At 33.5% G+C, this 969,040-nt stretch overlaps 11 protein-coding genes across 20 annotated transcripts; 6 read left to right on the top strand and 5 right to left on the bottom strand.

Moving 5' to 3' along the window:
- Positions 1-28,150: 28,150 nt before the first annotated feature.
- On the bottom strand, positions 28,151-66,454 carry LOC140441516 (uncharacterized). 3 transcript variants are annotated; one of them, XM_072532286.1, is made up of 9 exons: positions 65,734-66,451; positions 52,631-52,900; positions 50,348-50,597; positions 45,504-45,638; positions 39,267-39,594; positions 37,125-37,555; positions 34,774-35,198; positions 34,264-34,293; positions 28,151-30,038 (listed from the first exon to the last, which is right to left on the bottom strand). In XM_072532286.1, the coding sequence occupies exons 1-9, from the start codon at positions 65,875-65,877 to the stop codon at positions 28,305-28,307; spliced, it is 3,747 nt and encodes a 1,248-aa protein (XP_072388387.1). In that variant the 5' UTR covers positions 65,878-66,451; the 3' UTR covers positions 28,151-28,304. The 3 variants fall into 3 exon arrangements, with proteins under 3 accessions (XP_072388387.1, XP_072388389.1, XP_072388388.1); XM_072532288.1 differs by lacking the exon at positions 45,504-45,638 and having other exon boundaries at positions 65,734-66,454; XM_072532287.1 differs by lacking the exon at positions 34,264-34,293 and having other exon boundaries at positions 65,734-66,448.
- A 45,071-nt stretch (positions 66,455-111,525) lies between these two features.
- Positions 111,526-141,550, top strand: Bre1 (E3 ubiquitin-protein ligase Bre1). Of its 2 annotated transcripts, none has more exons than XM_072532285.1 (13): positions 111,526-111,988; positions 115,210-115,396; positions 115,456-115,644; positions 117,533-117,789; positions 118,446-118,676; positions 118,731-118,904; positions 122,707-122,921; positions 127,096-127,318; positions 129,757-129,968; positions 131,251-131,404; positions 132,145-132,366; positions 136,907-137,231; positions 140,634-141,550. In XM_072532285.1, the coding sequence occupies exons 1-13, from the start codon at positions 111,839-111,841 to the stop codon at positions 141,011-141,013; spliced, it is 2,919 nt and encodes a 972-aa protein (XP_072388386.1). In that variant the 5' UTR covers positions 111,526-111,838; the 3' UTR covers positions 141,014-141,550. The 2 variants fall into 2 exon arrangements, with proteins under 2 accessions (XP_072388386.1, XP_072388385.1); XM_072532284.1 differs by having other exon boundaries at positions 132,136-132,366.
- Positions 141,551-143,017: 1,467 nt separating this feature from the next.
- On the bottom strand, positions 143,018-310,848 carry corn (microtubule-binding protein cornetto). Of its 3 annotated transcripts, none has more exons than XM_072532280.1 (10): positions 310,590-310,848; positions 212,389-213,850; positions 204,913-205,256; positions 202,382-202,588; positions 162,251-162,465; positions 159,764-160,087; positions 157,889-158,150; positions 157,626-157,790; positions 153,424-153,579; positions 143,018-151,072 (listed from the first exon to the last, which is right to left on the bottom strand). In XM_072532280.1, the coding sequence occupies exons 2-10, from the start codon at positions 213,824-213,826 to the stop codon at positions 150,878-150,880; spliced, it is 3,306 nt and encodes a 1,101-aa protein (XP_072388381.1). In that variant the 5' UTR covers positions 213,827-213,850; positions 310,590-310,848; the 3' UTR covers positions 143,018-150,877. The 3 variants fall into 3 exon arrangements, with proteins under 3 accessions (XP_072388381.1, XP_072388383.1, XP_072388382.1); XM_072532282.1 differs by lacking the exon at positions 310,590-310,848 and adding an exon at positions 261,453-261,602; XM_072532281.1 differs by lacking the exon at positions 310,590-310,848 and adding an exon at positions 220,407-220,558.
- Positions 164,400-194,183, top strand: LOC140441514 (coiled-coil domain-containing protein 40-like). The gene is made up of 9 exons (XM_072532283.1): positions 164,400-164,697; positions 167,458-167,920; positions 171,899-172,261; positions 182,534-182,715; positions 183,005-183,201; positions 183,591-184,002; positions 185,828-186,017; positions 188,240-188,412; positions 193,612-194,183. Exons 1-9 carry the CDS (start codon positions 164,515-164,517, stop codon positions 194,101-194,103), a joined length of 2,655 nt encoding a protein of 884 aa, XP_072388384.1. The 5' UTR covers positions 164,400-164,514; the 3' UTR covers positions 194,104-194,183.
- A 10,427-nt stretch (positions 310,849-321,275) lies between the features above and the next one.
- Tpst (tyrosylprotein sulfotransferase) lies at positions 321,276-854,735 on the bottom strand. Of its 4 annotated transcripts, XM_072532279.1 has the most exons (9): positions 854,512-854,735; positions 760,293-760,322; positions 623,964-624,025; positions 595,623-595,768; positions 494,877-495,204; positions 434,843-435,050; positions 388,346-388,548; positions 384,120-384,260; positions 321,276-332,957 (listed from the first exon to the last, which is right to left on the bottom strand). In XM_072532279.1, the coding sequence occupies exons 5-9, from the start codon at positions 495,146-495,148 to the stop codon at positions 332,639-332,641; spliced, it is 1,143 nt and encodes a 380-aa protein (XP_072388380.1). In that variant the 5' UTR covers positions 495,149-495,204; positions 595,623-595,768; positions 623,964-624,025; positions 760,293-760,322; positions 854,512-854,735; the 3' UTR covers positions 321,276-332,638. The 4 variants fall into 4 exon arrangements, with proteins under 4 accessions (XP_072388380.1, XP_072388379.1, XP_072388378.1 ...); XM_072532278.1 differs by lacking the exon at positions 760,293-760,322; XM_072532277.1 differs by lacking the exons at positions 623,964-624,025; positions 760,293-760,322 and adding an exon at positions 525,180-525,239.
- LOC140440701 (uncharacterized) lies at positions 344,973-346,126 on the bottom strand. Its single transcript, XM_072531064.1, has 3 exons — positions 345,775-346,126; positions 345,096-345,568; positions 344,973-345,037 (listed from the first exon to the last, which is right to left on the bottom strand). Exons 1-2 carry the CDS (start codon positions 345,867-345,869, stop codon positions 345,100-345,102), a joined length of 564 nt encoding a protein of 187 aa, XP_072387165.1. The 5' UTR covers positions 345,870-346,126; the 3' UTR covers positions 344,973-345,037; positions 345,096-345,099.
- Positions 471,423-476,231, top strand: LOC140440700 (uncharacterized). The gene is made up of 2 exons (XM_072531063.1): positions 471,423-476,066; positions 476,120-476,231. Exon 1 carries the CDS (start codon positions 471,868-471,870, stop codon positions 475,594-475,596), a length of 3,729 nt encoding a protein of 1,242 aa, XP_072387164.1. The 5' UTR covers positions 471,423-471,867; the 3' UTR covers positions 475,597-476,066; positions 476,120-476,231.
- Positions 849,004-849,771, top strand: LOC140442377 (protein FAM200A-like). The gene has a single exon (XM_072533450.1). It carries the CDS (start codon positions 849,004-849,006, stop codon positions 849,769-849,771), a length of 768 nt encoding a protein of 255 aa, XP_072389551.1.
- Positions 854,736-855,178: 443 nt separating the features above from the next.
- On the top strand, positions 855,179-861,544 carry LOC140441510 (uncharacterized). The gene is made up of 3 exons (XM_072532275.1): positions 855,179-855,359; positions 855,831-856,131; positions 861,193-861,544. The coding sequence occupies exons 1-3, from the start codon at positions 855,277-855,279 to the stop codon at positions 861,400-861,402; spliced, it is 594 nt and encodes a 197-aa protein (XP_072388376.1). The 5' UTR covers positions 855,179-855,276; the 3' UTR covers positions 861,403-861,544.
- Positions 861,545-878,834: 17,290 nt separating this feature from the next.
- Positions 878,835-882,339, bottom strand: LOC140440699 (DNA repair protein RAD51 homolog 4-like). Its single transcript, XM_072531062.1, has 4 exons — positions 882,107-882,339; positions 881,928-882,043; positions 880,883-881,084; positions 878,835-879,327 (listed from the first exon to the last, which is right to left on the bottom strand). The coding sequence occupies exons 1-4, from the start codon at positions 882,248-882,250 to the stop codon at positions 878,860-878,862; spliced, it is 930 nt and encodes a 309-aa protein (XP_072387163.1). The 5' UTR covers positions 882,251-882,339; the 3' UTR covers positions 878,835-878,859.
- Positions 882,340-882,821: 482 nt separating this feature from the next.
- dom (domino helicase) lies at positions 882,822-955,518 on the top strand. 2 transcript variants are annotated; one of them, XM_072532274.1, is made up of 23 exons: positions 882,822-882,966; positions 883,768-883,952; positions 889,960-891,672; positions 901,490-901,980; positions 905,143-905,329; positions 907,763-907,899; positions 907,967-908,153; positions 911,127-911,454; positions 912,158-912,352; positions 912,750-912,889; positions 914,128-914,274; positions 914,331-914,717; positions 917,775-918,038; positions 919,088-919,399; positions 923,202-923,528; positions 927,641-927,862; positions 938,094-938,129; positions 942,303-942,747; positions 943,686-944,118; positions 944,536-944,783; positions 945,068-945,646; positions 945,726-946,087; positions 948,858-955,518. In XM_072532274.1, the coding sequence occupies exons 2-23, from the start codon at positions 883,779-883,781 to the stop codon at positions 949,185-949,187; spliced, it is 7,644 nt and encodes a 2,547-aa protein (XP_072388375.1). In that variant the 5' UTR covers positions 882,822-882,966; positions 883,768-883,778; the 3' UTR covers positions 949,188-955,518. The 2 variants fall into 2 exon arrangements, with proteins under 2 accessions (XP_072388375.1, XP_072388374.1); XM_072532273.1 differs by having other exon boundaries at positions 882,866-883,092.
- Positions 955,519-969,040: the final 13,522 nt, after the last annotated feature.

Raw genomic sequence — 969,040 nt, 5'->3', positions numbered from 1 at the left:
ATAATGTTGGTATAAAAACAAATCAAGAATTAGTTTAAAAACTGCTCTCTGCACTGCATGAGTTTGCATGTTATTTGCAAAAAATTGTGTTGATGTGAATTGTTCACGGCAGTTTAAGAATTTTTGACCGTTTAACCAAGTAATTTACAATCATTATGGATCGATGATAGTTGAATCAAATTATTTTTATAAATAAAACATTAAAAACTATTAAGGTTCTGAAACTATTTTCTTGTGGCATGTCTCAGTTAAATATTATGTTTATACGGTTTTAAGCCACAATTGATTGTAATGATAATTACATATTAGCTAAAAATTTGACGTTTCGATTTCTATTCCGGAAATCGTTTTTCTTTAACGATTTCTTGAGATTTATTATATTTTTTCAAAAATTAGGTACCATTATTAATTACCATAATTAATTTGCGGTCACTTTTTGACTTGCAACCTGCTATAAATGTATTTTCCTATTCTATAAGAGAATACCATGGAGGAATATTGTGCAATTTGCACTACATTATGAACGTAGTGATCTTACAGTGTGATCTCATACTATGAGGGCTGGTATATCAAGAGTTTTAACATTCACAAAGAAAAGTTAAAAATTGCTAAAAATAGAAGAACAGTATCCCAGAAACACAGTTTTATCATTTACGGCATCTCTATATAATTTAATTCATGCCAATGTGTAGGATGATTTACTGCTTAAGGTTTTATATATTCCTGATTTTTAAGCGTCACCAGCTTATTTCTCTAGGGATCAATACATTACACCGAACCGTTAGTTTCTATCTCCTTTCGTACTGCCCATCCATTGGCCGACCCAATCCATGCATTTTGAATTTTATGTTACTACATTAAACTTTTTGTTTTGCTGATTCTCACCAATTAAGTCATATAAATAAGAAGTTTTCGTTTCGGTTTGGACATCTTTGAGCGAGATTTATTATTGCTTTAATCGTTAGGTTAGGTTAGGCTTTTTGGCTTGTTTGTTACGTATTACTTTCTGGTTTATGCGGATGGGAAGGAAGCTAAGACGGAAGAAAAAGCTAGTGGGTAAGATAGGTGGTGTAGATTGTTACCAAAAAGTTCGTCAGTACATAATACATTTTGTAAAAATGTACAAAACTAATAGTTTTTAGTGTTTTATTTATATTTTATAATTATAAAAATGCCATGCCTTAGATACTCATTTAAATGACGTAGGTAAATATAGTAGATAATTATAAATATGTATAGAAAAATTATATTATTTCTGATAAATGGAACTAATGAACGAGAAAATGGCTAATTCTGCTTCTTTAACTAGAGAAATTTCTAGTTTTTGTAAGGAAGAATATAAGGTTAGTGTTTAGACAATCTGTAATAAAGACTAAGATGGGAGTGATATTAAAATTTTTAATAGTTAATGTGGTATTAGTTTTCTATAGAATCATGTGGCTAATAATCAATAGGAGGTAAGTGAAATCAGTATGTAAAGTTTGTCATTACCCCATGGTCGCATATGGTCACTATTTAACAGAAGTAGCAATCCAAGTAAAGCCATTTTATATATACATGTAACTATATTTAGAGTAGCTTTTAAAGTACTTCAGAAACCGTTACATTTAGCAAAAAATTTATAGATGATTGCAAGACTTGTAGTTTGTCATGCATTCCAAGAGAACTAATCTTATTCCAAGCATTTAAACTGTGGACCTAAATAACGGTTCAAAAGGGAAAGGAAAGAATTGCGAACTCATAAAGGAATATACAGAATCGATTAGTGAAAAGAAATAGAGGAAAAGCAAAATTAGGATTTATTGACCCCTTAATCCCCAAGAACTACAAAAAATAATAATCAGATTGATAGAAATGATACACTTGTAGTCTGGTCTGGATAAAGTAACAAATATATATATATATATATATATATATATATATATATATATATATATATATATATATATATATATATATATATATATTGGTATAGAGGTAAGGACTGCTTAACCTCACCTAACTTCTAAGTAAAAGTTGTAATAATTTAAAAATGCTTGTAATAAGCAGAGCGATCAGAGAGTTGACAGATCAATGCGTCTTGAATCTACAAAGAAGAAAACAACTAAGAAATAACTGATAGACTAAAAAAACTGCGTGGAGAAATGTGAAATGAAATGTTATGTTTTATTTAATACTATACAAATGAATAATAGTAAAAGAAAATAAATGTCTGGAGAAAATGTGTAGACACAATATGTACTAAGTAAAGAAAAGAAACTTAAAAAACTTATAATCATGGTATAAACCATGGCAAAATACTCAATAATCTCTTTCAACAAAAATATGGTGTGGAAGTCAGGTTTAATAATGATTTATGTAGGGTCAGAGACAAAAATGAAGGCTACAGAAAGAATGGATGAAGTGGAAGCTTACGTGTAAAATATGATTCAGTGCTTTAAGAAAATAAGATATCTTCTTTGCTGAATATTACAAAAACAATGGAAAACTTCTATCAAAACAACAAGATACAGTCAGAATAGATGGACAACTTAAGGAACCTATAGATACAGGCCAAGGAATAACAGGGGGATTCACCAAGCTCTATGCTATTCAATCTAATTATGGAGGAAGTCATAAAAAGCGTCAACAAAGGAAGAGGATACAAAATTGAGAACAATGAAATTACAATTGTGTTACGCAGACGATGAAAATATAAGATCTAAGAAAAAACATTAGGAATCTTCGTATAGGAACCATTGCTGAAACATAACACACAAACATCTTCACAAAATGAAGAGTTACTTAATGACAAAATATAAATGCGTAGACTTGAAGATCAATTCAGAAAAAGATACAATTTACGGGAAGTCAATTTCAAGATTTAGAAACAATTGTAAAATATAGTAAAAATCACATACTTGTAGGTATGTCAACAGTTCGACAAAAACATATGAGAGAGACCGCCGAAGACATGAGAGCTGAACAATATTTTCGTTAGAGCAGGGGTTCAGTCACCTTTATCTACAGGATAACTGTTGCTCTTTTACATTCACATATTCAATTTTGGTCAAGTGACCTAATGTTTCATATTCATTTTTCTTGTATCGGTAGGAAATAATCATCAGTATATATTACGTTTATTATGAACTGATCAGCAGATATTAAGTTTTGTGGACAATGATCAGATTACATTTCAGTTAATTTTAATAGATTTGGGACGTGATGTCAAAAATTGTATTTCTGATCCAATTCGAGAGTTTTCATAACTAACTTAAATAAAACTGGAATGTGCACATCGAACACATAAAAAATCTGCTTTTAATAAAAAACTTGTTATTATACGAACAAGTTCTAATTGAACTATGTGCCAAATACAAACATAGAATAAATTGAATTCAGAGAAATAGGAAAACGTAGCAACGATATTCTGAATTTTCAGCTTTGTATCTACAAGAATTTGGAGAATTAAAGAGATAAACTCCTTCACATCCGAAAAATGGCACCTACGAATCTATAAAAACGTGCAATGTTAAAAAAACATTGCTTTAATGCAATGGTTTCATTATCTTCAAACATTCTTATGCAAATTGGTAACAAATTTGCTAAATCTATATCCGCAATTTTTACAACTCTGCTAAGTACCTGTTTTACTGACTCCATAAAAATCAATAGTAGTTCCTAAACCTTTCGAAAGAAAATTTAAAAGTAACTGCTAGATGGGTGTAAAGGCGTCATTCCTAAAATCACAATTTTGGTAATTGAAAGAATATCTGAATCCATGTTTTTTCATCCATCCACCTTCCTGTCTGTATGGTAAGAAACTGTTTGTCAATCTTCCCCAAAATGTTTCTAACGGTAGTCTTTGATTTAAATATTATTTTATATGGGATTAAACCATAATTCATTGTAATAAGAATTACATTTTATGTTTGGTTTGATGTTTCGAGTTTCAAGTTTTCAAAAAAAAATTAAAATAGTTATTGATTAACCTCTAAAAGTTCATAATTGGCGATGGATGGAAATCGTGGAAATGCCAATTTAACAGTTGATTTACTTGGCCTCGATCTCGTAGGCATTAGCCATGTTTTGAGTGAAATTTCAAGAGATGTATCCTCGGATTGATATCAACTTCTGATCTTTCTGTGCTTATGTAGTTAATTGTATCATTTTTGTTGTCCGTTAATTTCATGGCTATTGATGTATCTTTCCACTATACTCTGCGCTAGTTATCCCAGGCATGTTTGAATATATGAGATCTGCCAAAGTCTCTGTGTTGAATGTATGATTATTGCTCATTTATCCTAAATCTAGATCTCCTAAAGTTACTTAGGATTCTAAATCGATAGAAAAAATCTTTATTATCTAGGTATTTAGTCAAAATGGTTTGTGTTGTGACTAATTATTTAATAATTTATGTGCGTATAATCTGCCACCAAAACGAAATTTGAAATTAGGTTAAAATATACCGGTCAAGCTCTAAATCAATATCTTAACTTCGAGTAAAAATGTTTATAGGGTAAAAAGGTTAACCACCAAATTGTTTGTCGCTCTGATATTGTGAAACGTGTGGGTATTTAAGAATAACTGCTGGTTTTCTCCTAACTACAAGGTAACCTTACATTGTGAGATCTGCTGCTAACGTGATTGAATAGAACCTTTTAAGGTACAAAATACAAAAAAATACTGATTTACGTAATATTTAAAATAAATGAACAATATAATTAACTTAAAAAGAGTTAGTTATTTTTTAAAATATATATTATTTGCTAAATTAGATAGTTAGTCCATAGTTGACATAAAATAATAGGGCATAGTGAATATGAATGTGATCTGTAGTGTAATTGGTTAAATGGTCAAACGCATGTCACCCATCTTGCTCGAAGTACACCCATGACCTTCATGTACGTAGGAAATACAGACGGCGATATCGACTGTAGTGTGTAGTTGTATACTTCCTAAATACTTCAAGATATTTAGCACAATTTGGTATAGTAGTGAATTTTTGAAATAAATTACACTTATGAAAGTTACTAGATAGATATCTCCCTCCAAGTGATAAAAAGTATTTTTTTAAGCTTCAAAATGGCGTCAGCCGCGCGAAGAGGGTTTTGATATACGGATATAAATGTCTACCAGCATTGTAACTTGTGGTAAGATATTCGCCAATGGTGTAGGCGTTACCTGTGAAAGACGGTGATCAAGTTGAAACGTTTACTGGTTTTTAAAAACAAGCTTTAATCTAGGAAATGTCATGCGAACGATAAAAAGTACAGTATTTAGAAATAACTGAATGGTCTAAATAAGTTAGATATTTAGGTCCAAATATCGTTTCACGTGTCTGGTAAAACATTACAAATGTTGCTGTTTGAAGGTATTTATAATAAATTTTAAAATTCATAGTTCTTAAAAGGCCCTAAAGATGGCATAAGAAATATATGCCGAGTCATTGTTCGCCTGTTTCGTTGTCAACTATTTTTGATCAAACAGTGGTTTAAAAGTGTCAAATTTCTAACAGAAGAATAGACTCCCAAAAATTGCCCCAGAAAACAACCCGCCCGGTTCAAGACCTCCCGGAAGACCACCTAAAAGATGAAGGGATAGTTGGCAATCTACCTCCCAGGAAATTAACCAGAGGCAGCTTCAGAATTAAACAGATCGAAAGATCCCCAAGAAGTAGAAGAAGAAGAAGAGAAATTTCTAACAAACTGGTTGAATTTATTGAATTCATCGCTTAAAGTTACTCCAAATCATATTGTACTTAAGGCAAACTACAGGACAAAAGATCAGTATTAAGACGGCAGAACTCATGGCTGAAAGACCTGATGAGATGATTTGTCTACTTATCCCCAGAAATATTTTGTGCAGCAGTTACCAAAGCTAGAATTACCATTTGGATCTGTCCGACGTTGGAAAGGAGACGGAGCAATAAGAAATTTGAAATTAATTTTTTGATTTATATTTCATGATATTTTAAATAACTGTTGGTTCTTCTATGTTCTTTTTAATCTCGAGGTTCTAGTAAAAAGCTAGGTCAGTACATTTAGGCTAGCACATTAAAATTATTTATATATGAGCTGATGAGACCCTGACTTGAGTTTATTCCCTTTAGGTACTACATGCCTAAAAATCCATATTAATTGTTGAAATTAAACAATGCCACAAAATAAAATTTCTGATTACCGTCTAAAGTTAATTAATTAAAACTTTCATTAGAAATCAACTGATTCGCGCCAACTATTCTAAATTTCTATTAAGTCTGCTAAAAATGTCAAAAACTAGGAATGTACATAGGAAAACGGTAAGTGTATAGGAGACGCTTGCTTCCAAGTAGAAGATTCAACTGTTCTGATCAACGGAAAGCTTGAGGGATACTGTACCGGAATATTAATGGAGATATATATTTATGAGCAGGAAAAAAGTTATTAGTTATGTTGTCCCTCTATATCTTTGCACAAATATCGTAAATCAAAAATATGAACAAAATTACAAAAGGCAAAGAGCAAAGGAATAAAAATATATATATATATATATATATATATATATATATATATATATATATATATATATTACAGATAAGTTTGGGTTACAGATAAAGTATTCAATAGTTAATAAAGTTTCAATTGGAAAAAAAGAGTACCCAAATGCAAGAAGTTCCCATGACTGATAATGAGACAAAAAATGATAGATACAAAAGACAAAGGAAGTATTTGAAGCCAAAGTAATTCAAATATTGAATATGGACATCAAATGAATGGACTTATCAAGATAAAGAAAAAATATAACGAAGTTTGTACAACAAAAAGTTTATATGACAGGAAATGAGACAAAGGACGATGGTCAGACTCTTAGACCTCCTAAGGCGGGTCCATTGTATCACCCCTAACATACTAGGCCCATAAGGACCTGATCTTAGGCGTTTATGTCTCCCATATATGTTAGAATTAACAGAAACTCTCAATCTGAGCTTTTCCTGACGTTCCGAACAGAAATACCTCCAGCACTAGCCCAGAGTTCCTCGAATCTCCACAAAAGAAGCTCTTTGAGACTACTTTGACCAGTACTGAAGGGCATTTTACAGATTCGGGTCACATAGTCAGAGAGGATGACTCCCGTCTTACCAAGATCCCAAAGATCTCGGCCTGAAAGACTAATGTATGGGAGCCGAGAGCCTGGCTAGATTCAAATCCGATCCCACTATCATATATTCCAGCGCCTGTCCGCTTGTCCATTCTGGACTCGTATGTGAACCAGGTGAGACCGCTTTTACAAAGGACGATAGTTATTTTATTATTTACAATGAAAGTTTACAATCTTCTCCACACTGATATTTGAGTAATAACTAAGTGGTATTGTAGTAGGATTTTGCCGGGTGCCATCAAGGATTCTCCGTGCAACCACTCATTATAGAGAAGTTATTTTGGCCAGATTCGTTCCAATCTCCTTGTGAATAAAGTTTAATGGCTGAGATTCTGTCTTTATGTTTATGAGGCCTAGGAGTTATCAACTCTTTTAATAATGGGATGTTCAGATCCTCATGTAAGGTTTGATTTATTTTATATCAAGATACTCCGGATATCATTAAAAGTGTCTTGGATTGAACAATATTCAAGAAATATTTTGGACTTCTTTTAAAATAGATCGTACAGTCAGTTTGCCAGCCAAGTGGGGCCGAAGATACTAGACCTTAAAATATAAGGGTATAGGATTGATGTTTATGGTATCCTGAGTAGATTTTCTTCTTTTTGTGGTAGATATTATTTGGACTGATTTGATAGTATTAACATCTTTCATTTCTGTAGCCGTCCAAAAAGGGTATCCAGATGGTACTGAAGCTTTTCAGATGCTTTTGATTGATTTGAGTGAATAAGCAATTATTTCTACGGTCCTCATTATCCAGAAAATACGGCAACTCTGTGCGAAAATGTCAATAACCTTAAAAAATGTAATGAAAAAGACAGTAATTATCTAAATATTGTAATTTTTTAACACCGCGACATATTATACTAAACAGGAATTCCCGTCATATGAAAGCCACTTGAACGTTTTAAATTGCTCCACCAGTCGCAAAGCTACACAATGTACATGATTCATATTATAGATTATTAATTTATTATATTTTGTATACTTGCTTGTAATACTTGCATTTTATCAAAGATTTGTATATAGCTCTAGTTATCAAAAAATATTTATTGTTTACAATTCGTGTAATCTTGTAATCGAACATATTATACGGTGTAGAACATTTTTATATAGAATAATTTAATAAATAGGATTTGTTGTGTACAAATCAAGGATTACAGAGACGGAATAAGCGCTTGTTAAAAGTAACAGGTTTTTTCTAAGACCGTTTTATTCAATCCAAATAAACTTACGATACAAGAACTATTTTTCGTTTAAGAACTGTAGTTTTTTTTTTTATTGTAAATATTCATTTTCGCTACTATTGCATCTCTCGTTTGATCTCAAATAATTTTTAATCACAAATTTCTTTAGATGGAAGAAAGAGGGAATTAAACCTGCCGAATGGGGAGAATTATCTTACAATATTACCTTCAACTTTATTAAAATTGCTTAAAAAGTTGATTTCTCAATTATTTGTGATCTGTATTTATTAAACCTCACACTTAATTTGCCCAAAGTTCTCTTAAAGTAAGTTATTTGATGTAAATATGCGATAATAGTGTATTTTTCCTATACTCTCTTCCATTGTTGCTATTGTTGACAGTTCATCCAGAGGTTATTTTCTTTGTAATTACTGTATTCATTATACCGCATTTTAGGTGTTAAAACATTTACTTTTGCAACACTATGTCAACATGAACCACGAAATCAAATACGGCAAACTGGAATACAGAAACCGTAGGAAATGAAGAAACAATAGATCAAAAGTCTGTGCACAATAGATGCTGGGAGATTACGAAAATAAATTCAGAACAGGAATACACTTACTTAATAAAAATCTGGAAATTGATTTTAAAAGTGCTTTAAATTCTGTTAATAGATGAAAAAGATAGGAAAACTGCAAAGCGTATGAGTTCCACCAATAAAAAACTGATAGATAAATTAGATTTGATATTAAAGGTTATTTACTATGTTTAATAGCAATTAACTACAACTTTAATTGAAAATACGTTTATTTTATAAGGTACTATTCCTAGACAGTTAGTTGCATGTCCAGAACACAGTTTTCACTGTCGCTCTGGGGAACGGGCCTGTTTTGCAACAGTCAGTCCATGGAACCATGGAACCTAATCTATTATAACTTCTCAATTAAAACAAACTGTCCTAACCCATTAAAAACGAAATAAAATACACAATATTTCTTTATAACCAGAAAATAAAGAAAAAATCCTTTATACAACAAATAATAATTGTCCATGGTCCTAACAAAAGTTTTCTCTATAGTCAAACTCATGCAGTTTCTTTATAAAATACACCGATAAGCGAAACTATATATCGAAAATAAAATATGTCCATCATAAAATATCATAAATATGACTCCATTGATTGATCCCATAAAATCATAAGCGACCGAGCAAATATAAATTTTCTTTTGTTTTTCTAAATTTTTCAAACATTTAACACATAATTACCCCCACTACTATTACGTAATTATAAATATAGATGTGTGGAATCCATCTAGGGCCTTGCCTTTAATTTGGATCAGCACATTTGGTTAAAATACAGATATCAATCATCTATTATAAAGACAATCTTAGAAAAAAACCTTACTTTTACGAAGCGCATTTGGAGAGGTTGAATACAAGCATGAAATAATAAAAATGTATGTAATCCTCAAAACAACTATTGCAGGGACTGATGCCCCAAGGAATGTGATGGCTCTTTTTTACTATCTAGTAGATTAGAACGTGCAAAAGGAAATTGTTTAGGTTCTTGAAATTTTAATGCTAATTCTATGTGAAGTATGAGAACAATGACACCTAGTATATGTATTTTTTTTAGCTTAAAATCAACTTTGACTGATTTTTTGTATTAGAAAAATGTTTTTTATTTATTTTATCTGTTATTTTTGGTATAGTTCTTAAAGCGTGAAAGAATTATACAGAAATAGATTAAATCAAAAGTTGAAAAATAAACAATTTAATAATAATGAAGAACATTACACTCACATAAAAAGGTGTCTCCAGGAGGCAACAACAGAAGCCATTGGATACCAAATCCAGAATCAAAGAAAACTTCCTTATTGGTTTGAGATAGAAATAGAACAAGAAATAAAGAAGAAAAGAGACCAATATTAAAAATTCTTAAATACAAAGAATATAACGGATAAAATAATCTACAAGAAGTCTCAAGCTAAAGTATGAAAAATGATATGTCAGAAGAAAAATGAAGCATGGCAACAAAAGTGTAACATAATAAATTCACATCTAGGAGGACGAAGAAGCACAGAAAGTTGGAGAGTCTTAAAATCTTTACGACAAGATAAGAAGAGAGACATAGTGTCAACAATAACAATGGATGACTGGGACCAATATTTTGAGAAACTTCTAAGGGAAGATAGACCACAACTTAAAGATAGCAACGAAACACAAAATATAAATACTTTAACTTCGCCCATACGAATAACAACGAAAGAAGTGGAAGATGTATGTAGATCTCTAAAAAAGGAAAATAATAAAGCACCGGGTCCAGGTAACATCCCTGCAGAGTTAATTAAACACGGTACAACCAAACTATATACAAGTTTAGCCAAATTGTTCCAAAAATGCATTAATGGAATGGCAACCCCAGAGGAGTGGAAGACATCATTAATATCCACTATACACAAAAAAGGCAGAACTGGTGAATGTGACAATTACAGAGGCATTGCCGTGACAAACTCGATCAGTAGAATATACGGAAAAGTAATTAAAAACAGAATAGAAAGCGAATATAAAGACTTAGGCTGAGGAACAGGCAGGATTTAGGGCAGGTAGATCTACTGTTGAAAAATTGAGAGAACAAACATAAGCATGAATTTAATAAATGCGACGAAGGAACTGTACGCTAATGCTAACTCAAACGTAAAGGTTGGAAATAATCTGTCAAGTGGATTCCAAATGAATAAAGGCCTTAAGCAGGGATGCTGTCTCTCCCCGACATTATTTAAAATCTATCTAGAACAAGCTTTAAAACTGTGGGAGCGCAAATGTAGAAATATGGGAATGCCGATTAACAATTATAGCATATACACTTTGTCATTTGCAGATGATCAACTAGTGATAGCACAAGATTATGAAGATATTGAGTATATGACTCGAAAATTAATCGATGAGTATAAAAAATGGGGACTTGAAATCAATATCCAAAAAACCGAGTATATGTGTATCGGCGGAAAACAACTGGTCCTCATATTGGAAGATGGAGAAGTTATCAAACATTGCAACACATATAAATATTTAGGTATGATCATCACAAAAGAAGGCAACGTAGACGACACAAATGAGGAGAAAAACAACCAAGCAAGTAAAGCAATTTTCCTACTCAATAGTATCCTGTGGGATCAATCAATCTCTAATAATAACAAGCACAAGATATATAACACAATCATTAAAAGTATAATTACCTACAGTAGTGAAGTATAGCAAATAAAGGAAAGATACAAGAGAAAACTTGAGGCAACGGAAATGGATTTCTGGAGACGTTCAGCTGGAAAATCTAGACTAGAAAGAGTAACGACAACAGAATAATAGAAATTATGAAAGTAAAACATACAATAGTAGACGATATTGGTACCCAACAACTCAGAAGGTACGGTCATGTATACAGAGAATGTCTGAAGAACGTCTCCCAAAACAAGTCTTAATGTGGTACCCCTCATGGTAGAAAAGAAAGAGTAAGACCCCGCCTTAGTTGGAGAAAAGGCATCAATAGGGAAATGAAAGACACAGAAGAAGACTTTTGGATGAATCGAGAGGAGTGGCAACTGGGTATCGGAAGACGTAGGCGAACGTTTTAAACCGATCTGTGTATATATATATATATATATATATATATATATATATATATTTGGTGATGTTAATCTAATGATCCTCTATTCACAGGAACGTATTTTTCAGTATATACTCTAAAGAAGCTTGAATTCTTGACCTATGCATTTCAAAAGGTAGTATCCATCAGAAATAGTAATAGCTAATTCATCCAGTCTATGAGATCTATGTAATCTTCTGCATCGAAATTTATTTGAGGTATTTTGAAAATACGATTTTTTATGCCAGCTTTCGTACATTTTGTTGCTGTCAGAATAATTTTAAAATGTACGAAAGCTGGCATAAAAAATCGTATTTTCAAACTACTTCAAATAGTAATAGCTATTTTAACATATTTGGCATTTTTTAAAATTAAATTTGAGTCCAAGCTTGCAACAATTGCAATCAGCATAATATTTGCAATTGTTATGTCATCAATCTTACTTTTTCTGAAACTTTTCTTAGGAACTGTTAGTGTTTATAGCAGTTTTACTTCTATTCTTTCAAGAAGCTTAGGATATGTCGTAAGGTTAGCATCATCATTGGCATGTAATCTGTGCTTCTGTTATTCGTTACCAAAGATCACTGCACGTATTTCCCAGTTTAATTCTCTACAGCGTTTTTTATTATCGGTTTGTTCCTTAGAGAAATTATGCATAATTTTCCCACTTGAGTACACATGATTGGAAAGCTTAACCAATATTTTAATGTTTTCTTCGTTAATTAGTTTAACACATCTGCCGGGATGTTATCAGGCCAGCAGCTTTCCTGTTCTTTGCCCACTTTATTGCACCTATTGAACCTTTAGTATTTCAGGTCCTTTTTCTTCACCTAATGTCTGCTGTTCTTTTGGTCTGACGTCATTAAATAGTTCATGTATGTAGATATACCAAGTTGTGCGAATGTCTTCTTCATTTATCACCATTTTCTCTGTCGAGTGTACAACTATATGATGAGTTTTCTTATGACAGAGGTCAGCTAATTTTCTGTTTTTTGAACATATTGAATGTGTCTTGTTTATATTTTAACTCTTCCATTTCAATGCATTTATCCGTATAGACATTTACAAAATATATACTGTAAAATGAGTCTTGTAAAAGATTTTCCAAGACTTTTTAAAAACTTTTTTACTACTTACTATGGGTATGTCTAACAACAAGGAATAATGAACTTAAAGAACAAATTGGTTTTTTACGGTTGTTTCTATTGTCAAAAATGTTTGTACCCATTTTTTATGGATATTGAGAAAACTGATTTTTTTAAAACAGTTTTTACAGTTTGATGCTGAACTTGATATAAAAAATAGTATTCAGAAAGAATCCTGCATACCTCTACGGTGGTTTGAAATCATTTGATTAAAGATCTTAAGTGAAATCATTTTATAGAGTGATTTTTTTTATATTATGGTTTATTTCTACTAGAATTCCTATTTTAAAATTATTTTCACAACAATATGCTCAATATAAGACCAAAAACCTTCCAAAATTGGGAAACTGATAAATAATGCACTTTCTTAATTTTGAAAGTTTTTATAATTCCATTTTTCTAGTTCGTTTGATAATCATCCTCAATGAATTATTACATAGAGCGATCAAAAAAATTAGGTATAATTGTTTTAGCTATTGTCACAGAATGAATTTCAAGAAGAGAAAATAGCGGTGGACTACTACATCTTCAGTCTTCAGTTTTAAGAATAAACAAAAGATCTTGATCTTGATCTTGGTTGAAATCTAGGAAATAGAGTGGATGTTCCCAAACTTCATAATGTACATTCCTTAATTATCTCAATTGCCAACTCACCAATTTTGGACTAAGAGATTTTTCTAATAAAAAGGGTTTTTTTCTGTAGGTCGGCTCAATTCAACGAATGGTTGCGTTTAGCTTCACTACAAGTTAAGACTAATATTCTCCAGGTAGGGTTTTACCTTTTTCAAAATAGTCAATTAGGAAAATTCTTTTCGCATCTTAAAACTCCGACAGCAGGACATTTCCCTAAGTTTTCACCGTCCTTGTCGTGTTTGAGGCCGCAGAATTGGGTACTATCCGCTCATTAAACTACTGTTTGAATTCGGGTGTGTAGTGTAAGTCCCAAATTCGGTGGTGGTCCACAGTGAGCACACGTGCCGGCGATCTTGCGCACATATTTTTCATGTTGAATTTATGGTGAATATATGACGAACATAATCCTTTGGTATCTTTCGAGATTTAAATATTGCACATTTCTTTATTCGTCGCACTTTCCAAGCTATATCGTCGATAACGTTTGGTGTGATTGCAGATTTTGTTCGCCCTTGGCGTGGAGCATCTTGGACATTTTCACAGACACATTTAAATGCAGTTGTCTTTTTTCACGGAGAAAATTGAAGGTGAATTATCGTCATATATATTTGTACGCCACTTCAAACCACTGCCTATAGTTCACTGCTGCTTGGAATAACTTGGGCGAGTAGCGGCATTTAATTCTATAATGCGTGACAGCTGATTTGAACACTATCAATATTTTACTATAATAAATTTTACAAGGTTTTGGCAAATTCTGTCTCTTTTACCGGCAACCTAGAAATAACCAGCATTTTCAGCATCATATTTTGTAAAAATTAGAATGTAAAAGCAATATAATCCAAAGACTAGTCAGGGCTTAAACAACAAAAATCCTTTGCACGTTATTTATAATATAAATGTGAATGTCACTATCTGTGTTAGTTTGTTACATTTCTAATTCATAAAAAATATTATGTGGACAGTAGCAAATTTCATCATAACTACAGTGACGTACCAGGTGAAAAGAATGTTTTACTTTTAAAATTGGTAAATAGGGTACATACTCGTATACATTTTTTGAGGACTTAAGTAACTATAAGTAATTTTTGCTTCAGCCAAATCGGTTAAGGTATCAAGTATTTATTATTAAAAGTTTTTAATCCCAACAAAAACAGAAAATCGTATTATTTAACAAAAAGAACATAACTACAACTAGTATAACAAACAGAAAAAGGATATTCATCATTTAGAGGTAGAACAACAAAGTTTACGTAGGTGTACAACCATACAACTTTTATTATCTTATAGGATCTAGTTTAGATAAAACACTCACTTATTAACAAATCACTTAGGTAAATGCGTATTTATGTTCTTGAACGGTATCTTAATTTAACCTGGTTTTGGACTACCTCGAAAACAGTTGCAATTCTGTTATTGAAACCTGGTTACGTCACTGATCTATACCTATATTATTAATTAAGTATAGTGAGAGCGGATTTTTCCATCCCGTTATTAAAGTAAGTAATATGTGTATAATAGTCTATAATTTTTCATATTGTTGTACGATTTTTAAGTTTATATTAAAATGTTTGTGCATTCAGAAATTCTTGAGTTTTATTTCATCTCTTCTTTTAGACATGATAATAACATAATTGAGGGGTATAGAAGCAAAATCCGCCAAGTCACATCTATCAAAATTTTCAGGAAACGTGAAAAAACTATTACAGTCGACTCCTGTGATATTTTTAGTTTTCTCTTTGATTTACATGTATTCTAGTATAATGTTTAATTAGAAAAATACAAAATAAAAAATATTTGAGCTGCAGTTTCGGTATAAAATTGGTTTTATTTATGGACATGGCAGGACTTGCAACAAAATTTAGCAAGTTTGGATTGGAAATTTCAGAAAACTTCGGAAAAAAGTATTTTTTTAAACTTCACTTAATAAATTATTATAAACATTAGATTCTTATTACTTAAAACATGTTTATTTGTTTATATTTATATAATTATTGTTATAAATTGAAAATAACGTAAACTCATAAAAATGAACTTTTTTTAACACAACAAATTTTACATCCCATTTGTTTCTTTTGAAGAAAATTCTTCACATAACTCATTTGACAATAGTTGTGAATCACTCTCCTCATTACTTAGAGCAAAATGTATGGCATCTTTATAAAACTTCAAATCGGAATTTTCTTGCCAATCAGTTCCATTATGCGTTTCTAATAGTTTGGCAACACTCTGGGCCTTCTTTTTGTCACTTACTCTGCCCGCTTCAAATGAGTCAGGATTAATCGAACGAATATGTTCTCCTTTCTTACAAATGCCCTTTGGAACACCGATGGAAGTATTATAGTTGACTTCGCCCTGATCTTCAATTGTATTATCATTTTGCTTCAAAATCCTAAAGCGTTTGCACTGTTGAAATTGAAAGTGCCAAGCTCCTGGTGGTTTAATAACTTCTGATACTGAGGTTTTCCAATCAAACGCGTCCCAGTCTTCAACCAATTTATAGATTATGGCGTTTTGCTCTACTAGGGCTATGTAGTTCTCTGGATTCGTTAGTATTTATGTTTATTTAATTTTGCTTTAATTTTGCTATCTAAGAAGAGATATAATTTCAGAAGAGCTAAGTTTTTTTGACAGTTCATTGAAAAACTTCTCTCTCGCTGCTGTTAGTTTTAAGAATTTTGTAAAATGCTTTTGCTTTAAGTTTATGTAATTCCTGTAAAACATGTTCTTTTTTTTTGCTCCTCATCTTTTTCTTTCCTTATCTCTTCCTTATATTTGAAGCAAAGACAGCATGCGTCTGTAATAGGTGTTCCAAAACCTATATTATAGTACGTTGCAAAATATAAACGAAAATTATGTTCCTTAACCATAAGAGAGCTATCCACTGATGTGACGTAAAGTTTAAAGTGCTTTCTTATATTAAGATCACATGGTAGATAAGTTCTTTTCTTGATTTCACTCCTGCAGTAATAAGATTCCAGGCATTTAAAACTCTCAATAAAATTACTCATAGCTGACTTTTTTTGATCATTTTAATGCCTTAAAAAAACTCCTTACCACACCCTGAATTCTATCTTTTTTCACGCCCAAAATTTGCATAAAGGCTCTTCTGCATACACTAATCCATTCGCCACCTTTCTGCTTTGGTAATCTATAATTTATTGATACCCGTTTTTGAGAAATTGTGCTACCCACTTCTCTCTCTGCTCGTCTTCTTCTTCTCTGCGGTGTCTTAGCCTCACAACATTTTAATATGAAAGCATCTTGTTTACGTTTTGATGAAATTTCATAAAATCTTTCATGAACAAATTGCAGATCCCTCATAGTTAATAAATTGCACTTCAAGAACTTATTTTTATGAACACATCTTGGTTTTTCAGGCAAACCTTTAGCCAAATATGTAAAAACATAAAAATTGATTAGTTCGATGCACTGAAATATTCTCTAGCTCTCTATGCTTAGCTATTTTCATAGCGACTACCCTTTTGTGTTTATCACGCTGTACGATTCTTTTCCGGCTACATTCTGAAGTCATTTTTTCTATAGAGATACCAATATTATCGTTATACATTACAACAAAACAAAAGGAAATTTACGTAAACCTACTTTGAATAATATCCAAACAACACTAAAAACATTACACGGTTAGAAGCTGTCACATGCCATTTCGCGGGAACGGCTAAGTCACGGGTCAGTTGAAACGTTTCGCCATTGGTTAGGCTGGACTTGGCGGTCTTTGCAACTAAATTTTTTTGTACAAAGCTAGTTTTGCAGCTTAAGCGTATTTTCTCGTTTAAATTACTCCGGTTTAAGGTGGAATTTGCACCTAAATTATGTTTGAACTTATGTATATACACATAAAGAACAAATTCCCGTATCAAACGCAGATTTCACAAAAATGTGACTTGGCGGGTTTTGGTTCTATACCGCTCAATTGATACTGTCACACCGCCCGAGTGTGACACAATCTAATGTTGATATTACTTTGTGCTCTCCTGATTTAGCACAAGAAATTACTTGGGACGTCTTAGGTAATACATTGCGATGGAATCACTTTGTAGTTCAAATGAATCTTCCTTTTGGTAATTTCCGCAATGAATACATTCTTCCAAAATCCAAATGGGATGTTAATAAAGCTAATTGGACCTCTGATCTGATTGAATAAAATCTTTTTAACTATTCAAGCAGTTTGTCTACCACAGCGAAATATCACTTTCTAATGGAAAGTTATTAATAATGCATCTTCCCAATCCATTCCGACACATAAACCCCCTTAAAATTATTTAAACGACCACTTTCTCCTTGGTGGGATTTCGAATGTAAACAAGTTGTTTCTGACCGGAAAGATACTTTAAAAACACATAAAAGTAATTCTAGTTTCTCTAATTATGTAAGACGTCTAACAAAAAAAATCTAAAACTAAAAGCTAAAGAAAGAAGGAAATGCTAGTGTTCACCCTTAAATGAACCGATTAACTGCCGGGATACGCAGTCCCTCTCTTGTTAGTCAACAGCTTCGGGTGGACGAACTAAGAAGGGAATAAGGGCACTCCCTTGTCCCTGAAACAAGAGATTCTCCCAAAAGGCGAATGAGCCGATAAACGGCCAACGGCATGGAGATATAGGAGACAACCATGGAAAACCACTATATTAAAGATCCCTAAGGATATTTCACGAACAGTCGTCATGCCAATCAATAGCGACGAAATAGCAATTACTGATCATGGATTCGGATCCCAAGATCATAGGGATTCAGCAGACTCGTTGTCTCTGTATTAGGATTCTGCGAAACAAGGTGGCCAAACAACGGACCGTACAGTTCTCAAGACTATCAGACATATTACTCTAGGTCAAACGAGGAGTCACATCAAAACGGCGTAGCGGTCATACTAAAGAAATCGCTTGCAAAGTCTGTAAGAAAATTTGTCCCATTATCAGACCGAGTAATGCTAATTAAATTAGCTGCATTCCTAGTGGATATAAATATAATACAAGTTGATTGATTGATTGAAACATTTTACCAACTTATATCACAAGCCTTAGCTGTGACAAAAAAAATGCGAACTTACTCTTATCATGGGGGACTTCAATGCAAATGTGGGATCAGAAAGTACTCTCAGTATTGCTGGAAAGTTCGGTCTAGGACAACGAAATGAAAGGGGAGAACGGTTGTTGCAGTTCTGTCAAGAGGAAAAATTTGTAATTATAAGTACATGGTTTGGTCTACCAAAATGTAGACTATATACTTGGAAGTCTCCAAGTGATCGAGGAGACAATATTGTAAGAAATCAAATTGATTATAGTTTATAACAGTCAACGAACGATTTAAAAACTGCATAAAATCGGTCAAGACTTACACAGGCGCCAATATTCGATCAGACCATATTCTACTGACAAACATCATCAGACCTTCCGTTAGTGGTGATTCACCCTGTATACAAGGAAAAATTTTTATCAATGTAATTGTTGTTATTACTTACATGAAAATAAAATTAAGCTGCACTTGTATGTTGTTATAATCCAGCGTTTTTAAGCATATTTTAAATGCCTCACATTTGTTGCCAAAACTCAAAACTAAAATTTCATGCTATGTTTTGAAGGTCAGGCTCTTGTAATCGAAACTTTATAGTGGTTAGTCAATGAATATATGGATAGCTTGTATTGATCTCATGAGAATCATAAAAAATGGCAAAAATCGCGCCACGTAGATTTATTAACCACCTTTATAAAATAAGTTTATTTGCGGCAAAATACAAAAATTGCATACGAAAGCACTCTTTACCATTAAAACGCATCTTGATTTTTGTCGATAGGATAATTGAATCAAAAGAGATCGAATTTTTACCGGCGAGCAGATACAAATTTGATTGAACATTGATTTCGCGCGCCTAACTGACGCTCAAAATTGACGGTCGCTTCAAGCCTCGTTTGTGAGGTTTATTTTACAAAAACGGTAGGGGCGTTTTTATTCCCTTACGACGGTAAATGTCGTAAACTTTTCTGCATCTTTTTTAGGGTACCAAAATATTGTTAGTTAGATACCTGTATCAGAGTATCTTGAGAAAATCGTTACTTCCTTCATCATCATCAATCAGCCAATCGCATCCACTGCTGGACATAGGCCTCCCTCAGTTCTTTCCAGTGTTCTCTACACTGGGCCGCTTGTAGCCAGTTTCCCGCTATACGTTTTATATCATTGGTCCATCTAGTCGGTGGTCGTCCTCGGCTTCTTTTATAGTTTCTGGGGCTCCATTCCATAATATTCTTGTCCACCGTCCATCTTGTGTTCTGGCTAAGTCTCGTTGTTAAGATTTTCATAAAGAGTTTGAACATATGTGTCAAGAGGCTGATGGGTCTATAATTTTCTAATTTAGTAATATCGTCTTTTTTGTGTAACAAGACTATCACTGCATTGTTCCAATCTTTTGGGAGTCGTACCCGCATGTAAGCATTTATTAAACAGTTCGCTTACTGATTTTAATAGAATTTCTCCTCCTGCTCTTATTGCCTCAATAACGAGTCCATTATCACCAGGCGATCGATGGTTCTTCATTTCCTTTAAAGCTGCTCTTACTTCTGACACAGTAATGGGTAAAAGTATTTACGATCCCTGATTTATGAGAGTCTTTGCTCGTGTCGGGAAATTGTCTTGTAGTCTTTGGCTGGTATAGAGGTCTTTATAAAACTCTCTGGTTATTTTCAGAATGTTTTGTTTATCTGTTGTTGCCTTTCTGCCTTATCTCTCAGCTTGTATATTTTTTTTTACTTTGTGTGAGTTTTCTTTTCATTATCTATAAACCTTTGTTCTCTTCTACTGTTTGAGTAATTACATTAGTTATAAATCTTCTTACATCTTTTCTAATCTCCGCTGAAATTCTTTTATTTAGTTTTCTATATTCTTCTTTGTTTCCCTTTTCGTTCCCGCTTAGGTTTCGTCGTATTTCCATGAGAGCTTTTGTATCTTTGCTAATCTTTTCACTTTTGGTGTCATTTTTCTTGCAAAATTTGAGTTGTGCGTTTCTAACCGAGTCTGTTATTAATTTATTGTGATCGTCGATACTTAGAGGTTTGGGATTAATACTCTGTAAAGTTTCGGCTATATTTTTTTTACTTAGGAAGGTTACTTTCTTGGTCTAATAGTTTAGTTAATAATTAAAAAATTTGTTCATTATTGTAAAATTTTCTCGATAAATCTGCATTAAAACGATACTCCATAATCAAGGATTGTATGGTTTCATGTCCGGTATTTTTTAAATGAATTGTGTACCGAGCTTATAAGTCGTGAACATGAATTATTTTTCCTGGCATTTCACCTATAACTGCGAAAATATTATCAAAGTAAAACCGCAAGTGACCCTAGACAGCTACGATCGTTGCCGTATCGCCTTTAGTGACGTCTAATTTAATGAAAAAAGTATTCCAGGTCTTCTTCTTGCAAATTATCATGGCTATGCGGATTTTGTTGATCACTGCCCCGCCCTACAAATATGAAAACCAGTGTATCATTCCAGAAAGTGATTACCAATAAGATTCTTCTTCTAGTGCCGTCTCTACTAATGAAGGTTGGCTATAACCATTGCAAATTCGTCTCTATCTTCTGCTTTTCTTAAGAGTGTCTGTGTGATTAACCCGGTCCAGTCGCGAATGACAATTCGTACTTATCATTTCTAAGTATGTACCCCAAAAAAGTTCTCTGTCTCTTTCCATTCTGTGCAAGACCATTTCGTTCGTAATATGATCGGTCCATGGTATCTTCAAAATTCTCCTAAAAAGCTTCCAGTTTTCTCATTAAATCAACATTAACAGTGCAGGCTTCGACACCATAAAGAAGAATAGAGTGAATATAACATTTTACCATCCGATATCGGATTTGCAGATTGACTCTTTGTTTACTCAGAAATTTCCTCATCTTTAAAAAGGCTGCTCTTGATTGCTCTATTCTTGAGCGAATTTCTGATTTCAGATTCAGATCTTCCGATATTTCATCTTCGTTTTTTATCTGGATCCTTGTAATGACTTTGCCCCTATTACTGATAACCATGGTTTTTGTTTTCTTTGTTTTTATATATTTTCCTAAATACCTCTTCGGAATATATATTAAATAGTAATGGTGAAAGTACACGGCTCTGTCTCACTCCTCTAATTATCTGATGCGCATCAGTGCTAATTCCATCTAATGTTACCACAGCCTGTTGGTTCCAATAGAGATTTCTCACTATGTTAATGTCATTTTTGTCGAGTCCTTTTCTGTTTAGACATTCCATGAGAATGTTATGTTTAACTTTGTCAAAAGCTTTCTCGTAGTCTATAAATGCAACGAAAAGATCTTTTTGTTGGTCTCGACATTTTTGGGCAAGAGTTGTGTAACTATACAGAGCTTCCACTGTTCCGAAGCCGTTACGAAAGTCAAACTGTCTATTACTGATATCCGCTTCGCACTTTCTGACTATTCTTGTATGTATAATCTTAAAAATGTTTTTAATAAGTGTGACAATAAGCTGATTAATCTATAGCATTGATTATAAACCACACACTAGATAGCTCACCTCGTGATAACCGAAAGACGTATTAACACCTAGATGGCGTTACTCGAAAAACGTATTGAGATTTCTCATTCTCTCTCTGACTTGCGAGGAGGTAGGAGTAATGTCAGGGCCGAACTTGCCCTATAGGTGTATTATCTGTGACAAGTGTTATGACAAGTTATAGCGGAATTTTATAAAAAAAAAGGACATTTTAGATAAAATGACCTCTGTAACTCATAAGTGTGTTTACGCGGGATGTTTTGAAAGAATCGATGGAACAAATAGTAATATATCTTTCTTTAAATTTCCCCTGAAAGACGTAGAGCGCACAAAAATTTGGCAAAAAAACTGCGGGAATATTGATATTATATTGATAGATATCAGTGACCTGAAACAGAGGGTAATTTGCCAGCATTATTTTGCAGTGGAACATATTTACCAAAGTGGCCAAAGAAAGTTATTAAGGAAAAATGCTGTTCCTCCAAAATTTACACAGTTAGCAACTTATTTAGGTGAGTATTCAACTTTAGAAATATTTTTATGTTTGCCTAATGCGCTTTGTCAATGAGAATAATACTATTAAAATATATTTTGTATAAAATCAGTTGATATTGAGTGATTTATATATTTTTTATACAATTAAATCAAGAGACTTTTTTAAATATGAATGCGTTGTTAGTATCATTCCAGAAATAATGGAGATGCTTGTTTTGCTTTAATTAAAATTACACATACATTTCAATGATTACTTATTTTAGGTGATACATCACCAGTATACGTTTATTGCGGAACGAAACGTAAAAGATCTACAAGTGGCGATTGTATGGTTAGGTCACCTCCATCGCCTAAGTGATCAAGTTGTAGTCTCAGTGATATTTCCAGTTTTGAAACTAATTTGCCCACAAAACTTGAAACTGAATTGACGGAGAAGGTAAAAAATTGGAGTATCAAGTAAATGCTTTAAAGAAGAAGTGCCGTCAGAAGAACAGTCAGCTTTGTAGAAGAACAACAAAAAACAGAAAATCTCAAACCAAATTCATTTTACAGATACTGTTAGAAAATAAAAGCAAATACCTGCACACTTTGTTAATATGCAGTTTTCACACAAAACTCGTTCAAAATGGAGTCACAATGAAAAAGATTGAAATGGCCAGAATAATATAATGAAAAATTATAATAAATATAGACTTATAATAAATGGCCAGAACTCTGGCCATTTATTATAAGTCTCCTAGTTGTTACAAATTTTTAATTAGATCTCTTAACTTTATATTACCTTCAGTAAAAACAATTCAAACTTGGTTGCGTGTTATAAAATTAAGAACTGGTTTAAATACTTCCTTAATTGACAAGTTGAAGAAAGAAGCAGAGACAATGGATGAGTGGGAAAAAATTTGTGTGTTGTTTGATGAAATTTCTTTGAAAAAACAATTGGAGTACAATAAACTAGATGATATTATAGAAGGGTTTTAAGATTAAGGTGCTTTAGGAAGCACAAACAAACTTGCCGACACAGGTTTGGTTTTCATGATGCGCGGCTTGCTACATAACTGGAAGATTCCGATTTGTTATTTTGTTATAGTTGGTCCAATACATAGCGACAACTTAAAAAACATTGTAGTTGAAGTTGTTTCAAAATTACAAAATATTGGGTATATACCAAAAGTGTTAGTGTGTGATCAAGCATCTAATAATATAGCTTTATTTAAGCTGTTAGGCGCATGTAAGGATCAGCCTGTCATAGAAATATCACTGTGTTTGATACACCCCACTTATTAAAGAGTTTAAGAAATAATTTTCTTAACAAAAAGTTGACGTTTTTTGCCGATTCTAAACAAATATCGTGACAAGATATTGAATACACATACAACATCGATAGAACCAATATGAGAGCACAATGTCTGTTGAAAATAACAGACGTTCATATAAACCCTAATAATTTTTAAAAAATGCGTGTAAAGTTAGCAGTAAAAATTTTTTCCAACTCAGTTGCCTCAGCAATATCAACAGCAATAGCTGTAGGACAGTTACACACCAAAACGGTTCCTCATACTGCCATATTTTTGAAACTTATAAATAATATTTTTGATGGTCTTAACAACAAATATTGTAGTGATAGTAATCCAAACAGAAAGCCAATGTCAACTTTAAGCAAGTCAACTGAAAACTTAAAAGCAGGTTTAGAATATTTTAAAAAAATATTAAAGTTTTTGAAAATCAGAAAGAGAGAAATAATATTCACTGTCTACACGGCTTTCAGTGGACAAGTCGTATACCAAGTTTGCTAAAAAAGAGTAATATACCTTCATTTTTATAGCACTTTCATATAAATATGAACGTGGTTTTTAATTGTTCTCGACTTTTAATAATAAAATGTTTCGATATTGTCAATAATGAAAGTACTTCTTGAGAAAAAGAAATAATAAATATTTTTTTTCCTAAAATTTTAATTTTACAATCTTAGTTTGAAAAGAAGTAACATTCAAATATACTTATTTACTTTGTTTTGAAATATGATCTAATTAGTGATGTTTTAAACTTTCTAATCCTGTCCGTTTATCAGCTTTTACCTATTGTTCCTCCCTCAACTATTTATATGTTGGAAATTCTTATTTTATCAAGATATGTACTTACATGATTCATTTTTAACGTTGGTAATTTGTGGTATTTTGTCAAAATTAAAATCGATTGCATTTGGTACTCGCCACTACTTGCTTTTAAAACCTCGATGACGTAATTCCAGAAAGTCCTCAGAAAATTTTTAAATATAAAAAGTATGCGATCGAACAGTAGATCATATTGATTTTAGTTCATCTCTATACAATTTCTTATTTTGCACAGAATAGAATTGACTTCTATATTGCCATTTATAGATAAATTGTCAATTTTTTGTAGTACAATGTTACTATCAGAACAAAATTTATATCCTCTTCTTCTTGTCGAAGTTCCTTCTCCTATCGAAGGCATACATATAGAAAACATACGAAAGAAGAAAAGGAATTCTAAGCAACTTTTGTCATATAGAAGTTAATACTTTTCGAGTTATTTGCGAGTAAATATGTTCATTTTTTAACAAAAAAAAAACAAATTTTTAAATGGTTCTGTGAAAATAATTCAAAAAGTAAGTATGTATTTAATCGAAAAAAAAAGCGTTTTCAGCAAAAATATAGCTTCTAAAAAAGAGAAAAAAATGGTATATGTATGAACTCTCTAGACCCAGTAGAAACAGAGTTGTAACCAACGAAAAATAGGTTCATATCTGTGAAATTTCAAAGTGAATATTTCAACGTGAAATAACCAAAAAATGGTACACTTTTTGGGGAAACCTCAGTACAACTTTTTTAAAGTTTTCAAAAAAATATTCATTTTTGTTTTTTAATAAGTTTCTAGCATCAAAAGTAAGCGTTACGCTCAAAATAAAGTTGGTCCCTGTTTTTGGTCAAAAAACTCGGGAAAATCAGCCCCCGATTAGCATTTAAATCAAATTAATCGTTACCGCTTCACAAATTACTTTACTAATGTATTATTTATAATGATCTGTAAGTTTTATTTGTTCAAGGGGCATATTTTTTTAACAATTTTTTTTAATTATGAAAAAAATGCTTATTTTCAAAATAACTTAATTTGTTAGTGACACCAAAAATCACAAAGAGTAAAAAAATGTAGGTTTTGCTTTTCTGAAACTTGCTTACTTTTGATGCTAGAAACTTAACAAAAATAAACCTTTATTAAACAGTTTAAAAAAAGTTATAATGAGTTTTCGTCGAAAAGTGCTTCATTTTTTTATTATTTCACGTTGAAATATTCAACATGGAATTTGACGAATCAGAACCTATTTTCAATAACCCGAAAAGTATTGACTTGTGAAAAAACTCTACAGAACAAAAGTTGCTTAGAATTACTGATTTTAGGCACTTCCGAACTTATCTTGAACATATATTTTTTCACTCCTGAGAAGGTGTGATACTGAACCATAGTGCAAAAGCATCATCTTTTTTTCTTTGACATCTTGCCTAGGCGTAAGCCAAATTTCATGTAAGTAAATCCAAGCGATTCTTTAAAATTAGGAGGTTTTGCAATATTTTACCGTGAGTGAATAAACTAAATCTTCAAATAAATTCTGTATATTAGCTTGAAATATTTTAGTTTGCATCAATTCTGGAAATTAATTTGTTTGAAAAGTTACAAAAAAGTAATTTAAATGAGATGTAATTTATCGCTGCTAATTTTATTATGTATTTTATATTTTGCTATTTTTTGTATTGTATTGATAAATAAATAATTTTTATAAAACCTCTACTGTTTTCATTAATCAATTTTTAGCGTTTTTTCTGAAGTAAAATCGAAATTCAATAATATAAATTACAAGCACGTTAAAATTATTTGTGAAAATGCTGAATACCATCCTTATGTTGTCGTCTATTGCACTAGACAATGGCCGGAACAGGCAACTCAAATTTATTTTTCAATCTTGGCAAATATTTCAATAATGTCGCCACCATACAGTCAGGTAGTACTTAGGCGTGAGGGGCCAAGATGTGTAAGTGGGCGGAGTTTAACACCGAATTCGTTTTTACCTAAGAGTGAGGTATCTATGGGTGGTTTATAATCAATGTCTATAGTCATTACAGTGTTTGGGGTTCTTGGTTTTTGGTAGCGGAACAAAAGCGGATTTGTATGTTGTTAAAGAGTATAGTTATTGCACTTAAATTGTCTTCGTCTATAAGTTTTATCAGCTCGATATGAACTTCATCTGGCCCAGGGGCTCTGCCAGATTTTGGGTTGTTTATAGCATGTTGGACTTCAGATTTTAATATTATTGGAGCTTCCTCGTTATCAATTTGTGTTGGTTCCGTTCTTGAAAAGATCTTTAATATATTTAGTCCATACTTGTTTTATTTCAATTGGGTTATTAATAATAGGTTTATTGTTTTTTTCAATTAATCGGTTAGGTGTATTTGTTCGTGATTTTCCAGATAATTCTTTCACTTTTTTATGTAAATTATAATGATCATGCTGTTTCTGCAATTCTTAAACTTCGATGCATGTTTCCATCATCCACTTTTCCTTAGCCTCTTTTGTTTTGTTCCTCATTAATTTATGTTTTTCTCTGTACTTACTTGGGTTTCTGTTTCTATAGTTTCTTCTTTGTGGAATGATTTCCAGTATTTCTTGAGTCATCCAAGGTTTTCGGCTTTCTCTTTTCTTTTGTAGAGTTTCTTTCTGTGTTTTTATAACAGAATTTTTGATTTTGCTCTACATAATGTTTACATTGTCAGTGTTTTTCATTTCTGATGTTAATTTCTTCATTTCTTAATTGATACAAGTTGAAGCCTCAGCACGGATTTCATTTATCTTGAGTAACTGAGTATTCACCTTAGAACTTTTGGATTTTATTATCTTTTTTACCCTCAGTTTCATTTTTGAGACAAGGAGGTTATGGTCTGAGGGGACATCTGCTCCAGGAAAAGTCTTAACGCTTACAATGGAATTTCTAAATCTTAGATTGGTTAGAATAAAATCGATCTGATTTCTAATGCAATTTTGTTCATTATCCTGTGGTGACCTCCAGGTATACAGTCTACGGGGTGGTAGTCGAAACCATGTGTTCATAATCGCCAGGTTTTCTTCTTGACAAAATTGAGCCAATCTGTCGCCTCTAGCATTCCTTATTTCTAAACCATAATCACCTATTATATTGTCGACTCGGCCTTTTTCTATCTTTGCATTTAAATAACCCATTATTATAGTAATTTCTTCCTTTCTTGTGTATTGTACAAGTTGTTTGAGTTGTTCATAAAAATGTTCTATTTCAGTTACTGATTTATCTGCAGTTGTAGCATACACTTGTACTACATTAATAAGATTGCTTCTTTGAAATAAAAAAACTACAAGATATAATTAGGTGTAGGTTTTAATAAAGACAACCTATTATAAAAAAATACTTATCTAATAAAACTTACACTCGAAATCAAGAACAAACTAAACATTCATGAAAAACCTAAAATTATTATAGAAAAGTGGCGTCTAACTTACTGAAAGGACCCTCGTCAAAATGGATGGGCAGTGATAGTATGAGTTCTCAGATCCTTCGGTAGATCAAAGCCCATGTTACAAATAGAACAAGAAAACATTGGTTTGCTGGCAGAAGCTTGATTAACGCTTCTTTGCTTGTCGTGAGTTTTTAAATGGATGGTCAAGGAATTCTGCTTCTCGAACACTCTGTCGCACTGGTTACATCTAAATTCAGTCTGAACGTGCTCTTTATGGTACTGTCTAATGTGGCCACCGAGTGTGTCAGACCTGCTGAAAGCGGCGTTACAGTATTTACAGGGGAACTTTGGTTTATTCGGTGCCATCTTCTGCTGAGGGCTGTCCTGCTGTTGTATTAGCATTTTCTGCTCGTGCTGTTTCTGACGTTCCAAGAAATCATGAAGTCTTTTATGGGTTTCGTATTCGTCTTGTGTTGTAAAGTCTTTGTTGCATGTGTTACAACGGGGGATTAGCATAATGGCACTGACGCTTCTATGCTTCTCCAAAATGTGAACTTGTAGAGCAGTATCGTTGGGTAATTCTGCCAAGCATGTACTACACTGGTATCTTGGCTCATCAGAAGGTTCTTCTTTGATAGTGACGGGTTGCACTTTAAGTAATTTAGGTTTAGCTGGTGGAGCATGCTTCAGTAACTTTCCAGTTCCGTCGTTTAGGGCACGTTTGTGCCAGCCGATATGGGTTGTAAGAGCTCCAGCAGATTGGAATGACTTATTGCAAATACTGCAAGTGTACTCGTCAGGTTTTTCAACTTCTTTTATTTGCTTCTTACCTCTTTCATCGTGTTCTCTTTGCATGTGCATGGAGAGAGCTTGGTAGGAATCAAATGAAATTTTGCAGTACTTGCAGTATACTCCTCTGGTGTGTGGTTTTGACTCGGAAATATGCTTGTCTTTGTGTTTCTTTAGAGCGATTTTGCTTCCAAAGGTCATAACGCAAATATCGCAGGGGAAGACCAAACTGGATCTGTCCCCATTATCATATGGAGTTTCGACCGAGTTATGATACTCTTGTTTGTGTCTAATCAACTCTTCATTGGTTTCAAACACTTGTTGGCACACTCTGCAGACTGCCTTCCTCACCATCTTCTTCGCAACAGGATTAATATTAATTCCATGGCATTTTAAATGGTTCTTTAAGTTATATTTGGTGGAAAATACTTTAAAGCATTTCTTACATGTATGATAAGATTCTTCGTCAATTTCTTTCTTTGGTTTCAATAAAGTCATTCTATTGGCACTAGCGTCTGTTGGTACTTTAGAATGGATTTGAATGTGTCTATAGTAAGCAGCTCCGGTAGTACACACCTTGTCGCAGTCCTTGCATTTTTTAGGATATGTATCCACGTGCGGTGTTTTTCTTTCTGGATGTTTGCTCCTGTTGTGTTCCCACAGGCCGTTGTAATTATTGAATTCCTGATTGCAAACATCACACTTAGATTTCTTTGCAGTAGTCTCGATCTGCGGTTCTAAAATTTCCATAGTTTGCAACGGTTCCATTACGTCTATGTCCATATTTTCGTCCATGTTATCCATGCCGTCCATATTATCCAGAGGTTCGAGTTCGCCGTGGTCTTGTTCAAGCTTATGGTTCATTAATTCGTCTTGTGTACTGAACACGAACTCACACACTTCACAAGCGAACACTCGATCACTTGGGTCCTCCAAGTCGTCTTCTCCTCCAGGACTTATCATAGTGCTAGTGTATGATTGTGTTTTCGAGTCCCTGGATATCTGAAACAAAGTAAATATAATTGTAAATGTGGAAGCATTTATTACATGTGGAAGCATATTTATAAATGTGGAAGCACAAATTAGAAATAGCATAAATAGGTAAAAAAAATATGAAACTATTTTTTCTCTCTCGTCACTAAGTTCTTGGGAAAATAAAAAGTGGTTTTTCAGATAAAGTTCTTTCAAATCAGTCTTTACATGACTAGTATAATTGTTGTGACCGAAGTGACCGTTTGTTAAGCCAGAGTAGTGTATTAATTTTTACAAACAATTACACTATAAATAAAAAATCTAAATAACACTGACTGGTTTAGGAAAAAAGTGTTGTTCATTTTGCAAAAAATAAATTTTATTTATTTATTAACCGATTTTATTCAGCATATCGTCGTGGTACATGCAACATGTTGAATGTCAATTAGGTGCAATTTTACAGGAAGGACTAAAAAGTTATTTTTTTCGTTTTTTAGTTAGTTAAATATGTTTTATAACAATGAATTTTGTTTTGAAATTGAGTATGAATTTACAATAGATTATAACAGTGGTTGTTGACTTTACAGTTTTTGAGGAGTGTTGATATATGATATATTGCGACTTAAAATCAAACCATTTTGATGACACAGGTGAAATTAATTTCAGAATAGAAGTACAGAAATAAAACCGTGTAGTCATTAAAGTTTTTATTTATTATATAAGAGCGAAGAACAAATTTATTTGTGAGGTAATGTCTCGTAGAATTGACGATAATGTTGTATAATTAATTGTTTTAGTTCTTGTAAGTGTGCATATTTCGACGCTTCGATTGGAATTGACCCTGTGTACAGTTTCAGATGGTTTGGTAGTGACTCTAGGCGCTTTGATCTTACAGGTAAATCAGCCCATTCATCTTGGAAGCACAGTTTGTAACGAATAATGCCATTAGGAATATACTGAAAACCAACCACATCGTTAACACAGGGATTGCCGGCTTTGTTGCCAGGACGAATAGTTTTTTAGTATACTGGTTCAAATGCATAAAAATCATCATTACTACAATAAATTGTTTCATAGCGATTCGGTCGTTGCCTGGCAGATTGATTTATTGAAATGTAGTCTGCTGGTGTATAGACCTCTCTACGATTGCGCAATTTTTTTTTCAATACTAGAATGAATAGAGTCTACTTCCAAGAAGGTGTATCAAACTTCCAAGTATTTTTGTTCAATAATTACTTTTGTTTTAATGCTTAATTCAAGAAGTGCGTTAGAAAGCTTGGTATTTCGGTTCTGGTAACCACATCCATCACTCCATATTGTAATGTTTTCCGGGTGTCGTTTTTCTATCACTTTTGTTAAAAACGTAGCAGATCTTTAGTACTTAAGTTAAGGAAAGTCTCATTGTGGATTTTTAACTTAGTCTTGTAGTAATTTGCACTTGCATTAAGTCTTGGAGCTAAAAGAACAGCCTGTAAATCTACAGTATAGGTTTCAGTGTTAGCATTATTGTTGGATTGTTCTTTGTCTCTTTTTTTCTCTTCTCTTGCTAATAGCTTCTTTTGCTGATGTTTCTGGAATGTTTCTTCATCGCACCTTCCTTTCGTATACTGTGTGCATGTATTACATTGATCCTTTTTAAAGTAATATAAAGGGTTTTCCAGGACGATGCAGTTTTGTTTTGTGTTTGACACTCCTCTTTATAAATGCGGTACATCTTTCGCAGACTAGACCACAAGGGCTGAACGTAAAGTTTAGTGGAAGACACTCGACAATAATGGCTTTCTACTTTAGGCAGTAAATTCAGAAATTTCTCTACATTATTGTTAACTCTAGTTGGTCTTTGTCGTGGTGCCTAATTTTCTTGTTCTTCTTCTTCCTGTTCTCCGTTTTCCTGGCTTGTACTGGGTTGATCTGATAAAATCCAAGAGCACACAGTCTTTTTACCAACGCTTAATGTGTTGACAAACATATTTACAGTCAAGTAAAAAGAAAATCTGGTTTTTTTTTAAGTAGTAGTAGGTTTTCTTTTGTATTTTGGACGTGCCTGCAATACAGACCCAGTGACGTAAACTTTTTTAGCCTCCCAAGATGACAGATTCCAAAACTACGAATATATTGACTTTCGATCATCCTCACTAATCGTATTAAATTTGAAATCTTGTCTTAGACCTCCTTTACCTTTTTTCGGCTGAGGATGTCCATTACATCTTGACCCTAGGCATCTAGATTCCTTAATTTTAGTTTGCTTATATTTTCCATTTTCTTGTTTTTCAAATCCAACATAAGACTTCCCCTCTAATCTTAACTTGGCATTTTTTAATCTCTTCCACTCATTTCGGTTAACTTGATCTTTACACGCTTTCTTGGTTTTTGTTGTTCTTGATCTGTATCCGACATTGATTGCGACTGTTGTGTTGGTATATTAGCGGCCGACTGTATATTAGTGACATCATCTGCTGTTACATTCTGTGTCAGTTTCACTTTCGGATGGAGCATAAAATTCATCTGATCCTAAACTAAAATCTGTATCTGATTGTTCCTACATGACTTCATCGAGCTTTTCTACAGGATGGATCTGTATTGTGTACTCCTTTACATCATGACACTCAATGGAGGGTGTAATCGCCCCAATCAAAGCGGTTGGTTCGGATGAATGTGCAAGCAGTTCTTGATCTCTAATATCATGCTGTTCTACGACGGGTTTTGATGTCGTTGATAGTACCTGAGCTGCCACTTCAACGACTAATTTCGAAGAGTCCCCTTGACTTAAGCTGGGCTGACTAACAGAGCTGGCTTGATATTCGCTGAATTCAGCAATACTAGAACTAAGAGCCAGCTTCACCAAGATGCGGCTTCTAGCTCCAGCCATATTAGAAAAGGTATTTTTCTGTTATTCCTGCAACAAATAATGAGTTAATAATTTGTCAAATGCAATAGCTCCTATGTCAATATTATATTATAGAACTATGATTCTTGCAAAATCTATTTTGTCAACAAAAATATTCAAAAATTTCAATTATTTTATACAGAAAAAGTTCATTAATTATTATTATAAGTGATTTAAACTTTTATCTTATTGTAAAACATTATAAAACTATGATCATTAAAGTTTGAACTTGAAAAACATAGAAAAAGTGAGGTTAGTATTTTGTTTGAAATAAAACAGTTATCATTACAAATACAAAGTATTATTATTATTTGTGAGGTAAATTATATTAAAAAAAAAGAGTTAAATACTTACACAACTAGGTACGCGACACAATAATGATGCTTGAATAAAAACAATACAAAATACGTCTCACGCTACGGGAATACAATGACATACGACAATTTGCATTAATCAAAACAGAGACTTCTGACATTGGTCATATTGCAACTAATTAAAACGCTTGCTTCTGATTGGTCGATAGACATATGAGTTTTTGCAAACGTTGGAGAAGCGTGTTTTGGATACTTACATGTCAAAAAAGAAAAAATATATTTTATTGACATTCGACCTTTTGCATGTACGACGACGATATACGAGGTTTGTGTATCTGTTTTTTCCAAAAAAGTTGTCTTTTGACGGTCAAATCTCCCAATAGACAAGTTGAGAGCAAAATAATGAGTTTAACGTTTTGCTTTTTGTAATATCTCAAACTACACATTTCAACTTTCATTCTTGCCTATACAGTTGTGTCGAGTAAAAATCTAACCTAATTGGTCTATAAACTGGTTATTGGTTTCAAGCTTGTGAAAAGGAAAAAATCTCCTTTGTGTGCCTTGTTGCAAACTCAACCGCTGAATGTTACTAACTTCCATCCCATGAAAATGTTGTCGTAAACTTCATTGAAAAGAATATTAAAAGAAGAAATTCTGTAGAACCAAAAGAAAAATTAATGTTGCCCCAGGAAACAGCATTAGTTCTGAGGATCTGCATATTCACAAAGCCAAAGCTGCTTCTAAAGTCAATAAAAAGTGTAATAACGTCAGAAAAAAATCGGTCGATAACTACTTAAAAATGGGGAAATCTAAAATGGAAGGTAAAAAATATACTACATTAAAAGGAAACGCATTTGTTGACACATATAAAAACTTAAAATGAAGTTTCAAAGGAGGTAACTTTGAAATCGTAAATGGTAACCTCCATATTTAAACGGTTGAATATCGATATTTCTCAAAAATCTATCGAATGGAAAAACGGAAATAGAGAACGGAAAATCATAATTTTTTATTGCATATTAGGATTCTATGTAAAAAAGTAAACAAGTTTTACCTGTATTTTTTCTATTGGCGATAGATGACACTGTAATCAAAGAAAAAGAAATACACATTAGTCTGCAATTTAATTTTATTTATGCTACTAAATACAGTTTTTTACGAATTTTTTGCAGAATCCGAATCTGCCATAAAAAATGACCTCAGGGGGTCGTATTTGGTGTCAGTCGATTGTTTTTTGAAAAACATTGAACACGTGTTTTTCAGTTTTTCATTTGAAAGTGTATTTCTCGATATATGAGACCGGTTCCTTAATTTTACTAAGGTATCTATTAGGATAAATCGTTTTTTTTTTCGATTATAGCGCCATCTATCACCAATTCGAAAAAATGTTCCCAATAAAAGTTACTTATTTTTGCATACGGAATCCAAATCTGTCCTCAAAGTTGCCCCCCACCCCGCCTCCTGGGGACTTTTAAAACTTTAAACTAGATTTCTTTATTTGCTCAAAACGATCAGAAATAGATATCACCTCATGACTTCTATTATAATATATAGATAAACATACCTTCAAGTTCAAATGCGTGGTTCGATGTTGATCAAGCTCCGTCTGGAATTGGAAAAACTTCCCGCATTCCCCACAAGGTTTCTGCTGATGCTGCTCCGTCAAATGAATCTTCCATTCCAAAGATTTGAACATTCCTCCGCAGTCGGGACACGAATACATCGATTCTTCATCTTCCAAATCCATGTCTTGCATATCTTGTGAATCATAGTCGAACTGTTGTTGCTGTCTGTGCTCCTGGATTTCTTCAGGTCTGTGAGTTTTGTAGTGCCGCATCATGTTCTTGTACGAAGAATATTCTTTGGTACAAATCGGACAGCTTCTGTTATTGGTTCTTGGAGTGTACAAATTCGTATTTACGTCAAGTGGAATGACTTCGTCTAAGTCATCATCTACGAAGCGGTAGGATGACTTGCGTTCTCTTTTTCCTGTAATAAAAAAATCCTCATCAAATATCAAGATTAATAAATTAAAAACCACCGAAAAATAATGTAATAAGAGCAGAAAATAAGCCTTCTTGTTGGACATATCCTAACTTGTGTATAAAATTGTCTAATTCCTTTAAAAAGCAATTTTAAAGATAGTTTAAAACAAGTTTAAGTTTTTTATTACGTTTGTAACATACAGTGAGGACGTAAAGGTTTGCATAAATTCAATTTTTTAACTAAAAATATTTTGACGAAATCCTCGGACAGGTCGATGTATATTTTGGATTCATAGTTACATACATTATTCTTTTTGCGGATGATAAGTTCTACACAGTTATCAATAATACAGAAGATTGTGTTAATCTTCAACATGATCTCGATCGGTTGAGTGAGTGGTGTGTGTTGAATGCCATGGCCGAACGCATCCAAGTGTCATGCTATTTCTTTTGATCGATTTACACAGCAAACAGACGATGAATAAACCGACATGTGGAATCTAAAATGCATTCTAAAATGCATCTAAAATGCATTCCACATCATATCGATTCATCTAAGTAAGAACCTTTCATGAACTGGCTTCTAATACTCAAAATATGAGTAAATAAAAATATAGAAAAGACTTGCTAAGATTTTATTTCACGTTTGCTGCATCTACAATTTGCTTATGCGTATTTCATCCTTTCGCAGGACTCAGCGTCTCAGTAGGAAGCCCTAAACGTGAAATCAAATATTTTTCGTCAAAGTTAATAATGAAATAACTTCCTAAAGACGCTTACAGCGACATCTAAGAATAAGGCAGAAAGTAAAAATCCGATTTCTACTTTTTGGTTCGAAACCAAAGTGAGGAGCTCTGATGAATCCTGAAAGGATGAAATACGTATAAGTGAATTGTAGAGGTACTATATGTGAAATCAAATTTAAAATTTTTTTCCCTATATCTTTATTTACTCGTATTTTGAGTATTAGAAGTCAGTTCATAGAAGATTCTTTCTTAGATGAATCGATATGATGTGAAATGTAATTTTACATTCCCCATGTCGGTTTTGCCATCGTCTGTTTGCTTTGTAAATCGTACAAGGCACAAATTTAGGTGAGAATCTTGACTTTGATTTTGAACAAGTAGAAATCTTCGGACTTTACTTTGTGTTGTATGCTTAGATTTGATTTCACGTTTAGGGCTTCCTACTGAGGCGCTCTCGGAGTCCTGAAAGGATGAAACAGGTATAAGCGAATTGCAAGGGCACTATAAGTGAAATCAAATCTTAACTGCCTTTTCTATATATAGGAGAGTTATTTGTCAGTAGTGTAGTAAAAGTCATAAACAATGTCATTCAAAGTCAAACCTCATTTGATTGCATTTTTACTAAAGTAAATGAGTAGAGTATTTACTAAAAGAAACTATCCAAATTACAGGACATTTTTGCTACAGAAGGCAAATTTTGACAGAAACATGTCAGAAAATTACTAATTTTCTTTTTTACCAACTCTTCTATTAGTATCTGCTTTCACTTCTTGAAATTTAGCAACCAAAATATTCGCAGCTTGTTTTATAGCGATCTTATCATATGATGTCGATTTTATTTTCCAAAGACGCTCTTGTTCTTTATAAATGTCAAGGAAATCTCTTAAAAACTTCCAACCAACTCTGTCGTACTGAGTAATTTGGTCGAATGGTGCAAATACACGATCAAATTACGTTCAATTTTGTAGCATTCAACAAAATCGTATTGCGGTGTTGGAACGTAAGTTGCAGCTTTACTATCCATAAAAAATTTCCAAAACAGTATTCATAATAAATCCCTTTGGTAAGCTATTGCATTTCTCTCAGAAATTATATGTTCAAGTTGTGAATATATGAAAGTATTGCTGCCGTTCGTGTAATTGTACTGTATATCTACCTGGAAACAACTCTAAAAAAAAACTTACCTGTTAGAATAACTCCCTCGTCTATAACACTGGGACTGACGTGCATAGAAGGCTTTCGAACTTTATAGTTGTCGTCCTGCAGCAATATAAATCCTTCAGAATCGTCGTGCACTTCCTTCGCGTGCTTCTGAAAATCATCTAGCGTCTTAGTAGTAACAAAGCAAATGTCACAGTAAAACTCTACAAGACAACTGACGTAAACGTGGTCCTTGTAGTCTTCCATGTTCTCGAAAATTCTTCCACATGGGCAGTGTACAGGAAACTGTAACATGGAATGGTCCAGGTCAACGTGAGTGCAAAAATCTTCGTGAAAACTGAACATGAACTTGCAGATGGTACACTTGAAATTTTGGTACAGCCTGGTCTTTACTTCGCTACGCTTTTTGAGGTTGCTAAGCTTCGTGATGGAATCCAGTGGGGAGCTTTGACATCTAAAAATAAGCAAAATGTGTAAGGTTGGTAAGGTAACAATTTCTAAAATACTATTACCAAAAAGAAAATAATAAATTACAGAAATGACAGGATTAAGAACCATAAGAGGAATGTCTCTCATTGATACAATAAGGGATAAAGATATTAAGAGAAATTGGAATCCAGGATGTGATGAAATGGAAATGAAAAGAAATCATGTCGACAGTGGACCCTGAAAGAATTTCGAAATGTGCAAAAACCCATAAACCAATCCAAAAAAACCACCAAGAAGATTCCCGAACAGTTAGAATGAGAACTGGACATCAACATCAGAACAGCTGGGATGATACAATAAACAGTACCGTGTAGTACAAGAAGAATATACAACATTCACAAAAAATTAGAAAAAAAAAGGATTCTGATTATTATACTATGACTAAATTGTTTTGACTTGCACATGATCTATCACATTTTAAAGTGATTTGTAACGTTTTGGCTGAGATGTAATATCTTCACTTGACGGAGGACAATTTACGTGACGTTTGACAATTTAACGTGACGTATGACAATTTAACGTGACGCATGGCAATTTAACGTGACGTACATTTTCAAATAACATTGTTCTGAAGGTATTTTCTTCTTAATTCAACTTTTTATTTGTGTTGGGAATAAGCCCCAAATTTATTTTAAGGTATTATTCTCGTCTAGAATGCTAAAAAATGACACAATTTCAATATTTTTTTTGTATCTTATCTATTATATATTACAATCAAAGTTTTTTTTATTTTACAACTTTTGAAGATTACAAAAAAGATGTTTGTCTTTTTTTCCGTTATTACTGTATTTTAAAGATGGCGTCAAAAATTTTTCTTTTAAAAAATTATTGCTCTATGGCAGACAATTAATCTCTGGAACGGCAAATCTGAAACATGATACTACCTTGACATAGTAAGTATTTGGTCTTACAATTATTTTACTCTCAAAAACACCAAACTCTGATTTTATTTTATTTTAAAACATAAATTCTGTATCCTCGATACGTTATTGACTTATAGTGGTATTTTTTCTATTGATTTTCTCTTTTAATATTGGTAAGCAGATGCTACTACATTCTGCTGAAGAATTTACGACGCAAGTGGATTCATTTAATCTAATTAGAGCCGCTTCTTAAGAGAAGTTTAGGGTTGGCGCTTCAGATATTGTGTAAATAATATATACGAAAGGATCTGATTTGTAAGGTAATAATAATTTACATTTAAGATTTAAAATTAATTTTTTTGTCGATAAAGTAAACATTGCAAAATAAATATAGTACAGAGGTGTTACAGGGCTGTAACTAAGTCATTGGGTAAAAAGTATGATCAGTCAGTGGTCAACCCTTAGGTTATCGAGAGTTGTTTATACAAGTATATATACTTGCTACTCAGTGCTGTGTCATTATGTCTATATTATCTCTAATAGACTGTGGTCACATTATTGTCAGTTCGTTTTCCATTATTTAACTTAGCTGTGTTGTTACTCAAACAAGATCACCTCTTAGGCCAAGGCCGTGCATTATTAAGCGGCTGCCGGACCTAGGACGCTCTAAGAGACGCTGTTAAAACCTTGCCCGCTGTTGCCCTGCTAAAGCAGGAGAATCACGCGGACCAAAGGAAAGTGACCATGATTATTACCACCATGCATAAAGGAGAATCGAAACAAGCGATCTATTTTAAAAATGCTCTCACTCACCTTGAAATATGTCTTGTAAATGTAGATCTATCAGTAAACGTAATCATACAGTTGTAACAAGTGAAAACTGGAAACCATATTCTTAAAGCCCTCAAGTGGGACAACAGCCCCTTAAGATTCTGATGTGGCACGTTATGACAGGCGCACGTTAATGACTTGTGCATGTTAACCATAGCCTTGCATTTTTCGATGTAGCTTATCTCAATTTTGGATAGCTCTTCTGACGAAATGGGAGTCGCGCTGGTTTGTAACAGTTTTAATCCCATGGCAAACAGAATCTTTTGTTGATCTGAATTGGGTTCGTGCTGTAGTTCGCCGTTCGTCAAAGCTGGAAAATAAATTGTTTCGTTAATTAATAATGTACGACTTGGAACAATAGAGCACACAAATTAGAGGTAATTAGTATATATGTTGTAAAAAAGTAAAATGTTATTCTTCATTTGTTTTAGGTTCAACTAAATTTACACATAGCAATTTTGGGCTGTACAAAGTTAAGCAGTGCGAAAGAGTGATGCATTCGTGAAAAATCAAAACGTAACGATCTTGAAGAAGCAATTATTCCAAATAAAATTACAAAATAACTAGATTTCAAAGTATAGCAACGATTATTTTCATGTGTTTCTTATTTGGGAACTCAAAGTATTCTGGACATATTATGACATAATGAGAAGACACTTAAGCTAGATTTAGTTTGACGGACTGTAAACGTAGACGCACTGGAAAAAGATCAACATAGAATTTTGTGTACTCTTATTTATAAATAAACGTAAACGCATGACGGAACGTAAGCGAAACGCATTGGAAAAGAAGAGTTGGCCAACTTTTAACTTTTACAGTGCGTTACTGGAGTCTGACCAATCAAAAGGAAGAATTTTGTGCTGTTAACCAAAGTGAACTATCCGGCCCGGCCCGCCCTCCATTTTGTAAAGTTGTTTATAAACATATTCGAATTTTGTTGATTATTTGTTAGAATGGACGATAAGTTATTAATTTATAAAATAATAAATAATAAAAGGATATCATAGTATAATTTCAATATTTCAGATAAATATGAGTGGTTAATTAGCCTAATTCGGGTTATCTGCACATATACGATAAATCCAGTAAACATTTTAAAGAGAAGGCACCAAGGAGCATATCTTCGTGTATTTCATAATCCATTGTGACAAAACGTATAAATATTACAATAAAAAATAGTATAAATAATTTTTGTTTATGATTCGTATAATTTGTAGCGTTTTAAATTTTTTTTTAACTACGAAATATTTATATGTTAAAAATTTCTAAAGACGCCCATGTTTGTCTGTTTGCAACGTTTAAAATAATCAATAAAAGGCGTGTTGTTTATCTAGTAGTAAAGACGTATTAGCACTGGGAGTGTTTTTTTATTTACATTCAAAATTCCCCATTTCGTACATCTTATTTCTAACTATAATATTTCAAGATATTTTTGTCGCTGAACAACGATTTGTTTACATTCAAGCCCCCAAATATTCCGGTTGAAAAGAGATTCTTAGAAAAATATTGCAAGTCAAGTACTCAATTTTTCTAAAACGTAATAAAGCTGGGAATATTTCAATGTTTTTTTTTTGTCGGTTCGTTGCTAATAATGAGGTCACGAAGGGTAGATTGTTTGTTTAGTTTCATAGACCACAAAAACTAACTGTGAGACGCGAGGGGAATTTATTTTGGTTGAATTTGTAAAATCTAACGCAGGAGGAGTCAAGCAAGAGATTTGAGACTAGATAGATGTTTGGGCGATTTTGAATCGCGAGTCGATTCAATTTTTTTGTGTTATGTCTTAAGACCGGTTAAGGTGATAATACTCTTTGCATAATGGCAGTTTAGAACAGAGTAATCATCATAAGATTTGTGCAATACACCGGAACTGAAGATATTTTGAAAATTATTATATAGGATAGAAATGGTTACCTTGTCCCTGTTAGAGAATATGTCCAGATAGATGTCCCACAGATGTTTAACAAGTTTTTTCAAAGTTAAGTGGCAAAATTTGTGAATCAAGATAGCAATTAACATTTTAATTTTTTCCAAATTAGACAGACATTTTTTTGCTAAAAGTAATAATTGCTTTCATTAAAATTTAAAAAGATTTGTAATAATTAATAAATTGTAAATTTTATGGTTTAACGATGTCATTTTAATTGTTTTTTTTTTATTATTTAATGTTAACATATGACAGCTAGCTTTATTTTTTCGATATTTATTTGTTTTGTTTGGTTAAAAAAAAAGGTTAATTTCTGTGCGGTAACATTTGTAAGTTTTTGTAGTATCTCCAACCCCTGGAGTTTGTAAACAGGCAACACATGTAAGTTTTTTTTGTAATTTTGTATTTTGCAACTTTTAATAATTTTTGTGCAATCTGTATTTTTGATAACTGTTTGTAAGAGACAAAAATAAACGTTTGACTTGTTTCTCTGATCCATTTGTTTGTATTTATTTTAGAAAATCTCCTAACACTTTATGTATTTTTTATTTTAGGGATATTTTTCCTAAATCCAGCAAGTTTAGGATTCTTCGAAGCGGTGTCCTTTCCTTTAAAATAGCTAGAAGCCCTTTCTTGTTGTCTTAATTGTCCAGTTGTCCAGGAGATTTATGTAAGTAACCCCTTTGTTTCATTTTTTTGTAGCTGCCCAAATCCGAACCCTTGTCGTTCACTTATCCACGACCCCAGCTCTCCAACAACCCCCTGAGTGCCGTTCGCATACGTATCGATTTGTTTGGCTTGCCCTTTCTCAACCCCTTTAGTTTCTGCCCCCAATTTTTCTACCCCCATGATCTTACCCTGAGGTAGGTAATATAAATCGTTACAAATTTATAGGTTATGTTGAATGTCGGTTAATGTCACTCATTCATGGTCACCAACTCTAGCCACTGTTTCTACTCATGCGCAAGAATTCCACTCCGTCGATTTATAAATTGACATAATATTTACAGTCCGTTTGTTACGTCTCCAGTGCATCTACGTCTACAGTCCGTCAAACCATAAATCCAGCTTTAGGCGTACGAAAGGCGATAGTATTTTGATGTACCACATTTAACTTTAAAAACGCAAATCACGTGTCAAGTTATGACGTCATGCGTCGTATGTCAAGAGTAATGACATCAAACCATACGTCAAAGCGTCATATGCTAAGTCAATATGTCAAAACATCAGACATTACGCCAAAATGTGATAAATAACGTCAACATTTTCACAAATGTCTAATTTTAGTCACACAATTTGATCACAAGAGGATCAAATATTAAAAAATATGCAATAAAAACATTGTTTGCAATGTTGTACCTTTCTATTGCAAAAAATAACAACTATTCAACAAGGGTTAGGAAGAATTATACATAAATTGAATTAAAAAGTCGTGGAGTATTTTGGAGAGTTGATAATAAAAAAATTAATTTGACTTCCAAAATTTGATCTAAGGATCAGAATGCCTGCAAAGATAAGAAACGTTCAAAAATATTTAAAAAGGGAACAAAGACAACTTAAAATGTCAAATATGCATAATCTTAGTACAAAAAATTAACGATAACGAATAGTTTGATATTTCAACTTAAGGAAGGTTCATTATACGGAAGAAGGAATATTTTAAAAATTCACACCAAGCTAGCGAAGGGAAAAAATTACATATAAAAATGGAAGCTTATTATTAACTTAGAATGGAAGCTTATTAGAAACATATTAATACGAACAGAAGCTAAAAATATCAATTAGTATTAAGTCATACATTTCAGCGGCTATATTTCTATTCGATGAAAAAGACTGACATATGTTTTTCGGTGACTTGAATCTATTGTTTGTTTTGAACATATAACAATTGAACAATGCATCTTCCAATATTAGAATTTTTAATCCGTCTTGTTCAATCTTTTGTTTTAAAAGCATCTGTCAGTCTTGATGGCGATTTTCCTCTTATTTATTGTTTGTATGAACATTTTATAAACAACAAGAGAAATCATACGATTTCCTACCTGGCGAAACTGAATTCAAATTTTTACCACAAATTTTAAATCAGAGCAGTGGCATATACCGCTCTGATGAGACCTAAAGAGGTCGAAATACGTATAAGCGGCTTGCCGTTGCTGTATCGAAACAAAACTCTAATACCGTCATTATATTTTATAAACAATTCATATATCAATTTCAGCAATGTCACTTCATCTTGTTTAATCTGCTGGTTGAAAGCATCTGGAGTCCAATTAAATACAGTAGTTAATGAAGAGAAACTACTGAAAAGTGATAAGAAAAACCGCTCTGCAAGGAAAGGAACGAAAAAATCGCAGCGCGAAACGAAAAAATCTCCAAACAGTTAAAAAAAATCTCTGCAAGCCAAATAGAAGATATTGCAAGCATTTTTCTCCAATATCATATCTCCAGCACTATCTTGTGCCTTTTCTAATCTAAATTTTAAACCTAATTTCCTAGTGTTGCACTGCGAGGGATATACGTCTTATACACATGTCTGGTTGATTAGGAGAAAGCGTTTAGTCATGTACGGCACACCAAGATGATGCAAATACTAAAAGAAACAGGATTTAACAAACAAGAACTGAAAATAACTAGAAATCTTTAATGGAATCAGACCGCAAATCTTAGAATTGAAGGTTAACACAATGGATGCGTGAAAGTCATTTATGGAGTGAAGCAAGGTTGTATTTTGTCTCCTCTAATCTTTAATCTCTACTCTGAAAGAATATTAATGAGGCTTTGTATGAAACTGAAAAAGACATTCTACTAAACGGATACCAGCTAAACAACAGATATGCAGATGACACCATAGTATTACCGGACAATCTAGAAAACCTACAAGTCCTTATGAACAAAATCACATATTAGTGTCATCAATATAGACTCAATATAAACGGGAAGAAGACAAAGCTGATGATACTAATTAGCAAGAAGATAACAGAAGGTCAACTCTACGTAAACTAAACCCCATTAGAAAGAGTGACGCGCTACGACTGCCTAGGTACCATAATAAATCAGGAATAGACCAACAACCAAGGGATAAGAGTGTGCATCGGAAAAGCTAGATCCACCTTCAACCGGATAGGGGCTTTCTTCAAGAACCACAACCCCTCTTTTGGTATAAAACTAAAAATGCTGCGATGCACCATCAAATCTCGAAAACTAGAGTACTTCTGACACATTATGCGAAATGAATCCAGATATGCCTTTCTATAAACCCAAAAAATGATTTTATCACTTTTTATGATTATTAAAAAAAAAACAAAGCAAAATCACTTCACGTGGGTCTTCAAGTAGATGTCTTCACTTATCCCTCATATGCGTTTTAGAACCTTCGAAAACAGATTGACTGGGGTATCGAATGCCGTATGATTTATAGTGTACCGTGGCATCGATATCTCTGGTGGTTCCGAGAGTCGAAAGATTCAAAACCATGTGACTTTACTAGGATCTTAATTTGCTACGATTGTCGCACGAGCTTATTTCCTTTGAGATTATCGGTTTATGATGGGATTTATCCTTGCTAGTAGACCAGAACTATAAACGAACAAACAGGTAATATAATCTTTTTGGTGTTGGAGTTGGGAGCTCTATGTAGACGACTTACGTACCTGGCCGGATGTTGTACCTGGTAGAGCAGATCTATTGAGACTCAACCCATATCTTGGGGATTCGTCTTGTAGATCACAACTAAATTTTGGGGTAAACATCATCATCATCATTGGCTCCACAACCCATGGTGGGTCTTGGCCTGCTCAAGGATAAGTCTCCATTCTCTCCTATTCTTCGCCTTGGCTTTCCAGTTCCGTACTCTTAACATTCTCAAGTCTTCCTCCACCTGATCCTTAAATCGTGCTCTGGGTCTACCTCTCCTTCTCACTACATCTATTCTTTGATTATAAATATGTTTTAGCGGCTCCGTCTCATTCATTCTCTTTGGGATAAACATTCTTCAGTAAATGAAGATGACGATCAAGTTAGTGTCCTATTTATTTCTTCAAAGTGATTTTCTTAAGGAAGATTATTAGATTTTATGTAAAAGATATATATTTTATAGTTGTTTGAGTTATTATAAATATTATATATGCCGCTTGATTTACAATGATTGGTTTTATTGCATATTTAATGGGAAAAAATTTAAATGTTCATTGTTTCTTTCGTATAGATATTAATTTAAAATACTTACAAAAAAACACATGATGAATATAATATAAATATGAAATAAAACAAAATCGGTAAAAAAAGTAACCTACCGTCACTTCTAATAGGCGTAACAACAGAAATGCTATTATGAAGACCATGCTGCATCTTTTCATGCTTTCTCTTATTTCCTGCGCTACTAAACAGTTTGCCACACACGCCACACGTTCTATTATTAACAGGAACACCTACATAAATACACAAAAGAAAATAAAAAACGTGCAAATAAAAGCAAAACATTAGTATAAGAAAACAAAAAGATTAGAATATAAAGCACACTAAAAATTAGGTAAAGCATAAAGTGGTTGGTTATTTTTACATTTGTATTCAATGATCAAGTTCGTAGATTATGAACTAGAATATACCCAAAAATCGGGAAATAACTGGTCAGTTTCTGCCACCTCTTTTGTGTTACAAATCAAACTAAGCACACTGAGTACAAAAGGATCATTTAACGTTAATCTAGTCTTGTATAGTTGGTGCCTTTTTGCATCTGTCATACACATTAGTACAGCGCGAACTCGATGCTGCTTATAGCAAGTCTACACCATCATTAGCAACAATGAAATTTTAGGAAGCTGAAGTTTTTCGTTGTCGTAACAAACACTTATTCTGAGATGAGGTGGATTATTCCCCTTCATCATTTATAACTTACTATGTGTTTTTGCTGTTGTGACTCTCTTAAATTTCTTCCTGTCTTTGTATTATATTTATTGCTCTTAATATCTTTTTCTACGTCGTCCAACCATATTCCAAGCTTTGCTCGGCACCGGCCATAGTAATGTCGAGTTAGTTATACTTCTCAACATATATGTGTGTGATCGTCTCAGTATGTGTCCAATCAATTGTAAACGAAGAGACCTTAAGTGCCTGACTACGTTTCCCTTTAATTCTTCACTCTATTGAGTACAAAATAAGTATAAAAGTAAATCTAAAAAATAACAAAATTCGTGCGTTTTCTTGTTTAGACTAGATTAATGTTTCACTTTCCTTGTATCCCTACCAGAACCGACCTCCAAAGACAAGTTTTGTGTAATGTTCGTCATATGTTTAAAAGGCAGGCTTCAGCGACAACAGTTTCTTTGAGCATTTACCATTTACCCTTTTTAACACTTTTTCGAAGATCGTTAATATTTTCTTCGAAAATTTTCGAATCTAAGCATAACACACAGTAATAAACAATTTATTACAATATTTTTTTTGTATTTCTACTCTTATGATTAAGTAAGTAATTGATCAAAATTTCAGAAAAATCCAACCGTTGGAAAAAATGTAAAAAATTAATGTGTTGAACCTCCACGATGTCTTCTGCATTCAGAAATACGCGTGGGCATACTCCTAATAAGATGAGCGATTCTCTATTGAGGTATCTTATCCCAGGCTACTTGCATCTCTTGCTGAAGTGCCTATAGAGACCGTGGAGGATGATGGTAAACGGAGTATTCTTCATCCATAATGTCCCAAACGTGTTCAATGGCTGAAACATCGGGAGATCTAGGGGACCAAGAGAGAAAATCGACTTGATTATCTTTAAAATCACCCGACGTATTTCTTATTGTATATAGTCGAACATATTTTGTTGGAAAAGTGAATTGGTGACTTCCATAAACAACAGCTACCCATACCATAATTCCAACAATGTGGTGCACATGTCTTTCCATAGAAAATGGATGATCTCGTCTTTCAACACGTCACCTTGTCACCCTTGCATGGCCGTACATGCCCGAACAGAATCTGGATTAATTACTTAAGATAGCAGTATTTTATTGGAAGTCGTAGTTCAGCCGTTCTCTGCACCAAGCCGATCACTTCAGTGCCTTGGAGTGAGAAGTAGAACAAACTGAGGGCGGTATGGTTCGCTTTGTAATAGACCTACTATACACCCCAAGCCATAGATCTGCAATTGGCCTTGTGGACGTGAAGCGGTCCAGTAGAGACAAAAGCCTAAGGCGGCGATCTTGGTGTGGGGCCGTTCTTCTGACACGCCCTGTATTCCTAGTTTTTTGTGTACGGCCTTTCTGATTTCATGCCCGACAACAAACCACCACAGCATTGATACTTCTGTGTAGCTTCGTGGCTATTTTTCTAAAGAACCAATTGGCTTCACAGAAGCCCAGTATTCGCCCCCTATCTAACTCGACTAAACTGATGAAAGTTTCTTTGTCTTCTCATTATGTGTACAATGAATAGATTAAAGCAGCGCTTCACAACATATTGCACGATTATCACATACCAATTGTAGCTACAAAACACAACTACCGCTTCGTTATTTTTGTGTAACAACATACGATATCACAAAAACCACTTTATCGATATGGTTGAAAAACTGAGAATCTGAAGAAAGATAGAAGCCACAGAAATGGATATAATAAGGCCAACACTAATGTTTTCGAGAAAGGAGAGGATAAGAAATGAAGAAATCAGGGAACTCAAGGGAATAGAAGGTACAGTAATGGATGACGTAACAAAGCAGCTTATATGGTAAGGGCATGTATAAGGAGTGGAAAACAGTAGACTCTCAAAAAAAGTACTTGCATGGACATGAACTGAATGAGTAAGAAAATCAATGAGCTCCGAAGATCTTAGAGAAGGACAATGGAACAACCGACCTGAATGTAAATTGTGCATTGAACAATTGTCGAAAGACGTTTTAAACCGATTCTTGAATCGGAATGAAAAACTTTTTTTGTCCTAACTTCGACAGTTAGGACAAAAAAGTGAAAAATATTTGGCAAACATGGGGCGCGAAAGAACTACTACGTTTCACATAGAGATGCAGGCTTCAATAGAGAAGTTGGTCAATTCTGGTAGCAGCTAGGATTGTAAGCTTGGTACATTCCTTTAATAATCAGTTGTGAACACTACGTGGGTAGTCTCACTAAAAGGAGGACAAGATAAACCCAATATAAAAGAAAAACTGAAGAAAAGAGATTGAGAAATAAAATGGGTTTAAGAACTAAAATTTTTGTTTAAATACAAAAGACATATGCCCTACTTCTATTAGTTTAAAATGAAAACTTAGAATCGGAATTTGGAATTACGAACACACAAATAATAATTTTATAACTATAGTCCAGCAAATAAAAAATGAATGTTAGTAGCGGAGAAAGGTTGCGTATGTGGTCAGTATATATGTTTAGTTTTCTCAGAGTTACTGTTATTGAAAGTACATTGTGTGTTGAGAAGTAAACAGGTGCCAAATAGTATAAAATTTAAAAGTTCTCGTAAGCAGTTGGACTTGGAGCTAAAAAATAGTGTCTAATCTGTATGAGTATTTAAGATAAACATTGTCTCAGGCGGAGGCAACTCGTTGTGAAAATATGACAGGAGTAATGTCATCATGTAACTGTTTAAGGATTGTCCGTCAAAAACAACGCCCGTGTGGGGTTCAGGTCCCACAGACACATCTATGAGGACGAAAACCAAGGAAATTCCTACTCTAGACAAAATCTTTTTTGCATTAAAAACTAATGAATTAATTCCACAAATGAGTCGTGAAACTTAGCGTAAGCAGTTACACAAATTGGAATTCACTTATGATTAATACAACAGGAATTTAGCGTTGTTAGAGAAACCTGAAATCATTACATGGCGTCACAACTATCTGCGTAAAACGTCAGAGTTCCATGAACAAAATAGAAAAATCTAAAACTAATAGAAAAAACTTAAACGGAACTTAACGGTTGTAAAATGAAAGTGTTTGCTACGTTGCAACAATCGTTGATTTAGCTGCTGATTCAGCTGTTGAGTCATCTATTGACTATTTTGCTGTGTAAACACATTTCGACTATAATGTCAGAACATTGATTAATTCCACTATTAAATAGACTAGCTCGGCTATTTTAACACTCAAGAGAATTTTTTTCAGAAATAAACTTCGCATCTTGATAATTGACTTTGGTTTTGTTTACTGCTGAATATGTAGGATCAATTGCGGGGAGGATTGTATTTTTACCATGTAATGCATGACTCGATGTATAATTTCTTCCAAACAAACACATTTTGGCATGTTTTTAGAAGTCATTATGTACATACAGACCAAACAGGCATCTTCGATTGCTAGTACTCTTTCCATTGATAGACTAAATAATTGAATATACTACTGAAATAAAAAGAATATACCAATTTGAGTATTTTACATCTTAAGCTACAGGAGCAAATGAGAATTGAACTAAAATAAAGAAAATTTAAATTGAAGTTTAATGACTAAACAAAATATTTAGTTGATAGAAAAGTTGGGTGCCAACTATTTTTAGAAGACAATAGTAAAACAAAGCAGAAACTTAAACAATGAATAAAATCAAGATAAATTAGAATAAAATAATTATTTAATGAAAAATAACAAACATTATGACATACATGACGTTACAGTAATCCTAGAAATTAGTTGTAATAAATTTAGTATTACTGGGTGTTCTTTTTTCTGTGTCCCTATGTGTATAAGTCAAATAAAAATTAAGCAGTTTAATAATCCTGGCAGATTTTCTAAAACTAAAACTAAAACTAAAAACTGGAGGAATGTTTAGTGTTATCAGTAGTATAATAAATCCTGTAAGTGATTGTTGATTTTAGCAAAGGGGTAATATTGAAGAAATAAGAAGAAACATATTTGTTGGTAAAGTTTTTTTTTTTTGGTAATAATCGATGCATAATGGGAGAATAATTATCATCCCAACGGATTTTATTGAAATGAGTGAGTGGTGAAGATACAGATTTTTTCGATAAAATCATAAATTGTGTTTTTATTGTCCTTCTTTATCTTTTATGTGGTACTCATTAATGTGCTCGCTTTATTAATTTACTTTCTTTCAACTGAGAAAAATTACAACATAATATAATCTGGCGGATCAAAAGTTCAACCATTACTTAAAAATATATATACAGAAAAGATACTCACTAACAACTAAGGGTTCACTCAAATCATCAGCCTCCGCCTGTTGAGGAGATAATTGTGGCGGGAATTCGCTATACACTTCGTCCAACCCGTCCATATCAATGGGTTCAGATTTAACCACCACATGACCGGGAATTAATATGTCATTTGGTTGATCAAGATGGTGGTTCATTTGACCTACATCTAACATATCTGGGTTATCGTGTTCATTCTGTTCAGTGTGGTCTGCTGGTTCTTCTTTAATTTGTAAGCTCTAGAAAAGAGTAGTCAAAAAAAAAACATATTTAGACCATGCCTTAGAATAAGCCTTCTTTTGTATACATAAATGTAAATAAATTTTACACACAATTTTAGAGAAAATAAATTAATCTATAACACACGTTTAGGTCCTTTTGGTTAATTTTGTAACATATATAGGAAAGGTATTTGTCAAAAAATGTAATAAAATTCATAAACAAGGTCGTTCAAAGCCAAATATCATTCGACTCTGTACGTGGTCTATTTTAAGTATCCTCAAAAGTTCTGAAGCATATGGAAACCATGTAAAATAACCTAAAAGAAAAAACTAACTACTCTAGAATCCAGAAGTTGTGTGCGAAAGCACTACCTTGAAGAACGAAATTACTTAAATAACTTATAATAAACAAAACTGTGAAATGAATGTATAGAAGCATATCTATCTATACAGTCCTTGCTGTCCAATTTTGGACATAGACCTCCTCTTCATTCTTCCACGTCTCTCTATTGTATCCACTTCGGGCCTGCGTGTTTCTTCAAGTCATCTGACCATCTCATTTGTGGCCTTCCTCTTTTTCGTTTGTAACTATATGGTCTCCAGTGTATAATTATCTTATTCCATCTGTCGTCTTTCTGTCTTATGGTATGTCCAGCGAACTTCCACTTAAGTTTTGCTATCTGCGTTAATACATCGGTCACTTTTGTTTTGTTGCGGATCCAAGTATTTCTTTTCTTGTCTTATAGCCTGATGTTCAGCATTTGTCTTTCCATGGCTCTTTGGGTCTTTGCTTTTTTTTCCAGTGGGTAGAGGTACTAACTCGGAATCCCACACCGGGAAACCGGTCCGCCTCAAGGATATAAGCATATACAAGATCAAATCCAAAAATAATTGCAAATAAAAAGGGGCACAAATGTTATGTTTATTTAAACAAAAATTTGAGTGACTTTAAGCCTTAAAGGTAACCAAGGACAACGAAATTACCATCGTATTATGAGATTTTAAAGCGAAAGTTCTATGAGCCGAAGATCACCTAGTTAGAAAATATGATCTTAGTGAGAGAAATGACAGAGGGGATAGATTGATACAGTACTGCCAAGACAAACATCTAGTCATAACTAATATTTGGTGTATAAGTTACCGCCCAGGAGGCTTTACACATGGAAGCCGTCTTTAGGCACTCCTCAAGGCATTTAAGGAATATCAAATAGATTATGTGACAATTAATAAAATTACAGAAATGCTATTACATAGGATCCGATCACAATCCATTAGTAGCCAATATTAAACTGAGGCTCGCTAGAACAAAAGAAGAAAAAGAATAAACGTTAGAAAGCTCCAAAACAGCGATAAAAGAGAAGCATTTACAGAATAAATAAAAAATAGGGCAGTTGCGGATAATGTTGAAAAGTCATGGACCACAATAAAAGAATCATTTGATGATATGAACAACACTTTTCTCCAAAATAAAACAACTATCAAGAAAGAGTGGATGACAGAAGAACTATTAGGGACAATGGAACGAGGCAGGGAGTGAAAGATCAGGCAGGACCAAGTAGGGTACTTATAATAAATATACACAGCCAAAATAACCACCAATTTGTAAATTTTACAGTGAATATACAAAATTTACAGAAAGCTTAGTATTGGTTCAGTATCTTAATGGTTTTTGGTTAGATTTAAGCAGCTCAAGCATTAAATAAAAAATTGTGTTGATTTTATCAAATATTTGCCACCAATAGGTCAAGTCATTCAAATCTAAAGCAAGTTACTTGAATAAATCATAATTTGTACCTATATAAATTGGTAATTTTAAAATTTAGAATTTGAAAAATGCAAAAATGAGAAAGTTTTGTGTAGTAAAATATTTTTTCAATAACAATTTTAAAATATTTGTTTATATTGTAACAACCGAACCGTAGAAATAAGTGATTCCATGGCTTTCTTAAATTAGGGTTTTTTTCAATATCGCGATATATTTAAAAGTAATTATTTTTAATAACTTCGATAGTTACACTGTATTTTGGTAAGGAAGTACTAGGTTGACTTACAAGGTCCAACAGAGAGGCAGGATCCACTTGGTTTTCATTAAGGTCGTCGTCAGAGGGGGTCTCAGATTCAATTCCATTTATAGGAAGTGGTTCTTCGGGTATAACAAAATTTTCAGGTACAGCCAAAACTTCTGGACCTTCTTTCGCAACCAACAACTCAGACAACTTCTTTTGGTTTTGAAGACATTGCTCCTTGTACGAAATCCAGTCAGTTACTTTTGCTGCGCACTCTTCACAGATCTTGGTGGACAATTTGTCTGACGAATTGACCTGGAAATAAAAAAGGTTTTTATGTTAAAAGTTTTTTTTAATTTTAAAATTTGGGCAGCATAATTATTGACTAAAAATATCATGCATTTGGATGACGAAAGATTTTATTTTCCCTATTGACGACCAGGTCGTGATAACACGATAAAGAAGATCTCGAATTTATGATGGTCAAAGGAATACGAAAAATGGGGAACTAATATGAAATAAAACTAAGATCAAGATATCTGCATATTGGACAAGAATCAGAACGTTTGCAATTAGATCTATTTGTTTTATACAAATAATTTAAACGTTCACGAATGAAGAAGCAAATGGCCTGTTTATTATAAAACATATAGGGGAAGGAGGGGTAATATCGCGCAGGCCACAAATATGTACAATGGATCGCACAATAAGGAATTTAATCAAGTGTACGGTAATAGGGAAAGCTGGCAACTATATAGAAACGAACGGCTATCCATTCAATAGATTTAGTTGCACGTGGTAGATGAAAGCTTGAAGTAGGTAGGTTTTGATATAATTTTGTGCTCTTCTATAATCAAAATCCACAATTGTAGGCATTCAATTCTTAGAAGTAATAGTGACGTTTCAGCGCTATTGAAGGTCTTCAAATAACGGTACAATAAAGTCGGCAACTCAGGGATTCAGTTGTTTTTGCTATCGAAATAAACAGATGAACTACATAAACACATTGTAAATATTTTACATTTTTTACACAGCGAAGACAGGAAGTCGTAAAACTTTATTACATCTTTCGATGTGAGATAAAATTCTGAAATCAGTCTAATTATTTCATTAGATTATCGAAGCAGTGAATACGTATTTTAGTGTTGTGAGCAATATGGAAGGCGAGAGCAGTCCATGTAAAAGATGCCCACATTTTTCGATGGGAGAAAAAGCTATTATATACGTGTATTGTGGACCCCGTCAAGGGAATAAAAGTATATTGGTCAACGATATAGTTACTCGGTGTAGTGATTGGACTAAAGAGTCGACGAGAACTGTATACTGAATTCTAAAAAACTTTAAACAAAGTGAAGGCAAATCAGATAATGTATATCTTGAAAACATTGAAACCAGGGGTAGAAAACGCATCGAGCTTGAAGATGACACCAAATATGCTATTCGGAGGAAATTCCTCTTTCTTTTTTCGGAACGAAATCCCAACCTTAAAGAAAGTTGAAATTAACTAAGTTTTAAAAATTAAATAAATTTCATATCACATATAATATATTAAGATTGATTTTTAAAATTTACTGCAACAGTTTGAACGATACGCTACTGAATGCTAAACTACGAAATCAATGAGCAATTTATCTCTCTCTATTTTACGACAACATTTATCTACTATTCCTTTCTACTGGTCCTAAGAACACGACGTTGTCATGTATGACTTTTACACAAAATATTATCGTACTTTTAAATGTTTTTAAATATTGTATATAAATTTATAATAAAACAAAACGATCATTAATCTATGATAATTTCTCTGGATATGAATGATTAAAATATAAATTGCTAGAATATATATCATCATAAAATGGTAACATTTCTGAGAACGTACTGCCTACAAATTTGATTCTCAATTATAGAATAAGAAAGGTAAGTGGTAATTTTAAAGTAAGATTCGTAAGTATAGATAATTTCGTCATTTTTGTCTGATATGTGTGCATATTTGGTTTTTAATTTGATTTTTAATTATTGAAGCGCGGGTTAGTTAGAAAACGAAATCACGGTTGGTAGAGGGCAAGATGCGCGATATTGCCCCTCACTTGTTGTAATGACAACTTTTTTGTAATCTTTTCCTGGGTTTTGGTAAAGAAAATAAATAGTGTATGGTATTGATGATTAAAAATGATCCTCGTTTAACTGTTTTGTTTTATTTTTACCAAATCCAAGGAAAAGTCATTTTAAAAAAGAATAGAAAATATATTCACATTTAGTGATAACGTTTCCTTTTATTTCAGATGGTAAAAACTACAAACGAAAGACCCAACGACAATTCTGGTCAATTGAGCAGCTTAATAGAGCTATAGCTGCAATTAATCATCATCATCACGTAGCGCTACAACCCTGGGTGGGTCTTGGCTGACTGTACAACTGTTTTCCAATTTGTTCGGTCTTCCATCACCCTAGGGTCAAATGGAATGTTCATTTTCCGGAGATCTGCTTGGATGTTATCTCTCCATCGCATTCTGGGACGTCCGAGTGGTCTTTTGCCTGTGGGAATCTCTTCCCATACCAGTTTTACAAGTCTATCGTTATGCAGTCTGTGCACGTGGCCTGCCCATCTTAGTCGCTGTGATTTAATTTCTTGGACAATATCGGCGTCATTGTAGAGTGCTTTTAATTCGATATTGGTTCTGATCTTATACTGGTTTGTGGTGATGTCATGGTGAGGTCTAATTAATACGAGCTGCAATTAATACAGATGCCAAAATACGTGCAGCCGCTAGAAATTTTAATATTCCGAAATCAACAATACGTGATAATTTAAAAGTAAGAGGTTTTGAAAATGGAGCTCCGGCTATATCTGACTTAATGGGAAGGAAACCCGTCTTTACTAAAGAACAAGAAGCATAGTTAGCAGATCACATAATAATATTGGGAAATTTGTTTTATGGAGTAATGCTTTGGGAGTTAAGATGAAAATCTTTCGATTTCGCAGAAACTAATAATTTGAAATACGGATTCAATAGAAACAAGAAACGAACAGAACTGGTAAAGAATGGCTAAGAGGATTTTTAAAACGGAATCTAAATAAACCGCATATCCTCCTATCAATGTTGAAGCTGTTAGAATTTTTATTAAAACTTGAAGACATTTTGAACAACTTTAAATTTAGGGGCGACAGCGAAAAGCACGTGTTGCGTATTAGTACAATATTATTTTATTTTTTTTTTAATTGATTTCTTAAACCCAAGATCTTTGCACAAGGTTTATCAATGTGTCAACTGTTTATTATATAAAATGTAAATTTCTAAAAAATTGTTTAACAATTGCTGTAAAAATTTGTTTACAATTGCCATTTGGATCGCCAAACTTCGGAAGGAGATGGCGTAATAGGAAGATATCAATGATCTATCAATTTGTGTCGCCATCTTTCGAAGGTTGACGATCATCTTGATTACTTGAACTCTGTTGCCCTAAAAAGCTGAATAGACGAGCAATTAAACCACCTCTGAGATTGCCAGTCATGACATTCGTCGCCTCCAAGCTACGCTTTCCTAAAACCTCTACCTGTATGATATTCTGCATAAACTGATATTTTGTTCCTCTCGTCACGAGACCAAGTATTGCAGTTTTCGTTGTAATATAAGTAACAGGGAAAGATTTGGTCTATTACTAAATACAAAGAATACCAAATTAATAATTACCAAAAAACAAATCAACAATGTCAATTTTTATGCAAACAATGAATAAAACCAGAACAAAACTGCAACTAACTAAGAACAAATATTAACGAGTTAAAGAAATGCACATGAGGAATCAGAAAAGGATATGGAAGCTCGAAGGGAGTACAATAACAAGGAACAAACACAAGGGTTAAAACTGAAATTACGGATGCTTAAATGTTATGTTTAGGCATTTGAGATGTGGGCGTATCGAAGGATCTTTAAAATGTTCTGGAAGGATAGAATAACTAACGAGAAAGAGGTGAACAAACAAAAAAAAATAAAATTGAAAAATACGTCATTGCACGTAGAAATAAATAAAAAATGCTATAATTGAATCGGTTATTTCTAAAAGGCCACATCTCCATTAATTTCACAAAATGAGTTAACTGTACCATTTTGTTCATAATATCCTTTAAGCATTATTACACGTGAAAACCCCACATCTCCGCTGTTCGTTACTATTAATCTTGACAGGCGTATTTCTCTGTTTATTTCGAAAAGGCCATTTCTCCGGAGATGTGGCGTTTTCGAAACAAACTGCGCGCGCCGGACATGTGATTTATCTTTAGTACGATTAGGTTCCATTGTGTATTGTTTATACAAAAATAAGTAGTTCTGATAGTGAAACCAGTGTCACTATTGAAAATAAACAAAGGAAAAGAAAGGTATTATTAATCGGGCCCTGTATAAAAGTAAAGTTATTAAGAAGGCTAAAGTTAAGGGCCAAGCACATATTAATCACGTGGGAAAACAAGTTATGGCGCGAAAAACTGTAATCGACTGTACTTGTCGCAAGAAGTGTTGTGAACATTTTTCGGAAATGGACATGAATGCGTTGTTTACGTCGTTACATGACTTTGATGACAAAAACTCACAAGACTCATACTTACAAAATATGATCGAAGTAACTCCCATTAAGAGAATGAGAAAAATCTCAGAATGCCATTAAACGTATTGAGAGACCCAATAATTTTTTGTTTCATTTTTGTTTAAAAGGAGTACGTAAGCAAGTATGTAAGAAAGCTTTCTTAAGGTTATATGGTGTTGACGAAAAGCATGTCAGAAGATTATGCCACGTGAGCACATACAATCGTTTGATGTAAAGGAAGTCCATTATGCTAATATATTAAAAAAGTATTTATCTGCTACTTTGGATGTCAAACAAATGCATAAAATGTTTATCGAAAAATTTCCGGAATCTAAAATGAAACACAGTTTTTATTGAAGTATTTTCATGAAAATTTTACATACCCTTTTGGTCGTCGTCAAGTTGATGTATGTTCTGCTTGTGAAGAACTTGGCCAGAAAGTTAAAAGTACCACTCTCAACGACATTGCAAAACGAGTTGCTGTTGCAGAACTATTAGTTTACAAAAATAGGGGTAAGAAATTTTATAAAAAACTAGAGCAGATTAAAAAACTTTCTTCAGAGACGGACGAGACACTAGGAATCTCCATGGATTATATGCAAAATTTGCCGATACCTGACATATCTGTACAGGACATTTTTTATTATCGGCAGTTATGGGTTTTTGAATTCAGTATACACAACTTAAAAACAGGAGAAGCTAAATTTTTTTCCTATCACGAGGGCGAGGCCCACAAAGGACCCAATGAAGTGTGCACCTTCTTTAAAAATTATTTTAAAAATGAAGTTTCTGAAAATTTAAAAGAGGTCCATATATTTTCAGATGGTTGTGCAGGCCAAAATAAAAACCACACGGTAATAAGATTCCTTCTAGCTCTTGCTTCGTCAGGAAAATTCAATCACATTTTTCATTATTTTCCAATCAGAGGCCACTCATTCCTCCCGTGCGATAGAGACTTCGGGGTAGCAAAAAGACTCATTCACAAGCAGGACCGAATTTTTCTTCCTGAAGAATATTACGAATTGATAAATCGTCAAGAAAATCTCTTTTTTCTATAGAACTGGTAAAAAATGAACCAATTTTGGAATTCAAAAAATGGTGGCCCATGCATTATAAGAAAACCGTACTCTCCATTGACTCCTATGTCTCCTTGACGAGAATTGTTAAAATACGTCCATTTATCAATAAGCTTATGTTTCATGAATTTTCCTTGGGAAAACCAGCTGGAGTTTGTCCTAGTTTGCCAACAGAGTCTGCTTACACAGAAAAAATCCCTATTAATTCGAAAAAAATGGACATCAAGAAACTTGTACAATATGTGTCAGAAGACAAAATTTTTTTTATGAGCTGATTTTATGGCCTACCAGTAATAGTGATGAACCACCAGAGGAAGATTACTAAAAGACTATTTCTTAACCTTCAACATGTTTTTGTGCCACCTAATAAATTTTTTCCTTAATAATATTGGAGTTTTCTATTATTAATCATAAAATCATCAGTGTTTGTTTGGAAAAGACCACAACTCCAAAAACTAAATTATTTTTTACAGTCTACCTATGTATTTTTTTATGTTGGATTTGTTAATGAAACTTCGTCATGCATCACATTTTGAGACTTTACTCCGAAAAGAGAACGATATCTTCATTAATACCAAAATGAAACGTTTTTTCGTTTCCTGTAAATTTAACATTTCTGGAGTTGTGGCCTTTCCGAAATAACCAATTCAATTGACAATGAGGGGAAAGATTAGGGAAAATCGCAAGATTAGAGTAAGAACGATGAATGGTTTTCTATCAGTTCAGTACAGTATCAACGATTTCGAGCAGCCATACCTAGACTTAAAATTGACATGATGATAGCTACCCTTCATAGCGGAGGTCACAGATGGAAAGACATTTTTACGTAAGGAATAGCTGAATATGATGTCTTATCTTTCCTTTCTACTTCATACTAGCTTTTTTCTCGTCGATTATAGTAGTTCTTTTTATACATAGAGTATCAAAGTCATTAAAAATCTTTATAAGCTAAAACGTCGGCCCTTTTTCGAACGGTTGTTTTAATAAGAATTTTGTTGAAATCGTTTAAAATTGAAGCCAAAAGAATCAATTTCGATCTGTTAAATACCTTTAGAGTCACTGTTTGAGCAAGTACAATTGTTCAAATAATCGCTTTCCAGAATAAAGAAATTGAATAACTTACAAACTATTTCGTCGATCTAGTTGAGATTTACCACACAACTCATTATCTGCCATAATTTTAAGTAGGTATATTTAGTGTTTATGTTTATTTCAGACTCTATTCTACCTCTTATGTTACAGTACTTAATCAAAATAAATTAGAAAAATATACAGAATCAAATCCAAATGTAATAAAGCTGATAGATTGGCATCTCTATTGATTTATGACTAGCAATAACAAGCCCATAAAATTTTAGGAGCAATAGGTACTTATGTAGATTGTAACCACTTTAGTCAAGGGCCTTAATAATATTGAACCTGAAAAGCAGGTAGAACAACAATAGGATCCTAAAATTTGAGGGTCTATTAAATTTTAATACATAATATGTGAAAGAAGGAGTCTATAAGCTTGTAGACATTGGATCAACAAGTAATTATATCTTTTTACAAAAAAATCTACACTACAGATATATCCGAGGGACATTCGGAAAATACAAATGAAATGTGTAGTTTCAGATATTATAAAATTCAGTAGAACGAGATCACACTGCAAGATCATTACGTTCAAAACGTAGTTAATCAACTCACATTTTTACATATATTTAAGAATAGGAGAATAGTTGCCAGTCAAAAAGTGGCCAGCAAATAGTTTTAATTCAATCAATAATAATTAATTTTTGAACAGAAATTTCGTTCATTTATTTAAAAAAAAAAGGCTCAGGCTACTGATCTTAAAACTAGTTTATTTCCATTTTTTGTAAATTTAAGGCAGTGATATCGGTAGCACACTGTGTGAGGGGTACTTTAAATTAGCAAAAATTTAGCAATAAAATATGGATCATATCTCCTAGCTGCCATATTAAGTATATGGATATTGTAGCTTAAGAGAAATATTATCTGAGCTATGCAAATATAGCAAAAAGCTTTCCAAATAAAGACGAGGGTCAAATGATTTTAAAAACTGTATCAGTACTATATCACCAGAGGTAAGATTTACATTGAAGGATGATGGGAACAATTTAGCAAGTTGGACATTATTCAAGAAAATTTAATTAGCAATACAATATGACGCTAAGATAGGTTCAGTCATCATTAATTCATAGCGGTTCACTTTTCTGGTTTCAACGTTTTTGGACGATATTTCAATTTTTCCAGGGATGAGTTTTGCGCTAGTGGGATGATGGAGTAGTTTTTGGGGATTGGTCAATGTACCAATCAACAGCAATTAATTAGCAATAAAATATGAAGACAAGATGGGCCCTGTAACCCTTTTCATTGCCGAAATATAGCTAAGGCTACGTTAGCTTTACCCTAAAGTTAGTGTAGTCATTGTTTCTCGGAAAAGATTGTAGCAATATATTGTTTTTTAGCGTAAAACTTCGGCAATAAATTAGCGATAAATTCTTTGCGGTTCGCTTTGTGGCCAATATCTCGGTTTTTCCGGGAATGTGTTTTGAGCTAGGGGATGATGGGGTAGTTTTTGGGATCGGTTAATATACAACAGCAATTAATTAGCAATAAAATATGCCGCCAAGATGGGCCCTGTACCCCTTTTCCTTGCCGAGATATAGCTATGGCTATGCTAGCTTTACTGTAAAGTTATCATGCCCAATGTTTCTCGGAAACGACTACAGCAATAAATTTTTTCTTTCAGTAAAAATTAGCAATAAATTATAGTGTTCGGTCTGAATTCGGCCTTGGATATGAATAAAATGAATATGCTAACTTTACAGACAAATGATCGCAAGTTACGGTTGCCGGCTATAAAAAACGCAACGCCTTTTTGACATGACTAGTGTCAGTTGTGAGTTTTCTAAATATTGGCGATCATTCTGGCTATGATGACTTTGTTGGTTGCTATACGAAATAGCCGTGTTGAGGTCTTTCTATACCATGCTCTCAGGTTAGCAAGCCAGGATATTCCTCTTCGTCCTGGGGCCCTTGTTCCTTCAATTTTATCTTGCAAAATGCATTGAAGTAGCTCGTATCTTCCTTGATTTCTCATTATATGTCCCAAGTACTTCAGCTTACGGCTCTTCACGATGTTGACCAAATCCACAGTTGTGTTCATCCTCCGGAGTACTTCTTCATTGGTGACTTTGTCTGTCCATGGTATCTTCACGATCCTTCTGTATCATAGCTCAAAAGCCTGAAGTTTTGATAGAGTGTCCGCCGTCAATGTCCACGTTTCTACTCCGTACAGAAGCACTGAGTAAACATAACATTTAACGAGCCTTATTTTTGTTTCTAGGGTGAGGCGCTTGAACACAGAACTTATAGTCAAGAATGCACTTTTTGCCTTTCCGATGCGACATTTAATCTCTTGGGTATTGTTTCACGACTCATTAATTATAGTTCCCAAGTAGTTATACATATTATCACTGGTCAAACCAGTGTCGTTGCACGCTAACTCTATTTTAGTTTATCTTTGATAACTCCCGATTTTAACAGCTGGAAATCCTAATTTGCGACCATTTTTTCTCAGGCCACCTTATATCATCATAATAAAAAAGATAGCTTTAATTTGATAAAAAAAAACATATTTTATTTAAATAATAAAGGAATGAAATAAAATTTTTGTTCAAAAATAATTATGTATCATTGAATTAAATATATTTGTGGCCAGTTTTTGACTGGCAACCTGTTATCATCTATTCTTAAATGTATGTAAAAATGTGAGTTTGATTAATTATGTTATGAATCTAATGTTCTTGAGGTGGACTCTTAGGCTACAGAAATTCATCAATTATTTTGCTCATAACTTAAAAACTTGTCTATTTAGAGATTTGATGTTGACAGACAACAAAAAAGTTATTGCAAAGTGAACAACAAAATCGCTGTTTTTAAATATTGGTAATAGCGTTTTTTATTGTTTATTAAAATTTGTTTAAATTAAACTGAACTTGAGGATCTTATGGTGTTTAATTTAATTTTTCATAAGATTTTTTGAAAGATAAGCTAATTTCTAAAACTGGCCCTCAATAATCCAGTGTCTTTTCCTCTTTCACATGTATTCTAATGACCTATGAAATATAAGTTTAAAACAATTACATGTATGTACACAAAATGATTTAATAATAAATAGCAATTTTTAAGCTCATAAACATTTACAATACCTCTGTAGAATTTAGTTCAAATTAAATGACTAAAAAATATTTGGAAAGCTGGTTAAAAAGACAACTTAAAAAGTCCTTACAGCCCTTATGAGCCAGGTAGCCTCTTTTTAAATCACTGTTACATTAATTAACAACATTAAGACATGAAATTAACCAATTGTTTATGAGAAAAGTGAAAGTTTTTAACAAAACTCTTAGCGAATGAAATTATTGAAAATTGTTTAAACAGGTGTGTTGTAAACAAAGAGTAATTTGCGTTCTGACTAGAGCAAAAGGAGTGTGGGTAGCCGACTGAAGGGCCAACCACGGTCTCCAAAAATTCCCACACAGTTTCAAAATAGAGTGCTCAGAAAAAATTACATATCTCGGGTTATATAAGACCAAATTTTCTATTTGGGGTACAATGGTATATGTAACTGTAAATGTTAATAGTAACATTTATTGTATTTTCATTGCAAAATTATCCAAGACAAAGTTGTTAATGACTATGAGATGTACAAATCTTTTCTTAAGTCACTTTTTTATTGTTTTTTTTTTATTTATTTAAAATATAATTATATTACATAAATGTTATTTATAAACTTTATTAAATTGTTATTTATTTACAAGTTTTTCATATACTCTTATTATATTTGAACAAATCAACTCCTTGGACTATGTCCATTTTTTTAAACGGGAATTTGTATGCTCCATTTCCATGTGGGCCATAATAATTATAAGATTTATTACTGTAATTATGTAATTTGAGGGTCATCTGAAGTCGTTATGTAACTAGTTTCAAATACTATATATAGAAGTTTTTCACTGAAGTTGGTCCAATAGGACTGAAACGTTCTGAACATTTAGAAATCCATTTTGGATATTTTTAAAATTTTTAATGAATTTTATACCATTTTATTCAACAAGTTTTTACTTCATACTAAGTTTTTTAAAACTATGATATACAGCCAACCACTGAAATGTTCCCTTTCAAATTTTAACTGTCAATACAGGATCAGTGATCTTTGTTAGCTAACAGCTAAACAAAGCAAGGGTTAAGTAATACAAAACTATAAAAAGTATCAAACTCAAATATAAGAAATATAACCAAGCTGAAATTATATTTTTATTTATTAAAATAAAATTTTTGGACTATCATAAATTGGAATCTTTCATTTATTAACAGTTTATTTGTAAACATAAAGAAGAAATGGTAGTAAACAAGCAATAAATAATCAGTCACCAATGATCCAAATGAAAATGACCCAAAAATTCTACCAGCATATTACAATATCTTCATGTTAAAAAAAGTCATGAGAAAAAAGGACTATGTAGAATATAATTGTTCTTAATACTAAGTATAAAAAATATTAATACAATCAGCGCAGATCTAAGCAGGAGGAAGAAAGTAGGAAATGAAAAAGTAAGAAAAGGCAGAGGGAAGTAAATCAGAAAAAAAAAGAAGAGGTCATACTTGGAAGAGACAAAATATTGTTGATAGATTGTTTATATATTTTAGATGGTTCTTTTTAATAGAATTCAAAAGTTGTATTTGGAATTGTCTAATTTTTCACTCTTAATCATGAAACAGGTTAATTATGGTAAAGAAACAATAAAGAACTGCAGGCAATGTGAATATGATAAAAACGAACAGTTGCTACTATTGGAATCAAAGGGAAAAATAGTGAAAAAGGACTCATATAATCATTAAAATAAAATATCACAAAAGTAGAGAAGATAAAATAGAAAACACTAAGAGTCATACTGTTAAGAGGCCAAAAAAATTACTTAGTCAGATAGGCTATGTAATGTGAAGAATTCAAGAAAAAAACAAAAAGAATAATAGAGGGTGGAAAAATGTTAAGATTGACTGATGGTATAAGGAAAATAGCAAGAAAAAAAGGAAATGAAGCAGTGGTGATCTAGACATTTGCCCTGGTGGGAGAACTTCCAATGAAACAGCAACCAAAAGACATAAAAAAGATAAAACCCTAACTACATAAAAGACATAAATAATAATAGGTTTTTGATAATTTTGGACTTTCTTGTGGGGGAAATTCCCCCCTGTGTATCTGCCACTGAAATGAAGTGATAAACACAGACCTGAGGGAACAAAGTACAAGCAGCTAAGTGGGGGAGAGAGAGAGAGAGAAGAAACAAAATTAATACAAAAAGGAATGAAAATATACTATCACATAATATAATAAAGGAAAGAAAGCCAGCACAGCATAGTCCTGTCATAACAAATGATTCTAAAAGTCTCTTCTAAATAAATAAACATATACTAGATAAACAATTTGACTGTAATGTTTTATATAAATTCAACAACTAGAATTGGATATAAATGATTCCACAACACATGATGAACAACCACAAAAAATTTAATAATGGAAAGTTCTCAAATCTTGTTTACCTACAAAACAAAGTGCCCCCTTATTTTATTCAATATCTCTGGGTCTGGATAGACAATTTGATAAACATTAGACATTAAACCACAATAACACTAAAATACATTTTTTCTTGTATGTAATTTATGATGAAGCCATTTCTGGTCCTTGAGTTATAATAATATTAAAGAATAAAAATAGAGAAAGGCAGTATTGTTGGAAGCATTTTTCTCACCTTAAGTAAATTGCAATTTATATGCTTTAGAGTTATATGTATATATTTCATAATATCCACTAAAACTACACCATGGAAACCAAAATAAAGGAAACATACACAAATTTACACCCTTGATTTAGGCAATAAACTAATAAATATGCAAGACCCAAATTTCCATGAAGATTTTATTGAACATTCCTGCAATAAGCAGATTCCTGGATAGTATAGTCTACATAGATAATCCCATATAAAACAAAAACAAAATTAAAAAGAAGTCATATCTCATTATAAAACAATGACTCTCCATGACTAAACAAGCTCAAGGTTAGATCACTAAATCCTAAATATGCAGATGCTGTTCTGTACAAACAAAATGAAAATTAAAGATGGTTCATATAAATGGTTCAATGATTATTAAAGAATGTTATCGACATAATAGATATATAAAGATGTATTATGTGTTGACCGGCCCCGTATCATACAATAGAAGCAGCCATTTTGAACGTTTGCTGGCAAGCATCGGACCTGGCCAGTTGTGTAAAATGTCAATAAGGTTGAAAATCCACGTATTCCTTACGCAAGCGTTGCCTTAATGCTTTCAACAACTGGAATGGAAGTTGGGTGGATCATCTTTAAATTATAGCATTTAAATTGATAACGAAAACGTTAATAAAACTGTCAATTTACTTACCTCAATAGCCACTGATTGTAAAATCTTCTGGGAGAGACTTTCATCTTCAACAGTTTCGTCGAAAATGGACTTTAAAGAATCCACCATTTCGCTGAGACACAGTCTACAACATGCTTGGAAATCGACGATTTCTACTTCAGCCATTCTACAATTATTAAATTTTTATCACTAATTCACACCAGTTTCACTATCCACGCGAATTCACTATATTTTCTGAATTTTTAAAGGGAACTAGGCCATGATTTCAGTTCTGATAGTCTGTACAAACGCCATAGCCATTACACAGATCGTTGTCTGCCCGTATTTCTCCCCACTCGATGAGGCAGAGGCAGGATATCGTCGGTTTCAAACCGTTGAGTTAGCGACAGAAAAGGTGGGAAGAACTACAACGACTGTAAACCAGCAACGATGCACAGCGTCGCATAGATGAAGGGATACTGAACTGGCGAAGGAGTGAAGGCGAAGGTTCTTTCGTCTTGGGCTGTGTATGTATAGCTTGCTCGCTGGCTGATAGCAAGCAGATGGATTATTTAGAGAGGTCAATCTCTTGTCTTTCCGTTTGATTCGACGCCGTTATTCCGTTCACTGAACGGATCAAAACTGGGTGCTGTCTACATTGGGTTGGATTTCGTTTCATTTGGTAGGTATATTTTCTTGGTTGGCATATGGTCGTCTTGCGTCTTTGTACTCTGCGTTGTTCCATTTCTAAAAAAAGATTGTTGGCATATTTGGAAGACAGATCATCAACTCTGAAAAATGAAGAGGTCAGAGTCGAATTAAAACATTATGAAGATTATGTATTGGGATAAATATTAATAATTATTAAGAAAAATATAGATAAAGAATATTTTGTTTGCTAATCAGGAAAATATTTACTTTTTATATAGTGTAGTCTATTGTTTAAATATAACTCAAATTAAGCAATTATAATATCACTTTAAAAAATCCATGAATAATATTACTGATATGAAATATAATTACTTCAAATAAATCAGGTCCGGACCTCATAAATTTGCACCAAACCTATAGTTTAAATTTTTTGTTTTTTCATATTGGGGTTTGAAAAAATAATGTAAATAAACATTTCTAGGCTTCTAAACGTTAACTGAATAAATAATAAACTAGAATTTCTTTAAATAAAAATGTATTTATATTGTTCTGAAGCTATTTTCTTGTGGCATCTTAAAGTAGGTAATTACTATTTTTACTTAAATGTTTGTATTTTGAGAACTATTTCCGAAGTGTAAATTGAAACGCCAATAAACTTACAACTTACTTTAACCTTTAATTGTGGCTTATTCCCATTTAAATAGTAAAAATTTGTTTGTTGAAAACGACTTCGTTATTTCGAAATTTGTGGTTATTAGTTAAGGCAATTTTTGGTTTAAATATATGCCTCAAAAAATGCCACGGCCAACGTGAAGATATTTACGTGGTTGTATTGATTACGAAAAGGCTTTCGATATGGTACAGCATGGAACGCTTTTAAATATATTAAGAAACAAAGGCAATGATGGTAGAGACCTATGTATCAAAGAAAACTTGTATTGGAAGGAGAAAGCAGTAATAAAACTGTTTTTTTATGAGTGTATGGGAGATTAACCGGTGAATATTACATTCAAAGAAGAGTCAGGCTGGGATGCATTTTATCCCCGCTGTTATCTACTCGGCTTTGCAACTTTGCAAGATAAATACTTTGGAGTGAAAATCAGTGGTGAACTGATTAATAATTTTAGATACGCTGACGACACTGTTAGCCTTTAAGAGTTATTGGATTGCGTAAACACGACAGGAAGAGACATGACTCTAAAAATAAATGCTTCTAAGAAAAAATTCATGATACTTATTGGTCAATTTTATGAAAATCCCTATAGATAGATCAACAAAAAATTGAGACAGTTACTCACTTTAATATCTCGGATGCTATATTACAGATCAACTAGATCCAAGTAAAGAGATCAAATGCAGAATTGAAACAGCTCACACAACGTTTCTAAAATGAAAACATTCTTCTGCAACTACATCTTAAACCTAAAATTATCTGGACTTTTAAGGCTGATGCGATCAATCCCCTAAAGACGTTTGAGATGTGGTTACATAGAAGAATACCCTGGACAGCGATGTAGACCAACGAAGCTAATACCATTCGTGAATTACTGAAAACTGAACAGAATACGTGTTCGTAGAGGAGACCGGCACATCAACAGATGTAACAAACTGTACTTTGCCAGCAGTTTCTTTACATGTGCAAAATATACTCATGTCGTCAGAGACGAAAATGCCAGTGAACCTCTAAAAACCATACGAACAACCTGAATTTTGCTGAGAATGTCAATTTTCTGATCACAAACCATATGCAAAAAAGTTTACCACTTCTACCCTCGGGCTTCCCCTTAAAATCCTCCTCGTAGAGAGGGGGGAAATAAATTTACCAAAAATCTGTTTGCCGTAGAAAAAAATGTTTCAAATAAAAAAAGGAACTGAGACCATTCTGAACAAAAATGTTTATTAACACATTTTATGTATAATGAACCGTTCTCTTAGAAACAACGCTTGAAGCGACCGGCAATTTTGAATATCAGTTACGCGCACGAAATAAATTTATCAACTCGACGGTAAAAATTCTATATATTTTGATCAGAGAGTCGTATCGACAATAATCAAAATGTGTTTTAAAGGTAAACAAATTATTGTAGGTTGTCGCAAATAATACAATTTGTCATTTTTTATGATTCTCATGAGATCAATATCATTTATCATCTTTATTGATCGGTCGCAACTGAATGTTCATTTTTGGAGCCTAATCTTCAAAACCTATAGCATGAAATTTGGGTTTTGAGTTTTGGCAACAAATGTGAGGCATTTAAAATATGCCTAAATTTAAATTTAAAAAACGCTTAATTTAAACTTTTACATTACGTTTTTCGAAACCACATAAGTTCAGCTACATATTCCACCCAATACTGTCTTTGTAGAGGCATTTCCGTGATCTGCAATCGTTTGTAATATAAAAGTTTAAATTCTGCGTTTTTTAGGCTTATTTCAAATGCCTCAGAATTGTTGCCAAAACTAAAATCCAAATTTTCATGTCATAAGTTTTGAAGATTAGTCTCTAACAATCGAAATTCCACTACGACCGATCAATGAAAATGATACATTTTATCGATCTCATGAGAATCGTAAACATGGAAAATATCGCGCAACGTTTACTTATTTAACACCTTTATAAAAACTGACTTCATTTGCAGCAAAATACAAAAATTGCATACGAAAGCTGCTCTCTTCACATTTAAAACGCATTTGATTTTTGTCGATAGGACTCTCTGATCAAAAGATATCAAATTTTTACCGTTGAGTTGATACAATTTTAAAAATTGATTTCGCGTTCGTTACTGTAATTCAAAATTGCCGGTTGCCTTAAGCTTTGGTTCTGAAGGAATGGTTCTTTCTAAATAAAAAGTGCTAATTAACATTTTTGTTTAAAATTACCTATCTTAGCTGCATTTTTTCTACGGCGTATAGATTTTTTGTAAATTTATTTCCCCTCTCCCACGCCCTACGGGGGTACGAATGGTAAGCTTTTTTGCATATTGTTTGGGGTCTCAAACTTGACATTCTAAATAAAATTCAGCTTGTTCGTATGATTTTTAGAGGTCAAATCACTGACGCCTGGACTAATGCTTTACTTTCTAAAAGTGTTAATAGTTTTTACGATTTCTTTATCTTTCTTCATTATTTATTCGTTATTCTTAGTTCAGGAAAATAGTCAACTACTTCAAAGAATTGTTAATAGAACTTACCTAGGCTAAAAATAAATAGCGATGGAATCCATCTGTCTTTAAATAGAACTTTTTTTGTGGACACGATATAAATTTGAATCTGAAGATCAGAATACTGGAGCGTTATGTATTTTTCGTGTTACTCGTAGTAGCATGGACCACAACAGATGGTATACTTACTTTAAAAAACTATTTCGAAAGCTTCCGTAATATGGTATTGAGCAGAATATTGTTTATTTAGTGGTTGGGCGGAGTACGTAATAAACCCGTGTTACTTATAAGCAAACAAAAATAAAGAAATAGTCTTGTTCTTCCAATATATACATCATATCAGATGTGTAGCGATTATGAATGTACAGTTGAGTCCATGATTCTTTACCCGTGCGCCATTAATACCTGGCGAGATAAAACACATACTTTTTATCTAGTACCATTGTCTTCCACGCATGAAACTAAATACAAACCAGCTAACGCCTGTTATTAAGTAAAGACATGTTATTTTTATGAACGTTCTAGACTCAGTACATCGAAAAGGGATAGGTACAAAAAAGACTGTTTTCAGATTTAAGTACAATTTGTGACGTTTCTGTTTTGTTTACTTGTGGCTGTCAGTTTGTTGGAATTTTTGCTGTTTTTTTGTCATGTTTTTGCATTTAGAAGTTATTTATATTACACAAACAGTTGTTTTCACAACTAATTTTATATTGGAGCTTGAAAATTTACTGTTAGCTTGCAGTCCCCCACTTGTCCTTAGTGGGGTAAATTGTTAAAATGAATGAGAGCTAATACTTACCAGATCAAGAGAGAATCGATATTCTAGATACCAATTGTTTTCCATATAATCGACACATTCTAAATTTTTATAAATAAAAAAATGTCAACATCATATTACGAAAAATCGATTTTTGTATAATGCTTAAGATATTGATAAAATCTGGATATTCCAATTGCTAAAAAACTTTCTGTAGGCTACCTTTCTAAGAGGGGAATAAGTGATGCTAAAAAACAGCATATTTTACAGAAATAAATGGACAAACAGTACTTTTATAATTTAATAGGTAGCCTTGTTCTACAACTATAGGATTTTAAAATTTTCGCCAGTTACCTTGTCATTTTTAAATTCTGCTTTCAATAAACTCTAACGTCTAAGTGCATACAAGTTATCGCCACTGTCTAAGGGACAGAACTCCTTGGTGAATACCAAAGTAGTTTTCGATTGATAGAGTTAACCACAGTGTATAATATATTATTTAACACCTTATGCAGTCGTCTAAAAGCTTACGTAGAAGAACTCCTTTGATGAATATTCCTATAACCCTAGGGTTATACATTCCGAAACAAAGGAATAACGCTGGTCACTTAGGGAAAGGGAACTGATAACTTCACAACGGAAGAAATAAAAAGAACAATACTACTAGCCAATAGGTACCTATTGGTTTTTATTAACTAAAGATCTAAAAAACAAAAACTTATTCTTAAACAAACCAAATCAACAAGATGTAAGACGCTCATTGTATCGCAGTTGACATATGGAAGGGAAATATGATGCAAACATCTATTCTTCTTCGAACGACTGATTTTAAAAAAATTACTTGATGTAATATTAAAAAAGTCATCTATCTGGAGAATTCTATATAATTTTGAGATCTATAATATATACAGGGTGTTTGTAAATAAGTGCGACAAACTTTAGGGAGTAATTATGCATGAAAAATAATGACAGTTTGGTACATAAAAGAAGTGGAATAAACTAAGGACTTAAGAAAACCCCAATGCAAAAATGAAGAGGATTTAAATCCGGCGGTCGAGAAGGCTAATGTTTTGTACCTTCTTTACCTATCCATCTATTTGGATATATTGTATCTAAGTGATTACATACATTAATGCTAAAATGGGCTGGTGCACCATTATGCACCATTACGTGAACCGTTATGTGAATCCATTGGCAAAAAAGTAGGAGCGGAAAATTTTTTCTAGGCAGTCGAGCTTGCATACAATAGATAGATGGATACAATTGATGTTGTTTAGGAATTTTTAAATACAGTGAAGTTGCTTGCATTCAATATGTTGGCAATGTTTTTAGTTGTTTCAGGTGACTCCGCAATTTACAAGAGAACTGCTTCTTCTAGTTGCCCAGTTCGTACTTATCGAGTTCGCCCGCAGTCAGTCGTTGGTTTCTTAAATGTACCATTTTAGCCCAAACGTTGGTGAAGACCAGCTAATATTTGGTGAAGGGGTACTCTACGTCCTGGATAAAACTTAGCACACGAGTTTGCCGAAAATTTCCATTACTTCGGCCATAGAAAAAATTGCATATCTGACAATTCCTCATTTATAATTTTTTTTATCCTTTTCAATAAAAGAAAAAATAATTGCTACAATTAATGTTATAGCAAACTAAATAAATATTAACAGTAGCTAAATAAAATAACTGATAATTGTTGATTGTAGTCTACTATATAAACAATGTATTGATGAAATGAAAAAATGCGTAGATTTTTTTTTTCACAAAAACGGCATCTTTTATGAAAAATAGGCTGGAGCAATTTTTTATCAAAAAGTAAACGGGGAATTTAAAAATGATTTTTAATTTGAAATATCTTTGAAAGAATTCAAACTAAAAGAACTATTACCTGTATGCGCACCAATGGTGAATATAAAATTCTTAATAGTATGTCAAAAAATGCGCCATAACTACCTCTTAAAACCTACCAAATAAAAATCTACGTACGCTGTTCAACACAACAAATCTTTTCAGATAGGAAATAGAAAAAAGATATTAAAGCAACAAATTTAATACGACCATGTTAAAAATCTTATCGACGGCGGAGGAGCCGGATTCGATCCCGGCACACACACCAGAAATTTCTTAATTCCTACTTTAACTGAGTCGTGACCGTGTTTCGGAGTATACGTAAAGCCGTCCCTCCCGGCTACATAAATAGTCGTTAACACTAAAACCTGAACCAGGAGGTGACACGAATGGAAGACGTACAATAAACCAATTAGCTGCAGTAGGACCGATTGTAACAAAGGCCTCCGAAAAAAAAACAAAGACAAGAACCATAACACTAACGAGTATTTAGTGTTAATAATAATCCACGTAAAACTGGGGACGAAAGTAGCGGTCAAATTGTTAGTTTTATACCGATAGCAACAAAAATCATCTTTTTAATCTCATGTATTTGCAAATCTAGTTATAGGAAAGAGAATCAATAATCAAACCTTTCAAAATGAAGCAACTGGGACGGTACCAATATATTTGTATGGCAAAAATAACATTCTGATAAAATGATTCAATAACAGAAGAAGAGAACGATACATGACAACCCGTAAGAGAAATAGGTAATGTTAGAAATGTAAAAAAGATTGTGAGTGAAATGAACTAATTAACAATAATTAATGGCCAGCAATATAATTGGCAATAATATAGAGTGGAATAAATAATAAAAATGGAGATAATTTCATTGAGACTCAGAGTTAATCTATTATAAACCTGTTTAATAATATGATGATTTGAACATCTATGTGGATCTTTCATTTACGCTCCCACTACGTGACATTTTTTATAGCTCCAACATAATTTTAACGCGTAATATTCATATTGCCGCTGCATCAATAATAATTGGCTGTCGTTACTCGGTAACGTACATCATTCCTGGCTCTACAAAGGTTATTTACTATGTGACAGAGGTCTTCGAAACCTTATCTTTGAGTTTTACCTGTTTCCGTATCGCACAATAGCAATGTAGAGATAATACCATTGCTCGAATGGCGTGGCCTTGTAGCCAACGCCCTACCTACCACGCTGGCAGCTGAACGATGCACGATGGTATTGATCCCCAGCACCGATTATAAAGCAGTCCCTATGAGTAAAATAAAACTTTGAAGTGGATGCTTCGATTGTACCCTTTTGCTTTACTTTTCGTATCGTTTTTAGAGTTAACTTTTACACGTTGGACTTCAAATCCACTTACGATTATTGTTTTTCTTGAATCTTTTAATTTTAAAAATAATTTTAGTAGTATCAATTCTACCAAAAAAAGGTAATTCACTTTAAAAGTTAACAATAGGTGACTTCAAAGAAAGAATCTGATTATTTTGTATCTACCTGGTAGTGAATTTGGGGAAAGTTGTCAAGGATTATGCTTGAAAGAATCGACAATTACATTGAAATAGATGTCTAGATTGTAGATATTTACCATGTGGATTTCAAGGGAATTGATCCATTATTCGATTAAGTATTCTAAGTATGTACACGTCTTAATTCTTTCAATGTCGTTTTTTCACGAAGAGGTTATTCTACGGCGGTCGTGTTTTATATGCATCGACATGGCAATATAATTTTAGATACAAAAAACTACGTATATTGATAGACACAAATTTTCAAACCAAAACTAAAAGAAACAAAAAATGAATAGGGAATTATAATGTTGATATATTTAGAAATTAAATGAAAGTAAATATGGAAGTAATAATAACTAATTTTAGGGGGAGTAGAAAGTAAATCGGTAGAAGTATGAGTTGGAAGAGATACCTAGTCAGGGTATCGTTCTGCAAAAACACGACATGTTTTAGATTCGTCACTGGTATTCTCCATGAATTAGTAATAGATTAATAAAGTCTTTGTTGGTGTATCCTGATATTTATATCCCATTACACTTAACTGGTAAAATTTCCAAATCACTGTATCCAATAATTAAAATCATAGACATTTAATCTATATATTAAAAGCTAAATATCTCAATATGTGTTAGATTTAGGTATAGGAGTTAGATAAGAGGTCTATTGTGGCTCATCCCTGGGTTAAAGTTGGGCATAGCTAAATTCCAATGTAAAAGTTTATATCAAATAACGCAAAAACTATGGCAGATATTGAGATGATTCTTTTTTTATATGAAAGGTCTTAAAAAGTTCTAGTGCACTATTTGTTGTTGTAAATTAATAAATTGTTTAAATACTATTTTTTTTCAAATATTTTTGGTTAAAATAAACTTAAAATTTTCGACACTTCTACGAAGCCATAGCTATAGAAGTGGGCGATCCACTTGAATCACCTTGTATTATAGATACTGTTTTATCCACAAAATGTTGAAGTTTTACCAAAATAGACAATCCTAAAAATAATTTGTAGCAAACAAAATGTTTTTAATTTTTATTATAAAGATACATGGTGTCAAATCGGACACTGTTTCATAATAAATATAACTTCCGGTATAATAGGCTTTCTACGGCTGTCGCTGCCTTCTTTTTTTCAGCAGTCTCCAGTCCTTTCTATCCTGCTATTCTCCATCTCTAAAGTCTCGTCTTATCATGGCCTTGTCCACTTCATCCCTCCATGATCTTTGCGATCTGCCCCTTTTCTTCTTTCCTATTGGGATATTCTTGAATATCAATCTTGTAAGATCTTCTCTTCTCACGTATCCATACCAAATTAAACGTTTTTCTTTAATGTATCTGAGTATGTCTTGTTCTAGTTTCATTCTTCTTTTTATCTCTTTATTTCTAATACGATCTTTTTACTTTACAGCTTCTTATAAAATCCATTCTGGTTGCTGTAATTTTGGACCTGTTTCAATTCTCTCCTCTGTAAGTCATTACAATACGTGCCAAGGTGTTATATATATTTTGTAATTCTGCTAATCTGTCTATTCCATAGTACCCCGTTCATGTGTTCGATACAAGTTCTTGTCTGTGCTAATCTGTTGATTTCTGTGAATCTGTTATTTTCCCTATTTTCGTTCATTTCCAATGGATCTTATTCTGTTGTCTTTTCTAGGTTTATTTCCAATCAATTTTTTGTATATTCCTCTTGTAGTTTTCAGAGCATATATACGATAAATCTTCTTCCTCTTAAGCTGTACCACTTAATCATCGGTATTCCCATACCTTCACATTTCTTTTTCTATGGCTTTAATATTTGTTTTATAAATATCTTAAACAGCGTCAGATATTTAAAGCATCCCTGCAGTAAGTCTTTTATGGTCTTAAATTTGTTCGAGTATTTATTGCGGTTTTAACTCTTACTCTGTTGTTGTTGTATAGGTTTTCTACGGCTTTTATTATCCTCTGTCCCTTCTATCTTTTTTACATCCATCATTTTCTCTTTTGCTATTCTTTTCTCAATTAATTGTTGGGGTGTATATGTGCGCTATGTATCTGTGCAGGACCTTCCCACAGTAAATCCTGCCTGATCATCTCCGATTTTATTTAAGATAGATTTTTACAGTTTTTCTTTCACTATTTCCCCATATAACTTACATACATGCCATACATATAGCCCATACATGCTATCACACTAATCCCCCTGTGGTTTTCGCGTTTCTTCCTATTTTTTTTATCGAGGTAATATGTGCTATGGACCATTTATCTGGTATTTCGTTCAGGTTTATACATAGCGTTACTGAGCATTTCGTGCTAGATTCTGTATAGTTTCCCTGTTCAATTGAACTTAATTAGTTAACTAACGATTCCTCCTGGTTTCCCCGATTTTTTGTTCTTTAGAGTTCTTACAGCATTCTTTACCCCGCTTAACGTTGCTCAATCCATTCTTCTTTTGATTTCATTGTTCATGTTTTGTGTCTGTCTCTATGAAATCTTGGCGGTTTTCTGTGAGTAGTTCTTTATAGTATTCTTCCCACTCTTCTTCTGATCCGTATTGCATTTGGACTGTGGACGTTGGTATTTTTCCTTAAAGATTTCAGTATTTTCCAGGATTCAGATTTTCTTGGCCCTCTTATGTATGTTTAATTTGTGTACATGTTCCTTACCTTTCTTTATTATTTTCTTTTACCCTTCTTAATTTTAGTTCTCTGTTTTTCTCTTTATAATTCTGTATGTCTTCTGGGGATTGGGTGTTCATACTTTCCATATATAGAATTTTCTTTTCTTCAATACATTATTTTTTGGTTTCTTCGTTTATTTTTACTTTGTGATATGTATTTCTTTTATCGAGTTTTCCCAAAACTTCTGATGCTGCCTCTTTTATACTGTGTTTTGCGTGCTCGTACGTTTCTTTAACGTTTCTACAACCGAATTCCCGTAATTTCTGGTCAAGTCTCCTCTTGTCTTGTGATTCGTCTTGCAGTAAATGTATGTTGATCTTCATTTCTTGTTTCTTTTCTGTATTTTCTACTTGTCTATACTCCTTTTTTCTAACTTTTATGTTGAACGTGTAAGGAAATCACATTTTTGAAATTATTAATCGGTGATCACTGTCACATTCGGCTCCTCTTTTTTACTCGTGTATCTTTAATTTTCATAGTAAAACTTTTGTTGACAATGATGTAATAGATAGTGGATCTGATGTTTTTTGTTGTTTGTATATATACGTACATTTATGTGTGTAATGTCTGAAGAAGCCGTTTCTAATTTTCTGGACGTTCAGTTCACACAGCTCAATTAGTCTTTCTCTTTCAATTTATTGCACTATTATTTTGCCATTTCCCTATTCTTCCATTAAGGTACCCCGCTATTATTACTTCTTATGTTGGTCTCACTTTTTCCATCTCTTCTAACAATAAATTTTATTATGTGCAAAAATGATGTTTGAAAAAATTTATATAAGGTAGGTACATTTCAGCGTTGATTATTATTTTTCTTTGGATTGTTCCTTATTAATTTATAAAAAAAAGCTAAAACTATTAAACCATTATTTGCAGCGACAATTATTATAAAACAATATAAAGAACCAAAATATCTCTTACAAGAATTGATGAATATTAAAATCATCATCAGAATATTCATTTTTTTAACTAGGGTAGTTCGAAAATAATAAGAACTGGTCTACTTTCACCTACAAGTAATACCAAATGTGTTTATTTAAATTAAAATATGAAACGACTTATTTTTTAACAATTTTGTACATTCTCTGGATAAATGGTTTTAAAACAAATTTTTTGTACTTAGCAAGGGGAATTAATAATTATTTTTATATATTTAATACATAATATACATTAATCAATAAAATTTAAATATTTCTTACCAAATAATAGTAAAATTCTACTTTTTTATGGGAAAATTTAACTAATTGATTTTTCCGGGATTTTCCGATTTGTTCCAGGATGTAAAAAAAGCACAGTTCGTATTATTTTATCGAGCTACGGCAATCAATAAATCAAGCCACGTGCCATAGAAACCAAAACATTGCAATTTTTTAGCGCGCTCCAATTTGAAGTTTCATTCTAACCAGGAAAAGGGAGTCCAGACAGACGGTATTTTACGAGTACCACCAGTTTAACGAGTTATACCTTTTTACTCCTTCTCGGTGTATCTCATCTATAAAATGGATCGTAAAATTTAGATCTTCGTTTATAACCTGTTCAATTGTCATTAAGAAAAAAAAATCCATCTTGGTCCCTATTGGCCATAGAAAGTTCTTTTTTTTTTTAAAATTGATTTAAAGATTTTTCGCCATCTTTTCAGTAAGCCTACTTACACAAGAGCGTGACGTAAAAAATATCAAAGCTATTACAAATGTTTATAAGCTAAAAAGTCAGCCCTTTAATCAAACGGTGTTTTAAATAACAATTTTTGATAAAATATTGAAATTTTTTTAATGTATCTTAAAATTGAAACCACAAAAAATGGATAAGTACAGTTATTTAAATAAACAAATTGAATAACTTACAAACTATTTAGTTGATATCAGTGGCGCACTCAGGGGGGTTGGGAATTGGAATTAACCCCCCCCCCCCACAGGAAAATTCTTGGTGCGCTACTGGTTGATATAGCACAGATTTAGCACTCTTTAATGACTCATTAATTCACATAATTTCAAGTAGGTTTATTACATGTCATTATAAAAAAAAACAAAGTTACTAACATGTATAAATTACTGCAAAATAAAGGTTTTTTGCAATTATCTAGGTAAATTATTCATGTATTTTAATTTAGGAACTCTAAAATTAAAGAACTTTTTAAGATCTACAACTTTTATTTGAACCGTTTTTCTCTAAAAATGTATAACAAACCATTTATAGGCACAAAATAATTTTTTTTCACTTTTTATGATTTTTTAAAATACACAAAGCAAAATTAGCTGTACGTCTTGAAGAATTTGTTATCAGCTATCCCTCATATACTTTTTAGAACCTTCAAAATTTTATATAAGATTTTTACAGTTTTTTTCCTTTACTTGCATATTAGGGCAATAGTGGGCCGTTCAAAGAATTTCATTGTCATTTAATTTTGATAGAAAAAATATAGGTTTTTACATCACAGTTGCTGGTTCTGAATTTCTGAAACTGTTAATGTTGTTCTTGTGGCATATGTAAGTTAAATATGATGTTTATATGGGATAGGGCCACAATTTATTGAAATAAAAGTTACATTATTAACTGCTGTTTGACGTTTCGATTCCCCCTCTGGAAGTCGTTTACATGAAACCAGCGTACACCAACAGATATTTAAATTACCACTCAAACTACAAAACATCAAAAAGGGATTATCACAGCATCACCTGCTCTAATGAAAATTCATTTCAGGAAGAAAAAAACCTGCTAACAAAAATTTATTACCCATTGTCATTTATGATAAGATCTAGAAGATTTATGGAGATCAAGAAGATAGAAAATAATGCAGAAGGCAAACTTATGTACTTGCGAAACAAAAAAAAAAAGAAATTAAGAGCAAAAAAAAACAATTTTATCAAAGAAAAAATGTAAATAATAGTAGCGGAAATTACATAGTAGGTAAATGGTCAATCGGCATCTTATGTAAAATGTTATTTAAAGGTAAACATCACCTGAAAAATTAATAAATAAAACTGATTAAATTATGTTTATTAAGTAGTTAATTTTTATTGTCTTTAGTAAACTTAATTACCGAGGGCCGAAAGTCCCTTAGAATAAACAAAAAGTTTCTTTTGAATGAGATATTTGAAATTAAAAATCACACTAAATTTTCTCTTCTTTTTCACCCCTGTAACTTATTAAAATAAACATTATAGAAGTTTTCAGGGACTTTCGGCCCTCAGTAATAATGTATTCTTTCATTCTGCATTTACTTTTTTCAAAAATACTTATTAGTTTTCTCAGGATTCGAAAAAAATGAACGCATTTAGAAAGCATTGACCCGAAATTTTGCGCCTTCTCTCTTAAAAGGAAGGCATGGGAAACGTCGAGGAACTTCAGACAGGTTACCCATGAAAGAGTAAAGATAGAACCAATACAATTTGATGAATGGGTAAAATATTACCCAGAGTTTTTGCAAGAAAAAATATACCTGTATACTATATACTCCTCAAACTTACGAAATAAGGGACAAACACAAGTTGCAGATTTTTCTGAAAACGAAATAAGAAATGAGCTAAGAAGGATGAAAAATAGCAGAGCAACTGGCCATGTAGACAGTCCCGTAGAACTGCTAAAACACACCCCTTCGGCCTTAATACTAGAATTATAACAAATATTTAACAAATTAATGCTAATGTGATGGAAAAATGCCGAAGAAATGGACAATGGGATACTTAAACTACATACAAAAAGCAAAAAAGACACCAATAATTATAGTGAAATATGCGTCACACCTTCTGTGGGTAGGTACTATAGAAAAATCATTAAAGAAAGGATCGAGGGACAGCTGCGAACTTAGCTATAAAACAGCTCATAGAAAAAACAATAACATTCAACGTTGAATAGTACATTGTATTCGTGGATCTCCGAAAGACCTATGATAGTGTCCCAGTCAACAACCTGTGGAAAGCAATGAAAAATCACGAAGTAGATAACACCTACATAAATGCCGTAAAATCACTTTACGAAGACAATGAATGTAGAATAAAAGTGGAACATAAATTTTGTATAGATGAAACATAAAAAAAATGGGAACAAGAAATGTGGTCAGATGCGATTAAACATTGACGATAACTATATCCACAGCCTTCTCTTTGCCGATGTTCAAATAATTTTAGCGAAAGACAAAGATTACATTGTCGTCTAAATGATAAAAGAGCTGAAAGAATTTGCAAGCTGGGGTTTGAAAATTAATTACGATAAAACGCAATACATGGGCATTGGAAACGCCCCAAAAGACCTTTTGACAAATAATAGCTCAATAAAACAAATAAATGAATATAAATACTATAGCAACTACAGACAAGGGCGGATACAAGGGTCCATGGGGGCCATGGCCCCTCCCGAGAATTTAAAAAAATATAAATTTGAATATTTCAACTTTAAATGTTCATAGTTTTCTCTAAATTTGAGATACATACACAATAACAGCATTCATGAAGACTTTGTCAAGTTCATTGACGCTTATGAGAACAAAAATAATTAGTGAAAATCAAGAAAGAGGAGGAGAACAACGCCTGACAGAAGAAGCCTTGGGAAAAATAGTATTGAACTTATTGAATGAACTGCACTTAAATCCGAAGAAATGTGTAGGAATAGGTACTGACAGTGGAAACATAATGAACTTCAGTCATTAATAGTAGTCGGTGGAGTAACAGAAATAAAAAAGGTCGAAATAAATGCAGTTAGATCTTTAGTTAGGATTTTTTAACATGTCACAGCAGTTAAGATTTTTTAATTTGTCAGCCAAGAGAAATGAAGTTTTAAAACTGAAAATCGGACAAAATTTAGCAAGTTTATGCGAAACAAGATGGGTTGAACACCATGAAAGCGTAATTTGGTTCAGATCTGACGTTTTACATATAATTGAAGCACTAACATCTATCTCAACATGGAAGGATCCTAAGACTGCTACACTTGCATCAACTTTGCTTAATTCTTTATGCACATCTGAGTTTCTAGGGTCAATAATGTCACGGAATTACATACTAAAATTAACATTGTCACTAAGCCGGCTTCTACAAACAAAATGCTCTCTTGTTGCTAACCTGGCGATTAAGGATTTTTTCAATGCCATCACTTTGAAAGAGAGAAGATCTAACTGCAAAGAAAGTTTTAATAAGATTGCATTCTTTGACCTTGTTTTGGTCAGTATTTATTTTTAATATTTTTTTGTCGAGGTAGTTGAATAATAAATTTATTTACAAGCAGAAAAATCGCTTTCCCGTCCTGCAGCAAAAATCGCTATCCCGTTCCGCGTCCCGTCCCTTCCCTCGGGACAAAATGCTGGACAAAGGACGGGGCGGGACGTCCCGCGTGCTGGCGTGCATCACTAAACGACCAATATTATTCGCCTTTTTTAAGCTATTTTAATTTCATAAACTAAACTACATTTCTTTTTTTGTACTTGTTGGACTTTATTGGGTTTTAGGTTAAAATTTGCTGATTTTTCAGTGCTAGACAAATAAAAATACTCGTTACTCGATATAAAAACGATAGGTTTTGAATGTCTTTATGGCACTCAAAATTGTGTCAAAATTGTCTTAAAACTCACCATTTTAACCCTAATTTTTAAAAAAATTCCCCCAGACCCACAAAAAAAGTTCATGTCACCCCCTGGCCCTCCCAGAAGATCGGTCCTGGATCCGCTCTTGACTACAGGATCAGATGAAATGCATATAATAAATAAAATAAAGAAACGAAAGACAATAACACGACAATTACACTAAATTTTATGGAGCGACGATATTACAAACAAAACTTAAGATCAAATCTTTAAGACAATCTGCTCATCGTAGGGCTCAAAGACACTCCACAAATCGCTATCTCGGTAATCGGATTAGTGTAGACTGAAATCTTCTGAGAATTTGGCAGGTTACCAGTCGAAATTAAAAATATTGGCGGTTAAAATTCGTGGAGCATCGGTCGAAATTTAAAACATTGTTGTGAAGATTTGCAGAGCACCAAATTAGGACCCGTAAAGAAATGAAAAATTAATATTAAACTTTGTGATCTGGGCTCATAAGCTCTGGGCTAGGATTTGGGGGGTACACGTAAACTCATCACCAATTACCATAAATACCCTCGTACATAGTACAAACTCATCACCGCCATAAAAGTAGGGTTTTCAAAATAGACCCTAAGAGATTGGTAAACTGATCACTGGCCTACCTGCAGCCTGGATCAGGTATAGACCATAAAATCCCAGCAAACGGCTAGTTTTTGGTAATTTCACAGAATAATCCAAATCCAGATGTCTTAAATGCAACTGCAATTTATTGGTTTTTATTTGGGAATTCCACAAAATTCTATTGATAGCTACCTAAAATCATGCGAAAAGAAAAATTTCTCTTCATTTGCCCTTGTTTCTTCAACATGTATAGTGAACTGCTAATTTATTACGTCCTGAGCAAACGCGGACAAAAAATGATGGTTATCAATAATTTCAAATTTCAATTGATTGCGAAAGACTCTAAAAAAATCGAATTACCTTTTGTGGACTTGTGCGACGAAAGGGTGTAAGGCTAAATGTCATACAACTGGTTAGTAGAAATGTTATACCGCTTTTGTTTAGTTGTTTCGCACTGGTTTTCGCGAATAATTCTGATCAAACAGAAAAACATCAGTGTAATTAATCTCTTTAAGTTAACTGTATAAGATGTTTCTTGTAGGCAAGGCATAATATTACTTTGTTGCTGTAGATTTCCTTTTCTGATATTATATATTATATATATAAAGTCGGCACCATATGTGAAACCTTTTTATTTTTAGTTCTATGAATTTTGTTATATAAAATAAATATGTTACATAAAAAGTTTTGAATGATCTAAAACCTAGAATACAATGATCAGATATAAAATTTTTTTTAGTTGTATACGCGGTTTGTCAAAAAAAAAAATGAATTGTGGATATTCTCAAGTCTTAATAAAATTCATGTTGTTTAACGAACCGCGTAAATGACTGAAGAATACTAATATCTGATTCTGATGACTGAAATTCTAGATCATTCAGAACTAGAGAACAAATTTTTTTTCATAAAACTAAAAATAAAAAATTTTTCCATATGGTACCAACTTAATTGGACTCCTTATATACATATACTGAAAAAGCGATAAACGCTTGTAGTCAACGCTGATCAGTTAGACTACAAACACAACTATATATTTGGGGTGCAGCCGAAGATAAGACAAAGAAGTACTTTTTTTAAACTACCAAGCTTTCGCAAATCTCTATTTGCATCATCAGGGTGCTACAATAAACAAAATTAGTACAAATTACAGAATAAAAATTATTTTGTATCTTACACTAATTGAGGTTAGTTGTCATGATGTTTATAAAATGAAATGAACAACTCATCTGACTCCTACAAATGATGGCGAAAATTAACCAAAAAATGTAAAAATATTGCTTTTAAAAGCACTCTAATTGTGGGATCTTTGTACAAGTCATTGAAAGATAAAGTACAGGAAGCTGTACTTAAGCATTTTGATACATTCTGTCATAATAAATGCATTGCTGATTACTTCAAATTTAAAAATTTCCGCCAGTGATGCCATAAAATGTAAAGCTTTTGCACGTGTAAAAAATTAGGTTTCCTTCGACTTCAATGTACTAATAGCACACTCAAGTGTATTATTTTCAAAATAGTCAAATAACGCCAAAACGGTAAGACTTAGACCGAATGTATGCTTAACAAATTATCTCGAGAATTCAATGAGAAATATAAAAATGCAATGAAAATCAAATAACGAAGTTGGGACTACTTCCGATATAAACAAAAATAGCACATATTGACAAATATTTTCATTTTAAAGTTCACTATCGAAATTCTATGCAACTAAATTTTTAGATCTCAAAACCATTTAGATTGGCAGATACGTCTAATAGGCCACACCGTGAGACATATTAATATCTCAGTTAAATTTTAAAGCAACTTACTTAAAATAATTTCTGAATTTATTAAATTATCACATAAACGAGAAGTATAACAGGTAAGAGGCAATCTTTCGCATTAGAAACCAGGCAAAAATCCCGGTGATGAGTTTACCTATCTGCGGTGATGAGTTTACCAATCTCCAAAGGATGCCGGTGATCAGTTTACTATATCTCCGAGGGTCTAATAATTTTATGAGGGGCTATATAGTGATGAGTTCGTACACGTCCGATTTGGGTTATGGACCATGAAATAATAACACAGACATCATATTATCGATTTATTCAATCCTTGGAAGGACTGCGAAGGCTCAGTTGCCTAACTATTACTTAGAAACTGAATTAATATTTCTTGATCTCAATAAGTATTGTTTATTAAAATGAGCCAACTGATAAACAAAGCTGATTTTTGCGTGTTTGTATAACAAATTTGAACACAACCAAGTTTGAGCAGCAAAACAGTAAGACTATTTGTGGAATTCCATCGAAACGATTTACAAAGCAACTCTTAATATATGCAAATTATTTACTATCGCAACCTTATAATTAGATTACTTTTTGAATATTTTTTTAACTGTGGAAGATTTTTACTTTGTATTTCAGCTAAAAGCACTTCCAAACAAAAAACATTGTTTATATAACAACTTTACAACCATTCATCTCAATGCAAATACGTTCTAATTATTCCTGTAGCTTCCGAACACTATTTCTTTCAACTTATGAGCAAAAAATATTAAATCGAGAAAAATTAAACACAGAGACATGGTTATTAATGACTAATCTTTTCACTAACAATCCATAGAAGGTGATTTGTCAGTTCTATACATTTTGGAATCGTTCACTTTAGAACGATGCATTTCCATCTCCATCATCCAACAGACCACTTTCGTAACGTAATATAGTTAGTTTTAAACTTAATACACTTTTACAATTTAAAAGAAACTGTTGTTCAGTACTTTACTTACAATATTAAGTTTTACGAGTATTAAATATTGATCAACTACATCACCTAACAACCAATATAACTGCTTTTTAAATCTTTGAGACAAACAAATTGGATAAACCTCGTCAATTTGTCTCAAAATCTAATTGGTAGCAGACATAAGCGAAAATATATACGTAAATAATAAAATTGTTCAGTTTCTTGTTTTATTGAATATATTATTAATAGTAATAAAATGTCACCAAAAGCATTCTTACAATAATACTGGGTTATTGTGTAATATAGACAAGAACTTCTATAATAGATGATGATGCTCTTTTCAATAATTGATAAAACACTAGTGGTAAAGAAAGCATATAAATGCAGTGTTGTGAAATGAATGGTCGAAGAACGCATTCGGTTTCCTACTATAATCCGTGCTTCGGTTTTATTTTTACTCGTAGGGATCAATATAGCGAGCATCGTTCAGCTGCCAGCCAGCGTACGTGGTCTGGGCGTTGCCAACGCTGCTCTAGAAATATAGGGTATTTTTAATCAATGATAGTTTGACTGCTGGCGTCCCTTTCAAACGATTGTTTTTTTCTTGATGCTGTCGAGGGTCTTTCGTTTTCTGCGAAACTGATTTGTCTTCTTAAAATCCGTTGACCAAACCATGTTAGAATGAACAAAAATTGTAAATATTTATTATTAAAATGGTTTTTTACAGCATCGAAGGCTGTATAATATCATCCTGTCTTCTATGCCTCCCAATAGGTACTAATATTTTTTTTTAATCTAAAATCCTTTTCTCCATGATTTTTTTAATGTTGGACAGTATCTTCATTTCTTCTTTTTTTCTTTGAATTTTGTGTTTTTTTCATTGTCCTCTCAGTAATTGTTTGTTTTTTCAATGTTTTCGTGTAGTTTTATCTTGGTTATCATATCCCTTAAATTTTCATTTTCTTTTGGTCTATTCATTTCTTTGTATTTACAACAACTTCTATGGAATTTTTTTTGAATATTCGTTGCCTCTTTTTATCTTTTTCTATACCTATATTTTAATCATATTCTACTTGCAAACGTCGAACCTAACTATTTTTATTCCTTCGTCGTTATTCAAATTAACTATATCGTGGAATTACTGTCTCTATAAAGAAAAGCAGTTGTTCATATGCTTCGACCTTGGGTTATATCAAAATTAATTTCCTTTACAATTGGTAATTTGTATTTGTATGCTTTTGTTTGCCACAATTATGTAGATAGTTAAGCAACTATGGGGCTCCCAGGAGCCCTAAGGTAGAGTCTACGCTAATGTATAATGCCGATATAATATGGCGGAGTATAATAATCACGCTATTATTCGCCATATTGTATTGCATTTTGTAAATAACTACAGCTGTAGACTGTAGGGTAGATACTTTTTCGGTACAGGTTCGGCTTAAGAAGTGCCAAATCAAGCACATGACAAAAAGTAAAATGGACGTGGATATGCTAATAGTGCTAAAAGAAGTGCGAAAAAAGCAGAAATCTACTCAGAATCATAATAGACTTCCATACCATAACTTATAGTTATATATATATATATATATATATATATATATATATATATATATATATATATATATATATATATATATATATATATAGTTATGCATCAATCAAGGTATATCTGCACACAAAGAATCTCGAAAACATGTTCTTGTTGTTCCTATTTAAGGAAGAGAACAAAAAGATCATGTGACAGACTGTTATTATTGTCTAATAGAGCTAAGAGGGAATTCTTTCAAATCTAAACGCCGGAATAAATATTCACAAGTCTCATAAGTTACAAGGCCTGTTCCCGGAGTCCATGTACACATATTAACTTCTAGGCTGTGCAGAAGACAATAAGAGTCTACTAAGAGTCTTGTTCGGATGAGTCGTCATATTCTGATTTTAAATCTAAATCACAAGCAATCGTTTTAATGAAAAGAGCTAAACGATCTTGTACACGGTTGAATCTTTCTAAAACTAAAGTAGAAATATTATCTTCTCGATTAAAAGAAAAGAATCCACTAAATTAAAAAGTTAAAATTAGTTTTCGATCCCGAGAAAAAAATTTTTTGAGTACCTATATTTGTCTGAAGAATAACAAGATTAAAGAATGTGCTTCTACATTATACATAACGACAATACCATATATTTAAATTTCAATGTAAAATTACGTCATCACATCGTTTGTAATTATAAGTAGCAACCGATTTTCACTTCATATAGTGTTTATATATAATAGTATGTTCTGAAAATCTTATCCATCAGAGTTGTAAAGTAAATGTTTGACAATCAGTCTCGTTTTTCATTTTAAGAGGGTCTGTCTGAATATGTCAGGTAGACTAGTAGAATAACTTTTCGACTGAATCAAAGTCTCATTATTCATTATACACTTCAAAAATTTTTAACCGGCATAATACAGAATCCATTCCGCTCGAAGTAGTTTCCTACAAGTATTCTGATCCTTCGAGCCGGATGTATAGCAAGTTTTTTATGGTCCTTCGTCCAGACGTACTGCAAGTTTTCAGGTTCTTTATCCGAAAGGAGGAGGGTCTTACACGGTGTTGTACAGTCGATCGTATTCTATGTGTCTGGAGCGAGGTGGTAGAGATAACGGCCTATAGGGAGCTCATGACACAAGTAGACAGAACAAGTCTGTTCTGACACATGGGTGTCTGACATATCGAACTCAGTATTCGGGCACCCGGTAGCAATATTTGATTTGTTTCAGGACAAAATTATCCTGGTTTGACCCTTTTGTAGTGACATTTCTATTTAATGTTTATGTTTGTAAGACATTTAGTTATGTTTTCGCCTCCTCTCGAGGAACTCTGTTGATTGAATAGTATACTGCATATATTTGATTAATTAACACTTCTCTTTCATTGCCGTTTTAAAATATTAAAATCTTTGCTTTAAACTGGTCAAAATATCAGGTGTGCCACCATAATAGGTCAATAAGCGATTTTCCAAATATTTTAGTCTGGATTGGGCAAATATTGTTGCTTCATTTGGTCGTAACAATATTTACGGATCACTATCTCCATGTCAGAGGCTCCAGGTGTAGCTAAAACAAAGAAAATAGTAACTTATTATAATTAAAAGAATTAAATACTTTTCTTTTTGTGACGTCATCCAATATAGCAAAATTAACAGACACCGTATATTTCGGGCATCCGCAGTTAAAATCTACGTCGTTAATTAATCAAATATATGCAGTATACTATTCAATCAACAGAGTTCCTCGAGAGGAGGCGAAAATATAACTAAATGTCTTACAAACATAAAAATTAAATAGAAATGTCACTACATAACGGCTTGCTTTTAACTTTCTAAAAATAATATAAAATAACAGTAAACATTATTTAAATATTTATTTAAAAAATCCTTAATGAAAGGTGTATATAATCTAAAAATGCCCTTTCGGGTTACATCACAGAACGTTTTCGGACTAATAAGTCCATCATCAGTGCAGCTACCAGGTATGCTTTAAAAAATGGGGTAAATATCACAAAATAACACAATTTTTAAAAAGTTGACTACTAAGCTTAGGGTACAAACCGCCACGAACAGCTATATGCGAGCGCATTCGCACGTACACACCTGCTCGGTGAATAGTAATGGAGTGGGAATAATAAAATTTTGTTAAGACAAACAAACATTTGTCTCTAGGATGTTTTTTGAATTTTTAACGTCACTTTTAAAATTTGATTTTTAGCCGGCTAATTATTTAAAATCAACGTATGTGCGGTACAGTAATTAAGCCAAAGTTAACAAATGCTTTTTAAATAAAAATAACGAGACAGAAGATTCACCAGTTCCACTGGCAGAGCTAGAGATACGCCTAATTAAAATCGAGTTATTAATAAATGAATTTGAATCTGCCCAAGATGAAATTGAATGTCAAAATGATTCGATTTCGGAGGACAATTCTACAGAGAGACAAGATTTTGAAAATGCATTTTACAGTGCAATAGCTCTAGCCATGTCCATCTTAAAAAAGTTTGATTTAGATAAACAATCTGAAAATTCTGTTCAATTAGGCAATCATGTGAATTCAAATACAAATAATGGTAGTGTGAAATTGACGATAATAGAACTACCCAAATTTAGTGGTGATTTTAAAGACTGGATGGATTTCCATGATTTATTTGCAAATTGCATTGCAATATATTGCAAAATTTCATTATCTTTCCAATTTTAAGCAAAGCAGCTACAGTGATCAGTTCGCTGCCATTTTCATCTTCAAATTTTCAATTAGGATGGCAACTAACTTGTGAAAGGTATGCAAATAAAGGTCTTTTCATATTTAGTCATACAAAGGCAATTTTTAATTTAGTAAAGGTAAATAAAGAAAATCCTCATTAACTTCATAATTAATAGATACTATTTCAAGTATTTGCGATCATGCGCTCTCTCGGTGAGCCTACATATTAATGGAGTACACTTCTTTCATGTAATTTGTTAAAAATTATAGCTTTTATACGCTGATGATATTGTGCTGCTGGCAAACTCCAAAAAGTAAATGCAGGGAAACTATCTTAACGAACAAAATATCCTCATACTAATATAACAGATCATGCCAAATTAGCCGCAAATACTCGTATATATCTAACAGAGGGAATTTATTTCTAATTATCTATTTGTTGAGTTTTATACATTTTATCCACAATCTTATCAAAACCACAAAGTTTACATTCAACGTTTTTATCTTTAAGTTTTATCAGTTCAGATAAATATAGGAAATATACTGTTTTTACTACTACACAAAAACACAAATGATATTCCTGGACAATTTATTTTCTTTATCAATGATATCAATAATTTTTTAAAAACTTTTATCAACGGAATTAGGGCTATGTCAAAGAGAACAAATAATAGGCTAATATAAGGGGTAAAAAATTAATTAATTATGTAGACTAGACATCGTAAAATATGTATTAGAATAAGTAATAATAGAGGAAGAAGAAGAAAACCTGGAAGACGAAAGAGGTGAGGTAAGGGGAATGGATGAGAAAGAAGAGCAACCACCAACGATTCTTGAAGTTAAATATGCAGTTAAAAAGCTAGCCAGAAACAAATCACTCGGGGTAGATAATCTCCCAGCTGAACTAGGTACCTTTTTATTTACGGTACCTCTATTTTACGGTATATAAAGAAGGTGGCCATGATATCATAATGGCATTACAGCAGCTTATTAAAGAAATATGGACACAGAATTCCCTCCCCAATGATTGGAATATTGGAATACTTTGCACCGTACACAAAAAAGGAGATATCTTTGAATGCTCTAACTACAGAGGAATTACTTTTCTAAATGCAGCGTATAAAATATTTTCCACAGTACTATGTCACCGTATGGCACCATATGCAAAACGGATAGTAGGAAAATGCCAAGCTGGTTTCAGAGGTGGTATACCTCAAGAAATCATCATTTTTTGTGACTTCATTTTGAGATGAAAGAAATATGTAATTATGCTAGCGATCTAAGAACTAAGTTTTTTCTTTTTTTCTTTAACATCTTGCATTGCAGGATATCTTTCATTGGTGTCGAAGTCAGGATAATAGAATGTTGCTTTCTATCCTGACCTTTCTGTTTAGGATCGGTCCTGTTAGTTGGCATTGGTGAAATGTCGAGAATGTTTTTTTAAGAATCTACTTTTCCTGGCGATGTCGCCGGTAGACTACGATTAATAATCTCGTTAGCAGTAGCAGGACTTTCAGGAGGATATTCATTAATAGGTGCCTCAGTAGTAGAGGTATCATTGAGTTTTTCAGAATTTTTGTTTTCATAAAATTATCACACTCCTTATTGAATGCATTCTTAAGAGGCCCGTAGAAAGATACATTTAAGGGCTGAAGTCTGTGCGAGGAATGGGGTGGAAGCGACATAACGTGAATGTGGTTTGAATGGCAAAAGTCATAACATGGCAAAGAAATATGGGTTCCATGATTATCCATTAACAAAAGGATAGAGTCTTCTTCACTTAACTTAGTGGTTCCCTGAAAATGTTTCAGCCAATCTAAAAATAAATCTTCGTTAGACCACCCATTGTGTGAACATCTATAAATGGTTCCAGGAGGTCCTCCTCCCTGCAACAAAGGATGACATCCGTTTCCTTGGATAAATAAACATTGGGGGCGTATATATTCTTGAAGCGCTCATGACACACACTACAGTGATATTCTTGCTACGCTCCCAACTCGTAACTCCTCCCACTTGCTTCTGTCCTCTTGGGGCAAGAATTTTTCCCGGTTTTTGTACTGTGGAAATTCCAGTTTCATCCATATTATGGATACGGTTCGGTGGAAAGTAATACTTAGTCATTACAGTGTCTAAATTTTTGTAAAACAAATCAACTTCGTCTTTATTAAATGCTTTAACCCTATTCAATCTAGTGGCTTCCGGTTTTATTAAACTAATTTTATGCCTGCTGATAAATCCATTTAACCAGTCTATCCCGGCCAATTTGGTCTCTTTGCTAAAATTGTGTTTGATTTGATGTTTTTCAGCCAATTCGAAAGCCAGTCGCCTTAGTTCATTTGTAGTGATGCCACAACATAGTTTTGATAGGCTAACCACATGCTCTGCTAAGTTTTGTTCTTGCTCTACAGACAAAACGCATTTCCGACCCAATCTCGGCTTACTACCATCGTTTGCCTTTAGCCTATCCTTTAATGTTGTTCGGGGTATGCCATGGTTACTTATGACTTTTTTTGAAATAGGTTTAAAAGTATTCGAAAAATCGATGATCATATCCCGGGTAATGTCTATTACAAGAAACTGTTTTGATGTTTTCTTGACTAATTTTCTCCATTCAGGAGGTAAGTATACTATTTCCTTTTTTTTTTCGTTTTTCTTTTTCAATCAGATCAAAGCAACGATCGCACGGTAGAAAGCTGTGACCGGGTTCTGGAAACTGATGTAGGCCATATAACTGCCTTTTGTAGAACACGATTTCTGACGGAATATGCGACAATGGCAGGTTTTGTTGGTAATCAAAGCATAAGACATCAACTGATTCGTCTTCACGAGCAAGATTTGTATATTTCCGTAATTTGGTATCAAATATTTCGACCTTCTGTAAGTGTAGATGCTTTTCAGTTTCCAAGCGGGTTTTAGTTTCTACATTGACTTCTAAGGCAATTGTGTTGTTCAGGCGGTCACATTTCTGGCAAGTATGTAACCTCGAATATCCAAAACTAAGATTATGATTGAGATTAAATTGCCGGTGATTAAAATCATATATTACTAGTTGGTTAATATCGTTTAAATCTTTTCCGTCGTCTAGGAGAACATACTTTTCTGGCACATATTTTTCAAAGTACAATTTTTACAATATTCAACTCAGGAGATAAAAAATACCCTTTCTGATTATTTTCCCATTATCTTCCCTACTATAATTAGATTTTCTTCTGGGAAAATTCCGAATATATTCCTCTATTTGCGCTATTATTGCTTCACTGATTTTGTTCGGTCTATTTGAATGCTTCCCGCGCTTATCGGAAGGTGACCATAACATATTTTTCTACAATGACAATTTGGTCCAGTAGTTTTCTTTTAAATTAGTTTATTTGCCGAATTTATATATTTTTCCTTTCTAGCCTGTTAAGTTTTCATAACGTTTCGTTTCCATTTGCTTTCAATTTCTATCCGTTTTTTGCCTTTTTTCTTAACGGTTTGAATGTTTAAAGTTTCTGTATTATTAAGCACAGACGTTTTTTGCTCTTCATTACTTTCATGGGTACCTTTTTTAGCAATATCAAAACACTGATCGCCGTCGACTAGGACTCGGAACATCAGAATCGGAGGAATACGATAACAAGTAGTCAGTCCTAGAATCTGCATATGGGTCTTCCTCACTAAACTGACTACTTGGACTAATACTCATAATGCAACAATATTTTCTACACTTTATTCGTATCTACGATACACTACTGCCATGTTCGAAACAAATAATTAAAATGCTATGCTATTCCGTTTGCATCGCACCGCCCGTGGCCTGATTTTCTGATGTTGCCAATGGTGGCAAGAAACCATTGATGGCAAGAAACAATCATTTCCTGAAGTTGACCGCTTCTTGCACCTAAGTACTCGTATTGAGTGATACATTAAACTCTATAGCCTATATATTTACCTTAATATTTATTGAAAATTGCCGATTCTTGCACCAAAAGATGTGCAAACATTGTTTCTATACAATGCATATAAAAACTGAATATGGGTAAAAAAATGGAGTTGACTGGTTTTTGCAACGAACCCTTCAATTGGTGCCGAAATTGGACAATCTTCTTAATAAACTCAATGCAGATGACATTTGAATTAAGTGCGGTACAACAAGTTTGTGGAAGCTGGAAAATATAATTGCACATTTAAAAAAAGTTGAAAATTTGAATCTTCATATAAATAATTTTCAAAGTATTGTAATTAATTTAGCAGATGATAGTGATAATGACACTGACCAATATTTTTGTATAGCTGTATTATAATTTTGTAAATAAATATTTAATATGCTTTTATTAATGGCCTAACTTTTTTATAGAAGTTGGTAATGATGTTATAACTAAGTTTCTTTTTAATTCGAGATATCTCATATAAAATTCATACGGTCCTTGGGCTTAGCACGGAACTTTTAAAAGTTCAAGGCTAGAGCCTTTCTTTCTTAAACCCCCACGGTGTTAATTGCTTGGTTTACCGCTTACCACAATTATATGTATAAGTCAAGGCACTGTATTTGTGAATGTACCTTACCTTATATTGGCTTATTAAAATATCTAATGGAATATGTAAGACAAGAAAATTTAAAATATTTTTCCAAATTCTTCGTCACTGGTTTGTGACAATGCTTTGGAGATTATCAGCTGTGCAGCTGAATATTAAATTCTTCTAAAACAAACCAAAACTTCTGCTGAAGAAAATCATACAGCTTCTTTAGTTTTATAGGCCACTGTATACCGACTACTAATATATCGTATAAATTGTCATTAAAAATATTTAATTCGGTTTTAATTTTAACCTTAAAATTGCGGAACGTTTTGGACATATTTTCAACTTTATAAATCTTTATAATTAACATTTTTACGACTATCAGAAAAATGACCTCCAATATAGACAGAATGCATAGTAAAACCATACGATTATCTGATATCGAATAAGAAAGATCTACAACAATATTTTTGCAATAACACTTTTTTTAAATTATGCGACGTTTGCTTTGGATGGTTCACTGCCAACTGATGATGCATTCGGTCATTGGCCTTTCATTTGCGTCCTACATTCGATAGTTAGCTGCTACTGCTTGTGAAATGACAAATATTTAACATGGATGTAATAAAGTCCCAGTTTATAATCAAAGACTTAATGTATTTCCATAACTTAATCCAATGACACAATTTGATTCTTATATAATTGTTTGTCGATAGGTCTGCATCGAACTGTAGGTACTTTTGATCTCTTTTCAGTAGGAACTTCATTTCTAACATTAGTTGTTATTGCATCATACAGATCTTTCACAATTTTCATGTACTCACCAGGAACTACTAATTCAATATTCATGCAATGTCCACCGCAAAAGCTCTCGTAATATTACTAAAGTAACTTATGCTTTTTTGAGTTAATAATTTCTATATGCAAATTATTTTCTTGTTCCCACTATTTTTATGGCTTTCTACCTGTTTGATACACATAAGCCTTTTTAAATATAATTCAAGCTTTTGGTATTTGTCATCCATATTTGCTCTTTAAACATAAGGTCTATTCGGTATTGGTGAATCCTGTGTACGTGAATTACTGGTGAATACGATATTTTACTCTACGATCAGCCAATATGATGCGGCATAATTTTTAATGCCCGAGAATAACAGTTTTTAGATGCCCACTACAAATTTCTTCATTTAGGTTATTCTTACGAATTGTCTTTCCTAAATGAGTCTGGTTTTGTTATAAAGTAATAACTATTGGATATTCTCCATATCCGTTCTAATAGATAATAAAAGTATCTATATTTATCCTTTCCCCAGGTAGCTGTAGCTTCCTCCGTGGTTATTGTTAGTTGTTGCCCTGGAAACCATCAGGGTCTTCTAACTTTAATGCCAAAAATTGGTTGCATTGCTCCTGTAGTGATCCTTTCCCAAGTTAACATGCTCCTTTTCTAACTTGGCTGCACCGTAATGAAGACGACCAATAGTCAGAAATACGTATATACGGTTCCCTTCCATCAATATACCTTTTTTTGGTTTTCTGTTTTGCGAGACATGCCAATACATTTTACTTTTATTATTCACTCGCATTATCCTTTATATATATATATATATATATATATATATATATATATATATATATATATATATATATATATATATATATATATATATATATTCTCCAAAACTGAAGGGTTTTATTGTCTATTTTTCAGAAACATACTAATTAATAGATTTGTCTGTACTTTCGTATTTTTAACCAATTATTTATTGCTTCAGAATTAATGTAAGTTCTGTTATGTATGAACCAATCCTTGTATAATGTATTATTTATTCGTTCTTTTTACCTTTTTATAGCTCTTAATACTGTCGTCAACTTCAACTATTAAGTAAAAAATCAATCTTCGCATATTGACTCGAATCTTGTAAGTCTTCTCCACAGGGTTATCAAATTTCTCAGCTCCAGCGTGGAGATTTAATAAGGCCGGTAGTTACTGCATCAAACTAACTAAAACTTCTTGGTTACTTGTGGAGAAGGTATTTATTAAGCTGGAGCTGGGATTATTTAGGATATTTTTAAAAATATTTTATTGTGTTTATCTGTAATTTACAATTTACTACTTACACACTATTGTCATAATAATCTTTTTCAAGGTATGTTTGAGGTAACCGGTTACATTTAAAATTAAATTCATTAAGTTATAGTGAAGTTTTCTGGAACTGTCTTCGGTTCTTAGAACTGAAAGTAGGATTAACATGATGTATCGCTAGTATGGCTGTGGTATGGCGATATCATCAGCAAAACTTCCATGGCTGTTGGAAGATCTGTATAAAACACAAATAAGTGGCCAATAAACCCTTATTTATTGTACATTCACCAACGTTTATAGACATAGGCGTGGCCAAAGCGGATGTCGCGGGTGCCGTGGAATCCACACTAACTTTCGAGGGGCGCGAGAATTTGGATCGTTCACTTCCAGAAACAATTAATCTGTAAACATTTTGAGTAATATTATATATAGATAAGAAAATCTTTAAGATATAAAAAACACTATACATAAATTCAGCACAATCGATTAAGTGGTCTTTGCAAAATAATTTTACAATCTATATTTTTTTAAAAAAGTTATTAATTGTCAAACTTATGCAGAGCCAATACAAAAAGTTTTAAATACTTGAGTTTTTTTGCATATGAAGAAACATTCAAACTTTCAAATAAAAGTCCAACCATTGAAATCAATTAAATAGGAGAACTTAGGAAGTTTTTTAATCAAGTGTACAATTTTTGTGCTAAAAAACAAATACAATAACTTTTTCAATTTTCAATTAACATTTCTTTTCTAAACTTTTATTATCTTTTATAACTTATTTTAAGAGAAAAAACATTAAGATTGGTCATTAAGTAAGCGATGCGGGATTTATTAAATTAATTTTTTAGTGTTTTAGTGTATTAAAGAATTTTTCACCAACATTTGTAACAAAAAAACAAAATTTGTTTAATTTAGGTATTAATGTTTATATTTTGAGAACGATTTCCGAAGTGGAAATTGAAACGTCAATAAATTTACTTTAACCTTTAATTGTGGCTTATTCCCATTTAAATAGTATTTATTTCATATTGTAACCTTAACGAACGAAAAAAGGAAACATGACGTAATTTTGCAATTGTGTATTCATTTATGCATAAAAATATGAACAATAAATAATTATAATCTATTAAACATATAATATTTGAATGATTTTACTTACAGGACCCCAGTTTAAAAAAATAATCAGAATTGGTCCACTAAAAGCTAAAGATAATTGAAATTTTGTCGCTAATTTGAACTCGTGATTTCATTTTTAAGACGGCTGAAATTGCTGTTCCCACCACTGCCACTCGTAAATTATTCTGTAGTTTTAAATCAACATTTTAACCAAGTTGCACAAAAGAAAAAAGGTGGAAATTCATATCTACTGGGTACTTGGCACAACAAAAGTTATTTGTTTAAAAAACAGATCTCAAACCTTCGTACTATTGTTGTAAATGCCGCAAAACTGTTCGATTGTGCTGAAATTTTGTGTAGTATTTTTTTATATTGTAAGAATGTTCTGGGTAAATTTTGAAAGTTCTATGAGGCTCTCTGAAAAAAAATTATTGAAAAAACAATTATTTTTGACCCTTTTTAAATTGTTTTTGCCCATTTTGTAATAATTATTATTATTTTGTTAATTTGCAATTAATTTTGTCTCATAGGAAATTTAACTGTAAAACTTTTTTGTTGTTACAATTTTTTTTAATGTATAGCTGCCAAGATATAGCAACGAAAAGAAGAAAAAACATTGACCTTTTCTCATTTTTTTCACAAGTTGTTAATAGAAAATTTAACCCACCTTTTAAAGTTTAAGCATAGTTAAATTATGATTTCTAATAATATTTCAAAGCGATTAAAGCAAAAAACTAGGCTTATATACGATTCACCCAACTGAGAGTGTTTTAGAACAGATACCGCTTGAACTAATAATAAAAATACATATATATATATATATATATATATATATATATATATATATATATATATATATATATATATATATATATATATATAATTGTCTCACAATTGCTTTGTACTACGTTTCCTTCGAATTGTCTCATATATTTTTCTAACTCCTACCTACCGTACTGGAGTAGTTCGGAGCCGACGTTGATCAATGTTCTTTGGAACAGACCCTATGTCGCTATGTCCCTACTTACATCTCTTTTATAGTATTGATCGGGCGATGATGATTGTTTACTGTCGATTACAATCTTTATGACTCCCCTCAGGCAGGGTCTATATTTGATGCGACCTAACGCATCTATAATTTTGGTAGTTGTTTTACATACCTGATTTTTTCCACAATAAACACATGTATATGCTCTTGATATGTTAGCTCTTTTATTTAAACTAAGGCGTATAAGTATACTCATCTTTCTTTTATATGAATCATATTTTTTGATTATAAATTCAATACTTTCTTTTTAAGAGGTGATGCTCATGCTCACCCTAGCGCCTGTACTTTCGCTCAAGGGTAGCGTGGGACTTCAGGTCCCATCTCTATCTCCTACGGCATACTCGAGACTACTATTAGTCAGTGTAAATTCAACTATGGTCGAAATGGATTCAGACCGAATAGAGCCACTACAGATAACATATTCATACTAAGAACGATACAAGAAAAAGCTTATGAATACGACATAGACCTATATAATATATATATATATATATATATAGACTTTAAACAAGCTTTTGATAGTGTGAAAAGAGACAGAATGCTGGAAGACCTTTGCAATCTAGATATACCTAAGAAATGCATCAGCCTCATAAAAATGACGTTGCAGGGTTCAAAAGCCGCAGTCAGAGTAGATGGAGAACTTTCTCCCCTGTTTAACATCAACATGGGAGTAAGACAGGGAGATGCTCCATCAACCATGCTATTCAACCTAGTTCTTGAGGCAGTCATCGGAAAAACCAATATAACCGGCCATATAAACACCAAATCAGTACAAATTACTGCATATGCAGACGATGTAGCCATCATTAGTAGGAATAAGACACGACTAATGGAAGTGTTCAAACAAATTGATTCTGAAGCAAGAAAAAGAGGTCTCAAAATAAACGAAGCAAAAACGAAGTATATGACAGTCAAAAGAATAACTGACAATGAAAATAATATCACAATAGACAACTATAATATCGAACGAGTGGATGCCTTTACATATCTCGGCACAGAAATCAATCAGAAGAACTCCGTAAGTAGCGAAATTAATGCACGTATTTCCAGCGGGAATCGTACATACTATGCTAATAAAAGATTGATGACATCGAAATTATTAGACAAAAGAACCAAAATGACTATCTACAGAACACTGATTAGACCCGTAGTAACCTATGGATGTGAAACTTGGGTAATGACGAAAAAAGATGAAGCCCAACTCAGGACATTCGAGAGAAAAATACTGAGGAAAGTATATGGCCCGGTACAAGAGGAAGATGGCACATGGAGAATCAGGAGAAACGACGAGGTTAATGAGTTAAATGAAGGTTATGATATTGTAAGATTTGTGAAAAGTCAAAGACTGTCATGGCTGGGACATGTGCAGAGACAAAACGATGCAAAAACAACAAAGAAAATGTTACAATGGAAGCCCATAGGAAGGCGAAAAAAAGGAAGGCCCAGAACGAGATGGTTGGATGACGTGGAAGACGACCTGAAAACAATGAACATAAGACAATGAAGAAGAAGGGCACAAGAGAGATCTGAATGGAAGGGCATAGCCAGACAGGTAAAGGCCCATCCAGGGTTATGATGCCAAAAGAAGAAGAAGAAGAAATTCGACTATGTCGCTTTTTTTTATGTTTATATTTCTTCAGTTCCTTTTGTTCTTTTAGTTTTGCCTATTTGTGGCATCCTCTCATATTCTACATTCTTTTTTATCATTTCTGTGATAGTCCTTACAGTCATATTAAAGTAATATTTTCTAGCTATGGCTTTCGTTATTATGTTTTATGGTATGATCCTTCCTTTTTTTTTCAGCTCTTCACTTTCCCGAATTGACTTCACGAAAACGCAATGTTCCGCATCATCCTCCACCGCACACATTAGGCATCGACCGTAATTTGTCTTTTTAATTTTATAAACGACCCATGGTCCGTCAAAAATTATGTGAAATAAAAGTTGATATTGTTACGTAAAAATATGAGTCATATTAAAAACCTGTAAACATGTTTTTATTCACATGTTTATGTTTTATATATGTTTTGATATATAATAACGGAGCTTTCATGGAAGGGCCAGTTAATATTTGAAGACCCGCGCCCGCGATTTTAATTGTAGCGTTCGTATAAAATAAATTATGTATTATTAAGTGGTTAAATAAATTAATATAAGTTACCGCTTTTTAATAAATTAAAATAAGAACCTTTTAATAAAGACATTATAAATTGAATAAAGACAGCAGTTAAATAAATTCTCATTTCATTGGTGTCAAAAGTGGATATAAAATAAATTGTGAAAATGACGACGATTTATGAGCTCACAGTGACGAATTTAAGAAGACATCTCGAAGACAGAGAATTAGCTTCTACCGGAAAAAAGGCTGAGTTAGTCCAACGACTAAAGAACGCTTTTCTAGAAGAAGGTCTAGATCCAGAGACTTATATTTGAAGATGCTGTCTTCTCGTCGATTTCGAAAGTTTCTGGTGATGTAGCCAAAGTTTCTGGTGACATCGCATCATTAGAGAACAAAGTTTCTGACGATATTTCGAAAGTTTCTTCTGATGTAGCCAAAGTTTCTGGTTTCTGAGATGTCTGCCCTCGACGATAGAATATCTTCGTTAAAAAACCAAGCTGCTGCCGATATGTCGGCCTTCGAAGAACATTTGAAGAATTTAGAAAACGTTTTTAATCGACTTAAAGCTGCCCAATTGATGCTAAACCCCAAGAAGTGCCAGCTATTTCAGGGTAAAGTCAATTATCTGGGTCATATAGTCAGTAAAGAAGGAGTGGCCGTGGATAAGGGAAAAATCGATTCCAAGGAATGGCCAAAACCAACTGACAAACATCAAGTGAGAAGTTTTCTTGGACTATGTACTTACTACCGGAGGTTTATTAAGAAGTTTGCAGATATCGCTAAGCCATTAACGCGACTTACAGAGGAAGCAAGAGAATACCGCTGGGATACAGACTGCCAAAATGCCTTTGAGACCTTAAAAAAGCATCTAATAACAGCACCAATTTTAGGGTATCCACTGCCAGAAGGAGAGTTCATCTTAGATACGGATGCAAGTAATATGGGAATTGGAGGAGTGCTGTCTCAGATTCAAGGAGGACAGGAACGAGTCCTCGGATATTTTAGTAAAGTTCTTTCAAAACCTGAGCGGAATTATTGCGTCACGAGAAGAGAACTTCTAGCAGTAGTTAAATCAGTAGAGCACTTCTATCCATACATCTATGGCAGAAAGTTTCTAATCCGAACCGACCATGCCGCCCTTAAGTGGTTGATGCAGTTTAAGAATTCAGAGGGTCAGATAGCCAGGTGGATCGAACGACTCCAAGAATACGATTTTAAGATTGAGCACCGGGCCGGAATTAGCCACAGAAACGCTGATTCTCTTTCCAGAAGGCCATGCCCAGCAGAGTGTTCCCACTGCAACAAAACGGAATCCAAGGAAGCAGCAGTGCTAAGAACGACGATTGTCAACGACGACTGGACGCCTACTAAGATAAGGGAAGAACAAGAGAGAGATCCAGTTATACAGAAAATCCGAAAATGGAAAGAGGAAAACCGTCGACCACCTTGGCAGGAAATATCAAACCTATGCTCAGTAGTTAAGACGTATTGGGCCCAGTGGGACTCATTTATCATCGAAGATGGCTTGCTCAAACGAGTCCTGGAAAATGATGACGGTTCAGAGAAGAGAAGACAGTTGGTGATCCCAAAGAGCAGAATAGCCGAAGTACTTCGTCAGTTACACGACAGTCCATCGGGAGGGCATTTTGGTGTAAGGAAAACCCTTCAGCGAATTCGGGAACGGTTTTATTGGATGAACAGTTCCGACGATGTAAAAGACTGGTGTAAGAAATGTACTATTTGTGCCACGAGTAACGGGCCTTACCGAAAAAGGAGAGCTCCTATGAGACAATATAAGGTTGGAAGCCCGTTTGAAAGAATAGCTTTGGACATCGCTGGGCCATTTCCAGAAAGTAAAAATGGAGGCAAGTACATGCTGGTAGTAATGGATTACTTCACTAAGTGGGTCGAGATTTACACACTTCCAGACCAGAAGGCCGCCACCGTTGCAGATAAGTTGATCCAAGAATATATCAGCCGATTTGGAGTGCCTTTGGAGATCCATAGTGACCAAGGCAGGAACTTCGAAAGCGATCTATTCCAAGGAATATGTGATAGACTAGGCATGAAGCAAACAAGAACTACAGCATATCGTCAGCAAACTGATGGTATGGTAGAACGGATGAATAGGACAGTCGGCAAGTATTTGACAAAGATTGTGTCCAATCATCAGCGAGACTGGGACCGATACCTTCCGTTCTTCACAATGGCCTACAGATCTGCTGTTAACGAATCAACAGGCCAGACATCAGCCAGAGTCCTATTCGGACGCGAAATGCGACTACCTTGTGATCTAGAATTTGGGTGTCGACCTGGAGAAGATGTAGCAGGTTAAGATTATGTGATCGAATTACGAAGAAGAATGGACGATGTACATGAGTTGGTCCGTTCCCACCTTCAGATCGCTAGCGACCGAATGAAGAAACGGTACGATACACAAGCGGAAAAGGGTTGCTTTAAGAAGAACGACAAGGTCTGGCTCTATAATCCCAAGAAGCGAAAAGGTTGTTCTCCCAAATTGCAGCAGTTTTGGGAAGGCCCATACCTAATTATGGAGAAGATCAACGATGTCATCTACCGAATAAGCAAGATTCCGAGGGGAAAGCCGATGATAGTACACCATAACCGGCTGGCGTCTTTCGAAGGTGACCACGACGTAGATGAAGAAGTGGAAGTAAACCAAGTCCAAAACGTGTCTGACCTCACGTTTGACGAATTCATGGGTGCCTATGGAGGTACCGGTAAAGCAAGACATGCTGTTACCACTGAAGAAAAGCAAGATCTACTCGCGCTCCCCGGTGACTACTCGCTGGCCCTTACCATCCCGGCCAGTATCAAAGACGCACCAGGGTTGGCATCCGTCTTTCGAAGGAAGTTTGGTCGAGTTGCAGAACTTCAATGCCAGGTGCGAGCTCCCGGTAAAACCTTGAAACTCCAAGATGCATCACGTTACCTTTTCTATCTGGTAACAAAAGACACTGCCCGTGACCAACCTACCTACCGAGATGTATGGGAAGCCTTACTTCAATTGAGAGGGCACGTACTAGAGTCCGACGTGCAAAAGTTAGCCATGCCAAAGTTGGAGTGCCACCAATTAGATTGGAGGGTTATCCGAAATATGGTGGAGGAGATCTTTAAAGACACCGACGTCCAGGTGTTAGTCTGTTGCAATCCGCATAGTTACTGGTGCGGAGAGAAAACCGTCCCTTGTCATTTTTATACAACTGGAAGTTGTAAAAGAGGGTCCAGTTGCCGATACCAGCATACCGTTCCAGTTCTAGTCCCGACAAGGTTCCAGGAGGAACCATCTTTTGAGAGGGGGGCAATGTTACGTAAAAATATGAGTCATATTAAAAACCTGTAAACATGTTTTTATTCACATGTTTATGTTTTAGATTGTACGAGAGGCTTCTATTTACCTGAACGGACCTTCCAGAAAACGGTCGAAACGATGACCCGGATTGACCTTCTAGTATAATCAGGCTGAATTCTCGACCGGCTGTGTTTTGATATATAATAACGGAGCTTTCATGGAAGGGACAGTTAATATTTGAAGACCCGCGCCCGCGATTTTAATTGTAGCGTTCGTATAAAATAAATTATGTATTATTATTAAGTGGTTAAATAAATTAATATAAGTTATCGTGCTTTTTAATAAATTAAAATAAGAACCTTTTAATAAAGACATTATAAATTGAATAAAGACAGCAGTTAAATAAATTCTCATTTCAATATGCTTAAATTTGCAGCTTATCCAGGGCTCTATGTTAGAGATGAGCGTTCTCTTCCAATTTGCTTTAGTTCTTTGTTAGGACCACTCTTTCCGCACTGTCCCACACTATTTTTCTGCTTTCGTCTCTGATCTTCTTTATATTCCATTATCTTATTTTACATAGTCACCCTCTCCTTTACCAATAACTGGATTGGTACAAATAACAAATCACTTATATCCTGCTATAACTTGTACATCAATTATTGAGATTGTCCTGTAAGCGCTTACTACCCTTTAGTAGTGGTTTTCTTTGTGCCCTTGCCATCATTTTCATGTACTTTTTTTGTTTAGTAGTTCCTCAGTTCCTAGAATAAATTCAATACTAGATCATATCAATAAACACGATAACGAAGTGTATCTATTATACTTTATTTGTTTGCAACTGATAGTTCATTACAAATGCAAACAACAGGTAAAAACTGAAATTACTCAAAATAATATCCTCTCCTGTTGAAATGTAGTTTTAGATCTTATTTTTCATAGAGTCCATCCTGTTCACATAAAAATAACAATACTGTTGTGAATTTATTAATTGTTATGTCTTTAATTTATAATGTCTTTACTAATTTATTATATTGTTCCTACTTTAATTTATTAAAAGGCACGATAATTTATATAAGTTTATTTCTCACTAAATAATACACATAATTTATTTAGGCGAGCGTAACATAAATATCGCGAGCGCGAATCTTCTTTATTAACTGTCCCTTCCAAATAAAATGTCCTTTATATATGCCATTGCCTTTACGCTAGAATCATCGAACAGCCTTCTCGATTAGCCGGCGAAATTATAACGGTAAGGCAAACGGGTATTTTTACATCGGCTCGACCGTTTCTGGAAGGTCCTTTCAGGTAAATTTCTGCCGGCTAATAGAATACTCTCGTAAAATCTAAAAACAGAACAGCATTAGTCATAATATGTACGGTTATTTTAGGCCAGGATAATTATCGTAACATTGCCCCCCTCTTAAAAGATGGTTCCTCCTGGAACCTTGTCGGGACTGGAACCGGAACTGTATGCTGGTATCGGCAACTGGACCCTCTTTTACAACTTCCAGTTGTATAAAAATGACAAGGGACGGTTTTCTCCCCGCACCAGTAACTATGCGGATTGCAACAGACTAACACCTGGACTTCGGTGTCTTTAAAGATCTCCTCCACCATATTTCGGATAACCCTCCAATCTAATTGGCGGCACTCCAACTTTGGCATGGCTAACTTTTGCACGTCGGACTCTAGTACGTGCTCTCTCAATTGAAGTAAGGCTTCCCACACATCTCGGTAGGTAGGTTGGTCACTTGCAGTGTCTTTTGTTACCAGGTAGAAAAGGTAACGTGACGCATCTTGGAGTTTCAAGGTTTTACCGGGAGCTGGCACCTGGCATTGAAGTTCTGCAACTCGACCAAACTTCCTTCGAAAGACGGATGCCAACCCTGGTGCGTCTTTGATACTGGCCGGGATGGTAAGGGCCAGCGAGTAGTCATCGGGGAGCGCGAGTAGATCTTGCTTTTCTTCAGTGGTAACACCATGTCTTGCTTTACCGGTACCTCCATAGGCACCCATGAATTCCTCAAACGTGAGGTCAGACACGTCTTGGACTTGGTTTACTTCCACTTCTTCATCTACGTCGTGGTCACCTTCGAAAGACGCCAGCCGGTTATGGTGTACTATCATCGGCTTTCCCCTCGGAATCTTGCTTATTCGGTAGATGACATCGTTGATCTTCTCCATGATGAGGTATGGACCTTCCCAAAGCTGCTGCAATTTGGGAGAACAACCTTTTCGCTTCTTGGGATTATACAGCCATACTTTGTCGTTCTTCTTAAAGCAACCCTTTTCGGCTTGTGTATCGTACCGTTTCTTCATTCGGTCGCTAGCGATCTGAAGGTGGGAACGGACCAACTCATGTACATCGTCCATTCTTCTTCGTAATTCGATCACATAATCTTCACCTGCTACATCTTCTCCAGGTCGACACCCAAATTCTAGATCACAAGGTAGTCGCATTTCGCGTCCGAATAGGACTCTGGCTGGTGTCTGGCCCGTTGATTCGTTAACAGCAGATCTGTAGGCCATTGTGAAGAACGGAAGGTATTGGTCCCAGTCTCGCTGATGATCGGACACCATCTTTGTCAAATACTTGCCAACTGTCCTATTCATTCGTTCTACCATACCATCCGATTGCGGATGATACGCGGTAGTTCTTGTTTTCTTCATGCCTAGTCTATCACATATTCCTTGGAATAGATCACTTTCAAAGTTCCTGCCTTGGTCACTATGGATCTCCAAAGGCACTCCAAATCGGCTGATATATTCTTGGATCAACTTATCTGCAACGGTGGCGGCCTTCTGGTCTGGAAGTGCGTAAATCTCGACCCACTTAGTGAAGTAATCCATTACTACCAACATGTACTTGCCCCCATTTTCAGTTTCTGGAAGTGGCCCTGCAATGTCCAAAGCTATTCTTTCAAACGGGCTTCCAACATTATATTGTCTCATAGGAGCTCTCCTTTTCCGGTGAGGCCCGTTACTCGTAGCACAAATAGTACATTTCTTACACCAGTCTTTTACGTCGTCGGAACTGTTCATCCAATAAAACCGTTCTCGAATTCGCTGAAGGGTTTTCCTTACACCAAAATGCCCTCCCGATGGACTGTCGTGTAACTGACGAAGTACTTCGGCTATTCTGCTCTTTGGGATCACCAACTGTCTTCTTTTCTCTGAACCGTCATCATTTTCCAGGACTCGTTTGAGCAAGCCATCTTCGATGATAAATGAGTCCCACTGGGCCCAATACGTCTTAACTACTGAGCATAGGTTTGATATTTCCTGCCAAAGTGGTCGACGGTTTTCCTCTTTCCATTTTCGGATTTTCTGTATAACTGGATCTCTCTCTTGTTCTGCCCTTATCTTAGTAGGCGTCCAGTCGTCGTTGACAATCGTCGTTCTTAGCACTGCTGCTTCCTTGGATTCCGTTTTGTTGCAGTGGGAACACTCTGCTGGGCATGGCCTTCTGGAAAGAGAATCAGCGTTTCTGTGGCTAACTCCGGCCCGGTGCTCAATCTTAAAATCGTATTCTTGGAGTCGTTCGATCCACCTGGCTATCTGACCCTCTGGATTCTTAAACTGCATCAACCACTTAAGGGCGGCATGGTCGGTTCGGATTAGAAACTTTCTGCCATAGAGGTATTGATAGAAGTGCTCTACTGATTTAACTACTGCTAGAAGTTCTCTTCTCGTGACGCATTAATTCCGCTCAGGTTTTGAAAGAACTTTACTAAAATATCCGAGGACTCGTTCCTGTCCTCCTTGAATCTGAGACAGCACTCCTCCAATTCCCACATTACTTGCATCCGTATCTAAGATGAACTCTCCTTCTGGCAGTGGATACCCTAAAATTGGTGCTGTTATTAGATGTTTTTTTAAGGTCTCAAAGGCATTTTGGCAGTCTGTATCCCAGCGGTATTCTCTTGCTTCCTCTGTAAGTCGCGTTAATGGCTTAGCGATATCTGCAAACTTCTTAATAAACCTCCGGTAGTAAGTACATAGTCCAAGAAAACTTCTCACTTGATGTTTGTCAGTTGGTTTTGGCCATTCCTTAATGGAATCGATTTTTCCCTTATCCACGGCCACTCCTTCTTTACTGACTATATGACCCAGATAATTGACTTTACCTTGAAATAGCTGGCACTTCTTGGGGTTTAGCATCAATTGGGCAGCTTTAAGTCGATTAAAAACGTTTTCTAAATTCCTCAAATGATCTTCGAATGTCTCCCCCAAGACGATTATGTCATCTAAATAAACCAGGCATGTTTTCCAAGATAACCCTCTCAACACATTTTCCATAAGCCTCTCAAATGTCGCAGGAGCATTACAAAGTCCAAATGGCATAACGTTGAATTGCCACAATCCAGATCCTGTGGTGAAGGCTGTCTTTTCTTTATCGACTGGGTCCATTTCTACCTGCCAGTATCCAGACTTCAAATCTAAAGTAGAAAACAATTTACTTCCAGCCAATGTGTCCAATGTGTCATCGATCCGAGGCAGAGGATAACTATCTTTCTTGGTAACGTTGTTCAGCAAACGGTAATCCACACAGAACCTCGTCGTTCCGTCTTTCTTCTTAACCAGGACCACCGGAGAGACCCATGGGCTCGTAGAAGGTTCTATCACCCCGTCTTTCTTCATTTCCTGAACAATCGTTTCAGCTTCCTCTCTCTTCGCCTGTGGTAATCGTCGAGCTGTTTGACGAATTGGCTTAGCATTACCAGTATCAATTTTATGCTTAACAACGGTAGTTCTTCCCGTCTTTCCTCCTTTCGGTACGAAAATATCACGATACTGCCGCAGAAATTCCCTTAATTTCCTTTTCTCCATCTGATTTAGAGACTGTCCTGCAACTGCAACCATTTGGTCGAATTTGTCGTTGGAATTATCAGATGTTGTCGCCTGACGGATTATGGATGTCACAGGTACACAAGTTCCTACTTTTGTCTCTTTCTTTATGGTCACTGGGTAGTCGTTGACATTGATAAGTCTCACAGGAATTTCTTTAGCCGAAGTCACCAATTCCTTTCCAATTATGATTCCACGGCCAACCTCATCGTCGTGGTTCCAAGGCTCCATCATAACAGGTCTCCCTTCGTCCACAATTCCCTGTAGCCGCGCTACTATGATCGTTTCGCTTCTCGCAGGCACGACTGTATCTTCTGTAATGGCTGCTTGCACAGTGTTGTCATTATGTGGATGGAGAAATACCTCCTCGTTGCCAACTTTGATTACCTTATTCTTAAAATCCAATTGGAATCCATGCATATTCATTACGTCCATTCCTAATATAACATCCTCTTCGATGTCAGCAACTATAACAGTATGGACGAACTTTTCTGCTCCAATTCCCAATTGTACCTGGATTTCTCCATGAATGTTGGCATTTTCACCTGTAGCGGTCCGAAGTCGCAACCTCGTTGGTAACAGTTTCTTACGGCTGTTTATAACTGTTGGACGTATAATGGTTCTGGTCGCTCCGGTATCCACCAACAACGTATGTCTTTTACCATTTATTTCTCCATCTACATATACACTATCTTCACGACATTTCAAAGAAGCTATTAGTATGAGAGGGTCTTTGGAAGAGTTCCGGGTCGAAGCTGCCTCCCTAAGGTTGACTCGTTCTGGTTTTCCTGATGGTGAGTTTCTTGATTTTATGGTCTTCTTTTTCTTGCATGTCATGCTTTTCATCAAATTAAAGAGCTGGTCAAGTTTATCTTCGTCTCCTTCCTCTTTTACAGTCCTAACTTTACTGTACCCGCCAGAGGCCTGCGTAGCTGACTCGTATTCGAGGGCGGCGGATAAGACATCAACCAGCGTTTTGTGACGAGCTAATCGTAGTGTTCTCTGCATTTCATGATCACGAAGACCATCAATAAACGTTTGAACGGCCAATTTTTCCATCATGTCTTCGGGAGCTGTTGGATAAGCATATCGTACTAATCTGGCAATATCTACCTCATATTCTTGAAGAGCCTCATCTTTCTTCTGTCTACGATTTTTAAGCTGTGACTGATATACATGCTCCAAATGTTCGTGGCCATATCGCATATTTAACCTCTTCTTCAGTTGTTCGAAATCATCGGTCTCCTCTACTGCTATGGTCTGAAGCACATCTAAGGCATCTCCTCGAAGAGCGATAGTCAGGTTTATAGCCTTTTCTTTTTCAGACCATCCATTCGCTCTTGCAGCTGATTCGAACTGTTTCATGTAGTTGTTCCATGACGATTTTCCGTCGAAAGTTGGGACTTTGACATGCACAGAACTTCCACTTCCTTCAAATTTCGGCCGTGTTTCCAACTTACATTTCGTCTCGTCTTCTTTTATCTCTACTCTAATTGGATTGTTTCCTCTCTCTGCTGTCCCTGTTTCCTCCATCTTCCTTTCCATCTCTTTCCATATCTTTTCTTCGAAGGCCAACATATCGGCAGCAACTTGGTTTTTTAACGAAGACACTCTATCGTCAAGAGCAGACATCTCAGAAGTGACTTTAGAGATGTTAGCAGAAACTTTGCTTTCCAGAGAAGAAATCTCGTTAGAAACTTTGCTTTCTAAAGAAGCGATGTCGCCGGAAACTTTCGAAATATCGCCAGAAACTTTGTTCTCTAATGATGCGATATCACCGGAAACTTTGTTCTCTAATGATGCGATGTCACCGGAAACTTTGGAAATCGACGAGAGGACAGCATCTTCAAATATATAAGTCTCTGGATCTAGTCCTTCTTCTAGCAAAGCGTTCTTTAGTCGTTGGACTAACTCAGCCTTTTTTCCGGTAGAAGCTAATTCTCTGTCTTCAAGATGTCTTCTTAAATTAGTCACTGTCAGCTCATAAATCGTAGCCATTTTCACAATTTATTTTATATCACACTTGTATTATTATTATAAGTCTAATTTATGTTCGATCTCACTCTGACACCATTTGTTGTGAATTTATTAATTGTTATGTCTTTAATTTATAATGTCTTTACTAATTTATTATATTGTTCCTACTTTAATTTATTAAAAGGCACGATAATTTATATAAGTTTATTTCTCACTAAATAATACACATAATTTATTTAGGCGAGCGTAACATAAATATCGCGAGCGCGAATCTTCTTTATTAACTGTCCCTTCCAAATAAAATGTCCTTTATATATGCCATTGCCTTTACGCTAGAATCATCGAACAGCCTTCTCGATTAGCCGGCGAAATTATAACGGTAAGGCAAACGGGTATTTTTACATCGGCTCGACCGTTTCTGGAAGGTCCTTTCAGGTAAATTTCTGCCGGCTAATAGAATACTCTCGTAAAATCTAAAAACAGAACAGCATTAGTCATAATATGTACGGTTATTTTAGGCCAGGATAATTATCGTAACAATACAATACAAACCCATGGATTATATACCTAAAAGGTATGAAAATTATGGGTCAGCGTGGGAGAATAAAAAAGGGGCAGATTTATATGTTAAATAAAATTAATACAGCGGATACAAGTAGTGCTTCAAAGACCACACAACAAAAATATTGTAATTAATTTGTGAAGAAAACAGCACATGCATAGAATAATAAAACAATTGTTAATTATTCTGTGGCACATGTGTGTGCTGTGATTAACAAAACAAACAATTATTTATTCTAAATTCTAAATTATTCACCATAGAATTAGCCATGTTGTATAGTATATATTGCAATATATAGGATTATTAGGTATATCTAAGGTATAATTTATTATGTTATTAGTAATAAAAGCTCTTTTTAATTTTAAAATAATACAGAAACATTGAAAAATTATACAATTTTGCAGCAAAAATTTTATTGGACAGTCAAATATTTTACATTATTATTACTTTACTTTTTATAAATATTTAAATTTCAGGCACATTTTATTCAGCATTTAGATTTACCTTTAATAGACACTGATGACATGTGGTAATCTGTTGTCACTTGTCTAACTTTTTTGTATTCGTGACGTTGACGTCTCTCAGCATCTTGTCAAAAGTTGTGGAGCGTTTTTCGGTTTTTTAATTTTTTTTAAAGTATCCAATTAAAAGACTTTTCTCCCGAATCCAAACCGTTTTAACCACTTACACTATTGTTCCTCCATTCATACGTACTATTTACTTTTACCACACTATTAAATCTACTAACCATAATTCGTTTTTTGTTTGCAAACATAACTCCTAGTTCCTTGCAAGTTTCTTCAAATAAATTACAAATGAAATTAATTTAAATATATTTTAATCGCTTTTATTTTAAAATCTGCCTAATAATGTCAAAGAGACATGCTGAAGAGGCGGCTAGCGGGAGCCAGCCACCTATTAAAAAAATTCACTTTGAGCCTCATTTGATTGGACCGGTTTCGACACTGGAAGAAATGGATATCAAAGTTCTTCAATTCCAGAATAAGAAGCTAGCGCAGGTAATATAACATTTGGTATAATTATTTCTCTATTCCAACATTAATTCAAAAGGTATTCCCAGATTACTAATTGTATGTCATGTTGGTGTACTAGATTTAATTTACTTTTTATAGTCTTCTCTTTCATGTTTTGTAATAAATATGTTCTATAAATCCATCTAGAAATACTTATATTTACATTTTGTCTGTCCATTTTTTTGTTTTACTGCTTTCATCTGGTGATTAATCTTGTTATTATTAGGACTCTGACTTCTGTCTCTGTGTTGATCCTATAGATTTTTCCGCTTATGCTTTTAGATTAACCTCTTATTTCACATTCTCTTATATCAAGAACTGAAAGTTACCTGCTTTCGATATGTTGGTATCCCCAATTTATTTGTGCTCTCTTAGTTTCTTGTTTCATATTTGTATATTGTGTATATCATAGTGGATGTTGTGTCTAGATTATTATAAATATATAATTGAGTGATTGTTGCACCCCATTGATTCTCGTTGATGATTATTCCAAATTTTTTACAGTTGTTATATTTTTCTGGTTCTTGTTTCATATATGGGAATCGTCATATTATATTATATATTTTTTAATGAGTTTATTGATTTATGTAATATTTTTACTGTGGGAGAAAACTCCCATATCTTCTACTTTGGTAGAAAAAAATTCAAAGTTCAAAGTTTTTTACGTGCCAGTACCTCCAAAAGTCTAATATTAGCTAATTTTAATACACTTTTTTATAATTTCGAATTTTGAGATATGGTAAACCTCCCCCCAAGCTATCAATACTATTTTTCATTTTGTATCATCCATTTCCAATTTTGTATTATCTTCTTAAATTAAAATATATGTTTTATATTTATCTGAAACATTATTATGTTAATTATAAGAAGGTACAATGAATCTCTTTCTGTAATTCAACTTTCATATACAAATAGTTTGATCAGTTAGCTAATCATATTCACAATTAGCTTGTTCTTCTTGTATATGTTTTTGAATCTTTCTATATCGTTTAGTATACATTCTTCTGCAGTAACAAATATTATTCAGATAGCATTCTTGGCATTATGTCTGTGACACACGGCCATGATTGGCACAGATAAGGCACATATTTTCATCTTCTTTCGAGAGTCAGGTGTTTTAAAAGTATCATATCTGTGATTGTGTTGAAGAGTGATTTCCTGTTGGTTAAATATGAGAATGGCAATCAGTAATTAAGTAATAAAAACTAAAACTGTTTAAATATTATTTGCTAAAAATGAATGTTACGTCACAAATAAAAGATTCATACAACAAAGAGTAAAACATTACTAGAAGGTACTCTTATTGTTTCAAACAACTGCTACAAAGCTTTTCCTTGCTGCTGCCAATAAAGTAATGATTGTTATGATGGTTACTATACTCAGTAATTAATCGGAACTCACAAAAATAGAACTCTTGTTTGTTGCATCAAATTGAGGATACATATATATTTTTCTGGATGTTCTGAATGTGAATAGGCACTCATCAAAGAGGAAGTCTTATTGTCATATTAAGCTGAGGACACATGTTGCATATTTTTCTGAAATTTTTCGCTTAAATTGCCTTATGACAAATGGCATCTCTTACATGTCTTTCAGTTTAAAATGGTTGTTGCTTGTCTTCTAATGCTGTTGATTCTTTATTTTTGGTATTAGAACCACAGCTGATACTTTTAGCATATATGTATATATACATAGACTAAACAGTCTGTAGAGCTAAGTGACAACACCATCTTTTTTTTTTTTCGTTGTTTGATCCGTCTCACTCTTACAAATATTAAAGCTGCAACAGCATCTTTTAAGTGGGGAGAAGTAGACATATGAAGTTAGGTGCTGGTTTACAGTTACAGGTTGCATTGCAGTGTGTATTATTCTGCTTACATATAGCATACAGAATAGGAAGCTTAATGAATGAATGAATATGCACATTCTTAAGAACAATTTCTGGATTGTAAATTGAAACATCAAAAATAAAATATGTCATTGTAATTATGATTGTTGTGGTATATTACCTTTTTTGGTGGTTTTAAATGCTAAAAAAAAATTAATTCCCATTGATTACTCGAAAATAACCACAACAATAACTGGCTTATACTATCAGTTCTATCTGATCTTTTTGCCACCTATTTGAGGAAAAAATGCTCAGTTGTCTCGTAAAAATCCTTTCAATAAGTGCCTGCTCATAGATCGGCTGTTGCGTAAGCTCAACTTCACCAATAGAGAAACAATTAGATCTAACTCCCCGCATTCGCCCGTTTTTAACCCCTTGTGACTTTTTTACACAGATAAATGAAAATAACAAGAAAAACGACACAGATGACCAAATAAAAGTGGTCCACAAAAAATAAAGCAAACAGACATATACAAATACCTGGGAACAATAATAAATACCAGAGGAAGCATCAAGGATGATCTCAACAATAGTCTCGAGAGTACAGGAAAACTATTCCAAGCTCTAAATAGAGGATTTCTCAACAACACAGAAATATCAAGGAAAACGAAGATGATAATCTATAAAACAATATATAGGCCCACGCTGACATAAGAAGTAGAGAATTGGATCTTAAACGGAAGACACCAGAGTATGATACAAGCAGCAGAGATGAAATACCTCAGAAGAACAATATGGACAAGAAGAACAGACAGACTCAAAAATGAATAAATAGGAAGCAGACTTAAAATTAAACCATTATTTGACAAAATAAAGGAGAAAAAATTAACAAAGTTCAGTTATATAACACAAATGGACAATAGCAGACAAGTGAAAAGAGTGTGACAAGCTAAACCAATAGAGAAAAACAGAAGAAGCAGACCAATAACAGAGTGGAACAGCGACAGAACAGAGATATTACAAAATAAGGGCAATACTTGGCAAAAAGCAACACAATTGGCGAAAAACAGAAAAGCTTGTAAAAAATTCATCAAAAGCTAGAATCACCCCTTCGACACCTAACGGTAGAAGAAGAATGATGTATATGACTGTTTTGTTTTGCAATAAATAATGATATAGAATTCACATTATTTTTAAGAATAATTTCTTTTCGTAAGAGAACAAATGTTGGGGAAGCATCTTATCAAGTATATTAATGAAAAAGGAGACTGGGTTTAAAAATAAATAAGAAAAATATCATGCACATTTTTACTTTAATGCCAGATTAATGTCAAACTATAGTCGTGTATAAACTGATGAATAACTTTTTTTATTACAGAGAATTGAGCAAAGATGTAGAACGGAACAAGAGCTGAGACAAAGAATTGAACAACTTGAAAAAAGACAAACCCAAGATGATGCTATGCTCAATGTCGTCAACAGATATTGGAACCAACTTAATGAAGACATTAGAATTTTACTACAAAGATTCGATGCCGAAACGGCAGACGAATCTGAAACTAAAAGTACCATTTAAATATTTTAATTATATCTACTTAAAATACTTATACCATATTATTTTCAGATGAAAACGAAGCCACAACTTCCTTCTTGATGCAACTATCTACTTGGGATAAGGATGAATTAAATGACAAACTCGCCAATAGGGTGCAGGTTTCAAGAAGGGCAGTGGCAAAAGTCATTCAAGCCTTTGATAGATTAATGCAAAGAAATGAAAAAATAACTTTAGCCCTCAAAGGAGAGTTAGAAGGCCGTAAGTTTATAAAAATTTATTTATTTTTGTTAGTTTATTCTGTCATTTACCAATCCATGTATCTAATGGTATATCTGGAATGTACCATCAGATACATTCTATTGAATTGTATACCAGTGTAACTTTCTGTCTGTTGTGTCACGTTTTTTTTCATCAATGTATCTTATATGATAATAAAACACTGAAATCTTTGTTTACAAAACTTCCACAAAATTTATTGTAATATTTTATCACTTCAGCTGTTTCGGCAGAGGGCCTTTCTCAAGTGATCTATTTTTGGTATGTGTTCTGTTTGTGTGACTAAACACAATTCATCATCCTCTCCTACACAACATAAATTGGAAGCCTACCATAGCATGTTACATAGATTAATAGAAATTCCGATGTCAAAATACAACTTTGAGGTAGAATTAAATATCATTAAGGAAATAGCAGTAAACAATGGATGCAACGAACAAACATTTAATAAAATTTTATATCAAAAACTACACAAGAAAGCCCTGAAATTATTATTTCCACCACCAGAGAAAAAACCCAGTACCTTCTGCTCGATTACATATACAGGCAAAATATCAACAAAAATAGCCAAACACATAAAAAAGAAAGGAATAACACCAGAACAAACAACAATTTAGGCAGATATATTAAAAACAACAAGAGCCAAAATAAAAAGCACTTAGACAGTGCTGTATACAAACTTAAATGTGGCGACTGCCCAAAAACTTACATTGGTCAAACTGGTAAAACTTTTAACAAATGTATAGCAGAACACAAAAGGGCTTTCCATAATAGAAAAACAGATTCTACATACGCACTTCACCTTCTAGATCATAATCATTCTTTTAATGACTAATTTCAAATTCTTCACATCCAAAATAAAGGCCTTAAGATATTTTTATTAGAATCTATGTAAATTAACAAATTAAAAAAACACAGACATAATTCTAAATGACCAACTTGAGACAAACAGTTCTTCCCTCCTCAACCTATTCAGTTGAAGACTATAATGTGTAAACACATACCAAAAATAGATCACTTGAGAAAGGCACTCTACCGAAACAGCTGTAGTGATAAGATATTATAATAAATTTTGTGGAAGTTTTAAAAACAAAGTTTTCAGTGTTTTATTGTTATATAAAATGAATTTTCATCAAGTAATAGCCGAATCCATCACTCATCTTATATGCCTTCATTTCCTAAATCTTCTGTGTCTCCATATTCCACCTGGTTTCTATTCGCCATTTGTTTGGAAAGTTCTGTATTAGGCATTCTTTGTAATTGCTGAACCATATTAATTGTTTTGTTTTGTCTTTTATTTCATATGTTATTGTGTATCTTACTTTCACGATCTCTCTGATTCTTTAATTATCTCTGTACTTTACTAGCCTGCTGCTCTTCTGCAAAAGTCCATTTTTCTTTGCTTATCTGTTAATTCCATTCCCTCAATTCAATAGTGCTATTGGTCTTCCTCCTTGAACATTTCTTCTCTATCTAATAGCTTCATCTAGTGTTCCATTACATGTAAGTTTAATTCCCACATATTTATATTGTCTATTGTTTTGTATTTCTATTCCATTAATTGGAATGTTTCTTCATTGTCCTCCTATCCACAAATACTTTTTTTTTATTTACTTCTAATCCCCATTTCCCCTTGCTTTTCCCTTACATTGTTCATCTTCGGTTTTCAGTTCTGAAGCGAGGCTGTATATTGGTTGTTTTGACAATGGTTATTTTTATGAGCACAGGTTTTCAGCCTGTGGCTCACTTCAATTATATTGAGCAAAAGAATTAGTACTTTTGCACTGGTTTTAGCAATATTGTCATCAAATTTAATCTCATTTAAAAACATTTTGTTTAATTTGCTTCACTCTAATTACTTTCTTTTTAGAGGAGATACCAAATCTAGACGAAGCCATTCGTCAGACTAACATACAGCTCCAAGCCGAAAATAGAAATCTTCAAGCACTACACACCACCCTACACGAAAAATACCACAGTCTAAGCCTAAAAGTAAGTGAACTGCAGGATACCGTGACAGCAAAAGAAACCGAGAATGCAGAATTTAAAAATCAAATTGATGATTTGCAATACGAACTAGAGAAAGTGAGGAATAGGAATGATAAATTGGAAACTCATCTTGCTGAGGTAAGGCATAGATTTTTTCAACTATTAGTATCATGAGTAGTTTTTAATATCTATATATTAGGCTAGTTTGTAATTGTAATGTGGTTAATATGATTGTATAAAGTGTATATTTAAAAATTGTAATTAACTGTATGGTCTCATGCTCCTATCATCTGCATTGTCTCTCAAATCACGTCAAAAAGTACTTAGCAAATGCAATAAAATAGACCAAGTGATTGTAGAAGGTAACAGAAATGCTACAATCAGGAACATGCCAATATCCAAAATATGAACAAGCTGAGAACATCACTTAAATGAAAACGGAAATGACACTTTGATAACGATATTAAATTGAAAATCACGAACACATTTTTAAGATATAAAAATATTCTAAAATACACATAGAGCGCTCGAGTATAGAGATCTATAATAAATTACATAATAGTAAACGAAAAATTACAAAACCAGATGAAGATGCTCGATTATACCGAGATGCAAAACTAAATGGAAACGACTTAAACAGAATGGATGAAAATGGAATGAAGAAGAAAAATTTATGCTTCAATAATTTGTGAATAAAAATGTATCATGTTAACCTAAAACCATTGATTCAAATTTTTTGTAGTTCCTTTTATTTTATTTTACAAAAAGAAACATCCGTCTTACTTCGTTTTCAGGCCGTGGAAAAGCTTAAAGCCTACCATCAGCTGCACGGAGATCCAGCCGACAAGTCCGGAAAGGAACAAAAACCCGCTCCGCAAACTAGCGTATCACAAGCTAAATTGGAAGATTTAATCAAAGAAGTCGAAGAATGGAAGGAGCTGGCCAATAACAGACTGCAAGAATTAGACAAACTACACCAGACTCACAGAGAAACTCTGAAAGAAGTAGAGAAATTGAAGATGGACGTAAGTTGTAAACATCTATAACTTTTTATGTTGGTAACATTTATAAATTTTTAGATTCGACAACTTCCTGAAAGTGTTATTGTTGAGACTACAGAATACAAATGTCTGCAGTCTCAGTTTTCTGTTTTATATAACGAATCTATGCAATTGAAAACTCAGTTAGATGAAGCTCGACAACAGCTGCAGACTAGTAAGAATGCGCATTTAAGAAATATAGAAATGATGGAGGTAAGTCTAATACTGATGAAGGTAAATCGTTTAAGATTTTCTATTAATGTTATTTTTGATTATATATATATATATATATATATATATATATATATATATATATATATATATATATATATATATGTTACGAGCAAAGCCCGAAATTGGACAATCCTAACATTGTACACAAATTATTGTCCACTTCTAGCATTGTACTCCCAAACTGTACAATGTCCGAAATAATCAAAATAGTTGTCGACACGCTCATCGGTTCGAATCGATTATTATTGACAAGCGACATACCAAATCAAAAATTATTGAAAAATCGAATCGAAGAAGAAATTGTTCTACAATAGAGATATTGTTAGTGAAACATTTCAAAGCTTCAAGAGATAGATACATCACTATAATATAGGGAAGATGTTTGTAAAACATCTTAGATTTTCAAGAGATATGTATGATAATTTAAAATAATTTAATTCTACGAATCCAAAAGTCAAAAATGCTGGTTAATTATGGATTTATAACCTCAATTGATATTTGTTTGTCGTTAATAACATGGGGAATAATCGTAAAAATCGATATGAATCGATATCTGATATATTATCTCAAACAAAAAGTCCGACGATTATATATATTTCGGAGATTGTACAGTAAAGGGGTACAATGCTAGAAGTGGACAAGATTTTCTGTACAATGCTAGGATTGTCCAATTTCGGACATTGCTCGTAACATATATATATATATATATATATATATATATCTTATAATTTAAAAGTATAAACTATACTAGAAGCCGACAATCTCTTAAATTTTCAGCTTTGTGTGTTATTTGATTTACTGGGCCAGTATTTTTGTCGAATTTTTGTTATGAGTCATTGAAGCTAGATCAAATGGATAAGCAGAAAAAAAAGACCCTAAGCTAAAGGTATCACCGTCTTCTCTGGAATAGTAGGTGAAGAAATACTGAATTGATCGGTATATCGATGGTGATGAATGAGTGGAAAGCTCAGATATTCAAAAGACTCTAATTTCTAAGTACCGTAGATTTGTGATATATGAAACTAATTTGTTGGGTATTCGGAGCAGTGTGAGGATAGAAATACCTTTTTACCGTTTTCTCTGAAGACAAACATAACACATTTTTAAAGAATACTTTTTTTCCTTTCACCTACACTCTAATATATACCAACGTATTTATAATATAATATAATATATATATAACTATTTCTGGGTCAGGGTCTTGAATGTATTGTTTTGCTGAGGTTTGATTATGTAAGGTGTGTGTTTTTGTAGTAAGTGGTTTAACAAATAATTGTTTCTAAAAAGAGAATTATTTAAGATATAAAGATATAAGATTCCCGATTTGTTCCCGATAAAGGGCAGAATCGTTCATACTTCACAGATTAAGTTGCTTTTTGTACTGTAAAGAAATAGCGTACCTTCTCAGGATGACTCCAGAATATACGATTGCCGGCGTTAAACCGTATTCACTTTACAAATTCCCAATCGTCAATAGAATTACGTGTAAGCCAAACAGGGTCGTACTAATGTACGACCTATGTATCATATGATTTTTAAAAATATTTACTTTTGAAACTGTTAGTGTAAGAATTTCTTGAAATTTAATCATTATATCACAATTAAACTAAACTCTAAAAAATAACACGACCAGTAAATAACTTAACAATAACTATAACATAAAAAATATAACACCATATATTAACTTAAAAATCAACACGATACAATTTGAATTTAAACATGCTGGCAAGTTTGGATATGTAACATGAGAATCTGTCTGGCTTAAGGTAATAAATTATATTAATAGCCTCTGGACGAATGAGACGGCGAATATCAACACGTGCTCATGTTTACTGATGGGAATTTGGTAAACGAATGAACAATACCGATATTAGCTTTGCATTAAAGAACATAGAATCCAGATGGGCTAATCGAGAAGATTCTCGATGTAAATACTTTCGGTATATAAACGAAGCGTTCTTATGAGTGAGTTAGTTGATAAGATAATATCGTGTTGTAAACTTTTAAATAAAATAGAACTGCTCGTTTTATTTTAAACACGCTACAGTCGTATCACGTGTGTGGGGTAATTTATTAATTTAAAAATAAATTAAACAGTGACTTCTAAAAAGACATTTAAACTGAAAAGTATTTTTCGCCGGGAACATCTGCGTAGTTTGGGAGTGAATTTTGCAATAGAGAACATTTGTAACATGTGTTCCTGTCCAAAGATTCTGCTGGTAGAACTTTCAGTAAAGCAGTTACTTGAACAACTAGAAGAACGGGATGAAGACTGCAGCGAGTCTAAGAAGTTCCTTCAAGAACGTCTTGGAATGTTCTCAACAAGAATGGAGATGACTCAGAGACATTGCAGTTTTAGTCAGTAGAAGCACTTTTAACGAAAATAATTGATGGAAAATGATTGAAAAAACTTCGAGAAAGAATGATGATTCGAAATGATTGAAAAGAATCCTGAAAAAATGTTTGAAAAAGATTCGATGAAACATCTCAAATTATTAAAGAAACAGCTAGACAAATCGACGAGAAATTCGAAATTGTTTCTAGAAGAATCGATGAGACTTCTGAAATAATTAAGAAATATGTAGACAGAACAATGAGAAATGTGAAGAAGTTTCTAAAACATTCGATAAGATACAGAAAAATGTAGACGACATAAAACGTTTCGTAAGATCAAACGTAGGAAAACCGAAAAACAGGTTAAAAACGAAAAGGAAAATCAAACCCTAGAAATTAAAAGGACACAATTGTCATGGGCTGCTTTTGGTAAGTTGAGCTTCATTTTAAAAGACAGAAAAATCCCAATACACTTAAAACGAAAAACCTATGACACTTATATACTACCAGTTGCAACTTATGGATTGGAAACTATGGCAATAACAAGAAAAATGGCAGAACGATTAAGAGTAGCTCAACGGGCCATGTTAAATATAAGCCTCAGGGACAAAATTCTTAACACCGAAATACGTCGAAGATCTAAAGTAACCGACATCATGGAAAAAATAGCGACATTGAGATGGCAATGGGTAGCACATGTAGCAAGACAAGACACCAACAGATGGTCTCATAAAGTGACATTCTGGAGACCTCGAGAAACAAAAAGAAGCGTGGGAAGACTCAAAAAGAGATGGATAGACGATATAACAGCTGTAGCAGGAAAGCAGTGGATGAGAATTGCAAAAGATAGAAAAACGTGGAAGCAATTGGAGGAGGCCTATGTCCAACAATGGATAAATGAAGGCTGAAGAAGAAGAAGATCATTCTTTTGACCATTCTCTTATCTGTTTATCTATGCCTGACCTATTTAGAGCGTTGTAAATTTCCTTTATTTTTATTATAGAGTTTTCCAATATTTTTTATGCTACAGCTGATAAATTGATTGTCATTTATTCAGTTTGTTTTCTCCGTGAGAATGTGCAGCAGAATCCGAGGCAGTCGATTTCACTGCGCTCACAAGAACTCAGCCTTTCACAGACCACAACTTTACGAATTTTGCTTCGTGACATACCCGCACAAAATTCAATTGACCCAGGAGCTGAAGGTAAACGACTATAGACAACGACGTGTGTTTGCTGAAATGACCTTATTTTTCATGTAGAAATCTTTCAAAAGAATCAAAAATTTCGATATCTCACACACAATTTGTTTTACTTAAATTACCACAAAACGAACCGCCGTATCGTTTTCATATTGATATATTTTGTGTTGACAAAAATTTACAAAAAAATTAGTTTTCTTTCCTTTAATTGTTACATATTTCCCGTAACTTTACTTTCCTTCGTAGGGAGAAGAACTGATTGCTCAAAAGAAGTTGCGACAAGAAGTGATGCAACTTGAAGACTTCCTGGCACAACTTAGAAAGGAATACGAAATGTTGAGGATAGAATTCGAACAGAACTTAGCGGCCAACGAACAGACCGGTCCTATAAATCGAGAAATGAGGCATTTGATAACCTCGCTGCAGAATAACACACAACAGTTGAAGGGAGAAGTACACAGGTTTGTTTATTTTTTTTATATTTTACATTTGTACTGTTAAATTATATCAATTATATATTTCTTATTTAGACATAGACAATGTTCTCTCTAGACTTAAACTTCCAGAATCCTAAGTATAAATTTAGTGAAACATTGAGCAATAACCTTCAATTAATCACTGAAAAGTTATAGCAATAGAAGGCTGGGCTGTCTTGATTTCGACTAGCTCTCTCAGATGTACGTTCTTTGTCTTAATATTAAATTCACAATGAGATCAGGTCTGATTATTTCAAAGACTGTCTCTTCATAATGTTGTGGTTGTAGTTGATATTGTGAACAACACCATCAATGGAAAAGGATTTAGGACAAACTCCGGAGCTCTGACCATATTCTTTAGAGAATTCAGATATTCCTTTATACATTCATAACCCATAGAAGCAGCAGTGTGAATGTGATAGAGAACGGTACTTCCTGCTTCAGTGGCATCTTTATTGTCGGAAGATTCTGCAACAAAAATAATGATAAAGTATCTTTTGAACACACATAATCGGCATTTATGGATGTCAAACAACCAATGAAAAATCAAAGTATACCTCAGCTTTTGTGAGTTATATATGGCAAGATGTGCATGAATATATCTTGTTTTGCAAACCAATTAATCTTGTGATGTAGAGGAAATTTTGAAGGCAATTTCTTCTTCTTCTTCTTCCTACTTTATAAATAGGCAAAATGCCTGTTTTACTTCGGTTTTTAGCCTCAATTGACGTTGTCTGACCATCTTTTCCTCGGTCGTCCCAATGACCTTCTTCCATTTGGCGATTTATCTCTTGCTATTCGTACTATTCTATTTTCTGTCATTCTTTCGATGTGTTGATTCCATTCCGCTTTTCTTTTGGTCCACGCGTTTATTTCCTCTATACCACATCTCGCTCGTATTTCCTCACTTCTTACTCTGTCTCTTAGAGTTTGGTTTGTTATTTTTCGTAAGACTTTCATTTCTGTTGTTTCCAGTAGTCTTTGTGTTTTCGCCGTATCTGCTCTTGTTTCCGCTGTGTACGTCATTATCGGTCTTATTGTTGATTTATATATCCTGGTTTTCGTTTCCGTTGTGAGGTATATGTTTCTCCAGATTGTGTTGTTGAGACATCCTGCTGCTCTGTTTGCCATGTTCACTTGTTTTTGTACTTCTTCTTCCACTTTTCCGTAGCTTGACAGTTTTATTCCCAAGTATTTAGTTTCCATCACTTGTTCTATTATTTTGTTATTTACGACTAGTTTACATCTCGGTTCCGCTGATATTACTATCGCTTTAGTTTTCTCTGTTGAGATCTCCATGTTGTATATGAGCGCCGTATCTTCGAATTCTTTAATTAATCTTTGTAGGTCATCTTCATTTTCGGCTGTTATTATGGCGTCTTCGGCGTAGCATATTATCCTTTTCTCCCATTTTATATCCTCTTCTTTTTTTAACTTTCTGTATGATTTCATCCATTATCAGATTAAATATTAATGGGCTCAGCAAATCTCCTTGTCTAATGCCAGTTTCATATTTGATAGGTTGTGATAGTTTTCCTTTACATCTTACCATAGCTATGTTATCTTTATATATATTCTCAATGGTTTTTACTAAATCCAGTGATATTCCCTTTTCATACAATAAATGTATCGCGTCCCGAATTCTCACTCTATCAAACGCTTTCTTCAAATCTATCAGACACATATATGCTGGTTTGTTGTATTTCAGCGACTTTTCTTTTATTTGTCTTATTACAAAAACTGCATCCGTGCATGATCGTCCTGTCCGAAATCCTTGCTGTTCCTCTTGCAGAGATATTCGTTCGTTTATTTTTGTCGCTATTATTCTTGTTGTCAATTTGAGTGTTGTATTTAATAGATGTATTGCTCGATAATTATTGGGGTCTTTCGTATCTCATATTTTAAGAGTTCATTTGGTATTTGATCTTCTCCTGGTGACTTTCTCCTGGTTAATGCAATTTATTTATCTATTTATCAACGGGCAATTGCCCAATTAAAATATAATGTAAACATTATTGATAAATTACAGAAGATTCTTAACGTAACCTACATAAATTAAATTTAAAAATTTTAATCATACAAAAAATAAAAGTAGGAACACTAAATAACAAATTTCCAGAAATTTTTAACATTATCTTTCAGAGAGTTAGAGCAACATAATCAATTTAGCATTGTTCTTTCAGTTGTTTACAGCTAGCTCGTAATAAAGAAAATTCATTACAGTCAGCAAGTAATTGAGATTTTAGATATCTTTTTATACATTTTCTTTTTTTTTTATTATTGTTTTTTTAAGCTCTGGAGAAAACCAGACAGGAAACTTTTTTGCTGAATACTTTTTCAGGGGAACTGAAAATATTTCTATTCAAACAATTAAATTAAATAATAGGTACTTACCACTGGTTTATTTCGCCAATTGTCGACTTTTTCGTGGGGCACATAAACGTCCTCGTGAACTTCCTATTGTAAAAACTATGAACAGTCTGGTTTGTCAATAGTCTGAATCTGAATAAACTTTGTCCATTTAATAAGCACTAATTCCGTTTTAATAATATTTATGACCCTACCGAGAGAGTGTAGGATATATACCTGGTAGCTAGATATCGACAACAAAGACAGCCTGTGTGGACCGAGAGAGATAACTATTAGTAGAGTTTCGAGCTTTTTAAAAAAGTTTAAACAAAATAGCTGCTTTGTGTCACACTTTATGTTGAAAGTAAAAACAGATTCGGAAAGTGAGAAAAAATCTACAGTTATTTTATTTATCATATGGCAATTACAACACATTTAGAACAAAATTCTATAGTAACGTAACTTTTTAAATTTTTTTTAAATGAATTTTAAACTAAAAAAATTGTTTAAACAATCTGTTAATTTAACAGATTACTTTATTATTTCTTCTATATGTTTAATCTCACCTTTTATTAAAATGTCTAACAAAGCTATATTTTGATACAGACAAAAATCATTACCAGATTTCCTCAAAAATTATTTTCCTTCGTAAAGTTGTCAAATTTTTCATTCCAACATCGAAGAGACTCATTCAGCCCATATGATGCTTTTATCGTTTTATATGATTTTGCTCGTGTTTCCAAACTATCTGGTACATCCGACTTCATAACATAATTTAAAATGCAATTGGTATGTCTGATTGTACAACCTTTCTGTATTCTTTAAATATTCTTCTTTGAATCCTCTTCTTAGACCATTTTCTTTTGTTTTGAAAACCCACTTTGTGTCTCTTGTCTTTTTGTGATTTGGTAACTCTGCAGTCACCCATGTTCCAAAATTCTTACCTGTTTTGAGCTCAGTTTCTATAGATTTGTGCTATTCTATGCTTTCTTTACTTACTTCTTAACACCTAGTCCGATCTAGCAAACAGTACGCCAATGTATAGATCATATTTCTCGAATTTTCTTGGGTGCGTTACTTGTCTCATTGGTCTTCTATGTTCACTCATTCTATTTTCTTATATTTCATCATATTGTTATATTGTTTTCTTCTTTGTTCTTTTTTGATTGTCATTTCTTTCTTATTCCATATCCATATGTTCCAGTTCTTCGCATATTAATTTTTGCTTCGTTTTTCGTTTTGTGTTTTTTCTTTCCCTATTGAGCTAAGTTCCTAAGAGGTAAAAGAACTTACCCAAATGAATAGCATATATTGCTTCTAGCCTTTAATGAATTATTTCGAAAGCAAATGATGAATCCGTTACACATTTGATTCCATTTCAACATGGTTAAAGAAATAAATATTAGACTTACTCACAATGAGTTTATTGTACCTTGGACAACTGGTTTCGAACCGGTTACTTAAATGCTAGAATTACAAATTTTCTATTAGGTGTACTTATAAATTATGCCAATATACATAGTTTTAAAGAATATATAAGTTGTACTTAGACACCGATGGAATGATTGTAGTAACACAGAAACATACTTAACATTTAACTAGAGAAACTACTTGGAGGAATATAAAATATTTATTTCTTTAACATTATTTCGGAAACGTTTGCAATATTTTATAATCTCACATTTTACAAAACGCTAAACCGAGCATACAGGGAGTCTCGAATATATATTGACTTTTCGCAATATTTTCACAACAGCAAAACTGTTACTAGTTTTGTAGTTATAGATTGAATAAAATCTTTTACATATAGATATAAGAGGAAATACAAGGAAGCTAATGCTGAACTACCCAAATTACGGAAAGAAGTCGACGATCTTCAGCAAAAACTAAGCCAAGTTCAGGGCGCGAATCAGGATAGTAAAGATGGAATTAAAAAAGAGGAGATTAAAGAAGAAGATATGTCAAGCAGTGAATGCTCTCAAATCAAAGAGGAGCCTAATCTTACTGTCAAAAAAGAAGAAGAAGATACAGAGGTAAGTTTGATTATTATTTATTGAATGGGCCTGTGATTTAGATTATCATAATGCCTCATAGTATAGAATTACTATGTTATATGTGGTATTTTTTCTTATCAAAGAACCGTTCTCTTGAGCATACGTCCAATAAGGGTGATAATTGCGATGGTAATTCCAATCTGACGCGTCCACGACGAGGGGGTGTGTATCTATCAGTTTATCAGGCCGGGGAATAGATTGTTCATTGTAAGTTCAGATTGAGACTAATATAACACGGACTCCTGCCCAGTGATACGGGTCAATACTGCAACGACGGCGACAGAGTAGAAAAAGATCTTCGGTCATGAAAGCAAGAGGAGACTACTCAGACATTTACTGCCTGATAAGTATTCTTTGCAAACCCTTCGAACTCTCTACAATTACAACTGTGTCATCGGCATATCTTAAATTATTTATCAATATTCCTGTGCTTTCGAGTGCGTTATGAAATAATACAAAGCATGGTGCTCAGTATACAATCTTGTCTGACTCCACGTTTAATTGGTATAGCTTTTTTTTGGTTATTTTCGAGCTTTTCTTTCCATAATGTTGAATATGATACTATGTTTGAAAGTGAAATGCTTTAACATAATCTATAAAGCATAGATAAACTTCTTTTTGTTGATCTCTACACTTCTGCAATAAAACTAATAGGGCAAACAAAGCTTGTCTATTTCTCAATCCTTCTCGATAACCCATCTCTAGTTCAGTCAGATCTTGCCCGCATTCTTTATGAATTCGATTATGTAGAATCTTTAGAAATACTTTTATTACTTGACTCATCAAATTGATCAATCGAAACTCATCACATCTTTTTGCTTTTGGTTTCTCAGGAATAGGGATAAATGTAGATTTTAGCCAATTTTGAGGAATATTTTCACTATTATAGATGGTTTTAAACAGGTTGACTAGCAATTTTTGTTTTTCGTTCATAAATTTAAGGAAATCTGGACAAATGTTGTCTGGTCCAGCTGCTTCTCCAAGAATTTTTCTCCAGTCGTCCCTATCCATCGCCTTCCTTCGCCAAGCACGTATTCCCATATTTCTCATGTCTTCATCGATGTTATCAAGGAACCTTGTTCTCTGTCTTCCTCTTCTTCTCTGACCAATGCGTCTATCAAGGAGCGTTTTTCTAGCTGGGTGATTTTGTTCCATCCGCACTACATTCCCTATCCACCTCAGACGTCCTATCTTAATATGTTTTACGATATCAGGTTCCTGGTATATTCTAGTTGTATCGTCTTCTCTACATTCCATTGTCATTCACTGCTCCATATATTCGCCTTAGTACTTTTCTTTCGAAACATCCTAACATGTTTTCATTATTTTTTGTTAGAGTCCAGGTCTCTGAACCATATGTTACGACTGGGCGTATTATCGTTTTGTAGAGTTTTATTTTTGTATTTATCGATGTAATTGTGGATTTAAGGAGGAGCTTGAGCTCAAAATAGCATCTGTTGGCCGTGCAAATTCTGCGGTTTATCTCTGCGGTAGTATTATTTTCAATGTTAAGGAGCGCTCCCAGGTATACAAATTCGTTCACTGCTTCGATGACGTCGTTTTCTATAACAAGTGATCGTAGGATTTGTGGTTGCGTGCTTATTTTCATATACTTCGTTTTGTTGGTGTTTATTATTAAACCGATTTTTGTAGCTAATTCTTTTAATGCTACTACTTATTTAATACTTATTTATTATATATTGAACCAGTGGCTGTGATTTGTGATATACGCATGACTTTTTCCAGAGCCAGATTGGACAAGATACAGGAGAGAGGATCTCCCTGGCGCAGCCAGTTATTTGTTTTAAAAGGTTCAGACAGTTCCCCCTGAATTCGTACTCTACATTCAACTTTTTCAAGAGTTAGTTTTGTTAAATTTACCAACTGATTTGGTATTTCTAGCTCTTTCATTGCTTTGAACATTTCTCTTCTATTCACAGATTCGTAGGCTGCTTTGTAGTCTATAAATATGTGATGAGTATCAATGCTATATTCCAGTGTTTTTTCTAAAATTTGTTTTAGGATTGCAATGTGATGATATATCGATATACCACCTCTGAAACCAGCCTGGTATTTTATATAGTTCATATTTCATATTTCTCTATATAGTTCAGCTGAGAGATTATCTATTCCGGGTGATTTGTTTCTGGCTAGTTTTCTAACTGCAAGGCGGTATCATTGTCGTAAAAGATATGTGAAATATAGGTTGTCCAAATTTCTTGTATCTCTTGTGTATCAAGGAGTATCGTATTGTCTTTATCTACTATTTTTGAATATATTGGGGATTTACGATTTCTTGTTATTTTTTTTAACTTTCTTGTTTGGATTTCATGAGTACAATTGTTCAAAAGAAAATTTATCGCATGCTTTACAAAAATACTGCCGATAATACATCATTTTTTTGTCATTTTCTGTAGCAAGTTGAAGATGCGGAAGGAAACAAAGACCAAAATCCCGGCGCTAGCGATTCCCCTGGTGTTAAAAAAGAGGGTGCTCCTAAACAAGACAAAAATACAGTGAAAAAAGAAGTAGTTCCTAAAGCTGAGAAAGATCACAGAGAAGCCATGAAGGCGAAAGAAGCGAAAATAGCCGAGAATGAATTGGTCAGAGATTTAAAGAATCAACTTAAGTAAGTACTTCTAAGTAAGTATATTTTTAGGCGAGGCAATGAAGCAATAATCCTACTAAATTTAATTTTTGCAGTAGAATGGATCTGAATGAAACTTTTTGTATTCGATTATGTGTGTCAGGAAATTTTGTAAACAAAAATGATGACGTAGAAATGAAAATTGGATTATTGAACAAGAAAAATGCGTTTTTCAAAGTGCGTTTCGAAGTGATGAAATATGGTAAATTTGTAAAGAAAGAATTGACGGAAATGAGTTAAATATTACTACTCGGGGTTTTTTGGAGTCACTGAACATCAATATCATGATGGCTATGTTCACCGAGAAACCTGGTGCACTTGGTCCTCGTCTTTTGGAATTTTTTGGAAACTCGTTGCTTGATGGCTTTTGTGGTCGCTGGACACTAATATCACGTCGGCGATAGTGTGTCAGGCACCTTGTGGTCAGGAGAGGGCTGGTATCCTGGAGTTTGTGCATCGGAGACCATCACTGTTATGATATTCTTGATCAGCGACTCTAAACTCCTCCGAGTAAAGAGTTTGAACTGATTTTGTATTGAATTTTCACAAAACTCTTGGAGACAAGGCATGTCCTGACACCAGGTGCTTCGCACATCATCGCCGACATGGATTAGTGTTCCGCGACTAAACTAAAAAACCCCGAGTAACGAGTTTGCACTGATTTTGTATCGAATTTTCGCAAACATCCAGGAGACAAGGCCCGCTCTGGTCAGCAGGGGTATCGGAGACCATCACCGTCATGATATTCGTGATTAGCAATCCCAAAACTCTCGAATAACAGGAGACGTGGACCAGGTGCACTGGGTACCCCTGAGACCATCGCCGTAATCATTCGTGTTCAGTGACCCCAAAAATCCCCGAGTAATAATATTGCAATTATTTCCGAATTACAAATTTACCATTTTTCATTTTCACATGATCATTTTTTATTCACAGAATTTTCTGACACTCATATGAATCGAATGCAAAAAGTTTCATTGAGATTCGCCCCACTGCAAAAATTTGGTAGGTTTTGGGCTTTGTACTGCTTCATTGCCTCGCCTATTTAGTGTGTTATGTTAAAATTGTAGAATTCTAAATAATCTTTAGTAATTTCTAGCTCTAGTATCTTAGCCCTTTAGTAATTTATGATTTAGTTTAATACTATAGCATATATTATTCTTTTTCTACATTCGTTTAGTAAAAAAGAATCTGTGTGTGACAGAATACATAGGAAAAAATTTTTTGCATTGATATACATAACAATTGTTTTGGAAAATTTTAGGAAAGCGTTGAACGAACAAAAGGAGATGAAGCTGCTTTTGGACATGTACAAAGGTGTCAGCAAAGAGCAGAGGGACAAGGTGCAATTGATGGCAGCTGAGAAGAAATTGAGAACCGATTTGGATGAGCTCCGGCAGACGATGAAAAAGTTGCAGGTGGTTAAAATTAATTATATTTCTATGATTTATAGGTATTATTTACATATTTTCAAAAAATTGATTTAATTTCATTTAAGTTATATTTAACAAAGTTTCCTATTAATGTTGCAAATTTCGTTTTAATGCAGTTTTTAACGTTACGGGAAAAATTTGAAATTGACACTAGCAAAAGATAGGTGTTATATTTAGTTTTTAAGAGGTGTAACACTTTCAATAAACTTTTCACAAGAATAGAGTTAATATGAAAAAAAAAATCATGGATGTCTGATTTCTTCAGCGAAATACCTCCCTAAGAATGTGCCATACGTGGTATATTCCGCATTTAAACTTAAAAGTATGTGGTACTAGAAGGGAGGAGATTGACAAATGACAGATGTCTAATGTTAAAAGATGTCCCATTTGGAATAAAAATTAACCTGTTTATTAATACGCGACTTTCCTTCAGAAAGTCGCGTATTATTGTGTACTCGATATGAAAAAAGAAGAATAGCTGACAAGCCACCATTTTTTTAATAAATAATATAATAATATTTCACTTAACACAACGAATGCAGCGATGGAAATTGAGCATACGGTTCTACATTTTTTTTATTGTAGTGTCTCTTATTCGTTCTTTCTAATGCTTTATAATTAAATAAAATATAGGTATATATTATGAAAAACTGAGTAAAATATTTATAATATAAACCCTGTTTAAATAAGTTGAACAAATTGTATACAATGTGCAGGATATCAAGAGAGACGATAAGAGAAAACTGGCCGAAGACGAAGCTCTAAAGAAGATCAAGCAATTGGAAGAACAGAAATACGAACTTCAGAAACAAGTTGCAAACCAAAAACCGAGCGATGGTAACTGGGGCGGTCACAATGTTCATCAAAGACCTTTCGTCGGATCGTTGGAGGAAGAAGCTCTTTTGAACGAGATGGAAGTCACTGGACAAGCTTTCGAGGATATGCAGGTAAATGAATATTATGCTTTCTTGATATTTATATTTAGTATAACTCTTAAGGCCATGATCGACAGGCGAGTAAAACTGGGTTTTGTGGCTCGTCGGTAAAGCTCGTCAGTGTATCATTGCAATACCGCGGTTTTATATACCTACGAGCCTGGCTCGCGGTTCGTCAGTTTTTTTTATTTTTTACTTGGCTTGTCTGAACACAATATGTTAGCTGTGGACGGTTGACAATGACCGTTTTGCTCGCTAGTCGATCAGCACCAACGAGCCGCGAGTAAAACCGTCGTTCTTAAAACTGCGGTATTATGGCTCGCACGTCGATCACCCACTTTAGATTTATCGAAGAAATATCAGTAACTATTTAAATACACCTTAACCTAACCCTTTAACGGGCAAAATATTGTGTTTTTGTAATACCTGTGTTTTGGGAGATATAATTTAAAAAAATTGGTATTCACATCATTTTGGTCGTAGTTTTTGAGTTTTGTGGAGGTACATATACAGGGTGATTGATATATATATATATATACCCGGTATTTAGGCGGCACACGCCCTTCCGGTAGGGATCTATGGAGGAGTATCACCGAGCCGCAAGCCCTTATCTATTGCCGTACTGCTCCACCATAGGCCGATCAGATACCAGCATATTCTAGACTAAGCCGCAGATCCATTTTAGAATTTTAAACTGCTGCGTTAGCCTTTTTGTTTTCTGTCACCGAGCTGGGGATCGAACTGACATCTCTCGCAGTGAAGCGAAGGAGAAGCCAGCCGCCCAGCCCGCTTGGCTATCCGATCGACTGATGAGGGTGATTGATTAGTGTGATAAAGTGATAGCAATAAAAGTTGATAACAAAAATTGTGGGCAACTTTGAGGAACACATTACAAGATTAGTTAGAATATTACAGGATGTTCTAAACTTTTTTTTAATGGAATACCCTGTATTTTATGTTGTATTCGAAATCTTCTTTACTTTCCCATCACAACAATATAAAGTTTTGTTATATTATATAGGGTACCTACAAAGTTATATTCAATTTTAAGAGCGTAGGCGCAAAATTTCGGGCCAATGCTTTTTAAATGCATTCTTTTTTTTTAGAATCCTGAGAAAACTAATAAATATTTTTGAAAAATTTAAACGCAGAATGAAAGATTATATTACTACCAAGGGCCGAAAGTCCCTTAGAATAAACAAAAAGTTTTTTTGAATGAGATATTTGAAATTAAAAATCACACTAAATTTTCTCTTCTTTTTCACCCCTGTAACTTATTAAAATAAACATTATAGAAGTTTTCAGGGACTTTCGGCCCTCAGTAATAATGTATTCTTTCAATCTGCGTTTAAATTTTTCATAAATAGTTATTAGTTTTCTCAGAAATAGAAATAGAACACCCTGTATTTTATGTCACTATCGACAAGTACCATTATCATACTTCAATTTTTATTTAATATTCCCTATGTCTAAATTTATTGGTTTTTCAGATATTTTCATTTTTCAAAGCAAATTAATAATTAGGTGTCTAAATTTTTACAAATTGTGAGTAAGCCATGGCTGAATTGTCTAAAACTGACAGTTCACTGTAATTGTTAGTGTATAAACGTACTACATAATTAGGTAAGATATATTTTACTGTTGATGAAATGATAGATATGATCTGGATATTAAGGGCATGCAATAAAAAGAATTTATCATGAATGGTTTCCTCAGAGCAACCTAGAACAGCAAGCTTTGACAGAATTATGTATGAAAAAAAAACGAACAGTTCAGTTATGTATGAAAAATACGAACGAACAAAAAGTACTGTGACAGAGGAAAACGATATAAATGTTTTTCTAGCAGTTACTGAAAATGCACATACAGTGGAACCTCGATTATCCGTCAGGGCACCGGACCGAGGGTATGACGGATAATCGAAAAGACGGTTAACAGAACATTAAAAAAAATCATAGTATAACTCTCAAATTTTATTTGTATGTTTTATTTGACATTATAAGTGGGATTTATGTTAGTACAGTGGACTCAATTTGATTTAAAATATTCCGAAATCTTTGTTTTATTGTTACTTCACATTTTGCAATGAATGGATTTCTTAATCGACGTAAAATCAACAAATCTACCTTATATGCTTCTTCTTGCCGAGAATACCACTCGATGAATTCTTGTATGTGCGATACAGCTTTTCTAGCTTCTTTACGCAAATCTTTGTGAGTTGCAATAGCATCATCAACATCGCCACCGTCAAAGTCTGTGTCAGATTCTATGTTTCGTCCGCCTCTATTGCCATTTCAACGATTTCATCCTCTGTCAGCAATCGATAGCCGTTTGCGTCCTCATCACAAATTAACCATTCGTTTATGTCATCTTTAAGCAACGAAAACAAAACAGTTGATCCAACCATAACTTCATTTGTTACCGCATCACGCTCGGCTGTCACGGGAGCATTTTCATCTTGAGTTGATTCAGGCTATAATTTATTCCACGCTCTTTTCAGCGTTACTCTCGAAACATCAGCCCAAGCATCCACAGCATTGTCGACTGCATGTTTTAAATTGTATGCTTTCCAGTATTCTGACAAAGAATATTCCTCTTTCATAACTAGGTATTGAATAAATTTTTTTCTGTATCTTTTTTTGAATGTTTTAATGACCAATTGATCCATTGGCTGTATCAATGATGTTGTATTCGCAGGAACAAAAGAGCACGTGATATTTCCATCGCCACTTCGCAGCATACCGGCTTCAGACGGTATATAGACTGCTGGTTATATAGACAATATAATTTATGTATGAACGCTGACGGTTAACAGAGCTGACGGTTAATAGAGAGACGGATAATCGAGGTTCCACTGTACAATTTTATGGAGTATTTCCAAAGAAAAAGAACTCACTTGTTACTCTTTGCAAAGAATTATTACAAAAACAGAATCCACCCTTACCGTATTCAATTGCACCCAGAATTAATTCAAGAAAATTTTTAAGAGAGAATCGTATTTTGTGAATGAGGATTAGATAAAATTGGTCAACAGAAATTTATTTGATAATGTACTATTTCTAGGGTATGTAGTGAAGCTGTTTATAATAGTAATCTGTAATTTCAAACATTATGATTGAAAAGTCTGAGTAATATCAACGTAACATTTACACGTTTGGCGAACTCATAGACAAAAGTTAACCATATTGACAGGTGATTACTTATTGACCTATTTTAATTAAATAAATACTTACCAAACCAAAAATACAATATAGTATCAAAATGGTTCTTAAAAGAACTGAGTTTATTCAAGTAAATCATCATCATCATCTTGGTGCTACAGCCCTTAGAGGGCCTCGACCTTCTCAAGCTTTCTACGCCATTCTATTCTGTCCCTCGCTTTCATTTTCGAGTTGCCGACTCCGATCTTCTCGGCATCTTGTGTTACCCCGTCCATCCACCTCAGCTTTGGTCTACCCCGTCTTCTCATTCCCACGGGTTGCGCTGTTAGAATCTTTTTTATCATGTTTGACTTAGGGGCCCGGGCTCAGGGGCTCTATTCAAGTAAATAGGACCGATTATTAAAATTTATAAACTCAAGCGAACCTAACCTAACACAAACGGTACATAAAACAATTTACTTTGGACAGTGAAACCAGTTTTCAGGGAAATCGAATCCGTCAGATTATAGTTGGCCAGTACGATTACTCTAATAGTAGTTTATACAATCAATATCTCTACTCATGTTGAATGTTTTTCTAAGAATTACGTTAGAAGAACAGAAATAGTCAAGTGAGAGTTTAAATGTTCTACTAAATTAATCTAACTAGGTTTAACAATTGTATCGCCGTCTCACTCTGTCAATTAGAAATATGTCAACTGCGTATGTCGTGGATAACGTTTTTGCTTAGTAGACAGCACTTAATAATCTATCTCTCTCGTTTGTTATTTATAGAAAAAGACAGCAAATACAAAGTATGTGCTTGATATGATCGTTCATGGGTAATCTTTCATTTTTCCCACTGTATACAGTGGGAAAAGTGAAAGTCATTGTAGATGACTTTCTATTAATGCATTAATGTTTGTTACACATTTTTCTTCATTAAGTAAGATAATAGCTGCTTCTTTGATTTTCCTCTTTTTCATGTTGGTTTCTTTTATGACTTTTGATGCTTTCCATTGTACTCATTGTCCCAGGATTTATTCTTTAGCTAAGCGGAGGGCAGAAATTTTGTTTTCAGACATGGCAGCTGTTACTACTCCATTGAAACTTTTGGAGCCATCAATTAAAATAAATTTGTGATGAGGATATTTAGATATTTTCTCTGACTTTATTTTCTTATCTACATTTATAATTTATTATCGATGATATTTCTTAGTAACTATATATATTTTCAATAGATTCCCTTATTTCAGACTGTTATTTAGCTTTAATACTTTTTAATATGTAGCTGTTCAGCTGTTCTTTGTGAAATTTTTATTGTTTAATATTTTTCTAAAACCATCTTGTCGTATTTTCACACTAAGTCGTTCTAATCATATCATCTATAACGATACATTTATATACTTCTAGGAACAAAACTCTAGACTGATCCAACAACTTCGAGAAAAAGACGACGCAAATTTCAAACTAATGTCGGAACGAATCAAGTCTAACCAACTTCACAAACTGGCCAGGGAAGAGAAGGATGTTTTGAAAGAGCAAGTGGGTACCTTAACGACACAGGTAGATGCCGCTAATATAGTTGTCAGAAAGCTGGAAGAAAAAGAGCGGATACTACAAAATACGTTGGCAACGGTGGAGAAAGAGCTGTCGCTTAGACAACAAGCTATGGAGATGCACAAGAGGAAGGCTATAGAGTCTGCGCAGTCCGCTGCTGATTTGAAACTTCATTTAGGTAAGTGTATTGTTATTTATAATTTTCTCTATTTGTTAATTTCTTTTATACAGATACCCTACAATATTTTTACCGAATGTATGGCAATAAGGGGACTTTTACTAAATTAAAAAAAATTTCGTAAAAACAAAAAAAAATTCTTTAGTATCATATAAATACTGTCCTAAAATTGTATTAATTCGAAATAGAACGGAATAACGGTACGCATCTTAAGGGGGTAGGGTTTATTTTAAATATTTTAAACATATATTTTCAAGTTTTTTTTTAATTGTTTAAGATATGTATTTATAACATTAGTACATTACAGTACAATATTTCAAGAGTATTATCAGAAATTTTGGTACAAAAATATTAAAAATTGAGTAAATGGCAGCTATTTTTCCAAGATGAAAAAATAGTTACTTTGCGGTGTTCATCGCAACTAACTGGATTATCTGTTGACAAAGAACTAAAACGATATGAGTTTCCCTAGCCGCAACGTTAAGATATTGTTCATTTTATTGTTTTTTCAAATTTCAGAAGTAAAAAATTCTAATTCTTTTAATTTTCCAAAAAAATTTGACTAACTTAATGCTGTAAAATTAATTATAACAAAATGAACAATATCTCGACGTTGCGACCTAGTAATTTATCTATAAAAGAATTGTGCAAAATTTGAGAAGGATCGATTAAGTAGTTTTTCAGATACAGTGAACGCCGACTTGAAATAAAATTATTCCTAGAAAAACGCGTTAAAAAAAAGCTTTTTATACTCGCACAGTATCGTCTATTCCTGGCCCATAATACAGCGGCGGGCTTCCTGCTAAAATATCTAGAGCATCCTAAAAAACACAAAAGAGAAGTTAGTAGACTTTTCTAAAATAAATAAGCAAAATGGTTTAGAGAAATAAATTAAACATTTATTGTTATCTCACCCACAAACAGTTACAAATATAAATGGCACAAAAATACTATATTAATAGTTACAAAGATTTATACCAAAATAACAAAGAAGAAAAACTTACTAAGTATGTCTTATCCGTTTACAACACCCGTTTACATACACCCGATACTACAATACTTACAGTAAATTGTTACTGTGCTATAATCTGTGGCAGAAATAAATTATTACAAATAAAGAAATAAGCTTTTAAATGATGAAAGCAATTATTAATAAAAATGTTTATTTTTCCTTTAAAATTTAAACACAAAAGTTACCTTGATTTCACTAAATTACTTTTGGGGGTGAAAACTAGACTTCACTGAAATTTCTGGGGGTAGAACTGGGCTTACACTTTCTGCCACACGAAGAAATTCGTCTACATACTATGAAAAGTTATTCTGAAACGGCTTCTCAGGGACATACAAATTTCAGGTTGAAATTGGGCCACAAACTTTAAACTGGGCTTCTTAAAAAACAGGAAAATGGAACATGTGGAAATGGAAACTGAACCATTAACTGCCACAATACACTACCTATTTTCCATGAAAAGGGACGAAAAACAAGAAACATTACAAATTTGACGTAAAATTTGGACTAACGCTGAAGTCAATCGCTCTTGACAACGCCTCAGCGGGAGTGTCGTAATTATCTTTCTGGCAAAACTTTCTCAGCGATCTAAATGGATGTTTGTTTGAAACGCAGTATCGAGCGGCTTAAATCAAAGAAAAATATCAAAGAATATGCGTCCGTGATATAAACAAACATACCATCAAACATTTTCAAACTTCGGGATGTGTAAACTGTTGTAAAAAGTGTTATGAAGGTAATGAACCACGTATTAGACCTGTCGATGAGGAGCGTCAAAACAGGGATATTGATATTTGTGCTTTTGTGGAAGCTAGTGAATCCTGCAATAGTGTACAAATTGCTTATGATCGAACTGTCCAAAAGGAATGAGTATCACTGTTTTAAGATATAACCAACACAAGAACTGTTTCCTGAAGATAACTTTAGGCGGATGTGGAGTTTTGTGAAATTATGTTAGATAAACAGAATGAAAATGTACACTTTTTAAAAAGTATTTTATTTTCTGACGAATCTTAATTTTCATTACATTAAAAACACAATACATCCGTTGCAAGGTATTATTCTCGGAAAAATAAGCACCTCAGTGTTGCAGTGCGAACGCAGCATCCGCAAAAGTTAAATATTTGGACTGGGATGTTAGGCTACCATATTGTCGGTCCATTTTTTATCGATGGAAACCTAAACAGGCCCAAATATTTACAACTTTTACAGAATGAGATCATTCCGGCAGTACGACGCCTTCCCGTTAATTTTCAGGAGGTTTATTTCGAACAGGATTAGTATTCCACTCACAACTCTAGGGCAACTATTGACTTCCTCAATCAAACGTTTCCTGATCGACTGATAAGTACACGCGGTATAATTAAATGGCCCTCTAGATCCCGTGACTTAGCGCCTAACTATTTCTTTTTTTGGAGTTTTCTCAAAGAAAACATTTATAGGCATCAGTTTGAAAGGGCCACAAAGCCAATCGAATTAAGGGGAAAAAATACTTCACTTCTCTGCAAGCATTACACCAGCCCTACTCCAAAATATGAGGAGAAATCTGTATGACAGATTTGGTTACTGTTTATCACAAGGAGATGGAATATTTGAGCCCTTAATTCATTAATACGCTTTCCCAATTTTTATTTTTTGTTAGGTACATTTTACGAAGTTTGTAGGTTCTTAATTAGATAGTAATTTTTATGTTTAAGTTTGGAAGAATTTTATTGTTTTTATTTTTAATTAAAAGTGCAAACGATTCCTATTCTGATTTTTTTCTTCTTTCTTGTCTTATTGTTCTAAGCTTTTTCCATAAAATTTGTACAATTTTCAGTAGCAATAAAGCGTATTACTTATTTACTTACTTATTTATTTGTATTGCTATTAAGGCTAAAAAATAACCAGAAAATTAGTTTTAGAGCATTATAATAAATATACTCTAGAGATGGGATTGCAATAAATCTTAATTCCTATGGTCAACAAAACAATGTCGTTATCTGTATATTATTTATAAGTAAAAAATGGCGTTTAATCGCTTGCATATAGTTTATTAGATTTTATTATCACCAAATTGATCAAAATCAGTCGTTAGACACCTGTATCAAAGAGTGTCTTGGGAAAATCGTTACATCTCTGGTCTAACTCGGTAGCGTTTTTATAATTTATTTAATTAATCGATTAGGTTATGAAAAAAATATATATGATCGTAATTTTCCTGTGTTTAGTGATTTAATATATTATTGTTTTTAATTTAAAACAATGTTCAAAATATTGTAAACATAGGAATGACCTTGTGTAACTCTTTTTATCCTTGTAACCTTTTCACAATTTTCACATTTTATCTGATGTTCTAGGATTAATAATATTTAGACAAATTGTTTTTCTAATTTCTCTAATTTTTCTTTCAGAAAAATATCATTCCCAAATGAAAGAAGCCCAACAAGTAGTAGCCGAAAAAACAAGTTCGCTAGAAGCTGAAGCTTACAAAACCAAACGCCTTCAAGAAGAAATAGCCCAATTAAAACGAAAGGCAGAAAGAATGAAGAAGATGGAATTGGCCGGCACCACGTTGGACGAGGTCATGATGGAAGAAATCCGCGAATACAAAGAAACCCTCACGTGTCCCTCCTGCAAGGTCAAGAGGAAAGACGCCGTACTATCTAAATGTTTCCATGTATTCTGCTATGATTGTCTTAAAACTAGATATGAAACAAGGCAGAGGAAATGTCCTAAATGTAATTGTGCTTTTGGGGCTAACGACTACCATCGTCTGTATTTATCTAACTAGTGGATTACCAGTACTATTATTTGTAATTTATTGATTTTTAAGCTAATATGTAGATATTCCTTTAGTTTTCGTGCTTGGTTTTAGTTCTAAATGAATTTAAATGGAGTATGTGATAATTTTGTGCATCTTTAGAATTGCATTTATTTTATTATAATAATAGTTTTGCAAAAAAGCTGCATCAAGAAGAAAGTAAAGAAGTAAACTGTATATACTAATTACATGGATAGAATCGGTATATTTAGCCGTGTATCTGCTTTATTCTTCTATATAACGACGCCTTTTTGGTATAACTTTTGTTTGTGATTCTAGTCGTCACTTTCTATCTGCTGTCTCTTTTAACTTCTAAATACTAACAGCTCGTGTAAAAATCGATGGAACGAATATAACAATAGTTTTTTCGAGTATTTTTTTTTAATCGAGAAAGAAATTAAAGGAATAACTACGTATTGTCTGCGAATTAGATATAAGAATAAGTTATTGGTTCCATTTTTTCTATGTAATTATGTGATTCATGTAAAGATTCGTTTCATAAGAAAAGTTGTTTCATTTCATGGAGTGTACCAAGTTATCTATAATATAAAAATGAATCGCAAAATGGGTTGGTAAGCGCATAACTCAACATCGCATGGACCAATCTTAACAATTCTTTTTTTTTAATGTTCCTTGAAGTCAAAGCATGGTTTTTACGGCGAGAAAAATTAGAATAATTTCCGGGAAAATCCTAAAACAGCTCTTTTCTTTTTCCCATACAAATATTTTCTAACTAAATTCCTATTTAACTATTCATGAGAGACACCCTACTGTTGTTTATTTAGCTGTGCATTTAGAAAATGGACAAAGAGTATATTCTACAGCACAGAACGCAGTACAAAGAGCTGCCCAGCCACCATCTACTACATTAACCAGTTTTTTGAGATATGCCAAAACGATGCTTTTGCTCAAACATTGTTATATTCTGAAATACCAAAATATTATACTTGGAATCAATCCTCAAGGAGATTTATACGACGGAAACAGGGAAAACCAGTTTCAGGATACCCAGATGTATATTCTGCCGATGCGATTGGTCGAATTTATTCAGTACATCCAAGCAATGATGAATGTGTTTATTTACGACTGCTATTAGTCAATGTACGTGGCCTAACATCATTCCACCATTTACGAACTGTTGATGGTGATTTGTGTGGATCATACAGAGAAACCTGCCAACGTTTGCAACTGCTAAAAAATGACGCTCATTGGGATCAAACTCTCAATGATGCTGTAGTATCATCACAAGCTCATCAAATACGAACATTGTTTTCTACAATCATATCTACATGCTTCCCTTCAAACCCAAATAATTTGTGGATCAAGTACAAAAATAATGTGTATCAAATACGGATTAGAAAGGGAAATCTAAATATACAAATAAGCGAAGAAATTTACAATGAAGCATTGATTTCAATTGAGGACATGTGCTTGATGATGTCAAACAAACTATTATTTTAACTAGGCCTGGCTGCGCCCAATCGTCCAATGCATAATGCTTTTAACCAAGAGTTTCACCGAGAAAAACATGTATCATCTCAACACTTTGAACGTGAATCAAGGACGGTGGCAGTGTGCCGTTATTCCAATGTTGCCAACATTGAATAAAACATTGCGCGCTTGTGGTTACAAACTCACAGCGCTGCCATGCACAACGTAAAAAATAACATTTGTTGGCAAATTTTATTTAAATTCTGTGTTTCTTCTAGTTTATAGAGTAGCACCTTTAACTGCTTTACGTACCACAGTTTGAGTACGGCTGCTCTAGTAGATAATACGGGAAAGTTATCAGTGATGAACGAGAAATACTTGACGGTGACATGACGGCTCAATATTAGAAATTGAAAATTTTCTGATGTGCCGGGATCGAACCCGGCTGGGTAAGCCACTGAGTTATGGCCGCCACTAATTAGAGTAATACTGACACGTATGTTATTGCGACGTATAAGGATAGTTTAAAATAAAACAATATATTTAATAATAAATAAATGTATTTACAATTGTAATGGCATATAATACATTCTAAAAATATGAATTTTGTTAGAAATACCAAAATAAATTAAAATTAACACAATTGAGTATTGCGCCATTGTCCTATTTCCTTTATTTACATGTCTTTAATTAAAGCAAAAACCAGTGCATCTGCGACGCTTACGTAAATAAAGAGAATAAGATAATGACATCTAATTTCGTAATAATCAATCTCAAAAAACAAAATTTTAAAATAAATAAAATTTTTTAAATTCGTTATTGTGTCGTGTTCAGCCATATTTGAACGTAAGATATTTGAAAAAATCTATATTACTAATAAGTTTTAAAACATTCACACTAGGTTTTATACAGGGGTATGAATTTGTTTGGACGTTTTTAAAGATGATACAATTTATGGTTTTGGTTTGTGGTGTTCATTTTTGGTTGATAACATACTAACGATCCAGGTTTCTTTCTATTTACAGTTAAAACTTCGGTTCCAAGGGGCAGGATACTAGAGAATAATGTTTATTACATGAACTATGGATATAGAGAATTGAGGTACAAAAACGAGACCTAGAAACTGGAATAACGATGCATAAAAGCTGTAGTTAACGAATATTTATTTATGTTTTCGTTTGCAAAAATGACAATGGTTTCTGCCATAAGAGTTTAATAATGATTTTTTTAATAATAATAATAATTATTTTAACTGCTTAAGTACCAGATAACAATCTGGTACTTAAGCAGAGTCCAAACAGTAATTGTTGTAATGTGAACTGACGTAGAAAACTGACCAAAACTTGGAAATTAGCATGGTACCTAATATCTGAATTTATTGAGTGATCACTCAAATATCTTACATTCAAATTTTAGAAGATACAGTTGAAAAACGAGAATATCAAACTGAAGAAGAATATAAACATGAGAGAATATATAAAAAACATGAGAAACATACTTTGCATCCCAAAATTGGCCATACCAATAAGACTGAAAACACTAAAAGTCCTTGCCATATATACGGTCAAGGGGAATACGAACATCTACAACTAATCATTATTTAAGGAAAACATGGTATAGAAAGAAAGAAGAAATCGTTGCTCAGGAATATCAAAGCCTAGACTAGAACTGAAGGAAAATCTCTCATACACCAAGCCCACAATAGATAAGACTTTGCCATACTGGTCACCAATCTCAATAAATATGGTATATATGAGGACGAAGGTCACAAAGAGGAAGACTCTTCTTCGTCACAAAGAGGAAGTAGCTACTGCATTTAATATGTATTTTCCTTTCTATTAACATTCCCACTTGTGTTATATCGCGCGAAAGTCCATTACAATTGAGATTTAAGATTCTATTGTTAGGTTAGGTTTGGTTATGTTTAACACTGAATACACGAATTATTAAGAAGTATACAGGAAGTTGAAATATACGTAATTAAAAGATATCTAATAATAAAAAAAAACTAGTTAAATATGGAAATGACAGACAAAATACGAATTGACACCGTGGTATCAAGAAAAAGCTTCGGTAAATTACAATGAAAATGAATTCTTGTTGCTTTAGTTTTAACTTTTAATAAATACTTAACAAGATGTAAAGTAAGAAAAAGAGAAATTTTTATATATTGGTACTTTTCAATAAACAATGTTTTTGTATCTTAAAGCTTCGTATAAGATCCAAAACATTTATTTTGCATTAAAAATGTATAAAATTATTCTATATTTTGTAGAACACGATAGAGCCAGCGACGCCAAAAGAGATCGTGTAGAACAACTCAAAGTTATGCTCAACGGAAATTGTCCTATTTGTTTTAAAGTTGCAAGAGGAAAATAACAAATTTTCACTGGACTTAAATACTCTAGAGGATAGATTAACAAATAAACATAAACAAGAAAAACCAAAAGATAACGATAACAATTTAAATCAATTACATTCAGGTAGATTTATGAAAAACGATGCTTGGGGCGTACCTTCATTGAAAAATATTTAGGAACGTAATTTTAAGAGCGAAGCCTTAACGACAACGGCGATAAACAAATAAATATTTTAAAGAGGGAAAAATCAAGGCGATACTATGAAACAGACTTTATGTAATATGTATACTGCTATTGTTAGGCAACTCACATTACGCTGTGTTGTAACCTTACAACCTTTTTGCTTAATAAAAAGCACTCAAAAATAAAATCAACCAGATGGACAGAATACCAAGCATAATTGAAAATTAGTGGAAACACAGATATAAAGCGTATATCAAAGTATATTGTCTTGGTATCACCAATGTCAGATAAATATGAGTTAAAATTCTACCAAACTTCCATAAAACACTAAAATTTCTGTTCAGATAGTTAGATACCATAGATACCTTTTTACACGAGACTGTACATAATCCTAGTGTAGATGATGGCTTATTTAGTTCTTCTAGATCTGATCTTAATTGATTTCGTAATATGATTTTAATAATTTCTTGGACTGTTGTTAATAAAAAACAAAATTATTGAAACGAATTTTCTTCAAGGATTTGGAATGTAAACCTGTAAGGGATAGGTGTGCAGTCAGCCAATGTGTTACGCCATAGAGGTCTGTGAAGTGTAATTAACGATGCAATAGAACTTATCATCAAAAAGTAGTGTCCGCCATTTTTTTCGAACAGACATTTTGTAAATAAACTAGTTAGGTTAGTAATATAGATAATTAATATAAAAAATACCAACGAAAGTCTAGTTATTGAAACAAATAAAGTGCCACAATTATTAGCAAATCAATTTTTTTAATCAATTATTATTGTGATACCTGTACGAACAGGAACAACGAAGAGGTGTTGTTAGGGAATATGTTATTCTTTATTAAATAAAAGATATTTGATAAAATGCGTTAGGCTTTCACGGCCATCCTCTATACCTTCTATACCAGAAGAGAAATACATAAAGCGATTAACAACGTTTCTAGAAGAAGAAGAAGAAAGGACGAAGAAACAGCATGTATAGGCAAAGCGTTCTTGCCCTATATATCGGGGGTAACAGAGAATTGAGCGAATACTTAAAAAAGCCAATGTAAAGACCATTTTCAAGCCAATAAAGAAAATCAAGGACTGTTTAAGATCGGCGAAGGACAAACGCGACCCGTTAGCAACGGCCGTAGTATACCGAATACCATGCAAATGTGGAATTGTATATGTCGGAACCACGAAAAGACACACAAACGGAAGGATAAACGAACATAAAAGCCATTGTCGTTTAGGACATATCGACAAATCTGCCGTTGCCGAACACGCTTTGGGAAGCGGAGAACATCGGATAATGTTTAAAGAAACGTAGATGCTGGATAAAACATCACAGTACTACCCACGGTTATTTCGGGAAACGGAGCAAATATATAAGCATCCAAATAATTTTAATCGGATAGAAGAAGGACTAAGAATTATCAAAACATGGATACCGATATTAAAATCCACAAACACCCTTCCCGCAAATCACGAAAGAAGAAAAGCTACAAACGACGACACGCCCCTTTACGCCGAAACCAGTAAAGGAGGGGAGGCGACTTGAAAATATAAATATGACCACCGTAGTACAACGCGGCGTCAGTTTCAGCTTACAAGCGAAGCAGTAACATCTCCGGAAGATGCCAACCCCTAGTGTTGGCGAAACGTCGAGAACCTCAGAAGACAAAAGCCCCGAACAAACAGTTTCGGGTTTGTACTAACCCCGAAGTTAATAAATATTTGTTTATAAATTTATAAACCAGCACGTATTACCTATAATATATATTGTACGTCATTGTCTAATCTGTCTGTACCAAAACATGGCGGCTGATGAAAAGTCCTATATACTAAGTGTAATACTTCCCTTAATCCTTTTTATGCTGTTCTGTGACCGTAAAGTGAAGAAGAATGACATGGCATACATATTTTGTACTATCGATATAATATACTATTATATTATCGATACTATATATCAACCATCGATATAATACTGGCCCATTCAAGTTTTTAATTCAGAAAACTACAAATTCTTCGATATTAATTATTAAGTAAGTGCGTATGACGCATATAACAAAAGAATAGAGGCCGGAGAATATAGCGATGTAGAAAACATAATGAAGACGTGTAATTCCAAAAAGGCGTTAGAGCAATTATCAAATAAATAGGGAGAGCACGAGGACCTGTAACGCCAATGGTAGGATTGTAATAGTTCGGGCTTCGTTAAGAAGACGGAACATCTAAGCAAAGAATAACGTCATGCCAAAAAGGCGTTAGACTAGTCCTTTTTCCCCTAATGAAAAGAAAATAAAAGGTAATAATGAGATTTTATATACAAAACGTAAAGAGCTTCGTTTCTGTCGAGTATTTTACAATGCTTAAAGGTTTTTAATACCATTTCCCATAAATTAGGCTTTGCAGATCTTAAGTTTTTTTCTATCTAGCTCTTTAAATATTTATTCTAGTACTTTGTTGGTTATCTTTGATTGTATGGTAGTTACCCCAGTGTCGAGTTACTCCGCGAGCTACTTTGTTTTTAAAAGTAACAGCTATTATGATATACTTACAAACTAGAACCATAAAATGCATCATCAAATGGCAGCTTTCAGCCTTTTTATTGAATTGCTCACTCAAGGAAGTCCAAATGAGGGATTCACTAAATATTTTGAACAACACATCAGCCTTATATCTACATCTATTCATCTTACTTCTGAAAACTTATTAAAGAAAAATCTCTAGAAAACGTTTAACATAATATATAAAACTATTTTTAATTAATAAAGTTTTTGATTTATGCCAAACATATTAGAACAGTCTTAATAAAATTATTAATAAGAAGCTCGTACTGTTAAGAATTATATAATTTCACAAACCTTGGGAGGATGACATCACAAAATTTTTAAAAATAGTTAAGCTGAGAGAATTGGCCTTTTTATTCTTATAGATAAGGGCCCTAAATTACCTTTTTTCACTATTTGTCAGGTATACCTTTAAAAAAGTGAATATATAAGGGCAATGTGAGAAGTTCTCGACTTAGTCTATAGATGGCACTAACAAATAAAATTACTGTGGTGCTATATTGGTATATTTACTGTAAAGCTAAAAAGCAAATGAGGCTCTTTATGTGCATGCTCAAGTGTTTATTTCTAAATTGCCGGTTGTGGCAAAAACTATACCATATTAGTGATAACATCATGCTGTGATTTTTTTGAGGTTAGGTTTAACTTTCAAACAAGTATTTTTTGTGATCTTATTAAGATTTGTTGTAATACTTGTTCTGAATTTGTTCTGAAAATAACTCTACAATTTACCAGTCCAGGACTAGGTCCCCAGATATACAGTTGTGTTGTCAGCTGTCAGCAGGTAATCCAAATGCATACAAACAAAGTGATTTGAAGTTCGAATTGTTAGAAAATCCTTCTAACTAAAAAAAATTGTATTTGGATATAATTTTGGATCAAGCAAACAGGTGATAACGGTATTAAAGGAAATATTTTAAAAACTCTCCAGAACCGCACTTCGAAGAAGAAATTTGGTTGTTAGGGAAATATTGAACAAAATGACACTACCAAGAAATGAGTAATTTTTTAAGCAATAAACTAATTTTTTCGCTAGTAGTGCAAAGTAGAAAACTTCTCGCTTTACCCTCGTATTTTTTTTTTCAATGGATAGTAAATCCGCAGAATAAGATTTTCAAAAACCGAATACATAGTATTGGGATCGTAAAATGAAAGCCAGTTAAATATTCTGAAGTTGTTTTTTTTAAGATATCACTTCTTTATTTGAGCGACGACAAGAAAAACGTGGATTACGCAGAAAAAGCATCAAATTTTGATGTCAGCTAATTTTGTCTAAGAATCACTATTTCTACTAACAATTCGAATAATCTATAATCAGATCTCCACATGTACAAATTATATACAGGGTGTTCCAAGTATTTTTATTGAGTATTACAGAGTTTTTTCCATAAAATTATAAAATAAAAACAGTTAATAGGACCTTTAAGCTTATCTTTTCAGTTTGTCTAATGGATTAAGTCCACAGTCGAAAAAAAAAACCGCACACACAAGCTAAATTGCGAATATATTCTCTCTTTTCTATGAATTTTATTACTAGATTATGAATCCGTTATCACAATTCCTGTAACTATTATAGTTTACTTATTATAGAAACTATAGTGGAAAATTTCACTATAGTTTTCTTATATTTTCCTCTCATTTTCCTCATATAAAAAAGATTACCAATCCGATAAGATTTGAAACTGTGAAGGCAGAGAACAATAGATTCCAAGTCCTTTTCTCTTGGGTCATGCGGCTTGACGTCAGATGGCTTATAATGCACCATATCTAGCTATGTCAGTTGACCAGTAAATGTGGTTTTTTAGTTTTTTCGAAATCGAAAGTAACAACTTAATAAAAGTAATAACCCACACTTTTCACATTAGACAAAATTCTGAAATAGCATATTAAGAATTCGAATGATTCCCCTAGTTACTAAGAGAATTTAGCAATTTAAAGCAGTATCTGGCTAGAAATTACATATTTTCTATCTATACAGTGTTTCACCTAGCTTATTTCGATCCATAAACTTTGTTAATACTGTCTCTCCTTTTTATCTAGAATCTAATATGCCAGAACCGAGATAAAAAATAAAAAAATGGTTGTACCAATAAAAAAAGAAACAAAAACGTTACATCAAAGATATAGTATAATGTTGACAAACAAGGCAAGCAAAAGTATTGAGATACAGTCAAGGATATGGGACCCATTAGCTTGCATAATCTCAAGCATTTATTATTTTGATAAGGCAACAAGATGGAACCTTCAGATATCTTGAAAGACTTTGTTTCCTACTGAGTAAGTTACCAAAGTAGACAATTAGGAAAATACAATTTTAAAAGGTTATAATAAAGGCCTTACATGGATCAAAAGACCATATTATGGTTATACGGTTTGATGCTTGCGTTGAATGAGTCGGAAGTTACTGTTATCTGCTTTCAAAACACATTACTTTAAAAAATACTAGTAAGTAAGTAAGAGTAATTTCCGATTAAAATTCTTTGGAACACTGATTAGGTACAATTTTTATAACACAAGGATAGATAAGTATCCCATAAACTCTTTCTACAAAACATTTTCTATTTTAGCTCCCTTTTTATACATTACATGTTCAAAGAAGTCTCTATTTTTAAAGACAACCAAAATTATGCTTTTTCCGCGAAACGCCATATTTTCGTCACAGATACGCCACATTATTGATGACGTCACGCTGTCATTTTTGACAGCTCCTTAGTGTTGAATTATTGCTTTGCCTTGTTTCACTACTTTTATTTTGCATTCCCTCAACGCTTTAGTTATACTCGTTAACAAAGCGGTGAGGTGAAAGTAAGAATGGAACAAGCGTGCCAAACAAAATTCAGTATCATTCATTCAGCAAATGTCAAAATCCATCTGACATTAGATTGCCGTTATTATCTTTTTTTTTTTTGTACAAACGAGATTGTTAGTCGAATGGAAAACAAGGCTTCCTTGGGGTTCTTGGTTTGATCTTTAAAAAGAGAAGGTCAGTTAAAGGCCGGCAACAGAAATTTTCCAAACTGAGGTCACTCGTACAGTCGTAGTCAATTACTATTAGACATTTTGTCAATTTTTTTTACTTTTTCTGTATTTTCGTCCTTTATTTGGGATATTTCTTTTCAATTAATTAATAATAAAATTAAAATATCATACGAAGTTCAATACATAATTTAGATGTTTGGAACTATGCAAGATATATTAATTAAAATTACTTAAGATAAACCTAACCTTAAAATCGACAACGTGACGTTACTAATGTGGCGTATTCGTTCTTGGAGGGAGGGAGGAGGACAGATAATCGTTTTAGGCAGTTGTGTTAATAGTGGGAGCTATTTCCATATTGGCCACCGCTTTTAAACGGGCAGCGTTGGCATTGCAATCTGCTGGTGTAACTAATGGCATTGCAGATGCACTTTGAAAATTTATTTCTTCTAAATCTCGTTGCAGTTTGGATAGGGGTGCACACTGTTGAACTACGGTTTGAATACTGTGTAAGACCTACAACAAAACAAACTATCAGAAATCAATAACCACATAACGGTAACTTTAGTTTTATTGTCAAGGGAATTAATTTATTTATAACACTTATAACCTAATTAGAGTCATCTGTGTACTAAAAATGGTGTGATTTCAGATTTTAGCCACTTGCATCGACTGAAATGTATATAACCTAATTTACTGTTAACACGTCTCTTATTAAAGTTTGTATATAGTTCTTATCACAGCCTTAATTCAGTCCCATTTTTTTCTCTAATACATTTACTACACTATCCGGTTTTGGGTATAAAAGCTTTTTATCATATCCGTATCATACAAAATTTTTCTTAAAATGTACTCTTGACTCGATATGTTGCTTGTCATTTGTTACATTTGACAAACCATTTATACTATTAGCAAAGAAATCAAATTTATATAAGTCGTACTTGTCAAATTTTTTAAAGCCTTTGCCGCCATTTGCATTGAGAAGAGAAGGTTTATTTGTTTATGTATTAATTTGTTTGTTTATTTGTCTTCATTTGTTTCTTTTACAAAAATAAAATATAATTTTTTTTCTAGTTTGTTAATTTCTTGTTTAAACATAAAAATAATTTGTTTTAGTGACGAAAGTACTTTTTCTCTCAATGGAAATGTTAGCACACACAATGTGATGTATTGGAGTGACACAAATCCTCGCGTCTTTCGTGAAACACATACTCAATTTCCAAAAAAAAAAAAAAAAATGTTTGGACAGGTATTTTGAGAAATTACATAGTTGGGCTTGTTTTTCTCAATACTAAATTAATCGGTGAAGTGTATCTGGAGATATTACAAAATGCAATTGAACCGTTAATACTTGAAATTCTGGAGGATAATCCAAATGAATTCGACAACTTGGAAATAACATTTCAACAAGATGGTGCTCCTGCATACCATTATGGTGCGGAAAGATGTTACATAGATGAAGAATATCGTGGATGGATTGGACGACGAGGTACGATAGAATGGCCAGCTAGATCATCGGAACTCACACTATTAGATTTTTTTCTGTGGGGACACTCGAAATCTAAAGTTTACGCTACAGCGCCCGACAATATCGACATTTTGAAAAAACGAATGATTGAAGAATGTAGGGCAATTTCCCCCGACACATTTGAACGAGTACGGCAAGAGTTTAGAGGATGCATTACTGTCAGGAAGTATATGGAGCACATTTTAAACACTTACTATATAAGACCTGGTTGTTAAATATTTATTAATTAAATGAGAAGCTACAATTTTAGTATTTATTTAATGTATTCATCAAAATGAGCTTAAACTCAAACAAAATTATTATCACGGAATAGGTATTTTCAATACGTTTCAATCGATGTATCACTCGCCATAAAGGTCGCATTTAAAATTATCTGTCACAGTGGCGCTGCAACGTCATCTGTCACTATTACGTCACCTGTTATGACTAGTTGAGAAGAATACGTCTGTTTATTACCTCCCTCCAAATTTCACTATTATAACAATAGCCGTTCAAAAAATACGAGGGGGGGGAACTTGAGGATGACACAGATTGTACAAGAACTAATGACAAGAATTATTCCACAAGGTTCGAGATTATCTGGCATTATGGCAAAATGTGTTATTCGATCGAAATGATTCTCTTACTGTGTAAATGACCTTGGCAGTTGTGGCTACTTGTGTTTATATCATCGAGTTAGAATCTATGGAGAGGGCATCACGTGACTAAAAACGACCTCACTTCGGCCATATCGTTAAGATTGTTTTGGCACTTTTGACAGATCGTATATGTTTGTTTACGTTTGTTGTCTTTCGAATATTTTTAGTTTTATAATACTTTTATAGAAACTGTAATAATATATTGTGATCGTGCATAATAATGGTTTCTTGTTCTCAACGTAGTTGCAGTAGCAGAAGCAATGTTAATAAAAAATCTTCAGGAGTAACGTTCTACAGGTTAGTATACAAATATGTAAACAAAGTAATGGCTCGTACTTCAGAGAATAAATTAATAGTATTTCACTGTATTAATTTATCTTTATGTATAATATATCGTGTTTTTAGTGTTTACCGCGGGATAAATAAATCATAGTTTATTAAAAATGTAATGCACTTTTTTAGATTATGATTAAATCTTCTGAATAACTAGTCATATTTTTATATTAGTTTTAATATTATGAGTCCGGCCATAATCCCACCGCCATATTGGTATCATCGTTAGCCACGCCTACCTACGCCGTTTTTAATACACACGTTAATATGCGCATACTAAATAAAGTAAACTAATCTTTACCTTCTTACCATACAATAATATTGACACAAATCAATGATTAATTAAGTATACTAAACTAATAATTTACCTCTAAGGCGTGATCGATTGCATCGTATTGTTTCTTAGATTCGTTTACAGCTTCTTTTAAACTTTCCGTCAGAACTTGCCTGCTGGCCAAAAATTCCTGCGTCAATTCGTTCAGATGTTTCTCTTTCTCGCTTAACTGTTCCTTAAGTATTGGTATCTAAAATGGACAAATGTGAATATTAGAAAGTTGGAAGAAAATTATTTGTACGTAGAACTTAAGCCTGAATGTGGTTATCCTAGACTCTATCAGTTTAAAGAGGTTCTGAAACTGTCTTTCTGTGGCATTTTTAAGTTAAAAATTGTATTGACATGGGACAAACCACTATTGATTTTAATAAAATTTCACTTTACACCCGTTTTTGACGTCAATGATGAAACCATGTCAACTAGTAGATATTTATCATGGTACAATGAATACACAAGGTATGATACATAATGTTCCAAAATCAGTTCGCTTTCGCGCATGACGTAGTCAAGATCGCTTATTCCCGCAACATTTGAATGTCGTTGTATAGGAAAGACTTTTAATTTTAAGTTTTTTTTATATAATTTGGCTAATTTAATTATAGTAATTATAAAGAGATGATAAAATTATGTTATTATAATATTTATCCTTTATAAAACATATATATCCTTTATAAGACAAGTTTTAATTATCTTTTATTACACGTAGGTACAGGTTAATTAACTTATACTCCAGAGTTCGATATTTCAGATGTTTAAAAAGATACAGAAAAGTGGTAATGGAGGTACACAAAATTTGTACGTATATATACCTACTGAACTAAACACAAAATCAAAATAAATAATGACAAAGTCAACTTTATTTATATCGAATGAGCTAGCTGGCCATCGAATATGAGTGAAGTGAGGGCACACAATATTGCACAACATTTAAAATGACATTTTTGTAATATTCACACATAAAATTATCTTGGTATTGTTTATAATAATGATAACATTGTATATTCTAATAATGATAACATGATTTAACAAAGAAAAATATGTTATTTTGGAAGATGCTAAATTGATTTCCTCCGAAACAGTTCTTATTGCAAATTGCATAGCAGGCTGAGGCTAGTTTCTTACTTAACAAATCGATACGAAAAAACCATTTAAGGTTTCATGACTAATAATTAATAAAAATAAAGATTTAGACTTACGACGTTGACCTAGAAGTAGTAAGAAGCTGCTCAACATACTTTTTGGACTCTTTGTGTTGCCTCCTTGTACGCGTTTCTTTTGGTTGGTTAAAAGGGTAGCCGATGTTGATTTAGGCAAATAAAGGCTAGGTACTGCCTCAGGTTTGAGTTTTAGACCCTTTTTAGAAACGTAATTTAAAAGTTCCTGTTGTAGATTTCTTTGGTAATCTTCAGTTTTAAAATGTGTATAACAAATTCTTGCAGTATTACAATTAAAATTATCCTATCTACAACAAGATATAATCCACAGTTTTCTGGTCACGCTATCTTTAGGAAATGTATGAAACCTAAAGATTTTATCTTCATTGTCACTATTGCAACAAGCAATTGCACAGCGTACTTTGAAAAAGGTACAAAACCAGATATACAATGGCAAATAAAAACTTTCAGTTTTACAAAAAAATACTATACAGTATAAATAAATAGTAACTAAACACCATTTGTATAAAGACACATATATAAGCATATATCTAAATTATTTTTCTATTATAAAATAGATGACTCAGTCAGTATTGAGATACTTTAAAATATATTTATTATCTCATAACTTGCAATTTGCAATAGTCATCATTGATAACCGATATTATTGTTGAACTTTTGTTTTTATACAAGCTTTCTGTCTTGCCGGTGTAAAGTCGTCTGCAGTCGATATTTATTGTGTTTTGCGTTTGAACTAATTTGTGTCTTATTTTCATATTATTATATTGTTTGATAAGTAAATTTTGCATATAATAATCGGTAGGTTATAGTAATGTGTATATTTTTTATTTTACTAAATTTCATTATAACTCATCTAAAATACCATATTGAATTCTAAAACAGATTTTTCTCTATTGTACTCTATTTTGTTTTTATTTTAGTAAAACTGCTTGGAAGTGAGTGACAGTGAATCAGAATAAGAAAATCTACTACTATTTACCTACTCACAGTATTTCCTCTGCAGAAAATTTTTAAATTTCAAGGGATTTGCATACAAAAAGAGTACTTATATTATTAGTATATGTATGAAAACAAAAATAAATATTTCGCCTGAATCTCTAGGAGAAGTAAAGGTTTTACGCTACTGAAAATATATTTTTTATTCAATTATAACCAAAACAAAACATTAAAAAAAAATAGATCACTTTTTAACCATAATTTCAAAATTAATGTGTACGTTAAGCTGTAATAATGGGTTCGAGGTGGTTCAGGCGATCTTAACTACGTCACACTCCTGGGCCAGCTGTCAAATGTCATGCGCAATATCATACCTTGTGTATTCATTGTACCATGGATATTTATCAATTGATGCTTTGTGTCAGCAAATTTGACAATTGACTTCTGTTTAAGTCAAGTCAACTGTCAAATTGGCTGACATATTGCGCTAATTGATAAACATCTACAGGTTAACGTTGTTTACTGATTTATAGTATTTTTTAAGAACGATTTCTATAAGTTTGTTGTCATTACAGCTACGGCTTGTAAATAAAAACAATATTGCAAGAGAATTTTCTCCATATTGTCAACTGTACAGCTAAATTAAGGTAGAAAATGGGAAGAATCTTAACTTTATCCCAATTTACTATACCTTCAGTAAACGGTCCCAAAACTTGTCTGATTGGTTCAAAACTCAAACCAATCAAACAAAACGCCATCTCTGATTGATTTAAACTCGAACCACTGGCTTTTCGAGTTATAGAGTTGACTATATAGGTGACGCATCCAACAATATCGACGGTTCGGTTTCTACCGTCAAGATTCTGGCTTTATTGTAAAGGTGTTAGGTGTTTTGTTCTTTAATTCTCCCGACATATACCCGATCCGATCCAGAACATAGATGCCTTGTAATATGACCAGAATGATTATAGAAATCAATCGAAAATGGAAAGATTAATCAAAATTGTGTGATTTCAGGAACACAGGTTTACATTCAGTTCTAAAATCAGAATAAACGTAGATTTCGTCAAATAAAGATGTGCCTTTAATCTCCCTTTCTTAACATCGAAAAGGACCAACATTTGCTCCCAAATAATACATTTCCCTGCAGCATTATTAGAGCTTCGGTGAACATTTTGTCAATTAACGTAACAAAATGCCTTTTGATAATCCCCGAAACATATTATTATTGATAACTGGAATTAGAAAAGAGAAAATTGCAATTTGGAATGTAAAAAGATTTTTGTGAATAAACAAATTAGCAATAGAATTAGCAGACTCTTATCAATAAAATAAGTACATTATATGTTGATACATTTTTTTATAGTGGAAATTTTATCGGAAAATATCCCTGATAGTGCTATTATGCTCAGGAGCGCCACCAGGTACCTAGTTACGATCTAAAACTACCAATTTTTGGGAAGGTATATCCGGAACAAGCTTTTTGCGAATGAAACTTCGGGTAATTGACCATGTACAACAAACGCGACGAGTCATCGGGCTTCTCCGACCAGAGAAACAGTTTTAGTATTTTTTCAATGGTGTTTTGTGAAGCATTAGTTAGTGTTATTTGCTATTTAGACAAATTTACAAACGCCACTGTTTCATTAGCAACATTTACTTGCTATGCCAACTATGACACTAAAATGAGTTCTTGTAAAACCTGCGCGCTGAAACCTCATCATATTTAGTGTTAGCAAAATAAATAATCGAATAGCGTAATGACTGCGGTCAATGTGTTGTTTATTACAACAGAACTGCATGTTGGTCTCTTCATTGAGTATGAACAATGTTTCATACTCAATGAAGAGACCAACAGTGTTACAAAAAAAATTGGTGCACAATATCAGTCCCTATTCTTAAGATTCAATCAACGGAATGACTGTTCCCCTTCACTTCTTCAGGTTACATTCCCATTTGTAATGTTTCAGATACTTTTTTCAAACATTTTCATGACCGAAGCCTTAGAAACCGGTTTAGATTTATTCCTTTCTATCCCGTTTCGATTACGATGAAACTTGATGAAAATTATAATTTAGAAGTATCTACTCGTATAAATAATTTCATAAAATATTCTTTTGAGTACCTCATTTTGTGTAGAAATAAGTCTTCCTAAAATATCAGCAGCCGGAACCTCTCCAGTCTTTTCCCATTTCTTAATTTCTTGACTGACTTCATCTTCCTTTATTTTGTTTTTCATTTCGGCTTTGGAAAGAGCTGTTGATAACTCACAAACATCTTGGTTTAATTTCTAAAAGAAGGAAACATTAAAAAGTTTAGATGTTTCTTCTTCATTTACTTAAAATAACAGTCTGCAAAACATAGATTTAATAATATTTTACTTCTTACCTCGACCTCTTCCCTTTGTTTGTTCAGCTCTCCTTTCAAGTTATCCATCTCGGTATTCTTCTTCGCCATTTGAGCCATCAGTTCCTTTACTTCACTCTTCAGTCTGGCTCCAAGAACTTCCCAATCTTTCAGTTGCTTCACAACCACTTTGTTCGTTTCTTTTTGTTTATCAACTTGCTCCAACAGATTATCCCTCTGTTCTTGCAGTTCATTCATGCAGTCTTCGTTCTCCATTTGTATTATTCTAATCACTTTCAACAATCTGAAAATAGACATTTTAGTAAATACAGTAGTTCTTGTTAGGTTTTCAACCCCAATCCCAAAAGCCAATAAGGTACAATCTATATATATATATATATATATATATATATATATATATATATATATATATATATATATATATATATATATATATATATATATATATTTAGGATCTAAAATATATTTTACATGTAGTGACTTAGTGAGTATGTCCTATGTTTTTAATATTATTTTAATTGTGACGTCTACTTTTTAGTAACAAATTTTTACATGCTTGGTAAGTCAAAAGTTTAACTTTTAAATCGTATTATGTCTGTCATAAAATGTTTTTTTAGTCAATATTACTTCTTGAAAAAGGCATGTATTTCCTGCCGAAACGTCGAATAAATATATGAAAATGCCTTAGTACCAAATCAAATTTTTTTATGAACCTAAGCCCAAGAAAATCCACTAAAAAAATATATATTAAGGTTCAAGAACTAAACTCAAACTATATATATATATATATATATATATATATATATATATATATATATATAGCTTTGAGGTTTATTGGGATTTGCAGCGGTGAAATAAGTGTACTCTTTTAACTAAGTTTCAAGCTTTCGAAAATGTTTATTTTCATCATCAAGAAAAACTGAAATAAAGTGCTAATGTTAGTAAAGCATCCTCGAAACCTATTAAGAGTGTATATTTCGAGGATGCTTTACTAACATTAGCACTTTATTTCAGTTTTTCTTGATGATGAAAATAAACATTTTCGAAAGCTTGAAACTTAGTTAAAAGAGTACACTTATTTCACCGCTGCAAATCCCAATAAACCTCAAAGCTCCGTTTTCTAACGTTGTCAGCAAGACTTCTTGTTGCTTATAACTTCGTTTTTTAATGAGACACCCTGTATATTTTTCAATTTTAGAAATATTCACGTTATTCTGAACTTTTTTTGTTAATACTTTTTCTTTTTGAGTTATAATGGTTTTTATATGAAAATTACACTTTTGTACCATGTATATAAAGTTCAACATCCTCTAATGTAATTTTAATAAAAGTTTAAATTCCTTATGAACTTTTTATCCAGATACAGTATTATTGTTTACAGTGTAAAGTTGCCTTTTTATTATACAGGGTGCTGTCAAAATTGGCATAAAACCGGCATCTTAAATTTTCGCCTAATTCTTTTTTTTTTCAAATGAGACACCCTGTATGTAATTTGTTATCGTCGTATAGGCGATCGTCACAAAATAAGCGACACGAATAGTTGGACGAGTCCATTTATTCGACGAGGAGAATCCGTTATACAACATGTCGTAAACTTTTTCAATAATTTTATTAAAATCTATAACAATAATATTAACTAACAGCGGTTTTATGTACTTTCGAATTTAAAAAAAATTATTAAATTAAATAAAAAAACTTTGTGATGATTGTAAAAAAATCATAAAATAAAAAAAAAAATAAATAAATAATAAAATTACTTTAATCAATTTTAAAAATAATATTTAAAATTTTAAAATACAGAAGCTTCGCAATAGTCTGCAGTTCCGCCTACTGTACCACGTTGTTTTTAATATTCGTTAAGCAAATGACAATTTAATAAATAAAAATCTACTTTACCTCGTAATAAGATTATCAACGTCAATAACTTGATCCACAAGCGATATGGAAGGAAAAAATTCGTTCAACGAAACCAAATCGCTAGTGTAAGAAGTGTTGAGACTTCCATAGAAACTCATACTTGTCGGTTCAGACATTTGTCGACTCAGAATGGTCTGAGACACATCTTTCAAGCTTTCGCTGTGCGTCAGTCGGGAACTCATCATGCTACCGTGACCGGAAGAGATCAGATTCTGAGAATGGCCGTCAGGAATAATTACGTCTTCGAGGACGTGCTCCATCATTAGACAGGGCTCGGTTTCTGAGTCCAACATTTCGTTTGAACTGAAATGGAAAAAAAAAATAATTTTGTTAATTATTGTTAACTGTACAAGGGCAAAGTTTTCACTTTAGTAAAAAATTCTATTCTGTTGTGATGAAGATGGTGAAGGTGTATAAGAGATCTGCATTTTTAATATGAGCAGTAAAAGACGATTGGCTGTAAAAAGAGCTGGTCAGAATGAAAGTGGCTTAAGTCCAGATTTGTTGTGTTTTGTATATAGAGGGGTTTATAAATACAGTTTTGAAACAAAAGTTTTGTTGATATATAAACTAAGTTTGAAAAAGTATTTAAAATGTTGGTCAAGTAGTAAAATCATCAAATTAATTTGTTTATTTCGACAATATTTTGTCGATTTTCTGTGTTGTATATAAATTAATCAAACATCATCTTGAATATTGCAATGTCTACATCATCAGCTATATCTGTTGTTTTTAACTTGTTGAAAAATTTATGATGTACAGGTGGTATAAAACACAAGGGATCCAACATGTATTGCTTTCACAAAATACTCACTAGTCTCTTGCCTGTAGCTTTTCAGTATGTATATTATTCAATGTTAGGACAGGCCTACGTTTCTATTTGCTCGGAGCTATGTCCAAGATTTCAAATCTAACAAAATCTTGTAAAGCTTCTTTGTATTTTATTTCAAAAGAACAAACTGTCTCTACTCTGATCCACTGCATTTTCAATAATCAAAATGCTAGTTTCATTGTTTTGAACAAATCTCAATAACGCCAGTATCATTGCGTTGATATTCCGGTTTTGTCCGATATGTATCACTGTAAATAATTAAAGTGTTATTGATGCTAGCGTATAATTTTAAATGTTTTATGATACAGAATGATATTTCTTAGGCACCTTTCCCAGCTAGTATTTTGTCCCTTAGATAGAAGCCCATATTGTAACAAAGACTTTTTACACCAAATTTATAACAGTGTAAATTTCTTTTATAAGATATATGTGATACGGTCAAAACAAAAAGGAAAAAGCCTTTTGTAAATTGTGACGGAGTATTGATCTAGCAAGAACTTATACCCCGGTACCTGAGTAGTGATTAGAGCCCACTGTCCTTCCCGTGTCGAGTCGTTGATCAATGGCTTCCGTCATCCTTCCGTGCCGCACCTCACCTTGGCCGAGTATTGATTGGATCTCCACGATCTTTGGGTATTGACTAAAGACCTCTTCATCCTACCCAACCGAACACCGCTAACATTTATTTCTGTTCACAGGCAACAGCGTCGAGGACCAAAGTCCATTTGATTTAATCAAAATAATTCGTCTTTTTATTTTACATATAGTATAGTTTGTAGTAAGTCGATTTTGCTTGTATTTTATTTGAAGAAGACCTCATCTTAGGTGGAGAGATAATATAGCATGAGACCTTAAAGCTATGGGCGTGGAGAATTGGATGAAAATTGCTCAGGACAGCAACGAATGGAGACATGTTGTCAAGTCGGCTAAAACCCACGAAGGGTTGTAACGCCACGGAGTAAGTATTTCATTGCGATTTGCTCAGTTTTGGTGTCTAATAAAGCTACACGTCACAAATTGACAAAGGAATAGACACCGAGGTGGAAGTTCTTGTCAGATCATTACTCCGGATCGAACTTAGTTCTCGTCGCTCTGCACGGCATTTAATACTCTCGGACGATGCTCCATTTACAGCGCGCATCCATGGTAATAGTCAGTTGTTGGTGGGAGTGCGGGTACACAGAGAGAAGCGACGACGGCATTCGGCGACGTTATCGTTACAAAATCAACAATCTCCGTCTTTTTCAAATGAAATTCATGAGTTTGTAAATTAGACTTATGAAATAGGTACTGCAATAATGGTCTTTCACTAGCGATTAACAACCACTTTTCTTTGTAAATCAGGTACATATTTCATATACTGAGTGACTCATAAAAGCACTTTTCCGATGGAAATTTTCGGGAAGTAATTCCCGAGTCATGATTCACGTAAAAGGGAAAAAATGAAGATGTTCTTAAACGTATTTTGCAGCTTGTCACAATATTTTTATAGACAGTCTTTAACTTTACGAAGATCTTCACTGAGCGATCTACCACTTTCAACTTTAGCTAGAGCTCAAACTCTACCTTAACCACGTCAAGAAACAATGAGATATCAAGTAGTAAATAATACTGATACAGTGTATAACACTTACCTGGAATGATCCGTAGATAAAGTATCCTTACTCACATCTCGTAGTGCAAACGGTGACTGAGCAGCACTTTTAATGGCATTAATGACAGCTGATACGAAAGAAGAACCCTTTGATGGAGAAGGAGTTTTGTCGATGAAAATCTTCCTTGCTTTTTCTGGTGTGGATTCAGGACTGCTGCTGCTGTTCTTGTAAGCCTCATTATGAAAGATAACATCCTGGAACAAATATTTGCTCTTAATATTTATAAAAAATAATAAACAAATAACAATATGGTAGTGTCCGATAGTTAACACAGGGATAAACCAGCATTTCTGTGTCTGATTTACTTAAAGATAGCATTTGACAGAGTAAGACTCAAAGGTGTAATCCATCTTTTGTATAATAGGGAAGTTCCCCTAAATATCAACACAGCCACAACACAAAGACTACTAGAAACGACAGAGTACTGAGAGGAATTACAGAAAATACGTTGAGAGATCGAAAGAGAAGTGAAGACATTAGAAGAAAATGTAATGTACAGTGTATAATAGAATCGACACTAAATAGAAAACAAGAATGGAATAACCACATAAGCAGAATGGGGGAGACCCGTGCGGTCAAAATAGCAAGAGATATATCACCAATCGTCGCAAAAGATGGAGTGACAAACTTTTATAGAGGTATTAATTCGTCAATAAACAAGCAGAATTGCTTATAAAGAGGAAGAAGAGAAAAAAGAAGTTGGGAAGATGAGGGCATACAAAAAGACGAAATTGTTTACTTTTTTGATTAGTTTTTCGAAGGCTGAGTCGATGGAAGACAAATTATTTAATATAACGCAGATTAAAGAAGTGCTTGGTGGGTATTTACCACAAAAAGAAAGTGTATGAGATCTTTACTAACGACACTAAATCAAAATCTAGAACAAAAAAGGTAGGAGGTGAGGCCAACAACCTGCCCCGGTAAAAAAGAAACACGCTCATAGGACTGATCACAAAGCCTCGGAAACAAGACAAAAACATTTGAAGATGACCTTAACACGAAAAAGTACTAAGAGAACAAAAAGAGATCAAGAGATACCGATAGAAATGACCACTCACAAATTCGATATATGGAAGCACTCGGAAACTAGAACAAGGAGATACTTAAACTCAGAAGTGTGACTTTTACTGTATGAGAAATTTGTAAACGACATAGAACATATCGGATATATCAGCCACAGAATCCCGAAGACGACCTTGACTATGGAAAATAGTAACTCTCCATATTATACCAGATGAAACGGAAGATTTTGAAGAAAATGGTAGTTCTTGGAGGTCTTAACGCAAGAGTAAAAAAACAGTATAAAGGAGCGATTTAACAAAGACACAAAAGATCGTAACGGAGATCAATTCATTTAATTTTGTGCTTATAATATACGTTTACGAGAAAAAACAATACGTTTTTCCCCAGAAACCCCAACACAAATATACTTGGTAGAATACACAAGGTCAAACAGTCAACGATAGACTACATAATAACCAAAAACCGGATTATTTGCTCGATAGAAAGGTCAAAACTTATATAAGCACAAAATTTTCCAAAAATAATAAAAAGATTTCTGAAATAATTTAGGTTTAAAAAACCTATAGCCCATAAGTCAACATCGATATAAATCTGAATCAAACACATTAACATATTTTTTTATTTGATAAACCTTTTTTATTATTGCAGGATATCAGCATAAACACAATTTGCAATTATTTAAATATGTTCATATGGAATTAAGCCACAATTATTGGTTGTAGTAAAAATGATACAAAGAACCTTTAAAAGATGGCGAAATAGCTGACAGTTAACGTCAAAAATACGACTACAGCCTTAAGATCCAAGAAGAACAGGCCTAAGACCTAATATAATAAACAGAAGAAGACATTAATAATACTTGTTTAAATTTGTAAATTTTCAACTGTGTATTATTCACAAAATTGCGTTTACTGTTCGGCTATTAAAAAATAGAATATTGAAAAATTTGTTATCTTGTCTATTAAAAAAATCTTTTTGGTTAATTATTGCTGAATTATTGTTAATTAACGCTGAAATATTTTATATCAACGCATCGACAAAAATTCATTGACCCAACTATACATCACATATTATACTCTTTATGTTTTCGTTACCATAGCAATGTCAAACGTTTATCGACCAAATTTGACTTTCAAATTAACATTTTATATGTACAATCAATGTTGTAGACCTATTCTTTTCTAATTTTTATAAAACATATATAAACTTATTGTGTAAAAATGGGGGAAGAATCGAGAGGAGAAATGAACATGTCACTAAACGTCTTGGATCCTGACCACCATCTTCTTGAAAAGTTCCAACAGGCGCTCAAGCAGCATTTGCTTACACAAATAAACCGATTAAAGGAGGAGGTGTTCGAAATCGAGACGGAGAGTCAGAAGAAAAAGGCAGAAATTGAAGAGGTATATTTTTAGATCATTTATTTAGATTCCGGTGTAAACTATATAATTATTAATAGTCTGCATGTAGTTTGCCGCTCTTACTTAGAGCTCTCTGATTCGCTTATTGCGGTGAATCACTCCGCGTTCCACTTGTATGTTGTCAAAGTTTGTTGTATGCGACTTTTAGAATCGATGTTGCTTAATGCTTACAACCAATGGTGAGTTCTTCTAATTTGATTCGTACTATATTGCCAATTAGACGGGTATGACTGGTGCAACTATTTCGTTTGAATGTTTCGTTCTTATTCACAATGTTTTCCTTAGTAGATTCATCTTCTTCACCTGTCCTGATCAAGTGGTCGTACTTCTAGGAGACAGGATTTGCACCGCAGTTTTGATTTCTTTTCGTTTTCATGCTTTTAAGACATTTTCATGTTCCTGTCGACTGTGTGCCTCCTATCATACTATTTATTTCCTGATATTTGCATTAGTATGACTCATTTTTTTTCCATTTTAGTCTTCCAACAGGTGGCACCAGCGACAATACCGCATTTTTAACAAATTTATTTCACTTAAAAGTTTATATATCATCATCAATATGTTATTTATAGGCCTTGTAAACTCTTAGCTAAATATCATCTCCGTCCATTCTCTTCTATCCATAACCTTTTTCTTCCAATTTTAGTTTTTTTTTCTTTTAAATCTTTCGTACAATCTCTGACCATCTTTGTCTGTGTCTGCTCCTTTTCCTTTTTAGATCAGTTTTTCTCCATTTTCCATTCTACGCAAATGTCCTTACCATTGTAGCCTTCGTGTCCTTACAATTTTACTTATTGCAGATTCTTTGAAAATTCCGTACAGTTCATTCTAGTCCTTTGCTATCCTTTCTCTGTCGTCCACCACATGTTCTGCGTAATAATTTCTTACAGCAAATGACCAGACGTTATGGAAGGCGACTAAAAAGCTTAAGAAACCATACACAACTATTCCTCCCATCCGTAAACCAAATGGGCCTGTTCCAACAAATAAAAAGCGGACGTCTTTGCTGAACATCTTACAAACGTATTTCAAACAGAGCCAGCAGACCCTGATGAAGAAGTGGACAAACTAATTAGCGCAGCATGTCAAATGTCCCTCCCAATTAAAAGTTTTACTCCTATAGAAGTCAGAAAAGAAATAAACAAACTTAACTCACGAAAGGTCCCCGATTATGATTTAATCTCGGCACAAGTACTAAAATAACTTCCTCTCAAGACCATTACTTTGCTAACAGTTACATTTAACCGCATGCTAAGCTTATCATACTTTCCAAAAATATGGAAATTTGCTGAAGTCATTATGATCCTCAAGCCAGGAAAAGAGCCCAATGAAGTAACATCTTGTCGACCCATCAGCCTACTCCCAACCGTAAGCAAAGTTTTTGAAAGATTGCTGCTACAAAGGATATACATCAGTTTGGTTTTTCGGGAAAATCACTCCACTACCCAACAAGTTCATGGAATCATAAATGAAATATCAAAAAGTCTTGAAGAAAAGAAATACTGCAACGCTGTATTTCTAGACATCACAAGCGTTTGACAAAGTCTGGCACAGAGATCTGCTTTTCAAAGTAAAAATAGCACTATCCAGTAACTATTTCGTCCTACTTAAATCCTACATATCAAATAAATATTTCTCTGTAAAATTCAAAGACCAACATTCCAACCTCTGTCGTATCAACTCCGGAGTTCCGCAGGGTAGTGTTCTAGGGCCGCTGCTTTTCTCACTCTACACAGCCGATATACCAGAGACTAATAATGCTACAATCGCTTCCTTTGCTGACGACGTAGCAATACTAGCTGTAAATGAAGATCCCATACAAGCCTCACAAAACCTGCAAAATCATCTGAACATACTCAGTGATTGGTATATGAAATGGAGAGCAAAAGTAAATAAAACAAAATCAACTCAAATAACATTTACCAACCGTCACAACATATGCCCACCTGTAAGAATGGAAAATGTAAGAATACCCACAGTAACAGACGCTAGATACCTTGGCCTCCATCTTGACCAACGTCTTACTTGGAAGAAACATATCCAGACCAAAAGAAGGCAGCTCGACTTAAAATTCCGGCAAATGTATTGGCTTCTTGAACGTAAATCAAAACTTAACATCCAAAACAAAATTCTTCTATACAAAGCCATACTCAAACCTATCTGGTTCTACGGACTACACCTATGGGGCTGTGCAAAGCCAACGTCGCTGAATATTATCCAAAGATTCCAGTCTAAAGTGCTAAGATCGATAGTGAATGCACCATGGTACGTAAGTAATCAAACACTTCACTACGACTTAAAGATTCCTTTCATCAGAGAAGAAATCTGTCGAGCCACGGAGTCACAAAATGAACGTACCATTTACCATAAAAATGAGCTAGTAAGGGAATTATTCAACAATGGTCCAACCACAAGAAGACTAGATAGAACCTGGCCCCAAGACCTACTTCAAAACTAAACCAAAATAGAATCAGGTGAGACATCATTGGATGTCTCTTCTTCGCGCGCAAAACCTGTAACACATTTACTTAATACTCTATAATGATGTAGATTGTAAATAAACATAATTATAAAAAAAAATTAATATTGTTTGTCGTCCGGTGCATAGAAAAAGAAGAGTTACTGTTATAATTTTACCAAAAATGTTTTCTTAAATTACTTAAGTAAATGATTATCGTTTGGTTTTATTTATTCGTTGTGTCAATCCAGTTCAAGTTAATTATAATATTTTTTATGTTGTAGGTGGGAGTTCTAGCGTACGAATTTCAACAAAAAGTATGTGCTCAGCATCGAGAACTCGAAAACCTAGTCCAAAACGTAGAAACCGTTACCGCTGCTCGGGAACAAAAACTAAATGAACTAGAAAACAACAAAAAAGAACTTAAGAACATCGAAAATACGCTATTTCAAACGGAAAAGAGCAACAGGGATTTGTTGAGAGAAATAGAAGCTATTTCGATTTTGAACAAACAATTGTCGGCTACCGAAAATAATATCGAGAATACCATAAGTATTAACAAAAGAAAAGCGGAGAAAACCAGGCTAGATAACAAGAAACTAGCTAAAGAAAAGAAACAACAAGATTATATGATTTACGCGTTAAGTGAGGAAGTGTGGAAACAAGAAAGTGAGTTAGAAACACTAAACATGCAAATAAGAATCAAAGAAAAAGAAATAGAAGATCTGGAAGAAAAAGTGGCAATAGGTAAATACCAATCAATTTAATTTAGTTTATTGACGAAGACTTATATAGTCTACAGTGTGACCAAATACAGACGGTCTTTTTGCAGTCGGACACTGCAAAGTTGTAGGGCTTGTTGTAAATCTACAACTTTGACACATCCAAAGGCAAATACGTCTCCACCAAGCATACTATCCCGTTCAAATTCTTTTTCTGAAGCATTTCTCAAAAAACTATACTCATCATCATCATTATCTTTGCGTTTTATCCATATGCCGCCCTCCTAATTAAATTTCTCCATAAGTTTCCATCTTGGGTCAAACCAATATCAATCCCTTTAGCGACATGTCCTGCCTAGGCTTCTCCAGTTAAGTTTTCTTTGTATTCCTCTCCTACTCTTCCCAGGAACTAGCAGTTTAGCAATTCTTCATATTGAGTGATTACTGCCTCAACTTTGAATATGCCCGAACCATCTTAATCTAACCTCTCCTATTTTGGGATCAATTTTTGCAACCCCTCGACTTCCCCTAATATACTCATTATTAATTGTATCCCTTTTTGTCACTACTCATTGGTGGTCTTCTTTCTTTTTGAATGTACAACATTCAGTTACGTACATTATAGCTAGTCTTATGGTTGTTTTATAGAAATATCCTTTCAGTTACATTGGAATCTTTTGTCACACAACAGCCCACTGCCTTTATTCCACTTCAACCATCCCGCCCAACTCTAATGTGCATACATCTCCGTCGGTTTCCCCATTATTGTGTAATACCGATCCTAAGTACTTAAAACAATTTAATTTAAATTTAAATTCTATTTTGAGAACGATTTCCGAAGTGGAAATTGAAACGTCAATAAACGTATTTTAACCTTTAATTGTGGCTTATTCCCATTTAAATATAAATTAATTTAAAATGCCACAAGAAAATAGCTTCAGAACAATATTAAAACAATTTGTTTTCACTATCAATTCACCATCTAAAATTACCATTTTAAATATACAATACTGTGTTTTTGTCCTACTAAACTTTAAACCTTTTTCCTCGAAATCTTGTCTCCAGTGTTCTATTTTTTCATGTAAATTCCTTTTAGTTATTTATTTATTTAGCGTATGGCTCAATACAAGGAGTAAATACAGTAATAATTGTAAAAAACGTAAGTACATAATTCAAAAATACAAACATAAGATTATATAAAAACGAACATAGACAAAATACAGATAAATTACAAGAGAATACAAACAGATAAGGTTATATCTTTAAGTCAAGTTGAGCTATCCATTCAAGGCTTGCAGGCGTAGTTTTGAAAAAGTCTTTTGGGTCCCCTCGATATGCCCTCAATTCACATGTCTCCACTATGTGTTGGATTCCTTTTAGTATAACCTATTAACACTACATTATCAGCATACATTAAGCACTAGCGAATGGTACCCTGTAGTTTCCCTATTATGCATAGACTAACTACAAAGCCCTTATGCAATCCTACTTTAACATGAACTACTTTCACATGAAATTTATCAGTCTGTCCCATACCAGTCCTAACCTAGTTGTTACTTTTTCATACGTTTCTCGCACAATATTCACATATGCGACAAAAAGACCTTTCTTATTGAGCGCCCAACAAAGAACCTCTCGAAGAACTCTATCAAATGCTTCTCAAAATTAATGCATATCACATGTCAAGTTTGATATCATAATCCGGCCCTCACATATTTCTTTATTAATATGGCTCTGTAAATTCGAGTTTCCGTTAAATGTCTAAATGTAAATTTTTATTATCTCATAAATAATATATATTATAAGAAAGATTATTTACGTAACATTTGAGGGCGATGACGCCAACCGATGGCGTTAGTAAATCTAGCTTAAATTCCATTTTATCGGTATAAAAATTACAATTTGAACCACACACCTGTATTTTTTGTTGTTCTATTTTACGATCTCTCACTACAAGTTTTAGTAGCCCGTCGCAAAAAAACTCTAACTGATTCCTGATTCTGAATTAAAAAAAAAAACTATGCCATAAAAGGCATATATATATATATATATATATATATATATATATATATATATATATATATATATATATATATATATATATATATATATATATATCTCTATAAAAGGCTCGTTTTCTCCCAGAAACAATCAGAATTATCTCGTCTTCAGTAAGACATATCGCTCTACGCTCTCATCTTTTGCGCAGTTCTCAGTTAATAGAGCTATATCTTGCCTTGCTTATCGCATACACAAGTAAATATTCGCCATAGTACAGGGTGACAATTGGCAATAGGACGATTTTGAACTAAATGGTACACAAGAAATTTGCAAGAAAATACTATTTTATTAACATCAAAATGAAGCTTATATTATGCCATTTACAATCTAATTAAGTATGGAAAAAAATGTCATCAAGATGAGATCAGTTTTCGATCCTCTTTATGAAATCCTCCATAACACGCTCTAACATCGCTCGATCAATAGTCAGGATTTCCTGGCGAATTACGTTTTTCAACTCGATCAATTTACAAGGCTTGCTAGAATATACACGACTCTTTAAATACCCCCATAGAAAAAAATCACAAATTGACAGGTCTGAAGACCTTGGAGGCCACGGCAAATTTCCGAAACGTAAAATGAGTTGTCCTGGTAACAGATCGTGGAGAATATTTATTGAAGCATGGGCAGTATGTGCAGTGGCACCATACTGCTGAAACCACACATTCCTTGAGTTTATCCCTTTTCTGCGTAGTTCTGGAACTAAAAAATTTTGGATCATGTCAACGTAGCGAATATAATTAACAGTGACGGTATGGCCAGCCTCTTCGAGAAAATATGGCCCAATAATGCCAGTCGGACCAACGGCACACCCCACTGTGACTTTTTGAGAATGTAAAGGACGCTCGTGGAGATTTCGTGGGTTTTCAGGAGCTCAGTAATTGTAATTCTGTTTATTAACGGTTCCGTCCAAATGGAAATCAGCTTTGTCGCTCATTAGAAGATGCTGACCTAAGTTATCCTCCAAAAGAGCTTGCATTCCCGTAGCGAAATCCTCACGTTGTTCAACATCTCTTTCCATTAATTTCTGGACAATCTGCAATTTGTAGGGGTGAAATTTTAGGTCCTTATGCAACATTTTTCTATAAGATTGCCGATTAATGTTTGGCTCAATTACATGTTTTCGGGCGGACCGTGTAGGGCTTTTGACGACGGCATCTCGACTACTGTTCTATTCGGACTTTGTTGCTTTTTTTTTCATGACACTGCCTATTGTTCTAAAATTCTTTATCCATCTTAAGATAACGCCGCGCTTGTTCCACGCTCATTCCCTCAAGCTTCGTACTATGCGTTCTAAAAACATCCGGTTCCCGATTGTCACCCTATACTAGATGGCAACATCCTCCCAAGAACCCCTAGTGTGAGTCTTATTTTGCCATGTAGGTTATCTGAGAAATATTTAAACATCTCAACATAATTTTAAATAAATTGTAAAACTTATTAAATTTTGTACCATCTAAAGGGTTTTTACCCAGGTATTTACTGGCTTAACTCATGTACATCGAGTAACAAAATACTGATGATGGGCTTTTTAATCCAAAAACGTTCTCTGAAGTAACCCGAAAGGGATTTTAAATTATATACCTTTTATAAACGATTGTAAATAAACTTTTGTAATTGATTGTATACAGCCAACTACAGGAATTTAATTTTTTTTTGTGGATTTGAAATATTCAGAGTTAAAACTAATAATCAAAGGAAAAATATCTGGCGGAAAAGGAAAAATCTCCTGACTAAAGACTCTGAAAGATAACAGTCTGTGTTAATATTAATATTAAAGACCTAAAATTAAACTTATTCTAAATTATTTTTCATTCTCAACCATTTTTTTATTCACGAGCCCCCGAGCTTCTATCGATTTAGATATTTTTAACATTTTCCAGCGGTTTAATAATGTTCATACTGTCTATCTACATATTTATAAAATTAATATTGTTTCCAGGCAATACCGGAATTTCCGCTCTTCAAACCGAATACAGAAGCCTCATGCACTCATGGGATTCTGTAGTAATAGCCATAGGAACTAGAGACAAGGGCTTGGAATGTCTCCAACAAGAAGTCAACAAGTTAGATGAAAAATACAAAGCGACTCTAACAGAAATCGAGCAAGTTCGAAAATTGACCAAGAAAGAATTAGTCGAGAATGAAGTGTATACCTACAGGAAGAAAACTATTCTAGCGGAGATAAAAGCTTGTAGTACCGATGTAAATGGTCAACTAGAGAAGAAAGCTGAATTGGAGAATAAAATTTTTGAGCTGCACTCTATTTTGGAACGAACAGATCAGGATATAAAAATTATTCAAGGTAAGTTATAAATGTATTTCTACAATCATTCCGGTGTACAATAAACATTTATCTTATTGGTTTTTGTAATATTCTTTTTGTACGTTTTTTAATATTTTATATATGTTCTTTTAATTAATTAAGGTCTTTTGTCCACAATTTCTATATGGATTTATTTTGTAAACATTGTCTATCATCTGGGTTGTAATCCCAATGATTACACGTTGTCGTATGTTGTCGTTGTACCTATATTCTCTTAAGCATCATCCTTTTAAATTTATTATAATATATATATATATATATATATATATATATATATATATATATATATATATATATATATATATATATATATATATATATATATATATATATATATATATAGTTTCTATTTATACGTTTACGTAAACTTTCTTTGCGAAATAATTTTTGGGTTCCATTTTTTGCCATTTAAATAAATATTTGAAGCATTTTCTTCTTGAAAGATCTTTTTATCTTATTCATATCTCTGCCCTTAATATTTCTTATTTTATAATATCAAACCAACATTTTCAAATGTTTCTATGCTACTCATTTTTGTCGATGCCTCAATTGAGTGTTCTTTACGACGCTAACGATTTGTTTTTTATGTTAATTAAATGTTATTTAGCGATTCGTTGGGGATTGAGAGATTTTTTATGCGGCATGCCCGGGGCTATCTAGCTACGAGCGAGGCTTGATTGCTTGAGTACACATTTGCCTGATATAGTTAGTATCTTTGCCATGATTTGGCATGTTCTGATTTTATTTTTTAGGAATATCATGGTTTCCTTAATTTTAGATTTATCTCTTGGTCATAAGATGATAAAGCATGTCTAGGTGTCTGCTTATGGGAGCGGAGCTGAATCGGTGTCCCTCAATTCCATGGATTCCTTCTTTAGTCCAGCACTAGTCCTAAGAAGTAGTTCATTCAGTTATTTATTGCTAAAAGAACCCGCGTATATTGCAGTCAAAGTGTATAGAGAAAAATTCACAAATTACAAAAAATAGGTTTTTAAGAAATCGATCTCCCACAACTGACCACAGAAAGGAAAGAGAAACTCTGAATCTGAAGTTACTCATTTGAAGGAAGAACAGATGTAATTTTACAGAATCAATTGCAGGTTCAGATCCAGTGTCACCTTGAAGAAAAAAGAATGTTACCAAATAAGTAAGTTTCGGGATGACGACAGTTAAACAGGAAGAAGATAATGATCAAACATTCCTGGAAAACCATAAAAAGAGTCAAGAGAAAGATAATGACTTAAAAGTCATACATGAATGGCTTAAAAATGTAGTAAGACCTATTTGGCAGAAAATAACCAAATACAGTGGAACTATAAAAACGTAGTGTGCTTAATGGGAATTATATATTTCCAACGGTCTATTATATCGGGAGTGGCAAAGTCCCGATCGAGTACGTACAGTTTAACAATTGGTATTGACAAAATCACAGATTAAAAGTGTGTTGCAAAAATTTCATAGCAGACATTTTGGAGTTAAATGAACACTTGCCAGAGTTTGAGATAGGTTTTACTGGATTTATTGCCGCTGAGATGTAGAAGATTGGTTTAAGACATGCGATTTATGTAACGGTAGAAAATGCCTTAGAAACCAAAGTCGTGGTAAAATGGCACAATATCTTTCCGGAGAGCCATTTGAACGACTGGCAGTGGATATTTTCGGTCCACTTCCAATGATAGAGAGAGGAAACAAGTACTTGGTCGCAATGTATTATTTTTCAAAAAGGTCTGAAATTGGAGCCTTCCTAATCAAGAAACCACTACAGTAGCAGGAGTATGCATAACACACATGGTATCAATACATGGAGTTCTGTTAGAGTTCCATTCTGATCAAGGACGACATTTTGATTCAGAATTAATGAAAATCTTGGATATTAACACATTGCCTGACACGTCACCCAAAATTGACTAACAGAAATTGTTTGCTGTAGGCCATGTCGGTCATACATGAGTGACAATTTTGTTTCACTGGGGGCCACAGGCATTTTCTAATAACGTTCGTGGGAAGCCACAGCAAAAAAGAAGATAGATTCGAAAGGTTTTTATTGTTTTTACTCAAAGACAGAATACCTCAATACACCTTTATAACGTGTACCCAGTTTGGTCAGAATACTGTCGATTTACTATCTACATATCACATTGTATTATTGCTATTAAAATGTACTAAGTTTTATGTATTAGTTTATTTAGTCATCGATTCGGGAATATTCTTAATTATTTGCACATTTTTGTTACTTCCATATTTCAAAGATTTTTTATGTGACAGTTTAGGTTTGTTTTTTTTTTTTTTGGTTAGAGATTTTTTTATCTTAAATTTTTAATTTTAATTCTTCTGCTAATACTTACATATGTATATTACTTTAGCCAATATGGTTAAGTTAATTTTAAGTTTACATTATTATATCTTTTATTGTATTTTTTATACGGACTTCAAACTTTATGTAAAGTGGTCAATAAACGTTCTATCTATCTATCTATCTATGTCTAGATTATCATGTTTTCAGTAAAAAATTATTGCATGATAAAAAACATTAGTTTTGTTTATTTAAAATCGTCACCCAATTGTGACTGACGTGGCCTGACCGAAAACTTATTTTGGTAGAGGCAATACAAAGAAAAAGAAGATGCAAATACGAAGGTTCAGAGAACAACTGGTTGGTTCAGCAAATGTTAGACATAGAATCAAGAGAAAACCTATAAAAACAAAACAGGACATGCATTGACTAAAGACAAAAAAATTCGTCATATTTGCAAGCCTTGTTACAGAGATTTGATTGATTGGTTCTCTAGGAAGATCGGAAGCCAGAAAGAAAGTGAAAAAAGTAATGACTTATTGCTGTGGTTGTCCTGATCAACCTTATATGTGCATGGACTGCTTTAAAAATATTCATACGTAATAAATTTATATTTTCCTGTTTTTGATTCAGTTTTGTATGGCAAAACTAAAAACTTTTTTGTTCTTTTAATTTTTCATTATTTGTTCTTGGAGCGCCACCAATGTTTTAATGAAGTATCATTGGATGCCAGAACAACAAAATTGCATATAAAAATCCATATACCCTCACGTAATTTTGAGTGATAGAATGGTATTCAAAAGCTATCGTGTCAGTCATATATGACTGACATGGCCCCACCGTAAAAATTTCCGTCAGTCATATCTGTCTGACATGGCCTCCAAGAATTGAACAACTTTTTTGGTGTGGCCCCCCATGAAACTTTATGAGAAAGGCAGGAAAGTGGCCGAAAATGTGTTAAAAAAACTCCATCCGCAATCCAACGGAATGGTGGAAAGACATAATAGAACTGTTTGTCAATACTGTTGTGAATTTATTAATTGTTATGTCTTTAATTTATAATGTCTTTACTAATTTATTATATTGTTCCTACTTTAATTTATTAAAAGGCACGATAATTTATATAAGTTTATTTCTCACTAAATAATACACATAATTTATTTAGGCGAGCGTAACAAAAATATCGCGAGCGCGAATCTTCTTTATTAACTAACTGTTCCTTCCAAATAAAATGTCCTTTATATATGCCATTGCCTTTACGCTAGAATCATCGAACAGCCTTCTCGATTAGCGGCGAAATTATAACGGTAAGGCAAACGGGTATTTTTACATCGGCTCGACCGTTTCTGGAAGGTCCCTTCAGGTAAATTTCTGCCGGCTAATAGAATACTCTCGTAAAATCTAAAAACAGAACACATTAGTCATAATATTTACGGTTATTTTAGGCCAGGATAATTATCGTAACATTGCCCCCCTCTTAAAAGATGGTTCCTCCTGGAACCTTGTCGGGACTGAAACCGGAACTGTATGCTGGTATCGGCAACTGGACCCTCTTTTACAACTTCCAGTTGTATAAAAATGACAAGGGACGGTTTTCTCTCCGCACCAGTAACTATGCGGATTGCAACAGACTAACACCTGGACTTCGGTGTCTTTAAAGATCTCCTCCACCATATTTCGGATAACCCTCCAATCTAATTGGCGGCACTCCAACTTTGGCATGGCTAACTTTTGCACGTCGGACTCTAGTACGTGCTCTCTCAATTGAAGTAAGGCTTCCCACACATCTCGGTAGGTAGGTTGGTCACGGGCAGTGTCTTTTGTTACCAGGTAGAAAAGGTAACGTGATGCATCTTGGAGTTTCAAGGTTTTACCGGGAGCTGGCACCTGGCATTGAAGTTCTGCAACTCGACCAAACTTCCTTCGAAAGACGGATGCCAACCCTGGTGCGTCTTTGATACTGGCCGGGATGGTAAGGGCCAGCGAGTAGTCATCGGGGAGCGCGAGTAGATCTTGCTTTTCTTCAGTGGTAACACCATGTCTTGCTTTACCGGTACCTCCATAGGCACCCATGAATTCCTCAAACGTGAGGTCAGACACGTCTTGGACTTGGTTTACTTCCACTTCTTCATCTACGTCGTGGTCACCTTCGAAAGACGCCAGCCGGTTATGGTGTACTATCATCGGCTTTCCCCTCGGAATCTTGCTTATTCGGTAGATGACATCGTTGATCTTCTCCATGATGAGGTATGGACCTTCCCAAAACTGCTGCAATTTGGGAGAACAACCTTTTCGCTTCTTGGGATTATACAGCCATACTTTGTCGTTCTTCTTAAAGCAACCCTTTTCGGCTTGTGTATCGTACCGTTTCTTCATTCGGTCGCTAGCGATCTGAAGGTGGGAACGGACCAACTCATGTACATCGTCCATTCTTCTTCGTAATTCGATCACATAATCTTCACCTGCTACATCTTCTCCAGGTCGACACCCAAATTCTAGATCACAAGGTAGTCGCATTTCGCGTCCGAATAGGACTCTGGCTGGTGTCTGGCCCGTTGATTCGTTAACAGCAGATCTGTAGGCCATTGTGAAGAACGGAAGGTATTGGTCCCAGTCTCGCTGATGATCGGACACCATCTTTGTCAAATACTTGCCAACTGTCCTATTCATTCGTTCTACCATACCATCCGATTGCGGATGATACGCGGTAGTTCTTGTTTTCTTCATGCCTAGTCTATCACATATTCCTTGGAATAGATCACTTTCAAAGTTCCTGCCTTGGTCACTATGGATCTCCAAAGGCACTCCAAATCGGCTGATATATTCTTGGATCAACTTATCTGCAACGGTGGCGGCCTTCTGGTCTGGAAGTGCATAAATCTCGACCCACTTAGTGAAGTAATCCATTACTACCAACATGTACTTGCCCCCATTTTCACTTTCTGGAAATGGCCCTGCAATGTCCAAAGCTATTCTTTCAAACGGGCTTCCAACATTATATTGTCTCATAGGAGCTCTCCTTTTCCGGTGAGGCCCGTTACTCGTAGCACAAATAGTACATTTCTTACACCAGTCTTTTACGTCGTCGGAACTGTTCATCCAATAAAACCGTTCCCGAATTCGCTGAAGGGTTTTCCTTACACCAAAATGCCCTCCCGATGGACTGTCGTGTAACTGACGAAGTACTTCGGCTATTCTGCTCTTTGGGATCACCAACTGTCTTCTTTTCTCTGAACCGTCATCATTTTCCAGGACTCGTTTGAGCAAGCCATCTTCGATGATAAATGAGTCCCACTGGGCCCAATACGTCTTAACTACTGAGCATAGGTTTGATATTTCCTGCCAAGGTGGTCGACGGTTTTCCTCTTTCCATTTTCGGATTTTCTGTATAACTGGATCTCTCTCTTGTTCTTCCCTTATCTTAGTAGGCGTCCAGTCGTCGTTGACAATCGTCGTTCTTAGCACTGCTGCTTCCTTGGATTCCGTTTTGTTGCAGTGGGAACACTCTGCGGGGCATGGCCTTCTGGAAAGAGAATCAGCATTTCTGTGGCTAACTCCGGCTCGGTGCTCAATCTTAAAATCGTATTCTTGGAGTCGTTCGATCCACCTGGCTATCTGACCCTCTGGATTCTTAAACTGCATCAACCACTTAAGGGCGGCATGGTCGGTTCGGATTAAAAACTTCCTTCCATAGAGGTATTGATAGAAGTGCTCTACTGATTTAACTACTGCTAGAAGTTCTCTTCTCGTGACGCAATAATTCCGCTCAGGTTTTGAAAGAACTTTACTAAAATATCCGAGGACTCGTTCCTGTCCTCCTTGAATCTGAGACAGCACTCCTCCAATTCCCACATTACTTGCATCCGTATCTAAGATGAACTCTCCTTCTGGCAGTGGATACCCCAAAATTGGTGCTGTTATTAAATGCTTTTTCAACGTTTCAAAGGCATTTTGGCAGTCTATATCCCAGCGGTATTCTCTTGCTTCCTCTGTAAGTCGCGTTAATGGCTTAGCGATATCTGCAAACTTCTTAATAAACCTCCGGTAGTAAGTACATAGTCCAAGAAAACTTCTCACTTGATGTTTGTCAGTTGGTTTTGGCCATTCCTTAATGGAATCGATTTTTCCCTTATCCACGGCCACTCCTTCTTTACTGACTATATGACCCAGATAATTGACTTTACCTTGAAATAGCTGGCACTTCTTGGGGTTTAGCATCAATTGGGCAGCTTTAAGTCGATTAAAAACGTTTTCTAAATTCCTCAAATGATCTTCGAATGTCTCCCCCAAGACGATTATGTCATCTAAATAAACCAGGCATGTTTTCCAAGATAACCCTCTCAACACATTTTCCATAAGCCTCTCAAATGTCGCAGGAGCATTACAGAGTCCAAATGGCATAACGTTGAATTGCCACAATCCAGATCCTGTGGTGAAGGCTGTCTTTTCTTTATCTACTGGGTGCATTTCTACCTGCCAGTATCCAGACTTCAAATCCAAAGTAGAAAACAATTTATTTCCAGCCAATGTGTCCAATGTGTCATCGATCCGAGGCAGAGGATAACTATCTTTCTTGGTAACGTTGTTCAGCAAACGGTAATCCACACAGAACCTCGTCGTTCCGTCTTTCTTCTTAACCAGGACCACCGGAGAGACCCATGGGCTCGTAGAAGGTTCTATCACCCCGTCTTTCTTCATTTCCTGGACAATCGTTTCAGCTTCCTCTCTTTTCGCCTGTGGTAATCGTCGAGCTGTTTGACGAATTGGCTTAGCATTACCAGTATCAATTTTATGCTTAACAACCGTAGTTCTTCCCGTCTTTCCTCCTTTCGGTACGAAAATATCACGATACTGCCGAAGAAATTCCCTTAATTTCCTTTTCTCCATCTGATTTAGAGACTGTCCTGCAACTGCAACCATTTGGTCGAATTTGTCGTTGGAATTATCAGATGTTGTCGCCTGACGGATTATGGATGTCACAGGTACACAAGTTCCTACTTTTGTCTCTTTCTTTATGGTCACTGGGTAGTCGTTGACATTGATAAGTCTCACAGGAATTTCTTTAGCCGAAGTCACCAATTCCTTTCCAATTATGATTCCACGGCCAACCTCATCGTCGTGGTTCCAAGGCTCCATCATAACAGGTCTCCCTTCGTCCACAATTCCCTGTAGCCGCGCTACTATGATTGTTTCGCTTCTCGCAGGCACGACTGTATCTTCTTTAATGGCTGCTTGCACAGTGTTGTCATTATGTGGATGGAGAAATACCTCCTCGTTGCCAACTTTGATTACCTTATTCTTAAAATCCAATTGGAATCCATGCATATTCATTACGTCCATTCCTAATATAACATCCTCTTCGATGTCAGCAACTATAACAGTATGGACAAACTTTTCTGCTCCAATTCCCAATTGTACCTGGATTTCTCCATGAATGTTGGCATTTTCACCTGTAGCGGTCCGAAGTCGCAACCTCGTTGGTGACAGTTTCTTACGGCTGTTTATAACTGTTGGGCGTATAATGGTTCTGTTCGCTCCGGTATCCACCAACAACGTATGCTTTTTACCATTTATGTCTCCATCTACATATACACTATCTTCACGACATTTCAAAGAAGCTATTAGTATAAGAGGGTCTTTGGAAGAGTTCCAGGTCGAAGCTGCCCCCCTAAGGTTGACTCGTTCTGGTTTTCCTGATGGTGAGTTTCTTGATTTTATGGTCTTCTTTTTCTTGCATGTCATGCTTTTCATCAAATTAAAGAGCTGGTCAAGTTTATCTTCATCTCCTTCCTCTTTTACAGTCCTAACTTTACTGTAACCGCCAGAGGCCTGCGTAGCTGACTCGTATTCGAGGGCGGCGGATCAAACATCAACCAGCGTCTTGTGACGAGCTAATCGTAGTGTTCTCTGCATTTCATGATCACGAAGTCCATCAATAAACGTTTGAACGGCCAATTTTTCCATCATGTCTTCGGGAGCTGTTGGATAAGCATATCGTACTAATCTGGCAATATCTACCTCATATTCTTGAAGAGCCTCATCTTTCTTCTGTCTACGATTTTTAAGCTGCGACTGATACACATGTTCCAAATGTTCGTGGCCATATCGCATATTTAACCTCTTCTTCAGTTGTTCGAAATCATCGGTCTCCTCTACTGCTATGGTCTGAAGCACATCTAAGGCATCTCCTCGAAGAGCGATAGTCAGGTTTACCGCCTTTTCTTTTTCAGACCATCCATTTGCTCTTGCGGCTGATTCGAACTGTTTCATGTAGTTGTTCCATGACGATTTTCCATCGAAAGTTGGGACTTTCACATGGACAGAACCTTCACTTCGTTCAAATTTCGGCCGTGTCTCCAACTTAAATTTCGTCTCGTCTTCTTTTATCTCCACTGTAATCCGATTGTTACCTCTCTCTGCTGTCCCTGTTTTCTCCATCTTCTTTTCCATCTCTTTCCATATCTTTTCTTCGAAGGCTAACATATCGGCAGCAACTTGGTTTTTTAATGAAGATATTCTATCGTCCAGGGCAGACATCTCAGAAGTGACTTTAGAGATTTCCGAAGAGATGTTAGCAGAGACTTTGCTTTCCAGCGAAGAAATCTCGTTAGAAACTTTGTTCTCTAATGATGCGATGTCACCAGAAATTTTCGAAATCGACGAGAGGACAGCATCATGTTTGTCTTCAAATATATAAGTCTCTGGATCTAGTCCTTCTTCTAGCAAAGCGTTCTTTAGTCGTTGGACTAACTCAGCCTTTTTTCCGGTAGAAGCTAATTCTCTGTCTTCAAGATGTCTTCTTAAATTAGTCACTGTCAGCTCATAAATCGTAGCCATTTTCACAATTTATTTTATATTCACTTGTATTATTATTATAAGTCTAATTTATGTTCGATCTCACTCTGACACCATTTGTTGTGAATTTATTAATTGTTATGTCTTTAATTTATAATGTCTTTACTAATTTATTATATTGTTCCTACTTTAATTTATTAAAAGGCACGATAATTTATATAAGTTTATTTCTCACTAAATAATACACATAATTTATTTAGGCGAGCGTAACAAAAATATCGCGAGCGCGAATCTTCTTTATTAACTAACTGTTCCTTCCAAATAAAATGTCCTTTATATATGCCATTGCCTTTACGCTAGAATCATCGAACAGCCTTCTCGATTAGCGGCGAAATTATAACGGTAAGGCAAACGGGTATTTTTACATCGGCTCGACCGTTTCTGGAAGGTCCCTTCAGGTAAATTTCTGCCGGCTAATAGAATACTCTCGTAAAATCTAAAAACAGAACACATTAGTCATAATATTTACGGTTATTTTAGGCCAGGATAATTATCGTAACAATACCTTTCAATGTTTGATAATCAAAATGATTGGGAAACTTTAATTTCTCTATTCCTGTTAGCCTATAGAAGTTCTGAACATTCACCGCAACCGGTTATTCTCTATCAATGATGATGACTGGAAGAAGAACGTTCATCCCTGACTTATATCGAAAATTTAAAAGGAAAATTGAACAAAGATTACGAATTTGCTTGTAAAAGTTTAAAGCTTTAAAGTGGCAAAGCCAAGGACAGGTCCGACATGCATGCTACCGGAACAACTTTCGAAAGAGGTGTCCCAGTTATACAATCCCAAACGTAAGAAAAGACTTTGTCTGGAACTTTAACGAAACTGGGAGGGCCCGTACAGGATCCTGCAGAAAATAAACGACCTAATTTACCGCATCCAATTTTCAGCTAGAAGTAAACCCAAGGTAGTTTATATCGAGAAATTAGCTCCATACCAAGGAACTAATGCACCCTATTGGCTTAGATGCAAGGTCTTTTACGTCGCAGAGTAATAAGGACTACATGATACAACGACCCCTTTAAAATCGACAATCTATAATCACTCTTACGTAAGGTTAGCAGATCTTAAGTATTACTAAGAATTTATTTTTTAGATGAAATTGTACACAAACAACACGCCCTTGACAGAGTTATCAAAGATTACGACTCTGTGTACCTAAAGAAATCAACTCTAGAAGAAGATATACTTAAATATATACAAGGGGAACTAACAAACAATAAATTGGCCAAAAGAACAAGAATTGCCTCAGAAGAGATTCGGGAAAAAAGGAGACGGGTAAGTGCACTAACAACAAAATATTATTTTTAAGTTCTTAAATAATTTTATATACAACACTAATGTGACAAATTCATAACCAGATAGTACTAAAAATTTTTTTATTGACAAAAAAAAATTAAAATGATTCCTCGAAGCGGCGTTAAAGTCAAATGTTACAAGATTTGGGAGATAATTTGTAACATTCTCTAGATTCAATGAACTGATTGGACAGAACTGAACATTGAACACAGAACTTTTTTTAGTTATAATTTTGAACATTTCTTTAATGATATTAATATTTTTGTAGATGGAACTTTTACGTAATGAAACTACAAACCGGAGAAGTTTTCTCAAAGCCCAAATAACCTTCCAATCATACAAAAATGACGAGATGATGCAAATTAAAAATGATTTACAAGAACAATTTGAAATATTGGAAAAGGAGCAGAAGATTCTACGTACGGAGCAGGAAAAATATGAAGTTCGCTATAGAAAAAAAGAAAAGTAAGTTATATCTCTTATATTTGTAAAATGCCTTAAATTAATAAGGACTACAAGAGCCAAATATTTGTAAGAGGAAACTTTTGGATCATAGAAATAAATAAACATACATCTACATCTTGTCGAATATAGTATGGCAATTTCAATGTCAGTTATTAACTATTTTGTAAAAAGGTCGCTTTCATGTCAGCTGTCAAAAGTCAGCTGTCATTTTAAGTGTTGTGTACTACCTGTTAATTGTCATATCACGGCCTGTCTATCAAATCTTGAACGGCAAACATGTGATGTTCATAAATAATAAATGATGTATTTCTCTATTCTAAAATTTAAGAAAATTTAATAATGATCAGACAAAGATAAGGTTTACATAAAACGTATGACGATTTTTCCAGATTATATCAAGCCGTCAACATTAAACTCGACCTAATAATCAAAAAACAAACCGGGGAGACCTTAACAAAGGGAGAAATGAAAATGAAAGATACAGAGAAAATGATATCTGAGATACAGCAGTCAGTCAGGAAACTACAAGTTGTTTGGCTAAGAGAGCAAAACAACATTATTTCGATATCCAATGAGCGACAAGATCAAATTCAAGATATGAATCGATTAAAAAAGCAAGTTTTGGTTTTACAGCAAAAGAATATACGAATTTCAGATGAAATTGATGATATTAAGAAACGCGAGGAGAAAGTAAAACATAATCTGAATATGCTTATAAATAAGGCTGCTGTTCTTGGAGAGACTTTGTTCAAAAAGAGGAATGTGAAAATGAACTTGGATAGAAATACAACTCTTCTACAGGTACGTACAAATTTATCTTTCTTGTAGTTTTGAAATAAACTTTTGCTATACTAATTTCGTTTAAATACAACTCACTAATTGTCTAGCGATATTGCCAATACGTGTAATCTCATAAAGTGATAATTTGAGGAGAAAATTCTGAAGAGAAAAACTCTTGAAAAAATCATTAGGAAAGCACCTAGCAAGATTTAGATAAGCTCGGCAATTTGCACACCATCTTTCGACTAAATTAAGTTGTCGCTGTGCGTCATTAAACACCCTAGGATCTCTACCAATGGCGAGGAGTGCCCTATTGTCTCCATTTAGTAAGGTTCTAGGGCTGGCTGCAAAATGGGGCAATTAATGATTTTGCGGCTTCTATTCAAATCGTCCTACCATTGGGAAAGAATACATTAACTTAAGGAATAGTAGTACAATTTCACGAACCTTTTAATTAGGTCTGTATGCCAGACCTCATCGAATGCTTTTTTGATGTCAAAAAATGTGCCTATGATGTGAGTGACGACTTCTCTCAATGCATGTTGAATGGAGTGTCTTGAGCTAAATCCGAATTAAAAATCGGGCATGATATTAAGGACGCCCTTCAAGAAACCTTCGTAGACGTTGCCCAGCGTGTTTACGAGTGAAATAGGTCATTATCATTCAGGGTTAGTCCAGTGTTTTCCTTTTTTGGGATCAGAATAGTGCATACTATTTTCCAGGAGAGAGGAAAACAGCAAAGTTTGAGTGCAACATTGACTATAGCCGTGATTAGAGGGAATAAATTAAGTGGGAGTTTTTTCAGGTACCTTTGGTGGATACGATTGGGACCAGGTGCCGTGTTTTTGCCGAAGCTACACAGTAACAGAACGTAATGTGCTGTTCAATATTTTATTACCTCAGGTTTATTTACTTAGAAAACAAAAAACAGAATCTATCGCTTAATTGCTAGTATAGGAAATTCTATGGAGACCTACGCGTTACCGGGGTAATTAGCAAAATTTGAGCAACCAATTCTATGAAGAGCCAAATTTTGTGGCACAGGACTAGAATGAGATAGTTAGTACATCTGAGCTGCATATCCGAAGACAGATGTGTCCAAGAGTAAATCAGAATATTTATTAAGCAAGACATCTACGTGATATACCAAGAATTTGGTAAAACAATCTCCGAGAACTACACTTTACACGTAAGACGATGGTCACGTTGAGTCCATGATCAAAATACCTGGAAAATTGGATCAGGAGATTCGGGCACTACATAGTAGCGCCATTGGATGAAAGGGCCATGCCATAATCAGAATATCCTTTGACGACCATTTTTTTTTAAATATTCCAAAGGAAGGTATCACACTTTGATTTCAATGTAGACCATGTCGACGAAATACAACAACAATCTTCTTCTTCCAGTTCAAATTCCGTTATAGAGGTTAGCAATCGTCATGGCCACTCCATATTTCGAAGCAGCTGCTTTAAGTAGTTGTTTTTAGCAACGTTCTTTTATGTTGTTTTCCATAAACTACTTATTAGAAAACAACTTTAACTTGTACTTTCTTCAAAGTACAAGTTAAACAATAGATGAGGCAATATGTAAATTTGTTTCCACGTATCTCTTCTAATATCTCCCTAACTACTGTGACTATTGCTATCTTATGCCAGTAAATACTACTATTTTTTTTTCTATTTTTATATTTCGTTCTTACAGATTTTGTTTCTTTAGTATTTCAATAAGTTTTCCGTGATAGACCCCATCTCGTAATCTGTAAAACACAAGAACTACAGACATTATCTCGGTACCTGTATACCAACATGCTGAAGTCTAAGGTAATTATGTATTTATATTTTAGAGTACATACGATACCAAATTAAAAGATTCTGAGCTAGAATTGCTACACATCGAAGCAGAAATTGCTGAAATCGATGAAGATAAATTACAGCTAAGCAAGGAACTTATTAGTATCAATAGAGAAGCACTGGAATGGGAAAAACAATTTCTACTTGCAAAAGATACTTTCATGAACATGAAAGAAGCTAGAGGTAACATTTTTACAAGATTTTATTATTTTTTAAATATTTTTAACTCGTCAAACAGTATGATTTATTATTCTAAAATATTACTTAATCAATATCAATCCTTGACATTGAGAAAATTGATCTCTCTTGTCTCTGAAACACATTATTTTACTAATAAGTCCTATATTAAATTTAAAGGATACAAAATATACCGCATAATTTATCCGTTCGTAATACCAGCTACCAGAGTATGCAGGGCCAGACTGTGGACAACGATGCAGGAACTTAGCTTTCAAAAAAAAAACTAGTAAGGTTGATACGGATGTGTATGGAACGGTTACGATGTAAGGTGAGAGTTGGACAATAATACTCGGAGACATTTGCAATAATCAATGGACTAAAATAGGGAGATGCATTTTCACCACAACTCTTCAACTTAGCTCTGGAACACATAATCAGAAGTGCAAGAATCGAAAAACCAAATACAGTATTTCATCGAGAAGGAAAAAACTTACTACTGGCATTTGCAGACGATATCGATCTAATAGGAAACACACGATTAAGGATTCAGGAGACTTTCGTGAGGTTCGAGAAGGAAGCAGAGAAGATGGGGCTCCAAATCAACGAAAACAAGACGAAATATATGTATACGAGCCGCTATAACCAAAGCAGAGACAGAATCGGTCAGAACATCACCATCGATGACTTTAACTTTAAGCGCGTTAGGGAATTCAAGTATCTTGGAACAACAATAACTAAAGACAATAACTGATCATAGGAAAACAGGATCCAGACCGGCAACAGATGTCTTTTTGCCCTCCACAACCTTATAAAATCGAAACAACTAACAAGACGTACGAAGATACAGGTCTATAAAACAATCATACGACCCGTTGTGATGTATGGAAGCTAAACGTGAACGATAACAAAGGCAAACGAAGAGAGACTATGTGTTTGGGAAAGAAAAATCCTAAGGAAGATCTTAGGCCCTGTGATGGATGAAGCATCAGGATAATATAGGATAAGAACAAAGAACTCGAAGAACTTTACCCAGACACCAACATCATAAAAAAAAAATAAAGTCCAGAAGACTCCAATGGGCAGGACACCTCAGAAGACATTCTGACGAACGAACAGTAAGACTGGTGTGGGAGGAAGTCCCAACTGGAAGGGGACCACGCGGAAGCCCTCGTCTCCGGTGGCGAGATAATATAGCAGGAAACCTAAGCACTATGGGCGTGGATAATTGGATGGAGGTTGTTCAAGACAGAAAACAGTGGAGGCATGTTGTCGAGTCGGCTAAAACCCATGAAGGGTTGTAACGCCACGGAACAAGTAAGTAAGTAATACCAGCTTAATATTGGCCTACAGATAAAAAGAAGATCCCTTATATAATGATGGTTTTGTTTATGATCAAGAATATTATAGCTAATTTGTACACATTAACGATTGCTAGAATATGAACTCCGATCATTTGTTTAGAGTATTAACCATGAGTAACAAAATCATTAAAAAATAAAAATAATTTAATATTAACAGACAAACTGACGGATTGGGCAACTTTTAAGCTGAGCCTTGAAGAGAAAATAAATCTGGCGGTACAGCTAACAACATAGACAAATTAGATAAAGGAGCAGAATTGCTCGTGACAAAATATTTATAAGATAATGGTATATCTGATTACTCTTTATGGAAAGCTACCAAAAGACTAACGAGACTTCCCTGCTCATTAAAGTAACAAATGGAAATTGTGTCAGAAATAATGCACAAAAAGCAGAGCTATTTTCTACATATCTCGAAAATACATCCAAACCCAATGCATATCAAGAGGATGAAGAAAGATGGGAGGAAGCTGTTAAGCAAGACAAAGAAATTAGATTACTACATCTAAAAAAAAGATGAAAAGAAATATCAACCCGGAGATATATGATTTTGATATATGGAATAGGAAAGAACTAAATATAAAAATGATGAATGAAAGATGTACCGACTAGTTGAAAGAAACTCCGCTCTGTCGATTCATAATGAGCTACCACTTTATAAACAAATATTAAAATCTGTATGAACTTATGCCAGCCCACTTTGAGTATGTGTAAAATCAAATAATATAGCAGTTAGGTTATATTGTAAGTCATTAATTACTTATAAGCAGATTGTAATTGCAATAATAATCGTGCCTTTGTTTATTAATAAAAAACATTATTTTTAAAAGAACAGCCCATAACAACGTAATATAAATATTGCAGGTAAAGGTGGAGAATTAAATTCAATGCAGTTGGAAATACACAAAATGGAAATTATTTACGGACAACTTAAAAAGGCACAGGAAAAATTGGTGAAGGACATGGAGTACTGCATATCTCGAAGAGATAAGATTTTTTATTCCTCCGAAGCAATTCAGTCAATGCACGGAGATAAAGTAAGTTAAATTTATATAATTGCTTCTTCTTCTTAAAGTGCCCTCTCCTCAATGGAGGTTGGCTACTACAATTTTAAAATCTTCTCTATCTTCAGCCGTTCTTATTAGCTGTTCAAAATTGAGCCCTGTCCATTGTCGGATGTTTCTGAGCCACGATAGTCCTTTCCTTCCTAGGCCTCTCTTTCCCTCGATTTTTCCTTTCACTATAAGTTGGGCATATTGGTACTTATTATTTCTCAGTATGTGGCCTAGGTATGATGTTTTTCTAACTTTTACTGTGTTAAAAAGTCCTCTTTCCTTGCCTATTCTATGCAGCACTTCTTCGTTTGAGGTATGCGATGTCCATGAAATTTTGAGCATTCTCCGGTAGATCCACATTTCAAAGGCCTCCAATTTATTTACGTTTGATGTTTTTAGGGTCCACCTTTCAACTGCATATAGAAGAGTCGACCAGACGTAGCATTTTGATAAACGTAGTCGAATTTCGAGTTTTATTCGAGAATCACAAAGCAGATATTTTTTCGAAAGATTTTCTGGCCTGTTCTATAATTGCACTTTTATTATATGCCGATTTTGTAATATGTTCGATCTCTTTTCAACAGTTCCTTAACATAAGACCGTGCTCTAAGGCGCAAAACGATGACAGGAGACTTTTATCTCTTTTAAATGTTCTCGGTTCCTTTCGAATTAGCTAAGTAAGAAGTCGACCCAAAACTGATCCTACGACAGATATTAAGGTTTGATATGTACCATAGATAGTAGCACAGAAGACCTAAACAGCAAACATTAGCAAACATATAATAAAGTCCAAATAATTGTTGGTCTATCAAAAGAAGACAACGCGCTTACCTTTGACATGGTATTGTATTTACTAATGTTGATTTTATATACTTCAGACAGCGCTCAATAAATCTACTAAAAATACAAAAAACGGCTTCGGTCACCAAAAAAATAAATAAAACACTAGCAAAAGGCGCAAGCCACACAAAATACTAAGAACACCCAAAAAATGGGCAAGAGGGGCCCCATTCTCGAGCGCCAAGTCACCGAACTAGACGTAACCCACGGCGGAGTCGAGAGGCCCGAGCAAGCAATACAGAACGATGATAAGTCACTAGAGATAGCGCGAATAGAGCGCCTTACGCTGGCCTTCGTTGTTCGGGGTAGGATTTCGTGTGGAAGGCCTTGTACTCATGACTCCCACATGACAAGCACTTTGCTGATAAGAGAGCTTCTATAGCGCATCAGAGCGTTATCGGGGGTGCTATCGGAGTGCGCGGTGGAGTTATTCCTGTTTACACGGGTTAATCCTTCTCGCTCCAATGAATTATATCTTCTTCTTCTTCTACGATACTACAGCCCAAATTGAGCCATGGCCTACATTATTTTTTGCCTCCACCCTTGCTTCTCTGTGGCTGATCTTCTCCATACACTGACTCCTAAAAGGGCTTGTGCGTCGCTGTTTACTGTGTCTTCCACACTACTACTACAGCACTTTCTTGGCTTTCCAACCGGTCTCTTTCCCTGCATTCTAGCATTAAGTGCTCTTTTTGGTAACCTATACTCTCCCATTCTTATCAAATGCCCGGCCCATTGCAATCTTTGTATTCTAATGAAGTCTGACAGTGGTGCTTCCTTATAAAGTTGATAAAGCTCGTTGTTGTATCGACTTCTGAAGATTCCGTTTTCCCTCACAGGTCCTAGTATTCTCCTCAGTACTTTCCTTTTCCGATCCAGTGTAGATCTTCCCAGTGGGAAGCCCGTCTGATACTCTCCAATAATATTTTCTGCTAGTGGCTGCAGCCGCTGGTTTATAATATACGTGAGGACTTTATATACTGCACATAGTAGAGAGATTCCACGGTAGTTTTTGCACTGGACTTTGTCTCATTTTTTATAGATTGGACATTCTATACTTTTCTTCCAGTCGTTGGGTATTTTCTCGCCTTGTTATATGTCTTTGATGAGCTCATGGATGTGACTTGCAAGGTGATCGCCACCTACCTTATATAATTCTACTGATATTTCGTCAACTCCCGGGTATTTATTGTTTTTCTGGGCCTTAATAGCTTCGAGAACTTCTTCTATGGTTGGAGCTTTTACTTCATTCTCTTCTGCGTAGTTCGTACCCATTTCATCTTCCATGTCTACCTGTGTATCAAGTAGGGTCTGAAAATAATGCTTCCAGGTTTCTGTGACTTTCTGTTGGTCACTGATTTTTTGCTCTCTATCATCTTTATATAGACTTGTTTGAGGTTTATACCCACTTTTTTTATCTTTTTTAGGTATTTGTAAGCCCCTCTAATTTCGTTGTTTTTAAAATTTTCTTCTATTTTTTCTATTTGTTTATTTTCATAGGCTCTTTTTTTATTTCTACATATCATGTCTGCTTTCCGTCTTGCGACTTCAAATGATGTTTGTCTTTCCCGTGTTCTTCTTGTTATATACATTTTGTGTGCTTCATTTCTTTCCTCTATTGCTTGTCTGCACTCGTCATCGAACCATGCTCCTCTTCTCGCCTTTTTTTTGTTTCCCAGGGTGGACGCTGCCGCTGTCAGTACTGCTGTTTTGATATTATTCCATTTGCCCTCTATGGAGTGCAGTTCTAGCGTCTTTAACTCATTTGCGACTTCTCCTTTTAACTTCTCTTTACATTCCTGAATCTTCAGTTTTTCCAGGTTCAGTCTGTTTGTTCTTTGTTGTCTTTCGTTTATTTCTTTGTTAACTCTGCATCTAAATTTGGTTTGGAGTAAAAGATGGTCTGATCCACAGCATGCTCCTCGTCGTGTTCTCATATTTGAGATACTACTGGCTGCCCTTTTGTCTATCAGCACATGGTCGATTTGATGAATGAATTGTATCACCCTAATATCATTCTTAAGGGGTGTGCAAGTCTCTCAGGCTGAGTTAAACTATTACTTGCTGGCTTGGTCCCTTTCTGTTATACTTAGGCCAATTGATATATTTTAGGTTTCTCCTAGATTCTAATATATCATTATTTTCTCCTTTTTGTTTTTTTTTTCACAATTCGTTTTCTCTTTTGTATCCTTCTTTGTATTTTGTAATCTACAACATTCAGCAAACGTTTTTAGTCTTTTTCTCTTTAAAGATTATAAAAGGTGGAAATTTGAAAACTTTCCAACGTTAAAACTTTCATTCACTGAAAGTCTTTTTTGATGGGAAAGTTTTCAAAGTACCACCAGTATACTGATACACATTAATGATCCTATTTGACTAGAAGGTCTTATAATTTGTGAAGATCTATTTATATATCTTTCTTCTTTATACAACACTTTAAAACAGATCCTTTTTGATTTCCGAGTTTGTGTTCGGTATAATGATGAATGAATAATGAAGAATGGTTTTGATATTTGACCAAACTATGCCTCCTATTCTAGGTTTATCAATTTCTTCCAGTTTTTTTCTTGTTTGTGTCGATGTATAGTCAAACCTATTTTCTAACTTTACCCAATTTGTTGGTATTTGATTACATTTCGTTTGTGGAGCCGGCCAAGTTATCTGCGAATATTTTCCATTGAGCTAGTATAATAAATTTTTAATTTTTTCAATATGTATAGTTTAATATGTTTTTAAGTTTGAGTCACTTAGACGCATTTAAAAAACCAACGTTTTACGTGGTATTTGTGATAATAAGTGGTTTCCCTTATCAGTAGTTATCTGCTACACATTTTTATTTTATTTTTGCATTTACAATATAAATACAATAAATTTATACTGGGTACATGAGATCATCATATATATTCATTCATAGTTATTTTGTTCATAACAAATAAAATTGAATTAAAGTGTTGAAATGTAATTGTGGAATATCTAGCAGATGATGTGGATAATAAAGGAAGCAAGGAGGTACAAAAGCATTCGATTTATCTAATATGATTTTTCTAGAGTAATTGATTAATTCTGATAGCTACAAAGAGTTCAAACGGTGTATAAAAACTAAAGGAAAGAAAGAGTTTTAATCCTCCTCCTCATTCCTTGAGCCTTAATCGCCATCGTGTGTCAGATGGACGGCTTATATAGGGACTTTCCCACCAAAGTTTGCATTTGGTCTGCCCATCTTGTGTTGTCTTAAGAGCTTTCTCTTGATCTTAGGACTTCTACCTTTTCTTCTACTACCAATAGTTCTATAGTCCCCACTCTTCTGGCCGTCTTCTTCTTCTTCTTTTGATGTAGACATGAGTGTCTGTTTTACAATGTGCCCCCAGTAAGCTGTCGTTCCATCCTTTTTTAGGGGTCTTCCTACTGATCGTCTTCCTATTCTTTTTGTGTATAAGTATTCCGTGGATTCCGTATTTAGTCCTTCTACTTCGACTTTGTCATCGAAGTAATATAGGTATGTTCGGTTCACTTTTTTAATAGCCTGCCGTTCATGTCCATGACATGCATAGACTTCTTCTGTAGATCTACATTTCAAAAGTTTCGATCTTACTTCTATCGATTTTTTTGAGAGTCCATATTTCCACCGCTTGTGTAGCAATTGAAAAAATTGGGCATTGACCAACATCAGTTTAGTCTTCCTTGTTATTGTTCGGTCTTTCCATATTTTCATCAAAGCAGTCTCCACAAATAGTCAACGCTTGATTATTTAGGGACTATATCGCCATTCTTGGTTATCATGGAGCGCAAGTAGATAAATCTGTCTACTACTTCGAAATTCGCTACTTGGCGTATGTGTGGTAGATTCATATTGCGGGAGAATATAAACAAAGAACTTCGAGGACAGCAGGAACTTGGTAAAACAGAGGAGACAAGAAAATTCTACCATAAAATAAACAAAAGAAGAAAAGAATTCAACCAAAACAACGATGTCCAAATATTACGAAGAAAATATCTTGAGATAACAATATGAAATAAACAAAGCATTTTAAAGAAAAACTTGAAGAAGACAGAAAGGAGGCATAACCTGAAATACCATTGGATCAAATAGATAACAGACTGAAAAAACCTCTCAACGATGTCTAGCGTTAGACGAGCTGTAGGCAAATTAAATAAAACCCCAGGATCTGGGCAAATAGCAACTGAGCTGATGAACCATAATTTATACAAGATTAAGATCATACGCCGCAAAAATAGTTTGCAAGTACCAATGGGCTTCTTATACAGCTAAGGAAGCTACAATTTCTAACCCAAATTGTATTTTCCATTATTTCTAATAGCTTTTTAAATTTTATGTTACAGAAAGGCGACCCGACTGAAAAAATTAGAATGAATTTAACGAAAAAGCTCGACAATATGAAAAATCAAATTAAGAGAGTCGAAAACGATATTGAAACAACCAAGAAAAAGATTACAGTAGAAGAAAAGGCAAAAACAGAACATTTAAAGAAGATCAGTTATATTAAGACACGTGAAAAATCGATACATGGCCATCTAGATGTACTCAAAAAGGAACTCGAAGAAACGAAAATCAGCAGGGAGCTAAAATTCGAACTGTTGGTACTCAATCAACGGAAAGCTGTTCTGTATAAACAGATAGTTAAAAAACAAACACCATATGTCGTTTATAAAAAGAAAGATGACTTGGTAAACGAATATAATAAAGCCAAAAGTATTAACGAAAGGTTGATTAAAATTACTGGTAATTTGCGTCGAGATTTTCCGGACAAGGTTTATTTATTATGTAGAATAGAAAATATGTTAGGGGTAGTTTCTTTATGTATGTATGGGTAATTAAACATGCTCTCCGTTATATTTATATTTACACAATATTTGCAAATATACTCTCCTTATTGCACAAAGCATTTGTTTTACTTGAATAAAGCTAAAGAAGCAACAGAAAACAGAAGTAAAAGAACCAGTTTGTGTTCGAGTAGGATTAACTTACAGTCCATAAATAGCTGTACAGTCCATAAATAGCTGTAGTAAATTGTAGAACTTTCGATTATCTAACCCAGCGACTCTCAAACTTTCTTGGTAGTGACACCCTTTAAAAAATACAACTTTTAACAAAATCCTTAAACCTAAAGCCCTAAACTAAAATCAAAACCAAAATAATCATCCAAAAGAGGTGGATACAGTAAGACTTACTGAGTAAGTAGTACGTTCGTAAGAAAATGAAAAAACTAAGTCCATTTAATGGTAGGTACGAAATTGTTTTTTATTCTTTATCAGGTAATGTCAGCCTCGATAGAAGAAAGATTGAATTCTTATGACTGGTATGGAGCAGGGTATGGGGGATTAAGTATAGGAACATTTTTACAGATGTCATGTCAACTATCACTTCTTGTTTTCCGTCTGTCAAGTGTCAAGTCGTCTTTTTCTCCGTCTGACAATTCCTCTTGTTTTTCGGCTGTCACAGTTCTAGGTTCTTATCTCTGTCAAAATGTCATTTGTCACTTCAGACGTCACCTTTTCGGATGTAACAGTTCTTCATTCTTATCTGTCATTCAATACTCTTCTCATTTTCGACTGTAAGTCTTCTTCCTCATCTGTCAAAATGTCGTGTTATTTCAGTCGTCTTCTTTTCGGCTGCCCGGATCTTCTTTTTCCTTATCGGTCAGGCTGCCTTCTTTTTCTTTTAAGCTGTAATGTCTTCTTTTTTCTTCTTCTTCTTTAGGTGCCGTCTTCTTAGCGAAGATTGGCGATGACCTCTGCAAAGTCTTCCCTATTTTGGGCTTTCCTTATTAAACTTTGAAAGTCTAATCCTGTCCAATCTTTGATGTTGCGCAGCCAGGTCATTTGTCGTCTATCCGGGCCGCGTCTGTCTTCTATAATAAGCTGAAGGAAGTTATACCTGTCGTGTCTAAATATGTGTCCAAGATAAAAAGTTTTACGCTTCTTGACAATTTCTGTGAGTTCACGTTCTCTATCCATACGCCTTAAATCTTCTTCATTTCTAACGCCGTCGGTCCATGGAATTTTCAGCATACGAAAGCAGCAGACGAAATACCCACATCTCAAAGCTCTCTAAACGTCGTAACGAGCTGACTGTTAACGTCCAAGCTTCCACGCCGTGTAATAGTACACTATATACATAACACTTTATCATGCGGTATCGTAGGGACAAATCAAGATTACGGGTAGTGAGTAACTGTCGCATCTTTAAGAAGGTGTTTCTTGCCTGTTCTATTCTACATTTAACCTCGTATTCTTAGTCTAAGGTTTCATGTATCCAACAGCCTAGATACTTAAACTTTTTCACTTGTTCAACTATATTGTTGTTGACTAGTATGTTTATAACTGCTGTGTGTGTTTTTAGAAATTACCATTGTTTTGGTTTTTTTTTTACATTCACCTTAAGGTCGTATAGTTCTCCTTCTCGCACTACTTTGGTTAACAGAATTTGTAGTTCTTCTTCACTGCCAGCAATTAGTAGTGTATCATCGGCATACCTGATATTGTTCACGATTTTTCCATTGACTTTTATTCCTTCTTAGAGCATGTGCAAAGACATGCTCTAGATCTTCTTTTTTTATCTGTCAAAATGTCGTCAGTCATTTCACTCGTCTTCTTTCCAACTGTAATGTCTTCTTTCTTATCTGTCAAAATGTCGTCTGTCACTTCGTCGTCTTCTTTTTTTAGTCTGTCTATGTGTTACTTTTAATGTCTGTAATGTCTTTTATGGCGTTTGTCAAATTGTCTATTGCTGTATTTTGTTCTTGCAGAAAAACATTCAAAGCCTCTGTAGCAAGCAACACAAGCAAACATAACATACTGTGTGTGGTGCAAGTAAATTTTGCTGTATGCTTGATTAATTAATTCTCTGCTCCAAACAATCCTCCTTTTATATTATACAGCCATCGAATCAACTCAAAGTCCCCAGAAACTTCGCGCAGCCAGACGATTTTTTTCGAACTACAGATTAACGAGAAGCGGTGCGACGAACCGAGACCATTCAATTGCTTACAGTCTGGAAACGAATTTTGACGTATGCGTAACATTTTGATGTTATAGGCTGTGGGCTTAACAATATTAAATTTATAAATTTACTTATAGGTACCTGTTAAATCTATACGTAGAATTTCGTTTTGGTCGTTTATTTTTGTCTTACATAACCTGATTTCTATAGGTTCCACCTACCGGAGACTTTGCGGAGCACTGGTGCTCCGCAAAACTTAGTTTGAGTTACGCTGATCTAACAAATTAAAGTAAAGCAAATGCCACAAACAAATCGTTCTCCAGCACGAAACTATAAATCACACAAATTCGCTCAAAGAACTGATTATTTTTTGCACCTAAAACATCGAATTCTGATTTTTTAATTTTGTACCAAATTCCTATTAGTTTCATCTAATAAAAAATAATATACTGCTTGACGCCTGTAAAATATATTAATGCATTTAAAACACTTAATTTGGTGTTATCTCGTTCGGAGTGGAAAAAGTGCTTAGAAATTATTTTAAACTTATGAAAACGTATATTGATCTTCATGAAGAGTGTTGTGAAAAAGTACAATTTGTATATCTCCTTTCTGTAGTATACATAAGTCCATATCTATACATGGTGTGAAATTATTTTTTATTGATTCAAATGACAAAAATGTGTGAAAATAATCAAAATTTCAGGATCCACTCACTTTAGCTCGATGTGGCCACCTTTTGCCTTGACTATGGCCTTGAAAAGACCAAAAAAAGAGTTGCATGCTGCACGAATATGATCTTCCGGTATTTTGGCCCATTCACATATAATTGCTTTCTTCAGCGCATCCATACTGGCAAATTTTCTAGTCCTCACCTTGCTCTCCAAAATGGACCAGATGGAATAGTCCATCGGATTTGCGTCTGGCGAATTCGAAAGCTATTGTGTGGATGAAATGAAGTGTGGAACAAGGTTTTTTAACCATTCTTGGTTCACACTTGCTTTATGAGACGGTGCCGAGTCTTGTTATAACGTCCATGGTCTACAACCGATATGTTTGCGTGCCCACGGCTCTAAAGCAGCTTCTAAAACATTTTCCCGATAATAAGTTGCATTGACTTTGACATCAGATTCAATAAAACGATTGGTGAGCGTTCATCGGCGGTTATAGCTGCCCATACCATTACTTGAGATGGGAAATTACTTCGGGTGGCCGTTGGTAAGGCCATGTTGCTCTATTTGTGTCAAATATTTAATCTCTTTCCATCTATTTCTCGTTTTTCTGTTTTTTGTCAACTTCTTCTTAGTCTTCTCTCGTTCATTTTTGGACATAAGCCTCTCCTAACTCCTTCCATCGATCTCTATCCTGAGCAACATACTTCGAATTTGTTCCGGTTATTCTTTTGATGTCCACCCATCTTATCTGCGGTCTTTCTCTTTGTCGTCGTCTACCATTGTAAGGTTTCCGATGTTGTATTGTGGCATTCCAACGTTGGTCTGTTTGTCTATGATCTTGGCAATTTTTGTTGTGATATCCTCAACTTTTGTTTTTGATCTTACCCAGTCGTTCTTCTTTTTATCTGACAGTCGTATAGCTAACATTGCTCTTTCCGTTGCCCTTTCTATTGTGGCTAGTTTATTCATATTTGCATTGGTTAGGGTCCAGGTTTGACATCCATATGTCATGATAGGAAGTATTTTGCGGTTCTTCAGTATCCAACTGAGTTTTCCAAATCCTGTCCATGCCAGTCTTGCTCTTGTAATGATTTCCACATTTTGGTTTTCTTTGTCAGTTTCAGAATTTAGCCTAGGTAGATATATTCCTGGACTTGTTCTATCTCACTGTCATTGATAGTTATATGTCTGGGATCGTCTGTGTTGGTCATTGTTTTTGTTTTTGTCATATTCGTTTTAAGGCCGACCTATTGGGAGCTGTCTGACAGTTCCTTCATTTTAATTTGTAATTCCTCGAATGTGCTAGCTATAATTACGATGTCGTCAGCAAATCTGAGGTGGTTTAACTTGTTACCATTAACGTTGATGTCAATATGTTGACCAATTTGTAGTTTTGAAGACGTCTCCTAGGGCTAGATTAAAAAGCTTTGGATATATTACGTCGCCTTGTCTCACTTCTCTCTTAATGGGGATGGGATTTGTATTTTGGTCTAGTTGTACTATAATAGTTGCGTTTTCACATATATTATGTATTATTTGCCTGTATCTCGAATCTTTTGTATTCCAACCTTGTATTTTCCCTGTGACCTGTATACTTTTTTGCTAGTATTTCGTCATTCACTCTGTCTCTTGCCTCTCACTTATGATTGTTTCTATTGGTTTCACTTCTAAACTTGCTATCACTGTCGTGTTTTCTATCGTATCTCTTCTTAGGATCCCTTCAATTCTTCGACTTCCATTTACTATTAATGGTCTCACTATCTTCTCATATGCTTTGGTTTTTTACTTTCTTGTGTATCTCTTTCTTTCCAAAAAAAGTTGTTCTTAATATATTTAATATATTAATAATAGTTTTTTTTCCCAATTTTCTGGTTTATTTTTTCGTTTGTCTTTCCATTATTACTACCATTGCTTTGCTTCGCCGAAGTTTATTTTTATGTTTATTTCTACTACACGAATAATCTTCCATTTTCTATAATAATAATTTTCTAACTAGCATATTATAGTATTTCTTTTTAAATTTCTTTGTTACATCATCCATAACTAATGAGAACAATAAAGGATTAAGTACGCACCCCTCTTGTTTTAATCTTGTTTTTGCCTCGAACTCTGAAAATTCTGGATTGTGTGTTCTTACTTGTTGTTATTGTACAAATCTTTAATTATTATTATTATATTGCCTTGAAAAAAAAGTTGACATCTTGACAAAATGATTTTTCCGTTCATGTCTGCTAGACCAAACCATTGCTTATATCAATATCACATTATTTGATGGTTTTTCATAATCATCTACACCTTTGTGCTATTTTTTAATATTTAATGATTTCATTCTCCATAGAAACTTCGCAATTACAGCATATTACGTTCTTTTGCGATTACATAACTATATAGTAAGATATCAACGGAAACAAGCAATAAAATCACTTTGTTACGGATTCTTAAATCTGTATTTTTACCCAGGTTCAAGGATGTACCAATTAATTATAACGAGTCTAAAGAAACTTAATTCTCTACAGTCTAAATTCACGTTGATAATATTATATGATCAACATAATAAGTATAAGTTCTAGACTCTACTTGCTATGCTCAAAATGTAATCACTATTGTAATTTAAAGAAATTAGTACGCTTTTTTCAAAAATAATTAATTAATGTGAATTTTATTAGTTTGTTTTGTATTTTTATTTAACAAAGTCAAGTTATTACTTATAAAAAAGATTCGTTTATCTACTAGCAATAGAATTAAAGAGATTACCTACTTCTTCGGATTTTGTAAATAAAGCAATAAACCTACTAAACAATTAAAAATTGTTTAGTATCTAACGTTATTTGCGACAAAAAGTCAACATCTCCAGATTTTCAGGTAAAAGGTAGTAGTTGATTAGCTTCCTTTGCAGAAGGTAACTCACTTGTCGTAAAACCTAATTAGTTGCAGAAATAAACGACATTGAGATTAACAAAGTAAACCTTGACGCCCTAAGGGATATCAACAAGTCTTCAGCTGTATATACAACTTAACAAAAAAATAAAACGATTAAAAGAACATATATATACACTACAGATATAGATGAGATATGGACAAAGAGAGATACATCAAAAGGAACTACATCAGAAATCCCGTGAAAAGCAAATAATCGAAAAGGAAAAGATTTAATGATCAATGAAATCCTACAGTTGATGGGAGAGAAAAGACTACAAAAATATAACAAAAAAGAATGTAATAAAACAAAAGCATAAAAAGACAAATCAAAGAAGACAAAGCAAAATGTGTGACGATATAGAAATACTTGAAAGTAAACACAGTTTTAATTTACATAATAATATCAAAGAGATAACACACACTTACCACAGATAACACAAACCAGCCGCAAAACTAATCGACAAAAACAACTAATTGATAACAGGAAGAAACAGAAATATGGAAAACCTCCATTTCGCTGATGATCGGGACGAAATAGAATATCAAGAAGGCGAGTTAGATGGGCCTGACATACTTAAAAAGAAGAATTAATTAAAGGTTTGAAAGAAACTAAAAATAATAAATAAATAGGTAAAACATCAGTTGCATGTTTCATATCAGCAGAAGCGTCTCGTTCAGGCATTCCAAATATAATTACAATATTTTAACGCTTTCTTCTTTCTAAAGTTTCTGCCAGAAATTCTTCAACTGAGAATGAAGCTCTGCTTTATTGCAAGAACATAAAAAACCAGACATGATTTTAGAATACAATAGAGAATAGAACCAAAGGAGGTGTAGATACAACAGATAAATTAGCGTCAGCTTATACCTGCAAAAGAGGAACTAGAAAGTGGCCACTTTGCTTATTTTATAATATTTTAGATTTGGCGGTAATTAACGCATATGTGTTATATATGCATGTAAATCCTCAATATAATAGGAACAAACTACAAAAAGAAGGCTTTTTATAAAAGAATTGGCATATAATTTAACAGAAAAATGCCGAACTACCCGAATGACAACAAACGTTACACAAAAACTCCAAATAAATTCACATGCAGTTGCTGGAACAAGTGGAAATGCAAATGAAAGTCCAAAACGTGGAAGGCGTAAAGACTGCGAATGGGAAAAAAACAGAAACTCTCGTACAAGATATCAAGAATGTAAGAGGTTTATTTGTCCTGATCAGTCAAATATCTTTTGTAAAAGTTGCATTGAATAAATATATAATTTTAATTGAATATAAAGTTTTATTATATTTTTTATTACAAAAAAATGTTTTTAGTTTTGATACATCGATAACATGAAACTACAAAAGCTTCTACCCATGAATAAAAAAAATTGGAATTTAATTCACAACAGGTATAAGTTTTATCCACTGGGCCCACCCGTACCCATAGACAAAGAACATAACATTTACTTCGGGGGAGTAGGAAGGTTAAGGTAGACTACAGAAACAAGGCCTAACACAAACAGAACAAAACAATAACTACAATACAAAACGGATCAAAATACTAAGAAAAATACCCGGCAAAACATTATAAGATAAGCAAAAGAGTAAAAACGTTAGAATGTGAAAACACGTAAAATAGATAAAATTAACACAGGATATAAAAAAGAAAAGTAAAATTGAAAAAAATATTGATAGAATGGCACAAAATATATTAGAATGAATATCTCCAAAAGATAAATCACCAATAGGACGAAGAAGCATTGATTAAGCTGAAAAACACTGATTTGACTGTTCCGAAAATACCGAAGATTGAACAGACACTTCACCGAATGAAGGAGAATACTTTATTACTTCGTTTCAACTTTGGGTAATTTACAGATCAATTTTGGAGACTTATTTCTCATAACCCGTTTTTAAAAAACAGCTTCCGCTTTACCGGATATATTTTATTCTAGTTCAAGCGTTTCTGTATGTTATAATTTAAAAATAAACCATTAATTGCAAACCGCAAAACCATAAAATTGCCAATAATCATTAACGTCCTATAAATACCAACACAACAGAATCTAAACAAGAGATTAAAAAAGCAATTCAATCTTTACTTATTATCATTAAAGATGCCTGCAAATCAATGGACTGGATAAATCTCAAGTTCAGCCATAAATAGAAAAAAAATCCTTTACTTAGCCCGATTAGGTCAACGTTACAATGTCAGCCATAAAATTCAATTAATTTATTGAGAGTCAAGAAAGGTCAGAAAATCGATCTATGCACTGGTTAAATTATTATTTTGTAATAAACTGTCATTCGTTTTGATAAATGATCCCTAGAATAAAGCAAAAGTTTGAAAGAGTGTATTTATAAAAGCACCTTGAATATGTCACATGACTTTAAAAACTTAATTTTTAAACAGAATCACGAGTAGCACCGAAATAAATATTGTACTGAAAAATTAAAAAAAAAGCAGTAAAATGATATTTAATGCTAAAATCACCTCAACAAATAGTTTACCATAAGGACTCTCCAAGAAGTTTTTAAATAAAATTCAACATATACAATACATACCTCTAATTCCTGGTCAGAAATACTATAAGCAGCCACTAGCTCTTCCACAAGACCGTCCAACCTTCCTATAAGAGCCGACAAAGCTACAGCTGCTCCTGACACCGAACTTCCTTGATGGACCAAAAGTTCTCGGCTTTTTGTTTCTAATACTCCCAATCGTGCTTGAAGACTCATATTTTCCTGTCTTTTCTGGTCACTCTGTTTCATCTGTAACAAAAGTTAATTTAATATTTAACAGTTTAAGATGTATTTGCTAAATTGCTAAATCTTGCTTAGAATATATATGATACATTGGATATTCTTTCGCGATCCCGTTGGTTCTCTACATTTAAAGTAAAAGTGGTTACCTGTCGCTTTTACCCCCGAGAGTGTCGGAAATTTCTAATCGGAACGGTCGGAGCTAAGAAAAGAGCAGTGTCAAGAAATCAGTGTTACCTGTCAAATCGATAGATGAAGGATCAATGATCTACAAGTTCAGCGTAACCAAGATATTATCGAACACGGGCTATACGTCTTGAATATTTCAGAACTGTAAACAGGAACTGGGGGCATCACTTAGTGTTTACCGAATGATCTAGAATTTATCTCAGCTATATAAAGACCAATTATTATAAAGGAGTCGTAGTTTTTAACAAAATGTTTGTAGAATATCATAAGATTTGTAAAAGTGTAATTCTAACCGCGAGTTTAATTCCCGTTATAATTTGTGTCAGAAATCATCTATCCATGAAACAGTTGAGGAAGCAGTATAGAAATCAGATAGTGTCTAGTTGTTCTAAAAAGGATCATCAAGAACGACTGAAGGAAGTGTCCATCACCAATGGAAAATACACACAAACATTTGAATTCAAGTCGCCACACGAAGTATTATTGAGTAAAATCGATAAAGCATCTAGAAAATCAATGACACATCTAAAAAAGCGATGGAACATCTAGTCAAATCAACGAAACTTCAGAAGTAGTTGAAACTGATGAGAAATTGAAACTGTTTACAATACAATCCAGAAAAATGTAGATGATTTAGAAGAGACTCAGAAAAGTTAAGTGAAGCAAAAACAGATGCAGCAAATCTAGATGCAACACTGAAAAAATAGTTAAAAAAGAATCGATGCATTACAATGATATTCTAATTGTCACCGTTTGATGGGAAATCTCAGTGGGTCATTTATCCTAGATAATTTGAAGTGGTTGCGACAACCAACCATTGGACACACGAAAAAAGGCTGCAGTTTTACAAGATTTCCTCGTCATCATCATGCCCTTAAAGGCCACGACCTAAAGGTCCCGTGTTTGGATTTTTCAGTTGGCAACACCGATCTTCTCAGCATCCTGGGTTTGATTTGATTTGCATTTATATGTAACCTCATTCGTTCTGCTGCTGTTACTAGCTCGGTTAGGATTTATATGGTTCTTCGCCCTGTTTCTTGTTGTAACGTCCACGTTGTCAGCATATGCTAGAATTTCGATCGATTCCTGAAGTAGAATCAAGCGTTCAAGCGAAAATTTGAAGCTGATATTGCCCGTATGATACGGTTAACCTACCCTGAAGCCCCTAATAACATTTTACAAGAAACAGAAGTAAATACGTTCGTTAATGGTTTGATAGAGATTGATTTACAGAAAGTTTTACGATACGCAAGATCAAAAATATTCGATATAGAACTTTGCTATTGCTTTTAAACATGAAACATCGAGTGGTCTTTTCGTTCTACCCATTGGAGATGGAGACGAACAGAAGGCTGAAGATCTGAAAGATATGACCCGAAAAATAATTCGAGAAAGGATGCCGAAGAAACGTGAGGCCAGATGTTGCAATTGTTGCGAAATAGGGTCGACATAAAGGGGCAATCGTCGACCTCGAGAAGTAAAGGACCTGTAATTACTATTAACATAACGTCTTGGAGTTGATAGCTTGTACATAGCTTGATATATCGTTTTTAATTGATAAGGGTGCAAAAAGAACCATTACAGATAATAAGAGACCACCTTAGATTGTCACCAGCATCAGTACAGCTTACAATAGAAACCTGTGAACTTAAAACCTGTATATAGGATAATGTGTTCATGTAACATCGATTTGTTCTGTGTCTATCGCTGATTAACCCTCAAAGTCAAAGTATCCGAAAGAGATTGCTGTTATGGTTATTAATAGGAGCAATACATAGGAGCAAAAGACGTATTGTGATCCATAAAATCAATACCGGAGATGTTGAACCAATGAGACATTAATCGAGAAGACTTCTATTTGAAAAACCACGAGACGAAGCTGAAGAAAATCTTTTAGCAAAAGCTGCTATCGCTTTGTTGAATTAAATGGGCAAATGTATAGCCTAGGAGCAGGAGGACAAATTCGTTAAATTGCCTTATCAGACATTTGTGCTGATACAAATTCAAACTCAGAAAGTCCAACGAATGTCTATTAAAACTTGTCCTCCTAAAAAAGGAGCTGTAGTATCTGAGCAATACTTTTTAGAATGTCATCAGATTTGTACAACATTTAAATAAATACATGTAAATAATTTATTACTTACTAATCTAGTAATTTCCTCCTGTTTCGCCGCCAGCTCCTTATTCTTACTCTTTATCAAAACATGCTGTCTCTGAACTTCAGCCTCCGATTCCTTCAACGCGTCGTGAAGTGTTGTTTTCTCTGCCTGCATGAAGTCCTGCAGTTCCAAACTTTCCAACTCTAAATCTTTTTGTTGCTGAACCAGCGTCCTTTGTACGGCGACGTTCTTTTCCAGATCCATCTGCAGCGTTCGGCATAGTGCGTTTAGTTTGGATATTTCTTCTTCTTGTCGGATAACGACTTCGCCAACGTTTTGGAATTTGGTTTCTAGGACTAGAAGGCTGTCGTTTTGATTTGATTCTGAATCTGAAATAAATAAGTTGGATCATTAAAATGTAAACACGCATATATGGTATATTTCAAATGTTGACGCATTTATGAAACAGGTGAACAAATCAGGAGGATAAGATCGGAGTGCAAATGTTGTTCAATTATGACCAGAAACTAAATAAACATTAATTTAGAATTAACAATGATTAATGATAAAGCCTTCTTCTTCCTCCTCGCTTCCAAGGTCTAAAGCTCAGCAAATTGTGCATATCCGCTGCCACTTCGTTCTCTCATCATTTACGTGGCATTACTTTTAGTCTTCCGTCATACATTGTACTATGCAGAGCTCTTCTCGACAATCTGTCATCATCCATCCTTACTACATGACCAGCCCATAGAAGTCTCTGGAGTATAATGAATTCTGTTCTTTAAACAGTTGGTAAAGTTCATGATTATATCTATGTTGATTTTGGAGCGGAATATGTCCCTCCGGATTGTTGCCTTTATTATTCTTTTTTAATTTCGGCTCATTCTGTTCCTTCTGTATTTATAGACTACTATATATATGAAGCTTTCCACTACTTCAACATCGTGCTCTACTTTAATCTGATTTATGACTAATTAAGCCTTAGATTTTTAAAAAGCCCGAGAAATGTTAAAATCGGTATTTCTACGCCCATAAGAAGTCGAAGACGACGAATTCAAAGATCAGATAAACGGGATCAGTTTCATCCATTTGGGATATAGTTTGGCTGATATTATATAGTCCAAGATTTGACAGTAAAAAAAGTAAAAAACCTTTGAATTTGTTTTATATGCATCAAGTTGCTTGAAATTTTAATAGAAGTTAAAAAATAGATCAAAGATCAAAATCTATCTTATGACAATATGTGCTTTTCCTCTGGGGGATGGTATCACACCCAATTGGGGGTGGAAAACTTTTATAAAAAAAAATGGTATTTTAAGAAATATAGTAGCCAGTAGAATAGTCGATTTTAAGACAAAAATGTTCTTTAGAGTTTTTTCAAAAAGTCATTATTTTTGGAGTTATTCATAACTGAACTCTATTAATTAAAAATAATTATTAAACTGGAACAATTTAGTACTTTTACTCAGACATTAACAATTTAAATCCCCATTGATGACTAACAGAGAAGTTTCAAGATATTTTTAGCCTCCTCTAATATTTGCACTAGACATTGAAAGTAACAAAAAAATATACAGCTGCTATTTGCCGCCGGAAATGATACGGAATCATGCATTATTTAAGACCACTTAATAAGCCATTGCGCATCTTTTTTATTTTATTATTAAATCTAACACTCACAAAGAGTCTTGAGCTATTTTTGCCGAACTATGAGTTGGTCTATTGTTGGTTTTATTCATGAACAGTAAGTGGAAGTAATTATAAATAATATCTATGTTAAGTATATTTTTAAAATTGACCGCGTGGACAGTGTACCATATTGTTCTAAAAGTATTAGATGTGCAAAACAAAGGAACGTTATTAATTGGACCGTATCAAAAGGCTTACACGTTCAAATATTTTAATTTATCTTTATTTTTCTCATTTCGTAAGCCATCTGTATATTTGATCATTTCTCTACCGTCCATTCTCACAATAGTTTTTTATGATCACTTTGCAAATTTTAAGGCTAAAAAAGTTCCATTAGCCCTAAATATTGTCTTTGAAATATTCTAGATAAAGACCCCTTTTAAGATGCCTTTAGGACCTTAACACTATTACTACCTACTAAACAAAATATGTACTACCGGAATCTTCTCAAAAGACTGGCATACCCAAGAACGTTGGGCTGGGATACCCAAGAAAAATAAAGCAAATAGATGCTCACAATTCAAATTAATTAGTCTGATGAGCTACGTCCTAAAAATTCTACTCAGACTTGTACAACAAAGTATATACAAAGAATGAGAGAAAAACCTGAGAGAAAATCAATTTGGATTTCGTATGGAGCTTGGTATGAGGAAGGCATTATTGGGCCTCCAGATACTACTACAAAAATGCCGAGAACAGCGAAAATACACGTGTCTCTGTTCTATCGACTACGAAAAAGCGATTGATCGAGTCAAACATACATAACTCAATGAAACCCTAACACAACATGGTATAGATTATAGATCATAAAACTGTGGCTCTTATTAAAAACCTGTATTGAGATCAACAAATGGCGCCCATCAAAATACACGATTACCTGACAACGGAAATATAAAGGAGTTCATCAAGGCTGCTACTTTTTCCGCTATTATTTCATATATATTTCGAAAAGATCGTAACATTTTTAAATTTTTTTAATAAATTGAATTCCCAACATACGGCACTACTGAGTGTCCCATGCCGCTTTGAAATCTTTTTTTACTGCTTTTTGCTAACTTATAAGAGCCTAAAATATTTACGTCCAGAGTAAGGACTATAGAAAGTTCATCCTTTAAAACCGTGAGAGGTAAATTTGTAACGATAAGACATCCACGACTTTCTCCCATAAATCTTAGTGCCTTTTTTTAAATTAATGGGCTTGACAGTTTGGTAATGTGTACGAATTGACACTTTTCTGAAGAAACAACGGTCATTTCTGTGTGAGTTATTGTTCAAATTCAAATATGGTTGTGTGAAAACTAATCAATACATTTGTCCTCCCTGTATTCCTACGATCCCTATAAGTACCGCCATCGGGCTCGCGGAATGCGTCCCGTTAAAACACACGAGCACCAGTCGTTAAGAGGAAAAGACGTAACCCGGCAAGTGAACCCATGCACGCATATTGAATTGGTTTTGTTGTTGTTTCGTGAAGTAGTGTAAACCATGGTAATTAGACCCAGCGGACCCCAAGTTTTTACCTAGTTTTACCTAAACCTATAAATTGTCTTTGATTGTTTATTGCAACCATTTAATTTTGGATAATTATTTGCACCTATGAGTAAAAGTTCATTTATCTCGTCAGAGCTATCGAAGGAATAGTTCGTGATAATTTAATTACTATTAATTCATAATAGTACATTATTTGTTTAATTCCACAGTTGTCTTGGGGAAAGGACATCCCTCCTTTGCGCGATATTTTCGATTTTGATCTAAGTGCAGTAATCTTTCTAGTAAGAAACATAAGTCGTAATACTTTCAAATCAATTTTTAAGAAATATCGTAAATCCTATGAAGAAAAGAAGTTTGAAGCTCGGCTACAAAAGTGCGACTATCTATAATGATCGTCGACGTTCCGTAATGCATAGGTAAGAGTTGTAAACACAAGCCTTAAGTCTTAGCTATAAAATATATTGAACTCGGTTATAAGAGTATTCTAGAAAGTACAGTATAACTGGTAACAAAGAATAACCTCTTACATCACGAATCGTAATATACTGGACAGTGTTATGTAAATAGTTTAATTCAATTTGGTCATTAACACGGTTTCTGCGTTTCTACACCTCATTCTACCCAAACTAATTATATGGTGTATATTGAAATTATTGTTTAAATTTTCCTTTCTAAATATATAATGTAGTATTTGCGAATTTCTATTCGCATTAACTGAATGAATGACGCCTACAGTAAATTCATAATTTTTACGTCTTGATTGTTGCTATTAGTACTCTACAATTTTAAGGTACATGAGCAAATGTCAGAGTCGAAGAATTAAACATAATAAATACAAGAAATACAGGGAATAGTTTGAAAACTTCCCACCGATCATATCGTCATTCCTGTAAATAATATAAAAAATCGGAAAGAGAGATCCATTTTGTTTTTAAGAGCGTAGGTGTAAAATTTTGGGCCAATACTTTTTAAATGCATTCATTTTTTTTTCGAATTCTGAGAAAACTAATAAGTATTTTTGAAAAAGGAAAAAGAAAGTTAAGATTTGATTTCACGTACAGTGCGTCTGTGTATTCGCTTATACGTATTTCGCCCTAATTGGGCTCTTCAGAGACGGATATTCACAGTCGCTCTGAACGCGAAAATAAATTTTTTAGTCTTATAAGCAACTATAACATGGCTTCGTATAGACGCACATAGCGACATTTGATATTAAAATCCGTAAACTAATTTTAGAAACCAAATTCAGATTTTTGTTTCTAAGAATTGCAAGGCAAAACAGAAGTTGATAAAGATGTTATTAGAGACATGGGGAAACTAAAAATTGCATTCCACAACATATCTCCTCAACTAAGCAAAAATCTTTGCCTGTGAATAGCCGACTGTGAAAAGTCGTCTCTGAAAAGCCCTATTAGGGCGAAATACGTATAAGCGGATACACAGACGCACTGTACGTGAAATCAAATCTTAACTGTCTTTTTCCTTTTATTCCGATATACTCTGTACGAGTACTAGAAACCAATTCGTTAAGGATTTTTGCTTAGTTGAGGAGATATGTTGTGGAATGCAATTTTTAGATTCCCCATGTCTCTAATAACATATTTATCAACGTCTGTTTTGCCTTGCAATTCTTAGAAGGTTCCTTAATTTAGTTCCGAAAATTAGTTTACGTATTTTTGAAAAATTTAAACTCAGAATAAAAGATTACATTATTACTAAGGGCCGAAAGTCCCTGAAAACTTCTATAATGATTATTTTAGTAAGTTACAGAGGTAAAAGAAGAGAAAATTAAGTGTGATTTTTAATTTCAAATATCTCAATAAAAAAAAACTTTTTGTTTATTCTAAGGTACTTTCGGAAAATGAATGCATTTAAAAAGCATTGGCCCGAAATTTTGTGCCTACGCTCTTAAGTATATTTTTGACGAATTTTTTGAATTAGGGATGAAAGCTTTGGAAACCCCAATACTCTGGGATATTGTAATTTAGGAATAAGAATTTACAAGAAGAAGAATTGGAAGTGACGTTATTGAATGTACTAATAAAGAATGGCTTAGTTCAGAGGAATAAATTTAAAGGGCCAGAGGGACACCAAATCTCAAGGGAGAATTCGGGCTAGCTTTTCTACACTTAGAATATTGCTTTGGGATAAAAGACTAATATATGGGATAATAAAATTATATAAACAAGGGAGAAAATGAGACCTTGTAACACAAACAATGAAATTAGATAAGACAACTGTGCCAAGTAACAAGGATATTAGTAAAAACAATAATCTAAAGTCCGGGAGAAAAGCGAAATAACACTAAAAGCTAGTATTAGAATACAAAGTAAACCTAGACTAGGTAAGATATTGTTACGATAAATATGACTCATATTTAATCTGTAAACATGTTATTATTCTAATAAGAATTTTCTTCCATGCCGTTCGAGACAGTTCATGGGTCAGCACGGTTCAACATCCGTCCGCTTCGAAAGGATTCTAGAACAACGGTTAATAAATATATATAGAGGAATCTTCATTGTGTTAGTCAGTCTAAAATTAATATCGAGTCGAGTTTTGAAATGTAACGCGCGTATTGTCCGGAGTATAAATTGTAATAAATGTTGTAAATAAATTATATAATTATAGTGTGAAATAAATTAGTGTAATATTGTACAAATAAAGACTTTAATAAACTAAGTGTTAGAACATTTTATAATAAATAAAGTTAATAAATTAGACTAATAAACTCAGTATTAAAGGTAAGAAAAGAACAACTATGGTTACAATAAATGAATACCTTACCTAGCAGACGCAAAGGGGTGAGGTACTCACCGATAGGACTAATATGTGTCCGAATAGCAACTAAATACCAATTACTATAATTAGGATATTTATATAACTTATGTAATATAATGAGTGGGGTCAGAGAATCTTTATAAAAACCTATTTAAAAAAAAACGCAATAAATTTTTCCCTCGCTTATTAAACAACCTATATAAAATTTAATTACCCCTTCCCTATTTATAAAAAAAACTAGTAAGTTTACTTGATTATATGCATATAAGTAGTTATTATGGCAGAATTATTAATTAGTGATTTAGTATTTAAATCACTAATAATTAATAATTCTTGTACCGGAATGTAGGTAATATTTATTAATTATTTACTAATTTAATTTCAATTTATTCGATTATTTTGTGCCATTTGTTTTTACTTTGTCTGCTTTAATCAATTTAATTCATATTAGCAATCACAGCCATCTAATATTGGCATAACTGCTGTATTTTTCTTTATTAGACAGTACCCTAATGTGGGTTTTTGTAATTTCAGCATATAATTTAGCAACCTTAAGACGTGAAGATGCATAGCACATTGTAGTATGCAAAACTGGTCGTTGGTGGTAGAATTAAATAGATTGTGAGTAAGTCTTATTTTATTTCTTTTTACCTATTTGAAATGGACTCACACAGGCAACACAATCAAGATTCGTATATAATAACTTTATAGAAGGTAATGAGAATATACCTTTCAAATTTATACAGGCTTCTGAAATAAATCGGATTTGTTTATAAGAAACGTGGCCAAAGAAGCATCATGGTGGAGCGAGAGGATATTATTCATTGGTGCCATAATTATTTGAGAACTATACGACGTTTGGGAAGAGACGATTGCAATATCATATATTTGGACGAATCGGGTTAATATTGACCAAACTATTAATTATGACATAATGACGGTATTAGATTTTTGTTTCGACACAGATAAAAATCTAATACCGTCATTATCTTTTATTACTTTACTCCGTTTGGAGTACCAGAAACTGAATTCACTACGAATTTTGACCATGATGAATGGCATGTGGAATGCAATTTTAGATTCCCTTGCCGAGTAATTTATCAAGCTGTTTGCTTTGCAAGTTTTAGAAGCCACAGTGGTAAACATTTGAATTCCCTTCTTATTGTGTTCTAAGTATGGTATTGTCATATTTAATACTGACGAGTTTGTACGTAACCGAGCGCCGTAGTAGATGTCTGTAGATCGGTAGAATGATGATGTGGAGTATAATGAATAAGTGTCACTCGACGAATCAGTCGTTGTCATTTTCGTTTTGCCTGCTGTCAAGGTCAGTGTAGTTCGGACAGGCATGTAGTATTTGCCGCGTAGTGAATAGTCAAGTCAGTGGCTTGACATCCTACGACAGACTGCAAATTTTTTTTAGTAACTGTCAAACACTAAAGAAATTCTTTTAAAGATTACAGCAACTTATAAAAACAAAATATTTTGTTAATTTTTCAAAAACGAACTAAGAAAACAATTGAAATCCAAATAAGAATTTGAAACAAACGTGCAACTTACCATCAGTGGTATCTGTTCCCAAAATAGCCATAACTCTTTGTGAATTGTTCTGTAATTCCTCTCGCAAACCGTCCTTTTCAATAACCTCTTCCCTTAACTTTTCCTCAGTCTCTTTAAGTTTCTCAGTCTGTGATTTGTAGTCTTTTTGTAACGCCTCGTATTTTTCAGTTATCGCTTCTAATCTTTCCTTCAATTTATTCACATCTGCGCTAATAGTGTCAACCTGGAGATCTTTGTCGCTAGTTTCGGAATCGTCTGGATTTTTGGCATTTATGGCAACTCCGGCTAAAGCGTTTTCTATGTCGGAAATTGTTAAGGCTGTCTGAACACCGTTTTCGTGGTATATTTTAGTTTTTGTTTTACTTTTAGGTATGTACAAAGAGCTTGTCATCAGTTTTGAAGGTGTGCTTTCACGAGAAGTTTGTTTAGTTAGAGCTAAGCGATGAAGTGTGTTCTCCCTACTAGATTTCTTCACGTCCTTGTTTTCATCGATATTCTTGTCTTTTTTCGGCCTTGGAAGTGTAGCATACTTTTCTATAGTCTTAGTATCCAACGGAGAAATTTTTTGCTTGGTGCAATCTATAGATCCTTTCAACGATCTGGACATTAGTGGTGCTGGTTTACTATTAATAGATGGCCACCTGCCGTCGTCATTATTGCCAGATGTAGGTGTTCTACTTGTTGAAGACGTGCGCACTGCAGCAGATGATACCCTTTTGGGTTCCCGCTTAAGATCTAAATTCGTAGGAATAGTTTTGGTCCTTTGATTAGTTTTTGTACTTGGAGAAGGTTTGGCCTGTAACCTATCGACAGATTTAATTCGTATGGGCCCTGTAGAAGGTCTAGGCGTTAACGGAGGTTTTGTACTAGACCTTTCTTTTCTACAAGAAGTTTTGGTTCTCGAGTCAATTGTTGGTGTTTTCTTTTTTGAATTGTTTACAGAGGTTCTTCTATTTGTTCGTACGTTAGATCCACTTAACGAAGAACTTTCACTACCATTTTCGCTGGTAACGTCTTCATGTCTTCGGTAATCCTCCAGTAAAGTTGAATTTTTCCGAACGAGGATATTGTACGCTTCGTCGTAGCAACTTATAATCGAAGAATCGCACGATCGAGCACTATTTATATTATCGTAATCCTGTGAAATGCCACTATTAGAGCTTATATTACGTTGGTACACGACAGGATCCTGGTTTTCGACATTTTCTACAACCTCTACCCCGCTATCACTGCCTTCACACTGTGAAGATTTCTTTAGCGCGGGGTTTTCCATAACAGTGATGTGAAACTGTGATGTAGACATATTGAAAGCATGGATGGTGGTGTCGCCGTCATTTTCTCCACCACTATCATTAAATATTTTCGAGTCGTTCGAAGATATAACTGGCGCTTCTATAGTGGTAGGGTCGATATTTGCAGATACAGAAGTGGATTCCATGTTTATGTGGACATTTTATTGAATCTGAAACAAAAAGAAGCTATCATTAATGATTTATGAAACACAAAAGAGTTTAAACAAAAATGACGAAAGAAAAAATAATATTTACAGGTAGTACTCTGTATTCCGCATATGTTTTGGGAAATTAAATACCAAACTCTAAACCTTCTAAGTACTATAGATAACCTAAAACTGACCACATATTTGTTTTTTACTCTGTTACGTTTATAGTTAAATAATTCGTTAATTTTTTTGCGGAATGTTTTTTCTGCTAGTCCGACTGTTAATTAAAGTCAATAATTGTGGGTAATTGGAATTATATATAGAGTCAACAAAATCCCATTAAAATTTAGAATCATAAAGTGTTTTAATAATCTAAAATCTCCAGTATACACTAATACATCATAATGTATCACTTTAACAAGACATTTTAACATTTAAATATAAAAAGTAGAAATATATCTTTGATGAACTAACTTACTCAATTTCTATGGTTGCTAATTTTATGGTCAAAACATACTCTATTACACATTATTCACGTTGTAGTAAATTTGTTCAGAGATTGTTGTAAGAGATGTTCAGATTAAAGATTGATATAACGGGAATAAACAGACATTGAATCACTATTATACTTGCGAAAATATAATCCGAACAGCAACGGACGTCACTCCGATATCCAAAAGAATGATAATGCAATTAATGACAACCATTGGGAAACTAAATTTATTACACAGCTGCTAATAACAAGAAAGAACAAATGTATTCTTAACAATGAGTGCAAAGGACAAACGAATTGTGGTTTCGATAGATACAAGTTAGAGTAGAATCTGATAAAAATCTGGGTAGCCGTTGTACGCGAAAACAAAAAGATTTTCGAGTTCGTCGATGAAGCTTTGTCGATCTGGTTTCTTTAGAAACGTCAAAGAGGTACAGTCGCCACCAAATTATTGTAGAATTTATTATCTGCATGTCATTATGCAGTAGATTAGATACCTCTCAAAACTTAAAGACATCACTCAAATACAAATAAGCTTAAGATAAGGTTTTCTGCAATAATTTTTTGGCAGTTATACACCGATTGACGGTGAAATTTTGAAAGAAAAAAAGTTTTGGATATCTACCAGAAGATTAAGAATGGAGATGAATTTGTGGCAAGTGATGGCTGGTTTAATCGTTGGAAGAAGCAACGAGGAATTTATTTCACACATGTAAGTGTACAAAAACAGTTTGGTAAAATGGATAAAATAGAGGAATTATCTCCTCAATAAAATAGAGGATAACTGAAGAAAAGCAGCCGAGGACAGTGATGCTTGGAGGCGGATGCTGGGGGAGGCCAAGAAGTTACTTGGACTCTAGCTGTAGACTGTAGGGCCATTGGGAAGGGAGATAGAAAGATTTTACTTAAGTATCATTATCTGCCCTAACAGATGAAATCCCCACTAAATATTTTTTGTTCTCAATGTGATCAACTTTGTTATATAGTTATAGCTTATTGTCATTCATTGTTTTAATTATTTTTAGATATCGATAGATTAACTGTATCTATCCCTATCTATCTGTACTACCAACAAAAATGCGAATACTAAGAAGAATCACATGAAACACACTGAGGGATCGAAAAAAAAAATGGCGAAATCAGAACAGTATGTAAGGTAGAAAAGATAAGCGAGTGGATACTGAACAGGAAAAGAGAATGGAACAATCATACAAGCAGAATAACAGACGATCTGCCACCCGTAATCACCCGTATTATTTGTAGACGAAAAAATTAAACTAGCGTCAGGAATAAAACCCTCATCATTTCCAGCATGAAGTATAATGTAGCGTTTACCATTACCGGAACGATTAGAAGAATAACATTTCGTGGTGCCATCTTGCCAGGATGATTTTGGCATATTTCCTTTAGCGAAAATCCAAGTTTCATTTCATTTCTTAAAAAATGTCACAATTTTGAAACAACATTAAAGGGTTCACACAATACTTGTCTATTATTTTCCTTTTTTTATTGAAAACCTAAATGTTTCAGCACTCTCAGCAAACTTGTTAAACTAATATCACACAGTTCATTGTCTTTTATTTTTTTTGTAACACAGCACTAATTGTTACATGTTCTTTGGCTTTATGCATATAATATATATTATTATTAACTGCAAGTTTAATTGACTGGTGCAAATCTGAAGTTTTTGGATGTCGACGATTTCTCTTGCTTACTTTATTTATTTCATCCTCACTGTTATTAATTCTTCGGAATGTCCTCTATGAGATACCACAAGCATCGCATGTGCGTTTCTGAACTGCCCTAACAGATGTCAATGGACCCATATTATTTTTTTTTCAAATTGAAATAACTTTCGACTTTCACAACAACAGCGCCGTTTTTCTGGAGATAACACTCTACGTTTCGACTGTATTTTATTTTATTACAAATTACTCATTTTACTTTAAAGTACCGCTTCACTACATTACTATAAAAAAATAGGTACTTATATACAGCTACTACACCCTAAAAGGGACGAGGATTGTACAACAGACTAAACAATCGAACACAAATTATTTAAGAGCCAATGCTAAACAAGCATAAACACTGCATTGATTGTGATTGCAAAAACCATTCGCATGTTTTAAATAAGATTTTTGCTGATTATGGATTCTGCTAAATTATTAAATAACACCATTACAACCCACGACCATCAATTAATTTTTAAGGATAAACAGAAGTGTAATATGATGAAGTTTGAATTTGACATACTTTGTCGATAACAGTGTCGTTAACAGAAAGATATTGAATAATTTTTCAATGATTGTGTGGATTTAAGAAATACATTACTAAACAAATTTGTAAAGTGTGTATAAAGGAGATTACAGTTATTATGACACATGGTACTCCTTATTTTTCAAATAATATGTTTTTGTAAAGGCATAATTTTGATTATTGGGTAAACCTAGATTATACGATACGTCAAAATAAATTTGAAGAAAATTAACATGTAATAAATTCACTGTTTAAATAAATATTCCACACTCGCATTATTGCAATAAAATATTAAAACCAATAAAGGATAACTTGTTGAGTAGTGCTGATTGAAACAACAGAACAGTAAACTTTTATTCATAAAGGTAGTGTAAAATATATCGCCGCTTATCTGGTCCGCTAGTAATAAAGTTATAAGCATTTAATTGAAAAGCGGTCTTCTTAGGTGGAAAATACTTTACATCAGAAACTGCGAATGTAAAGTGCTTATCTTGTTTAGCAAATAGGTAATTAAAAACTAAATAGGTATGTTTCCGATTGGTAACTTAAAATTAAAAAATTATTCTACTCACCCTTTCGCTAAGTTAAGTTATTGAATAATTTCTCTATTTACCAAGGAAGTTATTTGTATTTTATTGCATTTTTATTAAATGTTTAATGAGTACTTTGTAGCATTAGACATGTTCTACATAAAACAGTAAATCAATTTTATTGGTCACGCCTCAGCGTTTTCTCTCTGAATAATGAAATCTCTGAAATATCTCAGTGTACTATATTTCTGCATTTCCTGGTGATTCCTCAGACATACATTTACGTGAGTCACAAGTCATGTAAAATAATATCTGTCATGTTAATGTTTACGATGTATCTAGAATAGACGGCTGTTAAGTCATAAATTTGTTCGTCGTTACTCTTGTTACTAAAATTAGAGGCAAATATCAAATGGAGGTTTGCAATGCAAGGTTGTCACTGCAGGGGTTAAGAAAAAGATCTAAATTTAGATGTTCAAAACATATTTTTCTCAAATACTCTGGTTACATTTAAAGTGAATCAAAGAAGGGGGCGTGGATATATTCATCGTCCAGTCAGTCGCGTCCTTAATTAGATCATCGTGTTCTATAATGTTATTCATTTGTAATATTTCAATGTTACCGTATTACAGGAGGACAGTTTTGTAATAAAACCAAAAAGTAGAAATCAGAAGATTGCTACTTTGTGGTTTTATTCTAAGATGTCGTTGTAGCGTCTCTATTGAAGTTATTTTATTATTACGTCTCTTGACGGAAACGATTTGATTTCACTTTTAGCTTTAGATTTTCGCTTCTGTACAGCGAATACGCAGAGACACTATACGTGAAATCAAATCTTAACTATATTTTCAAAATTAGAAATCTTTACTAGCATCTCAGAGTTGCAAATCTCAAAGTTGAAGGTGAACACATTGTATATATGAAAAACATGCGTGGGGTGAGGCAAGGCTGTATTTTGTCTCCTCTAATATTCAATCTTCACTCTGAAAGAATATTTATCGAAGCTTTGTACGAAATTGCAAAAGAAATCTACTGAGTGGGTACTGGCTAAACAACATCAGATATACAGATGACACCATAATATTTAGAGGACAACCTAGAAGACCTACAAGTCCTTATGAACAAAATTGATTTGCACGAAGCTTTGTACGAAATTGCAAAAGAAATCTACTGAGTGGGTACTGGTTAAACAACATCAGATATACAGATGACACCATAATATTTAGAGGACAACCTAGAAGACCTACAAGTCCTTATGAACAAAATTACAGTCAACAATCGGTAGAAAGAGTGAAGCACTACAATTACCTCGGCATCATAATAAATGAAGAATGGACCAACAACCAGGAGATTAAAGCACGCATCGGAAAAGCTAGATCCACCTTCAATTGGAAAGGGGTCTTCTTCAAGAGCCACAACCTTTCTCTTGGTATAAAAGTAAGAATGTTGCGATGCTACGTCTTCTCTATCCTTTTTATGGTGTTGAATCGTAGACCTTGAACGAAGTTAAGTACAGAATTTTGGAAGCATTTGAGATGTGGCTATATCGGAGAAGATATACTTAAGATCCCGTGGACTCACCGAGTCACACATGAGGAGGTTCTCAGAAGAATAAAAAAAAAGAACCGAGAGGTACCGACCACCATTAAATCTCGAAAGTTGCAATTCTTCGGACATATTATGCGAAATGAATTCAGATATGCCCCCTTACAAGCCATAATTCTCTATATTCTTCAATATCGTCACCTATGTGTTCTTAATTTCCATTTTCTATACTCTCTGCATTGTTATTATTTGTATACGCCCCGTTTAACAATGCATGTTATTTTCATGGTCTTAATATTTCTTGATCATCAAATGTGTATATGTATGTGTATTCTGCTTTTTTTTATTTCATTATCTATTAAAACGTGATCTATTTGATTTACCCTTTGCCCATCCGGTGATCACCAAGTGCCCTTATGTATCTCCTTCCTCTGGAAGTAGGTACTTTTTGTAGATTTACTTTATATTTTGTAGATTGTTTTCTCTTGTAATATCAATTAGCATGTGACCATTTTCATTCGTTGTTGAGTGCTAGCTGTATTTTCCTATCTTAGGCATAATAATATGTCCTATCTATCTATTTTGGCTTTGGCATCTTCAAGAACTATTTTGAGATCACACTTGGGGATGCTTTCATATACTCGATCTAGAAAGTTATAAAATGCTTCCTTTATCTCTATTTTTCAAAGGCGCATATATATTTACAAATGAAATTTTTTGGAATTTTTCCTTTACTCTAAGAACGCTAAATCTATCAGATATTGGCATGAATTCAACAAATAACGCTCTAAGTTTTCTTTTTGTATTAAAAAGCCAGTACCTAGCATTCTCGTTGCTTGTAATGCTATGATCTGAAAGTTATATTTTTTGATCCACTCTAAGAATAAACTTTTAAGTTTGTTTAGTACCTACTTATTTTAACGTGATTTATTCGTATCCTAACACGAAGGCCAGAAAAAATATTCGGAAGAATATGTCCATGAATACGAACATTGCAGCTTATAAATCTAAGATAATGGTATGCACAAACAAATGAGTTTCCTTTCCATGTAGCAGTCTTAAGGTAAAGATCGCCAATATGATGACTTCAATTGTACAGTGAATGACCGGATGTAAAACCTACATGAGTGATAGATAAGAGTTAAGCTCTGGTGTACTCCATTAGACAGAAAACAGAAAAGAACTATTTACAGATCACAGAATTATCATTGCAAAATTGGAAAAAATAAACTCAAAATAGAAAGAGTAAGAGAACATTAGAAAAAAGAAACTTATTGCAAAAGATTAAACATTAAAAGAAAGATGGAATGATTAAACAAGAAAGTATACAACAGAAGTATGTGGCATCAAGAAATCATTTAAAAAAACAAGATGATGGTAGAGCAAAAGAAACAGAAGAAAAGAAGAAACAAGCTTAAAAACATATATTACAAAACAAACACATCTAAAATTTACTTTTCTTTTTTTTAGTTTCTCTTAAAGAAACACATCCGGGATACGCCTTGATCTTGTTGAAGTTTAATAAGAGGACAGGAAATGTCTCAAGATATTTGTAAGCCGTCCCATTCAAAAAATAATGAAAGATGCAGTGAGGATATAATATATTGGTGACCATGGAAATATGGGAAAAGAAAAGGAGGGTCTCAGATGGGATTAGGTACCTATCTTGTAAGATATTTTCAATAATTTTTGAAATAACCAGCTTCGTAGGGAACAATAATTACAAAGTTTTATTTATCACATCAAGACTTACCTAGAATCCCCAGAATATTGATAAATTGTAAAAGAATATTCCATTAAAACGGCGCACAATAACAAATATCTACCCAACAAGTACCTCCCCAAACACTGATAGCTGGATTAATCAATTTTTTACTGCGTGTGCCTAATTAAAGTGTGAAATATTTATCAACATTACACGGATTATAAAATTATAAACGTTTCTTATCGCGCAAGAAGATTTTTATTGTTGTTATGTTTTATCGTATAGCAATATTTATTTATGGATTATTTTTGCCTCTTCGTTTTTTATATTTAATTGATTAGTTAGATAAAAATAGATTTCTAGTAGGTATACTTCAAATTATAATTTTTGATGATTTTAATAAGGTAGGAAAACTAAGATATACGATCCATCTTATGACAAGGAATTGCCTTATCCTGTATTCTATTTAACATCACATTAGAGAAAATAACGAGATTCAGAAGTCAACATAAGCAATAATCACAAAAGTGTACAAACACCAGCGTTTGTAGAGGACGTCGTCGATATCGGAGCTAGAAGCAACATAGACATGAGAGAAGCACTTAATTCGATAAAGAGAGCGACACAAAATAGTGGCCTAAATATTCATGAAATGAAAACGAAAAAGGGGAGACCAAGATCAAAGTGGCTGCAAGAATTTGAAGACGTACAAAACGCAGAAGTAAGAGAATGGCAGGAAAACTAGACACAGGAAATTATCGTTAAGAACATAACATAAGCAAAAGTGACTGGTCCTTCCAAGAAATAGGATCTAGAAAGCTTGTCGGACTTAACCCCATATCGAAATCCACAGTAATTATTTATCATTATTATCAGCCCGTTGTAAGTCCACATAAGCAGGACATAGGCCTCCACTAGAGGCACGGTTTTGAGCAAAATGGATCCAATTTTTCGTCATCTTTCGCAGATCATCTTGTCATCGTGTAGGTGGTCTTCCTCTGTTTCGTTTATCTGTCCTTGTTCTGCATTCGGTTAACTTACGTGTTCAACTTCCATCCTTCATCCTTGCCACGTAGCCATTTCATCTCCATTTCAATATGCAAACTCTCTCCACAACATCAGTAACACCGGTTCTTTTTCATAGGTCTTCGTTTGTGATCTTGTCTTTTATTGTTGCACCTATCATGGAACGCTCCATTATTCGTTGTGCTACTCTTAGTTTTAAAGCATTGTTTTTTGTTAGGGACAGTGTTTCCGCAGCGTAGGTCATTACTGGAAGAACACACTGATCGAATTTCCAATATTTCTAGTATTTTTTCATTTTGTCTAGTTTTCTGTTTAACATATTTTTTTTTAATCTGGCAAGAACATCTAATTCTCAGCACCATTTCTGACCGCAAAAAAGCAATTTCTTAATACTAGTTATTTCAGAAAATAGTACGGGAATATTTCCAACCTAGGCGGAGAATAATATTCTAGGACTGTTTGGGAAAATTAGAATACTGGAACAAGACTGACTGACGCATTTGACATTTCCTTAATTATAATATAATAGTAGATGTCATTTATTTTTTTAATAATGCATTTTTGTAGTATATACCTAATATTGAATGCGATTTCAGAACATATTATGACATAACGATATTTTGATAGGAAAACCCATTGAAGGATTTGCAAAAGGTAAAAAATAATACTTAAATCATTTGAATTACTTTCAAGATAATCGCTTCGAGATAAAGTTTATCTAAATGTTAATTATATTTGTTTCCCAACACCGTTCTTTCCCAGAGGAAAACCTCAGGAATGCAATAAAGAAGCTTATTTATAATTGAAAAGTAAAGTGGTTGCACATCAGTAGTAAAACATAAATGACTAACCAAGTGTGAATTTCCCATCAGAAACTGACGTAGACTAAGATGTAATTTTATATCTGTTCATATTCGATCCAAATCCAATTCTAAGATGTTTGTACGTGAAAGAAAAATAAGTCTTGTATTAAATTTCAGATTTCCACATGTGTGCAGATACTTTCTAGCACTAGAGGCCGTTGCAAGTTTGCACACTATCTCGTTTATTTAGTCCGAACAGAACCGTATTGTGCTCAATTTGGATGTAGAATGTTAGCGAATTTCACTATAATTTTTTTGATCGCCTATGGGATTTCATTTTTTGTGTAATTAAGCATATTAGAGATATACGGATGACCACAGGCGAACAAATAAAGCAACGGAATAAAGATATTTGCATAGGAACGTGGAATGTGTTAAGTTGGAACAGACCTGGACAGCGCCCAAAACCCTTATACAATTACAAAAATATAGTCCGTCTAGAAAGTATCCGGAATTTTATGTTTCCTAATTTTAATAGATTTCCTTTTTGTAACATTTTAAGACATAAGTAATGCATCAAGTAGGTTGTGCCGATAGTAGGTTATGGACAAAATTGCATGACAACACCATCTGTCAAATATTGTTGTTTGTAAACAGACTTAAGATTTGTGAAATAATGTCGCAAGAAGAAAAAAGAAAAGTGGTGGAATATTTGTATAGAAAGTGCAGTGTATGAGACATTAAAGAGGATAAAAAATGTCATAGATATGAGACAGAGACCAGTTTCGGGTAGACCGCGTAAAATTCGCGGAAACAATTTAAATGCTTTAGTGGCTTTAGGACGACAAAATCCACGTCTAGGGTTTCGAAAATTAGCGAACAGATTTGGAAATCAACGAAGAATAAAAGTGTGCTCAGAAACTATTCGCATGTCACTGAAAAAGCAAGGCTACATATCAAGGAATCCAAAAAAAATCCCTACAATGACACCTCTGCAAAGGCAACGAAGAATAGATTTTTGTCAACGTTTTCGAGAAGATAATTTTAATAAATAATGTCTTTATATCTGATCAAAATTGTTTCCAGTTTGGTGCAAATCATCTAAAAGTCCTATCAAGAGAAAATGTTACCGTTCAAATTTCTAAATTTCCCACTAAAATAATGGTTTGGGGAGCAATATCTCAGCATGGTGCTACACCTCTCTGTATAGTTAATGGTACTGTTGATAGAGCGAAATATTGTGACATCCTAAATGGTTTTCTTCTTGAAACTGCTCGTGTTTTATATCCAGAGGGGTGGCGTTTTCAGCAAGATAATGCAAACTTGGATGTAAGAACACGAATTGGCAACAATTCCGTGGCCAGCAGCATCTCGAGATAAAGAAGGTTTGATTCGGTCAGTTTTACAGGCCTGGAACACCTTTAGCGAAAATTATGGCCTTGACCTAGTTTCGGGTGTACCTGGACGTTTAGTTAAGTGTTTAGATTTAAACGGAGGTTTTATAAGTAAATGAGATGAATTATTTGTTGAAATTTTAGATTTCAAGTGATAAAAATAAATACCGAAATATTATAATTTTGCTTTCTTTTTTCCGGATACTATCTAGACGGACTATATAAAATGTACACAATAGCAATACAAGGGATAGCAACGGGAAATTTGGAAATGAACAGACATGAATACGGATGTGGATTTGTCGTTTCAAAAAGATTAAAAAAGACAATGACATTGTCATCCTGGTGCATAAGCTGTGGACTAATACACACCGTGATGCGCATCGCTCCGCCTTAAAACTGTTTCCAATTTTATCATTGGCCGAGAAATCTGAAAATGTCATGTAAATACTAATATACTTATAAATATGGGACATTTTCGGCTCTAGGCCTCAGTCTGGTCTCGACTCCCAAATAGGGTCTCTGCACCCTGGGAATCCGATGTCCGATTGCTCCGGTTCTACGAACATTTAGACTCTGTAGCTGGGCCTTGTCCACCTTCTAAACCGAGTTTCATTTATTTCCTGTGTAAGAAATGTTGACTATCCACCTAAGATGGAAGATACGCAGAGGATACTTGAGGGATACGAATAGACTGGTCGAAGTCTCTCTGTAAGGCAACATGGGAGTGTATAAGTGGCCATACTTTGACAAGCCCTTACCCCCCATATGGTGATCTGGCGCCCAACAAAACACACGAGCCTACGACCCAGGTTCCCAGCGAGCTCAGCTAAACGCTCCACAGCAGCAGCTAATGGTATCATCGACCTATTTTGCAGTTCCTGACACTGTCCAGTGTCGGAGGTTTCAGCGATCGAGAAGTCACCGAAGCCACCACTCCCAGAAGCTACAGAGGCCCCCGGAGTAGCCGCGGAGTCTCCCTGCCCTACTGCATGTGGTACATACACCACCTAGGCACAGGCATACCCCCTACTAAGAAACCGGCTGGTAAATGATTATGGGTTACTAATGGCCTAGAGGAGGACGAAGTTGTTGAAGTCGAAGGGCTGTGATAGAAGACGGTACCTGCAGAAGAAGATGACCACCGGAAGCTACTGTGCTGTGTTGTGAATGAGGTACGAACACTATTCTAAATCTTTTAGTCTTTTCAAATTTGTACGAACATTTTTTAACTGTTATAAATGACAAATAATTTTTTAATGAACACTTTTAATTTCTTTTTCTTCTTTGGTACAAATATTGTGAAACAGTATATCCTTTTACATCAATTCTCAGAATCTTACGTACAAGAAAAAAAATTTTTTTCTGTTTTCCATATGTAACCTTTTTTACCATTTGTTGTAACATGGAAAATAATAACTTTAGAAAATATTATGATAACATATATAAAGCCAATAAATGAACGAATCTGATAAATTAGATAAGGGTAAGAAGTGGTTTAGTCTCACTATATTCTCAAAATGTGTCCCAAAAGAAGATGCCGAAGAAGATAGGAGGGACGAATTATTAGACCAGCAGTATAAAGCGGCTCCAAAACAGAACGTTAAAATAGTAATGGGGGATTGTAATGCTAAATTAGGTCAGGAAGACTATTTAAGAGAAGTAATTGGTAAACAGAGCCTGCGCGACACAACAAATGATAATGGACACCGGCTAACACAATTCGTAATATCTAATAACATTATGGTTAAATCCACCCAATTTAAAAACCAAGGACATTTACAAGGTCACATGGGTTTCAAATGATAGAAGAACACGTAAGCAAATATATCATATCCCCGTTGATGCAAGACATCAATGCAACAAGAATTAGAGAGAATAGAGTCACTAGTCACATAGAGAGAATGAATGAGATGGAGCCGCCAAAACATATTTATAACCAAAGAATAGATGGAGTGAGAAGAGGCAGACCCAGAGTACGATTTAAAGATCAGGTGGAGGAAGACTTAAGAATGTTGGGAGTACGAAACTGGAAAGCCAAGGCGCAGAATAGGAGAGAATGGAAACTTATCCTTGGGCAGGCCAAGACCCACCATGGGTTGTGGAGCCAATGATGAAGATGTTTGATGTATGTGAATTTAAGTTACAGTATACATTGCAATGTGGTCTACAGAAAAATGCCGTTTTTATTGTAAAAAAGGTATAAATGCTGTGGTTTATAGTATTTGAATAAGAAACGACTACCACCATATGAACGAGTTCAGATTGCGGAGACTATGGCTTTCCTTAGTACTAAATTCAAATATCTCATATTCTTAAACCAAAGTACACAAGTACTGCGAGATACGGAGAAAGAAAATATCTAGTTAAAAGCAAAAGTCATACCGCTATAGAAAAGAATCAATGAATTAGAAATTAAAGAATATTTCTGCAACATGGAGATTCAGGGAATTCAGGGAAACCCAAATTAAAAATGAAGATCCTAAAGGAATTTTAATTGGCTAATGAATATTTATCCAGATATGTATCAAATTGTTACAAACAGGAAACTAAAAATGAATCAATAATTGTGGCAAAATTGAGGACTCGATATATTAAAACAAAAGTTATTAGAGCAAGGAAAAATCGTAAAATGGATTTGAATGCTAAGTTGTATTAAAAACAAGATAATGTTCATCATAATCATCATTCTGGCTTTAGAAGCCTAAGTGGGTCTTAGCTCCTAAAGAATTTCTCTTCAGTCATCCCTATCCATCGCCTTCCTCCGCCATATTTCTAATATATTCATCGATGTTATCAAGGTACTTTGTTTTACGTCTTCCCCTTCTTTTCTGACCAATGGATCTATCAAAGAACGTTATATAGTATTTTGTGCCATCCGCATTACATGCTCTATCCACCTCTGACTTCCGATCTTAATATACTTTACGATATCTGGCTCCTGGTATATTCGATCAGCAACAACCGGTTCTCTTTCATTTTTTAGCACAGTAGTTTATCTGCTGATCTTACCCACTGAAATCTTCCATAATAATGATCACTTCATATTTACTATGTAGTGTTTTTTAAAATCTAATTCAGTTGCTCATAAAATTCTTCTATTTGATCATGTTGTCTATTATTCGCACGTATTCTTGAATCAAGTTCGCATTAATTGCTTCCCTTTTAGCTTTCACCTGACCCCCGTATATTACCAATATAACTATAATATTTTACAGCGCCACGAACTTAAAAATATTCATTCATCTTTCGATTTTTTTAAATTTGAAGGTTAGAAACATGTTTTATATTAGTAAATGTCTGGTTTTCGTGTTGGCTATCAAGAGTTTGTATTTTTAACCCTAATCGATGGTTGATATTTCCGAATTTCGATGGAAGTTTCACTACTCTTTTGGAATATCTACGTCACGAGTTATAAAAAGACAGGAATTTCTTTCAAGACCACCTTAAAATTGATTCGAAACGTTAGGGTAGGTATTAAGTTAAAGTTCATCGCAAATTCAGGTTTTAAAAACAGTAAATAAAATAATATGATAACCTAAAGTCAGTCAACAACTAGATATAATTCTTTTAATCATCTATCTATCTATCTGTCAATATTTATATCTCTCTATCCATCAATATATTCACCTACCTATTTATAGACTATCTACTCATATTGTGAATATGTGCCTCCCCTGTCGTCATCATGTATCTTGTCTCCATTGGTATTTCCACATTTATTCTAAGCAAGCAATAGAAATATACCCAGCCTGATAAGGGCCTAGAATTCATTGGTGTAAATCAGGAACCAATCCACCCCGCTCTAAAGTTCTCAGACCATTTCCACTCCACCCCCCCCCCTAGTAGCACGCTGATGCGCTATAGAGGAAACACAAATCGTCAAAATTCTTGTGGAAAACTGTGGAAGTCTATGGTACAAAACATACCCTAATATTTCTCGTAGAATCTAATCGGCGAATTTTACTGTCGTTTTCTTCTATAGTTTCCAGTACGAGGTATGAATCTACTGAACACCGCACTTAAGCGTACCACAAAAATCCTAACCAACAAAATTAATAAACTAACAACTTTATCAGATGAACAACAAGGATTCATGTCCGGAAGATCCTGCGTAGACTCCGTATTTGTACTAAGACAAATCACAGAAAAGGCCATCGAATACAATAAACCATCATATCTATGTTTTATAAACCTGACAAAGTGACAAAGGCTTTCGATCGCATCCAAAAGACGTCTTACACCTACTGTATAAAACAGACATACCAATCAATATTATATAAACCATCGAAAACATCTACTTCCATAATCGAATATAGGCAAAGATAAACGGAAAACTAACACAGTGTATACCAGTACAAAGCAGAGTCAGACAGGGTGACTCGTTAAGCACATTTCTCTTTAATATAATAATGGACTAAATAATACAAGCAGTACGTAAAGGTCACGGTTACAGAATGGGGAACAAAGAAATCCAAATATTATGTTATGCAGACGTCGCCGCATTAATTGCCGATACAGAAGACGAGCTCCAAAGATTAACACACATCTTCAATACAACAGCCAAGAAATAAAATATAATAATACCAGCAGAAAAAATCAAATCTATGACAATATCTAAATACCCAGTACGATGTAAAATCAAAATTGATGGGAAAATAATAAAGCAGGAAGCAAGGTTTAGATATCTGGGAATATATATAACTAATTACGGAGATTTTAAAGAAAAAGTACGACAACAAAGCTTAATAGCAAGTAAATTTATAAAGCAGCAATTACACCTATATTAACATACACGGCGGAGACAAGACCTGACACATCTAAAACGAGACTCCTCGTGCATGTTATGGATATTATGATGCTGTTTATGGGTCCCAATTTTGTTTTAAGTGCTAATTTGCTACTTCTTCCTATGAGTCCTCTGATTGTCGCTCTGGTCATGTCTGTTTTTTTGTACAGTTGCATGAACATGTGTTGTAAACGTTAAACGTTGGTCCATTGTGACTCTTAATTACTTATCTTCATTTTTCCATTCTATGGGTCTCTCTTGCAATGTTATCCGTTGTTTTGGGCTATCTCTTCTTTTTAAAAAGATAACTGTCTCTGTCTTCTCTGGATTTATGGCTCCTTTCCATTGAATATCTATTGTACCCAGTGCCGTGTATAGGTAGCACTCTGCAGAAACAACTGTTTATATTTTATTGTTATTATTTATATTTGTAACTGTTTGTGGTGAGATACCAATAAATATTTAAATTTTCCTCTAACCTCTTTTATATTTTGTAGGAAGGAAGAGCCTTTTTCTTTCATCCAGCAGGAAGATTCTTCTAAGCGGCGTCCATTTTAAATAGCTTGAGAACCTTCTTGTATTGTGCTTGTCCAGGAGATTCACGTAAGTACCCCTTTTGCTTTACATTTTTGTAGTTACCCCAATCCAATCCCATTGTTTCATTCACTTATCTATGACCCAGCTCTCAAATAAACCCTGAGTAACCGTTCGCAAAAGTTTCGTTTTGTTTTGCTTGCCCTATCTCTAGCCCCGTAATTTCTGTCCCCAATTTTCAACCCCTTATAGGTGGTAGGCAAAATAATCGTTACACATGTTATCGCTAGCTGATATCTTATGTTGTGTAGGATGGGATCATGAATTGTGTATAGTTGTGTCGGTATGGGTATGTTTATGAAATACGGAGAATTCATGTCTGTTTTTAAGTGTCATCATTTTTAAATCTAGATAATTTATGGATTGATTTTGTTCTATTTCTATTAAAAATTCAAATTCAGGAAAGATATCAATCAAAATAGCCAAACACATAAAAAGGAAAGAAATAACACCAGCGTGAACAAACAATAGCTGAAGCAAATATATTAATAACAACAAGGGCCGTTTGAAAAAGGACTTACTCAGTGGTCTCTACAAACTTACATCGATCAAACTGATAGAATCTTTAAGAAACGTATAGCAGAACACGAAATAGTTCTCAATAAAAGAAAAACAATTAATAAATTAAAAAATACAGATATAATTCTGAATGACCAACTTAAGACAAGCAGCTCTCCCCTCCTCAAATTAGTTAAATATTTTAAAGTGTAGGTGTAGACGCATAGTAAAAATACATCACTTGAGGAAAGCACTCTGCTGAAACAGCTGTAGTAAAAATAAATTGTAATAAAGTTTATGCAAGTGTTTTATCTTAGGTAAAATGAACTTCTATCAAGTAATGGTCGAACCCATCCTTATTATTTTTATTACAATTAGTTTTATATTACTAGATGTCTAACCATTTTTAGTATATAGCAAATAGATCTTTCAATAGCGATACCCTTTTACAAATTGTACTACTATCACAATTCCAAATCACCGACAAGTACTTGTTTTTCCGTGTTTCAGCACTCATTTTTTATTCGAGAAAAACAGCTTTAGAAAGCTTTGATGGTACATTAATAGGAAATATCGCACACAGAGAGGTAATTACTTCTTGGAATATATCAACACACGGTATTGTGAGTTTTATAGGCTACATTTGTTATTTTAATTGTGTTCTCGTTGCTGTGTTCTCGTCGGGAGTTATTTCAGGTTAATGGCTGAAATTGTTGTAATTTCTGTTGTAGTTTTTCTGCGACGACAAGAAATCGTTTATTGTTTTACTAACATGTACGTTTTGTAGATAGTTGCTAACAGTGGCGGCTATTGGGAAGAGGCACAGTCTCATTGCATGAATATTTAATATATTATAGCTTAGAAATACTGAAAATCTATTAGAAACCTTCTCTCTATTCCTAGTTGTACTTTTTTTTGTTACATTTTCTTTACATTTTACAACAGACAAATCTTAGAGCATGATACTAACGTTAAGTTTGAAATATCCATAGATCGATGGTTCAGATCCGGCTCGAATAATGTTCAAGTGGAAAATAGGAAACTCAAAAAAGAAAATAAAGAAAAATTTGATAACGAAAAACTTGTAAAAGTAGTTGTGGAAAGAGATTTCCATAGGAAAAAAGTTATATTCCCATAGATCAGAGTAGTTCCCATAGATCAGATCTTCAAAAATGAACGTGCCATTTGACTACTGAGTAAGACAAACTCAGGGTTGTAGCACTATATCATTATTATTTGGGTAAATTTCAACGTTTCGCTGCTCTTGCAGATATCTTCTTCAGGCGTAGGTAACTCAAGTAGTCAACGCACCGAGAAACGAAAACCAACAGACGGGGGAGAGATTTACACAATATTTCTCACGTTTACGGAAGTAAATGTTAAAAATATTTTTTGTTAAAGACGAAATTTTGGGAGGAATACAATAATGTTCAGTATTGTAGCGTGATTAAATAAAACGAGCGGTTCAAATTTATATACATACATTTATTTATAACTTTACAGTTCGGTACTCTCTTATCGACTAACTCTACTTCTAAAATCGCGTCATATATATACCAAAAGTATTAAGTTCCAGAACATTCGGGAGTTGTCCCACCTCTAATTCGCCTACGTGACCTGTTGTTCTCTCTCGCACTCGATACACGGAGAAGCTTCTGGAAGGGTATTAGAGATGCAATGCAACCGTTACCTGGGCCATCTCGAAAGCATGTTCGTAACACTGCTCCCCTCTTAAATCTGACCGTCCCGATCAGCAACTCTATATGTAGGCACAGGATGGCGGAATCTACAGGACTCTCCAGCTCTGCATGAACCCTTTAGAAAGAAATAACAGTCTACTGACTTTGAAGGATACGATTTCATCGGGTTAATGCAACACACAGTAATTCGTACGCCGGTTTCTCGGAAGATCACTTCAAGCATGCTTCTGACAATCTTCCAGTCCAGATTATCTAGTGCATGACCTATCTTGGGTAAGGCCAAATTCTTGATGTCGTAATTGCACACAATTTTCTTCAAATTAGTTAGAGCACGCCATATATCCTCGTAGCTTGCCCTGTCTGTATACGACTTCCTGGTCACCATATACAGCAAAGATCGAGAACCATCTTCTAATCTCAGTACTCTTCCAACTTTAGGCTGCTGGTTTTTTAACTCGTCCAAACGACCGAATTTCTTATAAAATACGGATGAGATTCCTTTAGTCATCTCAAGATCTTGGGCAACACAGTGGGCTAGAGAGACGTTATGCGGAACCCTAAAAAGATCCTGCTGAACTTCTCTGGTCACGCCGAATCTAGCACTCTTTCTCTCTGCGTAATTTGACATAAATTCATTAAAGCTTGGTCGCCGGTCATCTTTGATCTCATGTTGAAGGGTTCGTGCTTCTTCTGTTTCATTTGAGCCAGCATATGGTGCAAGACGATTTATGTGAACTACTTTTGGTTTACCTTTCGGCAACTTCTTAATTCGGTATATTACGTCATTTATTTTCTTTTTAATTTCATATGGACCTTCCCATTGTCTTTGCAGTTTGGGAGACAAGCCTCGACGACGTTGCGGATTATAAAGCCAAACAAGATCACCTACTTCATAGCTTTCACTCTTGCATCGAGAATCATATTGATCTTTCATTCTGTCACTGGCTATCTGGATGTGTTGTCGGGCAAGTTCATGAATGTTGTTCATTCTTAACTTCAGGCGGTCGACATAATCTTCGCTTGCAACATGTTCTTCGGAAGGTCTGCAGCCAAACTCTAGGTCGCAGGGTAAACGAACTTCACGACCTAACATCAGGCAGGTTGGAGTCTGGCCTGTAGTTTCATTCACGGCCGAGCGGTAGGCCATTAGGAATAAATGAATGTGCTGGTCCCAATCTCTTTGATGTTCTGATACAACTTTGGATAGGTGTTTACCCATTGTTCGGTTCATTCTCTCGACCATTCCATCTGATTGAGGATGCAGGGGTGTCGTTCTGGTCTTATTGACACCAATCAATTTACAGACGTTTTGGAAAAGGGTTGACTCGAAGTTTCGCCCTTGGTCGGAGTGGATCTCCAAAGGAACACCAAATCGGCTAAAGAATTCTTTAACAAGTACCTCTGCAACGGTAGCAGCTTCTTGATTTGGTATCGCATAGGCCTCAGTCCATTTCGTAAAATAATCCATGGCTACCAGGATATATTTATTTCCATCATTTGTCTCTGGAAGTGGACCTGCAATGTCGATTGCTACTCTTTCCATAGGACTACCAACATTGTACTGTCTCATGGGTGCCCTCTTTTTACCAGCTGGACCATTACTGGTTGCACACAGTTCACATTTCCGGCACCATCTTCTTACATCATCTTTACAGTTCACCCAATAGAACCGTTCTCGAACCTTTTGCAGAGTCTTCGTGATACCAAAGTGTCCACCTGATGCACCGTCATGCAACTGACGCAATACTTCTGACACTTTACTTTTAGGTACAATTAACTGAAGCTTAGTTTCTGTACCATCATCGTTCTCAAAGGTTCTATACAGAAGATCATCTTTCAGCACTAGGCAATTCCATTGGCTCCAGTAACACTTGACTTCTGGACTACATGCACTAATGTCTTGCCAAGAAGGTCTCTCACTTCGACGCATCCAATCCAATACTCTTTTTATACATGGATCTTCTGCTTGAGCGTCTTGTAGCTGTTGAGGCTGCCATTGCTCATTAATGACGGTGGTTCGTCTCACGGGGCAAAGTCGTTCTTCTAATTTAAGACAGTGATTACAATTTGCACTGCACGGTCGTCTCGAAAGGGCATCAGCATTTGAATGAACTCTGCCAGCCCTGTGTTCGATCTCGTAATCATATTCTTGTAATCGTTCTAACCATCTTGCCATCTGGCCCTCTGGATTACGAAATTGTAGGAGCCATTTTAGAGCAGCGTGATCCGTACGAAGAAGAAACTTTCTGCCATACAAGTATTTATGGAAATGCTCACAAGCCTTTACTACGCCTAGCAATTCTCTCCTGGTAACGCAATAGTTTCTTTCTGGTTTTGACAAGACTTTGCTAAAGTAAGCGATGACTTTCTCCTGCCCATCTTGGATTTGGGAAAGAACAGCTCCTATTGCACTGTTGCTTGCATCGGTGTCCAACACAAATTTTCCTGCCTGTCTAGGGTAGCTTAAAATCGGTGCGCTGGTCAGAGCCATTTGTAAGTGTTCAAAAGCTCTTTGACACTCTTCGCTCCATGTATATTCTTTGCCTTCTTCTGTCAACTTTGTTAATGGCTTGGAGATATTGGCAAATCCTTTGACAAAACGGCGGTAATATGTACATAGGCCAAGAAAACTTCTAATTTCGTGTTTATCTCTTGGTATTGGCCAATCCTTAATTGCTGCAAGTTTTTCAGGATCAGCTGTTACACCATTACTTGCTACAATATGTCCCAAGTACTTCACTTCTCGTCGAAACAAGTGACATTTCTTCGGACTCAACTTCAGATTCGCTGCCCGCAATCGTTGAAAGACTTCTGATAGATTATTGGCATGTTCATCGAAGGATCTTCCAACTACAATTACATCATCCAAATAAACCAGGCATGTTTTCCATGTTAGACCTCTTAAAACTGCATCCATTAATCTTTCAAATGTGGCCGGAGCATTACATAAACCAAAGGGCATAACTGTGAACTGCCAAAGCCCTGATCCTATGGAGAATGCGGTTTTTTCACGATCAGCTGGCTCCATGTCTACTTGCCAATATCCACTTTTCAGATCGAGTGTGGAGAACCAACGAGAACCAGAAAGTGTATCCAAAGTATCGTCTATTCTGGGCAAAGGATAACTATCTTTTTTAGTTACTGCATTGAGCTGTCGGTAGTCAATACAAAAACGTGTTGAACCATCTTTCTTCTTTACTAGGACTACTGGTGATGTCCATGGACTGTTTGATGGTTCAATTACCCCTTGTTTGTTCATATCTTTGATGATGTCTTCGGCTTCATCTCTTTTCGCAAATGGAAGTCGTCTAGGTTGTTGTCTGATTGGCTGAGCGTCTCCGGTATTAATTTTATGCTTTACTATGCTTGTTTTGCCATTATCCTTCTTATCCATGGCAAAAACATCTTGAAATTCTATCAGCATAGACTTCACTTTTTTAGTTCGTTCATCATCAAGATCTTGGCACGTTTTAATCATCGTCTCAACAAGCTCCTTTGGATACTTAGATTTCGACGGTTTCTCATTAGTATTTATGGAACAAATCGAAGCCACGGGAACACACTGTCCGATCAAAGTTCTTTTACTTAACTTAATAGCAGTTCCCTTTAAATTCATAACTCTTACAGGAACGACATCTCGAATTCTCACCAAAGCTTTTGCCGTTAGGAACTCGGCATTATTCACATCTTCGACCATCCTTAAACTTCCCTCTCGGCAGTAACCATCAGGTCTGGTCATCAAAATTTTCTCACTATTACCGGGTATTGTTACGTCACAAGTAGTTATTAAGCTGATAACATCTTCTTTGTCTTCATGAAACGGCAACTCTTCACCACTGATCTCGAGAACTCCATCTTTGACATTCAATACAGCCCCAACTTTCCTTAGTAAATCCATCCCCAATATGAACTCATCGGAGATCTCTGCAATTAATACTGTATGTTTCACTGTGGTCTGGCCAATGGATACTGACATATTAGCCTCGCCATATGTATTAATTATCTCACCAGTTGCTGTTCTAAGCTTTACTGTTGCAGGCAATAATTTAAGATGGCCTCGTACTACTTCTGGCCGTGCAATAGTTCTCGTTGCACCTGTATCTACCAAAAACGATCTACTTTTATTATTGATACGACCCTCTATGTACAAGCTATGAATTCCACCTGAGGACGTAATGTTCACAGTTACTATGGGGGCTGTGTTTCTCGAGGTCGGCAGTTGCCCCTTGTTGTCGACCCGTTCTAGTTTTCCGACTGTTGTATCATTTTCTTGCAATTACGGCGAATATGACCTAAGTCACCGCAATTCCAACATCTGGGCTCGCGTCTCTTCGGCATCGTGTTACGAACTACTTTTCGTACCATTTCTTCCAGACGTTCATCGCTTGGTTCGTCGCCTTCTTCAATGGTTCTTACTCGATGACTCCGTGAAGTTTGACTAGCTGTTTCATGTTCCAAGGCAATAGCGAGCGCTTCATCTAGAACTTTCGGTCTTGCTAGTCGTAAAGCTTTCTGTAATTCACTTTCTTTTAACCCATTGACGAAGGTATCTACAGCAATTTCTTCTAAAATGTTGTCTGGTACCTCCGGATAAGCCAACCGCACTATACGAGCAACATCTGCTTCAAACTCTTGCAAATTTTCACTTGCTCGTTGAATTCTACTTCTTAGTTGCGCTTTGTAGACTTGTTGTAGATGGGCATCTCCATAACGTTTGTCTAGTCGGGTAAACAAGGTCTGGTAACATTTTTCTTGACCCTTAGGAATCGATCTTAGGATATCTGCAGCATCACCTCGTAAAGCAGCAGTCAAGGAAACAGCTTTTTCTTGTTCTGTCCAATGATTGGCTGTCGCAATAGCTTCAAATTGTCTAAGGTATATGGACCAAGAAGACTTTCCATCAAATGGTGGCAATTTGAATCTCATATTATGTGTCGTTTCGTCTCTGGGTGATTCTTCTTTCACTACCGGATCTAAGGCTATTGTATTAACTGGTGGTAGCACTTTTGTGTTAGTTATCATGGTCTCTAATTGTTTGATCTTCTCTTCTACGTCTTCTATCTTATCGTTAACATTTTTCTGTATCTTATCAAATGTTCTTGAGACTTCTTCAAATTTCTCATTGTTTTGATTACATACTTCGTCGAATCTTCTAGACATATTTTCGAATTTCTCGTCGTTTTGTCTGGCTGTTTCTTTAATAATTTGAGAAGTTTCTTCGATCATTTGAGACGTTTCATCGAATCTTTTGGAAACAGTCTCGAATTTATCATCAGTTTTTTTAGACGTTTCTTCAATTTTTTTAGAAGTTTCTTCTATCTTCATTAAAACTGCTTCTTCCGCTGACTGAAACTGGAATGTCTCTGGGTCATCTCCATTATTGTTGAGAACAGTCTTCAGACGTTCTTGAAGTATCTTTTTGGACCCGCTGCAATCTTCATCGCGTTCTTCCAGTTGCTCACGCAACTGTTTTACTGAAAGTTGTACTAGCAGCATCTTTGGTCAGGCACACACGTACTTTTTAAATGTTCTTTCGTACAAAGGACACTACCGGATGTACTAACTACGCGGATGTTCCCGACGAACAATACTTTTCAAAAGTTCAAAAGTCTTTTTCAAAAGTCACTGCTGAATTTATTTGCAAATCTCACACCGGACACCAACTGTAGCGTGATTAAATAAAACGAGCGGTTCGAATTTATATACATACATTTATTTATAACTTTACAGTTCGGTACTCTCTTATCGACTAACTCTACTTCTAAAATCGCGTCATATATATACCAAAAGTATTAAGTTCCAGAACATTCGGGAGTTGTCCCACCTCTAATTCGCCTACGTGACCTGTTGTTCTCTCTCGCACTCGATACACGGAGAAGCTTCTGGAAGGGTATTAGAGATGCAATGCAACCGTTACCTGGGCCATCTCGAAAGCATGTTCGTAACAGTATGTTATTTCTAAAATAAATGCTGTAAGACCATAATCCCTACAGTAACGCCTATGAGGTATGCAGGGGATGTAATAGCCACCTGCGACTTATCGGAATCTTAAGTGGTTGAAGTGTTTATGTTTACGTTATTTGGAGACACATTAAGATACACAGACAAAAGATCATAATACATGGTATCACTTAGTTAGTTTTAAGTTAAGAGAAAGTTGTCTTCAATAAAGACACACATGTATTTATCCATGGTCTAATCTTGTAAAACCCTAAAATTCCTGAAAATAGTTAAGTTCATGCTAAAAAGCTGATAAAATATCAGCAAATCAATCAACTAATAGAACAAACAGTTACCAATACCAACAAATCATTATTTTACAAAACGCAAACAATATCTGTCTTCTTTCCTTTCTTTTTCTTATACCGGTATATTTAAGACAGGAAACAGTCGATGAATTAACAAACCCGCATATTCTGGTAATTAGGTCGTTTATCAAGGACAGCTGAAAGTTTGTAATCTAAAAAGTAATGTATCGGTCATGTCATAAAAAAGTTAATTACAAACCATTTTTTACCCAATTACAAAGCGACCTTCAAAGACCGTCTTCAGAGTAAAATACATATAATAAACAGAAGTTGGTATACAACTTTTTTAGGAAATAAATAAGATATGCGATTATTATTTATGTTACATGCAAGTTGATATACCATGTTGGTGAAAATATAATGGACAATTGTGTAAAAGATTGTATATGAGTATACGAATGAGAAGATGGAATTAATTTAATTTTTTTTTTCTTTAACAAGATTTTGCAGTGATTAGCATCTAACTTACAATTTTTTGCATATGTACGCTCTGCCAGCTCGTAATTCTTCTTTCCTTTCTTTCCTCTTTTAGCATGTATATTATTGCAATCGGTTTTATTTTGCTAACGAGGATGAGAGCTGCTTCGTTGATTTTTTTTCCATTTCTGTTGCTTTCATGATTAATGATGCATCTTTTCATTGTACGCTGTGCTCATTGACCCAGGCATGTTTGCATACCTGTGTTTTGTCGAAGTCTTTGATTTTGTTGTATGTTTCATGCTCGTTTATCCTGATACTTATTGGACTTGCGGTTTTACCCACACAGAAATTGTTGCATTCACGGTGTATTTTATAGATGCAGAAAATGTCTGAATTATGCTGTAAAATGCACATCAGTTCCTAAACTATACATGACTAGTGCAGTTGAATAACTCTGTCAAGAACTACCAATACGTGAAAAGGAAGAATATAGAGTACCTACAGTGCAAAAAGAACTTGAGAAAGACACAAAATCAAAAGCAAATGTTAGTAAAGAGGAACTCAAAGCTATCAAAGAATTAGTCACAAATGGACCTTACACAAAACTAAAAATGGATCCAACCAAATCACTGGATAAGAGAATATACAGAACAGAAATAAGAATGTAGCAGGCTCTGGTTGTCTACACTAAAAGAAGAACTCAGCAACAGGAATATACCAACATTAGCGGATTAATAGAAAGTCGGAGACACATCATCTACATAATATATATAAAACAGCACATACACACAAAATACATCCTCAGAATGTTTTTTAATTAAAAGAGTCACAATTTGCAAACAAGATCTTCGCCACGCAGAACTTTTGGTTATATTGTTTGGCACATTTTTAAAATAATCTTTTTTTTTTAATGTAATTTTCATTACAATCAATTAATGGCTTAATCCCATATTAACATAGTATTTAACTCATAGTGTGCTCGTCGGCAAAAAGTTTATGATAGATACTCTCTCCAAACTTTGCCAACTCTTCTCCAAAACATTTCGATTTTAAGGTATACAGAAAATTTTTATATACTATTCTTTTCAATTAAATAGCTATAATATAAAAAACACGACAATGACATTGTCTGATAATAAATATAGGTATCCTACATAAAAAAAGTGTAAAACATTTTTATAAATGAGAAAGTGGTAATCAAAAATTATTTTATACCATGCTTAGTCAAGAATACGGAAATATACAATACAAAATTGCTGAAATATTTATACTGTACGACTACCGTTCTTTCTAAAAAATTAGTTAATTATTCTGTTTACAATGAAAATACACAGCAAACTTCTGGTGTTTACTTATCTAGTTTCAACAAAGTTTATCTTGTGTCTCTGTGGTAAAGCAAAAAACGCGTAAAGATGTGTCGCAGGAGCTGTTTTCCTACTGATGATAAAATGGTTATGTAATAAGAAAAGACATACCCATGAGATGCAGACATGCAGACAGGAGAGCGCGAAGCAACAGGCATACAATTGTTAATTTTTTATATGTAAGTTTTTTATTCGGTTGATAGACGGCATCCGGTGGCTGATATAACGCTCGATCCAGCCATGAGAATATTTATTTAGTCTGGTGAAATTTTTGATCTCATAACACCGAAAAATCGTTGTAAACAAATTTGTAATTTAAAGCTTGTAATCATAGCTTTAGAATGATTTTTTTATGTTTAGCAAAATCAAAGTTATAGCAAAAATATCTGATATAGTCGATAATTTGTTATTTGTTAATAATGAATTTGCAATATCTGGGCTTTTCATGGACCGATTTAAATTTTTCGAAGGGTGTTTGGTTTGATAAACTGCGTTAGGCTTTCACGGCCATCATCTAACCTGTTAAACTGTTTGTTCAGGCTGTTTGGCCGTTGTCTTCTGAGATTAGTTCTCGACGTTTCGCCAACACTAGGGGTTGGCATCTTCTGGAGATGTTACTGCTTCGCTTGTAAGTTTCAGGTTACAACCTCAGAAGACAACGGCCTAACAGCCCGAACAAACAGTTTACCAGGTGTTTGGTTTGTTGTTTAAAAGAAACAAACATGATTTAAAAAATGCTATATCTTTATAAGTTATACGAATTTAACCAATTAAATTGTTAATAACAAATTTCTACCCAAAAATTCATCATCATTATCATCAATGGCGCTACAACTGTTCGTGAGTCTTTGCCGCGTTTACTATTGCCTTCCATATTTGTCGGTCCTGTGCCAGTAATTTCCATTGTCGCACTCCCATTTTCTCTAGATCTTCTTTGACTGCATCATTCCACCTTTTTCTAGGCCGCCCTACAGACCTTCTTCCCTCTGGCCTTTCCCAGAACACATTGTTTATAAAGCGATTGTCGTTACTGCGTATCACATGCCCTGCCCATCTGAGTCTATTGGCCTTATATATCTGACTAGATTTTCTTTTCTGAATAGAGACTCTAGCTCGTTATTATATCTACCCCTCCATTCGTTTGTCATGCTGTCTCTGCAAGGGCCATATATCATTCGAAGAATTTTACGTTCCCACACCAGCAATTTATTTATTTCTCTTTTTGTTAGTGTCCATGTTTCGCTTCCATACGCAACTGCTGGTCGTATTATGGTCTTATATATAAGGATTTTTGTACCTCGTGAAAGAAGTTTTGACTTTATTAGATGTTGCATTGCAAAGAGAGATCTGTTTCCTGCCATTATTCTCGTTTCAACTTCTCGCTCTAATTTGTTGTCATTTGTGATTGTTGCTCCTAGATATTTAAATTCTTTAAATACTTCGAAGTTGTGATCATCCCAAAAATTTGGAGTATCATATTGAAGATTCGGATTCGGGGGATCAAATTACATAAAAATCAGATGTAAAATTTTATGAACCTCAATCGGTTACGAAACCCCCGTCTGTCCCTAGACGTGCCTAGACCACAGTATATTACTTTTAGCAATAATACTGTGCCTAGACTATCAGGTTAGATGTTCTAAACATTTGTATCAATAGTAAATAATTTGTATCAAACCGGTATAATATGTAAAACCAGTTTTTGTCTCACAATGGCAAAAGCAGAATTTTGTGATATTTGTCGCAAATTGTGGAAATGTTTACGATTAAATAACCAAAATATTTTTATAATATAAATATGAGTTTAGTTACAAATATTCGTGCCATTTTATAGTTTTTAATGTTCTACTGCCTGTGGGGTTGTATTTATTGATTATTGCTATAAAATTCAAAATGAATGAATTGGAGGACATAATTCACTTGACCTTTTTCGTTTTTGATCCCTATTTCTTTGTAATCTTGAATTATTGCAGCTGTTAAACCGCAATGCAATTTAAAACACAATAAAGTCTTTATCAGTATTTATCAGTAATTTTGTCATGTTATGACAATAATACAAATAAGTGTTTCCACAATTTTTCACATTTCAGTTTATGAAAGCCTGTCAACTTGATAAATGAACATGATAAGACATTATAACTATTTGGCCTGTATACGAATGCACAAAATATAAATTTGTACTTCTTTCAATAGTCCAGTATTTCATTTCTTTTTTAACTGATGTATGTTCTCACATACTACTTATAACTTGTCTTATTATACTGAATAAATTAGTCTTTATGACTCTATTATCTCTTTTCCTATTTGTCTATCTATTTTGCCATTTTTCATATGTTACGAAAGATAGTGGTCATCGAAAATCGATTTTTTATTTAATCAACATATTCTTGAACGCAGGCAGATCGCTGAAAAATTGTCTGCAGTAAAAACATTCCAAGATATAGAAAAGGCAGTTAAGATTTGATTTTGCGTATAGTGCTTCTACAATTTGACTCATCACAGCGACTGGGTAGAAGTGAAATCAAATATTTTCCGTCAAAGGAAGTAATAATAAAATAGCTTCATACAGATGCATATGACACCGGCGCTATCTCTGAGAATAAAACAGAAAGTAAAACGGACGTGTACGAACTGATCACTTTATAGCCCACCATTAAAATTATTAGACCCTCCGAGATATAGTAAACTGATCACCGGCATCCTTTGGAGATAGGTAAACTCATCACCAGCATTTTTGTGAAATCTATGTGAGTAGGCAAAAGAATATAAAGTAACATACATATTTTATATAATTTCTTTGGTTTATATCTAACAGTTTTGTAAATATTAATTTTCTTATTCTTATTGCAATTAAAATCCAGAAAATTTAACCAACAATCAAACTTAATTAATTAAATGGTGTCTGATCTTTGATAAAAATGATAAAAAAAATCTTTTGCGTCACATCCATGTGAAAACTCAACGTAATATCTGACATACTTTTTGAGATATTTTATGTATTAGTATGATCTACCTAAAAACCTAAAACTGTGACAATGTGACTTTAACAATTTAATCAGAAATCTAAGTATCTACTTAAAGGTAATCTACTTAAAGTAACAAACTTTTTTTTCTGTTTGATCAGAATGATTCGCCACCAGTGCACAACAACTAAAAAAAAACGGTATAAAATTTACTTACCAGTTTGAATTGAAACTTTTGAATTGAATTATTGATAACTATTATTTTTCGTCCGCGTTGGCTCAAAACGTAATCAATGAGCAGTTCACTATCCGCGTTAAAGGAACAAGGGCAAATGAAGAGAAATTTTTTCTTTTCGAATAGTTTTAGGTAGCTATCAATAGAATTTTGTGGAATTCCCAAATAAAAACCAATGAATTGCATTTGCATTTAATACATCTATTTTAGATTTATTCTGTCAAATTACCAAATCTTAGCGGTTTGCAAGGGGTTTATGCCCTACGGGGTGCAGGTAGGTCAGTGATGAGTTTACCAATCTCTCGGGCTCTATTTTAAAATCCCTAGTTTTATGGCAGTGATGAGTTTGTACTATGAGGGTATTTATGCTAATTGGTGATGAGTTTACGTGTACCCAGTAAAACTCCGAAGATTTCTAGAGGTTCGAAACCAAAATTCAGATTTTGCCTAAATCTGTGCATACAATTTTCAAAGCAAGCAGACGATGAATGGAACAACATGGGGAATCTAAAATTGAATTCCATGACATATCGGTTCGTCTAGGCAAGAACCTTTCGTGAACTGGTTTCTTATAAGTACTCAAAATACGAGTAAATAAATATATAGAACAGACTGTTAAGAAGTTGGGATTTGGACTCTACCAGGATTCAGTCATCGTATCTCTTTTTTTTTAATATGTATGTGTCACATCTTTCACAAACCAGTTAACGTCAATTTTGCGATGGTGGTGACATAATTCTTGCGGCTAGAAATAATAAGTGGCATCTTGTGACCTAGAACATCTTTTATTTATTGTTATTACAAAATAGCCGCAAAAACAAAACAAAAAACTGGTATATCTGTGTAATCAGCAGCAAAAAAAACGAGAATACCGATATTTATGTAGAATTGGTTTAAGTGATTTATTATTTACACAAAATACAGAATATTAAACATTTTGCAAGGTTTTGAAATTACTTTCTTGTGGCATGTCTCATTTAAATATGTTTATCTAGGATTAAGCCACAATTATTGGTTGTAATGAAAATAACACATTTTTAACTAACTAATGTTTGACGTTTCGACTTTCACTCAAAAAATCGCTCCCAAAAAAGATTATTATACAAAATTCTGGGAAAATGTACCACCAAAATTATTTGTTATTAGGTTATGTCATTTTAAAATTAACATATTTGGCGTCGATCTTGTAGGCAGCAGCATGTAAATGGCTGAAAATATCTGAGGGATGAATGTCTAGAAAGGGATGATACATTGACAACAAAAACCAAACTGAATGTATCACCTACTATGGAACTACTAAGCAGAAAATGCTTATTTTCAACTAGATAATGATTTCTATAAGCAAAATTTCGGATTAGCCATGGGCTCATCCTTATCTCCATTATCAGCAGATATGTTCGTGAAGGATTTCGAACAAAACATTGTACACAAACAAAACAAACAACCCAGAGTATGGTGGAGGCATTTGGCCTCACGGACCAGAAACATTGAATAAATTCTTGATAGACATAAACAATAAAGAAAAATCAATCAAATTCACCATGGAACGAGAAAACAATAATTCACTTCCTTTTTTGGGCGTGCTAATCCCAAAAGAAGACACAGGATATGCAATCAAAGTCTACAGAAAACCAACCCATACTAACATCTATTTAAATTACCACCTCAACCACAAAGTAAACATCAAGAAACAAATAGGACGTGTTTCAGCCGAGTAGGATAGCAGGTCAGAAGACCCCAGTGTAGATGAACCGTGTTCCGGCTAAAACCTTAACCACCGTTCCAGAGTAGTGGTCTTACCACTCAATTAACAACTAAAATCCATAAATATTAACCGTCACCTTAACATAAGAATAACTATATTATATTAAGGAAAAATTTACAAATAACCATATCTATCACCATAAATCAGAAAAAAATTGTTTAAGAACTGCATATTTCCAAAAGAAATCAAAAGAACGAAAATATTTCCGTGAGGTCATAAATTAATTTTGGATCCTACCGGTTCTTGGCTCTCGAGAAAAAAGAAAGAAGATTTCAGATCCCCTGGTACAATTTCCTCCTATGTCCTCCTGCTCCTTCTTCTTCATCACCCCAGAAATCAAACAGTGTACTTCTCTCCATTCTTTCTCTCGGCTCATCATTATGTTTACCATGTTTCCTTCATCCAGCCTGAAACTGATTCGCCTCTCGAAGTCTCCCCTCTCATTTCCCATCTGTGACAGTTAAAAGTGTGGGCGGGAGCGTCTGGCACCGCACAAACAGTACAGTCCGTCGAGGCAGATTTGGGAACTCAAATATGACAAAAATACCATATATAAAGGGATTACCAGAAAAACTGAAGAGGATAGGAAACAAGTACAACATCAACAATGTTCAAAACAACCACACACTGAGATCTATCACGTCTAAAACCAAACACAACAACGCATAAGAAAGATAAAAACTGTATATATAAAATACCCTGTGAATGCAACAATTCCTACACGGGAGAAACCGCATGATCACTAGGTGTCAGTATAAAAGAGCATAAAACATACGAGACTTCGAGAAATCCCAATGGAAAGATGCATCAATAATGATGAAAGAAACGGACATGAAAAAGAGAAAAATTAAAGCAGCACTCATCCTACTTAAAGAAGAAAAATGTGTGGCAAATCCACCATCAGAATGCAATAGGCTTTGGTCGCCAATACAAAAAGAAGAAGTCAACAAGAATATATCAAAAATAGCGGAGTAACATTAGGTCGAAAAACATCACCTACATTCTTACACAAAATAATACGCAACACACAAAACATAATTCTGTATTGCACAATTTACGTTACACATTCACACTTACGATACAGTTTACACAAACACATAATACAAAAAAAACACACACAACAGTCAGAATTTGATATTCGTAGAGTAAAAACACCACCCTCGGATTTTTTTCAGTCATTTACATGCTGCTACAAATAACTTAGCACTCGCAGAATTTTTTATAATAATCTTTTTTGAGAAGGGAAGTCGACACGTTACATAGTTAAAATTTGATTTTTGTTATAACCAATAATTGTTGCTTAATCCCCTATAAACATAATATTCAAATTAAACATTTTTACTAGACTATTTTTATAAAGGTTTAATTTAAAAGAATCGCTGTTGGCTCTTGTATATTGAACGGTAGCCTACAGTGCCGACGTTTTTATTTCGGTAGTAAATGACGGGATTATTTCCTAATGAAAATAAATAGTGGATCCTAAATAAATTGTCGCTTTTTGTGTTAACTCGATCGAACCATCTTTACGTTTAATAGAATAAATAATATAGCCCATTAAATGAACGCCTGAAACGTATTTTCTTATCTACTGTATTTATTGGTAATTAACCACGATTTTAATTGAAAATACATTTGTTTGGTGACGATTTACAAACTACAATGAGAGTAAGGGTAATCTTCATTTGCCGTTATCCAGTTTTAATATCAATATAAGAAAGTAGGTGCAAGAATAATTGTTTTATAAAGATTTATTATTGTATTGTATCTCGTCTGGTTATTAAGCTTTGCGAATTCTTTCGCATATACTAGACCAGAGGAATTAGCAAATAAAAAGTCTTTTTCGTGACATTCGTTGATACAGGTATCTAACAACTGCTTTTAAAATATTAAACGTCGTTTTTTTACTTATAAACAATATATAAACAATGTAAGATCCCTATTTCGTTTTAAATACTAAAGGTGAAGACCAGAAAATTATATGGAAAAGTGACAATTTTACTGCAAAAGCATAGAAAATCCTTTAAAATGAGTCTTTGTAAAATTATTTTTGTTAATTTGTTGTTTAATTATTGCAAAAATAGATTCAAAAGTCGATTTTTTGAAAATTATTAATAACTTTTGTAAAAATGTACAAAAAACTTTAATTTCGCGTGATAATATGGACAATGTATTCATGTATCCACATGTATTCAGCTATAAAAATTTCAAGAAGTTGTACGTAGCAGTTATTGCAAAATTGAAATTGTTTATTCCAAAAAGTTTTTATCTACAGTGCACAGATTCTAAACATGCCGGTGGGAGATGACTTCTATGCGTTGTATTATAGTTGGTGTATAAGAGAAAAAGTTTTCGAAATATTGAAATAACAAATTTTATATTATTATTTGTTATTTCATTATTTTGAAAACTTTCTCTCATACATCGACTATAATACAGCGCATAGAAGCCATCTCCCACCGGCACATTTAGAATCTGTGCACTGTACGTCATTATGCGTAATAGCCCAGACTGGTTAAAAAAAAAAAGGTGGAAAAATGTTTCGCAGATATCTGAAGCTTTTAAGACATATGTGGGGGATACTAGATGATGAATAGATAAAAAGATACTCCTAGTTTTACCTTGCGGTTTTTGAAGCAATAATTTATGGTCACAATTTGATTTTTTTTCTATAAATTTTTTCCCTTATATTTTAAATAAACAATATTTATGTCATTTTTTTATGTCAAGAATATCTTTATTTTCTCGTTTTTTTAATCAAAATTGATAAATAATTTACAGAAATATTTGCAAAAAAGCAGTTTTTTGTACTAATTTATAAATTTTATTAATTTTTTTATGAACAAAATAAAATGGTATTAATACATTTAAACATCAAGGAATTACCATCTTTTAGATTTGTGCGAAATTTCCCCCCGATCAGTCAAATATTTTATTAATTTAATTTAAAGTTATTTAATTTGTTTATCCCTGAGGCTAATTATTTAAACTATTGAGTTTGCCCTACGCATGATGCTAGACACATTCAGCAAATTTCATAGGATTCTTTAAGACTTAGACTATCTCAGAAGTTAGATGCATATTGAGTTTTCATCGAAATTATTTACAAAATAAACGTTTGAACAAGGGGTATGTTTTTTACTTATAAACAATTGTAATAACTTCTATATTTTTCAAGCTACAGACTTGTACGTACAACCATTGGATAGCTGGTAAAAAAGCTCACATTAAAAAATAAAAAAACCTTCTATGACCAATAGGAACGAAGTTAGTGACATTTTAAAAAAATCATATCTCCATTGTTTATAAACATTAAGAAGTAAAATTTGCACAAATTTTGAATGAAAATCTAAACTTTATATTGAAACTTATAGCTATAAAATTTATCTAATTTTTCGAAGCGACGGTACTTTCGAAATATCGACATAGGAAAGTGGAGAGGATATCTGATTCAGCTCTGTTTTTTTTTCGGCATCGGAACTTCAATTTGCAACACGTAGGAAAAATTTACATTATCTCGGCTTCCTTTGCAGCTGCAAGCCTCTTTTTTTTATTCTGGGGTAGCTCGTCGAAATATGAATAACTACATAGTTTTCACTGGCCGGAAAATATGGGAAAACTCGGAAAAATTGAGTCCATTTGAAATTCACCCTAAATACTTACTTTTGTCTATCGCAGTATTAATAATAATGACATAATTTTCACCCCCAATAAATCTCGGAAAATCCCGGAAAATCAACATATGTTTTTTCATTTTATATCAATGATGTAATAATACTTATATATTTTATAAATTAAATTTCAGGTAATTTTTTACACATTATATTATTATATTCCTTATATTAATTATAATTGTTTGTATTTTTATAATTAACAATATTGATTTTTATTCTATTTTTCTTACAAATATGATATACAATATTAATCTAATCTGCCTTACTGCTTTTATAAAATAAGTCGATTTTTTCATCACTTGCCTTATTAAATTTTGCAATGTTTATTGAACTTTACTTTTTTTATTTTCTTTACATACATTGGTTTAAAAGTTAAAATTTGGTTCATTTATTCGACTTCACTGTCAGGTCTGAACCTTTTTGTTGCAGGTTGTTTGTCTTCACTTATTAAGTCAGTCTTTCCATACATTAACATATTAATGGGCGATCTTAATGCCAAGGTGGGTCAAGGTAAAGTAGAAGAACAAGTAGGAAAATATGGGCTTGGAAACAGAAATGACAGAGGAGATCGATTGATTCAATTTTGCCAAAGTGAAGACTTCGTAATAACAAGTACCTTTTTCAAATTACCTCCTCGACGGTTATATACATGGACATCTCCACAACATACCAAAGAAAAAATAGTGAGAAATCAAATAGACTACATTATAATAGCAAGGAGGTATCATAATGCTGTTAAATGTACTAAGACGTACCCAGGAGCTGATATAGACTCAGATCATAACCCGGTAGTTACTGTGATAGAGGCGAGACCAAAAAAGATTAGAAGACCACACAGAAAGGCACTAGATTTAAATAAACTTAGAAACAAAAATATACGACAAGAAACAGGAGAAGAAATAAATGAAAACCTCCGTTCAGTGCAGCAACAAATTAACGATACAAACAACGTTGACCAAAAATTAAAGTACATAAATACAGCTATACAAACAGCAGGATAGAAATATCTTACAAAAACAACAACAAAGAATAAGGGGTGGATGACACAAGATATACTAGACTTGATGGAACAAAGAAGAAAGATGAAGAATTACCCAGACAAATACAAAAAAATAAATAAACACATAAAAAAGAGAATAAAAGAAGCCAAAGAGGAGTGGATTAAAGAACAATGTGAAGAAATGGAAACCTATGAGAAAAAGTACGATGCGTTAAATATGCACAAAAAAGTAAAAGAGATAACAGGAAGCATAAAGAAATGCCAAATAGGTAAACTTAAAGACAAAGATGGAAATCTTATTGTAGATCTAGAGAATAAAATAAAAAGATGGACAGAATACCTGAATGAACTATTTAAAGACGATAGAAACAACTTAACTCAGATAATCAATGCAACTGGGCCAGACATATTGAAAAAAGAAGTAGAATACGCAATAAGAAACGCTAAAAATGGAAAAGCAAATGGACCTGACGAAATTCCTACAGAACTGTTGAAGCTTTTGAATGATAAATCCGTAACCATAATATTAAATTTTGCAGCGAGGAGCTAAAACAGTTTCCCCTCCACTTTCCTATGTCGATCTTTCGAAAGTAACTTCGTTTCAAAAGGTTTTAAGTTTCGAAAAATTTGATGAATTTTATAGCTATAAAATTCAATATAAAGCTTGGATTATCATTCAAAATTTGTGCAAATTTTACTTCTTAATGTTTATAAACAATATAGATATAATTAACAAAAAAATTGTCGCTAACTTCGTTCCTGTTATTCATAGAACATTTATTTTTTTATTAAATGTGAGTTTTTTTACCAGCTATCTAATGGTTGTACGAACAAGTCTGTAGCTTGAAAAATATAGTTATTACAATTGTTTATAAGTAAAAAACATACCCCCTTTTCAGACGTTTATTTTGTAAATAATTTCGATGACAACTCAATATTCAATGGTTTAAATAGTTCAATGGTTTAAATAATTAGTCCCAGGGATAAACAAATTGAATAACTTTTAAACTATTTGACCGATCGGGGAAAAATTTCGCACAAATTTAAAGGACGGTAATTCCTTAATGCTGAAATGTATTAATAACATTTTATTTTGTTAATAAAAAAGTTAATTAAATTTATAAATTAGTGCAAAAAAACTGCTTTTTTGCAAATATCTCCGTAAATTATTTATCAATTTTAATTGAAAAAACGGGAAAATAAAGATATTCTTGATATAAAAAAATGGTATAAATATTGTTTATTTAAATTATAAGGGAAAAAATTATAAGATAAAAAATCAAATTGTGACCATAAATTATTGTTTAAAAAAAACGCAAGGTAAAAATAGGAGTATCTTTTTATCTATTCATCATCTAGTAACCCCCACCTATGTCTTAAAAGCTTCAGATATCTGCGAAACATTTTGCCGTGAAATCGATGATTTTTGTATAATCAGACTGGGCTATAACTATTAGGTCTACATAAATTCTGAAAGCACCAAATTGAAGACAAAGGCTTATTTTATCAAATTAAATCGTTTAATAATTAAAAAATTTATGTTAAATATTGTAAAATAAGTTTACAAAAGTACTGTGAGTTTTATTTTAAACATTTAAAATAACTCAGATGCATCAACATATAGACAGTTAATTTTTTTTACTCGGAATGTCGGCATTGTGAAAAAAAGTACGTAAAGTAAGTACGGGCAGATTCAAAACTACTTCAGACAATATCGTCGTTGCTAAGGAGCTGATAACATGGCCCATATTTGTCATACTGTATTCACGTCTTAACTACGGTTTCATCAATGTTTTTAAATTCATCGGCGTTGCAGACTAATACAGTTAGTCCAGCTATGGTAGTTTCTTTATCATCATATTCTATCTTCCATCTCATCATTCTGGCTTTACAACCGTGCGTGGGTTATAGCTACATCTTCCATCTAGCGTTATTTTGTCTTCTTTCTTCTCTTTCACTCTACTCCATGCATTGGCCACAGCAAATATTGCATCTGTGCAAAACTTCATCAGATCAACTTCATCCAACAAGTTGATCGTAAATTCTCTTCTGTAGCGGCGTTTCGTTGTATCAATACCCTACTCCATTGATTAAATGCTTGATGTAACACTAGTTGAAAACAAAGAACAAGGAAATTTCCATCGTCAGATCTTAGGGCTGCCTCATTGGGATGAGCACCAGCACTATCCAGAAGAATAAGCTTATTTTGTGGCAACTTTTATTTATTTAACTACCACTGATTGCATTAAAAGGTTCGTTGATTTTCAAGTGTTCGTGAAAAATCTTCGCTTGGCTAGCACACATTGGTTCAGATATACGCCCTCCGATCTTTTTTGCAGAAACCACTTTATTGAGTTGTTGAAAAGTTTAAAAGAGTCAGTCTGAGATATGAAATTGTGCTTCACTTGAGAAACGCAATGAAAATAATAATTTTTTGAAGAAAAAAAATGTTCTGTGCAGACAAGTTATCCTTCACAATTCACAGGGAACATAATCTATCCATTGTACGTTATTAGTCTCCGGAAAATAAGCATTTAAGTGTGTATGTGCACACGAATTGTGTAAATCAAATTATTCCTACACTTCAACATCTTCAAATAAACTTCGGGTAGGAAGGAAATTTGGTTTAATTTAATGCACAGGCGGTCAGAGACTATTTATATTTAATTTATCTTTTTGTCCATACTATCCCTTTAAGCACACCAATGTTTAATAAGAATTTCTACTAAAAAAAACCACATAAAAAAAGATCCAATACTAACCTATCCCAAAAGAAAATAAATACAAAACCATCACAGAAAGTTTTGGTCACTCTAAAAGCGATATCAACCAAAATCTATTTGCTAGCCATTAAGTAACACATTCTAACCCGTATGAGGTCCTGTCTATATTAAAGGATATAAAGACAAAGCTCCGTATTTGGGTTAACGAAACCCAGGAGCCCCTCAATGGATTGTCGGCACCAACGGCAGAATGATAAAAATAAGTTTTAGGTCGTGGCGTTAAAGTTACACCCACAAACAAAACGGGAGTGTCTGCAAAGTGTCGAGGGTTGATGAGTGGAATAAAAGGGTTAGCCAACCGACAACGAAGCATTTTCAATTTGTTTATTAAATTTTTAGTACTTATGGGTTTCATTGAGAATCAATAACTAACTAAAAAAATTTATTAACATGTTCGATTTTTATATGGTGTCCAAAATATTTGACACTTTTTTAAAATATATTACACTTTAAAAAACGAAATTAAACAAACAAAATATATATATATATATATATATATATATATATATATATATATATATATATATATATATATATATATATATATAGTTTCAAAAGTTATGCATGAAATAAAATTTTCGCCATTAACTATTTCCAAGAACTATGGTTATAGATCATTTTTATAAAAAAATATTATAACGTTGACAGATATTTTATTAAAGAGGGACATATTATTTTTGTTTTAACGAATAAAAAATTAAGTTCTAATTAAAATGTATTTACTTAACAATTTTAATATCGTGTATTTTTACCACGGGCATCGATGCAATTCTGGAATCGAGCTCTAATACTGCTAACAAGTCGATCAATCATTTCCTGTGGAAGATTCTTTACAGGCGATTTTAAGTTCATGATGGGTTCTAGGAAAATTCCTTCGGGCATGAATAGCTCTGAAGAACACATCCCATGCATGTTCATATTGGGATAAATCGCAGGCCAGTCCAAAGGGCGAATACTTTCTGTCTCAATAAAGTCATTAACCACTTGAGTCCTATGTGGGTGGGCGTTATCATCCATAAATACAAATTTTTACCCACAGCTCCTTGCCATAATTCCAAATGACGTTCCAAAATCCATGTGATGCACCTGTTTCCTGTTAAGAGTTCCGTCAATAACCACCTATTTTGTGAGTCCACCTGCCATAATATCTGCCCAAAACATAACACTGCCACCAGCGAAAGGAAGAATCGGATGGGCATGTGCTAGTTGTGCAGCTCTTGTTGACTCTCGCCAAAACACGAACTCGTCGGCTATCACCAGTTAAACAGATTCTGGTCTGCTATAAAAAAAGCATAAAATTACAAAACTTTTGAGGGAGCTGTACGTATTCTTGAGTCCACTGGAAGCGATGCAAAACATATCTAGGTTGTAGCTCAAGAACTCTTATTGTAGCCAACAATACTCTGACTACTGTAGCACGCCTGAAGTCTCTTTGGAGGGCTGGTATAGACGTAGAAGAATTTCTCCGAATGGAAATTATGATATATCTATTCTGTTGCTCATTGGTAACTCGGGGTCTACCAGAGCGAGCTATTTGCCTCCAGAAATTACCTATTCCACATCTGTGAGACATCACTCTGAAAAACACCCACTATTTCCGACACGAACGGCTGTGAACGGCTCAGAAATTAAATACCGAGTCATTATAAATCACGTTTTCACAAATTTTACTAGAATTAATTTTTCACACCTTGGCAAAACCAGACCGGGTGCACATGAATTGGCTCTTGCTTGTAGGTAATAAGCTCTCTACCGATAAAAGGGTTTGCGTGAATTGGTTCCCGATGAAATTCTGGGAAGTTTAGGTAGCTAGGTATTCATATACCCTTCGCCGCAAACTTACAAGGAAGAAATATGCAAACTTGCATATTTCTACTTGATCATATCGTCGTAGAAAATGCAACCTACTGAAATATTAAGCGAACAGTTTTAAATATAATTTCCATAAGTTGCCATGACATGGCTCTTCTGCCTTCCAGCAGATTATATTTGTCATTTCTCATTATGTGGCCTAGGTACTAGGTCTTTTTTTTCTTAATAGTTGTTATAAGTTCTAACTCTCTCTTTATGGTGTTTAATACTATTCAATTCGTAATGTGTTATGTCTATGATATTCTTAGCATTCTGCCTCATAATGTCTCATGGTATTTAATTTTAGAATGCTAGAATTATTAGAACAGCTATGATGAAACTGGTAGCGATTTGGAAAAATTCTAGCATAACAATACACACAAAACTAAGGCTTTTGAAATGTGGGTATACCGCCGCATGTTGAGAATATCCTGGATTGATCATCGCACTAACGTATCGATATTAGAACAACTTAAAGTAAAGGATAGATTGCTTAATAAATACAACAGAGATATTTGCAGTATTTTGGACACATTGCTAGAAGAACAGGTACGATGGAAAAACTGATAGTCGAGGGTAGAGTTGAAGGAAAGAGACCTAGGGGAAGATCTCCAAGCCGTTGGGTAGATCAAACAAAAATACTGATTAACCAAGGGTTACATGAAGCCGAACAACTAGCCCAGGACAGAGAAGGATGGAGAGAAATCGTGCAAAAACTGTAAAGGCCTGATGGTGTCACCACATTCCAAAAGGGATTAGGATTGCGGAGGAGAGGATTTAATTTTAATGTCCGGGCTTCGACTCCGTACAGAAGGACTGGCCAAACGTTGCATTTAATATCTCTAATTCGGGTGTCTAAGTGTAGTTTTCAGTTACAGATAATTTCCTTCCATTTATTGTACATGTTCCTAGCTTGTTCTGTTTTTATTTCTATATCTGGATCCCACTTATCGTTTACTACCATACATATCGTACCTGGGATGACGAAGTAGGGCAGATTTTGAAAAGTAGGGGAATGGAATGGTCAGAAGCTCAAAATAAGGCAAAAAACAATAAAGAATGGACAAAATTCGTGCACAGAATAGAATAAAAAAAAACAAGAATTCTGTATTTTCATTGAGATGTAATGTATTTTTGTAACCTGTATTTGTATTGTTACGTAAAAATATGAGTCATATTTAAAAAGCCTGTAAACATGTTTTTTATTCACTAATATGTTGTAGATTGTACGAGGAATTCTACCAGCTGGCAGAAAGAAAACCAGTCAGACGATGACCTTCTAGTATAAATCAGAGGGGTTCTCCTGAATTCTAGGCCAGTTGTGGTTTCATATATAATAATGGATTTTTCATTGAAGGGTTAGTCAAGATCTGACGACCGCGCCCGCGATTTTTAATTGTCACGTTCGCCTATATAAATTATGTATTGTTCGCTAAATAAATTAATATAAATTATTGTGCTTTTTAATAAATTAAAATAAGAACCTTTTAATAAAGACATTAAAAATTGAATAAAGACAACAGTTAAATAAATATCATTTCAGTATTTACCTCATACCTTAGGGTAGAGAGGTGTTCGATTATATATATATATATATATATATATATATATATATATATATATATATATATATATATATATATATATACATGATTTTTTTTAACTAGTTTATCGGTATTTATTATAATAGCGAAACAATTAGTTAAAAGTAAATTTTAAGGCTACTTACTTAAACAGGGATCATGTCAGCACTCACCTAAAACAAAAGAAAAATAATTCAGTCACAAAACACACAAAAAAATATGTCATAAAAAATTATTATTACAGGTCTCATCATTGATACTTGTTCAAGCTCTTATGATGCATATATATATATATATATATATATATATATATATATATATATATATATATATATATATATATATATATATACATCAAGTTGCCAAATTGAGAGCAACAGCCTATTTTACGGACCACATTCTTCATGAAGCTACTGTGACGGTATGGATAAGGTATCAATTATTTCGACTAGAATTGACAAATGTCGCTCAAAAATTCATCCAACCTTAACCAGGACTACATTAAAATATGTTGATCTCATTTTTACCGAGTTTAAAATATTTTAAAACGATTATAGGTTAAAACCAGACATTTTAAAGTTTGAATTAAAACAACTGTGGCGCCAATTAAACATTAAGTAATACAACGACCACCTGTTGATAAAAGTAAAGTTTAATAATTATCACGGATAATAATATCACGAAGCCCCATTCTCGTACAGACGACCTTAGTAGTGTATTAAACGACCTTAATATTCTCGTTTATGTATTAAGACATCATTTAGTCAAGGAGCTAACTAGTCAATTTACAAAGTAAGAAATGAGCGTCCGCCAACTTCGTCAAATATGTACTTAAAAGCTTTTTTAAAAGATAACAAATTTTACACGCAATATCTTACGATTTAAGGCATTATGATTTATCACAATTTAGAAAAAAAAATATATATATAAAAGAGAAATGTAAAGAAAAATGAGAGACCTACCTGAAGTATAAAAATTCAAGTACTCCAGAATTAAGAGAAGTCTATAGAAGAATAAGAAATGAAACAAAGGAGATGATATGAAGAACAAACAATGAACAATGGGAGCAGTTTACAAAAACAATAGGAAGCAACTTCCTAGATGCACTAAAACAAATATGGGGAATTATAAAGAATTAACGGAAAGAAATGGCAGAATTAAAGGAAAATAATAACATACCAGTAAAAGAATGAAATGGCGCTATTTAAAGGAACGAAAACCAATCATTTATACAAGAATGTGCTTCAATTAAGACACAAAATAGAAATCCTTCTAGGAGTTTCATACTCTATGCCGAAGTGTGCCTTTACCTTAGGAGTTGAATCTACCCCAATTGGGGATTGAAACCTTTATATTGAAAATAACATCAAGAATCGATAAAAAAAAATATTCTAAGCAAAAATATAGTTTTTCGAAAAATCAATACATTTAGACTTATCGTAATAAAAAATTTCAATTTTTATTGTGTTTCAACCGATTTTTCACGAATAACTTCAAACATTTAATCGAAAAAACTTTTTATAGATAAAATGTAGCCTATAAAAAAATCAAAGAAATTTTTCGTTATTTCTGCTACAATCCTAACAAAATCTTAATCCTAAAAAATGAGTTATAACCCATTGAAGGTGATAATTTGGAATTTAACGAACAATTTTAAAAAATCAACATAAAATAAAAGAGAAATGGTCAATTTTACTGGAAAAAATTGTAATATATTTTTTTAATTCCTTAAAATTAGACCTTACTGAACTCTCTAGGTCTTTAGCTCATAACCTAAGGGAGTTATGATAAAAACAAGGTTGATTTCTATTTCTACCCTAATTGCAATTCATCGTTATCCATTTCAAATTTTATTTAAGCATCAGTAATGGGATCCAAAAGTTTGCTCAATTTAAAATTAATAATTTTGAAAAAAAAATATGGTTACAGTGGCAAAAATATTACTGACATTTTAAAAATACTATCTTTTTTTCACAATAAAACCTACCGAATATATACGTAAAATTTGCTATATAATATTAATTTTTGTAAAAAAACTACAGAAACTGTGGTGAAGCATATGTTTCAAGAAATACAAAGAAAACTGTATTTGCGCGCATAATCAGATTGCCATTTATGTCGCCATTTATATCGCCAATACCTTTTTAAAGTGCTAAGTTGGATTTATTGTAAAAAGTCTTTAATTACTAGTACACAGACAGAGCTAGTAGGAAGTTTCGGACCAGAGAATATGGCGTTTCAATTAATGGAGAAAGAAAATGTGTTTGTCGTCAGGCTTTTGTCAGCATCCATGGCATAAGCGAAAAAAGAGTTCGCGTTGTTTTAGACTGTGCTGGGTCATAACAGAAGGAAGTCAAGTGCATGAAATAAAATGGTTGGATATAGAAAGCAGTTGGTCAGAGATCACATTGATTTTCTTGTTACCGTTTCCAGTCACTACAACAGAGCCAAAAGTCCTTTTCAAAAATATATGCCAACGGGTTCATCAATTACTGGGGCATATTTAGCTTATATGTAATGGCTAGGAAACAAATATCCCAAAGAACAGCCTGTGATAGACTCCTATTATCGAAATATCTTTGTCAACGAATTCAATCTAGGTGTTCAGCTTTCTTATATTGATTATTGTAATACCTGCTCTAAGATTAAAGTTAAACTTGATGGGTTAAAGACTAGAAACCCAAATTCTCCCAAAATAACTGAATTAGATATGGAACTGAAGGTTCATTTAGCAAACCAGAAAGCTGCACAGGATATGATGAAAAGCTACGAAAGCAATCAGGATGAAAATATTGAAATTGATTTACCACAAGCATTACCCACGCCTAAACTTACCTTTAACGTACAATACTACAAAAAAAAAATGTGGACTTAGGAATCCACAACGTTAAAACAGGAACAGTCATAATGTATGTATGGGATGATACCATCGGCAAACGCGGATCGTGCGAAATAGCCAGTTTTCTCAGTAACTACGAGAACTTTGTTAACACGCATGTGAGAAAAGTTATAATTTTTAGTGATAAAATGCCGGGCAAAATAAAAACATAAACGTTGTTTTGTCTCATCTCAGCCATATTCGTGCAAACCGCTTTGATCTTATTAGGCACGTTTTTTTAATGTATCGAGATCGATATTTTGGTTCAATTAAATTAAAGATCAAGGACTGTGAGGTATTTTCTAAACAACACTTTATCTATTTAATTGCACACACGAAAAAAAAAAGAAAAAAAGAGCAACTAAATCTGTAACCTCGGAAACCTTTTTTGGCTGGTGCTAGAAAGGTCACCAATGGAGACACTGCGGACGGCAGCCAGATGGTTGGTGGAGAGCGAGTCGTGGGTTCGAAACTAGCTTTTGGAACCGGGAATGGGTCCAACGGACGAAATAAGTAAAGATATGACAGGATAAGACGTATTACAAAAGATACCGAAATAAACAAAAAGATAGATGGGTAAAATTACCCAAGATAAGATAAGATAGGAACAGGGCGCCACTTAATTTTTTGGGGTTTAAGGAGAAAATTAAGAAACCTTAGAAAAGAAAAAAGATAATGAAAAATATTTTGGTTCTGAGACCAAATCCAAGGAAAGATACCAACAGTTAATTATTAAATAAAATTGGTCAACACACTATATAAACAAATAATAAATATATTAGGTGGACTCCGTCCACCTACTTACCTATGAAACTAAATCAGCCCGATCTTTCTTCTGGTCGAAGGTATAATAATAATTTAATGTAATAAGCAAATATTCAGAGTTAGTATGTTATCAGAAAACTTGTTAGGAGTCGACAAATAAAATTCATACATGAAACAAAAACAATATATTCAAGAATATGATATGATTCAATATGATATAGGCAGCTGAATGTACACTCAAGTAATAAAAATACACCATCAATTATAAATGGTGGTATACATATAAAAAATAAACAGTATTATGATTGCTAAATATCTTTACAAATACCATATAATGGAATCATACACATATTAAATTATCAGCGAAGAGAGTCTGATGCTATATAAAAATATTCAACTAAAGTTGATTAACGAAAGTCTCTCTTTGCTGTTTAATGGGCATATATCGAGATACTGGGTGTAGTAAATAAAAAATGAATAACAAATAACACAAAGTTAATTAAAGCTAAATTCAAAGAATAAAAAAAGATTTCAGAAATAAAAATTTAACCAACCCGCACTTGGTTAAGTTAATTATCTATCTCGCACTGTTGTTTAATGATTAACTGAGAATTAAATGTTCGTAATTTAGAAGTTCTTAATATCTGATTGAAAGTTCGTAAGCCAATATTGAATATTATTTAAATTGAAAGCAAAAATCAGTAGTTACTCTTAACTACAGGTGAAGACATGTATGAACGTAGATTCGCCCAGATAGTTGAAGATAATATGATAACCATATTATTCGCCCAGATAATTGAAGGTAATTGATTATGATAACTTACAGTAAATCTTGATGACTGCTACACTGCACTGAAGTTAATATACTTTACTATAATACTTTACATGTATCAAGCACTAAAGTTAATTAAAATTAAAAGGTACTTTATAACTATCTTCTTCTTCTTCAGCCTTCAGTAATCCAACTTTGGACATAGGCCTCCCCCAAATCAATCCAGTGTCTTCTATTTTGCGCACCTTGCTTCCAGTTGTGTCCTCCGATCTTCTTAATATCATCAGCCCATCTCATTTATGGTCTTCCTCTGCGTCTCTTTCATAACCATGGCCTCCACTGTTGTATTTCGTGGTTCCATCTCTTATCCTTATTTTATAACTATATTTAATCTAATATAATATTAGATTTAGAAACTCAAACTATATAAGTGTATACACACTAAACAAATGCACAGAGAAGGTAACACAGAGACGGTAATATGAGCGAGCGTCTGTCCTCAAAGACTGCCCTCTCAGAAGTGGTGTTCCTTCTCTAAAAATTTACGAAACTAACCAAGAAGGTGGGATATCTACCACTCAAAAATGATAGGACAGTATCCATTTCTGAGAAGGTAAAGTTCCAACGACTATCGGAAAGTTCGAGGTAAATCGGTACTAGTAACTTGGAACGTGACGAAAATAAAATCTCCGGAATTAGGTTTTTACAGAAAAATTACTATAGACGTGCTTTCGACGATATTTAAGAAATCTATCTAAAAGAAATCGCCTGAAACCGGAAAGAATTAACCGAGCATTAACGAGGATAATAAGTCGGACTTTCCGTCTTTTGAGATAGTCGGTAAATTCCAATAAAATTTCCTTTCGTCTCAGCAACAGGGGTAAAAGGATTAAAAATTATTTAATATTTTAATTATAAAAAAATGTTACAAATCTCAAATACTGGGAGTTGACTTCAAGAATGGCAGAATTTTTGAATTTTAAGATGGGCTTTAAAATTCAAACAGTATGTTACACGGATATTCCTACAAACGACATACTCCAAAAGAGGCGAAAGAGACTTCTCGATGTAACAAATTTTAACTTGCTAGTATAGAACTTCCTCTTAAATACCAGGGTTTCCTCAAACTTATAGAAGAAAAGAAAAAGGACCTACAATACCGCTATAGAAGAAGCTATTAGTGGAGGAATTGATATAACTGAAGTCGAAGAAACGATAGACGATGAAAATCAAATTTGAGGTTATTTATTTATTTATTTGGGATTTTTGCAACGTATTCCACTACAAATACCTTCCACAGAAACCTGTTATAAAACTATGTTTACTTTTGTAAATAAAAAATGCTAAACCTTTTCTTTTCATTTCATAAAAATCTTGCAAAATCCTCTTTTAAGTTTTGTTAATAATATAAAACTTGTTTGCCCTAAACTAAGAAAAATTGAAATTTTCAATTAGGAACAAGTTAAAATGTATTGATTTTCAAAGAAAAAAAAATTGTGTAAGACACTGTTATTTAGAAAATAGCTTTCAATCAAATCAGGTTATTTTCAAAATAAAGGTCCCCACTCCCAGTTGGGCGGATTCCCCCTCCAGCAATGTATATTTTGTTTGTTAATGTATTCCCTATTTACTGTTAGAATTTCAAAAAAATCGAAGCATATTGATGGAATTCGGAGTTAAAGACCTTGGTACACTGCACTATAGGGGACAGCTCTATTTTTTCTCCGCCTGTCTACGTGGTATTTAATCGATACATACGTATGTAGATTTGAAAAAACATTCCGTAACACAGTACCGATTTGATCACAAAAAAATAAACGTTTTTTTTTCATGAAAATTTTTAAAATTTGGTGGGTCTGGTTTTGTCACTAACCGACCCAATGAATGGTTTATCAAAATTTCTCGTATATTATTTTTTAAGTTTCTACCCACCTAAAGGTATATACAACTACATGAAACCACAAATTTGGACCGAATTTCTATATAAGCACTTGTTCAGCTCCCACACTAATGAGCCGTTTTCACTGGTTTAATTAACTTTTAACTTTAAACAGCAGAACAAACCCGCACCGTGAGCTCCATGAGTCATCACGTCAAGCACTGAGACTGAAGTGGCATTGACCATTATTGTGAGACCCACAGTATGTATTACCATTACCGAGAGAACCTTATAAGCCTAAATAATCAAGTTTCCTAAAAGAGAATTATTGCACTCCTAAATGTGGCGCGATTTAAAAAAAATAATAATAAAAGTGGATATAAAGCCCGGCTGCCAATGTCGTTCGACGACTGAAGGAAGTTGAAATTATATCCAAACACAGAATAAAATTTAATTCGTTTTAACAAGCGTGGATCTGAGGTTGTTGACAGATAGTTTTTAACCCTTTTATATTATTTGTTTTTGAAGTTTCGATTTCCACTTCCGAAATCGTTCTCAAAATACAAAATGACATCATTTTTAACCAGTTGTATCTTATAAAAACAAAATTTTGCTCCAAAATGAATCGTTTTAAAGTTATAAAATAGAAAGATGCTTTATTGTCACTGAAAATTGTAAAATTTTATGGACAAAGCTTACAAAAAGTTAGAAAAATAACAATTCAAAATTTACTGAAATTACATAAATCGTCATTATCACAAAATAAAACATAATAAAACATACTCCATTGCAAAATTTAAATAAATTGCAAATTGCATAATAAAACCTTCTAAACTAATAAGTTTAAGTTGCTGCATTTGATACCTAAATATATATATATGTAGGATTTTTCTCTTGTTATCTAGGGTTTAATTAAATGGCCACGGGTCGATTCGAATTAGAACAAACACTTTATTATTTAACTCATAAATTACAGAAATATAGAACTAACTAATGTAAACAGTAACTATAACTACTTGAAATAGGACCGCGGTTTAATAGCAAAAATATGAACGTATCTTTCGTCGTACATCGTTTAGAGATGAGATGCCGTCATATGCATTCGTCATCTTGAGTGTTCTACTTGTTCTACTCACACTATAATCGACACTCGACCGTCGACCCCACCCCTCGACCTATTATCTACAGGGTAACTTCTATACATAAACAACTTTTGTTTTATATAGAGTTTTTTCTCTTTTAAGTCAATACTTTTTGAGTTATTTTCGAGTGAAAGAGTTAGCAAAAACGTAACTTATAAACAAAACAAATGAAATGGTGTATTTATAAATTCTGTAGAGTCAGTAGTAGCACAGTTGTAGCTCACGAAAGTAGGTTCTTTTTGTCAACCTACAAATCGAATATTTCGACGTGAGATAATCAAAAAAATAAAGCACTTTTCCGGGAAAACTCATCAAAGCCTTTTTAAAGTGCTTAAAAAAGCTTTATTTTTGTTTTCTAAAAAAGTTTCTAGCATCAAACATAACGAGTTACGCTCAAAATAAAGTTGATTACTTTTTTTGAAACAATCGTGAAAATTACGCCCTAATTAGCACCCCAAATGAAATTAATCGTTACCGCTGTAAAATTTGCTTTTATTTATGTATTCTTTATATGATCTGTAAGTTTGACCGGATCAAAATTCTTATTTTTGAAAAAATTTGGTTTTAGAGTAAAACAAAATTTTTGAAATTTTGAAAAAATGCCTTTTAAAAGTATAAATTCAAAATAACTTAAAAAGTATACCAAAAATCACGAAGAGACACAAAATATGGGCTTTTTTTTAACATTTTGGGTTTTTTTTTGTTTTACCATAAGATAAAAATTGGTTAAGATATGGCTGTTCAAAGTTTACATACACTCGTAATTAGTGACTCGTTCAAGCCCTTTCAACCCTTTCAAACATAAGGTTTAACAAAAATTATTTTAAATGATCTTATTGTCCTTAATATTTATTTAACCAACACGTGTATTAATAAGGGCGATTAACAATTGAGATATTTTAACGCGTGAGTGGAGCGAGCGCGTTAATGTCCGAGATTGTTAATCGCCATTTTAAATCACGAGTTCGTTACAAAAATTTTCCGTCGACCGTACTTTTCAGAAATAAAGATATCTTAGTTTAAATTTTTATTTACTTAACGATAAACAACAATTTTTTCAGCTTTCATTAACTTTATTCAAAGTTTAATTTTCCTTAGTGGTAGTTTTATTATTGTAAACATTAATATTCGAAATAGTACAATTACTGAAATGAAAGCAAGGTATTGATAAATGATTATCTGCTGTATAGCATTTTGACAAATTTATATTTAAGTCTTCTTGGACCTCTGCAAATTCTTTGATAGAAGAAGAAGAGGTGGTGCTGAAGGAAGTACTTTGACAAGGTTTAGTGGTATTTGTCCCAAGAGTTTTTCAGCCGTCTCAAGTATATTCTGCATAGAATTATCTATATAACCTGCTACAGCAGTCGATTTCCAGCCACCTAGACTTTTAATAGCTGAAAAGTCTGCGCTACTGTCACACAATATTGAGGCAGACGAACGTCTAAAACAATGGCCAGTGTAGAGATGCGGGTGCTCTAATTTTAAGAATTTAGCAATAACGGAAGGAATTTTGGAAAACGTATTTATGCAAACTGACTGCGTGGAACATTTGCTATTTTTATAAAAAATGAAAAATCGTTTATGTGGTGTGTGTGCCGGTCTTAAAGAAATATAGTTTTTGATCGCATTGAGAATGGTATTTGCTTCGTTATCTACTATGGTTAATATTCTATTTGTGTGTGTTTTTGATACTTTTATTGTGACAAGAAATTTTGACCCCAAGTCTTGAACGTTATTTGTTTCTAATTTCAATAGTTCGTCCTTTCTTAACTCACCAGCCACTCCGAAAATCAATGCAACCTACAAAATGAAATGTTATGAAATACGAGTATTAAATATATAACCTAAATTTACTGGTTTACCTTTCATCATTAGAAACACGTCGTTAGGAGCATCAGAGATGAATTTCTGGACTTGTTCTTTTTCAAGTGTTTTTGATTTCTTTGGTACATAACCTGTTCTTTTTTATGTTTGTTTTTAAACTTAAGGTTGATTTTAGCATCGAATATTTGGGCCACAAACTTGCTATTAGTTCTTTTTCGGCAATATTTGAAAAATATGTCAACAATACAGATTCTGAACATCGTATTATTTTTCTCTCGTCACACCATGCAATAAATTCAGCGTATGTTTTTTCGTACAACACTCTGCTTTTTTCAGGCAGTAAACTTAAAGATAAGATATTTCATGTGCAGTTTCTGCCACTTCTGGTGGAGTTAATTTAAATTCTCCATCAATATCCACCTTTTGATTTTTCAAATACACAGAATTTTAAACAATAAACTAAATAATGACATACAATGACAGATAGTACTAACAGCGGCTACTTCATTTTAAATTTTTTAGTGGGAATATAAATAGGTATATGTTTTTCGTTGCCTACACTACCCCAGGTCACTGCCAATCACAGAGCGTTTAATTAATTTATGCAAGCAATGTATGTTGTGTTGCCTATAATGAAATCGATCATTAATAAAAAATCATTCATTAATAGGGGTCATTAATCAATGATTTTGAGAGTGTTAAAATTGATCATAAATGGACGGTCGACGGAAAAAACACCTACAAAATGATTTTTTAATCACTTAATAGTTTAAAAGCTAACCGAGTTATGAGTAAAAATCCAATCACATATTTTAGGAGATATCAGAATGCGTATACTGGAGCATTGTAAGATACACATAATGTGCTATTAAGGCACAGACATACTTTCACTCATCCTTAGAAACTAATAAAGGTTGTTTTTTATGTTGAAATAAAATAAATTCGTAACATTTTGATTAAAAAAAATATTGTATTTATAGTTTCAACGAAAAAAAAAAACTATTCGAGTCTCTTCGCAAGGGGTGGTTTTAATAAGGGTAGAAATTATGTGGTAAACAATTAAAACAGTAAAGAAATCTAAATTTAATGTTGTTGTATAATTAAATAATTCCAAATCGCTTGAATTTACAATTATACGATTTTTTTCTAATAGGGGTAGTTTTCACCTCTAAACAATTAAAAGGCAACCAACGGCACAAGTCCAAAAGTGAAGGGGAGGATAAGGAGAAACTAAATCCAAATGTTCATGCAATTCGGTGGTGACAAGGAAAATTACACGGACCGCCGTATTTCACGTTCATTTACTGGGATAATTCATTTTTCCATATTTATTTTATTCATCAAACATGATCGTTATTTCAGTAATTCTTGTTAAATAATCGAGAGAAATTCATAGTTTGTTATTAATCGCAAATACAGCAACAATTATTTCTACATGGATTCTAATAAAATTACCAACTCATATTAGATCCCTTTCCCACATATTACACTCAGTTATGTTCAACGCTTTTCACTGCACATTTAAATATTCGTGAACACATAATTATTATTGAAAGATATGTATGTAGTTGTTTTAAGCAGATATAAACCCATATATCGAATTACAGGAAGAAATATCTCTTTGTTAATAAATTGTAATAACAGTTGCATCATTGCTTTCTATGTTATTAAGTAGATATTAGGTGTAGCGTTTGTGGCCAATGGCAACACCAAACACACGGTTCCGTAACAATTTTAACTTTGATTACAGTTATTAATCTCAGTTGTATCTTACACACATTTGATTTGTTCATACAGGTAGTGATATGTTCAAATAATAAGAGAAAGATACTATAAAGCTGTTGGAGACTTTAATTGTGGGTTGCGCTGATTGGAGATAAAGCTTAACATATTCTGCCCATCATGATATTTTGAAAGGGTGAAGGTCAGTATTGAGGCAGCGTAAAAAGTTTTCGGTCTCATAGTAAAAAAAATGGTATTTAATATTATATTATATATTATTTATTATATAATATTATATTATATATTATATATATATTATTTAATAATTATAAAATATATTTGTTTTTACTACAGCGTAGAAAATAAATTATGTTTTTCGATCAATAGATAGATTTACTTTGTTTCGATGTTAGTGGCATGAACCATATTCTATATTTCCCTATTTTCACAATAGCTCATTTGATTTGATGCAAGTGAGCTTGGCGAAAAGCTTTTGAAAACGATATCTAACTCCAGAGCCGAAACTTCATGCTTGAAAACTGTTCAGATCCTGTTTAAAATGCGTCTTAAAAAATGTTTCGGCAGTAGCGTAGATTACAGTGTAAATAATGGTAACTGACTTGTTTAAATTTTTGAGGAGAAGCTATTGAAATTTTAAAAATTGTATGTAAACAATCTAACTTTCAGTTAGTTTTTCAAATTTTTATTTATTATATATAATGTATATATAATAAATAACATTGTTCTGAAGCTATTTTCTGGTGGCATGTTAAAGTAATTACTATTTAAATGGGAATAAGCCACAATTAAAGGTTAAAGTAAGTTTATTTACGTTTCAATTTCCACTTCGGAAATCGTTCTCAAAATACATTTTGAGAAGGAGCATCGTGGGAGAAGAAATTATTTGTGCATCATTTAACAATGCACCTTGTCGTATTATTGATGTTGTGAAGGCTAATGGATCGATCAAAGTATGAACGCTTGGAGCATCCATCCTATTTACCAGATCTGACACCGCCCAGCTTCGATATGTTCCCAAATCTAACAAAGTCTATCTGGAGAGCATTTTAAACAAATGAAAAAGGTATTGCAACCGTCCATGAGAATTTTTTAAGACTGCATCACTTCAAGAATGAGATATAGAAGTTAGAGAATCACCTGAAAAAGTAATTTGAACTTAAATGATAATATACAGAAGTATAAAGCACAAATTTGGTTTCCATTTTCATTCCGTCAACTTTTACCAATCTAGTAAACTATGGTTATTAAAAAGTCTATTTATAAGAGTTGAATTAAACCAACAACTAGTGGCACGCTAACTTCACCCATCTGGTGCAGAGTGCACAGCCCACGTCCGTTGTTTACTCCATTTCCTACTTTTCAATGTACGATTCCATGTCAAATGAAATAACATCTGCTCCGATATTGTAACACAGTTTACCCTCTAGATTAAAATACACAAACGGTATACAACACCCACATTATGCTCTTATTGCTGAAATGTTCTACTAGCGGGGTCGCCTACATGACGCATGGAAGTAGATTAACCGAAATATTGGAATATCTTCTTTGACGTCTTACATACGCCAACATTTCATTTAATTCCTTGTATCAGTAACTGTAATGTTTCTTTTACATATAAATGAGTCACTTTTAATACAAAGTGAGAGTTTTCCAGATCCATTAATTGTGACATAAATAACTGTACTAAAATAGTAAATAACAATTTTACACTAAAATAATCTTAACGGAGATACAAAAGACTGTAAAAAGTATGCTTTAAACTTCAATCTACAAATTCTAAAATAGTAAAAGCTTAAATACTGTATTTATATTGGATTAAGCTACAAATTGATTGTAGTGTAAATTACATTTTATAACTTTTTTTAGCGTTTTGAAGTTTCGATTTTCACTCCGGAAATTGGTTTCAAAAAATGTATAAAAGAAACTTGCATATATAAATATAGGAAGAATTTGAGCAAAATATTATGTACAGTGTGTCTCAAATTGGTATGTTTGGCATGGTATACCGAAAACTAGAGGATGTGGAAAAAAAAAGCAAAAAATCATCAATAGTTCTCAAATTAGCGAGATTACAGACGATGCTATGTTATTAGCGAAGAATATTGATGATCTTCAAAGAATAGTTCAAATAGTACATATATATATATATATATATGTATAAAGGCTTATCTAAACTATGGCTTAAAGATGAAACTGAACAAAACAAACTAACTAAAATATCCTCCTCCTTCTAAGGGCAAATTTCTCTCTATTCTGGGCTTGATGAATTAATTCATTTCCTTTTGTGTGGGTCCAATCTCTCATGTTTCGTAGCCAAGAGTTTTTCTTTCGCCCTATGTCCCTTTTACCTTCAATCTTGCCTTCTAATATTACTTGGAGCTGCTCAAATATCCTATGGCGCATTATGTGTTCTAGATATGACGTCTTTCTAATTTTGATAGTATTAACCAGATGAGGGCGTGTGTTCATTGCTCCCAGTACGTCTTCATTCGTAGTTTTACTGGTCCAGCTTATTCTTAGCATTCGGCGGTACATCCACATTTCAAATTAATTTAATTTGTTGACGTCATACTGTTTTAATGTCCAGGTCTCACAGCCATATAGTAATAGAGATCATACATAACACTTTAGTGTTCTCAATCTTATTGAGACTGATAGCTTGGGGTTACAGAGCATTTTACGCATATTCATGAAACCAGATCTTGCTATTTAAATGCGTCTTCTAAATTCTTTTGAGTGGTCTAGTTGACTATTTAGTTCTCTGCCCAGGTATACGAAGCTTTGGGAACTCTGAAGGGTGATACCATGTATTTGTATGTTAGGTATAACTTGTTCATGGGGGTTTTTGTGGAATACCAGAATTTTGGTTTTAGAAAAGTTAATGTGCAAGCCCAGTTTGTGACTTTCTTCTGATAATATGTTCATCAATATTTTTAGTTGGTCTTCTGTTTATTTAAACCATGTGTTAAGAACCACCAGGTTGTTCTCTTGGCAAAATTCAAACAAATCGTGTGCTTCGTTCGTTCCTGGTCCCTAAACCATATGGGCCGATGATCGATTCGACTTTTTCTACTTCTACTTTGGCATTCCAATCTCCCATAAATATGTTGATGTCGTCTGATTTCATGTGTTTTTTAATCTTTTCAATATCGAAATAGAAAATCTCAAGATCTTCGTCTTGGCTGTCGGTGCCTATATTTGTATTATATTGATGTCGAATGGTTGTCCATTTAATTTGATAATCATTAATCTGTCGCTGACTGGTAGGAAACTTTTCGTGTGTTGTTTCATGGATGCTGTTACCAACACTCCTACACCTGACTGGGCATCATCATCTTTGCCTGCATAATAGAAACGGTTGCATTTACTGTATCCACATATCCTTCTCCTTTCCATCTCACCTCGCACATACCAAGTATGTCCCACTTCATTCGTCTCATCTCGTTTTCAGCATTTGCTAGTTTGCCTGCTCTATATAAAGTTTTAACATTCCGCGTAGCAATTTTAAGTTTCCTTCCGGGGATTCTTAGCACCCCTTGACGATTGAACGCCTGCCGGAAACTAGGGGCCATGTTTTGATTTTGACTTTCCATATTAACTATCTTGGAAATTTAATGCGATGGTATCCCACTTGCCTTTCGCATCCATGCCGTTGACGACGGGATGTCGTTCATCCGCCAACCAAAATATCAACATACAAGATCTTCTATCTCCTATTTATCGATAGGAATAGGAATATATAGATAAAAAAGGTAGAAGTTTTAAGAATTAGACAATGAAATAAATATACAAAAATTACAATATTTAGCACATATGATGGGAGGGACAAAATACCAGCTTCTGCAATTTATCATTCAGGTAAAGATTATAGGAAAAGTTGCGTTTCAACAAGACGAATATCTTAGCTGCATAATCTCAGAGAATGGTTTAAGCATTCTTCAAATCAACTTTTTAGAGCAGCTGTAAAGAGAATATTAATAGTACTGATGATAACCAACCTTCGAAAGAAGATGGAGATAAATATCATTGTGAGACTGGTTACCATGCAATTCTATTCAACGGTTCCAAGCATTACTCTCGAAAGTTGCATTTAAGTCGGGGAAATGGCATTTAAAAGAAGACATAGATAGAAGAGGAGGTGTGTGATCAGGGAATCTTGGAAGCTGAATGATCGAGTATTAGAGGTAGTGAATAACTATAATTATTTGGGAATGATACTAACACCTAAGTTGTCGTTTAAAGCTCATCTAAAAAAGCACCAGAGTTTGGCAAAAGTAGCGATTCACACGGGTGGAGTAGGTTAGTGTCTAAGGCTGATATACCCTTTTTGGCTAAAGTAACAGTGTATGAGTCGGTGATAAGATCAATTTTGACTTATGGGTCTCAGGTATGGGGTCTTTTTGAGTACGATGAGGTGGAAATAATCAGAAGATTTTATATAAAAAAAATGTTCTCTTGTCCAAGGTATTGTCCTAACTTTATGTTAGATTTGGAGACAGGTATTGCTAGAGTCAGCCTATATACAATGAATTTACATCAAAAATATGTTAAAAAAATACTAGGATATTCGAGTGATAGGTTGCCAAAATTTCTTTTGAAAGAAATGATAAGAGCAAGGTGTGGCTGGTGGAAAGATTGGATGAGCATGGGAGACAAATTTGGAATTGAGGTAAGGTGTGAATGGGAATGGAGAGAAAGCTGGCCTAGTATGATTGAGAATATGATAGAAAAAAAGGAGGAGATACAGCGTCAGGCTGAGAATAGGGCACTCGACTCAAATTTTTGTGGACACTACAAAGAACTGCGAGAAGAAGGAGTAAACATGCATTATCTACTGGAAATGGAAAATTTTGGGGACATTCGATGGCTCTTCAAATTAAGATGTGGAGTTCTATATTTGAATGATCGACCTGGCAGAAATGATGAAAGAAGGTTTTGCTCAATGTGTAACACGAAGGAAAGGGAAGATGTGATACATTTTTTGGGAAAATGTTCGGTGTTGAGACATATTAGGTTAAAGTGGTTGGGTAAACATGAACTTAGTAGAGTGGAAGTAGTTACAATGATGAGACAGGGAAAGGCTGAGTTAGCAGGTTATTGTAGGGAAGCATGGGCGTATAGGTATGAGTTAGTGAGCCTATTTAATTACTAAATCTATTAGCATGGTGTTATTTCAATAGTATTAAAACATTGAAATTAGTATTAATAATTTGTTTGCGAATAGCTATTATCTTTTTATCTGTCTTGTCTATCTTGACTATCTTGTTATTATTATTATTATATCAACAGCTTTCACCCCCTCTAAGGGACACATTCAATCATTTTAAATGCAATATATACCTTACTGTTATACTTTGTTATTACTGTTTAGTCTAGGGCGAAGTGCTACTTAGTAGGATATACACATTTAGTTTATTACTTACATTTATATGAATATTTACTTAATTTATTTTTTATTAATTTTAATGAACTTGTTAGATGTAATGAGCCTTAGTGTAATTTTTTGTATATTAATTAGGGAATAATATTAGTTTGCCAACCCTCCTGATGGCATGTGCCAAGGAGAACAAATGTCACTAAAAGAGAAAATTGTATTTTTTTTAATGGGAAATAAAAAGACATTATTGATTGATTGATTGATTGATTGATTGAAAAGAAGACAAAATTGGAAATAAAAAAAACGGGTGTGGCAGTCCAGTGGGACTGCCGGTAGAAGTTATACTTCTATACACGCGTTCGCCGTTAAAAATTTATATAGGAGTCAATCTGCACAATCATTACATATGTAATGCTATAGGTAAAAGAGAGCAGAAAGAGAAAAAGAATTAGGTATATAGGTATATGGTGCATCGTTTGCTGTATATAAACATTTGACCTGTAATAGGAGTATAGTAAATGAAGGATTGTATCAATATTTTAATGAAAATATATATTTTTATTTTTATATATGTATAAAAGGAGTTGAATGCAAAAAAAAATTTACACATACTCTGCAGTAAAATTCATTGTTTATTTTGTTATTAATATAAAAATTACAATACAATAAATACACTGCAACATAATTCAATATAATAATACAATATAAATTAAAATGTAATATTCATAAGTATTTAAAACTGCCAATATACATAACTTACTTTACGAAGATAAAAATAAAAAACCAACAACTCGGATTATGTTGTAAATTTTCATTTTATTTTAAAATTTATGTTTTTTGCGTATATTACATATATTTAATAAGATTAACGTGAGGTTTTTAAATATTTCAAAAATAAAAAAGGAAATTCATAATTGGGATTCGAACTCACAACCACCAGCGTATGAACCAAACACGTAAAGGATTTGCCAATTAGACATGACACTATCGGATTTCAAAATTGACAGTTCTCGGTAAAACAGTGATTATTTTGAAATACAAAAGCCTAAAATAATTATAAACGTTTAATTTTAAATAATACAAAACATATCACATAAACTATAATATAAATACATATTATATTATATTTAATATTATATATATATATATATATATATATATATATACATATATATATATATATATATATATATATATATATATATATATATATATATATATATATATTTCTATTCAATATATATTTCCATTCATCAACTTTACAGACAATTTATGAACAACCCAGATGACCTAACATTAAAAAAAGAATACACAATTTACAAAAATAAATTAAATAAGCTAATCATTGAGGCAAAAAAAAATTATTTTCACACGGAAATTACAAAATATAAAAATAGTTCTAAAGGTCTGTGGAATACTATTAAAAAATTGGATAATAATAGTACAAAAAGTGAAATTAATTCCATTTTAAATCAAAATAATGAGGTAATCACTGATAGTCAGAATATTAGCAATATTTTTAATGATTATTTTTGTAATGTAGGGTGCACGCTTGCTAAAAGTATTAAAATATCATCTTCTCCCGATCCTCCAAAAAATGCATGTCATAGTAGGTTTTTTCTAAAACCTGTAACAAAATCAGAAGTTCAGAGTATTATTTATTCCCTAAAACCAAAAAAATCTCCTGGCATAGACAACATTTCCGCCGATCTGTTAAAGATCATTTGTAATTATGTTGTTGATCCGATAACTGATTTAATAAATAAAATATTTGAACATGGTATATGTCCTGACCTTTTTAAAAAAGCTGTAATTATACCTATATTTAAAAAAGGTGATACAAAATTGGTGCAAAATTATCGTCCTATATCACTTATTACCAGCCTTGCAAAAATTTTTGAAAAGGCCTTAGCAGAACGAGTAAATCAATATCTTACAAAGTTTAACCTGTTGTCTCCAAACCAATTTGGCTTTAAGAAGGGATATTCCACTTCAGATGCTATAACGTCCGCTACTGATTATTTATATAAGATGCTGGAAAATGGCTCTCCTACTTTAGCGATATTTTTGGATCTAGCTAAGGCATTTGACACTGTTAGTCATCAGCAGTTGTTAAGTGCTTTGGATGATCTGGGAATAAGGGGCATACCGTACTTACTATTTCAAAGTTATTTAAAAAATAGATCGCAAGTTGTCAACATTAATAACAAAGTAAGTGCCGAAAAAATCATTGAGTATGGTGTGCCGCAAGGTACTGTTTTAGGTCCTTTACTGTTTTCAATATATATAAATGATCTAGCATCAATGAAAATAAATGGAAAGATTATTTGTTTTGCTGACGATACTGTCATACTTTACACTAGTGATTCTTGGGAAAAACTTAAAACTTTAGCAGAAACAGAAACTATAAAGGTTCTAGAATGGCTAAATAGGAAATTACTGACAGTTAATACTGATAAAACTTATTTCATACCATTTTCAATATACAAAAACAATTTACCCGACTTTTTGGAATTAAAACTAAGCTATAATAATGCGTTCATTAAAATAAATAGGAAAAAATACATAAAATATTTAGGAGTTTATATTGATTGTCACTTGAAGTGGGATATACATATTGATATGGTATGTAAAACTCTAAGAATGTTATTATACAAATTTAGATATCTCAGCAATATTCTTAATTTGTCTTACTTAAAGATAATATACTATTCTTTGATAGAGTCACGTCTTAGATATGCCATTTTAGCATGGGGTGGAACATATGCTTCTCATTTAAATAAACTTGAAATATTACAAAGGAGGTTTTTGAAAATAATGCTAAAAAAATCTCGCTTATATTCTTCAGAACTTCTTTATCAGAAAGCGGATATTTTTAGTATTAGACAGTTATATTTGTTAAACATTATTTTGCTTACATACAAAAACAAACATGTTTTAAAATCAATAGATCATACTTACAGCACTAGAAGAAAAGTTCATGACTATGTTCAAATTACTAGTACTTATAAATCAATTGGAAAACACAATTTCTCTTACTTCATTCCTAGAATATTTAATTATTTACCCGAGATGTATAAAACTTACATAAGAAAAATCAACTCATTTAACATGATTAATTCCATTTTTTTACAAAATTTCTCAAGAACAGTGGATCTGAAATTTTGAATGCGATCTTTATTAATTAAAATCATCATATAACTAATACTATACAGTATACTTTTTAACAATTTTTTTTTGTATTATCAACCTAATGGTACTGTAGAACAAATATTGAATAGTGTAAATGAGTGTAATCCCTGAGCACAACCTCTGGTTCATCAGGGAATTTCTTCTTTGTTTATTTGCTAACAACTATTTGTTTGTACAAAATATTTAACTTAGAATTAATTTGTAATTGTATTATGTTGAACTATCATATTGTAACATTGTTGGATATTGTATATTGGGACATAGAAGATCTACAGATTGATGACAACGTAACAATCAAAGGAAAGGATAAATTCAAATACCTGGGGTTTATAATCACGAAAAAGGCAACAACAGAGGAAGAAATTACACAAAGATTAGGACAAACAAGAACAGCAATCCGACAACTTAACTCAGTATGGTGGGATAGACACCTAAATATGAAGACAAAAACGCAGATTTATAAAACATTAGTGAGAAGTATTATGACATATGGGGCTGAAAATTGGATCATAAACAAGAAAACCAGCAGTAAGATAGTAGCAACAGAGATGGAATGCCTGCGAAGATGCTGCAGAGTAACAAGAATGGATAGGAGAAGTAATGACGAAATAAAGCAAAGAACATCAATAGAAACAGACATACTAACATATATAGAACAAAAAAGACTAAAGTGGTATGGACATGTAAGAAGAACTAGCGACAGCAGATGGATAAAGAAAATAACCGAATGGAGCCCCATAGGAAGGAGGAAAAGAGGACGACCCCGAAAATCCTGGAGGAACGAAGTAGACGACGCCATGAGTAAGAGAGGACTGAACGATGGAGAATGGAACAACAGAGAGAGATGGAAACGGTTGAGCGAGGGAAGGCAGTGAATACTGTAGAATCCCTAAATATATATATATATATATATATATATATATATATATATATATATATATATATATATATATATATATGTATATTGGGAAGTAAATAAACATTATTATTATATATATATATATATATATATATATATATATATATATATATATATATACAATATTATATAATATTAAATATATATACAAAAGGAACATTTTTATTCTCGAGAGAGGAAGAGAGAGAAAATATATATTCTGTCTCTCTCTTACTCATTATCGTACATATGTAAGGGTTTCACAGATTCACTCACATGCAAATTTCCAACGCCGACCGTGCGTATAGAAGTATAACTTCAAAAATAACAGTAATAATAATTATCACTCAAACACTTTTGCATTTCGGTATTGCAATTGAAATTCAAATAGTTTAAAAACAATTTCTTCGCGGTAAAACTTACTATTATGGATGGCATTTATTTAATTTTGTAATAACGGATATTATCTATTAAACAGATGGTGTTTTAAATTAACAATAAAAGATACAATATTCTCAAAGTTACTCAAGTTCAATGTAATCCAATAGTCGGTCTAGAATAAAAATGAAAGTTATTGTTGAATGATAATTGCCATTGAGGCATTGTTTTTTCTTCCTTTCCCACAATACCCAATTAAAATTATAAACATAATGGTTAGAAATTTTCTCATCATCAGTAATATCTGTACACAATTTGCACGCATCTATGTAAATATTAAAATATTTAAATTATTAAAAATTTTATTAAGAAACATTATTTTTTATTATTTTAATTAATAATCTGTTGTTAGATGTATAGGTATGCAACTAACAAGCCAATGTGCTTGTGTTTAAAGACTCTTACCACAGCAGAGGCATACCAGAGGACCCCAGCAGAAGCGTAACAGAGCCCCCCGCAGCTTGCGGATGGGGGAATATATGAGGGGCCCCATCTTGTCTAATATATGTAAAAATGTGTTATTGCTATATTATTTTAGGCATGCATACGCAACGTTTTTACGCAGTGCCTTCAAAAACTTTTCAAAGATATAGACGATAGTTATATTTATTTGATTTGTTTATTATTATATATTTATATAATCTTATATTATTTATTTTCTTTTTTTTTTTCTTAACTTTAAAAACGGTCTCTGGAATAGACCGTTTAAATAAACATGTAAATAGATGTATTGTGGCTTATTTCCAACATTCTCCCTCTCAATACGGAATGCCACAAGCAAAAAGCTATAGAAAAATAAATATATCTATCATTTGTATATTCCAAAACGATCTCTTTATATAGAGACCGAAACGTCAGTAAATCAAACATTTGAATAAATATTGTACAAAAACTGTATGATAAAAACAAAAATTGTATGACAAAACATTGTACTATTCTATTTAAACACAAACACTATACACACTTACTATGTTTTCTCGTTTTTTTTTTCTTTTTGGTTTTTTTATGCTGATGTTCTTACTAAACTATTAGAAAATATTATTCGCTGTCTAAATCTAAAGATGAAGTGGTGCTATCGCTGTCATTATCTTGACCTGGTGTAATTATAATTGGCTCTCGTAAAAGTTCCCACATACGATGTTCTTCTTTAATTATGTGGCCTATACAGCGGACTATTTAGCCCATTTCTCTGGAGTTACATGGAGGATTGCTTGAATCAAAAGTTCCTTAACTTCTTTTTTCTTCCTTTGGTTCCTTTGGTTTCGAAAATTAGTTTACGGATTCCTTAACTTCGTTTAATTTGAACGTTTTGTTATTGCGTGCTACTTCTCCTTTCACTTGCGCCCAGATAAGTTCAATGGGATTAAGTTCGCAGTGATAAGGTGGTAGACGCAGAACTTTGACACCATAATCTTTTGCAGTTTCACCCACAGCATATTTAAGATATTCACTTTTCCTTAACCGTGCAACGTCAAGTAGCTGAATTTTGAGCATTGATTCTTCGTATGCAATCCCCTTTTCTGTAAGCCATTCTTGAATTCTCCCTTTCCGCCATGCCGTCGTCGTTAATTGTTCTAGTCTGTGGCTATGATATGGCGCATTGTCCATAACAACCACAGACCTAGGTTCCAATTTTGGTAAGATTTTCTTAAACCAGCGCTCAAATACTTCGGACGTCATTTCTTCATGATAATCACCTCTTTTTTTCGACTTAAATTGAATCAAACCATCATCAAGGAACCCTGTATCACTTCCTATATGGGTGATGATTAAACGCCGTCCCTTTCCTGATGGAGCTTTTAATCTTGTAGACCAGCCTTCTATAAATACTTCGCGTTTACTTTTGACATTTACATCTTGCCAAACTTTTCCTACTGTATGACCTTCGTTAATCCAGGTTTCATCCAAATAATATATTTTGCGTCCAGTGCTGCGAATTTTGCGTATTTCTTCAAATATTTTCTTCTCCACAGAATAATTTCATTTTTCTGTTGCGTTTTACGTTTTACATATTGAAAGTTTATTTCGCGCATGGTCCTTATTAAGACTCTACGAGATATCTTGGGTAAGGAGTCATCGTTTTCGAGCTCTTGAGAAATTTTTTTCAGTGTTGAAATTTCACTCCGAAAATAAAATGAATGAATTTTTCGACGTATAATATTCCGTCTCGTCATCCAAAACAATGCTTTTCCTACCTCTAGTTTTATATACGATATTTACGATAAATACAACTAACGGATACTTTTGTTAAACTGCTACAAATGTTGACCGCTTGGCTAACATTTAATGCCATTTTTCTGCCGGCAATTCCTTCATAAACGCTTCGTATCATTACCTTCTCTTCGGACGTGAACATTTTCCGTCTCTTTTGTGGCTTTTCATTTTTATAATCAACATCAGAATTTTGCTGTCTTCTCTTGGAACAACTCGGTGTTTCGTCCATTGCATTTCAATAATCACAGAACATAACTAAAAATTCACTATAAACCAAAACTCCAATAAAACTCAAATCAAATAATCACAGAATATAACTAAAAATTAACTATAAAACGACAAACTATAACACTCTTATTATTAATAACACGTTTTATCAATACTACAATACAGTATTGATAAAACAGTATTGACAACAATAGTACAACAAGTTTACAAACTTATCACATAAAATATACTCACAAAATGCAACACACGCACTACCCTCAGAGACGCCAATGTAAATGAACCATTGTTGATTTCATGATCGGCACTTCTTTGGCCATAAAATAATAAAAACCAGTTTTACGGCTATCTCTGGGTCGGAATTGTAAATCTGAGTTTCCTCGCTAATTTCAAAGTTGCCAAACGATTGAAAAATAATGTTTTAAAATATCGATTTTTATTTTATAAATTTAAATATGTAACGAAACGGAACATATAAATAAAATTTATTTCAATACAATTTTCTGCTTAATTTTTACTATTGAAAAAATCATGTTTTTTCGTATTTTTATGACGGTGATATCGATGCGTGAAAGGTTTTGTATGACCATAATTACTACTTGTGAACAAGAATTGGCTACACTGTGCGACAACTCCTGGTCAAGTCTGCTATAGAGAAACACAACTGAATATACTACTTTATATATTCTGTAATTTCTTATGAGAAACCGTAAATTGTAATTGAGAAAACGGGTAGTTTTCGAGGGCCGCTGAGTACATTTAAATTTGAGGATATTCGGCGTTTAAACTATGAAATTACTCTTCTAAATTGAGGATTTCTAGTATAGAAAAGGCACGACCTTTTTTTTAAACCGCGGTAACTCAACGAAATATTAAAAACTAGATAATTATTTTTTTTTTCCTGAAAAATATTGAATTGTCTTATAAAAGATTCTAGCATCTTAGGATGGATTGGTATTTCCTTCTCTGATTTTTTTTAACAGCTCTTTTTTCGTAAGAGTAAAGTTAACTGAATACGATCTCGTTTTATCTCGGTATATATTAATTCATGGCATGAGATATTTGACACAGAAAATACCATGTCACATATTTCAAACAATAAATTATATCGTTTTGTGGCAAAAAATATATTTTCAGCATGACCTAAATATTTACCATCAAGAATTTGCGAGTAATATCTATGACGAACTGAACTTGGAATGCATCTCAAAAAGTGTTGCTTGTTTCCAATTTTTAACGAAGTTAAAGCAATAAAATGACACTTGTAAGAAGTTGTATTAACAGTAACATATATCTTATATATTTTAAATAAAGCGTGACGTAATTTTTTGCTTACAGAAATCAACAAAATATTTTAGAATATTATATATTAATTTTCTCTTTTTTCACTTAATATACTGATACAAAGATGCCTGGACGTCAATCAAGATATATACGTATGTTTTATTGACTATAATAAAGCATTCGATAAAGTACGACATAAACAATTAATGAATGTCCTGAAATCAAAAAAGATTGACTACCTCAGGATCTCAGGATCATATCAAATTTATACTATAAACAGCGAGCAAAAGTACATGTTAACGAACAGCTGTCAGAAGAAATTGAAATAAGATGTGGAGTGAGACAGGGATGCGTATTATCGCCAATTCTTTTTAATGCCTACTCCGAAGTGATCCTGAAAAACGCTCTTGAGGGTGAAATAGCTGGAATAAAGGTAAATGGAGTTCCCATTAACAACATTAGATATGCGGACGACACTGTGATCTTAGCCGAAAATATTGAAGATCTTCAGAGACTGGTGACCAAAATAGCGGAGTATGGAAAAGAGTATGGTCTAACAATGAATGTCAAGAAGACAAAATTTATGAGAATATCGAAAACTCAAAGAAATAACGAGAATCTTCTAATAAACGGAACCAACGTCGAACAAGTGGAGAAATATGCATGTGTGATTAACTCCACAAATGATTACATTCAGGAGATCAAAATCAGAATAGAAAAGGCTAGAGCAAATTTCAACAAAATGAGAAGAGTGCTATGTACAAGGGATTTAAAATTGGAACTAAGAGTTAGGTTGGCGAGGTGCTATGTTTTTTCGACTTTATTTTATGGAATGGAATCTTGGACCTTAAATGCGACATCAATGAAAAAACTGGAATCATTCGAGCTGTGGGTGTATAGAATAATTCTGAAAATATCGTGGACAGAACACGTCACAAACAAAGAGGTTCTGAGAAGGATAAATAAAGAAATAGAAATTTTAAATATAATTAAAACAAGAAAATTGGAATATCTCGGACATATTACACGTGGAGAGAAATACACCTTGCTCCAACTGATTATACAGGGAAAGATCCAAGGAAAGAGAAGCATAGGGAGGTGTAGAATGTCAAATAAACTTTTCAGAGCAGCCGTCTCAAAAGTCCGAATAGCTATGATGATTGCCGACCTCCGCCGCGGAGATGGCACTTGAAGAAGAAGATATAGAATAAATTGTTATTACTGAGTAATGGAGACATAAATGTACTGAGTTGTGTTGGAACATGATGGATGAAAGGTAATTAACGAAACCGACCCCGCCTAGGGATAAATGGTTAAATGATAATTGGTTTTAATTTTTATTTCCCACTTTATCCCAATTTTTTTTGTTGATTGCTTTTAATGATTCATTTGGCAGTCTTTTAAGTTTTTATTTTAAGCCAACGTTGGCGGCTACAATTATAATCCAGTTATATTCACCTCAACTGTTGAGGAGTGTATACTAAGACGGATTTCCCTCCATAATAACACTTTTGATTTCAATTACACCTGTCATGAGATATCAGTTTTGCTTTAATTAATGTATATCAGCACGTTACGTGTGCATGAACATGGAGTTATTGGATCAATAACAATTGACCTTCACGCTCTATGACGTTTTGGAATGCAACCGAAAATAATAGCAATTTTCCAATCCACATTAATGCATCTTTTAACTACTAATTAGTAGTATTCATTGTTTACTAGACCATTCTTAAACAGCGAGTTTCTTATCGCGGTAATTTCATCTGTAACCTCCTGTGGAGTTTTGTTTCGGGACTGATTGAGAAATCGAATTTCATAAGATAAAAAATATGTTGAATTAAAATAGTTACTCGATTTTTTTAGTCATTATTGTGTTGCCATTGCGAAATAGGATATTGTACAATGAATATATGAGTGGAATTCATTTTCCAAGAATTTTGTAGAATTGCAGGCAAGCACACGAGGGAGCCACGATGTTTGTGAAATATTTTTTAAGCCTTTTTCTCTATTCGGATTGCCGAATATAGGCCTCTCCTAATTCTCGCCATTCTTCTCTATTGTTTGTAAGACGTTTCCACATTGGCCCTGCAGTTTTTTTAATATCGTCGCTCCATCGCATTTGCGGTCTTCCTTGTGGTCTTTTGGCTTCATATGGCCGCCAATTCCCGATTTCTTTATCCCATCGGCCATCCGTAAGACGTTCGTTATGTTCAGCGCATTTCCATTTTAGTTTAGCTGCCAGTTCGACAGCATCTTTTACTTTTGTTCTATTACGAATGTTTTCATTGGTTTTAAGGTCTTTGAGTGAGATACCCATCATCTGTCGTTCCATAGCTCTCTGAGTTTTTCTGATCTTCTCCATATTTATTTTAGTGAATGTCCAGGTTTGAGCTCCATATGTAAGTACAGGTAGGATACAGGAATTAAATACTTTGGTTCGCAGTCTTTGAGGTATATTTTTATTTTTAAGTATGTATGAGAGTCTTCCGAATGCTGCCCATCCCATTTTTACACCTCTGCTTATTTCGGTAGTCTGATTTTCTTTGTGAAATATATATATATATATATATATATATATATATATATATATATATATATATATATATATTAGTTTTGAGTTTCTTGAACCGTACTATATTTAATATAAAATTAGTATTTTATTTCTTGGGTTTAGATTCAATAAGATATTATTACATGTGGAGCTAGATTTTATTTTCCATAGCAATCAACGTTTCGGCAGGAAACCCTCAGTTAATGAACTGAGTTCATTAACGTTTGTGTCCCGTTTTACGTTTTGAATCTTGACAAAGTCAAGGGTTTTCTGCCGAAAAGTTGACTGCTATGGAAAATAAAATCTACTTCCACATGTAATATCTTATTGAACCTAAACCCAAGAAATACTAATTTTATATTATATATATATATATATATATATATATATATATATATATATATATATATATATATATATATATATATATATATATATATATGTGTGTGTGTGTGTGTGTGTGTGTGTGTATAAATAGAAACTTTTTTATTTCCTGGGTTTCTCGATCTGTTGTAAATAAAACTACTTAACTATTCCTTAAATCTTTCGGCAAACTTGCCATTTTTATTAAGCACTTTATTTTATAAACAATTACATTATACAATTATATTTCACGTTCACACTTTTTAAAAGTTTAGCATGGAATAAAACATTGGTATCTGACATTGACATATGACATCTGGCAGGTATCTTAAAAAAGGAGTGGTTCAGGGTCGTATCTTAGATATATGCCATAGTGCATTTAAACAATTCAATTTATTAAATTATGATACATATTGGAAAGATCTTTGATGTCAGTCTTATTATTGATAGAATTTGGATTTTTTTTTATGTGAATCATCTCCAATATGCATCTTTTGTGGTAATTTTGTTCTTTTTTCAAAATCTGTACATTTTCAAGATCAAAAGAATGGCTATTTTCTAGAGAATTTTTGGCTAGGGCTGAGGTGTTTAATGCATTGGCTTCTACACTATGTTTGTGTGCAACAACTCTTCTATGCAGGTATTCGTGTGTTTGCCCAATATATGTCGAATTACAGTCTTTACTTTCAGAACTGCAATATTTTCTTTGGACAGAAATGCATTTACACTTATAGCTTTGTGGCACGGTGCAGAATCGTGCATAAAAATGTAATTTTTTTGACCGGAGAACCATTCTTTGAGCTGGGGAAGTAGCCGAGTTTCAAGTATTCGCCTATACTGGTCCTGTCTCATTGTCCCTTCTACGCTGTATAAGCGTCTCATACCCTTGGCCGATACTACAGACCACACCATGACACTAACTGTATGTTTAACCCTCTCCACAATGCAATCTAGATGGAGCTGCTCCCCAGGACGTAGTCGGACGAACGCACTTTTGTCCACCAAAATCTGGAATGTTGATTCGTCGGAGAAGCATACCTGACAAAATGAAAATATTCGCTGTTCACGAACTCCATTCGTTAAAAAAAGTTGTACTTACTCGACTCCAGTCTTCAACGGTCATACTTCGGTGCTGCTTGGTCCATTGGAGTCTCTTTTTTCTTCATGGCTTCGGTGAGCCGTAGTTTTTTCATAGGCCGGCGACCTATTAGATTATCTTCGGCCAGTCTTCGTTGGACTGTTCTTCTGGAAACATTAATTCCTTCGGAATTTATCATCGTAGTCAGATGTGCCTTTTTTACGATTTTTGGGACAAATGTCCCTAATTTTACGGTCAGTACGATGAGTAGTGATCCTTTTCCTGTCACAATTTCCAACACGGCCCGGTTCCAATGCCTCGTTTGAATCAATTTTTATTTTCATTCGATTTACTATAAAGACTTTGAAACACCTGCAGTAGTTGCTATTACTCTTTGGGAGAGTAATAGCCAGACTTCTAAATAACGATCCTTACATAATCAACCATAATTTTTCCCGGACTATTAATAGTAAAATACATCGTCCATTCTTGAAGTCACCCACTAAAAATACAAAGGGAACAAATCAAGCATTAAATCGTTTCTACTTCAGTATACTTTAAAATTAAATTTTAATGAATGCAAATGCCAACGTACCTTTTACGGTGTTATTGTTATCAAAAAAAAAAAGTGGGAAATGTTACAAATGTTTGCTGGGAGGTACCGGAAGTGATTGTGAAATGGATCTTCTTTAAACAATACATTGACCTGATATGAAGGGGATGGTTCAGTTTTTGAATATATATATATATATATATATATATATATATATATATATATATATATATATATATATATATATATATATATATATATATATATATATATATAATTTAGCTCTCCAGGCCTAGAAGGCCCATGGCTTATATATATATATATATATATATATATATATATATATATATATATATATATATATACAGTGTGACCCATTTAGATTGGAAACACCTCTATAAAATTTGAAGTTGTTAACCGATTTTAACCAAATTTTTTTTTAATGTCATGTAATAAAAGGTCTATTGCGGGACAAAACATGAAATATTTAGTTAAATTTTCAGGGCAGTCTACGATACTTTTTCTTCGTCGAAAATAGAGAATTTGTATTAGCGATTTTTTTATTAAAAAAATTTCTACCCCACTGGATTTAGAGTGGCTTCAAATAGCTATGACACAAATTTTATTAACATATATTTATTAATAACGAAGTTATGACAACTTAAAATTTTAAAACACACTAAGCTACGAGTCAAACAAGAACAACCTGTATCAACAGATAACCATAAAACTAATTATTTTTCAAATAATTTTAATAATAAACCACTACTAGACAAAAAAATGTTTAAAATAGCATAAAAATTTAATGCAAGTAACGCACTTACATTATTATTAACTTTACATGCTACAACTTAAATCTCAGTTGCCATGAAAACGATATTACTGTTTGACATTATTTGTGTCATACAAATTTTAGTGCTAGCATAAATTTATGCATAATATCTGCAACAATATTTACTTCAAATTCTTGTAATAATATTTTGTGTCATGGCTGCAAGATAAAGTTTGAGAGAAAAAATTGAAATTATACGTCTTTTGGGAGATAACGATAGAAGTGCCAGAGAAATTTGTACAATATTTAATGACAGACATGTGGATCGTCCTAATATTAGCTGCGGTACGGTAAACAAAATAAATAGAATATTTTTTAATGAATATGGTGCAGTATCAAAACTAATTTTAAAAACTAACCCGTTACAAAGAAGAAGAGGAAATGATCAAATCATTTTAGATCATTTCAGAAATAACCCTAATGCCAGTTTAAGGAATGCCAGTTTATATTTGAATGTGCCTCGAGAGAGTATTCGGCGATGTCTTAAGGTAAATAATATTAAACCTTTCAAACCAAAATTCTTACACACATTACAAGAAGGCGACGAAGCAAAACGTTTAGAATATTGTTTATGGGCCCAAGGGGAATATTTAAACAATATAAATTTTCTAAAAAACGTGTTGTTTACCGACGAAGCCACTTTCACTACAAATGGAGTAGTATCATCACATAATTGTCGCTATTGGACAGCAGATAATCCCCATTGGGTAATGAACTGTAAAAGCCAGTATTCTTGAAAAATCAATGTCTGTTGTGGTATACTAAACGAGCGAGTTATTGGTCCTTTCTTTTTTGAAGAAAACTTGAACTCACAGAACTTTTTAGAATTTTTAAACACCGACTTGTGGGATGTTATTCATGAGCTCCCAATTAATGAACGATTACATTTGTATATCCAGTTAGATGGGTGTTCTGTTCCATACGCCAGAACCGTGAAGCAATGGCTAAATGACAATTTTCCGAACCGTTGGATAGGCCGGGGTAGTCCGTTGATAGATTGGCCACCCAGATCTCCAGATCTCACAATTTTAGACTTCTTTCTGTGGGGAGTTATCAAACAAAAAGTTTACCAAACCCGTGCAAGAGACGTAAACGAACTTCGTGCAAGAATTCGACAGGCATGTGCAGAAATTACTCCCCAACAACTAAGAAATGTAATTGGAAATATTCATAAACGCTACGACAAATGTATCCAATTAGATGGTGGATTGGTAGAGGCAACTAGGATTTAAAATAAAATTATGTTTCCATGTTTCTGTTAATACAGAGTGTTTTTTTTAACGTTAATCCAGAGTGTTTTTTTCTTAGTGAGTTTTAAAATTGTAAGTTGTCATAAGTTTGTTATTAATAAATATATTTTAATGAAATTTTTGTCATAGCTATTTGAAGCCACTCTAAATCCAGTGGCGTAGAAATTTTTTTTATAAAAAAATCGCTAATACAAATTCTCCATTTTCGACGAAGAAAAAGTATCGTAGAATGCCCTGAAAATTTAACTAAATATTTTATATTTTGTCCCGCAATAGACCTTTTATTACATGACATTAAAAAAAAATTTGGTTAAAATCGGTTAACAACTTCAAATTTTATCGAGGTGTTTCCAATCTAAATGGGTCACACTGTATATGAGATAGAAGTGGACTGGTATAATGTCAACTGATCTATTTAGAGCTGCTGTGAATAGAATAAGATGGGTCAATCTGGTCAATGATGATGATTATCATATATATATATATATATATATATATATATATATATATATATATATATATATATATATATAATTACACCTTCTTTTCTATGTCATGAAAAAATACAGAATGATTTTGTCCGCTATTGTAAGTGATAATTTGACACATACTTAATATAAAATTAAAATTGTGAACTATTAATACCTGTGTTTATCCCATTTGTCTACCTATCTTTCCGTGGTCTAGTCTTGTGTGTGTGCATTGATCTGAAAGACCCCTAAGCAGAAGTACTCCTTGTTGACATTCCTTATAATGTAATAAAAAAAAAGGATATATAACTAGGATATATTTTATGATATAGATATATCTATTTAAATGTGTAATATTGTATGATTGTAGCTGAAGATTAAATTATCCATTTATTGTTATAGAATCTAGGTATATCTTTAAAATACAAAATCTTATTTTAATAGTAATATGTGACATAAATATCTGTAGAGCAAAAATAAGTTCGGCTAATGGATTAAGTCTACAGTCCACACACAATTTGACTTTCTCTCTTTCGATTCGAAAGAATTTAATCTATCCATAGCTAGTACTATTGTTAATTCCAACATATCATCCGCAGTGTGATTAGCTAACTGCAGATAGTCTTAGATTACAGGCATGTAATAAGGGACAAACTCCGACAGAATGGACGAATGATATAAAGAGGGGTACAACAAACTAGATTTATAAGGCACAAGATTGGGAGGACATTAAATGGATATTAAATTTTGTTCAAATTCGCTTTGGCAATCGTTTAATCCGTCACTATACTTTTTTTCATTTTGTGTACTTCAGTCAATTCACGTCACGTAAACTTTTCGCTGTAACAGTCATGTTAAATTTGATGAGATTGGTTTATTTTTATATCGAATCGAAATAATAATTATACATTAACATGCCAACTTAAGCACCTTAGCGCTTAAGGATAATGTCACATACACGCAATGTCACTGTACTCGTACTCAGTACATACTTATAAATAAATAAAATGTATGCGGAAATAGAATCGGTTGAATAACCTGCTAAATCTTTTACCACTCAACCGGCGTGGCAGCACCTGCCTCTTCCAATAACCACATGTTAAAAATGTCATCCGAAGAATTTAAAAAGCAGATATATTTAGTAAACTACCGCATAGAAGACTACCTACTTTACCGCGGTGTATGTACAAAAATATTCTGTCCTATTCCATTTTATAGCGGTCTATTTAAAACTTGGATGTTTCGCATAATTGTGTGAAAGGGGTTTATTTATAATTTCTCTACAGAACTGTAAGATTCTTGTCGTTTTTTTGGCTACACTGGTTTGTTAGAAAGGTACTCAAACTAAAAGATATCAAGCGAATTTAATTAGACGATATAATTTCACCAATAAAGAATTTTTAATGAATTTTTTTCCAGTAAGCTACCTATAAAAAGACTTTATTGTCATAAGAAAAATAAAAAATAAAAATCTCCAAGCTGCCATGCGAGGCTTTAGCGTTGATATTATTACGAGTAGTTTGTAAAAGTGCTATCGATTATAACTAAAACTCATATTCACTCAAATATTATCATTCTTGGCGCAATTATGGTGCAGCTTCCCTTACATAGTCGTTCTTCATTTCTGTCCACGATTGACTAGTATTTGCTTCTGTGTGCCATATTGTACCTGCTTGTTTCTTTATGTCATAGTCCAATCTTAAGTTTGGACGTCATCTTGGTTACTTGATGCCTCTTGGATACTACAATTTAATTCTAGTGAATGATCTATTGTCAGTTCTTCTCGTTAAATGCCCACTGCTATTTTAGAGATTTGATTCTGTGGATTACACCAGGGTTTTCTGTCTGATCCATTCTATTCTTTTGCGACCTCCCTTTGTTATGCCTAACATACATTGCTCCATTGACCTTTGAGTGACCCGTATGTCATCATTGGTAGAATACACTGATCGAATGCTCTTTTCTTCAGGTGCAATGACATTGTGGATTTGAATACAACAGCATTTTTACTAAAAAATGCCCAAGCCAATTTTATTTTCCTTTTGATTTCTGGGCGTAAGGAGCAGATTTGTGTATTAATTGTCCCAGGTATACTTACTCCTTCACTATCTCAAGTTCTTGTAATTCTGCAGAATTGTTAGTGATCAGAACGATCAGTTCTGATATTCTCCGCCAATGGATAGGTATTTGTTCTGCCAGAGTATTCTGCTGGATATATTTTTTGGGGTTGCAGTAAAGAGCTTGGGGGATACTGCGCCTCCTTGTCGGACGCCTCTGGTGGTGGGAAATTCTGGAGTGTTTTGCATTAGTTGTTGCTTTTCTATATATATTTGATAGTCTTTATGTACGATTTGTCAATGCCTTGGTTGGTCAAAGCTTCTATTACTGCCTTGGGATATATAGAATCGAAAGCCTTTTAAAATCTATGAAGGTTAATGCTAGCGGTATTTCATGTTCTTTAGCTCTACTCATTAGTTCTTGAAGCGTATGGATATGATCCAGGGTACTAAATCCAGTTCTGAATCCAGCTTCTGTGCAGCATCTAATGCATTTCTTAATCTGTTGTTGATGATATTTGTGAATATCTAGTGTATGTTTCCTACCTTTTTTATAAATGAGTACTATATTTGCTGTATTCCAGTAGTCTGGTATGTATCTTGATCTTAGACACTTCGTAAATATACCTGATAAGATTTTAAGTTTAATATACCTGATAAGTCCATCGTCAGTGCAATTACCAGGTGTACATGAGATAAACCACTAAATATGTGGCTTAAACCTTAAAATATTACAAAATTTATTATTTATTATATCTTTAGTATAAACTTGGTGTGAAGTTAGAGTTATTAACAAATACCCTGCATGGCAACGTAAGACTCCCAATAGGGTTGCAGAACCTAAGATGTCTCAATATGGGCTCTAGATGGCAACAAATGTGTCAAAATCGTGGCATATTGATACATCGTCTCTGCAACCCTATTGGGGGTCTTAATTCATGTACACCTGTAAGTATATGGACTAATAAGTCCGAACACGTTTAGTTGTGAATTAGCCCGAAAGGGTTTTTTAATTATATTGTGATATAAGGCTGAATGCTCGAATAAATGAATTTTAATCAATAAAAGGCAGATATCGAGCACAGTTTTTATTATTAAATCTTGCCCAAGTACTTTCGCTCCTAGAGCATCTCAGGGGCATTTCCAATAGCCTACTTTGATTCGATACCTGTATAATATGCATTTTGGCTGGTTTAGCGTTTAGAGTTATTTTGATTATTCGATCATTTACTGGAAGGTATTCATGTACATATATATATTGTGGCTAACGTTTTTGAATTAATATTGCTACGCCTTTTTGTCCTGATTTGTTAGCTCCTGACATGAAAACGTTCTAGTGAGTGGCCTCCCAATGTCCTTGGCTTTGCTAGTATGTCTCAGATATCCCATAGATATCTATCTTCTTGATCAGTTCATTTTCTAATATATACAATTTACCTGGCTGTAGCAGCCCCCTAACATTCCATGTTGCGATGCGGTGTTTTTTACATATTGTTAAGTTTGACCTTCCAGTATCCCATTTCGCAGATATTGCCTGGTCGTCCACAATTATCTACCCGGTCGCCCATTTCACACCATTCGACCCGGAATCTCGATACGGCGCCGGTTGCTAACCGGATTGCAGAGCACAGAATTTTCTTGCTTCGTCATTTCATAACGATCTCTGGGAAGATAATCAGGAGGTTTCCCGTTGCCTCCCTGATCGCAGTCTCACAGCCGGTTGAACTAATATATAGTTGTCGCCTGTGAGTAGTTTACACTAGACCTGTATGGATCATACAGCCCCGGTGAAATAATGACATAGCTACTGCCCTATGTCATGCCCTCAGTTGATCCGCGGGTACTTATTTGGTTGAATTCGCACCTGTCCTGCATATCTACAGGAACTTTCCCTATCAGACATTGGGACGCGCCGTGTCAGGGTTGAGGGATTCCCACGCCCAGTCCGTCTTCCGTGAAGTGCTGAAAAGCCCCTACTCAGTTCAGAGCTCTTCCCCAACAATCATTTTAAATTGCTTGGGTTTTTTTTACTTTGAATTAATAAAAGAAAATACGTTTCTGTATAATATTATTTACATACAATAAAACCACTTACATTAGTTGAAGTAAGGTCTTGATTCTTGGTTCATTAATGTATAATTAAATTTAACTTGGTATAATAAACTGAAATATCAAAAGACTATATAATACTTCAGCGACTACGATAAATCCAAATGTGCATAAAATATCAACTTGAGTAGCATCCTTTGTATCAGGAAATGAGGTAGAACACGATATAAACATTTATCTATTTCTGTAATTGGGGCAAATCGACAAGAAACACACATCGAACACAACTTTAAAAGAAACCTTGATTTCAAAATTACCGACTATAGATTTATGCGAAAACATGGAAAAACAAACTGCAGTGAAAACAAAACAATTCAAAATATTTATGTTGAATATACAGTGTACGATAATATACAGAAGTATGTATAGAAGTTAGTAAAATAAATATTGTTTGTATCATTGTTAATTTTGCTTTGTAATTTAATGTAACACTAGCGGACCAACTCGACATCGAGTTTTTTAAATGAAATTTTTATTTTGCGAGAAAAATTAAGAGATCAATACAAACAATATAAGCAAGAATATACATAACATTCATCGATAATATTGCAAGTAAAAAAAAGTGATTATGGAAGTCGACCTCAAAACCGGAATGCAATTTTTAGTTCATCAAATGTCGACATGGATATCATTTAGCAGTTAATTTTGCATGCTGATCACGAATCCGGTGTCAGATTTGCTCTATCTCGACGTTTTATGCGCATTTCGGGTCACTTCCGGTGTCATATCGCAACCGGAATTACATATTTAGATTCATCTCGACGAGACCTTTCGATCCATATATACATTGTGGGGTCTAAAACTTAAAGTAAATTTTAACTTCCGGTCATCTCAAAGCCGGAAGTGAATTTTTGTACCAAAAGTATATCTTGACAATCTCATACGTAATACTAATAATATTCCGAAAAAATATTTTAATTATCTAATATGGTTTTTGAGTAAAGTGGTGGACAAGAAAAGAGCTTAGCGTTTTAGTATATAAGATATTTAAGTTTGGATAAAAAAAGGTACACAAAAATACAAGAGCTACTAGAGTATATTTCACGAATTTGCGACTATTTTGTATTAGAGATGAAAGCTATGACTTGAAAGGTCCGCTATGTTAAGAAAATTAATATCAAAGGCTCCCATTATGTGAAGTACTGTCGAAGATAAGCAAAAATACGGTTTGAAATGATAATGTATTTTACATTAATTTAGAGAAATATAAAATTATTAGTGCAAAAATAAAAGAAAATTACAAATTCTGTTGTTGAAGTGAAGCTTCTACAATGGCGTTGTATTTTTTTCTCTATAGTAAAATGGTGAGGCGAGCGGCATGGAACTAGCGCCACAAGATGGCGGCGTAACGAGTAGCGTCATAGAATAGCGGGTCTTCACATCGCATCGATTCACTACTCTCGATCAATTCGGTTCTAGTCATCATGTATTTACTATAAGAAGTTCTGAAGCTATTTTCTTGTGGCATTTTAAATTAATTACTATTTATCTGGGAATAAGCCACAATTAAAGGTTAAAATACGTTTATTGACGTTTCAATTTCCACTTCGGAAATCGTTCTCAAAATACAAACTAGTAAATTAAACAAATTTTGTTTTTGTTACTTAGTGAAAAATTCTTCTAATAATTTAATTTTATCTGACTCATCTATATTGACAATTCAGACATACATTATACATTTTAAAGTAGACGACTTTAAAATGATATTGCCAATATTGTTGAGTTGCGTTCCTGGGACGACTTTACTTATAAGATAGTTCATTCGATTACATGAAATCAACTTTAACTTGAGAATATCCGTCAGAAAAGATCATAACATGTAATTCGTCTTTAAAAAGACAAATACATGCCATGATGACAGTAAAACTCTCCTGTTAGTGATTCCATAGTAAATTATGAGGGAAAAACCAGGAAAAAACCTCATAATACTATCCCGACATGGTAAGTATTTGATCTTGCATTTATTTTACCTTCAATAAATACCAAATTCCGATTTTATATGTTTGTTATTTAAAAAATATAAATGATGTATTCTCTATATGTTACTGACTTACCAATACTGGTATTTTCTTTTTAATAACTTCCTCTTTCAATATGGGTAACCAGATCCTACTACATTCTGCCGAGGAATTCGCGACACAATTGGTCTCATTTAGCATAATTAGAGCCGCTTCTTTGATTTTTCTCTTTTTACCATCCGTTTCTTTTAGGACTATATTTGAATCATTCCATTGAACCCTATGTTCATTATCCCATGCATGTTTACATATTTGAGATCTATCAAATTCTCTATTTTTAATATAGGATTGATGTTCACTTATTCTAACATTTAATGGCCTTGATGTTTCACCTAAATAAAACTGATCGCATTCACAAGGTATTTTAAAAATGCAATTCTTTGTCCTTTCTTGTTCATTGTTAGGTTTGGTTTTGGACAAAATAGATCTCAACGTATTTGTTGTTTTGAATGTTGTTGAAATGTTGAATTTATTTCCTATCCTTTTAAGCTTTTCCGATAATCCTTTTATATATGGTATTGTTATTTTCCTCGTATTATCCCTTGTATATGCTGTAGGATCTCGTTCTAAGTTGTTTTGTTCTATTCGATCTATTGTTGAAAATTCCTTATTTATAAACGATAAAGGATAATCATTTTTCAATAAAACAGATGTTAACAAATGTTTCTCCTCCAAGAACGAATTTTCGTTAGAACAAGTAATTTTGGCTCTATCGTATAAGGATTTAATGATTCCCTTTTTAATATTAATATTGTGATTTGATTTGAAATTTAAATATCTGTTGGTGTGTGTTGATTTTCTATACACCTGAGTTTCGTATCCAGTATCGTTCTTAGAGATTAAAACATCCAGAAAAGGTAATGTGTTATTATATTCCTTTTCCATGGTAAATGTTATTATCTCTTCTTTATCGTTTATATCATTTAGGAATGTGTCCAACAACTCTGATCCATGAGGCCATATTGAGAATACATCATCTACATATCTCCACCATACTGAGGGTTTTAAATTTTGTTTAGAAATAATATTTGTTTCGAAATCTTCCATAAATATATCGGCTAATAATGGAGATAAACTAGAGCCCATTGCTAGTCCAAAACTTTGTTTATAGAATTCATTATTTAGTTGAAAATATGTATTATCAGTACATACTGTTATTAACTCCATTATAGCTGATATATTTAGTCTTGTTCTAGTTGCCAATGTATCATCACTCTCTAATTTTGTCTTGACTATATTTAAAGTCTTATCTAATGGCACATTCGTAAATAAACTATTTATGTCAAAACTTACTAAAGTATTATTTGAATTAAATTCAATATTTGATAATTTATTTAAAAAATGTTGTGTATTTTTTATAAATGTGTCATTTTTATTTGCAATTGGTTTTAAAATATTTAATAAAAATTTTGATAGTTCACTACAAGGAGAATTCATGGTACTACAAATGGGTGTAAGTGGTATATTCGTTTTATGAACTTTCGGTACTCCATAAAAATGAGGGGTCTTACTGTAATGAGGTGTAATTAATCTTCTCTGATAACTGGGTAAACAATCTTTAAACTTGAATAAAGTTCTATATATTTTGTTTTCCAAAGGTTTTGTTGGATCCTTTGTTAATTTTGTGTAAGGTCCGTTTATTATTAGATCTACTTTAAAATGTATAATGTATGTCTGAATTGTCAATATAGATGAGTCAGATAAAATTAAATTATTAGAAGAATTTTTCACTAAGTAACAAAAACAAAATTTGTTTAATTTACTAATGTTTGTATTTTGAGAACGATTTCCGAAGTGGAAATTGAAACGTCAATAAACGTATTTTAACCTTTAATTGTGGCTTATTCCCAGATAAATAGTAATTACTATAAGAAGGTTTAAATAAAAAAAAACTACATGAAAAATAATTAACAAAATACAGACATTAAATGAAAAGGAAAAAATTAAAAGTAAATCTGTCAATTTCGACAATTTCAAAGTATTCGCACAACAAGCGAAGCAAACACTCCGCCCAACTCGTCCACTGAAGTTCATATTGTTCCCATAGAAAAAATAACAGTAGATTCAAATAAAATTAATACTGCCGATTTTGAACCTTCTGATGTACTTCCAGTAGCTGGACCTTCTCATTCTAAAGCATTAATATTAATAACACCTGAAGTCATTAGACTTCATCTAAAATCACCTCCTAGAAAAAATACCACCAAAAGAAAGAACGAGAAATCACTAGTACTTACAGACACTCCTATCCTGTCGATTTATTACCTAAAAAAAGATATAAAATGGGACAATCAAGCTCTGAAGAGTCCAAAACAGACGATGACATGGAATTAAACGCACATTGTTATGACGAGGACAATGATTTAGAGCCAGATATTCATATTGGCGATTTTGTTATTGTGAAATACCCTACCAAGAAAACTGTTCGTCATTATACTGGATGTGTTGAAGATGTTATTAACGGTGAATATGTGATCTCCTTCCTTCGTAAAACGTTGGGTAATACATTTACATATCTCGAAAAAGAAGATATTGACACAATATAACAAGATAATATTAAAACCTAGCGCAATAGGTTCAACGGAACGTTCAGCAAATCAGCTACAGTTCCAGTTTGACTTTTCTTCATATAAAATGTTTTAAATGCTTTTTGTAATGTTAATTTTGATAAAAATAAATTTTTTAATATTTTTAATATTAATTCTCCGTCAGTACCTACTTACTTACGATATAACTCAATAGTTTAATCCATATTTAAATCTGGAGACTTTGTTAGGTTTGTACTATTTTTTTATAGTTGGTCAGTGTGGTTACAGTTTGAAATCATATTTGATAGAGATATGCTTTATTGTCACTGAAAATTGTACAATTTTATGGATAAAGTTTATATAAGTAAAAAAAATAATAACAATAACAATTAAAATTTACTAAAATTACATAAATCGTCATAATCATAAATAAAACCTTACGAACTAGTTTACGAATAAGTTTAAGCTGCTGCATGTGATACCCAAATTGATGTCATGGCTAGAGAAGATTCTGGAACGAAAGCAGAGACTCTTTATAATGCATCTTCCATACGAACCAGAAATGTGGAAAGGCAATACAGCAGTATTTCATAAGATCACCATAGAAAATACAGTCTTGTTTCCTGTAGATCATAGTGTAGATCAACAAGAAAACCATTTAATTAAGGCCATAAAAAGGAAAAAAGACGAGAAAGAAGGAAGATTACAAGATATATAAAAAATTAAATCGAGATGTAAAAAGGAGAAGTAGTGAAAAGTAAAAATGAGATGTCGGATCGAAGATGTGCAGAGGTGGATAGGTATATGGGTGGACCAAGAGTTGGGCAAGCGTGGAAGGTGATAAAGTCTCTCTGGAGGGAAGGAAAGGAAAAATCTAACTTATAGTTAATAGATCTGAAACAGTGGAAACATCATTATGAGGTCTTACTAACAGAGGATAGATGTAAATTCCAAGAGATCAAAATGGAAGAAATATCCGAACATACACAAATAATTAAGATAATAACCGGAGAGTTAAGCGATGCCCTCAAAAGATCGAAAAACGGTAAATCAACAGGACCTGGAGACATCCCAATTGAGTTGGTAAAGTGTGGACCAAAAATATTACATGAGATTTTGGTTCAACTATTTAACAACTGCTTAAAAGGACAAAATATCCCTGATGATTGGAATGTTGGATACATCAGCCCAATATTCAAGAAAGGGGATAAACGCAAATGCTCTAATTATAGGGGAATAACTGTTATCAGCTCAGTGGGGAGGTTGTACGGTAGAATAATAAAAGAAAGAATAGAATCAGAATATGAAGACATAGAAGAGCAAAATGGATTTCGTGTAGGAAGATCGTGCACTGATGGTATTGTTACGATAAATTCTGACCCTAAACTGTAAATATTATGACTAACTCTTTTTTTTGTTGTAGTTATTCGAGAGTGCGACGATCTCTCATCGAGGACCGCAGACTGGTTTTTCTGGTCTCGTTTGGAAATATCGAGTCGTGGAAATGACTCATCATAGGTCTTTCGGCAAAACAGCAGTCTATGTTCGATGTGTTTCGAGAAACAGCTGTTTTCATTCTCGAATAACAGGACTTTATATTTATAGAGGATTTTTCATTGAAGGAGTCAGTTAATTCTGAAGACCCGCGGCCGCGAATTTATTGTCACGTTCGCCTTTAAATGAATTATGTATTATTGAGTAGTTAAATAAATTAATATCAGTTATCGTGCTTTTTAATAAATTAAAATAAGAACCTTTTAATAAAGACATTATAAATTGAATAAAGACAACAGTTACATAAATATCATTTCAGTATATTCGTTCTGCAGCAGCTAATCGAAAAACGGAATCTGTCTACCCACCTATTGTTTGTAGATTTAGAGAAAGCATACGATACGGTACCTTTGAAAAAACTGATTCAAACATTGACGAAAGTAGGTCGCAGTAGAGAGTATGTGAATGCTATCGCCAATACATACAAAAATGCAAGAAGTGTCGTTAAAGAAGGAAACTTTATATCTGAATCATTTCCAATAACAAAGGGGCTTAAACAAGGATGTTGTTTATCTTAGACCTTATTTAAAATTTATATTCAATCATCGCTAAGCAGTGGAGGAAACAAGTATCCGGAATGGGAATAGACATAGGCGGTGGTAAATGTCTAACAACTTTATTTTTCGCAGATGATCAGGTAGTTGTAGGGAATGATTAGGAAGACATGGACTAAATGTTTAGAAAACTAAAGAAAGAATATGAAAAATGGGGCTTCAATATGAATATGTCAAAGACAGAGTATTTTAAAATAGAAGATAATGAAAAAGATCCAGAGTTAGAAATTAGAAACACAAAAACATGCAATGAATATAAATGATACAAAAGAGACGTCGAAAACAGAACGAAGCAGGGAAAAAAAGCGATAAAATATCTAAACTCCCTATTAATTATGGTCTAAAGATATTAGACAAGAATAGAAATTGAAAATCTATCGAACCTTGGTAGAGCCTTTTATGACTTATGGGGCAGAAGTTTTTCAGATCACGGAAAAAGATAGAAAAAGATTAGAAGTAGTAGAAATGGATTTTCTAACGAAAGTGTGTGGTGTATCCAAACAAGATCATATCAGGAATGAAGATATTAGAAGGAGGATAAATACTGTATATTCCAGTGTAGACAGAACTGAAACAAGACAACTAGTGTGGTACGGTCACGTGAAGCGAATGAATGAAGATAGATGGCAAACAGAGCTTTAAATTACATACAACAACAAAGAAGAAGGGGAAGGCCTTCAGTTGCCTGGGAAGAAAATGTACGGCACATAATGAGAGATAGAGACGAAGACGAATCGATGGACAGAAAACGATGGCGGTCGAAATGCGAGAAGTGGCAGAGGCTGTAGGAACCTCGCTCACCTTTGCCAAGATACATTTTATAGGATATTATGATGCTAATCTTCTCATTATCATTATTCTCTTTGCCTTTATCCCTTTCTTAATTACATTTCTCCATAAGTTTCTATCTTGGGTCATATCAATATTAATACTCTTTACCGACATGTCCTACCTAAGCGTCTCCCCCAGGTCTTTTTTGGTCTTCCTCTACTACTACTTCCAGGAACCCGCAGATCAGCAATTTTTCGTGTTGATTGATTAACGTCTCGATGTTGAACATGGCCAAACCATCTTAACCTATGCTCGCTCATTTTGGCAACAATTGGTGCCTCCCTTAGACTTCCCCTAATATACTCATTCCTAATTTTATCCTTTTTTGTCACTCCACTCATCCATCTAAGCATTCTCATTTCCGCCACATGCATTCGTCGTTCCTATTTTTTTTTTTTAACTACCCAACATTCAGTTCCGTACATTATAGCTGGTCTTATGGCTGTTTTATAGAATTTTCCCTTCAGCTCCATTGGAATTTTTCACACAAGAGTGGTGTGTCACACAACACACCACTCGCTTCCTCCCACTTCATCCATCCAGCCCTAATTCTACTGCATGCATCTCCATCTATTCCCGTATTACTCTGTAACACCGATCCTAGGTATTTAAAATATTACTTTTCACAATCATTTCACCATCCAAATATATCATTATATAATAAGTTTTAAACCTTTTTCCTCAAGAGCTTGTCTTTACTGTTCTAGTTTTAGTTCTAAATCGCTTTCACTATTTTCTATTAACACACTGATGTATGCATCATCAGCACACATTAAGCACCCTGTAGTTTTGCTGTTATTTGATTCAGAATTAGTGAGAATAAATAAGGACTAAGCACGGAGCCTTGGTGCAGTCCTACTGTAACATGAAATTTATCAGTCCCTTCCACACCTGTCCTAACACTAGTTGTTACTCCCTCAAACATGTCTCTCACAATCTTTATATATGTACCGGGGACTATTGAGTGCCCACTACAGAATCTCTCGAGAAACACTATCATACGCTTTCTCAAGTATATGATAAGGAAACAAAAAAAAACGAGATAGGGACAGTACGACATATCTGGAAAGAAGATCCATACTGGTATGACCCAAGATAGAAACGTGTAACGAAATGTAATTGAAGAAGCAGACCCTAAATAGATAAAGAGTGTACGCTTATGTATACATTAATACTATACAATAAACGAGAATAAATATGTATCACGATATCAAAGTAGATTCAAGAAAGCAAATTGCAGTCTGAACAAGTAAACAACAAATTGAAATCTCTTGTTAAACAATACAGACAGCTAACAAGCGTGCACTGTATGCAGAGAGCAGTTATGTAATAATTACAAAAAGTAGTGCGCCGTTTTATTTAAATTACGGTTAACTACACTCAATGTTCTTGATAACTTTCTCATCATGAACGTCCATGTATGAGCGTATAAAGCGACGAATTATCGTTGGAAAATTTTAGCTAAATTAGTTCATTAACTAGTTTGTGTTCAAACTAGCGGCAAATTTGTACTAATCGATCAGTTTGAATCAAAAATACAAACATTTATTTTATTTAACGCATACCAGAGCAATGCTAGATTATGGGTACTCCTTATACGGTTCAACAACAAGAACTCGTGTAAGTAAACTGAATAAGGTACGATAGAAAGCTGTGAGATTAATAGGCGCAGTTTCGTGTTCCTGGTTATGTCCGTATCTTTACAGATTTTAGTAAGTTTGACCGTTGCTGATCTGGCCATTGTTAGGCGTCGAAGTACCTCTTCTTCGCATCCACCATTGTTTGTGATAACTCGATTATTCGATCGATTATCATTACCTTGGTCTGCTGTACATTAATGTTAAGTCCATATTCACGACTAATAGTTAATAGTATCCAATCTGTTCATGATGTATTCAAGGTCATTTGTTGATGATGCTAGTACTAAATTGTCGTCAGCATAGCGGAGATTGCTGGTTTTTCGGCCTCGGACTGATATTCCTCCTTGCCATCCGTCGAATACAATGCGCATGATGTGTTCGCTGTATATATTGAACAATTTAAAATTATCGGAATATCTGTTGTTGACTCTTAAGTTTGCTGTGTTGTTGATATACAGTTGTTTCAGTAGGTATATTAGATGTTCGAGGAGACCCATTTCTCTCAATATTCCCCACATTTTATGTTTATGCCACTTTGCATTAGCGAACGCTTTCGAGTAGTCGACGAAATGATTTTAATCTCTCGTTAAGCAGAACTTCACTTGCGTGGGAGATCAGGGCTATAGTGCGGTAGTTATTACAGTCAGTTGGTGAGCCTTTCTTATAAATGGGTATGAAAGTGAGCTTACACCAATCATCTGGCCCTTGTCCTGTGTTACAGATTTCATTACACAGTTTGAACATTACTTCAATTCCTATATCTCCCATTTCTTTAAGTGCTTCCGCCGTGATTCCGTCTTCTCCTTGAGATTTTCCAGTTTTTAATTTTTTTTATGGCGTTTTCTATTTCCGATTTTAAAATATGTGGTTCCTTTTCGTCATTTATTTCTTCTGGATTCACGTCTTCATGGTCACTATGAAACAGCATTTCACAATATTGTTTCCATGTCGCTTATGTCCTCTGGATTGGTGATGATCGTTCCCAAGTTACCTTTAATTATCTGCGTTTGTGGTTTGAACTCTTTAGTTAAGTATTTTACTTTGGCAAACAGTTCTCTCGATTCTTGACGGTCGTCGTGTTGTAGTTGTTTGCATATTTCTTTAATATAATTATTTTTGTCTCTTCTACTTGATGATTCTATGCGTCTGTTTACATTTGCTATCTTGATTTCAGTTTCTGTTGGATTTGAAGCATTGTTTCTAATTTTTCTTCGTTCTTATACTAGGTTCAGTGTCTCATCAGTCATCCATTTTTCACCATACCCTTGTATTATTTTTGGGACATTATATTTTTGTATTTTATACCTTAATATAATTTCTAATAGTAAGAGGGTTATTAGTAAATTATCCTCAATTGTTTTTACTAAGCCCTGCCCTGACACAGTGACTTCTGTGGCCTAATAACTGAGATTTGCAACCTTTTTACCTGAGGTTCTTAGTAGAAAATTCTTTCGTTTTTGTTTGTTACAGGTCACATAAATTCTTCGCATTTCTTGCAAATGATACTTATTGGTTAGGGTAACATCGGGATGAGTTTGATGGAGTTAAAAATATTTTGGTTTATGTTTTTTAATTAATTAAAATAATTTAATTAAAGAAAATGATTATATTTTAACTAAAAAGAATTGTCGACAATACGAAACGTGATAACTACATAATTAAGTATGTAAATAATTTTAATGTTGACAGGGAGAAGTGAATGAGGGAAAAAGTAAAAATTGCCAGTCAAATAGTGAACAATGTTTTTTTGGCAAAAAAGATAATTTTTTTTTTCAATTTTTCTTTATTTTTGTTTAATATTTTTTGTTTGAAATTATATCGACGTTATTATGGAATTTCATCGCAAATCAGCAAAAAGTACAATTAAAGTGCTTACGTTACGTTATTATGTCTTCTAAGAGAAGAGATGATTTCCTCGTGCAAAGAAACATAAGCATAGGAGAAGAAAAATGTAATGGCTACGCAAATGAGAGTGGAGATATTAATTCACAATTTGTTCATCAGATTTGACTAGTAACTTGAGAAAAACGCCAAAATCAGATAAAAATTTCGGAGCAACCTTCTAGATAATATCCAATAATTTACGATGTTTTCGTCCGTTTTTACAAAGCCACTGTTGTTTGAACTTGGCCTAAAAGCGGATGAAAGGATATGTACTTCGCAATTTTCTTGACAAAAGACGTCTTTTGTCTCTTAATAAAGTTTGTGGGCCGACGTCCATGCTTGCACATCCTTTCTGTGAGAACTACACTTAATTGATCTTAATGTACTAGAGATATTGTTCAGGTAGAAGGTTAACTGTAAAAAAAGCGAGAATTGTTTTTTTGTAAGTGGTTACATTTGTAATGTAGCTACTTACATATTGTTTAAGAGGATTCATTAAAAAATGAACTGCAATATATACAAGTGCAGTGAAAAGTTTTGTATCTTGCATGTCGTCGATGTTTCGTCCCTCCACACATATTTTTTCTTATTATTTATTACTAAATATAATATAATATATTATTGTATATAACATATTATTGTCTCATATTTTTATATATTTTTCAATGTTATGATATAGATATTGTACTAATTTTGATTTTTGTTTCAGGGCTACCTACAAAAAAAATTAAAAAACACAAAAAATTGGCAAAAAATTTAAAAAATACTAACAAAGACCCGGGCACGTAAGGCCCAACCCATTGAGCACCAACTCGCCGAACTGAGTCTAGCTCAGAGCGGAGACTTGAGGCCCAAGTAAGCAATTTTAGTTTCGCGGATAAGCCACACTAATATAACAGGAATATAGTGACAATGCGCTGTCCTGAGTTTTGAATTCGGTTAGGAAACCATGTTGGGGTTCTATTACCCAAGACCTCCACATGTAGAGCATTTGGTTGATAGTTGTGCCTCTATAGCGCATCAGAGTCCAATAAGAGGGAAAGAGATGGTCTGGAGCATTGGAGCGCGATGGAGTGACTCCTGTTTTTATTCGAGTTAATACACCTCGCTCCAATGAATTGTTACACCCAAACGTAATTCTTAGGGCTGAACATGTCTCACAGGCTGGGTTTAATTAAATTGCTTGCTTGCTTTCTCAAATTTATAAATACAAGGGTAGGTGACCGTACGTACCACATACGCGCGGCTAGCGAAAGGTTAAACTTTCGTATTATCTAAAAATGTCTATATTTTATCAGTTACTCAATTAACTTGGTCGTATTGTAAAATGATAAAAACTAATTAAGATCAAAAAAAGGAAAATGATTAATTCTGAGAGAAAAAAAAATGAGAACACATCAGTTCCCCAGCGAATGAAGAATATAAAAATGAAAGAAGTATTATAATGTGTAAGATGTCGATTTTCTACACTGTGGACTTACAATATAGGAATGAATTATTTGAGAAACTCGTTTTATGATGTTTAGAACATTTGATGTTTAGAACAATCGGCAGTAACAAAATGATAGATATTATCAAGACTTTTACCTTTACACCAACAAAGGTAATATTGCTTTCTCTTTACACGAACTTTAAACGACTTATTTTAATGCCAACAGACTTTTTATTTCGAAAAAAAGTCGCTCCGAGCACGCAGTCGACATTTCTGAAAAGGCACGTCAGCCACGCCGTGGTCGTTGCCGTAATGTAAATATTTAAATCTGTATTCTATTCTATTCGCATTTGTCTTCGATTTATTTTCTTTGCTGGGATTTTACTAGACAGGCGTGTACGTCTGTTAAACGAGGGAAAATAAATTGCGTTAATCAATATGTAAAGTAACAGCGAAAAAAATCTTTTCTTTTTTCTCTCAGTGGTTTGGTTTAATCTTTAATAGCCCAGTTGATCTGTGAAACAATAATTGATTTATTGTTTCACAATAATTTTTTATGATAAAAATTTTATACAGGTTCTTGAAGGTTCTAAAAGGTATATGAGGGATAGCTAATGACAAATCCTTGACGAATAACTCACAAATTAAAACAGTTAAGTATAGGGAATGTTTAACAAATAATAAAACATAATAAAATAACATTTCATTACAATATTAAAATACATGGTGTTCCATTTAAGAAAACTCATTCCGAGTTTGGACCCACCCAGTATATAAAAAAGAAATATTTCGCTATGTTAATAATTTTAGACAAAAGTAGACTATATTAAAAATATTTTGAACATAAATATACTTTTTGATATCAAATCTCTACAATTCTACAGGGTGTTAATTTTGCTACGAAATTAATAAAAGAAAACGTAATTATCTTTTAAATTACTTCGTATAACACTGCCAAACCCTATAATAAAAAAACGAAAACATCGAGAAGAGTCCAAAAATGTAAAAATATACAAGGAGTTCCATTTAAAAAAAGATAAGTTTGTTCCACCCCGCCAATATGGGTGGCCCTGTATATTTGAAAATATTTTTAGAATATGGTCCTATCTGTGTTCTAACTTTTACCTAAATATTTTTTTTGTATCTCTTACGACAAATGGTTAATTGGACTTTCTGACACTAATGTCGCACCCTGTATATTAAAAAAAATTCAAAATTTTATCAGTTGTTATTAATAAAACCGTTTGAAAAAGCTATTAGTTATTAGCTTATAAACATTCAAAAAGACGGTGAAAAAATACAATCTAAGAAAGAACCGTCTATGGCCAATACGAACCAGGATGATATTTTTTTTTCTTAAAATCATACTTCCATTGTTTATTAATATTAAGAGCTGAAAATTGGGTACCTTGGGGTACCTTGAAACGATGCCAGCGTGCGTAGCGGCGAAATATGACAAAATTGGAATCTTTTTACGCATAAATTTAATCAAAAATGTGTGCAAATACATGTTGCGTATTTAATTGTGCTAATAATAGCAAAAATAGTAAGTGTAGTTTTTATAGGTTCCCAAAGATTACATATAAATTAGAGAAAAGAAAAAGATGGATCCGTGCTATTAATATGAAAAAGTAAATATCACATAACCTCATTGAACCGCATTCAATTTATGCAATTGAAATAGGAAATATTTAAATAATTTACCTTAAATGATATTTTATAAGGCTTCAAGCTAACTGCAGACTGCCTGATGACTTTAGCTTTTATATCATACATTTTACTATTACTGTTTTTAATTATATGCTCTTTCACGTAAAAAACTCGATTTGCCAGTACTAGATTTTTCCCTTTCTTTTCCGTTTGGGGTTAAAAAGATATATTATGATGAATTTTGAGAAACCCAGTTTTTAATACTACATTTATTTTGTACATAAAATGAAAAAATATAATTAAAAAGTTAATTATTAATAATTGTCAATTTCGCCTGTATTTAACAATGTCTAAACATATGTCATATGTTTAACCTGAAAATTGGTAGGTCCAAAACAGTCAGCTGAAGGCGGTAGGTGTCACGTCAGTCACGCACGGAGTGAATACGAAAAGATCTAGATTTTATGATCCAATTTATGGCATATATAGAGAAGATCTAAAAAGTTATAACCTGAGAACTTTCCGAGCTCCGTTTTTTTAAAATGGAACTTCAAATTGAAGAGCGCTGAAAAAATTTTTCCCCGGAAAAATAAATTAATTTTTTAATAAAAAAGTTATCTAATTTTACTTAAATATTGAAATCTATACTGCGTAAGTATATAAATATATATTATTAATTATAAATTAATATTCCAAATGTATTACTTACGTACCTAAATTTGTTAAATTTTTTACTCTTTCAATAAAATTTAAAAATTTCTTACAAATTAATACTAAAATAAACTTTTTATGAAAAAGATTTAATCGGGATTTTCCGATTTTTCCGCACAAATCTTACTATTTTCAGCTTCAGTTTCAGCTTCAAACAAAAACAAGCTTCTGCGTGTCATAGAAACCGAGATTATAAAAAATTTTTCAGTGCGCATCAATTAAAAAAAAACGCTGCTCGGAGAGGCGGTATTTATAAAAATTTAGCTCTTGCTTTATAATCTGCTCAACTTTCAGCTCTTAAAGTTAATAAACAAGGAAAATATGATATTATGAAGAATAATTGCCATCTTGGTTCCTATTGGTCATAGATTATTTTTTTTTAAGATTGTGTTTTCCACCATCTTTTCAGTGAGCCTACTTACTAGCGAGTGACAAAAAATATCACAGTTATTATAACTGTCTACAAGCTAAAAAGTCAGCATTTTTCCAAACGGTTTTTTAATAACAATTTTAATAAAATGTTTTATCAAAATAACATTTTTTAATACATCTTAAAATTGAAGCCTCAAAGAATCGATTGCAGTCTGCTAAGTAAATACCTCTAAAATCACTGTTTGGGTAAGTACAGTTGTTTAAATAATCGCTGTCTAGGATAAACAAATTGAATAACTAACAAATTATTTGGTTGATCTAGATGAGATCATTGTGCATCTTTTCCGCGAAAGACCTCAATCACTCTTGCTAATACCCAATAAATAGGAGTGTGGTCTTCAATCAACAAGACGAGATCGTTGGGTTCTAGGTTTTTATGCGGGAGAAACCATTTAGGGCGATTTTGAAGTCTGTTAACATTGCCCAGGAGCCTACGCATATGATGCTTTGCGCTCTTTATAGCACTTTCCCAAATACCACCATAGTGAGGGGCTCGAGGAACTCAAGCGAATTACATGTGTGCAAAAAACAAAGATATTAACATTTATAAATTACTCAAAATACTGATAAATTACCAAAATATGGGTTTTTGCAAGTATCTCGGTCATTATGTATTTTAATTTAGAATCTCACAACTTTTTAAGAACAACTTTTATTTGAACCATTTTTCTCTAAAATGTATAAGAAACGTTTTATATGCAAAAAACGAATTTTTTCACATTTTACGATTGTTTAAAAAAACACGTCTTGTCATCAGCTTTCCCTCGTATACCTTTCAGAACCTTCAAAAACCTTTATAAGATTTTTCAGCTGTTTTCCTTTACTGATTGAATAAGTAAATTAATTAAGCAAAGCATACCAAAGCATAAAGAAATTTCCATCATTTTTCTCGATGTTTGGCCGAGTTTCATCACTGTTTACCTGTCCTGCGTGCACGTTTGCGTTTCCTAAGGTAGGTAATAAATATAAATGAGAGGTTAAATTGTTGGCCACTTGTTGCAGGCTACTGGAACCCAGGAGACATAAGGACCAACCAGAATATACTGGACGAACTGGACAATAGATATGAAATGGATGTCGCGGCAATACAGGAAACAAAGCTCACGAACAACATCAACATCAAGTTTCCGGGCTACGACATATACATGAACGATAACACTACAAGATCAGGTGGCACAGCAATATTAGTCAAAAAAGGCATAGGTCACATCAGAATTCTAACACCACAACTAAATACTATGCAAGCAACAACAGTAAGAATACAAATGAGCCAAGGAGAAGTGAGAATTACCTCCGCCCACGTAAGACCACAAGATGTACAAGATGTACTGATCGAAGACGACTTAAATAAGTTTCTAAACGACGAACTCTCAATTATAATAGGAGACCTAAATGCAAGATCCCCAAACTGGAACGACAGAGCTACGAACAGAAATGGAAGACTACTAAACACTTACTTGGAAAACAATGACGACGTTATGGCAATGGGCACTACAGACCCAACACACTACCCAGGAAACGGACTTCCTACACACATCGACATTGTAGTAGCAAGAAACCTAGGACTACAAACATAATTACAAACACTAAATGAAGGCACAACGGACCACAACCCCATCATATTAGAACTAGGAACGTGGGAAGAGAAAGTACAATCAAAAGAGTTAAGAAGAAAACTAAGTGGACGAACTTCAAAAGACTCGTGAGCACTGGAATAAACATAATTCCAGTGATAGATAACCCACGAGAAATAGAAGACAGAGTCCTAGAGTTGGAAAACATCATCCAACAAGCACTCAGTAACAGCACGAGGAAGTAAAAATGCACACGGGAAGATTTAAGGATATACCGCAAGAAATTAAAGATTTGATAAGGGAAAAGAACAGAGCAAAGCAGATAGCAAGAAGAACAAGGAACCAGGCGGACAAAAATAGAGCAAATAGGTTAAACAGAGAGGTCAAAACAGCACTACAACAACACCGTAGTGAAAGCTGGGAAAACCACATAAAAGACATGGAGGAACAAGGACAAAATATGCAAAATATTTGGAGGCTTCAGAGAATACTGAGAAATGACAGAAAGCCAAATGTGGCAGCCGTAGCTCAGTGGCTATGTTACGGGCTTAACAAGCTGGAGGGCCCGGGTTTGAACCCCGGCACCGACAAAATTTTCAATTTCTAATTTAACTGAGCTGCCACCGTTCTTCGGAGGGCACGTAAAGCCGTCGGTCCCGGCTATGAAAGTAGGCGTTAAGTCATGTTAGGCGCGCTTGCGCGACCTGGAAACCCTAACACTAGACCTTAGCCAGAAGGTTACAAGAACTTTACTTTTTCAATGTTATAATATAGATATTGTATTAATTATGACTTTTTGTTTCAGGCATCCTAGAAAAAAAATCAAAAAACACACAAAAAACGGCCCCGGCCACCAAAAAAAATTAAAAAACGCTAACAAAAACCGGCGCAAGCCAACAAAAAAAAACTAACAAAAAACCCCAAAAACCCGGGCACGTAGGGCCCAACCCCTTGAGGACCAAGTCGCCCGAACTGAGCCTGGCTCAGAGCGGAGATTTGAGGCCCAAGTAAGCAATTTTAATTCGCGGATAAGCCACAGTAAGATAACAGGATTATAGCGACAATGCGCTGTCCTGAGTTTTGAATTCGGTTAAGAAACCATGTTGGGGTTCTATTACCCAGAACCCTCACGTGAACAGCATTTGTTTGTTTTTTCTTGAGCTAATACACGTCGCTCCAATGAATTCTTATCCCTGAACGTAATTCTTAGGGGTGAACATGTCTCACAGGCTGGGTTTAATTAAATTGCTTGCTTGCTTGACCATTTGTTGCACTGACGATCGTTTGAGGAGGACATATCTTACCGTCAGAATGGAGCTAATTTTCAGACACTTAAAAGGCATGGATAACTGAATATATGGAAAAGCTATTTTCTTGTGGCTTTTAATATTAATTACTGACTTTAACAGAAAGTAACCATTAAACCAGGACCAAATTTCCGAAGTGGAAATCGAAATATCAAAATAAAATGTATTTTCAACTGAAATATCCGAATTACCCGAATTTTCTGTTTTATTTTATAGTCAGTTCGCTCAGGTTGGAAATATTTTGATAGATTCATTGTCGGAAACATACAACACAAAAATTCCTACCTCTCAGTTATTAATATTAATAGCTCAAATACACTTAGTGTTGCACACTTCCTTCAGTTAGTGCATTGAAAAAAAAAAGAAGAGCAATCTAAAAAATGGGAATGTATATTCATTAATTTTCATTGAAAACTCTCCATTTGTAAAGACTAATGTATAAACGACCATAAAATTCCAAAAATAAATTTTTGTTTTATTTGATGCAGTTTTATTTTGTTAATAAACTGCATTTGAATATTTTTTTGTTTAAATATTAATTATGCTTGGTTGTATCGTAATTTCCAGTCGGCCAAACTTTAACTAACGTAGTAAAAAATAATTACTAATACAGTTGGGACTAGCATCAGCGAACCGAGTATAATATTGATAATATTGTATCAAATACATAGTAAAGTGACACTTCTATGAATTAAAGTGCCGCTTTATAAGCGATTTTATATTTGATAGCAATAAAATATAAATATCAGAGGAGATATTTTTTGTGTATTTTGATATCACATTTTGACAGCGGCTCCCGATTCAAAAACTAAATTTCGCTTGTTTATATTATTTCCACTTCCACAAGATACTGAACAACATTCACGAAAAAAAAAAGAGGAAAATATGTATGCAAACGCATAGCTAATTTATTTTAAAGTTATTGAATGGATATCTAACTTGTTGTAATTTTGTTTTCTTGTAATTTTGAAGACCAATTTATAGTCCATTAAAAAGTAAATGTGGTTAAAGATAATCACCTGCAGATGATAATTAAACATTGAACACTAATTATTTTTGAATTTGGATATTTTTCTATTTTAACACACGTTACGCTGACACGTATTTTTGCGAAGAAATAGCATCAATCATTAATAACAATTTGAAGAAAAGTACCTAAATGAGGTATATTAATATCAAAACCGATTTTGTTAGAACGCCTAAGTGGGTTATTATTTTAATACAAGGTTTATTTTGTTTGCTTTACTATTATAAAATATATTTTATGTCCCCCAAGATAGTACAAGAATAAAACGACAGAAATATCAAAAATTATAAAAACAGTTCATACTTTTTCCTATTTTAATTTAACATAACCTATAAGAAGGGACCAACCCCCTTTACGACTAACGTAACAGCCTCTCCAAAAATTACTTATTTCTAATTTAGCGACATTAGAAACACAATTCTAAAAGCTTCAAACTTACCTTAACAACTTTTTATAACACTAGTATTTGTTTATTTACACACGAACGTTTTATATCCCAGGCATCAATGAAAACAATGGAAACACTCAATGATAATGTTTCATTTATTAATATAATAACCGACGAACTTCAAAAACAACAAAAAACGTTAACACAAATGAAAAACTGCACGATACGAGAGTTTCACGTATTTTTTGAGCGACTGTGTAATGTGTGGTTTGTTTGATTTCGATTCAGTTGGATGTAATCTCTCGTGCTCTCCGTGTTTAGGTTGGGTGGGAAGCGACGTTGTCAGATGTTTGCCAACATTCGGCGAAGCGACTCTGAAACAAAAAGATTTTTATAGTACCAACCAGAAACTGAGTAAATGAATAGATTTTTAAATTATTTGTTTTTACAATTTTCAGAATCTTTATAAATTTTTAGGAGAAATGGAGTCGATATTTTTTTTACTGTGACCATTTTTTAAATTATGTCGCCATTTTGCATAAGCAGACAACGGTGTCTGTTGCAGCATTGGTAAAATTTGACTTTTATTAATTCTGCAGACACACATAGAGACACTGATATTAAGGCGCATCGAGTTAAAATCTATGGAGAATCTATGAGCATATTAACGTGTGTATTAAAAACGGCGTAGGTAGGCGTGGCTAACGATGATACCAATATGGCGGTGGGATCATGGCCGGCTCTCAATATAATATTAAACTACTATAAAAATATGACTAGTTATTCAGAAGATTTAATCATAATCATTCAGAAGATTTGTTTACATATTTGTATACTAACCTGTAGAACGTTATTCCTGAAGATTTTTTATTAACATTGCTTCTGCTACTGCAACTAGGTTGAGAACAAGAATCCATTATTATGCAGTATCACAATATATTATTACAGTTTCTATAAAAGTATTATAAAACTAAAAATATTCGAAAAACAACAAACGTAAACAAACATACGATCTGTCAAAAGTGTCAAAAACAATATTAACAATATGGTAGAAGTGAGGTCGTTTTTAGTCACGTGATGCCCTCTCCATAGATTCTAACCCGATGTTAAGGCGCCATAGTCGTTCAAACTTAACCTAAAAGACATCCACGTAATTTAGTAGTTTGTTGAGTTATTCTTTTGTTTTAAATCTGTATTAGGTAGCTATATTTGTGATTTTCTTAAAAATTATACGCTATGGATAATATTACTTATCCCACAAAGAGAATTATGACTGTAGTTTATGTAAAACAATATGCAGCAAGTTATGGTAGGTTTTTTTAACAACACGTGTAAGTTAGATTAGGCTGTAAGTAAATAAATGTTTTCAGAAGACAGTTGGGACTCGTCAGATGAGGAATTCACTTCCGCAAATTCCATAAACGATCCAGCTTATGTTCCAAGACCGTCAGATTCTAATAATTCTAAACCTGCAACTCAGGTTCTGCCAAAGTCTAACATGGAAAAAACGCAGACAGAAAATGAATCATCCGATTCCGACTCAAGTGATACCTCATTGACAAATCACAACACAAAGTCTCCCAAGTAAACCCACCCGTTACAGAAATCAGGTCTGAACCTACTGGACGGTGGAAACATTTTCCTTTTATAGATGAATGTGGTCCTAATGACACGGTTGTGGCTCAACTTTCAAGTGGTACTCTGTTTGACTTTTATTCCGCTTGTGTGGATAATAATATAATTGAGCATATTGTCCAGCAAACAAATTTATATGCTACATAATTCCTAACAACAGAAAATGATATTCCAGCATCCTCGTGGCTACATAAATGGGAACCTACAACTATTTCTGAAATGAAAAGATTTCTAGGAATTATAGGCTACAAGGGTCTGGTGGATATGCCGGAAATAAAGAATTATTGGTCCAAATCTATATTGTATAATAATAACGTTGCGAGGAATACAATGAGACGAACAGATTTCAGCTTTTCCTACAGACTATGCATTTTGCAGACAATGAACTTTGCCCCAAAGGTGATCGCCTTTATGAAATACAAGGATTGGTAAATATTTGCAATACAAATTTTCAAGCGTTGTATACTCCAGATGAAGTATTTTTTATTGATGATAGTATAGTTCCATTTCAAAAGAACGCTTGCTTTTAAAATAATATATATATATCGCAAAAAAACCCACAAGTATGGGATAAAAATTTTTAAACTATGCGGCAATTATCTTTATACCAGGAACTTGAAAGTATTATAGTGGTAAAACTAATAAAAATATAATTACGTCTACGGATGGTGTTTCAAGATTGTCTTAGAACTATTTTCACAGACAATTTCTACAAGTCTTGAACCTTCAAATAATCTGCTTCGGAACTCTTCGTAAAAATAGATGTAGAAATCCAAAGGATGTCATAAATAAAAAGTTGAAACGAGGTGACATGATTTCGAGAGTAAAACGATGATGGCATCAGAATTACTAAATAGAGAAATAAGAAAGATGTGCTCATTCTCTCAACGATACATGTAAATTAGACAGAAGAACTAGTTAGAAGAACTGAAACTGTGGTCAAACCTAAGTCACCTATTAGAGATTACAATACTGAAAAGTCTTCCACATATTCATTTGATCAAAAGAGACATAGTTATGGTTCGGCATTACGACGCAACCTGAAGTGGTATGGAAAACTATCTATAGAGTCGTTTTTAGTAACTTGTATTGTCAATGCTTGCTTTTTATACAAATATATTGTAAAAGAACTCTTAAACAAAGCTGATGAAACTTTACCACCAAATACGCCTCAAAATATTGAATTACCAAAACGAAAGTCGATATACAATGATAAATTTGTAAAAAAAGAGGGGAATTCAAGAGTTGGTCGTAAATATTGTTGAGGTTGCTACGAAAAAAAGAAACTAAGTGAGATTCCACGAAGTAAAATATCAAAAGTTAGCACATTTTGTAATGATTGTATTGGAAAACCTCCAATGTGTCTTTCTTGTTTTAATAAAACACATTATAATTAGTGGCTGTGTACACTATTTTTTATGAAAGTAAATATTTGTCTTAAAAACTAGCATTTTTATAACCTTCAAAAAAAGCAGTCCAGTAAGAAAATTTAAAGAGTTTATAATTGTCGCCTATAAGCCATTAGCTCAGCAGACACCGATGTATGTTAAATACACAGGATTTGCAGACACTGTGAAAAAACGTGTATGAAATCATAGCAGACACGGGTGTCTGCTCTGGCAATACTAGTCAGATACCTCTGAGCAGACACCCGTGTCTACTGTAGCACTCTTCTTCTTTAGGTGCCGTCTTCTTCCCTATTTTGGGCTTTCCTTATTAAACGTTGAAAGTCTAATCCTGTCCAATCTTTGATGTTACGCAGCCAGGTCATTTGTCGTCTACCCGGGCCGCGTCTGCCTTCTATTTTCCCTTCTATAATAAGCTGAAGGAAGTTATACCTGTCGTGTCTGTGTAGCACTCAAGCTGTTAAAACATTAACGGAAATAAAAAAAAGGAAATTTTCTAAAGTAAAATTCTACCTAAAGATTGTTTAATATTTAGGTAGTCTTTTAATTTTTCGAACATACGACAACACGGTATAACAATCGGTGTAAAATCCAAACTGATGCCATAGGCTATGCACGGTGTAGGCGTTCATGCTGGTTAGATTATGCGTAAGGATTCTTCTTCTGCTCTTCATATTATTATATTGATATGAGGTATGTTGCACCAATTTCTAATGTCTCTGAACCATGAGTGTCGTTTGCCACCTGGTCCCCTCCGACCTTCAATTTTGTCCATAAAAATGGATTTTAAAAGGTCATATTTTGTCTAGCTCTCTAGAACTAATTGTATTTTAAGTGATTAAAATATCATTTACCACATAAGTTGGTAAAGGGAATTAGATATTACTACGAATTCTTAACATTTAATTCGTAAATATTGGTGATTATCGATCGGTAGTTTAACGTGCAGTATTCGTTTAACTGAAGTATTTATCTATCAAAATTTTTATCCCTTATAATACTATAATTCATGTTTGTCGTTTTAAATTATATTTGTAATAAAATTATAATCTGGTTTAACTTACATGGCTTAGACTATTAGAAACATTTTACAGAACCATGAAGTGGGTAAGAATTTTTAGTTTTCACTTTAAGGAGCATGTGCATTGTTGCAAATTAGTTTTTCGCAAAACAACTACGAGGCCGTGGCTCTTCTCAAAGTTCTAGACCTTTACATGTCACATTTCTTCTTAATTATTCTACTACTTTTTATTTTTCAACTTTTTTATTTGCCATTAATACGTCGTTGAATATTTTAAATGTAACATATATACAAATGGTATCAATATTTTCTGTAATTCTTTAAATTTTCATTAGTTCATTCTGTTTATTATTTAACTCCAAACTGTCAGAACTTTCAAGAACGTGGCAACAGTGTCGTTCAGCGTGAAGTTTCGTTATTGTCTTTGAAACTGCATGCGGACATGCGCGCTATAATATTTCATCACATCTGCATTGATTGATTAAATTATATTTGAAGATTGGAGCAATTGGAGATATTTAATAGGGTTAAAAAAAACTTATGGATCGCATTTAAGAGAACAAACAACACATGTGTACAATTCAGCCAAGGGGGATAGGTAATGACTTCCTGAAGAGGAATTAATTGGGTGTATCAAGTGGTGAAATCAACGAAACCTCAAGAAAAGTAAACTGTTGGATATAATTTTTTATTAATTAAAAATATTAAAATAAGAGTAAAAGATCCGTTTTTCATTTTCGATTAAAATTACGCCCAGAAATGTTTTATTTTTCGCACGGTATCGAGTTACTCTCCAGTCATTGTTATTTGCCAGATCATAGATCACCAAAGGTACACGGTAGACTGTGATTTTACACGATATCAGGTGTTCCTTAAGGCGGGTTGACACGATCCAAGTATGCTTGGATTCCAACTTGGACCAAGTGGACTTAAGTGTACCAAGTTGGTTGCCACGGTTAAATGACTTGGATGTCAAATAACCATTGTAAAGATAGCGGAAGTGATTGTGGAAGGTGCTCTAGTAGTTGCTGATATGTTGATACATGAGCTTGAAATCCAAAAAAAAAAGATTAAAAAAGAAAAAGTTCCACACTTATACCATCCTTATTTTTATATTCCTTTGTCTGTACATTCCATATTGCTTCCTCAACTTCATATAACTCCATGAATGTAACACTCTCCCTTTCAGACCATTTTCTTTTTATGTTTACTTCTCGTTTTTGATTTTTCGACACTGACGCCTTTTAATTTTACAATACCACACTACTTGGATCCAAGGAAGTTAGCCAGCGTCCTACCAAAGGTCCTACTTAACTTGGATAGAACCTGTTGATAGAAGTGTACTTGGATGAACACGTGACACCATCAAAGTAGCTTCCAAGTGTTGCGCGCGCAATGTCCAAGCAGACTTTAATCAAGTACACTTGGATGGTGTCAACTCGCCTATATAATTCTGAAATCTGCATTTCCTCTTTCCCCTCACTTATGACTGTCTCATTCACGGCATTGTATCAGTTTATGTTCGACGAGTGCGTATGCGATTTTCCAGACTATATCCAGTCTAACAGGCGATTCCGAATGCAAAGAAGACACTTTCCTATGTTTGATTTTAACGGTTCTCATATTATATTTTTTGATTTCCAACTCAACTGATTCCTGACAGTTTCTCGCGGTCGAAAATGTGCCTAAACTTTTTATTTAGTGTAATTCAAGAATATATAGAAAAACAATTACTCGTGTGTCACAAAGTTTTACTTAGCTTGGCTTGCGGCAACTACAACTTACTGACATGATGACAACTGAATAAGAGGTTGTCACAGGTGAGCAAGAGTAATTATTTTTCTGTACACCCTTGATTTGGACTCAATAGGTTATGAGCCCCATGTCTTTGGTGTTAGTGAAGATAAAGTTTACGCTACAATTCCGTTGTTTACTGCTTGTGTCATAAATACACTGTTTTTCGTAAGTATTGCCAGGATCGTGTACTCAAAAATGGCGTCTAACAACTATCTTGTCAGTGTTCGAAAGTTACAAGGCTGAAAACTATGAAGAATGGTAGCTTGCCGTTGAAAAGTCCCTCATACTTGTAGGCCTAAGTAAATGGAACGGAAAATGATAATATACCAGATGCGAAGGCTAAAGCCAAGATTATGTTTCTCAAACCTTCTTTGTATGTGAATGTGTGGGAATCGAAAACCGTCAAGTAAGTTGTAGTCGTTGCAAACCAATTTGACCAAAACGTTGTCACAGGTGAATACAAGTAATTATTTTCCTATACAATTGATTTCCACTCAATACTTTTCTACATATTGAGAAACAGCCGCGATCTTCTGAAGCTCAAAAAAGGAAGATGAGGAGAGAGGCAAAAAGGCTGCTGGGATATGGACCACAGCAAATTCGCAGAAAATTATTGCGAAGGTACCAGTAAACTTGAGGGTAAAAAGAGACCTCGGAAGCATATCATTAACCCTCCTCCCGCATCAAAGAGTTGCTAAACTAAAAATCAATGGACTATAAAGAGTAGACGGAAGTTAAAATTAACTTCTGATGTTCCATAAAACTTCGTCTAGGATACAAAAGAAACATGGATTACTGTGGTGGAGAGGACTGTGGAGGGCCTGTGGGAGGACTTAAATGTAGTCGATCCCAATAATATGCCCAAGCTCCCATGGTCCTCTGGCTGGTAAAGGGACTGATAAGCAAATATTAGGACTCCTCTAAGGAAACAAAATCAAGATTTTAAGATGGAAGTCTGTTGAAAGGATGGGAGGAAGCGCAAATCCTAGTATACACGATGAACAAGGTCTCCTACAGAGCATTGAAGGATGTTTATTTCAAGGAATATTACAGGTACCCTTCAAAATCATCAGAGGCCTCGATGGATCCAATCAGAGTCCTCCAGGCTAACCTCCCGCATAGGAAAGCATAAACTTACTGTTACTATAAAAAGGTTCAATGTAGCTTTGATACAAGAGCTCTGGGTTTAAATTATGATGATGATCCCGAAAAACCACCATCAAGAGAGTTTAAACAGCTCGTGGGAGATTGCAGGAAAAATGGACTGGACAATTTAATTTAGGCCAGTACAAATACCAATGAAAAAGGTGAGTCCTTACTACAGTTTATTATGGAACACCATTTAGAGTATTAAAAATTAAAAAAAAAAACAAACCAACTTTAGTAACTTCACAATGAAAGAAAGTAATTGATATAACGCGGGCCACGACTTATGTGGCTAGAACTGTTAAGAATTGCCATATGTTAGACGAGGTGTCTTGGTCAGAACATCGACACATCTGTTTTTTAATAACATGTAATATATCGTAAACTTCGTAAAATAAACTGTTAAGTATATAAAGCAGACCTGTAAAATTGTTCAGGAAGAGTTAAAGACGCCATAAGGCACACATTGGACCTACATATGGTCGCGGAACAATTTCAAGACATATCCACGTTCGAAGACAACTGTCCGGCAATAGTGAGCAACTCAACAGAAAAGTAGCCTGGTAAAATTAAAACTTTGCAAATCAAAGGACAGTCAGAACTAAGAGTGTCAAAAAGCATCGTCGTCGACTGGAAAAAAGCCGGAATCTGAAGGAAACATAACTCTTACTAGGGAAATATATCCGGTCAGTCACATGACACAATATATATGAAGGGTACAAGGTAAAATCCAACATTGTCGAAAAATGAAAAAAAAACCGGTTTACCTATCCACACTTTCTGTTTCACCCCGTGTTTCATCCTGTGTTACCCCGTCTACCCTCCTAAGCTTCGGTGTGCCTCGTTTTCTTATTCCCACCGGCTGCGCTGTTAAAATTTTTTTTATTGTGTTCGATTCCGAAGTTCGGGCTACATGTCCTTCCCCATGCAGACGGTTTCGCTTGATTGTAGTGGTAATATATTTTCCCACAAACTTAAGCTTAAAGATATTCTGCAGTTCAAGTTATATCTACGCCTCCATATTCGGTTATTGATAGACTGCACCGAATATTTTGCGAAGTACCTTTCTTTCAAAAAGCGATATAGAAGTTGAGGTTAGATTTTGGTCAGGATCCATGCCTCTGATCCATATGTAAGAAGGGTAACTATCAGTGTTCTATACAGTCTTACACAAGTTTTTTTAAACAGACGTTTATCTGTTTCATTCATTACTAATTATTACATATGTTACGTCATCTTTTGGATTTGCTAAATTGGATGGTCGTTTTTATGAGCGTCAAGACAAAATTGAGGATGAGTATCTAGAGGCCCAAATTTTAAAACAGCCTAGAGTGCACCTAAAGATTATAGGATTCCCATTTCTAAAAAACTAAATTTATGCTTTTAAAAAAATGGATGGAAAGATTTCCCTGGTTGTCATATTCTGAATATAAAAGAAGAGCATACTGTATAATTTGCGTCGTAATGAGACGTTCGCTTAATGAAGGTAAAGGGGTTCATCAGCGTGTTGGATAGCTTATATTCAACTCTTTTTGCAAATAGAAAAATGCACATTATTTGAAACTCATGCAAAAGCAGGATATCACAAACGAAATTCGGAACGCAGTACCTCGCTAAAAATAATGTCTTCTCAGTCTTTTTCATTTGATGAGCAGTTGTCTTGAAATGATGAGAAAGAGGAAAACGGAAAGAAACTAATTCCTATCATAAAAGGAATAATTATTTGTGGTAAACAAGGGTACCCCTTTAGATGTAAAACTGATTTGGGACGGACTCCCATCACGCCAGGGTCTGAATAACCACTTCAGAATGAAGGTTATTTTCGAGCACTGTGGCGGTACGAAGCCGAATCAGAGGGTAAGGATATTTCAGAGCATTTGCTCACTTCTCAGAAAAATACACTTTACAGGAGTCCACAAATACAAAATAAAGTAATTGACATTTGTGGTGATGCGCGTATGGAGCAAGCCTCGCTATGCTTGCAATATACTGATTTAAAAGATGTTAAGGTGTTGTGCTTAGAGTGTATTGTAACTATTGACGTGAGAGGATCCAGTCTTGCCAATGTCTTAGTTACAGCCCTACTTAAACGTTCTCATGTAAGTCAAGGTTATCATGGGGCCGCAGCTAAGAGTGGCTATTTACACGGTGCCCAAGCGTATATTCGTCAAGAATGTCCTCTTACTCTTTATGTGAGTAGATGTGCGAAACTGCGTTGGGCTCGTGCAGACTGTCAGTTCCTACTTTAAACATTTCGCTCAACGTACTTCCGTTATGAAGGAAAAAAGTCGGAATCTGTTACCGGCTGATCATCAAAAAAGAGTGCTTGTGATGTGTGAAAAACAGTGGGTTCAGAAGCATGAAGCCGTTATAAGATTCGAGGAAATTTATTCGGCGATTGTGCTGAATGAAAAAGAAGTCAGTTAATCATGGAAGTTTGTCGAAGAAACACTTGTGCCTCTTTTTGATAATCATATTTCACATCGTACCCTACAAGTCATTAATTTTTGCCAAAAAATCATATTCATCTTATGACTATTCCACTAAACAAAAGTCACAGACTTCAACTTGATAAAGGGTGCATTTGGGTCTTTTAAGTCGACTTATAGTCAGTTTTGTGACAGATGGCTTGTCAGTCATCCTGGTAAAGGTTTTAACCAGACTGACGTAGCTGGTTTATTTTAAAAAACTTATTATAAAATTGCAAATTGTGAAAAGACTGCAAACACTTTTAAATCGACCGGAATATTTCCGTTCAACCCACTAATATTGTCAGAAGAAGACTTACCTTCTATGGTAAGTGATGGACCATAAACCCAAAAGCAACCTAACTTGAACAAGAAATGTTGACGGTGGAAGCAGCAGCATCTGTCTCAAATAGAGAAAACGTAAAGGAGATAGAATCTGTTAATATATAGGAGCAAGTTTGTGTAAGTAAAAAAAATTTCCTTAGATATCAATAAATAAAAAAAATCAATAGCTGAGTTAAAATTTGATCTTTTAAACATACCAGTTTTAGTTAGTATGGATTAAGTTGAAATAATAGATATGTTCCTGATTCAAACATTGACAATGATTAATAAAGATGATCCAGAAGACAATCAAGCTAAACAAGTTCCGGCAGTATCAACTAACTTTTCTATTGACAACGTTGAGCCATTAACTTCCATTCTATAATATGTTACGTTTGTACTCTTGGGCCACTTACAATGGGACTATTTCCTGGAGACTTAAGCTGCACACTCTGTACCAGAGAAACTGAAACAGTCAGCGATATTTCATATGACTTAAGTCATTAGATCGCAGGCGGCAAACAGGTTTCGGAGAATATTCAGTGACTTCAAAAACGTATGATACCCATCCACTAGACATCTACAAGCTGTTGCAGGGTTCCAGCATCCTGGAATGGGTATCATGAAGGAATCCTTCCATCAGATGAATTTTGTTCTGAAGCTATTTTCTTGTGGCATTTTAAATTAATTACTATTTAAATGGGAATAAGCCACAATTAAAGGTTAAAATACGTTTATTGACGTTTCAACCTTTAATTGTGGCTTATTCCCATTTAAATAGTAATTAATCAGATGAATTATTACGTGTGAAATCCACGGTTTTCTGTGATTTACTTAACTAATACTTATTTTATAAAACTGTGAAATATTTCAACCCTGTACACACTGGAAATGGGAGAAAAGGAGGGTAATTGCTGAAATAATTAATAAAAACTGGGAATTTAAAAATTATTTTATTAAACAAATTAGATTTTTAAAGTTTCTTATCGAATGAACACTTTCGTTCAATTATATGAAATCGAATTACCAATTTCATAAAAACTCACACATTTTTATTTATTTTCCATAAAATTGATTTGTTTGTCAGTACTAAACAAAAAAAAAACGAATATTAAGTCAAAAGACTGTCGTTATTATCTAAATAAATAAAATGTACAAAATGCACGGCATATTTTTCGTCATATTAGTCATTTTTTTATACCAACTTATATTTTATTTGGATAAAGGCATCTAGTGGACATTTATAAAAGAATACAATGAAAGGCTCTGTATATCTCTATTCACTGAACTGAGTCCCAACTGACAATTCAATTTAGTAATAATTAATTTCTTAATTGGTCAAATTTTGACATTGACTGAAAGTTCCTATACAATCGAGCACACGTGCTCGTAGCCAATATTCATTGTAACTTGAAAATGCAAAAATTATTCACATTCGTTTGTTACAAAATAACACTGAATCTTGTTTTTCAATTTTTGCTATTTGACATAATGTGCTGCTGTGATGTAGGTATGTTAAAAAGATATTTACTTAAAATATGACACCAAGATACTATCTTTATTTATAAACTTATTAACAGACTGCGCTCCATAATAAAATCAAATTACCTAATATTCAACATTCAAATTTTGACTAGGAACTAAAATAAAATTTTTATAATATCTATTTCAATTAAGTATTACAATATTATATAACACTCAGTGCCTTTTTTAATGAAACTGAATGTACCGAATTTAAAAGTTACTCATATGTCAATGCATCTCATATTTTAGTAACAAACAAATAAAGATTTTTAAAACTATGTAACTGTTTATGTTTGTTGCAGAATGAAGGCCACAATGGGTTTAGTATAACAGGTGATAAATCGTCAAATAAGCCATACGAAACTCAATGAGAAATTCCAAACTGTTGAATTACTGCTTCCCAAATTATTTTACATCAAAAGTCATGAGAAACTATTTGTAAGGGACTGAAATCTGTATTGAAAACAGAAAAAGTTAGGCAACACGTAGTGAAGCATTTGTATAACGGGTTGCATTTGGTTAAAACAAAAGTTAGATACTAACAATATTTGAATGAATTATCAATATTTTTATTTTACGATTTATTGTTTAAAAAACAATAAAGCTGATAAAATGTACTCAGTTGAGAAGAAAGTACAATAATAAAGATGTTTTATTCATGCAGTAGTGCGCGCACTTTTAGTTCTTCATTTAGCATAAGATATCCCACAGATCAACTCAATATTTTTGCAAAATTTTTGAATGTGTATAATTTGTACAACAATTTTAACAAAATTGTTTTCAATATAGTAGGTACATCTTATGACTTCTGATGTAAAATAATTAGGGTAAGCAGGATTTTAACAAATTAGAATTTCCCATTGAGTTTTTTATGGCTTGTTTGACCATTTACCACCGGAATGCTCCCATTATTCATGATTATTCTTCTCTTTTAAATTAAAGTATTTAGTAGTAGCTTTATTCCAGGCTAGTAATAATGTTGTATGTTTCGGACAATAATTATTCTGTCAAAATTTTCTCAACCCCAAAATTAACTATATATATTGAACTGATGATCTGATTTATTGACTTTATAAATTAATACACTAGGAATACTTCAAGTAGGTTTTAATTCAATAATATCAATAAAATTATTTACATCAATTGAATATAGAAGTTGTTACATTAAAAATATATTTACAATAAAGATACTACTTAAAAGTTTACATTGTTTTTAGAGTTGCTAATGTTGTTATATTACATACATTTAGGCCAATATTACCTGAAAAACTAATAATTCTTTATTCTGTCGCTCATGTTGTATGTATTATACTGTATGTAGTGTGCTCACATGTGACTACATCTTCTGTTTTGCTGCTCTAATTATTTCCATGTTTCCTTTCTTCTGTTCATTTCTATCAATGGAATCAGCTGCTACTTAAAAACTCAATTTAACTGTGGCTTATTTACAAACCAAAATGTATATTGACTTGACTTACAACCAAAAAATTATACTAAAAGCTCACCAAATTTTCCGTTTTTTACTTTGATATTTACTTTCCGAGTTCTAGGCCTAGTCCTAGTGTCCTCTAAAAGTAGGACACCTACATCAATATACCTGTAATTAAAAAAATGAAAATCTTGTATCTTGTTCATTGTTTAATAATTTTAAGTTAAAATTGAAAGTGATATTTTAGTAATCGTTTACGACATCTTTGTAATGTTTAACTGAGAATAATGTTGATGCTGGCAAAACATAACCTGTTTATGTTTATGACTCATATGTTTTTTCCCTGGTTTTTCCTTAGACTTACAATGAAATTACTAACGAGAGAATTTATCTGTCATAATTGGGTGTGATCATCTTTTTGTGTTATGTATTATGTATAATTGTAGATGATGTAACCTCTGACTTTATAAAATAATCAGAATTTGATATCATCCTGAGGGTACACACATCACCCTCAGAATTATCAATTAACGCCTGGCTATAGTCCTACAAGATCGAGGCCAAGTATTGGAAAACAATAACCACCAAACAAATATTGATTATACCAGCTCACTATTTAAAAAAGAATCTTTTTTGAAAACGACGGAAATCGAAACACCAAATAATTTTCATTACAACCAACAAATAAAATTTAATATTCAGAAGTATCAACTTTTCTCCAATTTTGCCTTTTGTTACTCTGACAAGACTAACAAACAATTTTGCATACTTAGGATACGTTTAAAATGGTAGAAATCGCCATAAATGTATCAAAAGACAACAGAGGAGAAAAGAAGTCAAGAACGCAGACTGTTTTTGTTGTTTGTTCAAGCATCACATATATCAATATATTATTTCATAAAGTTAAGAAAGTTTCAACTAACAACGTATTTACAATTTGAAAAAAAGATTCAGAAACTTTTAGTTGGTCTGTTGATACATTTGTTAATAACTTATCCACTAAATGCGCAATCCAAGTCTTTTTCATTTATTTTTTTCTCAATAAAATATGATACAATACCATATTTTGTTTTACAATTAAAATATAAATACTTATCTATTATAAATTTTGTTAATAATGATAAAAATTAAGTCTTGTTTAAAAATAAAATCAGATTATGGAAGCAGGAAATTTATATAAATAAACTATTTACTAATAATGGCCCATGGTTTAAGGAGACCACGCAAATGTTTTTCGTTATTCGCAATTTTGTTCGTTAGTTTTATACTTTTTAAGAAATATGGGAACTTTATTCGGTATTAAAAAACAAAATTATTCGTCAGCGCATTTTTCCCATTCTAACACATTTATCAAACACGACATTCATAAGAGCTAATATGGACAGAATAGCCATGAGACAAATGGCTGTCAGGTCCATGGAGGAATACCTGCATAAAAAACAGCACAAAAGTTAGAGATTGTACTAACCAAATAGCACAACTGAAATGGAAATTTTCATATGTGGACGGGAGTGTAATTCACAGCACGCCTGCCACGAAGCTGATTATTAGAAATGATCCGCATAGATTTTTTCGAAAAATAAAAAAACTACTTCAAATTCAATAAAAAAAATCATTTATTATACTACGCCACTGACTCGCACTGTAAAGCAGCAGCTGCAACCTGGCCCAGATACATTAGACGTCGCTTTGTCAATGGTATTGTCATCTAATTACGATGAATGTGTCATACACTGCGATCGGTTGCCGTTTGATATGTAGAATTCGTGTAGCAGTGCAAAAAAATCTGAAGCGGCATTACAAGGAAGTTCATGGCGTAATTATCCTGTCGTCTGAAGCCTACGAAACGGAATTTATCGTCAAGAAAAAACTCTTTGGCCTGGCAAGAATATTCGTTAAAAAAAATAGGTGATGAAATGGAAACTTCATATTCATCATACGTCGAATTGATGATATGAAGTAGGATGTTAAAACACAAATAATTGCTAGACTACGAGACTGTAAATATTTTTCACTGGTTTTGGATGAAGGTTGTGAAATCACAGATAATGCGCAGTTGAGCATGTTTGTACGCTTAGTGATAGATAAGTTTCGATGTTGTGGGCAAGGTATTAGATCTGCGCCAACTGTTTCCATAACCGGACATTTTATACCAAGTGAGAAATGTTATTGAAGATAGCAAAGTGGGGTAGTAGAAATTGGTGTCGGTTTATGCGGATAGAACGTCTTCGATGGTAGGTCGGATCAAAGGATTTACAATTTTTAGGAAGAAAAGTTTTCAAATTCCAATATAGAATCCGACAAGAATCGTAATGTGCCAAGGACCTTGATCTATACTTGGTAATTGAGCCTGTATCGCGGTATATCAATAAAAGACACGCTCTAGCCTACAAATCGACGACGATTTCGAGAATTTTGTCAGAAGTAAACAGAGAAGAAATGCGAATTGCTCCTTTACTGCAGTATTCCACGACATTGAAGTAATTCAAATAAAATGCACAAAGAATTTGTTTTGTCATTTTTAAAGCAGTACGAGAAATTGACAAACAAGTGCTCTCTGTTAAAAAATGAAACGTATTACATTTAGGATTTCAAGGAAAAGCTTGTACTTTTCCAATCTTCAAACCTAGAAAATCACGTCGGTTGAATATGGATGCACATAGCTTGAATATAGGAGAATAGAGGAGCGAAGGGTAGGCCTATGTTCCCATCGATCTATAAATGAATAGATGGGAATTTTTCGTTGATATAATGCGATACAAATATGGGAATAGGTACTTAATGGAGGAAGGCGATGGATATGGACGACTGGAGATAAATACTTGAGATGGCTAGGACCCACGTGGGTTGTAAAGCCAGAATCAAGATGAATACGACACAATAAAAATTTCCCTCTACGGGGAAAACAAATACATTTAAACAATTTTAAGTTAACCAAAATGGAAGAAATATCAACTGAACGACAAATTTTAAGGTGAGATTCAGATTCACGTAAGAACTTCATCACAGATGAGATTCAAGGTTAAAGTAAAACTCCAGTGTTGAGATTCAGGCTCGAGAATTAAGAATGATATTTCAGTTTGAGTGGCAAGGACTGATTTTATTGTCGACCGTCAATAAAGAGCTTCAAACATGAGATTTAAGTGTTTAATAATTGAATAACTTTTTAAATTTATTTTTGTGTAAGTGTATCATATCTAACATATTTTTTAGTCATAATTCCCAACTGTTTGAAAAATTTCAATAACGTCCAAACCTCAAACCGACAATTTAGAATCATAGAACGCACTTTTAGTACATACATTTAGAAAACTGATCAACATTTCTAGTACACAAAACTACTTTTGGGAAAACTCTAGAATCTAAAAAAGCATATTAAGTTAAAAGTTAAAATAGACTGAGTGTTGCAATACATAATATCGTCAGAAACCAAATTGACTACATAACTATCAGTGAGCGTTACAGAAATGCAGTAAAGCCTGTAAAAACTTTTCCTGGTGCCGATGTTCCATCTGATCACAATCTGTTGTTAGCCGAAATAAAATTAAAACTTATGGATATAGATTTTATTAGAAACAATAACCAGATGATTGCAAACAATTTAGAGAGGATCATTGGAACCAAATCAAAACGATTATAAGCAACTCAACTAAAAACTTAAAAGAGAGCAGTCAAAAAAAGCAACAGTGGATGCACGATGAGATTTTGAAGTTGATGGAAAAAAGACGCAATTTTAAGAACCAAAACGTCGAAATCTATAAAGTAATTAATAAAGAGATAAGGACTAAAATAAGCGCTGCAAAACAAACATACTACGAAAACAAATGTTTAGAAATTCAAGAATTACAGGGAAAATATGATTAATTTAATATGTATAAAAAAACTAAAAGAACTGACAGGTCAGAACAAAAAATAGGCAAATAACATCGTTGATAAAGACGGAAAACTGATTATCACTAATTTGCATAAAACAGACAGATGGAAAGAGTATATTGAGGAACTGTTTAGTGATGAAAGGCCCGAGCTTGAAATTAACGAAGTAGTTACAGGACCTGACATAACTATGGACGAAATTGAACAAGCAATACGATTAGCAAAGAACCGAAAAGCGACGGGATCAGATGAAAAACCGAGTGAAATAATAACGCTCTTCGAAAGTTCAGGTAAAATATCTCTCCTTCATCTGTTTAATACCTAAAAAAGCAAATGCAAAAATATGTAGTGACTACCGAAGCATCAGCTTGATGAGTCATGTTTTAAAGATATTTCTACGAATTTTGCACTCTTAGATGTACCAAAAAATAGAACAACAACTTGGTGACACACATTTTGGATTCCGCAATAACCTTGGAACAAGAGAAGCACTAACTAGTATTCAGGTTATGGTACAGAGATGCAGAGATGTCGGACATCCAGTTTATACGTGTTTTATTGACTTTGAGAAGGCCTTTGATCGAGTAAAACATACTGAAATGATAGCCATTCTTCAGCAGGTAGGTATTGATGATAAAGACCTACGCATTATTAAAAATCTTTACTGGCATCAACGTGCAAACATCAGGATTGGCCGGGACACTTCTGAAGAGCTTCAAATACAAAGAGGAGTAAGACAGGGCTGCATTTTGTCCCTGCTACTATTTAACATCTATTCTGGCCAGGTCGAAGAAGAACGTCATGGCTTAGAAACCTGAGAGATTGGTTTAACAGATCCTCTGCATCTCTTTTCCGAGCTGCCGTCAACAAAATTACTATAGCCAATTTGATAGCCAACGCTCGATATTCGAGCCCAGCACATGAAGAAGAAGAAGTTGCAATACAGCGTTGTTCCCTAGTGCGACAGAGAAAACTGAAGCAAAGCAGTCCCTACATCTCTTTCTAATGGTTCGGAGTTTTTTACCACGTGACCTAAGCGAACAATGGGAGGGTCACGTTGTCGATAAACCCGGCCCATTAGAAAACTATGCAGGGACAGCTTTGCGTCAGTTTTCTCTGTCGCACTGGGGTAACATAATAAACAACATTATAACCAATATGATATATGTTAACGTTTGATAATCGGACACGGTACAAAACAAGTTGTAGACTTATTTTACAACAAATTATAGACTTGTTATCAAGAGATAAAAGGTGAAATATTCTACGCGACTGAGGAAAGCGATTAAAGAAAAACAGACGAAACTATAACAAAAAAATGTGAACGTATTGAATTAGCAATGTTGCTGTTTAATTCTCATATATTAGTAGTTTAAAATTCCACGTCGTAAAATTTTTAAAAGCCATGAAATAGTGACGATGATCGAGACTGCTAAGAACTATGTACGGAGGAGTAAATACGACGCAGGATGGAGAAAAAGATCAAATAATGAGATATCAACAATGAATTCATCTAAAATAGTAACATACATAAAGGCATACAGAATAAAATAGTTTGGGCACATTGAAAGGATGTCAAAAATGTGCTAAATATAAAAACTATTAGGAAACTACGCAGGAGAAGACCGTGTAAATTGCGAAGCATACATGAAAATTGTGAAAGAAGATTTAAAACACTGAAAATAACAGATTTGAAAACATACAAGCTGTAATAATATTGTTAAACCATTTTTTTGCCGTTTTTTACTTTCGTTTTGATAAAACAGACAAATCTTTGAATATTATAAGGATAATGTAGAAGTTTGCTACTTACTAGAAGTTTGTTATGTAAACAAAAATTAAATTTAATATAGTTATAATCCTCTCGGATTCCTTGGTTAAGTATAATATTAAATTTAATCGGAGGCCCTCTACCAACAATATCTGCCGTGTATAATAACGGTTTAAGTCTGATCAGAATAGCGCCCTGAGTGAACAACACAATAGCTGAACTGAAGCTTAAACCAACATTATTTGTGCGTGGTTAGTCGAGATATATGGGTAGGTGGGACGACGAATATATTGACCTATTTGTTTATTTGCCTTTGTGTAACTAAGACATTGGATCCTGCACCATTGTGCTTACTGTTCGCCGAAACGTGATGAATATTGTTGAAGGCGAGACAAGTGCATAGCCTGGAACTATGCTGTTTTCGATTCCCAGAACATCTTTCACGTGTTAGAAATTTTAAAGACGAGGAATATTTATTTAGAAATTTGAGATTAATATAACTACTGTTTTATAAATAATAATTTAACAAAACACCATGAATTAGAATAATAAATAATGATTGACATATCTAAATGACAAACAATCATCTTCAAATAGGTTAACACAAAGGAACGAAAGGACTTACTCGTAATTAGTTTAATAGTACCTTGGACGACCCATTTCGAGTACTACAATTTGCTGCTCATCGTCAGGCTCCTGATAAGGTTACTTAACCACCAAAAGATAAATTACAGTTGCTGTACCTTATAAACTATGTCCATATTAAGTCAATAGACACTAAGACAGTGTTTGTTGGAAAATACTTTTTCGTTCATCGATACTGGGAACAGTTCGTGGAGAAGATATTGATAATATACTTAATTAAAAGTTTTTATGTTATGTGGTATGGATGTTGTGTTGTTATATATATATATATATATATATATATATATATATATATATATATATATATATATATATATATATATATATACCTGTAATTCCTCTTTTATTGGTTAAATAACCTTACTGGGAACCTGACGATGAATAGAAAATTGTAATGCACGAAACCAGTCATCCAATGTACTCTTAAGCTGATTGTGAGTGTCTCTCCTTTTATTTCTACTTTCCCTATTTAGAAATGGACTCATACATTCATATTTTTAATCATCTTTAAGTTTAATAAGATAATCTAAGATAATTTAAACATGAAGAAGATTTAGCGCATTATGTTCAACCAACAACTAAAAGAATACAAAATATTTTTTCATTAATAAGGTTAAGCTATCTCGAGAACAGATTGAAGGTGCGCGAGATAGCTGAGGCAGTAGGTATCTCAAAAGACTAGGTGGGTCGCACACTGCATGGAATTTAGGTCATTTGAATTTGCTCGCTCTGAGCAACAACCGCAACCATGAAACCACTTGTATTTAACGCTGTTTAAAAGCCCAATCCGAAGCAATTTTTGTATAGTTTCGTAACACTCGACAAAACATGGATCCTCTACTACACACCTGAGATCAAAGAACAATCAAAACAGTGCACTTCACCTGAAGAACGTGTTCCGAAGAACGCGAAGACTGTCCTATCGGCCGAAAAGGCGGACTGATGGTCTTTTACCATGAAAATGTGCGGGGTCACACCTTGTCGCCACAGCCGAATGAACAACGAACTGCTGCCTTATCAGACGTATTTTCCAGATTTGGTCCTGTGCGACTTCTTTCTGTTACCAAGTTAAAAAAGTCGGTCGCCGAGTAGAAATTTAAGTCCAATGAAAAGGTCATTGCCACCAAGGAGGTCTACTTAGCAGATTTCAAGAAAAATTATTCTTTAGACGAATTAAAAAAGTTGGAGCAGCCCTGGAGCAAGTGCATCGAGCGAGAAGGAGACAAAGAGATAAAAGTAAGTAAGTCGCCACTTTTCCAAAATTTCCAAAGCGAATCTTTAAAAAAATATGAATATCTCAGCATTGTGTATTTGCTACTGAGAAGACAATCCATACCATCAATCTTCTATAAACAGATACAAAAATTTTATGGCTTCAGTTGTAAGGTTGTACCAATAAGAGTAATTTAGATGTCATTCATCGATTCCAGAATGAAAATGTATTAAGGAACATTGTGAACACAACTTGGGACTTCAGAAACATTGGCCCGGAAGTGAATATTGTTATTATGAACATTGCAAAATTTGCCAACAGTGACCAATAAAGCTTTTTCAAGACTTCACTGTTGAGTGTCGAGACCATTCACTTTCTTGACTCCTGGGTCTGGTTAGACACCTCGATAGCCCTTTGAGTTGGTTTAATAGAAAGAAGATTATTATAATATGATTATTGTAGATGATTATAATTGTTAATTACGATGATGCCACGTCATAATAGCACAGTGATGACGTTATTAATTTCATGTATAATTAAAATATAGATGAAGATCTTATTAATGTATTAAATTATCGTGTAAAATGATTTTGTAATTTGAACTTATGTTGACACACCTTGTATATATCTATCTATTAAATTTGTGCTCGGTTTTACAAAAGTAAATTAATTCGACATTTAATTAACTAATGGAACACGAAGTTGATGGTTACTCTAGTATTTTGGTATCTTTTGACTTAAATGTCAACTGTCATAAATTCCGTTTAGATTTTCCTTACTACTTTTTCGAGACAATATCTTAAAATTCTTTGAAAAACTAATGTTCATGTTGCATTAGTTAACTGCCAAACATAATGACACTTGTGGAACCAGACATAAGCTTACAATTTTAGATTTTCTACAAAATATAGTTCCTATTTTGATTGCATTTATATTTGCATGGTCTCGTCTGTAGCCTATTTCCATAATTTGAGCAAAACACCAATTCAACAATCATGAACTGTCTATCTCCATCACAACTTATTAGTATCACCAAAATGGTCCACACACAAACGAACTTCATTTATTTCTAACAGCTAGTCTAGGCCGCTCACGTCGAAAATTTGTAAATAGAAAAAATACCGGCAACGGCGACCGTAAGTACGAAAAATCCGATATATACTAAGGAAGAACTTTTTTAAGGAAGAAAGAGGTAGAAAATATTATCAATACTGTAAAAGGGGAGTAAAAAGTAAATAACACTAGGGAAAACTAACGGGGACGAAGAAATTTAAGAAAAACTACGAAACACTGATAAAACTATGGATCAAGAAAAGAAAAATCAAGATAATAAAAAACAACTTAAGAGACATAAAGGAAAACCTAAAGAAAAGTATGAAAAACTAAAGTAGACTAATACTAACCTAACTAAAATAAACTAGGAAATACGAAGGAAGACTAAATATAGCTAGATAGAAATCAATAAACTAAGAAATATTTAACAAAATTAACGGGAACTTACAGAAATACAGACAATTATCTACCAAAATAACTACCTGAAATCTATAAGACATAAATTTCCTGTAGCCACTATACATCTCCAAAAACTGAACAATAAAAATTATCAATATATAAATCAAGACATCAGATTATATAAAACAAAATGAGAGATTTAAATTATCTAAATTATCAGATTTCCCAAAACATATATAACAAAATATTAGTATGATGCATAAATTCGTTTCTATATAAAATGTGTAACTGTACAATAAAGCTTTGTTCGGCTGTTTCTTAACTTATGATTTAAAAAATCAGTGCCAGTATTTTTTCGCCTTAAAACCTTCCCGGATTGGCCTAAAACGTCAGCCGTCAAGTAATACTATTCGGATCGTCACTAGGTTCCCTATCTATACCCGGGTCCGGTTCTGTGTAGAAATTCCACAACATCTCTTGGGCTTTCTTGTCCCACACGTTTTTGTTTTCTTGGATTTCCTTGGTTTTGTGAGCTACCTCGGCATCGGGTTGGCCATAGTTGGGGGGGTTGGCGTACGGATCGTAGCCTAAGACGGAGAGCATGGGGGCGATGTCTGCCATGTCGCGGACTACGTCTTCTGGAATCTTGCCCACCCACTTCGTTAGCGCTTCTAGATTCACTGGCTTAATTACTTGGTCGCTGGATCGTTCTACCCTAAAACACCAAAATAATATAAATACGTTATTCACAGTAGAAATTAAAATACACAACAAAATAAAAAAAGAACCTGAACCTGAAAAATATCTATTTCAATATTATAAAAAACACAATAATTTCTGCATTTAAATAGGTGGTTACTATAATAGTAACGAATATAGACTGTCATAGGAGGCTACTCCTTAAAAAAATGTCCCACGATTCATACGGTGTCGGAATGTAAACAAACAAGTTTTTTAACGTGGCCAATAAAGGCACTACTAATCAATTTTTGCGCAGTTAATAGAAACATTTGATGATTGTTGTTATATACATGAAGCTTTGGGCGAGCGGCGGACCGCTTGTCTTGTCAAACAATTCCTTTTTTAACTGATATTTAATTCATGTACACTTATTTACCATCACATCACTAAAAACTGAAATGCAACCAACTACTTTATGTAACAATAACACACTGAAAACTTTGTTTTCAAAACTTCCACAAAATTTATTATAAAATCTTATCACTACAGCTGTTTCGTATCACTACAGCAACTACTTTTATTTATATTATTTATTTACAACTTGAATGGTACAACAATTTATTTGAGACAGTAACGAATTTATAACACCGACATCCTGAATCCAAATTATTTCTGTAAGTTCCGTTACCCTAGAGTTCCTTCCAACTTTGCTAGAAGGATGTGGACCGGTTTTTTACCTTCAATAGTCGCTTTTCCATTCCTCGAATCTTCGGGAAGGACACCGGTCGGTGAGCGGGGGCTAAGATAACAATATATTAAATAATGAAAATAAATAAAAATTACATAACTTTAACTAATGTATATTAGATTAAATCTTGTGGTAGAGCTGAGCGGTTTTTAGAAACGGTATAGTTTTCGTGACCTCTGGGTTGTTGAGGATTTCCTTGAGAGTAGCTTTTAAGTAAAAATAATTTACACACATATTTATAAAATATGTGTGTAAATTAGAGTAAATTATGTGTTAGGCTAGATCAATGCCAAACTATCCTCAAATTCATAAATTAATAATTATAGATAGATAAATTGTTTAGTGGTACTAATAATACAAAAGGTACTTTCATAAGTACCTAGATATAAATATTGTTACGTTTTTCTGTGGATTTAGGAATTAAATGAAATAAACGTAGTTTAACTAATTTTATTTAACTCACTCCACTACAAAAATTTCACTAAATAACAATTATTACATTAATAATTATAAATACACTAATAATTATCGCCTAGAAGAATATGGGTATCGCTTACAAAAACACTTGTCTAATTACTGTTTCTTTAAAGGACTCCACTTTTCATACAGGAATATCTGTTCTAGAGATCGCCACCGAAGGCACGAATATCGAATCAGCGCTTTAACATGAGATTCCAGAAAAATATCGAAGGTAAAGCATTAATAGAACGCCAGGTAGAATTTTCGAGATAAAAAGAGCTTCACTTTGTAAATTACAGGACCGTATTTACATTCGCCCCCTTCTTTCAGGCTGTTCACCCGGAACAGTGCCTAAATGGACCAGGTCGGCGGATTCTCCCGTCCATAAGTACATAGTCTCTCTAGGTGGACGACCTTCGGCTTACTTCATGGAGTCAGTTGCACCCTATACGCTATGTCATTTATCTACTTAGTAACCAGGTAGATTTCTCCCAGGCGGCTGCATCTTAGACCTTTTCTTCTGGTTGGTTTGTAGAGTCACCTTCCTTGAAACTAACATTAGTGGATTTCTGATCGAACCTAACCTTCATCCGGTCATTGGTGAGTTGTAGCTTATTTCTGATGAAATCGTGGACTTTAACTAGCCGATTCTTTAGGGCGCTGACATGCTCGGGGAATGTCAAGCTTCATCTCTCGACGAGTCAATAACATTGCTGGAGTGTCACCGGTTGCTTCATGTTCGGAGCTTTGGTAGGCTAGTAGAAACAGAGTCTTGGTCTCTCTAGTTTTCATGTACAAACAGGGACAGGTAAGTAGTATAGCAAGCGGGGTTCAAACGCACTTTGGTAACCTGTCCATCAGGGTCTCCGATGCGAAGGTATCGATGCCATGATTTGACCTTGGGGGTGTACAAGAAGTACAAGAAGTGATCGACAATGACCAGAGGGTTGTAAGAACTGGTCGCTTATCGCTTGATCTCTTCTTCTTCTCTCCCGAAGAAGTGATCAACAATGACCAGAGGGTCGTAAGAACTAGTCGCTTATCTCTAGATCTCTTCTTCTCAGCCGAAGAATTGTCACCTACGTTACCTGTATGTTTTTACACCTGTCTCACTTGTCTCTTCTTTGTCTTACCTGTCCTGAAGAAGTAAAAGAATCGGTCGACAATGACCAGAGGGGGTGTCTTTGAGTGGAACGGACCACCTTGTATGTCGAGTGCAAAACTCATCGCTTATCGCTTCATCTTCTCTTCTTTTCGTTAAATTTGTACAGGGTGATCGAAAAAATAAATTTTGTATTGAGACTTGGAAATATTTTAGGTGTTGTTGCGTCAAAATTTTTTTGTGTACGATGCTTAGATATATCTGTATAGCCTGCCTAGCCTAGCCTGCCTAGTCTTTACTTTTGAAACTTGTAGGAAAAGGAAAAATAACTATGTATCACATAAATGCTTTATTGTGTATATATATTTTAATGATATATGTGGGTAGATGTAAATAAAACAATATTGGATTGATACTATAAATTTTATTTGTTTTGAAACAAGTTATTTATTTTAAATAAATGTATCCAGCAAAATTTTGTCAGTAATCAAGATGTGTCTTGAGGTGTACATGCTAGACGAGTTTTATTCAAGGCTCTCAACTTTTAACAATTGGAAGGGGAATAAATCTGAAATAGAGTTAGCTGCTTGTGGATTTTACTTTCTCCAAGTGGAAGATATAGTAAAGTGTTTCAAGTGTGGCGTAGAGATTTACAAATGGGAATCAAATGACAATATAATCGAAGATCACAAAAAATTTAGTCCTAATTGTACTTTTTTGGAAAGAGTGTATCCTATTTTTCTTAAAATCAACAACAACAACAACAACAACGATAACAAAGAAAATTTGAGTGAGAAGAATATCTGTACATCTGTGAAACATAACATTTTATCCTTTGAATATGCCTGTACCTGTGCAAAATAAATGTCCAAAGTGTAGGGGTGACACTGAAGAACGAAATGACCTGTGTATAAATTGTGAATTGGAAGAGGTGTACAAGGAAGAGAGTGGTGCTAAAAATATACCTAGTAGAATGTATGTAAAGAGACAGAGACCGCAAAAATAATGTAATCGCATGATAAAAAATTAGAATAATAAAATAGCTGTAAATATAACATAAAGCTCATTTTTATTTTGCCCTTTGAATATGCCTGTACCTGTGACATATAAATGTACAAAGTGTGGTGGTGAAACTGAGATTCCAAATACACTTTGTGTAAATTGTTACTTAAAAAGTATATTTAGACAATTTGGTGGTGACAAAAATAACCCAAGTCATCTATTTATCCAAAAATAAGTATGCCTGTACCAGTAAAGTATAAATGTCCAAAGTGTGGTGGGGAGACTGAAATATCTAATAGGAATTGTATAAACTGTGACTACATAGAATATTTGAGATCCAGATCTGGTGCTAAAAATATACCAAGTAGTATGTTTGGTGAAATGTGAGGTCAGTTGTCTGAAGAAGAGAAAAAATATATAAAGACTTATATTTAGAATAACTATGTATTAATTTGTAAATCGTCTACGAGTACGCTACCAATATGTTAAACGCTGTCATTAATAAATTACCTTTCGAAATGCACATCCCTGGAGGTTATAGGTTTTGTGGACCCGGCACCAAATTACAGAAACGACTAGCACGAGGAGATAGGGGAATAAATGGATTAGACGAGGCGTGTCGTGAACATGATATTGCATATTCTCAAAATAAAGATCTATCCGAACGACATAAGGCTGATAAGATTCTAGGTGAAAAAGCTCTTGAACAGTTTCGATCGAAAAATACAGCATTTTCAGAAAAGTTGGCAGCACTTGGTGTAGCTGGTGCAATGAAAGCAAAAGTGAAATTAGGTATGGGTCTAGGTTCTACTAAATATAAAGCTGTAACAAAAAGTTGTAGTAAAGAATTGAACAAAGCTAAAAATAATTTAGAAAAACTAACTGAAAATATAGACCATTGTACTTTATTACTCCAAGGATTAACTATTTCCAAATCAAGTAAACGCAAACAAAATATCCAGCACAGAAATAAACAAAAAATACAACAAAAGCTTTTAAATCATAAAAGAGCAAAACAATTAGAAAATAATATGTATGTGGACATTACAGATGATTTTGTTGATGATGATGATGACCTTCTTTCCAAAAGAAGAGAAAAACGAAAAATAATTGATGACAATGTAGTTGGTGTCAAAAAAGCAAAAATCAACTTAAATTACTTATTAAACAATACCCAAAAAAGAAAACGAGACATAAACAATGAAGATGAGGATGATGATGATCCAGTTAAGAAAAAAGTTAAGATATAATAAGTAAATTGTATTAAATTAAAAAATATAATAAAAAAATATGTAGATACTATATATATATATACGCACATATACCAATAACTAATTCAGTCTGATCTGTATCGTTGTTAATAAGCTGTGTGTTAACAGTTCAACAGCGAAAAAGTAAAATAGTGAAATGGGAGTTAAGAGTTGTGTTGTTGAATTTCATACTAAGCAAAGAGACAATGCCAGGACAAGACTCTTCACGAGAGAATTCAGTAGGTATCGGCAAAGAGATGAGGGTGTTCAAGCACAACAACTAGGAAGGCTTAACCATTTAGAACCCCATAGAGATGCCGATTACCCATTGGGAAGGAGACAGCTACCATTTCCAATCGAAGGAATTAACCACATTAGAAGACAGTAATTTTAAATTTTTTTTATGTAATTAATAATAATTAATATATGCTCTATTTTCTATTGTCGTTTTTTTAATGAGATAAAAGACTTGTTGTTGTGTGTATTATGGGTAGTTGGTTGGAAACAGTCAAGATGGTTGGTAATAAGACAAGAAACAGCACTAAAAGAAGGGTCACATCCTCCTCCTCATCTTCTAAAAGAAAAATTTCAAAGCAAAAGTCATTTAGTTTATTGAGAGTAATTCGAGACATTAGAAAGAAACTATTGGAAAGCAAACCAAGAACGTTAAGGGAAGCTATTCAACAAGCATTACGAATTGTGAAATCTTACAAGAACATTAAAAAACCACGAGTAATCCAAGTTCCAAAAACTGGGGGTATATTACCTCTAATACCGATATTTGCTGGGTTGAGCGCATTGGGCACTATTGCTGGGGGTACATCAGCTATCGTGAAGACTATTAACGACGCAAAAGCAGCTAAAGAAGATTTACTCGAAAAACAACGTCATAATCGTAAAATGGAAGCACTGGCAATTGGAAAAGGTTTATACTTGAAACCATATAAAAGTGGAATGGGTATTTTTTTATGAATGAGAAAATGGATCAAATAAAAATTCCAAAACATGCTTTGACAAATGTAGAGTTACAAAAATATGCAAAATTAATGAAAATCCCACATTTTAGAGGTGTAATGATGAGAAATGGGTTTCCGAAAAAAATTTGGCAACATGAGAGTGGAATTATTAATTTAGACAATAAAGACGGGCCTGGAACTCATTGGACAGCTTACAAGAAGAATAAATCCAAAGTCGTATATTTTGATAGTTTTGGTAATCTGAGACCACCGTTGGAAGCTATATCATACTTTAATTCAAATGGTTATTCTCAAATTGTTTATAATCATAAAATTTATCAAACTTATAACACTGTAAATTGTGGACAATTGTGTTTAGATTTTTTAAATAAATACCCTTTTTAAAAGAATATTCTTTTATTTACTCTATGATTATCGTTTGAACATGTCGTACACTTTTGTGTTATCTGGAAGAGAATCGGTGTTATCAACAAAAATTTACCCACCAATTATTTTAAACGAAAATGAACAGTATGTACTAGGTTTAATAGATTTCATGTCATACAATACAATTCCAAATGTAGACCAAACAAACAACAAGTTTTATATAGATGGTTACGATATAACGATTCCACATGGTTCTTATGAAGTCGAAGATCTTTCAAATTATTTAACTGAAAAAATAACTGAATTAGAATTAAAAGTAGATCAAACACCAGATAAAGATGATACAGAAATTAATAAAGGAAAGAGTCAAGAAAAAAATAATACAATTGGTAAAGGTGTGCCTAGAAAAAATCATAATATAGATCAACCTACAAGTTTGATATTGAGAATTAATAACAATACGCTCAAATGTGAAATAAAAAGCAACAAAGTAATCCATTTTGAAAAACCAAATACCATTGCTCCCTTATTGGGATTTACACCAAAACGGCTCTCACCTTTAAAGACTCATGTAGCTGAGAATCCTGTGCATATCACAAAGGTTAATTCTATTTGTGTGGAATGTAATCTAATCACTAATTCATACGTCAATGAAAACCAAGGTCATATCATCCACATGTTTTATCCAAATGTCTTACCGGGTTACAAAATTGTGGAAATTCCAAAAAAGGTAATTTATTTACCTGTCACAAATAGATATATTGATGAAATTTTCATTAAAATAGTTGACCAGGACGGTAATCTTGTTAATTTCACACGAGAAGTTATTACGTTAAGACTACATTTAAAAAAAGTATAAATAATGGTTTTAATTTACAACTGTAGCAAATTTAATCCAGGTGTGGACAGTGTATATAATATTAAGAGTGTTGATAAAAACATTAGTGACAAGCAGACTCTCAAACCGTTGACAACAGAAAACAAAGTCTTTTTAACCTCACTAGGATTTAAAATAAAACACAACAACTACGACAGTGACAGGGAAAAAGAAAAGAAATACTTGGTGTAGAATAAAGTTTTTTATTAATACTAGAATACTAGGGATTTTCTTGAGGTGTACTTGTAAGAAGAGTGAATATGAGTTTTAACATTTTAAATATTGGAGATCGTGTATTGGTTGACAATTCAGTTGTGAGTCGAGAAATGCACAGTCATTTACCCTATGCCAATGCAACTTTTAATCATTGTGATGAAATAAGAATACCAATTCAGACTCAAGATATATACACCCTACCTTCTGAGAGTTATCTGTATATTGAAGGACGTTTAACGAATGATGGGAAAGAAAGCAATACTTTGCGCTTTATTAATAATGGTTTGATGCATTTATTTGATGAAATACGATATGAAATTGGAGGCTGTGTAATAGATAGAGTGAGAAATTTAGGTATAACAACGACAATGAAAAACTATGCTTCGTTCACACAAACTGAATCTAATCGATACAACTGTATAGGTTGGAGTATTAGTGACACACCAACAGTTGCTGATAAAGCAGGAAATTTTAATGTTTGTATTCCACTCAAACTTGTACTTGGATTTTTTGAAGATTTTACAAAAATTCTTATTAACATACGCCAAGAACTCGTATTGATAAGAAGTTCAACTGATTTAAATGCAGTAATGTCTACAGTAGAAACTGAACTGAAACCAAAAGTGGAAATATTTAAATTAATATGGAAAATGCCTCATATTCAAGTGTCCGATTCAGAAAAGTTACGTTTATATAAATTTATTGAAAATGGGTCCAGTTTGGAGCTTGCATATAGAAGCTGGGAATATCATGAAATTCCTCTACTGCCTCAGACAATGAAATTTAACTGGAATGTAAAAACTACCAGTCTATTGGAGAGACCACGATTTGTTTTGTTTGCATTACAAACTGCCAAAAAGAATGCAATAAAAGAAGAGAACAGCTATTTTGATCACTGTAATCTTACAAACTTAAAGCTATTTCTAAATTCTGAAATGTACCCGTATGACAATTTGAACTTGAACTTTAGTAAAAGACATTATGCCCTTGCATATGAAATGTATGCACAATTTCAACCGTCGTACTATTACAAATCCATAGGAGATCCATGCCTTACTATGTTACAATTCTGTGCTGTTGCTCCGATATTTGTTATTGATTGCAGCAGACAAAATGAATCAATTAAATCAGGAAGTGTCGATATGAGAATAGAAATAGAAACTAATAAGAATATACCAGCTAACACAACTGCTTATTGTATAATTATACATGACCGTATTGTTAATTATAATCCTCTAACCAATGTAGTTCAAATGTTTTAACTGTAGTTCATCTAATGAAGCAAATCTTTGGGTTTTTAAGTATAAATAAAAAGTTAAAAAAAAAGTTTACTCTTATTTAACACCCTGTACACAATAAATATTTTCATAACCTTGTTGACATAAGTGTCTAATTGGGGGCTAGACTAGTACCAAATCTGAAAGCTGTTCGAGACCTGTTCAAAGCTGATCAAGACCTGTTCAAGACCTGTTCAAGACCTGTTCGAGACCTGTTCAAGACCTGTTCAAGACCTGTTCAAAGCTGATCAAGACCTGTTCAAGACCTGTTCAAGACCTGTTCGAGACCTGTTCAAGACCTGTTCAAGACCTGTTCAAGACCTGTTCGAGACCTGTTCGAGACCTGTTCAAGACCTGTTCAAGACCTGTTCAAGACCTGTTCAAGACCTGTTCGAGACCTGTTCAAGACCTGTTCGAGACCTGTTCAAGACCTGTTCAAGACCTGTTCAAGACCTGTTCGAGACCTGTTCAAGACCTGTTCGAGACCTGATCCAGAGCTGTTCAGAAGTTAAGCGAATACCTACATTTTACGATGAATAAAGATTTGAAAAGACAACTTATAACTAAACGGAGAAACATCCAAAGTAAATTAAGACAATTAAAACAAGGACAAATAATCCAAGAAGATTTATTTAATCCAATTACAAAACACTTGAAAAATATCGAGAACAAGTTAAATAGTTCACAAAATTCCAGTCCAGAAAATGAAACAAAAAACGATGAACCTTTAAGGTACATTAAAAACGATGATGACGATAATGAAACTACTGACTTTGAAACAAGTGAAATCAAACAATCGATATTGGACAACATTGAAGTGGATGATATAAAAGAACAGATTAAAAATGATAAACACTCTGAAAATCGATTTGAAGATATTGCTAACCAGGCGCGTGTAGACTACTGGGATCAATATGATCCATTGCCTAGGAAATATATTACAAATATGCACGCTGATGTTCTAAACAAAGAATTTGATCATAAATATGGAATTCGATTTGATGAAACATCTGAAAAGCTACTGATTGGGAATTCTGAAATAGATTTAGATGGTGCTGATATTCTTTTAAAAAAGAAAAGGTACAGAGGAACACCAGGTTTATATGAGCTTTTGTTTAAGAAATATCCAGCTAGTTTTACAGATGAAGATGAGAATAACTATAAAAAGATAGTTGTAGCGACGAATGCTCACAGAAGGCATTACAGATCAAGTAAACAGATAGATGGTAGTAGATTAGAAAAATATAAAAAAATAATTGCACCAATAACAGAAGGTAAAGGATTGGTTATGAAAGTAAACAACAATAAAATCGATTACGTCCACTGGGATGATCCAAATGAACTTGTAGAGCGATTACGTTTATTACTATCTTCACAGCTAGCTGGCCATACAGGACATACAAATGAAATAAATTCAATTATTGAAGAACTAAAAGAGGCAAACATTATAGAATAAATATCATGTATGTTAAAAGAGATATCGTTAATGAGTTACACAAACCTGCAAGAATTAACTTTAAAAGACGAAGAATTATTATAAAATCTCTTAATGATTTGTTCCAAGCCGACTTGATTGATATGCAAAAATATTCAAATACAAACAGAAATTTCAAATATATTTTGGTTGTAATAAATTGTTTTTCAAAATTTTTATGGGCTTTACCACTAAAAAATAAATCAGGTGTTGAAGTAGCCAAATGTATGGAGTATGTGTTTAAACAGCAAAAACCAAATAATCTTCAAACAGATATGGGAACTGAATTTTTTAATCCACATATGAAAAAATTGATGAAAAAATATAATATTAATCATTACAATGTATACAGTGAGAAAAAGGCTGCGATTGCTGAGCGAGTTATTCGCACGATTAAATCAATGATTTGGAAACAGTTTAGTTTCAACGGTACCTACAAATGGATTGATAATTTACAACAAGTTGTTATTGAATACAACAATAAAGTTCACAGAACAATAGGAATGAAACCAGTGGATGTTAAGAAGAAGCATGAAAAACTATTGTTAAACACTGTATACAATCACATTAAAATTGTCGATTTGGAAAGTCAAAAATTTCATATTGGTGATCATGTACGCATTTCAAAACATCGAGGAGTTTTTGACAAAAAATACAATCCAAATTGGTCTAATGAAATTTTCACTGTTTATAAAATAAAACTGGGAAACCCTATTACATATTATTTAAAAGACTATAAAGGTGAAGAAATTCTTGGGGGATTTTATAAAGAACAGCTACAAAAAGTTAAACATAAAGACAGTTATTTAGTTGAAAAGGTATTAAAGAGAAAGAAAAATAAAATTTTTGTCAAGTGGTTAGGTTTTGATAGTTCTCACAACTCATGGATAGATAAAAGTGACGCAATATAATAAAGAGGGGATAGAAAAATATGTAAAAGACGTTCCACTTGCAAGATTTTGTTTGTTGTTAGAGAATATCGAGAGAGTGAAAACATGTTCATTGTGGATATCCAAGGTTTCTCTTTTCCTGGGGAAGATGTATTTCTTTGTAGGGAAATTGCTATTTTAGATCCTACTACAGAAAACATTATACACAGAATGGTTGTTTTACCAGTAACAGAAGCAATGATAAATAAGTCATATATAAAATGTATCGAACAACAATGTGTTCAAAACCATGGTTTAAATTGGCAATCTTGGCATTTTTGTGATACTCATCTAAAATATGAAGAAATTTCAAAATTTTTACACGACAACGTATTAGACGAAACAATATTGGTAAGAAATCATGAAACAAAAAAATATTTGGAAAAATTCATGGAAAATCGCATTGATTGTGTACAAGATGAACCTAATATACTTTCCGATGAGACTATGAATCATATTTTTAAATCACATCCATGTTTTCAACATAACAATGAAAATTTACAATGTGCTCTAAACAATGTATTTAATATTCATTATTGGTATAAATATTGTAGAAAGTGTTGACAATAAAAAAATTAAAATTAAAAATAGTCTTTTATTAATAGATACACACAAGACATTTATTTTCAAATTGATACCAGACATGAAGCTTGTAAAACAAAAGACTACGCTTGATGTGGAGAATAATTTATTGGAACCAATTGAGAATAAGTTTAAAAAGCATGGAGTTTTGTTCCCTTCAACTATTCGATGTATTATAGTTGGCCCTTCAAATTGTGGTAAGACCAATGTGATGATAAGTCTATTGGAACATGCTAATGGATTAAAATTTGAAAATGTGTATATTTACTCAAAATCATTAATGCAACCAAAGTACAAATATTTAGAAACTTTGCTAGAACCAATTAAAGGAATAGGATATTATACTTACAGTGGAAGTACGGATATAATGCACCCATCTGAAGCGAAGCCCAATTCAATTTTTATCTTTGATGATGTTGCTTGTGACAACCAAGATGTTATTCGAGAATACTTTAGCATGTCTCGTCATTCTCAGGTGGATCCATTTTATTTGAGTCAGAGTTATGCAAAAATACCTAAACACCTTATAAGAGACAATGCAAATATTTTAATTGTATTCAAACAAGACGATTTAAACCTAAAACACATTTACAATGACCACGTCGGAACAGATATGACTTTTGAAGATTTAAAAAAAATATGTTCAATATGCTGGAAAGAGAATTATGGATTCTTATCCATTTTCAAAGATAGCGACATAAATAATGGTCGATATCGCAAAAAGATTGATCAATATTTTTTAATCAAGTAAAAGGTGTAAATGAAATAAAATACAGAGATAATAATTAGAAAATTAGTTTATTTAATAAAATAATAAGATATAATTATGTACATACTTTTATTTCCCTAAAGCATCTGAAACAAAAATAGTAAAATTTAGAATTATATCGAAACACAAAAATAAATCACTTACTTTTCTATTTCTGACTAAGAAAATCTTCCATGTTCAGCTCTTCCAGATCCACTATGTCTTGGTTTTGAGTCGTTGTCGTCTTCGTCGTCACCTTTCTTTTTTTTGTTGGGGATGGCTGAGGATCGTCGTCGTCGTCGTCATTTGATGTGGCAGGTGGAGAAGTTGGATTTGAATACTTAGACGAGTGGCCAAAATGAGGGGGAGGGGGAGGAAGATATGGCCTTTTTGTCCCCACCAACTGTCTTTGTTGTTGGTACTTTTCAAACTCCTCCACCTCATCATCTAGGAGGTTAAAACGGTATTTCTTACATATATTTTCCAGCACCTGGAACTCTTTATCATTTTCCACTTTAACTCTCATGTATCTTAATGGAAGGTATCCAAATTTTTTTTTTAATGTTTTGTTATTCGGCGAGTATGTAAGATGGACAAATATTCTGTCTCCCTTAAGGGAAACGTCCTTTACGCCATACCTTTAATAGAAAAAATATAATGAACAACAGCAGCATGAATCAAACAAAGAAAACAAAATAAAAAAAGACCGATTCGAAAAACTTATAATAATCCCATGAAATATTTATAATAAAAAAAAATAAACCAGTAAGAGCGAAATAAAATCATGTAGAACAAATCAAAAAAGGAAAATGGAAAAACAACCAAAAATAAGTAAAATACTTACATAAATAACTGCTTCACAATTACAAAGGCGTCCTTTATTGGTAGGTTAATTGGATCCTCAGATACAATAACCAACTGGCATGGTACATTGGCCATTTCGATAGTTCACTGACTGTTCACTGACTAACTGATAGATCAATTTAAAATTAACCGAATTTAAATAGTAAGAATAAAAAAATATATATTAACGTAATTGACTGACTTATTTGATCTTTATTGCAATGCAGAAAATAGTACAAAACATGTTTATCATTAAAACGTTTATTATTCCAAAATTAATTTATCATTATCTAAATAAAATGTGCTTATCTGCATATAATGTATTTTGGTGACCTATTTGACCTAAAAATGCATTGACGTCAGCGTTATCGTTAAATATGTTTATTGCATGTATAATGTGTTTTCGATGAAGAAATAAAAATATAATCACGTTGCATAGCGTGTTGTAGATTTGCGTCAATGTATTTTTTTTTTTTAATGTAGTAAAAATACTTCGTGACCAATTTGACCTAAAAATGCATTAACGTCAGCGTTATCGTTAAATATGTTTATTGCATGTATAATGTGTTTTCGATGAAGAAATAAAAATATAATCACGTTGCATAGCGTGTTGTAGATTTGAGTTAATGCATTTTTTAAAATATAGTATAAATACAGGATTGATTTTGCTAGCTGGTATTTGTGTCGTTCTGAAGTTTACGAGTTGGTCTTTAAACATGAGTAGTAGTAAAGTGATCGATCAAATTTCCACTGAAATGGTGCAGAAGATGGAAACAGTAAGTAGATTAATTAAAACTAAAACTGATTTACAAAACTATATAAAATATTTGAAAAAACAGATTTTATTGTTAAAAAAATGTATAAAAAAGAGAGCTACTTGTGTTAGAAATTTTCATTGTGTAGAGGCGAATCTATCCATCCTTAAAACATATCTAGAAAATTTTAAAAACAGATTAAATGTTAGAAAAAATATTAACAGAGGGTTATTGTGGCAGGATTTGGAATCTTGAAAAGGCTTTTAAAAGTTTTTCAATTCAAATTAAAAAAATTTAGTTTCATGTATGTTAAAAGTTAATGTAATTTTTTATGGACTTTTCATCAAACCTCAAGATGGTGAAACGTCTGTTAAACATTTTTCCATGAAAAATGCAATAATTGATCAATTATCACTAATTTTATCACCTAGTTTTTTGTATGTATACTCATCATACCTAGTTATCTCTTTTGTTATTGTAGATAATGCCTTTGTGGTCCACAGCTGTTGTGGATGAGTGCTGGGACGATGAATGGCATGAATCTCCACTGCCGCACATCAGACGTAGATACTTGTCTCTACATTTAATAGGTGATGACCCCCAACAGACGGGTGGTAGTGGAGATTCGTACCATCCCGAACCGTCTGTGGATGAAAGCTGGGACGATGAATGGCATGAATCTCCACTGCCGCACATCAGACGTAGATACTTGTCTCTACATTTAATAGGTGATGACCCCCAACAGACGGGTGGTAGTGGAGATTCGTACCATCCCGAACCGTCTGTGGATGAAAGCTGGGACGATGAATGGTACGGGTCACCTTTGCCCTACATTAAAGTCGGGGCATTATTTAAGAACATTATTCGGGAGCAACCCCCGAAAATGTCGAAGGCGCAGAAGAAGCGCTTTCGCATGGCGGAACGTGAACGTCACAAAATAATGTTCAATGCCACTGCGTAAGAAGATTTATTTTTTGTGTAGATTAGTAGTTTGTAGTTTTAGGTTTTAAAGTTAATTGTAGTTGTATTTTTTGGTTTTTAATATAGTTATTTGACACCTGAAGTAGTCTTTCATTCATAGGTAAGGCCTTTTTGTTTGTAGCGTGGCTTCCACCGATGCGCTATTAAGACGTTTTGACATGTCAACCCATCTCGATACACACGACATTCTTATTTTTACATTATAACCTTAACTCCTATTCTTGTTTGTACTTAGCACTCTCATACATATTTTAGAACACAGAGCTATGTCTGATGATTATTGTATTGACGACTACGATTTATTGGTGGATGATTTAGAGATATTAAAATTGACTCAAGAACTAGAAAATAGCATATTACGGAAGTTGCTAATATGTACTGAAACATGTAATATTGTATTTACTTTGTTGTTATTTAAAAAACATAATGTATCCTCTATATGTTACTGACTTCAGATCCTACTACATTATGCCGAGGAATTTGCGGCACAATTGGTCTCATTTAGCATAATTAAAACCACTTCTTTGATTTTTCTTTTTACCATCCGTTTCTTTTAAGACCACATTTGAGATCTATCAAATTCAGATCTACCAAATTCTCTTTAATATAAGATATCTGAAACAGATTGTTAATTTAGGTTTGAAAATAATAAAAATTCATCGATGTTTAAAATTTAAACAATCCCCTTGGTTAAAAAAATATATTGATCTAAACATTGGCTTGCGAAAGGAAAGCAAAAATGAATTTGAAAAAAATTTATTTAAACTTTTTTATAAATGCCCCTTACGTAAAAAGTATTGAAAATGTCAGAAAACATAGAGAAATAAAAATTGTAAACAGATATAATGGAAGATATGGAGCAAATTTCTATATCTCACAACCTAATTTTCATAGTTGTACTATTTTCGATGAAAGTACTGTAATAATTGAAATGACAAAACAAAAAGTCAATTTTAATAAACCGATATATATATAGGGATGTGTATTTTAGATATTTCCAATTGGTATATGTGCGTATATATATATAGTATCTACATATTTTTTTATTATATTTTTTAATTTAATACAATTTACTTATTATATCTTAACTTTTTTCTTAACTGGATCATCATCATCCTCATCTTCATTGTTTATGTCTCGTTTTCTTTTTTGGGTATTGTTTAATAAGTAATTTAAGTTGATTTTTGCTTTTTTGACACCAACTACATTGTCATCAATTATTTTTCGTTTTTCTCTTCTTTTGGAAAGAAGGTCATCATCATCATCAACAAAATCATCTGTAATGTCCACATACATATTATTTTCTAATTGTTTTGCTCTTTTATGATTTAAAAGCTTTTGTTGTATTTTTTGTTTATTTCTGTGCTGGATATTTTGTTTGCGTTTACTTGATTTGGAAATAGTTAATCCTTGGAGTAATAAAGTACAATGGTCTATATTTTCAGTTAGTTTTTCTAAATTATTTTTAGCTTTGTTCAATTCTTTACTACAACTTTTTGTTACAGCTTTATATTTAGTAGAACCTAGACCCATACCTAATTTCACTTTTGCTTTCATTGCACCAGCTACACCAAGTGCTGCCAACTTTTCTGAAAATGCTGTATTTTTCGATCGAAACTGTTCAAGAGCTTTTTCACCTAGAATCTTATCAGCCTTATGTCGTTCGGATAGATCTTTATTTTGAGAATATGCAATATCATGTTCACGACACGCCTCGTCTAATCCATTTATTCCCCTATCTCCTCGTGCTAGTCGTTTCTGTAATTTGGTGCCGGGTCCACAAAACCTATAACCTCCAGGGATGTGCATTTCGAAAGGTAATTTATTAATGACAGCGTTTAACATATTGGTAGCGTACTCGTAGACGATTTACAAATTAATACATAGTTATTCTAAATATAAGTCTTTATATATTTTTTCTCTTCTTCAGACAACTGACCTCACATTTCACCAAACATACTACTTGGTATATTTTTAGCACCAGATCTGGATCTCAAATATTCTATGTAGTCACAGTTTATACAATTCCTATTAGATATTTCAGTCTCCCCACCACACTTTGGACATTTATACTTTACTGGTACAGGCATACTTATTTTTGGATAAATAGATGACTTGGGTTATTTTTGTCACCACCAAATTGTCTAAATATACTTTTTAAGTAACAATTTACACAAAGTGTATTTGGAATCTCAGTTTCACCACCACACTTTGTACATTTATATGTCACAGGTACAGGCATATTCAAAGGGCAAAATAAAAATGAGCTTTATGTTATATTTACAGCTATTTTATTATTCTAATTTTTTATCATGCGATTACATTATTTTTGCGGTCTCTGTCTCTTTACATACATTCTACTAGGTATATTTTTAGCACCACTCTCTTCCTTGTACACCTCTTCCAATTCACAATTTATACACAGGTCATTTCGTTCTTCAGTGTCACCCCTACACTTTGGACATTTATTTTGCACAGGTACAGGCATATTCAAAGGATAAAATGTTATGTTTCACAGATGTACAGATATTCTTCTCACTCAAATTTTCTTTGTTATCGTTGTTGTTGTTGTTGTTGTTGATTTTAAGAAAAATAGGATACACTCTTTCCAAAAAAGTACAATTAGGACTAAATTTTTTGTGATCTTCGATTATATTGTCATTTGATTCCCATTTGTAAATCTCTACGCCACACTTGAAACACTTTACTATATCTTCCACTTGGAGAAAGTAAAATCCACAAGCAGCTAACTCTATTTCAGATTTATTCCCCTTCCAATTGTTAAAAGTTGAGAGCCTTGAATAAAACTCGTCTAGCATGTACACCTCAAGACACATCTTGATTACTGACAAAATTTTGCTGGATACATTTATTTAAAATAAATAACTTGTTTCAAAACAAATAAAATTTATAGTATCAATCCAATATTGTTTTATTTACATCTACCCACATATATCATTAAAATATATATACACAATAAAGCATTTATGTGATACATAGTTATTTTTCCTTTTCCTACAAGTTTCAAAAGTAAAGACTAGGCAGGCTAGGCTAGGCAGGCTATACAGATATATCTAAGCATCGTACACAAAAAAATTTTGACGCAACAACACCTAAAATATTTCCAAGTCTCAATACAAAATTTATTTTTTCGATCACCCTGTACAAATTTAACGAAAAGAAGAGAAGATGAAGCGATAAGCGATGAGTTTTGCACTCGACATACAAGGTGGTCCGTTCCACTCAAAGACACCCCCTCTGGTCATTGTCGACCGATTCTTTTACTTCTTCAGGACAGGTAAGACAAAGAAGAGACAAGTGAGACAGGTGTAAAAACATACAGGTAACGTAGGTGACAATTCTTCGGCTGAGAAGAAGAGATCTAGAGATAAGCGACTAGTTCTTACGACCCTCTGGTCATTGTTGATCACTTCTTCGGGAGAGAAGAAGAAGAGATCAAGCGATAAGCGACCAGTTCTTACAACCCTCTGGTCATTGTCGATCACTTCTTGTACTTCTTGTACACCCCCAAGGTCAAATCATGGCATCGATACCTTCGCATCGGAGACCCTGATGGACAGGTTACCAAAGTGCGTTTGAACCCCGCTTGCTATACTACTCAGGTAGTTGTTGATGGCCCATGTCTTTCTACCATGTCTGGATGAAGCGGTGTCCTTCTGGTCTTGTAATGGCCGTCAGCATTTTCATGGCTTCTCCACTCGCCATTCGTTGGCGAATTTAAAACTATAGAACTGTACCTTCTCCAGTTATCGAGCTGTCCTTCAAGTGTCTTGAAATTGAGGATCCATTGCAGGGCGGAATGGTGGGATTTAATCGAGAATCTTCTGCCATAGAAGAACGAATGTTAGTGTTCTACTGCTTTAACGACCGCCAATAACTCCTTTCTGGTGATACAGTAGTTTCTTTCAACTTTTCCCAGAGTTTTACTGAAGTATCCCATGACGTGTTTCTCACCCTCCTGCACTTGGGAAAACACCGCCCCGATGTCATTTTGAGAAGCCTCCGTATCAAACACGAAAATACTATTTTTTCGAATATGCCAGGATTGGAAACCTTATAAATTTATTCTTGAGAGTGGCGAAGCCAAGCTGGCAGTCAAACTAACTTTTTTTTGGAAGTGCTCGCACTTGCTGGCATTTACTTGTAGGTGAGCGTTCCTAAGTCTGGTGAAAACTTCTTTCAAATTAGCAGTGTCCCTCGAAATCCTTCCCGATAATCATCATGTCGTCGAGGCATACCAGATAGGTTTTCTGTGTAAGTTCCCTAAGTACTAGCTCCATTAATCCTTCAAACGTAGAAGGTATATTACACAATCAGAATGACATCATTTTAAATTGTTAGAGCCGATTTTCAAAAGAAAATGCTGTCTTCTCTCTGCCTTCAGGGTAGACTGCTACTTGCCAGTAGGTGCTTTTGAGATCCACGCTGAAAAAAAATTTCGATCCAGCCAAGAAACTAAGAGTACCATTAATACGGGACAGTGGGTATCTGTCTTTCTTGGTGACGATATTTAATCTTCTGTAGTCGACCTAGGACCTTGTGGAACCATCTTTCTTAGTTACCAACACCACTAAAGAAGGCCATAAGCTACTCGACTTTTCGATGAGATTCTTCTTCCGCATATCTTCAAGAATGGCAAAAGGTTATGTTTGTTTTGCAAATGGGAGACGTCTTGGTGCCTGCCTTATGGAGTTGGAGTTGTCAGTGTTTATCCGATGTTGGACTAAGTCAGAGCGGCCGGTTATTTTTCCTTTAAAGAAGATATCACTTTCGTTTTTGATGAACTCTTCTGCTTTTTGGTATTTATCTTCGGATGGACGGACCCATGACTTCTTTAGATTTTCCACAGTTTAGTAGAAAGTTGGTGTGTACTGCTGGCTGTTGGCAAGTTTTATTCTATTCTGGTGACTCTTTCAACTGGCTCGCATATTCTAAGCACTTGGCCCTTTTTAAAGGTGATCTTGTTTTTATTTGGATTGGCCACTCTTACTGGAACGGTCTTATCCCCATCTACCACATATCTGTCGACAATGACGCCCTCATGACCCTGCTCCTCTCCTCATCCTTTAGCTAAAGTTGTTTTATTTTTCCGAAATCCATACTGGTTTATGGCAAATAGTTTATTAGATTTAAAATGTATGATTAATCTGATTATTCAAAATTCGTTCATAAACTTTTGACAACATGGGCAACAAAGATGTGGATCGATAATTGTTGCAATCATCAATAAAGCCTATATTCTTAAACAGAGATATTACCTTTGCCGTTTTGAAAACTTTAGGATATCTGGATGCCACAATTAACTTATTGTGCATCTTCCCAAGGAGCTGCCGTCCTTAGCTGATTGTCCATCCTGCCATTTCTAGGAAGGTGGATAAGTCACCAGCGGACATCTCCCTGGTGACTATTCAACAATTTCGATTTTTGTGGCAAAGAGATATTTAATTAAATTTAATAAGATATCTCAATCAGCATTTTGAATTTTAAATTAATATCAAAATTATCATTATATACAAAGTTGCAATTCAGCAAAACCTGGTTCAAATTGAAGAGATCATCCTTTGTTATTGGTCTATAACAAACTCTGGTTGCACAATTGTCTGGTTGTCTGAAAATAAATATTAATTGTACAGGACACCAAGGAACACATACAAGTATGCCAAACCCTGTGTATAGAATTGCATTAAAATAAATTATTATTCTATAAAATGAAAAAAAAGAAAAAGCAGAAGAATGAAACTTTAACGCCTCTAGCACCGATTCCGTAGTTAATTTAAAATTGAAAACTCTTTGAAAATCGCTCCGTAGCGAAACAGAATAGAATTTAGTTAAATTTTCAGCTCTTTGCTATTTTCTAAACTCAATTGGGACTGAATTTCGTGTTAGGCACCGTTGGCGTTTTATTAAACTTTCCACTAAAGCTTTACACGATACACCTATTGTGGAAATGCTTAACTGAATTTCGGAAAATTAGTTGTAGACGTACAGGGATAATTATGCACTATGCCTTACATCGCGTTCCGGTGGCTAAGAAGTTGTGATACTGTGGAAGTTCAAACACGCTCACTTTGAAGATGAACGAAGGTTTTAGTTTAACACAATGGATATTAGACAATCTATAACATATTTAGAGATACCAATCTCTACATTAGTTCGATGATAGAGGTTAACTTAGTTATTTGATAGTTAAGAACTAGTCAGTCAGGTGCATAACATATACCACATATTATGTTCAATTTGTGAGTAATCTTGGGAGAGGGAAGATAATCAACTCACAAGCAAGTTATCAAAAGAATGTAATAGCAAATCTTGCCTTTTTTTAATTTTGTTTTTTAAATGGAAGTTTAAAAGGAAATTAAACTGCCGAAGAATTATATAAAAGATATATTTAATGATAACCGTCCGGTAGAAAGCCACAAGATTGACAGTATAAATACAATTCTTAAAAGTTCACCGTGTTACTTAAATCGGAAGTGGAATATGCCATTGCACATCTTAAAAATCGCAAAGCACCTAGCCACGACAACATATAGGGTGAGTTTTTAGTGCGATAAAGTTAGTGCAAAAAAAAGTTATTTAAAATAAACGTAGGCAATGATATTCTCCAGGCTTGACCGAAAATATGCCGATAAATAAAAACAGAAAGAAAAACAATATGTTCTAGTTTTCAAATTAAGTTAAACAGAAATCATTGACAAATATTCGTATACAGGGTGAACTAGAAAAGAAAATTACAACCCTATATTTTATTTTTTGAAAAGATTTCATTTATGATACTCTTTCTTTTTTATAAAGTATTTCCTATACCTAAAGTCATTACCTTCTGAGACATTTTTAATTTTCCTTCAATTTCGGGAATACCTTCAATTTTTGTAAGTAGAAACAACTTAGTCTTGTGTAATAAATAATATAATAAAATTATTCTTATTCAATAAATAACTAATACAGTAACATGTTTTTTTATATTATTCCACTTTTTATTTACGCCCATAATTTGTTTGTCGTCAGTTAGAGTTTTTTGGAAATTTAATTTGATCATGGGTGAAATCATCAAAACTGTTAACAAAGGAAGAGGATACAGAATGGAAAACAAAGAAATCAATATACTCTATTACGCAGACGACGCAATATTGAAAGCCCAAGATAAAGATAGTCTGCAAAGACTGGCGCACAGATTTATCTCACTAAACTAAAACAATAGTAGTCAGCAAATAACAAACCAGATGTAAAATAGAAATTGATGGCATCAGTATTGAACAAGTAATGGAAATAAAATACTTGAGAACTACACTGTCTAGCTATGGAGACCTGGACAAAGAAGTGAGAGATCAAGTACAAAAAAGCAAATAGACTGAGAGGGTGTCTTAATAACACTATATGGCGAAACAGACACAGACCATAAGACATAAGACCAACAATGACATATGCCTCAGAAACAAGAACCGACACAGCCACAACACAAAGGCTACTGGAAACGGCAGAGAATGAGAGTACTGAGAAGAATTACAGTAAATACGCTGAGAGATCGAAAGAGAAGTTAAGACATTAGAAGAAAATGTAACGTACAGTGTATAAAAGAATGGACACAAAATAGAAAAAAAGAATGGAATAACCACATAAGCAGACTGGAGGAGACCCGTATCGCCAAAATAGTAAGAGATAAGTCACCAATCGGCACAGAAGAAGTATCGGACGACCGCGCAAAAGATGGAGTGACAACCTTCCATAGAGGTATTAATCCGCCAATGAACAAGCAGAATTGCTTATAAAGAGAAAGAAAAAGCAGAAGACAGCAACTAACGGATTGTGGTCTAAGTTAACATCTGGTCCAGGATAAGGTTTAACTGAGGTTATAGAGTTTTTATATCTGCTGTTTACGAGTATAAAATCTATATGATTTCTGACAATGTGGTTTTCTGTATATGAAGGAGACGTCCATGTGTATAGTCTCCTCTTAGGAAGCTTAAACTAAGTACTGGCAATTACCATATTCTTTTCTTGGCAAAATTCTATAAGCCGTTCTCCTCTCCCGTTTCTAGTTTCTAATCCGAATTGTCCCAAGATATTTTCAATTATACCTGCTCCAATTTTTGCATTAAGGTCTCCTAAAATGTACGTAATATCTTTAGACTTTGTTAACTTCAGTGTATTGTGCAATTCTGAATAAACTTTTCGATCTTATCTTCAATCCTATCAGCTGTGGGGGCATAGATTTGGATCATATTAATATTGCAGTTTCGTGCTTGAATTTTTAGCCTTATTATTCTTTCAGACATTTGAACCACACCTTTGAAGCACTGATTTTCTGACTATGTTGCTTATGATGAACGCTACTCCGTATAGATGATAAGTTTTGTCTCCTCCAGTATAATCCATATTCTGCTTATTTATTGATATTTCTTCATTTCCTGCTTACACCTACTTATCCTGCTATCCTACTTATACAAGTATATCTATATTTAGCCTCACTTTCACTTTAATAATGTGTTGTAGTTTTCCAGGCTGATATATACTTCTTACATTCCAGGTAGTTATTTTTATCTGAGTAGAGTATTTTTTTTGTGCAAGGCTTTCGTATGTTGATGACGCAGGAGGTCTTGCATTTTGATTGTTGTCCTCCCCTGCCAGATTTTGGTCTCATATTACCATAATCAATAATATAATAATTTGTACTAGAGATATCATCAGGGACCTTTAATGCAGTTGTTTCTCGTTGCCTTCTGCATTCTGATGCCGTTGACCACTTTCTTGGTTTTTTCGCCTTCGAAACAAGCAATTATTAATAAGTAAAAGGCCACTTATAGGCCAGGTATGGTGGAACAGTGGGTCAACTAAATCTGAGATAAGCATTCTAACCTATTAGCCCTTCTCCTGCTATCCCAGTATGTTATCTTTGTGGTGTGGAGAGTTAGAATATACGTGTAGTCGGTTCTTACATCTTTATTGTTGACACACTATCATTATCGTCAACAGCTATTCTATCCATCGTCGGATGTAAGCCTCCCTTAGGTGTGTCCATTTATTTCTGTTTGTTGTTACATTCCTTCATTTTTGTTTGTTGTTCTCATTTCATGATGTTCTTCATGTAATTGAGATCACATATGTTTTATTACGAGTACTGACCAACTACCAAACATTACTATTATTGAGTGAGTTACCCGATTTCCACTTTGTTTTTCTTTTATAACCTCAAGGTTGGATAGCACATTGTCGCATTACTAGGCCAAGTATGTTCATACAATATTGCTGAATGTCCAATGTTGATTTAAAGTATAAAGAAATGTTATGAAATAGGACACGCAGTGTATTCGATACGTGTGCTTAACATTTAGGTATAAAAAATTGATATTTCTAACTTATTTTGAAACTTCTCTAATCAACAAATAAGGATCAAAACATTTAAGAGATGCCATTTTGCAAAAATAACGACCCCATTTAGCGAAAAAAAAAAGTGCTCTTCCACCATGACAACGAACCCGCTCATACCACCGCCGTCGCCATGGCGAAATTGGTAAAATTGGGCTACGACCCATTGCCCCATCCACCATATTCTCTACATTTGGCCCCGTGTGACTTCTTTTTGTTTCCAACCTTAAAAAAGGTACTCGCCGGGCAAAAATTGAAGTCGAAACAGGAGGTCATTGCAGCCACGCAAGAGTATTTTGGATCTCGAGAAACCGTATTTTTTAGACGGGTTAAAGAAGTAGGAGCATCGATGGGTCAAGTGTATCGAGCTAAAAGTAGAGCTAAAAATTGAGAAATAAATAGCTACTTTTTAAAAAATTTTGTAGGCCAAGTACTTATCGGACCGCTCTATAGTATATACCTAGGTTCTTGTTACAGAGATCCATACTACTCAAAACAACTGGCGTTTGCCTGGTCGGTTCAGTGTCACGAAAAAAATCTGATTTCCCTGGTCTATTATATAAGTTTAAATCCAACGGTAAAACAGTAGGCTTTGAAAAATGACAGTTTTCATATTATTATCTTTTTAATTGATCTGTGTGGCTTGTCTTTAATTTTAAAAATGAATATTTTCTGTAGAATTAACAGATATGATCTGAGTATTAGAAGAAAGTTGGAGAAATTGCGTATAAATTGCATCCATAATATCAACAGCGATATCCTGAACGGAAGAAACCAAACGTAAAAGCTTTCGAAAAATTAATGAATCGTTTTGTTCGCACTGAGTTAGCTGTATATAAAAAAAAATCAGAGGACCAAGACTGTTATAAGTGAAGAAAAGGAATATGATGTACCGTTGCTACTACTGAGGATCACCACATCGACCCTCGTGAAATTTTACATCAACATGGCATTAGTCAAACTTCGGTGGAAAAATCCTAGATAAACATAAAATCCTATTTAAAAAATTGTATGTTTGCTTTACCACGTAGTTATTAATTTTTATCCTGTAGATTTAGACATTTTTTCTAAATAACTTTTTGGATATACCATACCATATCATACCATAATGGTATTATCTATCGACCAATGCGACACTAAAAACTCACCCTGCACCTATAGGTAGTTTGTATGGTATTGATGTATCTACTTTAATATAAAATATAATGATCTAAGGTTTTTGAAATATTATGACATATTCTGCGCGGTTGTTCATGGAGAGTGGTGCTGTTTGTCGAAAAACTGGACGTGGGCAGGCATTTACAAATTTACTGTAATTAGATAATTATTTAAGTATAATAAAATGCTGCAATTTATAATCCCAGAATTCTTCGTTAATTGTTCAAACTATAAATTACAAATTTGCCTGAGTAATGTGCGTATTTTGATTTAGATTTATATATTTTTTTAAATATTTACTCAGGATTCATAGTCGTTTAAAATTTTATAATTTATATATAGAATTTAAATATAATCCCTCTAACCATACTGTATATAAAAGGGATTCTGCAGCATGTTTGCTACACTAAGCAAATTAGTTTCAAAGTATCATCGTCTAGATACAACGACATAATATGCACTATGTTCTTATTCGCAGACTTTGTTAACTAGCTGCCAGTCTCATATTACTGTCTTATCTCGCCGCTCATACAACAGTTACCAAAACTATTTGCGTCTTAAACTTACTCCTACAAATGTCAGTTCATAAAGCTCATAAAGATAAATGGCCAGGGGCGTGTGCCGTGACTTCAAGGAGTTAAATTGTTAAAAGAATGGAACTACGCGATACATTCCACAAGTGGGTTTTGGTAATACATATGCTACTTTCCATGGCTATTGTCCATGGTAAAATTGAGGATATATTTTGACTGTTAAAGTAAAAGTAAAAATAAGTCTTTATTTAAATATAAATAACAAGTAATAACAAGTTTATCGTCCAAGAAATTTAATTTATTCTTTTGACGGAGATTTTTGCTTAGATGAGGAGATATGTTGTGGAATGGAATTTTTAGTCCCCATGTCTTTCTTACATCTTTTTTCATCATCTGTTTGCCTTGCAATTCATAGAAGGCATAGATTAAGGTTCATCTGCACCCCCCAAAAGATAAACTACACATTCAAAAAATTTGAAAAAATTGGAGAAGGTCTAATTATGTGATAACTATAAAGAAGTATTTTGACAAATTTTGAGCAAACTTCATGTTTTTGTTTTTGATAAAACTCAAAAAACTACTTTTTTACAAGTATAAAGCGGGAAAACCAAATATACAATTTTGTTAATTTTATTGCAGCATTAAGGTATAATCCTAAGAAATGCTTATGAATTTTTTGAAAATTTTTAAATGTACAGTTTTGCCACAATAATATGTTCCGGCTTATAATAAAGCTACCGGTAAGAAACCGGACAACATTTTAATAACAACATTATTATATATAGAACTGTTAAAGTGAAAAATATTTGTAATAAAACGTCGAATATTTTTTCCTAGACACATGAAAAATCTGGTTAAACAAGAAATATATCTCGAACTGCCGCCAACAAATTTTGTTGTAGAGAGGTGGCTCCATCCATTGTAGATAAATAGCATTACTTAGGCATTCCAAAGCTTTAAACAAAACGTCACACTAACAGGGTTGCCATATCAATTACTTTGTCAAACACTTTGGCAGATTACAAAAAAAATTAATAAGAATGTTTGAATTTTGAACTGGCCATGCTGACACTTACAGAATAGTAGATACTGTAACTTTTATTTTGAAAGTACGATGTCATCAAATTTACAATTTACAAGTAATATATCTACAAAAAACCTATTTAGTTTTTAAAAACCTATTTAGATGTTTTTAGTTAATTATTTTAGTGTTTATAAACAATAGTCTTATTTGCATAACGTATTAGTGATAATTTTTATATTGGTATAAGCATTAGTTTTTCTTCAGGAATTCACATTTGTCAACTGGTTCGTATATGGTGCTTTATTTGGTTAGTAAATGTTAACGGATCGTCTGGATGATGAAATATCTCTGCAAACTTCCTGCACAGTCGTTTTAGATGAGATTCTTCTTCTGTATTAAGGTGATCGGTTCTAAGGAGAGGATCGACATGTTTCTTTTACTGGCAATCTGACTTGTGTAATTGTTTGGGCTCTTGCTGGACTGTATAGAATTGGGCTAATTGAGCTTAGTAATTAATAGGAAGAATAGAATGCTCTGTGGTAAGAGCAGCTTGGGTAAAATCGAGATTTGCTTTCAGAAGTTTAAGATTATCGAGGCCGATAAGACCATTAAATGTCTTGTGAAATTTGAAAAGATAAAATTTTAACTTTGATCAGATAAAAGGCATATCTAGAGCACAGTTTAATTTAATCTTGCCAAAGTACTTTCGATCCCTAGATCATCTTCAGGGGCATCTGAAATAAGCCAAGAAACGTTTTTTTATAACTAAAGAAATTGATTAACTTCGATAAAAACTCGACGTTTATAGACTTACTTCGTCAATTGCGTCCTATCCGACAAGAACAAAATGTCATAAACATTCTTGTCGGATAGGCCGCAATTGACGAAGTAAGTCTATAAACGTTAATCACATAAAAACTCTTTATCAACCATAAACTTCGAGTTTTTATCGAAGTTAATAAATTTCTTTAGTTATAAAAAAAACGTTTCTTGGCTTATTTCAGATGCCCCTGAAGATGATCTAGGGATCGAAAGTACTTGGGCAAGATTAAATTAAACTGTGCTCGATATATGCCTTTTATCTGATCAAAGTTCATTTATTCGAGCATTCAACCTTATATTTATAACATTTTAAGTTTTAAGTTAATATCTGAGTTAAATTCGAGAAAAATTGGAATTTCTACACAATAATCTTGGTAACTATAAATGGTTCATATTTAATATTAGTTTTGTAGAATTTATTGGCTATATTAGGACTAAGGATATATTTAGTGGCTCCTGTATCAATAAAAAGTTTGAGATGGGGATTTTAAATTGTAATGTATGGAAGCTCTTTTTTGTCAGCATAGAAATGCAATTCTAATACGTTTCTTCTTTTTCTTCTTGAAATCTTTGAAAATTTACATCTTCTTCCTCATATTCTTGGCATTCTTGTTCATAGTAAGAGTAATCTGGGTATGTGTCATTGTATATGCCTTCATCGTAATTGCTTTCCTCTTTTTGTTTGATATTAAAGAGGTCTTCTACGATTAATCGGGGGCTGGCTGTTTGTTCAATCGCAAGATTGGGATTCGGTGGTCTCATGGATCGAATATAGGTTCTCTTAGACCTTCCGAAAATGTGGTTAGAGCTTGTTGTTGGAAAAATTCTTTCTTACTTCTTTTAACTTCCTCATGTGCAATTCAACGTGATTTCAAATGGTATTTAAAAGACTCATGACTTTTTTATGGAATTAATTGAGGATTTCCGTTACGTTGGTCTGCAAAATTTAGGACAAGAATGGATTTTATTGACGGCCAATCTTTACAGCCGTATACAGAAATAATTTCTGTGACTCTTCCTTTAATTTTGTTCATAATTCTTCGGGTAAGCATATAATTTTGAAAATTTTTGGGATTTGTATGATCCAAGAAACGGTTTAGAAGCATGGAAATAACATCAATAAAATTGTGAAGTTCATTTGGATTGCCGTCGTACTCTGGTACGATAGAAAGATTAACATTTTAAATCTGGTTTGATATTTTCACTAGATTTTATGTTAAATTCAAAAATTGTTGAAAGAGAGTCGCTTATTCTAAAGGATGGCACTTGTAAAATGATATTAGAAGTAGAAAAAAGAAAAATTTGCTTACAGGTATAGGATGATGCATTTTGTTTGTACAAGTTTCTTTTCTTCTTTAAGTTTCTTTTTGGCTTTCTTCATAAATATGGTTCTGTGCCAAGTTGCCTGGAATCCGTGGATTAAACGGCTACAGTTTTCCCTAGATTTGGGTTCGGTAGGAGGTAAACGTTTGAAAACGACGAGGTTCTTCTGGGGACTCTTCCACTAATCCACTGAATGCGCCACTTAAGGGTTGTCACTCCCGAATGTACTTTTTAAAAAGGCCCTTTTAAAGGTACAACTAACAGAGTAACACCACTTTATTTAATTAAATTACAACTGACTTTAAAACAGAAATGTACCGGGTGGTCCAATAAGCCGATCTCTCGGCTATATATCAGAAATTATTCATGTTATAACTTTAGGAGAAAAAATTCCTTAGTAAAAGTCAAGAGAAATCGCTGGAAATAAGTTTCAAGTTTCTGGGTTAACCGCTAGGGGGCGTAACCTGTGAAGAAAACTTTGAAAACCAGTTTTTTGGAAAATATGCCCAATTATATCAAGAGTTAAATAAGTAAACTAGAAAGAGGACTAAATTCTACACAAAGTTGTTTAAGTACTACTTTTCTATTTTTTCAAATAAAGGGTGGGTGAGAGTGGGAAAGTATTTGTGGATAAATCTTTGGTTTGAATCAACCGATTTTAACGAAATTAGTGTCATTAGAAAGAGTGTGAATGAATTAATTTACATCTACTATAAAATAATTGCATTTAGTTTTAATTGTTATAGGTAGAGGGTACTTTCGAATAGAAAAAATTTAAATTTGTTTTTCTTTAAAATGTTTAATGGAAACACCTATTTATTGTAAATTATAATGGAACTGGATTAAATTCGTAACAAAATGGCGCAAACCGCATGTTAATAGCTTTTGTCGAACTCGAGATATGAATAAAAACGCATAAACATAAGTAAGTATAGAGTATAGTATTGACTCATCCTGTATTATAAATTAAATTAAAAAATAAGTCAGTAGGTACTTTTAAATTTTTTTATAGCAGAAGAATCTTAATTTGATACCTATTTTGACCATTGTTATTTCATATGATTAAAGATAGTTTTCTCGAAACTAAGTAGGCTACGACAATGAATTTGACGGGGAGTTCATATTGTTTATTTATTGACAGCAGTCAACACATTGTTAAGAATTGTTATATTATAATTCGAATTGAAGATTGCACTTTTTTCAATAGATATTAATATTGGTAATATTAGTAATTAATTACCAGTACTAATAATTCGTGATGAGTATATCAAATGCAGAATTGTATGATATGATTGGCGTTTATTTCTAATGTCACCAAAATGCCGCTATTGCCTCACGTATATATTCTGTAAGATATCCTGACAGGAGACATTATGGCAAAGAAGTATTTGAAAGAAAGGCAAGAAGATTGAGAGAAACTGGTAGTTTTCATCGTCCTTGTTTTAAACGACAAACAACGTAGTAGAGGTATGACCGAAGATAATTCAATCAATGTTCTTGCTACAGAATCCACATATAAGTAGTCGGCAAATCTCTATAGAATTAAACATACCCAAAACTACTGTTCTAAGGATTTTAAAACACCACAGGTTGGTTTTTCATATTATAAAGTGAACGTTTAAGTCAGAAACTTGAAATTCCCTTTAAACTTTAGATTCAACTGTTATTTTAATATTCCGATAAAAACGGCAACAAGGCGCTTTTATCCTTTTATCCGTTTCTTAAAAATACTTATGCACTATTTATCTTGTGAAACAATTGTGGATTTTTCAAGATTTTTTGAGTTTTAGTAAATATAGTGGTTTCTTTTTCACCAATATTGTTGTTCTATTTTTTAGACTGCATCCTTATCGTGTAGTTCTCCACCAAGCTTTACATGAGAGAGATTTTGATGCAAGGCTGGATGCAATTGGATGTTATGTCTGCTAGAAGACCAACCTCATATCATGTCAAAGATTTTGTGGACAGACGAGGCTACGTTTAATAGTGCGGGTGGTGTTAATCTGCATAATATGCATTATTGGGCTGAAGAAAATCCGCGTTGGATACATGAGGCGCAGGTTCAAGGTAGATGGAGTCTTAATGTTTGGTGTGTTATAGTTGATGGAAAGATCGTAGGTCCATATTTCTTTGATAGAACTTTAAATGGCGAAACATATTTGGATTTTCTGGAAAATCAGTTGACTGTTTTATTGGATCATATTTCCTTACAAACAAGAAGACAAATGAAATTACAACATTTCCAGACGAGTTCGAGATTATTTGTATGCAAGTTATCCAAATAAATGGATTGGAAGGGGAAGTATATTTTCATGGCCAGCTAGATCTCCAGACTTAACATGTCTGGACTTTTATCTGTGGGGAAGATTAAAGAACTTAGTGTATCAAACTCGACCAACCACGCGAGACGACATGAAACAGCACATTATAAACGCAATAAATAGTATATCAACAGCTGATATTGAAGCAGTGTTATGTCTACGCGCGAAAGATTACATCTTTGTGTGTACAACGACAGAAAACAATTTGAACATTTAATTGGACATTAAGTTTTAACGATCAAGATATTTGTATGATCTTTCACATATTTAATTTTAAGTTATAATAAAGGGTGAGTCAATACTATACTTACTTATGTTTATGCGTTTTTATTCATATCTCGAGTTCGACAAAATCTATCCATTATAATTTACAGTTCCATTATAATTTACAATAAATAGGTGTTTCCATTAAACATTTTGTAGAAAAACAAATTTTAATTTTTTCTATTCGAAAGTACCCTCTACCCATGACAATTAAAACTAAATGCAATTGTTTTATAGCAGATGTAAATTAAATTAGATGTATTATTTGCACAGCCAGATAGAAAACTACCATAAAGCCAGAGATACACATGCCTGTTACTAGCATAATTTCATACCAGTACCTAGCAAGTACCAGCTACTGTCCCCAAACTGGCAAGTGTGTACGTTAACTGGCATGCTAGTTACTGGCATGCTAGCCAATCGCAAAGAATTTGATTTTTCTTGCTATATAGTAGCATGCGGTGTGACAAATAAAATAGCCCGTGACAATGCTTACACAAAAATTCAAGAGAAAATGGATGAAGGTATTACTATAAAGGAGATAAACGCCAAAATAAAAAATTGCTCCAAGATTTTCTCGCCTACCAATTCAATTTCGGATCTAAATTTTTCTCTTTTTTGATTTTCGCTTCGGATTCATTATAAAATTTCTAACAATATCTGTGGCCATCAGCAATATTTGCTTGTTGAATTCATTCCGAATACCTTCCATGGATCCTCTTTTTTTTGTTGGAAAAACTTTTAATTACAAACAAGTACTTTAGTTTTAGATGAAAACCACTCGATTGTTAATAGCAAGGGTATGTGTAAGAATCTACCCTGCTTTTTCGCCTTGCTAGTATAGGCAAGCGAGCTACTGGCATGCCAGCTACTTTTTCCAATTTACTGGCATGTGTGTACCCGGCTTAATCTATAATGGATCTTATATATGATTTATAAAAAGTCAAGGCTGTTTGGGTCTCCGTCCCTCACTATGTCCTCATAATACATTTCAAGAAGTCTAATCCCTGATTATATTTTTGTAAAGTGAAACAAATTAAATATCCAATAATAAATGATCATGCACCGAGGAAAAATCGGATGAATAAAAGAAGAATTGTACAAACAATTGTAAAGCATTATAAAAGGTTGTCCTAGAAATAACGTAAAGGTATTAATAAGCGATTTTATTGCAAAGATAGGTGAGGAGAGGTAATAAGCGTCAATCATTGGAAACCACAGTTTACATGAAGAGTCTAACAACAACAGAACTCGCCTTATACACCTATCCGTCTCATTGAACATGGTAGTTGTCAGCACATATTTTATGCACAAAGATATACATAAAGGAACATGATAGGAATACAGTAAATCAAATCGACCATGTCGTGGTTGACGCAAGATATTTTAGAGACGTAATAGACGTATGATGATAGACACATGATGATAGACTTCTCCATAAGAAAATGAAAGAAATGTGTGGGATCAGAAACGCTAGGCAGTGTGGCACAATAACAAGCACAGATGATAGAGTCCTGACCACAATAGAAGAAATAAGCGTTGAATGGCGAACATACATACAAAACCTATTCTCAGACGATAGAACAATAAATATTGATAGACAAACAAACATCGAAAATAACGACTTGCTCATCTTAACATCAGAAATAAAATACGCCTTAAAAAATATGAAAACCGGAAAAGCCTATGGACCTGACTACGTTCATAGTGAAATTATACAACTGTTGGAAGAAGACAATTTAGAACTATTATCAAGACTCTTCAACAGTATATACAAGACTGGTTAACGTCTACGTTTGTGCCTATACCCAAATCAAACAACGCAAAAAAATGTAACGACTTTCGATTAATAAGTCTCATGCCCCATATTCTGAAGCTATTTCTAAAAATTATCCATAACAGAATTTACAAAAAATGCGAAGAAGATATGGGTCCGGAACAATTTGGCTTTCGAAACGGTATGGGAACTCGAGAAGCTTTGTTCAGTTTCATTCGTCTCATGTAAAAGTGTCGGGATCAACAAAAAGATGTCTACTTGTGCTTTATAGATTATAAAAAGGCTTTTGACAAAGTAAAACACGATCAGCTAACAGAATGCTTGCAAAAAAAAGAACCTGGATCCAAACGACATTAATACAATACGTGAACTTTACTGGAACCAAAACGCCTCTGTCAGAACTGAAATGGGTAATACTGAAACCATAAAAATCCAAGAAGGAGTTAGACAAGGTTTTATACTGTCACCATTATTATTCAACTTGTACTCAGAGGACATCTTTGCACATGCTCTAGATGAAACACAAGAAGGAATAAAAGTCAATGGAAAAATCGTGAACAATATCAGGTATGCCGATGATACAGTACGGATTGCTGGCAGTGAAGAACAACTACAAATTCTGTTAACCAAAGTAGTGCGAGAAGGAGAACTATACGGCCTTAAGGTGAATGCAAAAAAAACCAAAACAATGGTAATTTCAAAAAAATACACACCAGTTATAAACATACTAGTCAACAACAATCTAGTTGAACAAGTGAAAAAGTTTAAGTATCTAGGCTGTTGGATACATGAAATCTTAGACCAAGAACAAGAGGTTAAATGTAGAATAGAACAGGCAAGAAACACCTTCTTAAAGATGCGACAGTTACTCACTACCCGTAATCTTGATTTGTCCCTACGATACCGCATGATAAAGTGTTATGTATATAGTGTACTATTACACAGCGTGGAAGCTTGGACGTTAAGAGAGCTCGTTACGACGTTGAGAGAGCTTTGAGATGTGGGTATTTCGTCGTATGCTGAAAATTCCATGGACCGACCGCGTTAGAAATGAAGAAGTTTTAAGGCGTATGAATAGAGAACGTGAACTCACAGAAATTGTTAAGAAGCGTAAAACGTCTTATCTTGGACACATATTTAGACACGACAGGTAAAACTTCCTTCAGCTTATTATAGAAGAGAAAATAGAAGGCAGACGCGGCCCGGGTAGACGACAAATGACCTGACTGCGCAACATCAAAGATTGGACAGGATTAGACTTTCAAAGTTTAATAAGGAAAACCCAAAATAGGGAAAACTTTGCAGAGGTCATCACCAACCTTGGCTAAGAAGACGGCACCTAAAGAAGAAGAAGAAGAAGAAGAATAGACGTAGTATAACGTGCAAGATGACGGGAAAACCTAGTCTCGGACCACTACCTAGTCCAAACGAAAATAAGAGCTATACTCTTTAATGAAAGAACAGTTAAATGAAAAAAGTTAAAAGAAAGTTAATACAAAAAGAGTTAAAGAGGAAAGGTTTCACGTAGAAGCTTTAAAAAACCCTGCGATAGCTACGAGATTTAAGGAAAGTTTCGAAGGTAAGCTAGAGGACTGTACATATGGTATAGTTGAAGATGTTAACAACTATTGGAGGCCATGTAAAACCATATTGGAAGAGGTAGCAACTGAAGTTAGCAACTGAAGTTAGCAACTGAAGTTAGCAACTGTGAAGACAAAAAGCGTGAAAAAAAACAGGGTCGAACTAGTTCCAAGAACGAAGAACGAGACAAGTAGAGGAAAAGTACAGGCAGCTGAGACGAGATGAAAAACGAATACTAAAAAGAAGCATATAAAAAATCAACTGAAATGACTAGAGGATTATAACAAATAGAACAGAAGAGATCATTGGTGATCAGAACTAGATACTAGAAAGATGGAAGACTAAAGAGAGAAAGATAGCATCCCAACAGAGAAAGAAGTCATCACAGCAATACAAAAATTGAAAGAAAAAGCTCCGGCAGCAGATGGCATTCCTCCCGACCCGAGAAATAGTGGTAAATATTTACCACTATAATTCAGAAACAATAGAATTTGTAATTGGTGTAAAAGGGAGTAAAGAGAAGAATCGAAGGACTACCAGCTTAGACTGGACTGATAAACAGATTAAAAGCGAACTACTGGCAACGCTGCTGGTTTGAATGAAAGTATTTAACTTATAAGTGCGGTTTTAGGAAACACTAATTACTATCATTTACTGATTTGATAATATTTATAAAGAATAACGCAATGCGAACTACTTGCGAGATTTTGCGACTGACTTCTATGGCAACTTTTAATCAACCATAATGCTCGTAATATCCAAATTATGCAGGCGGCTCGCGACAAGGTGTTTATCCCAAAAAGTACCGTTAATAACCTTCCTTCGCTGAAAACCAGTAATTTTCTTCTATTTTGGCACTAAGAACAAAAATGTTTCTCGCGGAAAAGTGTTTTCAATAAACATAGCATTGTAACACTTTTTTTATATAATTAAAATATTAAATAATTTTTAATCCTTTTACCCCTGTTGCTGAGACGCTGATGGCCGTATTTGCAAATAATAAATACGCGGGTGTGCTCGCTCATCCTTAATTTTATTGGAACCTACCGACTTCTCAGATTACGGAAGAATCTACTTATCAAAAGACGCCGGTTCGGTTAATCCTCGAATAATCCTTTCCGGTCAGGCGGGTTCTTTTTGATAAATTTGGTAAATAGAACCTTTTACCTTGCTAGAAATACATACAGGCTGGCCTGTCATTTTTAAGTGGGGGTTATCTCACCTTTTTTTGGGGAAGCTTGTGAAATTTTGAGAGGAAGAATATCACTTCTGGCAGGGCGATCTTTGAGTAAAGCCGCTTGCTTATATTACCGTCTCTGTGTTATCTTACCGTCTCTGTGAATTTTTTCTTTAAGTGTGTGTACACTTAAATGTTTCAGTTTCTTAATCTAATACCATATTAGATTAAAGATTAGTATAAACCACGGTTCGTAGACTTACTACGGTTGCCTCTTCCGACTGGGGTGGGGATGCTTGAGTTACGTCACCAGAGTACACAAGAATACAAAACCCATTTATTCGCGATTGAAACTGAATGTAGAGGGCAGGTCGATTGTTAATTGGTTGAAGGGGAAGAATTACGTCACGAGAGTACAGTTTCGGGCTTAATGTTCATTGGTTAGGCGGAAGAGGCAACCGTAGTAAGTCTACGAACCGTGAGTATAAACTACTTTTAATTTAACTAACTTCAGTGTAATACAAGTAAAGTGTTTAGCTTCAGTGAAGAGTGCAGCAATCATCAAGGTTTATCGTAAGTTGTCATAATCATATTATCTTCAACTGTCTGGGCGAATCTCCGTCGACTATTTCTTCTCCTGTAGTTAAGGTTAACTACTGAGTTAGCATTCAATCAAGGAACATTTAATATTTTCATACGAACTTTCAATCAGCTATTAAGAACTTATAAATTACGTACATTTAATTCTCAGTTAATCATTAAACAACAATGCGATACAAATAATTATCTTGAAACCAAACCCTTGCGGGTTGGTTTAATTTTTATAATACAGAATTCTTGAAACCTTTTTGTATTCTTTAGAATTTAATCATTTTATTTGCTATAATTGTCATACATTTTTAACCCGTTATCTCGAGATAAGTCCATAAACAGCAAAGAGAGATTTATATCAGCTTTAATTGAATACTATTAAATACTATCAGGCTCTCTTCGCTGATAATTTAAACTGTGCATGATTGTATTATATTATTGTATTTGTAAAGGTATTTCCTAATTATAATACTGTGTATTGTTATATCTTCTTCTTCTCGTGCCACTCCTAGCGGAGATTGGAAATCATCATGGCCACTGCGACTTTGTTAGCAGCGCGCCTAAAAAGTTCAATCGAACTACACCCGAACCATTCACGTAGATTACGAAGCCACGATATTTTTCTTCTTCCCACACTTCTTTTGCCCTTAATTTTGCTTTTTTTTTGTTATATGTAAACCACCATTTAATAATTTATGGTGCATTTTTGTTACATGTGTGTACATTCAGCTGCCTATATCATAGTGGTGTTGAATATATTGTTTTGTTGTATCAATGAATTTTATTTCTCGACTCCTAATAAGTTTCCTGATATAAAAATATCTCTGAATGTTTGTTTATTATATTAAATAATTATTATACCTTCGACCGGAAGAAAGTTCAGGCTGATTAAGTTTCGTAGGTAAGTATGTGAACGGAGTCCCCCTAATATATTTATTATTTGTTTACTTAGGTGTTGACCAAATTTATTTAATAATTGACTGTTGATATCTTTGCTTATATTTGATCTCAGAACCTAAATATCTTTCCTTACCTCGTTTCTTTTCTAAGGTTTCTTAATTTTCTCCTTGAACCCAAAAAGTTAAGTGGCGCCCTGTTTCTATCTTATCTTATTTTTGGTAATTTTATCCGTCTATCTTTTTGTTTATTTCTATATCTTTTCTTATATCTCTTATCCTGTCCTAGCTTTACTTATTTCGTCCATTGGACCCATTCGCGGTTCTAAAAGCTAGTTCCGAACCCACGACTTGCTCTCCACCAACCATCTGGCTGTCGTCCGCAGTGTCTCCATTGGTGACCCTTCTAGCACCATCCGAAAAAGGTTTCCGAGGTTACAGCATTTTTAATTGACTTTTTCATATTTTTTTATACATTTATATTACTTTTTTATTGTATTATTGTATGCGGACAAATGCGGTGTATTAAGTTATCTCTGTATTTACCTCTTTAGTAGAAAACAGAAAGTGCAAAAATCTAAAAAGCTGCAATCATACCTAAAACATTTAGAGCAGACTGTATATGTTTCTCGTTTTTAAAAAACTTTTAATGGCTGGGGATTTAAAAAAGGAAATTGACGTTCGTAATTTGAACGCAAGTCCCTTCGGGAATAAAATTTTAACTTTCTGCAAATTACATTTCCTATAACTTCAACAAAAGTACAGGTGATGTAGTCATATATTTATTTTATTTCTGACTTTGAAACTGAAGTTGGACTGAAATAAATTCGATAAATTGAAAGGAAATTTAATTCGAACAATTTTAAAACGACAAATCGCATTGGAGAAATCGAATAGGTATAGAAGACCACAAGATACGAAGGCAGAAATTATTATCGACTTAAATTTAGGAAGTCAGTAGCAAAAAAAAACATATTTAAAAGCAAAACACGATATAGAAATCTAAAATAAGTGGGTTATTTTCGTTATAGTTAATAGTAAAACATTTTTGTGTTTAAATTTTAAATTTAAACTTAAATTAAATTAACACGTTAATAAATATAAATTTATTAACATGTTAATTTCCCCAAAAAATACAAAATGCATGGTTATAACAGCATCACATATATAAGTGATGGAGTTTAAATATCTAGGTATTACATTATCTAGCTACGGAAAGCATGAAGCTGAAGTGGTAGAACAAGTGAATAGATCAAACAGAGCCGCAGGCTGCCTGAATAAAACAATATGGAGAAATAAAAATATCAGGAAAGAAATGAAGGGCAGAATTTACAAAACAGTCATCAGACCAGTGCCGGATTTAGTTCATGGACTGCCGGGGGCTAAGTCATATTATACCGCCACTCTCCAGTAGGTATAGATGCGTCTTAGGTTAACAATTCATTAAAACTATTTTAATATTATTAGGTAATTTGTTACAAATATACAAAAAAGCCACAAAGACACAAACTCACAACTTATAAAGTAAATTAACATAATTATTTACAAACAAATTTTCCTGGACTTCCTACTTGCAAACAGGTCGATGATTTTATTAAAATCAAATTTTGTAAGCTCATTATTAATATTTAATACAGCGAACGAACTTAATGTTTCTTCCGTCATCGTATTTCTCAAATAATTTTTGACTCGTTTTAAAGTGGAAAATGATCTTTCACCAGTTGCGTTAGTAACCATCAACGATAAGAAGATTCTTAGTGTTACTTCTACGTTTGGGAAGGTTGCAATTATATTATTTTTATGCAAAAGCTCCATCACAAAAGTAGCACTGTGAATTGTTAGATTTTTATACTCAACTTGGCCTAGTAGTGACTATATTAAATGTTTTAATTGAATACACTCACTTGCTAGAGATGTATCCAAGTCATTCGAATAAATATTCACTAATACCGACGCTTTGTCTGAAATCACGTTATCCTCTGAAAGAGGTAGAGAAAATAAAAATGAGAAAGTGATGGAAAGATCTTCATAAGCTTTTCCTCTAGATTGCAGATTATTTGCCAAATAATCAATTGTTTTATACAGCACTTGAATTCTAACCTTATTTTGCGGTGTAAGGATGTCTTCTGTATCTGCTTCATCAAACTGTAATTTTCTTTTACGACTTCTAATTTATTTGCTGTATTCTGTTTGTTGTGATAAGAGCTGCCGTTTTTGTTCAAATAAATTACATTTATCACGAAGAGACTCGGAAAAATGTTATAATGAGCTATACAAAGACGAACATGTATGTAAGTCCATGTTTGCGCCTTGTAAAGATTTACTCGCTAGGTCAGTTCTTTCCAGTACTTCGAACCAAAAGGCAACATAAATATCAAATTCTAACGTAGCCATCTTTTCTTGTAAATTGTTTGCTTGGCAGCGAACTGGCATCTTCTCGTCATCGTTAGAGGATAACTCTGAAAGTGCTTACTTTAATATATCTTGATAGCATAAATTAAGAGCTTTTACTGCATCAAATCGTCCTGACCATCGAGTCACATTAACTCTTTTTGGAACAAATGTTGTATGGCCACAATTTTTCAATAAATCAGTTTGTCGTTTCCATCTGTAAGTTGAAGCTGAGAAAAAAACATAAATTTCTTCAGCAACTAAAAAAAAAGAAGTACTTTCCATAGTGCATTCTGCTGCATCTTCAACAATCAAATTTAGGGACTGGTCTGTACATGGTACGTATTTTGCCGAACTATTCCTAGATTTTATTCGGGCTTGGAGACCGCTATAAACGCCAGACATGTTATTCACATTATCATACAATTGCCTCCTGCATTCATCGATATTTATATTCAAGTTGGACAACATTTTTACAATGCTGGCTTCCATATCTTCGGCCAGTGTTGCCTAAAAACTGTATAAATCTCTCGACATGTGTTCCGGTGTCCGAGCAATACCTAATAATAAATGTCAGTTGATCTGTACGTGTTATATCAGGCATAGAGTCAACAATGATTAAATAATATTTGCCACAATGAATTTGTTTTACAATTTCTTCTAATATGTGGTCCGAAAGCACTTGCAAAAATTCAAAATAAATCGTTTTTGATAAATAAGATACTGAACCACAGCCTTTTGAAGCATATTTTCCAATATGGTCTTTTAAAAGACGATCGATCATATTTCGCCAACACCGACAATTCAAGGTAGTTGCCATTGCTAGTAGAATCAAATTTTCCGTCGGTTCCTCTAAAAGGTCCTATTGGGGACTATGAAAAAGTGCCATTTTCGCTTGAAAAGAGTCGACAATATAAGAAGGATAAAGAGCCTGTGCTTTTGGAATAAACTAACCAGTCACGCCGAATTTTTTCACCATTCTTTAAAACTTTATGGAATAGTGATTTAGTGCAGTACCTGTTTTGTGTTCCAATTTTTCTTTTTGAAGATTTAAAGTCTAAAGATCCTGTGTTTTGAATTCTTTCAGTACTTCACCTACACAATTTCCTGGCCAGAATTTTAAATCTTGTAAATCAACTCGATTAACACCACTTTCGACTAGAATTTGACGTTCAGGAGAACTCTTTTCAGGATATATCTGAAGTATCAGAATTGGCTGTGGATGAATCATCTCGGCGTGATGAAGATCCTGCTGCAAATTTTATTTTATGAAAAAAGTAACTAAAACAGTCAAATAAACCTACCTTCTAAAACATCTGAAACTGTTGCAATTGGATCGTCTTGAAAAGAAGTGCTCGTTGGTATACTATCTTGCCCGGATTTGTTAAAAAAGCTGAATCTTTGGGTTTTTTTTTAATACTGTATTTATTTTTTGTTGTTTCCGCTAATTTTTAGAAACGTCATGAACATTTCACTAATAAATAAGTCAAATTTGAGACTAGTCACGAAAACTGCGCTAACACGACTGGCACATATCTTATCGGGAACGGGACGAAGTTTTATTACCATGCTATTTCAGAAAATCAACCCCATAAATTTGAACTATCCCCATATAGGATTAAAACGTGATGGGAGCGACGACGTACCGCCTCTCAAAATTTACCGCCGGAGGCTAATAGTCCCATAGCCCCCCCTTAATCCGGCACTGCATCAGACCAATAATGACATACGCGGCAGAAACACGACGTGACACAAAGAGGACAAAATGGATGTTAGAAACAGAAGAGATGCAAACACGTACAGATATACGACGTAGATGCAAGGTGGAGAACATCACGAACTGGGTAAGAAATAGAAGAGTAGAATGAAACGATCATATAAGAAGAATGACAACAAATAAAGTAGTAAGACGGCAAGCAACGGTTCCCCAATAGGAATACGATCAATAGGAAGGCCACGAAATCGATGGAACGACAAATTACTGGAGACACATTGAAAAACAGACATGTCTACATAAAATGACAGAGTCATGTCTACATAAAAAAGAAGAATAACGACTTCGACGATCTAGATTTCACCCAACGAGACCGGAAGTAGAACCGGAAATCAATAGTTGAACTCTTCGTGTAACTTAGCATCGATTGATATAGGATTTTACTAATTTTCATTTTTGCAAAAATTTCGGTCATAACTTTTTAACCGAAAGTGATAAAAACCGGAAGTATATACCTACTTGTTCTCATCTTGCTAAGGCGCGTCAAATAATATATCGCTTGTACTTTTTAGGCAACTTTAAAACAGAACTTCCGGTTGCACCCCTGGGACCGAAAGTCCGAGGTCAAATTTCTCTCTATTTCTTTCACTTTAATACCATCTTTGGGTTATAAGCTCTCATTCAACACCTCATTTGTCTTTCTATCTTTTCTAATATCAGAGAAGTTGTGATCACGGGCAGACAAACGGACAGACATGAATAATTCAAGGTTTTTACTATTTTTTAAATGATATGAGCGAAAATAATCGTAGTGTTTTACTGCTAAATTTACTATATTCACTTTACTTTTTAAGGAAAAAATATTAAAGATTATTTTTCAAAGTGACAAATCGGTTTTTACATTCTGTAAAATTTGGTTTTTGTGATTTACGAGGATTTCAAATTAAAATGACAATAAGTACTTTTTAAAGTTTTGGTACATTTCTGTTAACGGTTCGAAACAATAATAAATTTTAAATAAACATCCTAGCTCTTTTCAGGATTTTAATTTTAGACCCTCAGATAATAATGCATGTAAAAAAGTCGGGAATTAGGTATTGAGAAATATTTTCTACAAAACTGTCAGTTTTTATTTTTGTGCTTTCTGCATTTATTAATATTATTATTTTCTACAATAGCAGTAGCAGAAGAAGAAGAAGAAGTAGAAGTAGAACAAATAATCATGTAGTGACTGAAATATTGAGAAAACTAAAATGTGTGTTGTTCTCAGTATATAAATTTAAATTTTATAGCGTTTTACTTGACCCTAGCTCAATCGATTGGTGTTTGTTTGTTTTCGAGATATATACTTATGCCCTACGGGGAGTCACATTCAATCCAAAGGGAAAATAAAAAAAATACGTACCTATTGAGAGAAAAAATATCGACTTGTTCGATTTTAAACGAGAGAATTTATCAGATTTGGAAAGTGGCCGTTTATTAGAATTTACCTTTATTAGATTTAGGTAGAGAAAAAGATTTAATTACAAGAATCAGTTACAAAAAATATAAGATTTAATTAGAAAAGCTCACAATTATTTATCATTAAATTTCTTTTATTGGCAACTTTTGATACAAACATTAAAAGATAATGAAATTATATTGAAGTATTTTTAGCCTACCTACTATACAAGCAAATAAAATTTGAGTCAAAGTACTGTATTATTCAACAAAGTCTTCTCTTAATTATTCTTCTTCATTAAGTACCTTACGCTTTCAGCATATTGAGTTTCATCTGTTATCTATTCAAGACTTTATATACATTAAATGTAAAAGCAAATGTTTTGCATGTTTTTCCCATACGAGAAATGCATACGTCAAGATGGGTAGAATTACACTGTTAATCAATCTAATCTTCGTTCTGACCCAACTCGTTCAACAGAACCCAAATCGTAACGGGAGACTGTTGTGTGGCTATCTTGAAGAAAAACAGAACACCATAGTAGTAGGACCCATAGGACCTACATGCTTCCATGGGGAGACAGACTTCCCACATATTTGGATATAGCAATTGTATAGTAGTAGAAGTATAACAATTATAGCAAAAGTAGCTCTAACATTGATCGGAAATAGGAGAATATAAAACAAACAGTAATTAAAACAGCAAATGAAAACTTGAAACCAAAGAAAAGAAAATAAAGACTGGATGAATGGATAGATATACTATTATTAATGAATGGAAGAAAATCATAAAACAAAAAATCCAATTAAATGTAATTAAACCGATCGATTAATTAAAAAGAAAATAAAAGAAGTTAAAGAGAGAATGTTTTATGAGCAGTGTCAAAAACTGGAAATAACTAAGAAAAATATGACTTTTTTAACATGCATAAAAGAATTAGAGAACTAATAGGAATGAGGAAAACGCTTCAAACTAGGCAACTAAGAGATGAAAGCGGTGAACTTATAACAGATATAAACCAGAAAATGCAGAGATGGACACAATATATAGCACAGCTTTTTAAAGACAAAAGAGAACAGAAGCATCAAGAGAAACAAAAGCACCAAGATGATACTGGGCCTGACATTATACGAGAAGAAATCGAACATGCAATAAAGCAAGCTAAAAGTGGTAAATCTTCCAAGCCTGATGAAGTTTCCATCGAATTACTCAACATTGTGGACACTGAATCTATTGACCTTCTTTTGAATACCACATATGTATATACAGCGTTAACAGGCCTTTAGACACATTGCTGGATGGATAATTTCCATTTTTTTCTGTTTTTAGCTATCAGCTTCCAATCTCTGATTCCCATCTCTCTGACATCTTCCATCACTACATCTCTCCATTTCTTTCTTGGTCTTCCTCTTTTTTTGTCCCATCAGGTACTATCCAAGCAATATTCTTGACTAGTCTATTACCTTGCATTCTCTCTAGATGTCCGAGCCTTTTGTTATTGTAGGGTTAGCATACAAATGGTACACTTCTGCATTAGTTTGTCTTCTCCATTCTCCCTCTACTACTTTACCCCCATGTAACGATGTGCTGAACGTCCTACAGCAACAGCGTTCAACAGTTCGAACCGTGGGAGTGTCGATAATCACGCATCCATTTCCACGAAAAGACGACGAGGTGGGGTCCGGAGCGGCTATTTAAAGCGAGCGGCTGGCGGAGTTAAAGAAGTCTTGTGGCTAACGCTCTAGGCTCCCTGGCTCGCTAGTGCATTGAATCTGCGAGCCAACCCGGACAGAAAGACTTCCGAAGTGAGGATTATGCTCTGTCCTTAATCAAGCAGAACTCGTGGGTATAGTGGATTGAACGTTACCGTCAACTCTGACTCAGAGTATAACGTGGATCTGCACAATCGAATATTTTGATTGCGAGAGAGTTTGGCGCTTGCGCTGGACTGAGTTGGAAGCAAGTATAAGTCTGCGTGCGATCGAATTCGCGTATTTCATTTTCTGTTAGTAATAATAATTTTTCTTTTACAGACGTCCGCCGGGGAAGTCACTCTCGCGGGATCCAGGCGGGGATATAGAATATATTTCATTTTTATTTTTGTACATACCTACGTTAGGATTAATAGATTTATTTTTATTTCAACCTGTGTTTTACTAAGTCTCTCGTCTCGAAAGAGCTACCCGTCACAACCAAACATTCTGCGAAGTATCTTTCTTTCCCTTGCTTCCAATCTGTTCTGTATGGTTTTGTTCATAGTCCATGTCTCGGCAGCGTATAGCATTGTGGGTCTAATTATATTTTTGTATACTCTTATTTTTGTATTACGAGATACATCTTTGGCCTTAATTATTTTGCTCATGGCTCCAGCACACCTGTTGCTCTTGGTCACTCTCAGGCTGATTTCTGTTACTTCCTTACATGTCTCATCAATAAGAGTACCTAAGCACATCCATGTGCTTAGCTGATCCATCCTCCACCTCCAATTCCTTTTTTGCTCGAGATTTCCATGTACTTCAATTTATTAATATCAACTTTCAGTCCCATTTTAGAGCTTTCCCGAATGAGTCTTTTTGCTATATTTGCCAATTCTTTTCCACTTCTTGCAATGAGAACCACATTATTAGCGTATGCTAAGCATTGGTGCTGCTTGTATAAAATAGTGCTGGACATATTTATCCCACTAACCCTTACAATTTTTTCTAGAACTATATTGAATAGCAATGCAGGTAACGGGTCTCCTTGGCGAACTACGAATTTTTTTTTCACTACGAATTCTTTTGAGACTGTACCGTTGCATTTCACAGCGCAAATGGTATGTCTAATTGTCATTTTTACCAATCTTACAATTTTTTCGGGCACTTGGATTTCTTTTAGGGTTTCTATTAATTTGCTTCTGTCTATTGTATAGTGGGCGGCTTTGTAATCAAACTTAAAACCTCTCCTCCATATTTTAAGTTCTCTGCCACAATGCCGCTCTCCACGGGGCTTTTTTGATTTTTCATATATTTTAGCATAAAAATTTAGCAGCGGGGTTTTAGCATAAAAATTTGATCAGTTGTTGATCTTCCTTTCCGAAATATTCCCTGGTATTCTCCTAGATTTTTCTCTACATATATTTCTAATTGTTTTTTAATTAGTATGGCGAGCACTTTATATATTACCTGCAATAAGGATACTCCTCTATAATTTGCGCATTCAGTTCTACCTCCCTTTTTGTGTATAGGAACTATAATCGACTAATTCCATTCTTGAAGCATTTCTTCGGCATCCCACACTTATAGTATTAGCTCACTAAGTTGGTTTATTAAAACCTCTCCTCCATATTTTAAGTTCTCTGCCACAATGCCGCTCTCTCCGGGGCTTTTTTGATTTTTCATATCTTTTATTATTTCTTCAATTTCTTCTCTTGTAGGCTTTGGTATTTCTTCTATTACTATTTGAGGTTTAGGAACATTATAATTTTCTTCAGTAGTCACTTCGTCATTTAGCATCTCCTCGAAAAATTTCTTTTCACCTTTCACATATTTGGTCTCTGTCCACTATCAGGTTTCCTTGTTTATCTTTTACATTCATCGTTCTTCCCTCATACCAAGTTTTAATGTATTTTACCTCATTGTAAAAATTTTTGATTTCATTTTTCTTGTAATTTTTTTCAATACGCTTTACTTTATCATCCATATATTTTCGTTTTCGTTCCCTTAGGTCCCTTCGCTTTTATTCCCTTAGTTCTCGTAAGATCAATAAAATTGATTACTTTCATTGACAAGTTGTAGTAAAATTTCCATTTTTAGAGATCAATCTTTAAAACCTATGGCATGAAATTTCAATTTTGAGTTTTGGTAACAAATATGAGGTATTTGAAATATGAATAAAAAACGCAGAATTTAATGTTTTACATTACCATCACACGTCACGGGAAATGCATTTACGTAGATGGTTTTGGGTATAGTTTATTGCAGAAGTTTCGTTCTTTTGAAAAACGTACTAGTGTAATTAAAAAAAAAGTTTTAAATGTTTTAGATCGTTTGTTGTGTGAAAGTTTAAATCCAGCGTTTATTAAGAATATTTCAAATGCCTTACATTTGTTGCCAAAATTCAAAACTAAAATTTCGTGCTATAGATTTTAAAGGTTAAGGCTCTAGAAATTGAAACTTCATTGTGGCCAGTCAATGAAAGGGATATATTGTATTGATCTCGTGAGAATCATAAAAAATGACAAACATCGCGCCACGTTTATTTATTTAGCACCTGTATAAAATCTGAATTTATTTGCGGCAAAATACAAAACCTGTATACGAAAGCTGAACTCTTTACCTTTAAAATGCATCTTGATTTTTGTCGATAGGTCACTTGAATCAAAAGATATTGAATTTTTACCGTCGAGCTGATACAAATTTTATTGAACATTGACATCGCGCGCGTATGACATGCAAAATCGACGGTAGCTTCAAGCGTTGTTTCTAAGAGAACGGATTATTATTTCGGTTCATACATTTTTTATTTGAAACGTTTTATTTCAGGGGAAGCCCGGGTGTAAAAGTGGCAAACTTTCTTGCATCTTATTTGGGGTCCCAAATTTAATAAACTCTGCAAAATTCAGCTTGTTTGTATGATTTTTAGAGGTTCAGTGGCATTTTCGTCTCTGACAACTGGAGTATGATATTATATTCAAGAAATAATAAAATCTAATCTGAGCTCCACTGATTTTTTTACCTTCCAAATTGTTAAATCATCGGGTCTTTGTTTTCCTATCTAATTCGTTCGAAAATTAACTAATCACAACTCTAATTCTTCTTACTCCGATCAAAAGCAGGTTATTCGAATTCCGTCCTTCTCCCGGTTTTACATCCATTCGGGTTATAAAATAAATTTGAAAGTTTCAGACGACTCTTTGAACTCTATAAATCTGGATGGAAACCGGTTGATTAATGAATATCGATTATATAAAAGTAGTTTCTTGTGTGAGCCAATTTCCTATTCAGATGGTACACCTAATCAAAATTTCTACTGGCTTTAACGTCGACTACAATTGGATTGATTTTAATTGGCGACAAAGTTTACTTTGTGCATGAAAGGTTTCAATTGTCGTTGGTCCTGATTAGTTGTTAATAGAAGAGATTATTTTATTTTTCATATGACTACCTGTATGTGACTCTTTATACTTGTTATGTTACAAATTATGCACAGAAATTATCACTTACTAGTGTGTGGTTTTCTTCTCCTTCATTCACAGATGGTAAAACCAAAATTGGGATTTAAACTTGTGTCGCTTGTGTTGTGATACACATAAGCTTTCACACGTCTACTGCCACTTTCTCTCTCATCATTTGCGTGGTCTTCCATTTGGTCTTTTCTCTAGCATTTTCCCTGTCTCTGTGTTTAGAACTCTACTTGACCACATGCCATTAACCGTTCTTATTATATGATCTGCGCGATATAATATGATTTTACTTCGACGCACACAAATCGCTCATATATCCAAATGGGCATGCTCCAATGAGTAGATTTTAACCGACAAGGTACGACTTCGCTTCCAACCTTCAACGAAAAAGGTTAAGAATTCGGAACGTTACGTATCTGGCGGTACCGTCTCGCTTCCAACAGGAATTTCATGGAAGGAATCCATTAAAAGGATTGAGCAGTGATGAATTGAGTAGTCACATTTGGGTCTGCATAATTAACCAAATCCTAAAGAACACCAATTTAAGGTAAGCGATTTTGTGCATAACTTGTAGAACCATATTATTTGAAATTTATTCTTAAATTTACCAATTCGTTTTCATATTTCCTACAATTACTATTCAACTACCATAAGCAAGAGGTCAGCAAGAATCAAAAAATTTTTAAAAAAGTAAACCAAAAATTAAAAAAAAAATTATTTAAAAAAAATCAGTTGCTATCTACATAGGGAGACGTTACTCAGGATCAGCAACCCCTGGGAGTTTTGCGTTGCCATGCAGTAAATTTGTTTAACACTTTACCATCATTTGAATTTATCAAGAAATATGTAATATTTATTTAACACATTTAATATCATTTAAAGGGTTTTTACCCACATATTTAGCAGTTTCACTCATGTATACCTGCTAAATGTTCAACCACATGTGCTTTAACCTTTGTCAAAATTTAATATTTATGTTTGTTTTCATTAAAGTGGTGACACTTATTTTAGGCAACTGCACTGATGATGGACTTATTTGTCCGAAAACGTTCTGTGATGTAGCCCGAAAGGGTCTTTTTAGAATATATATACCATTTATAAAGACATTTTTTAAATAAACATTTTTGTGATTCATCATACACAGCCAACTACAGGAATTTAATTTTCCTTTTCGATTATATTTAAAAAAAACTGTTTCCATCCTTTTTATCTCGTTTAAAAGGTATTATAATTTTTTATAACAAAGAACTAAAATACTATAAAGTATAGACGCATAGTAAAAATACATCAATTCAGAAAGGCACTCTGCCGAAACAATTTTATTGATAATAAATAATTTGTTGTAATTGTAATAAATTTTTATGAAAGTGTAGAAAACAAAAGTTTTCAGTGCTTTATTGTTAGACAAAAAAATCATTTTTAGCATTTGCATTTTGCCTTGATATATATTTTGAAATCTCCTCGTATATGTATTAAATTGAAATCCTCTCATATATGTATTAAAATGACGAAGAATGTTTTCCATGTTTCTCTGTTCCTATCGTACGAGTTAAAACCCAAATAGTATTTCGTTCTTTTTACGTCGCCGAATTTAATGTAAACCATTTTAAAGTTTGTTTATATCACGGACGCAAACTATTTGATATTTTTCTTTTATCGAAACCGCTTTTAGGATATTCTGCGTTTCAAATAAATATTCCAGTTTATATGTTTTGTTTAAGCGAATGAATTTAAAAGATTATTAGATCACTCTCGCGTAGGTCGCTGTCAGAGGCAGTGGTCTACAGTGTGGGCCCTTATTGTTCGTCAAATTTGTATTGTTCTTGTGTTTCTTCCTTTTTTATGGAAATCTAGTGTGTAGTGACAGTTAATTGTACAGTAAGTGTAGTTACAAAGGAGGTTGAAAGATTTGGTTAAAGCGAACGGTCGTTATGTAGTTTTGCGACAAACCGGCAAATTTGTGATGACGTGCATGTGATGTATACACATGATATATATGTATATGTATGTATAGTGATGTACACCCAAAGTAATGTATCAACTCTGATAGGGGTAATCACTGTTTTGTTTGTTTGTAAGAGCCGTCTCTGATATGAGATATTTGTAATACGGCGAGTACAACAAATTTGAAGGATAACATGTTCCATTGTTGAGCTTTTAAGAAGCCCAGTCTGAAGTCTGTATCCAGTCCCGTACATTTCAACCTCACTTTTTTTGTCCGTTGTCGTCGTTCCAGAACCATAGAAGCAGTCCTTTTGTTCGTATGGCAGAGAGTTTAACCCTAGAAGTGCTAGTGCATTGTTTTTTGTGAAACCAAGGTAACTTTTTTGTTTTAAACTTTCAAAAAAATAAATAAACATTAAAATAATAATTACTTTCATAATTTAAATAATAAAAATAAAGGTTTTAATAATTAATATTTTAAATCTTAGGGTGTGGCCATGCTGTCATTTTAATTGTTGTCTGTTAAATTTAAAGTTTAAGGTTAATCTTTATGAATAGATTTATTTAAAAAGATAATTCTTTACTTGTAATAATTTTTTATTTGCCACGTTTATAGCCCAGTAAAATTTGTAAATTATGTAGCAATTCCCACTTGTAAACGAATAGCACACATGTAAGTTTTTCTTTGTTATTTATTTTTATATTTTGTACCATTTTTTTTTTTTAGAAAAGTCTACTAACCCCTGTTGGTGTTCTTTGAAAGAAGAGCCTTTTTTCCTCTATCCAGCAAGATTAGAATTCTTCGAAGCGGCGTCCTTTTTCAAATAGCTAGAGGTCTTTCTTGTTGTTTTTATTTGCCCTTTTGTCCAGGAGATTTATGTAAGTATCCATTTGTTTCATTTTTTTTGTAGTTGCCCCAATCCGACCCCTTGTCATTAACTTATCCACGACCCAGCTCTCCAAACAAACCCTGAGTGCCGTTCGCACAGTTTTATTTATTTTGCAAAATATTACGTTACATATTAATGAAAAATGTTTTTTAAACATTAGATAAATATTTGTATAATATTTACTATTGGTAAACTGTCATTTGTAAACTTACTTGCTTAATTCTATTCCTTTATTTATATAATCTTCGTGATGGAGGACAGAATCGTTCCAAGAGACATTTAAAAATTTCAGTACCTTCTTCATCCACTCTCTGGGATGTAATACTAATTGCTCGTAAGGGACTCGAAGACACCTAGAACAAAGAAGAAAAATAGATAGCTTTTAAAAACTACACGATATTTATATTTATGCTTCCTATAAGAACAAGTGAAGGGAAAAACAGCAATTCAATGATAACGGATATGAATCGAGGCATTTGTTACCGACAACAAACTGAATAATCACGAATACGTTATATATATATATAATATATTCATAAGTAGAACGTTTGGCATTTAGTTTGTAAGGTTTTATTATGCAATTTGCAATATAGTAAAATTTTGCAATGGATTGCATATTTTATGCAATCCGTATAATGTATATAATGATGTATATTTTATGTTTTATTCTCCGATATTGACGATTTATGTAATTTTAGTAAATTTTAATTGTTATTGTTATTTTTTTGACTTATTGTAAGCTTTGTCCATAAAATTTTGAACACAATTAATGGATCCAGTGAACAGCTTGAGCTTTGTATTAATATTGTCAAAACAATATTAATTGGTGATTAGTAGACAACAGCATGATACGCCACCCACAGTCAGTGAAAAAATGTTTAAACTCGTCACGAGGTGTACTTATCTCGGAGCTACAATAAATGGGAAATGTGATTGTGTGTGGAATATTTCACACGGGTTGTTTTGAATATTCAGATTACATTTAATTATTAAAATGGAAGCTTGGAAATAACATAGTGTTAAACAAAAAACATTCCGTGATTCAATTCAATGTCAAATAAACAATACGGGAGTTAACAGTCGAACGACCTCTTGCGCGACCCTGTAGAGTCAGCAGAAATTATGTGTCATAAATTTACTGTTTAAGAGCACCTTTTGGTTTTACGATATTCTTATTAATTATTGTTTTTAGTAGTAAAGTTTAGATACCGTCTTTTGTTTACGCTGTCGAACTGACGAGGGTTATGATGTAATTGTTGAGTTATCAACAAAGAACACAAAAGTAAAATCTTTGTTTTTAAAATGCAACATGCAAAATTGGTTGAACTAGCCGTGTGAGGGCCCGATACCACATTTTATTAAACAAAAAAGCGGATAGATCGTACCGAAACAACATTTTTAAAATTAAGAATCTTCGTACCCTTGTAGGTATTTACCATTAAGTACCAGAATAAGTGTTCTCAAATGTTATGTGTGGCTGATTGTGCTATATGGAGTCGAAACTTGATCTTTACTACTACTAGTGAATATTGATTAGTGTAGTAGTGTCTGGGGACTCGGGAGACTGAGACCTCGGAAACCCTGAAGAAGACATCAGAGAGGGTGTCGAAAGCTCGGCGCAATGAAAATTAACGCGGTTCAACCCGGAAGACTGGTGAGTTTAATATTAACTTTTATTATTATTAATCTTAGCTCTAGGTTTAATTGTACTAACCGCGAGAATCTTTCGGAATATTGTATATATATATATATATATATATATATATATATATATAATAAAATTATTAATATAACAGTTAATAATAAAATAGAAGAATCTTTAGAAGTACAACACACACGGATTATCAGAATTAAACTTAAAAACATTCTCTCCCTTACTTGACTTTTATGTACATAAAATATACAACTTTGCCTGGTGCAATATTGCCACCTTCTAAAAAGTATCAATTCCAGCGTCGTAAAACAGGTGACTCCAGGACACCTAAGAAAGGTGTAGCCATTATAACTCACGCAATTCCTAGCAAATAAATGTTGTTGTGTACTTCTGTAAATATCCAACGAGCAGAGAAGCAAGCAATAGTATTGTATACATAGCAGATGTTTGTTTCATTTACCCTACGGCAAGTTTTTTATCGTTTTTTGTTTAGGATTTTTATATCTCAAAAGTCTCATATTTGAGATAGAATTATTATCAGGAGAAACTGTGACATATGCACCGAGTTCTTAAAAGTTAATAGTGTAATAATTGAAAGGAAATAAAAATCAAAGTAAATTAAGTATCATTTTTTTTAAATAGCTTCTTTACAAATTAAAATACCAATTCCATATACAACGAACATATTATTACCATGATAATAATAATTATAACCTGTAGGAGTTTTTTGTCAGTTTCTGATGTCAGATACCTGCCGTGGAACGGCAGGTATCTGACATGACTCCATTTTATACCTGCCTGGTATAAAATGGAGTATGATAATTTATGTTTAGGGTCGCGGCCTGGGGATCGCAAGGGCTCGTCAGAAGCCGGAGCTGGACGTGACAGAATGCAGGACGTCGGTGGAGGGTTTTGAGAAGGCGGACCCCTGTCATACAATTAGCTACAGCCCAACAGCAAGAAGAACCACAAATGATCCAAACAACAACAAGAGCTCAACCCACTGAAGGTGCTGCGTTACGATCGGCTATCGACAACAACTGTATGCCGAATTTTGCAGAGAGTATCCAGAAATCCAAGTATTTGAACAAAGAGTAGCAGGCCAATACCGGGTAATTATAAGAAATAAACTTCTCCCAGAGACTAGACGCAATATGATCAGAAGCGAGAGATTCACCTCAACAATGCCTGGACATATTAAAACAAAAACTCTCCATTTTTGCAGGACCCCTACGAAGATACAAAAGTTGCATCCGGAAATGTGACAATATACTTTTTGAGCATGCAGAGAAGGTATTTTATAGGAAACTTAATTTCACTGTGGAAAATGAAAATAAATCATACCCAAGCCAAGAAGAAAATTCATGAGTTTTGGGTAAATCAACTTTCAACACCAGTTACTCATAACACCAATGCTGGATGGATTGAAGACGCAACGAACAACTGTCAAAATTATAAGAATATTCCTTACGAACCTTCACCACTAAAGAAGTCTCAAATAGTATTAAAAAGCTTCATAAATCGAAATCTCCTGGACCAGACGGAGTTCTGGCTAAAGAAGTTTTTGAGTATTCATGAGTGTTTATTAATATTGATTAATCATGATCATGTAGCGACATGATGAAGAAACTACAAGAAGAATATACCAAATCTGGCCTAGATATTAACCTCGCGAAAACAGAGTACCTATCTACAAGTGAAGAAGACATAGAAGATCTACAGATTGATAAATTCGTAACAATCAAAGGAAAGGATAAATTCAAATACCTGGGGTTTATAATCACGAAAAAGGCAATAACAGAGGAAGAAATTACACAAAGATTAGGACAAACAAGAACAGCAATCCGACAACTTAATTAAGTATGGTGGGATAGACACCTAAATATGAAGACAAAAACGCAGATTTATAAAACATTAGTGCGAAGTATTATGACATATGGGGCTGAAAATTGGATAACAAAACATGGTAACAAGAATGGATAGGAGAAGTAATGACGAAATTAAGCAAAGAACATCAATACAAACAGACATACTAACATATACAGAACAAAAAAGACTAAAGTGGTATGGACATGTAAGAAGAACTAGTGAGAGCAGATGGATAAAGAGAATAACCGAATGGAGCCCATAGGAAGGAAGAAAAGAGGACGATCCCGAAAATCCTGGAGGAACGAAGTACACGACGCCATGAGTAAGAGAGTAAGGCAGTGAATACTCTAAAGAGTCCCTAAAAATATATATTAATCATGATATCTCTAAGTCGAAAATGTCTGGCTATCCTTCCGATAACGTCAGTCACATTGGTTCTTCTCCTGGCCTCTTCGTTTTTTATTTTGTTTAGCAGAGTTTTTCTTAAAATGGATCGCTTCATTATTCTATATGTGACTTTTAATTTGGTAGCCGTGGCTTTTGTTGTGTTTCTGCTCCGTATGTCAACACTGGGAGGAGGCACTGATCAAATACTTTTCTCTTCAGGCATATGGCCAACTCACTTTTAAAAGTTTCTCTCAGTTTCCACCCAAGACCGATTCTTATCTTCAGTTCATAGGTCTGATTATCCTTGCCAATCAGAATTTCATGTCCTAGGTATATATATTTATCTACGAGTTCTACTTCTTGCCCACCAATACTGATGTTGGGTACCAAGTTCTGGTTGGGTACCAAATTTGTCATTATTTTTGTTTTCGAGATTTTTATATTTAAACCTACATTTCTGTAGCTACAACTAACAACTTTACACTATAAACAACCTTACAACTATACATATAAAATAAAATAACTTACTTATCTGGTCCTAGATCTTTACATTGATTATTCATTGCTTCTACAGCTGTATTCCACTTCTTCAGGCATTGCCTGTAACTGGTAAGATCAAATCCTGTTATAGTGACTTTCCGGGATATGATCGAGTGAGCAGTGGCACGTCCGTCTCGTACCATAAAAATGAACTTGGCATTGGGAAATAAATCTATGACGTATGTACCCATCTGTAAAAAAATTAAAAAAATAAAGATTATTGAGGTCATGGAAATAAATGTATACAGGTATGGAAAAAAATTATCTGACTATACGGCATTAAGACAACGCAACTAACTGAAAAAAAAATATTATATACACTTGTATGTCCGAGAGAATAACATGTAAGCACATGTCTATGATAGATCCGTAAGCACTATGGGCAGTCTTGTCTGTAAATTTTTTCCGAAAGAAAGTTTATTTTTAGATGGTATGGGGAAATATTTCAACGGATTACAAGATTTAAAAGCAGGTTCATATATTAGATTAAATGAACTGTTCCTTTAATCTCAATTCATAAAAAATAACATAATAAATTCTTAACGACATAAGTTAAAACAATTTATTTTAAAAAATAACAGTTTTATAATTTTAATTAAAATTATTTTCGGGTGTTATACATTAAAAGACCTGCATGATTTTTTGACGTAATTCGTCTAAATTTCCGGCACGTTCATGGTATATATATTTAGGGATTCTACAGTATTCACTGCCTTCCCTCGCTCAACCGTTTCCATCTCTCTCTGTTGTTCCATTCTCCATCGTTTAGTCCTCTCTTACTCATGGCGTCGTCTACTTCGTTCCTCCAGGATTTTCGGGGTCGTCCTCTTTTCCTCCTTCCTATGGGGCTCCATTCGGTTATTCTTTTTATCCATCTGCTGTCGCTAGCTCTTCTTACATGTCCATACCACTTTAGTCTTTTTTGTTCTATATATGTTAGTATGTCTGTTTCTATTGATGTTCTTTGCTTTATTTCGTCATTACTTCTCCTATCCATTCTTGTTACTCTGCAGCATCTTCGCAGGCATTCCATCTCTGTTGCTATTATCTTACTGCTGTTTTTCTTGTTTATGATCCAATTTTCGGCCCCATATGTCATAATACTTCGCACTAATGTTTTATAAATCTGCGTTTTTGTCTTCATATTTAGGTGTCTATCCCACCATACTGAGTTAAGTTGTCGGATTGCTGTTCTTGTTTGTCCTAATCTTTGTGTAATTTCTTCCTCTGTTGTTGCCTTTTTCGTGATTATGAACCCCAGGTATTTGAATTTATCCTTTCCTTTGATTGTTACGTTGTCATCAATCTGTAGATCTTCTATGTCTTCTTCACTTGTAGATAGGTACTCTGTTTTCGCGAGGTTAATATCTAGGCCAGCCTTGGTATATTCTTCTTGTAGTTTCTTCATCATGTAGCTGAGGTCGTCTTGGTCTTGTGCAATCACTACTTGATCGTCTGCAAAACTTAACGTATATAGGTATTCGTTCCGTACCGGTACTCCCGTACCGGTACGTTCATGGTCATGTAGGTAAATTTATTGCTTCACATAACCCCATACGAAAAAGTCCAACGGTGCAAGATCAGGAGAGCGAGGTGGCATTTTTATGGTACCTGTTGTACTAATAACTCTATCTGAAGACGTAATGCTTAAAAATCTAATGCACGTCCCATGCATTGTGAGCTGGACAGCCGTCTTGCTGTAACCAAATTTTATTCATATTAATAGATAATCCTCGAACTGCTATTGCACACAGATATCACATAATATGAAGATATTATGTGATTTCTCAGGAGATCTAGGTATTTACGACGACACAAAGTGCCCACTATGAAAAAATGGCCAATTACGTTGTCACCTAAAATACCAGCCCAGAAGTTTTTGACGGTATTGTGTTTTGTAAGGAACACTTATGTGCCTATTTTCTGTAGACTATCCTACGGTAATATGGCAAAGAAAAAGAAGACTTATTTGTAAACAAGATCTTTTTCATGAAATCTTCGTCACGATTAGTGCGTCCCATCATGTCTTCAAAAGACACCATCCGCTATCCATAATCATCAGTGAAAATTTCATGAGTTTTTTGCAATTTGTAGCAATAGTACTTGTTCCTTTTAAAAATATTTCGTACGGTTCTAGCACTAATAGCAGTCTCTCTTGAAATTAGGGTGCTGTTACAAGGAAAATTGATTTGAGTTTACTATCCGTGTATTTTCTACAATTTTAGTAGTACAGTACTGTACTGTAGTAGTGCAGTGACTAGTGAGTGTAGTAGTGTCTGGGGGCTCGGGAGACTGAGACCTCGGAAGCCCTGAAGAAGACATCAGAGAGGATGTCAAAAGCTCGGCCCAATGGATATCGACGCGGTTCAACCCGGAAGACTGGTGAGTTTAATATTAATTTTTATAATAGTATTAACCTTAACTCTAGGTTATATATATATATATATATATATATATATATATATATATATATATATATATTTTTTTTTTTTTAGGGTTTTTATCGCGGTTCTCAAAGAATTAGTTTGTAAGCACTTTTTGAAATTATCTTTATTATATCTATTATGAAACACACACATATATATATATATATATATATATATATATATATATATATATATATATATATATATATATATAGGGTTTTTATCGCGGTTCTCAAAGAATTAGTTTGTAAGCACTTTTTGAAATTATCTTTATTATATCTATTATGAAACACACATATATATATATCTAACATAACCAATGTAAAATTTAAAATAAACTATCTTTAAATTAAAATTCTTATGAAACTAATTAAATTATATAGACAATGTAAAATTTAAACAAACTATCTTTAAAATTGAAATAATTATGACACTAACTAAATTATATTAACAAAATTTTGTACCTTTCTGTCGCTGAATGCCTAAATGAACTGTTTTCCACTATATAGATTTTAATCACCACTCAATGTCTTTGTTGTCAGCCTCGGTTATCCCTGTTTTTGTGAAATTACTTTTTCCAATTATCAGCTTCCACCAATTTAAAATATTTTTCTTCTTAATAGCATTTATATTTATTCTTCTTTTTAATACATCAATATCCAATCACAATATAACTATTATAATTTGATTTCTAATCTAATCTCCAATCATAATATAATTTTTAATTTCTTCCAATCATATTTTCTTTATTCTGTTTCTTCATCTTCATTGAACTTACTATATTGAACATTTCACCAACTGACTGACTGTATTCTATCTTGAACTATATTGAAAATAGGACCGACTGACTTTATACTGTAACTGTCTGACTTCTTACTAACTCTATCTAACTTTATTACTAACTGACTGGCCATTTTGAATCCAAATCACCTTTGGTGTATTTACACCTTTTCAATGTTCCAGAACCATCTGGCAAGAAATCATATTCGATTTGTTCCATCTCCTACATATCTGAATTTTTTGGAATAGTCTATTTCGCAAACAGGCTATTTTCCGTGATCTAGAGAATTCCTTACTTTTCTATCGAGAATTTTATCGATATTTAGGCTTTTCAGATCAGAATATAAACTTAAATCAGTAACTATATGTAAACTAAACATTTTAAACTAACATATAACCCTATTTCACATTCGCAATTATTAATTTCTGTAACTGTCACTTATTCCGAGTAGGTATATTTGGTTGCCTAATCACATGGCTCACTTAAATATATTTACAATATTATAATTATTAAAATAAAACTTTTTTTACTTATTATATGCTAATTTCTTAAGAATCCCCTTATATAAATAATTTTTATAAAATTCTCTAGTATATAACTTATTAAAATAACCAAATATTTTTTATATCTAACATTATCTAGTGTGTAACTTATAAATTATTTTCTTTAAACACCAATCATCTCAATATATATATATATATATATATATATATATATATATATATATATATATATATATATATATATATATATATATATATATATAAAGTAGTTAGGTATTATTGACTGACACGTTATGTAAAATAGAGTTTTATTATGAGGTTGCAGTCATTAATAGGGCAGGAAAGTGAAACTCTTTGTTCTTTATCAAGCTTTCGCAAAATTTATTTGCTTCTTCAGGATATGCTAAAATTTGGTATCAGTAAATACAATGAAATTTTAATTAAATAGCATTGTATAAAACTAGTATAAAAACTTACAACATGAGGTTAATCCATTAAATTTTCAAATTTACAAAACATTAAAACTTAACCTAATAAAATTATATAGTTATGAAGTACAATATTTTAATTTTATTTAATTTTGTAGAAATTCATTATGACATTGATTATGTTGATGTTTGATTTATGTTAGAAAGACACTTGTTTCTGTTTATTATATTTTTAATATTAGATTTTCTGACTATAAATACTATAATTTCAAAAAATTTAAATATTCATATTTGGCGCCACTTTGTACGTAACCATAATAACAATCAAAAGCTAGTTATCAATAACAAAAAATATAATAAACAGAAACAAGTGTCTTTCTGACATAAATCAAACATCAACATAATCAATGTCATAATGAATTTCTACAAAATTAAATAAAATTAAAATATTGTACTTCATAACTATATAATTTTATTAAGTTAAGTTTTAATGTTTTGTAAATTTGAAAATTTAATGGATTAACCTCATGTTGTAAGTTTTTATACTAGTTTTATACAATGCTATTTAATTATAATTTCATTGTATTTACTGATACTGAAATGATAAAGCAAAACCTACGATATAAGGTTTTAATCAACATAAATTGTACATATAATGTTAACAAAAACAATAGAAATTAATATGGCAGTGACAGTGACTTCTTTCAAACACTGACAGCATAAAGTTGCCTACAATATTAGAAGTCTACAGCCAAAGCAATACTAAGGAGGTTAATATCACATCATTCTCCCACACTATAATCTTCCAAATACCGTGGTAAATGACGAATTCTTTCAGATCTTCTAGGTAGTGCTGAAGGAGGCGATAAGCTCTGTTCAGAACTCATTGGGGGTTCTTCAAGAAGTAATGAATCCGGTGGAGGGGGAGATGTAGATGTATCTGCCAGGGGCTGCATGTTTTGCGTGGTTGTATTGGATGAGGAATCATTAAGACTCGAATGTAACTCATGTGGGTCTTCTACGAACACTGATTCTTGACCTGGTATATCTAGTATTTCCCCTTCACCTCGTCCACACGGAGCCAGATGACGATTAGACACTGTGGTCTCCCGTCCGTCTTTCAGTTTAACAAAAGAGTATTCAGGATTTGCCTCTATTACCTCCACTTCCTCTACGATAGGCTGGTACTTGTTCTTCCGATCGAACCTTTTCATCAAGACATGCCCAGATTCTGCTAGCCATGACGGTATTGTATTCCCATTTGGAGATCGACGTGTGTGCACGAACATCCTTTCATGCGGCGTACAGTTAGTTGCGGTACACAACAGTGAACGAAGGGAATGCAGCACGACAGGTAGGTATTGTTCCCAATTCTCAATAGGTGCTTCATGTGATTCACAGGCCAGTTGAATAGCTTTCCAGACAGTAGAATTCAACTTCTCCACTTGACCATTTCCTTGAGGATTATAAGCAGTAGTTCTACTTGTTGCGATTCCTCTGGCGTTGAGAAACTCTTTGATTTCAGCTGACAGAAATTGAGCCCCCCTATCCGAATGAATGTATGCAGGCATTCCAAACATCATGAATAAGTTATTTAAATTCTTGATTACTGTTTTGGCACTAATGTCACTGCATGGGAAAGCAAATGGGAATCTGGAATACTCATCTATTACCGTAAGAATATAATGATTATTGGTATTCGAAGGCACTGGTCCTTTAAAGTCAATACTAAGGCGTTCGAAGGGAGATGTGGCTTTTATAAGCTTTGGAAAAAGCCCCTCATTCTTAAAGTATCTCGGCTTAATTTTAGCACATACCCCACAGTCACGAGTCATAGTCTTGACTTCATTGAGAGAGAAAGGCAAATTCTTTGATTTTATCCAATGAAACATACGTGTTACCCCTGGATGACAAAGTGCAGTGTGAAGTGACTTGAGTTTTGATGCACCTGCCGCCGTGGTAGTAGCACAAGAGCAGATGCGCGATAAAGCATCCGCTGCTTGGTTGTCTTTTTCTGGTCGATACACAATGTCATATTTATAAGGTGCCAATTCAAGTCGCCATCTTTGTATTTTCTCATTTTTAATCTTGCTGGAATGCTTCGTGTTGAACATAAATGTTACAGACTTTTGATCAGTAATGATTGTGAAAGGCTTTCCTATAAGATAATGGCGCCACTTCTTTAGAGATTCAACAATAGCATATGCTTCTTTCTCCACAGCAGAATGGTTCAGCTCACTAGAGTTAAGTGATCTTGAAAAGAAAGCAACGGGTCTGGAATCCTGACTCAAGGTAGCAGCAATTGAGTGTTCTGAAGCATCAGTTTCAACAACAAATGGCATATTTTCGTTGATAGCGTGAACAGATGACTTTGCAACTATAGATTTCAGATTTTCAAAACAAGATAAAGCATCTTCGTTCAATGGAAAATTGTTGACATGAGCTAATGTGTGGACCCTTTCGGAAAATTTGGGAATCCATTTTGAATAATGGGCAAACATACCCAATACCCTTCTGAGAGATGCAGTGTCATTCGGTGGAGGCATTTTTAATAAGAGTTGTAGTCAACTAGCATCGGGCTTTATGACATGGTTTGGTCCTATAGTATAACCAAGTAAGTTTATTACTGTTTGATTGAATTTGCTCTTGGTTTTGTTTAGTGTCAAGCCATATTTGTCTGTGGCCTTCAGAAAGTTCTCAAGATTTTTGTCATGTTCTACCTTCGTCTTACCACAAACAGTTATATCATCAAGATAGGCATATGTCCCTTCAAGATTTTCTGCGCGTATGAACCAGTCGATTGTTCTTTGGAAACTGGCTACACCATTGGTAACACCAAACGGAATGCGACAAAATTGGTACAGTTTCCCAGCGGCTTCAAAAGCTGTGTACATCTTTTCATGTGGAAGTATTGGAACCTGATGGTATGCACTTTGGAAATCTATTGCACTAAAGACAGTGAATTGTGATACATTGGAAACCATTTCCTCGATATTTGGCAGTGGATAGGCATCAAGTTGAGTGAATCGATTAATTGTTTGAGAATAATCAATGACAAGCCGCTTCTTGTGAGTTTCGTTTTTGGTGATAAGCACTTGCGCTCTCCAAGGGGACTGACTTTCTTCAATAATGCCATCATTTAAAAGCTTCTTTACCTCATTTTTAATAAAAATCTGATCTTCAGCACTATGCCGGCGCGATTTTACTGCGATAGGTTTACAATTTGAAGTCAGGTTACAAAATATAGGAACTGCAGGTACTGAGGCTTCAACTACACTACATACCTTGAATACTTCTTTAGGCCCTCCAAATTCAAACTCTAGACTTGAGTGGTTAGATAGAACATCATGACCAATTATAATATCAGCACAGAGATTTTTAACTATAAGTAAATTAATGTTGTCGTAGGAGTGGTCACCAATTTTAATATTTTGAGTAGTCACACCTTTAACTTCAGAGGTGTGTGATAATGAGGCCATAGAAACAGTCTGAATACAAGGCTTCCTAGGGAGTTTGCACAGGTTAGCAAAGTCTTCATTAATAAAACTGACAGAGCTACCAGTATCTATAAGGGCATCAGCACGAAGACCTTTTATAGAAGCAGGCACTATAGCTTTTTTCAATGAAGCAGGATTAGCAGCAATAATGCAGGCTGTGCAGTTTTCATAGCCTTCAAATACATTGGCAGATGCACTAGTGCTCTTGGAGCGGCAAACCTTTGCAAAGTGTCCCTTTTTATTACAGGATTTGCAAATGGATTCTCGAGCGGGACAGTTCTTCCTTGAATGTATTGGCCCACCACAGAAAAAACATTTGTGTCCTGACCTAAAAGAGTTAGTAGAGTTGGTAGCAGCTGTCACAGTGACACATTCAGAATTTGTTGGAGAGCTCTGCGACTAAAATTGATAGTTACCAGGTAGCGCACTAAGTGTCGAATGTTGATTTGAATAAACTTGAGAGTTGAGTTCTGCCATTTCCATTGAAATAGCTATATTGTAAGTTTCTTCTAAAGTTAGTGTTAAACTCTCTAACAGTCTCGATCGTATCTTTGTGGATGTCATTCCAGCGATAAAAGCTCCACGGATTGTATCATTTTTATTAGTATCAGCATCTACAGCAGTAAAATTGCAGTCTTTTGCTAACTGTTTTAAAGATTGCATGTAAGAATCGATAGACTCATTTGCCTGTTGTCGTCTAGTGGTTAGTATGTGACGAGCATGAACAGTATTGTTTGGTTTGATGTATATTTTGTCAAGAGTTTCAATGGATTCGTTGTAAGTGTTACAATCACTTATATATGTATATACTCGTGGCGAAATATGATTTATTAACAGTTGTAGCTTAGTATCATTAATATCTAGGGGTGGTACAGCAGCACTATCAGCAGAAACAGCGGGAGTGACAATATGGGCAGCTAAAAAGTTCATAAAAGTTCTTTTCCAATGGTCCCATTCCTTTGCTGTTGATTTCACAGATGGATCCCCGTCGAACCTCTCGGGTCTTAGATACTTCTCCATTTATGTTGATTAAATTGAAATGATAAAGCAAAACCTACGATATAAGGTTTTAATCAACATAAATTGTACATATAATGTTAACAAAAACAATAGAAATTAATATGGCAGTGACAGTGACTTCTTTCAAACACTGACAGCATAAAGTTGCCTACAATATTAGAAGTCTACAGCCAAAGCAATACTAAGGAGGTTAATATCACATCAGATACCATATTTTAGCATATCCTGAAGAAGCAAATAAATTTTGCGAAAGCTTGATAAAGAACAAAGAGTTTCACTTTCCTGCCCTATTAATGACTGCAACCTCATAATAAAACTCTATATTATATATATATATATATATATATATATATATATATATATATATATATATATATTCACACGAATTTAAGAACTTTTGTATTTACATTATATATATATATATATATATATATATATATATATATATATATATATATATATATATATATATATATAATGTAAATACAAAAGTTCGAAACTTTTATTTACAAGTAAAAAATTATAAATGTAATTCAACCCTGTATATTTAAATGTATTGAAAATTGAAAAAGAATTTTTTATTACTAATAATAATTAAAGAGTTTATTTTTCTTATTTGTAATAATGAAGTATACACAGAAGACATAATAAACTGAACATCATGGCTGTCGAACTTTCGAGCAAAATGAAGTCTCGTACCCTCAACCAACAAGTTAATATCTGTACAAAGTTGAACATTAGTAAGAAAAACGGTCAAACTATTTATTAGTTTTATGTTGTCGTTTTTTCTTCGAAAGACCAACGAAATGGCCGGCATGAGAGATTCTACTGTTATTATCCATAACGTTAACCCATTTCTTTCTGTCACTCTTTTTACTGCGATATGTCCAAATAGATTCGAGCTTTTCTGTTTTTAAGTTGAATTTATGTCGTATCGCGATCTCTGCTCGGAAACATTTTCATTTATTAAAGCGATGATATAAAGTTACAATACGAAGTTGAGTTATAAAACCGCGTTTAAAAACAGTAAAAAGATATGGAATGTCTTCATTAGCAACATTGTCTGGATTCATACTGTTGGTAATGAATTTTTATTGAAGTTAATAGTTTTTCTGAACGTCGACGCCGAGTACATGACATTTTAGATAACGTATCTTTAGAAGTTATTTAAGTAAAAGTTAAGTAAAAAATCCAAAGCCAGCCGTTTGCAGTTTGCTGCATTTATTTTTCTAGCGTCTTCGTCTGCACTATCCTTCCATCTAAGTTTTGGCCTACCCCTCCGACAATTTGCTCCAAGCTGTGACATAAGGATTTGTCTAGGAATATTGTTCAACTGTAATTTTTTTAGATGTCTCATGCTCTTAGTCTTTGTATTTCTAAACCTGGTACCACGTCTTTAACATAAGATATCTGTTTATATTTGTGGTCTATCTTATTGTTGTACTGCTTTCTCCAATGACCATTTTCAAAGACGCAACCGAATATTCCTCCCACGATGGTCCATTTGCCTTGAAGGATATATGTCTGTTCCTATAAGAGGGATACATTAGATTAGACACTAGAAGTATAGCATTTGCATTTTCTTTGATATATATTTTGAAATCCTCTCGTAGATGTATTAAATTGAAATCCCCTCATATATGTATTAACATAGCGAAAAATGTTTTCCATGTTTCTCTGGTCCTATCGTACGAGTTAAAACCCAAATAGTATTTCGTTCTTTTTACATCGCCAAAGTTAATGTAAACCATTTTAAAGTTTGTTTATATCACGGGCGCAAATTCTTTGATATTTTTCTTTGATCGAAACCGCTAAATATTCTGCGTTTCAAATAAACATTCCTTGAGATCGCTGAGAAGTTTTTGCCGGCAAGTTCACTCTCGCTGAGGCGTGGTCAAGAGCGGTGGACTGCAGCGTTATGTCCAAATTTCACGTCGAATTTGAAAGTTTTCTGTTTTGTTAATTTTCATGGAAAATGTGTAGCAAATCAGTTTAATGGTTCAGTTGCAGTTTAAGTGAGGTTTGGAAGAATCCTTGTTGCCATCCTCGTTTTGTTTCTCCCTCGACATTTTTTTAAAATAATAATTACTTTCATTATTTTAAAAGATTTTTTATTTGCCACAGTTTATAGTCCAGTAACGTTTGTAAGTTTTGTAGCAATAGAGTTTGTAAATCAATAGGACACGATTATGTAAGTTTTTTCTTCTTTATTATTTTGGTATAAACCTCTGTAACTATTAATATAGTGTTTTTTGTGCCATCTGTATTTTTGTAACTGTTTGTGGTGGGACACAATAAATGTTTAATTTATTTCTCTGAACCATTTTGTCTTTTTATTTTAGAAAAGTGTCCTAACCATTTTTGTATTTTTAATAATTATTTCAATAGTTACAACTAGTTGTTGTAATCTTTATAATTCGGCACCTCGAAGCGGCATCCATTTTAAATTGCTAGAGGTATTTTCTGTTGTTTTGTTTGTTTATTTGTTCCAGGAGATTCATGTAAGTACCCCTTTGTTTCATTTTTGTAGTTGCCCCAATCCAACCCCATTGCCATTTTACTTATCCACGACCCAGCTCTCCAAACAAACCCTGAGTGCCGTTCGCACAGTTTCGTTTATTTTGCTTGCCCTATCTCCACCCGCAGTAAATTCTGTCCCCAATTTTCAATCCCCTATAATTATACCCTATGTGGTAGGCAAAATATTTACGTTACAGAAGGACACATCTATAAACAACCAGATTTCAGTTAACCCGGCTGATAGCACCTAGCTGAAAGAAGTAGTCGGAATAGCAGATGTGAAGAACAAAAATCCAATGATCTCAAGAGCAAATCGACGCACGCAAATAAGAACATTGTAACTCGATTTTTTGCGAAAATGAGTTAAGATCGTTTTGCTATATAAAAATGCATGCTTTTTCGGGTAAAATAAAAATTACGAACGTTTCTGAAAAAAAAAAAAATACATTTTTTTCGAAAAAAGTTGTTATATCGTATTTTATTCTCGTGGTAAACTGGCCCCAATATTATCGTAACTTCATTTACCATTTTACCGTATTACATACAAAGCAACTAATTTTGTCGTACTTATCTAGAGTTACAAGAAATTTATCACAATATTACTTATGTAGTTATATCGTAGGTACATACTTGCATACTTACGATAATATTATAGATCTAAAGCGGCCACTATACTACTCGCGAAGTTGATCGAAGTTCAGCAAGTACGAGAGTGTAGACAGGTACTTCATGCGACTTCGCTTTGCTTCGTTCTACTTCCGTTCTGTGTCGGTTTTTCGTGTCCGAGTCAAAGGACCCGAAGTCCGAATACGAAGTGTCACACTACATTACTCGACTTCGACTTCATTTTACTCGATATCACTGCTAACGCAATAAACCTACCGACACCGACTGAGTTTTTACGGCAATTCAACATTCAACGAGTATGTATAGAGTCACCTCGCCTCCGAAGAACTTCGATCGAGAGTGTAGACGGCGTTTAAGAGTTAAATCCTATTATAGTAAGTAGGAATAAGATATGAACATTTTTGTTTTACCCAGTGCTGATCGCATCGAAACTTGATATACGATGTTATTACGCCTACATTTCTGCGACTGGCACTTTCTGTATACAAGCTGAGATAAGTAACGATGCGACTACGCACTAGTTCCGATATTAGTCTTTGTTTACAAACAGTAAATACACGGTATTTCTTGTTCTGGCTGTTAAAAAACACACAGAATCACAGAACAGTGTGACTCCACACACTGTTCTTAAAGTGGACTTCTCGTTCTCGATCTTAAAAACACAACGATTCAAATCTGCTGGTTCAATTTTCAAGCCGACTGTCCCCTTCTCCTCCCCTCAACATTCATTCATCCAAATTCATCCTACTACCAAACTTAAAATTTTCCTAATTTTAAATTTCAAGAAATCAAGCGTGTTTACTGTGATTGGTTTTTCCCCCAATGAACAGGATATGATATCGACTAAGCTTTCTTTTGTTTTGCTACATGCAAATGCCTCTTTGTACATGATAATATCTATTCATAGCATTACCTTCGAAGAAAATAATATACAACCCATTATATATCTAACATTAATTTTGAATTCTTATCTACTACAAAACCATGTATTATTATTTGCAAAATTTTAAACAATACTTTCTATAAAAATTTTTTTATTCCTCTTGGTTTAAGAATTTTGTCGATTTTGTCAGTGACACCTTTGATATAAGGAAGAAACGCTTTCGTATGATAAGGGTCTGAGTCTTTGGATTGAGATTGAGTGGGAGATTGAGTGGGAGGTTTAAAACAAGCCCTCATCCAAAATGGCTACCGCGAAAATCACATCAATAGGAGCATCCACAGACATCAATCTCCCACTCAATCTCAATCCAAAGACTCAGACCCTTATCATACGAAAGCGTTTCTTCCTTATATCAAAGGTGTCACTGACAAAATCGACAAAATTCTTAAACCAAGAGGAATAAAAACAATATTTACCCCCCAACAAAAACTTTCATCTCTTGTTCGATCAATCAAAGACAATATTCCAAACGAACAGCACGGAGTTTATGAAATTCCTTGTGCAGACTGTCCCCGATCCTATATAGGCCAAACAAATCGTAGAATTCAAAATAGGATTTATGAACATTCCATTTCTGTTCGCAATTCCGATTCAATTTCAGCTCTCGGTCAACACCATCTTCATACAGGTCACAAAATTGATTTCGAAAACTCCAGAACCATAGCCCCCATCCGCTTTTATAAACCAAGAATTATCCGAGAAGCCATAGAAATAGAAAAAAGACCAAATTGCCTTAATAAAAGAGATGACGCCATACGGTTACCTTCTACATGGAGACCTCTCATAAACAAAATATCGCCCCCTCCATCTTCGAATCAAAATCCCACTGTCGGAAATGTTCGCGCCAACTCTCGCGCCAATCCCCACCCTAACCCCCACCTAGGCCACGTCACCATCGACGGTATAAATGAACCGTCCCCTGGTCCCAGTCGTAGTAGTGAACTAGTGAGTGAACTAGAAGTGACTAGTGAGTGTAGTAGTGTCTGGGGGCTCGGGAGACTGAGACCTCGGAAGCCCTGAAGAAGACATCAGAGAGGATGTCGAAAGCTCGGCAAAATGGATATCGACGCGGTTCAACCCGGAACACTGGTGAGTTTAATATTAATTTTTATAATAATATTAATCTTAGCTCTAAGTTTAATATATATATATATATATATATATATATATATATATATATTAATGATATGAAATTATATGAATGATATGAAATATATAGATTAATGATTTATTTGTAAATAGGTAGAAATGCATTAGAAATAAAGTAAATAAATTCAAAAGCTCACAGCGAAGTCAAACGGTGTTACTAACCTGAAACTATTGACTTCGATCTTAAAAATTTCCAACTTCTATACGGATATGTATGTTTATTTAAAGCACAGTTCAAACAAGCGTTAGTAAAACATCAAAAGCGTGAATTTAATAAATTTTTGAACTACTAGGAACTGGTATATATAACTCAAAGTGAATAAAATGAACACTGGATGAACTAGACAACTAGAACGTACAGCACCTATCAATTCCCGTACATTTATTGGTGCTCCTTCGTATCTTTCGACAGCGTTCGTATAACAAGATTGACATTACAAAAATGTAAGTGGAAAATTATTAGGATAGTACAGGTAAGAAAACCTAACATTGATTTAATATATTTATAGTCTGCAAAAAGTAATAATCGCGCTTTATAATGTCACATTATAAATCAAGTTCTGATATGATATGAACACAGATGTGCATGGGTTAAGGGCATCGCTTCCTAGGGGACTTCGCTTGAGTCTTGTGAAAAACTCTAGTTTTGATTCCTGAATTTCACCAAACCAGAGGGTTCGCAATCCATTCGTGGCTGAAGCCGTTTCACGGAGAAAAGTACAACTTATATAAACCATTACATCGATGCTGATACACACGTACGTTTACTGTGTAGAATCGTTACATTATTATTCAATTATTTGGCAAGTTGAAATTGTTTGTACTAAACTATAATTCACATTATATCGCATGTTGAACATTTTAACCGTTTAAGAACATTTTACGTTTGGTTAAACGTTATTACCGTTATTGTAGATTTGTATATTTATTAGATTGTAATAATTTTACTATTCTTTTTTTTTGTATAAATATCACAACGTTTACGTGATGAGTTTACTAATTGTATTAATTTCATTAATAATTTAATCTGTATTTTATTACCGATTATACTTTTGAATTGAGTTTATTAATATTTGTATTACGTTCAATATAATTTATATTTTTATGTCTGATTGCAATGTGTGTACCTTTTATCAACAAGGTTTGTTCATTTGACCACGGATTAATTATATTATTATATGTGCCCATATTTTTTACTCTTTAACGTCTAATATCAATTTATGCGTTATTTCTAATCATACTCAACCATAGCAATCAAAGTCTTAAATTCCTTTGTTGTTAATGTGTTTTTAAAACCTCTTCATCGACATCCTGCACCCAGATATTCTTGTTTAGTTATAATTGTATGTTGGTTTATGTAGATTTATGTTTGATTTTACTTCGTTTTCAAATAGAGTTTATATAGTCTACTCGTTTATTATTTTTTAATAGGAATATACATACCCAATGCGAAAGGGGGAAGCCAACGAGTTCTAGATTGAACATAATATATTCTCTCCTCTTTCTGATGACCCCAATTGTTATATTGAGGTCATCGTATGTGCAGAAAGTAACAAAGTCTTGCCTCTACAATAGCCCTTCTCCAACCCTCCAACTTCTTCTTTAAGACATCTTTGCACTCCTAGACTAACACGATGTTATCAGCAAAGACCATTGGCCAAGGTGCCCCTTCCCTTACGCTCTCTGTCGATACATCCATAACAAGATTAAACCTGTAGGAACTCAGTGAAGAGCCTTGATGAAAACCAGCCGTCAGTCACTTTAAATCTTTCGGTAAATTCGACGGTGTACGCTGCCTCATACATTTCCTTCACGAGCCTTGTGCACTCCTTAGGAACCCACTTTTGGCTCATTTATCTTCATAGCTCTAGGGACATGTTTAGGGACTGTGTCGTATGCATTCTGAAGACCTATAAATACCAAATGTAGTTCTCTTTTCTTCTCTCCGTATTTCTCTACCAACTGTCTCAAAGCAAACAAGGCATCTCTCTAGTATAAACCCAAACTGTTGATGGCTCTTTACTTAACCTTCGCTCTACGGTTCTTTTTCAAATTTTCATTGTGTGCGACATTAACTTGGGCATCCTTTCTTCCTCATATATCCTACTCATCATTTGCGACAAAATGTCAATCCGTTCCTCTCCTAGAGCCTTCCAAACCTCCACAGGTATTCCATCAAGTTCTACTGCTTTACCGTTTTTCATCCTAATTAACGACTTTCTCTTCTCTCGCTATCTCTGTTATTACATTCTCATTTGAGAGTCCCTATTTCTCTTCTCTGGTGTTCTTCATTTGGCAACTTAAAGTACTAATACCATCTTTGCTTTATTTAACTATTTTCCAATCTCACTCTTAATCTGCCGCCCGTGGGTAAAGTCCTTTGATGTTTTGTCCCTTGCTTTAGCAATGCTGTATAACCTTTTCAGACGCAGACGATCTTACTTTAGCATTAGCTACAGCGCGCTTTGCTTCACTCTTTGTTACACCTTGTACATATCCTTATCTTCCCCCCTTTTAGACCTGTCGTACCTATTTCTAGCCTCTTTCTTCTTTCTAACCTTCTGTTGAAGTTCATTGTTCCACTACCAAGTTTCTTTGTCTCTAGGAAATCCTGTACCAGCTGTTTTTCCTAGTACTTCCTCTACCACTCACACCACAACTTTACTGTTGGTTTCCCACCAGTCATTTACCGTCTCTTTCTCCTTAAGCTCTTCCAGCACTTTACCCTTAAAGACTTGGCCAAATACTTATCCTGTAACTTAGACCACTGTACTTTCTGGTGTCCTACTTGCTGTCCTTTCCGCCTCAGCCAAATTCCATGCCATTGCAAAGTCAGTAACATCATTTCCTTCATTATTTCTTACTCCCATCCCCAAACTTCCGTAAACTCTTTCTATTGCCGCTCTTTCTGTACCAATATTTCCATTCAAATCACCTTCAATAAAACACTTTTCGTCTGCAGAAATCTCGAGCACCTCACAATCTCTATCAGCGTCAGAACGGGCATCCAGCAGTAAAAACCTTGCTAAATCCACGAAGGGAAGGAATTCTCAATAAACATAGTAAATAATAATTAAAATGCCACAAGAAAACTGATTCACAATAATTTTAAATTAATCTGTTAAATACTTATCCGTTATTAACCTCGTCGCCATCTGTCGGAAATTATTTTTTTCACGTGTTCACTTGGCAATTTATCTACTAAGATAAGGAACTTAATTTTAACATCATTGAATAATTTTTATGACTTCACAACCCTATAGCCCCGTATAATATTTGATTCCCGTCGATTGAGGAACAATTAGTATTTTCTGCTACATAAATTGCACATATTCGTTCTTAATGAATCACCTTGTACACGTATTTTAACCATACGCAATTCCATTGTACATTTTCATTTCTATTTACTGGACACAATATGAAAGCAAACGTTATAAAACTACTTCCCAGGGATTGTATAGTATGTGATTGATTTCTTTTTTATTGCTTTTTAGTGAACAATGTTAGAGATTGTATCTTTTGTTGGAACATAACAATGGGATACACATAGCGACTGTTTATCGAATGTAACACATATGATAACAACTAACTGTATTTATTTGCTGTATCCATCATAGCACCACTTAGGAAGTACAAGGGCGGCCAAGATATTTGTCATATCAGATAATTACGTAGATTAATAAAAGAAAGTGCAATTTTTTTTTGTTCAAAAAATGTTTCATTTTTTAATATAGACTCGTTCATTTATTCTACTTATTGATATTATCTTTATTATTGACATAATCCGGTCATTCCTCTACAGCTGTGTACTTTATTATAACAAAACCGGTTAACAACATTCTATAGAGCGTTCCACCTTAAGAAAATAACATTGTGCTTATGCAGATCAGTGTTGCCAAAACTCTCAGGCAAGTGTTGCTATTAGATTGTCCATATATGATTCATTCTAATCAGAGCCGTATTCAGCACTGTGTAATTGTAGTTAATTAATTTCACTAATAAAAGGATATGTATAGTTGAATACAAAATAATGCATTATAAATACTTGTTTCTTTAATTGAAGGATATAGGAATGTAATTATTAGAGAACTAATAAAAATAGTGAAATTTTACTATTGTTTAACATTACATATTTATAAACGCTTTAGATAAGATGTATCTAAAAAACACAAGTGCAGCTTTAATTTTATTTTCATGTAAGTAATAACAACAATTACATACATAAAAAATTTTCCTTGTATACAAGGTGAATCACCACTAACGGAACTGAAGATTACAGCGAAAGAGTAAAAAAATTTTAAAAATTTTAAATTATCATGAAAAAGACAGCAAAGATTTGATTTTACGTACAAAGCGTGAAATCAAATCTTTGTACGTGAAATCAAATCTTTGCTGTCTTTTTCATTTTATTCGGATCTACTCTGTATGAGTACAAGAAACAAATTCGTTAAGGATTTCTGCTTAGTTGATAGACATGTCGTGGAATGCAAATTATAGATTCCCCATGTCTCTATTAACATCTTTATCAACGTCTGTTATACCTTACAATTTTAGAAGTTTCAGATTAAAGCAGAAATCTGAATTTGTTTCGAAACTATCTTACCGATTTTAAATTATTAGTTTATAAGTTGATAAAAGCTATATTTTAAAATTATTTTGAAATATACATGGTGTCCCAATAAATTTCGGCGTATCAAAGTTATATTTTTTTATCTTCTTATCCTCTTATCCTTCTTCCTCTTTACAAGCAATCATGCTTGTTCATTGGCGGATTGATACCTCTATGGAAGGTTGTGACTCCATCTTTTTGCGCGGTCGGGCGATACTTCTTTTACCAATTAATGATTTATCTCTTGCTATTTTGACCACACGTGTCTCCCCCATTCTGCTTATGTGGTTATTTCATTCTTTTTTCTATTTAGTGTCAATTCATTTATATATATATATATATATATATATATATATATATATATATATATATATATATATATATATATATATATATATATATATTGTTATGATGTATTGTTTGTGAATGATGAGCAATGAGTGTTTTTTTTTAATAATATAGGGTTTTTATCGCGGTTCTCAAAGAATTAGTTTGTAAGTATTTTTTTTTAATTATCTTTATTATATCTATTATGAAACACATATATATCTAACCTAGCCAATGTAAATTTAAAATAAACTATCTTTAAATTGAAATTCTTATGAAACTAATTAAATTCTATAGACAATGTAAAATTTAAACAAACTATCTACAAAATTGAAATTGTTATGACACTAACTAAATTATATTAACAAAATTGTGTACCTTTCTGTCACTGAATGCCTAAATGAATTGTTTTCCACTGTATAGATTATAATCACCACTCAAATGTCTTCTTCTCAGCTTCGGTTATCCTTGTTTTTGTGAAATTACTTTTTCCAATTATCAGCTTCCACCAATTAAAAGATATTTTTCTTCACAGCATTTATAAACCACCAAGCAAACCAGCAAACAGCATTTATTTTTATTCTTCTTTTCAATATATCAATATCCAATCACCAAAAATATTATTTAATTTTAATATTCAATCAATACTTCTTCCATTATCATCATTTATACATAACATAATTTTTAATCTTCAATAATATTTTCTTTATACTGTTTCTTAATCTTGATTTAACTCACTATATTGAACAATTGTAACTGATTGACTGCCTCTAACTAATTTTCATACTAAAACTGGCCATCATAGTAACTGTAACTCATAACTGATTGACTAACTGAATGGACTGGACTGAATGGACCTCTTGAATCCAAATCACCGGGTATTTATATCTTTTTACATGTTCCAGAACCATCTGGTAAGAAATCATGTTCGATTTGTTCCATTAAACACATGTCTGAATTTTCTGGAAACAGTATATGTTCGATCCACAGACATAACATTATTCCAGAATGTTGCACCATAAACAAAGGTCAAATTCTGCATTCTGGAGAATTCGTTAATTTTCTATTGATAATTTTGTTGACATTTAGGCTTTTCAGATCAGAATATACACTTAAATTAGTAACTTAACATTCTAATTTAATAAACTACACATTTTAAACAACTATAACCCCACTTATATTCGTAAAAATTATTAATTTCTGTCTGTCACTTACTGTATAGTTGGTTGCCTAATCACATGGCTCACTTAAATATATTTACAACATTAAAATACAACTTTTTACAATTATTATATGCTAATTTCTTAAAAATGCCCTCACATAAATAATTTTTATTAAATTCTCTAGTATATAACTTCTTAAAATAACCAAATACTTGTTATATCTAATATTATCTAGTATATAACTTATAAATTATTTTCTTTAAACACCAATCATATCAATATATATATATAGTCCAAAGTTCGGTCTCCTACTTGCGAGTTCAATGTCAGTTCAATGTTATATTATATGAAATTCTTCTCACTATTACCTAATTTTCACGGACTATTATTTACAGACTTTTCGAATTTGGCACTTTGTGTCCACCGATTTGCACACTATCACATAATTTACTCACTGCATATTAACATCACTCTCATCTTCTCTATCATCGCTATCACTTTCATTACTGTCACTGTCATCCGTCACATTTATTACCACAAGATCAATATCGTCCATCAACCCGTCAATAACCCAAAATTTTTGCTCTTCCTTAATAGAAAGTGTACAATAGTTTGCATTTCTTATTAATTGTTCCATAGCGGCGGTCTTAAACTCTGTGTTGTGTGAGGCAATATGTCTTTTTATGAATTTTTCTTTGTATGTGTTTACAACTTCCATGAGCTCTGATTTTAAATAATCTTCTTCAAAAAAGATATCTTTCTCTAGAAACCACGTCTTAATTTGATCTTTATTGAAGGCTTGTGCCGGAATCATTTCTTCTCTCCTCGAATGGTACGAAGCGTTGTCCATCACTACAACATTTTTTTCTGGAAGATTAGGAAGCAGCTTTTCCTTAAACCATTGTTCAAATATAGGACCATCCATCTCATCATGATAGTCCGCTGAGTTTTTTTAGTTAAAAACCAAAAACAGCATTTTCTACAAAGCCCAATTCGCTACCCGCATGCACTATAACAAATCGGGAGCCTCGTTGTGTCTGCTGTTTTAGGCTTGTTGACAACCCCTTAACAAACGCATCCCTGGTTGAAGTCACTGAGAGGTCCTTCCATTCTTTAGAAACACTATGTCCAACATTCTTCCAAGTTTCGTCCAAATAAACGGCGGTGTATCCTTGAGAACGAAATTTTTTTATCTCGCGCAAATACTGATGCCTCCATTTTAGAACGTCGGGCCGTTCAATCATGCTTGACTTTACTCTTCGTTTGCAAAAATCAAAGTTCATTTCATGGAGTATTCTCCACATTGTTGTGCGTGGCATGTTTGCTAAATCTTATGTATTTTTGAACCAGTGCAAAAACTTTGTTCAATGTCGGCGGTAAATTTTTAAAGAAAAAACTATGCACGATGGCACGTAGCTGCGTACGAACTACTGCATCGTAAGTGAACTTTCTGCTGTTCACTCTACTTTTGGTACGTTTTCTATGGGCCTTAGTCTTCCTTCCGCAGTTTCTTTGCGTATTTTAGAAATAGTACTATAACTTAATCCCGTCATAGCACTTACTTTATCGGTTAAACTTCTAACACTTTCACCACTTCTTAAATTTAGATGATTATTAAATACATTTAAAACAATTTGTTTTACACCGATGTCCAAGATATTCCCTTGGCTTAATTTTTGAATTTCCATTTTCAATTAACATTTAATTGTAAAGTCACAATAACTACTAAAGAACCGCAAAGCCTTATTATCATTATGTAGTCAGAGAACGACATAAAATCGCTGACATACGCACACAGTATTTTTTAAGTTGCAATTAGTAATTAGATATATGCAAAGCGGTCCGTTTAATTGCATATCTTTTAATAGCCGCAAAATGCATGATTTAGCTAAGAAATATTTTCTACTGATTTCCATGATTAATGGCATATGGTATTCTCACCAAAAAATAAATAAACTGTCGTTACTATAATTAAAATAATATAAAATAAAATTATCTTTTGTAAATACTATTTATTTAATTAAAATCATTTTCCCTACTTTTCATCTCTTTTTTCGAATGGGCATTTTTGGTCAATTACTTTAAAAAACATTAATTTTAATTCATGTCTGTGGAAACCAAAATACAAATAATACAACCCTGAATCGGGCTTGTGTTCATCCTGGCATCGCTGCGCTTCTATCGTTCATAAGAAATACATGGTCCTATCTCCGCAATGTTATTTTCTTAACGTGGAACGCTGTATACAACAAAATCTCAACCTACACTCTGCTTCAGTCTTATTTTTGAAAAAGAGCTTGACATAACCATAGACATTCCTGTATTCGTCCACTGTTGGACATAGGCCTCTTCCATTTGCTTCCATTGATTTCTATTCTTAGCAATTCTCATCCACTGCTTGCCCGCGACTTGTTTGATATCATCTGCCCACCTCTTCTGTGGTTTCCCTACTCATCACCTGTTCTATCTTAATCTCCAGTTTTTTAATCTCTCTGTCCATTTTTCGGGATTATCTCGGGCAACATGTCCGACCCATTGCCACTTAAGCCTTGCTATACATTCTGCGACATCAGTAATCTTTGTTCTTTCACGAACGTCGATATTTCGAATCCTGTCTCTCAAACTAATCCCTAGCATGGCCCTCTCCATCGCTCTTTGGGTTGTATTGAGCCGCTCTAAGGTTTTCTTTGTAATGGCCATGGTCTCCAGTCCATACGTGGTTTATATATATATATATTGTTATGATGTGTTTTTTTGTTTGAATGATGAGCAATGAGTATTTTTAATAATATAGGGTTTTTATCGCGGTTCTCAAAGAATTAGTTTGTAAGTACTTTTTTAAATTATCTTTATTGTAACTATTATGAAACACACATATATATATCTAACCTAGCCAATGTAAATTTAAAATAAACTATCTTTAAACTGATATTCTTATAAAAGTAATTAAATTCTATAGACAATCTAAATTTTAAACAAACTATCTTCAAAATTGAAATTGTTATGACACTAACTAAATTATATTAACAAAATTTTGTACCTTTCTTTCACTGAATGCCTAAATGAACTGTTTTCCACTATATATATTCTAATCACCATTGAAAGTCTTCGTACTTAGGTTATCCTTGTTTTTGTGAAATTTCTTTTTCCAATTATCAGCTTCTACCAATTTAAGATATATTTTTCTTCATCAGCATCTATACACCACCAACCAAACCAGCAAACAGCATTTATATTTATTCTTCTTTTCGATATACCAATATCCAATTATTATAAGTTGATTTATACTAATCTCCAACCACAATATAGTTTAATTTCTTCCAATATACTTTTATAATCTTCAATAATTATTTGTGTATAATTATAAATGTGCATTAATTATATGCATAATTTTTAATCTTCATTTAACTCACTATATTAAACTATTGGACTATTTGTACTTGATTCACTGACTCTAACTAACTTTCATAATAAACTGCTTGACTTCTGACTAAAAACTTCTAAAAACTGCCAAAAACTGCCTTCTTGAATCCAAATCACGGGTATTTATATGTTTTTGGATTTCTAGAACCATCTGGTAATAGATCATGTTCCAATTTGTTCTATCAAATACTTGTCTGAATTTTCTGGAACAAACCATTTCGCAAACATGGCCATCTCCGGAGATCCAGAGAATTCCATTCTTTTCTATTAATAATTTTGTTTACATTTAGGCTTTTCAGATCAGAATATATAATTAAATTAGTAACTTAACATTCTAATTTAATAAAATACACATTTCAAACAATATATTATTATAACCCACTTTATATTCGTAAATATTCTTAAACGTCACTTCAGAGTATAAATATCTGTCAATCTCCGAGAGTATTTTTGGTTGCCTAAGCACATGGCTCACTTATATATATTTACAATATTAAAATACAACTTTTTACAATTATTATATGCTAATTTATTAAAAATGCCCTCACATAAATATATTTTTATTAAATTCTCTAGTATATAACTTATTTAAAACAACCAAATATCTAATATTATGTAGTATATAACTTATAAATTATTTTCTATAAACCCTAATCGTCACAATACCCCAAAAATAATATTTAAAATAAATAATTTACTTATTATTTTTTTAAATATTAATTTTCTCATACCTTATTAAATTTAATAAATCAAATTTTTTTTTTATTTAAAATGTGTTAAATACATCCCTGTTCGCTGTCTATGTCAAAACAGAGAACAACGGAACACAGTTCGGCTATTCTATGGTCAAACTGTCATGTCAAATGGAGCAATGGATGCGATATCAGAGAATAAAATATAACCTTAATTAAAAATATAATAGATATGGTGTTCTGTTTATTTATAGACAAAATCTAGGAATTATTTCTATTCAAAATAACTTCATCAATATAAATTGGTAAGTTTTTTTTTTTTTACTTTATTATATTAGAAAGACATTTTTATTGCAATTATAGTATCTAATTTTGTGTCTAACCCCAAATTATGATTTTTAGGGTACAAATTAATTTCCATATATACAAAATTCAACAAGTATGATGTCAAATTGATTCAAAATAATGAAATCTACCATCTACCATTTAACAAATCAAGTCTATTGCATAAAATGGATATATCAGTAAGTTATTAGTGTTATTATATTTGTATTAAAGGTATAGAAATCATTATTCAATCTCTTCATGATATTGAAAAATGTCGTTGATATGAAATATGCGTCTTAGTCTGTTCTCTGCATCTATTAACACATAACTATTTAGTCCATTCTGATTTTCAATTGTATATGGACCTTCAAACATTGGTTGTAATTTCTTACAACGGTTTTCTTTAACATTACTTTTTCTAAGTGAACGAATTAACACTAGGTCTCCTTTTTGAAATGTGATTGGTTTTTTTATATTTCGATTTTGTCTTCTGATATATTTTTCAGCTTTCCTCCTAATTCGGTTATTCACTTTCTGCATTACTTGTTCTAACATATCCTGATTATATTCACTAATCCACTTTCTGTTTCCTATATGGCCAAACATTAAATATTCTGGTACTTCCTCTGTATTCAAATTATGTGTATTATTTAAAAAATATTCTACTTGTGGTATATGTTGCTGCCAAGTTTCATGTTGATTTTGGCACAGTATCCTTAAATATTTTATAACTTCTTTAATATATCTTTCTGCAGGATTTGCCTGAGGATGTCTGATACTTGTAAAATGAATGTTGATTCCCTTTTTCTCACAAAATGTCCGAAATTTTTGGTTGTTAAAATATGTAGCATTATCTATTATGCAATTTCTAAATGGTCCTATTTCTTCGAAAAATTGATTAATATATAATTTTAATGTTTTAACATTTGTTCTGGAGCAGGGATATAGTTTAATAAATTTTGTATATAAATCAACTATCACTAGTATATGCTTTTTTTCTGTTGGACTGAGAACTAAATTTGAAATAAAATCCATGGAAACTGTATTTAATTTTTCATATACAACATTAGATTTATATGTGTTCTGGTTTTTGAAATTCTTTTCTTTGTTTAGTTGACATATTGGGCATTGGGTAGTAATTTCCTTTGCTATACTTATGTCATTATTTGCAAAATAATTGTCCCTAAATAGCATCCATAGCTTTCTTGAACCAATATGCATATAATCGTTATGTAAATTTTTCAATATTTTCTTTGCTAAAGTTCTAGTTATTACATATACTTCTATGCCATTTATTATTTTATAATATACTCCATCTTTCCTAAGGACTTTTTGTTTTTCACTCAAATTGATCTGATCTCTTATAATTTCTTCTTTAGAATATAATCCAGTACTTTCTACTAATTGATTTAATCCAATTTTTATTGTTCGCTGCCCTTTTTGTGGTGTATTTTCTAACCTTGATAAAGCATCTGCCACTATATTGGATTTTCCAGAAATGTATTTGATTTCAAAGCAGTATTCACTAAGTATTAGACTCCACCGATGTATTCTACTGTTTCCATATTTGTTATTTAATATAGATGTTAAAGCTTGGTGATCTGTTTCTATTGTAAATTCATTACCCAACAAATAAAATCTTAATTTTGTGACACAGTGTATTATACTTGCTAGTTCTAATTCTGAAACTGAGTAACCCTTTTCATGTGGCTTTGTGATTCTTGAAATGAATTGTATTGGGTATTCGACCCCATCATGTATTTGTAATAATACCCCTGATAATCTCTCTATTGATGCATCTGTTCTTAATATGAATGGCTGTGTGTAGTCAGGATAGTATATTTTCAAATTTGACAGAAAAATGTTTTTAATTTCTTGGAATGCTAGTTCTCTTCTCTGATCCCATCTCCATTTTACACCTTTTCTCAGTAGTTCAAGTAATGGAATTTCTTTTATACTTAGATCTGGTATCATCCTTTTATAATAATTAATTATTCCAATAAATCCTCTTAAAGTTCTTAAATTGTGTGGTGTTTTATATTCCTGAATGACTTGTGTCCGTTCTGGATCCATTTCGATTGCCTTAGTGTTAAGTTTATAACCTAGATATATGACTTCTTTTTGAAAAAATGTACATTTTTCTTGATTTATTTTTAGTCCAACTTTGTCTAATCTATTTATTATAATTTTTAGGTGTTTCTCATGATCTTCAGCCGTTTTAGAAAAAATTAATATATCATCAATGTAGTGAATTACAAAATGTTCATATTGATCCAAAATATCATGAAGACATCTACATAGAGCACTGCAAGATGATTGAAGTCCAAATGGTACTACTTTGAATTGATATACTACTCCATCTATCTGAAATCCTGTATACTGTCTACTTTTTCTTTCTAGAGGTATTAACCAGAAACTATGCTGTAAATCGATTTTAGTGAAAAATGACATTCCTGTAATTCTTCCTAATATTCCATCTATACTCATCGGTGCTTCAAATTGCTTTTCAGTAATCTTGTTAATATTCCTTGCATCCAAACATAACCTGATTTCACCTGATCTTTTTCGTACTACTACTATGGGATTTATAAAACGTGTGTCTGCTTTCTCAATGATTCCATCTTCTAACATATTATTAATTGTTTTGTTTACTTCTTCTCTGTATTTATATGGTATTGGGTATGATTTTGTTTTAAAATCTTTTTCTTCTTTAACTTTTATACTATGGATATAATTTTGTGCAATTCTATTTTCTTTATTGACAAGTCCCTTGTGTTGCTGCAATATGGAAATGACTATTGATTTATATTCTTCAGGGCAATTTAAAACTTTCATCATATCTTCTTCTTTACAAATAACATTATTCTTCATTATGTACTCATTATTCCTTGCTTCCAATTTTACGCACTCCGCCTCGTAGGCATCCATCTGCTTAAAATTTCCATTCCTTAAATATTCACTACAATAATTATTCTTTACATTCTTTTGGGACATTTCCCTATCATCAAAATACATTTCTTCTTCATAAACATCATTATTTTCTTTTAATAATATCCTATCAACTCTTATTCCTTCTTCTACCTCATCTTTCTGCATAAATTTAATTATTTGCCCTTCCAAAGTTACCATTTTTTCTTCAAAATCTATCTTTACTTTCTTCTTTTCCAATTCATCATTTCCCATTAATATATCAACACATAAATCCTTGACAATAAATCCTTGCATATTAATTTCTTTATTAAGAATATTAATTTTAAAATTGGCTAGTTTATCAATTTCACCCAACTTCTTATTATTTGCACCAATAATTTTAATTTTTGGAATCTTTATTATATCTGATAGTTTTAATGTATTAAAAATAAAATTCTCCGAGACTAAAGTACTTTCTGAACCAGTATCTATCATAATCTTAATCATTTTATTTTTGGCCAAAGCATTTATATAAATTAAATTAATAGATTCAATAATTTTCTCTTCATCTAAAGAAATAAATTCAGAAGGTTTTTCATAATAGCAATGGCCTAACTTGTAATTCAGAAAGTTTACTGCACAAAATTTTGATTATTAGAATTGTCAGATTGTATCTGACCACTTGGATCTGATGTCCTATGTCTTTCCCTACTATGACTTCTACTCACATTCTCCTGCCTGGTACTACTTCGTTCCCTGCCTTCGCAGCTTCTATTCCTTCGAACACAATTTACCTGTCTGTTATAGTTAGGTCGTTCTGTATTTCTTCTATTATTAAAATCTTGTCTATTATTATTAGTACTGTAATTAAAATGTTGTCTATTATAATTAGTATTATTATTAAAATTTTGTCTATTATAACTAGTATTATTATTAAAGTTCTGTCTATTTGGATTAGTGTTAGTATTATTAAAATTTTGTAAATTATCACCATAACTAGTATTATTGTTATATGATTGTCTATATTGTTGATTATCATTTTTATTATATTGAAAAGTATTGTTGTTTTTTCTGTTGTTATTATTACTTGTCATATTGCCTCTTTGTATTCTTTGAATAAAATTAATAAAACTATCTATTGTTTGAATATTTTGTACAGTTACGGTTTGCACAACATCAGCATCAAAATGTCTAGATACATTTAAGACTGTTTCATCCTCTCTAAGTGGTGGTTCTAAATATTTTGCAACTGTTATCAATTTCAATGCATAATCTACCATATTTGATTTTAAATTTTGATTATACTTTCCAAAATATAGAATTTCTCTAAACTTGGCTTGCTCTAATTCACCCCAATAATAATTTAAAAATTTATTTTCAAATGTTTGAAAATTATCTAAATCATTCTCAATACTAGCAAACCAAGTTGCTGCATTGTCATTTAATGTCATTCTAATATAATCTTTAATATCATTAATATTATTCACAAATCTTAATTTATGTTTTAAACTATTTATGTATACTCTAGGATGCAAATTTTTTATATTACCAGAGAATTTAATCCCAGTCTCATTTGTTAAATTTAAGTAAGGTCTCCCTATGTCTCTCATTTGTGAAATATCATCTATTCTCTGTTCCACATTTCTTATTTGATTACAATTTATTTGAATATTTTGTTGTATATCGTCTAATTTTTCTTCTGTGTTTCTCCTGTCTTCGTTAATTTTTACTTCTAAGTTACATTTCTGTAACTCTATTTTCTGTTCTATATCTATCTTATTATCTTGAATAATCCTCTTTACTTCTGTCCTCTCATTGTCTATCCTTTTTTTGTAGTCATTCCGTATACTTTTTATTTCATTTGCTACTTTTTTCTCTGCAGCTTCAAGTTTTTTATCCATCTGTTTTACAATTTTATTATTATTATCTTCTATTTTCTTTTCTAATTTTCTATAATTCTCTTCCAATTTCTGTTCCATTTTTTTCATGTCTTCTTTGACTTCTTTTGAATTCTCTTCCAATTTTTTTATGTCTTCTTTGATTTCTTTTGAATTCTCTTCCATTTTTTTCGTATTCTCTTCCATTTTCTGTTCCATTTTTTTCATGTCTTCTTTGATTTCTTTTGAATTCTCTTCCATTGTCTTGTTCATCTGCATCATTAATGACATCAAAGCTGCCATATTGACATTTTCCTCTCTTTCTGGATTCATTTCTGCTGTATCTTGTGGAACTTGAACTAAACTCTCCTCTTGTATAGGTTGTGTTTCTACTTCCACATCTTCTTCATTCTTTTTGCTTCTTGTACCTTTCTTTCCTTGAGACATTTTGAGACTTTACTTGTTCAAATATAATTAAAAATAAAATCTATAATTTTTTCTTTCTACTGATAATTAATTTAATTATATGAGAGCACTTATCTTCCCAAACTAATTCTTTTAAATAGAGAGCCCCACGTTGGGCGCCAAATTGTTATGATGTGTTTTTTTGTTTGAATGATGAGCAATGAGTATTTTTAATAATATAGGGTTTTTATCGCGGTTCTCAAAGAATTAGTTTGTAAGTACTTTTTTAAATTATCTTTATTGTAACTATTATGAAACACACATATATATATATCTAACCTAGCCAATGTAAATTTAAAATAAACTATCTTTAAACTGATATTCTTATAAAAGTAATTAAATTCTATAGACAATCTAAATTTTAAACAAACTATCTTCAAAATTGAAATTGTTATGACACTAACTAAATTATATTAACAAAATTTTGTACCTTTCTTTCACTGAATGCCTAAATGAACTGTTTTCCACTATATATATTCTAATCACCATTGAAAGTCTTCGTACTTAGGTTATCCTTGTTTTTGTGAAATTTCTTTTTCCAATTATCAGCTTCTACCAATTTAAGATATATTTTTCTTCATCAGCATCTATACACCACCAACCAAACCAGCAAACAGCATTTATATTTATTCTTCTTTTCGAAATACCAATATCCAATTATTATAAGTTGATTTATACTAATCTCCAACCTCAATATAGTTTAATTTCTTCCAATATACTTTTATAATCTTCAATAATTATTTGTGTATAATTATAAATGTGCATTAATTATATGCATAATTTTTAATCTTCATTTAACTCACTATATTAAACTATTGGACTATTTGTACTTGATTCACTGACTCTAACTAACTTTCATAATAAACTGCTTGACTTCTGACTAAAAACTTCTAAAAACTGCCAAAAACTGCCTTCTTGAATCCAAATCACGGGTATTTATATGTTTTTGGATTTCTAGAACCATCTGGTAATAGATCATGTTCCAATTTGTTCTATCAAATACTTGTCTGAATTTTCTGGAACAAACCATTTCGCAAACATGGCCATCTCCGGAGATCCAGAGAATTCCATTCTTTTCTATTAATAATTTTGTTTACATTTAGGCTTTTCAGATCAGAATATATAATTAAATTAGTAACTTAACATTCTAATTTAATAAAATACACATTTCAAACAATATATTATTATAACCCACTTTATATTCGTAAATATTCTTAAACGTCACTTCAGAGTATAAATATCTGTCAATCTCCGAGAGTATTTTTGGTTGCCTAAGCACATGGCTCACTTATATATATTTACAATATTAAAATACAACTTTTTACAATTATTATATGCTAATTTATTAAAAATGCCCTCACATAAATATATTTTTATTAAATTCTCTAGTATATAACTTATTTAAAACAACCAAATATCTAATATTATGTAGTATATAACTTATAAATTATTTTCTATAAACCCTAATCGTCACAATATATATATATATATATATATATATATATATATATATATATATATATATATATATATATATATATATATATATAATGTATAGTAAAAAGTAATGGCATATCTCGCAAAACAGAAAACCATGGTATATTGATGGAAGGATATATATATATATATATATATATATATATATATATATATATATATATATATATATAAGAAAAAAGAAGTACTTGTGACTCGTTTGGAACAAATATATAGCTGTTTTGGATGGGTTGGAGTCAATAAAAGGGCTATTGGTTAACTATTTTTTTAATCTCGAGCTTTCAACTGTGTTTACAATTATTATCAAGAGCTAAAAAAGACAAAATATCTTACAAGGTTGAACTAAAAAGAAAAAACAATTTTTTGTTAACTTACCAAATAAAAATATGTTTAGTAAGTAAAAACTACTGCTAATACATTTTCAAAATAATTAATATAAAAATGTTTTAATCTAACGAATGTTTCTCTGAAAATTTTTATAATTTTGAAAACATTTTTTTTAATACAAAAATAATTGAATTTATAAATAAGTTAAAATAGCAACCAATTACAAATAAGCCTCAATGTCATAAATGCCAACATAAAATTTTTATTTTTGACAATTATATTGCCAAAAGTAAAATTTCGTTTACACATTCTTTTTTGTTTAGTAACAAAAAAGAAGAAGATTTATTCACCGTTGACAGATGTCTGAAAAAATGTAACAGATATATGGAGAATTAAATATGTCATTTTAAAAGTTTTATATATAAATTATAAAGAAAGAATATAATTATAAATTTTGCTTAGATTTTGAATTTCTGATCTTTTGTTTAAATTATTATCACTTTTGCTAATACAAACCATTTCCAAAAAAGTCCTTTTAAATTTATTACTTTCACTACATAAAATTTTAATGTTATCAAAATCCATAATATGGTCTTTATCGATTACATGCTCTGCCAAAGCACAAGATGGTTTTTTAATTCTGCAATCACTTGTGTGAGAAATAATGCGATTTGAAAGATTTCTTCCGGTCTCACCAACATATTCAGCCTCACACTGAGTACAACTAATGCTGTATACTAAATTCGTTTTTTCAAATTTGTCTATAGGATATTTAGTTTTAGAATATAAAGATGAAATAGTTTTGATGTTCTTTGTTGCTATTTTTATATTGTCAATAACCTTTAGTGTTTGTATTAATTTAGGTGTTAATGATGGTATAAAAGGTAGTGAATGATAATAGATGTTCTGATTGTTAGATACAATGTTTTGAGATTGAGCAAAAAATGGTGTTAAGTTATTTATATTACCAATATTAGAAAAAAGCATACTATGTAGCATATCTGGAGGATAAGAGTTTTCAATTAGAATATTTTTTAATAATTGAAGATCTTCTTGTAGATAATCTGGATGAGAAAGTTTTAAAACACGTTCTTTTAATCCTGTTATAAGGTTCATTTTCATCTTATTTGGATGGTGAGAGTAATAGCTTATAAATCTATTACTACATATGGGTTTTCTGAACCATCTGGTTTTCAACATATTGTCTATTTCTTACAATTCTCATGTCAAGGAATGGTAGAGAATTATCTACCTCTTCCTCAACTGTAAATTGTATATGTTTGGTAGTCCTATGGGATCTAGTCTTTCACCCATTCTAAGTAGCTATGTCATGGATGATGTTATCAGTGATTGTATCAGTAATTGCACTTTTTTCATTCCTTTTATTAAAAGATATGTAGATGATTTAGTTTTGGCACTTCCTAAACACAAAATTCATGAAACAGTCAACATTTTCAACAGTCATAATCAACATATATATATATACATATATATATATATATATATATATATATATATATATATATATATATATATATATAGTAGTCTACATTACTCATAATTTTGGTTTTCTGAAGGTTCATTTAAGGACCTATTTTTTTTTTGACTGCTAATTTAATTCCTTGAGCATTTGCTCCAGTGCCTTGATATTCGGGCCGTTAGGGCCTAACAGCCCGAACAAGCAGTTTAACAAGTTAGACGATAGCCGTGAAAGCATTTTAAAAAAATTTTGTTTTAAAAAATTTTTTTACACTAACACGTATTTAAAAGCTTTTACAGGTAAACATTTAAGTAAAATTATGTTGTAGAATCATCACAGAAAATGTAGTCATTTTGTAGGCCAAAAAAGTAATGGGATACTCCTAACGGAGGGAGGCGAACGGGTAGATCATAGACGAAATACGTCATAACAAACCAATAGCACAATTTCTTTTTGAAATAGGAATTTCAAGTTATTCACATTAGAAATAAAGGCCTTAAACTATCTTTATTAGAATCTATTGAAATTAAAAAATACAGACATAATTCTGAATGACCAACTTGGAACAAACAGTTCTCCCTTCCTTAACTTATTCAGTTGAAGACTACAAAGCATATTTTAAGCATTACCAGACGCAACATTTCATGTAATATAAAGTTCATTTTTAACAAAGTTATTAATATTTACAAAAAACCGAAATTTCTTACTTATTTTGCAATTTTCTAAGCAACAAACAAGGATAAAAACATTTAAAAAACACAATTTTTAAGTTTTTTATACTTATATATGTTCTTGTTATAAAAGTTCATACTACTCAAAACAACTATCGTTTGCCAGGCTTGATCAGTGTCACAAACAGGGTAGTTTTTTGTTTATTTGCCTTGGACTAGTGGCGATGATTGCTAACCTTCGTAACGGAGATGACACTTGAAGAAGACGGAAATTCATATCACCTTTATCTAACAATTGTAGAAAAATAACTGACGCCCTGTAGTTTTAAATAAATGCAGCAATGCAGAGATCTAAATAATGGATGTGACAAGCACTACATATACATATTTCACAAAACATACGTTATAATATAATGTTGTTTACTACAGCAAATATATAATCAAATTAACATGACATATATGTTAATTTAGGATAAATCGAATTTTGGACTTCGATATTATATTAAAACATTTATATATACGCTTAACAATGTTCCGTAGTTGTTGATTTTCAAAGGATAAATCAAATACTGAATAAATTACAATTGCATTGATGAGTCTAAGGAAAGTGCAAAATTATAAATTTTTAAAAATAAAAAAAATTTAGAACAGGCTTAATATTTAATTATTTGAAGATACAGTTTTTGATCTCGCAGAACTAGTATATTAGTAATTAAGATACATACTGGGGATAAAGGTAGAATACAAAAAAGCATCCCGTTCTGATATTATCATCATTGTCTTTGCCTTAATCTCTACGCGCGGTCGGCTTCTTTATTTACATTTCTTGAGTCATACCAAGCTCAATCCCTTTTACCGCTATGTCCTGTCTAAGGGTCTCCCCAGGTCTTCTTTGGTCTTCCTCTCCTACTCCTTCCAGGAAACCGCAGATCAGCAAATCTTTAATGTTTACGAGTTTTACCGGTAAGTTTTTCAATATTTAGTAAAAAGCTTGCATTGATTAGTATAGATAAGAAATGTATTTGGCTATATAATGTATGTATAAGAAATAATGTATGTAGGCTGTCAATTTATGTTGTGTAGGATGAGATGACGAATTGTGTATAGTCGTGTCAGTATGGGTAGGTTTATGAAATACGGAGAACTCATGTTCGTTTTTTCTCTTCTTCTTCTTCTTTTTATATAGACATGACTCTGTCTGTTTTTCAATGTGCCTCCAGTAAGTTGTCGTTCCATCGTTTTCGTAGTCTTCCTACTGATAGTCTTCCTATTGGGGAACCGTATCTTGCCGTCTTTACTACTCTATTTGTTGTCATTCGGCTTATATGATCGTTCCATTCTACTCTTCTATTTCTTACCCAGTTCTTGATGTTCTCCACCTTGCATCTACGTCGTATATCTGTACTTCTAGCTCTGTCCCATAGTGTCTTACCATCAATTTTTCTGTTTTCATCTCTGCTGTTTCTAACATCCTTTTTGTGCTCTCTGTATCAGGTCTTGTTTCTGCCGCGTATGTCACTATGCGTAAACCAAGTATATGTATTGTACTAGATCAGGCAACCAGATACCTCGACTATTAATTGATGATCTGGAACTGGAAGGTGTGGACACCTTCGTCTACCTGGGCTCGCTGCTGACCAAAGACAATAATGTCAGCGAAGAAATTAAAAGAAGAATAGTACTTGCCAATAAGTGCTATTATGGCTTGAGGAAACATATGGCCCCAAAACTACCATAATATATACTATACCCCAAAAGTTACCATATATAAAACACTAATAAGGCCAGTGTTAACATACGGGTCTGAAACGTGGTCACTTACACAGAACGACCAAGAATTGCTTAAACGTTTCGAGAGAAAAATTCTAAGAAAAATATATGGAGGAATCCAAGAACAGGGTTTGTGGCGTAGGCGCTACAACTTTTAGTTATATAAAAGTTTTGTAATCAGAAAAATTTTCGACCGAAGAGGACCAGTGGGAAGACGAGCCAGAGGAAGACCAAAACTTAGGTATCAAGATAACATAGAGGATGATGTAAAATCTATCGGAGTTAAAGCACGGAGAAGAGTTGCCAGAGACAGGGGCGAATGGAAGATTGTTCTGAAGAAGGCTTTGGCTCATAACGAGCTGTAATGCCACTGATGATGATGATGTCACTATTGGTCTAATGACTGTTTTGAAAATTCTTCCTTTTATTTCTTTCCCGATATTTTTATTTCTCCATATTGCTTCATTTAGGCAGCCTGCGGCTCTGTTTGCTCTATTCATTTGATCTTCCACTTCGGTTTCAAGCTTTCCGTAGCTAGATAATGTGATGCCTAGATATTTAAACTCCATCACTTGTTCTAGTATCTGACGTTCCAGCTCCAATTTACATTTTAGTAAATTTGCTGTTATAACCATGCATTTTGTCTTGTATAACTCATAAGCAACGTAACTCGCTCTACCATTTATAATTTATATACTGAAACTGACCTCTCATCAGTATGACCATATATGACTGTATTTTAGGGAATCTATCACCAACCAGGTCGAAAATCTACTAAAAACCACCAAATGATACTACGCATGCGCCATTGCAAAAAATGGTTTATGCTTTAATATATCTGACGTGAGAACTAAGGGTGCGTTCATTACAGAGACCATATCATGGTATCCTCGTCTAGAGCATAGCACTGACAGTGAACGCTCGCATTTAAAATAATGCATTTATTTTACGTGGCGATGATAATATAATACCATCCTATGGTCCGATCGAGGGTCGGCGCCTCGTTATGAACACACACGAACAGTAGCGCCCTCTATTACAAAAATTTAAATATTAAATTCGTATTATATATCATAGATGTCGTGATTACTTTTACGTTTTTTTTATACTATTTTTACCAAGAAACCAAAATTCTTGACACTTTTCTTTGAAATCTTTTTCAATCCAAAAAATGATTTGTTTTAATCATTTATTTCTATTTATTTATATTAACTACACATATAAAGATTTCGTAAATATTAGGCATAACTAGGCTGTTTTTTTTCTTTAGAATTTTCGTTAATATTTCTATACAATTTAAATCTTCCATAGATTTTACCATATTGAGATTAGGGAAGAAGTTATCACAATCCTCTACTTCTCGCAAAACCCTCCTTGGTATGCATAAACAAACATTTTGATTTTCAAACCTATTCGTATCCTTGCTGTTAATTATGTCACATGTTCACATTTAACATTAGATACTGGAAGAGACACCATGTGTTTGGCAAATCTATTTATCTTTATTTATCAACACTTCTCTCTAAAAATGATCTATACTGAAATATTATTAACAGTTGGTACTCTAAGGTATTTAAAGAATTTACTTATAAATGTCTCTGTAAAAATTACTAGAATCTACTAACTGTGAAGAAACCTGAAGATAGCATGTGCCGAGCATGTAACAAACAATGAAGTCATAAGAAGAGTCAACAAAAGAATGAAAATATTGGAAACCATCAAGACACGAAAGCTTTAATACCTGGGGCATGTTATGCAATTAATTATACAAGGGAAAATCCAGGGCAAGAGAAGTGTAGGAAGGAGAAAAATTTCATGGTTGCGTAACTTGAGAGAATGGTACGGATGGACATCAATCGAACTATTCAGAGCGGCAGAATCTAAGATCAGAATAGCCTTGATGATTGACAACCTCCGTCGCGGAGATGGAACGTAAAGAAAAAGAAGGCCAATCTCTTCATTCTCGAAACGAAACTGCTGATCGCCATGCTAAAGGAGCTGTTACTTTATCAATTAGCCAAACAACGATCCAATTAAGCAAAGACCTTAAAGCTAAGTTTAAAAAGTCAATCCTAGAATCTTGGCAAGCTCGTTGAAATAACTGTGATACAGCCCTACGCAGAATTCAATTCAAGTCTTACTAACCTCACTCGCAACGAATCACGGATAATAAAAAACTACGAATCAACTGTAACTGTCAAAAAATAATAATGTCAGAATATTCTACCTCTGATAACACATATCTCAAAATAATATGTAAATAAATCATTGTTTATTTTCCAAGATAAACAAAAAAATGTATCCATATAAAAAGTTGCATTTTAAAAATGTTTTGACTTGATTGTTGGAGCGCTTCTTTTGTTTCCTATATTTCGAGTATGTGTTTTTGTGCAAAATTGTAGCATTCAAATATAAAAGCAACCTAAAGCTTTAGTACGTTCATTCCAGTGGTGTTTTTGTCACATTCGCATTCCGCATTGTCAGATTTATAATGGTTTTTAAACGGAAACATGTTTATTATCTCCCCTTGTTGATTATTTCAGCCAAAATACAAAATATGTGTTGTTGAAAGAAAGATAAAGGAAATTGTCAACAGGTTAGAAAAAATGGATGAGAGTCTGAGAGATTCTGAGGCAAATCCTGCTTCGCCGCGCTTCCAGTCAAATTTAATCGGAAAATATTGAACAAACACCGAATTATACAATTACATTAAAAAGAAAAGTGAAGATAAAAAAGGCAGATGAAATGATTACTTTAACCTATAATTGTGGCTTATTCCCATTTAAATAGTAATTACTCTGACATGCCGGAAGAAAATAGCTTCAGAACAATATTAATTGATTATTAAAGTTAACTTTATTTAAAAAAAAAACTGAAATATGACAATTAGCTAATTCGTAAAACTTATATTTATTTATAATCTTTTAATTTGACATAAAAGCAAATCTTCGTATATTAATAAAGGAGGGTTAGTTTATTTATTTAACAAAAACCATTTTACTTCACTTGCTGATTATTTCCTTTTACGTTATTAACAAAGTTTATTACCTTGTAATTGGATACAAATCAAACACACCGGCCCGCACAAACTGCAAATGATCTGGATGGAGCCATGGAGACACAAAATGGACAAATCTTGGGGAGGTCAAACATTGAATTGGGCTTCACATTATCCTGAATGATAACAAAATGTATTCTTCAAAAATCGGTTACTTAATTTTCACTTAAAACCATGTGGACCTCTTAAAACGTTGGAAACGCTTTTTACAAGTTTCTCGCATGGGATAAAGCCATAAAAAATCAGTGATTAACTAACTCACTAAACAAAGACTGATAAAAAGCATTTTGAGATTAAATTCACCTCTAAACTCATGAAATCAGGCAAAAAAATTGGTGGTTTTGAAAACTACATGCCGAGATCTTTTCTGTTTCGAACCCAATCTGCATTTCCCTTTTGACTGCTCACTCCAATTTCCGATAACAAAAACGAACAACGAAAAACAATAACGAATTTTAAGAAAACATCCGGACTCAAACAATAAAACCAACTGCTTGGGTAGCGGTTCGTCGAATAGTGATATCATTCTCCCAATTTGGTATAAACATAAACGGAAAGATTTCTGTTTATTTAATGCCCAAAATATCCTAAAGCAGAATCAAACGAAATAACAATTTGTGTTATTATAAACAGACTAAAAATGTTTATATTATCAATCTCAGCGACGCAAAAATATTGAGAATATTTTTCGGTATTTTAATATATACGACGAAAACGAAATGCTACAATCCTACCCATCCAGAGACAACATCAAGATCGGGACAAAAGAAATTGAACTTACAAATTTACATTGTCAGACATGTGAGTTGTTACAGTTTCGCAACTTGAAATAAATATTAAATGGAAATTATTTCTAGGTCGTACCGACAACTCGATCTAAATGCTGACAGAAGAGAATTAAATAAGCACAAATCACCATTTGTTGCAAGAATTAAACGATATTAGCGTTAATGTTAGCCTCCATCTATATTTCCAGATTTCAACGCTTCCAAGTGAGCTAGACTTCTTAAATCATCACTTTTGGTTCCTGCCTGTCCAAGAGGACGTCGTTTCTGCTCTTGCCAGTACCGGTAACTGCTACTACCAATCCCATGTGGTAAAGTACAAATTTTATACACCACTACATTGATGCTGATAAACATGTACGTTTATTGTGTAGAATTGTTAGATTATTATCGATTTATATTATCACCTTTATAATGTTGTATATGATAAAAATGATTCTACTGCATTTCTTTTGTGCCTTATCGTAACATACTTCCATTATGATTCAACAGTAGTGTTGTAAAAACAACCTGTATAATATTGTAATAGTATAGTTATTTTATCAAATTGTGCGCTCAGGTCGTCAGCTATCGTGTTAACGTGTGTGCGACTGATTCCCTACATCAGGGACCCGTCCTCCCCTCGTTATATAACTTAGGACTAGGACATACAGTGCTAATTTGCCTCTCGGCAAGTAAAGACGGGCTGGGGTGTGATCCCGAAAAGTGCGTGGTGCGTAAGTGATAAATGCGCTTGTAACCCCGGTGTTATGTGTTAAACGTATATGAGTTTGTTTCTCTCAATTCTAAGTATCTCTGTTACTGCCTCCCAGCACTGTAAAGCTAATGATATTTGTATAACTCTTTTTAGTATTACCAGAATTGCGATAATTATCAATGTTGAATTAGCCCTTAAGTTCACTATAAATAAATCGAAGGAAAAATACATTTTAATTGTTTTATTGCTTCAGTGGTCCTTAATAAATATTTTGAAGCAATTAGGTGTTCAAATACGCCTCTCTTAAATGTGGATAGTTTGGCAACAAAGTTTACCCTTTCCATCACGTAGATAAGCGGTTTTCTTTAATACAGATCTATAGTTCGTTTTGTATTGGTTTCGTATATCTGGTTTATGGATAATTTTTCGACTGTTCTAACAACCATTCAAATTTCTTCATTTTGTGTCATGTGGAACAATTTCACCCAATCATGTCAACATTAGACTGATAATTGCATTCAGTGCAATTTTCAATCCCTATGACAACACGATCGAGTTTGACAACTTCATCCAAATAAATTTCAAAATGTCACGTTTCGGCAATGAGAATTTTCAAAGTATAAACGCGGTAATCAAAGAAAAAATTCCCAGAAATACAACCTACAGTCACAAATATATTTGGGGAATATTCATGGAATTTTGCTGCGGACGAGAATATGAGTTGAATGAACATAGAAGCTTAAAAGAATTGGCGTTGATACTAAAAGATTGGGCCGTCAATATGAGAAAGAAAAACGGGGACGAATTCAAAGAGGCAACGGTAAAGACAATGTGGAACGTTTCGTGCAAACTATTGCAAGAAAAGTACTATAATGACTATAATATTATGATTGACTCGTTTAACAATATAGTGTTTAAACCAGCCCGAGATGCCCGCGATGCAATCAGGAAGAAACTACAAGCAGATCCATGTAAACGTAAGGCCAGTTAAGTTTCGTTAAATTGGTCTGAAATTAACAAAATAATATTGCTTTGGGATGAAGATACCCCTGAAGGTCTTATGCGTAAATTTTACCATATTGCTGCTGTAGAATTAGCGTGGCTAGGAGGAGAGGCAGTTGCTTGTCTGGTGGATTTTTTTCAAATCGAGAAAAATAACGATGACACTCCAACAAATCGCATTGAATACAATCCGGTATTCAGTAAATGTGCCAAGGTGGTTCTAAAAGCTGTGCAAGTAGTAAATGGTTGGTTATCAATAGTGAGAGACAAAGATGCCCTGTACGTCTTTTTCATAAACTGATATCAAAACGAGGCGACAATATTACCTCACCACGACTGTTCTTAAAACCAAATCGACACTGGAAAAATGAAACTGACAAATGGTACGATAATGTACCTGTTGGAAGAAATACAATGAATGGATGGACTAAATCTTCTGCTGAAGCAATTGGCTTGAATGTAAAGGAGAAAAAGATAACAAATCACTCGAATCGATCAACTGCCGTTAGCGAATTAGCAAAAAGTGGTGTAGAAGAACAACAATTGCTAAAAATTACTGGTCATGGCAATCAGAATTCTATAAAACCATACTTGAATCTCGATCAAGAACACCACAACAAGATTATAAATATTATGGGTGGTAATAGATCTTCTATAGTAGAGAACAGCAACGAATCTAATGTTTTTTTTTTTTCGAAAAATTATCCGCCCAATATCCCTCGGACATTGATGAATGCCTCATAATTTCATGACAAATTTCTCAAGCTCGTTGCTTGGTAACAGCACTCAGCCTTCGGCTTCGTGCTGTTACCAAGGAACGAGCTTTCGATTGTCATGAAATTATCTCGTCTGTTATCAATGTCCTAGGGATATTACTACTGATAATTTATTCATAACTTTTGTGAAAGTGATTGTGCTAAAGGTTTGTTCTTATTGTTTAAAGACTTTGTCTCTTCTTTGTATAATTTATAATTATTCTTAACCTTAGATAGATTTTGTATCGTTGTCACGCATATTTAATTTTGTAAGTCTTAATGATTTAAAGGAGTAAATGTATATAAAATATTCTGTTTTATTTCACTTGCTATAAATATAGGTTACTTATAGTCTACTGGCTTATTTTCTTTATATATCTTAATATACATACCCAATTCGAAGGTGAGAAACCAGCGTGTTCTAGACTGAATGTACATATCTAGACTCCTTTTCTGATGTCCTTATATGTTGTGTAAAGGTTATCGTATGTGCAGAAAGCAACATGAGTTACATAGAAGAATATCCTTAAGCTGGGCTCTTTATGGCAAATTAAGATACATTTTTGAATCGGAAGAGTAAGAAACGAGGAGATACGTAGAAAGTGAAAGGTAGATGATATTCTCGAACGCATTACAAGGCTTAAATGTAGACAAGAGGGACATGTAGTACGACTGCGGTCTGAGAGATGGACAAGCAAAATTTTAGAATGGCAGTCACGGAGTGATAGACGCAACCAAGGATCAGCTCCCGCCCGCTGGTCAGATGACAACGAATTGGGTTGCAACAGCACAAGATACAAATAATTGGTAAACTCTTCTTTGGCTGGAAGCTGGAAGGAATCTTAGTGTAGACAACTTTTGATTACATCTATATCTTTAGAACCCGATCGTTTGGCAACCGGTGAGCAAAACTATGAAAGTATGCTACCATTGGAGAAACAATTAAACGCACGTGCCAGTTGCCCCCTCTCATTTACAATATTGTAAAGGTAACATTTATCCTTGCGAGCGGATGAACTTTGGGGGTTAAAAATATTCACTGAAAGTTTCCCCATTGAAGAAAAATTTAAACTGTAATGTAGTTGTTTTACTCTATTACTTTTAATAAAATATATTTTGTAAGTTTCGTTATATTTCCTTAACCCCTAAAGTACTATCTCTAAAATAGCGACGTTGTTATTTTGTTGAAATATCCAGTTGCAAGCGAAATAACAGAACAAACATCAGCCGGTTAGTTTGCCCATTAGATTTTGTGTAGCAGTTGCAGTTATTATATATGTCTCTAGATAATAAGGGTAAATGCATAGTTTATTGGTAGAAAAGATAAACAGACAAAGCGTAAATTCAAACACCGTGTGCTTCTGTCTTCCAATTAACAATCAGCTAATTTGGAATCAAGCGATGAAACTGCTAGGGAACGCGCAACTTTTGTTGCAGTGTAAGAGAAACGGAAATAAAATACCAGATATCCCGAATCTTAATTTAAAATGTCTAGTTAGATCGTTGAATAATAGTTTTTAACTATGTTCTTTTGTTCAAGCTAGACTTTTACTATCTCTTTCTCTCCCTAAGGAATTCCAGCAGGTTATACCTATCAATTTCACCGCTATTCTTTGAAAGTTCTGTGCAAAGACGTTTACGAAAGGTCAAGTGGGTTTTAAAATCATTTCAGTTCGGAATCTACACGGTTCTGTTAAAATTAACTCTTTGAAACGTTGCATTGTTAGGTATATACGGAGTCAGTCATGAAGCATTAGCTAATTTATAACCGTATATTGAAAATCAAAAATATTAATCTAGTAATAGAATTAAAATAAGGTTCTATTTATATTCAGTATTTATTTACAATTTTCACTTGTACTTACTCGTTTAGCCGACAAGGAGATTATACGAACCGGGAGCTTTGTTATTTTTCAATTTTAAAATGGTTATTTCAAATAGGCAGGATGACATAGATTCTGTGTCAACAAGAAACCGGTAGATATTTTCTTTATATAGTAGGACGAAATGATCCTGATAGAGAAAAGACTGTTTTTTATAGATAAGAGAAGATATTAGGTAGAATTAAATGTTGTATGACTAAAAAGTGTTTTGTTTCAAAATTCAGGGAAAACCCTTTTTGACATTGTTTTTTAATGAGGGGGATTATAAAATAGCGATTAACCGTATTCAGCTGTTGTCTTGTCAAAAAATTTGAAAGTTTAGAAATTTAATTTATGCAGATGCTATTGTTGGGTATGTATCGAAAACAAGAAAATATCAATTTGATGAATTTCGTAGAAATGGGAATTCTATTTATTTGTTTGAAATATTAAAAGATCATTGATTGAAAATGGAGAGGGGAGAAGTTGTATGTTTTATGGGCTTTTGAAAGCAGAGGAAAAAACAGTCTGTTACTGGTCGTAAAACGAATATTATCTGAAGAAAAAAAGAGAATGAATGTCGGTGAATGTGGACGGTTAAATTGTGCGAATTAAAAAGTAATTTTTGCTTTCGAAAGTGTTGGAAAAAGTGGTAGCAGTGGCGATTCCATATACAGATTGAACGAATTTAAAACGGAACATACAATTTAATATATGTCTGTTTGAACTGCATTTGAAATAGTGGACCAATATAAAACTTGGACAAAAATAAATCCATACCCGGTGATAGACATTGTATAGAATATCGTTCAACTATCTGTCTCCTTTAAAGGAAAGAGGAGCTTGCCTAATAGTAGGAGAGATAGAGCCGAAATTTTGAACTGATCAGTAATAAGACATTTCTCTATTGGAATATATTCATTGTAACTGGGTTAAGACTTTGCCTTACAGGCGGACGCCCCTCGTGGTACAGGGGGTGGCTATACAGGGATGAAGTTGTCATTTTTTTCGGAAAAATTAACGATCGATAATATGGCTGAAAATTTGCCCAGAGTAAGATCTTGGTATAACTAGACGAAATCCCAAAGGGCGGACGAGCGATACATAAGGGGTGGCGGACAGGGGTGAAATTGCAATTTTTTGGGGAAAAATTAACGATAAGTAATATGTCCGCCATTTTCATGGCTCATTATTTAGCCTCTAAAAACTCTAAATCGAAGAGAGCGGACAGCTGGGTTGTTACAGGAAGCCATAAAACGGGATCAAATGTACCACTTGTCTGCGCATTTTAGGTCTCGGTAACAATTTTCAAACTGATTTTATTATGATATTTTTATACCGATTGATTTGAAAATTTGTATGCTCACTTCTGTTACTATTCTGAAAAGCGTCAAGTAGAGTTTTCCTCAAAATTTTCCAAAAAAATTTCCGTAAATGAAAATTTTCGTAATTTTTTGAGGTAAAATCTAATTTGTAGAATCCTTTCGATTTTCTGTCAGTTATACCATGATTTTTTTCCAAAAATTTTCAAACGATTTTTCCGATAAGAAAAAAAAATTAGAAAAACTTTTCTAAAACATTTGATAAAACTCTACGTCATCGTCTGAATCTTTTATAGAATATTTTGTAGTTTTAAAATGATATTATGATAATGTTTTTTTTTCAAACTAAAGTCATATTTACTTTAAAAATCACATTTTTTTCTTAAATATACCTCTGGGCAAATTTTCAGCCATATTATCGATCGTTAATTTTTCCGAAAAAAATGACAACTTCATCCCTGTATAGCCACCCCCTGTACCACGAGGGGCGTCCGCCTGTAAGGCAAAGTCTTAACCCAGTTACAATGAATATATTCCAATAGAGAAATGTCATATTACTGATCAGTTCAAAATTTCGGCTCTATCTCTTGGACTATAAGGAAGCGATAAGTGGTTTGACAGCATAATAACTGCTTGTGTAGTCTAGTTTTTTCAGTGATTCTAGGCTACCTATTTGGGTGGAGTTTTGACTTGTTCTTGAAAGAATTCAGAATCCAGCAGCCCGCTGAAGTATTGGATTTTTATAATATAATTATTTGACAACCTTTTGTTGGCCAACCACCTAGAGCGGAGTTGAGCCGAAATACATTGATTTCGTATGTTCCGTTTTAAATTCGTTCAATCTGTACAGCTGATTGGTAGCAGTGCAGAAGTTAATGTTTGTAAGTACCAATAAATTATCACTGCATCGGAAGAACTTTAAGCTAGGAGCATTTAGTATCCAAAAGGAGATACGAGTTTTGGTTAGGACGTGAGATCGAGATTCAATTTGGGAGTAGATTCGAGAAGAGATTTTAGTTGGCGAATTAACAAGAGAGTATCCGGGTAATATTTCAGAGGTATAAAATTTTGAAACCTAACCCTAAAAAATTGAATTTAAAAAGTTTTGTGTTTTTATAAGTTATGTAAAGCAATATAGGTAATTTACTAGTAGTAAAGCGAATTACTTTTGATTGTGCAGTTTTCAATTGTCAGTATAGGGACCGACCATATTTATACTTGGTTTATTTCATATGTGTAATAAAATTTTTAAATGTATTTTATCAATATATTAGATTTTTTTTTAACAACTTACATTTCTTTTATTTCCTTCTGCCTCTGTTGTATGTTTCCACATTATTATGAGCTAAAGGTATTTTAGAACTTAAAAAGTAATCCTGAGATTAAATTTAAACATTTGACTTAACGTTGGCGTCTGTAAACACATTTTTCCACCACTCTGCGAAAGACTTTTCTGTTTGCCCTCGTATACCAAATAAACATCATTATAGATAATTGATATAAGGTGAAATAACAAGTGCTTAAGTGTAGCTACGAATTTTTAATACTCGCATAATAAACATTTTATCTTACCTTTATGGTCAACGGATCCTTATTACACAATCTCGGAGCGGGTTCTCCATGTTTGGCAATAATTTCCAGAGTAAAGGCGGCTATGGCCGAGTCTAGAACGTTTTTTGTGATGCCGGCTTGTTCAAGTCGCACCGATTCCTTCTCGGATTTCAGCCAATGGAATCGCATTTGGAGCAGTCTCGGAATAACTCGCGTTTCTTGACCACATCTGCAAAAAAGACAAATTTACATGTAGGAAATGGCTGGCGTGACAGTTAATTTTAGAGAGCATTGAACATTTAGCACAGCTGCTTTGGAATACCATATTGTCCAATTAGAATTTGTTACCGCCTACAAGAAATTCTCATTAATCGGGCACATACAACTACATAACTACAAATTTAGTGTGCTGATGATATTTATGTATGTAAAAATATAATAACAATTATTATAGAAATTGGTAGCAGTTTAAACCAGTGTACACGACATAAACATACACGATACAATACAATTTAATCTTTTTGACTCCTACATTAGTTTCAGATCTTTTTTACATCTTTTATACAGGGTGCCTCAAACCTCTGATTTTCTTTTGTTACCGCTAAACTATGGAGTATATAAAATATGTTTATAACAAAACTGATATGTATAAGATGTTCATAATTTAAAATTATTTTTACATTATACAGGGACAGTCGGAACAACAAAATTAAACAAACTTGTGTTTTTTAAATGGAACATCCGTATATTAAAGCATTTTTAAATATATTTTTAAAAATATAAAAAGTTTGTATCAGGTTTTGTAGATCCAACGTTAATAACTTTCGAAATATGTTTCCGATTATATTTTGACCCCCACTTATTTTGCTTAATTTCGGGAATAAAAAAAAAGTTTCAAATAAAAGTTGTATTATTTTATCTGTGCCGACCAACAATGTAACAACAGACCAAATTTTGTATACAGGGAGTGCTCAATAAAATGTATCTTTAACATTTCAAATACCCTGTATTTTTTTATAGTTTTGAGTAGCCCTGCATTTCCTGATTACCAATATATAACATTGTGTAGCATTAGTTTTGTTCTATAATGGCATATGGTACTACAAAAGGGTAACCATAGGTGGCTATTCAATTGTTATTTCAAAATGAAACAATTATTAATTTATTATAAACTCTCAGTCCTCATACCGAAATGGGTTATACTGCAGATGAAAAGGTAGATATATTCTCAATTTATGTAAAAAATAATAAAAACAAGCAAGCGGCAAGAAGAGAATATAGGCTAATTTATCCAGATCGACAGACTCATTCTGCAAATACATTTTTATATAATTATCGTCATGTCATAAATGAAAAAATGTTTGAACGGAAGAAACGTACTATCGTAGGAAATGATGATAAAGATCTGAATACTTTGCTTTACTTTTAAGGTAAAAATTAAATACTTAAATAATAGATTAAATCCATAATAACATTTTTATTTTAGAAAATTCCGAAACTTGTCTAAACAATGCTACTAATGCATTAAAAAAAAGTCGTGTGACGATACATAGAGTTTTAAAAAAGCTCACTATAAGCCGTGCAAAATATTACCGGTACAAGAACTTACCGATGTTCATAAGAGAAAACGTTTACAGTTTTGTCAAGACATGCTTACAAATTTGAACAATAATCCTAATTATTTTTATAACATTTTATGGACAGTTGAATCAAATTTTTCAACTTCAGGCAATTTAATAGAAGAAATAGGTATTCGTGGGAACAGAAAAATAATAGAAAAAGAAAAATTAAGCAAATAAAAGGTCAGGAAGAAAATCAATAAATGTGTAGTGCGGAATATTTCAAAACAAAATAGTTGGACCATTGTTTTATGATTATAAATTAACTGGGGAATCATATTTGGACACAGTCATTACAGAAGTGGATGAGTTATTATATCAAAATTATACCCAAAATCAATTAAATAGTACGATATGGCAACAAGATGGAGCACCGCCACATAATGTCGTAGCCGTTCAAGAACATTTAAATAATCAATTTAATGTCTGGATCGGCAATAAGGGTACCATTACATGGCCACCAAATAGTCACGACTTAACACCATGTGATAGCTTTTTATGGGGGTTTTTAAAGGAAAAAGTGTATTTTGATTCAAATACAAATATTAACACTGTCACGGCAAAAGTTCGCGTGGAAATTGAAAATTTAAATGGTCATAATAACACAATATCTGACGCATTAGAAAGTTTGAGACGAAGATAATTACTTGTGCATTGATAACAAAGGAGGGCACTTTGAGCATCTATTGTAATCTTAAATGTACTATTGTATCTTAAATGTAGTATTGTATCTTAGATGTGATTAGTCATTAATTTTGTTGACTTTCTAAATATATTTTTTCTAAATATATTTTTTTCTTATCTTAGTATAGTATAGTAGTACCATACGCCATTATAGAACAAAACTAATGCTACCCTATGCTATATATTTGTAATCAGGAAATGCAGGGCTAATCAAAACTATAAAAAAAAACAGGGTGTCCCATTTGAAATATTGAAGATGCATTTTATTGGGCACTCCCTGTATACAAAATTTGGTCTGTTGCTACACTGTTGGTCGGTACAGATAAAATAATACAACTTTTATTTGAAACTTTTTTTTGTATTACCGAAATTAAGGAAAATAAGTCGGGGGTCAAAATATAATGAGAAACCCTGTACACTTGTATCGTTAACAATGGTAATTTTGAAAGGGATCCGGATTAGGTTTCCAAAGTGATAAATGTAAATGATATGTCAAGTTTTTCTAGTGCAGTGGTATTTTTAAATAATATAATATCTTTGACATCTAGTCAAATAATATACAGTGTGATCAATATTTTCAAAAACAAATTTTCCTTTTTTTTAGAACACTCAATACATTAGTATTGTATTTTATAAAAAATCTCCAGATCCACTCAAACTCGAGTATATGTTGACTATATCGCCATAATAAACTGCAACAGAAGGGTATTAAGTGAAAAATCTATAGATTTGAAACGGGAAGCCGCTGCATTTGGTCTAAATATAAATGAAAGGAAAACAAAACATTTAAAGTGCACTATGTCGAATCAACATGAGAATCTGAAAGTAGACAACCATACCTACGAATATGCTTCTACCTTACCCTACCTAGAAAAGAACGCTCAATAGCATTTCCCTACCTAAGCTCAATAATAAATAACGACACCAACAACGTCAGTCAAGAAATACAAGCACGGATTCTTAGCGATAATGTGCTTTTGTGCAAAAGTAATGTTTTTAAGTCTTAATGAAAAGTAAGTTACTCAATCGTGACTCTAAGCTTAGAATCTACAGCACAGTAATTAGACCAGTGGTCACATATGGATGTAAAACGTGGACCCTTTTAACCACTGATGAAAATCAATTTAGAATATTTGAGCGCAATATATTAAGAAAGAATAAAAATGAACTATGAGCTGGATGAATTAATTCAGAGCGCAGATATCGTTAGATTTGTAAAGTCACAAAGACTAAACTGGCTTGGCCACTTAGAAAAAATGACTTAGATAATCGAGCAGTAAAAGTAATCCAGAGATGGAAAACCCACGAAAATAGGACAAGAGGAAGAAGGCCCCGTAAAAGGTGGATAGACGATGTAGAGGAAGATCTTAAAATCATGAACATCAGGTAGTGGCTAACAAAGGTATCCGACAGGCAGAATAGAATAACGTTGTTAATTAGGACAATACCCACAAAGGGTTGTAGCGTCATTAGAAGAAGAAGAAGAGTTTATAAAAAATATCACAAGCTATCATTTTAATGTGAGATTTTATTTACCTAGCATATTTCGTTTTGTAGATATTTAAAAAAGAACTGCAGAATCAGAAGTTTTTATTTCATTGTATTTTATTATTATCTTCTGTTATACTGTACGTAGAAAACTAAAAAACTAGAAGCATTCGAGATGTGGGTGTACCGACGCATTCTTCGTATATCCTGGACCGAACATGTCACCAACATAGAGTTACTCCAAAGAATCGGAAAGGAGAAAGAAATCGTGAGCACAATCAAACAAAGAAAGCTTGAATATCTAGGCCACATATTGAGACACGATAAGTACCGTCTACTGCAATTGATTGTCCAGGGGAAAGTAGACAGTAAGCGAGGACCAGGCAGGAGAAGACACTCGTGGTTCGGACTCACATTGGTCGAACTATTCAGAAGCGCCGCAAACAAGATCAGAATTGCCATGTTGATAGCCAACGTTCGCAACGGACAGGACACTTGAAGAAGAAGTAAAAAGGACAGAGTGACTCCGGTGGAGGAGTAACATTCTCATCATAACTATTGATTTAAACTAAAAGGTAGAATTATTAATAATAATTTTATAATTACTGTTAAGATACGTTTCAGAAATGTTCGCTATGTATAAACCATAATTTCTTCTATTAAAAAACCATTAACTTCCAAAAACCGTTTGTATGCAAAATTCTGTTAATTATTCTACGTTAAATTAAATTCTCGAAAGTTCACTGATCCAAATATTCTTATAAAATTTATAAAGTGTGTACGGCAAGAGATCAAATTTTCAAGCTTAGGTTTTAATAACTAATTCACTATTCCATTTTACGGTTGAATGAAACAACAAGAGAACACTCCGTGCTCTCAGTGCCTTAAATGAACTCAAAGCTATTTGAGTCATAATTTTTGAAACTCCTTAGAAAATATTAACTGTTCTACTGAATAGAAACGTCCGCCGAGATCAACATGAATATTATTCCCGGTATTAATTAGAGTTGTCTTAAAGAGGAACGATCCACGATTTATGCCAGGAACTACGGACCTTTCTGGATGAATTAAAATTAAATACGATATCTGTAGTTAGGGAGTTAGTAAAGTTGGTTGAAATTTTGCATGCAGGAATTTAGATTTGTGAAAATTGTAGAACTGAAATAGTGAAATAGGGGTCACTATATTTATATATACAAATATATACACAGTGAATCCTGTTATGAATGATACAATCTATCGTGAAAACTCAGAATATAATTGTTGATCATTTCTACAGTAAATATGTGTTTATATGGGGTTAAGCCACAAAACGTTAGACGTTCCGATTTCCACTCTGGAAATCGTTTTCAAAAAAAGATTATTAAAATGTTACGGGAAAATCTATAACCAACAATTGGTTATTATGTCATGTTTTTTTTTAAATTGCTGGTTGACTAACTTGGCTCGATCTTGTAGGCAGTAGCCTTCTATTGGTTGACAAAAAAAATAGGAATTTATCACAAATGAACCTTAACCAAAATAAAAAAGGACCCAAACAAATCACTGGAAAACAAAATATGTAAGACACTGCACAAATTTAAAGAACATCTGACAGACTACCAAAGAAGAACATTAACGCCACAATACAGCAGGACAACACACCTATACGAAATTCCAAAAATTCACAAAGAGAATGTACCCCCCAAATCAATTTGCAACAGCATGGATTCTCCTTGCAACAGGCTGTCAAAGTTACTGCTAGATATAATACAGCCTTTGGCACACAACTTCTTCTTCTTCTTCAGCCTTAAGTAATCCAACTTTGGACATAGGCCTCCCCCAAATCAATCCAGTGTTTTCTATTTTGCGCCACTTGCTTCTAGTTGTGCACACAACACAGCTGAACATGTTTTATCAAATGATTATATTAGTAAGTAAATTTGCTTATCTAAAATTCTTTTTCTTTAAGTTCCATCTCCTATCAAAGGTTAGAAATCATCAAAGCTACGAGGACACTGTTGACTGCCGCTCTAAATAGTTCTGCACTACTGCATTCAAAATTCAAAATTCAAACCATTCCCTCAAGTTCTTAAGCCACGATATTCTTCGTCTTCCCACATTTCGCCTTCTTTTTTCGCTTTATAAAAAATGAATGAACTTACTCGTGGCGAGATTGGGTTTGAAGCTGTGAAGTGATATATAGAAGTCACAGCTTTAAATTCAATCTCGCTACGAATAAGTTGATTAATTTTATATTAGTAAATTTACTTACTACTTAGAAAAGGCAATTGATAGTAATCCAAGAAAGGCGATAGATAGTTTATGTCAAGGGGGAGTTCTAGGCCCCATAGTATTGAACATCGTCTTGGATGACATAAGTAAAGAAACCAGAACAGAAACACTAATATTACGAGTATAAGCCGGACAAAGAAATCTAGAAGCGGTGTGGATCTCATAGTGCGCATAAGCAGACGATCTTGTGATAATTGGAATAAACGAAGAAGCACTTAATCTAAATTTACAAGCATGGAACGCTGCACTAATGAAACGAAATTGGAGGATTAATGAATAGAAAACAAAAGTAAGCGGAAAAAATAGAAAACAAACGCAAACATTAACGAAACCTAGAAATATTTGGGAGTGCAAATAGAGAACAGAGGAACTAAAGAAACTGAAATAAGTTCGAGGATATATATATATATATATATATATATATATATATATATATATATATATATACTATTATTATTATTATTATTAATATGAATCTGAAATTTTAAAGAAATTGGAATATGCAGTCATCTGTTTTTTTAGATTAAGAATATGTAATTAATGTAGGTAAAGTGCGTCATCAAACAATGAAAAGTTTAAAAGTGTATAAAAACTTGTGCAAACAAACGGGACAATGAAAGGTCGTTTGTGTTTCCCTAATATTCGGTTACCAAGAACTATTTGTATATTTCGTTATTTAACTTAGATTTAGAAAGTGATGATTTGTATAATATAAAAATGAACTTCGGTTTTTTGAGGTAATGTAAATTGTGTACAAATATCTATTTAATTATTTATTATCTATCTATTCAATTCAGAAAACAATGAACGGTCCTTTTTTGTTGAACGGGTTTTGTTGACAAAGGAATTTGATAATGGATTCTAATAAGACAATATGGTGAGTCAAAAGTGACGAGAGAAAGAGAGGAAATGGTACAATATTTTTGTTTTGAGTGATTTGGTTGGTTCGAGAGAGGGATTGGAGAAGTAAGAGAAAAGGGAAGTTAGTTTGGTTTTTTTGGCCAAAGGAAAAACGAGGAGTCTAACTGCAAGAGGAAAGGTTGTTTCCTGTAATAAGAAAGCCGTGACAGTGTAAGAAGAGATCTTCAAATCCACAATTTGTAAGTCTTTCTTTTCTTTTCTTCTAAGTCTTTTCCATTAACAACCAATCGCAAAATCCAATCCTTTTTGGATAATCTTCAACCAATAACCCTTGAACCGTTGTTAAGTGATAGGGTTTAAGCAGCTAATCCTTCAACCGCCTCCAAACCCTTACGTGAGAAACATTTAGTTGAGCAGCTATTACCCTTGTACTTGTTCCAGAGACTTCAATGATTTCTAAAATGTCTTCATCATTTGCATCCATTATTGGACGATCATTATTGCCAGTAGCTTGCGGTTGGAATGTACCCGTTTCCCGTAAACGACGATCAATGGTCAGAAATAATCGTCTATCGGGTGTATTTCGATTGGGGTATTTTACTGCATAACGCCTTGCGGCTGCTGCGCTATTTCCTTCACATTCACCTATGATATTCCCGATAGTTTATTGAAATCATAATTTAATCTGATCCAACTTACCCAAAGTTAAATGCATATCTGCCATTTCCTGAAATATGTAGGCCATTGTAATATCAAATTTTTTAATATTAATCTTATTCACACAATAAATGATAGCTTCAAATTATTGACTATTATTGATGGAACTGTTTGTAATTATTGTATCCGTAGAAACTAATTGTAATTTTATAGCCAACTAGGAAAAAACTAGTTTTTCGAAAAAGTGATAAGAGGCAAAAAGGTTTTAAAAATAATGTGTTAAATTAATGATGCCACAAAATTCATTTGATTTGAACGTACTCAAAAGTTTGAGGGGATTTAGGGCCGCACAGCCCCCTTAAAATTTTTCCGCGCTCTTAGATTTTGTTGTTTCTTTTGTATGAAAAATGCTTTCAGAACAAGAAACTCAATTTTTATTACAAAATGTCAAGTAGTTTAGGAGATAATGTAAAAAAACAATTTTTATTTTGTAACTTTAAAGGGCTGTAACTTTTTCTGTGTACACTTTTTTACTAAGGTAAGTTGGATTCAATCAATTTATTTTTGTCCCCAGAATGCGTGATTTTATTTATGACATACCTTTTTGAAACACCCTGTATTTCGTTACAATGCTTATATTATAGTAGTAACTTATATATATTACCTTAATCTATAATAGAAACAACGTTTCGGGTCTGTTAATAGACCACTCATTAGGTTAAACAATCAACAATATATCTAAACTTATGCAATATTATATTATATTATTATTAATTAGCACTAAAAAATTAACACTTAAAATTATACTATAAGTAAAACTAATAATTCTTTTGTTATCAGTATTTTTGTGTTGAACTTTGATGTTTGTGTGCATTTTATTTGTGATCACTGACAAAATGTATATATTTGCTTTACGTTTTGCTAAAGCTGGGCATTCACATTCCGACTTGCGGTCCCACTTAGTAGGATTACTAGTTGGATATTCATCTCCACTTACGCCCAGACTTGCTATCCAACCATCTATCCAACTAGCTGTCCAACTTCAGTTCTAGTTTGTTTTCACGACGGTGTACATCGCTTAAGCAAAAAATGTATCCTGTAAACACTACGCAAAATATAATTAGGAGGAGGAAAATGGCAGCATTGTGCTTGATATCCTTATCATTTCAAAAAAAAAGAAAAAATGTTGGATGAAGAAATTATTTGTTGATCGTGTGAACTATTGTGATACGAAATTGTTCAATGTCATTGATGAGGATGATTACAAAAGCTACCTCAGAATAAAAAACTTCACTTTTTCACTGTTGCTGGAAAAAGTTGATCTACTCATTTCCAAAAAAGATACCGCCATGCGTGAATGTGTCAGTACTGAACAACGCCTTGTATAAACTTTACGCTTTGACGTTTGGACTTCCCCTTCGGAAATCGTTATCAAAATATTTCGAAGTTAAAGTCGAAACGTCAAATAAATTTAATTTTTAACTAATATTCAGGCTTATTTCCAATTAAAATAGTAAATTTGTATAAGATGCCACAAGAAAATAACTTCAGAACAATATAAAGAAAGTCTACGTCTAATTTCAGTACAACTATGATTTAATTTTTGTTGTTTGTTGATAATCCTTCTGGCAGCCAATTCGGAGTGTTAAAAATTGTACCTCTGTGGGAGTGTCCGAAATAGATCTACAGAAAGGAAAATGATTTGCCCTAACAAAAAGTAGATAATGATAAAGAATCGTGTATAATAAGGGGTAATTTTCAATATTTGCAAAGCTAGGGATCTTTGCGTAAAATATTTCATAGAAATCTTATACGTAACAGGTGCCGAAGGTCAACTGACTAAGGAAATTTTTGATCCGACCTATGGTCCGACTTCCAACTTCACCATTCACGCTCCCACTTCGTCGTCAGTCGGAAGTCGGACCTTTAAGTCGTCCCTCTAGATGTTTTCGGCTTTTTAGACAAATGTTTTCAGACACTTCTATGAAACTGTTCGGTTTCAGCTTTATAGAAAAAAAAAGTCAATTATATACTAGTCTAAGACACTGAAGATTTTAGCTTTATAGATTAAAACGTTCGAAAATTGTCTATAAAGCTGGATTTTTCAGCTTTATAGATGAAAAGAGAGCAGATACTTTAATTTCATTAGTCTAAGAAGCGCCACTTAGCTAATTAGCTGGTTTTTTAGCTAAAAAGCCAATTAAAAATATTTTTTTAAAGTTTGTCAAAACTAATAATTTTCTAAACGATTTAGAAAAATCTCATTCTTTTTCTTTCGTTCCTCTCTAACTACTTAATGTGGGAAGCAGAAACTTTAGACGTAACCAGCATCCAATTTATAAGGAAGTGTACTCTCAGAAATTCACTTTGGCGGTTTCTGAGCTGACGCTACACCCAAGCCTTCTACTTCCACTAAAATCTTAATTACATATTTCGTGTAAATAGATATACAAATAAATAAAACATAAGCTGTCAGCAAAAAGCTGTACTAAAATGCGGCTTCCAAGTTCTTCTCGAAAATGTAACACAAGATCATTTAAACAAAAATGTTTATTTGGCATTTTTTGTGTAGAATAGACCGGTTCTCCCAGAAACAACGTTTGAAGCGACCGGCGATTTTTAAAGTCAGTGCGTAATCGATTTTTTAAATAAAATTTGTATCAACTCGACGGTAAAAAATCGATATCTTTTGATCACAGTGCCATATCGACAAAAATTAAAACGCATTTTAAAGATGAAGAGTGCAGTTTTCATATATAATATTTGCATTTTGCCGTAAATGAAATCAGTTTCTATAAAACTGTCAAATAAATAAACGTTGCGCGATTTTTACCATTTTTTACGATTCTTATGATATCAATAAAATTTGTCACTTCCATTGACCCGTCGCTATTAAATTTCCATTGTTAGAGCCTAATTTTTAAAACCCATCACATAAAATTTCGATTTTAAGTTTAACAAATATGATGCATTTAAAAGATGACTAAAAAATGCTGAATTTAAACTTTCACATTACAAACGATCCCACGTTACGGAAAATGCTTACGCGAAGACAGCATTGGATGTAATATGTAGTTAAAGTTGCGTTGTTTTCAAATACGTACATTTGCAATCGAAAAAAAAAACGTTTTAAACGCCAAATATAGCGATTTCCTTATTTTTCACAGAAACATATCATATAACTTTCGATTCCGACCATATTTCAGGACGTTTGAAACGGGAAATTGAAGCTGAATATTTCTACTTTTGATTTTATATAGTATCTTTATGCTGGCAAATCTTGGAATTTCAATGGAGACCTTTGAAATAGGTAACAATGTGCTCCGCTCCATGAGTTGCAATTGTAACTGCCGGCGGGTTGCAATTCTTTCAGCGACTTTATACTTCAAATAAAACGATTAAAGCTGCTTCTTTTCGATTGCAAAGTACGTGTTTCAAAATGACACAACTTCAGCTAAAAATTCCATTAAATGCCGTCTTCGTGGAAGCATTTCCATGACCTGCGATTGTTTATAATGCGAAAGTATGAATTCAGCATTTTTAGGCATATTTCAAAAGCCTTATATTTGTTGCCAAAACTCAGAATTGAAATTTTATGTAATTTCCGAAAACTGAAATAAGTATTTTGGTCCCATTTTCACTTCTTTTTTGTTGTATAGTACCTTTTCCATTTTCTATTACTGTTTTGTACATGTTCATCTTACTATTTTAACTTTTTCTTTTATCTTACGGTATACTCGTTTTCTTTTTCTTTTTTAGGTTCTACTTATTACTGTGAGTAGAGTTTTGATTATTTTTGGTGATATACTTGTTATTTTTTTCTTTATTGGGGTACAATTTATTATCTTTTCTCTTATGTATCCAGAGTCGTGAAAGCCAACTCATTATTCTCGCCTTTATTGTTGCTATAATTTATTTTACGTGAAGAACGGAACGTTTGGCTTATACAGATCAGTATTGCCAAAACTCTCAGGCACGTATTGCTACTAGACTGCCGATATAAGAATCATTTTAATCAGAGCCGTATTCAGCAATGTGTAGATGTAGTTAATTTTAGTTGTAGTTAATTCTTAATTTCACTAATAAGCGGATACGTATAGTTGAATACAGACTAATGCATTATAGATACTTGTTTCTTTAATAGACACATATAGGTATGTAATTATTACAGGTCTGATAAAAATAGTTAAATTTCATGATTGTTTAACATTACATGTATTAACGCTTTAGATAAAATTTAACTGAAAGATAAAAAAGCAAGTGCAACTTATATTTCATCTGCAACGAAATAATAACAACAATTACTTACATAAAATTTTTTCCTTGTATATAACATGTCTTCTTCATGGATGTTATATTATTTGAAATTTTTCGCACTATTACCTAATTTTCACTTTTTGCCGGACTATCACTTACACACTTTTCGGATTTGGCACCTTGTGTTCGCCGATTTTCACACTATCACATAATTTACTCACTGCATACTAACATCATCCTCATTTTCTCTACTATCGCTATTACTATCCTCGATATCACTGTCATCGCTATCAGTGTCAACCATCACATTTATTACCACAGAATCAATATCGTTCATCAACCCGTCACAACAGTTTTCTCTGGAAGATTAGGAAGCAGCTTTTCCTTGCTTCCTTGCTTGAACAATTGTTCAAATATAGGACCATCCATCTCATCATGATAGTCCGCTGAGTTTTTTTAGCTAAAATCCACAAAGCAGCACATTCCACAAAGCCCAATTCACTACCTGCGTGCATTATAACAAATCGGGGGCCTCGTTGTGCCGGCTGTTTTAGGTCTGTTGATAACCCCTTAAAAACTGCATCCCTAACTGAAGTTAATGAGACGTCCTCAATTCTTTGGAAACACTATGTCCGACATTCACTCAAGTTTCCTCCAAATAAACGAAGTGTATCCTTGGGAACGAAATTTTTTTATCTCACGCAAATACTGACGCCATTTCAGAATATTGGGTTGTTCTATCATGGTCGGCTTTATTCTTCGTTTACAAAAAATAAAGTTCATTTCATGGAGTATTCCCCACATTGTTGTGCGTGACATGTTTGGTAAATCTTTGTCTTTTTTAACTAGTGCAAAAAACGTCAGCGGTAAATTGTTAAAGAAAAAACTATGAACGATGTCGCGGAGCCGCGTATGAACTACTGCGTCGTAAGTGAACTTTCTGCTGTTCACTCTACTTTTGGTACGATTTTTGGTTTTTTTTACGGGTCTTAGTTCTCCTTCCGCAGCATCTTTGAGTATTTTAGAAATAATACTAGAACCTACTCCCGTCATAGCACTTACTTTATCGATTAAACTTTTAACACTTTTTAAATAACACATTTTAAATAATTTGTTTTGTACGGATGTCTAAGATATTCCCTTGGCTTAATTTTTGAATTTCCATTGTCAATGAACTGTGAAGTCAGAATAACTACTAAACAACCACAGAGTCTTGTTATCATTAAAGGTACGAGGTACGAAGATATTTAGTTTGTATTGACCACGATTCTAATGGCATGTTGCATTTTCACCGAAAAACAATTAACCTGCCGTTAATATAATTAATAATAATGCATAATGCAATAATAACCATAATGCACAAAAAAGGTGACATTTCAGACCTAAAGAACTACAGACCTATTAGTTTGCTCTCCCATACATACAAACTATTCATGAAGATAATAACAAAACGGCTTGTGAACAAACTGGACAGTTACCAACCTTGTAAACAGGCTAGGTTCCGCTCCAGATACGGAACAAATGATCATCTATAAGTTATAAAAACGCTAATAGAAAAGTGTACAGAGTATAACAAGCCTATCACAAGTATATCATGGTCGGCTTTATTCTTCGTTTACAAAAAATAAAGTTCATTTCATGGAGTATTCCCCACATTGTTGTGCGTGACATGTTTGGTAAATCTTTGTCTTTTTTAACTAGTGCAAAAAACGTCAGCGGTAAATTGTTAAAGAAAAAACTATGAACGATGTCGCGGAGCCGCGTATGAACTACTGCGTCGTAAGTGAACTTTCTGCTGTTCACTCTACTTTTGGTACGATTTTTGGTTTTTTTTACGGGTCTTAGTTCTCCTTCCGCAGCATCTTTGAGTATTTTAGAAATAATACTAGAACCTACTCCCGTCATAGCACTTACTTTATCGATTAAACTTTTAACACTTTTTAAATAACACATTTTAAATAATTTGTTTTGTACGGATGTCTAAGATATTCCCTTGGCTTAATTTTTGAATTTCCATTGTCAATGAACTGTGAAGTCAGAATAACTACTAAACAACCACAGAGTCTTGTTATCATTAAAGGTACGAGGTACGAAGATATTTAGTTTGTATTGACCACGATTCTAATGGCATGTTGCATTTTCACCGAAAAACAATTAACCTGCCGTTAATATAATTAATAATAATGCATAATGCAATAATAACCATAATGCACAAAAAAGGTGACATTTCAGACCTAAAGAACTACAGACCTATTAGTTTGCTCTCCCATACATACAAACTATTCATGAAGATAATAACAAAACGGCTTGTGAACAAACTGGACAGTTACCAACCTTGTAAACAGGCTAGGTTCCGCTCCAGATACGGAACAAATGATCATCTATAAGTTATAAAAACGCTAATAGAAAAGTGTACAGAGTATAACAAGCCTATCTTTCTTATATTCGTAGATTATGAAAAGGCGTTTGATACCATAGATCATCATAAAATGCTTCGAGCATTGGCTGACTGCCGCATTGACTACCGATATGCCTTGATTAAAAGTATTTACGAAACTGATACAGCTTGTACCAGTCTTCATGAAGATACCAAGAAGTTTCGAATAGAACGTGGAACTAGACAGAGTGATACTATCTCCCCTAAATTGTTTACAGCTGTTCTTGAATATGTTCAAGTAAATGGAACGAGAGGATAACATGGGAATTAATATAAATGGGGAAGATCTGAACCACCTAAGGTTTGCCGATGACATCGTTTTAATATCTGATAAGAGTTGATAAAGCTACAAAAATGCTGTCAATTATCTAAATCTATCTAATTCTATCTAAGTCAATTATCCCAGTTTGTTTAAAAAGAAAGGTTTTTAACCAGTGCGTTTTACCGGTTCTTACATGTGGTGCAGAAACATTGACTCTGACAAAAAGAACAAATAGATAAAATAAGAGTTACACAACGCACTATGGAAAGATCAATATTAGGTATTACCATCAGAGATAAAGTACCAAACCTAGAAATAAGAAGAAGAACAGGAGTCACAGATGCAGTTAAAAAAATAGCCATGGCTAAATGGGCTTGGGCCGGACATGTTGCCAGATTAACGGATGATTGGTGGACCAGAAAGATTCTGGAATGGCGACCAAGGCAAGAGGCATATCGAAGCAGAGGACGACCACCGACTAGATGGACGGATGATATCAAGCGCATCACCACAAACTGGATGCAAGAAGCTCAAGATAGAAATAGCTGGAAAATTTTACGGGAGACCTACGTTCAGCAGTGGACAAATATAGGCTAATTGATGAAGATAATTAAAATAGTAAAAAAAATTAATTAAAATCATTTTCCCTACTTTACATCTCTTGTGTCCGATGGGCACTGCTGTTCAGTTACGTTAGAAAACATTCGTTTTAATTCATTTCTGTGGAAAAGAAAATACAAATACGAGTACAACCCTGAATCATGTTTGTACTCGTCGTGGCATCGGAGCGCTTTTATCGTCCATACGAAACGTTCCGTTCTTAACGTGAAACGCTCTATAGTACACAAAAACGTGTTATTCCTATAAAAACGATATATAACGAAGTATAATCTCGATTTGTAAGGATATTTACTATTCTTGGCACATATTAATTTGATTTTTTCAGTTTATTTTGTTGACATACTGCTAAATTGTTCCATGTATGAGTCTTACAGATGAAAAACGTGCTGTTGAAAAATCTGTGTTTAACTTCGTATCACAGACTCCTTTGTTCATTATAAGGGATCGAAAACTGTGTTTATTTACCTAAAAATGTATTATTTGTATGTGTAATCCGGTTTTATAGCATTTTAACGCCTTTAAGTATGGATTAATTAAATCTTATAATCGTACCACCAGACTCCATATCTGTTATCACTGTTTAAAAATTCAAATTCAAATTCAGACATCCATTTTGGATTTTATACTTATGCATTTGAAAATTTACTGACCGCGTAGGGTCTCGAACTATGGACCTACTAAACCACTTATATCAAAATGAGTCCACGAGTCAGCTGAGCCATCGAGCGCTCACATTTTTGTTTAAATAACAAATTAATTTATATAAAAAATGTAGACTCATTAGAATTACTGACCTTTTCACCGCCCTCGTTATATAATTTCCCATTACCGTATATCTAATGCTACAGACTACTAACTGAAACGTTCATATTTTATTAAGAGGAAAACTCAACCAACCAACAAGCTTACACTTGAATACAGGCTGAGGCGACAATAAAAACTCAAAACGTAAATAGTCGTAAAACAAGCTAATGAGATGCAGTCAAAGTGTATACAAATTAGAAGCGTTTTTCAGGTTTTCAGGCTTTCCGTGGCGATATCGCTCTGGTTAGTCCCCATCTATTCTCGGAAGTGACTGCTGCTTCGCTACGGCAAAATAAAAAGAAGTTTTCGACTACAAATTCAAAGTTGGTACTGATATTCCGTTATGTAAATACTTGAAATTACTTTATAGCACCGTTTTCCTGCATTTTGTTTGCATTCGTTTTGATATACAACGTTAAACGATTTATGAATTTCATTTAAAGAAATAAAAATAAATAAATGAAATGAATGGGGATTAAAATACTTCTTTGGTACAAAAAAACACAGAAAACTATTTTTTTTTATTATGTATAATCGTTAAGAACATAACACGCAATCATGATCACATCAGTGTATGTCAGACAACACAATCTGGTTCTGGAAGTAGATCTAGATACCATCTTAAAAATGGATCAATAATAAGGGCAGATCCAAATGTAAGATCACTAAATTGGAAAGGCAGGACAACCAACCGAAATGAAAGATTGTTCAATAATATATCTTGATCACAGACCAAAAACAAGGGTCATAGGGTTTGCATGATCTATCCATTTTTATAGAAGAAATACAATAACGACACATCTAGACATAGCCATGGTAAAAATATGTGGATTTCAAACAAAAATACATAGTGTGAACGAAGGTAACCAAAACCCAATAATACTAGAGGTGGGAGAGTGCGAAATAAAAAATCCACAAGCACACTAAAAAAAGAGTATTTAATGGAGCAATTTTGAAGCACTTTAATGGTCAGCAAAAAGAAACTCCAACTCACCGCTCGGAGAACCAAAGCAAACCAAAGAAAGCCTCATTTCATGGAAACCAATGAATCCCAGAATTATGACTGTCCGGTTATATACCAGATATTGAAAGATAACAGTGATTCAATGCTCCTACGAACACATCTCCCTAAGAAGATAAAGACATTTTAAAAAACCAATGGGTAACCTTTTGTGGCATCGCCTGTGACATGTAAGTAAATAAAAACTATTTTTGAAGTTATACTTCTTTAGGCGCGATTGGGAAAAATTCATGAGAGTGAATTTTTATAAAATTCACAGTATGAAGTACGCGCACATTCACAGCATGAAGTTAGTTTGTCGGCGATTGCCGCTTCCCGCATTTCAGCCTCCATCTTTTCCTATCTCTCCAATCTCCCTCTTCTAAGCCTCTAGATTGCATTGTTTTTGTAATTTCTCTTCTCCAGGAATTTGGTGGTCTTCCCCTTTGCCTTCTTTCTGGCGGAACATACATTAAGGCTTTCTTTGGCCACCGCTCCTCCTCCATTCTCATCACGTGACCATACCATTGTAATTGCCTTCCTTGTATTCTATCTGAAAGAGTATCTCTAATTCCTTTACGGTTTCGTATTTCCTCATTCCTGATTCTTTCCATTCTCAATACTCGACATGACCTTCTAAGATAATCCATTTCCACAACGTCTACTTTATCTCGTTCATTCTTTGTCATCGTCCAACATTCGGCACCATATGTGGTAATTGGTTCTACAATTGCTCTGTATACGCGAAGTTTAGTATGCATCTTTATTTTATTAGACCACAGTAATGAATTTAGTATTCGGATGCATTTTTTCCCTTGGGTTATTCGGTTTTGTACATCTATCTTAACTCTGCCATCTGCTGATATGATGCTTCCTAGATATTTATACTGGTTGCAGCCTTTTATGACTGCGTTTTGAAGCCTCAGATCTGTGGTATTTCCTCCAATTTTTAAATATTCTGTTTTGCTTATGTTTACAGTAAGCCCCCATTTGGCATATTCCTCAAATAATTTTCGATTCAATGAAGTTGGTTGCTACATCTAAATCTTTTAAGTTAGGTATTAATGCAAATAAAGTGTGAAAAAAAATATATTGATGTTATTGTCGATTATATTAGGATGGTGATAGATATTTACTGATGATTTGTATATTGTATATGTATATTTTTGTCTGTAAAAATCGACCTGGTTCAGTAGTTTTCATCTACTTTATAATTACGTAGAAATTACATTTATCCGTTACTTTAGGACCTCACTGTATAATTTATTAATATTAAGTGTTCATTGACGAACTTAACACGGTTAATAAAAAAACTTGTAAATCCACCAAAAGAAAATTTTTATTTTCGTAACTGAAAAAATATTTTATTTTGCCAGTCTTAATTTTGAAAAAAGGTGAAGGTAAATTTTTCTAAATACTATATTATGAGGTAGTTTACTTTAAAAATAATCAGTATTTCGATCAATTGGTAAAAACATTTAAGTACACAAATTAATAATTCGAAATTCAACACTTTCTCCGATAATTTTATTTGAATGTTGGATACAGATTAGTACAACTCTGTAAATGTCTCTCTGGGGGTCTGTGTTACAATGGGTATCAATATCGGATTACCAGTAGGTCGGATTTTAAAATTTAGCATAGATCTTGTCCCTCACTATACACGACCTGCTAGAATCAAACAATAAATATCTTATCTTTAACATTAATCCACAGTTAACTCCAAACGTATTAACTTTAGCTATAGAGAACCCTGATAGGTACTATTTGAAAGACAACTGATTTCTTTTTTATTAAAATTATCATATACAGGGTGTTTCATTTAAAATTCTTGACTTACTATTAGATTAAAGAAATGGCTTATCATTTGTGAACACCCTGTAGCACTTAGCAATTCAATTTCGATATAAATACCTGAAAGAACGTTAGCTAAACTGCAAAACTTTTCATGACATTATGTTTGTAAATGGATGAGCTATTAATTTTTAAAAGTTTGTCTAACTGTCAAAATTTTTGAAAAAAGATGAATAACTCAAAAAATATGAAGTTTTGACTAATGGTACATCATACAAATTTTATGTAGAATCTTTGAAGAATCTAAAAATGTATTTAAATTGTGTTCCAATTAAATTAACAAAATTGCTGTCCACTTCTAGTATACCCGGAAGTGGCGTGTCTGTCAAAATATTCAAAATATTTTCTTTAATTTTGTCATAACTTAAAACCCCCCAAACCAATTTTTATAAATTGCCTTCTTCTTCTTCTTCTTCTTTGAGTACCGTGTCCAAGTTTTAGGCGTGGGTAGCTTCCATGACGATTTGCCAATATCGTTCTCGATCTTGCGCGACATGTAATAATTCATCTGCTGATAAGCTAGTCCATTGACGAAGGTTTCTGAGCCATGAGTATTTCTTCCTTCCAATTTCTCTTTTTCCGTCTTCTTTCCGTTGAGTATCAACTGCATTATCCTGTATCTGCTTCCTCTCATTATATGCCCCAGATATTCGAGTTTTCTCTTTTTATTATCTTTATTAAGTCGCCTTCACCTTGACCTACTCTGTTTAAGACTTCTTTGTTTGAAATGTGTTGAACCCATGATATTCTGAGCATTCTACGATATAACCACATCTCGAAGGCTTCTAATTTGTTCATCATGTTAACCTTCATAATCCAGGTTTCACATCCATACAGTAATACAGGATACACATAACATTTTAGGAACTTAATTCTCAGCTGTAAGTTCAGCGCTGAGAATTGCTCAGAATAGATCTAAGTTTCATAAATGCTCCTCTTGCAATTTCTATACGAGTTTTAATTTCTTCATCCAGATTTTGTGTCTCGTTTATCCAACATCCTATTGGTTGGTCGCATTGCTCCTGTGGTGATTCTTTCCCAAGTTAACATGCTCCTTTTCTACCTTGGCTGCACCGTACTGAAGACGAACAATAGTCAGAAATACGTATATATGGTTGCCTTCCATCAATTTTATTTATTAATACTAAAATATGTATAAAAACACAATAAACACAAATACAAATAATGTGAATCTAGTTTACACCTTTTTTCTAAGTTTCCACTTAATTTTTTACATAAGACAACTTATATGAATAATTCTTCGATATTCTGCGCATCGTCGTATATTTTTGACTCCACTTGTATTACGTCTACGATTAATATAGCTTTAAATAAAAAAACTTCCCATAAAGTAACTCCGTCGACGTATTCAATCCCTTTACAATGAAACGCGCGTATCCTAACTGGTTCAACATAAAATCCGTATAATTCCCGGGGAAGTTCCAAGTAATTAAATATACATCGCGAGTATGAATACCGTTTTCAACGCGACAGCGGCGGTTAGATGATGTGATGCCTGCATCTCATCGACTTACATCAAGTAGTTGTGATGTGGTGCTGGTACCATAATTACTTTTGACACACTTGAAGGCGAACACCGAGCGAAAGTCAATTAAACGTTTTAGAAGTTTAACGCCGTACTTTACGGTAATGTTAAAAATAAAATACAAAAGTGGATTAAATATAATAGTAGACGAAGTACATGAAATCTGTATAAGTTACGTGACATCTAATCTAATTTTCATAACTTAAAAAATATCCAGAACAGCGAAGTATAAAGCATCCATGATAACAACAACATTTAATATTTCTCCTAATCATTATTTTCCTGTAGCATGTCTACATTGCATTGGACCAAGCCACAATTGATTGTAATGCAAATTACATTTTAATTAATATTAGAAGTTTCGATTTCCACTATGGAACTCGTTTTTAAAAAAGGTTATTTAAAAATTGTGTGAAAAGATTATAACTGCCACAGTTGTTGAGGGGGTTGTCATTTCAAAATTGACGGTTTATTTACTTAATCCCAGTGTTGCAGGTAATAGCCATGTTTTTTTCTGAAAGAATCTGGGGGTGGATTTTGTGCTCTCGGGACATCAAGTTCTGATTATTTGGTGTTTATGTATTATTTATATATGCATTGTGTATATGTGTCCGTTGTATTGTGTTTGTGTGTATGTGTGTTGCATATGTATTGAGTATGACTGTGGAAGATGTGTCTCCAACTTTCTTAAGAATAACGCCCAGACCAATTTACAGCAGCATGAATTCTCTCTGCAACATAATGTTTAAGTTCCTCCTAGATATACGAGCCCTTTCCCATTTCAGTTGGCCAACCTTTGGAATTTGCAGTTTATGGCGATTACCAGAAACAAATCATAATCTACACAATTTTGTAAGTTAATTAATATTATGCCATTTTTTTTTATTTATTAAAAAGTTTACCGTTATGTTTTTTTAATTATTTCCAACAATAAGAAAAAAAATCGCTAAATCGTGGCTTTTCATCAACATGGATTAACATAGGTTGATTTTTTCATAATTATCTTAAATCCAAAGTTAGCTGTGAAAAAATGACATCAAAACAATTGTCAATTAATGTCAAATGTGATATTATAAAGCCTACTGCCGTTTGTTAGTTTTAAAAAAGATGAAGATAAAGTTATCGAACATTTGTTGAATCATTATTTTTATTTTTAAATGGCTATACACCCCAGTGTGGGGTTAAACCGCAAATGCTTTCTAGATCCGATTTCTTAAGTGGATCAGTCTTTTTTGTTTATCTTATCTTCTTGACAATATCTCTCCATTTTTTCCTGTCTCTAGTTCTTCCTCTCCATTCTCTGACTCCTGCCCTTTGGAGGTCTTCTTCAACGTCTTGCAGCCACTTTGATCTCGGTCTTCCCCTTCTCTTTTTTCCTCCTGGATTCCATTCTATCATTGCGTATGTCACTGCCTCATCGCCTGCTCGACAAATGTGACCTAACCATCTAACTCTGCATTGCTTTATTTTAGTTACGATGTCTTCCTTAAGTTCTTCCTTAATTTCTGCATTTGTTCTGCTTCTATATTCATTTTGCTCTGTTCTGATTGGTCCTAGTATGGTTCTCATAATCTTTCTCTCTGCTATTCTTAAGTCTTCTTCATCTTTTTTAACCATCGTCATTGTTTCTCCTGCATATAATAATATTGGCCTAATTATGGTGTTATAAATGCTCATCTTACTTTTTTTAGTCAGTGTTTTGCTTTTAAGTAATCTTTTGTTTGCAAAATAAGCTTTATTCGCTGCTAATATTTTTTCTTTTATTTCGGATTTCCTTTCTCCGGATTTACTTATTGTAACTCCTAGGTATTTGAAGTATTCTACTTCTTCAAACTCAGAACTTCCTATTTTGATTTTTTCTTTCATTGGTTTTTTCCCTAATCTTAATATTTTTGTCTTTTCTTGATTTAATCTTAGCCCCATTACCTCCCCTTTCTCTCTTATTTCTTCTAGCATTTCTTTCATTATTTTTCTGTTCTTTGCAATAATAGCAATATCGTCTGCATATGCAATTATTTGACCACCTCTTGTTCTGAGATTTCCTTTATTTATATTTCGTAGTACATATTCTAATGCTAGATTAAATAGCGTTGTTGATAAGGCATCTCCTTGTTTCAATCTCAATCATTATTAGATTTTTTAATTCTGGAAAATCCAATGCAAAAGTCGGGAATATATTGTGATTGTCACGGTATAGTGTAAGAAATATAGTTAGATAATACAGAACCTCAGGTTTGGTCATCACAAAACCTAGAAATGTAGGAAAATGTAAAATAACTGAAGCAGATCGAAAGGCATTAAGACTCACTGTAGTGAAAAAACGACGTACAACTTATCTAAATTTAAGTATTTTGGGAAATCACGTTGCTAGAAGACACGTTTCTAGATTAACATGTCAACGACAGACCCATAAATTAGGATTTGCTACTTACAAACTGAGATAAATAGTTAAATAAATCAGTAGGAATTGTTTTTAAAAAATTTCACTTTATCTTAGACTAAGAAAAATCCACTTAACATAACATTACAACTAAAGAAAAATAGGTTAAAATTGCCAAAAGAGCATTAAGATTGAACACATTCACGATGGGATACAATTCAATGAAGTGATCAGTACAGATTCGAAGTGTGTGTTGGAGACAGTAGGAGTCGCGTTATTTGCAGGAAAAATGAAGATTTTAACCCGACTGTCTCAAGAGAAACGTGAAATTTTCTGCGTATATCATGGTCTAGGGCAGTATGTCGTCTAAAGGTGTGAAAAAGTTGCATTTTATTGATGGAATTTAAGGACCAAATTTTAAAGGTTTTAGAGGAAGTCTTTTTTACCGATTATGGAAGAAAGCCATTTCAAACAAGTCAAAATCAACGAAAGATTTTGTCTTCCAACAGGACAGCTTAGGTTGCCGTACATCAAAATGGAGTTTAAAGTGGTTTAAAGACGTGTCCCTGATAGAAACTTTGTGTCGCAAATGAAAAAAGCATTGAGGAAACGTCCTGTTAGATTCGTCACCGAATTAAAGGAAAACTTGCAAGAAATATGGAATTCATTTACACCAAAATTTTGCCAGAACTTTGTAAAAATTATGTCTTGAAGAATTTTGGATGTATTTAAAATAAAGGTAATGTCACTCAGTAGTAAACTTTCACATTTTTTTTGTTACTATTACATATTCTTTGCGTTTTTTCACTTTGTTTTTATTCTGTTTAAGCAATTGTTTTCATTAATTTAAAAAAATATTTTGTATACTTAATTATGGAAATCCAAAAATGTTGCTCGATGAATTAAAACCTTTAAGAGTTTTTGTTCTCTAAAATTATATTTTCTTTTCAATCTGCGTTGGGCCAATTGATATGGGAAAAGCCTCTTAAGCTTTTACAGCTCTTACAGCATTTAATACATGGGGGAGTTCGAATAAAACATTGTACACAAACACGATACACAACCCACAGTATGGTGACTGTGTGAAAACCAACCCACACCAACAGACATTTAAATTACCACTCCAACCAAAACGTAACCATCAATGAAGGAATTATATGATAAAGGCCAACACATCTGCTCATTGATGGTTTGTGGTGCCCGTTTAAAAACGGCAGTTTTAGCCATGCACCAAATGTATGCGTCTGGAGATGTTAAGCCTGGAGAATGAGCAGGATAGGGGAAGTCAGTAAATCGTAAAATGAATTTTTTTGGAAAATGTCTCTGAAGAAATTGACGAACTGCGACAACAGTATGTCAAGTTGCCCCATCCTGCTGGAAAAAATGATCTGGAAATTCCAAATTACGTGCACGACAAAATTGATGTAGATCAGGGATAAAGCGTGTTAAAATTTGTATGTACCTCTATTGATTAAGTGTGACTTGCCTACCATTTTCTTCGATAAAGTATGGACCAATGATTCCGTGTCCCGAAACTGCACACCAGACACTCACTTTTGCGCTATGTAAAGGAACTTCTTGAACTTCATCTGGTCTGACAAAGCCCAGAAATCGATTTGTGAGACGATTTACATGTTCTGACAAATGAAAATGTGCTTCGTTGGAAAAGCACACATTTTTCAAAAATTCAGGATTTTCATACTGTAACTGCAAGAATTCTGGCACAATATTTTACTATACTGTGATAATCCCTGGGATGTAATTGTTAATGTACCTGAATCACATACGAAAATGCACCCAGCTCCTACAGGATTCTTTGCAAGAAAGTTCGTTTTAAGCCAAGATTCAACGTTGTTTTTATCTAGCTGGCTTTCGGATTTTCCAAGGTTCGCTCAAAAACACGTTCATGGTTATCGTTGTTGTTAACTGTCCTGGGACGCCCTGAATTTCCTCTTCGTTGGCACAATACATTACCCATATTTCTAAACTTTTCAACAACCTTCAAAATGACAGCATTACTTTTAGAGTGTTTATTAAACCGTTGTGTGAATTGATCACACACGTATTGCAGACTTGCACTATTACGTCGGTCGATTCCATATGAGCGAAAATAATGCTCTACAAGAAACACTTTCTCCTCTGTACTTAATACCATTTTTACCAATTAGGCCTTAATAATTAATTGTTTAAGGATTACTTGACAGGTCTATACTAGTTAATTTGAATATGACATCGCGCACAAAGAGACATCTATGTTTCAGTTTCAGTACTGCTTATTTTGGGCAATACTGTATTTTAACCATCGAGTTAGAATCTATGGAGAAGCTATGAGCATATTAACGTGTGTATTAAAAACGGCGTAGTTAGGCGTAGCTAACGATGATACCAATATGGAGGTGGGATCATGGCCGGACTCAATAATATTAAAACTACTATAAAAATATGACTAGTTATTCAGAAGATTTAATCATAATCTAAAAAAGTGCAATACATTTTTAATAAACTATGATTTATTTATCCCGCGGTAAACAATAAAAACACGATATATTATACATAAAGATAAATTAATACAGTCAAATACTATTAATTTATTCTCTGAAGTACGGGCCATTACTTTGTTTACATATTTGTATACTAACCTGTAGAACGTTATTCCTGAAGATTTTTTATTAACATTAGTAGATAAGGAAGCGGGGTCCTGAATCACTTTGGTAACCTGTCCATCAGGGTCTCCGATGCGAAGGTATCGATGCCATGATTTGACCTTGGGGGTGTACAAGAAGTACAAGAAGTGATCGACAATGACCAGAGGGTTGTAAGAACTGGTCGCTTATCGCTTGATCTCTTCTTCTTCTCTCCCGAAGAAGTGATCGACAATGACCAGAGGGTTGTAAGAACTGGTCGCTTATCGCTTGATCTCTTCTTCTTCTCTCCCGAAGAAGTGATCGACAATGACCAGAGGTTAGTAAGAACTAGTCGCTTATCTCTAGATCTCTTCTTCTTCTCAGCCGAAGAATTGTCACCTGCCTCACCTGTCTCACCTGTAATTACCTGTCCTGAAGAACTGATCACCAATGACCAGAGGGTAAGACGTACAAGAAGTGATCAACAATGACCAGAGGGTTGTAAGAACTGGTCGCTTATCTCTAGATCTCTTCTTCTTTCCCTCTAATAGACCACCCTGTATGAGGAGTGTAAAACTTATCGCTTATCGCTTCATCTCCTCTTCTTTTCGTTAAATTTGTACAGGGTGATCGAAAAAATAAATTTTGTATTGAGACTTGGAAATATTTTAGGTGTTGTTGCGTCAAAATTTTTTTTTTGTGTACGATGCTTAGATATATCTGTATAGCCTGCCTAGCCTAGCCTGCCTAGTCTTTACTTTTGAAACTTGTAGGAAAAGGAAAAATAACTATGTATCACATAAATGCTTTATTGTGTATATATATATATATATATATATATATATATATATATATATATATATATATATATATATATATATTTTAATGATATATGTGGGTAGATGTAAATAAAACAATATTGGATTGATACTATAAATTTTATTTGTTTTGAAACAAGTTATTTATTTTAAATAAATGTATCCAGCAAAATTTTGTCAGTAATCAAGATGTGTCTTGAGGTGTACATGCTAGACGAGTTTTATTCAAGGCTCTCAACTTTTAACAATTGGAAGGGGAATAAATCTGAAATAGAGTTAGCTGCTTGTGGATTTTACTTTCTCCAAGTGGAAGATATAGTAAAGTGTTTCAAGTGTGGCGTAGAGATTTACAAATGGGAATCAAATGACAATATAATCGAAGATCACAAAAAATTTAGTCCCGATTGTGCCTTTGTAGAAAGAGTTTATCCCATTTTTCAGAGAATCAACGACAACAACAAATAAATTGTGAGTGAGAACAATAAATATGCCTGTTCCTGTGAAACATAAATGTCCAAAGTGTGGGGGTGACACTGAAGAACGAAATGACCTGTGTATAAATTGTGAATTGGAAGAGGTGTACAAGGAAGAGAGTGGTGCTAAAAATATACCTAGTAGAATGTATGTAAAGAGACAGAGACCGCAAAAATAATGTAATCGCATGATAAAAAATTAGAATAATAAAATAGCTGTAAATATAACATAAAGCTCATTTTTATTTTGCCCTTTGAATATGCCTGTACCTGTGACATATAAATGTACAAAGTGTGGTGGTGAAACTGAGATTCCAAATACACTTTGTGTAAATTGTTACTTAAAAAGTATATTTAGACAATTTGGTGGTGACAAAAATAACCCAAGTCATCTATTTATCCAAAAATAAGTATGCCTGTACCAGTAAAGTATAAATGTCCAAAGTGTGGTGGGGAGACTGAAATATCTAATAGGAATTGTATAAACTGTGACTACATAGAATATTTGAGATCCAGATCTGGTGCTAAAAATATACCAAGTAGTATGTTTGGTGAAATGTGAGGTCAGTTGTCTGAAGAAGAGAAAAAATATATAAAGACTTATATTTAGAATAACTATGTATTAATTTGTAAATCGTCTACGAGTACGCTACCAATATGTTAAACGCTGTCATTAATAAATTACCTTTCGAAATGCACATCCCTGGAGGTTATAGGTTTTGTGGACCCGGCACCAAATTACAGAAACGACTAGCACGAGGAGATAGGGGAATAAATGGATTAGACGAGGCGTGTCGTGAACATGATATTGCATATTCTCAAAATAAAGATCTATCCGAACGACATAAGGCTGATAAGATTCTAGGTGAAAAAGCTCTTGAACAATTTCGATCGAAAAATACAGCATTTTCCGAAAAATTGGCAGCACTTGGTGTAGCTGGTGCAATGAAAGCAAAAGTGAAATTAGGTATGGGTCTAGGTTCTACTAAATATAAAGCTGTAACAAAAAGTTGTAATAAAGAATTGAACAAAGCTAAAAATAATTTAGAAAAACTAACTGAAAATATAGACCATTGTACTTTATTACTCCAAGGATTAACTATTTCCAAATCAAGTAAACGCAAACAAAATGTAAAAAAAAATAAACAAAAAATACAACAAAAGCTTTTAAATCATAAAAGAGCAAAACAATTAGAAAATAATATGGATGTGGACATTACAGATGATTTTGTTGATGATGATGATGACCTTCTTTCCAAAAGAAGAGAAAAACGAAAAATAATTGATGACAATGTAGTTGGTGTCAAAAAAGCAAAAATCAACTTAAATTACTTATTAAACAATACCCAAAAAAGAAAACGAGACATAAACAATGAAGATGAGGATGATGATGATCCAGTTAAGAAAAAAGTTAAGATATAATAAGTAAATTGTATTAAATTAAAAAATATAATGAAAAAATATGTAGATACTATATATATATATATATATACGCACATATACCAATAACTAATTCAGTCTGATCTGTATCGTTGTTAATAAGCTGTGTGTTAACAGTTCAACAGAGAAAAAAAGTAAAGATAACAGTGAAATGGGAGTTAAGAGTTGTGTTGTTGAATTCCATGGTAAGCAAAGAGACAATGCCAGGACAAGACTCTTCACGAGAGAATTTAGTAGGTATCGGCAAAGAGATGAGGGTGTTCAAGCACAACAACTAGGGAGGCTTAACCATTTAGAACCCCATAGAGATGCCGATTACCCATTGGGAAGGAGACCGCTACCATTTCCAATCGAAGGAATCAACCACGTTCGAAGACAGTAATTTTAAAAAATTTTTATGTAATTAATAATAATTAATATATGCTACATTTTCTATTGTCGTTTTTTTAATGAGATAAAAGACTTGTTGTTGTGTGTATTATGGGTAGTTGGTTGGAAACAGTCAAGATGGTTGGTAATAAGAAAAAGACAAGAAACAGCACTAAAAGAAAGGTCACATCCTCCTCCTCATCTTCTAAAAGAAAAATTTCAAAGCAAAAGTCATTTAGTTTATTGAGAGTAATTCGAGACATTAGAAAGAAACTATTGGAAAGCAAACCAAGAACGTTAAGGGAAGCTATTCAACAAGCATTACGAATTGTGAAATCCTACAAAAACATTAAAAAACCACGTGGTCGAGTAATCCAAGTTCCAAAAACTGGGGGTATATTACCTCTAATACCGATATTTGCTGGGTTGAGCGCATTGGGCACTATTGCTGGGGGTACATCAGCTATCGTTAAAACTATTAACGAAGCAAAAGCAGCTAAAGAAGATTTACTCGAAAAACAACGTCATAATCGTAAAATGGAAGCACTGGCAATTGGAAAAGGTTTATACTTGAAACCATATAAAAGTGGAATGGGTATTTTTTTATGAATAAGAAAATGGATCAAATAAAAATTCCAAAACATGCTTTGACAAATGTAGAGTTACAAAAATATGCAAAATTAATGAAAATCCCACATTTTAGAGGTGTAATGATGAGAAATGGGTTTCCGAAAAAAATTTGGCAACATGAGAGTGGAATTATTAATTTAGACAATAAAGACGGTCCTGGAACTCATTGGACAGCTTACAAGAAGAATAAATCCAAAGTCGTATATTTTGATAGTTTTGGTAATCTGAGACCACCGTTGGAAGCTATATCATACTTTAATTCAAATGGTTATTCTCAAATTGTTTATAATCATAAAATTTATCAAACTTATAACACTGTAAATTGTGGACAATTGTGTTTAGATTTTTTAAATAAATACCCTTTTTAAAAGAATATTCTTTTATTTACTCTATGATTATCGTTTGAACATGTCGTACACTTTTGTGTTATCTGGAAGAGAATCGGTGTTATCAACAAAAATTTACCCACCAATTATTTTAAACGAAAATGAACAGTATGTACTAGGTTTAATAGATTTCATGTCATACAATACAATTCCAAATGTAGACCAAACAAACAACAAGTTTTATATAGATGGTTACGATATAACGATTCCACATGGTTCTTATGAAGTCGAAGATCTTTCAAATTATTTAACTGAAAAAATAACTGAATTAGAATTAAAAGTAGATCAAACACCAGATAAAGATGATACAGAAATTAATAAAGGAAAGAGTCAAGAAAAAAATAATACAATTGGTAAAGGTGTGCCTAGAAAAAATCATAATATAGATCAACCTACAAGTTTGATATTGAGAATTAATAACAATACACTCAAATGTGAAATAAAAAGCAACAAAGTAATCCATTTTGAAAAACCAAATACCATTGCTCCCTTATTGGGATTTACACCAAAACGGCTCTCACCTTTAAAGACTCATGTAGCTGAGAATCCTGTGCATATCACAAAGGTTAATTCTATTTGTGTGGAATGTAATCTAATCACTAATTCATACGTCAATGAAAACCAAGGTCATATCATCCACATGTTTTATCCAAATGTCTTACCGGGTTACAAAATTGTGGAAATTCCAAAAAAGGTAATTTATTTACCTGTCACAAATAGATATATTGATGAAATTTTCATTAAAATAGTTGACCAGGACGGTAATCTTGTTAATTTCACACGAGAAGTTATTACGTTAAGACTACATTTAAAAAAAGTATAAATAATGGTTTTAATTTACAACTGTAGCAAATTTAATCCAGGTGTGGACAGTGTATATAATATTAAGAGTGTTGATAAAAACATTAGTGACAAGCAGACTCTCAAACCGTTGACAACAGAAAACAAAGTCTTTTTAACCTCACTAGGATTTAAAATAAAACACAACAACTACGACAGTGACAGGGAAAAAGAAAAGAAATACTTGGTGTAGAATAAAGTTTTTTATTAATACTAGAATACTAGGGATTTTCTTGAGGTGTACTTGTAAGAAGAGTGAATATGAGTTTTAACATTTTAAATATTGGAGATCGTGTATTGGTTGACAATTCAGTTGTGAGTCGAGAAATGCACAGTCATTTACCCTATGCCAATGCAACTTTTAATCATTGTGATGAAATAAGAATACCAATTCAGACTCAAGATATATACACCCTACCTTCTGAGAGTTATCTGTATATTGAAGGACGTTTAACGAATGATGGGAAAGAAAGCAATACTTTGCGCTTTATTAATAATGGTTTGATGCATTTATTTGATGAAATACGATATGAAATTGGAGGCTGTGTAATAGATAGAGTGAGAAATTTAGGTATAACAACGACAATGAAAAACTATGCTTCGTTCACACAAACTGAATCTAATCGATACAACTGTATAGGTTGGAGTATTAATGACACACCAACAGTTGCTGATAAAGCAGGAAATTTTAATGTTTGTATTCCACTCAAACTTGTACTTGGATTTTTTGAAGATTTTACAAAAATTCTTATTAACATACGCCAAGAACTCGTATTGATAAGAAGTTCAACTGATTTAAATGCAGTAATGTCTACAGTAGAAACTGAACTGAAACCAAAAGTGGAAATATTTAAATTAATATGGAAAATGCCTCATATTCAAGTGTCCGATTCAGAAAAGTTACGTTTATATAAATTTATTGAAAATGGGTCCAGTTTGGAGCTTGCATATAGAAGCTGGGAATATCATGAAATTCCTCTACTGCCTCAGACAATGAAATTTAACTGGAATGTAAAAACTACCAGTCTATTGGAGAGACCACGATTTGTTTTGTTTGCATTACAAACTGCCAAAAAGAATGCAATAAAAGAAGAGAACAGCTATTTTGATCACTGTAATCTTACAAACTTAAAGCTATTTCTAAATTCTGAAATGTACCCGTATGACAATTTGAACTTGAACTTTAGTAAAAGACATTATGCCCTTGCATATGAAATGTATGCACAATTTCAACCGTCGTACTATTACAAATCCATAGGAGATCCATGCCTTACTATGTTACAATTCTGTGCTATTGCTCCGATATTTGTTATTGATTGCAGCAGACAAAATGAATCAATTAAATCAGGAAGTGTCGATATGAGAATAGAAATAGAAACTAATAAGAATATACCAGCTAACACAACTGCTTATTGTATAATTATACATGACCGTATTGTTAATTATAATCCTCTAACCAATGTAGTTCAAATGTTTTAACTGTAGTTCATCTAATGAAGCAAATCTTTGGGTTTTTAAGTATAAATAAAAAGTTAAAAAAAAAGTTTACTCTTATTTAACACCCTGTACACAATAAATATTTTCATAACCTTGTTGACATAAGTGTCTAATTGGGGGCTAGACTAGTACCAAATCTGAAAGCTGTTCGAGACCTGTTCAAAGCTGATCAGGACCTGTTCAAGACCTGTTCAAGACCTGTTCCAGACCTGTTCAAGACCTGTTCAAAGCTGATCAGGACCTGTTCAAGACCTGTTCAAGACCTGTTCAAGACCTGTTCAAGACCTGTTCAAAGCTGTTCAAGACCTGTTCAAGACCTGTTCGAGACCTGTTCAAGACCTGTTCGAGACCTGTTCAAAGCTGATCAGGACCTGTTCGAGACCCGTTCAAGACCTGTTCGAGACCTGTTCAAAGCTGATCAGGACCTGTTCGAGACCTGTTCAAAGCTGTTCAAGACCTGTTCGAGACCTGTTCGAGACCTGTTCAAGACCTGTTCAAGACCTGTTCAAAGCTGATCAGGACCTGTTCGGGACCTGATCCAGAGCTGTTCAGAAGTTAAGCGAATACCTACATTTTACGATGAATAAAGATTTGAAAAGACAACTTATAACTAAACGGAGAAACATCCAAAGTAAATTAAGACAATTAAAACAAGGACAAATAATCCAAGAAGATTTATTTAATCCAATTACAAAACACTTGAAAAATATCGAGAACAAGTTAAATAGTTCACAAAATTCCAGTCCAGAAAATGAAACAAAAAACGATGAACCTTTAAGGTACATTAAAAACGATGATGACGATAATGAAACTACTGACTTTGAAACAAGTGAAATCAAACAATCGATATTGGACAACATTGAAGTGGATGATATAAAAGAACAGATTAAAAATGATAAACACTCTGAAAATCGATTTGAAGATATTGCTAACCAGGCGCGTGTAGACTACTGGGATCAATATGATCCATTGCCTAGGAAATATATTACAAATATGCACACTGATGTTCTAAACAAAGAATTTGATCATAAATATGGAATTCGATTTGATGAAACATCTGAAAAGCTACTGATTGGGAATTCTGAAATAGATTTAGATGGTGCTGATATTCTTTTAAAAAAGAAAAGGTACAGGGGAACACCAGGTTTATATGAGCTTTTGTTTAAGAAATATCCAGCTAGTTTTACAGATGAAGATGAGAATAACTATAAAAAGATAGTTGTAGCGACTAATGCTCACAGAAGGCATTACAGATCAAGTAAACAGATAGATGGTAGTAGATTAGAAAAATATAAAAAAATAATTGCACCAATAACAGAAGGTAAAGGATTGGTTATGGAAGTAAACAACAATAAAATCGATTACGTCCACTGGGATGATCCAAATGAACTTGTAGAGCGATTACGTTTATTACTATCTTCACAGCTAGCTGGCCATACAGGACATACAAATGAAATAAATTCAATTATTGAAGAACTAAAAGAGGCAAACATTATAGAATAAATATCATGTCTGTTAAAAGAGATATCGTTAATGAGTTACACAAACCTGCAAGAATTAACTTTAAAAGACGAAGAATTATTATAAAATCTCTTAATGATTTGTTCCAAGCCGACTTGATTGATATGCAAAAATATTCAAATACAAACAGAAATTTCAAATATATTTTGGTTGTAATAAATTGTTTTTCAAAATTTTTATGGGCTTTACCACTAAAAAATAAATCAGGTGTTGAAGTAGCCAAATGTATGGAGTATGTGTTTAAACAGCAAAAACCAAATAATCTTCAAACAGATATGGGAACTGAATTTTTTAATCCACATATGAAAAAATTGATGAAAAAATATAATATTAATCATTACAATGTATACAGTGAAAAAAAGGCTGCGATTGCTGAGCGAGTTATTCGCACGATTAAATCAATGATTTGGAAACAGTTTAGTTTCAACGGTACCTACAAATGGATTGATAATTTACAACAAGTTGTTATTGAATACAACAATAAAGTTCACAGAACAATAGGAATGAAACCAGTGGATGTTAAGAAGAAGCATGAAAAACTATTGTTAAACACTGTATACAATCACATTAAAATTGTCGATTTGGAAAGTCAAAAATTTCATATTGGTGATCATGTACGCATTTCAAAACATCGAGGAGTTTTTGACAAAAAATACAATCCAAATTGGTCTAATGAAATTTTCACTGTTTATAAAATAAAACTGGGAAACCCTATTACATATTATTTAAAAGACTATAAAGGTGAAGAAATTCTTGGGGGATTTTATAAGGACCAGTTACAAAAAGTTAAACATAAAGACAGTTATTTAGTTGAAAAGGTATTAAAGAGAAAGAAAAATAAAATTTTTGTCAAGTGGTTAGGTTTTGATAGTTCTCACAACTCATGGATAGATAAAAGTGACGCAATATAATAAAGAGGGGATAGAAAAATATGTAAAAGACGTTCCACTTGCAAGATTTTGTTTGTTGTTAGAGAATATCGAGAGAGTGAAAACATGTTCATTGTGGATATCCAAGGTTTCTCTTTTCCTGGGGAAGATGTATTTCTTTGTAGGGAAATTGCTATTTTAGATCCTACTACCGAAAACATTATACACAGAATGGTTGTTTTACCAGTAACAGAAGCAATGATAAATAAGTCATATATAAAATGTATCGAACAACAATGTGTTCAAAACCATGGTTTAAATTGGCAATCTTGGCATTTTTGTGATACTCATCTAAAATATGAAGAAATTTCAAAATTTTTACACGACAACGTATTAGACGAAACAATATTGGTAAGAAATCATGAAACAAAAAAATATTTGGAAAAATTCATGGAAAATCGCATTGATTGTGTAGAAGATGAACCTAATATACTTTCCGATGAGACTATGAATCATATTTTTAAATCACATCCATGTTTTCAACATAACAATGAAAATTTACAATGTGCTCTAAACAATGTATTTAATATTCATTATTGGTATAAATATTGTAGAAAGTGTTGACAATAAAAAAATAAAAATTAAAAATAGTCTTTTATTAATAGATACACACAAGACATTTATTTTTAAATTGATACCAGACATGAAGCTTGTAAAACAAAAGACTACGCTTGATGTGGAGAATAATTTATTGGAACCAATTGAGAATAAGTTTAAAAAGCATGGAGTTTTGTTCCCTTCAACTATTCGATGTCTTATAGTTGGCCCTTCAAATTGTGGTAAGACCAATGTGATGATAAGTCTATTGGAACATGCTAATGGATTAAAATTTGAAAATGTGTATATTTACTCAAAATCATTAATGCAACCAAAGTACAAATATTTAGAAACTTTGCTAGAACCAATTAAAGGAATAGGATATTATACTTACAGTGGAAGTACGGATATAATGCACCCATCTGAAGCGAAGCCCAATTCAATTTTTATCTTTGATGATGTTGCTTGTGACAACCAAGATGTTATTCGAGAATACTTTAGCATGTCTCGACATTCTCAGGTGGATCCATTTTATTTGAGTCAGAGTTATGCAAAAATACCTAAACACCTTATAAGAGACAATGCAAATATTTTAATTGTATTCAAACAAGACGATTTAAACCTAAAACACATTTACAATGACCACGTCGGAACAGATATGACTTTTGAAGATTTAAAAAAAATATGTTCGATATGCTGGAAAGAGAATTATGGATTCTTATCAATTTTTAAAGACAGTGAAATAAAGAATGGTCGATATAGAAAAAAAATTGATCAATATTTTTTATTAGAATAAAAGTTGTAAGTAATAAATAAATAAAGAGATATTATTAAAAAGTATTTTATTATAATCTATAAAAATATATACACAGATATACATACAAAAATATTTTCCTCTCGCTCAATCTTCATTCCAATACCAACACATATCTGAAATAAAATATATACTAGTTACCTTTTTTCTAGTGGGAAGCAGAAAGCACTTACTTGTTTATTATGTCCTTTGACTTAGAAAATGATCTATATTCAGATCATTCTCATCACATTCTTCTTCTATATGTACTATTGTACTTGGAGGAACCGTTCTTTGCTTCTTGCTTGATGTTGAGGCCTCATCCGGTGCCTCTTGTATGTATAGTGGTCTCTTCAACCCAAGTTGCTTTTGGACTTGTTGATGTCGCTCAAACTCTTCCAATTCATCGTCCAACAAGTTAAATCTGTATCGTTTTACGACATTCTCTAAAATTTGGAATTCTTGCTCTGTCTTTACTTTGGTCCTCATATACCGAACCGGAAGATTCCCAAATTTTTTTTTAAGACTTTTGCTATTGGGTGTATAGCTGAGACTCACAAATATTTTACTTCCCTTAAGAGACACCTCTTTGACACCATATCTAAAATTTAACGAAATTAAACAATCATAAATAAAAATGTTATTAAAATACGATCATTAGAATAAAAAATACATAGATAGAATATAGAAAAAAGAAATTAGATAAATTAGTAAAATATCAAGAGGTAAAACAAAATAAAATTATTATAAATATTTAGATAAACAATAAAATCAAATGCAAATATGGTGAAATAAACAAGGAAAAAAGTGTATAAATAATAAACTCAATACTTACACAAACAATTCCTTTATAATAAGGAAAGCCGTTTCAATAGGAAAATGAACCGGATCTTCAGTTAAAATTACCAACTGACAGGGTACTGTTGCCATTCTTGATGTTGTTTGTTCACTGCGTGCTACTTACAATTGGATTAGTCTTAAACGACTGTCTGTATTTATAACAAGAAACTGAGAAAAAAAACAATTTAACATTAAACTGACTTTGTAATTTTAAAACATTGCAAATAACTTATTTACATCAGAGTTAACCCTTTTGACCCATAAAAATGCAGTCACGTTGAACAACATCTTATTTGCGTCAGATTTAATCTTTTGACCCATAAAAATGCAGTCACATTGAATAACAACTTATCTGCATCAGATTTGATCTTTCTGACCTCTAAAAATACAATCACGTTTAATAACAACTAGTTTGCAGAATTATTGATAAATTTAAACTTTTTGATCCTAAAATATAATCACGTTGAATAACAAGTTACAGAAATACGTCAATTGATTTTTTTTTTACTGGATAAGTATAAATTGGAGAGCATCCTAATATTTGGGTTTTATTTGTGCATTCGAAAGTTACCAAGTTAAGTTGAACCAGTTACTAGTGAAAAAAAATGAGTCAGCAAGTAGTCGATGAACTTTCCAACCAGATTGTAGAGAAGATGGAATCGGTAAGTAGATTAATTAAGAGAAAATCTGATTTACGAAACGTAATAAGATATTTGAAAAAACAAATTTTTATTTTGAATAAATGTTTAAAGAATAGGGTTTCTTGTGTTAAAAATTTTCACTGTATAGAAGCAAATTTAACTATTCTTAAAACATATCTTGAAAACTTTAAGAACAGACTAAATGCTAGAAAAACTCTTAAAAGGTGTTTATTGTGGCAGGATGTGGAATCTTGTTTTAATAGTAGAATAAAAACAGGGCTAATAGTCAATTTAAAATATAAAGAACCCAAAATATTTTTGGAAAAAGCTTTTAGGAGTTTTTCAATTCAAATTAGAAAAAGTTTGTTGTCGTGTCTTTTAAAAGTTAATTTGATTTTATATGGTGTTTTTATCAAACCACAAAATGGTGAAACCTCTATTAAACATTTTTCAACCAAAAATGTAACAATTGACCAAAATACAGACCTCAAGGATTGGTATAAAATTAATTGTATTAATGTGATTTTAAAAAAATTTGAGGAATTTCAAGAAAGAGATAGTGGTTGGGCACTATCACAGATTCTACATTTAAAAGTTAATATAAATAGGTATAATCCAATACTGAGTGGTATTTCCACCTATGTTAAATTACCTAAATATATAAGCAATACAAAGAGTGTAATTAACATTAAAAATTCTGATCCTTATTGTTTTCTCTGGTCAATTGTTGCAGCGTTACATCCTGCTAAAATCAATGTTACACGAACCTCATCTTATCCTCATTTTAGTAAGATATTAAAGTATCATAATATCAGTTTTCCCATTGACATAAAAGATATCCCTAAATTTGAAAATTTAAATAAACTTTCAATAAATGTTTTTACAACAAAAGGAACAGGAAAGGAAATTTTACCTTTGCTATTAAGTAAGACTAGTTTTTCTCCTCGTATTAATTTACTTTTAATTCATTCTCAAGATAATAGTACAAATAATAATAGTAGTGATGAGGATGATGGTCCTTTGTGTAGAAAAGATCTATTTCATTTTGCTTATATTAAAAATTTTTCAAGATTAGTAAATCAACAAGTTAAAAATGTTAGAAACAAAAAATGGTTTTGTGAAAGATGTTTTAATCATTTTAGTAATGATGCACTCTTACAAAATCATTTAGAGGACTGTATTAATTCAAATTCAGTTAAGATGGTTTTACCAACAGAAAAGAATAATATTATGAAATTTAAAAATTTTAAACATAAAGAACTTGTTCCTTTTGTTATTTATGCTGATCTAGAAAGTATTCTTATAAAATGCATTGACAATAACAATGATCCTAATATAAAAACTTATTTGTCTCAAAAGCATGAAGCTTTTAGTATAGCTTATTATTTTAAATCTTCTTATAATGATTCCTTATCATACTATAAATCATTTACCGGTCACGACTGTCTTGTGTGGTTTGTAAGAGAACTTGAAAAGATAGCAAAGAGAATAACTAGAGAAAATTTATTGCAAAAATTCAACAAGTTAGGTCCATTAACTGATAAAGAAAGACATGATTTTAATTTGAGTTTTGTTTGTCATATTTGCACTAAACCTATAGTCGATCCATTGGATAAAGTTAGAGATCATTGTCATATTACAGGAAAATTTCGAGGAGCTGCTCATAGATCTTGTAATGCTAATTATCAAAATACACATACAATTCCGATTGCATTTCATAATCTCTCTGGCTATGACGCACATTTTTTAATTAAAAGCCTTAATAATAACGTTAAAGGTAATATATCACTACTTCCTCTAAACAAAGAGAGGTATATATCATTTACCAAATACATTCAAAATACAAATATTAATTTTAGGTTTATAGATTCGTTTCGATTTATGTCTGATTCATTAGATAAACTTTCCTGTAATCTAGATGATGATCAAAAACAAATAACGAGAAGGTACTTTGAAGATGATTTTAAATTTAATTTAGTTAAACGAAAAGGTGTTTTCCCATATGAATACCTCGATAATTGGGAAAAGTTGCAAGATACTTGCTTGCCACCTATTGATAGTTTCTTTAGTAAAATTAATAATGAAGGAATAACTCATGAGGATTATCAACACGCATGCACTGTTTGGAACACGTTTGAGATAAAAAACTTGCAAGAGTACGCGGAATTATATTTAAAAACTGACGTATTACTTTTAAGTGATATTTTTGAAAACTTTAGACTGATGTGTTTAAAAACATACGGTTTAGATAGTTTGCATTATTTTACTTTACCAGGGTTAGCATTTGATGCCATGTTAAAAGTAACAAATGTAGAATTAGAGCTTTTAACAGATATCGAAATGGTTTTGTTCTTTGAAAAAGCAAAACGAGGAGGAGTGTCACAATGTAGTAACAGATATGCAGAAGCGAACAATAAGTACATGGGTGATAAATATAATCCTGGTAAAGAGACCTCTTATACAATGTACTTTGATGTGAACAATCTATATGGTTCAGCTATGAGTTATTTCCTTCCTTATGGAGGATTTGAATGGATACCCTTAAATGATATTTACAATTACAATATATTAAATTGTCCCAATGATAGTGAATACGGATACATGCTGGAAGTGGACCTTGAGTATCCAAAAGAACTTTTTAATTCACACAAAGATTTGCCATTGTGTCCAGAACACATAACTCCACCAACTTCTAATTCTACCATTAAAAAACTCTTAACGACATTGTATGATAAAAAGAAGTATGTTATTCATTATATGTATTTAAAACAAGTTATTAGCTTGGGACTGAAGCTTGCTAAGATTCATCGATGCCTAAAATTTAAACAATCACCTTGGTTAAAGAAATATATTGACTTAAACATTGAATTGAGAAAGGAGAGCAAAAATGAATTTGAAAAAAATTTATTCAAACTTTTTATAAACGCTCCGTATGGCAAAAGTATAGAGAATGTACGTAAATATAAGGATATAAAAATTGTAAACAAACTGGGTGGTACATACGGTGCTAACTATTACATTTCCCAACCGAATTTTCATAGTTGTACCATATTTGATGAAAATATGGTAATAATTGAAATGCAAAAACAGAAAATTAATTTTAACAAACCTATTTACATTGGGATGTGTATTTTAGATATTTCGAAAACAATTTTGTATGACTTCCATTATAATTATATTAAAAAAAAATTTCAAGATAAAGCCAAGTTATTATACACGGACACAGATAGTTTAATATATCAGTTTTTTGTTGATGATATATATGCTCATATTAAAGAGGATATTCATAAGTTTGACACATCAGAGTACACTGAAAATAATGTCTATAACATTCCCTTAAGGAATAAAAAAGTATTGGGCTTGATGAAAGATGAAAACAAAGGTCAAATTATGACACATTTTATAGGATTGCGCTCAAAAATGTACACGATAAAAACTTTAAATCAGGATCAGGAAATTAAAAAAGCAAAAGGAATTAAGAAATCAGCTTTAAAGGAACTAACTTATGAAGATTATTATAAAAGTTTATTTAAAAAAACAATTGTAGAGGTTTCCCAAAATTCTATTGTCTCCAAAAAACATGACGTCTATACAATAACTCAAAGAAAAGTTGCACTTAGTCCATATGATGATAAAAGAATGGTTAATTTTTTAAGCACTGACACTTTACCATGGGGTTTCAATGATAAATAATTCTTAAATACGTTTGATAGTAAAAAAGTTCCTTATTCTTTATTTATTATTTTGGTAATAAATAAAAGTTTGTTTTTTAAATTATCTTTCTATTTTTGTACATCAGGTTTTCTTTAACCGATTAATCTACAAATTAAAATGGGTCCTCTATGGTGTGGTAAGTTATTTCACATATAACTTAAAAAATATATCGGTAATTAAAGCTGTTTTTTTTTCTTTAGAAAAGTAAATTGTCATGGGAAAAAGTTTTTACCGACCAAAAAAGATTTATAAAATTACAATCGAATACAAGAAGAAAAATAATACCATACACCCAACCTACTACTTCTATCATCAAAATGTATGGAACGTTATGGTGTGAAAACTGTAAAAAATTCTTTTGTTTTTGTCAAACTTCTTTAGAGATGCATGGAGCCATATTACCTGACTTGTATTGTTTCGAAACCATGCCTAAATCATAACACACAAAGGTAGTAGTATTTGTAAAACAAATATTTCTTAATTAATTATTTTTATGTTTCAGCCTTTAGACCATGTAATTCCAAAGAACCGCGAATCCCTCCAGAAGATCAGGGATGGAATCGTATCCAATGAAGTGGTCAGGTACAAGGACCGGTACGATTCCCAAATATTACGGGATCATTCTTCACATCATGATAACTTGGTGAGAGCGAGTTACATGGATTCTGTGACGAGGGACTATTATCGACAGGTTAAGAAAAATATACATTATAACAGTAGAGTGTATATTTTTAATCAGATAAATAACTTGTTTCAAAACAAATAAAATTTATAGTATCAATCCAATATTGTTTTATTTACATCTACCCACATATATCATTAAAATATATATATATATATATATATATATATATACACAATAAAGCATTTATGTGATACATAGTTATTTTTCCTTTTCCTACAAGTTTCAAAAGTAAAGACTAGGCAGGCTAGGCTAGGCAGGCTATACAGATATATCTAAGCATCGTACACAAAAAAAAAAAAATTTGACGCAACAACACCTAAAATATTTCCAAGTCTCAATACAAAATTTATTTTTTCGATCACCCTGTACAAATTTAACGAAAAGAAGAGGAGATGAAGCGATAAGCGATAAGTTTTACACTCCTCATACAGGGTGGTCTATTAGAGGGAAAGAAGAAGAGATCTAGAGATAAGCGACCAGTTCTTACAACCCTCTGGTCATTGTTGATCACTTCTTGTACGTCTTACCCTCTGGTCATTGGTGATCAGTTCTTCAGGACAGGTAATTACAGGTGAGACAGGTGAGGCAGGTGACAATTCTTCGGCTGAGAAGAAGAAGAGATCTAGAGATAAGCGACTAGTTCTTACTAACCTCTGGTCATTGTCGATCACTTCTTCGGGAGAGAAGAAGAAGAGATCAAGCGATAAGCGACCAGTTCTTACAACCCTCTGGTCATTGTCGATCACTTCTTCGGGAGAGAAGAAGAAGAGATCAAGCGATAAGCGACCAGTTCTTACAACCCTCTGGTCATTGTCGATCACTTCTTGTACTTCTTGTACACCCCCAAGGTCAAATCATGGCATCGATACCTTCGCATCGGAGACCCTGATGGACAGGTTACCAAAGTGATTCAGGACCCCGCTTCCTTATCTACTAACATTGCTTCTGATACTGCAACTACGTTGAGAACAAAAAACCATTATTATGCACTATCACAATATATTATTACAGTTTCTATAAAAGTATTATAAAACTAAAAATATTCGAAAAACAACAAACGTAAACAAACATATACGTGTCAAAACAATCTTAACAATATGGCCGAAGTGAGGTAGTTTTTAGTCACGTGATGCTCTCTCCATAGATTCTAACTCGATGATTTTAACAATGTTTATATACAATTGCGAAAGTGCAACAACAGGTTCCTGATGACCAATAAGAAAGAACTTCATAACGGAATAAATCAAGCGAAGTGCTGTTTTGGGCTAAGTAGATATATGGAAAGTAGATAAAAAGGAAGAAGGGTAGAACGTCCCTTGAAAAGATTCGAAGTTCACAACACGCCTAATCTTTGGAACGAAGAAGATTTTATTATAATAAACAACTACTTTAGTAATTTTTAATTTTAATTTTTTTTCTTTCCATTACTGAAAAAACATTTCAACCACTTAATTCGACACTCCTGAGATTTGTTTTCACAAACAGAAACTTCTAAAATTAATATTATATTTGGCAATTATGTATAATTACTTTTGCCTTTATTAATCCAGGACGTTCAATTTTCGATCTTATTAAACACTTGTTTACCTGCTCTAAAAGTTCGACTGATGATGGTGGAAAACTCGTCACAAAAAGGAAATTGTCGCACTTCATTTTCCGATTTCGAGACTGGTAATTTACGAAATCATTGACTGAAGAGAACGTTGCAATAAAATGTCTTTGACACTGAGCACGTTGCTACTAATTAGTAGTAAAAAAATGAAAAAAAGTTTGCAGTAAGAACTAATTCCAGAGAGAAACAAGTTACCAAAGAAAAATTAAAATTTGTACTTTTGCGAATGTCCTAATTATTTTAGCTTATAGTGAAACCTGATATGTTTTTAATCAATAAATGAAATAATTTAGCGATCATGAAATCGCTATCGACGATCACTTTGTTTTTCCTAGTTCTTCTACTTATTATTACTTTATATTATCACTTTATATTATTATATTATATATATATATATATATATATATATATATATATATATATATATATATATATATAATTCTTACTTTACTTTGTGTACCATAAACCAGTTACTTTAGACTTATTTCCTTCTTCTTCTTAGAGTGCCGTATCACTAGAAAGGTTGGCAATTACAATGGCTATTTTAATACAATCGATCTGCATTGATACTAATCTGTTCATTCGAATCCTAATCAGTTTTCTTGTTTATATAGAGGTGATTAGTTCTATTTCTTTACCAACCCTCTCCAGTAATTCTTTATTTGTAATTCGATCTTTCCATGATATTTTTAATATAATACCTGCGGTATAACCAGAGTTCAAAAGCCTTGATTGTTTTTAAAATGACATTTTTGTAATGTCCACGTCTCAGCTTCATATAATAATATTAAAAATATATAACATCGAATGGCACGTCGTCTGATTTCCAAATTAAGATTTCTACATGTTAGGAGTGGATTCATTCATATAAATGCTGATCTGTTAATCTCTATTCGCCTGTTTATTTCTGCAGTATGATCATTGGTTTCATTGATCGAAGTTCCCAAATACTAATATTTTTCTACTTGTTCTACCACGCTACCATTCGAAGGGTACAGGGAAAAATGTCAAATGAAGGGCGAAAATGAGACCATATAGTGGCACAAACTGGATACTATTTTATGTAAAAATTTCACATTGATGAAAGAGGTTAGTCAGGAATTAACACATATTTTTATATATGTTATACAGACTAAAAAAGGAGGCATGTCCGAGCGCTACAAGGGAAAATGGAGGGATGTAAATGTGATCGACGCCGACGAAGTGGTTAATACATTTAGTTTGTACACCTCTGGTTCAGAGATGTTTAGAGGTTATGTATGTTTGTTTACTGAACCTGAAAGGAGAGTTATCAAGTTGTAAATATGTCTAGTGAGAGTGACGAATTTATGAAATGTGATGTTATGGACAAACGGAAAAATAATGCAAAGAAACGTTCTAAAAAAGTCACTAAAATTGACAGGTTACGGTCCAAAAGATGCTAGAGGAAGACATGGAAACCATCGTCATTAAGTTTCTATGGAAACAAAAAACTGTATAATGCAGCAAGTAGGGTCTTTCGGGGGCAGAAAAAGTCATTATAGTTTGAAAGACTCATCGAAATTACACTTATCTGAGGATGTGTCTACTTCATACGAAACATACAAAGGTATTTTTTCAACTAAATTTAATATTTCATTTGGTTTCCAAGGACCGATACGTGTAGTTCTTTTGATAAATATTTAGCAAAAATTAAAAGTCTTGAGAAGCAGTGTCTATTAGCGAAATCTTTGGAGAAAACAAATAAATTAAATACTGATATTAAGCAACTAGATACAAAAAATAAGCTACATTAACTTAAAACCCAAGAATTTTATAACAGAAAACAAGCTGCGAGAATAGCAGTAGAAAAAATGTACAGACAGAGGCTATATGCACAGATTTTCTAAAAAATCTTCAAGTACCCAATATTAGTACAAACATTGCCTTTCTTTGGAGAGTTGTAATCAATTATACATTTCGGTTTCACAATATCCTCTTTTTGCCTATTCTGCTTTTCTTTTGGAATTAACTGTTTAGTATGAAGGGGACAAGGAACAGGCAAAATATTGAATTAAAATATGCGGGAGCATGTCTAACACCCAAGAAACAAGTAAAGTATCTAGAAGTGACATTGCACCAGAATGGAAAATGGGGAGAGCACGTGCGGGAGGTGGTCCGGAAGGCTGCGAATAGTGTGGCTGCGTTGGGGAGGGTGATGCCGAACATTGGAGTACCCAAATCCGAAAGGAGGAGGGTCTTACACAGTGTTGTACAGTCGATCGTCCTCTACGCGGCACCAGCCTGGAGCGAGGTGGTAGAGATAACGGCCTATAGGAGTCTCATGACACGAGTAGACAGAACAAGTCTGTGGCGAGTGGCATGCGCCTACAGGACTGTGTCTGCGGCAGCCTTATGAACCATCACTGGATGTGTTCCGTTGCATTTTTTGGCGGTGTAAAGAAAAGAGCTTTATGAGAGAAGAGGTCCAAACCTTACTGTGGCCGAGAGAAGACAGGAAAGGGAAAGGTCAGTTGAAAGATAGCAAGAAGAATGGAACAACACGGAAGATGTGGCACAGTGGACGAAAATGCTGATCCCGAACATAAGAGATTGGGTGGACTGTGGCCACAGGCGACTGGATTATTTCTTGACGCAGGTGCTCACAGTACACGGGTGTTTTAGGGCCTACCTCTATAGGATCGGAAAGGCTGATACAGATGAATGCCTATACTGTGGATACTCGGACACTATGAAACATACGATGTTAGATTGCAGCAGATGGATAGTGGAAAGGAATAGAATGGAGAGAGCCACAGGTGTGAATTTTGTTCCAGTGAGAGAAATGATTGAGAGAATGATTGAAAATAAATTAGTTTGGACTAACATACACAGCTATATCCGTGCAGTGATCAAGAAGAAGGAAGAGGAAGAAAGACTGCTGGACCAACGCTAAAGGTAAGAGTGAATGATGCTGAAAGGTGAAGCTAGAAAAGTGGGTCACACTGTATGAGTTAGAGTGCGTGAGTCAGACTGTGGGGAAGGAGGAAATACCCATCTGGGAATGATACCGAAGTATGAGCGATAAGTTAGTCTTCTACGCGCTACCTGGAACGAGACAGGGAGCCTCCTTGCTGATGAATAGAGTGTGGATGTGTATGAATGGAGAATGAATAAAGGTAGTGATTCGGGAGTGATGCCGGCCTTACAGCGGCCATTCCGCTTCCGGATCGCTGGATGACAGAGGAGGGTCTGGTTTAGCAGGTAGGCGCTCGGCGTAGACTCGGCGATACCTCGGGAACTATCGCCGGGAGTACGAAGAACGAATCCTGCACTAAAGTTAGTCAGGCGGCGTCCTGGACTGAGATGTCTTTTGAAGATTCCAGACCCCCCCTCTATAAAGACGAAAAAAAAGTATGGACTATGACACTTGAAACCATTAACAGGTCTCTTATCTATCCATTTAATAATTCTTAGTCCATCTTTCTTTTTTCCAATGACCTCTGTTGGCTACATCTTCTTGGACTGGTTAAAAATAGGTGGTATTCCTTTTCTGTTTCCTCTTAGAGTCCCACAGTACAGCATACTTTCTGCTAACAATCTTTTAACGAGAAATATTCCTGAATAAAAGTTATCAGCAAATAATATTTTGTCAGCTTTATCTGTGATACACTGAAGTAATTTAAGAACAACTGCTTCAGAGTGTGCTACATAAACTGGTTGTTGTTCATTTTTTCCTGTTTATATACTTTCATTGAAAGTATAGCCTTTAGGAGAACAGTTTGTATAGTTTCACTCCATATTTATGAGTCTTGTTGGGGATGTACTGACGAAAATGGAGTCTTCCTCTGAAAGGTACCATAGATTCATCTATAACAAGAATGTTGAAAATTTTGAATCAACTTCGCAACTAAATTTTCTATTTTGCATAATCTATTAGTGGTATCAGATGTCTCATTATTTTCAAAATGAAGAAGTTTCAATAAAAGCAAAAAGCGGTCTCGAGTTAAAACTTTTGCAATAAATTTATTATAAAATATATCATCTTTAGACCAATATAAATTTAAATGTGGTACCTGAGTGAGACCCATTGCGATTATTACCTCTAGGAAGGCTTACCTCTTATTTCAGTTTTGTTTGTGGCTGTCCATAAATTGACCTTGGATTTTCTTGAGTGTCGCATACTTAATTGTTGAACAACATAAATGTTGGTTTCATTAACAATAATATCCAATATTTCATCAGTTAGGAAATGACTAAAAACGTCTATTGGTTTCTGTACCGCTTCAATACCAACTAATGTAGTAAGAAAGATCTTACTACAAAATCGTCACCATCTACATCTTCTTCTAAATCACACCATTCATCACTATCACTATTCTCAGCACTCTGTTCATTATTATCTAATGGAATTTGCTCATATGGTGTAGTAATAATTTCGTCATCACTATCAATAGAAGAATTTAAATCGGAAGATGAAGAAGATTTAAGAAAATAACTTTTATCTAGTAATGAATCGTCACTGTCAAAGGGATCTTCGATACTGTCGGCATCAGATGAAAATTGAGTTGCTGTCTGCTCATTCTCCATATTGACTTCATCAGCCTGTTCGTTGTACGTATTAATAATAAACCAAACAAAAACGCAATTATGGAAATGAGAGGAGACATAACAAATAATAACAAATATATCTAAATGAAAGAAGCAGAGACTGTCTATAGTTTAGAAAAAGTGTCAGAATTTAAATACTTAGGAGTAACCATAACGAACAAGGGAAACGAAGAAAAAGAGATAGACAAAAGATTAATGAAGGACAGCAGAGCGATAGGGTCACTAAATTCATTACTGAAAGCAAAAAATGTGTCAAGAACAGCTAAACTGCGAGTCTACGAGACAGTAATCAGACCCACGGTGAGGTATGCCAGTGAAACGTGAATTGTAAATCAGCAGGAAGAAAAGAAAGTAGAGATCTGGGAAAGAAAGGTGCTCAGAAAAATCTTCAGAGGAATAAAGACGGCAGAGAATATTTGGAGAAGACGAACGAATAAAGAAATAATGAGGATGTATGGAAAATCAGCAATTACGGCAAAAATACGAGCCCAAAGAGCTAGATAGCTTGGTCACATTATACGAATGCCAGAGAATCGAAACGTTAAAATAATACTGAAGGAGGGAGAAATAGGGAAAAAAAGAAAAGGACGTCCAAAGAAGTGGAAGAAGCAAGACTTGTCAGAAATAGGTGTGAGAAATCGGAGAGAGAGAAAGCAAAGGACCGAAAAAAATGGGGGGAAATAACCAAGTTTTTAACTGTTGTTCGTTTTCATTATGCTCACACTTCAATGTTGAATACACTTGAACATTCACTACAATACACTGAAACTGAATATATACAGCGACAAGCACTAACAAGTTGAAACGAATGGCAATGACACATGTCTCTCGGGGTCTGTGATGCATAGTAACAATAAATGTCTCATAATACCGACATCAGTAGCGAGAATTAAAAATTTGCTATCGATAGCTATTTGTTACACTATTTGTTAAACGACGTACAAATACCATTTTTATCGCTACGGCAAGATGCGACGGTTTGATCAATTTTACTACAGCACAGTTGAAAAATTACGCACATGCCCCTGGGGATACGTGACGCAGTCAAGGTGTTAAAGTCTCGTAAAATATACATAATGTCTCTAAACTTTGTTAACTGTAGTGTATTGTGCAATTCTGAATAGAAATTTTCGATCTCATCTTCGGTCTTATCAGCTGTGAATAATATTAATATTGCAGCTGATTTTCCAATTGTGTTGCTTATGATGTAAGTGTAATATAAATTGTGGTTATTTATTGATGTATCTTTATCTATATTTAGCTACTCATTCTCTTTGATAATGTTATGTAGTTTTCCTCGTTAGAGGTCGCTAATTGCACAGAGAGGTTTTGATTATTAGTTAAACCGTAATTGAGATTTTAAGAAGTTATTTTACAAGTAAGTAATACTCTTACAATACTCATATTTTTACTAAACTAATTTATTCTTGAGAGCCTCGTATTATCTAGATGACGAAAATTTGAAACCGTTACTTTCTATAATTAACTGTTTTAATTTTCCATTTCCTCTGTGCTCTCAAGGTGTCAAATTTAACAGAACAGAATTAACCCGAGACACATTAGCCAGACAGATACAAATTTCTGTCACGCAGAATATCGTCTTGCTTTAATATCTCTAACTACTACTTGTTTAATTCTACTGCTTATTTCGCTGTGGAGCATAAAATGATTTAATTTTACGGTGAAAACGTATCGCTCTATTTTAATAGCTGAATGTAAAACGATCCCTTTAAAGTGGTTGTTAGACTTTGCATTAATTAGAATTTGGACCGTAGGTTACAAAGGGCTATACCGAAGACCATCGACTTAACCCGTTAAGCAGAAAATCATTTTATCTTGAAAATTTTAGGTAAAAAATTTAGATCTTGTTTATAGTATCTAGCTAAAACACGGACTACAATAAATTTTAGAACAATTCTGATATACACCTGCAACAAAGTTTGTTTGTTGTACAAATATGTCCCTTTTTATTTACCCCATATAACAAAAGTATCACTTTTTACACGTCTATTTTATTTTAAAATACACTGTTCCAAAAAATTAAAGAATAATTAATAAATGTATTAATTAATTTATTAAGAAAGCTCTTCTTCTTCTTTTTACGTAGACATGACTCTGAAGTTTTTTAATGTACCTCCAGTAAATTGTAGTTCCATCGTTTTCGTGGTCTTCCTACTGATCGTCTACCTATTTGTTGTAATTTGGTTTATATGATCGTTCCATTTTACTTTTCTATTTCTTATCAAGTACTTGATTTTCTCCACCTAGCATCTATGTCGTATATCTATACGAATATTTCTAGCTCTGTTCCATAGTGTTTTACCATCAAAGTGTTTTCATCTCTGCTGTTTCTAAGATCCCTTTTGTGCTCACTGTGACAGGTCATGTTTCTTCCGTGTATGTCATTATTGGTCTCATGACTGTTTTGTAAATTCTGCTCTTCATTTCTTTTCCGATATTTTTAGTTCTCCATATTGTTTCATTCTGGCAACCTGCGACTCTGTTTGCTCTATTCATTTGATCTTCTATTTCTGTTTCGAGCTTTCAGTAGCTAAATAATGTGATGCCTAGACAAATTTAAACTCCATCACTTGTTTTCTCATCTGACCTTCAGCTCCAATTTACATCTTAGTAAATTTGTCGTTATAACCATGCATTTTGTCTTTTCTGGAGAAATTAACATGTTAAATTTTGTAATAGTCCTATTAAATTAATGCAACATACCTTGAAAATTATCTTCACTTTGAGAGAGTAGTATAGCGTCGTCTTATTATTATATGACGCAGTCTTGTGGTTAATGAAGCCTGCTGCTTCCAAAATAAATGAAAACAAGAAGTTGTTAGAATTAGAACAATATGGAGTTTAGAATACCTCAACCATTATCATTTGAAGGCAACGTGGCTGAAAATTTTCGGTGATTCAAACAGTCATTTGAAATTTACCTCTTGGCCAGTGACAAGGCCGAAAAGGAAGACACAGTAAAAATTACTCTACTGTTAAATTTTTTGGGAGATGAAGGACTTGATGTATTTAACACCTTAAAGTTAGCAGATGCACAGAGAAAATCGTATGATACAGTATTGGCTGAGAATTACTTCACCCCTAAAAAAAATGTGATCTATGAAAGATTTTTATTCTACAATAGAAAACAAGAGGAAGGAGAGCTATTTGATACTTACCTAACTGTCTTGCGTAAATTGGCAAAAAATTATGAATTTGGAGATTTTCTAGACTCAATGATCAGGGATAGACTAGTTTTAGGAACGCTCTAACGCAGGAAGTACACCAGGGTTCTTGAGGTAATTTAAATGCACTCGGCAGATAGATGTGAGCAATATTATTTTGAATATTTACTCGAAATTATAATAAATTTTTTTGAAACCTTTCAAACAGTTACAATGCAAAGGTTAAAGGCAGACTGACTAAAAAATATAAAAACGGTATTATTACAATTTGAAAAAATTATGGTTAGGTTAGTGTCTAGACGACCAAGTCGATCACTAGAAGGAGAATTATAGGAAACACACTGAAAGACCGAATAAGGAGTGACAAGAGTATAAACGAGTGAACACCAAACAGAAAAAAAGAACGGAACAACCATATTAGTAGAATGGCGAACACAAGAGTCGTTAAAATAGCAAGGGACAAATTACCAAGTGATAGAAGAAGTATCGGCTGACAGTGCAAGAGATGGAGTGGCAATCTTCCATAGAGGCAAAAATCCGCTAATGAACAATTTAAGAAAGAAGTTGGAATTGATAGCTCATGAATCCTATTTAACAGATTTAGCCCCCACAGATTATTTTTTGCTCGAAAACTTAAAAAAATGGCTCAGTTGTCAAAGATTTTTCATCCATGAAGAATGTCGGAGCAAAACAATTCTTATTTAAAAGGAGCATCGAAGTTTTTGAACATCGCTAGGAAAAGTCTATAGACCTGAAAAGAAATTATGTTAAAAAAAATTCCTTTTTTTTCAAAATTTTTGTGTTTCGGGCACTTCTGCGACCATCCACGTATAATTATTAGATAACGGTGAATAAATAATGAAATGTTCAGTGTGAAACGGGGAAAATTCATTCACTTGATGCTACAGGTTTTACTCAAGAAGGTCTTACTATTTACCCTATTTTTTGTTATTTATTTTATGCTAACTTTCCACTTTGTCTAGAACTTTGCTAATATAAAAATATCCTCCAGAATAATGTAATTTACATGTTTCCGCCACCTACTTTTCCGCTAATAAAGAGAAACACCCTTTCAAAGTAGCTTCGTGTTTGTACATTGTGTATGACTACATTATACGTTTATTTTCAGTTTAAAAACTCCTATTCAGATGAAAACGTAACATTTGCTTTTTACCTGGCTGATAAAAACGTCCATTTTGAGTGCGAAGCTGACAGTTACAAGGGTTGCGCTATAAATTTTCAATAGCAGGAAATTGTAAAAGTACAAAATTCAATACCTGGCATCGAAGAAAACATTTAGATATTTTTAACATATTTATACGTATTTCACGAATTTACGACTATTTTGGAGGACGAAAACTGTGACTTAAACGGTCCGATGTAATGAGAAAGTTAATTTCAATGCTCCCAATATTTGAAGCACCCTCAAAGACGAAATAATAACAATAGCATTGTAAATTTTCGTTAATGAGTAAATGAAAACATATTACCTCCCAGTGTAATCAAGAATTAAATCCATATTCATAATCACTATCGTCGGTATCTTCATTTGGATTGTAAATGATGACTGGTTTAATTGCTTCGATGAGATTTTCACCGCATTCAACATTCATCTATTAACTTTGTACATTTCCGCACACCAAATTGCAGGAGTAGCAGTATTAAATGCTTCTTAGCATGTTTCCAAAACTGCAGTGTTACTGTAACCGTTACGTCCAATATAGTTATCGTAGTAAGTTTTGCATATTCCCCAAATATGTTCAATATGATCAAATTCACAATGGTATGGGAGCAGTCTTAACACATTATGTCCAAAACTATGTATAACCTCGTCTAATACAAATATTTTTGATTTTTCATTCCTGTTGGCTAATTGTTGCTTAATTCCGGCCTGAAAGAAACCTGAGGAAATGAAATATTTTCATTCGTTTGTTTCAAAATATTTTCATTCTTTTATTTGTTGGATGATTCTTTAAAATTTCCAAATGGTATGGGGCAGCGTTTTACAAAAGGTGGGTCGCGACCCGGTACCGGGTCACGAAAGCAAAATCCAGGGTCGCCTCGCCTCGCCGTTTCACATCTTGTTTTTAAGGCCGCTCTCTGATTGAGCTGCACCGCCACCGCTGCTTCTTTTATTCCATTCAGTTTAAGCTTAGTGTCAAGCCAGAGAGCGCATATTTTTCGTGCATATTGATTACATTGAATTTTACGATGTGTCGCCAATAGCTCAATTCCGGCTTTACGATTGGTCAAATTGCAACCATAATTGCCGCCAATTGTATTGCCCAAAATTCAGTATTGGCTGTTGTGCAACTTTCAATGGCAGACGCCACGCCATGGAACAGTTGACCTAATTAACTCTGTATAAATATAGGTGCACCACGGCCAAAAATTCGTTCTGGTCTGGACAGGGATCCGCAGAACCAGCCTTCTTGGCATTTGAGATCTTCTGGTTGATTTAGTTCCCAGAAACTCGACTTTTACTTTATTACCTAACCACTATCCTTTTTATTGCAGGAATTATTCTAAGTCCCCTAGCTGGACTTAGAATAATTTATATTTAATCGTTATTTTACAGGTATTTTTCGACTTAAACTATTTCTTTAAAACATTTTAAAGAAATATTTTATTTCGATTTAATTCATATTTTTAACTTTGTAAAAGTAAATGGCACATTTACTTTTCTTTGTGTTAGAAAAATCGGAGAGATTATGGTCGACAGGAACAATACACGACATTTTTATCGTTCATCCATAAATGAAGGTAGTTGATATTTTATTTTTCATAGTGAAATCTTATACTGGAAAAAACTCAATTATTCAACTAATAATGTTGCCTGAGAGCTACATGATTTTTATTCAACAAAATAATATGACTACTTACCATATACAGCAAAAAATAGTACATAATTAGACTAAAACAACCATTGTTTATATACAAAGTACAAAGCTAACCTCAGAATACTCCTAACAACCGTTTGACAATAAAAATTATGACAGACCCACTTACAAGTAGACCTCTACTGATATCCCATGTAGCCAAGCCACATTATTTTTTTCAAATATATCTCTTGACTGTTAGATGTCGAAACCAGTTTTATATAACTAAAAAGACTTGTTGCTTACAGTTATCATTGTCACATAACAGCTATATAAAGTTGCCTAAAGGTGCTTATAAAGATCGTGTTGCCTGAGAGCAACAAAACCAGATACCGGGTTAAGTAGATTGTAAATTGCGGTAAATAACTAAAAAACCCAATGCACTTAACATATAAGATGATAAATATGTTCAATAAAACATTTGTCAAAGTTTTTTGACTAGGAATTTCTAAAACGCCCCCCGTAACAACGTTCGCTCTCAATTCGAGCACCGAAAAAATACGTTTCGAACCGCAGGTCCTCGATCTCCGTCCGTACAATTGCAAACATGGAAAGGTTTCCAGTTTTTGTCACGCTTCCGGATTTTTATCCATTTGTTACAGTTATCCACTGACAAAACTGACACATACCGGAACAAAATAGCCTGAAAATGAGTGGCCCTTCTGGAATTTTTCCGATTTCTTCCCTTTTTTATCGCTTTTAGTAGCATCAATCATTCTAGGCCATTTAATTTGGATTAGAGGTATTTTACTGAAACACAGATGCGTATGGGGTACTATATTAGAAGTTTAAAACTTTAGAATGAAACATTTTAATCTATCTAACGAGTGCTTGTAGTGGTAATTTTTTTCATGAATGGACAATTTTCCAGCGATAGCCTGCAAAGGCACTACTGTGAATTTACACCTTTCATGTTGTCTTAAATTAAGCATTTCCCTCTAAATGGTTGTATTAAATTCAAATACTTCGCCATTAGTAATATAAAATGGAATAGCAGTGCAATATTTGAAAAAAAAAATTATGCCACCAATTACTTGCTGTCTTATATATTTTGCATTTCTATAAAAAAGACAGTAATGGTTGCTGATTGCGTAAACATCTATAATATAAAAATGAATCGCAAAATGTGTTGGTGAGCGCATAACTCAACAACCATGGACCAATCTTAACAATTCTTTTTTAAAATGTTCCTTGAAGTATAAGGATAGTTTTTACGGCGAGAAAAATTCGAATAATTTCCGGGAAAACCCTAAAACAGCCCTTTTCTTTTTCTTTTTTCTTTTTGTAAAAATATTTTACATGTATTCTGTGAAGTGGCAGAAACAAGGATTGCCACATGCACACATTTTGATTTGGTTAGTTGAAAAAATAAGGCGAAATGAAGTTGATGCAGTAATATCAGCTGAAATCCCTAATCTAGACGTAGATCTTGGATTGCATGAGGTAGTTATAAAAAACATGATACATGGTCCCTGTGGAACTCTTACTCAAAATTCACCGTGTATGGTGGACAGTAAATGTTCAAAGCAATATCCACGGACATTAATATCTGAAACAATCACTGGTAATGACGGTTATCCACTGTATAGTCGCCGATCGACAGCAGACAGGGGAAGATCAACAATTGTCAAATTAAATGAACAAGATATTGAAATAGATAAGCGCTGGATTGTTCCATATTCACCCATTTTATCAAAGACCTTCAAAGCGCACATCAACGTTGAGTCTTGCCATCCAGTGAAATCTATTAAATACATTTGCAAATATGTAACCAAAGGGTATGATATGGCTGTGATTGGTATTAAGCAGAGAATTCCGATTATGAAGTTACCCAATACCAAATGGGTCGCTATGTTAGTAGTAATGAAGCAGTTTGGCGAATATTTTCTTTTCCTATTCATGAGAGACATCGTACTGTTGTTCATTTAGCTGTGTATTTAGAAAATGGACAAAGAGCATATTTTACAGCACAGAACGCAGTACAAAGAGCTGCTCAGCCACCATGTATTACATTAACCAGTTTTTTGAGATATGCCAAAACAATGCTTTTGCTCAAACATTGTTATATTCTGAAATGCCAAAATATTATACTTGGAATCAATCCTCAAGGAGATTTATACGACGGAAACAAGGAAAACCAGTTCCAGGATACCCAGATGTATATTCTACCGATGCGATTGGTCGAATTTATTCAGTACATCCAAGCAATGATGAATGTTTTTATTTACGACTGCTATTAGTCAATGTACGTGGTCCAACATCATTCCAACATTTACGTACTGTTGATAGTGATTTGTGTGGATCATACAGAGAAGCCTGCCAACTTTTGCAATTGCTAGAAAATGACGCTCATTGGGATCAAACTCTCAATGATGCTCTATTATCACAAGCTCATCAAATACGAACATTGTTTTCTATAATCATATCTACATGCTTCCCACCAAACCAAAATGATTTGTGGATCAAGTACAAAGATAATATGTGTGATGATATTTTGTATCAAATACGGATTAGAAGGGGAAATCCAAATATACAAATAAGCGAAGAAATTTGCAATGAAGCATTGATTTCAATTGAGGACATGTGCTTGATGATGTCAAACAAACTATTATTTCAATTAGGACATAATGCTTTTAACCAAGAGTTGCACCGAGAAAAACTGTATGATCTCAACACTTTGAAAGAATTAATTCAATCAAATCTTCCACTATTGAATGAACAACAGAAGTATGTATTTGATACACTTATGAAAATAACAAATGATAAAACAGGAGGGATTTACTTCTTAGATGCACCGGTGGAACAGGAAACATTTTTTGATTTCATTGATATTAGCAACCAACCAAGGGTTGCATCGAGAAAAACTATATGATCTCAACACTTTGAAAGAATTAATTCAATCAAATCTTCCACTATTGAATAAACAACAGAAGTATGTATTTGATACACTTATGAAAATAATAAATGATAAAACAGGAGAGATTTACTTCTTAGATGCACCTGGTGGTACAGGAAAAAATTTTTTGATTTCATTGATATTAGCAACAATTCGCTCCCAAAATAATTGCACTTGCACTCGCTTCATCGGGAATCGCAGCAACTTTGCTTGAAGGTGGTCAAACAGCCCATTCGGCACTAAAATTGTCATTAAACATGCAAAGCAACGAAACTCCAAACTGCAACATTTGGAAGAACTCTGCAATGGCAAAGGTTTTGCAGCAATGTGAATTGATTGTTTGGAATGAATGCACGATGGCATATAAAAAATCTTTGGAGGCTTTCGATAGAACCTTACAAGATCTACGGAGCAATTATAAGTCATTTGGTGGTGCAATGATTTTATTAGCAGGAGATTTTCGTCAAACATTGCCAGTGATTCCACGATCAACGCCAGCTGATGTACTCAATGCATGTTTAAAGTCCTTCAATTTGTGTAAACATGTCAAAGTATTATACTTAAGCAAGAATATGCATGTAGAGTTGCAAAATGACCAATCTGGAGACATATTCTCTAAACAACATTGACATTGGTAATGGCAAATTTCCTATAGACACCTTGACTGGTTGCATTAACTTTCCTCAAAGTTTTTGTCAGTTAACTCGATCAAAAGATGAACTTATTCAAAAAATGTTTCCAGATGTTGCTCAAAATTACAGAAATCATGATTGGTTTAGCGAACAGGCTATATTGGCTGCAAAAAGATATAAATGAATTAAATTTCAAAATTCAAGAACAAATTACAGGCGAATTGAGGATATATAAATCAGTTGATTCGGCTACTAACCAAGATGATGTCATCAACTATCTGCCTGAATTTTTATACTCGCTGGATTTACCAGGACTGTCACCTCACAATCTTCAATTAAAGGTTGGATCGGTAGTTATAATGTTGAGAAATATCAACCAACCGCGTCTTTGCAATGGCACACGGTTAGCGATAAAAAATTTATTGAACAACGTGATAGAAGCAACTATACTGAAAGGAAAGTATAAATGAGAAGACGTTTTGATACCACGCATCTCAATGATTCCGACTGATATACCATTTCAATTTAAATGACTACAGTTTCCAGTGTGGCTTGCTTTTGCTATGACCATAAATAAGTCCCAGGAGCAATCATTAGGTGTTTGTGGTATTAATCTAGAAAACCAATGTTTCTCACATGGTCAATTATATGTTGCCTGTTCCCGTATTGGAAAACCATCAGATTTGTTTGTATATTCACCAGGTAATCAAACAAAAAACATTGTATATCATTAAGCACTACAATAAAAATAAAACAGATTTTTGTTAATAATTATGATTCACTTGATTTACAATAAAGCGATTACTGAAAATACTTATATACGTTTTATTTCATTATTCTTTATGACATCGGTTATTAAACCTACGTTAATAATAATAATAATAAATAATTAATTATCTCTATGTTTTGTCATTGAAGCACCCACTTTATAAATATTTGTCATCTTTAGTATTATATATTTCCCACTATCCCTTTAGATTATTTTTAATCAGGTTTGAACCTTAAGTTCCCCTCTTAGTTTGAAGCCCTCTGGAAGACATCTCAGTCGGGGTTTTTAGTGGGTTCAAAAGGGTGGCCAAAGTTCGTGGAAGCGAAGATACTTACGTCACCCGAGCTGACATTCACACACCGCCCTATCATCATGGTGACGGTTCTGTTCAGAAGAATTAAAGAAATAAACTGCCACATTTAAAATCTATTTGACAGAACGAAGTCTATTGGGTCCGCTGGTTTATCTTAAATATTAGTTAATTTTATCAAAATCACTGGTTAAAGTGAGTTTTTCTCTCGAAAAACTCAGTTACCTATAGTCCCAAAATAACGAACGATGAAGTGGTTCAAGCCCTTAAGAAAGGAAAAGCAGCTGGACCAGATGTTGACAAGATGGGGAAATGTAAATACCATTGGGAGAGACAGAAACAAGTTGGCTCACAGGTTTATTTTATAGAATTATGGAAGTTGGACAAATGCCACTTGTTAAAACCTAAATGATCTAACGACGCCCCTGTCGTCTTTTGCAAAATCTTTTTGCAAGGTTCTTAAGAGACACACCCTTTCTGCAATTTCAAGGATATTTGACCCTCTTGGTCTTCTAGCAGCAATTACAATACCCGTTAAGATCATTCTAAAAGACTTATGGCGTCTAACAATTTTCTGGGATGAAGTTGTACCCATGTGGGTTGTATCCACAAAATGGTCAAATTATCAATCTCAATTAGTCAATCTTAATCAATTACAATTTTCTAGATATATTACTGTTTCTCTAATTTTACATCCTTACAATTACATGGATTTTTCGATGCGTCTACTGCAGCATATGGTGCTTGTATTTTTATTCGTTCTTTAGATGCTCAGGGAAATACAAATTGTCATTTACTCTGTGCCAAATGATGGACATCATCTTGTGAATGATGGACAAAGTAAAGCAATCACTACAACTTAATTTTGATAAAATTGTTTATTGGTATGATTCCAGTATTGTTCTGGCATGGATCAATACACCTTTTAACTTGTTAAAACCTTTCGTTGCAAACCAAATTTCACAAAATTCTAATTCCTTGAGATATATAAACACACAGGAAAATCCTGCAGATTTATTATCACGTGGTATTTCACTCACGGCACTACAAAATTTTGATCTATGGTTTCATGGCCCTCCATGGCTTTCATTGGCTTATTCAAAACACATCTGGTCTTATCAACACTTTAAACAAGTTAAAATCCCTAAACTTCGATCTACTGTTAATCTATCAGCAAGAATTTGCAATAATCTCGACATTATCTACAAAATTTCTTCTTTAACTAAATTACAACGAATTATAGCCTATATATTACCCTGAATCCTTTTCTTGATAAAGATGATATAATTCGAGTTGGTGAAAGAATTCACAAAAGTGAAAGAAAATGTTTATCTTGATTTAATTTAAAAAAGAAAACACACAAAAGAGATCTTTTAAATACAGGTCCCAACAATTATTGATAATGTGTATAGGAATTTTAATGAATTTTCAATTTGAATTATACGGATTATATATGATTTATAATAATTGTTTTTAATAATAATTTTAATAAATTATTTAATAGTTTAGTATCACAAAATTAATTGGTTTATTGTCCATCCTTTGCTCAAAGGAAACTGCTTAAAGAATACTTTGAAACCACTTATTATAATTAACGATAAAAAGGAGATCAAATTTTAATTCAATAAATTTATTTGTTTTTGCAAAATTAAGCCTAAGGCATATTAAATCAATAGGAAATTTGCAAATCATAATATATATACATTTTCTTTTTATTCTTACCTTATATCTGGATGCGCGTCCAACATGGCTCTCATCAGCGTCGTCCCACTTCTTGGAACTCCGCCGATAAAAATCAACGGCATCTGTCGATTGTACTCATACACCCGTTTGTCATTTCCGATGACGTATTTTTGTTCAGAAATCATAGAAGTCGAGAGATCAGATGTCATAGAGCCGACGAATGAGTGCACGATGACGTAGAGCACTAGCGCGGTAATGACTAGACCGCAGGTCTTCTTCAGACCGATTCGGAACGGCCTCTTAAACTGCATGTCTAATCGTTGGTTAGTTTCACCTCATGATTTAGTGAATATGTAACGAGTTCGATCTGAAAAGAAAACAATAAACAATATTAATATTTTTTAAATAACACAGAGTTTTATATATTTAAAATTTTACGCTGAGAACAGATAAAAGCTTTCTTCCCCGTCTTCCTAAACTTTAAACATTCTGAAAGTGTTTCACGATTGTTGCAACGAGGTTTTGAGATATCTATTCTATATGTAGCACTTTGTCGAGATCGTTGGTTTGCAAAAGTCATGTAGCAAAACAGTGATTTATTTTTTTTGCTAGCATCTACAAGTACAAGTACCAAGTAGAGAACTGTTGCATAATTAAATGATGCTTAAAAGTTTTCTATCAGTAAAGTAAATTATTATACTAAAACCAACGATCTAAGAGATTTAGTAGCATTTTGTTCTGACGAAATGAAAAGTTTTGCTTTATTAATATGAAGCTTATTAAAAAAAAACGAAAACACTAAATACATTCGATTAACATTCAATGGATTTGTCAAGCAAATCGAATGAACTATAACATATTCGGTTTGTATTAGCGTTTAGTTTTACTATTCATGATGTAATTCACCCAGCGCAACATAGCATGTCGTTTTTGAATGCTTATCAACCAAAGAATTACGAAATTTCACAGCTGTTAGCAGCCATATTGTTGTACATACATACATGAAGTTAGCTGTCATTTATTAAGTCTGTTTTGCCACATCCTAATGAATGGATAAAGCGTATAACACTCGCAATTGATAAAATTGTTTTATCAAACTGGGTGTTCTGTTCCGCAAGCTACTCCCATGTTATCGTAATATCTACATCACTTTATTCACCTATATCATCACACGGCAGATCTGTTTTGACGTCGATGTGGCATTCTGATGAAATTTACTTTCTCTGTCTCTCAAATAGGTCGGGAATGTTAACAAAAAAAATTTAAATATTTAATTTGTTTCGTATATTTCGATTAAAATCATCGTTTTTTTTTCTACTTTCCCTTCTTATAACTTTAAAACGATTCATTGTGGAGCAAAGTCATACTAACATACAACAGCAATAATTGAATTTTCTATAAGGCACGACTTGCTAAAAATGATTAAATTTATTACCCTTGATTCAAAATAGCAACAAATGCAAAAAAAAAGGGCGGAAAACAAACCTTATTTTATTCAACGATTATATTGCAGTTAGGACCTTTATAATTCACCAAAAAAATCTCTGTAACATATTAAAACAGTTAACGAAAACCAAAGAAGCCAAAACAAACAAACCAAATTTCATTAAAATTGATAAAATGTATTTCGCATAATAATTTTGTGTTAATATTAACGTGTTTAAACAAAGATTGTTTAAGTAATTACACAGCTTTCAAATGAGAATATTTGTATTTAGAGCGGTAAAAGGTACACGTTTGGTAAGTTTTTCTAAAAAAAGTCTGTAACACAGAAAAAAATTTGGAGTTTTATTTTGTTATAAATAAATAAATTTATTTATAACAAAACTGAAGTATCTTTGGGAAAAGTTTCTCTATTCGAGTTACATCGGATTAAAAAAAAAAGATGATTTTGATGAAAATGATAATTTGATGATGATGAAGATGATTTAGATTATGCTTTCGGATTTTTTCAATATTATATTTAAATATATTATATAATTAATTTAAATACCAGTACTGTTTAGTTTATTATATTTTTTACAAATTATTTGTTAAGGGCAAGTTATAATCAATTTTATAATAATTTTATTATTTTACGGACATATCTCGTATAAAACAACATTTTCTTATAACATAAACAAACAAGCTTTTTCTATATTCAGCCTCTGTTAATATACCCATAAAATTGCATTAGCAATTTACAATTTTTCGACAATCTCCAATTTACAACGTAAATAGATCTTACACTTGACATTTCCCTGACAAAAGCAATTTTCTTGGGTTAGTTAACGTTTTCCTTGCTCTTAGAACGTTGTCTGCTTACAATTTTAATGAATTACCTGTGCCAACCAACAGCAAGCGTTTCTGCTTTTTGCTAAAAATTCTTTAACACAAGGAAACAGTTTCTCCGAATTAGAGATGGCAACGAATAAGAAAACATCCACACAAGTTATTTTATAACTTGCGAATAATAGTAATAATTCCCAAACCAGATAAACTAATTCAGTAAATCACCTACAAAAGACCAATCTCTCTGCTTTCTATCATAAATTATTTCTAAAAAGACTTAATTAAATCTGTGTCTAATGGACGAGAAAAATAATAGACCGTCACACCGCAGCAAACAAGTTATTTTATAACTTGCGAATTGTGTTTTAGTATCCGTTTTTACAATAACCCTCTGTTTGTCCGATGTAAAGTCAATTTGGAAACTAAGCTTTTTGTATAGTGCTTAGTTTTTTTTTTCGACGATGCGAGGCTTATAAACAGTTTCCTTTTCGCTCTTGCAAAAATCCTTGCTAAATTGTATTGCTAGGCTATGAAAAGTTGAGGAAATAGTAATAATTCCCAAACCAGATAAACTTTTTCAGTAAATCACCTACAAAAGACCAATCTCCCTGCTTTCTATCATAAATTATTTGAAAAATTATTTCTAAAAAGACTTAATTAAATCTGTTATAAATAAGAAGAATCATAGACCATCGCACCAATTTGGAATACAAGAACACCGCTCAACTACTGATCAACTACATAAGCTAGTTAGTATTGTAACATTTTTATTATAATTAAAATAGTAAATGCTTTTTTAATCCCTTTACCCCTGTTGCTGATACGCCCATAGCCGTATCCGCAAATACATCTGCGGGTGGGCTTGAGCAAATTTTATTGGAACATACCGACTATCACGGAGCGTCGAAAGATACCGAAGTAGAATATTTTATAGTAGAGCTTTGTTGACTTTTCTTCGGTTCTAGGCGGGTCCTTTTTGATAACTTTGGTAAACAAAGTCGTAAAAGCTCTTTATAGTATCTTTCTGAAAGAACCTAATTCAAAAGGTTCTATCCTGTCTTACGGGTCACTACAAGGGTTCCGTTACTTACCTAGGACTTTTCTATATAATAATTAACTGTTGATATCTTTCCTTGAATTTGGTCTCAGAACCTAAATATCTTTCCTGACCTCTTTTCGTTTCTAAGGTTTCTTAACTTTCCCTTTGAACCCCAACCTGAACTTTTCGTCGTCTACTTTAAAATGATATTGCCAATATTGTTGAGTTGCATTTCTAAGACACCTTTATTCTAAGATTCATTCGATTACATGAAATTAACTTTAACCGAAGAATCCCCGTCAGAAAAAATCATACATGTGATCGTCGTTAAAAAGACAACAACATGCAATGATGACAGTAAAATACTCCAGTGATTCCATAGTAAATTAAATTAATAAGACGAGAGAAAGGTGTTAAAACTATTTAGTTTATTTTAAAATCTTACTTTTAGTGAACGTCCCAACAATTGGAATTATTAAAAACTTTTAATTATTTTAGAGATCTCTTTTTTCACAACGGGACGAAAAAGGCTTATTAGTCATTATAAGAGTCAGAACTGAGATTACAGATGCTGTGAAAAGATAGCACTCCTATATGAAGTTAAACTTAACCAGACAAGTGACGATAATAAATGACGCTAGGTGAACTAAATGCATAAATTGCCATCTAGATTGCAGGCATATAGACAACGGGAAGATCTCTGACACGGTAGGCTTAAAGAGGGTTACAACAAACTGGATTTATAGAAGATCGGCAGCACTGGAGACAACTGGGGGAGATCTATGTTCAGCAGTGGACGCTACAGGCTATGTAAAACGATGATAATTCCAAATATTCATCATGATCTAACACGAATCCTCCACTGCTAACTCAACCCCAACTCCATCTGCCCTGCGCTGCTCGTATCCATTTTTTTGTTTATTCAAGATGTTCTTCCATCGTGGTCGCTCGACCCGTTTTTTTTAAGTAGTCTTCACTTAATTCTAGCTACGTGCCCCTCACACATCCATATTTTTATCCCAGGATGACGTTTACCTCAGTTTTTTATTTTATCTCTTTATTTTTAATTTTAATTCTTAAAGTAAAATCTCCATAAAAGTGAAAAAATTAAGAAAAATCAATATTTTTAATAACACTCGAACTGTTTTATCTAGTAATCGAGTAATTTGTTCGGATTAATCGATTAATTGATTGATAAATTTTTGATGCGCCACCTCTAATCCAAATAGACAGATGAGTGCAATATCAAATTGCCTTTGGTAGTTTTAAACCCTTATCACATGTGCTTTGTCACCGTATTTTATTTTTTGCTTTAGTGGCATTTTCGTTAACATTGTCAGACCGCAAACGTGGCTGTACTCGCAAGCCTAGAGGCGGTAAGGCGAATGTTTTGAGATAAACTTCGAAATTCATGATCCATGTTTTAGTTTAGGATTTTTGGTTTTAGGACACTACTGGGAGACGCGCCCCTCGGCGACAACGGGAAAGTAGCTAACCTGATTAGGGGGAAGTTAATCTGGGAAAGGATTAGAATAAAACCAGGCGCGACAAAAAGTCAATGAGAAAACAACATTCAAACTAGCGCTGGAAAGCTATTTATAAGTAAATTTGAGTTTTAAAACTTCTTGGAATAAACCAATAACATACCCGTATAATAAAGCTTTTATTATAGTACAGTCATTTCAAGGAGTTGGCTATCAAATTTTTCGAATGGGATGTATTATCGCGAAATTTTGACTAGCTAGCTGGAGTAGCCCAAGTTCCCAAGAAAGAAAAGTTACATAGTGCCGATGTGTGTTTTACCCTAAAACTGGATGCCATTCTTTCTGGGAGTTAATGTTACCAATAAAACACCTCAAGACTTCAGTAAGGGTTATTTCTTTATTTTATTTAACGGTTGCAACTTTTTAATGAGTGATACGTTGTCTAATAAATAATAAAAGATATATACATTGCCAATGCACCAAAAGTTCATTTTAAGCTGTGCTAAATATGATTTTCCCTATATTTTCGGACATGAAGGGTTACTTTTTAAGGATTTTAAGATAAAACAGTAATTGAATTTCAATTCATTTTCATTCATTATATAAAAAAACTTGAAAAGAACTTTATCCAACATATTTGAACATGAATTGAATCTTTAAAATACAACATATCGGGAATTTTCGATTTTTTTTTTCATACAAGGGTAATTTTAACCCCAAATAGAAAAAAAAACACACATCGTGACAATATAACTTTTGAAGTGAAGGGTCTGACGAGCTTGTAAGGTAAATTTCGGGAAAATCCATGCAATCCGAAAAACTTACGAGATTTTATTTCATTTTCACCTACAGTGACTGTACTATAGCGCCTTCGCCAAATGTATCAACAAAATAAAACGGCGATTAAACAGTTAAAACGATTTCTATATTTTCTATAAATTATTTTTGGTGACCTTGAAAAACGACCTAATCAGTTAGTTTTAAACTATGTCGGATGGACTATCTGTCGTCTCTGTAGGGAAAAATGAATACCATGCGGTCCATATGTATGGAATAAATTTTCATTTTTAGTGTCATTATGTACTATGTGAAAAAAAAAAAAAATGAAACAGGTCGATTCTTATTCTAAAATTGACAATTTACAGTATGAAAATATTATCCCCCTCCAGCACCCCCATTTGAATTATAAGCACCCCCTCGAAAATTTTAAATATCAAATTGGGTCGTGTGGCACCTTGTTAGAAAGGAATTTTAGTCCTCTGTTCAGTAAAATAAACTTTTTGAGTTTGTGCACTCATAACTGATAATTGATTTTTACAATTAAATTAAATATTCAACTTGAGCACCATTATTCACTTCTTGACAATAAGTTCGAGGCAATTTTGGAATTCTCGTACATTTTGTATGACCTCGGGGGTTATTTTGTTAGTTTATTCCGTTATCCTAACTTTTAAATCCGCAGTATTGCCTGCTCTATTAAAATACACTTTAGAAATAATCAGGTGCTTTCGTATCTGCTAAACATTAGGGAAAAAACTTTGAAGCCAAATAAACAATTACTTTACTTTTTCGTGTCTAGATCCGGCTATAGTTTTTCTGCCCAATATCGGGCTACGTTTACACCCTTTGTATTTGCGAGCTATAAATCATCGAGGGTGCACTGTGATGAGCAAAGTCTGCATTCTCTCAGGTGCTCTACGTTCTGTATTTCCCCACATTCACAAAGTGCGTCGCTGTCTGTTTTGATACCCCATTTAATGAGTTTCTGTTTTACAGGGGCAACACCTGCGATTCCGCCAGGTTGTCCAGTCCAGGTTCATTCCATTAGGTCGTTCTGGATTTAGGGGAAACAGTTCGGGTGGTTCGACGCTGACGTTTCTCATAAACCTTTTCCTTGATTTAAGTCGGCTGATTCCTGGCGGTTCGTCAAACCCGTATAATTGGTGCCTTTCATCGAAAGTTTGCCTGAACTTCTCAACATATTGTGAGGCGCATCTACGGTCGTCTGGTGATGCGAATCCAGCTACCCAGTACAGTAGGGGTAGAGGGGTACGCTTCATACAACCGGTAATTATTCTACATGTTTCATTTAAAGCCGTGGTGACTTGTTGGGCGTGTCTAGATCTACCCCAGACGGGACAAGCATATTCCCCTGTTGAGAAACATAAGGCCTACGCTGTTGTCTTCAAGACCTGAAGGTTTGCACCCCACTTGCTCCCTACAAGTTTCCGGAGAAGGTTGTTTCTAGTAGAAACCTTTTGTCTTGTGCTTTGACAGTGGAATTTATACTTGTGATAATCTCCCTACGAAAGGTATCCGTGTGCCGTAATTTTCTTTATTGAGATATTTCTTTGATTTCAGTAGCTGTTTGGATAATCCCTGGTTTATAAAAATAGATCTGGAGTTGTCAAAATCAAAGAAATCAAAGAAGGTAACTCTTTAATTTGAGAATTTTAACTTTTTTCTCGGTAAAAACTTTGATGAAAGAAACGCTTTGGTATAGTCAGTGCCTGATTCATTGTATTGAGAATGGGTGGAAGTAGCCCAGTCTGGCTAAAAAAAAAAAGGCCGAAAAATGTTTCGCAGATATTTGAAGGTTTTAAGACATAGGTGGGGGTTACTAGATGACGAATAGATGAAGGTATTCGTATTTTTACCTTGCGTTTTTTTAAACAATAATTTATGGTCACAACTAAAATTGATAAATAATTTACGGAGATATTTGCAAAAAAGCAGTTTTTTGCAGTAATTTATAAATTTTATTAATTTTTTTATTAACAAAATAAAATGTTATTAATACGTTTGAACATCGAGGAATTACCGTCTATTAAATTTATACGAAATTTCCCCTGATCGGTCAAATAGTTTAAAAGTTATTTAATTTATTTATCCATGAGGCTAATTATTTAAACTATTAAATTTGCCCTATGAATGATGCTAGACACATTTAGCAAATTTCATAGGATTCTTTAAGACTTAAATCATCTCAAAAATTAAATGCATATTGCGTTTTCATCGAAATTATTTACAAAATAAACGTTTGAAAAAGGGGTATGTTTTTTACTTACAAACAATTGTAATAACTTTTATATTTTTTAAGCTACAGATGTGTACATACAACCATTGGATAGCTGGTAAAAAAACTCACATTAAAAAAAACCGTCTATGACCAATAGGAACAAAGTTAGCCACTATTTTTAAAAAAATCATATCTCCATTGTTTATAAACATTAAGAAGTAAAATTTGCACAAATTTTGAAAGAAAATATAAACTTTATATTGAAACTTATAGCTATAAAATTCATACAAGTTTCGAAACTTACAGCCTTTCGAAACGAAGGTACTTTCGAAAGATCGACATAGGAAAGTGGAGAGGATAACTGTTTCAGCTCTGTTTTTTTTTTCGACATCGGAACTTCAATTTAAAACACGTAGAAAAAATTGACATTATCTCGGCTTCCATTGCAGCTGGAAGACTCTTTTTTTATTCTGGGGTAGATCGTCGAAATATGAATAACTACATAGTTTTCACTGGCCGGAAAATATGGGAAACCTCGGAAAAATTGAGTCTATTTAAAATTCACCGTAAAAACTTACTTTTTTTTTTTAACTTGGCTGGAATAGTCTGTCGCAGTATTAATAATGATGACATAATTTTCAAACCCCCGGAAATCACGGAAAATCAACATATATTTTTTTCATTTTATATCAATGATGTAATAATATGTACTTATATATTTTATAAATTAAATTTCAGGTAATTTTTTACACATTATATTATTATATTCCTTATATTAATTATAATTGTTTGTATTTTTATAATTAACAATATTGATTTTTATTCTATTTTTCGTACAAATATGATACAATATTATTCTAATCTGCGTTACTGCTTTGATAAAATAAGTCAATTTTTTCATCACTTGTCTTATTAAATTTTGCAATGTTTATTGAACTTTACTTTTTTTATTTTCTTTACATACATTGGTTTAAAAGTTAAAATTTGGTTCATTCATTCGACTTCACTGTCAGCTCTGAACCTTTTTGTTGCAGGTTTTTTGTCTTCACTTATTAAATCAGTTTCTAAATATACATCTTCAGAATCACTGTCGTCGTCAAACGTAACTGTACCGAGGTGTTGCAACATATTTTCTCCTCTACTTCTTCCTCAGTACAATTTATGCACAAGTTTGTACAATTCAAACCACGTTTTCTGCACCCACATCTAGTAGTTTTGCAACCTGTGGTGCATTTGCATGTAATGTGCTTTAATGTCTCTTCGGGAATTAAATTATCTAGAGTATATTGGCATAATAGAGAATTGGTTCAAAACCAGTGGCACTTTGTCTCCAACCATAGGCACAAGCATCTAACGTATTACCTAACCACATTTGTAATTGATAGTAAACCCGAAGAACATGCTGTTTGGCTGCACCTTCAGTTGGTGGCAGAGTTTCTAGTTTAAAAGATGATTTACCGATATTTCTGTTGAATTTTAAGTATCTTAAATTGTAACGTTATAAACGTCACATCTCTATTAATTTATAGTTAAATAATTATTTCATTTTAATTTCTTTATTAATTTATTAATTACTTTAACTACATTTCTCTTTTTACTATTTTTTATTTAAAAAGTAGTTGGCGCCCCCTGTTTTTCTCTTTCTCCCTCTGTCTTTCTTTTCTTTCTCTTTCTGTCCCGTAGAATAAATATTCGCCCTCTCTATTTCTGTTCGGTTGACTTGATATTCTGTTCCATGTTGACAAAAACTATTTCTATCATAGGCTTACGTCCTATGCCATCTGTGCTAACTTCATTTCAATCTCGCACTTAGTTTCTGTTAGTCAACTTTCCTAACGTAGTGGGAATATAATTTTTTGCCTCTTTTTGAAATTTATAAAAGAGGGCAAACATTATTATAAGCCTCACTTTATGGTCTACAAAATTTTCTTGGGGTAAGTACTTTCATTGTAATCTTTATTCTATAATTCTAACAACGTTACCGATATTTATAGCCTTAAGTGTAATAATAATTCTATTTCATTTTATCCTTGCCATCTGCTATTTGTTTCATTGTAATTTTTGTAAAATGGCAAGGAAGTTAAACCCCTTTTGATGTGTCTAATGCAAATTGTTGTTGAATTTTTAGTTTATTGGGGAAATTGGGTTTATTAACATTCCAGTTCCATTTCCCCAACACAAATAAATCAAATATGAATATTTAATAACCATTGGAGGACCTAACCTGAATTCGTAACAAAATATGGAAATTTATTGACCATTGGAGGACCTAATATCTACAACACACAAGCAGCCCATTGAAGTCATAAGTATCAATAATTATTGTTAAGCTTTGGCAGGGTGGATTATTGTTTGTTTTTTATTCTTTTTAATAAATATGCTTAGTTAAAATTTGTCTTATTTGCTACCAGCTAAAAGTTCAGGTTCAATCCCTAGTTTAAGATAAGACGAACTCACACTTGAGATACTGAGCTAAGCAAGTCATAGACGATAAGCTACCATGGTTGATTGAGGTATTATTTTCACTTCAATTCTCTTTAATAGTCTTATCGTTACAAAATCATTTAAAGAAAGTGTATCGTTATGTTTTTTTTTATAATTATTTATTATAATTAATTATTCATTCAATAGTTTTAAATATTACTTACAATTTTCAATGAAAAAGTAATTAAATACGTTTAATTAAAACTTTTTTGTTCTCAAAGAAGTATAAGTATATTGCTTTCTAAAGCCACTACACTGAGACTGACGAGATTTTGGAGCGTGGACAGAGAACTACGAACGTGGAGCTGAAACAGTTTCCCCTCCACTTTTCAATGTCGATCTTTGGAAAGTACCTTCGTTTCGAAAGGCTGTAAGTTTCGAAAAATTGGATGTATTTTTTAGGTATAAGTTTCAATACAAAGTTTAGATTTTCATTCAAAATTTGTGCAAATTTTTACCAGCTATCCAATGGCTGTACGTACAAGTCTGTAGCTTGAAAAATATAGAAGTTATTACAATTGTTCACAAGTAAAAAGACATACCCCTTTTTCAAACGTTTATTTTGTAAATAATTTCAATGAAAACGCAATATGCATATAACTTCTGAGATAGTTTAAGTCTTAAAGAATCCTATGAAATTTGCTAAATGTGTCTATCATCATTCATAGGGCAAGTTTAATAGTTTAAATAATTAGCCTCAGGGATAAATAAATTAAATAACTTTTAAACTATTTGATCGGTTGTGGAGAAATTTCGCATAAATTTAAAAGGCGGTATTCCTCGATGTTTAAATGTATTAATAACATTTAATTTTGTTAATAAAAAAACTAATAAATTAGTGCAAAAAAACTGCTTATTTGCAAATATCTCCGTACATTATTTATCAATTTTAATTGAAAAAACGGGAAAATAAAGATATTCTTGATATAAAAAAATTATATGAATACTGTTTATTTAAAATGTAAGGGAAAAAACTTATAGACAAAAAATTAAATTGTGACCATAAATTTTGTTTAAAAAAAACGCAAGGTAAAAATACTAGTACCTTTTCATCTATTCGTCATTTAGTAACCCCCACCTATGTCTTAAAAGCTTCAGATATCTGCGAAAAATTTTGCCGTGAAATCGATTATTTTTGCATAACCAGACTGGGCACTCTTTTTAAATTTCGTATTGACTTGTGAGTCGCTGGGAAGTGTATACCGCCACTGTACATATTTATATTCGACAATTTTTATGTTCGATAACGTGTATTTAGCGTAAACGTTACTTATTATAGGGTATTTATTAAGTATAAAAAAAAAGAATGTAATACAAAATATAAAATTTATAAAATTATTTCATAAAACCTCGACATTCTAAGAATACTTAAATTGGTTTTACTGTTATTACAATACCTTCGCAACAACTCGTACCAAAATAATTGCCCTGCCGTCTTACTCCGAATTTGGAGAAATAATTTTTTTTCTGATTCGTCGAGGATGGGATGAGGGTTTGATTGAATAGCAGCACTCCTAATTTTACCCTTTTCAGAAAAAAAGACTAAACAAAAAATACGCAGAACAATGATTACGGGAGTAGCTTTTGTGTTATTTTCTTTTCGTCTTTCTCGTAAAATTTCTGCGCCCTATTGTTTTGAATTCGCCGAAGTGTGTTTATTAACACTCTAAATTTACTCTTTGAAAAGCAATTTTAAAGTCGTGAGTCACAGAAGGTTGAAATGTTCAGCCACTTATTTATATATTATTAAGATTTAGCAACATAAACCATAAATATAAGCTTATTAGTTTAGATAAATGTTACTGAAAAGAAAAACACTATAATTCCCTATTGTAACTTTTATATAAAGTGCATGGTTCGATTCATATACACTATTTATTTACTAATAAATACATATGTAAAATAAATGAAATAATTATAATCATTACCAATATTAAGGGTTAAAAAAAATTCATTATAGAAAAGTAAGATTTGTAAAAGATAATCGAGAAGAAACAGTAATAAAACCGGATAATGTTATCGATTACATTTAAAATATGCCGATGCGATGGTGTAAAAAATTATGGATTTAAGTTTAGAGAATTACTAGGAAAAATATTTAATTTATGGTAATTGTGTTATTTGGACCGGACAATCTTTTCATGTATACAAAAACGGAACCAACATAAATTGATAACAAGGAAGCTCCACTGATATTAAAATCTGAAGTCTAATATGTTATAAATAACTCAAAATCTGACAGAACGCCTGGGTCAGAATAAGTTCCAGCTAATTAAACTTATAGATGACGACAATTTATGCGCAATAACTATCCTTTTTTACGAACATATACAAATCTGGTGAGATACCTACAGAATGGCTACCATCGACCTTTATTTCGTTACCAAAAACTAAGAACCCCAAACACTGTAATGACGGTAGTGGAAGATCTTATGTGTTTATCAACTTGAGATTTCGGCACTCTTTATATCAACATGAAATGACTCCTCTGATAAAGTAAAGTAAAGTTCGTGTAATCTTCTTCAATTACTCTGATACTCAATAGAAATTCAACTGGTGGACCAATATATAATCTTGTATTTGTCAAAAATCCAGGAATTCTTAAACTTTCCTAGGTAACATAAAGGTGTAACATAATATAACTTACAGTTGTTGATAGTCTCTCCTAAGACCATCTAAGTACTAACCTAGTTGCTGAAAAAATGCATCATATTGCTAAAATTTTGTAATGCTCGTTCTAATGTGTAGCGGTAAATTGCACTACATTATTCAACATTTCGTTGCTTTAAAATGTCAATACTGTCGATTGCTGTAGCGAAGACCTTAGATTTCAAGTACCCCCACAAAAAAATCTATTGGTGTTAGGTCCGATGAGCGAGCTGGTCATTCTATCGAACTTCGTCGTCCAATCTATATATAATGATATGCCTAATCTAGGTAACGCCTTACTTAATCATAATAGTATGCAGGAGCACCATCTTCTTGAAACGTTATTTTACAATTGCCGAATTAATCTAGATTATCTTCCAGAATTTCAAGAATTAACGTCCAATTGCGTTTTGTAACATCTCCAGATACACTTCACCGGTTAAATTAGCATTGAGAAAAAGAAGCCCAACTATGTGGTTTTTCCAAAATACCGTACCAAACATTTACTATTTATAGAAACTGAGTGTTTCACGAAATACTGAGGATTTGTGTCACTCCAATACTCCACTCCAACACCCCATCGTGTGTGTTAACATTTCCATTGAAGGAAAAGTACTTTCCTCACTAAAACAAATTGTTTTTATGTAATCTAGCTGTTGGTTAATTTGATACATATTTTCAGAAAATTCGAGACTTCTGAGCATTCTTCGATATAGCCATATCTCAAATGCTTCCAGTTTTCTGCACATATCTTTGTTCAAGGTCCACGATTCAACACCATAAAAAAGGACAGAGAAGACGTAGCATCGCAGCATTCTTACTTTTGTATCAAGAGAGAGGTTGTGACTCTTGAAGAAGGTCTCCATCCGATTGAAGGTGGATCTAGCTTTTCCGATACGTGCTCTAATCTCCTGGTTGTTGGTCCATTCTTCATTTATTATAATTACTATTTAAATGGGAATAAGCCACAATTAAAGGTTAAAGTACGTTTATTGACGTTTCAATTTCCACTTCGGAAATCGTTCTCAAAATACAAACGTTATTTATTATGGGGCCAAGGTAGTTGTAGTGCGCCACTCTTTCTACAGGAGATTGGTTGACGTAGAGCTGATATTCCGTTATCCTTTTCTTGCTAATTATCGCAAGCTTTGTCTTCTTAACGTTTATATTAAGTCCATATTGTTGACTGTAATACGTGATTTTGTTCAAAAGAACTTGTAGGTCTTCTAAGTTGTCCGCAAATACTATGATGTCATCTGCATATCTGATGTTGTTTAGCCGGTAACCATTTAGTAGAATACCTTTTTCATTTTCGTACAAAGCTTCGATAAATAATCTTTTCAGAGTACAGATTAAAGATTAGAGGAGACAAAATACAGCCTTGCCTCACTCCACGCATGATTTTCACATAGTCAGTGTGTTCACCTTCAACTCTGAGATTTGCTGTCTGATTCTAGTAAAGATTTCTAATTATTTTCAGATCTTGGTTGTTAATTCCTGTTTCTTTTAGTATTTGCATTATCTTGGCGTGCTGTACTCGATCAAACGCTTTCTCGTAATCAACCAGACATGTATATACGTCGCAATTTGACTTTTACACAGCTTGTAGATTCTCTTATTCATTATCTTTAGGAACAATTTTAGGAGATGAGTCATGAGGCTTATAGTACGGTAATCTTCGCATTTTTTGGCTCCTGTTTTTTTTGGAAGTGCAATAAACTCAGATTTCAGCCAATCAAAAATCTGGAAATCCAGAATGGCTGAAATCTGAGATCGAAATATACTCTTACCGAAAGGGTTAAAAACGTTTAAAAACCTCTTAATCTAAATCAGTTTCTGAATACATTGAAACGGTTCTTTCTTGTACCAAGACCAAGGAAAACCACTTTGACTTCACTTTAAAAACTTTTTACATCTCCTTTACGAGCTGTTCAGTATAAAATGCCCTACGGACAGTATAATGTATATAAAATTCCTTACCACCTATTTAATCACTACTTACACTAATCTAATGCCTCGCAGCCAAGATATGGTTACAGAGTATGCAGTTAAAGTCTCCAGTAACAGCCCTGTTGTATGCAGATGTATCTTGACTGACGCATGTCTAATAAAGAAACTTGTTATGATTTGGAACTGAAAAGTTATTTAAAAAAACATTTAATAAACAATTTAAATATCTTATAAAGTACTGAACATTTTTCAACCAATTTTGTTTTACTTCATATTGATAACATAACGAAACTTTTCCTGCAAAATAAATTATCTATAGTGCCTATTTATAATGCAAATAATAATTTTTTTGCAAATCTGTTTTTCAAGCTTTATTTATAATGATTTAAATAAATAAATGGTCAAATATAATTTAACAAGTATCTTATATACTTTATACCTGTTTTTTCTAATTTAAAACTGAACGTTTTGTTTTTTAATCTGTATGGTTTATAAACTAAGCTATTTCTTAACTTAATAAGCTGCATGTCTTTTGTAGGCTAAGCTATGTGCAAACTTTTTGTCTCTTGCCACTTTGTGTGGTGTGCCCCACATCGATATTTTTAAATATTCACGTTTGAAATTTAGTTCAATGCCAAACGTGATGTTACCAAAAATATAGGTAAAGACTAAAGTAATTTTGTTATTATGTAACAACATCTAGTATTTACCTATGTATACACGACTTTGCGTCATCATCATTCTCTTTGCCTTTAACCCTATACGGGGTTAGTTTCCCTAATTACATTTCTCCATAAGTTTCTATCTTGGGTCATATCAATATTAATACCCTTTACCAACATGTCCTGCCTAAGCGTCTCATCTAGGTCTTTTTTGGTCTTCCTCTCATACTACTTCCAGGAACCCGCAGATCAACAATTCTTCGTATTTGTTGATTAACGTCTCTACGCTGAATATGACCAAATTATCTTAACCTATGCTCTCTCATTTTGGCAACAATTGGTGCCATCACTAGACATCCCCTAATATACTTATTCCTAATTTTAACCTTTTTTGTCACTCGACTCATCCATCTAAGCATTCTCATTTCCACCAGATGCATTCGTTGTTTCTTTCGTTTTACCTGCCCAACATTCAGTTCCGAACATCATAGCTGGTCTTAAGTCTGTTTTGTAGAATTTTTCCTTCAGCTTCATTGAAATTTTTCTGTCACACAACACACCACTCGCTTCCTTCCAATTCATCCACCCCACCCTAATTCAACTGCATGCATCTTCATATATTCCCCCATTACTCTACAAAACCGATCCTAGGTTCTTAAAACTATTACTTTTCACAATCCTTTCACCATCCAAATATGTTATTCTATTTGCACTAACTCCATCTTTAAATGAACATTCCAAATACTCTGTTTTTGTCCTACTAAGTTTTAAACTTTTTCCCCCAAGAGCTTACCTCCACTGTTCCAGTTTTTGTTCCTAGTCGCTTTCACTATTTTCTACTAACACTACATCATCAGCAAACATTAAGCTCCATGGAATATTGCACTGTACTTTCGCTGTTATTTGATCCAGAACTAATGAGAATAAATAAGGGCTATGCGCTTTCACTATTTTCTACTAACACTACATCATCAGCAAACATTAAGCTCCATGGAATATTGCACTGTACTTTCGCTGTTATTTGATCCAGAACTAATGAGAATAAATAAGGGCTATGCACCTAGCCTTGGTGTAATCCTATCTTTTATTAGTCTCTCTCACATCTCGTAATACTAGTTGCTACTCCCTAATACATGTCTCTCACAATCTTTACCTATTCACCGGGAATTCCTTTCTTATTATGCTTTCTCAAGATCAATAAATACCATGTGAGCATTCGTTTCTTTATACCTATATTTTTCCATCAACTGTCTTATAATAAAAATTGTGTCTGATGTTGATCTACCCTGCATAAAGCCAAACTGATTATCGGATATTTCGGTTTTTTCACGTATCCGTATAGCAAGTACTCTCTCCCTTATTTTCATGGTGTGACTAAGTAGTTTTGTGGCCCTGCAGTTTGTACATTGTTGTACATCTCCCTTACTTTTGTAGACACGTACTAATACACTGTTTCTCCATTCGTCTGGCCAATACTTTCAGCACTTCCCCGGAATATCATCTGGTCCAACTGTTTTTCCTTTCTTTAGTTTTTTGAACTACTTGAACCACTTCTTCGTTTGTTATTTTGGTCACCATTTCTGTAACTGTCTCCGTTAACTCAACTGGTTGTCTGTCAAATTCTTCATTTAGTAGCCTCGCAAAGTACTGTTTCCATCTTTTTGACATCCTTTCATGTATTTGTATTTTACTATTTTCATCTCGAATACATCTAATCTGATTAAAATTTTTCGCTTTCTTTACTCTATGTTTGGCTATTTTATATATCTTTGCTTCTCCGTATACATTTGTATAAGCTTCTGCTTTAGCTTTTGCTACTGCTAGTTTCGCTTCCTTTTTGGCGACCGGTATAGTTTTGATGATGTGTCCGACCTATTTTCTTGCCACTGTTTATATAATCTTCTCTTCTCTCTTATTTTTTCTTGAACTTTGTTGGACCACCACCACTACTCTACAAAACTTCTTTCCTGACGTTTTTCAAAGTATTTCACTAGTGGTATCTCTAATGATACTGGCCATCTTCCTCTAAATTGTATTAGTACTTCCTTTCATGTTCCAAGACATGTTCTCTACTATTTTTGCTCTGAATAGACCTTCTTTCTCATCTTTTAACATCCACCACTTTTTTTTCACCCTCTCCGATATTTTGTTTTCGTATCACTTACACGAATTAGTATACAGTGTGGTAATTTTAAAACTTACAATGGGCTATATCTCACGAACAAAAGCTGATATCGAAAAATGCTTGAAACTGTTTCTAGGATACTAAGGGGGAACTAAAATAACATGAAAGAGAACTCACCCCCAATAACCCTCTAGGCCCACCACAACCAAAAAAGTTTAAATTGCAAACCCCTACTTGTGATACATCATTACAAACACTATAAAAAATGCTATCCAATGGTATACATAATAATTATACAGGGTGAAGCAATAATTGTGAAACTTTGGCTTAAATGGAAAATTTAATGAGGTTTTTGTTGATTTTGTTGATGACACTGTATAATTATTGTTTAATAATTATACAGGGTGTTAATATCAGCAGGCTTACTACACTTTTGTATTTGTAATGCTATCTGCCGGACTATTATTTTTAATGATAAGTGCCCGTAGCAATTTTTTTTTTGTTAAATAAAAACTTAATTTGCCGTTTTTGCAAAACAAGTTGAAAACATCTGTTTTTTGGGTTTTGTCACATTCAATAAGTTATGGTTAATTTTAGAATTTTAAATGTCGCATCAATTTCATATTTGCCTCCCAGAACCAGTGTTATCTAAGAATAGCTCAAATATTTCATGAAAGGCATCCGGACAAAAATGTCACAAAAGTCACGTGTACGTCCGCAATTTAGTTGAAAAGTTTAGAGAAATGGGATCAGTGCAAAATAAAAAAAGGGATGCTCCAAGATTACTGAATGAAGCATCCCAAATTGAGATCTTTGGAAATTTTGCAATAGAGCCTACTGCATCAACACGTCAAGTATCTGCAATGGCAGGACTTTCCAATGAGTCGGTTAAAAAGGTGTTGAAATTACATTACATTAAGTCTCACCCGTACAAAACACAAATTCTTCAAGAACTAGGCGATGATGATCCAGACCGACAAATTGAGTTTTGTGAACTCATGACTAAAAGAATTCGCGTTGAACCGAGAATGTTAAAAAATATTTGTTTCACTGATGAATATACTTTTATGCTGAATGGTAATGTAAATAATCAAAACTGTCGGTACTGGAGTGATGCGAACCCGCAACAACGCAAACAACTGAATGTTTGAGCAGGAACTAGGCGATGCTATAATTGGCCCCTTGTTTATACCAGGGAATTTAAGTGGCGAAATTTATCTCGATATGCTAGAAAACACCATCGAACCTTTAATTATGCATGAATTAGAGAGCCAAACGGACGATCATGGCAACATAGCTCTAGACGAAGATTTGCTGCACTTCCAACAAGATGGAGCACCTCCTCACTATGCAGCTCCAGTTAGGCATTGGTTGGATACTAATTATTATCCGAACAAATGGATTGGAAGGAGAGGTCCTATTGAGTGGCCAACGAGGTCACCAGACTTACCGCCACCTGACTTTTTTCTATAGGGTTACCTCAAGTCGGTTGTTTATAAAACTTAACCTGCGTCACTTGGGGAACTGCGCGAAAGAATTAGGCAAGCATGTCGCGCTATTACTAGAACAACATTTGAAAAAGTTCGTGCAGAATTTGAACATTTACTTAATTGACATTTTTAACAAATTTGTGGTGGTTAAAGGCTGGTAAGGGGTCTTGGGGGCGACATGAAGCTGCCGATGCTTTTGTCGTAACAAAACGCTAAGAAATGCCCACTGTTTTCCAACGAATGAGTTGGAGGTTTTAGGAATAAAACTCAGCTCTGCCAGCAAATCCTACTCTCACGTCCACGAAGACATACCATGTCGCGTAACCACTGGGTGCATGGCGTACAATGGGAGTACGTTATGTAGCAGACGAGAGAGGGTAAAAGGCGAGTTTCTGGCGCCTAAAAACTGGAACATATCGGCTAGGGGAATAAACCCCAACAGAAAATTCGGTCCTCCAAGGATGGGGGTTAAGTCGTAAGGCCAGCGACCTTACACTTGTGAAAATTCTACAGTGCTAAAATACCCAATGAGCCTCGGTTACCGGACGGAAATTACAGTAGACGAAAACAGCAACAAAAATGGACCATGAATTACGGAATCTGGAATATACAGGGAATCCGGAACAAACAACAAGAAATTATGCAGGAATTTGTAAATCGAAAATTAGATATAGCCATTCTCTCTGAGACCAAGAAAAAAGGAAATGGAAGCGAAAAATTAAAAGACTATGTACATTTCTTCTCAGGAGTGGGAAAGGATCAAAGAGCAAGAGCAGGGATATCAATATTTGTACACAAGAAATTTGAAAAATATATTAAATCTTGGGAAGCATACAACGAACGTTTTATTAAAGTGACGGTTCTCCTAAGAGGAACACAAATAACAATTCTGGGGGTATATGCCGTAAATGATGACTACTCAGTGCAAGAAAAGGAAGCTTTTGAAGAAGACTTTAGAAAAATCCTGAACGAAATTCCTAACAGCCATGAGATTATATGCGGAGGAGACCTGAATGCCAGAGTAGGAAAACAAGTTCAAAGTAAAGTGGTAGGCATGCATGGAGAAGAAACTGTTAACAACAACGGAGAAAGACTCATAAATATATGCCAACAATATGAGTTAAAGATTTTGAATGGTTTTTTCGCCCACAAGAACATACATAAATACACCTGGTATCAGCACACAAGAGGTCTAAAATCGATAATAGATTATTTCATAACAAGACAACAAACTAAGTTAAGAGTACAGGACGTAAAGGTGAATAGAGGAGCAGAGTGCGGCTCGGACCACTGCCTGATAATAGGAAAAATATATACACCATTCGTAGACAGGAACCACACAGACATCAACAAAGAACACAGAGAAAAAATAGAGAGAACTACGTACACCTTAGATAATCTAGATAACGAGAGCACACAGTTACTTTACTCCTGGAGACTAACACAAAAACTACAGGAATCACACAGATCAACGACGGATGAATACGAACATATAAAAAACTGCATGAAAGACGCAGCGCTAGAAGCCTTAGGGCCACAGGTACGAAGAGTAGATAAACCATATTGGTGGGATAAAGAAGTGGAAGAAAAGATAAAAAGAAAGAAGGAAGTATATCTACAGTTATTACAACAGGGAGACGAACGTACAAAACAACAATATAAAAACTTGAATAAAGAAGTCAAACGAGAAGTGGTTAAAAAGAAAAATAGTACATGGGAACAAAAATGCCATTACCTAGACAACCATATAGGAGGGACAAAGAGCTCTGAAGCCTGGAGAACTATAAAAACGATGAGAACAACGACAAAAAACCAAGTCATAATAAATAGAATACCAGAGAACACATGGGTAGAGCATTTTGAGAACTTATTAACAGAGAGAAGAGAAAGGTTTAAACAGACAAATGAACAAGTGGAAGTAGAAGGAAGAATCGAAATATCAATAGAACAAGTGAATGAAGCAGTTAAGAGAATGAAATTAAAAAAATCTCCAGGCCCAGGCGGAATACATCCAGAGTTGATTAGATATGGATCATCAAAACTGTTTGAGATGATCCGAAAATTATTCGAAAGATGCTTAAACGGAGAAGAAGTTCCAGAAGAATGGAGACAATCGTATATCTCTCCAATACACAAGAAAGGCACAAAGATGGATCCTAAAAACTATAGAGGGATCGCAGTGATTGCTACTATAGGCCGACTATACTCAAAAGTACTACGAAACCTGATAGAAAATGATATCAAAGACAAACAACCCGAAGAACAAGCGGGATTTAGGGCAGGACGCTCCACTATGGATAATATCTTCACATTAAAAATTGCAATGGAAAAACGAGTGCAGAGAAATAGAGAAACTCATATAGCTTTAATAGATTTGGAAAAAGCATATGACAGTGTACCGATCTCCCAAGTATGGATAGAAATGGGTAACTTGAAAATAAACCCAATTCTTATTAACGCCACTCAAAAATATTACGAACAAAACTTTGCGAGAATTAAAATGGGACAAGAAATCACCTCTCCTTTTCAAACAACAAAAGGACTACGACAAGGCTGCTGTCTGTCACCCACCTTATTTAAAATCTATTTGGACAGATCCTTAGTGAAATGGGTAAAAAAATGTAGAAACATGGGAATAACGGTGGAAGAAAACAAGCTATATACACTTTTCTTTGCGGATGACCAGGTAGTAATTGCCGAAGACAGCTACGATCTTAGCTATATGGTAAGAAAACTGCAAGAAGAATATGAGGTGGCAGGTCTAAACATGAATATGACAAAATGTGAATATCTCTCAGTGGGAACAGATGAAATATGTGACCTAGTCTTGGAAGACGACAAAATCAAAGGCGTGCAATCCTGCAAATATTTGGGGGTCATTTTCAACAAGAAGGGAAATAGCGCAGATGAAATCAGGGAAAGAATAAACAAGGGCAGAGCAGCGACCCGTGCCTTAAACTCTCTTCTCTGGCAAAAAACAATTCGACGAGAAACCAAAAAACACATTTACGGTAGTATAGTTCAAAGTATTACACTTTACGGTTCGGAAGTATGGGACGTCACCAAAGCTAATAAAAACAAACTTATGACGACAGAAATGGATTATCTGAGACCAAGCTGCGGTAGATCGAAACTGGAGAGAGTTAGAAACGAACAAATAAGAAACGAAATGAAAATGGAGAGAAATATCAATGATGACATAGAAAGAAAACAATTAATCTGGTTCGGACATGTTAAAAGAATGCCAGAGTACAGATGGCCTAGGAGAGTACTGGAATGGATCCCTCCTGAAAGAAGAAAGAGAGGACGACCACGGAGAAGTTGGCGCAACGATATTGATGAAGCAATGGCGGCAAGAGACTTAGAGGAGGCAACTGCATATGACAGAAAAAGATGGAAATTGGGGGCGGAGAAGCGGCGACAGCCGTAATAAATCCGTTATTATATTATATATATATATAACAAATTTGTAGTTCAACAAAAGCCTCATTAAATTTTCCATTTAAGCCAAAGTTTTACAATTATTGCTTCCTCTATAATTATTATTTATACCATTGGATAGCATTTTTTATAGTCTTTCCAATGATGTATTACAAGTAGGGGTTTGCAATTTAAACTTTTTTGGTTGTGGTGGGTGGGGCCTAGGGGGTTGATGAGGGTGAGTTCTCTTTCATGTCATTTTAGTTCCCCCTTACAATCATAGGAAACGATTTCAAGCATTTTTCGATATCACCTTTGTTCGTGAGATTGTAAGTTTTAAAATTACCACACTGTACTGTACATACTGACAATAGTGGGTCACTTGCTGACATGTAATAACGCAACATTGTTTTCAACCCGATTTGGATGAACTTGTGATTATTATGTTTGTTTAATAAAATATAAAACTATGCACATATAGTTTTTGTAAAAGTACAACATGGAAAATCAGTTGGGTAAACATAGATAGGAAACCAACATCACAATTGAAAGCTTTTCCTTTCAATTTTGCAAAATGTAAAAACCTTCATCAAAACATGAATTACCACAGTAGTTAAAAAAGTGAATTGTGTGCAAAAATGACCCAGTTTTTATTATTTAAACAATGATCCCGTTAAATAAATCATACACTTTCTTGAAAATATCTTTTGTTTTCACCTAAACTTAAACCTAGACATAAAACTTATTCTAACCTATACCGAATTACATTTTGATTTACGTGTATTGTGTATTGTAATTTTATTTGATCGGACTATTTATATTGTTTGAGAATTAACCATAAAAGTAATTGAAATATCTTATTTGACGTTTAGACTTTACCCTCAGAAATCATTGTGAAAAATGCTGAAGAGGTGTTTTTAAATATGTCATGTATAAACAAAAATGTTCAACATCCCCCATACAACGATCGGCAGTGGCCTTATTTGAAATGAATGATCAACAAAGAAAGAATTTTCCTAAAGGAACTAAAGCATTGTTCCAGCCTGGGAAATGTAAATTTAGTCTCAAATGCCGCTGTTCCGATGAAGAAGGTTTTGTTTATATTGCTTTCGAAATATTTTCAAGCAATGATTTGTTTTATTAGGATTTATGTAGGGAAACAATGGCATTCAAATTTCATTTCAAGGAAAATAGAAAGAATAATTCTAATTTGATTTTGGGGAGGTATTTGCTTATTGTTCGTTGATTTGGATAACAAGTTGATTTTAATTTCAAGAGACGTGTACAAAAATAATTTACGCAAGCTCTCCATCTAGTACTGAAAAAATAAATATCTTTTTAAATAAATAGAAAACATTAAATAAGTCTTTTATTTAAAATAAATTTCATTCTGATTTTAGTACTTTTTGTATATAATTGTACATAAAATATTAAAATATTAAATTTAAAAAATTACCAATAATTGATGTTAACTTATGTTCTTATAATTGGTACATATCGTCTGTCAATACTGGCACAGTATTGACAGTTCACACTGTTCACACATGCTATAAAGGAATTCACAGTTGGATTTCCTACTTACTGGCTGGTATTTTTTAGTCACAATGTCACTAGACGTATTACGTTATTTTGCCATCTATTTTGCAAAAATAATTGAATTAGTTGATGTTTTTCGTTGTGCATCATATATTCTAACTATTATATATTGCCAATGTCCACAATTCGTTTTAATTCTTTATACTTACACTGTTTGCCGGATCCCTAAATTTGCGGCGATCGGGCATATAGGTTTAATTTGCATAGTATGCATCCACTGCTGGACATAAGTCTCCCTCAGCTCTTTCCATCTGTCTCTGTCTTGTGCGGCTTGCATCCAGTTATTGCTAACACGCTTCAGGTCGTTAGTACATCTAGTTGGTGGGCGTCCTCTGCTCAGTATATATCCGTATACGTCCGTATACGTAATACGTTTTGTCCATCGGTTGTCTGATAATCTGGCGACGTGTCCTGCCCAATTCCATTTTATCGGTATTCCAATATCCAATGGTATATCCAATTTCACTCGGTATATATATCATTCAATATTCGCTTGTCCACTGCCGGACATAGATCTCCCTCATAATTTTCTGATCTGCATCTTATGCCTCTTGCATCCAATTCCTATGTCAATATCAATGTTTTAATATCATCACAGACATTAATCTCCCACTCAATCTCAACTCAAAGAAACAGACCCACATCATACGAAAGCTTTTCTTCCTCTCATCAAAGGTGGCACTGACAAAAACGACAAAATCCTTAAATCAGGAGGAATAAAGACAATATTTACCTAGCAATAAAAATTTTCATCTTGTCCGATCAATCAAAGACAACATTATAAATGAAGAACACGGAGTTTATGAAATTCCTTGTACAGACTTCCCCCAATCTTATATAGGCCAAATAAATCGTAGAATCCAAAATAGGATTTATGAACATTCCATTTCTATTTTCAATTCCGATTCAATTTCGGCTCTAGGTCAACATCATCTTTATAAAGGTCACAACATCGATTTTGAAAACTCCAGAACCATAGCCTCTATCCGCTTGTATAAACCAAAAAATCAGCCTCCAATCAAAATCCTACCGTCAGAAATGTTCGAGACACGTCAACCTCCACCTAAGCCACGCCACCATCGACGGTATAAATGAACCGTCAACTGTTACCAGTAGCAATAGTGTAGTCATTAGTGATCAGTGTAGTAGTGTCGGGGGGCTCGGGAGGCTGAGACACCGGATGCCCCAAAGAAGACATCAGAGTGGATGTAAAAATCTTGGCGCAGTAAATCTAATATCATATTACTTTTATTACTATTACCTTTGACTGCACTATTTTCGAAATATATGCGCTGACCTTTGATTATCTGATACCTGATACGACTTGTAATTTGCAAAAACACCATATTCAATTGATCTTTGTACCAAAGAATTAACAGCACGTTAAAAATAATAAGAATAAGAAATAAAAGAAATAAAACAAGCAAGCTAAAAATTTGTTTTTATGGAAACCGTAGCTGCATTATATTATTTATTTACCGTAGTAAAGGTTCAAAAATGTTTTCACCGTAAAAATTTTTTATGGATAAATATTAACCAAGAGCCGGCGGCTCAGTTCGGGCTGGATCAATGATAGTCCAGACTAACTGATACACCAAGATATTCTCGATTTGGGAAGCAACAGGCTGAAATTTGGCCTCTATTAACTTAGTTTTAGTTTCCGGGCATTTACATTTTAGTTTCAGTATTAGTAGTATTTCTCATTATTATTGTACTTTCATATATATTCCATATCCGTTTTTGTTAAGTTTGTATTTTTACAAACTTAACAAAAACTTATTCAAACTTTTTTAAGTTTGAATTTTTTGTTAATTTGCAAATCCCCTCGTATATATTTAAAACACCAAAGAATATTGTTAGTGTATTTCATTTCCCATTCGTACGTATTAAAACACCGAATTCTTTCAATTATTCATCTTAGCGGCGCCGAGTAAAATAAACCATTTTTAGAGTTGTTTATATTTGCTCGGTATTCTTTGATCATTCAACCGCTCGATATATGCGTTTCAAATAAACATCCATTTAGATCGCTGAGAAGCTTTTGCCGGAAAGATAATTGTGCACTCTCGCTAAGGTTGTTGTCATGAGCGGTTGACTTTAGCGTTTGTCCAAATTTTTCTTCAAAATTTGTAATATCTTCGTCCTTCGTCCTTTTTTTTATGGGAAAATCAGTAGCATTTCAATTCATAGTTACAGTTAAAGTGAGTTTTGAAATGTTGCCATTGTATACAGTTGTAGCTATTCCTGTTTTGTAAGAAGCCAAGCCATAGTGCCATTTTAACCTTTGTTTGTGGTAGTCATTCCAGACCACTTATGCAGTCCAGTTCTCCCAGAAATTCTAAGGTGCAGTGAGGTCCAGTTTACAAGTAAAAGTGCATTTTGGTGAGATCAGGTACCTTTTTCTGTGATTAAATCTTAAAGATAGACTTTGTTTAATGATAATAATTAATATAGTAAATCTTAGGGTGTGGCTATGCTGTCATTTTAATAATTGTTCTCTGTCGTCAAAATAAATGTTGACATATGACAGCTAGCCTTATTATATTTGTGACATTAATTATTTTGTTTTTAGGAAAGGTTAACCTTTATGATGTTTTCATTTTGAAAAGATAATTCCTAAATTTTAATAATTTATTTCTGCCACAGTTATAGCCCAGTAACATTTGTAGGTTTTGTAGAAACGGATTTTGTAAAAAGATAGGACATATTTAAGTTTTTTTCTCTTTCATTATATTGGTATAAATCGTTGTAATTATATATATTGTAATTACTTTTGTATTACCTGCATGTATAAATGTTTAATTTATTTCTCTGAACCATTTTGTCTTTTTATTTTAAAAAAGTCTCCTAACCATTTTTGTATTTCTAATAATTATTTCAATAGTTACAACTAATTGTTGTAATCGTTATAATTTGGCACCTCGAAGCGGCGTCCATTTTAAATTGCTAGAGGTCTTTCCTGTCGTTTTGTTTTGTTTGTTCCAAGAGACTTATGTAAGCACCCCTTTGTTTCATTTTTTGTAGTTGCCCCAACCCCATTGCCATTGAATTTATCCACGACCCAACTACTCCAAATTAACCCTGAGTGCCGTTCGCATAAGTTTCGTTTATTTTGCTTGCCCTATCTTCAGCCCCATAACTTCTGTCCCCCATTTTCAACCCCCATAATAATACCCTATCTGGTAGGCAGAATATTACGTTCCAAGTTTTTATTTAAAATAAATGTGCTAAACTCACTCTTTTTTTAGATTGATTGGGCTAGATTTAAGCCTTTTAAGAAGCAGTCTCGCTGGTACCTTACATACACAGCTAATTACCTTTTATCAGTGAAAGAACATCTAAAGAACTTAAGATTATTTAATAATTTTACACACGCCAGTGGGGTCTGATTACAAGCTCCCAATACATACGTTCCTGTTATTTTAAACGAATTTCAGGAATTGAAATATTACCGAGAACATTACTTTTTGTACATACTGTATAAGAAAAATATTGTATTGATTGATAACCCTACTGCTTCTTCGAGCCCTTTCCTTTTCTGGAAGAGAAATAGCATCTTAATAAAATAAATATTGAACTGCCAGTAATTTGTTCTTGGAATACATTCTACATTCCGGAAAGTACAATAAAACTCCGGAATGATTTATTATCCCAATTTAATCTGGACCATATTGTAGCATAACTTGAGTTTATAGCGGTGGTTCATTGGCGAATAATGAATTCCGGCAAAGTTCTCGAGTGCCTCTAACTATTATTACCGATTATTCGAAATTGGAATTGAGACAAAGGTACCTATAGAAACGAGAAACGGGAGATGACAGATACAGAAATTTATTGATTTCTCTAAGAAACAAGGAGTTGCATGTTTTAAATGCAAACAAGCGAAAATTAAGTATTAGGTTTCTATTTTCTTGGATGTCATAAATGAGGAAAAGCTTACCAAAATTCATCCTAACCATAGTCGTACGGATTTGTTATATTTTTTGAACAGACAATATATTGAAACAACATTGTAAAGGTAGACTGTGATTAAACGTGTTGTCATTGTACCTTCAATTTTGACGTCCAAGTAGTATGTCGACATTAATTATTCATTGATTATAAAAAAAAAATTAAATTAGGTGCTCATAAAATGTGTACTTCAAACATATTAGAAGAACTTAATACTACTTTGGATTTGGACAAAAAAGAAACATTTGAAAAAAAAACTTTGAAAAATATCAGGAATAAAAAAGATATCAATAGAACACGAGACATCAATGCTAACAAGAATAACAAAATTTAAAGGGTTTTTACCCATGTATTTAGTGGCTTTAAAAATGTATACCTTTTCAGCAGCACTGAAAATATAATATTTATTCCGAAATCGTTCTGTGATTTAGCCCGAAAGGGTTTTTAAACAAATAAAGGATTCAATTATAAAGGATTTTTTATTCTGAAAGTATCATGAACCGATCGCAAAACAAACGAACAAGTTCTTGAACAACTACGAAAACAATGTGAAGTTTTAAAATCAATAAAAATCAGGAAGCTGGAATACTTGGGACACATTATAAGATGTGAAAAATACGAACTGTTAAGGAATATAATATGGGACAAAATCAAAGGCATTTATAAAATAAATTGTAAAGACTGTAATTCAACATATATTGGGCAAACACACCAACACCTACATAGAAGAATTGTTGCACACAAACATAGTGTGCAGACCAATTCATTAAACACAACAGCCCTAGCCAAACATTCTCTTGAAAACAGCCATTCTTTTGATTTTGAAAATAAATGTACAGATTTTGGAAAAAGAACAAAATTACAACAAAAGATGCATATTGGAGGTGATTTACATAAAAAAGATCCAAATTCTATCAATAATAAGACTGACATCAAAGATCTTTCCAATATGTATCATAATTTAATAAATTGAGTTGTTTTCACAAAAACTAAATCGATGAACTTAAGCAACCTGTCCATACACAACAGCGTACATCGAACAAAGACCTTGTTTTTTGAACGAAACTTAAATTTATTTAAAGGAATATGAAACAATTTCCTGGCAAGACGTACTTAAACCTGAAGGGTATGATGTTTATAATTGTTGGTTCACGCTGGTTCTTCGAAAGGATTTGTTACTGAAGAAAGTTTATTATTTTGATCAAAATCTAAAGTAGCTGATTACAATGAGGAAATGAACAATGGCATTTTCACTAAATGTATAATTGACCAATCAATTTCCAATTTAGAAGAGCCATCATTAATTGTGATGGATCATATCTCATGCTCCATATCAGTGTTCTTCTAGAAAAGCAACCTTTCACTGTTTCAACTACAAGGGAAATTATTACCTGGTTGACAACAAACAAGATTAATTATACGCAAAGTTCACAAAACCTGAATTATCATAAATTACAAAAACAAACAGAAAAGATAATGTGTATATAATTGATGAGCTACTAAGAGAACACGGCCAAAAAGTGTTGAGACTATTTCCTTATCACTGCGAATTCAATGCTATTAAATTATATTGGGCAAACCGAAAATCATATTGCAATAAGTATATTGGTAGATATAGACATTCTGATAGTGCTGTTATAAATATGTGGAAATAAGTACCAAACCAATGTAACACAGAAATTTGGAAAAAATTTCAGTGTGAGATATAGTTACTCATAAAATTATCAAAAAGTGGTATATCCGAGATAAAGGTATTATTAATATTAATATTCAACCAATTACATATAATAGATACTGGTAATATGCGAAGCTAAGATTCTACATTGATAAAATCTTTTTATGATTGTATACGATGCTTAAATAAACATTTAACATAAACTGCTTTTTACCCAACTCAATTTACTCCAGCTTTTCTATTTTTCAATTTATTATATCTTTATTTTGTTGTTTAGTTTTATTTTAGTTTGATAACGTGTGTAACCTGCATTTAGTCTTATTATGATTATTACAGTTTTAGTCATTTTGTACAAAAGATACCTGTTACGAGGCTGAAAGTTCTCCAATCTTAATACTAGGTCCTCCTCCTTACTAAATTAATAATAATTTATTACTCTATTCTGAAGTCAAAAGATACATAGAACAAAAATCCGACACTTCCCTCAAAGTGAGAAAACGCATAAGGAAATTAAAGTTTAGACTTACGCAGCACACTTAAACGAGCCCGAATTGAATGACGCCATAGTCCAGTTAATATTTATTTACCTAAAAAAGAAAAATACAATTAGACCAATTGTCCTATCGGAAAACTATAAATAAATTTAGTTATTTCTTTTGAAAGTTTAACAAAATGTTGAAACTATGTACTCTACGACGGACTTGCGCAATATTAATAGTCTCCGTAGAAGACCTATAAACGTAAGTATAATATACACTGTAAACTTTTTAGGTAGATTTAATCTAGTTAGAGCGCATCTAGAGATGTCTAAATTAAATCTACAAGTATAAAGACTATCGAGGGAACACTAGCTAGAGTTTCTCTCTCGTCTCGCTATAGTATTCACACTTTCGGTAGCATGACAAGAAACGATTCGTAGTGTGCATTTTTAGACTTCGCTAGATCTATTTGTTCAGGTAAATAGACTCGGTTCGCTCTAGGTAGACGTGACACACAAAACATAGCAGTTTCGATCTGTCTGGTTATTTGTTTACTTTAAGATGGTAGACAACGAAAGTTATACTAATAAAGTGAAAGAACTGGTTCCCAAGTGGGATAAGAACAAAACCTTATAATGAATACAAAATTACGAAATGTATAACTGTGGAATTGTTCGTGTAAAGAATATCGAGATAGGCCAAAAAAAAAGCTAAAGCTTTAGCATGCGAAAGCTATGCAAAATACCTATTATAAATGGAAGTGAGTAGAAAGTTTCACCATTTGAGATGTCAATAAATTCGGAGATAAGAAAATTGAATAAAAAAAATTGTTGTCGAACCGATAATATTGTATTAAAGAGTAGTTGGAGATTTTTGACGCCTTGCAGTTTATGTCTAGAAACAACGAATCCTCCAATATCACTACTGGGACGATAACCTATACCGCAAGAGAGCATTTTGTTATTTTTTCATAATAGTTTGTTAAATGATGTAAATACAAATACAAATACCCACATATCGAAACTTCTAATTTTATTTTAAAGATTATTGTGTTTAAAAGTTTTAAACACAAAAATTTTTAGAACCAAATTTCTTCATTTATTTTTGCATGTCAGCGATCCATGACACTTTAAATTACATTGTTCCTTTGTTTACAGGAACATTTATTGCTGCCACAAAACCTTTTCGAGTTGCATCTGAGAACACCTTGACCAGAACCTTTGGATGACATATTTTCTGCAGTTCGCAAGGGTATTTTCTTACTACTATCATTTGATTCAAACATGAATTGCGAATCGGTTTGAAGGAGTTCATTTCTTGAACATAATCTATCCAGTGGTCCATTCTTAGTACTGAGTTTGTAAAAGCCGTCATTATTAATTTCAGAAACAATGGCTAATACATCCCTTGGAGTACTTCGACCTATCTCTCTACCTAAAGACTGTGCCTCGCGCATAGTTAAAAAATCGGAAATACGTACCTTTTTCTCTTTTATGTCCTATTATATATACACTTATTTTAAGATCAATCGCACAACATATCTACTAGTGTGTATTAGGCGTAAATATTATAGTAGGTAAACTACTCAGAAACCTTATAGTCACAAAACTAGGACGAAAATGATATGAGAAAATGAAATTTACGTCCCATACAATAATACAATATCGAAATAGATCAACAGATCCTCCAATAGTGTATGAAGCATAAATGATTGTGCTTCCATTTTATCTCGAATACGAACAATTGACATATTGCCGCAATAACGAATAAAAGACCTGGTTAACATTTTAACAACGAAACAAGCCGTAAATATCTGATCCATACTCTATTACGTTCGACCAGCAAATAAAATTGTATAATTGAGTTTTCACATTTCAACTCGAAAACTATTGAATGACAATTCATTAGTTGTTGAAAGTTACATGCTTTTCAAATTCTCTCGTTATAGTTAGTGGATTTTCGACGTTGAAAAAGAATTAAAAGTTCAACAATATGTATAATTCAATTATAATAACAATGGAAAACACTCAAAAAGTTATATTGCAAGCAAATAAAATGAGCACTAAAAGAGTTAGTTAAATCAGTATAATTGACAAATAGACTTGTTTCAAGTAATATTGCAAGCATATAAAATGAGCACTGGTAGAGTTAGTTATAATAATAATATTAATAATGTTTATTTACTTCTCATTATACAATATAAAACAATATTACAATATAATAGTTCAATATAATAGAATAACAAATTCATTGTAAGTTAAAGATTTATTACAAACAAATATTTGTTGTAGTAGCAAATAAACAAAGAACAAATTCCCTAATGAACCAGAGGTTGTGCTCAGGGATTACACTATTCAATATTTGTTCTACAGTACCATCAGGTTGATAATATAATATATTGTTACAAAGTATATAGTACAGTATTAGTTATGTGATGAATTTAATTAAAGAAGATCGCTTCCAAAATTTCTGATCCAGTGTTCTTAAGAAATTTTATAAAAATGGATTTAATGATGTTGAATGAGTGATTTTTTTCATGTAGGTTTTATAGATCTCGGGACTTCTTCTTCTTCATAGCCTTCTGTCGTCCATGTTTGGACAACTCCTTCCATCGGTCTCTATCCTGAGCAACATATTTCCAATTTCTTCCGGCTATTCTTTTAATGTCATCAACCGATCTCATCTGTGGTCTTCCTCTTGGTCGTTTATCTCGGGCAAATCGTTAAATATTCTAGGAATAAAGTATATGAAATTGTGTTTTCCAATTGATTTATAAGCACTAGTAATTTGGACATAGTCAGTACCTTGAGGCACACCATACTCAATGATTTTTTCAGCACTTACTTTGTTATTAATCTTGACAATTTGCGATCTATTTTTTAAGTAACTTTGAAACAGTAAGTACGGTATGCCTCTTATTACAAGATCATCCAAAGCACCTAACAACTGCTGTTGACTAACAGTGCCAAATGCCTTAGTTAGATCCAAAAATATCGCTAAAGTAGGAGAGCCATTATCCAGCATCTTATATAGATAATCAGTAGCGGACGTTAGATCTGAAGTGGAATTATCATCATCATCAGTAGCTCGACAACCCTTTCTGGGTCCTGGATTGTTCTAGGATTTTCCTCCATTCTGTTCTGTTCCTTGCTTTGTTTTTCCAGTTGGTAATCTTAAGTATTTTCAGATCCTGTTCCACTTGTTCCATGTATCTAAGTTTGGGTCTTCCCTTTGACTTTCCCCCTACTGCTGTTTGCCTCATTATATGTTTTGGTGTTTCAGTTTCCAACATCCGTTCAACACGGTCCATCCAGCGAAGATGTCCGATCTTTATGGATGTTATGACCTCGGGTTCATTGTATGCTGTGTATAGTTCAAAATTATATCTTCTGCGCCATATGTCATTTTCTTTCACCCCCTTATACGTGTCTAAAGATTTTTCGTTCAAACCTACCTAATAGATTCTTATCGCTTTTCGACAGTGTCCATGTCTCTGATCCATATACAAGGACCGGTTTTATCAGGGTCTTTATATATATATATATATATATATATATATATATATATATATATATATATATTTTGCATTTGGTTTTTCTTGTGATGTTGTTAGATCTTAGATGTTTAATTAGTCCATTAGAATAGAATAGAATAGAATATTCTTTATTAATCCCATTAGATCACATTGTGATATAGGACAAGTCATATAGTACATAAAGCGCGATCAAAAAGTTATATAGGACAATTACATAAAACAAAATCAATAAAATATAGATTAATATAAAAAAAAAAGATATGCGATATAGAGCGTCTCTGAACCCGTCGGTCCTCATTCCCTGTAGTCTTTTATTAAGTCAAAATAATCATTTAGGTTGTAATCGCATAATTGGATCAAGCATGCTTTTAATTTATTTTTGAATTTTTGAATATTATTTTCATATCTTATATTAAGTGGCAAACAATTGTAAAATTTAGATCCTGCAAAATCAGGACTAGTTTCAACGAGAGTTGTGGAGTGTTTACACACGCTTATCAACCTCCCGTGTCTTGTCGGGTAATTATGAAAGTCAGAGTTGGGGGTAAAATTTTGAAATTTAGTTTTGACGTGAATAATACACTTATAAATATATAAAGCATGAAAAGTCAACAGTCTATGTTCAATAAAATATTTACGACATGATTGTCTATTATCAATATTGAATATCAATCTAAGAATTCTCTTTTGAGTTATAAAAACTCTAGAAGAGTTTCTAGAGTTTCCCCACAAGACAACATTATAGGCCATATATGAATAAACCAATGCATAATACACACTTATCAATTGATTTGGTGTTAAATAGGGTTTTCAACTGAAGGATCGCATAGTAACCCTTATTCACTGTTTTGCAGACTTTAGTGACATTTTCATCCCATGTCATATTACTTTCTAGAATTCTACCAAGAAATAGTGTTGTATCACTAAAGGGTATTTCCTCAGAACTAACTGTGATTTTACAACCATGGGATGACTTACAGCGCGAGTAGAACTGCATACAAATAGTTTTCTTTGCATTTACCATTAAAGAGTTCCTTTTACACCAGATTGTAAATTCCTGTGCTACTAAGTTCATTTTTGAAATGAGTTCGACTTCAGTTGACTCGTCAACTACAATTGTTGAATCATCTGCATAAAGAACTGTATGGTCTGCAGTTAAAAAAATTATCAAATCATTGACATATAAAAGAAATATTAAGGGTCTCAATACGGAGCCTTGCGGTACACCTTGATCAAGATTAAAAACAGATGACTTCTTATTATCGACTTTTACTAGGAATTTACGATGTTGTAAGTATGACCTTAACCAGTTCAAGAAATGACCCCGAAAACCAAGGGCTTCTAATTTATGCAGTATAATTTCAATGTCAATAGAGTCAAAAGCCTTAGTTAAGTCAAAAAAGAGTGCACCCACATACCTTTTTCGATCCAAAGCAGCGTGGATATAATTAAATAATGAAATAGAAGCACTATCTGTAGATTTATTAGGAAGAAACCCATGCTGGCATTTATTTAAGATATCATATTTATTCAGAAAATTTAACATTTTACTGTAAATACACTTTTCGATAATCTTAGAGAGTACACTTGTTACGGTGATTGGCCTGTAATTATCAACCAAACATGGCTCTCCCTTTTTGAAAATTGGACTAACTACTCCCGTTTTAAGGTCACTTGGAAACTTGCCATCCTTGATGATGTGAGACAGAACAGGAGATATATATGAAGAAATGTATTTAATTATTTTAGTGGGGATTTGATCAATACCTACTGAGCTGGTATAGTTTAAGGAAGATATAGCATTCTCAATATCAAATGGTGAGACCTCAGAAAAAAAGAATGTGTTTTTAATTGTCATAGTTGTGAAATAGTTAAAGGTATAGTTATTGAAATGTTTTAATAATGTGCGTTTGACTGATGTACAAAAATACTCACCAAATTTGTTTGCTATGTGTTCTGGATGTATCAATAATTTATTATTGTCATTAATGCTCCACTCAAAATTATTTTTATTTTTACCAGTTTGACGATTCACAGTTTTCCATATCTCCTTCCTTCTTTTATTATTATTTTGATTATGTAGATAACTTTGATATGAGGCTTTCTTTATATCCTTTACCTTAGGGATAAAGTTGGCCTTTTGTATTTTATAGTTATACATTAAATCTGGATTACCACTAACATTTGCTAGCCAAAATAAATCCTTCAGCTTTTTACTAAGCTGAAGAATTTCAGTATTGATCCATTTTCTGTTGGTATTAGTAGTTATGCGTTTTGATATTAAAGGACATGTTGTATCAATATGATAGGAGACAGTGTTCAAAAAAGCTCTATATGCATCATCTACATCATTTAAATATGTATAAACATTTTCGAAATTCTCAGAATGACTCAACAAAAGATTAGATAAACAATTCTCTGATAAGTTTCTATAAGTAGCTATCTGGGATGTAGCAGTATTGTTACTCTCAGATATGTTTAAACTAAAATGAAGTCCTAGATGATCACCTAAATTGTAGTTCACGACAGCCTCATTGTATAATTGAGGAATATTGGTAAGAAAATAATCTAGTTTCGATCGTGAAATTACACCGTTTTTGTTAGTAAATATTCTAGTTGGTTCAGTATTTTTACAGTTAAGTCCAAAACTAATCATGAAATCCATCAATATAGATTTTTCCCTTGACTCTTTAAGATAATCGATGTTAAGATCACCACAAAGAATAACACAATCATATTTAACGTAACAAATATTAAATACATGACATAATTTATGTATAAAAATATCAATATCCCCATTAGGGGAGCGTTACACATTGAGTAAACAAAATTTTTTTGAGTCACATCTAAAACTAATACAACAACACTCAAAGTTAAAATCTTGACAGATGTTCGTGACAAAACTTGGAATATTAAATTTAAAATTACCCCTTACAAATACAAGTACACCACCATGTATATGATCACTTCGATTATAGTACGAACCTAGAAGATAATTAGGAAGATAAAGGGAATTTATATTGTTGTCACTACACCATGACTCAGATATACACAGCAAATCCGGACTTTGAGTTTCAAGCAATAATTCGATAAGACTTATTTTGTTTATAATAGATTGAGCATTTATACATACGATCTCTAGTTGATTGGTTCTGCCTCCAAACTTATTTGTAGCATCTAGATTGCCCAATTCCGGATTCGTAACAATCATTTCTGGTTTTGTTGGGGACCGCGGCTGGTAAAATTCTTGTATTTGAAGTTAAAATGGCGGACCATCGAACCCTCAGGCCAGATGCTGGGGTTGAAGACTTCATCTTTGTAATCTAATGGATATGAAACTTTGAAACTAGCCTGGTACTCGGTAACCTTTATCTTCTTGCAGTAGAAACTGACATTTGGAGCTTTTACCTTTAGATAATTAGTCAAGTCTTCGGTTGTCGTTTCAGGATGCAGTTGATAAACACTTAAAAATCCAAGTTTTGGAACTGTATTCACTTCTGTGGATGAATTAGAGTTAGAAGCTGTTCCAGTAATGGGTTTGTTATACATCTTCGCTACTTCAACTGCACCTCGCACTTGTTCATTAGTGATTATATTTACCTTTGTATTGAGGTTAGAGTTGTCACGACGTCGTTCATATCTGCCACTGCCACTCTTATCATATACAGGTATATGTTGTGTTGTCGATTCTGAAGGCATTAAGTCTGTTGATAGTTGGCGCGCCACCTGTTCCTTTTCTGAGATACCAATAGAGGAATTTGACGTCTGATCTCTTGATGTTTTTGTTGATTTTTTTTTTCATTAAGACATAGTTGCAATAATTCGATTAACGTTTCTTGTTCATAAGCCCTTTTCTCGAGGTGATGAATCAACTTACCCTGTGATTATATGTTTTATTAGCGAATATTATCTGAAGTGGAATATCTCTTCTTAAAACCATATTGGTTTGGAGATAGCAGGTTAAACTTTGTAAGATATTGATTTACTCGTTCGGCTAAGGCCTTTTCAAATATTTTTGCAAGGCTGGTAATACGTGATATATGACGATAATTTTGCACCAATTTTGTATGACCTTTTTTAAATATAGGTATAATTACAGCTTTTTTAAAATGGTCAGGAAATGTACCATCTTCAAATATTTTATTTATTAAACAAGTGATCGGATCAACAACATAATTGGAAATTACCTTTAACAGATCGGCAGAGATGTTGTCTATGCCAGGAGATTTTTTTGGCTTTAGGGAATGAATAATACTCTGAACTTCTGATTTCTATTATGACATGTAGTTTTTGGAGGATCAGGAGAAAAGGATATTTTAATATTTTAAGCAAGCCTAAATAAATTACATCCTACATTAGAAAAATAATCATTAAAAATATTTCTAATATTCTGACTATCAGTGATTACCTCATTATTTTGATTTAAAATGGAATTAATTTCACTTTTTGTGCTATTATTATCCACTTTTTTAATACTATTCCACACTTAATTCCACAGACCTTTAGAACTGTTTTTATATTTTGTAATTTCCGTGTGAAAATAATTTTTTTTACATCAATAATTAGCTTATTTAATTTATTTTTGTAAATTGCGTATTCTTTTTTAAATGGTAGGTCATCTGGATTGTTCATAAATTTTCTGTTAAGTCCATTTTTTTTATTAACCGATTTTACTAAGCCGTCTTTCTTTGGTATTTTTATTGACATGATGTACCGAATTATTTTGCCTACCACATAGGGTATTACTATGGAGGGTTGAAAATTGGGGACAGAAATTATTGGGGTAGAGATAGGACAAGCAAAATAAAAGAAAACTTATGCGAACGGCGCTCAGGGTTTATTTGGAGAAGCTGGGTCGTGGATAAGTGAATTACAGGGGGGTTGGATTGGGGCAACTACAAAACAATGAAACAAAGGGGTACTCTCGGAAATCTCCCGGAACAAAAAAAAACACAAGAAGGTCCTCTAGATATTTAAAATGAGACGCCGCTTTGAGGAAACTTCCTGCTGGATGAAAGAAAAAGGTTCTTCCTTCCTAAAAAACACAAGAAAAAGGGTTAGAATCTTTTTTAAAATAAATAGACAAAATGGATTAGGGAAAAAAATTAAACATTTATTGTTGTCTCACCACAAACAGTTACAAATATGATGGTAATACAAAAAATACTATATAATTAGTTATAAAGATAAATACTAAAAATAACAAAGAGAAAACACTTACTATGTCAGTTTTACAAACTCTTGAAGTTGGAGATACTACAAAACGGTAGTTGTATCCTACCGACTTAAAATAAGAGTACCTTTTAGTACTAGAATATCTGAAAATTTAATAATCTAGGATCACAAATGCTTACAAGTTACAGATAAAAAAGTTATGCGTTAAAATACCCGTTGACCTACCCAAAATAATCGCACCAGTTTTTTTTTGTAAATAGAAGCCTTCTGGAGTTCTTAAAAACTACTTACAAGGCGCCATCTTCAAAGAGCTCTAGCTCTCTTAACAAGCATTTTCGGACTAGGTGACTTGGGTTAAATCGACTTAAAATTATCTGAGGAATCTGCGGTTTTCGTTTGTCAGGAGAGTTTCTGGACACCCTGTATATTACGCAGTGTCTGTTGCACATTAAACAAAATTTTAATCAATACAATGCGCATTATGATTTTCACAATTATCCCACCAGAAACAAGAGTATTTTGTACCAGAATTTAGCCGCCCTCAGAGATCCAGAAATGGTTCAAGATATTTAGCCATTACGTTTTACATCATAGTGACAGCTAGAATAAAAGCTCTTAACTTTTATCAATTCAAAGCTAAAATTAAGAAATACCTTATAGTGAATGCATTTTTCTCATTTGGGGAGTATTTTTTAAGTTTAATGTGTTGTGATTAGTATTTGGCTGTTACCTTTGTTAATACACTTAGTTTTATGTTTTATATTTAAATTTCTCTACACATATTGACTATTAACTTCTTTATTTATATTTATGTTTATATTTGACTTGTAAAAGTACATTTATATTAATATTACCAATAAACTATATATCCATAAATAAATAATTCTAATATTTTTTAATAAAAACCATACAAGGTAAGTGTGAATGTTTCTGTTTCTTTTTGCTTTGGACATAATTGGTTTCGGAAAAGATCAAACCTATGCATTTATTTTTCATATCAAGCGTCGATGTGTAGAGTCTGTAAGTACTATCTCAAAAATAACAGCAAAACAAATATACCTCACTCCAAAAGTTTCAATAAACCCTTATTTTGGTGATTTTTCCTCGTTTTTTACTTTTGCACCTTCGGGGCAATGTTATTTTAAAGAAATTTTTTCTAAATTTTACACGCTTCTAGACAGTTGTTAACAAAAAGCTTTTTATGACTCGCATGTTTCGTCTACTATACATTTCAAACGTTTTGAATTTCCATGAATGTTTTAATTCCGTATTCACTTTTTTGCTTAACTTGGCTCGCTGCTATTCACACTTTGAAAACTTTGTTTTAAAAATCCCAAAGGCGATGTGAGCGCTCGTGAAAAGATCGTAAAAGAGTTTATTTTAAAATTTTATAAACTTGTTTAGTAAAATATAATTTGCGTTGTGCAAATGTGTACATTAGAAAGAAAGAATCTAGTAATTATCGTTGACAGTATATTAAATCTAAGCATTATTGAGTACCAGCTCTAGGGCCTATTCCAGGACAGGAGGAATGGGTGAAATATGGTAGTAACAAAATGAATTTATAAAACCAAACGATAGGTGTTGACTTAAGACAGTAAAACTCCAAGTTTTCAAAAAAACTTTTTGCCGAATTTTTAACTGTACTCTGACAAGCCATTGAGGAGAGTGATTCATAAATTTAACTTGAACAACTACAAATTGTACAAGGCGCAACTCAAACAAGTTGTTTACTAATAAGAAAATTAAAATAATATTGGTTCAATTTGCAAAAGTTCTCCGGACATTTTAATAGGTAATATACGTGAACCAGCTGTAACAACAGACGTAGTCACAGTGCTAATTAGTAAATTAAAATATGGTCAGCAAAAATTATCCGAATTCTAAATTCTTTTGATTCATCAGTGAGGTCAACTCTATTGTTACAGTGGAGCCACCGCATCCGAAAAGGGAACTACCCCAATGTCAAAGATGTCAACATTTTGGCACACACACAATTATTGCCACAGGAGTCCGCACTGTGTAAAATGCGTGGGCGATCACCTATCATCTCAATGTCCAAAACAAAAGAATATAAAAGATGTTCAATGTGTAAATTGTCTAGAAGATCATCCTGCCAGCTATAAGGGATGTTCAGTATACAAAGAGCTGAAGAAAAAAAATTTCCAACACTTAAAGATAAAAACGCAAGTCAACCACCTCGTGCAGTACATCCTTCAATCACTCAACCAACTATCAGCTATGTGAAAATTGTTGCAGAAAGAGATAATAAAAATACATCTGCCATAGATGAGACTTCTCATGTAATAGAAACAACTCCTCAACATATACAAAATAATCTAGAACTACTAGTATATAAGTTAATGGAAAGAATGGATAAGATGTTTGATCTCATAATGTCTCTGATATCTAAGCTTAAACTTTAACACTAAACTAAATATATGCCAATGGCTTAACCACTCATTTCCACGAAGTTAAAGCATTTATTTACTCTCATAAATCTAGATGTTATGTTTATTTCCGAAGCACACATGACTAATAAGAGCCATTTCTATATTCCCAAATATTCAACCTATGTAACTCAACATCCATTAGGTAAAGCCCACGGAGGTAAGGCAATTATTATAAGAAATACCATTAAGCATCATAAAATAAATAAAATTAGTAAAGTTAACATCCAAGCCACATCAGTGTCGGTCGAATATTGACAAGGCCCGATTATTTTATCTGCTGTTTATTGCCCACCGAATAAAATAATTAAAGCTGATCATTTTACTCAATACTTTAAGATGCTCAGGCACCGTATCATTACTGCTGGAGATTATAATGCCAAACATCATAAATGGAGCTCCAGAACCATAACCTCACGTGGACGAGAATAATTAAAAAGTATTAATGAGAATCATTTAATTCCTCTCTCTACTGGAGAGCCTACTTATTGAACCACTGATAGACAAAAAATTCCTGATCTTATTGATTTCGCTATAGTAAAAGGAATATCACATACCTACCTCCAAATTTCTCCTTCATTTGACCTGTCATCAGATCATTCCCTAACTGTCCTAAACATCTAACACTCTCTAATAAAATAATGCCCTAAAACTTGCCTCTTAAAAGTGATAGCGACATAGAAAATGCAGTTGTTCACTTAATTACAGTTATTCAGCAAGCTGCTTGGACGTCCACTCCAGAAATTACTCACAAACACAACTCCGAGTCCTATCCTGCTCACATAAATATACTCATATTGAAAAAAAAACTGCCAAAGAGGTGGCAGTTCACTAGGCAGCCAGAAGATAAAGCAAATCTTAATAGAGCTTGCATACTACTCAAAAGAAATATTTAAAGAACCTCTCACCTGCAGATGATAGAAACTATTCGCTGTGGAAACTAACAAAAAAACTTAAACACAACGAACAAATAAATATGCCAATCAGGAAACAAAATGGCACGTGGGCTATAACTGATATAGATAAAGCATACACTCTTGCTAATCATCTATGCGAGGTATTCTAACCTCATCAGAGGGAAGTCTCAGTTGAAGAACAGCAAGCTATTCATGAAGTCGTAAATGCACCATATCAAATGGCTCCACCTATTAAATCTGTTAAGAAATCTAGAATTAAAAAAATAATTTATAATCTGGAAATTAAAAAGTCACCTGGATATGATTTAATATCTAGTTTAGTACTAAAAAATCTACCCAACGAAGGCGTAAGTTTAATTACTTATATATTTATTGGTGTAACTTATATGTTTATTGTGTAAAAGTAGTAAGTGTATTGTATAGCGTTTTTAATTTGTATTCTGTTCATTGATATTTGTTCTGTAAGTGCAATTAACTATAAATAAAACTATTTCTTAAATAACTGCTCTCTATATGTAGAATAATATTTTTTTATCAATGTTTAAAATTTATGTAATTCCGTTCACTGCAGATACTGTAAGGATGGTTTCGCTCCATTTAGTTACGTGATTATTCGACCCTTTTGGAATACAGATCCAGAAGGTGTTTTCGCGCCCAATTTATCCCCATCGCTTTTTACGGACGAGAAAATTCGCTTGTGAATTATTTCTCATCTCTTAACTTTTATAAAGTTAAAAAGCGATATATTATAAAGATATAAATTGAGCGCAACTAATAAATCAAATGAAAAAAAAACTTCTAAGCTGCGATAACTGTTTATTGTAGCAAATTTTCCAATATTTGATAAAATTAAGAAAAAAATTAAGAAAAATTAGGTTTGTAGATTAAGACATCGAAAAAGGAAAAAAAACGTGGCAAAATGTTTTCTGTATTTTTAAAATTTAAATATTATTTTTAAAAGTGAATAAAGTAATTTTATTACTTATCTATTATTTTTTTTATAGATTTTACTAAAATTGAAAAAGCTTACATGTTAAATAACGGACTCTCCTCGTGGCGTAAATGGACCCTTTCAACTGTTTACTGCAAACCACGAACCAGTGGCGGATCCAAGGGGGGGGGTGACGGGGGTCATGACCACCCCCAAAACAAAATTAAATATCAATCAAATAATCCTAAAAAAAAATAATTTAAAACCCATCAACCCTATAAGCAGGAAGTCAAGAATTGAAATGATTCAAACTCATTTATTCTAGGGGTAAGTGTAGAATTATACGGAAGCCTTTTTAAATTGCTCTTTAAAAAAATCAACAATTCTAAATACAGTAATACCTCGACTTATACTTCCAGGAATTGACGCGATTTTTAAATTTTGTCAATTCGTCATTTGAGTGTCAGAGAATCGTTCGATTATCGATGAGATAGAATTACCGCCCACACATTATTGCTCACTCAATGTACATGACATGACTTTTCGCACGAAATCAGCACATTTTTATTTTGTATTAGGTGTTTCTTATCTTCAGTTTTGTCTACGAATTGGTTGTTTGTAATTTGAATATGTAATATATACGTTGAGACTGTGTGCTACATTTTATAATTTATCTATAATAAATATCAAAGTGAATATTGTTGTTGCATTAGCTCTGTCTGATATGTAAGTGAATACAAATAAAGGAACTGGGGGCTGCTGTCCAAGGTATTTGTGAAACTGTGAAACTGTGAAACAGTAGTTTGTCTCAGTAATGCTTTAGGTAAAACTGTATCACTTAGTCGTCTTCTTCAGTCACCAAAATTAGATTTTAAGTAGGCTACTGAGGCCATAGAGGACACTAAATGCATTCTTTAAAATAAAAGGTCAAATGCGGAATCTGTCTTAATAAAACTTTACTATGAAGTAAACAAATAGCTGAACAACTAGGCATTGAATTGAAGATACCTCGTATAGTTTCTCGTCAAACCTATCGTCAAAACCAATCTGCTAACTCTTGCGAAGAATATTTCCGTAGATCTATTTATTTACCCCTTTTAGACACTGATTTAGAAGAACCACTTTCACCTAAAGTTATGAATCTATTTAATCTTCGAGTTGTTTTACCTAAAACTGATAACACACCAGAAGATAAAGTTGCACTAAAAAAAATTGTTGACACCTTCCAGGATATTATTGGACCAACTACTTACTGCATATTCCACAATAGAACAAGAGTTTTCACTGTGGATTCAAAAGTGAAAAAAGAGTCGTGAAAAATAATGAAAAACTTCCTGATTGTATATTAGAAGTATTAGAAAACTGCGATATTCATATGTATCCAAATATTAGATTATTTCTGCAAAATTAATTACATTGCCAGTCAGTGCAGCAACAGCAGAGCGTTCTACGCTTAAGCGTCTAAAGACTTGGCTTAGAAATAGAACTTCTGCGAAAAGGTTAACTGGTTTAGCACTCATCAATGTGTATCCTGAAATTTCTCTAGATGTTGATGCAATCATAGAGCGATTTGCTAAATCGTATAGGCGAAAAGAATACATTTTTATAAAATTATATAATAGTTAATTATCTTATTATTATAGTATTTTTAATCACTGAACTTTTATTTACAACTCGTTGCTGGCTGTTGCTGACAATTGGTGAGAAAAATTTCAATACCGAGTAAAAAATATTTCACTCGCTTATAGCCTAATATGCCCAATTATAGAAATAACTATTCCTTAATTATTTTATGTTTTTTGTTGAATAAATTAATTTAAATAAAATGCTGTTTACACTTATTCTTAAGGTTTCTCTTCATTACGGGAGGGTGACTATAACTACAGCAAATTGCTCTCTATCTTGAGCTGATCTTAGTATCGAATGTGTGTCCATGCCTGTCCAGTCTCTTACATTCTTCAGCCAGGAGCATTTTTTTCTTTCTGGACCTCTTGTTTCTTCTACTTTCCCTTCCATTATGAGTCGTAGAAAGTTATATTTTTCTTCCCTATAAATATGTCCTAGATAACTAGTTTTCTGTTGTTTACAATATTTAGGAGTTCTCTCTCAGTCCTCATTCTTCTCAGCACCTCGTTACTGCTCACGTGCTCTATCAACGAAAGCTTCAGCATTCTTCAAAAAACACACATTTTAAAGGCTTCTATTCGCCTCATACTTGTAATTCCGAGAGTCCATGTTTCCATTTCGTATAGCAATAAGGATTAAAAAAATGTTTATACACATTGATATCGGATATCCAACGATAAAATAGAGTTTATTAGGAATGTTAAATACATTCATTATTGTTTACACTTACATTGAGTTTTTGCATTTAAATTACTTAACTTTGGTTTATACTTATTTATCCTTGGTTGGTTTTTGATTTTGTAGCTATAGGATAGGTGGGTTTAAATTAATTGTCTTTACCTATTTTAAATTAACTATCCTTGATTTTTCAGTATTTATATTTGAATAACTTTCCTTTGGTTTAATAGTCTTATACACTTGATTTTACTGTCACAGAGTATGTGGGTTTAAATTATTTATTTTTGTTTAAGTTTAAGACCCCTTAATGTTGTACCCTTCTTTGCACCCGTAGGATATTTGAGTTTAAATAATTTCTCATTGGTTTAATATATCGCTTAAAATAATTATTTAGAAAATGGTTCCCTTACCTGAGGCACAAATCGTATCAATCCTAAAGGTGCAAAAATCTAAGTCCTATATCAAAATCACCCTCAAGACCCATGACCCCCCCTGACAAAAATTTCTGGATCCGCCACTGCCACGAACCACTATTTCGTTTCGTTGCGCTACTTCCGTGGCGCTCGCCTCAGCATTTTTTTTATGCAGAAAAAGTCATACAACGTCAGTATAGAAGCATCGCTTCAAAAAAGTATTTTGAATGCTTTTGTTTTAAAATACTTACTTACTTACTTAGTCCTAAGCCTTTCTACCGTTAGGTGTAAGGCTGGTGGGGTTAAGATTTGCACTGTTGTCTCCATGCTATCCGGTCTTGTGTTAGATTTCGTGCACTTTCCCATGTCAATCCTTTCTTCTCAACTTCTTTTCTGATTTCGTCTACCCACCTAACTCTTGGTCTTCCTCGTTTGTTTTTCCCTTGCATTCTCGTTTCAAACACTCGTTTTGTTAATCTTTCATTCGACATTCTACACACGTGCCCGAACCATCTTAGTTGCCCCTCTACTATTTTTTCGTTTATTGGTTCTAGTTTTAGGTTTTGTCTGATTGTTTCGTTTCGTATTTTGTCTGTCCTCTTTCTGTTTGCTATTTTCCCCAGGAACCTCATTTCCATAGCATTGACTCGAGATTTTTGTCTTCCTGTCAATGTCCATGACTCGCTATTATAGATGATTGTAGGTCTAACTACTGATTTAACGACTGCCGTTTTTACCTTCTCCGGTATTTCTTTTTTCCCCAAAAATGTTGTTTTCATAGTGTTAAATAAGCTTCCTGTTCGTCCCATTCTCTCATTTATTTCCATGTCTTGTTTACCGTTTGATTCAATTATTGCTCCTAGGTATTTAAAATGTTCCACTTGTTCTAGTTGTTTTCCGTTTAATTGTATTGCGTGTGTCTTTCTCTTATTTGAAATTATCATTGTTTTTGTTTTCTCTGTATTTATTTTCATATTTATGTTTGACAGTTCTTCTTCTAGGATTTCAAGGTTGTTCTGTAGGTCTTCTCTGTTTTCTGCTATCAAAACCATGTCGTCTGCAAATAGAAGCTCTGATAGTTGAGTCTGTTTCATTTGCCAGTATCCTAATGTTAGTTTTCTCATTCTTCTCTTGGCTTTCTTTATTGCTTCATCCAGTACCACTGAGAACAGCAGTGGGCTCAACACGCATCCCTGTTTGACGCCTTGACTTGTAGTAAATTCTTCGGATTCCTCGTTGTTGGTTCTCACCGTATTTGTATTATTATTGTACATATCCTTTATTACATCAATTGTTATCCTGTCAACTCCTCTTTCCTTTAATGTCCTCCATACGTCCTTTCTTTGTATTCTGTCAAACGCCTTTTCCAGATCAATAAAGCATATATGTATTTCTCTATTTTTATTGATTACTTTCTCACTTATTTGTCTTATTGTGAATATGTGGTCTTGCGTGCTTCTGTCCTTCCTGAATCCACATTGTGTATCTTCCATAGTTGGTTCTATTTGGGTTTTTATTCTTGTTTCTATTATTCTTGCGAATACCTTCCCAGGAATACTTGATATAGTAATACCTCGGTAATTATTACAGTTTCTCTTGTCGCCCTTTTTGTGTATTGGTAGTATAATGTCTTTCTTCCAGTCCTGTGGTATTTCTGCTCTCTTTATGATATCATTCATTAGTTCTTTCATGCTGTCCACTCCCTCTATTCCCATGAATTTTATCATTTCCGGGGTGATATCATCCTTGCCTGGTGCTTTGCCCAATTTAACTCTTTCAATTGCCTTTTCTAGTTCCTCTGTTGTTATGGGTTCTACTTTTTGTTCTTCATTAATTTCTTGTATCTCCACTATGTTGTCTACGTCTGTATGAGTTAGCTCTTTGAAATGTTCTCTCCATCTTTCCATTATTTGGTTTTCTTCTGTTATTACCTTTCCATTCTTGTCTTTTATATTCGGCATCATGTGTTCTTTCTTTTGTCTGAGCTGTTTTAATGCGCCATAGAAGAGTTTTTGGTTTTCTCTATAATTATTTGTCATTTTTAGTCCAAACTTTTCCCATGACCTTTCTTTTTCTGCTTTCACAGCTATTTTAACCTCTTTTCTTTTTTCTTTATATGCCTCATAATCTTCAGGGCGCTTTGTACTTAGATATCTCTTCCATTTTTCTTTTTTGTTCTTTACTTTCCTTCGTATTTCGTCCGTCCACCATTCAGTTCTCCTCATGCTATTATTTGCTATTTTTGTCTTCCCGCAAGTTTCCTCAGCAGCTATGATTAAGCTGGTCTTGAGATTTTCCCACTTTTCTTCTATACTTGCAGTTTTTGCCCTACCTTTCAAAATATTGTCTAATTTTTCTTGGAATATCTTCTTATATCTTTCTTCTTTTAATTTGTAGCTTTTTACTTTTTCATTTACTACCTTTCTCCTCTTTTCTTCATTTTCTTTTGCTGTTCTCATTCTCATTATTACTAGATGATGATCACTGCCAATCTCTGAGCCTCTTTTGACTTTCGTGTCTTGTACTCTTTTCCATTTGTTGCTACTTACCAAAAAGTAATCTATGATTGATTTTTCATTTCTACTTTCTTGTACTCTCGTGTATTTGTGTACTTTTTTATGTTTAAATTTTGTATTTGTTATAACAAGTTTATTCTCCATACATATTTCTATTATTCTTTCACCATTTTTGTTTAGTATTTCTTCTCCTTCTTTTCCCATGCATTCCTCAATTCCATTGTTATTATTTCCGACTCTACCGTTTAGATCTCCCATTACAATTATATTTTCTTCCCCATTGTCAATTTGCATTTGGAGCTCCTCGAAAAATTTATCCTTCTCTTCCTTTTTTGCATCTTCATTTACTCCGTAGGCTGTTATTATTGTCCATATTTCCTCGTCTATCAGTTTCATTTTCAGCGATAATATTCTCTGGTTAACATATGTTTCTTCTATAACGTATTGTAGTCTATTCGGTGCAATTATTATCCCTACGCCTTCTTTTGCTCTCTCCTTTGCATCTGCTCCTACCCAAAATAACCAATATCCTTTGTGTATTTTCTTAAAACCTCTTCCTTTCATTTTCGTTTCCGTTATTCCTAATATTTCTATTTTTTGTCTGATCATTTCTTCTACAAGTACTACCTCTTTTCCATTGATGCTTCTTACGTTCCATGTTCCCATTTTTATCTCTCCTTTTTTCTGCGGTATATCTTTCATCTTCTTTCTATTCTCATCCTTGTTTACCTTTGCATCGTGCTTTTTCCTATCGTTATTCCTATTCGTCGCCCTGGTCGTCATTGTCAGATCCTTTCCGTTGCTTTGGTCGTTATCAATGTTCCTCGTGTGGGTGTAGTTTTCTAGTTTTTTGGATGTTTTTCCAGTTCCTTTTTTATTTTGTTCCATCTCCATTCTTCTTGGTTTACTAACACCTTGTTGTAACCAATTTTGACGTCTTTGCCTTTCTCTTTTTCGTTTTTTGCAAAATTTCTTAGGTGTTTCTGCTTTTCTTTCTCTTCTCTAGTCAAGTCATCATTGATGAATACCTTTTCTCCTACGACGTTTTTTAGTTTATATTTTTTTGCCATAATCTCGTGTTTTTCCTCTTCATTTCTTAGTTTTATTACGCATGTATTCTCGCCTATTTTTTTTACTGTTGTAGGTGTAATATCAATTTGAAGATGTTTATTAAAAAGTCCTTTTATTCTTTCTTTTAGTCTGCTTGGTTCATTTGTATCCATTTTTAGACCATTTATTACAATGTTGTTTTTTCTTCTATTTTTTTCGATTATTTCGACTGCTTTTTTCATTTCTTGTAACTCTCTCCTTATTTCTGAATTCTCTTTTCTTATATCCTGATTTTCTTTTTTTAATTGTTCGTTTTCTACTGTCAGTTTTAGTAGAGCTTCGTTTGTTTTGTTTTGTTGGTCTTTGATTTCTCTTATTTCAGTTTTTATTTCTTTCTGTTCTTGCTTCATATCTTTTTGAGTTGTGTTCATTTCTTTCATCATTATTAATAACTGGTCTAATTTCTCAGATTCAGTTGTTTGGCGTTTTGTAGGAGTTCTTGGTGTTTTTTTGCTGTTTACAAAAAAATCTATATTTTCTCCTTTTCTTTTTCTTCCTTCATCTGTAGAGTATTCGTCGCTGTCCATTCTTACAATATTTTCCCTGGCCTTTTCTTGTTATTTCGGTGTTTATCTCCTTCCCTGTCCTACACCGCGAAAAGAGTCGTCGACCAGTCAACCCGTCGAATCTCCGACCCTTATCGGTGTTTATATGTGGGTCACTTCTACCGAGTTACTTTTCGTTGTAAGTCCCGTTTTCCGAGTTTTCTTACAGCCGAAAATTAAAACGATATTTATTCACCAACGCCACTTTGCCGTCGATTTTAGTGTGTGGACACCTTTGTTGTAGCGAACCGTAATTACTGTTTGGCACAAAAAGTTACAATATAAAAAGTTAATATGTTAAAGTTGATAATACTAAAACTTTTAGTTTAACTTTAAACAATAATTTTAAACTTTTCTCTTAATTATATGTATTGAATTATATTTCTGGACCGCCTTTGTCTCCAACTCTTCTTTGCATCTATAGGTATAGCGTCTGCCAGATTTTTAATTTAAATATAAAGTGTACATACCCAAATTCACAATTTTTCACAGAGAGCACTTTTAAACCTACTTGCTTGTAACAGGTGACCACACACACTCCTGTTTTAAAATAAATGTACATATACAACGTCAGTAGAGAAGCTTCGCTTCAAAAACCCGTTTTTTTTTCGAATTTTACAATTTTCTTTACAGATGATGGAGAGTTTTCATATAGGTGATGATAACTTATAAATTCCTTATTGATAGCGGATTCTAGAGCAACAATTGTCTGTTGTACTCATATTTCTGAAAATGTTTTGTTAATTAGCTGCATGTTGACATTTTAGTTGTGCTAATATTTTAGTATTATCAATGTTTATCTTATTTATTTCCCTCTTGTCCTATTTTTCCTTTATCTCCTCAAAGTTGGCAATTATCATGGAAATCCTGACCTTTGGTAGTGATACGTGTATTTCTGTCGCTGTGTTTTTAGGTCCCACTTTTTATTCAGGAGTTCTAGAATTTCATCCATTCCTTTCTAGCTACTGTTTGCTCACTTTTAACTTGTTTTACCAATTAATGATTGCCTGTACCTTCAAAATACCTAATAGACCAGTAACGATTAACGAAGCTTAAAGAAGTAACGATTTTCCAAAGACACTCTTTGATAACAGATATCAATCAACTGCTTTTAATATATCGCACCTTGAAAACAAAAGTGACATTATCCCAAAATCTAGATATTTCAGTATGACCGTTTAAAGTTTTTCTGTTCTGTAATGGATGTTGAACTAAAATAACCGAAATAAATACTATAACTAATGTTATTTAACAGTTTGATTAGTACAGTTAGTTTCTACCGAAGAAGGCAAGTTAATAAGGTAACTACTAATTTAGAAAAAAAATCTTTAAAAAAAATTCCTTATAGTGCCACTTTTGTTTTACATCAAACTTCTGATTATTAGAATTAAAACTTAAGTTAATATTTACCTTATGATAAAAAAAGAGAAAAATAAAACGAAATTGTGTCATATTAAAAGAAAAAATCGTTTATTTGGTAAAAGTAAACAAACTATTAATAATACTTAATGAAACATAACATTTTTTCGAACTTAAAAACAACTATCAAAACATACTTTCATAATAGGATTTGTAACAATTGGAAATTAAGCCAGCATCAATAAGACTTCTTACATCATCTTTCTTTCTCTGTGATATATCCAATTTATGCTGATAGAGAGGTTTGATTTCTGAAGGAAGATTATTTCTTTTGGTTCTTTTATTTAAGTCAAGCTCTTTAAAATCATCAAAGATATTTGTAGTTTATTTTTATCCCTTCATGTTCGTTTTTCTCAACTTAGATGACTTTTAAATCAGACAGTTTTGCAACTTGGCCATCTACGCTCTTATTCAGCCTCGGAACCGGTAATTGTTTTATATCCAAGAAATCGCCATAGCTCATTTCATTTACAGCGAAAGGTGTCCCTCTTTTTTTTGCGCTTCGAATAGCACAAACTTGTTTTCAATCAAATAATGTACAGCATCTCCTTCGTTCTGAGTATGGCCACGTATTAAAAATTTATGGGTAATAGATTTTATTTTTAAATTCAGGACCGCATGTATGTACATCCCAATAATGAACTGGTTTTTTTGCTGTCCACAACAGTTATCAGAATAAAAGATGACATTCATTTCTTCATCAGCAGTTAGAGACTTTTTCTGTAGATACTTTAAAATACAACTACCTATCTCATTAGCTCCGCGATTTCCTTGTGATTCATCCCAAAAGAAGCATTCAGTTCTAGATGATCTAGATGATCAACGATCTAGAACTCGAAACACATTCTTGTCCAGAGTCTTTTAAGGATTAGCAGTTTTGGCATATCGTTCATTTTTTTTGTTTCCTAGGTTTGTCGATCCTATTTCCAACAGCGGATGGAATATCCTCCACGTCATTATTATTTGCAATCCGAACATTTTCCTTATCTGTTATAGTTAGCATCACCAATGTCGTTGTATATATAACATGTACGTCGTAGATATAACATGTTCAATAAAATCCTCGTTAACAGAATTTGAATTATTTTCATTTATAATTGTCGTCAAATCACCACTATTTTTACTTACTACTTCTTCATGTATGATTATTGCGTTCTCATTAGAAATATCTGGGAACAAATATCAATAGTCAGTGTAATCCAAAAAAAGAAATCCTATCAAGAATCGAACAAGCAAGGAAAACATTCATGAGCATGAAAACCTTTTTTACAAGATCAGACCTTAGTCTACAGCTTAGAATCTGAATGATCAGATGTTACGTTTTTTCTGTCTTACTGTATGGCTGTGGAAGTTGGACAATGGACTCTGAAATAGAAAAAAGAATAGATGCCTTTGAGATGTATATATACAGACGAATGTTGAGGATTCCATGGATACAAAGAGTTACTAATGTGGAGGTACTTCGTCGCATGTGTAAACAAAAAGAATTACTAAGAATAATCAAAGAGAGGAAAATGCAATACTTGGGTCATGTGTTGAGAGGCGAAAGATATGAATTACTTCAAGTTAGACTGGAAGGAAAAGTACAGGGCAAAAAATCAGTAGGAAGACGCCAGAACTGGTGGCTGAAAGACCTGAGGAGATGGTCCGACCGCTCATCCGCAGAGATCTTTCGCTCAGCAGTTTCCAAAGTTCTGAATTTTTTTCATCTACGTTAGCTACACATTTAGTGAAATAATGTGAGGAAGAACTTGAAGAACATGTAGAAGATCGTGTAGAACAGGAGGACGAGCTGGAAGAAGATGAAGATCTGGAAGTAGATCAAGAGTAGATTTGCGGCATCTTTTTTTGGGGGTGCGTAGGTTCTGTCATCGTCCGAAGCGGGTGAAAAGTCACCACTGTCATCACCGGGTAAGTTTTCGTTGTTAAACGAACCGAAGTCGTTGCTGGATGTTTGTAAATGATTGGTACTTCTACTGTGTGAATTGTCCATGATTATAACTCCTTAAACAAAAAAGTCGATGTAGTTAGCAATATTTTGATGGTGTATTTAACATTAAAATTATGTACTATTAAAAGAAATAATCACAGTTATTTATCTTACATTATTATAAAACCACTACACACGAAAAACTGCAAATGTCTTTTATTTATTAAAATACAGCATGATTGTCCTATTATTTTTACTAAAAGAGTGACATTAAACTAAATTTGACATTTATCTAGTTACAAAAAATAGTATAATCTCATTCCACTCCTTACAAAAAATGGCACATAACGAAAAATGATATTATTTAATCCATTGATAATAGAACTTAGTCATATAGGTTATTCAAAAAACGACACTATATTTAAAATGTCAGTGTTTCATTCATTAACTACTCAGAATAACTATACATAATTTACGTGAAAACCGGCACTTAAGAAAAAATGTCACTTTTTTACTTACCACGACGTGCTTCTCCCTCAACAATCCGCCGGAAACTGATATAGTGCCACTTTCTAAATTATCACTTTGACAAAACACTTAAAAGTTAAAAGTGACACTAGCAACTTTTAGGAGAAACTATGCGAGCTATTAGAACAGGAGTCTCTGCAATAGGAGCGTTTAGTCAAAAGTAATGCAGATGTCGCTATAACTAAGAATTGATGTTTTCAGTATAGTGCCACTTTTGTTTTCAAGATGCGATATGCGGTTATAATAATATTTAATAAACAAAACATGCAGAAGATTAAACGTCAGTTTTTACTTATAAACAATATAAACAATATAAGATCGCTTTTTGATTTTAAATACTCAAAGTGAAGCCCTGTAAATTATATTGAAAACTAACACAATTTTACTGAAAAAACATAGAAAATCCACTGGTACTTCTTCATTCTCGGTATTTTGTGGCCATTCTAAGAGATTTAATCTATATATCATTAACAAATTACAATTTATATACTTAATTTTACTATTTTTATTTATAATTTTACAAAGTTTACAACAATTAATTTGTTTAAAATATATTTGTAATGTTTTTGAGTCAAGAAAAGTAATTGTAAAAATAATAAAAATAATTCAAAAAAAATTAACGTGTATAGATTTGATTTTCGAATAAAAAAATTATTTTTTTTTTGTAAAATTTATTAATAAAAGATATTATTTCTAACTATCATACATATACATGATTATTCTACTATATAATATTTAAGTTATCTGTCAATTTATAAACTTTAATATTAATAATATTAAGAGAAATATAAAAATTTGCAGAATAAATATTTATTTCAAATTGTTTAAACAAATTACTGAGTTAAATACACAATTGACAAATTAACTAATTGCTTTTGTATAATATATGCAGCGAGGTATCCCAAAATTAAAAAAAAACATCAATTTTGGTTAATTAGAAGCGGAGATAATAAAAATGTTGGATCAGAAATAATGCCAAAAGTAACAATTTCAGAGGTAACTACAGCATTGGAAAATATGAAGAGAAATAAAGCTGCAGGAGAAGATAATATTACTACAGATATGATATTAGAAGGAGGTAAGGAACTAATTGCAATTGTAACTAAGCTTGTGGACAGTTGTTTACATCAGGGCAAAGTCCCTAAGAGCTGGAACAACTCTAAAGTAATCTTATTACACAAGAAAGGCGATAGTCGAAAATTGGAAAACTACAGACCCATCAGCCTACTGTCACACCTGTTTAAAATACTCACCAAAGTCATAACTACTCGACTAACAAGGAAATTAGACGAATACCAACCATATGAACAGGCAGGTTTTAGAAAAGGCTTCAACTTCCGATCACCTGTTAACCACAAAAATATTAATAGAAAAATGTAACGAATATAAGTTTCCAGTTTTCCTAGCATTTGTAGACTACGAAAAAGCTTTCGATACCATAGAACACACAGCCGTAATAAACGCAATGCCACCGGTCCGCAATGCCACCAAACTTTACCGGTCTTCAACTTTAGTATTTAAAATAAAATATCTATTTTACATTGTTTTGTTTATACATTGCTTATAAGAGACGTGACGGTAGTTTTAAAACGACATAATTTGATTGATGAAATTAAAAGAACTTGTGTAACAAAAGATTAAACCACAATATAAATGAAACGCTAGCAATAAATTAAAACGGAAAACTTCTATAAAACCGTTCATAAAAGCCTTCATCTCTCCCTGACCCTTCTTTGGAAGAAAATCATTTCCCTTGTCCTGTATTCCACATTTCCCTAGTTAATGAGTTATTATGTTCTTGTAGGAAAATCGAGTGTAATAATCCCCGAAAGTGAACACACTCTCCCGGTTTCAGCTGTATGTTCCCATGGTGAATATTTTCATCCGGAAGTTCTCACCATATAAAAGAATAAAAGAAAATGGACAACATTTGTGTAGCCTTGTCAGCTAGGCAGGAGTTGTATGATGTCGTTACGGTAAAGTACTCTAAATAAGCTTCTTTTTTATGTAAATAAACTTCTAAACGTAAGCAAATTACAACGAAAAAAAAAAACAAATTTAATTTATACACTGATTTCAGAAAGAATTCAAGGAAACTTAATCTTATTTTTATTTTCTGCTATACCGTTATTTATTGTTATGTTAACGTTTATGTAGTGTAAAAATAGTGTAATATAAAATCAAACGGTTTAATTAAAAGAACAAAAATCCATCTACGTTTTGATTACAAATCCATAAGAATAATTATCGACCATGTCTTGATTCTACAGCCATTGCCACAAGTTTTTGATTCAAACAATTTGATTCTCAGCACCTCTATGGACCGGATTACAAATCTTGTTTATTTACATTCTAACACCGTCTGAATCGAGGGATACCGTTTTTGTTAAGAGTTAAAGTCGTGTATAAATGTCTACATTCGTTGGTACTACTTAGTTTTCTTTATCGTATCTGCACATACAATCTGTTTATAAGATTTAGGTTCAGTACCGGACTAGAGGCTCTTCTTTCTGCCCCATGCCCAATTAACGTGCGATCCATCCATCATATGGCTCTATAATCCAATTGGAGCCCTGTCCTCCCTCAACAAACATCTCCATCGGTTACGGTCTGTAGCCATTCTCCTACACGATCGACTGCCAAGGAGATTTCTGGCGTCCGAAAATGTTTCATATTTTATATTTATTCACAATTGCAGTTTATATCATTTTGGCATATTTTCCCCATTTAATTATATTGGTTTTACTGTTGTAAACCTTACCTGATGTTGGTTCTGTCCAGAAGAAGAGAAAAACCTCTCCCCACATCTTATGTCCGAAGGCTTCACAAGGCTGCGGTACCTAGAACTCGGAGAGGAAAAACCACACCATCAGTTTATATGCCCTGTAAAGGTCGTCGTGAGTCAGCCGGAGGGTCGCCCTAGTTTGTAATATTTAAACTGGTTACTGTTGTACATCTGTACATATAGTGTTTGGCCAGTCAATCGAGCCTATGGAAGAGTGTAATTTTCAAGTGGGCAAGCCTTCACTAAAATAAGAAATTTTTTTCAAATCGTTGCTGTGCCGGATAAAGGATATGGCCCTCATCTGCGACGTAGTGATGTTATACAGGGTGTCTAGAAACTCTCCTGACAAACGAAAACCGCAGATTCCTCAGATAATTTTAAGACGATTTAACCCAAAGATTAGTCCCAAAATGCTTCCTAAGGGAGCTAGAGCTCTTTGAAGATGGCGCCTTAAAGTAGTTGTTTTTAATAACTCCAGAACGCTTCTATTTAGAAAAATGAAAACTGGTACGATTATTTATCCTCCAGAGCTAAATCGATTCCATTAACTGCGAATTTCTAGTACCGTTCATATGCGTCCGTTTTGGATAGGTCAACGGGTATTTTAACGGATAACTTTTTTGTCTGTAACTTTTAAGCATTTGTGATACTAGATTATTAAATTTTCAGATATTCTAGTACTAAAAGGTATTCTTATTTTAAGTCTGTAGTAGGATACACCGTTTTCTAGAAAAATCGATTTGAAAATTTTTTATAGTACCAGTTTTTTATCTAAATAGAAGCGTTCTGGGGTTATTAAAAAAAACTAATTACACGGCGCCATCTTCAAAGAGCTCTAGCTCCCTTAGGAAGCATTTTCGGGCTAGGTGAAATGGGTTAAATCGTCTTAAAATTATCTAAGGAATTTGAGGTTTTCATTTGTCAGGAGAGTTTCTGACACCGTGTATACGTCCCATTACTATCCTCCAGATTTCATTAAGAGCCACTACTATCCACGTCTACTTGTGTGATGTGAGCAGACCTAGTCCATGCGATGCACGCATATCTATTTAGCAGTTAGGAAATATATTGCCTGCGCCATTATAATATACCACATTTGCTACCAGTTAGCTTATAAAGTATATTGTTCCTAAAAAATACTTTCCCGTAGTGATGCAGTATTATTTGATCCTGAAACACCCACATATACTGGGGTTGACCTATGTGTTCTAAGATATTGACACTCCGCGTAATTTGAAGTTTTTGTTTAACTTTTTTTAGACGGTACATAAACTTTAGTTTTGGAAAGGTTCTTTTGATGGTAGCTTTCTAAGTTTCTTCCACACTTCTTCAAAATAATTGTCTTGAACATATATTACACGATCTTGCATGTTGATTCTTCCCGATTGGAGACCCCTTCAGTACTAATACTCAAATATATTAGAAATGAGAATACACGCCGTTACTCTGATTTAGATTCTGTCTACTTTATGCACCTAACTGATGAGACGCAATACGACAAAATTTCAATCTTAGAATAGCAGAAAATTAATGATATTCCGTCCCTATCGCCATCGTTAAGTTAATACTAGAATGTATTCTATTCAGATGGATTTAAAAAAAACCAACCACATAATCACCATACGTCCAAATGACGAACGTATTGTCAAAAACTGTAACTAAATTTTGAACATACACGAGAATCAAACATAAAGAAAACTATTAGATAATTTCGTCATTTAAAATGGCGGAAAACCATTCTGGCAGAGCTTCTCAAAACAGATGAAACACGACTTCTACGGAACACAAAAAGAAATATGGAGAATTATGGAGAGGACAAAGAAAAGAGAAAAACGAACTAATAAAAACGAAACATATTTAAAAGAAACATGAGCAGACTAGTTTCGATCCCCATTTACTAAAAGCGACGATAATAAACCACCAACACCAAGGGTGACGGCAAACAAAGAAATACATATTAGGGAGGAAGAGGTAGAGGGAGCATTAAGCATTAGTAAATGAAAAAAACAGAAAATCACCAGTAGAGGACAGAATGCCGAACAAACTCCTAAAGTACGGAGGACGAGATCTAACCAAACAACTACTAAAACTAATTCAAAAAATATTAGAACAAATCAGAATTCCTCAAGAATGGAGATCAAGCATCCTAATACCTCTCTTCAACAAGGGAGATATATCGGGCCCGGAAAATAACAAAGAAATTAATTTATTAAACGCAACACTAAAATTAACAACCAAAGTGATAACAAATAAACTGAATGAAATTATAATACTATCAGAAGAACCACAAGGTTTTAGGTCGGGAAGATCATGCACCGACGCTATATTTATAATGAGACAAGTGCAAAAGATATCATTAGAATACAACAAACCGGCATATCTGTTGCATGGACCTTAAGAGGGCATTTGACTGGGTCAAATTAAATAACGTTATCCACTTATCTTACGCAAGACAGATACCTCTAGGAATAATCAAAACGATCGAAAATATCTACCAAAACAACCCAATAAAAGTAAAAGTAGAAGAACTAACTGACACTATTGAAGCGCTGGCAATGGGATAAGACAGGGAGATTTCCTGAGTCGATTGTTCAACCTGATTATGGACGAAATAATAAGAAAGGAAGAACTAAAACAGGATAACAAATGGGAGAAAAACAACTTAAAATAATCTGCTATGCAGACGACGCAATACTAGTTACGGATATTCGGAATACAATTATCCAGCTACGGAAAGCTCGAAACAGAAGTGGAAGATCAAGTTAATAGAGCAAACAGAGCCGCAGGTTGCCTGAATGGAACAATATAAGAATATGGAGATATAAAAATATTGGGAAAGAAATGAAAGGCAGAATTTACAAAACAGTCATCAGACCAATAATGACATACGCGACAGAAACACGACCCGGACCCGACACAGAGAGGACAAAAAGTATGTTAGAAACAGCAGAGATGAAGACATTAAAAAAGACACTATGGAACACAGCTAGAAATACAGATATATGATGTAGATGCAAGGTGGAAAACATCAAGGACTGGGTACGAAATAGAGTTGGAGAACATCAAGGACTGGGTACGAAATTGAGTCATAGAGTCAGGCTTTGCTGAAGAGCTGTCTAATATACGCATAAGTAATACACTACTGTGTACTACACCAGTAGCCAGATGCTGTCCGCAGAGGGGAGTATTATCTCCTCTCTTACGAAATCTTGTCATGCATGGACTGGTAGCCAGACCCGTAAGAAAGAAAAAAGGAAATTACAGTTAATATCAAGCAAAGGAGGTATATTCCTGGGATATATTTTCCGTAATACGAAATATTAGATGACGGAATTGATAAGATAAAGAATAAATCTAGGACGTCGAAGCATTTCTTGGAAAGATTTGAATAGCCACAAAGTAATTTTTCTGAATGACAGTTTCTGACTTTAAAACTGGTATACTGACCGAGATCCTCCAAAAAACCAACACAAGAACAGGGAAGATTAGTGCTCGGGTATCAAAAACTTCCACAAAAATATCAGCTATTAATGAGAAAAGTGTAAAACCAATAGGCGCACCTCTGATTTGTTGTAGAACTAATTTTGAAAAATAAAATATTTGCAAAACATAGATTTATACACTTAAATCCATCCCTTGGGCTCCAATGTTCTAATTATTTGTTAATCAGATCCAAATTATATTAACCCCAATCAGTTAAATTAGTCGTTCGTCTGTATTTAATTAATCTGGATTAAGACGAATGGATTACAAAAGTAAGGTCCAAAATCAGTTAAAATTAATTGCCTAACGAAATGAGTCTAATCGGCATGACATAGGATCACCCAGTTTTTATCTTATGCGATTTAAAGTATAAAATATATTGGCATTTCGGAGATTAAACTTGATTTGGGAACAAAACCAGATGTGTATGACAGTAGAGAAATATAGTGCCAACTTAGGCTAGACAAAATAATTTTGTAGAATGTTTTTTATATTTATTGTAATTTAAATTTAGTAACTTTAAAATAGTTGCAGAAGAAATCTCAAGGAGATTATTTGATTATTTTCCGTGTCAGTCTAAGACTGTGCGATGGGATGAGACTCTAAAAAAGATTAAGACTGAAAAAGAATAAGATTAAGAGTAACGGTAGATTTATTGATTGAACATGACGCACATACATACTCACACTTACACACTCGCAAAAACACAAACTAAATATATAGACAAGAACAACTACACAACTGGCTTATCATTCAACAGTGAGATTTGTGCTGCTGCTAGTGCGTCCTCAAATCATCCCAGAAGTGTAACACCAACGAGTCCAAGGAATGTATGGAAACAGGGAAAAAGTGTTGCCTAAGCGATGTACCAGAAGGAACTGCTTATTTGTCTGACAGAGCTGATATGGAGACAATAAGATATGGTCCAGAAGAGACTCATAAATGAGTAATTCTTCTTAGTCTATAAACGGAACGAGTAGAGAGAAGACTCCGTCGAGCACTCTATCTACCTCAAATCGGACTCAATGATCCCAAACATGGTCCTACAAGCGAATTTTCAGCAGAGTAAAGCAGCTTGGGTAGAATATTTGCTTATTGTTGATATAATCTGATGTTGGCGAAGAGCTTATATATAGGAGGTTTGCCAAAATCCCCGAGGACATGTGTCGTAGTTAATATCAGATGTACAATAAAGCAATTGGCAGCAGTACACAGAAGTAGAACAGACTACATATTGGCTTCCAAATAAAAAATGTGTAGCTTGTCATAGCAGATAAGATATATTGTTATTTTTAACAATAAAGTCGGCTTCACATAGAAGATCTTCTTTAAGCGCCGTCTCCCGATCGGAGGTTGGATATCATCATCACTATCTATCATCATAGAAGATAAATAGTTTTATATTATAATACATATATATATATATATATATATATATATATATATATATATATATATATATATAATTCTTTGGTAGGTAACTTTCGGGAAAGCGTCAAGTCAAGGATCGGCTAGAGATGGTATAAGCCAGTTTAGTGTAGAACTTTATTCTAAATGTAAAATTTTCGGTGACATTTAGAATAAAGTTCTACACTAAACTGGCTTATACCATCTCTCCTTGACTTGACGCTTTCCCGAAAGTTACCTACCAAAGAATTGTATTCTTAGCGTCGTTATATACTCTATATATATATATATATATATATATATATATATATATATATATATATATATATATATATAGAAGACTGGTGAGTTTAATATTAATTTTTATAATAGTATTATTCTTAGTTCTAGGTTTAATTGTACTAACCGCGGAAATCTTTCGGAACATATATATATATATATATATATATATATATATATATATATATATATATATATATATATATATATATATATATATATATATATATATGAAGTAACAAGAAGTCGAGAGAACTCTCTTTGATAGCAAATTTGGTGAATCGCAAATTCAAAGAGGCTGTTGAACGACGCTAGACTACTCCGACATGCAACTACGGTTTACCCTTAAAAACACTATATTTATAGCTCTTTACGTAGAGAAAAGACGTTTAAATGAAAGTAAAAGGTTGCATTTCATTTCAATTCGAATTCCACCATTGTTCTACAGTTTCAAGTTTACACTCGTCATCAGGAACACTTCAAACTGAAATGAAATGCAGTCTAGAATTTGGCCATTACAATTAAAATAACAGCCTTGTACGCTAGCAGCGACATCTATATGATGTAGCAAGAAGTCGAGAGACCTCTCTTTGATAGCAAATTAGGTGAACCAGGCACATTCTCCACATTCTGCAAAGTGGCTTTAAAAAAGTAAAAGAACGTGTGGCTAGCTAACAGGTAATTTGATAAATAATCGAATAAGAAGAATAATAAGAATAATATCTGAGATTTTTTGGACGAGTTATTTAAAGTGAAAATTGGGGATGATTTTATTTAAAAGTAGTAGTAATCATATATTATTAATTTATGTAAAGATTCTGATAACGAAGATATATTCTTAGACTCAGATACGACAGCGAATTATTCATACTTTTTATAATTTACATTATTGCATGGACGACGGAAATTACGGTACTCAGTTAAGTGTACCATCACAATACATTAATTTTATCATTAAATAAAATTGTTACAAAACCATTTAAAATTTAGAAATTTTAAATAATTAAATGCAGCTCGATATACAGTCCTTATTTTGCAAAACAATGATTCGTGTCAACAACATTTCCATACATACAAAGAAATCAGTTAATATTTATAGGAACCGTGGCAACCCTGTAATGTAAGCCACAAACAAAAATTCTGCATCACTCCTCTAGTTTGCGCGCAGTTCATGTCTATTACCATGGTACAAATAATAACGGGTGTGATATTGCGCAGGCCACTGTCAGCAGATCCCCTACTCTTAACGTCACAATGAGAGTTGCCGTCATTGTAATATATCTGTTTGTAATGGGAATTTTATTAATTTATTAGCTTTTGGCTTGTTTGGTCAGCTTGTTGTAGATTTTATGGTTTTTTGTGAGATTTAAGTTGTTGATTTGAAGGCTTTTTAGTGTGAAAAAATTGTTTTTAGGAATATTTTGAACTCCTTATGCGATTTTGTAAGTGATATTGGCTTTGTAGGTATAGGAACCAACTTTGTACTTTATATGGACACTATTTTGGTGTTTTAGAAGGTATAAATAAGATATGTTTAATTATTAAGAAGAATGGTAAAGGGAAACAAAGCTTACTTTTCACTCGCCCATGTGTTCCGCTTCAAAAACACTCACTAGAGATCGAAAATCAGGGTCTACAAGACTATTATCAAACCAATAGTATGTTATGGATGCGAGACATGGGTGATGACAGAAGACACAAAACGAAAACTGGAAGTCTTCGAACAAAAAGTCCTAAGGAAGATATTTGGACCTATTAACGAAAACGGAGTATGGAGATCCAGGTACAACCATGAACTCTACCAACTTCAAGAGAATTCGATGGGCTGGTCATGTAGTGAGAATGGAGACTGGAAGATTGCCAAAAAGAGCCCTAGATAGTAAAATGCAGGGCGCATGACCAAAAGAAAAGCCACAAAAAAATGGAAGGATAAAGTGGCAGCGGACGCAAAATTTGCTAGACGTGAGAACCTGGAGAAGATCGGGGCGGGACCGGCAAGGTTGGAGGCATAGTTTGGAAGAGGCCAATGTCCAATTTGGGCTGTAGCTCCATTGGAGAGAGAGAGAGAAAGAGAGAGAGAGAGAGAGAAATGTTTAATTATTATTGTGTCAGTACTTAATACTCAACCATACTCATACGCCTCCTGTATCTTTTAGGCACTTTCGCTAGAAATAATTTATAAGCTAAACATAAAATGCGTTGTGCAGTATCTGATTGTTGGAGTGATAATCACAAAAGAGATGCAGACAAATTTGATAGGTTTTATGGTTTTATCAAGGAATTGGTAGTAGAAAAACTGTGGGTTATTGCTTGTTGCCGTGAAGACAAATTGAATACTAAAACCTCAAGGATTTGTTCAAAACACTTCAAGCCGAAAGACTTTAAAAGAAATTTGTTGCATGAATTGCTGCAATATGAATCAAAGAAAGGACCTAAGCTGAAAGGTGATGCTGTTCCTTTTCATCTGCCACAATCAAAAAGTTTATTAATAAATCAACGTAAAAGGCAGGAAAGGCTTTCCAAAAGAGTCGAAGAGGATTATGGAACAGATAATTACACAATATCTTTAGATCTCGAATGTATTTTAGAATTAAGAAATTAAACCTAAGGCTTAATGAAGATATGAGAAATAAGAGAAAATTAAAGAAAATTGTAACTTAAAACATTGGGTTTTATTTGTTTTGTCGATTTTATTACAGATAATTAATGATCAAATATTTTCATCTGTGTACGTGCAACTAGACGAAGGCTCGATCCCCTCCTTGGGAATGGAATACAAAAAAAAGTTTTAAATAAAATTCACAAATTTATTTTTGTTCACTGTATTATTTATTAATTTTTTCAATCAAAATAAAAAAACACCTATATTTCAATAAATCCGAAATAGTTCAATAGAAACTCTATTAATCTACAAAATGCTTTTTATTGTCAATTAAAAATTAATTGTGTTCCGAGCGCCGATATTCTTACGGGGAACATTATTTAAAGTCAATCTCATTGTGACGTCATGCGCAAACTCGCCCCAATTTTGCACTTGGGAGTATCATACCTGTTATTCTTTGTACCATGATCTATTACTATCATGGACGTATAATACTCGTGCGGGTACCTATCAGACAAAGAATTTTTGATAAAAATTCCTTTGTCGTCAGGTTTCGAACACGACCCCTGAGTTTTCATACTCAGTAACTTGATGCTCTTACCATTGCTGGTGTTAAACCTTTTAAATAAAATTACTTTTTCACTGTTGTGAACACGATTTACAAAATCACACCAGACAGTCACTAATTAAGGGATTAGCACTAATTCCCAATACACTCACAATATGTCGCTGGCTCAATACTTATGTGGCTAATACTTAACAAATTTTTATCACCAGTTAAATTTAAAATTATACATTCTTCTTCTTCAAGTTCCGCTCCTATCGGAGATTGGAAATCATTTTGGCAATTATAATTTTGTTGGTTACGCGCCTGAATAGGTCAATTGAACTGCATCCAAACCATTCACGGAGATTACGTAGACACGAGATTTTACGTCTTCCTACGCTTCTTCTGCCTTTGATTTTACCCTGCGTTATATTCCTTAGTAGTTCGTATTTTTAACCTCTCATGATGTGCCATAAGTATTCCAACTTCCTAATTTTTATGGAATTTAAAACTTCGCATTGTTTTCCTTTATTTTAATTATACATTACCCATAAATAAAATGTGCTAATATTACCTGCGTCTGTGTTTGTTAGCCAACCTACATGTGTTTTTATAAATACGGACGAACCGTTTCGTCATTGCAGTGAATTCCTGAATTATTAACGCTCGCTTTGTAAAGAGCACTAAATTCGTAAATTCTGGCTTGCTGTTACAAAACTACCACCATCATTTTACTCTGTGTGGCACAGCTTAGTAATCCACATACATTCATACATACATACATACAAAATCTTTCATGAAAATTCATTCGGAATGAATTCGAACCGGGACGAGTATTTACGGTAGAGTGACCCAGAGAGCCTCGGTTTTGGGATTCTGCGAAACCATAGCCATTCGTTGTTGTGCTATTTACAGTAGATAAGTAACTTTTGTAAAGTTTTAATTAGTTCTCCTGGAATATAAATATTAACGCTGACCGCACTTTTCGAATCTCTCGACGTTAAACCAAGTTAAATAAAAACATTTTGGCAAAGCCTAATGAACTCTTTGTTGATAAAGACGGGACATCAAAGGAATTGAGTCATTTTTAAGATACTTTATGTACCTTCGTTCAGAGAAACATTTAAAAGATACTAACTTTTTGGATAAACTGTTAAGTTAAGCGATACCGTTAGAATTGACAAAAATATACAAAAAAAAATATGAACGTTTTCGTAAGGATTAAACTCTGACGAACATTTTTAAGTATACAGTGCGTCGCGCTTTTCATATTATTAAAAAAAAAATTAAGAAAACCTGGATACAATTTTTAACCAACTTATAAAGTGAGTTTTTTAAGGGTGAAACGTCTCCGAAACGGCTTGTACGACTTTTATAGATTTTGGTGTGTAACGGAAACGGAACATGTGATGCGGCCGATATTATGGTGGTATTTACATTATTGTCAGATATTTCATTTTTCTAGAAATCTAAGGAATTTTCTTATTTCAAATGGATCACCCAGTATATTTTTTGCCTTTTAAAGCCCTTAGGAAATACTGATTATTTTTTAAATGTTTCCCATATAGACCGGTGTCGAAGCTAAAAAAAAAATTATGTACAATTTTGAGATATTTCTTATATAATTAATACTGTAATTAGTCATGTAGTTTAAGATTTCATGATACATTGATAAACAAAAAAAATATAAATCCACAAAACATTAAGATTGCAAAAAGACATGTCAAAATAGCTGTTAAAAATATTCAAGTTGGGATTTAAAGGGAATTTCATCAAAAAAATGTGACTGCTATACGATTTTTTTTACAATTAAAAAGCTGGTTTATTAATGTTTAATTACATTTTTGTCACGGGCAATCTTACAATATATATTTATGATGTATATATTTATCATAATATATTTTAGGGCATTAATTTTTGCCTCTTTGATGGCATTCCTTCTTCGCCTTCTGATTCTAGAAGATCTTCAAAATCTTCCAAGACCATCACCGTCTTCATCTCCAATATTGTTTCCTGTCTGCGTTACTTCCTCATCCACAATTTCATCAGAATCATTATCATTAATTTCTTCGTAGGCTTTTTCCTCCACATTAGAGCATTTTTCTGAGCCGTGACAACTTAAACATAAATTTGTGCATTTCCAACCACATTTTAAATTGTTACATCCAGTTTCACAGCTGCAGCAAATAGTTTTGAGCAGTATTTCCGGGATCAATTCATTTTCTGTAAATTTGGGCATATTGCTCGTTGATGTTGTTTCCAGTCCCAATTTGTTTCTGTCAGTTCGTTGCCCAGCCATGTTTGAAGCTGATAATATGCCCTGTAACAATGTTGTTCTGCTGCACCTTCTGTGGATGGGAGATTTGCCAATACGAAAGATGATTTGACTTTTGGCAACTGATATTTTTGAAATAGTAATTGATTCAGCGTAAGCTTATCATTTTTGCACTTATAAATAGATTTTATTAATTGTAATCCATTTTTTACGATATCTTGTTGTGTCTAAAAATGTTAGCCAAATTTGACAAATTTTTAGCGTCTAATAATGAATTTACGATAGTTTTCCTTCCTTTTCCGGCAAATCCAGATGTTGTATCGCAACCTGAAAAACAATGCAGAAATGCAATGATATTTTTGCAAGATTCATATTTGAAACTATTCGACGTGAAAAATCTTTTAGAGATCTTTTACAGTTCCAGGACCTGGTTTAAGAAAATAAATGTCATTATTATTTTCATTTAATTGAATCAAAAGGACCAAAAGATCAATATCTTGACCCACAACAATGACAGTTTTATTTGTATCTCTGGCAATTTCTATCAAAGTCTTAATTATATCAGTATCAGCATCTTCTTATGCTTGTTTACAGAAAAATCCTTGTGCCTGTAATATTTCCATTAACGTTTTGATTATTTTGTATTTGTTTTTCTCGTTTGATAAAAATTGTTCCTGCAAAAATGGTATTTTAGTATGGTTTTGATAATGAAACTTTGGAATATTGTCTGAGATTTTTCTATGACTTTTCTACGAGTTTTCTTCGTTTTTTGCGTTTTTTGAGAACATTTCCCATAGTAATGTATATTTTTTTTACACTATCAGAAAGTAGAGATTTCATCGAACAATAAGCCCATCGACTTTTTTAAAAAAGCTGATATTTTGACGCGTGAATTTTCGATTGAAAATTAGGGTGCTTTTTCGATATTAAATCAATATCAGGTAAAAAAATAAATTTTTCCATTCCAAAAAATTACAGTGTGTTTGGTACATACTCACCAAATTTCGTAAAATAAAATTTTTTTTGTAAAAGATAAAAATAAAAAATTAAAAACTTAGTTTTTTTAATTTTCCACACAAATTTTGAGGTGATGTGAAAAAGTGTAAATACAAAAGTTGTAGATCTTTTTGTTACCTACAACTTTGCAATTTAATTTTTTTCCATAGCGCTTGTAGTTTCGCCGAAAATCGCGATAAACCGATTTTTACCCTTAAAAACTCACCCCCTCCCACTTCCCGACCTCGGATGGAGTGGAATTTATTTTTTCTTCCATTTTTAGCATATTCTCTTCCTTTTCCAATAGGTTTCATTCTACTATAATTTTTTTGGTTTCAAAAATTATCGACCCTGGTCTAAATACCCAAATGCCATAAGTTCGGAGTTATTGCTAAATTTACATTATCTTCGCCGAAGATGAAATAATACATTTAGATAGCTAGGACTTTTACAATGACGTTTGACAACAACTTTGACGTTTCAATAAATTAGTATTGTTGGTGTTTATTAAAAGTCACCATGGATAGTATTTCTGAAAAAGAACGAATTGAGATTTTAATGATATAAGGATATGGTGATATGCGTAGAAGTCAAAAAGAAAAGTGTAATATCTCTAATAATTTAAACCCTAACCAAAATACCATATCCTAATAATATCATAGCAAGATCTATTAAATTTATTAAATTAATAAAAAAGTTTAACGAAGCTGGTTCAGTAAAAGATTTATCCAAATCAGGTCGCGGAAATTTGTGTCCTGTAAGAAGACGATCCACACTTGAATATAGTAGGCACGTAATTTCGTTGGAAAATTTACGGGAACAAGAGCGAGTAAGATACTAGCAAATTGGCAACAGTGTTAGAGTGACCATTATGATATTCTACTGAACAGTAGCGTCGATATCTAATTTTAAATTAAATAAAAGTTATTATTTTTCAAACATTTGATTTTAAGTGTAAATGGAACAGTCGCATGTCTTCAAATTATGTAGGTATCAGTAAATATTTTATTTTACCAAAAAGTTTAAATAAAAAATATGAGTGTTATTAACTTCTTATATACCTAGGTAGTAATAACACTAATCGATTCGACTGAACAAAACTTATTGTAAAATAATAATACCTGTATAAAAAAAAAGTTAATAACAGTACCTAATTATCGCATACAATTAAACAGTATGATCATATATTTACGTTTTATGAACACAAAAGCTCATAAGTATTAAAACTTCCTATTTTATCCCTGATAACTTTTATGTTATTGTAATCAGGAAAAAATAAAGAATTCATTTTTTAAATTAAATACAGGGTGTTTTATTAAAGAACCACAACTTTGGTTTGATACCGTGTCAGAGAAGACTTAGTACCTCCATAATTTTAAAATGATAAAAAAGGTCTAAAACTTTTATTAACACTTTTTTATATGTACCTAGCAGGTATTTTATAATAACGTAACCAGTAGGTACTTTGACTATTTTAAATTAAATACTTTGTACCTTTTTCTTCTATCAAGAAGTGTGTTTTTACTCTATTTTCAAAGATATATAAGCAAAACGAGAATATCTACAATTACAATAAAAATAAAGGTTTCAACTAACACCTAGTTCGAAGTAAGTACTTACTAATCTACTCAGAATCACTGTTATCACTAGTATCACTCGTATCTTCTAAATTTATAGTTAATTTGGTTAACGCTGGTAAATAGTAAACATAGTCATTTTTCACTCCGATTACATATTTGATTCCATTTATTTACATCGCATCCTTTAAGTTGAGCCCATATTAACTCTATTGGGTTCAATGTACAATAATATGGAGGAAATCTAAGACCGGTATGTCCATTACTGCGAACACTGTTATCAACAAAAAATTTTTTAGTACTCATTTAATGTCTGTATTTTGTTAGTTATTTTTCACGCAGTTTTTAATTTAACCTGCTTAGAATAAATATATGATGACTAGAAACGAATTGATCGAGAGTGGTGAATCGATTTGAAGAATCGCTATTTTATGACGCTACCAATGACGAGGCCATCAGTTCCGTGACGCTCGCCTCAGCATTTTACTATAGAGAAAAAAGAAACACAACGTAAGTATAGAAGCTTCGCTTCAAAAATCTTTCCAACAAACAGTTTACTGGGACGGCACATATAACAGTTGACCGACACCAATGGAGAAAGATAATTAATCAAACTGTCCGAGCTGCTCCAGATGTTAATGATTATAATGATATGGAGCAACCACTACACGAACATTCTAGATTAAGATAAAGGAAAGGCTTTTTAAAAACAATCCAACTGGAGCCACCTGACAACGCCAAGATAATTTTTCAGAACGCAGATGACTCTTTAAGAAGAAGAAAGTAATACATAGAGTACGACGAATTGTAGGGTTAAACCTTTGTTTCCAGGAAAATAAATAATTAAGTTATACTTTTCCTAATCAAAACAACCTGCCATGCTAAAAAACTGAAAAAAATATTCAATTCGATAACAATAAAATGTAACTTGCATGATGACTTCTATAAAAAGCAATTTTATACGATTTTCATTCCCTAGGGCAAGATGCATCCCAGATGTGTATGCACGAACAGTCTGATGGGTCTTATAATAATAAAAAGCACACGTTCAAGAGAGTAAGGTTATGAGATAATAGAAAATCTCAGCGGAGCAGTGCTATTTGCGGAGAAATAGAGCAAGTAATTATCGAAGAATTCTAACAGTTAAAAAACCGGGTTAATCGCTGAATTATCACACCAAAAAACAAATAATTATATTTAAGTTTGTCGAACATTTATATCTATTCCATGTGGGTATTTAACCAAATTGGAACAAATAAATTATTGCCGGAAATGACATTACGCGTCGAGACAATCGAGTCAGTTCAAAATATTTAAATGTAGCAGCTATACCATTACCAAATAGTCTTTATCTAATTAATATAACAGTAATTAGTTTTGGGATGGTGCCTCGCCATTGTTGTGTAAGTAGGATGTAATATTTAACTGAAACTGTTTCGGTTATCTTTTGAATAATTTAAGCTTAAACTAAATTGGTTTTATTTACTAAGTGGATTCCTATTCGTCGTGAAAATATGCTGTTCAGTTGAACGAGGTAGGTAGTCAGTTTTTACAATCAACCTCTTAAAAAGCATGTAATTTCCCGAACAAAATCAAATATGTACTTTAGGAACTTTATTTAATACGTTAATAAATTTAGAAATCTGGAGAAAAATGTCTTAGAACATTTAAAATCGATTTATTATATACATATATATATATATATATATATATATATATATATATATATATATATATATATATATATATATATATATATATATATATATATATATATATATATATATATATATATATATATATATATACGTTAAATATTGGGTTTGCAGCAATAAAAAATGAAACGTGTACTCTTTTAAATTTTTATTCCAAGCTTTCGGACATTGGTTATGTCCTTCATCAGGGAGCTACAAATGTGATGAATAAATTGTTGGCGTTGGTATAATTAATTAAAAAATTCACTACTTACAAACTTAATGAGGTTGTATCAACGATGATGTATTATAATGTTGATAAAATTTATCACAGTCTCTCATCTTTTTTCAATATACAAAACCTATGATTAAAAATTTAAAAATTACTGTACATCCACAAAAATTGCTTTTTGCAGGGTTTATTTAATGCAGGTAATTATTTAACGTTTACTTCCTTACGTTGTCAGCAAATACTTCTGGTTCATTATATATATATATATATATATATATATATATATATATATATATATATATATATATATATATATATATATATATATATATATATATATATGTATATATATGTATATGTATATATATATATATATATATATATATATATATATATATATATATATATATATGTATATATATGTATATATATATATATATTATGGATATATATATATATATATATATATATATATATGTATATATATATATATATATATATATATATATATATATATATATATACATTGGCATTGAAATTTCTGTTGGTTCCAGTTGGTTTCCAGGTTTGACTCCGCGTTAAGTAGTTTTGGTTTTTTGAAAAACCATTGTTTTGGTGACGTTTCGGCAAGGTCCCACTTGTCATTGTCAAGTCAGATTAGTTCTGCGTCTTCTTGATGTTTCATCACGTAGAAACGAGAGTTTCTACTTATTTTTGGCTATAAAAGACGATCATGAATGCTTTTTTTTCAGAGAAGCATGTTACTCTGCGGAGTTTGACCTGTAAATTAAGGGATAAAGAAGTAGTGGATATTGGAAAATCATTGCTTTGTACATTGTTAAAAGACATCCGATTTAAATTCAAAAAGGATGACAATCGACGAGCATTAATTGAGCAAACTAGTATTGCTGCTCTAAGAGCCAGATTCCTTTGTAAATAAATGGAAAATCTTGAAAGTGTATTTACAAAAGAAGTTGTTTTTTTTAGATGAAACTTGGATTTACTCCAAAGGAAATAAAACAAATTCTTGGCAAGACAATAGTGACAAAAGTGTCCGAAAACCAGGCGGTTATGATGGTAAACGTTTTGTAATTGTTCACGCTGGTTCACGTAAAGGATTTGTTTTGGCAGCAAATTTATTGTTTTGTTCAAAATCTAACGTAGCTGATTATCATGGAGAAATGAACAACGAACTTTTTACTAAATGGATAAGGACACAATTAATACCTTATTTAGAAGACACCATCATTGGTTGTAATGGATAATGCTTCTTACCACAGTGTCCTTTTAAATAAACAACCTTCAACTACTTCAAGGGAAGATGAAATTATTAGTTGGTTGATAACAAATAATATTAAATATAACCCACATTTGTCTAAAGCTGAATTGCTACAAATAGCCAAAAATAAGAGAAAAGAAAATATATATATTGTTCTGAAGCTATTTTCTTGTGGCATGTAATACGTGCAAGTACGTTTATTTTATTTTTTATTTTAACGTACATTAACCTTTAATTGTGGCTTATTCCCATTTAAATAGAAAATATATATGTAATTGACGAGTTGCTCCGAGAATATGTTCATGAGGTATTGATACTGCCTCCTGCCTCCTTATCACTGTGAATTTAACACAATAGAATTAATCTGGGCAAATTGCAAGTCGTATTACAATAAGTATATTGGTATAGATGAGCATGGGCATTCTGATACTGCTGTTTTAAATATGTGGAATAAGACACTGGAACAATGTAATGCAGATATTTGGGAGAAATGTGTCAGACATACTAATGAAACGATCAAAAAATGGTATATCCGGTAAAAATGGTATTTCGAGCTGTTGTGAATAGAATAAGATGGATCAATGTAGTCGCCAACATCTCTAGAAGATAAGCACATTTAGAAGAAGACAAGAGTATAGTGAATGTTACATGAGTTTCTATTTCGGTTTTCAGTTTATTGTTATATAGTTACCCAATATTTTATTTCAGTCTTGTTTAAAGACATGTTTGGTACTTTTCTAAGAATATGCTATGGTATGGAGCGTTATCTATTATAATTATTAGGGATAGTTCAGACAAATTTTTTAATAGTTGGTTTTCAAACCACGATAAAAAATTTGCTCGATTCATTTTTTTATGGTAGTCCATTATAGCCGATTTATATTTTTTATAAATATATTACGGTTTTCCATCAGTTTTAATAGATTTTACACATATTTTACTCTCATCTTGCCATAAGCGACATATAGATCTATAGATTATGTTTCATCTATAAAAACAAACTTGTACAGTTCTTCGTGTTTATATTTTTTATATAATCTCAAAGATTCTGCTCTCTTCAAAGCAATATGAGATTGTTCCATCAGTCTCGTCTTGGATCATCTTTTAGCCATTTAAAACTAATGTCTTTCAGTACAATAATGAGTGACATACGATAACCACTAAACAGATCTTTTTCCTTCAATTGAATCCATAAATGGGTCAAAGTCACATGAGTGACAAAAGGAAAAGTTGCAATTCAGACTTTTGGGTCCCCAGATAAAGACGAGTGTTAGTAAGATTGTAGTTTTGATAACTCAATTTGTGAAAAATTTGCACTTGTGCCACTGTTTCCTTTAATATTAACTTTGTGTTGTTGTGACTTTTTTTAAATTTATTTATTACCGTTCTATATTTACGTTTATACTAGTAATAGTCGGTATGAGGTTCAAGCTGTTTAATGTTGAGTCTATCAATCTCCTCAATAGTGAAAAAGAATAAACACTTCAATAAAAAAAAAGAGTGTGTGTACTTAGTACGCACGTAAGAAGTTATACTTCTATTATATGATTGCAACGAAATAAATATATTTTAAATAGTTTATTTGTATTTTTTTTATATTAAACTAATTTTAATACTTACTATTTTCACCCATTAATACCCTTAGGTGTTCCACAGCTACGTGGTTCCGTAGCGGTCACCCATCAAAATCATAACCGCGTTCGACACTGCTGCTATGTGACAATAGAATAAAAGTGATACAAAATTAATTATTTTGGCAGATTGTACAAATCCTATTAAGATTACTTTTTAATCTTCTTTTCATCCTATTTTTATTCATCCTATTCCCGACTAATACTAATCCAAATACAGAAAAATTATAATAAATAATATATTTACTAAATTTAACTTAATAAAATACATCCATCGGGATAATAGCCATTTCGTAATTATTACATTGACAGTAGTAGGTATCAATGATAATGATCTACACATCGACGTAAGTTTCATTTAATATTTTGATTTAACTTTTTTAAAAATGAATCATGACGCACGGGAAAAGATAGAGTAGATGTACTATATCAAATTTCTGGATGTGTGCCCGATGTACTTATCACAATTTTCGCATGGTATTTTGTAAACTACATTTTTGAGCTTTCCATAATGCTAATAGGTGTTTTAGTTTTTGTATACAATGGTGTAAGTATTTTTAATTGTAATTTTAATTTGAGAATAGTTAGCAAAAACTTTTTTGAGAATAGTTTGTTTGGGTATTAATGATGGCATATAAGGTAGTGACGTAAAAGTAAATTGAGATTGCATAATTTAGTGATTTGGTTGTCGTTTTGATTTATGTTAATCATTCTATTATTGGGGTTGTTAAATAAGAATTTGTTTCTTAGTCTAATTGGGTAAGAATTCTCCAATAAAATGTTTCAAAAATTCATTAATCCTTTATTGATGTTATTAGTGTGTAATAACTATTCTCGTCAACGAAATAGAACGATAACGATTTTTGTGAAAGGTGAGCCAATATGTGAGTTGATGTAACTATTTTAAATAAATTATAAGAAAGAGTGAAGTATATGTAATAGAAACATTCCACAAACATGATGCCATATATCATCTCTAGATTTTAACTCCCAAAAGACTGTAATGACTAACGTATTTGATTACTGCGGGGAATTTACGAATGGTTAGAGTCGTATTAAATCAACTGTTATTTCTTAATATAATAGTTCATCCGATATTCAACTATATTCGATGCAGTTATTGCACAACATATAGATTAGTAAACTAATTAATCCAATCAAGCTTAATCTATATTACTCACGCAATTCCAAAACTCATTCAAATAATTTCCATCCTAATCACAGTCACTATATGTAAAATCGATATTTCTAAGAAATAAATTTAGTAATAATTAATTTAGTGAAGTAATAACCATTCTAAAGATGTAAGAATGAAGTCGGTCAATAAAAACCTTATTAGATTTCCTGTCAAAATAAAGGAGGTTATCAAAGTTAACGATAAGAAAGATTTACTATACTGGTCACTGTATATCAATAATAAAGAATTCGTAGAAAACATTTTCGAAAGAATATATCATCATATAGACACAGACATATTTATTCTTACTTAAAATTTTTTTTATTAAAAAAAACAGTGCCCAAAATAGCTCTTTTATTTACAGGCCAACACAACCAGCTGCTAAGCGGCTGGATGTTGGATGCCATTTTTAACGTCATCTTTAGCAACGTATTTTGTGGCCTTCCTCTAAATTGTTGTCTCACCAGTAAATGGCGGTAAGTTTTTTTTTCCACTGTAGGAAACTCTGTCCTCTTAACCTAAAACTTTTGAACCAAATAGAATATTGCCCCACATACAGCACATACCCATAAAACAAGCAATGAACCATTGCCCTTGTCATCCTACTGTCCCCTAGATGTAGATTATTATTCATATCTTCCTTTTGAGACGATGTTCAAATAATATATATAGAGAGAAATTATTAAACATTTATTAAACATAAACACAATACAAAAATTAACAGCCAAAGTGATAACTAAACTAAATGAAATTATAATACTAGCAGGAGAACAACAAAGTTTTAGGCCAGGAAGACGCTATATTTCTAATGAAGCTATATTTATAATGGGACAAGTTCAAGAGAGAATACAACAAACCGACATAATATTTATGTTTCGCAGATCTTTCGAAGGAATTTATAAGCTCAAATTAAGAGACATTATCCACTTCTTGTATGTAAGAGAGATACCTCTAGGAATAATCAAAACGATCAAAAATATAATATATATTTTTAATATTTTTGAGTAGATAGGGAGATTCCCTGAACCCTCTATTGTTCAACCTGAATATTGATGAAATAATAAAAAAAAGGAAGAACTAAAAAAAGATACCAAATGAGAGAAAAACAACTTAAATACTACGACGAAATACTAATCTCTGAAAGTGAAAATGATTTACAACGTATAAAGCACCAATGTAATATAACCTCCAAAAAATTGTTAATGTTAATAATTTTTAGTATTAAACAAGTAATGGAAATAAAATACCTTGGAATTACACTGTCCAGTTATGGAGACCTGGACAAAAAAGTGAGAGATCCAGTACAAAAAGCAAAGACTGGATGCCTTAATAACACTATATTGCGAAACAGACAAATTAATAATGAGATGAAGTCAAGAATTTACAAAGCCAGTGTAAAACCAATAATGAAATATGCCTCGGAAACAAGACCTGACCTGACCTGACCTAAAAGACGGCGAGAGACGCTTCCCCAATAGGAAGATGAGTAGTAAGAAGACCACCAAAACGATGGAATGACAGCAAACTGGACAAACAATGAAAAACAAGCAGTCATGTCTACACAAAAAGAAGAGCAAGAAAAAGAACCTAGTGTTACAATTACGAAGCTAGACAAGTAATAAAACAATTGAATAGTGTACTTTGAAGCACGCAAATAAGTCGAGAAACTAAAATTAGAAAATATAAAACCATTTTAACAGAAAGTATTGAGACTTACGAGGCTAATGTCTGCAAATTAACTTCTACTACTTTTATCTAGGCCTATTGCCAGTTTATCTTGAACATTGCCCCTTATTCTGTTGGAATATTGTCATTCCAACTCGTTTTAGGTTGACCTATGCTTCGTGTTCTGATTGGTAACACACCTTTCTAATATCTAGCCTACACATCCTTCATGTGGTTCTGATGACGTTACTTGCTGATCTATCCACCAGTGGCTTTCATGTTCTGCTTCAAAAATGTATATCATGAAAGGCTTAACTACAGATTGCCTCTCTCAAATTCCCCTCCAATTCAAAAATTCATTTACATATCAAATACCAAAAGTATATAATGGATTAGCTAAAGAATTAAAATTAAAATCGATTATATCTTTAAAGAAATCTCTTAAATCTAAATTGCTAAGTGAGTAACACATGTGCAACTATTTGATGACCTGTTATGAAGTATGTATAAACTGTGTGATAGTTTTTGGACAATATTTAAATGCTAAATCTTTCTGTTGGTTATGGTTTTTAATTGATTGTTACAGAACATGCAAAAAAAATATATTATATATTTTTTTCTCTTGCTTAAGATGAAAAGCAGAGGTACTGATTTCTTGAAATCAGCACCAACTGATCTTCGGCATTTTTTCTTTCTTATTGTATTTTATGCATATATAATTTATATATTTTGTGTATTTTATGAATTTGAAGGAAAAATAAAGACCTTTATCCCAGATTTAGCCATACGGCTCACACTCCCTCCAAGGGGAAAATTCACTCATCCCAGATACCTACGGTATTAAAAGGATTGAGCTCTGGTGGGGTCTTTCCGTGTTATCGAGCCCTAGGTGACTTGGTATGTTGAAGTATCTTCCACAAATTTTCGTACACATCTGGACGTCGCGAGGAGTACAGCTTTCCGCATGGCCTTATAGTGATGTTTATTTAGACCCAGTTGTTTTATGTTCTCTAGAAGGTTTTTGGAAATACTAACACCAGTAGTAGATAGAATAATAGGTACTGTCTGGGTACTATCCATTCTCCATTGTCTCGTGATCTGTATTTCTGTACTTGGCGATCTTTTCGTTGTATTTAACACGCAAATTATGGGTGTTAGGTATCGCCACATCAATAAGTGTTGTTTGCCTGGTAAGTTTATTAACTAGTATAAGATCCGGTCTATTATGTGCCACTGGTTGGTCTGTGAGCACACTGTGGTCCCAGTATAGCTTGTAGTTGTTATTTTCAAGCATTCTGTCAGGGACATATTGATAATAAGGAAGATTGTCGGTTTGGAGAAGTCCCAGTTTGTCAGCTAGTTCTTGGTGGATAATCTTTCGTACTGAGTCATGATGTTATTTCTAATCAGTACCGACAAATGCCTTCCAATAGGAAGGAGGAAAAGAGGTAGACCCCGAAGATCATGGAGAGATGAAGTGAAATAGGCCATGGAAAGACGAGAAGAAAGGACTGGAGACGTTGGCTGAAAGAAGGAAGGCAGCGATAGCTGTAAAAATCCTTATATAGATATATAGAGACAAATGTCTGGCAGCCCCCGGTAAGATGTTGGATGGTTTCTTGGGCTTGGCATCCATATCGGCATTTGTCGTTTTGGACTTGAGGATCTTTAACAATATATTTCAGGTAATTTTTAGTTGGAATAACCTGATCCTAAATGGCAAGTAGAAAGCCCTCAGTCTCGAGAAACATCTTTCCTGATAGTCAACCAATAGTTCGACGCTGTATTGTCGACATATTCTTGGTTGATCTCATTGACATGTCGCCCATGCAGAGGTTTACTCACCCAGGTGCGCATTTTTTCTTGCTAAGTCAGATGGTTTACGCGCATTTCTTATTCCCTCAGTTTTAGCGGCGTTGTATCATCTACTGCGCAAATTGCTCGATGTAAGGTAGATGTCTCAGCCTGCACCTGAAAATAAGTCCTTAATTAGCAACCTGTTTATCCAATTGCTCACCTATGTCCATAAGTCCTCTTCCCCCTTGATATCGCAGTAATGTTGTTCTCTTTACTGCACTGCGTGGATGGTGTTTTTGCGCCTTTGTGAGAAGTGTTCTTACTTTCCGCTGTAAGACTCTCTATATCCGTTTTTGACCACTTTATAATACCAAATGAGTAGCTCTTATTATTATTATTAATAGGTGTATACATCTATAATAGCCATCGTATTTACCGCCTTTCTTAAATATTGTGATGATAACACTGGTTATTCATTCTTCACGTATTCGTCGGAATTTTATAAATTCATTTAAAATCATTATTACTTGTTGCATTGGTTGTGATCCGCCATATTTTATAAGCTTGATATTTTGAGCATCTTTACCTGGAGCCTTTTTATTTTTCAGTTTCGTTAGAGCTTCTTCCACTTCGCTTTCTGCATTTGCGTCATTTGAAAAAAGAATAGGAAGAAGATGTGAAAAGTGACAAATTAATTTTAAAATTTTATCTACATATAATCAAAATTATAAATGAGGAAGGTGTTTGGGCCATAAAATAATAAATATGTAAGTTATTTGTGCAGCAGTGTACAATCTATAAATCAATAAGGCAAACAATCTGGATTTATGTACGCCATTGACAATAGCAGGGCGTTTATAGTAGCTTACACATTTAACGTTTGTTTAACGTATTTGCAGTCTCGCATGTATAATCTATATTTGTACAGGGCACTTGTGGGCAGGAGCAAATCTCATGCGACAAATTTTGTACACATTTAGTTAAATAATTATGGAAGCTTGGTATGTTTATAAAAGCTGTAATATCATCCATAACTTGCATTTCCAGTTGATCAGATTCGTCAGTTACGGTCTAGCCACTTCCCCAGATACAAAGAAGCTGTAATTACCCAATATTTCTTCTGCAAATCAGGAAACATTGTAAATATCGTTTTTAAGATAATCTTGTAAGTATATTTACCTGAGATTACTGATTTTAACCGATCTTTAATTCTCACATTGGCTAGCATTAAAATATCCAATGGTATGAGGGTTGTCTTTTTAGTTTTGCGTATTAGCCATAAATACAAAAAATATATAGACTTAAAGTACTTTATTGATTTAATATTTAATTAAAATATGTCGCAAGAAGATCGAGACACTTTTGCATACGTTCAAACCAATTGATAAATTCCAGTCTTCAGTTGACACCTGCAAAATCGCTATTTTAAAGGCATCGATGGCTTCTTCTGGCGACTGAAATCGCTGCCCCCGCATTGAATTTTTGATCTTTGGGTACCTAAAGAAGTCGTTGGTACTTAGGTCGGGGCTATACAATGGATGGTTTAACAATTCAATGTTTTGAAACTCCAAAAACTCTATTGTCATTTGGGCAGTGTGAGCACTTGTATTATCCTGATGTAGGATGATCCGCAGTTGTATGTTGCTTTGTCGGAGTTATCTACCACTCAGAAGTACCCGTTCTTCAATCTTCTAAAGCAATTTTTTTCACGTGACCAGATTTTGACACATAAGTTGCAACCATTTTCTGTGACACACTTCGAAAACATCACTTTTGTTGGTTTTTCCTGATCGTGAAACACCCACACAGCGGATTGGCGTTTATTTTCCAGTTCGTAAAAGTAAATCCAAGATTTATCGCCACTAACAATACTATAAACGTTTTTTCAGCTTACTTTGTCGAACAGTGCCAATGTTTTTCGACACCAATTGACGCGAACCGCTTTTTGCTCTTGTATGAGCAAATGATAGATCCAAGAGAAAACCAACTTCGTAACACCCAGTTCTTCAGTAGGATCTTTTGGATCGAGGTCTTTGAAACGCCCAAAGATGCCTCTATCTCCCGGTATATTACACGTCGGTGATATTTAATTAGCTGATGAACCGCTTCAATGTTTTGCTGTGTGACTGCTGTTTTGGGTGGACCTGGTCTGAATTCGTCGCTGAGACTGGAGCGACCACGTTGAAATTTGCAATACCAACGGGAAATAGATGACTGCTTGAGAGACTGCTTCGTGAGATGCTTCCTTCCCAAACACAGAAACCATTTCAGCGAGATATTGCTGTTAGGATAATCCTCTCCGAAAATTCTAAAAAATTATTGCTCGAAAATGTTCTCGACTAAGATTCAATTTTCGACCGACTTACTAATTTCAAAAATTCAATGTATCTACACGACTTGTTCTATCGCAATGAAACTCTCGATTTATGTCAACAAAAGACTGAGGCTATATTTGTGTTGGAAGGTTTTATTGGTGGCGCCATCTAAACGGCTATATGCACAACTAAAAAGACAAACCTCGTATTCGCTCTCCACCAAGTATTTAACACTACAACTGCAGGACAATTATGCTGGAAATTAGTACGATTCTTTTTTTCTGGATTTGCTTATGTTTTCCAAATACATCTTCCCTTTTATCATCTTATATAAGGTCTTACGTCTATCTTGTTCGATTTTAAGGCTGTAATCGTATTTGTGATGTCGACTGTCAGCTATCTCGTTATCTTTTAAAGGATTTGCCTTGTGGTATGTACCTGTTTTCTGGTACTAATACTAGACATTCCGTCACTTAATGATACCTTAGCAAATTTATCTGCGTGATTGCTCAGCTTGCACATCCATAATTTCTTTTCGGTCTTTTCGGTCTTTTCGGTCACATTCGAAAGAAGGAAACGAACAATATATTTTTAATGAAGACTTGTACAGTGTATTAATCGCTTCAAATATACCGCTTTCAAAATTATCCAATAAAAACTTAACTTTTTAAAAAATATATTGTAAATCGAATATTTCAAGTGAAAGAGAGATCATGACAACTCGTACTCATCAGTAATAGATAATACAAAAACTAATATTAGTGAGACAATTATTTCTACGTGTGTGTTGACGTAAGCGATCAGATCTTACCAAATTCATATTTAATTTCATGCAAACAATTTAAAAAAACTAATTTTGCAACAATATCACATTTACACTGGACACTAAAAAACATATTTTTCAAAAATTTGAAACAATAATTCAAAAAAACAATGTTTTCAGAAACTTACTGAAATTGCTGAAGTTCTCGTTGGTAATTTTTGAGAATAAATAGATTTAGAAGCAAATATTTTTGTGAATTTAACAAATGCTCCCGTTACATCCGTTGATGTGGAAAGAAGTTTCTCAATTTACACTAAGATGCAAAAAAACGCAACGGAGAAAATTTTGGTCAAATTCAAAGTATTTCAATTTTTTTATTTTTATACCTATTTTGATGATCTTTTTAGCACACTGTGTATAAATTTATAAATTTTAATTTTGTACAGTGAGTTTTTTAATAAAATTTTGTATTTGACTTATACAGCGTTAATCGAAAGGTAGTTTTTTATCCTAACTTTGAAACATCCTGTGGAATAATTCCGTTAGCGGATTTTCGTTAAACCTTGTTTTTCGGTTGCAACCATGTCTTCTAAGTAATATGTTTTTTGTTTCATGTAAAAATAAGGAATAAATTGTTAAAGTCGCTCGTTTGCTTATAGGACACAACAGAACAATTAATGGTTACCTTATCTCTAAATCAAATCGCCCTTTATGTGAAAATTTATAACTGTGGTATAACCGTAGCACATATTGTGGTAGATTGTCCTAAATGCATTAACGAAAGACACAAACACTCAATTTCTGACAATATTTCACCAGTTTTATGCCTAATTGCAATTTTAAAAACTTATGTAACTATCTAAAGGTCATTAACGTCCTTCACAAATTATAAATACGTTTTATGTTGCACAGATCTTAATATAATAGAACTTTAATTTTTAATTTAAATACCAACTGAAATTATTGTAATTTACTTTGTAATTATTGTATTTTATCCTACCGCTAATAACCCTCAGTGGTTGACGCGGTTAATAAAAAAACGTCTCATTTTTCTAGAAACTTATGTAACGCCCTACAGAATTGAAAGCTCACTTATCCTAGTGGATAAGAAAAAAACTAAAAAATATATTTTAATTGCTCTATTAGAATGTTGTAACTTCCCATAATATTTGATTTTTATAGCTGTTACTTTATTGGTCCAATAAAATGCCTACCTATTTCTTGAGAGCTTAGAAAATATTCCTCATGTACTCTAAATAATCTTTTAGAAGCCACTCACAACCTTTTAATTTTACTATTTTATTTTATATAAAAGCAACAAAATACCCAACGCCCTAATACTAAAAGCATACACAAAAAAGTAACATAGTTGCTTTATATTTTGCCTTGGAATATTATTTTTACTTTATTAAGAATGATACAATGAATAAAATAGCCTGACAGACAATTCCTTACTCGCTCGCGCATGCAGTTTGGAATGATATTCCCGCTTGAGATTACAACACTCCATTAACTGGCAATTTCGAAAGCAGAAAGTGTTCTGAAAAACGAGACAATCTTAAAACAAACATTAGTATTCTTGAGTGAAGTGCATTACTTTTCATGCAACGGTAAATGGTTAATTTGAGACTAGACTTAAGTATTGAACATCTTCTGCTGTAACGTGAGTATATAATACAGGACTGTTGAGAATCTTATGCGAAAAAAGTCCAACCAAGTACATATTTATCACACATTCGAACAATATTATTGTCAATAATTATTCTAGTCGAAAAAGCAACATGTGAAGAACAAATGTGAAGAGTTGAGTAGAGTAGAGTAGAGTATTTATTTAACTACATAACATATACAAATATTGTTTGTAGCAAGTCAAAAAGAACATACATAGTATTAAAAAAGGAATATAAAACGTAACTTAAATATATACAAACAAGAACACATATTAAACAGAAAAACATTTATGGCAAAGTTACGGTAAGCAGTTCAGTGGATGTTCTGCAATGAGTCATATATTCTTCTGAGCAGTAAAAACAATGTTTTAGAAGATATTTTTTTATAACTTTATCGAAACTATTACAGCTTAGCTGTTTTATACTTTTTGGTAAAATATTGTAATAGTTATAATTAAAAGACTATTTTTTTCTGAGAGACTTAATCTACAGCGATTTGTTCGTAGGTAGTGACAGTTTCGCGTATTGTGAACATGGACATCAGACTGCTTTATCAAATGGGCACGTTTTCTGTGAATTTCAGTTAGAACTTGAAATATCAACAGAGTAGGTAGCGGCATAATTTTGAATTTGATAAAGAAAGGTCGGCAGTATTCTAGATAACTAACCCCTGCTAAAATCCTGACAGCTTTCTTTTGCATTCTAAAAATTTGAAGTGCATTTGTTGAATTGCCCCATATAATTACACCATAGTTTAGATGAGAGTGGAATAAGGAAAAATATATTATTTTTAATATTTCAAAGTTGACAACCCTTGCTAGTTGTCGAATAACAAATAATGAACTTGATAGCTTTTTCTTAAGTTGTGAGATATGAGCCGACCAGTTGAGTCGATTATCTATGGTTAATCCCAATAGTTTAACAGTCTCTTTGTTAACTAGATAATTGTGTAAATTACTTGCAGATATAACCAAATTTTGCGTTTTATCACAGTTGAGTTTTAGTTTGTTTGCAGCAAACCATGAGCTAGATTTAGTAGAAACTTACTCATGAGACATTTTTAAATCATCATTATTTTTTCCTGATATAACGTATGTCGTATCATCTGCGAATTGTATGGTTTTGGACGGAGATATGAATTTAGGCAGATCGTTGACATAAATAATAAACAAAAGAGGTCCTAAGACCGAACCTTGTTGGACTCCATGTTTTACGGATAGAAAATCGGAGAGATGACCTTTAGACACTACCGCCTGGTGTCTGCCACATAGATAAGAAGTTATAAGCTTAAGAGGGATACCTCTGATCTCATAGTAATTTAATTTGTGAAGCAAAATGTCGTGTGAAACGCAATCAAAAGCCTTCGACAAGTCGCAAAGAGAAATTGCTATGCGATTGCCGCGTTCAAGCCCCTCAATCACCTCGCTCACAACATTAAATACCGCGTTCATGGTAGAACGAGCACTTCTTAATCCATATTGTGAGTTGCTAAAGTAATTATTTGACTCAAAATAGGAATAAAATTGATGTTTGATAACCTTTTCAATCACTTTCCCAAAAGTAGAAACAATGCTTATGGGTCTGTAATTGTCAGTTTGTGAGGAATCACCTTTTTTGTAGATTGGTAGTACTTTTGAGTATTTTAGTACTTCTGGAAATACTCCAGTTGATAGAATTAAATTAATAAGATGAGTGAAAGGTATTAAAACTATTTGGTAAATTTCTTTTAAAATTTTACTATTAATTTCGTGAACGTACCTACAATTAGAATTACTAAGAAACTTTATTATTTGAGAGAACTCTTTTTCCAGAACGGGACGAAAATAAAAGGACTTGCTCGGAGAATGATAATTTCTATCATTGACGAGGACATGGACGTTAATATTGGGAAGATATGTAATTATATTCTCTGCAATTGTAGTAAAAAATTGATTCATTTCGTCTGGACGTAGATCAGGTTGTACCAAACTGGATCTTGTGTAGTTTCTTTCGAAATTTACTATTTTCCAGCAGTCTCTAGGTTTATTATTGGAATTAGTAATAAAATTACAGTAAGCTGACTTTTTAGAAATTTTTAATTGCCGATTATATTCAACGTTTTGTTGTTTATATACTTTGAATAAATCGGGATCCTTAGTAGCATCTGCAATGTGTTTAACAAGAGAAAGATTAGATCTGTAAGACCTTAATTCATTATTAAACCATTGCACAGGTGTTTTTTCAGCCATTTGTCGTACTTTTTTTAGTGGAAAATGCTTGAATATTAAATTGTTATAAGTTTCGGTAAGAAAGACTGTTAAAAAACCAGGATCATTATTAATATCGTAGAAAAAGTCCATATTTGTACTAGCTAGCGCACGTTTAAGCTTCCAGAGCTGTAAACCAGAAGAAGTAATAAACCGTTGAAATGTTTGATAAGTGTCAACAAGGTTACGCTCAGAGTCAATAAATAAAAACTGAGCTCGATGGTCAGAAAAAAAAGGTTCAAATACGCCCATTCTGTAGATAGTTTCAGAAAAATTTGTCATAATGTTGTCGATGCAACTACTGGACTGGGATGTGATTCTAGTATAATCGTTTATAGTTGTTTTTAGACCAAAAGATGTTAATAGATTTTGAATATCAAAAAAAGGTTCAGATTCAAGTTTAAAATTTATATTAAAATCACCAAGTATGATAAGTTTGTCTGCTTTACTAAGCAAAATTCACCACAAATAAGTCAAAGTTACCCTTACCCGATCTGTATACAGTTAAAATATTGGTTTTTATTGAAGGTACATAAATTACACAAAACTCAGAACTTTGCTTTACATTATATTTATTCATTTAGATTAAGAGAAGAATACATAAGATTTTCTTTTACATAAATTGCAACTTCACCTTGTATCTTTTTTACCCTACAAAAGAAATTAGCTAATGAAAAGCCGGAGATGTTAATTAATTTTACATCTTCATCACTTTGCCAGTGCTCCGAAAAACATATAACGTCATATAATTTTTGATCCGCAATAAAAGCATTTTATCATATCGACTTTATTTGAAATACACTGCAAATTAACATGAAACATGCTTACCAGACCTTTTCGAATTAGTTTATTTTGATAAAATTTTGTAGAAGCTTCTAGGTTTCTTCCTCCGTCTTCTTTTTGTGCTGAAAATTTTTGTTAAAAAGTTAAAATCTTCTAACGGCAGCTCCTTTGGGCCAAATATTAGGACTGTAGACGTCGTTAATTTTATCGAAAGAGAAAGATACCTTATATGTGGAGTATTTGTCAGTTCTATGCCATTCAACGCAGTTAAAAGTAATATTGGGTACCGTCTCACTCAAAAATTTTAGAAGATCATCGGCTTTCATATCAACACCAATGCGGGACACATGTACATGACCTTGTCTAGGCATGGTGTTTCCAGTAGACGATTCATTGCTTCCAATAATCGGTTTGTATTTGTTTTCTTTTTTCGGTTGGGTATTCCAAGATAAGTGTCCTGTTTTTAGATTGTTTTTATTTTCTTTTTGTTTATCACTCATGTATGAATGAGGTAGACTTGTGTTTTTGTTTAATGACATTTTAATGGGTTCTTGACTGGTAGAACCTGAGTTGGTCGGGCCTGCTTTATTTACAGTTTTTTCGCTAGATGACGTTGGAATGGGCATGGCTGAATTTTTATTATATTTATCTTTTAATAAAGAAATTAAATCTTGTTGCTCTTACCTACGTTTTTCTAGATGGAATGATAAAGTATATTCGTTTAGCAAATTCCCATCTGTAAACATGAGCACGTGTTGATATTCGCCCTCTCATTCGTCAAGAGGCTATTAAATATAATTTATTGCCTGAAGCCAGACGGATTCTCATGTTACAGATCCAAACTTACCAGTCTGTTTAAATTCAAATTTTAGCGTGTTGTAGTTGTAAGACAATGAATGAGATTAGATGTACAAATTGTGTGGGTGTGCAATTCTTTCAACTTGTAATTATCAAATTTCTTTGATAAAGTTCTATTGGTATATATGGCAAATGATTGCAAAGTCAAATATTTAAAATTAAAAATTAAGAACAATTTAAGACACACAGAAAACACTTAAAAGGGGGACGAAACAAACATTTAATTTAAAAAAGGGGGACTTGAATGCACTACATCTCTTACTTGGAGACAATGAGTTTTTTTGCATATTGTAGAAAGCGAAACCGGTCGTCTGGATAGTTAAATTAAATTGTGTTCAATCACAAATTAACCCCTTAATTTGTAATCTCACATTATTCTTAACTTCTTAATCTATTATAGTTTCACCGTGTATAAGTGACATTGTAAAACGATATCGAGTAATATTTTAATAATTAGTTCATTACCTACAACTAAATAAATTGCCTAATAATATATTTTCTAATTGAACTTCCTAAGTGTCGCAATTAAGGCGTAGATTAAATTGTAGTGTAAGCAAAGTTAGTATGGTATGATAGGAAGCAATAACCTTTGTGCTTCGGTATGAAATATTTGTGAGATTATAAATTGGGGATTTGAGCTCATGTGAGCGCAGTCTACATACAGTCAATCATAAGTAGTTACCTAACGAACATCATATTGTGTAATTACCAGTAGCTGTCAATAAATCAACACTTTTACTCCACAACTTCAATTTTATTAAACCTATTATCGTCGAAAAACAAGAAGCGGACAAAGGGGCATTTACAAACAGATTCGAACCTCAAATCCAAGTTCGAATCTTTCCAAATTGATTGTGAGTAAGTCTAATTTATTATTTCTTTTACCTTTACTCTTTTCTTACACTAATAGTTTCAAAAGTAAATATTTTTAAAAATCATATAATATACCTCAGTACTACCCTGTTTGGCTTTCACGTGCGTTTGTTGACAAATGGGAATTTGTAAAACGAATGTAGTTTAGTTTACTTACTGCTGCAAGTTCACTTTTTATATTAGTAAGTTCCTTGTTGGTCTTTATACACTGTTCATACAAAATAACGTCTAGGTTATGTTCGACATTGAATGGTTTAATACCTTTTTGCACTGTTTGTGTTAATTTATTAACATAATCTGATAACTGAGGATTAGAACCGGACAGTAGTAACTTTAAATTCACTAATATGTCAATTAATTCCTGCTTTTTTAGCTTATTTAGTTCCGCTGTTAAAACTGCAACTTGACTATCGGACGCCATCTTAAAGAGAGAGAACCAGAGACACTCAGTTTCGTTTCAAAAACGGTTTAGGAATACGAGAGGCACTTTTTTACATGCAGTTATTGGTGCAGAAATGCTATGACCAGACGAAGCACGTCTTTACCGATTAGCAAAAACCTTTTGACAATGTAAGACATGATGTTTTAATAAACGCGTTAAGGGAAAAGATATAAGTACTGTACTGAAATCAAAAGGGCAGAATTAAAGATATCCAACGGTCTATATACAGAACAAACAGAAATAACTAAGAGCGCGAGACAGGGCTGCATCCTCTTACCTGTGCGATTTATCATTTATGTAAAAAAGACACAGCAGAATAAAAAAGGTATCAAAATAAATGGAATTCCCATAAATAATTTGTGATATGCTGATGATACGACTATCATAGCACACAACATAGAACAATTACAAGATATAGTAAATAATATTAATACAGTGGGAGAGGAATATGGTCTTAACATTAATATCACAAAAACAAAATTAATGATAATCAACAGACAATCCCAGATGTAAACACAGTTAAAAATATAACAACGAATTTATAAATATTATAGTTAAGAAATTTAAACATTTTGGAGCTACCTCCAGCATGTTATTTTACTAGGTGGTTATCTTTGAGCATATTATAGTGTTTGCTGAACAGCTTTTATAATTCACCGTATCCTTATTCAAATCTTAATTAATAATTAATATTTATAATCACTTAAAATGTTACAAAAACGTTATGATTAGCGGGATGGTAAGTTTAAACTTAAATTCACGTTTGTGGGGTCGCCAACCTGGTCTCCAGGCCGCCATTTTGGAAAAAATAGGGGAGAGGGTTTTTGCGCTATACCGATACATTTGCTGTAAAAATTATTCATTGAAAAGCTTCTATAACATTGCTCTGATGTCTTTTTATTGTAAAATTACCCGAACAAAATTTCCAACAAAACAGAACAACATTCAACACAACACAACACAAACAAATTTCCAGGTCGAACAAAAGGTCGAAAAGAAAATGTATTCAAAAATTTTTAGTTATTTTTGTTATTTCAATATATAATGTTTAATAACTTTTTTATTTTTCATTTTACGATAAAAAATACAATGTTACATACAATGTTCTGTAGGGTCGATAGTTTACGAGATACACAACGAAAACCCTTTAAAAAACCTATTCCAAGATGGCGTGTATTCAAGAACCCGGCCAACTTCGGAGCACTGTAAAATCCAGAGAAATTCATGGAATTAAATAAATTTGTAGTAAAAATAAAGCCCTCTATAATATTACAATGATGCCATTTTATTGTAAAATGACCAGAAAAAAGTTATAAGGCCCAAAAGAAAATTGGTTCAAAAATTTTCAGGTATTTTTGTTTATAACATTTTTATTTTCAATTTTACGAATAAAGTAATACAAATAAAGTTATAAAATATTTAATTTCCTACAAATTATGTTTTATAACATTTTCTGTAGGGTTGCTAATTTACGAGTTACAGAGCGAAAACTCTTTGCCCCCTTGTTCCAAGATGGCGGTGGGGGACAAGGGTGTCGACGAAGTAAATTTTATTGTATGTAATAAATTATATATAAATATTATATTCAGTTAATTTGCCTTTAATAGAACAAAATTCAACATTCTTGCTGAACATAAAATATAGAAAATAACTTTTCAAGTGATTAGGATTATTAAATTTTAAAGCCACTGTTTGAGCACCACTGATCATCGCTTAATTAGTTATCGGCCTTCATAAATGACTTTTAGTTTACTGAAATCATCCACTACGAACTGGGTCTTCTGGTTTCTAAAATTATGAGTCTGCTATAAATTAAATGCTTGTGTTGACGATTTGTAGACTAATGTCATTATAATATAGCTGTTCTCGATGGTTATCATTTCAATGCCGTTTTCTGTTATCCTGCCTACCGATAGCACTGTCAAATCCGAACTTGGTAAAGATTGCACTGGCATTGTAACAGCCTAAGACCCCACTGCAGGATAACTACGTTCATAACGTAGTTGATCAAACTCACATTTTTGCATAACTTTAAAATTAGGAGAAACCATTGATAACTGGTTGCCAGTCAAAAAGTGGTCGCAAATATTTTTAATTCAATTAATAGTACCTAATTAATTTTTGACAAAAATTTTATTTCGTTCATTTATTTTTTAAATAAAATACGCTGCTCATTACGTATATGCCTATTTTTTATATCAAATTAAAACTAATTTTTTTGCATTTTTTTTTTGTAAAGATTGCACTGGCATTGTAACAGCCTAAGACCCCACTGCAGGATAACTACGTTCATAACGTAGTTGATCAAACTCATATTTTTACATACCTTTAAAATTAGGAGAAACCATTGATAACTGGTTGCCAGTCAAAAAGTGGCCGCAAATATGTTTAATTCAATTAATAGTAATTCATTTTTGACAAAAATTTTATTTCGTTCATTTATTTTTTAAATAAAATACGCTGCTCATTACGTATATGCCTATTTTTTATATTAAATTAAAACTAATTTTTTTCTTAATATTATAAGATAAGTTTGCCTGACAAAAATGGTCGAAAATTAGGGTTAGTAGGAAATGTAGCTTAGTTTTCCAAATACCGCCCATACCAGTCTAACTCGTATTTTTATCTCTGCTGTATGGTTTTCTTTGTTAAGTTTTATAGTTTGGTCCAGATATATATATATATATATATATATATATATATATATATATATATATATATATATATGTATAATCCTGAACTTGTTCTATTTCATCTTGTCCGATCCTCATTGTTATGTCTTCATCTATATTTGTTATGATTTTGGTCTTGCTGTAATTCATATTAAGGCCCATCTTTCCAGCTTCTACGTCCAGTTCCTAATTTCAAATAATTCTTCTTTTTTATCGCTTATCAATGCGATGTCATTTGCGTACCTTAGATGGTTCAAGCGTTGTCCACAAATTTTTATTCCTTTTTCTTCCCATTCTCATATTTTAAAAATATCTTCCAGAGCCTGATTGAAAAGTTTCGGTGATATTGTGTCACCCTGTCTCACGCCTCTATTTATTTGTACTGATTTTGTTCCTTCATATACTTAATTGTTGTTTTGGCTTCCTTATATATATTGGCTATTAGTTCCGTATATCTGTGGTCAATTCTGCTGTTAATCAAAGAATTTTTCACTGCCTAATGTTCGACACTGTCTGTCAAAGCCTTTTCGAAATCTATGAACGCTATATACAGAGGAATGTGGTATTCACTTGCTCGTTCTATAAGTATTTTCATACTTAGTAAATGGTCACTTGTGCTGAATCAGTTTCTAATTATTTTTATTTTCATTTCATAGTTACTGTCAATACTAATTTTTGCTCTAACCACCCTGTGATCGCTACCTGTTGTGAATTTGTGAAGAACTGTTACATCTTTAATGATATATCGTTCCGTGGACAGTATGTAGTCGATCTCATTTTTTGTGGATCCATTAGGGCTGATCCATGTCCATTTTCGTTGGGGCTCCTTTTTGAAAAAGGAGTTCATTGCGTATATATGCTTTTCTTCTAGGTAGTTCATCAAAGTAACACCTCTATCATTTCTCTGACCATACCCGAAATCTCCTATTTTACTTTAGAAATCTCTTCTTTGTTTAGTTTTCTACCCAGTTTGGCATTGACATCTCCAATTACTAGTGTAAGACGATTTTTATGTTCTTCAAAAAACGCGAGATATCAAAGATAAAATAAAAGACAGCTAGCGCACAACGCTACTGGTTTGAAGTGTCAGTTGTGTGTGATACCTCTCCTTTTTAACAGCTCGAAACCCTAATTTTAGACCATTTTTTCTCAGGCAAACTTATATCATCATATTAAGAAAAAAACTTATTTGCTTTAGGCATAGATAGGCAATTCCTATTGCCTACTGAGTAGGTACTGCAATTTTTTAGAATTGGTATAGTTTGGCATACGCGAAACGAAAGATTCGTAGTTGTCCTGGGCTGATTCTTTATTTCTAGAAAGACCTTTAACGTAAGGAGATAGCGGGTTAATTCACGTGATCCATTTTTTCAATAATGTATTTTAAGTTAAGAAAGAAATATTAAGTTAGAGAAAATGTTATTTTATTTTAATTAGAAGGGAAGGAGTTATTATTTTGGTGGTTTTTTCTTTGTGAAATCCATAATTGATTCGGAAAGTCGAAATTTAATATTTAATAAGCAGCTATTTTATAATTTTCTAGTCATTTTCTAAAATCTATACACCAGTCAAAAATTAAAATATTTCATTATACCATATTTTTTTACCATTTCACTGATAATCTATTATCTTTTTCTATTCATGCAATTCATATATTTGATTCAGAAACTCAGATAATTGTTTAAATCTATCCAAGGTCCCAGCAAATTTTTCAAATCATTAACGTTTTGTTTCACTAAATCAACTTTGTGTCCAAATCTTTATCTTTATACAAGATTAAATACCTTGATTTTTCACTCTCTTCTTTATTTATATTTATAACGGAAAATAATTACGTCTATTTTTTAGTCATCTTCCAATTTCCACACATACACTCACTGAAAAATCCCATAGAAAGTCATATGGGAGACTAGAAGTCACATTGGATTTAAAAGAATCATTTTTTACGTTTTGGTTTGATTTTCGATCATTAGGATTGAATCTGTTTATTTCACCCAAAAGTGGGTTGGTTGAGAGTCCTCCAGAGCTGTCCATCCAGGAATTGGTCGTAGGACCTCAAAAATTTTACTTTATTTGTATAATACATTTACACATTGAAACTATAATTAAGTAACATCCTTCTCAAGGCTTCAATTTTTTTCTTTAATAATAATCAACTGTCATATGTTTATTAGTAACTATTTATAAGGTGATGCTTTATTAACCTCATATTCTCCCGTATGGCAGGTATTTGTGTACACATTTGACCAGAGAGTTATTCTTATAAGTGCATAGAAATATTTCTGGGATCTGTCTCGTCAGGAGAGATATCCAATTTTAATTGTAATTATCCCTTTAATCGAACGCCGAAGTGTAGAAATACTTCTTTCTAGCAGGCGAGTAGATTATATTTTCAAAGTAAGGGTTTTTATTATTTTTTATATTTTTATAATTTATGCTAAGGTTTACATAATAGGGTTTATAGTTTATAATTAGGGATTTCAAAATATTCAAGTCAGGTTTACATAGACTGTACATAATACGTGAGAGGTAAAAGGAGTTCAATTTAATTTTGTATCTGTATATTTACTAGAACTAAATAGAGATTCAATTGGATTGTACATAATATATGTTTTATTAGTATGTACCTCATTTTTTACAAACTCATAAACTACTTAAGGCAACTCTTACAGCACTATAAGATATGTTGGGAAGTAACTTTGATCCTTTCCTGGCTTCTACAAACATTCTTTAATACGTTCCTTATTTCAGTACCCTTTTTATCGTTTATTTATCCTTGTTTATATCTGTTTTTTACATTCATTTCTAGTTAACTGTCTTTGACGGTCATGCAAATTGGCTGAATCCTTCCTTGAATGTCAGTTGGCCATTCTGACACATTTTGTGTTGTGAGCCCACTTGTAATTCTTGCTAAATTTTTTATTACATTTCTCTATTTTTGTTACATTAGCGTTTAACGCCTACTTCCATTTTTTGCTACAACCTCAAGGTGTAATATGGCTACTGAAATCTCCCACCACGAACTGGGTCTTTTGGTTTCTAAAATTATGGGTCTGCTAGAAATTAAATGCTTCTCTTAGCAATTTGCAGACTAATGTCACCATAATATCGTAGCTCTCGATGGTTACCATTTCAACGCCGTTTTACGTTATCCTGCCTGCCGATAGCACTGTCAAATCCCAACTTGTAAAGATTGCACTTACATGCTTTGGGTGCCTCTACGATTATGTGCAGTCCATATATCTTTGGCTGCATATATATGTTTCGCGACGGGTTTCCTGGAAACACAAAATGTCCCAGTTTTTGGTTCTACAGAGTTCGGACAGAATCTCCTGTTTGTTTTTAATAAATTCCTCAATATTTAGAATTATCGTATTTAGCTCAGAAAAGAGCCCTTTGGGTTCGAGTGTTGTTCGCATTATTGATTGTTCTAACAACGTTTCCAGGAGACGACGGCGTTTATAATTTCTTGGTAAATAAACGAATTCGTGGAAACTCCTTCCTTGTTGAACTCCCTCATTGAAATCAAAAACAAATAAAAGAGTTAATATCAAACAGTAGATTTGATCTTGTAACCTTTTTTCTTTTTGTACTTATTTATATAACATAAGGCCCTACTGGGTGTCCAGGTGAAATTTTTTAACCGTTAGGATCGATGACAGGCGCCACTTTATGTTAACCCAAGTTTAAGGGGCTATATAAATGGCATCTTGACCTGAATCCACTGGAGCTAACAAAACAGACAAGACAAAAACAGACATACTTTTCCTGCAAATTAGTGCCTTATTTAAAATTATGAGTTTCGATTGGCTAAATAGTTTATAGGTTCGAAACGGTACCTTTCCCAAGAGTGGGTGGGTTTTGTGAGAAGCAAGACGTATGTACCTTCGCGATTTGTTTCAAGTGCATAAATATTACTAAAATAAGTGTTTGTATTAAGAAATATATAGTGGTAATAAATACGAATTTACTCTTATGTAATGCTATAAATCTCCCGAGATTTGTTGTAGTTTATATGGTCAGTGTACTGTCAGTGTTGACTTTTCAAAAGGCAGACCATCAACATCTGTAAGTTACTTATGTTATCTATGTTACTTAGAAAAGCTTGAGAATTGTTGGACCTTTCGCAAATAAAAGATTAGATCTTTGTTCACCAGTTGAACTACCAAACCGAACAGTTGGGTACCAAAGTTATGGCATCTTGATAACCACAGTGCCGAAATTTAAGTTTGTAATAACGATTTTTATTTCATTTCCGATTTAAGTCCAAAAATCGTCAATTGTGAATAAATAATAGTGTAAGATTTAAATTAAATTATTAGGTTTAGAGTTTCCCTTAACTCTAGTTAAATCCTAATTAAGTAAATTTTCCTGCAGAAAGAACAACAAGTTCCCTGATTGAGTATTAAATTTAAACAATTTAAGAGTTCTATTATGACGAGAAAGAAAGATTAGGCTGCATAAGCCTTAGGTAAGTTTGTGGACTATTTTCACCGAACGTATTTGTTATTAATTGTAGAGTGTGTTGGCAACATTCAATCACCAATTGTAACTTCAATATATTTTACATTTTTGGTTAAATTTGTTGTTAAATGTTAATCAAATGTTTCTTAAATTTTCACCTTCTATTTAAAAAAACATTAAGTGTCGCCCTCTTTCTATTTTTTTCTTCTTAGCTATGGTAATTGGTTCTGTTGAACTAAATACCAATTTTAAAAGGTAATTTCGAACCCACGACTCGCTCTCCATATACCATCTACCTGCCGTTCGCATTATATCAATCGGTGACTTTGTAGCTAAACCAAAATAAAAAAGACTTATAAATAATATTTAGATCTTAATAATAATCATCTAGTATTCACTTGAAAAACTGAACCCAAAGTATTTGTATTATTTTGGGTATTTAATTATTCTTTTCTTCATTTATAGACCGTGTTGTACTGTTTTGTTTGATTTTATACAAAACACTCCTGAACTATATCTCTTAAATATTTGAAAGAGTTAAAAAATACGATGCCTGACTGTTGGCGAATGCAGGACTTTTAAAACTGAATACAATCGATGTAAAAAGTTAACAGACAGGCTACTTACAATAATGGCATTAAATCCTGTCCCGGCAAATACTTACTCAGAATTTTTAATGAACCCCGTCACTGGGGAACCGAATAACAGCTACTTTGGTCAATGCGAGCGATCGAATGGGACAAACGCCGAATGCGTTTGAAATGTGTATTTTTGATTAAATGATTTTAATGATTCCAAAAAATCTACACGAAAAACTTAATTAAATGTTTAACTATAATACACTTAAATGCAAAACAATCGACTCAAAAACGATATTTGATATAACACCTACTGTTTCAATGTAAGAAGTATGAAAATAAAAAGATGTAATGTGCAAACAATAACTTTATTATTGAACTTACAAACACTGCTATTGCATTATTTGGAAGACGCATATTAAAAATAATATGCAATACGAACAGAGTTTCCTAAATATTCATCATTGAAACTAACGCAAGAAAGACGCTAAGAACAGAGAAATCATCAATTAAAAAGTGAATTTCTTTATTTTTCAACATTTGATGTTACCACCCCTACTCCTAATTACACTTTTTAATCAATTTCACATGGATCGGATCAGTTTTCTAATAAAATCTTGAGGCATTGCTTCCCATTCATCATTAAGCGCAGATCTCAATTCCATTATGCTCCTTGGTGTATGATTTCTGTCCCGGATCCTTCGTTTAAGCTCATCCCAAACATGCTCTCTTGGATTTATGTCTGGGCTCAACGCAGGCCTATTTATTGTAGATATGCCGATCTCAGTCAGATAGGTGGTGGTGGTTACTGACTAGCGTGCAGTAAAATAAAGGCATCGCCAATAAATCTCGCGTATGGAACCACATGTTCATCCAAAATGTCTTTGATGTAACGATCCGCCGTTAAACCTCCTCCACGTCCTCCACCAGGCACGAAATCTAACTGGGTTTTCCCATCCATGGAAATGCCTGCCTAAAACATACAAGAACCGCCTCCATAGGACACACTTTCTCGTATATAACATTAAGCAAATCGCTCTCCTGACCTTCTATAGACTTGACGCCTCTTGTCGTTGACATGTAGCAGATCCTACTTTCGTCGGAGAGTAATACCTGACTACATTGATAGTCGTCTCAATCCAGATGTTCGCGAGCAAATTCTAATCGCCTTTGCTTCTGGGCAGCAGTTAGTTTGGGATTCGTAGCTGCCCTTTTTGGTGTCAGGTTGGCTGCATTCAGTCTCCTTCTGACTGTCCAAACGCTGGTAACTATACCTCGGACCTATCTAAGCTCTTCTTTGCGATTAGCACCAGTTTGAGATTTCGATACAAGAAATCGATCATCTCTCTCCGTTGTTATTCGTTTACGGCCTCCTCCTTGTTGACGGACATAATCACTAGTATCTTGGTACCGACAATACACTCGGGACACAGCAGATTGGCTTAAATTTAGTCGATTTGCCACGGCCCTCTGGCTCAGGTCTTCTCTCAATAATGCTACTGCTTGAGCTGCTTTGACGGAGGTGGTTTGATGATGCAGTTGCGAACTTAATTGGCTGATGTGGTAGTGGGTTGCTATGGAAATTTATGCGTACGATGTTAACCGAGCGCGTTAAGTCGGTGCGTGTCGATTTTTGTCAAATCTGACCCCCTCTCTACATGTTGCATTATTTATTTGTAATACGTCATCTGATTCACCAAAAAACAAAACTTTTTTAAAAATCAATAATGAGGTTAACGATTATACACTAAATATGTTTAAATTTACACTTTTTAGATTCAAACAGCAGACGTACTTTCGCAAAATAATTTTGAGTCGATTATTTTGCACGCATATTTTCATCATCACCATCTTTGGCTCTACAACCCTGCGTCTTGGCCTGTTCAAGAATTAGTCTCCATTCCCCCCTATCTTTCTTCCTGGCTTTCCAATTTCTGACCCCTAGATTCCTTAAGTCATCTTCGACTTGAGTTTTAAATCTAGATCTTGGCCTGCCTCTCTTCCTGGTTCCTACTGGCTCTTGATATAATATCTGTCTTTGGGGGTCTCCGGTGTCCATTTTTTCAAGGTGTCCTAGCCACCTTAGTCTATTAATTTTAATAGACCGGACGATGTTGCATTTTTCATAGCATTGATACTTACTAGGTGTACATGTTACACCTAGTAAGTATTAACCACGTTTTGTATTAACCTTGGTCAAAATTTAAACTTCATGTTCTTTTTAATTAAAGTGGTTATATACTTTTTAGGACACTGATGATGGAACATGGTTTCTGAAAACGTTTTGTCTTCATGACATAGCTCGATTGGGTTTCTTAATTTATACTTATACCTTTCATAAAGGATTTTAACAAATTTTTTGTGATGCATGGTATACAGCCAGCTACAGGAACTTAGTTTCCTTGTGGATTTACTATGGAAAATTGGTAAAAATAACCCACTCATTTTTCTATATCACCTTTAAAACGCTATTTGATTTTTGTCGATAAGAAACTTTGATCAAACGATATCGAATTTTTACCGTCGAGTGGATACAAATTTTATTTAAAATTGATTTGATTCCTAGTTGTAACTGTACATTTTTATTATTTAAAGAACGAATTAAAAATGATTTGATAATTTCTAAACATAAAAATATAACAAATGTTCAAACAATCTGCCATTTTGTACTGTAATGTATTATATTTTTGCAAAATTTTGAAACTTTGTTTAAGTCGTAGAACAATTTTAATATCTGTTTTCTCTAAAAATAGTATCTGATGACTTTTGATGTAAAATAATTAGAGAACACGGAATTCAACAATTTAGAATTTCCCATTCAGTTTCCTTTTTCCCGTTTGACGATTCACCACCCGGTATATGACTTTCCCTTACAGAAACTGGAGATCAGGTAAACAAACATTATTAAACCTAGACTGTAGAAAATACATCTATCCCAGTTAATATTTACGAAATGGTCTCATTTCATATTTTGTTATTTTATAATGAGCAGACTGTTTTGTGCCTCTTTATGCCCATGCGTAATCTAAGAGGACTTTATACGCACACGCATTATTTGTCTAAAGAACAAAAACAACCAGAAGCACAATAATCCACTTCTAAGTGGATGACCGAGCATAATTTCCGATGCGTCAAGGATCATCGAGTGGGATAACATTATCTTAGTAACGTACACAAATAGTTGAGGCGTGCCTAATTTTCCCTCGGGATATCTCCCATTACTTGTTACGAGGTGCGCCATTGACCTTATATTAATCCGTTAAAGCAGACAAACAGGGCCAAAATAGCAATTATTAATCGTTTCGTAACGCGTTTATATACCAGTATCGAAGGTATAAGGGAGCTTTGTTAGGTAAACGACAGTGTTGCCGTAGGCAACCGGATTATTGGGAAAATTTAATGAAAATCTCGGCGTTAACGGCGTACTCAGTATACATTTTTAACAAACGCTTCTCGCCTACTCTACGAGGTAGACACCTACGTGACGGCGATAAATTCTAAATGAAAAACTTTGATTAACGGTGTAATCGAATACTCTAAATCTCACTCGTCCTTTATTAATTTCTTTATTAAAACAAGTCTGAGTACAAAGTATTCCCACCACGTAGGAAACATCATTTATCCTTACCTTCTTATTGAACTACAAAAATGTAGTATAGGGGCCCTCCTTTGCCGAGGAGCAGCACACCTAAAAAAAAATCGCTTAGAAATAGCGAAATGAGACTACTTGGTTATAGCGATTGAATCCAGATTTTTCTTGTCTGCCGAAAGTCTCTGAAAAAAAAACCAGGAATTATTTTTGATTAAAAATAAGGAAAGCATCGTCAAAATAGAGATACAGTGAAAGGTTTTTAAGACTTTTTCATTTTATTTTAAACGTGCTATATCTTAAAAGTTTATATTTCTCTATCAAATTTTGAAAGAATAACCTTTAGGATATTACAAGTAAAACAAAAGTTTCTAAATATATCTAGATAATTTTCTCACTGAGACGCGAATTTTCAAAGATTTTCCGACGTGTTTTATGTTTACTGACTATTGACCAAAGTGACAGTTTCTAGAAAAGCGATTAACTTTTAAAGTATGATCTTAAACGAATTTTCTTTTTTTTGCACTAGGTCAACATCCAGGAATTTGAACCTGCCTTAAATATCTTAGCCCAGGGTTTCTTAATCTTTTTGATAAATGGAACCCTCTGTAGTAGTCACTTTTATTATGGAACCCCTGGTTTGTCTCAATCTCTCTCTTCAATCGAATTCTGAACCCCGGTGTTAGTGTAGTGGTTGACGTGATGTCGTGTATTGTCCATCTCCAAACAGACCTCTGTTTCTGGTCATTTCTTTTAACTTATGCATAGTGTCTTTTGCATATTCCTGTAATTTGATCGTACCCTCCTGTTGAGGATCTTCCTCGCTATTTGGGCCTTCCACCTTTCCTTGTATAATGAGTCTTTCGCCGTACAATTCGCGACGTCAGACAACCGCATTTACACCGAGTGAGAATATCCAGAATAGTAAGTGTAGTTTAGTTGTGTAGATAAATTTTTATTACTTTTTTATGTTATATACTTCCTGGTAGCTTTCGCGGAACCCTGAATCCGCGGAACACAGTTTAAGAAACGCTGTCTTAGCCTATGCTCTTAAATGAACATTCCAGATACTCTGTTTCTGTTTTACTAACTTTTAAACCTATGTCCTGAGGAGGTTGTCTTCACTGTTACAGTTTTTGTTCTAAATGCCTTTCAGTATTTCCTACTAACACTGAATCCTCAGCAAACATTAGCCACTAAGGAATGTTACCCTGGAGCGTCGCTGTTATCTGATACAATTCAATACAATTAGAATAAATGAGGACTAAGCACTGAACCCTGCTTTCACATACTTCTACATGAAATTTATCAATCTCTCCCATACCTGTTGTAACACTCACAATCTTCATATATTCATAGTGAACTTCCTTCTTACTAACCACTAACAACTAGGAAGCACTAGGAAATGTTTTCAAGCTTTTAATCCATCTCTAAATATTTTTTTAACACTATAATCGATTTGGTTTCTTATTAGATTTTTTTCGTTGTCTCCTGGTGCACTCCATGTATAAAGTCTCATAGGTGGTAATTGATAAAAGGTGTTATTATTGGTGTTATTTCCCTTATGACTTGTTATTTCTCTTAACAATATTGTACTAATCCTGTTTCATTTCTTATTCCTAGACCGTAATATCCTACAGTATCTTCTACTTTCCCTGTACCGACTTTGGTGTTAAAGTCGCACATTATTATGTTGACTTCACCTTTTTTTATGTTTTTTGTTGGTGTTGTAAATCTGCATAGAATAAATCTATATATTATATATCATTAACCTCCTCGGACCCCAGCTATCATATATGATAGATACTACGGTTCAACGAATTATTTTTAAGTAAGTATCGACCGTGGTAAACATCTACTATGCGTAGAAAATTGCGCCGTGGCATACTTCTCGATTGAAATAAGTTAGTCAGACTTTTGTTGTAGGTAAATACGTCATGGCAGACGCTAAAAAAATCATCAATAATAAAAGTAAGTACATAATATTTAGCATATTTCTGTGAATAATCAGTGCATTTTAGTGTTAAAAAAAGGTACTAAATTGAAATTGTGATAAATGGATGATAGTTGTACAATAGTTCTTTGGCCCTAAACACAAGATATCATTGATGATACCTTGAGTCCTAAACGGTACTGTATTTTAAATTTTTTATTTTTATTTTTAGGGCCGCTGACTGTGACTGAACTTCAGGAAATCCCAGATAATGTGAATTTAGATGACTCTGATTTGGATCTCTCCCTTTTTCCTGACAATGATGATGATGGGGATGACTGAGATGAACCTAGAAATCTGAATGATAATGAAATAATTATTGAAAGTGAGGAAGAAAGGAGTGACGATCACGCTGAAATCAGTGACATATTAATTTTATTCCTAAAAAACAGGAAAGAATGGAAGAGAACACATTTTACACCACAATTTGCCCAATATTACTCCTCTGTGCAAGATTCCTTGAATCCCGGAAATATTCCAAGACCTACATATTGACTACTTCAATAAATACATCGACAATAATTTTTTTGAATCCATGGCGTTGTACACAAATATGAAGGAAGTAAAAAAAACTGAAAAATCTTTGGAGACTTCTGCAGAAGAATTAAAAACGTTTATTGCATGATCCTTGCATATTGGTATTTATAATTTACCACGAATCCGAATGTTTTGGCAAATGGATACCAGGGTACCAATAATTTCAGACATGTCAAGAAATCGTTTTTTTGCCATTCGAACACGACTCAAAATTGTTGACGATGATTCTGTAACCAAGGAGACTAAAGATAATGATAGATTCTGGAAAGTAAGGCCTTTGTTGGATCAAATTCAAAGGGCTTGTCTGAATAATGAAAGAACTGAAAAAGTGTCAATTGATGAGCAAATGATTCCCTTTCATGGAAAAGTATCAATGAGACAGTTTGTGTGAGGAAACCTAACCCTGTAGGATTTGAAGAATTTTGTTATGACGACTACGACGATTAGTTTTCACATGTATGAAGGTAAAGGCCGATTTATTGAATCCAGCTTGGTACTTACACCAGAACGGCTGGATATCGGGGCAAGGGTTGTTTTAAAACTTACATATACTCTGCCAGTAGGAGTATCTATTATCGTTGACAGATATTTTACGTCAAAAATATTGATTGATGCATTACATTCACGGAAGCTTTATGTAACAGGAACACTAATGAAAAATAGAATACCAAAAACTGATGTGACATTTAAGACAGATAAAGATCTAAGAAAATCAGGAAGAGGATCCCACGACATGTTAACAAAGACAACAAAATAGCTGTTACAAAATGGTTTGATTCCACATCCGACGAAAGTGACGAAGAAAATAAAAATGTAACCAGAAAAAGAAGAAAGACTGCACCAATCCCTGATAAACGCTTACGGTCAAAGAAAGCTAAACACCTCCCAGTTAATGAAAGCCAAAAATCAAGATCAAAATGCAGGTATCTTGGATGCCACAACCTGACGTTTGTCAAATATGTCCGGTGCAAGGTTTTTTTATGTTGTAGTGTCAATAGAAATTGTTTTACTAAATTTCATCAATAAACATGATAAGTGAATATTAATTTTTTTATTGTAAGTCCAGACCCAAAGTATCACTCGTAATATTACAATTTTTGAAAAAACCAAAAGGATTTTTTTTATTTTTTATTTTTTACGATTAGTAATCCCAAATTGTAACTTTATTTTGATTGGCAACAAAAAAATCACTCCAATTCATGTTTGAGCCCGAGGAGGTTAACGGTACTGCTTAATTTGGATAATAAATTTTAATTAATTATCTTTATGTTTATGGAGTCGGTTTTCAACTGTAATATTAATATTCTTTCACTATAGGGAATAAAGTTAGAGACATACGGTTGTAGTGCTTTTTTAATTATGATTCCTACGCCATTTTGTGATCATCAGTACTGCTACACTAGTAATAAAGAACAATGTCGTTATGAGAACATTCTCCAGCATTACGGCATCTTACTTCGCCAAGGCCATCAGTTTCTGCATTTTTTAAACAAGCAAGTTCAAGGTGAAGGATTTTCCACTGAATTATCTGATTTTTCTAAGGAAAAATGATTTTCTCCAAGAGTACAATTCCTTCTCTAAACCTTCTCTTGATGACAAAGGTATAATTAGAGGTAGTAGAATATTATGTAATTTAAATTTTGAATTTGATAAGAAACATCCTATCTTGTTACCAGCTAAGCAGCATTTGCCAATACTGCTATTTTTAAATTTTGTCAATTTAATAGACAGTCAATACTCTGTTGGTCAGCTCTCTGTTTTGTTTTTGCTTCATTTCTATAGTGCTTTGTAGTCTTTTAATTTCCTTCATTAGGTCCTCTATTTGACCACTATACTTCTTGTGGAGCTGTTTTATTTCTTGTCTCATGAGTGTTGTTGGCCTTACTGAGGCCAAGTATATCTATTTCAAGTCTGCTCATTTCTAGCCATACTGTTGCGAGTTGTCCAATTTTATATAATGTTCGTAGATTCTACGTTGCAATACGATTTATTGCTATTTCGTTTTTCCGACCGGAAATTCTTCGCAGCCCTGTCACATTTAACAGACGCCAAGCACTCGGGTCTGTTTTGTTTTGACTCTCCATTTTGACTCCAGGTGGACAAAACCACCTTCCACTTACCACCTAATCCACCCGAAGCCGTTGACCAGTAAGCTCCCTTCCTTGTCAATCCCGACCCTATCTTCTACTGTGGTTGGTTACCCAATCTCCAATAGGGTGGCTCAGGTTACCAAGGTTCACCAGTGTGACCATAATCACACTTCTTTGAGATGAGGATAGAAATTGAAACTAACAACTACTTCTCCTAAATTTTAAGATATTAATTATGTCAAGTTTCTCTAAACCGTCGAATTGGACTTTTCAAAGAATCACCCTGTACGTGAATCAATTTTATATTATATTAAATCTGGACTTTTTAAAGATTTTTTAAATAAAGGCAATGCATTATCCGCAACATTTTTGGCATCACTGCTGGGTTTTATTCAAATATGGTCTCTATAGATAGGATTTGCATTTCTTTCCGGAACATTTGATTGCAAATGAGCATATTATTACATCAGGAAACGGACCATTGAACAATAATCCAAACTGGAAACTGATAAATTGTTTGATCTGTATAGTGATGGGAAAACAAAAATCGTTAAATGTTCCGTAATAAATATGATTTTAATGTCAATAAAATGATAAATATAATAATTTTAATAATATTTAATTTAGAAATAATGACTAACAAGATCAAAAAGAAACATTGTCGAGTGAATTTAGTGTCCGTAGTTATCATCATCATCATCAATCAGCCCTGGGTTGCCCATTGTTGAACATAGGCCTCCTCTAGACTTTTCCATCTGCTTCTGTTCTGCGCCTCTGCTATCCAATTGGTCACGATTCTTTTGAGGTCGTCGGTCCATCGCGTTGGGGGTCTTCCTCGGCTTCGCTTGTCAGCCCGTGGTCTCCACTCAAGCAATTTTTTTGTCCAACTGTCGTCTTTCATTCTTAAAACATGTCCTGCCCATCTCCATTTTTGCCTTGTAATATGTTCGATAATGTCTTCCACTCCGGTTCGTCTACGAACTTACTCGTTTCTTATTCTATTCCAAGCATTGATCTCTCCATCTTTCGTTGTGTCCTCAATTTTTCGGCTGATGTTTTTGTGAGAGTGTTAAGGTTTCTGCCCCGTATGTGAGGACTGGTAGAACGCACTGGTTAAAAGCTTTGTCCGTAGTTATAAACCAAAAAAAAAGTTATAGTCCGTAGTTATATAAACCTAAAAAAACTTTTTTAATTTAATTTCACCATTTTTCATGTCTTTTTCGCTGTTTTAGTTTTAGTCTTTTTTTTTAAGTCCTAGCTTTTTTATTATTACCTTTTTTTGTATTAATCATACGTATCATAATATCGTTAATAAAGTGGGAGAGTTGTACGGATTTCATATGAACATTTCAAAGACCAGTTAATGATCAGTAGACAGTCCCATGGAAGCTCAGTTGAAAATAAATAATCGAACCGTTTATGAACAATGGCTGAAAAGAAAAATGTATTTCATTTACTGAGAATGCGGTCAACGCAGAACTAATGGTAATAATCAAGGAGCATCGTGGGAGATCTCGTCAATATGCTAAACTCAATGGCTAAACTGCGTGGTATTGCTATTTTGAGATTTCCATCTTACTATTGTGAGTTGAATCCAATTGAATGAATTTGAGCTCGAATGAAGGGATATGTTGCACGAGAGAACTTAACATTTAAAATTGGCGAAGTTCAGCGCCTATTAAAAACCAGTATAGATTTTACCTACATCCCACAAGTCTTAAAAATAGAAGAGAAAATATGGAAGTTGGATGGGATAACTGAAAATGCTACCTATTGAACATGTAATAGTAAGTGTTGACGTCAACGAGTCAGCTGTAACAAGCTGTAAGTAAAAAGAATTATAATGTTATAAATATAAATACCTTTATCGTTGTAATATATTTTTTATCCAAAACGGTTAAGAATGAATTTTCTCTATTTGTGTTAAAGATGCTAAGTACGATAACGATAATTTTAAATCACAGAATTAAAACTAATTTTCATTGTTGGATTATCTACTCAACTAGTTATTAATCTTTCTATAATACGTAAAAGGCTTTACGACTAGAATAAAATCGTGGGTCACATATCCAAGTGGGCCAGACTTCACTGTGAATGATTTAGTGGATCGATGGTTTAAACCCTGGCCAGAACAGTAACAGTATTAAGTTTAAATAGTCTGCTGCTTAGACTAGAATACGCTGGTGCATAGGCAATACCTCTGGAAGAGCAGTAAGACAAGAGAGAGGGGTTTGCGGTTAGGTGTTACTCAGGCCATATGCCATAGATCCCTATTGGTTGAGTGTTTACCGTTAAAAAACCAGAATATAAATAGTTATAAATAAAATCGTTTTTATTAACAATCGTTATATTTGTTACTTGGCAATTAATTTTCTAAACAAATTATTTAAAAAAACGTTGTTGTCTATCTCTTTTCATTTTTCATCTCATTCCAAATTTCGATGTAGACAATACTTTTAAGATGCCTGCATGAAAGGTCACTGAGAGATAGAGAGATAGAGAGAGAGAGTGAGAGAGAGAGAGAGAGAGAGAGAGAGAGAGTAAATAATTAAGAACTCGGATAAATTGTAGTGACCAAATTTTAATTTGCTAAAACGTGCATACGTGAATACTTTTGTTGTTACAGCTAGATCACTGTAAAGGACCGTCTATTACCCATTAAAATGTACGGAGAGCTATCAAAATGATGTAAACTGATATTATTTTGATTTTTATTAGTAAACGGCGTATTTAATTTGAACCTCGTACAATTAATATATCAGGTTACATTTGTATAAGTTACCCTCCCCAATTTCTTGTCTCAAAGTATAGTATACATTTAAGGAGATCTTTATTAATTTTTTCTGACTCTGTGTAGTTCGGTATATTGACTCTATGTTTCCCTAATGCATAGCCATCATCAGCTCTACAACCCTTTGTGGGTCTTAGCTTGTTCTATGATTTTCCTTTATTCTGATCTGTTTTTCCAGTTAATTTTCTTTAGAGTTTTCAGATCTTGTTCCATTCCACTTGTTACATGTACCTAAATTTGAGTCGTAATTTTGACCTTGTCCTTACTGACGTCTGCCTTATTATTTTCTTAAACACTTCATTCTGCTGCATCCGTTCGACATCTATCCAGCGCAAACGTCCAAACCTTATAAATGTTATGATTTCAAATTCTTCGTATGCTGTGTACAATTTAAAATTATATCTTATATACCATACATTATTTTCTTTCTTCTTCTTTTTAAGATGCCTATCTTCTTGTGATGTTGGCGACCAGATTGACTCATCTGATTCTATTCACAGCAGCTCGAAATAGATCAGTTAACGTTAGACCAATCCATTTCTTAATATATATGTCCAGGGTCTCTCCTGCACTCAGTGTTGCTTTGTACAATTAACTGCAGAAGTCTGTATTTATTATTACGCATAATGTGGCCGAAGTAAGCCAATTTTTAGTTATGTTAGTCATGTGGTTTATATATGAGACCCTTAATATAAGTAGGTATACATTTCAAATGCCTTTAACAGTTTTATGGAAACTTCTGTGAGACTCCAGCTTTCTACTTCGAAGAGGAGGACACTAAAGACGTAACATCTAAAAATTCTTAAGCGTATATTGATACTTAAAGATAAGTTACGGAGAATCTTCCTTATATAGTTAAAAGAGCTTGTGGATTATTCAATAAAAATTTTTATTTCGTGATCCTAGATATCCATAATATTGCAGCCCAGGTATCTTATAATTTAGTTTTAGGCCGTATTTGTAACAAGTTTCTACAACATTATCGACCATTCTTTGGAGCCTCTGTGTACTATCTGCCAGTAATGCGATATCTTCTAGATATCTAATATTTCTAATATTGCTTATAAGTTGGCCATTTATTGTAATACTATCTTCTGATTCGTCCAGGGATTCTCTAAAGATATTTTCTGAGTATATGTTAAATAGTGCTGGTGACAGTATGCAACCCTGTCGAATTCCTTTTCCGACTGTGAAGATCTCTGACAAGTTCATTTTCGAATCGTACTGTTGTTTTTTGTTGGAGATATAAGATTGAGATTAGTCTAAAGTGGGTGATCGACGAGCGAGCCATAATACCGCGGTTTTAAGAACGACGGTTTTACTCGCGGCTCGTTAGTGCTGATCGACTAGCGAGCAAAACAGTCATTGTCAACCGTCCACAGCTAACATGTCGTGTTCAACTGAAAGTGAAGTTTTATGTTACCTCGCTATAGCATACTACGAAATTACAAAAAAAAAAGCGGAGACGTCCTAGACGTTGGGTATTTAAAAGTTTAACATATGTGTTAAGTCGAGTTGTTTTTTTTGTATTCTGGCGATGTACATTTCCATAAACAAACACATTCTCGTAAACAATATATAAATTCTAATAAAAAGTCGTGACTGAGAGTACGCATATCCATGATTAAAAACTGATCTTTTCACTTCAACGGTCGCTGAAAACTGCCGTTTTTGCTCACCAGTATTGATACACGCGCGGTTTTAAATGACGAGCCAAGTAAAAAATAAAACAAACTGACGAGCCGCGAGCCAGGCTCGTAGGTATATAAAACCGCGGTATTGCAATGATACACTGACGAGCTTTACCGACGAGCCACAGAACCGCAGTTTTACTCGCCTGTCGATCATGGCCTTTATATCCTTACCATCGAGTCCTGACGTTTTTAGGATATCGATTAGTATCCCATGGGGTACTTCATCAAATATCTTCTGGAAATCGATAAAACATGCTAACACATCAGCTGTCGACATCCCTAGTTCTCTGAACTGGAACTTGCAAACTAAAAAGTGATTCCCTCATCTTGAGTCCTGCTTTGAATCCAAATTAAATTTCATTGTTCTTCTAAACAAATTGTTCTTCTAATTTGATGTATAGTAAGGAGTACTTTAAGTATGGCTCATCAAACTAATTAATCTATGTTCTTCACATTTCCTAGCGGTGACTTTTTTGGAAAATGGAATGAATATTGATGGTAGCCAATCTTTTGGTAAGTGACCATGATCATATATGTTGTTAAATAGCTTAGTAAGAGCTGTGATTTGGTGTGCCTCTAATAATAGGTTTAAAATTTCACCACGCACTTCTCATCACTCGACATCAGCTCCTGGTGATTACTCTTCTTTAATTCGCTTAATGGCCATTGTTACTTATTCGTTTGTTATTTCTGGTCCGTAGATTTTGTCTATTTCAGTCGGCCTTCTTCGAATAATTCTTAAATGTATTATTTCCATCTTCTTAAACTGTCGTCCAAACATGCCCTTCAATATCTTCAACTATGCCGGAATTAAGTTGTTTTCTACTGTTATGTACTTTCTCTTTAAGGCTTTTGTGCGTACGGAAGTAGTCATGTTTGAGTTTTAGTGTTTCAATTTTTCTGCGGATTCCTCTAATAAGGAATAAGTAGATAACCTGCGTTCTGGGACTGACTACCTGACCAAAGTAGGTATCCATGGAAAATCCGATGGGTAATCAAACGGCGATTGAACCGGGACAAGCCCCGCACGACTTTCCTGATACAATGCCAGACTCAGAATTCCACCTGACTCCCTGACGATGGGAATTCTTTCGGTATCTTTTCTCGCGATGGCCTAAGTTGTCTTAAGCTTCTACTCCTCTCTCTCTCAATGCGCAGAACATACATTTTAGACGCACCTGACAAGGTAAATAAAAAGTTGGGCCATGTTTATTCTCTTCGAAGAATTGAGGCACAATATATAAAGGGTCTAATAGAAACATTTAGAGTATACCTTCCCGTTCTAAATTCCAATTGTTTCATTTTCGAAGATTTTTAAAAAACAAATTAAAACCTTATACATAGTAAAAGAAAAAATGCTACAACATGACAATTGTCATGATTAGTAGCAGAAAATTTAGTCAAACTAATAAAATTGCAAAGAATAAGATGGTATGGGTACATATTAAAAAAGAGAAAACGCATCCCTAAGAGTGATAAAAGGTTTAATGTCACCAGCTAAAACAAGAAAGATCGAGTATAAGACGGATGAAACAATTGGAAAAGGGTATAATATGATAAGGGGAGGGGAGGAAATACAGGAAAAAAGTAATAGATAAAAGGAATTAAAAAAAAATATAGAAAACACAAAAAGAGATCAATTAAAACTATGGATGGACTGATTCACCTTATAAAAAGGATTTTTAAATAAAAAATTTATAGCTTCTACGGAAGCATATTGTATAATAACTAAAGGATGTTTATTTGATTTGATCTAAATTATCAGAAAAAATAAACATTACTGATAATAAGCCACTCCATAAGAGTAGAACTAATGCATTATTATTTACCGCAAGATCAATAGAAATCAAAAAAACCAAAGAAAATAAGAAAAATTTAAGCTTGTCTTTGTATAAAAGTTTAGATTAACTCAAGTACTATTACTCGCCCAATATTGACTCGTCTTTCTACCTCGCCATTTCAGTGGATTTGTTTTCTATTTCGTCTAAATAAATTCACCAGGAAAGAAGTTTCTACGAAGTAATTTACGATTTACGTGTTAGTTGTAAAGTTTCCAATAAAAGTTGATGGAATTTTTTACGAGTTCAGAGGAATGGCAAGCTGTGTAAAATATGTATATTGAAACGCCAGTTTTTTTTTCTTTCTACACAATTTGTATTAAGAAATATCAAGATTATGTACATGGACTACAACGAACAATTGATTTTACTGAACTGGTACGAATGCAACTGTATAGAAAATACAGTTTTGTGAATATATTCGTACAAGACTTTTCCAAAAGCAATCAGTCATTTTCAAGAAAATGCCTGTAGTTACAAACAGTTTACATTACATTTGTTTGTCATTATATTACATTTTAAGATGAATTTATGTATACATAGAACTAAAATCACACTTATAGGGACATATGGCAAATAAAGATACGCATCATGAACAGCGAGAAGTCTTTCGGAATGAACCGCTTCGATTATCATTGCGCCGAGCTTTTGACATTCTCTTTAATGTCTTCTTCAGGGCTTTCGAGGTCTCAGTCTCTCAAGCTTCCAGACACTACTACACTGATCACTAACCAATGCATTACTGCTACTGGCAACAGAGGACGATTGATTTATACCGTCGTTGGTGAAGTGGTTTTGTGGAGGTTGGTGAGAACATTTCTGACAGTAGCATTTTGATTGGCGTGTGAAGCGGACAATATTTTCTTTATAACAGGTCTCCATGTCGAAAGTAACTGTATGCCGTCATCTCTTTTATTGAGACAATTTGGCGTTTTTTCAATTCATATGACTTCTCGGATAATTCTTGGTTTATAAAAACGGATGGGAGCTATGGTTCTGGATATTTTAAAATTAATTTTGAGACCTGCATGAGGATGGTGTTGACCTGGAGCTGAAATTGAATCGTAATTGCGAATTCAAATGGAATGTTCATAAATCCTATTTTGGATTCTATGATTTGTTTGGTCTATATAAGATCGGGTGCAGTCTGCACAAGGAATTTCATAAACTCCATATTGGAATGTTGTCTTTGATTGATCGGACAAGAGATGAAAGTTTTTGTGGGGGAGTAAATTATTGTCCTTAATAAAGACAATATCTAAATAAATACCTAGATACTAAAAATAGTAAGCTGCCATTTAAATCAATTCGCCTAAATTTTAGTTGTCTTAGCACATTTTTCAAATGCTAAAAAGACCTCCACTTTGAACACAACTATACTACCCCTCTCAAAAGTTAATTAGTTTCGCTCGAAGTAAGAAATGAAATGATACGGCTTATTTCGTGCAGTTTATAGTCTTCCATCGAAATGCATTGTGACGTAAATAATATTAGCTGTTGACTTGTGGTGAAACTCATCTTTTATGTGGTAACTTTGATCATCCTCAGTTTATTCAATGACTCCCACTGGAGACTCTTTTTTTATCACTGATGCTCCTCCGTCAGGATCCGCTCTTTTCTAACATCTGGTTATTGCCGACGAGACAAAAGAGATTTTGAAAGCATCAACCTTCATCCCTTTTCGATACATTTGAATACCCACCTGTTTTTGGATTTATCAGATGGCCCTGTCTTCGAATTTCATTAAACCGTTATGTAAGTGTTTATTAGCCCTTGACTTTTTTGCGTTATTTTCTCAAGAATATAAATTCTACATTCAATATCATAATTGAAAGTAACATTTTAATCTTTTGAGTATACATATTGCGTTGTATAATTTAGTCATACAGGAATCACGTAATTTTGTCTGGTATGTCACTACGTTTAACAATAATCCTGTTTTTTGTAATTTAATTCTATTATAAACGAAATAAAGGCCTTTTCGATTTGATTTCAGATTGTATTCAATATTTATTTATTTGTCATTTTGTTGCGTTTGGAAATTTAAAGTATTGATTAAATCAACTTGAGATTTTGTTTTATTTCAGTTCATTTACAGACTGCAATCTGTTTTAGTTATAAGATTATTGACGACAATGTGGTTGTAGGTTAATTGTTTTCTGAGTATTTAATAAATATATGTTTGCTAATGGCCGATATTACCATGTATTTGTTTATACTTTTATTAGTATTCAATAAACATATTCTTAAGACTTAGCTTTAAAGATGTAACCTTTCTTATAGATTGTGTTCTTAAATAACATGTCGATATGATGTTTAATTAATTTAATAATCTAATCTAATTTAATAATCTTAGAGACAAAATATAAACGACTACGCAAAGAAGAAAAGAAAACTCACCGAAAAAAAAAGAGAAAATATATGAACAAAGAACTTCAAGAACTACAAGAACTAAGTAAATCAACAGAGACAAGAAAATTTTATTAGAGACTAAACAAGAGCAGAAAAGACTTCAAACCGAGAACAACGATGTGTAGAGATAAGGAAGGTAACATATTGACAGAACAGCAAGAGATACTAAGTAGATGGACAGAACATTTTACGAAAAAGTTTGAAGGAGATCGGAGAGAGACGAACCCTGACATACCATTAGACCAAGCAGACAACAGAGAAAAGACTCCACTAACAATACCCGAGATTAGAACAGCAGTAGACAAATTAAAGAACAATAAAGCACCGGGATCGGATCAAATAGCATCGGAGTTACTGAAAGAAGGAGGAGACGCACTACAAAAAACAATACATGAATTGATAACAAAGATATGGTCGAATAAACAGATACCAGCGGAGTGGAATAGCGGTATTATTGTACCATTAGATAAAAAAGGAAATCAGTTAGAATGTGGAAACTACCGTGGAATCACGCTGCTGAATGCAGCATACAAAATAATGTCCAACGTCATTTATGAAAGACTTAGACCACACGCTGAAAAAATAGTTGGCAAATACCAAAGTGGCTTCTGTCGACAGAAGTTAATAATAGTCCAGATATTTGTTCTGCGACAGATCCTCGAAAAAACAAGTGAATATAACATCGACACACATCATCTCTTCATAGACTTTGAAAGCGCATATGACAACATAAACCGAATTCTTAATAAAAGCAATGTAAGCATTTAATATACCAATACAACTAATAGAACTGATAAAAGAATCTCTAAAACTAGAAAGTAGAATCCGGATACAAAATGAATTAACGGAAACAATAGATGTGAAAAAGGGACTACGCCAGGGAGACGATCTATCATACATCTTGTTCAACATCGTACTCGAGAAAATACTGAGGGACACAACAGTCAATACACAAGGAACAATCATTAATAAAAGCGTGCAAATACTGGCATTTGCAGATGATAACATAATCGCAAGATCAAGAAGAGAAATGATAGAGGCATACAACCAAATAGAACGAGCTGTAAAAAATAGTAATCTTAAAATCAATTAGACCAAAACATAATATATGCAGGTAAGTAAAAATGCAGAAATAAGGCAGCCACAAAATATAACAATAGGAGAATACAACATAGAGGGGGTAAAAAACTTTATATACTTAGGATTCCTAGTCACGTCTGATAATAACGTTACGGAGGAAGTGAAGAGGGGAATATTTATTGCAAATAAATGTTACCATGGCTTAATTAGGCAACTAAGATCAGATAACGTCGAAAGAAAAACAAAATGCCAAATATATAAAACCCTAATAAGACCGGTACTCACATACGGCTCAGAAACCTTGACACTCACTAAAAGAGAGGAAACGTTGTTAGCCACCTTTGAAAGAAAAATCTTGCGACACATATATAAGGGCACAAAAGAAAACGGAATATGGCGAAGAAGATACAACTCTGAACTATACAAAATATTCCAGGATCCGGATATTATAACATTCACTAAAATAGGACGGCTGCGTTGGATAGTACATGTAGAAAGAATGGAAGAAGGCGAAATACCAAACAAAATATTCAAACAGATGCCAGTAGGAAAAAGAACAAGAGGAAGACCGAAGCTGAGATACTTAGAACAAATAGAAAATGATATAACAACCTTAAAAAAAAATGGAGAAAAAAAGCACGAAACAGATCAGAATGGAGAAGAATCCTGGAACAGGCCAAGACCCAAAAAGGGTTGTCGAGCCAGTGATGATGATGATAAATTCTTTAAATTGTTTTCTGACGTGTTTTTTTTATGTCTTTAAATAACATGTCGATATGATGTTTAATTAATTTAATAATCTAATTATTATCTACAGTTTATCTATCTCTTATTTCTTAATCATGTACATCCTTGCCCACCCCCAGTGAAGCTGCCGAATTGAGCAACGCAGTTGTTTTTAATAGAAACCTTTATTTTTTCTGTAAAAATTAAAAAAATACCATGAAATTATATAAACGGCAATATGTATCACTATTGCCTTAAAGTTTGTAGTTTCTGATATACAAGATCGAAGGTTAAAAGTAAATAATTAGTTAAACAGTTTCAAGAAATTATTTTTAATTTATAACACCAAAAACAAAAGTGTTGGTTATTTATTGGCAACATATCTATTCCTAAGAAATATTATACAGTGTGTAAAAGCCAAATGGAATAAATTCATTATTTAGGTTACTGTACATATTTATAAAAAATCCCGAAACACGTCAAATTTAAATTATAACTTGACATTCTTTAACGTGAAAATGCAACCCCTACCTTCAACTCCCTTAGAATGACAGGTACAACCCCCAATTTTTAAAATAGGAAGTATAGGCTTGTGATATATCGTTTGAAAGGTCTTTTTGTTCTCTATTCAAAAATGTTGTCGCTTTCAAGTTTATTAAGATTAATTAAGATAAAATAAATTAAAATCATGTGGTTACCGAAATTCGCTAAAATATACTCAAAACTTATTTCCCGTTTAGGTCTTGATAATGAGAAAGTGAACAAAAACCATAGCAATGTGGTTTTTAGATGGTAACCATTAAAAAACTTTAAAGAATTTCCGTGGCAACGTTATTTCAACAAGCATTAGTAAATTGTTTTATTTAAGTTGTCAGTAGTTTAATTTAAGTAAAAAGTTCGATCAATTCAATTCTGAAGAATGGTTAGATTAACGGAAATGCATAAAATAACAGTTTTACAAATGATTGGTTACGAAGATAACACCCGAACACAACAGGAAGTAACTCGCCTATTTCATGAGAAATTTCCTAATTTACCGCCTATATCCCAAGGAACAATAAGTAAAATAAAGAAGCAGTTTCGTGAGTTTGGTCATGTAAGGCAGATAAAAAAAGCAGCTGCCAATGCACTGAGTGATGAACTCAAATTAGATGTGTTGCTTGAGTTTCAGGAAAATCCACATACATCGAGTAGACAGGCATCCACTACATTCAATGCTAGCCATACATCGATAGTAAACATATTAAAAGAAAATAAATTGTATCCCTATAAGATGATACCTCAGGAGCTCATGTAAGACGATTTTGATAGGAGAACTTTTTTTTTTGAGCAAATGATGGACATGTTGGATAACAATATTATCCAATTAGAAGACGTTATGTTTTCTGATGAGTGTACTTTTTCACTTAACGGTCATGCTAATCGGCAAAATTGCCGCTACTGGGCCACGGAGTATCCTCACTGGATGAGAGAAGAACACACTCAATACCCTCAAAAGGTTAATGTTTGGGCAGGGATTGTAGGAAACAATATCAGTGGTCTCTTTTTCATTGAGGGCAACTTGAATGGCAACAATTAGTTGGCACTACTTCAAAATGATGTCATTCCAACGTTGGCAAATTTATATCCTGATCCAGGAAACCCTCAAGTTCCAGCGAATACGATATGGTTTCAGCAGGATGGAGCACCACCACATTACCAACTTAATGTCCGGCAGTACCTCGATACAATATTTCCCAATCGGTGGATAGGGAAATATAGGCGCGATCACCTGATCTTACATTATTAGATTTCTTTTTATGGGGATATGTGAAGAGCCATGTGTACAAAACTAAACCTTCTGATTTAAATGACTTAACAGAACGAATAACGCTTGCGATTAGGTCGATCACGCCTGTTATGTTAAATAATGTTAGAAGACACTTTTATTTGAGATTAGGATGTTGCCAAGACGTTCGCGGTGAACATTTTGAACATCTACTTCATTAAAATTCATAGTTCTTTTTCGTGTTCTACATTTTATTACGTTTTGTATTACATTTTAGTTTTTGATTGTATTGTAGCGAATTTCGGTAACCACATGATTTTAATTTATTTTATCTTAATTAATCTTAATAAACTTGAAAGCGACAGAAACATTTTTGAATGGAGAATAAAAAGACCTTTCAAAAGATATATCACAAGCCTATACTTCCTATTTTAAAAATTGGGGGTTGTATCTGTCATTCTAAGGGGGTTGAAGGTAGGGGTTGCATTTTCACGTTAAAGAATGTCAAGTTATAATTTAAATTTGACGTGTTTGGGGATTTTTTATAAATATGTACAGTAACCTAAATAACGAATTTATTCCATTTGGCTTTTACACACAGTATGTTTGCAGAAGTAACTAAGGAAGACTTATTCAAACACCTGCTCTAATTATGATTTTCGGTGATTAACTTATGATAAAAAAACTTTTATTACAATTTGGACTTTTATTACAAAGTTGATTGATAAAAAAAAAACATAATTACTACTTTTAAAATGTGAAAATCTCACATCTGAGGCCTCTTTATAATGAGTGTTGTACCAATCAAATCCCAGAAAATAAACTACGTTGAAAATCTAAAAAATTAATCATGTGCTAAATCGTCTGTTTGACGTATATTAAAAACGACAGCATTATTAATCGTTTTCCAGACTGAGGGTGCGTCAACTGGAATTCTCTTCAAACACGGAAAAAACGTTTGGATATTGTGTAAAGTGAACATAACAAAGCGGGAACCTTATCTTGCATTGTAAATAACAGTGAGATTCGTATTATTTCAATTGCAGTGGGGATCTTACATAACTTTTATTTATCAAACAATCGATGCATTCTGAATAATATGAATACCAATTCTATTGAAATTCTCATCTCTTATACAAAAATAATACTAATTATAAATCAAACTGATTTATCCTGTTTTTCCTGTATCCTGTACAATCCTGTATAAACGTACAATCGGCAGAATATACATATATACATAATCGTTCATCTTCTACGTTAGGTGTTAAGGGAGGTGCGTCTGGCTTTTGATGAATTTCCTCCATTCCTTTGTGTATTTTTATTTATATTTTTACATTCTTTTAATATAATAAATACTCTTTAACTTCGAACGTAAAAAAGTATTTAATCACCATATCTATGAGTCCAAGTATACAAAGACAAATTGTCGGAAGTTGATCTACCGCCTGAACCTGTGAACCCAATGGAGAACATGGTAAATGCAGCCATATTTATATTAAAATCCATCTCATTATTCTTTTTTAAGGGGGGGGGTGGTAGTAAATTTCAGAGTGATCGGAAAGCAAAATTAATAGAGTTTTTTAGTCGCATTAAATAGGCATTTATGAGTGAACAAGTTAAGTGATTGAGGTGAGTGAGGTGAGGTGAGTGAGGTCAGTAAAGAGCGTAAATTATTGAGGTGAGTGAATTAGTGAATTTCATGAAATGAAAAAGACAGTAAAGATTTGATTTCACGCACAAAGCGTCTATGTATCTGTTGATACGTATTTCGACTTAATAAGTCTCATCAGAACAGTTATTCATAGGCGTTCTCAACGTGAATAATAAATCTTTTCTGTCTTAAGAAGCAACAATAAAATGGCTTCGTTATGGACGCAATAGCGACATCTGATAGAAAAATCGGTAAAATAGTTTCGAAACAAATTCAGATTTTTGTTTTAATCTGAACCTTCTAAAAATTGCAAGGTATAACAGACGTTGATAAAGATGTTAATAGAGACATAGGGAATCAAAATTTGCATTCCACGACATGTCTATCAACTAAGCAGAAATCCTTAACGAATTTGTTTCTTGTACTCATACAGAGTAGATCCGAATAAAATGAAAAGACAGTAAAGATTTGATTTGAATTTCACTCACTCACTCACATACCGGACGACCGGTAAAAAATCGGCCGTCCAAAATCGGTGTGTGTGCAATTCACCTAATGTAGTTGATAATTGCAATATATATCATCCCAGCATCAATTCTAGTTCGAAAGCCACTAAGCGTATCATTTTTACTTAACATGTATTTACAATCTATTGTAAATAATCTGTGTTTTTGTCTTCATATTTAGGTGTCTATCCCACCATACTGAGTTAAGTTGTCAGATTGCTGGTCTTGTTTGTCCTAATCTTTGGTTAATTTCTTCCTCTGTTGTTGCCTTTTTCGTGATTATAAACCCCAAGTATTTGAATTTATCCTTTCCTCTGATTGTTACGTTGTCGTGAATCTGTAGATCTGTCTTCTTCACTTGTAGATAGGTACTCTGTTTTCGCGAGGTTAATATCTAGGCCAGCCTTGGTATATTCTTCTTCTAGTTTATTCATCATGTAATGGTGATCTTCTTGGTCTTGTGCATTCACTACTTGATCGTCTGTAAAGGTTAGCGTATATAGGTATTCATTTCGTACCGGTAAAAAATATACCTTCGCATTTTCTTTTCCATGTAGTCAAGGCTTTCTCTAAGTATATTTTTAATAGGTTGGAGATGTGGAACAACCCTGAAGGAGCCCTTTTGTTGTGGTGAAGTCTCCTATGATTCTTGTTCCCATTTTAATGGACACTTTATTTTCTTTATACAGAGCTCTTGTAGTTTCTATGAGTTCTGTCTGTATTTCTAATTTGTACATTACCTCCCATAGTTTTGACCTTGGTACAGTCATACGCCTTTCTCAGGTCCACAAATGCCAAATGTATATCTCTATTTTTTGCATTTTTCTTTTCCAACAGTTGTTCCAGTGTGTATATGTGGTATATGCATGATCTTCCTGCTGTAAAGCCTGCCTGATCCTCCCCGATTTTGCCTTTTATCGCTTGCTCTATCTTTTCTCGCAGTATCTTCCCATATAATCTTCCTAATGATGATATTACGCTTATTCCTCGGTAGTTTATGCATCGTTTTCTATCTCCTTTCTTAAATATAGATGCCATATATACCTCCGTCCATTCCTTTGGGGGCTGTTCTCCATTTATTACTTTCTGAAATATCCATTTTATCATCCGGTGTAATAGTAAAGATATTTAATAATCTAATAATCCTCGGGACTACAACTTAATATAAATATGACCTTTAATAAATTTAATAAGACTAGAATGAATATCTCTGCATGAATATTTACATTTTACAAACTAATTTGCAAAATGCTGGTTATTGGAGAATTCAGTAAATTGTTTTACTTTTACGATGAACCACACACATTTAAATTATTCATCGAACACCTATTATTCGATTTCGTATACGTCGTTCTTAATTACTTAATTACGTGCGGCAACACTGTACTACAAATGTCACTAGATCTATCGTAATTTCCCAAGTACTCGTAACTGGCGCGGCGTGGAAGGCAATTGCCTTCCTAATGTACCTGATCGAATTGTGTTAGGTAACTAATCACATAGAGAGAAGATACCGGAGAGAAGCGATAACTGCCAGATTTATAGCACGGTAAAGAGCAAATGGGGTTGTTATTAGAGGAAAGAATTTTATGTCAAATTGGTAAATGATCTGAACCGAAGTGAGAAATTACGGGATGGCTTCTTTGCGGAAGTCGAATCGTTCATGCGACCGTGAATCTACTCTTATATAAACTGAACTTAAAATAAAATGAAGATGTTTCGTACAGAGCTTTTAAGTGTTTTTAGGGTTTAAAGACGTATCATTTAAATATTTAAAATTAAAGACGTCATAAAGAGACAAAGAAAAAACTTTTGACGACGAAATAAAATAAAATTGAATAGCGTTTATTGTACACCAAAATCAATTTACTAAAACTTCAAAGATCGTATAATGACATTAAATATAAACGGAACTCATATTTTTTTTGCCTTCGGTTGAAAAGCTATTTAGCCTTGCGATGCGAAGGATAAACAATTTAACATTTTCACACTTTTTGTCCATAAAATGGATCTGATAATGGGATTACGACTTCTTAAATAGAGCAGAGAAACAACGTTTTGCAGCAGAGTAATTTTTAGTTTGGAAAAGGCTTAAAAAAAAATTTGTGGCATCTTGATTATAACACACTGAAACATCCAGTGATTAAGATCATCGAAACTATGGCCACATTCACATGTATCTGTTTCCGAAAATTTTATATAGATATGCGTTTATTATAGCATGCCCAAAAAGGCACTTACTGTTATTGCACGCCAATTATTGTATCTACTCCGGTCTCCTTTTTAGGGTATTTTTATTATTAATCCCTCCTTTTACTCCTTTGGTAATTCTTCTTCAGTCGATATCTTACTCTTTTATTAGATCAATGGGTATATTGTCGATTTCTGCGGCTTTGCCATTTTTTAGAAATTTCCAATTTCTTCCATTGTACTTTCTAAAATATTCACTTCTAGCTCTGATCGTTAGACTATTCCTTCTGTCTTTGTATTATTTTTTTCTCATTTTTTATTTTGGGTCCTTGCTTATCCTTTATTTACAAAACTCAACAAGCCTTGAAGGCCTAGAACTAACACACAAGTAATATAATATTTATATATTACAAAACTTGTATCCAATGAGGTGGATTCTTGTCTAATCATGCTCCTTGTCTACTAGATTGACAATATTTCCTGAACGATATTAAATCATCTTTGTCTGGGTCTTCCCTTCCTTCTTTTCGTGATTAAACTCAATTTTAGGATCATCTTTGGCATCCTCCTCCTTTCCATTCTCATCACGTACCCCATCAATCTCTCTCTCTGTGCCTTTGTGGAACGATATTTAGGATCATCTTTGGCATTCTCCTCCTTTCCATTCTCATCACGTGCCACATCAATCTCACTCTGTGTGCCTTTATGGAACGACTGATGCTTGCTTCGTTATGTAGTTACTCTGGCTTCCTGTTTGTTTGTCGCACACAACCTTTCACCGTGTTTTTGCCTCCATATATAGCTCTGAGCATTTCCTTTCTTATCTTTCCAATTTTTACGTATTTGCTTTTCGTCACTGTAGAACTTATATTACCGTTTTTTATGTCCTTAACTTTGTTTTTCTCGATACATATTTGGATTTCATCAGTGGTCTTAGGCTTCCCATCTTTTTATTTCCCTTTGCCAATCTGGCATTCAGTTACCATTCTTCCTGATCTTTTTCTACAGACATTGATGTTTATTGTTGAAGATAGATCCGATCGTTTTAACTCGGCTATTTCTGATTATTGTTTCCAATACCAAATTAAAAAGCACCGTGGAGAACGATTTTCTTGTCTAAGACCTCTATTCACTTCAAATTTATCCGATGAGAATCCTCCGCATAGTAGATGGTTTCGTGTGCTATTCAGAGTCACTCTTACTAACCTAACCCGTTTTGTGGGTATGTCCAAGCAGTTCAGTGCTTCATACATTTTATTCCTTCTTATCCAATCCCACGCTTGTTTAAAATCTATGAATAGCGCATGAAGGGTTATCTCATGTTCATAGTAGGTAGTCTGGGATTTCTTTAAGTGTAAAGATCTGATCTATTAACTCTAAAACAGGCCTAATACTCCCCTAGTTTATCTTCAGCAAATCTGTTGTATCTCTCTCTTAGCATTCTAGTTATTAACTTGTAACAAGTCTCCAACAGAACAATACCTCTGTAATTTTCACATGCCATTCTATCCCCTTCTTTGATACTGATACCTAGTTTATCTCTAGCAAATCTGTTGAGTCTCTCTCTTAGCAGAGAGACTCAACAGATTTGTAACAAGTATCCAACAGAGCAACACTCAACTAACATCTTGTAACCAGTATCCAACAGAGCAACACCTTTGTAATTTTCACATGCCAATCTATCCCTCTTTTTGTACATGGGACATAATAAACCTTTTTTCCAATCTTTGGGCATATTTTCTTCTTCCTATTACTCTTGATAAGGCTACACTTCCATTGTTGTAGTTATTCCCCTCCATTATTTAGCATTTCCGCAGCTATTTTATTTTCTCCCATTATTTTTGAGTCCATTGATTATATTTTTAATGCCAACATCCCCTATAAGATTTTCATTCCATCTGTATTTTCCCATTAAGTAGTTCACTAAAATGTCTCTCCCATCTACCCATTACTGACTCTTTTTCACTGGTGGGTGTTCCATCTTCTTTTTTCATGTATGAATGGTAATTCTGGTATCCCCTTTTGGTTTGTTAAACTTTTTAATAAAACGACCGTATTTCTTTTCTCTGATATCTTTCCTTTATTTATTGTATTATTTTTTTCGGCATATTCTCTTTTCATTCGTCTACATATCCTTCTCATTATTCTTTCTGTGATCTTTGTAACTCTGGTTTATACCATCATTATTATTATTTGTTCCTAAAAATTGTCTTAATTTTTTTCTACATTATTCATTAAACCAATTATTCCCTGTTTTAATTTGGTTCTTGTAGCTTGCCACATTTGCTCTATTCCTAGTTCCCCTTTGTCTTTATGGGTGAATAGCCCTTTATTTACTTCGTTGATATACTTTCTTTTGATTTCCACTTCGCTTAGCTTTTCTTTATCTTTTTGCACCATTCCACATAGAGCTTTAATCAGAAAATGGTCCGAATCCATATGTGGTCTATTTGATACTTGTACCTCCTTCCCAGTGATTTCCTTATGTACCCGCTGATGTTTAATCATACTTCCACCTATTAAAATCCTTCCCATCTACTTCGTTTTTATTTGTAGGAGCATATACATTTACTACTATTGTTATATTATAATATCTTGCCTTGAGTTTTGAACTCTATAATTAGAATGAAATTTGGGAACGTCTGCTACTCTTTACGTTTAGCTAAAATTAATGTTTTAACTTCATGACTTGTCCATGTCAATGTCCAAATTGCCAAAAAGATCGAGATTTAAACCACATCCTTTTTGAGTGTTTAAAGTACACTCTTAAAACAAATAAACTGATAGAAGATTTAATATTTCCACCCTACAATTTGTTCATAAAAATATATACCTGACCGATGGAATTTATTTGTAAAAGTAAAATCAACTAATAGTAAAATCTCATACGTGTAGTATGAGATATTCCAAAAATACTCTCATCTAGGGATTCCTCAATTTTTTAGTGGAAATATTTTTAAATAAACAAACAAAACGTCAAACTCATTATTTTGCTCATAACTTAAAAACTTGTCTATTTAGAGGTTTTATATCCAGAGACAACTTTTTCAGAAAAAATCGTGTTTGGATAGTGTGCAAAAGATGTACCAGATCGGTTGAATAGTTTTTGCAAAATTTAATTTGTTTAAAGATTTTTTGAAAAATGAGCTAATTTCTAAAGCTGGTCCAGATAATTTGACTGAATATATCTCAATAATCCGGGACTTGGATTACTGTTAGGGATATCTATGTTAGGGATACCCAATAAGTTGGTTAAACTTATACGAATAACTCTGGAGGGTTCCAAAGCTATGGTTAGAATAGATGGAGATATGACGCAGGCTTGTGATATTGAAAATGGAGTTAGACAAGGTAAAGTACAAAGACTTAATGAAAAGTAAGTTACTGAATCGTGAGTCTAAGCTTAGAATCTACAAAACAGTAATTAGACCAGTGGTCACATATGGACGTGAAACGTGGACCCTCTCAACCACTGATGAAAATCAACTGAGAATATTTGAGCGTAAAATACTAAGGAAGATATTATTTGGACCAACCCAATGCAGCGATGGTTCGTGGAGAATTAAAATGAACCACGAGCTGGATGAACTAATGCAGAGCGCAGATATTGTTAGATTTGTAAAGTCACAAAGACTAAACTGGCTTGGTCACCTAGAAAGAATGCCAGATAATCGAGCTGTAAAAGTAGTCCAAAGATGGAAGCCCCAAGGAAACAGAATTAGAGGAAGGTTCCGTAAAAGATGGATAGACGACGTAGAGAGGGATCTTAAAACCATGAACATCAGGCAGTGGCGAAGGAAAGTATCTGACAGGGCAGAATGGAAGAACATTGATAAGCAGGCCAAGACTCACAAAGGGTTGTAGCGCCATTAGAAGAAGAAGAAGAATCCGGGACTTATTTTTTTCTTTAAAACGTATACTAATAACCTACCGAAAAATAGTTTCAAAAAATTACATTTATGTACACACAATGATTTAATAATAAATAGCACTTTTTAAGCTTAAAAACATTTACAATAACTCCGTAGAATTTCCTTATAATTAAATGGCTAATAAATATTTGGAAAGCTGGTTAAAAAACAAAACTTATAAAACAAAAAAATGTTCTAGGATCCTTAGGAGCCAAGATAGCCGCTTTTTTTTAAATCACTGTTATGTTAACTAAGAACATTAAGGGCTAAAATTAACCAATATTTTGTAAGAATAGTCAAAGTTTTTGACAAAAGTTTTAGCAAAGCAAATTATTAAAAATGAAGTATTTTACTCAATTTTTAATGGACTCAATTTTTTTTGAGGATTTTACATGAGTATTGTCACAGGAGTAACCAATCAACCGATCTAACCCATCTTTTGCACACAATTCAAACACGATAAGATTCTCACGTTCAGTTACATTTAAACACATTTTAATAAATAATCAAAAAGTCATTAACAATATTCAAAAATAGCAATTTTGTTGTTTATTTTACAATAACCTTTTTGTTTATCATCAGATTTTAATTTAGCATATATTAATTTTGTGAATCTTTTTTTTTTGAAAAAATTGATTATCCCTATTATTTGATAGTCGGAAATGGTACAAAAAGAAAACGAAGTAAAACGAAGGAAAATGGCACAAGTCAAATTCTGTATACAATACGATATTTAAAATGTTTTAGCAGAATCAACCCCATAAAGCTATATAAAATGGCACTGTATTTTACAAATACACTTCATACAGCAATAACGCCAAAAGCAACCGCCACAATATACATTCCAACTAACAAAAATGTCGAATAACGTAAAAGATCGGCGGCGAGAATTCTTAACCGATATTCAAAGAATTCGAATATAATACCAATCCTTTTATTAGATACACTGATACCAGCAATCGATTAGTTTTTATTGGCATTCCCGAGTTTTTGTGACAGGATAAAGTTGGGAAATCGTCGTCGGTAGCGAAGCAAAGTTGTCGGAGGCGGCGTGAAATCGAATTAATTACACTTTTAGTTCGGCCGGTACTTAATCTTGAGTTTGTCGTGTGGTTGGTGGCAGTTTGGAATAAATACACCACTAGAAAATGCTGTAGAGGACAATAGATGTGGGTAAACTTCAAAGTAAAGAAAGTTTTTCACCAGATTTAAAAGAAATAGCTTTTTCCTTTAACATACAGCTCGTAAATCTTTTAATTTCAAATAAATCGATATACCTGTGGAAAAGTTTGACATATATAAGTTAAAGGCCCTGGGACTCATGATTGGTCCGATGTATAATTTGTAAGAATAAGTTTTAATTGTTGCCTTTGATATATTATTTTGGTCAAGAGAAGAAAAATTGAATCAGAAAACCGGCAGTTTCAACCAGAATGGACAGATTTATATTGTTTCACTTTGCCAAACCGAGTTGGAGCAGTACCTGTTTGTTTGATTTGACATCAGACTGTGGCAATAATTAAAAGTTCGAATGTTAAACGGCATTACGAAACAAAACATAAAACATTTGACGAACAATACCGAACTGGAACTCTAATTGGTAAAAGTAAACTTAAGAGTTTACTTTCAAATTACGCTACATCTACGGAAATTATTAAACGATCAATGACCGATGAAGAAAAATGTTCTGAGGCTTCTTTACGCATTTCCTGGACGCTTGCCAAACATATGAAGCCATTTGCAAACACATGAAAGCAGGAAATTCATTATTTCAAAATAAGAAGGATGTTGCCAATACTATTAAGCGTATTTCAATATCTACTACGTCAAGCACAAGGAATACACTGATATTGGCGGATGAAACATACAAAGCTTTAAAACAAATCTTGGCTGTCACTGAATATTTTGCTTTGGCATTGGATGAGTCATGCGACATTACAAATACAGCACAACTTGTCATTTTCGTGCACTACCTGGACAGAACCAGTGCAAGGTTTGTTGAAGAACTTTTGAATATTTTGCCAATGTCAGGAACTACTACAGGAGAGGATTTACACAAGGCTGTGGTGGACTATTTTGGCAAGAATAGTTTGGATTAAAAAAAAGTTATTTCGATCACAACGGACGGCGCTGAAGCGATGGTTGGGTGTAGAAAAGGCTTGGTTAATTTCATGCACACCATCCTTCCTTCTATGTAAAATTTTTGAGTGGGCATTTTCTAATAAAAACATTTCATCTTCAGTTTCGGAATCCAACGACATCTTTCACTACGAAAAGTTTTAAACAAACTGATGCTGATATCCAGCTTTTTACTTGTCCACGTAAAAGCAGGCAAGCGCTGAAAATAAGCGCTTGTCAGCACCAGCAATAAGCGCGCCGGTTCGCCAGCGTTCTACGTGTTCTTACCCTTATACACTTTTGCCACACGCTGAACTGTCAATCAAATTTGAAGTATTCCCGTATCAGTTGGGTATAATTGTCTAATCTATTTAATTAAAATTATTATTTTGTGGACTATTAGACTTAAAAAGTTATTTCATAGAATTTATATTATTAATAAGAACAAATGTTTTTGGTTATTTAATCAATTTAATTCTAAAATTTCCCATATAATGATGATTACATTTTTCTGATTATTACACCATGTTGACGCCTATGAAAGATCGAGCAGTTCCGTATGGGTTTCGCATTATTAGCTGTATATAAATTGTGACGTGCAAGCATTTTATATGAAAAATGCTATATGTCTACTGGGTGGACGTACATATTAAACTTTCTACCTAATGGGATAAACAATTTACAATAAGTTAAGTTAGGAGCTCCTTTTTCGTTTTGATCAGTTAATTTAGTGTTTTAATTTTAACTTTTAATATTTTTAGCTCCATAATTGCTAGTATACTCCGCATGCTCTTTTAAACAAAAAAAAACGTAATTAATTATTGAAAATATAAAACTTTATTTGAAAAATACGATAAAATACAACCTACAAAAACATTTTTATGACACGAGTAAAAACGATGGAAAATATAGAGTCCGAGGGACGGGAGGCTTGACTTTCGTGCTTTATAAAAACGAACCCGGGTGTACCCTAAGTAATCAATTATAATTATCTTCTAAATTAATTAAATCATTAATTAACTTCGTCGAAAAAGATAGCGGTATAACGCCTAAGAGAATTAATATTTAGACTTACACAGTGCACGCAATCAAGGCTCTGGATTAATTGAAGCGTTTGTATAGTCGATAATTATTTACCTAGAAAAGAAAAATACAATTAGAAAAATTGTTGTATTTAAAATATTTTTATCTACCACTAATATATCGTTGTTGAAGAACCAAAACCACCTAAGTGCCAAAAAGATAATTTTTTAGGAACTAGTAAAAACTAATGAATTAAAAAAGTTATTAATAAAATAATTTTTGACCTAAATTATTAAGTTCTTGATTGTTTAAAATAGTATATAATTATTTTAGCGAAATTACATAATTGCAGTTTGTTTTGTTACTTAGACAGTATTTTGTATTATAAAATTATAGACAAGTTAGATAGGCGGTTTTGTGTCCTACATAATAAATAAACAACTTACAAAATTAAGGAGGTATTTATTTGTTAAACAGAAAATAACATTAATAATGAAAAAGATATTTCAACTATCCTTTTGATCATGTGACAGCTGATCGTAATACGAATGACAATCATGCGTCAAAACAAGTTTTAATTCTTGAAGGTTGTTAAATTTGGAATAGGTAAACTTTCGCTTCTCTTGGTTTAAAGGGCGATCATTCGCGAGTGAATTACCATGAATGCTTTTTTCTTCTGGGTAAACCAGAATAGTCAAAATAGTCATCAAAATTCGTTTTAATATCCACTACGGTTGGATCACCAGCTGGTCTACCTGGTCTTAAGGAGTCATAAATTAAAAAAAATGCTGAGAATAATCTTTAAAAAACTTATAGTCCAGATAGCAACTTCTATATAGAAATGGTTTATGTCGGGCCTCTTTTGTAATATAGGAATACTGACCAGGAAGAGAAATATCTCGATTTTTTAATTTTGCTTCAATCGCGCTATGAACGGAATCACATTCCATCTCTTGGTCAAAAATTTTTGCTCGATACTAATATTCTATTCTTTACTGAAATGTAGCAGTGCGTTAGATAAAATTGTATTTCTGTTTTGATAGTTACAGCCATCCGACCAAAAGATAACTGGTAACTGTTTTTCTTGCAAAGCGTTTTCCCAAGTATGTATATGGCAAGAAGTAAATGAAGAGAATACCAATTCTGTGGCTGTTTCGTCGAACCAGTAACAAACCGCGTCATGTGTGTGTAGGTTATACATAGTAAAGTTATGTAAATTTAACTTTTTTATATAATAAAATGCGCTGGCTTGGGCCATCAGAGCTAATTTAGTGGCCTTAAAGATCTTGCGTAAACACATGTGCTTCACCTTTTAAATCTCTTTCTTTGTCTTGCCCTTTTACAATTCGTGCTCTTTCTTTATTTTGTATATGAATATTATACTCAGCTTCAGAAATGTTTCCACTTTTATGAGCACAACATAAATCGCATTGATCTTTCCTCGGATTAAACAGTGACAAATTTTCTTTTTTAAAAATCGATTCAAAAGTAAATCTACTGAAATTTTCTTGTGGCAATCTTTCGAGATAAGGACTGTATAGTTGCGAAAGTTATGTTACGTTAGGCTTTAAGTACTTCCTTTTCGTTGTTTGTCTGCAATGATGGAACGGCATCTTTGGTAGAGAATTGAAAATACTTTTAACGAAATCTTTGTCCTTTGTGTGCCGCTTTGCAGCAGTCTCTGTAGATTTTTAGTAAGTAACATTAGAAGCAGGAGTAATACCATCACTATTTTCTTCAAGCCAGTAGCGTACAGTCCATTTATTAATACCAAATGTACCTAAGTAAGGTTTACAACAAACTTCTAGTCCCATTAACAATTAGGAAATATTGTAGCGATGAGTGGCGTCTAGAATTATCAGCTTGGCTTCTTTGTCGTTTGATAGAGTGTTTTAAACTACGCAATGTATGCGGTAGTCGCGGATTTTGCTGCCTTTCTTCCTAATATTCAGCAATTAATGAATGACACGTCAAGGTTTTTTAACTAATTGTGTTCATTTTTTATAAATCACTTGGGAGTTAATTCCACAAAAGTTTAACAAAGAATAGAAAACCATTGACGCCCACCTGCTGTTATTATGGGAAACGTCGTATGTGCTTGGTAACTAGTCAACAGTGTCAACTCCTCCTTTAGTAACATTATGTAATGCAGCTACTTCTGGTTTCCTGGCATCCCCTATTGATAGATCATCGCGGTTCAAGTATTGAAAATAGAAGAAAGTTTTTCTTTGAAAACAATGAGCTACTTTGGTCACAAGTAAGAAATGAAAAATATAAGTTGGAAAAGAGTGAAAGTGGAAGAAAAAGAGGACCGGGGAAACGACGCACGTCCTGGTGGAAAATTTTTAAAGCAGTAGTGGAGTAAAAAAAATAACAGAACTGCTGCAGGTAGAGTAAAATGGGCTGTGATGATCGCCAATGTCCATAAAGGATGAGGCACACGAAGAAGAAGAAGTAAGACACTAGCTTTAGGCAAACCACCAAACATTTTAGAGAAGATTTGGGAGAGTTTAGTGTCAAGTCAAGTTAAATTGGGAACAACGCGGAATTAAAATCGATGGCAGCTTTTAAAGTCATCTAAGATTTACCGATGACATACTACTCACAAGCAACAATACAGAGGAACTGCTGTACATGCTAAGGGAGCTTTAACAAGAATCTCCGAAAACTAAAAGTTAAAATATCAGTTAAAAAAGGATTTAAATAAAACAAAAATTATGAAAAATAAAAATATCACAATAGACATTGATGGAAGTGAGATCGAAAGTGTCGAATTGTATATATATATATATATATATATATATATATATATATATATATATATATATATATATATATATATTGTTCAAATTATTTTCGACCGTACTGTTTTAAATATTGATTTATAGTATCAGCAATCGGTCAGGAAATAAAACTCTATTTGTTCAGTCTCAATATTTCGTCACGATTTTGTGACTTCTTCAGGAGAAAACTATAAATTTATTAGAATCTAATCTAATCTAATATATATATATATATATATATATCTACGGCATAAAGTGGACTCCGCCCATGTTAAAATTCAGGTTTAATTGAGCTCCGTGGTCAAGTGGATACCGATATACGGAGCTCACTTGACCATTCCATAATATTGGTTCTGTCGATTCATCAACATGTAGAGTTTCATAATTTATAAAAAATTTTTGGAGCCCCTAAATACCCCTGTATCATAAATGTATATCGTTTAGTTCACGTGTATATATTATAGGGGTCGTTCAGATCTTTTTCATTGTATATTTGAACCATACGTTTATCGGTTTAAGTAAGCTCTGAGAGTTTGGCAACTGTGCGATTATACCGTATATTTTCAACATATACCCTGAACGGTTTATATGGGCTCCTTATTTTTATCTACTATTTGTAGACAGTGTAATGTCATATGCATTACACTGTGTAACAGAGGATACTTTATTACCTGGTATAACTACGTACTAAAAGGTAACTGGTTCTTTAAAAAACAGGTATATAGATACAAAAGGATTTCGGCTTATTATTTAATGGAATGTTCGCTTGCATAGAAAATTTTATTTTTTCTGCATTTTTAGAAATGTTGTTTTTTTATTTAATATAATTTTATTAGTTCAATGCCGAATTCGATGTTTTTTTTTATTACAGAAATTTCGTAATGTATTTTGTTTACGTGAGTATGTCTTTGTACGTTTTATGTAAGCACCCGATTAATAAAAACTACTTTTATTTCATCTACTCTTCTGCGATATCTTGTATAAAGCTTTTTTATTATTTTAGTTCTGGTCTTATTTGTATACTCATATGATATCTCGATAGAAGGTTATCTCAAAATAAATATGGTTAAGTGCTGCAATAGATATTTTTGTGTTTAAATGGGTAGTAGTGTGCACAAAAAGAAAGAATGGTTAATTTGTCTATCAAGGTATATTCGGCAGCAGAAGCATATAGTGCAAGCGTCTATGTTTTAAAGGCGGAAGGACGTACGCCTCATTTGTAGCTGACAAGCTTGCGAAGAATATTATTTCTGGTCCTCAATTTACCTTTTAGTTTTAAACAATGATCTGTGACTGATCTCGTGGGATACAAACTATTTTCAAAAAATTTATAGGAAGTCTACAGTTCAACAATTTCATGACATTATTGGATGTTCAGTTTGTGAAAGCGTCTACGTTAGGAAAATTGAGGAGCGCACATGAGTTTTTCAGGGGTTTTGGCTGAAAATTGATTCATAGTTTATTTTTATTGTGCAATAATAGGTGTATCGTCTTTATAACATTAGTCCTATTATCTACCGGTATGAGTTGATCGTTTGGGTAAATGTTATACAGTGTAGGTGCTTTTATGCTACCCCAAGCGAGACCGTTTTTCATCTGCTATTCTTAACATTGAGTGATACAAAAAATATTCTCTTGTGTAGGCATACGCAAATAATATAAGTGAGTTTGTTATCTAAGGGGATATCATATAGTTTTTCGAGAAATATTTGGTAATTTAAGGTGTCGTAAGCGGCATTTAGATTGAAAAATACCACCCCTGATACCCGATATTTTTCGTACCCGTCTTTGATGTGTTGGGTAAGATTTAGCATTTGTAATCTACATGATCTTCCCTATCTATAGCCACTTTTGTCTTTTAATTTGAGCTTTTCTTCAAATATCGGTGAAATCATATTAACGATCTTGTGCAAAAGTATTTTAAATAGCTGACAAAATAAAGATATTGGCCGATAGTTTTTGTGGTCGTTGGAGTTTTTGCCAGGTTTAAGCAAGGTAACAACTTTGGCTTGTCTCTAGATTGTGGGTGTTTCCATAATTTGAATACAGTTGTTCATCATCCGGATAAGCCATTGTGGTGTTTTTGGTCCAGATTTCGTAATAGTGCTCAGATCCTCAATGTCGGTAGTTGTATTATTTTTCATTAAATATGTAGATGGTGGATCCAAGCTCAACATCGTTGAAAGGTTCTCTGAAAGCTGACTGGTGTTGTCTTTTCTTACTTTGAGTTATTCTTTGCTTTTTTTCCGACAGAGATAGCATGTCTATATCTATAATGTGGTTTTCAGCGATAAGCTTTATACCAAATACCCTACGTTAGGCCCTATATGTGTTTCCTGCACTAGAAATAAGTCAGATTCGTATTAAGCGCATATGTCTAATAAGTTTAAGTAAAGTAAAATTTCTTGATCTCTAGATATACCCTTAACAGTTATAAACACATGTTATTAGAATAGTTGGTCCTAAAACGGACCAATTTGACAAAATCATATTAAAGGGGCGACTGACGAATTAGCCGATTAATTATTTAATCATTACCCTGGGTATGCCCGATTGTTCTGATCTTCTTAGTACTTAAATTTTCGTAAAGGCTCGTTCTTTGAACCCCATAAGTAATGCCTAATATTTTACTTTTTATTGAAAATTTAAATTTTACATGCCGTGTATTACTTTTTGACGATATTTCGAATCAGATTTGTATAGTAATAATTTAAGGTATTAAAGAGCCTGTTTGTGGAAAATAAATAAGTTTGTGATATCGTTCGTAACTCATATATAGATAATAAAAAAATAAACAGTTAAAATAGGTGTAAAAAATTTCAACTTCATACATGGCGCCATTGTTCAGGTGATGATGGGTTTATCACAGATATCAAAGGTTACATTTTAATTCAAGGTTCTATTTGCTTATTTTCAATATTAAAAGAGTAGGAAAAGACATGTTTATGCTTTTATTTTTTTTTTTAATCTATTCTATTTTCTTTCTAGAGTTCCGTCTTCTTTGAACGACCTGTGGTCTTTTTTCAATTCGGCACTTGTCTAAGGCTATGACAAATACTCTGTCCTCTGCTATTCTACATTAATATGACTGATTCATTTTCTCTTTCTTGCAGCTATTTTATTGTTTATCCTGTCAATCCTGTGTATCTTTTTCTTCTTCTTCTTCTTCTTTTTATATAGACATTACTCTGTCTGTTTTTCAATGTGTCTCCAGTAAGTTGCCGTTCCATGGTTTTCGTGGTCTTCTTGCTGATCGTCTTCCTATTGGGTAACCGTCTCTTGCCGTGTCTACTACTCTATTTGTTGTCATTCGGCTTATATGATCGTTCCATTCTACTCTTCTATTTCTTAACCAGTTCTTAATGTTCTTCACCTTGTATCTACATCGTATATCTGTACTTCTAGCTCTGTCCCATAATGTCTTACCATCAATTTTTCTAAGTGTTTTTATCTCTGTTGTTTCTAACATCCTTTTTGTCCTCTCTGTGTCAGGTCTTGTTTCTGCTGCGTATGTCATTATTGGTCTGATAACTGTTTTGTAAATTCTGCCTTTGGTTTCTTTCCCGATATTTTTATTTCTTCATATTGCTTCATTTAGGCAGCCTGCGGCTCTGTTTGCTCTATTCAGTGGATCTTCCACTTAAGTTTCGAGCTTTCCGTAGCTAGATAATGTGATACCTAGATATTTAAACTCCATCACTTGTTCTATTATCTGACCTTCCAGCTCCAATTAACATATTAGTAAACTTGCTGTTGAAACCATGCATTTTGTCTCTTTTGAGGAAATTAACATGTTAAATTTTCTGGCGGTTATATGAAATTGGTGTAGCATACATTGTAAATCATCTTCACTTTGAAAGAATAGTATTGCGTCGTCTGCATAGCAGATTATTTTAATTTGTTTTTCTCCCATTTAGTATCCTCTTTTATTTCTTACTTTTTTATTATTTCATCCATAATACGGTTGAACAATAGAGGACTCAGGAAATCTCCCTGTCTTATCCCATTACCAGCTTCAATGGGGTCGGTTAGTTCTTCTTCTACTTTTACTTTTATTGTGTTCTACTTTTCTCTTCTACTTTTTATTGTGAAATTGACATTAATTTGATAGTTTTTATTTTATTAGTACTGATGGTATATAACTAGCATCTGTTGGTACTATATATCAATTTGAACACGTGGAAGTAAGAGCACTCTCTTGTTAGTAATTTCAGTGTAAATTATGACGAAACCAGAAATAACCCATAATATTATCCCACACCTCAAAGGTCTGCCTCGCGGTATCTGGGAGACGCAATAATTCGCTTTTGATAGATAAAAACAAAAACCCACTAAGACGAACACAACATAAATCAAAAAAATCCGTCAACCTGTCAATAGGGACATACAATATTAGATCAATGTCTACGGATGAAAAAGTACATGAATTGGAAGAAGAATTAACAAACATAAAATGAGATATCATAGGCCTATCAGAAACTCGACGAAAAGAAGAAACCCGAATACAGCCTATGTCATACTTAAAATAAGAAGAACATCAATTAAAATTATCCAGGTATATGCCCCCATGACAGCTTATGATGACGAAGATATCGAACTATTTTATGAAGATATATCAAAGACTATGGAAGAACATAAAAATCGTCTTATACTACTAATTCGAGATTTCAATGCCAAACTGGGTAGAAAACTAAACAAGGAAGAAACTAAAATAGGAGATTTCTGGTATGGTCAGAGAAATGATAGAGGTGCTACTTTGATGAACTACCTAGAAGAAAAGCATCTATACGCAATGAACTCCTTTTACAAAAAGAAGCCCCAACGAAAGTGGACATGGATCAGCCCTAATGGATCCACAAAAAATGAGATCGACTACATACTGTCCACGGAACGATATATCATTAAAGATGTAACAGTTCTTAACAGATTCACAACAGGTAGCGATCACTGGATAGTCAGAGCAAAAATAAGTGTTGACGGTAACTATGAAATGAAAAGAAAAATAATTAAAACCTGGGATCTAGTAGATAGAAACAAACTAGGGCAATATAAAGAGATATACAAAGACCTATTAAAAGAACAACTTACTTAAAAATTAGACAGTGATGACAAAGATATAGATGAAATAGACAACATACTTACAGCAACGATGATTACATCAGGAAAAGAAATAGCAAAAAAGGATCTAAAAAAGAACAACTATATATCAACAGAAACAAAGAAGCTTATGGATAAAAGAAGGAATGTAGAAATATGTAGAAATATGTAGAAATCAATAAAACAATAAGCAGAATGATAAGAGAAAATAAGAGAAAAGAACAAGAAATAAAAATAGAAAAAGTAATACAAAACAACAAAAATATGAAATGCTTAAGACCGAAATTAGGTAAGTGTGAAATAAACAAAATAAAAGATGAAAACGGACTAGAAACAAACATTAAAGATGACAATATAAATATTATCCACCATTTCTACTCAGAACTATATAAAACAAAAAAGGAACCACCAGAAACAATTAAAAACCAACTTAAGGCTAAAGTAAAAAATGTCAACTCAGAGCTACAGCCAGAAATAAGCAAATCAGAAATAAAGAAGGCATTGAAAGAAATGAAAAACAACAAATCGCCTGGAAAAGATGGAATAACTGCAGATATGCTGAAATATGGTGGAAAAGTGGTAATTAACACTCTACATTCTCTTTTTAACAAGATATTAAAAGAAAAAAGAATCCCAAACAACTAGAAGGAATCTGTAACCATTATCCTACACAAGAAAGGAGATAAAGCAGATATAAAAAACTACCGTCCCATAACACTCCTCAATGTAATGTATAAACTCCCAACAAAAATTTTAACCAATAGATTGACGACAAAATTCGATGAAAACCCAACAAGCTGGTTTTAGAAAGGGATTCAGCAAAAGTGACCATTTACTAAGTATGAAAATACTTATAGAACGAGCAAATGAATACCATATTCCTCTATATATAGCGTTCATAGATTTCGAAAAGGCTTTCGACAGTGTCGAACATTGGGCAGTGAAAAGTTCTTTGATTAACAGCAGAATTGACCACAGATATACGGAACTAATAGCCAATATATATAAGGAAGCCAAAACAACAATTAAAGTATATGAATAAACAAAATCAATACAAATAAATAGAGGCGTGAGACAGGGTGACACAATATCACCGAAACTTTTCAATCAGGCTCTAGAAGATATTTTTAAAAGATTAGAATGGGAAGAAAAAGGTATAACAATTTGTGGACAACGCTTGAACCATCTAATATACGCTGATGACATCGCATTGATAACAGATAAATGAGAAGAATTATTTGAAATGATGAAAGAACTGGACGTAGAAGCTGGAAAGATAGGCCTTATTATGAATTACAGCAAGACCAAAATTATAACAAATACAGATGAAAACAGCACAATGAGGATCGGACAAGATGAAGTAGAACAAGTTCAGGATTATATATATCTGAATCAAACTATAAAACGTAACAAAGAAAACCAAACAGCAGAGATAAAAAGACGAGTTAGACTGGCATGGGCGGCATTTGGCAAACTAAGCTACATTCTTTAAAACAAAAGATATCCACAACATCTTAAGACTAAAGTATACAATCAATGCGTACTCCCTGTTCTAACTTATGGTTCTCAAACGTGGACATTTACAAAAGCAAACATGGACATAACCATAAAAACCCAAAGAGCAATGGAAAGACAAATGTTGCACATAAGACTAATGGATAAAAAGAGAAACAAGTAGATAAGAGAGAAAACAAAAGTGAGGGATGTTAGACAAGAAGTTGCAAAATTGAAATGGAGATTTGCCGGGCACAATATAAGACAAAAAAAAGACCGATGGAACAAAATTCTTATAAGTTGGAGACCGTGGGAATATAAACGAAGCAGAGGAAGGTCCCAAATGAGACGGGCAGATGATATCAAGAAGCACGTGGGCTCTAGGTGGATAACTATACCGACAGACAGAGAAAAATGGAAAAGGATTGGGAAGGCCTATGTCCAAAGATGGACCGAAAAAGGCTAATTAGATAGAGACAGATTCTCCCCGTGTGATCTTAGTATTTCCGTTGATTGAATAGTATAGGGTATCCAATATTTTAATTAACGGTATGTCAGAGTTTTATAAATTTTATATATATTTGCGAAATGAAGAAGAAAGTTAAGCACAGGCAGTTAAACAGCTGATCTGTCAATTTAGAAGTAAGAGCAAGTACCAACTTGCTGAAAAGCATACCATACACAAAAGGGATAATAAAATGTACTACACAAACTATAGCGATATAAGCTATATATAAGCTATATATCTATTAATTATTAGGATATACAATATTTTTTCTAATACACCTGGAACGATTGAGTGAATAATCAATTATTGACTATTAGGCAGTTAATTAGAAATGTTGGGAATACAAAAAAAACATTAAACTAGTTATTTATAGATTTTAAACAAACACTGAGATAATCATAAGAATAAAACTATGAAATACCATGGCAGAACTAGGCTTACCTAATAAACTAATTAATAAAGTATCTTACTGTCGACTTATTTTCAAATGTACTGCAAAGAGCTTTAAAAAATGTGAACGAATTATTAACAGCTGTTTTGAAAACTAAATATTATGAGACGAATTGGGGATATTATATTACACAAACTAAACCGCTTGCCTACAAAAAATATTAGGAAAATATGATACGACGCGAAAGACTAATGACTTTACAGCTAATTGCCACATAAGTATCAATGTAACTATAGCTCGCAAAATGGGTTCAATTACATTGCAATTTTTAAATTTTTCGTGATAAAATGAAGTGATTGATTGTTGTTTTGAAAAGGTAAGTTGTTTTTTATTTTTGTATTCCTATCATCTGATATTGTAATATCAACAACATTTTTCATAATATATTCTGAAATGCGCTTTCTCTTACTGATAACGAACAAAAGTTTTATTAACTTCTCGTTAATATAATTATGTAGGAATTAAGAATTTTATCTTGTTCTTACTATAGTGCTAAAGCACAAATGTAGTCATAGTCTACCGTATTTTTTTCATAGAGGTCATAGTTTTTAATTGTAGTATAGCTTATGTGTTTATAATAACTAGTGCAGAGAAAATAATAAAAATTTTTACCCTGTGCTTTATGTTTATTATCCTTTATTGTATTGGAACATCTAGAAGTATAGCAATACATTTTCATTGTTGAACAAAAGAGAAAATAAAAACACTTTTTGTGGTGTGCCACTTAACCATACACAAAATTGTACACAAATAGTCAAATGGTAGTAAAAGTTTCCGATATAGGCCGCCAGACGGTAGAGGCACCGCCGCGCTCTATGTCTATACTATGAGATGTTTTTCAAACAGTTTTCGGATCAGATTTTTTCAAAACATCAAATTACATCTTCTTTTTGCCTTTCTTTATTTAGGCTAACCGCTACTGTTTTTTTCTTCAGCGTTTCTTCTTAATCTACATTAATGTTATTATATTTACAATTCTTTCTGGAACGAGCTATAATTTTTCTCAAATAACCATTTTGTGTGGTTTAGTCGCCTTAAGGTTTAGCATGCTTTGTCAGATGCTCTTTAAAGTCCCTTTTAATATTAATATCGTTTGAGAAATTTTTCCCAGATACTTATATTTCGTTTTGATTTTCAATCTTCTTTTAATGTTAGTTTAAATGGTCCAGTAGTGTGTTCGTACAGTTCAGTTATAAGCAAAATTAGGTGTTGTTGTACACCTAATTCTTTTAGCATCAGTCATAAGTGTATCCATTTGACTCTGTCGAACGCTTTACGATAATCTATAAAACAAATCCATAGTGGGATATTGAATTCCCTAGACTTTTATACTTTTTTTTGGACTAATATAATAATAGCTTTAAAATTAAATGTTTAGTGAAAATCTCTACGCGACTTTAATGCATTAAATATTTTAATTAAAAATCGACATATCTATTGAAATTAGGCAGTAAAAAAGTATGTTATTAAAGATTGATTTATAAATTATTGTAGTTTAAATTCAACTACGCTATAAAACAAACATTGCATGTCATAAACTGCAGTAATCCAAAAATTACAAAGATCTCCCTGTTGTTTGAGTTTTCTTTAATTATATTAATAGGGTAACAAGCATTATAATCCTACCGAAGGGGCTTCTACTTTCATAAACTGTTACACGATTACTCTATCCGATGTACGTACATTTATGAACTAAATGTTTTAGTAACAATGCCTTTTAATAAAAAATACTAATTAATAAAAATGGAAACTTAACTTTTCCACGTTTATAATACACACTTTCTTATGTTTAAAAATATATAAAACAAGTAATATAAATTACCGCCTTGTTTATTAAAACTAAAAAGTAAAATAAAGTTATGTGTCGGTTAACAATTTATATTTAACTACATTATCCAAATAATCCTGAAATTCCTCCATGACTAAATTGATGGATATTTAAATAAATTTCAAGTTCCAAAATGTACCAGCTGTAAAATTTGAAAATCTACTACTAATACAATTATTGGCAACATCTCAGGAGATTAGAAGTGTACGCAAAATGGTAAATACGGATCCCACAAATGATTTATCCTGTTGTGGAGTCCACTTAATCCTACATGTTGGTCGGAGTCTAAATAAAGCGCTATTTAGATAATACTATACACGGTGTATATTCTACTGGAGTTAGTATGATACCGTTTTAGAACGGAGCTCAGATTAACCGCTAGATGTATATATATATATATATATATATATATATATAATATATATATATATATATATATATATATATATATATATATATATATATATAGGTTATATTATCAAACTAGGCAAGAGTGTCAAACGGCAGAGATAACTAGAAGAATCCGAATAACATAGGCAGCAGTAGGGATGCTAACGATACTTCTATCGGAGTATCGATACTTTTACTCGATAACTTAGTAGTTTTGGTATCGATACCAGAACAAACGATACTTTCCAGTATCGTATCGAATGGTTTGGTATCGAACGATTCGATACCATAATATGGTATCGCCGAAAATATTATTTTGTATTTCATCTTCATCAGTCAAGGTCAAGATTTAAGGTAAGACGAAGACGGCAAGAGTCGAGTTCGACGTTCGACAGACAAGAGACAATCGACAGACAGTTCGACATTTGGAGTTCGAGTATATTTATAACAAAAAAGTCTTACGATATAAATTTACATATTTTGTACAATATTTAAATAAAATCAGTTTCTCACAGAAGTTGTGTGTCACATGGACCACAACTTGTATGTAAGGGTTGAAATTTTTTTTTAACATATTCGCACAAATTACAGTTATAAAAATTTTAAAATTGTAACAAACTATTGACCAATTACACTTAGGAAAACATAAAAATTTAAAAATATAACATTTATTTGAAATTTAAGCTCATTAATGGCTGATCATTAATTCATGCAATTTATATCTATTATGATGGATCAATTCTTTTAATTTTTTTTTTAATTTCCTATAGTTTTGTATTGTTTTGATGGGGGATGGTAGGCAATTAAATATTTTTGGTCCCAAAAAATCAATGCAACATTGGCCAATGTATGGTGGTTACAATTCAGAAATGATTTTTCACTGTGTAAATATAATAACGATTTGTAGGAGTACAACTGGTTTAAATCCATGAAGTGACTGTAAATAATTGGTCCACTGAAGATCTTATACCCCTTCTATATATTATTCTATTTATCCAGTTTTGTATAACATTTAGATTTTGAGCATTGTAGGCTCCACCCCATCCAATAATCCCATAGGTTAATTGTGATTGTACCAGAGAATAGTATAAAATCTTTAAGTGGTGAACATCGTAAGAAGTTGCAAAGATATTTGTTTGGGAGTAAACCTCTTATTTTTTGGACTACATATCTGATATGATGATCCCATTTTAGTTGTCTGTCTATTACAATACTAAGGTACTTAATCTTTTCTGCTTCTGGAATTGTATCGTTGTCAATTTCAAGTTAGTTGAAATTTGGTAGCCCAGTGGTGTATGACGAAAATGGCCAGTATTTAGTTTTTTCAATATTTAATGTTAACTGGTTATGTTGAAACCATTTTATTATCTTTTACAAAGTCCATTTCGACATTTTCCAATTGCTATTGCTATAAAAAATAGCTGTATCGTCAGCGAGACTTATGATCTGGCCTGAAGTCTGTAATGTAAGTAAAGTGTTTATATAAATTGTAAATAAAAGCGGCCCCAACACCGTTCCTTGCGGGACTCCGTAAGTCACAGTTCTGGTATTGCTGATTTTACCCTACAGTTACCTTTTGCTGTCTGTCACTTCAGTAGCTCTCTACCAATTTGAAGGCCACACTTAGCCGTAATTTTTTAGTTTATCTAACAGTATTTTGTGTTCTACAGTATCAAATGCTTTAGAGAGATCTACAAATATACATAAAGAAACTTTTTTATTATCTAAAGAATTGTAAATATTTTTTATCAATTGCATCTTCTATAGACCTTCCCTTTCTAAAGCCTTATTGACTTTCAGATAATATATTATGTTTGTTTAAAAAATTATTTAGGCGAGATTTTATAATTTTTTTCGATTACTTTACTGAGATTCGAAGTCAAGCATATTGGTCTATAGTTTCCAAGTTCACTACGAGTTTAAAAAGCGGTTTAATTGTACCTGTTTTTAATACATTGGGAAATACACCTAATCTGAAACAGTTATTGATTATATAAGTCAATGATTTAACAATTTGTTCTGCAACTTCTTTTAACATTTCTGATCTAAAGGTATCTATACCTGGCGATTTTTTATTTTTTTGTGTATGTGTAGTTTTTATGACTTCATCTACATTCGTTGGAAATAAATATATTGTTACGTAAAAATATGAGTCATAGTTTTAACCTTTAAAACATGTTTTTATTCTAATATGTTGTAGAGTTTACGAGAGGCCTCGATTTACCTGAGCGACCTTCCAGAACCAATGCGAGGGAAATCCAGTTTGTCTTTACCGTTTCGCCATCGAAGGTTTTGGATTTTTCGAGATAACGGCACTGGTATATAATAACGGAACTTTATTTGGAAGGGACAGTTAATTCGGACGACGCGCTCGCGATAAAATGTTACGTTCGCTTTTTAATAAATTATGTATGTTTAGTGAAAATAAATAAATATCAGTCATTGTGCTTTTTAATGAATTAAGATAAGAACAAGACATTATAAATTAAAGACTTAACAATTAATAAATTCACAACAAATGGTGTCAGAGTGAGATCGAACATAAATTAGACTTATAATAATAATACAAGTGAATATAAAATAAATTGTGAAAATGGCTACGATTTATGAGCTGACAGTGACTAATTTAAGAAGACATCTCGAAGACAGAGAATTAGCTTCTACCGGAAAAAAGGCTGAGTTAGTCCAACGACTAAAGAACGCTTTGCTAGAAGAAGGACTAGATCCAGAGACTTATATATTTGAAGATGCTGTCCTCTCGTCGATTTCGAAAGTTTCTTCTGATGTAGCCAAAGTTTCTGGTGACATCGCATCATTAGAGAACAAAGTTTCTGACGATATTTCGAAAGTTTCTTCTGATGTAGCCAAGGTTTCTGGTGATGTAGCCAAAGTTTCCGGCGACATCGCTTCGTTGGAAGACAAAGTTTCTAACGAGATTTCTTCGCTGGAAAGCAAAGTCTCTGCTAACATCTCTTCGGAAATCTCTAAAGTCACTTCTGAGATGTCTGCCCTGGACGATAGAATATCTTCATTAAAAAACCAAGTTGCTGCCGATATGTTAGCCTTCGAAGAAAAGATATGGAAAGAGATGGAAAGGAAGATGGAGGAAACAGGGACAGCAGAGAGAGGTAACAATCCGATTACAGTGGAGATAAAAGAAGACCAGACGAAATTTAAGTTGGAGACACGGCCGAAATTTGAAGGAAGTGGAGGTTCTATTCATGTTAAAGTCCCAACTTTCGACGGAAAATCATCATGGAACAACTACATGAAACAGTTCGAATCAGCCGCAAGAGCAAATGGATGGTCTGAAAAAGAAAAGGCGGTAAACCTGACTATCGCCCTTCGAGGAGATGCCTTAGATGTGCTTCAGACCATAGCCGTAGAGGAGACCGATGATTTCGAACAACTGAAGAAGAGGTTAAATATGCGATATGGCCACGAACATTTGGAGCATGTATATCAGTCACAGCTTAAAAATCGTAGACAGAAGAAAGATGAGGCTCTTCAAGAATATGAGGTAGATATTGCCAGATTAGTACGATATGCTTATCCAACAGCTCCCGAAGACATGATGGAAAAATTGGCCGTTCAAACGTTTATTGATGGTCTTCGTGATCATGAAATGCAGAGAACACTGCGATTAGCTCGTCACAAGACGCTGGTTGATGTCCTATCCGCCGCCCTCGAATACGAGTCAGCTACGCAGGCCTCTGGCGGGTACAGTAAAGTTAGGACTGTAAAAGAGGAAGGAGATGAAGATAAACTTGACCAGCTCGTTAATATGATGAAAAGCATGACATACAAGAAAACGAAGACCATCAGATGCTGGAATTGTGGCGAAATAGGACACGTACGAAGCTCCTGTAAGCACCCTAGGTACGACGCAAATCAAGAAACTCACCATCAGGAAAACTAGAACGGGTCAGCCTTAGGGGGGCAGCTTCGACCCAGAACTTTTCCAAAGACCCTCTCATACTAATAGCTTCTTTGAAATGTCGTGAAGATAGTGTATATGTAGATGGAGACATAAATGGTAAAAAGCATACGTTGTTGGTGGATACCGGAGCGACCAGAACCATTATACGCCCGACAGTTATAAACAGCCGAAAGAAACTGTTACCAACGAGGTTACGACTTCGGACCGCTACAGGTGAAAATGCCAACATTCATGGAGAAATCCAGGTACAATTGGGAATTGGGGCAGAAAAGTTTGTCCATACTGTTATAGTTGCTGACATCGAAGAGGATGTTATATTAGGAATGGACGTAATGAATATGCATGGATTCCAATTGGATTTTAAGAATAAGGTAATCAAAGTTGGCAACGAGGAGGTATTTCTCCATCCACATAATGACAACACTGTGCAAGCAGCCATTACAGAAGATACAGTCGTGCCTGCGAGAAGCGAAACGATCATAGTGGCGCGACTACAGGGAATTGTAGACGAAGGGAGACCTGTTATGATGGAGCCTTGGAACCACGACGATGAGGTTGGCCGTGGAATCATAATTGGAAAGGAATTGGTGACTTCGGCTAAAGAAATTCCTGTGAGACTTATCAATGTCAACGACTACCCAGTGACCATAAAGAAAGAGACAAAAGTAGGAACTTGTGTACCTGTGACATCCATAATTCGTCAGGCGACAACATCTGATAATTCCAACGACAAATTCGACCAAATGGTTGCAGTTGCAGGACAGTCTCTAAATCAGATGGAGAAAAGGAAATTAAGGGAATTTCTTCGGCAGTATCGTGATATTTTCGTACCGAAAGGAGGAAAGACGGAAAGAACTACCGTTGTTAAGCATAAAATTGATACTGGTAATGCTAAGCCAATTCGTCAAACAGCTCGACGATTACCACAGGCGAAGAGAGAGGAAGCTGAAACGATTGTTCAGGAAATGAAGAAAGACGGGGTGATAGAACCTTCTACGAGTCCATGGGTCTCTCCGGTGGTCCTGGTTAAGAAGAAAGACGGAACGACGAGGTTCTGTGTGGATTACCGTTTGCTGAACAACGTTACCAAGAAAGATAGTTATCCTCTGCCTCGGATCGATGACACATTGGACACATTGGCTGGAGGTAAATTGTTTTCTACTTTAGATTTGAAGTCTGGATACTGGCAGGTAGAAATGGACCAAGTCGATAAAGAAAAGACAGCCTTCACCACAGGATCTGGATTGTGGCAATTCAACGTTATGCCATTTGGACTTTGTAATGCTCCTGCGACATTTGAGAGGCTTATGGAAAATGTGTTGAGAGGGTTATCTTGGAAAACATGCCTGGTTTATTTAGATGACATAATCGTCTTGGGGGAGACATTCGAAGATCATTTGAGGAATTTAGAAAACGTTTTTAATCGACTTAAAGCTGCCCAATTGATGCTAAACCCCAAGAAGTGCCAGCTATTTCAAGGTAAAGTCAATTATCTGGGTCATATAGTCAGTAAAGAAGGAGTGGCCGTGGATAAGGGAAAAATCGATTCCATTAAGGAGTGGCCAAAACCAACTGACAAACATCAAGTGAGAAGTTTTCTTGGACTATGTACTTACTACCGGAGGTTTATTAAGAAGTTTGCAGATATCGCTAAGCCATTAACGCGACTTACAGAGGAAGCAAGAGAATACCGCTGGGATATAGACTGCCAAAATGCCTTTGAAACGTTGAAAAAGCATTTAATAACAGCACCAATTTTGGGGTATCCACTGCCAGAAGGAGAGTTCATCTTAGATACGGATGCAAGTAACGTGGGAATTGGAGGAGTGCTGTCTCAGATTCAAGGAGGACAGGAACGAGTCCTCGGATATTTTAGTAAAGTCCTTTCAAAACCTGAGCGGAATTATTGCGTCACGAGAAGAGAACTTCTAGCAGTAGTTAAATCAGTAGAGCACTTCTACCAATACCTCTATGGCAGAAAGTTTCTAATCCGAACCGACCATGCCGCCCTTAAGTGGTTGATGCAGTTTAAGAATCCAGAGGGTCAGATAGCCAGGTGGATCGAACGACTCCAAGAATACGATTTTAAGATTGAGCACCGGGCCGGAGTTAGCCACAGAAACGCTGATTCTCTTTCCAGAAGGCCATGCCCAGCAGAGTGTTCCCACTGCAACAAAACGGAATCCAAGGAAGCAGCAGTGCTAAGAACGACGATTGTCAACGACGACTGGACGCCTACTAAGATAAGGGAAGAACAAGAGAGAGATCCAGTTATACAGAAAATCCGAAAATGGAAAGAGGAAAACCGTCGACCACCTTGGCAGGAAATATCAAACCTATGCTCAGTAGTTAAGACGTATTGGGCCCAGTGGGACTCATTTATCATCGAAGATGGCTTGCTCAAACGAGTCCTGGAAAATGATGACGGTTCAGAGAAGAAAAGACAGTTGGTGATCCCAAAGAGCAGAATAGCCGAAGTACTTCGTCAGTTACACGACAGTCCATCGGGAGGGCATTTTGGTGTAAGGAAAACCCTTCAGCGAATTCGGGAACGGTTTTATTGGATGAACAGTTCCGACGACGTAAAAGACTGGTGTAAGAAATGTACTATTTGTGCTACGAGTAACGGGCCTCACCGGAAAAGGAGAGCTCCTATGAGACAATATAATGTTGGAAGCCCGTTTGAAAGAATAGCTTTGGACATTGCAGGGCCATTTCCAGAAAGTGAAAATGGGGGCAAGTACATGTTGGTAGTAATGGATTACTTCACTAAGTGGGTCGAGATTTACGCACTTCCAGACCAGAAGGCCGCCACCGTTGCAGATAAGTTGATCCAAGAATATATCAGCCGATTTGGAGTGCCTTTGGAGATCCATAGTGACCAAGGCAGGAACTTCGAAAGTGATCTATTCCAAGGAATATGTGATAGACTAGGCATGAAGAAAACAAGAACTACCGCGTATCATCCGCAATCGGATGGTATGGTAGAACGAATGAATAGGACAGTTGGCAAGTATTTGACAAAGATGGTGTCCGATCATCAGCGAGACTGGGACCAATACCTTCCGTTCTTCACAATGGCCTACAGATCTGCTGTTAACGAATCAACGGGCCAGACACCAGCCAGAGTCCTATTCGGACGCGAAATGCGACTACCTTGTGATCTAGAATTTGGGTGTCGACCTGGAGAAGATGTAGCAGGTGAAGATTATGTGATCGAATTACGAAGAAGAATGGACGATGTACATGAGTTGGTCCGTTCCCACCTTCAGATCGCTAGCGACCGAATGAAGAAACGGTACGATACACAAGCCGAAAAGGGTTGCTTTAAGAAGAACGACAAAGTATGGCTGTATAATCCCAAGAAGCGAAAAGGTTGTTCTCCCAAATTGCAGCAGTTTTGGGAAGGTCCATACCTCATCATGGAGAAGATCAACGATGTCATCTACCGAATAAGCAAGATTCCGAGGGGAAAGCCGATGATAGTACACCATAACCGGTTGGCATCTTTCGAAGGTGACCACGACGTAGATGAAGAAGTGGAAGTAAACCAAGTCCAAGATGTGTCTGACCTCACGTTTGAGGAATTCATGGGTGCCTATGGAGGTACCGGTAAAGCGAGACATGGTGTTACCACTGAAGAAAAGCAAGATCTACTCGCGCTCCCCGATGACTACTCGCTGGCCCTTACCATCCCGGCCAGTATCAAAGACGCACCAGGGTTGGCATCCGTCTTTCGAAGGAAGTTTGGTCGAGTTGCCGAACTTCAATGCCAAGTGCCAGCTCCCGGTAAAACCTTGAAACTCCAAGATGCATCACGTTACCTTTTCTACCTGGTAACAAAAGACACTGCCCGTGACCAACCTACCTACCGAGATGTATGGGAAGCCTTACTTCAATTGAGAGGGCACGTACTAGAGTCCGACGTGCAAAAGTTAGCCATGCCAAAGTTGGAGTGCCGCCAATTAGATTGGAGAGTTATCCGAAATATGGTGGAGGAGATCTTTAAAGACACCGAAGTCCAGGTGTTAGTCTGTTGCAATCCGCATAGTTACTGGTGCGGAGAGAAAACCGTCCCTTGTCATTTTTATACAACTGGAAGTTGTAAAAGAGGGTCCAGTTGCCGATACCAGCATACCGTTCCAGTTCTAGTCCCAACAAGGTTCCAGGAGGAACCATCTTTTGAGAGGGGGGCAATGTTACGTAAAAATATGAGTCATAGTTTTAACCTTTAAAACATGTTTTTATTCTAATATGTTGTAGAGTTTACGAGAGGCCTCGATTTACCTGAGCGACCTTCCAGAACCAATGCGAGGGAAATCCAGTTTGCCTTTACCGTTTCGCCATCGAAGGTTTTGGATTTTTCGAGATAACGGCACTGGTATATAATAACGGAACTTTATTTGGAAGGGACAGTTAATTCGGACGACGCGCTCGCGATAAAATGTTACGTTCGCTTTTTAATAAATTATGTATGTTTAGTGAAAATAAATAAATATCAGTCATTGTGCTTTTTAATGAATTAAGATAAGAACAAGACATTATAAATTAAAGACTTAACAATTAATAAATTCACAACAATATGCTATTTTTTACATACTCAATCTCTTCAACATAATTGAGAGGTGTATCAGTTTTCTCAGCATCTCTGTTTCCCAAGTCGCTGAAATAGTTATTAAATAGATCTACAATGTTTCCATGATCTGTTATTAAATTATCATGTCTCTATCTGCTCAATTTCTGTTTTAACTACTGTTCCACCACACAATTCTTTGACACGTGCCCAAAGAGCCATTGAAGTGCAAGTATTTTTATCAATTAAGTCATTAAAATACAAATTATTTTTTTTCTCAATAGCTTTTAATAGTTCTAAATTGATCCAAGGCTTTTTATTTTTTGATTTTTTTTTTCGAATTTATACTTCCTTAGTTGTTATTTCAATATTTCGTTGTAGCGTATTGATAAACCCCTCAGTTGTATAATGTATGTTTGTGGAATTATAAACATAAATCCAATTTTCGCCTTTTAAATTTAGCTTTAACTGTATGTAATCAGTATATTTTTTGAACATTGTGTTCTTTTGTTTATTTGTGGTACTAACAAGAGTTAACATTTTCTAATATTAATGCAATGGGACTATGATCAGTTATTTCATAGTTAAAAATGTAAGAACTAAGTTTATGTTTACTTTCTTGTGAATTTCCAATAAAGAAATGATCAAGGCACGTTTTACTGTAACGTCTTGTGATTTGGTTTATATATTATACATATCCATACATGTTAAATAAGTTTTTATACTCTGATACATAGTCATCATCAACTAATAAGTTGATATTAATATCTTCTGCAAAAATATTAATGTCCGACCTCTTTGTATGGCATAAATAATTGTTAAGGCTTGGATTAAATACCTTTGGGCATGAGCTTGGTGATCTGTATGTAGAAATGATTTTAATATTTTCATTTTTTCCGTAGATGTTTAACTCAATTGCTGTCATTTCAGAGATCTTAATATTAATAATGTTGTATTTATAGTTTAGATTGTATATATATATATATATATATATATATATATATATATATATATATATATATATATATATATATTGTTATGATATGTAAAATCGAGAAAAATATTGGTTTGTTTAAAAATATTCCAAAATTCAAAAACATTAAAATAATTCAGATAAGTAGGATAATATCCAACAAACATTTCGGAGAAGGAAAGTTATTAAATCCTTGAATTACCTGTACCAAACAAAATGTAAGCTTTACATCAATCATTTCTTTGTTATACTTAAGTGACCCGCATAAGTTTAAGTGAAAGCCAAAGAATTGAACGGGGTTTTTCAAAATCCATTAATGCAGTGATTAAAGACAATAGAAGGGATTATAGAAAGAGGTTTTTGTTAGTTTTTAAGATTTATAGAAAAATATTATTTGTAAATAAGTTTTAGGAAATTTATAATTATAGGTAAAAATTTGTTTGTTATCGAAATGAAGAAATGGGGGAATTGTGACGAGTTGTGATTGGCGGAGATTGAAAAAGGTGGGATAAGTGTGTGGGAGAAAGTTTAGCGAGATTGAGGAGAGAGAAAAGATATGGTAGTTGGTTTCCAAGTCTGTAAGAAAACAGTGATTGTTCTCTGGCTGTTCCCAAGAAGTAGCAAGCAGTAGTGTTGAATGTTAGTGAGTTTTTTGTGGAGTTAGTGTATCTGACAGAAGGTGAAGCAGCAAAATATTGTAAGTCATATTTTCCTACTTATATTCCAAGAGTCACTGTTCAGGCCAACGAGAGATTCAGTTTATCGTAAAGAGAAGATATTCCAAGAGTCATTTTTCACTCGGGCCAACGAGAGATTCAGTTTATCGAGAGGAGAAAGGCTATCATAATTTGAATGATTGTTGCTTTTGAAGGAGATCATTAAGGACGATATACTTGCAACAATCTGTTGTAAGATTGCTGATTACATAGGGAGCGTTTGAGAGGAGATAATACAGTCTGCAAGGAATAAGGATTTGGACCACTCATCATCAGAGAGAGATATTTTTGTTTTCTGCAGTTTTTTTTTTCTTTTATTGATAACACAATTTTTACACGTAATTTAGAAAGGATATAAATATTTTGATTAAGAGAGTTAGAATAGTTTGGGATTTTGAGTTTTCAATTAATATTGTTTGTACCATTAATTTTGATTGTTCACGTACGGAGAACAAAATTTTGAGAATCCTTATATGAGATTTGTTTATTGAAAACTTTTGAGTGTGAATTATTTCATTATTTTTATTTCAATATATAGTGTTAGATCATATGTGTTTTTTATTATTCCGGTATTCTCTGGACCTTACCTTTCACATGTAAGAGCATAGATATTGAAGCACGAATTTAACCCTGAGATAAAAGAATTAAAAATTGTGATAGAGTCATAATCATATCATTTAAATAATCTTAATTAATCAAAAAAATTAATTAGCTAATTATTGCTTGGCGCACCAAGACTTTAAATATCACAATAACTGGCTTCCAAAACGTGGGGCTTGAAAATATCGCAGCTTTACATTTGAAGGAAGGGAAAGAGATATGGAATAAGTACAGGTGATCCAGAGATAAAAACATATAACATTGAGGGAATTTGAATTTGAAAGTATTTTGACAATTTTTCCAGGGAATATAAATTTGATTTATTGATTGATCGTAGTTAGTGGATATTTACTGCTATTGAATTATTTGATTTTATTTTCTTTACCAATCGTACATTTGATATTTATTTTAAATTATTTGAATTTTACTTGATTGCATATTTGATATTTGTCGTGAAAATTTAATACATTTGGGGAGAAATATTGTCGTGTTCTGAAACATATAGAGTGTTGTAAAATTTCACATTTGGCGGGGACAAAAACAATAACAAAAAGTAACAACATGTCTGTCACAAGGAGACAAAGTAAAATGCAGGAAAGGAAGGAGGATAACAGAGAAGATGAAACAATTTTGGAAGAAGTATCGGATAATGAAGGAAATGTTACAATAGTTGAGGAGAAAAAAGAATTATCAGGAATAGAGAAAATATTACAACTAATGCAATTACAGACACAACAAATACAAGAGAATCAAAGGGAAACAAAACAAACAATAGAGAAAAACCAAATTGAAACATCAAAGAAAATTGATAGAAATCAACAAGAAACAAAACAGACAATGGAAGAAAACCAACGGGAAACAAGGCTAGCAATAGAACAAAAATTAGAAGAAAATGATAGAAAAATGGAAAAGCGTTTTGACAAATATGAAAATGAGGTAAAAGTCTGTTTAGAAAAAGTCAGAGAAGAAACAGAGAGGAAACTAGAGATGCAGAGAGAAGAAATAGAAACTAAAATGAAAGATATTAAGACTGTACAGAAAAAAGAATTAGAACAGTTAGAAGAAAAATTTGAAATGGCGCTACAAGAAGACAGGAAGGAAATAGAAAGAAGATTAAAGCAAAATGAAAAACAAATGGCAGAAATTGAACTAAGAGGGGTAGAGAGAAAAGAAGTTATCATCCATTGAACAAGCGAGTCGAAAATACAATTTGGCGGGGATATTCGGAAAACACACCCAGTACCGTTAGTTAAAAATTTGAAAACCAAATTACAACATATTAGATATTTTGACGATTGCAAAGAAACAATTAGAAACCATTTGAAAGAAGGAGCAGCGTTATGGTATGAAAGCAAGGAAGATGAGTTTGAAAATTGGACAGATTTTGAAAATAAATTTCTCAACTATTTCTGGGGGAAAAATAAACAGAGAGAAATCAACCAAGAGCTACAGAATGGAAAATATCACGAAAAAATGGGAATATCTGAAGAAAGATATGCTTTGCAGATATATAACAATTCAAAATATCTAGAATACAAATATTCTACCGAACAGCTGGTAGAAATGATCAGCAGACATTTTGAGGAAACGTTGGAAGACCACGTGATTTTGAGAAACTATCAAGATATTGATAGTTTGTGCCAATTCCTTCAATTAAAAGAAGCGAAAAGAAAAGAAATGAGAAATAGAAGACAACATGACCAATATAATGGAGCGGAAAGAAGGTATTCATCAAATTATGACCAGAGAAACCGACATCCCAGATCAACAAACGAATATAGGCCGAGAAATTACAATAATTACAATAGACAACAAAATTACGATAACCGGAATGATACACAAAATAGAACAAATGAAAATCACAACAGGAATAGAGATGCACAAAATCCTCCGAATAGGAATACGAACGAACAAAGGGACGATAGAAATAATCAGAGATTCCAACGACAAAACAGAAGAAAGATGAATCATGTGGCAATAGAAAAGGAGGAAGAAGAAGTATTCAATGAATCCAGACAGGATTTTCAATAAGGCATCCACTAAACAAAAGTAAAAAACTCTCCGGTATATTTTGTCACCCGAGAGAGTTTATACAGTTGGCGGGAAACGAAAAACAAAATTCTAATTCCAGTCTAATTTTTTTAGATGCATTTATAAAACATAAAGCGATTAAAATTCTGATTGATTCTGGATCGGAAATTTCGTTAATCAATAAAAAACTAGTAAAAGAATTAAATATGGACAGATTTGTGTATAAGATTCCGAGGGTTGCTTTAGTGGGTGCAAATAATAAAAAATTGACGACAGTAAACGAAGGTTTAGGAGTACGGATCAGAGTGGGAGACAAATTCTATATTATGCAATGTGTGGTGATCGAAGATCTAAATCATGATATGATAGCGGGAATTGATGAATTGAGTGAAAAACATATCACCATCAATTTTTCGGAAAATCAACTGGAAATCAGAGCAGAACCAGACAACATAGAAGAAGAAAAGGAAACAGATAGGAGAAAATTTTCTGAAAGGATAAATGGACAAGAAAAACATAAAGAAATCAATATGACGGTAAAGGATAAATCGAAAGCTCAAGAAAAAAATCAATCCGAAGAGGAAAAGAGAATAAAAAAAAAGAAGAAGAGTTCGAAAAGAAAGCAGGAAAAAAAGGAAGTTATAAGCAGAAAAATGGAAGGAGCCGAAACATGGTGCTCGGAATACCAGATAGAAATTAAAGATAAAGAAAAAATAGAAGAAGAAATAACGGAAGAGGACAGAGAAGAAATGGCAATTATGGACGAGAATCCAGAATTTTGTGAAGAAGTAATACGGACAGTGAACACATGTGAACAAACTGAGGATGAAAGAAAAATAATATGTGGAGAAAACATGGAGAAGGAAATAGAGAAGATTTTAGAAAATTATGGAGATCTCATTAATGAAGAAAGCCGAGTGGCTAAAAATTATGAACATTCTTTTAAAGTTAAAAACTTAGAAAATTTTAAATCGAAAACATATCCAATCCCGTATAAATACAGGCAAAGCGTCGGACAGGAAATTGAAAATATGATCAAAGACAAGGTGATCGAAAGATGTGACTCTCCATATATCAACCCGATAGTATGTGCAAAAAAATCAAATGGTGATTTGCGATTATGTTTAGATGCAAGAAACATTAATTCGCACACAATCGCGCAATACGAAGCGCCTTTGAACATAGAAGCCATTTTTGGACGAATCACAGGATCACACATTTTCTCCAAAATCGATTTGAAACACAGTTTTTGGTTAATACCTTTGGCAGAAAAGTGTCGAAATTATACCGCTTTTTCTATCGACGGAGTGGTGTACCGATTTAGGGTAGTACCATTTGGACTACAAAGTGCATGCGCTGCTTTGGTTCGCGCATTACACACAATTTTAAATAGGCATGGAGAATTTGTTGTACATTACATAGATGATTTATTAATTTTCTCACCGGATATAACAAGCCATCTACGACATATTCATACTATTCTCGAAGAACTTGATCAAGCCGGATTAAAATTAAATATTCAAAAGTGTCAGTTTTTCCAAAAAGAGGTATTGTATTTAGGATTCAAATTAGACACAAAAGGGATTAGTCTTGCAGAAGATAGAATCGAAGTCATAAACAACTACCCTAGGCCAACCAATTTAAAAACTTTGCGGGGATTTTTAGGAATGGTAAACTATTTCAAAAAGCTGATACCAGACCTCAGTACAAAAGAAATACCGCTAATAGCATTACTTAAGAAAAATGTCAGATGGAAATGGGGAACGGAACAAGAAATCGCTTTCAAAAATTTAAAAGGAGCGTTTTCCACAGCTGTAAGAGTGCACCACCCAAGATATGAGCAACCTTTCATTCTCAGGACCGATGCTTTGAACGGACAATATTTTGGCTGATGCGTTGACGAGAGATGAACAATTCCGCAAAGAGGATCACAAAACTCTCCACATAGGCATGAACATAATGAGAGAAGAAGCAGGCTTATTTTCGTTGGCCAAAATCAGGGAAAATCAGGAAGAATTGAATGAAAGAGAAAAGCAAAGGGCTGAACAAGAAAATAACCTATATTTTAAGAGGGTCGATGGTAAAGAACTCTATGTAATCACGGAGCAAATGGCAAAAGAAGTTTTTTTAAAGTTACACTGTGACAACGGACATATTGGAAGTAGAAAGGTGTGGCTTATGTTCAGGGAGAACTACATTTGTCGACAGGACTATACAATAGCCAAAGAGGTGACTCGAAATTGTGCGACATGCCAAAAGTGTAAAAGTAGGAACTTTAAAAATGAAAACGTCACAAAAAACGTCGTAGCTCGGAAGAAACTGGATATTGTTGCTATTGATATGTTGAGCGATTTGATACCAACAACTCAAAGGAATAAACACATATTAGTTATGGTGGATCTTTTCTCAAAATATGTTAAATTGTACGCATGCAGAACCACAAAAGGAATTGAAATACTTAGGAAGATAGACAATTTTATAGAAACGGTGGGAAGACCAGACAATATTTTATTGGACAATGCGACATATTTTAGGAACGAACGTTTTAAAAGTGAATTAAGAGAGAGGGGCATCGATACAAAATTTATAAGCATCCGTCATCCACAGAGCAACCCATCGGAGCGTTTTATACAAGAAGTCACAAAATTTCTACGAATTGCCGCGGAAGAACATCATCGACATTGGGACAGAAAAGTGTTGGAGATCGAGACCTATTTGAATTGTGCTCCAAATACGGTTACCAAAGAGACGCCTTTATATATAATGAAAGGAACATTGCCTACAAGACCGTGGGAAGACACCGCCCCCAGACAATACGAAGAAGTGATGGAGTTGGTTCAAAGAAGATTGAGACGAAGTGGAGAGAAATATCTCCAAAGACAAGAAATAACCCGAAGAAGAAGGCCGATCAAATTCCAGAAAGGAGATAAAGTCTTAGTGAAGGCACTGAGGGTGTCGAATTTACAAAATGGTATTTGTGCTAAATTGATGCCGATATTTGAAGGTCCATATAGGGTCAATACGGAAAATGGGGTAAATAGTTATGAATTAGCGCACATAGAGACAGGAAATATACGGGGTATTTTTAACATTCACGACATCTATCGATATCATGAATAGATTTTAATAACATAGTGAAATAATTTGATCCTAGAAAACTTTTGTCATTTTTAAAATTTAACAAAGAGTTTTCGGCAGATCAAATGGCGGGGATTTGTTATGATATGTAAAATCGAGAAAAATATTGGTTTGTTTAAAAATATTCCAAAATTCAAAAACATTAAAATAATTCAGATAAGTAGGATAATATCCAACAAACATTTCGGAGAAGGAAAGTTATTAAATCCTTGAATTACCTGTACCAAACAAAATGTAAGCTTTACGTCAATCATTTCTTTGTTATACTTAAGTGACCCGCATAAGTTTAAGTGAAAGCCAAAGAATTGAACGGGGTTTTTCAAAATCCATTAATGCAGTGATTAAAGACAATAGAAGGGATTATAGAAAGAGGTTTTTGTTAGTTTTTAAGATTTATAGAAAAATATTATTTGTAAATAAGTTTTAGGAAATTTATAATTATAGGTAAAAATTTGTTTGTTATCGAAATGAAGAAATGGGGGAATTGTGACGAGTTGTGATTGGCGGAGATTGAAAAAGGTGGGATAAGTGTGTGGGAGAAAGTTTAGCGAGATTGAGGAGAGAGAAAAGATATGGTAGTTGGTTTCCAAGTCTGTAAGAATACAGTGATTGTTCTCTGGCTGTTCCCAAGAAGTAGCAAGCAGTAGTGTTGAATGTTAGTGAGTTTTTTGTGGAGTTAGTGTATCTGACAGAAGGTGAAGCAGCAAAATATTGTAAGTCATATTTTCCTACTTATATTCCAAGAGTCACTGTTCAGGCCAACGAGAGATTCAGTTTATCGTAAAGAGAAGATATTCCAAGAGTCATTTTTCACTCGGGCCAACGAGAGATTCAGTTTATCGAGAGGAGAAAGGCTATCATAATTTGAATGATTGTTGCTTTTGAAGGAGATCATTAAGGACGATATACTTGCAACAATCTGTTGTAAGATTGCTGATTACATAGGGAGCGTTTGAGAGGAGATAATACAGTCTGCAAGGAATAAGGATTTGGACCACTCATCATCAGAGAGAGATATTTTTGTTTTCTGCAGTTTTTTTTTTCTTTTATTGATAACACAATTTTTACACGTAATTTAGAAAGGATATAAATATTTTGATTAAGAGAGTTAGAATAGTTTGGGATTTTGAGTTTTCAATTAATATTGTTTGTACCATTAATTTTGATTGTTCACGTACGGAGAACAAAATTTTGAGAATCCTTATATGAGATTTGTTTATTGAAAACTTTTGAGTGTGAATTATTTCATTATTTTTATTTCAATATATAGTGTTAGATCATATGTGTTTTTTATTATTCCGGTATTCTCTGGACCTTACCTTTCACATGTAAGAGCATAGATATTGAAGCACGAATTTAACCCTGAGATAAAAGAATTAAAAATTGTGATAGAGTCATAATCATATCATTTAAATAATCTTAATTAATCAAAAAAATTAATTAGCTAATTATTGCTTGGCGCACCAAGACTTTAAATATCACAATAATATATATATATATATATATATATATATATATATATATATATATATATATATATATATATACAATTAAGACACCATTTGTTTCGATAAAAGAAGAGGAGCAGTTTTGTAATGTTTTATACATATATAGTTTTTTTAAGTATAATATACTATATGTGTATATATCAATAAAAGAATTAATATTAAAATTAAACTCATCAGGCTTCTGGGATGAACCTCGTTGTTGGTTTCTAGGCCTAGAAACCAATGATGAGGTTCAACCTAGAAACCGGGTGACTTCAATTTTAATATTAATTATTTTATTGATTTTAGCTTAAGTTCCATTATATTAATGGAACTTAAGCTAAACTAATTCCTTATGTTTTTTGTCAATATTTTTTTTTTATAAAATAAAAACATTTTTATAACAGCATTAGTATTTTGTCCACAAAAAAAAAAGAAAATTTAAATTGACCCAAACCAGACACCTACAATCTTTTCAAACCTCTGAAACCCCATTCTAGAATAGAAAGTTATTGAAAATTGAAACCATATTTTACATTGTTCTGTAGTAAAAGATCCTTTATTTTGACATACATAAACTATATCCACAGCATCCTCATTTGCTAGTATTTGAATGTTTTCTTTATTAACTACTGCAATATTATATAAAACTTAACAAGCCGTTATTATTCTTTGAACAAAAGGTAACTTGCATCTCATTTCAAATATTCTTTCAATAATAATTCTAGAAGCAAATTGTAAATGATTATATAGCACTTCAACTGCTGTCTGAGGATTCGGTCATGTTGTTACTAGGTAGTTGAGGACTGGATGTCCATTATCCACCAATCCCAATAATACATTGTCCATAAATTCCCCATTTTTTATATTATATTATAGTTTTCATTAAATGACAAAATAATTAAATTTACTCTTTTCATTGTGATCTTATTTTTATTTAGGATCTTATTAAACAAAGAATCTTGTAGGTTTTTTTATATTTTTATAAAATACAAAAATATTTAATGTCATTTGTCAAAATAAAAGATTTCTATGTTTTCACTTTCAATAACTCTCGAATATCGGTGTTCGATACTCTTAAGTATCGATACTTTTTTCGGCGATACTTTGAGAATCGATACTACACCTTTGATACTTTAAGCGATACTGGTATCGATACTTTCGTTCGATACTAGCATCCCTAGGCAGCAGTAGGAAGAGTTAAGTGTTTGGTTGAAAACCAAAAATATACCAATAAATCTAAAGAAAAGGGCATTCAACAGTTGTATTCGACCAGTTATGACCTATCGAATGGAGAGCTAATAGATTAAGAAACACACAGTGGACGATCTAACGAGCTATGTTGTGAGTTTCTCTGAGAGAACATATATATATATATATATATATATATATATATATATATATATATATATATATATATATATTGTTATGATGTGTTGTTTGTTTGAATGATGAGCAATGAGTATTTTTAATAATATAGGGTTTTTATCGCGGTTCTCAAAGAATTAGTTTGTAAGTACTTTTTTAAATTATCTTTATTGTAACTATTATGAAACACACATATATATATCTAACCTAGCCAATGTAAATTTAAAATAAACTATCTTTAAATTGATATTCTTACAAAACTAATTAAATTCTATAGACAATCTAAAATTTAAACAAACTATCTTCAAAATTGAAATTGTTATGACACTAACTAAATTATATTAACAAAATTTTGTACCTTTCTTTCACTGAATGCCTAAATGAACTGTTTTCCACTATATAGATTCTAATCACCACTGAATGTCTTCGTACTTCAGTTATCCTTGTTTTTTGTGAAATTACTTTTTCCAATTATCAGCTTCTACCAATTTAAGATATAGTTTTCTTCACCAGCATTTATACACCACCAACCAAACCAGCAAACAGCATTTATATTTATTCTTCTTTTCAATATACCAATATCCAATTATTATAAGTTGATTTATACTAATCTCCAATCATAATATAATTTTAATTCCTTCCAATGTCCATCCAATATTCTTCTAATATACTTTTATAATCTTCAATAATTATTTGTGTATAATTATAAATGTGCATTAAATATATGCATAATTTTTAATCTTCATTTAACTCACTATATTAAACAATTGGACTATCTCCAACTAACTTTCATATTTCTTATAAAACTGCTTGACTGACTTACTAAAACTGTGAACAATTGACTTCACTAATTAATTGTGTCTATCTTCTACTAACTTTCATAATAAACTGCTTGACTTTTGACTAAAAACTTCCATCTTGAATCCAAATCACGGGTATTTATATCCTTTTTGATATTCCAGAACCATCTGGTAAGAGATCATGTTCCAATTTGTTCCATTACTTTCATATAGATGTTCTCGAAAAAAATATCTGTTCGATCCACCGCCATAATCATTATTTCGAGAATGTTCGACTGTAAACAATGGTCACACTCTGCACTCTGGAGAATTCGTTAATGTTCCATTGATAATTTTGTTGACATTTAGGCTTTTCAGATCAGAATAAACATTCAAATTAGTAACTAACACTCTAATTTAATAAAATACACAATTCAAACAATATATTATTATAACCCCACTTTATATTCCCAATTATGATTAATTTCTATCTGTCAATCACTTCGAGAGTATTTTTGGTTGCCTATGCACATGGCTCACTTAAATCTATTTACAACATTAAAATTACTAAAATACAACTTTTTACAATTATTATATGATAATTTCTTAAAAATGCCCTCACATAAATAATTTTTATTAAATTCTCTAGTATATAACTTATTTTAAACAACCAAATATCTAATATTATGTAGTATATAACTTATAAATTATTTTCTATAAACCCTAATCGTATCAATACCCCAAAATAATATTTAAAATAAATAATTTACTTATTATTTTTTTAAATATTAATTTTCTCATACCTTATTAAATTTAATAAATTAATAATTCAATTTTTTTTTTTTTTTTTTTTTTATTATTTAAAATGTGTTAAATACATCCCTGTTCGCTGTCTATGTCAAAACAGAGAACAACGGAGCACAGTTCGGCTATTCTATGGTCAAACTGTCATGTCAAATGGGGCAATGGATGCGATATCAGAGAATAAAATATAACCTTAATTAAAAATATAATCGATATGGTGTTCTGTTTGTTTATAGACAAAATCTAGTAATTATTTCCATTCAAAATAACTTTCATCAATATAAATTGGTAAGTTTTTTTTTTTTTTTTACTTTATTATATTAGAAAGACATTTTTATAGCAATTATAGTATCAATTTTGTGTCTAACCCCAAATTATGATTTTTAGGGTACAAATTAATTTCCATATATACAAAATTCAACAAGTATGATGTCAAATTGATTCAAAATAATGAAATCTACCATCTATTTAACAAATCAAGTCTATTGAATAAAATGGATATATCAGTAAGCTGTTAGTATTAAGTTTATAACCTAGATATATCACTACTTTTTGAAAAAATGTACATTTTTCTTGATTTATTTTAAGTCCAACTTTATCTAATCTGTTTATTATAATTTTTAGGTGTTTCTCATGATCTTCAGCCGTTTTAGAAAAAATTAATATATCATCAATGTAGTGAATTACAAAATGTTCATATTGATCCAAAATATCATGAAGACATCTACATAGAGCACTGCAAGATGATTGAAGTCCAAATGGTACTACTTTGAATTGATATACTACTCTATCTATCTGAAATCCTGTATACTGTCTACTTTTTCTTTCTAGAGGTATTAACCAAAAACTATGCTGTAAATCGATTTTAGTGAAAAATGACATTCCTGTAATTCTTCCTAGTATTCCATCTTCTAACATATTATTAATCGTTCTGTTTACTTCGCCTCTGTATTTATATGGTATTATGTATGATTTTGTTTTAAAATCTTTTTCTTCTTTAACTTTTATACTATGGATATAATTTTGTGCAATTCTATTTTCTTTATTGACAAGTCCCTTGTGTTGCTGCAATATGGAAATGACTATTGATTTATATTCTTCAGGGCAATTTAAAACTTTCATCATATCTTCTTCTTTACAAATCACATTATTCTTCAATATGTACTCATTATTCCTTGCTTACAATTTTACGCACTCCGCCTCGTAGGCATCCATCTGCTTAAAATTTCCATTCCTTAAATATTCACTACCATTATTCCTTACATTCTTTTGGGACATTTCCCTATCATCAAAATACATTTCTTTTTCATAAACATCATTATTTTCTTTTAATAATATCCTATCAACTCTTATTCCTTCTTCCACCTCATCTTTCTGCATAAATTTAATTATTTGCCCTTCCAAAGTTACCATTTTTTCTTCAAAATCTATCTTTACTTTCTTCTTTTCCAATTCATCATTTCCCATTAATATATCAACACATAAATCCTTGACAATAAATCCTTGCATATTAATTTCTTTATTAAGAATATTAATTTTAAAATTGGCTAGTTTATCAATTTCACCCAACTTCTTATTATTTGCACCAACAATTTTAATTTTTGGAATCTTTATTATATCTGATAATTTTAATGTATTAAAAATAAAATTCTCCGAGACTAAAGTACTTTCTGAACCAGTATCTATCATAATTTTAATCATTTTATTTTTGGCCAAAGCATTTATATAAATTAAATTAATAGAGTCAATAATTTTATCCTCATCTAAAGAAATAAATTCAGAAGGTTTTTCATAATAGCAATGGCCTAACTTGTAATTCAGAAAGTTTACTGCACAAAATTTTGATTATTAGAATTGTCAGATTGTATCTGACCACTTGGATCTGATGTCCTATGTCTTTCCCTACTATGACTTCTACTCACATTTTCTTGCCTTGTACTATTTCGTTCCCTGTCTTCGCAGCTCCTATTCCTTCGAATACAATTTACCTGTCTGTTATAGTTAGGTCGCTCTGTATTTCTTCTATTATTAAAATCTTGTCTATTATTATTAGTACTGTTATTAAAATGTTGTCTATTATAATTAGTATTATTATTAAAATTTTGTCTATTATAACTAGTATTATTATTAAAGTTCTGTCTATATTGTTGATTATCATTTTTATTATATTGAAAGTTATTATTGTTTTTTCTGTTGTTATTATTACTTGTCATATTGCCTCTTTGTATTCTTTGAATAAAATTAATAAAACTATCTATTGTTTGAATATTTTGTACAGTTACTGTTTGCACAACATCAGCATCAAAATGTCTAGATACATTTAAGACTGTTTCATCCTCTCTAAGTGGTGGTTCTAAATATTTTGCAACTGTTATCAATTTCAATGCATAATCTACCATATTTGATTTTAAATTTTGATTATACTTTCCAAAATATAGAATTTCTCTAAACTTGGCTTGCTCTAATTCACCCCAATAATAATTTAAAAATTTATTTTCAAATGTTTGAAAATTATCTAAATCATTCTCAATACTAGCAAACCAAGTTGCTGCATTGTCATTTAATGTCACTCTAATATAATCTTTAATATCATTAATATTATTCACAAATCTTAATTTATGTTTTAAACTATTTATGTATACTCTAGGATGCAAATTTTTTATATTACCAGAGAATTTAATCCCAGTCTCATTTGTTAAATTTAAGTAAGGTCTCCCTATGTCTCTCATTTGTGAAATATCATCTATTCTCTGTTCCACATTTCTTATTTGATTACAATTTATTTGGATATTTTGTTGTATATCGTCTAATTTTTCTTCTGTGTTTCTCCTGTCTTCGTTAATTTTTACTTCTAAGTTACATTTCTGTAACTCTATTTTCTGTTCTATATCTATCTTATTATCTTGAATAATCCTCTTTACTTCTGTCCTCTCATTGTCTATCCGTTTCTTGTAGTCATTCCGTATACTTTTTATTTCATTTGCTACTTTTTTCTCTGCAGTTTCAAGTTTTTTATCCATTTGTTTTACAATTTTATTATTATTATCTTCTATTTTCTTTTCTAATTTTCTATAATTCTCTTCCAATTTCTGTTCCATTTTTTGCATGTCTTCTTTGACTTCTTTTGAATTCTCTTCCAATTTTTTTATGTCTTCTTTAATTTCTTTTGAATTCTCTTCCATTTTCTGTTCCATTTTTTTCATGTCTTCTTTGATTTCTTTTGAATTCTCTTCCATTGTCTTGTTCATCTGCATCATTAATGACATCAAAGCTGCCATATTGACATTTTCCTCTCTTTCTGGATTCATTTCTGCAGTATCTTGTGGAACTTGAACTAAACTCTCCTCTTATATAGGTTGTGTTTCTACTTCCACATCTTCTTCATTCTTTTTGCTTCTTGTACCTTTCTTTCCTTGAGACATTTTGAGACTTTACTTGTTCAAATATAATTAAAAATAAAATCTATAATTTTTCCTTTCTACTGATAATTAATTTAATTATATGAGAGCACTTATCTTCCCAAACTAATTCTTTTAAATAGAGAGCCCCACGTTGGGCGCCAAATTGTTATGATGTGTTGTTTGTTTGAATGATGAGCAATGAGTATTTTTAATAATATAGGGTTTTTATCGCGGTTCTCAAAGAATTAGTTTGTAAGTACTTTTTTAAATTATCTTTATTGTAATTATTATGAAACACACATATATATATCTAACCTAGCCAATGTAAATTTAAAATAAACTATCTTTAAATTGATATTCTTACAAAACTAATTAAATTCTATAGACAATCTAAAATTTAAACAAACTATCTTCAAAATTGAAATTGTTATGACACTAACTAAATTATATTAACAAAATTTTGTACCTTTCTTTCACTGAATGCCTAAATGAACTGTTTTCCACTATATAGATTCTAATCACCACTGAATGTCTTCGTACTTCAGTTATCCTTGTTTTTTGTGAAATTACTTTTTCCAATTATCAGCTTCTACCAATTTAAGATATAGTTTTCTTCACCAGCATTTATACACCACCAACCAAACCAGCAAACAGCATTTATATTTATTCTTCTTTTCAATATACCAATATCCAATTATTATAAGTTGATTTATACTAATCTCCAATCATAATATAATTTTAATTCCTTCCAATGTCCATCCAATATTCTTCTAATATACTTTTATAATCTTCAATAATTATTTGTGTATAATTATAAATGTGCATTAAATATATGCATAATTTTTAATCTTCATTTAACTCACTATATTAAACAATTGGACTATCTCCAACTAACTTTCATATTTCTTATAAAACTGCTTGACTGACTTACTAAAACTGTGAACAATTGACTTCACTAATTAATTGTGTCTATCTTCTACTAACTTTCATAATAAACTGCTTGACTTCTGACTAAAAACTTCCATCTTGAATCCAAATCACGGGTATTTATATCCTTTTTGATATTCCAGAACCATCTGGTAAGAGATCATGTTCCAATTTGTTCCATTACTTTCATATAGATGTTCTCGAAAAAAATATCTGTTCGATCCACCGCCATAATCATTATTTCGAGAATGTTCGACTGTAAACAATGGTCACACTCTGCACTCTGGAGAATTCGTTAATGTTCCATTGATAATTTTGTTGACATTTAGGCTTTTCAGATCAGAATAAACATTCAAATTAGTAACTAACACTCTAATTTAATAAAATACACAATTCAAACAATATATTATTATAACCCCACTTTATATTCCCAATTATGATTAATTTCTATCTGTCAATCACTTCGAGAGTATTTTTGGTTGCCTATGCACATGGCTCACTTAAATCTATTTACAACATTAAAATTACTAAAATACAACTTTTTACAATTATTATATGATAATTTCTTAAAAATGCCCTCACATAAATAATTTTTATTAAATTCTCTAGTATATAACTTATTTTAAACAACCAAATATCTAATATTATGTAGTATATAACTTATAAATTATTTTCTATAAACCCTAATCGTATCAATATATATATATATATATATATATATATATATATATATATATATATATATATATATATATATATATATATATATATATATATATATATATATGAAATGAGGAAGTGCGAAGTAGGACGAAGGGGGAAGATGTAATTTAACGAATTGTGCAAATGAAATAGAGCTGGGTAGGGCACGGAGTACGACAAAACAACGAAAAATAGACGAGAATCATTGTACATTGGAGACCACGCGTGTATATTCGTAGTAGAGGAAGACCACAAAAACGGTGGCTACATGACATAAAAGAAAAAGTGGGGAGCAACTGGCACCAAATAGCACAAAACAGAAATGAGTGGAGAACTCATAGGAGACCTTTGTCCACGAGAGGATGCAAACAGGCTGAAGTAGTAGAAAGAAATAAAGGATGCAACATTATTTTTGCAGGATCTATTTGGTTGAACCGAATGTGAGTAGTTAAAGTTGTATGACCTGAGTGTCCTATAGGAGAGCTGATTTCGAGCGATGAAATTAGCTGTTCTTCGTTAATTCTAAATCTAGTAGGTTGTGTATTGAGCTATATAGGATTCGAATTTACTACAAAGTTTTTAAACAAAATGTGAACGTTTTAGACGTCAGATAAAAAAGCTATTACCCCGGTGATCTCTGGGCAATGCAAAAGCCAGCAAATTTAAGTGTGTAATAATTGTAAGTCATTAAATTTAAGAGTAGAAAAATTAAGGATAAAATTTCGTGATTCTGGGAATGACTTTAGTGTATTTAATTAATTAAGTCAAGTTTGTCATTTGTTCGTCAAACAATACTTTCACACTAGGCTAAATACAACCCTAGCAACTGTAAAATTTGGCTAAAATTGCAAGCAATACCTAAGAAGCAAATACATTACGTCCGTTATAAGCAACTTGTAGAAAACTAAAAGTACATTGTAATTAAAATTGGTTGTAAGTTTCGTTGACGTTTCGAGTTCCAATCTGGAAGTTTGACTAAACGATTTGCGAACTCAAAATGGAAACGTCAATAAAATATGTAACTTTGATTACAATATACCATTAGTTTGTACAACCAAATACTAAGGAGGGTAACGCATACATGGAACAGAATCTAGAAAAGAAACTCAAACTAATATCGGTTCAAAACATTGTAACAACTCCGGTTGATGAGCAATTATACAAATCGTTAATTATTAGCATTCTATCAGTGGCGGTTCGTGAAGGCATCTTAAATGTATTACATACATCAAAATTTGAATTTATTTCAGTGTCAAAATTGAAATTTATTTTAAAAAATAAAAACAGTTAGATCTGATCGGCCTATGGTGGAGCAGTACGGCAAGAGATAAGGGCTTGCGGCTTAGTGATACTCCTCCATAGATCCCTACCGGAAGGGCGTGACGCCTAAAATACCGGGTATATATATAAAAACAGTTAGATAACGTTTTTTCGAAATATGCTTTATTGTCACTGAAAATTGTACAATTTTATGGACAAAGCTTACAAAAAGTTAAAAAAATATCATAATTAAAATTTACTAAAATTACATAATTGTCGTCAATATCCCAAAATAAAAGATAATAAAATATACATTCCATTGCAAAATTGAACCAAATTGCAAATTGCATAATAAAAACATTACGAACTAGTTTACGAATAAGTTTAAGCTGCTGCATCTTCTTCTCATGGCACCGTCTCCTTTCGAAGGTTGGCGATCCAAATGGCAATTGTAGTTTTGGAAACTGCTGCGCGAAAGATTTCTGCGGATGAGCGGTCGAATCATCTCCTCAGGTCTTTCAGCGACGAGTTCTGGCGTCTTCCTACTGATCTTTTGCCCTGTACTTTTCCTTCCAGTATAACTTGAAGTATTTCATATCTTTCGCCTTTCAACACATGACCCAAGTGTTGCATTTTCCTCTCTTTGATTATTCTTAGTAATTCTTTTTGTTTACACATGCGACGAAGTACCTCAACATTAGTAACTCTTTGTACCCATGGAATTCTCAACATTTGTCTGTATATATACATCTCAAAGGCATCTACTCTTTTTTGTTCATTGTCCAACTTTCACAGCCATACAGTAAGACAGAAAGAACGTAACATCTGATCATTCGGATTCTAAGCTGTAGACTAAGGTCTGATCTTGTAAAAAATGTTTTCATGCTCATGAATGCTTTACTTGCTTGTTCGATTCTTGATAGTATTTCTTTTTTTGGATTACACTGACTATTAGATTTATAATAACTAAGTGGTTAGACTAATAACCATTTTCCGAATCGATGGATTGGTAGAGGTATAGAAGCTCTGATTCATTGGCATCCTCGGTCTTGCGATATTAATTCTTTAGACGTTTGGATCAGTTTGGTCGTATGTTAAGGAAAAAGTCTATACTACAGAGATAAATTCACGACAAGAATTTTAAGACAAAATTCAACGTCACTTTAATGACATCATAGCTGATCCCTAACCGGTTAGAAGATTAATGGATTCTTTAGAAAAAAGGATAGACTTGTCTATTTGTGAAAACGGAGGACATTTTAAATATTTACTCTAATTGAATTTTATTTTATGTTCTTATTCTTTATTTTCTTCTTTTGATTTTTTTTTAATTAATAGTTTTATCATTACTTTATACCATTCTTATGTTATTGCTTCATAGTTTTCAAATCAAATTATTCCGAAAATGATACACAATATCGAGTTTTATCAAGAGTACCATTTTGGTGTAAAATTGTATGATATTTAAGTTCGCTTGGAATTTTGATTATTAATTATGTTATGTTGAATAATACTTGGTACCAACGCTGTAACCAGCGCCCTCTATGAGAGTCAGATATAAAAACAAATCCATGGGATGTATCAGCTTTCAAATCATATTCGTATAAAATTTCGTTAACTTTTTACTGAGCAAACCCCAATTATTTTTCGGTTTTTTACCTATCCTAGAGACATTGTTACTTTTTTAAACACCCTGGATTTTATATATATATATATATATATATATATATATATATACATATATATATATATATATATATATATATATATATATATATATATATATATATATGAGCAGTATTCGTTTAGAGCAAATCATAAAGAGATTTATAAATATGACAACATTTGCAAGAGAAGCATTTTTATTTTATTATCCGTTTCAATTATATTTAATAATATAATAATTGAAAGCTGAAAAACGTAAAATAAACTATAACAACTCTTTAATTACTGTAATAGATGGTTATTACAAAAATCTAGACCTAGAACTAAATAATAAATATACTTGTGAAAATGAAAATGACCTGTACGATATTATTTTAGTAAAAAGCATCACCGGTCTGTGTACATGTTATATGGAACTAGTAATTTACATAATGCAGTCATAAATATTTTCCCGATAAAATGTATTGCACCTCCATACCGGAATATATTTTCTATATTGTGATTGCAATTCAGAAAAGCGGGTAAGAACTCAGATAGATTCACGTTTCGAACTGCTGGTAATATGATGGTTTACGAGTTAATATTTGAGATGTGTGTATTAATATACATACATAATATATTGTAAAATAGCTTTCCTATAGTAATGGTAAAACAAATACCGTTGTATGTTATAGATTCAATCATTTCATAAAATAAATTTATGGTAACTGGTGTGGATTTATTTATTTGACATTAGATAGTTAACGCTTATATTTTATTTTGCTCACAAATTGTACATTTTTGTGCATTAAAAAAAACATTTTTGGAATATCTCAAACTGTAGATCGTTCTTGACTGGACCTCACAAGACGCCCAACTCTCCAACGTGTGAAAACCTGCGGGAACTGGAGTGGTCTATAGGTTAAATTAAGTGAAGGTATAACCACATAAAAAAGTCCATACACTAAAACGCTGTGGATCGAATAGTACATTTTATTCATCCAACAAGTCCTCACAGACACTTCGTCTAAGGACTAGTAACTCCAGTGGAGTCTTACGTTGCCATGTGATTAATTCCTTTTGTAACTGACACATCATAGTATTAATTATTAAAGATGTAACTCAAAGTTAATCAAACAAAATTTAAAGAGTTTATACCGTTATTTAGTGGCTTCAAACATGTACATTTAGATAGCACTGATGATGGAATAGTTATTCCGAAAACGTTCTGTGATGTATCCCGATAGGGTTTTATTATTATACCTTTTATAAAAGAATTCTTTAAATATTTTTTTTTATTAATGGAAATGTATATGAAATACTGAACGAATTTGAAATGTGAATGTATCGACATATTCTTAGAGCATCTTACAATAAATATATCACAAACTTAGAAGTACTACATCGAATGTAAAAGCAAAAAAGAAATATTAATTCACTTAAGAAGAAACTTGACTATCTCGGGCCTCTAGAAGATATGACAAACCCCGTTTACTGCAGCTTGTGGTCCTGTAACGATACTTGTCTGGGAGGGAAGTGGAGGATTAATAAATAAATAAGAAATCCATGTGCAAGTAAGTTCACCTTGCAAACCTGCGCTCAGGTGTCTTGAAGGACACAATGGTGAGCTTTGGGATATGGTCTATAGATCTGGGATGGGGTATATTTATAGAAAAAATTGGGAATTGAGAGGTACCAGTGGAAATGACATAATTTGGTACTAAAAGAAAGGGGCAAAATAAAGGACGTCATCTATTCCTTTGTCGAGAGACGAGGAAAACATGACACTTGACCTATGAGATTGGTTTAAGAACGATTCTAAGAAAACCAAAATGCATACAGAGTCAAAAAGAAAGGGAAGTAAACATATTTACCTTATATTGTAGCTCTTCATTGCTATCAGATTTACCTTTTTATTGTTTACCAATAGAAAAGAAGATTATCAGAGAGTAATAAACAAGTAATTGCTACAAATTAACAACTTTTATTTCTCAAACTGTTTAGATTACCAATCTGTGTTCAGATTATCAATCTCAGAAACGCAAAAACATTCTGAACCATTTTCGGTTTTTATTATATACAGGGTGAATTTAAAATGCTACAGTTCAGGTCAGCCAACGTTGACTCAGAAGAAGAAAGAAGACATTAGTGGCTCCACAACTACAGCGGCATTAAATGACATGTCAAATTATTCAGAAATGTGGCACATAAAGTTAAATGTGATGAAAGCAAACGGGAGGAACTTTGTGAATAGATAAAAAAAATACTTTGATGAACTTTTAAATAAAATATCCAGAATGACGAAAAATCGCCGAATATCCTAATGAAAACGAGATCAAAGAAATAATAGAGAAGATAAAAAATAATAAAAATGCAGGGAGTGATGAAGTAACACGCGAAATTTAAGAGGCATTTAAATATGTTAAAATATTTAATATTTAAGTTAGTAAAAGAGGTATGATAATAATTTCCACTCTCTAATTTAGTATGCGTTTAAATACAGTTGTTGTCGCAACACAGTATCAACGTTTTTTAGGTTCAAACTACAATTTGATGGGTATCATTTTTACAAAAGTAAAACTGTTAAACACAAAAATAAATCCCATAAATGTACACAATGTAAATCGAGTCAAATTACATGTAAATTACTGTCGATCGCATTAATCTACCGAGTGATAACTATTTTTGTTTGTATAAAATATCTGCCGCTGTTGAATAACGGTATCAATCAGTTTTCATTCTATAAACTAAGCAATTAAAGCAATTAGGTGGTTATCACGTCCAAAGAGCCAATAAACTTTAACGATGCAATAAACGTATGCCATAAGCATCCTTCAAGATTAGTTAGAACAAAAAATATATGTCTTTTAGGGAGCTCTAGTTTTTGTGTGAGCTTAAATTAACAGTTCAGTCAAATAGGCCAAGGTGCAATCATTTAAAGACCATCTTCTTCTTCTTGTACCATCTTAATTGATCTCAGCGAAGTAGTGTCTATATTGTGCATTTCGAAACAGTAAATATGAATCCAACCCAGTCCAATATCTTCTATTTTTTAACTACGAATATTTACATCTTTTGCTCCCCTCTTGCCATCTATTTTTTCTTCGATAATTAATTTCAAACCAACTACAAAGAAACACCAGAAATAGTAGGGAAATTTATGATGTGAAGAGAGTACAAGCGACTACAATATGCAGAAGAAAAAAAAAGAGAGGTTTTAAAAAAAGTACAAGTAATCCTAGAGCATACCACCAGATATGAAAGCAGAAAATTATACAAAAAAATAAAAGGAAGCATACAGTAATTTAGGCCGAAACTGACGTTATACAAAGACAACGCCGGAAAACTACTAACAGAGAAACAAAACATTATAAAAAGAAAGAGAAAATACTTCGGTGGAAACCTAAACGCAGGCAATGAGAATGAAAAAAGCGAGACACAATATATTGAGAATCCGACGCCGGGGAAATGGGCAGTAGGAGCTAGACAACCAATATATTAAAAAGGAGATAAGGCGTAATGCCATAATTATAGGACAATTACATTTTTACATGTATTGTACAAAATTCTTTTTGATATTACCTATAATAGATTTTTAAAATATTCAGAGAATATAATTGATGATTATTACAAAGGAATAAGACCAAATAGTCCACCACAGACAATATATTCATAATGCAGAATTTGAATAATGCAGAACCACGTGGATGGAATAATATAAAGCTATAAGAAAAGCCAATAGAAAGACATGGAGAAAGCTCAGTGAGGAAATTGAAAGAACTCATGCTAGTGCTAGACTTCAAAGTGTGCTCGTAAAGGAGAAAACACAACCAATTAATTCACTACTAGATGAAAAGAACGGGTATACCACTACAGGAAGAAACACAACTGAAGAGCTCTTCAGAGTGAATTTCCCTGGAGCAAAAATAGTAAAATCATCCATTGGCTGGGGATTAGCAAACAACGAGGGACTCAGGAACTAACTGGCAAACAGTCTGAAAGATGTAAACTATGTAAAAGTAGCATGGGCAATAAACTCATGCGAGCCTTATAAATGACCAAGAATAGATAGTATTTATCCAGTGTCATTACAAAATGAACCAAAACTTTTGTACTGCAGAATATACAATGTACTCAGAAGTAGTGTAGCTTTCGGTTACATACCTAAAGCATGGAGAGAAATTGAAGTATACTTTTTCCATTGTCAATTTGCCAAGCGTCGGCTTTTGAGGTTCTTTGATGTCGATGCCGACCATTGGCGTGGAAATTAAGAAAAGGGATCAGTTATCAAACGCATATTTCAAGAAAAATCATATAATTTTTATTAATTTTTACATAATTATATTCAGGAAAATTTCTCAATTTTTGGGCAGAAATTGTTTAAACAATTTTTTAAACAAATTCAAAATATCACCTTTTGTGCTCCAAAAAATATTTTTTAGGTTTTTGGGTGACTCTAAATAAGATCTATGTCATTTTTCTCAAAAGTTAATAGTTTTGGAGATATAAGCGATTTAATATCCGAAAAATGCGATACCTAATATGCATTTTCGAGGCTTGAAAAATATGTAAATGAGTATTTTTGAGATTCAAGAGTATCTAAACTAAAGTATCAACATTGATTTTGGTGAGAAATCGGAGCAATATTTTCCGTAGCAGAAAAAGGTGATCTTTTGAATTTGAATTGTTTCCGGCAAAAATGTCCGGCACCCTTCAACCTTCGATTTGTTTAAACGGGGCATTTTTGAATAGGACTCTTCAAAGGACAGAATCAGTTTTTTTTTCAAATGGGAGCGGGCTCACAACACCGAATAAATAACAAATTAATTCTTTCAAATTAAAGCTTGTTAATTTTAGTGATTTATAAGAATATTGGACTTATTATTTAGTTTTTACATAAACCATAATATTTTTTTACAATTATCTGTAAATAATGGCTCATTCTGTCAGAAAATTTTAAAACATTGTCTATCCAGCAATTAAGATAGTCAACTGAAATTTAATTTTTAAACACGGCCTACTGTTAATGCACAAACAGGGTGAATCTTCAATATTTTGCTTCGAGTTAGAGATATCTGAAAAAGTTATTTGGAAAAGATGTTCCAAATATTATTTTAACCCCACATAACAAAGTTTTATGTCAAAATTCGCACTTTTACTTTTTTCATTAATTGAAGAGCTTATTTCCAGTGTCTTAAATCCAAAATTTCGATTTTTTAAATTTTCTTTTTTTAAACTTTATAGATTTCTTCAAGTCTAGAATAAAGTTATATGTACCAAAACAACTTCTTATTTACCATTTAAAAGTGCATATGAAAATTGTAAAATTGTATAATTTGTATGTTAAATTTGTATGAAAATCTGTAATTTCATGGATTTCATTATATGGATGTAAGACACTTTGGAAATAAGCTCTTCAATTGTAGTCAGGATTCTAAAACGGACAGTTGGCTGTCCCGAGATGCATCTTTAGACAGCCAATTGTAGATTTAGGATCGAGATTACAAATAATACTGAAAAACTAAAATTACGAATTTTGTCATGAAATTTGGTATGTGCGTTTACAATAAGTGGAACAACTTTTCCAAATAAGTTTTTCCGATTTCTCTAACGCGAAGCAAAATATCGAAAATTTACCCTGTTTGTGGATTCGCAGTAAGCCGCGTTTAAAATTTAAATTTCAGATGACTATCTTAAAAAAATGTGCACTAACAACATGTATGACTGTGCAAAATGTCAAATCTGTATGTATTTTAGTAGCTGATATATAGAGTTGTCTTCATCTTAAATGCGACACACTGTATAATAATGAATACTAGTGTTCAAGATGCATCGCGATAGCTGTAAAGAAATTAATTAGAAGGACTGAAAAGAATCGTCAGTGTGCCTGTAAAATTGTAAACTGTTCGCTGAATAACGTCTTTTGCAGCAGTGTCAATCCTACCCAATTTTTTATTTGGTCGCTTTCGTTTTAAGGAATGATCTGTAACTGTGCCTAATTTAATAATTGTATATATCGTCTTATACCCGATTTTTTTAATACATGAATTCTCGAAACAATTGCATTATCAGCCATCCCAATATTTTCTTTTTTCAAACACTCATACATATTTAAAACTATTCTTTGGGATTGTACGTGCAAATCTTTATTTTTTAATTCAGAGCTGTCATTAACATAATTGTCATTATTTATTGATAACACAGAAGTTGATGCATCTTAAAAAATGCCATCCTAGAAAAATATAATATTATAAATATAATAAAATAATAATATAATAAATATAAAATATATAAGCCTCCGCCTCTGCAATAGGAAATATTTTAGAGTATCGCATAGCAGACAACAGGTGTTCATTAGAATTTATTGGTTTGCGCTTCGCGCTGTTGCCATAATGCATGAGTTTAAAATTAGTGAATATAACCTTAATACCATTATTAATATATCTGCAATTTTTCATGTTTCCAGGTAAGGTATAAAATCAATGAAATTTGGAAAAAAATAATACAATTCTTGAAACCGTTTTTGAGAACTTGGATTCTTAAAAGTTGTCTGATTTCTTAAAAGTCGATCATTATATCTATAAAAGTATTACCGCTAAATTCACCAACAGGGCAACGTCGAACGTTCAAATTCTCTCCAGACTACAATGTTGCCAATATTCGAAAATTACTTAGAATATAAGTAATATATACAAAGTTCACGGTTGCTTTAATTCATTAGTGAAGAGTCCATGGAAATATTAGTACCTAGTTAATTAATTTATATATATATTTTTGAGAATAAGTTCATATTATTTTTTAAGAGTGTCGTTCGTTGACTAGCAATTGAATAATAACGAATAGAAAATAGAGAATATTTTTTAAATATAACCTTAGGAATTTTAGGAAATATGTCTGACAACCTTGATTTGAAAGGCGGTCTCTTTGATACCAGAATAAGACATGTTTATGTTGGAAAATTATTAGTGGATGTACTATAACTTTTATGTCTAAACCAGAGACAAGAGGACGGGGAAAGGTAAAGTCTCTAAGGCCAGTAAGATTAATTTCATTCGTACAGAAAACAGTAGAGAAATTTCTGGACAGATATATCAGGGATAAAATATTGGTACATAGTCCAATACATCAAGAACAACATGTCTATAGAGCAGTGAATTCAACCGATATAGTACTGCACTGATGCGTAGAGAAGTGGAAAACACAATTAAAAATAAAGAGGGGATACTAGGAGGATAATCTTCAACCAATAACTCTTGAACCGTTGTTAAGTGATATAGTTTAAGCAGCTGATCCTTCAAACGCCTCCAAACTCTTACGTGAGGAACATTTAGTTGAGCAGCTATTACCCCTGTACTTGTTCCATTGACTTCTTTATTGATTTCTAAAATGTCTTCATCAGTTGCATCCATTATTGGACGACCACTATTGCCAGCAACTTGCGGTTGGAATGTACCCGTTTCCCGTAAACGACGATCAATGGTCAGAAATAATCGCCTATCGGGTGTATTTCGATTGGAGTATTTTACTGCATAACGCCATAACCATTACTGTCCTTTTTCGTTGACATTAACCTACGATATTACCGATAGTTTATTGAAATCACCATTTAATCTGATCCAACTTATTCAAAGTTAAATGCATATCTGCCATTTCCTGAAATGTGTAGGCCATTGTAATATCAAAATTTTTAATATTAATCTTATTCACACAATAAATGATAGCTTCAAATTATTGACTATTATTGATGGAACTGTTTGTAATTATTGTATCTGTAAAAAGTAATTGTAATTTTATGGTCAACTAGGAAAAAACTAGTTTTTCGAAAAAGTAATGAGGCAAAAAAGTTTTAAAAATAATGTGTTAAACTAATGGTGCCACAAAATTCATTTGATTCGTATTCAAAAGTTTGGGGGGATTTACGGCTGCACACCCCCCTTAAAATTTTTCTGTGCGCTTAAATTTTGTTGTTTCTTTTTTATGAAAAATGCTTTCAGAACAAGAAAGCAACGTGTCTATTTTTATTACAAAATGTCAAGTAGTTTAGGAGATAATGCAAAAAACAATTTTTATTTTGTAACTTCAAAGGGCTGTAACTTTTTTTGTGTACACTTTTGTACTAAGTTAAGTTGGATTCAATCAATTTATTTTTGTCCCCGGAATGCGTGATTTAATTTAAGACATACCTTTTTGAAACACCCTGTATAATGGTTTTAGTAAAATATTTAGTTAACTCTACGATGCGATGATGATTTAAGCACGTTAGACATAGAAAATCAAACAGTTTCGCATACGGTTACACCCGTCGTCGTTGGAAAAAAAATAATAAATAACAGCCATAATTTAGCACTCGTGCATTTGTGAGTTTTCTAGCGGAAAATATAATTTATATGAGGAAAATTAACCGTTTCTTGTCTGAGTTCGAAATTCTCGAAAATGCGAATGGAGTTTAAGCGGGATAATTGTGTACGCGAACAACGAAACAATTTCTCAAGCACGTAGATGGATATGGATGTTGGGGATGGTGGTGGTGACACACGAAATTAAATAGATTATCTACTAGAATCCGGTTCGCAGCAATTACTGTTTTAAATGATTGATGTTGCTATATATGCTATATACAACACCAAGTTGAACTATCGTGAAGTGTTTTTGTCGTAATTATAATAGTATTTTATACACATCACCAATAAATTACCGTGTCAGTAAAATGTAACCATAAATTTAAATTATCTTTTTTCAAAAGCATTTTGTTCTAGCAAAAATTTACCGTTTTTTGACCTCAATTTATTAATGACTAATTAAGTCCAAAAAATCGCCTGCAAGAACCATATAGGTTCTTGTTATAGAGCACCGCATTACTCAAAAACACTGTCGTTTGCCTGGATGAGTCAGTGTCACGAGAAGAATCCTATTTCCATCTGCAGTATAATAGGGGCGTAGAGGGGCGTACATAGGTTCATGCTGATAGAGAAGTGGAAGATAACAAGTACAAGTACAAGTAATGAGAACGAGTGATAAAATAATGTCAGTAAAATTTGCACTTAATAATGTCGTGTGTACAGGGTGACCCAAATTGGTATGTTTTGCAAGGTATACCGAAAACTAGAGGAGATAGAGAAAAAGTAGTTAAGATGTCATGATTTCTTTTTTCGTTAAACTAACGATTTCGCAACCAAATCATCAATAGCTCCTCAGATTAGCGAGAGACAGGACGATTATTGAAAAATGTCGAAAACGACAGGGTTAAATATCTTCTTTGTTAAGAAAAATTAAAAAAAACTTTTTTCGAACTTTTGATAGATATATTATGGAAGAGTTCAGTAGCGTACTAGAAATTTTTTAAGGGGTCTCGCTAAGGAAATATAATACCAACTTTTGTTTTTTATATGGAATACCCTAGATATTTTGACATTTTTCGTTTAAATTTTTATTTCTCTTTCACATGATATGACATATATCTATTTTTAGTCGTTGCTACTGCAAACTGCTACTACTTCTTCTTTTTATGTAGACATGACTCTGCCTGTTTTTCAATGTGCCTCCAGTAAGTTCATTCATATCATTTTCGTGGTCTTCTTATTGATCATCTTCCTATTGGGGAACCGTCTCTTGTCGTCTTTACAACTCTATTTGTTGTCATTCGGCTTACATGATCGTTCCATTCTACTATTCTATTTCTTACCCAGTCCTTGATGTTGCCACCAGAGATTACGGCTGCGCCGTCATAAGATTGTCCTACCAATTTATTTTTGATATCAAAAAATTTTAATCTGTCCTTTAAAACACCAAAAATATATTATGTCTTAGGGCTTTTACTCACGTCTGTAAAACCTAAAAACCTCTCTTAAATATTACCCCGTAACGCGTATCGAACAACAATTGATAATTGTAAATGACATGATATATCAGTAGTTTCATCTACTTCTAGTGAAAAGCAAATGGTTTCTTGAATCTCAGATTCAATAACGTTACTCAAAATGTAACTAATAGATTATATTAATTAATTCTGGATTGTTTCAGATACGCCGCTAAATGTCTTCGAATCAGAAAGTAAATTAAAAAATTCCAAATCGTATTTATTAAACATTTTTATTAGTTCTCTATAATTACCTTGATTTAACGAATGCTCCGATTCATCGTGTCTCCTAAATGATAATTCCTGACAACTTAAAAAAATTACAATATCATTTAAGCGACGTAAAACTGCGTGATTATTTTTTTATAATTATTATAAATTATCTAATGAAACATAGATATTTTGTTTTCCAAATAAATCTAATTTAATCTGGCTGTATCTGTGATCTTTCATAATATCATGTTTCTGTAAAGCTGTCAATAATTCCTTAAAATTATCGTAACCAGATCCACACCACGGATTTTGATGTTTGCCCCTATTTGTCGAAAATAAAATGCAAGGCCAACAGAAAAGTTTGTTTTTTATTTCACTTCCGGCAAGCCATGAGTACTTGCTGTACCAACTATCTGAAAATGATCTATTATTTTCCTTACCCCTCGCACTAATATTTATAAGCCGGGACATTTTAGACAAAGGACGCCCCTTATTTTTAATAACAATTTGTTCTTCGTATGAAATACCCAAACCCATTTTGCAAAATTTAATTTACAATATCAGATTTATCAATAATTACAGTTTCTCCCACAGCTTGCATTTTTTAAGTTAATTTACCTGTATTTGTTTACACTTTAATTAAAGAAAAAACTTCTCATATATCAAAAAACCCTTTAACTATTTACGGTAGCGGTAACTTATCACAGTATTACTTTAGAAAATAAAAATAAATCCCAGAAATACCAGAAAAGTCAGTCCGTGCACTCACTACTCACTTCACTAGTTAAGTTCTAAAGTACTTATTCATCCCGAAATAACATTTCATCACGCGCTCGCAAGGTACAGTTTGCAACCAATCCAAATGAAGCATCGGCAAATTTAAAATTGCCGTACTTGACAATTAAATGCGCATGGAGAGAAATGTATGTTTGGTTGCTCATCAACTAATATTCCGTTGATTTTTATATGTAAATCGTCAAGCTTGGGATCGGCTTGCCGAAACCCCGAAATGTGTCTTTTTAAGAATTCACATAGGGGGATGGATGTCTCTATTATCTCACAGATTTTTTTTTTATTTCAAAGAAACAAATGGCATCAACTTATTACCTGCCACAATTAATTATCGAACTACTGATTCAATTAAATATTAAAATCTATAATATCTATAAATGTGTGGGTCGGCACTGCCGACCCTGACCGGCCGCCACTGCCAGCAACCACTAGAATACCTTCCAGAATCACTTCCGGCATCTTTACAATAATATTTTGACATCCAAGTCATTTAACCGTGGCAAACAACTTGGTACAAGTACACTTGTACAAGTCCATTTGGTCCAAGTTAGAATCCAAGCATTCTTGGATCTGTCAATCCGCCTTAAAAAACCGTTCACGATTTTATTTAAAAAACAAACATTAAGAGTGTTATTTTCTTTCGACAACACAGTGTTTCCTGAGAATACGAGTAGTAAAAGTAAAGTACGTAGTAAAATGAAATCTAAAATTACAGTTAATATTGTAATTTCAATACAGTGCAAAACCGTATAATGAATGTTGTCAAGATTTATCTCATCTTTTCCCAATTTTATTGTATACCGATTTAAAGTTTAAATTTTAAGCATCCCTCGTCACTGGAGCGTATCAAATTTAATTGGTTGTTGCCTTTTACCTCATAATCGTACCATGTTGAAAAATATACGGTATTATATAATTCAATTTTTCTCGAAATTATTTTAACAAAGATGTTTCCCCGAAGAAAAACGATATGACTGCTGTAACGACAGACAATTATTATGGTCTAAGAAATAAAGTTTGCTTTTCTCAGGAAAATTTTATTTATTTTGACATTGTTCACATTAAACATATCTAAAAAGGAAAAAAGTGTTTTTTTACTCTAATTAATATTTTTAAGTAAAAATATTTGATTTCACCGTTACACAATTATACTGTGAGCTTAATTAATCAAGACCTTGTTAATGTAGTCTCTTCTTATTTTGTTTTAGGGAGTTTTCCGTACAACTGACATCTGTTTTTATTTTATTTATTTTCCGTTTGATTACACAGGGAAACAACAATTTCATTATCCCAAATCCGTAACTTGTTTTCAGCTAACTTTGGCATTTGAATCCAAAAATAACCGCAAATTTAATATATGGCATCAACTTTTTAAGATAGAGGATACCCCCAAAAGTCATACAAATTGCATATATAAAGGAAAATAAAGTAAAAACTTACCAAATATACCGTTTACACAAGCATTTTCTGCAAATTAAATTGTGTTCATACAAGTAAGTGTTTAAGTAACGAACGATAATTACATATCAAAACAAACATGCGTCTACATGGCCATCAAATCTTGGAGAAATCGCCCACCTCGCCAATCACTGATGACACCAAGATTTTCCGGAAAATCAACAAGGTGCCTATGTAAAAAATGCAGTTTGGCGATCATGGTACAACTTAGCAATTTGAAGCTCTCCGAGAGGTGCTTGACAATTTCAGCGTAATTCTATATTCGTGTATTTCCAAGAAAGTATTTAGCAATATTTTTGAAAGCCAACCAAGCATTGTTTTCGATTTGTGGCATTGTTCCGGTGAAATGTTGATCTTTAAAAGGCTGTCGACACACAGACCCTCACCCAGAAGCCCATCGGTAGTGAAAAAGATACACGGGTAGTATGTAAGTAAATCTTATTATATTTTTATCAAAAATATCCTTTCGATTTTATTTTGAGTTTAAGCATCGAATTTTTAAATTTTTTTATATATTTTGAATGAATGAATTTTACGAGTGAACTTAAACAAAATTGTCTAATATCGGTTATTATGCCCTAAAACATCAATAACCGTTTGCATACAATTTGGAAGGAAAAGAAACAAATTTTGAATTTTTGACACGAAGCATGTCTTGAAGTACTGCGAGACTTTCTGGCTGGCCTGGTTGACTTCTACCCTACGATGAAGTTCATCTCAAAGATGTTCGATGATATTAAGATTAGGGCTGCAGGCTGGACATTCTAGAGTATTAATTCCTATTTCCCTCAAGTAATTTGTCAAGATTCCCGCAGTATGCGGCCGTGCATTATCATGCATAAAGACGAAGTTATGTTAAGTTAAAGACGAAATGGATCAAATGGAACTACTGCTTCTCTCAAAACATCCTCCATAAAGCAGTGAGCATTCAGGGGACCATTGATGAAAATAAGTTCAGTTCGAGCTTCAAATGAGATTTCAGCCCAAACCATGACATCACCACTACCAAACTTTCCTCTCTGCGACATACAAGTTTGGGCATATCTTTCATTTCTCCGTCACCAAACCCTCTCTCGGCCATCGTCAGATTTCAAACAGAACCGCGATTCATCAGTAAAGAGAATTCGGCTCCAATCCTGTATATCAAAGTGTTGATGTGGTCGAGCAAAAATTAATTGATTCCTACAGTGTCTGGGTTGTAATTCGGGAACAATAGTCGGCCTTCATGCAATTAGTCCTCTTCCATTGAGGCGTGTTCTAACCGTTCGAATCTCCTACACACGGTTTCTTGCAGCAATTGCAGTGGAATTGTAACCCCCGAAACCTTTTTTGGATGGTGCTAGAAAGGTCACCAAGTTGTTGCCTAGTTGTTGCCCTAGAAACCATCAGGGTCTTCTAACTTTAATGCCACAAATTTGTTGCATTGCTCCTGTAGTGATCCTTTCCCAAGTTAACATGCTCCTTTTCTAACTTGGCTGCACCGTACTGAAGACGACCAATAGTCAGAAATACGTATATACGGTTGCCTTCTATCGATATACCTTTTTTGGTTTTCTGTTTTGAGAGACATGCCAATACATTTTACTTATAATACATAATTTATAATTCATAATTATTACTATAGCTTGCATAAAGCCATATTCTAATCAATGCGAATCGTGGGAATAGTATACATTAATACTAAAATAGTTATACAGTCGGTTTTTCCGGTTCGATAGGACGGATAAAGACTAAATATATCCAGACAACCTATTAATACGAAAAATTTATATACACGGGAGAAAAAATATCTCAGAAATTACTTATTTCAGAAAATCGTGGCACTTAACTATAATTAAGTGGATGGGGTCTCTGACATTTATTATTTCGGAGACATAAAATGTTTCCTCGTAATTATACTCAAGAAACGAATCATCTTAATGTACCGTCATAATCGGCTATGCTCGGCAAAATTTAACATAAAAATTAACTATCCTTGTCTAACCATACTAATGTATACTTAGGTAATTATTATGAAATAGAGCCGTTATAAAATGTTTCCAGTTCGTGCCTTGACAATGAACTTTTATGAATAATTTAGCGAGCTAGAATTTATTATTATCGAACAAGACCGATGCATAAAACATTCAATCAGTCTGAATATTTTTACATATTTTATTTTGGTTTGCACTTTTCAAATTCGGTTATTTAATTTTATTGAATTTCCGCTGATTGGTATTTTATTAAACGAAATACATTCAAAATCCACAAATTAAATAACTGATTATACCTCGTTTTAAAATTTGTATCTATCGCTTTCCTTTTTCTTAAATATTTTAGTCCAGTGAAATTTAACGTACATACTCGTCAAAGTATTTCTTCCGTTAATATAATACATATTATAGTAAGCAAACCTATATAGACCAGTCGTAAGAGATTTGATCTCTAAAAACGAGACGAACAAACTGAATTGCTGAGAATATCAATTTTCATCATCATCATCATGCAACCTCTTCTGTCCACTGCTTGGCATAGGTCCTTCCCATTTTTCGCCACTCTTCACGGTTCTGTAAGTATTGTTGCCACTTCTTGGATATTCGTTTAATAATATCAATTTTGGGACCCCAAAAAGATGCAGAAAAGTTAACCACTTTTGCCTCGGCTTCCACCTAAACATCGACATTATGATATATACAGTAATTTAATACTGATAGTGAGGCGAGAGAAAAAATGCCAGAGAGATGAAGTAATGTTGTAATTTGTCCAATACACAAGAAATCTGACAGAACACAAAATTACAGAGGGATAGCGCTACTGGATGTTGTTTTTATTCAAAATATTAGCAAAAAGCATATGTAATAGCCTGTAAAAGAATAGAATGACACCTTAAGTTAATATCAGGCAAACATTTCGACTGAATATAATCTATAAAAACAGATACCTAAGTACATTAAATATAGGAATTCCCATGCTCTTTTAAAGTTATACAAAGCCCTGCAAAGTTTAAGAATTAAAAAAAGTTGATAAGGTTACTAAATATGTCGATAGCAGATGCAAACAAGTATGTCAAATGTGTTTTCGGGTACAAAAAGGCTTAAGGCAAGAAGATCCGCAATTTACTGATTTATTTAACTTTATTCTGGAGGCAATAATAAGAGAAAGTCAGATCCAAATCACTGAAATTATTTTCCATTGTAAACAGCAATGTCTAGTGTATGCAGATGACGTATTTCTCTTGTAAATGAAATTTGTGGGGAGAAAACAGAACACAATAAATTGTTCACACTACAAACAGAAAGAAAGAAATACAAAATTAAATTTTCAGGCTTCCATAAAGGAGAAGAGGTAAAATAAATAGAAAAGAGACTATTAAAAAGGAGCAGAGCAATGGGACCATTAAACAAACTTTTGAAATTAAAAAATGTATGTAGTGCATCCAAAGTTCGAATATATGAAACAGTCGTTCGATCGGTATCTTGTATGCTTGTGAGACTTATAGCATGTCTTGTCATTTCCCCATTACTGAGGATCGTGATTTCTTCCAATATTCCTAACAATTTTTCTCCATTAGTCTCTATCTTCAGCTGCTCTGAGAACTTCGCAGAATGAGTTTCCAGCTAAATTCTTAATTGGGTCGGACCATCTAGTTGGTGATCGTCCTCTTGATCTTCTCCCCGGAACGTTTCCAGAAACAATTAATGAGTAAGAAAGCTAAAATGAGAATCGAGATCTGGAAAGGAAAACGTTGCGAGGAATTTTTTGTGAAATTAGGACAACAGAGAGAAACTAGCGAAGAAAACGAAATAAAGAAGTAATGGATATTTATTCCAAAAAAGCTAATTGTACAAAAAGTCAAGGAACAGAGAGAATCTTAAATCGATCAAAGACCAATATGGTAACCTTTTCACCTTCTACTATGGAGATGAGTCCATTAGTAAAACTTGACCATGGGTCAGTGGTAAATAGCCACTCCACTAAGTTGTTAGGTGTTTACCTGGATTCTAATTTGTCTTGGGACTCTCACGTTGATTATGTAGTGGGAAGATTGTCTGTGCACTGTTATGTTCTATGGCAACTTAGAAATTTTGTCTTCCTAGATATCTTAAAACTTTACTATTTTGCTCATGTACAGTCAATTTTGCAATATTGCTTAGTTTGTTGGGGAAATTGTTCGCGAATTAATGAGGTGCTTGTTCTTCATAAAAAATTATTCGTACCATGACGTTTAGAATACGCTTGGATTCCTGTAGACCAGTTTTTAAACAATTAAATATTTTAACTGTAATTTCGCTGTATATTTTCAGTTGTGTTGCTTATGTAAAGTCACATAAATGCAATTTTATTTGCAGAAATGATGTTTCCTTAATGAGTGGCTACAATTTTCGTTGCAAAACTGATTTGGTGACCCCTGTTCGTCACTTGACCGTTGTGGGCAAGGTTCCTTGCCCAACATGCGTTCGTTTGTATAATAAATTACCTAATTATGTTAAAGAGTCAAATATTTATGTTGATATAAGGTTGAATGCACGAATAAATGAACTTTGAAATCATTAAAGGCAAATATCGAGCACAATTTTAATAATCAAATCTTGCCCAAGTACTTTCGCTTTCTATAGCATCATCAGAGACATTTCGTCAAATTTGGGCTATCTAGCAAGCGCAGAATGTAATAAACATGAATTTAAACATAAATTGTACATAACACTACACTAAAACAAGGACAAACAGTTTAAAATGATTTAAAAATTATTCTACGCTACATTCTTGTCGGCAACAGGTCCTGTTTTAAATTACGGCAAAACTATCAATCCTAGTTATAGGACATCCGTATATCATTCGAAAGAGAATTTTTTTTTAAATTTAATAATTCATTAATATACAGGGTGTTCCATTTAAAATAAGCCTTATATTAAACATTGAATAATCCAATAATGAAACTACAAATTTTGAACACCTTGTAAATAAACGTTTAATAATTAATCATGAAATACATTCGACCAATATCCAGCTATTTAGATGTATGAGTAATTTTATTATAATTGCTTAAATAAATTAAGAATGAGGCCTCGTTTAAAGTTTTACATTTTAAGAAAATTCGACATAACTCAAAACACTCCGTACATAGGTATAGGGAAGTCTTATGAAACTATACCTTATTTTTTGCAGACAATTAGAAAATCCAATAAAATACAGAGTGTTCCATAAAAAATATATCTTTATTGCGTGACAGTTTATTTGCCGCGCTTTATTGTGACACCCTGTATATTTCAGAATAATTTTAAAATCTAGCCTTTATCAACCTACATATTATACATTTAAAACTTTTTCAAAATCTTTTACCGTTTCGCTGTAATCTTCCGTCTCGTTAGTGGTGACTCACCCTGTATATATATATATATATATATATATACTTATAAAGTGGAAAATCACTTTAGGGAATGAAATTAATGATAAATGTTAAAAAGGAAAACATTAAAAGCCCCATTAAATAGCCCTTCAATTCGAAAAAAACAATAAGCATATGAGAAGAACAAGAAGAAGAAGAAAAAAGAAGAAGAGAACGAATATTGCGAAAATTTCCACAACATTAGTTTTCATTGTTATGTTTAATGAACAATTTACGATCAAATATTGGTAAAATACAACTACTTCATGAATTTTGCAATAATTTGTTATATTTTAAACCAACTGAAAAATACATATTTGATATATCGTCTGTTTATCTACGAACGTTTGTGAAAGCTGGTTTAAATATTTATTCAGTCCTTCTGCGGCCGATGAAAACGTTTTTATTATATCCGCTCTTAATTTCCAACCCTCTTTCAAACAAACCATATGTTTTAATAAAATTACATTCCCAATATTCATTCCCTTACTCAAAGTGTATAAGATATAACCGAAATTATTCATCACGTAATTAACATTTACTTTTTCAATTATTTTTAGGATTTTTTTTTTCTTTGAGCACTATATCCGCTTAGAGCACGTTACCTACCAGATTGGATATCGCAGCTTGGTAACTCATATAATATGCTTGAATTTTTTTGTGCAATAACTTGAGTAAAAAATGAACTCACAATGGCTAACTGATTCTACGGACAAAAACAAGAGAAAACTTGCCAAAAAAACATTTTTTCTGCAGCCGTCCCGAAAATAAAACTTTCGGTATGATTTATTAAATCGAAAGTACCATTTTACACAACTCATACCGAAAGTAGCTACTTTCGGGACTAATTTTTTTTTACTTTCGGGACGATTTTGGGTAGCTAGATAACATCAACTTTGTATTTTATTATGACAATGCCTGTCATTTAAGATTCGTGAATTTTCGCTAAGTTTTTCTTTTTTCAATTCCAAGAAATGGAAATTAGCAGTGAAAGTGAAGCCGAAATGATTCCAGATGAGATTAGGGAAACTGCTAAAGCAGCTATTTATGAATTAATACAGATAAAGTCAAGAAAGAGGTATGAATTGGTCTACGACTTATTTCAGAAATGGAACAATGATAAAAATGTACATACTATAAATGAAGAAGTTGCTATCTAAAAGTTATTGCTTTCCTTAAAAGAAAATCCATCGGCTGTAAACCAAAAAAATCGAAGGTATTGAATAAAGACGAAATAGATAAACTTTTATCACAAGCTGAAGATAAGATCTACTTAATGACAAAGGTTATACCATGCGGTCCATATGTATGGAATAAATTCATTCTTAGCGTTATTATGTACTATGTGAAAAAAACCTGAAACAGGTTGACTTTTATTCTTAAATTGACAATTTACAGTATGAAAACATTATACCTCTTCAGCACTCCCTTTGAATTATAAGCACCCTTCGAAAATTTTAAATATCAAAGGGGGTCGTATGGCACTTTTTTAGAAAGGGATTTTAGTCATCTGTTCAGCAATATAAAGTTTTTTAAGTTTGGTGCAATCATAACTGAGCCAATTTATTTTTAAGAATGAAAAGTTTGATAATGTCTCTATCACAAAACTTCAGGTTGAATAAAGATAATAATGTCACATAATATTTAGAACGTATTTTTAAATGTACTCTACAATTAAATTAAATGTTCAAAATGACTACCATTCACTTCTTGACAATAACCGAGGTCGTACAACATTTTGTACGACCTTGGGAATTACTTTGTTAATTTCTTTCGTTATCCTAACTTTTAAATCAGCAATACTGTTTGGTCTATTAAAATATACTTTAGATTTTAAATAACCGCATAAGAAGTAATCGATAGGAGGCACATCGAGGGATCTAGCCGGCCATTCGATCGTTCCACGTCTTCCAATCCACCTATTGAGAAAAACCTCGTTTAAATAATTTCTTACTATACGTGCAAAATGCGGTGGAGCTCCGTCTTGTTGGTAGTAAATAGATCAATCTATCTCATTTGGATGATTAACATCAGGAAAAAATCTTCGTAATGTAGGCACTAAAAAGGTAATCAAAAAGTCTAGATAAACCTCACCGTCAACTGTGCCTTCAAAAAAATAAGGACCAATAATTTTATTGTTAATGATACCAGCCTAAATTTTAACTTTTTTAGGATATTGCATGTGAGTCTCGCACACCCAGTGAGGATTTTCGCTGCTCCAATATCTCCAGTTCTGTTTGTTAACCGTTCCGTTTAAATGAAACGTCGCTTCATCAGAAAAAACTGTTTTGTTTATGAACTGCAAATCTGCGTTCATTCTGTCCATCATTTCACAGAATTCTTACCTTCTATTAGGATCATCTTCATTTAACTCCTGAACCAACTGAACTTTGTAAGGGTGGTATTTTTCTTTATGCAAAACTCTCAAAATAGATGATTTACTTACATCATTTACGGCGGCAAGTTCTCGAGTTATCTTATGCGGATTTTCCTCAATCTCTAGAAGTACATCTAACTTTTTTTCATCGGTTAATTTAACGTTTCTACCTGGTTTTTCAATATGTTTTACATGTCCAGTATAACGAAACCGATTTTCAATTTTGCTAACTGTGGACTGCGAAACTTGTTGACCACTGCATTTATTATTAAACATTTTACAAACCCCTTTTTGAGTTCTTGTTTTATTACCACAACCAATTATAATTAAAATGTCTATTCTTTGAGTCTCCCACAAATGAGCCAATTAAATTTAATACGCGCACAAATATTATACTGGCGTCTTTTAGTAACTTTAAATACCTAAATGACAGCAACCTACTAAATTCATATCAATTGTTTATTTGGCTCTTTGGCTAATATTTTATTATTTTTCAAAGCTTTTTCCTCGATGCAGAATAGATACGAAAATACCTGATTATTTCTAAACAATATTTTAATAGACCAGACAATATTGCTGATTTAAAAGTTAGGATAACGGAAGAAATTAACAATTTTTATTAATTTATTTTAACAATTAACGGAACAAACAGTTATTGTCAAGAAGTGAATAATGGTGTTCAAGTTGAATATTTAATATAATTGTAAAAATCAATTTTCTTAGTTATGATTGCACAAACTCAAAAAACTTTATATTGCTGAACAGAGGACTAAAATACCTTTCTAACAAGGTGCTACACGACCCCCTTTGATACAATCGCGATCATAAAATCCGGGTCACCTCGACAATTTCAAGTTTATTGAATATTTTTGCATCTAGTGCAGTAATAACCTTTTTTTAGGCTAATGTACTTTTTATTTGTCATAAATGTTTGTTTTGAAAGAAAAAAAAACGGTTTTTTTATTGTTTTTATTGAAAAAGCAGAAAACAAACCAAATTGTTGATAAAACAGACATACGAAAAAAGAATGAAAAATACAGAACGTGGTAAAACAGTGGAATTTCGATGACTAATATCGTGTATTGCCTCCCCTTGCTCTAATAACCTCTTGCAGACGACGGGGCACACTCTCAATTTTTCTCCGGATTACTTGTTGTGGTATGTTATTCCACTCTCTCACTAACAGATCCTTAAGCTCCTGTGCGTTGTTAGGAGGTGGTGTATGGGTTTGAATATCTTTTTTCAAATCGTCCCAGAGATGTTCGATGGGATTCAGGTCCGGAGACCTAGCTGGCCAGGGTAACCTCGTAATTCCAAACTCGTCTAAGTATTGCATACTGATCCTGGCAACGTGCGGTCGCGCGTTGTCCTGCATAAAAACGGCGTCTTCTCCAAGCCCTGTCATGCTGGGCATAACATGTTCTTCCAGAATCTCCGTAATGTACCTTCGTGCAGTTAAGGACCCATTTTCGATGCAGGGTAATTATGTGCGGAAGTCGAAAGATACACCTCCCCAAACCATAACCGAGCCTCCACCAAACGGCATTCTTGGAGCAATGCAAGCTTGTGAAAATCGTTCACCGGTTCTCCTCCAAACTCTTATACGTCCATCGGATCCAGTTAGGCAGAAACGGGATTCATCTGAGAATAACACTTTGCTCCAATCATTAATTCCCCAATGCGCGTATTGTCGAGCAAAAGCTAGTCGTGCAACTCGATGCGCCCGGCGAAATGGCGGTCCTGTAGCCATTACCCGAGAAGATAGTCCAGAAGAACGAAGTCTTCTCCTGACTGTGGCAACGCTAATATTGCAATTTCGTACTTCCTGTAGACAATTTCGATGCATAACCGCAGTTGAGGTCCAGTTTCGTAATGCCTGAAACGTAAGGAAACGGTCATCTCGTGCCGTGGTCGTTCTTCTTCGTCCAGATCCAGGTCGTCTGGTTAGCAAACCCGTCTCCTGAAAGCGTTGAAGCACTCGTTGAACCGTAGAAAGGCTTACGCCAACATTTCTTGCGATTTGCCGTTGAGTATGACCGTCTTCCACAAGCGCAACAATGCGTGCCATTTCAACAACATTCAAAGGCATTTTTGGCAAAAAATAAACAATAATAAACACTAATAATGGCACTAATACACACTAATGGTGGCAATAATAAACGTTTGTTTGTTGCGTTTGAACAGAAAGTCGAATCACAAATGAGACATTTAAAACAAGCGGCAGTTACAGGTACCGTTCATTTTGGCAAGTGTATAGTTTTCCGCGAAATCGGCATTATTGAAATTCTTTGTTACAAAGGAAACCAATAAGGCGACAACAATTCTTAGAAACATGCATTAGTTTGTATTTGTGTTATCATTTACGATAAAGCTCGTTAAAAATGAAATAACGGTGATTTTCAAGGTGACCCGGATTTTATGATCGCGAGTGTATTTAAAATTTTCGAGGGGGTGTTTATAATTCAAAGGGGGTGCTGGAGGGGGATAATATTTTTATACTGTAAATTGTAAATTTAAGAATAAAAATCGACCTGTTTTAGGTTTTTTTCACATAGTACATAATAACGTTAAAAATAAATTTATTCCATACATATGGCCCGCACGGTATAATTAAATCTAATTTCTCTTTTTTTTATTATATTTTTTGGAAATTTTAGGTTGCATTAATAATTGGTTTGGCAGGCACTTGTCGTCGTGAAGAGCTTTGCAAAATAAGTTCAGATAATATAGAAGATAAGATAACCATGTTAGTGATTAAAATTCCTAATTCTAAAACGAACATGGAAAAAACCTTTGTGGTTATTGGAGGAAATAACATTTCTTTATTCGCTCCGTGCGTGACCATGGTAGGGGTACCTTGAAACGATGCCAGCGTGCGTAACGGCGACATATGACAAAATTGGAATCATGGAATATTTTTACGCATAAATTTTATCAAAAATGTGTGCAAATACATGTTGCGTATTTAATTGTGCTAATAATAGCAAAAATAGTAAGTGTAGTTTTTATAGGTTCCCAAAGATTACATATAAATTAGAGAAAAGAAACAGATGAATCCGTGCTATTAATATGAAAAAGTAAATATCACATAAACTCATTTTTATGCAATTGAAATAGGAAATATTTAAATAATTTACCTTAAATGATATTTTATAAGGCTTCAAGCTAACTGCAGAGTGCCTGATGACTTTAGCTTTTATATCATAACTTTTACTATTACTGTTTTTAATTATATGCTCTTTCACGTGAAAAACTTGATTTGCCAGTACTAGATTTGTCCCTTTCTTTTCCGTTTGGGATTAAAAAGATAGATTATGATGAATTTTGAGAAACCCAGTTTTTAATACTACATTTTTTTTGTATATAAACTGAAAAAATATAATTAAAAAGTTAATTATTAATAATTGTCAATTTCGGCTGTATTTAACAATGTCAAACATATGTCATATGTTTAACCTGAAAATTGGTAGGTCCAAAACAGTCAGATGAAGGCGGTAGGTGTCGCGTCAGTCACGTACGGAGCGAATACAGAAAATATTTGTCATTACGTCAAGCAAACACACCGCATCGTATATTATTTGTATATTACAAAAATGGAAGGTGTACTATACAACCTATTGGTATTCACACTTTTGGAAAAATCGCCTGGACTATTGCTGAATTTCTTAAATTACCGCATCCCATAGAATACACCGGGCACTGTCTACGAAGGAGCTCAGCCACTTTACTAGCTGATAGTGGTGGTACTATACCAACTTGAAATGACACGTAGAATGGAAATCAACTAATGTAGCACAGGAATACGTAGAAAATTCTTTAAGAAATAAAATTCACATAGCTTAACAAATTGAAAATGGCCGCAACCAAGTTAATAACTCAAAAAATAGTAAAAGTACTGACACGTCTAACACTAATTTCAATACTGCCACTTCTGTTAATATTCCTAACAATATCAATGTAAATAATTGTTATAATTTTGTTATTAATATTCATAAGTATATTTTTCTAATGTTGAATTCACGAGAGTAACTTTAAAGTGTTTAATAAAAGTTCCTAAGTAAAGTTGATCCATATATTCTTTTTAACATACAAAACGGCTGCAGAAAAAATATTGTACGTAACACGATCCAAAACTAATTTTACGAGACTCGCAGGATTCCAGGAAAACTTCCTACTCGTCTCGTAACATATCACTTTCGGAACTTGTTACGTCAATTACTATTTGCTCATTAGAAATAACTTTTTCGCTATATTCCGAAAAAAAATTATTTTTTCGTAGTTGAAAAGCTTTTACCTCTTCTATCATTAGGTGATTTTCCTAACGACAATAAATTAGACAAGCGACGAACACGGTCTACGAACAATGGTCCGATAAATACTAACAAATGTAGTTTTACAGACACTATACTTGCATGAACTAGAAGACACAGAGTATTTATATGCTTTGCTTTTTGGTTTTGAATTATTTTGATATACTCTAGGTCGTTTCCTTGTTCATTTTTCGTTTCTAGGACATAAAATTTATCAAAAATCTCTTGCCGATCACCTTCAGGTATTTTAAGAAAACAGCGTAACCTACATCTTAGGGACGAAGTAAATAACTTTTTTTCATAGTCTGTTTGTTTATAATAATTAAGAAACCTAATTAGCGGCATTTGAAATCTAAAGCACGAAGTTTTAGTGTATAAAACTTCTTTGATTGCATTTGAACGGAATCGTCTACAAAGCTTCTACATGTGGAACGCCAATTCGTTCAGCTTTTTTAATTTGTATGTACTCTTTTCAAAGATGTGACTTTTATTAATAAATTTAATGTTAAATTAACCATTACTCCAGCATCAGATAGGAAAATGCCACTGAACCTCTAAAAATCATACGCCCGAGCTTCCCCTAAAATTGAAAGAAGAGAATAAAAAGAGAAGAGAAGATAAAAAAGAAGGTGTACGCCGTAGAAAAAAATGTTAACAAAAATGTAGCTGAGTGTTTATTAGCACTTTTTCTGTAGAATGAACCGTTCTCTCAGAAACAACGCATGAAGTGACCGGCGATTTTGAATGTCAGTTACAGTCGGTTAAAAAAGTAACTTTTGTCGCTGTTTTCAACCATAAATAGTTCAAAAAGTATTGACTTTCTAAAAAAACTCTATGAAGCAAAAGTTGCTTAGAATTTAATCCTCTATCGACTTCCGTGATTATTTTGAACAAAAAAAATTTCCACCCCCGAGAAGGGGTGGTATTCACTCCTGGAGCTCAAGCACACATTGGCATTATATAACTTTTGCAATTTAAGTACTTTCCCATCAAATTTCCAAATTTCAAGTGAATCGATTTAGTCGACCAAATTGGGAGGTGAATAGCTCGAGTGACTGGAATATTAGCTAAAACAATATTTCGATGTTAATATGTTCTAGATAAATGGGAAGACTTCAAATATAAAGTTCCCTATGAAGACGAAGTACAATTCGTTCCTTTCCTTTCTTGACGTGTTGATGAATCGTACAGGGATTGATAAATTAGGTAATTCCGTATAGAGAAAAGCGGCGTTTATAAACAGTTACCGACACGCTTTATTTTACCACTATCCAGCCCAGAAGAACCGATTCATTAATTCGTTTACCTTTCGGGCCGTTTTCATTTCTGAACTCGACAGCCTCGAAAATCGGTTGTTACTTAATAGAAATTCATGTTATATACGTATATAAGTAGAAAACAAAGTTTTAATTTTCATAATTTATTTGTCTACTTAACATTTTGATTAAAAAAAAACAGCTATGTTCTTCAATGTAAAATGTATCCAAAACAAAAAGAAACATCAAAATTTATCTAAAACCACTTAGTGAATATTATTTCTACTCTAATTTTGTAACCCCTGTTAAAAAAAAACGTTCTAAAAAGAAGCAACAGAAAAATTCTGGTCGGTTTCAGCGATACTTATGAATTATAGCGACACATTTGTTCTATAGAAAATTCGGTCCTGCAAGCGGTAGCGATCAGATAGATTTAAGTTACAAGTGTGCTCCGTAATTAAATCCATAATTTGGAAGGTTACGAATGTCAATCAATTAATTGGTAATTAGTTTTTACAGCTTTTTAGACCAGATAAATCAGCAAATAAAAAGTCATGTTTTACTTCCAAACAATATTTCAACAATGTAAAGATCGCTATTTGATTTTAAATACTAAAGGTAAAGACATGCAAATTATACAAAAAATCATAGATAATCCTTTAAAATGAAAGTTTGTCAACTTATTATTGTTAATTTGTTGCTTAATTATTGCAAAAATAATTTTAAAAGTAGACTTTTTGAAAATTATTACTTTTTAATTCTAATTTAGAATAATAAAACTTTTCTAAAAATAAACAAAAAGCCTAATTTCACATGTAGGTAATTCTATCACCAGTAGTTTATGCTATTCAGGTATACAAATTTCAAAGAAGTTTCACTTAACAGATATTGCAAAATTGAAATTGTTTATCCCAGTAAACGTTGGGATATTTGTAAACCTTTTATCTACTTCATTGAAGATTAATTATTAGATTAATTCATTGAAGAATTTATGTTAAATATTGTAAAAGGGGTTTACGGAAGTACTGCGATTTTAATCTTATAAACATTTAGTATAACCCAGACGCATAAACTTTATGGGAAGTTATTTTTTTACTTATTACTTACTTATACTTATTTTATAAGTCCTACGGCCTTTAGAACCTGAGTTAGACCTTTTTTACTTTAACCAATTTAAAATAAATAGGTACGTTACAAAATTTTACGTTTCTCATATTATCATTAGTAGAAAAGATTATGAAATAATAGGTAACTTAAATGTTTATGCATTCTAGTTATAAATTAGAAAAAAATTAATGTTTTATTTGAAAATCAATTCTTTAACGTGTTAATTTTTCTTGAATTATGCTTATTATTTTTACAATTACCTTTCTTTTTTTTTATTTATTTACGCTGTAACCACAAGGGTTATTAGCGACCTAAAAAATATAATACAGGTAAAGTTAGAAAAGGTTACAATAATTAATACAATCCTGAGTCTTTAAGATAGGTATCTTATTGTGTTTTTAATGTTCATGTTTTTTCCTAGGGCTTCCTTTATATTATTTGGGATAGTGTGCTTCTTTCTTGCTGCTTCATATGTTTTGCACTGAATTAGTATATGCTTCATCTAGAGTGTTACTTGACAATTTTCACACATTGGCGGCACAGTTCGCGTAAAAAGGTGTTTATGTGTAAAGTTACTGTGTCCTAGTCGCAAACGTGTTATTCTTACCTGGTCGTGTCTATTCGCTGTGGGTTGAAGCCACGGTTTAACTAATTGTTTGATTTCCTTGAGTTTATTTTGTAAAGCACTCCACTTATTTTGCCACGCACTTAACACTTTATATTTTATTTCTGACTTGGAGTCATCTGAAGAAACCTCATTAATAAGGATGGAGTCCTGGCTAAAGGATGCTAAGCGGGCTAGTTCATCTGCTTCTTCATTTCCTTGTATATCTGAATGTGATGGAACAAACATGAAGTCAACAGTGATCTTATTATTATTTAGAATCTCTATTTCTGATTGGATATGCGAGGCAATTGGATTATTGGTATAAAAACGTTTGATAGTGTGAAGCGAGCTTAGTGAATCGGTTATTATGAGAGACGGGGGCTGTTTCGACTCTTTTATGTAGATAAGTGCTTGTAATATTGCAATGTATGATGAAGTAATGAGATTGAATTTAAATTTTGAGGATGTATTGGGTGTGAGGATGGCTTCACCAACACCGTCTGAAGATTTGGATGCGTCAGTTGATATTTTATAATGATTTTTATAAGTTTAAATTTCTATTAAAAATTATTGTTTGATCACGTCTGTTATAGTCTCACTTTTTTTATATATACTAAGGTTATTATATTAATCTTGGGAATTAGTATTAACCAAGGTGGAGAAGTTAGGAAATTTGTTGGGAGAATTTCAGGAAATTCAAGATGTAGGTCATGAAGGTTTCTTCTAACTCTTTTGTAAAACGGTGGATCTAGTCTTATTGTAGAGAAAGTGTCTTAAAATCGATCTGTGAACGTATTGGTATAAGTAGGGTATTCTTTATTACTAGCTATTTTAGAAGCATATGAGAGAGAAAGGTATTTGCATCGTAAACTTAGGGGTGGTTCTCCTATTAAGCATTGTAAACTTTCAACTGGTGTCGTTCGAAATGCACCTGTAGCTATTCGTAGAGCTGTATTTTGAACAGTTTTTAAGGTTTTCAATACTGATACTTTGCTTAATGAATAAACTAGCGCACCATAGTCGAGTTTGGATCTAACTAAAGATTTATATACATGTAATAGTGTATTTTGATCTGCTCCTCAGTTTTTGCTTGAAATAGTTTTCATAAAATTTAATCCTGTTTGGCATGATTTTTTAAGTTCTTCTGTATGTTTTTTCCAGGAGAGCTTTTGGTCCAAAACCATACCTAAAAATCTAATATTATTTGTGAAACTGTGGGTCTGATTATATAGCTTCAGATGTGGAGTTAGAGCGTTATGTTTTCGTGTGAATAAAATACATTTAGTTTTTGTCGGTGAAAATTGTAATCCGATAGTCCTAGACCATGATTCTAACTGATTGATTGATTGTTGTAAATGTTTTTGAATAGATGTAGAGTTTTTTCCTTTGGCAAATAAAACTAAGTTATCAGCGTATAATTTTCCTTTAACAATCGGTGAGCATTGTTGAAGTATGTCGTTTATATATTAGAAAAAGGGTTGAGCTTATAACTGATCCTTGTGGTACTCCGTTCTCTTGAACTTTTTTATCTGGGTTAACGTGATCTGATCGAACTATGGAGCTGCGAGATTGAAGAAAATTTGAAATAAATTTTAACATATTGCCTCTGATATTCGCCAGACAGTATCATAAGCTTTATCAATATAAAAAAAACTGTGATACAATCTTGTTTATTTGTAAACGCTTCATGTATTCTTGACTCTAAGTCTATTAGGTTATCTATAGTGGATCGATTTTGCCTAAATCCGCTTTGTTGTGGAATAAGGAGTTTTGTTGTTCTAAATACCATCTCAGCCTTTTATTTACCATTTTCTCTAACACCTTACATATAATATTGGTTAAAGATATTGGTCGATATGACTCCCGGACTGACCCGTGATGTCTGGGATTTCTCAGGTTTAAGAAGTGGTAGTATTATTGCTTCGGACCAAGTTGATGGGAAAACCTGGTTACTCCAAATAAAATTATAAAGGTCTAGTAATAAATTTTTCCCATTGTCTGGTAGATGTAGTAGAAATTAGTAGAAATGCTAAGGGGATACCGTCTGGTCCCGGGCTTGAATCTTTGGAAGAGTTTAAGGCTTCAGCAATTTCTATAAAGGAAAAAAGGAACATTAAGGTTGTGAATCTCATGTCCGTCGAACCCCAATATGTTTTTTTCTACGTTGTTTTTATGTATTTTAAAATTATCAGTGTAATTTTCATCACTGGAATTTAATTCATATTGGTCTGCTAACATATCTACGATTTTTTTTCTATCACTAATTATTTTGTTATTTTTTTGCTAGAAAAGGAATCTTATATGATTGGCATTTGCCAGAGATTTTCCTTAAGTTTCTCCAAACTGTACTTATGCTTGAAGATGTATTTAGAGATGAGATGAATTTTTTCCAGGATTCTTTTCTATTCTTTTCTAGAACGTATCTTGCCTCAGCTCTTCGTTTTTTGTAGTCCGTTATGTTTTCGTCTGTTTTATGATTTTAGTCTATTGAAAGCTTTTTTATAGACTTATTATTTTACATCTGTTATTTCACATTTCATAACTTCTGAAATTGATAGCTCCAAATATGACAACGTGATTCTATACAGTGACGGATGCACGTACCAGAATAGAAACTGCATTCTGTTAAATGCGCTATGCCTTATTTCAGAAAAAACGGGATTGACTATAACTCAAAAATACTTAGAAATGGGGCACACACAAATGGAGTGCGATTAGATTCACAGTGTTATTGAAAGAAAATTAGGACATAGAGAAATATACTCTCCTGCTGGATATGTGGAAATATGCCGTACAGCAAGACTCAACCCCAGTCCCTATAAAGTTCACTACCTGGATCACCAGTTTTTTAAAATGTACAGTAAATTGAATTTGTGGTAACTGATTTGAGATGCATTCAATATAAGCCCTAAGGTGGGGTGAAGTATAAATTAAACTTTTCAGACGATTTGTCGGATCTTCTATTCAGGATTAAAAAGCCAGTACCTGATGTTACATTAAAACTTTTGCACAAACCAAAAAATGGGTGTGGCAGTCCAGTGGGACTACCGGTGGAAGTTACACTTCTATACACGCATTCGCCGTTACAAATTTATTTGGGAGTCAATCTGCACAATCATTACATATGTAATTCTATAGGTAAGACATAGCAGAAAGAGAAACAGAATTAATAACAACTTACTAACAATGAATGATATGAAAATGTATATTTTTATTTTCATATATGTATGAAAGGAGTTGAATGCAAAAATTTTTTACACATACTCTGCAGTAAAATTCATTGTTTATTTTGTTATTAATATAATAATACAATACAAATTAAACTGCAATATTCATAAGTATTTAAAAATGACAATAATGTAATAATATTAATAAAAAAGTCCTCCCCGACTGGCAATCGAACCCCGGTCTCCCGCGTGACAGGCGGAGATACTGACTACTATACTACCGAGGACATGACACAAAGATATTTCAAAATTGACAGTTCTGGATCATACAGTGATTTATTGAGATTATTATTTTGAAATACAAAAGACTAATATAATTATGAACATTTAATAAATAATACAAAACATATCACATAAATAATATTATTAATAAATATTTTATTATATGTATAATATTATATATATATATATATATATATATATATATATATAATATATATAAAATATTAAATTATATATACAAAAGGAACATTTTTATATTCGAGAGAGGAAGAGAGAGAAAATATATCTTCTGTCTCTCTCTTACTCATTATCTTACATATGTAATGATTTCACAGATTCACTCCCATACAAATTTCCAACGTGGAGCGCGCGTATAGAAGTATAACTTCAATATACGCTGATGAAAATTATAGTATGTTTATGCTAAATGGAATATTATTACTTCAGTGTTTCAAGAAATTTTATTAAGCATTCTATTTCAAGGTGGCTAATCAGTTTTTACTCTCTCCTGTAAAGTTTGGTTTTTTTTGTGATATGCGAGAGTTTCTATTTAAGGCGACAATATAGCAATATGATACTCAAATGCCAATACCAATACTCAAATAGCCGACAACACGTTGACTATTTAAGTTACGTTATATGAATTTCACTGACGCAAGTGCAAGCAAAAACAACATAGTTCAACTCAGCAATCTTCTTCTTCTTCTTCAGTGCCTTATCCGGTCCGGATGTTGGCAATCATCAAAGCTATCATGGTTTTGTTGACTGCTCTGCGAAACAGCTCCGCTGAGGTCATCCTAAACCATTGTCGGAGATTTTCTGCCAAATACTTTACCCTGCATAACGAGTTGAAGAATTCGATATTTTTCTTCGTTCCGCATAACGTGGCCGAGGTACTCAAGCTTACGTTGTTTAATTAAATCAAGCACTTCTTTTTCTTTTGTCATGCGCTGTAGGACCTTAACGTTGGTGACATGGTCCACATAAGATATTTTTAGTATCCTTCTGTATATCCACATCTCGAAGGCTTCGATTCGTTTTTCAGTGGCTTACGTCAGTGTCCAGGCTTCAACTCCATATAGTAACACTGGAAGAACGTAGCACCTCACTATCCGCATCTTGGTTCCCAAACTGAGATCACTGCAGCACAGCAAGGATCTCAACTTAATAAATGTAGACCGTGCCATTTCAATTCTGGATCTAATCTCTTGAGCGTAGTCCCATTGTACGTTGAGGGTAGTTCCGAGGTAAGTGAATCTGTCGACTCTCTGGATCTCTTCGCTACCTGCCATTAGTGCCCCGGGATCTAAATTTGTACGGCTGACAACCATGAATTTAGTTTTCTTAATATTGAGGTTCAGTCCGTATATTACGCTCACAGTTCGCACTCGGTCTAGTAAGGCCTGCAGATCGTTTAGGCTGATTGCTAGTAACACAGTGTCATCGGCGTAGCGGATATTATTGATGTATTCACCGTTCACTCGGATTCCCATGTCTAGGTTTATGAGGGGTTCATTAAAAATCTCCTCAGAGTATATATTGAAAAGAGTCGGCGATAGCACACATGCTTGCCTTACTCCTCGCATGATCTTCACTTGGTCGGTCAGCTGGTCTTCGACCTTGACTTGAGCACGCTGGTTCCAGTATAAATTCATGATGATCCGAATGTCCTTCTCATCCAATCCTACTCTTTGTAGTGCGGTGACCATCTTCTGGTGCTGACAACGGTCAAATGCCTTGGCGTAGTCAATAAAACAAATATAGACATCACAAGTAGTAGTAGTAGAAGTAGGACTTGTAAGGTGAAAAGTGCTTCACGTGTACCCATGGAATTGCGGAATCCGAATTGCATTTCACCGACATTTTCTTCGCATTTCTTGTAAATTCTGGCATGTATGATTTTAAGAAAAATTTTAAGTGCATTTCTCATAAGACTGATAGTTCGGAAATCTTCGCACGTTTTCGCAGATCGTTTTTTGGTAGCGTTACAAATGTTGACAATAACCATTCCTCTGGGATATTATCTGAATCGTATATGGCGTTGAACAGTTCAGTTAACTTCTTCGTGCTCACTTCACTCATCACCTTAATAAGTTCAACGGGTATTTCGTCCGGACCTGTAGCCTTACCACTCTTAGACTATTTTAAAGCAGCCTTTACCTCGCTTTCTGGAATTGACGGCCCTGTCATGCAATTTATTTCCGGAAGGTTGCCTCGGTCATCCCAGAAAAAAAAGTTCTTCGATATATATTTTCCAGGTAACCAACTTCTCATTCACTGTCGTCGCCAGATTACCGTCTTTATTTATGAGGAGGTGTGTGTTTCTCCTCTTGTATTGACCAGTGGCTTCACGAATCCTTCGGTGGATATTCCATATGATCGTGTTTCTCTTGGAGCTCCTCGATTAGTTTACATTTTTCTTGCATCCATGTCTCCTTGGCTCTTCGTATTTCTTTTTTAATTGTCTGGTTGGTTTCTTGGTATTTCTTTGCGTCCCTGTTTTTCATTAATCTTCTTTGTTCCATCATCTGCAGAATGTCATCAGTCATCCATTTTTTATTTTTTACTCTTTTTTTCTTTCCCAGATGTTCTTTTCCCGCATTCAGCATGACGTCTTTAATATAAGTTCATTTTTGTTCTACACTCTGTTCTTGTTGTTGAGCCGTTTCTAGTTTTTGTCTCATTGTATCTTTCACGTTCTACGAACTACGGGGTCTTTTAGAGTGTCAACTCAGCAATGCATAATACATATATCTATTCTTAAATAACAATCTTATTAAAACACCCCAAATGTTGCCATAACAGTTAATTCCCATACTTTACTCATCCTATAGCAAATAATTTAAATTCGCTAATATTCGACTTTTAAATGTCATCAACTTGCAAATGCCGTACCGGCGAGAGCGGCGCTTCGCCTCTAAGTTCCAACTCTCGGTATCAAACTTCAAACAATATGAATGGGAAACGTAAAGATGGTGTTTTACACGAAGACCGCCTTCTAACAGCCAAATTAAGTCAATCTCGCTGACTTGTTCAAATATCTAAGACAATGTTAGCGGATTTCTCGCTAAAAGTATTTAAATTTCTTCAAACAGTATTAAACTACTTCTACTATTAGATTGTTTGCTCATAAGTAAGTTGCTTATAGAGATAACAGATGTTACATTTATATTGTCTATAACTTAGTCAAACTACATCAAAGCTAAACATGGCAAATACGCATCACTTTAGAGATTCGGATCGAGACGTCGAAGTCAATACAAAGATCATTTAAAAGCTCACTCAAATACGAAAGAAAGGTTTGCTAATTCAATATCCGAACATAAAAACAGCTAATAACAAACAGAAAAGGAAAGATCAGGAGAAACACCAAAGCAGAATAATATTACAAATGGACAATTACTATTTTCGTTGGATATAAGCCACAATATAATTTTAAAATAAGTTTATTTTTGAAGTTTTGATTTCCACGTCGGAAATCGTTCCCAAAATACAAACATTAATAAGTTAAACAAATTTTGTTTTTTGTTACTTGATGAAAAATTCTTCTAATTTAATTTTATCTGACTCATTTATATTGACAATTCAGACACATATTATACATTTTAAAGTAGACGACTTTAAAATAATATTGCCAATGTTGTTAAGTTGCGTCTCTGAGACGACATTATTGTAAAATAGTTCATTCGATTACATGAAATCAACTTTAACTTGAGAATATGCGTCAGAAAAATCATGTGATCCGCACTTAAAAAGACAACCACATGCAATGATGACAGTAAAAGTCTCCCGTTAGTGTGCTGTCTGGTCTATGTACTTTATCTCAGATGTTAAAAATTTTTTCAGAATTTATATGTGATACAAAGTAATTATGGGTGACAATCCCAAACAAAATGACAGCTGTGATGATCAAGTCAACCTGGCAAATAAGGCTAGGATCATCTGATCAATTGTTTAAGGACTCACAACAGCTATGAAAAAATAGAACGGAATAAACACCACCAATGCTCTCAAATTTTCGTATAACAGTTATTTAATGTGTAAAATAAATAAATTTCGCATAATAACAATTCGTATAACAGTTATTTATTATGTAAAATAAATAATTTTCGCATAGAAAACGATGCGAAAACTACAGAGGAATAAGCGTAATATCATCAATAGAAAGATTATATGGGAAGATACTGCGAGAAAAGATAGAGCCAGCGATAAAAGGCAAAATCGGGGAGGATCAGGCAGGCTTCACGGCAGGAAGATCATGCAGACACCACATATACACACTGGAACAACTGTTGGAAAAGAAAAAAGCAAAAAAATAGAGATATACATTTGGCATTTGTGGACCTGATAAAGGCGTATGACTCTGTACCAAGGTCAGAACTGTGGAAGGCAATGTAGAAATTAGAAATACAGACAGAACTCATAGAAGCTATAAAAGCTCTGTATAAAGAAAATAAAGTGTCCATTAAAATGGGAAAAGAATCATAGGAGATTTCACCACAACAAAAGGGCTCCTGCAGGGTTGTTCCACATCTCCAACCCTATTCAAAATATACTTATATTAACGGAACGAAGTAGACGACGCCATGAGTAAGACATGACTAAACGATGGAGAATGAGACAACAGAGAGAGATGGAAACGGTTGAGCGAGGGAAGGCAGTGAATACTGTAGAATCCCTGAATATATAGTCCGTCTAGAAAGTATCCGAAATTTTATATTTTTTCTAATTTTAATAGATTTCCTTTTTGTAACATTTTAAGACAAAAGTAATGCATCAAGTAGGTTGTGCCGATAGTAGGTTATGGACAAAATCGCATGACAACACCATCTGTCAAGTATTGTTGTTTGTAAACAGACTTAAGATTTGTGAAATAATGTCGCAAGTAGAAAAAAGAAAAATGGTCGAATATTTGTATAGAAAGGGTGTCCGAAACGTTAAAAAATTAGTGCAATTGACTGAACTCGGAAAAAATGTAGTGTGAGACAATAAAGAGGATAAAAAATGGCATAGATATGAGACATAGACCAGTTTCGGGTAGACCGCGTAAGATTTGCGGAAACAATTTAAATGCTTAAGTGGCTTTAAGACGACAAAATCCGCGCCTAGTGTTTCGAAAATTAGCGAACAGATTTGGAAATCAACGAAGAATAAAAGTGTGCCCAGAAACTGTCCGCATGTCACTGAAAAAGCAAGGCTACATATCAAGGAATCCAAAAAAAATCCCTACAATGACACCTCTGAAAACGGAACGAAGACTAGATTTTTGTCAACGTTTTCGAGAATATAATTTTAATAATGTCTTTATATCTGATGAAAGTTGTTTCCAGTTTGGTGCAAGTCATCTAAAAGTCCTATCAAGAGAAAATGTTACCGTTCAAATTTCCAAATTTCCCACTAAAATAATGGTTTGAGGAGCAATATCTCACCGTGGTGCTACACCTCTCTGTATAGTTAATGGTACTGTTGATAGTGCGAAATATTGTGACATCCAAAATGGTTTTCTTCTTGAAACGCCTCATGTTTTATATCCAGAAGGGTGGCGTTTTCAGCAAGATAATGCAAGATGCCATACTTCTGCTTATACTCAAGCTTGGATGCAAGAACACGAATTGGCAACAATTCCGTGGCCTGCAGCATCTCCAGATCTTAGCCCTAGATAAAGAATGTGTGATTCGGTCAGTTTAACTGGTCTGGAACACCATTACCGAAAATTGTGGTCTTGACCTAGTTTCGGGTATACCTGGACGTTTAGTTAAGTGTTTAGATTTAAATGGAGGTTGTATAAGTAAATGAGATGAATTATTTGTTGAAATTTTATATTTCAAGTGATAGAAATAAATACCGTAAAATTATAATTCTGCTTTCTTTTTTTCCAGATACTTTCTAGACGGACTTTATATATAAATAAATTTCACTGAGATGGTCAATATTCACAATTGGACTTCAGTAGATTGAGAGATTCTTCTTTGTAAAGCGGGTGTGTCAACATGTGTACTCTAAGGCTGAGGGCTTGTACCAGGTTAAGTTTATATCTGATTGGGTGTGTCGAATGGTAATTTAAGAAACGGTTGCTGCCATTTCTTTTCTGTACCAGGTGGTGACTAATCTGTTATCCGGTGTGCGAATAATTCGCATATCTAAAAACGGGATACTGTTATCAACCTCAAATTCACATGTAAATTGTAGGTAAGGATCAAAGCAGTTAAAAACTGATAAGGTGTCCACCGCCTTATCAAATAAGGCGGTGGAAACTGGAAATCTAACTTCTTGATACTCTCATTATAAGATCATCTACTACAAAGTTGACTAGAATAGGAGAAATCGTGGATGCCATAGGAGTTCCAAAAATTTGGCGATAATATTTGTCATTGAAAATTAAATAATTGGTGTCAAAAATCAATTTTAATAATTCGGAAAAAGTTTCCCAAGATATCGGACTGTGGGGTTGGATTTGATTCCAATGGTTACGGAGAGAAGTTAATACACTGGAAAGTGGAAGATTTGTGAACAAGGATACTACGTCAAAACTTACTAAGACAAAGCCTCTGGGTAGTTGATAATTATTAATAAATTCACTGAACTGGAAAGAATCTGTTAGGTTGAAGTCATTGTTATAATTGTATGCTTGTGAAAGAATGTTCGTTAGGAATTGAGCTATATTTGTGTTCGGAGCATTTATTGACGATAATATGGGTCGCATACTTAGTTGTGATTTGTGAACTTTGGGGAAACAGTAAAATCTAGGACGCTTTTTCTTGTATTTTTTTGTTTCATTTCTCTCGTTTAGTTGTTAATCTTTAATGTTTTCGTGTTGTAAAGTTTTCGTAGAGTTTTCATAACATCTAAAAAAAACCTACAAATTGTTTTTGTATTTTTTTTATTATTTTATATTTAATTTTTTGCTATGTATATATATATATATATATATATATATATATATATATATATATATTGTGCGTATCGGAATATCGATAAATATATGGAAACTCTAGTCCGTAATTTCGACTCTAAAGAGAATACGCTCGCATTACACCAATAAAACAAAAGTTTATGGTACGGCTGCAATGTCCAGCGTGCAATTGATTTTGGCCATCACATGCACATTTCTATTGAAATAGCAGCTTTTATTGTAATTCGTAATTCAGGACGTGTTTTTAATAAAAGATAATTGCATAAGTTGGCGAGCACGCTCCTCGTTTCGACTACGGGTCGACTAACAATTAAATAACGAAATGAATTTCACTACCAGACGAGTTGAATTTCCTTAATCAAGAAATTGAAAAGCATAGTCGTACAAAAGGAGAACTTGACATTTTTTTGTACCTTTGTCTTGTTTTTTAACGGCACTGTAATTAGAGCAACGCACGCTGAACTGGAGTTGACTCCAAAAATAAAATTTTAATTTGGTGGAAAGATAATTCCAGTCTTCCAGTAGTCGCCATCCCTTGCACGAGCTTGCAGTGGGGCTATGTAGATAAACTTTTTGCTATTGTATGGGATAATTGTAAAAACTTTATTTGATACTGAGGGACAAAGTAATGAACCACTATCAGGTGTCCATTTCTTACATAGACCAGGTGGAGCCTTTGAAAATGGTAAAAAATAAAAGAAATAGTAACAGGATGGAATCTATTTTAAAAGGAATACAATATACCAAAAATTAAAGATATAGTAATTTACTGGCTAACTGACGTCGGTAACTTGAATGGGATGAGTTTTTAAAGGCAACAAACGGTTTATCACGATTTCCGGCGAAACTAAAAGTCGAGAGGAAAAAAAGTTGATTGGCAAGGTTGTCCTACGTAAAAAAACTACAACTTTTCTCTTTAGACTTGTTTCACATAACCTTAAAATTTATGTGAAAAATTCAAATAACCGATTTAATTTTCTATTTTTAATTTTTATTTTCCACAAAAAAAAATTTGTTACGAAATTTGGTGAAATCTTACCTTTTTATGTGCCAAACACGCTGTAATTTTTTTGATATTTATTTTTTCTCCTTATTTTGATTTAATATCGAAAAAGCACCCTAATCTTCAGGCGAAAATTCTCAGGCCAAATAACTGCTTTAAAAAAATTGGTAGATATTAAATTTTTGAGTTTTGATGTTAATATTTTTTGACAAACCTCGTATATAACTAACAAAAATTAATATTTGATGATTGTATTTTAGGTTCTAGAACATACAGAATTTTTTTCAAAAGGCTAACTTTTTTCATAAAACTAAAAATAAACAAAGTTTCCCAGATGGTGCGTACTTAATTGGGGACATATTTATATATATTAGATCACTAATCACGTATTTGACTTTGTAAAAAAAGAACTTTATTTGTTACACATTAAATAGTACAAAATTAAATTAATTTAAAATGACTACAGTAACTGGACTGGTCGAAGTTACAGCTAAGAGTGGTTCCTGCATCTGAAAATGGTAATTTATAGGTTTGGTATAAAGTGCTGAATCGCTGTTCCCATGAATATTGGCAACGGATCGTACAAAGTTCTTCAACTGCGTGCTCAGCGGTTTCTAAGAGAATGGGATGAAGTCGGCGAACTTAAGCTAGTTCAAGGTTAATAATTTCTCATATAACAGCTCCCCTTATTAGTGAAAAGTCAATGCCATTGCTTTGACTTTTACAGAGTAGTTGGTGTTTCTGCTTCTTCTTCGCTTTCTTGTTGGACATTGGGTCTTCTTCTGAAGGAGGTTAAGCTTTGAAGTTTCTGTCTAATGGAATTTCTGCGTGGTAGTGAAGTTAGAGACTGATCCTGGGACAAAAAGATTGCAATTTTTGGGAATATTTTGGTTCGATATTTTCAGAAAAGGTATAAGATAACTAGGATAATAATCAGGGATAAGGTTGATATAGTGAATAAAGGTAGATGTCCCACAATGAATAATTGGCTCATAATATGGTCCAGTTCTTCTGAATATTGGTCCAATTTGTGTTGTGCAATATTTAAGTCATCTACGTTGATCTTACTGAGTTTTAGTGTTTTCAATTTTGATAGGTGACTCTTTGTCTCAAAATGGTAACAGCATCTGTAAGGTACGTTAACTGGGTGACTTCTATATGTGATATTTGTATATTTCTCAATTTGGTCTCTGGCATAAATTCTGGTACTGCCGATGAATGCAATACATTCGGGAAATAATCTTAAGATTGAATTTGTTTTGATTATTTGTGTAGTGACGTCTTTTCTTCCACATTTGATTGTTACTGGTAATAGATCGGAAATGGTTAGTAACCATAAATTTCGGTCAATTTCTTGTACATTGTAACCTTGTGCCAAGTGTATGGACATCTGGCAAGTATTTGGTAAGTTGCTGAGAGGTTTCAAAAGCTAGGCTTCACATATAGCATCAGTGTCTATGGGATATGGAAGAATGTCTGTTCACATTCTTTGGTTTTGACTGATTTGTTTGCATTTTTCGGTATCCATGGATAAGACATATGAAAATGAATCATCATCTTTCAATGATTTCGGGATCAACCAACGGAATTTCGAGAACGAAAACAATTTTTTAATCAAGCTGATAAGCTGGTAGTTTTATTATGTCAATATACAGAGCTATATTTGACATATAAGTGGGTAGAGGCAATACGTTATTTTGTAATGACTGTGAGATTTCTTTTAATGCGTCCATTAAAACTATGGGCGAAATAATAGAACTATGTAGAATTTGCAGGCGAGAGAATACGATAGAATTTAATATATCATTTAAATAATTTTCTAAAAATACGTAGCTTTACGTACAAATCTAGTATTTGTAATTGTGCTTGGTAAAAGAAGATGTTATTATTAATGTCCAGAAGTGTAGTCTCGATAGTTTTTAAGTCTTTGTTAAAAGTTTCTTCGTCTACTTGCAATTTTTAAATTGTAGTGTTGAAAGTTCTTATAACTGAAGTGGTAACAGATATTTGATTTTTAAAGAGATTTTCAATTTGAGTTTCATCGGAATTTATCATATTTATACATTTATTAAAGTATCGGCAGTCAGAGGCGTCTAAATTTCCAGTAATAGATTTCCAGATTGTTCCAATACCATTTACTAAACCGCGTTTTAGGCATTTATTATAAGGTACTGTGTCAGAGGTTATTTCTTTATATTTTACATTCTGCGAAGGACTTTGCAATTGCTTTTTTGATTTTTCTCTTTTTACCATCCGTTTCTTTCAGGACTATACGTGATTCGTTCCATTCAATTCTATGTTTACTTTCTCTTGGGTGTTTACATATTTTTGAGATCAAGTCGTGAATGGGTATGGTTGTCTTTTTAAAGACAAATCACAGAGTCACATAGTCACAATCAGATATTCTCCAGTTAAAGTTGATTTCACATAATGGAATGAACTATCTGCTAATAAAGTCGTCACAGAAACGTACCTTAAAAATATTGACAATATCATTTTAAAGTAATCTACTTTAAAATGTATAATCTGTGTCTGTTTTTTTATTGTCTATTCGTATTTTGAGAAGGATTTCGTAATCGGGCTTAACTCCCAACAAATAGTAAATAATTATGTATACTAAATATTTAAAACAAACAATTTATTCCTACGTGCCAAAAAAAGACACATCCGCCTATGGGAAACCCTAATTTCAATTTCTTCTCCCAGGATGAGTGTAGATCTGTACCAACAATGGCATAAATAATTGATTTCATACTACGATTCGTAGCCTGCTCCTTTACAGAACCGAAACGTCGTCGTTGACGAGTGCGATATATTTTCTGAAGAAATCGCAAGCTGGCGGCAGCCTTCATTATGGATTCAATTCAATTCACTTCAATTCAGTTCAGTTCAATTCTTATACTTTCATTACAGAGCACTGCCAAACGAACAAAAACTGGTCGAGATTACTATCCGTAGATATGTATATAATGAGAGCTCAGTCGACAAAGCCAACAAGTACGACATGAACTTTTTAACTATTGGAAATATATTCATACACGTTATCAAAACAAATTGTACTGATATTAGTGGTCCATTGTATTTTTTTAACGTTACCGCGCATTTTTTGTACTTTTTATACAATATTTATTTTTAAAATTTTCTGGAAGCAGTATTAATAGGATTGAATGATTTATTTTTGAATGGATAGACCAATCAATTTAGTAAAAAATAAGGCTTGTTCGTCACAAGTGAATATACTCGTTTGACAGTTGAAATGTGTAATATGAGATATTACAAAAATACTTTCATCTAGGGATTCATAAATTGTTTAGCGGAACTATTTTTAAATAAATAGAAGCCATATAAATTGAAAAAAGGCCCAATTGTCTCAATAAAAGAGATGGCATATGGTTACCTTCGACATGGAGACCTCTCATAAATAAAATATCGTCCGCTCTATCCGCGAATCAAAATTCCACTGTCAGAAATGTTCGCACCAACCCCGCGCCAATCCCCACGCTAACCCCCAAGCTAACCCCCACGTCAACCTCCACCCAAACCACGTCACCATAGACGGTATAAATGAATCGTCCTCTGCTCCCATCAGAGAGGATGTCGAAAGCTTGGCGCAATGATAATCAACGCGGTTCGACCTGGAGGGCTGTTAAGTTTATTATTAATTTTTGTAGTAGTATTAAACTAACTCTAGGTTTAATTGTAATAACCTCGGAAACCTTTCGGAACATATATATATATATATATATATATATATATATATATATATATATATATACATGTTGCCATTTGTCTGCCCATTTAGCATAAATGCTTCCTGTTCTTCCAGTTTTTGATTTCACATATTCCCTTGGTATGTTCTCTATTATCGATGTATATAGTTTATAGGGATAGACATATTGGACTGCAGTTTCCGCATTGGGTTTCTTCTCCTTTTTATGTATAAGTAAGATTAAATTATTCTTCCATTCCTCGGGTATCTTATGATTTTTTCAAGGCTCTTTGCATATTATCCATAGCCATTCCTTTCCCCTCCCTCTTAGATACTCGCTCATTTCTGGCGCAATTTCATCCTACATACATGCTTTCCCTGTTTTGATTCCATGTATGGCTTCGTCCATTTCCTCTCTTGTTATCTCCGATAATCTTCCCACTACTTTGTCTTCCTCTAAGTATTCTTCAGCCAGTTCGCCCCAAATATATATGTATACACGTTCTTTTCAAGTTTCTAGTATGTCTATTTTCTCTGTTTTTACTTGACTCTTCTTGTCTTTTATTACTCTTATTTTTTTCTTTTGTTGTCTTTTAACCTCTTTATACGAGTCCAGAAATGTCTGTTATTTATTTTATATCCTTCGTTCAAGCTACCTCCAAATTTTTCCCAGCTTTCTCTTTTTGCAATTTTGACTGACTTTTTCTTCTTCTTTATTAATATTCCCTCTTATTGGTTTCTATAAATGTTTGGTTGTATTTCTTCTAGTCAGTTTTCTTTCCCTGTATCTGTCCCTGTTCTAATTTCTTCACTCCACCATTCTGTCCTCTTACAATGTTTGTTAAATTTTCTGATGTAACATATTTCTTCCAAATTATCAGTTTTTGATGTTTTGAATATTTGCCATTTTTCTTCGAGATTTCGTTAGAATTCTTCACTTTCTAATTTTTTTAACTCAATATTTGTCTGCTGTTTGTATTTTTCTTTTATTTCACTCTTCTTTAGTATCTTGGTATTTTCCTGGAATCCGTATCTGCTTTTCGTTCTGTTCTTGTTATACATTCTGCTACGACTAGCTTATGCTGTGATCCTATTTCTGCTTCTCTTCTTATTTCAATTTTTTTTATTACCTTGGTTAATTCTTTCGTATGTACTAAATAACCTATTGAACGTTTAGCATTTCTTTCTTCTGCTATAAACATGTACTTATCTTCTATTCGTTGGTTCCAATAGATGTTCCTAATCTTTAGATCATTCCTTCTGCAGAATTCGATCATCCTTATTCTATGTTTGTTTATTGTTTTCTCCCCATATTTTTCCATACATGCCCATGCCTCTATTATTATCTTTGCTCACTGGCTCACTGGCATTCCAATCACTCATTATTATTATTACTGCTTCGTATTCCTCTCTAACTTCATCTAGTTAATTTTGTAATCCGTTGTAAAATTCTACTATTTCGTCTTCAGCTGTTCCTTCTACTGGGCCGTATTATATAAAAATGCTGTACTAATTGTAGTAACATCGTAATTATTCTGAAAATATCTGTTTTTACAGTATTTTTTTAAAGGTTAAAATACGTTTATTGGCGTTTCAATTTCCACTTCGGAACTCGTTCTCAAAATACAAACATTAGTAAATTGAAATTGAGACGTCAATAAACGTACTTTAACCTTTTAGAGTAAGATCCCAGAGCGATCAGACATAACTTATTTTCACACAGATGAAACCTTAGAGTCCGAGTAGCGTCTCGTGTGCTTTGAATACCTGCGTATTTATGAAACTTGCTGAGTGACACCTGGGCAGGTACCAGGTGAGAAAGGTAACTAAAAATAAGAGCTATTTAACTTAAATTTACATAACTGATTTTTATAAATATTTTGTAGAATATTATTTTGAAAATACTGTAATAAGTGTCAGACACTTGTCATGGACCAGAACTTTTGTCAGACGCTTTAAAGCTCCACTAAAATTAAATGAACTTTACTTACTTTTACATGTCTGATTTTTAAATAGAGATGCAAAAATATTTAATCGGATCGAAAACAGTAAGTATTCTTAATGTATTTGAATTTTTTACTCCGAGGCTCATGCGCACAGCACTCTTGCGCTCATACTTCTGGTTAACTAATTTTTGTGTTTGAGGAATGTTTGGTCATTTTAATTTGTCTGATTGATTAATATAACTTTATTATAGTTCCATTAATAACATCCATAATAATTTAAAAATCAGACATGTAAAAGTAAGTAAAGTTCATTTAATTTTAGTGGAGCTTTAAAGCATCTGACAAAAGTTCTGGTCTATGACAAGTGTCTGACACTAATTATAGTATTTTCAAAATAATATTCTGCAAAATATGTATAAAAATCAGTTATGTAAATTTAAGTTAAATAGCTCTTATTTTTAGTTACCTTCCTCACCTGGTACCTGCCCAAGTGTCACTCAGCAAGTTTCATAAATACGCAGGTATTCAAAGCACACGAGACGCTACGCAGACTCTAAGGTTTCATCTGTGTGAAAATAAGTTATGTCTGATCGCTCTGGGATCTTGGACTATTTAAAAACATGTACATGTACTTTAAAGTATAAGGTGAAAATATACGCTCTCGTAATTCTTGTGGGATGTGTTTTATTAATTCGATCGGTATATTTGTGGTCCACAAATAAGCTTTTAGATTTTGTAGAGGTACAAGGTACGAGTAAAGTTCCAATTTCCTATAATGTAATAACACGTATGCATATTATTAGGTTTACTTATACTCTCCAACGAGAGTAAAAATTTCAAAAGCATCGACTGCCGTTAAAAGTATATTTCCAATTGATTTTACTGAAACATAAATATTCAAGGGGCGGAGGCAAAATTCGATCTTCCCATTAAATGCGAGGCAGCGTATTTTTTTAAAAACGCCGTCCCTTCTTCCGCGACACCACGCAGTGAGGCCGTCGAATTTTCGAGATAAAGCATGAATGTCGTTATATAAAAACGAGATTGAAAGGCAACAGCATCTGCCGATATTTCCGCAGCTTGATTTTCTCGCCAAAGAAATCAGTTAGTCGGATTGTATGTAAAAAAGTTCCAGCATATTTTACAAATATATGCATAGGAGGCGTCCCGCGTTATTTAATGTCAAGTTTGAATGTTTGGTGACAACTCTTTACCTATTTTTCAGACATTTTCATATATATATTGCAGCATATTTTAGTACATAAAGTTGAATGTATTACATATTTTTATTCAATAAAAATTATATTTGGGACTGCATAATACTTGTAGCTTCCTTGTACTTATTCGAGATTTTTAAAGTGAAACTTTTATACTAGCGTTGTATTACTTTCTTTGTCTACAGTAAAAGGCTGATACGAGCGTCACGGAACTAGCGCCACAAAACGGCATCTTGACATCGATTGACTACTCTCAATCAATTTGTTTCTAGTCATTATACTAGGGCGGTCCGATAAGTAAACTGTATCCAGAAATTTAGTGTCTCTTTATAAAAGTTATTTTAATAACAGCTGTAAAACTGAATAATCCCTTGTAAATACTCTATTGTTGTATAATTAGCACAGCTACCAAAGCTGCCAGGACCGGCATAATAGCCAAGCATAGCACAAGTGTATATAGGTATATATAATCAGATCAAATATTATCATTCAAGCATAATGTCAAAAAACTCTTTTTATAAACATACAAATTTCCCATAATTATTGTTATTAATCATTATTTTAAGTCTCAACGAAGAAAATGTTTTGTGTGTGTTTTGTGTTTTATTGGCACTAGTTTTCACACTGGCCAGTCAATTTCATAATGATTTTTTTAGACTATAACTTATCACTAACTCAGGGAAGTATTGTGTAGTGTCTGTGTTAAGTAAATGTCTTGTTACTTTAATAAAGTCGACTTCATTGTCTTTACAAAGAGACGCTAATTGTATCTGAACGTCTGAGGTCCCTTCGGTGAGTACCGATTTACTCGTTTTAAAAGGTTCATATTTATGCATGTTGACTTGTTATGTTTAAGTTTTTCTTTTCATGTCTGAAAAAGTTGGCAAAAAATGGGAAATATTCTTTATTAATAATTTTACGAAAAAAATTATTCTTCATTAAAGGTTATGCATCACATAGAAATCATTAACAGATAATCTTATAAAATATTAAGTGGTAGATAGGAAAAATCAAAATTATTAATTAATACTGAAGAGGAAAGTGATTTTAAATTTAGATATGCAAGAAAATGTAATTTTAAAATGTTTGTAGCTATTAAAAATTATGTCCAAGTTTAGATGCATGGCCTTCTAATAATTAAATAATACATTTAAAGTAAAAAGTAAATAAAAAAATACTTTTGCATTTGTTGATTTTGTATATTGAATAAGGTAAATTAGAAATAAAATTAAAAATTAATGCACCTACTGATACATCATTAAAAGGCCATGAATCTAAATTTAAAAATAATTTTTAAATCCTACAACCAAATTAAAATAACATTTTATGCTGCACCTGAATTTAAAAGCACTTCACTTTTAAGCATAAATCAATATTTTTGATTTTCGGTGTATACCACTTAAACTTTTATAAATTTGATTATTGATTATTGATTTCTATGAAATGCAGAAATGTTTATGAAGAATAGTTTTTTTCATGAAATTAATAATAAAGAAATTTCCCATTTGTTGCCAACTTTTTCAGACATACTTTATACCTTACTAACAATTAAAACACTTCTTTCCTTACATGAAGTATAAAATATAATCATATTTATCTATATGTATATATCTACATTAATTCATTTTAATTTTCACTTCACCATTTTATTATTTCACTTGCAATTTTTTTAACAAAACAAAAATTGTTTATGACTTTCAAAATTTGGATATATTTAATAAAGAATCGAGACAGAAAATATAATAATTAATTAATTCTAATACTCCATCAGTTTATGTATTTTTTCCCTTAATTATCTAGATATTTATTTAAATTAAATATGTAATGTAAATGACAAATAAAATATAAAATTCGTTAAGCCGGCCCTTTTTACTATTTACCTGAAGAGGCAAATCCCTTTATGGCTTCGACTTTATCAGCGGGATACTTTTAAATTCTGCATAAGTCAGTTCTTATAATTGTGAATGAAGTATACTTAGCCTACAAAAGAAAAACGAAAATTTTGGAATAGTGGTGATTTATTTCTCAACTAGTCTACTTTTAGCCCGATAGACTTAACACAGCGATGCTCCAACTTCTTTATCTCGTCTGAAAAATACGATTTTTCGAGGTCTGCAAAGTAGGCTTCCGTTGGGAACTTCTGTTTAGACTTACATTTCTGCCCGGCGAGTACCTTTCTCAATTTTGAAAACAAAAAACGTGGGGCGAAATCTAGAGAATATGGTGGATGAGGCAACAGTTCATAACCCAAATTGGACCAATTTAGAGGTATGAGCGTGTCTGTTGTCTGGTGGAAGCGCACTTTTTTCTTCGCTAGATTGGGTCGTTTTTTTCTGGAATCGGTCCAATAATTTGGCGTAGTAGAGCCCTGTGACCGTCTTGCCATTTTCCAGGTACTAGACGTAGATAACCCCCTGTGAATCCCAGAAAATGGTGGCCATCACATTTCCGGCCGATAGGACAGTTTTCGCCTCCTTCGGAGCACGTTCAACGGTTGCCGACACTGTTTCTTGGTCCGTGTATCAATGGATTCAGGTTTCGTCAATTGTTATGTAATGACGTAGAACCTCCTTCGGATTACGCTTAAATGGCGACAAACACCGCTCTGAAGGGGTCTCACGTTTAGCTTGTTGTCCGGTGTAAGCAAACGCGGCAATCATCGCGCCGATAGCTTTCTCGTGTCCAAAATGTCACTAAAGGCGCTTACAGATCTGGTGAACGCATGTAACCGAAGCCCTTCGACCGAATTCATTCGATGTTTTCGACGTTCGATGAAAAATTTGGTCTTTCGTCCACATTACAGCGAACGAATTCGTTTGCAGTCACTCGATCAGTTCCGCGGGTAATTTTGGCAATTATTGCAAGTGCGCTGTATATTATTATTAGTGAGGCGGAGGCCGAAGCAGTAAAAGACCTCCCCAAAAAACGACGAAAACGGCGTTGGTGAATAACATCACTGTTCAAAAGTAGAAGCCGGTATAGAGGGATAAACTTATTTTACGATCTAGAAGCTGAAATTGAAAACAGGCTTTTTCAAAATTTTTGTAGAACAAAGTCTACTGATTTTGAATGGTTATTAAATGAAAGTGGTAAAAAAATTGCGAAAAAAGATACAAAGGTTAGAGTAGTGATACCGCCAACAGAAAGGTTAATCTTAACCCTACGATATTTAGCTAGTGGTGACTCATATATAAGTTTTATGCGCTGGATTCCAAAAAACTTCTCGCTCTCGATATAAACCAATAAGTTTTAAACAAGAAGAAGTAGTCCACTCCATTACTGCAAATTAGAAAATGAAAACAAAATCTCGACGACTTTCGACACTTTTACTCGGAAGCGTACACATTAAACACAGCCAAACGAATTCGTTCTTCAATTTTCTTTTGATGTACCGCCCAGTGAGCGAACTCTAGCGAAGACAAACACATGCGTTTGCTATGGTTTGTTGGGGCGTACACATTTACCGAAGATGTTTGGTCGCAAGGCTTCGACCACATGCGTTCGCCAAATGTGTACGTGCCTTAGGCTATGATATACGCGTTCTTTTCAAATGCCTACTGTCTCAGCTATCTAGTCTAACTTTAGTTGGCGGTTTGCTAATATGAGGTCGTTAATTTTTATCACGTTATCCTCCGTGGTACCCGATTTCGGGGTACCTGGACGTGGCTCATCAAAAACCGACGTGGGATAAATTTAAATACTTGGGGTTTATAATCACGAAAAAGGCAACAACAGAGGAGGAAATTACACAAAGATTAGGACAAACAAGAACAGCAATCCTCAGTAAACTTAACTCAGTATGGTGGGATAGACACCTAAATATGAAGACAAAAACACACACATTAGTGCGAAGTATTATGACATATGGGGCTGAAAATTGGATCATAAACAAGAAAAACAGTAGAAAGATAGTAGCAACAGAGATGGAATGCCTGTGAAGATGCTGCAGAGTAACAAGAATGGATAGGAGAAGTAATGACGAAATAAAGCAAAGAACATCAATAGAAACAGACATACTAACATATTGTTACGAACATACTCTCGGCATGGCCCAGGTAACGGTTGCATTGCATCTCTAATACCCTTCTCGAAACTTCGAAGCGTATCGAGTGCGAAAGAGAATAACCGGTCACGTAGGCAAAAAAGAGGTGGGACAACGCCAGAATAATCTCGAACCTAGTAACTGTAGTATATATAGGTAACAATGTTAGAAGTAGAGTTTAGTTGTTAAGATACTACCGAACTGTAAAGTTATAAATAAATATATGTATATAAATTCGAACCGCTCGTTTTATTTAATCACGCTACAGTTGGTGTCAGGTGTGGGGTAAAAAGAAATAAATTCAGCAGTGACTTTTGAAAAAGACTTTTGAACTTTTGAAAAGTATTGTTCGTCGGGAACATCCGCGTAGTTCGGTAGTATCCTTTGTACGAAAGAACATTTATAAAGTACGTGTGTGCCTGACCAAAGATGCTGCTAGTACAACTTTCAGTAAAACAGTTGCGTGAGCAACTGGAAGAACGCGATGAAGACTGCAGCGGGTCCAAGAAGATACTCCAAGAACGACTAAAGACTGTTCTTAACAAGAATGGAGATGATCCAGAGACATTCCATTTTCAGTCAGCAGAAGAAGCAGTTTTAATGAAGATAGAAGAAACTTCTAAAAAAACTGATGATAAATTCGAGACTGTTTCCAAAAGATTCGATGAAACGTCTCAAATGATAGAAGAAACTTCTAAAAAAACTGATGATAAATTCGAGACTGTTTCCAAAAGATTTGATGAAACGTCTCAAATTATTAAAGAAGTAGCTAGACAAAACGACGAGAAATTCGAAAATATGTCTAGAAGATTCGACGAAGTATGTAATCAAAACAATGACAAATTTGAAGAAGTCTCAAGAACATTCGATAACATACAGAAAAATGTAAACAACGTAGAAGAGAAGATCAAACAGTTAGAGAGCATGATAACTAATACAAAAGTGCTACCACCAGTTAACCCAATAGCCTTAGATCCGGTAGTGAAAGAAGAATTACCCAGAGACGAAACGACACATAATATGAGATTCAAATTGCCACCATTTGATGGAAAGTCTTCTTGGTCCATATACCTTAGACAATTTGAAGCTATTGCGACAGCCAATCATTGGACAGAACAAGAAAAAGCTGTTTCCTTGACTGCTGCTTTACGAGGTGATGCTGCAGATATCCTAAGATCGATTCCTAAGGGTCAAGAAAAATGTTACCAGACCTTGTTCACTCGACTAGACAAACGTTACGGAGATGCCCATCTACAACCAGTGTACAAAGTACAAATAAGAAGTAGAATCCAACGAGCAAGTGAGAGTTTGCAAGAGTTTGAAGCAGATGTTGCTCGTATAGTGCGGTTGGCTTATCCGAAGGTACCAGACAACATTTTGGAAGAAATTGCTGTAGATGCCTTCGTCAATGGGTTAAGAGACATTGAACTACAGAAAGCTTTACGACTAGCAAGACCGAAAGTTTTAGATGAAGCGCTCGCTATTGCCTTAGAACACGAAACAGCTAGTCAAGCTTCACGGAGCTATCGAGTACGAACCTCTGAAGAGAGCGACGAACAAAACGAGAAACGTCTGGAGGAAATCGTACGGAAAGTAGTTCGTGACATGATGCCGAAGAGACGTGAACCCAGATGTTGGAATGGTAACGACGTAGGTCACATTCGTCGTAAATTGCAAGAAAATAATACAACAGTCAGAAAACTAGAACGGGTCGACAACAAGGGGCAACTGCCGACCTCGAGAAACACAGCCCCCATAGTAACTGTGAACATTACGTCCTCAGGTGGAATTCATAGCTTGTACATAGAGGGTCGTATCAATAATAAAAGTAGATCGTTTTTGGTAGATACAGGTGCAACGAGAACTATTGCACGGCCAGAAGTAGTACGAGGCTATCTTAAATTACTGCCTGCAACAGTAAAGCTTAGAACAGCAACTGGTGAGATAATTAATACATATGGCGAGGCTAATATGTCAGTATCCATTGGCCAGACCACAGTGAAACATACAGTATTAATTGCAGAGATCTCCGATGAGTTCATATTGGGGATGGATTTACTAAGGAAAGTTGGGGCTGTATTGAATGTCAAAGATGGAGTTCTCGAGATCAGTGGTGAAGAGTTGCCGTTTCATGAAGACAAAGAAGATGTTATCAGCTTAATAACTACTTGTGACGTAACAATACCCGGTAATAGTGAGAAAATTTTGATGACCAGACCTGATGGTTACTGCCGAGAGGGAAGTTTAAGGATGGTCGAAGATGTGAATAATGCCGAGTTCCTAACGGCAAAAGCTTTGGTGAGAATTCGAGATGTCGTTCCTGTAAGAGTTATGAATTTAAAGGGAACTGCTATTAAGTTAAGTAAAAGAACTTTGATCGGACAGTGTGTTCCCGTGGCTTCGATTTGTTCCATGAATACTAATGAGAAACCGTCGAAATCTAAGTATCCAAAGGAGCTTGTTGAGACGATGATTAAAACGTGCCAAGATCTTGATGATGAACGAACTAAAAAAGTGAAGTCTATACTGATAGAATTTCAAGATGTTTTTGCCATGGATAAGAAGGATAATGGCAAAACAAGCATAGTAAAGCATAAAATTAATACCGGAGACGCTCAGCCAATCAGACAACAACCTAGACGACTTCCATTTGCGAAAAGAGATGAAGCCGAAGACATCATCAAAGATATGAACAAACAAGGGGTAATTGAACCATCAAACAGTCCATGGATATCACCAGTAGTCCTAGTAAAGAAGAAAGATGGTTCAACACGTTTTTGTATTGACTACCGACAGCTCAATGCAGTAACTAAAAAAGATAGTTATCCTTTGCCCAGAATAGACGATACTTTGGATACACTTTCTGGTTCTCGTTGGTTCTCCACACTCGATCTGAAAAGTGGATATTGGCAAGTAGACATGGAGCCAGCCGATCGTGAAAAAACCGCATTCTCGATAGGATCAGGGCTTTGGCAGTTCACAGTTATGCCCTTTGGTTTATGTAATGCCCCGGCCACATTTGAAAGATTAATGGATGCAGTTTTAAGAGGTCTAACATGGAAAACATGCCTGGTTTATTTGGATGATGTAATTGTAGTTGGAAGATCCTTCGATGAACATGCCAATAATCTAACAGAAGTATTTCAACGATTGCGGGCAGCGAATCTAAAGTTGAGTCCGAAGAAATGTCACTTGTTTCGACGAGAAGTGAAGTACTTGGGACATATTGTAGCAAGTAATGGTGTAACAGCTGATCCTGACAAACTTGCAGCAATTAAGGATTGGCCAGTACCAAGAGATAAACACGAAATTAGAAGTTTTCTTGGCCTATGTACATATTACCGACGTTTTGTCAAAGGATTTGCCAACATCTCCAAGCCATTAACAAAGTTGACAGAAGAAGGCAAAGAATATACATGGAGCGAAGATTGTCAAAGAGCTTTCGAACACTTACAAATGGCTCTGATCAGTGCACCGATTTTAAGCTACCCTAGACAGGCAGGAAAATTTGTGTTGGACACCGATGCAAGCAACAGTGCAATAGGAGCTGTTCTTTCCCAAATCCAAGATGGGTAGGAGAAAGTCATCGCTTACTTTAGCAAAGTCTTGTCAAAACCAGAAAGAAACTATTGCGTTACCAGGAGAGAATTGCTAGGCGTAGTGAAGGCTTGTGAGCATTTCCATAAATACTTGTATGGCAGAAAGTTTCTTCTTCGCACGGATCACGCTGCTCTAAAATGGCTCCTACAATTTCGTAATCCAGAGGGCCAGATGGCAAGATGGTTAGAACGATTACAAGAATATGATTACGAGATCGAACACAGGGCTGGCAGAGTTCATTCAAATGCTGATGCCCTTTCGAGACGGCCGTGCAGTGCAAATTGTAATCACTGTCTTAAATTAGAAGAACGACTTTGCCCCGTAAGACGAACCACCGTCATTAATGATCAATGGCAGCCTCAACAGCTACAAGACGCTCAAGCAGATGATCCATGTATAAAAAGAGTATTGGATTGGATGCGTCGAAGTGAAAGACCTTCTTGGCAAGACATTAGTGCATGTAGTCCAGAAGTCAAATGTTACTGGAGCCAATGGAATTGTCTAGTGCTGAAAGATGATCTTCTGTATAGAACCTTTGAGAACGATGATGGTACAGAAACTAAGCTTCAGTTGATTGTACCTAAAAGTAAAGTGTCAGAAGTATTGCGTCAGTTGCATGACGGTGCATCAGGTGGACACTTTGGTATCACGAAGACTCTGCAAAAGGTTCGAGAACGGTTCTATTGGGTGAACTGTAAAGATGATGTAAGAAGATGGTGCCGGAAATGTGAACTGTGTGCAACCAGTAATGGTCCAGCTGGTAAAAAGAGGGCACCCATGAGACAGTACAATGTTGGTAGTCCTATGGAAAGAGTAGCAATCGACATTGCAGGTCCACTTCCAAAGACAAATGATGGAAATAAATATATCCTGGTAGCCATGGATTATTTTACGAAATGGACTGAGGCCTATGCGATACCAAATCAAGAAGCTGCTACCGTTGCAGAGGTACTTGTTAAAGAATTCTTTAGCCGATTTGGTGTTCCTTTGGAGATCCACTCCGACCAAGGGCGAAACTTCGAGTCAACCCTTTTCCAAAACGTTTGTAAATTGATTGGTGTCAATAAGACCAGAACGACACCCCTGCATCCTCAATCAGATGGAATGGTCGAGAGAATGAACCGAACAATGGGTAAACACCTATCCAAAGTTGTATCAGAGCATCAAAGAGATTGGGACCAGCACATTCATTTATTCCTAATGGCCTACCGCTCGGCCGTGAATGAAACTACAGGCCAGACTCCAACCTGCCTGATGTTAGGTCGTGAAGTTCGTTTGCCCTGCGACCTAGAGTTTGGCTGCAGACCTTCCGAAGAACATGTTGCAAGCGAAGATTATGTCGACCGCCTGAAGTTAAGAATGAACAACATTCATGAACTTGCCCGACAACACATCCAGATAGCCAGTGACAGAATGAAAGATCAATATGATTCTCGATGCAAGAGTGAAAGCTATGAAGTAGGTGATCTTGTTTGGCTTTATAATCCACAACGTCGTCGAGGCTTGTCTCCCAAACTGCAAAGACAATGGGAAGGTCCATATGAAATTAAAAAGAAAATAAATGACGTAATATACCGAATTAAAAAGTTGCCGAAAGGTAAACCAAAAGTAGTTCACATAAATCGTCTTGCACCATATGCTGGCTCAAATGAAACAGAAGAAGCACGAACCCTTCAACATGAGATCAAAGATGACCGGCGACCAAGCTTTAATGAATTTATGTCAAATTACGCAGAGAGAAAGAGTGCTAGATTCGGCGTGACCACAGAAGTTCAACAGGATCTTTTTAGTGTTCCGCATAACGTCTCTCTAGCCCACTGTGTTGCCCAAGATCTTGAGATGACTAAAGGAATCTCATCCGTATTTTATAAGAAATTCGGTCGTTTGGACGAGTTAAAAAACCAGCAGCCTAAAGTTGGAAGAGTACTGAGATTAGAAGATGGTTCTCGATCTTTGCTGTATATGGTGACCAGGAAGTCTTATACAGACAGGGCAAGCTACGAGGATATATGGCGTGCTCTAACTAATTTAAAGAAAATTGTGTGCAATTACGACATCAAGAATTTGGCCTTACCAAAGATAGGCCATGCACTAGATAATCTGGACTGGAAGATTGTCAGAAGCATGCTTGAAGTAATCTTCCGAGAAACCGGCGTACGAATTACTGTGTGTTGCATTAACCCGATGAGATCGTATCCTTCAAAGTCAGTAGACTGTTATTTCTTTCTAAAGGGTTCATGCAGAGCTGGAGAGTCCTGTAGATTCCGCCATCCTGTGCCTATATATAGAGTTGCTGATCGTGACGATCAGATTTAAGAGGGGAGCAGTGTTACGAACATACTCTCGGCATGGCCCAGGTAACGGTTGCATTGCATCTCTAATACCCTTCTCGAAACTTCGAAGCGTATCGAGTGCGAAAGAGAATAACCGGTCACGTAGGCAAAAAAGAGGTGGGACAACGCCAGAATAATCTCGAACCTAGTAACTGTAGTATATATAGGTAACAATGTTAGAAGTAGAGTTTAGTTGTTAAGATACTACCGAACTGTAAAGTTATAAATAAATATATGTATATAAATTCGAACCGCTCGTTTTATTTAATCACGCTACAATATATAGAACAAAAAAGACTAAAGTGGTATGGACATGTAAGAAGAACTAGCGACAGCAAATTGATAAAGAAAATAACCGAATGGAGCCACATAGGAAGGAGAAAACGAGGACGACCCCGAAAATCCTGGAGGAACGAAGTAGACGACGCAATGAGTAAGAGAGGCCTAAACGATGGAAAATGGAACAACAGAGAGAGATGGAAACGGTTGAGCGAGGGAAGGCAGTATTCTTCGAAAGTTTACATACAAAAACCCTTCGAATGTTTAAGACCCATTTGTTCGTACCAGTGATTACGTTTAATTTGTTCCACTCAGTTCGATATTATTGTTTTGGTTGTGGCTGGCTATACCAATGAAAGGCTCTGGGCCTATAAATGTTTCGTTTGACAAGTAGGGTTCCTTTTTTGTTGTCATCAACACCGGTATGTTTAGAGTAAACTTACTTTGTAACTTTTTCCGATTTGATCATAAGACAGTTCCAAAATAACTTCGAAGTCAATCCGATTCGATAATTTTAACAGATCTGTCCCTGCAGTTTCTCTTTATTAGTTCCTGCAGCCATATCTGTATAGTACAGTGTAATCTCTATTTAGAATTTCTACTTGGAAGGCAGTGAAGTTATTACCTAAGCTTTCACTAAGGCTTAGCCTCTCCTGGAAAGACGACGGTAAATAGTTTTCATTATTATATTTAGGTTGCATTGTCTCTGGTACCATGGCCGTTTACCAATATTTATCTTCTTCTTCTTCTTTTTCTTCTTCGGCTTTTCCCATTATGAGTTCGCCGTTTTCGTCCTCCACAGCACTCTCTTCTCCTAGTCACCTTCTCTGAGGTCTCTATCGATCATAGCATTTCCGACGTATGTTTTTCATCTTGTAGCAGGTCTTCCTCTCCGTCTTCTTCCCGGCGGGTCCCAGTTTAATATTCTTTTCGTCCACCTATGCTCTGGCATTCTTTGTACATGCCCGTACCACTGCAGGGCTCTGTTTTCCAACTTTTTTGTAATTGAGCATTTTACTTCCATTCTGTTCCATATTTCCTCCGTTCTTATTCTATCCGCTCTTGTGATTTGTAGACATCTTCTCATAAAGTTCAGTTCAACTGTTCTTATTTTATTTCGTATTGTTGTTGTCATTGGCCATACTTCCGCTCCATATTAATATTCATCACTATGCTTTGAAAGATCCTCTTTTTGTTTTCTTTGGTTAGAGTGTTGTTCCATATCACTCCATGAAGTGCTCTTGTGGCTTGTTTTCCCCGTGCTATTTTCATTTCTATATCTTTCATACAAGTACCATCTCGGCTAAATTTATCTTGAGTCCCCAAAGTTCATATTCTTCCTTTAATTTCCTCATCATATATTCCATATCCTCCCTGTCTTGTGCAAAAATGACTTGATCATCTGCGAAAAGTAGTGAATGTAATATATTCTCTTGTACTGGTATGCCCATTGTTCCGGATTTTCTATACCATCTTTTCAAAGCCTGATCTATATATATGTTAAAAAGTGTAGGTGAGAGACCACATCTCTGTTTGAGGAATTTTGTTGCAGTGATTGTTTTTGTGATTTCATTACCTAACTTTATTTGCACTTGTGTTTATTTATACAGTCTTTGTGTTATATTCACCCATTTCTCTATAAGGCGCATTCTTCCCATTGCTTCCCATAGTTGTTTCCTGGGCACGCTATCGTATGCTTTCTCTAAGTCGATAAAGGTCATATGTGTTTCAATGTTTTTTTCTTTGTTCTTTTCAATCACCTGTCTCATAATGAATATATTATCTAAACATGATCTGGCTTTTCGGAATCCGGCTGTTCTTCGCTATAATGGACCATATTACCAATGTTTATTCTTACAAATATACATTTTTTCCTGAAATATTGCACTTTACCCTTCTGCATTAATTTCTTTTCAAGTTTCTGGTTTCCCACATACTCGGGCTAAAATTTATGAAGTTCAAATCTAAGACAAATTCTCCTCGACGCTGTTGCTTTCCAATAAGAAAACTTCCGGGAACTTAAGTGAAAAAGACTGTACAAGCGCAAATTTAATCCATCAATCAAAAGGGGATCAGTTGATGTTTAGTTTATCGACACAAAGTATAGTAATTGATTATAACGGAGTTTTTAGAAGAGGATCTACATTTTCGGTTTCTTTTGAAGAGTATGAATAAGAGATTACTTTGTAACTGAAGGAAATTCGACGACACATGAGAAAATGAATAAATAATTCAAAGAAATTTTATAACCAATTTATCGTATTTGTCAATTTTAGGTCATAATTGGATATGACAGTTTTTACTCATAAATCAACGTTGAATAAAATAAATTCAAGACCTTACCGATAATAGATAATACGAGGTGTTTGGGAAAGTCGTTAGTATTTATTTTCATATTTTACATTTAATATTTTTATTACTATCCTATAATATGATCTTATTTAATGGTATATCCTAACTACTTATTTACTTTAAAAGATATTATTTTCTTCTATTCAGTAAAATCTCATTGTCAAACTGACTAGCTCATGTCGAAAGCACAGAAAATGATGTAAAATATAATATAAAATACAGTAAAACCTCGATATAACGGACCTCTATTTAACGGACTTCGGATATAACGGACAAAAAATCCGGTCAAATATAAAAAAAAAATAAAAACGCTGTTAACAAGTTAACTGCCGTGCCGGGCCCATGGGACCGGCACCACAATGTTTCAGCACGCCACGTCGGTCCGATGGGACCGGCACTACCATCCTATTTTGAATGCAGCTTACCAGGCTGCCGGCATAACTAACTGTGTATAAAACGTATGTAATGGCCCGGCACAGCCTGTGCAAACATTATGCACGGGATATTTTCAATGGTAAACATTTTTTTTTAAACAAAAATGATATAAAAATTAAGCTTAAAATTTATTTTTATTTTGAAATATGTTTACAAAAACATTACATTTTATATTTCATGTATCTATGTAATTTATGTATCATGTATGTAATTTATTAAAACATTGTAAACACAAGAATGGTGTTCCTTCACACTCTTTACACTGTGTAGTAACTTTTTTAGTTTTATTCTTTGCTACTATACGACCTTCATTTTTCATATTTGCTTCATAACACGATTTGCAGTATCTTTGTATTTAATGCTTATGTCCCTCACTTAACTCGTGGAATTTTCTTTTCGGAGTGACCATAGTAATGGGATTTGCTGAACTGCTACAACAGAGAAACTTTACAATTTCTTTGCGAAATTCAACCACACCTATTTTGTTACCAGTAACCTGCACATACAAAATGTATGCATTCACTACTGAAGTATTTAGTAATAGCTCTATTGCTATTTTTCTGTACCACTTAACAGTTTTACGTAGTGGACTGGAGTATGCTGTCATAACATCTGATAAATCAACTCCAGCTTTGCCTGTATTGTAAGCTAAAACTATTTTTGGTTTTACTACAGAAGTTCCTTGTTTTCTTTGTACACTTTCAGTTTCAATCGAATGGCAAGTAGACAGCATCAACATATTACGTTTATCCCTCCAATTTAGAAAAGTTTTACCGTCTACTACCTGCGAAGATGGACCGGCGTGGCGTGAAGTGACTTTCAAACTCTTTCTACGCCGCGTCGGGCCCATCGGACCGGCAGTCAAATATTGACATTTTTTTCGTTATTAATTACGTTTGAAAAAAATTACAACAATGACGTTAAATATTTAACAGTAATAATTGTCAAAGTTCGGTTGGCCTATAAGACTAATTTAAAAATATAGCTTGGCAGTTAACTTGTTAATATTACACAGCTTAACCCGTCCCATACCACTGTATTTTACAAAGAATTTCAGTAAAATTTAGCATAAGATGAAACATTGCTAATAGTAATATGTATTGCTAAAAAATAAATGCTTGTTTATTCGTTGTGAATGAACACATTTAGTAAACGCCAGTAAATAAGTTAAAATTTTCGAAATCTTTCCCTTTAAATAGGGACAAACGGAAAAGAATCAATCTAACGATCAATCAAAAACTAGAGAATATACAACAGTTGGAGTCTGGAGCGACTGTGTCTCATATATGTGATTAATATGGCATAAAAAAGCAAACTTTCGGACAAAAAAAAACAAAAGCCAAATAAATAAATTTGCATTAATGTTTGATGTAGGAGAGCACAGCAATCTTAGAAAACGAATGAAATTGGCTCGTGAAACTTCACTGAAAGAAGCAATCTTAAAATAGTATGGCCAAAAACGTTCTAGTGGAATCCCGTCCGAGCAGTCGAATTGAAATTTGCTGCAATTAAATTAGACTTATCATATCGAAATATTATTCAGAGCAAGTGATGGATGGCTCTGGCGCTTTTGCAAAAGGCACGGAATCATGAATAAAAGAATTTACGGCTACGCTTTTCAAGTGCACCAAAATAAGAAAGTAAACCCTTTTAGGCAAAAATTAGTAGCACATATAAGTAAGTCAGGAAATTCTATTATAATCTCAAATTTACAATGTTGACGAAACTGGTTTGTTATGGCGTACTTTGCCTGAAAGCGCACAAGCCTCCGAATATAAAAAATCGAATTCTGGAAAAAAAAATCAGCAAGGACACAATCTCGGCACTGCTTTGTGATAACGCTCATGTATCGTATAGATTGACTCCTGTAATGGTTGGCAAATCTAGTAAACATATAGTTTTAAAAAATATAATGCGTCATATGCCCGTTTCATACTATAGCTCTAAGAAGGCATGGTTCACCTCAGATATTTTCAAAAATTGGTTTTTCAAAGAAATTGTACCTTCAGTGAGAAAATTTCAAGAGAAGAAATTGGGAATACCGCCAGAAGAGGTGAAATGTTTATTGCTTTCAGACAACGCTCCTGCTCACCCCTCTGAAAATTTCTACGTTCAGAAGATGGAAACTTTAGGTGTATGTTTTTGCCAAAAAATACAACATCGCTTATGCAACCCATGGATCAGGGAATAATTTTGGCAGCCAAACGAATATATCGCACAACGTTTTTAGACGAAGTAATGGTTGTATTGTACGATGGAGATAATGCCGAAGATACAAGAGGGCAGCGTACCTTGCAAAACATAAGGTCTTACAATTTAAAATCAACAATTTTTAGTTTTGCTGCAGCATGGGAGGAGGTGAAAGAGCAAACATTAAAAATGGCTGGAAGAATTTGTTTGATGGCCAAGATGCAGACATAGATTTAGAATGGTTGAAAGTTACTGATTTCTGTAGGACAATACATAATAATGCCGGAGAACATGTAGCTGAGGAAGATGTTTTACAATGGCTAGAAATAGATGAAGGTGACCCTGGGTATAACATCATGACTGAAAGTGAAATAGCAGATGAAGTTATGAACCTAAAAAATGAGGACGGAAGTAAAGATAGCAAATAAGACGACAAAACAAGACTGTTAAAAATGTTATCAGAGGTAAGATTGCATCTCGACGATCTAATAACATTTATTGATTATTGATCAAATGGTTAAACTGTATTTAGGGAGTTGATCCTAGAAAAACAGCAAACATAGCAAGTGCCAACGAAACTTGTTCAAAACGGGATTACCGACAGCAAGCGCGTCGTACCCACAGCAACGTTACTTCCCGATGAATGTCCGAAGAAAATTACTTAATACAATTTTGTTTGTATTTTGTAGTGTATATATATATATATATATATATATATATATATATATATATATATATATATATATCTAATTACAGTGTACATATATATTTAAAAAAAAGTATTTTTATTTATTTTAACCATATTTTTATATAACGGACTTTCGGCTTTAACGGACACTCCCTCCCCCCAAGTAGTCCGTTATATCGAGGTTTTACTGTATTTAGTTAGATTATCGCCATTCAAAAGCGCAATACAATAGAGTTGATTTATGGATATGCACTTGTCCCACCAACCTACCGACCACCTAAAAAGGTTCGTCAGAGGGTTTTCTGTCCATCTCAAGTCACTATTTTAGATTGAGACATACAGAAAGCGATCGAGAGTACGAAAGGCATCTCCAGTTGATCAGTTACGTCCTTTTTTCGAGCCACGTGCCGGCGTCGCGACGCGCAAATATAACTCTAGTATTCTATTGCTTGCTACGATTAATACACCAATATTTCAGAGGTAAGTGTTTTCTTTGTACATTTAACAGCGTAAGCCAGCTATTTTTCGTAATATTTAAATTAATTGCTAATTTATTCACATTCACAATATTGCACTTTTTTTCTTCGATTATTATTCTAATTCATTTAACCAGCGACCTCTCGAAGTTTTACACAAAACACGAGGGCTGTTAAAAAAACTTTGTGATGTGTCATCATCGCTGCAGAGTTTTTTTGAAAATGTATTTTTAACATATTAAACACAACACTAAAATTAAAAACCAAAGTAATAACAAATAAACTGAATGAAATTAACACTAGCAAAAGAACAGAAAAGTTTTATATCAGAAAGATCAAGGACCGACGCTGTACTTATAATGAGGCAAGTGCAAGTGATAAATCACTATAATAGAATACAATAAAAACCGACATATTTATGTTTGATAGACCTTAAGAAAGCTGTTGATAGGATCAAATTAAAGGACGAATAAGGCAAAAAGTGCATTCTTGACTATGAGCTCTGTGTTCAAGAGCCATGACCTTACCCTAGAAACAAAAATAAGGCTCCTTAAATGTTACGTGTACTCAGTGCTTCTGTATGAAGTAGAAACGTGGGCATTGAAGGCGAAAACTCTATCAAAACTTCAGGATTTTGAGCTATGGTTACTAGTGTTGCCCAAAATCGGTCTTGGTCTTGCAGTCTTGGTCTTGTTCTTGCGTTTTCGCAAGACCAAGACCAAGACCGCCTAATTTTAGCAAGACCAAGACCAAGACTGACCCTGCAAGATTTACGCAAGAACAAGACTAAGCCTGTGAGACTCTTGCGTCTTGCAGTTAGGACGGAGTGTCGTTTTAGCGAGTATTGTAGTGCGGGTATATGCTTAAAGATTCTATGATACGCAAAAAAATATGTAATAAAAATTTGAAAAACTGGACTTATGCGCATTACGAACAATACGATAAACACACATCAAAATCATCAATCAAAATATTCATTAAAACCAACACATTTGACACGTGCTCAGAGGTCATAATTACAACGTAAAAATAAAATATTTTTTTGAAAATAGCCGCCCTCTAATCATAAAATAATCTTGCATTGCTATGCCGACAGTAATATCGTGTCGAATTTATTTAAAAATATGTCACCTTAGCTAATAAAAAATATAACACTTATTATTATTACATTATAATTTAGTTAGGAGGAATCTAAATAAATAAATCTTATCGGCCTAAGAATAAACATTGTTTCTGCTGAGTGTGCGATGAGATCATTCGGTTAAACCAAATTTGCTGAAAGAGCGCGACTAATATTCAAAAGTTTATTAATATCAGATAATGTCGCTTAGCGTGTAAACAAAATACAGAAATATTTAGAATAAAGGAGTAACGATATATAATTCTTGGTTTGTTATTAGATACTTAGGGTATTGAAAGTAACGGACATTTTTATAGTTACTTTTTCGACATCATTAAACTTCATTTGACAAGTTTACAATTTGACATGGGGGACAAAGATTCAAATAGTTTTAGTCGGAGTAGTGAGCGTTGGAATTATAGATCTAAAAGACCTAAAAGCAAATTTGATGAGTTTTTCGAAATAATTCATGCATCCCAAATTGCTTTGTTTAAATTGTTACTACATAGAAAGGTTAAAATGAAAATGAAAAACAGAAATACTTCAGGTTTAAGGAAGCATCTAATATCTTTTCACAAAAAAGAATTACAAATATTTCTTCCTGAAAAACCAAAATTCTGGTTTCTAAAAAAATGTTCGTACTACTTGATTTTGGTAAATTAATGTATTTATTAAGTTGATATCCTCCTTAATTTAAAATAACTTCTTTTGATTATCATTGCTTTCTTACCTATTCTTTATTTTTTCAAGTTAGTTTTTTAATTAAAAGTAGAGCTAAGATTGTTAATAACATTTATGTTGCTTTAATAAGTGGATTATAGTTTGTTATCTTATCACCTAAAGAATATGTGCCCTTGATACCTGTATGTGGATTTTTGCCACGTACCAATCTTTTTTAAGATGTCCATTTCATATATGGTCGAGGTCCATCAATACCTAATATTGTTCTGAAGCTATTTTCTTGTGGCATTTTAAATTAATTACTATTTAAATGGGAATAAGCCACAATTAAAGGTTAAAATACGTTTATTGACGTTTTAATTTCCACTTCGGAAATCGTTCTCAAAAATACAAATATTAGTACTTGTATTTTTATTTATACTACACTACTAAACACTAATGTTTGTATTTTGAGAACGATTTCCGAAGTGGAAATTGAAACGTCAATAAACGTATTTTAACCTTTAATTGTGGCTTATTCCCATTTAAATAGTAATCTATCAATACCTCTCTAGACAGAAAATGTTCTTTAAAATACAGTCAAGTTTATGTCATTAATTTGGTTTTTTTGTGTTTTAACCATGTTTGATTGACTTTCGTGGGGCATGGTAGATAGCTGGGTTAGTTAGAGCATAGGCACGGATTGCTTAGATCGTGGCTTCAAACTCCCCTAGTAACGTTTAATAAATAGCAATAGGCTAATTAATGGGTAACTGCAAGACTTGCAAGACTCTTGCTGCAAGACCAAGACCAAGACCAAGACCGGGAGTGCAATACCAAGACCAAGACCAGGTGTATTGGCGCAAGACCAAGACCAAGACTGTCTAAGTCTCGTCTTGTTCTTGCATTTGGGCAACACTAATGGTTATACAGGATTATGGATCCTGAAGATACCATGGACATACAAAGTCACCAATGAAGAAGTACTGCGGAGGATGAAGACAACCGCGGATTTGGTCAACATCGTGAAGGGCCGTAGGGTGCAGTACTTGGGCATATAATGAGAAATCAAAGCAGATACGAGCTACTCCAATGCATTTTGAAAGGTAAAATTTAAGGAAAAGGAGCTCCAGGACGAAGAAGCATATCCTGACTTGCTAACCTGAGAGCATGGTATAGAAAGACCTCACCACAGTTATTCCGTATAGCAACCAACAAAGTCATCATAGCCAAAATGATCGCTAACGTTCGGAACTGACAAGCACCCTAAGAAGAAGAAAGGACGAATACATCATAAACAAATTCGGCCCACAAAATAAAGGCTCTTTATTGGAAATGTGCGGAAGGATCAAAATCGAAGTGAAGACATTACAAGAAAATGTATCATACAAGATATAAACCAGTGAACATTTAAGAGAAAAAAAAAGAAATAATCAAATAAGTAGTTTGAGCAGAGTGGTCGAAATAACCAGCGATAAATCAGCCGACCATGCAAAAGATGGAAAAACAACCTTCTATGTATTAATCCGCTAATGAACAAGCGGTATTCCTTATAGAGGGCAAGAAGAAAAGGGGAAAAAGGGAAAAAAAATGTCGGTAAAGTTAGCATATCCATTTTAGCATGTCCATATAATACTATAATTTATTGCTAATTTATTACGGAAGGAAAAAATTTATTGCTGTAGCCGTTTCCTAGAAACACTGGGTATGTTAACTTTACGGTAAAGCTAGCATAGCCATAGATATATCTCGGCAAGAAAAAGGGGTACAGTGCCGGTACTGCAATTTTATTTCTAATTAATTGCTGTTAATTTTGCGGAGTATTTTACGCTCAAATATTCCCAAAAGTCTTTCATCTTTCTGCATTAGAGTCCATAAACGACCAAGGGCAGTGGCGCAGAAGATATAATTTTGAATTGTATCAGCTCTTTGATGAGCCAGATGTCATAATGTTCATTAAAACACAGCGACTTAGATGGGCTGGACACATAATACGAATGCCAGAAAATACGATTGCTAAAAAGCTAACCAAAGGAACACCTGTAGGAAGAAGAGGCAAAGGCCGACCGCGAATTAGGTGGTTAGATGGAGTTGAAACCGACTTACGGATATTAAAAATCAGAAGATGGCAACATGTTGCCAGAAACCGAACAGAATGGCGACGAATCTTAGAGCAGGCCAAGATCCACAGAGGATTGTCGAGCCAAAGATGATGATGATGAATTGCTGTTAATTGGTATATTAACCAATCCCAAAAAACTAGCCCATCATCCCCATGCTCACAACACACTCCCGGAAAAACCGAGATATCTGTCAAAAAGCGAACCGCAAGGAATTGATCGCTAATTTATTGCCAAAGTTTTACTCCAAGAAACAATTTATTGCTGCAACCGTTTTCAAGAAACAATGATTATGCTAACTTTACGGTAAAGCTAGCATAGCAATAGCTACATCTCAGCAAGGTAAAGGGGTAGAGGGCCCACCTTGGCGGCATATTTTATTGCTAATTAATTGCTGTTAATTCTTGTAGGTATTAATCAATCCCCAAAACTACCCCATTATCCCCTAGTACAAAATAAACCCCCGGAAAAACCAAGATATCGGCCAAAAAGCTAACTGAACAAAATTCTTATCGTATACATATTTCGCTAATCGCTAATAACTGCACTACTGCTACTGAGAACAGGGGACGGTTCATGTATACCGTCAATAGTGACGTGGTTTGGGTGGGGGTTGGCGCTAACATTTCTGACGGCGGGTTTTTGATTGGAGGGTGGAACAAACGATATTTTTTTATGAGAGGTCTCCATGTCAAAGGTAATCAGATGCCGTCATCTCTTTATTAAGACCATTTGGCCTTCTTTCAATTTCTATGGCTTCTCGGAAAATTCTTGGTTTATAGAAGCGGGTGGGAGCTATGGCGCTGGAGTTTTCCAAACCACATCACCATCGATGGTTTAAATGAACCACCCGCTGTTCCCAGTAGCAATAGTGCAGTAATAATCAATTATGCAGCATCTACAGCAATATTCTGCAATCTATTTAATTCAAAATTAATTTACCAAAAGAAAAGAAAGTCGTCTATCCTAATATACATTATTTGTTGTTCTATGTGTATTTTAACTTTATTTTAAAATTGTTAGTCTAACTATAAAAGTGTATTACTAATGCTTGTTTTTTTTTAGGAACAGTTCCACCTCTGAGAGCAAATATTTATGTAATTTTATTTTAATGTTGCTTATCTCTTTGTTTTAATAAATTTGTAGTGCACTTTTGATGAAGCCAACAATCAGCTGGTGATATATTAAGTGATCAGAATCTGAAATATACCAAAGGAGCATTATTTATATATATATATATATATATATATATATATATATATATATATATATATATATATATATACAAAGAAAGCAGTTTATTAGGGATGCAGTCAGTAGGTTTGGCCGGGATGTTATAAAAACACTCTTTTGACTTTTGGTCGAGCTTTCGGAATTCCTTTATTCCTTCTTCAAGACACTGTAATTAGAAGAAAGTGTAAACATTTACAACATATCTCAAAATGTCATTACAACTTACTAGTCGTTGAGATTATCTGTGTAAAGCTACGACACTCAACATTGAAAACACACATATAAAATATAACATTTAAAATAATGGACAAAAATACATTTTAAAATTTTGTTGAATAGTTAAAATTTTGTTTGTGACATCTTTTAATGGTGTGTCTTGACTGATCCATAGAGAACAGAAAAAAAAAAACAAAACAAACATAGTGTGGTTTAAAAGGTAATTAGGAGTTCTTGTTATTATATTAATGGAAATAATATTAAACCTGTCTTGATAGTATGCAACACGTTTTGTATACAGGTGTATTATGGTGTGTATATGTAAAAGTAAATCTTTATTTTATTTTTGATGTTTTGTCAGCAAGTAACAATAAATGTTGCTCAATTTATCTATGTCTGACTTTTTATTTATACAAGACGTATTAGATTTTATGAAACACATTTCCAAGAAAACACGTTTAGTATGGTTTTTTTCCTTTGCCAAAATACAGGAATCATCGAAATTAAATTCATGTTTTAAAGTTAACGCATGTTCTGTGAGCACGCATGCGTTTATCTTTTTGGTTTTTATGTCGCTGCGATGTGATATTACTCTATTGTGAAAATTACGAGATGATTCTCCGATGTACACGTTTTCACAATTGGCACACGGTATAGAATAAACAACATTCGACGACTCCTGTATTGTGAAAGGATCCTTTGTCTTTGTGTACAACTTCGATACCGTTTTCACATTCTTAGTTGTAATTTTTAAGCCACTAACATTTTTGAAAATGTTCAATAGCTTAGGTGTGAGAACTGGAATATAGGGTAGGCAACCATACGCTATTTTAGATTGTGGTAGCTCTGATGTGTTCTGTGTCAATGTCTGTGTCAGCTGTCGGACTTCATTCATCTCATTATTATGAAAATTTTGGTTATCAGAAAATTGCACAGGAAAAGGAGAACCAAAAATGAGTTTATTCAATAGCCCTGTAGGATAGGAGTTCTCTTGTAGTATAGATCTCAACTTTTTTAGTCCCTTGTCCCTGAACTCGATGTGTGATAAGTTGATAACCCTAGTTTTAAGGGCCAAAACCAAATTTGTTTTCATCTTAGATGGATGTTGAGAATAAAAGTTTATGTAACGGTTACTAAAACAAGGTTTACGATACCACTCCGTCCTTAGCATGCCATCACTGCCACGATGTATAAGCATGTCTAAAAACGGAATCATATTGTCAGCTTCTCTCTCAACCGTAAACTTTAAGTGTTCACACTGGGCGTTAAAAGTGTTTAGAACATCAGTTACTTTGTTTTCAGGGACAGATAAGATCAAATCATCAACATATCGTTTGATAAAAGGTATGTGAAAAGGTATCTTTTCTTTACATGTTCTTATAAGTTCATCCAATACAAAGTTACATAGTATGGGGGATATTTTGCTGCCCATTGGAGTGCCAAAAATTTGTTTAAAAAAATTACCATTAAACAAAAAGATGTTAGAGTCAAAAATGAATGTTAACTTTAAAACATGAATTTAATTTCGATGATTCCTGTATTTTGGCAAAGGAAAAAAACCATACTAAACGTGTTTTCTTGGAAATGTGTTTCATAAAATCTAATACGTCTTGTATAAATAAAAAGTCAGACATAGATAAATTGAGCAACATTTATTGTTACTTGCTGACAAAACATCAAAAATAAAATAAAGATTTACTTTTACATATACACACCATAATACACCTGTATACAAAACGTGTTGCATACTATCAAGACAGGTTTAATATTATTTCCATTAATATAATAACAAGAACTCCTAATTACCTTTTAAACCACACTATGTTTGTTTTGTTTTTTTTTCTGTTCTCTATGGATCAGTCAAGACACACCATTAAAAGATGTCACAAACAAAATTTTAACTATTCAACAAAATTTTAAAATGTATTTTTGTCCATTATTTTAAATGTTATATTTTATATGTGTGTTTTCAATGTTGAGTGTCGTAGCTTTACACAGATAATCTCAACGACTAGTAAGTTGTAATGACATTTTGAGATATGTTGTAAATGTTTACACTTTCTTCTAATTACAGTGTCTTGAAGAAGGAATAAAGGAATTCCGAAAGCTCGACCAAAAGTCAAAAGAGTGTTTTTATAACATCCCGGCCACACCTACTGACTGCATCCCTAATAAACTGCTTTCTTTGTTTATATCGACAGTCAATAATATCCAGTATTTCTTGTATATATATATATATATATATATATATATATATATATATATATACTGAAGTGCAAAATTAACCGGACACTCAGATTTTTCCTAAAATAAACAGAATTAAGGAAAAAACAAGTATTGGTGCTGATAAGCCATCTAAAAAAGCGATCTTCAACTTGACTTGTGGTTCTTCATCTATCTTGATCTGGCCTCGTGGTGTATTGTCCTGTTTCCCGAAATCTTTGTATTGCATCAAACACTGTAGTTCGAGAAATTTCTAAAGCATTTGCGATGTAACGAATGCTCCGCCCATCATCCTGTAAAGTAACAGCTTGCGCTACTTTTTCTGATGCCATAATTTTTTTAATGCAAGTTTTAAACAGGAGACAATACAAAAACCTACAGCCGAACTTATAATCAGATACAGTACCTCAATAAACTTAAATTAATACTAATCCAATATTTCCCATTAATAGCAAAATGTGTGTGTACAAGTGTTTTTCGCACAAAACATCTAAACAGGTAAAAACGTTATCGTTAATAAGACATAAAATACAATTCAAATAAATTAAACAAGTTTTGATATAAATACCAACAAAAAACAAAAAATCTGAGTGTCCAGTTAATTTTGGACCTCAGTGTATATATATATATATATATATATATATATATATATATATATATATATATATATATATATATATATATATATATATATATATATATAGTAACAAAGTTTTAACAAACGTCAAAATTTTTAAAAACAAAATGTGCTTCCGTTTTGTACCGTCATTCTTATACTAATCTCTAAATTATCAAAGATAAATGAGAACTTTTCTGTATCTAAAACCGTTCTGCGTTCTATATTCGATGATGTCTTCCGGCTTCTGCTCCTGCTCGGTAATAGAGCAACGAAGGATTTGTCATTAAAAAGAAACAAGCGATGTGAAAGATAGTCGATACGTCGAAACATTTTCCAACTTGATTCGGAATCCGTGGCGAAAAACGTCGTTGAATGTTTTTCGATTTATGAAATATTAAAACGTCAGAGACGAATAGCTTTCGTATCTAGGTCACTCGTAAAGAAGAGCTTCTGCAATTAGGATTAACATGTCAGAAAGAGTATCTATCGCACACTCAAACATATTGCTACGTTGTTCTTTTATCCGCGAGAGTTCAATTCAGTTTTACGTTTCTCTAACGAGTTGTTAATGCTTCACTTCACCATTAAAAAACGAATAAAAATGTGGAACAACGATGTAAAATTGTTTTATAACATGCAGTTAAATATAATCTAAAGAGAATGGCTTTATGTAAGGTATTCAAGGTAGATACATAGGTTTTATTTTTAATTAGCTCAAATTGATAATTAGTCATCATAAACCCTTATTTTATTAGGTAGTGAAATTTAAATATTTTATTTATGGTGTGTTACTTTGCCTGGTGGTCAATTCTGCGAAATGTTATTTTAACCTTTGAATTGGAATTTGAAATTATTAAAATGTTTACAACTAATAGAAAATTATTTTGTTTTCCATTTTGTTATTTAACTTGTAGATAGTGTTCCTATCTGAACTCAATTAGTAATACAGTGTTCTTTGGAAATTGAAATCTGAAATTAGAATTGGAATGATACGAATTGGAAAAATAAAAATATAGTGCGATTCGCCATATGGAACATACAGACATACGACAGAAAATATTAAAAAATTATTAACTGAATTGAACGACAATAAAATCAACATATGTGTCATCCAAGAAACCAAAAATAAAGAGAAGGGCTAAATTACTATATCCCAAATACATAGTAGTTTACAGCGCAGTGGAAAAGAACGTGAGAGCAAAACAAGGTACTGTTATTACAATAAGCTTGGAATACTTCTTCTTCTTCAGCCTTAAGAAATCCAACTTTGGACATAGGCCTCCCCCAAATCAATCCAGTGTCTTCTATTTTGCGCCACTTGCTTCCAGTTGTGTCCTCCGATCTTCTTAAAGTCATACTTAGGATAAAGAGACTATAAATATAATAAAAATATAATAATATAGTACATCCACTCTCTCTTTATACATGCAGGCAATTATTCACGAATTACTTTGTATACCTTGGGAAGAGAATTTATAACACCTTGGTACGCAGTATAATGACCTATGGAGCAGAGAATTGGGTAATAAATAAACGAAACAGGTCCAAAATCACAGCAACTGAAATGGAGTTCATGAGAAGAAGCTGCAGAGTGACAAAAATGGATCGCATCAGAAATGAGGAGATAAAACGAAGAATGGCAGTAAAACAAGACATACTCAGCTACATTGAAGAAAAACGTTTAATTTGGTATGGACATGTGACAAGAACAAATCATACAAGGTGGATAGCAAAGATTTCGGATTGGAGCCCAATAGGAAGGAGGAAAAGAGGTAGACCCCGAAGATCATGGGGGGATGAAGTGGACGAGGCCATGGAAAGACGAGACCTTAGAGATGGAGAATGGCAGAACAGAAAGGACTGGAGACGTTGACTGTAAGAAGGAAGGCGGCGACAGATGTAAAAATCCTTGTATAGATAGATAGATAGATACTTTGTATACTAGGTCTCTTTTTTACTCACGGAAACTAGTATTACAAAATTAAGCCTGCTTGCTAATATGGCATGTCTTTGATACCTTGTTTACTGTAAATTTTGACGTCTAAAATTTTCAATGACAGTGACATTAGCTCATTTGTCGTATTTATTGATTTATTTGACTTTTTTTTGTTTTTCAAATTATTTAACTTGTAGTTTTTGGGTATGTCATTTGAATGATATATTTTCAAGCATAATTTAGAACGACTAACAGTTGCTCTCTTAATTTGATTACTTCCGGTAAGTATTTATTTTTAAGCTAATGAGAAAAGTAATAGTTTCTAATCTACAAATTGTCATTATACTACATGAGTCTGGCTATAGTTCCGTCGAACGGAAACTTATTTGTATATTTTCGAGACTACTTATTATTATTATTTTTAAGATATATCTGAAAACACGCTAAATTCCCCAGCGCAGCAACTTGTGTTGAATTTATATGAATATTTTGAGTTATAAAGAAGTAATGAAAGACCTTTGGAACCTCTTACATCTGTTCAAGAGGTAAAATATCAAATGCATGTTTGTTAATCCGTTACTATTATTACATATCCGTTACTATGTTACAATATTCAAAATTAATAATTTCACACTTCCCCTCTCATTAAAAGCAAATTTCAATCTGCATACCACCTTAGTTGCGTACTATCATCAATTTTTCAAAACAGTACATTGATTTAAACTCAGTCTGGTTTGACAAAGAGATTCATGTTTCAAATAAAACATTTTAATATATTACTTTATCACATATAGATTATTTATTTAATTCAATTTACGATATTTACGAAGATGTAAACTAGTCGTAAATAACAAAATAGTAGAATAAGTGATGGAAACTGAATACTTGGGAATAAAACTGTCAAGCTACGGAAAAGTGGAAGAAGAAGTACCAAAACAAGTGAACATTTCAAACAGAGCAGCAGGATGTCTCAACAACACAATCTGGAGAAACAAATACCTCACAACGGAAACAAAAACCAGGATATATAAATCAACAATAAGACCGATAATGACGTACACAGCGGAAACAAAAGCAAATACGGCGAAAACACAAAGACTGCTGGAAACAACAGAAATGAAAGTCTTACGAAAAATAACAAAACAAACTCTAAGAGACAGAGTAAGAAGTGAGGAAATACGAGCGAGATATTGTATAGAGGAAATAAACGCTTGGACCAAAAGAAGAAAAGTGGAATGGAATCAACAAATCGAAAGAATGACAGAAAATAGAATAGTACGAATAGCAAGAGACAAACCGCCAAATGGAAGATCATTGGGACGACCGAGGAAAAGATGGTCAGATAACGTCAATTGAGGCTAAAAACCGAAGTAAAACAGGCATTTTGCCTATTTATAAAGTAGGAAGAAGAAGAAGAAGAAGAATTTATGATATCCTCTTTACACTAGCCAATAGCCACCCACATAGACAATCAACATCACGAGAAATATTACTAATGAATTTCATTTTTTCAATCTCCTATTATCTCCTATACAAACATAACTATTATCAATAGGTATTAGTTTGCCTTACCATATATTTATCAGATTACACACTATTACCCAAGTTAATAACGTCATGGCTCAAAAACAGGATCACACATTGACTTCATTCATGCAATCAACAGATTTTTGTTAACAAACAATTTAACTTCATAATTAAATTTATTAAATTCATCTTTTTAACTTAATCTTTCTTTTTTTTTAATTTCAAATTGCAATTACAACAATATGTTGCTGTAAAATCAATTTTTACACAGAACATCCTTATTAGATTATTGTTTAAGTCGTCGCCAAAAATCCACTCTCCGCTGTCTTGAGGACCTGTCAATTTTAACCAAAATTTTAATTCCTCCCTGACCTAACCAGTCGGCTATTACTATTAGTTGGACAAAGTTTTTTACATCGATCTAATGTCATTAATATATTATAATTCACAATGATTTTCTTGTAAGAAAGTATCTTCCACATGTTTTGTAACTTATCAGTCAAAATTTTACCTTATGTTTTTTATCATTTTAAGTGGAAATATACTTTCATGTCGTCTCCGGTGTAATTAATAAACGTATGAAAAACTGAAAGAAAACTGAAAGAAGTTGATATAAAAATCAAACTTCAACAGAAAATATATTAAAACATTGATAAATTAGAAACTAACCCTTATGAGATAAACGAACAATGGGAAACACTAAAAAACTGCCTGCTCGCTCCATGCAAAGAGACATTAAAAGAACCGACACGAAAGAAAGACAATTGGATGACCGACGAGATACTCGGCATGATGGAACAACGAAGACAAGCCAAGAACAAAGACAGTCACAATTACAAAATCATTAACAACGAAATCAGAAAAAAGATAAGAGAGACAAAACAAACTTACTATGAGGAAAAATGTAAAGAGATAGAGGATCTTCAGAACAAATACGACCTATTCAACATACATAAAAAGGTTAAAGAAATGGCAGGACTGCAAAAAAGAAACCACAATACAACTCTTTTAGATAAAAATGGAAATACTATGATAACGACTGACGAAAAACTAAAACGATGGGAAGAGTATATGGAAGAGCTCTTCGACGACGAAAGAGGAAACCCACAAGACTTGTCTTTTGAGGACAGAGAAACAAGTGCAGAAATTACAAAGGAAGAAATAATGTATGCACTAAAGAACACCAGAAACGGAAAAAGCCCGGGGCCAGATCAACTGCCTATTGATATCCTTAAAATAATAGAAAATGAGTACATTGATGTCCTCTTAAAGCTTTTTAATAAAATTTATCAATCGGGTGACATACCCAACGAATGGTTGACCTCAACATTCATTTGTCTCCCAAAAAAGAAAAATGCTAGAGAATGCACTGACCACCGTACCATAAGCCTGATGTCTCACACACTTAAATTGTTTTGAAAGATCATTCATAAACGCATTTACAAAACACTTGATATGGATATTGAAGAAACTCAATTTGGATTCCGTAATGGCGTAGGTACCCGTGAAGCTCTATTTGCATTCAACGTACTAATCCAGAGATGCTTGGATGTGAACCAAGATATGTACGTCTGTTTCATAGACTACAACAAAGCTTTTGACAAAGTCCGCCACAAAGAGCTAATGGACATCCTCAAAGCAAAACAAATACAACACAATGACCTTCGAATTATAACAAATCTATATTATAAACAGCAGGCACACGTACGCATTAATGAACACACATCAGAAGAGTTCAAAGTTAAAAGAGGAGTGCGACAGGGGTGTGTATTGTCACCACTAATATTCAATGCATACTCTGAAGAAATTATGAAAAGAGCTCTTGAGGGAGAAACAGCAGGAATCAAGGTCAATGGAACACCAATTAACAACATTAGATATGCGGACATGGAAAGCTAATGAACAAGATAGTTGAGTATGGAGAAGAATATGGATTATCAATAAACACCAAGAAAACCAAATTTATGAGGATATCAAAAACCCAAAATAATGGTGAAAGCCTGACAATTAACGGTAGTGCTTTAGAACAAGTTGAAAACTACCACTATCTTGGCACAATAATTAATCACACAAACGATTACTCCAAAGAAATCAAAGTTCGAATAGAGAAAGCACGTACAAACTTCAATAAAATGAGAAAGGTACTTTGTGCAAGAGAACTAAAATTGGACTTGAGAGTTAGGCTGGCAAGGTGCTATATTTTCTCGACTCTGCTTTATGGGATAGAAGCATGGACACTTAACGCGTCGACTGCTAAAAAGTTGGAAGCATTTGAAATGTGGGTGTATAGAAGAATCCTGAAGATATCATGGACCGAGCATGTAACAAACAACGAAGTCATGAGAAGAATCAACAAAAGAATGGAAGTATTGGAAACCATCAAGACACGAAAGCTGCAATACCTGGGGCATGTTATGCGTAATGAGAGATACAACCTACTTCAATTGATTATACAAGGGAAAATCCAGGGCAAGAGAAGTGTAGGAAGAAGAAGAATCTCATGGTTGCGTAACTTGAGGGAATGGTACGGATGCACATCAATTGAACTATTCAGAGCAGCAGCATCTAAGATCAGAATAGCCATGATGATTGCCAACCTCCGTCGCGGAGATGGCACGTGAAGAAGAAGATGAAAAACTGATTGCAACTTGGTGCAAGTTTCCATGTTTATTAATTTGTCCAACTATTGCGCAATATGGTGTAATATTGCGTAGTTGGCCGGTACGCTCTTATTGTGGCATTATCTTGAAGAGACAATGCCATTGTGGTTTTATTAGGTGGTTGAAATAAAACACATTCTTTCTAAGAAGAAAAAAACTCAGCTTCAGAGTCTTAGAAAGAAACAGAGCCCTTCGAGCAAAGTGCTCTAGGGAGCTACCCTACACGGGTAGAACCATGAGTTAGACACTACTATCACTACTGACTTGAGATCCGAAAATGTCCCATATTTAAAGATAAATTAACTTTTATATGAAACTTTTTCATTTCTCAACCAATTAAATTTAATTATATGTTCCAGAAGGAAGGGCGATGAACATCGAAGTGCGTGATTGGTGGCACTTGATGACATCCCCCCTGCTTTGGAGACTCTGAGGCTGAAAAAAAAGATGATTTTATTAAAAAACTTAAGAAAACAATTTTTTTTACAAATCACATATAGGAAAGAAAAAAAATGCATAAAATATATCAAATATAACATGAAATATATCAAAATGAATATGTCTATATTGTCAAATTACTTACAGGTCCTCTAACACACAGTACACTCGCGTAGCGCGCACTTACACTGCACAAAAACACTCACAGGCGGTGGTCGGTGTTGTTGACAGCATCTGCAGGTCCATCCTCGACGACGTGCTCTCGTTCTACGGCGGCTTCGTCCTCTCTAGCTGTACGTTTCCCATCTGCATGTCGCCGGTGTGTCGTAGGCGAGTTTGCCTGGGCCTCCGTGGTGCTCTGGACCACATAATGGTAGGGCAGGCAGTGACTGGCTACTGCGGAGACATCCATTGCATCAGGTACTTAGCATCAAGTAGGCTGGCTCGTCGGAGATATGGCACATCGACGGTTTCAGGGGTGCAGAAGGTGGATATCGGCATGTTAGTTTGGTGTACTAACATCCGATGCTTCTCCCCGCTGTTTTCTTGAGTGGTTTTGATGCAGGCATCGTGTTGGAACTGTTTGCGATTTTCGATCGCGGAGCATGAGAACTCTGACATCTCGGAGTCGTGGTAGAGTTCGTTGAACGTTGGGCGCCATGTCGTCTCCGGTGTAATTAATAAACGTATGAAAAACTGATTGCAACTTGGTGCAAGTTTCCATGTTTATTAATTTGTCCAACTATTGCGCAATATGGTGTAATATTGCGTAGTTGGCCGGTACGCTCTTATTGTGGCATTATCTTGAAGAGTCAATGCCATTGTGGTTTTATTAGGTGGTTGAAATAAAACACATTCTTTCTAAGAAGAAAAAAACTCAGCTTCAGAGTCTTAGAAAGAAACAGAGCCCTTCGAGCAAAGTGCTCTAGGGAGCTGCCCTACACGGGTAAAACCATGAGTTAGACACTACTATCACTACTGACTTGATATCCGAAAATGTCCCATATTTAAAGATAAATTAACTTTTATATGAAACTTTTTCATTTCTCAACCAATTAAATTTAATTATATGTTCCAGAAGGAAGGGCGATGAACATCGAAGTGCGTGATTGGTGGCACTTGATGACATTCAGGTTTTTTCACTGATGATGGTCCGACTGGACCGAAAACGTTTTGACGATTTGTAATCCTTTTGAATAAAATGTTTAAATTATTTTTAATAAATAATATACCATTTTACAGGATTCTACAAGAAGTTCTTACTTCTATGTAATTTTTTTTTTTAATAAAAACAATTAAAACCAACGGCTAAAGCAGAAAAAAATTAATGTTGAGAAACTACACTTGAGTGTAAAAAAATCGACTCAAAATTATTTTGCGAAAGTACATCTCCTGTTTCAATCTAAAAGGTGTAAATTTAATAATATTTATTGTACAATTATTATCCTCATTATTGAGTTTGAAAAAAGTTTTGGTTTTTGGTAAATCGGGTGACGTATTACAAATAAATAAGGCGACACGTAGAGAGGGGATCAGAATTTGACTCATTGAAATCGACACGCACCGACTTAACGCGTTCGGTTAACATCGTAGGTATCAATTTCCATAGCGATGCACTAAAACATGAGTCAATTAAGTTCGCAACTGCATAACGAATGGATACCACATCTGTCAAAGCAGCTCAAGCAGTAGCATTATTGAGAAAAGACCTGAGCCAAAGGGCCGTGGCAAATCGACTAAATTTAAGCCAATCTGCTGTGTCCCGAGTATATCGTCGGTACCAAGATACTGGTGAATATGTCCGCCGACAAGGAGGAGGCCGTAAACGAACAACAACGGAGAGAGATGATCAATTTATTGTATCTAAATCTCTGAGAAATCGACATTTGACTGGTGCTAATCTCAAAGAAGAGCTTAGAGAGGTCCGAGCTGTGGTAACTAGCGTTTGGACAGTCAGAAGGAGACTTAAAGCAGCCAACCTGACACCAAAAAGGGCAGCTACGAGTCCCAAGCTAACTGCAGCCCAGAAGTAAAGGCGACTAGAATTTGCTCGTGAATATCTGGATTGGGACGACCATCAATGGAGTCAGGTATTATTCTCCGACGAAAGTAGGATCTGCCTACATGGCAACGAAAAGAGGCGTCGAGTCTATAGAAGGCCAGGAGAACGATTTGCTCAATGTTGTATACGAGAAATTGTGTCATATGGAGGCCGTTCTTGTATATTTTGGGCAGGCATTTCCATGGATGGGAAAACCGAGTTGCTTTTCGTGCCTGGTGGAGGACGTGGTGGAGGTTTAACGGCGGATCGTTACATCAGAGATATTTTGGAGGAAATGTGGTTCCATACGTGGGATTTATTGGTGATGCTTTATTTTATTGCATGATAATACACGATGTCATACCGCACGAGTCACCACCACCTATCTGATTGAGATCGGTATACCTACAATAAATTGTCCTGCGTTGAGCCCGGACATAAATCCAATGGAGTATGTTTGGGATGAGCTTAAACGAAGGGTCCGAAACAGAAATCATGTACCAAGGAACATAATGGAATTGAGGGCTGCGCTTAATGATGAATGGGAAGCAATGCTTCAAGAACTTATTAGAAAAGTCATCCGATCCATGCGAAATCGACTGGAAAGTGTAATTAGTAATAGGGGTGGTAATATCAGATATTGAAAAATAAAAAAATTCATTTCGTAATTGATGATTTCTCTGTTCATTATATCTTTCTTGGGATAGTTCCAATAATGAATATTTGAGAAACTCTGTTCATATAGCATCTTGTTCTTATAATGCGTTTTCCAAATAATGAAATAGCGGTTTTTGTAAGTTCAATAATAAAGTTACTGTTTGCACATTACATCTTGTTATTTTCATACTTCTTACATTAAAACAGAAGGTGTAATCTCAAATATCGCTTTTGAGTCGATTGTTTTGCACTCAAGTGTATTATAGTTAAACATAAAGTTAAATAGTATAAGACACAGCAAAAAAGAGCTTTTGGAGATAATTGAAGGGAAAAATTATTAAAACTAAGATAAATAAATAGATTTAAATTAAATACATTAATTAGAAAAACATATGGTTCGAATGAACTCTACTTCACCTCATATAATAATTACAGAGAAATAAAACGCCACAATAAAATAATCACAGTAGTTTTCGTACCGATAATCTAAAAATGTATACCATAATCCAATCCTCAGTGTCAGTGAAAACAAAGTATCACAAAGCATATTTCATACATAAAATTCAAGCTTCCATGAACGCTGTAGATGTTTTATCTAGGAAAACAATATACCACGTACATTAAAATTGTAAATACCTTAAAGCATACGTCTACATCCGTGAACACGAACGTAAAGAGAAAGAGCACTAACTCAAATTTTTACCGTCTTGAGACATCCGCGGCTTTATTCTACAAAAATAGTAATTTATTCCTACTTTCCAAGTAACTCCAAGAGCCTGGAAATACGGAGACGTGAAAATAGAAGTATATTAGGCGCTACAGCCAAACCAACCGTGATTTTATATATGGCAGAGGAAAAGAGCAATAAAATAATTTGGTGGTAAATTACTATACGAAATGAATTATTGAAACTTCTAGTTTTCGATTCGGCACGTGCAAATCTAGGGCACGGATTGAATTTTGAGACGACGGTAAATTTGTATTAATGTTTTGTAGTCGAGTTTGCTGATATTATATATTTGACCAGGACCGAAGATTTTGAAATTGTTCTGAAGTTATTTTCTTGTGACATTTTAGTAATTACTATTTTAATGAGAATAAGCCACAATTGAAGGTTAAAATAAGTTTATTGACGTTTCAATCTCCACTTCGGAAATAGTTCTCAAAATACAAACATTAATAAATTATACAAATTTTGTTTTTTGTTACTTGGTGAAAAATTCTTCTAATAATTTAATTTTATCTGATTCGTTTATATTAACAATTCGGACATATATTATACATTTTAAAGTAGACGACTTTAAAATGATATTGCCAATATTGCTGAGTTGCATTCCTGGGACGACTTTATTGTAGGATAGTTCATTCGATTACAAGAAACAAACTTTATCTTGTGAATATCCGTCAGAAAAAATCATAGCATGTAATTCGTCTTATATCATATCATGTCTCCACTATATTATTGTGGGTTTTAAATTTTATTTAGAAATAATATTTGTTTCAAAATCCTCCTTAAATATATCGGCTAATAATGGAGATAAACTAGAGCCCATTGCTAGACCACAATTTGGTTTATAGAAATCATTATTTAGTTGAAAATATGTATTATCAGTAGATGTTAATAACTTCATTATAGCTGAAATGTTTAGTCTTGTTCTAGTTGCCAATGTATCATCACTCTTTAATTTTGTCTTGACTAATTTAAAGTCTTATCCAATGGCACATTATATGTAGATGATGTATTCTCAATATGGCCTTATGGTTCAGAGTTGTTGGACACATTCCTGAATTATATAAACGATAAAGAAGAGAAAATAACATTTACCATGGAAAAGGAAGATAATAACACACTACTACCTTTCCTGGATGTTTTAACCTCTAAGAACGATACTGGATATGAGACTCAGGTGTATAGAAAACCAACACACCAAGAGATATTTAAATTTCAAATCAAATCACAATATTAATATTAAAAAGGGAATCATTAAATCCTTATACGATAGAGCCAAAGTTGCTTATTCTAACGAAAATTCGTTCTTGGAGAAAAAACATTTGTTAACATCTGTTTTATTAAAAAATTATTATCCTTTATCGTTTATAAATATGGAATTTTCTACAATCGACCGAATAGAACAGAACAACTTAGAACGAGATCCTACAGCATACACAGGAATAATACGAGGAAAATAATACCATACATAAAAGGATTAACAGAAAAACTTAAAAGGAAAGGAAATAAATTCAACATTTCAACAACATTCAAAACAACAAACACATTGAAATCTATTTTGTCTAAAACTAAACCTAATAATGAACAAGAAAGGACAAAAAATTGTATGCGATCAGTTTTATTTAGGTGAAACATCAAGGCCATTGAATGTTAGAATAAGTGAACATCAATCTTATATTAAAAATAGAGAATTTGATAGATCTCAAATATGTAAACACGCATGGGATAATGAACATAGGGTTCAATTGAATGATTCAAGTATAGTTTTAAAAAAACGGATGGTAAAAAGAGAAAAATCCAAGACGCGCCTCTAATTATGCCAAATGAGACCAATTGTGTCGCAAATTCCTAGGCAGAATGTAGTAGGTACGACCAAATATTTACCATGTCGGGATAGTATTATGAGGTTTTTGCCCTCATAATTTACTATCCCTAACAGGGGAATTTTACTGTTATCATCGCATGTGGTTGTCTTTTTAAAGACGAATTACATGCTATGATTTTTTTCTGATGAATATTCTCAAGTTACAGTTGATTTCATGTAATCGAATGAACTATCCTACAAGTAAAGTCGTCCCAGGAACGCAACTCAACAATATTGGCAATATCATTTTAAAGTCGTCTACTTTAAAATGCCTAATATATGTCTGAATTGTCAATATAAATGAGTCAGATAAAATTAAATTATTAGAAAATTTTTTTCACCAAGTAACGAAAAAACAAAATTTGTTTAATTTACTAATGTTGGTATTTTGAGAACGATTTCCGAAGTGGAAATTGAAACGTCAATAAACTTACTTTAACTTTTAATTGCGGCTTATTCCTATTTAAATAGTAATTACTTTAAAATGCCACAAGAAAATAGCTTCGGAACAATAATTTATTAATGTTTTGTATTTTGAGAACGATTTCCAAAGTGGAAATTCAAACGTCAAAAATAAACTCATTTTAAATTGTGGCTTATTCCCAATAAAAATAGTAATTACTTTATATATAACGAGAATTTCTACATAAATGTAATTATAATTTAATAAATCGACTGTTTTACTGAATAAAATTGTAGCAGTAACATTTTTTGATAATTTCGAATTAAAGTTTTTTCGTTGTTTGCATTTTCTGAGAAAATTCGCAATACTAATTTATATTATGAGACCAACAGACTATATAAATTTTTTGCTATATATTTTATATTTTCTATTAATTCTGTGCTTTTTGTTGGTTGAATTTTCTACTTTCTAATGGCCTAAAAATATACATTAGTATGGTGAATTTTCTCAGAAAATGCAAAAAACGAACAAACTCGAATTCGAATTGTTTTAATCATGTAACGATTATATTTTGTCTACCATAGGGTAAGATTATGGGGTTGAAAATTGGGGACAGAATTTATTGGGGCGGAGATAGGGCAAGTAATATAAATCGAAACGTATGCGAACGGCACTCAGGGTTTGTTTGGAGAGCTGGGGTCGTGGATAAGTAAATGGCAAGGGGTCGGATTGGGGCAACTACAAAAAAATGAAACAAAGGGATACTAACGTGAATCTCTTGGGACAAACAAAACAAAAGGAAACAGGAAATACCTCTAGCAATTTAAAAAGGACGCCACTTCGAGGTGCCAAATTATAACTATTACAACAGCTAGTTGTAACTATTGAAATAATTATTAAAAATGAAAAACATATCTTTATACATGAAACTCAAAAAAGGGGTTAACTAAAAAAATAAACAAAATGGTTAGAAAAAAAATTAAACATTTATTGTGTCTCACCACAAGCAGTTTCAAAAATACAGATAATACATAAAGAAAGTCACAAAAGTAAATATAAAAATAACAAAGAAAAACTTACATGTGTTCTATTCATTTAAAAATCGGGAGATGCTACAAAAACTTACAAATGTTACTGGACTATAAACTGTGGCAAATAAAAAATACTACTACTACTACTATTGGTTCACAGCGTTTTCCGACGCCTTCCGACTCCTAACCGCCATTCTTCTCTATTTAACCATAGGCCTGGGGGGATTTCTCTTTCCTCTAGTACTTTTAAATTCCCTCTCTCCAGCTTCTTCTCGGCCTTCTTCTTTTTCTTCTTCCTTGTGGTGTCCACGTCAAAATCTGTTTCGGAATCCTATCATCTGGCATTCTCTGTACACGGCCGTACCATATTAACTGTTTTGTTTTTATGTCATTAACTATTGTATGCTTGACTCCCATCATTTCTCGTATTCTCACATTTGGTATCCGATCTCTTCTTGATTTGCCTGCTGCTCTTTCCCAGAAGTCCATTTCTGTTGCTAGTAACAGTTTCTCTGTTCTTTGTTTTATTGGCCAAGCTTCACTGCCATATGTGATTACACTTTTAAATATGGTGTTGTATATTTTTTTTGTTCACTTTAGATATTGTTTGGTCCCACAGAATGCCGTTCATCATGGACATGGCTTTTCTACCCTGTATGTTTCTGTCTTTTATAGCAGCATCGAGTGTTCCATCTTGAGTTATCTTCATACCCAGGTACTTGTATTCATCACAGTGTCTAATTCCTACCCCATCGTCTAATATAATGGACTGGTTTGTCCCTCCAATACACATGGTTTCAGTTTTCTTAATGTTGACTTCGAGACCCCATTTGTTATATTCTTCTATTAGCTTCCGAGTCATGTAACTCAAGTCGTCATGATCCTTAATAAAAAATTATCTTTTTAAAGAATGAAAGCAATTATTATAAATTTCACTCTGCATGTCTGGGGTCAGGAACTGGAATTATACTGGGGACAGATCCGGGTTGACGACCAGGGATAAGAAGATGAGGGCGGAAGCCAGCACCGGCTGGAACACAAACCTTGAAAACTCGTCTCCTTCAAAGACTGAAACAGGCACAGCACAATGGAAACATGAGGCCATTACAAAAAACTATTGTAAAACTGCTCAATACCAAACATTTAACTGCTACTGCATACTACATTTCTATGACAAGGAACAAAACAGGAAACAATACAAATTCGTAGAAACATTTTTGACTAACACTATAAGCGACTCTAGTCGACAGCCGCTTTAGCGAGAGTGATCAGTTAATAATCTTTTAAATTCATTCGCTTAACTTAGCATAAACAAAACATATAAACTGGAATATTTATTTGAAGCGCAGAATATTGAGCGGTTTCGATCAAAGAAAAAAATACCTAAGAAGTATAAACAACTCTAAAAATGGTTTATTTTACTCGGCGACGCTAAGATGAATAATTGAAAGAATTCGGTGTTTTAATACGTACGAATGGGAAATGAAATACACTAAGATTATTCTTTGATATTTAACAAATACGAGGGGGTTTCAATACATATCCAAAGGATTTAGAAATGCTACAATCATTATGTAAACTTTGGAGCTATTTATTAAAATTTACACTTTATTTACTCGAAAAAGGTAAGATACCATGTTATATTTATAAATGAAACCATTGCAAATTCATGAAATATAGATATTGCAATAAACGTGCGAAAATAGTTGATTTTATTAATATTAAAGATCTGATTTGAAAGGCATGTTATCAAAAACATGTGACTACTACAATTTTATGAAGTAAAACAGTTGATTTATTAAATTATAAACATTTTAACATATTAAAGATTTATGTAGAAATTCGATTGAGAATTTTCAATTGAAAATATGTATTTTAAACCAAAGTGAATAATGAATTTTAAAATTTTAAATATTTTTGTCTGAACTTCCTTGTTTCATCCGTGAAGCTGATACAGAATTTTACATCCTCTAAAAATTCTCCAATAGGAAGAGCAGTAAATGCTTTGATGTTATTTCATTTATGTTCGACACATTGTAAGGCAGTTGAAATTGATATGTTAGTATATATAGATTTTAACATCAAAAGATTAAATTTTTTTATTTGAATACATAGATACTTTTGAAATAAAGTTATAGAAATTTTATGTACATGCTTTTGAGTTTTACCTACTGTACAGGGTTGGGGATAAAGTTTTAAACCAAGTAAATACCTTAGAAACGAAAAGTACAATATTTATGAAACTGCATGCAAGTGAAATGACACAAAACGCATTTAATGCCATATTTTTTGTTACTACTGGACTTCCGGTTTCACTGGAAATATACTTATAACAAGAAACAAATCACTTTACAGTAAAACAATAGATACGTATACTTTTCAAGACTTATGAGAATAATAATTTAAAAAATCACTTTAAATGTTCAAAATGCTCGCAAAAGTTCACATCCGCACAATTCAGCCTATTAATTTTAGTCTAATAAGACTAAAAAAATAAATTGGTGTCTTATTTTTATAGTTCCTTTAATTTTGCTGGCCTTGACTGTTCCTTCTACTGATATGTTGAATAATGTGGTTGACAGGGAATCACCTTGCCGCACTCCTGTTTCTATTGCAATTGATTTTGTGCAACTTTCTTCTGTTAATACTTTAGCTCGAGCTCCATACATGGTCATTTTTGTTAATCTGATTACTTCTGCTGGTATATCTTGATTTTTCATTTCAATAAATAATTTATTTCTTCCAATACAGTCAAAGGCTTGTCTGAAGTCTACGAAGAGGATGTGGAGTTCTATGTTGTGTTCGTGGCATTTTTCGATTGTTTGTGTAACTATGTGGATCGCATCTGTAGTGGACCTGCCTTCTCTGAATCCTTGCTGGTAGTCCCCAATTTTTTTCTCTGTGAATTGAGTGAGTTTTTGTTTGATGAAGGCTGTTAGAATTTTATATGTTGTACTCAGTAGAGATATTGTTCTGAAGCTATTTTCTTGTGGCATTTTAAATTAATTACTATTTAAATGGGAATAAGCCACAATTAATGGTTAAAATACATTTATTGACGTTTCAATTTCCACTTCGGAAATCGTTCTCAAAATACAAACATTAGTGAATATTATATTGATAATAATAATAATAATAATGCAATAGAGATATTGCTCTGTAGTTGTTACGGTTTGTTACTTCTCCTTTCTTAAATATTGGTATAATTCTACCTTCTTTCCAATCCTCGGGCATTTCTTCTGCTTCCCATATTCTAACTATTAGGTTATAGATGCTTGTTAATAACTTTTCCCCTCCGGTTCTTTTCTGTTTCATTTTTTGAATGATATCTAAATATTCATCATATATGTTGGTTTTATTTTTTGGTTTTTTATTTCATTATCTCTAATGTCTTCCATTGCGCCTACTTCCTCTTCCGGGCTTTCTTTGCATCTATATAGTTCTATGAAGTGTGTTTCCCATGATATATTGTCAATTTTAACTACTGGTCTACCTTTTCTTTTTTGAGCTTTTAGGTATCCAAATAGTTTGGCGCTGTCTTTGCTATTCTTTTCTAGGTCCTTTAGCAGCTCTTCCATCCACAGTTTTTTTTGTTCTTGCAACATTGTAAACATGATTATCGTGTTAAAAAATCATCCAAAAAAGTTGAATGTTTGGATGGAAATTGTCCAATATAGGCTTATGGATCCATTTTTCATAGACGGAAGCTTGACTGGTGACAAGTATTTAAATTTACTGAAGAACAAAATTATTCCTGAACTTCAAATGAATGGCCAGTTAATACAAAGTTTTTGGTTTTAACAAAATGAAGCGCATCCACACTATTATCGACTGGTTGCGAATTTTTTGAATGCGAATTGTCAAAATCGGAGGATTGGACGTAGAGAATTCTTCCTCTGCTTTCCTTTCCTAACCATGGTCTCCATTGTTGTATTTCGTGGTTCCATCTTTTATCCTTTAGTCGGGCATTGTGTCCTGCGAAGCTCCATTTTAATTTGGCAGCATGTTCTTCTGCGTCTTTTACTTTGGTTTTGCTTCTAATCCATTTGTTTGTTTTTTTGTCTCTCCCCGAGCACTGATCTTTCCATCGCTCTTTGTGCTTTTACTATTTTATCCATATTAGACTTGGTGAGTGTCCACGTCTGTGAACCATACGTGAGTATAGGGAGGATACACTGATCGTAAATTCTGGTTTTTAAATATTGTTCCATTTTAGTGCTTTTCAAGATCCAACTCAGTTTTCCAAATCCTGCCCATGTTAACCTTATTCTTCTGGTAATTTCGGCAGTTTGATTTTCTTTGTTAACTTTCATTATCTGTCCCAGGTAGGTGTATTCGCTTATTGTTTCTAAATTCAGAACGTGACATTTGACGTGAAATGTCACTTAAAATGACGTGAATGACGTATTTGCGTTTGTTTTTTGTGATAACATATTCATTAGCCCATCCTCTTCCATTTACCGCTTCATACGTAGTAATTGAACCAATAACAACTAAGATACGATATAGTGCCATTTTGGCAATGTTGCCATGTTTTATTTTCTTATTGTCATATTCGATATCCCACCCTCTTTCATTTGACGTCTCATACGTCAAAATCGGACCAATAGCAACCGGGATACAATATAGTGCCGTTTTGACAATGTCCTTTTGACAATGCTATCCCCTCCTCTTTCATTTAACGTGTTACACGTAGTAATCTGACTAATAACAACAGAGAAACGATAAAGTGCCGTTTTATCATTGTCTTTGCGTTTGTTTTTTGGTCTTACATATTCGTTATCACATATTCGTTCTTAAAATTCAAACAATTGTTCTGTGACAAAAATCTGAATACTGCGCTGAGAATGCCGGGGTAGAAACATGGACACTAAAAGCGCAAATAGTTAAAAAGATTGAAGCCATTGAACTTTGGATATACCGGAGAATGTTGAGAATCCCATGGACTGCCAGGGTCACCAATGAGGAAGTGCTGAGAAGGATGGGTCGAGACAAAAAATTGTTGAGAACGATAAAAGTACGCAAGACTGCATACCTTGGACACATACTAAGAAATAATAAATATAGTCTTCTGCAGGTCATCATGCAGGGTAGAGTCGATGGCAAAAAGGGAATAGGTAGAAAGAGGAAGTCATGGATACGAAATATTCGAGACTGGACAAGCATGACTGTAGACGAATTATTCCACGTTGCAAAAGACAGAGAAGCTTTTAAAAATGTGGTCGCCAACCTCCGTTAATGGGGACGGCATAGGAAGAAGAAGATATACGTTATCACCTCCCCTTTCCATTGATACCTTGCACATTGTTGAACATTCCTTGCATATTGCCTTTTGGCAATACGCTGGCATGTTTTTTTTCTGTGTCTACGTATTTGTTGACCCCTCCTCTTTCCATCGATACCTTTCACGTTGCTGTACGTCAAGCCGTTTCAGCGTTACTAGCTTAGTATCCTTTTGGTAATGGCGCCATCTTTGTTTTTTGTGTTAACGTATCCGACGAGAAGTCGCACCTCCACCAAAAAAAAGCGTCAAAAACGAGCAGAATGGTTAGATTTTCTTATGTAGATTTACATGGGAAAATGACCGATTTTGAGCCAGAACCTGTGCTGCCCCTTTACTTATGTCGTTCAAAGTTATTTCTCTAATGTTCGGTGTATTTGTCATTATTTATGTTTTTTCCAAGTTCGTCTTAAGACCTACTTTTTCCGAAGTTTGAAATAGTTGCGTCATCATGGTCTGTAGTTCTTCGAAACTTGTAGCGAATATTACAATGTCATCAGCGTATCTCAAATGACTCAGTTTTCTTCCATTAACATTTATTTCTTTATCTACCGAGTTAATGTCTTTTAACATGTCTTACAGTCCAAGTGTGAATAGCTTTGGTGAGATAACATCTCCCTGGCGAACTCCTCTGTTGATTGGTATAGCTTTGGTTTTCGCATCTATTTGTATTTTAATTGTAGCTTTCTAGTAAATATTATGTATGAGCATTCGGTATCGGGAGTCTGTCCTGCAGTTGTTCATAGCTCTCTCTATTGCCCAAAGTTCTATAGAGTCGAATGCCTTTTCATAATCAACAAAGCCAATGTATAAGTTCAAGTGATATTCATTGGCTTTCTCTATTAGCGTTCTGACTGTAAGAAGATAATCCGCTGTACTGTAACCTTTTCGGTATCTCACATAGTTACAGATATAACGGACTTTTGTCACAAAAGTTGATCACCCTGTATACCAGATATAGCAAGTTTTCGAGGACCTGTATAATATTTAAGTGACATGTACAATAAACCAATTGGTGTAGAACAGATGACTTCCGGCGAAGAAGAAAAAGTGTTATGTAAGCGTCTTAACACAAAAGAGGAAGTAGATGAGTCCATACCTTCATTTGAGGTCTTTCTCTTTATCCCCTGTGTTTCGATATTGTCAATATTTTGTCGACTTATTTCATTGCTCGTTCTTTTATCTCACTGTAGATCTACACGTTTTAATTTAAATAATTTTATAAGGGTTCATCGGTCCGCCTTTCGGTCTGGTATCATTCTGTATATTTGTGTATTAAATACTATAAAAGAGTTCATAACTGCAATAACGATTAGCAAGCTGAACGTGAGTGTTTCAATAATTGAAAGCTTTGTCACAGATAGTTTTGTTAAACTCCTCTACGCAAATCGTGAGAATGGGACATCGGTGTGGTTCAGAATCTCTGATTCTCTCCTGGAGTCTCGTGTATCGTATTAGCATTTTAATTGGGTTTTTACAGTTATCGATTATAAAAGGGGTTGCGCAGTTTTTGATTGATATATGAAAATAATTAAAAATATTATTTCAGTAAAAGCTACGATAAATTAAGCAGGCAATGAGATAAGAGGCATAGTTTTGTTTTATAAAATGACAGGATTGCCAATATTTAAGTGTCATCTTAACCGACAAAGATGGACGAAGTCCAAAAACCAGAAAAATAATTGCAATGGACAGGAAAGCGATTTTTGTAATATCTAAGAAGCAAGAAGATAAAATAAAGAATTGGATAAGAAACTTGAAGATAATAGAACATGAGTTCATGGATGTCTTGATAAAACTATTTATCTCCACATTCATTTGTCTCCCAAAAAAGAAAAACGCTAGAGAATGCAGCGGCCATCACACCATAATTCTGGTGTATCACCCACTTAAACTGTTCTTAAAGAACATTCACAGACGAATTTACCAAAAACTTCGAACTACCAGCTCGCCGAACTGTACATCTGTCTATAAATCGTGATGAATAGTTTTCAGTAATGAGACCAATGTCTTGAAAACCTGCAGAAATGATTGCAGCTCCAGCACAATCTGAAATCCCATAACGATCTAATGTTCTAGCAACAACCGAAAATGTGACATCATTCATTGGAAGTGAAGAAGTGGAAATAGTCGATTGCGATTGCAAGACCTCAATTTCACTATTTTTCTTTAATATATCTGTCCGTTGAACATTTAATCATATCTTTGAAGTTGTAGGTGATTAGGAAGTACTAGGAATAGATTCCACTTTTATTTGCAAGGCTCGTTGTTCTTCACGCTGTTGTTGTTGGTGTAATTTATGTAAATTCTTCTCAACTTTTTTGATACCTTTTCGGTTGCTAGGACAGTGGCAATTTCTTCCTATCTTCATCAAACTTGAATAGCTTCTCTTTGTAACGGTCTTTCCTGCCTTTATAAGGTTTCAATAATGTTCTATACTTATCGTGGTAAGCTATAATAAGCTAATATTATTTTGTGTTCTACGATTACTATTGAAGCTCTGAGGCATATCTCCTCTACTCTTTCCGTCACAATTTTACTGGTTTTCCGCACACAGTTGTTATACTGTTTTTTTATAACTTTGAGATACGAATATCAACAGTTTTATCATATCTTCGTATGTAGGTAACACATTTTTTGTGAGCTGCCAGAACCAAATATTGGATAAGATACTTCACTCCGGAGCAATTCCATAGTTGTAAAATCTAATTGAAGCTAATGTAAACGAATTTACATAAAATTTGTCACAATACTAAACCTTGACGATTCAACTTAATGCTATAGAAAACGGTACTAAACCCACCAATTATCGAAACAGTACTCTGGATAGTAAATACCTACTTAGAATTGAAATTGAGTGGGAGAGTGACGGCCAACTCTTGTGACAGGTTATAACTGATTGGTTGCATTGGTAAGTATGTTGGAAACATACTTACAAACATGTAAGAATGTTTCATAGATTACAACAAGGCTTTCGATAAAGTCCGTTATTAACAGCTAATAAATGTCCTCAAAACAAAACAAATTAACTTCAATGACCTTCGAATTATAACGAATCTATAAGCATCGGGCATATACAGTCATTAAGGAAGACACTTTGAAATTAATGAATTGAATTGAAGAGAGTTTGAAATTAAAAGAGAGGTGCGACAGGGATGTGTATTGTCACCAGTACTGTTCAACTCATACATTGAAGAAATTATGAAAAGAGCTACGTAGGACACGATACTTTCATAATGGCGGACAAACTCCACGACTTCCAGAGGCTAATGAACAAGATAGTTGAGTATCGAGCAGATTATAGACTATTAATAAACATCAAAAAATATAAAGTTATAAGGTTATCAAAAACTCAAAATAACGATGAAAGCCTAATAATTAAGGATAAGACTTTAGAACAAGTAGAAAACTACAACTATCTTGGCACACAATAATTAATCATACAAACGATTACTCTAGAGAAATCAAAGTTCGAAGAGAAAAAGCACTGAATACAATGAGAAAGGTACTTTGTAGAAAAGAACTGAAATTAGATTTGAGAGTTAAGCTAGCAAGGTGCTATATTGGTTCCACTCTGCTCTACGGAATGGAAGCGTAAACCTTTAATGCGGCTACTACTAAGAAGCTAGATGCATTATAACTGTAGATATATAGAAGAATCTTGAAGATTCCATGGGTCGAGCATGTAACAAACAGCGAAGTCATGAGAAGAGTTAGATTGGAAATAATAGTATTTCAATTGATTATACAAGGGAAGATCCAAGGCATGAGACGTATAGGAAGGAGAAGAATCTCATGGCTGAGTAAGTTAGGGAAATGATATGGATGGAAATGAATCAAACTATTCAGAGCAGCCGCATATAAGATCAAAACAGCCATGATGATTGCCAACCTCCGTCGCTGAGATGGCATGTAAAGAAGAAAGAATATAAGAAGCATGCAATCAGTCAAGTAGTTAAAGACAAAAAAACGCCGCTGATTGAGACACGTAACAATAACCTTTGAGGATATGTGAACTAAAGATATTCACCTGGCTTAAAAAAACAAAAGAAGTCCAATAAACAATGACTAAAGATAAACTTCAAAGAGCAAGCGTCACATTAGTACATATAGATCGGAATACTATAAAAAAACCAGGGTAGCAGTAGAAATTGAAAAACATCCAAAAAATTTTCCCAAACACTCCCAACTGTATGGAAACCAATTTTACAGAAAAACGTAGAAATTGAATTAGCGAATGAGACACCACCCATTCGCTTGCGCACAAGACTTAGTACAAGCACAGTTACAAGGTATTTAAACACAGCATGCAGCGGTCTAGAAATTAGTTCTCGTCGAAAATCAGGAAGAAACAGTGACAAAATTATTCAACGCGGAGTCAAACCCGGAATACTACAGCAATCACATACATCTCTAGGAAACCTCAAATCCAATATAATCAATCTACGGGAGGAAATTCTACGAGATCTTAGACGATATGAAAAACTACGTTTAAAGCAAAGGAAGTTTAGGAGAAGGAGGGGTAATATCGCGCGGCTAAGCAGAAACATCCTAGAAATTTACATTTTACGCAATAAACGGTTGGCAAATAGGTAAACTTTGAACAAATATGTTTGGTTTAAGACGTTATAATAATTAAGAAAAATTAACTATATATTACTAAAATATTGTACAAATACCGCAAACTAAAAGAGGTAAGGAAATAGCTGGAAAGTTCCGAAAACGCAACAGCAGAAAAATAACAGATGATGAAGGCAATCTTGCCATAACCAAAGAACATACGTTGCTCCAAGTAAAAATACTTGGAGCAACTATTCCACGTCCTTAGAAGAATACAAGAACCCACCATTGAAGAAAATTCAGGTCTCGAAATCCTACCAGAAGAAATAACGGCAGTCGTCAGACAAATGAAGGATGGAAAGGCCCCGGGACTTGATGAAATTCCTGCAGAACTGCTGAAGCTATTACGATGCAGAACAAATAAAAATAATAACTGAAATATTTAATGAAATATACAAGGCAGGAAAAATACCAGTAGAGTGGCTTGCTGACCTGAGAGCATGGTATAGATATAGAAAGACCTGAACACAGCTATTCCATATAGCAACGAACATTATAGCTAGAGCTAAGAAGGAGAAACCGTTTCCTAGGATAAATGATCATTGAGGGGGCGTAAGAACCAGAAGCAATAACAGCACATAAGATTGTAATTGTCCGTGCATCTTCGGCAGAAGTGGCAACACTCACTTCTTTTTGTCCTCTTTTATCATAAACTTTTCCTGATTTTTTCTAAATGGTCCGTATACGGTCCACATTGTAGATTCTGTCGCCTCTACATTTAAACTTGTTCAAAACGTCTTCAAGTTTTTAAAATAAAATCCAACAGCTTCAGCATTGAAGGACGATTTATGCTAGTGCCTTTTGACTGACGAAGACTTAGTTGGGGATTCCGTTTTAAAAATGCACTTAGCCAGTATTTCCCAGCTTGTTTCTTGTTTCTATTGAATCTGTGAAATCGAAAGCTATTTGTCTCAACTTCCAAGGGGTAACTTCATAAAACAAATTTCTCAATTTTATTATGTGATCTGCTAACTCTGCTTCTTCTTCTTTGGTAAATACTGGTTTCCTTCCCATTTTCTTCCAATTTCTAGCGGCTGCACGTATTTTGGCACCTGTATTAATTGCAGCTATAGCGTTATTAAGCACCGCAATATTACCCCTCACCATGCACCTATATGAAGCTGAGTTTCCACAAAACAACTATAAAACTAAGAATATGTGAAAAACTGCACGTCTAGCCCTTATTAGAGAAGCGAATCACGACATCAGACGAGACATCAATAAAATAAATTCAGTTGTTAAAGCTAAACCTCACACTAAGAAACAAAGTATATCTGACTTTGTGGAACATCTTTGATAAACTGACAAACTTTCGATCAAAGACAGGTGGTGACCTCATAAAAAAACAGATAAGAAAGTTTGAGAAATTAACACTACAACAACGAAGAAAGGAAAAGGAACTACCAAAAACAGAACCCGGTAAATTAGTTTAAAACTTCTCAGAACTTATTTTGGGATGACGCCACCACCGGTGTCCTTACCAAAAGGTTCAAATTTTGTATTGTATTGGCATGGATTCCCAGCAAAAATTTCATTAGCAAAGTGGAAACTGCTATTACTAATCTACGGTCAGAAACAGCCGAGATCATACGTCAAGATGTATTACAAATATTAAGAACAGCCAAATATATGGCTCACGAAATGAGGGTTGGTTTCTCAACCTACAGTTACAATTTGCTCCGTTCTTTATGACTTACCATATATTGTATCTGTCTGTGTTGTATCTATTTTACGCTCTTTAAAAAACAGACAGATCTAACTGAGGAAAGTAGGTATTAACCTAAAATCTGATCGTAGCCTTAAATAAACGTGATTTAAAATATAATTTTCCACATAAATCGAAAAATACCTGTTGGCGTCGTCTTTTACCTTGAGTCTCGCAAAATCCTTATGCGTAAAAGCACAAAGCTTCATGTAAAATCAATGACAAATTTCCGTAGAATAATTGTCTGCACAAGATAAAGGATTTTCCGACCTACTTCCCCTCTTCTTTGATATTCGAATAAGTGGATCACACAAAAGGTGTAATGGAAAGACGTTATACAAGAGATAGAAGTGCATCAAACTAAATTAGAAAGAATATTGGCTTTATTTAAGAATTAACGTACCTACATCTCAGAAAAGTATCTACTTACTGTTGACGGCTTAAGTTTATCTAAGCTTACCTGAAAATAAAAAAAATATGATATTAAACAATATTAAATTGTAAACATTTTAAACAAATTCTTATTAAACAGACAATATTCGTTATTTGATTCTCGTCAACTAGACATCGTGTCGATAGCGGTTTATAAGCGATAAGCATACAAAGATACAAAAAATCGAAAAACTAGTACCTAAGATAACAATTAAAAAGTTTGTGCACAAAGTAGATAGTAAAATTATTAAATTTATATATACCTACGATTTTCCCATTCGTTGATATAAGTATATAACAATGCTTTTGATAAATGTGGTGATAACAATATGCAATAGACAAAATATGTAAAAGATTAAAAGTCATTTTTTACTTATAAACAATATATAAACAATGTAAGATCGCTATTCTGAATCCAACAACAACTGGGTTGTGATCAGAAGCTACGTCAGCACATGGATACGTCTTTGTGAACTTGATAGAATTACTGTATCTTCTTCCTATTATAATATAGTCTATCTGGTTTCTTACGATTTTACCCTCTGTACCCCGAGGCGACTTTCAGGTATATAATCTTCTTGATGGAAGCATGTATAACGTGTTTGTTATTACCATTCCTTTTTCTTGGCACATTCGACCAACCTTTCAAGTCTTTCATTGTACTTGCCAAGTTTATGTTCTACAATCATATCTTTGTATTTCCCTTTGCCTACTTTGGCATTGAAGCCACCTATTACAATAAATTTTTCATATTATTTACATATTTTAATACTTGGTCAATATGACCATAAAATTCTTCGATACTCTTGTTTTCACTCTGAGCTGTAAGTTTATAGACGTGTACTACATTCATTTTCGCATTCCGAGTATGCAGTTCTAACACCATTACTGTTTGTAACAGATGAATATAGCTAGTTATTGATCTATTGGTAATTTTATTCACCAAAATTCCGACTCTGTTTGGATGGGCCTGCTAGCTACAATTACCCGGCCATCTTACATCACTTTTTACGTTTCACGTTCCGATTTTTAAATTCTGTTGGTATAGTACATCCACTAATAATTTTCCAACATAAACATGCCTCATTCTGGTATCAAAGAGACCGCCTTTCAAATCAAGGTTGTCAGACATATTTCCTAAAATTCCTAAGATTATATTTAAAAAATATTCTCTATTCTCTATTCGTTATTATTCAATTGCTAGTCAACGAACGACACTCTTAAAAAATAATATGAACATATTCTCAAAATATATATATATATATATATATATATATATATATATATATATATATATATATATATATATATAAATTAATTAACTAGGTACTAATATTTCCATGGACTCTTCACTAATGAATTAAAGCAACCGTGAACTTTGTATATATTACTTATATTCTAAGTAATTTTCGAATATTGGCAACATTGTAGTCTGGAGAGAATTTGAACGTTCGACGTTGCCCTGTTGGTGAATTTAGCGGTAATACTTTTATAGATATAATGATCGACTTTTAAGAAATCAGACAACTTTTAAGAATCCAAGTTCTCAAAAACGGTTTCAAGAATTGTATTATTTTTTTCCAAATTTCATTGATTTTATACCTTACCTGGAAACATGAAAAATTGCAGATATATTAATAATGGTATTAAGGTTATATTCACTAATTTTAAACTCATGCATTATGGCAACAGCGAAGCGCAAAGCCGTAAATTCTAATGAACACCTGTTTGTCTGGCTATGTGACACCCTAAAATATTTCCTTTTGCAGAGTCGGAGGCTTATTATAAGGTATAAGTAATATAAGTTATAAGTAATATTATATTTTTCTAGGATGGCATTTTTTAAGATGCATCAACTTCTGTGTTATCAATAAATAATGACAATTATGTTAATGACAGCTCCGAATTAAAAAATAAAGATTTGCACGTACAATCCCAAAGAATAGTTTTAAATATGTATGAGTGTTTGAAAAAAGAAAATATTGGGATGGCTGATAATGCAATTGTTTCGAGAATTCATGTATTAAAAAAATCGGGTATAAGACGATATATACAATTATTAAATTAGGCACAGTTACAGATCATTCCTTAAAACGAAAGCGACCAAATAAAAAATTGGGTAGGATTGACACTGCTGCAAAAGACGTTATTCAGCGAACAGTTTACAATTTTTACAAAGAAAATAGAGTGCCTACTTTAGAACTGATTTCTGAACTGAACTGAAGAGATTTCCCTGAATATAATTATATATTCCGCCGAGTTCAGTGATTGTTATGGATAATGCGTCGGATCATTCCCACATATTAAATAAAATACCTAATAATAACACGAAAAAGGATGAAATTTTAAAATTTATGCAACTTAAAAACATCACTGTTCCTAAAAAGATTCCAGTAAAGAAAGAATTAATTAGAATGATCAAAAGTCGGAATTTTAAAAACGAATACGTTATTGACACCATTTGCAGCAGGCACGGCCATACTCTTTTGCGATTACCCTCATACTATTGCATTTTTAATCCAATTGAAATGGTTTGGGGTACCGTAAAAAAACGATTGCGAAAATATAATCAGTCACCAACATTAAGCGCAATAGCCATTGAGAATATTCGAGAAATAATTAGTGGCATTAATAGCGATGTGTGGAAAAATTGAGAAGCTCATGTTGTAAAAATAGAAAACGAATATCCTGTTTTAACGGCAATAGCACCAATAGTTATCCAACCTGGGAACGATTCGACTTCAGAAGACTCTGACGATTCTTTTCAGTCCTTCTGATTAATTTCTTTACAGCTATCGCGATGCATCTTGAACACTAGTATTCATTATTATACAGTGTGTCGCATTTAAGATGAAGACAACCTCTATATATCAGCTACTAAAATACATACAAATTTGACATTTTGCACAGTCATACATGTTGATAGTGCACATTTTTTTAAGATAGTCATCTGAAATTTTAATTTTAAACGCGGCTTACTGCGAATCCACAAACAGGGTAAATTTTCGATATTTTGCTTCGCGTTAGAGAAATCGGAAAAACTTATTTGGAAAAGTTGTTCCACTTATTGTAACCGCACATACCAAATTTCATGATAAAATTCGCAATTTTAGTTTTTCAGTATTATTTGTAATCTCGATCCTAAATCTACAATTGGCTGTCTAAAGATGCATCTCGGGACAGCCAACTGTCCGTTTTAGAATCCTGACTACAATTGAAGAGCTTATTTCCAAAGTGTCTTAAATCCATATAATGAAATCCATGAAATTACAGATTTTCATACAAATTTAACATACAAATTATACAATTTTACAATTTTCATATGCACTTTTAAATGGTAAATAAGAAGTTGTTTTGGTACATATAACTTTATTCTAGACTTGAAGAAATCTATAAAGTTTAAAAAAAGAAAATTAAAAAAATCGAAATTTTGGATTTAAGACACTTTGGAAATAAGCTCTTCAATTAATGATAAAAGTAAAAGTGCGCTCTAACTCGAAGCAAAATATTGAAGATTCACCCTGTTTGTGCATTAACAGTAGGCCGTGTTTAAAAATTAAATTTCAGTTGACTATCTTAATTGCTGGATAGACAATCTTTTAAAATTTTCTGACAGAATGAGCCATTATTTACAGATAATTGTAAAAAAATATTATGGTTTATGTAAAAACTAAATAATAAGTCCAATATTCTTATAAATCACTAAAATTAACAAGCTTTAATTTGAAAGAATTAATTTGTTATTTATTCGATGTTGTGAGCCCGCTCCTATTTGAAAAAAAAACTGATTCTGTCCTTTGAAGAGTCCTATTCAAAAATGCCCCGTTTAAACAAATCGAAGGTTGAAGGGTGCCGGACATTTTTGCCGGAAACAATTCAAATTCAAAAGATCACCTTTTTCTGCTACGGAAAATATTGCTCCGATTTCTCACCAAAATCAATGTTGATACTTTAGTTTAGATACTCTTGAATCCCAAAAATACTCATTTACATATTTTTCAAGCCTCGAAAATGCATATTAGGTATCGCATTTTTCGGATTTTAAATCGCCTATATCTCCAAAACTATTAACTTTTGAGAAAAATGACATAGATCTTATTTAGAGTCACCCAAAAACCTAAAAAATATTTTTTGGAGCACAAAAGGTGATATTTTGAATTTGTTTAAAAAATTGTTTAAACAATTTCTGCCCAAAAATTGAGAAATTTTCCTGAATATAATTATGTAAAAATTAATAAAAATTATATGATTTTTCTTGAAATATGCGTTTGATAACTGATCATTTACATATTTTTCAAGCCTCGAAAATGCATATTAGGTATCGCATTTTTCGGATTTTAAATCGCCTATATCTCCAAAACTATTAACTTTTGAGAAAAATGACATAGATCTTATTTAGAGTCACCCAAAAACCTAAAAAATATTTTTTGGAGCACAAAAGGTGATATTTTGAATTTGTTTAAAAAATTGTTTAAACAATTTCTGCCCAAAAATTGAGAAATTTTCCTGAATATAATTATGTAAAAATTAATAAAAATTATATGATTTTTCTTGAAATATGCGTTTGATAACTGATCCCTTTTCTTAATTTCCACGCCAATGGTCGGCATTGGCATCAAAGAATCTCAAAAGCCGACGCTTGGCAAATTGACGATGGAAAAAGTATACTAAAGAGACTTTTTTCTCAGTACAAATCTTATTCCAGAGATGCAGAGACGTCAACTGCGACGTATACACATGTCTGGTTGATTACGAGAAAGCGTTTGATCGAGTACAGCATGCCAAGATAATGCAAATACTAAAAAAATCAGGAATTAACAACCAAGATCTGAAAATAATTAGAAATCTTTACTGGAATCAGACAGCAAATCTTAGAGTTGAAGGTGAACACACTGATTATGTGAAAATCATGCGTGGAGTGAGGCAAGGCTGTATTTTGTCTCCTCTAATCTTCAATCTGTACTCTGAAAGAATATTTATCGAAGCTTTGCACGAAACTGAAAAGGTATTCTACTAAATGGTTACCGGCTAAACAACATCAGATATGCAGTATGACACCATAGTATTTGCGGACATCTTAGAAGACCTACAAGTTCTTATGAACAAAATCACGTATTACAGTCAACAATATGGACTTAATATAAACATTAAGAAGACAAAGCTTATGAATATTAGCAAGAAAAGGATAACAGAAGGTCAACTCTACGTCAACCAATCCCCTGTAGAAAGAGTGGCGCACTACAACTACCCCGGCACCGTCATAAATGAAGAATGGACCAACAACCAGGAGATTAGAGCACGCATCGGAAAAGCTAGATCCGCCTTCAATGAAATGGGGGCCTTCTTCAAGAGTCACAACCTCTCTCTTGTGTCAAGACACACAAAAGTAAGAATGCTGCGATGCTAAGTCTTCTCTGTCCTTTTTTATGGTGTTGAATCGTGGACCTTGAACGAAGATGTGTGCAGAAAACTGGAAGCATTTGAGATGTGGCTATATCGAAGAATACTTAAGATCCCGTAGACTGACCGAGTCACAAATGAGGAGATCCTCAGAAGAATGAATAAGAACCGAGAGGTACTGACCACCATCAAATCACGAAAGTTACAGTTCTTCGGACATATTATGCGAAATGAATCCAGATATTCTCTCCTTCAAGCCATCCTGCAAGGAAAAATATTTGGAAAACGAGGTCCAGGAAGAAGAACATCTTGGTTAAAGAACCTCAGAATCTGGTTCAATACAACATCTGATAAGATAAAGATTGCCATGATGATCGCCAACATTCGTAACGGATAGGCACATCAAGAAGAAGAAGACTAAGAGATTGGGAGATAATTATGGCCCACAAAGTGTAGCATTAAGTAGATCTTCTATCGGGTACGTAAAGGAGTATCTACAGGTTACCCATGGTATCTCTAATAGTACTAGTCATATTTCTCAATACTGCAGTAGGATTCTCTTTCGTGTTCTAGCCCATTTTTTCTTCTATTTTGGCCTAAATATTCTTTCTATTTCACCTTTTAACATCCACTATTTGTTTTTCTGTGGTGCTCATCGATATTTTGATTTTGTTTTGCTTCTTACTTCAATATGTAACACAAGAAACTTATGCGTTGGCTTACAGTCTCACTATCTGTAGTCCTTACTTTCATGTATAATTTTTTTTTTTTTCATAAAATAATCTATTCGGCCTATTTGGAAGTAATTTAGTACCCTTTTCTGCTTGATAAGTGACACAAAATTGCATGTAAACAAACCCCACTTCTAATAAACATCTGGTACAACTAGTACTGGCATAGTCGTAGCTAGATATGACGATTCTTAACACATTCGTTCAAAAAGAGTAAAAGTCAAATTATGATATACTTAATAGTGAATTTAACAAATTAACAATAAAATTATCATTTAATAAGAGTGCTAAATAGCTTTTTGAAACCAACTTGTTGTCTTGAATGACACCGCGTTAGCATTGAAAAGCGTTGTTGCCTGATGGTATTTTAAATTTTGATCACCTAGTTCTCATTTTACAACACAATTTAAATAAATAATTGAAAAGTAAATTACCTATTTAATAAACATAAACTAACACAAGCTATATAATTACAAAAGTGATTCGAAACTCAGTGACTATGACTAAATTAATACCCATTGGGTCGATCGCATCGCCATATGCATAATAATTGGTCGGTAAATGCTTCGCTTTGGCTCTCTGTTGGTCCGCTTTGAGTGTCAAGGAAATATTCGAATTGTGACAATTACAATTGAAAGGAATGCTTTTATTCGCTTTAATAAACGTGTCACAGAAGGTTCAAGCTTATTTGAAATGTATATTAGAAGATTCAATTTAATATTCGAAATATCAACGCAATATGGTTTGCTGGAAGATAGATTTAATAACTATTAGTTTGTCATTAGAAAGGAAATTAGAAAGGAGAATTATAAGGTATTAAAGGCGAATTAAAGTAAATTAACAACAGAATAGGGAGAATTTACAGAAGAGCTAATAAAAAGGGAAGACAAAAACCTAAAAACTAAACATAAAAAACAGAGAAGAATTTAAGAAACAATGATAAAATGTATAAAGATACATCTAATGATTGAAATGAAAGTTCGAAGAGCACCAAAATTGGGAGAAACATCATGACTAATTGAGGAGTCATGACTAATTGAGAGGTACATAAACCAGAAGGGTTGGGTATATATTCTTCCACAGTTTAAAATTCCTAATCGTGTAGTGCATGGCTTCTTAAACTGTGCGCCGCGGGATTGTCTCGGGGACCGAGCGTCGATGCGACTGAGTTGAGTAAGCGCCGTGCGCATTCTGGCATGCCGCTTTTTCTACTGAAACATCTGAAACATCAGTTCCCACTAAAGCAGTGCTCGCCTCCTAAATGATAGCTCTTCTTCTTCTTCTAGTTCCATGACTGTTATCGAGTCGATTTTCCGTACCATTGGCTTGGAACATGATCATAGCTCACCATTTTCAAATGTAAGAAACCACACACGCAATTTCTGATGAACTTTTTTTTCATCTTTATAGAGGAGGGGTCTGGAATCTTCAAAAGACATCTCAGTCCAAGACGCCGCCTGACTAACCTTAGTGCAGGATTCGTTCTTCGTACTCAGGCGATAGTTCCCGAGGTACTTTAATATGCCCTCTCGTCGCCGAGTCTATGCCAAATGCCTACCTGCTAAACCAGACCCTCCTCTGTCATCCAGCGATCCGGAAGTGGAATGGCCGCTGTAAGGCCGGCATCACTTCCGAAGCACTACCTTCATTCATGCATTTTCCATTCATACAGATCCACAGTCCATTCATCAGCAAGGAGGCTCCGTGTCTCGTTCCAGGTAGCGCGTAGAAAACCCTCATCGCTCCTAGTACGGCATCATTCCCAGGCGGGCATTTCTTCCTTCCCTACAGTTTGACTCACGCCTATCTAACTCATACAGTGTGATCCACTTCTCTAGCTTCAACTTCCAGCATATTTCACTCTTACCTTTGCCATTGGTCCAGCTGTCTTTCTTCCTCTTCCTTTTTCTTGATCACTGCACGGATATAGCTGTGTACGTTAGTCCAACCTGATTTATTTTCAATCATTCTCTCAATCATTTCTTTCACTGTAAAAAAATTCACACCTGTCTCTCTCTCCATTCTCTTCCTTTCTACTATCCATCTGCTGCAATCTAACATCGTATGTGTCACAGTGTCCAAGTATCCAGAGTATAGGCATTCATCTGTGTCAGCCTTTTCGAACCTAGAGAGGTAGGCCCTAAAACACCAGTGTCCTGTGAGCACCTGCGTCAGGAAATAATGCAGTCGCCTGTGGCCACAGTGCACCCAATCTCTTAGGTTCGGGATCAGCATTTTTGGGCACCACAGTAAGATTTGGGCCTCTTCTCTCATAGAGCTCTTTTTCTCTACCGCCGAAACATACAACGGAACACATTCAGTAATGGTCCACAAGGCTGCCACAGACACAGTCCTGTAGGCACATGCCACTCGCAACAGACTTGTTCTGTCCACTTGTGTCATGAGGCTCCTATAGGCCGTTATCTCTACCGTCTCGCTCCAGAGTGGTGCTGCATAGACGACGATCGACTGAACAACACCGTGTAAGACCCTCCTCCTTTCGAATTTGGGTCCTCTAATATTGGGCATCACCCTCCCCAACGCAGCCGCACTATTCGCAGCCTTCCGGACTACCTCCCGCACGTGCTTTTCCCATTTTCCATTCTGGTGCAATGTCGCTCCTAGGTACTTTACTTGTTTCTTGAGTGTTGAATACTTGTTTCACATTAAAATTCAACACTTTGCCTGTTCCTTGTCCCCTTCAGAATGATGGCTTCGGTTTTCTCTGTCGCAAGTTTCAGTCCGTGCTGCGTCATCCATTTCTTTGCGACGCGGCCTACGTTCCGAACCCGCTATTTTAGATCTGGCTCATCCCGGGCCACTACCAGTACAGCGAGGTCATCCGCGAATGTGAAGGGGGTTGTACCCTCTCCGTATTCACAGTACATAACCCCGTCACATGCCAGGTTCCATAGCGTCAACTCCAAGACAGATCCCTGGGGTACCCCGGCCGTCACGTCCACGATCGTGCCCTTTTCCACCATAATCCTTCTCTCGGATAAATACTCCGCCACCACATTCATCAGGTAACCAGGACATTCTCCCTCCTCCATTGCCTTACCTCATTCCACTGTAGCTTATTGAATGCATTCTTAACATCAAGCAACAGCAGGGCCGCCCAGGGATGTTCATCCCCTCTGTTGCGCAATGCTTCGAGTACACTCATGATTGCATCAATCGTGCTTTTTCCTGTACAAAAACCAAACTGTCTCCGAGATAAACCACCCGACCTTTCAATCATGTCGTATATGAGTACTCGCAGCATCTTTTCATAGAGCTTACTGATGCATGGAAGAAGACAAATGGGGCGATACTTCCCCATCTCCCACCTCCAAATCAGTACTGGTTCTGTGTAGCTCATTTCACAACTCAGTAACTTGCCTCACCAAGCTAGGAATCTTTTTGAAGGCTTCGCGGCAATAAACACAGAAGAATATTAGTAATCTGCTTTTTAACACTACTGCCCGAACTTCACTTGCAGAGAGGCCCAAGCATTTATCAGTTGAATATCAGCATGCAACTGTCGCAAGAAATACTTTTATTTTCTTCTATAATATCGGTATTATATGTGGAACAGATCGAAGTCATTTCTAACCTCACAAAAATTAGTTGAATTTAAATTTACTTAAAAATACAATTACTAGGAAAACTTTAATCGCTTTGCAGAGCTAATCCACCCACAAAATAAATTTTTATTCAAAGGATTACTTAGAAAAATTCGGAGATAATTTTCTAAATGTAAACAATAACAATGACAAGTGTCAATTTGTCGTCAATTGTCCCTCATATGCCTTTTAGAACCTTCAAAAATCTGTGCAAAAAGGCATTCTTTTCAGGACACGGCATAACAAGAGAACGACTTAAACGTAGACAAAAGCACCAAAATGTGGGTCATAAAATCTCCTCCTGAGAATTAAGACACTTTGTGACAGTTCAAGCAAAAATAAGGGAGAAGCGAAAACTATACAGGGTGGTCCTTAAGTAATTGTACAAAAAGAAACAGTAGATTCTACACTCTAAAATATTACGATTTAAGCCAAATTGCTTTAATAAAATGTTGATATTAAGAAAGATACAGGGTGTTAAAGTGCAAAATTAAAATTTTATTTTTCGCTGTAACTTTCATGTTTGTAAACATTTATGTATAAAAATTTACAACTGGGTACTTTTAAATATGAGAAATTATAATTTGATGCACACTTTGTTGTAGCTAATAGAGGGCGCCACTTATGCCACATATGTGGTATAAATTTGCACCAAACTTTTTTGCTCCTTAAGTTACTTGTATTTGGGATAAAAAATATTAAAGATACATTATTTTAACAAAAAAAGGTATACTAGTTAATAACTTCAAAACTCAATAGTTTTCGAGATAATCGCATTTTAAAAATCAGCTGCATAATTCTGATCTAAGGCAATTACTTCAGGCAACCAAGAAAAAATAGACAAAAACATTAATACTTCTGAATTTTGGTATAAAATACCTTTAACTAAAGTTAATAGTTAACGCAATATTCAATAAAATAAATATATTAGCAGGATAATTAATAATAGAATTTGCCAAAATAACAGAATAATAGGATTTTACATCAAACATTTTACGTTTTATGTTAAATTAAAGTAATAATCAAAACATTTTGTTTACGAACCAAATTAAGAAATAATTAAACTAAATAACACAACTTTTTGTCAAAGTAAGTGTTCGATATGTCCACCATTTTCTTTAATTCATTTGTCAATATATTCCATAAAAGATCGTCTCATTAAATAGCATCATTGGTTCTAAAGAAACTGCTGCAGTATTTATTTCTTCCCATAGTTGGTTGCGAATGTTTATGGGATTCTTATAGACACGTTGTTTTATTGCGCCACATACACCAAAATCAAGCGGATTAAATTCGGGGCTACGTGGTGGCTATAATGTATAATGGATGAATATATCGATGACATTACTTATTTATATGATTACGTTACAGCTTACGAGTAACTATAATAACATCTCTAACAAATGGACTATTATGATTTACTAACGAACTTATATTATGCTGAACTAAATTGCCTGTGTATTTACTATATTTATAACAATATCGGTTATTAGGACAACGATGATGTTTTTGTAAAAATGCTGAGTCTTTCAGGTTAGATTTGTAGCAAAAGTATTATGAAGCAGGACACGTATGTGTTATTTAATACCTGTGCTCTAGTTTCTATTTGTCCCAATAAAAATGGGTAAACAATTTACCTAATGAACAATAACTATTCTTTTCGGATTTTTTATGAATTAAATAATTATATTAATATCTCACCACATTGCCAAGGAATATGACTACCACGACAAATTAAACGTTGAGAAAAGTTGCATTTAAGTAGGTTCTAACTGCCTTCTCTCTAGAATGTGGTAGTGTACCATCTTGCATAAACCACATATTTTGGGTTTTTAGCATTTTACGATAGAGAAAAAGTAATACAACGCCATTATAGAAACTTAAGAAGCGATAGCAAGGGGAAATTGTAAACATGATGACGGCCAACGTCTGAATACGGACACGGCACCTAAAGAAGAAGATGAAATATATTTTTATAAAAATATCAAATTAAGAGTTATTGTGCAGCTGACTTATAAAATGCATTTATCTCGAAAATGGTTGAATTTTCAGGTTAGTAACAAGTATATCTTTTCTTTGTAAAAATAATGTATCTTTAATATTTTTTAACACAAATAGAGCTAATTTAAAGAGCAAAAAAGTTAAGCGCAAATTTATGACACACATGTGGCATATGTGGCGCCCTCTATTAGTTACATTAAAGTAAGTATAAAATTATAATTTAGCCTACTCAAAAGCATCCAACTGTAAATTTTTGTCCAAAAATATTTACAAACGTAAAAGTTATAGCGAAAAAAAAATTTTAAATTCCCACTTTAACACCCTGTATCCTTCTTAAGATCAACAATTTATTAAAGCAAGTTGGCTTAAATCGTAATATTTTAAAGTGCAGAATCTACGGTTTCTGTTTGTACAATTACTTAAGGACCACCCTGTATAAGCAGTGGTAAGAAAATATATGTATGAAAAATATGTATAAAATATCCAAAATATAGATCAAAGAAAACAAAACATTTTCTCTTCAGGAAAGAAAAAAGTAAAATACTAGTTCACGAAAATTAACGTCAAAAAGCAATGGAAACAGTATTTTGACATTTTATTCAACGCAGAATTTTACAGAAAACTTACCCGTCTTTCTAAATTAACTGCTGATCAGATTGCAATTTCTTCTTTTAGACCGTCAAAGTACGCGCCACTATGATTACCCAATCGAACAACAATCTCTTTAAACCCAGAAAAGACTTAGTAGGTCCTAAACGGGCACACTTTTGACAGCTCAATTTCATTCCCATTTTAATAAAGATACAACTCTTCCCATGTTCCTAAAATTTAACACTGATAGTAGTAGCAGTAAAGTGCTACTTTAATAAAAAGTCAGAATATATAAATTTTTTAGATGCCTTTCGATGGAATTCCTATAATTATACAGCGACATACACAACCATTTTACAAAGTGGTAAAAACGTTTCGAAGAATACAAAAGACGTAATAAATCACACCGGGGTGCATATAGCAAAAACAAATTGTGGCAAAATATGGGGATATTACATGCTACAGAAAATTGAACGACGCAGCACACAAAAAAACTCTAGCGAAAACAAAAGGGAAGCGCGTTTTTTGCAGTCCAGTGAGTTTTTCATATATATTGGAAAAAAAAACCGAACCAAGCAAGTCGCCCTTTCGATTTTTTGTTATTTATCGAATAGTCGGAAAATGTGAAAATACATCTGGTACTGTGTTATGGGATACGCACACTGCATGTGGCTAATAAATGGACTTAATCACGTTAACAAAAATGGAACGATTGGATTTTCTGGATAAATTGTACGATAAAAAAATACTGAAATTGTTTATTCTAGTAATTGAAATTGGGTGTAATACACTTTTAACAAAATAAATTCATTACTTTTTCATTCTGTTTTACTTTTTTAATGTGAAACATTGAAAAATAAAACGGCTTTATATTAAATAAAATGATCAGTTTCCAAACCATCAGCTGTTAAAGAAAATGTTAAAAAATACAGTACAATATTGCAAATTATATATATATATATATATATATATATATATATATATATATATATATATATATATATATATATATATAATATATATATATATATATATATATATATATATATATATATATATATATATATATATATTATTGTGATATTTTAAGTCTTGGTGCGCCAAGCAATAATTAGCCAATTAATTTTTTTGATTAATTAAAATTATTTAAATGATATGATTATGACTCTATCACAATTTTTAATTCTTTTATCTCAGGGTTAAATTCGTGCTTCAATATCTATGCTATTACATGTGAAAGGTAAGGTCCAGAGAATACCGGAATAATAAAAAACACATATGATCTAACACTATATATTGAAATAAAAATAATGAAATAATTCACACTCAAAAGTTTTCAATAAACAAATCTCATATAAGGATTCTCAAAATTTTGTTCTCCGTACGTGAACAATCAAAATTTATGGTACAAACAATATTAATTGAAAACTCAAAATCCCAAACTATTCTAACTCTCCTAATAAAAATATTTATATCCTTTCTAAATTACGTGTAAAAATTGTGTTATCAATAAAAGAAAAAAAAACTGCAGAAAACAAAAATATCTCTCTCTGATGATGAGTGGTCCAAATCCTTGTTCCTTGTAGACTGTATTATCTCCTCTCAACCGCTCCCTATGTAATCAGCAATCTTACAACAGATTGTTGCAAATATATCGTCCTTAATGATCTCCTTCAAAAGCAACAGTCATTCAAATTATGATAGCCTTTCTCCTCTCGATAAACTGAAGCTCTCATTGGCTCGAGTGAAAAAAGACTCTTGGAATATCTTCTCTTTACGATAAACTGAATCTCTCGTTGGCCTGAACAATGACTCTTGGAATATAAGTAGGAAAATATGACTTACAATATTTTGCTGCTTCAGCCTCTGTCAGATACACTAACTCCACAAAAAACTCACTAACATTCAACACTACTGCTTGCTACTTCTTTGGAACCACCAGAGAACAATCCTGTTCCTCTTACAGACTTGGAAAATCAACTGAACTTATCTTTTCTCTCTCCCCAATCTCGCTAAACTCCCTCCTACATACTTATCCCACCTTTTTCAATCTCCGCCAATCAAAACTCGTCACAATTCCCCCATTTTTTCATTTCGATAACAAACAAATTTTTACCTATAATTATAAATTTCCTAAAACTTATTTACAAATAATATTTTTCTATAAATCTTAAAAACTAACAAAAACCTCTTTCTATAATCCCTTCTATTGTCTTTAATCACTGCATTAATGGATTTTGAAAAACCCCGTTCAATTCTTTGGCTTTCACTTAAACTTATGCGGGTCACTCAAGTATAACAAAGAAATGATTGATGTAAAGCTTACATTTTGTTTAGTACAGGTAATTCAAGAAATTAATAACTCTCCTTCTTCGAAATGTTTGTTGGATATTATCCTACTTATCTGAATTATTTTGATGTTATTGAATTTTGAAATATTTTTAAACAAACCAATATTTTTCTCGATTTTACATATCATAACAATATATATATACAAACAACACAGTTTATTAGGGTTGCAGTCAGAAAATTGGCCGGGATGTTAATGAAACACTCTTATGACTTTTTGCCTAGCTTTCGGAATGGTTTTATTCCTTTTTCAAGACATAGTCGTTGAGATTATTTATAAAAGCATAGACAATCAACATTATTAGCACACATATAAAATATAAAATAGTGGACAAAATACATTTTAAAATTCTTTAAAATTTAGGTACAGATAGTAAATTCTTTTTGTTCCTATGTGTTAGAGTTAAAACACACCAGTAAAAGATGACAAACTAAATTTTTACTATCTGTACCTAAATTTTAAAGAATTTTAAAATGTATTTTGTCCACTATTTTATATTTTATATGTGTGTTAATAATGTTGAGTGTCTATGCTTTTATAAATAATCTCAACGACTATGTCTTGAAAAAGGAATAAAACCATTCCGAAAGCTAGACAAAAAGTCATAAGAGTGTTTCATTAACATCCCGGCCAATTTTCTGACTGCAACCCTAATAAACTGCGTTGTTTGTTTATATTGACAGTCACTAATATCCAGTAATTCTTACATATATATATATATATATATATATATATATATATATATATATATATATATATATATATATATATATACTTGTCCAGTCTCGATTATTTCGCAGCCATGACTTCCTCTTTCTACCTATTCCCTTTTTGCCATCGACTCTACCCTGCCTGTAGAAGACTATATTTATCATTCCTTAGTATGTGTCCAAGGTAGGCAGTCTTGCGTACTTTTATTGTTCTCAACAATTTTTTGTCTCGACCCATCCTTCTCAGCCCTTCCTCATTGGTGACTCTGGCAGTCCATGGAGTTCTCAACATTCTCCGGTATAACCAAAGTTCAAAAGCTTCAAGCTTCTTAACTATTTGCGCTTTTAACGTCCATGTTTCTACCCCGTACAATATACAAAATAAAGTCATTTCAGCGTCATAAATTTTTTATGACGCTGAAAGTCACAACCTCACCTTCGCCAAAAACCACCCTGGTTGAAACTATTTGTTGTTCGTTTATATTTTGTTTCATTTATATACTAACATTATACTCTGGAAGTTTATCCAGTTTATAATGTTTAGTTTTGAAAAAATTCGAGTTTAAAAGACTATTGGTGTTCACCAGTAATTAGGAAAGATGGATCTACTCGCTTTAGACTACAGAAAATTAAACCAGGTTACACAAAAAGACAGACTAAACACTTTATCAGGTGCTAAATGGTTTTCGATCTTAGATTTAAAAAGCGGCTACTGGCAAGTAGAAGTACATCCTGATGATAAAGACTAATTGAGATTGGTCTTTGTAATGCTCCAGCTTCATTTAAACGTCTAATGGAGATGGTTTTAAGAGGACTTACCTGGAAAACATGTCTACTATATCTTGACGATATAATGACTATGTCCAAAAGCTTTGATGGACATCTGAAAAACTTAGAAGAGGTATTTGACAGATTAAGAGATTAAGAAATGCCAATTTACAGTTAAATTATAAGAAATGTTCACTATTTCAAAGAGAGGCATACTATTTAAGACATATAGTTTCAGTAGAAGGAATTAAAACTGATCCAGAAAAGACTTCAGTTATTAAAGATTGGTCTAAACCATGAAATAAATAAGAAATTAGAAGTTTTATTGCACTCTATTACAGAAAATTTATTGACACAGGATTGTAAAAATGCCTTTATAGATTTAAAAAAACGACTTACAACAGCACCTATCCTAGCCAATCCATGAGAAGATCGGAAATTTCTGTTGGTTGATGACGCATCTCAGTATGGTATTGGCGCTGTCATTTCACATGAGCAGAAAGGCGAGGAAAAAGTGATTGCGTATTTTAGTAAAACAATGGGAGAGGCTGAAAAGAATTATTGCGTTACCAGAAAAGAGCTCCTAGATATTACAAAAGCCCTAGAACATTTTCATACTTTCCTTTATAACAGAAATTTTATAGAATTAGCCATAGTGCTTTGCAGTGGTTAATGAATTTTAAAGAGCCAGAAGGATAACTTCTGGCTCGTCTATCGATGGATAGACAGACTCTAACAGTATAACTTCGACGTAGTACATCGAAAAGGGCGTCTCCATAACAATGCTGATATTCTTTCTAGTCGAGTTGAAGATAAAGAGAACATAACCGAAGAAGTAAGTCTCCAGGTAACCACAGTTATACAAGAAAAAATAATGATCAGACTTCCCTGAAAACTCTTAAAAAGAGTCAAAAGAAAGATAATGACTTAAAAGTCATTTGAGAATGGCTTAAAAACGGAGTAAAACCTATTTGGCAGGAAATAACCACATACAGTGAAACTATAAAGTCGTACTGGGCTCAATGGGAATCTCTGTATCTTTCCAATGTTCTATTACATCGGAAGTGGGAGAGTACTGATGGAGTACCAACAAGTGGTACTGTCAAAATCACAAATTAAAAGTGTGTTACAAGAACTTCATAGCAGCATATCGGAAAGATATTTCGGAGTTAAAAGAACACTTGCCAGAGTTCGAAACAGATTTTACTGAATTAATTGCCGCTGAGATGTAGAAAATTTGAGTAAGTAATGCAATTTATGTAAAAGTAGAAAAGGCCCTAGAACAAAAAGTCGTACTAAAATGACAGAATATCTTTCCGGAGAGCCTTTTAAACAACTTTCAGTGGATATTCTCGATGAAAGAGAGAGGAAACAAGTACTTAATTGTCGCAAGGGATTATTTTTCAAAATGGCCTGAAATTACACCACTTCCTAATCAAAATGCGACTACAGTAGCGGAAGCATTCACAACACATGTCGTATCAAGACATGGAGTTGCTTGAGAGTTACATTCTGATGAAGTACGAAAATTTTGAATCAGAATTATGGCAAGAATTAATGAAAATCTTGGGTATTAAAAAAACTCGCACTACGCCTCTCCATCCTCAATCAGACGGAATGGTCGAAAGACATAATAGAATGTCGTTGATAATCAAAACGATTGGGATACTTCAATTCCTCTATTCCTGCTAGCCTATAAAAGTTCCGAACATAATTCAACTGGAATTCCTAATCTATTATGATCGCCGGAAAAGAAATTAAGCTTCCTCGAGATCTTATTTTTGGAAGATTGCCTCTCTGCGAAGAAGAACGTTCATCACTGATTTACATTATAAATTTGAAAGAAAAATTGGAGAGAAAGTCTACGAATTTGCTAATGAAAGTTTGAACCTTCAAAGTGATAAAGCCAAGGCCAGGCTCGATATGCATGCTACTGGTACAACTTTCGAGAGAGGTGACGCCGTATGGTTAAACAATCCCACACGTAAGAAAGGACTTTGTCCGAAACTTCAACGTAACTGGGAATGCTCATACACCGTCCTTCAGAAAATAAATGATCTAATCTACTGCATCCAGTTTTCAGCTAGACGTAAATCCAAGGTAATTCATATCGAGAGACTAGCTCCATACCCTACTAGCTACCCATTGTGGGTAGCGGGTAGACACTTTTCTACGATCCTGGTGGAAAATAGGTCTACGTCAGAGAAGCGTCCCTGTTCACACTAGCCATGCTTTGCTCTCAATTCCTTACTGAGAGAAAACATGTCGCATTCCTTTATCCTTCCAAAATCTAGTTTCCTACTTCCTATCCATCCCTGATAAAAGGCAGCAGCGATCATCAGTACCAGTTCAAGGCGTAGAGGAAACGATCCTGGACCGACTTGAAAATGGATTACCACAAGCATGACTGGAGCAGTTTATATGGTTGTGGTACTGCGATGGGGAAGGTAACGAGGAATGGCAGACGAGGAAAAGAAAATGGCCCTCAGTCCATTTCCCATCATCCAGACCCATCAACTACCCAAGAAATTGGAGAGAGAATATAAATATACGACCGAATAGTACGCATCGCCGTGAAAATAGACATCTTGGGAATGAGTGAAGTAAGATGGCCTGGATCAGGAGTACAAAAAAACAAAACATGGATACATATACTATTCAGGTAGAACCGACCCAGAACATCAATATGGAACTGCTATATTAGTGTCGAACAAAATTGCTCAATCAGTCACAGACTTCATCCTTCTAAATGATAGAGTAGTAATGTTGAAATTACAAACAACTCACAGAAAACTAAATATTATTCAGGTCTATGCTCCAACAAGTGACAAGTCAGAGGAAGAAATCGAAAAATTTTATAATAATATAGATGAAATAATGCGACTGACAAAAAGAGGTGAGATAACGATGATCATGGGTGACTTTAACGCTAAAATTGGTCGTGGTGCTAGAGGAGACCACATATGAGCATACGGTCTAGGTACCAGGAATAATAGAGGAGATAAACTTGTACAATTCTGCGTAGAAAACAATCTGTTAATAGCCAATACCTTCTTCAAACAACATCCTAGAAGGATATACACATGTAAATCACCTGCAGACAGAAAAGACAGAATTGTTAGAAATCAAATTGACTTCATTTTGCTCAATAACACCTTGAAGAAGTACATATAATCTACGAAAACATGGAAAACATGAGCTGATATACATAGCGATCACAATCCATTTGTAATGGATTTTAGATTAAAAAGATTTCTCAAAGTCAAAAAGAGAACAGTGACAAGAAAAATAGACATCTCACAACTGAAAAACCCTAAACAGAAAAAAGAAAAGTATCAAGCTTGAGGAAGAAATAAAAATGATCGAAAACTTGGTACAGACAGACATTGAAGTAACGTGGACTTTTCTAAAAATAAAAATAACAAAGATACAAGAAGAAGATATCGGGTTCATAAAACACAACAAAAAACAAGAATGGATAACGCAAGACATCATGGACCTCATGGACGTAAGATGAAAACATAAAAAAAGCCCAATAGAATACAAGCAAATCAACTAAATCATTAGAAAAAAATGCAGGGAGGCGAAAGAAAACTGGATGTCAACAAAATTCCTAGAAATCGAACAACTTCAGAAAAAATACGACACCTTTAATATTCATAAAAAAGTAAAAGAAATGACAGGTAGACACAAAAAGAGACAAGCCACAATATTAAAAATGATAATAACGAAATAATTATGGGTACAAAAGACAAACTAGAAAGATGGAAAGAATATATACAAACTCTTTTTGACGACGATAGACCTTATTCTCCACCATCCACAGATAATCGAATAAATGAAAAAGGCCCAGAAATAACCAAAGAAGAAGTGATCCACGCAGTAAAATCTCAGAAATATGAAAAAGCCACCGGTCCAGACAATATCAATGTCGAAATACTACAACTAATTGCAGATAACGAAACCACAGCAAAATGCTCGGTTTACATCTAAACGTTTCCAAAACTAAAACTTTAGTATTTTCAAATACACCAATAAACGTACATGTGTATGCCAAGGGTCAAATAATAGAACAGCTAAATTCCATAAAATATTTGGGAGCAAATATCAATACTCAGTGTAATCCAAAAAAAGAAATCCTATCAAAAATCGAACAACCAAGGAAAGCATTCATGAGCATGAAAACATTTTTTACAAGATCAGATCTTAGTCCACAGATTAGAATCCGAATGATCAGATGTTACGTTTTTTCTGTCTTACTGTATGGCTGTGAAAGTTGGAAAATGGACTCTGAAATAGAAAAAAGAATAGATGCCTTTGAGAGGTATATATACAGACGAATGCTGAGAATTCCATGGGTACAAAGAGTTACCATGGTGAGGTACTTCAACGCCATAAGTAAACAAAAAGAATTACTAAGAATAATCAAAGAGAAAAAAATGCAATACTTGGGTCATGTGTTGAGAGGCGAAAGATATGAATTACTTCAAGTTATACTGGAAGGAAAAGTACAGGGCAAAAGATCAGTAGGAAGACGCCAGAACTCGTGGCTGAAATACCTGAGAAGATGGTTCGACCGCTCATCCGCAGAAATCTTTCGCCCAGCAGTTTCCAGAACTACAATTGCCATTTGGATCGCCAACCTTCGAAAGGAGACGGCGCCATGAGAAGAAGCTCCATACCATGGAACTGATCCACCCTGTTGGCTTCAATCGATCCCTGAGTTATTCGAGGCGAATAACTATAAAGGATGAAGCACTGTTACGACAGTTCCGTGAGATTGATTTTATATAGAAAAAGTCCCGAAATATCTAGTGAAGTGTGGAACGTCTTAGTGAGAGCGTCCACCAAACTGGCGTGGCAAGTGGCAAGTAGCAAGTAGCACGCGTCTAGCATGTTACTTAAAATGTAACCAATGCAAACGAATGATTAGAATGAATGACGTCACTGTTATTTTGGTGTGCGCTGAATCATTCGTTTTCATTGGTTACATTTTAAGTAACATGCTAAACGCGTGCTACTTGCTACTTGCCACTTGCCACGCCAGTTTGGTGGGCGCTCTCCCTAAAAATATATATAAATGATTGACAGTTTGACATGTTGTTGACAGTTTGCAACAGTAGTATTTTTAAAGTTTATAATTGTCATTGAGTTATTGTAAACAAGTATTGTAATATTGTTGATGGTGAATAAAATTAATTTTGTCAGTTTGAAGTATAACAATATATTAGTTTTTGTAGTAACAAATTGCATGATCTTTGTATCTATATTAGGATCAGAAAGTATATTCGGGATATTATAAATATATTGTCGAATTGTCGATATTATTGTCGAGATATTATTGTAACGTTGTAGAGAACTCACAAAATACGTATTTTAAAATACATCCAACCCTACCATCTCCACCCCAATATATTTTCAACTATTCCACGTCAAAATTCTTTTCGGCAAGTGTTTTTCGACTTAAAACAAATCATGGGCGATTTCCATCGCACCTTGCTAAGCTGGGTATTATACAGTCATCGGCCTGTAGTTGTGATCAGAACTCTTACGGAAATCTCAACCATACATTCTTCGGTTGCAAAAAACATTTAAAAAAATCAGATGATTTAATTCGTAAACTAATTAAAATGAAATATTTTCTTCCATTAAATCTATCACACATTTTATTAACTGCCAATAGAAACACTTTAGAACATCTAGTAAATTTTATTAAAGAAGTAAAAATAGAAATTTAAAGCAGCATAACCCACAACTTTGTATTCATATTATAAGAAAAGTTCTGTATACAACTTTCTGTGGCAAATGGACTTGATTCCGTGCCATTATCCTTCCACACACACACACACACACACACACACACGCAGATATTATTGTCATTGACGAATGTTTTTCAGATATTTATCGCGCAATTTTTTTTGTCAATAACCAGCAATAAAACCTTCTTTATTAAAAGATTATATAGAAAATAAATTGAATATTTATTATCTGCTCCTAAAATTAAACAAATCACGGACTTTTTTCTGTTACGCTACTGAACTCGCCGTTCATTTTATCAGAAACTGGAAATTAAAAATTAAACAGATTTGCAAGATTAAGCTCTTATTTGCTCTATTACAAATGTTTTCAGACGAACCGTCAGTTTAGTAGAATAACAGCTTATTTGAAAAGAGGCAATAACAACGCGAGGGTGAGAGGGTAAACAGTGGCGAAGTAGAATCGTTATTTTTAGTAATAGCTCTGTTGAAATGCGATAAGGTGGATCTGCGGATTTTTAAACAGACATTAAAATGAAGCGAAGAGAGTTTTTTTTTTAAATTAGCAGTATGCAGATGTATGAGGGCAGGTTTAGAAGATTTAGGCAATTTCTGTAGATGAAACAAATGAAAGAACAGTTTTATTATATTGTTGCATACTTGTGTCACCCTTAAGAGCAAACTGAGGGAACAATAAATGCGCATAAACCATTTTACTAAGGACGAAAAAATGTGCACCTGGATGGGTAAACCTCTGCACGGGCGACATCGCAATAAAGTTCTGTCAAGACTATGTCGACAATATAGCGTCGAACTATCAGGAACGATGTTCCCTGAAACAGAAGGTTCATTACTTGCCATTCAGGATCAGGTTCTACCAACAAAAAATTACCTCAAATATATCGTCAAAGATCCTCAGGTACAAAACGACAAATGCCGATATGGATGTCAAGCTCAAGAAATCATCCAACATATATTACCGGTGGCTGCCAATCATTTTCTGCAACTGAATATAAGGAACGGCGAGACTCAGTAGGGAAGATCCTTTATCAAAAGATAGCTTTCAAGCTGGGACTTCTCCAAACAAACTATTTTCCATGTTATCAATACGTTCCTGACAGTATGCTTGAGAATGACAAACTACAAGCCATACTGGGATTGCACTGTGCTAACAGACCAAACAGTAGCACATAATAGCCCAGATCTCGTACTAGTTAATAAACTAACGAGACAAACAACAGTAATCGTTGTGGCAATATCTAACAACAATAATCTGCGTGTTAAATACAACGAAAAGATCACCAAGGGCAGATATCTGGAAATACAAATTACAAAATCTGGAAATACAAAAAGTATTATTATTTCTACTACTGGAGTAATTCCGAAGAACCTCCTAGAAAACATAAAAAAAGCTGAGGTTAAATAAACATCTATATAAGACCATACAGAAAGCTGTGCTACTCTCGACGTCCAGATGCGTCCGAAAATATTTGGGAGACACACCGACGTATCAAGTCACCTAGGACTCGATAACACGGAAAGAGTCCCACCAGAGCTCAATCCTTTCGATACCGTAGGTATCTGGCGGAATTTCCCCTTAGAGGGAGTGTGAGCCGTATGGCTAAATCTGAAATAATATAGGTGCTTTTTTCGAGTTCATGGTATTTTTATTTCTGCTTGTAGTTTTTAAGAACTTCAGTCATAAGCGGTTTTTGCGTGGAGTTTTATTATCCCAGGTAAATTTTCTTGAAAATTAGCACATAAGAAAAATTCGCAACAAAATGTATATACCAGTAACGGTACTCGATTTAGCAGCAATGTAATTTTGGCAACAAATAGTATGGTTGTATATCCCATGGAATGGTAGCAACAGCTACCGAAAAAGGTCTGCTTCAACATACATCAACCACAAAGTATGACGAGGTAGCGAGCACTATCCCATAACTTATAACACACGTCTGTGTCGTTTGGCAGATGGAACTAGTCTTACTGAAGGTGTCCATTAGTTAATGAATTGTTATTACTATTTAAATGGGAATAAGCCACAATTAAAGGTTAAATTACGTTTATTGACGTTTGAATGTCCACTTCGGAAATCGTTGTCAAAATACAAACATTAGTAAATTAAACAAATTTTTGTTTTTCTGTTTAATTTACAAAAAAATTAACAGAAAAAAAACATCTGTTTAATATACTAATAAAAACAAAGAAACAACTTAACAAACACAGAGAAATAAACAAACAAGAACAAAAATATCCGATTAAATGGCAATTACCGCTACAAGCGGCAAATTACTGCTAGTGGAGCCACAAACGCGCTGCAAATTACTGCTAAAAAATAGGTCCGGATCTATTCGAACGCGACACGACCTTGACGACGCGTCTCGGTCTCGAAACGAAGCGACAATCTACAGCGCGTGGAGCCACTCAGTATCACTGCTGTTGTTTTCATTTATCAAGCTACATTTTACTGCTGCTGCTAGCGACAATCTGTCGCTCGTGGAGCCAGAGCCTTAGAGTACTACAAGTTTTAACTTTTGCTTCAACATTTCTCGGTTTCTTAAATTATAAAATTATATTTCTCACAGTTTCTTATAATACTTAAATTTTGAGCAATTTTATGTCCAGAAAGTCCTTTGATATGGGCCGCAACAATGGAATTTCGTAAGTGGTTAGAGAAACAAGTAACTAAATTCATAAATCACTAACGTCATAAATTATTTCTTCAAAAGCACACTGGATAATATATAATTTCCAGAAAAAATTATACAAGAGATTTTGATAGCTGATATTTGATCGGATAAATAAATGATGGGTAATGGTCCAATTAATTTACGGCAGATATTACTTTCTTTGTGTTTATTTTATAATTATTGAAGTTGTTGGCCAAAGCACATTTTTAATTTTAATTGTAATTTTAATTTATAATAGTTAAATCAACTTACTGTATTTCAGAAAATAAAATTGTGGTGCACATTGGCTTTGGTTCAATTCATATGCATCTGGACTAGTTCTTCTGCATAGTTCGAATGACAGATGCATGTCTAGAGCTAACTAGTAATTTTAAAGTTTTAAAAAATAAGGAGTAACGTTAATTATATGTGAAAGTCAATATCAACGTTACAATAACCTTATTAACACGTTCCAAACAAAACAAACAAAGAAACAAAATTGTCTTACAGGTCATTATACTTTTTTTGTCATAAACAATGATACCAGGGTGGCTACATATGGCCCTAAAATCCCACAAAAAGTATGAGACCATATTGGTTTCATACGGCACTCAATGTGTTAAACGATCAATTTTCAACGACTAATTTATTAATCGTCAGACTTTTCCTATTCGTTAATTATCAGTGACTGGGCTAACATTAAGACCGTTATTATCCTTTAATAACTCTTGAAAGTTCTAAGAACAAACAAGAGCGGTAGTTTCTTAAAGTTGTCGTTTTATCTTGACTGAAATATACTGGCTTCTCCCTGCATCTACTAATTTTAACTTCCTTCAAACTCTTGATAGTTAGAACAAACTTCTAATTTTTAGAGCACAATATTTCACAATCAGCAACTTAATAAGCTCTTAATGTTTATCTATACATAGAAAGTTGGTCAGATTTATTATTCCCTGTTTTGTAACTAAATTTAATCATATAATGTATATTTATTGAGTGGTGTAATTTCGAAAGACAAATTACGGGAAAGTTAAGAATTGACTTAATTTACAGAACTACGAATTGTAAAGACTGTCTGTTTTTTTTAATGATTTTATTATAGCTGTCGTCGTTTCTCGTATCCAGCTGCCAACGCTTAAGATCCTTTCAGACATCTGCTTATAGACTGTTGCAGTGTCTAAACTGTGTCTAAACATTTGTAATACACTACCGAGCATAAAATTAGGGTCACCCCGTAATTTGAATTTATTTTAGAAATTATTATGCTGTTTTAACTATTTTCGATTGTAACATAGTTTACTATTTTTTTTTTTTCGTTGCCAGTGATTTTATCCTGTAAAAGACTAAGGATATTAGTTTTCTCGTAGTTTAAAAGTAGTGAATAAGCACTTTTAGTTCTAATATAACATTCTGTGGAAACCTTTCCATTAAATTGCCAGTGTTTAAAAAAATGAAAAAAAAACCGCACAAAATTAATTTTCACAACCAAAAGTCCTTATTTACTCCTCAAACAATTAAAAAAACTAATATTTCCAATTTCCTATGGGAAAAACACACAGGAATTAGAAATGTTTGGTAAGGCCTTCCAAGCCCCGCACATCGTAACGTAAGAGCTTACAGTCCATGGTGTCCCGAGATAGGATTTAACGAATATAACACGATAACAAACAAAAGACAAACCTGACGTCGTGCCATAAATGCCTTATGCTCATAACTCCCAAAAAAACTTTTTTTTTTTTCATTTTTTTAAACACTGGCAATTTGATGGAAAGGTTTCCACAGAATGTTATATTAAAACTAAAAGTGCTTATTCACTACTTAAACTACGAGAAAAATAGTTTACTATGTTACAATGAAATTTTAAGAACTTCAGTAGCGAGTATTCCCTCCTCTGGCAGTGATAACAGCTTGCAAACGACGAGGCATGCTTTGGATCAGATTTTGGATCACATTCTGCGGAAGATTATTCCATTCTTGTACCAATATGTCGCGAAGCTCTCTCGAATTTCTGCCTTTTAGCCTAAAATAATTCGTCATTATTTCTTTTCTGCTTTATATTCTCGAATCTGTTAAATCAAGTCAACGTTTTTTGACCCGTAAACTAATGGTTACGGACAGTTTTAACGCTAATAAAATATCAACTGTGGTGTTTGTATAATACTTCCATTTTTCAGATTCCGCACGATATACTTCGTACGTTTTCACAGAAACGTCAAAAGCGCAACATGAAAATCCATTATTATTTGGAGAGTCACAAAATGTTCAATAGTCAGTGTTGCTACATAATACGCTCGAAATATACTGCTTGAATACGAAATGAGCTGTACTAAACCGATTAATATGTATCCGTTAGTACGGCCCATGATCAAAGATTACGATGAGAGATTATTATATGAAACTGGTTCGTTAATCTTTAGAGGATTTACCTCACTTCTTTTTGTCGATGGTAAACGTGCAATAATAATGCCGGCCTACTTCCCATACATAGACAAAGAGCATAATCAGTTGCTTATTGTGAAATATTTGTCGAGTAAACATTTTAAGGTACGTTTTAACGATTCGGATTGCAGGAAGTTAAAAAATAAATCATAGGGAAATATTATAATCAAAGAATATAGACGCTTAGCGTATAAGCGTCTATATTCTTTGTTATAATGTTAGGCCCGATTCGAATTATTCGCACGCTGGATTGTAACTGCAGTAAGTCGAACAAGTGGCAAAAGCAAGCACAACAGCAAGATACCTTAAAAATACAATATGGAGAAATAAACACCTAAACTTAAAAATGAAAATGCACATAATTATAAATCTGCAGTTAGAACAGGTTTTGAACAAAACTTTTATGTATTAATGACAATCTTTTCTCACTAATTCAAACAAGAAGATACTGTTGCATGAAGAACAACCAAACACCTGGAGAAGATGGCAATTTAAGTGAAGTGATAAAACTAGAAGGCGAATGCGTAACAAAAGCTATAAAAACTATTAATAATGCCCATATAGTCTAGGTGCCAGACGACATACTGTATCACTTATACCTAACAGGCTACAATTTTCAGGATAGCTTCATAAGACCTCGACCCCCAAATATCACTTGGGATACTTTCTGTACTTCCATACTTAACGTACTTATGTTATACAGGTTTAATTACGAAAATGTGTTTGTTGTTTAAAAATAAATATCTAGGTAAGCTTCTATAAAATTGTGATGAACTATGATTGTAAAAAGAAATAAAAATATGTTTAATTCAAGTAGAAACAAGATAGATCAATGTTTTTGTTATTAAAAATATTATGTATGTATTAACGATTGTATCAGTTAAAATTTGGTATAATAAAATCAGTTCAGCACATTCACAATGAATACGAGAGTAAGTAAGATATTAAATGTAAATGATATCACTATTTGAAATAATAAGTTTTTTTTTTTTTACTAAAGACACAGAAGTGTACTTACATTAAAATCTGGTCAGTAAGACCAATTATCAATTTGTTTCTAACTTAAATTACTAATGAAATCTTAAAATTAGGTGTCTACTCACTAGTATCTTTCCTATTATTTCTAATAACTAGCATTAAATTTAGCATGCATACTCGCACAGCACTTTACTCTGCTTTTCACTCACTCATTATACCAGTTCAAAAGGCTTTGTTCTTTTGAGCCTTCTTTCTAGGTTCGTATTGTCGAGGAGCTGGATAGCCTCGACGTTTACATGATGATGGAGTCGTTGTTCATGGCTCCCTGCAAATTTCTTGATTATCTGATTGACGTCTTCCATCTTGAGGTCCCGGTGAAGGTCGTTGTTCCTAACGTACCAAGGCGCATCTACGATGTTCCTCAGTACTTTATTCTGGAATATCTGGATTGCTTTGATGTTACTAGGCTTGGCACAGCCCCAGAGTTGGCAGCCATAATAAGTAAAATGTATTAATTTGGTTTTGAAAACCATGTAAAATAAATCAAATAGAGACCGTAAAGGTTTTGAAAATGATAAAAAGGAATGGACTGACCTTATTTTTATCCAGTTTTAGTGTACCCAACCAGTTTTTAGGTAAAATGTAGCGTCGTGGGGTTGTTAGCCGGCAAATATGGCGTCGTATTTTGAAGAATAACTGCTGGTAATAATTATTCATTCGTGCTTGAAGGACCATGTGTTGTCCAGGAAATCTTTGTAAGTATTTTTATTTCTTTGTAGTTACCCCCTCCAGTCCCTTTTATTCACTTACTTACAACCAAGCTCTCCAACCAAACCAAGAGTGGCCGTTCGCAAACGTTTCGGTTTCTTTGCTTATCCCATCTCCAGCCCAAGAATCGTTCAGTCCCAACTTTCAACTTATAAGTGATATCCAATGTGGTAGGCAAATTATAACCATTACAACTCTGATCAAAAGATATCGAATTTTACCGTCGAATTGATACTAATTATATTTAAAATTGATTTCGCATGCCGCTTCAAGCGATATTTTTGAGAGAACAGTTTATTTTACACAAAAAGTGATAATGACAATTGTTTATTTGAAACATTTTTTTCTACGACGCACATATTCTTGGTAAAACGATTTTTTCTGTTTTTTTTTCCTACGATGGATGGTTTTGGGGGGAAGTCGGCGAGTAGGAATAGTAATCTTTTTTGCATATTTTTTGAGGTCCCAAAATTCTCAGAAAAAGTCAGCTTGTTCGTATGATTTTTAAAAGTTCAATGGCATTTTCGTAATAAATAAATTCATTTATAACAAAACTAAACCATCTCCGGCATTTGATAATGCATTGCCCTATTCGAGTTATGTCGGATTAAAAAAAAATGAAGAAAATTGTTTTATTGAAAGCCAAGAAATTAAATTTTTTACGTATACCTACTGATTTTGAAATTTGAAATGAAATTTGCTTCAACCAAATTTTTTTGGTATTTTTACTCGCAATGTAGATGGTTTTTATTATTATAATATATGTTATAAATATCTTTAAGATATGAAAATTTTTATAGACAAAGAGCTCCAAAAGAAACAGGTAATTGGATGTAGTGTCTGGTGTGATTTCTGCGGTTTTCCAGATTTGACAAATTCTTTTAATAACTTTGCTTTTTAGAAAAACCATTGTTTTAACAACGTGAAAATTACTAGACTGTCTGAGATTAAGATAGGATAAAGGTCGTGGCATATTATCGTGCACGTTGCGTTTCCAGCACATAGCGTTTAGTTTCCGAAAAATATAATTTAAATGGTTTTAAATATGAACAACGCACACTGTTCGTAACATAGCGTTTCAGACACTTAAAGTTTCCGTTCTGTATATTCGAAAACAATATTTTACTGATGCCGACGGCTACGTAACGAGTCATAACCGGTTGATACGGATAATGTGAATTAGATGTCCGTCGTTTTCCCCTTGTTGTTTATTTAGGTATTTGTTTGATTTTCGAGGCTATTTTGTCATTTATGCATGTGTTTTTATTGCTTTGTGACAATTAATCACGGAAGTGATAAACAATTGGGACTTTTGTACGGAAGTGATACCTCTTCTTTTTAAAAATACTTTTTGGTTTGATATGTATGGCTTCGTTAAATGTAGTATTTTGTTTTTTAACTGAAGGTGAAATTAAATTTAAAACTTATTTAAACTGAATCCTATTCAGTCTAAAATAATTGTTAAACCTATTAATTATTATTAAATTCCTAATTGTTTATCACTTCCGTGATTGTCACAAAGCAATAAAAACACATGCATAAATGACAAAATAGCCTCGAAAATTATTTTTTTAAATACTCTGTATCAAAATCAAACAAAGACCTAAATAAACAACAGGGGGAAACCGACGGACATCTAATTAACATTATCCTTACAAACCGGTTACGACTCGTAATATATTGTTTTCGAATATACTGAACGGAAACGTTAAGTGTCTGAAACGCTATGTTCCGGACAGTGTGCGTTGTTCATATTTAAGACCATTTAAATTATATTTTTTGGAAACGCTGTGTGCTGGAAACGTAACGTGCACGATAATATGCCACGACCTTAACTCTTTAAAAAGTTCGATAAAATGAGAAGACTTTGTGGCGAATGGATGAAGCATTTAACGAAGCAATTAAAGTTTGGTTTATTTCAACAGAAAGGATAATTAATGATGATGAAAGCTTTATTGATTATCGCTTTTATTGTATTTTCCAAGTAAGTTTTTGGATTATTAGAAATTAATTTGTAGTCTGGAGGATTGATAAGATTTGAGAGTTCATGGATATATGGATTTGATTGGACGTCGTTCAGTGCTGTTCTTTCGGATTGGCTTATTTCCGGATTATTACGCAGCATACACCAAACATAAGTGTGGGTGGATTAACAGTGCCACCTCAACTCTCTCTGACGATCCTTGTGACAGCTTCAGATTTTAAAATAGATTATGTTGACTTATTTTGTAGACGGATTTGTAAACGTACATATACATATATTTGAGGGTCATAGCAATGAACTACTAACTAAATTGTGAATTTTGTAGTCAGACATACATAAATTGAGCTTCAAAATTTGGTGTTTTCGTTTGAATAATGTAAACACTTGGAGACACTCTTTATACAGGAAAGGCTACTGCAAAATGATTTTCTAAACACTTACGTAAATTCATATGTTGCTGCATTTCATTAGTACACAAGCACATGAAGCTTTTGTCCGTACAATTATAATATAAGGGGTAAATAAATATTTAAAGCGAGTGGAAAATGACGGCTCATTTTGCTGCCTACAGACAGGAAAATCTTGTTACCTAGTTCACGAAATTATTATCCTTAACGGGCTTATTATGTAGAAGTAAACTTCTGGACAAAATTTGCGAACCACTTTGCGGCTTGACCTAATTGCTTATAAAACAGGGGTGTATTTTCGCATAGATTGGGGAAATATTTCTTCTAGATTAATTAAGATAATAAATTTCTACGAGACTTCTACGGATTTATAGTTTAAACGCTGATTAAACACTTAATTTTTATTGCACTTATTCCATATTTTTTAAAACCAGCGTTTTTGTTTGCGTTTTCAACTCTGCCTATGTTTCCTGTGCTCCTGTTGATGGTCTACTCATAATGTTAATATCATCGACATAAGCGGTTAGTTGAATCTTTCGGTTGGTCAGTACGTTTCATCATCCAGTTTGCATTTGCCTAACCGCATACTCCGGTGACAGGTTAAACAAAGTTGAGGCCAGCCCATTTCGCTGCTTTAATCCCTGCGAAATGTTGAAAAAGTTTGTTCGGTGGTTTTATATTCGTACACATACCTAAGTTTCATCGATTGTGGCTCTAATGAGTCTAATTAGCTTGTGTGGTATTGCCAATTCAGTCAATATATTGTTAAGTTTGTTTCTTTTTACTGAGTCGTATGCCTGTTTAAAATCTACAAACACGTTGTGAACATCAATGTTATATTCCCATGATTTACCCAAGATCTGTTTGACTGTGAATATTTGATCCAGTGTCGATCTTCCCCCGTCGGAAGCCCGTCTGATACTCTCCAATAATATTTTCTGCTAGTGGTTGGAGCCGCTGGTTTATAATATACGTCAGGACTATGCTGTACATAGTAGAGAAATTCAACATAAGTTTTTGCACTGGAGTTTGTCTCCTTTTTTATAGATCGGGCATACTATACTTTTCTTCCAGTCGTCGGGTATTTTCTCTTCTTGCCATATGCCTTTGATGAGCGCGTGGATGTGACTTTCTAGGTGATCGCCACCTACCTTATACAATTCTGCTGGTATTTCGTCAACTCCCTGGGATTTATATATAATATATATATATATATATATATATATATATATATATATATATATATATATATATATATATATATATTGATTTATAGTATCAGCAATCGGTCTGTAGGAAATAAAACTCTATTTGTACTATGTCTCAATATTTCGTCACGATGTTGTAACTTCTTCAGGAGAAAACTGTAAATTTATTAGAATAATTATTGTATGTAAACAAAGTGAATATTTCAATACTTACAACTATAAGAGTTAAAATTTAAATTTAAATTTAAATTATATATATATATATATACATATATACCTATGTATATATATATATATATATATATATATATAATATAAAAATGAATCGCAAAATGTGTTGGTAAGCGCATAACTCAACAACGCATAGACCAATCTTAACAATTCTTTTTTTTTTAATGTCCCTTGAAGTCTAAGGGTGGTTTTTACGGCAAGAAAAATTCGAATAATTTCCGAGAAAACCCTAAAACAGCCCTTTTCTTTTTCCCATACAAATATTTTCTAACTAAATGTAGAGTCAATTTGAACTTTATTGCTATTCAATAAAGTTTATATTAAATTACAAGCACTCACTGTTGTCCAAACAATGTAAGTGTGTTCCTTTTAATAAATTCCACAGGGATTTGACTTCATTCTGTCAAATAGATTTGGAATGTGGCAGTTTATTTCTTTAATTCTGCTGAACAGAACAGTCACCATGATGATAGGGCGGTGTGTGAGGGTCAGCTCGGGTGACCTAAGTATCTTCGCTTCCACGAATTTTGGCCACCCTTTTGGACCCACTAAAAACCCCGACTGGGATGTCTGCCAGAGGGCTTCAAACTGAGAGGGAACTTAAGGTTCAAATCTGATTGAAAAATAATTTAGAGGGATAATGGGAACCTAAAGGTGACAAATATTTATAAAGTGGGTGCTTCAATGAGAAAACATAGAGATAATTAATTATTTATTATTATTATTATCCAGATTTAGCCATACGGCTCACACTCCCTCTAAGGGGAAAATTCACTCATCCCAGATACCTACGGTATCAAAAGGATTGAGCTCTGGTGGGACTCTTTCCATGTTATCGAGTCCTAGGTGACTTGGTATGTCGGTGTATCTCCCAAAAATTTTCGTACGCATCTGGACGTCGAAAGTAACACAGCTTTCTGCATAATCTTATATAGATGTTCATTTAGACCCAGCTTTTTTATGTTTTCTAGGAGGCTCTTCGGGATGACTCCAGTGGTAGAAAGAATAATAGGTATCGTCTGGGTACTTTCCATTCTCCATTGTCTCCTGATCTGTATTTCTAGATCTCTGTACTTGGCGATCTTTTCGTTGTATTTAACACGTAAATTATTGGTGTTGGGTATCGCCACATCAATAAGTGTTGTTTGCCTAGTAATTTTATTAACTAGTATGAGATCGGGTCTATTATGGGCCACTGGTTGGTCTGTAAGCACAGTGCGGTCCCAGTATAGCTTATAGTTGTCATTTTCAAGCATTCTATCAGGGACGTACTGATAATAAGGAAGATGGTTGGTTTGGATAAGTCCCAGTTTGTCAGCTAGTTCTTGGTGGATAATCTTTCCTACTGAGTCATGACGTTCTTTATAATCAGTACCGATAAATGCCTGGCAGCCACCGGTAAGATGTTGGATGGTTTCTTGGGCTTGGCATCCATATCGGCATTTCTCATTTTGGACTTGAGGATCTTTAACAATATATTTCAGGTAATTTTTAGTTGGAATAACCTGATCCTGAATGGCAAGTAGGAAACCCTCAGTCTCGGGAAACATCTTTCCTGATGTCAACCAATAGTTCGAAGCTGTATTGTCGACATATTCTTGGCTGATCTCATTAAGATGTCGCCCATGCAGAGGTTTACTCATCCAGGCGCGCATTTTGTCTTGTTTAGTCAGGTGGTTTATGCGCATTTCTTGTTCCCTCAGTTTAAGCGGCGTCGTATCATCTACTGCGCAAATTGCACGATGTAAAGTAGATGTCTCAGACTGTACCTGAAAATAAGTTCTTAAATTAGCAATTTGTTTATCCAATTGCTCACCTATATCCATAAGTCCTCTTCCCCCTTGATACCGCGGTAATGTTGTTCTCTCTACTGCACTACGTGGATGATGTTTTTGCGCCTTTGTGAGAAGTGTTCTTACTTTCCGCTGAAGACCCTCTATATCCGTTTTTGACCACTTTATAATACCAAATGAGTAGCTCAGCGCGGAACAGGCGTACGTATTTAATGCCTTAAACAAATTTTTACTATTAAGATATGACCGATTTAGTTGTCTTACTCTTCGCACGAACTCCGAAGTTAGTTCAGTTTTCATTTGTTTATGGTCAATTTCCCGCGCTTGTTTTACCCCAAGATATTTGTACATATCATTTTCACCCATTGCCTCGATGTTTTGGCCATCTTGCATATCGAAACCTCCGGGCTGAACCTTTCCTCTGACTATGTTTAGTATACGGCACTTGTCTAGTCCAAAATTCATACTGATATCATTTGAGAAATTTTCTACAGTTTTTAGCATCTCATCTAGGTGGTTTCGAGTGGAAGCCATTAATTTTAAATCATCCATATACAACAGATGATTAAGCTTCGCTACAACAGTGTTGTTAGTTTTGATGCTAAAACCTGAGTCAGTAGAGTTCAGCAGCTGAGATAGTGGGTTCATTGCTAGGCAAAACCAAACAAGCAAAACCTTATTATTATTATTATTATTATTATTATCCAGATTTAGCCATACGGCTCACACTCCCTCTAAGAAGAAAATTCACTAATCCCAGATACTTACGGTATCAAAAGGATTGAGCTCTGGTGGGACTCTTTCCATGTTATCGAGTCCTAGGTGACTTGGTATGTCGGTGTATCTCCCAAAAATTTTCGTACGCATCTGGACGTCGAAAGTAACACAGCTTTCTGCATAATCTTATATAGATGTTCATTTAGACCCAGCTTTTTTATGTTTTCTAGGAGGCTCTTCGGGATGACTCCAGTGGTAGAAAGAATAATAGGTATCGTCTGGGTACTTTCCATTCTCCATTGTCTCCTGATCTGTATTTCTAGATCTCTGTACTTGGCAATCTTTTCGTTGTATTTAACACGTAAATTATTGGTGTTGGGTATCGCCACATCAATAAGTGTTGTTTGCCTAGTAATTTTATTAACTAGTATGAGATCGGGTCTATTATGGGCCACTGGTTGGTCTGTAAGCAGTGCGGTCCCAGTATAGCTTATAGTTGTCATTTTCAAGCATTCTATCAGGGACGTATTGATAATAAGGAAGATGGTTGGTTTGGATAAGTCCCAGTTTGTCAGCTAGTTCTTGGTGGATAATCTTTCCTACTGAGTCATGACGTTCTTTATAATCAGTACCGATAAATGCCTGGCAGCCACCGGTAAGATGTTGGATGGTTTCTTGGGCTTGGCATCCATATCGGCATTTCTCATTTTGGACTTGAGGATCTTTAACAATATATTTCAGGTAATTTTTAGTTGGAATAACCTGATCCTGAATGGCAAGTAGGAAACCCTCAGTCTCGGGAAACATCTTTCCTGATGTCAACCAATAGTTCGACGCTGTATTGTCGACATATTCTTGGCTGATCTCATTAAGATGTCGCCCATGCAGAGGTTTACTCATCCAGGCGCGCATTTTGTCTTGTTTAGTCAGGTGGTTTATGCGCATTTCTTGTTCCCTAAGTTTAAGCGGCGTCGTATCATCTACTGCGCAAATTGCTCGATGTAAAGTAGATGTCTCAGACTGTACCTGAAAATAAGTTCTTAAATTAGCAATTTGTTTATCCAATTGCTCACCTATATCCATAAGTCCTCTTCCCCCTTGATACCGCGGTAATGTTGTTCTTTCTACTGCACTACGTGGATGATGTTTTTGCGCCTTTGTGAGAAGTGTTCTTACTTTCCGCTGAAGACCCTCTATATCCGTTTTTGACCACTTTATAATACCAAATGAGTAGCTCAGCGCGGAACAGGCGTACGTATTTAATGCCTTAAACAAATTTTTACTATTAAGATATGACCGATTTAGTTGTCTTACTCTTCGCACGAACTCCGAAGTTAGTTCAGTTTTCATTTGTTTATGGTCAATTTTCCGCGCTTGTTTTACCCCAAGATATTTGTACATATCATTTTCACCCATTGCCTCGATGTTTTGGCCATCTTGCATATCGAAACCTCCGGGCTGAACCTTTCCTCTGACTATGTTTAGTATACGGCACTTGTCTAGTCCAAAATTCATACTGATATCATTTGAGAAATTTTCTACAGTTTTTAGCATCTCATCTAGGTGGTTTCGAGTGGAAGCCATTAATTTTAAATCATCCATATACAACAGATGATTAAGCTTCGCTACAACAGTGTTGTTATTTTTGATGCTAAAACCTGAGTCAGTAGAGTTCAGCAGCTGAGATAGTGGGTTCATTGCTAGGCAAAACCAAAGTGGACTCAACGAGTCCCCCTGGAAAAACCCCCGGTTAATAGGGATATCTTCAGTTTCGATATTAATTTCACCCGGTATTTGAAGGTGAATTTTAGTCTTCCACTCTGCCATTATATGCTTCAAAAAGGTCACGAGATTATCATCGACTTTATATATTTTCAATATATCTATAAGCCATTCATGCGGCACTGAATCAAAAGCCTTCTTGTAGTCAATGAAGGCAGTAAATAGGTTTTTTTTTTTGTTGTATGCCTTGTTAGAAATGACTGAGTCGATAATAAGTTGTTCCTTGCAGCCCATGGACCCCTTAGCGCATCCTTTCTGTTGAGGCTCTATGATATTGTTCAGAGCACAATGTTGGTAGATACGCCGGGCCACACAGGATGTGACCAATTTGTACAAAGTTGGAAGACAAGTAATTGGGCGGTACTTTGCTGGATCTTGGGTGTTACTTTGATCCTTCGGTATTAGATAAGTAGTTCCCTGAGTAAGAAATGATGGTATTTCCTGTGAATTAGAAATAATATTATTAATAAATGCTGTTAAGAGCTCATGAACACTCCAAAACTTCTTTAGCCAGAAGTTTTGAACTCCGTCTGGTCCAGGAGATTTCCAGTTATGAAGCTCTTTGATAATGTTCGAGACTTCTTCAGTGGTGAAAGGTTCATAAGGAATATTACTGTAGTGTTGACAGTTGTTCGTCGTTTGTTTAATCCATCCAGCATTGTTGTTATGAGTAGCTGGCGTCGAAAGTTGGTTTCCCCAAAACTCGTGAATTTCTTCTTGGCTTGGGTAGGATTTATTTACATTTTCTACGGTGGAATTTAGTTTTCTATAGAAAGCCTTCTCTGCATTCTCAAAAAGTATATTGTCGCATTTACGGTTGTTACTAACTTTGTATCTCCTTAGGCGACCTTATTATTATTATTATTTCCAGATTTAGCCATACGGCTCACACTCCCTCTAAGGGGAAAATTCACTCATCCCAGATACCTACGGTATCAAAAGGATTGAGCTCTGGTGGGACTCTTTCCGTGTTATCGAGCCCTAGGTGACTTGGTATGCTGGAGTATCTCCCAGAAATTTTCGTACACATCTGGACGTTGAGAGTAGTACAGCTTTCTGGATGGTCTTGTAGAGATGTTCATTCAGACCTAGCTTTTTTATGTTTTCTAGGAGGTTTTTTGGAATGACTCCAGTAGTAGAGAGAATAATAGGTATTGTCTGGGTACTTTCCATTCTCCACTGTCTTCGTATTTGAATTTCCAGATCCCTGTATTTGGCGATTTTTTCGTTCTGTTTAACACGAAGATTATTGTTGTTGGGTATCGCCACATCAATTAATGTTGTTTGTCTCTTTAGTTTATTAACAATTATGAGATCCGGTCTATTATGTGCCACTGTTTGATCTGTGAGCACAGTGCGGTCCCAGTATAGCTTGTAGTTGTCATTCTCAAGTATACTCTCAGGAACGTATTGATAATATGGAAGATGGTTTGTTTGAAGAAGTCCCAGTTTGATAGCTATCTCTTGATGAATGATCTTTCCTACTGAGTCGTGCCGTTCCTTATATTCAGTTGCAGCAAATGCCTGACAGCCCCCGGTAAGATGTTGGATGGTTTCCTGAGCTTGACACCCATATCGGCATTTGTCATTTTTGACCTGAGGGTCTTTGACGATATATTTTAGGTAATTTTTGGTTGGTATAACCTGATCCTGAATGGCCAGTAGTGAACCTTCTGTTTCAGGGAACATCTTTCCTGATGTCAGCCAATAGTTCGACGCTATATTGTCGACATGGTCTTGACTGACCTCATTGGGATGTCGCCCGTGCAGAGGTTTACCCATCCAGATGCGCATTTTTTCGTCCCTATTAAGATGGTTTATGCGCATTTCTGGTTCCCTCAGTTTGATCGGTGTTGTATCATCTACTGCGCAAATCGCGCGATGTAGAGTAGATGTCTCAGCCTGCACCTGAAAATAAGTTCTTAAATTAGTAATTTGTTTTTCTAGTTGCTCACTTATATCCATAAGCCCTCGTCCTCCTAAATGCCGCGGTAATGTCGTTCTTTCTACTGCACTTCGAGGATGGTGTTTTTGTGCCTTTGTGAGGTGTGTTCGTACTTTTCGCTGAAGATTTTCTATATCGGTTTTTGTCCACTTAACAATACCAAATGAGTAGCTAAGCGCGGAACATGCGTAGGTGTTTAGTGCCTTAAACAAATTTTTACTGTTAAGGTGTGAACGAAGCAGCTGTTTTACCCTTCGTATAAACTCAGTAGTTATCTCAGTTTTCATTTGCTTATGGTCAATCTTCCGCGCTTGCTTTATTCCGAGGTATTTATACATATAATTTTCACCCATGGCCTCGATGTTCTGGCCGTTTTGCATATCGAATCCGCCGGGCTGAACCTTTCCTTTGATTATATTTAAGACACGGCACTTGTCAAGACCGAAGTGCATACTAATATCATTAGAGAAATTTTCTACTGTTTTTAGCATCTGATCCAGGTGACTTCGAGTGGAAGCTAGTAGTTTTAAATCATCCATATACAATAGATGATTAAGCTTTGCAACAACAGTGGTGTTATTTTTGATGCTAAAACCTGTGTCAGTTGAGTTCAGTATCTGGGATAGGGGGTTCATCGCTAGACAAAACCACAGTGGGCTCAACGAATCTCCTTGAAATAGGCCCCGGTTGATTGCAATATTTTCAGTTTCGATATTGTTTTCACCAGGTATTTTGAGGTGAATTTTTGTTTTCCAATCTGACATTATATGTTTTAAAAAGGTCACTATGTTATCATCGACTTTATATATTTTTAATATATCTATAAGCCATTCATGTGGCACTGAATCAAACGCTTTCTTGTAGTCGATGAAAGCAGTAAAGAGATTCCGTTTTTTGCTATATGCTTGGTTAGAAATGACAGAGTCGATGATAAGTTGTTCTTTGCAGCCCATGGAACCCTTAGCACATCCTTTCTGTTGTGGCTCTATGATATTGTTTAAAGCACAGTGTTGGTTGATACGCCGGACTACACAGGATGTGACCAATTTATACAGAGTTGGAAGACAAGTAATTGGGCGGTACTTGGTTGGATCTTGGGTGTTATTTTGATCTTTGGGAATTAAATAAGTTGTTCCCTGGGTTAGGAAAGATGGTATTTCCTGCGGATTAGAAATAGTGTTATTAATTACTGCTGATAGGCACTCATGAATACTCCAGAACTTTTTAAGCCAGAAGTTCTGAACGCCATCTGGTCCAGGAGATTATTATTATTATCCAGACTTAGCCATACGGCTCACACTCCCTTTAAGAGGAAAATTCACTCATCCCAGATACCTACGGTATCAAAAGGATTGAGCTCTGGTGGGACTCTTTCCATGTTATCGAGTACTAGGTGACTTGGTATGTCGGTGTATCTCCCAAAAATTTTCGTACGCATCTGGACGTCGAAAGTAACACAGCTTTCTGCATAATCTTATATAGATGTTCATTTAGACCCAGCTTTTTTATGTTTTCTAGGAGGCTCTTCGGGATGACTCCAGTGGTAGAAAGAATAATAGGTATCGTCTGTGTACTTTCCATTCTCCATTGTCTCCTGATGTGTATTTCTAGATCTCTGTACTTGGCGATCTTTTCGTTGTATTTAACACGTAAATTATTGGTGTTGGGTATCGCCACATCAATAAGTGTTGTTTGCCTAGTAATTTTATTAACTAGTATGAGATCGGGTCTATTATGGGCCACTGGTTGGTCTGTAAGCACAGTGCGGTCCCAGTATAGCTTGTAGTTGTCATTTTCAAGCATTCTATCAGGGACGTATTGATAATAAGGAAGATGGTCGGTTTGGAGAAGTCCCAGTTTGTCAGCTAGTTCTTGGTGGATAATCTTTCCTACTGAGTCATGGCGTTCTTTATAATCAGTACCGACAAATACCTGGCAGCCACCGGTAAGATGTTGGATGGTTTCTTGGGCTTGGCATCCATATCGGCATTTGTCATTTTGGGCTTGAGGATCTTTAACAATATATTTCAGGTAATTTTTAGTTGGAATAACCTGATCCTGAATGGCAAGTAGGAAACCCTCAGTCTCGGGAAACATCTTTCCTGATGTCAACCAATAGTTCGACGCTGTATTGTCGACATATTCTTGGCTGATCTCATTGAGATGTCGCCCATGCAGAGGTTTACTCATCCAGGTGCGCATTTTGTCTTGTTTAGTCAGGTGGTTTATGCGCATTTCTTGTTCCCTCAGTTTAAGCGGCGTCGTATCATCTACTGCGCAAATTGCTCGATGTAAAGTAGATGTCTCAGCCTGTACCTGAAAATAAGTTCTTAAATTAGCAATTTGTTTATCCAATTGCTCACCTATATCCATAAGTCCTCTTCCCCCTTGATACCGCGGTAATGTTGTTCTTTCTACTGCACTGCGTGGGTGATGTTTTTGCGCCTTTGTGAGAAGTGTTCTTACTTTCCGCTGAAGACCCTCTATATCTGTTTTTGACCACTTTATAATACCAAATGAGTAGCTCAGCGCGGAACAGGCGTACGTATTTAATGCCTTAAACAAATTTTTACTATTAAGATATGACCGATTTAGTTGTCTTACTCTTCGTACGAACTCCGAAGTTAGTTCAGTTTTCATTTGTTTATGGTCAATTTTCCGCGCTTGTTTTACTCCGAGATATTTGTACATATCATTTTCACCCATTGCCTCGATGTTTTGGCCATCTTGCATATCGAAACCTCCGGGCTGAATCTTTCCTCTGACTATATTTAGTATACGGCACTTGTCTAGTCCAAAATTCATACTGATATCATTTGAGAAATTTTCTACAGTTTTTAGCATCTCATCTAGGTGGTTTCGAGTGGAAGCCATTAATTTTAAATCATCCATATACAACAGATGATTAAGCTTCGCTACAACAGTGTTGTTATTTTTGATGCTAAAACCTGAGTCAGTAGAGTTCAGCAGCTGAGATAGTGGGTTCATTGCTAGGCAGAACCAAAGTGGACTCAACGAGTCCCCCTGGAAAAGTCCCCGGTTAATAGGGATATTTTCAGTTTCGATATTAATTTCACCCGGTATTTGGAGGTGAATTTTAGTCTTCCACTCTGCCATTATATTCTTCAAAAAGGTCACGAGATTATTATCGACTTTATATATTTTCAATATATCTATAAGCCATTCATGCGGCACTGAATCAAATTATTATTATTATTCCAGATTTAGCCATACGGCTCACACTCCCTCTAAGGGGAAAATTCACTCATCCCAGATACCTACGGTATCAAAAGGATTGAGCTCTGGTGGGACTCTTTCCATGTTATCGAGTCCTAGGTGACTTGGTATGTTGGTGTATCTCCCAAAAATTTTCGTACGCATCTGGACGTCGAAAGTAACACAGCTTTCTGCATAATCTTATATAGATGTTCGTTTAGACCCAGCTTTTATTATTATTATTATAGATTTAGCCATACGGCTTACACTCCCTCTAAGGGGAAAATTCACTCATCCCAGATACCTACGGTATCAAAAGGATTGAGCTCTGGTGGGACTCTTTCCATGTTATCGAGTCCTAGGTGACTTGGTATGTCGGTGTATCTCCCAAAAATTTTCGTACGCATCTGGACGTCGAAAGTAACACAGCTTTCTGCATAATCTTATATAGATGTTCATTTAGACCCAGCTTTTTTATGTTTTCTAGGAGGCTCTTCGGGATGACTCCAGTGGTAGAAAGAATAATAGGTATCGTCTGGGTACTTTCCATTCTCCATTGTCTCCTGATTTGTATTTCTAGATCTCTGTACTTGGCGATCTTTTCGCTGTATTTAACACGTAAATTATTGGTGTTGGGTATCGCCACATCAATAAGTGTTGTTTGCTTAGTAATTTTATTAACTAGTATGAGATCGGGTCTATTATGGGCCACTGGTTGGTCTGTAAGCACAGTGCGGTCCCAGTATAGCTTGTAGTTGTCATTTTCAAGCATTCTATCAGGGACGTATTGATAATAAGGAAGATGGTCGGTTTGGAGAAGTCCCAGTTTGTCAGCTAGTTCTTGGTGGATAATCTTTCCTACTGAGTCATGACGGTCTTTATAATCAGTACCGACAAATGCCTGGCAGCCACCGGTAAGATGTTGGATAGTTTCTTGGGCTTGGCATCCATATCGGCATTTGTCATTTTGTACTTGAGGATCTTTAACAATATATTTCAGGTAATTTTTAGTTGGAATAACCTGATCCTGAATGGCAAGTAGGAAACCTTCAGTCTCGGGAAACATCTTTCCTGATGTCAACCAATAGTTCGACGCTGTATTGTCGACATATTCTTGGCTGATCTCATTAAGATGTCGCCCATGCAGAGGTTTACTCATCCAGGCGCGCATTTTGTCTTGCTTAGTCAGGTGGTTTATGCGCATTTTTTGTTCCCTCAGTTTAAGCGGCGTCGTATCATCTACTGCGCAAATTGCTCGATGTAAAGTAGATGTCTCAGCCTGTACCTGAAAATAAGTTCTTAAATTAGCAATTTGTTTATCCAATTGCTCACCTATATCCATAAGTCCTCTTCCCCCTTGATACCGCGGTAATGTTGTTCTCTCTACTGCACTACGTGGATGATGTTTTTGCGCCTTTGTGAGAAGTGTTCTTACTTTCCGCTGAAGACCCTCTATATCCGTTTTTGACCACTTTATAATACCAAATGAGTAGCTCAGCGCGGAACAGGCGTACGTATTTAATGCCTTAAACAAATTTTTACTGTTAAGATATGACCGATTTAGTTGTCTTACTCTTCGCACGAACTCCGAAGTTAGTTCGGTTTTCATTTGGTTATGGTCAATTTTCCGCGCTTGTTTTACTCCGAGATATTTGTACATATCATTTTCACCCATTGCCTGGATGTTTTGGCCATCTTGCATATCGAAACCTCCGGGCTGAACCTTTCCTCTGACTATGTTTAGTATACGGCACTTGTCTAGTCCAAAATTCATACTGATATCATTTGAGAAATTTTCTACAGTTTTTAGCATCTCATCTAGGTGGTTTCGAGTGGAAGCCATTAATTTTAAATCATCCATATACAACAGATGATTAAGCTTCGCTACAACAGTGTTGTTATTTTTGATGCTAAAACCTGAGTCAGTAGAGTTCAGCAGCTGAGATAGTGGGTTCATTGCTAGGCAAAACCAAAGTGGACTCAACGAGTCCCCCTGGAAAAGCCCCCGGTTAATAGGGATATCTTCAGTTTCGATATTAATTTCACCCGGTATTTGAAGGTGAATTTTAGTCTTCCACTCTGCCATTATATGCTTCAAAAAGGTCACGAGATTATCATCGACTTTATATATTTTCAATATATCTATAAGCCATTCATGCGGCACTGAATCAAAAGCCTTCTTGTAGTCAATGAAGGCAGTAAAAAGGTTTCTTTTTTTGTTGTATGCCTGGTTAGAAATGACTGAGTCGATAATAAGTTGTTCCTTGCAGCCCATGGACCCCTTAGCGCATCCTTTCTGTTGAGGCTCTATGATATTGTTCAGAGCACAATGTTGGTAGATACGCCGGGCCACACAGGATGTGACCAATTTGTACAAAGTTGGAAGACAAGTAATTGGGCGGTACTTTGCTGGATCTTGGGTGTTACTTTGATCCTTCGGTATTAGATAAGTGGTTCCCTGAGTAAGAAATGATGGTATTTCCTGTGAATTAGAAATAATATTATTAATAAATGCTGTTAAAAGCTCATGAACACTCCAAAACTTCTTTAGCCAGAAGTTTTGAACTCCGTCTGGTCCAGGAGATTTCCAGTTATGAAGCTCTTTGATAATGTTCGAGACTTCTTCAGTGGTGAAAGGTTCATAAGGAATGTTACTGTAGTGTTGACAGTTGTTCGTCGTTTGTTCAATCCATCCAGCATTGTTGTTATGAGTAGCTGGCGTCGAAAGTTGGTTTCCCCAAAACTCATGAATTTCTTCTTGGCTTGGGTAGGATTTATTTACATTTTCTACGGTGGAATTAAGTTTTCTATAGAAAGCCTTCTCTGCATTCTCAAAAAGTATATTGTCGCATTTACGGTTGTTACTAACTTTGTATCTCCTTAGGCGACCTGAATAAACGGAGAGTTTTTGTTTTAATGTGTCCAGGCAGTGTTGAGCTGTGTTGTTCTCTGGATCATGTTGTGAGTGTCTTGGTCTATTATTATTATTATTATTATTATTATTATTATTATTATTATTATTATTATTATTATTATTAACATAGGGTTAATAACCGATGTAATAAAGAATAATGAAATAAAACGTATAAAAATATTTTCAGTAATCGCTTTATTGTAAATCAAGTGAATCATAATTATTAACAAAAATCTGTTTTATTTTTATTATAGTGCTTTATGATATACAATGTTTTTTATTTGATTACCTAGTGAATATACAAACAAATCTGATGGTTTTCCAACACGAGAACAGGTAAGATCTACGGAGCAATCATAACGCATTTGGTGGTGCAATGATTTTATTAGCAGGAGATTATCGTCAAACATTACCAGTAATTCCACGATCAACGCCAGCTGATGAACTGAATGCATGTTTAAAGTCCTTCAATTTGTGGAAACGTTGCAAAGTGACCAATCTGGAGACATATTCTCTAAACAACTCATTGACATTGGTAATGGCAAATTTCCTATAGACACCTTGACAGGTTGCATTAACTTTCCTCAAAGTTTTTGTGTTAACTCGATCAAAAGATGAACTTATTCAAAAGGTGTTTTCAGATGTTGCTCAAAATTACAGAAACCATGATTGGTCGAGCGAACGGGCTATATTGGCTGCTAAAAACATAGATGTAAATGAATTAAATTTCAAAATTGAAGAACAAATTACAGGCGAATTGAGGATATATAAATCAGTTGATTCGGCTACTAACCAAGATGATGTCGTTAACTATCCGCCTGAATTTTTAAACTCGCTGGATTTACCAGGATTGCTACCTCACAATCTTCAATTAAAGGTTGGATCGGTAGTTATAATGTTGAGAAATATACCAACCACAGGGGCAATCATTAGGTGTTTGTGGTATTAATCTAGAAAACCCATGTTTCTCACATGGTCAATTTTATGTTGCCTGTTCCCGTGTTGGAAAACCATCAGATTTGTTTGTATATTCACCAGGTAATCTCAAACCAAAAACATTGTATATCATAAAGCACTACAATAAAAAGAAAACAGATTTTTGTTAATAATTATGATTCAATTGATTTACAATAAAGCGATTACTGAAAATACTTATATACGTCTTATTTCATTATTCTTTATTACATCGGTTATTAACCCTATGTTAATAATAATAATAATAAATAATTAATTATCTCTATGTTTTGTCATTGAAGCACCCACTTTATAAATATTTGTCACCTTTAGGTTCCCACTATCCCTTTAGATTATTTTTCACTCAGATTTGAACCATAAGTTCCCCTCTTAGTTTGAAGTCCTCTGGCAGATATCCCAGTCCGGGTTTTTAGTGGGTCCAAAAGGGTGACCAAAGTTCTGGAAGTGAAGATACTTAGGTCACCCCAGCTGACCCTCACACACCGCCCTATCATCATGGTGACGGTTCTGTTCAGGAGAATTAAAGAAATAAACTGCCATATTCCAAATCTATTTGACAGAACGAAGTCTGTCGGGTCCGCTAGTATATATATATATATATATATATATATATATATATATATATATATATATATATATATATATATATATACATATATATATATATATATATATATATATATATATATATATATATATATATATATATATATATATTGATATGATATAGGAGAAAGAAAAATAGTGATTAGAAATTAATTTATAAGTTACACATTAGATAATATTAGATATTTGGTTATTTTAATAAGTTATATACTAGAGAATTTTATAAAAATATATTTATGTGAGGGCATTTTTAAGAAATTAGCATATAATAATTGTAAAAAGTTGTATTTTAGTAATTATAATGTGGTAGATATATTTAAGTGAGCCATGTGACTAGGCAACCAACTATACATACTCTCCAAGTGACATTTTAGGAAATAATTGGGAATATAAAGTGGGGTTATAATAATATATTGTTTAAAATGTGTATTTTATTAAATTAGAGTGTTAGTTACTAATTTAAATGTTTATTCTGATCTGAAAAGCCTAAATGTCAACAAAATTATCAATAGAACATTAACGAATTCTCCAGAATGCAGAATTTTACCTTTGTTTATGTTGGAACATTCTGGAATAATGATTATGTCGGTGGATCGAACAGATACTTTTTTCGAGAACATCCATATAGAAGAAATAGAACTAAATCGAACATGATTTCTTACCAGATGGTTCTGGAACATCCGAAAAGATATAAATACCCGTGATTTGGATTCAAGATGGCAGTTTTAGTCAGAAAATTTAGTAAGAAAGTCAATCAGTTATGAAGTTTTTAGTATGAAAATTAGTTAGAAGTCAGTCAGGCAGTTTAGTAAGAAATATGAAAGTTAGTTGGAGTCAGTGAATCAGTTACAAATAGTCCAATTGTTTAATATAGTGAGTTAAATGAAGATTAAAAATTATGCATATATTTTTAATGCACATTTATAATTATACACAAATAATTATTGAAGATTAAAAAAGTATATTAGAAGAATATTGGTTGGATATTGGAAGAAATTAAAATTATATTATGATTGGAGATTAGTATAAATTAACTTATAATAATTGGATATTGGTATATTGAAAAGAAGAATAAATATAAATGCTGTTTTGCTGGTTTGCTTGGTGGTTTATAAATGCTGGTGAAGAAAAATATATCTTAAATTGGTAGAAGCTGATAATTGGAAAAAGTAATTTCACAAAAACAAGGATAACCGAAGTACGAAGACATTCAGTGGTGATTAGGATCTATATAGTGGAAAACAGTTCATTTAGGCATTCAGTGAAAGAAAGGTACAAAATATTGTTAATATAATTTAGTTAGTGTCATAACAATTTCAATTTTGAAGATAGTTTGTTTAAATTTAATATTGTCTATAGAATTTAATTAGTTTTATAAGAATATCAATTTAAAGATAGTTTATTTTACATTTACATTGGCTAGGTTAGATATATATGTGTGTTTCATAATAGTTATAATAAAGACAGTTTAAAAAAGTACTTACAAACTAATTCTTTGAGAACCGCGATAAAAACCCTATATTATTAAAAATACTCATTGCTCATCATTCAAACAAACAATACATCATAACAATATATATATATATATATATATATATATATATATATATATATATATATATATATATATATATATATATATTAAGAGAGACACTGAACTTTATCTTTAACTAAGAAATAAAATATTTTAAAATTTTTTTCTCTGAATTCAGAAAAGCTTTTGTTGAAACCATCAAAATGAAAACAATTTTATGTTCAGCTTTTGTTCACACGCGAATCTTCGATTTTTCACTGAAATCACACATCCCCACTGTCGTCGTTCCCGCATTCTCGCAATGAATGAATTTGAAACATAAAATACGAATTGTGGCGACAAGCTCTGGTAATCTATTTATATGTCATACAATATTTTCTGATTTCGCTTTTTTGAACAAATAGCCGCGAAATATGCGGTTTCCTTTAAATAAACCAATGTTTGTTATCGCATGAAAAATGGTTTTAGTAGGAGAGGTTTTAGTTTTTTTAAAACCCGTTTTGTGATTTTTAGAAAACAGTGGATGCATATGTATGAGCGTTTTTCTGCAATTACATTTAATTAAAAAAGTAAACAGCAAAACAATTTATTCGCTGACATAAATATGGCAACAATAGAGTAGATTCCGACATAAATGTGGAGGCGTTACAGTTTGGTCAAGAAGAGACATAAAAGTTAATTCAATTTGACTAGAGCAATACTGTGTTAAAAGAAACATTGATTTATGTGAACTTAAATGGCATATTAATTAAAACAAACACATAATTTTAGTATGCTACATATCTCCTAAAGATAATTTTGATGTATTTTATGAAAAACTTTATTTTTAATTTTTTTATACTCTTGGAATAAAGTGCGGCAATTGTTCTTCTGGTAGTCGTACTCATCGTTGCTCCTTATAGTAAAATTTTGTAGACTGATATATAGGAGAGACCGGGGCTTGTTGAAGCAGGGGTAAGTCGCCGTAGTAGCTTTTTCTTATAAATTTTTCTTTATAATTTTTCTTCTAAATCTTTATTATTTAACAGAAGCATAACAAGATTTTTACTAAGTAAGTCAACATGACTTAATGGCGTTTTCCGAGATGCCAACAACACGTATCGAATATTCTAAGCCACGGCAAGTAAGAAATCTTTTTTTGTATAAATAAAAGTCCTAATTTTCATGTGAATTAATTCATTTTAGGTGTTCATTGACATATAAGAAACCCTGCTAGCCTCGTATCTTCTTAATGCTGCCGATATTTACTACAGTTTAGCACCAAAACTTGTAAAAGCTTTTGCTTACGAGTATACCGTAACCCTGAAAACAAAATATTTTCCACCATGGGATGAGAAGAAAATAGCTGGCGAAGACTTGTTCACTTGTTTTATGAAACGACACAGAACATTATCGACAAGAACATTAGAAGCCACACGTTTGGCAAAAGCTACAAGTTTTAATAAAATTAAAATCAAAAAATTTTTTGAAAACCTAAGCACCGTTTTAAATCGTCTTCAAATTGGACCACAAGACACATACAATATAGAACTAGAATCACTACAATTCAAAAACCGGACAGAATTGTAGCCAGAAGAGGATTTAAACAAATTGGACTACCTCCCAAGAAAGGAACATTGGTTACTTTGGCCGTTGCAGTTTTAGCTTTAGGAAATAGTATTTCTCCATATTTCGTATTTCCTAATAGTGAATTTCTGGCAACATATGTTAAATAATGCTCAACCACGAAGTATTGGAAATGCAAATCTTTCGGGTGGATAACAGCAGCTCATTTTTTAGAATGGTGTAAACATTTTGTTAAGCGCGTTAAGTGTTCCCCGGAAAAACCCGTTCTGCTATTGATGGATCACCATGACTCTCACCTGTCCATTGCTGCTTTAGATTTCCTAAAACAAAATGGTGTATAACGGTGTTGTCTTTTCCTCCACATATTAACATAAATTGCAGCCATTGGACAGATCAGTTTACGGATCTCTTGAAAAATATGTCGACTAGGCCTGTGATTCCTAGTTTACAAATCATCCTGGCACAACCATGTCAATTTATGATATCCCTGGTATTGTTGCAACTGCATTGCCTCTAGCTATTAGTCCTAAAAATGTTACAGCCGACTTTATGGTGACTTAAATTTATCCTTTTAATAGAGAGATATTTTCAGAAGACAAGTTTATGCGATCATATTCTACAGATCGTCCCGACCCACGAAGTAGTAATTTAGAAAAAAGTATAGAAAGAAGTAGACTAGAACAGCATGTTTAGATGAAAAATCACCTACTGAAAATGTCACCGAATACGAAGATCGGCCAGCATTTTAACTGACACTATGAGAGAACGTACACCAGAAATTACCCCTGAAAAGGTTACTCCTCTCAAATTGATACCCCTTCCCCAAACAGGTCCACGAAAAATATCAAAATGAGGTAGAAAATGTCGCCAAACGGCAATATTGAGAGCAATTCAAGAAAAAAAAATGAATTTCAACAAGATGAAACAAAAGAAAACAAGCAAGTTCTAAAAAAAGGATCTAAGGTTACAAATCGTCATCAAATGTCTGCTGATTCTACAGACGACGAAAACTGTTCGCGCCTTTAATGTTTCCACACCTTTCAAAACAGTAAACTTGGTGAAAATTATATCCGGTGAGTTCCGTGCCATCAGTATGCACATTGTGCTGGGAAAGTTAACAGTGATTTTTCATGTATTAGGTATTTAAACGAGGATGCTAATTAGTAATAGTTAACGATAAATAAATTTGTGTTTATGAAATAATACCTTCTTTTTGTATTTCTTATTAAAAAAATAAAAATAGCTTAAAATTAGTCTATTAAATTAAAAAAGGGTTTGCGGCACGTGTCCTAACCCTGCGACAACTTGCCCTGAAGCGAGGTAAGTTGCAGCACAATGTATCGCGTTAAAGAAAACAATTTTCTTCAAAATCTTAATATTGACTAATAAATTTTGATGCTGCCAAATTGCAACTAATATTCGAATGTATTCATTACTCTTAATTGGTTGTGTTTAAATCAAACACGTGAATGCATACATTTAAAAATATCGAAACTGCAGCGACTAGCCCCGGTCTCCCCTAAGGTGTGCCAAAGGTAGCAGGACTGCCGAATATTTCGCGAAATTTACATTGGATCGAAAAACTGAAAAACACTTTTTCAATATTTTTTAAAAATCTATCGAATGGCATCAAACATCTATCGAATGACACCAACTCCCATTTTTTATTTACAGATTTGGATTTCTTATGCAAAAATAAGTAACTTTTATTATGGACATTTTTTCGAATTCTTGATAGATGGCGCTATAATCGGAAAACTGGGTCAATTCTGTCGACATCTTACTCTCACCATTTGCGGCATCTTACTCTTGTCATCTCATCATCATCATCATCATCATCCAGCCTTCATTTATCAAGTCCACTGCTGGACATAGGCCTCCCTTAAACTCCTCCATTCTTTGAGATTTTGTGCTCTTTGTTGTCAATTTTTCTTGATACGCCTGATGTCGTCAGCCCAACGTGTAGGTGGTCTTCCTCTACTACGTTTGTCTGCTCTTGGCCTCCAATGTGTAATTTTACTCGTCCATCGTGAGTCATTCATAATCGCTGTCATTTCACCACATCCTAAATTCGAGTTTCTCTTAAAGTATCTCATTTTTTATCCTATCTCTGACAGAAATTCCTCTTATGGTTCTTAATACTTTCATTTTTGTAGTTCTTATCAACCTTTTGTAAGCGACGTTTCAGCTCTTTTTTCTACTACGTATGTTAGTACTGGCCTTACAGATTCTTTATATATCTAGATTTTGTTCTCTACGTTCATATATTTGTATACATATGATATTCCTCAAGTATCCCAAGATATTCGGGCTGCCCCGTTGATTTTTCACTTCCTCTGCAATATATCTATCAATCTCTATCATAAGGTACATCTATTCAGAAGTAGTTCAAATTCATGATTTGTTCTATTCGTTCTATTGTATTAATCATTAGTTTAGATATGATGCTCTTGGCTACAACCATTGATTGGGTATTTTTGTGGGATATTGACAGGTTTAACTTGTGTGCTGCTATACTAAATCTGTAAAGTAAGCGCTGGAAGTTATCTTCATTTTCTGCCATGATTATTGTATCATGCGGAGGTTACTCTGCCATACATTTCTGCCATATGGCAGAGGATACTTAAAGCACGGTTTCCTATTTTGTAGCCAATGTTGGCTTCATTTACGCCGTCCATGATCATATTAAAGATATAGACTGAGGCTATCCCCCTGCCCGATTCCCGCCTACACGTTTATTTCTTCGGTCAGTCCATGTTCCATTTTTATTCTTGTTTTATTGCAACTGTTAAGTTCCCTGATTCTCTTTGTTTTTTACTGACGTTTTTCTGCTTTATTATTTGGATTACGTCTTACAGCACATTGTCAGATCCACAAAGCATAGGCAAAGGGGTTTTTGTTAACAATTTTGATTTAGACTGGAGCAGCACTATTTCTTTGCAATTATGTGGATCAGTTTTTAGTATTTTTTTTGTATATTGATATTGTTACGCTTGTTCTTCATTCCTCCGGTATGGTACCATATCTTAGTATTTTTTTTTGAAATATCTTTCTCAATTTTGTCATGATCTCTGGGCTACCGTAATTAATAAGCTCGTTATTGATACCATTAGTTACTGGTAATTTTCTGTTTTTTATTTTCTTGATTGCTATTTCTTCACTAGTTATATCTTCGTCAATATCTGCTTTACTTTGGTCTTGTTCTTCGGTATATATATCAGTGTCATTGATACAGATTATTGAAGTATTCTGTTCAGGTTTCAGGTTTTGTAATGTTCGTTTGTTCTTTTGCTCTTTATTTTCTTCTTTCTTGCCCTTAGCATATTCCATACCTTCTTTTGACCTCCATACATGTCATGCTCCATTTCTACTGAGAATATTTCCAGGATGTTTGCTTTAGTTTCTTTATTTCACAATTCACTGTTTCTAAATTCTCGAATGTATCTTGTGTAGCTTGTTGATGTATCTTATTTAGACATCTCGTGTTTCCTTAGCTGTTATCTTGACTTCATGTGTAAAACACGGTTTATTGTTTTTTGATCTGTTTGTGTTGATTGTTTTTTGTCCTATTGTATCTGCGGCACTATTTTTAGTTTTACCCAGAGTTTTTCAACGCTGTCTATTTCTATTATGCAGTTCCGAAATACCTTTTCTTCCATTCATCTTTAGTGGAGGATTTTAGTGCTCTCGTTTTCCAGAAATACTTCAATAAATTTTGTTATATAACTCAATTCCCTTCTTTTCGTGAATTTATATGAGATAATTCGAGCTTTGCATAAGACCAAACCATATTATGTGATAGCATTAGCTCACGTTAGCATTCTTACGTCAAGTGGCTAGGATTCAGTTTTCTGTTGGTGATTACAAAGTCGATCATTGATTTTTGGCTTCTGGTGCTGTTAAATGCATATTTATGTAGTGACTTGTGGTCGAGGTATGTATTTTTTATATTTAATTTATTATGGACACACAAGCTTATCAGTTTTCGCCGTTTCCATTTGTTTGTTCTTTGTTGATTCTCTGCATAATTCCTGGTATGGTAATGTTGTCTAGTATGTGCTGTAGCTCGTCAAAGAATAGTTCCTTTTCTTCTATTACTTTGCTCATATTAGGAGCATAGATACTTATAAAATGAATCTTTCCATCGGTGCCATTTATTGTAACCTGCATTATATTCTGGTTTTCCTTCGATATATTTTCAAATTTCTTGTGACGTAGTATTGCTACTCCTGCCTGAGCTCGAGCATTCATTTAACTCCATTGTAGAATAGTATATGATTTTGGTATATTATCTTGTCTTTACCTATCTTCTTAGTTTCTGATATGGTGCATATATCTAATTTATGGCATTCCAGTTCTTAAATAATTTCTTGGTCTTTGGTATTCCAGGATGTGACGTTCCACCTTTCGAGTCTTAGTACATCATGTCTTTCAATATTCGTTTCCATTTTCATGCCATTTTGTCATCTGTGATCCATCCGTTGTCAGAGGCTGTTCCAATATTTCTCTGAGTAAAGTCCTTCTTTGCTACAGGTAGGTTACTAGTATCATATGTAAAACCTCCTCCTTTGTCCGGGCTTGGTAAGGAAAGCCTTTGATAGAATTCAGCTGGAGGATATTATAGAATCACAAGTTAGGACATTTATAAAGAAAACACAATTTAATGAGCGCAAGTACATGAGTAATTTACAAAATCCATTAAAGTGTACAATGTGAAAAAATGCGCAAAGGCAAAGAATATAAAACGCGGAATGCGGAAGTGAATATTATATGTTACGCACACGATGCTGTTCTGGTAGCGGAAACTGAAGATGATCGTCAGAGACTCTTGCATCGTTTTAACACATAAGGAAAAAGTCTGAATATGGCAATAGCTACTAAAAAAAAACAAAATGCATGACCATCTGTAAAGAACGGATAAGATGTAAATTGGACGTTGACGAGAAAGTATTGGAACAAGCTACGAGTTTCAATTATCTAGGCATAGAGATATCAAACTCTAGCAACACCGAAAATGTATTAAGACCCCAAGCTGCAAAAGCTAATAAAAGCATGGTCAAAATAAAATTCTTAACATAGATAATATGTGATATGATAACTATGGTGTACAAGACAATGGTACGCCCATTATGACGACGTTCCGCGACGTTGTCAAGCTTTGTGTAAAATCTCAATTTTTAATAATTTTTAATAATAGTGATTTTGAATCTTATATTTTAAATAGTGCAAGAACGTGTGGCTAGTAGGACAGGTAATTTGATAAAAAAAAATTGTAACTTGACTGAAATAAGTGTTGGTTAAAATAAATGTACCTAACTCCTTTTGATTTACATAGGAGTGGATTTATATAAATTGTAGTAAGTGCTAAGTGAACTGCTGATTTTTGACCTACTGAGTCATGGCCCAAAAGTTCAAGACCAGCAGATTTGCTTTAACTTCTAGTTGTTGAGAAGTTCGAGGAATAGCCAGATCACCAGCCATAGTGGTGTACAATAGGACTAGTAGGTATAGCACAATTTTTTAATAAACATGTTCAAAGAGTTTTACATCCATAGACTTTCGATTTATACGATAATCAATTGACTCAATTTATCTGATAATCAAGAGACTTTTAATTTATCCAAGTTAGTAATACTCCTAAATTTGGTAGATATGTTATCTTTTTTAGTTTAATTGTTTTTATGTTATATAATTGTTGTTTTGGGATAATTAGACCCGTACTTAAACAACTCATCTATTATTTTAATCTTACTTAAAGGATTAGATAAACTTTTTACCTCCTCTTTATATGATGTGATACTGATCAAAAGCATTGGTGAATAATTACAGTTCGCAAATGTCATTGGGACCATTATATTTATCAACAAATTGGGCATTTAATCTCAATCTGTCCAGTGGGCTTAAAAAAATCCATCTAAAACAGCCAACGTTTAATCATTGTGGCAGCAGGGAGCGAAGCAGGTTTTCTCGGTGGATCTTATGTGGGATGGAAGTCACAGACAAAATTGGGTGATGATATGAATTTTTTCAGCTGTAAAAAGTGGTTAGAAGAAAAATTGTTAAGTAATCTACATCAAAACAGTGTCATCGTAATGGACAATGCACCTTAGCGTAATACTCAAGAGGATAAAGCACCAACATTAGCATCAACAAAGAGTTAAATGATGGATTGGTTAAAAGCTAGAAATATTCCTTTTCCTGATAACATGCTCCGACCAGACCTGTATGTCATTATAACAATATATAAACCAAAATATGTAAAATTTGCAGTTGATTTCATTAGAAGTAAGGGATATTGTGTATTAAGGCTCCCACCATATCATCCAGATTTAAACCTGATAAAGTTTATTTATTCACCACTAAAAAATATGTGGGAACACGAAATGTAGTTTAATTCTATTTAAAAATTGTAGGATAAGTTCTAGATAAATATTTTCGGAAAAATAGAGGAAAAACATTGTACATAAAGTGAAAATTATTGGGTATGGTTTCATTTCAAACGAGCCATTATTTTATGCTGTCATAGAATCATGTAATATTAATTAAGGTGAAGATTGTGAGAACGAAGATATATTCTCACTAATCCTGCGTCCCTCCTCCTGTTTACGCGCAGCTCACGTCTATTGCTATCCTACCATGCTGTAAAAATATTTCGAGATAAAGCGCTAATAGGTACTAAAAGGTAGAAGAACCATTGGACGAACTAAACAACGCTAAATTGACTCTATAAAAGATGCCGAAGATTGAACAGGAATTTTGCTTATTAAAAAGAATAAAGAAGAAATATTTGAATAAGAATTATTAAGACTTATCTATACCTACAATGATCATTGTATTACAGTAATATCTGACGTTTTCTATGTATGTATTTTTGGAATATAAATAAAACTAATGTAAAGAAACAAATTAAAAATGGAAATATTATGTGTAGGTTTTTTTTGTTTATTGTAAAAAAAAGAATTTTTATTCATAGTTAATAATAAAACTCAACTGGAAGATTAATGAAATTGTAATTTCACAAGAATAATTCACGTTATTAATCCACGTACTGGTTAGTATATATTCATAACAAAGTTATGTTATATGAGTTATTTATGCTTAATTTATATTCCGTAGAAACTCCTGTTCAGAATACTCCTTCCCTTAGTTACTAACCGAAATATTGTGGTAGAAAGTTCTAATCCCATACGCTCAATTCCTTCGGAATGCAGACTAGAGCTCTTCTCGTTCCAAACTGCAAAAACGCTTTTCGGTTTCAAGTATACTTACTACTTGTAGCGGTTTTAGTGGTTAGTTGTAGCTTCTAAAATGGTAATATATCGCTAAAGTTATTCTCTATCGTTTTAAACATACTGAAACTAAAAAATGAAATTGAAAACTTGATCTCTTGATACATGAGAAAGAATAACGTCACACTATGACGAATAAAATTGACTCCCACAGAAATATCCACTATTAACCATATAACAATGCGAAAAAATGAAGACGATCAAAACATAAAAGAATGGAAAATAGAAAAGCAATAGAAGCACTTACTATTTTAATAGGAATAAGCCAAAATTGAAGTTTAAAATAAGTTTATTGACGTTTTTTGACATAAGGAGTTTATTTATAAATGTGCCATTAGATAAGACTTTAAATATAATCAAAACAAAATTAGAGAATGATGAATCATTGTCAACTAGAACAAGACTAAATATCTTATACAGAAGTAAAACACTTCACATTTGTATTTAGGTATAAAACATATAATTAAAACTTTTAAAAAGTGTCGTTACTGTATAAATATTTATACAGTAGCATAACGTGACGTTTTCGATCGAAAATTGTAGCTGTGACATCAATATATGGTTTTTACATTGTTCCAAATTTAAATTCTGACATTGGATAAAAATTTAATACTTAAAGAGCAACATGTTTCTCTGCTCGACTTGAACACGTGGTTCTTGTGAGTTAAAACGACGAAAAATTAGTTTAATATTTAAAAAAATATACAAATAAACTGTTTAAAATATATTTATTTCGTTGAAATCATATAATAGAAGTATAACTCCTTACGTGCGTATTAAGTACACACACTCTTTTTTTTTTATTGAAGTGTTTATTCTTTTTCACTATTGAGGAGATTGATAGACTCAACATTAAACAGCTTGAACCTCATACCGACTATTACTAGTATAAACATAAATATAGAACGGTAAGACATAAATTTAAAAAAAAGTCACAACAACAAAGTTAACATTGTAAATAATAAAGGAAAAAGATCTGTTTAGTGGTTATCGTATATCACTTAATATTGTACTGAAAGACATTGGTTTTAAATGACTAAACGATGATCCAAGGCGAGTACTGAAGGAATAATTTCATATTGCTGTGAAGAGAGCAGAATCTTTGAGATTATATAAAAAATATAAACATGAAGAACTGTACAAGTTTGTTTTTATACATGAAACTTGATCTATAGATCTATATATCGTTTATGGCAAGATGAGAATAAAATATGTGTAAAATCTGTTAAAGCTGATGGAAAACCGTAATATATTTATATTCACCATAATATATAACCGTAATCATGTTGAAAACATGAAGTTGTTGAAATATTTTTTTTTAGATATATTATTCTTCATGCTGGTAATGAAAATTAAGGGTGCAGAGGCTATATTATTTTTCTCTAAATCGGCTATAATTGACTACCATGAAGAAATGAATCAAGCAAATTTTTTTTCGTGGTTTGAAAATCAACTATTAAAAAATTTGTCTGAACCATCCCTAATAATTATAATAGATAACGCTCCATACCATTGCATATTCTTAGAGAAAGTACAAAACACCTCTTCAAACAAGACTAAAATAAAAGATTGGGTAACTTTATTACAATAAACTGCCAAGCGAAATAGAAACTCATATATTTTAATTCTCGTCACTGTCTGAATCTGAGCTATCAGCGGGATTTATTATAATTGGTTGAATGCTCATTCACCATACTCATATCTCGGATATATCATTTTTTGATAATTTTATTAGTATGTCTGACACATTTCTCCCAAATATCTGCATTACATTGTTCCAGTGCCTTATTCCACATATTTAAAACAGCAGTATCAGAATGCCCATGCTCATCTATACCAATATACTTATTGTAATAAAACTTGCAATTTGCCCAAATTAATTCTCTTGCATTAAATTCACAGTGATAAGGAGGCGACCTCAACACCTTATGACCATATTCTCGGAGCAACTCGTCAATTACATATATATTTTCTTTTCTGTTATTTTTGGCTATTTGTAGCAATTCAGCTTTAGAAAAATGTGTGTCATATTTAATATTATTTGTTATCAACCAACTAATAATGTTATCTTTCCTTAAAGTAGTTGAAGGTTGTTTATTTAAAAGGACACTGTGGTCAGAAGCATTATCCATTACGGCCAATGATGGCTCTTCTAAATTAGGTATTAATTGTGTTCTTATCCACTTAGTAAAAAGTTCGTTGTTCATTTCTCCATGAAAGTCAGCTACGTTAGATTTTGAACAAAACAATAAATTTGCTCCCGAAAGAAATCCTTTGAGTGAACCAGGGTGAACAATTACAAAACTTTTACCATCATAACCTCCTGGTTTTCGGACACTTTTTGCACTATTGTCTTGCCAAGAATTTGTTTTATTTCCTTTGGAGTAAATCCAAGTTTCATCTAAAAAACAACTTGTCTTGTAAATACAGGAATACGAAGGAATCTGGCTCTTAGAGCAGAAATACTAGTTTGCTCAATTAATGCTCGTCGATTGTCATCCTTTTTGAATTTAAATCCGATGTCAACAATGTACTAAGCGATGATTTTCCAATATCCACTACTTCTTTATCCCTTAATTGACTGGTCAAACTCCGCAGAGTAACATGCTTCTCTGAAAAAAAAATGAATTCATTATCGTCTTTTATACCCAAAAATAAGTAGATAGAAAATTTCATGAAAATTGAAGTACCTACCCATGTTCTTCTTTATCATAAAATTCACACTGAAGACATCAATACTTACTCTGTTGGTACATATCATACAACGTATTCCGTACTGCCATTTTTGATGCCTCGGGCATATCAGTCGTCTTACTTTTAAGACGTCTATTTTTGCCTGGTTTTGAAAGGACGGGATTGTTTTCTTTCCTTTTTTTATCGAGTATATTGTCCGCCGTGATATTTTCAAAACTGATAACAAACATGCATTTGATATTTTACCTCTTGAACAGATGTAAGAGGCTCCAAAGGTCCTCCATTACTTCTTTCTAACTCAAAACATTCATATAAATTCAACACAAGTTGCTGCGCTTGGGAAATTATCGTTTTTCCAGGCATACCTTAAAAATAATAATAATAAGTAATCTCGAAAATATACAAATAAGTTTCCGTTCGACGGAACTATAGTCAGATTCATGTAGTATAATGAAAATTTGTATTTTAGAAAATATTACTTTTCTCGTTAGCTTAAAAATAAATACTTACCGGAAGTAATCAAATTAAGAGAGCAACAGTTGGTCGTTCTGTTATAAAATATCAATAAATCAATAAACACGACAAATGAGCTAATGTCACTGTTAATGAAAATTGTAAACGTCAAAATTTACAGTAAACAAGGTATCAAAGACATGCCATATTGTTGATCATTGTTTAACTTATTGTGATTTCTATGGACAAGCGACTTGATTTTGCAATACTAGTTTCTGTAAGTAAAAAAGAGACCTAGTACAAAAAGTAATTCGTGAATAATTTGATGCATGGAAAAAGATAGAGTGGACGTAGGTACTATAAGTTCATTTAAACATAAAGTGACGTTTAACAAACGTCATGTCTATTCACTTTTTTCGTTTCGTATAAACTCGAGAAAATATACGGAAATTGTAAGGAAAATGTTAAAAGCAGTTTTACTTTCCATACAGTTATAATATATTTTTATTTTGAAAAATGAATATTTTCACTAGAAAATAACTTAAAAAGTACGGACTTTGTCCAGTGAAAAACTCTGTAGAATAAAAGTTGATTAGAATTAGTCAATTTATTCATTTCCGGACTTATTTTGAACGTATGTTTTTTACCCCCGAGAAGGGGTGGCTTTCACCCCCCAAGTAAAAGCCACCTTTGACATAAGTCCAAAAGTAAAATAGAGGGTAAATTCGTGGTGACGAGGAAAATTACACTCCAAAACGGTCATTTACTAAAGTCCACAAGGAAACTAAGTTCCTGTAGCTGGCTGTATACCATGTACCTATCACAAAAAATGTATTTAAAAATTCTTTTATAAAATATAAAGGAATAATAGGTATAGTATTTTTAATATTATACCTTTTATAAAGGAATTTTTAAATAAATTTTTTAAATAAATTTACTTAAGTATTATGAGAACGGTCGGAAACAAAAGCTTTTTCCATAATTACTGCTTATTTCTGTGCAAGCAAACAATAAAAGAATTGAAGATATAATCGAACATATAGCACTTAACGCATCATTTTCTCTCAGTTCCATTGTGACACGTATTTCCATTGTTCTCCATTCCCATATCAAATTTACGCCACGTACTAATTACAACTTGGATATTTATCCCCTAAAATGATTGTTTATAGAGATGTAGATGCGGAATATAGATCTAAAATCGTAAACTGTAATTATGCTGTGAAATTCACTGTATCAGGTATTAGCGTACGCGTTATGTATGGATATGTGATATCGAATACTTGATTAATTTCAGCCTAGTAGCTTAACAACGATTCCAAAATTTAGATTGATCCACTGCGATTCGATGGTGGTAATCACAAGTTATGTCTCTTTTGAAAATGGCACACAAAGAGTTAACAAAGAGAGGGAGGTATAAAGGGTGACTAGAGGGAGGAAAAGTATCATCCAAAATATTCAGCGTTGCATATTTATTCCAGTATAATGGAAAGTTATAATAAATTATTGTCTCAAACATTTTTTATTATTGTTACGTGGTTCTGTGGGTTCAGAGATTAAGTGAAGCACGACGTGGTTTAACTAATTTTATTTAACTCACTTAATTACAAATATCACAATTACTAATTACATTATTAATTATGGCTTAGAAGAATTCGCACTGATGCGTAGAATTATCAATACTAATAACCAAAGCCCGCCCCTGCTGGCTCATATAATGAAAACAACTGTTTGGAAAACAGTTGAGTGAGTGACGAGAACTCCGTAAATTCTCGAAGGTCATCTCTGCGTCGATAAACTTGGTGGAATATTTCGTCGGTGAATAAAGTCTTCTGGACTTCTCTAACACACAGTGTCACAATCAGCGATATTTGACTCACAATATTATTACCATCTAAGAATAAGTAGATAGTATATTGATATAGCAGTAAACAGGGTGTTTCAAAAAGGTATGTCATAAATTAAATCACGCATTCCGGGGACAAAAATAAATTGATTGAATTCAACTTACCTTAGTACAAAAGTGTGCACAAAAAAGTTACAGCCCTTTGAAGTTATCTCTCTCCAATGGCGCTACAGCCCAAATCGGGCCTTGGCCTCCTCCAAACTATGCCTCCAACCTTGTCGGTCCCACGATGATCTTTTCCAGGTTCTCACGTCTAGCAAATTTTGCGCGTCCGCTGCCACTTCCTCCTCCCATCTTTTCCGTGGCCTTCCTTTTGGTCTTGCGCCCTGCATTTTACTATCTAGGGCTCTTTTCGGCAATCTTTCTGTCTCCATTCTTACTACATGCCTTACACTTCGCCCAGCGAAGTCTCTGAAGTTTAACGAATTCTGAGATCGGTGTCTCCTTGAACAGTTGGTAGAGTTCATGGTTATACCTGGATCTCCATATTCCGTTTTCGTTAATAGGTCCAAATATCTTTCTTAGGACTTTCCTTTCGAAGACTTCCAGTTTTCTTTTTGTCTCTTCTGTCATCACCCATGTCTCGCATGCATAACATACTATTGGTCTGATAATAGTTTTGTAGACCCTGATTTTCGATCTCCAGTGTGTGTTTTTGGAGCGAAACACATGATCGAGTGAAAAATAAGCTTTGTTTCCCTTTACTATTCTTCTTTGGATTTCTGGTTCTTCTGTTCCATCCGTGTTTAATGCAACTCCTAAATATGTGAAACTTACTACCGTTTCAATATCGTCCTCTAATTCAACTGTGCGTCTGTTTCCCCTAGCTCTTGCCTGTGTTAATTTTTTGGCTTTTGAATATTTATATCTAGTCCGGTCTCTTTTGCCTTTGATTTTAATTGTGAATATATTTCTGCCGCCTCTTCTGTTCTGCGAGACATGATGCTGATATCATCGGCATAGGCGGCAATCTGTATTGATTTATTTGTTAGGAGATTACCTCTTCCTATATTCAGCTGTCTTATCACATATTCCAAGGTCAGGTTGAATAGTGTCGGTGCCAGCCCGTCTCCTTGCTTTAATCCTTGGGCTGTCGTAAAGTTTCCAGTGAGCTCATTTTGGACTCTGACAAGTGCTATAGACGAATCCATTGTTGTTTTTACCAGTCGTATGTATTTTTGGGGGATATTAAAGCTCTGCAATATTTGATATAACTTGTTCCTATTAATTGAGTTGTAGGCTTGTTTGAAATCTATGAATATGTTGTGGACGTCAATGTCGTATTGCCACGATTTGTTTAAAATTTGTTTCACTCTGAATAGTTGGTCAGTTGTAGATCTTCCTTGTCGGAAACCGGTTTGATATTTCCAGACAATATTTTCAGTTAGTTGTTGGTGTTGTTTGTTTAGTATGTAAGTGAAAGAAGTGAAGTTACAAAATAAAAATTGTTCTTTTGCATTATCTCCTAAACTACTTGACATTTTGTAATAAAAATGGACTCGTTACTTTCTTGTTCTGAAAGCAATTTTCATACAAAAAAGCTAATTCTCTAAGAAACATACGACATATAGATTTTATAAAAGCTGATAAAAAAACTAGTTACGACAAATAAAAAATGGAATGATACAAAACACTGAAACGATTAATTAAAAATACAATTGTATGCGGTCATTAAAATATCATATTAAAATTATACTGCTCCATAAAATAAGTTATTGACGAAATTAGAGCAACAAATAAAATGATGATTTTCAATTACTATAATGGAACGCAATAACACCAACAAATTAAATTATTTACTTCGAAATTGAGTGTAATAAATCTAGCCATATTTTGTAAATATTGCGAGTATTGACAATATTATTAATTCCATACGTTGATGGTGTATAATGAATATTTTATAGCTTTCATCATATATATGCGAGAGTTACGTTGTTTAAGTTATACTATGAAGTTAACGTAAAAATGAGTTTCAGACTTTAAAGGGTATAGCTACACTACCGTCACTTTCGGTTCGATAACGATTCGATATAATTACATGGTTTTTTCACACTTGCGACCAAGTTTTGCTTCAATCTATCTTCGTTAATTAGTGAGAAATCTGGGTTAATTTTCCAAAATTTCCATTATCATAAAAGATGTTATTCAAAGGTTTTAAAAGGAAATTACAGTTGCATACTAAGTTTCATACATTATTTAAATTTTAAAATTTACAAGGAGCTATATTTCACGAACAAAAGCTGATACCGAAAAATACTTGAAACCGTTTCTAGGATAGTAAGAGGGAACTAAAATGGCATGAAAGAGAACTCACCCCCATCAACCCCCTAGGCCCCACCCACCACAACCAAAAAAAGTTTAAATTGCAAACCCCTACTTGCGATACATCATTGAAAGGACTAAAACATACTATCCAATGGTATAAATAATAATTTTACTGAGTGAAGCAATAATTGTGAAACATTGGCTTAAATGGAAAATTTAATGAGGTTTTGGTTGAACTAAAAGTTTGTTAAAAAATGTTAAAAGTGGGTTCCGTTGTTTTGTAAACAATAATACAGCCTATTTTCAAATTCTGCACGAACTTAGGCAAATGTTGTTCTAGTAATGTCGCGACATGCTTGCGTAATTCTTTCTAGCAATTCCCCGAGTGACGCAGGTTGAGTTTTATAAACAACTGACTTGAGGTAACCCCATAGAAAAAAGTCAGGTGGCGGTAAGTCTGGTGACCTCGGTAGCCACTCAATAAAACCTCTCCTTTCAATCCATTTGTTCGGATAATTAGTATCCAACCAGTGCCTAACTGGAGCTGCATAGTGAGGAGGTGCTCCATCTTGTTGCAAGTGCAGCAAATCTTCGTCTAGAGCTAGGTTGCCTTGATCGTCGCTTTGGTTCTCCAATTCATGCACAATTAAAGGTTCGATGGTGTTTTCCAGCATATGGAGATAAATGTCGCCACTTAAATTGCCTGGTATGAACAAGTGGCCAATTATAGCATCGCCTAATATTCCTGCCCAAATATTCAATTTTTAGGATATTGAGTGTGACCTTCTCTGAATCGATGCGGGTTCGCTCCAGTATCACTCCAGTACCGACAGTTTTGTTTATTTACATTACCATTACCAGCATAAAAGTAAATTCATCAATGAAACAAATATTTTTTAACATTCTCGGTTCAACGCGAATTCTTTGTCATGAGTTCACAAAACTCAATTCGTCGGTCTGGATCATCATCGCCTAGTTCTTGAAGAATTTGTGTTTTGTACGGGTAAAACTTATGTAATTTCAACACCTTTCTAACCGACTTATGTGAAAGTCCTGTCATTGCAGATACTTGACGTGTTGATGCAGTAGGCTCTATTGCAAAATTTCCAAGGACCTCAATTTGGGATGCTTCATTCAGTAATCCTGGAGCATCCCTTTTTTATTTTGCACTGATCCCGTTGACGACGTACACTTGACTTATACGTAAATAACAATGGTTCTGGCAGGCAAAAATTATTGAATCTGACAGAACCCAAAAAACAGATGTTTTCAACTTGTTTTGCAAAAACGGCAAATTAGGTTTTTTTTAACAAAAGAAATTCTTACGGGCACTTATCATTAAAAATAATAGTCCGGGAGATAGCATTACAAATACAAAAGTCATAGTAAGCCGGCTGAGATTAACACCCTGTATAATTATTAAACAATAATTATACAGGGTCATCAACAGAATCAACGAAAACCTCATTAAATTTTCCATTTAAGTCAAAGTTTCACAATTATTGCTTCACCCTGTATAATTATTATTTATACCGTTGGATAGCATTTTTTATATTTTCTTTTGTCTTTTCAATGATATATCATAAGTAGGGGTTTGCAATTTAAACTTTTTTGTTTGTGGTGGATGGGGCATAGGGGGTTGATGGAGGTGAGTTCTCTTTCATGTCATTTTAGTTCCCCCTTACTATTGTTACGATAACTAATGACTCATCTAAACTGTAAACTACTACTTACTATTACACACTCTAGGAAGGCAACGGGAAACCACCTAGAGCCTAATCTTCCCAAGAAAAAATCATGGAAATGGCTGATAAATACAACGGCCCCGAGTACGGGCGCTCCTTAAATGGAGCAGGGGTACTAAGAATCTCCCGCTCAGCTAGAAACATGAACACATTTATGAAACTAAGTTCCTGTAGTTGGCTGTATACCATATATTAAAAAAATTTTAATAAAATCCTTTATAAAAAGGTATATAAAAACCCAGTCGGGCTATGTTAAATAGACAAAACGTTTACGGAATACATATTCCATCATCAGTGTCCTAAAAAAGTATGCCCTGTAACGTTAAGAAAACTAAATATATGATAGTTAGCAATCAAAATTATATACAGGATGACGGTATAAAAGTCGGAGATGCCACACTGGATAGAGTAGAGAAACTCGTGTATCTCGGCAGTAATATAAATGAGAGCTGTGATCCAACCGCAGAAATTAAAAGCCGAATAGAACAAGTCCGAGCTGCCTTTGTAAAAATGAGAAACGTACTTTGCAGTCACGATCTTAGCATTGACCTTAGAGTTCGAATGACATCTTGCTACATCTTTCCTGTCCTGCTGTATGGAGTGGAAGCGTGGACTCTAACTGAGGCTATCCTTAGACGCTTGACAGCCTTTGAGATGTGGGTATATAGACGACTACTGAAAATAAGCTGGGTCGACAGAGTTAGAAATGAGGAGGTCCTTAGACGGCTGAACCAAACAATACAACTGGTCAATATAATAAAGAAACGCAAGCTGGAATACTTCGGTCACATTATGAGACACCCTGAAAAATATGATCTTTTACATCTGATCATTCAGGGAAAGATCCAAGGTAATCATGGTCCTGGTAGAAGAAGAACATCGTGGCTGAAAAATCTAAGGCAATGGTATGAAAAATCAACTACATCGTTATTTAGAGCTGCTGTCAATAAAGTCACGATAGCGAATATGGTAGCCAACATGATATCCGACAGTAATCGAGGGCCAGGCAGGAGAAGACACTCGTGGCTCCAAAATCTGAGGAAGTGGTTCGGGCTCACATCGGTCGAACTATTCAGAAGCGCCGCAAATAAGATCAGAATTGCCATGTTAATAGCCAACGTTCGCAACGGACAGGGCACTTGAAGAAGAAGAACATGATATCCAACGATCGATAACGGTCATGGAACTAGAAGAAGAAGAAGAAAAGGGTCGAATAAATTCGTTGGCGACCGAAGGTCAAAAAAGCACAAAACAATGTATCCGACCGGTCTTCTTCCATGGTGTTCGAGACAATTCAAGGGTCAACACAGGTCAAAATCCGTGGGCTTTGAAGAGATTCCCGAACAACGGCTGTTTGATATATATATATATATATATATATATATATATATATATATATATATATATATATATATATATATATATATATATATATATATATATATATATATATATATATATATATATATATATATAGTGGAACTTACATTGTGGGAGGCAGTCTGAAAATATAATCGAGTCGAGTTTTGAAATGTTACGCGCGTATTGTCGGGATAAATAAATTGTAATAAGTGTTGTAAATAATATATAATAGTCTCCCGTTTTATACCGCTGTCGCGGCTTTGGGAGTATAGCAGGGTAGTCTGCTATATCTAGGGCCTACGGTATACAAGGAAGGTAACATGGCCAGTGCTACGCTTCAACCGTCTATTATTACCCCTGGTTTTACCCAAGGTACTCATTTTTTATTCAGGCTGAGTCGACCTGGGGCCTATAGACATTTTTAAAATGTCTAGATGTTCTTGCCGGCGGTGGGATTCGAACCCCGGACCACCGGCTTGCGAGTCAAGCATCCTACCGCTTGCGCTACGCAGGCCCTGTGTTGTAAATACATTATTTAATTATAGTGTGAAATAAAGTAGTTATATTGTATATTGTACAAATAAAGACTTTAAATAAACTAAGTGTTAGAACATTTTTATAATAAATAAAGTGAATAAGTTAGACTAATAAACTCAGTTCATTATCCTAGAAACGGTTTCAAGCATCTTTCGATATCAGCTTTTGTTCGTGAGATATAGCCCATTGCAAGTTTTAAAATTGACATACTGTAGAATATAACATTAAAATTATCATTTAATTTAAAACTAAATATATTATTCCTTTTTGTTATAGTATTACTTATTATACACAAATAAAGGAGATATACAAAAATGCACAAACTACAGAGCCATAAAACAATTTCGTCACACCGTGAAAATATGGAAGAGAGTAATTGATAGACATATACGTAAAGAAACCGAAATATCCGATAATCAGTTTGGCTTTATGAAAGGAGGTCAATACCAGATGCAATTTTCATTCGGGGCAGCTAATGGAAAAATCATCACGGTCCTTTAAAGGGCCAAGCTCTCTATGCCATTTTGTTCTGTCCCTTTGTAATAATAAATGATGTTGGTGATCTGATGAGGTGCCCTTTAGGCCTAGTTGGTAAATCAATACATTTTAATTCACTATCTTATTTTATTGTTTATGTGTAGACTGCACTGTTGAAATATTTTTTATCATGTTTTGTTTGATTATAGTGGTAATATATTTTCCACTAAACTTACGCTGCACATACATAGATTTCAAAGATTTAGGCGGCCATATTTATATTTGGTGTAATTTTGGTTCTACGTTCAATTAAATTAAAGGAAAAGTATATATTTTTTACAACAAACCTATATTTGTCATGTTATAAAAAAACAGTAATAGTTACAATACACAAATGAATGAAAACTCAAAATTAACAATAAAAAAAAATATATTAATAATCATTATCTTCCGGTTCAGACGTCTCCATTGACTCTGTGTTTGGGTCAGCAGGTAATAAAAGTGCAATCGTTTCAAATAGAAATGCCTTGCGTGAAGGTTTTTTTATTTGTCTCAAGCAACTAATGAAGGGATCTGAACTTAACAAAAGCCTATAATATACATCTAAGTTACACTCTTCCCTAGAAAACTTTCTAGCAAAATTTAACCCGTATTATCGGAAATTCTTGTTCCGGGCCTCTGCAGCTTCTTCTGATAACTGTCCTATTGGAAGTAGCGATTTTTTTATGACTTGGCTTCCATGTATCAATAGCTTGTGCATGGTTGGCCTCATTGGATGCCAAACATACATTTCCACGTACAATTTTGCTGTTTCGTATGCATCAGCATCTATTTTGTGGCCACTTGAAATAGTTTCTAAAATTACCTTGAATCTGTAAATCATATCAAAGCTAATACCTGTAATGTCTGAAGCCAATTCGGGATTTTCAAAAAATCTGCGGCTTGCGTTGCCATCAATGGTGTTGCCAAAGTTGGCTTTTGGCAAGTCTGGTTTCATTCCGAAACCTCTCCTGAATTTCCGACTTCTTTTGGGCTTCTAATGCCTTTTCTTCTTCACTTTTGTTTTTCCTGTATTTTTTTACAGGTAGTTTATACGCAAGGTGTATCATACTTTGCGTATGATACACCGAATTCCAAAGCTTGAATGTTTACAGTATTTTTCATTGACAAATCATTAAAGTTCTTTGAGGTAGCTAAACAAATGTAACACTGGGATGTTGACTTTGTGTCTGTGACCGCGTTGTACCCCTTACGATCAATCATACTCATTTTGAGTTGGTGCTCGAACGAAAATTCTTCTTCATTTAACGTAACAATTGTATAGTTCAGTTGTTTAATGGACTCCTGCACATATTTTATCTCTTCTTTAGTTACATCCGTTGTTTCTTTTACAAATCTAAATTGAATTGGCCGGCAAAACTTTGACGAAGAAGGGGTTGGATTTTGCCATATACTTTTACTACCGTTTCCACAAACAATGCGCAAAGGTACAAAGAAACTCATAAAAATGTTGGCATCTGGATCAGTATCATTATTGAAACTTTGTTTAAATTTGGATTGTTGGGCACCGTCACAACCCCATTTGCAAGTTATCATTAAAGACTTCCTCTCTTGCTCGTTAAGTCGAATTAGCACATCTTCTAGGTATTTTGATAATCGTGTCGCGGTTAGATCCATTAGGCACTGTAAGTTAGTCTCTGTGCAGGTAGATGTAATTTTTAGAGATTCTTTTGGCGGATAACACTCTTGTTTAGCTTTCAAAACAACATCATAGCAAGGGAAATGTTTTGGATTTGTTGCTCTTATTATCTCATACTGCCGTCTCGATAGATCAGCTTCAACTAACATCTTGAGTGCTTGCAGAGGCGCCAATGGAGGTAGCTCATCCTTGTCGCAAACTTTACTGTAGGCTTTTCTATATTTACTGGCCCGTGTTGGTGAGTTCGTAATGTCGTTAAGCAATTTTGAGGCGGTCCTATGTCCTAGTGTCTGCAACACAGATTTAGCAGCGTGGACAATAACTTCCTTATTTCTTCCGTTTTCCTTTGTTTACTACGCTCACTTAATTCTCCAAAAGACTTGGGTGGTCTAACTTGAGTGAAAGCTGTTTCAGTGGAAATCTCGAATGTTCGTTCTAACCACGATTAGTTATTTTTCAGGAAAACATCTAAGTGTTTATTTGCTTTTACTCATCGTTGCTTAATTTGTGATTTTATATTAGAATATCTTTGTTTGAAGACATCTTTAGCCTCTTGGTTGTGCCCATAACGCATTAGGAGAAAATTCTCATAATAGTCAAGTTTTTCATTTAATGTTGGTAAAATTTGACTTTGTAGTTGGTCAAATATGTATTGACGAGTCACTACTTTAGTACCCGATGCAGTAGGTAGACCTGAAATAAATGAAAAACGAGTTTAATACAAAATAACGCAAACTCAATATTTTGCTATATTTGACATAGAGCATTTCAAAGGGGCTTAACTCAAAAAAAGCGCGAATTTGCTGTTTTTTATAGAATTACTTAGTTACATACGTCAAGTATAAATTATGACAGGGACGGACTAAGAAGTACTTTAAAACAGTTATTGAATATAAATTTATGTAAAAAAATACATTATGAACAAGGTAATGTTTGTCGTATTAAAAATTAAAGATAGATAATATGAACTGAGTTATTTTGTTTTCAAAAACAATAGTTCTCACCTGTATAATCGCAATCCATCACAATTTAATCGAAACAATTAGCTTGAAATGAATAATGCGCTTAAGAAAGTTATAAGTTTAGGAGAGCGTCGAAAACTAACAGGTACACACTCGTTCACTGTCAAATTCGAATGACAGGAGGCCAACTCCTGCGTTTCGGTCGCTACTGGTGGGGATGTTATATTGCAGCTGGAACTGTTGACTCACCGGAACGGTCAATAGCTTATACCGTTATTTCGACTTTTTAAAAATGACTTTTGACCGATAAATGAAATAAATGAAAAACGAGTTTAATACAAAATAACGCAAACTCAATATTTTGCTATATTTGACATAGAGCATTTCAAAGGGGCTTAACTCAAAAAAAGCGCGAATTTGCTGTTTTTTATAGAATTACTTAGTTACATATGTCAAGTATAAATTATGACAGGGACGGACTAAGAAGTACTTTAAAACAGTTATTGAATATAAATTTATGTAAAAAAATACATTATGAACAAGGTAATGTTTGTCGTATTAAAAATTAAAGATAGATAATATGAACTGAGTTATTTTGTTTTCAAAAACAATAGTTCTTACCTGTATTATCGCAATCCATCACAATTTAATCGAAACAATTAGCTTGAAATGAATAATGCGCTTAAGAAAGTTATAAGTTTAGGAGGGCGTCGAAAACTAACAGGTACACACTCGTTCACTGTCAAATTCGAATGACAGGAGGCCAACTCCTGCGTTTCGGTCGCTAGTGGTGGGGATGTTATATTGCAGCTGGAACTGTTGACTCACCGGAACGGTCAATAGCTTATACCGTTATTTCGACTTTTTAAAAATGACTTTTGACCGCCTAAATATCTAAAATCTAAAGTTTATTCATTTAGCAAATTCCCATTTGTAAACATAAGCAGGTGTTGATATTCTCCCTCTCATTCGTCAAGAGGCTATTAAATATAATTTATTGCCGTAAGCCAGACAAATTCTCATGTTACAGATCCAAACTTGCCAGTCTGTTTAAATTCAAAATTGTAGCGTGTTGCTTTTTTATTCAAAATGTTTACTTTGTTACGTATCTCTCAATTAATGAATATTTTATTTTAGCACATTTTCCTTCAATGGAACATTACAATTTTGCTCACAGTGATTAAATTTCAAGAAATTCTTACACTAATAGTTTCAAAAGAAAATATTTTTAAACATCATATAATATACCTCAGTACCACCCTGTTTGGCTTTCACGTGCGTTTATTGACAGATGGGAATTTGTAAAAATGTAGTTTATGTATGTGCGCTGGTAGATATTCTGTAGTTCAAAGTTATATCTACGCCTCTATATTCCGTTTTCACAGATCGCTCCGAATATTTTGCGTAATAATTTATACAGGGATGAGTGCCTTAAGAATCGGCAAAATAACGCAAAAGATAGAAAACATAATACGTTGTGAAATAAAAAGAGATGAAAGTAGTAGAGGTGAGAAATTATCGATATTAACCCATAATTTACTTTACATTACATTAGAATTATCGAAAATTTCCCACCTTTAGACGTTAGCTTCTGAGCTGGTTGACTTCTGTCATAGTAATACGTACCACGTAATGTAAGTAAAAACAGTTTAAGTAGGAGTATTTTTTATCCAGCATTAAAGTATTGATCAATAATAAACTATGATTTGAGACGTCGCATACACTCTTCTTAATACAGAATTATCATAGCTTGTTATTCTGTATTCGTCAACACAGAATTAATTATTAAATTACTACTAATTAAACTGTTTACTTACATTTGCTTTATTGTCTTCAATCAGTTTTTACTTTATGCGAAATTTAAAAAATGTAAATATTCGACGTCATACTTGTAATATTATGACTGAGTCAACTAAATAGCTCATAAGCTAACGTCTAAAGGTGGGAAACTATCGATAGTCCTAATGTAATTTAATGTAAATTAGAGGTTTCTATCGATAATTTCCCACCTCTACTACTTTCATCTCTTTTTATTTCACAACGTGTTATGTTTTCTATCTTTTGCGTTATTTTGCCGGTTCTTAAGGCACTCATCACTGTATATTATATATATTTTGTTTATTACATATTGTTATCACCAAATTTATCAAGAGTACTTGTTAGATGCCAGTATCAAAGAGTGTCTTGGAAAAATCGTTATTTCCCTGGTCTATAATAGATCATCCAACAGGAAAAGAGATGAACGAACTAACCCAGGAATAAATATCGATGATATATAAGGGTATATTTAAATAGGAGTTTAATAATGTTGATAATAGATAGTTTGAGGTTTTTTATGGGTCATAAAAATAGATTGGATTGAGATTAACAAATTCCACCGATAAAATTCTACGATCTGAGAATAAGATGTAACAATGTAAAATATTTTTCTGGAAAAAAGTTAAAATCACGTTTTTATATGTTTGCAACTTTTTCTCTTGAAAATGTCACACATCTCTGGGATTTCTTCATTCATGATTGCCGGTCTCCCTGCGTGTTTTCCGACCCACATTTCCTATTTTCCTGAATAATTGAACACAACGGAGAACGGGTCTCTTAAAATGGACGAAGGAGAAACTCTTCTAAAGAATATTTATATGCAATCTTATGGAATACTACACCTCCGCGCCATTAGCTGTACGCCAACTCTGAAATAAATGTCAACCTTTTTTCAAGAATTCCTTGAATTAGAAAGACCTTAGTAGTATTTACTATGCATGGCTCAGTATTATTTATTAGGTATATGTAATTTACTACTAAACATTTTCTTACTTGAAAATGTATTACAATGAACCAGAAATGTCTCTAGACCTTTAAAAACTTGTTTATTTAGATATTTATTAGATATTAATCTGTGTTAAATGTAGTAATTAAATAAGAAATATTTAGTAAAAAATAAAAATATTACAGATAATATTAATAAAAATGATCTCATACCCTCAGCCCCTTGGGAGAAGGTGGGATCTGGAGTGAAACGTTTATCGCTAAGGGCAACTCAAAATGGATGAAATCCTACAACGTCTTAAAGAAATGGAAAAAAGAGATACCAGAATTATAGAAGACAAAATAGATAAAATAACAAATGATCTAATTAGTCTACAAATAGAAAGATAAAAAAAGTTAGAAAAGGAAATGTGAAAAAGAAATATTATAATTCATGGAATAGAAGAAAACAGAAACAAAAATATCGAATTTATACGTAACAAAGTAATAGATATAACTGATAGAATAAACATGAAAATAAATGGCGATGAAAATAGAAATATACCAAATTGGAAACCAGCAAAATTCGAGGAACAGACCTGTAAAGGATGAGCTCAAAAATGAAACAATAACAAAAAAATTATAAAACAAACAAAAAAATTAAAGAGCACGAACATATTTTTACAAATACAAGAGGACGTAACTCTATGATTGACATTATAACAAACAGACAAATACACACCAAGAATATAATAGATGTGCGCACTTTATCTTCCTCCAATGTAGGATCCGACCATGGCCTGGTACTAGGAAAAATAAATATAGCAATCACCACACAAGGCAAGCGAAATACAAAAGTATAAGAAAAGTTAAACATAGAAAGTTTAGAAGAAGAAGAAGGGACACAAAATTTGTATAGAAACAGACTAAGAGAAAAGCTAAACAGCCATAACCTAGAGAATAAAAAGAATATAGAAGAAATCTGGAAAATTATTAAAAAATGTATCCTACAAGCAGCGGAAGAAGCTTTAGGTAAAAGAAAAGTTAACAGAAATAAACGGGAATACAAAACTCCATGGTACGACGAAAGGGTGAAAGCATTAGCAAATGAAAAGAAACAAGCTTTCCTAACAAACAAAGGGGTGAAGACACCGGAGGCACGAGAAGACTACGTGAGAATCAGGAATCGAGTAAACCAAGAAATAGATAACATCAAAAAAGAACACTGGGAGAAATTTACTAAAGATATGGAATACGACCTCTATTGATCCCAGAAAAGGTGTGGAAGATGATAAGGAGACAAAAAACAGAAATGAATGAATTTGTACGCATAGATAACATTACGGAGGAACAATGGACTGAGCATTTCACGAAGTTATATGGAGAACTTTATGCTGCGAACCGCAGCACAATAGACGCAATTTTTATTATCAGATAAATAAGAGAGAAGTCTATTCAATATGGAAAACCAGCATACATGTGCTTTGTAGATTTAAAGTGCTTTTGACAGGGTGAAGCGAAATGACATCTTAAATTTATTACAAGCTGAACAAATAGACAATCAGATAATAAGGACAATTAATGAAATTAACAAGAACAACAAGACCAGAGTTATATTGCCAACAGGGGAAACAGAATGCATAGAACTAAAAGGAGGAATCCGCCAAGGAGACTCGTTCAGCCCACTCGGAGCGCAAAAAATCACGATACTATGCTATGCCGATGATGCAGTACTAATTGCTGATAACGAACATGACCAAAGGCAGCTCCACACCTTCAATATCACAGCAAACCAACTTAATATGAGAATATCAATAGAAAAAACTAAATGTATAGTGATCAGTAAAGAGCCGCGTAGATGCAAACTAGAAATAAACGGCAAAATTGTAGAACAAGTAATGAAATTCAATTACCTAGGAGTAGAGATCACTAGTGACAAGGATATAAGAACAGAGACCACAAGGCAAGCATCAAAAGCGACTAGAGTAAGTGGTTGCCACCGAGAAACCATATGAAGAAACAAATATCTGACCACGGAAAGCAAAATGAAAGTATACAAGACAACAGTAAGACCAATCCTAACATATGCAGCGGAGACAAGGACCGATACAAGAAAGACGAAACAACAAATCAACAATATCGAAATGAAAGTATTAAGATCAATAGCGGGCATATGATTATGAGACAGACAAACCAACAGAAGTATACACGAACAATGCAAGATTCAAAATATTAACAGGTGAATAAAAACAAGAAAAAAAAACTGGTACAAACATGTAAACCGAATGCGACCAGATAGATTAGCGAACATCTGTAAAAACAACAAGCCGTATAGCAGAAGACCCGTTGGAAGGCCGCCAAAAAGGTAGAAAGATACAGTCAACAACGACTGAAACAGAATAAGAGGCAGACAAACAGGAGTAATCCTAGTCGCACGAAGAAGAAGAAGAAGAACATATTTTTAAATGAAGACTTAGTCTTCTTCTAAAAGTATTAGATCAAAGAAGATATCTACCACAATACTTGAAAGAAGCGAGAGACAAAGGAGAAACAGCCTACATAAGTAACAACTGATTAAAAATTGAGAAGGAATGGTATACCCAGAAAATATTAGGATATGGAAGAAAAGCCAATGAACCAACGGCAGAGACACAAAAACAAATTATACAAAATCGTAAAGGAAGAACAGCCAGCGAAAGAGCTACAGAATTAGAACATAATATGATGAAGAAACTGTCAAAAATAACTAAAAAAAACTTATACATGGTGTTCAGAAACTCTCCTGACAAACGAAGACCGAAGATTCCTCAGATAATTTTAAGAAAATTTAATCCAATTCACTTAGTCCGAAAATGCTTCCTAAGGGAGTTGGAGATCTTTGAAGATGGCGCATTGTAATTATTAGTTTTTTTTTTAAATACCTCTAAAACTCTTCTATTTAGAAAAACCAAAACTATATGATAAAGAAACTGTCAAAAATAACTAAAAAAAACTTATACATGGTGTTCAGAAACTCTCCTGACAAACGAAGACCGAAGATTCCTCAGATAATTTTAAGACAATTTAATCCAATTCACTTAGTCCGAAAATGCTTCCTAAGGGAGTTGGAGATCTTTGAAGATGGCGCATTGTAATTATTAGTTTTTTTTAAATACCTCTAAAACTCTTCTATTTAGAAAAACGAAAACAGTACGATTATTTATTCTCCAGAGTTAAATCGATTCCATTAATTGTAAATTTCTAGTACCGGTCATAGGCGTCCGTTTTGGATAGGTCAACGGTTATTTTAACGGTTATGTAACTTTTAAGCATTTAAGATACTAGATTTTTAAATTATCAGGTAATTTAATGCTAAAAGGTACTCTCACTTTAAGGTGGTATTATACACCATTTTCTAGAAAAATCGATTTGAAAATTTTTCGTTTTTTTTTGTCATGAAAGGTAAATTAATAGGTACCTTAATTAATTTTTTTAAATTATCTTTTGTGTCAATAAATGCAGCACAAAATTGGTAAAAAAAGTTTTTGGGAAAAGAAACAAAAAATCAATTTGAAATAAAATTTTATTTCAAGGTTTTTAAAAACAAAGTATTTATTACGATGGAACGAAACTAACTCAAAAGAACAAGCATTAAAGGTAGATGGTTACAAAGATGCTCGATGTGATGGGCATTAGTGTCTATGCATAAATTTGATCTTTTGCTTAGAGAACGCCGAATTCTTGCAAGAATTCCAACATTATTTCTATTGCATTAATTCGTTGCAAGCATGTTGTATCCTTAGCCAGAGTTGTGCATGATTTTGTATCCGAACGGAATAAACAAATGCTTTTATGTATCTACAAAAAAAAATAATCGCAAGATTAAAACCCGGTGACCTTGCTGGCCATGTAACTGGACCACCTCTTCTAATCCAGTGGTCTTCGTAGTTATTATCAAGAAAGTCTCCTTCATTCCTACTAAAGTTGGCGGGACAGCCATGTAGAAACAATAAGTTTTGCAGAATATTTAGAGGCATATCATTTAACAAATCAGGTAAAACATTTTGCAGAAAATGCCAATAATCAGCACCATTTAAACGAGCAGGCAATTCTACAGGTCTAAGAAGATAATCGTCAACTATTCCTATCCAGGCGTATATGCTAAACCTATGCTGATGCTTAAACTCTTGGACAACGTGGGAATTGTCACCAACTACGAATAATAATGTACATTATTTACATTAAAAATTACATTTTGGTAAATGTAGCTACGTCGTAAAACAAAATTTATCTGAAAAAAATCTTTATTTTGATTTTTTTGATTTTGTAACCACCTAGCGGATTCCTCACGAGCATGAAAATTTCCTTGTAGCAGTACTTGTACCTTTGTAAAAGGAAAAGGATATAAATCGTTGTGTATGATATTTCCTACGGAAGGATTTGAAATTGTGGGATACATGACAGATAGTCTTCGAACTCTAATTTCTGGATTTCCCTCAACATCCATTAACATAACATCTTCATCTGCTGCTGTTACATCATTATATCGTCCTGTTTTATTACTTTTTGGGACCACTGAATCTATTTCTCTTAGTCGTTAATGTAGAACTGTAAATGTTGAGTGAGTGGGATGCTCACGCTTGGGAAATTTTTCAGCGTATCTACGTTGTGCTGCTCAAGCATTAAACCTCATTTCGCCATAACTAAATGCATATCAGCGTATTTCTCATTAGTAAAGACCATTTTTTGAATCGAAGTTGTTGTGTTTAAATACCACAAAGTAAAGAACTAAAACATAAAATTTGCGAAGTGACAACAATTTCACAATGAAAAATATATACTTTAGTGACATTAGTGATGATGATGTGGAAGAAGGATATTAGGTATTTAGAAAGTGATCATTTTACGGATAGTGAACAAGAACTAAGTGAAAATGAACAGCAACAAGACTCAGAAATGATATCTAGCGAAGATGAAGAAGAGTGTGTCAATTCTAGCAATTATTACCATGGAAAAAATAGGTATAAGTGGAGTAAAAAGGAGCCAACTAAAAACAACGCCTGCTCACAATATTGTTGTACTCCCATCAATCCGTTCAAAAGTAGAAAAGTCAACGAGTCCCGTTTATTATTTTAATAAATTGTTTTCACCACATATCTATAGTCTTGTTGTCAAGAGAACTAACGAAAAACTAGCAACTTTTCGACCAAAATATCAACAATATAAAAAAGACAAATCCGAGTTGGCTGATACTGATGAAATAGAATTGAGAGCTTTCTTGGGACTGCTTCTTTATACTTCTATTGATAAGTCAAATCATGAGGAAGTACGAAGTCTGTTTGCTACGAATGGGAAAGGAAGGTCTATATTTAGAGCAGTTATGTAGCAGAAACGTTTCCTGACCCTGATGGTCGCCTTAAGGTTTGAAAATGCCTCGGACCGAGAACAAAGAGCAAGGGATAATTCAGCTGCTGCTATCCAAGAATTCTTATTTGTAAGCAATTCAAAAGATGCATATACGGTTGGGAAAAATGTGTGTGTAGATGAAATGCTGGTAGGCTTCAGAGGCAGATGTCGCTTTAAAATGTATATTCCCAGCAAACCCTGTAAATATGGGATAAAAATCTTATGTATGACTGATGCACGAACTGGGTATTTACATAATGCTTACATTTATGTTGGGAAAGGTTCAGATGGATTTAGCCTCACAAATGAAGAAAGAAGAATGAGCATACCTACTCAAGCAGTTATAAGATTAGTCAAACATCTTTACAATACTAATAGAAATGTAACTGGTGACAACTGGTTTAGTTCAGTTGATTTAGTACATCATCTACAACAACATAAACTCACTTACGTTGGCACAATGCGAAGAAATAAGAAAGAAATTCCTCCACAGTTCCTTCCGCGACCAAATCGTAATGAAGACGATACTTTGTTTGGATTTACCAAAGACCTAACACTTTTATCCCCTACAACTAAGAAAAATAAAGCTGTGATATTAATTTCTTCCGTGCATCATTCCATAGAAGTAGATGTAGATAATGGACTAGCAGAAATAAATTCTTTTTACAACTTGACCAAAGAGTGTAGACGCGATGGATGAAAAGTGTGTAAAATATTCCTGTAGCTGCAGAACACGTAGATGGCCCTTGGCTATTTTTATAAAATAGTAGACGTATGTGGAGTAAATTCATATATTATGTTTACTTCGATTCCCGAAAATAATTGGACTATATTCAAATTTATAGAAACACTGGCCGATGAACTCGTTTCCTCACATTTGCATAGAAGATATGAAATGCCAACATTACAAAGGCAGCTGAAAGTATCCTTGATATTCCCGAAAATAAGACTAACGAGGAAGAAAAGCTTGAAATAAGAAAATATTGCTTTATCTGTCCATCCAAATTAAGAAGAAAAACTGCAATATTTATGCACAACGTGTCAAAAAACCCATATGTTTGCAATGTTCTCGAAAAATTTGTATAAATTGTACCAGGGTAGAATAGATTTTTCTGTTTTTGTTACAAGTCCCAAAGTTTGATTTTTTTCTTTTTCACTAAAAATGACATTACAATATTGTTTTATTATTAAAAACTGTTTTATTGCATTTTTTAGGTGCCAGCTTGACAAAAACAGCTTTTTTAGCCAGGAGTCTGTCAGACTCATGGTCACCATTTATGTAATTAAAAATAGGGTCACCAGTTAAGGGTTAAGAAAAACTAATTTCAAGCAACCATCTTCAAAGAGCTCTAGCTCCCTTAGGGTACGTTCATAACGGAGACCATGGCATCGTATCCTCGCCTAGATCATAGCACTGACAGTGAACGCTCGCATTTAAAGTAATGCATTTATTTTACCTGGCGATCGAAACGATCCTATGGTCGGAATGAGGGTCAGTGGTCGGCGCCTCGTTGGAAGCGCCCACTTAGGCGAAAGCATTTTCGGACTAGGCGAATTGGGTTAAATTGTCTTAAAATTATCTGAGGAATCTCCGGTTTTCGTTTGTCAGGAGAGTTTCTGAACACCCTGTATAAAGGATACAGGTCAAAAAACAACTAAAGCATGGCCTACTGAAAGCAAAACAATCATTGACCAGGCCAATGAAAAAGATAGATGAAGGAGACGAATAGATAAATAACACTATCATAGCATGCTGGAACGTAACATCACTAAATAGTAAAGAAATATCTGTCCAGCGCTGTCCTAGTCAAGCACTGGCATGCCAGTATGACTAGTGCCAGCTACTGAATACGTTTAAACCTGGCTTTATACTACTCAGACGTAGAAGAGAATACGAGAGCGAAAGAGTGAGTAGGAATAATAGTAAACGAGACTATACAAAAGAAAGATCTACGTCCCACAAAACACACTAGATACAGTTGGAGGAAAACATCAAAGAGTTCTAAAAACAGGAGACTGGAACACTAAGATAGGAAATTATATAAACAAAGGAGACGGACGCATGGTCCTCATCTAGGGATTCATAAATTTTTTAGTGGAAATATTTTTAAGTAAACAATCAAAACGTCAAACTCATTATTGTGATCATAACTTAAAAACTTGTCTATTTAGAGATTTGACGTCAACACTCAACAGTCAACTTTTTCAGAAAAAAAGGATACACAAAATGGGATATGCTAAATTAAAATCATATAATAAATAAAAAAAGTTATTGCAAAATGAACAACATAATCGTTGTATTTGAATATTGTTAATAACTGTTATCATTTATTAAAATTTGTTTAAATGTACCTGAACGGTTTTTATCGTGTTTGAATTGTATGCAAAAGATGGGACAAATCGGTTGAATAGTTTTTGCCAAATTAACTAGACATTATCTAGGAATAAAAACAATAAGGGCGGAAACAATATCTAAACAAAAAATAATAACCGCCTTCTCTTCAGGTGGCTCGCTGTTTACCGATAAACTCTCAGGCGATATCCTCCCATCTATCTCGCCATGTTAAAGAATAATGAATTATACAAAAAAATTTAATCTATATAATATATAACATTTACAACAAGGTCAACAAAGGCCTTATCTACAACAGCGGTATACTACTATCTTTTTTTATTTTACGGTGGGAGAATAGCAATCGATATAGAGGTATTCTACTTGCTAAAAATATTAATGAGGCTGTACACAAAGATCTCTTTTTAGTTCAGTGCAGTAGCGGCTCGTACGTACAAGTTTAACAGTTGAAGCTGGATACAAGAAATAAATTATTATTTGAATATTTGATAAGGATGTTCTGTAAGGTTTTATTCGGTTCAGCAGGGCGCTAAAAAATAATTTAAATTGATAGAGTTGCGGCATTTTAAAAGAAGTGTGGGTGTATGCTTAGAAGATTATGTAGTGAGATTTGAGGAACATTAGTACTGGCTAACTACAGTGATCACCTTTAAAATCTAATAAAAAAAAACAGACCTGTGATCAGTATGAATTAAAACTCAACGTTAAGAAAACTATAGGATGATGTATTAGTCGGAGATGCAGTACTCAGTAGAGTGGAGAAACTCATGTATCTCAGCAGTAACATTAATGAAAGCTTGGATCCAACCTTAGAAATTTAAAGCCGAATAGAACAGGGCTAAACAACATTTGAACAAACAAGAAACGTCCTTTAGGTGAGGAAATGAAGCACTAAAAAGCACTAAACCTACTAATTTTGCGCTGCAAGATGAATCGCTGTACAGCTTTTTTCATTCGATTCGAGTGGTGTCAGAGTTGTGCATAAGAAAAATACATTTCCAAAGTACATAGAAAATGAAAAATTTGCAACTAAGAAAATATGGACATAAATGAGTTCAATTTTGTTGCCTGGGGGTTTTCGAGATCGCTCGATACGAATATAATAACCACGATGATCTTCGAGTTACCTGGTGCCCAGGATGGACCCCGTCTCCTGGTGTATATGTTAATTTCAATCTAAATCCGTCAATATTCATTACTCGAGGTTTTTCAAGGTCACTACATGAATGTGATAACTGATGATTCTCGACTACCTAGAGGGTGGACCTTGACTTCTGGAATTTTGTGTTATTTTCATTCGAAATTACTCAAAAGTCACTACTTAGAAGGTTTTAGAGGTTGCTGAACACAAATATTATGACGGCGATAATCTCTAAAGTATTTAGTGCCCAGGGTGACCTCATCTAGAGTTTTATGTTAATAAAAATCGTAAATAACAAGTTAACAAAAAACTTCAGCAGACGAGGTCCACGCTGGGCACCAGATAACTTAGAGATCATCGGCGTAATATTCGTATTTAACAACTCCAGAAACAGCCCAAGTAATGAATTTTGACTGATTTCGAAGAAAAATATAAAACTCCAGGAGACGAGGTCCAACCTGGCCTCCAGGTAGCTCGAAGATCATGTTCGTAATAATATTCGTGTTCAGCGAATTCGAAAACCTCTCAACTAATGACTTTCGACTGATTTCGAATGAAAATAACAAAACTTCAGGGGACGATGTCCACACAGGCCTCTAGATAGCTCTAGGATCATCGCCGTCATAATATTCGTGTTCAGCACCCTCTAAAATCTTCCAAGTAATGACTTTTGACTAATTTCGAATAAAAATAACATAAAACTCAAGGAGACGAAGTTCACCCTGAGCACCAGGTAGCTCAAAGAACAGAGCGACCTCGAAAACCTCCGAGTAACATTTTTCTTATGCACAAAAGCAATTTTCATTTTATCGCCATGAATTTTGTTCAGTAATTTGCTTTATCTGTACACGATCTTCCACTACGAAAACCCTGTTTTTCATCTGCTAAACTTATCCTCTGATTTATTAGTACTTCTAAGAGTAGTTTTCTGGCTGTTTTTTATCTTCTTTTTTGAATAGTAGAATTAGTTCGCTCGTTCTCCATTCTTTCGGTATTTTATTGTATTTTATATTTGTATTAACTAATGTTGTTAGTTGTTCTGTCATTGCGGCTCCACAATATTTCAGTAAATCGTTTTTTATCCCGTCTTTACCTGCTGCTTTTCTGTTCTTCAGGTTTTCAAGTATTTTCCGAACTTCCTGTACATTTATATTAAGGCTGTTTTAGCAGTTCAAGTACACTGCGATTTGAAATGGGCGTATCACTTACTTTTCTACACTGCTTACGCGAGACCATCTTTACTCAGTGCCGCCGGCTGACGGGTAGTTTAATGACAACAAATACATTATTCTCCATTCAAATTAGTTTTAACACGAACTAACTGACCGTACGTTCATGAGATTTGACGTCACGAAGGCGATAACGATGAAACTAAGCCTAATGATGAGTAACACGTTTCACTATTAGATTTCAGTATTTCTTAGCAATTTTCTTTAAAATTGGAACACGCTTTTCTCGACTATTACTGAACACAGAAAGGTGAAACAAAAATCAACGATTACAGAAAAAAAAACTCTTTCGAGTGATGGGCGTAAAAAGTTTGGTTATAATAGAACGTTAAACAGTATATTCCAATTTTTCAACAGAAGTTTCAAAAAAATAAAAAAAGTAAAACCATCAGTTTAAAGGCAACATAATTTCGAATAACGTGTCCAAATTTCGAGACATTTTGTCAGTAAATAACAGAGAAAACACTGTCCCTAGGTTTTGGTGCACCGATAAAACAGCCTTAAGTTCTTCATTCGTGTTGAAACAGTCACATTAACAATGAGATGAAGTCAAGAATATATAAAGCCAATGTAACACCAATGATGACATATGTCTCAGCAACAAGAACCGACACAACCACCACGCAGCTACTGGAAACGGCAGAGATGAGAGTGCTGAAAAGAATTACAGGAAATACGTTGAGCTATCGAAAGAGAAGTAAAGACATTAGCAGAAAATGTAAAAACGTACAATGTATAAATGAATGGACACACAATAGAAAAAAAGAATGGAATAACCACATAAGCAGAATGGAGGAGACCCGTGTCGTCCAAATTGCAAGAGATAAGCCACCAATCGGCAGAAGAAGTATCGGACGACCGAGCAAAAGATGAAGTAACAACCTTCCATAGAGGTATTAATCCGCCAATGAACAAACAGAATTTCTTATAAAGAGGAATAAGAAGAATTCTGTTCAGAAAATTTCCTAGCACTTTCCCGAATCGAATCTTCTTCTTCTCATGGCGCCATCTCCTTTCGAAGGTTTGGAGATCCAAATGGCAGTTGTAGTTTTGGAAACTGCTGGGCGAAAGATTTCTGCGGATGAGCGGTCGAACCATCTCCTCAGGTCTTTCAGCCACGAGTTCTGGCGTCTTCCTACTGATCTTTTGCCCTGTACTTTTCCTTCCAGTATAACTTGAAGTAATTCATATCTTTCGCCTCTCATCACATGACCCAAGTATTGCATTTTCCTTTCTTTGATTATTCTTAGTAATTCTTTTTGTTTACACATGCGACGAAGTACCTCAACATTAGTAACTCTTTGTACCCATGGGATTCTCAACATTCGTCTGTATATATACATCTCAAAGGCATCTATTCTTTTTTCTATTTCAGAGTCCATTGTCCAACTTTCACAGCCATACAGTAAGACAGAAAAAACGTAACATCTGATCATTCGGATTCTAAGCTGTAGACTAAGCGAACCGAATCGAATACAAAAAGCAATTTCACAGCAATTGGTAGGTAACTAGGTAACTTTGCTGCGGAAAATGTGTAGGTTTAGTGCTTCGCCTACTTTGCAGCCACAATCTTAATTAAGACCGTATTCTGTCCTCTGTTCGATTAGTGATCTTCTGGTTTTTCATGCTTCTATAATTGTATCTAGTTCTTCACATGTTCCTAGCCAAAAAAAAATGGTTTGCCTTTTTTACCACGTAATTCAGTCTGAGGTTTGCCTTTCGATCTTGTGTAACGCTATTCTTGTCTCTTCTATCATTATGTTATATTCCTGTATACCACCAAAATTTGATTTTCGATGGGGAATGTGTACATATATGTTCCTAAATTTCGGATATTTCTTCCACATAGTATCACTGATTCCCTCCTTCGGATTTAGTAGATAGTTTCAGTTTGTATAAAAAGACAGTAGAATCATTTTAGAGGCTATTTTAGTTATACATAGGGCATTCTATTTTTTTATCTTGATGATGATATTATGACCGTATTAGCATTTCTGCGATTTCATCCATACATCGCTTATCTGTATATTTAAACATCTAATATTTTAGTGAAAGTATGTTTATATTTAAAGAAGCAATTCTTGATAAACCATCTTATATCATTGTCATTGACTATCTGTCCATAATTCACCACCTCTCCATAATTCACCACATAATAATGGCCGAAAACTGAAGAGTTTTAGCAGTGAGAAAAGGCTTATTATGTAATAGAGACAGGAGACCGGCTTTGTCTTCATCCTGATAGTGGCACTCATAGACGCCTTGCAGAGATAACCGATCTAGTGATAATTAATCAGTTATCGACAAGGGTTAAAATAATTAAATTACTGGCTACTATATAGCTATTAAAAATTAGTGGTTAGTGAGAGAAGGGTAAAAATGTAGGGTAAAGGGAGTATTGTTGGGGATGGGATAGGGGTATAGTTTAATGCCACATCATAAAAAAAATAAAGATAAAAAATTTTGTCCAAAAAAAAAAAGAAATGTTTGGAGGTGGATCATCCTTATCACTTAGGGGTAAGAAAAATAGATTACAATCTATTGTCAGCCTACCTAACACACTAAAATTTTATAAAAATTGGTCCAGCTGTTTCGGAGAAGTGAACACTGTGACACGAGAATTTTATATGTATATAGAAGATAGATAATAGCCTTATTATCAAAGTACTGTATGTTAAATACGGGCTTTACTGCAATAGTTATTATGATTTATTAAATAATGGTTTTTTAAAATTATCTCGACGAATTATTGATGGATCTGAACGTAAAAATTTAAATTAACCGTCTCTTCATAACACAATAGTTTCCTAATACAAATGCTACAATAAAAAACTACATTTTCGGAATTTGGCCTTTGGTTATAAAAAATAGGTGTTATCTGACAATACGTCGATACGTATTTCCATTAATTATATCCCAAACTTTGCAAAATCGTGAAACGTTCCACATTCAGAACTATATCCCCTCTATGCCTTAAAACGATCGGATACCTGTAATATTTTTTTTTCGCCCATTAGTTTTCTAAAATGGGGTACAGGTAAAATCCACCAAAGAATATTTTAAATGCACCAACGGCAAGTATTATACCAACTCCCACGCGGACGAGGTCTTACTGTAAAGTTGATAATTCTATAATAGTGGACTTAGCTTCCTCAACCTCTAACCAATGCCCGCCACTGGTTAATATCGCTCACCACAGTTGTTTACAATCGCCTTTGTATAATATAATCTGCTTATATAATTAAAATGTTTATTCACGCAACTTTATGATTGGTACCGCACATAATACAAATACATTATGAAAATTGTGTAGATACGTTAGGTATGTTGTGAATAACGTGATATTATAAATAATTCATTAGATATATCAAACAAATTCTAATGCGTGTATCAACTATGAACGTTACAAAAATGGACATAGAGGGCGAAATATATTACAGAATAAACTCCTGCACAATGGTTTACCATAATAATAATAGATACAGTAGCGAACCTAGAATTTTCCTCTTGGGGGTGGTTTTGGTTGTGCACCGAAATTTTTTTTATGATGCTACCTCCATTTTGAGTCCTTAAAATGTGTGAGTAACAGTGTCGAAATAGGGCCCTGGGGGGAGGGTTTAACCCCCAACCCCCCCTGGGTGCGCCACTGAAGAGGTAAATATTATATTTATATGGAATTACCACAATTGATTGGAATAAAAATTATATTTTACATTACATTACATACGCATAGTATACCATGGACAAAAAGCTAAGCACAAACAAATTCAACAACATTTTAGAACACACTCTCCCTCCAATGGCGCTACAGTAGAAGTCGAGCCTTTGCCTCCCTCAGTATCCGCCTACAAGTATCCCTTTCCTTACTCATCCCCAATTTTTCTTTAGTATCAGTTCTCACTTCGTCTATCCACCTACTCCTTGGTCTTCCTACTGGCCGATAACCCATCATAGTTCCACTAAGCGTTCTACTAGGTGTTCTGTTATTATCAATTCTGGTAAGGTGAATTGCCAGCGCAATCTTTATAATTTTGTATAATTATAGAGGGTTCTTTGTAATATTGATATAACTCGTTGTTGAATCTTATTCTCGACACCATTGTCGCCAGTATCCTTCTTAATTTTTTTCTTTCAAAGTATTAAGGTTTATTGTTTTTTTTTTCCATAGTCCAGGGCTTCCCAAACTATGCGACGCGACGCCCTGGGGCGTCGCGTGTCAGCGCGGACTTTTAATACAGAAAATATATTTATTTGATTTTAAATGAGCATAAAATATATGTATTAATAAATAAATCATATAAAAATATAACATCAAGTCGATAGACCCTTGAATTAAACGAAATTATTCAAAAAATTGTTCAATCCGAAAAAGGTCCACGAAATTATCCGAAAATCGGATAATTATCCGGACATTGGTAACACTGGAGTCGAGTGTTTTTGGCGTCACTGGCGGAGTTTTTTGCTATCAACAATGGATACTTATATTCAAAAGAATAGAAAACGGAGTGAAGAATAAGGTGAGAGCAGTAATGTTAAGTAAAAAGAAGAAGTATAGAAAATATGACGACCAATATTTGGATTTTGGATTTACCTGCGTTATTAAAGGGAATATAGAACTTCCACAATGTGTTGTTTGTCACAAAGTGTTGGCGGCTGAAAGTATGCTTCCTAATCAACTAAAACGGCATTTGGAAAGAACTCACCCGTCATTTACAAGGTAACCCAAGAGACATTTTGTAAGAAAATTGCGAGAGCTAAAACATCAGACCACGGCTTTGGTTTCAAGAGCATCAATTCCTACCAAAGCATTGCTCGCCACTTACATGGTAGCTTACTTAGTTGCCAAACGTAAAGAACCACATACGATCGCTGAGGAACTAATCTTACCTGCAGCGGTTGATATGGTAACAGTGATGATTGGAAAATCGGCAGCTAAAGACATAAAAAATGTACCTCTTTCAAACAATACGGTTAGTCGCCGTATTCACGACATGGCAGAAGATATTAATCAGCAAATTGTGGGGAAACTTTCAGGTTTATTTGCCATTCAACTGGACGAGGCGATTGTACGGTACATACAAGAAACAAATATACGCGAGGATTTATTATTTTGCAGAAAAATATGTGACAGTTGTAAAGCTATCGATCTATTTGAAATTTACAACTCCTATATGACTGAAAATAATATTAACTGGGATAACTGTGTAGGCGTGTGTACGGATGGTACCCGAGCGATGTCTGGACAGTATGGAGGACTACAAGCTCTTATCAAAACCAAGGCTCCAAGTGTAAAATGGACACATTGTGTCATACATAGAGAGGCCTTAGCAGCAAAGAACGTTACACCTGAATTAAGTGTTGCGATGGATAGCATTATTAAAGTGGTGAACTACATTAAAACACGACCCGTGAAATCAAGAATTTTCCATAAACTTGGTGAAGAAATGGGGGCCGAGAACCCCTCTTTAATTTGTTATTGCAACTCTCGTTGGCTGTCCAAAGGCAACGAACTCGCACGTGTATACCAATTAAGAAATGAATTTTACACGTATCTACATACAGAATCACATGATGATGCGCAAAACTTATAAGTTTATAATAAAAGTAGCTGTGACATATTTAACAAATATAACTCTGTGACATATTTAACAAATTAACTTAACAAATTAAATGATCTTAATAAGCCTTTGCAGGGAAACAATACTCATATCCTACAATTGGCAGATAAAATTACTGAGTTTCAGAAGAAATTGCTTTTATGGAAGAAAATATTAGAAGATCAAGAAATTGACTATTTCCCTGCTTTACAAGGTATTCTACAAAAAAAAATCGATAGAATTCCTTGATCTTTCTTTAAAAATAAGTTTACACAACACATGTTATCATTGAGCGAACACTTTAAGAAATATTTTCCCAAAGATATGGAGCAATATGACCGAGTCAGAAATCCTTTCCTGTCATCCACGCCATCGACACTTTCAACAGAGGAAGAACAACTGACAGAATTGTCCTGTGATTCCAGCCTAAACCTTCAATACGACAAGGATAGACTGTTTGAATTTTGGAGCTCACTTTCTCATGAATATCATGCACTGCTGCATTAAAGGTTTTATTACCATTTGCGACTTCGTACTTGTGCGATACGGGCTTTTCTGCAGTTGCACTAATTAAAAACAAGTACAGGTCAAACATAAACTTAGAAAAAGAAATGAGAGTGGCAATTTCCAAACTGGAGCCTCGGTTTCATAAGCTGTGCTCAAGAAAGTAAGCACATCCCTCACATTAACCAGCCAGCCAGTTCCATAGATAAATATCCCTTTTCATTGTTGTACCTATGTTTTGATTTCGTTCTGAAATTTTAATAAAAAATATAAATGTTCAAATAGTGTTTTTATTATAATTATAACCTGTTACTAGGCTAGTACTTAAATTGGTAAGTATTATTGGGGGTTGTTTCTTTGTTTCCTTGCTTGTATTAGGACTTTAGTTTTAGCTACGCTGACGTCTAGCTATATTTCTTTCCAATTGTCTTTTAGCTCCACATAAAGTTCTGTGACGTCTCTTACTGTTCGGCACATTAAGCTTACATCGCAAGCGTACATCAATCTGTTTAAATATCTTATTAGACTTATTAAACAATATATTTTTTGGGTTTACAGACATTTTTCATATATATTCCATACATATATTAAACAGAGTCGGAGCCAGACCATCTCCCTATTTTTGCCCCTTTGTTATCTGGAAGTAATCTGTCAATAGGTGTTGAACTCGTACTTGAGCTTCTGTGTGAGTCATAGTGGCTTGAACTAATTTTACCAATTTCCTTGGTATACCTATTTCTCGCATAAGTAAGTATACTTTATCTCTGTTTATTTTGTCATAGGCTTGTCGAAAATCTACAAAGATTTAATACCTTCTAGGCTTTAGCTAATATTTTGTTTTTCGTTGAATAGTTGATTAACAGTAAACCATCCTTATCTGAATTCAGCCTGATAATCTCCTATGATTTGCTTTGTGAAGTGACTCAATCTCCTGTTTATGATACAGAGGATATGCCTCTGTAGTTTTTGTAGCTGAGTTTGTCACCCTTTTTGTGGATAAGGCATATACTTGTTTTTGCCAGTTTCTTGGAATTTCTTCTGTGTTCCACATTTCTGTGTGTGTGCTTGGGATATTGACTGCGAAAACGTATATTATTAGTTTATGGAATCTACATATCAGTGTGTGTCCTCCAATTTTGAGAATTTTAGCTTGTATGTTGTCAATATCTGGGGCTTTATTATTTCTCAATGTGTGAGTGCGAGTACTGCATGTGATGGAATTGTCTGTATTTGCTTTGTTGGCAGACCCTCAAAATAGTTTTTCCAGTCAGCTTTTATTGCTGCATCATCACTGATAATTTGTCCTTCTTCTGGTACCATGTCCTTTCAGAATGTTGATTACCATCATAGCTATCTTAATTTTATTTACCGCCACCCTAAATAGCATGCTTATATCAATACCATACCAATCTTGCAAGTTCTTCAACAATGAAGTCTTGTTAGAGTGTGTCTGCTATTTTCCCTTGCATAATATTTTGTAGCAACCTATATTTGAGACCTCTCATTACATGTCCGAAGTACTCCAGTTTTTTCTTCTTAATGCTTTTTATAATCTCAGTAGTCTTGCTGAAACGGTCTAGTATTGTAGAGTTTTGAATTTTCTCCATCCAAGAAACTTTTAAAATTCTTCTAGCTCCACATTTCAAAAGCCTCAAGGCAATTTAGATCACTTTTATTCACAGTCCAAGACTCGACACCATAAAGTAAGACCGAGAACAAGTAGCAGCGAAGTAGGCGGATCCGCAATGCCAATTTTAAGTCTCTGTTACATAATACCTTGGACGTACTTCTAAAAGCGGCTCTGGCCTGCTCAATTCTGGATCTAATTTCAGCGTTTCAATTTAACTGATATCCAAGGTAAACAATTTGATCAACTTGCTCAAGTTTGTTCCTTTTGTTTTTGCCATTTCGTCAATGACATATTTTTTATAATACGATTTACGTTGCCTTGCAATTCGTAATAATTTTGTTTTAAGCATAGTCTGATCATACGCTATTGTTTTGAGTTGGATTGAATTATATCTACTTTTTCCATGAGACCGTCGATAACTTTTCCACTAATTTTAACTTTATCGAAAACAGCGACAGCATTATTAGGTAGAAAATTCAATACCTGAGAAAAGTTATCATCAAAAACATCGGAGTTCATTTCTTCGTGGTAATCTTTAATGAATTTTGAAACGAACTCAAATAAACCATTCCCTACAAAACCATGTTCGCTATCAATGTGCGTTATTATTAATCTTCGATCCTTTCCTGAGGGAGAATTTAAACCAATACAATATCCTTCTAGAAAGGCTTGTCGAGAACTTGTAATATGTTTATCTACCCATACTTTTGAAACGGTATGATCTTCGTTTAGCCAGGTTTCATGTAAATGGAAAATGCATCGTCCCTCGGCCAAAGTGAGGAAAATGATTATCTCTTATTGCCTTTAATATTGTATCCAATGTGGGAATCTTCTTATTTATAGAACGAATGAACTTTTCTCCGAACGACGTTTCTATGAAAGTCATCAATTTCCATTGTTTGTTTTCCTTCATGTCTTTTTGGCTCAGTAATGTTTCCTTATTTTCTTTCACTTAAAAATTTTTAAATGGTTTTTTCTCTAACACCTGTCATACCGAAGCACATAGTCACTACATTATTAACCGTTGTTAAAGGTTTTTGATGAATAAGGAATCATGAACATTTAACAGAATAGTTTTTTCTCTCCGAGAATACGCAAAGTTTTTAAGTTTAGCAGCAACAAATTGAAACGATGATGCCATTTTAACTCATGAACTGAACTGCTAACTGATAACAGGGACTGTATCAAATTCGTCACAACTTTCCCTTACTTGGTTGTCACGTGGGCATTTGCCAAATTCATCTTTCTGTCAGACCGGAACATTTTTTTAATAATTTTGAAATAAGAATGTGTATAACTGCGATCCTCGACGAGCCACAGCTTTAGGAACACGACACTTCGCTGTGGCCTAACAGGTACACACGGTCATAGATAAAACTATAGTGTGTGCCAGTGTGGTACACATGGGGCTTAACGTGTTAATAAAGGATTATCCGCTAATGAGACAAAGTATTCTACGAATGGAAAGTTTGTTTAGCAGAAAATGGTTGACTTCAATTAGTGCGGTCGTAAATATTATTAAATTTATCTGACTTAGCCCATTGTTAAGACCTTGTACCTCAGGTAAACCATTGTTTCCTGGAAACGGGCCTTTTATACTATTATCGGTTAACCCAGGATGTTTATAGTCGATACTAATTGAAGTCAACCATTTACTGCTTTAACAGTATAGATAGGCCTTATAAATATTACTATTAAAAGAGAGAAGTTGCTTCGTGAAAAAAATTAAAGAGCGGAAAGAAAATACAGGTAATTATATTCCTAAGATATAACTTTTACAAAATCCGTGCTTCCTATTGTCTTATTATTATTAGTGTTAAGATTTGTTAATTCCATGAAGTTTTTTTTTAAGTAAGTATATATGTAACTAAACAAATTAATGAATAACTCCTAGTAATATAAAAAAACCTTATTGGTTTCAACTGCATCTGCACGGCAATGGTTTATGTCCTCTACGGTAACCCTTAATCATATTTTTTTAAAATTTGCATTTGTAATGAGCTGCCAATTGCAAACAAATAGACTTTAGCATACATTTACTGGTTTCATTGATAACTTCGTCTCCAAATTCGAATTTTTTTTTAGTCTAATAAATTTTTAATGAACTTTTAATCACTCATCATTTTTACAGTAAGATTAGTTGTAATTGTAAGAAATTTATAAAATAAATAAATTCAATTTTATAAACAAACCTAATTACATATATTACTTAATACATAACGCTGCAAAATTTTTGGAAAACAAGATAAAAAATGGATGTACGAATAAAAACTTTTGATTTATCGCCTTGTCAATAGATATAACAAATAATCATTATATAAAACCTAGTGGTATATATAATTTTAATCTCATTTTCTATTTTTATAAACAGAAACTTTTTCAGATGTTATAACTATAACCTTATTTTGCGGTTTTCCAAAGTTATAAAACTAGCTAATCCCAACATTAATAATGATTTTATCGTTCTTTATGCGTATACTAATAACAAAAAAGTATCATTTTAACTTAAAAACCAATACAAATATGTTAACTGTTGCAAATACAGTACATCTAGAAAGTAAACATTGGTGATATTTAAAGAAATAGGAAAAGATACATACCATAAACTAGTTGCTACATAACAGGGCCAAATACACGGGACAAACACACTTAGCACATACTTTATTTATTTAATGAAACGGTAAATTAATTATATGTTCGTAAAAATTAAAAATCAACACAAACTTTCACGCACTTCAATGTTCTTTCCTCGGACAGAGTGATTGTACCCTCCTCCGTGAATGTCGTTGTCGTTCTAAAAACATTTCAGAACAGAAAACAGAAATGTTGATGGAAAAAGTGACAGATAATGTACAAATTCGCATTTGCAACTCTCGGTTAATAACCGGTTTGGTTTAGAATAGAGTAAAACATAATATATTTCACAATTATACTAATTAAGTCTTTTATAAAGTGGCAATGTCGTTTTGCGATATTTATTTGAGACAAAATTAATCTTTTAGTGTTTTGTCTTGTAGAAAGTATGTTTTCTTTCAGATTTTTTATTAATAAAATAAAGTTGTTCTATTTTTATCCACGAATAAAACTTTAACGCGGTCTACAAATTAAGTTATGTTGTCTATAAACTATTAAAATGTTAGAAATTAAGAAAAGTTAAAAATAATTTTATTCAAAACCCAATGGCTTAAAAATAATATTAACCATAGTGGCCACAATAGTTTAATGTTTAATATTCATGCTCAAGTTGTCAAGTCAAGTTGACTTTGACAGTGACAGCAGGGTTTTCTTGATTTCGATTTTTATTTTTATCCTATAAACAAAAATATAAGCATATTATTTTTACAATACAAATATAAATAAATAAAATGTCTTTAGTTCCAGATTATGGGGATTCTTCAAACTCAGATGATTCAAGTTCTTCAACCACTGATAGCGAAAATGAAATTATGTAAGTAAAATTTTGCTAAATTACATCTGCTTACACAATTACAATAAATCGTCAAGAATGTAATTAAAAAATAAAAGTTTGATACATTTCTATATAGTTCAATATAAGTCTGGTGTTCACTGCTTGATATAACTATTGCTGAGTCTACTTTCTTTAATGAGGTTTTTTAATCAATAACACACAGAATATTCATTTCTGCTATACTCTATTCTTTATTTTATAGTTATTCCTTATTCCTGTTGTTTTTATACTTACCTATTTCTAATAGCGTGCTTTCTTTTCGTTAATTGTCTCTTGGCATGTATCCCTTTTATGTCTTTATATCTCATACTTTTCTGTATTTTTTTACATGTATATGTATATTTGAATAGGAATAAATTATCAATTTCAGAATTCTTCAGAGCAAAGTATCCCCCATGATAAATATTCATTTAATATTATAAAAAATGGGTCAGCTGTCATATGTTTTAGCCCAACCAAGAAGTCAGATGTTCCAAGTAAAAATAAATTGCCTGCGCCAAGTTTTGGAGGCTCCAACCTAACAGAAGAATCAACAAAATCTTCAGTGTTTAAGAATCCCTTTATAGAAGCAGAGAATGCAAAAGATGCCATTTTACAGAAGCATGTTAAAATGGTGGAGTCAAAGGATAATATGGTTATAATAAATGGGAAAAAGATTTGCTGGAACTACAGAAAAGGCAGATGTAGATTTGGTCATAACTGTAAATATGCACATGATTCAGATGTTCAAAAAACACAGGAACAAGTAGAGGTAAAGTATTTATTTTTTGTCTCAGCCCCTTTTGTAAGATATTTACTTATACTATATATCATCATATATATGATTATCACAATACTCAACAGAAAAATGTGGCCACATTGATTTTTTATGTCCTCTTGGATATTCATAAGCTTCCTTTTTGCTTTCTCCCAATTTCGAATTTTTTCTTACCTGTCCACTAAGCCCTATTTCATGACATATGATACAGACTCCTCGATTATAGTAATAACTTAAAATTGGAAAAATTTCTTCTTCAGCAATATATCAGAACAAAAAATCATATTGACTTGGAAACTTCGTTTTAATCAATGGTTATATATTGTCGGCTGTATGCAATAGTGGCTTAACTCAAAAATTGACAAACTTGAGTTAACATCACCAAAGGGCTTGAAAAAGCCTTATTTATGACCTGCAAAACTGGCACAATAATAATAGCAAAAATGTCCACTAGACGTTGCTATGACATGTTGTCAGTTCAGATAAATTGTTTCTTGCGGTAATGTCCCTTTTTAGTTGTGCAGTGAAAGTTGAACCATGTCGATATCAAGTTTCTATGCAATAGTGTCACTATAGTAGACAATCTTAGATATTTTTAAACTGTATCAGTAATTTTGGAGTTGTGTCACATTAAATAAAAGGAATAAATTTATTGTTTTAAAAATGTCTGATCCAAAGGGTTATCACAAAAAAAGTGAATTAAGCCAATCTAGAGCAGGAGTAATGTAAGTACCAATATTATTTTAATGTATAATTCCAAATAATCGATTTAGTAGAAAACTTTAGACCATTTATTGTTTACATCTACCAGTTTAAACAAAAAATAAACCCATTTTAGTTCACACCAACTGATTTGCAAAGAGAGGATAGTCTATTTTAGGGCATTTTAGGTGATAGTTAGGAAGCAGATCTCTATTTGCATGTAGTTTTTAATTTAAATTTTTTTTAAACTGTATACCTATGTTAGTTTTAAATTTAACTATGTTGTGATAAAGTTCTTTTAGTATCAATAATTCTAACAATAACAAGGCTATTCTACATCAATTATCAATATAAGCATTCAGTGACAGGTTAAATATTAACAAAAAAATTGCAAAAATTTATTTTAGCACATATGATATGGCCTACTTTAATGGTATATAAATATCTAAGTAAAAAATAAGTATTTTTAATGACATATTTAACTATGTACCAGAAAAGACTAGCCGCCACACTATAGCTTAAAGCAGAACTAACCAAAACCTGCAAATCTGAACATTTTCTACTAATTGTTTACTTAAACTTTTTATAATAAGTACATGGAATTCGTTGTTTCAGGATGGAAAAAAGACCCTTCTTATGGTAGTCAATGGAAAGTAGAGCTCCTTTCTCATAATGAAAATATTACTCCTGAATGCACAGAGTATATCGATGCAGAGGAGCAAATAGGTACGAAAGACCCTATAGATGAAAAAGGTGATGATCAGTCTAATATTGAGAATGTGACTTCTGAATGCACAGAGTGCATCAATGCAGAGGAGCAAATTGCTCTTTTTATAATGCAAGAGATTTATTTGTTTTATTCTTAGCTATTGGTCAATTTACCAATACAAATAAGTTTCTGACAAGCTGATTTCTTCTTCATATTTGTCTTTTTTTTTCTTGTTTTAGGTAGCAGTTCTAAATTGGTACACACCTCTTCTGGAAGTTCGTTTAACTCCCAATCTTCTAATTTTGATGATTCTGATGTGGACTCTCATTATGTGAATGATGATGATGATGTATCATCTACATTTACAGAGTTCTCTTATGAAAATGTGGAGACTGAAGTACCAGAAGATGTGACTAAAAGTAGAAAAAGGAAGGCTTGTCTGGACCAATGGAAAACAAATGTCAGAAAGTTTCTTAGAAATTCATGCCAAAAATACACAAATGTTAACGGTAATCTTGTACAGGCTCGCAGTTTAGGTCCATCTTGCAATCCATCTAGGCAGAAATGTGATGAAAAATTCATGTTACAAGAAAGAACACAGATCTTTGAAAAATATTGTTCAATGGGAAATATAAATGAACAGCGAAGTTATATTATAAAGTCCATGTCTATAATTAAACCAACATATAGATATGCAGATATCAAGCAGTGATTATAATCATGCATGTTATTTGAAAAACCCTGATAAGAAAAAAATAAGAGTGTGCAAAAGATTTTTTATACCCACTATTGGAGTTACTAATAGATGTATTTGAACTGTTATTGGGAAGACAGAAAGTGGCTTTATAAGCAACGATCAAAGAGGCAAACATTGCATGCATAAAACATTTTGTAACGAATCTATGACCAGGGTTCGTAAATACCTTTCTTCAATTCTGACAATGGAGAGCTACCATTGTCGAAGTAGTACCTCAAAAAAATATATAGAAAGAGGTAAAACATTGACCAATCTGTACAATTATTATAAAGCTGATTGCCAAAGAGACATTGATGAATTTGTAAAAATTGATTTATATCGTTAACTTTTTAATTATAAATTTAAATATGTCAGTATTGTGAAAAATACATAAATTCGAGCAGTGAAGAAAAAATAGGTCAAATAGGAAAAAATCATAAGGAGAAAAACAAGCCGGGAGCTAAAAACACTTGGGAAAAAGAATGTAACTAACTTACAAAAAGTTGCTTGTTTTGACCTACAAGTTGCTCTACCGACACCAAAAGGAGACGTTTCCGCTTTCTATTATAAATCTAAGCTATCAACATATCATTTCTCTATATGTGAACTTCAGAAAAAGGGACTGTAAATATGCACAGCTATGTTTGGCATGAAGGAGAAGGCAGTAAAGGTGCTATAGAAATTGGTTTTTGCCTGCCTGATGTATTTGGAACAAACATCTATAAAATCCAATTCTGACGATTTGAAATTCATATTTTACTCAGACAATTGTGGTGGCCAAGGAAAAAACAAGTACTATCAGTATGCTGTAACTCATTTCAAAATTTCTTCTATAACTCATCGCTATTTAGTTGTAGGCCATACTCAAAATGATGGTGGCAACTGCAACTCTTTAATAGAAAGAAATATCACTAACCTTTAAAAGGAGGGCCTATTTATTTACAGACTCATTATGATTTTTTTTCACCTGAAAAAGTTAAATACTAAAAAAGCGACAATTTTCAATGAAGATGCCCAAGGAAATACTTTTCATTTCAACGATATTTGTGAAATTCATGTAAAAAAAGCTTTGGGACTAACTACTATTTTAAAACTTCGTTTGTACAAGAAGAATACAGATCAGTTGATACCACCAAGAGAAAAACAAGAGAAGGTTTAGAAAGCATGGATATTATAGAACTAGAAAAGGCTTACACTGGCAGCCTGCCAATAACTGTAAAGAAGAAAAGGACCTTACTAGCCTTTGTGAAGACAAGAGTGTTCCACCAATTCACGCTGATTTCTACCGACATTTAAAGCATTGTTAATTATAACTTTTTCTATTATTATCAACATATTTTTTTTTTATTTCTTATAGTTGTTAATAAACACATTTTTTCATTCAAGTAACTTATAGTATTCTTTATTCTTTACTTAACCATTATTTCAGCTGATAGGAATATCAAAAAATACCAGTTTTGTCTTTGCCAATTAGTCTTGAAAGACAAAATGTTGATGTACAATAGCGACACAACTCAAAATAAGGGTTGAACTTAAAAGTCTGTGTTACACTTCAGTAAAGACTACCTAACACTCTTCCAAATGTACCAAAAGTTATTTTTTTCAAAATCCCAATCCATGTAGTAAAACAAATAAGACAAAATTATTGGCACACAAACTTTAAACACCTGTTTTGAAAAATTACCAGTTTTTGTGCTGTGCCACTATTACATACAGCGGACGATATGGACATGTAGTTTTGTGTGAATATGTAAATTTTGTACCTACTGCCAAGTGTTAGTTTTTGTTCCACAGCATACTATCCTCTGGGTGTAGGTCCTATGAATACCTAGAGAGCATCCCACATTCACAGGGGATTGTGCCTAATGGAAGAACTGATAGAACTCCCACTTCTTCTTCTTCAGTGCCTTATCCGGTCCGGATGTTGGCGATCATCAAGGCTATCATGGTTTTGTTGACTGCTCTGCGAAACAGCTCCGCTGAGGTCATCCCAAACCATTGTCGGAGATTTTTCAACCACGAGATACGACGGCGTCCCGGTCCTCTTCTGCCAAATACTTTACCCTGCATAACAAGTTGAAGAATTCGATATTTTTCTTCGTTCCGCATCACGTGGCCGAGGTACTCAAGCTTACGTTGTTTAATTAAATTAAGCACTTCTTTTTCTTTTGTCATGCGCTGTAGGACCTCAACGTTGGTGACATGGTCCACATAAGATATTTTTAGTATTCTTCTGTATATCCACATCTCGAAGGCTTCGATTCGTTTTTCAGTGGCTTGCGTCAGTGTCCAGGCTTCAACTCCATATGGTAACACTGGAAGAACGTAGCACCTCACTATCCGCATCTTGGTTCCCAAACTGAGATCACTGCAGCACAGCAAGGATCTCAACTTAATAAAAGTAGACCGTGCCATTTCAATTCTGGATCTAATCTCTTGAGCGTAGTCCCATTTTACGTTGAGGGTAGTTCCGAGGTAAGTGAATCTGTCGACTCTCTGGATCTCTTCGCTACCTGCCATTAGTGCCCCGGGATCTAAATTTGTAGGGCTGACAACCATGAATTTAGTTTTCTTAATATTAAGGTTTAGTCCGTATGTTACGCTCACAGTTCGCACTCGGTCTAGTAAGGCCTGCAGATCGTTTAGGCTGGTTGCTAGTAACACAGTGTCATCGGCGTAGCGGATATTATTGATGTATTCACCGTTCACTCGGATTCCCATGTCTAGGTTTGTGAGGGCTTCATTAAAAATCTCCTCAGAGTATATATTGAAAAGAGTCGGCGATAGCACACATCCTTGCCTTACTCCTCGCATGATCTTCACTTCCCCACAGAACTCCCACAGATTATTATTATTATAAGTTTACAACTAAAATTTCTTTATTTATAATGAAAACAATTTTTTGTAGGTTGAAAAGATATCTGCTCTTCAAAATTCTGTTGTCTGCGAAAATTCTCAAACTGGTATACATTTAAAACACACAAAAGTAGATGACGAAGCATCTGATGATGGTGATGACTCCAAAAAGGGCAAACAGAAACGAAAGAGACCTGGTCTCACTCAAGGTTTGGTTCCTGGTAAAAAGGTTATGAAACAGTACATGCACCAAAAGACTTAAAAGTTATATTCTGATGTTGCTACAAAAGTACAAATTTTATAGGTTGTTTTTAAGGATTCCAGCTGGTTTCATGCTTTTTACAAACTAAGAATCAATGTGATCTATTATGTAATAAAATTGTCTTAATTGGTATTTATTTATTTATCATAACAAATAGAACAAACCTACTGTCTAAATTAGGGGAAACTAGGTAACAGTGAGACACTTAAAATATCTTCCCTCCTTTTCGCCACGTGTAGATATCATTACTTGTGCGTGCTTGCTGTATTCAAAGTTACTGATTTCTAATATGTTCGGCGGCCGTGCAGATTCAGTTTAGCATTTATCGTGATTGAGTCTTTTTGGTGGGCACTAAGTAAAATAATACAGGTACTTTAATAAGCACAATGTAGATATGTTCTTCGATAATTTATCCAATGCAATCAAACGCAATGAAAGATTTAGCGTCGGAACCTCGGAACACGTATTTATAACCTTGACGAAACGGCTACAGTGACTGCACAAAAATAATCGAAAGTTTTAGCTGAAAAAGGAGTAAAGCAAGTCAATAAAATGACGAGTGGAGAAAAAGGCGTGCTTGTAACAACATACGCAATTGTAAGTGCTGCAGGAAATCATTTACTACCTGCGATGATTTTTCCACGTGTTCATTTGAAGGAGTACATGATTGCTGGCGCTCCACCTGGCATTTTAGGGCTTGCGTCTCCGGGTGGATGAATTCTGAGCTATTTTTAAAAGTAATGGAACACATTCTAGACAGCTCCAAGGCAAAATCCAAGTCTTTTGCTTTATGACAATCACGAGACTCACGTTTCTATCCAGGTTATAAATCTTGCTAAGGAAAATGACGTTACCATTGTTACTTTTCCACCATATTCAACCAATAAGCTACCTCCTTTGGATGTTGGTATTTTCAAGCCTTTCAGCTTGGCTTATAATACTGCCATAGATATAGTATTTTTCATATAAAAATGCGTGCACGCCATTCAAGATTTACGATGTGAGAACCCCATAGCCTTGCCAAAACATCATAATAGTTAGTTACTGAGGAATTTTTAAAATGTCAACTATTTGTCAAACTATTAACAGTAAATACACTCAGTTTTAAGACTACTGCAACACACTAAAATACATAAGAAAACATTTTAATACAAAATTATATAATTTAAAAAATTTATTAAAATCCTTTGTAAAAGGTATATATTTTACAAAGGATTTTAATATATGGTATACAGCCAAATACAGGAACGTAGATTCCTTGTGGATTACAAAATTATATATTCTAAATGTCCAATATCAAATCTTCAGAATTCATATCCGAAATTGGACAGTATAATTTTATCACCCAGTGGACCGAATGAATCTATTTGTTATTAAATACACACACGTAGTTAATTAGGTTACATACACATTTGGTCAATTATCAATAATATAATTTGGACATCAGTCAAAGGTGCTGACAAAGTTAAACAATTTACATAAATTAAATACACATATCACGCGAGGTCCGCGAATATATTGACCCAATTAAAACTTATATAAAACTAAGATCTCTTGCCTAGAGAAGCATTCAATCAATATTCACTCAACAAACTTGATAGTCTTCAACGATCAACTTCATCAGTCTCTACTCAAAGTAATCCCGGGTCAACACCCATAGTGTACGTCTCAACAATAAACTCTGCTACTATTATTTGGTGTTTCCATTACAACTGAACGAACATCTTCACTGAGCCAACGAAAGGGATTTGTTCATGGTCCTATCGAGAAACAGAATACTTTAAGGAAGTTGGAGAGAGCCTATACAGTCCACGCCAGCAACACCCTCAGTAGCAGAGAGAGACCACTAAACCCGGGAGAACGAGAGCAGTACCAAAGCCGAGAGCCATACTAGAGCCGAGAGCAGTACCAAAGCCGAGAGCAGTACCAAAGCCGAGAGCCATACTAGAGCTGAGAGCAGTACCAAAGCCGAGAGCCATATTAGAGCCGAGAGCAGTGCCAAGGCCAAGAGCCATACTAGAGCCGCAGAGCAGCCAAAGGACAGGACCGATTGCAGAACCCACCAGAAGCGAGGGATCCTCAACGTCTAAGAACACAAAAAACCGTAAGTTTTTGAATAATTACAAAATCTTCCAACTTTTACAATCTTACAATTTAACAAGTTTTTTTTTTATTACAATTTAACAATTTAGAACAACAATCTCCACTCTATCAATCGTATAATAATGTACTTTAGAATGTATACCATTTAAATAATACAGAGAATTGATAAAACAAAAATAAACGTCATTCACAACTAAAATTTACTAAACAGTAATTTTGTATGACAATTTGAAAAAAGAAACGTTCATACATATAGCTTGCTTTTAATTTCAATTAAATACTTTATTTCGAAAAATTAAAATAATTACGTAGAAAATAATTTCATTTATTTTGATAACAATATATATATATATATATATATATATATATATATATATATATATATATATATATATATATATATATATATATATATATATATATCATTATAAGAGTGTGTTGATTACATCTTGACATACCTCAGTACAAAGAATAGCACAGCAGGCAAGGTCAAACTCATATTTCGCTAAATTGCACATTCCGATAGAAAAGAAAGTGTAATAGTACAGGTATACTTATTTAATAAATAACGTACATTTCGTATTGTCTAATATATTTACCGCTGAATGTAAAAATTTATAAAAATAATCATGGAAAGTGTATACGTTAAGCAAGCGGAAATAGCAGCAGAAGTAGCGAAACTCGTTTCAAATACAAAAAAGGATTCCCAATCTCGGAAAAATCAACAATACATCCGGGATAGACAGGAAAAATTAAAAGAATATTGGGCAAAATTTTTTAATAACCACGAAAAGCTGCTAGAAGGGGGTATAACGAAAGAAAAATATTTTGAAACAAAATACTATGATCAGGTATTTAAGACATACATTGAGGGGAAAACCCTGTTGGAAGAATATGGAAGGGTGCTGAAAAGAGGAAAAGCACCGAAAGTAAAGGAGATACAGATAAGAAAACAAAGAATCGAGAAATTATTACGGCCAGAAAATGAACAAGACTTGCAGGAGGATGAAGAATTGCAGTCAGAGTTAAGAGAATACATGGAAACGGTGAATACACTAATGATTGAAGCAGCAGTAAATGAGGAACTAGACGCTACAGATAATGGAGAAGTAGAGAGAATAAATCATCTAAAGAGGAAAGTCAGGGAAGTTTTAAAGAAAATAAGGCCAGGAATACAACGGCCAGAAAGCACACAGAGGAGGGACGGTGTGACATTACCGCAGGTAAAAATCCCTGTGTATGAAGGCAGATATGAAACGTGGAGAACTTTCCACGATCTGTTTACTAAAGTAATACATGAAAACGACCAGTTATCAAACGCAGAAAAAATGCAGTACCTAAAAACTCAAGTAAGAGGGGAAGCCAACAGAATGATACAACACTTAAACATATCCGAGGCCAACTACGAAGTGGCCTGGAACATGCTAAAAGATAGGTATGAGAACCCAAGGATGATATTGTTTAAATTAATAGACAGGATGCTACTAGCGCAGGAAGTAAAGGAATCTTCTGCTAGAGCATTGAAATCACTACATGACACCTTCCACGAAAGTCTGGAAGCCATAGGAGGGTTAGGAACAGACACGGAAGCGTGGAGCCCATTGATAGCCCGAATTATCATAACGAAATGGGACAATGAAACTAGGAGGCTGTACGAAAACCTCATTGGAGACAGTAGAGAGATACCGACGTACAAATCGACACAAACATTCTTACAGCGAAGATTTCAGACACTGGAACTGCTGGAGTCAGAAAAAAGACAAGAGAAGCAAGGAGGATCTCTTAGGAAACCAAGAACACGTTGCGTGATATGCAACGGAGATCACGGAGTACCGAACTGCAGAGAATTTCAGGAACTCAATGTAATAGACCGGAACAGGATGATAAAAGAAAAAGGATTGTGTACAAACTGCCTAGCACATAAAAAAGAAAAACAATGTTATTCACAATATAGGTGCAGACACTGTGGCGGAGACCACCACCATATGTTGCATTATGAAAAAGGAAACACAAGCAACAAAAGAAACTCCAATGAAACGAAAGGAGAACAAACACAAGAAAGAAATGGAAGAGATTCAAACAATAGAAGAAACGGGTACCAAGCTGATAGGTACAGAGGAGGAAATAATAATCCATACAACGCCAAAGAACAAAATAACGGAAGGCGAGAAAATACACAAGATACCAATGGGCATAGGAATAGCAACGACCAACAAAGAGGGCAGAATTCAGTAAACTGTGCAAGCCATAAGGAAGGTGAAGCATTAATAGCGACATCTGTGGTACGCATAAGAGATGCGAAAGGAGATTCACACATAATGAGAGCACTAATCGACCAAGGGTCACAATGCGCATTTATAACGGAACAAGCTGCGACGACGCTAGGAACAACAAGGAAGCCCATACAGGCGACCATATCAGGGATAGGCTCGTCAGGAGAAAAAACAGCCAAAAACTTTTAATCGAAACTCATTACGAAAGTGACTTCGAGATGGAAATAGAAGCACTAGTACTACCGAAGATAACAAGGAATTTACCGGAACAGGATATAATTCTACCGGACTATAACGAGAAAAATGCAATACTGGCAGATCCAAGATATTACAAGGTAGGGAAGATAGACTTACTACTAGGAGTAAAAGAATACAGTTACATATTGACAGAAGGGATGCACAGAATAAGTAATGGACTCCTGAGTCAAAACACCAAACTAGGATGGATAGTTTCGGGAATAGCACGAGAAAGGGAGAATATAAAAGCAGAAGTATGCTGTATGATATCAAGACAAGAAATGGACGTACAAATAAAGAACTTCTGAGAATTAGAAGAAGTAAATCAGGACACAAGTTTCTCAGTGGAAGAACAAGAATGTGAAGAACTGTATCGACAGACTGTAAAAAGGAATGAAGAAGGGAGATACGAAGTAAAAATTCCGTTTAGGGAAGACGTCGCAAAGTTAGGAGAATCTAAACAGCAAGCATTCGCCAGATTGATGCAACTAGAAAGGAAGTTTGCAAAAGACAAACAGTTAGAAGCGAATTACAGACAATTCATGGAAGATTATGAAAACCAAGGTCATATGGTAATAGCAGAAAACCAGGGAGATGGGTACTACTTACCTCATCATCCAGTGAGAAAAGAGGACAGTACTACAACGAAAATAAGAGCCGTGTTTAATGCATCAAGCAAAAGCTCATCGGCAGTAAGCCTGAATGATATTATGCACACAGGGCCGAAATTACAACAAGATTTGACAAATATACTATTACGATGGAGATCCAATAAGATAGCATACTCAGCGGATCTGGAAAAAATGTTTAGACAAATCAGAATGGCAGAAGAAGACCAAAAATATCAAAAAATTTTGTGGAGAAAGGACACAAAGGACCACATACAAGAGTATAACTTAACGACGGTGACATACGGCACGGCCGCAGCACCCTTTTTAGCATTAAGAACAATACAACAATTACAAGAAGACGAAGGAGCGAGGTTCCCGTTGGCATCGAAAATTGTAAAAGAAAACATGTATGTAGACGATATACTAGGAGGAGCTGAGACAGTGCAGGAAGCAGAAACAGCCCAAAAGGAATTAATACAACTGTTCAGAAAAGGAGGTTTCATTCTTAGAAAATGGTTGAGCAACGAAGAAAAAATAAAGGAGAACGTACCGGAGGATATGAGGAACGTAGACTCCAAGGCATTCAAACAAGAAGACGTACGGAAAACGTTAGGAATACACTGGTCACCTAAAGAGGATATAATCACATTCAAAATAGGGATAACGACGGCAAAGAAAATAACGAAAAGACACGTACTGTCAGAAGTAGCAAAACTATACGACCCACTGGGATGGATAGCACCTGTAGTAATTCAGGCGAAGATGTTCATACAGGAATTATGGGAGCAAAAGACCAGTTGGGATAAAGAATTAACTAGCAACCAACAAAGCAGGTGGAATACATACCAGGCGCAATTAGTAAATCTGGAGAAAATAACATTGCCCAGGTGGAACAACTTAAGCAAGATAAACAGAGTAGAACTACATGGATTTGCAGATGCGTCTATGAAAGGATATGGAGCGGTAATCTACTCAAGGGTATTAGGCCCAGAAATTAAAACGAATCTAATGATAGCAAAATCGAAAGTCGCACCATTGAAAGGGAAAACGACGTTACCGAGGCTCGAGCTGTGTGCCGCGGTACTACTAGCAAATTTAATGAAGAAAACCCTACAAGCATTGAACAGGGAAAACATTGAGGTATATGCATGGTCGGACTCAACGATAACCCTGGCTTGGATAAGGGGATCATCAAAAAGGTGGAAAATGTTCGTCGCCAACAGAGTAGAGGAAATAAGAGGCGTTATAGGACCGAAAAATTGGCATAAGGTAGATACAAAGGAAAATCCAGCGGACATCCTCTCACGTGGAAGTACCGTATCAGAATTATTAGAAGCAGAGCTATGGTGGAAGGGACCAACTTGGCTGACTAGTAACAAAACTTTAACGTAGGAATCAGAAGAAATACCAGAGACAAATGAGGAGGAAGTCAAAACGAAAATAACGGTGCACACGACAACGATAAAGGAGGACATATGCGAGAGATTCTCAAATTTAGAAAGAATGAGAAGAGTACTTTCATACTGTAGGAGATTTGCAGACAAATGCAGAAAAAAGAAGGACAATGGACAAAGTCAGCTTACAGTCCAAGAATTAGAGGAAACGCTATTAAAGGTGATAAAGCACACACAGCACGCCTACTTCAAACAAGAAATAAATAAGCTAGAGAAGAAACAGCAATTAGACAAGAAAAATAAATTAGCGTCATTGGTACCATTCCTGGATAGACAAGGAATTCTAAGAGTCACCGGAAGACTGAGACACACGAATCTAAAGTACGGAGAAAAACATCCGATAATTTTGCCAAAGGATAGTGCATTAACAAAGTTACTTATAACAGATAGTCACGCAAGAAATCTACATAGCGGATTACAACAAACACTACAGTACATAAAAAGGAAATACTGGATAATCAACGGCAGAAGAACCGTGAAAGATCATCTAGCAAAATGTTTAAGGTGCAGGAGGTATAAAAGCCAAGCAGCACAACAATTAATGGAAGATCTACCGAAAGACAGAGTGAACCTGAGTCATCCCTTTACTAACACAGGGATAGATTATGCCGGGCCATTAAAAATAAGTACCACGAGAGGCAGAGGACAGAGGAGCTATAAGGGCTACATCTCAGTATTTGTGTGTCTGTCAACGAAGGCAGTACACCTTGAGGTAGTAAGCGATATGTCTACGGATGCATTCATCGCAGCGTTCAAGAGATTTACGGCACGCAGAGGACAGTGCAACAACGTATACAGCGATAACGGAACCACATTCGTAGGAACAGCAAATTTGTTGAAAAAAAGGAAATCAAAAAATATATGACGAGATAAAACAAGGATTACTGGCACTAGGTACCCAGTGGCATGTCATACCTGCATATGCACCACATTTCGGAGGATTATGGGAGAGCGCAGTGCGAATAATGAAATATCACTTGAAAAGAATCATCGGGGAAACAGTTCTAACATATGAAGAATTGAGTACGGTGCTGGCACAAATAGTAGCATGTATGAACTCGAGACCATTATGTGGGTCATCAGAAGACCCTGAAGGGAAAATAGCCCTGACACCAGCTCACTTCCTTATAGGGAGAGAAATTATATTACCAAATCGGGAAGAAGAGCTTACGACTTATTTGAATATGCCGACGAGGTGGAGACTATTGGAGAAAATAAAAAGAGACTTCTGGAAAATTTGGAAACAGGAATACCTGCACCAATTACAACAGAGAAATAGATGGCATAAGGTGCACCCTAACATAAAAGAAGAAGAAATAGTTATAATTAAAGAAGAGGATACACCTCCAGGCAGATGGCCATTAGCGAGGGTAACAGAAACACACCCTGGAGCGGAGGGATTAACCAGAGTAGTAACAGTGAGAAAGGCAAACGGGAAACTGACTAAAAGACCCATACATAAGCTAATACGACTGGAAGAAGAGAAACAGGAAAAGCCGAAGATGGCAGCAGCACTAAGATGGAAGAAAATACTAGTAGCTATAATGTTTTTAACGATGTTAAAACCTATAAAGGCAGAACCGTATAAAATATATAATCCGGTACCAGGATTTTTCACAGAAGACCTTGGAGAGGTCGTCATAGACCGGGGAACATTTCGAATAAAGGTGTTACTCGAAAAAGGAAGAATTCGAACAGAGCACCAACTAATAGGAAATATGATACAAGGCGTACGAGAACTGTGTCATGAGATAAAAATCGTGAATTGTAAGGATATAATAGAGAAGTTAGAGGAAGGACAAAGAAAGGCGGAGTCAGTAAGCGAGGGGTTGACAGTAGAAATAAAAGGAAGGGAAAGAAGAGGAATATTAGGAACAATATTAACCTCAGTATTTGGAGTCAATGACGAAGCCTACAGTAACATTGAAGCATTAGATAATAACCAAAAGGAGCTAATAAAGGGATCACAGCACCAGGCGAAGATAATGTTAGAAACAATAACATCAATCAATCACACAGAGAACAGGATAAACGAGCAAATGAACAAGTTTAATAAAGCACTAATCACAGGTCTACAAGAAATATCTAAAGGACTTAACGAAGTAGAAGACAAAGCACAAAAACTAGAAACCGAATATAGCACTTTACGAATACAAACGATAGCATTACAAGTTATGGACTTAATAAACGAATATACTCAATTTTACGAGGGAATATTAAACCTTCACTATAACCACGGACACTTCATTGATATAGTGAAACCGGGTGAAATAACCAAATTAATAGGGAAAGCAGGGCAGATACTGCCTCAAGGGGTCGAAATACGACGACAACCCATTATAGAAACAGAAGTCAGTCATGACGACAGATATATAACAGTCATCGGCTACTTCATAGTGACAGGGAAAAATAAGTACAGCATGCTCAAAGTCACGGCCATACCACTTAACGTTGAGGGGTCGGTGTTGCGCACATTTGTCGCCCCAAGAAATCTACTGGTCGTAGATTATAACACACTGCACTACTTCGAATTGACCGCGGAAGATAGAAAAAGGTGCTTACTGTTGACAAAGGCGCAGATAGCGTGCTCACCAACGGCTATAAGAAACATGGATACCCAACCAAACTGCATACTTGAAGAAATTTATGAGCGATCTAAGAATAGCACATGTCCAGTGGTAGCCAGGACAATACAGACAGCTCAATGGAGTAAGATGGGTACTCCCAACCTCTGGCTAGTTATCACGCCAGTCACGATACACATATCCATTATTTGCGATGGAAATCGGAGCGAAAGAGTACTGGAACGAGTCACATTCCTGAAGCTTTCACCCAAATGTATCGCCCAAACGAAAAATATTATATTACTCCCCACTAGCAGTGGGGTGGACAGAGCAGTGACGAGTTACCTGAAGTCACCAATCACTCCCGTGGCCCAACTGGTGGCGAGTACACCCCGCAGGTTTAACACGCCTCTAAACACCTACCTTGACATACCAGGAGGAGAGCTACGTCATGTGTTACTTGAGGAGAAGAGTCTGGAACAAGACATGACGCATACGCAGTGGCGATCGATTCACGAATCTAATTGGCATTATTTTGTGGCCACCGGGATCATTACTATAATGGTAATAATTGGGATACTCACGTTATGGAAGTACCGTCCTGTTGCACGACTATGTCGTTCAGGGAATCCACAAACTCAGACTAACGAACAGGAAGTACCTGTATTAGTTAGTAATCGGTACAACAATGTACCGTCGACTTCCCAAGCTGACATCCCACTTTCCACATTTTCATCCAATTGCCCTAATTTTAATCTAGAGATAGAGTCGGACATTGATAGCTAGGGTACGGTTGGAAGATTATTGATTATTCTTAAACTATTTATAATTTATCATGTTTGAATTTTACTATGTTATGTAATACTTATATGTAAACTTTGAGTATTGACACTTGGGCTAGATTGCCCGATTCCGCAGTATGTCCAATATCAAATCTTCAGAATTCATATCCGAAATTGGACAGTATAATTTTATCACCCAGTAGACCGAATGAATCTATTTGTTATTAAATACACACACGTAGTTAATTAGGTTACATACACATTTGGTCAATTATCAATAATATAATTTGGACATCAGTCAAAAGTGCTGACAAAGTTAAACAATTTACATAAATTAAATACACATATCACGCGAGGTCCGCGAATATATTGACCCAATTAAAACTTATATAAAACTAAGATCTCTTGCCTAGAGAAGCATTCAATCAATATTCACTCAACAAACTTGATAGTCTTCAACGATCAACTTCATCAGTCTCTACTCAAAGTAATCCCGGGTCAACACCCATAGTGTACGTCTCAACAATAAACTCTGCTACTATTATTTGGTGTTTCCATTACAACTGAACGAACATCTTCACTGAGCCAACGAAAGGGATTTGTTCACTAAATTTTAAATTTACCTTTATTCAGAGCATTAATAGTAAAAACGTCCCGCCATTATTTCTTGTTCAAAATAATCTATCTTATATGAAAGCTTATTAGCTTTCTACAGACTATAGTTGTTTTGGCACAGCACAATTACAATACACAACAATAATTAGTTTTTAAAGCTATTAATCTAAATTTAATATGTATTTATATATACAATTTATTAATATATAAATATATTATGATCAAATTGTGTAAGAAATCAAAACATAAACAACATTCTTACTCTAAAAAGCGGCAACACTTTAAACAATTTTGCCACACGCTGAACTGTCAAAAAATTTGAATTATTCCCATATCAGTTGTGTACAATTGTCTAATATATTTAATTAAAATTATTATTATGTGGAATATTAGACTTTCATAGTTATTTCATAAAAGTTATATTATTAATAATAACAAATGTTTTTGGTTATTTAATCAATATAATTCTAAAATTCCCAATATAATGATGATTACATTTATCTGATTATTATACCATGTTGACGCCTATGAAAGATCGAACAGTTCTGTATGGGTTTCGTATTATTAGCTGTGTTAGGAAAATTTAAACTCTAAAGGCGCGTACAGACCTACAAACGCATGCGGTGAGCAGCCACGAATACACATACGTGTGCAAATGTGGACGGCGCTTTCGTAACCTCTCGCCGCATGCGTTGCTTCTCGCGAATGACTTGAGCACACATGCTGCGAGCCAGAGTGGTGTCGGTTTTTTCGCACACATCAAAGAAACATACGTGTGCGTTCGCGCTCAGTTTAGACGGATAGCGTGGGGATTTGTTGCATTTGCAAGACATGTTCGGATTTATTGAGTTTTATTTATTTTATTGATTTATGTGTAAAATGGAGTGGTCAAATGAACAATGTTTGCAATTAATAGGTTTGTATGAAGAAAACCCTATATTGTGGGATCCAAAAAATAAGTTTTATTATTCAAAAACAAAAAAAAGAAGATGCATGGGAGTCGATTTCAAGAAATCTTGTTATAGATTCAGCAGTTGTGAAGAAGAAAATGAGTAGCTTACTTGGGTCTTTTAGGGCTCAAAGGAGCTGCAAGAGGTCCGTGGGTACAGACAAAGGTATTTTATAGGTTATTTCGGTTGTTATGGAAGATAAAGCATTGCGGTTTTAACGAACTTGTGCTACTTTTTCGTCAAACTTTTAATGCTGCAAACAAAAATGGGCTACCAAGGTTTTTGAGATGCCAGTTGAAAATAAAAATTAGTGTATAAATATACAAATGTGGTACATCATTAAATCCCCTGTGGCCAGAAATCTTAATGTTATCAGTAAACGTTCTTTAACAGGTATGGCTTTTCTTAAGACTGTGTTGTTTTTCTTTATTACGGGGCCTATATCGTTTAAAAGGCGTTCAAAGTCTTCTACTGACATACGTGTAAAATTTTGAAATTGTCCAGTATTACGTTCTAACGCCAAATCTGCTAGTAAATCGGGCTTCATTTGTAGGGTTCTTCTTTTAAATAAATGCGTCGTCCACCATCGCCTATTTTTCCTTTATTTTTTCTTTTTTAATGAACTAATAACCACAAACGCTGCACTAACCATAAGCTGCTCCTCAGACATTTTTTCACGAATGGATGGAGCGCCTTGAGCACGCAAACATATGCGATGATTTCTAATTTCAACGAATGCTTTGAGCGCGAATGGTTTGAGTACGCACGCATATGCATGGCTTCTCACCGCATGCGTGTGCTAGTCTGTACGCGCCTTAAGGTTGACGTTCTGGAAATTTTAAATATAAGTGATGTCACTTTATATAAATTGTGACGTGCACGCATTTTTATATGAAAAATACTGGCTAATGCATCATCCTGGAAAGCCAATTACTATTTCTCTAGTGTTGGGGAGAAAGGGCATAAGTCGAAATCTGTTGTTTTTCAGGAGGATTTATTAAAGGTTTCATTATTTTCGTATAAATCCATTTTTAAATTAAACTTACATTTTATACTAATATTATAATACGATATATTAACCAAACCTATAGACAATAATAAAGTAGGTTATATCTTTTCAAATTGATGATTTTTGATTAACTTAAGTCTTCTGGATCTGACTTTGATTGTGATTGCTGACTTAAGTCTATATGAACTAACATGCTACCCATTAAGTACAGTAATATTGACAAGACTCTTATTATGGTTAAATAATAATAAGTATGGCAGTATTCGAATAACATATAGAAACACAGGCAAATACAAAAACGTAAAATAATGGATGACGTTTTATTCGCTGAAAAAAACCATACAAGTAAAATACATCACTGCAAATGTTTATTACGTATGTACCTCTTCGAAGTCTGGATCTAGGTCTTCTAAATCTGGGTCAACGTCAGTTGTTGCATTTGAATGTACAAGTTTCTCATAAAAGTCTTTACACATCTGGAATAAGGGGTAGTAATTCCAAGAGATCATCTTGCAACCGGACGGCCACGGCGATTTAAATTCAGAATTGAGTAGTCTTCTGTTTCTTGAAGTGATTTTTTATAATATAATATCAGTCCCTGTTTCTTTGTGTATCTGAGCCATTTGCAGTCGTGCCATAGAAATTTTCGTTTTTCACTATCTTGTTTTCTTTTGACAAAGACACTTTTCAACAAGGCTACAAAGTCATAAAAAACATCTTGTGACATTTCAAGCACTTGGAAAGGTTTCTTTTTATTTGCGCATTGTATTAATGTCGCCCAATCATGTGGATGTGATATTTGCATACCACTTGTTTTTTTTTGTTTTTCGATTACGGAATGATCCGCATCACATTCCATGTGTGAGTGGCCTGACACAAGAAATTTGTGATCGATTTCTTCTAAGGAATTTTTCATTTGAACAACAGTTAAGAACATACTTGCTACGTAGAAATTCTTATTTTGTCCACCGCAAGTATCCGAGTACAAAATCACTTTCTTCACTTCGGCTGGCAAATTCATAAGCTCCTTAAAAAGACACGAAGCAATTTCGTTTGCTCCTCTCATTGCCATCAACTCGTGCCATAAATATCATGAAGCAAAACCATTTCCACAATTGTATATTGTAAGATTGTAGGTCCAATATTTTTTTTTGTAAAATGAAACCGATGTTTCTAAAAACGGTGTCGGAAGACACTGTTGTAGGTCCAATGTATAGCACAACACTGGGTGGTCTTCCATTGCTAATTTTTTGTCTTTACTTTTACAAGTATATGCTAAGTCGGCTTCTTTATGATGCTTTGTTTGTTGTTCTTGTATTTTTGTTTTCCTCATCATTGGCGATAGTCAACTCCATTTTCAAAACTTCACATTTGTGACATACATCCGTTTTTGGCTTTTTAAAAGCCAGGTTAAGCTTGTGAAACTCGACTTCGTAAATTGTGCGACTAACTGGCTCAGCTGTGGCTGCACGGTACACTCTATACATTTTAGTCAAATTGAGGTCAACAGGTAAATACAACTTACTATTCACTCGGCGTGTATAATGACTTTCGTATTTGGGGAATGAGTTTATATGGATTATAACTTGTTGTATTCGCTCAGGAGACGTTTTGTTTTTGGGTATACACTTTCCGCGATTATCGTCCTTGACTACAACAGTTTTACTTTGCGCTGAATAAATTTTTCGGATTCATCTAACGTTCCTTGAAAACATTTTTTGCACACCAATTTTCGTTGTCCGTCAATTTCAAAGGCGTATTTGTAAGTTACTACTCTTTCCTTGCCGCTATTGGGTGTTCTTATGCGACGACATTTAATGTCTTGGGAAGTGACACATCTACTTATATAACTCATTCGGCGTTCATGGGTGCCAAGTCGCCAATATTCATCAAATATAGTTTTTCTTAAATCAGCATTTAACCATACATTGCATTTCATTCTGCATGGTACTACCTTCTTAATCTCACGTTTTCGCTGAATTTTTCCTTTAGCAGTTATTCTTTACCAGTGTTTCGTTTTACTTTTCTTTCTGTTTTTAGTTTCCTCGCATAAGGTTTAAATCTGCAGCACTTTCTGTTGTTCGTCAATTTGTTCACTTTCTTCGGCTATATGCAAGCATATTGCATCTTGCTGATTACTTTGGTTGTTACGCTGTTGTAAAATATTTTTATTGAGCATGTATGTACTAGTATTCTGAAATGTATTACTCCTAGTGGAAGGAGCAGTTTCAAGGTCGCTGTCATCACTTTCATAATCACCATCACTTTGTTTCATTTCAAATACTGGGTCGGCATCACTATCATATCCATCACTATCTCGAAACTCCCATTCTTGTTGATGTCTATTATCTGAAAATAATATCACATTTTATAGTTATACCTAAGTTTTTGTAAAATTTCGGTTTTATTTTATTAATAGGAGAATAGTAGTCGTTTATGTGTGGTCAGTGCACAATACAAATAACATAATATTCAATTTCGAGATTAACAACTTCAAAATATTAATCTGCACACTCTGTATATAAATGTATAATATAAAGAATGACCACTATTTAAAGAATTATTGATTTTAATAAACATACCTAATATTACACATAACTTCAAATTTTGCAATAAAACTCATTTTTACAGATAAAACAGTATTAAACGGTAACATACCACTATTTTGCTCCTTAATCATCTTCATAATTCTTTTACATCTTTCTGACATTTTTACGTTCGCAAAAACACAATACAAATTTTTATCACTGAAAAGCAATACGTGTTTGTTATTGTAACGGGTCATACGGAATTAAGTCAGCCTGTCCTTGGCAAGTGTAAATATACGGTTGTAAGGTTGCAGCGGTAAAAAAGAGTTTAGTCAACATAAGTCCGGTTTTACAGGACTTGCGTCTATTAGATCAATAGAGATTAAAGCTGTTAGAAATACAATAGACTTATGTCCTTTGGATCACAACTAAATTGATTAAATTCCATGTCGCCAGTGTACTTAAGTCAATATAGTAAAAATTTGACTTATGCCCTTTTTCCCAAACACTAGAGATTCATGAAGTTGCAGGTTGTGTGGGCGAAGCATACCAGAAGGCAATGCCTCAGGAAATATTACCTCAGCCTTTAAAAAATGTGGAATATATCCATTCGACGGGGAAATATTCACAGACATCAACTTTTTGCCATGCTCCGTCACTGATAGACGTCAGTTGCCAATGGGTAACCAAACCCCCCTCGCGATCCAGTTCACGAGGAACCTAGAGAGAAAAAAAAATAGATTTATAACTCCGGAAGAGATTCGCAGATATCCTAAGGCTGAACCTAGAAAAGAAACATCCAAAAGCCGAAGAAAGGGAAAAAGTATGATAGCTACTGACACTCCAGAGAAACTTGAGCTGGAAGAAAGGCAGAATAAAAAACATAAAAATATAGGGGCAATAAATTTGCAGAAAGCAAAAAGTGTTAAACGAAAGATGAAAGAGAGTGATAAATATGAAGCAGATGAAGAATGGCATTCCGATGCATCATCTGAACATTTTGAACCGGAAGTAGATCCAACAGCTTTTGAAGATTTATCAAGAACTCCTAAGGTCTGTAATGCCATACTGTAACATTACGTGTGTCTGTAAGTGTGTGAGAGTAACTGTCACGTGACAGTTACTCTTAATTAACAATGGTCTCAATAGGTATCAACATTAAGATTCTTCTGCTACAAAAAAATTTGAAATTACCTACTGACTTATTTTTTAATTTAATTTATTATACAGGGTGAGTCAATTCTATACTTACTTATGTTTATGCATTTTTATTCATATCTCGAGTTCGACAAAAGCTATTTACATGCGGTCTGCGCCATTTTGTTACTAATTTAATCCAGTTTCATTATAATTTACAATAAATAGGTGTTTCCATTGAACATTTTGAAGAAAAACAAATTTTAATTTTTTCTACTCAAAAGTACCCTCTACCTATGACAATTATTTTATAGTAGATGTAAATTAATTCATCCACACTCTTTCTATTGACACCAATTTCGTTAAAATCGGTTGATCCAAACCAAAGGTATAGGTATTTATCCACAAATACTTTCTTACTCTCCCCAACCCTTTATTTGAAAAAATAAAAAAAAAGTACTTGAACAACTTTGTGCAGAATTTAGGCCTCTTTCTAGTTTACTTATTTAACACTTGGTATAATTGGGCATATTTCCCAAAAAACTGGTTTTCAAAGTTTTCTTCACAGGTTACGCCCCCAAGCGGTTAACCCAGGAACTTGAAAGTTATTTCCAGCGATTTCTCTTGGCCACTTTTACTAAGGAATTTTTTCTCCTAAAGTTATAACATGAATAGTTTCTGATATATAGCCGAGAGATCGGCTTATTGGACCACCCGGTACAATAATTTGGCATATTTTAAATTTCGAGTTATATTTTTGTATATCTTTACAATCTCCTCATTCGTTGCTATCCTTTTTCTCATCATATCTACGTATAGGTTTTCCTACCTTAGCTAACGTACGAAGAATACCGATAATTTTTTTTTACTAAATTACATTTTATTGGCACTGTTTTGTTTTACAAATCACTGAATTTCACCCACGAAATTTACAATTGGGAGGTTAAAATTTATTTTGGGTGGGACTTGCGACATGGCCGTTCGTGGCAATTAATTTTATCAATTATTTTTTATATTTCTAGAAGATTAATACCCCATTTCAGCACCCCCTCTGGATCGCGTATGGGTGTCACGGCACCTACGGTAAACACCCATATGCATTAGCTGCTTATTCAAATGAAGACATTATATTTCTAAGATGCCCGTTTAAATAAACACGATTTATTAAAAATATTTTATTTTATAAAAAATATATTACACAAATCCTTCTTCTGTAAACTTAACATCACAAAAATTAACTTCTGGCATTAACTTAATAGCTTTGGTTAGAGTCATTCTACAATTATTCTTATCCTTTTTCAAACATATCCTAACATTTGGCATCCCAGACCAGTAAGTGCCACAAGAAATTCTCTCTTTCATTACATCGATGTTTTTAAAATCTCCTTCGTTCCACAACGTTATTAAGTTGGTTACAATTATCACCATATTGTGTTCTTTTGCTAAATAATGTAAAATATTTGCTGTGTAACAAAGAAATGCGTTATTTTCAGTTTGATCCGAGGATATGAAACATAGCGGCGGAAGAGAATCGATTATAACCAACTTTATCGGTTTCCCGTTGTCTGCAGAATGTTTTATAAACAGAAGATATTTTAAAAACTCCGATTTTGTTATTACTCGAAGTACTTGTATTCGGCTCATCCTTGCGATAATTTCTTCCTAAAAATTTTAATTTCGATCATTGTTGGTAGATCACTAAAAGTTTTGCACAAATAATGGAAGAAAAACATATTTTTGAGAAAAAAAAAAGTATTTTATTCACCTATAACATTAATAGACTTTTGCATTCGAAGAAATCAATTGTCGAAGCATTTGTGCCAGTCCGAGATAGTAATCTCAAAAATCAGATTTTTGTATGTTTCGACCGCCTCATTTGGTGCATAAAACGTTTACCGCGTAGTTTGTTTTCATTCTCAGGAATGTAAAGAAATCACACGGCCCAACGTCAGGACTGCATGCAGGATGGCCCATCAAATCGATGTTTTCGCCTTCAAATACTCGTATATTATAATGTATAGGAAAGACTTTAAGGTAGGTGTGAACTTGAAACGGTAAGAAATGGGATAAACAATTAAAACGATAGCAATGTTAGTTGCCTGAAATACCTTGTCCAAAATTTAATAGTGGAAGGAATCGAAGCTTAGTGTTTTTATTTGTCCTGCCGTCCTTTTTGACATTTGAAAAAGTGCAAAGATCATTACATTTGGGCGAATTTATTTCAATGACAGCTGTCTATTTTTATTTAGAATATAATAAGTCACAATTTTACTTTTAAACAAGTTTATTTTGACGTTTCGATTTACACTTCGGAAATTGTTCTTAAAATATAAAACATTAATAAATGTTTTGTATTTTGAGAAATGTGTCTTAAAAATTGCTTAAATTTAAATATTAGCTAATATTTGTTAATATAATATAATAATATTGAGAAATTCTCAAAATACAAAACATTAATAACATTTATTAATTAAGTAAAATTGTGGCTTATTCCCTATAAAAATAGTTTTAGGTACCTATGTCCGATATCCCTGTGGGAAGACGGGCCGCTCTAGTAAAATTCTACCAGTACTCCAGGTAGTCATTAGATCAGATAGGCTCGTATATATATTAGCAATTGTGAGTTCTTTGATTTTTGCTGTGATGAATTGAATGCTGCCAGACATGCATTTTCTATGTTATTAGGAATGTATGTCATACAGCTATATGTACAATGATATGTTACACAGAATTTCAAATCCTGGTATTCTGCCTCTATATATTAGATTAATGAGTTTCCCGAATTGTAGTCACATCAAAAATATTTTCTCTCAGGATCTTAAATAGTAACCCCCACTTTGACCTGCCAAGTTCCTCCATGTTTAGTTCACATATTCGGAAGCTTGTTAAATACTCTTTGTTATATACCTAGTTCTGATAAGAAATATTTTTTGTAACTGTTTCCGTTTCCATGCATGTCGATAGGAAATCTTTACAGCTGCCAACTGGCACACTAGCTTATTTGGCATTTGCCAGGGTGCACATGTAAAATTATTTTAGAGATGCGAGCTAGACTACACTCATATATTACCACAGAAACCTATAACAAACTATCAACTAACATAAAAAATATAAATGAGCTTTTTTTGAAGTTAGGTATTATCGTTGAACAGCAATAAAGATATTACTATTATTATTTTTTGAGCATTAGCATGAGCTAAAATAAAAACAAACATACTTTATTTAAATTTGTCAACATCTGCTTCAACTTCAATCCTAAGAAGTCATATTTTGTATCCAGGTACATAATATTACTGTTCGCCTTTGATGCAATGTTTTTTAAAACTGTTAAACAAAATAAACTCTTCCCAGAGGCAGGCAAGCCACATATTTCATAAATATTTCCAGTAAACAACCCTCCCTCTAATATGGAATCCAACCTAAAATTGTAGAACAATACATTGTAGAATAATATGTAGAATGTATTTACACGGTAGAAAAACTGTATGCTTCACTTGGAAAATTCACATAAATAAAATATCTTATTTTTATGGACAGATCAGTTGATTACCTAAACAAATTTTCAATGAAGTTATACAATAGCTGAAAATTGATAATTTTATAATTAATTAGAACATTACTACATACTTTTAAGATGACCAATATTTACAGGCAAACATAAGACGGGTATAAAAGGATTTGTACATAACACAAAAATGATTTTTCCTGCTTTCAAAATTTAATAAACAATTCCTTTTTCTCTAATTGCAGCATTTCTTTGTATGTATGTATCCCATTTAAAGTAGTTCTAAATACTATGGTATCAAGAAAAGCTAGCTATAAACTTGTTTACTTTTTATGTGCATAAAAGTGGTGATCAGATTAAATCAAGTAGGTAAGAGACAAAGTTAAAATATACTCTTATATTTTCAGGTTACAATGGTTATAGTGGACATTATATATATATATTATTTGATTATATGTCTATTTATTAAATATATTACTCTAAGAAAGGATACTGTACAAAAAGATGAGTGTACTCGAAGTAAACATATTTAAAAAATGTATTCATTATATTCTAAACAAACTGATACACATTCAACTTCATATAAAATGAACATTATTGTTGCCTTGCAGGTAGATTGAAGTATATTTTTCAACACACTGTTGCATAAGGTATGTTCTTTTATCAGTATCACCAAGAAACTGTTATAATGGTACAATTAAAACAGTTTATTTCCTTTACTGGCTTATAAAATATTTTATAAAAGCTATAACCATACCTCTCAATTCCTGTGGGAATAAGGGCAAAATTACTTATTATATTTTGATAGTAATCATAGGCACATATTGGTTTGGAATATATCTTTAAAAGTTTCTTTTTTATTTCTAAGACTTCCTAAAACAAAGATATTAGCATATATATTAGTTTAAAATCAAAGAGTGCGTATATAACCCTTACTTTGAGTGTTAAGCTTGTAACCTTTTCAATTTTTTTACTTTCACAATTTAAAAATTGAATAACAGTACCAATTTCGGCCTCATTTAGTAGCTTTAAAACGTTACAACTTAAATTATCGTGTAAACTGGCACTTAAATATTCCATAACCCAATATTCATGCAGCCCCCAGTCCTTTTTTTTGTTTTGTCTGTGTGGTTTCGTTGTTTTTTTAAATTTCAAATTTCTTGAAATATGACAACCAATTATCCAAAACTCTTCTTCTGTTTTTATTAGTTGAGAATATTATTGAATGGGTTTGTGAGTCTAATTAATTTCGATTATTGCTTCCTTATAGATCATTACAAAATACACCAAGATTTAAATAAAACGCAGAATGTCCATTAGAAATATTTATTCTAACATATTTGTATTAATTAGCCCATATTAAAGACAACGTCCAATGGTCGAATGACGTCATTCTCTAAAATAACATTTATGTTTATCTTTCACAGTATATTATGTATCTAGAGAGCTTAGTTAGAATTAAAAAAATAAAAATATATATTGATACATTTTTTATTTATTCTAAAAATGATCGTATACAGTATACAGTTGTGATAGAGCAATATTTTTACAGCATTTTATGGACTTTACTTTAAATTCGAGAACAATGGCAACATTGCTCTTCCAGGGCAAAGTTCTCGGTTCTCGATTGATTTACGCATAGTCAGTGAAGGGAATACGCTTGCGCAGTTAAAAATTTTACTAGGCGTTGCAGATCGGCTTGTCCAGACATCTTTTCAAGGAATGGAATATCGCGTCGCTATGTCATGTAAGACCAATGCGTCATTTTTGCTGAACGCGTAAAATGTAGAAAACAGGTATATTTTGCAATTTTTAAGTTACGTGGACTACCTAATTGTATATTAAAGTATCAGTAAGACGATAATCATATTTTTTACTGCGGATGATTAACCTTAACGTGAATATTTTGTGATTACATGATGGTAAGTATCGACGGTCTAGAAACTTACAAAATGGCGTCTCAAAAATTTCCTTTGTTCATATATTAATATTTTTTGAAAATACTTCTGTATCATACTGTTTTGAAATAAATAATTACGTTTTCAACGAAATTTTATTTGTTTCCAATTATTGTTCCATCCGATGAAAAAAAGAATTTAAAAAAATAGTCTTAGCGCATTTCTAGTGCGTTTATTCATCTCCGATCACAAAACTTCAGTCAATAAAATTTTGCGTCATGAATTGAACCTATTGATTATTAAATCCACTAAATTTTTATCCAGTTACTGCCGTAATAAAATAAATCAAATGGTAAATTTATTTGAAATCATTTTGTGTTGGTTCCGGAAATAGTTTCAAACAAGTCTGGCTTTACCGCCAAAATTAATTTTAACTTTTTTCAGTTTATCCTTTTTTATTACGTCAACCAATGATCTTTCACTTCCTAGTTTACATTTGTTTTTGTTGTTTACTCCTAGCAATTAAAATAATAATTATGATCGTGAAATATTCGTAATTCCGGGTTTTATTGTGCAATAGTTCTCTATTTAACTATATAATGAAATAATTTATGAAAATTATTGAATATTTTTAAGCTGGTTAAGAATATAGAGATTAGACTAAAAAATTGGTAAAAACTGAACTAATGTTATTTTCAGAGATTTCGAAGATGAGTGACGAAACTCCGGGGGTAGGACAGGGTGCTCTGCCCCCGAGAGAGGGCCAAAGCCTTCGACTCCTTGCAGAGCGCCCTACTACTGGTGCTACAGTGAGGGTGGCCCAGGTTGTTGGTGGTCAGTATGTGTTGACAACACAATCACATGGTATGCCAGCTCTAGCACAGGTATTTATGAATTCATTTTCATATCTGTGTATGTTTATGTAAGCTTATTTATTTTTGGGAGATTCCTGAGATCATTTTATTATATGTTTTGTCATAATTTTGAGCCAAAAAATAGGTTATTGTTGGGTTTTATAACCTAAATCAGTTTATTGAAATAATTCTAATCAATGACACTACTTATTTAATGTTTAATCATGCCAATACCATGACTTAGAATATTTTGTTTTATTTACTTGCACAAAATGCAGACTACTGGGCATATGTGTGTTTATAAATTGTTGTTTGTCAGTTTGTGATTACATATTTACATTTGTCAAGGAATCAAATGTATTCATTTTAAATTTTGTATTTACATGACTATTGAATTGTTTTATTTTGTGTAGTATAAAAGTTATAATGTATGGATTTTGTAACTTTTGGTATTATTGCTTTTAAATATGACATCCTAATACAGAACAATTCTCATTGTTTCAATTCCTAAAAATGACAAATGTTGTTTTTAGTGTTTCCCTATAATTACGATAGATTTTAAATATCATTTTAGTTTGTAGATCTCGTCATTAGACAATTACAGTAGATATGATTTAAAATATATTGTCATATTATTTTCTAATCCTTAATCTGTTAATCCATACATAATATTTAAAATATTCAATAAAAAAAAACTGGATGATTCACATGACTTGAACTTAGATAATGATTAAGTATTGGTTGTTTGTATACATTTGCCTATTAACCCTTAAGTACTGACAAATAAAATTGTTACACAAGCATTGACAGGGAGTCAAATTGATTCTTTTGAAAAAATTATCAGAATCAAAACTGTTATGGCCGGTTTCACAAAGTAAACTTACCTTGCTGTTAACATATTACCAGCGGTTACCCTGAAATATAAGTTTCACAATATAAGGTCAACAGCTCGGGTTGTCGTTAACCTACAAATGTTTTAACCCAAAGTAAAAGCGGTGGCTTAGAGCTTGACCTGGATATCCTAACCTAATTTCTAATTTCGTTTTGTTAACATTGACAGAGTGTAGACAAACATGTTAATTATTAATTAATCAGATATGGATTTATATGACGTAAATGCTTTTAGCAGTGAAAATCATTTTGAAGAACTAGACCATGAAGATTTTTTCTGTTCGTTTAGATTCTTAAAGAACACAGTTGAAAATATTTTGGAGCAAATTGAAGATACATTTCTAAAGATAGATCTCTTGGAACATTTTTGTGGGTTCCATTTTATAATTTTAATTTTACTTGGAAGAACAAACTACCACGGTAGAATAGAACTTGAAAATGAGAATATTTGTATATTGTTTTCGATCTAATGTGACAAATGTGTCATAACTCCTCTATAAACATCAGTGACTCATATTATCAAGAAACACATTTTGTTAACAGTTATTAAAAATGGAAACAAAAATGGTACATTCAATAGGCAAGTAACTTCACCAATTAAAGTGCAGGTATACATTTCAAAATAGCAAAAAAAAAATACTAAAAAAATTATTTATTTATTTACGAATGTACCATTTTTACAAATGACTTAGCAGTAATATTGATACTGAAAAAACATAAAAACTTTTCTTAAATCTAACGATGGTAAAAGCTGTAACTTGTAAACATAGGTAATAGTTTAGTTCTCTTCTTGGTTGGAACAATTTACATATTCTCAAGAACATTTCAGAAATATTGGCCTTCTACATTTTATATACAAGTGTCGGAGGCCAAAAACTTAAGAAAGAAGAATATATTTGTTTATTTGTGTTCGTGTTGGTTTTATTTTTGTTTTAATAAAATTTTATTATGTCTAGTGATCCACGAACAACAAAATCTCAAAAAGAGTTTTTGATAAGTTTTTTAAAAGAAAATAAAACAGAAATTAAAATTAATTCTAAATGAATTGGGAAAAGTCCATGTATTATGGGAAAGGATTGATCATATCTCGGATTATCTTTCAATGTAATCTGAATTCACCTCTACAAAAAAAAAATAAAAAATTTGAATTTGAATTGATTATAAAGTAAACTGAGAGTTATATTTCATTATTATTTATTACTTCATCAACTAAAGCTTCGCTAATTATATCATAAAAGCCATTTGTCTTTTTTAATTGTTTATCTGCACTATAATATATAAATAACAAACTAATAATCATATAAACCTAACCAAACAAAAATATTCAAATGATATTTAATGGACTGCTAAAAATAAGAGGGCAAGTTTAGACATCCTCCAAAATATTCCGTTTTAGCGGCAGTTTTAACGGTTTGGGTTATGATTTTAACGGATCCATAAGTTACAGAATACAAAAATAATTTTAGCAGGCACTAAAATTTTAGAGGCTTCTAAAATTTAACGGAAGTGTTACAGAATACATCCCATAATGTTTTCAAAATCATCCGCTTTACTGTCAGAAAAAACAGTTTTATTTTTTGAATTTACTTATTTGGATCATAGTTGGGGTCTTTGTCACTGTCATCAGCTTCTTGCTCACTTTCGGTCTTATGCTCACTCTCCATAATATTCATTTTCATTTCTTTCAATATCACTATTTTTACTGTCTATTTTATCATATCATTGCATTACTTTTTCTTCATAATTAACATCAAGGACACTAATACTTTGGGAAGAACAATCCATGACTGGTATTCACTTTTATAACATTTGTACTGAGGCAGAGTCAATTTGACTCCCAAGTTACATATCTCAATAAATAAAAATGCAACACCCTGCCTTTCTTGAAAACTAAAATATATTAAGGTACTGTAAGCGACAACAGCTGACAAAATTTGTGAGGGAGTAAACTAGGAGATATGGAGGGAAATACTATGAAATTTGTGGTGTTTGTAGTTAAGGGTTAACTACTACTAGGTCAGTGTAGGAGAGTTTACTTTATTTATTCAGAGGAATTCTGTTCAATGCTAAGTTGATATTTATAATTATTGATCTAGGATGATTTGAGGTCTTTGAGTATAAAACCTTTGACAGACAGACATTTGATACATGTTCATCTAGTTTCAATACTTAAAATTTGATTATGAGTCTTATTCATTTGTGATAATTGGGCTAATTATGTTATAAACTGGTAATATAATTGTATAAACTAATATATATTTTATATCTTGTGGCCTAAATGTTTCCTCAATGCCAATTACCTTAGCATCTATACAAAACTAAGATAGAATTCGTATATTTATAATTATAAATATAGTTTTTAAAATATAAAACATCTGCATGATCAAGTATGCCATGATACTGTATTTTCTTTATTACATAACTGATAAGAAAATTATTAATTCATAAAAATCTGAAGTATCATTAAGTCACATGTTCAAGGACTATATTTCTAATAATAAATGTAAAAATATTATTCTTGGTTAATGAAATTTTGTATATTGCTGGCATCATTTCTTGTGAAAATTGCAATTTATTATGACTCACCCTGCAGTACACACTTTTTGTTACTTTCCTTTTAAACAATATTGTTTTTATATCTACAGCTGTGTTAAATGTTTCTTCACTTCATGTCACAGTTGTCATTAAGTTATCTGAGAGGTTATATTTCTGAAGAAGGTTTTAATTTTGAGTGAACTGTTTTTTGTACTTTGAACATCAAAGACCATATTTATTATAAGGGACATAATAATATGCTTATTTGAATCTACACTTATAGCAGGGCTTTCACATCTGAAATTGGTCCTTTTGTGCTCTTGTTCTCTTTATATTCCATTCATTTTGTTAAAACTCTGATGTCTTCCGAAATATCAGCTTCTTTGCTAACAAATGAATGAGAAATAATAACAAATATGAGTTATGGCAATCATGAATACAGTCTTATGCATACTGAAGGAACACTTTTAAGACAGAACATAGATATTATTTGGGTTTTTGATGGTTCATCGTGTGTCTCTTATAGTATTAAGTCTGCCAAAGTTTCTAGTTGGCCCTAATGGGGTCCCATGTCCTTTTCACATTAGGGTGTTTTTACTTTAAATAAACCCATTTATATGATGTTTAACTTATCACTAGTCAGTGAAAGCTTATAGTAATATGTGGAAAGTCATATCCCAATATATAAATCTGGTGATAAGTCTAGCAAAACAAAAACTGTTTTAATCTAACAAAAATATTGTCCTATCAACAAGCTGTGACCTCCAAATTATGTGAGTTACAACAAAATTTCTTTCATGGCACTTACAAATATAATTGATGAGCAGCCATTTTTACAATCGGTAGGTCTATCTTAATTATTTTATTTTACTAATTATAATTACTACTAGTTATAATTATTGTAATTACTGGTTACCTTTTGATATTCCATAGTATTATTAAGTAGATAGATCATGGCAGCCAAAGAGATGATATTTATACTGGCTTCAGTAAAGCTTTGGATAAGATAAATCATGTTGGTATTATCAGTAAATTTGACAGGAACAACATTCCTTAATTGTTTGCTGTGTAGTTATCAAGCTAACTTATAGATTGAAAACAGCTAGTTAAAATTAAGAACTATGTATCTAATCCCGTATTAGCCTATTCCAGTGTTCTTCAGATTTCAACTTGGACCTTTGACTTTCAATCTGTCTGAGCAACTTACAAGATCTCCATTGTAGATATTTCTATAGAAAATGAGTCTAGGATACACCACATTGATTTTCATTTCAGTAGGTTGGGTGTTCATTGGATCTTTTGGGAGCTAAGATGGTTCCCACAATAGAGGTTAGTCTTTGTATGTGGGTATATTTTATTTTATAAAAACCCTTAAAAGGGCAACATTACAAGCACGAACGTTTTCGGAACAACTGTTCCATCATCAGGTTAAAATGCAGGTTAACATGCCTGAGCCACCAAAATATTTGGGTAAAAACCCTTTAAAATGAAAAATGTTACCAAAGAATGTACATGATGTTTATAATATTATATGATGTTTAATATTTTAATTAGATTTTACTTCAGGTAACATACACCCATGCTTAAGTGAGTTCCAGTGTCCGGAGAGTAAACCTCTTCAAACGGACTACGGTTGGCAACTGATCAATCAGAATGTCATATACGGCGTACAGATTCTTGGTAAATCGGTGTTTTCCGTTCCCCCTGCCCTACGTTGGGTGATTTTAGGGTAAGCCCGGGGTAGGAGTGACACTTTTGGGGTCCCAAAATGGACCGTGGAAGTGATGACGTAGATTTTATTGACATATGTCAGTTTCACTTTCCAAACAAACCTTGTTTAGTGTGGATAATTTGTATTTTTCGTTATTTTTTCATTTTTTTTACAGAATCTTTCCGCTTTTTGCAATATCTAAGTATTCTAATAGTTACTACAACAATTTTACAAGGTTGTGTAAACAATAAAGCATGTTGTTTTATAAAAATAGAATAAAATGCATGTATCAATAAAGTAAGGTTAGAATGTCTTTAATTTAAACTTTTAAACTATATTTCATAGAAATAGAACACTGAATTATGATGGTATTATCTTAAAAACACTATACTTAAAAGAAAAAGCAGCAGAGGAAGCAAAATGTTAACTTTATAGAAATTAAAAAGTCTTGAGATTGGACATTTCAACTTTTGTTTGGAAAGTAATTGACAGTTGTGACGTCACACTTCCACGGTCCATAGACATTCTCAATTTTGGGACCATTCAGTTTTAGGATTCAAATCTCTGACGATTGGACTATAAACTCGCAATATATGTTTAATAATAACTTAACCTCCGTCGTCTGATTATATTATTTATTATTTTATTGTAAGCTGACAAAAATAACATTGAAACAAAAAACAGGTGCCTGGTAGTAATGTAAAACCAATCAATAATATACATTTCAAACTAAAAATTGGTGTTCTGAAACATGATGATTCAAGTCTCTGAAGAATTGAGATCCATTCAACTCAAATTCTACCAATGACGACCATCGAGGCATTTGTCTGATTTTTAATATAAATTGAAATATTGGTACCAGCTATTTCTAGAAATGTATTACTTGTTTTTTTTTTACAGATTGCCGCTGGAAATCCTAATGTCACTCGTCTGATAAGCATCAGTCCAACTAGGGGTGGACAAACGTCGCCACTAAGGCCCAGTTTGGCCAATCAATCGATAGTTAATGTTCTTACCAAGTCTCGACCAAATCCTAATGTACGCTTACAGTTATTTCAATCCGGTGAAAGTTCTGGAAACAATGTCCAGCATAACCCCCATTCGAGATCACTCAAAAGGCCGTTGTCTTCCACGGGTGAAAAAAAAGATAGCTACGCTTCTAAGTTGCAACATGTAATGAACCATCGCATTGTTCGCTCAAAATTAGTGAAAGAAAAGTATAATGAACATCTTCTAGAGGCCTATTATTTAGAGAGCGGAAATAACATTCTAGATTTATATCAATTTGCCAAAAGACCTAAAACCCAAGCGTATTTAGCTTATCTTAAGGAACATGCCATTGATCCTCGGGATTATCCCGAACTTCAAACTGCAACTGTTACTGTACCGCAAACGACGCCTAATACACCAACTGCTACCTCTGTCAGCTCTCTGCCTGGTATCTCTCATAGTTACGCTATCCAGACTACCAGTTCTACTGTAACAACACCAGAAAGTAACAGTAACACCTCTACACCGAAATCAGTATCTGTCAAAGTGAAGTCTACATCACTTACGAATACTGTTAGTCAAGAGATGATTGTAGAAAAAGCGAAACAAGAAGCGTATGTGGTCCAACGAATAGCCGATTTACAAAAGGAAGGAATATGGTCTGAAAGGAGACTTCCCAAAGTGCAAGACATGCCTCGACCTAAAGCACATTGGGACTTTTTGATCGAAGAAATGGTCTGGTTGGCAGCTGATTTTGCGCAGGAACGCAAATGGAAGAAAGCCGCTGCGAAAAAATGTGCCAGAATGGTACAGAAGTATTTCCAAGATAAGGCGCTTGCCGCCCAAAAAGCGGAAAAGGCTCACGAACAAAATCTTCGAAGAATAGCCGCGTTCTGTGCAAAGGAGATTAAGATCTTTTGGAACAACGTCGAAAAACTCGTTGAATATAAACAGAATACAATCTTAGAGGAGAAGCGGAAAAAGGCGCTCGATCAGCAGCTTAGTTTTATCGTAGATCAGACTGAGAAGTATTCGCAGTTGCTTGCCGAAGGGATGAATAAGACCGCAGAACAACCTCCTAGTTCAGCGCCATCTCGATCAGTATCTCGAACGCAGTCTGATACAGAGTTCGACCCGGAATTTCAGAGCGATGAAGATGACGAAGAGACGATTGCTCGAGAAGAAGCTTTAGATAATGAGGGCCATAAAGAAGAAATCGAAGCACTACAGAAAGAATCTCAGATGGAGTTGGACGATTTACTAGAGGATGATTTCCTGAGGAATTACCTTTTAAATCGAGACACAATCCGGTTCAGTGAATCAGAAGATTCAGACGATGACACAGATTCGAAAAAAGAATCTTTCAAAGGCGACAAAGAACAGTCTGACGATTCTGAATCTTCCAAAGAAGAAGATACGGAAGACGAGAGCGAAGATGAATCTGTGAAAGTTACTGAACCGGTGGTTAAAGAAGAACACGACGAGTTGAAAATATTAGTAGAAGATTCTCAAAAAGAGGGAGAAACTAAGACTGAACAAGATACAAAAGACGACCTTATCAATGACGCAGCTGCTATTGCTGAAAGTATCCAACCAAAGGGAAACACCCTGTCTTCTACTAATGTAAGTACTATTTGTGCTTTTAATTTTTTCAATATCTATACTAGATTTGTTAAGTTTTTCTTTCATATTTATAGTTTTTCTACTACTTTCGTTGTAAGCAATCAAATCTTAAATTTCTTATTTTTAATTTATTATTATTGCGATACATAGTTCAGGAGAACGAGTAAAAAGAACATGTTTGGGACTTAGAATAATTGAGGTCCTAGTAGTCTTTTTAGTGAATATATACTTACCTGTAGTAAGAAAATCTAAGCTACTTTTTATTTACTTATTATGTTAATTGCAAAAATGCAATTTTTTTACTTACAATTAAAAAGTTAAGTATTTGAGATAAAATTATAAAAACTTTAAAGTGGTGTCTTCTAAAAGTTCCCCTAGTAACAAAAAAATAAAAATACAATATAACTTACTATCACCCTCATTCTGAGTGTGCCCAACTTCTAAAAAGCAATGACGAATAGATACTTTTAAAGTGGATGCAGTAAACAAATATGTGGCTATGCGAATCAGTAAGATCAATGACTAATCAGTAATCAGGAGTAGATCAGTAGATCAAGTTCGACAGCGGAGGTCGAAGAGTGAGGACGTGCCAAGGATAAAGCAACGGGCTAGCGGCCATAGAGCTTTTCAGTTCTCGGTGAGTAAGACACCGTGTGTGGCCCTTTTTGTAGTTTATTTTGTCAAGGCATTGGATTAAATCCGAAACGCAGCGGCAAGCGGGAGTTTGGAAGTCGATTAAACCGAGGGATGTTACTTTAATTGACATCTCTCGGAGGTCAATAGACAAACAAACGCACAACATAGTGGCTCAGACGGCACCGGGTTACCCTAAGACGCGTGTCTGGGATAAGATCTTGAATATTTGCCTTTAAGATCGGACAGAAACGGCCCCAGGGTCTAGGTAAAGCGAAACTGCAATAGGATCCCTCCCTGTGAACACAGGGAGAGAACAATCCCGTAGGTCCCTGGGACGGCACTCAGTAAACCGTTCTGGCAGCGGCCAAACGGTGGAAAAAAAACAGAGTCTACTCTGTAGAATTTTCCTAAATTTGTATGAACCTTACGTTCACTGCCTTACGGCGCAATGAGTGAGTACCCTCCCCCAGAATGTGATGTCACACAGGTGGCATCACAAGAAGTAGAAGATGATGACAGCCAGTCATCCTTCCGTCGCCAGCTCCATAGAGCGCTATAACAATTTTGTTAACGATATTAATCCAACCGCGGAAAAACCTCATGTCTGCACGACCAAATGCGACGACGGCACCTATGTACCAGCCGACGAAGGTGATGAGTCAGCCCCAGCTCCCACAGAAATCGACGGACCGCCCCAAACTGAGATGGACGACGAGGTAGTGGAAACCCCACTAAAATTAAGGAAGAGACTACGGACCCCAGGAGACTCCTTTGACGAAGAAGAAGAAGTCAAAAGAGCTAAAGAAATGGAGGAAAAAGAAAAGGCAAATGATTTAAGTAGGTCAGTCAATGCACTGACCGAACAAATAAAAATAATGAAAGAGGAAAATCGCATTCGCGAAGATAAACGTACAAACAAATCGAGAACCTTCTAGCTCAGATGACTAAGCTAAGAGAAAATCAGGAGAAAGACAAGAAAATAACAAAGCTAGTCACCCACATAATGAAATTAACAGCAGCCAAGGAAAAATCCTCGCTGAGGATTGAAATGGAAAATGAGAGAAAAGCCGCAAAGACAAGCAAAAAACAGGAAACAACGCAAACAAGCGAGGAAACCAATAAAACCCAAGCCACCGGCGATTATCCTAAAATCAGTTGCCGAGCATCAAAGAATTCTGCAAAAAGCAGCAAACAAAGCGATAATCTCCGTAAATTCGCAAAATCAGGCAGATCCATAGTGATAAGCACTAAAACGGGAGAAGACTATCTAGGCATGGTTCGCATCTTAATGTCCAAATAATTTTTCTGTTAGATGATACAAACATTGAAATTGGTATTAAAATTAACTACATTTTTAAGCATAACAATTGATATAACATGGGAAAGTCACATACAGCAACTTAATAAAAGGCTGAATTCAGTATACTATACTTTGAGTATTTTCACAATATTTATATATATATATATATATATATATATATATATATATATATATATATATATATATATGACCTAAAAACAATTTATTTTTCGAAATGTGAATCTTTGGTGCGTTCTGGAGCAATTTTTATGGTGAAAACAATTTACTGATAAAATATTTTTCTGTCAGAAACGAGGACTAAAAATTATTTAAAAAATGAGATTTGGAGCAATTTCCAGAGGAGTGTTCAAATCTAACGATATTTTAATAGAACCTGCGATATACAACGGGGAATTACTTTTATTTAGAAATAAATGTCTGTTTGAAGTGAATTTACCTACACGTTGTTATAATAATGAAGATTAAGTATATTTATCCCATTCACAGATTGACTGTGATAGAAAAGGGTGTCAAATGTTATTGCATAAGATTCTCTAATAAATTTCCCCATGAAAGTAGAGACTCAACAAATTAACTCGATTTAAAAAGCTGTGCATAATATACTGTTGCAGATTGAACCATACAAGGTAATTGATTTTACGAATTCAAATATGTAACAGGATTTCTGTAACGTCTTTCTTTGTTGTGACGTATATTTCGCTCTGCGTATGTGTATGTCTTTGGATACATGTATGTACTATTTTCGAAATATAGATGATTATTATTATTACATTGTTTATCCCAGCTATTTTTTTTTTATTTTAACACGTCAGAAAATGTTAATTTCAATAATTCTACCAATATAGTGTAGGAGTTACGTATAAAAACAGTTATACAAGTATATTATCTTATGGTACCATTTTCGTTAAAAGTTGGCATTAATCTCAGCCAGAAGTAATGTATTTCTTATAAATTAATAGCTAAATTATCAAAATGGATCAAAAACAGAAAGAAAGAGTAATTTTTACCACATAGAGGCCCAGTACGTGACCCAATTTTTTGTGTAGTAACAAGGTTGTATGTTGATTTTTACAATTGTTATTAAAATTCATAAAAAATTAACAATTACGGCATATTTTAGTTTTGTAAGCAACAAACAATTATTCAGAAAACGCTATTTTAAAGCTTTTTACGTAAGGTTTTTTTTTCGACCTGTAACTGTTCTGAAATAGACCCCTATCTAAATCGCTACAGGAAAATTATATGTTTTTATTCTATAGGCTTATATTACGTAAAAAATTTATAAAACACGAAGGTTGATCTCTATGGTCCATCCCTGGCCTTTGATTAATTCTCCAAAAAAATATTTCAAATATTCACATTACATGTCATTTTGCCAAAAACAAAGTTAATAATTTATAAATTACTTCAAAAATAAGGGTTTTTTCATTAATATCGGTCAATTATCAATGTATTTTTGATCTACAACCTTTATTTGAATCATTATTCTCTAAAATTATAAGAAACGTTTTCTAGGCAAATTTTTTTTTCACTTTTTATTATTATTAGAACAAAGCAAAAACAGTTGTACTTAAGGATTTGTCATCAGCTATCTCTCATATCACAGCCACCTAAAGCTTACTCGGACTACCTCCAACGTTGCCAATTTTCTCACTTCACGACTTGTAAGCTTTAGGTGGCTGTGCTCATATACCTTTTAGAACCTTCAAAAACCGGTATAAGATTTTTTCAGCTGTGTTTTTCTTTACTGGCCTACTAGCAAAGAATATAGACGCATATAGGACATTTCAAATGGGCCACAATTATACTTCAAAACACTACTGAAGAGGGGGATTCGGCGACTGCATAAACCTATACCATATCATGAAAGATGAAAGGTATAGTTAGTAGAAAGTGGGAAAGGAGTACGAACGTAGCTATTTAACTTGCATCCACGCTTAATAAAATTTCGATGCCAACGATTTGCAAACTGTTTTTTTTTTGCAATAAAATCTTTATTTTTGATATATTAAATTGTTAAATGTTTCATTTTAAAACATAAAAAGGTATGAAATTTTCAATATTAAAAGTATGTATTTATTTTTGTATTACATGTAATAATAATCATCATTCAATCTTCGCTTATCCACTGCTGGACATAGATCTTTCTCATAATTTTCCATCTATTTCGATCTTGTGCCTCTTGCATCCAATTCCTATGACAACGTTTTAGATCGTCAGTCCAACGTGTTGGTGGACGACCTCTGCTTCGGTAGGCATCATCTCTTGGTCTCCATTCCAGTATCCGTTTTGTCCATCTATTATCTGTCATTCGAGCCACGTGACCTGCCCAGTTCCATTTCAGTGTTGCTACTCTCTCTACTGCATCAGCCACTCCTGTTCTTTGTCGTAGCTGGCGATTTGGGATCTTGTCAAGTAGTGAAACGCCTAACATAGCACGCTCCATCGCCCTTTGACACACACGGATCTTTTGAACTGTTCTCCTTGTCATGGTCAACGTTTCCGCACCGTAAGTTAACACTGGCAAAACACACTGATTAAACGTTTTTCTTTTAAGGCATATTGGTAAATCAGACGATTTGAAAATATGGGTCAGCTTGCCGAAGGCTGCCCAAGTCAGTCTTATACGACGGATAAGCTCAACGGTTTGGTTATCTTTTCCTATGCGAATCTCATGACCTAGGTATTTATAGGCCATTACCTGGTCTATGGATCTTGTTCCTACGCATATATGTTCGCTGACTACAAGATTTGTCATCATCTGGGTTTTAGATATATTTATTTTCAATCCCCCTTCTAGCTAGGAAAGGTAGAGCTGATTTAAAAGTTCTTTGGCCTCATCTATCCTATCAGCTATTAGTACAATATCATCTGCAAACCTTAGATGGCTAAGCTTTTCTCCATGTATGTTTATGCCCTTGTCGGTCAGTTTTGCCCTTTTACATATATATTCCAAAAGTGTAGTGAACAGTTTCGGCGATATGGTGTCCCCCTGGCGTACTCCACGTTGTATCGGGAATTTCTGGGTTTGACGATCACCCACTCTAACACTGGCTGTTGCGTTTTGGTATATGTGTTTAATTATATTTATATACCGATAGTCAATTCGGCATTCTGTCAAGGCTTCCAACATTTTTTGTTGATTTACGGTGTCGAATGCCTTTTCATAGTCGACAAATATTAAAGCTAGTGGTTTATTATATTCAGTGCATTTTTCTATAAGATTTTTTATTACCAGTAGGTGATCGTTTGTTCCATAGCCTTTTCTAAAACCCGCCTGTTCTATGTCGTTTCGTAATTATTTTTGTAAATAGTTTATAAATATGTGAAAGTAGACTTATGGGCCTGTAATTCCTGAGGTCGGTAGCATCCCCTTTTTTATGAAGTATGATAATTTCTGCTTTATACCACTGGGTTGGTGTTATTGCTTCCTGCAAACATCTAGTGAATAGTTTGGCAAGGACCTGCCATAATCTTTTTCCAGCCACTTTCAAGGCATCTGCCACTATTTCATCGCCTCCGGGGGACTTATTGTTTTTCATTTCTTGCAGTGACCTTCGAACTTCATTGGGTGTTACGTCCGGTAAAATTTCAGATCCCTGATTGATTATCTTTGGTAATGATCCACTCCGGTTACATTGTTCTTCTTTGTATAGTTGTCTATAAAAACTCTCTATCGTGTTCATAATTTGAACTCTATCCTCAATGATTTGCCCCTGTTCATTTCTTAATTTGTGGACGTTTTTTCTTCCAATGGACATGCTCTGTCTGAGTACTTTCAAGCTTTTGTTTTCTTCTATTACTCTAGTTATTTCCATCGTATTGTATCGTCTCAGATCTTTTCTAACTTCCTTTTTAATTTACTTATTCAAAATTCTTAGTTCATTTTGGTTATGATCCTGATTTTCCCTAAGTTTTCTTCTTTCCTTTAGAAGATGTTTTGTGTTGTGGCTTAATTTTTTGTTATTGTTTTCAGGACGAGGACAGTATTTCTTTTCAGCTTCTTTCAATATTTGAGTAATATTATTGTTCATTTCATTGATGCTGATATTCTCTAAGTCGTGTGTATCCAGACTAGTCTTAATATTTTCTTCGTAAAGTGTTATATCTTCTGGGAACAGCCACCTTCCACTTTTCTTTTTGAGGATCAATTTTGTTCTTTCAACTTTAGTGTTAAAAGTGGTTTTTGCTCTAATTAGTCTATGGTCGCTCCCTGTTGAAAATTTATTCAATACTGTTTCATCCTGAACAAAATCTTTCCGATTTGATATTATGAAATCAATCTCATTTTTTGTTCTTTGGTTCGGACTCTTCCATGTCCACTTACGTTGGGGTTTCTTTCCAAAGAATGAGTTCATCACAAAGAGATTTTCCTGATGTAAGAAGTCAAGAAGCATGTTACCTCTCTCATTTCTCTCACCAAAACCAAAGTTTCCCATAGCAGATTCTGCATAATCTTGTTTGAATCCCAATTTGGCGTTAAAATCTCCAATTATCAATGTGTAATGTGTTTTTGAAGTTTGTATAGCTGCTCTGATATCTTCATAAAATTGATCAACTTCCTCATCCGGATTTCCGGATGGCTCGTAGTTGATGCGTAAGCCTGTATAATTTTAAGGTTGTATCTTGGGTTTAATTTAAAAATAAGATAAATGACTCTGGTACATATACTTTTTATAATAATAATAATACTTTGAATTAAAAATACGTTTGTTCCAATACAACGAAAAACCGTCACGTAACTTTTTATTATACTATTTTCCTGTCCAAATATCTACGAAACTTATTTAAAAATTTTCAAATTATATTCAAACCAAAAATTTCAATTTTTTCACGATTTTTTGTTTAACTTTTTAGACTTTTTTCGAAATCATTTTTAAAATATTTACATAACTTTTATACTCTGTGTGGAATCTTAATCTCTTAATCCTCTTTTAAAATAAAATCTACTAGTAAAACATAATTTTCACAATGAATAAATATTGGTGCAATTTTTACAATATAATAGTCTTTAATTTATCTATACTTAATTGAACATAATATTGATGACATTTAATTAAAATTAATATAAATTTTATGTATAAATTTATGACATTTACTAAAATATATCTTCATAACTGATTTTTTTTATTCATAATGAATGAATGTATGAGTAAATGATTGTTTTTAATTATTACATAGTATATTCAACTAAATATTCTCCCCGATATATCGATTTTTCAACAACCACACTTCTGTCTAAAGGTCGTGGCATATTATCATGCACGTTGCGTTTCCACCACATAGCGTTTAGTTTCCGAAAAATATAATTTAAACGGTTTTAAATATGAACAACGCACACTGTCCGGAACATAGCGTTTCAGACACTTGACGTTTCCGTTCAGTATATACGAAAACAATATTTTACTGATGCCGACGGCTACGTAACGAGTCGTAACCGGTTGGTAAGGACAATGTGAATTAGATGTCCGTCGTTTTCCCCTTGTTTATTTAGGTATTTGTTTGATTTTGATACAGAGTATTTAAAAAAATAATTTTCGAGGCTATTTTGTCATCTATGCATGTGTTTTTATTGCTTTGTGACAATTAATCACGGGAGTGATAAACAATTAGGACTTTTGTACGGAAGTGATACCTCTTCTTTTTAAAAATACTTTTTGGTTTGATATGAATGGCTTCGTTAAATGTAGTATTTTGTTTTTTAACTGAAGGTGAAATTAAATTTAAAACATATTTAAACTGAATCCTATTCATTCTAAAATATCCATAATATTTTTCATCGTCATCAATTAATTCTCTGTATAAAGTCCAGTATTCACATTCCTTCTTCCTTTCTCTTAGCATTGGATGTACTTCAAACCTTCTTTTGAACAGTTTTTCATTTTTCATCGTTAAGTAGAAGAGCAATTGCACATAATTTTTGTCGAGAAAAGCGACATCATATCTTCACCGAACCAAACTGAAACGTTCTATGTATGAAAATGTGAACGCGCAGCCCAATTGCTGGAGTGGAAACGCTACGTACCGGAATCTATACGTGCACGATAATATGCCGCGACCTTTAAGGTCTTGATTTTGCCTCTTAATACGGGTCCTGATGGTTTCTTCGTCAACCCACATGCCTTCCATAGTCTTCACCACTTTAGTTATTTTTTTTTTGTATACACATTAGCACAGTTCACCCACAGGATCCCTTCGCTAAACGATGTTTTATGGAACTGTAGAAGTTCATTCTGACCTCCGATAGGAGCCTCATCAACTGCTTGTTGCAGTGATGATCGAATCTGCTTGAGCCCGATCTAACTGAGTATCAGTATGGTGTCTATGTGATACCACTATTCTGAATATGTACTTTTTTTCACGGCGCCTTTTTAAAAAATTATTTTTTTGTTCATTATTTTACGAAACAGCCCAATATATGAAAATAAAACAAATTTTTTTCAAAATTTTTGAAAAATGGTGGTACCTTCGGAACGAAATGCAAACTTTTTTATTTAATAATAGACACATCTACCTATTTCCAAATTTTCATCCTTAATGTATTTTTTTTTGTCGTGTTCTTTGATCGGACTAAGACAAACGTTCATAATTTCGAATAGATTAGGAATTTTAGAAATTTTAAATTTAAAAATCCGAAATTATACTTTATAATTTCGAATTTTCAAATTGTAAAAAACAATTATGTGTATGTGCTTAAAAGCAATAGCGTACCTACTAACGAGATCAGGAAATGGTTTTTGATCGAAACACCTTAGAATTTTTTTGGGCTTTTAACTCCCAGTGATTCACTTTTATTAATTTATTAACTTATTATTTACTTAATTTTATTTTATTCTTTTTATATTTATTTTTTTTTCTAAAAGATTCAGTTATTAAAAGTTAAATATTTTTTTTCTTAAAAAATATATCTTGCATGATTTGATCGTTAATTTTATAAAATGCAAAAATTTAATGCTAAGCATTCTACGACTACGCGGCATCTACATAAGAAAATATCAAGAGTTTCATTTGTTACCAAACTCTTTCATATTTTAGAAGCAGTAGTAGCGCTGACGTGACCGCTTCCTAGTGGTACAATAAGGAACTAAAAAAACTAAAATCTTGTTTAACTTGTTTTATGGCCCCTCTTCATAATCGGCGATTACAGGCAAGTAAGTGTGAGCACGACTGTGTAGAGGGCATACTTGACTATACTTGCCCATTATTGTCTATGATTGCCTACAACTCGTGAGTTGTCGGTTTTTTGAAGACGTATCAAAGGGAATTGCTTGATGCTTGTCGTTTAACATACTATTACGGACGCTTGCACGACGATTGTGTCGATCATAGACGATGAGACGATCAGCCATCATCGCCGATAGTGTAATGTAGGCATAACATGTGTATAACTTCTGTGGAGACTAAAAAATGACAGTGAAAGATCTTTCTATATGCCTCTATATTTTCTACTAGGTCAGGGGTGGACCGTAGGGATCAACCCTCGTACTTGACCGGATGAGAATAATGGGAAAAACTTATTTTCTATTAACTACAATGCTGTATCTTTATTAATTATTTATTAATGTAAACTATTGAATTATATATGAAGCTGAAAGTTCTGGAGTGTATGCCGGTTAAATACAAAGGATGTAGTTAAGATCGGGCAAGTCTTTGTATACCAATTCATTTTAGTTAAGTACACCAGTAGAATAATATTCAATTGACATGATGATTCACAAATCGGAAGAATTGAGATCCATTCAACTCATATTCTACCAATGAAGACCATCGAGGCATTTGTCTGATATATATTAGCTTCATTTATAGTAAATTTGCGTACTTTTAAATATTCTTAGAATGTTTTTCTTGTCTTTGTTACAGGTATCAACAAATATACCATTTTTATTAAAATATACACTAAGAGAATACCAACACATCGGCTTGGATTGGCTTGTAACTATGTACGACAGAAAACTTAACGGTATATTAGCCGACGAAATGGGATTAGGTAAAACAATACAAACGATAGCTCTTCTATCACACTTGGCGTGCGAGAAGGAAAACTGGGGTCCCCATCTGATAGTAGTCCCTACTTCCGTGATGCTGAATTGGGAAATGGAATGTAAAAAGTGGTGTCCGGCATTTAAAATTCTAACGTATTACGGGACGCAGAAAGAACGAAAATTTAAACGGATAGGATGGACGAAACCCAACGCTTTTCACATATGCATTACTTCGTACAAGCTAGTCATTCAAGACCACCAGAGTTTTAGGAGGAAAAAGTGGAAATATCTGATACTGGACGAGGCCCAAAACATCAAGAATTTCAAGTCACAACGATGGCAGCTGTTATTAAATTTTCAAACTCAACAGTAAGTAATTATTTTGTTTATTGTAGTAAATTCCTGTACGTTATCTAATCTAATCTATGTGAATTTTATTACTTAGATCGTGAGAATTTAGAAATAGGAAACTTATATTTTCTTTAATAACATATGGTTTCGAAAACATTAACAAAAATTGTGGATCCAACGAGAAATTAATAAATTATCCACAGAGCTTAATAATTACTAGCGGACCAACTCGACATCGAGTTTTTTAAATTAAATTTTTATTTTGCGAGAAAAATTAAGAGATCCATACAAACAATATAAGCAAGAATATACATAACATTCATCAATAATAATGCAAGTAAAAAAAAAGTGATTATGGAAGTCGACCTCAAAACCGGAATGCAATTTTTAGTTCATCAAATGTCGACATGGATATCATTTAGCAGTTAATTTTGCATGATGATCACGAATCCGGTGTCAGATTTGCTCTATCTTGACGTTTTATGTGCGTTTCGGGTCACTTCCGGTGTCGGATCGCAACCGGAAGTACATATTTAGATTCGTCTCGACGAGACCTTTCGATCCATATATACATTGTGGGGTCTAAAACTTAAAGTAAATTTTAACTTCCGGTCATTTCAAAACCGGAAGTGAATTTTTGTATCAAAAGTATATCTTGACAATCTCATACGTAATACTAATAATATTCTGAAAAAATATTTTAATTATTTAATATGGTTTTTGAGTAAAGTGGTGGACAAGAAAAAGGGCTTAGCGTTTTAGTATATAAGATTGATTATACATAGTGTAATTTTAAAATTGTAGGTACTAAATTATCAAAAATTGGAGTGCATTAAAACGATATCGTTGTCAACTTTATCTTCTGTGTTATGGACAATTACATTTTCTTCCTGTAATGAAAGACTTACCTTTTTGTCATTTCTTATTGTTTTCCGTATGGCTGGTATGTTTGGGATTTGTTCATCTAGTTTTTCTAGTTCTCTCTCTCTCTTTTCCACTATCTGCGACCAATTATTAGTTTCTCTTCTTCTTTCTAGTACTATAACCCGGGGTTAGTCTTCGCTAACTTAACAGTTTGCCTTCACTTGCAACGTACCATCATCAGTTCCTTTGCTTGTTTGGTACTTAGAACTCATAAATCTGCTTCAATATTATATCTCCGCCGCATCTTTAATCTTTATAGCGGTCGCTTTCCTTTCGGGTTCTCTTTCCAGGCAGCTGATCTTGTCTCTTGATATGTCCTGCCCATGTTAATATTTCTGTCTTTCTCATTTCTGAAATATAGTTCTTGAGAATATTTTCTTTGTGTGCCCTTTGTTTGGCTTTTATCGTCTTTTTGTATTTACTCTGGACCCGCTGTATTTCTGTACCTACATTTACGCGTTTTGATGGTGCTGCAATCGTTATCGAGCCTGTTTCCTTAACTCTGGCATTCGTCGTCAAACCAGTTTTTTCAGCCTTTCTTTTTTCTCCATTTCTTTCTTTCTTATTCTCTCCTTTTATATCTTTCTTTTTTTATGTTGTTGTTATGAACATAGTGATCTTGCAGTGGGATCTCGTACTAACAGTATTTGTAGCTTTGTCTCATTATAAAAAATAACGCTGAAACTTCGCTATCATTTCTGAGAAATTTGTGTCTACAGTTTTGAAACTATTTTTGACATAAGTTCAATTTTTAGTCGAACTAAAAAAAATAGTATAAGTTATGACAATTTAGTTGGTATCTTTCATGACATTTTTTTTATGTGAGGTGCACAGACGATCAGTTAACAGTTTTATGATAGCTGCATAACTTTTGCATCTGTGCTATAAAAACGCAGTGGCCAGCATGTTTTCAGTTTACCTTATTGAAAACTATCTAGAACCTTGCAACATTCATTTTTTTATTCAATATAGCGCTCCTAACATTTATATTATAAGAAAAAAGTGTTAGATTATCACGCGGGAGTAATGTGTCCTCATCATACATTGTGTTGTACTATGTTTTTTACGTGGAATGTATGCATTTCTACATGCCTTGTATGTCCATGACTTGACGTTTCTTGTTGTTTTGCGTTAACGATGCGATCATTTGATGTTATTTCCACTTAATTAATTTGATAATTACTTTGCTGTAGACGGAGCATTTGTCATTTTTCCTTTATTATCTTTCCTTTTCAGTTGGTGATTCTCAGTCCCTTGAAATCAGGCAGAAAAGAAGACTGGTTGACGCTTTTTGACATTTTTATAATGCGTGAAACAAGCATTCAATTATCAATTAATGGTACATTTTTTTTGATACAGTGAAACATTTTTATAAATAATCAATGTAGCATTAATAGGCAATTGGTCGTTTTTTCTAACGCTTTTTAAAAACGTTAAAAAGCTTCAATCCCTCCTTCTTGTAAACCGCGCTGTGATGTCACAGGGCAAAATGTTCTCAAGTGTCTTCCTTTCTACTTTTACGTTTTTAACGTCAATTCCTCAATTGGCCATCTTTTTTCCGTTCTTCGCCATTCTTCATATAACTCTTTCAGTTACTTATTTCCCCTTCCCGTCCATAATCTATTCTTCATTTTATTCCCAAATATCCTAGTTAATATTTTCCTTTTGAACTATTTTTGCTAACTAATTTATTTATATATACACTAAATTGTTATTTCTTAATGTCATTTAAAATAATAAGTACTTGTTCCTCTACATTTCAAACAAAAATACTGGTTCCTCTTAGTAATGTGATACTCTTCTAGATGTAATAAAAATAAGCCAAACAACTTGTTTTTGGTTTAGGTTTTTGTATATAACGCCTTTCTTTTTAAATACGTTTGATTGATTTATTATTGTTGACAGTTGGATTTGTTTGCACTTGTTTTATTTGTATTTTAATAACACAAATGCTGAAGAGCCCCTTCCTAATTTAAATTTTGATTACCGGATCGTAAATCTAAATTTATAGTTGTCTTACAGTCAAATCATAGTAACAAAAATGCCGGTATATATTTGATATTTATTTTTTGTTAACACATGTTAGTTGATTTACATTTCAAACAATACTGTTTTCAAAAAGTATATAAATAAAGACTAAAATACTGGTTTCTCTTTGTAATGATATGGACCAATTCTATTAGTACTTTTAGGAATACATGAATAGAAAAAAAACATTAAAATGCATCAGTTATTTAAACCTGGTACTTGTTGTAGGCGTCTGCTGTTGACCGGTACACCTTTGCAGAACAATCTCATGGAATTGTGGTCCCTTATGCATTTTTTAATGCCGAATGTATTTCAGTCCCATAGGGAGTTCAAAGAATGGTTTTCGAATCCGGTAACGGGAATGATTGAAGGAAATTCTGAATACAACGAAAGTATTATCAAGAGACTGCACAAGGTAAGTTTCAATCAATAACAAACTTTATTCAAATACATGAGACCTACTCTGCAACATTTCTATATGTACAGTCATTACAATAATAAATTATAATATGTCAATAAATAATTATACAAATACACAATTTAAAAAAACTAGCAGTCTGTCGGATAATGTTTCAGGCATATATGAAGCACACCCTAAAATATTTTTTTATGACTTTTATGGAATCTTTCAGCAGGTTCTGTGGACAGCCAGGTATGTTTCATGGGTTCTGAAACATTTCAAGAACTGTTTTGAAGTTTGAATGGTACGTAAAAAAGACCTAAGAGCAGCTTAAATTGTTTATAGACTATCCGAGAAAGTTTTTAAAAATTGCTGAAAGACTCAAAGACTGAAAGAGTAATGTGGAAAGCTTTAAGGTAGTCTGGAATGTTTTTAGACTGTCCAACGATGTTTTTAGGGACTCTGAATGGCTGTATGACAGTTTGGAATATGGGACTTATATACAGTATAGTTAAAGTCCCTGAAAAGTTCTGATATATCCGAAAATGTTTAGGGACTGTCCTGTAATGTTTAATGGGAATCTGGAATACTTCAATACATCCTGAAAAGTTTATAGAATGTCTTAAGGGTGTATGAAGGACTTTGACAGTCTGAAATATTACCAAACTATTGTGTAATGTTTCAGGTTTCAGGGGGCTTTGAAGGACCTGTCAAAAGGAGGTATAATAACTTTGGATTGTAAAGTGATTGTAAAAAGTACAGCTTTAAGTACCTACGATCACTATTACAGAGTAATTGGGAAATAGATACAAATGCGTGTAGTAGAATTAGCGTCGGATGGATGAAGTAGAAGAAAGATTAGTGGTGCTTTATGTGAGAGAAAGATTCCAGTGAAAACGAAGGGGAAATTCTATAGTTATTGATATTGCATTGGTCATCGGGACCCTAAGTTTGTGAATTTGTCTACCATTTCAAAGCTAGAGTTGGTTAGAGTGAATTGGTGACCAAAGTTTCTGGCTCTGTTAGGTATTGTTGCCATCATTTTGGTTTTTTCCCGTTTATTTTGGGTTAAAAAATAAATGAGGTAAATAACAAACCATCCTCAATTCAAATTAATACAAATCAAATTTATGATATATATTGGATATGGATAGCTCCAGAGATGTTTTTGAAGTTATACTTCTATACGCACGGTCGGCGTTGGAAATTTGCATGAGAGTGAATCTGTGAAACCATTACATATGTAAGATAATGAGTAAGAGAGAGACAGAAGATATATTTTCTCTCTCTTCCTCTCTCGAGAATAAAAATGTTCCTTTTGTATATATATTTAATATTATATATTATATATATATATATCTATATTATATATATATATATATATATATATATATATAATATAATATGTATTAATATTATTATTTAGGTGATATGTTTTGTATTATTTAAAATTAAACGTTTATAATTATTTTAGGCTTAATTATTTGTATTTCAAAATAATCACTGTTTTACCGAGAACTGTCAATTTTGAAATCCGTTAGTGGCATGTCTAATTGGCAAATATTTTACGTGTTTGGTTCATACGCTGGTGGTTGTGAGTTCGAATCCCAATTATGAATTTCCTTTTTTATTTTTGAAATATTTAAAAACCTCACGTTAATCTTATTAAATATATGTAATATAAGCAAAAAACATAAATTTTAAAATAAAAGGAAAATTTACAACATAATCCGAGTTGTTGGTTTTTTATTTTTATCTTCGTAAAGTAAGTTATATGTATATTGGCAGTTTTAAATATTTATGAATATTACATTTTAATTTTTATATTGTATTATTATATTGAATTATGTTGCAGTGTATTTATTGTATTGTAATTTTTATATTAATAACAAAATAAACAACGAATTTTACTGCAGAGTATGTGTAAATTTTTTTTTGCATTCAACTCCTTTTATACATATATAAAAATAAAAATATATATTTTCATTAAAATATTGATACAATCCTTCATTTACTATACTCCTATTACAGGTCAAATGTTTATATACAGCAAACGATGCACCATATACCTATATTATATAACTAATTCTTTTTCTCTTTCTGCTCGCTCTTGCCTATAGCATTACATATGTAATGATTGTGCAGATTGACTCCTATATAAACTTTTAAGGGCGAACGCGTATATAGAAGTATACCTTCTACCGGCAGTCACACTGGACAGCCACACCCGTTTTTTTTTCTAAAATGATACTAAATGATAAAAAACCAACGTGATATTTATTACAGTATCTTTTTTATGATGATAATTTACCATTTTTGATGGTAAGAGATCCATTCAACTCGAACCTCATAATGATATTATCGAGGCATTTGTCTGATTAATCAACTAAAGCATAATACATTGTTTACAGTATAGACTTTGTACTTACCAAAAAAACTTTTTTTCAGGTATTAAGGCCGTTTCTTCTAAGGCGATTGAAAAGCGAAGTGGAAAAACAAATGCCAAAAAAGTACGAACATGTGGTCATGTGTAGGTTATCTAAGCGACAGAGGTATTTGTATGATGACTACATGTCCCGAGCAAAGTAAGTCTTAAAACAAAAAATGTTTGTTAAAAAAAATTTAATTTTCTTCGTTTCTTCTTTCTTTTAGAACGAGGGAAACTTTATCTACCGGAAATCTGTTAAGCGTTATAAATGTGCTAATGCAACTGAGGAAAGTGTGTAATCATCCGAATCTGTTTGAAATTAGACCAACGACGTCGCCTTTTCAGTGTGACAACATCCGGCTCCATATTCCATCCATTGTATATTCAGCTTTAGATTATGATCTTGATAAGGTAGGTACATTTAAATACACATTATAGTAATAATTTCATAGCTTTTGTTATCTATATGTTCTGTGTGAATTTGTTTACATTAACGTATAACATATTTATGATACATAACAGACTTTTTGACAAAATATGTGTATGTGTGTGTGTGTGTGTGTGTGTGTGTGTGTGTGTGTGTGTGTTTGTTCATTATTGGCTTCGGATTCTCTATCCATTCGCCATCTTACCTTTATGGAATTATTTTGTATTTTTTGTTTGGAAGCTCTAAAGGAGTGCTCCTTGCTTTCTTCTCGTTTGCTATACAATCATAGTCCTGCTCTAATTTTACAAAGAAATATTTTCTATATATCTAATTTTACAATTATACATTAGATTTTTATTTCTCTTATAACATATTCAGCTTGTTTTGAATGATTTCCTTTTGTTGTGTGTGTGTTTTTTTTTTTACGATGACAAGTGGAACCCAGGTAGAGCTTTGCACGAAGGTAAAAAGAAAAAAAAACAGGTTATCAACTTAATCTAATACATAAAATATGTTTATACAAAATTTGATAAATATTACAATCTTCTGAACTTAATAATTGGGTTAGGTTATATGGTTTGGTGATTTTGGGTATTTTGGGTATTTCTTCACTTAATACTTTTACTTCATTACTTATTTTAGAACAGCCTAATATCATGTGCTCTGTTGCACCTTCTTCTCCGCATGGCAATTAGGAGAATCACTTAATTTTATTTTATATTTAGACTGCGGAGTTAAAACATGGTTGAACCTTAATCTGCACAATACAGAGAAAAATCGCTTGCTTCCCGACAGTCTTGAGAACCAAGATTGGCTAGTAGGCTCGGTAACTATGTTTTTATAAAATTTTCATTTTTGACTGCTTCTTTACATTTCTCTCCATTCTGTTAGTAATATGGGCTTTACGTGGCAAGCAATTTCATTGCGAGGACCTTTATACCTTAAATATTCTCCTGTTCTACTTCCTATTTTATCTTCTTCGTCTACTTCTTCATTTTCTTTTATTCCACAATGCCCTTTAATCCAAACAAGTGATACATTAATTTTTTGAGACTGTAGTTCATGAAGTTTTTTAAGTTATATAGAAGTTTTGGGGAACCTAACGTTGTACAATGTATTAAATTAGCACGCCTTCGATGGATAGGACATGTAATTAGGTGAGATGAAGATGCAACGATCAGAAAAATTTTCGACTGAAGAGGACCAGTGGGGATACCAAAACTTAGGTATCAAGATAACATAGAGGATGATCTAAAATCCATTGGAGTAAAAGCATGGAGAAGAGTTGCCAGAGACAGGGGCGAATGGAAGATTGTTCTGAAGAAGGCTTTGGCTCATAACGAGCTGTAATGCCACTGATGATGATGATGATGATGAGTTCATGAAGTTTAGTAATTATTACAATCAGTTTTAGATTGTAGTATTTAAATAGTTGCGCAGTGGGCGCTCGACCATACTGTACCAATTGTCTATACAGAGAAGTCCATCCTGATTTTGCAGTAACAAAAGGCTCTCATCAGTACACACAGGTGTAAAAGGATAAAAGGACATTTTGAAATTCTGCCCTTGATGTGCAATTCAGAAAGATCGTCAAAATATTAATCCATAGCTCCATATTCATTGGACTTTTTTCGCTTTCGGTCAAAAAATTGTTATGATTTGATAATAGATAAAAGGTAGCATATATGGACAAATTACAATTTTTGCAAACCAAACTATATGAAGAGATTTGTTTATGATTGTTTTGAGTCTCTAGCGAAATAGCACTTTTATATACATATGACGTATTCAAACTTTTCTCATGGCTCTCTTATTGTTATATAAACTTATTCTTCTCTTAGACTGATACTATTAATTAAATAAATTAAAATGAATTAAATGTTTGTTAACCTTTTCTGGACAGTTTCTAATGTCAAACAATTATAGTTGCCTTCTTTTTTGCCGTGAAAACATTAACTTATTTATAGAAGGAAATAAACAAATTATCTTAGTTTTAAATGCATGGACGATCAGTTAACAGTTCTAAAGCTGTCTAACTTTTGCATCTATGCTATAAAAACGCAGTGGCCAGCATGTTTTCAATTTACCTTATTGAAAACTATCTAGAACCTTGCAACATTAATTTTACTATGATATGTTATGATATGTAAGTATATTAAAACCGTTATTGACACCAAAATAAAATCAGTATCCGTATTAAATTTGTTCTATTTCTATTCTATTTTAATATTCCTGCTGTTTTGACCTAAATTGAGCTCATATCTTGATTCCACCAATATGGTTTTTTTTTGTCCGATCTTTTCATATCGCCCTAGTGCTTCTAGGGCAGCGGCTTGTATACATTCTTTGATGGTTTTGTATAACTGATTAACATTCCTGGTATTATCTTCCGTTTTAATTATTTTTTGTTCCAGTCTACGTTTATATAGGTTTCTAATACTTTCTTGGTGTAAACTATTCAAATTGTATCGTACTTCTTGTACTTGCTCCTTTGTATGGTTATCTTGCGGCGTTTTCTGTTCTCTTTTATGTGGAAATGAAATATCTGAACGTAGGAGGTAGTGGTCACTGCCGCAAGTGTCTTTTAGGAGAAGGTAGTGTCTTTTCAAGACACTTGTATAATTTTTGGAATTGATTTCCTTATGTTCCTTCTATTTCGCAAGTGAGTGTTTTCTGCATGCATTCAGTTGTAGAAGCAGTTTCATTTGGTTAAAAATAAACGGCTGTTCGGACAGTATCAATAAAAAGAATTTTGTTTTAAATCAATGTTAACAAATTGTTTGATAAATTTTGTTGGTATTGAACGTTGAAAGTTATCGTTAGTGAATGTTTCATGAAGATTCCCATAAAATATTTCTAACTATATATATACTTTATATTCAATTTTAGCTACACTTAATTAAACAAAAATGTCTTAATATCTGATAAAAATATATAAATCAGATAAACATTTTCAGCACGTGAACCTACAAGCTTTAAATCTTGTACTAATCATGCAAGAAATCCACTTTGGCTCGTACCAGTGTTACCGGATGAGACAATCAAGAAATTCCAAGAAAATTTTTGAAATGGAAACGAATTCTTGCAAAAATCCACCACCTTGTCCACCGTGTAAGTTAGCCATGCGAGTTCTACCAAACAAACCTTCAACCGACGAAAAGAGCGAGAAGAGAGAAGGGCAACCTTTAAGTCAGCCGCCTCCGTTGCAAGTTAAAGGGATCAGCCAGCCAAACATGAAAATGAAAGTATCTGGAGTACAATTTGTTCCACAGAGCATTCTTAAATGTAAGTAGTCATTTTTATTAAATATTTTCAACTGGTCATCTTCTAACAAGTATTATGTGGTAATTCCACTTAATTTACTTTACCATAGAGAAATAGAAAATTGCCAATAAGCACGTACACTTAGCACATACCTAAATATGTCACTCTATTTAAATTGCATAGCATTATCATCATCACTGCATTCGTCATTTCCCAAATAAATTATAACGGGCTGACAGACTATTGTTTCTTCTATTTTGTTTTGTGCCAGTCTCCAGTCAATTTTAACGGTTTACATCAACCCTCTCAATTTTGATTATATGTGAATGCTTGTTACGTTGCCTATCCATTATCATGATTTTTGTCTTTGATATGTTAACTCCAGACCAAATCTTTTAATCTCATTTCCAACCATCCATAGAGATCGACCAGGTCTTCCTGGCTATTGGCAGAGGGGGCTATATTATCCGCAAAGATTGTTTATTTTTTGGCCATTTATGGAGATGCCTTGTTCCCATCCTTCAAGCGCTTTCCTCATATGTTCTCCGTATATATTAAATAGTTGTGGAGATTCCAAAAACATTCTCCACATAGAACTTGTACGCCACAGGAGACAAAATACACTCCTGTCGTATCCCTCTTGAAATTTTGAGTCCCTGATGTTAATAATTGTAAACTAGTGAATGGCATATAGTGTAATATCTTATTCCGAATTAACTTTCAGCAATTCCAGTAGTGAACATATCACAAGGTGCTACAGGTCAAATCGGAGCGCCTGTTAGTGTGACCTCGGTGTTAAAACCGCAAGACAAAATATCTGCTAGTTTTGCACAGCTAGTTCAAACTTCCACTGGTAAACACTTGTTGCTAACGTCGAATCCGAACATTACTACGAGCCCAGTGACGACTACAACACCAGGTAATTATTGGATTAAATATTTTGCGATCAATTAATGCTTTTTAATGTTTTTAATCCTTTCTATGTATTGCAAATATATTAACGTAAGTTAAGTTAATAAATTCTAATAGTAGAAAGAAGAACGAACTGTGCTTCTTTAGGCAGTCGAATACCTTCCTTGTATTCGTACTGTAAAAAAATCACAAACATTTTTACCAAACATGCTGAGTTGATTCGCAAAAGTCAGTCTATCGGTGATTTCATGCTGTCCGTTTCTTAGAGCTACTATAGAAATATTGTTATTAATTACAATGTTGTCTCACATTCAACTTCAAAATAACTCAAATTCGCGGTTCAACTCAGCTTTGTCTTATAGTACTAACATAATAAAAGTATAATCAGCGGTTTTTATTTCCAGGTGGACAAAAATTGACCTTCTTATCGAAGCAGCCCGTTTCTACGATTGGTAATGCAGGCCACGCTGTAACGAAAGCTTATGTCAAATTTCAGTTAACGTCCGTTACGACAGCGTCAACTTTCACAACAGTTACGACAGCCGTAAGTAATATATTAACATCTTAAATGAAATTTCATGTTGAGTTTCCTTTTTCCGATGTGCTCGCAAAATATGTACCAAAAATTATATCTGTAATTATTATTATTTCGTCATTTTTCAAGAATTTATTGTAGATGTACGAAGTGAAATAGAAAAATCTAACGAGGCAATTTTGATAACGTTGTTTGTTCTTCATGTGGAGATTAATGCTTTTCGTGACAGTTTATTATCATCATCATCATCAATCAGCCCTGAGTTGTCCATTGTTGAACATAGACATCCTCTAGACTTTTCCATCTGCTTCTGTTCTGCGCCTCTGCTATCCAATTGGTCACGATTCTTTTGAGGTCGTCGGTCCATCGCGTTGGGGGTCTTCCTCGGCTTCGCTTGTCAGCCCGTGGTCTCCACTCAAGCAATTTTTTTGTCCAACTGTCGTCTTTCATTCTTGCAACATGTCCTGTCCATCTCCATTTCCATTTGAAATGGTGACAGTTTATACTTTATTGCAAATAAAAACTACTGTGACAATATAAATGCATGCCTTGTTGAAGTACTTTCTTAGATTCTGTCACTAAGATATTTTACTTTATCTTTGCCTATACCTTGATTGTTTATTCCGTTTGTTTTATAATTTTTTTGTGCGGTATTTGTTCGTTTTTTTTTAATGTTAAAACACTTCTATCCCTCGACCGACATGCTATATTCTCCCACTGAAACAATGTGCTGAAAACCTTACTCTATAAGTGGCAGTATAGACCTGGACAACTACAGAACCGTGTTTATTTATTTGTACAAACTGTTCACTAGAGTTAATATAAGACTCTTAAAACAAGTTAGGTTTCTACCAACCACGAGAAGCAGATGGATTTCATACAATATACAGAACATTCGACCAATTGCAATTTCTGACTATCCCTATCATTAATTACTCAATGTTCACTTGTGTATGAATGTTGCCCTCAAAAGTGTGAGGAGATCATATCAAAAGTGTATCGAAAGTGTGAGTAGATTTATTTATTATAAATAAAAATAACGGTTTAATGCCACTAAAAAGCCATTGGTTTATTTAATAATGGTTTAAGAGCTTCCTTGATAGCATTCCGAATCTGATTCACTGATCCCAATTAGATCCTATTCGCCCATCTCTAGCTTTCAAATTTTTAAATAGTCGACGTCGATTGCTTTAAATAATCAAATGATTAAATAAACTGTTGAAACTAATTTTCATTCTCTTTTTTAGAACTCCAATACGATATCTGTAGCTAAAAGTGAAGATAATAAAGGAATGCGAATGTCTGTTGGGAATGATTATATAGGTAAACTTTATTCTAAACAAAATAGCCTGGACGTGCGATGGAACAGTGACGACAAAAATTTAGGGTTAACAGTAAGTAATATGGTCTATTCTTAATTTTTACAAAACTATAAATTGACTTTTTGTAGAATGAAGATGATCCCAAAGGTGAACGAAAAAAGAGACTTTCCCTCATGTCACGCATCAACAAGATTCGTTGCTCAGCTCTTCCACTGTACGGTCGAGATTTCCAAGAAGCCGTCAAAATATACACGCCTAACAAGCTGGGTGTTTGGAACGGGGGTCATATCCACTGCTTGAACACGTTGTACAATAAGGATGCCAGGAATGAAACGACAGATTGTCTCAAAGACGCGTTGTTTAATCCAGAGAGACGATTGGAAGGTCTAAAAGATACTTTTGATCGATTTATATTCTATGTACCTTCCGTGAAAGTAGCGGAACCCGAACTGCAAGTGTGGCATCCTCCGCCAAGTAAATATTGGGGCCAAAAACACGATAAACAACTTATACAGGTAAATATGAAGTTTTTCAATTTTCACATAAAAATTTATTGATATTCATATCAATTCGTACAGATCTTTGTAAATATCTTCGGGAATGTTGGTATTCATATTTTTTTTTGTTGGTCTGTTCAAAAGAAATTTTTTAATCAATTTAAACCAACTTTTTGATAAGCTTAGGGACTTAAAATTTTGAAACGTAGGTCAAATATTGCATTAACTAAATTTATCCTTGGATGTTTCAATAATACATATAAGGGTGTACTCGTACCAATGTGTAACCTTTTTTATTTTGATGTAGCTAGAAAGGTCACCAATTGATATAATGCCAGCAGCAGCTAGAGGGTTGGTGGAGAGCGTGTCATGGGTTCGAGACAAGCTTTTGGAATTGGTATTTGGTTAGATAGATAGCTAGATAAGATAGAATTACCACAGACAAAAAGAAACAGGGCGCTACTTAACTTTTTGTAAATAAAAGGAGAAAGTTAAGAAACCTTAGATCTTTAACAACAAGTTACAATTGTTGATTAAATGTTGCCAACACATTCTATAAATAAATAACAAATATGTTTGGTGGAAATATTCCACACACTTATACTTACTTACAGAGATTGATCTTTCTTTCTCGTCAAAATATATCTATCAAATTAATTACTATTTAAATGGGAATAAGCCACAATTAAAGGTTAAAATACGTTTATTAAAAATAGTAATTGTTTAAATTTAATATTTAATCAGGGGACTTGTTGGTAGTAGAATAAATAAATACATCAGTTTAAAGAAAACCAATTTATTTCAACAAATGGTTGAAATACATCATCATCATCATCATCAATGGCGCTACAACTCTTCGTGAGTCTTTGTCGCGTTTATTATTGCCTTCCATGTTTGTCGGTCCTGTGCAAGTAATTCCCATTGCCGCACTCCCATTTTCTCTAGATCTTTTTTTCATTGCATCTTTCCACCTTTTTCTAGGCCGCCCTACAGACCTTCTTCCCTCTGGCCTTTCCCAGAACACATTATTTATAAGGCGATTGTCGTTACTGCGTATCACATGCCCTGCCCATCTGAGTCTATTGGCCTTTATATATCTGACTAGATTTTCTTTTCCGAATAGGGACTCTAGCTCGTTATTGTATCTGCCCCTCCATTCGTTTGTCACGCTGTCTCTGCAAGGGCCATATATCATTCGAAGAATTTTACGTTCCCACATCAGCAATTTATTTATTTCTCTTTTTGTTAGCGTCCATGTTTCGCTTCCATACGCGACTGCTGGTCGTATTATGGTCTTATATATCCGGATTTTTTTATCTCGTGAAAGAAGTTTTGACTTCATTAGATGTTGGATTGCAAAGAAAGATCTGTTTCCTGCCATTATCCTCGTTTCAACTTCTCGCTCTAATGTGTTGTCATTTGTGATTGTTGCTCCTAGATATTTAAATTCTTTAACCACTTGGAAGTTGTGATCATTTATAGTAAGGGTTTGCCTTATTCGCCGTCGTTCTTGTTCTGAGACGACCATGTATTTTGTTTTGTCTTCATTTATTTTTAGACCGATGTTTAATGCAGCTTCTTCAAAGCTCGAGAAAATATCCTTAATTTCTAATGTTGATTGTGCTACTGCGTCTACGTCATCGGCAAAGGCGAGTATGATTTTTGCTCCTCGAGCAGTTATGTCTGGTTTGATTTTTGGATATATTTTTCGCATGACATATTCTAAGGCCAGGTTAAACAACAACGGGGACAACGGATCTCCCTGTCTCAGTCCAGAATTTACGCAGAAAATATTTGATATTTTTCCCCCTATTCTAACTTGTGCAAAAGACTTACTTACACACATTTGTGTTACCACAGCTAGTTTCTTGGGTACGCCGAGCACGATCATTGCCTTCCATAATGTTGCACGATTAATTGAATCATAAGCCTGTTTGAAGTCTATAAAAATCTGATGCACGTCGTGATTATATTCCCAATACTTTTCAAGCATTTGTCTTATTGTAAATATTTGATTAATAGTCGATTTGCCAGGCCTGAAACCACACTGGTAATCACCAACTATTTCATCGGCGTATGGTACTAATCTTTTTAATAATATCGAAGCCAATATTTTATATGTAGTGTTGATTAGTGAGATTCCTCTGTAATTCATGCATGATTCCTTTTTTCATTTCTTGTGTATTGTATACAATACACAAGATACATAATACTACCACACCATTCTTTCGGCATTATTTCTCGTTGCCAGGTCATTTCTATTAATTGATGGATTTTACTTATGAGTTCATGACCGCCTGTTTTAATTAGCTCGGCATCAATATTGTCCAGACCAGGGGATTTATCGTTTTTAAGCGTTTTTATGGCATGCGTAATTTCTTCCATGCTTGGTGGGGGTATTTCTAATTCGACCGTTTGATACTCATGTTCTCCATTGTTTCCACCATTTTCATTGTTTTCATCAGTGAAATTTTGGATATTTAGGAGTTGAAATACATGTAAAAATAAAACAGAAGAATAGACTTTTATAATTCTCCTACATACAATTACATGCAAACTTGAAAAGTATCTTAGTTGATCAGTAAATGAAGAAAGATAATATGACTCCAGTAAACTAAAATTTTTGTAACCTTATTCATTAATTACTATGGTAATTAATAGCAGTTAAACAGGTGACAAAGATATGTTCTTGAATTTGCTGAAGTTCCAGCAATTCTCAAGATTTTCAAATGTAATATATAAGATAACTTACAGTAGTTGGTCAGCTGCCTCTTGAAAATTCACTGACTCTACCCTGTAGTACTATTAAACTGTATTAGTATTACTAAGAATAAAGCCGAACTTATCTTAGCGATTGATATAATATTATTTTAACTATATATTTTTTATTAGAAATAATTATACAAAGATTATATTCTCATACATGAGAGATGTTATGAATTTGTGACATTGATTTGAAATAATTGTGACATATCATAAATAGATGGAACTTCTTCTCCCACCCGGTTTCGTTTTAATAGTTTTACATTCTGGCAATTGTATACAAGTTTGAACATTAAACTATTTTCTTTCCAGAAACTATTCCTAAAACCTGCAACACCTCTTCATAGTATAGCATCTGCAATGGTAACCCAGTTTCCAGATCCTAGGCTTATTCAATATGACTGTGGAAAGTTACAAACTTTGGATATACTATTGAGGAAATTAAAATTGGAAGGTCATCGAGTATTGATCTTCACGCAAATGACGAAAATGTTGGATGTACTAGAGGCATTTTTGAATTACCATGGTCATATCTATCTTCGGTTAGATGGTACCACAAAAGTTGATCAAAGACAAGTAAGTATTATCTAGCTACATTTACCTAAAACAATGTCAATTGTACTTAAAACGTAGGATGTATCTATCTAGAATTGCTATTAAAGGCAGGATTCCTATATTCCTTACCGGATTTTACTTAAATATAGTATCTTTTGATAGGGTTTATTCAAGTAAAATCATTACTCATCTAACATTTTTCATTTCCTACTTTTTAGATCTGTTGTAACGATTCACTCGTTGGTTCCTTGGCGTAAATAAATAACACAACTTCTATGCAAAATTTAATACATTCGACATTATCGTCTTGTTCTGGAGCCAACTTTCTACTAGATTCCACAGTTTCTTTAACAATTTATTTGATTTCACAATACTCATATTTATTCGTAAAAACCTCTCCGTTTGATCATTTTATTCCATAGAGGATGAGTTTGAGGTCTGCAAGTCGCTGGAAGTGAGATCTGAAGAAGATATAGAAGATATCTGAAAAAGAAATAAAACATCGTTTTTTAACAAAAGTGCAATACCAACCAATAAATACAAAAATACCATTTACCATCAGTCGCAATACTTTGACAAAACTGTCAAAATTTAGTAAATAAATATCACAACTATCGACAACAAATATAACAAAACAAATTAATGAATTTCACAATCTTCCTATTTCAAGAATAAATTAGATGGAGAATACAAATTTTAACTTAAAAATACAACTTGACTGGTTTGTTTTCCTATCCAATCGCACCAATTCTGTTTTGTCCCGATAGATTAAAGTTTAGTTTCTATGTAAACTACTACTTTGTAAGAAATACTCTTACAATTTTATTAATTAAAAATACATGACATGGATAATGATACGAATTATTTAAAAAACCAACCAAAAATAACTCACTTCCTAAGGACTCTACTCTGTAGACTTTTGTCATTGGTAATTTTATTATTTTCCAATTATTTCTTTTTGGTAGATACGTGCAAATATTTCCTGTTTTACTCAAATCTCACACAATTTTAATATGCGTATTTATCACTATGCAAAATATGTATAATTAATAGCCTAACATTTTTTTTAGGTGTTGATGGAGAGGTTCAACGGTGATAAACGTATTTTCGCTTTTATTTTGTCCACGCGTTCCGGGGGCGTGGGTGTAAATTTAACCGGAGCGGATACTGTGATATTTTATGATTCCGATTGGAATCCAACTATGGACGCGCAAGCGCAAGATCGTTGTCACCGAATCGGTCAAACGAGAGACGTACATATTTACAGGCTAGTTAGTGAGCGAACTATAGAAGAGAATATATTGAAGAAAGCCAATCAGAAACGGTTGCTTGGAGATCTGGCTATCGAAGGTGGTAATTTCACAACGGCGTACTTCAAGAGTGTAAGTATATACAAAGAACTCTTCTATAAATCATTATTTGACATATTTTTTCGTCCAATATTTTCTACAAATAATTTTCACTATCATCAGTTTTGTTCAATTTTGTTTGTGTTTTGTTTTTTTTATGCTTTTTGGATAATTTTTTACGATCAAATAGTCACACGAGACTAAATCAGAGGAAGGAGTACAGTGGATGAATAAATTTTTTCGAACAAACCAGTGCGTTTCTTCCTCAAGTCAGCATTAAAGCATTTTAATAGAACCGCATAGTCAAAATTTGATTGATTTTTGCTTAAACAGCATCCAGTTCGGCTTTGATTTCTTTATTGCTTGTATATTTCAAGTGAAGTTTTTAATTAGCTTCAACAAATACTTAAATATACATTTAATTATTTGTCGAAATACTTAAATTTATAAGAATTTATTATTCATCATGGTCAAAAGTCTATCAGAAACACGAATTATTGCCACATTTATGCTGTTAATTTTCCCTTTCAGTATCTGCTACATATTATAGTATTAATATAATATTCACCAGTATATTTTATAAAAAAAAGTGAATAGACGAAAATACTTGCTTGTTCCTACCTCTAACTTATGATCTTACTAATGACCATTTATGATACCTTGCAAACTCATTTCAAGGAAACTAGAATATTTCTATGGTCGCAAAATAACAGACAAACTAAACAAGTTTTTTCGTTATCTCGTTTGAGTCAAGTCAATATATTATGATGACTTAAAACTAATCTAACTGTTGTTTTTGCTTGAAATTTTGACTCACGTCAGACATATGACATATGTAAAAACCGACAGCAATTTTTTCTTAAGTAACGCCATCTATTGAAGACAAGATTAAGTTAAATCACTCTCACATTGAAACCTCGGAAACCTTTTGGATGGTGCTAGAAAGGTCACCATTGGAGACCCTGCGAATGACAGCTAGATGGTTAGTGGAGATCGAGTCAGGGGTTCGATTAGCTTTTGGAACCAGGAATTTATCCAACAGAAGAAATAATAAAGATAAGACAAAATAAGATAGATTAGAAAAGACAGAGAAATAGATAACAAGAGAGATCTGTAAAATTACTGAAGGTAAGAAAAGATAAGAAAAAGCGCGCCACTTAACTTTTTGGGGTTACAAGGGGAAAATTAAGAAACCTTAGAACCGAAAATAGATAAGGAGAGATAATTAGGTTCTGGGAGCAAATACAAGAAAAGACATTAACAGTCAATGATTAAATAAAGGTGGCCAACCCACTACATAAACAAATAACAAATAATATGTTCGATGGAATTCGTCCACTTACTTACCTACAAACATATACAGCCTGATCTTTCTCCTGATATCGTGATAGTTAAATATTTTTATTAGTAAATATTCAGAGATGCTCTATTATCAGGAAACTTATTAGGAGTAGATAAATAAAATTCAGTAGATAAATAAAACAAAATATGTTCAATAACTGAATCACCAAACAAGTGAATTCCAAAAACAAGAAATACAAATAAATCTACCGTAACATGTAAAAAAAATGCGAAATCTTTCAATATAATAGACATAGACACATGCACATATAAATAAAATATCTCATTAAGGAGACCTTTGTTTTAAAAAAATTACAAAAGAGTGGATCATATAAATATCTCTCCTTAATGTTTTAGGCTTATCTCGAGATAATTGGCTTTAAAAGTAATAATTTATAGGAAGTACAAAATAATACTAAATTAATTTACAATAAAGTTGCAGAAGTACAGAGACAAAATTATCAAAATCAGTTTTACCAAAAATTAAAATAAGGACCAACCCGCACTTCACGGTTCACAAGAAGCTACTCGAACACCTTTTATTTAAATAATGAATAATTAATATTTGTTAATGAAAAGATATGAAAGTTGATGTGTGATGAAATCGTTGTTCTTTAGAGGAATTGATTGCATCGGTAGTTAGTTTTAACCACAGATCAGGAAAATTTTGTCGAAAATAGCCCGTAGATTACTCTACTTTGGAGATAATTGGAGCTAATATCAATAGTAACACCACTTACAGTAACTCTAGATGACGTTGCCCCTTTTAAATCGCACTGAATTTAAACTGTACTCAATTTTAGTATCAAACACTGAAGTTAATTTATAATGTATATTTGATCTATTCTGGTGTTAGATCAAACTACTTGAGATACAATAGAAGTTTATTATACACTTAGAAGTTTATTATACAGGTAAATTCACAGAGAAAGAAATACGTCCAAACTCTTAGACGGCGCAACCAAAAGTCAGTCTAATCTCTTACAACTACCCAACGAAAAGTGATCCTCTTTTTTTTTAATTGGACAAACTATCCACTAGAGTAGAATAATCTCTACTTAAAGAATTCCCTATTAACAAGAACCGACTTTTCGGCGTAAACACTTAAACATACCGGAATTTTTTAAAAAGGGAAGCAAAAAGGCAAATAACTGTACCATTTTGAAGTAAAGTTATTTGTAAGAAGTTTAACAAATTTTATTACTCTCTTCCTAGCGCTATAAAAAAAGGGTCTAAATGTTCTTTGTTCCCAAAAAAATGGCGATTGCTCTCAAATTTCTAATAAAGCAGCCATCAAGTAATCTGCATGCTTCCGTACTTCTTTTAAGAAATAAAAAAGCTGAAAGATATGGAAGAATTATAGATAGTCTATAAAGATCCCAAATCTAAAGTACTATTACCTTTTCATAAAGGACTATATATGGACCTCTCATTCGTTTCGGCGAGGTGCAAAAGGGAGATTTTTGGATACGACCATTGGCGTAGCTGCAGTAATTGCAAAAGGTTTTTAAAATTAATCTTAAAATAATATATAATAATTAGTTACTAATCTAATTATAAAAAAATGTTACAACGTTTAAGAAATTGCTTAATATCTTATTTATAATGCATAGACGATCAGTTGACAGTTTATTATGACTGTTGAACTTTTGCAACTATGCTAAATAATAGCAGTGGCCAGCATGTTTTCAATTTACCTTATTGAAAACTATCTAGAACCTTGCAACATTTAAATAAAAAAATTTTCGTACTTTTTAACATATCATCATCCAGCCTCAAGAGTCCACTGCTGAACATAGGCCTCTTCCTCATGTTTCCAACCCCGTCTATCTTGCGCCGCTCTCATCCACTTTTTATTGAGTCTTCTTAAATCGTCAGTCCATCTTGTAGGTGGTCGACCGATGCTTCTTTTGTCTTCCCTTGGCCTCCATTCCAATAACCTCTTTGTCCATCGCCCATCTGTCATTCTGGCTATGTGTCCTGCCCATCTCCATTTTAGTCTGGCTATCTTCTCGATGATGTCAGTCACTCCGATTCTTCTCCTGATGTCTTCGTTGGTTATTCTGTCTCGCAGAGTTATTCCTAACATGGACCGCTCCATTCTTTTCTGACTTTTTAACATAGTCTATGGGATATTTTTGACAAAGCATTTTATTATACTATACTACTAAATGCTGAGGCGAGCGTCACGGAACTAGCACGGGTAATGTCATAGAATAGCGGTTCTTCACATCGATTCACTACTCTCAATCAATTCGTCTCTAGTCGTTTATTATAAGCAGGTTTAAATTAAAAACTGCATCAAAATAATTAATAATAATGAATTAATTAATAATTAATACAATGTAGATATTAGAAGTAAAAAATTAAAAGAATATCTTTCAAAAGATTCGGTTCGCATTGATTGTCGAAAATTTATTGAATTTTAAAAATATTAGTGGTTTGTGATCTGTTGTGATAAGTTTTTGTTAAACTTTAAATTTTTTTTTTTCAGTCGACGATTCAGGACTTATTCAACATAGACCAAAACGAAGAAAATGCGTCTGCACGAATGTCAGAAGTTGTTGAACTAAAAAAAGAAAGAGAAAAAGCCCTCAGTACAGACCTGCCTCATTCTGTTGACGATAAAGCCACCGTTGGTGCTCTCGAAAACGCTTTGGCGGCATGCGAGGATGACCAAGACGTTCAAGCCGCAAAAACGGCCAAAGCGGAAGCCGTTGCAGATCTTGCTGAGTTTGATGAAAACATTCCTCTGGATGATCAAGAAAAAGAACCTGAGATCAGCAAGGCGGAACAGGAAATTAATAATATCATAGAAAAGGTAAGCAACTCAATTGTTTGTATTAATTTTATAAAAATTCCATTATTTTTTTCCTAAAGAAAACTAGAAACTCGTAATGTTACATTATGTCGATACAAAGCTTTTTGTGCATAGTATTTTTAAGATATTTACATTAAATCTTTTCACATCTATAAATTTTCTGCGAACCGATTATGCATTCTTCTTCTCTACCCCTGTGGGTATTGTCCTGTTCAACAATTGTATTCCATCCACTTCTGCCATTCCCCATTCTGGCGACTCTTTCTAAGGCGGCCTCCATTTGCTGAACTAATTATTTTTCAAATAATTTTAATAATAAACCACTACTAGCCAAAAAAATGTTTAAAATAGCATAAAAATTTAATGCAAGTAACGCACTGACATTATTATTAACCTTATATGCTACAACTTAAATCTCAGTTGCCATGACAACGATATTACTGTTTGACATTATTTGTGTCACACAAATTTCAGTGCTAGCATAAATTTATGCATAATATCTGCAACAATATTTACTTCAAATTATTTTAATAATCTTTTGTGTCATGGCTGCAAGATTAAGTTTGAGAGAAAAAATTGAAATTATACGTCTTTTGGGAGATAACGATAGAAGTGCCAGTGAAGTTTGTACAATATTTAATGACAGACATGTGGATCGTCCTAATATTAGCTGCGGTACAGTAAACAAAATAAATAGAATATTTAATGAATATGGTGCAGTATCAAAACTAATTTTAAAAAATAACCCGTTACAAAGAAGAAGAGGAAATGATCAAATCATTTTAGATCATTTCAGAAATAACCCTAATGCCAGTTTAAGGAATGCCAGTTTATATTTGAATGTGCCTCGAGAGAGTATTCTGCGATGCCTTAAGGTAAATAATATTAAACCTTTCAAACCAAAATTCTTACACACATTACAAGAAGGCGACGAAGCAAAACGTTTAGAATATTGTTTATGGGCCCAAAGGGAATATTTAAACAATATAAATTTTCTAAAAAAACGTGTTGTTTACTGACGAAGCCACTTTCACTACAAATGGAATAGTATCATCACAGAATTGTCGCTATTGGACAGCACATAATCCCCATTGGGTAATAAACTGTAAAAGCCAGTATTCTCAAAAAATCAATGTCTGTTGTGGTATACTGAACGAGCGAGTTATTGGTCCTTTCTTTTTTGAAGAAAACTTGAACTCACAGAACTTTTTAGAATTTTTAAACACCGACTTGTGGGATGCTATTCATGAGCTCCCAATTCCCAATTAATGAACGATTAAATTTGTATATTCAGTTAGATGGGTGTTCTGTTCATTACGCCAGAACCGTGAAGCAATGGCTAAATAAAAATTTTCCGAACCGTTGGATAGGCCGGGGTAGGTAGTCCGTTGATAGATTGGCCACCCAGATCTCACAATTTTAGACTTCTTTCTCTGGGGAGTTATCAAACAAAAAGTTTACCAAACCCGTGCAAGAGACGTAAACGAACTTCGTGCAAGAATTCGACAGGCATGTGCAGAAATTACTCCCCAACAACTAAGAAATGTAATTAGAAATATTCATAAACGCTACGACAAATGTATCCAATTAGATGGTGGATTGGTAGAGGCAACTAGGATTTAAACTAAAATTATGTTTCCATGTTTCTGTTAATACAGAGTGTTTTTTTTAACGTTAATACAGTGTTTTTTTCTTAGTGAGTTTTAAAATTTTAAGTTGTCATAAGTTTGTTATTAATAAATATATCTTAATGAAATTTTTGTCATAGCTATTTGAAGCCACTCTAAATCCAGTGGCGTAGAAATTTTTTTAATAAAAAAATCGCTAATACAAATTCTCCGTTTTCGACGAAGAAAAAGTATCGTAGAATGCCCTGAAAATTTAACTAAATATTTCATATTTTGTCCCGCAATAGACATTTTATTACATGACATTAAAAAAAAATTTGGTTAAAATCAGTTAACAACTTCAAATTTTATAGAGGTGTTTCCAATCTAAATGGGTCACACTGTGTAAGGTTTAACAAACTTCATTATATCTGGAAATTTCCTGACCACTTTCATCTTAAAACTTTTCAGGGCATTTTCGTCTTTTTTCAGCAGGGTCCATGTTTCACAACCAAAGGTCACAATGGGACTTATTAGTGTTTTGTACAATTGCATTTTAGAATTCTGCCTCAGTATTTTAGAAGTAAGGGGATATTAAGCAAATAAAACAACTTTGGATATTACTGTATGGAGCAAGAGGTTAAACAGTAGCGCTGAAAGGACATCTCATTGTCTTACACTGTTATTGATCTCAAAGTTGTCGAGTCTTCATGTTTTGTATTACTACAGCTGCTTTGGTGTCAGTGAGAGTAAGCTGTACCAATCTGACTAGTTTTATAGTGTTAAAGGCTGGTTTGAAATCAATAGACCGTTTATATCGATGTTGTATTCGGGACTGTTTTCTAACACTTCCTTAGCGTCTGTATGCACAATATGTACTACAGATTGTGTATTATAATAAGAATAATGTGCGGCACATTCTTGACGAAGGTTTTTTTATTTTTTGAAATTAGCTTGAGATTGTTTAATTTGTTTTTGTGAAGATGAGTTTTAAAAGAGTTTGTGTTACGTGACACGTTGGCGTTAACGGTGTTCACATCTTCACATATTAATAGCGTTATTTGCGATTTTCTAGAATTTATGTGTATAGTAGAACGTAAAATAATTATCCTAAAGAAAAAATTCAATTCGATATTGAAAATAATTTTTATGCTTATAAAACAATGCGGAAAATATCCAGATTGTCTTTGAAAAGTATTTAATCACATTTCGGTGCCACACTCGATTTTGAACAGGTTCATTTCTGGAACATGATTTTCACACTTGTTCATTAAGCTTCAATCACAATGACAGAATCAAATTTAAGCTGAAATAGAAATGAATATGTCTCACACATAGCCTCAAGATACAAGGAATGATCATAAGTTCTATGATTTTTTAACTCTGGCATCGTCGCAAGGGACCTCAGTGTTGTTAGCACCATTGTTTTGTGTAATTAGACCCAAGCTTTGTTGATTTGATGCCCAATTGCTTTCGAGGTCGTAAATTTTGTTTTTTTTTTGTAAGAGTTTTGCGAGTCTTATATTTCGGTTAGGATGTGCGAATATAGAGACCGCTGCTGTAACGACGTGGGGACTGGTTGCTCTCTCATGGCGCACCAGTTCAGTCTGCGTTTCTCGAGGTGTATATGTTGTCAAATGCAGTACTTTGAAGTGGATAATGTGAAATGATTTTTTGTCTATAAACCGTTTGTTAAAATTAATGCTGAAACTTTCTAAAATTGTATAAACTTGTTTACAATGCATAGACGATCAGTTAACAGTTCTATAGCTGTCTAACTTTTGCATCTGTGCTATAAAAACGCAGTGGCCAGCATGTTTTCGATTTACTTTATTGAAAACTATCTAGAACCTTGCAACATCTAAATCGAAAAACTTATTTTTTAGTGTAATACTTGTAATACTAATGGGACGAAATTTCTATATGTATAACCAATGAATATCTAGATTTTAACAACATTGCGTAGTTGTAGCATTAAACACAAAATAATTTTACTGTTTATAAAATAACCAGTTTATAAACTGTCTACTCATCAATATTTATTTCAAATAAATTGAAAAGATCTTTTAGCCAATTAAAAAAATAATTTGAAAATGGCTTACCCGCATGTGTCTTGTTTAGCGATTTCCTTTGCATATATCTTATCGTAAAATATTTTTAACTGGTCCAATATGGACATTTTGGCAAGCTTGTTACAAGATACTGATTAACCCATAAAATTACAAATTTCCATCGGGTAATGGGTATTTAAAAGATAATTATCTTATTAGTAATAATGAGTCTCTTGAAATACAGTAAACAAAAGATGCTAATACCTCAGCTTCAGAACTTGCACAAACTATACAATTTTCATAATCAATTTTTTTCCTTTGCTTTAAATTGTTTTTCTTTTGAACGTGTTGTCAAATGTTGGTGTTTGGTATGTCCCATACATTAGTTATTTAAAAAATTGTACACTTCATACTTTCTATATCTTATTAACAAAATAAAATTTTATTTTTGTAGTTAACACCTATAGAAAAATATGCCATGAATTTCATCGAGGCGACAGAATCTGCTTGGTCTGCAGAACAGCTTGCGGCTGCGGCAAGGGAGATTGAAGAACAGAAAAAGGAATGGGAGCAGAACCGCCTGGCGGCGATGCGAGAAGAAGAGGAACGTCGTGCCCGAGAGTTAGAAGAAGAAGGTGATATCATCACGTATTCAAGAGACGACGCCACCAACCAGGTTAGCTCAAAAAACAAAAAAATCAATAGGTATAATAGAATTTTAAGTAATAAAAGGGTTAGGCTCAAAAAAGATGGCGACGAAGATGTTGAGAAAAAGCTAAAGAGGATTAGGACGCGCAGGCTTTCACAAAAAAGCAAAGATGCAGAGGTCGAAGAATCGGAAGTGTGTGAATCACAAGAAGAATCTCAAATTAACGGAGGGGATACGGATAGTATTTCTGATAGCGAATCAAATTCTTCAACAGAATCTAAAGCTACTTTAAACCACGTTGATCCAAATTCACCTAGAACTAGGTCTAGGGGAACAGTAGCTATTAACCTTTGGACACTCGATGTCAGCCCGATTTTGCCTGGAGAAAAACCCATGAAAAAATACGGTGAGAACCACAGAAAAAATAAGAGGGTTAGATCTATGTCTGAAAACGACAACGATATAGATAAGGACGGTAAAAAGCGATTAAGGCGGAAATACCCCAGCAGTTTAGAAACGTCAGAAGAAGAAAACAGTAACCAGTCAGGCGAAAAATCTACTACGAAACCTGCCAAGGTAGCATCCAAAGGGAAAACTTGTAAAGTAATTTTAAGTAATATACTGAATGATAAACGTTTTAAAGTCAACTTGAATGAAGAAATCGAGATTTCAGTTAGCACACAAATCGATGAGACTTCCACCAGCTCGAACCAGAATCAGACCAAAGATTGTGAGTCTAGTCAACATGAAAGTCATAATTTAGATGAACAGAATGATTCCCTTGACAATACAGAAGTTACCTCATCTGAGCATAGTAAATTAGCTGGCTGTACTGAAATCGACAATATCGAAAGTAATAAACAAAGTAGTACACATGAAAATGAAGAATTAGACGAATCTATACTTGATGATAAATACGACGAAGATTTCGTTACAAACAAAAATGAAGACATAGATGAAAAAATGCTCCTTGAAGAAGATAGTCAGATAGAGCAGAAAGATGAAAAACCGAGTGATGACAATAATGTTTCAGATTTAGATCATGTACCTAAAGAAAATGATGATGAAGAAAAAATGGAAGTAACCGAAAATCTTGATGAAGAAGACATCGAGGAAAAAATAAATGATGATGAACACATCAACAACAAAGAAAATGATACTGAAACGAAAGAAAGTAATGATGAAGATATTAAAGAGAAAGGAGAAAAGAGAAAAGATAACGAGGAAGATAATAAAGACAATGAAGAAGACATCAAAACGAACGAAAATGATGAAATGATGAACGAAAACGAGGAAAACATCCAAAAGCCAGAAAATGATGAGGGGGATATTAAAAAGAAAGGAAATCATGACGAAGAAGTAGAAGAGAAAACCTTAGAAAATTCTTCCGAATCAGTTGACGAATTGGTAAATGAAATAAGTACGGGTAAATCTATAAATAAACAACACAGCGAAGGAAAAGAACATGAAAATGAAGAAGACATTGAAGAGAAAACGTTAGAACATTCCAACGAAATGGTAGATGAAGTAGTAAATGACACAAGTAGCAGTAAATTGATAAGCGATGACACAAGTCATATTGATGAACATATAAATAATTCAGAAAATTCCAAAATTCCACAAAAGGCAAGTGAAGAAATACAATCCCACAATAAGGGAGATCAAGATGTATCATCCCAGGATATAAAAGATGAAGAGGTACCATCTTACAATAAAGAAGATGAAAAGATGTCAGACAGGAAAGATGAACAATTATCTTCCCATGATAGGACAGACAAAGAGGTACCTGAACATAGGAAAGATGAAGACGTACCATCTGAACATCGAAAATATGAAGAACTACCGTCCCACAATAGAAAAAATGAAGTACTATCACAAACTATAAAAGATGAAGAGGCACAGTCCCACAACAGGAAAGATGAAAAGTCAGATGAATCGGATACAATTCCAAATGTAGCAGATATAGAAAATAGACTCAACAACAAAGTTCCTCATGTCGATAACGGTCATACCGAAACGATCAGAATGTCTAAATTGGTAACGTCTAATAGAAATGCCAATTTCAGGACTCCTGAACCGAGAAGAAACTTCAAAAAGTGTGGTAAAATTTCGAACAATCAGACTTTAGACAGTTGGGTGAAACGGTCGCCTGTTTCACCTGTCGAAGCTTCTAAAGTAAACGATAACTCAAAATATAAGAATGTTGGTTCGCCCGAGTTATAGGGAGATTCGACTGTGAAAAGAGGCGGAATTTAAAACTTGTGTACTAGTTGAATGTAATTATTTGATCATTTGGTATAATTATTGATCACTGTACGGTGCAATAAGGTAATAACTCAAAAATAATCTATTTCATTACAGTATTCAATGATTATTTGTTTCTACAATGTGTCTCAATTTTACACTTTCAAACAGTTTCTGTTTATTTCATCCTATAATCTTTTCCCATGGTTTCTTCTAAATTTTTGGTAGAGGTTCTCAATTGATTATATATTTTTCACGTCAGTCTGTGTTTGCCATAATACTGGACTAATAAATTCAAACTTCTACACCTACACGTCTTACATTTTCTATACCCGTTTCTTTCAATTATATTTATAGAATTGATGAAGACTTTATCTTCCAGGTAAAAAGAGAAACTGATCAGTTTCCCCAGATGAATGTGATAATTTTTTATCACACCTAAAATTCAAATTTCACCTTTGTCCCAGTCTTGTTGCCGTAATTAAAGTGTGCATTTTTTCTTGACGACCGCCATTTGTTAACCATGTATTGAACAAATATGGTTTTCTTTGACCAGACAAACGATTTTTTATCTTTATCAAGTGTACTTGAAGTAATATTTTTAATTTATTACCAAATTGCAGTCTGTTCATTTGTAGATAAATTACTGTTCAGAATTGTCCATTGTATATATTATTGTGTTATACCATGTTTGAAGTTTCCCCTCGTTCTTCCAGTGATTTGTTAATAAAATTGTAAATTTGGACTATATACGCTAATGTAAAATGTGAATAATGTGATTTAGAATTACCTGTACATATAATTTTAGGATTAATAGTTTTTTTACGGAACAATTTTTATTAAAAACGAGCATAATTGTAAATTATAGTGTGAATGTGTACATGTTGTTATGTTCAAAGAATACGGACATTTTAAAAAATGAAAAACAATTATTTTTTATATTTTTCGGTAACTACTGTTGGATAACTATTTATTCATGTTTGCTGTTTATTTCCACCACAATTTGTAGCTTTACGTTTATACCTATTTTTCTGGCTGATTGAAAGTTAACGAAACAAAAGAACTTTTATATCTTTGTGTTCCTGTTTGAAAAATTCACAGTCTGCGCGTCAGGGAAAAGGCTCGACCAAATATGTAGTGTTAGTCGATTATGTATCTTTTTATATATTACTTATTTTGTATGGTGTTAATAACTTTTTTCTGTCGTCGGACTTTTTATAACCAATAAACGGAAAAGAAATTGAAAATTTGAGAACGCGTATTGGAAAAAAATTGTTTGCTATTAGAAAAATTACGTACATTATATAAATTATAAAAATTAAACATAATACATTAAAAATTTAAAAACATATTGTGTTGAGTTGGCATGAACATTCAGTAAATTCTTGATGTCTCTGGGGAGAAGTGGTCCATTCTTCAATGACTTAAGTCAATTGAAGCTTTTCATATGTTATTTCAGTTATCATCATTAGACTGTTGGACATAGATCTCACTTAACTGTTTTCATATATCTTTGTTTTGTGTGAGTTACATCCAGTTATTGATAATACTTCGGTGGGCGCCTTCTGCTTCGCAGTATTTCTTGTGTGCATCGGTTGTCAGGAGTGTTCATGTTTCCCGCTCCATGTAACACAAGCTAGTCAAAGATTTTCCTTTTGAGGCATATGGGTAGGTCGGATTCATCTGATTCCATCAACAGCAATATTACGATATAGTACTGATTAGTCATTTTTGCGTCTCGCTCATGTTGATCTCCAAGGAAGCGTGATATAATTTTTCCAACACTATTATTGCATCATTCATACGATACGATGTCATCTGCGAATCTCAAATGACTAAACTTCTCTCTTATTTTATACCATACTCGTTTAGATCTGTCTTCTTACAAGTATTTTCTAAAAGTGTCATGAATAGCTTTGGAGAGACGGTTGTAGGTATACAAGGTAGGAATTCCAAGAACTGAATATATAACCAGATGTCTTGCATCAGTGCAACTGTGTCTACTGTATTCATTACTTTAAGGACATTCCTGAGTATTTAGCGAGTTTAGTATCAATTGCGCTTAAGTTGTTACTATTGTTCTTACTTTTAGAGAAGTCACTTTGCCACTGATAAAATTTATTGTGTCATCATTTCTTTGATGAATTTTTTTGTGAAATTAGTAGTCCTTTTTTGTTTAAAATAATGCAATCTTTAGAGGGTTATAGTTTCCTATGAGTATTTTCGATTTTTGTTTTGTATTGCCACAATATTTTTTTAAACATAAAAACTAGAGTATCTTGTCCATCGAAAATCTGGAATAATTTTTGAAAATAGAAACCGTTATTTCATGCTAAATAACACCATTGAATGGTATTCATCACCACGAGTTGGCGCTACAGCCCTTCGTGAGAGCTGGCCTGCCGCAAAACATTCTTCCATCCTTCCCTGTCTTCTCCATCCCCTTACTCCAATCTCCTTTAAATCGTCCTGTATTTCGTCCAGAAACCTGAGTTAGGTCGCTCCCTTCTACTTCTGATTGGCCTTGCACGGTTATTTTAAAAGGATCACTTTTATCTATCAGCATTACATGGCCCACCCATCTTAAGCGGTTTATTTTGATGGTTTTGACGATATCTGCATCACCAAAAAGTCTATATCTAGAGTTCAAAATTATATCGCCTTCTCCACAGACCCTGTTCGTTAACTCCGCTATATATAGCCCTCAATACTTTTCTTTCAAAGATTCGTAGTAACTCTTCATTTCAGGTAGTCATTGCCCCTATTTCCGATCCGTAGGTGAGAACTAGGCGTATTATTGTTTTATAAAGTTTGCACTTTGTTGGTTTTGGCATATTTTTCGCTCTTAGTTGAGGATCTTGGCCAAAATAACAGCAGTTCGCCACGCATATTCTTTTTCATATTTCTTTGGATGTGTTGTTTTTGCAGTCAACCAGTGTCCCCCCAAGTAGCAGAACACTTTCACCGTTTCTATTCATTCACATTCGTGTTGCATCTCTAATTTATTGTGTTGCATTCTTGATATAGCCTGCATATATTTAGTTTTCTGGTTCTCTCCACTCGAGTCCAACTCCCGGATTCCGTGCCTGGCTTTAAAATTTCGTAGCCATCCATTACTCGCTTTAAATGAACCCACACTGTCGATTTTCTCGGCCAAAAAGCATAGCTTTTTCACAAATAATAGGGCCTGAAAGAGGGTTCCCCAATGTTCGCTGCTGCAACAACCACTTAAACACCACTTCTTCCAGTTCTTTATTTTTAGCTGTTTTCATACTCTTTCTCGATGAACTTCCGTCTTCATTCTCAAGGACGGATACAAAGTTTACAATAGAGAATTTATTTTTTTTTAATGTCAGATACTGTTGACGTTCCCACTTTGTACACCTCGGCTAAATGTTTACCCGACACACCTTTTTCCAACTGCTCGAGAATTTTAATTTTATCGGCCAACGATAATACCACACGTTTCCTCTTACAAATCATCGCAGTTCACTGAACACATTAATCAAAACACTAAGGAACACGGACAAGTCAACACATCAATTTACTCTACTGCAAGTTGAAGAAGCACTGAACCAGTGTTCCCAAACCTACCGATAAATCGGTAGATCTACCGATTTCGACGTATTTCTACCGATCTACCGACACAGGCTTAAATTCTACCGATTTTTATATTCAGATAGAAATTTTTACTTATTCTTAAATTTGAGAAGAAATATGTAAGAGACAAAACAATTTTTCTTCCGATACGTGTAATTTGCATTGAGCATTTTTGTGTATTCACGAAAACGTGTGAAAACATTCAAAAATTTAATCTTAAATGATACCTAAGCGGTACTTTACAAAGTACACGATGTCATAAAAGCTAATAATGCATTAAATGAATCCAAATTCATTGTGATCCCGACCGCTTGGTTCTGGGAATTTGTCAAGTTAGGAACGGAACAACGCATAGTTAATCTAAGCTTCCGAGTGCACCTCACATAAAAACTCGGTAGTTTGTTTGTTGAATAATATTTCCTTGTAAAAAGGTTTTATACTTGAGTTTTCGTTTCTCGGATAAGTATTCGATTCCTAGTCACAGACTCATTTAAAGATTTAAATTTCAGTCAGTTGAGGTTTGTGAAGTCGTAACTCGTAACGTCGTGTTATTGTATTAGTAGCGTAATTTTTTATTGTACGCGTAACAATAATTTAATAGTTATGTCGTCAAGTTCTGAAAGTGATTCAAACCTAGGTGAAACAAGTAGCAGGTGTCTATTTCAATATTTCATTTAGTTTGAGATTATATTATATGGTTTAAAATAAACATGACAAATAAAGTTTTTTAAGTCCTCTTTTTTTTTTCTCTCGTCTACTTAGTAGAATCCAGACCTTAATATTTATGTAGTATATGTACCCAATATAAATGTGACAACTTCGTATTTCCCACTTCGTTACTGTTAGATGTTACTGCCAGCCAAGTGCCAACGTGCCAGCAGTGCCAACCTTCTCGTTTTAAGTTTAGTATCTCGGTTCTCATTTTTTTATTTTATTAGATTTAGATGAATAAACATATTTTATTTTTTCTTAAATAAACGAATTGCAAAACATTATGAAATTTAAACAACATAGTATATTTTGAAAAATCTACCGATTTTACACCACAATCTACCGATTTTTTTAACAAATTCTACCGATTTTATTTTTTTAAGTTTGGGAACACTGCACTGAACGACTGACTATGTAGCAGGTGCCGCGAGCGTGGGTCATCGCTCCCCCTACCTATAGCCCGTTGCTATCGCTACACTACAGTGTGTTCGCAGTTAGAAGGGTTAACTACTGCGCGCGGTTCGCGGTTCCTGCATAAATATTTCTCTCAGGACGTGGCGCTTATACAAACTTAATTTTTGCTTTTTCCCAATCTGATCCGGATAATTGGAGTTCTAGTGTATCTGTTCTACTGTGGCTAGATGACATCAAAGCAAAAGTTGGAGGGAACTGACATCAAATATCACACAACAGAAGAGTTGAGAAGGCATGGGGAGGCCTTTGTCAGGAGTGGATGCAAACAGGCTGAAGAAGAAGAATATTATTTTCCTCGAGAATATTAACTAACAGCAAAATTCTTACATTGGATAAGAAGCCTCGTGTTGTATTTATGCCTCTCATTGATGTAGGCTAACGCTGTGTCATTTGTAATTAGAGCATTCAAGTCATGTTAGTGTTATATTTTCACTCATTAGTCTTTCAAAGTTGAGGCTAATATATACCCTTTGACCTTCAAAAACATTTTTGAACAAATTTGTCAATAATAAATTATACCATGAACATCAAAACTTATATAAAAAACTGATAATTTCGTAATTTTAATGCTTGTCTCTGTGCCGTTTTCTATGACGCGCTGTGCAACAGAAATATTTAAGATATTAACATACTATTTAATTAATCATTTCTATGATTTATGTCGACAGTTTAAACAATTAATAAAAACGCAAATTGTTCGATACATTTGTTATACTTAAAATAGTCAGAAAAATAGTACTTACGTTGTAATCTCCTTGTAGAATTGTACACCAAAAAATGATAGGAGTAACGAATTAGTATATTTACTTTAGAACTAACAGATACATAAATTTTATGAACAAATGCGATTTTAAAAAACCCATTATTAGATTGTTAATTTATAGCGATTTGTGAATAATGTGAATACAAATAGTTTACTCCTAAATTCTATTGCTGGGTTTTTAAGAGTTTCATCATTTATTTCAGCAAAACTTGATGTTTTTACGATAAAAGCTGCACAATTTCCGAAATTACAGTCATTTTCCTAGTATACACTGTTTAAATACGATTTAATATGTTTGACTATGGTTTGGAAATGATGTTTTATATCAAATTCACACATTCTAAAAATTTAATACAATATAAATTCTTAACATTAGGGAAAAACTGTAAAATTGGCAATACTGCAACTCTCATTTTATGTTTTTGGAAGATTGAGTTCGTATTAAGAAATATTTTTATATTTTGTGCAAATACAAATGTGAAGTGTACAATTCTACTTTTATTGGAATTTTAAATAAGCTTTATTTTATGAAAAACTTTGCATTACATTAAAGATAGTGATGAATTATCGTGAATAGAGAACACGGATTAAAATTAACTAATCTTTTTCAAAAATTCAGTATTATAGCCTTATGGCAGGATGGTGCTAAGATGATATTTTATTGAAAAATTAATGTATCTTATCTTTTAAGTAAGTTTCATTAATTCTTGATTCTAATTGTGGTATCCCGTTTTAAGTATACTTAACCCTTTATCGTTGTATATCATCTTACATTATCATAGAGATACAATACAAATAGACTGACTGTTGCAATACATTCTTTGTCGTTCTTTTTGGTCATTTAGATCACGTGGTCGATAAACCTGTCCCATTAGAAAGACATGCAGGGACTGTTTTGCGTCAGTTTTTTCTGTCACACTGAAGGAACGGGCCTGTATTGCAACAGTCAGTCTATTTGTATTATATGTGTATGGACATTATATCGTGAGTTTATCGGTAAGGTTGGAATCTGCAATTACCGAAACAGCTGTTCAGCTCTTGTTCATCACCCAGGATAGGTGTTTAATAACGTGTAACATTGTCGTTAATGCAAATCCCGAGCTTATCGATATCTATCACAGAGTAGTTCAAATGTCACGCGATATCTGGCCCAATTAACTATACAATTACTTAATCATTTCCGGATGCATAACCATAAACTGATCGAAAATGTAATGGAATTTTTTTCAAACCGTTCACAAAGTCACGTAAATATTAATATGTACATAATTAATACGTACGAAAAACTGAAATGAAAAAAAAACTTGAAAATAAAGAAGTTCTCTTGCGAATGTTGTTGTTTAATTTAACGGCGGGGTGGACGTGGGTTTTGGTGCCTTCTTTGCTCTTAGTCCGCGTGGGGCACCAAAACACTGCCCCGCTGGACATGAGCAAGGGGGCTTCTTTACAACCCTCGTAACCACCCCACGGTCACCTAAAAAATCCTCATTATTAAAATGCAATAAAAGTACTTGTTTTATAAAAGTTTCGAAAAAATGTTTCGATTTATTTGATTCACTCAAACTAATATTTGACGTTTCGATTTCCATTCCAGAAATCGTTTTGAAAAAGGAATATTTAAGAAGTGAAAAAGAGTATAAACACAGTTTGATGCTTAACAGAAAAGATTATTTTAAGCTTTCTTCAACGACAGTTACATGTCAGAAAAAATCCTGATTGCGTTTTATCATTGCCAGAAATTCTCCAATTCGAACGCAACATCTCGGTTTTTGTTCATCTGTAATTAGTTATCAGCAGTGTGCAAACTCCGTTAGAATTTGCACAGTCCTGGTGAGTCATATCTGATATATAACAAAGTATTCGCTGGAAAGTAAAGTAACAGATCTTTTCATTTGAAAATATCTGTTAAAGCTTATACTCATCTTGTAGACTTTTATATATATGAAAAAACTCACCTAACATCTAAACTCACTTACCATTTATCTTTTTACATATTTATGTTGTGTCTAAAATATTTTCTTGTTAAGGTCTCGTTTTAAGAAAGAATTCACTAAGATAGCATTTAGTATTCACACAAACGCATAGTCTTTGGACTCACTTCTATACGTATCACAACGATTTTTTCGTTTCTGTCTTGTATGTGTACATAACCTAATTGTTTTGCTTAACATTTTTGCGGGTATAAGTTGGATAACAGTTGCCAAAATGACAATTCATCCAATTGCAGCTAGATTAAATTAAAACCAATGTTTTAAGAATTGCGAATTGTTTTCTTTTATGACTATGTCTAGTCATCAAAAGCAAATTCCAAATCAAACATATAAAATTTTTATGTCTTAAATTTAAAAGTGAAAAGGTGTATTTAATAAAATAACAAAGGCTTATTTAAGACGGTAATAAACAGGATTTCCAAAGGTGACTGTGGGATAAATGTTTCCCACTTACTAAATGTTGCAAATATTTCAGATATGGGTATCAGATAACACTATGGAGCAAATGCCAGTAAGTATAAACATTTACAATTATAAATAATATTTAATGACATTGACCATGCAACGAGCAATCGAGGAAACTAATTGAATTATGCAGTGCAATTTTAGCGTTAACCGCAATGTATATTATGTAATTTCTTGTTCATTCTTTGCATACGATGCACTTTGATTCCCTGTACAAGTTCGTTACGCAGTTGTTCGACTTTATATACATCATCAACAAATCAAACAAGTTTATTAAGCATTTGTCCGTCCATGTTTATCCCTTTTTTATTCTATTCACAGCAACTCGAAATAGATCAGCCCACTTCCTAAGATTGGCCAGCCAGGATATACGTCTCTCCTGCTCAATCTTACCTTTTAGAATCAACTGTAGAAGTCGGTATTTGTCATTACGCATGATGTGGCTGAAGTAAGCCAATTTTCTGTTTTTTATGGAGTTAATAATTTCTTCGTCTTTTCTTAGCCTCTGGAGAATATTTATGCTACTTGTGTGGTGTATATATATATATCTATATATATATATATATATATATATATATATATATATATATATATATATATATATATATATATATGAGACCCTCAACATACGTCGGTAGCACCACATTTCAAATACCTATAATCGTTTTTTGGCATCTTCTGTAAGGCTCCAGCTTTCTACTCCATAGAGGAAGACACTAAAGACAGCATCTAAGAATTCTTATGCGTATATTGACACTTAAAGATAAGTTGCAGAGAATCTTCCTAAGGCTGTTAAGAGCTTCTGGCTTTTTCAATACGAGTTTTTATTTCGTAGCTGTGATCCCAAGTATCCTTAATATTGCAGCCCAAATAGCATATTTTTTCCACTATTTCTAACGGTGTGTCGCTATTGTTATTTGGGCGTTTATGTTGGTGTTCTTACTGATGATCATTATTTTTGTCTGCTTGCCATTTAGTTTTAGGCCGTATTTGTTACATGCTTCTACAATGTTATCAATCGTCCTTTGAAGCCCATGCGCACTATCTGCCAGCAACACTGTATCATCTACATATCTAATATTGTTTATAAGCTGGCCATTTACAGCAATCCCATCTTCTGATTCGTCCCAGGCCTCTCTAAAGATGTTTTCAGAGTATGTTAAATAATGCCGGTGACAATATGCAACCCTGTCGAACTCCTTTTTCGACTGTGAAGATCTCGGACAGTTCATTTTCTAATCGTACTGTTGTTTTTTATTGGAGATATAAGTTTGAGATTAGTCTTATATCCTTACCATCGAGTCCTGATATTTTTAGGATACCGATTAATTTCCTATTTGGGACTTCAAATGCCTTCTCGAAATCGATGAAACATACATACACATCGAAGTTGACATCCCTGGCTCTCTGTATTAGAACTTGCAAACTAAAAAGTCAGATAGACGTCAGTCATTTATGTAACCTGGAGGTAAAGGAGAAACTGCAAAAATGTATTAATAATAATTTGAAACTACTTCATGAAAAAGAAACATCTCAGCCAACGAACAACATACATAGATCAAAAATGGCAAAACGTAAAAATGGCGATAACAGGTCCTGCGAAGAAAATTCTGACTAAAGAAAAACCAAAAATAAAGCAAAGGTGGATGACTGATAAGATCCTTCCTCTCATGGACAATCGGAGAATAACGAAAGGAAAAAAACGAACAAAGATATAAACAAATACAGAAAGAAATCAAAATAGAAATCAGAATAGCAAAAGATTTTTATAAAAGAAAATGTGAAGAAATAGAGCAATTGCAGGCAAAACATGATATTTTTAATGTACATAAAAAAGTGAAAGAACTTGCAGGTACACAAAAACGTAAGCAGCCAAATACCCTGTATAATGTCAACGGAAACATAATAACAGAACTAGAAGAACAGTTGAAGACATGGAAAAACTATATTGAAGAACTCTTTGCAGATGATAGACAACAATCTGAGCTAAGTAACATACAAGGAGACGAAGGTCCAGAAATAACGGAAGAAGAAGTAATGTACGCACTAAAAAGAATGAAAAATGGTAAAGCCCCAGGTCCAGATGAAATATCAACGGAAATCCTTAAAACTAATAGAAAAAGACTCGATTCACATTTTAGTTGAACCTTTCAATAGCATTTATACATCAGGAAAAATACCACAAGAATGGCTTTTATCCACCTTTGTTATTATACCAAAAAAGATAAATGCCAAACCATGTAGTGATTACCGTACAATCAGTCTGATGAGCCATGTACTGAAAATATTCCTGAAAATTATACACTCTAGAGTACACAGAAAACTGGAAATGGACATCAATAATACCCAGTTTGGATTCCGAAATGGACCTGGAACAAGAGAGGCGTTGTTTTCACTGAACGTTATGTCTCAAAGATGTCTTGACATAAATCAAGATGTATTCATGTGTTTCATAGATTACAACAAGGCCTTTGATAAAGTGCGGCATGATCACCTAATCAGACTCCTGACAGAAAAGAATTTAGATAAACGAGACATCCGACTAATAGCAAATATGTACTACAATCAGAAAGCAGTAGTGAGAGTAGAGAGTAATACCACTGAAGAAATTGAAATAAAGCGAGGTGTGAGACAAGGGTTTATACTGTCACCAACCCTGTTTAATCTCTATCCCGAAGACGTAATGAATAGAACACTCTCTGAGCAATCCGTAGGTATTAAAATAAATGGTGTTAGATTAAACAATCTGAGATTTGCCGACGACACCGTTCTGATCGCAGAAACACTTGAAGAGCTACAGACATTGGTGAATAAGATAGCAGACTGCAGCGAAGAATATGGACTATCTTTGAACATAAAGAAAACTAAATTTATGGTAATATTGAAATCAACACAAAATGTCCAAAATTTATATTTACACAATGAAATTATCGATCGAGTTAGCAAATACAAATATTTAGGCACTTTTATAAATGAAGACAACGATAGCTCAGCAGAAATCAAAATAAGAATAAAAAAAGCCAGATCCATATTCACTAAAATGAAGAGTGTTCTGCGGAAGAGATTTGAGCCTTGAAATGAAACTTCGCCTGATGAGATGTTACGTACTTTCTGTGCTGTTCTACGGAATGGAGTCATGGACGTTGAAAAAGATTGGTACCAAAAAATTAGAGGCATTTGAACTGTGGATGTATCGCAGAATCCTGAGAATATCATGTACCGAGAGAGTCACAAATGTCGAGGTCTTGAGAAGAATGAATAAAGAAAAGGAAGTCATATTTACGATCAAACAACGAAAACTGCAATACTTGGGACACATTACAAGAGGCGAAAGATATAAACTGCTTCGAATAATTATGCAAGGGAAAATAGCAGGAAAAAGGTCCATATAAAGAAAACGAAACTCCTGGCTAAAGAATCTACGGGAATGGTATAGCTGTAGCAGCAACGAATTGTTTCGGTCAGCAGTTTCTAAAATACCTATAGCCCTGATGATCGCCAACCTTCGGAACGAAGATGGCACTTGAAGAAGAAACTAAAAAGTGCTTCCCTCGTTCCGAGTCCTGCTCTGAATCCAAATTGAACTTCACTCAGGTGTTCTTCTAATTTGGTGTATATGCGCGAGTGAATGACAGTAAGGAGTACTTTAAGTACATGGCTCATCAAACTAATTCATCTATGTTCTTCACATTTTCTAGCGTTTGTTTTTTTGGGAAGTAGAATAAATATTGATAGTAGCCAGTGTTTTGATAAGTAACCAGTCTCGTAGATGTTGTTGAATAGTTTCGTAAGAGCTGTGATTTGGTGTGCCCCTAATAGCTTTAAAATTTCATCATGCACCTCATCAGGTCCTGGTGATTTCCCATCTTTAAACCGCTTAATGGCCATAGTTACTTCTTCGTTTGTTATTTCTGGGCCGTAGGGATTGTTTATTTCAGTCGGACTTCGTGCTGCATCTTCGAATAATAATTCTTGCATATATTCTTTAGCCTTTACATACATTATACACGGTGAAACTATACAAATTCAGGAAATTAAGATTATTGTGAGATTACAAATTAATGGACTAATTTGTTATTGAACACCCCTATTACATATTAAAAAACCTTTGACCACTTTAAAGCTTGTATTTTGTTTGATTGTTTGTTGTATGTGTCCTTTATTTTAATATTTTGTGTTATGGTATTCTTCAAAAATTAAAATTTGAATAATTTACTAGATGTGGTGTCCTCCAACGCCGCCGCAACAAGAAAATGACGTGTATATAGACGAAACTATGGCATTCCTCTATGATACCAACACTATGGCTGAATCCCAATTACCACCGATTTACGTTAAGCGAGAAGCAAAAAGGAATCGCATCGAAGCAGGTTTCAGTGAAAGCAGAAGAGCCTTGAAAATACCCAGAAAAGAAGAAGCTACGAATGCTCCGAAATCATTGTTCCACTCGCCGAATATATTGAAAATGAAACGCGAACTAAAGCTGCAGAAATATCGAGGACTGGTGAGACCGTCCGTGCCGATACCGGGAAAACCTAACATTACAAAGCCGCCCACGGAACAGCCTTTGTTTCATGAATGGACGATTCACGAAGATATGGCTATTTTGAAGGTTATTCAAAGTTTCCAAGGTCTTCCACTGAATTTAATTGTTTCAAATTTAGGTAAGTCACGTTATATTTTTATAGAACTAGGTTACAATAAATATTTAAGAAGATACAAGTTTTTTTATGTGTATATGAAATTAGATGGTAAGCCCACTTTAGCATGCTATCAAAATATTGATGTATTTGATAAATTGAACTTCTATTTATATGGGTTTAAAAATCAAATTAAATTTGAAAAATTAGTTATTTTAGTTTATTTTCAGCCGTTGGTGTCTAGTGAAAAATGTCGTTCAACATTTACTTCAGTAAAATATAAGGGTATGCTTAATTAGCAGACAAATTGTTTTTATTTTGGACTGAAACGGGAGATGTGTCAGAAAATATAGACATATTAATCCCAAATGTCACTTGTCATTTTATGACAGAAAGACACACTAGATACGGAATCTTTTGCAAGTTGATAACCAAATATAGGTTAAAATCTGAAGAGTTGGCAAAGAGCAGTTGTAGGATAAACATCGGACTAACACATCCGGTCCCGCACAAGACAGGTGGGGATATTCACCATTGCATTATTCAGTATGACGCTTAAATCGTGATAACTGTCAAATGCGAAATTGTTTTCTAAAAAATTTTAATTTTCTGTATAATTTTCCTAAATTTTGCAACAGTATTTGAAAACTTTCGAAAAAAGATGAATAAAATCGGTAAAGTCGTTCTCAAGTTATGGCATGTCATAGGAAAATATGGATTCATTTTTATATAATAGATTAGGTACTACCAATTATAAAGTCAGTTTATAGTATATTAGTTTTATTAAGGTTCTATTTTATGAAATCAACATATTTATGTGTTTTCAATTCAATATATATATATATATATATATATATATATATATATATATATATATATATATATATATATATATATATATATATATATATATATATATATATATATATATATTATATATCTATATTTTCGGAATTTCTCAGGTCACACTCCAAATTGGGATTTCGTAGCAGATTACGTGAATACCGTGTCGATAGCGTATCGCACTCCTAAACAATGCCGCCAGAGGTACGAGAATCATCTTATGCAACGAGAAGAAGGTAAACAGCTCAGTCTGGACAACTTTATGAAGAAGAAAAAGAACAAAGCCGGACCCGTCCAAAAGTATCCGATGCCCACGAAGTCTAGCAGATCTATGAGGACATCCCAGATGTACACTCAGGACAATAACTCAACTTTTAGTCAAATAATGGCGGACAGGTTTGAGGCGTTGAAGGCGTTAAAGAAAGTACCACCTCCGAAGCTAGGGGTTAATAATCCCTTATTGAATAAGACCAAACATGCCCCGTCGCCTGTTTTGAATGAGTGTGGTATCGATATTGAGCATCCCGTTTTACCGGTTGACGTTGCAGCAAGGTTTGTATATATTTGATGTCTGTAATTTGTTATTGTCCATTTCCTGAGTTTATAAACCATAATATGTTCTGTGCACTATGCTTAATTTTGTTCCGATAAAATCTCCATTGTACTGCTCGCCTTTTGCCTCTTACAACAGGCAAAGAATATCCGTGGGGATATTCTACTTTGTCCCCATACAGGGAACACACTGTATCCTCTAGTGTTAAGCATTAAATACTTAATTTCTCTTGAGACAAGGAAGAATTTTGTTGAGGCAATAGTTATTTTTTTTTTGTTCTTATTTATGCCTTTTTTAAAGGCAAAGTCCGAGAGCCTTTGTTAAATAGATATATAGTTTTTTGTTTAGTTCTGTCTGTAAAAGTTTTCACTTCTGTTGGTAGTCCTCAGAGTACATTTTTTATTCCAATGTTACAGGAGAGCAGAGAGAATAGCCAAAGAAAAGAAAAATATGACGCCCGATCAGCATATTGCCGCTCGCCTTCAAATGATGAAAAACATCATGGCGAACCAACAAGCCAGCGTGGCTGCATCTTCGCCCACCGCGCAAGGATCAAGTGGTGGAACTAGTACTCCTTCCACAACGTCCCAGGTGATAACTCAACAGAATAGTTCAGCGATTGCCACAACAACGGCACCGGTTGTCAGTACTGCGGCGACTCCGAGTAAGTAACAAAAATAATTTTTTGAGGTTAAACATTTTCTAAAAAAAAACATTTTGTAATTTTTTTAGTTGCTTTGTTATTTGAACTAAATATCTGTGTAATATAAATTAATTTTAGTAAGAAAGCGTCCAACACGAAACAATTAAGTATCCTTTGTGTTCGAGAAAATATTATGTGTTTGTCCCTTATACAGAGTTTATTGCAGAGTTTAGAGCAAAGAGATCAATCCTTGTATTTCATTATGTTTGTTCTTCTGTCTTATAATATAATGTTTTATTTTTCAGATACTTTAAGAACTCAACGAATAATCGCGTCTCCGATCCAGACACCAACGGTAGTCTCGGTTTCTGGCCTCAGTGCAGCTCAACTACAAGCTGCAACTCAGCGTCTTATAGTATCAGCAGGTTCTTCTGGACAAGGCAAAGTAGTGGCCACTTCAACAGCTCTTCAAGGGAAAGCTATTGGCCAAGCGCAATTGGCGATGATCCGGCAAGCAAATATCAAGCAGCAACTGCGGCTACACACTGGAAATTTGCCAACGCAAGGAGTTAAAACGTCAACTGTTACCATAGGTGGTCAACAGACTGTTGTTCAATTCACACAAGCGCAGCCTAGAGCTCAGTTCATAAGACAAGGTACTGTTACTGTTGGCGGCAAAACAGGAATTACTAGACCTGTAACAGAAAGTGAAGTAGCGCAATTGTTGAAGAAGCAGCATCAACTGCAGCAACAAAAACTCAGTACCTCAACTGGTGGTACGATTCAAAGTCTATCACCACAAGTACTAGCCCAAGCAATTCAGGCTGGTACTTCTGGAGCATCTGTTGCTACTCTCGTTAAGACAGTATCATCCTCACCTGGAGGTAAGACAGTTGCATATTCTTTACATTCATATTTAGTGTGGGATTTTAAAACTTATTGTTGATTTATTAAACTTTCCAGCGACTCAAACCGTCACGATTCCCGTCACCGGTGTCTCCCTTTCAGGCCAAGGTAAGAACCTAGCTCCGACTCTGAAAACAACCAATGCCAACCAGCTGCGACAGTTTCATCTGCAACAACAACTACTGGCACAAAAGAAGCTAAGCGGTCAGAAACTTAGTATTGCCCAAGTGGGCAAAAACAACATGCAGGCTCAGTTGATAGTCGGTTCTAAGCCACTTAGTACAGCGATGACCGTCCAGCAGTTTCAACAGGTGATCAGGTCGCCATTGAACGTTAGTCAGGGACCGGTAGTTTTGGCAAAAGGACCACCTACTAGAGTTATACCGGTAAATACGCAGGGGACAAAGCAAACCATACAGGTTAGTACAATTTCATGAACCCATTCAACTTAAATTCTTTCTAAGAAAATCTAACCACCCAGATTATATAGGTATCCATATCATTGGTTTATAAAAATTACTGCAATGTTTAAGACAATTAAATCTCAAGTAATTTTGTGGTTTTCGTCACTGCTTTATGACGTCATTAAGTTGTGGATTTTTTTTTTCGTGTACGAACTACATTGCTCTCGAATCGTACAGTTAAAACGACTTAAAATAAAAATTAAAATACAGCACATTAAAATTTTATAAATAAATTACATTCAAATAAATGTGAGTCCATATAAAAATTAATTAAAACAATAAAAATTTTCATACTACATAGGGTAACTAGTCGTTGACAAAAGCTAATGCTACGTCGCCGTCATTGCATTCTATTAAGTCCACATCTAAGCACCTTTGCTCACAGTTTGCGAGACGATACTGCAGTAGGTGTCTTATTGATTGGATCATACTGCATTCACAGCTGTCATCTTGTAACGTAACTTACCCGGAAGGGATGTTGGGGGTTAATAGAGAAAAGAGAATTCAGGTGCAAACCCGCGCTCAGGTGTTCAGAGCGGTGAGCCTTGGGACGTGGGTCTATAGATCTGGGATGGGGTATATTAGTAATTAGGGTAAATTAGGGGAAAAATGAAAAGCGCCACCTAGTCCTTTTTCGAGTGACAAGGAAAACTCGACATTTGACCTTTGGGAAGATTGGTTTAAGAAAAATTCCAAAAAAATGAAAAATATGCTAAACCTCTTTAAAAAACCTAAATGCATGCATAGTCAAAAAGAAAGAGAAGTAAACACACTTATCTTATATTGTCGCTCAACATTCCTGTCAGAATGGTCTTATTATTTACCAAAAGAAAGAAAGATTATTAAAGAGTAATAAACAAATAATTGCTACAAATTAACAATTTTTATTTCTTAAAAGTTCAGCCAAGTAAAAGTTAATATATAATGTCAACATATTAGCAAAATAGACAAATCAAACAAGGCAAATAGCAAAATCAAAAATGTAAATTTAGACATCAGGTTTTACAAATATTCCTAGAATTAGATGAATAGAGAATACCTTCAAAACTCGGTAAAGAAATCTGAATTTAAATAGCAAAAATTAACAAAAATATTATGACAATACCTTAGTTATAGCATATCATGATATCGGTAATATAACTTACTGACTAATAAAATATACACAACAAAAGGTATAATAATTACTAGAGTATTGACGTACAAACTTTTAGGTTGTATACCAAAAAACAAAGGTTATTGCGAAATACAAAAAAATGTGGAACTACCCTATACAAAAAACATGGCACTGCGCTGCACTAAATATTATGGAAAAAAGGTTAAAAATGAAACTACGATTACACCAAATAAAAAACATTCTGCGATTGTATCTCCCAACTATTTTAATGTTTTAAATTAATTTAAAAAAACTTACAAAGAACTTTGCTTAATTTTCCTCCAGTCGCTACTGGCTTTAAAATTTTAACCTAATTAAACTTCCAACACTTTATTTAATCTCTGCTTAGCTGCTTTGCATCTGTCGAAATGAGACATTTGTACTTACATATTTGTAGTACTTAAATTTGATACTAATTTTCTCATTTCCCACACGCAAGGTACTGAATTGCGGTGATTTAAGAAGTCCTTTCTGGTCAGGACTCACCCAACGTACCTTCATGGTCGCTAAAATAGAAGTGATGCGATCTCAAAATTTCTTCTCTGACCAGAATCACTGGAAATTTCCTATGCGTAGTTAGCTCACGTGAGAACACAGCGATTTATTTTAAAATCTCTATAGGTGGAACTGAGATCAAACGAATTCGTAGCGAGGCAATTAATATTTCTCCTCGAAAGAGCACTTTGCTAATTTTAAACAGACTTTAAAATTATTTAGATTAATACGTTTAAAGTGCAAAAGGAATATGAAACTTTTTCGGTTCTTATGATTTACAGGGTGAATTAAAAATGCTAAAATCTCACTCAATGTATCTCCAGGATACCATATTTTTAGATCTTCCGGCACGAGTGCGCAGTCTGTATTCAGTGCTTTCCATCGTTGTCAGTGAAGTTGTGTATCTGGTGGGAGTACTTCTGAGGCATTTGTGATATCTCCTTTTTCCTGCTCTTCCCACATTGTGGATCTCGCGGCTTTTGCGTTATGGGATAACGATTTGACTGTGCCAATGAATGTTCTTCCAGATTTAAGTCGTTTATGTACAGGGATATGGCCGAATTGGGGATGGCGATGTTCGTGTATCATGTTTAATTCGTTCTTCCATGTTGTGCGGTTTCCTGCTTATACCTGTACTTTTGTAAACCTATTTTACAATATTTAACATAAACTTTCTAAGCGGTAAATTATTTAATTTGATAATTTCTTTGAAACAGCATTTGTCTTCGATTTGGTACTTTTAGAATTCATGTAGATACAATAGTTTACGCATTATAATGTTGTAGATAAATGATTTCTGGGATAAACATTTTCAATTTTGCAATAACTATTAAACGAAACTTATAATAATTAAACAACAAATTAACAAAAATAATTTTTTGTGGCTTCCCTGTTGTTGTGATGGAAGAATGTAATTTGTGTTCGTCAAACTCGTCCTTAAGATATTCTCCTATGTTCAAAAGATTGATAGGACGTTGCACGATCGTCAGCATAAATAAATGTTTTTGACTCATTACAAATCGCTTAGTCATTAGTGTATACCTTATGTACAATATTATTCTTTATTAATTTCTACAGGTAGTAGCTGCCGGATCGTCCCAAGCGTTAAACACCGCCCTTCGTCCCCAAGCAGGCACATCAACACTAGCTGGCGCTTTAACGGGCATCAAAGTACAAGGAGCCTCGGGGGCCACTCAACAAGCGTTATTATCTCAGGTATCAGCAGCTTTGAACCAGAACGTAGCTGGAATGAGACAAGGTAGCCCTGTGCGTATCCAAACTTCCAGCGGGGCGCCGTTGGTGGCTGTTAACGTGCAGAATGTACAACAGCAAGCTGCTTCTTCGTCATCGAATGCGGCGCCCCAAGTTACCAATCCAGAGCAAGTAAGTAGATATTTGAAAAAGTGAAGTGTGTAATTACTGTTTTTGCGATACCTTAACTGGAAAACCTTTTAACCCGCAAACAATTATATTGATTTGATCTCTTGTTGTGTTCATCAAGCACCTTTCAAACTTGTAATTAGACTTAAACTATAATAGAACCAAACAGTTAAAAAATATTTCTCTTAATAAGTTTAAAATATATTAAAAATAATTTTAGTACACTTCCAATTATTGCTAATATTGGAAACTATTTATAAATTCATTAAGATTTAATATCTGAATGCTATAAAACGAAAGATATAGAATTATGATACACAACACCCTCAGGTATAACATATGTATGTTACCGCTTTGACCGATCCTCTAAGCACTTCTGATATGCTATTTTTGATATTATTGGTATAGTTTTTGGGTAGCTTTGAGCTTTTCTGGCGATGTGGTATTTATCTTCCAAATCGTGATAAACCACCGCCCTTTTGGTTACTGTTTTCGATTGTTTTGGCGGTTTTAAGAAGAGAAAAGTCGCAGGGTGACAAGTCCGGTAAATAGAATGACTGAGACACAACAATGAGTAATATGTAGTCATAGTAAATTATGAAACCATTTTCGAAGAAGTTTTCTTCTCTTCTGCAGTTTACAGGGTGCCATGATCAATATGACAGTGTAAGGTTGATCGCCCTTTGGAAGGTTATGTAAAAATCCTTCCTGTTTGCCACTTGGAGAGTAAAGCTCCATACATTTTAAGCAATTAGAGCAATATGGTTCTTGACAGTTGTCGTCATGTTATTAAACGAATACAATACACTGATTAATACATTTGATTAACAGTTTTGTCAAATAGATAGCCCAAATCGTCCTGACATGCACGTATTACATTGGTTATCATGCTACCAGGAACATAAACTAGTCATTTACATTGTTTTTTCTATATACTATCACATCCTTTAGTTCAAAGTACTTATTCCAGTACTTATTAGTTGGTATTTCAGTTTTTCCCTAATTTTTGTAATTAGTGGGTCTTGATCATGTCTGATACTCAAGACTCTTCAAAAATGTTCCCTTCTATAATCATTATGCAATAATATCTGCTTAGGGCATCTACTTGACCCATGCGTTTAATGCAACCCATGCAAAAATAGTGCTCATCTAGCAATACGAAGATTTAATGCTTGCTTAACTGAAATGCCACAATCAGTTATTATTTTAAATGATATGGCAAATGAATACACATGCAAATGCTTTATTGCTTATACTGCAGCTAAAATTTCCAATTTGAAACTATGATGTTTGGACTCAGCTGGAGTTGTTCTATGACTATAAGTACGAGACTGGCTTTAAATTTCCATCCTTCTGTTTTTGCAATAAGATGGCTCCAAAACCATGACTGCTTCCATCACAATGCAGCTCAGTGTCCAACTCAGAACTATAAATACTAAGTTCATGTCTAAACTCCTCTACTCCTGTTCATGTCTAAAAAAAATAAGCAAGGATTAATATTCATATTTTCTGAAATACAAAAAATCTGTCTATATAGTAATATACATAAGCTCATTAATAAACTTAATTTTGGCATGCCCACCATTAGCAATAGGGTTTTGGCTAATTTCAACTGGCTCAGTAAAAGTTATATTTGTATACTCGATTGTGCAATAAAATTCCTACCTGCTATAGCGGCATATGACATTGTATTGTTAAGTACAACATAAAACTTCAAATTTATCATATTATTAAAACATAGGTATATATATTTTTTGAATGTACCTACTATCACTAAAGGAGTCCCATTAATCCCTGTGAATTTATTATTTTCCACTGTGGGTATAATTAAATTGTGTGGAACATAAAGTTTAATAATGCTAATAGGTGCCCCACTTTCTATTAAAGCAGTAATATTAAAACTAGATACATCATTCCCTATTTTCACAGAGTGAAGTTTTTCCACATTTGAAACATGAACCTCGTTCTCTGCGTGGCCTGTTAGACTCATTTAAATTGTGCCCATCTTGATTACAATTGAAGCAGCGGATTCCAGGGCATTGTACTGCTGGTGTGGAACCTCTTTGGCGAGAACTGTTAGCTGTACCCTTTTGAAATCGATTATAATTAATTTGTGTGAGTCTCCTTGGTCAAATTGTACATTCTGCTAAATAGATCCTCAACGGTTCTAATTTCATACATCACTATCCTATCTTGACTCTGAAGTGTGGAATTGTCAAAACCATCAATAATATATATTGAACTATTTCACCTTCAGTTACTCCTGCACTATTTCCTAAGGTAACTTTCCCTTGGTAGTAGTTAGTGAACTTCTCTTTTCAAAGTTTCTGCGCAAAGTCATAATGTCTGCCTAGTTAGAGAACATATTTCTCATTTCAATTTTGAGTGTTTCCCAATTCCTCATAATACAGTCAATTTTGGAATAAAACCAGCTTTTTGCAAGGCCAGTCAATTTTCCCATTGCATAATATTATCAGGCATTCAGGGTATTATTATAAGGGGTTGGAAATTGGGGACAGAAACTATTGGGGCAGAGATAGGGCAAGCAAAATAAACGAAACTTATGCGAACGGCTCTCAGGGGTTATTTGGAGTAGCTGGGTCGTGGATAAGTGAATGGCAAGGGGTTGAATTGGGGCAACTACAAAAAATGAAACAAATGAGGGTACTTACATGAGTCTCCGGGACAAATGAACAAAAAACAAAACGAGGAAACAAATTGTAACGATTACAATTAGTGATTGACATAATTATTAGAAATGAAAAATATATCTTTTTAAATGAAACTCAAAAAAGGGGTTAGAGAGTTAGTTAAGAGAAATAAACAAAATGGTTTAGGAAAAAAAATTAAACATTTATTATTGTCTCACCACAAACAGTTACAAAAATAGACAATACAATAGATAATACACAGACACACGAACAAATTCATCTCCATACTATGAAAAGGTATTCTGAAACGGCTTCTTAGGGACATACAAATTTGAGGTTGAAATTGGGCCACAAACTTTAAACTGGGCTTCTTAAAAAACAGGAAAATGGAGCATGTGGATATCTTTCAAAACCTCACTTTAACTGTAACTATTAACTGCCACAATACACTAGATATTTTCCATGAAAAGGGACGTAGCACGAGAAAAATTACAAATTTGACGTAAAATTTGGACTAACGCTGAAGTCAACCGCTCTTGACAACGCCTCAGCGAAAGTGTCGCAAATAACTGGCAAAACCTTCTCAGCCATCTAAATGGATGTTTATTTGAAACGCAGAATATTAAGCAGCTTAACGATCAAAGAATACAGAGGAATTACACATCTGCGATATATAAACAACTTTAAAAAATGGTTTATTATCGACTCGGCGACGCAAAGAGTAATTGAAAAAATTATTCTTCGTTGTTTTAATACATATACGAGGGGATTTCAATATATACCAAGGAATTTACAAATGCTACAATATACACTTTGCGTAATGTCTGTGTTCTGGGCAGAAAACTCAGGTAACAGGTAGTTGCTTGTTGCTAAAGGATCGCTCTTTTTCTCGTAATTCTGTAGTCGGTGTTGTCTTCGACTTCTCTTGATATATTAATAGGGCCCTTACTGTAGCATATCTTCCACAGTAATTTGTTCTTCTAATGGTACTGTAGCGGCGGCTTCGCCAGCCGGTATATTAACATTGTCCTCTGCCTGCATATCGTTTCTTTCCATATCCCACTTCTGATCTGTGGGGGATCTCTTAATAAAATAATATGGCCTAACTACTGTATTTATCCTTTGGTTTTACATAAAAGTACATAAACAGATATCTCATATAACGTGACTTAAATAAAACTTCCAAAAGCCGGAAATCCCTTTCATCCACATCAAAATTAGTGACAGCTGACAGTTCTCATTTTTCTAAAATGGCCTATTCGTAATTTCACAGAATACATGGCCTGACTTCTACAATTTATGATTTTTATAATGGAGTAATGAAGTTTAGAACTTGCTTTATCACATTGAACTTGTAAGCAAGCAAAACAATTACAAAAAACATTCTTATTCCGGGGGTTTAATATTACACTTAAGTCTAGATGGGTTGTATGCCTTCTAGGAAATCTTCTTCCCTATTTTCTCCCATAAGTTTTTTATTTAATTAATTACTGCATAGGTATATACTTATGTGCATAATTACATTAACAAGGAATGACTAGTACATCCATATAATTATTTTTTCATTTTTCACACACATGATTGAGACCTGAATTCAAAACTCAGCAATGACAAAAACTTTGCCATTGGACAGACAGGCCACGACAGCTTTCATCAAGCAGCTTTTTTCAAATTCATTTTGTGACACAATTTAGTAAATAAATTTTAAGAAAGAGAAGAAAAAAAATTTTAATGTAAAAATACCCTGACAACACTGCAAAAATTAAAACACCAGGAGCATACATTTTAAGTACATATAAACAAAACTGAGGTAACTCTCATATTTTCTGTGTTTGCCAATGCACAGAATATCCTACACGCTTTATATAAAATATTTAGCTAGAAATATTGAAATATTGATAACTTGATTCTTCTTCTTCTTTTTGTGCCACTCCTATCGGAGATTGGAAATCATCAAGGCTATCCTGACCTCGTTTACAGCTGACCTAAAGAGTTCATTAGCGGTACAGCCAAACCATTCTCTCAAATTACGCAACCATGACATTCTTCTACGGCCTGGATTCCGTTTTTCTTCTATTTTTCCTTGCATTATATTTTGAAGTAATGCGTATTTATGTCCTCATCAGGTGACCAAATATGCGAGTTTTCTTCGTTTGATCGTTGACAAAATTTCTGAGCCTTTTCCTATCCTTCGCATTACTTCAAAGTTTGTGACTCTTTCAACCCAACTTATCTTCAGCATTCGACGGTAGCACCACATCTCGAAACTTTCAATATTTTTTATGTTGTTCTGTTTGAGAGTCCAGGCCTCTAAACCGTATAATAGCGTGTTAAATACGTAGCCCCTTAGCATTCTTAATCGTAGAGGGATGCTTATATCTCTGTTGCAGAAGAAATTAGTTGCATAACTTGATTAGTAGCGGTAATATACATTTTAAAATTTATTTCATGATCATTCCAAGTATTTAAAAAAACTTTTACAAAAGATTCTTCAGGTAGAACAAAACACGATTTAGTTAATATCTTGACAAACGCTATGGTTAAGAGATTTTAAAATTAAGGTATTAGTTTGTACTATCTCTTTAACTTTTTTTTTACTTTAGTTTAATATTTTTTATTTCTTCCGTCGATATATTTAATTTGTATTTGAATTAATTTTTGTATATTTGAAAGAACCGTTTATTTGTTTAAGTATGTAAAGTTTTGCTGACTTTGTTCCTTATGTATATCGACGTACATTTAATTTACATTCTTTGATAAAATTAACACACCAGCCATCAAAACGTGCAAAAGATCACAACCTTTGAAACGCCCTACAAAAAGAACACATACTCTGCGTGATATTCTAATTGAATCATTAAAAAAATATATAATACAATATTTTAACAATTGTCAGTAGATTACACGGGTATATACTGTCAGGACATCCATGACAAGATTAAACAGGTAGGGATTCAGTGAAGAGCCTTGATGCGAACCAACCGTCACAGGAAAACTTCTGTCAATCCCACACAAGTCCTTACTTTGATGTACACTCTCTCATCAATATCCTTCACGAGTTTTACGTACTTCTCAGGAAACCATTTCTAGGAACTGTGTGTACGCCTTCTCAAATCTATAAATATACCAAATGTAGCTCTTTTCTTCTCGCCGTAGTTCTCTATCAACTGTCTCAGAGCAAACAATGTATCCGTTGTCCTCCTTTCTGGCATAAATTCGAACGGTTCATTTCGTATCGATGTCTCTCTCCTTACCTTCACTCTACAGTTCTCTCCCAAATGTGTTGTCTCTAATAAATATTGCTTAATAACAACAACATGCAATATATCTCGAAATTCTTCAGTTTCATATTAAACACTTAAACTATCTTAAAGCATTTTGTCCTTTTGAGTCTTCCCAAATAATAATTTTAAAATAATAAAAAAGTTTTGTTGGTGTGTCAATTTTAACGAGACTGATTAAACTTTTACTATTAATTGAAAGTAACTTGTATTAAACGTGAGCTGTGATAATAAAACAATATTTTTAGAAATATTTTCACAGAAAATGTAGTGCTTAATACTATAGATTTGTTTAAAAATGTTAAAACTTTTCATTAATTTTACGCTTATCCACTAATTATCCAAAATCAGTCATTGTAAATATTTATTCCCGACATATTTGTACCGATCTTTAGTTTCTGAATAATAAATTATTATTTTGATAAAGTTTTTGTTTTATTTCGTGAGCATGTTTGGGTTTTTTTTTATTTGAGTAGCTAGTTCATATTCCAGAAGAATATAGTTCGGCTGTGAGATTGTGACAAATGTAATATTTGCATAGTGCAATTCAAACTTTAGTAAAATTAGTTTCTTAGACATTATTTATTTTTAATTGTAGTTTATACTAAAGTTTCTTTATCTAAAGGCGATTTTTAAAAGAATAGACTGCTCCGGTAGTGGAATGGAAGTGTTACGATTACTTCAGTCATTATTATGTTTGCCATTATATTTGTTGGGATCGCCTAAAATTGGTTATTATGATTTCTCCTAAATATTTCCTCCAAACGCTGACGACGTTGGTATGATAACAAGGGGATAACAATCAGAAGGAATAGGACTGCGTATAAACCTAAGTAAAACTAACTAACACAAAAAATCTGGGAATATTGATGACAATCTTACTAATAATGTCCAAAACTTCAACGCTGTGAGAGTTCCTTTGTCTGAAACTCTGGAAAAATATATTCCCTGTCTACGAGAGACGCGAAACAGCTTAAGCCATGAATAAAAAGCAGCAACGGTACACCGAACAATACCAAGATCACCCAATCGACTGAAAAAAATGATAGTGCCTGTTTTTTTTTAGGATGTGAGAGCTATTATTCGCATTATTATTTGAAAACAGGTACCGCAAACATTTTCTTCCATCAAGACAACACATCTGGTCACAAAGAGGCTCTTTTACAAGCAACATTACACCTATTGGAATACGGATTGATCGACCGCCCACTGTATTTGCTAGATCTAGCTCCATGTGATTATATCCTATTCCAATCCTCAAGAATTGCAACGAATGATGAAATCATATCATTTCGTAGCATACTTTTTGGATGAAATAGGGTTAAAAAACGCTCCGTAGCATCAGTCGTGGAGCGCACGAAAAATTGACTCAGAGAATAACAAATTGGAGACCAAGAAAGAACAGGAGAGGAGTGGCCAGACCGCAGAAGTGGACCGATGAAATCAAATATATTTTGGGCAAGCCATGGATGAGAGTTGCTAAGAGTAGACATCAATGGAAACAAATGGAAGAATCCTATGTCCAGCATTGGACCAACATGGGCCGAAGATTAGTCGAAGATACATGCATTAATCCTTGTGTTAACCGTACGATATAACGCAAAAGATGAGGTAAAGTTTCTTCATAACGAAAGCCGAAATTAATTCGCGGAATTTATACCAGTGACTATTAAAAGTGTTAAAAAGAAATAAAGCGAATACTATGAATTCACACAAAAGGCTTGCAAGGCTTTACATCTTAATAAGCCAAAATTTGTACAATAATACAACCACAAATTGACAGTAAGAATATCAACAAGAGCGTTGCATAAAATCATAACTAATTGGTGTTTTTTTACTTTTAAAGGTGAAACAATAATACTTAACTGTTGAAACTAGATCCTTAAACTATGTATTCTATTTCAAGAGGTTTTAATGACGCTGGAGTAAAGAGTCATTTTTGATTTAAATGGCATAGGCAAGTATCATACAGCCAGTCACAACATGCTAATATTTTCTAAACAATATATTTTTCCACTTTTGCACCTCGTTTAAATTTTTGGATAATAAAAAACTATTTCAAAGAAAAATATGTTCATAACGAAGTTGTAGACGACCGTTTTAATCGACCAGTAAAACGTGATAACTTTGGTATGTACCATTAGAGAAAATTCTAAATAAATTAAATGTATTATAATTCATAATCTGTCAAAAACTTTATTAGTGAAATAATCTTCTGGAGTATGGGTTTCTTGTATTAACTAAGTCCATAACACGATTACATAGTAAAATTTCTTTTCAGGAATGATCTGTCTTCTGTGAAGATGCAATGTATGTTATTTTATTTTAAAACAATTATGTAAATAAAGATGTTGTCTTGTTTATCGATTATTATTTAATCCACCTGTGCCTTAAATAAAGAATAATAATTAGTGAAGAAGAATATAAATTTTTAACAGTTCGAAATAAATAACAAACAAAAAGTGACTTATTTTTCACCAAAACACTTAAATACTTTTCCGCCACTTAGGCTGGCGGAAAAGTAATTAAAAGTCATTTGGTGGAAAATCCTGACCAAGTCTCGTATTGTTGCTACAAAGTGCATCCTCTGTTAGGCAAATGACATTTGAATCTGAAGTGAGTAACATATCAAGATTATCTACATAGATCACATATTAAGATTGCAAATGCAGTATAGCCTTACCGACTAAGGATTTAAAATGTCCATAACATATATTAAAGTGTACCTTCACTTGTACAATTCACTTATCGCAAAATGAAACTTAACTAAAAAAAAAAAAAAACGGGTGTGGCAGTCCAGTGGGACTGCCGGTAGAAGTTACACTTCTATACACACATTCGCCGTTACAAATTTATTTGGGAGTCAATCTGCACAATCATTACATATGTAATTCTATAGGTAAGACATAGCAGAAAGAGAAACAGAATTAATAACAACTTACTAACAATGAAGGATTGAATCAATATTTTGATGAAAATGTATATTTTTATTTTCATATATGTATGAAAGGAGTTGAATGCAAAAAATTTTTAACACATACTCTGCAGTAAAATTCATTGTTTATTTTGTTATTAATATAATAATACAATACAAATTAAACTGCAATATTTATAAGTATTTAAAAATGACAATAATGTAATAATATTAATAAAAAAGTCCTCCCCGACTGGGAATCGAACCCCGGTCTCCCGCGTGACAGGCGGGGATACTGACTACTATACTACCGAGGACATGACACAAAGATATTTCAAAATTGACAGTTCTGGATCATACAGTGATTTAATGAGATTATTATTTTGAAATACAAAAGACTAATATAATTATGAACATTTAATAAATAATACAAAACATATCACACAAATAATAATATTAATAAATATTTTATTATATGTATATATATCTTTATATAATATATGTAATATTAAATTATATATACAAAAGGAACATTTTTATATTCGAGAGAGGAAGAGAGAGAAAATATATCTTCTGTCTCTCTCTTACTCATTATCTTACATATGTAATGATTTCACAGATTCACTCCCATACAAATTTCCAACGTGGAGCGCACGTATAGAAGTATAACTTCAATAATTCATAGTACAAAAACTAACATACCATATTAGAACGAAATACGTGTTAGGTTAGGTCCCTTCCTGGGCTGTGAGATGACCTCGACGTGGTGGAAGGGCCGAGTAATTAGTCTTGGTCCCTTAAATTATGAGGGGGCACGACCGATGAAACCAAGAACAGTCCAACCAGTGTCCGGCAGGCGGTGCACCGGTTGGTGCCGCCGCCGGACGCTGAAAAAAAAACGGGATGTGTTACTCCGGGAGTGACCGAGGAGGATAAGCCTAGCTTTCTTATCGTCTACGTAGGGTTTTTTTTTTAATTGAATTCAATGCGTTTCAGTTCGATTCAATATAATTTAATTGGATTCCATTCGAATGCATTAGATTCGAATAGAATCGACTCCATTCGATTATATTTGATTAGATTTTATTCGATTGAATTTCATTCGATTCGATCCCTCTCGATTAGATTCATTTTGGTTTATTTGATTGTAATTTTATTTTATCTTATTTCAGTTTGGTTTATTTTATTTGATCAAGAAACGCGCATGGGACTGCATTTACTACTCCACTTGGTGTGTCGTCGCACTATCTGTCGCTTCATCGCGTTTTTGTTTTGTTTTTTTCACACCTCTGTGCGATGCACCGCTCCGTCCGTAGCCCACGATAAGGAAGCTATGCTTTCAAAAATATCCAGATGGAGTAAACCAGCTGTAAAAAATCCGTAAGTTAAGGTGTGAGAGACCGTGCCGACGACTGAATGGCCACACGTCACGTGGTTGAAAACGGAATCCCTCAGGGCACCTGGCGACACCCTGTTGTATCCTAGCCTTAGCAGGGTAAGGGCGCACTGCCCTGCCGGACTAATATTCGACCCAACTCGTGGGAATAAGATGAGTACTAAGCAAAAAAACAATAGAAAGAGAGTAGTAGAGAGTTCGAGGAAGAGTGAAGACTCGAGTGTGTCCACTTCGCCCACCAGGGCTGGGAGAGCGCTCCCAAGCGGGTCGGTGGTGGACATTGGTGTAGGGGAAACACCAGTGAGAGAGAGTGTGATGGATGAGGAGAGTGGTGTGAAAGTCGACTTATCGACAACCGAATCGGAAGGATCCGAAATTGAGGATAGTCCGGAGGACCGCGGTGAGATAGATAAGACAATGGCCAAACTCAACGCCGCAGTGATGAAGGTGTTGGAGTTTACCAAGGACGACAATAACACCGAAGTCGACATTAAGTCGGAGGTCGAAGAATTACTTGATCTGACCTATAAGTTTGAGAGGGAGATGTCCCAATTTAAGGCGGAACCCGCAAAAGAATCTAGTAAGTCAACACAAAGAAAGGCTAAGGTATGTACGACGACCATCGGTACACAAACAGATGTCCACCAAAAGAAAAGGAGTGTCGGAGTGCAGATGTCCTCCCTAAGGGACGTGGAAATTGAACGTCTTGTCCAGGGTATAAGAACCCGAATGCACGAATGTGCAACCTCGGAGGAAATTATGGATCTCATAAATAAGGATTGGCCAGAGGCGTTTTTCACGAAGGTGACCGTTCTGGAGGGGAGTCTACTCGATTCCAATGAAGACGCGGCGGTGTGGGTCACTTCCGACCAGGCTGACGAGAAGGTTCTGAGTCGGTTCATTAAGAGGTACCCCGATCTATTGGATGTCCCTGTGGTGAAAAACGAAGAAGGGGGAGTGGTAACAATGTTTAGGTCCGTAAGTGTTGTGGATGGAAATGAATTAAAGCCTTGCAATGAGAGGTGCATCCATAAGCTCACTCCCAAAAAGTCAGACGAACTTGAAGCGGTCAGTTTTCTGGCGCTGTGCCGAAAATTGTTGGAGAGAATGGACCAGCTCGGTAGAAAGAACGTCGGGATGCATGCGCCGACTAGACTGGGCACAGATTGTACCCGAAAGCTGCTAGAGTGGGCAGCTGAAGGTAAGAACGTGAGGGTAACCGTGTTCAGACCAAAAAAGAAACGGACGAACATCGTGAAACCCAGTGAATGTGCAGTTCATGTTGTTCGAGACTTTCCGCCTTTGGCGGAGGGATTAGAACGAGATATAGAAGACACGATGAGAGCCAGCAGCGTAGATCCACAAAGGGTTAGGAAAGTGCCTTACTGGTGGTGTATTGAGATTGAGAATACGAGGAAGGAACGTATCGCTCTGCGCCGAAGGGTAACGCGTGCGAGGGTACGTAAAGTAAATGCGGATGAAGTGGCACGAATGCAAGATGAATATCTTGCAAAGAAAAAAGAATTAAAAAGGTTGATTCGCGCCAAAAAAAAAGCTGCAGGGATTTCTGCGACGAGCTAAACGAGGACGTATGGAGACAAGGGTACAGGATTACATGGTACGATATGGCGCTGGATAAAAAGCTCTCGATAACACGGGAGCTCTTTTCGTCTGACGAATGGCATGGAGTGCTGTGGTAACACTTTTCCCTGGTGTTACCTCAGCATTCCGCGCTTTTCTCACTTTTTTCAACACGTTAGGGGCCTTTTAAGTCGTGACAACGGAATGAGGAGAGAGCGGGATATATACGGATCTGGCAAGCAGAACGGGAGGCAATGTTTTATAACGAAAAGAATGTATGTCCAATTGAAAAAAAAAAAAAACGATCTTAACCTTCGTCTTCCCACGTCGGTAAAACTAGGTGGAGTCCCATGTGGGTTCCATTTGTACCCCAGAGAAAAAAATGCGTATATTTAATTTTTATTATAAGAAAATTGAATAAAATCTTAAATTAACACATTTTTATTACATCAAAAGATATATCGAACACAAAAATAATTTTCATCTAATTAAATTAACTGTAGGAATAAAAAATAAATCTTAGGGCCGAAAACTAGATATGGTGACATATGATGATAACAACTACTTCCTTGATATGGTGTTCTGCACATACAAAATTTTTACGCTGCTTACAAAATTGCCTTGATTTACGATCTTTATCTCGAATACATAAGTAGCAACGTCCACTTCACAGGCTGCTCCCATTTACATCTTCACCAGCGCCAACTCTGAAACGACATCTTGCATGTACTGCTTCAACGTCTTACTCAATCGTACTCCCTCATTATATCGCCTGATAATATTTTCTTTTACTAAAGCTTCTCCTAGATTTAGTAAAAAATTACGTCCATCATCTTTTTCTCTAGATGAATCCGGGTAGTTGATACACCATAAGATGTAAGTGTTCAGGCCAGAAATATCCAATATTTGGCCAAACACTGCCATTGGCCATCGGTTGCATATCCTACGAGCAGAGTATTGCTTTACCATCTTATCTGTGGTATCTACTGCACCTTTTGTATGATTATGGTGCAGTATAATACCTGGCTTGTTATATAACAAAATCGAAGTAAAAATATACTAGTACTTACCGCTACGACGCGACAGGGAAACTAAATACGCGTAACCATCGCATTTCGTTCGATCTTCTGTTCTTAGAGTTGCGATATCCGCGTAGTAATTTGCAAAGCCACCGATAATACAGATGATACAGATTCCCACGCGGGGTACAAATGTACCCCAAGCCGATCATAATTTATTTGTTTTTAATTTGAAACATCGTTACAGCGAAACACGTTAGGAAACAGCCGCTAATTTCAAAAATATTACAAAAAATGTGTATCTGGGGTACAGCTTTACCCCTCCCGGCAAGACGAAGGTTAACAGCGACATTTTCCATTTGTTCAAGTACTGTATAGATAAAACAAAATAGGCTATAAGTCTACTATTATACGTGAAACTCAAAAACTCCGCAATTGATCTTTGTAAATGCAACAGTGTCCTAGAAAATATAGACAGAGAGAAATTATAGAGAACTATCATCAATGCAAAACCAACCACAGAGGAATTGACAAAACCGAAGCTCAAATAAGAAAACGCTACCACTGGCCTACTCTAAAGAAACATATACATAAAAGAATTATCAACCTTTGTAATACGTGCCAAGCTAATAAGTATGACAGAAATCCAATTAAGCCGAAGTTTATGCTAACATCAACCCCAAAGAAACAGTTAGAAATCAGCCATATAGACAGATTAAAATCTAACGGATAAAAAATATTCTTAGAGTAATTGATGGATTTCCACAATATGGCCAAGCATATCCCGTAGAAGGATCCAATGCAATAAATGTTCTTAATACCTTTATTTTCTTTATTATTTTGATCATGGACTACCACGCATTATAATCACAGATAGTGGATCTGAATTCAAGAACGGCATTATTCAAGAATTTGTCGATACAAAATTTCGATCCACTGTACACCAGATAATCCACTGTCAAGCGGAATGATAAAACGTTTTCATTCTACAATTTTGGAACAAGAATATCTACGAATATTCATGGAAAAAGGACTCTGTATTACTAAGGAGATGATCTTATGTGCTGTTTTGGGATATAATAACCTAAGCCGCAGATTCATCTAGAATTTTAAACTGCTGCGCTAGCCTTTTTTATTTTTCTGTACACCAAGCTGGGGAACCCAAATCTACTGAACCATTCGACAGTGAAGCGAATGAGAGTCGGCCGCCTAGCCCGCTTGGCTATTTAACCACTATTAATTCATCAACTAAACAAAATCCAATCGAAATTCTCAATGGTCATATCGATCCTCAAGATCCATTCGACATCGATACTAATAGAACCTTAATAAATATATGACAATAACTAATAAATATAATAAACCACATTAAAAACAGAAGAATTCTACAACGAAATAAACAAAAAACTACAAGAAGCGAAACAAAAAAAAATATCGTCAAAATAAATGAAAAAATTGAAACACCGATAACTTATACCGAGATTTTCTTCCCGCGCTGTGAAAAATAATGGTCCACTGACAATCGATACTCAAGATATGTCTATATACAACAATTCTTCAGCAAACATAACCCAATAAGTTCAAATTCAAAACCTGAAGAACAATCCAGGAATTCTCTTGGTTAAACTGTAGAAGTAGAAGATGTAATCTAGATCAAGAAGATACAGAAAGATACAATGCTGCCATTAAGTCAAATAATCAACGTAATATTATTGAGGATGCTCTAGTGAACGAAAGTACTTGGGCAAGATTTAATTAATAAAACTGTGCTCGATATCTGCCTTTAATATTCAAAGTAATATTATTACCAACATAAATAGCCAGCTCAGTCTCAATAAGAGAATAATGACCAATTTTAACCAAACTATTTCACTACATAATCAAAAAATAATGGTCGAAGAGACAAATAGAATTAACTTTATATGAACCAATTTGATTTATAATTTGGTACAAATACTTGACGAGTTACAAACAGCAATTACATTTGCAAGCCCCAAAACTTTACCAATGGTCTCACCATACCTGAAGAAATAAAATGGACTGTGCAAAAGATATGTGAAGACGTGTGACTGTGACACATGTGAGACTGTGTGAAGGCCACACTACATCAAAGATTCCCTATATTCATGAAGAAGACCTAACCAAATATTCGAAATGATGAACATTGATACATTAATCACCCGCTTTTTTTACATTTTTCTATACTCTATTCCAAGTCGTTCACGTATTTCCACTTATATCCACTCACAACCAATAATCATACCATAATCATTCCACCTGGTTCATGCCTAGCATACAACTCGGACATTCTCCAGTAGGTATATGGATCTATCATGTAAATTAAAAAAATTCATCTGCTCTGAAAAATTGCCACAAGAAAACAACCAGACTAAATACTGTATCATACTAATTCTCCAACGATGCTGTCCATTGCCAAAGTTCCTGGTACTGTCACTACAACGATCATCCAAAATGTATCAGATGCACACTACGTTGCTGTTTTCCCAAAAACTACAAAAGTATGTAACTATTGCATCACCCTTGAAATAGAAGTACTAGAAAATCTAAATGAGTTACCACCAAGATGTGAACTACGAACTAATAATGCAATATATACGAGTACCAAGCCAATTAAAGAAAAACCACTAACATTAGCAAAAGTCAAGATTACTTCTCTTCCAAAGGAACACTTAATAGTAAAGTCTCTTAAAATTGGGCAGAATTCCTTTAGACGAACTACACAATTTAACAAAACTAAAGCGGATACTGGGATGGAGATCCAGAAATAATGATTACCGAAGGAGAGGTCGTCCACCAACACATTTGACTGTCGATCTAAAACGTGGCCATAGGCATTGGATGCAAGAGGCACAAGATCGAAAATTATGAGGGAGATCTATGTTCAGCAGTCGACAAGCGAAGATTGAATAATGATGAAGTTAAGACAAGAAGAAAGATTCCAGTCCATCCTCCCAACAAAAATGGATTAAAGCTACATATCGACACTAGCAATATATATCCTGGTTGCATCTTTTTAATTTTTGGTTATATATAATAATAAAGAAAAAAAAAGATGAGCATTATCCCACCATACCAGTAATCATCACTGATTAAAGTCAAGAGGCCTCAGAAGCAGTACATAAAGTTTTGTTCATCGCTCACAAAACTTCGTTAGGGATGGAGAAAGTACTCTACAATAAGCCCGTACTCCAGCAATATTGAAGTCCAATAACCCAGCCGATCAGCAGTTTCAATATAAATCACAGACAGGTCGTCATCGATTAATTTCATATAAATATTGGTCAAAAATTTTTGTTCAGTTATAGTTTAATTAATAAAAGTGCTTTTACTTTGTTAGTTGTATTCTTAAAAGTTGCCAATACAAAAATAGAGCTGAAAAAGATGATACAAAAAAGAACAAAAAAATCGGTTGCCTGTAAAGTCGGTTTTACGGGCGAAGATTTTACGTGACAACGTCTTTTTCTCGGTAGAATATTTATTGATATGAATATTATTAAATTGCACAATAGGAACAAGGAATTGAATGAAAATAAGAATTGCACAAATTTTAACTATAGAAATATATTTTGTTTACTAAAACATTGTACATATAGACTCAGTTTCTCAACTTTTGTGTCCATCTAACAATTAATCAATCAATCATAGTTTACGATAATGAAATATTAGTGTACAATTATTTACCTTTATTGTTGTAGTTGTTGTAAATGACGAATCTAAGCACTAAAGCACTCCACATTTTCACTACAGACACAGCTGACGATACTTTCAACGATTTTCAACTTTAGCGATTCAACGCGCCTAATTCTCTAGTGCCGCGCGCAGCGGACCGATCATGTTTGAGTGGGAGAGAGACGCAAGGCATTCGCCGGTCCGGCGGGCCTCTCTCTCGTTCGGTGACTCACTGTAACAGACGTGAGCGGGCGTTAGACTTTTTCTTAAATGACTCCGAGCCACAACCTAATTTAAGACGTTGTCACGTCAAAATCAAGAAGTAGTACATAAAGAAGGGAATAGAAAAAGGAAAAGATAAAGAATAAAAATTGAAGTGGAAATAGTTACTATTAGATAAGATAATGACAATAATTTATAAATTATGCTGAGGAAGAATGCCCCGAAGCAGTATTTAAAATTTATAAAAGGGAAATAATGTCAACGGGAGACAAGGACGTAATCATCCACAGTAGAAAAAGAGAAAAAAGCGGAGTGGAATTGTGGATAAAATGTAGAAACATAATAACTAAGCAGCCATCGGAAATATTGGGGAAAACCAAATCAGTTAAACAAAACTTATGGTTTGACGCGGAGTGCCAAGATGCAACAGATAACAAAAATAGAGCATGCCTAAAGACAAATTAAGCTAGATGTATAAGAAGAGTAAAGGAATGAACGCCGGACCCTAAGAAGGGAAGAAAAAAAGGCACAGGGGCGGCTCATCGGGGTAGGCGCCGCCTAACCTCTTCAAATGTACAATAATAAATTATTTATTATTATAAATTACTTATTTTCAAAATTGTGATTTATAAATTTTGACATAATACCTATTTAAAATAAAAAAGCTATTTTTTTATATTCCCTCCGAAATAATAATTATTTTGCGCTCCTCATAGTAGTTGAGGCGCTTCAAATTTTCGCCTTACAAGAGAATAAAACGTCTCTCTGTCTTACGCTTACACAGGGGCAACACTTCTTCACTGCTAGTCAGTGATTTTATCGTTTTCAATGGCGATGATTTCGGTCGCCTCCGACTGGCTTCGGGCTATGAAACGCTTTTTTCAAGGCGTCAAAATCAAGAAAGACTATAAATTATTGTAATGGGCCTTCCTTTGTCAAATTTACTTTAATCCACAGATAAGAAGGATAATCGACCGTCTTCGAGATCGTTTAAAGTAATATGATATGAAAACCATACATGGTTATGTGGTAGTAACTTTAGAAATTCACTTTTTTGTTAGCCTTATCTACTGCTTTCAAATTTGAAGCAAAATATTTGCATGAGTAAGGGATATTCAGATTTGAAAAATTTATCAGCTAGTGTCAAAAAAAAAAGAATCTTCAAAAGAACATTATTTAAACAATTGTTTAGGTTTAAAAGTTTAAAACAGTTAGAAAAAATACGCAAACTATTGACAGTGCTTTAGCTGGACATATTACTTTATTAAATAAGTTATATAATGAAGAAGTTAGAAAAAATAAAATTCTATTTTCATATATATATATAAATTGAAGAGGTCGGTGCAATAAGGGACCTAAGCCTCATTTGAAAAGTTTTGAGTAAATCACATTTAAAGTTTTTGACAAAATCATGAAATCACATTTTTATAGTTTATAATGTTTAATTTAATTCCTTACATACATAATGAATTATTAAATATATTTTTTTAAAAAAGGATACAAAAGAAAACTGCATTTTTTAAGAAAAAATTTATTAAACAAAAAAATGTGGCTTATGACCTTTTTGAAAATAACAAAACAAATATAAATTCTAAAGGCCAGAATATTCCTACAATATTATTTTTTTATTAAAACACATCGGTTTCGTCATTCCTGTCTATTTCCTCTGTTTCATCAACTTGGTTGTAGTCTTGTTCAATGTTACTGGTACTGTTTTCAATAATATTGAGATAAAATTGCTGGTTTATGGGAGGAATATATGGCAAAAGTTTCTTTATGTCCTGCATTTTTTTTATGTTAAGTACTATTGGTCCTCCATATATTTTTTAAGGATTTAGTTGTTAATATGTTGTCACCAAACTTTACACTCCTTTTACCAACATTGACTTCATCAAACGCTCCATTTAGGGTGTGTTTCATGAAAATGGAATTTGGGTGTTCGCTATCGAACCGAAAGCAGTGCACGTCTGTAAAGTTGAGTGGTTGTTTCTCGGTGGTAAATGTTTTTTTTTTTGTTAGAACTATTTCATCAAAACTATAAAAATCTTCTTGTGACATTTCAACTACTGCAAATGGATTTTTTCTGTTTAATTTTCTCACAATTTCAAACCATTCTTCTGGAGAAAACACTTGCTTAACATATTTTTTATGTTTTTCTATTAAAGCAAAATCTCTATCTGAAGGCAAATGGGTGTTCCCAGATACTAGAAAACGATGTTCTATGGTTTTGTAAATTTTTTCCCTAACTAATTGCAGCCATAATGCCATTATTAGCCAATTCTTGTTTTGGCCCCCGCAATTGACAGTAAAGACTACAAGATTTTCAGATCTTGTTGGGTTATATACTTTAGGAGTACACTAGCAATTTCGGAACTTCCTCTTTTTGCAACTGACTCTGTCCACATATACATATGTCCTTGCCCAGATACACAATCATGTACGCCAAGATTATAGGTCCATGCTTTCCTAAGGTAAAATGCTACGCCAACAGTCAATGAAGGTGTGGGTAAGGTTTGTTGTAAGTCGAATGAAATTATGTCAATGTTGTGAGTTTCTTCATTTTTCTTAATTTCGTCCTTAAGGTCTTGCTGCATTGCCTGTGCGCGACTTTGGTGTAACCGTAGTTTTACCTGGAGATTTTTAGCCTCAGATTCATTATTATCGGTATTAGAACTTATCATAACATTTAGTGAATCACAGGTTGAACACGTATCGCTTTTGGGCATCTTAAACCCTATGTTGTATTCTAAGTTAAAAATTCTTCGGTACCGATCCTCTTTAACTGGAATAATACTACGCTCTTTACACCAAGTAATGTAGTAATCCTTATACAGGCTTGAAATACTAACATCATGATTTATATACACTCTGTTAGGATTAGCGGTTCTACTATAATGGCTAACATATTTAGGGATACTTCTAATGTGGTCGTGAACTGATTGTACCATTTCTGGGGCAACTTTGTTCGGTCTATTGTGATGTTTACCTCTTTGATCTTTTTTTGGTGTTGATCTTTCTTCAGAAATTTGTTTTGAAATTAGTTTAATTCGCTTACTTGAGTTTTGTAGTCCATGAACCGATAAAAACTCCTGTTTGCATATCTGCACATCTATTCCGTTTACTTTT

This window comes from Diabrotica undecimpunctata, chromosome 5, assembly GCF_040954645.1.
Source record: "Diabrotica undecimpunctata isolate CICGRU chromosome 5, icDiaUnde3, whole genome shotgun sequence".
NCBI lineage: Eukaryota > Metazoa > Arthropoda > Insecta > Coleoptera > Chrysomelidae > Diabrotica > Diabrotica undecimpunctata.
The sequence above is the reverse complement of the archived record's forward strand: the minus strand, read 5'-3'. Positions and strand labels throughout refer to the sequence as shown.

Coding starts and splice junctions, on each gene's coding strand:
- LOC140440700 (XM_072531063.1), top strand. CDS start 471,868: ATGAGTCAGCAAGTAGTCGATGAACTTTCCAACCAGATTGTAGAGAAG.
- corn (XM_072532280.1), bottom strand. CDS start 213,826: ATGGAATCCACTTCTGTATCTGCAAATATCGACCCTACCACTATAGAA. Junction 160,088..162,250: donor TTATCTACGGATCATTCCAG/GTAAGTGTTATA, acceptor TTTCCATTTCAG/TTCAAACGAAATGTTGGACT. Junction 157,791..157,888: donor AACAAAGGGAAGAGGTCGAG/GTAAGAAGTAAA, acceptor TCCTTCTTTTAG/AAATTAAACCAAGATGTTTG.
- Tpst (XM_072532279.1), bottom strand. CDS start 495,148: ATGCAGTTTAAGAGGCCGTTCCGAATCGGTCTGAAGAAGACCTGCGGT. Junction 388,549..434,842: donor AGGATCCGTTGACCATAAAG/GTAAGATAAAAT, acceptor ATTTTTTTACAG/ATGGGTACATACGTCATAGA. Junction 332,958..384,119: donor AAAGGAATAGAATTAAGCAA/GTAAGTTTACAA, acceptor TTGGTGTTTTAG/GGTAGAACGATCCAGCGACC.
- dom (XM_072532274.1), top strand. CDS start 883,779: ATGAGTGACGAAACTCCGGGGGTAGGACAGGGTGCTCTGCCCCCGAGA. Junction 901,981..905,142: donor TTAAATTTTCAAACTCAACA/GTAAGTAATTAT, acceptor TACTTGTTGTAG/GCGTCTGCTGTTGACCGGTA. Junction 907,900..907,966: donor GACTACATGTCCCGAGCAAA/GTAAGTCTTAAA, acceptor TCTTTCTTTTAG/AACGAGGGAAACTTTATCTA.
- Bre1 (XM_072532284.1), top strand. CDS start 111,839: ATGTCAAAGAGACATGCTGAAGAGGCGGCTAGCGGGAGCCAGCCACCT. Junction 129,969..131,250: donor GATTTAAAGAATCAACTTAA/GTAAGTACTTCT, acceptor GGAAAATTTTAG/GAAAGCGTTGAACGAACAAA. Junction 132,367..136,906: donor AAGCTTTCGAGGATATGCAG/GTAAATGAATAT, acceptor ATATACTTCTAG/GAACAAAACTCTAGACTGAT.
- LOC140442377 (XM_072533450.1), top strand. CDS start 849,004: ATGGTAGCTTACTTAGTTGCCAAACGTAAAGAACCACATACGATCGCT.
- LOC140441510 (XM_072532275.1), top strand. CDS start 855,277: ATGTCTTTAGTTCCAGATTATGGGGATTCTTCAAACTCAGATGATTCA. Junction 855,360..855,830: donor GATAGCGAAAATGAAATTAT/GTAAGTAAAATT, acceptor CATATGTTTTAG/CCCAACCAAGAAGTCAGATG. Junction 856,132..861,192: donor AAACACAGGAACAAGTAGAG/GTAAAGTATTTA, acceptor AATTTTTTGTAG/GTTGAAAAGATATCTGCTCT.
- LOC140440701 (XM_072531064.1), bottom strand. CDS start 345,869: ATGGCCAATGTACCATGCCAGTTGGTTATTGTATCTGAGGATCCAATT. Junction 345,569..345,774: donor ATTGTGAAGCAGTTATTTAT/GTAAGTATTTTA, acceptor TTTCTATTAAAG/GTATGGCGTAAAGGACGTTT.
- LOC140441514 (XM_072532283.1), top strand. CDS start 164,515: ATGGGGGAAGAATCGAGAGGAGAAATGAACATGTCACTAAACGTCTTG. Junction 172,262..182,533: donor GGATATAAAAATTATTCAAG/GTAAGTTATAAA, acceptor TTTATTTTTTAG/ATGAAATTGTACACAAACAA. Junction 186,018..188,239: donor GAACATGAAAGAAGCTAGAG/GTAACATTTTTA, acceptor TAAATATTGCAG/GTAAAGGTGGAGAATTAAAT.
- LOC140441516 (XM_072532286.1), bottom strand. CDS start 65,877: ATGGCTGAAGTAGAAATCGTCGATTTCCAAGCATGTTGTAGACTGTGT. Junction 39,595..45,503: donor TACGCCTATTAGAAGTGACG/GTAGGTTACTTT, acceptor TTTATTTTCCAG/CTTTGACGAACGGCGAACTA. Junction 30,039..34,263: donor CGCCAATAGAAAAAATACAG/GTAAAACTTGTT, acceptor ACTTTGTTTCAG/ATATCCAGGGACTCGAAAAC.
- LOC140440699 (XM_072531062.1), bottom strand. CDS start 882,250: ATGGAATATTTAAGTGCCAGTTTACACGATAATTTAAGTTGTAACGTT. Junction 882,044..882,106: donor TTACAAGCTTAACACTCAAA/GTAAGGGTTATA, acceptor TCTTTGTTTTAG/GAAGTCTTAGAAATAAAAAA. Junction 879,328..880,882: donor TGTTGACAAATTTAAATAAA/GTATGTTTGTTT, acceptor TAAAATTTTTAG/GAAGAAATTATCGCAAGGAT.